At 41.9% G+C, this 907956-nt stretch overlaps 10 protein-coding genes, 6 long non-coding RNA genes and 6 pseudogenes across 29 annotated transcripts in view; 14 read left to right on the top strand and 8 right to left on the bottom strand.

The window, feature by feature from the left end:
- Nucleotides 1–23190, bottom strand: part of LOC140658521 (uncharacterized) — a 36074-nt gene extending 12884 nt beyond the window's left edge. Inside the window, exons 1-2 of one of the 2 annotated variants that reach the window (XR_012044752.1) lie at nt 22338–23190; nt 21918–22012 (exon numbers count right to left, since the gene is read on the bottom strand). This is a non-coding gene — a long non-coding RNA (uncharacterized lncRNA). Of the gene's footprint in view, nt 1–2290; nt 2444–21917; nt 22013–22337 lie in introns of those variants that run through there. The other variant, XR_012044754.1, reaches the window with a different exon arrangement.
- Nucleotides 23191–26145: 2955 nt separating this feature from the next.
- Nucleotides 26146–39347, bottom strand: KLHL42 (kelch like family member 42). The gene is made up of 3 exons (XM_072876944.1): nt 38455–39347; nt 30847–31040; nt 26146–26915 (listed from the first exon to the last, which is right to left on the bottom strand). Exons 1-3 carry the CDS (start codon nt 39345–39347, stop codon nt 26464–26466), a joined length of 1539 nt encoding a protein of 512 aa, XP_072733045.1. The 3' UTR covers nt 26146–26463.
- A 228-nt stretch (nt 39348–39575) lies between these two features.
- On the top strand, nt 39576–58141 carry MANSC4 (MANSC domain containing 4). Of its 11 annotated transcripts, none has more exons than XM_072877049.1 (7): nt 39576–40166; nt 41478–41621; nt 43955–44122; nt 46919–47148; nt 50271–50361; nt 55330–55464; nt 56131–58141. In XM_072877049.1, the coding sequence occupies exons 4-7, from the start codon at nt 47122–47124 to the stop codon at nt 56820–56822; spliced, it is 945 nt and encodes a 314-aa protein (XP_072733150.1). In that variant the 5' UTR covers nt 39576–40166; nt 41478–41621; nt 43955–44122; nt 46919–47121; the 3' UTR covers nt 56823–58141. The 11 variants fall into 11 exon arrangements, with proteins under 11 accessions (XP_072733150.1, XP_072733096.1, XP_072733069.1 ...); XM_072876995.1 differs by having other exon boundaries at nt 39576–40009; nt 41474–41621; nt 49960–50361; nt 56131–58138; XM_072876968.1 differs by having other exon boundaries at nt 44031–44122; nt 49960–50361; nt 56131–58138.
- A 7578-nt stretch (nt 58142–65719) lies between these two features.
- MRPS35 (mitochondrial ribosomal protein S35) lies at nt 65720–91220 on the bottom strand. Its single transcript, XM_072877061.1, has 8 exons — nt 91022–91220; nt 88961–88998; nt 87560–87727; nt 87105–87165; nt 83726–83865; nt 78946–79055; nt 77112–77181; nt 65720–66229 (listed from the first exon to the last, which is right to left on the bottom strand). The coding sequence occupies exons 1-8, from the start codon at nt 91173–91175 to the stop codon at nt 65951–65953; spliced, it is 1020 nt and encodes a 339-aa protein (XP_072733162.1). The 5' UTR covers nt 91176–91220; the 3' UTR covers nt 65720–65950.
- Nucleotides 91195–91933, top strand: LOC140658526 (uncharacterized). Its single transcript, XR_012044757.1, has 2 exons — nt 91195–91304; nt 91751–91933. It is a non-coding gene; the product is annotated as an uncharacterized lncRNA (long non-coding RNA).
- A 12711-nt stretch (nt 91934–104644) lies between these two features.
- Nucleotides 104645–627705, top strand: LOC140658458 (potassium voltage-gated channel subfamily KQT member 1-like). The gene is made up of 16 exons (XM_072876915.1): nt 104645–105027; nt 134490–134580; nt 155565–155691; nt 161645–161723; nt 164653–164749; nt 169645–169785; nt 176805–176915; nt 177943–178038; nt 178986–179114; nt 181592–181754; nt 211089–211203; nt 401273–401348; nt 404946–405040; nt 406040–406080; nt 415277–415338; nt 626389–627705. The coding sequence occupies exons 1-16, from the start codon at nt 104645–104647 to the stop codon at nt 626542–626544; spliced, it is 1962 nt and encodes a 653-aa protein (XP_072733016.1). The 3' UTR covers nt 626545–627705.
- Nucleotides 170211–186560, bottom strand: LOC140658468 (uncharacterized). Its single transcript, XR_012044744.1, has 4 exons — nt 186513–186560; nt 185248–185345; nt 172397–172644; nt 170211–170382 (listed from the first exon to the last, which is right to left on the bottom strand). It is a non-coding gene; the product is annotated as an uncharacterized lncRNA (long non-coding RNA).
- LOC140646447 (uncharacterized) lies at nt 555851–559187 on the bottom strand. Its single transcript, XR_012040433.1, has 3 exons — nt 559048–559187; nt 557191–557311; nt 555851–556397 (listed from the first exon to the last, which is right to left on the bottom strand). It is a non-coding gene; the product is annotated as an uncharacterized lncRNA (long non-coding RNA).
- Nucleotides 627706–682600: 54895 nt separating the features above from the next.
- Nucleotides 682601–684853, bottom strand: LOC140658463 (uncharacterized). The gene is made up of 3 exons (XR_012044742.1): nt 684687–684853; nt 683813–684006; nt 682601–682726 (listed from the first exon to the last, which is right to left on the bottom strand). It is a non-coding gene; the product is annotated as an uncharacterized lncRNA (long non-coding RNA).
- A 3015-nt stretch (nt 684854–687868) lies between these two features.
- On the bottom strand, nt 687869–691830 carry CDKN1B (cyclin dependent kinase inhibitor 1B). Its single transcript, XM_072876892.1, has 3 exons — nt 690861–691830; nt 690134–690264; nt 687869–688775 (listed from the first exon to the last, which is right to left on the bottom strand). The coding sequence occupies exons 1-2, from the start codon at nt 691333–691335 to the stop codon at nt 690143–690145; spliced, it is 597 nt and encodes a 198-aa protein (XP_072732993.1). The 5' UTR covers nt 691336–691830; the 3' UTR covers nt 687869–688775; nt 690134–690142.
- LOC140658453 (uncharacterized) lies at nt 688836–704882 on the top strand. Its single transcript, XR_012044741.1, has 3 exons — nt 688836–689572; nt 701323–701384; nt 704308–704882. It is a non-coding gene; the product is annotated as an uncharacterized lncRNA (long non-coding RNA).
- A 48866-nt stretch (nt 704883–753748) lies between these two features.
- LOC140658441 (cyclin-dependent kinase inhibitor 1-like) lies at nt 753749–767131 on the top strand. The gene is given in 4 exon segments (XM_072876880.1): nt 753749–755114; nt 757725–758119; nt 758122–758166; nt 762262–767131. Coding segments are annotated over 4 exon segments (513 nt in total). The 5' UTR covers nt 753749–755109; the 3' UTR covers nt 762330–767131.
- A 45699-nt stretch (nt 767132–812830) lies between these two features.
- LOC140646441 (probable G-protein coupled receptor 19) lies at nt 812831–814075 on the top strand. Its single transcript, XM_072850391.1, has one exon. The coding sequence runs from the start codon at nt 812831–812833 to the stop codon at nt 814073–814075; it is 1245 nt and encodes a 414-aa protein (XP_072706492.1).
- Nucleotides 814076–827916: 13841 nt separating this feature from the next.
- Nucleotides 827917–829161, top strand: LOC140646438 (probable G-protein coupled receptor 19). Its single transcript, XM_072850378.1, has one exon. The coding sequence runs from the start codon at nt 827917–827919 to the stop codon at nt 829159–829161; it is 1245 nt and encodes a 414-aa protein (XP_072706479.1).
- Nucleotides 829162–832576: 3415 nt separating this feature from the next.
- On the top strand, nt 832577–833813 carry LOC140646433 (probable G-protein coupled receptor 19; annotated as a pseudogene).
- A 3417-nt stretch (nt 833814–837230) lies between these two features.
- On the top strand, nt 837231–838472 carry LOC140646427 (probable G-protein coupled receptor 19; annotated as a pseudogene).
- Nucleotides 838473–841886: 3414 nt separating this feature from the next.
- Nucleotides 841887–843130, top strand: LOC140646425 (probable G-protein coupled receptor 19; annotated as a pseudogene).
- A 3416-nt stretch (nt 843131–846546) lies between these two features.
- On the top strand, nt 846547–847784 carry LOC140646423 (probable G-protein coupled receptor 19; annotated as a pseudogene).
- A 3414-nt stretch (nt 847785–851198) lies between these two features.
- On the top strand, nt 851199–852442 carry LOC140646414 (probable G-protein coupled receptor 19; annotated as a pseudogene).
- Nucleotides 852443–855859: 3417 nt separating this feature from the next.
- On the top strand, nt 855860–857104 carry LOC140646411 (probable G-protein coupled receptor 19). The gene has a single exon (XM_072850297.1). The coding sequence runs from the start codon at nt 855860–855862 to the stop codon at nt 857102–857104; it is 1245 nt and encodes a 414-aa protein (XP_072706398.1).
- Nucleotides 857105–860521: 3417 nt separating this feature from the next.
- Nucleotides 860522–861766, top strand: LOC140646406 (probable G-protein coupled receptor 19; annotated as a pseudogene).
- A 10864-nt stretch (nt 861767–872630) lies between these two features.
- Nucleotides 872631–889672, bottom strand: CREBL2 (cAMP responsive element binding protein like 2). Of its 3 annotated transcripts, XR_012044734.1 has the most exons (5): nt 889506–889672; nt 878768–878965; nt 877472–877619; nt 873946–874068; nt 872631–873360 (listed from the first exon to the last, which is right to left on the bottom strand). XR_012044734.1 is itself a non-coding variant. In XM_072876859.1 (4 exons), exons 1-4 carry the CDS (start codon nt 889518–889520, stop codon nt 873356–873358), a joined length of 366 nt encoding a protein of 121 aa, XP_072732960.1. In that variant the 5' UTR covers nt 889521–889670; the 3' UTR covers nt 872631–873355. The 3 variants fall into 3 exon arrangements, 2 of the variants coding, with proteins under 2 accessions (XP_072732960.1, XP_072732970.1); XM_072876859.1 differs by lacking the exon at nt 873946–874068 and having other exon boundaries at nt 889506–889670; XM_072876869.1 differs by lacking the exons at nt 872631–873360; nt 873946–874068 and adding an exon at nt 874075–876740 and having other exon boundaries at nt 889506–889670.
- Between the last annotated feature and the right edge of the window lie 18284 nt (nt 889673–907956).

The following is a 907956-nucleotide window of genomic DNA, read 5'->3' as shown; positions in this document are numbered from 1 at the left end:
AAATTTAGTGTTATAAGTCTTTTAAATTTCATTTTCAGGATGCAACTTAAGTATTTCCTGTCTTTCAAGATGTAGTTTGAAAATTTATAAATACTTAGAATGGAATCATCACCATTAGCGTAACAATGCTCATTGGCTATGTTCATAAAGCTCTGAAATGCAGTTTTAAAAGTGTCTATAGCATAACATGCCTTATATACTGCCTCTATGGCTATATCATGGACTGCATATTTTTTTTAACCAATTGAGTTAAACTTATCTGAGACTGTGCCAACCAGCCTTGTGGACCTAGACAAACTGAATTCCACTTGTAGGGGCTGTGCTTTGGCTCTACGAGTCTGCGAGCTGTCTTGTAAGTCCATAAATATAGTTTTAATTATCTTAAAGCCACTGATTTCAAAAGGAAAAGATAAAGTCCAGTAGTGCAAGTTCTCTGAAGTCCTACTCTCAGAAGCAGCAAGTCTTCCCATGTGTCAATAATTCATCCTTGAAGATTGTATACAAAGTCAGTGTATAAACACCTCAGTGTGGTCATTTTCGGAGAAGCAAATAAGTTTTTCAGTCTAATTCATCAACATATCTAAACACATGCATAGCTATATATAAATTTATATGTATGTGTATATAAAGTATATACATTAATTGGCTAAACACACTTCACTGAAAGTAGTTGTTTCCTTGCTGACATAAGGTCAAGAAAAAGATGCCAAAATACAGTCTAGCAGAGATTTTGGTATGGCAAAACACAAGACACTAGCTATGCAAAACACTTCGAATATGTGTGACATTTCTTAATGCAAACAACCAACCAAAGCAAGATAAATCAATTTCCCTACTGGCAATGTGTAATACCCTTTGTTTTATTCACCACTAAAAATTTTGTTATTAATGGCTGGGTATGTTCAGCATGCTTGTGAAGAATGTATTTCAATCCCTCTGATGAACGATCTATACATAGACTAAATAGCTTATTTCCACTGAGAAATCTTGCTAGTTGGTAACAACAAAAAAAGAAAAAAAGAGGGGGGGGGGAGGGGGAGAAGAGGTCATTACTTGCAACCTCCAGCAGTCAGGAAGCGTTCACTTCCTTTGTATTGTACTTTCTTACTGCAGGCATTTCATTTCTGGGAGAAAAAAATCACAGACATTATTCTGATGAATGAAAATTCTGTAATTCATTGTAGACTAGTCTGTATGAAGCTTTTCTCTTTCTTTCATATGCAGCATGATTAAAGCCTCATTTTACCAGTGGGAATATTGAACAGAAATATCACACTGGACACAATTCACAGATGAAGGTACTGGGTCACAGTTACACAGAGCACATCAGTGGCAGTATTTCTGCTGTATAAACTCACAACATTGGCACTAGTTCAGCTAAATACTTAAGCACACATGCAGCATAAGCACAGGCTCAACTTTTCTACTCATGCTGATATTCTGTTGTTTTTAACTAGGAGTCTTATTACAGCATGTCTCTGAGCAGTTTGGAAGAAGAGAAAACAACGGGGAATGGTGCTGCCTTTGGGTAACCTGCTTTCACAGTACTGGTAAGTAAATGATGTTTGGCAAGATCTGATGTGAGGGAAATGTATTAACTCAAAACACAAAAAGCTCCTGTAAAAAAATCCATATCAACATATTTTGCTGCCTTCAGAGAAAAAAAGAAAAAAACAGGCAGACTGTCTGAACCACAGACTCCCCTCAGTCTCTGAAGCCCACAGACACACACTTTGTACAAATATATGATCTTATATACAGACACACAGCTACTCCCCCCCTTCCCCTACTACATTGCTGCCATACTTACTCACAAAGGCAGTATGTAGGCTGTACATAGTAACTACAGACACTATAACGTATCTTGGCACACACAATATTGAGCGTTGGCACAGACACACATGAGGATGTGCACATTATTCCTGAAGCCAAGAAGTGAATAACACATTAACAGGAAGCAAAAAACCACCATATTCTCTTTACATTAATACTACTTGACACTTCCAATGGGACCTCGAATCCAAGAAACCAAAGCTTTCTCCAAACACAACGAAGGCTACAAGTCACTCATGTTTTCTTGATAAGCAATACTAGCTCCATTGTACAGACAGGAAAGCTGAGGAGCATGGAAGTCAGAGTAACTCGTTTCCTTCTCAGTCCAGGCAAGTCAACGGCAGGGCTGGAAACAGAAGATTAGACTCCTACTTCTTCATTGAATCTCATCCCTGCAAGACAGTCTCACATCACTAGCTGAATGCAGATCTGAAGCAGTGTAATGCACAATGGTTACCTTCTTGCAGTCACAGGGCATGCCCAAACAGGTGGTAAACACACTACGGGCAGCAGCAGGAGTAGTGAGTAGGAGGGCATAGGAATTTTGCCAATGAATTGGCCAGTCCCGGATCCACAAAGCTTCCTTTATTCTGCAGTTCCTCCCACTCTGTATCAGCCTCTACTGTGGTCTGAATTAGAAGAAGAAACACCTCTTAAAGGGTTGGGAGAAGCTCAAAGGATCAGGGAGGGGGATGGAGAAGGAATGCACTGTACATGCAGGGACCACTTTGCTCAACTCTGCCCATGTAAACTGCACAGCTGGGGACCCTCCTGACAGTTCACAGTCAAGTGTACTCTGCTCTCTCCCCTCACACTGCACTGGAAGCACCAGCTTCTATTCATCCACTTTTCTTCTCACATGTCCCTATGTAAGCCTTACATGGTAGAAGATCTGGCATTTTTGGTACATAGGAGAAATACATGTGACTATGAAAAAATCAGGTATTAGCAACAGCACCATGACTTCTAATAAAAAGCATTTTCCAGCAACAAAATAGGAACAATTTTATTTCTCTCTTGATCAGTTTTATTCTGTATCATAATTTATGGGTTGTAAAATACAGTAATATATCTAAACAGGTGTTTAAATTTCTTTATTGACCCACTCCAGTTGATATCAGCAACTTCCTTCTTTACTTCACCTCCTTTCCTGCCAAAGATCCTCCGCATTGCAGCCTGAATCTGGGGCAGGAGAGGTAAAACTGCCAGCTCAGCATTTACTGCAATGGCAGAAACAGTGTGCTGGTAACAAAGGTGATACTAGAAGATCAGGAGTTCAGGTGGAAGAGGGTTAGTATTCTTCATGGTGGACAATTGCCTTGCATTTCTCTGCACAATATTGAAAAATATTGCCATATTAAAATGTAATAAATTTCAGTAGATGGTACTTACTTACAACAAGTCATTCTGCTTTCGGAAGAGGAAAATTTTTTTCCCCTCCCATCCCTTTTAGGGATATATTTCTATGCACGTACCAGCAAGATGGCTGTACATCTAGTGGTGGCGGTGGTGGGGTGTTATCAAAATGTGGTGCCTGTGCTCCTAGTGATATGTAAATTACTTCATTCTGGAAATGAGGAATGGCTGCCTAACTCTGAGCATGTGAATGGTCTAGCATGGAGCAGGTGCTACTGGTGGGCCACCACACTACAACACAATTCCCTTTGTACTGTTGTGGTTCAACAGAGATTAAGATTGCTCCCCACCTCTGGTATAATATCTAGTCTTCTTGAAAGGATTACATGTCTGCCTGGCTGTGAGACAAACCATAAACTGGGTACTGAGGCACCAGTTCTCTTAAGCAAAAAGAAATTTGCTGCTGAAGTCACTTTATATTGGTGGGTTTCTACAGTACTTAGAAACTAGAACTGAGTAAGCTAGATATCATCTAAAGCTCCAAACATGATAAACAAACAGTATATGGATACCAGACTTTATGAGTGGTTAGTTTATTAAAGTTAACATGCTTGTTCACAAGATTTAAAGTTAAGCACATGGCTAGGTCTCTGCAGGACCAGGACTAAGCTGCTGCATTTCAGTCAAAGCTGAGGGGTTAGCATGGGCCCCAGTAGAGTTACTGAGATCCAAGAACAATAAAGAGATCTCCTGCTACTTGGGGATCCTCGCTGAGGTCAGTGCTCCAATGCCATCAGATGCAGATTTAGCCCAGAAGAACCCTGCCACTGGGATGCAACTATGACTACTCAGACCCACGCAGAAGAATGTCTATTGAGTTGATGTTGTTTTTAATTTGTTCAGGGATGGAAATCTATAGTGTCACAGAGAGCCCTGATGTCCCTTGGTGGAACAGGCAGTTAATTCCACATTACAAGAGGTCTGCTTGGAGACTTGAGGTCAAAAGGGCTCCTAAAAGGATTTTGAAATTTTCTCATAAATGCTGAATGTTTAAGTTATGATTAAGTCATGTTTACCCGTTAATTGTGCAGTAAATAAAGCTGTGGCTTTAACCTTCCAGTCATAGCATGGCAGCGTGTTAATTAGGACTGAGAGACTGGCGGCCTGCCAAAGTTATGCTGTATGGGAGGTTGAGAGGTACAATTTGGTTATCAGTTATGTTGACATGTGCTGAGCGTTATGTGGTCACACTGCATACCCAACAGATCTAGTGCTAGCTCTCCCAGTTATGAAAGGGCTGCTGTTTAAAATATTTGGCTCTCAGTCAAAGTCTCTGAGTCTGAAGATCAAGAGTTGGTTGGGGTTTTTTTTTTCCTCTCATTTCTATTAGTTTTTATAGATCCACTTTCCCACTTAGAGGGGGGTTGCAGAGGGAGAAACAGACTGACTCATATAACAACAGTGCATGAGGCAAGGTTGTGGGGAGAGGGAAAAGAAAGGGTGTAAAGATTTGACTTGCAGCTCTGCATCTATTTACTCTTTTCCCACTATTTCTAACCTCAGCCATTTAACAATACTTGGAGCTTAGTCCTAAGATGGGACTTGAAACTTTCCCACGGGTTGAATCTCCCTGGATTCAGAAATCTGCACATGAGCCATTGCTAAACCAAAGCTGTCTACTTTCAAGCTCCCAAGATGTTTCTAGGGCATTATACGGAGATACAGGATAAAGAGATGGAAGGGAGAGATAATCAGGAAGTGTGCGGAGGAGAAAGGTGACAAAAATAAAGTTCGTTGTTCATAGAAACACTCTTGCAAAAATGATTCCTAGATAGAAAACAGAAATCTAAAGATTCTCATGTGAACTCTGTCATTTGCATCTGCATCTCAAATTTCTACCACTCATGCAAGTATCTTTTCTTTGCACTTCTATTCCTTCTCCACAGCACATTTCTTACAAACTTGTCAGGATACTAACACATAAAAAACCTATGATCTGTTACAGTAGTAAGTCAGTTCTTCAGTCCCGATTCACCATCCCAACTCACAAACAAACTGCACAACCAAAATCCAAGGAAATTCTGAAAGAAAAAGGAAGAGATGTTAGTGTCTGAGAAATTACTATCTAGGGGGAGAAGTGGCTGGATCCTGGAACAATTCAATACATGGGTTTTGATTTTTTTTTCTGGTACTGTAGAAATTTTTTAAAAGAAAAAATAGTACCTGTGACATTAGAGTCCTGCAAACACAGCTCTAGACTAGGCCCCAGGAAATACAGATTTTGTTGTCTCCTCTGATCCATTATGTCACTTTCTGCCTGTTGTCCCTCATTTTTTGCCTGTCAGCAATATTTGTTACAATAACAATCAATATTTTATTATAAGCTCGTTCAAGAACAGATTCTCTCTTGCTATTTTATTTGCAGAATAAGCATAATGAAAACATTAAATCCTAGTATAGAAGAGAGTGATTTTTCCGCAACCACATGGTCTCTGTCAGAAAACACAGCTCCTCTAATGTTTATTCTCTACTTACATAAAAATAATAGATTTGCTTTCTCATCTCTCCAACAACAAATTATCATTATATGCCCCCTGTTCGCAGAGTAATGAATGGGATTCTATCCAGATGATCCTCAATCAATAAAAAATGTGGATGTAACTTGTTCCAGTATGAAAGCCATCACGTTACTTACAAGGTGTTTCTACGCATGCTGATTCTCTAAAAAAAATGCTCACTATGCCATTCAGATGAGAACATCCACATTAGGTATGTGGTAATATCAGCAATCCCAGAACACAACAGACATATTTCCAATTCATTCCAAGTGGAAATCAACCAAAGGGATGATAAACATCTTGCCTGGTCAAACAGCAGGTTATTGGCATAGATTAAGTTAGAATACAAAATTCTCCAATCCTCATATTTGTCCTTAATCCCTTCAGTTCTGTTGGCCCAGAAATTGCAAACTGGATGCAAAGCAACCACTTTTATGTTTCTCACTTTTTAATCAGCCATAATAGGGGCATTTTGGTCTCTTTCAAGATAAAGCTTGAAATCAAGGACAATCTCTCTTGCTATTGTTTGTCTGTCAAGGATATAATTTTTGAAAGACAAATTCCACGGACCATTTTGACAGTGCAAATTACTGTAGGATCTATGCAAAGAATGAAAATCAATTTCTCGTTCCCCAAGGGTGTCTCCACACATGGGCATATTAAATTAAAAGGCTTGAAGCAAAAGGTCCCTTTTACTTCATCTTGGTACAACTCTTATTACTTGAAAGAGATATTTTGAAATACCTCACGCTTACATGCAGTTATGCATGAGGGTTGCAGACACAACTTTAATTGGTCCCCAGGACCTTGCTTTGAAGTGATGACTCACAAAGAGTATTTTGTCAAGCCAACTGTGCCGTAAAAATATTAAGTGTGGCTTAAAACAGTAAAGGTTTTATTATCCTGTTCACTTCCTGTCATGAAGCATTGCATTAAATTGTACTTTTAAGGGATTAATGACCTATTTGCTTCATTCAATGCTGCATTTGTGGTTATAAAAGCTATTAAAAGCCATGTTATCAACACCAGTGTTAATGAAGATATTGGAAAATCAGTCAAGCACAAATATATTCTAATCCATAGCATTAATCCAATTGCCTTTCCCTAGGAGATTTTTTAGTGTTCCCTGGTGACCTTGCAGCATTGTCGCCATTTTGTGGGCACAGTCAGGAAAGTTAAATGCTTGAGAAAAAGAAAACAGGGAAGCAAAACCTGAACCTATGTTATATAAGTCTAAAGCCCTCTCACTTATGAAGGACTGTACAGAAGCGTTGAAAATGTCCATATCAACACAGAAAACAAATAGCATGACATGTCATTACCACAGCTGAAAACAAATTCAAAACTATGAGAAACATTCAGTGTTTTTGTTTTCGTTATTTTGAACAGACACACTACAAGACTGAAAATTAATCCAATTTATTCAGTAAGAGTCAGGTTTGCAAAATAAGCTTTGTAAAACAATGATGAATTCTTAAAGTTTTTGTTTATAAATACAACCGAATAGATTGATTTATTTGCTTTTTGGCAAATAGCTTATTCACAGAACTATGCAGTTCTGGGAAGGCTGAAACCATTCATGAAGTTGTGCTGAATTTCACAAATACTTTTGACTAAAAAAGATTAAAATGTAGGAAAGCTGAAATGTTTTGCACTGACACTAACTGAAACATTTCAAAGTTTTATTTCAAAACAATGTTTTTCACTTTTAAAAAAGGCAGAATTTGATAAAAAGAAGTTAAAAGTAAAACATTTCAGGCAGTCCAAAAACTGGATCACATTTTCAGTATCACAGCAAACCAAAAAAACCCATTATCTGTATACCTTAACACACACATACCTTGGTTTTTTTAGCTATCAAAATGTCAGCCATAACAAAACAGCAACAGGCTGCTTCACGCTGGTATACTGATTGTCATCTCAGTGGATCTCACACCAAATAACCACCACCCACAGTAACAAGGATACTAGGAAATTAGTACAGTACACTCATAAACGAATACACTGATGAGACACCATTGAAAACCACTCTGCGTTCAACGTCAGCAGAAAGTGCACAGCAGAGGAAAGGAGAGTCAGGGAACAAAAGAAACAAAAAACAAGAAAAGTGGAAACAAAAAAACCCCCAAATTTTCTTGTACAGTGATATAGGACAATAGGTCACTCAGTCATTGCCACCCTCCGTACGTGGTGACTTTTACCTCTACACCCTCAAGTGCTTTACTGGGAGAGGGGCTGTCACAAATGGGGGTTCCAAGGCTCAACAACTTTCTTAACCCCATACAGCCACTCAGAGAGAGAACCTACAAGAGAACCCAGCTCAGCCAATTCCAAGTCTGGTCCCTCATCAATGGACCTATTATCTACACAATGCAGTTTTTAACATCTTATATGAAAGACCCATACATATTAAGACGCATGGCACTCAATTTATTTACCTCAGAAAGGTGAAGAGATTCAAAAATTCTGACTAGTGAGTAATTTGTGCCAAAGTAAGGAAATAAATGTGAGCTTTTCTTCCTTCTAGGTTATCTTGTTATTTTTACTGACAGCATGCACAGCTACTGATGGAAGAAAATTTCAATGTGACTCTGCAAAATATTCAAAAACATTTGAAGACACTGCTCTCACAAGCTGAACTGTAGAAGAGGCCATCTCTAACATGAAGTGTATATTTAGTAGATCATTGCTTATGCATTGTAAATTAAGTGAGTTCTTTCTTTACTTCACTGTTTCATTGTAAAAGCACTGGAGTTGCAGAGAAACTCATGACAAGCTTTCCTTTGCGTCTGTGGTGAGAAAGCAAGGGAGGGCTATGCTCACTGCACTCTCTTGTGAATGAGCAGGGCAGGAGTGCATGAGCACCCATGGGGGGAACCCTCTCCCCTTTGGGACACCAAAAGCTCAGAGAAACAGGGACTTCTCTGTCTCCACATTGGCTGTTATCATCCTCACACACAACCCAGCTACCCCAACATGGGTAAAAGCTGACCCAGAAGACACAGTGGGCAATGAAAGCCTCTGCTCCTCTGCTGTGATTTCTTCTAGGCTTCACTCTTTCCTTTTGGGAGGTTTCCATAATATCTATTATCTTTCAGCTTAAGTGACACTCCTCTCTCGCAAGAGAAGAACATGTAAACGTAGGTACGCCCCCAGCAATCCTGTTATTTTATCAGAGTGGCTCCATCAGACATAAGATCTAGTAGCCAAATTCATTGCAGTGAACCAGGAAAGGCTTGCGAACTCTTGGCTTTATGTAAGTGTTTGACTGATTTCACTCTAAAAGTAAAGGGCATAGGCTACTTAAGAATGCCTGCACAGGCTCAAAACATTGTTTAAGATTCCATTAGCACCAAAAAAAAGAGTGAGAAGCATTTTCAAAACTATTTCCAAGGTTAACATTTCCAAGGTGGTGCAATTTACTATCAGCTGTGTGTGGCTTAAGAATGGGTTGATACTTGAGTGGTATTAGAAGCATAGGTACATCAACTGAACTGGTTACTTACTTTTTGTACTTCCCTTTTATTTCTCTTATTCTTCCTCTCTTTTTTCCTTCTTTTTTATTCCTATCTCTTTTTCTTTTTCTCTTTCTTTTTTCCCTCTGATTACCTTGGTAATCAAAGACCATTGCTCATCTGTTTCTCCCTCCTTTCTGGACGGTTGTTGTGCCCTCTTACTGCACAATTCAGAACACAGCAGAAATCTATAGTTTATTTGGACCAAGACGTTTGGGACATGCAGGTTGTCGATCATGCAATCGTATCCTTAGGAAGCACTGACTGCCAAAGAGGAGCAGCCTTCGGTAGACAGCACAGTTAACAGCACACTGAACACAGAGACGCCATACCCATTTCCAAAGCTTGGATGTAGACCATCCATCAAGCGATACCAAATATTATTGATGCAAATGTTGATACAGGTTGACAGTAATTTGCCAAAAGTTTTGCCTCTGTATAATTTGAGTTGACTGTACACAGCTCTGAAAACTATTGGAAACAGAAATCTATATATACATTACAGGTTTAAAACAAAGCCAACAGTTTATGAGGGAATGCTCTGCATTAAGGAGCTTTCAGAGACGTTAAAGAAAGGCTTTTGTCTCAAATTTCTAGGAAGAAGCTAGGAATTATTTTTTTTATAAGTTGTTTTCTATAAATTTTGTATGCTATATCCCTAAAAATCCCAAATGACCATGAACTTCTAAAGCTTTCAATCAAGACAGAGGTGGGGAGAAAGAGAAAAAATACATGCCCACAGCCACACACACATTTTGGGAAATGCATATAGAGCATAAGCCATAGCACTAAAAAATCCATACCAGATCAGCTCATCTAGTGGCAATGAAACTAAAGCACATCAAGATTTATTATTTGATTAAAAGCACTCAGGGAGCAAATGCTTATATCTAATATTACATTTCTCAGTTACTCTGATATATTTGATATTTATAAAAATGAAATAATTCCACATACAGGGAGAATAGGGGTAAATATAGGCTAATATAATACTGGCTGTTGATTCTGATTGACAGCTGTGAAGTAAGGCCACATATGGTGGTTGAAGTTTAAAAGGATTTTAAAATTAGAAGTAGCGTTTCTGAGCCTAGCGCTGAAAAACCCTGACATTTGCAGTGCTGGGAGCAGGCTGTGAGAGGGATTTCTATCCTGGTTTCCCACCCAGAATAATATATTTACTGTTCAAACATTTTGAGGCAGGCACCCATGGAAATCAATGGGAACTCTGCCATTGGTTTTAATGGGAGCAGAATCTGTCCCTATGTGTAAATATGCAGCAATATTTTTTTTCCTCTGACTGTTAAAAACCACCATCACAACTGGATGGAACCTGGTTTTAAACACTCAGACATGGGGCCTCTTTACCGCAGGAGTCTCCAACCATGTCCATCCTTAACACCACAACAGCTGCCAGCTGAAGGCTCTGAAATGCTGATTTTAATCAAAATCTTTCCTTTCAAATCTAGCTTACAGTTTACTCATAGCGCAAAAGTGCTTCTCAGCACTGGAATTTTCAGGATGCGATGCTGAGCCAAATACTGCAGGCACAGCTTGCTCATAAGACAGCAATCTTGTGGCCCACCTTGGAGGCTGTAATAGGGCTACTGTACTCAGCCTCCCACCCTTGGTGAAGCCCACTAATAACATCTGTTTTATAGCATTCACTCCTGCAACCTGCTAGTTCCTTGGCTCTACTGCTGTCATAGAGAGGATGTGCTTTACTATGCTGCAGGTCTGGTGGAAAGTTGTCAGACTTCAAGCCAAATGTAAAAGCAGCCAGTGCTGAATAAATGACTTGAAGTGCTTTCTCCAGGGACCCCTTCCAGGTCCCAGATAGGCAGATTTGGCCAGTGTTTGTAGACAGTCTTGCTCAGAGGCAAATTAAAAATCAAAATACAGACACCGTTTGAAAAACATCGAAAGCTAGACTCAAACATCCACCATGTATTAAGACATTCTTATATAAAAATAACCACAAGGTTGCAAATTCATACTTTCCTACTTGGTGAGACCAACTGCAACCAGGAATAAACCTGGAAATGTGTGGGGCAGACTGCGGCACTGCCTTCAGAGAAAGCATAAAACGGGAGGCGGAAAGCTGGAGCGAGAAAAACAAGACACTGTGAACCGGGCAATTGAATCAAGCAGTGGGTGGCACAAGGGGTAGGACCCTCACCTGTACCAGCGCTGCCCGTGGGAGCTGCCCCACTCAAGTCAATGGAAGCAAAGCAGGAGACTTGCCAGCTAAACACCCAAGCTGTAACTGGGTAAGTCCATGGTACACTCAATGCCTGACTCACAAACACTAACGAAGCACACTCCCCACCTATTGCACTGGCTCTGCTGTGACTGAAGCCCCAGCTGCAGTGTAGGAATCTGGATACCGGCCCTCGGTACCATGACACCAGCAAAAGCCACCCCGCTTCTGCTGTGCAGGGGTGAGAAACGGGATCGGCAGGTTTGCCAGCAGACTTGCAGGATCCCGAGACTCAAGTCAAGAGCAGATGCAAGGTGGGGCTTCTCCGCACAGTCCGAACCGATAGAACAAACATCTCAAATTGCTGTGTGGTTTGACAGGAGAGGTCAACGTCTTTTGTTCCAATGGGGAGCCATTAACAAATGCCAACTCTTTCATGTCATTATCGGTTTTTTGTACATACAGAGCATTAAGAAAGCCCACACTCCAGCTGGCAGGCTTGACTGCATAAACAGCTCTGCTGACACAACTGAGGGGACATGGTGCCACAGAACGAGTACAGAAAAGTTGTAAGGTGGGAAAAGTGGACAGGTGTAAAACTTCAAACTAGTTTTGCTGCCAGACTTTATCTCAGAGAGTTACAACCTCAGACAAAACTAGTTAGCCACCTTTAAAATCATGAACCCCTTCACATGCCCTTTTTTCTTTGCAGTTTCTTTTTAAGATTCTCTGACCAGGTTTATAGCAGGGCAATGCAAGTGATTTATTGGCACAACCAAGTGGGTAGTGTGCTGTGGCACAGAGGCAGGAGCGTGCGGTGAGGGCTGTAAGCCAGGACTGCCACCGAAATCTTGATACTGTCAGACCACAGACTGTGGTTGCACACACACAATTTTGGCAGCAACCCTGACTTCTGCAGACCACACTCTCGAGCACCCAGTCATGCCCCAGCATCACACCCTTTCTTGTGCTGGCAGCCTGGCACTTTCCAAATCTGAACTGACTCATGACAACGTGAGAATGGTGGCAGTCAGGGATTACTTCGAAGCAACCATGCAACTCTCACTGCAGAAGCATGTTTATAGCTATCACTTTCCACAACACAGAAAGAGTAAGCTCAGCATGTATCTCCATGAACCTCCTTTTACATCCTTCTGTCCTCCTTCACCGGTCATCCTGCCCTATAGCAGGATCATATATCACAAGTCACCTCTCTTCTCACAAACCCTGTTATCATTGCAAATCTTTAGAGATCCAGGAATTGATAATTCTGCCTCTTCATGTTACTCCTCTTGCTATATGTGACTCCTCTTGCTCTACAGGACAGCTAGAATCATTCTGAAATCTTACAGGGCTCCCAAAAGTGCCACTTATGACAGTACCACTGTCTTGATGCTGACTCTGGTTTGGGCATAACTTGGTCATCAGCTTATCATTGCGAATCCATGCCACAATCGAAACAGAACATCCTGCCAGTCAGCGCTCTATCAGCAACACCATCCGATTCTTCTTACTCAGCTTATTCTCTGTTTGATCCCAGTCATTGTGATTACTTTCACCTGCATCTGAATAGTTCTTTCCCTGCAAAAAAGTCCTGAGATGTCCTTGCTGAGTTACAGAAACACCCAAAGAGCCTCTCTAACAAAGCTGCTGCTGCTACCTTCTCAGGGTGCTGGCTTCCACTTTATATCCTAGAGCTATGTATCTACTTGAGAATCTAACGTAATGATGACACTTAGGACACCTTTCATTTTGTCTGCACTGTTCTTCAATATTTTCATCCGTTCATCAATCTTTTTTTGTGTTACTGTCCCAAGGATACAGAAGGAGCATAACAAAGAGAAGCCTATGCTTCCATTAAAATAAAGTCCATCCTTGCATCCATATCTTAACAGAATGTCTCTAAAACACTTTATACCTCAAGGTTAAAATCTTAAATAGGTTATTGCAGGATGTACTTTTTGTACAGTTATCATAACTGCTCTTGTATTATCTGGATTTGGGAATAATTTGAAATGTGTTAAAAATGCCAGTGATAATAAAAAATCTCCTAAGCAGTAAGGAGATCAGAATTTGGGGCATGTTTCCAAATTGATATTTAACATAATCTTCAGCCAACCCACATCCCCCTGTGAGACAATATTTGCCTGCTTTAAAATGTTTACTCATGCACCGAAAGTTAAATTCTGCCAAACAACATCACAGCTTCACTACAATGCAGTGGTGCCAGGAGACGTTGTTCGTAGCAACTTATTTTAATTATCGTCTTCATAAGAAAATTTTGAAAATGTGAGTTAGGAGACAAAAGGAAGAAATAACCTGGAATTAACAACATTCTCCAGCTGTTTAAGCACCACAGAGTTTTCCAGGGTAGGCAAGCCCTTTGAGTTGTTTAAGAGCCCAAATTTCTACTTTAAAAAATAACATTAATCTTGTTTCGTTTATATTCATTAGGCATTGATACTGCTCTTCATACTGTATCTGAGTTTTTGTCAGTGGGTAAGTTAACAGCAAATTTCTGTAACCATCGGGGAAAGAGATGGAAAGAAATAATCTCTTTCAAAATTGAAGCAAGTAAGTGAAGATACTTTCCCTGTGCTGCCCCAGTTAACCACACACTGTTACTAGACATCAAATAATTAGTTGAAGTGGTGGTATTTTTATCTTTCTTGAAAGTTTTTCTAAATTTGAAAAAAATAAAGCAAAGCTTCTCAAGCTCTGTAAGGTATAAAAGAGCCTGAAAGCCCTGGAAGATGCAAGGAGAATTTCTTAACATGCTCACTCAAGGACAAATTGCTTTAAATGGTTAAACACAAAAGTCCTTTCTTCAAGAAATTGATAGGACCTCGTGTCAGTTCTGAGATACCTTTATTATTGAAAAGAGCTGCCAATGTTTATTATTTCACATCCAATTTGTGGTCATAAACAGCTCAAAAGAACGTGATTAACTTCACGTTAAAGGGACTCCACCAGCGAGCCAGTAAGGGAACACAGCGCCAGGGATGCCAGAGCCCAGGGCTTTGCTCTTGGCCCATTGGGAATGCTTTCAAATCATATAGGATCAGACAGAAGAAGTACTGGAGGCAAAAGCAGAATAACTTAAAAGTTAAACAGAGTGTGACCACGCGTATGTGTGTTATTATTGTGTCTTACTGGAGTGCTGTTATCGCAAGCCTATAATGACATCATGATAAAGCCGCAGGCAAACGCATCATATTTTTGTAAGTGATCTCTAGTCTCTGGAATATTTTGACTAGAGGGGAAAGCAAAGTCGATCTCCCATCTTCCACAGCTAACAAGAACTGACCTTCTCTCAATTTCCTTTGAAGACTGTACAGTCCAGCAATAAACATGTTTCATGCAATATGTGTATCTTTAGTTGAGGAAAATCAGAGTCCTACCTTTAAATATAAGAGGTGAAATGGAAGCGTAGGACAGGGAGAATAGACATGCAGTTAAACCCAGGATACATTACTAACACAGGTGCCAAAAGTGCTATTAACGTATTTCCCTGGGAACATGGGATTTAAGAGGCCAGGTCATACTCTGTTCAGCAAATCTGCACCTTCCAACCCCAATGGTGTCTTTTAGTGCAGTTTGGCTCTCTCCTTAAACAGGGAATTATTACTGTTACTGAAAAGCCTAAGAAAAGAGATTGCCATCGTGATCAAGAGCTGCATAAACATACAATTAAAATAAGCTTCCACTCACTGAAGCTTTTTATTTCATACAAATAATCTTTTCACAGAGTTAAAACCACATATTTATTCTAGATAACAGATGCACTGCTATTGCAAAAGCAGGTTGTGCACTTCGTATAGCACTTAGTATAGCAACACCTAGCAACATCTTCTTCTTCCCCCAACCATGGGGAAGTCTACATCTGTGTTCGAATAGGTTACATAGCTGCTTAAATATTTACTAAAGGAAATGTATTATATGATAAATGTTTATAGAATGCATGGTATGCTTCTCAAAAGCAGCACACTAAAACTGTGGAATAAATGCGTCGAGTTTATCCTAGGTGTGTAAGTTTTACTTTTTGAAATGCTCTCAAACAATGCAAAGTATGACTTTTTATAACATTTGAAAATGGGAGTTTGTGTCAAAACCACATTTGGAATTGTAAGTTTGTGTGGGGCAGAGTACATGCATCATTAAGAAGTCATTAAATCCATCTTACCTGGGGTGTAGATCCATATAAAATTTGAGAATTTATAAGTTTTTATATTTCAAATGTTAAGATTATTTTAGCTTCTCTGTATTTTTATGCGCTGGAAGTCTTAAGTTTGTAATTAGGCATTCAAATTCAGCTTGAGTGAGAGCAACTATGTGGAAGTGGATCTCTTCTAGATTAAACTTCGTATAAAGTTGAAGGAAAAGCTTTGGCGAGATAACAGTGGCTAATAATTTTTGGAGCAAGGGCGTGGATGAATGTGTACACAGATTCATTTATACACATACACAGAGACCAAATGCAATGAAACCACAGCCTTCCTAGAGACTCTCACCAGCTGGACAGCTGAAGATATCACAGACTCTGACACAAAAGGTGCCATGGTCAAGCAGAGCTGGTTGAAACACATGCAGAAAAGGGACCTTTCACTTCTACCTTCACTGGGCTACTTCCACCGAGGCAGATTAATTCCTATCTGAGCCTGCTGAATAACATTTCTTCATACCAAAAAACTCTGAACGCTATGCAATCCATTTGACCCAGCACAGATTAAACTGTCAACTACCTGGAACAAGTCCACTGTGAAATACTCTCAGGGTTATAGGAAAGGAAATACATCTTTGCCTCCCCCATTTAGCCACCTCTTACTGCTTTAAAAAACACGCTGTGGTGCAAATCAATATGGTTCAGCCTGAGACTTCTGCTGGGGGTACTCTGTACTGGCTCCTTATTCATATAGCTCGTCTGTAAACCACAGAGACCTGTGATGGCAAAGCCTGGGAAATGGCTTTTCTGAGGTCACCAAAAAAGGTCATTTTTCGATATTCTACAAGCCTGCCAGGTCTTGGTAGCAAAGTATCAGCTAAATAATTTTCACAGCTGTTGGCAAGTCTGGGATTCCACCAGCATCCTAACACATGACATCAAAACTGATATTTGTTCTGCAGATTTGAGTCCCAAATTAATAGATTATTCCTTCCAACAGAATGGCAGTTTTAAGTGAATAACGCTAAAAAGTGCAGTAAAGAACTCTGGGTCCTAAGTATTCCCTAATGGCTACTGCTGTCAGAAAATAATGTAGAGAGAGAAGTGCAAGGCTGCCCCCTCTTCCCAAAATCATCTATAACATGCAAGGAATTTCCCTGCCACAGAAAACACAGGAGATGGGAGAGGAAAATGAATGGTGAAAAAAGAACAGACATCTCTCAGAATTTGATAAAACAAACTCTGGCTTAAAGGAAGTTAAAAAATGGGTGGATGGGTAGACAAACACCTGCACAAAAGCAGTGTGCATCCAAAACCAAAAGTCTGTTTATCATTTTGTTGTACAGATATAGACCCTTTATTTCCAGGTACTTCTGTTTCTCTGTCTGTTCCTTTGAGTATGCACTCCCTCTCTGTTGCTTAGCTTAATGCTTAACTAAATCTTTCCTGCGTCATGCTATTCTTGTTTACTGATCGCTGTTCAACAGCATTAATGGACAGTACAAATACAATATATTTTGCAATCTCTTATCTAAAATACATGGTACAAAAGCTGTGGAGATGTGAACTAGACGAACTGCACTTCCACACTGGAAGTGAGGCACGTACCTCACTATTTCTGTCCAGATAACACAGCTTGAGGGAAGCCTACCCAATTTAATTTGTTCCATTGAGCAAACAGTGCTTTCAAAGTTGCAAAGTGTTCAGAAGAGGAAGATACAGAGAGCTACTTAGTAAAATTCACAGAAAGAGCTCAGAGTGATTGACTAGATCTTCTAGATGCCTACTTAGAAACACTTTCAGAAAGCACTTAAGCGCTGAACTTACGGAAACATCAGAGTCCATTCTGAAATGCTTGAAATTTAATGCCCCAATGCTTAAGGCATTGTAGAGCATGCTGAAAAACCTTTGCCCCTTTTTTCTAAGTCTCTGTCTGTGTCTACTGAGTTGCCATTGCTGTACATACCTGTGAACACTGCAATTACCAGTGTACTCTGTACCCCAATTCACATTTTCATTGCAGCAGAACATTTTCTTGGCCTTTGCCTTCATTTACTTTTAAAGCACAAACGCATTTTAATTCTGATAAAAAGACAGGTAGATTCCAGTATTACTATGCATGGTCCATGCTTGCTACAGAGGGTGGAACTCAAATCACAAACTTTCTGTCTCTGAAGAAAATCTTGAACTTCTGGTAAGACCTCCCACAGAAATCAGGAAAGAATTAATGGGCTGCTGAGTTCCTAATATGTCCCACCCTACGGCACCTGAAGGAAGTAGGTGTTAGACTGGCAGGGAAGAGCTTGACAGGGAGAGTATCCAGCTATTAATGGTGACTAACTGAGAGGCCTGAAGCCAAGGGAGACTGTTCCCAATTAAAGCCTCCCTTTGGTGAAGAAGGCCTGGCAGAAAATTAGTGATTTTTCTGGCTGCCAGTGACTTAGAGGTCCCTGATCCCAAGTGGGATGGAAGTATTTGCCTTTTTTTTTTTTTACTTCTATTGACCGTTGGAGGGGTGAGGAGCCTGCTGAGTGCTGGGCCCAGAAAGGGTGAAAAAGTTTATGTTCCTGTATGTTTATTTTGGACTTCAGGGACCATAGAGAGAGTGGAACTTTTTATGCAGTGCAGCTGGCAGAAGAAGATCACTCTAGTTTGAAGGTGTTGGAGGGTAGATGGATCAACCAAAAATCCAGAAGGAAACAACATCAGAGTTACTATTACACTATGCTACTTGGAAAGGGGATTTTCTAGGGGCATTATGGCCACACTGGTCAACAACAGTCAGTCCTCAAAATCGCAGACAGTCTTTACAACTAATCTGGAACAGCAGGTTCAAGACACTCTGACCAACTGCCCTGATGAAACCAGAGTGCCAGTAAAACCCATGCCCAGTTCCCCATAGATAGGTACAATTATACCAGGCTGATGGACAGAGGGACACTCTTGTTTCATGAGCTGCTTTGCAAACACTCAGAGGACACAGCATTAACAAGATTCATTTGAATACTCTAGTAGCAGAAACAGATTTAGAAAAAATACAAAGGGAATTAATACATAGGAAATGCAAGCTTGAACATCCTAATCTGGGGGTGTTATACGTAGATAGCTTTGGGTAAATATTTTATTTTCTGAAAAAACACAGTTTGATTATCCCAAATAAAGCCCGCAAAAATTTTTGGCTTAGGCAAATTATGAAAACCAGTTACACATACAAACTGAAGAGAGAAGGGACTATGTTTACCTGGAAATTTGCCAAGAAATAAGAGATTTGGATTCAAGTCTATCCCCTTCTTCAAGGATTTCCACTCACTACTTGGGACACACCCTTATCTTTCCTATAAAGGTATAGCCTTGAGGTGGTTTGCTCTCAAACAGTTCCTGGAGCTGTTTCACCTTGCATGGAATATCAGCCAAAGTTCCAATCCTTGTGCAAATAAATATTTTGTATTTGTATATATTGACAATGTAAAACAGGAATGATGCATGTCTGTTCCACATGACCATACTCTGAATTTTTCTGGGTATGGCATTATTATAGCATGTGAGAGAAAGATCCAAATGACTACATACTTTTTTTTTTTGAGGGGACACTGTAGAAAGAAACAAAACAAACAAACAAAATCTCATAGCACCATGATATAAAATAAAACATTTCAATCCCCCATACCACATTTCTTGGTACAAGAAAACTTAGACCAGGACACACAACAGTGCTTTACTGTTCAGAGTCATGAAGTATGAGCAATGTTTTCTCAGTGACTTCCCAACAGCATAATTGCAGAGATGTTCACCTTTCCCCAGATATTCTTAGGAAAACATCATTCTTCTGACTACTTTAGAGCCACTACATTTGAAAGACTTGTGTTAACAGAGATGGACAACTTCAACACAAAAAACACAGGTGGGGCATATCAGAGATCACACTCTAATAAGATTCTCCAGGTCTTCTGTCTATGCCTCTTCTTTCATCAGCCAATTGTACAGCTAATATCTCTTCAGATTCTTTCAGAATTAACTAATTCACTGAAATATGTGCCTAATTCAAAGCTAGTTCTTTTTATTAACATCAAAAGGCTTTGGATCAGGCCCTATTAAAAAAAGTCTCTCTGCAAGCCTATTGTGCATCTGCTATTAGGTACACAATAGGGCTTCTGTGAGTCCTCTCCCTGCCTCACCTATCATTATACATACGTTAGCAGATAACATGTCATTAAAGAGTCATAAATGTCAGTCAGAGACTCATCCAGAAAAGCTGAAGGAAGGTTTCTTGGTCTGCCAAGTAGCAGTTCTGATAAGGGATCACCTGCCCAAGCAGTGCATTCCTACCTCACCACTAACATTTTCTTCCAAATGCACAGATGCCTTGCCACAAATTATTGTGGTTGAAAGGGTTTGAGTTGCAGGGGGACAGATGGGAAGAGGGAAAAAGGAGTTGTTATTTGAAAACCATTTAAAACTTCTGCCTGCTTCTGCATTTAAAAATTGCTTATGCCTGGAGGTTAGAGAATGGCTGTTCCTAAGCATCTGTTTTCTGACTTTATCTCCACCTCTACCACCCAAAATCATGTTTTTATGGGCTTCAGAGCAGTTATCATCAATTGATAATTTACAACTGCAAAATACACATTCTTAAATGACACAGCTCTGGTCTTCACAGTAAATCTAGGCCCTACCTGTAAAAAGGCAAAATTTCCCTTACAACCAACTAAAAAGGCAAAACAATGTAATACCAGACATATGTAATATCCCTAGTAGAAAAAGAAAATTGTAATAGCAATATCCAAAGATGAAAACAGAGCCCTTCTAACATCACCTTCCAAAACACTGTTCAGTTACAAGTTTTTTAACCTCAGTGAATAGTGTAAATCTTGAAAATAGTCTAAGTTCCAAAGGAGACTAAGCTTCTTACATTTCAAACCTTGCATAGCTGAAGTAGCATCCTTGAAGAGCTAGACATAAGGTTTCCCTACCCTTAGACTGCGTAAATCCCTTATATTGTGAATACTCACTAAATAGAAGGAAGTACTCAAAATTCTACAGAACAATTTTTCAAAGCATGACCAGAAAGTTTATAGGCTAAGTCATTTTGAAGACACAAGAACTTAATATTAGGAAGATTCTTGGAAAGAGGATTTTAGGTTTTCTAATTATAGAAGGTGAATGGAGAAAAAAAGATCTCTTTCCTTGGAAAACATCTGAGGAAAAAACAGCACACGGAAGACATGGATGGACCTATGTATCCTTGGAGAAGTTGATGGGGTATCACAAAGGGGAGGAATGGGAAGATCAAAACCTACACAACAGTTAATTTTCATTTTGAAGTGTAATATTGCCAGGAATTCCCTACAGTAGAGCTCTTTATCACTCGACTTGCACTTGTTTACAGGAATCTTGAACAAGAAGGGTTGGGTATAACTCCAAAAGAGACAGGCAGCTTCCAGCATAGAGGAGGTTGACAGTTGTGTCAGAAATCTGATTTCTGCAGTGATTTTTGGACTGACTGTGTCTCATAAGTCAAAGTTGAGTTACTGTACAGTAGCAGCAGTGCATTAAAAGTTTGTTCTGGGAATGAAATTTGGGACTTGCAGTACAACATAAGCTATTATACGATCAGCTTAGCCTCATCCAAGAGTGCTACCAGTTTGGGGTGCTCACAGAGGATGATATGGTGATCAAGGCAAATGTGGGGCAGCATTAGAGCAGCATGCTAGCAGAAAAATGATAGAGCTGCGGCTGGGTAAAATCTTCATAGGCAAAAGACAGTGACTCAAAGTAAACTACTTTAATTTCTGAAAATTATTTATAAAGGGTGTCTTATCACCAGGCACACCCTTAAAAACATCTGGAGAATATCAGAGAGTGGAAAATCAACAACAGATCAAATAATCATAAATTTCAACTGAAAAATGGAGTGAAGGAAGGAGGATTCAGAGAGTTTGCATTCACTGCTGAATCTTAAATAATGGTACAAGTACCAACAAACAGGAAATATCTTTGCTCAGGTGCTGAACATCTTTCTCTCATACTGAAGCATATATGAGTTGAATATGTGCAGCACATCATGTAACTGGATACTCTAAAACTGGACACTGTCTAATCTGCCTTCCACTAGAAAAATACAGTAATTGCAGTGATTCCTTTTCTTTTGTAAGAGACAGTTTGTATTTCAGAAAACATGTTTCACTCTTCTAATCACAATAAAGAAACTGAAACTTACTTTAGAAAATACTGATATTCATAGGACATAACATCTGTTTACTGGTAATGTCAATGCTTTTAGAAAAAAATCCACATACCATATATAATTGGGATAGCAATTTTAAAGCTGTGAATGCATGATCCCTATCAGTTCACAAAATCCAGACTCCTTTTCCAAACATCACTCTCCTTTCTAGGAAAAAAAGACAGAGATTACACTGAAATAGGCTCTAAGTTGATTAGATAGAAAACAGACTCCAAGAATGGCAGTGTTAATATTGTAAAGACAGTTAAACTCTCTGTATCTTACAACATTTGTTCTGGTTCCTAAGACTTACTGTGGGGATGGGGAGCCACCCTTTGGTCATTATTGTAAATGCAAAATCAATATAACGTACCATGGATGCTGATGGTTTCTGCCCTCTGAGGAGGACTCTAGGTAGTCAATTCATTGGTAATACTGACAGATACTCCAAGGATCGTCTCTGCTTTAACACCATTTACAGTATATATCTTACCTTTCAGGGACAATAGGGATGAGTAATCTCTGCTTGTGTAGGGCTTTGAGCATGTTACATGCTAAATGTTGTCATTACACTCTGTGCCTTCCGTTCTCTATCACATTACTGACGCAGATCAATCTCCACAAACTGAATGTCTGTAGCATCATTTCTCACTAAAATGAGGATTAAAGGAAACAAAGCATTTGTAGCTTCATAGACTTCTCTTCCAAGAGCCCAAAACTGAATAAATGAAAAGGTTCAACCTGAATTACAAATTACTTTGCTTCTTCATCATGGTGATTGACAGACACAGATCAGTGTGAAAAGCAGACTAACAAACAGAAAAGACCAACAGGCTGCTACTATGTAATTTCAGCAAAACAGGCTGGACACTGATGTAAAAAGGCAAAATCCTCAAAGAATGGAAAACACAGATATTAAGCCCAAGATAGGTCAGCCGACAGGGCAGAAAGGGAAACCTATGGAAACCGGCCAAGGAGATTAAACTTAAGCCCCACACAACTCTTATTTCACATTGAAAACCACAAAGCATTCCCGGAAAGGAAGAAACTATTATGCTCTCTCTTAACCTTGATGTGAGCAACCTCCTTAAACGCTTCTCTATTTCATGAGAAGAGACTAAAGTTCCCAGAGTTTTCCATTTACTCCTCCCTCAGGACTTTGGAGGCTGTTGCGCTCTCTATTGTTCTTTCTTTCAACATGGGATCATCCTCTACCATGGCCAGCTTTTGCTGGTCAGTATCAAGTGAAATTGATCCACGAGACAGAGAAGATGAATAGTGGATATGTAAGCACCGGATAACCCAGACACAGCAGGAAAGCAGCAGTTTTGAATTTGGATACAGACTTGAGAACACCAAGACTAAGAAACTCAGGTGAACTACAGGCTATTAGGTACTGAAAAAAAAGAAAGAAACAAACAGACTGGAAATAGCCATCACTTCAAAAGAAAGGTAATTAGCAGAGACCAAAATGAGATTACTGGCTGCCTTCTATCCTGCCACTTGCCATGAAGCAGTTTTAATAACCAAGTAAACAGTTGCAACAATGAGAACATACATACTTTTTCACATGTTCAAGATGTCTTACAAACACTACACTACTACACCAGACAAACCATTTGTGTTCCCACACGATGAACATTCCTACTTACGTGTTACATTTGGGGATGAAGATGCAAAAAGGTGGAGTGATCTCTCCAAGCCTACACAGTAAGTTAGAAGCAATATCAGGATAACACAGGAATTTCCATTTGATCAGACTGCAAGGCCCCTTGGTCTACGCTTGTATTGTTGTCATTCAAAAGGAGCTTATTTGTCCTTAAGTTAAGGACCTTTTTCCTCCCACCACCAAAGAAAAGAGAGCACACTAAATCACTGAATAACATTTCCATTGGCTAAAAAGCAGCTTTTAAATTATTCTCTGTTAGTGTCTCTCAACCAGTTTTCTTTGCCCCAAAGGGTAGAAGCTGCCCAAGAGTGCCTTATGTGAAATATTAAAGTGATAGAAAGAAAATGAAAAGGGCATGGGACAGTCATTACAGTGTTTGAGTTTTTTCCTGAGGTATGGGGGCCACCCACATTGCATACTTTTCTGTAATTAATTTTGTCTAAGAAAATCGTATTTACTTTAGCCTGTAGTAATACAGTCCATTTAGATTATTACAGTCTGGTGCTCCCACTAAATCCAACACCAGTTTTGATTTGTGATTGTAGTACTGTTCGATGTCAGTATATGAGGAATTCGCACTATGGATTGACAAAAGGGTCTGATTATTTACAGTCTGAGCTGGCTTTCTCTTCTGCATTTGAGCAGGTTCTCCAGATTTTCCACTTGATCACTGGAAGCTGAAACCAACACATATAAACCCAGTGTGGAAAGGCCTCGTGAAAAAGAGTGATCACACCTAAAAGACGATGTCATAGCTTTTGGAATGACGACTGCACTGAGAAATGAATGGGCTTGAAAGGACTTGATTAGATATACCACACTTGCAAATCTGGGAGTGATGCGTTTTCACAGTTGATTTGCTAGGCAAGAGAATGCCACAACTCAGATGTGACTCCCTCCACCAGTATCGATCTGAGTTGACTTACGGATGACTGTAGGATACTGAATCTGGAACTGAAAAGAAATGAAGGAAAGCACGTAAAATAATGTGACTGAGATAATTTATCACCAGACTCTGACACACTGCTTATATTTATTCTAAAACACTTCTGAAAGAAGAATCTTGACGACAATCACCTTATTTCTTCATTGCAGAAGAGCCATTGTTTGGTCTGATACTGTTGTCAGAAGAGAACAGCTGCTCAGCGCATTGTGTTTTCAAAGGAATAATCACAGGCTTAACTCATTAAATTAATGCATACAGCTGAATGGTAGGCACTAGTTTGGGCCTAAGTGTAACATACACTGCCAGGCTGCAAAAATTCTACCCAAAAGGTAAACCCTGGCTCTCCAAAATATCTGTATCCTAAAAGTGTTCAAACCCAAATGCCCTCATTCTGGACCAGTTTCCTGGGATTTTCTGTTTGGGTTGCTATGCATGATCAGAAGCACAAAAATTATGCACTAAATGTGTGAGAGGTAATTGGCAAGGCACTTCAAGTCTGACAGCTCTTTTAGTCAGTACTGATTGCATGCAAATCCATGAAGAAGTAGGGAGTTAAAACAACCTTGAGGGAAACATTGCTGCTTCCTCCTCCTCTGTACAACAGGCACCTATCTTCAAAAGAAGATTCAGATTCCTGAATTCTAAGTTAAAAAAAAAGAAGACAACTCCACATACTAGGAACCTGTTCAGGTGAATTAAATCTCTTGTCTTCTCATGTGGAGAAACAGCTGGTGCAGAACCAGCATCCCTGCAATGTGTTCAGCACATATCTAATCTGGTTATCTCTTCCCTAAAGGCAGCCACAGTGAAAGCTTCCCATGGTGACCAAGAGCTTCTCCTTTTCCTGTCACAAGGACACACATTCCACACCTGGGCAGGTGCCTTCAGAAGATGCTTATGAACTTGTCAGTTACAAAAAGAAAACGGGCCAATCATGATTATAATTCTCTCAGGCGATAGGCAGGAACTCGGAGAAGCTCCCAGAGTATCTATTCCTGAATCCCCACAAAGGAGTATTCATGGTGACCATCTTAACGTGCTCTTTGTAGAAACAACTTTGGGTGGCAAACGTGAGGTAATCTCTATCAAGCTCCTGGTAACACAAGAAAGAGACAACATTCATGTGCACCTGCTTTGGGTTGCAACCTGCTTGTTGGCAGAAAGTCATTTACACAAATCAACCCTTCCATGCCAAATGATGGATGTCCTGGATGACGGTTATCAAGCAGGACGTGCCTGGTGCAGAATCAAAATCACATGTGCTCACGCACATTTTCCTAACATGCAGCTTGTCAGCAACTATAATTTCATCTTTAACACTCAGTAGTACAGAATAAAACAAGGTCATTAAAACTTAAAACCTTTCTGAAGATGAGCAAACTTCCCCATTTGAATTTAGTCTTTTTATCTCTACCTTAATAGTAGCAATAAATGTTGCCAACTTCCATTAAAGGAGCATCTAGTATCCAACCAGCAACCATAAGCCTCTAGGCAATTCTTCCCAGTCCCTGGCAAAGCATTTCATTACAAATAATTCAGGGGAAGTTCTTATTTCTTGATGGTACCCCAATTGCTTTGAGAATCTCACTTGTTACCATAAAAGAGATAAAAATGTGATAGTATAAACAATTTTAAACATTGTGCATTTGACAGGACACAGTTTGAGTAAAAACTGCATTTTAAAATAAATCATTCTCTTTATGATTTTCCTTAGACTTATTATTTACTTTATTGAATTATTTCCTCTTTTACCACGTATACTCCTGGTATACAATACCTGGTGGAATTTAAATCCAAAACAATAAAATTCTTAAACTGAAATCCTAAAACTGTTTCTGGAAGCATTTCTCTTAATATTGGATTTTGCAACTTTTTTAAAGAACAGAATCAGTATTTTATGCCTACGTTATGCAACCACGTTACATTCTGAAACTGGAATTATTTAGAGGAAGCAATATTTCTTCCAAGAATGATTAATGAGCTGAAAAGAAAAACCTGATGCTGTTACACTTCTCGCACATCAGGCAAATACATAGAACAGATCAGCATGTTTTGTCCAAAGGCTGGAAAGCGTCTCAGTGACTCCCAACTGTCCGTAAAGATATTATACTTAAGAAAAACACGGTGCTCCAAGCTTGTAGATAAAGTAATATCCCTACTCAATATATAGACTCCATCATTGTGGAGAGTGCAAGTCAAGTTAAGACCCGATTTTGATGTGTTCTCTTTGAGGTAGAGCCATTCTTTGGTAGCAGTGTTGTAAGACTGCACAGTTAACACGTCCTCACTTTGGCTGGATTTTTGGTTTGGTCCAAGTTCATGAATACAACCCCCTACCAGATATATAGTTTCTTCAACAGAGAGCATCTGTTGTTTGCGAACATGGACATCACAAAGTTCAAAGTTGGTCCAGGAATCAGAAGTGGGACAGTACTGCAAAATGTTCATATTCCTATCTGAAACAGAGGAGAGATATTTACAAATAAATAAATATATTAGAAGGTACTCATGGAGGAGGATTCTTCCTCCCTACAAACTGTATCAGCCATTATTGCAGATTGCTAATGTATTACAGTGCAAAAGCATAGCAGACCAGAGAAGAAATATTGATTATTGAGAACTGCAAGTCTTTGCCCTTGACAATAAAGTTTGAACATTCTGTTCCTTTGCAGAAGGAAAAATTAAGCTGCTCTGGCACATTACATGATGCAAATGGTCTGGGGATGCAGATTTTAGCAGAACAATCCCTACCTTTTAACTTATGCTTTTAATTTTGTCTCTGATTGATGTGTAAGAATTTTTTTATGAAAAGGGAAATGGAGCAATGTTCTGCTCTCCAACAGTGATCACAGATGAATCAAATTATCATGAACACAGTATGCTTCATTAATGGCTGTCAAGTGATGATTTATCATCCAAGCTTAACTTTGATACTTTGCATTTCATTCCATAAATCAAAGTTTTATGGAATAAAATTCATAAAGCTAGTTACGTTTCAACAAGTGGCATGGATGACCTAAGGGCACATGTTCAGTACCTCATGAAGAGAGAAATACACATTGTCAAAATCATTTAAGAACAGGATGCTCCAGCATCAGACAGAGGCACAGAAAAAAGCTGAAGCTGTATCTATACTTCAGTTACAGTTCAGTGGATGCACGTGTTTGCAATACTGTTGTTCTACAAAATTGTTACAATACCACCCTGATTTATAGTGCAGTGAAGAGTCTGGCTGTGTCCAAAGCTTCACTAAATTAACACAGAACGCACAGGACTCGTTAGCTAGTAAATTCAGTTTCAATCTCTGGAGACCTGAGCTTAAATCCAAACTCAAGTGACAAGCGACAACAGGTTTGCAGACTCCACCCTGGTCTTTTAATAAAATCTGCTCCATATTACAAGTCTATCCTGCATGACAATCTCCAGATGAGCTCCCAAGTGGAACAGCAGACGATGACATACTGAAAAGTTACGTAAGGGTACAGGTATAAATAGCCATAAATATAACTGGATTGTCATGAAAGAAGTGCATTAGCAGCACGATTAGGGGGGTGATGCTATAGCATTTGATTGCACTCTGATTACTTTCAGTCATTGTTTATTACTGTACATTGCCTTCCTGAACACCTAATCCACATGAAATAAAGGAAAAATAGAGGAAAAATATCATGGCAATGCTTTATGAAATTGCTGATCAAAGCTCTACATATGGATGATCTTTGTCTACAAACAACGAACCTTCTTCTGACTCATTAGGGGGGGAAAAAATCCCAACATTTCTAGTAATTAAGTTTCTACGTCTGTCTACAGCAGTAATCTTCCCAGGTAAGAAGTGCTATGGTTTGAGAGGGGGCATATGAAATGCAAGTCTATTGCGATATGGCCTTCGTTTGCTCAGTCCAGAACCTGGGTCTTTTATATCCACTGAAACAAAAAAACCCCAATACAAAACATGAACATTACAGTTCCTAACAGGGAGTTTCTATTAGGATCTAGGTTCACAAGTGAGAGCTGAGAACCGCAAGGAGGGCCTTTATTGAAGAAGTGTCACTATAATTTACAGTGGGAAATTCCAGATCCTACTGTCTTTTGGAAAGTGTAGTCTCAGGAGAAGGCTCTACACAGATCAAAAAAATAATCCACAAAACCTACCAAAACTACACCAAAATTACAGTCTTACTGAGGTATATGCAGAAATACTAAAAAAAATTACACATTAATTGCTGCATGTGTTTTATTTAGTGAATGTAGTGAAACAGCAAATGAACCTTGGCAACTCTCACATAGTTATGTCTTAACATCCTCCAACATCTGCATAACTTGGAAGGTAAATCACCAGTGTAATTGCAGCAATTCTGGTTTCTAAGTCCGATAGCTGTCCTAAGCCAAGGTGCCACAGAAAAACTAATTCTAGACCCTCATTGAGGAAAGGAACTGTATTTATAACAAGCACAGCCATTTGTTGTCCTGAACGGTCTTGGATTTAAACATAAGCCTAAATGTGCTACTTATCCACTGCTCACAACTTCATACTGTTTTATTATCCCATTTCCACTAAAAACGGCCTTTAGGAAAAGACCTAAGAAAAGATCTAGGAAAAGACAGAGGCCTGAAGGTCAGTGGCAATCCCCTGAGGTGTGGAAGAAGCAAGAGGTAACTCACTGACTATCCTTCTTCAATTGAAACCACAGGTAATACGTACCAAATAAGGAGCTCGACACAGGGCAGCAAGCCTGACTACATACGCTTTGTTAATGAATTTTAAGGGAATAGGATCTGCATCAGCAAGATGCTGATCTTCCTATCCATGACAGCAGGAATAGGCAGCCTGAAGAAAGAACAGCACAAGCACCAGAGAAGGAACTTGCAAACTACAGGGGATGCAGAAGAAAAGCTGGCACTCCTGTAATCTAGTTGCACTATAAACCAAATCAGAGCTTTTTCTTCTTACCACTTCTTTCTCTAGATAAAAATTACAAAAACCCTAACTCCGGTCTCTAGCGACAAGTCTTCCCATTACTGTCTGTTTCAGTCCCTTCTCCTTGTTCTCTGCTCTCTTGTCTCAAAGGATGTTTCCCCTTGGGTCTGACTTTTCAGCACAGCAAGTACTGTGTGCCAGACATCCTTCAGTCCTAGCGCCGGACATCAGGGAGCAATATGCATCCCAACAGATCCTTTAGTGGGGATGATCAGAGGACTGGGACTGCAGAGCACACCACAGCATCACTCTCCATATGGACACAAGCATGCCGATATCTTTTGCTTTCCTCAGTAAAGCCACCAGGTTCTGGGGCAGAATGGATCAGACAAAATGCTTTTGAAGGTTATCATTACCACAAGGACCATGAGGGGTGGAAGTGTGTCTTTTATAAACCTTATAATGGTTCAGAGCTAAAATCTGCTCAGACAGTAAAATCCACTCAGACACTAAAAGGAACGGCTTGTTCTAATGTCAGTTTAGCTTTGATTGCAGTACTCTCTGTAAAAGCTGATCCCTCTTCTAATTTTATTCTCCATTTGGAAAAAGGTTTAAAAGTACTGTGGTCAAATGAAGTGGGCAAAGGCCTAGAGACAGGAATTTAAATTTAGGAAATCCTGGTAAATACTATACATTTGACATGAAAAAAAATTGACTTCTAGAACTGAGAAAATGGTATTCTGCGCAAAGAATGGCAATATGTGCTTAAGGAATGAACTGAAGGGAGTTCTTTCTAAGTGGCTTACTTTTGGATAAAGAAAAAGAAATTGTCAGGAGAGAACACAACTTCAAATCCTTCCCTCTCTACATCCTCAGAAAACAGGGTATAGAAAGGAAGTAAGTAAAAAATGTTGGTTCTTACTTAAGCTTTTAATTAATTATTCAATTAAGTTATTTCAGCACTGAAAATCTTACCTATAGCTTGAATTTGCCTGTGAAACACTGAAATGCTATACTGCAGGGATCATGACATCTATTAATACATGAGAAGTACTAATGCAGGCAGATATTTTCTTCCTATTTTTCCTTCTGACAGTCTAAAACAGGTATTTAAAAATTGAACAAAGTGTGTCTGTTGAGACTTCTCTTTCTACTGTATGATCAAAATCTAAAAAAGGAGGGCTAAGCTGCATGCTGAAGTACCCATCAGCCTGTTCCCTCAGAATAACAGAGCCCCAGGTCCATGTAGGCCCTGAAAAAAAAATAAATACCTGATTCGTGTATGACAGAGCTATTTTTTTTTTTCCATTTGTCAATTATTTTCTACCAGTGATTTATTTCTACATGTTTTAATGAGTATTATGCAGCTTTCTACATCAGTTCAAAAGACTTCCTGGAAAAGAGAAGAAAATTAACTAGGCCTTAGAAGCAATCAGGTTAAAAAAAAAAAGTAAAAGCAAGCTTTCTACCTCGTGTAGTGTACCCTCCGATAACGTAGATCTTGCCCTTGCATTCGCAAGCCGAGAATTCTGCAAGAGGGTTTGGCATGGATGCTACAAAATTCCACCAGTCATTTTCTGGGTTATAGCACTCCACATTGGAAAGGGATTGACCACCGATGGCATAGAGCTTTCCGTTTACAGCCAAAAGCTTAAAATTGGACCTGAAAGAAAAGATTGCAGCGTTGAAATAGGTTAAAAAGATGTACAGAAAAATACAGGAGAGAAAGTTCTTCCTATACAGGCTCCAACATACTCATCATCACTTACAACTTGTACCCTCGCTTCATATATTACAGCATCTAAACCCTTCTGTGCAAGGCCAAAATTCTGTAATTACAGTGTAATTACGTAGGACAGTAACCAGTGACATTCTGGATGTTAATGATGTTGATTGCTGAGACTGATTAATATTTTATTTTGGATTTCAATCTGTCACAGTTTGAGCTCTAAATGTTTAGTTAACTAATGTGTTCAGTAGATGCCTCATTTTTACTAGGCTTTTAGTAACGTATCTTTAGTATAGAAAAACGTATTATATATACACACAGTCAAGGATATTATTTCAGTTAAAACTGCAGAATTTTCAAACAAGACTTGACGAATGCCTAAGAATGTGTACTCATCTTAGTCTGTAATATAGACTCTCTTTAATAACACTAATAAACAGAAATTTAAAGCGGTACACATTGAATCATGTTCTGCAAAGAAGGAAGAGAGAATCTCCTGTACCTTATTCAGCATTAAACTACTAAATACATCCTCCATCCCACTGAAGCAATATAGGCCTGTAAATTAATGTTCCACCCATAGCTGAACAAAATAAATTGCACTCCGCGGGCAACGCCCTGTTCTTTTCTTTCTTATTCTCTTCCATTGTGCTGTTATATGTCACGCATAGCAAAGGGCAACTTTCTAATTATTCAAGCGCAAGAAGCCTTACAGCTTACACTTTTAAGATAACATACGCAGAAACAAATGGTCTATGGATGTTAAAGGTGCAAGTCTGTAGGAAGAAATTGGAGGGCTCGAAGTTAAAGGGCTTGCGTGCTCAGCTATGCCTTCCAGCTATGGAAGCTGGTCTGATAAAAGATGAGCTCTTCCCCTCTTCAGAAACAGTCTCATTGCCTAGAAAGATTGTTCCTTCTCTACTGCTGAGCCAAATCGAAATTTTACCATGCAGGATCCCAATTAACTAAATGTGTGAAAGTCACTGGAGTCCACCAGCTCAGCATAAAGCCAAATGGGGAACTGCGCTATGTCTGTAAAACTGAAGTAGTGCTTTAGACTTGCATTGGCCTGCTGAGCAGTAAAGTGAGTTTCACTCTGCATGAATCCAAGATTCAAAACTTACCGCTAAGTAGTTTTGCAGGATTTTGTCTGGACAAAATGAACCCTGCCTAGCAGCAGACTGCCCTGCAATTTCTTTTTATTAAATATACTTGGAAAAAGAATTTGTTTCCAGATGGAATCATTTTGTTCTTGTCATCCTGATATAGCTTTGGAAATGAAAATGCTCCTTTGAAGGAATTAATTGCTTTTTATTCTTTTTTTTTTTTTTTCTGACATTTACGATTAGGTCACTCTGTTCATCTCCTCTCTACAGCAATTATGTTTTCCATCTTAGAGAATCCAGAATAACATGGCAATCAATAGCGGGTATGAAATGGGGATAATTACTTGCAAAACATTGTGATTTTCAAAGCAATGTACCTGTTCTAAAAGTTATGGTGGAAAAAAAAAATCCACAAATTAACAGAGGGACAAAACCACAAAATGTAAATGCATTTTCCAAGCAATTCTTTAAAATCTAAAGTATGTTAGCAAGTCTGTAACTCTGTGCCTATGGTGGAGATGGCGCAGGAGTTTTTGCTTATAAAATGAGTTCACACACACACAGATAGCGTTTCCCTATTCTAAGATCTTCTAGCCACTTTATAAACATGCTAAAAGTTCTGCCACAGAGGACATGAATTAACTAAACAAGTGTGTAGTGTCAGAACATTAAAGAATTCAGGTTTCCTAATTCACATGTGCTTCTCTAGTTACACTCTAATTATAGCCTCTTACTATTTTATCTGCATGAAGGTAATTTATATGGTTTTTGCTTTATGGCCTCGTATCGCTGAATTGCTTCTTGCAGCACAGGGAAAACTGTCTGGTGAAAGATGTAAAGCACAACTCTCAACTTCAATTATTCTAGAAGGAGGACACGTACATTTGTGTCAGTCATTTAACCACTTCCAACACTTGTTAAAATGGATGACATGCAGTGGAAGTATCTCAGATTTATGGAACATGTTAACTATAAGGTTCATTTTACTCAAAAGTAGCCATAAGTATCCATCAGCACACTTTATATGAAAGTTTGGACAATGGCTCAATATGTTATGAAAAACTTCTGCCATTCACCTTCCCATGCCAGTAACAGCAGGTGTTTTTATGGAGAGTGAACACTAGGAAATATTTAGTGTATTTTTATACTCTTTTAATGTGTTGGAGCAGCTGGAAACAAGGAAAGCAAACCTTGAGCAACCAGCCAGCTCTCCACAACTAACAACTATTCCATGGACTACAGCTTGGAAACCACGGAGCTGAACAGTCCGTCAGATTCAACTGCGACATAACTCCACTCATATCAGTGAGTTATCTAAACTTGGGGGATCAGAAGTACTTTCCAAATGCCAGGCCTAGTGCATATCATTCTTGTTGGGACAAGACCGGGTTTGAGCTGTCTTCTGATGTCCCTTGTTTCCCCTGAAAGGAAGCCCAGGAACACAAGCAAGAGTGAGATGTGGGCTTTTACCATAGTTTAAAATACAACATTTTTCATTCTATAAAGAAAAGTGCAAAGCATTATATGCAGGAAGGAAGAAAAATTAATGCACAGACGCATACCATCTGGGGGACAGAGTGCATAGCTTTCTCAATACAAGACAACATTCAACAACTTGCAAAAAAACCTACATTGTCCTGGATTGCATTAACAGCCATAAATGTATCTGTAGGAGACCACTATGAAAGTGGCTATAAAGAGGACGACAAGCATTCTTCTTGTTCACTGACAGATATCCTTCATTCAGTATACGACAAGAAAAAGTTAGCATAGATATAGAGAGGACTTCCTGATCAGAGGGGTAGCTAAACATGCGAACAAGTTACCTGGGAGGGAGGAGGTTGGAATCTACGTTGCTGGAGGGTTTCAAGAACAAGTTAGACACCTATTTGCAAGGTAAGCTTGGTCCTGCTGTAGAGCAGGAAGGTTGGACTGACTAACCTGTGGTTCCCTCCTGCCGAATGATCAACTTTAACCTTTAAATTTCTCACAAATCAGATGACTTCTTCATTCTAGAGTTAAAGCACTTACAACAGAGATGAAGAATCATGAAAGCACAGTAACGAAGGCAATTCCAAAGCTTTTTACACTTTTTGCATGAACCACTTCTGTTTTTACATTGCTTATATGAGTCTGCAGAGCATACTGCATCCAACCTTGAACTCTGGAAGCATGTGATACATTTATGATAAATGTGACATGAATATTTCTAACTTAAAAATTTTTGAAAAGTCTGTTTTCCCCCAACACAGAGGAATTTTGAGTGAAAAAAAATATTAAAAAATGTGGAAACAGAAGGTCTCATAAACCACTACCATTCCCCAGGAGCATCCTCTCCTATATTCCTGTAAGAGTCCTCAGAGTGGCAGCAGTTCAGGCACAGATTGCTCACAAAACCCATGTTCCACGTGCATGTGTATAATCCCAGCCAGGGGCTTACAAGGGTCTTCCAAGCCTGGAAGATTTACCTACCATGAGTGTTCTGAAGGAAAATGAAAGTGGAAATACAGCTGTAACTGGCACATGCAGCAGAAATCCTGTGAGTATATTATTTTTAAACAGCAAATTTCAACTGACAGCATCAATTTAAAGAAAAGTATGGAAAGGTATTGAAGGGCATTACTTGAACAGTCCCCAAAGTGCCTTGTTACCTTCCCGTTCCCAAAGACCACAAGTGGTCTTGGGTAACATTTACACGAAGTTTCTTCCACAAAAAAGCCCAGGTAGTTTTCTGAAGACACTATTACAAGTACAGAATTAAAAGATCTAAAAACTGTGATCTGTTTTAGTCCCTTAGTTTCTCTAAGACCGTAGGGTATGTACGGTCTTAAATACATACCTAATGCAATATAGTATTGTCCTAAATACAATATAGTATTGTCTCTAAGACCCTAGGGTATGTATTGTCTGAGACAACAGGGACTATTTATGACCGGCACCAGATTTAGCCCTCAGATGATGAGAAATTCCAGGCTCAGTCACAGGCTTCCTACATGAGCCTGAGCAAACTATTTTATCTCCTTCGTGTATGCATAAATAGGGGATAATACATTCTCAAGCTTATGTGGACATCACAAGAATAATATACAGAAGTTACCTATTGTGAACAAATTTGAAACTACCATAATAAGACCTCTACATCTAGAAAGCAAGCTGACAGCTATAACCTAAACCAGAATGACTGCTAAGTATTCAGTATACATCTGATGGCTTTTGTCTTCTACTTAGAAGTAAGTTGGGACTATTTCATCTATGCCTGTGTAGAGAATCCCAGCATCCTGGGATTCTATAGTATAATAATAGAAATAATTAAAGATAAAAATATCATAGAATTTACAAGGTTTTTTGAGGGCAGAGAACTTCTTATATTAACAGCAAATCAGCACAATTATTTCCATAACTCCTCAGCCTTCTCTTGAGGCCAATATATGCATCCATTCATATAGGAGGCCAGATCCAGATACTCTTAAAATGTTGGCTGAAGTCAAACCAATTTCAATGGGTACTAGAACCCTCCCTCAAGGTATGTAAAAAATTCATCCATGGGATGTAATTATTTCAGCTGACATAAATTCATTTGGCAGACAGTCATATGACTGTAATTCCTAAGCAGCACGCTGGGCAACTGCCCTGCTTATTTTACTACAGCATAACAAACTAAAAATACAATGCCGAGCAAACTACAGATCTAATTGCAGCACATCTGTGCGGCAGACAGGCATCAGTGCTGTTCCTGTTGAATGCAAACTAACTGATCCTAAAAATCTCCCTGCTCTTGGCTCCTATGGCACAGGCCATCCCTTCCCGTGTTCTGGCCACTAAATGTCAAGCGGGTCATCAAAGAGCTGAAATGTTATGTCAGATAGAAAAAATAATAATTAATAACTTCAGAGTTGAGACTCCATGAAGATGTTAAAGTCAAAAGCACGTTTTATGAAGGGGTCAGAAGAGTTTCCATGAAAAAAACTTCCTCTGCTTATCATTCAGAAAGCAACATACGCACTTGCAACCTTGCAATCTAGAGGCAGACATAATTCTGGGTTCTTTTTGACCTGAAATAACTACCATGAAATGTAAGAATAGAGACTATTCCAAAAATATCCATTCACATACTGCTTTTCTGCCATAAATAGCCAATGTGAAATTCTATGCTAAGGAATACCTTGCTGTCACCTGCGATGGGCTTCAAGATTAAGTTCGTATGGCAGTGCAGTTGAAAATAGTAATATAAGGAGAAAATATCCATGTGTTTATTTCAGATATAATGATTATACATCCTAGAAAAAAGAGAAAGTGTGGACGGAAAAAGGCTGATCTAGAGTTTGAACAGTCAGGTCATAAGGTGAAAAAAGGGCCTCTAAAAAGCATTTTTTAGAAAGCCCTCATTCGCCATGCTGCAGAATCATCATACATAACAACATCTCTCTTGCTATACACATCACACGAACCAATGCCAAAACCTCATAACTTGATCAATGTGGGACTTCTGTGTTTAAGTTAATTTCCATAGGGGACGCTGTGTGGGCTGACCCCATCACCCTTTCCTACTGAGGCCAAGGTGCTCTCAGTCATGCTCATGTAGGCAAGACCACCGAAGCAAGGCCGGCTAAAACACCTCAGTTCCCACAGGCGCCTTGGTGAAGACTGCTTATAGGCTCAGGCTCTAAGAAATGTGCCTGCAAGAAAAGGTGTTTGCAGTGTTTAAAAGCTAAACACTCATTTTACAGATGAAATTTTTCACAACACTATTTCAAGAAGTCAGAAATACTGAAAAAAATTGTTTCCAGTCAATTCCGATGACTGATTATGGAGGCAATCATTTTAGTGAAATTCTCGCAACAACACAGGAAGTGAAAAAAAAAAGTGAAATTGGAAAGAACTAATTTTAGGTCAAACCCCTGTTTTGGGGGGTTTAGCTGGCAAGAGCTAAATAGAGACTGGAATACAGACTGCAGTTTTACTACCCAAATACAAAGCATTTATGCCAATGGTTGGGGTCTCTGGGTGCTCCTTGAACTTACTGGATGGAGAAGAGAATTTCCATTCTACAGTGAATTTTGGCCTCCTTACTTGTTACAGAGAAGATAAAAATTTAAACACATTTTCTAAAACGGAAACAGTGAGGAAGTTCACTTTGGATAACAGAAACATTTTGTTTCAATGAAGTAAAAGGCTTTGTTGTGATAACTCTGCAGCGTGATTAAGGTAGAGCAGCCACAACCCTGGCCAGGGAGATGGCCTCTCTTCTTGGGTCTCCCTCAAGGCTAGCTCCCTGTTATTCTCGCAAATGCAAATTATAAAAGTGTTTCTAAACACTAACTTAAACATAAATGTCAAACAAACAATTCAAAAGGATACTGGGGAAAAGTGAAATTGTCAAAATGATGAATGTTTCCCATATCAGAATATTCTCATAAAGTGAGAAATTTCTCACAATCTTCCTGACACTTTTCTGGTGAATATTTCACTGAATGAAATGCAGGCCTACAAAACACACAGATTTTTATGAAAGTAGAAACCAATGAAAAACTGCTCCAACTAAAACTTTTCAGCCACTTCTAGCTCTGATAGACTGTACATCCCCACTAAGAGCAGTAAAACTTCTTGTCACGTACAGTACTGGAGTTAAAATATACCACAAAGAAAGTAAGAGAAGAATTTTATCCTTTTTTTTTTAAGCTTTGTTATTTTAGGGAGAATTTCTACTACCAGCAAGACAGCTGTTCGGAGAGACTGGCTCCTTGTATACTGCCATTTAAATGAAAAGTGGGAGCCCACCACCATTTCACACCGAGGTGCATGGTCACACATGGTGGTGAGCTGTAGCACAGTCCTCCTCTGCTGATGCCTAGCTTACGTTCTCCCACAGCTGAGACCTTAACCACCAGCATTTACGCAACAAAGTCCGGTCCTCCTCACCCTTCCCTTGCCACAGCAGCTCCCCGCGCCATGCAGAGGGGGCCCCTAAGCAGGCGACAGGCAGCAGCGCTGTGCTGCAGTGGGACGACTGCTGCCGGTAAAGACAAGGTTTGCCAGGCCTATCCGGTGGCACGCTGCCAAGCCGTGGCCAAGCACTGCGGTCCTTCCCACCACATGATGCAAGAGACATGGGTGATTCACGGCACAGAGACAGGTCTGAATCCCTTCTCGTATCGTTGAGTCCAGTCAACACCACGTGACTCAACAGGGTCTGTTTTGACAATATACATGGACACACGTGTATTTCAGGGAGCAGGAGTTACCTCTTCTGGTTCATTGAAGCCAGCTGACTCCATTCGTTTAGGCAAGGGTTGTAACAATGGGCAGCCGAAATCTCCTGGCTGGTGATCCTGTAGCCCCCGACGATGAAGAGGTAGTTGTCCAGCATCGCCAACCCGTAGCCTCGGACGTTCACCAGATCAGGGGGCAGGTTGTTGGCCAGGGGCAGCCACCTCTGCGCTTCCTCATCATACCTCAGCATAGACCAGGGGGCTTCCACCTGAGGGTGACAGCCCGGAGGCAGGCCCAGGGAGGAGGCACCCATGAAGTCCCCGATGGCCACGAGGGTGGCGGTGCCCCTCATCCGCCTCTCCTTCAAGTGCTGCTGGAGAGCGTGGGGCAGGAGGAGGTGTGGCCGGGCATCGGGCCGCCGCAGCACCTGATGGTAATGGGTGGCCATGAAGTCTAGACAGGCATCGTGCAAGTCCTGGAGACCGTAGACCTGAGCCAGGCGGTGCAGCTCGAAGCAGTTGCCCAGCCTCACCTGGGAGAGGAGCAGGCGGAGCAAGGGGGTGACCTGCAGGTAGGAAGCGGCCTCCACCAGCTCCTCCAGCAACGGGGGCTCCTCATCGCCCCCCTCCTCCTGCTCCAGCCGGGCCAGGCAGGAGGTGTTGATGAAGTCCAGCACCAGCTCCAGCCCCAGAGCGCTCAGCCCCCCGCGCAGCAGCTGCTCCTCCTGGCCCTGCCCTGCCTCCCGCATGCCCGAGCGGTAGAGGGCTCGGAAATAGTCACTCTGCTCGATCAGCTTCCTCTTGCACACCGGGTAGCACTTGTCCCCCAGCCGGATCTGCACCACCTCCTCCCCCGCACCGGCCCCATCCCCTTCTCCCCCTTCCCCCTCCTCTTCCTCCTGCCGCCGCCGCCCCGCCAGGGACATCGCTCACCCCCTCCCCTGGCCGCACTTCAGCCCGGCCGCTGCCGGCTGCGGGCAGGCTCCTCCTCCGCCCCGGCGGCCGCTGCCGGGGTGGGAGGAGCGGAGCGGAGCGGCGCCGGGCCACGCCGGGCCGGGCCGCGCCGCGCCGCGCCGGGCCCCGCCGGGGGAGGCGGGCTGGGAGGGAGGGAAGGAGGGAGGGAGGGATGGGGGAGGCGTTGCCGCAGCCCCGCCGGCCCCCGCCGCCGCTCCGTCCCTGCAAGGAGAGAAGACGGGGAAGGGGAAAAAAAAACACAGGGAGGAAAGAAAAAAAACCCCTAAAAAGGCAATGTTGAGCGCTCAGGCGCGGGCCGGGCCTCTCCGCGCTGCCCGGCTGCCGAACGGCGCTGCAGGGCGCCCACCCACCCCGCCCGGGCCCTGTGCTGGGGAGGGGGGGATTTTCAAGCTCTCGTGGGTGTCGGGGACACGATCAGAGAGGCCAAGCCCTCGGCTCCGGGGTGCAGGGACCGGCAAAACGTGCAGCGATTCCCCCGCGTCCCCCCTGGCGCTGCCAGAACTGGGCCGGGGTGGCGGCCCCGGCCGGCAGCTCTGACCTCTTGCCGTAAACGTACTCCTGCATCCCTGGAGAGGGGGAATGTTCTCGAACCACACACGCCGGGAAATACACGGTATGTGGACGTGTGTTCGTGCGCAGGCAGAGAGGATGCGGGAGCGCCGCAGTCGGCGTCATTGCCACGGCATCTTGACGCTGTGGCGTCCACTAACAAAGACCACAAAAGGACCATCCTGCACGCCTAGTGCAGCGGTAGGATTTAGGAACGGCAAGTACGATACGTCATTCTGCTGTGACCTTCCCGATTCCTCCTGCACAAGTCCCTCAGTGTCTCAGCTCCTGGTTTGGCCTATAACTCTATAACGTGTCCTGCTACCCTATCTTTTCTGTTTAAACTACGTTCCTGGAATAGGACATCTATGTTATTCATAAACTACGTTCCTGGAATAGGACATCTATGTTATTCATGAGAGTGATCTACATACCAGGGCCCTGAGTTTGTCTGACATGAACAAGGAAAGAGCAAATTAATAACTGAGCATCGTGGACATGGATAAAGTGACTGGTTTGCTGTTTGCCTTCTTAAACTCCTGAAACATGACAGTTTTTGGTTTTTTTTTTAAACTGCTGAAACAGATGAGGAAGTCTGCCATCCTGTGTATTCTTATATGATGATGCTCAATATAAAGACTAAAAATATATTTCATAGTTTTTTTCTTTATAAACATATTCACCCATGTATTGCAGACCATAGAAAATCTTTCTCTTTAGCAGTAATGAGACTCATCTCCAGTTATTGCAGATTGCTTAGTTTTCAGACAACTCTATTTCCATTACTCAGAAGAGATCATTTACCCTAACTATTAGAACTCTTCAGAGTGTCATTAGGCTATTGCTTTTATTTCTTTTTTTTCTTTCCTTTTGTGTTTTTTTTTTTAAGGAAGACAGGGTTGTTTGCTTTTTAGCCTTTTTTAGCCTCTGTTGTGAGATGATCCTCTCTCACTGCTTTGTTGATCTTTGGTTTCTTAACTCCAGCCCATACAGATGACATGAAAGTCAATCTCAGAGTTACAGGTGTTCTTTTCTGCGGATTTTTATAAAAGCATTTGTTGAGGTGGAGTAAATTTCTGTGCATTTTATTTTTCCACCTCGCTTCAAAACATGTTCATCATCTTGTTTTTGAAGGGCCCATTCCATGTTCTGAAATCGTTTTACATAGGATTCCAACCAGTTCCAAAGAGCTCCTCAGCAGCCTCAGTCCCTAGCTAGGTCAATATCACCTCTTGTTTTCTCTTTCCTACTAATGAGTTTCACTGTTTGCTTGTTTTGCATTCCTTTTTCATTCTCCCTCAATATTTAATCAATTTTCAAATTCCACTCTCCTGTCTTCTGTTCTTGATGGAGCACTGCATCATTTGGCTTTTCAACTTTCTTACACTTAGCTGAAGCCTGAGTCTGAGCACTGACTGTTTTTTTCTCTGCCTCAGGTTCAGCCTTGAAAAGATTATCACACACAAGTGCCTTACCACTTCAGCAGGAGTCCAACCCATATTTCCTTCTTGTACTTTAATTCCCATAGGCAGACATTTCAAGCAATTGTAATCATTCATACTTCAGAGGTAAACAGAGAGCTCGTGTTTGTCGTGGCCATTAAGCTCCCCTGTTGGAATACAGTATGATTGCCATCTTTAGACATCTGTTTTGGAGTCTCATATTTTGATGTATTGGTAAGTTAGCTCCTAACTGGTGAGTGATTTTTTCCATGTAGTCAGTTATGATAAGTTCTGTTCCCTCAAAGTGTTGACACCGCAGCCTGGATAGATGGAATATTTCTTCTGTTGCCTATGTGCCTGCACCTGCCGCTCTGCCAAGGATTTCAAGTCCATCTTCCCCACAGTCCATGAGGTTTTTAATAAACTGGATCAGTTCTGTCATGTACTAATAACTGTTTTCTTCCTGCCAGCAAACTTTCGAGAGCACTGACTTCTATAGCTTTCATCAGGAGCTGTCATATGCACAAGGGGTCAGCAGTACTCTTTGTTGAATGGCCACTTTTGTAAAAAGCCTAAATCTGTTTCCTTAACGAATTATTTTTACTAGGCTGATTGTCAGCTATCTGTGCGTTATCCAGGCTTAGGACTGAGCAATTGTGTTAAGTCAGAGCATGCTGACAGGGCAGTTCCCTTGTTTTTTTACTACACTAGTCAGTCAGTCTCCATGGTGTGCTTAGGTAGTACTTACACTGCAAATGCACCAAGGCAAGCACTACCTTTTTGTTCCATATTTGTACAGATAATTTCATCTGTCTCCTGGTCTACAGCTATACTGTTTTATGGTAAGATCAATAATACATATTATTATACTGGAATCAAAGAAAAGGTCTTGCTGTTTCACCAGCAATCATCTTGGTTGATCTTAAGAGAGTAAGAAGTGTATTTTCCAGAGTTAAAAATGGAACTCTAGTGCTAGAGCTACAAAGTCTGTAGTTAAGAGCCATAAAAGACTTGCATGATCTTTGAAACAAAGATGAAAGACCATCTATCACTCTTTAAGAACATGCTGAAGCATGAAACAACATGAAAACAAGTTTGCATCGTGGTAGATGTTAAATGAGTGTGTGATAAAAGAACATACTCTGAAGAACAAGACATTTACGCAGAGAGGAAGACAAGGGTAACTATGCTCAGGTTTTCAATACCTAGCTTTTAGACTTTGGCTTCTGGAGCAAAATCGTCAAGCCTGTTTCAGGTACTTCAGGTCTCTCTCTACAGTGTCTGAGAGACAAATTTATCTCAAGGAAAAGGATTCTTAAGTGCCAACAAATGGAGCAGGAAGGCACCAGAGAGTGTCAATAAGGGCTCTCTAGAGTCGAGATGGCCATTTCTGCTTGGGATTCACAGTCTAGACACTTTTTCCTGTGCTTGGTGCCTGAACTATTTTTTTGTAGTTAATGCCTGAATTATTTCCAAGGCTGAAGAGAGATCACTCTTTTCTTTTAGAAAGACTTGGAAATGGAAGAAGCTCTTTTATACAGCAGCTACATTGTAATAGACCATTGAACCATGATACGGAAAACCTAAGCTTCTGACCCTTTCTCTGCCTGGGCATACCTTTCTATAGCCCTCTGACTACTCTAGCTTAGCAAAAGCAAGGAAACAGAGAGAGTCAGGAGGAGCTACTGCTACAAAGATAGGAGAAGCAAAGCCAGAGATAACTAGACAGAAGTAGCACTCTTGCTGTTTTGCATGGAGCTCAGCTCATGCTTCATGACTGGCAAGGCATGTGTATGGGGCTGGTGCAAGCCTGCTCTGTGCGCTACGACTGAAGCCTGCTTACACTTTAGATTCACTTCAAGTATTTAACACTGCTTATATTTACTTAGAAAACCGTGGCCACTTGTTTTTCCTCCGTGAACCACTCAATGGCTTTGTGTGGTAAGCTGGATGGGTCTCCAGTCTGGTAAGGTCACAAGACACAGCAAAGGGGGGTAACAGAAGTACCAGTGACTGGGAATCAGAATGACAAATGCTTTTCTTGGCAGGAAACCTGGTTTACATATACATGAAATATAGCCTGAATTTCTTTGTGGGTCTAACCCAAAATCACTCAAAAAATCTGCAGCAGAAGAGAACCAAACCCTTAAGCACCAGTACAGTGCCTAAAGGAAGACTGCAGTGGTTTTGTGTTTGTTTTAGGCAAACCTTCTCTTGATTCAACACAGAGACACTGGATAATACATGAGAACCAGAAAGTAACACCAACCTGATTGCTCTAAGGAAAGGACCACATAGAGGGCAAAAAACAAAGGAAAAATTGAGTTCCTTTCAGCCTTATTAGTCTAAAATGTGAACTGGAACCGATTCAGGGGATATTTAAAATATACATGCTATCTAAGATAAAATATAAAGTGCCACATTCTTCCCTCTGAGACGCCAGGGAATTGTACTGTACTGCCAGGGAACTGTATATTGAGTAATAGTGGAATTACTCAAGAGAGGAATTAGTCTTTTGGAAATGATTCACCAACTGCTGCCATTGTTTAGTATTTTCCTTGTCACAGGATACAAAGTAAGCATCTGTGGAACATAGGAAATATCCTGCAGTATTTCAGCATTAAAAATATCAGTGTTCTAAAGGATCTTGGCATTTCTGAGAGGAACTGACTGGAGCATAATTTTATTTCAACTGAAATCCCTATCGTTTGTGAAGGATGAGCTGCTAAATAAAGGTAATTTCTTTTTTCAGATTAGCGGCCAAACAAAGCACTTCTTACCCAATGCCATTAGCGATGCTATTCCAAAAAAAAGCACTCCTATTTCTAATAGCACTTGTTTAGACTTTATTCCCTATTATTTTCTGTTTAATTTTTCTGCTTTTGACATACTATTTAATATTTATTCCTTGCAACACATGTATGTTGTAACACTACTGAAAAAATACTTGGAGTGGTATTTTTTTGAATGCTGATTATTTATTATCAAGTACTTAACTTACCCCTGCTTTAGTCAAATTTAATGAGTGATTAATACTGAAGTGTGTGCTACTGAGCTCTCTCTGGGCAGCAAAAAAGCTGTTCCAATAGTCTGTATGCTAGTGGGCATTCTCCGTGGATCATGAGGAAGTTCAGTCACCAGACAGCAGAACGGAGGCATAAGCGTGTAAATCGTTACAGTGGCGTTCAATCTGTTCCGGTTTTTATGCCAAAGACCCAGTAAGGAATTTCCTTGAAACTCTCTCAGGTGAAATAAGTGTTCCTTGAAAAAACCTGAACAGGGGGCAGGCTGCTGGAGTGCTCTGCCTGCTGCTGAATCTCCTGTGAGGGGTGTTTGTTCTGCAGAAATGCATCGTGCATCCCCAGCCAGAATTTTCTTGTGTAGCTCTGTCTAGATGAGAGTAAACTGGGTGCTTTTAAAACAGCATATATTTTTAAATCCTGGTGCAGACAGGCAGAGCTGAATTTTAGTACATAATAACTAGGTAAGATGAATGGTAATCCACATGAAAGACTTTAACTAAGTATCCAGCTGTATAAAATTCATCACAATATTGAAACTCCATCCCCTTTGCCTAGTTTCAAGTTCTGTCATAAATCAGCATTCATTCATTAGAGTGTTTGCTAAACATTGTGCCTTTTGTCATAAACCTTGGCTCAAGTTTATATGTATGCCAGTAGATTTATATTTGTATAAATCTAATCTGGCTAAGACTTCTGTTGCTCTTTGTTTGAACACACAGATTCCAGCCTTCGTGCAGAGGTTTTACCAGAATTAGTTTGAAGCCAAGCTCCGAGAGAATCTCAGGGCCTGGCAGCCCCTGTGAAACAAGGGTTTAAAAAATGGTTTGCACAAAGTCCCAGGAACAGAAACTGTAATATTTCACCTCTTTTTACCATATTGCTGGGATGGGCCTGAAACCAGAATCTTGGACCCAACTGTCCCAAACCTTGGAGAAGGTCAGATTCATTAAAAACTTGATATATTGCTCCAAACCAAAATCTGACCACTAATAGTTGTTTTTGACAAAACAGTTCTCTCAAAAAATGCTGTTTTGTTGGACTTAAGACATTTTGCAAGAATGTTTTGATTTCAAGGAAATTTTAAAGGAGAAAGTGAGCACAGTATTTCAGTAATGTCAAAAAGATTTGCTTTGATATTTTTTTCAAAGTACTTACATTTCATTATTTCATGATTCATTACATTAGTATTTTATAACTTTTATACTATAATAGAGTTACAGTGACATATTCTGGCATTATCAAAATACTTAGCTTAGGTAAAATTTTGACCTTAACACTGCCGTAATAAAGGGAAAACACATGTACGTATCTAAGAAAAACGAGATAAAGACGATTTCAACACAGGCCTGCAATTCAATTTATTCACATGGAGCGCAACACAGGCACAGAGCTCCACTGACTTCAGCAGAGATTATTAGGGCTGACATTGCATGGGATTATGCTGCACATTTGATTAAATAAGCTTACTGGTGTTCGAATGAGTACATAGGCAGGCTCATAACTCACATGGGAAACTGCAGGCTTCTTCTCAGCTGGCAATTGTCATCTTTCAACTGCTCTGTCAGAGGCAATCTAAAACACAGATGATTTAAGCTAACGTGTTTGACTTTAAGTGTAGCAGAGAAGTGATTTACACAGTTAGCACTGGTCTCTTCCCACGCCTGAGACAGGCTGGGTCTGTGCTAGCAGCAATAATTTGCTGCGTACTTCTGCATCATCATGGCAGCACCGAGGAACATTGCTTTGCCACATCTGGGCCTCAGGGAGTATCTCTCCCTTCTCTCCTGTAATCTACTTGGGAAAGGGAAGATGCAGACAGGAGGCCCAACTGTCCCCTCTTGTCTAGTCTGCATTTACATGAGGGATGTGTCCCTCTCTGATCATTCTGGCTTAACCACCACTGACAGAGCAGAAGAAAGGAGAAACTATCAAAAGACAGGCACTAGCCTTGGCTGGGACGTAGCAACTAACACCACGGTCTCCCGTAGCTGTTCAAACAGCATAAATGCCTAAACTTCAGCTTGGCCCAGGACATTGACTGTCCTCCCCTCCCAGGGCTGACAGGGGACTTCAGGATACTCAGCAGAGAAGCACGAGACAATAAAGTGTGGGCAACAGATGACCCATGAACAAAGCCAATGTGCAGTGTAGTTTTAGACAGGCTGATCTGACTACAGAATCAAAGCCTTGGCATTTTTAGTCCTTTTCAGGAATGCTTTCCTGTACTATATAGATCTTTCTGGTCTTCACATATTCTGAGTACTAGAACCATATGTTCCATATAAGCTAAATATAGTTCCAAATATCAACATATATCTGTTACTTTATATGGAAAAGGTGTCTGCTTTTGTTTGTATTTGGCAAAAAAAGAGTTAATGCCTGATGATGAATCCTTTGTGCTAGGAAGCTCTTGGATTGTGCCATTATCACTGCCAGCCCAGGTAGAAAACTTCAGGTACTGTTTATAACAAGAATCATTAAAAAGATCATTCTCTTCCTTTGTGTCAGGTACATTTATATCTCTTTTACTGAAAGGTCTGCAAAGACATCCACGTTCTCACAGAAAACAGGCACCTGCCTTTTTGTTCTCAGGAAGAAATTTGAGAAGACCGATGAAAAGAATTACTGAGTAACATGGAAGTGCTGGTCTGATACTGGCCAGAGACTCCTTACTAACAGTAAAAGGCTCTTGATCCCTCCTTGCAGAGCACATGGAACAGTCAGCCACTGGTTTGCAGGTAAGACTCGGGTATTTCCTTCTTGCAAAATGTTTGTGATTTAAAACTTCAGCATTAAATTATATATATGCATTTCCCTTAGAAAAGTCAAAGTGAAATTATGGGGAAGCTGGCAGAAGAGACTGAAATTTAAGAGAGAGAACTTTTCAGTTTTTAAAGGAAATTGCCTAAAGCAGCCATTTATTTATTTATTTCAATCTCTTTATATTTAATTAAATAAAAAGTTTCCCTGCAGCTATTCCTGCTCTTATAATTTATTCAGAAACAGAGAAGGGAGAAAGAATGACAAGTAATGAAAAGGGGAAAAGGCTGCTTGGTTGAAGCACACAGCAGAATAACAGAATAAAAACATGAAGGTGCTGAGAAAAACTAGCAACGTGTCTATTGACAAACAGTGGCAAACAAAAAAGAGATTTAAAATATACATTGAAAACATACAGATCTGTACAAAACGTGACTGGCTACCCAAGCCCAATTTTGCAAATACATAATTAAACATTATGCACAGTGAGTACTCACACTTACACTGTGTTTGGTGACTGCCTCAATGGAACAGGTACTTAAGAATTTGTTACTTTATTCAAAACAGAGGAAGACTTATTGAATGGTCTGAAAGATGCATAGATGATCAGGTGTGTTCACATCCAGTCTCGCACTTTACCTTAATGTCTGGACAGAGCCCCACTGAAATTGAAAAAATCGTACGGTATTTCAGGTCCATCTAACTGAAGTAGGTCACAGGGCTAGTCCTTTGTTTATTTTTATTTTCCTGGCAAGGGAGAAGTAAACATATTTTTTATTTACACATACACTTTGCAAGGCATCAAACGTATAAAAACAGAGGAGCCGAGACAGTGTAATCTTTATGTAACTACAAATACATATACCATTAAAGCTACCTATTATATCTAATTTTTTGTTCATGCAAATAATCCTATTTACTTCAATGGACTAAAGACATATTCAGCTTTATCTAATATAAATCCTTGGTTTGTATTAGTTTAATGTTCCATGCTTCCCCAAGTTATTCAGAATCCTCTAGATTTCTCTTCTTTGGGATATAGGAAGAGTAGGAGTGAGGAATGCAATCAGGAATCAACATTTTTGTATGAAGTCTTACAGAACAAAATAGATGCAAAATTCATACTAAATACTGGAGATAATGCCAAAATACAGGCATATCTTTCAAAATTCTGAGTGTGTCCCATATCAAGTGATGCCTTGGAATATTTGCAAGGCTGAAACAAAAACTGTAGAAAAATACGCTGTCAATAGTGCTTGTGGCAATGGTAGATAAATGCCTAAAAACATCCCTGGGCCGTCCACTAAATGCAAACTAACAGGTCTATTGAAACATATTTAAGGTTTTAAGTAGTGATTTTCCACAGAGATGAAAATGAAAATAAAGCACATCAAACTACCAAAACTAAATAAAATGACACAAGTACCAAGAGCTGGTTTTCAGGACAGAGGCTTAAAGAATTACCCATTTAGGCTCTTTCTTACAATTTAATTCACGTATTCCCCACAACAGACAAGCAGTCTGCATAAAAACAGACATTTATTTGGAATCCTCCTAATTATAGCCAGTAGTTCCACTGAATAAATAAATACCTTGGTCTTGCTATTGGATCAACAGGAGTTAACCTGCTCTGAGCTCTATTAACTTCTAAGGACCTCTGTAAGGAACAAAATTGTATACATGTCGGCTCATTTCCAAACTGGGGGCCTTGTCTTGCGAAACAAACACCAGCTATAATGACTAAAGAATTAAAATGAGTTTGAGGCTTCCCCCCCGCACCATGTCACTGCTCTATACTTCATGTAGGACTGGGGAAATTCCTTGATTCTAATCTTGAGGGGAAAAAATGCCATCTAAAATATTTTTATATATTCAACACACAATTTTTACTGCAGACAACTGTATTTCTACCTAATTCTCTCCACCTCACTGTATAGTCCATTGAGTTTAAATGAACTCATGTATTGTAATATTTTAAAGCCTTTCTGTATGAAAGGCATACAGAAGCGGGAATCAGGGATCAGACTGGGTCCTTTTAAGGAACAAAACACTTGGGAGTTTCAGGTTTCAGAGCAGGTGCTTGAAAAATTGCCTCCCTATATGCCAACTATATTTTTTTCCTTGCATTCTCACACGCCTTTTCCAAGCTTAAACATAAGCAGAAGAACCCATACAGACTGTTCAATATTCTTAAACTCATGGAAGATTAGGAGCAGGACTTTGATTACCTGCCTACTCCGGAGATGAATGTAGGTCACAGCCTTGTCCAGTCATATTCATCTATTCCTAGATCATTGCAAATAAAATCATATTATTCTTGCAACCAAAACAGAGTAGGGAAGAGGAACAAATTTCCACCTCTGGCTGGCAGACAGAATTAGATAGTTCAGTTTGTTAGTAAAGAAGGAAACTATATTTGCAGCCACCAGATAATTCAAAAAGTGTTACGAAACTAAACTGTTTCTTCTGTGTTTAGTGTAATAGTGTGCCTGAATGAAGTGGCAGACCTACCTCCTCTCAAGTGACTGTACCACATACTTTCAGAGCTGAGGTGAAACAACATGCTGAGCTTACCATTATTCATCACACATTAAGGCTGTCTGCCTAGTTTGATCTTAGAAGGACAAGAAACATAAACTTGGGACCACAGAAACAAATTCTCTGAATGACTAAAAGCAACCTGTGCCTGTTGTCTCTCAAACACTGTCTCAAATAATTAAGTTAGAGAACAACAATAATAACTATTATAATTGTATGTAGCTCATAAAATGGCTGCTTCCTTCCAGCAGCTGCCCAAACAGCATCATGGGAATTGTCGGGAAAAAGCATCCCCTGGCTCACGTCCCTGGCTGAATTGGCAGTATCCTCACCACCCAAGAGGTTGTCTCTTAAAATGCTGGTCCAAACTCTAGTGCGTCCGTGGAGGAGAAAGTGCGCTGACTAAGCCCATTACATTGAAGAGATGGTTCTGCTGGTGACAATAGCAGAAGTGTTGTTGGTCTTGGGTTTGGCCGTGGAGTCAGACTCTCTCTGCTCACCCACGACGTTTTACAAAAACTGCTGGATCCGACGCTTCCCAGGTCTTCTGATTGACCTGCAGGAATCGCAGAAGAGGGGAGCCCAGGTGCTGAAGATTTATGCAGAAGTCTCAGCCCAACAGTGCAGCAGAACCTGCTGCCTTCTGAGGAACGGTGAGTGTTTATTATCAAGATTGTGGCATACATTAAAATTTGCATCATGATGTATGAGGAAAAACATTTTGGATAATTTTTATATAAACATTCCTTTATTTAAAGAAGAAATAATGCTAACAATTGGGATATATGCATTCTTCGAGGCAGGAAAGCAGAGGCACATTGTAACTGTTCCCCCCTCTTCAGTCCTATAGAAAGGAACTTGATAATATGAATTTTTTAGAAGACCACACTAGAAACACATGAAAATCTTAGGGTCTGCTTTGAAATTTTAGATCTCTGTTACAAAGCTTGTGGGCAATGCTAACATTGAAACAATAACTCTTCAGTATCCATCACCATCTCCTCCTGCACAGAAAAATTAGTGACACTGATTCCAACAGGACTCTTCATAGAGTACGGTACTAGACTAGGACATGGTGAAGGGGAAATGGGAGTGAACACACAATTTGTCCTTCTCTGAAATACAAGAATATTTGTTTTCTTGGAGAGAGCACTCTCTTGTTCTGTGTTTACACCATGTTTCTGGTGCAACCCAGGTATAATGTTAATAGGAACAATAAAGTTATAGCAATAAATAATAGCAGTTATTCAGCTGGCAACCCCTTTTCCCTAGCCTTGTAAACTCAGACTCAGAATAAAAATAAGAAAAGCCATTGCTTGTCTTAAGCCCAAGACTATACTTTCTCTGTATCACACTGCATTGGTACACTACAGGAGTATATTTTAGGAGTGTACGTGAAGTGCGTGTCTGTGGTACCTAAATTTGACTGCAAAACTCACAAGACTTGAAAGGTTTTTGGATATGGAGGATGAAAGTGAGGTACCAGTTACTAAAACCAGTCAATATAAATTTTGATCAAATTTTGAATTATGAGCAAAAACATGACCTTGACAACCTGACACTGACGTAACTAATATAACTGCCAGCAGCATTCCTGGGAAGAGTATCTTAAATATTTTGAGGAAAGAACAATTATCTACATTTCAGCAATGTTTTTCCTATTTGGACAACAAACTTTTTCTCATAGAACATGGGATTGGATACCTTACAGAGATAAGTAATGCTAACTTGGAATCTCATTTTTATAATGTTACATAGTCAAGCACAAATTTGTTCCAATCCTAACTAAAATAGAGACATTAGATGGCATTTCAAAGATAGGCTTTAAATCAGCTTGTGATTTCCTTACAATCCCGAAGAGACAGATGTAGTCACTACCACAAATACTACTGCCAATAAATGTCCTAATTAAGATTTCAAGAAATGTTGGTAAGAAGTTTGGTAAGTTAAATTTCTTTGCTGGATTCTCAGTAATAGCACAATTACTGAAAGCTATTCTTACAAGATAAAAAGAAATTTTGAAATAATTTAAAAACAAGCAATTAAATATGTTGTTTATATCTCCTCAAAGCAAAATCTCAAAGCAAAATCTCAAAGCAAAATCAAAGCAAAATCTCTTATAGCATGCTTTTAAAGTATTTTTCCTGACCAAAGAACTATCCTTCTTTAAAAAAAAATAGGTTTGTGACTTACTTTTCTTACCTGATTTTATGCAATAAAATCCATCACAGATCCCAGAGAATATATCCACAGAAGCCAAGTTTATCAGATGAGATACTTTTTTCTACTATTTAATGATATTTTCATAAAGCTTGCAAAGTAATCATTACAATGAAAAACACTTATAATTATGTTGTGCTAAAACCCGGAGTTTCTCATGACAACAGAACTCTGCACAAACTTGGAAGATTGGAAAGGTTTCGAAGATTTCACTCCTCCCTTCAAACAAATACATGTATTTTCAGGTGTCTTATATATTCTTAAATAAGATCTGTATCAGAATAATGTATTCTTAAATAAGATTCTGTATCAGAAACTTGCATAGTATTCATGTATCACACTGAAAAAAACCCATAAAGTATACTATTAGCACAAAACATCCATTCTTTGACAAAATCCAGAACATTGTCTGAGTCTGAAGGCAACAGTACATACTGCTACATATGATGCAAGTGAAGAACAGTTTTCTGTTGGAAGAAAAATCATTAATGTGAACAAACAGCGGAAAAATGTGATTTTTCAAACAATGACTTCAATAATACCACATTGTTAGTGTTTGCAGAGTGTTTAAGAATCTTTGAACAAAAGCTATCACAGAAAAGCAAGTACTACATAGATATTTCACAGAAATATTTAAAGGGCTTTGACTTTTAAACTGTTAACTTATGGTAAAAATGATGCAAAATGTTTACTGATGCCTAGAACTATTTCTATATTCAGAATTACTTTCTTAAAAAGTAACTCGATTTTAAATTCCTTTATTCGTAGAAGCCAGTTTTTTTTATATATCACCTGTAGAAATGCCTGTATTCGTCAGGAAATATATCAAAATAGTTCTGTACTGGCTAAATGTAGTGATAGGACAAGGAGTAATGGCTTTAAACTGAACAGAGGGTAGATTTAGATTAGATACAAGGAAGAAATTCTTCATTATGAGGGTGGTGAGGCACTGGAACAGGTTGCCCAGAGAAGTTGTGGATGCTCCATCCCTGGAAGTGATCAAGGCCAGGTTGGGTGGGGCTTTGAGCAACCTGGTCTAGTGGAAGGTGTCCCTGCCCATGGCAGGGGGGTTGGAACTAGATGTTCTTTAAAGGTCCCTTCCAACCCAAACCATGCTATGATTCTATGATTCTATGAAATATGCTTCTCTAACACTACAAAATGTTTCTAATCTTTTAAAGAAAAATGTAAACCAATTGTTATATAATAAAGCCAAAGCTTTGTATAATCCCTGTAAGATTATAATTCTGTCTCCCACAAGTTATGTTCTTCTATTGTTTTGATAATTGTGTCTTTGTACCAGTCTTACTTTCCTAAATATCTACTCTAAGCTCAAGTTCCTATGACAAATAACTGGAAACTGATAAAGCCTAACTAGAGGTAGATATAGGACATGAAAATTATATCAGTGAAAGACAATTTGGTGATTATCATCTTTGATTTAGCTTTACATTGCAATCATTACAGTTTAGGATCTCAGTTTTACTTCTAAATATTAGGTTTTGTTTCAGCTAGGCAGACAACCTTGATCTTTATATGTAAGTAGCTAAAAGACACAAGAGAATTCTGTAACAGCACTTCTGCCATGATTTTTTCTTCCACAGAGTTGCTGAATTTGTGTTGTTCAGACAGAGTGCAATAGCATTGCAAATTTTTATTTAATAATTTATTATTTTTATTTAATTAATTATTTAGTATTTAATTGCAAATTATTATTACTTAATTGTACACATTTTTTGAAAATAATGTTTCTCTCTTAGGGCAGATAAGTTAATTATGACGGAAAAAACTATTTTCAAGGTTTATGCTTACTGTGTTAATCTATGATGCAGTACTGAGGCTACTGACTGAAAAAATACAAGTAATGCAGAAAAGACAGTAAGCATGGGTTTAGTGTATTTTCTTCCTTTTCTCATTTGTAGATAGGCTAGGGATTTTCTGGTTTTTTAACTACACATAAAATAGGAAGAGTTGAATGATTTTTTTCTGTTGTTCATTGCAGAAGTATTACAAATTATTTTCATTACTTGCAAATATGAGGAAAATGTTTGGAACAAATACCTAAGTAAATAGAATACATTTATAAAGCTAGGTAGTTTCCTAACAATTTATGTAAAATAAAGCTTTTTCGTAAGAGTGTTACATGAATATACTGTAACTAAAATGCTTTTCCTATATTAAAAAAAAAATCACAGAATTATTTTAGAATTGTTTGCCTGAAGCTACTCTTCAGCCCTATTAATTCACATGTTCTAGACAGTTACATTAACAAATACAGATCTTATCTTAAAAGTTCATATCATACACAAATTGTCAAATTTAGAGTCAGAAGGTATGCTACAATTTTCTGAAGTGCAAAGCTTGAGAGTCAGAATCAGTATCAGAAGTTCTCCTTAGCTGTTTTAATAATTTACACTATTTTCTGCTGTTGAATATGTTCCCTGCCCTGCCAATACTTTTTTTAATTGCAGGTAGCTGTATTAGCTTAGGTATGGAGGTTACATTCAAGGCAGGTAAAATAAAATAAATAAAACCTCCAAAACTTCGTACAACTAAAAACCTGACATTGATCCTGCTCCAAGCACATTGATATACATTAAAATTAACTTTTGACTTGAGATTTTGACTTGAGATTTTGATGTTCTGTAAGACTCTGAAAGAAGAATCTTTCCTGCTTTTTATATAGTGTGACTCTAACCATAAGTCATGCAGCATATATTTTCAATCTAAATCTTAAACCACTAGGATTCAGGCATCTATATACTTTTGAAAATTGGATTTCAGTGACAAGTTCTTCAGGCATTTTTTCATTATTACTTTTGCCCGGATTTCTGATGTGAGAAGATAGAACTGAACCTCCAAACATAAATAAAGAATTGTCTAAACTACTCTATTCACAGAAATACAATAGCCCAAAGGCAAACAAGGAAAACGATTGGGAACTGGCAGCGGGACAGGATGTCACTTACTTATTGTAGTTTAGGATGTTTTTTAATAGTCTGTGTGAAATGAATGGTTGCAGTCCAGTTTCAAGTAGACAGTTATATTACACAATAGCAAACATCTCAAAGTTGTCTTCCTCAATAACTTTCCTTTTAGAAATGGTCCACTCACTGCAGCTGAGACATGAAGGCAGGCAACTGGTAGGCGGACTACAAGCTAAAGCATATGATTTTATTTTATCAGAGGCACATTTAGAATTCAGATCGCTATTCTATTCCTTCTTCTTAAAATAAGAATATAGTTATAAGTAGTTCTACTTTACTGACTAGGTGCTTTAGTTGGCACAACGAGAGAACTGCCCAGTAATAATGACCTTCTGATGTTAAATAATATAATAACATGCAAAATGTAATGTTCATTATGCCGATAAGCTCAACTTCATTCTTTTTGTATTACAGTTTCCTGCAATCTGGCAGTGTTTTACCATGGAGCTATTCATGAGAATATGAATTGCCTGCACATGTCTTGCCCAGCATTGGAAAGCTGCATACTAAAGGCTAGAATCAATGTCATTTTGTACAACATCACAACAGGTAACTAAGCATTTCATTTATAAAGGCTGAAAACATAGCAACTGTAGGAAATGTAAAAATTATACTAGGTCAGTTGCTGTGCTAAAAGATCTTCTGAAGTAAAATACAATGCTACAAGAGTGTAAGACTTTTTTTCCTTTTTCATTAATGTAGCTACTTCCCCCCTTTCTTCCATTCAGTATTTGAGAAATGACCTTGAAGATACACCCTGCTTTCAAGATTCATGCTCTGAGCACCTAATCAATACTATGCTTGGGGAAAATACCATACCAGATCTGAGAGACTGAGAGGCGAGGCTGCCCGCTGCTCCTTGTCTCCAGATCCAACCTTAGTCTTGAGCCCCCCTCCAGTTGCTGGTGCAGACTGTCACACACACACTCAGAGCTGGCTGGGACCCCCCTACTCCCCAGTAGCCTACATCCCTCCCTTTCCTCACCTTTGGTTCCTTCACTAAGCATCCCATAGTAAGTCCTGTGCAATCCCAAAATCCACTTCCCTTCCATCCCATAACTTGTCCCATAACCCTAGGCAGTGACACGCCCAGTCCAGAAGGTGTTGGTGGGTATTATTTGGGCTCCCTGACATGCCATTGTCTCCATGTACTCCTTTTGTGGGTGTGCAGATGAGCTTTTATCATGTAAACTAACCTGGTTTATGATTTAATAGGGATTGATCCAGATCTTCTTATTTTTGAAAAACTGACATCCAAAGAGCCAAATAGTCACTCCTCACTGAGTAGATACGAAAGGCAAAACAGCACAAAGGCCACTGAGTGGGAAAGATGCCAGCATCATAATGCCACATCGACTTCTCTTCTGCTCCAAGCTCCATCTTCTACCACCAGCCATGGCTTAACAGCAAACACTTACACCTCCAGTACAAGCCTGATGGTCCAAAAACCTGAAATTACCACTTATTCCAGGGCAGAAACTTTTCCACTGGATGATCATTTTGCTAAGAGGACAAGCATAACTTCAGTAAGCACTAGGTCAATCACCAGCTCGGACAAAAAGACTGTACCCTCAACTTTGATATCCAAGTCTGCCGAGGTATTATCTCATATGCCCACTCCTCCTCGTCTGAACAGCAGTAAACAACACTTAAATGAAACCAAAGGCTACAGTGGTAGGAATTATACTTCGGATAATGAGGCACCTGCTTGGGAAGCTGCAGCTTTGGGTGTCTGGTTGATTCCTGTTGTTCTTTGCTCTTCTCTCATCTTCCTTTGCTGTTGTACTGTTGTTGCTTTCACAACAGGGCGTTGCAGAAATAGGAGAGGTCAGTATAAGCCCATAAGGAGAAGAACAACAATGTCAAGACAATTCATAAAATATGCTACTGTCAAAGGTAATTTGTAAAATACTGTCACCATCCTTGTTTTGGAACAAACAGCTTTTTAAAAATGAATCGTACATACCAGCTGATTTCTTTTACAGAATCAAAGATAATTTTTTCATTGATGGTTTCAGAATCTTTTGATTGTAATTTAATTCTCGACAGATGAAACACAATTCCCCTGTCCCTTTGGGTAAGAAGTACCACTTATAGCTCCCACTGCATGCTTAGAGGTGGTTAGAGCACATTTTGGTTCATAATCTGACCCAGACTAATGCCTAACAAACAGTAAACACTTTCCCTAACTTAAAGGGAGCAGATTCACTGGTGCTGTACATATTCTTTCCCCTGACTTTGAACTAACCTGAGAAAATTAAGTGTAAGTGCAATCAGTAAAACTGACTGAAGCTTTACAGTATCATAAAATCATTTAACTCTAATCATCCTTTAATTGCCTCAGACCTAGTTGTTTCTATAAAAACTGTCCATTTTTCTCCAACTAAGTTCTAGATTGACCTTTTCCCCCCATTTATCCCTAATATTGAGACAAAACAATTTAGCCAGCACTTTACTTCTTCAAAGAAAAACACCAAAAACAACCCAAGTCCCCAAAACTACTGAATTCCATTAACTCATACCCAAACATCTGATCATTCAATCTTTATGCTTTACTTTCCCCCCACTTCTCGCTTCACTCTTCTGATAACAATCACTTCAAATGTTTTTCAAGCCCCTCCAGAAGCACCTTCAGACTTCAGCTGCTTTTGTAAACTTACTTGCTCTGCAATGTGTTGACAAATCCATTGTGTTACTGGCTAAGGAAAACAAGAACATGGCTAACATTTGTTCATGCCTTGCAATTAGCATAAATCTGTGTTGTCCACCTTGACTTGCTTTTTCTTGCCTACTCATATTTATCCTTTACATCATTAACTTTTTAAAATAGGAATAGTCATTTAATGTATGTTGCACAGGAATAGACAAAATGTTTTGAAAGCTCTGGAAGTTAGCTTTATAATAAAAAATCCTTTTTTTGTTTCCTCATCATGTATACCCTATTCATAAAAGTGCTCCTCCTGAACATAAATCAAGTGACTAGATCAACAAGGTAGCAAGGTATTTCCTTGCCGTACCTTACTCAGGAAGTTTGCTTAGCAAAGCAAACATTTTCAACAGTAACCAGGATTGTTCTTCTTCTTTTAAACTTGTTGACGTCCCAGAGTTTCTCACTTTCTTCACTTGCTGTAAGAAGTTTCTATTTCCCAGACAAGTGTAAATGTTATAAAAGGAAACAATAAAAAATAAAACTGATTGTCACATGTCTACGTGGCAGAAAATTATTTTAAAGCTGGTAAGATTCATGCAATGTTCAAAGACTACAGTGATGAGGTTCTAAGGCCATATGATACCGAATTACAGTTGAGCAGGTTGGTTTCAGAGGAAAAGACCTCTCTAAAATTATATTTTAACCCACATTGACCAGCACTGTAGCTTAGAAAACTGAAATTTAAAAAACCCCTCGTTTATAGTATTTGATTGACCTTGTATGCTAATTTATATGTAATAGAAGAGAGACTGACACAGGATAAGAACATTTAAAAGGAGTGGGGTTATTTAATCAGTTGAAATAACACAAAAGAAATTCCCTGTATTTTAGCTAGAAAAATTAGAATTAGGTATGATTTGTTTTTAAGGGCAGTTCTATGCTTATATGTAAAGTGATACAAACGCTAGAGATGTACACACTGCATGATGTACTTTAAATTTCAACAAGCTGACATTTATCATCAAATTGCACTTTTCTAATTCATCATGTGGCCGAATCTAGCACACAGTTTAACTATCACTAAAAATTGCAGCTGAGAATGATGAGACCCCAAGGGCTCTTCTAAGTTAGAGGAAGTTGACATGCATTCTTTTCCAGGTTTTTAACACCAAAAAGAAAGGAGCTAGGGGAAAGGAACCAAGATACTCTGTATAGTATCAAAGGATGAATGTGGTCATATTGTAAATAAAGAACGTATTTCTCATGTGCTAATCATCTTAGGGTAACCTTCACGGATCTGACCCCGAAATGGGAAAGTCTCAGGTCTGATTCATTTCATTAGGAAACAAAGGCACATGTATGTCAGAGGAGGAACTCTGTTTCTCAGCCTGTAGATTACTGCGATGTGCTTTATATCCTTTCGTCACAACTTGCACTGGAAATGGTGACGTGCACTGAGACCGTCAGTACAATATTTTTTAGACTAGGAGCTGCAGACCAAGTGCTTCAGGATTCTCTTTGTACAGTGCTCTACCAACCAAATTCTGAAGGAAATGGCTCAGTGAAGCACCTTTCTCTTAAAGACACAAGCAGGCATAACTGATTTCCATCTACAAAGTCTTAATCAGAAAATGAAAAGTTAGCAAATTTCATGTTTTGATCTCTACCACAGATAACATTCAGATGCTTCACACATCATGGCAATCTGATCAAATATATTAAATAAACAAACTGATTAACCACATGCTCCAAGTCAAGTTGTGGTACTTTTCATCTCACTCAGTACTGATGACAAGCACATTTTGTCATAGGATTCTCCCACAAAACACTTCAGCCAGCACTGTCACACCAATTTGCAATGAAAGTGCTTTTTAAATTATTTTTTCTCCCATAATTTTTAAAATCATGTAACCAAGGAAAACACATTTTAAAACCAACTTACATCTGAAATGTAAAGATACATCAAAAGCAGATCTAAAATCCAGCTAGTTACCTTTCTGCTTGCCTATTCACTACCACATGAATAAACATCCAATGTAATGCAGTAATACATACATGTCTTATGAAATTCTCTGTTTGAAACGGTCAAAACAATCAAAATGGTGAAGCGTATGTTCGCTGCCAAAGAAGGGCTCAGCAAAAACTGCACTTTGAAGAACTTTGCATTTCTATATGAATGAGTAAAAAGCCTAAACCTAGACTCAGAAAAACAGTTTGTAAGAGAACTAGATCTGCACTCTGTGATGCCTTTCTTCAGGCTGAATGGAGCCATTAAAATTCTGCTTGTGTTTACATTATAGTCTCAATAGCTCCCAGACAAAGAGAAGATATTACTTGAGAAATTAGGGCATTTCAAACTGCACAAACTTTATTTTCAAGACCTCGCAGCACTGAATCCCAAGTATAATTTGTGCTGAAAATCAGGGAACATACTAAAATTATTATTGCTACATAATTGCATGTAATTTTTAGGATACAGAATTCACATGCAGGCAGCTTAGTCCAATTCAGGTAGGAAAATTACATTCTGTTTACCTAAAAATTCCTCCATAGTTTCAGCTGGATAACATGTTTCATTTTTCTTAGCCTAGAGTTTTGCCAAGCATTGCTGAATATTAATTCTCTTCAGTTACAGAGGCATATGCAGTTTGTGTTATATTTAGTTATTTCATACTTTGAGTTTTTTTTAATTTTAATATAAATATTTTATTTTTTCCATTTTCCAGGTTTTAAAGAAAAGAGAGTGCACAACACCTCTTTCTCCCTGCTTCACGTAATAAGATTTGCAGAATTGTTTAACAGTTTGAGGTGGTAGTATTGTAACACAGTGCTCCTTACCCATTAATTTATCATACTGAGAAGAATGCATTTCTGATGCAACTCATTATTTAATCATGCATATAAAATAGGGGATGATGCTTAAATCCATAATACATATTTATAATATATTGCTGAACTTGAAGCCATATAAGCAAGACCATTGCACGTCTAAGGCAACATAGTTCTTGCAGTATTGGTATCTTGCAGTACCCATATGATAATAGGTAACATTCAAGACAGGAAACATCAGAAGCAAAAGTGAACATGGGACATCCCCTCTCCCCATACAATTAAGATATTGCTGTTTTCAGAGAAATATTATGCAATTTAATTGAAAACTGAGACAGGTTCTAACATCTTGCAATACCTTTATTATACAAGACTTGCACTATTTTAATTTCCCAAATCCTTAATATCTATTCTATTCTATTCTTTTCTAATATCTATTCTTATCCTGACTCTTCCTATACAGGCTGGGCTGCTACCTAAACATCCCATGAAACATCTGCTAACAGTCTGGAGTGCTGCAAAGTCAATAGTGCTAGGCTTCTTCCAGCCTGTTTAACTCTTCCTTTGCTGTAAATGATCCTGCATAGCAGCTTGAATCAAGAAAAAAGGAGAAAAGCTAGTCGTAAGGGATGCATACTACTAGCGGAATAGATTTTTTTAAAAAGGAAATAAACTACTGAAAAAGTGAGAAGTTGCTATTCTTACATCAGGGATGTTGTATACCTACAAATTAAAAGACTAGCAAAGAAATCCTTTCACTGGACATGATACACTCCAACATGCCAGAAACACAAATCTCTGCAAGAAGGCATTAGCTTTAATAGAAGTAAGTCATAAGTAATATACTATTTATTTTAAAACAGGTGTTTTTTTCACCTCCTTTTCCTCTCAGAAAAGTAGCTTCTATCTGATCTATCAGTTGTGTGATCTGCAGCAAGTCACAGTCATCCTTGGTGTCCGTGGTTTCCTCATCTTCAGATCAGTGACTGTACAGTACACTTAATAGCACCTTGATGCTCCTTTGATACTCACCCTTAACATTATGTTGTGTAGAATCATATAATGGTCCCATACAGAAACACTTCTGGGGCAGGATGGAATGACTAGAATATATAAGATCATGTTCTGCAGAATTTTCTTGATTTGTTGGCATATAGAGAAAAAAATAGGGAAGAAAAGGGTTATATAAAGCACAGTAGCAGAACTATTTTATTACAGACTAGGAGAGTCACAAGAAAATAAATACATACATTCTAAGTATGAGGGAAAATAAGAAATGGGTAGAAAGACGGTTTGTCCAGACAGCACATCCCTTTTTAGGCAACTGTCCCTTTATCCATTACTTGTGCCTGTAGCAATGCTATGGATGAAAACCAGGCAAAAAGTGTCATCTCCAGTCAGGAGTATAAATTAGTTCCCTGAAGACCATAAGATTATCTGTAGGGGTTTACCAAGTCTTCACACACAGCCAGTCACATTCACGTCTCATGGCTTGGTGAAGTTTCAAGTAGTTGTAACATCTACTTCCCTTGCCAAAGACTGAATTATGTCTCTGTACAGGCCTTCTTGTCTAATCTGAGCAAGAGATTATGCTTAGTGTCCGATAGCCCTTCTTTGAAGGGCAAAAGTGCGATAGAACATAGACAAACAACCTCAAGAAACTATTTAGCGACACTTTGAACATTTCACTTAACTGTTGGCACAGTGTTTACTAAAGACATCTTATGCCAGTGATTACAGTAGTTTCTAGATGCAAAAAATTAGCCAGAATACTGACAAAGCAAGTTCTTTTCCAGTTTGACCAAGCGCTAGATCTCAACCTTTCTTTGGAATGTTTATATGGGAGATAAAAGAAAGGTTAGTTTCCTCAACAGCACCAGCGAAACTATGCATCACAACTATTCCAGATGGCCAAGAACTTAATTTGTGTGAGTTTTTTTCCATTGGAGACAGCTTATTTTTCCTTGCTGTAAGGAACTTACTTTTCCAGTTTGCGGGGGCAAGTGTTTGGATTTGAAATGAGACATCTGCTACTTGGAGGTTAGAACAATGACCGCAAAGAAGCACATATAGTAGCCTTCCTGCTCAAGTTTCAATCTATGATGGACAGGGTTGTCTGAGGTCAGAGCTGTCATGAACTAGCTCCATGTTCCTCTTGGCCAGTAAATACCAGTAAACAAATTACCTATGGAGACAGCCAATGCCTCTAGATATTATGTGTGGGTTTTTGTTCCTCCTTCCTTACGAATTTATGCACTGGGGGACCTAGCCTGCTTCTTGCTTTAAGTGTTATTTATCTACATTTCTATTTAAAAGTAATACGAGCACTTCCATGTAACAGAATAATGTACATACACACAGGTATGTTAGAGGGATACACACCTTAGAGTCATGCATTTACATTATAATGTACATGATACATTAATAAGTGACCATTGCTAAGGATGTACTTATTATTGTGCTGTAGAGTTGCATAACCTGTAAGTCTATTACTCTTTAACTCTTCACAGTTTTTAAACTTCAGTGCAAGTTTCCAATAAGATGGCCTGCAAGAGTATTATATAGGAAAATAAAGATGTGTAGTTCAGTTCATGAAAACATGTGCTACACTATACATCATCAAGGTTGGAAAGACTCCTACTGAAGTTAAGATTCCAGTGTTCTAGGTATTCTACATAATCACAGAGAAATACTGCCACCCTCAAACACAAACAGTTCGGAGGGAGAAGCAGAAAAATAGAGAGAAACATCCAAGACGACAAAGAGCTCAAAATGTAATCCAGGCTACCTTTGACCCCAGTCCACTGCATTACACAAGTTCTGTACTGTAACATATAAACCATTAGTAAAAATCACAAGTGTAACTCTGAATTTTATATTGCCTTTGATTCTAGCAGCTTGATTGGGCACTTACAGGATTATAAAGATTTTTAATTTTGCTCCTATGTTTCTTAGCAAGGAGAGGAAGTGAAGATGACATTGAAAACCAAGGTTGGGGGTCAATCTTGCAGATTTCTAAGGCCAGCTTGCCAAATGTTGTATAGCCATAAGGTCATTAAGCCAGATACTACTGGAAAAACTAGTATCTTTGACAATTAATTTCTGATGGTAAGTGTTGGATGTGGTTAGGGACCAAAGTGAATTAGTCCCAACATTATTCTTGGCCAGTAGGTATAATCTATTGTTGGTAGAGACATTTGAGTGTCCTGGTACTGAGGAGGCAACCACCTTTTATCCTGCCTGTATTTCTTGAAACATTTATAGAATGTATATAAGCTAGGCTTGAACACTTCAGAGGGCACTCTAGAAGCCTGTGCATTTTAGGTTTTCCATGAGTTAGCTATGAAGATAATGAAATGTTAAAGTAGTAAAATGAAAAAATAATCTTCCCTTGCTGTGCTGTTCTTTTAGCCAGCCGCTATTATTAGTAAAGTCAAACTGTTATTTTAACTACAACTTCCATACAGAGTTCTCCTTAGGCCCATTTAAAGTCTATGAAGAGCAAAGGAAAACTGAATTGTCCTCTGTTGCAGACAGGATTTTATCAGGTGCTCCTATGTCCTGAGTACATAAGGACAACTTTATGGAGAAAAGCAAGCTTATGGGGCTTTAGGTTTCTTAAAACACTTAAGGGCATTACTCGTGACAGTCTGGTACAAGACATACCACTGCAAACCAGAAGTTAGTTACATATGCTTGCTAGTAAGCCAGTCCTTATGCAAGCACTGACAAAGCTAATTAAGGAAACAAATTTCTCTTGTGTACATACTAGAACCAAACCACCTTTGGAATAAAGCCAGGCACAATTCCACCATCCATACCATTCTCTGAGTCAAACTGTAGTTACTTCCTCAGTAATTTTGGTTTCATAGCTGTTTAAAAACATTAGGAATTACACAGATATACAATTTCAAATGAGAACTTTCAACGTTACCCCCATTTTCCCTGAATAAAGGAACAACTTGATTAACAGCCAAAACTTTCCCCATATTAAGCTTCTGCTAAAACTTCACATTAATACAAATCTAAGAGGAAGGACCACTAAATAACCAAGTTGGTAAGTGCAAAATTGGGATTACAGGACAAGCATTTTCAGTCTTAGCTGCAGCTCTGGCAAATTCTCATGGAGAGTAAAAAGCTGCATTGAACTCAGTCTCCTGCCATATGAAAACAATCTCTACTTAAGAAGAATCCTTCCAAAACTGACAATGTTTTGGAAATGGGAATACATACACTCTTTGGCTGTATGTAAACACAAAACAAACAATGAGAAATCCTAGCAGTGAGTGAGTTGAGCCACACAGAACACTGCAGAAATCAATTCCTCTTCAGTTTTCAATGTCCTTATTATGCTGTTTCTTCTCAGCAAGTTGCTGGCAGGTCCACATGCTAGGTTCTTTTATAGGTATGCAGAATCCTTAAGTGTGATGAATAAAAACTCCCTCTGCCCCTTCCAGAAAATGAAGACTTTCTCTCCAAGCTGAAATCTTAGTAAGCCAGGAAGGTACAATAAAAGCAAGAACAGAGTTATTTATGTCCTTTCCAGCTGATATTAAGGTTTTTTTTTTTGTTAACCATGAGAAGGCAATAAAAGTTGCTTGTGATTCCAGTGTTTCAAATCAATTCCTTTCAAATACAAATTACCAAATAAGATAAACATCCGTATAATTTCCTTCTCTGTGCTTCACAGCAGTAAGCTGGATGCTACAAATGTTTTTTTCCTTGAAGAGCCTGGGTACATTCAAGAGACAACTCCACAGGCCTCAGGGTACCAAGACTCAGCCCATTCCTATTTAAGCTATATACTCGCCTCACTGCTCACCAGCTCTCACTTTCAACAACTCTCATCATTCTTCCTTTCCCATGTACTTTGGTATCCTGTAAATAACTGCTAGTTCACCTTCCCACTACCATCCCATTTTCTACCTTATTTTATTCCATCATTTTAGAGACAGGTATTTTTACTTAGGGTATTTGTTAGCCCTCATGATGACAGCTGAGAACCCCACACTGCTCAGTGTGCTTCAACACCTCTCCAAACGTTAAACTACTTAGGCAACTTTATCTTTATTTTACAGATAGGGTGTACAGATAGAGAAAAATCTGAGCGATATTTGAAAAGCATTTAGAAAGTTTAGAGCGCTCAACTTTCAGACTCTTAATTAATAGAGCTTGGAGCCTAAGTAATTTCATTGTTTTTGGCATTGTTGCTCTAAGTTATATGCCAAAAGAAGTTGTGTGAGAAGTCAGAATGTGATTAAGTAGAGAACTGAACCAGGATCTCCCAAGCTAAGAAAGCACAGAATAGAATGTTCAAGTCACCAATATGACTCAAAACATACTTTATTCAAAGAACAAGATTCATGGACAGGAGAATTATGTTTTCAAGAAAATCCATCAGTTAAGAAAAACCTGATTACTATTGAAATTAACTCATCATCAAGTTTCATATTTTTGGTTAAGGTTCTGAATAATTACATATCCACATCATATAGAAATATTAACACAGTTGTTTAATATTTCTGTAATAATCAGATGTACCTGCAGAGTCTGCACTCACGGTAATGCTTGTATATTCAATAGTTTCTTCACGGATTCCTTATACTGAGACATGTTATTTTCTGTTTCACCTTCATTTTTAAGAGCAATTACAGAGTTTCTGTAACTCTTAACCACTTCAGATGCAAGAAGCTCTTCCTTAGTTACATTACTGACATTCTCTGAGGCTTTTATTCGAAGTAGTGTATCCAAGGCATTTTTCTGAGAGCAGCTATTTTCCCAGATATACTCTTCCATGTCTTCCTCAGTCTTCTCGCTCTCCCACATCTCAGTTTTCTGAAAAAAAACCAACCCAAAACATTGTCTTAAAAACTACTCAAGACTGAAACAAAGCTACAATAATTTGAAGAAACCTATCTCTCATACCAATTTGCTTTAAAAATCATTTTTGTTGTGGAAGATATTTCCCCTCCTCTAAAGTCCAAGGCTTGTAACTCAGGCCTCAAACAGAGTTCAAAAGGTGCCTGTATGCCATACATTTTCTGTGCAGAATGAGTTTCTTTCCTCCCACTTACCAAGTTCTTTACTTATCTGGCAGATATAACTAGACAAGTCAGAATGGGAAGAAAAGCTTATGGACTATACATAATGAATAACAAAAAACCTTGTAAAAGTAATAATTTTAAAAAACCCTAAATGCTCAAACTTTGGAAGTAGTCACCTAGCTATTATGTTCCTAGCATATGATTTTGGTATGTTTACATTGGCTATAAGATGCGAAGTGAGACAGCTTATACCAAGGACCTTATGATGAGAGACAGCAATCCTTCACCATTGGGAAATGTTTTAATTGTGACTCATAAGGAAAAGCACCACCAATTAATCCATTTCCTCTTCCTGCAAAACAAATTGCTCCTCAAAAGAATCTCTGTCCACAAGGTGCTAATTTTTACCTAACGGGTGTTGCAAGATTAGACAAGATCACAAGTTAAACACAGACAGAAGACATCATCCCAGTGCCTGTAAATACTTGGCTTCTTTATAAATTTTGTATTTGAGTATTTTGCCAATGCAGCAGGCCTTCCTCTAGCTTCACAGACTGTTTAAGGGATATTTCAAATGTTATAAACTGCTATTTTTGTATATTTAATTTTTATTGTACTTTTGTAAATATATATGCTTCATAGATATATTTGTATTTTTATATATTGTAGATTGTATATTCATATGTATATTTATAATTATTTAGTACTTCACTGATGTAAACAATACATGGCATACTTATATTATTTCAACTATATAAAAATCACAATTTGAAGTAATTTTGGTGGTCATGTTTTTCTTACAATTGTTGTAGAAATAATGTCTAAATAAAACATATTTCTCTGGGAGTAAGTTCAAAGAAACATTACAGTAAAGCATTTACATCATATGGATTTTTTTTTTTTTTAATCCCTTGCCAGAAAGGGCTCTTCAGTAAACTTCTACCTATGCTGTGCAGAATCCAAATAAACCTGGCAATCATGGGAGGGCTGTTTTTTTGGTTTTGTTTTTTTGTTGGTTTTTTTTTGGGGGGTGGGCGTTGCTGGTTTTTCATTTGTTTATTTTACAGTATTCTGTCCACTAGTCAACAAGGTTGCTGCAGTCAAACCATAATATTTAATAACCTTTAATTAAGACCCAAGACTATTTTTTTTTCCCCTACAACCCTGTGTGCTTGGGTCTGTCTATCTGAATTTAAAAATACTTTAACAAATGCTGCATCCTGCACCTGGTGAATGGAATCTCTTGTCTTTTAAATCTCTTGAGTCCAAATGTTTAGTCAGAAACAGTGATTAACACTGCTAAAAGGCTCATATGACTGACATTAAAACCTGGACACAATACAACACAGAAGTAAAAGAACTTCATTCAATTTCTAGAGGAGGGGAAAAAAAAAAAAAAAAGACATACTGTAGCCAGTATTGCTAAAACAGGAGCAGAACAAGTGGGTATAGTAAAGTATTCCTTGTATGTTTGAAAAATACTACAATTCAATGTGGAGATTTACATAGTTTTAAATTAACGACATCATCCTGTTTTAAATATCCCTTGTTTATCTGCATAATGGCCATCCAAGACATTTTTTAACTAAACTCCAAAAGAATTTTAAAGCAAAAGGTTCTCTCACAGGGATAGGGTTTCTCAAGAGTAAGGGAATATGGGTATCTCCCCTGGTCACTCCCTGGACCAAACTCATGTCTGAAGTTCAAACAAAAGATCACTGTGAGGCTTTTAAACACCTTTAAGTTATAGCTGAGACAACAAGAACAAATTACAGTTATTACATTTACCTCTTCAGGAAAATCCTTTTCTGCACACATTAACTTACAGGATTTTAGAGATGCATGCTGATAAACAGATTAAGATTTCCCTATCTCTTTTGAGCTATACAGAGCAAGAAGATTTTAAAGGAGGCCAAGGAAGCTTAAGTATTTCTTTCTTGGAATCTTTCCCAGCAGAATGGTGTGTCAAAATGGATTTTAAAATAAAATCTGACTTCTGGTGGGGAGGAAGGCAGGAAGGGATTTGACAGTAGGGGGAGATTTCAAAATACATTCCTCAGCCCTGCTACAAGAAGCCAGTATCCATTGCTGCAATGTTGGTGGCCATGCCTCAAAATGAAAAGTTATCCTGCTGTACACAGGTCCAGACATACATCACAAACAGGAAACTGAACAGAAACCAGATTTTTGCAAACTGACTCTATTGAGTGAAACTTAAATACTTTTCCAACCAGATTTATTGCAAGAGAAAAAGTGAATCTGGAATTATATTTTCATTTTAAAAAGCATCCTAGGTAGACAAGCATCCATGAATTCTGAATAGTGCAAATGTTACAAGTATTGTAGTGTCAGTTTAAAGTGTTATGAAGAAAACTAATGAGACAATGAAAGAAACTTCAGAAATGAGGTCTTATCACTCAGAGTTTTGTTAGTTGACTATTTTTGTCCCCTGCAAATTTAAAATTTTAGTAAACACTGCAGTAAGAGTCTTACAAATGAGAATAAAACCATGAAAATTGGAATACAAGTGTGGCATTGCCTAACACTTTTCTAGAATTCCCACTTAGTGAATGAGGTTAGAAATCAAGAATGTATGTTTCTTCAGTGACTTCACTAAAAATGACTGCTTCATTCTATCACAAATAAGACACAATCTCAGTAAGTATTAACCAGCCTGGCTGAGGGGTAGGGGGGGGGGCAGAAATCACCAGAAAACATATAAAGTCAAAGGACATAAACCTATTACTAAAGAGGCACAAAAGAGTGATTTTTTTTTTTTACACCTCCTCCTGCAAATATATAGAATTATTTTTTTAATGCTATGAACAGAATAAGGACTTGTTTCTAAGCAAATCTTTTATGCGACAGTTTAAGCCAGTACTTTGGGAGGTTTACAAGCCTTTACAGTGCTTAATCTGAAGTGCTGACACAGTATAAATACTAAAATAGTACACTGGCCCAGTGAAATAGCTTTTTACGTAAAAGTCATTAACAAAAAGCTTCAATATATATTGTACCCTTAAGCACAGAAAAAAAGGAAAACATTTAATCATAATTATTTTTCTTGGGTTTTTTTGCCAGTTTAACTTTCATAATTTTGCTGTCACACCCAGGATTAGAATTGTCAGTTCTCTGGTGGGTTTTTTGGGGCAGACATTTTAACTAAAATTTGTAAGTGGCACACAGAAATCTTCAAGGCAATTAAAAACATGACTCATGTTAGTCAATTTTCTCGTCAATGGTTTGAACAGTTAAAAATTTAATGTTGTTTAGCAAAGACCAAGTATTTTAGTGGGATTTTTTTTTGAGGGGAAGGAAAGTTCTTTAAGTTGCAAGTCAAATTTCAATCTCTCTATAGCCTGGAATAAATAGACCTATTTCTTAGTACTGCACTGAAATAAAAGATACTCTGAGTGGTACAATAATCACAGATTTTCAGGTAATAAAGGACAGCTATGCTACCATTTTCCAAATTATTTGGTACCTTCAAGCCAAAGAGAAGTTGCCAAAACAATTACGTACTTATCTCTTTGGATATATTACACCTTTGAACTGTACTATTTAGTTAGCAACTTAAAAAGAAATATCAACATAAATTCATAAATAGGCAAAACATATTTGTATCTGATGAGATTGGATACAAAAAATTTTAATTCCTTGGTGATGCAGAATAGGTTAAAATAGTCTTCTGAATGAACAGAACATTATTTTCTAGGACACGGCAATGGCACAGGGCAGATAAGAGCTCTAGAGCATCAAGGAAAATCAGGAGAAAGATTGTGAGGACTAAACATTCCAGTAAGGTACAAACGTAAAACAGAAAAGAAGAACAAGCAGAGAAGAAAGAACAGAACTTTGCCTCAAAAAATATTGGATGTAAGAGATGCTCTCATACTTAATGATACTCTCAGGCTTAATCTCTGGTTCTGTCACTAACTTAAGAGTTCTCAGCAGTCACCATCGTCTAGATCATCTCTTTCAAAAATGAGGACAACACCTAATTTCTCTGGGCTGAAGTGGCTGCATGTATTTTCTGGAAAATCCAGGCTTCTGAAAGGGTCATTTGAGAGGTATTTACCTAACTCAGTTTGTTTTCTGAATGCCAATCAGATAAGATTCTGACATCATCAAGAAAGATCAGTGATATTAAGGATCCAAATCTTTGATGATTTTCTGTTCATTGTGTTAGTATCTATGCCCCATAAGACTTCATTTCACTCCAACATTTAGACTGAAAATTAAACAGCTGTAAAAATTATATTTATGCATTAAAAAGGAGCCGTGTTTCTCCAGCAACTAGAAACATAGGGCTTAAACACAAGGCAAAAAGCTTACTACGGTCTGAAATAGTACAAAGACAATTTTTAATTCAACCTTTTGCCTGAATGCTCATCCTTTGTGGTTCCAAGCAAGAGGTGCAAAAAAGGTTTAACCTTCTTTCACTGCAATACACGTTTCCTGCCAGCAAATCTCTTTCCTTTGATTTTAAATGTTTTAATTTAGATCTTCAGAGAAAGTTTATTAAATTTAACATCTACCATGCCACTTAGTTTTATGTTTTCTGACTCACATTAATGATGAAGACTGGTGAGTATGCAATGAAATGTAATACATACTTCAAAACAAAGTATACATTACAACATTTAGAGATCACCCTTACTTCAGCCCCAGTTTGCGTTACTTAAACCATATATAATGACATACTGAGAAAGAACACTATTGTAGGAAGGGCACAATTATATCACACTTTCTTATTCTAAGATCTCAAAGTCAGGAGATTTACACTAAGCCGTCTTCAGTCATACTAAATGGTGCCCAGAGCTCTAAATCTGTCTCTCCCAGGTACATGCTCTAATCACTAGGTATGGTCCTCCTTTTCATTTCATTGAATCTTGAATTTTCTTCTGCCCAGGGAGAGCGTTTCAGCAAGACTTAAGAGTGTCTCCCTCTATGTCCCATTTTAATCCTACAACCCATGCGTCTTAACATCCTTAGTGTTCAGAACATGAAGTTAAAGTATACTTTTGAAACCTAAGTAGCCAGAGACCTGCCTAAGTTTCCAAAGTTGTCTCATATGCTTTCACATATTTTAGGCAGAATTACAAGGTAAACTCCTACTATAAAAACTGCAAAATTCTACTGTTACTAAGTTCTACTGGCACAACCTGAAGTGATAAAAATTATGCTTACTTGTAATGGCTTAAAATGACTGTCGATGGAAAAAGAGACAATACAATTTAAGTGCTAACTGAAGTGTAGAGAAAAGCTATACAAATACAAAAATAGAAAATGCAAGGACAACTTTTCACTAATCTTTCAAGATCTCAGCTGTGTAATGCAGAATGATATCCTCCACTCTCCATCATCTTGCATTTGTTTATGTTGAAAATCATGTGGAATTGGAGCAAGGAAGATTGCTGCACCTTTTTGTAGTCTTGCCTGGTTTAAAACAACTGTAAGTTATTTCCTCCTCACCCTAGCTTTTTCAGATTCCTCCCCTTTATGATGACTATGAATGTTTTTCCTTACTGGAAAATTAACTTCCTGCTCCACTTGCTTTTCCTTCCTGCTTTCAACTCATAAAAGAACTTTACTTTTTAGTGATAAACTATTAAGCCAAGCTGAGTGTGAAGAAATCAGTTAATGATCTTTTTAACCACTTGAGGGCAGCAAACTCTTACTCTTTAAAACCCACTTACTACCATAAAAATACATTCAGGTTTAATGAGATATTACAGCATTCAAGAAGTACCATCATTTAAAGGTAGGAGAAATACAACTGATTGAGCTGGGTTTACCAATCTACCTAATATATCTCACCCCTTTGATTAATTCAATCCAGGCACAATCCTGGAGGATAATTTGAAAGGAATCACTGAAGTCCAAAGAAGGTTAAGTTCAACTCTTACCAGATGGTGCTAGTCAGATATCTACTGAATACATTCTAAAAGCTAATAAAACATAAATATTTGATTAATAACCCCAAAACTATTAAACAGGAGGCAAAAGATCTCCAAGTATTTTAAAATAAGAAAATAAATAAACATTCTTAAGTTTTAAAATCTGAATGTTTTAAAGATAATTGAACTCATGGGCCTGATATGTATCTGCATTTATCAAAACTAAGGTGCCAAATGCATCAGTCTGGGACCTTAAGGTACACTTCTTGCTTCTTATACATCTCTGTAAGTAACAAAGACTACAACTAAATTGAGCTCTCCATTAGGTTTAGGCAGCCTCATTAGCCAATGTGTAATTCAAATAGGCTGAACCAGGAACACAATATGTAGACCGCTAATTAATACTGCTCCCACTGTTCAGACCCATCTTAAGAAACAGCATGATGTCTTACCAAGCAACTACTATCAATCCACCAATACGCTGCAAATATTCTGAACAGCTTCCCATAGCTGTCCTGCTTTACAGTGTGTCTCATTTGAACCTGTGATAACAGAGGATGAATTCATGTTTTCTCCTCTCTTCCTTCACTTCTGCTATTAAAACAAGCAATTTTTTTTTTTTCTGCCAGAAAATAACAAGCACTAGAGACTCCCCTTGCCAAAAGTAAGGGTAGCATTATCTGCTATGGGAATGCATTCTAGAGGACAAAAGAAAATCATCACATTTCTTTCTTCAAAATAAAGGGGTTTATTTGTTTAAATACAGATCAAATACCAACTGGTAACACTGGACTGTGTTTTGGTAAATTCTAACACAATCCTGAAAGGTCCTGAGCACCCTCAGCTTTTGCAGGATTTTGCATGGTCAACTCCATTAATGGCATTTCTGTGTGAACACCAGAAGACAGGAAAGACCATACAGTTTCAAATGCAGTACTACTTTTAACTACCAATTCATAGCAGTTATGTAGCCCAAAAGGCTACCCAGTAGTATCCCACTTCTACAAGTAATCAAATAGCTTCAGCTACTCTTCCCATTCCCAAGTCATAAATGTACCTTTTTGCACTCCTGCCACCTTTGTCAGCTTCTCCATCTTAACTCTTTATTCTGACCATCTATCAACAGTCTGACAATTCTTTTCCCCTGTCCCTCCCTCCCACAGTGTGTAAACTCTGCTTCTTCCTCTAACACTCACAAAACCAAAACAGGACATTCATTTACTCCCTCCACAAAAAAAAACCCAAATTAAAAAAAAAAAAATCAAGTAAAGTTATTCCTTCAATTCCTTCCCTTTTTCTTATTTCCCCATGCATTCAAAAAAGGGAGCACACACATGATTATAAAAAACACCTGAACTTCTCTGAAAGCTTCTCTACACCAGGTTCAATCCTCCATCATATCTTCAAAGCCTTTCACAATTTGGCTAGTCTGTCTTCTTGTATCATCCATTGATTGCTAGCAGGTTAGAGGAGACAAAAATGCTAGTCAGTGCATTAACTTATCAACATGCTTCCTTTGCTTTGGCTATGGTACCTCTCAGAAACCAGTTTGCCAAATTTGATTTGGATAACCTTTTATTAATTTATTTAAATGGAAACAAACTCTCTTCCCCACGTTGCAGTCCAAGAAAGAAATCCATTCTTAACAATATATTCAGAGCCTTAAGGCAGAGGAATACCTGTACCAATTGTTGGTAATCCCCCCCCCTTTTCCTTTCATATTTTGTCTGCACACACTTGTTGCAAATTTCAACTCTAACTCCATTACAACAAGGATTCTTGCAAACTAATTCCACCTGAGCCCTCTAATAGCAATAGCAATGGAATCAGTGAGCTGTGGATGCCCTAGGTTTTTACTGAAGCCAAGACTGGAAAAGCATACAAGAAAATTTGTAATACAGAGACTACTGTTGACACAGTGATAAATTTTGTCTTCTAAGCATGCATACAAAGAGACAGACGAGCCAGAATTAAACTCTTCATACTCATTACTCTTAAACTCTTCATACTCATTACTCTAAGAATAACTTCCTGCTGGAAATGCATCTCTACACAATGGAGCTTCATAGCACATAGTTCACTACATACCCAACAAAAGTACAAAGAACAGTCATTCTTTTAAAAAGGTTTCAGATTCCTAAACTACTTGGATGCTATAGTTCATAATTGTAATAAAAGAATTATGCGATCACTGGCAATTAAAATATAATTGCACTTGAAATTACATTTCCTGATGCATATCTGCATACAATTTTTCCTTTTATATATTCATAAGCTTGCTGGTTCACAAAATTCAGTAATTCAGTTATTAACATAAATTATAGTTTATAATTTATTAACATAAATTATAGAGATATTAGGCAAAGTATTCAGGATTGAGGGCAAAATTTGCTTGCAGCCAGCTCTCCCTTCACTTAGCAAGAATGGAACACTGCCCTCATCTTTTTATTGAATTCCATCACGCACATGCATGAAAACACAGCGTGGCACTACACTGCTGGGAAAGTCATCAAATCTTGCAATTAGTTCTGTAAACAAGATTGATGTTACTGTCTACATGGAAGGCCAGTCCCTGTCCATCCCCCTTCAATATTAAAGTTTGTACAAATTAAAATAAACCACACGTTGTTTGCTTATGGTTTACAAAACGTATCCAAACTATCTTTCAGCAAGTTATTAAAAGACATTACCATTGATCATGGGGGGATGACGACGACAACAACAACCACCACCAAAAACACCCCCACACAAAACAAAACACGTCACAAAAATAAAAAACATGTCTCAGGAGACCATTAATTTTTCATGGAAATCAAAGACAATTACAACTGATTGATGAACTCATCAATTATTAACATGGAAGTTGAAAGGTAATAAAAGGGCAAGAGACTTCTGCATATTCAGTACACACTGAACACTCACGTAGCAGTATTGTATAGCCCCGTCTTCCATCACTAAGTAATGCTAGAGCAAAGGACAGATGTGGTGTTCATCTGGAATTAATAAAGTGAGCAGTGTCTAGCTCTCTTGGCATTGCTTAATACCAGAAACTAATCTGTCATTAATTTAAGATTTGTAATGCACTGTTATGCTGTTGGGGAGAAAAATATCCATGTGTACAAAGCACTTTAAATCTAAAGTAAATGTATCTTTTAAGATGTTAATATAAGCTGAATTCGATTTGATGCACTCTACAGTTACAAAACATATCCTTCAAGGCAACTTCCAGTGAAAGGAAAATATAGCTCATCCTCTCTATTATGTTTTTTATGTCATCACTGCAGTGATCAAAATCAAGAACACTGAAATTCATAAAAATGCTAAATATGGAGATTTAATTTAAATACTATAGAACAATTGAAAACAGTAAGTGTGAATTTTGGTAGCTAATCAGCTACAGCTTATTTAAAAGAATACATCTATGAAAATATACTGATGATGAAGGCTTTCACTGTCTGTCTCAAACAATGTGACTAATAACATATTACATTTAAACAAAGTTAAGTTATCCAAAGTATAACTATGGGTTTTCAACAATAATTTCATTTCAGACTGCTAACTTGTTTTCTGTAAAAAATGGCTGTAAAATTGTTGAAGGCAATACTTATAACCAACACAATTAACCACAAAAATACAGGAGACAAGTCTGAAGAATTTACTGTAAAAGAAAGATCTGTGGTCTAAAGATATCTTATTATATTTAGAGGACTACTTAAGAATTGTAGTAAATTATCAATAAATTGGAAAAGTATCTTCAATACATTTACATTGGTTATTTCACATATATAACCATTTAACAAAACTAACTACTGGGAAAAATTCCAAATACACCATATCCCGAATGATTATAGAAAAGTTCACATTACACTTGCTTTGGTAGAATTATTTATCTAAAGTTACAATAATTTTATATATTTTTCAGGACACTAACTCTGATGCAATGAAATCCTAAAACTAACAGAAGGTGGGGAGGATGTCCCTTTTCTGAGCAAAAGGGAGCTCAGAAAAGCAGCCTAAGTCCTCACTCCTTCCAGCTTGAGGCAGGATTTGAGACAGCGCATTTAAGAAGCAGAATACTTCCAAATTACAGCCATGGTTTACCGCAGCCAACGAACAGCCAAGAGAAGACAATTTCTAAGTAATAGATAAGAGTTTGCAATCAGGCAAAATGTAGATACTGTGCTGTACATTAGTTTTCATAGCTTTAAAGCCAGTAACACGCCCCTCTACTTTTTTGGAATAGATTTGTTTTCATCTTTAAACATAGTCACTGTTAAAAACACATAGATAACAGGTGATAATCACAGAGTACACCATTTCTCTGGGTGCGCTCAATTCATATTTGAATACTGTGCGTAGGCAGCCCAGCATGCTATCAAACTAAAGGTACATTTAGGAATCCTGAGAATTAAGGTGTTTTCTGCTAGGCTCAGGGTCAGTTTTAGGCTCATTGTTGTGAGAAACAAAGTATTGGGGAAGAATTTCTTATTAAGGTAAAACACTAGAGAACTTCTGAAAAGAGGCAAACTATGTATACAAACAACAGATTATCACTTGTGAAGTTAAAGAAATGCACTCTAAGTTGACTGGTGAATCGGATTCAAGCATAAGCAACTTATCTTGGTTGAATTTGGAAAAGAGTGAGGTAGAAGAGGAAAAGAATTTAAGATAATTCACTTTAAGCTGTGCAGAGTAATGGAATTTTTTATAAGTTATGAGAGAGCGCGTTAGCACACGTGCGTTAGAGAGCACGAGTTATTCACAGTTGCTTACCCAAGATTCATGGTACAAAACCGTGAGGAGGTGTATGCCATAATCATAGTTCTGTCTTCTTAGCGGACACCTGAAAATTCATAAACAAAGATAGTCTTTTTGAAATCAAGCCACTGTAATATCCTTTTGAATAAAATGTTAAACTTAGCATCAAAATTTCTAATTTGTAATGTAGAGAATCTTAGGGAAATGTGTGTTTCATTCACATGCATTTCTGAATTACACACAATCAAGAATAACATCATGAAAGCATGAGTATTAAGAACATGGAAGAATGGGCATCTGCAAGTTAGTAGGAAAATGTACATAATGCAAGAATTTACAGATCTTCAGAAAACATTAAAAACTTCTTTGCCCTCCGTGCCAAAGTGGAATCCAACATACTTTAGTCTGAACTCCCTTAAAACCTTATTTATTTTTTTTTCCCTCCAGACCTGAAGGGACGAGGATAACTGGTGAAAACAGCCATGAAACACAGTTCAGAACAGAACATCTAGCCAACAATTTAACAAGAAAAGTTTAAGTCAATGTCGCTGTAAGTCAAAACAGGATCACCAGTAAAATTTGTTGCGATAAGACACAGTCCTGCAAAATCAGTGTATTTCTTAAAACTAGTCATCAAAACCTTCTGCTGAGAATTTAATGACAGAATCTCTTCCTCATGCTGATGGCCCACAACCTCCCATCTCTTTCTCACACTCACCTCTTCCTGCAGGCTCCTTCACCCCCCCTTTCTGATACAGAACAAATTGAATCATGCGAGACTACATCCGAGACACTCTACTCATCTGAATGACTATGGACTATGACTATTCTAGCAAATAAACTTTAAAAAGGACTCAAGCTTTTGACTCGTATTTCTCTCACAGTGAAAGAACCTCAGTTTAAAAGTAATCTAAATACCAGTCTGGAAAATCCTGTATTAAAGAAATGGATACTGCTCAGAGCTTAGGCCTTAGAATTTACTAAAAATAAAGTGAAATATCAACAGGCACAGTAAGAGTTTCTTCTGGAACAGAGCATGAGACCATTCACAGATGCTCCTTTCAGCCATCCTAATGTTTTAGCCACAAAATAAGTCTTGCTAGGGAAATGAAAACTGTTGGTAGCACAAGTGGTCCCAGTAAACTACCCAGATTTCCAAGTCTAGGTGAAAAAGATATGCACAATTTTATCTTTTTTTTAATTTATTTTATGTAGAAATAAAACAGTATTTCCTACCAAAGGACAGGAAATTCAAGAGGAGAAAATTAATTCTAATAAAAACATGCAAACAGAAAAGACTACCAGTAATGTTTTTCCTATCACTGAAAGCAGCTGTGAATTAAAGTGTATTGTTAATTCAGGAATACATATGTATTCTCTTAAGCTCTTCAGAATTCAACACAGAAAACACATTTCTCCCATGCAGCCTTCTGAATATAACTGTAAATAACTACGGTGATTCATTTATATCTAGAACATCAAAACACTGAGAAATGTCTGGTCACCAATGTCCCCATTTTCCTTGCCTGAAACTCTTCAGATCATTGTTAAAACTAACAGAACCCATTCAGGAAACATTATAACTACTTTAAAATAAATGAGACTTCTAAATACAGAGCTTCATTAACTAGCAATATTTAACAAATATTAGGTTTAACCTTATGTGATTTGTCCATTACAATTTTAACAGTTAATAACAGGTGTACTAGTACGTTTATCTTAAGTATATTTTAGCCTTAAAAATGTAATAATTTATTAAGACAATAATTGATATTACTGGAAGACACCCAGCCCTTTCTATACTGTGTCCATTGCTACAGGCATTTTTTTTTCTTTCTTGTAACTGTACCTGTCTGTTGTAATTGTGAGCACATCTGTATCCTTACAGTACCGTTCTCCTACAAGTTTAATGAGCTTCTTCTTTGCATGGTCATCCAAATTCAGGTTAGAAAGTTTAACCTTCAAGTACAAGAGAAAACACCTTTAATTACTTGGATAAATCCAATCTCTGCACCCTGAAAATATTTTGAGATAGTTAAGCACATCTTTTATCAAGAATTAAAAGGATATTAAGTATGTGTTTGCAGAATTTCTTCTGATTGTATCACATGTCAAAAGTCTTAACACAAGGCAAGTATAATCTGAATATTCGAACAATAAATTTATTTTCATCCAAATACCAGAGGGGTTGGGGGAGAATATTTCTACTCAAACTTTTTTTCAGAGGAAAAAACAGCTGTCAGTTTAGTTTGTAGCTGTATTTCATATTCACATGTACTTCATATAGAAAAATAAATCTTTTTTTAGATTCTTTTTTTCAAATACAGATCAGTAAGGTTCATACTAAGATATATCAAAGACATTTACGAAAAGCATCCAAAAGAGGAGGAAAGACATCAATTCAAGCGACATCAAATCAGAATTCTCCAAGTAATTACTGGGAGATTAACAGAAATATGCAAAGATGCACACAGATAACAATATAATGGACCAGAACTGCCCAATCTCACATAATTGATCAAACAATAGTGTGAATGGCTTGTCTTCTGTTTCAATACCAGAAAACCCATAAACATAAGATATACAACAAAAAAATAGTATTTATTTTAAAAAAAAACACAACAAGTTAGTCTGAAGCTAGTTTCTATATGCAATAACAAGTATGAAAAGTAAAGCAAGCTGGTTTTAGCCATCTGTTTACACAATAGCAAATAAGATGGCTGTGAACCTTAACAGTCTAGAGATATAGGGTGTTGGAAACATAAATTTCTATTAAGTGAGAGTTGCTGAGGAATATTAAAAACATGAAGACATAATAGTAGTCTCTTACTAATTTGTCCACTGTTTGTTTTTCCTCTATATTTTTTCTACTGTGTCATTGCTGTACTAAAGAACTGTTCAAAAATCAAGAAATCTGCATCAGAAAAACTAACAAAAGTTGAAGGACTAAAAGAAATTAGAAGCTCCAATATATATCAGGAAAAAAAGTACTACGTGAAAAGAAAAAACCCTACTACTAAAAATAGAAAACTGAAGTACTAAACCTAAATATGACAAGGGAGGAGACAACAGGGTTTCAATACTGAAACTTCTAATCTTGAAAAATAACCCTAACATTTACTGCTCCATAGATTATATGAAAAATACCTCCTGTTAAGGAACTACATGCTCATTTACTATGCATGGCTGTAATACCAGTGAGCAGGAGCTCACCTAACTTTGTCCCTAGCTCACATTTTGTCAAGTCTAATTCTAACAGACTTATTAGGTGCATCCAGTCTTTAAGGCTGCAAAAAAAAGCTCTATTCTTAGTGCGGCCTAAAATGACCATGAACAATCACTTTTGAAGTCACAACACTTCCGAGGTCCCCACACACAAAGCAACCCCTTCTAAGGGTCAAGGCTACCTTAGCATACAGTGCCCTTCCATATAGTGCAGCCACATAGCCTTCAATCATTGGTGACAAAAAAAAAAACCCAGAAGCTATGAGAAGGTGGGCCTGCCCCAGCTTTACTGAGAAGTTGCATCTAAGCCGAGGCACTCAGCCTTGGCCTCTGCCTGAGCCACAACGCAGCTATGTCTGTGCCTAGCCATGGCCCACACTGACCCAACCCTGATGCACATCCTTGACTTCCTGGCTTGACCTCACCTACTGCATCACTATGGATTGGCTTGACAATCATCAGACTGTTGACTGATCCTAGTTACTGTCACCAGACCTAATCCTGATCCACTTGTCTTCCCCCTTTGGCCTCCAACTTGCCTTCTCGTTATGAAGTTGTCAGGTGATTACTGGGCTGTTGGATGGACAAGGTTATTATTACCAGACCTGTCCTGCTCACCTTGCTCAGACAATAGCTGCACCCTTTTTGGGGAGGTCACTGCCCCTGGCTCCCTTACTGCCCCTGGCTCACCTTCCCTTATAGAACAGCCTACCCTCACTGCTGCCTGGCAATACTCACCCAAATTCATGAGAAATGCCTTTGTGTAAAACACATTTGCTTAACACTGTGTTTCTCTAACACTCACAGAAAGAAAGAATGCCCCAAACTCTAAAGGGTTTCAGACACAACTCTCTGGCAAGCATACAACTGCTAGTGCATGTAGCACTTTATGACCGTGACTATCTAAACTTAATGGGATACTCCAGCCCAGATGTCCAGCATTAGCTTGCTTTAACCAACAATGTAAAACAATTTCATTGAGTAGTACTTTTTGCGGTGTCTTAAATGGATGGCATTATCGTAATTATATCATGCTGCCTTCATACAGTGTGATCATCTGAAATTTACTGTTAGAGAGCTATGATTTTATTCCACGTGACTTGCTTTTCCTGTAAACACTGAAAAGCTATCTGGTCTGTTTCCTGTATTACAGGATCGCAAAAAATATGTTGCTCTTACTAATCCAAAGTCACTTTAAAATGACAAATATTTATATGGCTATGTGCTTCAAAATGGGATAGCAATTGGACAGCTTATAGTTGTTAGCTGGAATGCTGCAGACTATTTTATGTTGAATTTTAGAAAAGTTAAAGCTCCACAAAGAACAGCAGTTGATTTAAAAAAAAAAGTCTAATTTTACATCCTGTAGTACTATGTTGTCTGGTACAATGTGGACAATTCCACTTGGGAATAGACTAGGATAAATGTAATGACAAGAAATACTGGCATTAGGCTACAAGAGATGAAAAATTAGCATCTCCATTGTGATACCGGTAGAAAAAAAGCCTAATTTTTTAATTAATATTAAAAAGGTTTAACTTTTAAACAATATTTAAAAAAGGAAATCTTATCATGAAGATCCACCAGAGAGTTTAGCATAGTCTGTAACACAGCACGCAGTAAATGCTCTCTCATTGATACGAACTCAACCACCATCAACCCAGTGCCATCTGCTTTCACCTTTAAATCTTCTCTTCCTCCTCCCTAGGCAGATTTTGTTGTCAGAGGATTAATCAGAGAAAGAATTTAGCAATGAAGTCTGGGATCAGAACACCAGTAACTGAAAAAGCATATGGATAAGTGTTCCGTTTTTGCCTCCCCCTCCAACTCCTCCTTTTTTTAATATACATGCATAATACACATCCACATAATGCCTTGCAAGTACCAAGGCCAGTTAACATTAATGGACAGATTTAGATAGGATAATACAGACATGCTTATTTGTGTATCATTTTGAATTATCCTCTCCACTGCAGCATAGCTGACCCCTAGTCTAACAGCTTGTGTCTCAACAGACACATCTAACAGAAGACATTTATATCTCATAAGGTTTTACATGATTTAGAAAGCAAGAAATTTACATACGCTCACCACCTGCTGTTTTTACTGGGAGGAGATTCAAGGCTGTTTGAGCAGCTGAGCTCTTCCCTCTACCTGTCATACCATGCTCAGCACTGATCTGCAAATGTCAGTATTACTCCATCCAAGACAACTGAATACAGGAGCAAGGGGGTTCCAATGAGTGCCTCCTCCTGCACACATTCACAACCCAGCATGAAGTCAGGGGCTTCTATTCTCACAGATACACCCCATTTCCTTTTATTTCTAATGCATACACATTTGTGAAAGCTTGCTCTTAACCAGGGATCTGAATTAGGAGACAAAAGGCTAATCTCTAGTATGCAATGACTACAAGGGGATAGTGAAGTTACTGCTAACAGTGGTGCGAAATGCATATTTAAGTCAATGACAGACCAAATTAAATTTCAGCCCTAAAGGTTTTACAACATAAAGGGAAAGTGGAGACTCCTACAGACAAAATGAACTACTACCATTCAAAGTTGCCGTGATTAGATGTTTATAGGTGTTACGAGCATGTGGTATCATGCAGTATTTTAACTTCTATACTGACAGAGTAAGAACACAACTATCAGTGATGCCACTGCTGCTGCTGCTGCTGTTAAGATAGGTTCAAATCTCATCTCAAAAGCCATGTTCAAAAGCCACAGCACAATCCTAACTTTACTACTATGAGGACAGGCAAGCACTGGAATAGGTTGTCCAGAGAGGCTGTGCAATCTCCAACCCTGAAAGTTTTCAAGGCCCAACTGGATAAAGTCCGAAGTAACCTGGTCTGATCTCATACCTACCTTACTTTGAGCAGAAGGTCAGACTGGAAAACTCCTGAGTTCCCTACCAACCTCAAGTATCCCATGGCCCTATGATCAGAAGGCTACTGCGTACATACCCTATTGCATACACACTGATGCCTGGAGGCCTGCCAACTCAATACTTTATTAATAGTGCTGCATTCATATGACCTTGTGCACTTCTTTCAATACTTGTGCCCTTCTAGGGTCTATAAATTAGCAATGAGAGAGTCTAAGCAAGACACGGAGTACAAAGGCACTTACAGCCTTTTCTAGAAGTAGATTCTTCAGAAGGTACACTATTTTGTTTATATCAGAGCTTAGTCTTCATTTATAACTACATATCCATAACCTCACAACCTCAGTTCTAACATGGTGCAATATACTTAAGGAAATCCACTGCTTTTTATTCAGACATTCAGTAAATGATTTCCCTCATTTCCTTACAACATATCATACTTGCACATGTTTTTAGAAGAAAGCCAAGCATTTGGGTTTTTGGAACAAAGGCTGTTTACCAAAATTACTACTTACTCTTAAAGTCACCACTCTTGCTTTGGGATTACGAACAGATGTCCCTGCAGAAACATAATCTACTGTTTCAATTTCAATAGGAAAATGCTGTTCACATTTCTCATCACTGTCCAAAGCACTTGGCCATTCAGTGCAGAAATCTGTATGATAAAGAGAAAACAATCCAAGTAATATCTTTTTTTTTTTAAACTTATCGCTATATATCTTTTTAAAAGTACTATTTACAGAAACCATACTAATTTAAATAATGGCAGGGTGTCTGCTAGACTTGCTCCAGTATGTCAATGTCTTTCTTTGTACTGGGTTCCCCAAAACAGGATACAGTACTCCAGATGCAGTCTCACAATTGCCAAACAGAATCATAGAATGGGTTGGGTTGGAAGGCACCTTCAAAGATCACCTAGTGCAACCACCCTGCCATGGGCAGGGACAGCTTTCACTAGATCAGGCTGCTCAAAGCCCTGTCCAACCTGACCTTGAATACTTCCAATGATGGGGCATCCACAGCTGCTCTGGGTAAGCTCGTCCAGTGTCTCACCACCCTCGTCATAAAAAATGTCTTCCTTATGTCCAATCTAAGTATCTGCTCTCTTCCAGTTTAAAACTATTGCCCCTTGTCCTGTCACTACAGGCCCAGATGCTCCCCATCTGTCTTATAAGCCCCCTTTATATATCAAAAGGTGACAATAAGGTCGCCTAAGAGCCTTCTCTCTCCAGGCTGAACAACCCCAACTTTCTCAGCCTTTCTTCACACGAGAGGTGTTCCAGCCCTCTGGTCATGTGCGCGGCCCTCCTCTAACAGGTCCATGTCTTTCTTGTACTGGGGACCCCAGAACTGGATGTGGTACTCAATAGAGGGGAAAGAACTAATTTCCTGAATGTGGTGGCTACACTCTTGTTAATACAACCCAGTATGCAGTTAGCCTTCCTTGCCACAAGGGCACACTGCTGACTCATGTTCAACTTTCAAATACCCACCAGGCTCCACATGGCCTTTTCTGCAAAGCTTCTTTCTAGCTGTTTGCCCCCCACCCCATCCCCCTGGCCTGTACTGCTGCACGGGTTATTCCATCCCAGATGCAGGACTTTGCAGTTGCCTTTGTTTAATTTCATGAGGGTCCTTGCAGCGGGTTTTTTCCTGCCTGTTGACATCCCTCTGAATGGCAGCTCTGCTCTCCAGTGTATCACTTGTTCCCCCCCCAATTCATTATTATCTGAAGACCTGCTGAGGTTGTACCCTCTACCATTACCCAGGCTGTTACAAAGCATGTTTTTGCATGCTTGGAAATGGCTTCCAGGAAGGTTTGCTTCATAATCTTCCAGGGAATGTAGTGAAGCTGACCGACCTGCAGTTCCCTGCATCTTCTTTCTTGCCCTTCTTGAAGATGGTCTGGCAAAAATCTCCTGTTCCTCCTGGGTAGTCTTTACCTGCTTCCACTTTCTGTGTACTTCCTTTTTGCATCTCAGGTCACTCAGGAGTTCCCTGCACACCCATGCTGCCCTTCTGCCATACTTGCTCAACTTTCTGCACGCTGGAATGGACCATTCTTGCTCTTATAAGGAGGCTGAACTTAAACATCCACCAGCTCTCGTGGGCCACTTTGCTACCCAGGAGAGTACCCCGTGAGATCTGCCAAGCAGATTCCTGAATAAACCAAAAGCACTCTCCTGAAGTCCAGGCTGTAGTTCCACTGTCTGTCTTGCTCACTTCTCTTGGGATTTTAAACACCACAGTTTTATGACCACTGTTATCAAGGATGCCCCTAACCTTCACATACTTGACCAGTTCTTCCTTATTTCTGAACAACAAATCCAACACAGCATGCCTCCTGGTCAACTCATTGATCATCTGCATCGAGAAATTGCCTTCAATACACTACTTGCATTCCTCACTTCTCTCAAGATCTTAAACTCCACAATCTTCTTTTCACAACCAAGGCTGCCAGCAACCTTGACATGTCCAACCAGTTCTTCCATACTTGCAAGTAGCACATGCAACACAGCACCTTCCCATAGACAGTTTGTCCAGCATCTGCATCAATATATTATCTGCAAGACACTCCAGAAATGTCCTAGATTGCTTCCATCCCATCCTGTCACCCTTCCAGCAGATGTTGAGATGGCTGCAGTTCTCCATGAATACCAAAGCTTGCAGCTGTAAGGCTTTTTTCAGCTGTTCATCTGCTTCCTCTTCTTAACCAGGCAGTCTGTGGCAGATGTTCACCAACACAACCTTTTCAGCTTCTCCTCTGATCCCTACTCTTAAACTCTCAACCAGCTTGCTACACATCTCAGCAAAGCTCTGCATCTGAGCTGTTCTTTTGGGTACAGGTCAGCTCCTCCTCTGCATCATCCATGCCTGCACCTCAGTCATGTAAGCTTTCTCTCTGCGTTTCTGTGACTCCTCAGACGTCTAATTCCACCCGTTTCCTACGCTGCATGCATTCATATACAGGCAACTCAAGACAGGCCTCTTACCTCTTACCATACAGGCTGAGGGGAGACCTTGTCACTTTCTACAATTTCCTGAAAGGAGGTTGTAGTGAGGTGGGTGTCAGTCTCTTCTCCTAAGTAATAAGTGATAGGACAAGAGGAAATGGCCTCAAGTTGTGCCGGGGAGGTTTAGACTGGATATTAGGAAAAATTTCTTCACTGAAAGGGTTGTCAAGCATTGGAACAGGCTGCCCAGGGAAGTGGTTGAGTCGCCATCCCTGGAGGTATTTAAAAGATGTTTTGATGTGGTGCTTAGGGACATGGTTTAGTGGTGGACTTGTGTTAGGTTAACAGTTGGACTCGATGATCTTAAGGGTCTTTTCCAACCTAAACGATTCTATGATTCTACCTCCTCCCTGTCCCCTCGTGCCTCTACTTCTCTTTGGGCTAAACGCCTCATTAGGTTCTCCTATTGGATTGGTGGCTGGCAGAGATGCTCTTGGTCTTCATTAGATCCTGTATCTCCGCAGCAGACTTCGCTCTCACAGAGGTTTTCATTTCTTACTAGCATTTATTTTTAAATGCGTGCCAGAATGGCTACTGATTAAACCCTGGTTTAATCATAGATAATCTTCTGAGAACTGAGTCACACTCATCACTCATCTTCCTTAAGACACTAACCTATAAATTCTCCAGTACAAGTAGGGCCTAACGGAAAGGTAAAACTAAAGTCTTACTGGTGTGCTGAAAACCTCCCAAGACATATCTCCCTACCACCTGTATGACTCAATGCAGCAACAAGAAAGCATACAATCCTAACCAAAGCCTGACAAATAACCACCTTCATGTCTCACCTTCTACTTCATCACACACAGTTACATTTTGCATTGTCTTAAAACTCCAAGAGATGGTTTTTAATAACAGAAAAAAGAAAAAAAACCCTCACCTTTAAGAGCTGCACAGTGTTTCTTAATTGCAGGAGGAGTAAGATGCAAAAAATTGGGAATCTGAAACAGACATACTGAGTTACCAAAATAATAGCTTTTTGTCTGTTCATAAATAAAGGGGCATTACTGAAATCTGATTACACTTTTAACATTTGTTAAGGTAGTACAATACGCTTAATAAAATATTTAGATAAGACGACTCTTCTCAAGTCTGATTTAGCAAAAGACTTAAGTTAAGCCCCATTACAAAAGTCACAGGCATGATAATCCTAAAAAAGTCTCCCGATTTGGTTCGTTACTTACATTTGTATTTGTTACCATTTAATTTAGAAATTAAGTAGAATATTATCCTATTTAATAATAGAAAACAGTATCCAATATAAATATTCCAATCAAAGCAGCAGTCGTAGTGAATAATAATTTTAAAAGTTACCACACACTGATGGTGTCTTACCTTTATAAGTTCTAAGTTGCCTTCTTTTGGTGGGGGTACTCCTCTCTTCACTGGGTAACCCATTCGAATTGGGAGAGGCACAGAAGCAGGTTTAAATGCAGCTGCTGTTGGATAAACACTGCTCCAGTCCTGATCAACAGTCATCCTCTCAGTTCTGGGAGGTGCATGCTAAGAAATTGAAAATTATAGAAGTTTGATGGGAGATATGCTGTTTTGTAAGACAAAGCAAGAGCAACACACACAACAAGTTATTTCAGGAATAAATTCCCACAGCCAGAAATTTAAAGACACCTTTACATCAGAAGTTAGTGCTCATTTTTAAAAGACAGCCTCTCAAAGCTTGGCCTTTCCCCATCTTCAACTGCATTTTATTTCAGAGATGTTAGAAAGAAGAACTTACCATCTTCTTGCATTGTGATAAATCAGCAGGGGGAGGAAGGGGAATCAAACCAGTATTTAACTGCAAACTCTATTTCCTAAAGTGCCTAAGCATTTGGTGGGGGGCAAGAAAATGAGTTTTAAAGTTCTGGAATTCTGAAAGTCCGAACAAGTTCATATTAAAAGAAATAGATATTAGTAACTCTGAAATTACTTGCTATAGAAATTCCAGTATAGGAATGAGGTATTACTATATTGCAGAAATAGCTTATATCCTCCAATAACTGACCAAGGTTTCAGTCAAATGCTCTTAAAAAATAAAATAAAATAAAATTTAAAAAAATCAAGTCACACTTTCTTTTCCCAAAACCTTAATTTTTCATTTATAAAGGTAAAAGACAAATGAATATATGCAGTCAGCCGATCTGACTGCTTTGGTGTATCATTTGGTGTATCATTAAATCTGCTCTTGGAAGTTAAACAAAAATTTAATACATGCCAGGTCCACTTTTACTATTTGCCTTTAAAAATCATAACACATAACATACTACTTTTGAAATTTATGTGTGGAATAAATAAGAAAATTCTCAGTGATTAAATGTTCAGATATCAGTTTTAATTCTCCTGTGCAAGAACAGCTTCACTTATGCACAGTATCAGATTTTTTTAATTACACCAGAAAGCAACCACTACAAATCCTGTAAACTCATACTGACAACAACATTAAAATGTCTGTTTTAATTTTAAATGCAATTTTAAGTTACTTTTAAGACCTGCAGTATATGATGTCAACAGAAGCTAACTGTTAGCTTGTTATTGTTAATGTTTTTGCCTTTATGAGAACACAGACTGAAAACAGCTGGGAGATTAAAGAAGCTAGGTGCTGGTTCTGGAATAGTCACAGTGTATTGTTTCACCAGGTTTTGACTGCAGAAGGGGTTCCTGTACAAACTGTTAAGACATATAGCTTAGAAAACTTTTTCAAACACCTCTGAGTTAACTGCAAAGAATTTCAGTACTTACTGATCTTATGAACTGTGGTGAACTTCTCCTTATTGAAGCTGAAAGAAAAATAAACATTTTTCAATACAAACTGTTACATAGTTTTGTGGGAAAAAAACCACAGCATAATCCTGTATGCTTTCTTTTCTTTTACAAAGGCAATATACACTAATAATTCCCAGGCTTTACATGGAAGAAGGGGAAGATCAGATACTCATACTGCAGATTACTTATTTATTTTTTGAAACTTAAGATAAAAAAGCTTGGAAGCCCTTTTGTCTGGGTCTATCTTAGAAACACGTTAACAATAATGTGTGGTTACATGCCTAAATGCATTTTGCTAGCATCATTTATTCCAGCTTGATGCAGGAGGAAAGAAAAATGAAATGAGTTAAAGTACACTTTTGCCTTCATAACGGTGCTTCCTTTTCTCTTTCCCACACAGCTGTTAAGTCACAAATCACTCTCCACCAGCAGTACAAGACAGCTAAACCTAACAGTTCACTATTACCAAAAGGAGAATCCCATGGCTCCATCCCTTCCTTCTGACAGCACATCTTCACACCCTGTTCTGTGCCACTCTCAAGCTCATCTAACCTCTGTATAAACAGTTAGCACATCGAAGTGTTTTTCTTCTTGAGCTAGGGATGAGGAACAAACCGATGCATTTGTTTTCTGCCATTTTACCATGTTGATCTGGCTTACTGAGCAGTCCCAGAGAAGATGCAAAAGAAAGTGAAAGAGTTACTCCCTTTTAGCAGGCCTGAGCCATCATTTGGTTCAACTTTTTAGCCAGCTGACTTCAGTCAGAGCTGTGGTAAGGGACTCATAGGTATGCATGAAGATACCAAATACCACTAGATTTTCAATCTAAACAGAGATCTTCACTTTCTTGTCTTCATTTCCTCCCCCTCCTCAAACTCTAATCTAATCACTTTCAACCATGGCTCCACCCCCCAAAAAAACCAACACCAAAACAATGCAGTCTTTATAATAGTCAGACAAATGAAGGTGAATCTGATGACATTTATTTTCAAGTATCCTGTTTGAGCTTGGGGTTTTTTTGGTTTGTTTTTTAATTGTTGCCACATTATGATACAGTATATATTTAGCAAAAAACATTGAACAGTATTTAGGAGTGGATGTTTGGGTTCTGTTTGACTCATTCATTTGTTTCACAACTGTACCCCACATAAACCTTGGAAGAACTTGTGAATTTCACAGTTCTTTTGTTTTCCTTAGATAAGTATATTATGGATCCAATTCTGTTCTTCCTCTTCTTGCTATACAAAAATTTAAACTCAAGAACACATAGAAGGCTCTGCAACAGCTAATACACAGCATTCTTTTATCCTTTGATCTGCCATTTTTGTGGTGCTTTCACAAGCAGACACACTTCATTCATACCAGTTTTATTATTTCTGTTACAAACAGCTACAATTTCAGGTCAGGACACCTTTTATTCCTGCCATGGGCTGCAATATCAGACATCATTTAAAGGCCCTTTCAGCAACCTAGCCTGCTCCTGAATCTGTAGATGACAAATGCCCACCTAGCTTTCAGAAAAATGTTGGTACAACCCTGACCAAGTTTCCATTTGCACTCGGAACAGCCCGAACAGCTCAGCCTGAGGCCAGGCACGACATCAAATGTTTAACATGAGTACACATCCCTTAGGAAAGGTCGAAATTCTCATTACCTAAAACCAGTCAATGCACAGTAAGTCCACTGTACCACTGTAATCCTGAGCTGAAAATCTGCCTAGCAAACACCAATTTGCTCACTTCTTTCTTCATACTATTCACAGTATTTACGCTGCTAAAATCTGTGTTCCTACACCACAAAGATTTTTTTTTCATTATTGTTGGAGAGCTTTTGGCTCTCCAACTAACAGTTGCAAAACATCTTTTTCAGAGCCGCCTGAAGCCGGGAAGGGAGGAGGGACACGGGCCTGAGCTCCCCGCCCGCCCCCAGGCCACCCCAGCCCGGAGCCAGGCGCAGCCCGAGCCCCGAGCCCCGAGCCCCCACACGGCTGCACGCCTGCCCCCGCCACCACCGCAGAGCGCGCCGGGCCGCCCTCACCTTCCCTCTGCTGGCTTTCCCTGCTGTTCACCGCAGGCACGGAGGAGGAAGCCGCGCCCCCGAAGAGACGCGCCACCACGACCCTCCCGCAGCAGCGGGAGAGCACGGCCCAGCAACCCGCACCGGCCAGCACCGCCCCACTGACGGGCGCCATCTTCGAGACCTGCCTCAACCAACCTCCCGGCAGGACGGAAGCCGGCTGGGGCCAAGCCAGTGGGAAAGGCGAAGAGTCGCGGTTCCCCGCCCACAAGCGGGAGGGGAGTGCCGCAGCCGACGAGGGGAGGTGCGGAGCCGACTGAGGCGGCCCGGGCGGGACAAAACCCTGGCAGTGTTCTTACTGTCCCTGGGAGGGGGCTGGAGGGCGAGGGCGAGGGCGAGGGCGAGGGCGAGGGCGAGGGCGAGGGCGAGGGCAGGAGAGGAGAGGAGAGGAGAGGAGAGGAGAGGAGAGGAGAGGAGAGGAGAGGAGAGGAGAGGAGAGGAGAGTGGTGTAGGATCGTGCTCAGAAAGTGCCCTGCTCCTGCGTCGTGCTTCCGCCATCTTAAGCGTCTGTAACTCTTACGCGGGCCCTGGGAGCGCAGCCGGCCTCCGGGTCTGGCCGGGGTCGGGGCTGTGGCCGGCGGGGTGGGACGGGGATTTCTGCGGTGGCTTTTTCCCGAAGTCGGTTTCTTCTTCTCACAAGTAAAAATACAATTTCTCAGTGCCCGCGTGCTCTTTGTATCTCCAAAACAGGAACAGGCTCTTTCAGCGGCTCATGTAAGCGAAGCTCCGTGGATTTCATCAGCAAAATACAAATGGGTTCCTGTCATATGGAAAAAAAATGGTCATGCTGTCGTGTGTAAATCTGGACTAGATAGAGCTGCTACTAGATAGAGCTGCTTTTCTTAAATTCCAGCTTTTTACTGCTGCTCAGAACCTATTAGGTGCAGATCTGCTAGGTTTTTTTGTAGCATGATAACTTGTATTGCAGGCTGTAGTCACAGTTCCTGGCTTTAACCTATTTGTCTCAAATTACAACATACTCATAATGTAGTTTACCTTTTCATTATTAATGTAGCATCTCACAATGACTTAATCCACTTTAACACAATTGTTGGTCAGAATGCACTCCTACGAATGATCGAGAGTGCTTAATTGTTAATGCTAATTACAATATATACTTTTCAGTGATAGACTTTCTGTAAGATTTTTGTTACTTTTTACAAATTTTGAATTATGAAATATCCATCCCATTGTTAACAGCGGGTGGAAAAAAGGACCAAACAAGATTTGCTGAAATTCTTCATAGCAGTGTCTGATAATTGCTCCAAACTAAGATTAATTAACTGAATTCTATAAATCTTTAAATTCTCAAGAAGTTAATTCTGAAGCTAAAATATCTAGAAATCAAAGAGAGCTAAGCATCCAAGTGAGGATTTGGGCTTGAGTGCCTAAAGAGGTTGACTCCATCCTGAAATAAAAATTGAATATTACTAGTAGTAAGATGCCCAGACATACCTCTGGAGACAGAGAGTATATATTCTTCATGCTCTTTACGTGGGATATATAAAATTGCACGGAGTATCATGTTCAGAAATATCCCTTATAAATAATAACTGCTTTTCCTAAATAATAACTAATTTAAAAAATGTTATTGCGTCTTTATTTTCAGAATATTTGTCAGGTGCACCCTATTGCCTTCACCGTGATGTGTCATTGTCAAGGTTGAGAGAAACACTATGTTTACACACACCTACGCTCCTATCTATACCCTCATGACAGAAACATTGCAAGTCAGTTTAGGCACATGAACACAAAATGGAGAATGGTGTTAATATGTAAAGTTTGGTAAATCTTAATGCTTAATATATTTATTGAATTTTACAAATACTAAGTGATGACTTAGGCAGCCTTACTGACTTTTTGAAGTCCTGATGTATATTCTCACTAGAATGTTCTTATTTAGAAGACACTGTGAATTTTATCTTATTTTCTACATTAGGGTAACATAAGAAGAGACCTTTTGTTTTTGAAAGCATGTAGTGCTAGTAGCAGAACAAGATCCAGCTGCAGGTGTTATGTTTTAGCTAGGAGTTCCTGTTTCATGACTTCAGCATGGGTCACTTGCATGTGTTGGGTTGCAGTATCAAAAGTTACTAATTTATTTTAAAATCCTCTTCAAATTTTTCATACTTTTCATAAAAAGAATCCGGTTAGTCATAATTATTGTTTAAATGTCAGCTTTCAGTAGAAGTCCATGTTCAACATTGCTGCTTGTGTTAGATTTTACCCAAGAAAGTGAACATCTAGTTGTCTACTTCAGAAGGATGTTTTTTTAAGAAACATTTATGGGATGTTCTAGTTGCTAGAATAAACAGCTCTTGAGAATCCCAGCCTCCTTCAGAATACTTACTGTCAAGGCAGCCTCTTTTCTACAGCTACTTTTAAACAGATCAAATTGTGTCTTATCACAGTTCCTTTGTTTAGATTTCTTTGACTCAGTCCCGGATTTCCAAAAGGTGGACAAAACTGGACTGAAGTGCCTCAGACCCAGAGCATCTTTGCTGAACTCATCATATTCAGCTGATTCATCACTATATTTTATCACTTGTTTGTAAACTGCTGATGCTACAGTGACAGAGAATTATATGAATAGGCTAGGAAATCCACTAGAGTAAGAAGGATCTCTGCAGCCACCGAGGTTTGCTCAAAATCTTCCATCAGGACTCTTTCTCCATTCCATCTTGTCTGGCTTCTCCAACAGATGTATACCTAAAAAAAATCCAGTCCACACAGTCAGAGCTGATTTCTTAGAAAAGAAAAGCAGAGAAAAACCTGCCAGCACTATTATGAGTAGGTGCAAAGGAAACTGTTTAACATATTATTTCCTGGATTTGAATTATATGGTGTTTGCATGACAAGTATTTTAGTTCTTCAGTATTTCCTCTATTATTTCTCTGTGAGGACATAAGTCCATTTTTCTCATCATTATTAGCCCCATAATACTTGAGAAAATAATGTTATTTTTAAAATTGAAAAGTGAAAGAAAAAAAGGAGAAATAGATGCAGATAATAAAGATCCAGTTTTCCTACAAGTGATCATGAGACAAAACCAAGTGTGCAATACAAATACAGTATTTTTCAGTTCTTTATGCAACATCACTAGTTATTAAAAATTGCTGCACAGATAAAATATCTTGTTTCTATCTATTATAGATGTTACTTACAACTGTATTTTTGGCAGATATTACTGTTCAATTAATACATGTCTGCGGTCATTTTTTTATTTAATCATTTTTCATCCTAGCAAGCCTTTCCAGAGATCTAAAAAAATAGTGTAATCTGTATTTTTATAATTAAACACTTCATCTGCATGGCTTTTTCATGAGCAATAGCTTAATTCTATCACAGAGAAACTAGTTAAGATTAAACAGATATTTGTAACACTACTGCTATAGCGATCCACTTACAAGTATATTAACTTTAAATCAACAGACCTTACAGACTGGCCTTACAAATTTACCTCAGGATACACTTTTTTTATACTTCTTCAACATACAAGTGTTCTTCCTTTATTTTGATATGCACACACGTTTTGAAAAGCATTTCCAGTTACAGTACAACTGAAGCCACTTCATTTTTATTCAAAACTACGATTTTGCATAAAAATGGTGTATGGGGAAGAAGAACAGGCATGTTATTCAGAAACTCAGGTAAGCAGAAAGGTATCAGAGATGTTAGATAAATGCGTGTTTACTGTATATAGTTAAATCATAGATTATGTTACTACTATTTTCCTTCCTCTTTCCATTTTTGTGATTTCTTTTCCCATCTTTTTAGTGAAAAATCCAGCATTTACAAGGGCTCTGTCATCTTTGTCAATTGTAGCTAAAAGATTATGGTTCCTCTTTAATTTTCCCAGCCAGATTCAATTTCACATTGATCTTTCAGTACGCAAAAAATTCATTGGTGAAAGAGGGAATTTGCTTCTATGATCGAATCCGACCCCTGGTTAACACTGAGTGGACAGAGCAGCGGCATGGTAGTTACCACGTAGCTATATAGCTTTCTGCCTGCACTAAAGCTAAGTCGACCTGGGTGAATTTGATTGCTTGGAACACAGTGGGAAGGCACTTGGCCAGTCTCTCGGTGATTGTGCTCTTTATATCTATGCAGAATAGGTTATGAATACTGAAGCCTGACTTTCTGGTCATGTTGCACATGTGCACTGCATGTTACATACTCTAGAAGCAGTAAAGGTTTTAGAACTGCCAGAGAGAGTAATAGAAAGTTGTCTTAAAAAATTACAGGAGATGGAAGTAAGAAATAGGAGATTTCTCACTGAGGGTATTCTCCGTTTTGGGAATGAGGTGTATCGTTTCAGAAGAATTACTGCCTCAGACTCCAGATTAGGCCAGAAAGGGAAGGTAACATGGACCTGTTACATTAAGAATTTCAAGTTTTGTTTACTTCTCTTTAATATGAGTTTGATAATCAGTTAAAGGTTGTATAAAAAAGCCTACAGCCTAAGCTTTATGGTGATCTTTAACTAAAATTAGCAGAATGTCTTAATTGACTTCTTAAACTCATACACATAAATGTAAAAATGCACAATTGCACTTATCCTTAAAGGATCATTGTCATCTTTCCAAACTCTTTCTTCTGTTATAACACACAGCTCCTATGTAAAAAGTCTCTCCTGAAGCAGTAGTTATATTTTGATCAATCTTTCCAAATATCCTTGTAATAAGCATCCACTTTTAAATGGTGTTCTGTTACAACCTCAGTACCAATGACAGTATCCTTCTCCTCCAATGCATCACTAATGATTTAAACAAACCCAATAAAACAATGCTAGGACATTTAATATAATTGAAGATAGGAATCAAGTAACAGTTGAGGTTCACTGTACAAGAATTTATATTGTCTCTTATTATTTGAAGGCTCTCCATGACTGCTATCTGATACCTCTTCATCAATTAGAATAGGTACGATATTTCAAGCAGTAATTTTGCCTTCTTTTTATGCAACATAAGCATATCAACAGATACTTTGCCCTATGTGGTAGCAGTTTATTTTAGTTCATACAATTTATTTAGTGTTTTTATTCTTATTTATCCAGGTGTTAAAAATACTATGGGTTTCTATGAAGGTATACTATGATTATAATTAGTTTAAGAATTCTGCTGACCTAGTAAAGAGCACTAAACTTAAAGACCAAGCACACCTTAAACTGCACGCCAAGCTGTTCTCTATTGTTATCCCAGGTAGAATAACATGAGATCAGCAGAATTTGGCTTCAGCATTGTAAAAAATAACTCTCATGGAATGCATTATAATTATTGCTTGACTTACAATAGTCTAAAATGGCAAACAGGATCAGGACCCTATGATGCTGGCTTTCAATAAACAAAATTTTCTTAATCAGGATATAATGCCAAGTTAGAAAATGCACTTTCATGATATAAACTTCTCCTTATTCTCAATATTTCAATTTAACAATTCCCTTCTTTCCAAAAGCCTACTGAAATGGCATTATAACTAGCAAGGTTGCATACTTTTTCACATTTGTTTCATCACAGTGCATGATTATTGCTGTGCCCAATGAGGTCAAGAACAACGATGCCTGAAGCCATGACATCCCAGAGTTATTTCCTTTCTGCTGTGGATCTCTCAAGCTCATGAATATCAGATCTCATTTTGCTGGGCCCAACGTTGTCTTTACCGTACAACTATTAACCAAACAGATCACCGCTCTGTGCAAATGAGAGTGAAGTACGCCTCCATAGCACAAACAGCCCATAATGGCATTGACACAGCATCTGTCTAATAGAAATTAGTGCACTTGAAACTTGGCTGAACTACGGTGCAGAAGTTATGGAATTGAATACTTTTCACAGTTCTTTCCTACAGAGGAAAACATACTCCTTTGTCAGCTCTTTCCCCTGATTCTCCAGCTTTTATCTCCCCCCACCTTGTAGTGGGAGACAACATAAAGTAGCAACAGGATACCAAGCTAAGAGACTGAGGCACAGAATATATATTCTTCATTGAAAAGTGAAATTTATCCTGAAAGCTTGTGGAACGATAGTTAAGCCACACAAATAATTTGCTTATCTGAGATTTTTCACACAAAAAATAAAAAGAGATAAGCTGAACACATGACATCCTTGCTGAAAGTGAAGTGGAAAAAATTGAAAATGTGTGCATTTATTAAGAGGTGACCATTGGTCTGCTGTTGACCCACCAGAACTCATAAAAATGAGAACAAAACTCAGAAATAAAGATTCTGAACATTCTGGTGGTTTGTGTGAGGACAAATGGATGGATAGATTCATTCCTACCACCACGTTTCTTCTTTCAAGTATAAGGAATATCAAATCTAGCCTAGAAATAATACGCTGGTCTAAGGGTAATTAATATCTAAGGTCTTTAAGGTAATTAATAACTAAGGTCTTTTGTGAAATAAGGAGGACAGTGTTGACTTAGAAATAGATGTTTTACTTAACTTGGTGACATCCAAGAGAAATTGCACAAATGCAAAGGGTTAACAATGATTAAAAATCATTCTTTCTGTTGCCCGTCTCTCCTCATCCTGAACCATATAGCAATTATAAATTTGGCAAGATAAAGAGGTAAAAGATATAATCTTAGGAGGCATTTGCTCTTCTCATATCTTCATAATGTAAGGATTTATCTGCTCTTTGTAACCAGTGACCTCTAAAGTTTTTAAGTCTGCTTTGGAAATGTTCCCTTAAAAGACAAGTTGTTCGTACTGCTAGTCCAAGGGGAGACACGTGACATTTTGTTCCTGGGTTTCATCTTGGTGGGTGAAAAGCTTAACAGTTTGTATCTGCTCTTCCTGGACAGAGACCTTGTAAGGCATTGTGCACCGCTACCATAGGTGCCCCAGCTGGCCTTTGAATGGATTTATTGTTACTAAATTTGATTGAAAGCTAAGTGGAACAGGCAGTTGCCTGTTGTGGCTGATTGTGGGGGGCAGGGAGCAGGCTGTCTGATACTGCCTGAAGAGATGGGGGGGTCTCCCCTGATCGGAATGGCTCATGTCCATCTTCTGCCTGACCTCTCTGACAAAGTGATGATTTCACACATAGCCCTGACTGACCACCAGATAGCACCAATTCAAAGAACAAGTCTTCAGAATTTCCATTTCAGTTTTTAGTATTCATAAATGGTGCTATGTTTAGAAATAACGAGTCACACAAAACATTTAAGCATTTTACAGGGTCAACATTTGGGAGCACTGTTCTCCTTTACGCACAGTGCTGCTACCTGTGCTGTCCCATGCTGTCTTTATACCCCGTTCACACACACATTTCTTTGCATCAGAGATGCTTCCCATAGTGACATTCAGCATCCCACAAAGGCACCCACCTTGTCTAAGGACACACTAGCCCATAGCTCTTTAATGATGTAAATCACTGATTTGAGAGTAAATAGAAATAAGGAGGGAGCTTGCAAGTGTTAGTCCAGATGCTGGCCCACTTTCCCAAGCAACCTAACCTGAAGAACCATTTTGGAAACAGGAATTCCCTTCTTTTACCAGGACTAACCGAAGAAAACCTTATACATGCACCTTGCTCGCTTGCGGGGGGCGTGATCTGGGAGCTCCTATGCACATCAAACGCTTTGTACATTTCTGTGGGAGTTTAACACGATTAAGGTTCCCTCTTAGTTAACCGCTGGTGGCTATATGTAATTTTCAGAGCGTGAGGGGCTGGGGAGGGGAGGTGGGGGCTCGCTGGGCGGGATCTCTTTGCACTCTCCAGGGTGCTGAATCCAGTGCACGCCGTTGAGCGTGCTCTGGAAGGGAATAAATCAAAGTGTGCTTTCAAGCACAAGCCGTTACGCTTTCCCCCTCTTGTCATTCCTACAGGCCAAGGACAGCCACAGGAACCGTGCCTGTGGGCAATACCATTGGGGCTAAACAGTGCTCTTATTATTTCCAGACCGAAAACTGCATCCTTCAAATTAAGGCACTCTTTTTGTCAATGGATACTTTACATGGATATCCTTCTCACCCTTTCCTTTGGGTTGCATCTTCGCCACGTTGTCCAGTGCTTTAGCGTGGGACATTTAATAGCATTATTGTACCTGCCACTGCAGCCAGCACTTCTTCCCTTTTCATTGCACAAAACAGCAGAGTTTGCCTGGATATGGTGATTGGTTGGGGTAACAGAAAAGATGAATGCAACAGAATAAGCAAAAGATGAAATATCGTATCATTGGTTTCAGTTTGGGATTGCTATATGTCTGTTGCCAGTGTTTTTTATTTTAAAAGAGCTAGCTATTTTTCCCTGTCTTTATGGTCAAAGGTTGCTGGACAGCTTTTTAACCAAACAGTCAAAACCAGAATTAGACAGAGACTTCCAAAAAAAAAAAATTCAGTCCATATGCTTGCAATTTTGATGAAATTTCAAAAAATGAAAAGAATGGGTTTGGTGGGGGCACACAAACTGATCTGGAAGTTGCAACTAGTTCTGCCTATAATGATCACGTGAATTAATTAATATTTCCACCAGGTGGATAGAATTTATTTAATTAGAGTCAGCGTAACAACCATGTTTTAAAGTATAAGATCTAGCTTAGTTTATAGGAGACTGACATTTTCTTCACATCACAGCTGTTACTAATTTCAGGCATTTCTTGAGGAAATTGTATTTTCTGTCCAGTAACACATTTTCTTTTCAGTTTGAACAGAGAGAAAAAATCTGCATGACTGAAGGAGTCAATCTGAATTTCCTACAGCAGTTCCTTCATGGAATTGAGAGATTTACAGAATTGTTAGATGCTACTCTGGGTCAAGCAGTCAACCTTGTAGACTATCTATATTAATACTAAAATAATGGATCAGTGCCTACAAGCATAAAAGGCAATTAGCACTTCAGCTCATTCCCCATGTAATAAAATGCTACAATATATTTTACATGTCAAGCTTTTGGGAGTGAGTGGAAGCCCAGTGTCATAATCTGCTATCCAATATCAGAGTACACAAGTCCTGATAATCTTAATTTATCTTCAGCATGTCCTTGCAAAGAAGAATAATGATATTCACAGTGTACGTTACATGGATTGCAAAATGCTCTACAGGCAACTGAACTATAACATGTTTGCAAGAAAGGTATTACCACATCTTCAGCCTGCAGCTCAAAAAAAAAGTGCAGAGAGTACTGTTAGTGTGAACTTGGGGCTCAAGCCTATACCCTCTTCCAAGATCCCTAATTACCCACAGTAAGCTTTGGTTTACAGTCCCTTGTAAGACCGTTGGGTCACCAGGCTGGGAAGCTCAAGCAGGAAGCAGGGATTGGCATTTTGCCCCTTACAGGCAGCCTGGACACAACCAGTTCAAGCCACATAGCATGGTGAATTTGTTCCCCAGCATGATTATTACTAAAAAAAGATTCTGTAGCTAAGCCAGAACGGTACATGGCACTCAGCAGGGTCTAACCTTTAGGCACCCGGTTTTGGAAGTGGAATTCACAAACCCAAAGTGATGTTAGAGCGCTCTTAGAGCACTGTATGCAGAAAGCTTATGTCCTAAGAATGGAATTTGAAATGAACAGAGGAGCACGGGAATGTTTCTCAAGTCTCATCCGTTATTTACCATCCAAAATCTTTTTAGCATGTGGGTTCCATATTATTCCTTTATGTTTCTTGCAGGACTGATTAACGCTTTTTGTCTAAAATACAACCCCTGGAGGAGACAGTGATGGTGCTATCAATGGAAAATGGGTTTGGTCCTGTTTTTAGGGTAGTCTCCTGAGAAGTGTCTCTGTCAAAAAGGGTTCAAATCTGCATCTGAAAACCAGACATTTCCCTGTGCCTCCCTATTCTGATCTTTTGGTTATAAATTATCATGCTTGCTGTGCCTAGTGCTAAATACAGTGCTGTCACTGTGGGGTAGATATGCTCTGAGCATGTGGGCTGCATCAGGCACATCAAGATTAAACATGAGATGAGGAGTGAGCCCAGTCATAAAAGCCACACTTCTGTATATATACAGTTGCAGGGCGTTATATACATATATGATTTTACCAGTGACATTAGACATTCCTGAAATCATGCATTTCCTTTTCACGTAAGTCATAAATTAGTTAGGTGACTAATTGCCTTTTGAGGGTTAGACCCAATGATGTGATATACTACACTGGGGGGTGTGTGTGTGAAGGAATGAGCTCATGACTTCCACAGTTCAGTCTAATAAAATCTTAACAATAAATCATTATCTTTTCCTTGATGAAGAAATAGGAGTCAAGATGCTATGGGTTCTGTTTCTGCAGTGGTTTCAGACCTGCTGCTATTATGTTGCATTTCTATGTTGCAATAAAGCTGGGTATACTTTTTCCTCAAAGTAAACTGATTTTAAACCTTAGAATATCGAAGATAATTATTGCTAAATTTTTTCAGAAATGCTTTTTTCCTACATACTTCAGCTAGTTATTTAGAGCTTGAACAATTTTATATTGAGGAGAGGTCAGAGGTGAGAACAGACAACAATTTTTGCATTTAGGAAAATACTGTCTGGAAAAGCTAATACAGCAGAGAAGGTATTAATTGATGCAGAAGGCATTTCAAGGAAGAAGCATGAGCAAAATCCTGGAGAAGGAGTTCTATGGCCCCAGCCAGGTATTATTCCTTCTCAATGGTTCACCTACAGCACTATCTGGAATACTGTATTCAATTCTGTGTACAGTGTAAACAGAGGGTCACACAGCATCCAAGGACAATGTTCTGGAGGGGCTGATTTTTAGAGAATTAAAAATGTAGGGCTGATCAGACTATATTTATCAGAGAAATAAAGGAACTAAGAGCAATTTTTTTCAATGGTGTGGAAATGTAACTGGGAAAATACAAAAGTAACTTTCTGGGATAATCTTTCCAAGGAATGAGAGGTCTCAGCCCCATGAACAACTATGATAAAAGTTGAAGACCATATAAAATGGCAACATTCCCCCACTGCCAGAACAAAAGATGAAATGGTTACCTCTGTTTCCTTCTCGGCCACATGACTGTGGAAAAGTGGGAAACAACTCATGTTCAGAATGCTGGCATTTCAGACAATAGTCTATTTTCTGTTACAAAAAGGAGAAAAAGAGAGAAATAGTAGTATTGACTTTCTCCTGCCTGATTAGAAAGTTCAACAATAAAATTATTAATTTGATGCTGGAATGGTTATGTTTGGGATTCTCTTCGTCCCCAAATTAGTAAAAAAAAAAAAAAGAGCAGTAGTTCAGAAAGGCAAGAACAATAGAGAACTCTGATTTTCCATTGCTTAGTGTAACATAATGAAGTGCTGCTTTTGGTTTTGCCAAAACTTTGATGGAAAAAACCAAACAACTGAAGCTGCCTGTTTAGACTTATTCAATATGAAAGCCTGCTGCAGACCCTCCAGCTAGCTACAAGCAACACCTAATTCAAATTTTTAAAAGATGTGAAGTAAGGAAATGCCACTCTTAACCCATTGCAATTAAGTGTATGCAGATAGGAAAAGGACTGTGAGAGAAAGGGGGACGATCCTCAGCAAAATGAAGCTGTTGCTTGTGATTGCTGGTTTTGACAACAGGAAGAAGCACAAGTAACTCCTCTCTGAAATCGTCAAAACTGTTCCCCAGTTCTTTTTCTGCCTTTTGCAAGGGCAGCCATATAAGGCAGATAAAAGGGAGGGACCCTGCCTTACTCAGGGTGGGACTTGATAATCTGGGGGCAGAGTCAGGCAGCAGCTCCTTTCCCTGCACCTATCCAGGGAGTCTGCTGTATGGAGCTGAGGGAGCAGCAAAGAGAAGGAGAAGGACATGCCACAAGAGAAAGTAGGTACTGTTTGCCAGCTGGTTTCAGGTTTTTCTGTGCTTTATGTCTGACTGTGTAGGACCCCCTGTTTTGATTAAGCAGGCTAGCAAATGTGTTTCAGGTGGCTTTGTTTGCAGCTGCTGTGTAGCCAACTTTGGCTGCAAGCACTTGTTTAGGTAGCCTCAGCACCCTAAAAAGAATGATATGGAGGGAGTGTACTTCTGGCAGGTGTTTCTTATGTTCTTTTTGTAGATTGGCTTGGATGAAGGGCTTTGTGTTTTAACTTTATTGTTTGGTCCCTGTAGCTTTTCAGTCTTAAGAGAACTGATGAGGAAAAGGAAGTATTTCTCTATCTGCTATAGGACTAATGTAGAAATCCATCAGTCCACCCTACCATGACCGGTGGTAAGAAATGAGCGCATTGTAACAAGTCCACTACTCCATGTAAATATGTTGTGGAATAACTTCGAGGGCTCTGTTCAGATGTACTACAATGGTAGTTCATCTGCTGCACATGAGGATCTTTAAGCAACACCAAAAAATAAGCTTTATTTAGAAAGAGGGGGTAAAGGCTGAAATTCTCTCTCTCTAAATTACTCTATTCTGCTGAGGCTAAAATAACTCAAAATGTGGGTGTGAGTCTCTTCTGACAGAGGAGCAGTCAGCTGCAACTCCTAGGCATGTGGGATTTATATTGCGGACAAGACAGTACATTACAATATGACATTACAGAGATAATTTAGACAATTAAAATCAGCAGTGCTTTGAAGTTAAAGTCACCTCTCATGATACTTTTAATATTCTCATATTTTCATAATGTTTTCATATTTTCATTTTAGCTAAGCATTTTAAATAAGGAAGCTTTTCATGGTAGTGTGTAAGAAATGAGGCAGTACAAAAAATGCACTTCAGAAAGACAGCTGCTCTCAGTCTCACAGAATAATTAATATTGCTGCCAAGTACCTGTGTATTAGCAGCAATTTAAGTCTGCCCCATTAAATATATATTTCATGGCAGAAATATAAGAGCCTTATTTTCTATTCTATTTTCTCTAGGTCCTTGCTTGAGAGCAGCAAAAATTAAATGGCTTGAAGAAAATCAAGAATGAGGCCAGGGGTCTTTGATCTTCTCCCTTGTAACAATATTAACCTCCCAGTAACAGTTATCATTAATGGCATCCTCCTTTTTACCCTTGAGAAAAATTGTTCCTGAGTACCGTGGACTGCAAGATCAGATCCCATGAGGTGACTGAAATAATTTATTCAAGTCTTAAAATCTTTCTGTAATATTGACACTCTAGATAAGATGTCTTGAGGTGTAGATGTTGAAGTTCAAAACCTCAGTCTAGTGTGTTTCAGGCAACAGCAAGCTTATAAATTCCAGGAAACTTTCACAGTTCCACCTCTAATCAGGACACTTCAAGAACTGCTCAGCTTAAAATAATATAATAGGATCAGCTCTCAAGACAACTATGCTGCTGTACTAGTGTTGTACTATTTAAATAGTTTTAGGCTTCCTTCTTAACAAATATAACTTTGAATCATAATTTTCTTCCTTCCTCCAGAAGTCTTAACCTCTTTCCTTTCCCAGCCTCCTGTTACTTCTGGTGTCTAGCATGTGTCATTGTCTAATACATTTTTCTGATTTCATTTCAGAGCCTGTGAGTGACAGCAGGTGACAGGCTGACAGCTCACACTTGTCACAGAGAAGCTCTGTGATAACAGCAGAAAGTCATCCTCTCAGCTGCTGGAGAACACCCTGGGCAGGAAGGACATACAACACCTTCTTCATAATTTTAAATATTGATCAGGGTTAGTAATACCTGTGCGTTTTTACAGAATGTCTTCTGACAGTGGAGAAACTGTTGGACACCCGATGTATAACCGCTGTGGCCAAGTTCAAGGCTCTGCTTCCCAGCTTAGCAGTCTGAATGGAAATAGGAAATCTGCAGCATTGCTGGAAGTCAGGGGGAACCTAAGCAATATGCGGTATTCTTCAGTGGCGCTGGATCCAGAAACCCTGGTGAATAATGGATCCGGGATTCCCCGTAACCCTGAGGAAGGCACAAAGGCTGCAGCCTTGACAGAAAGTGAAGTCCGCAGGGCCTGTACAACCGAGTGTTTCCATAGCCATTATTTAACTAAAACTAGTACACAGGGAGACGTCTACAACTTCCTGGAGAGGCCCAGTGGATGGAAGTGTTTTATCTATCATTTTACTGTGTAAGTACCTACATTTTCACATAATCTTTGGTGTAAGAAAAATCTGAAACTGTCCACTTAATCAGCCAGAAATCATAGTACTTGAGCTCCTGGGCTGAAAACCTGTTGCATGAGTAATCCCATTGAAAGCAATGGAGAAGCCAGTTTCTCAAAAGATCAGCCACTATATCCATTAACATTTCCAGAGGAGGGCTTTTTATTCTTCACTTGATATTTGTCTTCAAAGATAGACACTATATATTTGATATTTCTGAGGGGAAGTCCTATATGCTCATGGCAGTTTTTATTGCTGCCTTAGCTGCTTTACATTGTTCCAGCTTCAGACACTGCAGTTTTTAACATGAGACGTGGAAGGTTCAGCTGTGATCAGATACGTCACATTTTTATAAGTCCGTTTTGCTCATGCCGAAGTGCCAAAACAAGTAATTTGTTGGACAAACATATCATAACATCATTAATTTGAATTAATTTACAGTTGTGAACACATGAGTACAAATTTAGCAAAAAGTTTTTCATTATGCCATGTATGTAGTACATGCAAGGAGGAAATTAAGGCTTCCATTTAGCCTTGTAAAACAGTGGTTAATATATTAATACAGCTGCTACTATTTTCTTTGAGATGCTTATGTTATCCGTCAAGTTTAGCAGGACCTCAATTACTATTTTGAATGCTGCTTAAAAGAATCATAATTTGTCATCTTAGCTGTAGAAGGGGTCCAATTGTGCTCTCACTGAGGTAAGAGGAAGTTTTACTGGATATAATGAATGCAAACTGAGCCAAAAGTCCTTGCTTTTATTATAAAATTAGCATATGTCCTGAAGAAATGCAGAGTTTTGAAATTATTCTGTTTGTCTCAGATGAACTTTTCTATGGCCTGACTGCATTTTGGAAAAACTATTATCAGTTACTGCAGTCAGGAACTGCCCAGAGAAAGATACGGTAATTATAAGAATGAATCATAGTGCTTCTATCTGGCATAAAATAGATGGTCTTATTACTATTTGCGTCCTTTCACCCCTCAAAATCATATATGGATTTTTTGATTAATGAAATTTTGCCAAGTAAAAGGATAGGGCCTCTTTCAAGGACTATGCTTATAGTATATAATAATTCCTAAGGCTTAAACAGATGTAATTTGTGTAGATTTAAATATGTGAATAGTCATGATTTAAGCCTATTTGAGGTTAGGATTTATTAATCTTGCTAAAATGCATTTGTTTCATCATCTGTGTTGCTTTTATCTCAGACTAAGGTTGACCTTTAATATGTACTTATATTCTGCAATGGGCATTGAAATAAAAAAACCCACCACACACATGTACCTGCCATACTAGAAAATTGGAGAAAAGATTGGTATTACTAACAAAAAACTCTTCTTTTTTTTAACAGTACAAGGGTTCCTAACTTAAATGAAAGAATATGTAAATTGACCTCTTTTTAAAAGCTTTTTCTTTGAGATTGCTTGAAAGCAAAAATTTTAAACATAGTTTTTGGCCAGGATTTTGTCCTAAGTATATTTGTCCTAATAATTATCCCAATAACTACATGGTGTGTTCACTTATATAACAAGTTGCTGTTTTGGAAAGAACTTACTATATAACATTAAGTATCATCGAAGTTAAACATTGGTAAAGCAATAAAGTGCTAATCTAAAATATAATTAATTTTATAATGAGAACAAGCTGTAATTTAAAAAAAGTTTCCCATGTTATATCTGTGGTTTTGGGGTAAGTTATGTAGAGTTGATCTGATGATGACTATTTTCATAACAAATCCAGTCTTCCAAGTATGTAGCTGATATTTGTGTAGCCTGGGGAGCTGGATGTGCAGCGTCCCTTCATTGTCCTTTAGTCCCTCATATGCCACAAAGACCACATAACTCATGTACCAACTGTGCGAAGTTTCTATCCAAGAGGGACTGGAGTCTGTTCTGATCTGGAGCCAGTTCTGCTAGAAAGAACCTAACTTTCCAGAAAACAGGCAAGGTGAGGGAACAGCAAGTGCTCCAGGAGGTAACCTTCCTCTTGCATTCTGAAATTACCAGGATAGTCTCGTCTCATGTAACATCTGTAGTGTGCCTGATACTTCAAGTTTCTTTTAAGGAAGAAAACTTAAGGAGCTTTATAATGTGTGTTAGAAAAGGGAGTTATTTTTGCCTAATTAAATCTGGAATAACTGTTATTTTAGTGGAGTTATTCCAGGCTAAAATTGTGGTTTCAGAGCAAAATGTTTGAAGGGGTGAGGGGGTTTGCTTGAGAATCCCCCCTCCCAATCCTGAAAACCTTCTCACTTAGGTAATTTTCAGCTTCACTGGAAGTACTGTGAAATACTTAACTCCTGAAATCCCCAAGAACAGCATAGAGGACAAGTTAGAAAGAGGTGAGGGCTTCAGAAACAGCTGTGACATGCAATAGCAATACATTGATCCTAATCAACCAGTTCTTGCAGCTATGTAAGAGCTTCAAGGTATTGAATATCAATATATGTTAGAGTCCAGCTGTTTACCATATGGTCTTCAGCCCAGAAAAAGAAGTGTTCCTGGCTTGAATTTGATTTCTAAACTCAACTATGCACTTGTTTAAATCACACCCACATATGAAGATATTAGCGTACAATCCTCGTATTTTATCTTTTGAATGAGTAGTACAATATATATTGGTGATGAGTTATGTATGGTAATGAAGTTACTTGGCAAATCTACCCATTTAAATCATTTAGTTGTAAGTGGAGCCTTATTCATGTGATGAGTTTACACTTCTGAAACATATATATATGTAATTACAACCAGAATGGCTCAATTATAGTCTAGAGTTCACTTGGCTAAAATATTCTGTTCACGTACATGTGAACTGAGGGGGGGGCGTGTCTGAACTGAACTGAAGCCAGACAGTTTTCCTGATAAGATTATTGACCCCAGTTTAGACACTAGGTAGCAATGATCATAAACCAAAACCAGAATCCAATATCTGTGCTCAAAGTGCTAGAATGTAATTTTGGTGAGGAATGTTACACTGCCAAGTCTTTGCAGGCTACCTTTGCTGTAGGCAAAGGATGGAGATGGTCTGGCTTTTCTGCAGCCTTTGTAGAGGCACAGAACCAGAAGTAAGAAGGTGCAACTCAAGCCTATTGAAAGAGAAGGATCACTGTATGTGCACCCATGTGCGCTCACACATAAAAGGGGCGACTGATAATGGGAGAGCAGTATGGTTTCACTTCTCTTCAGGGAGAAGAGGTAACTGCTTGCTGTCATATGTTAATTCGTTGAGTGTGAGTGATAGAGGCCATCTTGTGTCAGCCTAAGGCTGTGTTTACATCACAGTGGAGCCCTGTGCTGCACAGCTGCACCGGCTCAGATCCCAGCAAAAAACCAACTGAGTTTGCACAGGTTTGCACTGAGGCTAACTGGCCATATATCTCAGCAAGCAAGGTGCATCCATAGTACCTTTCCCCCTCAGATACTTCCTCTTGTTTTTACTCACTGCAGTCCAACCTCCTTGTCCTATCTTTTCTATTTCTCTGGAACATCCAGCAACTTCTAATTTTGGTCTTTTCAGCTGCTGTTGGCTGGGTAGCTGAATTTTTTAGTTAAAAGCCAGAAGCTTAGAGGGAACCTGGGTGGGTAGCACTTGAACTAAGAAGTGAGGAAGCAGAACAAATGGCTACACTGAGTCTGGTGAAACAGGAACAGAGGGAGAACCTGGGACCAAGAGACAGAAGGCTAGATTGGATTGTCATAGAAACTGAGACTGGTGCCAGTGATGCTGAAACTGGAGGGAAAGCAATGCAAGAGCAGGCTAGCTCGAGAACAAAGAGAAACAGACTTAAGCAGGAAGGACAAAGAAACAAGGACTAGCAGCTTTTGGAGATCAGAAGACTGGATAGGCATGAGGAGCTGGAACTGCAGGACAGCTGAAAACGGTCAAGAAACTCAGAGCCACTGGGAGGAAGAAGGGGTAGGAGATGACAGCTGGAAGCTAGGGGAAAGAGGGAGCGTGGAATTCATGACGGGAGAAGGAACCTTTCACCCATAGGCAACTGATTTGAATCTCATCCAAGTCAATAGTGAAGAAGAAGTAATGACTGTGGGGAGATACTAAAGGAGCTGTTGGTCTCAGTCCAGTTCTTAGCAAACGGATGTCAGCATCACCGCTGGAGTTAGCACAGCTGGAAGGCTTGCTGGCAGTCAGTAAAGAAACCACAGGCTGGTTGAAAAGGGAGGCAAGTCTAAGGCAAGAGGGAGGCCCATGAGAGGGACTCTTAGATTGTGTTCTCAGGCCTGCCACTTTCTTGTCGTGTAACACTGCAAAACTTTAAGTGAGAACTTGCAGCTGTTCCAGGTTACTTTGTGCTGGTTTGGCCACTTGTTAAATGAGTGTTAGACCGATCTTTATATCCCATAACTTCCCATGGGATGCGGTGAGCTGATCTAACAGCACATTTTTAACAGATCACCTCCAGTTCTGCTCCCCTTATCTGCCTTATCCATTCAGCTTGCTTGTGCCAGCTCTAGTTGTCCTTGGATATCCTTGGATCACTGAGCCAGTTCAGCTTATTAAGCCAGCAGGAAAAAGTGGATGGTCTTCTGTCAGGTTAGTAATACACATTCAGCATCTTGAAGTACTGTCCACTATTGTTCTCTTAGTGCTCCTAGTGGATCATAATCACCTGTTAAATTTCATATAAAATTGTATGGAATAATTGCAAAGTAACACTGCAAATCATCTGGCAAGTACTGCAGACCACCTGGTTTGACTGCAAAACATTTCACAAATGCAGAGTTTGCCTAGCAACAAAGTCTGCTCTCCAGGCTCCCTTATGATTTATGGGGAAACAACTCCTCCAAACGGTGATTCAGAGAGAATAATGGCTATTGCTCTGAATCATTCCTAGGGGATGCTGTCAGTCTCTCTGACTGCATGGGAAAGACAAGGAGAATGTCATCCCTACAGTAGGGTTTCACAAGAGCTGACATAATAGTTTATCAATACCAAAAGGGTAAGGTTCCCTCTCCCACCTTCCCTTCTTCTTTCCTGGCCACACATTTCTCCTGCATAATGCGTGCTGCTTCTGGCACTCACTGTAGCCCTCCTAAGCGAAGTCAACTCACTATAATGGCAGAAATCTAGCCCAGCAAGAAAGTGAGTAGCTTTTGATACCTTAAGGAGTTACAGCATGTCAGTAAATGGTCTGATGGTGCTGGAACCAGTAATAACCAGTTGGCCAAGACTGGAATGGGATGAGGGAGAGTGCTTCTTTTTGCCATCAGAAAACTGTGGTGTTGGCTCAGTTGCATAGGAAAACATGCCCTAAGTTTGCTTTGTTACACCTCTTCTCCTTCATACTGACTCCCACAGCTTCTTCTCAGAGGCACACATGTATAAGCACATACTTGTTCCTGGCAGCTTGTTGAAAAAAAAACTCATTCAAGGAATTCCTGTTGAGTAATTTAAAAGTGCATGCTCCTTTAAAAGTATGAGCAATATCAATAATGTTGCTAACTTATAACTTTGGGAAGAAAGTACAGAAGATCAAGAACATGTTTGTAAAATGGTGGCTGGCCAGCTAAGAGTTTTTTCCTTTAGAAAAGATTCTATGTACCGAAGGCTGTGTCACCATGAGTAATACAAAAAGAAGAGAGTTCAGATTATTGGGACAAATTTAAAGTTGCAATTTTCTCTTATTGTTGTTTCTCTTTGAACTTTGCTGTCTCAATTTTTTTTTTACTTCCCTCAGCTTCATGTAAGAAATGCTGTAGTTGTGTTCTGTTAATGCAATTGAAGAAGTTAAGAGCCACCATTCTGGCTGATATTCCATTTTTGTTTGGCATACAACTCCTGCTGATGTAAAGAACATTAAAAGGCAAAAATATAAGGGTCTAGTGGTTCCTTTTAATGACTGTGGGGCACTTGCCTGCATATCTTTTGGTTCTTTGACTGTAGCAGCTCTCAGTTAGTGAAACTAAATATATATAGCAAGTAAGTTAGTATAGTGTTCTCCTGCTTCTGTATTTATCTGTAAATGGAGTCTATAGCCCATTATTTATAACTGTTTATCTCAAAGGAACCATCAAATTCCCATTTCTGTCCTTCCCACAATTATCTCTAGAATGCAAGCAGATATTTTGCTTTTTCCAATGATGTGATTGTAATATGACCAACATGAGCAACAAGTAAAGTTCAGAGTAATTATAAGCATATGACTGCTTTCAAGATTCTGGTTTTGACGTTGATGTCAAAGCTTAGGTCTGGACACGATGTGCTTTCATAAGGGTAAGTTAGAGCTTATTATTATTGGGTTATTATTATTATTGGTGTTTCTTGCCAGCATAACAGTTACTTATTTGGACATTTTATACAGAAATTGAACGGACAAGTTTTTCAATTTAGAACTACATTAGCTAATTTTTGTCTATATACTAGCTACAGAGAGGTACTAAGCTGACGTCTTGTCTATGATGATAAACTTCAGGTACCAAAAGATGAGCAGTATTAAAGGGAAGAAACTCAAGAACTATTAATTTTATTAAAGTAGAATGTTCTTCTTAGGGTTGCATGTTCAACTGGATGATATGGTGGAACAGCTTAAGTTGCTAATGGAGGTGCACTAATATTAACAGAATTATCTTTAGAATTTGGTAAAGTCCCAAGTTTGGGCTGTTCTAAAAATACATGGGGACAGTTATAATTTTTTAGCCTCTTTTCCTAAGGAAATGAGATTTATGCAACCACACTGTCTGAGTGTGTCTGTCTGAAAGTGCCTTACCAAAAACTTTTGAGCCAGTTGGCACGTTTCAACTAATATTGACAGAGGATGAGACATGTCAGAGATATTAAGTTTCTTCATGTTTTGTTAAAATAAGCATTTGGCTAGAGGAGAGATAAATGAATAACCCCAAAGATGAAAACACTTCACTTTGAGCTCAATTAGATTGTTTGGCACCAAAGAGTCTTTTCAGGAGAGAGATGTTATGAAACTTCTTAAGGAAGAACTTTGATCTGAGCATACTTCGCTTTAGGCACAGAATAACCTAACCACAGGGCACAAAGCCACAGGCTACGTAAGTTTTATTTTCATTTTTTGAAATTATTGATGACTTTTTCCATCATTTATGTAAGAAATTCAATCCACCTTATTCTAGAAGCTCAATTTTGTAATAGACTGTGCAATGAATATGCATTAATGTCCCCACAGGCTAATGTTGTTTCTATAGTGAAACCATTTGTTTCTATAGTGAAAACAAATACTGTAGTGTGGTGTTGATATGGTGCTATTGCTGGAATTTGGTTACGCTTTTGTGGAAAAACGCTCTGTTCTTACAGAAACCAGCAAAATAAAAAGATATTCCTTGATGTTAACATTACAATTGCTCATTAACTTATGGACTCCACATGGTATCAAATTCAAGAAGAAAAGTGTTTCTGATGTCTTCATGACAATCAAGCTTGCATTAACTTATTACTGGATGTATTTGCACAGCATCATTATATGCATTTATTCTTTCATTTTTTGATACTGAACCTAAGAAACATGAATTAATGTGAGTACTACAAAGAGGTTGGTGTTACTTTGTAAATGGTGGTAGTAATTTCCTGTCCCCGTGGAGATGAGTCACATGCTGAAACCTGCTGATTTTTTTTGTTTCACAGTCAAGGTCGGTGATAAATGTATCAGAATCATGAACACTGATCATGAAGTCAGGATGATGAACTGTTTCTGTCAATGTTTAAAGAACTGATTAGGTCTCTTCTAGAAAGTCTTAGTGATACAGAATCAAAATGGAAGCTTGATTCCTGTGCCCAGGGAAGGAGAGGACATCCAGACATTCTGGTAACAAGACATATGGAGATAAGAGCAAAAAAGACAAACATAGCAGCACAGACGTTAGTGGAAGATACAGGCACTCAATTGAATTGGGGAGCTTAAATCCTAGGAATGGCAGGGCACTGAAAAAAGGTTTCTGTAAGATCAGTGCTTCTGGCGATTGTAATGGATGCACGAATGTAATCTGTCAGTTCTGGACTAGTGCCAGCTCAGCTTAGCTGAGAAAAGGCAAAGTCCAAATCTTAGTGCTCTTTAAAGAGCACCAAATATGTTAGGCTATTAAATGCTTTGAAAATGTGAAGTGCTCATTACTAATAGGACCTGTAGATGTTTTAAAAGTAACATATCTTTGGGCAGTTGATTCAGAAAGCTGGTTTGAAGTGGGAGATCTTTTTGTATGATGTGTGGCTCATACTGTGATTTGAATAGCATTGGTATGGGCTATTGATTCAAACTGGTTTGTGATAATTTGTACATAAGCAGGTGAAAGTTCTCAAGAAAAATACAGAATAGTAGTGTGTATTTGTAAAATACTTTTTAAATTTTCTAGGCGTTGTAGAAATATTAGCTAGTTACTTCTGATTGGAGCCAGCTGGACAACTTCATGTTACATACAATAGGGCTATCAGGCATTTCTGGATGCAACCTAGAATGAGCTGAAGAAAAAAATGAAAACAGATATCCTCAGTATACCCATGTTATAGTTGGAATTTTCCTTTGGTTGACGGCTTCAAATCCCTGAAAATATTTTATTCTGAGGCAAAACAGAAAGTCAGATATGCCCAAACTCCCTGCCAGGCAGGCTGCCTGTTAGTAGAGTCCAAAGCTAGACAAGCTTCCATTAAAACTGGTCTGGTCTCCTTCTCCAGTTCTGCTGAAACCAACACATTCCCAGACTACTTTCTAATTTTAACATATTGGTATTTTCAGCAGAAAAATTGTTCCTTTACCAAAATTTCCAACCAACTCTAATTTGTGTATGATCACATATGTATTAAGTGCAAGACCTTTCAACAAAACGTCAAGCCTCAGAAGCCTGGAAATAGATCTATGAGAGAACTGAGGGACATCAAAACTTGCCTACAAAGGCACATGGACAACCTTCTCTTTACGACTTAGTCAGAAACTCATTTGGATAACGAAAATATGTAAGCACTAGGAATGAGGTTTTATTCAGACTAGCAGGAATGTTTTCTAGAAGCACATGGCTATTCAACATAAGACAGTATAGTCCCATTTACAAGAAAGTGAAGTGTTTCATGCACTCAGGCATGAGAATATCTTGCACTTTTATAGCATGAAAAAATGGAAATGCTCTCCTTAATTTTCCTGCCACAAAATAACCACTTAAAATAAAAAGCAGCCCATGCCTCTGGAACCCCTCAAATAACTTTCTGTTGGCTAAACTAATTTGTTCTCCTTAACAACGGGCTGTCTTAAAGCTATCTGTCTCCGCTGGACAACTCTATAGTCTATCATCAAGAAAAAAGCTGAAGCTCCAATGGGTGTAGTTGCACATAAATTTACTTGGACATATTAGCCTCGACCCAATCTCTTTTTTTCTTGTAATTTAACTCCAGATGAAGCAACTGGATTTCTTCTGTCCTAGTGTGTTAGGAGAACAGAACATTTTGGCTTCACATTTTGCTGGAGCAAACAGTAGATAGGATAAAAAAATTATATAAGAAATTAAAAAAATACGTTTTGGATATAATTTAAACTGGAGACATATATAAGCCATTTGCAATTATCTAGCGGAAGGGCTTTCATATAGTGAAGTAAGTCACAGCAGCTCAGTTTTGAGGAAGGAGGACAGCAGGGGAAGGACATGTCTGGTTGTGTTAGGAACATCAGTGACCCATGATCAAGGCATCTAAATACTACAGAGCATAGGTTTCAATAGCTTTTCTATAATAGTTTTTGTTGATTTTTCTTTCACTATAGACCTCACATTTTTCTAAAAATATTTTCTTCTCTAAATACAACTTTGCAAAGTGAATTAAGTTTAGGAAGCCCCAAAGGGCACAAAGCTACTATTTTGTATTTGGTTGCCAAGGAGTGTATCTCTGTCTACCAGTTTATAAGTTTGTCTCCTCCTCACCCATCCCTTTTTTGTTGTTCAAGAGATAACACTCCCACAAGTATCTCATATATCAACACTTCAAGTACACTTATCTGTAGATAAACATAAAAACCCACATGCACAGATAGTCTTTGCTAGAAATGGCATTATTTGATGCAAAACTTAAAAGGAGGAATGATTAATACTTCTCCTTTAAGAGCTTTCATTAGGTTTGTCTTCCATGGAAAATGAGCTTGTTATAGCACGACCTTGAAAGAGTTCACCCTTGATAAAGTACTTGGCATAATTTTGCTGTCAGTGTTGTAGTTAACCTACTAGTTCCAAGAGTGTGTAGGCTTCAGTAGAGCATGCTCGTGGCCAATTAATCTATTAAACGGAATTTGTCCCTGGCTACAATAACAACAGAAACATGTTTACAGTTGCACTAGCTACTCTCCAAAATGAAGCAAAGTTTAGGAAGATCAGGACACAGAGGAGCACTCATTTGTGATCTTTAACCCCAGTTGATCAACTGTCCAACGCACCAGTACTGTCTAGTTAAATTTGTTAACGCACGAAACAGATTTAAGGATGATGGTTTAAAACTGATGAAAAACCAGTTGTATTTTTTTGTATGCATGAGGGTTAAGGAATTTAGGAGAAGTCAAGAAATACTAAAATTTAGTGTACATTAGCGAGACCTCTCTTGAGAAAGCATGGTACCTCCATTTTCTGTTGGTGTGAAGTGCGTTGAGAATCCAAAACCAAGTAAGAAATTCTCAGATAATCCTCTTTCCTCTGATAAATAAAACCTTTTTTTTCTTTTTAAAGAAAGAGCAAGGAAAAGTCTGAAAATAGGTGATTGGGGGTAAGTTTCTGTCTTCAGAAAAGTAAAAAATTGAAGGAAAAGAAAGCCAGGTGTTTTGAGAGGAAATACTTCTCTATTTTTAGCAGCTATATGGTAGAAAAGGAAAACAGTATTTGCTGAAGTAATAGCTCAAACTATGGCTTGACATCCTCAGGAATCACAGAAAGACTCAAAGAGGACTACAAAATACCAGCAAGCAGCACCTCAGTTCTTTTAGGATAGGAAAGAGTAGACCAGCTCTACTAGTTGGTAATTATTTATGCCTCCTCCTTATCAGCTCCTTCCCTTTAGGAACTGAACAGCTGCCAACAAGTGAGACTGTTCTCTGTTGATGTAAATAACTACTTGCAAGCAAGTAAACAGTCACATCTTGTTTTCAACCCCTTGCAGCACAGAGAACTGCCCTTTGTAGGAGAGAGTATGGATAACAGGGAAGACGAGAAAGCCAAACTGGCAGCTGGTGGGGAAAGGGAAATTGCCACATGACAAGCTTTAAATACTTTCATCCCAAGCCAACAATGTTAAACTCACACCCATCCACTTACCCTACCTATAAGTATCCCAGAAATCTAATCAGAAATATTTAGGGAGACCCAGGATCTGGTTGTCACTTGTTGACAAGTTAACACTGGTAGACTTTGCCATTGCATTTTGAGGAACAGCTTGTTTCTCAAACCAAAATGTGAAGTGACACCTAAAGACAAACCAGTGGTATTTAGTGGTGAGTCTTGCTAAAGGTTTGTATGTGCTACCACGTATTCAACTATTGTTCTGCTCTTTATAGGGAATTCAGCGCTTACCCAAGGTTTTTTTCTCCAGTATGTTTAAAAAGGTCATTGGTTAGAGCTCTATTTAGCATCCCAGAGGCTGTTAGGAGCAATCCACAAGGAGGTTTCCTGATTGCCTAAGGGGCAACAGGGCTGTAGCTTGTTGGATTATGCAGATCAGTTGGCAATTAATTAAGCCATTTATCTTTCAGGTTAGACTTGTCAAAACTAACCTGCATTCTGGTGCATGGCTCAATGATAGAGACAGTAACCTTAACAAAATATGAAGGCAGTATGCACTGGCTGCTCGTTTAAAGATATCAGAGGGAGAAGGAAATGCTGTTCCACTGTATGAGAGAAAAAGGTGCAAAAGGATTGTTTGTTTCTAGGGGAGTGGATTTACTTGGGTTGCAGGGAGTACTTGACCTTTGTTTCCACTACTTGTCTCCAGGACTTTTGTCATAACACAGATACCACTTACTCGCCCAGCTCAACCCCATGGCTTCTTTCCAACAGCCTGTGGTGTGCACTGAGAGTATAAACAGCTCCACTTCTATGGCAGGGGCATCGCCAGCAATGGCTAAAACCTCTCTCTGGGGCGGCTATGTAAATCATGGGTCCTGAATGGCACCTCAAGGGTCTCAGCTCCAGCCCTTTCCTGCTTCCCCCTCCAGGACACACATATACAGTGAGAGGGGAGAGCAGTCCCAGCTTCTTCACACTGAGGTTGTGTCCACCCATGAACTGCTACCTGTGTTAAGTGAAAGGGAAATTTTATACTCTAAGATCACTGCCGGGAACAGTACCATTTTGGTTTCTGTATCTGTTTTTATATCTACCTTAAAATGCTCCTGTTACTTTTGCCATCTTCAGTCTATCTGGACTGAATAATAATTATCTGGCTGATAATACCAGAAACTATCCCTTAGCTGTTTAAAGTTCAATTTCTAAACACTTCAAGTAAAGAATGGGAAGTTCTACTTTCATGTCAGTTGTGAGGAGTAGTAATTAGGTACTTGCCATTCGCACTCAATTCAGCAGGCTTTTCTGTCCTCATGGAGATGACAGACTGCAGCAGCCCACAGACTGTAGAGCAAGATTCTTAGAGTGTCGCAGGTCTAGGTCCTCTGTTTGGGATTACTTGGAAAAAGGAAGAACAGATGTGTTTGAAATGTAAAGCATTGCTAGTGGGGGAGGTTTCCAGCATTTTGGGGAGTTGTGATTAAAAAGGAGCTCTTGGTATTGGGAAGGCCTTGGTTAGAGGCACCTCTTGCACTCAGAGGAACCTGTCTTCTGGGACTCAAAACTCGATGGTATAAGACTGTCACAGAGCCTGGAGGAAGCCAACACAAAATTATCATGTTAAGTGCATGCCTGAGCAGTAGAACTGAGAGTCTTGGTTTCTTCACTACTTCCTCTTGATAGATAGTACTGGAAAGACAGAGCTTTTTACTGAGATTATACACACTAGAAAAAATATTTGTTTCTGTATTCTGGATCTTTTGTGTAATAACTAATGCTGTATATGCCTGCTGAACAATTTTTTTTCTTCATGTTATTCGTGGAAAGAATGAAATGTAGATAATCTTGTACAGTATTTCCCAGTGATACCTGAAATGTAATGGACATTACAAATGGAGTTTTTGTCAATGAAGAGTGGTTTTTTCCACATACAAAGAACTGTGGAACACAGCTGCAAAAATGGCACTGTTGCTGAAGCTATTAATTTCCATAGAGTTAGGGATTATTTTTCAGGCTTGCATCCTGCTTTTCTCCTTTTCTCAGGCTAGTACCACTGAGCTCATGTAAGTCATCCTGCTGTTGTCTGAGTGCTGGCTCAGAATTTTACTTTGCTCTGCACAGAGCAAGGGGGAAGCTTGTACTCCGCTTCAATACATGGTCTTGTGGGCTCCCTTAGTCTTCACTGTTGCTCTGTTCTGCCAGCTTTCCCTGCAACCTGGCATGTAGCTCTGGCTCCTCTGTATGGTTCTGTGGGACAGCACAGGGAATATAGAGTGCAAGAAACGTGCTGGTCAGGTGGTAGAAGGTACAGAAGGAGGAATGGGAAGGTACAGAACAGGATGCAGGCAGGTAGCAGCAGGAGATGTGGAGGGAGATGCTAGGTGTAAAGAGAAACTTGAGAGCAGAAATGATGCTTTGTTTAACATCTGACAAGATTGCACAGCTATTAGACTGCAGGTTTCCTGAGCTGCTCCCTGAGGACGTGTTGCCCCAGGACATGGCAGCACACATGCACTCACTTTAAACTAGCTAGTTCAGATACTGCTACCACAGCAGACCAGAAAGCACACCTAGCATTTTAGGTAGCTCACCTATGCTGAGATACTCTGCCATCAGCAGTTGCAGGCTAGCCAGTTCAAAGCTTAGCTGTACCTGTTTCAGCTCCAATAACATTTGTGTAGACATGCCCTGAGGTGAATTTGGGAAGTAATCACACATGTTGCCAGGGCACTGAGTGTACCAGAAGGCTGACCAGAGAAAATACAGCCTGTTGATGCACTGAGAGCCCTAAGAGAAACCCTTTTCTTGTCAAGGTGTGTCCCTGCACTTTGCAAAGGTCTGGTTTTAGAGGGGGACTTGTGAAAAGCTCTTGTTGTAGCTTCATGCATGTTGTCCACCGGTTCCCAGGAATGTTAATCTGGTCCATAGCCCTGCCAGTTGATGAGGTACTGAAGCTTCCCACAAAATAATCTGGTAATCAAAATCTGCTTCCCATGATATTCTGGCTGCCTTTGTACCATGACTGCAGGCCAGGAGTGGATTGCTGGTGGAAAGACAGCGATGAGGCATTAGCAGGAAGACCTAATGTATTCGGTTGATCTTCATGGATCATGGATCTCAGGGCAATTAGAGCCTGTTGGTGCCCTCAGGGCCCTGACACATCCTTTCCATTGTTTCAAGTTCTCCGTAGACTCAGATGGACAATGGCAACATGTAGTGTATTATTTTTAAGGTTATGTTTTCAAGCAGGAGGTTATGGAGCAGAGCTGAAGTCAGGAGCAAATTCTGCTGTCATGGAATCAGCATGTTTTACAGCTTCTGAAATAGTGATTGCAACATACAGGCAAAAGACATTTTAATTTTTAATTTTTTTAACACATCAGGAAGTCAACAGGTAATTCTCACTGTTCTCTTTTATGGTATGTAAAAACACACAGCATTTAACTTGAGTATGAGCTCTCATGAGCATGAAAATTCACCTTTGGGTACAGAAAGCAATAAACACCATCTGCTTCTCAAGATGCCTTTGCCTTTGCTAGTAAGAAGCTTAACTTTATTTTGATGTATTTGAGCGTGTTTGTGTCCATCATCCAAATTATTTACAACTAATAACACTTTCAATGGTTCTATTTTGGGATTCTTGCCTTTATTTTACCTTGATATTCAAGGTAAAAATCTGAATCTGTTTTATGTCTTTCTTAGTGTACTGATTCCTAGAATCAATATTATATTAACAGTACAGCTATTTAAATTTAATTATATATGTTTTTAACTTTCACTGTTTTAACTCCAAAAAACTCACGAAGAAGATAGATAAAGAACCCTCTAAGTGTTGTTAAATATTTATGATTTTTTAGTCTCAATACAAAATTCAAGATACCAAAATATGTTAGTATTGGCAATATTAAATTTAATAATTTCTCCAATAATCTTAATTTTTAGGAGTGATGACCATTTATGGTTATAACAGAAATTAAAGTGAGCTGCAGGCATTACCCGAAAAACAGGTTCCTATTGTCTCCTGTTTGGCATCTAAAATGGTGTCCAGAATTCTCTGTCTCTGTAGGGAATAGTCATTTTAGCTGCAAAAACTGTGGAAGGAAATGAGATGAGAAAACACACCATGAACAGAGAAGAATCTTTATCATCAAAACAAGACAACAGAAGCACAAGAAATTACCAAGTGAACAAAACCCCAATCGACAGCTTGAGGCACTTCAGTTGGAGATTTTATTTTGCCATGGCCATTTTACACATTAGCTTCCCCCTGAAATCCTCTGTTGTGGTTTAACCCCAGCCAGCAACTAAGCACCACACAGCCGTTCGCTCACTCCCCCACACACAGTGGGATGGGGAAGAGAATCAGAAGAATAAAAGTGAGAACACTTCTGGGTTGAGATAAGAACAGTTTAATATTTGAAATATAATAATAATAGTAGTAATGAAAAGGAAAATAACAAAAAGAGAGAGAAATAAAACCCAAGAAAGACAAGTGATGCAAATGAAGAACAATTGCTCACCACCTGCCGACCGATGCCCAGCCAGTCCCCAAGCAGCAGCCTCCCCAGCCAGCTTTCCCCTAGTTTATATACTGAGCATGACGTCATATGGTATGGAATAGCCCTTTGGCAAGTTTGGGTCAGCTGTCCTGGCCGTGCCCCCTCGCAGCTTCTTGTGCATCTCCAGCCTTCTCAGTTGCTAGGGCATGAGAAGCTGAAAAGTCCTTGACTAGTGTAAGCACTACTTAGCAACAATTAAAGCATCAGTGTGTTATCAACTTTATTCTCATACTAAATCCAAAACATAGCACTATACCAGCTACTAGGAAGGAAATTAACTCTATCGCAGCCAAAACAAGGACATCCTCCATCATAGCCCTTTGCCAGGAGTTACTCTCCCTTCATACAGAGGAAAATATAGTGCTCCAGTCCTTTGATCAAGTGTATATTACATGCTTAGAAAACTGTAAAAAGCATCAAATAATAGTTCTGAATGGAAATTCATCACGGTGGGAACCCTTTTCTTGTATATAAGCAGACCATCTTAAACAGGTTACAAAAACTAAAACTGGCATAACTCTTCTTTTCCTTTTTGCCTTTTTTCCCATCATAATGAACTAATTGAGATCTGAACAGTCCCCAGCTGGTCTCTTCAATCTGAGCCCCGCTCTTAATTTCTTAAGAATCTTAAGTCAGACTTGATTTATAACATATTTGTCTGTCTCACACTCCCCAAAATATTCTAATTTTGAATGAATAATCACGTTAGCAGTCATGTAGCATTGGCAAAACTGGGTCAGATCATGGGATTTGTGCTTTCTCTCACTAATACATCAGAAAGCAAAATGATCTTTAGCAGTCTGGGTGATCTGCTGGTAATATGTTCCCTAATTCAGCTCAAGAGGTAGATGTGCTGCAGTCACTCAGTTAGGTTTTGTGTGTGAAGGAAAACACATTCCTGCTGTGGGCTACAACCTATTTTAGAAATGCCTTAATCCAGTGGTAGCTAAAGAAGCAGTATTTTTATAAAGGCTTCCCTAAGATTGCTATGTAAGGCTTTTCTCTCCTGTGTGTGCATGGTGGTTTCTATTTTTTTATTAGAAAGGGTTGCATATACTCTTCAGATTTTTTTTTTAAATACTAAATCCTTAGGTACCAGTACAGTTGGTATAGTCAACAATTAAAACATCTGTTCAGCTAGAAAAACCTTAGACTAACCTACATTATGGTAAAATCACAGCTATGAAAAGTGATTTCTAGGTTCTGATATCTAATAGTACAGATTCTACCAGGCAACCTAGGAAGAGGTTCCTCATTAATCCATGAGATATTTTGGAACTAGGAGGACACAATCAACCCCAGATCATGCCTTCACTTTTGTAGCATTTCGTTGTTACTCACGTAGGAAAACTCAGTTCAACTTTGGTGTAATAAATTGCAGCTGCAGCCTAAAACAGCAGGTGAGCATTCAGTAAGCACAGTTTCATATCTCATGGAAAGGCTTCCGTATAGTACAGTGGATTTAAAAACAATTCTTCAAAAGTACCTGTTTCAGTGCAGTTTGAAAGCTTCACATGGAAGCAGTAACACAATGTTACAGTGCAGAAAGGGGATCAGTAGGAGCAGTTAGTCCTCCCCTGCCTGGCCAGGAATGCTTGGATGCTGTCAGGGCTCTGTGGGGGCCGGTTGCTCCCCAGGGCCTGGGAAGCATTGCGGGATGCCCAGGGCCAAGGGCAGGACCTTGCAGCCAGAAGCCATCACACAACACCAGCCAGGGAGCAGGGCAGGACAGGGGCAGTCCCAGCCCCAGGCATTGGGGCCCTCCCTGGGGACTGGGACAGGCTGAGATCAGTGCCCACAGGGCCTTGACAGTTGTTTGGGTAATAATTAGCAGTTTTAATGTCTATTAACACTTTTTTTCTCCCCATATAAATTGCCTAGCTGGAAAATAAACACGGTCTTCTCATCACATAAAAGGGAAAAATCACGGAGATTGGTTTAGGATTTACAACTGAGGACACTTGATGGCTGTATATTTCAGCCAGGGTGGGCTCAGTAAGAAGAAAAATTTTTTTTTAATAAAACACAGCTTTCTCCGGTGACGAACTACTTGCAAGAATGCTGCCACTGCAGTTTGCTGCTGAGCTGTGCAACAGACCAATACCTGGAGCACGTGTCTCTCATTCCATACAAATTATTGTACAGTCTTCTTTGCTAAACCTATTGTTTCTGTGCCAGAGCTTTGCTGTGATTAGAGATTACTGGAACAACAGGTTTACTGTCAGTTCATGGCTTACTGGTTGACTAGGTGGACTGCCTTTGAACTGAGCTTGCTTTCTTTTTGTTTTTTTTTTTTTGTTGCTGTTCTTGCTATTGGTAATTGTGAGGAACTTGATGCCCTTACTCACTCATTAGTCTGCAGTTATCTTTGACTTTGTCCTCACTGCAACTTAATCTGTACTCACCTCATGTGAGCTGCCCTCATGCTTATGGTGTGATTGCTTTTGCCACTGCTTAGCATGGCTTCTTATCACTTGGACAAAGAAACCACTCATTTCCCCATCATTATGTTTGTTGCTAAAATCTCCTTGTGCTTTCTGGCATTCAGACTGAATATCAGGCTTTCTGACATTACCTAATGTTTCTATGCCAGGCTTGTTATTCTTCCAGGTTCCAATAAACAGGCTGTAATAATTTATCATTTTTTGGAATCAAGGTCAAGAGTCTCAAGCCTATCCCTCCCTACTTTGAGCTGTCTTGGAATAACACAGGATGGTAGTCTGGTACTGCTTCGAGCCGATACCATCCTTGCCTGCCTTGCTCTGAATGCCAGTCTCAAGTGTGTCTTCACCGGTAGCTTTAACTTTCATATGCTTTGTAGGTATCGTTCTGTTGTGTCATGCAGTTGACAGAAGTGACAAACATAGTCACTAGATGTGGGCACTTCAGTGCTTGGAGTTGTTAATAGTGTAGTGTACAGAGAGAAAAACTTTCTGCTTAACATTACCAGGAGGGTTTTACATTACGATTTGGACTTGGGAAAGGAGATTATTGAAACTGGAATATATCCAGGTGCTCTGAAGCTAACCCTTCCCCTCTTACAAAAAGCAAGTCTTGATCTTTTATGACCAAAAGTGAGCAGCAGTGATTCTGCATTTCAAATAAATGCATTTTATATGAGGACATGATACTTTATCCATAGAATGTCCAGCCTATCCTGTGCTAGCAAAAATGATATCTTTGCTATTCACTGGGAAGGAGTGACACTCACTGGCCAGAAAATATAGTGCCATAAATTAAGGGAATGTAAAGGGTCCTTTGAATGGTTTTAATGTGTGTTTTGGAAATGGAAAAAGAGAGAGAGAGAGAGTCTGAACACATAAATAAGGAAGCAGGGGGGAAGCAACAATTAGCTGGAAGTTACAAAACTTGCAGGCTGTATTAGCAGCCTTTGGACAGTTCTGGGTCCCTTAGTAAATAAATGGCACCAATTGTCCTCCCTTACACATCCTTATGCACATACATCTTGGCACTTTGCATCATCTTTTTCTCAATTTTTTTGTAAACCTCTTTTTGTAAACCTCTTTTTTTGAGGTTTACAAATTTGGTTACTTTTCCTGAGGCCTAATAGGAGATGTGGTTGAAGATGTAATGATAATATCTGCAGGGTATGTAAGATTATCCAGTTCTTCTCTTTGCTTAACTTAGAGTGGAAAAGGAGAAAAGGTGTAAAGTGCACTGTCATCCTCAGTATCTTGATAGACAATACTTAGAATGTGAATTACCCCTGGCTTTTTATTTATTACTACTGAGGGCAGTAAAAGAAGACAAAGGGATTTTGAAAGGAGGTAACTGAAATGGCAGGGATCTGGAAGAAATTAAGGGGCTGTAAGCAGAGGAAGCTTTCCATGCCTTTATACATGCATTTTGCCTACAAATAAGATCTGTAACAGTGGTAGGAGTGGAACATCAGTCTCATAAAAAATATGAGAACCAACAGACTGACTAGTTTCAAGAAGTGCTTGGTAAATTTGAGTTGTTTGATGTGGTTATTTCAGGGACCAGCAAAGTTCCTGTGTTCCTGTGACTATTGACTGGAGGACGGTCTGAGCTTCAAGAGATCCAAGTTCTGTATGCTTTTGACGCTGTCCTGATGTATGGACAAGTCTGCTCACCTCTTTGTGTCTTTCTCCATTTACCCATCACTGAGATTGCTAATTGGAATTAAAAGCTGTCTGGATAAAGAAACTGCCTGATGGAGCATAGCATCCAACCGAGTAGGGTATTCAGTGCCTGTGAGGGCTTCTGTGTACTAATGCACTCCTCTCATATTAAATGTAAGAAGAAAAGGAGAATCTTGTAACCCTGGTTACCTTACTTTTATACCTGCGTTTTCTTTATATGGAAAGCAGTGCTACCGTGTTAAGGAAAGGCTAAAGATTTGCATATTCCCATGCCTAGACTCTTCTAGTGTTGGACGCTGGCAATACACTTATGCTGTAAACTCCTTACCAACTTGTTCTTTTCCATTTGACAAAGGCTGGCTTGTGTTTCAGTGTCTCTTCTCAACGCTTTGCTGTGGTTTTCTTTTTTTGGAATATCACTCTCCGGTAGTACTGCCTACGGGAAGAAAGTGGGACTTTTGCCCCCTCTGGTGGCTGGCTTATCTTTGGTCAGGTAGCAGCTCATTGAAGCAGTATATCAGTTTTATTGTGACTATTATGACAGATCTCTGTACCCCCTTTAACATACCACCATTTTCAAGGAGATAAACATTTGGGGCTGGAAGTCAAACTGCTGAATAATATGCTTGGCAACTTGTGTATGTTGAAGTGAAAGAAGTAGCAGGGTTGGGCAACGGGCTGTGTAACTAGTAAATTATGAGAACATGGCTAAGAACTGTCCCGTGCTAAAAGCTCTGCTAGCCTTGACTAAGATGTGTTATCTGGATTCCTTTTCCCTTCAGCCTTATTTTTTCTAAAGACATTTCAGCCCCGGGTATTTGCCATTAATGAAGAACTAGAAATCATTAAGATGCCCACCACAAACACATTTTTCTTTAACACCATCAAAAGTGGTGAAACAGCTTCCTGAATATGAGAGACTCAGAGAAATCAGATTTTAATTTTCAGTAAGCATGATAAACGTCTCCCCATTGTCTCCTTCTCTCCTTTACTCCTGGCAGCCCAGGTTTGACTTGTTCTTTTACACAGTGCTGCTGAATCTTAGGCCTTTACCAGCTGGCTCTCAGCTAAGAGAAGGCCAATACAGGGCATACTCAGGAACAGAGTTCAAAAGAACCAGATAGCAGCTAGGCATCAGGAGAGGTTTACTGAAGGCTTACTGAAGTCATCCTTCACATGGACTTTACTCAATTTATACAGTTCCTTTTCTATTATATTCCCATTATATTTTTTAAAAGAAAAAAAAGAAGCCTTTCTGTTAGACAGGAGTGATGTTTTAAATCCTAAATTTTTATTTGTACTGAAGTAAATCAGCTAGAAAAAGATATGAAAACAATTTAAAATGTTTATTAAGGTGATGAAAACAAAAAAGTACCATAGAGAATTACCTTTAAGCATTATAATAAACATCAGCATTCTGTCCAATTCCTTGTGAGTTATGATTCAGAAAGCTGGAAAGTATGGCATTTATTATTGCTTCCTGTTTTCTGTAGCATGCATAGTGGAATTGCATGACTGATTTTCAAGGGTTCGGTTTCTGTATCCCTAAGTTTTGCCAATCAAATAATTTAGACTGGTTAGTCCTTTACTTCTGTAGAAACCCCAAACTTATATGATAAGCATTAGTGCTATTTTCTTTTTAGTTATCATCTTACAATATTATGGTACCACACTTACCTGAAAGCATCTGAAAATCTACTTTACAGTAATACCTGAAACAAAATACATAGTAGTGGATAGCCATTCTTACCCCAGCAGAGCTCACAGTTCAGAGTAAACAGAGGAGCCGTTATCTTTGCAAACTTATCACCAAAAGAATTTGAAAAATAGATCCATCTACATGATCTTTTTCCCTTCCGTTTCACAGTACTGATTTACAAAAAGCCCACAGCCTTAGTTGTTTCTGTAGTAACTAAACTTACACATTAAGTGCCTGGGCTGCCAGTGTAAACTCTCTCACCAAAGCAGCTACTGTTTTAGCATATTAGAGAAATACCATTTGTTACCCATCACTTAAACAAGGTCTGAAGGGAAGCTAAGAGTTCAAATAAATAATTTTCAAACCTGTAGCTGACAGAAATAGTTAAAAATAACCTAAAACCAGAATCTAATCACACAGATTCCTGAGATGAGCATCACATACAATTGTCCTGCGCAGATTTGGTTTTCTGCTTTATAGAAAATAGTCACTATAAAGTGTGTGCACTTTGACTAACTCTTCAGTAACTACTCAGTAATTATACTGTAACAGTAAATAATTGGTAGAGAACTTTTAAAAGTGCAAATAGGTGTCAGAAACCCATGCAGGGGGAGGACGCTAAAGAAATGGAGTTGTCATTAAGTGATGGAGAGAAATGGAGAAATTAGCTAGAGGTGGATGGGGAAGGAAAGTCAGGTGAGATGATCGTGGTTTCCATTGAATGTCCAAGGCCTGTGCTAGGTGCATTGTCCTTCCTGAATGACCCCTAAAGGGATGCAAGAGGAGTAGGAGCAATAGCTGGCATCCAGGTGACATCCCTGTCCCAGTTCTGGCAGCGGACAAGAGCCATCGGAGGGCCTTTGCCACTGCTGCACAGTATGCTCAGCCTTGCAAGTAGATATTGACTGAGCCATGGTGGCTTCCTGAGGGAGCTGGGCCCAGGCTGGTGGGGAGGAAAGGTGATGGCTATCTTGCAGGGTCATCCCTTGCTTCCTCTTCTTGGGGGGACCTCAGCTATGGTGACATGTTGTGGCAGTGGCTACCCCTCCAGCTCATCCAAAACCATCAGCTTCTTGGGGTAAGTTGCCTTAGATGGGCTGCAGGGCTGCTGATGCTTGGAAGAGGGAAGCGCATTTGTCCCTTGTGGTTTTCCCCACCTTGCTCCTTCTCCTCTCTGTGTCCTTTCTCCTCTCCCACAGTCGCCCCATCTGACTCATAGCTGCCAGAAACCCTTGCTGAGCAGGAAGGGACACCAGAGCCCTGTGGCAGTCTCCCACCACTGCTGAAGGCCCTTCTTGCAACAGTCTGGAAATGGCTTCAGTGAGGTCACCGGTGACATCAGGAGGCCATTAGGATTTCGTGCATGGCTTCGTCCCCAACCTGAGGGAAGGGACATACCTGGTTCTACCCCAAGTGAGGCTGTGGAGTGGAGGTTGCCCCACTATGGCAGGGGGCTGATGGGCTGAGGGCTGCGTTTCTTGGGACTGTTCCTGTGGGCCATATTCCTTGCCAGAGAGAAAGGTTGCTCCTGCGTCATGGGAAGTGCTGTTGGCCTTCCCATGCAGGTCATGTGCCCCAGGCTGGCCCCATCCTGGGGACCCTCTAACAGAGTCAGTCCCTGCTGTTGCTGCCTCTAGGCACTGGGGAGCCCAAACTGGAGCCCAGCCCTCCTGGCACAGTCTCACTAGTGCTGAGCAGAGGAGAGGGCTTACTTCCCTCAACCGGTTGGCCATGCTCGAATGCCTTGGGAAACGCTGAAGTATTAACTATAAATGCGCCAACTTAGCTGCTTGATATTGCTGAACTAAAGACTCATTCGTATTCTTTTGTCTGAAAAAGTGTATAGATTTGCTTCATGTAATGTTTGATTATGTAGTTTTATTAAAAAGGGACATATGCTGAATTTGAACCCTATGTTTGTTTCAAGAAACAACCACATAAAAAAGATGGGGATTTTATCCTTCTTTTTTCCTAAACCTAACCTTTCTGGTAAGGATTTTGTTTGCTTCAGTTTCTCTTGCATCATGCTTTCCCTTTGACTTCAGATATTAAGCAGGATTTTTTAATATCTTCAAATCCAATTTTAGGCTTGAACAAAGTCAGCTGTTGTCTGTGTGGCAGCTGAGAAACAACTGTCTCTCTTTGCCTGTGTTAGCACTTACATGCAGTTGACTTGCAATGTGTGAATGACTGGACCAAGCATACCAGTTATGTGAATGAGAATTGTTTTCAGTGTTCATTATCCTCTGTTCAGTGTTCCTGGGGATCCTGGGGCAGTCTAAAAATCTGAAGTGTTCCTACAAGAGGAAAAGGAAAGCTGAAGGACCCTTGTGTGCCCATTGATATTAGCATTCTCCAGTTTTCCCTGGTTCTAGTCGTGGTTTGAATGTGCTGCATAAAGAATATTGGCTCAGTCTACCCTCCGTCTGAGACAAACATGTATTCTGGGTGCCTACCTCCCTACCTCAGCTTGTGTGACAAATCACTGAAGGGCTAATGGAGCTGGTTGCTCGCCCCACCTCAGCCCTCCTTAGGTATTGCAAATCTGCATCCTGGTGAGTTAGGGGATGGCCTTTCCTGCGCTGTTGTCACCCTTGGTACCTGACTTCAATGGAGCAGCCTCACTGTCACTGCTCCCTGACAGCCAATTACTTTGTTAGGAAGCATAAAATATTGGTTACCTTAATGACTCTGGTAACTTTAGCTTTTTATTAGTAAAAGGTGAATCCCATTCGGAACTCAAAACTGGCACTATTTTATTTAGGCTACTAAAAAATTAGTGTTAATGGATATTTTATGTAAATAATCAATATGATTATACTGACTTCTAAGTAGTGGCCCTAAGAGCATGCTTTGGCCCTAAGAGCATGCTTCGTGTCTTATATCTGCTGTACCTGTTCTAGACTTATTGTTCTTGTCTTTGGGGCTTGGATGTGAAGAACTAATTAATCTCTTATTTCTATTCACAGGAGTTTTAGTCACTAGTTTTTATTGTTGTGATGGTTTGTAGAATGAATGCAGCAAAGCTCTTCAACAAGAGTCACTATGTTATCAGGAACTTTGGGGATAAATTTGTCTTTCTCTCTCTTTCTACTTATTGGAGCAAAAAATGTTCACAGAGGAGTTGATCCAGTGGTAATTAAACTGAATCCCATAATCAAGAGAATTGGATATACTGGAGCATTGTTCAGCTTTGCTGGAGGAGAAAAACATACTTTCTCGCCTTTTGGAAAACCCAAAGTAATATTCTAGGATGGGCAAAATCAAAGTTCATCCTTCCAATACCATCAACACTGCAAGTTCTTTGCAAGATTTGCATTGCGTCACTGTGATTGGGTTTCATTTGTAACAGATTTTGAAGGACATTGTGGTATACAGTCATGAAGTACTATGATTAATTATACTAGTAATTACGAAGACCATATGGGGTGCTGGGATTTGGGGCTGTTGCATGGAGTTTAGAACTGGTAGGCTCTTGCCTTTCTCTTACATGGCAGTTCTTACTGTACGGATACTGGCTGATGCCATGCTCTAACTCTCTTCCTGAAGAGATGATGTCTGCATTGCCTTTCAGGCTGCGCGGTAGCCTGGCCCACAGAACAGGAGAAGAACTAAGTCCTCTCTTCTCCAGGCTGGCTAAGTCCAGTTCCTGCGGCCTCTCCTCATAGCTCTTGTGCTTCTTGCCCTCAGGGCAGGACAGGGGCATGGCTGGGCCCCGGTGGCCAGTGGCACGTGCCACACCCCCACCTGCCCGGGAAGCCCCGCCCCGGCCACTGCCCCGCCCACTGGCCATGGAAAGCCCCGCCCTTCTGGTCATGTGGTTAGTTTGCCCCACCGCCGTCTGCCCCTTGCAGGATGGCTGTCTGCTATATGTACCTGTGTTTGTGTGCGTGCCTGCGTATGCAAACATATATTTCCCTCTCTATATATATGTACATAAAGGTGAGTACCAATATGCATAAATATGTTTCATTTATACGTAGATGTACTGTTTATATGTGTATATAGAGCATATATAGAAAATGTAAAGGTAAGTAAAATAAATGTACCCATAAAAACGGTACACGTATCACATATTGTATAACACATACTTTAATAAGAGCTAACAAAATGAATAATTAATGTTTAAATGTGTATAGAAAGTTAATTAACACAAGTAAATGGCAGGTTCGTGGAAAGCAGAGGCCCAGCCCCAGGCAGTTGAGGGTTCCTGTTTTCACAGCCAGCGTTGCCCAAGCCATGCCGCACCGTGCCGAGCCCAGCAACAGCCCCAATTACATGGGATGGCCATGGACATCCTGGCTGTCTGGGGCTGGACATGGGGTCTCTTGGTGCAGCTCAGACGACGGGTCTCTGCTTTCCGCGCAGAAGGGGCTGCGCAAGAGGCAGTTCTCAGGCATGTTCCAACTTGTTCCTGTCCCGCCAGCGTGCTGGTGCCCACCACCTTTGCGGACTTCCCCCAGCCCATGCATGTTAGTGCTTCTTCAGCTGCCTTGTATAGTGGGGGGCCCTGCACCTGCCTTTTACTCGTGTTAATGAACTTTCTATTCACATTTCAATATTAATTATTCATTTCATTAGCTCTTATTAAAGCATGTTTTATATATTATATACCTGTGCTTTTTCTGATATATATGTTATATATAATTCATTTATCTACATATGTGTATATATCCTATATATACACACATGTATACTCTATAGTGTGTATAGATATATGAAGTGCATCTATGAGTAAATAAGTAACATATTATGCCTATTTGTATACTCCTTTATATTTATATGTATACTTATATTTATTTTCTATATTTTATATTCTTGTATTGGGTTTTGGTGCCCAGGCGCGGGCAGGGGTGGCTGCAGAGGCAGCCTCTGTGAGGAAAGGTCGGGGCTGCCCCATGCTGGACACAGCCGGTTCCAGCTGCCTTTCACAGGCCCACCGCAGGGCACGGCTGAGCCCCTCAGCCACAGGTGGGGTGCCTCTGGGAAAACACATTTAGGAAAGGCCAAAAATACAGCACAGGCTGTGAGGCAAGAGGGAAAAAAAAAAGCGGGAGGAAACAGCCCTGGAAGCACCGAGGTGAGAGGAGCAGGAGGTGCTCCAGGTTCCAGAGCAGAAATTTCCCTGCAGCCCCTGGAGAGACCACACTGGAGCAGGTTTATCCTGAAGGACTGCAGCCCATGGAAGGACCCACACTGGAGCAGGGGAACAGTGTGAGGAGGAGGAAGGAGGGGCAGAGACAAAGTGTTATGGACTGACCACAATCCCCCCATTCCCCATCCCCCTGCCCCACTCGGGGCATGTGTGACGGAGGAAGGTAGAGGAGCTGGGAACGAAGGAGGGGAGATGAGCCTGGGAAAGGAAGGCAGGGGAGATGTTTTAGTTTTCTTTGTTTCTCACTATCCAAATCTATTTTAACTGCCAATAAATTTAAGTTAATTTTCCCCAAGTTGCATCTATTTTGCCCATGATGGTAATTGGTAAGTGATCTCTCTGTCTTTATCTTGACCCACAAGCCTTTCCATCTTATTTTCTCCCCTTGTCCTGTCAAGGAGGCAGAGTGAGAGAGCAGCTGGGTGGGTGTCTGGCAGCCCGCCAAGGTCAACCCACCACAATTCTATAGTCTATATATTATTTATATGTATTTCTATATATAGAAACCTATGTATTTACAAAAATTATACATATTTTTTTATATGAGCACTTCCAGGTCCAAAGGAAATGAGCAGCCAGTCAGAGGGTGGTCTGAGATCATATAGGTATGATGGTTTCAAAAAAATGGCAACCATCCAGTCACGGAGAAGAATGAAAACGTGGGGTATGACATAAAAAACGTGGGTCTAAGGTATATCATCAGCAGGAGCATCCTGCTCTGATGCCTTTCTGACGTAAACAGGAAGGGGCAAGTGGTCCTATGAGCCAGTCATGGGGCAGTCTGTGAAAAAGTGGTGTATGGTGTTTTACAAAATGGCAACCTGTGGGGGCAGAAATAGGTGAAGGGAACAGATGAGGTGACTGGAGGAAGATGTACAGGACTTTGGGGCACGTGGGACACGTGGTGGGCAGTGGGGGCAGGGCTTCCCCCGCCATTAGGGTGGTGGGCACCTGTCCCTGCTAATGCTGGATCAGGGTTGTCCTCGTGCTGCCTTTGCCCTTCGCCAAGCTCCCTCCAGTCTGTCACCACTGTGCTGTACCCTGTGGCCCCATCTGTGTGCACCACCCCAGGTGTAGTCTGGCAAAAGGGAACCATCACTGCTCTTCACATGCTGGCAGGGCTACAGGGGATGCAGCCCAAGATAGGGGCAGTCTTCATCTGATGTGGGTTTGGGCCTGCCCCATACTATGTGCAGGACATGACATTTGTTCATGTTGAGTTTTATGAGACTCCTGTAGATTTGTTCCTTAGCCTGCCCAGGCACCTCTAACCGGTGGCTCTGCCCTCAGGTTTATTGATTGAACCCTTTGTTTGGTGTCATGTGTGGACTCGATGAGGTGCATTTAATCTCCTCTTCTGGAACACTGATAAAAATGTTGACCAGGGTAAGTCCCTGGATAGACTCCTAAGGAATTCGTTTTGTCACTGGTCTCTAGGTTGAGCATGAATTTTTCCCCTTCCTGATACGCTCTTCCTCCTAAATTTTTCACGTAAAAGCTACCAAAAGCGCACTAAGTGTAGTTAGTGTGTTTATTTCTGTTTGCTGAAATGTCACAATTTTAATAGTACAGCCAACAGGGCTGTTTGTTAGACTGTCATTTGCTTTGAAGTTCTTGAACTAGCCTTGTCGGTAGTGTTTATCTTCTTCAGAAGGGTTTCTCATTGGAAAAACGTCTCATCACATGCAGGACTGTTAAGGTCTTAATTGCTGGTTTGAGGGTTTAGGAGTTTAGATACAGCGTCTTGACATGGAATCAGAGGAAATGACAGCTGGAAGAGCTGGTACACAAGAGGGAACATTTCTGGCTGTTAGTGGAAGATATTTCAGTTTTCTTACTTTTCTCTTGTTTTCTGCATGACCTTAAGAGATGGTGAAAACTGTAGTGCAAACATATCAGAAGTCTGTCCTTCTGGTCTGTCTGTCTGAGTTCTTCATGCATCATTTATTTCCACCAGTTGTTTAAATGTTTAACATGTTACCAATGGTGGAAAGATGGCTGAGACACTATGCATCAAAAGTAATGGGTATTCTGCCAGCATTTAAGCATTTAATAAACTAGGATTTAATTGCACATTTTGTTTTCCAATTCTCATGACTTTTCAGTTTTGCTTTTTTAAACTATTTTTTGGGGCAGGAGTATATGTTTTGAGACTTCTGAATTTTTTTCTTGATCTGAATGGTGATACTAGAAATACTGTGGTAGTAGCTGTTTCTTCTGTATTTATGTATGTTTTGAATTTATGGAATGCATTTAATGAAACATTTTTCATTGAGGTTACTGTTCCTCACTCCAGTCATATGTCTAATTCTACTTTAATTAATGCATTATCAATTATGATACCTTTCTACTGCAGCACATAAGTTATATAGCAATCAGTGAAACATGAAACATTCACTGTGACAAGCTTCTATGGGAAATTATACTTGATAATGTGAGTTTTACATATTGATTTAACTGTGTTCAGCCTTCCTGTCATTTTTATTCCATGTTTCTTAAAAGTTATGGAAGGCAAAATGATGATACTCACTTGACTCGGAAGAATTAACTGATTAAACACAAAGTACTTGCGATGAAAAAAGTTATGTGAATGAGAGAGCTAAAACTAGATCTAGATTTCAAGTTCAACTTGACGAGTCACTAAACACTGTTTTCTTTTAACAGATTTCTCTTGGTGCTGATTTGTTTAATATTCAGTGTACTATCTACTATAGAGCATTATTCTGAATTTGCCACTGGAAGCCTTTTCTGGATGGTAAGTGAACTTTTTTGGGAAAGACTCTAATCAGTTTGACTAAATGTAAATTGCTTTACGTGAACAAGGGAGATAACTGTTAAAAATCCTCATGCAAAGCATGCTACCAGGACATTTAAAATAGTACCTGCTTTCATTAAAGGAAGGTCATAGTTTAATGGTGATTATTATTTTCTAGATCTGTAAACTACGAGGGTACTTGATAGATTAACAGTTTTTATGTACTTGCTTTTCATAAGGTATGAAACTGTACCCTGTAGCTCTTATAGTAGACAACTGGTGTTCATCAGTCTTATGCAGCGTGGAACAGGATATTCTATAGGCAGGAATGTATCTTTAAACATATGTCTTCTAAGTCTTATGGTAAAAAATTGGCCAAGAACCATGCTCTTCAGAAGTATCTGAATCTGGGGGGTAAGTGATTTCTGTCACTCTAGTTTGCCAGTATATAGAACAGGAAGGAAGAGCTTTTATGCCACTTCTATGCACCAGTGATTTGACTCTGAAGTTGGTGCTTGTTAACTCTTGTGGCTGTTAGCCATCCACTAGGGTGTCAGGCTCTTGAGCGTACATTAAGTTTTGTACTTGGTATTTTGCAGAAGCATGAAGACATCGCGTTGCTAATCCAATATCCTTTTCTTTCTATTAGGATCTTAAGTAGTAATTTAAGCAATAGGTGTTATGATAGAAAAATCTGCTCACTTGGAGGTCATACAGAGGTTGCTTATTGTTTTCACAGTAGCCAGGGAACAATTTTTTTATCACTGGGCTGAGTGGCTAATTTACAGATGAAATGTACCTGAACTGTGTTACCAGTCCTGAGCTATTAAGTCTCTTAAAAATGTGAAATCACATCCAGCAAGCATCTATAAACTGTTGCAACATACATACAATATTTTTAAGTGTTAATTTGAAGTAGGTGGGAAATAAAAGTACAAATAATTTGCATGAGGACTCTAGACAATGTTCCTCCTCTGTTCCCCCCTGCCCCTCTTTACCTGTAGAAAGTTAAGAATAGAGATGAAAAAATCCTTGATAAAAATAGAGTATATCACTTTTAAACAGTTGCTCACAGTATCTGTATTTTAGCCACTCAAATCCTCTGATCTCAATGTGTGATAATCTCAGTATTCTTATTGTAATTTCTTTTTGCTAAGTGGTGACTTCTCATGTGATGGATTTTGGTTTTCTGTCTGGTTTGAAAATAAAAATCAGTTACTTATTTGTTTTCCTATGGCTTACACTACATTAGTACATGCGGCTTTTGCGTGCAATTGACTAAGCCATCATTAGGATCCCTGAGTTATTTTGGAATTTTGATTAATGTTAAAGCTGTAACAAATGTTGCTTGGCCTTTAAGCCATATTCAGTGTCAAAGAAAGTGCAGTATTCTGCCAATCATATGTAGTCTTCTCATACTCACTGAAAGATGTAGAGTGATTGTAGGTCAGTAGAACCACTACCCGAAACAGTAATACTGGCAAGGATTCAATGCTTAGCGGATTGTTTTTGTGTAGATGGTGTGTGCATGTGCAGACACATATTGTTGGACAAAAAATAACTAGATGAAGACAGATGTGTGGTCCACAGAGTACCCACATAGCATTGCTAGCTATTTTTAAGTGATGTTATCATCTAACAAATGAATCATGCATAGTCAGTGGCAGAGCTGGAACAATTTCTTGGCCACCTTGTGTTGCAACCTTACCCTGGAGGATACCTCTCTTGAGTTTATTTTCCTCTCTACTGTTTCCTTAGCTTCCTTCCTAGAAACGGCCAGCAGAGAGGTTAGCTGTTCTGCTGGCTACTGTAGACTCACTTGCCTAGAAAGCATTTGTCTTAAAACTGTGAGTCTTAGAGTTTTCTCTGAAACAAATTAACTTCAATTAAAACACTTGAAAGATTGCTTTTAGAGCTAATTAAATTAGTTCTTTTTCGTAGAGTTGTGAGGTTTCTTGTCTCTGGTAGCTAAATAGTTAGACTTCTGCTTGGAGCACTTCTCCCCACCTTTACCTGAAGGAATTTCGAACTGCATCTCCCATTTATCCAGGAGAGTGCTAACCCCACAGAAGCCTGGAGGTCATTGCTCTCTTTACTCTGTGGTAGGTCATTACTCTGATCTACTTCTTACCATAGTTGACTGTTCATGTAACCAGAGAGAGTTTCTCTCACCAAAATATGGAAACACATGCCTATGTATTCTGCCTTCCATGTCACTCTGCTCTCTTGAAAGTGTCTGAGAACAGTGGAGACTGCCAGTATGGTGAGAAACAAAATTGGACCGAAGCATCTATTGGATCAAGTTCAAAATGAAATTGGTTTGTTTCTCTCTGATTGAAGGAACCTGTAATTCTTTGTATAGCACTGTTAGTGTGTCAGCAGCAAATATATACTAGTATGTGATGCTTGTGGTATTTTCCCACTTGTGGAAAAACTTCTTTTCATTATATTGAGGTAGATTAACAGTTAGGAAGGATCAACTTCAAAATTGTAATGTTGAAAGTTGGTAAGGCCTGACAAGAAGGATAGCATTTGATACTTGTAGACACTTAAATGTTTTTGTATTTTCTTAGAGAGGGTGAGATAATGTGCCAAATACAATTTTGGATAATATTTGTCACTGGGGTAGATATGGCACATTAGTCACAGATGTAACTGCAGATGTGTCCTAAGCCACTGAAGTCTTGTGTTTTAAAGACTTAATTTTTTAATATTCTTAATACATCTGGGTGGTGTAAGATAATTTTTTGTCAAGTGTGAAAACTCATCATTCAGACAAGCTATGTGAATATACCAAGGAGAGAATATATCAAGAAGGCCCTCCAAAGCAGTGATTGTAGTTTGAATGGAAAAAGGGGGCTGAAGAAGCAGTTGCTGGAACTTAAAGTAAAAAAAGGCCCAAACCCTTAATCTCCTTCCCCCACCCCCCCAAGCATATGTTTTCAGTTCTCTGAAAATTCAAGTAAATTCTGGAGGAAAAAAATATGACTCTTTGGCCCTCTGTTTGAATGTTAAGGCCAATCTGTCATCTTTGAGACTATTGAAGATGTTGCATAGCCACAGCGTCTGGTACAGGCTGATGCTATGCCTCCCCAAATGCTGTAAATTGCTTTATTTGATGCCCTTGCTTGGGCTTAAAGGAAACTTCTGTTCTTTGCATTTATGAAGAAAAGACAACATGTAAATCTCCGTCTGATCATCACTGTGGTAAAATCAGTTTACTTCCATGGTAGTAGGACTGGTGAAATTGCTTGTCTTGAACTTGCAAATGCTGTCATTTGAAGGAGGTTTTTGTTCTCATACTACCAAGTATTTTGTGTATTCACTGCCACTCTTGGGAGGGTTTTTGCCAGCTCTGTGTGAGATAGTCTAATTTAATTTTTCCATATACATACATTGTATGATCTTTGTTAATTCCTGGTTGGTTTTTTCTCTCCTCTGACTATTTAGCAAGCCAGCAAATGAGGGAAGTGACAGTGGCATTGGCACAATGAATCATGCTGATAAACACCAACAGACTAGATAGTGAAGAACATAATTCCTCCTGAATTTTTTATACTTGCGAAGACAAGCTTAGAGTTTCAAATAGTGTTTAAAATGGATCACAAGACTTCTAGGTAGAACAACAATGTACATGTTATTTCACAATCCACAAACCTTAAATGCACTTGCAGGGTTTTTTTTAAATTCGGATTACTACCTGTAGTGTGGTATGAAAAGGAATCTCTGGTTTCCCCTGCTTTCCTTGGTCCTGGAAGTGTACTGTTGGGAGGTTTTTCACTTGTCTATCCATCAGTATTTAGGATCTGCTGCATGAGAAAGTTCTTGTACAATATCTGGGGAAACAAGCACAATGGAACTGGCCACAGTTGTGAATAAAGTGTTTGCAACACTTAAGGCAATACTACATTACCATCTGAATTCTAGATTTGCACTGCCTGCCCCTCTCTTCAGCTCCTGCAGACATTGGAATTTTCCAAGCAGGAAGGGCAAATAGGGTTTTCCAAAATAATTATGGCCACTCTAGTTACAGATTGCGTAATGGGAGGGAATAGCGTCTCCACTTGTCATAGTATGCAAATGCTGGATCTCACAGAACTCTGAAACCATGTGCCTTGGTGATTTCTTCTTTTCATACAGTCATAGAATAATTTGGGCTGGAAGGGACCTCAGGAGGTCTCTAGTCCAACCTCCTGCTCAAAACAGGGTCAGTGAGGAGATCAGACCAGGTTGCTCAGGGCACTATCCCATCAGGTCTTGCAAATCTCCCAGGATGGAAACTACATAGCCTTTCAGCGCAGCCTGTTCCAATGCCTGACGATCCGTCATGGTGAAGACAGTTTTCCTTATATCCACTATGAACCTCCCTTGTTTCAATTTTGGTTTGTTGTCTTTCAGCCTTCTGCTATGGTCTGTTTTCGTTCATCTTCCTGCCATGCACTACTGTTAAGAACCTGGCTCCATCTTCTCAATAACCTCCTTGTATATATTGAGAGGCAGCTCAGAGGTCCCCCATGCATTCATTTCTCTAGGCTGAACAAGTCCAGTTCCCTCAGCCTCTCCTCACAGGGCATGTGGTCCAACACCCTGACCACCTTGATGGCCCTATGCGGAACTTGCTCCAGTTTATCAAAGTCTTTCTTGTAGTGGTGGAAAAAAACAGATACGGTATTCTAGGTGCAATTTAATGAGTGCTAAGTAAAGGGGGATAATCACTTCCCTTGTTCTCCTGTTGTTAGCTTTCATCACTTCCTTGCATTTGGAGGAGGTTGTCTTCAAAGACCTGCTAGCTATCCTGAGCTTGTTGACCCTTCAGAGCTGTCTCCCATGGGATCCCACCTATCAGTTCCCTGAATAATTGGAAGTTTGCTCTCCTGAAGTGTAGGGTCTGTTATCCCTTCAGGATCTTGAATTACATTATTTCTTGGATGCTACATCCAAGGCATTGTCATTGATTATTATATCCGCAGCTAATTTTCCCTTGTGTATCTGAACAGCAGACCCAGCTGTGTTTCATTCCCAGTTGCCCACTCAATACCTGTATCTAAAAGTTACTCCTGAAACACTCTAGAAATCTCTCAGATTGCTTGCATCTCACTGTGTTGCTCTTTGAATAGGTGCTAGCTGAATTAAAGTCCTCTATAAAAACCAGGGCATGATCTAGAAACTTTCTTGAGTTGTTTAAAGAAGACTTTGTCTGCCTTCTTATCCTGATCATGTGGTCTCTGACAAACTTCCACCATGATGTCACCTTTAGTGGCCTGTTGTCAGATCATGATTTGCTGCACTAAGTGCTTAATACCTGACTTCTGGAAGAAGTCTGTCATGCCTCTTTTAAGTCCCCTGTCTGATGTCCCTGTGCATTTCTTCCAGTATCTCATGCCCTAAATATTGGAGCAGGTACTCGCTTAAGAAATCCTCCATTTTGATCACCAGAACAAATTGGCAAAACTGAGCAGCATACTGAGCCAAAAGAGCAGTGTGAGGGATGACTATGGGCAGTTCTGCAACTGGGACTGCTGAAAAGAGAGAACTTACTGTATTGTATAGTAAAAACAAGTTTTTGAAATAATCCTGCCCAGGATGGTGTTTATGAACTTGAGATATAGCCTCACAAAATTATCATGCCACACCTGAGTACGAGAAGGTGGATAACCAGGGTGTATGGTATCTTCTAAGAGTAACAATTTGAGTGTAGGGGAGGGAATGTAGCTTTCTTGCCTTTTTGTGGACCACATTGTAAAGTCTGTTCCCAACAGGCATATGAACAGCAGAATTTTGGAACTGGTTTAAAATTCCTTTAAAAAATGGATTAATACTTTTGGTAAAAACAGGGAAGAAAAAACTTTTAAATAGCTGTCTTTTTTTTTTCCTACTTAATTACTCTCTAGACACTTTTGGTACTCATGGAGATATTTGTCAGGGTTCACTTGCCTTTTTAATAGCTTCTTCCAAATACAGGCCAGAACAGTTATTATGGGATTTCCTACAGTCAATATTTAATCTTGAGTCAACACTGTTCACTTTCCGTCTTTGATAGAATCGACTCCTAATTATTACTTGTGTTTATCTGCTACCTTCCCAATGCTTTTCGTAAGTGCTCCTTAAATACCGTGTGACTGAGTGCAGAATGAATTTGTGATTCCTGCCTGATCTGCAGAGCTGCATCCGCATGCACTGTTCTGACAGAAACCTGGCTCTTGAAGAGTGTTCATCTTGAAGAAGGCAAAACCTGACAGCTGTCTTTTTGTTCTATCATCCTTACCTGTTGTTTGTTATTCTTTTTTTGATGTAAAATTCTTTCAAAATGCATCTTCTGAGAAATTAAGAGAACAGGCATAATATTATTGCTTTTTAATTTGAAACCCTACCTGCTTGAAGTAATTTCACACTTCAGTTCTTCACTGATATATTTACAGATGGTTTGGTAATAAATAATTAAAAGAAGAAAAAGTTAGTGTTTTTAAATACTACAGTTGGTTTTAATCTACTTGTTCTTAAAATAAATATATGCACTTTTATCATTACCTTGGATTCCTGTCATGGGTCAATGCCATTTCCATTGACCATGTTTCCCAGAGTTCTAACCATTTTACTTCTTTTTGCTTTCACTTGTTGAAATTTTCCCTGTGAGTTCAACAGATCAATCAAATCAGTGCTGATTGCTTATGATGTCTTTCATTACAAAAATTCTGCTTGCTTAACTGTTCTTTTTGACTTTTAATATTTGTAACTTGTGTGTAAGTCTTCCTTTTATACTCCTTGTTCTAAGAATGATCCTCTAAAATCTTATTTACTGTAGTGTTTAAAGTTGTGCTGCTTCTTCTGTCACTTTCCTCTCTGGGAGGTCATCAAACTTACATGGACATATCTGCTTCGTGATGTATAAAGCTTTCTTTCAGGTGTGTGTGCATATTATACAACAAATTTATATATTTTCACTAGTTAGTTATTGTTGGTTGGTTGTTCAAAGCAAAGAATGTCTTGAGCTATTCTCAAAGAGTTGCTGATGTATTAGCACAGACTTTTTGCATGACCATAGGCAAACTTTGAAGTTGTCTGAGTCCAAAGTCACAGTAGCTAAGTGACTGAGATTAAAAATAAAAAAAGTGTTTAGGAGTATTTTTACTTAAAGTTCCCATGGAAAGTATTGTTTTTATTTAAAAGATTTATGTCAGAAAAGGAAAAGATACTATATTTTCAGCAAACATTGTCCATTTTTTCAGGCTTGCTTCATTGTGTCACTTTTAGCTAACATTTTATCCTTCCACTCTGTCCCAAATTTTTATTCCCTAATTTATGCAGTTATAATTTTATCTTACTCTAAGATGATTCTATTGAAAAATTATTTTTAGAAAGTTGCCAAAGCCTCTTGTATAGGCTTTTGCCCCTACAGCAGGAGGCTGTAATGTTTTCTTAATGATCTAGTAGTTTGTGTGTCAGTTTTGATTTGTAAATGGCATCTCGATCTTTAAGGATATGGCATTAAAAAATAAACTCTACAATGGGCCAGGTGTAATTCCTCCTTTGAGGATTAATCTGATTAAATGTTTTCATGCTTAGAGGTCATATGTTTTTCTACCAGGAGAGGTCACCATAGTAGTTTACAAAAGACAGATTTTTATTTTTATTGTAAAAGACCTTGCAAAAAGAGAGTTTCTTAGCTCATGGGAGTAATTTCACTAATTGTCCTGTTCTAAAAACAAGAACAAAATACTATTTTTATCATAGACATGATGTTTTTACACACTATGAGTAACAGAACACAATAAATAATAAATTTGTATAATGACAGTGTTGTAGGTGAAGGGGAAATTTTTCACTGTTTTAATATCTTAATGTTAATTACTTTTTTACTTTAAGAATACCAAGAGTGTTCTTGACTTTGAGAAACTAGCATGTTTTTGCTATAAAGCATATTGATGCAACTTTGTTAATTTAATTTCTACTTGTATGCCATGATGTATTTAATGTTGTGGTTATTGCAATTGGAATGAAGGAGGGATAGGAAATATTGTTTATCTTAATGCGCTTTCCAATTCAGAGCACATAGTCCAAATGTGAAATCACTGCAATATTTTCAGGCTAAGTGGTAATGGCAAAACTGTGTAGGATTTGATATACTGTAGTGGACCAAAAGCTTAGTTATTTCAGCGTTGTATCTCTGATAGCGGTCTGTTTTCAATGCAAAGAAGGAAGACTTTCTTACAAAACTATTATATATAAAAATAGGTAAAGCACTTCTAAGTCTTTTCTTTTGCTTTCACCAGGGGTCACTAGATTCTAGTCATATTCTCCTGATGGGTGGTTTCCTACCTTAGTTTTCTCAGGCTTATGGGATAAGACTTTGAAGGGCATGTGCTGTCCTAGAAGCTTTCTGCAGCAGAGCCACAAACAAGGTGGGTAGTCTTAGTGTTTCAGCTGGGATCACCTTCCCTGTTTCAGCAGGGCTGGATCCTGGATTCCAGTGTTTTTTCTAGATGAGCTCAGCTCCTGTGGTACCTCTTCCTTTGGGAGACAGTCTTTACGCATCTGCTTTCCTCTGACGTGTTTCTTTGCTGGAAAAAGCAACAGCATATCTTCCAAACACATTAATGCCTGTAGTTCATAGCAGTACAGTACTAGAGGATACACAATACTCTTAAAGACTGTTTTCAGGGTCCTCAATTGTTGTCTATTGTAGGCCCTCACTGCCCTCTCACATTTCTTGGTGGCTAGCAATCCTCATATAGTGACTACATTTAGCATGTAGCTTTTATTAACATTCCTCTGTTTGCAAATCCTGTTGGAGAAAAGGCTGAGATGTAAGATTAGGAGCTCCCGTATCAGCTGCTGCTTAAGCTTTTCAGGAGAGAGGCTCATGCTCTGCCTGTATTTAGGAGTCAGGGCTTAAGGGGAGGATCTCATGAAAGAGTTCTAGGCTGCAGATGGGTCACATTGCTCTGTGTCTTTCCTGAAATCACTGCGTGGTTTTGGCTTTATATAATGATTTTTTTTGGTATCATATGCCATGAACACATCCTCCTGCTGTACATATAAGCTAGGCTTCTCAGAGTACCCAGACTTCAGAGTACCAAGTGATAGTTGGCTTACTTAAGCCGGCTAAGGCATGTGCATATTTAACTGCTCTGTTTCTGAACTGGACCTCAGGATGGCTTTTCTTTTTTGAAAGTAGTGAGTTGATGACACCATTTTCAAAGTGTGTGTTTTTAAAAGAGGATGCACACTTCCTGTCTACAGTGGAGGAGCTCTCCCATTCCTTTATTTTTGTCTCTGCTTTTGTCCCTTCTCCCATTTAAGCTATGTAGTCATGTCACAAAATGCTGTGTCATCTTTAATCTGTTAGCGGAGTAGAAACAAGGCTGCATGGTATATAAGCTTAATTTAGCCTTCTGTATGATTTATGGTGAAGTGTATGTATTCTAATAGGTTTGAGGGCATTTTCTCCATCCCATCAAAGCAATCAGTATTACTTCTTTTATACTATGGAAGAGTCAGTCTATGTTAGTGTAGAATACATCTGAATAAAAATAACCACATGACTCAAAAGCTTTTGCTCTATTCTTTTATTCCTTGTAAACCTGTGAGAGAGAAAACAAGAGGGAGAATCCCTGTTTCTTTCTGAGCTTCTTGTTGGTCTGTGGGAAGATGAAAAAATAGATCAGGAATATTATATTATTACAATATAAATAATTATTAAAATAGATATGGAATATTGTTTCATACAGTAAGCGTATTAGGAAAAAAATTGAGTCCACGAGTCTTTCAACATATTCCATAAGCTTAAGTTGTCTGCTAAGTGATCTTGCTGAGTTGCCATAGTCTTTCTGGAATCGAATGTAACTATCAAGCTTCTCAATGTGAATTATAATACAATTATTGTTGTGGGTTATATTACCTTGTGGGTTGACCTAATGCAGCACAGAACATGTTGTATTGGATGATTACTGTGTGCTTTTCAACTATCTAAAATAGAAATCATTGTGCAGTAAGTATGGCTGACATGAATTAACAAAGGGCCAACTCATAATGCCCTTGGTCAAATTTTACTCACTTCTTACTCTAGCTCTATAGAGTTTTCTGTGCAAAGTGGTTTCAAAATGTGTCCCAAGAGACTAGAGAAACATTTCTTACTTGGGAGTGAGAGGAAGGTGGAGAGGTACATGCAGGAGTTTTCCAATTCCTCTCCTTGAAATTTTGAGACCCTCCCAAATCAAAAGGTTAAGAAACATGGATATGATTATTTACAATTCTGAAATGGATATTCACATTGGATAGATTCCACTCCAGGAGCAAAGCTAAACCCTTCCCCTCCTACTAGAGGTGGTCCCCTCAGGTCAGGCTTCAAGACATGGTGTTGGGGAACTGGAAGGCTCCTGTGGGATACTGGTGGATCTACAGAGAAATTAAGACCTTCAGGCACTAACTTATTGAATCTTACTTGATCTACTATTTGATTGTGTTTGCCTTAGCGGTATCTTTCTGAATTAAGCAATTCTAGAGAAAAGTCCTGCTCAAAAATAATTGAGACTGTAGTTAATTTTCTTTGTAGAAAAATTGTTGCCTGCCTAAATAGAATTAAGAAGTAAATCTTCCTCTCTGACTCACCCAACTCACTTGAATGGTAGTTGTCACAGGTAATGAGTAGAGCACCATGTGCTTCCCTCATTAGCGTACAACTTCATTCTGTACAGGAAATAGGACATGTCGATAAACTGAAAGATAAAGATACTCCTGGTATGAAGTCAGCAAATTCAGCATATTTATCAGGTGTGCATGGAAACATTTTTTTAAGAAATGTTAAACAAATCCATTTGTATCCAAACAACAGACTTTTAAATATTAAGTGCATTGGTTTTATCTAAGAGATGTAAGTCTGAATAAGCTAATGATACTGTAGGACACTTAGCAGCGTTTGGCATCTTTTCTTCCATATATTGGATATTATATTTTGACACATGATGTCCGTCATCTTTTATAAGAGCAAGCATGATGGTAGGAAATAAGTATTTTCAGTATCAGTAGGTTTTCATAGCATTTGAGTAACTATTAAGCTAAATAGGTCACTAAATTGACATTTTCAACTCTAAGGACTGGAAAACCTTGAAGACAGGTTATCAGATTAAATTTTAGACATAAGTACACGTGTGCAAACATTTGGACTATTAGACCTTTATGCCTGTTTCTGAGGCTTCATTGTTTTGAGCTGCCATTCCTTGATTGAATCTTCGTGAGCACACACTATTCATTTAGCCATCCCACTTCCTCCTTTTACCCGAGCACCTAAATATTCCAATAAAAAAGTGAAGAGAGCCTTGTGTGTGCTCTCCACCTAAAACACAGCTGCAGCTGAGAAAATACTTGTCTTTTTCATGTGTGCGCTTTAATCACTCCAGCCGAACTCCTTCCCTTCTCCTGCTTCCCCCGTGCAGTTATCCATAACCGTACTGGAACATATTGTAAATTCCAGGCTATATATTTCATTTACACATGCTCCTGTATAAAATGTTGATTTTCTGTGTTAATGTGAGCATTTTTTTATTTGGTCATCAGTGACATTCTTGGGTAAAAGTTGATGGCTTTTCCACAAGAGTTTCTTATTTGACTGACTGAATTAGATACGGATGAAAGTTATTTACACATATTTCCCTTTAAGCTTGTTTTTTTCATAGTTTTAATAAAACTAGTAAAATGGAATTATACTAAGAATAGCATAAACATGATTATGTATTATTTTATGATTTAATTCATGGGGGAAAAAGAAAGACTTATGCAGTGGCTAGACTTAAGAAAAAGAAAAAAATACAAAGATTAAATGAGTTTAGGGGCTTCCACCTGACTGGGCAAAGAATATTATAGGTGTGTGTTTCGGGGTTTTTTTCCCAGACAACAGGGACAAGCACAGGAACACTGCTACTGACTTTAGCAGAGATATTAGATAGTACAAGCCCAGTTTAAAATCTGTAATTATATTGTATGTCAGTTCTTTACAGTGGATTGGCAGCTACTGCATGTTAAATGCTTTCCCTAGTATTGCTGTGGCAATTTGAATTGCCAAGAGTATCCTTTACCACTAACAAAACAGGAAGAGACTAACGTGAGTGTGAAGAATCTGGTCCATAGTGTTGTTTCCTTACTCTGTGCTCTGCTTCCTGGAAGATAATTCGCGTTGCAGTGCTACCTAAAGACCCTCTCCACTGGTACATTTGTCAATACAGTGTGCCCCTGGCTGTGCCTCTGGAGCAGGTTCAGTGCCTCAGACAAAGGATGATGCTCTGTGTTTTTCCACACCTGTCTCGTGATCCTTCAATGGGTCATGGCAAATGTCCTGACAGTTTATGGCAGCTGTTCTATTCAAAGGATATGCAGCTTTTCTTTCCCTTTCTTTCATCATAGCAGTTCAGAGAAGGGTTGCTGAGAAAAATGGAAGGCTGACACTCAAAGCTGATTGCTAGATGGAGTAGCCAAGGGTATTTATTAGCTCTGTTTTGATCAAGCCTGATTTGGCTCTTATTTTTTTGAGGTAATGGTTTGTTCCTACTTGTTATTTTTGCTTTCGATTTCATTAGAGGAGTTCATCCCTGGCTTTCTGTTGATGCCTGTTGTGGTTTAGCCTCAGTTGACAACCAAGCATCACACAGCTGCTCACTCACCCTCCCTTCCCTGGTGGGATGGGGAGAGAATCTGAAGAGCAAAAGTAAGAAGACTGGTGGGTTGAGATAAGAACAGTTTAATAATTGAAATAAAATAAAATAATAATAATAATAATAATAAAAATAAAATTTTAATGAAAAGGAAAACAATGAGAGAGAGAGAGAGAGAGGAACAAAACCCAAGAAAAACAAGTGATGCAACAACTCACCACCTGCCAACCAACACCCAGCCAGTCTCCAAGCACCAGTCACCACCCCCTGGCCAACGCCCCCCAGTTTCTATACTGAGCATGACGCCATATGGTATGGAATAGCCCTTTGGCCAGTTTGGGTCAGCTGTCCTGGCTGTGCCCCCTCCCAGCCTCTTGTGCACCTGGCAGAGCATGGGAAGCTGAAAAGTCCTTGACTAGTGTAAGCACTGCTTAGCAACAACTAAAACATCAGTGTGTTATCAACATTATTCTCATACTAAATCCAAAACACAGCACTATACCAGCTACTAGGAAGAAAATTAACTCTATCCCAGCTGAAACCGGGCAATGCCAAATAGCTTTCCAGGTTTATGAAATCTGCTGAGAATTCTCCATCATGTGTTTCTTCCTTCACCACTTGCAGGAGAAGGGAGAAAATACTGCTGGGAGCCTAAATAAAAAAGTTTTGGGGGATCCATGTGAGTATAATCTTATTTTGCAAGCAAGGGTTATGGAAAATTTCAGAAAGCTGGAGAAAGATCTCAAATGGACATACAGCTGGATGTCAATCATCAGGAGCATATTTGGCATACTATTTAATTTGCAGATTTTTTTTGCAGATTTTTTCTGGTTCATGTTTTGTCCCCAACAACTCCTTACCATCTTTTGTTGCCATTTCGGTGAGAAAAAGTATTTTTTCTGACTTCCCAGAAAATTGCTGGGTGTTTTTTTTTTCTTTACCGGAAGGTAAATGTCAGGCAATAAATTTAAGGTTCTGAAAAGGGTTTATGTGTATAGGAGGAAAAGGAGGCAGGTTGGGGCTTTTTTACAGGTGAATTTAGCGAGGTGAAGCTTGATCAGCCTTGACAGCCCTGGAAATGGATGTCTTCTATCTTTCATTAGAAGTATACACAACAACAGTATCAGTTTCATAATCTTCCTTTTTTTTTTTTTTTGGAGGGACCACCTATAGAGCTGTGATGTTTGTCCAGTTTCCATGCTCTTTTGGCCTTTGGCCTGTCTGAGGCTGCCAACAAATGTGTTAATTGCTGTGGTTTTGGTAATGTGGACATCTGTCCAGGACAAAACGAACTGAGACCACTAATTAATTTCAAATTTATTGAAGATACAGGTTCCTTCTTCTTCCTCCTTCCTGTCAACAATTTATTTTTCCTTTCCATAGACTGTGCAACCTTATTGACTTCAGCAGGATTTCGTGGACGTAAGCAAGATGGGTTCTTGTTGGTAGCTGAAATAAAATCATAGGTTCTGGAATTTGCCTTGAGAATAAAATACCCTCAGGCCAGCTATAGTTTTAATTTCAGCTTTTAGAAGTACCCTCAGGGGATCATCAAGGAATAACCTAAGTCTACGAAGTTTTTGCTTCCTCAGCACTTACCTGCTTGTCTGCTTTCTACACAATTTTTTACCTGACCCAGTGATTCTAATATGCAGTTTCTATAGAAATGATTCTTCCACTGCCATCAGTGTTGTCTGTTAGGACCGCCATTGAATAAACTGCCACTGAGTGGCAGAAGCATGCTTTTGATGCGGTTGGATGGCATGTTTGCTTTCATTTGAATTGCTATGGATATCTTCCCTTGTCAAAGGGTAAGTTACTAACATTGTCAACAAAATCGCATAAGCTATGCTTTCTAATTGTGTTTCTTCCTCTAAGACTGTGAACACATGTATTTCTGAGGTAGAGCTCAGCCATTTTAGTCTGCATATAAGGACGTGGAACTGTTTGCTTCAGAAATGCTCTTTCAGCTTTGATACTAGCTTTCTGCCTAATTACAGAAAGAAGTGCTCATGACTTCACAGTCTACTGCAAAGCTTCATTGCCATTCCTCCAGCAGGTCTGTTAGGTACACATAGACAGTGTTCTGCTTCCTTTGGTGGAAGTAAGAAATCCTTAATAAGAGACTTCAAAACAAATGCTACTGAGTGATGATACCAGGAACTTGCTAAAAATGTAGACAATTTAGTAAGTGAGAGAGCATTTTGCAAGATTCCTGTAATGCAACAATTGTTTTCCTTTGAAGATTGTTCTTGAATTGTGCTTTAACTATTATGCTCGAATAAATGTTTGCATTTAGATTTCAGTCAGAGCACAAACTTAGAAGTATTACTTGTAGAAGCTCTAGATAATACATTAATTAAAAAAAATAAACTTGTGGAGCTAATTTGCTGTGTATTTTCTTGTGCTTCTGCCTTGAAACTATGCTGTAGACTTTCTTAGCTTTGTACTAATCCTTGGTTTTAGTCAGGCTGAAAGTGCCATAAAAACAGAGGAAGACTGTGCATATTTTCTTGGTTCTTATTCCAGGCAAAACAAGGAGGTAGAAGTGAATACAGAAATGTTATCCTAACTTTGTTAAAAATCAAAATTGACGTGAAGTTTTGCATATTAGTGTAGAGTTTTTCTTACCTGTTTTTCAGCTTTGAAATATTTTGGTCTCTTTTCAACCATTCAGAGTGTCAGTTTTAAAGACATGTTGGTATTGTTATTCAATGAAAATTGTGATTTAAGTTTGTTCACTCTTTGGGTGCTTTAGAATTCCCCAGGTGAAGATTACAAGCATGTTTAAGTTAAAATCCAAATATTTTCCAAAGCTGTAATTTATGTAGTAGGTGTTTGGTGACTCTGAGTTACTGGATACAGTTTGGGTTGGAACAAAGCCTAGAAGCTGTATTTTGGTTGTGCTAGCGTATTGCAATGGCAGAGGAAAACAAGGAAGGAAGGAACAAAGATCTCAACAAATCTGTCCGTGTTGTGATCTTTACTAATCTGCTTTCTTTAGAATTGTCTCAAAGTATACTGATCCTTGGTTATGCATGAGTGCTTTACAATATAGTGCTATAGAGGGAAGCAATATTAAAATATGGATCATTCATTTATTTTATATGCTGTATATATACTGCTCGCCTCAGTCACCGAGGTGAGCAGCTCCGGTACCGGCATGATCTGCAGCAGAGTGCTCTAGTGCGGTGCACAGGGGGAGTCCTGAACTGGGGGAACCTCAGAGGGAGCCGAGAGACCCTCCAGGAGCCCGCAGCTCGTGCGACAGCAGCTGACGGGACCTGGGCAGGGTTGAGCCCCCCACACCTATAAAAGAAGCCCCTGGGGAGCGTTAGCGACCAGGGCGGGCAAACAGGGCGTGGCATGGCAGTTTGCACGCAGCAAGGGTAGCTCTGCTGGCTCAACCACGGAGCAATGGTATCCACCTGGCAGAAGGCCGTGTCCTCTCTAAACTCTGCACCCACCACGACTGACGCAGCTTCCCAGACGGGGCTCCGATGGGAACGTGCTACCACCCAAGTGTCAGGCTGCAGGGTGTGCCCAATATGCAGACCAGACCCACTTCTTAGGGAAGTTTGCTGCCTCCCTGGTACCTGGCTTAAAGATGTGAAGAGAAAACTTCCTACCCTGGTACAGCCCTCAGATTATTATCCGTTATTGACTTTTCATGTAAGCAGTGATGAAGTTGCAATAAGAAGTCCAAGGGCAATCAAGAGAGACTTCAGGGCCTTGGGGCAACCGGTTAAGAGATCAGGAGCGCAAGTAGTGTTCTCCTCTATCCTTCCAGTTGCAGGGAATGATGAGGGAAGAAACAGGAAGACCCAGCAGATCAATACTTGGCTTCGAGCCTGGTGTCATGGCAGAATTCTGGGGTTTTGATCATGGGTCTGTCTACATGACACCAGGCCTGCTGACGACAGACAGAGTACACTTGTCTCAAGTGGGGAGGAAGATCTTTGTGCAGGAGTTAGCAGGGTTTAATATCTTTATCAATGATCTGGACACAGGGATCGAGTGCACCCTCAGTAAGTTTGCAGATGACACCAAGCTGGGCAGGAGTGTTGATCTGCTTGAGGGTAGGAAGGCTCTGCAGAGGGAGCCAGACAGGCTGGATCGATGGGCCAAGGCCAACTGTATGAGGTTCAAGAAGGCTAAGTGCCAGGTCCTGTGCTTGGGTCACAACAACCCCATGCAACGCTACAGGCTTGGGGAAGAGTGGCTGGAAAGCTGCCCAGCAGAAAAGGACCTGGGGGTGTTGGTCAACAGCCAGCTGAATATGAGCCAGCAGTGTGTCCAGGTGGCCAAGAAAGCCAATAGCATCCTGGCTTGTATCAGAAATAGTGTGGCCAGCAGGACTAGGGAAGTGATTGTCCCCCTGTACTTGGCACTGGTGAGGCCGCACTGTGAATACTGTGTTCAGTTTTGGGCCCCCCACTACAAGAAAGACATTGAGGTGCTGGAGCGTGTCCAGAGAAGGGCAACGAAGTTGGTGAAGGGTCTAGAGCAGAAGTCTGATGAGGAGCGGCTGAGGGAACTGGGTTTGTTTAGCCTGGAGAAAAGGAGGCTGAGGGGAGACCTTATCGCTCTCTACAACTACCTGAAAGGAGGTTGTAGGGAGGTGGGTGTTGGTCTCTTCTCCCAAGTAACACGCCATAGAACAAGAGGAAATGGCCTCAAGTTGTGCGAGGGGAGGTTTAGATTGGTTATTAGGAAAAATTTCTTCACTGAAAGGGTTGTCAAGCATTGGAACAGGCTGCCTAGGGAAGTGGTTGAGTCGCCATCCCTGGAGGTATTTAAAAGATGTTTTGATGTGGTGCTTAGGGACATGGTTTAGTGGTGGACTTGGCAGTGCTAGGTGAATGGTTGGACTTGATGATCTTAAAAGTCTTTTCTAACCTAAACAATTCTATGATTCTATGATTCTGTGAAAGAGCTTTAAACTAGATTTGAAGGGGGAAAGGGATAAAACCAGACTTGCTAGAGATAAGCCTGGGGGTGGCATGCCAATGTTTGAGGGATGGTGTGCTAGTGAGGTCCTTCAGTCTGCTCCACGATGTGCTGACTACACTGGAGCACTTTTGAAATGTCTCTATACTAATGCGCACAGCATGAGAAATAAACAAGAGGAGCTAGAAGCTTTGGACTGGTCCCGGAACTACGACATCATTGGCATAAGCAAAACCTGGTGGGATGAGTCCTGTGACTGGGGTGCCATGATGAACAGTTATAGGGTATTCAGGAGGGATAGGCAGGGCAGGCAAGGTAGGGGGCTGGCGCCGTATGTAAGGGAGGGGTTAGATTGTATGGCACTTATAGTTGGCGATGACACAGTTGAGAGCCTCTGGGTAAGGATGAAGGAGAAAGCCAATAAAGTGGATGTTATTGTGGGAGTCTACTATCAACCACCCAGCCAGGACGACGGCACTGATGAATAATTCTACAAAGAATTAAGGGATATCTCTAGGTCAGCTGCCCTTGTACTTATGGGTGATTTTAACTTCCCAGACATCAACTGGGAATATCATACAGCAGACACAAACAGGTCCAGGAAATTTCTGAAGCATGTTGAAGATAACTTCTTGGTGCAGGTAGCCGACTAGGAAAGGTGCCCTCCTAGATTTGTTATTGTAAACAGAGAGGGACTTGTGGGCGAAGTGGTGATTGGTGGCTGTCTTGGTAACAGTGACCATGAAGTAGTTGAGTTTCAAAAGTTGGTGATAGGAGAAAAACTGCCAGCAAAACTTCAATCCTGGTTATGGGGAGAGCAGACTTCAGGCTGCTGAAGGAGTAAGGTCCCCTGGGAATTTGCTTTTGAAGGTACTGGGGTGCATGAACACTGGTCACTTTTTAAGAGCCATCTCTTAAGAGCACAGGAGTGGCAATTCCAAAGTGTCGGCAGTCAAGCAAGCGGGGCAGAAGGCTGGCTTGGCTGATCAGGGATCTTATTCTAGAACTTAGGAGGAAAAGGAAAGTGTACAGACATTGGAAGCAAGAACAGGCGACACGGGAGGACTACAGAGATGCTGTTTGCCACAGTAGGGAGAAAATCTGTGCGACCAAAGCTCGACTAGATTTCAAGCTGGCCAGCACTGTGAAGGACAACAAAAAAGGCTTTTTAAAATATCTTAATAGCAAAAGGAGAATCAAGAGATCGCATTGGGCCATTGCTTGACAAGGTTGGTCACCTTACAAATAGGGATGTAGACAAAGTGGAGATATTTAATGCCTTCTTCCCCTCTGTCTTCAACACCGATGGTGGGCCCTGGGAATCCCGGAGCCCTGTGTTGTAAGATTGTGACTGGTGGGGTGATAAACTAGCCGACCCTGAACTTGTTTGAGACTTGCTTGCTCCAGCTGGATGTGCATAAATCTATGAGGCCCAGTGGGATTTGTCCCAGGGTACTGAAAGAGCTGGCCGATCTCATCGTGGGACCTCTCTCCATTATTTTTCAATGGTCTTGGGAGTCTGGAGAGGTCCCAGTCAACTGGAAGCTGGCAAATGTTGTCCAGATTTTCAAGAAGGGTAAGAAGGAAGACCCTGGTAATTACAGGCCTGTCAGTCTCACTTCAGTGCCTGGTGAAATTATGGAAAAGGTTATTCTGGGAGTTACCAAAAAACACTTGAGAGACAGCGCAGTCAATGGTCATAGCTGGCAAGGGTTCATGAGGGGAAAGTCCTGCTTAACCAACTTAATTTCATTTTATGACAAGGTCACCCATAGTTGACCAAGGGAAGTCAGTAGATGTGGTGGTTTTGTTTTTTAGAAAAGCTTCTGATACTGTCTCTCACAGTAGCCTTCTGGATAAACTGTCCAGCACACAGCTAGAGAAGTCCGTAATACACTGGCTGAGCAATTAGCTGATGGGTCAGGCTCAAAGGGTTATAGTAAATGGGGTTACATCAGGCTGGCGGCCAGTCACCAGTGGGGTTCCCCTGGGCTCAATTTTAGGGCCAGTGCTCCTTAATGTTTTTATAAATGATCGGGATGCAGGAATCGAATGTATATAAGTAAGTTTGCCAATGATACTAAACTAGGAGGAGCTGTGAACTCCCTCAAGGGTAGAGAGGCCTTACAGAGAGATCTGGGTAGACTAGAGAGCGGGGCAACCAAATGAAATTTAACAAGAGCAAGTGCTGGATTCTCCACCCGGGATGGGGCAATCCTGGTTATATGTACAAACTGGGGGATGAGAGGCTGGAGAGCAGCCCCGCAGAAAGAGATGTGGGGGTTTGGGCTGATGGCAAGTTGAATATGAGTCAACAGCGTGCCCTGGCAGCCAAAAGGGCCAACTGTCTCCTGGGGTGCATCAAGCACAGCATAGCTAGCTGGTCAAGGGAGATGATTGTCCCACTCTACACTGCATTGGTACAGCCCCAGCTCAAGCAGTTTAGGACGCCTCAATATAAGAAAGACGTCATACTATTAGAGTGTGTCCAGAGGAGGGCAACCAAGGTGGTGAAAGGCCTGGAGGGCAAGACTTATGAGGAGTGGCTGAGGTCATTTGGTTTCTTCAGCTTGGAGAAGAGAAGGCTGAGGGGTGACCTCATTGCAGTCTACAACTTCTTCAAGAGGGGCAGCGGAGGGGGAGATGCTGAGCTCCTCACTCCAGTGAGCAGCGATAGGACATGAGGAAATGGAATGAAGCTGCATCAGGGGAAGTTCAGATTGGACATTAGGAAAAGGTTCTTCACAGAGAGGGTGGTCGGTCACTGGAATGGGCTCCCCAGGGAACACTAAGCCTGACAGAGTTCAAGGAGCGTCTGGATGATGCTCTTAGTCATATGGTTTAGTTTTAGGTAGTCCTGTGAGGAGCACAGAGTTGGACATAATGATCCTTTTGGGTCCCCTCCAACTTGAGATATTCTATGATTCTATTTTGAATATACAAAAGTTGACATTACACTTTCTGGTTTTATGTTTATAAATTCTGTTTCATATACTTGTTAGTTTGATCTACAAATGTTTCATATACTTGTTAGTTTTAGGAATGATATGGTAGTAGCCTCCCTCCATTCCTTATTTTTAAAAATTTTAAGTTTTGGAAAGAAACAAAAGAAGAAGAATATTGTATTCTTCCCTATGATATACTGATGGAATGGAGCTTAAACCATCCTTTTATTAATGCAAATCACATTCAGGAGCAGATCATATCTCCCTTTTACGTACTGGCTGGCATACGCATATAAAAAGTGAACAGATTAGGCACAATCCTTTTTATTGCATCTTTCATCTCAACAAGCTTATTTGTATTAGTCACAGGAGTAAATTAGATGTGCAAACTGTAGTCTGTCTTTTAATGAAAAAACCTGATATTATGTCCTTTTAATTCTGATAGGAAATAGTTCTGGTTGTGTTTTTTGGTGCTGAATATGTGGTCCGATTGTGGTCTGCAGGCTGCAGGAGTAAGTATGTTGGCTTCCAAGGAAGAATACGGTTTGCCAGAAAGCCAATATCAATTATCGGTAAGATTTAAACTCTTTTTTTTTTTTTCTTAACTTTGCTATTATTTTCCATTTTAAAGTAAAGTTGTCAACTACTGCAGAGACCATATTGCAATTCTGAGCTATGTCTATCACTCAAGCATTTATCTGATTTGTGAACCCATGCAATTATTTCTTCTTTTGGATTGCTAGAACTGAACATTTAAAATATGGCTGTGAGACACAGGCAGGCATCAGCTTAAGAAAGGCAAAATTGTAAAGTGAAGAAATCTTTACTACATCTACTTGTGTAATTGGAGAAAATTAACAAGATTTTGAACACAAAATCCTTCTTTAGGTCTGCTGTAGAAAGCAAACACAAAGGTGAGTATAAATTTGGAAAAACATGGAAATGTGCAAAGTATAACCCAGGAAAAATTCCCCTGGGTAGTACTAAAGTTAAGCAGTTTTAGATGGTTTGAGGGACTATTGTGGGTAGCATGTCTAGAGTAGGAGAGAGTTTAGGGGGAGAGGTGACTAATAGAACCTGTGGAACAGTGAGTGATTAATAAAAGGTGATGTTCGGACAAAATTGCAGTAGACCATAAAATCAGTGTTTCTGTTTTAAGCCTGTGATTCTATATAGACTCCAGTAGAGCTGTGAATTTTACGTTACTCAAACATCAACTCATTGAGTTTTAAACAGAGCAAAGGGGGAGAGGTGAAAAGGGGAGAGAATGAGCTGATGTTTCCTTAACCATCTCTGACTTTATGAAACTTGGTGCAAAAGCTCAGGAAACAACGTATTCCATTATACATCTCGATATGGGTAGTAAATAATGGGATGAGATACTGTACTCAGTTTTGGGTTATTGAGAAAGTGTTTCATTACATACAAACAAATTCTTCAGCTGCTTCTAGAGCTGATCTAGTTTAATGATCTAACCATGAAGCCTATAGGTAACTTTTTTCCTCCTAATCATGTTCTTGTCTTCTCTTTCAATTCAGAAATGCTTCTTAGGTAGTTATATTAGAGCATACAGGTGCAGGAGAAAATGTGGCAGTCCCATTAAACTGTGATTTCAACTTGATAGTGGTTCTCTATAGTGATACTGTGTATCTACCACAGTAAGCATTAATGTTTGTATAGCCCTGGGAGAAGATACAGTGTTTTTTGTTAAGGAAAGCTAAGGATGACTACAGCTGGTTGTGCATTCAAAGGTATCAGTACTGTTTTTACATTTAAAATTCCCCTAAGAATATAATACATTTAAAGTCAAGATTTGTTTTTACATATCAAATGCAGATGGAACTGTGTCTACACTAATCCAAATAGCTAAACTTGGGAAATACATTTGCTGCGAAGGATAAAATCATACTGACTCATCCTATGATTTTCAAATCAACAAGAATAAAATACAAACACTAGAAAAAGAAATTAAAGGATTAGAACAGAATGTAAAAAATAAGGTATTTGTTTTACTTTTGCATTAATACAAAAGTCTTTATTTTAAAATCAGAAAATATCATTGAAATGTCTTTGATATCAGAGAGATTTCTTTTATGGGATTTTGTCACACTAAAATTTGGATTAATTCTTAGAAAGTTCAACTTGGGTAGCAATTTTGAACTTCTTTAATTTCTCCCATTCTCCTCCATTTTCTCCCCTCTCTAATTGTAAATAAAAATTGTTTTTGTCCTTATTACCAGAACGAGATTTACTAGTCAAGCCTAGTTATTACTTTCTTTTATAAACTTGTTTAATATTATTGCATTCCATGCTGCATAAAATAGTATGTTAACATGCAACTTCTATAACTGGGGAAGGAAAATGTTAAGAAAGGACACACTATTTCTTGGATGGTCTTCTAAAATTTTATCTCAAATGGAAAATGATGCAACTTCTCTACCTTGTAAATCAAAATTCTTTATTTCTTAGGTAGATTTTCTAAAGTTAGCCTAATTTTTCTCCTCTTTGCAGACAGATTATAGGTGATTACATGTAAGTGAGAAAAGACAATTCTATAATTAAAGAACCTGTCAGGAGACATAGATTGAATTCATTTGCAGCATACCAAGAATCCCTAGAAAAATCACTTTATCTCTCCATGCTTCTTCATTCCCTAGTTCAGCTAGGGGATGAGCATGTTTAAAGAGTGTGCAGTGCTCGTGTACTATGGCAGCAGCACTAATAGTGATACCTTTCCTAAATATTGATTTAACACTTCCATTAATCACTATTTCAGTAGGGTTAGGTTAGGAGCGAAATGCTTCTGAAAATCCCAGCCTAATTAGGGTTTCATGAAAGGCAGGTACCAAGCACAGGCAGAATCAAGAGAATGTCCTTTCACAACCTCTTTTATCCTTTTGTTGTTGTTGCAGAAAATGTCACAAAGAACCAATTATGAATTAACTTTTGTTTCTCCTGGTTTTGACAGCATGCAATTTGAAAGACATAAGGGGGACATAAGTTACTGGTGTAAAGACCTGAGTCCACATATGTGTGTCCATCTCATATTGTCCTTAAGTAAAGGGCAATAGAACTTTATTTATGAGCACCTTTAATTGGTTATGTATACAGCTCTGAAAAAGCATCAGCACCTGGTATGTAAAGCTCCAGTTACCTTGTATAAACCTAATTTATGAAGTGCTGATATAACACGAAAGTTCAGCAAAAAAAGAATGTGATGTAAATCAAATTCAAATATGTGCATATAATCTATTTAAGTCCTCATGGACGTCATATTATCTCCAGACAACTAAGAACACACCTGCAAGCTGAGGGCTATTTACATTCTGTAAAATACTATGGCAACTAAAAATTAAAATACAAATGCAACTATTGTTACTGTTTTAAATTTAAAAAGGATTAATTGCTTTTAATCAAAAAGCTGAGGATTGCATACTAGAAAGTAAACTTGTGAGAATATTAGAAACAAGTCAGCAATTTGCTCAAAAAAAGCAGTACTCAGGTAAGCTGTATTATAGGTGTTACTATGTGCTGTGCTGAAGTTTATGCATAACTAAGTAATATTTCACTGGTAAGCTGATTTTTTAGATAAAAATGGCAGCTGTTTGGAATTTCTCAAGGATTCAGAACATAAGAGTAAGCCACAGGGACAGTGGACTAGCAGTGGATGAGGTTTTCAAAGCTGTGTACTACATATGCTAAATTGTAGGGAATGTGATTTATGTAGGTCTGTCATCTACATATGTAGTGCACATATTATATAGAAGACACTATGCCATTTTTGTCTCTCTACACTTCATGTGTATGTACAGACATGTTTGCAAACATGTAAGTAGGTAGAATGTTTGAGAAGGATATCCACATATCGCTGTTTATAAATTACTGGAATTCAATTTTTAAAATTACCAAGGCTTCCTGACACTTTCTTTTTTAAAAACTAACACAAATAGTAATGTCATGCTAATCTAAATACTAATGCTTGTTAGAGTTAAAAAGTTATTTAAACAAATGTTGGCTCTTTATCCTGATATTTTCCATGCCAAGTGTCTGCCTCAGTTCCACAGTCTTGTGGAGGCATTTCATGGAAAATGTTTGAGCTGTTCCTGAAAAAGGCAATTCCGCTGATTTCTTATGGAGAAGCACTAGCACTTCACACTTTGAAGCAGATACTTGAAACTTAATGAGAAAATAGTTTTTTGATTGTCACTGAAAATCAACTCCTAGCTGACTGACAAGCCTCTGAAAAATTGGTAGCTTGTTTATGCTTAAAATGCCCTGCTAGAGAATGCTCTTATATTCTTCAAAGATTCAATCTGCAGTGAGCCTGCACAATTAAAAATTCATGTTTCTCTGAGCAGTGCTGGGGCTGGAAGTGGAAAATCTGTTGATTTTGTCTTTACAGTGCTCTTCCTGAAACTGCTCAGGGCACGTGGAAAGGGAAAATACCAGGCTTGAATGCTGAGATGAAGTGGCAGGGTAGGAGGAATGGACTGGGATATACAGGCTCAGTGAAATGACAGGATGATGGATGTTGATGTAAGGGTCTGGGAGAAGGACATATAAAGAGACTGATGAGCAAGCAGGACGTTGAAGGAAAAAAAGTAGGGGCTTAAAATACGTGGGATTGAAAGGTGGCAGTGTAGGGGCAGAAGGATATGCTTACACCTAGAGTGTAAAGTAGGACTGTTTGAACCAGTAAACTGGGGTTAGTATGAGAAGCCTAAAGACTGGAAACTGGCATGAAAACTAGGAACAGAGAAGAACCAGAGATAGAAGAACAGGTTTTGGGGGAAAAAAATGAAATATCTCTACCATGTAGAACACACTTTCAGAAAAGTGGAAAGTACAAATGAAAAATCTGTGTTACCATCACTACCTGATTGAAACTCATTTCCTAAGTGTCAGTATTTTTCTCCTTCAGTGCTGGTCATCAGATGGATATGTATATGTCTGATAATTTAGTAAGGACATCGGGTGCATCATTTGCTTAAGGGCAAAGATCTGTATTATGATGTGATGGGAAGAAAACTCTCAATGTATGTTCACACACATATATGATAAAGGAAAAGCATAAAAAATTTGGAAGTCAGGTACTCAAAAGTTAAGATTATCCCAAAATGGATGCTCTTTCTGTAGCCTTAACTTATCCCTCCCTATATTTATTTTCATTTTCATAAATGTACAATTATTGTAGTACAATCTTTAAACTGATTGAGTGCTATCCCTTGGGGAGGAATCCTGCTTTTACAGCAAAAATCAGACTGATACTGGCAATTAATCCAAGTCAGAGAGTGAAGGATACTGTTGGTTGTAGAACTGCTGCAATATTTGTTGGAGCAACTACATGGTTGTTAATCAGTCAGGAGAATATTTAAAGAAGAGGAGAAAAAGCTACCCTTGTTGAAGGCAACTGTTGTTACCGCTGAAGTTGGATTCTATCTTGCATCTTGCCTAGGCATCACACGGAAACTCTGTGGCAGTCATTTAAATCAGTTTTCACAAGTGTGCCTCATTTTCTGGATGTCCAAATGAAGACTTTGAAGTCAGGTTACAGAGGTTCTGAGCTCTCACAGCTGCAAGTGAAGTCAGCAGGCACTGTTTTTTCTGAAGTGCTATATAATGTTAAGTGCTCTGAAGAATAAAGTACTGCCTGTTTAAAACTGGCAAGGAGAAGTTACCAAAACTTTTCCTCATTCTGTCTACATTTGCTACCCATTTATAATACTATCCTTTATTTTCTGATTAGAATTTGAAAGTGAAGCATTTAGATGCTCTAAAGAGGATTACCACAGAAATTCCCAGGAGGAAATTAGAAAAATGTCTTCGCAGAATAATATTAGAGTAGGGTTCAGTAATTAAAAGCAATAGACCTGTTCACTGAACTAAGATAAGAGAAAATAAGGGATGCTGGCACCGTGAACACAATCCATCATTTGCATTGTATAATGCTGGAACTGTGTAAACTGTGGAGCTGTGGAAAAAAAAATGGAACTCTGGAAACAATTATTTTTTCATACAATTAAAGACTGTATCACAAAGTAAACCAACAGCTCTGATTCTTTTTAGGCAACCTTTGTTCTGACAGTTCCCTAAACTTTGAAAACTTGGCTTTACAGCTTTGATACAATTTTTAAACTAAGTGTATGTGTGTGTATATGCGTATGATACTTGACTTCATGCATTTCATTATTGATTGAAGCAAACCCTTACTTTCCCTCTTAAATCAAGAGCCTTGAGCCAAAATGTGGATTCATTTCTAGGGTGTACATATGCCTTTGCCTTTGTTTGCCTTGCAAGCTGCCTGATCTGTCAGGATCTTTAAAATTTACATTATTAAATTCATCATGGAAGAAACTGTAGTTGTTTTTTTGATGTGAAACTATTACATTAACTTACTGCCCACCAAATTTTAGCTAACTTAATTTATTTTTTTAAAGTGCTTTCCTCACTCTGTATTGTTGTGTGTTTCAGTGCTGAGAGCTAACATTTAAGACATTCTTTCTTTTTTTTTTTTTTTTTTAACAGATCTAATTGTGGTAGTAGCCTCAATTATTGTTCTGAGCATAGGATCTAATGGACAGGTGTTTGCCACCTCTGCAATAAGGTATGTTCTTCTAGTGACTGTAGCTCTTCACAACTGCAGAGCTATATTAGATGTATATCTAATTTCCCAATTTCCAAATTAGATGTATATGTGATTTTCCTAATATAGGAAAAGTTACTACATTGAAACACTGGACAGTGGAAGTCTGTGTGTTATTGTGCTTGGTCACTGGCTGGGAAACAAGAGTGCAGAAACAAGGCATATGAAGAATGGTGGGAATGCTGAAGCCAAGAGGAAAAAACTAAAGAAACATTATGTCCTATATAAAACATCAAACAGCTCTCTTTCTGAGACAAAAGGGTATTACAGAACATCAGTTTATTTAAGAAGTAATCCAGACAGCACTTAACTCGGTACTTTCTGAGTACGAGTAATTACTTTGTTTGAAGAGTAATTATGCTTTGGTGGATTTGTTTGGCACAAGTAACTCATACCATACACGAACCAGAAACATTTGACGTCTACAGTGTTTGTTCAGCTTGCATCAAGTACTGCAAGCTTGTTTTGGGAAGTAAAGTGGGTAAATAGAAGAAAGGAATGATGAGCAGAGTAGGTGTACTTCCCACTCCTTCTAACTTGCAAGATGTGCTGCATGTTCTGTTACACGCCTCTGATTTCCAATGCAGTCTAATCACTGGGAAGTGAGAATGTACAGTACTGTCTAAACTGTCTAGCTGTGTAGACAAACACTGGAAGGAACTACATGTATAAAGTATTTTTAAGGTAACTATTACCATAGAACATTAATCCTTACATGATGATAAACTCATACAGGCAGCATGAATGTGATTTATCAGCTCATATAGGAGAAGAGGAGGATGAATGTGAAAGTTCCAAAGATTTTGTTTAATTTAACTAGAAGTGTAGGAAGGACTTTAATGAAAAGGCCCACTGTGTGTTTACATGTGAATCCAGGTGGCTTTGGGCTCAGTGCAGCCTTTCCCGGTGTTAAATTATACAGTCACTGTCCTACAACTCAGAACCCTTTCTGCCAGAGAAACTTAACCCATTTCTCTTCAGTGTTGTTATTGCCCCATTGAAAAACCATCTGGGTCAGGCAAGTCTTAGTCCCATCAGGTTTCCTTGGAACTGTGATGTGAGTGGCTGTTTTTGAATTAAGAAGGAATGAATCTCATATCCTTGCCTTTGCTTTTGTTGCTTTCAAGGTATACTGTTATGGTCCTCTTTGGACCTCCCTTAAATCCCAGCAATCCCAGAAAGCATGGGTGCACGCATGTTAGGTTGTTTTCTTGTAGAATGAAGTTGCAAGCTCCAGACCCACCAGATATGACAGGTTGACATTTTGATCCCTGCAGCAACCAGTGAGACTGAAACCTAGTAGCACTGCAGAGTTCACAGCAGAGTCCTATAGCCTTCTGTCCTTACTGTTTTAAGTTCACCAAATTGATAAAAATGGTCTTCTTTCCAACCAATTTCTTTTCTGTTTTCAGAGGAAATGGGTTGTGCATGTTCAGAGGCTGTGTATCTGGAGTTTCTTGTTCACTATCTTGTTTTTTAAATCTTTATCTGTAAAACTGCCAGCCTATAACATGCATGTCAGCACTTGGCAGTAACATAGCCGTAACCATCTCAGATACAACAGAGACAGGAAAATCAAGAACTGCCATTAGGTCAAGGCATCAAGAGGTGTGTCTGATAGTTGTACAGGGGAGCTACATGTAGATTTCTCCCCTCTTCACATAAGCAACCAATGAGCTATTACATTACGTAAGGCTGTTGGTGCTCACATGTTTGGTAGTTTTGTAATTCTTCTTGCACTTACGTTTTAATTAACAGGTTTTAAGTGGATATGTTAAAGTTTCCAGCTAATCAAAATTATTATTCCAATGGCATACCAAAGAAATAACAAAACATGGTGTTCATATACCCAGTCACTGATATGTGATTTGATAGTCAGGATTATTGTGTGCTTTCCAAAAATATGACAAGCGTTTGATCGTTTGACTGTCAGCTGTGAAAGCTCAGAAAACCTGCTTTCTGAATAAAGGAAAAGTTGGGTCTTTCAGAAGACATTATGCCTTCCCAGTCTCAGTAACACCAATGACTGAAGGATGGCACCATGCTGAGCTTCCTGCCTGTTGGTGTAATCCAGAAAAATGCAGCCACAGTGGAACTGAAATAAGAAGACTGAATTAAACAACAACAACAACAACATTTTAAGGGTAGCTAAAAAGAGCTAAAAATACTTTTAGTGAAAAATTTTCAGATAGATGAATTCAACATACGTCCTTTCCTGCTCTTCACTGTTTTGTTTCAGTGATAAGATAGTAAGGTGTAGGCAAACAAAGTTCATTGTCAAAAGGGTGACCAGAATGAAATATTTCCATTGAATAAAATTCTGCTGAAGAACCATATGGATAATTATTTTTCTTTATTTGAAAATATTTGGAGTTTATGATTCAGTTATTGTCCTAAAATCACATAGGACTGTATCTATTTCCTATTAGATGATTTCTATAACTTACACAAAAAAGAATTCAGTAATACCATGTTTGATTCACATTCTGCTTTTGGCAAATAGAGAAAAAAGTTTGCTCATATTTATGTTAGCAAAGCTTGAAGCACTGGTTTTGCTTGGAAAGGAAACATTTGAGAATCATAATCAGGTAAAATCTGCAAGTTTCCCCTGAGTTTGAAAGCATATATTTTAGACTTTTTTTTTTTGTTTTTCTTTTAACTAATTGTTGTCCTAGTCAATATTTCTGGATATATTTGAATATAATGAAATGTGATCTAAACATACTGTCTACTGAGATGTCTCAAGTCTTAAGATGCAACCCTAGCCAGGGGCAATGCTATCACAGTTCTCTAATATGGCAGTATGTTAGTGAACGTAGTCAACTAGGTATAGATAAAGCAATATTGTTCTCAATCACTAGTTTTAGTTAATGTCCTATTTTTCTTACAGGGGGATCCGGTTTCTCCAGATACTTCGCATGCTTCATGTAGATCGACAGGGTGGCACTTGGCGACTGTTAGGATCAGTTGTTTTCATACATCGTCAGGTACTAGATCTTTAAAGATCCCCAGCATTTCATTTACTTTAGAATATTCTTTTAATCGACTTCAAATCGTAGTCTGGTTTAAAAGAACAGTTACTGTTGCAAGAGAAAAAAATACTTTAAAAGTCCATCATGTATTTCTTTCTACTTTTAAAATGGGAACACTATTCTTTACTTCAGGTCAGTGGCTAACAGGGTACCAGCGTCAGTATTTTTTTGGAAATTAACTGTTGTACTCTTTGATATTATCCTTCAATATAATTTATTAAATGCAGTTATGTGGGCTGCCTTTTGTATTGCAAATACAGTCCGCTGGCTTCACAGAAGATGTGTTCCTAGCTTGGTTGTTCTGTGGAAAAACAAATACTAGTGGAAAAGCCTTGACAGAACAAGTCAATTATTTAAATCGTTCTATTTTCTCTGCCTGAATAAGGACTTGTCTAATCCATTCTATAAATAAAAATACTAACTATGTTATGATAATATGCAAGAAAAGTTACTTTTTCAAGGGTATAGTCACAGAGGTAAACTTGGCTGTAAATAGTTATATGTCCGTTAAAGCTTTGAAACAGTTATTCTGTACAAAAGTTCATTAAGCAGGAAAAGCTTAAATGTTTTAGTGCAGGCTTTCAAAAATTTCTAGCTGAAGGCTTCTTTTTGGGGCTTCATGGAATCTCTTGATGAAAAGCCGACTTAGCTTTCTGAACATAATAATAAGCTTTTATCATTAGCCTTTAAATCTTGTGTATCATACCATACTGTGGAGGGCTAATACTGTGCTATGAATCTTTACATCAGACTTGTAAGGGTGGTTCTTTAACTTAGTCTTTATGAGTGTAGATTTGTTCTCCAGATATTGACAAATAGTTATAGATTTCCACACAGACATTGTTTCATTTGCTATTTAGAAAACTGTTGTTCTGGGGCAGAGAATGGGAGGTACTTAATCCAAAAGATTAATTTAATATTAAAAGTTACTTTTCTTCCCTTTTTTTTTCCCCCCAGTAGTGTAGGAAATTTTATGTCACGATGGCTGTGCAGCATTGATGCACACCAAAGTGCTCTAGCATAAAGCCTACTTTCATCCTGTACAACAGGATGACTTTTAATGCACACCAAGTCTGTGTGGTCTTCATTTGTTATGGTCACATTGCCTGGATATCTAGCTAGGGCAGAGCTCATATCCAAATACGCTTTGTCAGCATTTGCTAACCTTACTGACAGAGGTGTTTGAGAGAATTTTTTCCTGTGGCTGTTCAGAGTTTTAGTCAAGAATATGGAGATACTATCTCCAAAATATAACACTTGAGTCTTAAATGCCACAAACATAAATAAGTTCAATGATTTAAAAGGAAAAAAAATACCCTTGGAGAAGTGAATTTATGAATAAATGCACCTGAAGTTCTGCTAATCCAAAGAAGTGATTATGACGATATATAAAACTACAGATCTGTAGTACTTGTCAAAGCAGATCACCCACTAACACCTTAATTAAAAAAAAAATCAAACACACAGTTCTGTATTGACATTGGACAAGTGTAGCTGAAACCCTAGCATGGTACCAAATGGAAGGGAAAATGGAACCTTTATTCCTGTCCAGTCTCTTAAATAAATTTTTGTTTTTAAAAAAAAAAAAAAAGAACAAAAACACTTCAGCTGCTTTTTCTTTACAGGCAGAGTACAAGGTCCTCATTTATTTGTTGAGTTTGGTACTCTTTCAGAAAATATGGGGCCCTAAACCCTTAAACAATGTGAGAAAATAAATTCACGTCTTTGTGACCTGTGAAAATAACAAGTACTTGGACCTCTGTGGGCCCAGAAGAGCTTACTAAAGTTGTCACCAATGATTTCCATGTGTTTTGGAATTTTACATATAGCTGTATTAGCTCACTCAGGCCCGATTTGGCTAGGATGCTCTTCTATTTTCAGCAGGTTGAGCTTATATATTTCTCGCCAAAAGCAACAAAACATGAGTCAATATCACATGTGGTGATGGAAAGACATGGAAAAATCGTGCAACTTACTGAAAAACCGAGTTAGCCAATCCAGCTCCAGCTTGTAAGCCTCTCAATTAGTTTTACTTATTCCTCACCTTGCTTTGTGAGGTCTTCCACTGCTTTGAGGAGGGAGTTACAGATGAGTTGTGGATTTGGGGTTTTCTTGTATTTTTCCTAAGTGTTGAATTTTATATTGTGTGGTCCTTATTGTAATTGAAAATATAAATCTGTCAAAGTTAAAAAAATGTGTTGACTCAAGTCTCTCAATATTCAGATTTACCTTTGTGCATATTTGGTTTTTGTTCTTGCTGTTTCCTTTGCATATATGTATCTGAAGGTCCTCACTGAAAACAGTCATCTGTATTAGGCAGCACTCTTTATTCTTAACCTCTTATCTATTTAAAAAATCATATAAATGTGAAGTTTTAAGGCCTGATTTCTGCAAAATGCTCTTTGCTTTGAGATCATTTACTAATTCATACTATTTGACATTGGTAGACACCAATCTATCTATATTTCTTGAAGCATGTATTATTTTAATATCTTCTGTGCTCTCTCTTAAATGCAGTATGTATTAGATTGCTGCCTTTGTTCTTGATAATTAAATATAGCCATGTAGTATTTTGTGTCTCTATACATATGTAACATGGAGTGACACTTAGCATAAGTCTAAGGCAATTACATATTCATCTGGGCTTTACTTAAAAAGAGTTCAGTCTTTAGATGACTAGGACTGGAGCTGAGAGGTGCCAATGGTGAAATAAGCCGAGTATTTCTGTTGATATATCAACCACTTTGAAAGGATCTCATAAGATTATGCATAGCACTTCTGAAAAGCATATTTTTCTGCCCACTTCTCAAAAAGCCAGCACTTAACACCGAAGTATTCCAATTATCCTCCACTCTCTAATTCTCTCCTCTCAGACAAAATTAAGAGAAAGTGGGGATGGCCATTCCTCAGTAACATCTAAAATCTGTTAATATCTGAGATGTAACCAACATGCCAAGTGTAACTAAAAGATTTCTGTTGATGGGGAAGGAAGTCACAAATCTACTAGAGATGAAAGCAGAGTGTTTTCTTTGTAAGCAGGCAACAAGAATTAGTCTCCATTTCTGTTGTAGTTTAGTATGGATCACTGAACTTACAGTCTCAGGTGTTAAAACAGTTTCATCTTGCATTGAAAAAATATTGTGTAGGCAAACCAAAAAGTTGTGAAAAATCAGAGAAATGCAAATAGTCAACTATAAATATAAACACAAGGAACTTATCAGAGCAATTAAGTCATATCTAAAAGTACACAGTGTACCATTATCATTAGAGAAAAAGACAAGAAAAGAATGGTGGCCAGCATAGAAGTCTGAACTACTAAAAACCCAAGTTTTATTTCCTCTTTCAGCTGCCTTGTTTAGCAAACAGGCCTGCAAAAAGTTAAGGCTTAGATTAAAAGACTTGCCCACGGGCAAAACTGAATACTATCAAAATTTATTATTTAGGTCATTATTAAATTATTAGAGAAAAAACACCTACTTTGCTTTGTGCCAGGATTGCTTAAAAACTTGCTGAACCTAGATTTTAATTAGTGCTATACCAGAAGGAAGAGTATATATAGTTCCTGCTGCTTTACTAGCTACCAGGGCTACATTTTCCTGGAAAGCTCTTATAAGGAAATGAAAAGACAAAAATAAAAAAATCTGAAGGAAGTTTGATGATAAAACCTGAACCTTCCCTCAGAAACGGTTTAAGAAACATGGGTAGAGTGTTACAGAAAATCTGTGAAAACCTGACATACTTTATAAGTAGAGGCAATCCTTCTTAGACAGGTTTTAATTTTAAATTTATCTTATGGGAATATTTTAATTCCCATATTGGTTTAGATCCAAGGAAAGAAAAATAACTCTGTCAAGAATTTAAGGAAGATGCCAATGAAGATGTAGTACTACAATGTTTCATAATAAAGATGGCTAAATATGTGCAAACTAAATAGAGGAATGTGTTAACTATTGAAGCATTGTAAACTTTAAGTAATTAAAATAAGCTGTTTTCCCTCATAACTAGGTATTGGGTTTTCCTGAAAGTAGGTGAATATCTCATTTGATTATGATGTAGTGCTGCTTTTATAAGCTTTACACATTTTTGCATCTGTGACACCACATATTTTGGCTTGTTTAAATGTGCAAGCACATTTTCCCTGAAGACTGTGTCTAAGTCGCATCACTTCTTGATACAACTTGCCTATGCAAAAATCTATAGAGAAACTGGTACATTCAGAAGCACTGTATCATGCCCTAACAAAAGTCGCTTCTAATAAACTGGCCTAGCCTCAAACAGTCTTTGTTTTTTAGGACTGAAGTAGAGGTTACACCTACCTAACATATTTTATCTTAAGATATTATTTTATCTTAACATGAAACCGTTCAGGCATCAATATTCAGTCTTAAACAATCTAAATATCAGATACACAAGTTCATTGCTTAGATATGGTCACAATCACAAGACATGGTTGTTATTTCTTAACTGTTATTTTAGCGTACTGTTCATAAAGTGCATTTCTAAAGCTGTTTTACTATTTTTAAAATGTATTAACATTTGGTATTTTGAGTGGACAGTTAAATGGAATGATTCCCATTCACAAGATATAAAACAGGAGAGATGTCCCACTCTACATTTAGCTGTCCAAATGATCTTGTATAAATGATGGCTTCTTGAATTCTTTACTCTGCTATGAATAGAAAACAAGTCACTGAACTACCTGTTTTATCGGAAGCCAAATTCATACCTGAAATATAACTTATTAATTTTCTACTGTGATGCAAAAAGACACCAGATATTTACAAGGTTTTACAATGATAGAATATATGTGATGTAAACCTTAGGCACTTGTTTGCTTTCTCTTTTAATAGGAACTCATAACCACATTGTACATTGGATTCTTGGGATTAATTTTTTCATCCTATTTTGTTTATCTTGCTGAGAAGGATGCAGTTGATGAGGATGGAAAGACAGGTTTCTCCAGCTATGCTGATGCTCTTTGGTGGGGTGTGGTAAGTCTTTACCAACAAAATGCATGCGCAAGCTTAGTGCACAAGATTTTCTGTTGAAGTTGTGATCTTTTTAAAAAATCTGACATTTCTTTCATTGCAGAACATATTTCTGTAGGGAAGCTTGACAACCTTTTAAAAAGGATACAAGAAAAAATATAATAAATACAATTAAATTATTTTGGTATTAAACTTTATTGTGAAAGCTTGATAGCAAGTCCTTAGCAAAGGACATTGAATGTTTACAGATACAAAAGTCCACATTGAAATACACATTTCAAAAAGAATGTAAATACCCTCCAAAACCTATACAACTTCTTTTAAACTCTACTCAGTTCTCTGCAAAAGGTGTGTAACTTTAAAAGTATATTCTATTTGTGGAAGTTAGGTTAATGACTCTATTTTTTTTTAAATCTTTTTGTGTAAAGCTCACTCTCAGTAAAAATGCAGACCTTGATGCAGGTTACAGGTTCCTCGTTCTTTTTTAATAATTCCATGAGTCACTGTAAAGATAAATAGCTCCATCAAAAGCAGCTGGCAAAGCTTCACAGATTCATCAACTACTTTGGATACCAATCATCAGTCAGGATCAGTGCAAATCTTTGGTGAAATAAAGAAAAAAAAATTATTAAGAGGGAACTGGGATTTTGAGAGCATTGTGGTAATTATTGTGTGCATGCCCAGAATCAGTTTAAAAAGGAATCGATAGCTATGAACAGAATAAGAGACCAGATTGTTTCTACACTCCCCTCATATGGCTCTTCTCATCATGTTTCTCACTGTGACTCATGCTTTCCTTCCTTATTAGCTGTTGCACAAAACATCTCTTCTCTTGTGGTCCCTTTTCCCTACTAGAGAACCATGTGTTTTATGAGTTAGCTGTCTCGTTATAACAAACCCAAAGAGATCCATGCCATCAGTGTTAGTGACAGAGAAAAATGAGAGGACTAGAACAGATGCAGAGCCACCAACTTCCAGAGGGAGAAGGATAGATTTTAAGAGTGATTTGAAACACAATAAACTGGATTTGTTCTTAGATGATAGACTTGAAAAATGCAAATATAGTTATTCGGCCATAAACCAATTGTTTATCTGCATCCAAATAAACTGGTGAGTAAGTCTGGGACGGCAGACAAAAAGTTCCTAATAGATATATGTTTCTAATCCTTAACTTAGATGCTGCATAAGCCTCTACTTCAATGAAGTATACAGAAATATAGATTATATTACATGTAGCCTGAGTTACGACTTTTAAAGTGGTTCAGTATAAAAATCTTTTAAACATTGAATTCCTGTCATTAGGATGTCAGGTATTCATTTTGTTTTGCAGAGTATCACCTATGGCTGTGCAAAACAGTACAAACCAAGAAGAATCTGGTAAAAAAGGAAAATGCACTAAATGGCCAGATGGACCTGGTTATCTAATGTGCTGGGAAGAAATTAAACCATGAACTAGCCCATACAACAATCACTTGTTAAAGTCCTCAATAGACATATAAAATTTTCAGAACATGAAACCTCATGGTTATAGACACAAGATGACCTCTAGCTAGTGGAGGAAAAGAATAAATGTCCCAGAAACACAGATTGTGCTATATTTCAAAAGCAAAAGTAAAACAATTAGCATGTCATTGACATTATGAAAGATACCCCATGTCTACTTTAAGAAAACAAATCAGTATGCAGGCTCACTTATTCTGCTATTATTTGAGCAGTTCAGCTCAAATACCAGTGTTCAAATGACTGAACGCAGTGGAACGCAGCTACTGTTTCTGTTTTTACTAATGGTCTACATTAGTACAATACGTACTACACAAGATGTCTGTGAAGTACATCTAATTAAAAGTGGGGCTGCTTGTGGGAAGTTCAGCAGCATTAGGGACTCCCGTAAAAGTTTGCGCTAGTTCAGCTCAATCTATGAGAAGTATCTCATAAATTTTTCTAGCATAGTGAAGTTCCAAAGAGGTTTGCAGCATCATGTGAATCAGAATGACACCAGTGAAAGGCATGAAAACCATATAGTTTATTAATAAGGAGGTCTTAATTTAATATGTAATCATTAAAGGATGGTGTTTGCTCTGCATAATGCCTTTGGTGTTTCATAAAGTAATTCCTAGGTCTGTAACTGCAAAAGGCCAGAAGTACCCAAATTCAGACCTGAATGGGAGGGAAGAAGAACCCCTTATCAAACTGAGGGGAGCAAGGTACAGTGGAAAACAAAAAAGGATTTTCAGCAATCAGTTTGGGAACTAGCTATGGTTTTTAGCATCCAGTTCTGCCCATGTATTTTCATGCATGGGTTATTCCTGCATGTAATAAAACTTCCATGAGAAGCCAGTGTACTTTTTCTACCTTTCCTTCTTTTTAATTTTTTTAGCTCTAGTTATCCAGAGCTTGCTTGATGAGTTGCATTGAATGTTTAGATATGGATTACAAAACATTTTTAAATGCTAGAAGTTACAGCCTTGATTTGAGTGAAGGGTAAAAAATTAAGGTCAAAAAAGTCGGGATGTGTTTCTACAAGCATATTTTGTTAATATTTTGGACTTAAGGAATTTAAAAGGAGTTCAGTTATGAAGACCAACAGATAAGTTTAAAATGTGCATTACTTTACCTTGTTGAGATAGATGACTTGGAATCTGTATTTGCAAGTGTATGTATATGCCTTGCAAAGTGTTCAATGGGTTTTGTTGTTGTTTTCCAAAACTTGACTTGTTTTGTGTAATAGCAAGATAAAATCAGCTTTGTCTTTCTCTAGCTGTGTGAGGCACATGAAGAACACTGTTTAAATTGTTGTTTAAGCTTTTCAGACGTCTAGGCCTCCTCAGCATTAGTGAGTCACGGTGCAGGTGCAGTTCACAGCTGGGAACAGTGACAAAGGACAAAGTGAATCAGTTTCTTTTTCTTTTCAAATCTTCTGTAACATAGAAACACAGATGTGGAGTTACTAGGGAGTGAAATTTGATTTCACTTTTGCCTTTCAAAACTGAACCATAGGAAAAAAATCTTGGTAGCAAGTATTTGAAAGTCTTATGTGTCTGACAAAAACCACAGAGTGTATTATGGGTAACATTTTGCTTTGAGTAGAAAGTGCAAGCTTGCTGAACTTGATACAAATGACCTGAAAGGTTTAAATATGAAGAAAAGGGAAAATAAAGAATGAATGAGAGTTGGAATTAAATGCTAACTACATTCACCCACTCTGGTTAAATGCAAGGTTGTTTCACCTAGATTTGGCAGGCACACAGATTAAACTCCAAAGACATATCAAAGGCTTGTGGTATTTTATATGAAGCCACTTTCAGAAGTTATAGCATGTTAGAACACATGCAAAAGCATTTCCAACAGCACTGTCAGTCTGTCAGAATTGCAACCCATGTCACAGCAGTTTTTCTGTCCTTTCTAGGTATTTTTTCTTGAGGAAAGAAGGGCATGTAGGAGGCTTCTCTTCTGTTGGCCCTTCCATGCTCATCTCTTGCTGTTGGTAATGCTTATTGTTTTTGCTGAAACTGGACTATTCTGTACCATTGAGCTTGAGTGAAATAGTTGCTCCAGTAAATTGGTGTTAATTGGCAGAGGTACTTGGGATCAATTGCTCAGAATTTCCAGTAGTAAATTTCCATGCCAGAGGTAGCAGTTTGAACCCATTTATATTTAATATGTTTTCTGAGGTGTGCAGTTCTGACTCTTCAAACTTCAGGACACCTGCCTATCTTAAAGCATGTAAGAAGCTCTATTGACTTCTACTAAATTAGAGTTCTTCCTTTTTTGAAGTGTACATCTATGTTTTCAGAGCCTGTGTTAGAGCACGTGCATACCAGCTGGAATGTGCCATAGTAAATCTGTGTTACAAAGAAGGTGTCATTTTCCAAAGTCTAGTTATTAAACATTCTCTGAGCAGATAACTAATAACTTTTGGATATACAAATAGAAAAAGATTCTGATTGTGATTAAGAAAGCCAGAGTATGACATTATAATCCTTTCCACATAGTTCAATGCACTAATTAGATTACCAAGAAGGAACCCTTCTAAGGTAGCCAGGGAGAAACTTTCTGAGACATGTTCAGGCACCTGCAGGAATCTGCCAGCCAAATGCCTGCTGTAGAGATGGAAAATCATCTTTTCTGTGGTTACAGCTTTCATGCTGTCTTCCATAGTAACGCTAAGGCAGCTCAACATTACTGCAGTTTGTTTTTAAGTCCTGAGTGCTGGAGAACTAAAAAAAAAAACCAAAAACAAAACAAAAAAACAACCCACAAAAAAACAAGAAGCCTTTCATAAGAAAAAAGAAAGGAAAAGGAAGGAAAAATCCAGACTTTAAGGGGTCATCTGGGTGCACTGAGGAGCTGAAGTGCCGTTAAAGAAACACTGCTTTAACTTCCTCCACTCCCCACTAACACATACTGCATTTCAAGGTTGAATTTTGGGGGGTCTGGTTTAATTTTGGGGGCTGGCAAACTCATCTGTTTGTACTGCTGGTAGTACACAGTACATGAGTCACTTCATGGGCAAGCCACATTAAATCTGGACAAACACCTGGCAAGACAGAGCTCCTGCTGAGAGCAGTTTGCAGTTCAAAATAACAATATGCATTAGAGGATACAGATACTACAAAGTTGACTTAATCAAGTGAGAAATTAATGATGAATAAACACAAGCCTAATTTTTTTTGAACTTGGAAAACTTGATAGTAGTTGGTCATTTTTTCCTGCAAAATCTTCCTTCCAGCTCTCTGTAGAACTGCTCTGAGAGAAGGAAATATATTCTTCCTATGCCTTTATTGCTGATAGTTTCTTCCGAGAAGCCTATTTTTGCATAATATCTAAGTATTTGTCAGCAACTTTTCCCATAAAAGGCTGTATTTCCACGTCCTCTTTTGTAGTCAGTGTAAATTTACATATTCTTTTAAGTCTGTTTTGGCTCTATTTCTGCTACCATTCAAGGCAAAGTGAAGGGAGTGGGACTGGGTTTAGGGCTGGTGCTCCCAAATAGAAGTACATTTTTGCTATTTAAGGTTCTCCCCAGTGGCTGGTATTGGACAGAATTCTTCATTTCCTCACCAGAAGCTTTCCACTTCTCAGGGGTGCAAGTCATCTTTGTCATACCATTCTATGGCAGTGTCAGGGCTCTACGTATGCTAAAAAGCCTGAAAGGCTCTGACCAGCCACACCTGGGGCCACCCCAACATCCATGGCCCACAGCCTCTATTTAGGCTCAGCCCTGGGTATTTATTTCCTGCCTGAGCTGTGCTGGAGGAGAGCTGGTCTTGAGCTCAGCCATGGTCTGGTGATCTGGAGCTCAGCCTATGGACTGACTTCCATACCTGACCTCGTACTTACCTCATCACCTTGATATTGCCGTATGATTTAGACTCTTTGTTGGACACAGCCACTGTCTGTGACTCTGGCCCGCTGTGGGGCTGGGCCCACGGTGGTGAGGCCCCTGTCTGGCCAGCTGTGGGATTCCCTTGGCTTGCCTTGGGAGCCCTCCTTGGGATCACCTTCTGTTGGGGAGCAGCTGGCCCTTGTTACACTACAAATCCTTCTGATGGACCAGCCTTCACTTGGACTCTGATCCCCTCACAGCACCAACCCTTGACTGACCAGTGGGATCCTGATGAATTTTCTTCCAGCCTGCTGGGGCTTATCAGGAACAGCCCAAAACCTCTGTCCCACTCAGGCCCTCCGTGCCTCTGTGGCTTTTCAGGGGTGGCCTGACACCCCCACAGGGATTTAGTTGTCCTACAGCAAGTCCCTGCTGATCCCAGACCTGCGTGAGGACATGCCTTGCTGAGAGGGGAGGCTGTTGTCACGGCCCTGAGGGCACTAATTGGCCTATGACCCTGACCAGCGTCACCTATGGCCTCTACCCACACCCGGAGGCTCTATTTAAGCTCAACACTCTCCTAAAGGAGATGTGGTCTCTCGCAGAACTGCAGCTGTGCCTGGCTGTGGAGTCCCCTGATCCTGACTTCAACACATAGGCTGATATCTTGGCTTTGCCTCATCCCTGTAGACCCACATGCTGACCTCTGGACCTGATCCTAACCCTGACCTGTAGGTGGACTTCCTAGCTTGATGTCGGACCTGCTTTGTTGCTGTGATGTTGCCTTATAACTTGGACTCTTGATTAGACCTGGCTGCTCTTTCTGCATCTGTTTTGCTTGGGTGCTGTGGGACTGGGTCCTGGCTGGGGAGGCACTGCCCTGCTGGCTATGTTATTTCCCTTGACTCTGAGCTCCCTGTCCCTTAGGAGTACCTGGCCCTTGCTGCACCCTGATAAGCAATGAGCAGATTCAGGTATGGTAATATGATGCATCCTGTGACTTAAACACAATTTTGAGTAGCAAAGAACTGTATTTGTGGGGGGAGGAAAAAAAAGCTGAGCATGGGGCTCGGCTGTATTTAGTTCTTGGTCTACTGGCTTATTTACTTTGGGAAATAACGTGTCCTGGAATGGTTGTGTGTTCCTTCTCTTGCTATGAAGATTCAGCTGGGATAGTGTTAGTGCTGTCCCTTTTCCTTCCTGCCAGCACAGGGCATAGCTTACCGTGCCGCAGTTAGTGTCTCTGCCTGACTGCAGAGTTTGGCAGATGTGCATTGGTTGTGTGCAAGTCAGCGCTTTCAGGGCTTTGTTCTCGACCCTGTAGAACTACATTTTAAAAGCAAAAGCAGAAAAACTGCAAGCCTATGGTTTCAAGCCCACAGGGCCAATCCCTGCAGTTTTGGGAGGGTGGAAGCAGCCAGCTACAAACTCTGAGAACAGTCATCCTGGGTCCACACTACTGTTGCATCCAAAACAGTGGCCAGTTGTGAATGCCTGCTGAAGAATGTAAAAACAGGATAAATCTGCACTGATGTTTAACGCACTCCTGTGGTTTCCTTATGCACAAATCCAAATGCTGTTGATCCATATGTATCTCCTGATACTTCTCTACTTTTTAAATTTCTTTATTTTTTCCTGCTTTTGGGGGAAAAAAGGTACTGTATTGTGGTGAACCAGATGTTTGTTTCTGGCCTAGGTAACGGTCACAACAATTGGTTATGGAGACAAAGTTCCCCAGACATGGATTGGGAAGACAATAGCTTCCTGTTTTTCAGTATTTGCTGTATCTTTCTTTGCTCTGCCAGCAGTAAGTAGAACTTGTATCACTTTATTAAAGTGTCTGTCCGACTTGGGCTCACAATTAGGTAGTTTTAAATTAGTGCCTTGATAGGAAATAATAGGATTGGGTGTTGCTTCAAACATACATCCTCAAGTGTATGTTTGTGTGTCTATGCACACACACACAAATGAATGAAACTGCTGTATTTTTACTGCAGTCATTTTAGAGAGATGTGGCCTAGAAAGGAGGTAAGAATAATTTTCACTGCTCAGAGAACTGAAGCTATTCTGTGATGTAAAGAGAGGGGTTTTTTTATCAGCATGTTGGTGCCAGAGGTGAAACTTCCTTAATTTCTGCTATTTTGTGATTATATAAGAACAATTTGGGATCCTGCGAGGAAAGGAACACTGCCAAGAAGCAGAGGTCTAGGAAACTGTATCTGCTTTCCTACATGGTACTACAAAGCATCTTTGGGCTTTTTGGATCTTCAAATAAATGAATGGGGGGAAAATAAAGACAGCAACATCAAAACAATTAGAAAAGACAAAGTATTTCTTCAGTAACTATCAGTTTTAAAAGAAATGCTGAAATTATAAAGCATATCTTTGGCTTCCTTGCTCAATTTGCCTGGAAAATCAAACTGGGTTCTGGCTTTAGTTGTGGGGTTTTTTTGTGGCAAGGAATTAAAAACAAGTGCAAAGAATAGCTATAGATCAGTCATGTGACATTGGCATTTGCTTCTCCCACCATTGTGTAGGATTGCCTTTGGAGCATGACTGCCTCTGTGAATGCCTCTGACTAATGTTACCTGTAGATCACAGCAATAAATACATGCTGTTTATTGAAGTTGCATGATGCCAATATCAACATGCTCAATTTCAGATTTATTTGTTGGAATAAATAGAATTCTGTCACTGTGGACGTTTGAAAATTCAGAACTTTTCTTTTTCTAGGACAGTCTTTTATTTAGTCTGTTTATTTCATCTGCTAAGTGTTTGGTTTAGGCGTGTGAAGCCATATTGGAGTCTTGACTAGTAATTTTGGTTATATTTAGGGTATTCTGGGGTCTGGTTTTGCCCTGAAAGTACAGCAGAAGCAACGTCAGAAGCATTTCAACAGACAAATCCCAGCTGCAGCTTCTCTAATTCAGGTAAGGCCCCTAACAGTAAATGCTTAGGAGAGCATTGGAGAGGGACTGTGGCCTAGCAGTTACTGAGAATCACAGTTACTAGACTTTATTATAAATCTATAACTTGTGTTTAACCACTTTGGTTTTTTGATTCACTTCAGTTACTAGAGATAATTAGATAATTGCCTGTCCCCCCTCTTATGAGTGAACATAGGAGGCTTTACTAACCTGATATCCACAGGCATAATGACACTAACTGGATGCAACGAGTCTATTGGTGAAATAGTAAAAAAAAAAAAAAAAAAATTTGTTATAATCTTTAATCCCTAACTTCCTTTTTATATTCCCTTAGGTCCTGTACGTCTGCCAAATCTTGATGTGACGAATGTGTATACATATACGTGTATACACACACCTCAGTTTAGAAAAATGTCCCAGCATAACATTCTATATAGTAATATAAAGAATGCAATAGCATGGTGCACAAATACTAAAATGTGGCATGCTGCAGAAAAAGGGAAACAGCAGTATTCTATGATGCTTGTGGGGATTCACTTGTATGCGAGTTGTTTGGTTTTGTGTGGTGGTTGTGGGGGTTTTTTTGGGTGGTGTGTGTTTTTGTGTGGTTTGGGTTTTTTTTTTTGTTTTTTTTTACTGTGGGCAGGGTTAGACCCCATCTCCTAGGGAGAATGCTACAAAGAGTGTACTTAAGATCACTGTGTCCTGAGGATATGTTTCCCGGTGCAAATTACACTCACCACAGTTATATACAGGGAAGAGTGTATTTTATTAGGCATCATGTTGTGTGGTATAGCACAGTCATTGCAGTCAGAACCCTTTGCAGCATGTTTACATTGATTGAAGATTTTGCTGTCAGTTTGATTTGCAGCAAAATCTGACTTACCTGTCCTGCAGGACAACAGTGACTGCTTATTCACTGAGATTATTGGTTTTGGGTTTTATTATAGACTCTGTGGCGGTGCTATGCAGCAGAGAAATCCTGCAGTTCTACAGCAACATGGAAGATTTATGTTACATCACCAGTGCAAAATCCCAAAAAACCACCAGCGCCATCTAGCCCTAGTCTGAGAAAACAGGTAACGGAGAGTTGGCAGAGCTCTATTCTGTTCTTGCTTTTAATTTGATTGGGATAACTTGCCAAAATCCTTCTGAAGTGTCCAAAGAATTTGGAGAGCTGAAAGGCATTTGCAATGGGACATTTGATTGTTTTCCTCATGCCACAGCATGATTAGTTTAGTTTTCCTTAAAATATTTCTGAGGGACAAATGTCTTCTAATTTTAAATTTGCCCTGGTGGTCAGACAGGTGCCAATTCTCCATTGTTTTATCCCCTTTGAAGTCTCCTCTACCTCCTCAAAGGGTAGTTTAAGTCAATGATGACACTTTCCCATTTTGCATTAATTTTGCATAGTTCATACAGGAAGAAAGGAGAAAACTAGTTTAAAATTTTCTGTTCACATTCAACATGTGGCCGACAGTATCTATGCTTTTCTTGCTCAAGTACTTCTCTCCATGGTACTTTTATTTGGGGCTGTGTGTAGAAGTCTGGGCAAATTCCTAAGCTGTGTCTGCAGTGAAGTGGAATAGTGTTTGTGTACACAGGTGGGATTGCCTAAACATAGTTATGTAGTTTCATTGGCAAGCTTGCCTAGCCTTCAGCACCCCTTCTGGAAAGGCCCAGATCTGCAGGTCTAGCTCAGATATCCAGGGTTTCTGAAGTGATGTTAGAGGCCTGGTTTTGAACAGTGAAATCCCACTGATGCCTGTTGCCCAACAGAGAATTACAGTACGATTTCCCCACAGCACGTGTAGAAAGCTCTATCAGCATGATCTGTGTGCATGTATATGTTCTGGTGTTACAGCAGTGCGATCTACTCAGCGTTCAGCAGAGTGTAACTTTGCCATGAGACTAGCTTCTTCATAACTAGAGGCAGAAAAAACAGGAGGAAAGGGGTAAAGCTGAAGTAAGGCTGGGTAGTATGTGTTGCTGAACAGCAAGCATCCATGGTGGGAGAGCTGGAAAAAATAGACAGTGTTTAATGCCCTTAGTATTTTCCCTCTGTCTTCTCTAGTGAGAGGGATTTCCCTAATATATTATTAAACCTGAACTTCCCTGTGAACTGCTAAACCTAATTCAGGAACATAGTAATAGTTCTTTCATCTCTTACCAATGGATCATCTTTTGTCAAAGGAGACTAGTTCTTTCTTCCTCTACTTAGCCTCTTATTTTAAAGACTTAAATGTACATTGATTATCTTGTGCATGTTGTAGCATTTCGTTCTCCAGAGAATTCCTAGTTTCTTTTCCTGCTATGAGAGCCCATAATCTTTGCCTTTAGAAGCATTTTGATGCATGGTAGTGCATCCACTGTCTACAATAAATGCCCATTTCTACCATTTTCATGCCCCATTTGATTAATTTTAAGCATGCTTTTGTTTAATTGCTGCAGAGCTGAACAGAAGAACGAATTCCAAAAGACTGAATGCAGACTGTAATAAAATAAGAATTGGTTTACTTAGACCAAGTAGCATCGTTCCATTTGTGAATATATTGAGCCTGCAGCTGTTTGTGTTGATATGTGCAAATACTTATTCTCTCTGATTATGTTTATCTCTGCTAACTGCTTAAAGGTCACATGAGAGGCCAGAGTATTTTGCAGAATTGAGTGCAGTAGCCCTACATCTCAGCTCCTTGTCAGAAGGTTACTGGAGCATCAAACAAATTAAAGTATGCCTCTTACCTCTGTTTTGAGGTGTGTGAGTAGTAGAACCAGGTGGGACTAGAGCCAAAGGGTAGGTAGTCATGAAGACTGGTAATAAATGCTATGTTGTGAGAAGTAGTATATAGCTAGGTGGTGGCAGCATCCAGGAGGCAGACAGAACAGGCCATATAGTCCATATATGAGTGGCTGTTACATTGGTCACTTCTAGTCACAAAGGCAGATGGAGACCAGCCTTGCTTGGAACCAGTTGAATCCAAACCTTCATTTTTTATTCTTATGTACCAATTGTAGGCTGTTTATTAGGTTGCCTCTTAGGCTTCTAAACTCAGGAGAACTTCAACTTCGGAAGCAAGAGGAAGGATTTATTCTTCTCCTGATGTGCCTAATTCAGCCTTTTTAGTAAAAGGTGAAATTTTCTTTAGTTGAAAAGGCTGCACACTGCCTGGATCATAATTCAAAGTCTATGGTTATGTTTAATTAGAGCCTTAGAAAGATGTTACAGCCAAGCTGTTGTATACTCAAGTTATTAGTATTTTGGGTGCCTTGAGTTTTGGACCCAGTTTGAGAAATTTTACTTGAGACCTCATTTTCAGAATGTGCTAGGCATCTTCTCCTGAGAATCAAATTATTACCAGATTTTAAGTTGATAATTCAGAATCAGCCACTTTGAAAACATTAACCAAGGTTGTAACACTTTCACTGAATTTCAGTTGCACTGTTTGGAAAAAAAAAAATACAACCTCAAATGAATTTACTGTATAGTGAAGTTCATATGTGTACTTTTCTGGTTTTGGTAGTATTTTCTGATATAATCTGATTTCTACTACCACAGGCTAGAAGATACAAAAGAAAAGGGAAACTAGGCTGTGGTAACGGTTCTGCACCTATAATAAACCCAGGAGAGAATGCCTTGACTATTCCACAGATTACTTATGATCACATTGATGAACAAGAAGACAAAAAAGATGTGTCTTTCTACATTGATGAACCAGGAGGTAATTTACTTTCACTTATGTTCAGGTTAGCATTTTTTCAGAGACAATGTTAAAATGAATTGAACTGATGAAGGGAAAATTTACGTGAAAAAAAAAAATTTAAACGAATCAGTAAAACAAGATGCCTCAAACCAAGGACAATTACATAACAAAAACCAAGGGGACACAAATTAAAGGAAATCTTTAGATTCATGTGGTGTGAACATCAAAAGAGCTTTCTTTGTTTACCAAAGTTAATTAAGAAGTTGGATATATTGTTAAATTCAAACAAAGTAGAATATCTCACAGGTGGATGGAAAGCTTCCTCAGATCTACTCCACCTTTAAACTTTACCTCACATAGAGCATGAAGGAAGGAAAATAAAACAGGAAAAAATCTTGACTTTTTTACTGCACCCTCTTAAACATTGTGCAAATAAGTTGTGATAGGAACAGATAAATATTTTTATGCCTACGTCAACCAAGAGGTTTTGATAAGTGGGGTTTTTTCCTGCTTTATTTAAAATACTGTGTGTTGCTATAAGTGGCTGTTGAATTTCAACCTGGAAACTGGCTGAACTTTACTGCTGAGCTAAGATACTGCTTTGTTTGTAAAATTCTTTTTTTAATTAAGTTTGTTGAGGAAACGTGGGTATGAAATAGTATTGTTTACTATAAAGTGAGGTTTTTTTGAAACCTAATTTTTCCACCTTCTTGTTGATTTCCTTTGTCTGATGGGGTTGGGGGAACTTGTGCTAGTTCCGGATCTGCTAAATCTTTAGCTCAAGGGGAGATTGTTTCCTCACAGTCTGAGGAGTTATGTTCCATACCTAGAGGCATGCAAAGCCTTGCCAAGTTAATTGAGGTATCCAAAGATGCTGGCCCTAGTCAAAGGTATGTTATCATGTGGTGCTTTGACTTAGGTTTTCATCTGTCTTTGATAAACCTGAACATCAGTTCTGTATAAAATTGCTACTCTTATGTGACATTGAAGCTGACACACAATTTCAGCATGGAGAGAGTATGGCTGTAGTCTTGACATGATGGTTTCTTTAATAAAAAGTACTGTAAATATTTTTGCCCCCAGAGGGAATATGTAGTGTCTTTCTGTATTGAACACAATCAAAGGTAAGAGTTTCACTGGGTTGCTCTGACTTTACAGAGTTGATAGATTGTGTTGTCAGTGCCACCCATGTCATCTATGCTAGAGCAGTCAGTCAGATGTGGAATAGCAGGGACCTTGGAGCTGTGGCATATTGAGGCACATCTGTAAGGGGTAGGAGCATCTGGCTCCCACAAGGATTTAGAAAGACCTTCAAGCCTCTACTTCATCTAACTGATAGCCACGAACTGCCACTGTGGGAGGAAAAGTTTATTTCTTCCACTGATGGAAGTTTTCATTACCCCTCATGTTCTTCCTTACGTTTTATAATCTTATATAAATCTTGTATCTGTCACTTTGAGGTCAGAATGCTTTTCAGCAATGGTGGTATTTTAATTGTTGTTTGGCATTTCCAGTGCTTTTATAGGGTTCTGGGAAAGGGGATGAAGGGTGTGATTTATAAATAAAGTTGCTGCTTTAACTACATGTCTCTTAACAGAATACTATGTTAATTCTCAACATGTTTATTAGAGCTGTGCAGTTTCCCTTGCTGACCGTGTTATAGCAGATTTTGCTGAGTGTATTTCAATATTGTGGTATCAGTCGGTGATGGACAAAAGCAGCAAAGTGGTGTGTAACTTGTAACAGTACTGAAGACAGTTAAGATGTTGAGGACTGTGTTGTCTGTATTCATGACTCTGCCAGTGCACATTTATTCACTTAAGCTATGTTCCTTAAATGTTCATGGTTAGTCTGAGCAAAGCTCTGTGCATCAGAGGAAAGAGATTGAAAAGACAAGCCTGTCTCTTTCTGCCTGACAACTTGGTAATGGAGGAAAATGAAAGAATTTTTTCCACTTTTTCTGAAAATGTTTTCTTGTTGTACTTCTTTATAGCTAGTCTAATTTATTCTTGTTCTGAGAGACAGCCATGCATATTATTCCCTTACCAATTAAGTTTTATCTATTTTTCATTTTCTTTCACGTTTTGCCTTAGCCAGTTAAGGGGTAAGTCACACTTCATTTGATTTTCTGATTCATTCTTTCTGTTGCAAAGCTTCCAGGAATGTATTTGGCTAACTCGATTGCTCAATTGACTGAACATTCTTGACACCTCTCAAAAGTTTAAACCTGATTTCTCTCAGTGAAGTTCTCACTGCCAGAATTAATAGGCTTCTATTCTTGGGAAGTGGAAGTACTAGGCTTCAAGCCTGTAAATGGGGGTATTTTTTTCCTCTCTTAAAAAGCTGAAAGTAGAAAAGGCAGAGAAAATAATAATAAAAAAAGGCAATTGAAAAGGGCCATGCCAGCTTCTATTTCAGTGTTGCTATAGTGGAATATTTTATTCATTGGTTGTGGGGGCTGGATGTTTTACAGATGATGGCAAACTTCAAGGTTGAATTAGATCACTTGTGTAGGCCTGACCTAGGAGGAGCAGAGCTGTCACTTTAAAATGGTTCTCCTAGTCTGCTGCTCTGGTCAGATGTGAGAGAGACTGTAGGGAGACCTGAAACAAATTCCTGGCAAGGGCAGGCAACAGAATAACAGTCCCACTAAGAAAATTCCTTGTTCTGGGCAGAAATAGACTGAAATTAAGTTAAAATTTCTTTGATAAAGGAGAGATTTACCTTAATTCAGGAACTGCATTGTGTGAGCAAACCTTTTTTTCATGAAAATAAGGTTTTTCTTGGGGTATCCTGCTCATGTATCCATGTCCACTCAGCATCCTCTTGGCTTGCTCAAAACTTGCCTAGGAGGCCTATCTTCCAAAGCTAGGCAAAAATGCTTTCCTCTTCTACTTGAAGAAGGTTTGAGAAAAGGGAAGCCTTATAAAGCCTATAGATATGATCAACATTAAGGTTTCCGAGATACTTGTGTATGTGTAATAAAAAACATGTATTGGATAGTGCATAATGTAGAAACTAAATCTTTACATACCATAAATGATGGAATCTTGAAACAAACACTTGATAACCTAAAAGGAAAACAGTTCCTGACTTAGTTCTGCCCCATCCATGATGTTTCAGGTGTAACTAATGTAGAGTGCTCTGTAACCCTAAGAACTTGACCATCCTTGCAGGAACAGAAAGGCCAGAAGTCTTCCACAATAATAGTCTCCTTGTTTGAAGTCAAACCTCTCAAAATAAGGAAGCTATTTAGAAAGAAATTTAAAAGGAACAGCTAAAGCAAACATAGATTTAAGACAAACAATTCTGGAAAATAACTGTGATGCTGAAGATACTCTAGTGCAGTATATTCTTCTTATGGGTATCTATTGCTTCTACCGAGGAACTCTTTCATACTGGGGTGTATGGTTTAATTTTTTTCATGTAGTGATTTAAAACCCTCAGTGATTTCATCCTCACCTGAGATTATAGATAGAATTGTCTCTATAGTCTTGAAATTGATCTTTACCTGTATTTCTGTCAGCCATTGTGTACATACTTCCCTGCAGCAGGGTCTGTTATCAGGATGACAAGATATGTATGAACTCTCCGGCATCTTTAATGTTCCTGTAAGATTTAAAGAAGGCACTTAAGTATCAAGATGGTAGTTACTTATGATAGCAAGAGTGAGTGGCAGGTCATAAAGACTGATCCAAATAGAAGATCCAAATAGAAGAAAAATAACACTTGAGTGTAACTGAAATCTTTTCCATACACTTGAGTTTTATCTTCAAATAACAGCTATTCACTGCAATGTATGCTTCTCAAAATGAATTGAATAGCTGTTTCATAATGCTTTTTATTAGGGAGGAAAAAAATTACAAAAAATGTGAAAGTTTTTGGACCTTGAAGGCCAGCCTCCTGGGACATCTCCAGCAGATGGAATTTATTATTCTCTGTCAGTTATTGTAGGTTGTATACACAACTCATTATTGTAAAATTTGTCAAAGTCACAAGATTCTCACAGTGATAAATCTCTGCTGGGGTAAAACCAAAATTCCCTATTTATCACTGTACTTTTCTTTTTGCGTTTTGGAGTTTCTTGCATGCTGACATATTCCGCCCCACCTCCCCCCCATATTTAAAGCAAAACTGCACAAGAGTAGCTTTTCACCAGGAAGAGAACTGTAATTTTCGATGACCCCCAGAATACCTTTGTAAGCCCTCTTTTATGAAGTGTGTAATAGTGTTAATGTTGACTTATTCTGTCTGTAATGCTATTTTGGATGCTGACATTCCAGAATTCACCTATCTAGTAATGGGTTGGTTGTTCCTGGAAACTGGTTGCATTTCCATTGGGGAAAAAGGGCTGATTTCCCTCAGTGGTGTAGATGGATTACAATCTGCAGTACATATAAAGAAGCAAACATTTTAAATGAAGTGGATTCATAGATTCCAATGCTGACAAGCTCAGTGAAAGGTGAGAAAAAACATGTGGCTAAAATTAACAGAATAAAGCACACACCAAAGCTTTTGAGGGTCTGCATAACTGTCAGTAAGTCAGAAAAGCACAAAGATAAAGATATGCTCCAAATTAGCAAGAGAAAGTATCCATATACCATGCTTCTGAAACATATCGTGCTCTTAAGAAGGTGAGTTTAGCAGATGCTGGTAGTTTTGCAGTGAGAAATCTATATTCAGCATAGGGCTGTCTAACTTCTAAATTTGTCAGTCAGTTCAGGGCTTGTAGGTACTAATGGTACTTACCTGTGAGTAAGAATTGTGGAAACATACCTGTATGCTGCTACCAGAAAGTTTTCAGTCTGCTGTTTCAGCCCTGCCTGTCCTTAGTGAGAACTTTCAGTGAATTCTGTGGTTTATCTTGCACGACCAAAGCGGATGGTAGAGATGGGGGTGGGGCGTGGTGTAAGGGGAGATGGAGACTGAGAGGAAGAGAACAGCTGCCTCTGCCAAACTCACTCTTACTTCTGATTAAATCTGGCAGCTTTTGAGGTTTAAAAATTTATTTTTGTTCTGCATTTATTCATCTCCCTGTTCTGCCTGATTTAGGACCAGAGTTTAGATCACCGGTCACACCAGACTTGAGCAGGGACTTTGTACCAGATGGTCCCAGAGACCATGGGAGTGCATAGTGAGAGAAGGTATTTGCAGCTCCCTTAAACTTTTTTGGATTAGTAATATCAGTAAAACTGAGTTCAGACTTTATTTTTATCCAGAAAACATTTTTGCTTCATCAAAGACAGTACATTTAGATGAAACCTCATTTAGTTGAAAATGTTCCAACTAACTTCAGTTGTGATGTAAGACTAAATTTAGCTGTGCAGTAGCAAAAGAAAATTTCTCTGCATGGTAGGGAGACTTTATGATGACGTTGGTTTAGGATGAGCACGTTCTGAATGACAAGTTTGTGCTACAGAGTTAAAAAAAACAAAGGAACAACAGAAGTCCTGTCCACTGTGGACTAATGGCAGTGGTGTTTCTGGTAAAGTTGACTATTAGAACTGGAAAAAAAAGGCACTATCAACACAGCAGTGGGGAAAAAACCAATAATTATGAGTTGCAAAGGAGGGCATACCCCAGAATAAGATGTTTTGTTGCCAAAAATTAGTATTTCAGATAACTGTTAAAACCTTAAAAATGTAGAAAATTAAAGAAGCAAATAAATTCTATTTGAGTCAACATGTTGCCTAATAATAAAACAAAGGCAGCTTTTAAAAGTGAGATTAAATTGACCTAATAAATTGTGTAGGTTTTGGTAAGCTATTTCATGGTACTGATGTGGCCCTGATAATTTTTGCTCTTGGATCCAGAATATACATCGTGATAGTCTTGCTGTGTAAGTCAAGTCTCTGGGCAAGAGAAGGAAGGAAAAAAATCCAAGACCCTGTCATAGGGGTGTCAAGGGAGAATTCAACTGTTGACCATAAAGACAGGAAATTGGTTTTTCTTTTGTTGCGTTTGAGCAACCAGCAGAATCTTCTCACAATACAGGACCTTGTGGGGTTTTCCCTGACATCTGTGTCTGAGGGAATGCATTGGAAAAACCTATATTCAGCTACATCTTCAGTAGCCTTGGTACAGAAGGTGGAGAGTGGAAGTAGAGGAGAAACTGTTCTACCTTTTGAGTTGCACTGCTACAGATTTGATTAAAAATATGAAAGGTGTGTTGGAGAGTAACCATAAAATGCTACTTAGCCAGCCTTGGGAAGAAAAGAGAAGTGAAATAGTAATTAGACTTCAAGAATGGAAACTCAGAGTTAATAGATAAGGTATGGTAGGAGGCAAGACTAAGAAGTGTTATGCTCAAAGTTTTGTTTATAAGCAAGAGGAAGCACACATTATAAAAGTAAAACTAGAATTTAGTGCTAGTATAACTGAAATCTTGAGATCTAATCACTATTAGTCCAGATCTAATTGTTACAAAAAGGAATCAAATGCAGTATGTTTTTTGCATATTTAAAAAGTTGCAATAATAGTAAAAATACAATTAAAACTGTAACACATACTTCTTAATTTTTATCCATTTTCCTGGCATTTATGCTCCTCTGGGTCCTAAGGTTTCATTTGCTGCAGGGAGAGAAGGGGAAGTGGTACAATGAGTTGTTGAAATCTGGTGTCCTTCACAGGGAGGAATATGATGTTTGTGATAGTTTCTTCTTCCTCTCCCAGGATCCACTTGGGGTCACTTATAAATGTTTCCTAACACACTTTTACATATTTCTTCTTTGATGTGCAGCTCCAAGTTTCATCTGAATTTACCGTATATGTTCCCCTTTATGTATGTGAGATAGTATTTCTTTGTTCTCTGTTAACCTTAAAACCAGTTTTGTCCTGCTCCAGGACTGCATTTTTCTTTAACTGACCATTAGTGAATTGTTTATAGCTGTGGGATCTCCACTGCCAAGCCTGTGCGCCATCTCTTATCTCATGCAGTGTATAGGAGTACAGGCATCCTGTGTTTCCACTTCTCAAGGCCTCTGATATTCTACCAGCCTGTATTTCTATAAACTGTGTCATTATTTAGTTGTAAATATCTCATTCTACTAAAATAACTGCTGTTACTACTCTAGATATGAAACTACAGTTGTACAACACAAAGATAAACAAGAGTGAAACAAGTTAGATATAGGCACCTGGTCAATTAGAGAAATTGCTGTCACAGCTAAATCACTTAAAGTCAGGCCAGGAAGAGTTTGGACAGAGCAGGCTTGAGAAGCTTCATTCCTTAGGTCTTGCAAACTCAGTACAAACTTAGGCCCTGTTACTAGCAGTGCTAATACAGGACAACACAGAAGAATTCAGGAGACGTAGGAGCTTCTTAGTGAATTCACATGAATATCCCAAGCTGTCACTTTTCCAAAACGTAGGAAAGATAGGAACAATCTGGGTAAATTGTGAGCTTTTTTTAATGCTCTAAACTTGAGATAAAAAAATCTATGCAGAATGGAAGTTTGGCCCAATTATTAAACATAAAGTGTAAAGACAGTAATGATGCCACGAAATAGTTAATGCTCTTTTTTCTTTTCACTGAAAATTAACACTGCATTTCCTAAGATTGACACTGCAGATTGTGTCACTTGCTATTATTTGGCTAATGATTCAGTGAGGAGCAAATCAAGTCGGAACAGAAGAGAAAGCACTGGGAAAGATACACTGAAGTCAGGTTGCTTTTACTTATCTGGGCTTGTGGAGTGAATAGCTGAGGAGTAAGGGAGTGATCAAAAACAGCCTGAGAGCCAATAATGGGATTGATAGGAGGCTGGTGAGATGCATAGGTCTATAAAAGGGCACACAATGCATGCTTTGAAAAGGAGGGAAGGAGGAATTTCCATTTCTAGGAAAGTCCATTTCCTAGAAGAATGCTGGAGTGGTCTAACTATTTGTTTAAAAAAAAAAAAAAACCACAAACAAAAACAGTAGGAAGGAAATAAGTAACAGTGAACATGAATTGGCCCACACGATCATGTGGGCTATTTTTCTGTGATGTGGCAATATGCGTTGTAGATAGAGAGGCAGAAGACAGTTTACATACTGATTAATTTAGTCACTCTTTCCTGTCTCATCCTTATATGTGCGTAAACACAGGATCTGGATTATGGCCTAGAAAATTAGCTTAGGCTACTGTAAGAGGGATGAAATCTTGTTGGAATGTGATACTTAACAAAATGTTTACCAGTAGTTCACTGTTTAGCTGAGAAATGTGTTTAGAGAGGTTTCTGAGCCTGGTGCTATCAAATAAGCCCATCAGAGGGTCAGATCATGGACTAAAGTGGAATTTTTATGCAATATGCAGTTGGTATCAACTCAGAAGTGGCTGAGAGCACTTTGGAAGACAGCCTGTGGGCCTGCGAGCCTCCCACAGAGGCAGCAATACTCATGCAATTGGCTCCTGTCTCATGTTCCCCCGCTAATCCTGTGCCTCACTAATTCACTGCAGTGATCTGTCTCTGCACTTTTGATATCAAGTACAAAGGCAGCTGCTTGATCTGATCTCTGGTCTATTAACCAGCTGTTTATGGTACATGATACCACATTGTGGAAAAGATAACCCCCTCGCTGCATAGCATTGGGGGATGCGTTGCGCTCAAATGAGCCCTTGTAGGCAGAGCCTTTTCCGGTACAGTGCTGCAGCACCTGCCCTTCTCGAGGTCATATGATCCAAATTATTTTGGGGAAGTGAGGGCAACCTTTGGGGGGAGGGGGCAATCTGGGATTTAAGCTTTCCTTTTTTATGGAGGGCTTTAACTCTGATTAAGACCATTCTTTACTAATTCCATTCTAATTACTGAAGTAACTTAATACTAAAAATTGGAATGCAGATTGTGCATCAGGGAATGGGAAACTAATATATAAATGGAGGTTGCCTAGGGAAATAGTCTATGAAACTTACCTTTAAAAGCACAGATAAGTATATGCTACACAATTCGGATTTTTCTCACCACTGCTACTTTAGAATCTCATCTTTTTGTTAAATGTTTCAGTGAGGTAGCCACAGTCTCACTCCAGTGCAGCCCAGAATACAGAATATGTGGTCTAACATGCCAAACACCAAACTTAAAACAACAGTAATTTAATTTCAAAATGCAAGGTATATCTCCATGCAATCCAGTGGATGAGGAAAGGCAGGGGGGAACCCAACCAGCACTTAGGCCAGTGGTGACATACAGAACAATTGTAGTTCTGTAGACTGTGAGGTTTTCCGTTGCAGTTCAGTAGTGACTGTATGGAAGTGAAGGCCTTTTTAAGCCTCCTCAGAGCCTTCTCACCTTCAGTGAGAAGCATATACTTCATCTTATAAATGGGCATAAGGGCAACTTTTTGCATTTCCTCCCTTTTTGTGTGTGTGTGTGTACTGGTTTTGTAAAAAGCCAAGGATTGTCAGCTTTTGCCTCAAACTCTTTTCCACAAAAGAAGCAGAGGCAGCTAGAGACCATTAAAATGAGAATGGAAGACAATGACAAAGCTCCAGCACGTAGTAGTGGGCTGTTAGACTGCAATGGAAACCCTGTTTTGGTGTTGAGGCTGTATGTAAAAAGCTTGTCTCCCGTTGAGGAGAGAGCACTGCATGAGTCAGTGTTCCTGGATTCTGTTCCTAGCTCTGTTACTGATTTGCTGTGTGACCTTGGGCAGACAATTAACTCACTGTGCTTCAGTTGCATCATCTGTTAAGTGAATATGTCTTGTCTCTGTCACAGAGATATTGTGAGTCTTAATTGTTTATGAAGTGTTTTTAGACTGACACAGCATTATAGAGTGAAGAATGCTATTAGTCAATGCAGGATTAAACATAGGCCTACGCGTTTCTTTATTGTTAGCATAAACAAGGAGGAGTGGTAATCAGGAATGTCAGCTTTTGCAAGAAGAGAAGCTGATTTTTGCAGAAAATGTAGTGAATGCTCTGCAGGGAAAATAAGATGTGATTTAATCCAGAATGTAAAGCTACTTTTTAGCCACAAAAATTTGTTCTTTCTGATGGGAATGACAAAACATTATTGTGGGAGATCAGGGCATCATGTTAAAAAAAATTATGGCTTTTTTAACTGGTTCTACTGTAATGGCGGAGTAGTAAATATACTTTTACTACTCCTTTAAATATACTTTTTGTCTTGAATATGTGAGCAAATGTGGCTTGAAAAGCATGTATTTTACATATTTTTACCTTGTATGTCAGCTGGGAAAGCTGAAAAGATTCCTGAATTAGAAGTAAAAGAAACTCTGGTTCTGTGGGGGTGGTGGGGTGGTGGTGGTGTGTGTTTGCATGTAGCTATATATGCAACACTGACCATTACTTAAAAAATGGAGAAGAAAAGATTTTAAGTGTCCTTTTTTTGTTTGTTTGTTTTGCTCCCTGTTTAGATACCCAGATGTTAGCCATTTTCTAAACAATTTTAGTTTGCTTGATATGTCTCTTTACAGAGCATGCTGTTTGCAGTCTCATAGACCATACTTGGAAAATAATTTTGATACACAGGGATGCGTGGTGTTCTTTCCAGATTTTTCCCAACCACAAATCCATGGTAATCTTTACTTTTACTTCTGTACTTTGGAAGTGCTTCCATGCACCACCCAGAATAAGTGCTGTGATGGAAAATCTGGCCTGTCAACTGGCTAAAGATACATGCACAAGGGACTCTTACACCTTTATGTCAGTTTAATCCTATCAGATGTTAAAAAACCTCTGTATGTCTAAGCATAAATAGGAGAGAAGTCTAAGAAATAAAGATTTGTTTCAACCTCTGTACATGGTAAAAACTGACACATTCCAGTCAATGATCTTTGGTGTTTTGCAAGTAAAGGTTCAAGAACTCTTCAGAGGGCTAGCTAGGCATAGCTAGGCAATCCCCACATTTAAAGTGATCTTGTTTGCTATTATGTTGTGAATCGTCACACTTGAATAATTTTGAATTTATACCTGCTGGATCTATTGCTGGCTGAGACTTTTTTTCTTTCTGCTCTTCTCATGAGTGTTATGTCCGAGAACCTGAAACCAATGCAATTTGCTGTCCTGTTTGAAATGGAGTGATGGGTCATTAGGGTGATGCCAGTATTGCACTGAGCCATGATCTGGTCTAGTGACTCTTTAACATTTTCCTGTTTTATTTCTACTTACTCCAGCAGAAAATAGTATATGCCATGAGAGTGGCTGTGTCTTAGGGATGTATGTAATTGAGGCATTCCAAAAAGAGATTACTTTTTTTAATTGTTGAGCTGTGAATTCTGATTTGCATAAGATCTGACAGATTGGAGGTGAAAAGAATTAGTTGCTCTGAAGACTGTCCACAGTCTGTTAATCATGAAAACCTAGGAAAATAGGTGCCGCACCATGTGTCTACCAGTTAGAGGTAGTCAGAACTCTAAGAGTATTTTTCATTACTATAGCAAAAAAGAAAAGCAGCTGCTTGTCATTTACTTAACCTTGCTTGGGCTGAATTTAATCAGTGGAAAACATCTGGAACTGATTCCCCTTCAATTTGGAGTGTCCATTAATCTGCTGTGTACATACAACTGGTGCACCTTTAGCATTAGAATACTTGGCTAAACAATCTTTTGCAATATTGTTATCTTTTGGAAAGAAAAGAGGAAGCAACAGTAATTTCCTAATGAGCAAACATTTGCAATGTTCTGTATAGGTTGCGTTGTTCATTGATTTTTGTGCAGCTGTTGTATGAAATCTATTGATCAGAGTTAATAAATTCCTAAGTGAGTAAGACCGCTTATTTGTATTGATTAAAAGTGGGCCAAATTCTGAAATCTTTAGCATTGCTTGACTACAACTGATGAAACAATTTGACCTTGTTACTTTTTTTTGATAGAATGCGTTGTTGAATTATGAGCAAACTTTGAGGATGTAAAAAGCTTCTGCCTATAATCTGTGAGTGGTTTTGCTTAAAATTCTTAGTCTTCCTTGCAGAACTAGGGCGTTGTAATTCTATAGTGAGCTATTGATAACTGCTTTTCAGCTGACTTTTCTGTTAAATAAGACTAAAGGAATCACTGAATTGGATACTAATATTGAATAAAATGCTAACCATTGTTAAAAAGCCACTCAATGGGAGATATATGGAAAAATAACTGATGCATTTAAGCAATGTTTTGTGTGGACAATACATTCCTCCTTTACAAGGGAAGTTGGCAAAACTGGAATATATACTCTTTTTCAACATAAATCCTGTTCACTTGCAGGAGAACACTTATATTTAAATGAACCTCTTTGGAAACCATAAGTGAGTAAATGTATCTCTAGGAAAAGCTCTTCCTTCTTAGTGTTCTCCTGCAGAGAAATTTGCAGTGAATATCCCAGCTGACTTGGCAATAATTTCTCTGGGAATTCCTCTGCGGTAAGGCCCACAGAGGTGGGGGGATGGGTGATGAATTACTTTGGACATCCCTTCCTCTCTGCTTTGTGCCTTCTATTAGGGATTTCTCTTGCTTTTCCTTCCATGCTAATGTGGGTAAGACTCCTATATGGCACCCTCCCGTGTTGTATTATGAAAAAATACAGATGTGGTTGGTCTTACCCCATGCAGCAGAAAAATACCCAGCTTGGCAATATAAAGCAACACTGATGGCCTTTTAAATTATTTATTATTTTAATAACGTATTATTTCTGTATTAAGCATCTTCCAGCAGTGGCAATCCACCATCAAGGAAAAAACCTCCTGGGTTTCTTCTCTTTCATTCTTGCTATGGTCTGTAGCATGTGGTCTCACCAACAAGAGAATTGTGTGTAGTTGGCATGGACTTAGAAACTCCTCTGTAAAAGGAGAAGAATATTTTTTTTCATCTTTGAATAAGGTGAATGATGGGGAGAGCATCTGTAATACAATTCTGATAACTAATTCCAGGAATTCTGGCTTGCATACAACCTGGTTGTGAATCTGCCTCATGGGTACATAAACTGTGACTGTGTTCTGACCCTTTGGATCCATTTGTGTTCCTTTAAGTATTATATTATGCTGAGTTCTCAGAACTTGATTCCAGTTTTCAAAAAAATCTTAAGCAGTATAATGCCAGTATTTGTTGCTAGTGGCTTTTTCATATTGTTTTTAATGGGGTGAATCGGACCATGGCAATGGAATACTCTAGACCTGGTTGTACTAACTCAATTAAGATCCATTTCAGGTCAAGTTGACCTGAATCTATCCTAGATTAGTTTGTGCTGAGTGAGCCATCATGAAGCAAATGTGTGCCAGCAGCCCTAGATAGAAGTCTACAAGTTTCTCTTGCTGTTTATTTGAAGGGCTCATATTGGCTGCTCTTTCTGTAACCTTGTAAAAGAGAGAGAGAGGGTGCACTAAATGTTGGTGTACACAGGGGCCCAGCAGCTTAAGGTTTACAGGGGTGAACTTAGCCTGATGAGCAGAAAGTATGTGCAAAACTACACACAAACTTGCCTTAGCATAATAAAATATCAGTGTTAAATAGGATTTTTCCTTTTCTTGCTGGAGAAACGATATCTCTGAAAGTTCTGCGGTTGCACTGTTTCTAATAAGGTAAAATCACATTCATAAAACAGTAGACCTATTTATATGTCATATGAATGACATCAATTTTAGCTGATAGAGATCTACTTGGGTAAGATAGTGATGGTTTTTATGGGGAATTACTTTGCCTGGTAAAGATCCTCAATTTACATTTACAGACTGCTTAAGTCTCCTTAAAGGGGTAAAGATGTTCTTTGCTGGATAAATAAATGCATTAGTATATGCCAAACTCAGACATGGACTGGCTGGAGTGGAAACAGTCTGAGGGGAAACTACTTCTTGAACCTCTCTTACAAATGGAGTGCAAAGCAGTTTAGGTTGGGGTCCATAAAGTCTGCATCAGTAGCAATTTCTAAAAACAGGTTAACTAGAACAAGTTTGCTGTTTACTATTTTAAGGCATTTAATTCAGAATAAGGCTTATTAAGGAGACTTCTGATGCTCTCCTCTTCTACCTCCTTCATCTCTGTATCTCCCCTCCCCAGTATTGAATGGACCTGAGTGTGTTCCAACTTCATAGGATGCAATCACACATTGACAGTGTTCTATCTCCCTCCCTTTGTTTAGATGCTGCTGCAACTGGGTCATGCAATTCTTCTCTACATGAGATAGAATTGTCCGAGAGATTTTTTTCCAATGTTTATCTTGCTAGCTTCTCTGCCAACCATCTGAAGAAACTATGCTGCAAGGAGATAAGACTTCTTAGCTTTACACATCCTCCCTTGTGTAGTGCAGATGTGTCCCATCTCAAATGCTGAAATGTGACTTTTTTCCATGAGACTATCTCCAAAGGAATCAAGGTCTTAGTCATGAAAAAAATGAAGGAATTGTTGTAGAAAGGCTCTCTTCAATTTCAGTGATCTCATCTAAGCAGCTGCTTTTGCAACCAAACAACTACTTCAGGGTAAATAATGCTGCTGAATTGTCTCCATGCTGCCAGCTTTCATTTAACCAGTTGAACTGCAAGTAACTGAGTATGTTGTGCTGGCTGCCAATCTATAAGGACCTTGGAGTGGAACAGGAGAGCGCTAAGGTTTCAGTTGTGAATCTCTTATAATATCATATGAGTGATGGTTAGATCTGGGCATAAGAGAAGCAGGTTCTTGTCAAGGAGGTGCTTCTGTGCCATGCTAGCAAACATCATCATTATAATAACCTTTGCAAAGCCAGAAATGGTCAGTACTTTGAACCAAGCAGCAAGGTCTTCCCTTCACTTGTGACTTCAACCTAATTTAAATCTGTTCCCAGATGGAAAAAGGACCATATCCAGATTTGGATAAGACAACACTAAAGCATTTATAGCTTGAAAGCCAATTCATAAGGCATGGGTTTGGGGGGTGTTCCCCAATAGAAAAACATAGACAATGCTCAGAATGAGGAAGTAACTGCACAAGAGCATCAATGAAAAGGAAGGGGAGGGGTGGGGAGGGAGATGAGGAACAAGTGTTAATTTCTCCTTAGTGGTCTGAAAGCAAATCTCAAAAAGCCTTGTGTACAACAGTCAGTAGCCTTTATGATGCCAAGAGTCCAAATGGCAGTGAGAATCTTGGGTCTTAATGCTTTAGAATTGTAATAAAAGTCTTCACGTTATCCTCTTAAAAGAAGTAATGTGCCTCTTGGGCTATGCCTTTGTTATTTCCAGAGTCTGTAATACCTTCCTCTAAAGATTTATTGAAATAAAATTCATTTTACTTATATCCTGCCTTTCTAGGATTTTGACATGGTGCTTCACTAGTGTTGCATTTTTCCCCTATAGCAATATTAACAGTATTTGAGGCCACTGCATTAATTTTTCCATTCACTGGGCAAGTACACATTCAGATCTGTACTAAAATCAGTGTAAACAAATATTGATGTATTCTCAACTCCACATGAATGAATTTACTGAACAAGAAAACCCATCAAGAATTCTCGGATACCAACTCAGACTTGGGAAGTCCCACAGCTGAAGACCACAGGAAGTTCTCTGTGAAGCTAGCACTGTATTTGTCCTGTCCTTCTGCATCTGCTCTTCACCTCTCTTGGAGACAAGGCAGTGCATAATACAGTTCTTTGTCCTGATCTATTGTTATCTGATATTAGGAGAATCCAGCTGTTTTGTCTGCTTCAGCAGTTACTCAAAAGTGCAAACCATTCCAGGATGGTATGTGTATGTTTGCATTTGAATGACCATGGAATCCTGCTACCCCTCTGTCTCGTCCCACTTCGTAGGTTGCGAGATGGGTGAATCTTTTCGATTCCCTGACGGTTTGTGTACCGACAAAAGCCGATCTCTGCTCAACAGAGCCGCGTGGTTGGTAGAGTCACGACAATGACTCAGAGGAACAGTCTATCCCACTTCTGACACCAAATGAATGTCTCGTCCCACTCTGTGGGTTGCAAGATGGGTGAATCTTTTCGATTCCCCGACGGTTTGTGTACCGACAAAAGCTGATCTCTGCTCGGCAGAGCTGCGTGGTCGGTAGAGTCACGACAATGACTCAGGGGAACAGTCTGGCCAGCAACTTTATTAACTAGCGAATTTGACAAACGGACAAACTTAACGAACTGGCGAGCCCAATGAACGAACAGAGGCGATTTGGCAATGGAGCTATTTTCCGGGCAACCTGTCACAATTTGGCATATATTGGAAGAGTGGAGGAAGAGAGAAGCGAGAAAAGGAAAGGAGAAGAGAGGAGGAAAGAGAAAGAAAAAGTATCACCACCCTTGGACCCCACGATGATGATGACAGACAAGGCAATCATCCAGTGGTGGGCGCGCGCGCGGTTCCCTGGAGGGCGTGTCTTTTATAGGCTAATCCCCGCCTCCAGGTACGCCCCTTCAGGACTTAGATGGTTCTTGTTCTGGAAAGTTCTCAATCTTCTGCGCAGGAGCTGGGGGAGGGGGGTGGTCGTGAGGGGTCTTTCGGGCAGTTGCAAGCCCCTTCCTCAGATCAACCCTGTGTGACCTCTGGCCATACATGGTAAGGTCCAGCGGAACCCGGAACCGCGTGGCCTCCGACGCACTCTCCACGTCCCGCTCCCGCTCTCCCTCACCCCGTGCTCGCTGACCTGCCATCGCCATGCAAATAGCGCCTCAAGTCGCCACAATGTTTGAGACATTAACTCTTTCAGTCTCTCACACCCTCCACTTAAACTTACCAAAAATATATATAGTGAATGATCCATTTTGTCCACATTAATGGATGAAGCAAAATGTTTATCATTTCAAACTGTTGCTGAATGAACACTTGAGAATTCTTAAATATTCTTAATGTAGCCTGTATATCTGGTGTTTGCCCAAGGCAAAGGTAGAGGCAGGATTATCTGTTCTGTTCTAACCTAGTCTTTGAATGCAATTAGAAATGGTTTTGGAGCAAAGTGCCTTTACTTGTCTTCAAAACCTAGCCTCCCTATGGCAAAGAGCTAGTAGCCATGTTCAGAAAACAGACTCAAGTCAGGTGTGCTCTGGGATCTATCTACTGGACACAGGCATAGTAATACAGTGCTTTCCTCAAAGGTCCTTCTTAGCACTTAGGCAACAGCAAAGGCTTGTGAAATCTACTGTGAGGAAAATCAAGCTGGATTTTCCTCACAGGGAAATTCAGGGAGAACTCTTTGAGGTAGTGATGAAACTGTCAAGTATTTGACATTCTTTCAAAAGGAAACGGTATTCCTTAGCTGTCTAAAATGTCTTATGAAACAGTGTTTCTGATGAAAATGTTTGCAAGGGCTGATTTTTTTTTTTTTTCACAAGAGAAGTTCAGTCTTGAGCAATCTTTCTTATTTCAGCTAAAAATGTATTTGCCAATTTACTTAAAAAAAACAAATTAACAATTTTCTGTGAGTTTTTAGTAGTTGAAAAAATTTACCCAAGGGCTTTAAAAGTTATGCTACAGACACTTTTATTCCAGTTATCATATGATCCTAGCATGTATTATAAGACAGAGGATGGAAGTTGGGAATCGCTGTTTGGATTATTCACCTGAGTTAAGACACTGAGTAGTATCTAAGTCTTTCATGCCACAGAAAACTGAAGGGAGCCTGCAAGGGTAGCCTGTGGTTTGCCGATCAACAAATAGCAGAACTTCTTTAGTTGGTCAGTGGCAGAAAGAAGATTGTCTTCATCACATTTGCAGTTTCTGTCCTCTTGACAAAGTTTCTGAAACCATTAGTGATGTTTAGAAAATAAATTGCACTTGCTTTTTTTTTTTTGTTAAAAGAAAAATATTCGGTTGGAAAGACAGTAGCATGGAAGTTGGTTTTTTTGTTTTTGTTTTTTTTTGTTTGTTTTTTTTTTCCCCTGCTGCCTCTCTTGGGGTTCAACATCTGTAGCTGAGTATATATATAAAAATAAAAATGTTGACACTGATAAATCATGAGATTAATGGCAGTAAGACTGATAATTGAGCCATGTCACTTTCACACATGGCAAAGATGAATTTGTGTCTCAGTCCTCAGTAATGTCGTGAAGATCAGTAGCTTAAAGAAGCACAGATGGAACCAAAGCCTTGTGATGGGACTGATAGGGTAAGAAAAAACATATCTGTTGTGATTTGTATATCTACTTTCTCTGAAGATGCTGATCCCGGTCAAGTCACTCCTCAAATTCAGCATTCATCCAGATTTCTCTTTGGGATTGGCAGAATCTACAGCCAGTTCATAATGTACTGACCATTGTATTCAGCAATCTCAGCACTAGCAGCAATCTCGCAGTTCTCTGCTTTTCAGGGCCTTGTTGCACATCTCTCAAAGAGGAACACTCTTTGCTCCGTGGAGATACGTTTTATGGGTAGAGCGGGTCAGTCAAACTGAGAAGCAGAAGGTGTGCTGAAGAGTGAGCTTTTTCACCCTCTTACATGCAGGTCCTTTGGTGGAGGGAAGGGAAAGACATATGGTAGACCTGTATGTCTCATTACATCTGTCAGTGGTTTTTCACTGTCACCGTGATTTTTCAAGCAAAATCATGGCCTGCTTCCAGAGGAGAATCAAGGTCACCCTAAGCCTCAACAGCTACAGGACACATTCAAATGTGTTTTGACAATGTCATCAGTAAAGAAAGACTTTGGCCTCTGACTGAGGGCGTGTGCCAACTTAGAGTTGTATCTCAGTTATAAACGTCATTGTTCCCTTGTCATGTACAATTTTTGGTTGCTATTGGGAGTGTAGAATACTAACTATGCTGGATCTTCTAAAGCTAATAATTTGAGTCTCAAAAATTGGATTAAAGTCATGTTTTAGTTGTAGCAGCAAAAGCTCAGCAGCTTCTTTGTAATTAAAATAAATTTAAGAGGAACTTAAAAAATATTCTAAATATTTCCTGATGGAAATTCTGAATAAGCAATATGAGAAAGTGGGAATGTAGCATTAATAGTGAATGCACATACTGATTGAGCTCTGAAGTACGTGGTTGAAGACCCCATGAATTAAATTTTAAATAAAATGCGATCAAATTTGATCAAATACAGATCAAATTCTATAATCTGAAGATCTGTCATTGCAAATTTATGTAGTATTGAGTACACATAACAATGGCTATTTTGAATTCCTTTTTTAATAGTTTTAATTTAGACTTTTACTCAAATTACTGCCCTACCTAAAAATCTTCACATTCATTATTTAGCAAATAAGTATTCAGAACGAATATATTTGAAATAGGAAGGGAACACTCCCATAAAATGTTGTTTCTTTTCACCTGGAATGTACAAGATAACAGCTGGAACTTTTGGTAGGAATAGTTTTGGTTTAGTGCAGTCAACAGCTAAAGATTATTTTGCTGAACTTGCTTTGAGTTTTAGGATGAATATGGCAATTATTTTCTCTAGTATTAAGATTTACTTTAATTTACAGCATTTTTCCAGTCAGAACAGAATAAGTGCATTGGTAACAATGTTGTATGTCTTGAATTCACAATTAACTGCTAGTCAATGGGAAATTGTTCTACAGGGATTCAATTGTGTGATGCAAAGAACTGCATTAGACCAGCAAATAATTGTGGCATATTTCACTGTAATTACAATAACTGGGTTTTGTGTCCTTGTGAGTCAAAACATTGACAACAATTTGGAAAATGTTTCTAATTTTACTGTCATTGCAATTTGTATGCTTTGACCATTAACAAGTCATGAAAAATAAAAACATTTTCAGACTGGTTTATTTTCTTTAATAGCCACACTAAAACTGTACTTCCTTTTTAAAATAAACATTTTTACTATAATGACAGTTCTGAATCCCATAATGGAAAGTAATTCTATATATTTATATTACATGATACATTCCCTATGTGTAATTCTAAGAGTTTGTATGTGTTAAGAGCTCTCCCTGCAGAGATAACAGGCTGCCAAATTACGTTTCACTGACTATTAATTGTTTCATTTTAAGGTCAAGTTCTTCTTGTCCTTTAACAAAAAAAAACAAGCAGTGGAGAAGGATCACTTTTGCAGCTATTTTTGTCTTATTTTTCTTGACTGTTCTTACTGTATGTTTTGTTCTTCAGAATAACTGAACTAACAGTCAAGTATTGCTAGCCTTGAAAAGTCAAATGCATTAGTATTGGTGACTTGAATTTAATGATGGAGAGCTGATCTCTGAATATATTCACAAGCTGTAGGTGGTATCTCCAACTCTTGAAAACATGTTCAAAATATCTGTGGACACATGGATTGTTGCAGATAAGCAAAAGAAATAGAATGAGGCTTCAGTTAAGAGAAAAAGAGATACTTTTCAAAGTTGAAATGAGTAAAAATACTTCGCTGTAGAGTATTGAGAAACACTGTTTTCTTGATATCATTTGACTACAACTTGTCTTGTTAGATGCTTTCCCAAAGGTGTCCAGTTCACATTCCTCCTGGACTAGTGGCAGCATTTGGGCCTAACGTATGCAGGAAAAGTAGCTCACTGCTGACAATATATGTCAGCAACTTATTCTGTGCTATTTCAGCCACCAAATGTTAATGGCGAACGTAAACTACTGTGGCAGAATTGGACCTACTCTGCAGAAAGCTATGACTGCAGATTTGCCCACTTATTGAAATGTCTAATGTAAGGCTATATAGTATTAAGCTAGTAAACCTGCAAAGAAAGAGAAACAGGAGAGGAAGGATATATAGGGATTTCTTGTTGATCACGAAGCTGCGTTGGCAACATAAACATGTTAAAATACATCCCAAGACAGATTTTTGCTAGGAGAAGTTTGAGGAGATGAGGTACCTGCTGTCCTCACTTGAAGGATAACCTCAAGGGCTGGGAAGTGTGTAGGTAAGATAGGTAGGTAGGTGCTTTGCTTTGGACAAGTGCTCTTTCTCCTGTTGATTTCACTTACTGTATTTTTTCTGCTGTCACAATCCTCCTGCTACTGCCATGTGGCACAACTTAATAGCTGAACTGTATCTTCTGTGCAGTTCACTCTGTGGGTTTCTCTGAATGCTCCTCTTCCCCAACCAACCACGAAAATATGTTTTCCAACCTCTTAGCCAGACCTTACCCCTTATTACCATCCATGTCAGCCACATACATTTGACTAAGTTTGGAAGCCTGCTTTTTTTGTGTGTTTAGGAGAAATAGCTTTCATAAGAAAAAAGGCATTACTTTTTTCTGGAACAGAGCCCAAGAGAGAAGAAATGTTAAAACAAAGATGTCAATGTTCACTTCTGTATCCACATAGAAACCTGGGAAGGGCTACCTACCTGAGATACACACGTGTAGACCCTGTATCTTAAGAGATGGGAGATTTCTATGGATGATTCAGGTTGAGAATTAGACACCCCTCTAGGGTTCAGTTACAGGCTTCTGTTTCTCTGGCTTCCTTGTCTTTGGGGTCGTCTAGTCTGTTTGGCTCAGTAAGATGGAGAACAAAAGTCCATAGAGGTAAATTTTGTTGTAACAAGTAGAGGCTCTAAGGGCATGTTATGTGTATGCATGGAAAAAGTTGTCTGGCTGACAGAGTTGTATGTACTCCTGAAATGCTGTTTCTTTTCTCCTGTGAAAGGCAGGAGGCCAGAGTGAAGCATCCAGGCAGTTGGACCACATACCTAGACACGTGGTAAATATTCATATTATTGTCCAACATGCAGTATGACTACAGCTCACTCAAAGCTAGCTGCATTTAGCACTGTTTAAAAAAAACACAATTGCATCTGTCATTTTTTTGGAACAAATTTTAGCTTGCTATCCTGACAGGGAACTGAAAACAGTTTTCTATTGTGGGTCATTCCCATGAAGAAAACTGAAAAACAATCTGGAGCATAATACAACCAGAAATGTAAAAGTTAAAATAGCTAGATTAGTAGCTCTTCTTTGTCACTTAGCTCTATGTTTTCATGTTTTCAGTTGATCATTAGTGCTTTTATCACAGCACAATCAATAGACATTTAAAAAATAATTAATTTGCTCAGATTAAATTGGCCAAGGAAAATCCTGTCTTAAATTAATGCTTTTGAAAGGGACTGAACTGAGTGCAATGAAAATCGTAGCTTGCTATCTGAGCAGATAGTGAGTGGCACCAACACTGCATGCTTCTCTACTATGCACCATTAATCTCCAATTGTCTTCTGACAGGTCATATCTGTGTATGAGAAGGTACTTACAACTCTTTGTGCAGTTGGTCCCTGACCACTTTTCTGAAGCTATCAACAAACCTGCTTGTCAGTTAACGCCAAACATTACACAGGTTCAGTGGTATGCACATTTGCTCACTTTGCAAGTTATTTCACACAAAATATTCAGCTAAATATTCAAAGCCAATATGTTTCATTTAAAGAAAATAAGCTGATTTTCTGCTGAATGTAATTTTCTTTAGTAGACCTATATTTATGATGCTGTAGAATTTTTTTGGTGGGGTTTTTTTGTGAGCATGCTTCATCCTTCTTGTTTGCTAGGTCTTACAAGGATGTTCAGGCAGTCGCGTAGGTAACAGCATCTTCATATGCATTCAAAAGTATGTTTCATTGTGTTTTCTCTGCATGTTTTCCAGTACTACATGCCTTTGTGATTTTGGATTATTTATTGGTACTCATTTACTCATCTCCATGCTGTCCCATTAGACATGTAATGAGTGATTATGGTTTCATGGGGTGTAAGTCAGTATGTAATTTGGCCTGCAGGCTTATCTAAACAAAAGAATGTACAACAAAAAAAGTCAACATTAGTGCATTTTGAGTGCTGATTGTTTCAAATCAGATACACAGGAAACCAGATGTTGAAGTTTATCTAAAACACTTGCAGCCAAACATGTAACTAGGTACAGCAGCAACAGTGCATGGCACTTTTTGCATATACTTAGCAATATGTTTGCAGCAAATACCAATTTATTCTTATTCCTCAATTCACTTTTTCAGATGCTCTTTTATTTCTGTTCTGCTAGCAAACTACTGTTTAATTCATTGTGCTCTGATTCTGCAGGTCTTCTGGGAGCAAAATCAAATATGGGGAGAACGTACAAGAATTGCAGTATCAGCCGTGTCTCTAATGACAATAAATTTAGATGCCTAAAATTAGGTACAAAAAGTGGCTTGGCTTTTTTAACTGTACTGGGCACTTGTAGCTCTTAGAGTTGTGTATGGGACAATCTGAGTATTTGGCATTTGCAGATGGCTTATATTTGAGTACCTAGTAACGATTTAAAATTCCAGCTTCAGATGCTCAGATTTTTAACATCTTACAGAAAACTAAGATAAAAATAGCTCTTTCTTATTTAGACTAGTACTGAGTACACTCCTGACGCTTTAGGTCCACAATAGTAATGAAGAAAAGCTCTCATAATACAATGTTAATAAAGAGGTTATTCAGTTTATGCTAGTGATATGTTTTGACATATTCTTCCAACATGACTGCTCAGATGAGCTTGAATACCATTTGGCTGCTGAAATGAATAATAATAGCAAAGTTAAAGAGGTTTTTAAAGGCAGGCTGGTGGTCAGGTGTCAGACACTTATAGGTGCCTTGGCTTTCATAAGCCATTAAGTTTCCTTTTTTTCTGAGGAAAGTAGGGATTTGAAAATGTCTCAGTCTAGGCCCCAAACCAGTTTGCATCTCAATACAGCTTTAAAAATACTGTGTTTTAGGCAGTGAGGTGATATGAGTTCCTGCCACAAGAAAGAAGATAAGAAGTAATGCTGTGATCTCACAGGTACTTCTTTCCTGTGGATAAAGGAAGCATAGTCATCCCCTGGATTTTTCTGTCAAGGTACAGCCTTACATATGAAGTTAAACAAATCATATGTTTACTTCATAGACATTTGTTACATTGAGTATTGGAGCCTGATGTTATGAGAGAGTGCGTTTTAACAACTTCTGATCTGAAAGTCGGTAAGCAGTCAACTGATAGTGTCAACTTTTAGGCTGGATTGTTCCCACCTAACTTGCACATGGAATCAAGATGTGTGCATTGTAAGTATAATGCGGTTGTCTGAGGTTGGACTGACAGTCATTCTTCAGAGATGCTTCCTTTTCCTTTTCTCCATTGACTGTAAAGAAAGCAAAGGTTTTTAGCTTAGATGTGTCACAGAGTGGGAATGAACAAAAATTAAGAGGTTTTCCTTTTTTCCTAGTGCTATGTCACCCATAGTGCATATTGTGCACATACAGTCTTTTAAAGTGATAATTGCTATGGAAATAGTTAAACCAAACAATGAAATTTTCTGTCAATGCAGTGTGCAGAGCAGATTGGTTTTTTTCAAGTGCATATGGAATTTAGGAAATTTTACTGAATGTCTCTCATACTGGAAAATTGGGTTTAGGCACCTTTAAAAAAATCTAGTCAATTGGTCTCACTGTAAATAAGCTGATAAACTTGCTTTGTTTCCAATTGTTAAACATGAAGTTAAATTTACAGATGAAATTGGTTCTTTATTTTCATATTTTGTTAATAAAGAAAAGTTTTACTGTAACTTAAAGTGGGTTAGGTGTCATAATAATTTTGATTATGTGCCCATTCCAAATGAATTCAGTAAAAAAATAAAACTTGGGAGTATATTTCCATTTTAACTGTATATTATCAAGAAGCCAGTCATGGATTTACTGTTTCTGTTGTCAGCTCATATTAAGTACATATACAGTTCATATTAAGTTCTTGCTAAGCATATAATAGTGATAAAAACGCATCTCACAAAATGCTGTCTTGTTACTTTTCTCTCACAGATTATGTCATTTAAGAGTTATTCTATATAGGATAACTTTTCTAGCACTAATAACTCCTTGTCCTAAGAAACAGAATAATCGAAATGGGTGAAAGTGACTAAAAGACAGTGGCACTGAAGGAACAGATTGGAATTTACTTTTGGTCTCTTAAGCCTGTTTTTTTTATAATATTCTGTTTTAAAAACAACCAATCAAACAAGCAAAACCCCCAGACAAACAGAAAATCCCTCACCCTTACTTTCATCGGGTAGAGGAGACCTTATCCTCATCACTGTTCTTTACATGTTAATCTTTTTACTGCTTTGGTTGAAGACTGGTTTAGCTTACCCTTTATTTCCCATCTGGCCCTTCTCCAGCCTGCATTTTTACATGCAACTCTACAGCTTTCCTGGTCATCTTTATCCATCTGGTCTGTGAGCTCTCCCCTGTCACCAGGTACTTGGCATTGTCTTCACACAATCTATTACTTAACAATTTGAGGAATAAATATTCATGTGACAGGAACTGTTTTATGTTAAACTGTCTCAAATTTGCCATCTGTTTCTATCCCCGTGTCTGAGTTTTCCCAGTTTAATTTGCCAAATATCTCCCTTCATTCAAGTTCTTTGGTGTTTGTATTCCTAGGAGTAGCTACTGCAGGTACCCTTCTATGTAACGTAAGCAGCCACTGCAGTTGTCTGCAGACTTTTGTAAAGTAGACTGTGTGGAAGTGGTATGAATTATCTTTAAGTTTGTGTTTGAGTTTTTTTGGTGAATATGAAAACTCCTAATAAAAACAGTAAGTTGGAATTATTTGCAATAGAAGAGACCTGCTTTTTCTTTTTTTTCCACCTTCTTTATCTCAGAAGAGAACAGGGCAAAATCTTCCTGGTTATTTTGTCCTGGTATTGGTAGGCATTACCTATTTGAGGTGACCATGGTAATGGGAACCATGTGCAATCATATTTTCTACTGCAGTTGTAAATTGGGAGTTCACTTTTTCCCCATACTACAAAGACAGCAGTTAGTATAATACAGATAAGGAATCTAAGGTTAGATAAAGCTAAGCAGTATTACAAAAATATCTCTGGGTTACCTTTGGATGTGTTTATTATATGTTCTTGCCATTTTAGAAACTGACACTGAAGGAGAAAACAGAGGTATGTGAAACTTAGCTTTCCTTTTGCTGTTTCATTTAAGGAGTTGATCTGTTTCATGGATTGCTAGGTCTATGGCATTCACTGGTATTTGTTGTACTTTGTATTTTCAACTTGTTGTACTCTGTATTATTTTCAATTTGCTGCCTCCAACTGTTCATGCTCAGAAAATATTATATATTTTATAACCGAATAGGTACAGCTTCTTCATATTGTGAGTAGTACCATGTGGAAAGGAAGGATGGCTTCTCTTCTCTTTACCCTTCATATTTCTTTGCCTCCCCTTTTTGCTACTCTGCAACAACAAAAATTAGGCATTCATTCCCATAAAGTCAGTTTGTAAAAGGAAAGCTTTTTAAAATAAATATAGAGAGGGAAGATATAGTTGTTCTGGCTTGAGCTGCAGCTGTTACAAACTTACCATATGTAGTAGCTGGACCTCACAACTTTGAGTTTTATTTTTGGAAAGCATCACTGCCATGTGTTAAATGTATTTTAATGCTCCACATTTCCTCAAAATGAAAGCATTATCATGAATGATTATTATGAATTACTTCATTGTGCAGAAGCTTATGGCTTCTTGACATTCAAAAAATATTGTTGTTCCTTTTTGTGTGATTTTTGGGAATTTTGATTTATGACTGAACATTGCTGTCTAAATGAGTTCTGGAAGTTCACTCAGGTAAAGTGACAGTTAACTTCAGAAACTGAGTTGGTTCCAGAAAGAGTGTTTCAAATAAGAAGATAACTGGTCACGACTCTGACAGTCACCTTAAGGACAGAAAATATTTAGAACAGAGGACATATTCCTTGCATTTACCATTAACAGTAATGTTTGGGTGTGTGGCCCAGAAAACATTATTAACGGGTTAATATTTTAAAGTAGGAACACACAGAATTAATAGGTGATAAAAGCATAAAGGGATTTAGTATTAAATAGCTTTTATTGTTAGGGTTACAAGGACAAAACAGGTATTCTCTTGTGGTGGCTTAATACTTCACAAAACACGAACCTGAACTGACTCTAAATTGAGTCAAGTGGCTTTGAGAGTAGTAGGGAATCTTATAATATCACCACCCAAATATTATGAGCCTCAGAGCTGTGATTTCTGCTTTACATGGATGCTTAAGAGCAGTGGTACTAGGAGAAACTCTTCCTTCTCTTAATACTCCTGTACACTAGAGGCAGGTTTTTGAGATAAATGTAGCCTGTAACCAAACTGGCAAAAATTGTTCTGTCACAGATCTGACCATGTGGGAAGCGTGGGAGGGGAGAGGGGGAAGCAGGGAGGCAATCTTGGACACCACACCCAAATACTTAGTTTTATGGGACAAAGTGCACATCTTCACTTCAACTAATAAAATGAACTATGGAGAATATGTTACAGAACTCCTGTTTGTATAAAGTACATAACACATCATTGTCTTTTTCAAAATGCTTGTAGGAATTAAATGTATGTGTACTACTTGTGGGATGAGACTGTCACAGATAATCATAGCAAAGTCTTCACCAAAAAGAAAACTCGCATGCTTTTACACTACATAAAGAGGGAACAGAAGCTTGCCATGGTTATGTAGGTAACCAAGCACCAGCTGAGGCCATTAAGCCCAGGCCTATATTCTACATGTCTCTGCAGAAGGTCCATGGTCAGAGAAGCAGGGGTTCTAGGTGCACCCTGGAGTAAAAGCAGAGTGGTTCTGCAGCTCTCAGCACAGCACCCACAAATGGGAATAATGAGAATGTGAGGGTTTCACAACTGGCATGCTACTGTTGTCTCTCTTCTCATAACTAGCATGTACAATGGAGCAAAGAGCCATTGTAGTAGTGAACACGTCTCAGAAAAGGAATTAGCAAGCAAATGTAAACAATTAGGGTTTTTTTTTTTAAGAACCCATGGATGCAGATTGCAAACAGCAGTGTGATGAGACAGAAAGAAGTTTGATAAGGCAATATGGACCAAACCTTTAAAATGACAGAAATAAGATATAATCCTACTTCTTATAATGACAAATGCATTGCAGTAATTTTAATATCTGTCTTGTGCTATAAAGGAAGCAAACCCCCATGAATTAACTAGGTCCTTCCCTTACCATTTCAGCAGTCTATTGGGTAGTAGGAATTGCTAGCAATACAATGTTTTCCTTTTAATTTGATTACGCCTTACATGGGCACAGTGACTTAACTCTGCCTTTGGCTGACTATATGTTCAGTTATGCCATTTTATAATTATATTCCATAGAATTCATTTTCAGTCCTTGCCATTTATGCTATGGCTTTTCTGATAGTAAGCTCTGATGTTGTATGCTTTTTAGTATTTAGCTTGAATGTAGTCCAGCCAAAGTGGTGCTGTAGAATTAGCTTGAGACTTCAACAATTTAGTTTTCTAGGAGGCAAGCTTTCTGTTTGTCATGTGGGTTGTTTTTTTTCTTCTTACCCATCACAGTATATGCAAGTGACACCACTTAGTCTTTTACTTCTTTGGTTTGACACTTAATTTTAGAGATTCCTTCCACCCCCCACAAACATTTATCTTTTTTTCTCCCTTGAATTTATATGCGTCATCCTATCCTCTTTCCAAGTTAGACTCTGCCAGCTCATAACTGTATGTGCCAAGCTTTCAAGAATGATCAAAACTAAAATAGATAGAGAGCTTCCTTAGAAACTGTTAGGATCACTAGTAGTCATGAAAAAAATTGCTATTTCAGATCACAGCAATTTAAGCTAGATGTACTTCATAGCTTTTGAACAAAACAAATACAGAAAAAGATACTGAAAAGACCTTAAAGCAGAAATTGCTTGTGAATATTGATGCAACTGAACTCAGAAAGGCAGGTAAATGTATACTTCACATTTATAGTGGAAGAAGTCAGCCCTATGCTTGATGGAAATGAGTATTGGGGCTAGAGCTTTTTAAAGCATAATCAAGCTGTTTTCATCAGTTACAGGGATAGCCGCACTTCCCTGTTTTTTGCAGTCTGTGAGTGAACTCCTTCATTCATTGGCCATCATATGTCTTCCCAATCTGTAATGAAATTTGTAGCTTACTTATGCTTGGAACATAAGCTGAGCTACAGTACAGCTTTGTATCTGTCATGGTTACCCTGCTGAGCTGTCTGCATTCAAACACCTGAGGCTCTTCCCTGGTCCGTGGGAGAATTTTTGAACACTGGTGAATATAGTGACCAAATAGAATACTTGAGAAAAAAGTGCTGTTTATATGATAATAGCAATACAATTTTAAAGAAGGGTTTTAGAGAAATTAAAGTATATGTATCGAATAGTATTAACTGAGGAAATGAAAGTCAGGTTGTTTCCATCTATTGTCATGCCCACATTGAAATTGTAGATATGGTGAATTTCTGCTTACGGGGAGACAGTCCTCAAGAAGACAACCCTTTCTTCTAAGAGGTTCCTGTGTATTTGAGCTATGTATATGCACATATATATTTTTGTTTGGCATATAAGCATCAGCTTCACTGATTCTGACAAAAAAGAAAGCCATGTCTCATATTAGAACCATTTCTTGAATCTACTCCACGATATCTTAAGCAAGGGAAAGAGCTTGTATATGTTGTCTCCCTAATGTGTTATGATTTCTTTGAATTATTTGTGCAGTGAAAAGATGTTCAGAAGGGAATACCCAAGAAATGTCACGGGCCAACAGCTTCACTGATGACATTGACCTCATATCAGAAGAGTTGCCACTGCCAGCTGTATCCGATGTGGCACAGTAAGTGAAACAACAGCTTTTTAATTGATAATATAAATGCTCATTGATCGTGAGGGAGACTTGTCACAGAATAAAAGTATTATTCTTTGGCTGGCTGCACTCGAAGTGATTATGAGTTTGATCTTATTGAACATTTCTACAAAATGCAAGTTGAGCTTTAAGTTTAATGGAAGTAGTCAGACACCTGGAAAGAGAAGCATTGCTCTGCGATGGGTGGCTTTGCAGTCTCAGTGTCTTTGTTGTTTTACTTTTTAAAGTAAATTAAAGGAAAAATTAAATTAAAGGAAATTAAAGGAAAAATACAGACAATGGTGTTCAGGATGAATTTGAAAGCAATGTAATTCCAATCTATAGTGAGTGTGATTGCTTTCTAGATGTTTTATTTCACATCATACGGTTACTTTCTGTCCAGGTAACTCATATAGATGATATGATACTACTAAACCTATAGTAACTATACTATGCTTTTATACACAATATCCTGGTGCTTGTATTTTCCAAAAATGCTGTATTTTTTACCTTCTTTCAAATTAGAGAATTACAAATTGTTCCATTAAAATTGGTTGTTTTGTTTTTTTTATTTAATCAGCACAGTGCAAACGCAGGATTTTGTGTTTGGAAAGAAACAGTTGCAATCTGATTTGTACTATTTAGTGCCTGAAAAATGGTGGTATTGTATGTTATTCTGTGTAGTGCACCTTGCAAACTGTACGTGAGTTTCTAGCTCATCTTAGAGTTTAAATGCATTCCTCTCTTGTGTGGAAAGTAAGAAAAGGAATAGTAGAAAGCTAACCAAATATACAAATGAAAAAAAATTTAAAATATGGAGCGTATTTGAAGTAATATGCTACAGAGTTTAAAGTAATATACTATCCATTCATTAAGTCCTCTCGAAGTGGATGTCAGGAACATATAAATAGAATGATCTTGCAACTAAATACTGCTAAATTAATGATTACTAAATTCTAAGACCTGATATATATGTATATATATGTGTAAAAATTTTAGCTTCTGAATATTTGTAATGAACTTCAAATGTGCAGAAAACAAGGTCAAAAGTTATAGATGTAATATAAAGTTATAAAGGGACTATGTAAAAGCAAAGCCGAAAAACCATTTCGTATAGTTTTATGCTTCTGAAGTCAAGCATGCCAGTTTTCACCTTTATCACTGATAATCTCATTTTATATGTGTGTAATTCTACATAGTAGGATGCATTCATTTAAGAGTTGTCCTGATTCTTGAGTAGGAATGTAGTATCTCATTATTCAAATTGTTAACTTTGTTGGACAAGCACAGAACATGATGTATTTTTGTATCTGGGTTTTAAACTGCCATTTCTAATGCAAACAATAAGATAGTAACACTGTATTTGCCTGATATTCATGTGTCTTCTGCATGAATATTAGATATACTTGGTGTGACTATTTGTCTTGTCTTTTAGCAGAAGTATAAGCAGGTAAGTCTTCATGTGTGCTATACTTGCTTTGGTGTGTGAGCTTTCCAAAACAGCATGGCTTTTGCTTTGCACTTAGTAATGTATCCCCTACACTAGTGTGCCTTGGAATTTGTGATGAGGATTTTTTTTTTTTCTGTTAAAAGTGCCGCTTTTATTCTGCTTGTTTACCTGGTTAGAATAAAGAGTTATTCTATTTGTTCACATAGATGTTGTTTCATGCTGTGGAGTTATGTGCTAGTTAGATTCTGTCGTGTGTCCCCCCCTCCTTGGAGTGAACTACAGAATGGAAAGTGGGTTTGTCTTATTTGGGAATAACATGCATTTGATAAACAGAGCAACAAATGTTCATTCTAGAGTCACAGTGCAGTCAATGAATTAGACAAAAATTCTTCCAAGAGTAGAATTCAGCCAAAGGTGTATATATATATGCAATGAACCTTCTCAGTTTGCAAACTAAGTGAAAACATGGCTTTCACATAACAGTTAATGATAGTATGCTACGATGATGACAGTTTCACATGGAGCACTTTTTTGTGAAGTCAAGCTTGACTTTGTCAAGCTGCCAAAAGGCAAAGTTTTCCTTGCCTTCAGCAAACGTTATGAGTTACAAAATCAATCTCCTTTATACCTTTATTTCAAAGCCAGTAACTGGTAATTTTTTTAACTTTTTAAGGTGCTATGTTGATTATTAAACGTGAAATGTCAGGTCTACAACTGTAATGTTTTGAGGTTTTTTTTTCTGTAATGTGAACAGTAGATTCTTCTGAAATCCTCTCTGCTAGACAGATGATAGGAGGGATGTTCTCTGATGACAGTAACCTTTACTTTTGGCCATACTATCTTCAAGACTCCCTTCATTGTGTGGGAAGGCAGATACTGTCCCAGGAGAATAGAGTTCCTACCCCGAGCCATGCTGCCTTGGACAAGCACCTGTTGCACAATCTACACATGTGCAATAGTCTCACAATGACTAAAGTGGTTGCTTGGCAAAACCTATCAGGCTGGTTGGAAACTGATGATACTACTATTTAAGAATGTGTCTTGAGTGAAAGCAAACCAGTTCAGTGGGTTGCAGCACTGCCCAGGTTTCAGTGGTTAATACATCCAGTATTGGATTTCTGATGTTAGTGATCCATGCAAACTTAGAGAAGGTATGCTGTCCAGGTGGAAGGTGTCAATAAAAACAAAACAAAATAGCAAGCTTGGAAATTGAGCTTAAGATACCTTTCTGTAGAAATATAGCTTCTTTGGATCCTTTAGATAGTTGGGATGATGTTTGTTTCCAGTGATCTGGGCAAAAATGTGGAAGAATGCAACCTCCTGAGCTAGGGAACAAAAGCATCATATTCAAGATATAATTCTGTGAAGTTCTTGCTGAATATCTCTGGCCCAGGCTGTCGGGGGTAAAAGTCTCATGTGGTTGCTGACCTGAGTGGAGTTATGTTGTTTTATACTGGCTGCTTCTGAGGTGTCCAAAGTTGAATAAGAATGAGGTTGTTAAAGAATAATCAAATCTGACAGGTGAAATAAATATGTAAATTTCAAAGAGTTGATGAGTAATTCTGTTTTTAACAATAAATGCTTAGACTACCTTATTGCCTGATGTACTTACCCACCCAATTTTTCAGATTCTCTCCATCAGTGCATACAGAGACTGCAAAATTATGTTTTGTCTGTGCTTTGAAACCTAGAAAAAAACAGCGATTATATTTGACTCATTACAGCATGTTTGCATGGTCCTTAGGGTTAGTTTTCTACATATATTGGTAACAGTGTCTAAATTAAGTTATACATTAGGGAAAGTCTAAACCTCGAGAATGTTACTTCTAGAGCCGGAAAGTTCATTTTTATCACTTTGCTCTTTCTTGCTAACCACTCAGCACTTTCTTTATATCACCTGATTGTTTAGTGGAAGATGTAAAATGGAACAATTTGAAGATGGATCCTTCATCCAACTCGATTCAACATAGTGCACACACAACATAATGCATCTTTCTACGTGATGTTATGTCTTGAAGCCCTCTTTCTTCCTAATTTCCTACTGTATGCACAGAGATGGTGTGACAGAAGGACAGAGGACCTGGTATAGAAATAGGCCTGCTTGTAAAAATAATACGTGGCAAATTCCTGTGTCTCTGTAACAGATTGTTTACTAGTGAAAGAGGCAAGAGATTACTCCAAATGGCACTGATTAAGCAAGTGGCAGGCTGTGATTTCTGCTTTTTTTCCTTAAGTCTTGTCCCCTGTCCATTGCTGGCAGGACTGTTTTATCTGTCTGGTGCCGCCTATCATGTATATCACAAGGTCTTTGAGGAAAGAGCTGATGCTACTGAGGTCTGTAAAATGAGTAAGCTGTAAGATCAATTCTTGATCTGTGTCCATAAGCAACAAAAATGCAAATAAAACCTCTCAAAGTGTGTAAGAATTTGGTAAGTGACAAAAGGAAGAAAGGAGGAGAAATACACATCAGAATGAGAGCAGGGACAAACCTTAGCAGATTTTTGATCCTTCTTCCTAGTCCGACCATTTAAGGCCAGCCACTCCCAACAGCTGGTTCAAACCAGAAATTATAGTTGAGCTGTGCTTTACCTGTGTTAAGTGACACAGCCTTCGGGGATGGGTATGTGGCTTGACTGACAAGCAAGATAGTCAGCTACAAGTCCTGTAGACCTCCACTAACATACCCTTGCAGTATCAAAACCGACTTTTGTGGAAGAAGAAGAAACAATAGCAGTTAAAATGATGGGCACAAGTGAGAAGCTTGCTGTGGTCCTGTGTAAATTGAAACAAACATTTGTATGAACTGAACACAGTGTACAATGGAGGATCTTGGAAGGGAGGGAGCTGCCTACAGGGCATGGTTACAGGACTAGGCAAAGCCTGTAAATGACCTCTGATTAAGGGACATGCATCTGTAAGGCTGCAGCCTGGGACAACTGAGAGTTCATTTGGGAAGGAACCCTCCCCAGCATGTAGGGAGACTTGTGACATGAGGTTTTGGCATTGGTGTGGAAGTTGCTGAGGCATCCTATTTCAGATGGCCTTGAGTCCTCTACCTGTTCCTTTGCTTGCTCCTTTTCATTTTTTTGGGTATGCTCCTGTCTTTACAGAGGATTCATATCTGTTGGCCCTTGATTTCATGTTTTGAACCACAATAACATGGAGGAGGCAGGGGGTATTAACTTGTATATGTGGAGTTGTCACATGCAATAAATCCAGTGCCTGTTGATCATCCAAGGGGGAAAAGAGATTCTGGAAAGTAAGCAAAGGTTCTGCCACCTTCAGAGACTTAGGAGAAGTGAGCATCTTCTGTGAGGGGGGAGAGTATCTACTATATGTGATTTGGTTTTCTGCTATCGTTGTTCCCATGTTGAATTGTCCAAATTGTGTTTGTCTCTTTCTGGATTCTTCCTGGCTGCAGTGGAGCTTTGCAAGAGTAAAGGAGACCACTGAACATAACTTTAAGCCTTAATTTTTTTTATCTCCAGCTGGTCCTGTTGTTACGCAAATTGTGATGACAACAGTCCTTGGCCATGAAAATATTTTCTGTCATACACACCAGAGTTAACCTTCCAGCAGGAAAGAGAGAATTTGGCCAATAGACTGTATTGAAAGATTACACCAACTTGGTCCCAGATAGCACGGTCTCAGGAAAAATACACACAGCACCAGCTTTAGAAGCAGACATCCTGTTTTTGTTTTTCAGAGTTCTGTGGTTTAAAGCTGTGGTGTTTAAAGCTCTTTACACTATAAGGAAAAGCAAAAGTTAGAAATTCTATATGTCAGCATGGTTAAGCAACTGTGGTTGAGAATGCATTTTGTAGCTCACTAAGGTCACATAAAGGTAAATGTCAGTTGGTCTCTTAGCAGAAAGCAGTGTAATGCTGCAGTTCAGCAGTCATCACGTCAGCTCTCTTGGGAGGAAACCTTTAGAAGGTGAGATCCACATACAATGACCATCGTCAGTGGTAATTGCTGTCAGCTGAACAGCTGTAGTAATAACTCTTCAGCTGGAACAGGCTGCCAGGGAAGTGATAGCTACACCTGTTCCCCACAGGAAAGTGGGGTCTTAATTACTTTTCATGGGTTGAGAGTGAGACCAACAGTTGCTCTTCTTTCTGAGGCCCTGTCCACAACAGAGTCAAATCATGTTAGGGAACTGTGGATTTAATACAATTCTGGCTAAAACAATTCTGTGCAAAAGTTTAGAAAGCATTTATGTACTTCTGCTACATTCCTATGTATTAACCTATGTGTAACGTGGCTGTGAAAATGGCTGACTATTTCAGTTTGAGGTCTTAAAATGATGTAATAGAAGCATAGAGATCTGAATGTGGAAGCAACCAGATACCCACCGTTCCCACCTCCAGTTCTTTTCTTTCAAGCTCATAGTATGAAAAACAGCTCTTAGATTGTGCAAAGGAAGATCTTATCTGCAAAATCAACCCAGCATTAGTACGTGGTTATTGCATAATGAAAGGAAGTGGGAATATCTGCTTTAAAAAAAAAAAAAGAAGACTGATTGCCATAAGCTATATAAGAACCCTGAGGAGGGGTGAAAAGATAGATCTGAGGTAAGGCAATGGCTGCAAAACTTCAGGGCCTACAATGTAGCACTTCCTTCTAACAGGAGAAACTGAGACTCCAAGGGTGAGAATGACTGAATGCCTTGCTCTGTGTCATCATTGGAGAATCCTGATACAAAAGGAGTATCACAAATTAATCTTCAATGAGGAACAGAATCTTCTGTGAGGATTGAGGCTTAAAGAGTCAAAGAAGTTATTCTTGTTTGTTGGTGTTTGTGCTCGCTCCAGGCTGCCTGGAAGAACAGAGCACCAAAGCTGCTCCCCACTGCACCAGAACTGGGATCTACAGAGATTGGGGGAGGATGGACACTTAGCACTGCTGCTTACTGGAGTGGAAAATCCCACCATTGTTAGTAATCCATGCAACTATAGTCAAAGGAAGATGCTTCATGGTTAGTCTTGGCATCTAGCTTTTCTCCTTAAAAACAAGTTTAGGAACAGTGTTGGGTTTTCTTCTTTTCTAATGGAAGTAGTTTATCATAGGATTGGCAGATAAGAAATATGACTAGTTTCCTCCATTGCCCACTAACACAGAAATTTTATACCAAGTGAATGGAACAAACTGTAAAACTTATGCTACGTCTTAAAGCTTACATTAGATGTACTCAATTAAATGGTGCTGTATGTCCCTTTTAAAGTTATTGGTCAGCACTTGAAAAAAGGGTTGTTAAATCCATCTTTCAGCTTTATTTCAGACTTCCAGTTGTTCCCTCCATCTGTAGATGGCAGTGAAGGTTTTATCAGGGACTTAAGAATATTTTTGTGTCCTTCTTTGGCTCTGCTTGAAAATCCAACAGCGTGCAGCTCTTGACACTAAGCATATATTCAACCTTTCTGTGGTTTTGGTCTATCTGTGCAAACAGCAGTTGTCTTTGTATTTTTATCATAACTTCCTCCTATAGCTTATTGCTTTTAGTCTTGTTAAAGAAACAGTTCACTTTATCACCAGCAAATCTATCACATTGAATATCATTAGATCCAGTAATTAGATAGTAATCTTGTGTAGGATAATTGAATCTACTGAAAGCTCATTAATAATGCTTTTATTACTAAGATAGGGACAGCTAAGGTCCTTAACCATCAGCTAGATCTATTGTACCACCTGTTGTCCTTTTGCACATGTTCATGGATTATTTTAAAATACTGTTGTTCTTATTTTTTGAAAGCATAATCAGGCACTTGATGGATCATGTAAATATTGCCCATATTGTCACTGAGCTAATGGAGGTAGGTCAGCTATTGGAGAAAGTTGTGAAGTATATCAGGTAACGTAGGTGTTGGAGAAAGTTGTGAAGCAATACTGGCTGTCAACCAGCTGCTGAAGGAAATGGTATTATAAGAGGTATTATAACATCACCCAAGAGGAGTGGGTTGGCCAAATAACAGCAGCAAGGCTGGTCGGAGTACAGAATATTCCTGAAGATGTTATGGTTTGCCTACCATCACCGCATTTACATTTCATCCATATTTTTGAAACAAACATAAAATGAAGTGAGAGGGAGAGATGAAAAACTAATAAATGGGCAATCCACAGTAACGTGAAGGGAGGGCATTTATATATGTCTTGTTTCCAGCTTTCTCGTTGTGCTGTTGGCTCTTGACACTTATTAATCCTCACTCTCGGGTACATCTAATATAGGTAGTACTGACGCGACTAGTTCTGTCCACTGCACTCAAAAGCATTATTAAGTGCTTCAAAGAGAAATTTAGATGCAGGTCTGTAATTTCTGAACTGAAAAAGGTAAAATAGTGAAAATTCAACAGACAGTAGTAATTGCTGATCTGGTTGTATGCTTTTTACCATTATAAGGCCTCATGTTAAGTTACACTTTTTAGTACTATCTATTTTTGTATTGTCACCTCTAATTTTGAACTCTTTAAAAAGGCTGCTTCAGGATTTATTTCAACACCCGAAGTGTTTTTATTACCATGTAATATGAAAGCAAGGCTGGCATTAGTATAAATTGGTGCCATTATGTAGTAACCTTTTCTAAGAATTTGACACTGCTTCTGAGGTTTTTTGGAGGCTTTTTTAGTTTTTAGTCTGAAAAATAATTTTTCAGAGAATTTTTGCTCTTTTATTTTTAAGTGAGGACATTTGGCCAGTGGAGGGCACTGCACTATAACGCAATGAGAGACGGAAACTCCCATGTCAGTTTTCGAAATCTGATTTGTCATTTCAACAAACTTACTTATAAACTTAATTTATAAGCATCTGAATTTCCCCAATGTTAAACTGGCAAGTTGCCACACTAAGAAAAAATGCTACATGTACTTGAACATCAGTTTAATGAGAAACTTAAGCAACCCCCAAAGGCTCAACTTGGTATTGTGGTTATACTTTCTTTTCTGGAAAACAGACTATTGTAACAGCCCACTGAAGGTTTCAAAATGTAACTAAGTGCATATATCATGTAAGTCTCTATGCAACAAGTGGTTCAGATCTGATGGAAAAGTCTGAAATAAAAGGTTGTTTTGGAAACAGAAGCTTCTACAAAAACATAACTTTTCTTATAAGTAAATTTTTCTTAATGAGTTTTCTAATAATTTCACAGAATTTTAGGGTAGGGATAGAATTTTTCATGAAGGGGGTGAGATGATTCTGGGATGTATGGCTGCAAATATCTGTCTTGTGTAAGAAATAGTTTACAAAGAATGTCTCTGTTTTAAGATCAAAGTAAGAGACTCGCATTTGTGGCTTTGTTTTCCTCAGAAATTATTATCTCAGTAGCAAGTTAGAGAATGGAAATAAGGCAACTCTTTCATTTGTTATTGAAAAGGGTGCAAAGAGGTAGGCTGGATTCATAGTCTTCAATATTGGCATGTTTTGTCTGTATGTGTGGGAATGAAACTAGTAAAGGGAGGAATCGTTTTATAAATGCTTTGTTGGGGCTTCCTAATTTGTTGAGGTTTTCAGTTAAAGATTCATATTACACCTCACATAATTGTGCCCATCGAGCTCCATGACACTTGACAATATTGGTAACTGCATTTGTATCCATCTGTGATGAAAGTTTGAAAGATGTAACATTAAAGTATGTTCCTTGCTGCAGATCACAGTACAACTCTTCTTATCAGATTACTTCAGTCTCTCGTTGTTACGCAAAATAAAATAAAGTGCCAAGCATGGTACTCGTTTCTCTGAAAAAAAAAAACCCCACCTTGGTGGAAAAACATGATCATTGCAATTCACAGAGAAGTGTGAGTTTGTCCTTTACCATGGCATAGGTAGAAATAAATGAGCGTACATTTTCTTTTGACCTTGATCTTGTGGTTTTGCAGTAGTTTCAACTTCAATATTTTTTATGTGAGACTAAATTTGGTGTATATGAATCATATGCATATACCTGTTCCTGTAACAGGAATGCATTGTGTTCATTGTGTCGATTTGTGTAAAGTGTATTGAGGGAAAGGAAAAGCACAGTGATAGGACTTCATGGTGTCTGCAACTAAAATACATAGGTCATTCCTGATTTGGTCTAGCTCCATCCACGAGCCAAGTTTGTATTGGCAGCATACAACAGAAAAAATACTTTAGAAATTGCATATACCAGTTGTCCTTCCTTTTTCCTTCTGCAGTTGCTTCCCTGGGCTGCTCCTGTGACAGAAAGTAAGGCAGCCGACCTCTCAAATCAAATCAAAAGTCCACCCCTGCTGGTGGGGAGCGTATAAGCAGTTAGTGGGGAAAAAGAGTGAAGGAAAGCTTGAAGGCTTGAAGACACCATTTGTTTTCCTAGGAGTTCAAGTTGTGGCAGTGGAGGGGAGGGCTGGGATAAAAAACCCTAACATTTTCTCTAAGGCAGGAGGTATAAATTTTACCTTACTAATATCTGAGCATTATACTGATATACTTCTGAGCATTGTGTTGACAGCATATTGTTGCAAGCCAGAATCCTGCCTTCTAGTCGAAGAGTGACTTTTAATCTCCATAGCCTACTTTCTTAAGAAGTGATGTTGGCTGTCTAACGTGTTCCTCCTACAGACATTATTTCTGGGGCAATATCAGGCAGAGAAAAATGCAGAAACTGGAAGTGAAAGTTAAGGGAGCTCAGTGTTGTTAATTGATAGGTTGTGATGAATGGGTTAGAGGAAGAAAAGAGATAGGAAAGAAAATTTTATTACAGATGTGGAGAACAGTTGTGTAGTTAGGAAATGCTATTTATGAGTGATTTCTTTGGTATTTCATAATTAACAATATTATGAAAATATATTTAAAAACTTTAAAAATAACCTGTAAAATAATATATCAATCATAAATTAAAATGGCATAATTTGGTTATGATGTTTCATAGTGGAGTTTGGGAAAAAAAAAATAAAAAAGGAATTTCTAATTTATTTCTACCCAGAAAGCAGGTAGACTGTCCGCTTACCCGAAGATAAAAGAATGAAGACTTTTTTCTGTGTTTTTAAGTATTAATTTGATATTTACCAAGGGATGTTGCAGTCTTACCTTACTTGCTAATCTCCATACAATCTTATTCTGGAATTACTAGTAAAGTGCTTTTCCTTATCAAAATATAAATAATTGTTCATTTCATTCAGGTGGCTTTTATAGACTTTTGTATACTACAACGCAGTACACAATGGAGCAAGACATATGCTTATTTTCAATGCATTAAATTACATTGGAGTTCAGATGATGTGTCTGAGTTATTGAAGTTACACGGAATGGAGTTAAGACTATGGATAATTTATGACAGCTCCAAAAACACCTCTCATAAATGTTGAATTATGTATCTTTAAAAATGTCCTATTGATTTTTTAAAATGTATTTCAAAGAAAAATCTTACAAGGAAAAATAAGTTATTTAATAAAAAAAATTGCTGTATGCATCTTCATTTCAGTATGCATTTAGAAACGTTACCAATTGCATTCCTTAGGTGAACACTATGAGACCGCTGGTCATTCAGCTGCAGTAAAAGACAATGCATATTTATCTCCTCCATATTGCAAATTTTTCACTAATATCGAATTTAGATATTTTGCAATGAGCAGGCATTTCCATTTAATAAAACTATGTTATTGTGTATGAGAAGAGTGTTCACAACAACAAAAATTAGTGTTAATTTGAGAGATTATCTTATATCTGCTATGGCTATTTTCTTGGGTAACTGCGAAAGTTGAAGGAATGTATTCTAGGCCTGATGTTTCACTTATTTCTAAATGTATATAGTACTTTGGTTTTATGTAGATAACATTTTGTGCAAAGTTTTAAAGCAATAACCAAATGCTCGTTGCTAAATCAACACACAATTTAGGTTACACACTAGTTACCTCTATTTCTGTGCCTGGGGGGTAATAGACATTGTTGCAGCCAATGTACATCTAGTTGCATTGCAACTAATGTACATCTATGTTTAGGGCTGACACATAAAAGCTGATAGATAAATTGTTGCTTTTGTCATTTGGCTACTGTGTTAACCTCAGTGCCTCAACCTTCAGTGCTTGGAAACTTTATTTTAATAAGTTACTTTAAGAAAATTTAATTCATAGAAATTCTTTAGAACCTGGTGGTTCCTCATGGATTTCTCAGCTCTGACACTTTAACAGCTGCACATGTAAAATATTTCTTTTTATAGGCAAAACGTGATTAACTCCTAATGGGACAATGGAAGTTACTTTTCAGGTTGGATACACTGAAATAGATGCCAGACAAATACCAGTGCCAGTTGCTTGTCTACTTTTTTTTTAGTGCATTGTAATTTGGAGAAGCAATTATACTCTCTCTTTTACTTCAGATTAAACTCCCTATCTCCAGGGCTGTTTTTCCCCATCACCCAACAATGCTTTTAGATGTTATCACTATGTTCTCCAAAAACTTTGCCCTAATTGCTTAGCTGTTTGTTTGTATTGCTAAGACAATTTATCTCTGGTCCCTGGGTCAAAATGAATGTATCAGACCATTACAGTACAGAAAGCTTAGTATGTGGGCACTGAAGCTTACAGTCGTTGCACGCTATATTGAGTTCTGTTCCTCTCATTTCACATGGCTGTTTTGCTTCTAGCATGCTGTAATGGCATTTTTCATAAGGTACTGATACTTATCTCCTCTGGTTTGCGTTAGTTAGACTGCCTACACCCAACGACTAGCAAGAATAGATAATCTTGATGGCCTTTTTTATTTAGTCAGCTGTCTACAATATATGTGGTGCTCATTAGTATTAAAATATGTTTGAAAACAAAGCTCAAAGAGCTAATAAAGCTGTTCTTATGCTGATTTCTCTTACTTCAGCAGTTGCTACTGAAGGATCCCCTCCAAAGGGTTTTATGACTTGTCCCTGTAGTAACGTAAATCCAATAATACAATGTAATTGGTTTTTGTTTTCTTGGACACCACTTTGCTAGAAGTTTCCACATGTTCCTGTGCTTACTTAGCTATTTTGTTATTTTAAAAAAATTACTTCTAAACTGAAATGTGTGGAACTTGCAGCATTCACCAGGCATTTCAGATAAACAAAACATGTACTCTTCCTGTATTTAGTTTTCTTACTCTTTCTAGGCTGTGGCTGCAGTAAATTTTAGATGTCTTCATCTCAGAATTTCATTATTTGTGGAAGTTCACATGCTTTCTCATCTTGACAAAGAATTAAGATTTTTTTGTTGGTGTTTTTTTTTTAATGTAGGAACAGTTTCAATTTGATTTGTGTGCATAATCTTTTATGTCTGACTTTGAGTGAAAGGCTTCTATTAATCTCATGTTATCCACCTGCCAAGCTCTGCTTAAATTTTAATTTAGAAAATGAGCCTGTTAGTGTTAAGTTTAAACAAGCACTGGGCAAGGAGAACTTGTGAGCCAAGGAACTGCTATGGTACCTTGAGGGTTTTGACTGCAAGCCCTTTGTTTGGCCCCTCTTGCAGGGAAACTGAAGGTCAGCTCTAAATAAAATAAGGTACAATTTATTAAGCTAGTTATCCTTGCTGCTTCTATACAGCACTGCTGCTGTCACCATGGGAGAATTGCTTTGTGACATGAACTTTGATGCCTCAGCAGCAGGAATGGGCTAAGCTTGGTCCCTCTTCTCCTGTTTCCCCCTTTTCCCCTGGCGACACAGGAATAATGGCTGTTCCTGAGGATGGAGGATCGGTTAGGTGCAGTTTTAGGTGGTGAGTGCAGGTTCTGTTGATTGTGGTAGAGAGGTGAACAGGAGATGGGGAGCTCATGCCTGAAAAGAGAGGAGAATAGATGCAGGGAAAACAGCAACAGTTTGAAGATTAAAGGGTCCCTCACTCTTACCCAGAGCTCCCTTGCACATCTTGCTGACCACTTCAGAACTTGCTCTGGCTTGTCTCAGCTCCCTTTGTCATCCATAACCACCTCAACACCTCATTAATCCCTACAGCTTCTCCTCTTCTTCTTTGTGGGGTGGGAGTCATGTGTGTGCGTATGTCTGGGGAAAGCCCTGGACAACAAAATTTGATTTTGCTCACCCTGCTGAGGAGAAGTCTTGATTGAGCTCTGACTTCTATTTAAATGATCAAGCATCCGGGTTTGGTCTCTCTAGCTGGTCAAGAATCTGAGTTTATGCATCCTCCAGGGCCTTAAACTTTTCCCAGGAAGAATGTCTTGCATCTGGAAAACTGGGAGAAAAGTCTTTATCTTTCATTATCAACACATCTCTTCAGCAACATTGCAGCAGGTCCCTGCTGTGCAGATGTAATTAATAAGCCAGGATGCAGGGGGTATCCCCATTTCCTTCAAATTTACTTATTTGCTACAATGAGCAGTCAGCCCTGTATGCAGTTGATTAAACATAGGTTTAGAGGCATAATCATGTAGGTAGCTATTGGATGTCTGTGAAACAGAGTCCATGACTGTCTTACAAAGGTATCTCTTTTCTGTGATATTATGTTACACCTTTTTAGATTTCTTTTGTTGATTGTTTGCCTAGTTGTGAAAGCTCTTAACCAACCTGTGTGCTTGAACCCCTGCATATTTACTTGGGGTCTAAATTTAATTTTATTACTCATGTATAGTATTAAAACTTGAAAATTAAGTCAGAATTATCCTCCTGCTTACTTTACAGCAAGTCCATGTGTGTGATGAGTAAACACACTGTGGGTGGCCTAGGGTAAAATAAAATTTAAGTGCTTGTTTGCAAGGGCAGCTTTCTTCACCTTCAATAGATAAACACCTAGCCATGGTTTAGCAGATTTTACTAGTTGGTTTATTTGACGTGAGAAACAAAGATCCCAACAGATGAATGTAAAACTTTTAAAAATTATTTTGTTATTTTCATAGGCATATTGTAAAGTTTTCTGAGTCCTCTGGTGCTCAAAATGTGAGTCTTATTTTTGATGTTTGGATTAAAGATTTTGCCACAGCCTATATCTCAGACCTCTGTAAATAAATTGGAAATAACAAAGTCAAAATATATGCCCTTACCTTATCCATTCAGTCTTTATCTCAGATAAGTATTACACAATAAAAGGATAGCAATTGAGAAAAAAAAAATCCTCATAGTATCACAAAGTTGTCCTCTTTTTGAATTGTATCATTTGAACATCAGTGATGAACATTTCTAAAATCTCTGATTTCAGTAGAGGAATTGTGATGCTTTAATGCATGAGCTAATGAAGAACTGGAGCTGTGACCAAGGTTATTTAATCTTATCTTTGCCTGTTCCTTGTTCAGTAAGTGCTTATCTCTCTCACAAACAGAAGAGGCATGAGCTCATTATAGAAGTTGCTATTCAAGACATCACCATTCCCCTCACTGCTTCTTGTCTGACGTGGCTTTTCTTCTTCTAGCACTGTCTGAGCAAGGTTAATATAAGTATCAAAGTTTGACAACAGTTATACTTCTCCCTGGGTAAGGGGTTTCTGCTTGTTCATTGATTTCAGTATCCTTATTTGGTAACAAAGAGCATACAGTTGTCTGACAATTCAGGTGGATGACTTCATCTTTATTTCAGAAATATCCTTCACAGTAGTACCCACAGCCTCCTTATCTACCTGTTTTAAAATGCCTCAGTTTATCGGAGGGTAGGAAAGTGAAGGAAGCAATTTAAGTTCAAGGTCTTTTGGTTTACACTATTAGTTCTCATTTGAGTTCTTTTATTTAAACACAGCTGGCCTGTCTTGGACTAGCAACCAGCTGTGCTCTGGCAGGTGAAATCTGTAGTCACACTGCCAAAGCCAGCAATGAAAGTCTATGGAGTCAGGGAGAAATCTGAGGAACTCCTTGACACAGGATATTAGATTGACTCATTCTCAGAGTGCAATGGAGAGACTTCTCCATGCAGGCTCTGGATCCAAATTATTAAATGCATTGTAAACCATGGTGTTTACACATGAGCTTGTACTGAGTGACTGTGAACTGCAGTCCATTAGCTATCTGGTTGCAGTTCCTATGTAGGCAGGTTCTGAGGGTCATGTGTTAGCCTGTATCTGCTACAAAAGTATGACTTCAAAGAGGACTCGCTGTGCAAAGGGACTGGGACTACTGCCCAGCAACCTGTGGAAAGACACCTTTTGTACAAATGCAATCCACAAAGTCCAAATCACAAATGGGAAACAGGGTTTGGGTTGTGTAGTTTCCCTGATATTACTGGAGTATATAAATTTTGTAATCCTCAGTGATACTGAGTATAAGCCCTGTCAACATATTTTTCCATCAAGGAGATGATATTCTGATAGTCAACTTCAATCTTCCCTGTCTTAAAATCCATCTGTTAGTTTTGAGTAGCAAACTAACAGACCTTATCTTCATTTCCTTCAAATGATTATGGACATATAAACACAGCGCTTGATCACTACTTGGCCAAGGAATACTTATCATGTTTGTTGTTATGTTTTGTCAACTTGCATTTTCTGCAGATCCCATGTTTTTTCCTCTTTTGTACATGCTATTTTGCATAGTATCTATGGAGCAAAGTGAAAGAGAATTTCTGTCTTTAACAGCAAAGGACGGTAAAAATTGTTCTGGTATTAATCATAGCTATAGGACCCTTAGCATTTTATTTTTTAACTCTAATCACCTGATTTTTCTTATCTTCCTTGATGACTCTTATGTTCCTCCATCTACAAAAATGTTTGACATATAAAGCAATATTACGTTTTGGCTAAAGGAATTATTAGTTTGAGACAACAAGGAAAGAAGAAAACTCTGGTGTAAGAAAGTGTTATAAAAATAGATTTTCTACTTTTCTGTTTGTAGGTCAAAGTCAAGAGAACTTTCAAACATGGATGTATTAAGAAGTTTTTGGAGGCTGAGAGTTACAAGTCTATATGACTGTGGGTTTACCCAGACTTGTACCTATATACAGTAAAATGTTTTATGATTATAAAGACAAGAAATGAACATTATCTTAAGGAAGGGTCTTGTTTATGTCTGTCTGTTCCTAGTCAGTAGCACATATTTAAAACAGTATCTCTCTGGCATGGAAAAGCTTTTATTGTCTAACTGCTACAGAGAATGATGTTTTTCAAAAGCACAATTGTCAAAAGTATGCATGTAATGTTATGCTGTAAAGTATTTTCTGGGGGAGTAGTAAATGATGCTGGTGATGTGTTTTCTTTTGGGGAAAATTGCTTTAATGCATTGGCAAAAATTCAAGTGAATGATGGTAGAAGGGTAGAAGTTTGTTGTTGATTTGCCAACAAAAATGAGATCTGAACTTTGTGAACTAAAGGAATATATGGCCACCTGACTGAAAATTTGAGTCTGGTTTTGTTTGTGCTTTTCTCCTTTTCCTATACCAAGAAGTGCCCTGTAGGCATTCCATATCTTTGCTGAGTTCTGTAAGTCCTTAAAGAAAAAAATTAAGCTAATTAAGCTAATCATCTCAGCTATACTACGTAGTTACCCTAGCCATGCTAAAGGAAGAATGTAAATTCTTACAATCTGTCACAGTGGTTAATGTTTCTTCTCTACTTATGTCCAACCTTACTATGCTCATTTAGACAAGCCCTATCATATCATCATGTCAAATACTTTCAGAAGTGCAACAATTGCTGTAGCACTTGTAAAAGAGTAGCATACTTTCTGATCTTCATTTAATATACTACTGAGCTGGATTATTCCGTGGTTGGGAAGTTCAGTCTCTGCTTCATTTTACCCATTCATAAAAGTACAGAGTATGTACCTCAGAATTACAGTGAGGTTGCTGCAAACTCCCAGAGTCCTGCAACATACTCTGAGGTTTTCAGATGAAAAATTGCACTTTAAAAAAATTACTAGGTAATACTCCTGAGAAAATGCAAACAAGCACTTTTTTACTAATCATCTACAAATGGCTGTTTATCTGTGTGAAGATTAATTCTTTCCATTGCAAAGGAAGATTTATAACGCAAACTGCTCTATCCTTTGGAGCAGAAGCTTACTCTTCCTCTGGAATTTTTTAATTAACAATGATAACTGTTGAAATAAAACACAGGCCAGTGTAGCTTCCGAATACTTTTTAATATTGCTACTTTCTTTTTAGAACTGAATTAAGAAACATGATGCAAGAGGACTAAAATGGGAATAGAGAAGGGAAGTAAAATGACCTGTTAAAAATCAGCTGTTTAGTAACTGGTAACAAAACAGCTTTTTAAGAAAATTCTATTGAGTCTCTATAAACAAAAGGAGTAGGGAGTGCAATTACAGGTGAATTATAGTAGAGATAAATGAAAGGTAGGACACATTGTACACAGAATAATAAAAAGCCACAGGTGTGCTTATATTTGTTGGGTTTGGGGTTTTTTTTTGGAGCTCACACAGGTTTCTTACAGAACTCCCATGAGAAAGATTAATCAGAAGCAGTTTTTCTCTTTCCTTTTTATCCTTCAGAAGAAAAAATGATATGTGAAGCTTTCTCTAGCTCTAGTTTTGTGGAAGGTGTGGCTCAAGAAAACTTGTTTCTCCGGGTAAAAGAGCTGTCTTGTTGGGGAGTCTCCAAAAGCACTTGAATAACTTAGGGCAGCAAATTGCTGGGAACTTTGATGTAGTTATTAAAAAAAAAAATTCACATCAAAAAGTAGAAGCAATATTGAAACCAAGAACCTACAATCAAGACTCTTTCTCAAAGTTGTGAGTAGATCCCTCCGTTTCTCACCAAGTAGGCCATCTTTTCTTTCACTAGGTCCTTTCCAGGTCTTCTTCCTGATACATTACAGAAATCCTGACTGTTTCTCACTTTCATGGCTGTGGTTTCACGAACAGTTTGAAGTGATCTAAGACTGTGCTGCCTCCAGAAAGGTTTGTCTGGCTCTTCCCTCTGTGCTCCTGCCTCTCTGCTTCCACTTTTCCCCTTTTCTCAGCACTAGATATTATACAGGTCGCTTATCTGGTTAAATATATCCAAAAGACCCCATAGAAGAGGCTGAGAATATAAAAGGAGGAAAGAAATCCTTCATTAGCTTGGGACAATTCCTTACTTTGAGAATATAATGAAGACAGATTTTTTCCATGTGGGCTTGCAAGGTTTATTGAGCTATTTTTCTTAACTTCAACTTCTAAAACTCTTGGCCCTCTTCTTTCACTTTACATGTGGGCACATTAATGGTATGGTCAGCCTTTTATTTGCCTGTGTCTGCAGCTGAACCAGGTCAGAATACACTGATTAATGGATGTTACTGAGATGACCTCCAAAAGTATGTGAAATTCAGGCTGATATGTTTTCCTATTCCTTATTTACAAAGTTCTGTTTAAGGATAGTAACGTGAAAATAAGCAGTTATATTTGAAGCATGTACCCCAAAGCATCTTGTTGTATTTTTACTTAAACATCAGTAGATGTTTAAGTACAGTGCATGCTTTAAGAGAAATAACTTTATATCTACTGAGGGAACGAGAGACAAAGAAGCAACAAAATAATACATTCAGCCAGCCAATCCTGGATCAGATTTATCTGCATTCAAGAACAATAAGACCATGTTATAAATTCACCAACTAGGGTATTTTAAAGAGAAAAATCCAGAATAAAAAAGTTCAATTTCAGAGAGTTAAAGCAGACATTTGGCCAAAATGGAAACACTGTTCAAAAGAGAGTGAACAAATAGGGATGTACTGGGATTGACTGGACAAGGAGCAGAGGCTAAGGAACAGTATGTGTGCAGGAGAAGGGCCAGGGGTTAGGAAGAAGACCGATTCAACAGTGCACTGAGTGACAAGGAGTAATCTGCATATTGATTAGACTTAAAATACCCCTCTTTCCCCACATCCCTTCTTTTTAAGCAGCAGTGGGAGAGAAGCTGTTTTCCAAGGCAATCTAAAGGTACTTCAGTCCTGCCTCAGAAAGTATTAACCTTCTTCTTGAATTCCTGTTTATTTTCTACACAGATTTAAGATGGAGTTTTGCTCTGCCACAGTTTTTTTGGATCTTAAAAGGCCTGGGCAGTTCCACACTTCTTCACAGCCCATTTGGACTTGCCACCTGGCCCTATTAGTACTTTCTTTGTGCCAGCTGCTTCCCACTATGATAGAGGCTGCAGTATAACAAGCATTCATTTTTAGGATGCTGGTGATTTCAGGACTGGGAGAAGGACATGTTACTCTTGCAGTAAACAGGTATTTTTAAAGGTCAGGTTGAATTAAAAACTCTTATTTTCCTCCCATACCTCCCTGCTATACCTCGGCAACAGTAAATTCTCCAGGCCCACCTATGGCTCCCTCCAGGGATGAAAAACAACATTTGGATTTTTTAATGACATCATGTTGTATTGGCAATGACCAATGCAACAGAGGAAAATCCTTGGTTTCCTCTGGCAACAGAGGAAAATCATGCATGTTTACTGATTATATCATGCACTTCCCATATCTGCAGATAGTTGTTGGCGTGGAGGCGTGTCACTGAGTAGTGTCAGTTATTGTGTCAGCTTTGTCAGTCAGTAGTGTCAGCTTTGTTATTTCTACTTCTAATTATAATCTGCTTGCACGTATGTGAATAGACACATTTTTAATTTTGAAAGCTGAATACAATGCTAGTATTGGAGAGTTGTGTTTCCTATGTTATGACTGTGGTAGAACTTGCTGTATTTGTTCCAAATCCTACACTGTGGGTGGGTATCTATGCCTCCTCCACAGAGCTTCTGTAAGAGTTCTGCAGCTAAAATATGGGTGCATGCTGAAAACTGACAGGAAAATAGTGTCACATTAAGTTTAAAGAGCTTGCAGATCAGGTAGGCGTGTTTTGAAAGAAAAGTTTGAGTATCAGCCTTTCTAAATTAACTAGGCTTTTGGAAGTAAAAATGAGTGATTCCTGCTTTCAGTAGCTGTATACGAATTTTGCAGAGTAAGTTTGTAGATCATTCTTGTAAATTATTCATAAGGGAAAAATCAGTAAGATCATATTTTGCCTAGTTATATTCAGTGATGCAGCAGCAAATCCTTTCTGAACTCAAAGTAAGTATGTCTGAACAAATGGAATGGGAAATTGCATATATTTTTTTTGTGTTGTTAAACAAGTACACTTTAAATGTACTTGCCTTGCAAATGCAATTGACTTGGATATGGTGATAAAATTATATATTTCATCAATATTTTGCTACTGCTGTCTCTACAAGGTAACACTTTGTTCTTCCTTTTCCTCTGCTGTTCATTTTGATCTTGAAATAAAGATGGCTTGCAGCTGAACAACCACAGCAACCACAACTCAGTGAAGCGGTAGTCACTGCACCCCTACTATATTCATATTCAATGAAACATCTGAAAAAGCTGCTGCTTCATATATTGTAATGTGTAATACGGAATAGAACAATCGTGTTACTGGGAGATGGCAGGAAGAACAAGCTATTCCTTCTCAAGGAGAAGCACACATTCACTTCAAGGTTAGGTGTGGAACATTCTGAAAAGCACATTGTGGCCCCAGTTAGAATAGCTGTACTAGGAGTGGCTATGAGAGGCTGGAGTTCATGAACTTAAATGCTTCCAGCTCAGTCAGTGTAAGAAGCCTGGAATGTGGTGATATCATGGGCAGTTTTGCCAAGTGACTTACAGAAGTAACTTTTTGTTGTTTGATGAATATTGTTTTCAGAAATCCTTTCATACTTTGTGACATCGCCTTTAGATGTGTTCAGCACAGAGAGCTCTCAAGATTTCATTTGCAGAATGTGCAAATGCTGCCACCCCAGTACTCTTTCCTAAGGTCTAAGCTGGTACAGCTTGATTTGCTGGGGTCCATTGCCTATGACTTTCAGTCTGAATTTTTTGAAAGATCTGGAAACAGAGGAAAAACAAATAAATCTGACAACTGCCAGTAGTATCATAATTAAAGTAATAATCTTCAAAACCACCTTCTTTTTTAAAATACCACCTTTTAATGATTCCTAAAGACATACCTCTTACCTATGGACCGTTTTGGTGCTAGGCAATCTGTGTTTCTTGCTGGATTCCTTAGAGCTTATCTGCTTTCTTTTGGCAAGTGACTGTGTATGTCACAGCGACTAATCTTGTTAAGCTTTGAAAAAGAAAATTAGACTCTCATTTTAAATGTAGCACCATTTTTTTCCTGGTACATCTTTCTACTGCATTCCCCAAATATGTTTAAAAATCTACAGATTTTTTTTTTTATATATCTTCAGTCACACTGATGCTTCATTTCTCTTTTACAGCAAGCTATCCAACAACTGTGATTTGGATCACATTGTGAGGTAACTTGAAGCCAGAAGTCTGTACTGCCAGCAGTGCATCAGTAGTACCATAAAGGTCAGTGTAGCTACCTGCCCAAGTGTCCTCATCTTCCTGAGCTGAGTTTGCAGGCCCTAAAGAGGTTTATTCTGCCTGTACCACTGCCTCCACCCTAAGCAAAGGCAAAGGGTGCTTGGGATGAGCAGTTAGCATGGAACAGACAAAACTAGGATAAAAGGTCAGTCGCCTGATACACTGGGGATAAACTCCTGGTACCATTACTCATCTTGTCTCTCTGTATATCTTAATCACGCTCCAGTGACTCATACCAGCATACAGAAACCATCTGAAGATATTGTTAATAGTTCTTCGTTCTTTTTACTTTAACCACCACATTTTCTTTAAGATGTGGTAGAAGAATACAACCTTTCCTGGTGCATGCAGTGTGTATTTCATTTTGAATGTGTATTTTTCAGGCTAAAGACTGAGCTTGGTTTTCAAGAACCTGACTTTTCAGGGCACTTGCATGTAGAGAAAACAGCCTGAAATGCTTGTCCCTAATCATGCCAGGTGCTGTGAGATTTCTGAAAATCTGAGTTTTGGTTATAGCTAGTGTGAGTTTTTCTGAAAATCTGTCTTGGACCCGGTTGCTGCATAAGCAGGTAACCCAACAATTAACATCTTATTTTTATGGTTAGAATTACATGGATGAAATTAATGAAATGCAATACTGACCTGAACTTTCCCTTTGCACACATACTAGACTTAGCCCCAAAACTTCCCAGTGCCCAGAAATAGATACACCCACTGTGCATTTCAAAGAATAAGCCACAGGCATCAAAATGCTTCTCCTGTGGCTGTGTTCATAGTGAGCTAGTCAGGTATGTCTAACACAAATGGGAGAAAGAAGCACTGGAGGTCACAGAAATAAATGTTTCTGCAAGATTTCCAGCCTAGCCCAGACAAAGTCTTTCACTATATGAGACTGATTATTGGTTGCAATGATATTTTAAATGTAAGGACTATTTTTACATGGTTAGAATCTTTCAAAGTAGAAGAAAACCCCTTCTAAGCACAAATACTGCAGCCTGATGGAACCTGTGTATTTCATTGTGGTTCATTACAAGAAATGGCAAAGCGCTTTTGGGAAAAAAGCTCCCACTTGCAAATAAAATACTCCAGTATTAACTTGTACATTAAGAAAGTTTTCTTTTTCATTTGCCACAGATGTTGTTAAATTTTAGCCAACTTGGAATTTTATGGACAGCAAAAAGCTTTCTTTTTTTTCTTTTTCTAACATGGTACTAGTTAAATCAACCCTGGCAAAGATAAAGCAAAACATTGACACACAAGCTTGGAATGAACATATTCAGTCCCTTCTCGTGCAAAACCCAGCAGAAACCCCAAAAGAGTTATTTTTAGCTTTTGTTTTCTCCCAGGATAGATAAATGGAATCAGCTGTGACAGAGGCATGATTCACCAGCATGAAAAAGAGACTGATAAAATCCAGAACAAACAAACAAAAGCAGAAAAGGGTTTCAGGGAAAAGGGAGAAATGGGTTTATTTTTAGTTTGAGTCCATAGGTTTTGCAGAGGTAGGATTCTTCTTTCTCCCACCTCTGCCCTGAAAGTTGAACTAATAAGCAATAGGCAGGAGCAAGCTCTGTTTATGCTAGTAGAAGTCTGAAATGTACCAGAACCCTTATTATTTCTTTCTCTTAGCCCTTGCAAATATAAATTAAGGCACAGCAGGTTTTCAAAGGTATCTGTCAATGATTTAATATTTTCTAATGTGACTGCAGAAAATTGTTTCCTTCTTTGCATCAGCAATCAAAATGTTACAGTTTGGGTATCTTTCCAGTAACAGAAACTTGTGTTTCATGTAAAGCAGAAAGGACATTGGGCTGGTGACCAGTAGTTACATAATTCACTTTTTTTCTGTATCTTAAAGATATGCAGCTCTGATACATTTTGAGTTTAGTACAGATGGTTGGTATTAAAACCAGAGATATTGCATGAGTCTTGAACCAGAAGCTATTAGAAAACAATGTGCAGTGTTAACTTCTCTTTAAAGTACAAATCCCTCCAGCTCCCATATTTCACCAGACGTTCAACCATCACTACTGGTTTCTGTTTACTGTAATTCAGTGTGTCTGTATGTAAGCTCAAATTGTTGCTTTGTTTTGAAGTTCAAATGTGTACGTATTTCTTGTTTATTAATTTTTTTTTCTGTGGATAGGATTTTTCTTGTGTTAGGGTATGATGAATTTCAAGTAAACTCAAGCACATTAAGGTGTTTGCATGCCACTTTGCAGAATATATTGGTGTCTGAAGATTTGTAAAGCTTTGATGGCAAAATTGTGTCTAAGTTAATTCTGAACCTGCTGCCTTTGTGTGAAAGCATAGTGTTCCCAGACAAGTTTCCCATGTCAGGTTTTGCAGAAGTTGTCCGTTTTGCAGTTTTGTGTGGCTGTGAGACAAATGCCTTTTCCTTTTCCCTCACTATTCCCCCCCCCCCTTTCCCCCGTTTTCCTCTCTTTTTCTTACTTGAAAGTAGCAATATGGAATTGGTGCTGGTGAGTGGTTTGATAAAGCGTAGCCCTTTGTGGGCAGGAGTCTCACAGGAAAGCCATTTTGAGTACTTCTCTGAGGGAGAGGCTACAATGCTTTATGAGCTGGGGGAACAGGAGAGATTTCTGCAGACAATGCAAAGAGGTGCTGAGCTTGTGTGCGGAGAAGGCAATTTGACTCTGTAGACCCACAGTGGTAACAAATAATTCTAGGCATGACTTCCTTGCATTTTCTCCAGAAAGAGTAGAGTGAACTTTCCAGCAAAAATAGTCAGTAACTGGCTACCGGTCTATTCAAAAAGCAGGGAGCCAAACAATAAGTCAAGTAAATTATGCTCTGTATTTAGCGATCATAGAAACTATAGGCATTTGAAGGCTTTAGAATAAGGAGTGTTCATATCAAAGGAGAATCTTCCTCCCTAAAGACTATATTGTTAGAATTTGAACACATTTTCCTGACAGACTTTATGTAGTGATTGTGGGCCTTGTTATGTACTGTAAAACTGTCAGTGCTGTTGTACTTCCTAAACATTAGGCACTGGTTTAATGACAGCTTACCTGTATGCATGTTTCAGGAGTCTGTGGGTGGTAAGTGTAGCATCTGCAGATTTATGTTGCTTGATCCTTGTAATAAATGAACAGCTTGTTTTCTCTCAAGTAGGTGACACTCAAGTTAACTGTAACTTTATGAACAGAAAAGGGAACAAAATGTGGAGTTTCTTGTGGGAATCAGGATACTACAGGAGTGTCGCGTGTAGAATCTCTATTTCTGGTTTCTTGCTAGTGGAAAATAAGCATAGGGAAGTTTCTTGTATGCATTCATTTAACCTCTTCAAATTATCTGGTTATGAGGGTTTACTTTTTCAAGCTCATGTGAATTTTGGAAAAAAAATATACTAGTTCAGAGACTTGAGAATTTTCACAGTGAAGCTCTGTGTTCAGTGAGTGTGTAGGTAGGGAAAGGAGACGTAACCAGGATAGTGTGTCTGTCTTAGCCAGGGTGCAAGCATATTCTTCCTTATGTCATAAAACTGGGTGTACTAAATATGAGTAATCTACTGATCTTTTATCCTCTCTCAGTATTGGTAGGGTTTATATACCATAGAGTAGGAAAAATGGAATAAATCTTTTTTAGAGACGGATTGATGAAAGAAAGTTCAGAGATCAGTTAATGCAGTAAATTGACGGTCATTATGATTTAAAATGTATTAGTTATTCTTATATGTGAGTCTTGATTTCTTATAAATAGTTTTGTTTTTTCCTTATTCGTGGCTTCATGTCTTAAATGTGATTTGATGGGTCTTTCTTCAGCTAGTTGGAGCTGTAAAGTGTTAACAACTGATACTTGACAGAGACCTGAGTTCATGCTTACTGCTGTGGCTGGAGGATATTGTGTTCTTGGGAGCATTCCTATGGGAGGACAGTTTTATACTGAGGCCATTTCTTCCTCTCTCCCTCCGTGCAAGTATCTGTTAAAGATCCCTTGGAAGTTTTTTGCTTTCTTGAGGATGAACTTGGTAGTCTGGTCTATAAAGGCTTTAAAAAATGGGTCCTGTGTATCACCAATGGGATCATATGAATAGATTATTTAGAGCATTTATTTTTATTTACGTAGAATTTTTAGTAAGCACGTAGTAGCATATTTAAGAACTCTAGCAAAAATAGACTGTGAAAGGTGTTCTGTGATACTCAGATGCCATTCTGTGTACAGTCAGCTTATGTAATAATCTTCATATCAACTTTGTTAGGTAAAGAAAATTTCTGTTGAAGACTTGTAACAAATCCTATTCTAGACATTGCTGAGGATCGAGAAGAGTATAGTACAGTACAATGTGTACTCTGCAAGAAGGCTATGTCAGAAGATTTTGAGATTTTTTTGTGATCCACTTGTGACTAAATCTTTGGTCTGTATCAGCTATCTTTTCCTCTTACATTGATACTTAACTCGTTTCGGACATAGTGTGACAGTGTCTTTCCTTACATGAAATTCTGACACTTTCAGTTTTGCTTTGTGAGTTGAATTCTGGCAAGTTCTCCTCCTCCCTCCTATTGTTCTCCCTCTGGAAATAAAATTGTTTTTCAGAATTTAATGCTTTTAGGGCAAGTCTTTATATTGCATCACAAAATTGTGCTTTTATCAAACTCATGCAACTTGACAGGCTCTTTTATATCTACATTCCCCTGCTTTTTCTCCCCATTGCTTGTAACTTGATTGTTGCAGTTTGTTTGAAATTTGTCCCTAAATGTCTTTTTACCAGTAGATGGCTGTACGCCCTGGCTAAGGGCCTGTTTTAAAAAAAATAGCTGTTTCATTTATAAATATGCATATTCTGACTTAAAGTCAAAGCAGTAAAAAAGCACACTGAAATCTATCTTACAGTCTAGTCCACTTGGCTTCCATGCTGGCCATGAAATTCTTTTTCAATAAGATGAGCACGTAAAAGTTCTACTCTCACAGCTATTGTAATTTAAAAACATAAAAAAGTCCTACTACAGATTGTCACAGTTCTTGCAAGATAACAAATACCATATGAGTTTCCATTCTGCTCAGCTGAATAAAATGGATTGAGTTTAAGGCAGAAGTGTAAGACATAAAGTAGACCACGAGTTGTTATATAATGGTCCTAGTAATTAAAGATTGAGATTATTCTTTTTTAAAACCATAAATGACAATCATTTGCAACACCCATGATAATATTTGTTTAAAAATCTATGAAGGCAGTAAACTCAAAGGGTTTTGTTTCTCCAGTGATCATACCAACTAAAACCCCTTGTTGGTAAAAATCTTTCTATCGTGTAGATCACAACATCTGCTGCCACAAATCGGAGAGACTTTTCTGAAATACGAAGAGAAGACAAAATAAACACAGGAAATTGCTGTTTTTTCAAGAAAGCTTTAAAAAGAAGCTGCATTATGTCACTTCAGAAACTGCGAGTAAAATTAGCAGACTGAATATGTTTGTTTTGGTGACTTTTCACTTCCTTCAGTAATTAGAACAGTTATAATATTACTCAGTAAACCAACTTATTTTGTGCGATACGATTCTGTACAAACTGATAAAGAGCCTCTAGCAGAAAAAAGAATCGGTATAGGAAGGGAAGACTTTTATCCTAGAGTTTACATTTTCTGTATTTTTCTTGATAATTTTTCTTGTCACGTGAAGTAACAGTGGCAGAGAGTATGCAAGAAAAACAAGACCCCAGTTTTTCTTTCTTGTTTCTAAAGGCTGTATAGATCAGAATATATGCCTTTGGAGTGAATGATATAGTAAGCCTTCTGTACCTGATAGGTTCATCTGCACACACTTATAAAATCTGTATACTGATTCATGCAGTAGATCACTCAAATGCTCTCTACAGACCATTGCATTTCATCTTTAGGAAATGTCTTCACTGGAAAATTAACTTGTGTTTTCACCTTGGGTTTATTCTTAATGCGCCCTACTCTATATAGGTAATAACTCTCTTCACCCATCTAAATTTCAATTTGTTTTTCTACTTTCTTCTCTATTATGCTATTGTGGATACAGATATTGCATTTAAAATTCAACAAACAATAAAAGCAATATAGGACGTGGTGTTGAGTATTATCTTTTTATAGGCATGTTGCAGCTAGAAAATACTGCCGTAGAACTGACTTCGAGCAGTAAAAAGTTCCCATGGCCAAACACAAGCCTGTTTTAATGCCTTGATTCCTAAATGAGAGTAGGGGAAAAATCATGCTACTTCTCAATTTGAGAAATACTTCCTCTTCTGGTTAGAGCACAAAAAAGGCCACTCAGTTCCTGAGTTCTGATCCTGACTTTGACACTGATTTGTTGCTTAGCCTGAGCTTTCTGTTTACTGAAAGGTGAGGGCAGCATGAAAAGAGTCTGCAATGGAAATAACATCAACTGTCTCTTCTGTAAAGTGTTTTGAGATCTATTGGTGAAAAAAACAGAAAAGTTGTGCAAAAACTTAGTTGTTATTTTAGTTCACCTTGCCCAGGTAGAATAATAATATTGTAACCAACTACAAAGAGTGTTCAGGATGACACTGACACAAAGTTTGCAAGCACTGTTCTCATGAAACTCAACTGAAGAAACTAATTTTTTATGGTTTTTTGTTTTGGTTTGGGTTTTTTGTTTGTTTTGTTTTTGTTTTTTTTCTACCACTAGGTCTCAAAACACTTTACAGAAGAGACTGCTAATCTTATTTCCATTTTGCGAGTGGAATCTGGTGCATAAAGAGAGGATGTGTCCTGTATAATTCACACAGTGGAAGGACTGGAAAGGGAATGCCATCCTTCTGGCCTTCCCAGCTCACAGAGGCTGTGATACAGGGCCATATTCACTCACCATGCACAGCTTCCCTTGTGTTCATTCCTTCTATTTTTTCTCCCCCCTTTTCTCCCCGCTCCAAGGAGACAGCCATTCAGCAGTGGAAAAAAATTGTAAGGGAGTTTCCTTCCTTTCTAATTTTCAAAAGTAGACCTGTATCTGTTGCTTTTACTTGTAAATCAATCTAAAACTGCTGGCAATAAAACTAACTAGACTCATACAATGTCATAGAATCTCAGAATGGTTTGGGTCAGAAGGGACCTTTAAAGGTCATCTAGTCCAGCCCCCCCCTCCCCCCCCCCTAGTGAGCAGGGACATCTTCAACTGGATCAGGTTGCTCAGAGCCTCATCCAACCTGACCTTGAATGTTTCCAGAGATGGGTCATCTCTGGGCATCTATGGGGCTTACCTCTCTGGGCAACCTGTTCCAGTGTTTCACCACCCTCATGGTAAAAATTTCTTCCTTATATCTAGTCTGAATCTACCCTTGTTTAGTTTAAAACCATTACCCCTTGTCCTATCGCAACAGGCCCTACTAAAAAGTCTGTCCCCAGTCATCTACATATTATCTTGGTCCCCATTTGCCTTACGTCATCCAAGTTACATTCTTACAAGATAGGGTCATACCATCTCATGAAGAGCAATTATTTTCTTTTCACACAGCCCTTCAGACTCCTTAAGTAGTCCTGTGGGAAATTAAAAATTCATTTATAAAAACAATGGACCAGATTCCCTGAAGAGCCTGCAATGAAGTAGAATGCTTGCCTTCACTGTCCCCATAGCATTTACTTTTTTTCCGTTTTGTTTTCTTTGATGAAATCTGCCAATACTCCTATGAATGTAAGCAGCACCAGACAGTACTTCCAAATTCTTCACAGAGAATACTGCTGTGGTGTCATGGTACTGGCCCTCTGCCAAAAATCTGGCCCTGTTGACCACAGTTTAGCTGCACTGTGGCCCTACCTGTTTTTCCTGTTGCTTACCTAGCCTCTCCATGTCAGCAGCAGGGAGGAGGACTGCAGCTGCAGATGCAAGCCCAGCAACAATCTGTCACATCTGGGAAGGGGCTGTACTGGGTTCCAGGGTAGGACAGGAAAGAGAAAGTGGTACCAAACCAATTTCTGGTGGTACCAATTGGTGGTACTAATTTCTGCACTACAGCAATTTCCAAACAGTACAGCATTCTGGGACCTGTTCTGGTTCCTTAGCAATAGAAAGTGTGCTGACAACTGAGTAATTGGAACAAGGTTTGCCCCATCTTCAACTTTTTGAAAGTCCTATGTGCTCCTTTTCCAAAAGTGCAAGAAGGTCTATGGTAGTTGGTGATATTGTAGTGCTTTTTTTAGTTGGAACTGTGAAAAATTTCATATCCCTCAGCGTAAGCTTCTCCAGAAGTTTACAATCAGAATTCAGGATAAGTAGCATTATCCGATCAAACCATCAGTGTCGATGGTGGGAGTACATATGGTGGAAGAACAGACACCGATAGCATCAGTAATATGCCCTGGATCTACAGTCAGGCAACAGGTGAGAAGTCTTTGTACAGTCTGTAGATTGTCTCTTAAGAAGTGATCTTTGAGACGGAACTCTGATAAATATGCACCCTGGTTGCAGTGCAACACCACAATGTCACGTTTAAACTGTGACCCAGGTAGCTTGATGCAGGTGGTTGTGCTATGGATGTGCATTATACTGATTTTGTGGAAGGGAACCATGAGGAATCTTATTTATAATACATGAGATGCACTCAGCCTGAACACCAGCCAGAGTGTTTAATCCATAATTATTGCAGAGGAGTTGCTTGCTGTTGTGTATTCAGTGGTCCAAAAATCTGTCCTAGATTCTCAACTGGTGTAAATTAATACATCTCTATTAAGTTTGGGAGTGCTGCATTAATTTACACCAGCTGGTACAGCGTGTGAATGAGTGACAGCTTACATCCATAGCACTCTGTTAGCAGTAGCAGTGGTTGCTGCTGCTTTGTACCTCACCCTTTGCGATGAAGTTGCTTCTGCTTTGTTTCTTCTTGCTTTGCTCAAGGGAGCAATATTTTAGACATGTATGTCCTAAATGCAATTAATATGAGGATGATAAATATAGAAGAAAATCACTATGGTAAAAAAAAACTAATTGAATTTGATCAGAGAATAGCTGAGTTTCTTTTCATTTCTAGAGATAGTCTCTGGTGTAAAATTTGGAAAGGTAATTAACCTTTTTATATGTTTTCCATTTCCTTCTAAGTTTGAGAGTATAATTGCTAGTACAATTATAATGTCTTAATTATTTGTAAGTTTTCAGAATAATGTTTGACATGAGTACAAATAATTTTGGAAACTTTGTGTTTTTACATTTTTACAGAAATGGAAAATATTCTGGGAATATATTACATTTGGCTGCCAGAATAATTTATACAAGGTTGTATAATTTTTTGTAAGGGTGAATAGTGAGACAGGGAGGCTCAGATCATAATGTTTGTATAGTAAGTCAACTAAAGAAAAAAAGAAACACAAAAGAAGCAGCCATTTGAGCAAAGACCACCATGCTGAACAACGAATATCCACACTGGCTGTTCTTTGAAGTCAGACACTTAATGCCTTTTATGTCAACAGAAATCAAAGGGAAAACTGAAGAACTGAAGTAGAAAGGTTAAGTTACACATTGGTCATGGCATAGTCCAGTATACATTGCAAATGTACAAAAAATGCAGAAAAGTTTTCAAGCTTTTTTTCTTAATGAAACACTTTTGCTGAGTGGCTGCATGAGCAGAGATTCTTAACAAGAGCAGGCTACAACTTAATGCTTCCTTTTTCATTTCCGATTTAATGTCAGAGAAACTGATCCCCAGTGCTAAAGGGTCAGGAACTATTCACAGGCTAATGTATGACTCTGCGTGAGTAAGGGAGGCACAGATTTTCTTAAATCTATTAAGTGAAAAGCAGTGGAAGACCCGGAGGTAGAGATGTGCTCTCCTGAAATGAAGCTATTGTCATTCTCCTACACTTTAGAGTCATCAGTACTGTTTGCATTCAAAATACATGCTGATGCAGCCATTATTCACCCATATTCTTTGCTTAAAATGCAAGCTTTGTTTTCTTGACAAGAGTAACACAGGATGTTAGTGATGCTACCAGATGCCATATAACAAATGTCAGAACTCTAAATAGGAAAAGAAAACCAGAAAATTGGATAGTTGAGACTTTAAATTTGCTATCTTGCAGCCTATCTACATGTCTTCTAGATAGAATTTTGAAAGCATATATATTTCAGAGAGGGAGGGGGCAAGTACCGTAGTTAGTTTTGCCTGTAAATTAAACCAAGTTGATAAAATTATGAAACAAGTTAAAAATGCAGAATTTTTATGATTTACAATGGATATAAAAAGACATAGCATTTCACATTCTTAATGATTTTTTTAAACAATTATTGTCTATCCACTCAGAGAAATTATGTTTTCATATGCTTCATTCCTGCATGAAACAGAGCTGGAAATAAAAATTGGTTTCTTTCAGAAATGTATTTATATGGTTAATTTGACTGCTTATTTTGTTGGCAGTGAAATTTTGTGCTTTAAGTATTCAGCATTCAGAAACATAGCATGCAGCCAGTATAAGGTGGGTAGTTAAAGCTCGCTTTAGTTTTTCTGAAGCTATCATAAACAATCATTAATGAAGATAAATAGAGTATATTTGATAACTGAATAAGGTTTTGTAAATGCACATACTTACTGACACACACATGCGTGAGTGCAAGCATTTAGAATTTGATAGTGTTTAAAAACTTAACCAAGCTGTCTCTTGCTTTTGAAAAGAACCTAAACAATACATTTGTGCCAGAATTAAGGTATCAGTTTCAATATTTGTGTTGAATCAGATCCATTTGTTAAATGTCAGCTCAGCAGTTATTGACAAGAGAATCATCACAGGACGCACTTCCCTGGACACAAAGCGTCAGCCTGAAAGTATTAAATAACATCTGGTAGTGACCTGCACTTTGTAAACCATATTTTTGAAATCAGCTTAACATATTTTGTCTAAACAAACCAAGAAATTAACATGCAGAGGAAAGAAAAACATTCCAGCTGCAGATAAAAATAATTGCTGAAGTACTATCAGGAGACACCGAGTAATTGCAGAAGTGTGATTGAGTGGAGGCAGCAAGTATTTTGTATTTTAACTGTAAAACAGGACATCAGAAAAGAAAACAGAAGGTCTTTAATATGGTACTATCATTAAAAAAAGGTTCAGTTAAGCAAGTATATTGTACACAGAGAAGTGCTATGTTTGTTAGAATGTGTATGGAAGGAACTGAGTATAATTAGACTTATAATAGGAGTTTTTGGCTCTGGTTCCGCTCTGTTTCAAAGCCTCAACTGTTCTTGAATCCTTAATAAGTTAAGGAATGAGTACAGCAGAGGAGAGAGCAGGCAGAATCTGTTGTAGCAGCTTGCCCACACCAGTTTGCCAAAATCTAAATAGCTGTTTAAAAAAGGCTTATTTTTTGCTGATGACATCATTCCTGCCACTGTCAACGTGTGACAAGTCTTGGCTTGCCTAAAGAAGAAGAAAAAACCTTTCTAGAATTGACACTGCACAGATTTAAAACACATACAAGGACTACTATAAATGTAAGATATTTATATCCTCTTTCTGTGCTATGAGTTTTCATTCAAGGATAGTTTTTTCTCAAGCATTTTGACTTTGTAAGTCTTTGAACAATGCATTTTAAACATCCAGTTTGTTCTTTGTGATTTTGTTATGGCTGCCTTAGCTTAGACATTGGACTGTTTTGATACCAGTGGCCACAACCTGCTTTTTTTCCATTGTAGTTAATTTTGAGATAACTGAAAATGTCTGTATAAAGACAGGAGAGCCACAGGTGTTTCTGGAGGTGATCTTAATGCATGCTTTCCATAGTACCATACTAATCTTACCTCTTTTTTCCTTCTGATTTCTTATTTTTTCTGATATGAAGCTTTATGGAGAAGATGCTTTATGAGTGTATTTTTGAGCATGCATATTATTTGCCATTTTAAGCATCATCACCAGCTGTGAATTGTACAATGAATAATTAATGTTGAATGGCGACCTTGAACCTCATAAAGCTGATTAGTAAGACAATGCATCTGGGAGAACAACTTTAAGACTGTGCTTGTAAAAGAATATCAAAACAGCTTAACACAGTAGGGAAAAGCCCCCTGGAGCCCTTTTAAAACCAATTGCCTACAAACACTTCTAAAAAGAACAACTCCACAGTGGGAAAAAAAGCATGTATAAAAATCCTATGAAGTTCGGAAAATAAAACAGCCTTTATACTTAATTGTAACAGAGATATTTGCAGTTAGACACTGCATAACATATAGAGGGTATGGTCACCCAGAATAGAGCGTATTTGTCTTCTTTCTAGTTCAGATTGTTACGGCACAGTTGTTTTCTAGTTCACTGGATTCTAAACTCATTCATAAACAGGGACAGTGCACAGCTTCACTGATACTTCAAAGCAGAAGATATTTGCCCTTGTTCCCTGTTGCAGAGGCTGTTGACAAACTGCTTATAAAACCTGGCAAAACTCTGTGTTAGTATTGCACACTAGCAAAGCTAAATATGATGGAAATTTCCGAAGTAACTAATCATTATTTTCTGAAAAAAAAAAAAGCGCAATTTTGAGAAATAGATTTTTTTTAAATTTATTTTTGCACATTCACTAAATGGCATTCGTTGCTGTTAGTTCTAGTGCTGTGGCTGGGAGAGAGGAGTGAGTCCTTTCTTCAAAGTCTGAAAGGACTAGGTAGTTATAAAAGATTGGAGAAAGGAAGCACTATCTCTTTGAAAAGCAAGAGAGATGTAGTTCAGACTCTGAGAGGCAAAGATATTAAGGAGCTTGCCTGAGATTACGAAGGAGCTGGCTGCCAACAGGTCTGAATTTACCCAGAATTGAAGGATTTAAGCTTCTGAATTAGACCAGCTGGCATGGAATGGGCCCCTGTGTTACATGACAGAGGAGCGGGTATGTGCAACTCTTTTAGTTGACCAGGAGTACATCTGTCCGTGTGTGACAAAGCTGGACCAGTCTCAGGCAAAACGGTTTTAATCACACTATCAGTCCTTCATCTGAGTATCTGTACTGAGTGAATGGAGGGAGAATATTGGTTTTATGGTTGAATTTAATCTGTAATGGTATTTATGAAAACATGGCATGGTTCAGTTGTGACTTACAGCAGCTTTAAATCAAGCAAATCTACTCTTCCGTTTGCTTTTCTAAACCATGTTATAAGCCCTAAAATATAGACTACATAATTCATACATTAACTTTGTTTTTCTTTGCAGATTGTTAAATCTGTTAATATTTAAAAGAATTAAGGAGCATCTTTGTCTTAAATGGTTTGATTTAGTTCAAGAACAAAATTCCAGTTTTTATTTGATGATTTTTGATTTAAACAGTATAAAGGATTGTAAACAAATTTAAATGAAGAAAAAAGTCAACATATAAACAAAATATTCTGATTTTTTTCCAGTTATGGTTCACAACACTTTTGGACATTTTATTCCAATTTTGGATAATTTCAAAATAAAAATCTTGAAAAATTTCACAGTTTGGAAAAACATCTGCTGCTCAACCTTAGCCTCTAAGTAATCTGGACTGCTTTCTTAGAAAACTGAAAAAAAACGCCTTACACCTTCAGTGCAACCAAAAGTATGCCCAAATTTGGCAAGTAGTTTATCAGTGATGAGGATTCATTCCATGGCATCATTTAAAATTTGTAATATTAGTTTCTTCTTTTTAAAAATCACTACAAAAATAGTTATTCTGAAAATGATGTAAAATTAGATTTGGATCAATCTAATTAAAATTATTTTTATGCTATAGTGTATAACACAATATAGTGTTGAATCGCTTTCAGGTAGACTTCCTGATTTTTACTGAATTGGTCTCATGATGGAGGTAAAAGCAGATCATGTTCACTAAAACCATATGTGTTCTGCACTGCAGATCTAACAAGTTCTAAAAATCTTTGCACAATTTTAAAACATGCTGGGTAATTTTGCCAGTATAGAGAAACTTTCAGTGGTTCAATTTAATATACTCACTAATTGTATACAGCCATACTTTATAAAGTAACGATTTGCTGAAGTTACTATGGTTTATCCACAAATGGATTGAATGTTTTTCGTGTGAGCTTATTTTCTATAAATAGATTAAGATAAAATACTTTTAATCCTAATTTAAATACAAAGCACAAATAATTATGAATCTGTCATCAAATCTAAACTGAATTTTTGAAGGTATTTAACTTTTGGACTGGTTTAGCTTTATACTTCCAAGGCAAAGCCACTGAAAATTTTTTTAACCAGTCTCTGAAACGTGTGAAGATTCAGCTTACCATATATTTTAATGTAAAGTAAATTAAATTACATTAAAGCTATTTATTTTAATTATGAATAGAAGAATCTATAGAAGGATTTACAAGGAATTGTGTCCTCTTAAATAAATGACTCCTCTATCTTTGTAGTGTGGAACTAGAAATGACCCTCAGATTTGTGCAAGTTGTGCTGGTACTTTTGTGCCTCACATCTCTGGACAAAATCTGAGCAGTTTGCTAGGACTTAATCCTGTTGGCTTTCTGTGACACAAGACAGGGAGTACAGCATGTTGAAGACTTGCACCTGTATGTTTGGCACATGCCAAACTCCCAAAATCTTAATATACTGTATTCTGAATAGAGGAGAAATAAATTGGTAATAGATAGGATGAAATCCCTATGTGCTGCTCCAATTTTTTGAAGGCTTGAGTGAGGCGTAGAGGAGACTGGTGGCCCTCTTACCCCACATGGGTAAGTTTCATTCTGCTTGAACATTAGCTAGCTTAACTGCACACCTCTTTTTATTGTGTTGTTTTTTGGTTTGTTTTTTTTTCCCCCCTCAAATACTGTACTATCAGCCAAGAATAACTTGAGACTGAATTCAGGACTGCTTTTTAATGCTTTCAAAACATTACAGGAATGTATCTGATCCTTTTTCATACTAGATTCAATTAATTTTTTTAAGGCACTTAGTAAAACCAACAACTCCCTGAAAGCAGCAGCGTGCTTGTGCTGGAGCTGCACAGAACAAAGGTTCTGAACCCAAAAACGAAATGCTGGGCTACAGGAGAGTCTGCCTGGCAACACTCCGGCCTCAGGCCTGTCACCATCCAGAGAGTTCATTGTGTCAATGTAGGCAAGTTTTGTTCCACTCGTATTGCCAAAAATCTTCTAAATATTAGAGCACTTTGGCTTTCCTGCCCTGAGCTTTCTATGTATTTATCAGAGCTCTTCATCTCCATTGTCTTATTATTTGACTCCTTTTCTGACACAAGGAGTTTTTATGAATGACTGCATCTTCTTTGCATGTGTGAGAATGGGTAACAGTTTTCTCTTGTAATTTAATGGGTGAAAATGTACGTTTTTTACGTACATTTTTACCATTGCTTTTTTTAATGCATTAAGCAATATTTTATGAGCAGGTTTCAGATGGAGTGAGAGAGAAAAGGGATAGCTACTAGGTTAATATCTCAGTTCCATCCTGGCTCTTAGGCTTACGCTGTTCCCACAGAAGGCCATAGCATTGGCTGAGAGAGGAGTCCTGTTTGGGCACTCATTGGGTTACAGTGACATTAAAGGATATTAATGGCCTCACAGATATCATGACTAATATCTTTTATCATGAAACAGCAGGCACAGAAGATTCCCCACATGAACTTCATGAAACTCAGTACCTCTCCTTGGTAAGCTTATTAGGGGTGAATACGGGGAAACTTTTACATTCAGTCTATGGCCCAGATAGGTCTGTGCATGATTTCAAATTCTCCCTTGTGTGGTGCAATTTGAACATTGTGCTGTGCCACCAACTGTTTGTCCAGCTGGTGAAAGACATTGTCCTGAAGGCTTTCAGCATCTCGAGCATCTACTGGTTGAAGTGTAGGAGAAATGTGTTACACTTTACAGACTATTCTGTGCCCTCTGCATTGCCTCATCTCATACCAGATCCTCTTCCTTGTGGGGCCAAGCCCTTTGTGAAGAGCTTTATCTGAGACTATGAGTAGCCACACTCCAAAACGACAAAAAACATTTTGAAATCCGATTGTGTATTTGCCGAGGGATGTCTGTGCACATTCTTTGCCACGTACCTTAGTGCAGCCAAACACCAAAATGTACTTGGAAAGTGGGAAGGCAAGCTTGCCTCCTCTCATCCAGCCTGGCAAGGTACTGCTCAAAACTTCATCAGTTCTCTTATTTTTCAGTCCCTCAGCTTGAACCAGAAGTCATTCTAGTTATGTATGGCTAGTGTAAACAGGTAGCTGTGCTTCTGGGGAAAAGTTGCAGGAAATCTGACGTAAAATTATTGAGCAAGAGACTAACCTAGGTATGTCAGACTTCATGAAATTTTAGAACCTGTGTTGTTTGACAGCATGATACAAGCATGGCCCCTTATAATGGTGTTTTATTGTGAATTACCTATTGAGAGCTCATATATGATCATGCTGCTTGTTTTACACAGATCATTAAGCAACTATGAGATCACCAGTAGCCTTGCACTGGGATAGTTTCCTACTTCAGTTATCACAGCTGCAAGTTTATTCTGAAATATTCAGATTCTGAAAATTAAGCTTAGGTCTACCACTCGCCACCTTAGTGAAGTAGGAAATTCTGTGCTTTTGGACTCTGCGTTGTGATTTGTGTTTTATTTTTATACATTAACTGATTGCCATCACAACTCATACAGGTCATTTATGGTAGCTGGTTTTGTGATGTTACTGGCAGTTTTTCTTTGCTGTCTTGGAAAAGTCATCAGAGTTTGGTTTGGGATGAGTCACTTGTCTGTCAACAATATCTATTTATATTCTTGCATTATTTCCAAAGAGAAAGAAACGCAATCAATATCTGAAAGTTATTAGATAATAGCTATACTATTTAATGTTAGAATGAATGCAATCTTTCATACCAGATTGTTTGATTTACTAAGATATAAGATAAAAATAACTTCAATTTCATAGAAAGAGAAATTTCTTAAAAAGAGTATGTATCATACACTTCAGTAGTTAAATCACAAAATTTATATAACTCTCATAGATGAAAGATTATAAATTAGCTTTGTACAGTGCTGTTCTACAAAACTGGGAAGAACTGTGGAGTATAAAACAAGAGTAGAAAAAATTGTTGAAATTTAATGTGAACTCATTACAAGACTTGTGCAACTTAAAAACTGAAATAAAAGATTTTTTTTTCTGTCCCCAGAATATAATTTTCCTTATAAATTATATTACGAGTTTAACAATATTTAAAAAACCCACATTTATATTCATTCTGTCTGCATGAAGATTTCTTGCCTTTTTTATTCTCTTACCTTTTATGTATTCAGCTTTCATCTCCAGTTAACTGTACTATCCTTTTAAATATAATGGAATTAATTATATAATTTACATTTTTTTTAATGGACAAGTGTTTACTTGTTTATAGTTTTACAGAGTAATTGCAAAGCAGTTTCTCAGAAGCCTTTATCATGGAGTTACAAGGAGGAGCTAGGATACAGTGGTGATGATTTGCCAAGTAGATCTATCATATACTGTTGAACGCAGAGCTAAAAACGCTCATCTTTGCTGAGAGGTAATGAAATGGACTTTCAGAAGAATATTGTTCCGACAAGGAAAATATTCAATGTATTTCTCTGCTGAAAGTCCCAATCTTTCCCCTCAGCAATGCAAAGTGCAGAGGTGACAGAGAAGTATCCAGGCAATGGGAGGTACTGAAAGTACAGAACAGCTTTTGTACTCCAAATAAAAATAAAAGTGGGTTCTTTTCACAGTCCAGCCTGATGCATATGCTGGCAAAATAAATCAAGTGCTGGCCAGCTACAGATAGCTGGAATACTTTCCAGAGAAATCCATTTACCAGGAGTTCTGTAACTATCCAGACTATCAAAAGAGGGGTTTCCTATGAAACTGCATGTGACATGGGAAGCAAATTAACGTGTGGTTTTATTAACAAAGATTATCTGATACCATATATTATCATGTTATTGTTATTCTAAAAATTACTACCCACTAAGTGAAAAATGTCAGAACAGATTGGCAAGGAATGTCTTGCAAGTATGAATGAACTTAGCATGTGCCAACCACGGGTAGGTGGAATGTGCCACTTAACAAATTATTCTATTTTTAGCACCCTAACCTTCTTCATATGCTTTCAATCGGGAGACGAGCCTTGTGTATGTGAGGCGGCCAAAACAAGCTGCCAGTTGTGGCCTTTCCATTAGCTTTCCATGGTTTTAGTTTGCAGACCAAACGCTGAAAAATCCTGCAGCAGCTGGCTGCAGAGTGCTGGCCCGTTTGCTGTAGCCATGGTGTGGAATTTCTCTGTGTTGAGTATATTTAGACAGCAGCACACTTACAAATGTGTTGTAAAATTGGACGCCTGCCGGGGGAGGCTTGGGCCTCCTTGGTTTACTTACTAAGCCTATGTTTCAATGGAGAAGCAAATTTGATTTTTCTCCCCCCTCCCTCTCTTTTTCTTTCTCTTTTCCCCCTCCCCCACCCCTCCTTTGCTAAAGAGGCATCAGTGACTGGTGAGAAGAACTGACCAACTTGACCTCCTCTCCCACTGGTGGTCATGAGAATAATACGGGAGGAGGTCAAAGGTTAGCTTTTGAATACTCTTAGGAGCTAATTTATTACAAGGAGGGAGTTTCACATTGGCTGAATTACTTTCTTGAAGAGAAGACCACACTTGAGTTTGTTTATGCCTTGTGTTCATTGGGAGCTCTCTTTAGGAGCCTTTCTATGCACCTGTGCGGAGCACAATAACAGCTCTTTTCTGCAGGGCGGAATAGCCGACAGCCGGAGAAAAAAATGGGCTAGCCTGGAGCAGAACCTGGAGGCTATTTGATTACAGAATGTAGTCCGGAGGGTTTTTTTTCATTGTAACTCCTTTTTTTTCACCCGTCTTTTGCCCTTATCCTGTTGCTGCATATTTTTTGGCTGGTGCAACATGGGGAAGCTGGGATGGGGGAGAAGGGAAGGAAAGAGAGCACATTTGCACAAGCATCTTGCTGAGAAGTAAAGGCATGGATCCTTCAGGAAATAAGGATCTGGCTTACTTGGAAGTCAGCAATAGTAAAAGTTGCTGTTGTCTCAGTAACCACTTCCATTCGCTGTTGGGATGCAAGAAAATGATATATTCTGCTTGCATTTCTAGTTGCCTTAGCTGCCTAGAACAGTGATACCTTATGACTTATGAGTTTGGAAATTATTTGCCTAGATTTATGTGTCCTGGCTACACTTAGTCTCTCTGCTGCTCAGCTACAGCCCAGCAACCTACTCTCTCAGTCATTCCTCCTGGTTTTGTACAGTGTCTAGTGATATCTCAAACATCACTTACAGGCAGACGAGGCAGCTGTGGCTGCATATTCTATTGAGACTCCCATTATCCAGAAAATCTTGACCTACTGCAGTGATTTTTCTTTTTACAAAACAACCCCTAGCCTTTGTTTGCAGTTTAAAGAACCTCTGTTGTGTGTTAGGAGATGCTGTACATTAGGCTTTCTGTGCACTGAAATCTGTAACTTTGCCTGAATGTTCTACTGATTTAAATTTGTCCCAGTTGTTGGTGAAAAACTCTGAAAGCCAAATTTATGTAAACAAAGCAACTTTCTTTTGAATGCAGTGGGATTAGGAGGCTGAGCCTGCTCAGCACTGGAACCTGGGTTTGTTGGGGGAATTTTACGTATTCCACATTTCCAAGCACCAGGACTAGGTAAGGCTCAAGCTTTAAGCGTGCTCATTAGCTTTGTCTGTGCAGGCAAGCAGGCTGAAGCCACTTTGAGGGGCTTGAGAAGGGATTATGTAGTTCCTGGAGCTGTAGTCAAATTTAAGGAAAGCAGACTTTCTGCCCACAACATTTCTCCCTCCCTCTGCAGTTTACATTTTTTCTTAAATAGAGACATTTGCTTGTTACAATTTTGGAGGGACATTTACAGCCATTTAGCAGATATTGCTGGTAAAGATTTATACCTGTTAGGTTATGTGATAAAAGGCTCATATCCACACAAACAGACACAATGGCAGGCAGGGGCACCCCATAACACAGACAGAGGAAGGAGCCCCCACCCTGGGCCCTCCTAGGACTGTCACAGGGGAGTGTCAGCCCCATGGTCCAACATCAAGGTGAGTCAATGGCAACATCTCTCCAGGTAACCTCACAGACTGAGGGGATCACTGCCTGGGGGTATGGAACTCATTATGGGGTGCAGGGGAAGAGCATCATGGGATTGTACAAAATTTACTATGGGATATTTAGTGGAGGAAATTAAGGTGGAGAAAGGGAGAGCTCAAGGTGGTTTGGGGAGGAAGAAGTGTGGAAAATAGAGGGAAAAAGAGAGAAAAGGGGCTGGTCACATGTAAACAGTTGATTGTCAGTACTTGTCTAGCCATGCCCTCTGCCTGATCAGCACAGTCTGTCCTGTCTTCTTACTAAACTCCACTATTTTTGAGGGACTCTTTATTCTGTGTGCAAGTCTGCGTATAGAGGTCAGCAACTGGAGTCAGACCATGAATCGCAGGGGCTGTACATTTGTGGAGCCTGCGACTGGTGTGAATGAGGGTTTGCAGGTCAGTGTGTGATCGCTAGCCAATATGAAGCCAGACTAGCTGGGAAGCCATGTAGAGGCCAGAGGGTCTGTGAGTTGGCAACTGTAGGGATCAAGCCATTTATGAGGGAGACCGCAGGGCTTGAGGGTCAAGTGAGTGTATACATATGTACCTCTGTGAGTGAGACAACTGGAGACAAGAGGGTCCAAGAACCGATTACTGAGTAGGCTGAGTGTCTAACACCAGTTACTGGAGGAATCTAGTGTGCTTGTCTGTGCATCTGCTGGTGTGTGCAAGGGTGACCTCTACCAGCAGCTGGAGTGGGCTGTGGGCCTCAAGGGCTTGTATGTCCAGGCCAGCTACTGGAGGGATCCATGTTGTATACATACATATATGTTTTCCTGTAATGGACCTTCATCCCGATCAGCTAGCGAGAGGAACAAGATAAGGCTATTGGCGCTGTTTGCATGAATGCTGAGTGTTTCTGTCTGTGTTGATCTGTGTGGCTGGCCGTAAGTATATGTATATATTTGTTGTGTATATGTGTGCGCCTGCCTACTGGGAATACATCCCTACCGGTTGAACCTGCTGGCATGGAGCTGCAGCAGCCTTGCCTGTCTCAAGGTCTCAGGCTTCTGGATTCAGCAACTGAGGAGTTTGTTTAATATCACCTGAAGGGGGAGTGAATTGCACTGCTAGATGCCTGGCACTGACAATAGTAAATAGTCTTATTTTATGCAGAACATTATCACAGTCTGAGCTGTGATCATATATCCACAGACCATAGCGATGAAACTGAAAGGAAATATGTACATTTTTCTGTAAATCTGGAGGGAAGAAAAAAAAAGACATTTTTCCATGTTCTTTGAACATGTGGAGTCAGTGATGAGTCCTGCAGACTTCACAAGACAAACATCATCCTGGCAAAGGGGTGGACCCAGTGGTGGTGTAGTAACAGGAGAAGTTAGATTTTCTAATTTCTGCCAGTGCCTCTGACCATAATCCTGAGCCAACTGCTTTTCATTCTAGATAGATTACCTTGTGAAATAGGAAGACATCTGAGAAACGATGTTGTCTGTGCTTAATGACAGGTTGTAACTGAGCATGTGCTAACCATTGCCCTGGCGGTGCTCATTCCACATTGTAACACTTAGGCCTGCCCTTTGTTCTCCCTCTTTTGTCCTTCAAGCTGCAAGATCTGCAGGCCAGAAACTGTCATCTCTTCCACTTGGACTATGTCCACAGCTCTTACAGCAGTATAAATGATAGTATCTATCTGCCAGCTGAGGTTACCGTTCTGTGAGACCAGTTAAGACTTTGTAGGGCACTACTGGAGTGTAAAAGGGAGAACTGGAACTGCATCATTGTTGTGGGCAGCAGCCTATTACCGACACCCAAGCCTGTATTAAAAGTGTGGCTCTGCTTTATGATATATTTTCTCTGCTGTTTCACATGTGGTTGGTTTCGCTCTGCGAAGTGCTGTCTTCTGTGTGATTACAAAACAATCACGACTGGTTCGCTGGGGTTCAGGAACACGTTGATAAACATAGTCAATGTAAGCAAAGCTGAGCAAACCTGCTCTAAGTGCGAACTGGCATTAAGCAAACAGGTTTGATGTAGGGCCCCCATCACTGCTGTTGGGAAGCTAGGGCTTGGCATAGTTTAAGGTTTTGACTTGAGGATAACTTCTCTCTGTTGGACTGGATGAAGTTTACTACATGCAAATTTGCTTCCGTTTTCTTCACAGAGGAAGGAATTTTTACGCCAATCTAATTCAACAGCCAAAATAATGCCATGTTAATAGATTATGTTGATACATAAATTTTGCAGAGTGAAGCAGCACTTTCATTACTGCTTACACTAAGTGGAGCCTGGCCTGTTTCAAAGTGTTCATGTGTAGAAGGTAAAATGATATCTAAAGTTTCAGCTGCTTCCTCAGAGAGTTGTCAAACAAGGATCCTACAGTGTTCTCCAATATTTCCTTTCTGATCAGCAAGGACATATGTACAAATGTACTCCCTGCATTTGATTTCCTTAGAGATACAAAGCGCAGGCTCAGTAAAACCAAAAGTTTGACATTAAATTGATGCAATTTATGTGTTTAATATATAAAAGCTCTAGTTCTATAAGAATTAAATCTGGTTTCTAATTTAATTAACTAACCAGCAAATAATTACATACTTCATCTCATGAGCATACTTAACATTTTTCTTGTTCATGTGTAACTGCAGTCTGCTTTATTCCCTCTTGGGAAGATTTTCTTTCTTTTTCTTCCCTTTCAAAATACAGACACTTCAAAAATGTAGCTGAATTAAGTGAATGAATGAATGAATATCAAGTAAAGATATCTGTGGTTTTTTTCTCTTATGTGTTAGTGACATTGAGAGTCTGTAGGGACTGCTCATCACTTTTCTCTTATCTTTCTATTTCCTTTGTATTCCACTCGAGCAAATCTTGATTTCTAGGAATGAACTTACAGCTTATGATTTTTAGTGCTTCAGTGGTACGGTGTTTTGCTGAAACACTGTGAAGTCTGGTAGACAGTAAGATTCTTCATGTTTATTCTACTTTGGAAAGTCACATTCTTCATTTTGATTTATAATATCTTACCTATTTTTAGAATAAGCAATCTGCCAGACTGAAAATTGTGAGCAATGAAGGTCAAGATAGATTTTATGATGGCTAAAAGCTGTGTAAAAAGAGATAACAGGGTCATTTTATAGTGGGTCATCTACCCTATATAACCAAAAAGCTTTAACTTGTGTAGTTATATCTGTAATCCAGAAGCTGATAATTAAATTATTCTTCCTGGAATTTTGTTCCTTCACAAATAAGCGATGTCACACCACCTTATTCTCAAACTAAGCATTCATAATATTTGCCAACCTAGGGAAAAGTAACTATTGCTACATATATTTATGTTTGGTTTTTTTCTTAATTCTTGTAAAGACTGCTTTTTGTAAATTTATAAAGAAAAAGAAGCAGCTTATTGAGCAGGTTTTTAGTTATTTATTTACTCCATCTGAACCTTTTAGAAGAGAGGGCTCTACATCAGTAAACACTGTGTATAAATGCACACAATCACCAACTCTGTAAAAAAAAATATTTTTTTTTACAGAAAAAGATGCATTTCTGCAATAAAGAGTCAGTAAAGTGGAAGAGATTCAAAATTGTACCTTCTCTACAGAGCTACTAGTTGCTTAGCTGATGTGTCCCTAGATCATATGCTGAAAGTATCATAGTTCTAGCAGCCTGCTTTGGTCTGGCAGGACTAGCTGAAATTAAGGCTTTGAGTGGGTGAAGGCTATTTGCAAGATCTCCTGCTGAGCCTGCTAAGACATATATTGTGGGGTAATTTCTGGAGTTTTGCCAGCTGCAAACAGGGGGCCCCCAACAAGCCTATTAAGGTAGGAATGAGGTTGGAATGCCACACTTTGCTGCGCTCTGTTTTCCACTGTCCCTGCTCTGCTGACCACCAGAGTAAAACTAAATTAGGAGAATTTTTTTTCACTGTAATGTCTGCCATCCCTTATTACATGTTGTAATTTATAAATAGTTCATCTGATTAACTGTGATTTTTTTTTGTTTTTAATACTTTTGTATAAGAAATATTTTCCCATTGACCTCCCTCCTTGTCTCTGCAAGTAGCACAAGAAGATGACATACATCTACTTTATTTTGTTATGAAGCTGTAAATCTTTATTAGCCTTTTGTTGATGTAGTTTAGGAGGATCAGAATTAAAATGCAGTTTTTACATACCATTTTAATGTTTCTAAGAATGCTGTCATTGGAAAGTCCTGTCAGTCTAACTCATTTATGGTTCAGTAAAGTGTTGTATCTTGGTTCCCAGGCCTCAGCTACCCATTGTGAGACTGATTTTCATGTGTTACTGTATGATGGAAAGTGTGGCTTATGACAGAAACAGAGTTGTTGCCTTAAAATTGGGAAAGGCTACTGACTTGCCATAATTCTTACTGACAGTAAGGGATTTTGGAGGTTGGATGTGGGTGTCCAATAAGGAGGTTTTCTAAAGAGAAATGTTCTTGGATTTATTAAAACAATCACTTTATAGGTCTGGACCAGGCTCCTTGCAATGTGATATAAAGCATGAGATGCAGAAGTTTGGAAAGGGATATTTCTTTTTTTTTTTTTTTTCTGCACAGGTTGTTCATCTTGGAATCATTTAGCATTAAAGTACTCTACTGTATGTTGCACACAGATGTGGTTAAATGCACAAACTGCATAGCCTCTTGCTCTTTTCTTCAAGGTTTCAGAACTAGATTTTATAGGTTTTGGCAGTCTGTACCTAAAAGTTTCAAAATTGTTCTATAAGCAATATCTTGTGGTCATAAATTATCACAACCGTTTTAGGTTTGTAAAAACCCTACATAAATCTCCATGTAAGCACAACAATAAAAAGTGCAAATGTGTTTAGTAATGTTTCTTGGGTCACCATTGCTCTGAGTTGTGTGTAACAGTACCCTAAAAACTACAACTGGAAACCTATCTTATTACCTATTTGTTAACTCCCACCATAACGTACTGCAGTAGTAAAATCACTAAGCTTTGCTGTTTATTGCCCTTTTGATATGTGGCAACATAAGTGGACCACAGGCACTCCAAGATAAAACAGGAGGAGGCTTTTTTCAATATTAATAGTGCAGATGTCAGATCTTTGCCTCCTTGGAGCCAACAAACCAAATTTGATTGTTGTGGGCTTTCTGGGAAGTTGACTTCATGCAGCCTCTGGGTTCCTTATTTACTGGTAGAGAGACCATTGCTCAACACATGGCTGGCATCACTCTCAGTCATTTTGGAAGAATATTATCTAAATGACGGAACTATTATTGGAAACATCCCTGCAAATTCAGCTGTACTATATGCTTTATGAACTTTATAGGAAAACATGGTTCTTGCTTCAAAGAGTTTATAATGAGGTTCAAAATGAGGCCCACCACATCAAAAGAGAGATATAGTACAGGAGGGAAGGAAGACAGAAGGAACCGAGGTGCTTTTGTCCAGTGGGACATAGCAGAGTCATGCCTTTAGTTCCTAATGGGTTTAAGTAGCTCAGTTTAAGAGTTTTAATTGTGGTTGCTCCAGCCAGTCCCCCTTTCCATGTGTGTGCCCCAGTTTGCAACAGAACTTGATCTGAATCCAAAACCTGCTCTGCTTTCCTTAGCAGAACCGTGACCCAGATACATTAGCAGCTGAACAGCTGCAGAGCACCAGACTCTGCTTGTGAAGGAAGGCTCTAAAGGAACCAGTCTGGAAGTGCAAGCAGCTGGCTAGGATTTCTGTTGTGCACCTGATCTACTGCTGCAATTACATTTCACACTGTAGCTGCAAATAAGTTAATAATAATAACAAATCTCTCCTCACGTGCATTTTTTCACACAGTTCTCTAGTCACCTTTTAACTTTACATAAATGATATCTTGTAAGGAATATGGCAAGGTTTACCAAAAGGATTCTCATTTTCCAAGTAGTTAGTGAAACAAAATGTAACAGTGTATTCTCCAGTTGATTATGGTGCCAAGGTCTCCTTGCAATAAATGGACTATGGCCTGCGGAGTAGGTAGGCCAGATGATTGACAGGCTATGCTGTAGGAAAGAGTGAATCTTTAATGTATCTTAGCTTTTAAGATTGATAAGAAATACAGAAAGCAGATTGACTCAAAGGGAAAGAGAATTGGATGACTGAAAAAGGTGCAGTAGGACTGTTGGTTAGAAAAATGTCTATGTGTGATTTTTCTTCTGAACAAGGAATATTATTCTATACGACACTGGGAAACTGAGTTCCAAGTTCCTACACCATTGTCAGTAGGGCATGCAGCTGAACCTGGGTCTCCCGTTACATACTCAGTAAATGACATAGCAGGTAAGGTATTAGAGTGGACACATTCTTGTTTTTATCAGAGATTTCTTCCTGAGGCTGAAAAACTTCCCGTATCGCAACTGCTGTGAACATACCCTTTGGAGATTTTTGGTTTCAGCTCATGATGGTTTCTCGCAAAACCACCGCAAAACATATTTTTTGAAGCTCTATTCCAGAGGTGGTGGTTGTGGAGGATAGGTCAGTATATATATACTATGAAAGCATGTCAGAATATAAAGAATTGGTGTATCATGCCAAGCAGCTCAGAGTAACTATTTCTTTTCCTCAATCTCAAGAATTGGAGGCTGCACATCCTAGGATAAATGATGTAGTTAGAGATTGGTGTAAAGTAAAATTCAGTGAGACATAGATCAAAATCATCCCAACTGTCCATATTGTTCTACTGTTGATAGTAGACAACCCTGTTGCTCTATGATCCTAACACCCTTATATTTCTTATTCCTTGAACTTTGGTGAAACCCTGCATGCTCAAAGCCTTACACTATCAGTGGCCCTTTAAGGCTAGCTAAAACCCATTTAAGAACAACTGAGCCTGTCCCTATTGGATTTACTGTGTCCTCACTGGCAGATGATCTTTCATCCTTGTCTGTGTGTCAGTGCTTCTGAAACTGCAGTTGCTGCAATACTGCTTAGTAAAAGCAAGCCTGGTGTACAGCTATTCAGATAGCACAAAAAAAAAAAAACCAAACCCAACCCTCTTGTATAAACAGTTCACTGACTGCTGAAATATTTTGCAAGCAGTGTATATTGCGGGTACTTTTCTGCTCTTCTAACTATTTCTAATGTAGAGAATTACTCAATGTAGATAATGGTTTTGCAAAAAATAAAATAAAATTGCCAAACCTTCCAGCTAATACTAGCTAGTAGTTGTTCTCTCGCACAATTTGGTTTGAAACAGGACCCAAGAGATAAAAACAGACAGCAACTTGACTGCATGGACAGCTTCTGTTCGTATGTTGAGGTGAAAGCTCTGGCTGTCCTGTACCTCTGTCCTGCCCAGCTCTAGGCTTGGCTGTTCAGTGTGAGAGTTTGTGGGTTAAGTTCAGCCATTGCCATATAATAGTGTCATAAACCCCCACCAGGTCACTTTACAGATGTCACTCTGTATGGAAGGGCTAAGGAGAGAAGAAAAACTCACCCTTCCATTTTCTTGCCCTGTGCACCAACTGACCTCTTTCATTCCTAGGTAAAGCAAGCAGATGCATTCCCTGCTTTCCACTACTCCTCAAAAGAGAGAAAGAAAAATTATGTCTGGGAGTGGCTGGCAAGAAGAAAAAAAAGGAGTTTGGAGTATGTTTAAAGCAGAAATTTAAACCAATATGCACCTCAAAAGATGCAGAGGGCGCTCAGACACCAAAAGAATATGTGCTGCATTGAACTTCTTTTTTTTAATTTGTGTCTGTGGCATTCTGTAAACTGTCTTGCATTTAATAGTTAAAATTACTAAACAAGTGATTATACCTTCAAGTGAAGGTGTATATCAAATCAAGTGAAAATCCTTTTTTCTTATCTTGCATAAACTCCAGGCAGGATGCAAACAGTGTTTCTAGGGTTTGTTTGCATTTGGGGAGGGGGGAGGGTGTTTTTTGTTGTTTTTACGAGAATGAAAGCTACTCAAAGGAATATGTAACAGAATGTGCTTTCTTGAACTCTAGAAATGGCAATAATAGTTGAATGGTATTTTAAGGATGAAAGCCAACACACACTGTATACAAAATATTCCATTCTTTCTTGGGTATACCATATCTAAAATAATGACAGTGTTATGCTTGGAAATGTGAATTGTTCCTTTGATAAAATGTTTACAAGTAGATAAGTTTGTGCATTTGGATACATAAAGCCAAAACTCAGGTCTAGTAATAATACTTGGCCTAAGATTTCCTGACAACTGTCTGCAGTACCTCAACATCCCCATGTAATAATCAAAACTGTCTTTTTCCTTTCTTCTCTTAAATTTAGGCTTCAAAACCTGGCTTGATCAAAATAGAGGTATCTTGGCTTTTTTACTTCTTTCTCTCATATATTTATTTAAGCCAGATTTTCAGATGTGATCAGCATCCAGCACTAAGAAATCTGTTGTTTTCTGTTCACTAGGCGTTGAAGTGTAAGATTTGACTTGTTCCAACTCCAGTTACCTGTGCTGAGTTTCTTGTTGTGTCAGCTTTTTTGAAACTCTGTCTTTGAATATGCCTGCATAATTAGTGATGGTATATGGAGCAACACCTAGAGTGAAGAGGGATTCAATTCTCACTCTCATTTTCATTTTTTAAAATGTTTATAGCTTGCAAAATGTTTTCATTTAGGCTGAAACTACCCACTTCTATTGCTATGTGGAAGAAGCATTTTCCCAAAACTTGAGCCTATTTAAATTTGTTTTTCTGGCTGCGAAAAGTACTTTGCCATATTATGTATGCATAGAAATACACATACATAGTATATTTTAAGTTGCTAGCTTTTTTTTTTTTTTTTTTTAGTTTATTTTAAATCTTTTTCACCCCACAGGATTTTGGTGCTTTGGAAGGGTCATAATCCCAGGTCATACATCTTAAGAAAATCTGTTTTGATATGACTACATTTATAGGGGTTTGATGAAAACAGTTTGTGCGTGCACACCGGCCTTTCTTATACTTTTTCCCTCTTTGATCTTTGTCTTTGCAAAGATCACTCACCATTCCATTGATCCTGTGCATATAAGTATAACTAAGCTGAGTTGATTTTCATTTGTGTTTGTTGAGCTGACAGATATGGTCAGCAAGGTGAGAGTGGATTGCTTTTGTGCTCTGCAGCCCAAATGTATATATTCTAGTTACTAACGTTCATTGCATAGTTTTTCCAGAAGCTATAATAAGGATTTTGTTTAAATGAATATTCCATATCTGTGGCATGTGAAAGAATGAGAAAAAGGCATTACTCTAATCCAGCTCTTATGTATCACCGTTGAACTGTACCAATCATACTTTCATGGTTTCCCAAGGAGACGAGGTTTATGAGCTCATCCTCTCTGTGTCTCTGTTTTTGCCAGTCTTCTCTTCCCTCCCTCTCCCTCTTTCTCCCTCAGTCCTCACCAATAACTTTTGAACCTACTGGCCAAGTTCAGTCACATTTGCTAGAGGAGGAGAAGTCTGAAATAAATTAAATTCCTAGAGGTATCGTGAGTACTGGCACTCAGGTAGTGGAGACAAACTCAAAGGAGTTGCCTTCCAGGGAGGAAAAGGCTTACAGTGTAAATGTAATACTTGTTAGAGTGTAGATAATTCACACAGGGGCAGCTCTAAACAAAGACACTGTTTCATGAGTTCTACTGTTTGCAGATATGTTTGGTTTTAGAGTACTAAATGTTGTACTTAGCATCAGGATTAATCACAGAAGTGCTATTGTATGGGAAATTTATGGGAACATTTTGCAGTCAGTCATTAATTTATTTTCTTTACTTATTTGCACACTTCCTGTGTATGTGACACCCAGCCAACTGGTGGATGCATACACACACTCGCTTCATCAGCCATTCAGGCTGAGCTATGAGAGGTCAGCTCTCGACTAGATTTCTTCCTTCTGTTTCTACTTATAAACAAACAGTAAAGGTGTGTTTACATGAAGAGTAGATAATTTTTACAAAGCTGTATAGTAGGATGTGTTGAACAGGTGAAACAGTTTCACTATGAATGCCTCTTACTCCTTGGAATATAGCTATGGTACAGAATGCTCCTGCAACCCAAACACATCTTCTGCGGATATAGTAGGTTACTAGTACACTGCATTTTCCTCTTTTCTCTCACATAGGAGGAAAACTTGCCTCTTCTCCTATGTAAGTCATTGATAGTACTCCAGATGATTCTGTGATGACAAGCACAGGCCCTAGCTGAGGGTGAACTGTTCTCCTGCTTGCCAGTGTCAGCTCCGGGAATCAGTGGATGCAGCCAGGGTGGCTCTGCAGACGCCACTGCAGAGTGGAGTCACTTGGGCTGTATGCAGTAGCCATTTGCCCAGAGTTTTTGAATATCCTGCAACATGGGCTGCTAGACACCCAGAACTAGTAAGGATGGTGATAGTGTGTAAAGCAATGCAGGAGAAATTATAGACTTGAAACAGGAAAAAATTGAACACATTTACATGGTTTTCAAAGGCCCATATTTAGGGTTATCTTACCAGGTAGGATTAAACAATAACAACAACTGTATGTATGTATACACACACAGAGGTATGTATGCATATATATTTTTTATTTTAATGAACAAGCTACATAGAATACTCTAAGCGTCACTATCCAGTGTTAAAGTTTTCTCTTTTCTCATGTTGTCTGTACATCACCAAACTGTAATAAAAAGGCTTGGCTATGTGGTCATGACTCACTAGCAGCTGATCTCAGCAACTATGCAGTCTGGTTTTTATCTCAGAGTTAAAGGAGGATTTTTATGCACAGAGCTGTACTTTTTGATATTTAATATTTCAGGTCTCATTCCCACTGACAGTCTGGAGCAGACAGGGGTCATGACTTAACTTGTCCATGAAGTAAACAGAACACTACTGATGCTATAAAGATAAGTAATATTCATTACAAAGACCACATTAAAGTCACGTACTTGAAGAGGCAAGTGTTTGCAAACCAGGGCATGCCAGATTTATAATTGTCTTTGTGATATTAATTCAGTCACTATACACATAAGCATAATGACCAGAGCTGGTTGATAATTCAGTAAAAGATGTTTTGTTTATGCTTCAGAATACATTAAGTATTTTAGTATTCTGTAATGACATATTTAAGGAAATATAAAATATCTTCACAAAAATAAAAGACATCCATTTTCCTGTCAAAGTGATACCTTGGCAAGACTGAAACAACACTATTTCTTTCAATAAGCTGCTTATTTCAAATTGGTAGCAATTAGGAGTGCATTCTTTAATTATCTGGCTACAGTTTCATTAATATGTATGGAGTAGATGCACAAGAAAGCTGTTTGCATGTTGAACTTCTGTAGTTCTCATTCAGGGTGGCATTTGGTTACCTAAATGTAAGTATCTGTTGTCATTTGAGACACTAAGGTATCCCACCTGGCTCCCAGCTGCTATTTCTGAAGGGTGCAAGTGTCTAATCGATCTTTTCTCCTGTCTGTAAGCTCTGTGCAAACATTTCAGATGCCTTATAGTGTCTCAAATGGCACTAGCGCTTTCACATAAACATTTAACACCACACTTAACTGACTTGGCAAGCTGGAAAATATTTTTAGAATAGAGTTGTATGTATAATAATGCTAATATGCAGATTTTCTCACATTAATGTAAATCCAAATAAGAACAGATCATTTGTATATCAGATGTCAACATCTTTAAGTAGTCTAACACTGCAAAATTTTGTTAAATGGAACAAGACATGTGCAGCAGGAAGGGGAGAATACAGTACATAAATGTATGTAACTAGACTGTGCTCCCAGGGAGGTGTGTGGGCTCATACATAGCGAAATAATGTAGGGCAACATCCTTGTGAACAGAACAGTGGCAATACTGATATAAACCAAAGGCCTATCCAGCTTCTGTCTCCATCTGTGGTCAGCAGCAGATGCTTAGAGAAGATCTGAATCAAAACAGGATAAGTGTACAGTGCTCTATACTTAAAAGCCCTCACTAGGATTCTGAATCCTTCAGGAATATGTCCAGTTACTTTGAATTCATGCAGTCACTTTTTAAATCACTATCCCGTTTACTCACCCAAGACCATGATCTACTTTGCAATCAAATATATAGGCATCCCTGATTTACTAATGAACTTCTCAGGAGGATAATGGAATATTATTCAAATTTCTGGTTTCAGCTTTTGGTTTTGGACCTACAAAGAATTCATAATAATTTGTCCAAAAACTTTTGGTACAGTATTTCTCATTTCACCATCAGACATGGAGCTAGTCTAATTTTTCAACACTAAAAAAAAAAAAACCACAATACTTTTTTCGGTGAAAGGAGAAGTCTCTTTAAAAAGCTGTGAAAAAATGTCAAAGCTTTCTTTTCGGTCTTTTTTTTTTTTTTTACTGTATCTATTCACAGTTTTATGCCCAAGCGATGGCACAAAATGCTACCTCAAGATCTCTAGGTCTTGGATATGTCAAAATACATTCCTTGGAGTGTTACTACATGAGATGTATTTATTGCAGAGTGATATCCAAACACAGATTTTCTTGAAATATGTGAATCATAATTATTAACCTGTTGGATAAAGGATGAGTTGAGTTTGCATGTTTGTATTCTTCTCAGAACTGCTCTTCTAATTTGAAGGCAAGGATTTATAGCATCTCTAACTTATCTGGTATTTGGGAGATGAGAGCTTTACACCAGTTCATCACCTTCATCCTTCTGGGCAAGGTTTCTGTGAGGTCTGTTGTTCCTTGATCTCTAAACTTTTTATTTTTGAAACCACTGGGCTTTCGGAATTGACTAATCAGCAGATTGCAGAAGGCAAGTATAGCAGGCCACAGACCTTTGGGAGGTCTTCAGCTCATGAGCATTATGTTGGATTTTATTTCAAATCTCAAGGCCTCTTTGAAGTCATTAATGCAGCAGCACTAGCATGCAGCACTGAGGTCAAGGCATGGAAAACTCTTCATTACTGGCTACAGACTTTTGTCTTCCCTGCAGGGACAAGTTGCTTGGACCTGGCTAGTTACGCGACCTTATCCCTTTGGCCTTCTGGTACAGATGTCTGTGTGTGCTGGTCTGAAGCTGAGCTGCTAAACTGGTTAGTTCAGCTAATTAGTTACCAATACTTGAAATAGGTTCAGTAGCAGAGAGAATACACAGGAGGGGTGAGAGCACATCTTCTTATTAGGTATGAGATCATGTTGTTATCCAATAAAATTGTTATTTTGCAACCATGCCTGCCTCAGGTCACTGAGAGAAAAAATTTATTTGCAAAAGTCAATGCCTCTAAAGAGGAACACAGATAATCCATGAAGTTCTTAAATGAGTTTTTACATGTACCCAGAGAGAGAAAAAAAAACCAACACAAAACCAGGGAACATGAACCATGTACAAGTTTCTACAAAAGAAGGTATATAGGATGGGGATTCTGTGCTTGGTAACTCAGCTGCTGTTGTTATGTTTCCTCTCAGCAGATGGAGTTTTGCCTACTTCAGATGTTTTCACTTTAAAACCTTCCACCTAATGTGTCTCTTTTTCCCCATCCTTGTTGACATAAGAGAAGGGAAAGGATAGGGGAGCTCTCCATCTATTTTGAACTACTTTACCCTTCACCATTTCTAGTCGATAAACTATTAACAAATGCAGCTCTGTTTTAGCACTTGATTAAACCCCCTGATTTTACACAGCAAAACATACTGAGGTTTCTGGTAATCTTTTCAGTAATTGCTTATCATTATCAAAGTTAAAAATTACTCTTGGACTATAGTTTGTAGTGAAGTTTTAGCCTTATTTTGCACTTCTTGACATTCTGAGCAGTAAAGGCCTCTGCACAGGTACAATTGCACTGTACCTTCTTTCCCACTTATTCTGAATGAACTACAGCTTAATGTAAATGCCATTATTTCATAGTCAGGTAGTAGCTCTTTTGCCCTCAAACCAGATTCCATAGAAGGGGTTTTGGGTTGTTTTTTGTTTTGTTTTGTTTTTCTTCAGAGATCCTGGCATTGAATTGTTTATGTTTTCCATTCCTTTCTGAAATAAGATACTGTATGAGTTAAATGACAGAATAAAAAATATGATGCTTTGAAACTTTGATCTTTTCTAATCCAGCATATCAGTGTTTGTTTCTATGTGTTCAGGATTTACATTGAGATTTTCCATCATCTAAATGAAGTTCCAATGTTTTCCTTAATTCTTGCAATAAAATGCAAAGCCTTTGATAGAGGCTTTCTGCATGCTTCTCAGAGGATTGGCATACATTTTCCTGTAAACAGTATTATATTATTTTAAATATTAGTGTTAATCTCAAAGGATTTCTAACTCTCAGACCAATCCTCGGGGTGGGTGAGGGCAACAGAAAGTATAGATATGCACAAAACTTCACAACTGAGAAGAGGAAAGGTTTTTGGCGGCAAGTATACAATAAAAAGAGTGCTCCTTTTATGATTTGTTGCCAAGACTGACATACAGTTTATTTGGTTAGTTTAGATTTCCCTGTTAAAAAATTATTGACAAAGAGTCATTGTGTATCTTTTCCCATTAAATTTTAGGAAGAGTTTGCCTGAGCATGCCACAGTATTTAGTAATCAAATAGTCATTAATAATTCTTTTTTGGAATTCAGGGAATTCTGACCCAATAGATTTTATGCAGATTTTGTTATCCATGTTTAGATGACTTCAAAATAAAATATTTAAAAAATAAAACACAATTTAAATTGAAAGCAATTGGTCAAGATCTAAAGATTTGGTAGGAAAATATTTTAACTAACGTTAATCGTTGTCCACAGGCATGAATGTGTGGTTTCTCTGCAAGGAACTCCAAGTAGGCAACTGTAGAGGTGGCTCTTCCTCTTGCCCTTTCCTCTCTGTTCTTTCTCCTCATTCCAGATTGGTGATGAGCAGGATTCTTCAAGGCTGTTTTAAATTCCAGAGTGTGTCATTATGGAAGTTTGAACAAATTCAGGGTTGTGGCTAGATGATTCAGCGTTTGCTTCTGTGCTATCCAGCAGAGCTTGTTGCTCTGCACAGGAATGATAGGGATGGAAGTAGAAGACATTAGGGAAGTTGAGTTTTTTGTCTGCTTTGTTAGGAAAGTGTTTGATTTTTAGATGTTCCTGGGTCTGTGCTACTTCTTGGACTCCTCATATCTCCATTACTGACTCCCAGTCTTCATTTAGTTAAGCAGCAAATCTTAATGACTAACTAAAACTTAAAATGTTTTGTCACAACCAGAGCTTGTCAGCTGTGTGCCTGTAATCTCCTGGCTAGATGACTACAGTGTGTTCCACAAATGGAAGACTTTGGAGAGTGCAGCAGGAATACGTAAAAGCCATTTTCCAGTGTCTAGCCAAGGTATCCACTGCTTGTGAGTACCTTGTTTTCTGTACTGCTTTTATTTTATAAATCTGAAATCTTGCAGAATTCCTGCATCTGAAAGGGCAACCTCAAAAAGCAACAACAACAACAACAGCAAACCCAGATAAAGTCAGAGCAGCTGAGTTATACAAAGGTTGATAAGCCAAGTGGACTCTGTTCACAGTGTTTAGGCTTATTTAGAGAGTAGGTAGTTCAAGTGACCAGTGACCATAGATTGACATATTGTTTGCTTTCCTCCAGAAGGCAAGATCTTGTCCTAGTTTTTAACATCAGCTGTTAGCAGAACTTGGAATCAGACATGCGAGTTTAGGATTGGCCTACCTCTGCTTCCATTTATGTATATTCAGTCAGTATTTCTAAAATCCCTCCCTAATGCAGCATACTTATTTCTACAGCCTTAATTGAGGGCAGGGAAAGAATTCATTTATATGGAGTACACACACGATTGTAGTGACTAAGAGACTACCCAAGGCGAGCTTTGTAAGGGCAGGGTATTTTCTTTGCTTAGCCTAACTCATACAATTAAAACATAGGGCAAAAAGTCCCCAAAACTTTCCAGTACAGCAGCATCATCTGTTTCCAGTATTTCTGTTGGTCAAATCAAAAGGTGAAATCTCTGTAAATCCTTGTCTTGTTATATGAAAGCAAATTGTGCATACTATTTTCATCCAACAGCTTGCAATAGTTAATAGGTATTGCAGTAAGGAAAATAAAATTTTTCCATTCAGCTGTCCCTTGGCTTCTTTCAAGTTTTGTTTTTATTCAACAGGAAGCAAATCAGAAACACGTAAGTTTTTGTGAGTACAGCAGTGTTTCTCTGTATTGAGAAGTTAATCAAAACTTGTGTGAACACACTGACTTTTTTGAGGCACACACAGAGCATTTTACTCTTATTACTGGGAGGTGCATATCAGTTGGTTGTATTTGATCTCCTTGACAGTAAGAAGAAAAAAAAAGTCTTAATTGAATATAATGCTTGGACATTATTAAATAATTTTTTAGTCTAGAAGTTTAATTAGTTAAACCACTATATAAAATGTTGGTTTATTAATCTTATTTGTAGATTAATCTCTTTAGAGCTCCCTCCAGACTCTCCCCCAAACTCTCAGACAGTCTTTGCCCAACTCCACCCTGACCAATTTTTGGCAAATGACTCAAACCCAAACTCTTATCCAAACTCAGGAAACCCTGTCAATGTTGGTTGTTTAGATCTTAAAAGTTTCCATTTGAAAATTTTCAGCTATGTGCAGAGGGTTCACAAAATGTCCAGAGGAGACTCTAGAAAAATAAAATTCTTTTCCACTGATTTTGTAAATGTGTATACAGTTAGAAAAACAGAGTTTTGATTTAGTAGGCCTTTAAAATTACAATAACATGCCTTCTACAAAATTAAGTCCCAGTACAGTATTCATACTGGGCATTTGCTGTTCCCTACAAATCAGTGCCCACTAGGATACACTGTTCAGTGTGATTAAAAAAGGAAAAATATTGCTAGTTGTGAAAGAGAAATGATGTCTCGGGAATTAGACAAATCACTGCATAATTTGCCTTATGAAGGTACAAAGGTAACTTATATATTGCAAGAACAGAGAAGCAGCAGTGGTCTGTTTTTGCACAAGCTCTGTAGATGGCCACAGCATATGTATTAGAGAAGAGGAAAGGATGGGGTTGTGATTGGAGCTGTGGCTGCACTTCTCAGCTCTGCTACAGACGTCCTAATATCAAGTCACTTAGAACTGTGCTGAGATTACAGGGTTTCTTACATCAAGACCGTGGCCCACAGCTGCCGTGGCCTTGAATCTTTTATATAGTCAATCAAGAGAAGTAATCAAGGTCTTAGACCACTCCTTTTTATCAGCCATGTAAGTGCTTTTGAATGTGGATAGCATGCTGGGTTGATTATTGCTTTTCTATGTTTAAGCACACTGGAAGAGTCTATAAATATTGGAATTAATATGTATAATATATTAGAACTCATGTCATAATTTTGTTGTTCAGTGTGAACAACGTTGCTGTAGGGCTTATTTTTGTCCTTTTCAACCACGCATATATAGCAGGATTGGACAAGGCATACTTTGATCTAGCTTGCATGCACATCAAACCACAGGCTTGGTCCAGAGGGCTTTTGTTTGTTTGTTTGATGAGGGGAGGCTTATTCTTTTAGATTTCTGTGTACATTTTTTCAAAACACTGGGATCTTTATTTTTCTCTAATGCAACAGAGATACATTCAATCCCAACCTATGTATAAATTGGCATGGGTGTGAACCATCAAGACATTGGGCTTAGACTTATGTGGGGAATTATTTTGTAAACAAACTTGCAAAATAGAAAGGTAAATTCCACTGGGACGGTTAAAAATAAAATCAAATAATGTTATTTTGCCTCAGTTTTCCTGAAAAAGAATATGTGCCTGTGTGGTATTACTTTCTCAACCTAGTTTCAAGTGTAATGCCATAGAGAATGTTCGTAGACATTGTTCTGAAGTGATTTATCCTTTAAATCACGGCTGTCTTACTGCCTGCCTTCATCTGATCCTAAAAGTATAAATGAACTCCAAGGCTTTGATCTGGAAGGTTCAAAACTCAAAGGAGATTTTCAAGGGCTTTGAAGTTGAGCTCTAGAAGGGACAATGCACTGTGCACTTATTCACTGGGGGAGTGCTGTCATCATACAACCAAGCCTTTGCCAGTGTAAATTCATCACAGTGTTTGATGTAGCATTATTACATTAGTATTCATTTTGCTTTAGAGTAAGAGTACAGAAAAAAAGGAGCTTCTTTTGCTGTTTGACTCCATTTGTTAATTGAGATAAATACACATTAATTTTCTTTTGACAAAATTTTTCAGAATTAAAAAGTGTCTCCTAGTATCACCCTTTCCACTAAAGTTCTGAGAAACTGTTCAGAGAGATTCTTACTTCTGTCAGCAGTTTTCACTAAATGACAGCAGGCAAGAAAAATTGATATAAACTTTAAAAAAATGCCTTGTGAAGGCCTCTTTGAAATTTAGAAAATGTGCTGTGCCCTTCACTTGTGATCACATAGGCAAAATCCTGTGTCTGCAAAAGTTGCGGGGTGGCATTTGTAGAGTCCAATGAGCAATCGATGCCTAAAGTGATAATCAGAATTCTATTACTTTCTTCTGACATAAACTTCTGAATTAGATATATGGATTACAGTCCATGGAGGTACTAAGTGACTCCTGGCTGAGTACACCTTCACCATGAAATCAGCAGGCACTGAAGCTATCTCTGGATCTGAAACTACTATCAGAAGCACGGAGTAGGATACAAAAACACGATGTGAGTTTCCCCAGATAACTTGATAGACACATTTTGGTTATTCTGTCAAAAACTTCGGTGTTTTAGTTTTTCGTCTGTGCCTTTTAGGTTGAGCTGTATGGTACCTCATTGATAAGAACATTTGATTGAAACCACTAAGCTCCTATCTTTCGTGACCTAAACCAGATTAAAAGAGAAGCTTTTACAGATAAAAGGCTTGTAGGTTTATCTTTTCCACTACCTACCCCAAAAGAGCCGCAAACTTCTTTCTGTAATTTCATGGTCCTTTTGTTGGAAATCAGTATCATGAGACTGGGGATAATGGCATGCTGTGACTGGCTGTTTCAATAAAGACGGGATTATGATGATGAGGCTTTTTTCCCCCTCTCTCTCTCTGTCCTTGTCAATTGGTATGATAAATAAACAAAAGTCAGCTGTCATGTTCATCTTGATATTTCAAGTTGATACTGCCTTTTTCTGAATCTGTTCATAAGTTAGCTATTCTCCAGCATTTGTAGCTGGGAAATACTCATTTTATGAAAATCATAGAGTTTTGTTCTGAGTTCATCAAACAATTGAAAAATTTGCCTAGACTAACTGAATGATCACTATTCCTTATTATGGAACAATTTCCTGGTCTTTGCATGCAATTGTTTCCTAGGCTTTTATATTCTTCCTTTCAGAATATCTGCTTGTTCACTGGTACATTATAGCCCAACGGGTTAAATTTAATCATTTAGTTCCCATTGCATAAAAACTTCTATCGTAGCCACCATCTTCCTACCTGGTAAGTGGACTGGATCCTTGGCTTGCTCCTCTGTTACTGCACTTTCTTGGAGCAATGGGTTGTCAGCCCTCATCAGAAAATATAAGTGCTTTTGGGAGTGTCTGTGGTGCATTACTCTGTCATTTCAGGGAGACATGAAAGTCTAGGAGGAAAAAGAATATTTCACATCTGGTATTTAATTCCCCTTTTGCAGCTTTGCTTACCTGTCACACAGAGTAAGTGAATTTAAAGCTTATTGGCAACTGCCTTAGCTGCAATTCCCTATACATCTTATGACAATAACCCAATTAGTGTACATGGATGTGATCTGTGTAACCAGATTAATGAATTAGCTACTAGTCAACAGGTGCTTAAGAATGATAATTCTTAAAAAATATGACATCACTGTTTGAAGGCCTAAGCAACATGCTGACCCAGAGAGAGTGCAATCAATAATATTGCAGATTTAACCAGTACCCTGCCTCCTAGGTCTGTGGGATCCTCTGCCTGTAAGAAAAGGTGTTTCTGCATTAGCATTTCAATTCAGTTTAGGAGTGCAATTTGAACATTTACTGCACTTTAGTAGGTATTCTACAGCACTGTCCGAGCATGCAAATAGATTTATTTTGATTAAGTTAAACAAGAAGATGCATCGTAGCTGTGAACAGACCATTAGTCCACAAATCTAGACTAGATCTAGCCAGAGGTAAAAACCCAACATGCATATAGTACACATGTCAGTTCCCTAGCAGAAAATCTCTTCACAGATCTAATCCTTTTTTGCTGCCCTACTTGCTAATGTAAATATAGCCAAAATGTAGCAGGTTAGAATACTTTTCCTAATGTATTCATCACTGGAAGTGATTGAATTTTCAATTTAAACCATTTGTGGCCAGAAGTTTAGCTGAATGTTTGTAATGCTGAAGGAGAGCATACAGAAATGTTTACCTCAGCATTTCTCAGGACATTAATGCTGCTTGAAACACAAAACAGGACATTGTGCCAGATGCAGAACATTGGTGTAAAAGTTTATATTCCTTCAAAAATGTTACTTGAGTCATACTATATTATTTTAACAGTGGTTAATTAAGCCTGGGAAAGGCCTTTCTATGCTCATGCACACACTTTGGGTCCTGAATGGTGTTGGTCACTCTATTTTTACATGGTTGATGACAGTCTAAAGATCAGTGGTGTCTCATGGATGGAAATTCTGTTTTGCTTCAGTCTGTGTGATTTTCTCCAAGTTTAACGATGTCTCAGGGTTTATACTACATTCCATCACCACTATAACTAGTCCTTTTAGTCTAATACTAGTTTTGATAAGTAGCAAAAATTAGCTGTCTGAAAGTCCTGCCTCCTTGTGCTAGTTTGGTAACTAAGAAAAATGTAACTGCGTGAATAAAGATACAGAATGTTATTATCACATGTGATTGCTATGTGGTATTTAATATATGATGCTTACACATATAAGTTCGTGTGTGTATTTCAAAATGAATCTTACATGTCCTCCTACATCACATTACAAGCCCTTTTTTTTCTTTCTAAGGCAGATTTTGAGTTTCTAAACTTGATAACTTTGCTATCAATAACAGAGTTTACCAATAGGAAAATTATTTCCTGTTGGTCTGGAATGATGGAAATACATCAAAGCAGATGTCCCTCATTTGTCATTGTGTCTAAGTGCAGATTATCCTAATGCAGCACGGATGAAAAGAGGGCTTAGGCTTCATTTTCTGGGGCACTGGCAGAACTTAGCCTTCCAGCTGCTATGCAGCTCTAGAATTTCTCTCTGGCTCTTCCCAAACCAAGGAAGGGCTGCAGAGAGGAGATGTAATCAGGCTGCATGTGGATGATGCTATGCTGTCTCTTCCCCATCCAGGCAGCCCTACAATGTGGGAACAGTCCCACATCATGAGATCTGACATAGGAATGCTTAAACCAGAGTGGACAGGAGAGGGCTCATCCCTCCCCGTGCTGCCCCTCCGATCAATGCTATACCCAATGCTATATCTTAGCTGCATTACGAACCTGCAGGGGTGCTGTCGCCACAAAAAGCTTTTATTCTGCATGATCCTAGGACCCACAGACTGGATGCGTATGCTGGCTGCAGACACTTCCATGTTGGAAAGAAAGACATGGAGGAAGAAAAGCCATAACTTTACTGAAGATTTTTTCCCCCAAAATTTTTTTTGTCACCTCTGTTATGCTCCTACATTTTCTCTTTACCTATGTTTTTTTTTTGCATTATAAATTTTCCTATGTAATTTTATCTTTTAATTAATATTAGTATTTTTGTTACTCTGATCTGAATACATTCTTTATAAAGATTTTGTCTGTCTTCTATATGCGTACTGGCCAAGAAGTAGGGATGCTTATAATGTTAGATTTTATTCTCCCCAGGGTGTAGTAGTCATGAGTAAAAGAAGTTAGAACTGTCGTCAGACCATAAATAGATCACTACAGGTCGTCACTATGGTTTAACGTAGATATACTGTAATCCTCTGCCAGATTATTAATTTGTCCTTCATGAGGAAAAGAAAGACAATTTGAGAAAAAAAGTTTTACATTGTATGCAAGGAAGCTGACTGATGATTTGGGAATGAATATAGTGAATTGGAAGGAAATTAGATAAAGGGTTAACCGTGCAGTTGTCTAATCCATATGAAAATAGATAGAAAGTGGTGTGTTGGCAGGGGTGGATTGGTGTGCAGTGTTTGCCTAAAGTGTGCATCTCTGGTGTACTATCAGTGTGTATTGGTAATAAGACTATCATATTTGTGATTATGAAAGCCTAAAAAGTGTATTAGAACATACAATGAAACCTTTGAGTGTATTTCCTAAAGTTATTTGAAGTCTGTGTGGTTGTTCTGTTCAGAGGCTGGTGCGTGTGTAAACTGTATAGAAAAAGAAGGTAAGGGTTTGTAGAAATCAGTATTCATGTTAAAGTGGGATTTTTCTTTTTGATTGCAAACGTTCTGTGCTTGCATATTAGCTTGCCAAAGGTTGAGTCCTAAAGGCTGGAAAGACTATTATATCATTTAGTTTACTGTAAAATATAACCTTTAAAGCCACTGCTTATATTTTCTGAAGTAAATTGCACAGGATTTTCTGCATAGTAGTGATTAATGTGGTTTATTTTGCAATAATGCTCAGCTATCTCAACCAAAGATTGGGTGCAATTGCATTGGAACATTTCTTCGCCCCGAACTCCACAAGGACCTTTCCTGGATAGTGCCTGCATGTGGAGTTAATTATACTGATGTTAAGTAGTAATAGTATTGACATTCTCCTTGAAACACAGAGAATTATTTCCGAACTTTCCCATTTTTTCATACTTGGAGGCACAAATCACGTCTACAGAGTTGTACTCGTGTTTTCCACCAGATTTCAATGTCTCCTAATTACCACCTCAGGATAGAGTTTAATTCTCAGTATCTTCCAAAAGAAATTTCAGTCAGCTTCCATAACTCCTTAGGTTCCATATAACAGCAGGACAATCTGTGTGAGTAAACAGACGCCTTGGAGATTCCTATCTGTGCATGGAATTATTCTCAATAAACTGCTCCTGAATAAGCTCCCTTTGCAGGCCCTCTTATTTTCAGCTTACTACTACTTTTCTTCTGTGAGTGAATCCAGGAAAGCTTGACCATTTTACTGTAAAATTAAAAATAAATTGAAGTGCAAAACAGATTTCTCTATGCTGAACTTAGCATTCCTTAATAAGTGTATGTAACGATTTGATGTTTCACTCCTCACTCAGGCAGTACGCTACAGTTCCTGAATGTGAAAGGCTGAGCTAGATTTTTAATTTACTAGTTTACCTTGGAAGTCACTTTCCAACATGAAGTGTGGAAGTGTTTCCATATGTAAGTCACCAGCTTTTAGATATCAATGGAACATTTTTCACTAACTAACTTACATGAAAAAATCCAGAAAGAAGCAAATAAAATATTAGCATTATAATAAAGGATTTATTTTTCTAATCCATTTCAATAGTAGTTGTACAACAATGTGTCATATAAGATTGTTGAAGTTAATTCCTGAAGCAAAAGTAAATAAACTAAAGCCAACGCAAACAAATAACTTTAGTGTATTTTACCAAAGAAGTGGTTATGGAGAACCTCTTCTTTCTTTTTTTTTTTTAACAGAATCTGCTCTCCATTAAACCAGAAACTCATTTTTGCTTGAGTTTTAAAATGAGTGTTATTAAAAACTTGTTTTGAGAATATGAATTAGGTCTCTATCCTGATTAGGTCCCAATTGAGAAATGGGATTTATGCATTTAAATGTTAGCCTTTGTTTGAGTTATGGCAAGAAAAGATGTTTTCCTGAGTTGAGCTTTCTCATATGGTAAAATTATTTTCACAAATGGCCTGCTAACGTACATGCGATTTAACATGTTCTTCTGACTAAAGGTTGCACACTTATGCTCTTACATAGCAAAAACCTTTTCCAATTTTTGAATCAGCTACTTGAGAAGGAAGTTGGGAAACACCAGGAAACTCTGGAAGTTTTCCTTCTGAGATGATCTGTTTCTTCCCTCTAGTCCCCGTCTACTTCAGAGTAATAGATTTTCTGAAGTAACAACAGATGGGTTGTTACAGAAAATATTTCAGAAACTGAGTCAAGCTTGAAATAGCTTATGAGAGTTTACAATGTGAGCAAGTTACTTATAAGTGGCTAAATAGAAATGTCCTGTAATAACTAATTCTCTTACATTGTTTTTGATGCACTGTGTATGGTTGAAGGGTTGAACTTACACTATTTTATGATAAGCAAATAAACTGACTAAAATTTAGAGTAAGTAAAAATTGTTGTCTGTTTAAGCCAACAATGCAAACATTTAAATATTTTTGTTGCTTTAATTATAGGATTTTTAACTTGAGGTGCGTATTAAGAGTCTTTCTAAGAGTTTTCAGAAAGTTGTGGGTGTACATGCTTTGAAAATTATAAGCTTCAAAATTAGTTTGCCAAAAATTGCATACAAGTCCAGAATGGCCATGCGATTGTGAATGTTGTCATTAGTACACTGAAGTGTATGAAGTTTTGACAAAGAATGTGTTTCAAACCATTCAACGCATCACCTGTGCTTACAAGGCATGTCATGCTTTGTATTGCCGAGCTTAAAGTAGGCTCTATTTTAGGTTGAGATTGCTGGTGGCTGGCAGGGAGCTAGAGACTGGCTCATTTTTTCTGTGCCAAACTAAGTCTGCTTTAGAATTTTTGAGTTTTCTTGGAAATATTCAGATTTCCACTTAAGCATGTCATCAAAATTTGCCTGCTCGTCTGCTAGATTAGTTGAGTTTACTCTTTTTCAGTTCTACTTGGCTAAAGTGAAATCAATTGCCACAGCTAGTTTTGTTTTTACACAAGTTGTAATTTTCAAGTACACGAGTATGTATGAACACACACACGTGCAAAAGGCGTGAGTTGTAAAACACTGTTAGAGACTGTTCAAGCTTTCCTATACTGCTGTGTCAGATCACAGCTCCGATGCCTGTGTGTGCTAAGATTTCCTAGTCGTGATAGGTTATGTTAGTGATTATGCCCACAGCCCTTTGAGCAAGTTTCCTAGAGTTAGGCACTCCATGTCTTACACCTTTCAAAAGGCAGCCCTACACCCTAAAGTTTCTTTGGTTCTTCAGGATCAATGTAGAATCTCAAGATAATGCACAACTTTTCTGAGAAGTTTCTGCATGGGATATTAGCCTTCTGAATTGCAATTTGCTAGTTCAGAAAATAGGTGATGGAAAGCAGCATATTGCATACTTTCTCCCACAAATATGTGTACCTTCTATAGATTCAAAACCAACCTTATTCTTGATGCAATGGAAATGTCTAAATCTAGACAAAAAATAACGAATATTATGTGTTCTTCCCTTTAGTGGTTTTGTCACCCATCTAGAGCCTTTTTTAGTTGGATTCAGATTTTTGAGGTTTTCCAGCATTGTTGTCCTGAAGGCTATAGCTTGTCTTCTGCATTGTTGAATATTCCCAGCTTACCTTGTATTCTCACGGTTGGAGTGGTTCCGCAGTCACACCAGTAACTGATACACCAAAACCTGGTTGTTTCTTCCCCTTTCCTCTCCTGAGGTTCTTATGTGACCCAAGGAATTTATTTCTGAATTCATTCTCTGCCCCCCGCCCCCCACTTTGAAAAAGTTTTGTCTCCTATTGACAACTATCATTGATATCTAATTTAGGCTCCCTGTTGCTACAGGCCAAAATGTGCTATGCTGCTACTGAAAGAAGTGATCTTGTCCTGGCCCTATCTGTTAGTTCCTATTCTTTTCCTTAAGTTGCCTGTAATACTCATGCAGCCATCTGGTGAACCCAGACCACAGAACTGATACAACTGAAAACTCACTCAACAAAAAAATGAGCTGATCAGTTTTCTGTTTTACTGAAATAATAACTTTGTAATATTAACCAATATGTATAAATGGTAGAGAGGCAGATTCCATAGCTCATCAGAAATGGGCACAAAATGGACATTTTTATAGTAAAAATAGGATTTATTTTTCTCCCATTACAACAGGAATTAAAGGTACTAAGGGAATCCAAACACTAATTTCCTTTCTAGTTTGCAGTGAGCTAATGCTTTGATGTTACAGTTATTTGGATTAGCCATTTGGCTGTTAGGGCCAATAAGAATAAGTAAGAAACTTAAAATTTATCTTGTTTTTATGTTATTTTACTCTCACATGAATGATACATGCATGGATCTTTTCATTGTTTGTATTATAGCTAACAGAGCTATTGCTGTATACACTACTGAAGAGACGTGGAAAATAACATTATTTCAGTGACAGTCGAAAAGTGCATAGATTTTTTTTTAATGACTGATTTATGCTAGTAAAATAGAGATGAAAAAAAATGTATATGCAACTTCTCTTTTGATGTGCAACTTTTCCTTAATTTCTTCTAGTTGTTTTTCTGTTCACTATTTGTGTAACCTACACTTCTTAACTTCACAAGGGATTTGTACTTTTACCTTTTCATATAAGTAGTCATTTAAATAAAATTAAAAACATTCAAAGCATAAACTTGTAAACAAAACAATATCATCATTTTCAACCAATTCTGTGAAAGTCAAGTACTTCCTTGAACTTTTATATTATATATGTGGTATCTTGAAACACTAAATATTTCACTATGATAATAGATATGTCTTTTAAATAGAAATGTTAGGGTCCTGAACTTTCATGTGTAATAGAGCAACAAATTCTCTATTCCCTTCACTACCAAATTTGCCAAACGCAGGTTCATCTAACAATCTGCAAAAAAGTGAAAGTGTGTTAACATCAACTTGAAATGAAATGTCTTGGTTTAGTATTACTATCACTTTTATTTTTATGATAGTATTTAAAAAACTCGATTTCAGGTTTCAGTTTCTCTCAGTAAAGTAGTTCATTACCTCTTTTATCTAATCTAAGTTTAGCATCTATAAAATAGTTTCCAAATAAGTATTGTTGTAATATTTTTTTTAGAGAAAGTAATAGGAAAATGCTGTCTGCTACAAAGATATAGTATTAGTTGATAAGGCATTTTCTACAGTAGCCTTAATATAAAAGGTTAAAACATTAACTGATAAGTTGTTAAACAATTCAAGCATTGTCCTCTTTGGGGTACTTTTAGTCCATTACATTTCATGTGTAGTTAATTTATCTCATTCAGCCTATATTAAAATGTCAGTTTTACACTGAATTCTGAGGTCATGGTTATGTGTGACCTTCTCAGAAAACAACAATGGAAGTGATTCAGGATAAACAAGTGTGGAAAATGCTGTTCAGTGGATTTTCAGTACTCTGTATTTTCAGTAGATTTTATGACTTTATGAATGTATAGTGCTGTCCGTTTAAAAGAACTTTTATTAAGTCTGCGAGACCACAAATTTGATATGGTATTCCTGGCATTACATTGTTTGGCGATTCCTTGACATTTCTGATGAGTTTTTCAAAGGATTGAGTTGTAAAGTGTTTTTGGAAAGTATGAAAAGTTCCTCGCACATTGTCATTCTGTTTGGATGTGAATCACTAGCCATGCCAAGCTATTCTTCTCCCACTTGGAAGCTGAATACAGAATGTGTAAGACATAAAAATGATACTTGTGTTTTGGAGAGTGCCTTCTCCTCTAATGTAAAAAGAGCGCATTAAAGTTTGCTAGCAAATGTGTTGTGTTGTAGAGGAAAAACGAATCTCCTAGAATATTTTAAAACTGGGCTTCAGCAAGTGATGTGGTGTGCAGGGGAGGGGAGGCGATCATGGGGCAAGAAGCTAAAACCAAGAGCCATTAATCATGCACTGGACTTCAGAGAAATTTTTTTGCAAGTAAAGCTAGCTCTACAGTAAACCAGCTGTAGAAACGAGTTTAAAGTCTGTGAAGACCGAGATCTACAAATCTGCCTCTGTCCCATGGGGTCAAAGGGCACTTCTCCTGCAGGCAGAGCTGCAGACAGTCCCATAAATGCAGGACTGTTGCCATGACACAGAAAGATTGTCATACAGAGCAGGACAGCAAATGAGTGAAACTTTCTTCAAGCATACACAAGGGAGCAGGGAAGAAAAGCTTGAAGTGGATAAGTGTTCTCTCTGAAAGCATATGTGTCTAAGACACTTGTTCACGGTAATTTTTCAAAGCAGTATCTCAGATGGTTTTATCTGGCCTGCTAAATGATGTGACTTGAAGAATTTAACAAATTGGACTGGAATTCTGCTATTGGCCTGTGGAGACAGGCACAGAAGTTTGGTTACATGAATCCAATTTTATTTTCAAGAACAGAGAACAAATTAGTTGCCAATAGGACTAGCAGATAGATATTTGATAATATTTAGATTTATGATTTTTTTGCATTGAATTTTCATTAATAATTGTACTAAGCCACATTCTGGTGGTCCTGTCTAAATGAGTAGTGATAGTCCCTGTAGGCAACGATTGAAATGTACCTGATTTTCTTTATATTTTAAGCAGAATGTAACACTTGTTTTTTCATCATCTTTTTTTCATCTTTTTTTTTTTTTCATCATTTTCATTTTTTCAATTTTTTTTCATCTTTAAGCAGAATGTAACACTTGTTTCATATTGTCATTTTTGGTGGTCATAATAGATCGTAGAGTTGATTCTCAAATTTTTTGAGTGATCACTTAGGAACTCATAAATTAAATGTTATAACAAATGTAGATATATAGACTCTCTTCCCCCTACTCAGTACCAGGCATATTTTAGATTAGATTGAGGAAAAACTAAAAATAGTTAAGCAACAGATAAACTAGCTATGCTCACAACGGGAACCATCAACAGTGATGGTGTGTGTGTGAACCAGCACAGGAAACATACTAGGGAAGAACAGTTTATGGACACTCGTATCAGTCTTGCCTAAACGTGTTCTATAGAGATAGATTAAATAACTTATTAGAGGGCCAAGCCTTCCAAATTTGTCTAATGAAATATGAACATGTTTTAGCAGGTTGTCAGTTGATGGAGATTTCATTCCAATGAAACAGTTGCATTGGAGCAAAGATCAGCCAATGTTTGAGCTAAAATGCTTTTTCTGCTACTGGCACATCTGAATGAGTCCATCCTTCAGGAAAACCACACAGTGAAGGCTCAGCTGTCTACCATGCTGCACCATTGCATTCCTGTGTCACCCATAGCTTGGTGTTCTCCCTGTCAAGAGTACGCACTTGATTTGCCTACGGATGATAGGGGAAGTGGAAAGGATATTCCTCTTCTTTGAGTTTCAAAATAGCCTTTTGTTGTGGGCTCAAACTTATTAAGAACCTTGTTATTTAAGAACCTAGGTATGATCCTAATGTATCAGACCAAAGGCCCCACTAGCCCGGTATGCTGTGTCCAGGAACTGGTCCCTAGGAAAACAAAGAAGCAGCAGGGAGAGTAAAAAGTTGTCCTTCCCCTCGTGCTGCTTCTGGCACCAGCAATTTATGGCTCGCTTCCTGAGCCAGAGTTTGTATCTGGGTAATAATGTTTGATGTTACTAATGGAGCTATTTTCTGAAATTTGCCCTTTTTGTTCCATTTCTGTTTGGGCCTCCCCCAAAGCATTCATGGCAATGACCTCCACAATCCTGTTGAACCATTGCTTGACAATTTCACTGACTGCTCCTTGATCCTGTCGTGTATGGAACACTGAATAATTGTTGCTGCTCTGCTTTCTCAAGACTGTCTATGATTTTATTTGCACCTATCATATCCCCCTCATAATCTTTCTTTCCAGGTAAGGAAGTGCATGGTTTTCTAGTCTCTGTTTTTACTTTTTATACACAGACAATTTCCATTACCCTTTATAATCCTTATCTTGCCACTCAATTCCTTTTCTAGTTCTCCTACATTCTTTAGACATTATTTAGAATTACATATCAGTTTATTAAAGATCTTGTGACAGGATCACAAGATCTCCTGCTTAAATACTGTCTCAAAATATTCAGAGTCTATTTCCTTTAGCACCTTTATTTCCTGTATTTTTATTTAAGAAATAAAAAGCCAGGTATATTATTACGTTCCGTTCCTTGTATGTTGAAAGTGTAGCTTTCTGTGTGATCCACAGTCAGGGTAGGAAGGAAAGCTTTAGTTGCAAGTGAGTGTACAACCCTGTGTCATGTTCCCATAAATTCAAAAATTCTCTCATGAAAAAAGTATAGTGCCTGTTGCCATCATTATTTATGCTTTGTAGCAGATGTAATTCAAATTAGATTTCTGTGAATGAAGTGGAGAGGTGTCAGGTGGATTCAGCGAGAGGGGGATATGCTGCTTTGTTTTGTAGAATGTATGATGCACCCCCCCCCAAAAAAAAAAAAAAAAAAGATGTGAGAAGATTTAAAGAGTAATACATGATCTTGGAGTGAACAGGGTTTTAAGGTTAGCATAAGAATAGTATATTTTTCTGGAAACTGAGTGGAAGACTGCTTTATATTTGAATTTTATTTTGTAAATGTTTCTTTTAACTTGAAACAAAAGATCTGAGAAGATGAGAGCCCTTCTAAACTCTGTGACTTTCAAAGGGTAGCTGGATAACAAGGATGTATATTCTCAGTATTAGGCAGTACTTCATTTGCAGTGTTGTGGCCTAAATTTCACAGTAGCGCTTTTTGATTTCTAACGTCTGTGGTTTTCTGATATAGAGGTTCTGTCTGATTTCTGCTAGGTCACCTGAAGCAAGTAGTGAAATACTAGTTTCTCACATCACAGTAGAGAGAAAATAATCCTAACAATCCCACTTTGGGAAGACAGAATGTACCAGATCAAAAATCTTTAAAATTGCCATCTGCTAAATTCTTTGAATCTAAAGGAATAAAATGTACACAGCTTTGTTTCTTAGCTTACTGTAAACAGTGTTTAGAACTAAAAGGCCAGTATAAACATGATAAATGTATTAGATGAAAAAGGAGTATTGTAAAATAAATAAACTTCAGGAATTACCAACCAGTAATTCCTTCTGTGTTTTAAGAGGTTTTACTTGTGCTGCAACAGTTCTCTAGTACCAAATCTATTTTAAACTGCTATCTCTGAATGCAAGCAAATGGGAAAACCTGAGTCAAGAAGAAAACTCAACAAAAAGAGGAAATGGCTTTTGATGCATTTACTGGCAGTTCAGTGTATGTCCTAGTGGGAAAGCAGAGAACATAAACAAATCTTCTGCTCATTCTGAGCAGGTTTGGGAATACAATGTAGGCATTTATTGGAAACAAAACCACAATATAATGGAATGTAATGTTTTAGTTGTGTTTTTGAGAGTCTAATTTCTCTTAACCACCTGGTTGTCAAGTATATGTTTCTAAAATAGTAATAACCAGGAATAAGACGTAACTGCAGTTTTGCAAGTGCTTAAGTGTTAAGATTTAATTCCCACGTCACCTGATGATCTCAATTGAAAGTGTTACTGCATCAGAGTTATACCACCTGTTGAGATTAGTTAAAGCTGAAGCCTGTGGCCTCTGTCATTGTAGCAGGGCTTATGATGCTGGACTTCTTTGTGGGGGGTGGGGTGGGTGGTGTTCTGTTTTTGGTGGAAATTCTCATCTTTCTTACCAATCTTTTTGAATAAATGCACCTTGAGATTATAGGGGCTTTTTCCCCTTTCCTTTGTGTTTTTAAAGAAGCTGGGGCATGTGGCTCTTTGTCCTGCTTAACACTTGTGTTTGAGAGCCAAATAGACTAGGTCAGGAGGGGCTGAGTCCAGGGGACTACTGAAGGTTTGAAGAACTGAAAGTTTGCTCAAAATGTAATAACTTTGGGTGGTCTTCTCTGGATGACACATGGGAAAAAGCATTTGAAATGTGACTCATTTTCAAATCAATAAAAGGGAAAAGAAGGTGGCTCCACTTTATAAGTATTCTCAAGTTTTTCATTTTCAAAAGCAGCAGACGAGATTTTAATTTGCAGCAGATTCTTCTTCATAAGAGCACCAGTCCAACACAGTGTGTTCTGAGCTAAGGTTAAGCAGCTTGAAATAGTTAATTTTATAAAACAGTGCAGTAATAATACTTTTCCCTATCCATTTCCAGGTTCTTCGTTATTCTCTTTCATCTATTTAATGAGGGCTCTCAGAGATTTCCACGTATATGGAATAGAATATTTTCTATATCAGTTTATATACATTCTGTTTTGTATTGTGAGAGATGAGTCTTTACTTTTTTTAACTGCATTTAGATGTGAGAAAATCAAATGTAAAATTTATCTAAGCAATTTTATTTTATTGTTAGTTTTACTTGGAATATGAAAAATATATTGGTAATGAGATTATATAATGCAGAAAGTCAGTTTCCAGTGAACTAAGTAGATGTTGTATACGTAACACTGGAGAACAGAATATATTGCGAATAGAGTATCTCCCCTGGAGGACAGTGTCATTACATTGTTGGTGAAAAAAATGCTGTTTTTCCTTGTGGAGAAAACTAGAGCTTTGAAAAATAGTGCCTGGTTTCAAAAAATGCAAACGAGGAATTTCATGCTGTGGATAAATGAGTTTTGACTGAATTCCCCTTTGAAATGGTTGAGGAGGAAACCAGTGGCAGTATTGAGGGCAGTAACTTCTGCCACAGGAGTCCCTTCTGGCAAATTGTCCAAGCTTTGGTCTCTAGAGGAAATAGCTGGTGCTCTAGGGCTGATGGCCAGCTCAACCACCATTGGAGAACAGGAGAAGTTTAGTGGCTCAGAATAAGATTCATAACATCCAGCCACTTTGAATGAAGATATGACTGAGCAAGGCAAGGCATAAACTTGTATCCCAAGGCCCTGTTTGGCCTAACTCTGATGTACAAGAATACATTTCTTTTCAGCCAGACACAGTCTGGAATCATCTTTTACAATCAAATGCTAAAAGATAAGTTTTCAGAAGGATAGACAGCCTACTCATTTCTCTATTGAAAGAGAAAAAAATGGTACCCACTTTTTATATGATAGATTATTGATTAAAACATTCATTAAGTAGGAGGCCTGGTTTCAGTTCCTTTATCAGACAGAAGCGATGGAAAGCCAGAACTTCCATGTACTGGGAGAGCAGACTAAAAAAAAAAAAAAAAATAAATACTTAAAATCAATCATGAGAAAACAGAATAGTGAGGAGTTGGGAGGGGAGTGTTTTTTCTTTTTGAAAATGTTCAAAATCTGTTTATGGGGAGGGTGAACTATTTAAAGGCTTTGCACACAAGTGATACATGTATTTTTTAGTCAAATGGGCAGTAAAGCTCACTCAAACATTCAGAAGTGAATCATTATACTAGAAATTTCATGAATGCTGAAGCATAACAGCTCACTCAGAGAGCACTAATCAGGGCTGTGAGCATATTACAAAACAGGAGGAGTAAAATTAGATTACATTCAGTTCATAGTGGTCATACCAAAAGCAACACTTGACACTTTCTGCAATTACTCATTTGTGTCACTTCTTACAAATGTTTGTGATATAATATAATATACTATAATATAGTATAATATAATATAATAGATATTTGTGGGTACAGTAAGGATTTTCCCAAAGGAGACCTTTCTTGATGTTATTGCAATAATTTCCTAGGGTAAGTGTGCCTTGAATATATAACTTTAAATTTGATGCAACAGTGTTGTTGGAAGCTGTTTTCCAACAGACCGTTCTGGATTGACTCTCTCTTCCAGCTGGTAATCATATGGTACAGGTCGTGTCCCGCCCCCATCCTTTCTTCATTTTATTGCAAATAAGATCGCACATTCTTACAATAGTTATAGAGTTGCTATTTTCTTGGCTTCCTCTGCAAGCATTTTTTATTGTTTAGCCTTACCCTATCCCCATATCCAGCTCAAATAAAGAAGAAGAAACATTTGCCTGAACTGCAGGAGTAAATGATGACCTGCTGGAGAAAGAAAAAAGTGAGTGAATGTGTGCATGACAGATCAGAGATCATCTGTGCACAAATATGTCCTCTTGAATTGTTGATTGGGACATTTACTGTGCTTAAACCTTAACAATGATTTTGCTTTGCTCATCATTAGGTGTAGAAAGTCATGGTGGGGAGCAGTAGCTAGGAGTCAGTGAACAAAGCAAATTCAGGAGTTAAAATTCAGAACATCAAGAAAAGACTCAAAGGACAAGAGTTTTCCAGAACTGTCTTTTCCAGATGTATGTGCGATGGTATCTCTTGAGGCTTTATCTTCCAAAAGAACAGGGCAAGGTCCAGGTACATGCAATTGGCTGAAGTCAGAAATTTCACGGATTTGTCAGATGTGATCTCCCACTCAGGAGCTTCTACAGTAGGAAAAACCACCTCCTGATACTAAGTCCTTCACCTTCTCCACCTCAGCCTTACTACATCCTGTTGAGGGGGAAGGAGAGGTGAATGGAGTTAAGAATGCTCTTTAGATGCTTTTTCCAAATCCCTAATAAAACTTTTGCCTCTTCTGCTGTAACCTCTTCCATCATCTACTACCCCAGTAGATCACTAAAAATTTTCACCCTTTAGTGAGGGTATGGACCCATCCTTCCAACATTAGGATCTGCAGCTGCCCAGCTTTTCTTCCATCTAGCTAAACTGGATGACTTGCTAGTGGGGCCACTAGGGTTGCTCAACTTCATTTACCCCATTGTTGATTCACAGCTGGAGTAAAGACACCAATGTCTCTGAAGGCTGGTATCATGAGACAATGGAAGAACGGATAATTTTGTAACAATTCATGTTCGGTGCAGATAAAAGGTAAAGGCCATGTTGTCATTGGCAATTCAGCCTTGGTCCTCTAAGGACAAAGGGAAACCTCAAGTCTCCAAGGTGCTGTTCAGCATTCTCCTCCTCTCCCACGAAGGGTGCCAGTAGTAAGTACATAACATTAGAAGTTCCCTAGTAGGTCAGACCCTCCAGCCTAGCATTGCATCTCCTGAGAAATGCAAGAGCAACAGCAAGAGATGCTGTTTAGACAGTACACAAGTATCTTGGCCACTTTCTGTTGTCCTTTGTGATGCCCCACTATTCAGAACTGCTGAATTAATAATGTTAGAAAAGTACATCCTGCCTTTTTAGTTTGGTTTTTTTTTTTTTTTTTTTTTTAGCATATTTTATATCTGTTTATGAACCAGTTCTTTATTTTATGTAATCTATTTTTGAACCTGCTGATACTTTGGACCTCCACAGCCTCATGTGGCAGCAAGTTTCAGGAGTTCACCTTCCTCTTGTAATAAAGATTTAAAAAATTTCTTTTAAACTGATCTTCTACTTATTTCTATGGTTGTCCCCCAGTTTTAGCATTGCAGGAATTCAGACAGTTGAACTCTGTATTCTTTGTTATGAGTTGGAAGTTCTGTAAGCTTTCTTTGGTGCTAAATCAAATACATGGCTTTTAAGACAGGACACATATATATCCTGCTGCAGCCAAATATTAACAAATTGAAGCCTGTCTGTTACAGGCCCTTCCATGTAAGTCCTGACTAACTTATTATGGAACTATATGCCTGGGTCTGAAAAGCCTGATAGGTAAAATGGGACAGAATCTCAAAATTCATGGAAAAATAGGCTTTACCACTGCATGTTTGTAGTGCATTGTACAGTTCATAAAGTGAATATGCTCCAAGTTGATATATTTATTTTTAGCATTAAACTCCCTTTGGATATTTGCATCTCTGAGAATTAGTTCTTATAACTTGTGCTGTTGATTACAGAAAATTTCCTTGTTATTAGAATTTGGATATAAGATGTTCTTAAAGCTGCTGTACATGCATGCAGCAATTTATACATTCACAATAACATACCAGCAGATTGCTTCTTCTCATCACCGTCCTGTATTAATATAACACCGTCAGTCATGTAACACTTTTTTGGGGTCTTTATTTCATGACACATCAATTTTCTGCTTGGCATAAGTTTCTAATTTAGCATCTGTCATAATTAGCAGTCCTAAATCCTTTAGGGAAACAAAAAAGGCAAAAGTCAATCTGTATATCCATGCAACTAGGTCAAGAAAGGAAAAGCATTCCTTTTTGTTTTTCTGAAAAAAAAAGATTCCAACATACTGTACTTGAGATACATGACTGTGAAATTAAGACTGCCTCATACTCCATATGCGCAAAAAGAGAGAGTTAGGATGGTGTGATGAACTTAACTGTGATGTTTCCTGAGTTTTTTGTGTTAAATTCTCTAGTAGAATTATATGTTTGCAAAAGGGGGAATGGAGTAAGAGTCTGAACAAAGAGACTGAACTCCACCTTCAAAGTTCTGCTGCAATTTGGAAATTTGAAAATTGAGTATGCAAATCAAAATTAATTCCCAAAGGTCAAGGCCATGGACTGCTCCTTCAGTTAAGGCTATTTTCATACTAGATTATTAATTTCAAACATCTGCTGTTTAAGTCAAAATAGGCCAGACATTTAAGTTCATTGGTAGTGCAGAAAATGTTTAATTGAGTTTTTTTGAACTGGATCTGTCTGAAATCTAATTGTGATTTCAGCCAGCTCTCAACTGTAGCAGTTTGATGTTAAATTAATATGTGGTACAGTTAAGTCAGATATCAATATATGAATGTAGTCAGCATGCCAGCTGGATGAAAGAGGAACCTAGTTTTAGAGAGAAAAGTGATTGTTTATTTTCTTTTTCCTGCTATATCTGTTTAAATTTTAAGGATTTTTTTTTTCTGAAAAGGACAAATTGAATTTTCCTTTTCGTTTTAAGGTGATTCAAATAGGCATCTAAGCTTTTACCAACTTGCACACTAAGTTGATGCCCTTGAAAAATAGGTAACTGGATTTCAGCTTGCAAATAACAACTTAAGTGGTTTTATTTTTACTTTTGCATTTTAAATGTGTGTTCAAGTTTTTTTAATTTAATTTAATTCACTATTCTTAAAGCAATGCACTATGCAATGCAAAGTTTCCTAATTGTGATCATGATTTGAAGTTTAAACTAATTTTTAATACCAATGCCTTCAATTTTGAACTCTTATTTTTTCCTTGCATATAAGACACACAAAATGCTGATTAATACACCTGATTTTAGGGGGAGATGTTGGGAATAATTAAGCCCTCTTTTTCTTCAGCTTGCTTAGATTTTTTACTTTACTTGTATCTTTTGTCTAGCTTCTGGACAAGCATTAGCAATGCGTCATCTTCAGTTTGGCTGTGGTACGCTATGGTTTTCTGCCTTGCAAAAATATCAGGTCTCAAAAAACAATTGGTTTTTTACATATTGGTTAAAAAATATGCTATGATTTCATTTTTACTTTCACCAAAATGAAAGGTCTTTGTGACCAGTTGTATGCAAGTGACAGCTCTGTCATTAAAATGGAATAACCCTGGAGAGGTAGCAAAGGGGAAGATGTTTGAAAACTGAAACTTTATGGTCAAATACTAGTTAGGAACACTCTGTCTAGGGATTCTTCATGCTACATATGGAGATACAGATTTCTATCTTTAGAAATGAAGCTGTGTCCTAGAATTCAGGTTTTGTCATCAAAGGTGACTATTTTTATTACAGCTTTCATGCTACAGTATAGTTTTTATTCCAAGCACAATTACCTGGCAGTAGTGAATGGTGGGTTTACCTTTCATACCCATACTTCTTTATTTAATTAGAAAAATGGTAATATTTCCTGGGTGGTGAATGTTTTATTTAAGTATGGAATGTAGAAATATATCCCCACAGTTGCAGTTACTTTACAATAGCACCTTTGGCTTCTTTTAAAAAACTGACTTTTACTTTCATAAATTTTTAATTCTAAAAAGTTTTGACTGCTGAAAATGGGCAAAGGAATGCAGAGCACTTATGATATGTCAGTGTGTGACTACTCAAAAATTTGTCATTCTTAAAAGTTCTTGTTTTTATTGAGAATACTTTAGAAAAGGCTTCCAGCAGATATGTATATATTAATTTGTGTGACCATATATATGAAGAGAGAGTGACCTCTTTAAAATCCTAGTGTTAGCAGTGGAATAATAAATTACCTATTTATTTTACCTCCTGAAAAATAAATACATCATTTTCTTATGTATGCTCTAGGCATACGTATTCTGCTGAGTAAAAGCAGTGTGATGTGAATCCCATCCAATTTTCTACCAACAATTATGTACTCTTTTGTTACGTTTCCATCTGGTCTGAAATAAGCCTCCCAGGTCTTTACATCGGTTCTTTGAAATTCAGGCCACTTTCATTTACTGTTGTGTAAATGAGTTTACAACATCAGGAGTTTAATTGAGGCAATGCAGTTAGAAATATGTGTCAGTTATAACAAAACCATTGTTCATCACTGTCAGTGCTAATTAGTTTTAATGGTGGAAAAAACTTTCATTCAAAGCTGAATTGCAATTTTTCAAAAGCAACAGTGGACAAATAGCAATAAGCATCCAGCAAAGTGAGTTAGGACTTTGTCAAAATAGCACTTCTCCTGGTGGCCAGTGCAAATGTGCAAAGAAGAGCAATGGTGCGTGGCTTTTACATCAGTGAGGGCAAATAGCTGTCTGAGATTCAAACTATTTCAGTGTCATCAAGGGAAGAGCACACCTATTCAGCAAAAGACCCAGTGGTTTGCTTTTGACAGAAGGAAAAATGCAGCCTTCTCCTGATCTTAGCCACACTTTCACATGACATCGTCTCTTGTGACATAGATAAGCTCAGGAAATGTGATCCACAGGAGGGTACTGTTGTGTAGATCTGCAAAACTGCTTGGGAAACCATACTCTGAGAGTAGGTTGCCGTGGGTAGAGCAGACTATGAGTTAAGATGAAATTGTCTTGTAAAATGGGGAAAATTATTGAGAAAAAAATGAAGATTAAAATTATTAGGGAAAAGTTCACAGCAGTACACTTAGTCTCAAATGCAAGAATGATAAAGTGCACAAGTAAAGGATGGGGAACAGGAGCAGCTTTATAGAAAAGGGTACAGATGTTATTTCAGCACACAAGCAGAGCGTTAGTCAGCAATGTCACGCTATTGCAAGAAAGCAAATACCATCTTGGGATGTATAAACAGGAATGTAACTTTCAAGACTCATAAAGTAATCCCGTAAAGCCTCAGTGCGAGTACTGTGTCCAGTTTTGGGCAACATGTTTCAAGAGAAAAATGAACAGACTAAGAAAGACTCTAATGGAGAGCGATGAAAATGATCAGCACGCTAGACAGTATGACCTGTGAGAAACCTATTCTTCTCCCTAGAGAAGAGAAGCTTGACAATGACTATGAGGTTTTTAGAATATACACAAAACTTGTATAAGGAGAAAGGAACTGATATACGCTCAATTTCCTTGACAGACAGGATTTAAAATATGGCATATACTATAGAAAGATGGATTTAGTAGAAATCTCATGAGAAACTTTCTGATCATAGGAGATGTTCTAAAACAGACTGTATTGAAGGTCTTTGAAAGGAGGCTGAGAGAGGCTATATATCAGAAATGCTATTTGTATAAAGCCTTCTGCCTTAGGAAAAGGGATTGATTAGATATGTTTCTGAAGCCCTAACCAGATCCAGGATGGGATGACACTAGTGCAAAAAATATTGTTAATTGGGATTGTGGCTGACTTTTTCACAGATTTTTGAAATTTAAAGGTTTTTTTTTTCTCTGCTCTTTCTCAGATACCTTATATTCTGTTTAGTAATTATCAGTCATCTAATCATGAATGTTTTGAAATGTAATTCTATGCATTTATGCATATTATGCAGTTTTATAAAAAAATGAAGTCTGTTAAACATGGCATTTGAACTGCCCTTGCTAGTTGTGTTTCAGACCTTCCTATTTTTACTGTTCTGAGTACAAAAAGAGTAAAGGGGAACTTCAGGATTTGAGAGAGTTCATTTTCCTTGTATGATTCCTAAATCTCATTCTTTCCTGGGGGAACAGAGCCAAAAGTAGCTGTAGATGCTCACGGCTTTATTGAAGACATAGTTGTTACATTTAGTGAGGAAGTAGTTCACGAATGCTTTATTTCCAGTGCTAGACTAGATTGTGTTTTATTCCAGCAACTGGGAGCCCTGTGGTGAGACACCCACCCACCCACAGGAGCACATCAGTGTTACCCTAACACAACAGAGGCAGACACAGAGCACACAGCAGTATCTGGGTTTCAGGGTGGATACACTCTTAGGCTGATTCTTTCCCTTTCGTGCTCATTTTTAAAATGCTACCAAATAACGTGTTGGAGGAATCTCATCATGATGACCCAGAAGAAGGTAAATGATCCAGTTCTGAAGCCACATGGGAGTTTGTCTAGTAGAAATGGTTGAGATAAATCAGTCTGAACTGGGGGGTTTTGCCTGTTTTAAAGGAAAAAAATTAGCCGTGTGTTTTCTCCGCTCTCCCATTCTGGACTCTAATTCATTCCTGAACAGCTCCTCCTTTTTATGTTTAGCTGTCACCTAACTTTTACTCCTTAGTGGTTTGATTACATTTTGGTACTTTTTCATTGCATCCTAGGACACCTGGTAAATTGACTGCTGCTTTCTGTCAAAGACTTACTTAGCAAGTGCTGGTATCAGCTTCCCAGAAACCTGTAGCATTACATTCCAGGGAGCTGGTCCAAAACGGAAAAAAGGTATCTAATGGAGGAATATAAATAGAATACCTATAGTAGATGGTATATTTTCAGGACTGCTTTTTATTCTCTTTCATTGTGTGTGCCGCATTCTCTGCAATGGCAGTGATGGCTATATTGGTTTCAGACCATTGTAATGGAAACACCTGAATATTTGCCACTTGCTATTTTTCTACCACATTCTTTCTTCTGTTGTGAAGTGCTTCTTTATTAGAAGCAATCCCGTTGCTACCTGTTGACTCCTGTGTGACATATTACTTTATCCCAATAGTAGCCAATCTTCATGGGACTACAAGCGCATATTCTTTGTGTAGCTGAGAACAGTCCATGTACCTTGGCAGTGTTGAAGAGCATTTCATGGATGAGAAATGACATTTGCCACCCCAGGATTTCACTGCTCCATTGTAGGCCTAGGCTGGCTGGGTGTGTACTCAGGAGGTCAGTCTTAGCTTACAGTGTTGGCTCACCTCTGAACACACAAGGGTTGTGGGTTACCCAGGAGCCAGCACAGCTCCAATACAGGAGGGATGGTTCAACTGCTCAACACCCTATGTGGCTCAAGGGTCGGAGGCTGGCTGCCACTGCAGTGCACCAAGTCACTGTGCTGTGGGTTTAGACAAGGACTTAACAGGCTAAATCAAAGGAAAACATAGCCATTCTGTCCTGAGAAGGTATCTACTGTCTGTTTGGACAACAGGTAATTAGGGAGAGATATCTGGTGTATTTGATATTTGTATAGATGCGGTAGTTGAGATTTTGGAGTTTTCTTAGCAATTAAAACCACACAAAAGGAAAACCTTTTTAAGTAACACTGAAGCAAGCTCACACTGCAGCTGAAAAAACTTTGGTAGAAGCCAACAGCAGCTCGTTTTTTCACCAATAGGTGTGTACTGAATTAAATCTCTAGCTAACTACTAGTCTTTTAGGTTTGTTGTGTCATCAGGCTTCATTACATCACTCGATGTAATACATAGTGCATGCCAAATTGTTGGCTATCTGCAGAATAGCTGAAAAACTTTCAACGAGTTTTCTACCATGATGAATCTATTTGTACAGTATTGTTTATTCCTGAAACGTGCACAAAAATATCCACAAAGAAAATATTAATGCCAGAAGACTTCCTGCCTCTTGTGGCTAAGCAGGGGCAAACTAGGACAGTTCAAGGTCAGACAAATAAGTATCTTGAAGTACATGGGAATACACATTTTGTTACCTACACAGTTTCCATACCTCTCTCTCTCTCTCTCTCTCTCTGTATTATTTTCCCTTTGTTTTAGGAAGTCTTTTCTTCCTCTCTTGGAGGCCAAAACATGTAGTCTATCCAGTCTCATTTTCTTGTGGGTGAGAATGTTGTTGTTAGCTCTTTTAACCTTCCTTTTCCCCACTTGCTTCAGTAGATATGTATCAGATGTTTTTTCACTGGTGCCCACACTCCTGACTGTGCTGTAAGTTAAGAACATGTGTCCTGGTAGAGAAATCATTAGATTCACTAGTTTTTAATGTAGAAGTCTGTTTATATAGTAAGATGATTTCCATGCCATATGTTAATAATAAGTTTTGTTGTTGTGTTGTTTTTTTTTTTTTTAAAAAAAAAGGGGAACAGGATTAAAAGAAAAGCTAAGACTTTTTAAAAAGAAACTGATGGTTTTAGTTGACCAATATTCTTTATGTTATTGATGCTCTGTGGGTCATTTTTGGTTCATTTCAGCTTAGAAGATGGAATTAGCCTAGTCAGCTTCATATCTCTTCGTTGTCTTTTGCTTGCTGAAAATCATGACTTAGCAAGGAAGTATTGTTTCAGCTGCCGGGACATGAAGTAGACTTTAGAAATAAAATCTCTCAATCTAGAATTTTGGGAGCTTTTTTGGATTTGCCATTTCTGTCTGTATTTCAGCTTATGATCCTTTTCTGTTTTACAGAAGTAGATATAGTTTCTTTTGACTGTTTTATATGTAATAGCTTACTTCACTTAATTGGTAACCAGCATAGTCCTCTGTGTCTTTCGTAACAATTAAGTCAGGTTTTATGTCACTGTGATTATTTGACTTTCTGTGCAGACTCAGTAACCTTAGTTTGGCCTCCTTTGGGGAGACAGATGATAAATCTCTCTTGTCTTCTGAACATATGGTTAACTTGCTTCAAATCTCCCTTTCTGACAATCAGTCAATCATTCTCCAGAGCTCCAGATAATTAGTTACTCCAAATAATAGTATCCAATCAGTTGTCTAGGATGAAAGGCAAACTATTTTTTCCTCACATAAGAAAAAACAGAGTAAGCAGTCATGTCATCCCTTTACAGAAAAGGACCACATCCTCTCCCCTGCTTTGTGTCGCTGCATACCTATATGTAGGTGACTGGTGAATCCTTTCATCAGCCGTCAACTCTGATGCCACATGTAGTCGTGGAGCAGAGGAGACATGACGAGCTGGGACTGCAGTGGCGGTGGGTGCTGTTATTGAGTCCTCAGCTCAAAGAAGTTGCAGCTTTCTGCAGCCCAGTGCCATGCACTGGGTTAAAAGCTGAAACAAGCTGATTTGCATGTAGCTTGCAATATGAAAAAGATGTTGTTGACACCTTGGAATCTGTCCTCTAATTCTTAGGGTTGCCAGCACAGAGTATGACCACATGGCTGGCCAGGTCTGCATATTTGTGTATAATGTGTTATGACATGTCTGTTGTGCTCCTCATTTTCTGCTTGCTTCAGTTCATCTCTGGCATTACCTCAAGCTTGCTTGTTTGGAAAAAAAAATTAACTTCTAGCAATCTGCTTATTGAGTTCTAAGATGAAAGATTTGGGTGGTGTATTTAAACTTATGTTACTCCTCTTATGGCTATTTGTAAGTCATATACTATTCTGGGCAAGCTGTTCAGTATATTACTATTTGTTTCCTGTCTAGTTTCGTAACTTCTAATAAATAGGGGAAAGATATATTTTGCACAGTCTGAATTATATTCTGAATCTCAATATGAGATAGCAATCACAAATGAACTACATTTTATTTTAAACTGTACTTAAAGATATGGTAGATTGTTAGGAGTGTCTGTGGCCATTGTGAAGCATCATCATCTGTTGTGGACAGTGGTGTTACAAAACCTCCACTAAGATTTCAATGTGTGAAAAGATTATTGTTATGTATTGTTGGTTTATAAAAGGGAAGCTTGGTTCCTAAAGGAAAGCCTTATTCTTTTTAATCGAATTAAATCATATTCCACAACAAAAAGGTGTTGAACTCGTATGTTAGCAAGCAAAGGACTTAGCTGTTTATAAAATTCTGGCCCCAAACCCAACATTAATAAGTAAGCCAACCTCTAGTCAAACTGTTAACATTAATAATTTGCAAAAGTAAAGAATAGGTGTTTAAACCTCCAAAAGCAAGGGAATAGAAAGTTAAGTTTGAAACCTTAGCTTCAGTCCATTGCAAAGTGTTCAAGACTCTTAACACACACATATGTTGTACTGGGAGAGATATTCTTCTCTTTATACATATATACATAACTGTACTATTGTACATTCCCTTACTGACAGAAAAAAATGTTTAAAAATATTACTTTTTTGCAATCAGAATGTGAACCCAAATTCATAAGATTGAAAAAAAGAACAATGACCCTCCATGAAACTCACCTTCCTTTCATTTATTAGCACTTTTTACCATCTCCCATCTCATCTCTCCCCAAGCTATTTCTTCTCTGCCATTTAGCAAGCGTAGTCCAGCATTTCATAAGAGAATCTCTTATTGAGACATCTTTAAACTCTGAAAGTATGGACAGATCAAGAAAGCTCATAGCTTAATAAGTTTTTTTTGAACCAGCCTCCAGAGTTTCTACTGCCACAGAGTCTATGGGTTGATACCTTGTCTTTGGAAGTAAAGTTCCAAGGTAGATCCATACAGGGCTGCAAATGTGTGTGACACGTAGTTACTGAATCAAACTAAATCCATTTTTATTCAGTGTAATGAAAGCTTACTCAAGCTTAGTTAATACATCTTTTATTACTGCTACATTAATTTCCTAGCATTGATATGAAATGAAGGCTTCAGTTACTTACACCAAATACTAACTACGAACCTTGTAGCAAATGATCTTATCATCTAGCCATGGGTAATTTTTCACTTGCTACTTTCTGATTTACATTCCCGTGTGGTGATCTTTCTCTCTAAAGCATTTTATTGAGGTTGTTCCTTAAGCCTTGTCTCTCATTCTAGACATTTTTATGTTGGGATTAGTTCTCTCTTAATCCTGAGTTGCTTCCAGCACACTGGCCTGACATCCTGGAAGACTTTAAAGTTATCACTGAAGCCAAGTTTGTCTTAGCATGACTAGGTCTCTCTCTGCTTTCTAGGCAACATCCTTCCACTCCAAACAGCAATGCCCTAGATTTATCTATGCATTTTAGGTATTTTCTTCATTTTCTTCAATACCTCCACATCTCAGCTGATACCTCTAGTGATATCTAACTGGGTATTAATTTCTTGCTTCTTCCACCTCCTAAGGCCACCAAATGCCATACTAAGATGTTCTGGGAAAAGCAGGATACTATTTTTCTTTTTCAGCTGCAGATTTTTTTCCCCATACACTTGATTGAAGAGTGGTTGTTTTTAAGCATCAATTTAATGGTGAACAATGTGCAATATAATCCTAAACTACAACTCACTGTGAAATGACCTGAATTCTGTTTGCTAGTCAAAAAGGCCTCACCTTCACTGTAAATGCTAGATGCAGATATATTGTGAAGATCTACCTCTGATCTCGACCTTCAGAAGTATAGATACCTTATTTAATGATCTAGTTTTGGCTTCTTGCTAGAGAACAGCAAGGCATAGTTGGCATATTGAATCTGGATGTCTCATTCACACAGAGCAGCAGAAACTTTAGTTTTGTTTTAAAGTCCATTAAGATAATACCATAGAGGGGTGTCAAGCTGACAAAATTGAGCTGCTTAGTAGAAGGTAGCTGGAAGTCTTGGACCTCTTGGGATAAAAGTATATTGTTTGGAACATAATCAGCAATTTGTATTTTTTCCCATATCTCAGCTCTCAGGGTGGAATGTCAATCTTGATGACAATGTGTCGAATCTGATGGCCCTGGTATATCAACTTGTGCAGACTTATGAACATCTCGGTTTAGACTTTCATATAACCAACTGATGCCTTTGGTCAAGGTTATCTTTGACTTGAAACTTTTGCTGTATCTGCTAGAGAGATGAATAAACAGCAAGGAAGGGAAGAAGGAAAACATTTTCAGTCTCTGCTTTAACTGTTTAAAAAAAAAAAAGCTTCCCACTCTTCAGTTTTTAGAGATTTTTCAGACTGCACTGGCCAAATTGGTCTGTTGGCAGAAAAAAGCAGGAAAAATAATCATCTGCCACTTTTGATTTTGGAATAAATCCTACATATCAGAGGTTTGGGAAATAGCTGTCCCTGAGGTCACTTTTACTTTAAAAAATAGTCTCATCAAACTTCAGAAATCTTCATAGTTAGAAATAATGGAGCAAAGATCACTTTCAGAAAAATCATACTTGTAAAAATGAGGCAGGTTATGTATTTTGTGATGAGTCTGCAATGTCAAGCAGTCTGTATTCCTGTGCCTTCAAAGTACACTGAATGATTGTAGTAGAAACAGGGTCCTGCCAGGCATCTTGTAAAGAAATCCCTGCTTAGCTTTCCAAAAAGTGTAATGTAGATCTCTTAATTTGCATGTGCTGCACTAAACATTAGAGAGGCACCTGTGTCTTCAAATTCAGTACCACCCTCATGGAGTAGCTTCGAGCTAATCAGAGGGTGGTAAAAACAGCACTTTGTAAAACTTAACTGGACATGCCCAGAAGTTGATTTAGTGCACACTGTTACATGTGAGTCCATCTAGAGGGAAGAGGAGTTGCGTAGGAGTTGTTTGGTTTGGGGTTGTTTTTTCTGTAAAGAAGAAAAAGAGGATGGCAAAGCCTGCAGCAAATCACAGTAATTTTCCTTACATGAGTGCAACAACTCCTTTCCCCAGAGCTCTGCTTTTAACTAGCCACTAGAGTTTGCTGTAGCAGTGGCACAAACCTCACAAATCTGTTATGAATAGAGAGTGCTGTGTACCATCACTGCCTTTGAATGAGAAACAGAGTTTAGGGTAAAATGTGGATCAGTCAAATGGATCACTTCATGCCAAGTTTCAGTCCGGTGTGAATGTTTATGGCCTCTGAATATTCTGTTGTAACATAAAGGCTGCCAGATTCTTAAGTTCAGCAGTGGTATTGGGCTCCTAGTATAATACAAATGTTTTCTTTCTTCATATGATTTATGGGCCTGTCTCTGTATCTTTTATTTTTCTGGGATTTTGGGTAGTGAAGCAGAGTCTTAGGCATGCCAAACCTCTAACTGACAGCTATCTCACTGGTACTAGAAGAAGGGAGATTTGTTGGTTGGAGTACCCAGCTGACCAAAGAAAATAGCTTACAGTTGGCATTGACAAAGAAAAGTGCAGTAAAAATATCACGAGTCCAAATATGCAAACCACAGACAGTTGAAGCCAAACCTGGGACACGTAAATGGTGCAACAGTTTGGACCAGCACTTTTTCCAAACAGATAAAAGAATTTATATAAAGTAGAGTTGTTAATTTAATTTTCATGCTCTGTAAAAATAAGCAGATCTTGGAAAGCTAAGTTTGTTTTTTTTTTTTTAAGTGAAGCCATTGACAAAATGAAGTGCTTATTACTAAAGAAATGTATGCCAGTATTCCTTAAACAGTGCCATTAGTAAGGCAGGGATGATTACCCTGCTGATACAACCAAGACATAAATATATTGAAGACATTAGGTAAGTTAGGAATTTGTAATACTATAACTTAATGTGTGTGCCAGGATACTGGAAGCAGTCTGCTGTTCGTGTTCTTAACTTATAAACTGTGAAATGCAATTTTGCTTTAACACTTGCAGTCCTGAGGAAGAACTATTTTTTTTAAACATGTGCTATGTATCCAAGATACTTTTCATTGCTTGTTCATATAGAGTAATTTCACACTGTGTCAATGGCTATATTAGTTTTTTGTCCAACTGGTCATTTTCAGATTTTATTCTTGAAAAAAGCACTTTTAGACGTTGTACAACTTCTCTCTCATATTTTCATGCCAGCTTAAACCTAGCTTGACCTGGCACCATTTCAGGACACACATTTTTATTCTCTGAGTTCTCACTGCTGGAGCTGTTCAAGACTGAGATTGCCAATTGAGTGTCTGTTCACTAATCACTTTAAGCCAAGTCTGACCCAGATGGTAGTTTTCTTTCCCCTCAGAAATAAAACTAAATTTGTTGAGGAATAAGAGCTGTGTCAGGTTTATAATGATGTATGATGGTGTCATCAGGGTCTTTGGAAGCTTGTAAAAAGGTATCCACCATCCATAGATCTTCTGAACACAGAGTAATTTGCAAAACCATGTGTCATGCTTTAACATGTCACAATACAAAAAGTACGAAACCACTGTGCTTTGAGTATCAGGTGTAAGCAGAGTGGGATATAGTTGGCACTTCAAAAAAAACAAGGCAGAAATGCAGCTTCCGTTCTTCACAAGGTATGTAACAGAACCGAAAGTATCCATTTTCATGCCAAATACTGTAATATTTGGATAGAAGGAATCATTTTGGAAATTTATTTTACATGTAAAACTTTAATTTAAGGGAGATGCAATGTTACCCATCAAACATTATGGGTTTGCTCTGAATCTAATTATATGCCTCTTAGCTTATGGTATATTTCACTGACATCATAAAAGCATCTTTGAATATTATTTAGAAAGAAGTTGATTGTAGCATGCTACTGACAAAAAAGCTTAGTTTCAAGCTTTTAGTTGTGAATTTTTCACAGATGTTCTTGGTTACCTACTTAGGTGAGTGGAAGGCAGCAATTTGTAGCACGCCTGAGTGGAATGGAGACGTATGACTGTGTAACATGATCCACTGTCACTGACCAGCTTGACAGTCCCTTTCTGTTCTGTGAAGACTCATTCTTCTCCAGTGAATGAATGAGTGCTTTCTGGTGTTTTTCAAGCTTCTGCTTCCTCTGCATCTTGTCCATGTTTCCACTGTTTGTGCAGAGGTTGCTGTGGGAAAGCACAGAGCAATTTCAAGTCTAAAATTTTGGGAGAGAATAAGCAGTGCAAGCCAAACTGACTGCAGGTGCGTGGGTCTAGTCTTCAAAAGATCAACCCTGAGATCAATAAGCAAAAGTCTCGTCCCTCTAAACCATTGATTCCCGAATCAAGCTCTTAGAGCTTCCTCTTAGTGATGGACTTCTATAACCTAAGTCAATCACTGGTGGTGGACTTTTCTGATGCCTTCTGAGAAATTTATTTTCAAAGTGTTGTTGCCATGGCCATTGAGAAAACTCCAGTCCCCTGTCAGTGCTGAACCTGACACCAGTGCCAGTAGCTTTCTCAACTTTCTAGGTCCTGACTACTACTAAGACTTCAGATTGATCTTGTGGCTGGTTTAGTATACTTCAGTGGCTTTAAATGTTTCTCTGAGGTCTGTTTACTAATCATTACCTGTGGTTTTGCCCAATATGCTGGTATGGCATTAAGAGGTATTTCCTTTATATGGACACATAAATAGGGAATGCTGCTTTTTTTCCTTGGCTCAACTCCTTCCCCTGACTGAAAAGAGCAGTCAACAAATCAGAATGCTAATACTTCTCTACAGAGAAAAATATTCATTAAACAACAGATTGTTTTAAATAAACCTAATATAAAACATAAGGAAATAATACAGCATCCTGCATACCACTAGAAATTATTGTACATCTTAAATCACTCCTGCTTATTTACATCATATCTGTGCTTTCTGTTGAATATTTTACTTATATAAAGTAAATAAAGTTTAAATATATGTTTAAATGTGTGTGTATTTTTAATTTAAATATGTATTTTTATGTAAAGACTTCATTTACATTATGGGATAAATCTCCATTTTTTTTGAAACTTTATACTGTGGTTTGCTATCATGCTGACCAGGCTGTTTTGCTTTTAAAGTAGAATAGACCTATGCCACTACAACATTAATGTGCATTTTAAATATTGTACTTCTATGAAATTCTGTAGCTAAGGAGTAGCATAAACAGATAATTGGAATTTAGTAAAGGTAAACTGAACAGTAAACAGTAAAACTGTACTCTACTCATTCCCATCCCTCTATCTTTAACCATGAAATCCATACTCTCCCCGAAATGGAAGAATAGTGAGAGAAGCTGAAAACTAGGATGTGCTGATGGATTTCCTGTGACTTTGGTTGGAAGTTGGGTGTTTATTTTTGTAAATTCCATTTAAGCAATAATTACAAAGATAAAATAATTTAGTAGATCTAATTTATAGAACTTTCGAAAGAGCCTGTGAATTGCAAATGCTGCTTCCTACTTCTTCTTTCATGAAATGGAATTGCTACTTTTGAGCCTGGAAACTTTTGCTGTGTTTTATTTGTATTGCCAGCAGGTTTTGCAAAAATTGGTTTGCATTCCTTTTTGTTCAGTATTTCCTAGGCATGTGGAGGAGTAGGCCTGCAACAGAAGTACTCTGGAAGAAAACTAGTTGTTGGAAGTTTTGAATATTTGGGAGAAGGACACGGGGCTGGGAAGGTGTGGGAGATCCCAGCCTGGGTAGCATTCATTTTATTCAGTGTGGTGTGGGAAAGTGTGAAAAGGAAGAAGAGAAAAACCAAAAATACATGTTCTGCAATGCACTTAGTGGAAATTTTCAAAATAAAGCCAAGCTTTTCCACTCTGAGCCTCGTAAGAGGGATATGGACAACTACTAGACTAGAATTCACTTATCAATGATTGCTGGAAATAATCCATTTATCCCTACAATAGCTGCTGTGTTTTGATACTGAGTAGCTCTTCTGGGGTTCTTCAATCTATTTCAAAACAATTTACCATCACTTTTTTAGGGTTTAATATTTACTTTTTTATTGTTATATTTTATTTATACTAAATTTACTCAGAGTTTCATTTCAGTTTTTGAATTTGGTTAGTTTTAAAAAAATAATTTTGAAAAACACTTTTGAGGTTTCTGTATAATGAGAACATGATTCATATGTTATAGTCCCATCAGAGTCAGAAATTATTGAAACACACAGTAAAAGAAAAATCTACCCCAAATGGCTTACAGTTGCAGAAGAAAAGGAAAGCACATAAAAATGTGATCAGAGGAAGAATTGGCAAAATTCTTTTATAGCAGGTGTTTCTTTCCTGTTCGATTTCTTCTTTTGTAGTGGGGTCTGCTGTGCAAACTACATCACAGATTTTTTATTTATTTATTTCTCTCTTAAATCCATGCTTTAAATAATTCTTTTCTCACCAAGCCTTCTCCTCTCTGTTTAAAACAATTGATGGTTGTTTTTAATCATGTCTAGCTGTACTATTGTATCTATGTCAATGGAAAGGCTTTAGAAAACATACTGATAGTGCAGATCCAAAGTGACTGACGTGAAACGAAGAGCATGTGGTTTCTCTAAGGAGCAGGCTCATCTTATCCTCTTTTGACTCTGCATCCTTCCTCTTCCCTCAGTCTTATACTAAGACTGATGTGGTGAGTTGAATCTGTGCTGTGATCCAGTTGAAAACTACTTGTGGTCTTTTTTTCCCTTTTCTTTTGTACAGCTAGTTTTCTTACTGAGCCAAAAATGCTCTCATGCATGCTCTTTAGCTGACTTCATGTCATCAAGCTCCATTGTAAAAACAGCAGGTAGGAATCAGCTACAGGCATCAAGCTGAGGGTGATATTACCTAAATCCAGTCCAAATTAGTCTTTTTCACTCCTTCTAGTTTATAGCCATCTAAGAGGAAGGGAATATTGGGCAGGACATAGAAGTAGGAGACATATGCTAAAGTTATTTTTCTTTCAGGTGTTTCAAAATGCTGAAAGGCTTGTGCTGGACATCTTCATGTACCTTTGGATTCTCACAGTCCAGTTTAGGCCTTGATTGGCTTTGGGTGGTTCTTTCATTAGCTTTAGTTAGGTACTGGTTTGGTTGCCTAAAATCCTTGGATACTCTACTCTTTCCAAACCATTACCTTTCTGTGAAGTACACAAATGAGAAAGATGCAAGTCAATTCATCTCAGGCAGCAACAAATTGTTATCGTGTGGAGCAAGCACAATGGGCTGCAATAAAACAGTGTACTGAATGGGAGAGACAAAAGTGTAACACTTCTTTCCAGGGGAGACAGAAGTCCACAGACTGATGGATTTTATGGATTTATTGAGCTTAAATAAATGTTCTTGATTGCTGCCTCCAGGAATTATGGTGAATATGCTTTTGATATCAGGCATTCTGCCGTGTTAGATCTGAATAACACTACAATCAGTTTGGTATTCAACTCATGGCTTATTCAAATTCCCCTGTCCTATGCTAGGATTCTGGTACAGAGTTGCACAGGCCAGTTTCTCTTTGAGCATGGCCAATTTCACCCCTCACAAAATCAAAGGAAGATCTCGCTTAGAGCTTGAACTCTCAGACCTCTGTAACCTAGCGTGCAAGTCTCAAAGGCCAAGTGCAGCAAACAACACATGGCAGGCGATTGACAGGACTTTCCTTGCTAGGCCCTAGTACCTATTTGAGTATCTCAGGATCATATTTCTATCTACCTACAGTGCAGTAGCACAGCTCCTCTCCCTTTTTATAATACCCTGGGGCAGAGTCATCTGGTTGGTAGATCACAGCAAAGTTTGCAACATGATTTCACAGAAAAGACCAGTGGAAAGTAACTGGGGGACTGAGTAAGTCTCACAGCCAGGGCTCAAGACTTTGCAGACCTGGAGTCTTGGCTAGTGAAAAATAGTTATGCCTTCTTGTCCATTCTAACTTACCTTCTTTGGGGAGAGCAGAAGTCTAGGACCAAATAGTAGTGCAGCTGCTACTCCCACTAGAGTGAGAAATGTCTGAGTCTTTGTCACTGTATTGCAACTTTGGTTAAGCTTCCTAAGTCTGGCAGAGAGGACACTAGGGATGTCCTCAAAGTCTGGCTGAGAGAATCTGTCATTCCATTTTAATTTTAATGACGAGTTTCTAAGGTGCATTGTGCCAGGGAGTAATCTTTTTGTTTCATCTGCATGACTCAATTTTGCCACATTTCTAGAAGTGGAAAAAAAGAGACTGGAAAGAAGATTGTTCATTTTCAGATTAGGCAGGATAGAGGAGAACAAAGGAGGTGCTAAACTATGTGGAGTTACCCTTTTGCTAAGAAATGCCTAGAGAATGGGAAAACTAGCTCATGCTGTGCACTACATCAAACCAGTATCGAGTGATTTTGATGCATTCCTGGCTTTCCTCTCCGATATGATACATCAGCAACATGCACATGAATGCTGCAAACAGCTATACTATTATTGTGTGTGTGTATTAATCCATACTTGTGCTTTCTAGTGAATTCTCTAAGGCCGTGGCCATTTTCTCTTGTGTTTTCTTTTATCCATAACATATACATTAAAGCTGGACAAAATGAAAACTGTAATTCTTGGTCAAAGCAAGATAGAAAGTCCCTTTTGAGTTTAGTCATGCAACAAGCCTGCTGCATTAAGGAATGTGGAGGAAATTCTCTGAACATACCACTGTAGCATGGAAAATGTAGTCCACAATAAATGCAATAACCTGTTCATTATTTTCCACTGTGAATGAAACTCTCTTTCTTGCCAATTCTTTTTCCACTGTCTCATGGTATTAACAAAGCACAGAATGTTGAAGGGACCAGAGTACATGTCCTGGATGCAATCTGCAGCATCCCTAACAGTTTTCATCATCATTTTATTCTGTGTATGAGCCCTGCCATAAAGTGCAGCACCACTGGCATAAATTGAGTAGTCACGTTGTGTGCTGCCAGCAGAGGATGGGGCGGGCAATTAATACCTGTGAACACTCATATAGCACTTCTCTCATTGCCCCTTATACTCATGTGAAAAGAGGAATCAGTGCAGTGTCTATGGTGCATCATTCATCCTACATGGATCATGTAGCTATTACCGTGAATAGACAATATACTCAGTTCCTGTTTGCTCAGAATAAAGATAGCAAAAACAGCAGCCAAACTTCCCAGGGACAATTCTGCTGTCAGTGCTCTGGCTAAAACAGCAGTGGCTCAGCACTTTTTTCCCCTCATCAGCGGCCTCTCTGTTTCCCATGCATGCCCTGTCTTTATTTCTAGTCTGAGACTTCATCTGCATCCACATGGTGGAATTTAAGTCGCAAAAATTCCCACTGTTGCTTCTGCTGGTTCAGCAAAAGGGATCCTTTGTCAGGTAGTTTCCAGCATTTCTGCTGCTTTTTGTTGTATCACTTTGCCCACCACGAATGTAAACACTTCAAAGTCCTTTTATACTGGGACAGACACTTAGAGACCACAGCTTCAAGTCAGCTTCACTGTCTTCTTTTGTATGCTATGTATTTCGTTCTTTCATCTGTGTACCTGCATGGATATGTTGCACAGACAGTAGGAATCATTTCATGTTTTTTGCCTCCTGATTGTGTTTCTTATTATTATTTTCCTTTTTAGGATACAAGGCAATAGTCAAACATGCTGCATTACTTCTGCTAAATTCTTTATGTGATATCTTGTCCCATGGGATTCAGTGGCAATCAAGTCATTGGATTCAGCAGGCAGCCGTTCTATGGGATCTGATAACTCCTTGTAACTTTTATATATTCCAGCAAGAAGTTTTCCTCTAAAAATATTACATCTGTAAGAAAAAAAGGTCTTATTACTATTCTTTGTTTTTAATGCACTATAAAAATATGGAAGTTTGCATTCTAGGCAAGAGCTCATTGTATTAAACCTGCACAGATATGAAGAATTATCTTTTGCTCTGAACCTAAAACCCAAAAGAATGATGATATATCAGTGACACATATATCAAATACTCATTGAATTGTTCACAAGAAGGTTGTATATACAGAATAACCTTCCACTAATACATGCTAATTGTTTTTACTAATGTTATGTTTAGTGACTGATACTGCATATTGCACAAAGAAGTTAGGCCATCTCAGCCCAGAAATGATTAGCCATGCAAACAAGGCAGAGACCAAAGAAAGGGTTCTGACATATAAGCAATGTGACTGGTGTGACAGTTCTAAAAGTCTTATATTTATACTCTGGTTAACTAAAATTTCCTGGTGGTCCAGACACTGGTTCTCAGTACCTTTTAATATATATATTCAGATTAACATCTTGGAGTTCCCAAAAGTATGCTAGTGGCTGAACACTCCAAATAAATAGCACAAAGTTGCTGCCATAAAATGCTCATTATCTAAGCCCCTGATCTTGCAGGCACCCAACCACATACACAGATTTGCTCCTGTGAATGGCTTCACTGATTTCATTGGAACCTCTCAGCTAGATAAAATTATACAGTACTTAAGTGTTTAAAAGTTCAGGACCTAAGACTGAACATGGCATGACTTAGTGGGTAGAGGGAAAAAAATACTGGGAACAGCAATGATATGGCTGTTATATAGCACCTTGTTAATTTTATTCTTAATAATATATGGAATTGAGATACCTAGATACCTGAACATTTTTATCACTTTATGGTTTAAGCTTTTTCTCATAGTTTAGGATAGGCTTTAGTCTGATAGATTTTCTTTTGTCTTCTAAAAGTTTTTTGATAAAACTATTAATAAATCTACTATCAAGGGATTTATTTTATTTGTGTATATATTAAAATTAAACATTTTCTGTAACTTTATTTATGAAAGCTAGTGGAAAAAATTAGGGAGGAAAGAATACACACACCTGGGTAATATATCCTGGGCTACTGTTAATATAATTATCTTTTAGCCTGCCTTCCTAGGGCAATAAGTCTTAGGTGAGATTACTGTCTTTTGTCTGTTAGTATTTTCTCCTCAAAACTTTGAACCCATGGTAAATTTTAACCAAAACTGACAGACATACAACTATGGTCTTGCATGTTTTGTGCAGATCTGCCATTGGTGGAAAAGGGACCTTGAAGTTAAAGCCTCTACTGAACAAAAAGCAAAATGTCGCTATTAAACAGTCTGTTTGATAGGAGCCAGCCAGTCAAGTCAATACAGGTATACGGTCCCCAAGAAACATATGTAGATCCAGACCAGCCACATTGGTAGTGTCTCTTGGCTGACAGAAAGCCCCTAAATGTAAGAAATTTTTACAATGGAAAGAAGAACGTCAGGGATAGAAGACAGGAATTGAGCCTTTATTAGAGACACTGTCCATGAAACAGGTGGTTTTCATGTAGTTGTATGTAAACTCCAATTTAAGGAGAGTAGGTTACCTGCTTTACAAATAGATAATATATGGAGAGGTCATTTGTTTGTTCCTCTGTTCACTTTCAATGATCTCAGGCCAGATGCAGCACCTTATTGTGCCTCTTCATTGAAATCAGATGCTCTACACACACAAAAGGAAATGGAGAAATGCAGTGGTGATTGAATTCTAATCATTCACTCCGACCCAGCGATCTTTAGTCAGGTAAAAATTTTGTAGCCTCCTTATAGTAGTGGCAGCTGAGAGAAGGGCATAGGATTCGGTCCTTTAGTTTGATCCTTTAAACACTAACCCACATATTTTGTTCCTTTCTCTGCTCACACTCTGCAAACCACATGCAAGTAGAATAATGTAACAGTCTATTAAATCCTGGTGGTACAAGCAGCTGGAGAACATGGTAGCTGCAGCGTGAGATAGACAGGCGAATCAACTTCACTCCTAGTGCAAGTGAATGGGGGAAGAGGAAGGAAAGTAATTTAATACGACAGCAGCAGAGCAAGTCATTCAGGTTCAATAGATTACTCTTATCAGGACCACATTCATAGGGATACCATATGGTGAGTTGCTGTAAAGAATGACCCCACCCAGCTCTGCATATGGTACCCACCATTTATAATAGATGTTGCTAAATGTTTATTAAGCATTATTAAAAAGCTAACATTACAGCATACTTTCAGAGACACCAAAAGCCAGGGTAAGATTACAGAGATGGCAATATCCAGCTTTCAGCTGCTTTTTTTGTAAGCATTTATATAGTGTTATTTCTATAATAACATAAAAAGATTGAACTTGTGTCAGTATACATAAACGAAGATTTTTGTACCAGCTTAGGAGTTCTGGCAGCAGTACAGACATTAAAAGGTGACATTTGTCATTTTGAATGCCTTTATCAGAAAAATACTTTTCTTTCTTTGTTCTTCCCTTTGTGAATGAAGATTGTTTGATTTCAGCACATGCTGGCTGAGATAATAACTAGCTTACAGTGATAAGGGGAGATGTGAATGATAATCTTTGTTACTTTAAAAAACCAGCATAGCTCACTGAAACTTTTGGGCCTTTTTTTTGTTTGTTTGTTTTGTTTTTGTGTTTGGGTTTTTTTCTTTTTTTTTTAATGTTGAAATGTGCAATAGTACTCAGCCTTGAAAAAATTGAGACCTGGCTGTGTTGATAAAAAATGCTGAGTGCCACAAAGTGGTCATGGTCAGTCTGGCATCCTGGTATCAGGTTGCAGTGTTTGCATTGTGGTGTTGTCTTGACTAGATACAATGTGCTGACATTGCCATTTAAAACACGTCATGATGAGTCCAAAGGACTGGCTCTCCAAGAGAAGGAGAATCAGCTTGAGCTCTGAGCTACGTATGAATTTTGGTCTCTGGACTTTGACTCAGCTTCATCCTGCTTTCTCATTTTCTCTCCCTTTCTTCATTTCTGACTCCTAAGAACAAGAGGAGGAACTCTGTGCGTGCAAGGAGGAAGCAAGTTTTTTTATCTCTTCTCCTGCCTTGTTCCTTATGCTCCTCCCATGCCTTTCCAGGAAAACAAATGCCCTTCTGAAACAGTGTTCTCACTTTCCAAGAGCTGGTTACCACCAGATTTCCAGAAAATGATGACATGAGTAGTGGTTTTTCAACATCTTTTAGTTTACAGATCCTAAACATTTTCCAGTGGGTATGCAAACCTCTTCAGAAATTTCACAAATACGCACAGCATAGATGAATTTGCTTTCCTTTATGACATTTCCTAGCCTCTTATAAATAGTCTACAGACTCCAGGTTTCTGCAGGCAACAGCTGGAAAACCAAGGAGCCATTATAATACCTCCGTGTTTTATCTTGGACAAGAACAGCTATGGATTTGGTTGAACTAAATCACCTTTCTCTTAAAACAGCAGCTTCTTAGAAATGGTTGTTCAAATCATACAACAACTGGTAATCATGAGTTAAATTCTGGCTATATTTAAGTAATTTTAGGTTTTCCTTGAAAGCACATTTTTATCATTGTGTTGAGGATAGAGACTGAAACCAGATGGTGTCAGGGCAGAACAGTGGAAATAATGGTCTAGCAAGGGGGGCATCTTAAGAAAATCAAGATACTGCTTAATGACTCCACCATTTGTGCATCTTGAAATGTGAAAAAAGACCAGTTTTATAACTTGGTAGGGAAGAGCACCTGTGTTCTCGAAGGATACAGCTGATGCTGGGATGAACATTTTTGAATGAGATACAGTTTTGAAAGGTAAGGTATAAGCTAATATAAGTAATCTCTTAGACTTTTAATTAAGATAAAAATCCAAATAGCTCACTCATTGCCTACCCTTTGAAGTGCTTTTTAACGTTAACTGTATTTTTATGATCTTTTTGAACACATGAAATAGTGTTTATATAAATATTTAAACAAATGATCTTTTGTTATTTTTTACTAATTAATGCAGATGGTTTGCTTTATTTAGATGAGCATGGTTTGTTATTTTAGGGAGAATACCATATTTCTTGTGTATGGGAAAGGCTGGCTTTTCTCATTTGATGAGCAAGCCCAGGTCCATGCATTTTGAACAGCAGAAAAGAGGAAAAAATGAGTACCCAGAATTCTTCTCTGTTATGTGTTCCTACAGGGTATATGTGCCTATACCCAGCTGTGACTCAAGGTCCTAGTTAAAAATGTCAGTTTGAAGAGATGGCCCTTAGTAGTCCCAGTTCATTCTCACCTTGAGCCTTATACATCATACATCTGCTGCCCCTTTTCTTCTAGTTACTTGTCCCACAGCTTGCCAGAAGTCTGCTCCCACTGAAGTTTTCCAGTCTCCCACATCAACTGCAACTGCTAAGTACTTCTGCATCTTCCTGGTCAGCACCTGCTCCTGACTTTTCCCCAGCACCACGCATCTGCCAGCTACAGATACTCACACCTTCCCTTTGGTCACTACAGAGCCTCCCATACACCTATTGGCCAGCTTTTTCTTGAAGAAACTAGATTCTAGGCATCCACTTCTGGTAATGACTTAAAGACTTTGGGCAGGAGGCGTATTCCCTTGGAGTCTTCTCAAATGATACCTTCTCTGCACTGCCCCCCCCCCCCCCCCCCCCCCCATCTAAGTGACCCTCTGCTGAACTCACTCAAGTTTATCAAAGTTTTCCTCTGCGGGGCCCAAAAAACGGATGCAGTACACATTCATACCTTTGGCTTCAAATCCTATCTAGTATCACCCCCTTCCATGAGTCTCCTGATGCAGTTTCCCGTCACATCTTCACAGGTCACTTTCAGAGGGATTCAAAGTCAATTGAAGCCCAAGCTGTTCTTGCCATTAAGTTTAGCAGACTTTGTTTCTTGCTTTCAGTGAAGACTGTTCAGCTGGGGAACACTGGTGATGCATCATGCCAGCTGTCTTCACAGTATTACTTCATTTAGCATGTGGCTTAACAAAGATTCTTGATTCTTGCAAGACTTGAGGAAACCCTGAAATGCCCTCTGAAAAAGATTCATCAGTGCTCTTGAAAACTGTTAGCAATTTTGACTTAGCCCTGTGTGAAACCTGTTTGAGACTTAGTAAATCTTCAAGGCTCTGAAATAATCCAACAAATATTAGACCCCACTTCAAGTCTCATCTGCCTAGTGGGAGTGTTGTTGTTACATGAAGATTTCCTTCAAATCTGTGAAAGTTCTGACTACAATACATCTACTGACATAGGTCTTCTTGACATGGTCTTACCTTACTCTTTTATTAAATGTTCTCCTGTTTTTCTTTGGTGTGGGACTTGGAAGGACTAGAGATGAGAGAGATTTCTGGGATTTTTTTTTTTTTTATATTATCAACAGAAGTAAAAGTCAATAGCAGCTTTCAAATTTTGCTTCCCAAAAGTATGTTTGGAAACCAAGCTTTAAAACTACCAATTTTCCATGGCTACAGCTAAAAAATGCCTTATCAGTTGTACTTCAGGGCTGTCATTTTGTAGCAGCAATCTAGGAAGTAGGTTTTGACACTTCTTACATTTTAACCAGTGTTTTCACTTGCTCAGTTTACAGAACAAATGCTTCTTGTAATACATACAGAAATAAAAATGCACGCTATCATTATTCACTTTACTCATGACATCCTGAGATAGATAAGTTCTAAACTGTTCTAAAGGAGTTGTGCTGTATTTAAGTAGGAGATAACTGTTAAAGACTTGCTCTGCTGTATTTTTCCAGAGTTTCTGTTTTGAAAGAGACAGAAATACTTGATGGTCTGACTTGGGATTTGAATATTTTAGTCCATGACATAAGAAGCAAAGGTGAAGGTATTAGTGAACAGAGCTAGTGTTTTAGGGCAAAGGGCAACATATCAAGACATTACCTAACAAATAAAAATGGAATCCTTCACCTTATTTGTAAAAGAAAATGGTGAAGATTTGCTTTTTAGAATGATTGTAACACACATGTAGTGCTGTTTTATGTCTCCAGCAAAGTATAACAGATGGACTGTGGGTTTATTGGGAAAAAAAATGTGCTGAAAGATTTTTATTATGTGAGAAAGAGAGAACAAAACCCAAGGAAACATCTGGACAATTAATCTCTCAAATCTTTGTATATAACATGAAGAAAATTACTCAAATATTTCAGGAGTCTTGCTCAGAAACAAATCAACTATTGTTAGCAAAGCACAATAGTTTACCATCCTACATGTAAAAAGATCTTTGTAATTAATAATTAATTGATGCCACTTTGTTATTCACCCATGGCAAAATAAAGAACAGGGAGAGTAGCGTGTTCCTCATGAGGTTTCTACTTTGTCATTATAAAGTGATGAATCACTTTCACCAAAGCTGGACTGATCTGTCATCTTTCAAGGAAGCATATGTCATTATCGGGAAAACAGTTCTTTACCTATTATTCAAGTCTGCATGGTGTCTGATTACTAAGATGGACCTAAACATCTGGTAATCATGCCACCTCTTCCTGACATGTGTACGCAATATGCAATTCTGCTTTGTGGGTTTTTGTGTGTGGAGGGTTTTGTTTTTATTTTAAAGCTACACAATGACAGGTGAGCAAGGAAAGAGGTACTTTTTGTCTGGGCTGGTGAAACATTATCTTTTCTGAGAGAGTAGATTACTGTTTAAACTAGTGTTTCTCAAAGTTGTTGTGCCATTAAGCTGTTCTAAATGGAAAAGTTGAGGCCTACCATCAACGCCTACTCACTGTTTCTCCACGTGTTCTTCTCATGCGGTGCCTTTCCTGTGACACTGCAGAGAAAAGTCATGGATTAAACAATTCATATGCTCACTTTTGTGCTCTTAGTTGTGCTCTTAGTATGTTGATTTCCTCTCCCTCAGCTTTACATATTTTAGGAAATGGGAAAGAGTTCCTTTCATTTGTTTACCCCCTATACCCTTTGAATTCTGGTTTTGGCTTCCCCTCCTAGCAACCCCACTGTGGGTTTTCTAGTAGATATTCATTCAAACACTATTAAAAATGTATACTTTGGCCTTTCTGCTCTTCTCCCAGCCAAATAAGAATACAGATATTTTGCCACACAAGTTCAAAACAGCGGTCTCTCTGGCCTAGTGTCCCATTTCTGTCAGTAACCGTGTGACTTCCAAAACAGAAACACTAAGGAAGGCAGTCTGAGCACTAATCAAACCCCAAGAACAAGTCATTCTCAGTGTGCAGTCTGACTCATGACTGAAGCTGGAAAATCAATATCCTTTCTGAAAGTCAGGCTCATTGTTTGTGTCTAACCCGTTCTACTGTATGTCTGGATGTTTACTTGCATATATTATTTAAGTCTCCTTTGAAACTCATTAAACTCCTGAATTTGCTTTTATCTTTTTTTAAGTGACAAATTAAGAAAACTGTCTACTTACGGATTGAAGGAGGAATGTAGGATTTATTTTATTTTTTTTTCTCTTTTTAGACAATCTAACAGATAGTAAAACCTCTAAATACACAGGCTTTTAAAATAGTATGGTTCAATCCAGGCTCTTAAAAAATGTTAGTATTTCTGATATCCAGAGTTTAAGTGCTCAGTATTTGTATGGATCTTCCCCATCCAGTATCTCTGTTGCCAAATACTGTCAAAAGATATTGAAAACTGAGTGCCTTGGTGGCAAAGTATTTTTAATCAGACAATTTAAAATCTAGTTTTGGTATAACATCTATTTCATGTCAACTCCAATACTACTAGACATGGCATTGCTCATTGGGGCTTCTTGAAATAAAATGATGACAGTTATATGTTAGCATAACATCCAGAGTCTGGTGCCAGCAAAAACCTTGAAACTTAATTAAAGGGTAACAGTTTTCAAAACGGCTTGGAAAAAGTTCCGTCATCATATTTGGCAATATATTTTACTTTGGTTTTGTCTTAGATGAAGACACAAAACAAAATGCAAAATTCTTGTAGAAAGATGAGCAGGGGAGCTTCCCTCTGGGAATTGTTACTTTTCGAGTACTGCTGTGAATGATGGCCTCAAAAGAATCAAAGAGGGTTTCTGATGTTCTCACCAGTGATTTAGAAAAAAACACAAAAACGCCTTAACTACTTTTATTGATTCAACGTGTGTGTTTGTTTATTTGTTTTTCTTTCATGACTCATATTTGAAATGGCATTAGTAAATATATTTAAACAGACAGTGTCTTTAGACTATTTTCTGTATTGTGGTATTGAATTTTTCAGTGTGTACTTACCAAATATATCTGACAAATTAATTAATATCAGCCACCGAAAAATAAAGATTTCAGGCTCTAGATATTTGTACTGACATCGCCTTCTGTGCCTAACATCTGCAAATTAACTGAGATTAGCATCAGAGTTTTCATTTGAGATAAATTTGTTCAATAGCATTCTACCATACTGGATGTTATCCTCTGCAATGAACTATTTAATATTTACTTCAGTCACTGTTCACTGAAATATTCTGAACTTCACGAAGAGTGTATCTATCATCAGTGTTTCACCAATTCATGCCTCCCCAGGAATAATACTATAAATTAATTTTTAATATCAATATTATAAATTAATGACATAGCATGAAGATAACTACTTTCCCTTACAGATCTTGATCTAAGGAGTGTCATACCTGAGAGGCAGAAGATTTTTTTTTTTCCCTTGCATGATACTTGAGTTGCTAGCTGAATCATGGTGGCGCTTGTGGTATTTTACCAAGGAACTGTGGCAAAAATAATTTTGATGGCCTGGAAGCACCAAAACAAAAGAGCTTGTTTTGGAAGAAGGAAAGTGATTATGTTCTTCTGGGGTTTGGGTGTTTGTTTGTTTTTTATTTGGGGAGTGGTAATGATGTCATTAATTAAAAGAAGCAACAGGAAAATTGTGGATAGCTTTTTTAAAAAATAACTCGGAGAACAACCAGCCTGCTCTCAAAACGTAATAGGAAATGTAATAGGACTTAAAAGTCCAACCTTCCTGTTTTCTAAAGGATCAGTTCAATCCAATTATTATATGTGAACCTAGTATGTTTGCATGCCATAGCCATGGCCAACCATAATCAGCTTGGATAACTATAGCACCAAATCGCTTTACTTAGATCATTCTTAATCAAAATAAAACTACATGTATTTGAATGCAAAATAGATTCCACAAATTAAGAGGTAAACTTTTTCTGCTTATATTTGCCTAATCCACATATGCTTTCATTGATGGTCAATTCACTGAAAACCAAAAAGGGAAGGAATACAAGCAAACCCAAAATGACATGGCAAGTTGAGAGTCTCCAGGAATTCACCATGGCAATTGCTTTCATCAGTACTGTCTCAAACCCCTTTTCTTCTTTAAAGTGTAAGGATGTTGGAGTCTCATTTGCGGCACCAGTATTACACTTTGAAAACAGATGTTTCTCCTCCCCACCTAAGTTATTTAGTCTGTTGCAATAAAAAGCAAATGTCATCATTTATACTGTACACAAATTCTAACTGGCAGCTTCCAGCCTGCAGGTTCATTGCATTTGACCTAACAGTAAGGAGACGAATACTTTCTACTTACCTCAGTCAAGAGAACATAGCTCAGCAGGAGGTGCTACTATCTCAGAAGGAATGGATGGTCATGGTAGCTCAACAGTGTAGTTACTGCAAAGTGATGTTCATGGCAGCTCCAGCAGCTAAAGCCCCTTCCAGCCAGAGCCTTTCAAACAATGTTTCTTGGGCAGCTCCTGTTCACAGTGCTGGGACACTTGAGGGTGGTCAGATGCCAAAAAGCTATCATTGCCTCCAGTTTGTCCTGCTGCAGTCCCTTTAGTCACTCTCCCAAGCAAGTCCAGCAGTGAAGACTTGCAGAACCTCACACACCTCCCCATGTCAGTCAGTCATATTGCAAAGGAGTTTGGACAACTCACCCTCCTGCCCACAATGTGCATCACCCTGGCCCAAGTAGGTGCCCTCAAACATGATCTTTCCAAAGGCATTGAAAAGGTTGAATTGTCATGAGAGAGTTCTTCTTTCACTTGAATGTTGTTTGGCTTTGCCTAAATATGAGAATAAAAGAAAATGGTGGGTCCTTTTCAAAGCTTCATGTTTGTATATTTTTAATAACTTGGGCTTTTACCTTTGAATGCATGGTAAATGATGTACATGTCCCTCTTGTACAACTCTCTGTTCCTTTTCAAGGTCAAGCTGATAAAGAGACGCAAAGGCCTTGGAAAGGTCACATGTGACCTAAAGTCACTAATAGAGTCTATTGTCACTGAGGAACAGTGGCTTCCCCCCCCCCCCCCCCCCCCCCAGCAATTTAGATGATGTCTTCCTTCTGAATTGAATTCCCCTTTATGTAATGTATTGTTTTCTTGACTTGTTAGGGACATACATGAAACCTGGTGATACATTTTCATGAGTGCTGAATCAGGCACCTTATTATTCACTGGTAGTAAACTCAGTCTCTTAGCCTGACAGTACTTCTAAGTCAAAACTGCGTATTTCACTGCCACATGCTTTAGTCTTCCAATCCATGTTGTATATTCTAGGTTACAGGCATCTAGATGTAACATTATCTAACATGTCAGTATAGTTCTTTTGAAAACACGATAGACCCTTTGTTGTTACACACTTTTTGTATAATAAGGAGAGGGTGTCCAGTTCCCTGTATTAAGTAATGGCAGGGCTAAAGCTACTATCACTGAACAGAAGTTTCTTTTGATACTCAGTGAAACAATACAGTCCTGTCACAAGGACCAGACATCTGCAGCCTGTGTCACGCCTTTTGTCCAAGTCCCTGAGAATTGCATTTGGAGACTGGGAGCAAAAACAAATAAAGAATTCTGAAGGAATTTCTATATATTCCACTTTAGTACTTCTAAGTAATTCTTCCAGTATGCCACCTACTAATTTCTCAGTTTCATTAAATATTTTTGATGTTGTCCTTATTATGATTTCTTTTTCATACAAGTTACTTGTATGAGAAGTATTTCCTGAACCCATTTTTGGTTCTGTTTTCAGATAAGCTTTTGCATTGTAGAAAATCTGCAGAGACTCAAATGAGAGAAATCAATTGTCTGTACTTGATTCTTTTTTGTAGTGGCAGAGTGTGTCCTCCCAGGATTCTCAGCTTGTTCTCACAATTGCCATGGGATCTGATACCAATTTTTTTTCATGTATTTATGTGCTTATAAATGCTGTGCGTTTCTTTTCAGCATATTGCCCAGAAATGCTATATTTGAAGTGAAAACATTATATCTCTTGAGTACATTGTGTAATACAAAACATATTCAAGTCAGATATGATTTATTGTTTGTGTTATGTTCTATTGTTTCTGTAATTCCTATTTGCTCTCACATTGGTGCACTGTACTCCAGTATCCATTGTAGTCAGAACTGTACAAATATATAAAAATGCTACCTTTCTTAAAGAGCCTTTTCCCATAGACCTCATTTTGCGGAAACCCATTCTCTCGCATGAAGTGAATAAATTCTTTTAGTTTGAAACTCTTCCAGATATCTCTTTAGTGCATGGACTTTAACTTTTTATTGGTGCTGTAAATCTAGGCAGCTGCATCAAACTAATGTTATTTGTGTGTGTTTTACAAATGTTTTCATACACATGTAGATGGAAAATGCATAATTATTACATATCAAAACTGGTATTAAAGGGACATCAGTAGTTCAAGTATAATAATTCAGAAGTTGGAGTTTCACAGTATGTCCAACCTCATGTGTGTAACCCAGTCTTTAATTACAGAATCACTTAATATTTTTCAATAGGATATTTGCCTCAGGTTGTATTACAATGCATATTCTTAAAGGGTGTTTACTCATTTCTGAAAGGCTTGGCTTTGACACCATGGTATTCACTTGACAGAGGTGCTTTTATATACGAGTGTGTTTTAAAATGTTATTCCCAGTAACTGCCATGTCCCAATCAATATTCTTTAAAGCCCATGATCAGATTCCCATTTATTTCAATGCTGCAGTTTCAGGTTCCTAACAAGTGTTGGTAACTGGACAGTTTAAAAAAAAAACAACAAAAACCAAACAACACCCCCCCTCAAAAAAAAACCCCAACAGAGAAGTTGTCTACTCATAACACATTCAACCTGAACACCTTGGGGTACTGAGTATAACCTGACTACCTGTCTGGTGGTGTTGCCCAGGTGGCACAGAGGGAGGTCCTCAATCTCACAAAGCATGTGCATGTGTGGAAGCACACTTGAAGGAGGGATATATTAATTTCAGTCAATGCAGTCCTGGCACCTTTGCATTCAACTTGGCCTCAAAAATGATTTATTTGCATGATGCAAAAATATAATGTTTCAACTCTTGTTGAAGCCCTTCCATTATGTGAAAAGAAGGATAAGAGAAAGAGAATCAAATGGTAAAGAGCTTTCCTCCCTATTGTAAGGCACTCCAGCTGAATATGAACATGTGGTTTGAATTGCCAGAGGGAAGGTTTCTTCCTGTTTCACACAGTTGAAGTAATTTGAATCCACTCTTGTGTTCCAGAAAGATAAAGACTGACTGGTAGGTGCACACTGTAGTTTACTTCTTTAGTGGCAAACAGGAACTGTTTGATTTGTGTTTCTTCAAGCCAATGAGTATGTCGAAGTCTGAGAGTTCATGGGAGGGAGTTGTGGCAAGAGCGACAGGTCTCTGCTTGGAGATAGATCATGATGAGGACCAAGGAGCAGACACTCACTGTAGTGACCAATATCCCTAGTAATCAGAGGGGACAGGGTAGAGTTTGATGCCACTCAAAAGTCACCCAGGAATGGAGCAAGAATACAGTAGATGGGGGAGAATCTTTTTTGCTTCTTTCTCTGGCTTAGCTATTTTGTGTTTCTATTTCACAAGTATCCAGTTTTTGTTCCAATGGATGTTAGTCTTTTTTCTTTTTTTTAATTTTTTTTATTTTAAAGCCTGTCAGACATTTGGTGGGGAAGTCACTATGAGGGGAAAGTGTTGGCAGAACCATCTCAACACTCTGCTGTCTATCCTTTGTGTGTGGTTTTTTTTAGCATAGCCACCCTGTACCCAAAAAAGATAGAAACTACAAAGAACTTTTTCTTTCTGCTGCATTACAGGGTATTAATTGCTACGCAGGGCTTTGCTTTAAGGCAAGTTGCTTTAGAAGCATACATCTGTGTCATACCGTGCCCTTGCTGTGAAGCTTCACAGCCTTTAGGAATATGCAGATTTCAGATGCCATGCCATGTTTTGGGAGTATCCAGATGGGCACTCAGTAACCAAAATACCTCAGATCAGTGACATTTTTAGAACCCTTGGGTATCATTTTCTCCTGTTCTCTGCCCATGGGCACTAACATGCAGTAACTTCTTGTTTCTATGTGTACTGGCATCAGTGGGACAATGCGAGGTGTACTCCACTCAAAGGAGTATCTGAAAGCCTTTGAAATAACCTATGCTGTTCACTTTGTGCTGTAGTGTCTTAAGATAGAACATAATCTTCCATTCTCCCTTTTTAATGTGAAACATCTCACTCATACAGAAATTATCCTGTAAATGGCTTATTTGCAAGCTCTACTAGTATAATGTGCTGTTTCCACTTATATGACTAGCGCTTCCTCAGACAACTAAATCTTTTATAATTCCAGGCATAAGGGTTGTTTGGCACAATAAAACTTAATTTTTTATTAAAATTTCCAAAAATCACAACTGCTACTGCCAATTTATATCACTGGGAAACTGGGCTATTCAACCATAATATTTTCATATAAATGCATTGGCTTAGGTCATTTCTCCCTTGGGTTAGGCAAGCTGGATATAAAGTCTAGTAAAGGTATTGAAGAAAAAGAAGTTTAAAAGGATGTTTAAAGTTAATTTGAGATGAAGCCTGAACCTCACTTTAGAGGAGGTAAAAAATTACTTGAAGGATTTTATGTTTCACTTCTGCCTGGAAGACTGGCATAATAACTAAATCTTAGGTATTTGTTGTTATGCTCTATCTGCCATCAAGCTGAAACTTTGGCTTCCAGACTCTTCTGAGTTATTGTGTTGGAAAGAGTCAGCTGCCATGTAATGGACATCTGGGTAAAGCTCGAGGATTTTACTGGTAAAGAGATGCTAGCTGGTGCTTTGAACAGCCTACATGATAGGTGAGGCTGTTTTGATTTTATTATTTTTTAATTTTTAATATTGATAGATTTTTGGTAATGTGAATGAGGCGAACCTCCTTTTTCTCTGCTGTTTTTGGGCAAAAGTTACTGTAAACCTCTGTGTGGAAGTGGAGAAAGTGGAGGCACAGGAAAGAGAAGTATAATATCTTTTTTTTATTTACCTTAGCCTCTGTGTGCCAGATTGCTCCCATCCTTCCACCTGCAACCAGAGTTATCTGTGAGCAGTGAAACAGTTAATTCCACTGCTACAAATTGTCACCAGGATTTAGAGCCAGTGCTCTAGAAGTTGGATATTTACTTACACATATTTCATGTAATCAATGGATGCAAGAACTAAACCTTGCAGTGACATTTGCATTTGCTTCATATTTTGAAGGCTGGCTTACTGATTGGGAAGCTGAGCTTCCGATGCCCCATTATGCTGCAAATCAAAAGAATTAGTAGTCTAGAGGTATGTAACCATGTGTGTACTGTCGTATTCATGTTTTCTGTGGGGTATTACATATATTAATGAGCTGGACTCAGTTTATTTATCACTTTATGAGCTGGTCAAGGCCAGATCCTCTCAACTCCCATCAAGCACAGGTTAATAGTAAACTGACACTGATTAGCCCATTGGTCATGTTTCTTCATGGCCAACAGTATTTCCAGTTTTCAGGCTAACCTGTGATATAGAGCTGTCCTTTGTGAGATGTCCAGAAAAAGGACAATATTTCCAGAAGAAGAATAGATTCTGCATGGGTGTCTGGTGAATTTCCATGGAGCCAGAGCTTGATGTGATGAATGATTGTTCAGGACCAGTCATTGTCTGCATCTGCTAGGTAACTGAAGGAAGAAATTATGGGGGACCTTGAAAATAGAACTGAGAAATCCAAGGGAGCCATGTGATACGTGGTGTAATTAACTGACCCTTACCATTTGTCAGTACTGCTTTTTTTGCCTTTGGGGGGGGGGGGGGGAGGTGGGCAGGGGTGGGGAGTGAGGGAGGGGGAAGCGTATTGTATGCACTGAAATACTGAATACATTTCAGTTACTGACAGGACCTGTTGGAGAATTGTTGTCTGGTGGAAAATCCAATGTCTACGAAGTCTACTTTTTCCATGTGAAAGTCTGAAATATTGCCAAAACACAGCAGGAAACCCAAACAGCAGTATATTGTTTCAGGTCAGTTTGGTGCACATCAGAATTTAGTTGAATGGATTGCAAACATTTAATTTTAAAACAGCTTACTATACCTGCATTTTCTAACCAGCACATTTCCCTCTGAGGCCTGAAATTCAAGCTCCCTATGTCTCCTGAAGTCTGAGCTGACCAGAGGACTATTTCTGCCATAAAATAACAGTTTCCCCTTTAACCAGTCTTCTTTGTAGTGCATCATGGGGTTACACAACTGGAATTTATTATGAGAGATGTAGAAAGCCTAACATAAATAGGATCTGAACTGGATCTCTATGGCAATGGGAAATGCATTTTTAATGTTGAGATTAATTCATCTGAAGTGTTTATTGTCAGCTCAATAAACTGAAATTAGATGCTTTTGTTTAAAAATTATTGAAATACATGAATATTGATAGTGATAGAAATGCAAGTAAAACTGCCTTTGGCCTCCAGAAACTCTCTGTGCAAAATTTTAATTCTTTCCAGTTTTCTTGGTATCCAAGATCACCTTAGAAGGCTGAGATAAAAGAAATAGGTAAGGTTTACCTGACATAAGCAGCAGTTTCCTTAAAGTATATTGACGTAGGTTTGAAATATCAAAACTTCTCAATGCAGAAAGGAAGTCTGAATAATGACAATGGATGTTAAAATTTTGATACAACATGGTTAGCATAGCCATGATGTAGGGAGTCAGCTGAGGTTTTTCCTTCAGCCAATGATCCACCTTATAGCTTACTATTGCACTCTTCCAATGCAATTCCTATTCCTGCATTGTACACGTGCTTAGTAGTTATGGTACTGCCACAAATACTGCAGTGTTTAGATGACGGCACCTGGGAGAACACATGTAGTGAATCCAGATGAGGAATTAACCTGAATTAGCTCATTAAGTCATATCAGATAAAAATTAATTACATGTGGTCAAGTCAAAGTAGCAACTTTTGTGAAGAAAAACATAGCTGGATAAGATAGAGATGAAATGTTAGTTTGTAAGCACTTCTGCACTATGTTTATTTCCACACAGATGGTCCCATATTGCTACAGAAATCTGCAGAACTTCCTGAAAAGAAGGGCAAAACAGTATATCTCCCTAATCATGTTATGGAAATTTAACACCCTCTTGTTCCTCTCATCTTTCATCTTTTAGCATGATTCTCTAATTTTGTATTAAAGTTCAATTGCTTCAGTAACATAATATTGGTGTCTGACTGCCAAAGCAAATGTAGGGTACAGATTTTCATTAGCTAGAGCTCTGGAACCTTTTATTTTATTAATTATTCTAAGGCAACAGAAGAGTTGTGTGAGAAAAACTTTGCATGCTCCTTTTACTGTATATGCTTACCAGAGGAACTTGGGGGGGTTATTTATATATTGTGGTAAAAAATTACATTAGCACTTGCTGCCCCAGCAGACTTCTTGGGTTTTGCTAAAATTTTCCTCTGATTATCTGTTGGCCTTGTGCAGTAAAATATAATGAAGGGCTTTGGAAACATTTCATCACATCAATTATCAGTTTTATACAAAGAGCTATCAGTGGGCAGAGTGCTCACCCATTACATTGGAAAGACTGTGGCTTTTGTTCACACGGTAATGATAGGCAATTCACGAATAGCCAACAATACAAAATAATAACATTAGCTTGGAGTTGGGCAGATATATTACCACTGCCAGAAAGAATAATTTTGATGAACTGTTAAAGTCATTATTCAGTTCCATTACTCTGTCATAACATCCATTCAGCCTGTGTCTAGGTTATGTTTGGTTTGTTGTTATAACTTCTCTAGTGGAAGTCAGCTGCAGTGTAACCTTTGTCAATAAAAGACCAACACAAACAGTTGGGTTTTGTATGTTTTTAGCCATGTTGTCATGGACTTTTTGTTTTCCTCTCTGGTGGCTGCTGAGGTCAGACGTCAGTCTCAGGGCAAACAGAAAAGCGCTATGATGGTGTAGAGATTACCTCATTAAATGACTATGCGCTATATTAATAGCGGCTTTGCCAGTGTTACTTTAGGTAAACCCTTGCTTTTTCTGTCACAGTCATAACACTGAAACACTTCCTGTTAATTATGAGCTTCCATTGATGGTGCCTGAAGAACAGGCAGACAAAGTGGATGTGCCACTAAGCCTATTTCTTGGCTTCTTGTTTGGTGTAGGTTATAAATTGGTGTAATGATGATAGTGGAATGGTACAGAACTGTGGAAAAGAGAGATGGGGTTTGAAAGGACAGTGAAAGGGAAATAGGTGCGAGTCGGTGTTTTTCTCTTCCTGCCTCTTCCCACTTTTTGAAAGGGTTATGCTGAGAAGCAGTGAGCTAACTTAAGAAACATGGTGTTATCCATGACCACACCCTTCCCATGGAAAACCGTCTGTAGTGCTGCAGAAATCCCTCTTTCAGCCGTGTAGTTTGCACAGACTTCACCCATGTGTATCCTGGGATGACCTCTCAAAGGCAGTACATATGTCCTGGTGACCACAAGACTCCCTTATTGTAATTCTTCCTTAGTTGGGCTTGCAGCTCGGCTCCACCACTGCGCTGGAGAGAGCTGAGAATGCACGCCGACCTCACTGGGTTGAATAGCTGTGATCAAATTACCCCTCTGCCTTCTTTATGTTGGCTCCCTGAAAAAAAGCTAGCGGTTTGATTTTAAAATTGGCCTTTAAGAAAAGAGTCTTTAGCACAAAGAGATGTTTTAAGATATCCAAGACCTGCTTTTTTAGAGTTTTGAGATGGCATTCATTTTAAAAGGGTTTGAGTCTCATAGCTTTGATTGGCAGGGTAAAAACCTTTGCTTTAGTGATTCTTGAGATGTAGAATTTATTCCTCTTGGACAGCTGCCTCGGCAGATCCTTTAAGAAAACAATCTGAAAAGACTTTTTTTTTTCTTTAACAGTTATTTTCATCTGGCTCTTGTATAATTTTCTGCCCTTATAGTAAAAGTTGTCTATGTGGCTTTTAATATGTTGTTACACTTTTATAAGCTGTTAAACTGCATTGCATTTTAATTGGGTAGGTCTCCTCACTGGGGTTGGAAAGATTGGTAGAGAAAGGCATTCCAGCCATAAAATTATTTAGCTTTGCAAAACTCCTGTTGTCAAATTATGACTTTTGAAAGGATCACTTACCAAAAACTTAAATATACCCCCTGCTGTAATTCCCTTGCCTTACCTGGAGATACTCCAGAGAAGAATTTTGACTACAGCTTTAACAAAAGAACAAGAAAAAAATGAAGTTGCAAAAACAAAGGTTTTTCTTGTAACTTATCCTTTTGCCAGTCTGTTTAAAAATGATACTGTCATAATATTGCTAGTTTAATGGTTCTTTATAATTATCCTTTGGTAGTTTGAGAACAATATTTATTGAACTCTGTTTTCCTTCTATTCTTTGACTTGGATTATTTGTTCTTGTGTTGGCCATACAAGTTGCAAGATGGAGGCATTTTAAAATAATTTTCTTCTTTAATAATAAGATTCTTCATTACGTAAAAATTGTGAAGCATTACATTTATTAAGAAGTGCAACAAAAGAGACAATTTAAAATGTTCATCTTGCAAATACCTCACAGAAGAAAAAAAAATTGCATATTTCTACTATCAAGTCTTATCTAAACATTAAAATTCAGTATGTTCTCAGAGTGAACACAGAATCATTCCTTTCACTCCAAAGTCCATCGTTATTTGATTTGTATGATGAACTATTCTTGTCATTTGAAGCAACATGAGGCATGCTGTCTTAAGGCATGAGCCAGTGAAGTGCAGTCCCTCGTTTGAAACAGGGCTATTGTTAACAGCCTTACAATACAGTGGGCAGACATTGGATGGGATAGATCTACTGCGTTGTGTATTGCACAGCTAAGTCTCGCGTGGAGCGAGTCCACATTCACAGCACATGAATGTCTCCGTGTTTGTGCACATACTCTCATTGTGCCTGCATTCTCCCCAGGTTTTTCAGGATAGTGTTTTGTGAGAAGAGGAAAAGGAAAATTAATTTTATCACTAATTAAAAAATGAACATCACCCCCTTATTCTGTTTTTACCCATCTGTATAGTGGTGCCAAGGCCCAATAACTGAAATCAAGTCCATATGGCACTTCAAACTCTAAAGACTTTCTTCCTCACAGTGAGCTCTTCCCAATAATTGACTGTGATGAAAGAAGGATGAAAAAAGGACATTTTGATAAATTGCCCTTACCAAGGAGAGTCTGAAAGCTCTTTTTGCCAGTTGCATTGACTTTAATTTTTGAACGAAACTTTGCTTGCATTTCCGTTACTTGTTTGATCATTAAACTCCCAACTAAGATAGGCCTTGGAAGACTTGAATTGTAGAAATACTGCTAAAAATCTAGAGATAATATCTTTTTAAAAAAATCTGTAAACCTTTGGCAAAGGAGTTAAGCTTTTGGTTTAGATCCAGGACACATTTTGTAAGGAAGTTATGAACTCCACATAGCAGATTCAATTTGAAAATAAAATTATCTATTTGTCTTTCCAACTTTATTATTTTCCTTTAATCTTCTGTTCACTGCACCAACACTTGCATCCTTTCTTTTGTTTGTAAGGATTTTTTGTAAGGTATCTGTGACTCAGATGGAACTAAGGAGAGGCTTGAAACGTCATTCCATCCCATAATATTCTCCGTTTCCAAGTTAAACTCCACTATTTTGTTATAAATATACAGTGGCACCAAGCATGAATCAGTTTAGCTGCTGTAGTTTAGAGGGCATTGTTGAAGAGCAATTGATGGTTTAAGTCAAAACACTGAAAACACTATTTGCTTTCTTTTGCAACCTGACTCCTGTGTCATTTAAAACATGACTTGACTGACTAGGTAATGTAGGGGTCACATGATGTATCCTTCAAATAATAATACTCTTCTGGTGCATTCACCGTGACCTTTGCCTTTTAGCATAGACAATAAATTTGCTTCTGATAACCTTTCTAGCTGGGCATAGCATGGTCTACTGAAAGTATGTCAAATAAAATGAGTCCTTTCTAGGTCTGGAAGCCAAAATGGTAAGCCCCATAGTTTGATAAATCAATTCTTTCATATTCCTAGAGGGGGAAAAAAAGGACCAGGAGCTTCTGACACATGCATCTGAAGCCTATAGTTTTTTCTGCATTCTGAGGATGTGTAAGAAGTAATTTAATGTGCATCCTTCTTTACTTTCATATAGGAGAGAGTTACAGGATGGGGAGAGTTGGCACCTTGCATTTATTTCAGCTATTGCTGTAAAGAAGTGTGCCAGAAGTACAAGTTTTAGGTTTAGCATGGCTTTGGGTCCACTAGACATCTCTTAAAATTTCTAATCAGCGCTTTTGGCCATGGCAGCAAAGGCAGCAGTCCTAGTTAAACAAGATGCTGTTATCTAAACTCATTTCAACTGCTGTTTTGTCAGAATATGCCAGTTCAACAGCTGCCGTTTCATCTAGGAGGAGGGCCTCTGGCTGCCCACCAATCCATATGTACAAATCCTCAGCTTCCGTTATCTGGCTGTGTACAAGGCAGGACCAACTGCCCTGGTGACTGTCAGAAACTAAATGCCTCCCCAGATGCAGAAAGGATGCCAGTGGCCACTGTGAGGCTGCTGCACACCCCCATAGAGATGTTGTGGCTGTTGAGGATGGAAATGGTGCCCAGAAAAAGCTGCATCCTATCCCTATCTAGTAATGGTGGCTCTTTTGGTGTGATGGACTGGCTTCTCAAATAGCAGGGACAGCTGAGATAGGAGGAGGAGGAAGAAGGGGGAGGAAAGGAACTGGGTGGTAATGAGGAAAATACAAGGGACTCCCAGGCTGGGAGAGGTCAAACAGGGAGTCAAGAAGTGCATGGCTTGGGGAGACCGGGGCCTTGAGGCACAGAGAAGGGCTGTGGGATAGAGGGAATCTGGGCTTGGAGGATGTGAACTAGTGGAGGTTAGTGCACCTGCAGTTGGTGGACATAAAGCAGTGGTGGACAAAGCTGGCTAGGAAGTATCTTGGGATTCAAATATTGTGGCATAGAGGTCAACCAAGGGGGAAAACTGAGAGGAGGAGACTTGAGTGGGAAAAAGGTTTTTGTTGTTGTTGTTGTTTTGGGGTTTGTTTGTTTGTTTTTGTTATTGTTTTGGTTTGTATTTGAGAGGGGCCTTCTATAGCTGAAGAAGTTAAGTTACTGTAGAAATAACAATGAATGTTGTCGTACAGACATCTGAGAGTCAGGTGTGTTTGCTAGGAAAATGAGGAACGTTGTATTAGCAGCAATCCCAAACTTCCTCTCTTTCATAGAGCACCTTTTAGCTGGGAATCAGAAAGTACTGTATAAATATAAACATATATGGATAAAGGAAGCCTGACCCATGGGAATGTTTGATTTTTTCCTGAGATCACACATTGAAGCCTGGTGAAAGAATCAGGAAGAGTGCCAAAGTTTCCTAATTTGTAGTGCTTTGTTCTTGCAAACAGACAGTCTCTCCTGCAGGCTGTGTGCGTGCTGATTGTATTTATTGACATTTGCATGTATACATGAATGGGAATAAAATAGAATTAAAACTCTGATAAATCTCTGTTTATTAACATATTATCTGTGAGTAGTGAAACTAATGAAGCCTTGTTTCCTATGGATTTGAGTTTCATGGTTGGACTCTCTGATGTCCAGTAAAATCTAAGTTCCAATTGAAGCTTTTCCCACAGCTGGGATATTTACAGAGACTCTTGTGTGCCTGGATTCTCTAGTGTCTAATTAAAAGGGAGCTTATATCGCTGTCTTTCCTGTTCATGGGGCACCACTAATGGGGGCTCTTTTTTTTATCTTCTTTGCCTCTTACTTTCATTAAGTTTATTAGAACAAAACATAATTGTGATCATTACTCGTCTGTCAAATTGGTTTTAAAAGTCCGTCTCAGACATACTAAGATGGAAAGCCAACAAAGATGTGAAATTATGCAGAGTGTATGATAACTTTAATTTCCTTAGGACACAGGGCTAAAACTTGGGTTAGCCTTTCAAGCATCATATTGTTTTGTTTCTAAGTAAAACATGAATAAGCACTGGTATTTGCATGATGGTGTACAAAATGGAGATAATACTCTAATGTGATAATATAGGTTGCCATCAAAGCCATAAAAAATTATTAGGCTGGCTGATGATAATGGATACAAGTGCCTCAGGACTTCTAAGGAGAAGAACAAAGCCAGTACCAGCAGGGTCTGCGAAGACAGACAGAAATACTGGAAATGAGAGAGCTGATATTATCCAGAAGTAAAAGCAATTGAACAGTCAATTACTTCTAGAAGTTGTTTGTTTAAACATTTAACCACTGCTAGCATTTAGAGTAAGTGCTCTAGCTATCCATCTGTGAACAAATAACAATGCTGCTGTATGTCCCTCAGCCATTAACTACAAACCCTTAGGACCAATTCCATTTTTACTTTCTTGAATCCACATATTTTTGACAAAATAGCAGTAATAATGTGGGTTGTAAATTGCACTTGGTTTGAAAAAAAATTAAACTGCAATTTAGCACAGCCAATGAAAACATTTGTTTCACAAGTTTTAACTTTCCCATGGGAATGGTGGAGCAGCCCTTCTGATCTCTCTGTGTGTGTATTCAAAGGAAACATCTTTACAATACAGATGCTTGGGAAAACATACTGGAACATAGATGTTGCTTCTCAGGATAATCACAGAAACACAACGAACTTGCTGGTGTTTGTTTGTAGTTAAAGGTTTAAAAAAATAGAACAGCAGATTTTTTTTTTTTTTTTTTTTGTCTGTGGTTTTCATGCTAAGGGTCTCTTTTTTCTAAACATGAGTAGGCATAAGCAAATCTTTGTATACCACAAGTAAAATAAAGAGGTGAGCTTGATGTCTGCAATGGCAGTGGATGTGGCTGCTGCTAAGTCACTGCTTGATCTGGGCCAGTTAGGTCGATGTCACCTCCCACAGGTCTCATATGAGTAGCTCCAAAGAGACAATGGAGGAAACTTCTATCCACTTTGTGCTTAGGTAATATGTCAGTACTTAAGACATGATAAATCCATAAGAATTCTACATCTGTGCTGGACATGATTTTGTGTCTTGCCATTGTAAAATCTTCCCTTCTAAGATGGATGGATAATACTTGACTAAAAACAGGTGTCTTTCCCTTCAGGGCTTGGTCACTGCTGGATTGTATCTCTGCAATGAATGAACTACAGTGGCTCTGTTGAGTAGATTGTGATCCACTTCACATACATTTAAGCACCAATGTGTCCTGCATATTCGGGGAACTGGCAGGGGGACAAAGCTTTCATGTGGTATTCCTAGCCAGACTGGTAGAACTAGCTGGTGGAAGTACCAATAATGATCATCTTCAGAACATGCTGAAACTCTGGCATTGGCTCTCCTACCAGAATCAAATGGCTTTATGTAATTTTAAGAACTCATGAGAATCAGCAGGTGTTTGAAGTAGGTGTTTCTCATACAGAAAAGCATAGTAATCAGTTCAAAAATATCCCATTCAGTATCGAGTGGGCTGCTAGACTCAGCCCCTGTGGCAAATGACTGGATACTATCTGTCAAAGGTGATGAAATGTCTCCAGACTGTTTTGAGCGTTTCTTTGAAATATCCTGCTGGGGCTGAGTGCCTAAATCTTGATTGTCATGGTACCTAAATTAATCACCTACACAAGGTGATATGAATGTAGTCTAAAGTTCGTGATTTTTTGTGATTCAGTCTTGAATTGTGATTTCCATATCATGGTATTTTGGCTGGTCTTCTAACTTGTTATGGTGCTGAGATTGCTCAAGGGCCAATAGTTCAGACCTGTCTTTTACAAGGGCTCTCAGTATTGTGCTCAGTATTCCTTACACTTCCAGTAAACTACATTTTGCATTGCTGAATAAAGCAAGTGGACTTTGATACTGTTTTCCTTCTGCTCTGACCTCACTGTGGATTCTCGGTGAGTTCAGTGTCATGACTTCCTTCGGAAAAGGTCATGTTGAAATCACATTGCACATGCATCCTAATGGCAATCTCAGAACATAACCTAATTAAGCTGCTAGCCTTCTTCCTACATATTGTGTATGTGGTTTTGATATTGACTATGATAGGACAAAAATTTTAGACCATCTTAAGTCCTTAAGTGGATCATAAAGTTGTTTTCTACATAAGACTGTGATCTTTCTCTCTCAAAATGTCAAAGCAAATTTCAGCTATGGCACAAAGCAGTAATTTAGTATAGTACCTTAACCACAGTTAAATACTGTGGTCTTGACATATGAGTAGACCTTGATGCTGACTTTAGAAAGATGTTCAGTCATGACTAGAGTAATGAAGTTGAACACACTGATTTCCACTGCCAAGTTCATCCCAGAGAGAGTCACATAATCGCGTATTTGAAGAAGAATACACTTGCAGTAATGGATTGTTCTTTGAGATGATGTAATCAAAATGAATCTTCAGCACGGCTTTTGGTAGGCTTTGGGAATAGAGACTTAGATTTATAACTCTGTGAGTTATGATGGAAATGTGCAAAACAGCTTTTGGACCTTTATACAGGAACAAGAAGGTATATGCATGATCCCTGTTAGCACTGCAGATCAGGAGACTACAATCTTGCCTGCTCTGTGTGCTCTTAGGGTAAGATATGCTTTGGCTACAGTGTTTCAAATAAGTCAATTACTATATATAAATGGTGTCTTTATTTTTGTTACTGCTGGTTCAGTGCCTGATTTATAATTCTCTGGAAAATATCTGGTGTTCAAAACTAAATATAAATCTAAATTCCTAAGAAAATTACATCTGCTGTAGGAGACGGCAAGATAGCTTGATTCCCCAGAAAACTTACTTGGATAGAATCAGAAAGAATACAATGTTCTTTCCTTCTTTGCTTCCAGGGTAGCTAAGCATTCCTGAAGATAAACTGTGCTTTAACCATTCATTGTAGCCAGTTCTTGCTTAATCAAATTAACTATCACAGTTTATTATAATTTTGATCTTTTTAACATTCACAGAAACCATTGTTTATTTGAAAAAAAAATGAAGCAAATCTGGCAGAGACTAGCTAAAGAGACTGACATGTCTGACTCAAACAGCTGTCCACAGGCATGTGTCTTTTCCAAATACCAGCTGCTTCCACTAATCCTCTTGCCAGCACACCTACACTGCAACAGCCTAATCACGGCTTGTAAGAGTAGCTATCCATGTAAATTGATAAAAACATTACTATACCACTCTCTTCCAGTAATAGTTCAGTTGAAAAGTTCCAGCTGTTGGAGGCAAAAATTCTCTGATTAGGACAATGTGGTGTTTTTCTAGTTCCCCTCACTTAGCAGCTAAGGGTATGTTGCCTTTAGCAATATTTGCCTTTGTTCAAGGCCTCCTGACCTGATGGTTCTGTTTTACAGTGCACTCACGACCTCTTATTACTACGTATACAAAACAAGACACGGATGGAATGATAGAAATACATCTGTTAAGTGAAAAAGCTAAAGGACATCTTACTGAAGACGTATATATCCTAAAAATAAGCAAACAGTAATGAAAGGGACTGAACATCAGCTAAAATGAAATTGACAGGGCATCTGAATGAAGTTTTAGTTTTATATTCAGACTGGTACACTGGCAGTTCCTTTTCTGAGGCATGCAAAAGCCACATTGCTGTATATGTCTACACAGTTGATGTTCATAATAAATAGTTATGTCAGTCTTCAATTACTATGGAAACTCCTATATCTTACTGTTCACACCCCTTGAGTACACATATGTTTAGAAAGAGAGATCTATATATGACCTCCACATACTCCTGTGTCAAAGGAAGTTATATTTAAGCAGAGTTACTTTTTTACTGAGCTAATTTCACAGAATTGTTTTATTAAAAAATAGCCTTTTGAGAAACTTGATTTAAAGGGAATGAGCTTTCAGTCCGAGTAGTGTCTGTATCCAGTGATATCATCAGAGTAACCTCAAGGGTTGCAGCATATACGTTTCCTGACTATAGTGCAAATATCACTGAATATCACATTTTATAGCATACATGTGCGTTCACTGTCTTGGTAGTAAATAAAACAGCATTAGATATGAAATGGCCATTTTTACTGCTGGCCAGCAGTTGTTCAGGACACTAAGAGAAATCACTGTGTGTGTAGAGCAAAACATTTCTTAGAGACACACAACAAAAAAACCAAGACGCAGCAGACACAACTTGCAACCAAGGTAATTTCCAAATATGCGGAAGGAAAAAGCTCTTTGCATTGAGGGTAATTCAGCACTGGGACAGGCATCCAAAGAAGATGTGTAATCTCCATCCCTAGAGATATTCCTATTCCAAGTGAGCAAGGCCCCAAGCAACTTGATGTAATTTGAATGAGAGGTTGGACTGGAAACCTCCAGAGGTCTTCTCTCTTCCAGCCTTTGGGGTGATTCTGCATATTGCGGCTCAGCGTAGCTGTGTGCCCACCATTTTGGCTGCGTGGCAGGTATAAGTTGCCTAATCTAGAGGACTTGCTCTATTGCAATGCTGAAACCACACTTTTAACACACTATTAACAGAAGGTGCATCCATGTATATAACAGTGGAACAGGCCCCTGGGAGTAACACATTGTTTACATCATACTTTCTTTTTGAAAGCCCACTGCTTTCCAGCAGGGAAAATGGGAGATTCTTACCATACTTCTAGGGGCAAGAAACCCCAAATACTTCACATTCCATTCCCTAGGAAATCTGCAGTCTATGAAAACTAGATGCATTAGGAATTTTATGGCTGGACTATCTTTGATAAAGAGAAAAAAATACAAGAAGGGTACTGAATTGTGACCCCCATCAGGAAAAACTGAATTTGCAGTTCAACAGGCTTAAATGATTTTTCATTAAGAGCATGGTATCACTAAATGCATTAAAACTGCATGCAATAATTGACAAAATACTGAATTGTGAAAGACTGAGCTATTAAGCATTTAAGCTTCTTAAATGCATAACATTTCTCTACTCTATAGCTCGGAAACTAACAAACAGTAATATGAGCTAGCTCCTAATGGCCTAGATAAAGTCCTTGAAATGTACGGCCAAAACTATTTGTATAAAGATAGCTGTTGGAAGTATTGTGTGTCCATGTTGTGTAGCTAGAGAAAAAACCATCTGTTTGAATTTCTGTAGGAAGCAATACACAGTCTTTTGACCCCAACGTTTTAAAGCTGTAATTCTGAATCATTGGTAATGAATAAATAAATGGCTTTGTCATTTTCATAAAAATTTGTATTTAGAGGAGAATTTTAAAATCAAATATTAATATCATTGAGTCTGTCTTATAATGCTGACCTGATCGTGACATTTGTCATGCTGCAGTTGACAAATTACACCAGATTGGAGGTGATCTTAAAAGGTTCAGCATAGTATTAAAGTGCATAAATACTGATCAATCTCTTTTTCTAAAATCTGAGACTAATTAAGCAACTGCGATCATTTTGTTAGAATCTTAAGACCTAGGAGGAAGAGAGGAATACGATAATGATGATTTTAGATATCTAAAAGGCTCCAGGTTTTATTGAAGTACAGAAACAATTGGAAATGACCCAAGTCTCTCTGAGTGTCCCGCTGTTAATTATTCATTTCCTGGGGAGATGCTGGTAACATCAAAACAAGTGACCAAACTGCTAATAAGCACCATTTTGTCTCCATTCCACATAAACCAAAATCTGGTTTAAATTTCAGAAATGCATTCATATTTTAGAAAAAAACAGTTATTCTGTTGGTTTCTCCAGTGGTTTGGTTTTTTTGTTTGTTTGTTTTTCTTTTTTTTTTACATGGAGAGCTCAATGTGTGGAACTCCTAAAATCTTCATCAACACAGCTGCTAAATATGAATAATTTAAGGAAAGTTTGCTTGTTTATGAGATTTTATAGGAAGGTTAAAATATTAATTTCTATCTACAAAACAAATTAGATAATTATTAATGGTAACGTAATTGATATGTTGTATTGTTGTGACTGAGTGCACTACCTGGGCCATTAGCAGGTAGCTCATATTACTGTTAATTTCTGAGGTATGGTGCAGGGAATGGTTACATATTTAGGAAGCTTTGATGTGATTGAGCTGTGTGATTGTGTGTGGTTAAGCTGCATTAGTGAAGGTTAGGTTTGTGCGAGAAAGGGTACAAGCAATAGCAAATAATTGGGTTTTTATAGACTCTCTGCATGTTTCTAAAATGATTCTTGTATATCTGTATATCAATTGCTGTATCTATATACATCCCTATTCTGTATCTGATAAATCCAAAACAGCGTAGTGTACCATAAAAGTTTCTGCTGGGTTAGGACGTTCCCCTTAAGTTAGTTATGGATTCTCCATTTGCAGCTAATGCTGTTTTTCTGATCTCATGCTGGATGAAGATTCGCCTGCATGATCTGTGTGCCTCAGCTGCCTGCTCAAATGTAGGAAGTGTATGTTGTTTGTGAGTTCATTGTTCTAAGTATTACAGCTTGTAATTTCTACTGTGTAACGCTGAATAATGATGCCTTTTGAAAGGTGTTTCTAAGATCCAGATATGCCACTAAGACATGCCACAGAAACACTTGTGATACACAACTCATTTTGTAAGATATGAGAGCATTGAGAGCATATGATGGGCCCTTTTCCTCTGTGAAATAACTTCTCTGTTCTTAGTACTTTGAAACTTTTACTTATTTTCTACTTAATCAGATTCTAATACATTTTTTCACTTGGCATTTTAATCTGCAACTGTTCCCTCTGACTTCAGTTGTTGAACTGGCAGAGTACCACCAAGATGTTCAGGGGACTGGAGTACCTGACATATAAGAAGACACTGGGAGAACTGGGTTTGTTCAGCCTTAAGAAGAGAAGGCTCAGGGGAAACTTTATTGCTGTCTGCAACCACCTGATGGGAGGGTGTAGAGAAGACTTCATCTCAGAGGCATAGAGTGACAGAACAGGAAGCAACTGATCCAAGATGGACAATGGGAAATGCTGGATAGATACAGAGAAGTATATTTTCATCATGAGGGTGATGAGACACCAGGACAGCTGATCACAGAGAGTGTGGAATCTCCATCCTCAGAGATATGCAAAATTTGATCGGACAAAGCCCTGAGCTGTCTGGTCTAAGGGGGCCCTGCTTTGAACAGGAGGCTGGATTAGATGACCTCTGTGCATCCCTTCCAAATATTAATTATTCTGTGATTCACTGGAGGATTTCTGAAGCAGTGATCTTTTGTGAAACAAAGACCAGCAGTTAGCTTAATATGAGCCATTCAAACTTACTGAGGTGCTGTGGAGTAGGTTGTGCATATTTTGGAAAGTGGTTGTGTAGCCACTGTGAACTGGTCCCATGTTTGACCAGGAGAAGTTCTTGCAACAAAAGTCATGGATGGCTCTCCTGTAACCATCGTAAGAGCCCTATAGATTCCTGTCCTGGTTTCGGCTGGGATAGAGTTGATTTCCTTCCTAGTGGCTGGTGTAGTGCTGTGTTTTGGGTTTTAGTATGAGAATAATATTGATAACACACTGATGTTTTGGCTGTTGCTAAGCGGTATTTACACTGGTCAAGGACTTTTTTCAGCTCCCCATGCTCTGCCAGGTGCCCAAGAAGCTGGGAGGGGGCACAGCCAGGATTGTTGATCCAAACTGACCAAAGGGCTATTCCATACCATATGATGTCATGCCCAGTATATAAAGCTGGGGAAGCAGAAGGAAGGGGGGGACATTTGGAGTGATGGTGTTTGTCTTCCCAAGTAACCGTTATGCATGAGGGAGCCCAGCTTTCCTGGAGATGGCTGAACACCTGCCTGCCCATGGGAAGTAGTGAATTAATTCCTTGCTTCTCTTTGCTTGCGCGCGCGGCTTTTGCTTTCCCTATTAAACTGTCCTTATCTCAACCCACGAGTGTTCTCACTTTTACTCTTCTGATTGTCTTCCCCATCCCACCTCGGGGGAGGGGGGGGGAGTGAGCGAGCAGCTGTGTGGTGCTTAGTTGCCGTCTGGGGCTAAACCACAACATTTCCTTAGTGTTCCAGTGCCTAGAACATTATCTAGAAGACAATTAATGTATTTTTAATCATAAAAAATATCCAGTAGAATATTTTACTGAGTTATCTTTATTTTGAGGGCAACATGGAGATATTTAGCATATAAAATTGCCACGTTAATGTAAAAGCATTTGGCTATGGAATATCAGTTAACTCATATTTCTGTCTCATGCTGCAACGTGTCCATGTAATTATAACAGTGTTACTGTATCCATGTTCCTCCGTGTTATTTATTGTATGATTAACCATCAGTAAAGGCTGAATCTTCTAACAGCACCTGCAGATCATTCTGTGCTCTTATTGCTGATTCCCAATATGGCAGCCCTTGCAATTAACTGTAAGGAGCAGTTGCAAAGAAACCCCCATTTCCACTTGCAGTCCTCAGCCTGAGTGTGTCCTGTGTCTGTATAGATGTCACATAAAGGCTCTGTGGAAATACTGTCTGCTTAGTAAAAATGAAATCATTAGATCATTGAGCTGTCGAGCTGTAAGAAATCCCTACTGAGCAACTGTAAACTCAGGTCTTTCAGAGACTTATAGTTGGGTCAAATTTGAGTGATTTCTTGGGAACAGCAAAAAGCACATTGCTGACAGAAGTGTGAAGCTTCTGTCAAGCATTAGCTTTTTGCTTTAAAGCAGAGCACTATTAGATCTTTTGACTGACACTGTTACTGACTGGACAGGGGGATCTTTTTTAAAGTACTTTTGTTTGTTACATGGACATAAATGCTTGTTTTATCCTGAAATTCTTAGAAACTATTGTATAATTTTTGCAAAGTTGGCAAAGTTGCAAGGAAATAAAATTAGGCTATTGTAATGGTAAATACCAGGCAATCTTAATTGTAAATTTTTAATCTATATGCCAATTTTTATGCCAGTCATTTTGTGTTCTTTCTCATGATGAGCTGGATTATAGATAATTTTCTTTTTAATTAAAATGTATTTCTGCAAGAAATAATCTGCTTGGTTATAATTGCAAAGACATTTCCTAAATTCAAACAAGTGTTTATATATTATAGTTAATCCAAGTGTATGTTTTGAAAGGACAGCTTAAAATAGCAAAATCATAATATCATAACTCACAAATTAGAACAGTCATAAGGAAATACCATAGTCACAAGATTAGCTTGAAGATTTAAGTGAGGTCAGAGACTTGACTCACCAGCTGTACTCTGACTTTTCTCTGAATTAAATGAGATCTGTGTCTGGTAGCACAGAGGAAAATAAGCTCTGTAAATTCATGTGTAATTTTTATTCCATTCTCATTTTTTGTGCATGCTACTTTTTAGCATTTCTGGTTTATGGTAACAGTAGTCACTATCTCTTACTATTAATGCTATTGTGCATTTATTGCAAACCTGGTTCTTGTTCGTATATCACTTTTCCAAAACAGTATGCTAGAGGTTAAGAGTTTCCATCCTCACTCAGCTGTAACACTTTTTGTTGCTTTTCTTTGTTCTTTTCTTATGTAGCCATTGATAAATTAAAGGAAAGGAAATCATTGCACCAAAAAACATATGAAGAGAGGAAGAGAGTTTCCTTATCTAACATTACTACTGTGCCATTTGCTGTGGCTTATCAGGTATCATAAGCTAAGTAAAGCTAAGCCTGATCATTACTTGACTGAGAAATCATGAGGGAAATACTAATTGCTTCAGGAAGTAGCACAAATTTTTTGGTTGAAGCATCCTTCTTTTGAGTTGCGCTTGTTCCATTACTGTGGTTGAGTGTTGTAAGTGCATACTGGCACTGGAATTATTCAGACAAGTTTTGAAATACAGATCCAGTAAAAGGATCAGAAGCAATATTTTATATACTTGTGTTAAGCATGGTAAAAATCTGGTGTTGGTTCCTGGCACTAAAAAATCCAGACATCTTTGCAAATGTGTTAAGTGTCTTTGTAGTCCAGCTGGCATCTCTTTCACCCAAAAAAGAAGTGTCACAGTCCAAAATGCAACAGAACACACCTACAGTTTGGCATTGATTTTTCTAAATCAAAGGTTGAAGTAGATATTTGATTTCCGTTATTCATTCTTACCATTTCTTTCACAACAAATGTGAAAGGTCTTAAATCGACTGTGTTTTAAATGCTATAAATCATGAGAATTACAAGGTTTATAAATAGATTTGTACAAACCTTGGTATAACTTCTTAGTGACAGATGAAATCAACATTTAATATGAGTCTCAGATGAAGACTTTATATAGGCCTAGATATTTCCTGAAATGAAAAGAAGTTCTCCCTCATTATATAAACAGCTAGCCACAGGAAAATGAAAACTTAGACTTACAGGTTACAAAAAATACTCTTTTGTGTTAGGAATGGTGTCTTTAGTAAGCATCCTCATTTAGCTTAATGACCTGAATATGAATGGTTGATTTCAAGTATCTGGTGGTATTGGAAACAAAAGTATTTTGCCTAATATTCAGCACACATGTTTCTAATGGAGGCACATATTCTTGCAGTCTCACCTTTCTGAAACTTTTGATCCATGAAACCAGGTTCTTCAGTTATTTCTACTCACCTGCTTCTTTAAAGATATGTTTTATCCCACTCATAACTCAAATTGAAATCGTGGCCTTCACTAAAAGGGAAAGAGAGGAGCACCACTTTTCCCTTTGGAAAGGAAAACTGAAGAGCAATTAGTAGGGATCTGCAAAGGAAAACTTTATACTCTGCTACCCTGTGCTTTCTAACCAAACCAGTCCTTCCAGCAGGCAGTAATTAAGGTCCTTGTGGACAGATGCAGGACAGACAAAAAGGACTGAATGAGTCGCAGTGATCACACTTCTGTCTTCTGTGTAGTGGTGGACGTGCAGGCAGAGTCCAGTTCCCGTGGCGAGGCAGTACTTATCCTCAACATAAACAGCCCTAAGCTCAGCATGGCACAGAGGTCTGCCTCCTCGAGTTTATTTAAGCAAGAGTAAGAATTTGATCCTAGTATTGCTTGAGTGTTCAGAGGTCGCCTAAGCCTTGGCACTTCAGAATTTTGCGTGATGATTACTCTACCAAAACCACAATGGGATCTGAGCACTCATCACTGTAAATAGTGGTAGAAATTAGGACAGTTTCTACATGCAATACGCTGGATTGCAAGAACAATGTTGAGCCCAGCCTGGGAGCCCTGCCACGTTGCCAGGATTGTGCAGTCTTGTTCAGCATTACATTGGTCAATGAGCTTTTGGATCAGAGCTGACTTGCACCCTAACAGCTGAGAGGCTGGGCAGAATTAACTAGTATCCATGGGCATCCCCTCTGCGTGGCATGCACTTCTCTGGCACATATATTATTTGATCTTCAGCCTTTTTTAGTATCTCATGAAGGCAATTATATGGTCTCAAGAACTGGAGTTTCAAGAAGAAACCAGACATGCAATAAAGTAGTGAGATCTGGAAACAGAAATAATACTGTACATCAAAAAATAATTTAATATCATTTATTTTGTTATCTCTGTACCATTGAAGGTATTCTCTGCTCTGTGCTGGGCAACCTTTTAAAAACAGTTGTCCAAACCCACAAATAAGATATCGGGTCAAATAACCAGAAGTTTTGTTACTACTTTTGTTTAACTTCCTCCTTTGGTAACTACCCATCACTTCTCTGTTCGAAGTTCATGGGCAAAAATTTTCATCCATGCACTGGCTCCATCAAATGCAGCTCCTACAATAAGAAGCAACCATGCAGTCGCATGTGACTCGCACATCAGCATGTCTCAGAACACCTCTTGGTGCTCTCAGGCAAGCCTGAGGCCCACGCTTCAGTTCCTTTGGTGCGATGGGTTGGGGTTTGTATGCAACAAAGGCTGTGTAGTTCCAGGTCGGGATCTGTGTATTCTCAGCCCTTTGTGTGAAATCTGTGAGTGCTGCTTGGATTTAAAAACTCTCAGTGTGCAAGTGAATTATTCTTCAGAATGTGCAGAGTATCAAACATTTGAAGCCAGGAAGATTGAACTTTTTTTTCCCTTTTAGAACAGGCACTTAAATACATTTCTTTTCATGAAGGTTTGGCAGGCACAATGTGTATAATGGAGGCCTCTGGTGAAATCAAAGTCATCTGATCAAACTGAATCTTTGAAAATGCAGTAAAGTGACTTTTTAGAAAGGCAAGATTTTTAATTCGATTTAACATGCGTATAGCAAATTAAGTTAGAGCCCCAGGGCAAAACATTTCTTCATTCGTAGGTACCTCATGTTTATGGCAACATAGAAAATTGGCATTCAATCCTCTACCTAGAGAGCTTTTCTAGCACTTTTCTGTCACAGCTGGAATTCTTTGAAACGGTAACTTCCAACCTCTGGCAGAGCAGCAGAAGCTCAGCCAGGTAGCGTACTGGCTGCTTGCATGAGTGAGAAGAGTTGCTTTTGGCCTCCAAGCACCCTTTTTTTCTGTATATGAGGAAGACCATCTCCATCTTCAGAACAAAGTAATTTCCTCAAAAATTCCTATGTTCCAGAAACCAGCTACATTTTCACCTGACTACTTTATTTGTGACTTTGTGACAGCATGGTAACAGAGTGATTGTTAAAGTATTTTGCATGGAAAAGGTAAAGTAAATTTAACAGATACTATGAAAAGGGAAAGCCTTGATTTTTGCATGTCAGCTAGGAAGTGAGGATGATGAAGGCAGTGCTACTTCAATTTAGGAAGGAGGGGGGAGTGGATTTGGGGTTTCTCCCCCCCTCCATTGTCCTGGAATTACTACTAGTTCTCTGTGGCAGACTAATAACTTCTCTGACCTCAGGTTGTCTCTCTCCAATTTAGGCTTATTACAGATAACTATCAAGCTTTTTCTCCACATATATAAATCCATAATTAACTCTGTTTGCAGCACAGACTGTTAGAGGACTTCTGCCTTACAGGCCCATCAAAGAATTTGAAATCCTTTAGAAGACATTGTCCATTTACTCCTTAACTTCTTATCAGTGGTATTTCCTGTTACCCTAAATACATCCCCAATTAAATCACATGCCTCAGCCTTGAGCCTGTTCTACTTAGGTAGTTTGTTTCTACTATTCAGTGAGCTTGCTTTCTCCCTCCTTTTTGTTCATTCTTTTTAAAGAAGGATTTTCATACCCGAGAAAGCTTTCAGACATGCCAGACGTAAATCCTGCCTGCCGTGGGGCAATGCAGGTCTGAGTGAAACTGCCTTGATTCCACAGAGAAGGGGTTGGAGGGATCCAGAGAAGGGATTCTGCCTTTTCCGTCCTGTCTTTTGAGCCTGTTGTTACAAAAAGACTTGACCACCAGAAAGAATAGTGGGTAAAAGGGTGTCTCAGGTGCAAAGGGCAGTAGGTCTGTGAAGTGCATGTTCCTGTGGAAGTAAACTTTAAAGAAAGCAGAAGGACAAGTGTAGTGATTACTTCTAGGCAGCCCCAGCAATGGTGACTCCCCAGTTCTTGACTAGAAAGAAAATAATCTCTCCTCGCTCTTAAACACGGTTAGTTTATTGAGGGTCTGTTAACAAGGTGACAGCATTATTTTTTAAACATAAATGATTTTGTTTGTTTTTCAAGATTTATCTTTCTGTTCATCTAATTATTGAAAACATCAGTGGAAACTTGGAGCTCTCTTGTTTTTTGTGCTTGTGGTTTCCCACTTGATCCAGTTGTGGCAATTCCGAATTGGATCAATATCATCAGTACAGTTATTTTACGGGTAACAGATTCCAGCGTCTCAAATCCAGGACAGTTACTCAATGGCAGGATCAGGCAGAAATAGGAGTTTGTAAATTGTAGGACTCAACTGTCAACCGAGACTTAAGAAAAGAAGTAGGGGAAAGCACCATTTCCCTATTTTTATGCGGGTTTTTTTCTTTTTTTTTTTTTTTAAATTTGCTCAGTGTCCAAAAGATTCAAAGGAGACCTGGGAAATGTCCTGGCAGACCATGTGCTATGCATATATCTAGCTATATTTCCTATTTACATATAACATCACTTGGCATTCAAAATATTTTAGGTGAAATGTTATGCCTTCTTGCTTTCTTTAGACTGCTGGAATATACATCACTCAACTCTAATGGGTGTTCATAATATTTTATAAAAAATGGCATAGTTTTGAAAGTATATTTCTCTTAGTATGAGAAAAAACACCAGCACTCCAAAAAGGTACATTTAAAAAGACACTGATAATTTTGTCTCAGAGGATGCTTGAGTTGTCTCTGGCAGTGGATAGACGTCCCAACCATAGACCTCTACGTGTAGTATTCTTTCTGGGATGTCTGTCCTCTCTCTGCTATGAGTATAGGAAGAATACTTGTATTTACAAGAATCCTCTTGACTGCCTGCTCATGAGCGCAGAACACGGGTATGGATGACATGATGTCTGTTTTTCAGGTCTACAGTACCCGCTTTGATGTTGTCCTTTTACATTTTTTTTAAATCTTAACAGACAGAATTCAAATGAACCTTTTGTTAGGTTTTGTTAGGACAGGATTGTCCATCTGGCTCTTTCCATTTGACCACTATTAAAATGCTGGGGTCAAGACACCCTGTTGTTCTTATCTTTCTTCTCCTGCGTTTGAGTGAATGATCTCTTTTATACCAGGATTGTTTGTGAAGGTTTATAATTCTCAGGAGCCTTTTTCTTTATCCTGCTTTTCCTGAACTAAGGACACTCCATATGTTTTATTGTCAAGAATAGATGCCATTCCCATAACCATATCCTCCCATGAAACGAAAAAGAAATTTCCAGCCATACAGAAGTTATTTACAACTTATTATATGTCTATTTGAAAAGAACTTTTCTCATTCAGTATTTTATTACAATTTTTTTCATGAAACTGTAGCAAATTAGAATTCCCCAATGCTGGCCTACGCCGTTGGGAGTGTGGCTGACCTATGATAGCTTGCTCTGTGATTTGTTGTTGTCTATAAGTTTTTTCCCAATAGACTTGTAATACAGTGATAATAATGAGATTTATTGCGATTAATGAAACATACCTCTTTGATTTATATCATTATAAAGGAATTATTTTTAATTTCAAATACACAATTGGAATTTCTCTTACTGTTGTAATTTTCTTACTCATCTCTTATTCTTACTCTTGGAATTTTCTTATTATTGTAAACTTAGGTTATAAATCTGAAACTAGAAGCTCTTTGCTTTTTTGATCCTAGAATATATTATCTGAGCTATTTAAAGTTTCCCGCAGTCATTAATTTTCTTCAGTGCCTTTCTTTGCGTCTTGTGCACAAATATAGCCCCTCATTTGGGCCTTGAAATATTAAATTATACATGGATAGGAGGAAGAAGTGGGACTTTTTCCTGGATTTCAGTTTAAGACATCTGGCAGGTCTGCCTCTTCTCCTCTTAAAACATAATATTTACTGTCCAAGCATTTTGTCCTCAAGGGATGTTTTTATTTAGGGGAGAACCCAATATTACCCTCAGCGAGGACACATAAAGCCCAGAGCAATTTATTATGTTAACTGTTTTTCTTACTGAATTTCAAATTACAAAATTGTTGGCGTTTTTCATTGGGGAGAGGGAATGCTAGAGATTTAGTTACAGGTTTTTGTTTGTTTTTTGCCCCTTAGGAAAATTCTGGGCTGAAACAGTCATTGCTTTCATATAGTAAGCCTAATAGGTGTTGCTTAAAAAAGTCCTTTTATGTCAGTGTGCCTAAGATGAATTGGTAAATTTTCATAAGAACCTCCATTACCGCAATATGTTTCCTATTTGACTAGTGTAGTATGTGTAGATGGACAACTCAACACTTAAAGGAGGCAGACTCTTTAATGTTGAAAGCATTACCATTCACAGTTTGGAAAAAAACAGAGTAAGCCTGATTTTTTGCAAGCTTTGGCTTTCAAGAGCAAACGTATACTCTTCATAAACACTCTATTTGCACTGCAGGGTGGCTGAGACAGCAATAGTCGCAGGGATCAGAGCCTCACACAGCTTAGACTAGTGGCATGCAATTTATGCAGTCTGCTCTGCTGGCTCACTTTGCTTTCTTTATCTCACATCTTTATTCTGCCTACAAAGATGTACAGTAGGTGGAATCTGTCAGGCATGAAGCCAGCAGGCAATGTGAAAGTGGAGACTGCTGGCGTCAGATTGATTAAGCCTGTGCACGTGTCTGTAGAAAGGAGACATCAGGTTTAATCGCTCTGCCTGAATTTCTTTCTGTTCCTTTCTCTTGTAGATAAATGTCTTGTGAAATGTCTTGTGCAGATCACAGTGGGAGCACTCCACTAAAGCAGAAAAGTAATCAAGGATAAAAACTTATTATCTTACCCCTATTGTTTTGTTATCAACAGAGGTGTATGAAAAGTATATGTCTTAAAATAAGAATTTCTAACACATTTACTGAACTTTTACTTATACAGCATTCATAGGGAATAATAAATGTTACATATGTACTTAAGAACCATTCAATAGCAAATTTTTGGAAACACCAGTCTCAGCATTTCTCAGTTTATAACTTTGATCTTTGTTTTGTTTACCAGAGAGTAGAAAATCGGAAAGTATTTTGTTTATAAGCTCTTCTGAGAGAAATTGGATCCTTTTTTAAATACACACGTATTTATTTTTATTGGTTTACAAATGCAGATTGATTCCCAAGTCTGCAAAGCCTTGAGGTTGCAGTAGAAAACACAGTGTATATTCATTGTGCAAACTGACAAGGAACTGCCAGATACTGAATTTGCTACACATTTTATTGTTTAAAACATTTGGCTGACTTGTTTGAATAGAAATGTGAGGGGGAAACAAGATGAAGGAAAGAAAAAGCCTGAAAGAACAAAAGGAATGTAAATAAAAAAGTGAAGGAAAAATTCACAGTTGATCTGTGATTGAAATTATTACCTCTAATGTTTTTCAGAGTTGTCCTCAGTAGTTAGAGTACATATAAGTATTTTTTTTGTAAGTGCTGGCCTATGCTACATAACATAAATTGTTTCCTTTCCATGTAGTAAAAATAATGTACAAACACAGCAGTTATTATTTCTAATATAATAGAACAGGTATCAGAATCTCCTACATTTGTTTTTTGAAGTAAGGGAATGAAATATCTTAAACAAAAAAAAAAAATTAAATTGGACCTTTCAGCCCTATGCTTTCTCTAAGGTGCTTTTTACTGTATTAAGGCATACAGTATATAATGTCTTCCATGTATCTCCAAGGCTCTGTCTCTATGTCTGCTGAGCTTGTGCATTGTCTCTTTTTTGCCAAAGTTCTTCGGAGACTTAAAAGAATATATAACTATTCCCAAATAGTTATACTATGGTATGTTTTGGTCTTTGTTAAGTAGGGGTTGCCACAAGTTAAAGGAGACCGGAGACAAAATACAGGCTCTGGGTACAGCAGTAATAATGGAGTGTTTTACCCAAAGAGGAAGTGTGGGATAAGAACTGAAACAGACAGGCATGCAGGATTTTAATTTTAACTTGCAGATCCTATTAAGTCACAACTATTTGGCTAAATGCCAAAGGTTGCAAATTAAAAGGATTGAACTGAACTGAAACTCCTTTGATAACATCTAGGATTAACTATTGCAACTCTTGTTTATTGGTCTTCTAGAAGACAGTATGGGTAAACTTGATTTATTCAAAACTCTGCTGTTGTCTCACAAAGTAGGATGTTTGCCCAAGAGATGAAAACAAAGCTGAGCACTTGTGGTTCTTAAAGTTCCCATGGTGTATTTGCAGAAGCTGAAGGTGTTAATCCTGGTGGCCTGGCCAAACTGCTGCTTGAATGATTGCATTGTAGAGTTTCCTTCACCTCTGGTGCAATTGCATTTGGCTCTGAAATTCATTCCTAGCCTTAATAATTGTGTAATGTTGCTGAGTTTTGTAAAATACTGTATTGCTTTGCTCATTGTTCTCCATGTATTTAAGGCTTAGATACTCCAGCTTGGATGTGTAGCTGTGGCGTAGTAACCGTTCTTCCATACTTTCCTATACCAGTGGAGCTAAAGCAGGACTCTTTCACTGGGCTTGCCTTCCGTTCTTTGAGCTGATCTTCACATGCAAATTCTAAATCACTTATATATCCTAGCACTGCAAATATCAGAAACTGTATTTCAGTTATGTGTAGATACACCCTCCAGTCACAGAGAATCTCTCCTGTGCCCAGATAGTTCCTCGCTGTGTGGGACTTGCTGCTGAAGAAGTATTTTCCTCTCTCGTAGGCTGGGAATTCACAGTCCCACTTAGCTAGACAAATCAGTGTCCTTTGCTTAAAATGCAGTCATTGAGCATGATTACATTTTTTCAACTCTGTGTCCAAGAATCTGTTGTAGCAGTGAGTTACATCAGTACATAACTGGAATAACAGAGAACAAATAGTTTTGCTCATATGAAAGGAGCGGTTGTATTGTATTTTATTCATCAGAAGGAACATCTTCGACAATGATGTAGTTCCTTGTTACTACAGGTACAAGGCCAGATACTTTTATGAAATTATTTGTGAAAGTAACTTTCTTCCTCCTCTGCCTATCTCTATGCCTAAAAAATGTACTTGCTTTGTGAAATGTGTTTCCATACATCAGCAAATACAATATTTTGGACAAACATAAAACTATTTAATGCTGCAATGATTGCTGCTTGCGGTAAAACTCTTCCTCTCCCTTTTTTTGAAAGTGCCCAATTCCACTTACATTTTATTTGATTGACTTCTTTGACCTGCACTGTCTACATCTGACATCTTACTGTGCCGGAATTTAAATAACCTGTGCTGTCCTATGAAATTAAATCAAGACTTGCATTGGCAGGTACTCTCACTGAAGTAAACCTTTTCCTTGATTGTCTTCCATTGCTCTGCTACATGGCCTAGAAGACAGCCTGAAATAATGAGTGCTAATCATCAGTTGCAGGAGGAATCTGCCCAAATGTTTGTTCTCCCTTGGGCTAATTAAACTCTGATTTTAAGACAAGACATTATTCCGTTTCAGCTTGGCATTTATAAGCCTCCATTTATCTTGAGGTATTATGCAATATAAGATCCTATAGGTTAAGCATGACTCTTTTCATAAGGTAAAACAATCTTTTTTTTCCTTCTTTTTTTTAGTGCTGACCTAGTGGAATGCATTTTTTGCATTTTTCTTTTATGTTTTTTTTGCACTTTAATGTCTTAACTACAAAGTGTAAGACTTGATTAACCAAGACACCACACCGTTTTTATTAGGGAGTTGGGCTACTTTAGTTAATGAAGGTAATTTACAGATATAACTGAAGGTTTTAGTAGCAGCAGCCAAATGACCATCCACCACAGTAATAATTTCAGGTCAGAATGATTAGTAAGAGGACTATATCATTGAAAGCAACTGGAAAGCGTTTACATTGCAATGTTAAACACTTTGGGAATTATACACGTGTGCACCGTTACTCAGGGATGTGGAGAGAGTATTTTTTTCTCTGTCATTGTTAGAACCATTTGCACTCCGTGCCAGCTATTTGTAGTTTGTCTGTTAGGCACAGTCCAAGGAGAGGAGGTTTTAATATGTCACCACTGCCTTCTTGCGGGTAGGTTTTTGGGAAGCAAGGTTACTATTGATTACAAGTGCATAATCAAAAATGAAATAAAGCATCATAATTCTGGTAAAGAAGCTTTTTGACAGCAATGTATTCTAGTCATTTCTGCTATTGTCTTTTTTCCTTCAGAGAGTATGAATTAGGATTCAAGGCAAAGATTTGTTCAATGTAATAACTGTGCTTTCATAAAAATCAAGTGGAATCTTCATTTCAAAGTTCATGACAAAGATGGTCCCGGTTCAGCTGGATTCAGGGAAATGGTTAGAAGAGGGTGGGTGAATGGCAACTCAGAAAGTCAGCACCAACTCAGTGGCCTCAAAAGTAAGTTTAAATTAGAAATGTGAATATATTAGAAAATAATGCCTTTTATAAAGAAACTTAGTGAGATTTTTTATGGCAATGTTCAGTTTTTAGAGAGGCAGGAAGACTTAATTATTTACTTTATTATCGTGTCATTGTTTTCTACATTTATGCATGCTCCTTTATTGAAAAGTTATTCCTTCTTTGCTTTGATTTGAATGGTTGGTAAATGTCAAGTGGCAATGGACTCCACAGAGGCCATAGAATAGAATCATAGAATCACAGAATGGTTTGGGTTGGAAGGGACCTTTAAAGAGCATCTAGTTCCAACCCCCCTGCCATGGGCAGGGACACCTTCCACTAGACCAGGTTGCTCAAAGCCCCACCCAACCTGGCCTTGAACACTTCCAGGGATGGGGCATCCACAACTTCTCTGGGCAACCTCTTCCGGTGTCTCACCACCCTCACAGTAAAGAATTTCTTCCTACTATCTAATCTAAATCTACCTGCTTTCAGTTTAAAACCATTACTGCTCGTCCTATCACTACACTCCTTGATAAAGAGTCCCTCCCCATCTTTCCTGTAGGCCCCCTTTAAGTACTGGAAGGCCACTATAAGGTCTCCCCAGAGACTTCTCTTCTCTAGGCTAAACAACCCCAACTCTCTCAGCCTGTCCTCACAGGGGAGATGCTCCAGCTCTCTGATCATCTTTGTGGCTCTCCTCTGGACCTGCTCAATCAGGTCCATGTCTTTCTTATGTTGGGGGCCCCAGAGGAGCTATGCATTACTTACGAGCTAACTATCTCGTAATGTTAACAAGGCTAGGTTCTGGATACACAGGCTTTGGAGAGAAGAGCAGTGCTGTGGAAACTGGGGGTTGAATGAGGTGGAATACTTTCTTTTGGTCAGGCCGCCCCCATTCAGTAGGATACTGGATGAAACAACCTGCTTTACATGCTCCTGTTGGACAGCTTCTGAATGGAGTCCTTGACTTTGTAAGGTACCTAAAAATTCTATGATGCTCCTGATGGAAGCATCAAATTCAGCTGTCTTATCAGACTCCTATTTAAATAGTTACCTCAGACCCGCACTTCACTCAGATATTACAAAATCATTATGGCTGGAAGAAACCTCAGAAGATAATCTAGTCCAACCCCCATTCAAAGCAGAATCAGCTAGGGAGGCTGGTTAGGGCCTTCTCCAGTTGGGTTGTGAATATGACCAAGAATGGAGGCTCCACAACCTCTCGAGATGACCTGCACCAGTGTCCAACCAGCCTCACAGTAAAAAAACTTTTCCTTGTGTTGAAATGGACTATCCTGTATTTCAGTTTGTGCCCATTGCTGCTCATCCCTTCACCAGCAACCACTGAGAGGGGTATTGCTCAATTTTCTTTATACCCTTCCATCAGGTATGTATACACATTGATAAGATCCCCCAAGCCTTTCCTTCTCAAGGCAAATTCCTCTTCAAATTTTCCCATGCTCTTCTACTAGTGTTGCAATGCAGTTACAGCGTGGGCATTTTAGTACAAAACTAAAAGTATGTTCTGTACCTGGTTTTCACTGCCCATGGGGTTCTAAAACCATCCCAAATTAAAATGTAGAGTACAGTTACCCTCTAGATACTGCTGGATTAACTTCACCAATACTTCCAAATGTCTGTTAGATGTGCATCTACCAGATACTCTACTGAAACTTGTCTGTTCTTGCTGGTCTTTAATAAATTATTTCTGGCCATCTGCCTCCCTTCCCCGAAACACACATTACCATGTGCTCTATGTGCTTTGTCCTTTGGTTTATCTGGTCCTGCAGTGAGTCTGCATAGACCTCTACACTGAAGGATAATCTCTCTTTCCGTCTCACATTTGTAGCAGTATTTCTTCCAGCACAAATTACTTCAAGTGTTCATCAGAGTCTTATGAAACTGCATTTTTTAATAATTCTTCTAGCTTTTTGCGCGTGCTTTATATGCAAGAGCTTATGTGTGGCATATGTCCTTCTAATCATATGTGTTCCTTGGGCCTGGGAAGTATAACATATTTAGTCCTTCTGCCTGCTTGCTAGTTTTGGCTTTTACAATTAGCTCCATCACTTTATTAAAAAAAAAAATCAAATATTTAAAATGTATTCACTGTTTTCAGCAGTTTGTTTAACATGTGTTATTTGAGGAAAATTAAAATATTTCTCATTTGGATAAGTTCTCAGAAAATAGTTCCTGTAAAATATAATTGGTTTTCAGTCTTATAACCACTTCGTAATCTGACTTGTCACAGGGCAGATCTATAAGTAGAGGTACTAATGGCATCATCAGTCATCTTTGCCTGCATAGGCATTCCTTGGTGGGAAAGTTTAAAAAGAAAATACATCTCATAGATCAGGGAGTCATGGCTCCTCCTGTGATGAGTTTTTTTAGAGACATGTGAATTTGTTGTTATACTTAATACTGTTCTGAGTTTTATACATTCTTGACAGTATACATACTGCTGTATCTTTAGAAAATAGCATAGTCAAGAGGTTGTATCACATGTAGACAGCTTACTTCTACATTTGACCTTGTTCTATCCCTGTTCTGGGAAAAGTTTTGTAACCTCTTTTTTCATCTACAAAATTGAGATAATAACACTTACCAATTTTGTAAAGTTCCTTAATGTCTGCAGATAAATATGATTATTGTTAGCTAGAACTAGAACTGAAAGCTGTGTACTTTTAAAAGGAAGCTGAATGATAGTGGGTTTATTTTGGCACATTAGAATAGAACTGTAACTGAAAGGATAAATAAGAAGAAAATTACCTTGAAAGATGTTGGCCACAATGTAGAGTCAAGAATCAGTATATTGAACCCCATAGGAAGTGCAGTAACTTTGTTTGCAATTTTTACGTATTCATGAACAGTGCTATATGTTAATCACTGTGAGTTGTGTAACACCTTACAGTTAATGGGACTGATAGCACCCAGGCCAGACCGGGTTATGCTGATGGAGATGCTCTCTGCTCACCCCGGTCCACCCTGCAGTAACCCCAAACTTGTGTTCAGCCATACAAGCTCACCTTCTGCTCTCTGTCACTGAACTTTAACGAAGTTCTCACTGCAGTTAATACACACACATACACACTCCCCTTGGCAATAGCCAGACCACAGGTAAGATAAATCACTGAGAACACAAGTACTGACTGAAATTCCACAGCTAAAGGGATGATGTGGGAAGCTGAAATGCAAATTACTTGTTCGTTTTACTGTTTGTATTGCTGTAACACTCCAGCCTTTTTCTCGCAATTCCTCTGTGATGGCTGTCACTTAGGGTAGCCAAGCTCCAGGTGTCACAGTTGGATGGCCCAATCTGCCATCTTTGCAGGGGGAGTGCCTGTCACATGGAGTATCTCCAAAAGTAAACACAAGTTCTATGGAATGTAAATAATCTGATCTTTCTGAAGGAGGATAGTAGATATATTTGCATTACCATATTCCTTTATGTTTTTAACTTGCCCTTGGGTTGTTCTCCCACACAGAAGCATCTAAGAGAAAGAGAGAGAAACTCATCACTTTAAAATGGAGCTATTGATACTGGAGTGGTTCGTTAGATGGCCTGCTAGAAATTCAAATATGAAGAAACACAAACGATGCAAAATAAGATCATAAAATCATGAGCAACATTGAATGAGCCAGTATTTCTAGAAACATTGTATTACAGGCAAGTGAACTACACTTAATCACTGTATCACAAACTGGAACTGAGGAATGATATTCTGACATTATAGTCTGGTAAGAGAGCATGCACTGGCTAACAGGAACTCTGACTCAGAAATATATAGGATTCTTAGGCCAGCCAAGCGCTCATTTTCTAGGAGAAGAGGAATTTTCATTTAGGGACTTGTATTGTTTCAGCTCCCAGCATGAGTAAGATGTGCTTTTTATTTGTCTCTTCTGAAAATGTTCCTTCCTCTGTCCAGATTCAAAGCTAAAAGACTGCCACTGAAGGTATAATTCAGAGAGGCACAATTAGGATATAGCAGTGGCATTTCTGAGATTAAAATGAGAGAATCGGATTGTCTGGCCAGTGGTAGTGGGTTATTATATTTTCATTGATAGCATCCTGGTTTAAGTCTATCTCATGTTACCAATTTACAACACACCTCCAGTTTACTTGAACAGATTATTATGATTCCAGTCTCAGTCTTCATTTTTGGATCTTATTCTCAGGGCCAGGCTACTATGACACTCAGTGTTGGGTGCACTCTCAAGGGGAGATAAAGGACCTAAGTCAACCATATGGAGACAAAGTTATCCTGTCACCACCTGCCTTAGGTGTAGTTCCTTCCAGTCTGAGCAGAGATTTTATGGGGAGAACTCCAATCTCCAAAGTTATCAACACAGCACATTTTAGCAACAGGAAATCCCAGCTCTTGCTGACACACTCAGTTTTATCCATGTCTGTGTCACCATACGTTCCTGAATCTTCTGTATGCCTTCCCTTAGGATCGTGCAGAGTGGGTAGTGATGGCATTTTCTAAGGCTTGTTTGAAGCCTGTGAAATCCATGCCCTTTAGTCAGGGATTTAGTTAGCTCAGAGGTGGGGTTTTGTTTTTTGTAATTATGCCACATGCAAGACTTGAAACAATTGCTTTAAGTTTTATCATGCTCATTAGGAGGCCCCGTGTTTCAAAGATGTTATCAGGTTGTACGACATCTGTAATTACTCCGTAATATCAGCCTCTGCAGCCCTGCTGAAGTATTTTGATTTTTTTTTCCCCTCCCTCACTCAGTCAGCTTTCTGGCTGTGCCACATTGTGCCACAAACAGCCTGTTGTTATAAACACTGCAGAAACAGCGCTGCATACAGACAGCCTATTGACAACTGAGAGGCGACCCAGAAGATAATTACTAACATTGCTTGGACAAAAAAAAAAGCATAGCCAGACAAGGACGGATATGTTTTTATGAAAGCAGACAGTCTTAATTCCAAAATTAATTGTGTCTCCAGCCACTAATAATTAAAGGGGGGAGGGAGGGCTGAAGCAGTGCTTTTCCCTTTGTTCTGTAATTTACCTTATCAGAAAAATGTGCTCACGTGTAACAAGACAGGTTTGGAGGATGGATCATCTGGCTTTGTTTTGGAGATGTAAGCAACAGTGAAGGAATGGTTTAGAACCAAGTGACTGCAAGGAGATTTGTATCCGCCAAGTTTTAAATGGCTTTAGGTGACAGAGAAGTATCTTCCTGCATTCATTCCGAGTAACATTAAATGTGGTCATATCTCCAGAATAGCACAGCTAAGTGCACGAAACCAGCTCCCTGCTGCATCAGCAGACAGGGCAAACTGTAACTTGTTAAGTCTGTCAGCACCTAACCTCCAGACTGTGAAACAGATTACGGAGACAAAGAGACAGTTCTATTTAAAGTGCAAAGCAGACTGCCAAAAGGTTTCTAGTTTTGCTGAACCAAGTCAAAAGAAGGTAGTACTCAGGTGTAGAGCTGATAGCCTGAGGGTACATGGTTTTGAGTTTGCTCTTTGGCACGTTGGGAAAATACACCCTTTAGGTTAAGGAACAAAGCCGGAAAGATTCTGTAGTCAGTTTTGGAGAGCAGAATTACACACCCGCTGTATCCCTTCCTTCACTGTTGCATCCATCCTGGTCTTCACACCAAAAGGGGACTGGTAGATGCTGCTGTGGAACAACACTTAGTGCTACATGGGGAGTTTATGTGACTCCTGCAAGTTTCTAAAGTAATACCCCCAAAGAGCTCTTGCTGTTCCTCAGTTCAGAGACACAGCATGAGTTCCTGCTGCATTTTGAACCATGCACACACATAAAATAGAGCTGGCAAAAGATTCAATCCACACATATATGATTGCTTTCTTCAAAAACAGAAAATCATTACCAAAAAAAACCTCAAACTTTTTGCTACATTTAAAATAATAGTTCACTACTACTGTGTGTGGACAGCATTAAAAGAATGCAACATGCTAATTTTAATTTCTGATAAATAGAGCTCTAAAAATTATTATTGGACAGTTAGCTGAGAAAAAAGGTCTAGAAGTGTTGGGAAAAAAAGAAGAAAGAAAAAGAGCCTATCATTCCACATCTTTCCATTCCTGATAGCTGTTTCCTCAGATGGACTTTCCTGTAGTTGCAAAGTAGAAAATTCAGTTTTCCATTCTGTACAGGTTCTCATATCACATTCACTGCCAGATCTGCACTATGCAATGTGACTAACTTTTGTCACATGTTGTTTGTTAGCTTGGCACATTAGCCCTGGCAATATTCATGTCCATAGCTCTATAAATTGAATTTAGTACAATAACAGTAGCACTTAAAGTCTGAAATGAAAAGCAGCGCAGTATCAGGAAGGTGTATTCAGTGCAGTACCACACATGTAAAAATAATCTGGAGGGGTGGAGGGGTAGCGCTCAGAACAGTCACTGAGAAGTTACATATGAATTCATTCTCTCACTCTTGTGACTATTTAGATTGATACCGTGAAATTGGAGGAAACAATGGTCCTGATTCATACGGTCAAGTAGTTTAACTTGTCTGATATAGTAATTTAGTATAAACAATCCTCATGTAGATTTAGAGAGATGTGCACGTTCATAGATGTGTAAGGGAACTACCCCTTTAACAGTACAAGGAACCTTTACAGTGGTACAATTATGCTTGTGTGAAGGCTTATGTGCATATAAGTATTTCAGTAAAAATATCAGATCCTTATCCAGATTAGCTACATTGTGAAAAGTAGTAAGAATGAATCTCTCTTGATATTCATCCCCAACAGAAATAAAGGCCAGAGTTACACAAGTGTTTTTTGCATCTTGGAAAAAAAGAATACAATCAGAGTTAGGAATAAATCAGAAGCAATAAAAGGAAAATGATATTTTAAAACCATGCTCTTTCTATTTCCTGTTTTTAAATGGCTTTATTTTGGTATAAATTTCTGTATTGAATTGTTTTAAACGGTAGCTTACTTCTACCATAATGCAATAGTACAGTATTTTTCCTCAAAGTACGTGAAATTGAACTGCCTCCTTTCCACAGAAAAACCCACCATAAAGTTTCAATTATTTTAAACATGAAAAAGAGAAAGCAGTAACAGTGATTACAGCATTTGAATCAGGTATGTTGATTATTTCATTGGAAGGAGTGCAATCCTTACAATGCATGAATGCTATCCTTGGCAAAGCCAAAAAACTTATCTCAGGTCACGAAATCTGCTTTTCTGTTGCAAGTAACATTGTCATGCAATCCAGTTCATCGTGTTACCTCTATAAACTCTGTGAAGGAGGAACTGTGTGTTTTTCAGCATGCATGGCATTCTCTCTTTTCTAGAGGCTGTAATATACAACCATATTAAAACTGCAACAGTTTTCTTCAAATCTTTTTCTTTAAATGCTAGATGACAGAAATGTCTCTTGGTTGGCTAATAAGAAATTATGATTCCTGAAGGGAAAGAAGGTCAAAGCATTACATTTTGCTAAATGGATAAGCATTTGTTACATTTAGGAAGGTCAGTCCAGTATTCAATGTCATTACTGCAGAAACACAGTGTATTTAATTTAAACAGGGAATCAGATTTCTTCCTGGGTGGACTAATCTACATCCAGTGCCACAGAGAAAAGGACTAACTTTTTAAAAATGACTAATGACGTTGGGTACCTAAGCTGACATCTTGAAGAAACTTGCTGTCTGGAAGCTGTGGGGTCATCCGTCATTAGAAAAAATATCCTACTTCAGGTTTCCAAGGGATGGAAAGAACAAGCATGTGTCACTGGGTTTTGGGAGAAGTGCTGTTTCAGCTGTGCATAGGTACTCACATGTTCACTTCTAAACAAACTCTACTGTGTAACCAGTGAAAAAATTAATATAAAAAATACATGCCCTTCAATAGGGATCATATTAGATTGTTTATCATTTGGGTTACTGGTCACCAAGGTGTCATTGTGCTAGGCATAATGGAAAACCAAAGAGTGTAAGTCTGATAGATGACACAAGAAAGTAAATATTAACTCTGTTTCACAGCAAAGGACTGGACTCATGAGTATATTATTGCAATCCCAGAGCTGCCCACTCTTATGACGTTAATTGCCTATCAAACTTATGCCGACCCAGACCAGACTGATAGAATCAAAGAGTTTGAGCCATCACAGAACTGAGCCTTTTCCTACTGAAATTTTGTTGAAATTGCAGTATTTGAACAAGATAAAAGAATGCCGCCTCTGTTGCAGAACTCTCAGCTCTGCTGTAGGGCGTGCAGGACACACGTTACCATGTTGTCATGGCAAATTGCACACGTGTGATTATGCTCTTTTACCATGGCTGTGTCATTATTTTCATTCCTTTTCCTCAGTAGTGGGATAGAGAATTTACACATCCTTTGGATCATTCTCAGGCTTTAAATTACTTGTAACAGCAGTGGAAAATTAATATTTTACATCTTTTGAAAGAAGATAGGTATTTAGTAACAAATATCTTCCTAATATCCACATTTAAAGTATACTCTGTTTTTGTTCTAAGCTGTGTTCAGTGTTCTTTTCAAAAGCCTGTCCTGGTTTACTTCCTAAAACTAAAGACACTTTTCTGAATCAGCATTTCAATCTCATGTTGCCTTGCAGTAGATTTTAGTTTGTAATGAATTTGCTTTTGACTGTATAGACAGGTGTTTTGAGTTTGCAGAACTGAAACACTAGGTTTTTTTAGCAAATATTTTGAACAAGTACTGCAACTTGTATCTATCAGAACTCATCCTTGGGGACTGGTGGCTCAGAGGAGTATGAATGTTACTTTATCTAAGCAGAACTAATTGAAGCATTTGCAGTCATTCTTCAGTTGTTTGCACCCTATTTCATTGTTGTTTTATCATTAAAAATGAAGTATTTGATACTGAGCATCACTGAGCTCAACAACAGTTTATGGATTACTTAATCCAAAATATACTGAAAAATCTTACCACGCACTCCGTAAGAATAGCGGAATCTTTTCTTATGGAGGACTGGCCAAATCCTGCAGACATTACATGCTGTGTGCTAGTAAAATAATGTAATCTGCTTCTGTGACTGAGGTTTGACTTAGGGCAGCTGAAGATACTACTCTTCTAAAATAGGAAATCTACTTATAAGACCTCCAAATAATTGTTTTAAAGATATTTGTCTTAATGGATTAGATTTACAGTCTCCAGAGGAAGGTGAAGAGTGCAAAGCCATGCATTATTTTTCATTTCAGATTCAAATCTAATCTGGCACAGTAGTTTTCATTCCCAATGGTTTTGCAGACACTAGAGAGTATGGGCTTTTGTTTGCTTGGTAGTTTGTTTTAGTGGAGAGGCAGAGCTCTGCATAGTGAATTCAAATTTACTGATAATAGGCTTTCTTTCCTTTACAGATTCTTTAGAAGTAGTTCAGGGACAGTGAAGTATTTGCGTATCACAGGCTGAAAATTACTGATTTAAAAGGATCCCAGAGGTTAGGCTGTGTTGCACAGTTGTGCATGATTGTTTTGTAATTTTATTATGACCTGGGCAATATTTGATATTCTACCAAGGGAATACATGGGTAGACATTAGGAATACTGGGGATAAATAGGTTAGATTGTAGCTTCAGCTTTTGTTGTCTTTTCAAATATATTTCAGGTAAAATGACTGTAGGGGAAAAAATCGTGAAAAATGTGACATCAACTCAACAAGCCTAAAAGTAGAAGGCACAAAAGTGAGTTCTAAGCTAGTTAATTTAAAAGCCGCTAACAGTCTTTGTCTTTTGATCCTAGGAAGGTTGGTTTGTAATGCTTTGAATTGCTGATGATGTATGTATCAGTAGGAGGAATAAAGTTTCATGGGCCAGTATCCCAAACTATCTTTTAAATAAAATCGCTATCCAAAGTATCATAATATAATGCAAGTTAAAGAATCAGTGCATTAAAACATAGTTCCAGGTATAAGAATATAAAAGACAATGAATGGAAAGACCGTGACTGAACAGATTTCCAGTGCAGTTGCCTAGCATACATACATCAGCTCATTTCTGATGGAGTCCTGTATGTAAAATCACCTTAGTCCTCCTCAAAGCACATTTTACAGCATTCTTACATTATTTTGTAGGTGACGGAACATGTCTGTGTCATTGATAATTGCTATTCCTAACAACTGGATTGAAATACATTTCAGATGTGACCTCTCAGTCTGCTTTTGAGCACAAACCACTGACAGCACAAATGGGGCTAAAGTGAATGATTGTTTAGGGTTATTTTTAAACATAATTTTGATGGATTTGGTTGTCTGCTCATTAACCGTTTTTACTCACTGATCAAAATGGGTCAATATAAAACATTATGACATGCGGACATTTCTCAGAACATCAAGCGTAGAGTAATAATAGTTTTCTACATGATGAAATAGATTAAAAATCTCAAGTCTAAAAATATAATCTCATAGTACGACTTCTAAATTGACATTTTAACTATACCCTTTAATGAAATATGACATGGTGGGGCTGTTTTTCAGTTTGGATTCTAAATATAATTTGAAGTAGATGCACAGAAATAGTAGATAAGTAAACAATTGCAGCTCTTCTGCCTCTCATAATTTACTTATAGACCTCTTACTGTATTTAATGAGCAGCACAGCCAAAAGTTCAGCCAATATTGCCATTCCAAGACATTCCAAAACTGCAAGCCAGAAACCTCAAAAATCACAAAATGTTACATTATTATGATTAATTTAAAATTCTTCCACATTTCATTCCAAGTTTTGAATCTCAGACATTGTGCCCACAAGTTTTTCTAGAGACCTGGGAACTGGACTTTCATTTCCCCTAATGAAAGCATTAATTCTTACATAATCCCTTGCTGCCAGTGACATGGAATTCTGAGAAGAAAGTAATGAAGTACCATGAGACTCTCCATGAAGTCACAAGAGTAAATGTTCATTAGTCACTTCAGAGGTCTAATCTCACACCTGTAAGTAAGCATGTTCAGAATGAGTGCCTGAATTTGCTTTTTATCTGCAATATTTTATATACTTCTCTATGTCAGGGGTAGCATACAGACTGCTTTTAAAATCTGGCGCATTCACCTCCCAGGAATTCTCTGAGGCATAATTTCTGTTTGAAAAAGGGTTTCACATCTCAGTAAAACATTTTCTGAGCAGAAAATATGATTCTGACCATCGATGCTGTGGTCCAAAATAATTTGTCCCGTCTTTTGAATTAGTGTTTGTTGCCAGATAGCATGAATATATATTTTATGACCTTATTTTTATTATTCGTTGCTGGGTAACCTATTGTTTTGGAGCCTAGAAAGAATTCCGTCAAATCCAAGTATTAAACTGCTGCTAATGACCTTTTTGTTAGGTTATTGACCCCCCTCTGTTTCGTCTCTGCCTGTACTAATGACCAATTTTCAAGAGATTGTTTTTTGTTAATTCTGCCACATAACGATTAGCATTGTCAAATATTGAATATCTGCTTCCAAATTGTGAGAAGAACTAAACTTGCAGATTTTTGTTATTGCTGCCATAAGTCCAGTGAGTTCCTGACTTGACGGTAATTCCTTTCTTTCTGTGGAGACCGTGAGAATGTAATCACTTTCTGCAGGTGCCGCTTAAAATAGGTACATGCATAAAATTTACTCTGGAGGATTTTTTAATATGTTTTCACGTTCCTTTAGGTAGAAAGGGAAATTAGGTAGATATCCACTGCAGTTGGCACTCTGTTCTGCAAGCAGAATATGTATCAATAGTTAAATGTTGAGAACACCTCAGTCCACTAAATGAGCTTGTAACAAAGATTTTAAAGATTGTTATTTTCCATTAGCCATTTTTTCCTGCTGTAAATAGACTCATGTTTCATCTACTAGGAAGAATAAAAAGCAGATTTTCATTTTCTGCATATTATATTTATAATTCACTGTTCAACAGAAAGTCATCCCAATTTAGGCACCTAGTTTTCCAGTTTTTTCAGTAATAATGGGGTTGCCAGAAGGAAAATGGTCATTTTGTTGCTCACAGCAGAGCTCTAGGGTTTTGAGAGCAAAGTGATCATGCCACTGGGGCTTATTTTCTGGGTTAAAATTACCTGTGCATTATGCAACCTCTGCAAATTTCCAGAGGAATTCTTTAAATTGATTGGCGGTATAGTTTGGCCATTGGAGTTTCTGGAGGGAAAGGATTTCATTTTTTAAACTGCCTTAGATTTTTTCAATTCAGAAAGAAAATGGCCATGATTAACAACTTTGTTGTGAAAAAGACTGTAATACTGGTTTAATTAAGCTGCGTTTTAGATTCCCAAGGAATAATCTGGCTTTCAGCTTCTCTTCCCTGACCTGAGCACTTTCCTGAAACAAGCTGCTGTTTCATGCATGCGCTTTAGAATGAACATTGCTGGGAAGAGTCCCACTTTCTCTGCAGATGCCTTTTGCTCTGAAACCTTAACTTGGATGCGCTGATAGTTTTGTTTCCACATTTGCCAACAGAAGTAAACAACTGCATGAAAACTATAGAATATTAAGAAAGTAAAAAGTAAGAAAGCTGTACAGCTTTTTTGTTTTGCCTTTTTTTTTTTTTAAAGAGAGGAGCAGGAAGGAACAAAATAATAATGTCTGTAACAGGAAAACCCATCCTAAGTGTTAGTGAAAAACAACTTCTTCCTTCCCCCAACCACTTTGCAAGAGAGGTTTCAGTCCCTTGCCATGTCAATGGCAGACATCGCTGGAGGAAGCACAGTCAGCACTTTAGCATAAAACCCCTGAAACAAACCATTAAGTCACAGAGCATGCTGTCCTAAAGACTTAGAAGGCTGAGGTCACGGAGGTCATGGTCCTAATAAGGGAGTGTTTTAATTGGTTTCTACTTTTTCTCCCCTGACATCCCTCCTTTCCCTCCCTCCTCCCCTCCACCAACCTTCACACCTTTGATCCCTCAACTGCTGTGAGTCTGAAACTGTATGGAGAAAACTGCACTTACACAAATACCACTGTTACTGTGACACATTACAGATAGGGGGAGCACAGGGCCTCCACTACTAAGTAATCCTGTAAATTGCTTAAAATAACAACGAAGAGCACTATACACTTTTCTCATCCATTGTCAGACTGAAATAAATAGGTCTTTCTTTAACATGCCTAATCCTGCTAAACAGTACAAAATCCTATTACTCAATGAATTATAAATCCTGCTTCAGCACCTCATTTGTCCTGGAGTGTTTCATTGTGAAAACCAGAAATTCAATACCTTATTTTGGTCACACAATCCCTAGCACGACTGATTTCCCCCTCCCTTCCCCCATCCTCTCCTCCCATGTTGATTAGGCTCAATAAGGTTTATGTTACGGCCACTACAAACCCTGGTGAGGAAAGTAAAGACAGCATTAGCCTGTTTAAGAACCAGACTGCACGTTTCTGTACCTACATTCTCACAGTGCACTTTTGGAAGGTAATGCAAGACAGATTTAAAACCTTGTTAAGTTAATGTTGTGATGAACATTTGTCAAGTCACATTTCTTCTTCAGGTGCACCTATAATAGTAGCATCTCTTTATTGTTTTCCCCTTATTTGTGTTGTGAAACATAAGTCTCAAGAGATGTTCGCATTTTTCACCATTGAAGCCCTACCTTCACCAAATTTCACCAAAATGGGACCTTTGAAATGCATCAAACCTGTATAAAGCAGATTAAGTTACTTAGGGTCTTGGTTTTGATAATGTGGTAGTGCAGTCTGCAGAAACTGCAGCTCCCAGTGGGCAATGCCTCTCTCCAGTCCCTGCTGTGATCTGTGGATTTGTTACTATTCCTGCAGCAGAAACGAGGTAGAGCCATTTCAGATGGTGTTGTGCAAATCAGCAGTCAGTGTCGAGCTCGTGAGACCACCATGAGAAGATCGCTATAGTGCTGAAGGAGAATTGAGGCGCAGAGGAAGAGTTTTCTAGCAAATAAAACCCTCATGAAAACCAGCTGAGTAAGAGCAGGGTTAAGTTTTACTTGTTTTCTTTGGTTTGCAAACTGTGGGTCAGGCAGTACCTGACAATACAAGAGGAAGGGAGGACGGAATGTGAGAAACCATACTTCTTTGCCTCACACTGCAAGGATTTGATACAACCCAAGGTCCAGCTCCCTGAAAGTGTCTCATAAAGTTGATTAAATGTGCCCGGAGTTGCTGGGTGTGTTGCAGTGAGGAACAGCATACAAGATGTCAGGCAGCCAGGTCATTGGGGCTAGAAATCATCCATTCCTCCTGGAGGTATGTTAGCTGGCTTTGCTAGAGTTCCTTCTGGGCTCTCCTACTGTAGCTTAGATCCTTGTTACCCTGTCCTGGTTGGGCCTCTGGTTGTAAAATGAAAATCTAAACCCGGGAATTTGAAGGATTGTGTTTCAGAATATATGCCATAAATTTCTCCTATCTAGTCTGAGATCTGTTTTGTTTTCTTGCCATCTCTCTTGTCATCTTCCCATCTCTAAATACTGTTTAAGATGTGGTAAGTATATTTAATTTAAATAGGCCTTTTTAATGGAATTCATTTGTAATGCGTGACCACATTTGTGTCATGCCTGTCTCTGCATTTAATTTTTTTAGGGCTTTATGCAATAAAGAATTCCATTTCTTTTAATGAGTGTATTTTCCCCTACCTACAATACATTTAAAAAATAATCTTTCTGTGTCAGTTCTGTTTTCCTTATAAAACCCAATACAAGCTGCTCAGGGACATAATTTTGCTCAAAAGAAAAAAAACCTCTTTGTCATATATGGTAGTCGACAATGAAACAAGGAGGTTAGAATTGATCAAGCTACAGTCAGAAAGTCTCACGAATTTTGCATCTAGGAAATAGTCTTTTCCTATCATGTTTTATTTTTATGGTGTTGCCCTTCCCCACTAATGGCTAGGGTTCAAAACAGCTGCAGCACTACAAAGTTATTAGTTCCGTCTTCTGAATATGTCTGAGCATACATCTTTATATAGCTGCTTGTCGAGACTGGCTGTCCTATGAACATGTCTCTTCTGATTCTTCCTTGGGACAGACTGGAGGCTTCTCAGGTGCCACTGGATCATCATGGGTCTGATCACAGTAGGAAAGACAATCTGAGGTGTGGAGCAGATGGGGAAAATGAATTCCTGCTTTCCCCAAGCAACCACTGCAGAGCAGGATTTGAGCGTGGAACAAATTAGTGTTCAGTAATGACTGGCAGAGGCCATTTTTTTCAGTGATGATTTATGTGGGACCCTGAGGTTTCAATGCAGATGACCTGTGAACTCAAAGTGAACCTAAGCCAAAGCTAGAATTACGGTCTAAGTACTGGGAAGATCACCTGTAGCTATGTCTGATTAAATATTTCAGATGACATGTCTTTTTGGTTGGACTTAAATTGTTCCTGAAATCAGGTTGAATTTATTTCTTTTGGCCAAACTAAAACCAAATAAGAATATTTCTTTAAGGTTTTTATTAGTTAATTTTATAAGTACTAACATGAACATTTTGACTTGAATTTTGAACAGGTTCCTCTTTAGAAATATATGTAAGTTTTATTTTTAAAAGTAATTTCACAGAGACATGAAACATTTTTCTTTTTTTGCTCAGCCCAGCAATATTCATACATGTCTAAAATGACTTTCCACCCAATGCATCATGTTGTAGACTCTAGAGTTATCCTAAAAATCCTTGAAATTTCTGAATAAACATTTTTGTGTCTAATGATTTGTAGCTGTTATCTAAACTATGAGATGATGCTTCCAGCAAGTCATCAAATAGACCAGTCAGCAAATGTATCATAGTAATCTCAACCTACAGTCTTAACACAAATCTGGGAAGTACAAACATTAATGAATTCTGAAATAACTCAAAACAAGGTACAACTTTCATCTCTCTTCCTAAATGTACACAGTTAAAGATTTAAAAAAAAAACAACAAGCAACTATCAGCAAACAAATTTTCCTGGTGATGGGAAGAAACAAAAAGCATTGAGCATGTTGGAGGGGAGGGGGGGAAGAGTGAGGGTGTGCAAAAACTGCATTGTTTCAGAAGCAAGAAAAGAGGATGCTACAACTGTAAGAAATGAACACAAAATAAGTATTCTACATGCTGATACTGATCAGAGGGGGAAAAAATCCAGATTGAGAGCTAAGATTTTAAGATTGTACAGGAAGTATCCACAAAAGACTTAGGAAAAAATAAAGCCACGTCTGCATCCTAAACTATGAAGTAACGAGTTATCTCATTACTAAAAATAGATTTATACATTTAAAGTTTGACATCTTGTACATTAATATGATTCAAGACAGTATTACTGTTGATGCATCATTTTATATAAAGTTCTACGGGCAAAATTTATGAATCTCTATCTCAAACACTTCATGGTTTGAGTCCTCAAAATTTGCCGGTCCTTTCATGCATGAGTAATGTTAGATATGTGAACCAATCCCCTTGAACTCAGTGAGACTCGGCATACATCAGCTTTTGCTGGGTTACGGCCCACGCGAGCAAGGATACAAAAAGATAGGGGAGAGCAAAAATGCTGAATACGGGAAATCAGTAGCGAATGCTACAAGGAAGCAGAGCTGAGCTGTGCAGGGCTTCACCTCCAATTACACACAAAGAAATTTACATTTTTCTTTTGTCTATCAGGATCTTTGATTGCTTCTGACTAATCCTTTCCTATGTGCTCTTTCCTTCTATTTCAGTCCACGTTGTGTTCCCACAAGTAGAAAAGTCTCATTTCATGTGCTTTTGCTGCAGTGAACCAGAGCAAAGCCTTTGTTTTCATAACATGTTAAACTGTATTCTTTAAATTCTTCATTGATTCTATTAAGCTTTAAAAACAGCCCTTTCCCTCTCCCTCCCTCTCTCCTCCCTACCCCACCACCAAAAAAAAAGGAAGAAAAAAATCCCCCCAGTCCCCCTAGGCAGTGGTCTGGAATGATTGGCAGGCTCTGCTCAGAAGAGACCCCTGGATCCTAATAGCAGGGGTTGCTGCAGGTCAGGATGGAGGCTTATTTACAGAGCTACAGAGGGGCCCAGGACTGCAAAGATAGCAGGAGGTACTGCAGGGCACTGGAGCGGCCTTCGCACGAAGCTGCGCGGCAGCTCGGGGGGAGAAATTTCAGGGAGCAGGGTGCAGATCAGAAAGGAGACGTTGGCAGAAACTTTTGGGAGCCCCAGGACTGGAATAGCAAAGGGCGTCACAGGTCAGGACTGAGGTGTTTTGGCAGAGTTACGCAGAGGCCCAGGACTGCAATAACAGGAGGTGAAACAGGTCATTGGCATTGGCAGGGATGCGTGGGAGAAAGTTGTGCAGAAGAGCCTGACTTGCTTTAGCTGAAATGCTGTTACTCCTACTCTTTAACGAGTGCTCTATTTACCCCTGAATACAAGAAATAATTATTTCTAAAGCCTGCTCCTCTGCAGTCTTAAAATGACATTTTACGTATGGGAGAGAGGTGATATCACAAACTACAAGAGCGATCAGATTTTGTGTTGTTACGTAATTGCTGATTTAAAAACAAAGCAAAACTGAGTTTTCAAAAGATCTTGGGAGGTTTGGGTTTACCAAACTCCCAGGCTAATAAGACTCCACAAAGTCTGCAGACGACAGAAGAAGAAGTCGCTGTGTAGGTTCCCTCGGGGCTCAGAGCAATAGCTAATAAACAGACTGAGGTCTTGGGTATCAGGCTGTAATCTGCTAACTCTTACAATAATGCGTTTGCACTATTTATGAGGTTACCCACGTGTACTTAAATGAGGTCATTGTAATTTCCAGTAACATAAGTTAAACAGAGCATAAGGTTTACCTCTTCTTGTAGGAAGATTTTCTTCCAGCAATACCAGGAGTTTGTGAATATTTGTCTGAGCTGCTTATCAAAATAAAATGAGAAGTTTGCTTCTGGGGAGAACATAATTAAAAAGAAATAAAGTTAAGAATTGTATGGCTAGGTCTAAAGCTGGTTAAATCGTTTCCCCCCTCTTCTCTTTCCTCCTTTTCCCCCCTTTCCCTGAGAAAAACAGTTTGGGAAATATTCAAGTTTTATAGTAAACTCTCCTAGATTGTGTTTGATTCTCTCTTTGTTCAGTAGCAAATATTTACCTCCACGAATATTTAATTTCATATATTGATATTGATAAGGAATTATCAATTGATAATTGATAAGGAATAAAAAGGAAAAAGAACTACAACTTCACGGTTGTTATATAAGTCTACTGAAAACTACCTATTTTACTACGTATTAGGTATTTACTTCTCCATTAAGGGGTTAAAAGCATGCTGTCATATCCTGTCATACTTAAAATACTGAAAGCCAAGTTTCATGAGCAATAGGCACATTAAATATTTTGTGAACAATCTGCTATAAGAATAATGGCATAAATACAAAATAGTAATGGCATCATTACAGCAATGAGAGGATACATTTGAGATTACTACTTTGTTGGAATAGGTTATGTAAAATATTCTCTGCCTATCTGTGCGCAAATCTAAATGCAGTATTTTATCTCAGGTTACTAAGTTGGTGTCCTTAGCACAAGGAATAAATTATTTCCCCAAATTTAGATTTTAAAAAAAAATACAGAGAAAAGACTAGATTAATCTGATCTTCTGTCCTGTTTCAGGGATGTATCTGAGTTTTCATTCCATAAATTAGGTTTGCATCATGCACATGGTGGAATTGTTTCCCTCCCTTCCTCTCTTACTCACTGCCATCAACAATAAACCCTTGCACTGCAAATGTCAGTGTGCGCATGTAAATGCATTGCTAGAGACCACAAATTCCTCCAGTCCACTGGCTGAAATGTATTGCTGGACCCAAGCACTGGGGCCCCGTTTTGTGACTGAGGGCTCCAGGTCCTGTAGCAATGTTCAATATAACAATATACAGGGTCCCACCGAAATATTTCATTGAAGTGGCAACTGAAGAAATGTGGTAGTCTGGTAGATATTCCTTGACTCACTCCAAACGATCCTTTCCATCTGGAAATGTCAGGGGCACTAGGAGTAGGCTCTTCTTTTAGGCATAGCCATATGTCAGAAGTAGACCACTTGTTTTAGAAGTGCTCCCATTGCAGTTGTCTAATATGGTGACATATTCTTTGTAATTCACTTTGCTCCTTGCTCATCAAAATGCGTACAGTCCCCTTGTCTTTCATGGCTTGAACCATGTGATAAATGCTTGAAGTTCATGCTTCTGCTTTCCTGCACACTTCCATGCAAATTCCTTCACTTTCAAGAGAAAAACACCTAAATAACATCTCTTCTGGCTTTTTTTGCCTTTCATATCCTTGCTTATTTCTCTTTACAAAAACAACTCTTTTTTGCATGATCTGCTTCTTTCCAGGCTGGGTACCTCCTCTCTGTTCCATCATGCTCCCATCCTCCTCTCTTCACTTACATCCATCCAGATCCCTTTGCTTCTCAGAATCCCTCTGGTGATAACTCATAGCAATAAAAATGTCATATTCCTTTTGCTCATTACTGGATCTATTCTGAAGAGGCATGAGCCATACAGATTTATCCTGGAGGGTATTTGGTATTTGAGCCCTGTCTTTACGTGGGGCTCTTTCTCTTTTGCCCATGCATAATCCTGTGCTAATCCTGTACTCACAATAGGAATGCTTAGGCACAGCTTGACTGATCTCTCTTAAACAAGCATGGCTTAAGACTGTATACAGCAGGTGAGATTGGATCCCAATAACCAGTACAGAATCTCTCATGTTGGTGAACTGTGGTATTGGAAAATTCTCCCACACCCAGAAGCCTAAGTGCCTGGGTTTACACGTAGGATGGCAAAACCGACCATGTGACAGAAGTGACAGTGAAAATGGAAAGTCACTTGACTGCTCACCTTTCTTTCAAAGGCAGACCTGTGTTCAGAAAACTGTAAGAGCAAAAAGAGGGGCAATCTGTGATGGAAATAAATTTTAACAATACTGAAAGAGGAACGTTGGCATAGTTCTAATGCATTCACATTTCCACTAGGATGTACAATTAAATACAAGGATTCTAGTTTTGAGTACATGTTGTTAATGAGGGACTGGTTTAAATAAGCTAAATATGCATTTATAATCACCAGGTTCACTACAAGTGCTGCAAAATGCCAGTTTATAGACAAAGCTAAAACATTAAGTGTGTCTCTGCATTTGAACACACAAAATGGTGTACTGGGTTACAAACACGTTTTCCTTCAATTGTTTGTGTCTGCCATCATAGCACAGTTTATTGTGCTCACCATTCAGAAGAAAACAGGGCTGAGAAAACTACTCTGTTTTCTTTGTAATTTTTCACCAACAGTTTTAACTATACCTAAAGCTACAGGGTCATCCTTTAATTCCCTGATTGCCTAGGCAAGAAATACAATTAAACACAGTTTCAGCAGCAAGTAATAATCATTCCATCCGTTTTCAGCATAATGCTCAACTGCATACTTAAATAAATTGCTTTGCTGAGTAACAAAGAGGTTATTCTTGTCCTTAAGTGCTTTGCTGAACTACAGACTATATCCCTGGGCTATAGGTAGTCCCTGCAGCACAGATATCAACAGACTCTGCACTTTTTTAGCAGATCTGAGATAAAAACAGTAGAATGCAAACATACATATAACAGGAAATAGTATAAAGTGTAGATAACTCATGCGAAATAAAACAAAGACATGGCAACTGTGTGTCACTGCACGGCCAATTATAAACATTTTTTCTGTGGTTCCACTGTAAAGAAAAAACATACAGACACTGTTATTGCACAGTTGTCAGATTGGTATAGAACCACAACTCTGACAGATTGAGATTTTAAATAAGTAATAATAAAAAAAGTGTAGATATGGAGTAAAATAAAGCAACATATTGTACATGGCTTTTGTAAAAAAATTATAAAATATTTTGTAAATATTTTATATCCTTTTCAATATTTAGTAAGCATGGTTTGTAACAGAACTAGTTATACCCATTGGAATGATGCTTCTCAGTACAGTATTAATCATCAGAGCTATTCCACAGTTAAGACATTCATATCAAAAAAAGTATGTCTTAAAAAAGAGGAAAATATTTATGAATATACAGGTTCCTTTTAATTTTATTTATTTATTTATTTATTTTAGCTCAGAAAGCTTTTATTCATATGAGTAGGGAATTTATAGTTACAAGGCTTAGGCCTGTTTGCAAGAAGTGCCATTGAAGGCAATAATGTTATTCATGTGCATGAAACTGGGAGTGAGCAGGTCTGGGCCTGAGTAAGTGACTCCACATGGTATATTTGTCTCTAGGAGCCGTCTCTTTCCCTTTTTCCTTTGTAGGTACATTTTTACACTATGTAAAAGTTCAGTGAAGTAGTTCAAACATGGGATGGGAAAGAAAAATCTCTGCAAACATGAATCAAAATTTAATTGCTACTAAGAGGTATGCAAGTGATTAATATTGGCAAAATATTAAGCCTCAGCGCTGTATTTCAGTAGCCAGAGCTTGTCATGACTTGCATGTCATGACTTGCATGAACTAGTTGTGCAGAGCATAAACCTAGGGCCAGTTTCACAGTGGGTTAAATGTCTCTTCTTTCTTTTGTTCAACAATAGTGTATCGGTCATGTACTGTGGAAGATACCACATGTGCAGGCTGCACCAATATCGTGCTTAATTTCAACACTGACATGTACATTCATGGCAAGTTCTGGCAGAAAGGGACTCCTGGGCAACCTGAATTAGTAAACATTACTACCTTGAGCTTTAAGATTTCTTAATAATAAAGTCCTAAGCAGGTGCTTAAATTTGACTGTTAAAAGTTTGATATATTTAAAAAATCTCAAGTCTCAGTTTTCCCCTTTGTTGGCATTCAAGAACTGACAACCCAGATTAGCCAGTTCTCCTTTTCTTTATTCTCACTGAATTTCCATTTCTATTCTCAAGTATAATGTAGCACAGCCAGCTGCTTATTTCCACTCCTTTGCAGAGGAATGTTTATTTACATCTGTTCACTGAATTTAAAAATTGCAAACTAAATTTCATGGTATAGATGATGACATCCTTCCAACTGATACCATTTCTTACAGCTCACATGTTTGGCCCCAGTTCAGTAAAACATGATAATAAGGACTGACTATCACTAGGAACAAAAAAGTCATCATTTCTACCTGGAAGAAAACTCTTCTCTCCCTTCATTAATGGCAGTGGAAACTACCCAACCATTACAACATACCACTCATTGCCTCTCTGATATGATATAAACCCTCAGAAAGACAATGTCTGTTTCTTTTTCATCCCAAAGGTCAGAAATCTGGTGTGTTAATATTAACAAAAAGGTAGTTAATATTGATCAATATACTTGTGAGAGCAGGTGGGCCTACTCAGAATACTTGCAGTCTTTAACATCTGATCTAACAATGCAAAAATATTGTCCTAAATATCCCATTAATACTAAGATTCCATATAGGGTATTTGACAGTTGTTACTTGAGGAGAAAATTTCAGCCATCTATAAGTTGTGCTTTATTCTTTCCCCTTTTTCTTCCCCTTCCCACACCAGCCCAAGTATATTGGCTCAAGAGGTCCTTCAGCATCCGCTCCTTTTCCTGGATCTTCTCCAATGCTACAGAGATCCTGATTATCATTATGCTTCCAAGTGTATTATTTCTTTTTCTTCCACACCCTGCACAAATGGTGTATGACTGTCCTTTGTAGAATACTTCATTCTATATCAAACGGAAGTGAGTTTCGGCATCTCCCTTGGTTAGGAGCATCTTAAAATCTCATTTATGCCTTTTGAATTTTTGGTATTGGGCTTAGGTCTGGGAAGAACAACATGTGGGCAGTCTATTCTTGTAATTAATTGTTTGCTTTCTCTGGCTGCTCTGAGAATCTGTTCTTTGTCCTGCCTATCTGATAATGTCATGACTCTAAGGTTTTTTATAGCCATAGTGGCTAATGTACCTTAATGCATTTATATTTCAGTCTTCAGATGGGTTCGAAGCTGTGGTCTTATTAACAGAAACCAGAGGAGGGTGGAAGCAGCCTTCCTGATAACCACACATTCGAGGCCTCTCATTCTGACTCTTCTCTCTTGCTTTTTCCATGACCTCTCCCATTCCACTCACAACCCAGCCACAGTCTAATCATCCTTATTACAGTAAAAAACATCTTGCATTCTCTAATCTATTGTTTCTAATCTTACAATTTGCGCTTGTCCAGAATGTCACATTTATAAACACAGAGTCCAGCACCTTCTGTTCCTGAAGCACAGGCATCCATTATGTGAGTGAATGAGGAATCCTTTTACGCTCTAGGAGATTTAGGGTTCGTGATTAAGATAACGGTAACTTCCAGGTGTGAGGTGCTGGCTTTATATGTGGAGCAAGGGAGTGTTAAACTTAAAATGTAGTACACAAACAGCAACATTAGATGAAGCCACTATTATTTTTGTCCTTTAAAAAGCTTGGTTTAAAATCAAACAGCAATAGGCTCATTGTAGTAGAATCACAGTTAACAAAAAGTACCACACAGACTGGCTGAAATGCTAGACATCAGAGGGACCTAAGAGGATTTAGACCTTCTATCACCATCTCTCACCAGCATGATTCACACCAACAGGACTGCTAAAGCCTTGAGAACATACTGGATCAGAAGTCCATCCAGCCTAGTCACCTGTCAGTGATGTGGATATTTTGAGAAAAATAAGAGAAGAGGCACCCAGTGATACTTGCTCAGCTTCCCAGCACCTGTGGCTTAGAAGTTCCTCAGATCCCAAGCAAATATTCATTCTATAGGTGCAGTGAGTCAGATGCATCCAAATACCCATGTTGTGTAGTTAGTCTAGGCATATTCAATTAAGTCTTTTGAGACCTGGAGGTATCAGGTTTCCTGTATGTGCGCTGGTGTTCCTTGTAATGCTTACAAGTTAATACTGCAGGTCTGCTGCATATGAAGATCAGTGTGCCTGGCACATGCACCAATATTTCTTTCTATGAGTCTGGTACAGATAACAAACAAGAGAAACAGAAAAAGAGAACAGAAGATATCTGTGCTTGAGAAAAGAACAAAGGTACTAAGGAACAGCCATGTTCACTCCTGTCAAAGAAGGACTGTCAAAAGTTCACTCCTGTCAAAATTACTCTTGGCACTGTAGGCAGCTGTTCAGTCTACAGATGTCACTTTAGACACCTGGTCATCAACCATTACCAGAGGCGTACCATAAACTGGGGCTGTCTTGAGCCATGGTGATGTGTGCATCTGAGGTCAAAGAGATCAAACGACCACAATCATCTTACTGCCTTCTGCACAATCTAACCCCAAGTGGGAAGATCTAATAGTAACCAATAATTTGCAGAGTCATCCATGCTCACTGGAAAGTCCTTGTTGTTGGCTTCTTCCAGTTTAAGCAGATGAGAAGGACAGCAAGAAAGGGAAAGATACATTGCAAACATGCCAAATGGACAAGGTGAGGGTGTAGGAACAGTGATTTTCATTGAAGATTTACAGTGCAATTTCACAGAACTAATTAATGAGAAACGTCAAAATCAAACTAATGGGCTATAAAAGGTAGTCAGGGGAAAAAGTAAGACAATAAAGAAGAGAATCATGCAGGGCACGTGAAAGTGAACAGATGATGGAAGAGGAGAGAGTTTTAAGCAAGTAATCTTTGTCAGCAAAAGCAAAGAACATAAAACTAGAGAATGTCATGGGATCATCAGAATGGCAGCTGGATGTCCTTATCACTCATAACTATAACAGCTTTTAAAATAGTGGAAAAATCCTAACTGAATAACCATTCCTCTTTTTTAATAAAGCATCTGACTTTCACATTCAGAGGTTTCATAATAACCTCTGGCAAATAAGTGCTAATGGGTTCGGTTTTCATGTCTGCACTTCAGAGTGAAAAAAGGGTAAGAAATGAGTTGAATTTTTCCTCTTCTCATTTAAAAGAAGTGATATTTTGACTTGTAAGGAGCCAAGCGCAGTTCATGTGCTTAGTTTCCTCTGTGCTGCACATAAAAACAGGAAAAGCCAGTCTTTTGGCTGTGCTTCTTTTTATTGTTGGTTGTTTGACATGTTTTTCTATTACAATTCACAGCAGGGAGCGTTTATCTCCGTTATGAAAACCAGTTGGCCCATTGTTAGGAAAGCAAGCTGCACTTCCCCAATAGGAAGTCAAGTGTCTCTACAGTGTCGTAGAAAGGCATTCTGCAGTGAAGTCAACATATGTCGGTGCTAGGAGACTATGCGCACGCAGCACTAGTGCTCCTGTCTTTGATTAGAACAAGCAAGTTTCCCCCACGTCAGGAAACAGTGGCGTGCACAGCAGGCAACAGCAAATCCAGTAGTAGTCCCACTTCCCACCCATTAGAGGTGGGGGGAGGTTTTGGTAACAGTTGCTTTTGTGCAACATTAGCTAGCAGAAGCTGTGAGGTTTCTTTCTTTCTTTTCCTATGTCGGTTATTTTGAGGGAGGTGCTCAGCCACTCTCTGAGAAATGTTGGCTCTATTCACTTAAAAAATGCAAATATTGCACCTTAAGTTTTCTCTACTTCCTCTTTTCTTCCAAAACAGTAAGAAATATAATATCGCCTTCTGTTTTATTCATATTCTTTCTTTTTTACAGTCCTAACATTGAGAGCACACTTTGCCATTTGTTTTTTCCCAAACGCATATTCATGTCTGATAGTGCCCAATTATTTGTGTGGGCATTTCTTAGAATTTACCTTCCTGTTCAGCAAACATGGTAAATATGGTGTTTAGCTCAAAGGTGTAAGTGTGACAATTCAAAATTAAGCCATAGGCTGGTTTGCTTCTACCAGTCAGTCTTCTGGCCCGTGCTTGGGTGACATGACATCTTTGAGAAGACCTATTAGTTAACATTCAGTCCAGGTTGAATAAATCTAACTTCATCTGTCTAGATCAAATAATAAAATGTGTTTTAAATATAATCCAACTCATTCATCAAGGACAGAAAGCTCAGTCTGTGTGATATTTCAAAATGGGCTTCAGTCAGAACTCAGTATCTACACTTTTCAGCAAAATTCAGATCTGAAGTCAAACTTTGTGTTTGCATAATGCTATTGTCAAAATCTGAATCAAGAACAGGGAAAGTCAGATCTTCATCTTGATGTATATTGTATGGCTTGATCATATATCTGGTAATGTTTAAAATACATAATTTAATTACTCTACTTTCTTTTTAAGTCATTATACACAGTGTATTGGATAGTTATAGTTTGTTTATTTATTGGATTAATCAAATTATTGTGTAATCCTGTATTTATTATTATTATTTCTCTTGGATGAGTATTTGTTATTATACATGGGTTACAAGCTAATAACAATAGCTTTAAGACTAGAAAGCAAAACAAAGATAAAACATTAACTGAATTCTCACCTTTTAAACTGCTAGTACAATGCTTCATTTTGTGCACTTGCCTTTTGGGTTCAGTTTGACCTTTGTAAACTATATAAAAGTAGGAGACCAGACTCAAGAGTTCATATTCTAGCATCTGCCTTGTGGGCTGTAATTTTTTTAATACAGTCTGATTTTCACTGGCTCTTCAGTGGATACAAAGCAATTGTTTTAGTGCAAGGTATTTAATGTGCTGTCAGTTGCCTTTGAAATTTGCATTGTTCCTTATTGCTTTTGTTCTTTTATTAAGTCCTTAAAAATTCAGCGTATGAGATTAAATCTGTGGGAAAAATATTTATACCAAGAGATCTTACAAAGATAAAAAACTCAATGAATATAGCTCTTCAGTTCTGGCTTGTGTAAATACAAGCAAAACAGCAGTACAAGAAAAATAATTGGTTGTAATGAAAAAATACAAAGCAAACAAATTCCAAATAGTGGGGTATTTTTCAGTTTGTTTCCCTAAGATTTTAGAATTCCATATAGCAAGGAATATAAACTTCCTCATCAAACTGTATTAAAAGTCCAAAGTATTTCAGACTTGAATTCCTGTGTGTTCTAGTTATTTTTATCTGAAATTAGGCAGAACTTTGTCTATGGGTAAATCATCTAATAGTATTAAAAGCTACAGATATCCGGCATTTCAAATATCCACTCACATACACTCCATTGTACAAAAATAATAATAAAAAAATTTGGTAACTTTTGACATGATGTACAGTATTTTTTAAAATTTTATGCCCTGTTAATTGTGCAGTTTCTGCACAGTTTCTTGTTTATAAAACTTACATTGAGATAGAAGTGAATAATGTTAGGGACTGAGGTACTCCTGTTGATAACTCTCTGAATTAAAATAGAATAGAAAAGGACCTAGAAATCTTTGGAATATTTAGATGGTGAAGGCATATTTGGGGACTGTATCAATACAAATCACATTGCAAGTCTAAAAAGTTAAGATTTAGCTTTGTTGATCAAGGGGTAAAATCAATACAAGGGTTCTGAACGCTTTCCAGGAGAAGAAACTAATTCCCTGGCAATGGATAAATTCCAAAAACATTTTGAAAGGGAGATCAAAGGGATTTTGCTGCCTTGCTAGGTTTGCATCCATTAGCAGAGGTTACTTCTAAAGAGCAAATACTTGCCTTTGAAATGGAGTAGACTGTCCCAGGTATAAGATGTCTCCAAAAATGTTCCCCATAGAGAAATACCAAAGTTATCATTCTTTACCTCTCATTTCAAGTGATATTAGTTTGTATACTCAATCATATCATCCTAAAATGTATTTTAGGAAGAAAGTATAAATATTTCCAGCAAGGTCACTTAATCTGCTTGCTTAGTATCTGCTACCTCCTTCTGAGACTGCTTTTTTCCTTGACATGAAAAAATAAATGAATGGTTCTCCAGGCATCAGTAGATTCTTCCTTCTTCCTAGAAGCATCCCTGGGAAGGAGCTAAAAATTCTGCTGGAGTCAACGATAAAATTCTCATGGACTTCAGCAGATGAGTAGTTCATACAGGATTGAAATGGGAAACCCTTTTGAAAAGAAATCCAGGATAATGGTGAAAAGTCATTAAACGTATTTCACTAGAGCTTGAAAAATAGAGAGGACCCTCTTGAAGATAAGCGTTAATAAAAAACAAGTTATTGGTGTCATTATGAGGGACAACTAGGTGGAATGTCACGGACAGACACAATCACAGATAACTGTTTTCTGCCTCTCAAATCTGTTAAACATCTTCCCATTTTGAAAATAATAATAATAAATACTATATCACATATAACAAAAATCAGCTATAACAGGCTAACTATAGGTCCCTTTAACAGATGCAGAATTGATCATCAGCCTTCAGTTTGTATAATTGTTCACCTACATACAATGTTTAACTTTGCATTAAAATTGACTGTCATAATAGACTCTTTAATAAAAAATCCAGTGAAGCTTCTCAGGAATAAATCTAATCCCTCTCATATTTGTCTAATTTGGTTACATCTTCATTGTTACTACTGTTATTCTTTGTAATGCAATAGCATCTATAGATCTCATGCAAGATCAGGGGCTCGCTGTGCTAGACACTGTATAAATAGAAAGTGAGAGACAGTCCCTATCCCTAAACCACTCCTAGTCTAAATAGACCCAGTAGGAAAGGAAGCAGAAGCATAGAGCACTGAAGTGATTTTGCCTGAGGTCACACAACAGTTCATTAGTAGTTTTTGGGAAACAAGCTGGTCTTTCTGCTGCCCTTCCAAAATCTCTTACATACACCTCTCATATGGTGATTGAAATGTTCTTAAACATTTACAGTTGTAATGTTGCCCTTACTTGAATTTGTGTGTAGTGTGCTGGTGATTTGCTTACCACAAAGCTGCTCCCTGCTCTTGTATATTAATGTTAACAAACTGTGAAAGTGACATTAATTTTGTCATAAAAATCCAGCTTCATCAAAAGGGAAGCCTTTCTTTTGTAAATTACTGATTCTTATAGATAATATTTTGCCACTGCTGGTGACGGTTGCACAATTTCCAGATATTGCTGCTGCCTGAGCCCTTCCTCCTTTTGTCCCTGCTCTAAACTCACTGCATAGAGATGTGGCCAGTGGTACTGTTTTGGTCAGGTAGAAGAGCTGATTGTTTTAGGATGTCCTGAACTGCAATAGACCTGAATGTCTCTAACTTGCAGTGCTAATTGAAGTCAGTTATATTATCTGATTTTGAACCATCTTCCATATCACTTAGCATCTCCAGTAAGATTATGTTGTTCACCTGTACAATTTCATTCCCTATTTTGTTTGTTCTCTAAAAGAATTCTAGTCAGGAATTAAGGAGAGTATTTTTTTACTGGGATCATGTAGTTGCTATAATATTGCACAGACTGTAGATAATTTTGTATGTGTCTAATGATGATTTTCAGCTCGTTTATGTGATATTGGAATACAGCTTGCCAGCCTGCTGGGCCTCTGGTATTATTATTACGTGATTACTGGAGATTCTGTACCAAAGATTTTCAAAACTTGAGCAACCTGACCTAACTTTGACATTAGCCCTGTACTAACAAGGGATTGAACTGTACTTCAACCTGGATGAGTGTACGATTCTGGTTTTAGTGGTGACTAAGCCACTTCATTCTCACACTTTTTTTATAGCTTTGGCAGAACATTGTCTAGTTCTGAGGGAGTTTAATGTTACCCATTCTTTCAACACAGCATCTACAAGCAGCTTAACCCATGTTTTTGCTTTGCCCTTTTTGTCTATAGAGAATGCCTGAGAGAGCTGCAAACTCAAGACAAGTCCTTCAGCTTCACTTGCTGAGTAGACCCACAACTTTTTTTCTTTAGCAATTTAGAGAAAGCACTGACACTGCTCACATTCGTGAGCTCTGGTAAGCTTAGCAGTGGTCCTCACCTTATCTTTAGGGACTTGAAAACATGTTGCATAAGAGGTGCCGTACCTATGCAGCAGATTTATAAGCCTGACGTAGAGGGAGAAGGGCATGCTGTCTACCAATTGCAGTCTTCCCATTCGCTCGCTCACGAGATGCTGCTGGCATGGCAGCTTTCCATATAAGCAGGAAGTTTTCTGATGAAAAACTTCAGAAGAACATTTTCTTTAGAAACACTTCTGTCACTGCTGTGTACGTGTTGGCTTTTTTCCCCTCTCTCATTCTTTATTATCAAGAAAGTTTGCATGAAAAGGAGACTTTTTTTATCTGAAGGGTACATCTTACTCTCATAACTGTTGCCCACCTGAAGCCCTTAATTGTGTCCACAATAGCCATTTGTGAAGTCTCACACAGAGGATTGTGGCTTCAGGTGAGCAACAAGCAGTGGGAGCAGATGGAATCCCAGGAAACAAAGATACCATTCTCATGCAAATCCATCTCCAAAAAGAAGGAAAAGAAAATATATTGAATGCAAACACTCCTTTAGTAAAACCCTATGATCCAGAAGTCAAAGGCAGTAGGGTTTCCACAGCAACTCTAAACTTGGCTGTCTTGTTGCATTTTTCATGACACTTTTAGCTTTTGTGTCTAACTCCTATCCTGATTGTCTAGTGTGGATCTGACCCTTAACGTCTGAGAAAGTTAAAAGTTTATATTCTAAATTTCTGACACAAATCCATCTCCATTTAGCACCATGGCTTAACTTTGCAAACTATGAGCATGTGTATGTAAAAAAACCCACTGAAGTTAAGTTTGTCTGGGAACTCTGAGTTGAGCTGTCTGACTTCTGCAGGTCTAAAAAACACCTACAGTTATGTTGCATGAATAGAAAGCTTTTGTACTAAGTTTCTTCTTCAATGCTTTTTGCTTTTTATATAGTGGGAAAGTATATAATCTGTATATCATTGCAACTTCTTTTCTTGTTCATTTCATTTGCATTCAGCTTATGGGACAAAAGTAAGGCCTTTGAGGGCAGAGGAAACCTAAAGTAGCCAAGATCACTGGGAAAATTGCAGACACTTATCTAAATTGCTAGCCTAACTGTCAATTTGGTGCAAAGTTTACTCTTACATTGAAATCCCCATGTGCACATTAGTTCAGACTTTTAAAAAACAAAAGTTTTCCGTTTTCTTGAAGCTGACTCTGCAGTGAACCACCATGTGCGAAGAAAGGCACACCCTTGGTTGCTTCAGGTTTTCCTTCAGAGTTGAAGCTGGTTAGTAGTTGAACTATGTGGCTAGTCCGTCTTTAAGAGTTTCAGTCTCTCACCTTTGTTAGTTCAACCCAGGCAGTTAATTTTCCTACCACCTTTCTTCACCTGTAAGAATGGGCAGTCTATTTGGTTTAGGATTATTTTAATGGCTGTGCAGTGACCCAGATTTTAAATGAGTAAAATAACTGAACCTTCCCTACTGTGATGCTGTTTTACTGCACTGTATTTTCTTTACATTAAAAAACATAAAAATTGCAGACACATGAAATTTATTGCAAAAGGCACGCTAAATCAGGTAAAGGAGACTGTATTAATGAATACATTGTAATGTGTGAACTTTCTCCATTCTCTGCTGACTATAGTGCAGTAGGTAATATCTGAATATATTTTCACTCATTCTGAAAACTCAAGCAATCCTATTATAATGCCTATGCATAGAGGCTTAAATTGAGTTTGTGAAGGTACCTAACATACGGCATTTCCTAATCTTTCTTGATTGATGCTACCACCCTAATATTCTTCAAAATTTTATCAATAATTTTTATTTCTGGAGTGTGTATGCTGTTGTTCAATAAACAAAAAAATGTGGCATCTTATCCTTGTTTTAAGACTTTCGTTGTAAAACTGTTACGTGGGCCAACACCAGAAGAGATGCAGACACATACTATATAACAAACTTTTCTACCAGCTGTTTTCACTCCACTTCCCCAGTTTGTGTCCCTGGATTTTCTCCAGATATTTTTTGTATCTTCCCCATTGCTGGTTCCTTATCCCAGTCTATTCTCTCTACCGCAGACTTGGTCTAGTTACTTTGTCAGATGGCTCTAGTCCCTCCTTCCTAGCCCTACATCTCGCTCTCTTTATGCCTCCACAGTGTCCTGACAGACGCGCGTCCCCACTCTGTATTTGCCAGGGGCATAAATATAACAAAACAAATGAACGAACAAATAAAATCCCCTAACATGTACTGGGGGTGCGTGTGCAGGAAATAGGTAGGTTTCATATAGCCTGAGGAAGAAAAACTATTTCCATCTGCTGGGCAACATGCTAACACTGTGAGGGGGAAAAGTATTTGGGCACATCTAAAAGATTCATGGGGATTAGTAAATTGCTGGTGTAAATTCCTAAACTTGAGTCTATGCCCACAGACCATTAATTTCTCTGTGCTGTTCCCCTGGCACCCATTATCTGAAACATCCACTCGCCGCTGGGCGGCTACTTAGTGTCTGCACCACTGACACCTTTGAAGGGAGATTAGCAACCAGATGTGAGGGATTTCTGCAGAGCAGACCTGCAGAGAAGACTGGGGAACAAGCTTTGGCAACTGGCACTTGGAGGTGGTCGAGGCCAGCCAAGGTGAATAGGGTAGGGAGCAGGAGCTGCAGATGTGCAGCGAGGAGTGTACTCTCCGGGGAGCTGGGATCCGGCCAAACAGAACAAAACGCTGCGAGTTAGGTGTGAGGTTTGCTGAAGAGGTGTCTGCAGGTATGCTGAGCATGTGGTAAAACTAAGTGTGAGCTGGTAGGGATTCAAGGTCACCTGACCATAGGTCTTTCGGTGGGGATTTAGAGAAGGAAGAGTGGGGGAAAAACAGCTTTTCATGAAGACACACAGGCTCTCCTCCTGTGCACCGCCTAGGAAAACTGTTGATATTGTGCATATGATTTGGGGGCTGTTTGGAACCTTCCTGAGACAAAATTACTGACATTAAAGGGACTTTTGTGTGAGCAGAAATGGTGGTGCAGAACAAGGCTCTTACTCAGCTGTCCAGGAGGCTTCCACGGTGGGTGGTAAGCCATTGGGAGTCGCCAGATGGCTGCCGAGCTTGTGATTAAGGTGTTGGGACACCCAAAGGAGTGTGTTCAAAAATATATCTCGGACCACACATCATTCTGAATACGGCATTAATTTTCTGTTTTGTGAGGAGTCAGATTTATTAACAATTTGTATACTTGAAGCCTTGTGTGCTGGGCAACACACCCTGCTCTCATTATTGTTAATGGCAATAGGAAATATGCACATAACCCCACCGTGTACTGCCTAGGCAATTTGCCTCTAACAGTATAAGTTTCTAGAAAACAAAATTAAATCATATATGTAAGAAAAGAAAATGCTTACATCTTGACTTTATTTCACCATAAACCTCAGTGTTTAAAAAAATGTTAAACTACTTGGTATTAATCAAATCAAGCTGGTTAAATTTGCCTTTTAGATATCTGAAATGGAACTCTGTTTTATAGCTTGAAATATTGTTTTTTAGGAAGATAAAGTTGTAAGAACCTTTGACTGATCTGTAGTAAAATATTTTACTGCAATTTCATTTGCCTGAACAAATATTTTTAGAACATTAACAGAAATGTATGGCATAAATTTCAAAGCCTATCGTATAATTTCATGTACAAATATTTATATACATGGTCCCAGGGAAGTTAAAAATGTAATGTTTTTATAGAAAATATACAATACAGCATATACTCTCCATACAGTATATAGTATCTAAAATGGGAGAAGAGAGAAGTTTCTTTCAGTATCTCCAAGAAAATAGCTTTAATTTAAAATGCAGCTGATAAATGTTAGCAAACAGGAATTTTATTTTGTAGTACTGAGAAACCAAGAAACCCAGATACAGGACTAAGGAGATGCTTTTGATGGAGATTAGATAATGTCACAGTGACTGCAGCTGTAGGAACTCTGTGTGTTACAGGGGATAACCTTTGTCTTTACTCACTAAATCTTCTGTCCCACACATAATCCATTCAAACCTATTGCTTTTCACAGTGAACAGTCATAGGCTGCTACTCACTGGGTATTTGAGGGGAGGTTTGTAATGCAATTTAAACCCTGCTCTAAGTCCTTGATTTAAGCCTTCACCTATCTCCTGCTGATGTTGTTAAAACCTAAACCTGACTTTAAGTCCCTCTGACCCTCAACTAGAGACTTGCCAGCAGCCCTGAGTTCAGCACAAGGAGATGAGTCCTACCTTACATTTATAGGTAATGTAGATAATACTTATCTAAGTGAGCTTACAGACAGCCAATTCAAGTACCCTCATTCTCAAATCAGTGCAGGCTGTTTTCACTACTAATTTGCCCTCCTTCCCTGCCAGATGCAGTTACAACTCTTGGTTCTCAAACCTGCCAAGCTACACCTGTTTTTTCACAAGCTGTCAAGTGCCTGTTGTAGCATGCAGAATCACCGAGTTGAAGTAATAAGTCAGTCTGAGGCTGAGCCAACGTAACAGCTCACCACTACTGACAGGGGCAGGTCCTGCTCCAGCTGCACACCCCTTTCCTCCCTCCTCTTCTGATCATCGTGTGATACTGTTCTGAGCCAATTCGGATAGCTGCATCAGCCCAAGAGCAGTCTGACAAAACCTATGAACTGTTTCTCCAGGTCAGTGCAGTGAATTGGCTTAATGAGCCTGCCGAGGGGAGAGGCACCTGGCTTTCTTAGGAAAGGAAAAAAAAGTTTTGGTAGAGTTTTAACATAACTCTAGTACGTAACTAGTAGATGACTGAGAATGACCAGGGCTATGGCTACACTCAAAAAGAGTAAGAACAATGCGTTACCAAAGCCAAGCATAAAAATTTGCTGTCCTTCCATCTTACAACCCAATTAGGTTGTACTAGTATAGCGTGTCACAGAGCAGCAAGGTCTGGCTGCTCCCTAAGGGAGGGCGAGCTGGGATCCACAGGTCACTCCAGCATGAGCAGTGCCCTCACTGACAGGGTGTAGACCCTCAGGGTCCAAACAGTGGGCAGATCTGGGGGATAATGATGGGTCCATTGACAGCCACAGGCAAGGAAGGAACCAGGTCCAGGACCCAAAGGAAACAGGGTCAGAGACAGGACTGGGGACAAGGCTACAGTGTGGGTCCGAGGTCCATCCAGGAGACAGGACCAGAGACAAAGCATAGCTCTGGCAGGGTCTGGGCTGAAATGGGGCTCCAGAGCCCATGGGCAGGGGTGAGGGGAGGCCCAGCTGAGGCTGGTCAGGGCAACTAAGGCCTCTTAGTGTCCTCAAGGCCCGGAAACAGTGATGGCCTTCATAAAGTGATGCTGAGTAGGGCTAGTCAGTCAGTTAGGTCAGAAGGTTTTGCTATGTGCTAGCATTCTTTTTATTTAATTACCCAGTCTGGAAGTGCACATTTGAACACAAAAAACCTTTGTCACCAAACTTGGCAGGTGGACCCTGAGCGCTAGGACAGTGGGTACCTGTCTTGGCAACTTGACCCAGTCTATATCTGAGCTACTGCAAACCACCTCTTCCTCCTTCCCCTCTCTGTCCCCCACCATCCACTGCTGTCACCTGCCCTGCAAAGGTGATTTTGTTCAGGGAACTTACCCAACTGAAAATGCTCTTTTTTCCTCCCCTTCAGGGTTAGTTTTTGACAAACCGATGGCCTAAGTCAGTGTGCAGCTGTGAGGTCCCAGGTGCAAGCAGGCAGTGAGAGCTGCTGACCACGCAGGGAGTAAGACTGCCTCCTCTCAGGAGGCATGGTCAAACCTTGACCTAAGCTGATCATGAAACACCCATATGAATTTTGGCTTGTATTTTTAATTTCCAATAAAAACCTGTTCAAAGGTCCCTTGAGGTTGCAAGAGAAAGGCTACTTTAAATTATTCTGTGGTATTCAATGGTCTTTGGGTATGCTCCTGTGTTGTGTTATTTACCAAGCAGCTATGATTCCTTTTTTGCAAATTGGTTCCTACTGTGTGACCAGGTCAAACACTGTCATCCATTGCAGTAAGAGCTGTTGCAGTTTTAATTCTGATGCTGCTATTTCTTTAACCTTGGTGTGTGTTTACTGATCATTAATCTAACCAACTGTTGGATTTTTATACAGGAGTTACTGTAAATGTAAAAGTATACAGCGAAGTTAGTGCTCTTGCTAGGAATTTGAAAGCAGTAGAAGGAGATAGCTGAGGACTGTCTAGGGCAAACATCTCCTGGTACTCCATAGATACCAGGAGATATTCATATTCACATGAAATCTACAGCCTTGGAGGTGGGGGGAACCTAATTCTAATTTTTCACAGGACTGCTCGAGGGTAACACTAGGTTATTCCTAATGATTTCAAGATTTCAGATTGTGACTACTGTTGAGTTTCTTTTAAATCAGAACTGAACAGTCTAATCTGAATATACCTCTTACTAATGAGTTCAGGACTGTGACGTTGGGCAAAAGAAATAACCCTAAACACTTTGAGGACCATTAACTTTAATGTTTGCCTGGTGACGAAAGAATAGTCCAGGCCATGTGTCTGCGCTTTACAGTGTATTTTTTTTAGTAGCACGATGACTTTCATTTGGAAACATTAAAAGGTTCAAAATTAGTAACTGCTGCTATAATGCACACTTAAATCTTGTATGGAAAATATCTCAGTTTACTTCCTATCTCAGTTTTTCAATGGCAAATGTTAGGGGGCAGAGCAAAGCCTGCATTAAAAGAGCAGTTGCTGATTTTTTTAAATGTATTTATGCTTCTTACATAGTCTGTCAGAGTAGTTGCTGGTTTGTTTATTTTCCCCCCATATAAGATATCAAGGTAATAGGCTTTGCTTCACAAACCCAGGATTATCCCAAATAATGTTCATGATGGAGTCTGATTTTGTTCCTGAAGTCAGATATCTACACCTTTTTACATTCATGTTATTTTTTCAGTACTCTGTAGGAACTTGGCTTCTCACAGATATATCTGATTTTTCTGTCCCTCATTTAAAAATCCTGCATTTGAGCATACTCTTCTTTGAAAGGGTTAATTTCACCTCTGCTAATATTATATTACTCTATTAGTTATTAATACAGTCAACTCATAAACACAGTTTAGGGGGTACTGGCCTTGGAAGAACTTTCCAGGAGACCAATATATCAAATCAATTCTGAAGTCCCTTGACCTCAGGATAGAATTACAGGTTTATCATTTACTCAACACTTACATGACCCAGAGAACAAAGGATTGCCAAGTCAGTCAAAACTAAATTACTCTTGACCTTAAATTAGTCATTTTCAAGCTATTAAAACTATAGCTAAATCACTGTTGAGATTATTTTGAGCTTATAAATCAGGTTTGTATTTTTCCATATTTATGCTTACAACCTGGAACTATACATATACTTTAATACATATTTAATTATTTTCTGAAAATTACCAAACAGTTCAGCTTAATTCATGGAAGTGTATTAAGTGTGTTTATTTATACACATATATGTGTGTCTCCAAAATGTCCAGTTTTCTTGTAAATAAAATGAATATATGTAATATAGATCAGCAAGTTATAGCTGATAAGGTGGAGCAGTAAGAATCCTGTAGGATGATGCCAGCTGCCTATTACTGCTTGAGAGACTCTGCAGTCCCTACTTGGGTACAGGATCAGCTCTATCTATGCTCAGCAGCTGAGGCATAACAGAGCAGGATGTGTTGCTGACAACATACATTGTTGACAATATTTGTCCCACTTTGCAGACATGCAAAAATAGTGAGGATAAATAATTGAAGAACATTCCCTCGACACCATTTTTAATTGCATAATTAGGGTACCATTTTGCAAACCTTAATTTTGAACATAGCTTGATGCCTGTCTGCAGCCCATGTAGTTCAGTGAAATAACTCATGTACAGAATTACTTAGATGTGGGTTTGCAGAATCAAACCCTTCATTCATTCTGATCACATCTTAGCCTATGCAGGTAATTCTCATCAGTCATTTGGAAAGTTAGCTAGTTCCTCTTCTCTAGGCACTTCCATTAAAAAGCTATTTTTGAAGATGTAGGAGAGGTGTGTAGGTGCGTAAACACTTTCAGGGTTTAATGCTATGGCTGCCAGGAATGGAAAACTGCAGTTCCACAATGTGATCTGAGATATTTGAAAAACAATATGCAGAGATACTATATATTTTAAAACTTCCTGGGCATTTTCAGTACCTTGGTAATGCAAAAAGAGTTTTCAAGTTTCCATAGTCAGTAATAGCTGTGTCCCCAGGATGCCTCATGTAGAAACACGAGGTGATGGGAGTTGCTTTGGACAGAAATAATGTCTTCACCGCAGCTTTCTGAAAACTTCAATTTCTGAAAACTTCTGTCATGTCAGGCAGACATGAATTCCTTCAGAGTCTCTAAGCCAGAAGGAAGCATCTCCACACTGTGTTGTTAAGCTCAATGTTTGAATGCATTTTAATTTTTTAGACCATATTAGGTCTTGACATAACATAGCCTGGAGTTGCACTCTGGTCAGCCAGGAATACAGTCTTCAACAGGATGCTGCAGTCTTGATTTAAAGACTGTCACAGACAATTTATCACATAATTTAGATTAATGGTTAATTTGCATTTGCTTAGTAGAAACTTGTTTTGATGAAACTCGTTGACTTTGTATGTCCACCAGAGCTCAGCTGAAAATTGATTTTTTTTTCCATTGCAGCTTCTAATCCAATATTTGAAATAAATAATTCTGTTAGGTTTGAATGAAAATTAACATTTTTTCAATTTTTCACAAAACTAAAAATGTGTTTCCTGTTGGATTAAATTCTTTATTTGACTCAAAAAGAAATCTTTTTCTACTGCAGACATGCAAAAATAGCAGAGGATTAGGATTATGAAGCTCCTAGAAAAGAAGGTGTCCTTCTGTCATTTAATATCATGATGGATCCGCATTGTGAGAGGCTTAGGTTCAATTCTTTCTTCAGTTTGAAGGGATCTGAGTGTGTTGTTCCACAGAAGCATGCCCCACCACCAGATCACAGAATATTCTGGGTTTGGAGGCCAAGACCCACCATCCCATTCATGCTCTTCCACTCCGAAAGGAAACACCACAGAGACAGGGACTTAAACAATCTTCTCCCATCAGCCAGTGAATGCCTTAACCACGAGGCTAGAGAGCTATTTGCTTACATTCTTTGGCTTGGTGAATATTTAGTTATTCCATGCAAAGTGGGGCAAGTCTAGCTGAGAGGAGAATGGCAGAGCCTCAGGTGCCAAGGCTGTCTTCTCCATAAGCGAGGAAGAAGTAGGAGAAAGAGGAAGGTGTTAGAAATAAGAGATCTAAAGAAAGACATTAAACACACCCTAGGTGGAGGGGTATTTTATGTGCTGGTTTGTTAGATAAAAATCATCTTTCACAGTTCTGTGAATATTTTCCCTGCTATATCCAAGTTCCTTACATTCTGAATTTGCAAATAATTGTGTGCTCACCCATGTTATTTTATAAAATTCACGATGCATTGAAAATATGTAATTCAATTCTAATAAATGTCCTGAGCAGTTTATCACTCATTCTGTCATGAATGGTTTTTAAAGTAAGAATGCATAGGAGCTAATAACAGATATAGCACAGACATACCGTAACGTACAAATATGCATGGATACCGGTTTTGAAGAGCTATTTTCTTATTTTCCATTAATCTTTGAGAATACTAAAAATTAGTTTTTTATTCTGTCCTTAGTTCTCTGCATAGTCTGTACAAGTTAAGAGGCCTGAGGAGTGTATGGTATTGAGGTGTACATGGCCAGTTTTGGTAGCCAGGAATGGAGTGGACTGTACTGTGCTGTGGATCAAACTGAGTGTTTCCCCTGATGTGCTGTAACAGAGAAAGAGCTGCTTTAAAGACTCTGTGCTTGAAACTGTTCATTCTTTGACCAAAAATTGCCACATAAAAAAAGAAGAAAAAATCCCACCTTGGTATTTACGAACTCTTTGCCTGGATCTGTTCCCTTGAAGAAAGGTATTTTGCTTCAGATAAGTGATAGTATCAGGTTAAATTGATTATCACTTGTGACACTATATAATTCAGGGAAGTTATCAGCTATCACTCAGACTCAACTGGTTCACCAGGTTGTTAGACGCATGTGATTATTCTACTGAGAACAAATTTAAAGATGTTTTTGGGTAGTATAAAATGGATTTATTTCCCCTATAGTTCTCACAGCATGAGGCTTGAAAATTTGAGAAAGAGAAAGATTGAAGTGATGATAATATGAATTTTAAGATGGCGAGAGGAGCTTAAAACTTGTGATTAATGGGGCTTCATGGTTGAGAAGGCTGGTAATAAGAGAGATGAACTGTTGTTTTGTTAAATGCAAACGAAGTAGATTGTGTTCAATAAATGTTCCTGTCTGATTCCTGGTTTGTCAGCCTCTGCTTCATATCATGTGAAGTTAAGTACCTTTGATTCATGGAGTGTTGTGTAAATGTTTGTTGATGTCTATCTGTTCTGGTTTACACTTCTGCCCTGAGGTTTGCTTTGAGTTTCAGGTTTGGGCAAACTGAAACTGTCAAAGTAAATTCACTTTAAATTGCAGTGTTTCAAGTGGTTTTGCTTCAAATCCATGCCAAACCTCAGATTTTGCATAATTTCTTTTTGCATAATTTCCAAGCAAAAAGACAAATTGTGTCAGGCTCCTTTGGAAGGGGGTTGAAGTTCATAGGTTTATGAACTTTTAGAAAACTAAGCCTGTAATTCATTATCAAACCAGTTCGCTATTGGGAGGACTTGTTGGAGGATGAGAGGATACTGGGAAACTTCTGTATAACAGAAGGATATTGGAAGAGAAGAAACATGTCCTTATTTCAGCTTCAAATGGACAGATGATCATGACCTATTGCACATTTTTGAGCACTGAAATTTTGGGCTTGAGTACGTGAATACTTGAGCTGCTGCCTCATCTCTGCAGTAGGTTTCTTCAGATCCAGAATAAAACAAATTGCTCAAGGACAAGATAAAGCTAATTTGAGGCAACATCTATATGTCTGTTTCTTGGATAAAAAAATACTTCAGTGGGAGTCTTGATAGTATCGTTCCCAGTTTTCATTTCATTCTTACACAGAACTTCCAAGAGGAGTTCTCAGATTGTTGTCAGAGAACAATCCGTGGAAATGTGTCAAATGAAATAAAGATCCCTTTGTTTTTTGGGTTTTGGGGTTTTTTTGTTTGAACATATTTCTGTATCTAGATCTTAAAAAAAGCCTTCAGCATTGTTGACATAATTAATTGCTTGTATTAAATGTTCTAATTACAGCAATTCAGGTGGTTAGCCACCTAAATGAGTGCATAATTTAGAAACACTTTTGATTGCAGTACTGGCATCCTCAAGGCCCAATTAAAAAAAATCAAACAAAACACACAAAAAAATCAAAACACAGAAGGCTGAGACTTTGAAGCACTAATACTAATAGCTATTATGCTGTTAATTAGATCACCTCATATGTACTCAATACTATATGGATATCTTTTGCTTCTATCAGATCTTCATTTGCTAATAATTTTCAGTAAATACAGAGCTCATGATCTTTCAAGCGGAAAAATATTCTTTAAAATGGAGTTTTTCCATGAGAAAACTTTGAGGGGGAGAAGTAGTTTTATTAATTTGATTTTATAACAGAAGGAGTTAAAACAAAATTCATTTGATGCAGGTACAGTTCAGAACACTGTGATTAGTGGAAAATTGTCAAGGTTAAGTCCATACCAATATTTGAACTGGATCTGCCCAGCATGGTCTGCTGTTTCATAGGATTCATAGCATGGATGTTCCATTCTTTAACAGTATCCTGTAAACCAGTTTTACAGCTTCTCTAAGGCATGTAGTCTTCATTCTGCACCAGATGATGCAATGTAGAGTATATGTCTTCAGGGTAGAGTCCCAGTTACTGGGAGGAGAAAGGGCATAAACCAGATAAAATGCGTTAATTTTATAAGAGGATAAAATATTTCCTTTTTGGAAGCAAATGTATATGAAAATGGGACAAAATGAAACATATTATCATTTCAGGCTCAAACACTTTCAGAATCTTTTGTTTCATAATGACTTTTAAAATATTTTTCCTGTGAGTTAGGATGGAAACAAAGACAGGAAAATCAGAATTCCCCAGAGCATGAAGACACAGATTTCCTCACTTACTTACTTTGAAAAAACAATTTTTCCTGTTCTTTAATAGTAAGTCACGAGCAATTGGTGTATGAACACTTTCCTTCTGTTCATCCACTGGCTGAGCTAAAGGTCAGCCAGAAAAAAAAATGCCAAGAGATAGCATTTGTCCTGAAGGTAAAGAAAAAATGCAGTATCTTTGAACAGAAAGTAGTTTCTCAATGAGCAAGTGAAATCTCTTGAAATAAGTAGCTCAGCAAAACTTCCGGTTTCAGTGATAATTTTGCACAAGTGATGCTTGCAACTTTTAGCAAAATATTTATTTCTGTAGTAAACTATTGATAAGCACTGCATATTTTCAGTATTAGGCAAGTGAGGCCTGTAAGATATTTATGCATGTTCTTAAATGAAATACAGGGTGGAAAAATAATAAGTGTCTGTGGCCACACAAAATTCCTTGTGAGGTTCTGTGAGTACAATCACTTTTGTCTGCAAAACAGTTTATGGACACTAACATTTTAAAAAAAGGAAGGTCATGATTTTTTTTTTGTTTTGAAATGCCAGTTCCTCTAATGGCAAAGTGATATTCTTTCTTGGCAAATGGGCTTTGTAGAAACTGGTGTCGAAGCTCAAAAGTGGGCTGTGACTTGGTGATAGGAGTTCACAAGGCTGTTGTGAGAATATATGTGTTTTTGACAAGACCTTTGAAAGGCAATCAGATAGTAAGTCAATTTTAGAGCTAGCTTTCTAGAATCTTTTCTGCTGGTATAAACTGGTTGTTGTGTACCAAAACTCAATGCAAGACATTAGGGGAGGACAAGGTGATTTTATTTTAAAATGCCTAGTTTCAGTGATTCGCAGTGTCATAATCACATACTTACAAAGACATGTGTACCCAACCAGTCTGTCCACCATGCCTGTATCCCAGCTGCACGTATCCAGGTGGGCTGCTCAGGATTTCTTGCAGTTGCACAGAGGGCTAAGTAGTGCTCTATTGAGTCTTCATTGTGTCTGCTGGGATCTCCTCAGGATGGCAACCAGGTGCTTCTGAGCCTTTTTTGCCTTTGGGAGCCGACAGTGACCAGGATCTTTTACCTCTCCTTGCTCTCCCACCTCTGGGAATCATTAGGATTTATTCTCTGTACTCTGTCTCCTTACTAGGGTGTCTTAAGACTCCAGCCCTGTTCTGTATTTTCCCACCATCACCTCACAGGGGCTGGAGTCCTTTTTCAGTCTAGGCAGAGGCAGTTCCTGACTGTACCTGTTCCTTTGTGTTCCTGAATTGGGTATCTTCAAAAGCTGCTCATAAATGTGATGTGATGTTGGTGGTCTAGGTCCCACAAGCACCTGCCATCCTCACAGGGCTTTTTGTGCTGTTTTTCTCTTTCTGATGCTTCCACACACAGACCTTCCCATTAATTTTCCATTCCTGCCAGTCTAAGCATTTCCATTATGAATCTCTCTAATTATTGATAGCATGACTTAAACCACAGCAGAAAAATAATTATAAAAATGTTTTAGGATTTCAGTCTTTCCTTGCAATTCCCTAGAGACCAGTACTCTCTCTTCCCTACACCAGAGCCTGGTCTCCCTGCCAGGCCAGAGGCAGTGCGTCTGGCATCGCTGAAGGTCTCTGGGAGAAAGACAGGGCTGGAAAAGGCTAAAATTGCTGCTACTCCAGTTGGAGAGAGGAGCCTAGAAGCTGAATACTGGCAAATTTAAATAAAAAATAAGGCACTTTTTAACAGTATATAAAGGTCTTTATATCAAGGCCAGATGCCTTTCTGGAAAGTTACTTTAGTCCTGCACAAGGTTTTTGGCTCAGGGCAAGGGCAGCTGTGTGAAATGCAATCCCCTGGACTGTTGAGCAGGTCACGTTCATGATCTAATGGTCCTGTTTGGCTTTAGATGCCGTGGTTGTCTTGCAATGCAGAGTATCTAGTGAACAGGGAACTAATTCCCAAACAGATTGCTCAGGTGCTCAGGAGAGGAGGAGCAGAGCTTGTGAAAGTGGAGGGGGGAGAATGCTTTGGAAAATAGCCTCTGCTTAGGGGGCAGTGACATGGCAGTTTACCCCAAGCCTGCAGATCAGTCTCCCTTGTTCCTTATCATCATTAAGGAAAAAACATATTGTCACTACTCTTTTTTCTGGTGAGTCATTCTATAAATAAAATACGTCTTCAACTGGGACCGCTAATTGCCTTAAAATCCTCAGTGAAGTAAGCCTCATGACACCTCCACAACTTAGACAAGTTTTACGCTTGCTTTATAAACATATAAACTAGAGCATAGCCAGGTAAAAGGACTTGCACAAGATCACCCAGAGAGATAGAGGCCAGTTAAACCAATCAATTCAGGAACCCAGGAGTTGTGTTTCCATAGCCCCTGCTGTAACTAGTAAATCACAAGAGCTACTAAGGAAAGATCCTGCCAAAAGCCACTGTTTTTTGTTTTTTAAAACCACAAAAAGCATTTTGCTCAATTCCACAGGGTCTCTCCCTAGTACTTGGTGCAGATTAATTAATTACTTATTTTTTAACAGAAATGTAAAGCCTTGGGCAGCCCAAAAGCCATTGAAGTTTTAATTCTCAGAACTATTCCCTGACTTGACTGTTATCCAGTTCCTATTCAGGCAAGATAGGAATTAAGATTAATGACCCCAAACAAACTGGTATTTCAGAGAATCAGTCTTTGCCAGGCATTATATTCTCATGACAGAAAATCATTGAGGCATAAATACAGCGCTCAGTCATTGGTGTGTATTAACAACACCACGTTGTTCCCATAAATGCTGAATACAGTGAAGAGGAAAGTGAAGTCTTAAAGTTCATTAATTTGGGTTGTGGCATTTTTTAAAGTGAGCAAACCAGAGCCCATCAAATAAGGCTGTACCATTCTAGTTTCCCCCTGCACCGCTGTGAAGGCTATTCGGATTCCAGAAAGGCATCTCCTCTGCTGGGAGGTTGTTTGGGCTTGGTGACGGCTGTCTCTGCGGTGCCTTTTACTAGCTAAGCATTCAGTTCTGTAGGCATTTTTTAAAAGATGAATTGATGAAGACCAAGTCTTAAGGAGAGAGAAGTGAAAAAATACCTTTATCTGCTAGGATCAGTGACTGTTGTAATATGTGGGGTAAAAACGTGTCTGTCAGCGTTTGTCCACCTCCCAAGAAGGTGGTTGTGGCTAGACTCTCTTTTCTAAGCAAATGAGAACTGGCATGGAGACAAGAGCATTTCACCTATTCTGGGACCAGAAGTAGCCATGGTACAGTGCTAATACAGGAAGTTATTGTGGCAATTTCTAGAAGCTGTTTGCTCAGGAAAAAAAAAAAAAGAAAATCTTTCTGTGTTTGTGTGTCCACACTGAAAAGACATCCCTATGACATCATCTTGTTTGTTCTGACACTGCAGGAAGAATGGAAGAAATAAAATGGCAGAAAAGACACCAGGCACTTTTATTTTGCTGCCAACCAAACATAGAGGAAAGATGTAACCAAAATATCCAATGGTTACTTTAGTTCTCAGAGACAGTTCAGCAGATGAATTGTTGTTCAAGGGCAGTTGGGCTCCCAGACACAAGAGCATTCTGTAGTAAGCTTAATTACTCATTTTAATTATGCTTTTTAATTAGCAAAGGACTAACACAGAGCTTTTCTCTCACTTTCTCAATAAACCCGCTTTGTAATATTACAGAACAAACTTGTAACTGAAAACTCCAACTGTCTAGGGTTGAGAAAAACAACTCAAAGTTCAAGGGGTTTTCATCCTCATTAAATTACATTCAGTGAGCAGGTTACATCTACCTCTGATTATTTTCAGGAGCTTTCTACTTTTTTTATTCTGTTCATGGACACCATCAAGAAAACACCCTGCACTGCTTCTTCTCCCAGTGGTGTTTCCTCTGCCAATATATTGTCTTGCCAGTTGCTTCCTATAAATGATGTCCTAGTTCTTCCTCTTCTAACAGTTTCTCCTCAGAGCTGTTTTTCTGTCCTTGCACTCTCTGTCTTCCCTGCCCCAATCCCTAGGAGCACTGCTGTAGGAAATCTGCTTGCTTTCTTGTTCACTTCAGGGAGGGCCAGGTTAGAGAGGCAAGGAGCAGCAGAGGCAATTGCATTCTGGAATGAATTCAGAGAGGCAGCAGTGTATATGGTGATGGATGGATGGAGATAGCAAATGCCACAAAATCTTCAGCAAAATAACCAGATGCCAGAATGCAGCCCCCCACGAACATGTCACTTCTGTACTCTTTCCTGCTTTGCCTGGGACTGTACCTGCTGAGGAGGGATTTGCAGAATCTGCAGCATTCTTTCATAAATTGATGCTGTCAGCAGAGCTTGGTGAGGCCAAATAGGCCTCCAGGCTGCTCTGTTTTGAGAGAAGCCAATCCTAATTTATTTATAGTTTTGAGCCAAACATGGGCTTGAAAAGAAAAGGTTCAGATAAGGATATGGTTAGAATAGAGATGAGGTAGGTTTAAGGTGGGATTGTGATTAGGAATAAAGGGAAAAATAAAGTTGTGCCAACATTTTCTGAAATGTTCTCTCAGGTTTCAGTACAAATGGCATCTTATAAAATTTCCATCATGTCACTGGTGGAAATTCTCCAGAAGTATCTGTTCTTCACAAGGCTTTGATGAAATGTTACAAGACTGGAAACCTCTTCTGTTATATTTATGTTGTAATTCTCTGCTGCTCCTGGCTTGGGGTTAGCTCTGGAATCAGAATCATCGGCTGACATTTCCAGGTGTTTGCATGTCAGATTCAAGCTGCAACCTTCTCTTAATTCGAACGGTTTAAAAGGCTCGAGGCACGTTGTCTGGCTTTGCTTAGCTGAAGGCAATACTAATTTTATTTTCATTTATTGGTAGGAAGATTTTTTTTTTTCATTTGGACATTGGAACTTCCCTCAGTATTTAAAACACATTATATAAGCTTCTTTTGTTTATGGTTCTTGTGATGAGAACCATCTCTCTCCACCACTTATCTCCATCAATAGAAGGTCCATGTAGTGCATGTGACTGCATATGGACTAACTGCTGCGTCTGTCTGTAATAAACTCTCTAATTTTATGTCCTTCATGATTTCTGTTTTCCCACCCTTCTCTCCCAACAACTTATTGGTGCATGCTATCCATATGACGGGATAATTACACAGTTTAGCTACATTTGAATCCAGGTGACGTTCATCTCTGCTAAATATTGCCCTTCAGTAACAGTGGGAATCTGCAGTTTAATGAAAAATCTCACCTCTGAAAGTGAGTGGCCTGTGCTACGAGCATCTGGAGACAAAAAGTACCCTGTGATGCCAACATGTCATGTTTTGTATTGATTCTGGTAATGCTTTCAGTGCAAATAAGACTTGCTTTATATTTTACCTAATAAAATATCAGCCCATTTGAGATAATTGTACATGAGCAAAATTAAAGTTATGACTGAGAATCAAAGTTCTTTCCCAGAAACAGAGCCGGAAAGTGAACACTCTTAATTAAATGTGATGGGAAAACAAAAAGGCAGATGGAGGGCTGAGCTTCTCAAATAACTTCTTTACATTTCAGTTGCCATCACTGACCTAGTCACTGTTTGTGCTGGCTTAGAAACTAATGTCAAGGGAACAACTGCAGAATAGATGATGCTGTATGTTACTCTGGGCAGGAGTTACAACATTATCCAATGATCAGTATTAAAATAGAGTTAGTGTGACTTTATATGTGTTTTCCTGCTAAGCAATCAAAACGTAACAAATGAATGAAGCTCAGCAGTAATCCAAGTACTGTAAGCGTGTATCCTCAAACCAGTTTTGCAAATTGGGACAGAGAGCTATAATTGACCTTGCTGAAGTGGCCTTTATTTTCCACAGTTCATGATCAAAGTAGTTACGTTACACTGAATAACTCTTCTAATTCATGACACCTGAATAAACACCAGGAAAACCAGCCTGGAATGCACGTTCCACTATCTGCAGCCATCCTGCAGCACAGCCTGAATAAAGTCCTTCCCCTTGTCTCTACACTGAAGTGAACTCTAATGATTAAAAAATGCTTCTGGACTGAAAGGTGCATCACACTGATAACAGGCTTGTTTGGAGGCTTGAGCTGTGCCTCAGCGTAGCCTGGAATAGTTGTAACTTTGCCTGGGTTTAGGGTCTGTTTCCATATCTGTTTTTCACTTAAAATATTCCCTGGCTGTTCCAAAGCACATTAAGCTGAAAGTTATCAGACTCCATACAAAAGAAGAAAAAGAGTAGGTCTGAAGTGGCCAACACAAGCTTTTAACAAACAGAGTGGTGTATAGAAACAAAAGAAAAAAAATCCCTGTGGATAGTTTCCAGAGTTGCTTTGGATTTGATCATCTCTTTTTCCTCCTCTGCTTCAATTATTTTCAACTGAAAATGTTTGGCTTCTTTGGCTTAGGCTACCACCTTTCTGCAGTTAAAAAAAAAAGAAGTCTTAAATGCATCCAAGTGTTTTAAGCTAAAAGTAGTGACTTTTCACAGTGCTCTCTGAGCCATGAGCAGAGGACTAAACCTGGGGCTGCAGTGCCTCCTTGGCACACAGCCGTCCCACCAGGTTCTGCAGCCACATAGGCATACTCAAAACCTTCAGAGGGAAAGGTAGAATCAGCCAGCAAAGAGGGGCCCCTTTCCCCCTCACCCTCTAGAATAGTTGCTGGAGTTGCTCAACATCAGATCAGGGTGGGGACTGCTTGTTAACATATATGGTCCAGGCCCTTCGCCCGCTCCTCTTTTTCCCAGCCCTACCACAGTGATATGACAGCCCAGGAGTCCATAAGCCAAACTAGGAAAGGACTCATTGTAATTAAGGATAGGTTTGACTGCTTTTAAAATTGAGCATCCTGCTGAGCAATCGGTTAACAGAGAGGTAAGGAGCACATGCTGTTTTGCAAATGCGTCCAAGGCTTGGGTCCTACTTGAAGACATAGTTACAGATGATGTCAGTATCATTTATGGATCCAAGTATATGTTATTTCAGTAGACATTCTGTGGTATCCATTATAGTTACAGATGTTACAAGCTTTCATTATTAATTTTTTTATATGCTCATAACTTTCCAAAACCCTGATCATTTCTGTTCAAATGTCATTTTGTTCTCCTTTACAGTCTTTTGGATGCAGGTTTTAACAAAACCTTCTTACCTGTTGTTTAGGTTAAAAGTTGGGAAAGTATGCCGTTGTCTTCAATAAAACTCTAATCATATTCTGTTGAGCAAAACACACAGAAAACCCAACCCACTCAATAGTAACACCCCACCTCAGCATGGACCCCATCCTTACAAGGTCTAGCGTTTATGCTTGGTTTTATGGGTAAAGCTTTTAAACAATTTAAATAATTTTTTAATGTAGCAGAAAGCATCTCAAGTGTGTGCGTGTGCCACTGCCCTCTGCTGCACAGAGGCAGGGGAGCTGGGCTGCTTTCATAGGGGCGGAGGTGTGGTCACCCACCCACCCATATTCCTACATAGAGCAAGTGCTCATGTCCTACTGACTTCATTTGGGAGCTAGAACTATGAAAGTAGTTAAATCTTCACCTCCATGGGAGTTAGGCATCGTAATACCTGTGAAGATGTGTCCGTTTCTGTCTTCTGTCAGTAGAAAATGCCATGTGGAAAGAGTGTGCAAGTATGGTGTCCACTGCAACACCCTTGGGCTGTTGTTTCATGAGTTGCATGTCTCAAAATATCCAGGAGATTCACTGCAAGCAGTGTTGTGTTTCTATTGAGCATTACTCAAGCATGACCTAAAGCATCTCTGGCCTTTTGCGCTCTCCTTCTGTAGGCCTCTGGCATGTAACAGACTGACACCCTCAAGGCTGAAAGTGTTTTGCCTAATCCAAAGTTTTGGGCTGAAATACAAGGCTTAGCAGGACAAATGTATTGGGCTAAATACAGGGGTAAATGTAACCTGGCCAGTAATAGCTGTAATTATACATTCTGGACGTCAGTGCTAGGAAACCATGAAAATCAGCTAAAATCTCCAAAACTGTTTAGGATCAAAGTCAGCCACACTGCCACAGCCTCCGATCAGGAGGATACCTCTCCTTACTATACAGAGTAGGGAGTTTAACTCATCTAGAGCTGCTCTCTGTCACCTAGAGCTGCTATGCTCCTTATGGATTTATTCAGGCAATTAAGATAACACATCCACATATCTCAGGTCTTTGGATTTGCAGCTTTTCACGCTGTCTTTTTTCCATTAAAGCCAGGTTTTGTGTATTTCTGTCCCTCAGTTTAATACTAGTGACCATCAAATCTGAACAGTAACTTACTCCTTTTTCAAAATTGCCTCCCAATGAGACTGGTGTGAATTTTGTCAGTTGGAACAGGCCAATATCAAGTGCTTTTGAATTATAGTCAGGTGATTTCTGTTGCTGTATTTCACAAATAAATAACTTTTCTTTCTAAAAATGAGGCCTATTCAACTGTGCATCAGGTTCCAAGTGTCAGTCTCATGGTTTTGGAGACTTAAACTTGATAACACATTGGAAAAAGTCCTGTAGCCCTGATTTCTGCTGAAGGAGGGGAATTAGGAGGAAATTACTGCCTTGGTTTGTTTCCATCTCTGCCTTCTGTAAGCTTATCTATTTGAGGCTGTTTAAACAATGCATGAACCATCTCATATGGATTACCCTAAAAAAACCCCTCTTAAGTATATATATGAAGTCTCACATAATTTAGAGCTAGGGGATAATTTCAAGCTTTTATCTTAACTGGTACACAAAGGAGGTAGACTAAACTCTAAACCTTAAATTGTGATTCTTTTCTGCTTATAAAAATATATATATTACTTGTTCGGTCCAACAGACAAAGATTTCTCTATCAAGTATGTGCCATTTACAAGCAGAGTGTTGTCTCCATTCTAGTCACCAGCCACAGGAGCTCAGCTGGGTCCCTGAGTGTCAAGCTGTGAGCTTTTCTTTCACTATAATAAAGGTCCTATAGGCTAAACTACTGGTAGTCTGTCAGTGACACTTCTGAAATCCCTTTGATGGGCTTAGACAAATGCAAAGATTCGTACTTAGCAATGCTGTTGATAGTATACAACAATAATGGTTCTTGAATCGTGCTCACCCTGCATTGTCTTCTGTGTGTTTGCATGTGTGAGTGTATATATGTGGATATGTCCATGTATATACATAGATATATGAAGTGTGAGGTTATATGTAGTATAGACACCTGAGTTTCACACATATTTGTGCATGTATTTAATCTTAAACTGGGACTTGAAATAGAAAGAGCAAGAAAAAGCTACTAAAAGCTTATTTTAAAAACCCTGTTCCTGTGGCTGTGATATCTCACCCAATCAGAAGCACTAATTTTATCAAAGAGAAATTATAAAAATTAAAAAACAATGCTAGCTCTTAAATACAGTTGCTGTTTGTTTAGCTTCTATTTACTTCACTTTGAGATAATACACTGTAATCTTTCTGCTTTTTAAAGACTTTATCTCTAAACTGTGGCATCCAAGTAGGTGGCCTAGCCAATACTTCCTTTTCCCCAGTCAGATACACTGGGAAGAGGCAGCAGACTGTGTTTTCAGGAGACTTGAGAAACTTGCTGGCAAGCTTTCCTAGGGTTATCATCACATGTCAAAGATGATGTCTGTATAGAACATAGATTTCCTAACAATGCGGCTTCCTTGGAAGGAAAATTTTGTTTTCTTTAGTTCACTCATTTTGAATGAATGAAGAAGTCCATGGGGAAGGAGTCAGTCCTTAAATAAAATACTTGTTCTTATAATTACCATATTCCTGCTTCCTCTCTACCCCTCCAAAATTCACCATAAATAAGAGGGTGTGGTAATTAATTGCCATCCAAGTGGCACAATTAATGTTCTGCAAATAGAGTATCCTCTGGGTAAAGTGATATTGCTAAGTTATAATATGTCCAGTTCTGTGTTTGAATACCAATACAGACAGCCACATGCACACACACACATGTGTGCCGAGAGGGTGTCTTGTGTTAATTTTTTTTTTTTAGACGTGATACTTCAATTTTTCTTTCCTTCCTAGAGAATTCAAAGTACTTTTTACAGGACTTAATTTCTGTGCAATAGAGCTCATGGGCAAACACTCAATAAATGCAAAATAAGGAATTCAGTCATGGTTCTAAAAACATTTCACATTCTTCAAACTGATGCCAGTTGTATGCATTGACAGTAATCCTGTCTAATCCCCTCCACATGTATTATCTTTGTACACCTGCTTTCATTGTCTCACTTATCAGTTTTTTATACTTAGAACCACAATATACAAGAGGGTAAAGCAACAGAACAAAATCACATGCACACACAGTGTGTTATGCTACAATTTTGCATTGTAGACATAAAACATATTTGTAGATTTTGGTGCGTAGGGTCAACATGTTCCATTAAGATATTTTTCCTACTTCCCGGTCCCCGTCCCCCCCCCCACCGGTGTATATCTGTGTTTGTCTTTCTTGGCAGATTAACTGAAGCACATCGAACAGCTGTAAAAGTCATCAGGAGAATGCAGTATTTTGTAGCCAGAAGAAAATTTCAGGTAAACAGCACCATTAACCATAAGTACAATTTGTTAGCTTAAGTATATGACATTGAAAGTGCTCTGAGAGTGAACTTGTCTTTGTGCATGCATTTGTAATAAGTCAAAGGTATTGTTTAGGCTCTTGGCCTTATACTTACCCTATGTGGATTTTTTCATAGCGTGGGCAAAACTATCAACTATCCATGGGTATAGTACGATACAAAAACCTTCTGAATTTGTGGAGTCAGCATAGTTATTTTTTACTTCTCTTTTTTACTGCATTTGTTTTGTTGGCATTCTGTTTGTTTGTTTTACTATACCGACCAATATATAAACTACTTACCCATCTACTAGAAGTGGAGAAAAGACTCTGTTGGAGTGTCTGCTAAAATACTATTACTGTCTACTGATCATCTAATGACTGGTTAGAGAATGTTCAACTAATTGCGTGCTATGTATGGCTGACAGACCAGTAGACCTTACTGATGAGTACTATGCTGTGTAAAGCTGCTTTCGCATGTGGGCCACATTTCCAAATTTGTTTCCCAGAATGGGACATCATAGAGAGGCCATATTTTATGCAATTGTGGAGCATCTGCCCTCTGGAAATTTGCTGTCTTTATGAAGTCTTAAGTTAAATTTCTCAATCAGGTTACAAAGTGCTCAAACCAAATGTGCTGCATGGGAAAAACTGTCTTGTTTTGCCTGTTTACTAAGGCCCATTATGATAAAACTTGCTTGGAATGTGATTCTGGTATCATCATTCTCATCACCCATGTGCTGGTAATGCCATGGAAATGAATAATTAACTTCTGGCCTGATTTTCAAAGCCCCTGTTATTTCCGTCTGAAGGTTCATGCTTTTTTGTCCGAGAGGGTCCACTGCAAGTTAATCAACTTTCATAATCCTTTTGAAGAGGTATTAAAAAGGTAAAGCAAGAACCTAAATTTCAGGCAAGTTTGATTAGAGCTGAGTACTTAATTGCAAGGGATAGAAGTCTGAGATAAGCTCACAGCACTCAGAAGACTCTGAATTAGGGCAGACAGAATGCACATACATTTCCCAAGCTCATGCAGAAATGTATCTTCAGGTGACCTTACCTAATGAAAGAAGACTAGGAGAAGTCAGTTTGTTTAACTCAGCAAACAACAGGAGAGCAGGGTTATATTGTAAATACACCAGAGAGATAAACACTAGGGGAAATTTAAAAAAAAAAAAAAAAAGAAAGAAAATTAAAGACCCCATTCATGTAAAATAAAATCAGTATATAAGTGAGCTAGGATAAAAATTAGGATATTTCAAACCACCAGAGACCTAATGTTCTGGAGCTGTCAGCCAATAACAGTCAAGCCAAACCTTAAAAACAGAACTTGATCAGTCTATGGAGAGGATTCTGTGAGTTGGTATTGGTGATAGGGAAGAAGAAGAAGGAATTATCTTCTGTTTTTTTCTTTCTTGGGACTGTGAAATATAGCTTATAGGACTCCCCATGCTAATTAGATTTTGGAAGTTCAAAGCCAGGTAATATTATTTTGAGTTTTGCATTAGGAGCTCTAAGCACACTGGATGTAGAATGCTGAGCCCAAGTGGCCAGGATTTGGGATTATGGACCAAATGAAAGTTAAAGAATTTCTTCAAGTTCAGCATTTACCAAACCTCCCTGGAAGCCCATTACCTCCCACCTTAAGTTGTATTGTACTAGCGTTTCCTAATAAAAACATGATGAGAGATTGTGCCAAAGTTTGGCAGGACATAAGATGCTCAGATCTAAAGCTTTATGGGAAAAGGGGAGAGAAAAATGGTGAAAGTTGGAAGGATATTTTTACTGTGCTTTAGAGAGGACTCGGGCAGACTGCAGCGTACAGTGCTTTGCAACTATAGGATTCAGAGCTGATGATTTGGTAAAAGGGATAACAGATAGAGGACTTATTTTGAGGGAGAAAAGAAATTTCATTGGGAATGGGTAGAATTAGTTATGCACATAGTAGCCCGTGGGGGAGAGGGGAGGGAGGTGGGGAAAAATCCCGAGTACATCTAGGCTCTGCGCCATGCATCGTGTTTAAATAGAGAGTGTCCAAAGGAAAGGACAGAGGATTTAGCCAAAATGCTCTCAAAGCACCCCCACTAGTCAATCTAAAGAGTGATACTGGCACCGTTTCTCTGGGTGAAGACAATAGGCTGCTTTTCTGGCCAGAAATAGTGATGTGTCAGCGTCTGCAAAATGTGAAGCTGGGGAAGGCAAAAAAAAAAAAAAAAAAGGGCGATAAACTGAAAGCTGAAACCTCCCTCCCCCGCAAAGTATCTCTTCTCACAAATGCACACAAATGTACACGTACACTATCAAAGCCATGAACTCTTCTGAAAGTAATAATGCAAGGTAAGTGCTGACGGCTGAGCACAAGGAAGGCATTTTATCACGAAGAGCTTTTGCTTCTTCATTCATTTCACAGGATTTGTTTCCATTCCATTTCCATGCGTTCATTTGAAATTTCTAGGATCCTGTGGCTGCCTTCCAAGCATGACTCCAGCACATACTGTAGGTGTTCAATGCATGTGTGCAGTGGTGCATGCTAATGGCTCTGGCTGAAGCTGTGACAGAGTGGAAACAGACAACAAGATGACTAATGAGCTGTTTTCAGTAATTTCCAATTACTAGATTTGCAGTTTACCTTTCTTTTTTTTCTTCTTTTCTTGAGTCAGAGCCAAAAAGGAGACATCTTGCCCCACATTTCCCATAGGGGTTGGTATGGTTCTGAAAATGCTGGTATATTTTAAAGGACATCATTTGTGTTTATTCCAACACTCATACACACACACTAATTTTACTTTTTAAAATTTTACCATGCTGCACTTCTTATAATTACATCATTTCATACAAAGTCTCTAGACTTGTTTCAAAATTTTGCCCTAGTAGTTATAGCAGGAAACCAGAGCTTGGCAGAAGCATCTGGATTCTCATTAGAATGGGAATAAAGCTGGGCAGATGGCAGTTTTTTAGCTCTCTTGCATTTTTTATGTCCTTTTTTATTTATTTGGATTGCACCTTTTTTTCCTGACCTTGCAGGTATCATTAAAGACAAAGAAGCGCAAACAAAATCTACATGCAGCAGTCGTCAGACTTATGCAAAGCATCTGTCCTCCCTGTTACTTAAGCAATAATATTTCTGTCACCAGACATCTTTAGTCTTTAGAGGCATTTGATTCTGGGTCCAAGTGTTATGAATTGGGCCTATCTCTGTGGTTCCATCCTCTGACATTATGATTAACATGTGGTTTTGGAATGAGCCAAGAGATATCGCACATGATAGTCAGATAAATTATATATCTTGGTTTTGTGTCTTTTAAATACACTGTGAAGGTCTAATATTTCGCTCAGTATGAAGTAACATGAAGACATGAGTCTAACTGACAGTAATGGGAATCATTTGGCTCCATCTCCACAATAAATATGCACTCCTACAATGCCTACATATTTTTTATACATTGCAACAACTGTTGCAAAATGGCAAGCAAATAACCTCTGGAAGATAAAAAATAGAATGAAGGCCTGTCTGAAATAAAAATCAAGTTTAAACTATACTTACCTTTCAATCTCATGTATGACTTCTTTCACAGCAAGCTCGGAAACCGTATGACGTACGCGATGTGATTGAACAGTACTCACAAGGACACCTCAATATGATGGTTCGGATAAAAGAACTTCAAAGAAGGTAGGCCCTGTCTACCTCATGAAATATTTGATTTCTCTGGTGCCAGCTGGCTTTAGGAGAGATGTGTACTTAATGAACAGTAATTGTCCAAAATTGCAAGCACAACAGGGAGCACAATATCTAGAGGATTTAACCTGAAGTCATTTTTAACCCTTTTTATGACCAAGTTTACAATTATCCTTTATCTTTCTCTCCTCCTTCTCCAAGTGAAATTAAAAGAAATTACGGTGCATGCTGTGAAGTTTATAGTATGAAGTGAGCTTTTCTGCCCTCTTCTTAGAAAAGGAAAACTTTTCAAATAATGATTTACCTTTCTGTCCCCTCTCTGGTTCTCCACAATTGAAAGAAATCTAGTTTGCTTGTGGTCCCCTCTCTATCTGGAACTTTTCCTTTCCCACATTCCTCCATGCACATGCTTTCTCTGAGTTTGGGGATCGCAGCTGAAATATTTTGCCACAAAAACTATTCTCTTCTGTTTCAGCACAAAGTGCTTTTCTCTTTACAAATTAACACTGTGGACTGGGACACCAGACTGAACTCCTCTGGCCCTTAAATGAAATGAAAAAAAAAAAAAAATCCTATTGAATGGAATCTACTGTGTCAACATATATAGATATTAAATCCACCTGCATGAGATTCAAGGAATAGTTGCAAATGTTATTAAGAAGCCATTCTGTTAGTATAGTCTTTGTTATTAGATTACATATGACACAGGATAACTGTGTTTTAGTTACAACATGAAAGTCTAAGAAGTAAAATATTAGTACTAATGAAAATAACAATAATAACACGATTTGATTTTGGAAAAAAAACTCTCAAGAACTAAAATGCTGACTGTATGTGCAGAAAATCATGGTATTCTCATGTTTTTACTTGCTTTGTTTTAGGTTTAAAGCTACTGTAAATTCTCATGTAAATTATGCTCCTATGCTTTTCCTAGCAACAGAGTTTAAGTTGCTTGGTAATTGCACTGCTGGTAATTCTCTGTTTGCTTTTCAGATTGGACCATTCCTTGGGAAAGCCAGGCCTTTTCCTCCCAGGTATAGTGAGTGCATTTTATGAAAAATGATTAGCTTTGTAACTTTGTGAAAATACCCATGGCTACAGTAATATGGATTTGTAATCCAGCCAATTATGCATTAATATATAATTCTGTTAATAAGCCTTGGAATGACTGGGGAAAGATAAATACCTTACATTCAGGTGGTAGTGGAGTAAATGGAAATTAAGAATAAATGTTAAAAATGTGTATCAGTGCACGATGAGTTGGAAACATATTGCTGGACACATATTGCTGGGGTTAAAATATATGATGGTTCCACTTAAAAAGATTTCGTCCTTTCTGAACAACCTATGGATTTCAGTTTTGGAAAGCTCAAAGGAAGATCAAGGGTATCATTCAGGAAGAACTGGGGTAGCCTTGAAAGCTAGAGTGATAGAAGTGGTATGAAATTCAATAATAAAAAATGCAAGATCAGGTACAGGGAAACTAATTAAAAAAATCTACTTGCTAATAGTGGTGAACAGTCTGGCATGTCTGAGAAAAAGAAAGGCCTGGTCTGCTAATTAACTGTAAGCAAATGCCAACTGAATGTAAGAAAATGCTGTAATATATCCATGAAAAAAATTAGCCTGATCCTAGGATCAGGAGAGATATTTTCAAGACATACAGGGAAGTATACATGTCTTTGGACACGACTCAGGTAAGGCCTTATGTGGCATATTGTGCAAAAATCCGATTCCACATCTTTAGGAAAGACTAACTGCAACAAAAATAGGGAAGAAATACTAGGATGACTAGGGAAAAGGAAAACCTATTCTCTTAGAGGGAAACAGAAGTTTGCTCTTTTTAACCTAGCAAAACAAAGGGCTGGAAAGGGTTGTCTGTTAATTCTGCAAGGGGAGTAATTACCTGGGAGGCAAAAGAAATATGTAAGGGAAAGGACAGTGCAAGCAGAACAAATGTTTGTGAACTGGCCATAAATACATTTAAGCTGAAAATATATGGCCAGGAGGGAAGTCCCTGGCCAAGCACAGCGGTGCGATTCTGGGAAAACCTTGTGGTGGGAATCATGGAGATCAGAAACCTGAGTGCTTGTATGGGAAGGACTGAAAGAAGTGTTTATTTTTTATCACAAGACCTCAAATTTCCAGAGGCCCCGTCTCATTCTCTGTCCCTACAAGCTCAAAAATGACTTAGGAACTGAAGTCCCATATCCCCAAGTGACTTTGAGCACTCATGGGCATAAGTTTAACTGAGGGTGCCAAAGTTATTAGAGCCTTTAAAAATGCCATATTATCAGTGGTTAAAATGATTTATGCTATCAGAATGAGGAGCATGTCTCAAAACACATTTTAAACATCTGATTGCTGCAGAAGACTCAGTAGTACAATCCTCTTTCCCTGTAGCTGAGCTGGTTTTGGACCACAGGAAAATAATCCATCAGCATGAATACATTTATAAATATTTATGCCTGGGAATTCAGTCCATAATATGCAAGCTAAATTTATGGAAAGACTTTGCTTACCTCCAAGAATGTATTATTTTATTTCAAATGTAACATTACCAAATTAATGTAATTTGTGCTCAAAAAGACTAGTGTTAAAGGCACTTTTTATGAAACAGCTTCTTGTTTCAGAGGTGAGGAATAATTAGAAGTGTTGGCTGCGAAGAAGCTAATTGTGAAGTAATGTTCTGGGAAGCTTGGGAAGCTGAAGATGTTCAGGAAGTTTAGTCTCACCAAGTCTTGGGTCAAAAGGGTCATAGCAGCTGTTGGGAGGATCTTAGGTGCATTTGTGGATTTGAACAAGTGTTCAAAGTGTTCAAGTGTTGAAAAGAGTCTAAAGTACTGAGGAAGAGCCATGGGGTTGTGTCCATGATTGATTCAGTCCTGGGCAATTTATATGCAAAGCCTACACTAGAACATTGGACAACAGAAGCAATGTGAATGATCTACCTGTAGGCCTGAGGTTACACAGCAACTTGCTGTACCAACCACGTCCTGGAGAGACAGCCTGCAACTACAGCCCCAGATGATTAAGGGAAAAAAAAAAGTTCAAGTAAAACTCTGCCACACGTTTTTTATCATTCATTATAATTTTTTATCAAAAATTCTTGCTTTGACTTAATATGTGGAAAAATTCCACTGGTTTCCAGAGGTAAGATAAGTTGGGTTAGGCTCATCTTCAGAATTCATGATGGATAGTCTTAACTGTGGAGAGCATCACAGGACTTCAGATATTTGTGAAAACCATAATCTGTGCTCTGGAGAAGATTGTGGCATACATGTCCATGCAACCAGCTTCCCTTGTTAGTCTTTTCTTGCAACATTACTGCTGAATAGCTGCTTTGAGACAGCTCTCTTAGATGCAAAAGCATGGTGGCCCTGCTAAGAATGATGTCTGCCTCCACAGCATGCCAACTCTACAAAGTCATACCTCTTGCAGACATATGGCTCTGCCCTCAAATGGACTGAATAAATACTGACTGAGAAAGGTAAAATGGTTGCTAGGGATGCAAAACCTGGTAAGCTGTTATGGGTTTGCAAGACCAAAACCAAAAGTTATTTGATCTAGTAGTTATTTTATCTAAACCCTCCACAAATCCAAAAATAAGATAAGTGGTTCCAGATAAATGGTCTGCAGAACTAAAACTAGGGTTAGTTTATGATTAGTCCCAGTATTATCCAACCCACCAATAACCAAGTGATGAACAGTGATGAGTGGTTATAGTATTGGTCTGTTTTGGGTGGAAACTGCACTGTCCTTCTCCTCTGGAAAAAGAGTTCTTCCTGAGTTTTCCTCAGGATGGATGGCTTATGCTACATTGAAAAATGTATTTTCAATGTGATATGTTTCCAGTTCAAAGGCATTGCTAAAAACCTCATTTGTAAACAATATGGGTGTTTCCTCCAGACTGTGTTATTTTTGTATTGATGGCAAGCAAAAGAGAAATGACAATGCAAAGAAAATTAAACCGCCAAGGAGAAAAACATTAGAAGAATTTTCCTTTCCAGCTCCTTTTTTTCCCTGTTTTATTATACTCCCATTCAAAGAATCTTAAGTTCTGATTCCAAGCCTGTTGAAATGAATGGGAGTCTTTCCAGTGACCTCAGTGGGTTTTGGATTAGGCTGTTACTGAAACCCTGTTGTCAACTTCGATAATATTATATGAAGTAATTGCAGTGTGTCTGTAGTATTATTACCTTCCAAAAGTGAATGATGTCATAAAAGATCCAGAATCTGAATTCACTGGAAGCAATTATTGTTATTTTTCAAGTTAGTTTCTCAAAGATAAATAGCACTAAAAGCTGTGTTAAAACAAGATAAGGATACAAGAACAGAATAAAAGCCATGCTGGGTCAGACTAGTCCTGACTCTGACGGAGCCAAAAGCAAGGTGCTTTGGGAAATGTATAAAAAAAGGGCATGCATAAGCCGTTAACCTTCCTGTAAGCTTTCAGCCATTTGCAGATCAGAGACTTCCTGACGTGGTTTCTGTGTATTTAGTAGTCGTAACTGGTTTGTCCTCAACAAGCTTGGCTAGTTTCCCCTGTAAACTTTTAACATCTGCGATATTATGTGACAAGAAATTTCATGATTTGTTTTGCATACACATATTGTGAGGAATCCTCCCTTATTGCTTGTTTTGGTCTTGGCATCTACTAGCTTTTGTTGAAACTCCTAGTACTGGGAGTGGATTTAAAAACATTAAGATAATGAATAAATTTTCCAAAGACTTGAATCCCATTTTTATGAGTATACCCAGAAGACTGTCTTATTTTCATTGAAAGCCCGTCTCAGTGTTCCAGGTAATGCAATTTTGTAAGATGAAATAAAGATTCCTGTAATAGTAAACAAACCCCTTAATAATTGAAAGTGTTGATATAGAGGCAAAGCACATGTTAATAAAATTTCTTGAATTAACAAAGCAGACACTTATGTAATGATACAAATAAGAAGAGTGTAATACTTGACCTTCACTACACATGATGGAGTTAATTGCTTTTGAATGCAATTTTTTAGACTTACTATAGCTTTTCAGGGGCAAAGGTGAAGAATAATACCAAGGTAAAACAAAAGACCCAGTGTTTGGGTTCAGAGAAGTATGCAAAAGGCTGATGTTTATCTGCAGTTCATCTGAACCTCTTGGGTCTGCATAACACAGGGGGGAATCCCTGGAGAAAAAGGCTTTCTTGTAAAATTTTGACAGTTCCATTGTTTGATTTTTTTTTTCCCATTAAATGCCACCTAAGCTTTCTGATGCTCTTTCCTTCCCAGCTGTTAAGAAGAAATTGGGTCACAATATCTTTTAAAACATAATAAATACACTTAGTTTATTTTTTATCTTTTTAAGTCAATTAATATTTGAAATGAGAGATACCCATATTTCTGCAGGAACTGATTTATTCCACCCCTCCTGGAGACAAAATCCATGGGAACTTGGTCAAAAATAAAACCACTTAGGACATTTTCTGTAGGTGTCAGGTGTTCACAGTCTTGTCTCTGAAAGTTAATTACTGGGTTTGATCTACCTCAACGCAAAGAGCCAGCAGAAATATCACAGATATCCTACTTCAAGGGCTTGGAAACTGCGGCTAATTTACTGTTCATCCAGGTCCTCCAAACAGTGTTGAATTGCATTATTAATAAAAAGCTAATAAAGAAGCTTGCATTTAATTTTGAATTTGGTATATTAATTTGGTATATTATAAACATGGTATATAATAACTACGTTTTACACATAGTATAATGATAGATGCTGATGGCACTAAATCCTGCTGATGGCAGGATTTAGTGCCATCAGCACACTAAATCCTGCCATCAGCACCTTCTGGAGGAAGGGCAGAAGTGTGATGTGGTTCATACCAGATTCAGTGTATACGACTTCTCTCTAATAAATTGATTATATTGTTCCTCATGAGCCACTTGAGCAAATTGTGCCATCTCAGAGGCTGGATAAATGAAGCAGGTAGTCAGATGGACCTTTTGTTTAGGGCTATTTTATTTGTTGAAAAGTGATTGTGCATCTTTAACCTGGCAAGTTACTCACTGCAGCTAGATTTTTGCAACTTGAGAAAGCTAGGAATTTCTGCTTTCAGTGTATACTGTTGAACCTTCATCATGGAACAGTTACTTTTATCACAAAGTTTTCTGTGTTGCAGTACAGCCTTCTAAACGAAAATATTTTGGTAGTTTTTTAATTTTCTTTAGGTTGTCCAAGGAAATCATAAATGCCTGATGTAGGACTATGTCTTACCTCTTTTTAATTTCTTCTACCTATCAGTTGTAAAAGGCTCTGGCTGACAAGAAAAGAGACTCAAGTCAAAAGTCATGATGCCTAATGCAACTTTGTTATTTGCTATTTTATGCATCCAGGGTTTAAAAGGGCAATCCTGAGTTGCATTTTCAGAAGCACACCTGGTTTATAAACCTAAGAATCTAGATCTTACCATACGCTCATCACAGTTTTCCCTACATAGAGCTTTTACAGAACTGGAACAAATACAGATCCAGAAGGCTGTAGTTGCATTGAGTTAGACAAAAGAAGGTAGTGGTATCTCTTGCACTATCCTGCTTTCTGTAGTCCCAGTACTGAACTTGATATAATTTGCCAAGGTTTTGAGATATCTTTAGCAATCTGGAGTATTCTAGGTGTCACAATGCTCAAATTCCTAATTTCTTGCTTAAAATAATTAATGGCTTTCAGATAAATTTTAAAATTTTTGAGTTAGCTCCCTTCTACCTGTATACACCAGAAAAGTAAAAATCAAGGAAACACTCTTACTCTGTAAAAGGAGAGTAGATCATTTCCAGCTTTTATCATTTTCAGACCATCTGTCTGCAATTCATTCACTGTCCTAATGCTCCCCATAATTTTTTTCTAACAAAAGAAAAAAATCTGTTTTCTCAAAAGTTTGGTATATTCTGATGAGATCGAGCACACTAATTGAGTAAAAAATTAAGATCATGGCGCTGTCCCTTGTTTGATTTGCTCTTTTCCTCTTACTCATTTCAGATGGTAATTGCTGTCTTTTGTAAAAGAAAACAAACTTGAATAACTAGTAATATGTCATTTATATCATGTGCTTCCATTTGGGGAAAGAGTTGGGGATGACCTTTCTTGTTTTCTCAACTGGTGTGGGGAATACCTAAAAATTTTTAATTTTTTTTACAAGAGGCATGTCTTGTTGTTCACTAGAAAAAGAGATGGACCATCTTTGTGAAAATACTAGGAAATAAATACAGGATCATGTTGTTTTGAAAGTAGTATAGTATATATACTCAGGAAGGCAAAGCCTTTCAGGGAAGAGAGAGAGATATAGATAGATATATATTAATAAGGATGAGAAATGGACTAGATGACCCAAGAACTATTCAGTCTGAAGTATAATGCCTATTGCTTATATACTAGTGTTTTATCTGATTCAAGTCTAAGTGTATAAAATGATGGTTTTGTATCATACCAACCATGTGTTACAAGCTTGTTTCAAGATACATTTTTTTTCTTCTGAGCTAAAATTTGTCCATATATATTTTCATCCAGTTATAAATAATTGTTCCTCCTTTCATGATGATCATCCATGTTTCCTTTGTGTCCGTGCCTTTCACATATATGTACACAGTTACTGGATTGCTTAGCTGGTCTATGTGTTTTATTGCAGACCAACACAAAGAACAGACAAAACTCAATACTAAAAGAAAGTTATTTTGGATTACAAAGCGAAGAATGTAAAAATTAAGACATTTCAGATTTATGGTTAGCCATGCAATCTTTCCAACTATGTAAAAGCAAATAATCTAATGTAGGAAGTCTAAAATCATATATCTTGAAAAGACTCAAGAGAGAAAGCATAAACATGAGATAGAAATCAAATGTACTAGAGCAATGTTATCTGAACTTCTGCCCACCCGTCTTACCACAATGCTCTGCACATTGTATACACACCCCATTTACTTTCAAAGATGGTCTTTATTAGAGGAAAATGCTTGTAAATTAGAGATGAATGCTGATTTAAATGGCGGCTAATAAGAAATGGGAAAGACCGCAGCCTTTTGTGACTTATACAGCCTGCATGCCAATAAAGGGGTGGACATGACACAGCTATATGTATATCCTTCTTTTCACTTCATCTGACAGGAGTGCCACATGCCACAAAATAGCTTCTTACTGCTTATCTGTTTCCTATTTTCTTGTTTTCTGTTCCACACCACGTTTGAGAATAACTAAAATAGGAAACATTATTAACTTGGTTTGGTTGTTTTGGGATGTCTTGGTGATTATATGAAGGATGTAACTAGAGCTGGTGAGGAAATTATTCTTTTTTTTAAAAAAAAATAAGCTATTGGAATATTTCTTAAGGTTTGAGGGGCTTTTTGGTTTTAGACCTAAACAAAAACTGTACCTACCCACTGCTGTTCAAATCACATCCCAATTTAGAAATCTGTACAGGCATGTTTTTTCTGGTATATACTTTGAAAGATGATAAGTGTCTACAGATTTACTAACTAGAAAGTAGGCTGCAGAGTCAATTATTTCATTTTAGGCAGAGATGAATACATAGATAAACTTGAGCCTCAGCCACTTATATTTGAAGAGGTTTCTGTGGTTGTGAACTAATGAATGATGAACAGCACACATGTATGAGCCAAGCTGTGTCATTTATTTTCTGTCCCCACACAGTGTCCGTGAACAATCTTTGAATTTTCTCTCCTTATGGTATTTACTCCTGCAGGTTCTCTGATGAAACACTTCTCCTTTCTAGTGCCTGCGCAGAGCTGCCAAGAGTCTATGACCTTTTTAATATTTTAGGTGGTGTGTAGAGGAGAAGGAGAGCAGGAAGAGTACTCTTGCCAGCATTGCTTTTCACTAAAGTCTTCCTCTAAGGTTGTGGTGCATACAGTACAAGTTACCTTGAGATGAACTTTGGTGCAAATATATCACTAAACATATCATATTAGCAAACGTATACACTGCTGATGGTAATGGTAAAGCAAGTACCATTCACTGAGAAATGCAAGAATGTGAGTTCCCTGCAGAATGAGCACACATACAGGCAGTTATGGTGGATGCTGATGCACTGTAAATTCACATCTAAGCCTGCCTTCCAGTAAGCCCTTCACATTGTGCTCATGCCCTAAGCAAAATGGACTTACGTAGCTTTAAAAACTAAAGCTCAACCACTCAGAAAAGTGGAATAATTTATAGAATAAATAAGGAGTAATTACTCCAGCCTCATATTGGAAATATAGTTTAGTAGAGAAAAATGTGTCCCACTTCCATTGACATAGGTTTCTAAGTTACTTTAGTATTGGGGGTGGGTTTTTTTCTTGTGCATATTTTCTCCCAGCTCAGAATATGTGTGGTTTTATGCTTCATTCCCTGTGAAATAACACCTCCAAACTATGGCATTCCTTTGCAATTGGCCACGTAAACAGAAAGAATAGACCCCACTTCACACAGCGTTCAATCTTGGCTCCCAATCCCACCATTTGCAAGTGTGCGAGTGAAACAAATTGCATAACTGGGCTTTAATAACCGGGTCTTATGAAGTCTAGGAGGGAAAATGAGGATGGAGATGCAAGGGCTTTTCCCAGCGTCACTCATTTGCAGAGAGGAGATAGGTCTCTGCCACTCCAGCCCTTAAACCCCTGGATAGTGCTGCCTCCTACATCTACAACCTCAGTTGAAAATTATTCTGATTTCTTTATGTATAGAAAGTGTACATTGCTCATGTCAATGATATTCAAAATGGGTGGTATGCCTAGGGAGCATGCCTATTCCATCTAACTATATGCAGTTAATTGAGATAATTAAACAAGGTATCACATTACCATCTACTATGTAGAGTCTGAGGTAGCGGTACCTCAGACCTACCTCAGTGGTACCTCAGAGTCTGAGGTAGTGGTACCTTTACATCCACAGACTACCTCTACCAAGGTCCAGGTTGCCCTTTAGACTAACTTAATCGTCAGTTAGACAAACTAATTCCCTTCTGTCCAGGTTGCCCTTTAGACTAACTTAATCTTGTCAGTTAGACAAACTAATTCCCTTCCCTCCAACTACCCTCTTTCACTTCTGTACACCATGAAGAAATTCTTTCTTGTTATGTTCATGTTATTTATACTACCCTACTATTACCAGCTTCTTTTTTGCTTTAAATGCCATAGATATAATTCTTAGTTTGAGTTTATTCACTACGTAATGAATGTCCCATTTTTATTATTCTTTATTTAGAAAAAGGGGTAGACAAAGGATACTATACTGTAGGAGCCAGACTGATCCGGCTAGAGGACAAGGTAAGTGCATGAAAGCTTTTTTTTTTTTTTCTGAGTAATGATATCTGATCTACAGACGTGCAAGATAGTATCTTGGCATGATTTACTTTAGAATTACAGGGCACCATAATAAAGAATAATATCCTAATTTTTGTAAGGGAGTTGATGAAGTATCATGTGCATGTTGTTCAGCATTAACCATTTACCTGCCATACGGATTTGGTTCTTGATTTTAAAAGGGACTACTTTCATGTTGAAGCCAAATCACACATCTTTTAGGTAAGTACTGTGAACTGACAAGGTGTTTGTCATACAAGAATTAATGAGTTAAACAGAAAGGCTAGTATCAGGAGTCTTTATAAATAGCAACAGTTGATATCTCAGCTAATAATCTTGAGGTTCTTTAATGTTTACTGCATTTTTTCCCTGTGCAGTTATCTTTGCATCAGTTCTGCCCCTCCCCCACTGTCTTCTCTCCAAGAATATGTTCATCTTTGTTATTAATTAGAGTTACTTAGAAGTATGCCTAAAGGCCAAGGCTCAGTGAGGCTCTATTGTTTTAGACCTATTCCAAACATCCTCAAGAGCTTTTCCCACTCAAGTGATAACAAAAATACAAGTTTGCTTAAAACTAGGAATCTATTTCTCTAGTAGTTTTTTGGTCAGATCTCTTACCTACCCCTAAAAACTGGTGGCCCTAGAACAGTGTGCTTTCTGTGGACAGTAGCAGCGCGGTAGCTTTGGTATGTGGTATGATGCAACAGCTAAGACAAAAGTCCATTTGAATTTAACACATCCATTGCCTATTTGTATCCTTGTCTTACTCAAATTTGTCATGCAAATTTTCTTTTCACTTTTTTCTGGGGAAGTGAGGCAAGAAGGAAAGAGGAAGGAAACTTTTCATTATTCTTCAGAATAACTGTGCATCTTGCCAAAAAGCAGAAATTTAAATTAAACAAATACAATTCCTCCCTCTCTTGCCTAATATCTAATGATCATTGCTAGGACAACATTGGAAATATGTGACGCTGCGATGTCAAAGGACAGATTTTCTTTGACTTTTAGCTTTCTTGGACAGTGTCAGAGAATCAGCTTCACAGATAAAGGCAAATTATCTGAGTTGACTTTTACAGTGGATTGGTCCCTTGTGCGGACACACTCATTCAAAGTGAAAATGGCTTTCATTCAGATTATCTTAATTCACTTCAAAAGAGATATATTGCTCTCTAGCCTCTGTATATTCTGTAAATTCACACCACTAGTTCATTCAGATTTCTTGAATATGCATATATAGAGAAACCCACAATACAGATTTGAAAATTTAGCGATAAAAGTATCTGTGATAACAGTTAGATTACTTTGTGTGAGAAATATTGCTAGTATTGCAAATACTTCTGGAAGCAGTTGTTCATGGTCTCCTGACTGCTCCATATTTATGAAGAAGAGAGGTCAGAAAGTTATTAATGTGTCTGGCATTAGTCCAGCTTTAGCACAATATGCTGTGGATTTGATAACTTTTTATTTCAAAGCCTTAATTAGAGTAGTGCAGAGGTATTTTGGTGTAAGAATAGGAACGTTAAAGGAGATGCCAGTGTATGCAGTAAATGCTGCAGTGAATTATCTCTGTTGCAGATATCTGCTTATTCTCTGCCTTTACAGTTTTAAGCTGCTAAAAAACTGAACTCTAGCTGATTTGAAAAGTTTATCATTTTCGTCAATACTGCCTCGATGTAAATGCTTACATACACCTTAGAGATGATGAAGCCACATGGTTTCACCTTCTCATGTTAAACGTCTATTGTAAGCATGTGGTAAACAGTCTGTAGCAGGGATTCACAACAATGTTCTCGGAACAACAGTCATGCAAGTTAAAAAAAACCCCAATGGTATAGCCATCTTAACTTAATTTAAGCATGATCTAAATATAGTTGGCGCAAGCTCAAACCATTAGTGTGGGCAAGACCTAGCTGCTATTTTGTTTGAAGAATTAAACTGTAGTGCTTTAACTTACCGCATGTATGGCATTGTATGGGAACCTGTGATTTCTATCTCTCTGCTTATTGTTCTGGAGAAAACAAATAGAAGGGAATAAAAATATTTCAAGATATTTTCGTAAGATGATTCTATAAAAGACATTCAATTATTGCAGCTTCCTCTTTGTTCTCAGACCGAACTACAAATGTAAAATAAAATGCCAGAGTCTGACGGAACCCAGGGCATTTGTTCTTTCAGTACAAATTAACCTTCTTTTAGGTGTATGGGGCTTCATTCTCATATTCCTGATAAGAAAGTAGATACAATACACAAAAAGGGCAAACATTTCTTGTGTTGGTTTGTTCAGGGGTTTGGTGGTGTGGGTTTGGGGTTTTTTTGTATTTGCATATTTTTGGCATATTAGGCTAAAATACATATGTTTACATAGTGAAAACAAAGGTAGGCTTCCCAGATATCTCTATTTTAATGGGACAATAGAAACGACTGCATCCTGCTGTCAAACAGCTTCCCCTAAACTATTTTCCCATGTCTCATGGGCTCTCCTGCTTTAATAGTTCACTGTGTAGTAGCTGCTATGTGCCCAAATGTGAAACAATATTGGAATCAGGAAGGACAAGCTGGGTTTCAACCTCTGAGGAGAATAAATGAAGCAAGGGCATGTCTGACATCAGGCTCCAGCTGGTGGTGAAAAATGATCTCCCCCTTGGAACTAGAAAACCTTTGGGATCAGCCTCTTTCCCCCGGAGAAATTATTTTAACATTCAGTCACCCAGTATAGTCATGGCAGCCTCCCAACCAAGTGACACATCTGATAAAATGACACATTTTTGGACAAAGGCCAGTTGGTGTAGACTGATAAAAATGCAGTGAGGATTTGAACATTTTGTCTGCTTAAAAATCTGTATCAATAAGCTATTAGTACACCTCTAGCCCAGACTGATCTTTCCCACCAGCATTTTCCAGTTCATTTGTTTTAGTTGTTTCTCCAAAAGGGAATCAGAATGTAATTCACCCATTCAGAGCTGTGCATTGTTCTGCATAAAGCCATAATCACTCTTTTTATAAATTTTGAGAGAGTGAGAGAGAGAAGCGTACATTTCTGATGGTTAAGATGAACTTCATTCCCTTGAGAGGTTTGCTACTATTTGAGTTAAAATGTGGGGTTTGCTGTGTAGAAGGGCATAGGCACAGATCTCTGAAGTGGTTGCTTAGTGATAGATAAAGCTTTGAGGCAAAAATGTTTCAAAGATTCAAAGATAACAGCCTTCCATTCATGTGGCATGAGCAGCGTTGTCTGCAGCCTCTCTTTTGTGACCATACGGGCTCCGTATGCAAGTTTAAGGTAGCAGGGAAGAGGTGAGAACAATTTTGTGTAAGATGAAGCACCATACGAGTCCAGCATAAGGCAGAGTTGAAATACACTTGTATCACTTTGCTTTTAAGCATTGCAAAGATGACTAGAAAGGGATAAAATACATGGTGGCAGTTTCCAGACAATATGTAAAAGCCTTTTGGGCAACATCAGTGCTGTGTAAGGCTTTACTCCTTTCATTAACATGGCATGTTGCATAGTGTAAGTTTACCCATAACACTTTTCAACCTGCTTTTCCCCGAGTAGGGTATAAAAATCTTATTTTGTTGTGGTCAGCATAATAACCTAGTGTGGTTCTTTTCATAAAAACACTGAGATGTTTAGGGAAAGAATGGGGCTTCTTTCCCAATACATGATGTATGCCATTTGGCCGACCCTTTCTTTAGTTCTATGGCAGGGTTTAATTTTAAATTGTGGTATGTAGCCATTGACAGATTCTTTTGAAATGTATTAAGAGGGAGATTGGTTCCAAGATGATGTTCTAGAGCTGGCGTTAGTTTCTTTTCAAAATTGTAAACTAATGCTTCTTTATGATGAAATGTGTATTCTTTCTTTTTCTTTTCTTTTCAAAATTAGAAACAAAAATCGTGGTGTGCTATGTCAAACTGCACGGCAACCTATAAATAAAAACAGGAGAGAAAAGAATCTACAAATGAAAGGTTAGAAGGGACAGCTGTGTTGTCTTTGAAAAAGAAATCTATTAGGTATTTTTATAATTATATGGCAGTCTTCTTTATGTGGTATTTACAGTTATGATTTACGTCCATATTACCATAACTATTTCCATACTTATAGACAACATGTGATAATGCTGGGAGCCAAAAGCAACCATTTGGTAGCATTTAAAAAATGCAGAAACACTAAGAGAAAACAGGGCAGTAAAGCAGAACCTTTCTGAGCTTTATCCATCTGAGTAATGCGAGCCAGAACAAAAGTGTTGTCCAACATAAACAAATGTAGAGGTTGGATTGTGGTGGTAAACTCTCTCTTTACCAATTTAAACACTCGTTTTAAAGTTGGGAGCTAAAAAAGATGGGCTCAGAGAAGAGTGGTATTTCCCTATCATCTTATTCCTCCTGGCTAACAATGGAGAGATGAATGTTAGTGAATCTGACTCCTGCTGTGATTACATCAGGAGTCATTAAATAGTAAATTATTTATCATGACAGTGCCTGCAAGCACCACCATAGTGAAGGCCCTGTCAGAATTTCCATTATAAACCCCTAATTTGTGGGTGGGGTGATGGGCATAATTGAACTGCATTAAAAAAAAAAAAAAAAAACCAAGGGAAAAAGCTGAAAATTGGTGCACAATGAGTCAGTTGCAAAATGAGCGTGCTGCATATTTTTGAGGTTTCAAGAATATGTCTGAAATAAACCCAACAACTGCTTTTGTTAACAAAAACATATTTTGGCACTAAGGTGTTTGTGGGTTGTTTGCCCCCACTTTCTTAAAGTTTGAGTCATTCCATAATATAAAGCTTTTCAGAAGCCTTTTTGCAAAGGGGTGTTATGTGGATTTTCTTAGCTACTAAAACAGGCTGATCGTTCTTAAAAGTAGCTGTCCGAGTTGCACTGCCATTCCTTCTTGTAACTAGAAAATAGGTTTCATCCTGGCCCTCCATATTTTGCAAACATGCATGGGCACTGCTGATTTTTGGAGTATCTATTCTCAACACAAATGTGTGTGAGTCAATAATTAACGTAGCTAATGTGACTTGCAGTTATCAGTATATCTCTTGTGAAGAAGGTGTATTGCTTGTTGTATGTGTTCTTGGAGCATGCCATGTTCAGTTCAAGGAGATGGACAGGAGGTTCACAGGGAAAGATGCTATGAATGTGTATTTGGAATAGGATGCCAGTAAGCACAGTCAAAGCCTGATCTCATTTACTCCAGAGCAGTCCAGCACAAATCCATTGATTTTGCACCATATCCATGAAGTCATTATATTTTTATGTTTAAGCTGTTGCCTAATTAAAAAAAAAAAAGCCTGATGCTTCAAGCCAGATTGTGCTTCCATTTATGCCATTGGAGTTACTTGGGATTTACGCAGGTGTAAATTGCAGCAAATTTCTTACATGGCTTTAAACAAGATTCCAGCTCATGTCTTCACATCCTGCTCAACAGGAGCGAACTGACAGAGATGAGGTGAAAGCAGAAATGGGAACTCTAAAAGTTCAAAATTAATCTGAGTGAAATCACGTTTTTCATCTATTATGTCTAAGTGAGTCTTTGTGGTATGCTGGGGATTTAAGGTACCGTAGAACTGAAGTTGTGCGTGCGTTCTTGTACTGAAACATCAAGACGGGTTTTTAATCTGAAAACCAAGTAATGTTGATTTAACAGCTTAGATCTCAGCTGCACAGGTTTCCTACTTTGCTAGCTGACTTCTCAATGCACAGAGGAACTATTGCAGCCTGGACTTCGTTTGACTTATCTGGGATGGTTTTATGCTTCTCAGATAAACCTCGTTTAATAAGGTTGAGAGGGAAAGGCTGGTTTTGAGCTGCCTGGTTGTGATGGTAATGTCTGAAGGATCAGACAAAAATAAGAGTTAACTGTGTTACACCTTTCAAGCAAAAGGAAAGAAGAGATAGATCATATATTCTGAAGCATATCTGAAAGAATCCTGCCTGAATTCTTCCCTTATGGTTCTTGTTATGGAGCCTTATCATATGTGGTACTTGGTAGCGCCCTCCTATTATTAAGGTTGAATACCACTTTCCATTATAGAGCTCTATTTTCAGTTGCTTACATCTTTGCCAAACTTTAGCCATCTGGGCTGAAATTCTCCAAGGCAGATGTCTGCCTCAGGCTGAGATTTTTTGAAAAATTTATATGTCAGTGTGGGTCATCCTTTCTATATCACAGTAACCTGACCCACTGTGAAGATTCTCCCAAAAGTAAACATAAAAATGTTGATGGATAACACTTGAGCTTCTTCTAAATTTGAGCAAGAAAATTGGACAGAAATGGAATATTATCTGCAAGTCTTGAGACCCAGAGGCCTGATCCAAAACATAGTGAACTCAGCAGGAGGCTTTCACATGGATCAGACCCTGATTTTTAATGGGTGAGGGAGCAAAGAGTTTTGCATAGTGAACGTTTGCCAGGATGCAATTCACCACCATAAATCAAATGTTAAATAATTCCAAAGCCCAATAAATGAGCGTGCAGATGGCAGTGTCTGCTCCCCAGTGATTGCACTGACTGTTGATTAGGATCCAGCTTGAATAGTTTGATCTCATTTATAGCAGTCTCTAGGATTGCTGTGATTAGGCAATTGGTGCAATCTAGTTGCTTTTCTGCTCTCTTGGCTGAAACTGTTCTGGTGGAAGCAAAACCACCCAGGAAACACTGCCCGTGACACCTTGGAGCATGCTGGGGCAGGGGGAGGCAGGGGCTCACAGCCATATGCTTCATAGCAGCCTGAAATCAGTTTGCAGCTACCTTATGTTTAATGAGAAACAAGGAGGGTCGCTTGCAGAAGATGTACTACTCTACACTAAACGCTCCTTGAGGAGAGCACACAAATTAACTGTGAATACCAAGGAAGATAGAAACAGTAAAGTGATTTAGGGCTGCTGGTAAATAACGGAGCCTCTGGGAAAGGGAATCTTTCACAGGTTGTTACGATGTTGGAAATCTAATCCATATTGATGTGCCCGGGCTGTTTAACCTGCAGGGAAAAGGTCCTGGAAATAGCAGCGTTGACCACAAAGGCTGAGGTTGAGGGAGCCTGTCCGTCTCTTCCTGTTCTCCACCAAAACCTTCTAAGCATCGCAATTGGTTTTAACTGAAATTGAGAAAGGGGTCATGAGCTTAGAGATGTTGATTTCCTGTAAGTTTTAAAGAAAATAAGTGCCTTGGTAGCGGACAGACACTCTGTTAATCCCCCTGCTCCAAGAAGAAAAGACTGCAGTGTGAGCATGGCTCTTCTCAGGTGCCAGAGAGTCCGGCCACAAATGTATAGGAAACAAAGCTCTGTTAGTTCTGTCGCTTATGAAGCAATGAAGCAATTTATTTACTATTGCTGGGTGAAAAAATATATTTTTACCTTAAGAGTATTTTGGAGACCTTGACCATTTCTTTTTTGATAAAATGTCAAATCGTCCCACAAAGAGCTTTGACCCGAACTTCCAAAGGATAACAGAAATCAGATTGGCTATAAATATTTTGGTTCTGCCTTTTATAATTTTCAATAGATCATTCTAAATTAATTTAAGTTCTAAATGATTGGTCATCCTGGTCCTCAAAACACAATGGCTTCATTTAGGTATGTGAAAATGGAGTATTTCAACAATTATTCTATCCTGTTCAAATAAAATAAAAAAAAAATTATACATTCGTTAAACCTGTCTTTTCTTACAAACAGCTTTTTAAAAATTGTTATTTTCTGATGGAAATAAATTTCATTTGAACAGGTTTTATGACCTCCAATTGTTGCTGATGTTAATTTAATTTAGAAAGCTATTTCAAAAATAGATTTTATAGATTTTTTTAGTTGGTTATGGCTGTATGCTGCAAGTGCTGTCCTCCCTACAGACAGGTTGAGAATTTTCCTTTGGAATGTTTCTTCATCTGAAAATGAAAATTTGTTTCCAATAGAACATTTTTTGAAAAGGTCACATTCTATGGAATTGTATTTTAAATCATATATTGAAAGAAAGTATTTCCAATTATCCACTTCAGAGCGACTTTCTGAAAATCAGAATTGGGGTGAAATACTCGGATTTCTCTGAGCATTTTAGTTGAACCAATTTATTTCTAATTCATTTGTTTAAAATTTTTGTTATTTCATTCTGTTTCTGAATGAAAGACATTCCAACATCATGTAGAATTCACAGAGAACACAGAGAAATTCTCCTCTAGGAAAAAGAGTAATTTTCCTCTAGTACTCCTTACTTCAGAATTACTGTGGTTATTTCACCTACCACATTTTTCAGATCAGTAATTTAAAGGGCAGTTTTAATATTATTTGACCATGACCATATTGGCCATGTAATATTGACCTCTAATTCCTCTTGATCAGGGGAAGTACACTGGAAAAACCCAGATTTATATGATTCAAATGGTTACCAGACTAGCAATTGGATTTATGTTTCATGCAAGAACTGCAATGCTGAATCAGAGCAAACATCTATTTAGTCCTGGAGCTATTCTGTTGCTGCTGGTGGCCAGTATTGGATGCTAAGAGATAGACTAGAAGAATAGATTGAGTCTAAATTGCTATAACTAGTCTCTGGGTGTTTGCAATGGATTATGTATAATAAGCAGTATGAAGAATATTGCTGTACAAGGCAAGTAACTGGATTACACAGCTCTGTAAAAGAAAAAAAAAAAGAAAAAACCCACCAAGATACACTAGAGTACTGTGGCGACCTGCCCTGACTTGTTGGCTGTATCTAGGGAAGAAAATTTTCACTCAACAGTAAATTCATATAAAGGACTTCATATAAAGGCTTATGAGGTAAGGGAGAGAGACAGAAAATGTCAAGAAACTGAGAAACTCTTTTCTCCCTATATTTACCACCAGGTTGTTATTTGCCACACATAGCTTTACATTTTATGTAGCAGGAAAATAGTGAGCAGATCAGTAATACATACTCACTTCTACAATGTAATTACTTTTCCTACTAGTAATTAATGTTGATAAATTATATTCATATTTTTCTTGTTTAGAAGTTTGGTTGTGATTTCAGTGCTGTGTTCTGGGGTGTTTTAGTAAAATACATTAGTCAGTGTGTCTGTTACACACTGCAGTCCTTCAAGACCAGGAGAAGGGGGCTGGTTTCTGAGTCTGAGGAGGTGAGGAGCTATAGAGTACCTCAGATCTCTTCTGATTATGCAGGTATAGTGCTTAGTTTATTACAAGCTTGATCCTCGAGTGCATTTTTATGCAATATCAGAATACAATTAAATAATACTAAATCACTAAGCAGTTTATCCAGGGATTTATTCATAGTCTTGTATTTGAAGAACTGTGCTTTTTTCATTATCAGCAAGTGTTTTTCTGCAGGTTAAAATGGCTTTGTGTGGAACGGTTATGACTGTGAATAGACTGAAAGGAAGGAAGCATGGTCTGTTGGTTCATGCACTGAGATCTGGCTTCAGAAACCCAGGGTGTGCTGCCAGAGAACCTCAGCGCAAATGCAAAGGAGACATAGTCGCCCCCTTTATAAAACAATACTTTGCTACTTCAGTTACGATAAGGTAGATTCTATCTACAGAGAGACGTATAAATCCTTATCTAGAAGTATATCACTCAGCATCTAGAGGTATTCCTCACAGCCTCAAATAGTGCTTTCTTAAGAGTCCAATGCCCTTCTCTGGACTAAGCGATCCTAAACACCTCTCCTTTAACCTTTCTTTGAACTTAAAATGCCTGTCCCTGCCCATGAAGAAAACTCTCTGCTGTCGCATCAGGCCATCGCGAGTGTTCTCAATTCTATGGTTGTGGTGCCATAAAATATCTTGGGATCTTGGGATCAGGAGGTTGTTTAGTCACTGCAGCACCCCACCGTCTCTACTGTGGGTCTAGCACACTTCTCTAGTAGTATCGTGTAGCATGTAGATGAAGAAATAATCACTTAAAATGTGCTGGCAGGCTTTACTCATGTTTAAGGGGCATTATTAAGTACCGAATTGGCGGGTCTGTTTCTGAAACCTGCAGCCCACAGTTGAAGTGCACATATGGAACATGGTAGTGTCTTGGGCCTCAGTGTTTTCAAAATCTGACAACTAGAAGTACTGAAAATTATGTCATATTTTCTCTTCTGAAAAATGATAACAAAAATAGGAGGCTATAACTGACATAAAAAGGACTGTTTTTTTCAAGAGGTGAAGCATAGAGCAATGTCATGTAAAGCAAGTTTAACAGGTACGGAAAGTGGCCAAACCAGTGTCATTTAAAATGTGGGCTAGTACAGGACCATGCTGTCTGCTGCCAGCCAGATTGAATGTCTGATCAGATGTCCATCTGGATTCAGGATCTGGCTCATACAGTTTCCCTGCCTCTTCAGGAGTAGAAAGTGCAGGCCATCAACTCTGGATAATATCGCAAGTCTCCTACTACTCTGCGTGTTTCTTAAGGCTTCAGTATCTGGAGACATGCAATTATGTGAGAATTCTTAACATTGCTCGTTTCTAGCCCTTGCTGTGGAGATACATGTGAAAAGCAGGAATCCTGAAGCCTCAAAACTCAAAAGAGAAATAGGATGAACATAAAATATGTAGTGTGTATTTAAAATGTCAGGCTTTTCAAGACAGTCTGGTTATACTGATTGTAAATAGCTGTAGCAGACACTGATATGTATTGCTACACACTGTCCAGGGGAGGCAGAAAAGCCAGCTGAAAGGCCAAGTAGATGCTCAAAACTAGAGCACCCTGGCCTCTCTGCCACCATAAGTACATTGCCAGCTGCACTGCAGTTAGGAAGTATAACATGAGTTCAGGTATCTCCCAAGCAGCAGGCACTGCCTTGAGGACGTACCCTAGGAGGCAGCAGAAGCCCATGTTCTTTCGCAGCAGCTCAAAACACATCTACCGTCTTTAGATTTCCTACTCTGCCTTCCCAGGAGCTGCCTATTAATGTTAGTTTTGTTACCGACTTTCAAGGTGCTTAGCAGCTGCAGCCTTTACACGCTTTGCACAAGTTGTCGCTGTATGTATCTGGAGAGTTTTTAAAGCCACAAGCAGCAAGTCTTCTTGCCTGTGAAAGGCTAAACCTGTAACCTACAACAAGATTGAGTGGGTGCCATGCAAAGAGCATTAACATCTTTGTGCAGTGTTCAGTTTGCCTCAGTATTCTCGATCAAACAGAAGAAATAGCTGTTTTCTTTGCTCTTGTTTCAAAAATCTGTAGTACCATTGAAGGAGGATGGTCCTTGATGAGTACCCAGAACCTGAACCACGGCAGTCTTTTCCCAGCACCACCACACGTAGCTGAAATTAGTCTGGGCAAGCCACTTAGAAATCATTTTTTGAAGGGCAGAAGGACTATATCCAAAGAGTATGCTCACCATAAAGCCAAATTTATGATTACCATATAAATGTGATATCCATCTTCAGAAATGAATGGCTAGGTAGACAAGACCACACTAATGCCCTGAGGATATGCATTTCTGGGCCCCTCTTAGCTCTGACCTGTCCATTCACCCTCGTCATTAAATCAGTACAGTGGGCAACTGCCCCAGGGTAACAGTGTGTGTGCGGTGTGGGGGAAGGCAGCTGTGAGGCTGGGGAGATGGCTGGAAGATGAGGTCTGGGCAGGAACATGAAGTTGGAGAAATGGTAGCTTGACAGAGAAGGATGGAGGTGAAACATGGAGTCACTCTTGCTGGATTTAGAAACTGCAAACAAATTAGATTTTCTTAGAGAATTTTGGAGCCTGACCTCCAAATCATGCTTCAGGCCAAAATTCATTTGAGCCTTGTCCTGCAGCCTTGCATGACTCTACCTTAGTCAACATTTTTTTGGTGTAGTTATTGTGTATGTTAACTGGGTGTGCAGTTGTATGGATGTGTATACATCTATATAGCTCTGGTTTATATTTTGCATTTTTGCATCTACATCATCTTTTTTTCTGGCTATCTTTTACATTTTATGCAATTCAACCTCAATTTCTCAGAGTCTAAAAAGCACTTTCAGCACTCCATGAATACTGAATATTGTTATTATTTTTGACTGGAGCTTTTGCTAGGTACTCTCAGCTCTCCTTCTGTGGCACATTCTGAACTCACTATCCAGAGGAAAAAAACCCAAAACCAGTGTTTTTGATGTTGAGAGCAACATTTATTTCCAGCCCCAACTACAGGGTAACTGTCACTGTGGGGATCACTGCAAGTGGGTCAGATCAGACCCTAGAGTCCCAATGAAGTTTTACCCCGAGCTGGGATTGCAAAAATAGACTTCTGATCCTGTGGTAAAACATATCTGTTTGGGGGGTAAGATACTGAATGGTGACAGGAACTGCTATAAAGCTAACACAGCCTTAGTATGTAGGGAATAGAGTACGCCATATGCTGCTGTGTGATTTCCTTCTTTGACTTGGAAGGCAAAAATAAACTGCTTGTATTTGGAAGGTAATTTTCAATCCCCAAAATATCTTTTCTGCATTTACTTAATTTTGCTACATGGTTGGGCAGGCTGACCGTAGCTTGGGCTGACGGGAGTAATGGTTATGTCATTCAGCAGAAAACTCCCTTGTGTGAGCAGAATTTTGTTTCTTTTTTTTTTTTTTTTTCCCCCTCTCTCCTTCTCCTCCAAAGCTATACATACAGAGGGAGGTCACAAAACAGAAGTAAGCTGTAGCCAGCACAGTTCAGATTTTAAAATAAAAAAACCTATGAATACTTATTAGAATTTCTTGTTAATGAGGTCATTTATGTCAGGGCAGGAAATGTACAAAATAGCACAGGATAGAAAAATCTAGACACTGTAAAACACGCCAACAAATTTGGCGCACGCATTACTCCCTTAATATGCCCCTAATGTAAGCTATAGATCCCACAAGTGACCACATTCTGTTTATGTATGTAAAAACTCCTATATATGTAACACTCATAAGAGTAGCAATTTTACTAGTGGGAAAAGATTATTGTGGTCTTTTTATATAGCATATAGGTTTACTTAGAATGAGTTCTCGTAGAAGAATGCAGAACCATGAAAAACTGTTAAAATGTCATGATTATATTAATTTCGTATTTAAAGGAATACTTCACTTTAAGTTATGGCTCCAAAATTACACTGCTCATTCATGATTTTTTTAATGTATAATTGGCTGCCTCCAAAAATGTCACAGTAGGAGGAAAAAAAAGTTCATTTTCCTTGGCATGTGTACTGTTGCTATTCCTGTGTTCATTTGGCTTGGCTCGGGTAATGAAATGCTGCAGTCTGAAATAACTTTTTATATGTTGACATGTGCATTTAACTAGAATAAGCAGGCAGAGTGGACCAAGCTGGATTCAGCAATGAACAAAATATATCTTGTATTGCACCTTTTAATATATCAGCCTACATTTATGATTCTTTTTCATTTCTTCATTGTAACAGTGTACATGCACCTCCTAGCTGCACGCAGCCCCAGCACAAAGACGTGAAAGATGCTAGGCAGCAAGTTAAGATTAACTGGGGTAAGAGGGGAGGGTAAGAAGAAAGGAAGGAAACTGAGAGACACAATTTTATCTCTTTAAGATAAAGTTGAGAGGGGATTACTATTGATCTGTTGAAATTTATTTAGCCAAAAAAAGCCTGTTGTTTTCCAGAGCAAAGAGATCTTTGCCCTTTTGTTGACTGTCCCTTGGTCTGGGCTAGGGAGAGACCTCTCAAGTCTCACACATGTTAAGCTGGACTCTTGAAACCTCACCTCATGTTCCCCCCTAGCCTGGACTGAATCTTGTCCATTTATGGGACTGTGTTGAAGCTTCTGCTGAGCTCCAGGTACTGGATTTGACCTGCCAGTCTGATCTCTAAATCACGGACCACTGACATCTGTATTTGACATCAAGCAGCAGGAGAAAGGCCATAGTCCTGTACTGCAGGTGCGGGTATGCTGCTGCGTGGGGCCATACTGGGCAGCACTTTCCCCCTGCACGTCATATCTGCTCCCCATTTTGTCCCCAGCACATAGCTTGGCACACAGGTCTCACCTGCCAGGAGGCACCTGCAGGTAGCCAGAGCTCACCAGCGGCAGCTCTGAGATATGGATGATGCTGGTGTTCAAAAGCGCGGCTGGTGTCTTCCCACGGCCAGCGTCCATGAGTGCTGAGTGTGGGCAGACAACAGCTTTGCTGCAAAGCCTTCCACTCTGGGGCTGCAGGTACACGGCGCAGAGTAGTTTACTGGTTCATTGCACATCTTCTCCTCAGCTGGGGCTTTCCTCCAAGCCCAGCTCAGCGGGTTGTCCCATAGTCTGATTTGTGGTTACGTGACAGCGTCTAGACCTTACACAGAGAAAATCCTGAATGCTTACAGGGGTTTAGCAAAGTGCTTAAAGGCAAGGAATAAAATAAGAAGAACCCCAATGAAGTTTTGTAAGCAGTCCCATGATTCTGAAGGTCTGTTTTGCTGCCTTAGCCACTGTGATCTCATACTTTGCTTTGTTTTCTGCATTTTCACCAGTCATTATTTCTGGGGAGAAAAAAAATTATTCTATACCCACCCCCTTATACTCACATGGCACTGATAAATAACCACAGAAGAGCAGATAGCTGTGCAGTGTGAGAAGTGTGACTGGGAAATGCACGTTAAAGATCAGCAGTGGGTAGTTCTGTGCTTGTTTTGCAAACTAGGCAAAAGACACCTTATTCGGTTATAAACAGGAAACCTGGGCCAAGTTTGTAGAGGTTCATGCCCAGGGCCACTCCCTAGAGGAGCTAAGGCTTGATGTACTTGTCGAGATGAAAATCATGACACACCCCATGATCTGCACATTGTTGGGACCTGCTCCTAACCACATCTCAGCAAGGCTTTATAGTTTTTGTATGTTAAAATTTTGTGCACAAAGAACTAGGGGTCAGTTTTAAAAAAAAAAATCTGGGTCAAAAATGAAGCATAAAGGAAACTTAAGATTATGTTGTTTAAAGTCTACTGCACTGGTCTAACAGCCTACGATAGAAGTTCCAAAGGGGCTGGGGTCTGTGGGCTTTTTGTATCGTGTCAATCTTATGCCTCTGCAGCATTATCACAATGGAGTTGGAATAAAGCAAACATGATATAAAAGGGATAGAATAGAATTCAGCATCCACTTTACAGGTACTTTCTTTCTCATCCAGCTTTCTTTAGATCTCTTTTAGGACTATATTATTGAAGACTGTACACATACCAAATCTGGTATTTTAAAAATAAAGTTTTTACACATCATGCAAGTGCCATTCAAATTATTTTCTGTTGTTTCTTTTCTCCATATTCAACCATCTTGCTCTCCTAAAGAATTCTAAGTAGAATTTTACTGAATGTATCTTTGAAAGTTACTATTCATCTGAAAACAAAGAATCTCAACCTCCATGGCTTACGTGCATGAGATATACCTACAGTGAAAGCTTGGAATGAACACATAAGCATTCACAATAATTGCTAGGCTAGTACTGTGGAATACCATTTATACAAAGTAATGCAGATTTTATGGGGAGATACTGTAATGCAGAGCAGTGGAGTATAGTAAGTGAACTAATAAATTATATGTAAATCAAATGAAGCATAAACAGAGTGACTATATTTGTAGTTTCAGTGAGTTGATGTTTGGAAATATATGTTCTACATGACATCTGTTAATCTTACAAATGACAGTTTTGTGTTTAAATTCCAAGGATATATTTGTGTTGGTGCCACAGTTAGTACTTTTATCTTTTTCTTGAGTGGGAATAAAGATGAAGATATAAGCTATTTTCCAATATTTTTTGTTTCTCTTTTTTTTTCCCCCCCACTATGTTTTTATCTGTCCTGTGGTGGAGGACAGACGTCTCATTACCAACATGAACCATCTTTTAAAACAGCTTTACAGTTTACAGCAAAATAGATTTTGGCTTCTATGTCATTAGGGAGAAGTGTTCAAGTGTAGTATTTATTAGCATTTAAATAATCTGAATCTTACATGTTTATCTGCACACATGCGCTTTACTTCTAAACCCTCCCCACCCTCCACCCCCAAACCATTAATGAAGTTTGTTGTTCTTAAAATAGAAGTTCTGTTTGGAATACCTAATTGCTGGGTTTCTGTTGTCGTTCCTGCCTTGGTACATTGGTCAAAAAAAAGAAACGTAAAGAGCAGCCCATGCCTCCCTATGTTCAATAGGTACCTGTGTTCCCCTCTGGTAGTCTCACAGCCTTCACCGTCCTGTGGCTGAGGAACTCAGCTCCCTGTTTCAGCCACGCTGGGTTTAGACCTCTCCGTTACAAGCAGCAGAGACTCTGTTGATGGGGACTGTAAAATGACTGCATTTCTTTTTGAGCTGAATGATTTATTTATTTATTGCTTCTATATTTATTTATTTCCAGTGTTAAAGAAAAGACTGTACTTATGGCCTTTTCATCTTCTCCCAAGTGTTGCCTGCACACTTTGCTGGCCCTGCACAGAAATATTTCCCCCCTCTAAGTGCACTTGCTGATTGGAACTAAATCCTCACAGGAAAACTGTGAGGCTACTGGTACAATGTCATAATATTTCGTAGGTCATTTATAAATATTATTGCCAGGGCAAATAAATTTCTCCAGAGTACTTAGTCTACCTCTAATAAATAGTTTATTTAAGCTTGTAAGAATGGTGACATTTCATTTTGAATATCTTTGGCCTCTTAAAAACTGTTAGTGCAGAGAGGAAAAAAGGGAAGAATAAACTGGAAAAAATACGCAGCAGATCTTTTGATTGTTTTTTTCCCCCTACATTTTGGCTTGCTTAAATGGGCCCTCTTGTCAGACTACATGTCTCTGTATGAAGCTGGTTAGAGTGTTTGTTTAAGGTGTATTATTTAACATCTCATTTAGTATATAATTCCCTCTTTTTTTTCTCTTCCATAGGTGCATACAGCTGAAATAGTGTTTGAGCAGGTTGCCTCTAATATCAGTGATGGTAATTAAATCCCCTTTTGCCACTTTTCCCTTTTGGGATAAGAACTATGACATGGCAGTGGTGTTTTGGTTGTTCATTTTTTGATGTTTTGGGGTTGGTTTAGATTTATCATTATGCTTTGTCTTGCTTTTCAGTTAAAAAGGTTGGCGTTCAGCTGGATTTCTTTAATAGTGATATGGAGGCAGAGACCAGTAGGAGGAAAGGATTTTCTAGCATCCTTGTAACCACATTAAATTTTTGTGACAAATGCTAAAGAATAGAGGCACTGTACATATCTTTCGGAAAAAATGCAACCCACTAACAATGACTGGCGGGGGCACGTGGCTGCTAGCGCTGCATTTTGGACAATAGACAATGGTTTCTTGGTTGAGTTTTTGCAGTGGGGTTTGTTGGGATTTTTTTGACAGCTCAGCAAAGGTGTTAACTCTCAGCTCTTTTCGTACAACAACTGAATTCATGTCAAGAATAAATGCCAAAATATTCTTTCATGTGCTTCCCATAAGATGTGTCATTTCGTGAAGGCTCAGGAGGAGGTATAAGGCAGACGATTTTATTTGAGCATGTGTGGGAACATTATATTTCTATTGCAATCATCCACTGTGGAAAAAAAAACACTGTTCCAATGAAAATCTCCAGTGATTTTGGAAAAAAATCCCATTTAAAAATGAAAGTCTCTGCAACTCTAAAGATGGTTGATACCTCTTCTGGCACATGACTCCCTACCAGTCTCTGCCAGATGACAAGCCATGACCAGGCACTCTCTAGAAACTCTGGGAACAGGCAGGGAAAAACCTCAGCAAACTCCAAGCAGATACAGGAGGGGAAGAATTTTAAATGAAGGGAGTCAGCTGGAACTTGGTCAAAGACTTCTGGTGTAAGGAGCCTGGAAAATTTTGTACATACCTGAACCAAATCCCACATAAGACTAGAGGGAAGGGAAACAAGCCTCCCATGTGCTCTTTAGATGACAAATGATGGGGTTTCCAAGAGCAAAGCAGGAAATTCTCTGCACTTACTTACAGGTTTATGACAACACAGGTGTACTCTCCTGCAGAATTTGACTTGCACATGATTTTGTCATTTAAAGAGGTTGGGAGGACAGGATAGCTCTTCTGAGTTGGATTTCTTCGTTATGATGCTTGTGCTAAAAGATGGACTTTCCTTCCATTCATGGTTTTTACCTCAGAATACCATGAACTTGTCTTTTTAGTTTCCTGTGTATGACTTTTTTTTTTGGGGGGGGGGTCTCTTGGAAAATATAAATTGATTCTCTGAGTGGTGGTTTCATTCATTTCCTTCCCAGAGGCATTTGTTCTGAGGTTCCTGGTTCATTTAGGCTGTGGTGTCTGCCCATGGCCCCTCTAGCACACTAATCTTGATCCCCAGTGAGCAACGAAGATGACATCAAAAGGCAAAATAGGATGTTTCACTGGTCTGTCAGAATAAGTGTCTGAATTAAAAGACAATAAAAGAAGGGAACTAAATTAATTTTCAACCAGATTTATACAGATGAGTAAGAAAAATATGGTTTTCAGGTCCAATAGTCAGTAGGGTCTCTGGGATGGTGTACAGGAGAGGGGGAAATGCCTCCAAAGCATCAATATTAAAATAGCTTCAGTGGTAAAGCTTTAGGATGGTTTTGCTGTGCAAAGTCATGGCCTAGTCTGCATCCCTGGGCTTCAAGGACAGATCTCAGGGTAACTGAGTGTCCAACCTGAGAAGCCTCTGTGCTGATTCTTGGGTATCCCACTAACATTTTCCTCTGAAAACTTAAATCTTTGTTCCTCATTCTTAAATGACACCACAGATTCTCTGGAGGTGCCACAGTTCAGCCAGCACTTCTGCTACGACTGTATTCTTCATTCTCCAAGGAGGGGGGAGACAGGAAACATAAACTACTACTGCAAGCAGCACAATTACCTTCCAACAATATCTTCCATGTTTTCTAGGCGTATTATTGAAACGCCACCTCAGTCCCTTTCCTGACCATGCTTATGTAGGATGGAGAGCCTTGCAGGAAGGCAGGATGCTTTCCAGCTGTTGATTTTTATCTATCTTCTCTGTGGTCTTCAGGGCATGCAGCAAGCAGCATAAGGCTTTATGCGTGTTTAATATCAAAGGAGTATCTTAGTTTGGACTCCTTTCTTTATGGGCTGCATAAGGGCACATTTTGTGAGATTCTAATTTCACTCATAAACCCCTTTGCTAGTAGCAAGCTGCATTCTGCTCAGTAAAGCTGTCAAAATTGCCAGTTTCAGCTTTGATCATAGTAACAAATCTGTTTGATGCCAAATTTTCAGAAGTGTCCCTTATACACAGGGGAAAAATTGTTGCCCTTTCCAAAGGCAGGCTCCAAAGCTTGGGGAAAATTATGCTGTTGTGTGCGAACATTTTGACTACTACTGACCTTTGTCAAAAGAAGTAGCTTGAAATTTAACTGATTAGTGAATATGACAACCCCTGGAAAATAACTTTTGTGTTTGCAAAGGGTGTAGGGAGATCAGGTATATTTGCAAAATGGCTGTTTAGCCTTTGCAAAGGCTGCATAGAGCTAGCTCTTTAGATTTCAGTGGTGTAGCTGAAAAAAGTTAGATTTCAGGATAAGTAGGTGTTATATGTTGTGTGTATGATAGATGTTATCGGTCTGAAAAATTACAGATATTTAAAACTGCTGAATACCATTTCCAGATACTTAAATGTGCTTCAGGGAAATGACCAATATAGAGCAGTTTACATCTGTGTGAGCCCAAATGGGGGCTGAAACCTGTCTGTCACCTGGGTGAGGTCAGAGCCAAGAAGCCTGGCTGGTCTGTGGAGGCTCCTGTCCATGGCTGATGGAGCTGAGCTCCTGCGAGCGGCTGTTAAAGGTTTCACAGCAAACTGTCAGAAGTCTCAGTTAAACCGGTTGATTGAGCAGGAGAGTTTCCTTGGAAATGCTGTTCAGCCTACCCAGAAGCAGATAAGGTGGCTCTCCCTTTGAGGTACCTCTCTTTCTATTAACTGCAGAAAAAGCCCAGATGACTGGTTTAAATTAGACACCCAGCTTTCACATAGCTGACGTCAAATGGGATGCATCCTAGCCACCTTGTCTGTAACCAAGCTCCAAACAGTGTTTGATGCCTTATTTCTTCATGTATCCTAGCATGATGTCATTTTCTGGCAGAGACAAGCCCTGGGAAAAATATGGCTGCACGTTTCCCCCCCAGTGCAAGTCTGGTAGCACGCATGGTGTGCAGTGTTGTGTAACACAACTCTTCATCTCCTTGGGTTTCAGATTCCATTACTGCTGCAGCCAGTGGAGCTGTACCAGTGCTGAAAAGTATTAGGAGTTTTTCCTACTGAGGAAAAAAAATAGGACTGAGGCAGTACAGGGTCACGGGCAGGAACAGCAAAGAAAGTACACTCATCTCTCCTTAACAGTCTGCAGGAAAAAACAAAACCGATATGTTAAGATTTGATGAGAACTGGGTGGAGGTAAAGTTCCCAAACTCTTTTTTTTGTTGTTTTGCTGATTGTCTGTACATGTGGCTGGTGTAAGTGAAAAATACTCTGATTCATCCAGAGAAGAGTAACATTTTTCATTATAGTAAACGAACACTCTATAAATACCTATAATACCAGGATCTTAACCTCAGGGACAGCATGGCAAAAGCAGTTTAGAAATCTTATGCTCAGTACTTTGTCAGAACAGTGCTTTCTTTCTCTCTCTCTGAGTTTTTAATAGACATCTCAAGTTGAGATGACTGTCAGCACTTTCTTCTGGTAAGACACAATTTTGCTAAATATATATTGTATGTGTGTAGCTATAAATATATACAGACATAGAGTATATACGTTCTATAGTAAGTCAAGTTCCATTTCTAGTTCTTTTTCTGATTTATTTGGTGTGTATATTGCTGTAAATGTTGCTTTATTTTTATTTACATACGTCCAGTTGTGAGAAATTTTGTGACATGATTTTACGCGAGTACTTTTTCAGTTCCTATGCCTCTATAGCTGAAGAGTTTATTTCTGTAACTTGGATCTCTAGCTTGGTTAGGGCACAGCAGCAAGACTGAATTATGTGGTTTTGAGAAGCAGACCCTTGTGCCTGGAAGCATAATTAAATGATCTTAAAAAAAAATCAAACAAATAATACCCCATTTAGATAATTGATTCTATGCTTTTATAGATTGAAGGAGTTGCTCAATGAAATGAAATAAGAAATAAAGGCAGTTTAAGGATATTCTTTATTTCCCCAAATAAACATATGCACATCTGTGGAAGTCAGTGCCACATAGATTATCAAGGGGAAGAGTTTTGCAGGATTAGATACTTTATGGCTAGATAGAACACATTATTTAGTATTTTCTCAAAATCAGACATATGCCTCATGCCTCTCCATGCCTCAGAGCATCAGCCTAACCACTACATGATGGATTTAGAAAGAAATTTCTGCTATAGCCAGGTCATCCCTTATAACTGTCCAATGCCATCACCTCGCTGTGAGACATCTTTTTATCTGACCCAGATGCTAGACCCTGTTTTCCTTTGAAAAAAATGCCCCACAATACAAACAAGAACCCTTTAAATGCCATGAGACTAAAATTTCTCTTAAGTTTAGGATAAGCCTGTCAAAGACAAGGTACCCCAACTTTACACTCTGTAACTGAAAGCTGTCTCTGAACAACGGACAATGAATGTAAAAACGTGGCAAAGGGTGAAGGAGCTCCAGTCAAGTTAGTATGTCGCTCAGCAGCTAAAGGAACTCCCTAAAGTAGAACCAGACCAGCATAATCAAAACAGCTCTTTGTGTTTTTTGTAATCCAGAAGACTGTCTGAAACTAAAAAAAAAAAAAAAAGAAAAGATTCTGTTTAAAAAGATATTCTGGCTTGGACTTTTTGTATTAGAGGACAATGCCCTAATGGAAAAGACAACTGACTTTAAGCCATTTTAACAAAATCGTTAACCAGATTGCAGATATGCTTAGCCAATGATTCTTCATGCTTCTCTAAAGAATCAGATTACATACTCATGTGTGGCTTATGGGGATCTGGGGGATATAATATATGTAAATATCCTGTTCAGAAAATATGCAGCTATCCTGAGTTCACAGTGTATATCTAAAATTTCTATGTATAAAACTGCAGTCCGGAGAGTGCTGAGATCCTCTCTATCCCTGGTTTTCTTCTCCTTCAGAAAAAGGAAGGGAAGGATGGATGGACAGGTACAGAAACCTGCAGCTGCACTCACCCACCCTGAACTCTTCTGTATGTTATCTTTATCACACAGTTCAATCTCTAGTATTCTGCAGAGTGCTTCAGCCCGAGAGAGTTTCCCTCAGAAATGCATTTTCCCCTCTGCAACTCCTCTCCAACACACACTCTGACACAGTTAAAACAAATCCTCTATAAGCTAATTCAATGACCAAAAAAATCTTTGTTAACACGGGGTTAAAATTGCCCAGTGGTTTCTCATGCCTTTCCAAAATGCCTTGCTCAGCAAAACTCAAACCTCTGAAAAAACAGAAAATTAGGAGTCCTGGCATATACCAACAGAACCTTAACTGTGACCCCCTGGAAAGTCACAATCCCTGGGAATTATTTGCATGCTCACCAGGTGAGTTTGCTGCCATAGGTTTTACTGAGACTGACGGTCCAGAATTGCATGTGCTATCAGCAGGTGAGCTTGATCTGCATTTGTTTTTGTTTTGCTTTGGGTTTTTGACAGTAAATTTCCTGTATTTTAAACAAGGTCAGAAGAGTATTTTGGTACAATCTAGAAAAAGATGTTTTAGCCATCCCTTCCCTTTCATTGCCATCAGCTCTCTGCCTGATGCAAGTGCAGTGTATCTCGGCATTTCTGGGAGTTCAGACAGTTCCCCTTTTCTTTGTCATCTCTCTTAGATCTTAGCACACTTAAAAGGGAAGAATACACCACTGGCAGGCTTCTTGCGCTTGCTGACTTTGCCAGCCACTTCGTCTTCCTCCAGTTTCTCTCCCACCACCTCTTTTTGCACTCCTGCTTTCCAACCCCAACAATCCCTCCCTAGGGCTACTTTCCTCTGTATTTTTACACCACTCTGTACCCTGCCTCCTCCCAATTCCCCCACCCCAACAGTCTTCCAGTGAGCATTCACATATGTACTTTACTTTCCTCTTCCGAATGTATTACATCTCCCCAGCAAAACCCCAGCTTCCTGAGCAGGAGTTGGTTGTAGCTATCTGCCTGAGGTTCCTCACTTATGTCTTTTATTGAGCTTTCTGGGACTGGCTACAGCTCACCTTCCAAGGCCATGATATCTACACTTGAACCATGCAGGATCTGTCACAAAAGGCTGGCTGGAAATCTTACCCCAAAGTTGTGTTTATATACATTGCGATCTGATTTAGACTGAGAGTGTTCACGCACTAAGTGTCTCCCATAATAGCTTTATCATTACTTTTCCAACAGTTGGAATCAATGAGGTCAGGTAAGAAATAGTCGAGCCATGATTTGAACCCCAGGAACATTCAGAATAATCCCAACATAAATCAAATCTGCCCCTTTGAAGACAGGACAGGAGGGAAATTGATTTGGAGTGAAGACTGGATTTTGGGAGGACTCTGCTCAGATTATTTCGACCTTGTCCATGATGCCAGCAAATTGCAGTGTAAACTAAATAAGTCTCGAGGTTTTTTAGGCCCTTAAAAATGAGCCCAATTTCAGCCTAAATTTTAGTGCTTTCCCACTTTAATTATGGCAAAACCAGAGCTCTGCTACAATTGGCATTTCTCCTGCAGTCTGCCTGTGTTAAAACATGAAGCAAGAAAGCGATACTGTTATTGTTATATTTTCTTCAAAATATTCAATTGTTCATATACTATGGTGAAGGAGGACTTTAAAGTAACCTCAGTAGATACCTCAGTGGGAACAGAGGTGCGAAATGCTTTGCAAAATCAGGCCTTGTATTTGAGAATACTCAATTTCTCACAAGCCCAAAACGAAGAAAAAGTAAAAAGCTTTAAGAAATCTCTGTGTAATCTCAACTTCTTATATGTGGAGTTATACAAGGAGCAGTATTCTCAAGCACAGTTGTGATGTTTCTTAAAGTAAGCATACAGCATCAGCTCTTTAGTTCCAAGATGGAGCATTGCCAGATCCTTGAGTTTTAATGCTGATGTTGGTAAATAATGTACAGTTTTTGGCTAACCATACAGGTACAAATTTGTGGGTTAGACCAAAAAAGCAAGCACAGCACACTGACAGAAATTGATTCAAAGGTAGATTCTCTAATAGTTGTGCTCTTATTCCAGTCTCTCAGTCACACAGAAATGAAAGTTCTGTGCCCTTTTTGTTTGAAGCAGAGATTTATGGTTAATTATAGCATTTCCCATGATTACATGTTTGTGCTTCAGTAACTGCTAGATGAGGAGGAAAGTTGAAACAACTTCAGGGCTAGTATGTTGCTCTACCAGAAGATATACATTCAGATATCTCAGCATGGGCCCTTCCTTATTTCCTTATGAAGGAGAATACATGACAAAAGCTACACACCACTAGTCATTCAGAAAGCTGGCAGCAGGACACGATGATTTCCTCCACTGCTTCTGTCCCTCACCTTTCCTTCTACAGGCAAGTCATTCAACATTGCCATCCAAAAAATGACAACAATGATCTAGGGTTAACAGTGAGTTCCACTCATCCAGACCATGAGTTCTGCAGAGGTAAGTAGATAACCCAATAGGGCAGACAAAGTATTTTACCATCAAGAGCACCTAGATTTGATTACGAAAATGTACTCAGATGCCCAAAATTCTGCTACTGTATATGGCTGACAGCAGTGCTGCCTTGGCCAGGCTGAACATCTAGGTATCTCTCTAGTGCCTAAAATCATTTGGGATTTATGGAAGAAGAGGCTTCCCCATCCCTCAAGCCCCTGTGCTCTGTGCCAGCAGAGTCCTTGGAGAACAACTCCCACACAGCAACAACTCCGAGAACACAAAACAACAGCCAGAGCCATTTTCTTTCAAGGCATAACTGGGGGAGGCAACGGTCACATTTTGCAGATAACTTCAGGGTTTAGAGTACTCAGGGAGAAGGTGGGAGACCCCTGGACTCTGCTCTAGGGAGAGGAAAACTGAATCTGACTGATACTCTAATAAGTGAGCCAGTGTGGAGGATGCAGGACTTCAAAGAGAGGCAAGATGAGCAAACCTCTGACTCTCTGGGTCACTGGTTGTGACACCCAGACAGAAGGATGGGAGGTCTGAGCTGTAGGCCCAGGTCTCCGTGTCATTTCTTCTTTGTAAGCTAATGAAAGTGCATTAAAAAAGTATATTTCCAACACATATATTGTGACATTTTCTATCAATAAAGTGCTAATTAGTAAAACACTGGAGAGCCTCCAACAGAGCATATCTAGTATACATTCTAAGTTTTTCTTTCAGAAATCTAAAATCCATTGCAATTATTTTCATGTTTTATTCCCCTTCAGTTCTCATCTTTCCATGCTACATTGAGTATCTTGGATAACAAAAGTCTGTGTCTGTTCATACAAAATGTAAAGGAAATTTAAATGAAATTCAGGCAGGCAAACATGTCACATAGAACCAATCAGTCTTGGCTAAGACGGGTAATGGTTTGTTTCTAAACAGGTTTCTTCAGATTTTCTGTTTTGGCGTGAAAATTCATATAAAATGACTGCTTGAGGTTTTGTATTTTACAGCCACAGCATGCAGTAGTTGAAACCAGTGTTATTTCCAAAGTATTTTCAGCATTCAGGGAAAGTCTGAGTGACAGACCATGACACCAGGCAACCCATAAGGGCACTGATTTTGGCTTTTACGGTAATTCTGCTGTTTATTCAAAATATATGATTGCCCATTGCACAGTAAGTATAACGTTAGTATGTTCCCATCCTTGTTTCGTAATCTGCCTTATAGTTGCCTGAGGAGCTATATTTAAAAGAAGCTTTGTTTACTTTCTTAGCTGAAGGCTCCTATAAACAGTATATTTTTCTTTTACATTTACGCACAAGGAGAATATTAAAAAACAAACTACTGTGCCAAATGTTCAAAGGCTTTTTCTCCCCCCAGCTACTACTTTTATGACCGTGGAAACATTGCTTTTGTTTCAGTAGAAAAGCTAAAGTGAACCATAATGAACTGAAAACTAAAGAACACATCAGATTTTAGATACCGGGTAACTAAGTATGATTTTAGATACCGGGTAACTAAGTATAGCTATAGCTGTACTGGAGATACAGCAGTGAAATACAAGTATACTTTGGAGATACTCAGTAACTAAATTAGAAGATTAGGATCACAGAATCCCTTGTTGTGGTGGAATGCCTGCTAAGTCAGAATGAAAAGGAAACTCTTGTCAAAATTACAAAATTTATTAAAAAAAAAAAGCAACAACTTCAAAGTGAAAGGAAAATGAGAACAACTTATGCCAAACCTTTGAAACATATAGGATGTTTTATTAAATGTACTTACTAATATATGTTCCAAAGTAGCAAAATTTTTCAAAAGCATACATTAACCTGCACTTTATAGTAATTCTCCTAGTCTCTAAGATGACTGGAGATTGCCCAGCCTGGTGGAGAAAAAAGGCCATTTATTCTTCTGGGGATTGCCATCTGGGACTGAAAGCAGGGGGTAGCAGGATGCGAAGAAAGGATTACTTTACAGAGCGCATAAGTAATGTTCCTTGAAGCCACTGACTCCAGAAGGGAGGTGTAGAAACCGAGTTCTCTATTATAACTAAACAGAAGCTAGATTTCGGGGGCTGTTGCAAGCACGTGATCAGTTGCCTCAAGAGAAGAACAGTTTTTCCCTCACCGCCAAAACTGGAAGAGCAAGGTGAGGTGTGTTTCAGGTTCACACCCAGAAGAGCCAGTGCAGTGACTGGGCTAGGCTTCCACAGTTAATACAGGACTGTGGATGTTGATTTCATACATGCTCTGAGCACCTAATAAATCTGAATTATAGTGATTTTGCAGATGGCATCCTCTATTGGAGCAAGGCAGAGAATTAGCCAACCTAGGATGGAACTTATCAAATGTAAATTTAAGTCTGAGCTAGCTCCCTGTATTGTCAATGTAGAAAAAAAATCCATTTTTGAGGTATAATTCATCCTAAAGCACGTGTCTGACACAGGTCAGATGAGTCTTTCTCTGGAAGTACTTGTTTCTCTTCATTGACTGCTAAGGGAGTCTAGATGTCTAGCTCAGGTGTAAAGGAGATGAGATCAGTCCCATTCCTCATGCCTGGTGTAGAGAGATACACTTTCTCTCTCTTATTAGCAGAGGGTGATATCTTCCCAGTGACAGCTGAGACCTGGAGGGGAAGGGTGCCTGGGGGATGGCAGTCTTTAATGGAAATGATTCAGAATATGATCACAGCCTGTCCTGGACAAGTTATTGCTGAGATGAATTAAAGAACATTGCAGTCTAATTAATCCTTATCCCTTCTGTCTTTGTTGCTCAGGACATTAAAGTTAGTATTTTTCTGTTCCCAGATACATTTGGTGCATCAGAATCTCACTATGAGATGTAAGCATTCCTCACAGGCTGGAATTGTGCTCTTGAGATGTGGTCCTCACTTGTGGTCCTATGATCTTCTCTATTTGCATTAAGCTCCACACCAGGCTGCAGAATAAGTCCTTAGTCATTTTTATTGCTAGTAAAAGATTGCTGGGCACCTTCATATGAAACTGCAAAACAGGATACAAAAAGCAAAGAGAATTATTTTAAGCTGACTTTAAAAAGAACCAAGTACTATTTTTAGTGTGTTTACTACTTGTCAAAGGGATTTTCTGTTGTCTGAAACCCAGACCACTGAGGTTTACCACTGCTTGTATAACATTTTTTCAATAATGCTGTTCCTTTTTAAATAATTGGTATGGCTTCATATGGCTTTAGAAGCCCTCCTCTATCTGTGCAGCCTAGAAGGGAGGATTTACCCCGTGGTGGGGGTGAGAGAGGGTGCAGTTTCTGCATCTGGCTTTGAGCTCAGCGAGGCGGGTGGAGCTCCTATTGACTTCATCCGTCTCACTGGTGACAGAGTTAGGCCCAGGACTGTTTTGGTTTCACTGAAGCCTACTTAGTTTCCTGGTAAGGATACATTCCTAAATATAGCTCCTTACATTGGATGCAGGAATGTTTACCCATGCAAAGTCAGGCAAGGTAAACAGTTTGGGTTTTTTTGGTCAGTATCTTTTTAATGGAAATGAGTCTTGAAGTATATTTGGCATCATCTTGGCATGCTGGAGCTAAATACAGGGACTGTCTTCCTTTTTTGGTATCAGTTATTTCTGATTTTATTTTCACTTGGAAAGGGGTGATTTAGTGATCCTTCATTATAGATGTGTCAGTCAGAGTGGACGTTACAAGCTCTGTGAGTTTTGCATTCACCTTTTAAATAACACAGCCCTGAATGAATCTGTTGACAGAAGCTGAGCAATTTAAAAATACATTTGAAAGTATGCAATGGGATTATGACAGAGAGCTGTGCCAGAAAAAATACAAGCTCTTACCATGCTGTTACAGTTGCTTAAGCTCACATTAAATGCATAGTTTGCACTCTCTCTTGCTCTCTTTCACTCTCTTTCAAAGAAGCATGTATTGTGAAGTACACTTATTGAGGACTGTGCCATCATGTTGATTCAGCTTTGATTCTACTGATGGATTTTTTTTTAATTCCTCCTGTTTATTTGTGATGAGCTCTGACTTGAGTTTTGATGTAAACTTGTCACTTTGTTAACATAAATGTGATTTAAAAGCTATTTATGAGAGTGATTTACTTAAATTCTTTAAACAGGAGGATAAATTTCTGACCAGGCTATTATTTTCTTGTGGGTTACAATCATCTCATCAGTTGGTACTACTGTACCTTTGAAGAGCAGTAAAGACTACTCCTTGCCAGTCATACTGAAAAGGTTGTTGTGCCTTATCACTCTTTGTGGTATTTTCTACTTACTTTTGTGTAGGGAAACAATCTATTTTTGGTTCAAAGATGGAGGAAAAAAGAAAGCCTTTAAAATAAATTGCTGGCTTTTCAAAAATCAGTGTCCCTTCAGCAAGCTCTCTACACAGGACACGCTTGTGAAAAGAAAACATTTCAACATTATCCAAAGGAAGAATACAATCGTCTTGGGGACACTGTGCCTCACTTACATCTTTGCTCTGCACTGAGACATGGGTTTCAGCTGAGTCCCCAAGAAATGTGAATTGACAATACTGCTTTTTTGCTCATGACCATTTAGTGACTGGTTTTCTGCTGTAGAATCAGAGGGATTCAGTACATTTCAGCACAGAGGACTCCTGGCCCAATATTTAGTCTTTTTTTTCAGGGCTTGAGTTTCTCCACATTTACAGGTAGGCAGAGATTTTATTGAGTCTGGCCCTAAATTATGAGATTCAAGAAGAGCAATGCTGGTGAGAAAGGGAGGACCAAAGCACCACTCACCAAAGCAACAAGCTGCGCTTGGCAAAGAGCAAGGTAAAAATATTGCAAAGAAGATGGAGCTCTCCCTCCCTGGAGACCAGCAAGTGCCTCTCTGCCATGGTGGGCTGGAGCTGCTGGTAGGGTTTCCCCAGGAAGGCCATGAGCACTGTGAACAGCAGAGCAGCAACTACTGGTGCCGTGAACGAAGAAAGGCAACTCCCCGCCTGCAGCTGACTCAAAACAGTTTCGCTGTTCCTCCCCAGCAGGAAACACACAGCCTTGAGCTTCCTCTCAGAGTCCCACCTCGCAGGTGTCCTGCCCCACCACAAGGAGCCTCAGTCCCAGGGATGGGTGTGCCAGGAAACACCACCAGAGATAGCCAGGGCTGTGGTGTGAACACGTACCCGCACCCTTTATTTTACCTCTAAGCACCCTCACGAGAGATGGTGAGGTACAGGATTACTATGATCCCCGTTTTCTAGCAACCCCAAGTGACTGGCCCAGAGGCAAACCAGGGGTCAGCACTGGAGCAGTGATTTGGACCTGCATTCTCTTAGTCTTGACACCAGTGCCCTGATCCACAGCCCATCCTGTGGCCTTGCACTGGCTTATTTCTCTTCCTTTGAATGATGCATAATAATTCCTTTGAATTAGTATCGTAAGAGAAAATTAATGTCTTTTGGTGAAAGCAGGTGGATTATGACTAGAGAGAGATCTAGAAAGAGAGGATACCATGAGCAGGTCTGTTAATTTCTCCATACCCCAGTGCCATCTCTAGAAAGTGAGGGTCCCCTCCTTTAACTGCTGCAGGCATGGCACAGGTGAAATTCTCAGTGCTTGCGAAGCATGTGTGCTTTGCAGTGACGGTAACCCTATACTACAAACTCCATGTAGTTTGGTGTGACAGTTGCTTTTGCTCTTTTTGTTTTGTTTTGTTCTTTTCATAATAAATGTTTCCATTCATAACTGATTTCCAGTTGCTGAAGCACTGAACGTCACTGGTATTCAGCTCCTGGGAAAACAAATTGAAATGTAACGAGGAAGAAAAAAATCAGTTAAGGTACAATTTTGTAGTTCAAGCTTTCCAGATAGACTAAGAGATTAAAAATTCTTGTATGTACGATCAGTGTATATCCCTGGCTAATAACGTATATCTCCAGGTGAGTTAAATGGAAGCAGGATGCTCCTTCAGGAGCAGACTTCAGCCTTAAATAATACAGTAGTGTCTGTGGTCTGATACCATATATGAATGTTGACTGTTGCAGCAAGTTTTGATCTGCTTTTGTTGTCCGTAATGTCAATATCTCCCTTATACAGAGGTCAGAAGCAACTTAGTATTTACTCTAGTGTATTGCTTCATGGTACAGCAGTACTACGTCAGAGCCCCAGTTATGCAGCCAGGCACTCTACTAACACATGGCAAAATGCAAAAAGAAGTAGGGTCTTGTTGTGCCGTCCTCACTCATGCTGAAGGTCCCCATGCTCTCCGAGGCATCCCACAGAGGGACCCTCTGTTCCCATAAATTGCTGAGGAGCTGAGCTGCACCAGAAGCAGCCGGATGAGTGGGTGGGCACTGTGTATCTGAGGCTTTGGTGCTCTAGAAAGTCATGTTAATGACAGATCCTGGAAAGAAATTTGGCATTTGAGTCATGCTGCTCACATACGGTGAGTCATGGGGCTGGGAAGTCACAGACGGATGAACCTTGCCAAGTGTAGGCAGAATCAGGGGAGCTCTGGATGAACTGGACTCCCTGGGAAACACAGGCCAGCTCTAGTTTACGTGTGTGTTAGGCTCAGTGCTCCCTGCATCCGTAAGCCACAAATTCTCCTGTGCTCGTTTGTGTAACGTCCCAGATGGTCAGCTGCACAGACGTTACTCCAGGTTGGTGGATATCCAATCTCACAAATAAATGCTCTACACCAGCAGTCCTAATGGTGAGAGGGGAGAGGGCTAACTGCTTGAACTCCTGCTACTGTCTCCACTTTCCTGCTAATCCTGGGCCCAGTGAGGGAGTTCTTGGGGAACTCGGCAAGAGTTGGTGGCAAAATGCACGGCATCGTCTTACAAGCACTCTGGAAGGAAGTGTAATATTGGAAATAAAAATAGAACAATTGATTTGTGAGCTGAGCTCTACATTGACACAAAAAGGGTCATTGAAAGGGCTTTGCAAAAAGTAAAGGAGGATATTTGAGAAAGTGCCCAAGTTGCAGAAATCCTAAACAATGGGGTTTTTTACTGTAAAATACTTAAGCGAGCCTCTTGAATCATACATAGCGCCGTGACAATGCATGTCATCTGTTGACATACAGAGAAAAATTGAAACAGATTCAGACTGGAGCTATTTTAGGCTATTTGTTATAAGCCCTCTGCTTGGCTCAGGCTATGTGTTTGAATCACTGTAGACTGCCTTCTTCCCCAGTCAAGTAGCCGTGGGTTTGGCAATGACCTCCCTCCCACAGGGAGATAAGGCAGTTTGTACCATGTCAATGACCAGAGGCAGCCACAAAACATTAGGCAGGCTCCTGACTGTCGAGAAGTTGAAACTGCTTGAAAACAGCAGGGTCAGTCTGCTCTCAAACACACTGATATTATCTCATTAGTGGTGGCATTTACTGCACAGCACAAGGAGCAGAAAAGGGAGTTGTTAAAAAAAAAAAAGGCAAACAAATAGTTACAGTATATGGAATCCTTAGGCGGAGGGAATGTTACTCACATGTGGGGTTTTTCTTTGTTAAAGAAAGTAGTTGTTCGTGGATTGTATACAAGCAGCAGATTATCACTTATCTTACCTCTGAATAACATTCTCCTTCCAGCTGGCAGGAAGTGAAGGCATTTTACCTGAAGCCCAGTCCTGGTTTGCAAAACTTTTTTTTTTTTTTTTTTCTTTTGACAAGCCAAGAAATACTGTGTTGCTTATAAGGTTTGGCTTTGGGAATGGGAGGCAAGCCCTACTGTGGAGCTCTTCTCTCCTCTCTCCATATTCGCCTTCTCCTTACTCCCATCACACAGTTTTGCTGTCTGCTCCTCTACAGCCAATTGTAATGTCATAAATTTAGCATTGACTTTACTGTGGCATTACAGTATAAAGATTCAAGGACCAGCCAGGAGGATAAAAATACTAGACAATTAACTCTTGAGATTAAGAAGTAGCCTTTTTGTTCTTTATCTGTACAGCACCTATCCCGATGGGTGCAGGACCAGTGCCCCCCCAGCCACAACCATGCACATGAGTAATAACCAGGCAATCCTCAGGAGCCAGCAGGAGTGGCGAGAGACGTGAGAAGTGCACAGGAAGCTGTTTTCTTCAGCAGCACAGTGATATGTCCGGCAGATATATTTCCACCAGCCTGTAAACACGGTCACAAACATATGAATGTTTGAGATGTTTTCACGACAGGACCTCAAAATAGAGCTGCTTAACACCGTCCCTGCTAAGTACTTCAGGATGGACTTTGACTTGCAGCAACCCCAAGCTGGTAGCAGCCACGTGTGTGCCCGGCCCTGTGAGCTGTTTGCACACGCGGTTCTCACAGGCTTTGGGGGGCACTTGCCACATGAAGGCTTTGCAGGGTCAGAATTTTTCATTCCCACCAAAAGTATGTATTGAGATAACTTCCACAGAAATGAATCCTTCTTTTAGTTGTAAGATAAGTACTCTCTACTGTCATAGTACTCTCAGTTGTGACTGGCGAATCAGTAACTCACACAAATAATCTGCTAGGAAAGTCATCAAAGGTACCCTTCTGTAATAAATAAGTCCATGTGATATTAGAGAGAGAGACAAAGGAGCTTTCGAGAGAGAAGAGAGCAGCTTGTAGGAAATCAGAGACCAGGAGTGTATAGAGGAAGAGGAAGCTGGGGAAGGGGCACTAAACTTCACTTTGTAGACACGCCTTGCAGCCGTATCATGGGGGATTTTCTTTTAACAAATAAGTGATAGACATGAAGATATGGTTTTTAAAAAACAGAAGAAACTCCTTGGGTTTCCAGAACACAAAATAGTTCTTAACTGTAGTTTCCTAAGATGTGTGTGTTATTTGGCAGGTAACTTAAAATCTGTGCATTCACTGTGAAGGATTTTCTGTCTGAGCTGTGTTGGCGAATTGTACTTTCTTGGGCAGACTAAATTATATGATTTAGTTTCTTGCTTGTGTACAGGTGCAGTTCTGGCTCACCTAAGTTCATATATACAAGTGGTAAAATTACAGTTTCCAAAAAATGTAAGGGGAAAAAAAACCCTGGTCTTAAGTTCTTGACTGTTTTGCTGACGTAGTTTTCAGAAAACAAACCCAGAGAGGAATATGCAGAGAACTAAAAAGAATGTGTTGAAAGTGCAAATGCACACACATACAAAAATATTATGGGACTTGCTTACCTGTATGGGAATCTATAAAAAGATACTGAGTTAATGCTTTGCACCTGTTAGAGTGGGATTTGATGCAACTAAATTGTCCAGACAACTTTTTTTTTTTTTCCTGAATTGCCAATTTCATATGTTTTCTAGATAGACTTTTCATAAAATGCATTAACAGTGACTTTAGAGGTTGTTACATTAAAAAAACCTTTCAAATAGTAGGGCCCCTACTGTATTTGTTTTCATATATAGGCACACTGCTTTATAGCACTAGAGGATTTAGTTTCAGAGAAACCAAAAGCGCTTCTAATTTAATAGAAACAGTACAGACCAAGTTGTGAGCAAAGAAATGTATATTGAGAAAAGAACAGGACAGGAACTACACTAAATAACACAGTTGCAATTCAGTACCAACAGAAAAGGTTTTGCGGTATTTTTTAAGGAGTGCACTTGGTCATAACCTCGTAGGGCAGAAGTGATCTTTCAAATTTTTGTCCTGAAAACCAGGAGATAGATATATAGTGAGAAAAAATAATGCAAGTTACAGACTGTAAAGTATTTTAAAAAGTATTATCCACTTTGTCTCAGAGTTGCTATGGGTAAAATATAAATTGTTTATGTTTTGCTTCTTTTTCTTACAATGGACTATATATGAATAGATGTATATAGTATAGTTAAGGTCTTTTTCTTTTGCACAAGGTCACAAATGTAAGTGCACAGAAATTTGAGTATGAACTTTCTGGGAAAATAGCTTCTTAAATGCTTTCAGAATTGATAACCTTACAAAGCATATTGTTATTCTGGCCTCTGCACAAATTAATTTTTCTTTCCTTCTTTCTTTCTTTCTTTCTCTATTTATTTTCTGTGTCCGGGATATCTTTACACTAGGTAGCTATTCTTGGATCCGTAAATGAAGTGAATGCAAAGAGGCTTTTTTAAAAATCACTACTCGAGAAACACCCTGGAATATAATCAGCTGTATATCAGATCTTGATAATTAGAGACGTCTGCAGTTAGTTTGCAAGAAATCTGCGTGTTTGTTGTTCTCATGTATTCCTATGAATACCTGGTGGTATGCCACCTGTAAGAAACATTAAGACTTGCATGTGAAGGCATACAAAAGGGTATGAGGAATGGGTTTTTCTCCTATTCTTGAGTAGTCATTTCTTCTTTTTATAGGTTAGTTTTATTAGTTATCATATGCCATATTTAGCTCACTGATAAATTCATTCACTCTACCCCAGTTTTCCTTTATGATTTCCTTGTGAATGAAAGTGCGGTCTGACAGAGATATCAGTATAGCTCACTACATGTGTCTGTGTATTAAGCTGTCTCCAAATGAACCAGTAGACAGTTAAAGTAATACATGGTTTATAGGTGAAACTAAGAGTGAATATGATTGATCTTTCTTCACAATACTGCAAAGGGATGCTTAGAGTGGTGAAAGAGTCTCAGCCTGTCTGGCAAATATCCTGCAACTTTAATTGTACTCAGACAGGAAAAAATACAAGGCATTTGCTGGAGCTAAGTGAACAATCCAAAGTGGACAATGTATTTAACACATTAAGGTTAGGAGTCTGGGCTGCATCATGCCTTAAGAGCTCTACTCAGGACAGCTCCAAGAACAGAGACAAAAGTAGTATTAAGCAACCCTCACCAATCCTTCCCTCAGCACTTATGCAATCTTGGCATAGCCTTTTTTCACACTGAACATCAGTGTGGGTGTGCTTTTTGCACAAATAACATGATGGAGGTACAGAGAGAGGCATGGAGCATTCAGGCTACCTGGGAATTCTCCCCAAAGCCTCCAGAGGGTGAATCTTGCAGCCTGTAGCATTGCAATGAACTTCTCTGATCTTTTTTTACTTGTGTAGTTTATTCGAGTAAACAGTGATTTCTTTATATATATCTCCAGTCTTCTCATTTATCCTACAGTTAGCTTTTAGAACTGTTTACTGCATGGGTTGATCTCAAATAGCACTTTTTTAAATTGGCATTTATTAGCTGAATCATCTGGCACTGTTTCCATTTTTCACTTGGGTGAGAGTAGAAGCACTCACAGAACAGATTCCCAAATGCATTTCAGAGTTGTTTTTCTGCCATTCATGGTGCTAGCGCAACACTCCCTGGAAATGAAGGAAAAAGAAGCACAAGCATTTTTTGTACAAATGTTGTTCCATTTATGTTATTTTGTCTCGCTGACACAAATACAAGAGTTGAAGAGGTGCAAGGGAAAAGACAAGCCTGAAAGAGAGGCCGGAGTCAGTTGGTCCTTGGGAAGTGCAAGGTGTAGCTTCTTGTTATGCTATTGTTGTTTGACTTCCACTGTTACTAATCCACTCCAAGAGCAGAATTAAAACCAGAAAAAGGATATGTCAATGACCAAGATCATGTCCTGGAAAATACCATGTGCAGTATTGGTTTTCTTTCCCATTCACCCACACTTCAAGAAGACAGAGGAGCCATGAAGACTGAAATTATTCAAAAGCAGCTATTTGATTTTTGCTACTTTTTATTTTGACATTTCTATGTTGGAACTCCTTGACAGGAAAAAATGTGTTCTAAAAATCAGAAATCATACAGATATCTCAGAAAGGGAGGCATGAAAACTGCCACTGACTTTTAAAACTAAACGCTTGAGCATCTCTGAAAGAGCAGTTAGTTCAGAACCAGAGTTTAATGTGGTATTGGAAATCAGGCTGCTTTCTACTATGTCCTCTGACATGAAGATAGTTCTAGATACTCACTAGTGAAATACTGTTGATAAATAATAAAATGATACAGTTTGTCTAATCACATTTCCCGCTATATCCATAATACCCAGAGTACTTTTTTTTGCATTCAGAGAACAGATTTTTTGCTTGAAGCTTATTATTCTATTTTATTATAAATCACAAGGAATTAGGGAAGATTCTGGTTGTCTGAAATACATATGTATAAATAAGCAATGAAGGGCAAATTAGTTGCCATATATTACAGAGGAGGTGGGGAAGGTAATGCTCTTCTGCAACATATATCATTTAAATTTTGTTGCTAGGTGTATATACACAGAATATAAATAACAGAAAAATCTACCCTGACTTCAGGCATAAACTGGATATAATATACAGTGTTGTGTGCCATTAATAATACTAATGTTTCAGAGATAGAAAAGGTACGAAACAGAATGGCCAAAACAGCCTGTGATAGGGAGATGGGAAATGAATTATCAAGAAAGATTAGCCAGAATTAGGCAGCATTGATAATAGGAGACTCTCAAGAGATATGCTGAAGAGAATACTGAAATGAAAGAAACAAAGAGAATGAATCACATCCATCTTTTTAAGATAGTCACTAATTTGAAGAGCCTGGGACCTAGGAGAGCAAGGGGGTGACTCAGAAATGATAAGTATTTCCGGCACATTTATTTAGTGTTGTTGAAATATTGAACAAATAGCTGAAGTCAAGAGCAACAAGTCAGGGGTTTAAAAGGAGCTGGTTTGTTTTCTTTTTGTGAAGGATTTTTGAGATTACAACATTAGCTACATATTTGAAGTTACAATGATAAGTTCTAGGGTGATTTGTATTTATTGGGGTTATAAGGGCAGGCCTCAGTGGACCATATGGTATTTTTACAGGGCTGTTTCCATAACAAAAATGGCACAAAATTGTATTAACTTTTCACAGATTGATAGAGAAACAAACTGTCTAAATAGACGTGTTTGTTTACAGAAGGGTTTAAAAAGGACTTGGAGTGAGGGGAATCACTGCATGTTTTCTAATTGAATGTGTATCTATAGGTTTGAAGTTTTAATTTGGGTTTGTATTTCCATTCTCATAAGAAGTAGCTGAGAAAAGAGACTGTGGGAATAAAAAATACAATTAATAACAAGGAGCAAGAAGGAAGGAGAATAAGGAAAGAATGTGAAACAACCCAGAGACACCTTCAGGAGAAAAAAAGGAAAAAAAAAAAGGAAGATAAAAAATTCTAACGTCCAGATAGTTTCTACAGGCCAGGATGGGAGCAAATTCACAGCTCTCCCTGCCTTGACAGACTGGGTCATGTCTTTAGTTAAGGATTCTTTTCCAGCTGTAACCATCTTTCTTCTTCCTGGGTACTGTAATTTGAATGGAATGTTTCCAGCTTAATTCTCTGGAACTGGCATAAAGATATACATTTGCTTCTAAAAATTAAACAAAATTCTGAAAAGCAGATACCATTATAAAATCAGATTGAGTGACTTAATGTAAGCGAACAGCAATTTAGTTTTGATTTATTGGAAGCATTACATTTCTGTTATTACAACACAACATTTTGGGTCTGTAAACCACTGATTACTAGAAGGTGGGAGGGTACAGCAGGGGAGAAGATCATTTTTATCTTCTTCTACACTTTCCGCTATTAATCATGGTAACAGACAGGATACTGGGTTACATGGAGCATGTGTTTGGCCCAGAATGGCCAGTTTTATGATGTATGGTTTTACGAAGTGATGAATTCTAGAATGAAAGTTCCAGGGTGTATATTTGTAATAACTGGTTTTTTTAACATGCTTTTTCAGTTACAGTAATGATTCCAATTCAGAAAATTGAACAAATGAAAAAGAGAAATGCAGAAAGTTGGTTTTACATGAAAAAGAGCTAAGCTGAATTTCATATTGGGAGTTAACGTTAAGTCCTGTCTATATTACAGAAAAGACTTGCTTAATTTTCATGACCTGAGGTTTGTTAACTAATATGATCTAAATCCATAACTCAGACAAAGCAAACTGTGGTTTTTGGTTAGCTCATCAAAGTGAACACGAGGGGATGGAGGGGAACTCTTACAACTCGTATGTATTTTACTGGGTTTTAAACACATGTCTTAATATGTGAGTATGTCTGAGCCAGAGAAAGCATGAAGTAGTAATTGACACCACCTATGGCATATTGACATCATTAGTCTTAAAATGTTGGGACCTGTGTTCTAAGACATATGTCAGAAAAAGGAAACAAATGGAAATGAAAATATCTTGCAGGCATTTATCTGTGGCTGCACAGTGCCTTGGGAATAGATGCTCATGATGTGGTGGCAAGCATTTCCCACCAATTAAGGATAACCTAAATTCAAAATGCCCACAGACCTTATCCATCCTTGTGACGGGTCCTAGCAGGGCCTCTATGGTCACCCAGTGCTATGGCCCCTCGGTGGCCCCAGTAGCTCATTCCCTTTCTGTCTTCAGTACTCCATCAAGCTCACCCTATGGCTGTGCTTCACCAGCAGCTCGTGTCCTTAGGTGAAGTTGGACTCAAACACAGATGTGGGTCTGCCCTTGGTAAAGAACATGGACATCAGTCTCCATAGGCACTGTAATAGGAGACTCTGCACCTTGAATGGGAGTAGATTAGTTTTCTGGTCCATCCGTCATAAGTAGTATTACGACAAGTGCCTCTACATTACCCCAAGGGAGTTCAAACTGCTTGAAACCCATCCTCTGTGGTGCCAGCTGTCCTTGGTTGTGTTAACTGAGTTTGTTATCTAGAGGTTTTGGTCAGAGTTATTAAAGGCAAAGGCATAGGTAAGCGTTTCTGTGGAATGGCTGTACTGCAGGCTGTGGGCAGGATAGTAAAGCATCAGGCCAAAGGCCCTGTGACTAATCATGCCCCAGAAATACGGTGCTGAGAGAGGAAGTCACAAAAATGCAGGGCCATGCTCTGAGCCTTTCCCAATTATTACTGATAAAGTGTAATATCAAGTAGCAACCAATGAGAATGCTCTATTTGTGACTCAGGAGCTGAGATCATCATCGTCATGACATAGTCATCACTGCCCACCAAAGACCAACCTTACGCAAGGCTTACACAAGCTACTATCTGGACCCCTTTGGTCAGATTTTGCAATGTGCTTCAAAGTGCTTTGGATTAGGATCTGCAGTCCAGGTTTCTCAGAGGGGTTTTTTGGCACCAACTTTCCAACAAAATAAATGAGCCCTCATTGATATTCCTAAATAGGCACATAAAAAGTGTCCCCCTATTGTAAACCTTCATGTATGTTCTAAAGTGCCTATGAAAACAGGACGGATGAAATTCAGACCAGACTCTGGGGGAGTAGGTTACTTACTGCACGTCAGCTTTGTACCTTAGATGTACAGCAAAACTCAGAGTGCCTATCTTCACTAACCAAAGCAGTAGCCTTTACCTCCAGCTCGGTCTAACCAGATGCACTTTAGTTTCCAAAGGGCCTAAGCACCTAAACAGCCTTGACAATTTCAGTCTAAATCTGTGTGAGCCTGAGGAGAAGCACTTTGCTTTAAGGAAAAGCAGGCATCCGATTAAGGCACTGAACTGGTACCGAGTAGAAATGAGTTCAGTTTCCAGATGAGAAGGACTTTTGGTCCACCTCTAACAAGCTGTTTACTCTCTCTGCACATCGAATCCACACTATTAATTTTGGAAATAATACATCCTTTCTCCCATCCCTGGTCTCTGATTTTTAAATGAACCGTAAGCTCTTTGAGTCAGGGTCTCGGCCTTACTAGATGCATTCATGTAATCCACTGAGATCGAGCAGAATTTCTGGGCCATAGAAATTGTCCCAAAACACCTTCATAGACAGAGAAGGAAGCTGAACCCTTACACACACTCACACTCCAGCGCATCCCTCTCTTGCTGAGGCTTCTGTGTGCTGCTTTGCCTTAGCTTTCAGCAAAGTAAAGGGTGACCCCAGGTAAGTACTGGGTGGCATTAACCCACTCACCATCCCTATCCAGTCAACCAAGTGATTTTTAACATCTGACCTGCTTAGTAGTTGTTCCAGTTTACATCAGGAAAGGTTTTAACTCTTCCTGTGGGCAGAGCCCACTTCATCTGGGGATCTTTGCTCTGCTCCTGGAGGGGAACCAGGGCTGCCCTCAGGCAACGCAGTCACTAGCGTGGGGTGGTCAGGTTTTGGATCAGGGCCATGTGTTTTTGAGAGGAGACTTCTCCAGGCTTGCCTTTTCAGCACAAGGCACCTCGCTGATGTGGCAAGCAGGTGGCTGTTTCTTCCTGTGCTTGTGTGACTGAAACCAGGCAGCAGCCGGGGTGCCCACAGGGCAGAGCAAATTCTTGTGCCCGAGAATAACCAGACGGCAAACTGCGGAGAGGGAGGGGGGCTGAGGGAAGAGCAGGCTTTCTGGCAGCAGCACTTCATCAAAAATCCCTTCATAGATGCGAAAGAAACAGCCCTGCCCCCACTCCACCTCCTAATAATTCGATGTCTGTGTTTGTTGGCAGCTAGGAGGCTTTTTTTTTAACTTCGCAAGAAAAGGAAGGTAGGATTTTAGCAGAATCCTATTGCAAAGTGTGTATTTCTTCTTTTTCTTTCCTTCTCCCCACCGCCCCCTCAACAAATCCCTGAGGTCAACATTGTAATAAACAGCAGGAAAGGACCAATTTTCTGCACCTGTGGCCTTGTTTGTCTATATATTTCTATAGGTGAATGGGCACAGGGGACACAGAAAGGAAGTGAATTCAATGGATTGGTTTAAAAAACTCAGCATGCTAATCAGCAGGCACTCAGGTGAAATAGCTTTAAAACCCTGTTAAAATAGATCCAGAGTGAAACAGGGTGTGTAGCTACAGTGCATGCAGCTTGGGGTTTTTTTGAATATAAGAACGTGGCATTGTTAAAAATCAGCCTCTAGTCAAGTAGCTTGTTATTCGGGACACAAACCCCTGCACCTGAAATCTCTTACACAGAGCAGAAGAATGATTTTGGTTTTAATCTCTTTTTTCATCCCATGAAAGTTCAGTGCTGACAAAAGGTACTAGAGTAGCAGGCGCAGAAAATGAGGTGCCTTTCTTTTTTTGGAAATAGGACTGGCTCGGGCACTGTGAGCTTCCCCACCTGCTCTGCTCCCTGGAAGGCTGAATGGGAAGTGTCCAGTGCCTGGCCTCGGTGGTGAGACAGTCAGCAAGGGTGCCGTGTTAGTACCAGCGGTACTAACGGTGTCAGTGACACCCACAGGGTAGGAAATGTCAATAGGACTGACCTCCTGCCCTCTACGCAGGCTGCTGCCTTGCAGCACAGGAAGCCCACCCTCAGCCCCTGACCGGCTCCTGCTGTAGTCCAAAGCCATAATAAGCAGTAGGAGGTACGTTTTGGTGCTAACTCCAGAGTGATGCTAGTCAAACCAGGAGAGCAAAAGCTTTCCAAGTAGACTATGTAAAAATCTACCAGAAGGAAGTAAATATTGGTTGCTAACAACTTAGACTGGACCCCAAGTGATGTCGGGAGACTGCAAAGGAGGTGCAGGCACAGAAGTCTGCAAGGGCTGTTTGCTCACCGCCTGGCAAATGTAGGCAGAAGGCAGGTGAGCATTTCCTCTTCACACTACATCTGCCTTTACCACAAAGTCTTTGGAGTTTGGGAATCTGGATGAGCCTTGTGGAGCATCTGCCCTTCTAACCCCCACTTGACCTGAGTCATATATCTCTCTGAGGGCAGATGGAAAGGAATAAAAACATTTTCTAGTGCAATGTTGCTCCAAGTATAATACACTTCTTTTTTCCAAACAAGATACTGCTTTATGTGTAAAATGTTCATATGCCAAGAGGTGCACAAATTCTCTCACATTTGGACTGATTTATTTTCAGAGTATTTTTTAAATGTCTAAGGGGAGTGATTGGTAAAGCCCGAATACTGCAAGAATTGATCTTCTCCTGGTATTTCAGTTCCTGGATGGTGGATGTACTGTGAAAAGATGAGATCTCAGGTTGTTAGGGCTCCCTGAAGGTTTTGAAAAAGCCAGTTAAAAAAGGTAAACACAAATGCAAAAGCCAAACTGTTTGCCTTTATTTGGGTTTACCACTGGGTTATTTCTGGCTCTGTTGTTTATTCAAGTCCCTACTGAAAAGTTGTGGTATCCACCCATCTGAATACATGCTCCCTTGCACTCTGCCCTGCTGCAGAGGAGCAAATTCAGCCCCTGAAGCACTTCTGGTGTTAAATTTATTTGCAGTGTGAAAAATTAAGCCTGAAATAGAAGCAGGCCTCATTGAATTTTTTCCTGATGTGACTCTTCTGAGGTCAAGTGGAGCTCCAGCAAGGATGTATACTGTTTATTTCCTTGTTTTCCCAGGGGTGTGAGGAGGGAACCTTTGCTATTGAACTAGTCCTTTCAAAGGATACTAAGGCTTTAGACAAGATACCATTGGTAGAGGGGAAATAATTTAAACGGAGAAACCAAAAGCAACTCATTAAAAAATGATCAGGTCAAAGCTCAATATGAAGTATTGACAAGAGTCCCAAATAAGTGTTTAGATTAGATTCAAGGAGATGAGGACAAGTATGAGACAGTTGCATGAATAGTTTGTTTGCTTTTTGACCAAAAAGCCATTTAATGCACAGTCTGATGTCTCTTCATAATTAGCCTCCATAGTTTGGCTGAACACATGCATTCACAGTCGTATATGTGTACTTAATCTCAAATACAAATACTCAACCACGGATATGTTTGTTCAACCCTTTGTTGACTCTGGTGATCAATTTTGAAGCCTAAATACCGGTTAACAGCACTGTAAATAACTCAAGAGGCAGCTGTTTATTTACTCATGATATTTGTCAAGTATTTTTATAAAACCAGAGGCATAGGATTAACTTTGCGTTGCTTCCTTGATACCGGAAAGAGATACCACTCACCTGAGTTTGTGTTTAGCAGGAACTATCCCATCTGCTCTAACTGGTTATTCAAACATTCTTCTCAGATTGAGAAGCACCTGTGTCCTGACTAAGGCTCTTTCCCAGACTTAACATGTAGCCTTGGACAAATTGCTTCATCTAAAGATGAAGCAATGGTCAGTTGGTCAACACCTCAGTTTGCCCATCTGTAGATCAAAGATGACTCTTAGTTAGGAGCTAGACATGGGTACTAGCTTTAAACTTGCGAAACACATGACTACAGACAAACTAATAGTTTTGGCATGTGTGATCAGACTGAGTAGGTTGGAATCGTTCAACTGATCAGCAAAAATAAGATAAAAAGCAACAAACCAGCTAACAGAGATCTCTATTTATAGATCATCCTCTTGTTTAACTAGGAGGAGCCTGATAAAATAGTCTTCCATTAATTTTGAAGTGGACCAAAAAGAAGCCTATTTGACATTTTTCTCTGTACCATCTGACTGCTTGCTCTCACTCACCAAAGCAGGCATATTCTCACCCTGTGCTGATCCCAGATTTGTCTCTGGCACAGTCAGCTCTAACAGCACAGAACACCTGTATTATCTCCAGTACTTCAGCAACAGCCAACAATAACAGTAAGCAGCTGGATGTCAGAAAAGCCCAAATCTATCATGGTATGACACACTGCATTGCCTTTGCAGCAATAAAATTACTGGTGGCTCAGCAGAAAGAGCATCCAGAGTTGGTTAGATCTTCTGTGGAAGACACTTGAGATGACTTTTAAATTGCAACATTTTATTGTTGTTATTTATGACGTTGGTTGTTTATTAATAATTCTACTGGCAAATTCAGTTTACAACACATGGCATGACTGTTATGTCACTGTGTTCCTAGAGCATTCTTAACAAGCCTCTCACCAAGCTTTGCAGGCATTAACTATTTAAGTCTATGCAGTAGTTAAAGGAAACTGTAGGGACCACTTCACTCATTGCAGATAAGCAGCTGCCAGTGAAGTGACTATACATAGCTGTTTGGCAGTGCATAGCAACACTAATCAATATCTGAAGACAGGACATTGGTGTATTTCTTCCACCTGCTGAAAAGAGAAAGTGCTGTTCTTTAGCCTGGCGTTATTATACACATTCATTGATATGGGGGAAGGGGAATTTTTTTTTATCACCATGCTTTAGAAAGAGTTGTGTTTATCCTACCAAAAAAAAAAAAAGAGAGAGAGATTAAAAGGTAACCTCAGCTTTTTAAGTCAGGATTTTTAAAGCCATCCCCAGTCCCTATAGCAACTAATTTCAAATCTGTAGTTTAAGGCTATTGGTCCAACACTAAATAAGTTAGTCTGGAAGAAAATCACAGAGTGAACTTGCTCCCACTAAAATCATTTTGCATTTCTTGATTCATGTAAATAGAATCAGAGCAGATCTAAAATTCTTATCTAGCTTCAAAGTCTCCCTAGGCTTAAGGACACCCTCATGCCAAGGTTTCATTTCTGAAATTAATAGCTTTATAATAATATAGTTTGATGGTAGTCTGTTCCTTGTTTTGGGGGGTTCTGGGGGTTGGGTTTGTGGATTTTTTGCAAGGCTATTTTTGGTTCCTGAAAAAATTAGGGAGGAAGAGCAGCTATTTAATATGATGAATACCATATTGATGCTGCCGTATCTTTAGACCTTAGCTGAAAAGAGCCTAGGTCAAGAAATTAGAGTGCTAAAAATAATTGCTTCAGTAGGTGGCACTATTCCCTCTGTGTCACTCCTAAATCAATACCCTTACATGGTGCGCTGGGGCTAAAGGGATGTAAAGCGAAGAACCCTGTCGGTTGTGATTATTGAAGACCATTCGTTACCCCTCCCAGCAATGGTAGTTGCTGGTTCTTATACTCAGATCACAAGACAAAAATGCAGCCTACCTTCCCTCTCTCTTTAAATGGATTAGGTGTTTTTGCTTGGTAGGTTGGGTTTTGTTTGGCGGGGGGGGTTGGGGGGGGGAGTCCTGAGATTCTGCCCTCAAAATATCATGTATTTATGTCGTGCTATTTTAATAGCTGCTCTGTTCCAGCGCAGAAGGCTACAAAATGATAGGTCAAGTATCTCCCTAATACAAAGACCAAGTAATTTTTCATCTCTAGCTTGCAAAAGGCATTGTTTAATTTAGTGCAGAGGTAATTACAATGATTTAAAAGCAAGTTCAGGAAAGGCTCATCCTTACTGTGAAACAAATAATATTCTGGTAGAAATATACAGTCTGCTAGTCACAAAGGTCTACAACAGTGCATAAATACCTGCCATCCGTTCCCAAAAATACATTCATATGCAATTGCAGTTTAGTCACTTCTCAGAGCTGTTAAGCAATATAAATTAAAATATGGTTGTAGTAATTATTTACATGTGGCTTCACTTTACACTGTAACATAACATTGGATTAGTTTTTTAGGATAGCTGTAGGAGTCTTTTTTTTGTCTTTTTTTTTTCCCCCCTTAACTAGTGTATTTATCTCGCTTGGCTAAGCTTCTCTCTTGCTTTGGTGATAACAAGCAAGCACAACTGTAGGGCGAGATTTGTAGAGCATTCCTGTGTTCACTGAGCATATGAGCATATTTAAAAGGAGAATCCTCAAAGTCAGATGTCTATATAATAAGGCTGCAGTCTAAAGCATCTTTGTGGCATCCAGTGGTAATTGTGCCAGCCACAAATAGCACTTGGACCAGGTATGTTGTGTTTCCTATAAAGCAATTAAAGAGGAAGGATACTGTTTAGGAAGTGGCTAGAGAGTTTCTCAGAGCCAGGGAATTCCCAGCTAAAGAGATCCAGCCTGGTTTTAAACCTGGCCAGATCCTGGGCTTGAATCTAGTTCCATAGGCTTTAACTCAAATCCGTTTTGCTTTTCATTCCCTGTCATTCATCTGGAATGCAAGTTTAATGCTAATTTTGTATGATGGGGCAGCATCAGAAGGCAGTAGTTAGGAGTCAACAGCATCAAAGCAAATTTTCCGTAAATCCCATCTCCCTTTGCCAAGCACTGTTAGGGCCATCTTCTGTCCTTAATATTCTGCCCATGAACATTCCTGGGTATTCACCACATTAGTCTAAGAATAGTTCAACCATTTAAGGGCCTAAGCTTACACACAGAGCCTGTATGAGTAAAGGATTGCTGGGCTGGATCACTGTTAAAATGTTCTAGCAGTCCATGTTTATCAATAATAAGGTAAATAAAACACTATCTGATTTCGGCTTTCTTACCTTAGCAAAATATTACTTCTTTGTCAAACTGAGGCTCTGTTCCTATGCACAGGGAAACACAGGTCTGTGTAATTACCTGCTTTCTGTTAGGCTTGGTGATGATACTTAACCATAAGTCAAATATTTCTGTATTTTCCTAATCTAGTTTATCCATGTTCAGATGATGCATGAGCTTACAGTACAATATGGTATAACCAAAAAATTCAATAAAACGAGAAATGGATTCAGCAAAAAACCCCGAATCTCTAAAGGGAATTTAAAATCCATTTGTAAATCCAAGCTCCTAGTAACATACTCATGTATCCTTTAAGATACTAAATCAATCTTCAGTATTTTTCTGCCAGGTGTCTGGATTCATGACAAGAAGCACTTGAAGAATTGATGTCTGCCTGCACTGTCACCAGGGCTGTGTCTTTTCATTGCCACCATGTAGCTTCAGTCTCATTTTCCAGTAGACGACAGACCATTTGCAATATCCTGATGGTGATGGTGACACTGAAACTTTTTTCTCCTTTCTCCTTTGCTACTCCAGCATTGTGAATCCTAACCCACTCCAAAAGCATGAGATTTAAAAATGAACACACTTAGAGGAGGCTGGATGAGGGGAAAGGGGAAAGGAATTACTCTGCTTTCTATGAAGTCTTCTGTTGTGGAAGTGTGCAGAGTTCATGTTGGAAACGTTCCGCAGCACTCATAAGAGCTTTCTCGTATGTTTATTTTGAGGAAAACAGATTCTTGTACTGACACCATGGTTCAGGAGCAGAGATGTTGAAAATCGTGAATATTTGTAACATTGCAGCCAGATTATCTATGTTTTCCTAGTTAAGTACCATTTTCATAACTAAGTATTGACATGAGTATCTAAGTACCACAGAACAGTGGTTTTCAGCTTGTGATCTGTGGCTCCATAGATGACTTGTAAGGTGGCCACAGCAACTAGTGGTGAATACTAAGTACATAGTCAGGAGGCTTAAATTCTTTACACAGAAGTCCACACCCATACCAAAAAAAAAAAAAATAGCAGTCCACATATTGGCAAAGTTTGAAAAACTTTGTCCAAAGAAAGACATGGAAATAGAAGAGAAGGGAGGTACATTCAAGCAGATTGCAAGAGACTGAGTGGTGAAGAGACCGTGAGTATGTCTCTTGGCAGACTGACATACAATGAAAGTGGCTTTAAACGGGCAAGCCCAAATACTGGATGCTTTCTAAGGAACAGCCACATGGAGATTTGCGTGGGCTCACTGGTGCTGCTAAAAAAGACGGCGCCTTGGACAGGGCTTTGCCATGGCTGAACTGCTTCTGGTACGAATGGAAATTAACTTCAGGCTTGCCATGTCAAGTTCCCTGCAAAGGGAAGCTGGAAAAAAATGCTAATCTGTACAGAGTCCAGATGAGGCAAATGTAAGGAAAGGAAGGGCACACCAGGGTGAAAGGACTTTTCAAGACTTCCAGCACAGGTAAGAAGCAGAAAGGGAAGCAGGGAGTGAAGCAAAATAAAATTATGCATTAAAATGTATCAGTGGACATCATCTGACTGGTTCCCCCTGCCCCAAAGCTGTACTTTGATTGATGTCTCAAGCCTATTTGTTACATCAAGTGGGTGAAGAAAAGGAGACGAGACGTTTTCCTCAGCATTACATACTAAAGCTTACTTCAGAAAAAAAACCTTAAAATAAACTTGTTGAACTATTTTTATGACATGTTATTAGTACATTATTCCTACTATGTCATGAAAGAATAAAAAATACGGAAAATCAAAACCCAGCTGGTAAAAAATTACTTCCTGAAATGAAAAAAAAGTGATTTAAAAAATGTAATATCTTACTATTTCTTTTGAAGTCAGCACATTTTTAAGTTTTTATTTGGGTGAGAACAGAGCTTTTCATATGACAAGTGGTCCAGCTAAATTTTTCCAGCAGACTGTGCTGCTCGTTGTACAGTATTTCCACAGCGAAGAAGCTCCCGGTTCCTTTCCCAGTGCATAGAGGAAAGCAGGCACTCTCTATGTATCTGTCTTCAACGGAGCTCAAGCTGGGTTAGCAAGGGGCACCTGCTGCAGGCAGTTCAGGCTGTATATGACAGGAGTGACTCTCCTGCCTTCTCTCCTCACTGAAAACAAAGCAAATTAGGCACCTAAGTTCTTCAAGTTATGCAGGATTAATTAGGGTTGGATGCTCCCATAGTCCTTAAACTAACACCCCCAACACACGTACATGTGGGAGGCTCACAGTGTTATGAAATAGTCCTACAATACTCCCATGGATCTACATCTGGTCCAGCAAGCAGCGCTACGGTAGCTGACTACCTCATTTCTTCACAGCAGCATTCCTAGGTAGATCCCATAGAGCAGGGTTTAGCCTAGGAGGAGCACAGCAAGGCTGCTGGGGTCCATACATCAGGGAAGAGGGCAGGTTTCCCAGGCTGGCAGCCCCAGCCAACTGTCTTGCGTTGAGCGTGTAGATACTGTGATGAGTTAAGTGAAACCCCGCGGCTGTGCGTTGCTCTAGTGTTAAGCAATCAGATAATGCCAGAAAAAAAAGCCAATATAGACACCCCGGATCCTCTGAATGCTTCCCTTTCTCTACCGGAAGCTGGGGATCCCAGCGATTATGTTTAGTCTAACAAAACCAGGCACAGGTCAGTCTGATACCCACTTAAAGCTGGTGGGACAGTGTCCTCACATGGACTGCAGTCCACAGAGATGTCCCTCGACAGGAGTCCCAGCAAGATGGGACTGTGCCACGGGGCTCTGTCAGGAGCGGGAGGAGTCACCTCATGCTGGACAGTCTCCAAGGTTGCTCTGAAAGGAGTGACCCAAAACGCTCCTAGAGGACTCTGCTGGCTCCCTACTCCAATGGCAGCCGTACCAACAGTATCGAAAGATCAAACACGAGGAGTAACTGTTCTGCCCCCTTCCTATGTCCCTCTGTGCATCAAAGCTCACCATTTCTGCCGAAGCTAAGTAGGTGAGTGCAGTGGGACTCAGGAATTTCAGCAGAAATTATGTGCTGTCACAGCCGCCCTGCCCGAGCCTGTGTATGTATATTTAAAAAAAAAAAAAGAAGGAAAAAAAAGTCTGAGATGAGCTCACAGGAGCATTGGTCTCCAATACTGTTTTTCCTGAGAAGGGGCTGTAGTATCTCAGCTTCCTCATGGGTTAAAGGAAGAGCTTCCAAAGAGCAGAGAGCTTGTTTCCAAGTTTCTGGCCATCCAGAGTTGCAATAAAGAGGAAACACTGTAATGTTTCCCTCTTTAGCGTGATGGGAATGAAATGTAAAGAGAGGTCCACGAGGTCTGATGGAAGTCTCTAAAGGAGGCTGGGAGCTCACTGTAGCTGCACAGCAGACCCGAAGGCCGAGGGCTTATGCTGCTCAGCTGGTCCATCACTAGGGAGGAGCTGGCCATGCTCTTGCACATGAGACCTTCCCACGCGTGGAGTCAGGCTGCGCAGCTGGGAGACAAGGCTGGGGAGAAGTACCAAGAAATGTGTAGTGACTGCTTGGTGGCACCAGCGTCCTGCCCATGCCCTGGCATGGGGGACTTTGTGGCTGTCTCCCCATTTTCGTCCTCATCTCAGATTGCCTGGTGTGCAAAAGTCTGTCTTCCAGTCCCACCGTAAGCCTCTCGCAGTCCCTCTCCTTCACCCGCCTTTCACCCTGTGGCATCCCCTGCCAGAGGGAGATGCGGGTGAGGTGGGTTTGTGGCAGGACAGGGCAGCGTTTGCGAGAGATGACAGTTTCTGTGATAGGCGCTGCAAGGGGGGTGCCCCAACGGGGGGCTGTTTACAATGTGATACCTCAGCAGCTGCTTCAGTCGCGGCCGTGAGCTGTCAGTGCCTACGGTTTTATGGCACTTTCATCACCATCTGTCACTCCTTTAATGGCATGGTGTGCGCGCCTTGCCACCTTCCCCCTGCCACCCCCATGTCCCCCTGCCGCATGCACACACACGCACGTTGAGGAGCTCAGCCATATGGTGCTGAGTAAGCTGTGCTGCATGTCCTCATCTTCTGGGTCCATCTCGAAGGACTACAGGGGACAGTAGCTGGATAGCATGGCCCAGGTAGCCCAGAGTTACGGCGTAAGAGCAGAAAACATAATATTATTGTACTAACATAGGAACTGCGGTCTGTCCCCAGTTCCATCTTTATGGATGTGTCTGCCATCTTAATGTGGGCTGTTGGGCAGTGGTGGATGTTTGGGCTAGTCTTCTGCAAGGACAAGTAGCCTAAAGGTTACTCTTTGTTTATGCTAAACTGAAAAATAATAAAACAGACACATACACATTTTTAAATAAAAGTATTTGTTTATGTATACATAGACACACCCCAAGGCTTAATATCATGCCCTTGCCAAGGAACATATGTTACTTCAGCTTGACACATTTTAATTGCAAAATCCAGGATGTTCTTTTCGTTTGTTCAAAACAAGAGAAAACTCAAAGTGAGCTGTAGCAATCGCAATCCCTGTGGCTGTCTTCCATCACTAATCTGTGTCTGTGCCGCAAGCACACGTGGTTTGAAATCAAAGCCTTCTCGAGCATTGGAGAAGCACCCCCAGAAAGTAACAAGATCTGGTTTGCCATGCCTTGACTTTCAACTCGTGGACTTTTTAATGCCTGTACGCTTAATGCTGTGCATTATACTGTTATCTGCGTTACCTGGAGGGTTTTGAGGGAAAGTTTGTGGCTGAGAGTAAACTTCACTGTAGCAATTTTTTTTTTTTCTCTTATGTGTTCCTCTGATTGGTCATTTGATTATAGTGAATCCCAAAAGGCTCATGGATTAAAAACAAAGGCTGGTTTGTAAGTGAACTTGCTGTTGATGGATTAGGGCAGTGTGCCGGCTGTAACCAGATCCACAATACAAGTTCATTCATTTGGAGTGCAGCTCTCGACTCGCATTACACTCTCTCTGACTCGGCTCTTTACCATCCAGCCAGTGAAACTTTACGCCTCTACGATTTTATCACAGCCTCAGTTCACCAACAATGTGTGTCATGCTGTGAAAAATATAACTATAAATCAAAGTCCTACATATGGTGGAGTGGTAACCTTTCCAAAGACCTTGTTTTGGAGGCTGTCGCTAAACAGATTTGTTTGTGTGTGAGAGTGTGTGTGTGTGTGTGTGTGATGCATATACACATATGACAATCAAAGGCTACCACAACAGAGAGCTCTTATTTTCTAAGCTGACATTTCACAGTATGAGCCAAAAAAGTTCATTGTGGAGCACAGTGCAATGTTTGTGATATTTATATCAATAGATGCCTTTTAGATTTTCACTCTAAAGCCAAATACGTTCAGGGATGATACATTTTTATATCGTTAGTTGGGAGGCAAAGCAAAGCATGCCCACATTTCTGTGATATGTAGAAGGGAACTTTCACCCCTGATTTTTTTTATTTCCCTCACTCTCTTTGGCTCACGTGCCACTCTGAGCATTCCCAATCCTTGGAGAGTGCGATCTTTAAGAGCTGTCATTACACTTCTCAAGTTTGACAGAAGATAAGAAAGAGAACAACTGGTTTTAATCATGACAGATTCCAAGTCCTGGAAATCCTTCCAGAAGTTACTCCCAAGTGCTGACGTTTTCTGAAGCCCCTTCTCCTTTCGGCGCATGTGTGCATATTTGCACAATCCAGAGATCCTCACCTCCAGATCTTTTTGCTTGCCAAATACTGTTCCTAGTAGACAGGAAGACTAAACCACGATGTACTCTTGCAAATTATGCATGATCAACTATTTCTATTATGGAAGAGAGCCAGGACTAGGAATGCAATAGCCCAGCAATGTGAAGCCCCAAAGAAAAACAGTCAAGCCAAGACTGTGCTGTGGAAATGGCAGGTTTGCCTGAGGAAGAAAGCCCCCTCCAAGGCCCATTTCTAGTCAGTGTTCCACCGATGATTTATGCAAGTATCATCTGCTTCTCTTGCCTAGAATTAGGTAGCGTCAGAAATCTTACAGATAGCTTTTCCTAGTTTTACTTCTAGGAGCTAAAGCTATCCTTTGCATATTTCAAACAGAAAACCAAGGTACAGAAGATTATCTGACTTAGCAAACCAGAAATCCACTGTGGCAGAATGAGTTGTGAAACCAGCTTTATACAAATTTCACTTTGCTCTGCTGCAAGAACTTGACTCTGCCATGAGGCTAAAGTACACTGTGATACTTGCTCTTCCCCTGAGGAGGTGATTTACACCAGCTGTGGGTTTAGCCATGCAAGAAAAAATAGCGAAATTCGGGGAAGCTCTTAAGTTCTGTATAACTGCTGCTTCTAGGCTTTCCCCAGTGCTGCCCCAGTTTCCTCTTCTGTTAGGTGTCGGTTCTGTCTTGGACAAAACATGACAGACGATGCACTACCTGCACAGTTATCACATGGCCTTAGCTGTCATTAGGGCTTTTTTGATTTAATTCTCTGAAACTTTACAGCACTTTCTTCCTCATTCCTTTTTAAGTTTCTAACAGACATGGAAATGAGACACAAACAAGGTCAGAAAAACAGCTTATGAAATATTTTTAGTCAACAACCAGTTCCTCTGTGTTTTACTGCCTTTTCTTTACAAGAATAGATATTTTTGTATTAACTGTTGTTGACGTTTGTCAAAATTCTGTGGAAAAGCCTTTTTCTGGTTTTGTCATCCACAAATTTGACAGTTGGGAGGTTGGCTGTTGGAAAATGTATTTGATTTTTTAATTTAAAAAAATGGGATTTTTTTAAAATTTGATCATTAGTTTTTCACTGAAAAAAAATTTCTTGCCCTGCTGCAAGCTCCACTGAAAAAATTTTACACAGATAAAGTTATGCCAAGACAGCAGTATGAAACAGTATGACCATTTCTTGTGCTGCCTCATGGCTGGATTTGGCTGGTATTAAAGGTTCACTTGTGTTTTCTCCATAAGAAAAAAAAAGACCTACTGGACTAAAGACATAGGGAGTGAAATATGTTCCCTTTATCTGCCTTGATAGTACAACTGTGGAACAGTTTTATGGAGGAGAGAGAGGAATCTCCCTTCTCTGTGTTTTGAGCTTAGTTTTAGGTTACTCAAATTAAACACCATTTTATTACTTGGCTTAGAATTTTTTATTAGTAACTTCAAGTATTCACAATGGAGCCAGTCTTAACATTACAGCAATCTGCAATATTTGGGCTTGTCCCTGCTAAGAAATTAACTGTAACCATGGGTCATATAGTAAGTAGAAAAACAAGGGGGAGAGAGAAAGCATAGTGCATGTTTGGAGTATTTGAAAATGAATGGACAGACCTTCAAGCATCAATGCCTTTTAGTTGTCTAATTAAGCCTGTGGAAATGCAGTGGGCTAGAGAAGCAAATCTGAAATGAATTATTAAGCAGTCACAGCTTCGCTTGAGTTCCTGTTGGACCCACGTCTGCAGGACAGCGTGAAAACCACCTTCACATCTGGTACCCTTGTTGCCATTTCCAGCAGCAGGGTTCAACAACTGAGTGGCTGCAGACCAAACCAAGAATCACTGAAATCAGGGACAGACTTTCCTGAGACTTTGGTGAGCGCTGGACATTATCATTTCCAGAGATGGTGTGGATTAGACTGTGGACGAATGCTGCCTATATCTCTTCACTCCCTGTTCTGTGGATGAATAGAGGTGAGGTATCAATCGAATGTCTCTCACCAGAGCCGCATGCATTGCTGAGAGAGAGAGACACATACTGTTGACAAGTAGGACCTGACTTGTTCAATGCCTTTTGATAGTTGTGCTATCACGATGATGCCTACTAGTATGCTTTACAGTACAAGACATAAGACCAGCGCTTGCTCAGACCAATCCAAGGACAGAGCTGAGAAGACAGAGATAAATTTAGGTTTAAAATAGTTTTACTTTCTGTAATGCAAGTCCTGTATTTGAAAAGGCTTAGAGTTGTTGATAGATGTGCTGGGGTGGGTAAGTGCACAGCTGCCAGCTGCTTCAGATAAAACATTGCATGAAATTGTGCCATTTATGTAACTCTTGTTTACAGACTTGGAGCACAAGGATAATAATGGTTTTATATAAAATCACACAATCAACATATTGAGCATGCCTATATTTATGAGAATTCTGCTGACGCAAGGAAACTGAGTGATGTTAAATCACCATACCTGGCACTAAGCTCTTTGGAATTAGGTATCAGGAATGTTTATGCAATATGCATTTCACATGCCCTTCAAAAAACATGTGATTCCCAGGAAAACTGATTTTTCAACCCTGTTTTCAGGGTTGTCACTCTTTTCAACCCTGCCTAGGGAATACACCACAGTTTAGCTCCTCATAGTACTTGAAGTTGATCTCATTCTGTTTATCTTTCTCTTGTTTGTTAATTTTTGAGCATTAATTAGCTCCAGACATCAGTTTTCTGTTCCTTCCATGAATTCTATCACAGATTTGTAATTAAAGTTATTGTTATTTATTTATTGCCTAGATCCAGATAATTACTGGTTGAGTCTAACACCCATTGTAATGCATTTTAAACATGTGGCTTTGGCTAGAGCAGTTTGAGAGGCCTTTTTTTCTGTGTTTATAATTGTATTAACTCTGCTCTTTGCAGAAGTGAGGCTGTCAGACCTTTCAAAAAAACCCCCATCTTCTGTCAAGTGGGTACATCTACTCTTTATTTCTTCCATTTACAGCTGCATGAAGTCAGACTTCACAACATACTTGAGTTTGGAGATCCTTTCATTGTTCAGACAATTTGAGATTACCTTTGATACCTCCACCATATAAAACTTTTGCCTAGATTTCACTGGGGCCAGGATTTCATCAGGATCCTGCTTGTTGGTGCAGTTCCTGTGAGTGTATCAGGTAGGTAGGGAACATAGAAAACCACTAGCCCATGTGGAAAATTGATCATTCATCTTTTTAGATCTTGTTTAGACTCCAGCAAAGACAGTTGAGCTGCCCTTTCCCTCCAGATGAAGGAAAATAAAGAAGTGCTGAGCCAAGATCTCTCTCCAAATATGATTTTGCTTAGAAACCTAAAGAAAACCTGAAGTAATTCCACTCACTACTCCATGTAGAAATCCTGAAGTCTTATGTATTTTACCCAGTTCATGGCTCTCTACAACCACATGGTTGTCATCATGTTGTATATCATGCAGCATTAGGAGTGGTCTTCAAGTTGCTTCTGTATCTCAGAATGTAATGATCTGTACTTCTGGAGTTGCCTTTTGCTCTGGCTGCAAATTTCTGAAGTCCAGTGGTGTGCAGCAGAGTAACAACTGAGATTTCATACATGGCCACAGAGGAGAGAGTGGTGTGAGCCGGAAGAGTTACTTCTTTTAGTCCCTGCTGTCTCTATGTTTCTGTACTATGCTTTTCCCTGTCTTGACTATGTAGGTATGATATTTAACAGAAACTTTGAGCTTGTGCTTACCCATACTCCCCCTTCTAGAAGAGGAGTGCAACTCAGCTGATTCTGCTGATGAGCTGCCACATTTAAATATATGTAATGTATATATATAAATACATCAAATTATATAGTTATATACCTATATATATGTTACTAGTACCTTCCAGAACAAACAATTAGCTACAACTCAACACTAAGTCCTTTTCAAACACCTAGCTCTTGATATTACACACTCTAAACAAACTTTCACATTTAAAAAAATCCAGATCTTGGAAAATGAACACTTAAGAGGTCCAGTGAGTCTATTGCCAGGCGAGCCTGTGTTACTTGCCATCATTTTTCTTCAAGCTGCTGCTGCCGTACAGTGCCCTAATGTTGTTTATAAATGTACACACACACAAGTACCTACAATGATGAAATGAAGAGCCATAATATTTTTCATTCTGTTATTAAAAAAGGAAAAAAAAAAACAACCCCAAGAAAAATATATGTGGGATTTGGTTACCACAGAAACAATTGTTTGTAGCACCATTTAAGATGCCCTAGGACACCTCAGCTGGCCTCTAGCCTCTTTTCCAGAAGAACGCAGGTCTTCGATGCAACCTGTGTTATGTCTACCACAGTAGGAGATCTTAGATACCAAGGGAGTCTAGAGTGTCTCTAGGCAGGTATTTTTAACCACCTTTATCACTGTATTTGTCTAGGCAAAGAAAAGTGATTTACTTCTAGCAGGTGAAAATTTTACAGGTATTTTGATGGGACTTAATAATTGCCATACACAAAGAAACTTTGCAAAATAGCCCAGTAGAGTGTAACAGATCTATGAGATCAAGCTTTCATCATCCTATTAACAGTTTTCTAAGAGCTCTAGAATCAAAATGTTCCCAGTCTGTATCCATTCCTACTCCACCCCGCTCAGCACATGCATAAATATTTTTTTGAAGATCCTAGGCTTCCCAGCCTTCCCCTGCAGAAACAGAGGTGATGATTGTAAACAGATAAGCTTCCCAAACTCAAGGGGGAAAACAGTGTGAGAATCTGTTAGTTTGTAAAAGGCTTATTCTTACATACAAAGATACTTGCAAGTTTAATTTCATCACTAGGAAATGGCACAAAGGAAATTACTACAAGTTTTCACTTTTTAAAATATTTTAAAGTAAATAAGGAAATATTTAAAGTAAGTAGGATAGTATATAGCATGCAGATATCAAGAAACTACTGAAAGCAGAAAACTATCAACTATTAAATTGCGTAGCCGGTTTATCCAAGGATAGCTAAAGCAATGATGTGAAAGCAATAAATTATGTTTTCCCAGCTAACAAATCAGCCTGTAATGGGTGAGGCCAAGTTCTTATCTACACAAGAAAACAGAATTGTGCCAGCAGCTGGGTTGATGGACCAGTGCCAAATATCAGCTAACTGAAAGTATCTTGACTTGTAAAACATAATCAATGCAGGCTCATTCTGGTGCTGGTTAGTCCCTGCTCCAAGGAGTTGTGGTCATGGTGAGCTGATCCTGTACGGATAAGCTGTCCTGATACTTGCTGCCTGATACTTGCTGCCATTGCAGTTTGCTCAAGTTCAGAAATGCTGTTGAGGAGGTCTTGTCTTCTCGTCGACAAGGTCCGTGCTACACATCTTGCTCTGGGTTCCTTGTGTGTTCTGGGTTGCCCCGCACACAAGGAGGGCTGTGCTGGAGCTGCTCACAAACCCCACTTGGCTTCGCTGCTGCAAGACAGCTCCCCAACATGGCCTGTTGTCCCACACCATGTCAGTTCCCGCATTTCAATCTATCTCAGGTTAGCAAAGGCTATAATAATGAGCTAAGGAGCTGCAGGGTGGCCCATGTGAGGAAGACCTTTGGCAATTTCACTACCACTGCTATTAGTAGGAACCATAATGTCTATAATGACATTGCTTGTTTGACTGCCATCCTACTCCTGAAGGACAAAAAGCAGCCACCAAATTTGATCTTTATAATCAAGTGTGGGCAAGATTTTACAGGTATTCTCTTTAGGGATGAAATCATATTGGCAAATCACTATCTATGGCTGTATCTGTATTATTTGTGTAAGATCAAAAAAATTCAGTCATTGGATTAAACCCTCTCACAACTTCCATGACCCTGAGTTCTGTTGCAATGCTCCTGTAATTGCACAATTCTAATTACATACGTGCTGCTGATATCCATATGATTGAAAATGTGTTTTTTCAGGACTCTGAGCACAGAATAGTACTGCGGCGAGGGCATTAACTTAATTGAGGATTCAGGTTTGGAATCAGCTTTCAACTCTGCTACAGAACTTTAGCATGACATAGAGCAAGTCACCTGGCCAGGTTCTCCTCTGTAAAATGTGGATAATGAAAACCTCCTTTTACTCTACTGGAAGTATAAATGCTTCCACTGTTGAGAACCCTTTCAAAATCTTCTGATGAAAGCCAGGTACTATTACTAGGATGCTCATGCTGATGTCCCTTGTATTTATTTGCTAGTTTGTCTTGTAAGGTTACTGAAACCTTTCCAGATTTCTGGCTAGTTTCAAACTAATACGTTAAAAAAAGAAAATGGAAAAAAAAAATTGTGCACAGACAAAGCATTCCCCCTGCACACAAGCCACAGAACCATTTTATTTCTCTCAAGTATGGAATTCCCAATATTTTAAGTCAGAATTTCTGAAACAATCGGCCTCCTTGGATCATCTGTTTGTGTGCAGCTCCACTCCTTCTCTTCCCCCCACCAACTGGGAGAAAACTGAACAGAAATCCTTAAGCTTAAATATTTCTTTAGCTTTTTCTAACACTTTGTGACCCCATGTGAACCCTGTCTTGACCCCAAGCCCATGTGGGGTCATGACCTGCAGTTGGAAAACACTGGCCTAAATCTAAGATGTTAGTTGGGCTGCTTCTCAGAGGTGACTTGACAGCTGTCCACGTCTGTGGGTGTGGAGCACTCTTGGAGAGGATGCTCTGACCTGCCAGTCATGAGAGGCTGTGTTTCGTCCACATCAGGGAGTCTGCCCCATGGAGTTTAAGGAAGAAGAAAGAGCACACAGCGCAAAATGAGGCTTCTGTTTAAGCTCTTGGCCTGCTATGACTCCTGGGACCTCAAGCTGTTTTCTTCCTTATTTAATTTTTATTCCAAAATGGCTCAGATTCTAAGATGAGATAATTTTTTAACATGACAGTCGTTTTGCATTGATTAGACATAACACCCCAGAAAAAAGAGAACTAGATGTCAGAAAAAGACCCAAATGAAAAGAGATCATAACATTTAAAAGAGGGCTGTGTGTATTTTGGATGTTCTCTGAGAAAAAGATCTGCAGAGCTGGCAGTAGCAGTGACAGGTTGAGTCAGGAAGAGCAGAATGCAACAAAGGCAATCGGCAACTGGGAAAATGAGGAGTGGATGGTGGTAGGAAAGGAAAGCACTGGAGAGTATATAAAAGAAGCACCAAATGGAGCAGAAGTGTTGAAAAACATATTAACATTGCCATCGAAAGGGAGAAGAGACATAGGAAGGAAATCATTTGGAACATGTGACTCGAGAGAGGGAGGCAGTGGCAGTTGATTTATTTTTGCTGAAGAGCAAGCAAGACAATGTTGATGCAGAGCTGACATAGCTTCCTTTCTTGGCCACTCTCTACGCTGTTGAGTCTCAAGCCTCCATACTCTAAGCTGGGAGTGACTAACCTGTCAAGGATGGGTATGCTAGGTTATATTTTTCATTCTCAGACTGGAGATTATTGGTGCAGGTAGGAACTCAGCTAAAACCTGGCAGTGGTTAGTGTCTCCCAAATAGACAACGTATTGTCTGGCACCTATGAAGCCATTTCTTGCCACTGGGATAGGCAAGAAATCCTCAGGTCTACTGGCATCAAAATCAAAGAAATGAGAACTTCTGCTTCTCCCAAATACATCTCTTGAGGTATCACTGCTCGTAGCTCCTCAACTGCCTTGGCCTCACTGCTTGCAATTCAAAATCCTTGCTTGTTGGTCCCAGTCCTACCAAGGACAGACCTGTGCCATCAGTTCCCCTGAAGCACATTAGGTTGTTAGCACTGGTTCTTTACTTGGCTTTTCAGGCACATTTCCTTGGCAGAGTGTCCTCTGTGTTACTGCTTCCTGGAAATGGGCACTTGCAGCCAAGGAGAGCTTGTCTTAGATCCCCAGACTGATTTGGACTCCAAGTGTCCCCAGAAGCTTAAACACATCCTGTTCCAGAAGTGCAGGTGTATGGCTGCTCTGGATAATATCCCTCTTCAGGGACACCTGACTGGCCATAGCTGACAATGAGCAGACAGGCTGTGCCCAGGGCTCTGAAATATTATTGTTCTCTCTGTGGCATAGAAATAACAAACTATAAAGGATGCTTACTTCATTTTTCTCACTGCTCAACAGCATTATTTGGATAAAGATTGCCCTCGATCTTTACTGTGCAGTGCCCTCTTGACTTGTGAACTACGGATATGTTCTGGCTAAGCTTAACTTTGGCAGGTACCTCACGTAATCCAAGCCTCTCTGCCCTCCTCACAGAAAACCCCTGTGCTTCTCGCCCCCTTTCTTCCCTCACCCATAGCTTCCTGTCTGGTTATTTTGTGTCTAGGAATTTTCCATTCGCTAAACATCTGCCTGCTGAAGAGACATTTGGAGAAGGAGTTATCTTAAACTTTAGTCAACTTCCTCAGCAAACCTATTGTTTAGTCACAGTTCAATTGTTAACTCTTAATACCTTCCATTGTCTTTGGTGTGTACATACTAGGGGTGCTGTCAGCAGAAATGGCTACAGCAAGACGCGTTCTCTGCTACACCCATTTTCATAGCTTGCTTTCTTACATTAGTCCAAGTGTATTAGTGCCATAAACAGGTTTCTCCAAATAACCACTTAAATTACTGTGTCTTTTTTCATTTTGTACAAAAGAACATGTTTTCTGGGATATACTTGGTTCCAGCATCAGGCACAGGGACATCAGTCTGTTCTGAGAGAAAAACACTGTTTTCAGGCATGGTTTCTCTTGAAAAATAGAGTGATGTGTGATTGTTATTTTTTCTTTTGAAAATTAGTAGCACTAAAAAGACCAGAATTTCTGGAAAAAGGAGGTACTTTTTGCTTGTCACACATTCTTGGTTCTGATATCACCTGACAGGGAAACTAATATATATCTAGTTTAATATAATATGTAGAGAGAGAAACAAGATGCCTTTGGTTAGCAAACTTTATTGTAACAAGATAAAGGTCAAGACCTTAGCAAGAGCCATGAAGGTTCAAGGGAGTGTTCAATCGGTCTCTGCCCGTTCGGTAGGATTAAGCATCACCATTTGATGCCATTAATGTCACAGATTGAGTGTCATATCTCCATTGTACATAGGACACAAATCCAAAAGTGGCCCTAACAGATGCATTCTAGCTTTAGTTTTGCCTGCAAAGGCACTTGTTTTTCTAGGAAGTTACAATTCCAGGATTCATACAGTCTTCACCTGGTAGAAGCACTAAAAAAAAAAAAGAAGTCTCTGAAATACCCCTCTGTAAGTGTCCCTAGCCATTTCCAACTTCATCTTTATTGGCATGATGGGGAGTCAATTTTAACTATTTCTCCAGGGAACTTTAAGAACCACTAGAATGTTAATAATTTTGATTTTAAAAATATCTTTTTACAATCTTGGTCTTCTGCCTATTCCCACTATTTTCTTTGAGACAATGTGCCATTTTCATTATTTGCCTGCTCTTGTAAATCCATGCACAAAGATGTGTGTAACATAAAACTGGAAAAAATTAGAGAGAATATAATTTGAAAGAAAAATAAAGCCCAAACAGCTTTCAGGATTACCAGGATTTGTGTATCCATTAACAGGTTGAAATATTCTATCAGGAAGGAAATGAAAAAATGAAATCCATATATGTTTGCATATTATGAGAGTGTCAAATAGAGGGAATTCAGTGAGAAACCCAATACCCTTTGTTAGGTAAGGGTATTTGGTAAATCATGTTTTATAGTTGAATGTGGATTAGACAAGCCATAACTAATTTGTCAGATTTTGACTGAAAGCCAATATTTTTGTTATATATATGACATTTTAATCAACTTCATCTTTGAGCTGAAGGCCTATTGGAGAAGGAATTTCCATCTGACCTGTCACTGGTTTTTAATGGTGAGCAAAAAAGGAAGAATGAAATGGTCTAGAAGCAAATTGCTAAGTTAGACAAAGTGTGGTGAAACATAATGAGATAATCAAATTGGATGTTGAGAAGGAAATAAAAACATTTCTCATGTAACTGATTGGGTTCCCTCTGATATACTGTGACTTTCATACACTGTGGGGTAAGTAAACTGCTTAATCAACTTCCCCTTATTGCTGCAAAACACATGATATGAATGGTCTGCTCATGATTCATTAAGTCCTCTGAAAAAGTAAGGGTTGATTCAAATGCTTCAGCTCTGCCTTGTTAACCTCGTTAGTACTCAGCGAATGGCAATGAGCTGAGAAAAAGCAGGGCTCATTTTGCAAGCACCCTGATTTACAGATCCCCCATGCAAGGACACTATCTTTGGAACATTTATTACAGATGTCAGAATCCTAAGTCTTTAATCACTGTGTTGTTAATTAATACCCTATTTGTTACTGTCACTGGTAGAATACTGGATGTGCACAATTCCACATGTGAAAGTACTTAATGTAATCAGGTAATACATTAGTGAGGTGCTGCTCAGCTGTCAGTCTGGTGGAATGTCAGGGGGTGCCAAGAAAAGCATTGCAAGTACAAAAAAAAAAAGGGAAAAGGAAGGTAGGAGGGAGAAGGGAGAGATTGTGGGTAAGATTTTCTGTAGGCCTGGGCAATAAGGGACTACCTCTCCAGCTAGAAATGCTCAGTTTCAACTCCTTTAAATTTCACTGCGCTGCCTTCTGTCACTGGTGGGGTGTGATTTCTTTCTGAAACAACCAACTGCATGTGTACTATGTGATGCTGACTGCACAAAGAGCTTCTATGGAATAAATAAGAAACAACACAAAAGCGTGCATGAAGGAGAAATGTCTTCCAAACAGATGACAGACTGTTTCTGGCTTGAGGAACAGTTGCCAGTTTCTACTGTTGTTATTATAAAGAGAAGGGAAAAGCTGAAATGTTAAATGTTGGTGTGCAATATTAAGGAAAGGATTCTGAATAATTCAGGGGTAGGTAGGTTTCCTCTCAAAGAAACAATTTCATACTTGAGTTAAGAGGGGGTGGGTTTGCCTGTAAGCATCCCCTCTCTTTCAAAATGATGGAAGATGACCGTGTTCTCCATGTTCTTTACAGTGTGGCCCCACGCATCCCACTCGTGAAAAAGGTGTGCTGTCCCAACAGAGAGTGTGTATGAGTTCGGAACCAAGACTCCTGCCAGAGACCAAGGAGGGGAGGGATGCCCCTTCTCATTTTGAGCAAGAACCCAAGCTGAGTGCTCTAAATCATTCCCTGAAGAAAGCCATTTCTTTCCCTTGAGAGTACCTAGGGAGAAGTCGAACAGTTAGGGTGAGTGCATGAATTGGTGCAGAGGAGAGGAAGGGTGAATGCTGTTTCATCCCAGCAATAGTCTTCAGTTTTGGTGATTCTGATTTCTGGATGTATTATTCCAAAAAGTAAATAAAGGTAAAATAAGATTATTTGTAATGAAAAGCTAAAGTTGTACTGCAATATTCTTAACAGGACTATGGCTTCAGGTCTCTGGTAACACAATGATGGCCCCAGTTCACTACATTACTTATCCTCGAAAGGGATGCAGTTTTTGTATTACTTCTGTCATATACTAATGGTAAGCCAGTGAATCTTTTAAAGGCATCCAAGAGGGAGCTGGTCTGTGCAATGGCAAGTCCTTTGCCTCAGTTGTAGAATCAAGCAATCATATAATCTGAGTAACATATTTAACCAAAGCCTGAAAAGCTTATTTCTACTGACAGGTTCTTACTACAAAAAGGTAGGTGAAAAGGAAATTTTCCTCTGTGTATGTGTTAGAATCTATGTGTGCTTGTGCACACGTGTCCACATGTAATTCCATTGTATCAAGGCAGATAACTATCTCTTCTATATTTCATTGTTAATGACTGATTGAGAAAAGGAACAAGACAATCTAAACTGGCTCGATAGAGGAATTAAATATTGTTGAAAATATTTAGCTGAATTTTCCAAACTCTTAACTGTGATCTTCAGATGGACCGTAAAAACTGTATAAGATAAATTCATATGGGATGTAAACAAGTGGTGTGGTGGTCCATTTAGTAATACCAAAGCTGATTTTTGCACTCTGGTTTTGCGGGACTTGGGGGCTTAAATTTTATTGGTTTTCAAAGCTGTAAAGTGGTCAAAAAATTAAACTTGCTAGCTGTCATGATATGGTCAGTAACTTTCAGGCAGTAAGAATGGCTGTATGCAAAATATACCTGAATAATATAACAGTTGCTTTGCATTATACTGATTAGACATAGTTAAACTGCATCTAAAACCTTACATTGCTTATGACTGCTTTAGCCTCACCTTATGTTTCATCCACGCAGCTCAATGGCATTTATTTCTTCCATTTCATTGCCTTTTCATTTTTTAAAATCTGATCAACAAAAAAACAAGTGACAAGGTGTGGTCTAGACATTGACGGGCACAATGCTATGCATCTTAATTAAAAGAAGTTAAAAAAAGATGATAAAGAAAGTGAGAATGGGGTCATGTGAAGAGCCCCTGGCAAAAAATCAGAATGGGAACTCTGTTATGAAGGAAAAGAGGAAAGAATGGGCAGAGGTCTGGGAACGAGAGGAGCAAGGAATAAACCAGCTTCCTGACAGGGGGAGAAGATGGAAGCTTCTGGTAAAGGCAGATGGGAGAAATAATGACTGGTGTCTTTCCTTTTCTTTTCAGTTACCATCACCATCTGTTACTGATAATTTCTCTGTTTTTGAAGGAGAGCTGGTACAGTAAGTGAGCCAGCCCACCAACATAGCCAGCAAAGGAAAAAGAAGAGAACAGGTTAGAAGAAAGGGAAATGCAGGGTTTTTTATATCTGATGGTAAACACTTTCATCCTTCCCTGCTGCTTGAATAATGTATCCTAATTTGACATGACTATAGTGGTCACCAAGTTCATGCTAGGGTTATATAATCACAATCTGATCATTTTTCTTAAGTGCTGCTCAGCACAGAATCCTTTTATGTGGATAAAGGAAAGCAGCTATTCTTTTTCTTGTGATTTTTGGCTTGGGTTGATAGAAGTGTCAGCCAAGAATAAAAATACCTTTATAATCTTTAGCCTTTTTCCCTACAACACTGGTGAGTTGTACTATTATTTCTTCATTGTCCTTCTATCAGCTGAAACAGAACTTGGTTTTTATGCCTCTATTGGTTTAATAGTATATGGCTTTCGTTCAAGTTCATTGAAGCATTTTCCAGAAAATGAGTGTGGTCTTCAGATTGTGCCTGGCCATACATGAATGACTTTGGGTTTTTTATTTGACCCCTCTCTGCTTGGAGGCACTAAGCTGGAACGCAGCCCCATCTCATTGCTCCACCTCTGTGTCATGTGTCTTCTATGACTGACAAGGTCTAGATTTTCTGGGAAGACTGAAAATGTCTGCAGACTGTGGGCAAAATGCCTGAACTTCAGTGACAGCTTTTCTGACAAAATTAGGAGTACTGCCTGCCAGTTACCAACCTAATCCTCCTTTTCCAACTCCCAAGTTGTCCCTGTGGAAGAGGCTGTAGGAATCCTTAGAGATGTGTGGGTTGAGGGAAGGGGTTATGGCATTGAGGGATTTTATTCCTGTGTAGAGTAATCCTTTCTCAATATTGTATTAGATTTTTTTACATAATGTGGCCACCCCTGTGGCAAGGAAAGAGTCAGTTACTCAGAAAATCCTTGCCAGTCCTTTTTTTGCTGTAAATGAAATAAGGTAGTAGTTCAGCCACCATGCTTCAAATTGCACTTGCAGCCTCATCTCAGGATTTAAGTGTGCCTGGCTCTGCATTTGATGGGAGACTTTAAAGGTAAATGATGCTGCAGCAAATAGCCTTGGTGGTGTCACCGTCGTCTTCATGAATGGAATTGCATTGGTGGGAGAGTTGAGCTCTTCTGGATTATACGCAATTTAGGCACTCACTGTTCTGTAGTTTTAAAAAAGCCAACAAACACTTTTCAGATCCTAATTTAATTGACTGTAGTCAACTTGTACAGACTGTGTTTCATACAGTAGTATGAAGTATTCATACAGTAGTATGAAGTAGTATGTAGATTAGCCTGCATTTAAGCTAGAACAGGTGGGATGAAGCATTTCTGAGAAGCTGCCATGCCCACTGATGATGGAGGGAGTCTAGAAGGATAACTTCAGCTAGACACCTATCTTCCAGATGACTGAGGTTACATGAGACGGTCTCGTGTACTGTTTTCAACTGTGGTGAAATATTGGTTGTGCTTTGGGTGCTACTCATATGAGTGACTGGCCACAAAAATCTTGCCTGTCTCTCTTCCTTGAAAGTGTACTACCTGTCTGTACATGTCTGTCCAAAGAACAGAACCAGGTTTATGTGAATTTTACACACAGGATTAGTAGTTTTCATAAGGATTGCTGTTACTTGACTCTTGCTTTAGCAAAAGAAAGAGGTGTATAATAAGTACTCATAGAGCTGTAGAGCCGTTGATATAAAAATACAGAATCAGCTTTATTTTGCTTGGGTTTTACATATATGTTGTATTTAAATACTTGCTGCAGAGACTGCTGTTGATTTTCATTGTGTGCTTGTTTGGTGGGGATTTTTTTGGATTTTAAATTTTGTAACCAGTAGCAATGCACTGAATAGACTCTCCTTTTCTGACAACAGTGTAACTATCTGTACATCATTTCCTTTCCTATAAAGCAGAGAAAATGTGTGCACTGCAGGGAGGGCCTCTGTGCTTCTGCCTAGGGTTAGATATGTCTGGAGAGGGCTGGTTTGTATCTGTGTGCTAGGCAGGTGGTTTGCTCACACACTGCAAACCCAACACAGGGTGCAGGTTATACTGGACTTTGTGCAATGTGCAATTTTGTACAATTCAGCTGTACAAGTGCATGCACAATGAATCCATCACTTCCAGAAGATATTGGCTTTACTTCATGGATGGAGGGTAAAAAGGGTAAATCCTGGAAAACTGGGACCTGTAATAATACTAGTTTCATCTTTCAAGGGCGTCTTGCAGATAAATTCAAGAATGTTTGTGGAGCAGTCCAACGCTAGGTCAATGCATTATTTGAGGAAAAAAAAAGCACTCATGAGGAAATGAATAATTTTCTATTTAGTGCTGGCTTTGGATGATATGCAGTAAATAAAGGCACTGAGTAATTTGTATAATAGGAATTGTAAATAGATTTCCCTGTGCTGAGCCCCATTGAACTTTTGCATTAAATGAGGCAGGGTTCCTGTGGAAAAAAAGAGTGTATGATCATGTAATTAAAGACTCCCTCATAATTAATACCCACAAGGAAGCAGAATTAAGGCTGTGGTCAACATTAACTCTGGCACTTCTGAACTTTTGAATCTCTGACTTTGTGTCCTTAAGCTTTTCAGGATTTGTTTGAGTTTTTCAGTGTAATAGATGTTTAAAACTAATGATCCAGTGATCTTAGCCTGGTAGGATAGAAAAGGTGGCTGGGATTAATGTACTGTGTTGCTTTTGAAGGATTTAGGATATATGGTCATTTCAGGGAGATTTACTACATATTTATAAATGGATACACTGTAAGATGACCAAAATTTTTTAGCCTTCAATAGGAGTTAAACCAGAGAGTAGCCTAAAGCCTCAAGTAAGAGTTTGGTTAACTCTTTTACAATATTTGAGTTCCTAGCATCTAAAGCGCGTGACCCTTTATGATGCCTGTTTTCTTTAATGTGTGGTCTGGGACAAGACTGGAAGTGAAAGTCACGCTGTCTCTGAAGCTGAGAATGGCTACTTAGCATCCAAATATGTAATTAGGGAGCTTTTCATGCCTTTTTAATAAGTTGTAGTCATTAGTAAATTGCCAGTCTCATACCCCTCAAATGATTCAGAGTCTTTAAACTTGACTGGACTGGCCCAATTCCATGCAGAGCAGATGCTTTTTTGTCTCATTTCATTCTTTCCCTTTTGTTAGGGGCTTCAGCTGCAAGGAGAAAAAAAATGCCAGTTGCAAATAAAAGGCAGGACAGTGAAAACATAGCTCCTCTTCTATGCCAAAACCAGACTCAGAGATCTCCCTCCTCTGCCTTTCTCTGACTTGAGAGTAAGTGCTCTGATACTGCATCACCCCCCCAACTTCTCTAGGGAAAACTGAGATAAATCATAGATCATGCATAAATACCTGTAGAATTGTATTTAGGGTTTCCCTACATGGACCCTGAGGAAAAATAATGCAAATTAACAATAACTATGAAAGTGGATTAAAATGCATTCAAGCTAAACTGCATGATCCTATATAGATGCTGTCACTCAAAATTACAATTACTTTAATTTCAACAGAATTAATTGACCTCTAACGTAAATTCAGGCAAACAAAATAAAAACATGTTGGCTCTGAGTTAGAATGCTTATAAATCAGTAATCACATTTAAATCAATTTCTTAATTACAAAAAATACTTGATTAATTTTGAAGTTATTACAAATGGACTTTTAAATTAGGTTGGTTATATGGCATTAGGCTAGTATTTTAAGTTTTAAACTGGATTATTTATAGGGCATAATTTATTGAACCAGAAAGTCACCAGGTAGGTGCCCACAAACCTCTACAATTCTGAAATTGTCCCCAGTGTTTTAAAATTCTCTGGGTAGAACCTTTTGAGTCCATAGAGTTAATTTTGTTTTTACTTTGGCTTATGGTCTACAGTAAGGATGAGGAGTCATAGAGTTTATCCCTTATTGATTTCTGAACCATATATGCTCAAAATACAGCAAGCTATGCAGCTGTGTCTAAGCTTACCATCTCCCTTCGGGTACATTTTTTGTTTCTCATGGGATTCTCACAAGCAGATGAAATGTTGCACCGGCACAAAATCTTGTCAAGTCTTAAGGTAGTTACAAGAAGTGATTCACTCACCATTCTATCTTCTGTTTTTCTGTATTCATATATACGTTTGCACTGAGAAAGTACTGCTGACTTTAAATTAATGGACTTTCAAGACCTTTTGTCATCCTCTCAGGATGTTCTAGATGGATAAACGGAAGTAATAATCTTGCTGTATCATTTTTTAATTTACTTCTGCAGATTTTTTCCCTGTCTCGTCCTGAAAGTATAGCTAAATCAGGGACTATTGTACTTGTGAGATGAGGGAAAATAATTAGCTGTCATTCTGAAGACAAATGTAAGAACCGTCTTCAGAAAACTATAATCTGAAACCACAGAAGTCTATGGGTTTACATAGGCACAATGGAAGGGAAACTTTGTATTTTCACTTCTGATATTTTCCAGGTTTTGACACAACCATTTTGAGATGTATATGAAAAAAAGAAAGATATTCTTGAGATAATGCAGAAACCAGCAAACACTGTTAGTGCAGCATCATGTGACATTGCGCTGGGGACCTAATGTGTGCATACCTTAAAACAGATGCTTTAACAACAACCAGCCTGTGGAAAGTAGATGTTGTCTTTTAGTGATGCTTTCACTGTGTCTGACAGATCCTATAGAGTTCATTCAATTTTTTTCAGACATACATCAAATTCACATTCTGTTCAGCAGACCACAGGATGCATTTCAAGATCTAAGCTGGGCTGTGTTGCCAGTGTTATGTGCCATACCTCATCAGCTGCAGTGCATTTCCAGGGACTGTTACTTCTACACTAGAAGAGGGTTTGCCCTCAGTATTTGCAGCATGAAAGGAGTCTACATAGAGGCATGAGAGAATGCAGAATAGTTAGTAGACTCCCTGGGTTTTGGATGCACAGGTACTAAAGGAAAAGCAAAGTAATTTCCAACCCACTGAAAACTAGTCAGATATAATATACATAGGCCAAAGAAATATGCACAAAATGCCAAAACCATGAATAAACAGTTAAATGGGACAATAATTTGGCTAATAGTGCATATAGGCATTTTTTAGTGTCAAACAGATGAATTATCACTATATCCTTGTCCAGCAAGCGCAGCTATCACATCCACGGGATGAGTATACTCTCATAGGTTGGCTAAGGCTGCCAAAGATGTGGTTAAACTGGAGGCTGCCACACATGCATAATTGAGAAAACATACTTTTCTGATACTTGGAACTTCTGGCCAAAGCATAGCTTTCCTTTTAGATCCTACAGGATCTTCTCCTTTGTCTTTAACAAAAGCTTTTTTAAGGGAATTAACCTTGTAACCCTGGGTTTATTCACAGAAGCTCTAGAGAGTCTGCCCCTTAGAGGGGGATGTGCATGTTCGAGTGAATATGTATTATGATGGCTCCTTATTCTGGGGAGAATTTTACCCAAAATCTGAGATGGGTATCCCAGCACTGGATGTTACTTGGTTGTCTTTCCTGGCCTTTCTTGAGTCACAGAATACTTGTTCAGCCATTGCAATAATCTAGAAATCATTGAAACCCTTAAGATTCTTCCAGCTATGTTGTTTTCTGTGATAACACACATAGTTTTTCATGTGCTGTCTCTGTTTTGGGTCTGCCTGGGACCACTCTCCACAACCCCTGCAGCCCCATCTGTGTTGCTGTGGGGAGCCTTTGTCCACACACTTCAAATCAGGCAACCTTTTGTGGTCCTGATGCAACTCTAGACCAGACAGCTGACATAAATCCCAACTGTCTAGCACAGACCCAGATGCCTGGCTTCAGCCACAGGCTCTCCCAGTCGGGCAGATTAACTGGTATGGATTACTCATGTTTTTTTATGTTCATCCCTATCTAAAGCATTCAGGCATGCTGCTTTCCAGAAGGGAAAAGAAAAACAGAAGAATTAAAAATTTTCTTTCACATTACTGGAGTCTAAACATTGTACAGTACCACTATTTCTACCTGTCCCACTTATCAACGGTCATTTTTTCATCTTGCTATGTTCAAGGTGTATGGCACATCATAAATTCAGAAATGACCTACAGTAAGGCCCAAGCATTTTTCCTTGTTCTGCATCCAGTCCAATCTCTGTCATGTTAAATAAGGGGATGAATTCAGGTGGGTCTATGGTGGCTTGACCCCCACCACATGGTTGACCCCTACTGAGTACATCAGAGAAGTTTTCCAAAGGTACTGTCCCTGGTGTGCTGGCACAGTTGCCACTTGGGTAGCTGGGTCATGCTTTTTTCCTTTTTTTTCTTTTTAACTGTCAAAGTGTGAACATTAATTTTTCATTTAAGTCACCTTAGAAAACAATATTGTGGTCACTCTCACTGATTTCTAGGTGCTAAGGTAGGCCTCATTAGAGAGATGCACAGGCTTCTCCAATGGATGTGAGGCTTCCATGGAAGGAAATAGTTACGAAGCTGTGATGATTTTCTTGGCTTATTAGTTGTGCACAGTGGGTAAGGGGGCAAGGAGAAGGAGCAATCCAGGGAACAATAAGGAGGTTGAAACTAATGTCTCAGGGTGGCAGGTGAGGAGACAGTTGCTTAAGTATGTAAGTCAAACAGGAGGAAAAAGTTGTGACAGCAAAGGTTTGGAACCAGTGGTCCACAACGAGAGACCAGGAGATGTGGATAAAGTCACTGAATGAACATGGCAGTGCAGATAGAAATGTCAGCTCATGGAGTATGAGATTCAATTGCTCTGCAAAGTAGCTGAAGCCCGATTCTAGCACAACCATAGTTTAATTAGCTGCACTCTTGAAACTAGAAAGGGGAAGTAGGAGAAGTGATCTGGTGTCAGGAAGCATCAGGAGTGGAGATAGCTGCAGCACTGCGGGAAAGCCACAGCACAGCTCAGGCAAAGACCCTGGGCAAGGGCCTGAGGGTAAGTGCAGCTCGTGGGCGAAGGGGGCCACCACTTTCTCCTGACAGGCTGACCCAAGGCTGCACGGCCGTACCATACCATGCCCGCCTTGTGCCCAGGTGGCCAGGCGCCTTGGTGGGGGTTGCATTCAGGGCCCCCACTCTTGAAAGCAAGGAAGCTCAATGAAATGTCTGCATCCTAAAATCAGTATAATGAGAAGATACAAAATTTTGCTGTCTATTTCAAAAGCTGATAAGGGGCAGCTCAGAAGGCCTCATATTTAGAAATAAACCAGTCTACACAGATTATATTAAACCTTTCCTACTTGAACCAGAGCAGGTAAATTGAGTGCTTATACATAGGTTCCTTGACTCATTTTTAAGCACAGTTTCAACTCTTACTGGTATAAAGAGACACACCTGGAAATTTACTAAGAATGTATATTAATGTCTACTGAGGTCACAGCTTTACTAACACTCTATTGATCCATACCAGCTGGATTTTAGTTTCAGTTGCTCGAAAACAAGTACTGCTAGAAAACACACAGGAAGAATCATTGTGAAGTGTTACAAAGAAGGTGCTCTGTGTAGGATCCGCAGTCCCACTCCCTGCTATCTCTGGGGACAAGCCCCTCAGAAAAACAAGATCTCTTTCTAATTCTTTTGTTTGCTGATGACTCACAAACCTGTTGAAAAAGACTTTGCCTGTCACCAGTGCTGTAATCCAAGCGGAGATCAGCAGCCTAGGCAGCCCTATTTCTCAATAACCACTTCCTCTCTGGTCCCAGTGATCACTGATAAATATCAAATGGTGAGTGTAGAACATCCTGTCCCATTCGCTACTGGAGCTTTTATGGTGACTTTGTATTTTCAGATCCCAGGAAAATGTGGGCACCATATGACAGAACTGCCAGTACAAACATGAGATTGTTGGAGAGCCAACCTAGAAAGCATAGTTCAAGGATGTTATGTAAAGCACTAGTCTATAAATCCTGTATCCTTGACTGATCTAGTTGTCTCATTTTGCTAGCACTGTGCTGCTATTACACATTTAATGATAGCTTCTTGTGAGCTGCTTATGAATCATATCCACACACACCTACTTAGTTATTCCAGCCAGGTCCCAATACATTATTGACTGAAGCAAAATTGATCTTCTCCTGTGGACAAATGTTTTTCTCTTAGCCCTGAGCTTCTGCAACAAGGGAAAAAGGTCCAGAAACAGTGTTCCAGCTAAAGCCAAGTGAAATTAATTGAAGCTGGGGACACAAACTGCTATTTCCTACAATCTAGCAGCTTCCAATTGACACAAAGAGTTTTGTCTTCTAGTTACTTCTAGTTACTAGTTGCTGTTTTGCCTTTGAAAGGGACAATTTGGGAAAATCTGGAGTTTTTCAGGAGAAAGGTTTTGATGGGCTCAGGAGCATGCAGTGGAATCAGATCACAGCATACTTTTCAGGCTGTCTTGACTCATTCCAGTAACAGCAGTGGCAAATGGGTTTAGTTCTTACAGGTCTGTGATTATCAGAAAATCAATGCATGTGTACTGGTCACAAAGTTAGTGCAATGGTGACTCTTAGTTACTGAAAAAGCAAGATAAATTTCAGACACCGATTTTCTGACCTGAGCAGAAGGACCCTGCTTTCTCCTGCAAAGAAGTTAAGGATGAAAGGCTAGCAATTTCAGGCCTTCCAAAAATCAGACTTTTTGTTGCGTTTCTTAGAAGCAATGGGGCTGGCTTTGGGCTCCTCATTCTGTTTTTTAGGGTTTTTTTCCCTCACATGTTACTGACCAATGAAACCTTTTGATGGACCTGGCCTTGTACTTCCTTTGAAATACGAAATTATTAATACATACAGTTCATCCCTAACTTGCAGAATCTTATATCCTGCCCTCTCACACCTCTCATTAGTGAGACTTCTTACCCTCAGAAGAGAGCAATTGCAAGACCCTCCAACCTATCCCTGTCAAAGTCTCAATGCCTTTCCTTCAGTCTCCTCTGGATGTCATCTTGGCAACTTTAAAATGAATGGAGAGGCCTGCATGGAAATGTGTTTGTTTTTATAACCCACCTAAACCTGCCAAAAGATTGAGAAAGCTATTTTTCTGTCATGTATTTGTCTGACATATATTTGTCTGTAAAATTCATATCCAGGCATATGAAAATAGACTTGTTACTATATGTAACCGTTTGTGCAATTCAAGATAAAATATGGTTTTGTTGGCTTGTTTCTCTTGAGATGATTTCAAATACAATGGACAACTGAGAGAGGAAAATCCAGTGATTGCACCCATGGGCTGGATAGCAGAGTTCTGCCACTTTGGCAGTTTACAGTAATTCAGTAGTGTTTATGACGATAAGAAAGCAATTTGGTGAAAGTGAGGTAAAACAGCTAATACAGAGCAAGATAAAACTGCAGTTAATTCAGCCATCAGGAAACTGACCACTGAAAAATGGTCCTGATATGTCATTTTGAGTCAGTCCAGGTTGTGATTTTACTCAATCCACTCCTTGTTTAAGTTTCAGTGCTAAAAAGACCATTTGTCAGACTGTCACTCAAACAAACTTTATGCAACAGATACAAAGCAACCATAGTATGTTACTGTGGTGTAGCAAGACACAGAGGCCCTTGCCAGTAAAGTTTTTCTTATACTGTTTGTATTTCATCAACCTTTCCAAAAGATAAAGATGTGATGTTGGTGGGAATCAAAATCCAGTAGTCCAGTGTTTATCGACTGCTTAGAGCCAGAATTGTATGAGAAGTCAAACTGAAAGTGAGTAAAGACAATAAACAGAATGATAGATGTACTGGCACCTATTTGCATGTTATTTCAAGTCGTTGACAGGCTGGGATATAGCCTGTGCATACGCAAATGTGCTTTTGCCCTCATGTTTTTGCCAGGCATTTTCTCTGCAAGAAGCAGTGTAACTCTGACACCTACATTCAACAAAAAAAGCAGCTCACAAGAATACTGTGTACTAGAATACTGCTTACAAGCCTTATTATTTTTCATAATACATTGTCAGCAAATAGAGAATATTAATCTAAAAATTTCTAGTAGATTCAGTCATCAAGCAAATGCTTCCATTTTAGATGACAAATTGAATAGGAGACCTACAACAAACAGCCCTTTAAAAACAACACGTCTTCAAGGCTAAATTGTGGGGTTTTTTCCACTTTACAAGTACCCACACTACTACCAGTAAAACTATTACATAAACATTCACCGCTGTGAATAAGTGTTTCAAAACATGATTCCTAACTGGCATTAAAAAAAGTGATCATTTTGGAAAGCAAGGCACTATATGCAAAAGTCCACTGGTAACAAAGCATCACCTCATCTCCTTTTCCACCAGCCAAAGACTGGAGCTGACAGAGAAATAACTCTCTGTTAACGGAACTGGAGGTCTGATGTTCTGAGAAGGGAGAAAAAAATGTGTTACAATGTCAAGTAATTTCTCAGTAGAGAGGAGGAGGACAGCTAAAACCTGGGCTGTAAGCCTGTCAAGTTTTTGGAATTTAAGTCAAGTAACTATGGGGCTAATCCAGGTAATATTGATATTAGTACAAAGGCTCCCTTAAGCAGTCTATAGATTAAGAGTGGAATTTTTCCATTACTTCATAAGCACACTCAGATCATGAGGTTTCTTCTGCTTGGTATCCCCAATGTCCAGGAGGAGAAGCTGGCTCTGGTGATAGATGGGGAAGGTTGCTTTTTCACATTTTTAAGAACATATGCCTTCTTATACATACTCCTACAAAGCTACTCAGCAACGGGCTTTCTATTTAAACTTCCTCTTTGATTTTCAGATTCTTCTGGTTTTGCATCTGCTGACTACATCAAGGGTTGGGGAGGGGTTATTGTAGTTTTTTTGAAGGCACAGAATGTAATGCAAAAAAGAACAAGCCATCTCAAAGATACTGTCAGATGCATACTACTTGAAACGTGAAAACAGCCCAGTGGATTTCTAATAAGGAGACCAATTTAGGATGATCTGAGTGAGAACTGTTGAAGGAATACAAAACCACAAGCCAAGATTCTTTCTAAAATCCCAGCTCTGGTATCAGCTGTGCAGTGGAAAGCCATCGTGCATTATGGTAGGATTCATTTTGCTTAACTTTTGAAATCTAAATATCCAAGCGAAATTTGTCAACAGGGCTTCCTCTGTAGCATCATAACACAGGTGGTAGGCTAGGCAAAATGAACTGCTCTTTGGAAGTGCTATGAGAGCTATGGAAGTGCCATGAGCTCACTGCTATGAGAGAGGAGCCTTACTAACATGAGGCAGGTGGCTTCGACACTTACTTCAGGTTAGAACCCTCTCTTCACATGATGTTTTCAGAGCTGAATCCTACCCCCTGAGGCATAGCCGTGCTGCTGTTGCAAGTAATGGCAGCTGGAGATGGTCTGTAAAATTTAGGGCAAGTCCACACTTAAAGCTTTTAATGATAGATTAATATTCTTAAGAGGCATGAGGTTATTTTTGACAGCACTCACCCTGGCAAAAGTCCTAATGTAAACAAAAATTGCCTGGCATAAAAAGTGGGGCTTTTTTGTTGCTTTTTTCTGTTTTACTAAGGAAATGGGTGTAGGTTGTTTGGGCACCCCTTCCAAGTAAATGTCTCTTCAGTACAGGAGAAAGTGGCACCTTCGTTGATCTGATGGGAAACCCAGCAGAACGCGAATCATGTCTTGGAGGAAATGTTGCTCTGGGCTGCGGGGTAGGGAAATGACCATACCTAGCACTGGGGTAGGCTCTCTTTTGCACAGGATTTCCTTGGCCTCATACCCTCTTGGCACCATTCAGGCCACAGTCTCTTCCCTGCTCCATGAAATTGCAACCAAGATGCATCTGGGCAGTGGTTTCTAAATCAGGGCAGGCTGCTATATCTGGTGTATCGGTCACGGAGGAGAGCAGCGGTCACTCTGTTCTGCACACTGGTGAGACACCTATCAAGGGAGGAGTGCCAACACTCATTAAACAAGTGTCATGCTTACTCCAGGGGTTTTGACAGGCCTGCTGCAAAAGCAATGTTCGCCTGATATATCCTAAATGGTATAAAAATGTCATCACCCTCTCTCACAAACACAAAGAAACACACAAAATCATTGTAGCCTACAGGCAGGAGTTTTAAATATGGAAGTGGACAAGCTGCACCAGCCTACCTTTTGTAGACTAGGCCTTCCTTTTAGTCTCAATACCTCCATCTCCCTTCCGAGCATGGTAGTACTTCACTTCACAGAGGCACTGCGATGACTAGTTTGTTATCGTTTACTAAATGTTTGCAAGATTAAATGCAATGTGTAAGAGATACATATTGTGACCTGACACACGTGTGGCTTGGTTATGCAAGATGGGCCTATCTGTGTTCTTCTGTAAAGAACAAAACGCCTTTGATATTAGAAATTGCTCATTATAAATTATGATTTTTTTTTTTCCTAAAACAGTTCTAGAGTAATGTGGAAAGTGTAACCTCTCCGTGTTCTCTGGTTCTCCTTAGTCCTGACACATCAAAGCAGCAGCCACAGGGGGACATCTGTCACTAGTTAATGTCATGGTTATGGAGGTAGAACCTCCTCTTCTGTTTGGGCCAATGTGGTCAGCCCTTTGATGGATGTGTTCAGCCTTCATCCAGTTTGATCACCCCGTGCAGCCCCTTGTTCAGATCTGCGTGTGAACAAGAATGTCCTGACCTGAGATCCTTTTTAATACAGCAGGGATCCATGATATAAACCATCAAAGGAAACCTTTGATCTTTTGACTATCTCTTAGTCATCTGCTGCACAATGCAAATAATAATGAAAACAAAGCTAAGGAGCAGAGCAGCTACATTAAAGAATCAGGGTTGTTGCCGGCAATGAAGCTAATCACTGAGGTTTTATCCTATCGTCAGACTCAAAAAGAAAGAGGGGGGAGGGAAGAGAAAAAAGAGGAGGAAAAAAAGCTGTGCTCAGCAGTGAAACCGCTTTACTAAACTGAAATATTCCAGGAACACTAGTTATTTTATGTCAGAGGAGTTTATGAGAGACACAAAAGTGCAGCCATTCTTTACAGTAGAATTTAGCAAATAATCCTTATACCAGTGTATTTACTGTTTCTTTTTTGGTCTGATTTGCACAGAAATATGTATGAACATCACAATTTGAGTATCCCTCAGTTGCAAGTTAAGTTGGTAGTACTGCAGTCCTCACTGCCTTTTCTCTACTTCTTTTTTTTCCTCCCCTTCCTTCCCCCCCTCATAACAGACCCTTGGGATGGGAAGCATGTTGATTCAGAAAGTGAATATATCACTTTACGAAAATAGTGTCTGAAAAATGTGGATCTCTTTGCTGTATTCTCATTTGATTTTGTAGCACTTTCTGAGACCCATAAAACCTCAAACAAATGTGCGTGACAGTTGGAGCCTGAAGAAGTGTGTGCGTGCATATGCACATTTGTCTGCACGCGCGCATGTTTTTCTGTCTGCATGTGCTTTTGTGAACATACTGAAGGATTCTTTCAAGCTCCAATGCCAAGCACGTCTGTTTATATACATTCTTTCTCTTATGTTCCTCTTGCACGTAATTATATCGCTTAGGTGAAATTTTGATCTGACAAAAAGCCTTGAAGTTTTAAATAATGTATTTAGTAAGTGAACAGAAACATCCTAGAAACACCAGTAATTTTCCCCTTCTGTGTGTGCTATCAGTATGTCTGAGCTCTGCTCAAACTGTCTTGGAGGTTGAAAATGTTATACAACTTCTACAGCCCATTTGCAGTGCCAAAATGGGTCTCTCTTCTGCCAAGGTAACCAAGCGGGCACAGTGGGCCAAATAAATAACTTGTAGCTGTTGGGCCAAACAATCCCCATCCCCTTTGTGTTGGTCTAATGAAACCTTAACTCAAATACTTGAACCTGTGTAAGAAGAAAAATTTCATGGGTAAAGAGGCCAAATTAATTCAGAATATTGACTTCAGTGGACAGATATTATGACAGTATTGTTAAGTTCACAATCTTAATTTCAGTTATTCTGATCCCTAAAGGTTCAGGAAGAATCTACACCTTTGCTAAATACTGAAGTTAAGTGAAGTATGAGGTATTCTGGGGACAGAGAACTTTGAAATAAAATTGAAGCTGGAAAGCTCCAAGGATAAACTGTGATATGGGACCACAAGCACGTTAAGGCTGATGCAAAGAAACTTTCAAACAAGGTCAAAAGTAGAGTGGTGCAGACAGGTTCATGTCAGGGGAAAGGAAATAACTTTTTGGGGAGGAAAAATTGCTGCAGGTCATAACAAAAAGTAAAAAATGCTAACTTTTCTTGAATGGAAATTTAAGAACAAACTCCAGGAAGAGAGGTAGCAAATGATGCAACAGATTTGGCCAGGAGGAGAGCAATAGTAGACAGGCACCCTTGACAGGGTGTCAAGCCAACGGGTAAACAAATTGGTCAGAAAGTCTGCCTGGACTTTTCAAAAGTTTGTCTGGAGCCAGCATACCCCCACAAATTGTCTCCATCTTAACAAACCAAACTTCTTCCATAAAAAAACCTAATCCATAGGAAAATGTGTTATCAGCACTGATCTAAACTGATGAATGTTGCCTAGTTTCTTTAGAGAAACTGTTACGCCTAGATGTGTGAGGCCAGTGAGCTTAGTTTGCTCAGCCCACGTAGCTGGAGTTTCGCATCAGGCAGCAGCGCTCCCTCAAACTGACCTCCAAAAAGGACTGCTAGGCTCTGAGCAAATTTGAGCATCCTTCAGCCAGAAGGATGGAGGATCCCTGGAGAATGGGAGCTATGGAGAAGAAGGAAGATGTAGGAGAAATAAGTTGTTAAAAATATCCAGGGCTCTATCACGCTCAGGAAGTAGTGCATCACAGAGGAAGGCAAACAGAGTTGTTACAAAAAGCAGCTCTAAACCTTTGATTTATAAGACCTTTCCTGACACTCTAAAGAAGACAACAAGTGAGGGACACTACCTACTATTTTCTGCTCTGTTTTACACAGGACATACAGCATAGCAAAAATAACAGGCACTGCGGACACTAAGAACTGGTATTTGCTGTAATGTAACTCACTGTTGCTGTACATTAGCATCGGAACAAACCAGCCCTTTTACCTGCTCATTATTCACAGACAAGCCCAGACTAGCCCTGTGTAAGGGTTAGCAACTACTATGAAAAAAAGAGCCTGCTAGATGCCATTTCTAAAAGGTGTCTCCTTTAAAGTACTGTTTTCCTTTCTTAGATGATACAAGGGAGACTGTTTAGTGCACAGAGAATAGCTCTTGGATCTGCTAGATTTGTCAGCGCAATCATGTTAGAAGGGACACAAGCAAGTCTACTTTTACAGCTGGATGAACCTGAGCAGACACTGAAAGTGTAGGTACTTTGAATTTTTATGGTGGCTCATCTCACAAAAGCCAGAGCAGTACAGAGGGGTTGACAACACCATCATTTTTCGTAACTGTAGCTGAATTGGGAGACTGTCAAAAGACTTACTGTTGTACCAGTGTTGAACCCTCGACTATATCCAGAGGACTTTGTTTTATTTTCATATACGCTTGCCTTCCTGATTTTGTTCTCCTGGGTTTTTTTAGCACTGTATTTTTTAGGTAGTTATTGGCAAGGGAGTGGAAATTTTACTTAAATATGTCATTGGTGGTATTTGAAAGGAAAAAATAAAGATATTTCAAAAGACCTGCTTGAATAACAAAAGGATTTTCCTTTTTTTTTTTTTTTTGTTGTTAACATCCATGAGCTTTTTGTTGTTTCTTGTTCCTTTCTTTTTGGACTTCAACTAAGAGATTTTTTGTTGTGTTTACTCTTAGTAGCTTTAGAGCCACTTTGCTTTAATTTCTCAGTGTATTTTTAGCAAATCACCATCTGTACAATTAATGGAAAATCCCATTTTTACAGAGTTTTTTAAAGTTATTGTTTCAATTGTGTTACAACACAAAGATACCCCCTATCCCAGGGAGCTTCCAGTGTAAGCCTTGAACAAAATACAGCCACTAACTAAACAGACTCTGAATCTTTCACAAAAATAAAACATTGGTTGTCAGAAATAATATATAGAACTCTTTAATATGAAAAATTGCAAATCTTCAACTGACCACATATCCTGCAGGAGTAATTATGTCATTTCAGAAGAAAATAAAGCAGCCATGTTTTGTCAAATATAAGACATTTCACACACTATCAATTTTACAGATATAAATACCTAGGGGCATGCACAAACTCTGTGATCACCAATGGCAAATTGCCAAGTGAGGACAGATTCATTAAACATTAGAAGTATCAGGCACCCACCCAAACCCATAAATTAAAATTTTAAGCCTTGAACATTATGCCACTGCATACAAGTTAAATATGTTTGGAGACATTTTTATGCAGCCTAATTAGAACTGAATGGAAGTCCCAGTTAACGTATGATGTAGCTCTTCCTTAGCGTGGTTTTCTTGGCTAAAATCAGTCTTAAAAGACTCATATTCCTTTCTGTAACTTGTTGCAGCTAAAAGAAGCTGGTGGTAAATTGGGTCCAGAAGATGTTAGGAAACGGCTGCAACTGGATGGTTAAAACAACCCCAGTCTGTTTAGGTTAGCAGGACTGCTGGTAAACCTTTGTAATCTGCAGGCAGAAGGAGTGAGTTCTCAATGAATATTCTCAATAGCAGTGACTAATCTTCTTTGAAACTAGCTCCTGTCACCAGATGAAATTGTCAGCAGGCTTCTGCAGCTACTGTTTGAGCAGCCAGTCTCTATTTACAGTTTTAAAAAGCTACGTGCATCTCGGCAACAAGATACAATTAAACTTGGAGTTTAAACAGCATGGCAAGCCCGAGCCTCTTTTTCTCGTCTTGCTTATAAGGTTACACCCACCCACAGCAGCTACCAGGAAAGACCTTTACGCACTGGACATGGCGAAGAGAATAGCTTGAAACACGAGCTGCTTAATTTGCCATCTAAGGAAAGATTGTGCAGTTTGGTCTATAATCTTAGTTACGTTAGGGAGTTAGAGATGAAAAGCAATAACGGACTGTTGCACTCTTGTAGTGGGAGAGGTGTTCATTCCCTTCAACTGAGCTCAGGTGTTATCCATGAGGTACTTAGTATTTCATCCAGCTCCAGATTTCTTACTCATCCTCAGTTACCAGTTTGCTGGGTGCCATTTCATAAGGAGCTTGCAAAAGGTTGCTGTCAGATGGGGTCTTTTGCTCCTTTTAATTGGGGAATTGGTGTAACTGACAAAGATTCCGTAGTGTCAAATTGCTTCTTAGATTTAAAACTACAGAAATATACACATTTTTCTTTCTTTTTTTTAATAAAATTCAATCCAAATGTTAGGTTCTGGCCAAAACATCTCAGCACCCTAAACTTTAAGGCATAAAAAACCCCCTCTGGTCTCCATAGTTGTGAAATATTATGGAAGATATTCTCCCTAATATTCCTTTCTGTACCACTGTGTTTCTTCACATGCAAACAATGAGTTTCACAACAAGGCTTCCTCTTGTTTGTAGCTAGCCGGTAACTATGCAGTTGTGCAAACCGAAGCACAGGCAGTGATAAGAATAAAGTTAGACCAAGCAGATCTGTCACGATTGTTATGGATAGCAGCTTCTATGTGATGGAGAGCCGATTCCCTGCTCCCCTAAATCACAGCTGTCCCCAGAGGAAGGTCCCTAGTCAAACAGGAGATGGTGGAGGAGCTAGATGCGGTGCCAGTATAAGTGTGATGCTGGACAAGAGCATGACCACATTCACGATCTTGGAGCTTTTTTTCCAGCACTGGTGCTCATGCTGGTGTTAAACCCAGGTGCCCCCCGGTTATTTTCCATTGTCTTCTGATAAGCCTGAACTTTAACTGAGCAAGTTCTAAGTAGTAATAATATTTTAGTAGTTACGAATGGTCTGAGCAATCCAGTGATGAGTGAAGTGCTCTTTCAGTCAAGGGAGTCACAGAAGAGAATGACAGTTATAAAGTAATGAATTTGCAGCAATTATGTTTCTCATCTTGATTCCCTCTTCAGAGATAATGATGAAAGGGGGTGGAGGTAGAGGACACAGGATGAGTAATTGGTTGTAAAGCATATTCACAAGTAAGAAACAGCAACGAAAAATGTCCACTGGCTGTTGCAAAGATCCTGCAGGGAATGCTGATAGTGGATCGTTTCTGTGAAGGACTGGATATTAGTGCCTTTCATGGTAAATTAAGGTTGGGTTACTTGGCATTAGCTCTGTTTGAAGTTCAAACAAAAGATAAAGGTCCCTTTAAAAATAACACAAGGAATTATTTTTCTTTTCATGTTTTGTTTTGTTTTATCAAATTAATAATGCTCATGTACTCCCCATTTGCCCTGCGGCTATGATTCATATGTGTGTATATGCATAAATGAGAGATACAGGCTCTCAGAATTTACCACAAAAATTAAAACAGGAAGGCAGATGGCAGTCTTTTATTCCATCTGTATTTCACTTAATCAGCTACTCTTATCAGAACTGCTGCTTTGGAAATCAGTGGTTCTTATTTGTTCTTTGCAAACTAGAGACACACAAGCTGCTCTTTTGTGAATGTTCTGCTGGCTGACACATATGCAATACCTATCTATATGTAAGAAAAGTGAAAGAAAGTGAAATTACCTAAAAACATTTAGCATATATTAGCCAGGTTTAACAGAAATACTTTGCCTAAAGATAGACAAGTCTGGGGCCTTAATTTTCCTCTATTTGAGCTATTGTAAAGGGAAATGTCAGTGGAGTCACCCTGATGTAGGGAGTGAAGAACCAAATCTCTTTTGCATGAATTAGTAAAGTCTCAAATTAAATGAAGCTGGGGGGGGAGAGGGAGAGAGAGAGAGAGCGGCACTTATGTATCCATTCTTACCAGTCTGGTAGCTCGCTACTAAAAGAAAAGCAAAGAAAGAAAGAAAAGAGAGAAAAAAAAACAACAAAAAAAGAATGGCTGGCAGGCTGGACACTGTCACAGCGGATTTGTGGAGTTAATTTACCTATTTTGCAGGCATGTATTTTAATAAGATTTAATGAGCTGCTGAAAAGAGGAGTGCTGCTTTTTTTCGACTGATGGCAGTAAGATGAAAACAAGCGGCTTTTTAGAATGACGTTAACTGGCACTTTAAAAGTTAATAGAGCTCCTATGAATCTGTGTTGGCAGCACCTGGAAGAAGCAGGTGGGAATTCCACTGAGATAAATGGCAAGCCAGGGGCAGAACAAAATACTAGTCTTATTTGCAAGATCTGGATACAGCATCAGTCCTTCTGGCAAAATCTTTTTCAAAATCAGTAGAAGTCTTGTCTGCAGTGAAAGGTAAAAAAAATATTTTTAAGAAAATCTGGGACTAGTAAAATGTTTATAGTATTTCAAACGCAGACAGTTATTTTAGAATAGTATTTTTTAATTTTTGTAACAAAAATTCAGATCACAAGTGTGATAGGCGAAGGAACATGTAAGCCACAAAAAACATCCTTGTTCCACAACAGTTGGAGCTCAGTGGCCCCGAGTGTTGGATAATGAGTTTTTCAGGATCATATCAGTTCTCTGCATCGTAGAGATCAAGAGAAAGCACATGCATAAGCAACATGTCCAAATTCAGCCCTGAAATACCTGCACACTTCCCCCCCTCAATGACAGTGGGAAATGCACACCACTGTCCGCTGAGGGCCGAATTTTGGCCTCTTGCTTGCAATCCAAAACCAGCCTAAAGCTAGAAACTGCTTTGATTTCATACGTTCCTTCTGAGACTTGTTTTGCAGTGTGCTGAAACACAAAGGCTCTGCTTTTCTGGTTTGGCTGAGCTCCTTAAAGGGCAGGATCCAAAGGGAGTGATAGCAGCAGTGGTGGTTCAGTCCTTGTGTGTTAACTCATGGGGCCTGATGCCACCTTGGACACTGTACTCCCAGAGGACAAGTAGCCAATAAGCAAGTCTTTTGACTCTCTCCCACAGGTTGTTCTCATCAACATGGCAAAGGAAATGTGGCTTGGAGATGTCTTCGAAGTGGCTGGGTGGAAGTGGCTGGAAATCTAGGTGAAAAACTGTATTCAGTGGAAAATTATTTGAGGAGTTCCAAAGAGGTCCTATATCATGCAATGTTTACGTTAATGATCTTGGTGACAGAGGAGGAGAACACACTTCTCGAATTTGCAAATGACAATTTGGGAGGGACTGCAAGTGTGCTGAAGGACAGGATTAGAATTCAAATTGATCATGACAAAACATAGAAATGAGCTGAAAAAATAGGATGCATTTCAACAACAAGTGCCAGAAACTACACTTAGCAGTAATCAACTGCAGGCATGAGGAATGGGAATGAATTAGCAAGACAGCAATTCTGCAGAGAAAAGCTTGCAAGTGGTATACTGGATCCAGGCTGAACACAATGCCAGCAATATCATGATTTTCAACACAGGCAAATGCCAGCCTGGGATGTGTAACTAGGAGTAGAGATTGATTGACATGTGAAATAATTCTTCCACTCTAGTTCTTCTAGCACTTGTAAATCCTTAGATCAGGGTTTGAGTGTTGTCCTGGGTACCGTAGTTTGGGTTATTGGAGAAAGCAGAGGATAGCAGAGGGTATGATGAAAGGTTTTAGAGAAATAGCCTACAAAAACGTGACTCATCTCTGGTAATTTAGTCTGAAAAGGGGAAGAGTGAAGAAGGAGCCTGATGCCATAAGTACATAAAAGACAGCTAAAAGGAGGAAAAGGGTGCTTTGTTCTCCACTTGCATGCTCAATAAGATAAACTGGGGCAAGTAATACGCAGCTAAAATACTCTTCACTTTCTAATGACAGAGAAAATGAAGAACTAGACTAGATTACCTGAAGGGCTGTAGACAACTTTAAGAATAGGCTTGATAAACATGTACCAGGAAGAACAGGGATGCAGCCAACCTGCCTTTGGCAAGGGATGAGCTGGGTGACCTTCCAGCTCGCCTGTCCTGCTGTGGAGTTACGCTCTGTGATTCACAGCCCACTGCCAACAGCCTGGAGGGGCTATTACAGAGCACAGCCCCGCACCAGCACTTGCCCAGCCCTACAAGGGCTGATAGAGATTTACTTGGCAGGCGAACGTGTGTCATCAGGCAGGTTGTGGCTTCTCGGAGCTGCCAGGAAATGGACGGGAGTCAGCCTAAAATGCCAGTAACAAAGAGGTTGAAAGTAGAATTCAGATGACTGTCTGTAGGGTGAGGTGCCAGATCCAGATGTTGGGCAAAGCTTTGCTCTGCCTCTTTCAGTCTGCCTTATCTTCATCTTCTTTCAGTTTGCTCTCTGCCTCTTTTATCCCTTAGGAGAAATTAATTTTGAATGTTTTTGTGAACAAATAAAGATCAGTGGCTTGTGGTTTTCATAACGCATCACTTTGTGGTATGTCTTTGTCTGCACATCACAAATTCCAGTAGATAAGAAAACTGAATAAATATTTCATGTAAAAAAAAATACCACAGAAAAGAGCTAATTAGCTGGATTGATACAAGTTGTTCTGTGACCCATGAAAATATGTTAGTCATAATGCTGTTGATAAACTCCATGCAAACTCATTCAGACATGCTGTCAAGCTAGGAAAGGGAAACATGAAAAGCAAGGAGATGCACTCAAGGTAGTACTAAAAGAGAAATCAGAAGAAAGATTTTTGTCTTAAAGCTATCCCACGATGTCTAACTTGGTTCTCCCAAAAGCTGCTGGTGGCACCATAGCCAAAGTGGGTAAATAGCCTCCCAGAGTTATGAAACTGGAGTGGTGTGATTTGCTCTGCAGAGGGTGGAGTAAGAATGAGGGCAACGCTTGAGGTGTGGTTTTAAATGGTGCACTTGAGGTCACGGACCGACTGGCTCCAGTCAGATTATTGCCCTTATGTCTGCAGACAAGCCTCTTAATAGTATACCCCGCCTTTAGAAACGGCACAGAAGAAAAATAGTCCATCTCCAGGATGGTGTATAAGATTCAGCTACCCACCCCTCATCAGAGAGGACTCAGCATTTTGGTCTCAGAATATAATTCTTTACTGAGGTCACAGAAATGAGAACTTTTCCATAATTGAAAGGTGAAGAGTGGAAATGTGTTTTTAGAACGAAAAGGGGTGTGTAAGGTTCCCTTAAGAACATCTGTGTGAGTGTGCCTGCCTATTTGTATATTCCCATTCATTTAGCAACCAGCAAACTCAGGCTATGCACAACATTTCCATACTGGAAATCTCCTTTTAAGGCCAGGCAGTCTGCCCTCCTGTAGCTCCTTCTTTCCTCCTCCTGTGAAGTCAGGCTTCAAGGCAGAGCAGGGAGCAGTGACAAACTACACTCCCTTGGAAGGCTTCTGATGGGTTGCCTCTCTGTGGCATCCCCTGCGGAGAACAAACCTGCTCCTGTCATGAGCCTCTCCGGGGGGAACTGAAATGCCTTAAAGAAGCAACACTGTCCCAAATTTGAAAGTAAGCAAAATAAGCCACCATCTTCCCCCTTCATTATCTGAAGCAGAGACTGTCTCTTGGCAATGAGATCCCTGTAATGGGAGCCCTGTCCATGCTCCTGTCCATCTTTTCAAAAGCATATCTCTGGCTCCAGCAGAGTTGGGCTAGGTTTCTCCTCTACAGTTTGACAGATTCCATAAGTGTAGTGGGCTGATTGCAACCACAAGACTCCTTCAGCCTTCTTGACTACTGAATTATATCCCCCACATCTCATGTCTATGAAAAAGTGGTATTTTACTGTGCATTTTAAAGTGATTTGAGTAAGTTGGTGATGTCTTGAGACTGTAATGGATTGGAGGTCCTGCTTCTGTTGTCAGAGTGACAGATGGAGTAACATCACGTGCCAATAATAAATGTAGTTTCTGAATGTCATTTGCTTTAAAACATTTGTTTGAACAGGCATATACACAAGTACACATGCAAAAATCTTTTTTAAACTTTTGGACTAGAGCTTCCCCTGTAAAAAGATGACAACTGTTGAGGAAAAGGTTTTGAGCAGATAGAGCTGGAATGAAATCCTCAAATTTTTTCTGTGATATCTACCAGAGTTTTGTCTTCCATACAGTTAGATTTTTCAGTCCGTGTTAGATCCAGTGTCTCTATAAAGCATATAGTGTTAAAAACAAAGTCGGTCTTATCAGGAGGAATAAAACTGGCTGCTTCTAATGGAAAGAAAAAGCCCTTTCAAAATATTAGAATCCAGTTTTAAGGTGCTTTTCAGTATGTAGAGGAGTTTCTCTCCTGCCTAGGCAGTCAAGTTCAACAGCAAGCCAGGCCAGATTCACACATCTGGCTCCTGCTTCACGCACGTTGATGCACAAAGCCATGCCTTGCACCTGCACCGCAGCATCTTCCCCTCCCCATAGCCTGACGCAGCGGGTGTAGCCACTTTGCTTTGCTGGCCGGCTTTGCCTGCCTCCCTGGTGGATGCTGTCATCCCCAGGCACACCCGGTGCTGTAGTCATCCTCGCCGTCTGGCTCACCCAGAAGTGCCTCGCTCACTCAGTGGGTTGGGGTCCTGCCTTGCAGGGACCTAGAAACCTGCTGGGGCCTGCCTGAGCAGCAGAGGACTGGGAAAGAAAGGCTCTCCCACCACAGCTGAGCTACACCGAACGGGAGGTAAAGCGTGACAGAGGGAGAGGGTGCAGCAGGTGGGAAGATGAGACCAGTGCTGTGGCTCCCAGTTAGACCACAGCACACCTCCCTGGGAGAGCCTGCTCCCCACCGGTGGGGCTTAGGGCGCCTCTGGGTTCTAGCCTGAAAATGCTCCTCTCAGATGCTACCGAAATCACCTCAAATTTGGGATTCAGAGTTGCTAGGGACACAGAGCTGATGTTTGTAACAAATTTTGGAATGATTCCAGGCTGAGATTTTTAAATACTTCGTACAGCTCCGAGCAGTGGACTCATTTTTTTCAGCAAAGACACGCCTCAGGCTCCTTTGCAAATCCTGGCTGTAAGAGCAAGTGCAGTAACCTGCAGATGGCTGTAAACTGTGTCTTGGCCATACCACATGTTTTATTTCTATTTGAATTTCCTCTGTCCCAGTATTCCTATAATTTCACCCCGTCTTTTGAGCACATGGAAAACCCAAAACAAACCCAAAACTAAAATACAGTGTTGCTCCAAGGAAAGCAGTGATTAGACTGTGACTGATTTGAGTGGAAGTAGATTCCAGAGAGTAGGGGTTTATTTTGAATTTAATTTGATATTCACATTCACCAGCACACAAAGTTTCCCCAAAAACATACCTTCAGAGGAAACACTAGTCAGCTTTTCCCTAATTCAGGGAAGAGCTTAGCTTAATGTACGTAACAGTTTTCCACTCACCGCTGGTTCTGGATAGCATCAAGTTGGAGAAGGCACCTCATACCATTTGCTTGTCCTTTAAAGAGTGTTATTCAAATGAAAGTGAAGTCCAAAGAACACTTAATTAATAACAATAATTGACTAATGAATACAAATGAATAACGTATGATGCAATAAATGGATTTAATTACAGTCACAGTTAAATACAATGTCAGCACCTTTCTGTGGAACATGACCAACCCACAAGAGTTTTGAAATCACAAACTCTAGGCCAAGATTTTCACACTGCTTATTTCAGATGTGTTTTTTGGGGGGACCCAAACTCAAGATGAAGTAGTGCAGAACACTTTTTTTCAGAACAAGGGTGCTCTGGGCTTTCTAAGTCAGGTACCAGTATGGTATCCTGAATTTTGCATTCCAGAATGAAGGGTCACCAGTTCACCTTTGGGAATCCCAGGCATATGTTGAAGCAGGTGCCCAGCCTACTGCACTGTGAGTGTGGTTGGTTTTTTTTAAACAGACCTAGACATGTTGAGAGTCCGCTTTATGTTTGTAAGACACATCCATGCCATTTTAAGCAGCTGCGAAGTTACAAAGAATGAGTGCCTGTGTTTGGTAGGTTAAAAACTCTGTGGTTAATTCATGCCTCAGAGCTCAAAGCTCTAAAAGTGCTGGGTGGATCATTGTGGTTTTTCAAAATTAAGGTGTTTCATTCCCCATAGTTTCTCCTTCTTTGTGTGTCATCATTTTCAAAGCTTTTATGGCAGGCTTAAATTTAGAGTCTTTGTGGCTTTGTTGGGGCACCACCTTTACCCTATGTGGTCACAATTTTGTGCTTCCTGTCTTGAAAAGATGGTGCCAAGATGGGTGGGGAGCTTCTCAGTGAGGTAACCAAGGATGGGCAAAATAGCATCACATATCATTTCTTTTCCAGTTTCAAGGCAAGTAGATAGGCAAGAAGTATGCTTAGGTAGCTAACTTCATTCAGAAAGAATGGGCCAGAGTTAAGTGAAGGCAGATGTATTTCATGGTCAAGTGCTAATTTCATGTGTTGGGGGGAGTAGTCAGGGATGTATGGGTGTGTAAGTATAGCAAGATACATAGATAGATGTATGTATAACATACCAATTATTTCCTTGGAACTTTAATTGCACTGTCTGACATGTAATCATATTTACAGGCCACCAACATTTTCCAACCCGGGTATCTAAAGTTAGCTTTCTAATTTTATATCAAGGTTGCTAAATGAAGGAGGCCTGAGCTTTTAAAAAATCAGTAGGAGCTACTGCCTGGTCAGCCTGTCAGGAAAGCAAACCGTTTCAACAAGCAAAAAACTATCAGTATTTAATTTAGGAATCTGGATTTTAAATTCTGTGCTTTTTCTGCTGTGAAGAATAATATCTGGCTTGCATGTAGACAGACAATCTGTTGGTGCACATAATACATTTCTATGTAGTTCTAGCCCTGAAAACGTTTCCTAGTAAAGGATTAGGGAGAGAACTGTTCTGTGAAGCAGCAAATCACTTTTCGAGCATATGATCACACAGTTTTTTTGGTATGGTATGGAACAGTTTCTGCTTAAACTGCAAAATACCCTTTTTTCAATGGTTGTGTGCTTCCTTAAATGTTGTATTGCTCAGAGTGAAGGTCTGAAAGGCATCTGTAAGAAGATTTGTTTCTTTGCTTTTCTTCGGGGTGTCATCTCTTCCTGTATTTCCAACATTAGAAATGCCAGGGATCTCCATAGCACAGCATGATCAGCATGTCTTTACTCTGGAAGCCTGTCATGGCCTCTGGAAGACCTGGATGGGCACTGCGAAGCCCTTTTACAGATAAGAAGGAATGTAGAGTTCTTCTCTAAATAGATCTCTCCTTAAATATCCATTTGGTTGTGGAGTTTACAAGATTTTTAAAACAAGTAAAGAAAAAATGTGATTAAAAATGGTCTGTGTTGTAAAATGGTTCCTTATGTTACGTCCAGTGGTTTTTCAGTTGTCATGCAGGACAGGAGAGTCACATCTCCTTTGTAAAGGAATAGATATGACATGTTTGTACAGTGCTCTGAGGGTTGAAAGCATGAAAAGTGATTTGTATGATTGCTGCTTTTGTAGGGCAAAGCTCTGCCTGCATTAGCCATGCAAAACTATGGAAGGAAGGGGTTTTTTACACATAAGATTTTGTCCACAGTACAAATTAAAAAATGAAAAACAGAAGAAAGATATGCCGTATTGTCTTTCCAGATAAAATTACTTGAATTCAATTCAGGAAAGTGCATTATTAATAAAAACCTACCATGAATATGAAGCAGATGTCCTAATCTGATACAACTGTAACCTGGAAAGAGAGATTGCACTGAAGTGATTCAGTATGAGGTAAGAGGTGGAATAAAATATATAGCAGATAAGAGGCAAGCCCAGTGGCTCAAGCTTTAAGATTTGTACTGTTACCCAAATATAAAATCCTGGTCTCATGATTGATAAGATCATATTATTCTCCTCTCTGGAGCTCTCTATTGTCTCTTGTGTTCTGTAGCAAGTCCCTTTTTATTGGACTCTTTGGCCATTGTCAAAGTCATCTTCAAACTCAGAGGTGAAAAAAAAACCCTGTACACCTTTTTAGCATTGACTTTTGGGTGGAGAGGAAGCTAATTTGTAATAAAAACTGCTTCTGGATAAAGCTTATTTCTTTTGAGAGCTCCACAGATATCAGCCCATATAATAAAAGTACCACGAACACCTATTATCAAAATGGCAAATGAAGCTCAAAATATGTACAAAGAAATAAAAAATGCCAGTATCAAGCTTTTAAAAGTGATCAATTATTTGTGGCACATTTGTTTTTAGTGGTTGTGCTCAAGACTTCCTATATTCACCTAATTTTCAGCACCTGCCGGTCATCCCATCCCCACCCCCTGAGAATGACCAAACACAATACAGACCTTTTTTAAAATCAAATACATAGGAGTCTAAGTTACTTTGGAAGCTGTGGCCATAATTTCCAGCCTTTTATGGGCTGCAGTAGTTGTTTCTGCTCTTTGCCTATCTGCTTAGACTGCAAGACCTTTGAAGAAAATAGCATGTTCTCCTTTGTGCTTTATACAATACCTTGCACAATGTTAGTTAATAAACAAGCATGCAAACAAAAGAATAAATTCCATTTAAAACATGCAGAATATTTGAGGCTTTAAATATCTTTTTAATGGGGTAGTGGTTATGGAAGAGTCTGTTTTACAATGCGCGTGGGTCAGCTGCAAAATAAGAAAACAAAGGCCATATTTGGAATCATTTTGTGGCTCTGATCCATGCTCCTTTCATTAAAGCTCCTTCCCTCCCCAGCCATCTCTTGCACGAGAAAGAGACAGGGCAACCTGGGGGATTACAGAATAACAAAATCTGAAAGGGGTTTGGGAGACAGTGGAAAGAATAAACAGGCTCGAATGTCAGGTTCTGCCAAGAAAGCACCTGGAACAAATGTATTTTTCTATTATTGTATGCTAAGTGCGTTCGCCCGAAGAATTGCTTGGAATTTAATAGTGGCATTTCCTGAGGAACAGGTTTGAAATGAGCTTAATCACAACCAAGTGATACTTTGCTAATTTGGAAAAGGCAGATAATTATTGGACATTTCCGTGGGCATTTCAAGGGGTGGGGCTTTGGAGGGACTCGGGGTTGGGGTTTTTTCAGTTTAGAAAAGAGCGAGAGAAAGCTTGTGAACCAGATGTTTCTTCTCAGATTACAGCAGCCTGCTTGGTCTGCATGTACAAAATGGGAACAGGCCTGTTGCAGTACCAGGTGTTATATCTAACATATAGCATTACTGTTACCATTGTTTATACAGTAGTCCTCTAGCTGAGTCTCAGGCATGCCGTAGGCTTACACTACCATGCTTAATATCTACAGGAGTGACTATGAGAGGGCTCTGAAACAAAGTTCTCTCTGTGTTAGAGAAAACCTTGCTTTAAGCTACATCAGCAGGGAGGCACTTGGGCTATGGTATCACGATGTAGTCCAGCACCTGAAACTTTTGCCAGCTTGGATCACAGCTGCTATGTAGAAGTCTCCGTTAAGTACTACAATAAATGGCTTAAGGTAAAGAAATTGCATGGGTCAGTGAATGTAGGGTAACTTTATTGTGACTCAACATACATATTTCAGAGCTGTCTAATGTTTAAAGGTTACAGTCTGAAAGTAGGCAAAAACACAAACAAGGGAGTAAAAAATCCAACAGAGGATCTACAAGCAAGCCAGACTGGTTTTCTTTATTCTTTACACCCCCATCATTGCACCTACAAAATGTCTCTGAAGAGAAAGACATTCTGGATGCTCACATACTAATGTTCATATACAGAACTACCATTCCAAGTATTTAAAACCTATAAATTTGACTGCATTGGTATATGATCTCTGCTTATCTTTTAAGCCGTGGCCAGACTTTCAAGTTACCCAACAGCTAGCATCACCTGCTTGTTGTCAGCATTTGCAAAGAGCTCAGCATTTGCTCAGGTGCTTACTCTGGAGTTGCAGTGTCTTGAAAAATTCAGTCATTAACATGGGTGCTTAATGGTGGTCTTGAAAGCGCGGCTGGCGCTGCTTCAGAAAGTCTGTGTCCAGTGCCGTGAAAATGGGTAGCTTTTAAATTCAGAAGCAGAGTTTTCCGAGGCCAAACATTTTTATGGACACTTGTTTTATCTTGTCAGTGCTTGTTCGCATGGTACGCTATTTATGAAGCATAAGATAACATCAACCCTATAAACATATATTTTATTTGTAGGAGTGGTTTATTTTCCATGAATACATTCACATATGCAATCCGGCTGAAGAAAGCAAGTTGTACACAACTAATCAGTGTTAAAGCAACAGCTTTATTCCGTAACTTGAGAAGAAAACAGCTGAGTCATTATCAGCTTTGAGGGGTAAAAAGACATCTAACTTTTTCTGCAATATAATATCCATCTTTTTTTTTTTCTCCTTGCTCATCCTCCATCTCCAGGTTAGAAGGTATTGTCCAGACTTTTAAATCTCTATGTTTTCCAATTTTGAGGAATATAAGCCATTCTTTTAACTATGGGTTATCCTTAAGGGGGCAAGAATCATCCAGACTTTACTAATACAGACCAGACTTTATTAATACTGGTTAGTTACTGCCCAGTAACTGGGCAGAAGAAATGGAGAAAATAGAAATAGTTGGGTTCTTGGTGCCTCTGAATAAAAGACAGATGCTTAAATATGGAGTTAGGAGCCTACATGTAGGAACCTACATGTTACAGGGGAAAACTCTGTCTAAATTTTTGCAGATGTTTATCTTCTTGAAGAAGTTAAAAGTCATTATAAATTACTGTTTTACTCATATGAATTGTTATTAAAAATCTCCCATTAATGTGTTGATGTTATTGGTTGTCTGAAGCTCATATTCATCCATATAGCCTAATTTTTTTTCTAGGAAGGCAAAGGAGTTTATCTGTGAATAGCTAGGAGAGACAGTTTTTACTGTTTTCTTTGTGATAAGTTAGCTTAGTTATGCTCCAAAGGAACATGAGAACAGCAGTTCTAGATCAGACCAAAGGTCCAACGAGGCCACTACCCTGTCTCCAACAGGGCCCAGTAGCAGATACCTGGAGAAGAGTGTCAGTGCATGGCAAACATGTAGTGCTATTCACAGTATTTTTCCAGCCTCCAGCAATCTGTCCCAGGGAACTTCCCAAGAAAGACATGCTATCTTTGTATTAAATGCAAAGCTCTTGCTGGACCTCTCTTCCATGTATTTGTCCAATTACCTTTTGAACCTCTGCTAACTTTTGGCATCAAGAGTGACTTGTGGCAATGAGTCCCACAGTCTAACTGCGTGCCACCTGGAGTGCTCTTTCTGTGCCGCAAACCGATTATTTAATTTCGTGACACCTTGCTCTTGCATGGCGTGAGGCAGTGGACAGTCCTTCTCAAAGGCAACAGATTGAAGGGGTACCGATCACAGACCTGCCAATTCTTGCCCAGCTCTTCAACCGCTATCACATCTCATAAAAGGAGGAGTCTCCCAAACCTGATTTGCGTTCGCAAAGATAGCAATGACTCGTGCTCAGTTTTTGAGGTGCTCTTCATAAGGAGGCAGATCTGGACTATGAATTCTGCCAGAATTGTCCCTGACTTGACAATTTGGGCAATTTTGAATGGCACCCTAGCACCACGGCCCTCGTGGTCTCCATTCAAGGCAAGGAGTGCCTGGGGGATAGGGACCATGCTCAGAGAAGTAGGATTGGTATTCTTCATCAATACACTGAGCTGTAACCCAATATGCTCTGCATATGCTGTAGGGAGGATGAGCACTCAGTTCCCACCCATACTGCCAATCAAAGGACTTGTAATGCTTAAGTTCCTACATGGATCTGGTCATTAATCTTTTTACACTTTTTCTTAATGCAGGTGTAAATATCCTGGGCAGAAATCCTTGCCATTCTTCTGTGTGGACAGGATTTTACTGAGCGGTTCTCTTCTGTAGTGCTACAATATTCAGCCTCACTGATGCATATGATTTATTTGTGCACGTTACTGTATGTCATAGGAAGACAGACACCGTATGAGCCCTGCTCAAGGACTACTGACGCTTTTATTAACCCAGGCAATCCATTAAAGCACCAAATTTTCATAAGAAATCAGCATCCAGGAGTTCCCATGCAGGCTGTTGTAGTAATGAAGGGCCAGATTTTCATAAAGGCACACTTGTCTAAAGTGGCCAGTGTCAGAGGTTGTCTGTAGTCAGCTCATCCCAGTGCTCCATCTCCATCTGAAGAGAAAACCTGGGAGGTACAGGGCACTTCTGGAAACCCAAATGTTTTTCATTTCCTTGGTGGAAGTTCAGCTCTTTTGACAGTTTGCCCATGATTTTAACTGCTGAGCAGGTTTGGAAAAATGGCAGTTAAGGTGCTTTTTTAGTATTTTGAACATTTGCAAGTTCTTACTAAAATAATGGGAGCTAAATATCCCTAAAAATCCATTTATATATTTACATTCTTAAAAAGGAAATTAAATAAAATGACTTTAAGTATTACATGTTCTACAAGAACTACATCCTCAAATCTTATAAGGGTAATCTCTGCCTCAAAAGTTTTTTCCTCTCTTGTTGTGGTTCACCACACAGTTGCGTGAACACAAGAAAGGGTATGAGACCAAGTGGGACTCAGTGCAGCTCACCATGACGTGGAAACTGGATCGTTAATGAGTCTGCGTGTTTGTCCCACTTTGAATTCCTCCCTTTTAAGCATGGGTGAATAAAACAGTACAAGGTTTTCCGGAAAAAGTTGCCCCTGCCCTCTACAGCAATACTAACGCTTTCCTGTTTTGAGTGGAAATAGTTATCGTGGGATTACAGCAATCTTTTTCATAGCTGCCTCACACCATGACTCCCCGTCACGCTGTACTGACCAGTATTTTCAAGCTTTCCTGAGCTATTTCCAACTGGAGAGTTCCCAGCTTTTTTCCAGAAACTGTTATCATTAGTTCATAAGTGCATGACCTACTACACTTCTTTTATTCTAATAGTTAGTTTCAGTTCTTCATGTATGACAGTTTGATCCTCTGCTGTACTGGCAATATCCCAAATTCTCATCAAAAAGTTTGATGAATATGTTCCTGTGCATTCCTATCATTGTGCCAAGACCATTCATGAAAATAGTCGAGGAGATCAGTCCAAAAGCTAATCCTTTCACTAGAGCACAGGAATGTTTCTGCTTCCACCTCCGATGTGGTAATCCCTATTGTGCATTTGTGACAAAGACGCATCTTTCTCTTGACCCCAGCCCTGAAGCAACCACCTCGCATAACTCTTGAAGTTGGCTGCAGCTTTCAGTACTTATGAGCCTGGCTGACAACTTCTGCTGTGATTGTCTCAGCCCGCTATTTCCATGGCCCCACCAGAGAGAAACACAAATTGACACAGGCCCCTCAAGACAGATCAGCAGTCAGAATTACATTGCAGCTAGGCCAAGTAACTTTTCTGCCATAGATTTACATTCATTGGTCATCTGGTAAAGATGCAGTGTTCTCGAGTGAGAAACCATCTTAGCAAGGTCTTTGTCCATCAGAGAACAACTGTTCATGGTGTCCTGGTTTCGGCTGGGATAGAGTCAGTTTTCTTCCTAGTAGCTGGTATAGTGCTGTGTTTTGGATTTAGCATGAGAATAATGTGGTAACACATTGATGTTTTAGTTGTTGCTAAACAGTGCTTATACTAAATCAAGGACTTTTCAGCTTCCCATGCTCTGCCAGGTGCACAAGAGGCTGGGAGGGGGCACAGCCAGGACAGCTGACCCCAACTGGCCAAAGGGCTATTCCATACCATATGGCGTCATGCTCAGCATATAGACTGGGGGGAGTTGGCCGGGGCGGCAGAGATCGGTGCTTGGAGACAGGCTGGGCATCGATCAGCGAGTGGTGAGCAATTGCATTGTGCATCACTTGTTTTGTACATTCTTTTATCATTATTACTATTATTATTATATCTTCCTCTGCTGTCCTATTAAACTGCCTTTATCTCAACCCATGAGATTTACTTTTTTTTTCCCGATTCTCTCCCCCATCCCACTGTGGGGGGGAGGATGAGTGAGCGGCTGCATGGTGCTTAGTTCCTGAGGGGGTTAAACCACAACAGTCCTTTTTGGCACCCAACATGGGGCTCAAAGGGTTGAGATAACAACAGATCTGACCAAAGCGTGTTAAAACAAATTTGTTATAAGCATTCATTATACTAGTTTAGTAGTCACTGGTCACAATGTTGATTTACTTGCTCTCAGAGTTGTTGTATTTGTTCTCAGAGTTGTGTTATGTAACACCTTACTTGCCATATATACTGTTTATCAGTATTTATGTGCTGTTTGTCACCTCTGGGAGGTGGATTGAGGTTATAGCTTTGCTGTACTGTGTAACACTGGCTTATAGTATAAAATTATTGGTCGTGAGATCAATCTCGTATTTGTACTCAGCATTGCCGTCACCTCTGTACTTCAGGAGCCATCTATTGGAAATTATTAATAATTACACTTCTTACTTTTTCTCCTTGGAGAGCCAGCCTATGGGGAAGACACCTTCCTCCATCTTGCCCTTCTTATCCAGGCTAATTACAATCGCTCTTGAGAATTTTGAATATCCTTGGGATGTTCAAACCAGCATCGTCCTATTGCTACGTCTCCTGAATGTGTGTGATGTCTTGCTTAGGGTTAAACAACTATTTAAGAATACTGCGGTTACTCCAGCCCCTGCAACAAGTACTGCGGCTACTCCAACCCCAGTAACAGGCATTGCAGTTACTCCAACCCCTGTGACAGGCACTGTGGCTACTCAAACCTTGATGACAGGCACTGCAGCTGAACCAGAGAACCAACCCATGCCGGTATCAGTCGCCCCCATACACAAGAATAAATCTTGGAAGCGGAAGTCAGCTCATTTAGTAAGGGATGAAGAAGCTTCTCCTAAGAGGGAGCAGGAGGAAGAAGCATACCACCCTGACAGTGAGGAGGCAGACTACTCTAAAGCAGGGTCATCATGAGCACAGGAGGAGGAAGAGGAAGGATTCCCCGCTTCCCCCCAAGGAAGAACTGGGCGGGAAGGTTTCTCTTCTTCCTCGGAGTGAGAGGAAGAACTCACAAACAAGACAGTAACTGCCCGATCTCTATCCCTGAGTGAGCTACGAGATATGCAAAAGGATTTCAGCTGTCGTCCAGGCGAGCACATTGTCACCTGGCTGCTCCGATGCTGGGATAACGGGGCCAGTAGCCTGGAATTAGAGGGTAAGGAAGCCAAGCAGCTGGGATCCCTTTCTAGGGAAGGGGCATTGACAAAGTGTTTGGAAAAGGGGCACAAGTCCTCAGCCTCTGGAGGCGACTCCTGTCAGGCGTGAAGGAAAGGTGTCCCTTCAAGGAAGATGTTATATGTCATCCAGGCAAGTGGACCACCATGGAGAGAGATATCTAGTACCTGAGGGAATTAGCCATGCTGGAGATGATTTATGATGACCTGGACAACAAGCAGTTATCCAAAGGTCCAGATGAAGTCAAGTGCATGTGACCCATGTGGCAGAAGTTTGTACAGAGTGCACCATTGTCGTATGCCAACTCATTGGCAGTAATGACCTGGAAAGACGGAGAGGGACAAACAGTGGATGAATTGGCTGGCCAACTCCAGCAATACGAAGAAAGTCTCTCTTCCTCCCTGGTCTCGGCTGTGGAGAAACTGGTCCAGCAACTCAACGAGGATAGATCCTGCTCCCGACCTGTACAAACCAGTATCTCAGCCATTAGGAGTAAGCATCCCTCTGCTCAAGAGATTGGATACAGTGGGTATACACCACAGGCCACCCTGTGGTTCTACCTATGTGACCACATAGAGGACACAAGGATGCGGGATGGAAAATCTACCTCGACCCTAGAGGCACAGGTACATGAGTTGCAAGGAAAAACAATCACAAAAGGGGTTCTTCCAGGAAAATTGTTGCTCGAGTTTCCAGTGGGCAGTTCTCCTGACAGAGTAGAGGGGCTGATCTTACTTCTGATCTTAATGAAGGGACTCCTGACATATCTACAAGAAGTGAGTAATGAATACTAGAGGGGCCCTGCCTCCAGCCAGGTGGAGGAAAGGGACAACCGGGTTTACTGGACTGTGTCGATTCAATGGCCTGGCACATCAGACCCACAGGAGTATAAGGCTCTAGTGGACACCAGTGCACAGTGTACCCTAGCTATAAAGGGGCAGAACCCATCTGTATTTCTGGAGTGACAGGAGGTTCCCAACAGCTAACTGTATTGGAGGCTAAAGTGAGCTTAACTGGGAATGAGTGTCAAAAGCGCCCCATTGTGACTTGCCCAGAGGCTCTGTGCATCCTTGGCATAGACTGCCTCAGGAGAGGGTATTTCAAGGACCCAAAAGGGTACCGGTGGGCTTTTGGTATAGCTACCTTGGAGACAGAGGGAATTAAACAGCTGTCTACCTTGCTCAGTCTCTTGGAGGACCCTTCTGTTGTGGGGTTGCTGAGGGTCGAAGAACAACAAGTGCCGATTGCCACCACAATGGTGCACCAGCGGCAATATCTCACCAGCCGAGACTCCCTGATTCCCATCCATGAGCTGATTCGTCACCTGGAGAGCCAGGGAGTGATCAGCAAGACTCACTCACCCTTTAACAGTCCCATATGGCCAATGCGAAAATCTAATGGAGAGTGGAGACTAACAGTAGACTATCGTGGCCTGAATGAAGTCACACCACCACTGAGTGCTGCCGTGCTGGACATGCTAGAGCTGCAATACGAACTGGAGTCAAAGGCAGCCAAGTGGTATGCCACAAATGGTATCGCAAATGCGTTTTTCTCAATCCCTTTGGCAGCGGAGGGCAGGCCACAGTTTGCTTTCACTTGGAGGGGTGTCCAGTACACCTGGAACCGACTGCCCCAGGGGTGGAAACACAGCCCCACCATTTGCCATGGACCGATCCAGACTGCACTGGAACAGGGTGAGCCTCTGGAACACCTGCAATACATTGATGTCATCATTGTGTGGGGCAACACAGCAGAAGAGGTTTCTGAGAAAGAGAAGAAAATACTCCAAATCCTCCTGAAAGCCGGTTTTGCCTTAAACCAAAGTAAGGTCAAGGGACCTGCACAGGAGATCCAGTTTTTAGGAATAAAATGGCAAGATGGACGTCATCAGATCCCAATGGATGTGATCAACAAAGTAACAGCCATGTCTCCACCAACTAGCAAAAAAGAAACAGAGGCTTTTGAAGGCTTTGTGGGGTTTTGGAGAATGCATATTCCAAATTACAGTCTGATCGTAAGCCCTCTCTATCAAGTGACCTGGAAGAAGAACGATTTCAAGTGGGGCCCTGAGCAATGACAAGTCTTTGAACAAATTAAACAAGAGATAGTTCATGCAGTAGCCCTTGGGCCAGTCTGGGCAGGGCAAGATGTAAAAAATGTCCTCTACACCGCAGCCAGGGAGAATGGCCCTACCTGGAGCCTCTAGCAGAAAGCACCAGGGGAGACTCGAGGTCGACCCTTAGGGGTTTGGAGTCGGGGTACAGAGGATCCAAGGCCCACTATACTCCAACTGAAAAAGAGATATTGGCAGCCTACAAAGGGGTTTGAGCTGCTTCAGAAGTGGTTGGTACTGAAGCACAGCTCCTCCTGGCACCCCGACTGCCGGTGCTGGGCTGGATGTTCAAAGGGAGGGTCCCCTCTACACACCATGCAACTGATGCTACGTGGAGTAAGTGGGTTGCAGTGATCACACAACGGGCTCGAATAGGAAACCCCAGTTGCCCAGGAATCTGGGAAGTGGTCATGGACTGGCCAGAAGGCAAAGATTTTGGAATATCACCAGAGGAGGAGGTGACGCCTGCTGAGGAGGCCCCACTGTATAATAAACTGCCAGAAAATGAGAAGCAACATGCCCTGTTCACTGATGGGTCCTGTCCTCTTGTGGGAAAGCATTGGGGGTGGAAGGCTGCTGTACGGAGTCCTATACAACAAGTCGCAGAAACTGCTGCAGGAGAAGGTGAATCAAGTCAGTTTGCAGAGGTGAAAGCCATCCAGCTGTCTTTGGATACTGCTGAACAAGAAAAGTGGACAGTGCTCTGTCTCTGTATTGACTCATGAACAGTGGCAAATGCCTTGTGGGAGTGGTTGCAGCAATGGAAGCAGAGCAACTGGCAGCGCAGAGGTAAACCCATCTGGGCTGCCACATTGTGGCAAGATATTGCTGCCCGGGTGGAGAACCTGGTTGTAAAAGTACATCATGTAGATGCTCACGTACCCAAGAGTTGGGCCATCTGAAGAACATCAAAACAACCAGCAGGTGGATCAGGCTGCTAAGACTGAAGTGGCTCAGGTGGATCTGGACTGGCAACATAAGGGTGAATTATTTATAATGGACCCATGACACCTCAGGCCGTCAAGGAAGAGATGCAACATATAGATGAACTCGTGACTGAGGGGTGGACTTGACCATGGACACTATTGCATAGGTTATCCATGAATTTGAAACATGTGCTGCAATCAAACAGGCCAAGCGGTTAAAGCCTCTGTGGTATGGAGGATGATGGCTGTATATAAATATGGGGAGGCCTGGCAGATCGATTATATTGCACTCCCACAAACCTGCCAAGGCAAGTGCCATGTGCTTACAATGGTGGAAGCAACCACCAGATGGCTGGAAACATATCCCATGCCCCATGCCACTGCCCAGAACACTGTCCTGGGCCTTGAAAAGCTCCACGGCACCCGAGAGAGAATTGAGTCAGACAACGGGACTCATTTCCAAAACAACCTTATAGACACCTAGGCCAAAGAGCATGGCATGGAGTGGGTATATCACATCCCCTATCATGCACCAGCTTCTGGGAAAATCGAATGATACAATGGACTGTTAAATACTACACTGAGAGCAATGGGTGCTGGGACATTCAAACATTGGGATACACATTTAGCAAAAACCACCTTGTTAGTCCATACTGGAGGATCTGCCAATTGAGCTGGTTCTGCCCAGTCAAAACTTTTATGTACTGTAGAAGGGGATAAAGTCCCTGTAGGGCACATAAAAAATATGCTAGGGAAGACAGTCTGGGTTATTCCTGCCTCGAGCAAAGGCAAAGCCATTCATGGGATTGCTTCTGCTCAAGGACCTGGGTGCACTTGATGGGTGATGTGGAAGGATGGGAAAGTCCAATGTGTACCTCAAAGGGATTTGATTTGGGGTGGAAATAGCCAATGAACTGAATTGTATGATGTTAATTGTTATATAAATACTGTATGTCATCACTTCTATGGTTGCTATATGCCATGTCAATGGTATTACAGTGAGAATCACACAGATTAATGAAGAATGAACTTTGATGAAACTGAGCAAAGTGCAGCAATGATGGAACCAGAACTGGCTTCAGCATGCAACAATCCAACACCACACACCATCTCTCCTGCCCTGAAGGACTGTTATGACAGATGCAGCCCAAAGTCATGGACTAAATGAACACAACGGACATTTTAGAGGGATCACCCATAGACTAAAGGAATTATATCTGTGTGTATATAGATACTTTTCGACAGGAAAAGTAGTGGTGATTAATTGGAATGTATTAGAAAGTGTAGGACCTGGGCATGACGTAGATGGTATAGAATAAGGGGTGGATACTGTCCTGGTTTCAGCTGGGATAGAGTCAGTTTTCTTCCTAGTAGCTGGTATAGTGCTGTGTTTTGGATTTAGTATGAAAATAATGTGATAAGACACTGATGTTTTAGTTGTTGCTAAGCAGTGCTTACACTAAATCAAGGACTTTTCAGCTTCCCATGCTCTGCCAGGTGCACAAGAGGCTGGGAGGGGGCACAGCCAGGACAGCTGACCCCAACTGGCCAAAGGGCTATTCCATACCATATGGCGTCATGCTCAGTATATAGACTGGGGGGAGTTGGCCGGGGCGGCAGAGATCGGTGCTTGGGGGACAAGCTGGGCATCGATCAGCGAGTGGTGAGCAATTGCATTGTGCATCACTTGTTTTGTACATTCTTTTATCATTATTATTATTATTATTATTATTATTATTATTATTATATCTTCCTCTGCTGTCCTATTAAACTGCCTTTATCTCAACCCATGGGATTTACTTTTTTTTTCCTGATTCTCTCCCCCATCCCACTGGGGGGGGGGCAGGGGCACGGGGAGGGTGAGCAAATGGCTGTGTGGTGCTTAGTTGCCAACTGGGGTTAAACCACAACACATGGACCTTGAAAACCCCCACAAAACAAATGTCAGGATCTGTCTCCAGCAGACTCCAGCCTAGCCAGCATCCTCTGCATGCGTGCCTCTCTGTGTGTGCTTGTCTAGCTCCTCTCACTCTCTCCTTAAGTAACTTGTCTTTCAGGTGACTCCTTTTATCCATACTCTAGGAATATACTGTTGAAAGTTAATGTCAAATGGATGGTGCTGCCATTGTCTCTGAAGAAAAGTGTTTTCTATTGGGTAATGTGCTATTCAGTCCTGAAGGTCTGTCCCACTCCAAGTAAAACAAGGAGATTCAAATATCTCCAGACTTCTTGTCTCTCAGCCCAAGACAAGACTTTAACCCATTCCTGTATCCAATACAACACAATGAAAGGCAGAAACACAGCAAGCATGCCAATTTAGAAAATACTTCCATGTTTTTTACGCTGTCCAAATCTGTGCTCCATTTCCCCTCCTGCCTTTGGCACTGCAGCCAATGCCGTCGTACTTACAGAATAATCTGGCAAAGTTTTTGTTCTATTTTATCACATACCTACTTTATTTTTAAGCACAGAAGTTTTATACTTATTTTCCCTTTTCTCTTTTCTGTTTACATTGGTGAGGAGCCCTTTGCTATTTGTTTTAAGGCAGTTGAATTTTCTGAAAGAAGTGAGCTGGGAAGTTTTCACAATAGCCCTACAATTCTCCAGTTGTAAGACGCAGTTTTGCTTTAACAAATCTTTTCTGAAGATGGATCCTTTTCTCCATATTAGGAGGCTCTCTTATTATTTCTGCTGTCCTGTTTTCGGATGGGGTTAGCTGTGAAATCCTTCTCCAAACACCAGTTTGACACAAGTTCCAGATAACTTTGTGTACTTTAATTCAAAGGTAGTCTAGGTTTCCTCCACGTTCAAATCGTAGAAATAATCAGACCAGTCTGTGTCACTAACTGTTTCCCTAAGCTCACTGAAGTTTTTCCTTCATTATTTTTAGTTTTATTTTGGTTTTTCTTCTCCTAAGTTTAAGGTGGATTGAATCATGAGCAAACTAAGGTTACTTCTCTGAATAGTTTGGCTTGCATTTCCTCAAGTACTCACCAAAACTGAATCTAAGATAACATCTCCTTGTATTGGTTCCACAAGAGTAGCAGTGAAAAAATACCTGTCATGTACCCCTGCCAGGACCCTCTGATCTCTGACATTATTGGTAGAATTTGTTCTACAACATATTTCTGGAAAATTACAGTATCTCAACATAGTACAATGCTCAGAAATGTTTCGGTCTCTGCTAGCATTATATAGATCTTTATTCATACCAAAATGTGACTCCAGCCTGTAGCCCAATTTTTTTACCATTTGAAATGACGGTGTCCAGATAGTCACAGTTTTGTTTCTGTTTATCCATGTTATCTCTCTGTTATTGTACAGCGTTACCCATGGCTTTTGTTGTTACATGTGTTTTTGTGGAACAGCAAGTACTTTCAGCAACTGTGTTTTGATCATAGCCCCTATTCCAACTATAGTTAGACCAGGTTTGGGTTATTCCTGCAATGATATGTTTGATGCCCTGCACCAGATGTTCTGGTTTCTTCATTTCAAGATAAGTCCTGTCCTTCTTTTCTGTACAAAATTTCATTTCTACTTCTCATTGACTGTACCTATCACTAACTATCATCTGCCTGACTGCTGTTCTCATCCTTATGCTCTGTCCATCTGTTCTCCCTTGTTCTTTCAGCTGCTGTAATACCCTTTATCATGTGTGCTCTGTGGACTAGGACCAGGCATGGAGATCACATATATCTCCTCCAGCCCTTGCTCCTTGATTTATGGTATAAAGCTTTTCTTTTCCATTGTCACAGGTGGTCAATTCCTCTTTCCTGTCCCCCTTTTCTGTACAGTGTCTCAAGAAACCCATCTTGAAAAAAAGGGATTTTTTTGTCTCTCATTTTTTTCTCTCTTTTTGTCCATCCAGATCTGAGCCTGTCTTTGCTGGGGTCAAAAAGGGAAGTAGGTAGCAGTGTACTTAAACGAGCATAACTTGTTATTTAAAACAAACTTCTTTGAAAGGAGTTATATTGAATTAAGATATGATCTTTTTGTTTGTTTGTAAATGAGCTTTTTAGTTCATTTTACAAATCCATTGTGGCTGCTGAATCTGTATAAAGGATTATGCAGTTTATCTTTGTTTTTTTGAAAAGTCCTTCACTTAATTAGACTGATCTTCAGTAATTTGAGGTATGGACAGTTAAACAAGCTGCCACATGTGCACAACAGTTACTGTACTGCTGCAAGTTCACATCTGAATTTACCTTACAGTAACAAGCTTACCCATCTTAACTCTTAGTGTAATATTAGCCGTATCTCAATGCACATCCCAGAAGTATATCAAATAGTCTTGGACTCTTGGGAGCTATAGGAATACAGCTAGATAAATATTCATGATAATTTTTAAATAGAATTATGTAGTAAGTTGGCTAACTTCCATTGTGTCTCATTGAGATGTGCCCTTAATACTTTAATATAGGGTTTTAACAGATTATGTCATGGCTAAAATGGTAACAAGCTCATTTGGAGACCTGAGAAAGTTTTAGTGTCAAATCTCTTTGCCCTGTCCTTCCTTGGAGACATAAGATCTATGATTCTTACTTAAAATTGCAGGTCTTCTGGCAATTATTGTTGATGAAACCTATTACATTTTAACAAAAACCTTGTATTACACATAGGAATTACAGTGGCCTTTGGGAGATTTTGGAGATCACATTGCCCAGAATTCAGAACTAGCTTTGCCTAATAATTTGTAGTGATACCAGGAAGTAAATTTTCCAGGCTTTAATTTTTCCTTAAAAACAAACCAAAAAAACCCAACAACTGCTTAGCAGCAGCCCAGTCCGAAGAAAGTTTGAACTACCAGACTGAATACTTGTCAAACAGAAATCAGTATTTCTACAATGGCCAGATTATAAAGTCCTTCAGCAGCAAGCCTCGGTTCTGGCGACAGAGATGTCTTGGATTATAATAGCAAAGTACATAACAGTAGCACAACTGGCTCGACTAGTCACTATGTTTATTTTTATGACAGTGAATGCAGAGTATTCATAATATTTTTCATGAGTAACGCTACATGTCATTCACAAGGAACTTAATTATGCTGTGTGGCCGTTGCACAAGCTCCATAAATTTTGAGTTATGGGCCTGTCACGATGTTTACTAGCCTCTGGTTTGACTTTATCAGTTCTACATAGGAAGGGAGAAGTGAGAAGGAAGGTGACATTTCTGAAACCAGGCATCTGTTTGGTGGGTAGTTTTTATTGCCGCTTTACCTAGCCCAGAGAGCTCAACGCAGCCAGGAAGACAGTGCAACTGTCCCACTCAGGGTGGCCCAGAGCCAGCAGAGAGGTCCTTTTTCATCCCCATCCGCCCACAATTTTCTAACCTAGCAAAAGGTGGGATGGACAGGAGGGATAAGTGACCAGGGGCTGCTGCTTTTCAGCTCCAGAGACAACCAGCTGGAGCCAAATGGGTCCATGCAAGGCCCAAAGTAGGGCTAAAGCTGTGCGGCAAGGCTGCCCAGCATCAGGAAGAGCCATCAGTAAGAAATAAACCAGCTGGGCAGCCACTTGGCTGTGCGAAGCAGGGCTGGTACATGTGCTGGAGCTGCATATGCTGAGAGGCTTGATGGCATCAAAGATTTCAGTATGTGAAAAGCTTATTTCTCAGTCTGTTTCTGATCCAAAACTTGCAAATTCATGTCTTTTTTTCACCACCAATCTAGCTAGGAGTTTTCACTGTATGGAGGCCAAAGAGACTCTCAAGTATTTGCAGTATTTATATAAACCAGAATATCACAGATACGTGGCTAGAAGTGAGATCAGTCCATCCCACGTCAGGTACTTGTTTCTACTCTGTTCAGTTAGCCAAGTACTGAATTAAAAAAAAAAAAAAATCCAAACCAAAACCAAACCCTCTTACATAGTCCAGATTGTATGAGCACAAGTCGCCCAGCAGACACTGCCAGAATGACCCAAAATTCAATTTTGAACTTATTGCTTAAAATGCCAAGAAAGCCCCAGAAGAGAAAGAGGGAAATCTTTCTTTGGTCTGTGTATATACTGTAAGTGAAGAGCTGATTTGGGGCTTTTAAGTTATTTCCTCAGAATGGGATTCCGTCTAAAAATATTAGAAAAAGGAGACAATGAAGCCGAAAAGCAGCATATTCAAAACTGATAAAAGGAAATGCTTTCTCACAGGGTGTGTAATTACACTATGGGATTCATGGCTCCAGGAAGCTGTTGAGGTGAGAATTTAGCACTATTCAAAGAAGGGATTAGTGTATGTATGTGGCTAATCATAATTTCTGTAGACAGAACTAAGTGAAAGAAACAGAAAACCCAGAGCACGGCTGCTTTCTGCAGCATTTCTGGAGCCTTCCTCGGAAAACTTTGATGCTAACTAACGTCAAAGACAAACTAGGAGTAGCGGGACCTGTATGGACCAGTCTGGCTCTGCAACCTGGACCTTACGGGGAAAACCCAAATGCACAGTCTTGTACATGTGGAGAAGAAGGAGGGGTCAAGTCCAGCTGAATTTGTGATCAGTGAAGTACAACAAAGAAAGAAAGAAATAGTATCCATACTATATTGTAAGTTTGATTTAGAAATTGTTTTTGTTTCAATACCCTGTAGTGACAAAGAGGTTGTATTTAGAGGCAAAAGCACACAGCAGAGACAAGAGGTGGCTCAATCAGCGTCAGTGTTCTCCTTAGCCATGGGGCACACCAGCAGCGAGCACACACGCAAACGTAGTGAGAGGCCTGGAAGCAGTCACCTGCTGCTCGACCGCTAGGTACTGCAGAACTTCATAGGTTTGGACACAGATTTAGGTCCCATCTGCTTTTTCTTCCCATTCCTCCTCAGTCTTCCCTGCTCCCGTTCCTCACACGTAGTTTAAAAGTCTTTCTGGTAAAATTGCTTTCTTTGGACCTGCTCTTGCAAACTTTTGCTGGTGGACATAGTCCTTTCCTGAGTTAAACATTTAGTCTAGTGGGCTGCAGAGTTGGGGGATGGATCCTGGACTTGACTGTGCACAATCAGCTTCAGAGGTGCTCCACAAGGGTGCAGCAGCCCACTTACACGCTGCTAATTATAGGACCTTAAAGGCCTGACAGCTCCCAGTTTACTGGGAGGGGGCTAGAGGGGCTTTGTTCTTCCTTCTCCCCATTTAGTTTCTCCCTCCTGCTTTCCATGTGCTTCACATTTTTCCCCCACAGCACTATGGCTTTTCTCCAGCACCTCCATCCTACATGCCAGATGCAACGAGCCAGAACGAAGCAACAGTGCTGGTGGGAGCCACGTGTACCTCTCCCCAGCTGCAGCCCCCACCCCAGGCTTCCCCATATCTACCTCCTCATCTGCTTGCTGCTTAGACAGAGATTGTGCACAGCTCTGGGCCTGGCCCTGTGTCCTTTTCTCCTAAAGGGATCCATCAGCTGTTCTACAAATAGGAATACTTGGGAGGGAAGAGCTTTCTCGCTGTGGGTAAGGGTGAACAACACCTGGCCCTGCACTACTTCATGTGAGAGAGAAAAGTAGGAACAGTGAGCTGTACAGTATCGGGAGCCACCTGACATAAACTGTGATTTAGACAGACTGCTGTAAAGTCAAAAGAGTAGTTTAAGTGGAAAAAAGAGTCAATGCAACGGAACATCCCAAGAATAGAACATGAGGGTTTTTATTTTATAGTCCTAAGTAACTCCGTGTCACAGCTACAGGACTTTTAGGAAACCATTACTTTTTCTTTCTTTTCTTTTCTTTTTGTTTTTTTTTAATCTTGCTTGAGTATTGCAGCCAATAGCTTTCAATTAACTTCTTTTACTGCTCCCATCAGTTGTTGGCACCTAAACAGAAGGATATTTAATTTTGCTGAAATGTGAATGGCAATTTGGTAGGAATAAAAAGTCAAAGTGAAGCAAAGGCTTTTCAGCCTCTGGCACATCAGCAATACTTTATTGACTCAAGGGGTCTCTGCATTCAGCTGTCAAAATGGTACAATGACTATTATGATATTTCTTAGACAAACAAACACTGAGGGCAATTTGCAGGGCTTTGGAACATGCAGTGAGCAGGTAGGCTGGCATGCCCACTGGATATATGCAGGCTTCTTAAAAGCCTTTCTGTGCACCAGAGGGTTTGTGAGTTTTTTAAATGAAAGCAATGCCTTGAAATTGTCTTCTTCAGATGGTATTAAAGGACTTGAACCTAAGTTCACTGCAGTCAGTAGAGAGACTCCTACTGATTTCAGCATGCTCTGAATCAGCCCTGCTCCCAGTATCAAAAGCCCGTTTTAAATGATGTCACCCCTTACAACGAAAATGTTAGTGGATTATATGGGGTGATCTCAATTCAGCCTATGACTACCTTCAAATATACGGCATCTCTCATACTATGTCTTGAAACAAAAATCTCCACATGTACAGGCATGCTTCCTGGACCTGATCTATCCCTATGAAAATAATAGTTTGAAAAATCTTCATGAGCTTTCATTAAGAGAGATTCTCATGTTAAGGGAATGTACACTTGCAACAGCCAAGAAAAGGCAGAGTGTGGGGGGAAGACAGAGAACAGAGCAGAAGAGAGAGAAATAAAAGGATGCTTATGAAAATTGGACAGAAAAGAAGCATTACTGAGTTTCAAATATCTCCCTTTTTTATTCTATAGTAAAGTTTTAAAATAAAATACTAGTGCAGTGTTCAAGTAGCACAATACCTTACATGGCATGAAATTATTTTATTTACAAGAATCTATATATATCATTACATTAAACATTATTTTCCTGTATTTTTCCCAATTGTTAGGAAAGGAAAGAGAGCAACTGATACTCTGGTCAACTGAAACCAGGTGTGGGAGTGTTATGGGTAATGAGAAGGTGTTTGGATTAACTTTGCAACTACACTACTAACTAAAAGACTGCCCTTAAAAAAACTACAGTTTCTGAAGGAGAAATATCTTGCCTTTATGCTGAAAAATCTTTTAATAATCTTATCTTTACCTGAGAGAAATATGATTAAATAGTGAATTATAAAGTGAATCACTATCATTGAGAACTCTTTTTTTTGCAAGGCTGCAAAAGTCAATAGCATTCCTGAATATACACTCCAGAAAGAACCCATTTTAAGTAACCTAATTTGCACTATATCACTCCTCAGGTTTTCTTTCATGTAGTAGAAAAATTATTAAAAATAATAGCAGTGGCCAAAATAATTCTTTTTATTATTCCCTTGGTTTCCATGGAATTTTACCAAGAATTGAGTTCTTCTCGGAAAACCCCAAAATTTGATTAGGAAAGATTATAATTAAATGAATAATAATAATAGCATAATGATACATATAGAAAACCTCTGATACTGTTACAAAAAAGCCCCTTCATACCTCTTTGAATGTAAAGAGACTTTAAAATTGGGTGCAAATGAAGCTGTAGTGTAAATGAGAATCAACGTAACAGTTTATAATACCTCATGTCCCACTTGAGCTTTCTGAGTAACTTTGTGAATTGCCTGGAAACGTTGGCTCAGCTGTACAAATAACAGGAAGAATCATCAGAATAAGAAGAATAACAGAGAGAATATTAAGACAGACACTTGAGAAGAACTGAAGTTTTATTTTTAGCTTTTTAGCTGTAAAGTTTTATTTCATGAGCCACTTCCTTTGAATGGGCTTGGCACACCTTTTGCAAGTGATGGCTGCGTGCACAGCCCCCCACCTTTTGAGAGCAATGAATGAGGTAGGTAGTCAGGATCTATTTTTAGTATCCATGCACTCAGAGACAAGAATGTGTGGGGTTTTTTTACTTTTGGCAGATTCAAAACCTCTTCTTTTATCCTAAAACATAGGAAGTCAGATTAAATTTGCAACATTTATTGTGCTGTATTTTATTGCCAAAAGGTGCATCTTCTCTAAGGTAATAGAAAATCTAGGTAAAAATGTGAAATAAAGCTTTTGAAAGTTCCTCAGAAATATTAACTGGACACAGTATAAATAGGCCTGTGATCTGTGTTGCGCCTTTCTAAAATCCCAAGGGTTTCTTTTGTTGTTGAAACAGCTCTTGTTTTCCCCAAGGAAACCATTAACATCTCCCCTTGCTTTAGGGAAGTGTCTTCAACCTCTTCCCCTTCCATTGCTCCCAGTGCTTCATGTCACAGTGGCCACAGTCTCAGTGTGGAGGGCTGGGTGTCACAGTCTACTTCAGAAGTACTAAAACCAGTGCTGGATGGTTCCCCTCACTCCAGACTGGTGCAGACTTTTTCCTGAGCGTAGCAATTCAGCAGTCCTTCTACTGTCTGAACGTACTGACATGGAGGAGTCAGCGAGACACTGAAATGTAGACAGGGAACATGGTAGTACCAGGCACTCCTGCTTGCCTGGGAGAAATACTGGCTCTTCTCCAGGAGCTGGAGAATTTGCACTTAGCCTCCAGGAAAAGACCTGCTTGCAACCATTCTCATGTTTAATACGAAGAAGCATTTCCATGTGTCACAGTCAGACGTAATGCACTACAGCTCCTAGCATCTCAGTGTTTTCTTCATTTTAAACACCCACCACTTTAGATTGGCAAGGAGACGTAATCTAAACTGTAGTCATGGTGAAAAGCTGCACCGCACACTCCATTCCCAGTTGGTGCCCGCAGTGGCAGCTTACAGTGTGATGTGCAGATCGGTTTGGGCTACCTGTGTACGTGGCCATCAAGTTTTGCCGCTGTTTGAGTGGAAATCTCAGCTGCTGCGGCAGCACTACTAATTTTTCAGCCAAGCTTCCAGAGACTTCAGTGCTCTTTGGAACTTGGCCCCTCCTCCGCAACTCGGCTGTAAATTAATTTTTCTATCCAAATGACTAGCCAAGCAGGGCATTGTTCAGGTCTTGAACTTGGTCCCTGGCACAGCTCCCTAGGCTGTGAGAAGGAGCGCTGCACACTGCTCCTCTCAAGCTTCCTCTGAACTTCAGAGCATTTCCAGATGGATGGAGGGCTGCCACAGTGCAGCAAGGAGAGATCGTGTGTGGGAGGGGGACTCAGGAGTCCTCCCCGCCACCCCAAAAGACACGGCTGGCTTTAGCCTTGACTACTCCAGCTTTTCAAGAAGGGCAGCCTTACATGAGGCTTCATTATGGGGGTTTGTTTTGTTTGATTTATGATTTGTTCTGTGTCAATTCGAATAGACCTGTCCTCCAAAGCTGGGCTAGCAGCTCTCTAAAACTTTCTAATGGTCTGGCATGGCAATTTTTAACAAGAGGCTGTGATTTACTGCATGTGTTGCTGTCTTCTCTGCCTGCTGTGATAAACTCGTGGACTGTGCAATTCAAAGATGAAGGCTTAGGAAAAGTTGGGTGACCTGTATGGAATGTGTAGATGCAGTGGGCAAATCCCAGTCTGCCTTCAGATATTCCCTGTTGTACTTGGACTCATCCAGAACCCCAGGCTTCACATTTGGATCTTCTTGGGCATCCTCAGGATCCACTCTAAGTGTATGAACACCAAGCTTTCTAAAATATAACGAGTCTAATTGGATAGCATTTATAGAACAGTGGGCCTTAGCAGGGTTCTTGCTGAATTTTTCTGGGAGCCAGCTAAATCACATTTAGTTCATGAGTTCTAGCCTCTCTGTAAAGTAAATTTCCTGTTCTTTATTCCTTTAATGTAACAAAATGGGATAGATCCTTAATTGCTAGAAATCATTTCAGCTCCACTCACTTTAGTGGAGCTTGACTGGCTTACCCCAGCTGAAAACCTGGCTTGCTGGTCTCTGACTTGTACATATTTTGCTGAATTTCCTCTTTCCTTTCCACTTCTACACTTTTTCCTTCTAGACACTTTTTCCAGCACTTTGCGTCCTTCTCTCTTTTAGTTTTTTAAAATAACCTTCAGCATTTTCTTGTTTTCCCTTACAGTCTCTCCCCACAGCTCACTTAAATTTTTCCCTCCCTCCCAGTGCTTGTGAATGGAGCCCAAAGTCTCTGTGGTGGATAGAAAAATATCAAGAGAGAGTTTGGTGCAAAAGGGGCTGTATGAATCACATTGTATGTACAGGTGACATCATTACACAAGAAAATTTGGTTTTATACTTATATCCAGAATCTTGTAAAATCTTCAGTTTATGCCAGCATTTTCTGATGTTCTTGTTTCTTTTGGGTTTTTTTCTCTTTTTTTTTTTAATAATAAGGGCTTTTTTCCCTTGTAGTTATTCAGTATACAAGAGCTAGTTGGTGATGTTGTCCACAAGAGTATATTTTCCCTGAAGTTAATGCAGCCAGAGAGAAATATGTTAGATAGACAATGACAGGAGATATTTCTGTTCCTTATATCCATGATCCTCAGAAAATGGCCAAAAGGGGAAACTTGGAAATATCAGATGAAAAAAATCATTCAGGGCTAGTAGACATACTGATCAGTGGGACTTGCCTCCCTAGCACGTAACTGTTCAGACACCTATGTGAACCAGCCACCCAGCATTATACTCTTCACTCATTTGAATATACTTACCCAATACACTCCATATACTGTGGTTTTTACTTCCAGAAGTCCCCCTTAATTCAAATTCAATAGTATGATGTGGATAAACCAAAGGAAGCACAAGGCAAATGCAAAGGTAAGACAGACAGACAGAGCCCCTCTTGCTCTCTGCAAAGGCAAAGCCTCAATCTGAATAAATACCTGAGCAGGCATGCAATTTTACTTGCTTGCGAAATCCCATTAAAATCAGTAAAATTAGTTGCACATGTGAAGTCACACCATGCTGTTTGGCAGCAACAGACAGTGCTGCTGGGGCACCTGGCCTTTTAATATGAAAATGGAAGAATAAAATTGGCAGGAAGGTGATTGCTGAGAATTTTGGTCCCTTAAAAAACCCTGGTATTTCACCTAATAATTCCAGGGAAGACACTGTTTGTATGTTTTCTCCCTAAAACTTTTATACAGCTGAAACAAACAAGATGCTAAAGTCCACCAAATATTGCCTTAACCTTTGTATTTGCTTGCAATGCTTGTGTCTTGTCTCATTCTTAGTTTGTTAAAAACTATGGAGCTTGGACTGCTTTTCTGCAGTGATGCTTTTGCCTTGATGGCATAAAACCAACAACACAAAACTATTATTCCCCCCTCCACCCCGACAGTAAGTTAATTCCATGCGTGATCCTTGTTAGTCAGTTGTTTCCTAGTCAGGAAAGTCAGGGCTCAAGAGAGCTGCCTTAGTGTCATGGCTTGTTCCAAGGATTGGTTTTCCCCATGCTTTAGCTTCTCATCTTGAAAAGATATTACACTCATCACTTCTCAGCGTCACATGCCCGATGTCTCTGGGTGCCCTTCTAAACCTTTATAAAAAGCAATTCTAACATTAGCCATGCAAGGCAGCCTTTTTCCTTTTTTTTTTCCTTTGGCGTTCCTCAGAAGCTTGAAGGGAGAAGGAAAGAGAAGAGCAATCTTGTGATGGCATAGAGTTTTATTCCATATATTCCTGCTGCTGTTCCTTCTTGTCATATCCAGGGCGCTATTTATCACCATATCTGGACTTAAGATATGATTTTCCTCCAGATCAGTTTGGCAGAAGTTTCTGGCTGCTGTTTTGCTCTCGCTCTTTATTTTCTTGCTCCGTTGTTTTTGATTTGGGGACTTTCCACTCTTTCTACATGACAGGCTTGGGTTTGTCTGCTGGTATCAGTTGAACTTCTCTCAACTCTCTTCTTCTTTGAGACTGCGGAGGTCTTGAGCAGCGGTGACTTTTCATCTCTCCTGTTTTCCATCTGTGGCACATAGTTTAATCCGCTGTGTACTTAAAGTGCTGTAGTCTCACTTTCGTCTTTGAGCTTAATATACTGGTGTCCGGGTGAAACTTAATGGGCTGTGCTACACAGGAGGTCAGAGTAGATGATCTAGTTGTCCCTCCTGGCCTCCAACTTTATGAAGCCTGCCTAACTGATATTATATAATAAATCAGGAGAAACAAATGAAATGAGAGACCACAGTCTCTCCTACACACACACCTGCTGACCGTAAAAACTGAGGAGGGACGGGTTGAGTGATGAAGGGATACAGCAGCTTTTACATATGGGTTGCCAGTTCAAATCCAGCCGTGGATGACTGAAAGTTTTTACTGACTGGAGGATTTGTAGCAGCCTTTGTGAAATGAGTTTGGTGGCCTCCATCCATTTCCCAGTAAGCGTAAAAAACTCAACACCCTTTTAATAGCTCCCATAAACTGGCGTAGGATCTCCATTTTAGAGGTTTTATTCATATCAGTGTAGGGGTACATTGGCTGAATAGTGATTTTGCTCTTGCTGTTGACTGGTTTGTGAGAAAACCAAGGGCGTCTGGTTTTCAGAAGTGCCAGCTTCCCAGAAGCCAGAAATGCCACACTACCATGAGGGGAACATAATAAACACAGACACTCCAAAGCACCTTGTCATGGTAAGTTCAAGTTCTAAATTTCTTTTTTTTTTAATATATAAAACTTTCACCATGAAAAACAGCTTTACAGACATTTTATCCTGAAAAAAATAAATAAAAAAAAAGAAACAAACCCACAAAAATTATTGTCATTTTCATATTAACTTAAAAATTTAGAAGTCCTACTGTCAATTTCCCACCAGGAAAAAAGTATAGCTGTGCTTATGCTTCTGCCCTGGGCAGTCAGCTAGCCTATGCAACTTATTTAAGAGTCTGAAGTTCCAGTATAAAAACAGACAGTCCCACACTGTCCAGTTGACATTCATGGGACATATGTAGTCACCAAGACAACTCATCCATCCCATACCTTGTCTCTGGCATTTTCCTGGGGCCTAAGAGCCCCTGACTTTTCACATACCCAGCAAGACATCACAGGGTCCATGGGAATGCTGGCAGGCCTCCAGCCTATTCCCTGGATATTTCCAAACATCCCTAAGAATTCAAAGGCTGACAGAATAAACTGTTCTTGAGGTGATGGCCTGTTTTGACTGTCCTCTTTCCTAAGGACTCTTCAGAAGAACTGGGAACACCGAGCACGTCTCTAGAAGCAATCAGACGTATGTGCAAATATCTTGGTATACCTGGTAACATGTGTGAAGGAGCTTCTGAAGGGGCCTTCGCCTGCAGTTAAAACAAGCTCTGAGGCCAAAGTGCTTAGCCAGTCAGGTTGGACCACACATCTAGTGAACAGGTCATTTTTAGGGACACAAATATACTGGAATTACATTTTCAGCATGCAGCCGCTGCTATCCTCATTTCTTTATTCAAGAGCTCATCCTCCAACATTCTGCCTGAGCTGAAATCTCCAAGGGGGATTTCTGGATGGTGGTGTTTTCTGAGAGCAGCTTCAGACAAATTTCAGTAAAGTAGTCATCCCCTATCCATGATAACAAATTACAACAATTTAGTATTTCAAATTTGGAAAAGGCCACTTCTTAATTTGCTAAAGTTTGTGTAACCTTGGGTAGGAAGAATGGTCTAAATAGATCTATATGGTTCATGAACAAAAGCAGCTCCATGAAACATCTGCCCATAAGATTCTGCATTACACTCACTTGCTGTGGCTAATAATAGGTATATGCTGTTTTACATATTCAGAGTACAGTACAGAAATTAATTCACAAAGAAGCAACTCAGTGATCCCCTAGGTATTTTCTGTATCTATTCAGTAATAGAATAGGACATTACATGAATTAATTGTTCTTGTGAATCACTCTCTGTGAATCACAGAGATAACACAAAACCTGAATGCAGCAACACTGCAAACTATGGCCAAGTGCGTCCTCAGCAGACATTTAATTCTTCAGGCGTATAGTCTGATTAGTGCTCTAAGTGGTTTCATCCATACATTACGCAGCTCTAAAAACCACCCTCCGCCGCAGAGAGACTTGTGGGGGCACTTGAGTAAAAGCAGATAACTGGGTTCTGGTGGACCCTCTCTTTCTCCCACCCCCAATGGCTCCGTCTTTGAACTTGCGTCATTTTACAGGCGCTCACAGGCAGCACGTGTGTAGCTTGCACAATAGATAGTTCAGCCCTGGCACGCTGCAGCTGTGCATATTTAGTCCACAGGTGTTCAGTTTTATGTCGGCTCGCCAGCCAGCTGCAGCCAAATCTGTCTATTGTCTCCGAACGGGGCTGGCAGGGGTGAGGAGAGAAGCATATCGCTGGCAGTTGTTGCCCTGAGAAGGGGAGAGAGTAATTCTGCCATCAATCCTTCCCAACCAGCTCGCCCCTCGGAGGAGCCCAACCCCTGACCGTGCAGCGGTGCCTGAACAAGAGAGGCTCTGCAACCCGCAGCGCTTCTGCGCCCGTCTCGGGTGGTAGGTGATGACTTTATGGGCACAGGTGCCATTGTGGTGCCGAGCATTTCCCCACAGAACACCTGCTGCAGGACCCCCATGGCTCGGTGATATATATGCAAACATGAATCTCATTGACCAAGAGTTGAACTCTAGTAAAAATCACTTTATGGCCTTCTTTGTGACCATTGCAATGAATCCAAATTTCTTCTGGCTTTTTTTTGCTCAGGCGAATGGGTCCCAAACAGCAAAACAAACACTTTTCTCTCTTCCTGAAATCCAGCTCTCAGCTCACGCAGTGTGAAAAACCGCACTAAGGAAAATCATTAAGTGGGTGACCGTCTGTCTTCTCTGTCAGTTTAACAGGCCTGTATTTGAGAAGAGCATATTGTGGTAATAGGCACTGAAGACATTAATTGGAAAGAGCTCATAAAGTCTGAACATAAACTTGAGACAGGGAAAAAAAGTTTAAAAATTATTATTTCTAGTACACCTGAATTTCCACTTTCATCCCTAATACTTACCACAAGCCTCATTTAAGCTAGGGAACATATCTTAAATAGATTTTTTTTTTTCCTTTTTTTTCTAAGAGAACAAATCATACGAAAAAAAATTTTGTAAACTAGTTTCTCGGAACAACTTGACTGATTTGCAAACCCTAGTCACATATTACTTCACCCCTCTAATTAAAACCAAATGAACTTTACCAGTCTTTCTTCCTGGAAGAATTAAAGTGTTAATGGAATTAGGAGAAATGTTAAATACTGTTACCAGTAAGATGGCTTTGTTGTTATACATGTCTTTCCCCATCAAAACATGTTTTATAAAGACACCAAAGTTCCCACATTTTTTTGATGGGTGTTTTGTCTCCACGCAATACTACTTATCTGTGAGTTATATTTCTTTCTTGCAGTACAGAGTATGCTGTGGAAAGCACACGGTTCTTGCTGCATCCATGAATAAACAGGCAGGCACACACTTGTAAAGCCACTATGACAAGTTAATGCACAAACAACCCTCAGGCTTGCACCTCCCATTTCCAAAATGCGCAGTACTTGCTTATTTTTATTGTTCACGTGCAGATGATTCCTTAGCATTCAGAGTCCTTTATTTCTTCTTACCCTTTTCTTTCAATTCTTTTTGGACTTAAAAACTTATACTTTGTAAGACAGTGTGGTCCACTCCTCTGTCCGAGTAGAGATGCTTCATTTGTTATGTTCATTTTATCAGAGGAGGGTTTGTGAGCATTTTCAGTGAGAACTGGCTGCTTGTGGAAAGTTAACAGCCTGAAAACTTAATTCATCTCCTTATTTACAGAACTGGTCAAACAGATGCAGTGTCAGCAAAGATAACAAGTGTCTGTACGAGTGTCTGACCCAGGAGGTTTCTTATGGATGACAGTTTTGCAGGGACTGTTCACAAAGGCATTTATTTTATGAACTCACTTCCTTCTCAAGCACCCTAGCAGTCCTGTTTATACATGGGATACATCCTCCAAGGATCCTTTCTTAAATGCTTTATAGGAAAGTCCACTTAAAAATTCATATCTTAAGGTTTTTTATGGCAGCATGGGAGCTTAGTGTTTTATATGGGCAGTGCCATTACCTTGCCGCTTGTAAAGCACGGTGAAGAGAAAAAAAGTCGGTGAAGGCACAGGTACTGTGGAGGGCATTGCACCTCTATAAGCCTCTGCTGAAATATCCCCTTGTTCTGTGCTGGGGAAGGATGTGGCTATGTGCGCCTGTACAGTAACCTTCAGGCTGGGGTTGCAGCCGGAGCAGAGGCGTGAATTCGTTGCATACCCGTTCCTGCCTCCACAGAGCCAGAGGACTGCAGGGCTGGGCAGTGACGAGGTGGGAGCCGGTAAAGAATTTTTCAGCAAAAGGTGCTTTGCTCGACAAAACACTGACTTACCACAAACATGATCTTTTGTGGGGATTTATCACTAGCAGCAACTTTAATGGGGAAGATTTCTCCAAGTCCAAGGAAAGATTTCTGATCAAGAGAGCAAAATCTGCCTGGCAGAGATGGCACAGGCATCTCCGGGTTACTGCCTGCCCCAGCATGAGCCTTGTGCCAGGGGAGGGAGAAACTGGTGCAGCATCTCCCCGAGGTGTTGCTCACATTCAAGTTCTTGCTTTAAGAAAGATGTGATTTCCTTTACAAAGATGAGAACTTTTAGCATCTTGGTTACTACCATTGAGCAAAAAAATTATTAAGAGGTCTTAACAATGAAGATAATTTATGAGTGAGTGTAACTGATTCAACAAGGGAGTTTTGCATGAAGAGAGTATGCATTTTGTCAGCTCTGAAAAGTCCAGCTGTTCACAGCTCAGCCATATTAATCATCTCTTCATATCCTTTAATTTGTAATTCCCAGGAACTGCAAAGGAGGCTCAATACCAATGCGAAAGTCAGGCTATCACTTTGGACAATGAATTCATGTAACATGTATATAAGGTAGTGTATGTGTATAGTAATATGTCTGTATAATGCTTTAAACAACACAGGGAGTCAGTAAAGAGCATGCAGTTATGTCTAAGGTGTAATCTAGAGATGTGACTGCAGCATCTGAGCTAACTTTAAGCTAAATTTGTGACCTTGTCCAAGACCCAGTGCCTCTTCATCCAGCTCACCTTTGCAGTTAGTGCTCCCTGAACTTCGTGCCGCTGCCACTTCATTTGCAGTGGTGAGTGGGGCCGCTTTAGGATAGCTTGGATGTGTCTGTACCTGTGGTCATATCTTTGATTGCAATGGGAGCATACCAACAGGGCAGTGCCTGCTCTGAGGAGCTCACAGCCTGTTGCAAAGGTGTGGAATACCACCAAGACCCAAAATGCAAGGTCAAAAAAGAGAAAAAATTAATTTTGATATCCTGTGACGGTCTCTTCCCTGTACTGCTGCTGAGTGTGACCCTGGACAAATGTCTCTTCTGACACTTTCCTCACCTTCCCCCTCTGTACAGTGACAGTGAAAGTGCCTTCTCTCAGAGCAACCGCGATCTTTAATTTTTAGGGTATAAAAAGACCATCCCAGAACTATCTGAATATAAGTAATTGTTCCGATGGGTTAATTATTTGTGCCACAGGGTGACCCAGGAGTACAGTATCTCAGGGAGAATGAGGAGAATTTGGCTGGAATTAAGATTGCCAGTGCTCTCCCAAGCAGATCCCAACCCAGGGAGGCTTACAGAAACCTCGTTCTGGTGTTTTGGCCTTTCCTTAGCTCTGGTTTGGATTCATTTCCCCAAAACATTTCTGAATTATGTAATACCTTCTGCAGCTCAATGTTTTTTCTGTGCTATCATCTTAATTAGTGCGCTGGGTTGCCAGTTTGCTGTGTAGCAACTAATTCTAATGAGCTAATCAGGGACCGGTTAGAACTGCCTCTTATTGATCTGCGTGCCAGATCTGGAGTCCAGCAGCTCCCTTGGGTGACCTGTTTGCATGGTTTTGCACTCTGAATATAGCATAACACAACACAGTGAAGAAGTGCAAGGGAAGCTATATCATCCTACATCATCCCAGGGTTTTCACTAGCTGTAGTTATCAGGAAATTATGTCAGTGTGTGTATTAGATGCCTGGCCTATTTTGGCACCTTTTAAAAAAAAAAAAAAACACCTGCCAAAATACCTTTAAGAATTTGGCCTTGGGTAAAGGCCAACATGAAGTCAGTTGGCAGAATCAGAAGCTGTACCCAGGCCTCCTGAGTCCCAGGGTGATGGCTTAGCCATGAGACCACTCTTCTGCACAAGGTCTGTTGGCAGCATGTAGCTCCTGTGTTTGACAGGTAGTAAATCCAGCCACAAACAGAGTTTTGGAAAAATTAAAACTGTTCATGAATCCACTTAAATTTAGGAAGCTGTCCCAGCAAAAGTAATGAGGGAAGGGTTTTGAAAATATCAAGAAAAAGGAAGTCAACATTTTTAAAAATGGAAATGTGTTGCTTATGGAAAGCTGAAATGTTGTGTTTCATCAATCCTGAAATGAAACTTTGTTTTACTCCAGGATGACCTTTAAAAAAAATCAAGCCATATTTTGGTAAAAACAAGGGAAGGAGGGCTTTAAAGGGATAAACATCCCAAAGCAAAATGACACATTTCAAGTAAACCCAAATGAAAATGTTAAAGTTCCTCTATTTCGTTATAAAATTCATAAAATCTCAATATCTTGCAGATTGCACTCCCCACCTCGGGTCGCTCCCTGTGATATATCTACGGATTTTGCCAGGATATTTTTCAAGACCCTTTTCTTCTCTCTTGCACCACTTCCCTCACGAATCCAGTCCTTCACTCACCACCCTACCAGCTCTCCTGTGCTGACATTCAATTTGTTTGGTTATGTATTTAAAAGCAAAGCAAGCTGCCAGTTTGCTGCAGCTCTGAGCTGGAGCTCTTTGAAGAGACCCACAGACAGAGGCTGACTGAATCAGCTCCCTGGGGATGCTGCAAGTCAGCAGACTTAGCCGTTAAGCTGCCGGGAGGTTCAAGTGAGGCTGCCCATAGAAAAAAAACTTAAAAAAAAGAAAGAAAGAAAGAAAGTCAGATCAGAACTGAAGCTGGGTAAAGTCAGACTGGAAACACTTCAGACAATTCCTGGAAAGTAAACAAAGAAAAAAGAAGGAAAGAGAAAAAAGATATAGGGAGAGTCTCACTGTTGGAAGCTACACACAGGGCACTCAGCCACGGTCCTGATGGATGTGTGCAAATCATACTGTAGGCTGATTACCTGGCATAGAAGATACTGAACTTTTCAGGTGTTTCCCACTGAGAGACAGACACTGGGGGCCAGCAATGCTCAACTGTTGGTTAAAGTACATTTTTCTGAGGGCAGGGGAGTTTCGGGGTTCAAAGCTGCTGCAAAGTTTCAGCTGTACAAGGGAGGCCTGTGATCTTTGAGAGGACCTCTCTCCACAGGCATGGAAAATGGCTGCTGTCTGCTCAGTGAGGACATGAAACAGCGGAGGAACAGCCCAAGCAGCCCAACTGATGTGGTTATGCACCCGTGCAGCTTTGTCCATGAGATTTTGCACAGAGCCTGCACACCCTGGTGAATGGAAGAGCTATCGCTACATGCCGATGCTACACATCTGCTACGTGTGCTCATGGCTCTAAAGGGTTCTTGGGCCAGGTTATTCCTCATAAAGCTGCTATTATAATTTTAAATGTCACCAAACACTGGCTTGGAAGCAAAAAGTATCCCTTAAGAACCATTCATAAAAATCCATGTGTATGGCTCATGAAAGTAATATTTCAGCTGCAAGCTGAAATTTCCCAGATAAACTAGGTCTCTAAAAATAACACTTCTTTCCACAGTATCCTATTATAAAAATTAAGACTGCAGTTCCACAGGAACTGCTCTTTAGCCTTATCTCTGCCTAGCTGCCTTCATCAGGATGGGAGCTTAGTGTTTAAAAACAGCAATATGCAGTAGAAACCATTATATTCTTTCTGGGTCATTGCTTGTCTGTGCAAATGTGGCCTATTCAGAGAGAGAAATTTAAAAAAAAAACCCACACATATTTTTTGCTTTTGATTCAGGAGCTTCTCTGTGGCAGGAGCGAGTCCAGCCTTAGCTCCTGTGAAACCTTCATATCTAGCCCTTACAGATCTGCCATCATTGGTGGGCAGTCTGCAAAAAGAGAGGAAGATAGCCTGCATGTAGGAAAGTTGGTCCCCCATGGCTGTGGCAGGGAAGGTGCTCCAGAAGTCCCAGGGAGGGCTGTCAGTGGCAGGATGGAGGCTCAGAGGGGAGATGGTGCAGGGAATGAAATGTCAGGATGGTGTGTATCCTGGTGCCCTGTGTTACAAAGCTGATAAATAGCTCTGTCTTGTCATAAACAGATCTTTCAACACTGTTTAGCTTCCTTCCCAGATAACGTGAGTTTCAGGAAAAAGCAGAGCCAACACTGAAACCAAGAGCAAGGTGCTTAGTTAATAGTGAAACTGGTTGAGTTATCGTTGTTACAGAGATTTGGTCATGAAGTAAAACTTTTGATATCATGGAGATAGAATCATAGAATCACAGAATGGTTTGGGTCAGAAAGGGCCTTTAAAGATCATCTAGTCCAACCTCCCTGCCATGGGCAGGGACATCTTTCACTAGATCAGGTTGCTCAGAGCCCCATCCAACCTGACCTTGAACACTTCCAAGGATAGGTCATCCACAGCTTCTCTGGGCAACCTGCTCCAGTGTCTCACCACCCTCATCGTAAAAAACATTCTTCCTTATGTCCAATCTAAACCTTCCCTCTTTCAGTTTAAAACCATTGCCCCTTGTCCTGTCACTAGAGGCCCTGGTAAAAAGTCTTCCTCTGTCTTTCTTATAAGCCCCCTTTATATACTGAAAGGCCACAATAAGGTCTTCCTGGAGCCTTCTCTTCTCCAGGCTGAACAACCCCAATTCTCTCAGCCTGTCCTCATAGGAGAGGTGTTGCAGCCCTCCAATCGTTTTCGTGGCCCTCCTCTGGAACTGCTCTAACAGGTCTATGTCTGTCTTGTGCTGAGGGCCCCAGGGCTGGATGCAGTACTCCAGGTCGGGTCTCACAAGAGTGGAGTGGAGGGGGAGAATCACCTCCCTCAACCTGCTGGCCATGCTTCTTGTTATGCAGCCCAGGATTTCTGGTCTGCAAGCATACATTGCTGGCTCATATCCAATTTTACATACACCAATATTCTCAAGTCCTCTGCAGGGCTGCTCTCAATCAATTTATCACTCAGTCTGTACTGATATTTGGGATTGCCCCAACCCAGGTGCAGGACCTTGCACTTGGCCTTCATATTTTGTCATCAGCAGCTGGCCTTTATACGTGGCCTGATATCTGGTCATCAGCAGTGGAGAAGGTAGGATGTCCATCATGGGTCTGTTTCCCTTGTTTATGGAGACAGACAGAGGTCCTCCTCTGGAGCAGCAACTGCCACCTGTCATTCAACACCAGCCTAAAATGTTCCTACGTGTTGTCAGCTTGTGAATGGCACTGGAGAGCATTTTTCATGACATTTCATTCGGCTGTGGTATATTTGGAGCATACTGAGTTGTAAGGGTCAATGCTTCAGTACCAGAATACCCAGAATGCAGTTTGCAAAATATGTGGTGCAGCACTATAATACAGGATCCCAGAATCACAGAATGGCTGAGGTTGGCAGGGGCCTGTGGAGGTCATGTGGTCCATCTCCCTGCTCAAGCAGGGCCATCTTGAGATGGTTGCCCAGGATCATGCCCAGATGGCTTTTGAATATTTCCAGGAAAGGAGACTCCAAGAAAGGGCCCCTCTCTGGGCCAGGGCTTGGTCACCCTCACAGCAAAAAAGTGTTTCCTGATGTTCAAATGGACTGTCCTGTGTTTCAGGCTGTGTCCATTGCCTCTGGTCCTGTCACTGGGCACCTCTGAAAAGAGCCTGGCTCCTTCCTCTTTACACCCTTCCTTCAGGTATTCATATATATTGATAAGATTCCCCTTGAGCCTTCCCTTCTCTAGGCTAAACAGTCCCAGCTCTGTCAGCTTTTCCCCATAGGGGAGGTCCCCCAGTCCCTTAATTATTTTAGTGGCCCTTTGCTGGACTGTTTCTAGCATGTTCATGTCTTTCTTGTACTGGGGAGCCCAGAGCTGGACACAGTACTCCTCATGTGGCTTCACCAGGGCTGAATAAAGGCAAAGGATCACCTCCTTCAACCTGCTGGCAACACTCCTCCTAATGCAGCCCAGGATACCATTGGCCGCCTTAGCTGCTAAAGGCACCCTGTTAGCTCACCTTCATCTTGTTGCCCACCAGGACCCCCAGTTTCTTTTCTGCAAAGCTGCTTTCCAGCTGTGCAGCCCCCCGTATCTACAGGTGCATGGAGTTGTTCCTCCCTAGGTAAAGGACTTCGCACTTCCCCTTGCTGAACTTCACGAGGTTCCTGCCAGCCCATTTCTCCAGCCTGTCCAGGTCCCTCTGGATGGCAGCACAACCCTCTGGTGTATCAGCCATTCCTCCCAGTTTGGTGTCATCTGCAAACTCGCTGAGCGTCAGCTGAAATGTCTCCCATAAAGCAACTATTTTCCCACCCAGCAATGTAAGGGTCAGGGCACAGCACCAGATGCTCAGACCTGGGAAGGTCATGCATAGCTTGTTGATTCACAAATGCAGGTGAGTTAAACTCAGAGGGTCTTCAGCTGCTTAAACCACAGCAGTTGATGTGTGGATCAGACACTTCTACCACTGTAGTGACAGACTCAAAGAAAAGAGCAAAAGCTCATCTATCTATCTAAGCTTAGCCTGTTAGATAGAAACTCTCCACAATTGACATTTTTCTTATGTCCCCCCATGGATAGGTGTAATTCTATCCATGTGCAGCTCTGTACAATAGCTTGCCATCCCAATCAGTGTCTTCTGTACCAGACTGATGGTTGGCCTTCACAACAATACAGTCACTGGCTGGATACAGTATATGGTTTGTATAGGTGTGTATACATATGTATGTATTGGATAGGGACAGTGGCCCTGCGGCATTACAGCTGGAGTGCCTGACACCTGGTGGGACCCCAGACTCAGGAGTCCTAGGAGACAATGTGCTCTCTCCTTCCAGCTACAGCACCTCCTCCCTGATGGCACACAACCTGCCACCTTCCCTGTTACACAGCCCTGTGTAGCACCCACATCACCTGTCTCATGATATTGCATCTCGCACAAGATTCGAGCGTCTGACCACTCATTTGGTTCACTTCTCCTTGGGCATTTGGAGTACCCATAGCTGAGGCAGAGGCACAAAACCCCAGGGTGGCAGAAGCTCTGCCATGCTGCACTACTTGCCAAGCTGTCAAACTACAGCCCTTACTGTTGTAGATATTGGCAGCGATCCCTATACTAGTGCTTGCCAGAGGCTTGTGAATGGTTGTCAAAGAATGAGGATGCCCCTCAAGATCAGCAGATTTATGATCTGGGAAGTCAAGTAAGATAAAACTTGTGCATTTCTCTGCCACAGCTGCACTGCCTCCTTTCCCTCCCAGCAGGTTTGCAACTGCAGCCCAAACACAGTATCATCCTTCTTTCCTCTCTCCTTTGGCAGGCATTTCCATTTGGTACTCTTGAGGGGCGCAGTAAGCGTGGAGCAACTTTTTTCTTGGGGATTGCGGTTTTTGAATGCAAAGTGGAGAATATCCCCATGGAAATTTGTCTTGGAGCTCAGTTACTTTGGAGAATCTGCTCCCAAATATCCTTGGATTCAAAAGTATAAAGAATGTGTACAGGTTTTGGAAACAAGGCTTTAGGGGTTTTTTTTAATAGTACTACTAACTTCCAGCTTTCAGTGTCATCAGCTACAGAATGGAAAAGATACTAACTTTCAATGCTATAAATTAAAACCTAGGAAAACCTTATGTTTATTGAAAAAGTAAGGATGCCTGCCAAAAGGGCTTTCTCTCTTGAGAATACTGAAGGTCTTAAAGTACATCTGTATGTTATCCTTACTGGGTCTGACAAGGGAAAATAATCATGGAACATAAATACCTTTGCTTTGTCATATCATGTCAAGCTCTGAGAGATCTTTGGACAAGTTACATGCTTAAGAATAGAGGCTGGCAACTTAAAGACCAGTATGTCTTCCAGCCTGGAGACAAGCTAGGTTTTCTACAACTGCAGTGTGAAGATCCTTCTTGGCTGAAGCACTAATAGCAAATGCTGTAAAATGGGACATCCTACTTTAAGACTGCTAGAAACCCTAGCAAAGCAGGGTAGACTAAGGTAAGAGAGTACTCTGCACTTGAAAATCAGTTTGGCATTTTGTCTGAACACTGCTGTTCCAGAAACAAATAAATTCCAGATTGTGCAGGGAATGTTTTCTATGCTTTCCTGACTAAGGAAGAGGCATTTCTGCATCTGATAGGGAGAGGGAGAGTTACTTCCATACACCAGCATTCCCTGCTGGCTAGAAAGAAAACAGCAAGTGCAATGGCCAGCCAAAGGAGTTTCCAAGAAACAGACAGCTGTAAATCCTGTCTGCAAGGCAGGTATCAAGAATGACTGTATATAAAAACAATCTCACTGCATATAAGGGAAGTTAAAAAATTATTCTCTTGCTGTCGTGATTTATTTACCCACCTCAGATTCAAGATGTGCTCAAGGCCCAGCAGCAGATTTGGAAGCAGAACTTGAGTCTCCAAAGCTCCCAAGTAGTTTGAGCTGGGATTTGTACCACTTGCCAAACTCACATCTAGATTTTGGCTTTGCTCCTTCCTCACCAGTCTTCCAAATTTTCAAATGCAGAATATGGATTTGAGCACATTCCTTTCTAGAGTTTCTGATTTCCCTCCTGTATCAGGGTTAAAATGGGTGTAGCTCCATCAACTTTTAGCTAATATTGTCGGCATCAGAGCATGGACTCCTGGTTTTGGACTCGTGTCCTTGCTTTTAAGCAAGATGCATAAGAACTCTGAAATGTGTACAAGTCAGAATATATACTCATTTACTGTGGTAGACATAGGCTAGTATTTAGCATTTAAAGAAAAGAACCATGTGTGCTAAACAGAAACTTTCAGGTTTAATATATGACCTCAAGGAGCCCAATCTGAGTGTCTGCCCTTTCCCATTCATTTCACCCCTTGAACATCTTACCTGAATAAGACTTTAAGGATGCAGTCTGTCCAGCACAGTGTGCTTTAACACTTGGCCCTCAGATTGAAAAGTGGGGAGTGTCCTGTCCTAATTTTGAAATTATACTGTCTAATGTCTTCTGAAAACACACATCACCTCTAACACTTTATCCATTCACTGAGCCCTTGGCAGGATTTTTGCACCTTCATTCCACTCTGACTGGGTGTTCTGTGAAACACATTAAAGCTCAAAGCCTTCTGAAGAGTCTTTCTTCCATTTAATAATATTTTTTAATAGCCAAGTGAAGGAGCATTTACACATTTTGATAAATTATGAAATAACAGGCTAGAAAAAGGATTCGGGGTATTGTATTTGGGTTACTGTAGCAGCTGTTCAGTATTACTGAATTTTTACATCCCCAAAGAAGTCTTGTTAGGATTGGAGGCAAATAAGTATTTGAGTAGTTTCCTTTTTTTCTTTTACTGCATATGGTGTCCTCCAGGTGCACAGGTCTGAAGGTCCCTTTTTTGGAAAAAGTAAGCAGCAAAACCAAGAAATGATGCTAGTCCTTGTGTATGTTTCACAGGTGGTTTCCAAATATTGTCATGGCGGTTGGGAAGCAACAAAGGTTGAGACTGTTTTCAGTTTGTTCAATGTTGTATATTCATTTTTCTAGCTGTTGAGTAAATTTGCTCTGAAGAAATTGCTCCTTTACTGCTTTAGCTGTATCATCATTATTTCATATCCAGGTCAATGTGCTAACATCAGCAGACAAAAGTTCTCTTTATTTGGCAGCTATTACACACGCACACAGAAGTTCAGGTATATTATGTATGTGCTATCTACTGTTATGCTCAAATCTATGTTATGCTCAAATATCTGTTATGCTCAAAACGTGTGTTTGTGTGTGTACATTATATAGGTATAGATGTGGATATATAGGATATATAAAACATATATAGGATATATAGGATATATTTATATATAGGATATATAGGATATATTTTATATATAGGATATATACAATTTTAAAATATGATTCAGACTGAAAAGAATAGAAGTGGATTTCATAGTTGATCAAGTTTGGTTTAACTCATGCTTGACGTGTGTTATCCACTGCATTTTCATGAAGGCAATCTCCTCTAACCCTGGATTGTCCTCTCCCTAAAAATAAATATTTAGAAGGCACTTTATACCACTAATGTTCTAGTTCAGAGTGTCTCACACAATTTAAGTATAGGTTTGCTTCAGAAAACTCACCAAGTCATACCTGTGTTTGGATAACATAAGTTTCACCAGATCTCTTAAGGATTTGGTCTAATAATTTTACTTTCTGTAAAGGATATTGATTGTAGGCAGTCTCCAGAATTTTTTTTTACTCAGTACAGTGCTGGTAGGATCTGAGGACCTGGTAGCTTGGCCTTGCAAAAAAAAGGACTTTTTTTTCAGTGCAACATAAGTGCAGACTAAGGAGAAAAGGACTAAACAAGAGGAGGGGGATGATATTTTGGGAGTCAAGGATATCCTTTGTTGAAAGAAAATTTCTATTAGTTCATACCTGAAGCCTGATTCTTTTCTCTTTGATGGTGCAGTCAGATGAGGAACTCCACAATATGAAGATGTTGTCAGTCAGAGGAGATTCAGGGTCACTCTTTCAGTTGGTCCCTTGAGCATTTTTCACATGAAACTGGGAGGTGAGACTATCTGACAGTAGTAAAATAAGAAGAGTCCTCCTTCTTCTGGGTAGCTGGACCATCATGTGAAGAGACAATCACCAGTCATTTCATCTGAGAAATGTAGCCATAACATCATGGACCACACGTTACACAAGGTTCAGAAATCTGAAAGCATCTTCTCTTCCAGCATTGCTTAAACAACTCCCTTCAATTATTCTTTCTTCCTATAGAGGTAATAGTTGAATTTTCCTGGTGTTTGGGCTTATGTAATAACAAACCAAAAAGCAAGTAAGATGGCAGGCAAACATCTTCTTCCAGCTACAACTGTTCCAAGCCAAAGAGATTACTGCCTCTGGCTACTTTTCATTGCTCCCGTTACCAGAAATCTTGGCCCATTCCCATATGCAGCTATGCTGCTCTGATGAGCACTTTCCAGCTAGCTGCAGTTAAGAAAGAGATATGCTGCGGTGGGGCAGCGATGAGGAGTTAGGGGAATGCAGAATTTAATACCCTGCATCCAAAGGAAGATGCAGGGTATCTCTGAGCATAGCTGAGCCTTTTGCTTTTTTCCTCCACTAAGCAGCTTCTAGCTTCTTTGGGCTGCTACAGAAGAATTGCGCAGTGGATGCCAATGTGTATGTTCATTTTCACATATGTATATTCATTTTCACTAGCCTGCTAGCAAGAATCAAAACGTCTAGTATAAATGCATTCAAGTGATCACCACATTTGGTATTTTTTTCATAATGTCATCAATTGATGAACTAAGCAAGCTGGCATAAGAGGTCTAAACTAGTGTCATGACTGAGGACAGGGCAAGCGGAAAGGCCTGGAGACTAAAGACCCCTGCTCCTGGAAAAGGCCTTAACCAAGGCTGTGCCATTGGTCATAAACTGGATTCTGCATGTTGTGTGCATGTGTAAGAAGAGATGGTCTCTGTCCCACACAGTTTACAGCTTGGCAGTTATCTTCAGTAGTTTCTACCAATCAGCCTGTTTAACACCATAGAAGAGAAAACCCATTGTGTGGTTGTCAGGGGTCTCCTCCCTCAAGAAACACTATTATTATTTTTTTTAAATGTCATTTAATGCACTCCAAAACCAAATGTTTGTGCTTTGGGTGCATCCTCATGAGCCAGGAATAAACATCCCAGCATGATTAATGGCAGTCCATGTGGGTGTGGATTTGCTGTGGGCATGCACATGCACACCCACAGGCTCGCACACCCACATATTCGCACAAGCCTGGTAATTGTTTGCATATTTAGTTGTAGAATTTTTGGCATTTGGACATTCTGCTAATTTTTTAAACTGCAGATACATTTGGGTCAGATTAGCAGAAGCAGCCAAGGAGCCATATCACTCTCTCAGCCTTGAGACATCTGTTCTTACATTTACTTGGAGCAGAAGTGAAACAGAGTTAGACTTCTGTTTAGTGAACATCCAACATAAAATCATCTTACCAGCAAGCCTACAGTTAACCTAGCAGGGACAGCTGAAGTCAAAAGACAGATGGATTACTAGAGCTGGCTCTGAGAAGTTCAGAGTGCTGGGGAGTGAATCCAGGGAGTAGCGATTGCTTGTTAGTCCCTCATTTTCTTGGGCATTAAATTCCCAAGCAAATTAAATTGCAAACACATAAGTATGCTCTATTCACATTGTAAAATGAGTCATTTGCAAAATGACTAAAATTTCCAGTCATTTTGCAAAATGATTGTTTCAGCCAGTCATTTAGTAAAATTACCGTTTCTTTCATTAATTTCTCAAAATTTGGCATTATTTTTCTACACATGTATTTCTACAGAAGCATACAGCCACTTACTTCCACACTTGAGACTGCTTTGTAAAATTATTTAAATTGTCAGTCATTTTACAAAATAGACACATATCTCACATTATAACTGTAAAAGATATTATGGGACCTTTAAGGCTATTAGGAGGATTATTACATAGTTATTATGGACAAATCAACAGCATATTTCAGAGTATTCTAGCTATTGGAAAATAAACCTTTTCCCTGAATTCTTGTCCATAAGCATAAGCAATACTTCCTTTTTAGTTTTAGGTGCACAGCAGCTTCCTGAACCGGTCTGCCACATATGGCGTCCCATCAAAATGCTTTGCAATGCCGTAGTAAGCTTGGATCCCTGGGGACACTGGAAAGGGAAGTTCAGACTTGCATGAATGGGTCAGATGATCCCCGTGCCCCCCTACTTGTTGTCATAGACCCAAACATGTTCTCCAGTGAAGAGAAGACTGTTACCCTACTCAGGAGCTCCTTGACATGGTCTCTCACAGATGATTTTACAGCTCCTAGCAGTACTGCGCTGTCATGCCAACCATCACAAGAAGACTCCAGCAGTAATACTAGCCTTTTCATAAATGTTCTAAATCTTGTAGACATAATGTGGTTGTGGCTCGGATAACTTCAGCTTTGTAGCATTTCAGGTAATACTGGGGACACTTCTGGTGCCTCTGATTGCCCATGATGCTAGTCAGTCACAAAGGCCTGAAACTTTTAGTCACTGTTTTCATAATATGATTATACCTTTATTTATGTGTATATACGTATAAGTATACACAGGGTTTTCACAGCCAGCCAGATTACAAGTCTGAGCAGAAATCTGCCCTGGCCAAGTACTGAGCAAGTCTCCTTTACAGTCAATTAACAAAATGGGAAAGTTAAGTAATTTAATATCCGAGATATTTAATTCAACTAGTAATATTTTCATCTAAACTACACTGCGGTGTTTGTGCTTCTTTTTAATTCTTCAGGGTGTTGGAGGGAAGGGGAGGAGGAGGAATTATTTTATACCTACTGAGCAACCATAATTATTAGCAGTTTTGCTTCTTCTGTTCAGCATAAGTTTTCAGCATGATGTTGTGAGTTGCAGTGGTTTGTCCTTATGTGGGTTTTGTCTGTTAGAAAGGAAGGTTGTGTAGAGCTGTACATATGCGTCAGTCTGAAAAAGGGATAATCCTGATCTTTAAAGAGCAATGTAAAGGCAAAAGTGTATTGCGGATTGCTTTGTCATGGGAGAGATATCCAAGTTACCTTTGCAAATGCAAATCTGGTTCGAAGTTGGATGCAGCCACGATGGGCAGCCTCTTCCCTTTCACCTCTTAAAGTAAAGGCCCCACAGCGACTCAGTAGTGATGAGTGGTTTGGTCTCCCCTTCTTTCTCCCCACACCACAACCCCCCCCCAACCAGCCTATTTGTAGGCAGATGACCTCTCTACATTGGTTCATGCACCCAGCATTAGTTATTTAGACCCAGTGTGGAAATATTTATACTGGATTACAGGCTCTAGAAAGCCCTACCTGAGCACCATCAGACACACATTTGTCCAAACAGGACAACCCAAAGAATGGATACTTGGTGCTGCACTGAACACCTGAGGGTGGTGAGTTTTTCTTATGGATTTGATTTGACTTTTACAGGCACATGGACCCTTTCCATCAACTTCAGTGGGATTTTAATCAAGCCTTAGATAGGTGAAAAAATGTAATCTTCTTTGAAAACATATGCATTAACACCCAGGTCGTGCAAATATTTCCATATAAAGATGTGCTTCAGGCATGTAACCTCTGTCAGTTGCAGTTATTTCAGTAGGCAGTCCCAGAACTTGCCACATAAATGCGTGCAGGACTGGGGCTCTTGTGATGCTCAACAGGAATTGCTTGCTTGTATTTGTGCTTTTAATTGCTATTTTTCACAGTATTTAATGATCTGCTTTCAAAAATTAAAAAGATAAATAAATTGTGCACTGAATTTTCATTCAGTTTGGAATTAAGTTGCCCTTCCTTTCTTTTTTCAACATTAAGTAGGCATTAAAACAGAACTGTCCCTAAACATACAAGTATTCAAAAACAGCAAAAACAAAAACCCTGAAGGAAATGCATCTTTCTGCAGTTGTCAGCAGATACATTAGGCTTTCTGTGGCAGCAGAAGGACTATCTATCCCCATCAGCTGAAATTCCATTGTCTTATCCTTCTCCTTCTTTTGACAGGATCTGTTCTTATTGAAACAACTGGAAAATTTTCATTTTACTTTCCTGAGCTCTGTATCTGTCAGTGTTGTCCCCCTGTGACTATGAGGACTTTTTGAAGTCTATCAAAGAGATATACTGCAGGTCGAAATGAGAAAGATGCCATATGTTATTTGGGTAGAGCAGCTTATTGTCTTACAATAGTTAAAAAGAGTTATGATAGGGTTTTCCCCTGATGTTATTTAAAGAAGAAACAACGTTTGTTAGAGACAAGCCTTTGCCAACATATACTTTCTAAACCATAAAAAAGTCACATGGTTTTATCTTATTCCCATTGAACATATTTTTTCAAAGCTAAGACAAGAGCATCCTGACAATGGAGTACATAGCTCAGAGTAATTGTCCTAGTGCTCTTTGTGTCTTGGTGCACTCCTGAATAAGCATTGGCAGATGTTGCAAGTAGTTGTCAGCAAGATAAGAAAGGGGGGCTGGTTCAACAACTGAGAATAAATCTCGTGTATTTTAACTACATAAAAGAATCAGAGGCAAACACCATACACAGCTTCTCTTACATATTTTCTGAGTGGAATCACTGAAGGATTGCCACAGTTACATAGTTAAAGGTTTCTCTTCTGATGCAATGGATAATACCCATGAAGAGTCCAGCAACTAGGCTTACAAATTAAAGAGGATTATTATATTGCTGGTGATAAATCCTCAGTAACTTCAGTTTGGGACAGCAGTTCTGTATGCGTGGACCAAAGCAATGCCCTGGGGGCTGTAGAGACATCAGGCTCCTCTGAACATCCATGGCAGGCAGAGAAAGAGATCCCTGGAGTTCACTAATACTTGCTGATATAATTGACTTGTACCATAGGCTCTTTTACGTTTTTTATTTCATTTCACACAAACTTGAGCTGCAATAGCCAAATCCCTTCTGTAGTACAGACATGTTCTTCTGTCAGTATGTCTGTTTTTCTGTTTATCTGTTTCTTCTCTGAATTATAAAAAGGATAGATTGATTAGTATATAACCTTAATATGATAGACATGTAAGATCAAAGTGTTAATGAGACTTGTTCTCTCTTGTGAGCAGTGGCAACAAAAGCCAGTAATTTAGGATTATTTAGCATTTTGTGGGTGGCAGTCTTCTGTTGCTACAAAATTATTCAAGGTACCCAGAACTATAATGACTGTGAAGAGCTTCAGCTGACAGGGTAATAAAATAGTAGACTGAGTTCAAAGTCAGTAAATGCAAAATAACACATAATAAGAGGAGAAAGAACTCTAAGAATTTCTGTACTGGGAAGTCCCTGCATGAGCAGCTAGCACTCACAAAGGAGACCTTGGAGTCCTTTTCTGCATTTCTCTTAAAAAGCCATCTGAGGACAGCAGTGAAAAAGGCATTTGGGAATTACTGGGAGAGAAATGAAAAGCGAAGAGAAGATACATTGCATTATACTGCAACAGAAATCCCTGGTGACCCCATACTGTGGATCTTGCATGCAGTTCTAGAAAGACTATGATAGAACTAGAAAGAAAGTACACCTGGGGAGCAGGAATGGTCAAAAGCATGGGAGGTTTCTGTACAACTTTAGATTGCGTAGACTAGGACTCTTCAACTTGGAAAAGAGACATTAGAGAGGGTACATCAGATCAAACATAATATACGGAAGAAGAAAGAGCAATGGCCATTCCCTTCTTCCAATTGTACATGAAATAAAGCACAGTAAATGAAAACAGCAGTTATCAACTTAATCAAAGGAAATACCGTGTTTGTGACTAACGTGTTGAACTCACCATTGCAAGATGGTTCAGATATGCATAAACAGGTTCAAAATGGTAACGTAGACAAATTGACAAAAGCAAGGTGTATCAAGTGCTCTGACAACATGGTTACAACCTTTGGCCACAGTTTGCTGGGAAAATAAAATCGGGAAAGGAAACTCTTTCATTGTCTCTTCTTGGATGCTGTCAGATACAGACACATAGATGAACCTGGGATATTCTTATACGTGACAGACAATGTGCTGTTGTATTTTCTTTCTCAGATTTATCTCCTGCACTAAGATCCCTGGCAACTCTCCTGGGCTTTTTTATCAGCAATTCTAGGATTTGCTTCAGGCTTGCAATGTGAATGCTTGTGAGTGGGCTGTGTTAGTTTCTATACCAGACTTACACTCTTCTTTCTTCCTCCTTAAGCATATCTTGACCCTCATTAGTTAACAATATTTTACTCACATGCACTATATGACTGATAAAGTACCTCTAGGCTACTCTAGACTTAGCATTTTCTTATCTTTCTTTTTGTTTTAAATTTTTTATATTGTATATCCTACACAAGATGTCAGCTCTCCTAACTTCAAATATATTCTGCAGTCTGTTCTATCCATCTGGCATCCTCTTCTCCAAATTAGCATGGTAATAGTACATTTTCCCCTGGGATCATAAGTAAAACATGGGCCTTCATAGATGTTTTGTTGCATGGAAATATTCACAGCTCAAGTCAAGATAAAGCCCAACAAAACATGGGGAGCGGGGTGGGGGGGATTCAGCCTGTATGTTTCATTAAATGTGACTCATTTTCAAGATGCATATTCACTTATCTTTTGTGGGTATAGTGTTGGTCAGGACATATAACACAGATATTAAATGAAATTTCGTATCATTTCCTTTCTGCATCAGAGGTTTCAGAGTAGAGAGTGTTCAGCAGCACCATGGCTTCAGGTTTTCCAGTATAACAGCTCTCATTCCTATCTCTAGGAGAATAAATTGCCTTATTTTAAAATAAAATTTTTAAAAAAATTGGTTTTGGGAGGATCTACCCAATTCCCTGACCTCCTTTACAGCCGGGTCTCAGTAAGAGTTTTGCTGGCACGGTTCAGGTGGTAGGAGCAAGCAGGGTACAGGCTTGAAATATCTTTCATTACTGCTGACACCAAATCGTGTCTCCTGAGATTACCACTTCACAATATGCTTCTAAAAGGGTTATCAAATCAAAGTTACCAAAGTATACTTATAAAATTATAAGATGTCAGACATAATCTGCATCCTTTTCTAGCACATCTGACAAGAAAATTGATTTAGTTATATCATTCAGACTGGAAGCATCTGGTAGTGGCCTGTGCTGGAGAAGAAGACGCCACATTTAAAGATTTACTAAGAGAAGGATAGTTTTGGTGACTAGAGCGTGGGTCTGGCGTTAAGGGAGCTGGAGCTGTGACACGGGCCTTCCGTCTGAACTTGGGAAAAGCTCTAAATAAGTCTTCATTTTTTATTTCCTACCAATAATAAGGGTGTTCGTGTTTCCTTTTACACTTCACTAATCTTGGGTCTGTAAAATGTTTAGGACAAGTGAGTGTTTCCACAGCACCCAGCACAGTGTTTATGGATCACTGGTTGCTACCATAAGGAAAACAGTAATACCGTGACTTGCTATGCCACTTGTTATAAGACAGCATTACACATACTGACTAGAAACTAATAGGATGTGGCTGAAAACTTAGAAAAAAATAATTTCTTCTCTACTCCAAAAACTCCAATATGAAGCCTGATATTCAGATAGAAATTTAAATACCTTGTTAGTGCAAAGTGAGGTGTCTGGGGGAAACAGGAATAGATTAACCCTCCAGGTAAGGCACCTCATGAGGAAAATGGGCTGAACCCAGCTAAGGCCAAAAGGCGAGAAAGCGTAGCAGGCACAGAGTGGCAAACAAACCAGTTCAGAAAAATATTGACTGACCAGATGAAACAGTGTCCGGGGATCCAGTTGCAATACCTGGAGGTATTTCTTTCACTCCAGGTCCCGCAGTAAGAAAGCACGTGGCCTATTTCTAGGCAGGCCCCCAACCAGTCCTAGCGCCAGGCAAGAACATCAACAAACAGCTGCTTCCACTGCTTGCTTTTTTTCACTTCTTCTAACTCTTCTGTAACTAGTTGCGGATACACAGGCAGCATGCCTATTCAGGTCTTCACAGAGGCAAATTGGCCTATGAAAATGATCCTGTTCGTTCAAGCTGGGCTCTGCTTTATGCATCATTGAGTGGCTTTATTGCTTTCCCTTAAGCTAGCCAAAATAGGAAAAGAGACTTAACTGTATAGCTCTAACCTGTCCTGTAGCTACTCCATATTGTACTGGTACCACATCTTTCTGGAGCAGAGGTGGCAACTGGTACCTATGTGAGGTTAAAAAAAGCAACCAAGTGGAACTAAGTGGAATTTGAGGAATTTGAGTACAGTACAGTATTTGGCCCTACAATAATTCATGTTTCACCAATGCAAGCTTCCCCTTCTATATCTCAACCTTGAGTTGAAACGTAGTGTAATTTTCATTCAGTCTGGTAATCTGCACTGGTATATGACTTAAACCATCCCAATATTAAGGCCATATTAATATATCTTGTTACAAATACATAGTGAATTGAAGACATTGAGGCAATTTTTAATTGAAGGGGTTGAGGCAATATGACAGTTGCCCTAAAATGTCAGCATAAAAACTTTAATCATTTTGTAGGGACAAAAGAAACTCACGGAAAAAATATTTTCAACTTCTGTATTGTTTTAATTTTTGTCTTCTGTGAGCCACCTTGTAAATTGGCCCATTATGTGAATCACCTGCCTTTAGTGACACCTGAAGCAGGCATATCTACTTGTAACAAATGCAGCTGGTAAGGTACACAGTAAGCAACCATGTCCTTGAGGAGGAGATTGATTAAGAATTTTTCAGCACAAATAAATGTTATTCTACCTCCTGCAGGAAGTTTGTTTACTTAGAGTAATGCACACAAATGCATTTGCAGTTTGGGATACCTGGTGGCAAGAGCAACTTTGCCCTGAACAAAAGCAGAGAAATACTTGATTTTCTTTTTCTCTGCCAAAACTGATTTACCAAAAATGGTGGCTTTGTCCCAGAACTATTGCCAACTTTGACCCAAATCTGTGGAGATAAATGCTGTTGGAAAGAAGTACAAAGATAGAACATGGATATAGATTTACAAAGCTGGAAAAAGAAAATGTGCAGCTTATCAAATAGCTTAGCAGTTAGAGCATTCCTTTGCTGTAGGCAAGACACGTTGATGGTCCTTGTGTGGTAAGGCTCATAGGCAGCACCTCCCTCCATAGACTGCAGCTGGCAAAGAGAAGGGAGAGTTTGTGACAGTGGTGACGATGACAATGATACACAAATAGAGGTGGTTTAAGACAGCTGCATCGATCTCTCAGCTCTAGACCCTTCATTTTTTTGTTGTTTTCCCAAGTGTAGGGAAAGATGGAAGCCCTCCTCCTCCTGTTTTGCAAGATCAACTGCAGAAGAACTATGTTATTTTTTTACATACGTATCCTTTTAGACTTAAAATGGTAAATGCACCTATACGAAGGCCAAACTATCTACTTTTATTTCTCAAGGACCTTCAGACAGTAGCAAAGCCTTCTGCCTTCCTTGTGTCTGCCAGCAGGCAAGTGTCTGTGAGCCCATCTGTGGGAAACCCATGAGCCAAACCAGCTGCAAACAGTGGCCTCACGAACATTTGTTTGGGAGCCCTTCTCTGGGTGCTCAAGTTAGCCTTGCAGTCTCAAGCATCAAGGATAAGTATTTGTGGCAGTGAACTAGCTACTGAAATACCAAAACCAGTTCCTGGGTGCTGAGAGCACGGCCTTTTCATTCCGCAGGGGACATGTCAAACAGCAAAATACGTAGGTACTGAGTTCAGGAGGTCCTCAAGTTTGGATCACAAAAAACTTCATGACCTCCTTATTAAATTTAGTAAAAATAGTACTCAAGTTCCTGGTTTTATGATTACACTGAATTTTAGAAAGAAACCTCTAGAGAAGCATCACAAAAGGAGGGTCTCGGCACCAGAGGAGGGTGTGCCTTGAGTTTCATTATCTTCATTTAACATTGCGAAGAGTTGCAGGCAGAATGAGAATATGTGGGAACACAATCCCTGCAAATTTGTGCATTAATTAAACCTGTCTCTAGAGCTACCTAGGTCTTTCTATAACTAAAGGTTTTTTAATCATTTAACTGCTGTGGAGCTTCAAGGTGTCCCTAAAACCCTTATACAATAAAGTCAAAACTAGCAGAAGGAAAATTATTTTATTCTTCCAGTAACGGAGCTAGAGGGTTACTTGAATTCAGAAAAAAATACATTGTAATTCTGAATATAAATTACATATTTTGAGAACACTTCCTACATTAGATTAGTCCTTTCTTAAGACAGAAGGGAGAGTTTGGTTTCCTTGGGTTCCTTCTTTGGAAAGGGTTTCTGCCAAGTCAGATTTGCAAAGGCACACAACAGGGCTATTGGATCTTTTTTAATAAATCATGCTAAGTTCATATCAGGCAAATACGAATCTACTGCTTGGCATTGTACCCTGTACTTTGAGTGAGCCACGTGCCATGGGTGTGTTCATGAAAAATACTGTGTTGATTTTGGACACTTTATGCTTATATAGATGCATTTTGGCCTGTGTGGGCCGGAAGAGAAAGCAATGACCTGAATAGCCAAGCATGAATCTCAGTTAAAACATTTACACAGCTGAGACCAGGAATCTCTCCTGTGCATAGAAAAACCAGTTGAAGCTGTGAAATGCTTTCCAACGTATCGCTGCCTGAAAGAGCAGCGTGAGGGAAGGCTGGTCTGGAGATTACATTTGGAAGGAACAGAGAGGTGTTTCCATTCCCATCACTGGCTGGTGCACAGATCCGGTTTTTCGTCCTCCCTTTCGGTGAAGTTGCCATCTATCAAAGCAGAGCAAAAATAATAATAAAACATTCTGAATAAGCCACTAAGTGGCTATGTTTAAAATTTCATATAGTGATAGAATTGCTTCTGTAATTAACAACTTGTCCCTCCTTTTTTGCCAGAAGAGTTTGTGTGTGTACATGTTTATGTTTATGTATACATGTATGTACATACATGTATGCACAGATACACACATACTGTGATAACAAGTATTAGGTTAGGGCACTTCTGACTTTCCCCTAGAAATTAACCCAAAGGAGCAAGAAGCCTCTTGGCAGACAGTTCCTGTGCATCACGCAGCATTTGAGGAGCCCGATACGTTTTGAAAAAATGAGGTGGCAACCTAAATACTCACATTGTGACCAGGGCCTCACATACTCTCTGCAGTGCTCTTAGAGAGGCTGCAGGAGGTTTTAAGAGAGCTCTTTACTCTCAGTGGATTTGGATTCTGTGGAAACAAAGGCAGTTGAAAACCTTAGGTCTTTTATTTGGTGGAAGGCCAGCACCCTTTGCATGGAAGATAAACGAAGCCCTGTCACTCCTTCTCTCAGCAGCCATCCTTTGAGGGGATGTGACAGTTCATGGAAATAACCCTGCACAGAAAGGCCTGGGACAGGACGAGCAGAATGTCTTCTCAAAACTAAACCACTGAGCGATTGCAGGGTATTGCCTTAGCAGTCACCTGAGACTGTTTGAGGGGGGCCAGTAGAACAGCCCTGCCTTGCTCCCAGCCATGGGCTCCCACCACATCCCTTGTGCTGGCATCATGAAATCACGCAGCTGCATTACCTCATTGATCTGTCTGGTTGTTTCTGCATTATCTCTGTGTTTTGTAGAGTTGTCTTTCAGCCAGAGCGGGCCAGAGTAAGGAGTACGTGCCTGGAAGTGGTAGAGGAGAGCGGGTCCACTCCTGTCACAGTAGCAACATGGTTTTAGATTGACTCAAGCCCCGTGTGAAACCACACTCATGGGCAGAAAGAACCCAAGCAGAGGCTTGGCCAAGAACACTACAGCTAAACCTCCTCTACACTTATGACTAGCAACAGTGCATTTTTAGTGCTAAAACACTCACTCTTATCTCCTGGATCTGACTTTTCTCTTTTATACTGAAGTAAAGACTGTGCAAAGTAGTTGAAAGTACAGACGTTTCTCTCTCGCAATATTCTATTCCTATGAACATGCTAAACACTGAGACAGCACCAATTCAACGTGCCAGCTTTGCAACTAATGCAACTTTCTGAAATAAATCTTAATGCTGTCTGGAGATCTCCCATCCAAGTATTAATGAGGCCCAGCCTTTCTTAGCTTGTGAGCTTCCACAGCGTGGCTGTTGCAAGCCAACCAAAATGTTATCTTAAACATACTTTGAACCAGCGTAACTTACTGCCCTCCTGTCTGTGCACTGAAGTTCAGTGTGTCGCATTACTTCAGATGTCACCAGTTTATGCTCCAAGTATAAAGAGGTGCTCTTCTTCAGCTCTTTTTTCACTAATAGAAATTTGCAGTGCAATATACACACACCAAAAAAAAAAAAAAAAAAAAGAAAAAAACGATTGCTGCACAGGCTTCTACCTGTGAGAGATGGAGAGACAAGAAAAAAAGAAAAAGGAGACACAAGGAAAAAAAGAAAATTGAGAGAGACAAGGAAAAAAAGAAAATACCTCTCAGACAATAGCCATGTTGCTTCATAAACTTATGAAAGTCTTTGAGATACACTATGTTGAGGGGATTGGTCTGAAGAGCCAGTACAGAAAATTGTGACAAAAATATGTTAAAATACATCGTGTGATTCTCTAACTCAAATATAAGTATTTCGCAAATTCTGTTGAAATGTGTAAAATTAAACTTATATAACTGTTCTCAAAATATTGTACATAAGAATTTATTTACTCCCATGTTTTCAAAATTAAAAGTAATACTGTGTTATTTTTCTAGAAAATTCACATAAGATACTGGCATTATGGAGAAAGTCAGTACCATGTATGTCAAACAGCTGTCATGAAGGATTGTGTGTATAGCAGTGAGGAGTGGGGAAGCAGTATGTCTGTCATGAGGCATTGTATAATTTTATTTGGGTTTTCTAACAGCTAGCATGTGTTACTGACCACACAAATTAAGTGTTCACTGATGAAAAGGAAGGCAATAAGAAAAATAGAGATTTAGTAGAACATCATATTTTTGTTATTTTGAATAACAATCATAACAGGAAAGTCAAAGAATCTTTACAAAGAAAAACTGACCTTCAGTCTTTTCTAGAAACATACACCAGAAAAAAACACCTAGAAATGACCTCTCTGTATCAACTTACTAGTCGAGATACATTCAATTATGTGCTCTAAATGTACATTGGACCTTGTAGTCTATCTAATAAACCCTGTCATCTACACAATAAGCACAGATAGCTGTACCCGGCAAGAAATTTATCATTACTATAGTGTGACATTATTATAGTTGCAAAGTATGCAAAATATGCTTAAGATACGGTGACCTAGTATTACTACAGAATATTGGAAAGCAAACACATTCAATATCTGCAATATCTCTGATATTGCTCAGATGCTTCCCATCTGCAGTGGACGTCATGTCAGTGCCGGACTAGAGTCGATACGGCCGTTACTGTCCCCTGTTTAGCACGCTTCCGCCTACCTGGGGAGCTCCTATTAAGGAAGAAATAGTCGTGGGCGATGAGTCAGCTCTGCTGCTATTGTGGCTGATAGCATCAAAGGAACAGATGAGCTCCAGGAAGTTCGCACGCTGCGTATGACACAACACAACGCAAAGGCTCTTCGACTTAATATAATGAACCACTAAAAATATACTAGTGTTGTAACAACTCCAGAAAATAGCTAGCGTACACAAATCTAAAAATATTGGTCCTATTCTCTTACTACAGGATACCAATAACGTCAGTGGGAGCCCACTTAAAGATAGTGGGAAGTCTATGGGAGTTACTCACATCCTGCATGAGTCCATGTCTCCTTGAAATCCGCAGCCATTCCTTTAGGACCACTATTTGTTGTTATTTACCAAGCTGTGACATTCAACTTGTTTATGCTTTTCCATTCTCTTTTAACTCATGCTTTTCCTTAAGAGAATTCATCTGAGAGTAATTTAAGCTTTAGTTAAAGTAAACTTAAAAGTTCGGGACCCCATGGATATAAAAACCTAGGAGTGATGACCTTTCTAATTTCTCCCCAATACCCTTTTATCTCAAGGCAGTGCTGTTACTTAACATGTGTCCAAGACTGGTTTTCACTGCATTTTCTTTCTTTGGGGATGTTTTCTTTTTTTTCTTGAGAGGTCTCAAGAGCTTGATCCTGAAACAGCTGACCTCTAAAGGAGTTTGGGTTTAAGTAAGTTGGCATCTTTTGTCTTCTCTCTATTAACAAATCCTCAGTGTTAAATACAGCTGTATATAGAATATTGCCCTACTTGCTTCTGTGTGTATGTATTGCCTCTTATGTTTCCCATGTTCAGACACACAATATCTTTTTTCCTCTACTTTGCTTTCTGCAATCCCAGATGGCAAAACTAGCCTCTGTTCTCAATCCTGAAAACATGCTAGTTTGCTTTCTGGGTAAGAAGCAGTACACCAGAAGCTGGAAAATTAAATCACAAAACATATATCCACCATTTGGCATGACAAAAAATTATAGCAACTGTAGAAGAACCATTATAGCAATATGTAAAAGGTACCATGTCATAGTACCATTGCCCCTGTTCAGAAATGAACACACTGTCTTTGCTTCACTCTAAGGGAGCACTTACATACAGAGGTTATTCTGTTGACTTCAGCAGAGTCACTTCTGGCTACCACCAAGACACAACAGGCCACAGTTAGGACTTAACGGAACAGCAAGAAGCCATTCAGTTAATGGTACATCATTTCATTAAGGAAAAAAGTCCCCTTATAAATCATCTGCATGGACTTAGTGTCCCACTGTTTTATGTTTCTTTGGCGCTCTCCATTTCTAGGCGATCTGCACTGCCACACATTGGAGATATTATTTGGGGAATATTATTCTTTTCCATTAACATTGGCTCAGTTTCTGCCCTGCAATATTTTTCATGCAACTGTTGCTGAAGTCAATAAGGTTACATTGCTGCATGAAATGAGACGGGACCTCATTTATCACATTGTCAAGATACCAGCAATAACCTTAAAATTATAGTGCTTTTATTATACCTCATCAGTATGTCTACTGACTTAATCTGGATATTAGAAACATCGTGCCAGTAGAATTTGCCTTGGATGATTTGCATATTGCCAGGACTTTCTGTTTCAGTTTAGTAGGTAACAAGCCTTCTGCTCAGTGTTTTCTATTGGTCTGAAATGATAAACAGTAAGTAAAAAATTGTATAATGCTGACAAAATTCTGGGTAACAATGAACAAAGCTTTGTTTCCAGTGCTCTTCTTTCTTTGTCCTTATGGAAAACTAAAACAAACGGTTGCAAAAAAGCACCTGAGAACTAGTCTCCCCATGTGGATGTGACTCAGGTAGCTGACTTATATTGAAATAAATGCCACAAATACCAGGTCTGCTACTCACCAACTCACAATATGGTTGTGTCCTTCATCAGAGCAGCCATATGCTCAGTTAAAACATGTAATTAAAACTGGTCACAACAGAGAAAGTATTATATGCCATCATAGTCCCTGAGGACAGGTAAACTCATTGAGACGTGGATAGCATTAGGAGGTAGGAGGGAAAGGACGGTGGGACAGATTAATATGTCAGTGTGGCAAGAAAAGGATACCAGCCTCAGTAGACTATGTCAGCTTTTGCTTATTTGCTGTGTATCCTGTGTTCTTCTGCCACTCTCGGATGGATAGTGCCAGGTTTCTGTGCTTTACCCCTGCAGAGCTCTTCCACAGCTTATCAAACCTTTCAGCAAAATTCAGATTTCATCCTTCCTCTGTCCTTCAACCACTGATGTAACACTGGATTGCCTTTTTCTTTTGTTTTAATCTTTATTTCTGTGAAGAATGATTTGATTTCCAGAAACATGCATCTTCTTGATCAGTTTTTTCATAAGCACAGCAGAATGTGTATAAATACAGAAGCCTGTTTATTTCAAGATATTTTTTCCACACTACATCCGGTCAATGGTTTAGATTAGAATTTAGAGAGTTGAATGAAAGCAAGGCTGGGGCGCTGGATCAGCTGTAAAGGGTGGGGAAAGAGCAGTCTTCCCGTTATTTGAATTGTCTGCCTTCTTTATGTAAATTAATAGCTATGCTCCAAACAGTAAAAAAGTCGTGTTTAGCAGCCAGTGGATTATTTTTACATACCTAATTTGAAAATGATTACCTCCTTATTTTTTTAAGAATGTATGTCTTATAGGTCTTTCCACAATCACTCAAAGATTGAATTTGAGACTTTCAAATATATGTGCTATGATTTTCCTTAGGTGATTTTTATCTCCAGCTTACATGGACACTTACTTTCTTAAAGAAACCAGGAATACCTTTGGGCTCAAAGGGCCTTAATTGTACCTGTTCATCCTTGGGACCATAATTTGGGTTTACAGAGAAAGGAAAGAATTTACCATAAATAAGGTATATCAAGATGATCTATTTCTTTTTGTACTGGTGTTTTGAGCAAAATTACATAGCCTTCACAACTCCAGATGAAATGAAAAAGTCAGTAAAAAGAAAGGAAAAGTCACAAGAGATATAGAATATGCCTTAATTCTTTCTTTAGGAGCTACACATAGGCACAGAATCAGAGGAATGAAGAACAGGAGTGGAGGCTTCTAATGCCACCTGAAACATTGTGTGTATTCCAGGATCACACATACGGATTTGAGAATGACACAGCTTTCATCCTTACTCTGCTCTACATGGGATCTCCAGGGAGACAAATCCTTGCGTTTTAGGCTTGTTTGGACAGGGCTTCCTTTTCTATTATTTTGGGCCTTGATCAAGGAGGTCTAGGGTCTCCATGCAAATTTTTTCCCCAAAAAAAACCTTGGAGAAACTGCCAAGTGCTTCCTCCGAATTTCTAGATGTACTAGTCAGGCAACTGTAAACTAAGCCACCAGGTTCTGCCATCTTAGCCATCAGATCGCTGCCAGCATCCCCAGATTCATCAATACCTAAAAAACCCTTTCCAAAAGCATGACTACAATACACACGTCTGATCCCCACCCATTTCAGGAGACTGGAGAACTAGAGAAGGCCCAGCAAAGGACACCAAGGATGAGCAAAGGTGTGTGTGGTTCCAATACACAAGCAGCATAGACTAGAAGCCCTCCATCTGGAAAAGACATGATTGAGGGGAGATGTGGGAGAAGTCTCTAAATTCATAAATGGGGAGAGAGAGACAGTAGTTAACCATTAGTCACTGAGTTTTACAACACAAGCCACAGGGCACAAAAAAATGACATTAGCAGGTTGGGGGGAAAAAAAGCTCTATGCTTTACTGGGCATCACATAGTAACTTTGCAGAGCTTATTGCCATGGGACAGTGAGGACAGTGATATTCGAACAGGTTCAAAGAGACACTGGACAAATTCACGCCGGAAAGCTGTATCAGTAGGACATGACTGTCCATATTGAACATCCAGCTCAGGAAGTCCCTGAAGAGCTGATTACCCAAAATGGGAGGCCAAACAAGGAAATGAATAATGTTGCACATCCTCAGTTTTATACTCTCCCATAAACATCTGCTGCTGGCTGCTGCTAGAAACAGAAGATGTGCTAGGTGGCCATTTGATCTTCTGTACTGCATTACACCTCCTCCTCCTTTTCTTGCGGCATATTCTCCATCTTTAAAAGGATCATCTTTAAAACTTGTAAAAGGCCTGTGATGCATTATTCTTTTCTTAAAAGCAACATAAAGGCTGTACAGATCTGGGTAAATTAAGACACACTTCTTAGTCACACTCTGCTGCTCTTTCCTCAGTGTTGGCTAGCGTTCCTTGTGTATTACACCAGTGGCTTCTCAAGATTTCAAGTCACCTCAGATTTACATGGCTTACGTTGTCTACCTTTGAGTCTTGCAACGAGATTCTTGCAGCTTTAGCATGATCGTCCCCTAAAGGCATATGCCCCTTTCCCCTTCCATCTTCCCTAAGACTTCTGTCTCTGCAGGTCCTTCTGAGGTTTACATGCTGACTCAAACACCTGGCTCTTTCTCCACCCTCCTGGGAGGCATTTGCTTCCTCAAGCCCTTGTTCTCCATAGCGAATTTTCAGAGAAATGGCTCTAACCAGGGAGCAATTGCTCCTTCGTTCTTCCTGAGGCTGGTACAACCCAAACACCGGCACCCATTAATGCCGAGTCTATTCCTAGGCAGAGGCACTAGTGGCATTCACTCCTCCCTTAACCTAGAGAGTGTCAGCTTAGAACCTAGTAAAAGGTTATCGTAACACAAAGATAAAAGCAGTTCTGAAAAACAAACAAGAATATATATCTGTTCCCCATACAAAATATAAAATATAATCATCATCATACAAACCTAAAGCTTGCCCCTACTTGCAGCAATATGTTGTATTTGGGCATAAGCAGTTGCTATGGGGCCTGATCCAACTCCCACATAAGTCAGTGGGAGCCTTTAAATTCACTTCAGTGGGAGTAAACCTTCAGCACCTGGTTATTTTGTGAACATTGACATTATATGCTATAAAAATTATGTTTTAGTTTTCGATATAAAACCAAGCAATGTCAGTGACAGACTGATTCTTGAACAGGGGCCCTCAGTGCTACCGTATGGAAAATAATAAGTGCAATTCATTGCAAATGTGTTTGTTATTCCTAGTGTAAAAATAGATCAGTCCAGCCAATGGGATTAACCACTCCATTATTTCTTGGCTGGTTTCTTTATTGTTGTTGTTGTTTTTAAATAGTTTTCCTGTTCTGTTGTTACAGATGAATTCTGGCAAATATTTATTCTTACACTTGCCGTAAACGTATTCCTTTCCTGGTGGGGCACCACACAGCTCCAGATGTGCAGAACTGAACCTTTTCAAAAACAAAGGGGGCCCCAAGTGTAGCCACACAACAGAGAGGGGGCAAAAGGTTTGTTGCATCTTTAAGAAGTTGCTGCGTGTGGCTTTGCTGAATGCAGCCGTCGTGGATCTTAGGGATGTTTGACTTGGCCGCAGCTGAAAAGAGTCAGGATGAAGAATTACAGACAGGAAAAGGGTAAAATCTTGCCTCTCAAAAAGTCTTGATTAAGTTTGAGTGTGTTTCTCCTTACACCTACTAAGATCTGACTCTCTGAGCTGAAACTGCCACAGTTCATACCCAAGCCTGTCACTGTCCTTTGGAGGGGTGATGGGAGCGTGCCGTGAGCGTCATCTGCGCAGGGAGCTTTCCCAGCCCCTGGTACCTGACATCAGGACAACCCGCTGAGTTGAGCAGGAGGGACCCAGGGCACAGGGCAGGAGCTGTGGGCATCGTGGGGCACGCAGGGCAGGAGCTGTGGGCATCGTGGGGCCCACAGGGCAGGAGCCGTGAGCTTCCTGGGACATGCAGAGAAGGAGCTGTAAGCATCCTGGGTCCCGCAGAGAAGGAGCTGTGAGCATCCTGGGGCACGCAGGGCAGGAGCTATGGACATCCTGGGGCACACGGGGCAGGGAACCGGCATCACCCCTGGGGTGCTGCTGCCAGCCTTTCCCACAGCAGCCCTGGGCAGGTGCAGCCAGTGTGCACACACCAAGTCCCTTCATGAAGTGACTTGTGTCATTAGCCTTGCCATCAGATCTGATGCCCCGAACTGCTTCACCCCCCCTCCTCTCCCGATCTACTGCTGTTCATCTGAGGGCCTGCCTTCTTTCCTGGCTAGGGCCATTCCTGCTTATGACAGCTCTGCTCCCTTCAGCAGTCCCAATTCTGGCACTGGGGGGGGATCACTTGTCCTGCAGAGCTTGCTGCCTGTAAGAACGGCAACCGAAGGAGCAAGAGCTATGTTACCCAAGCTAGTCATCCTGCACAGTATCCAGCCACGTGCTGGTGACACAGCATGTGAACAAGTGCAGTATCGCTGGGGTACCCACAACTTCATTTTCATCAGCTCACCTGGCTTCTCCTATCTTGACAATGTGCCTGGTCTTCTTGAAGGGAAAGGGACCAGCATCCCACTGGAGAAATGTGTGCTGAGTTACATGCACCCAACTGTGAGAGGATTTGGGCTGAAATTGCATTTAACTCACTGAAAAAGATAAATTTTTCCTTTTGCCTTTTTGTGACAAGTGAGTGGCACATTGACCATTTGTGGCCAGAACAGACTTCCAGGACCTTTTGGGTGCCTTGAACATAACTAACAGTAGAATTTGAGTAGCAGCAGATCAGAGCTAGCATCAGCTTATGGAAGTCAGGCCCGAGATGTGGCCACCTGCCCCCTCCAGACCTGGCTGAACAGGACTGGTCTCACTCCACTGGCCTGAACATAAAGGTCTTAACCCTTCATGAGTGTCCTCTGCAAAACACAGGCACCTAAGGAGGCAACCCACAGAGATATGTAAAGAAGCGTTTGTTCTTGACACGACTGAGCACATTAATGAGAAGGAAAAAAAAATTTCCCTGCCTTCATTATTAATAAGCATGACTTGGCTGCAGAAACCTGATTTTTTGCCTAAAAAGGGGAGCAAGGTCTGTGCCTTCACTCAGTGGTATTTCTCCATGTTTTCTGGTGCCTTGAAAAACAGCAAAAGCCAGGTGGAGTCCCCCCCCGGCTCTAGGCAAATATTATACAACTGTTTGGTATATGAGCAAATTAGCGGAAGGATGACCTTCCAGACGTACCTAAGTTACTGTTTCCTAGTGCACATACACATTGAAGCAGGAAACAGATTTCCAGAACATGAAAGCAAGATTTGCTTGCTTACCTCATTGTATTCTAATGTGATTTGAGGTAAGACAACTATGGGCTTTGTCATCTTAATTATTCTGTACAGCCAATATAGAGTAGGATCGCACTGCATGATTAAACATAACTCTTATTGGCTTGCAAATTATTAACATAATTCCAGAAATTGCACATAATTCAGGAAATAGTTTTCCTAATGGCCTGTCCTGACTAAGGACAGCTTTATTCAGACCTATGTCGCATAATGGGATAAGAAGAGATCCACAGATAATATTCACCTGGTGCTGCCTGTCAGTTCTGCACATATTTTCTGCATATCTCTTAGCTGGGTGTTTTGGAACTGATCTGACTATATAAATAGTTGTATTTTATGATATGCAGTGAAATTAGGGTTCAGTGCAAAGCATGTGGGAGTCCTTGTACAAGTCTGGATTTGTCCTATGTACTTACTCTCTCTAACACTTTTTAGAGAAGCTAGCAATGAAGTACTGTGATACTCACTGAATAACTGTGACGTTTAGGAGAACAGTTTGTGCCTTGTCAGGCTGGACTGTTTTAAGATATTTTGTTTGCAGGTATTGAGAGTTACAGTCTTTCAAGTATTAGTTATGGATCAACTTGAGCTTAGTTTCAGCTAAGATGGAGGAAGATGGGTGGTAAGTGGAGAAAAACTTTAAAAAGCTGGATGAATATTTGATTTTTTAAAATGTGAGAAAATTCAAATTAATCTGAGATCTGCAAAGGAAAGATTAAATTCTGCCAGCACCAGTCCTAGAAATAACCCCCTGTAAATGTACCAAACTAGTCACATGAGCCAAATTTTACTTGCAGAGTCTTTCCTCAGATGTGTTCCCACCCTTCCGGTATTTTTCTTTTTAAATATTATTTCCACTAAAAAGGCTAAAACACATTTGGCTTTTCTGATTACACATACGTGATGGTGTGATGCATTTTGATGATGTTTTTTCAATATTCATGACAGACAGTCCCACCCTGTAGGCTGTAACTCCCTTTGATTTCAGGTGAGATTTTTGCCTAATGATCAGGCCCTGGGGTGTTTGGCTCATCAGTTGCAATGTAATCAGCTAAGAAAAATTTGAATTGATAAAAAGCAGGAATAATGGCACAGACTGCTGGCATAGCAAATACATTTCAGGGTGTATGTGTAAGAAAAATCGCTCCCTCAAAAAAAACAAATAGAAAGGCAATTAATGTTGTGTGTGCTCCTGTGTCATCCAGTCACAATAAAAGACTCAAGGAGGGATTCAGACAAAGTTGTCAAATGTCAAACCAGTCCAGCAACTGTTTCAAGTTGCTGAGAGAAAGTTGATGAGAGAAAGTAAATTCCCAACGTTCTATGGGACTGAATCCTCAAAGAGTTTGTGTCCACGCAGGAAGTCCTACAGATCTAGCATAGAGCTTTGAAATCAGCTCCCTGTGCGTGGACATCTGCATCCCAACATCTGCAGCCACCTGAAGGCACCCCAGTGATGTCAGGTAGATGCCACATGGTCTTAAGGATAGGCCAGTAGGGAGACCACTGTAGCGGTGGTTCACAGATAATGGACCACTTATGATACTCAAAGTTGTAGACCAGATGATCCAAAACTGGCCCACGGAACTACATGAAACAACTATGTAGTATTTCCAAGGTTTGATGAAAAAGGAGCACCATGGTATGAAAGAATTTTGTAAGATGCCATTAACTCATCCAAGTAGCTGAAGTCCCCTGTTTTGGGCAAAGCATCCCCTGACTGAATGTCTAGACTTAACTAGTGTGAACCAGCGAACCTCATCCCAGTACATACACTGCATCTCTTAAGTTTGAGCAAGGTTTCTCAGCAAAGTCATTTTGGATGGCTTTTAAGTTCAAGTCAAAGACATAGAGGAGAAGTCTTCCCAGGGAATAGCAACAAGTTATCTTAATGAAGCCAGATGGCATAACATATAGCTTCCCTTCTGTTATAGAAATCTTACACAGCATCAGAGACTGGTTCTCACTTTTGTAATGAAATGTTTTCTGTCCAAATGCTGGACAAAAAGCATCCAGTCTCTGAGGCTGTTTTAAGGTGGCTTTTAGCCATGAAAGCTCCTGGTGTTTCTTTAGAGCATTTTCATTTTCTGAACAGCATAAATGATGTCACTTATCGATTGCCAAACCTATTTCATAATTTCAATAACCTCCAGGGGACTGATTAAATCTGAAATACTTTCGCCTATTTTAAAGGAAGTCTAATCGTGTTTTTAAGTCAGCCTTGGAACACATGATTCTTTATTAACCTAATAAGCCTCCATTATCCCATTCCCAAAGTTCTATTCAAGCCCTGTATTTAGTGTAAAGTACCGTGCACTGGTTAATTAGAGCATATTATCTTGGATGAAAATGCTGAATCTTATTCTGCAGAGTCAGTGCTTGGAGAATTTGTTAATACGCTGCGTGTACCCAGATTGGTTCTTATCTGAGCCTTGGCATGTGTTAGCAGTGCAATTACCTACTTGCAATTGCTGCCTGCTACTTGGCAAAGGGGAATGCTGAACAGAGGGTTATTTCACTAAAGATAGAAAGTGACTCATTTTGATTACTCAGTCATGTCCTCTCCTACTTATGCATGCACAATGGGAAAGTCTGATGGTACCAGAGAAAAGAGAAGCAGCATGTGTTCGAGTCACTTCTCTTATTCACCATTTAGTTGTAGCAAAACTGAAAAGCCAATAATTATAATATAACAAGAGCGAGTAATAAGACATTTCACCTTTGCACATTTAGAAGGCGAATCTGAATTTAAAGGGAAATGACAAGTTAAATATGGCAAGAAGTAAAGGATGTAGATAACTCAATTTCATTTTTGTTTATCACGGTTTCCAGCCAGCTTGGCTTTCTGGTCTTTGTCTTTCTGTTAGTGTCGCAAAAAGGAGAAGTGCTTTTGCCCAAACAGCATCTTGCTTTAAATTTGTGTAATACATTTTTCATTAAAAGCGCATCTATAAAATACACTCTTCCTAATCTAGTCTAGGAAGATTAAATAGACAGTGCGTGTCAGTTAACATTTGTAAAGCCTTCTAGTGACTTGGTAGCCTCAATCCCATATTTAAGTGACCCAGGCCTATGGAAGTCTACTGAGACTCACAGACTTTCAAAACTATCCCTGACAGACATATTCCACCATTTTAAAAGATCTTTTGTGAAACTGCTCACCAACTATGTCCCATTTTCCTACTGAAAAAAGTATTCTTAAATTCAAAATTTTGCAGCACTAAAAACTGTATTGCTAAAAAGTCAGAAGTAAACTGTTTACCTCTACAATAATCTATTCTAAATGATGGTCCGTTCACTAAAACATTGCTATGCATTTTCAATGTTAACTAATTTAGTTATGCTCCCTTATTCTAATGCAACCTTATTTCAAAAATTGGGAAACTATTTCCATTAAATGGCTCATTTCATCCCCGTAAGGTTTAGACTAATGGTGTCATTTGAAATGCATGCGTATTTGTGGTTACACATCTGACAAACTTCTGACAATGGCACATTAACTTAGCAGCAACATTAAAACAAACATTGAGGCAACACATATCATGCCCTCCTATCACACAGCATACACAGTAGGCACTTCAATCTGGAAAAGAGAATAATAAATCTCTATGCCCTTCATGACTTTAAAATAAAATAGTCTATTTCAGCTCTTGTGACACCCATAGTAGTACATCAAGTAAAAAAATAACAGTTTCCAAACCATAAAGTAAAAACCTTCAAATGATTTTCTAGAACTTTCTGAAATGAAACACTTTCTTCAAAAAAACACGTCAACCCTGAGTTACCAGGAGAGCCCCCTCAGACAGTGACTACACTAATGATACACGCTTCTTGACCTTTCACCAATGCGCTGTGGCTATCCCAAAACCTTCTACAGTAAAGTTCACGCCTCCCACTGCTGAGGCCGCTTTCCTCGCTGTCTGAGTCCCGACTCCCAAGTCGTTTCATGGGTCTTTTGTCCCTGCCCCTTGCACAAAACATATGATCTCTCTCTTCACCCTTGCCTCCCATAGGACTTCCCGCTCCGAGCAGTGTTTGAGATGAGGGATGAGACGGACTGACGGGGCACGGAGCAGCTTCCAAACCAGGGAGCGTGAATGAAGCTTGGAGCGAGGACCACGGGTTGCAGCCCACCCCACTAGAGTACTTAGGGTGACAGTCAGGATGCGGCGAGGAAGGCTGAGGACCCATGCCTATAACATTTAAGCAGTAGACCTTTCCTAACAGTTTACTTTGGCCACGGTGCATCAGAGGACGCTCACAAAAGCGGCGCAGCCCGTGTAGCGAAGGGGACCATGACTCCCAAGCGGAGAGGCAGTGCTGAGGGGCAGCAGGCAGTAATCCTCCTGGCAGCTTAGCTGCCACCACCAGAGCACATGGGCTGGAAAGCTTTGGGCAGAAAGAAGAACTTAAGACACTTTCCAGTAAAATAATAATCAGATAAGCTTGACATTTTCTTATTTCAATTAAAAATAGTCTTCTGTTAGGGAACAAAAATTGTCAACCAACTAATTGCCCGTATTGTTACATTTTCCATTAAACAAAACCTCTGATCACTGTTTCAGTGAGACTTGAAGTTTACATGGCTTTAAATTTCCTTTTAGTACTCTTTCTTTATCTAAAAGCTAGTTCTCAGTGGAAAAGTGTAACGATTCTCTGCAAATGAGAACATTAAAACATTACTTCAATAAAAAGGATGCATAAAATTCTGCCCAAATGTATACATTTGAACCTTTCAGAATGAAAATAACTTCAATAATTCTATTTTTTTTCCACAAAATGATTTCCCCATTTTTCAGCCATCTCTAATTATAACAATAACTTGCAGGTGTTTCCTGTTAACTTGGTAATAACAGTGTCCTGGGATAATAAAACTCTTGGGTTTGGCCCATTTATCATATTTAAATTATAACTTAAATGTGCATCCTGTTTACAAGGTAATAATTATATATGGGACTAAACAAACTCCTCTGGAGCCAGTCCAGTCTATTGTATTATGTCAGACCGGAGCATGGGCTTGAAGAAACCTTAGATGGATAATGCTATAGGTAGTAAAAGTTGACTCTCCCCTCTTCATAAAAAAAGGCAAAAAAAAAAAAAAAGGTTAGCGTTTTGCCTATATTAGGAAATGAACTTTGAAAAACTAAACAGCCTCCAAAATGAGTGATCAAATGATCTTAAAACTTTAGCTGATGGCCAGGCAACTCAGTCAAAACACACCCATCCGAGTTCTTTAGGGTGGACGTCAGCACGAGATGTAAATATGCAGGCACGCACCCCCCATTTTGTCTTCCATGTCCTTCCAGCGGGTCTCGTACCCCTCTTTGAACATGGTGCCCTGGCTGTGAGGTGGCAATGCGACAGCCCCGTTTGAAGGCCACTGAACTCAGCCTCCCATATTCCTCCTTGCTCTGCGTGGCAGCTGGGATTTTAAAATATGCCCTTTTTTCTCGGGAGCAAAAACCTAGAGGGTTTTAAAAAACAAAACAAAACAAAACCAAACCCTGCGGAAGGAGGTCAGCTATTGAACTTGCAAGTCCTCTGCTAGACAATTGCATTACAATGAGATTTGTTTTTTCATGCAAAGCTCTCCACCTTGCCCCAGTCCCTTACACTGATGCGGGCCCAAATTTCCAGCTCCGTCCCCAGTGCCAGCTCCCTTCGGCCGGCCGATGCTTTCCACCTCAGTTGCTTAACAGCCTGCAGAACCTTGTGCAGTGGGACAACAGTCATTCCTTTGTCGAGGTCAGCACTTAGGGGGCTGGGGAAGGAATTTGGCTTCTCCTGTGTACATAGGAAAGTAACAACTTCAGCGTGAAGCACAGAAAGAGATACTAGCGTTCAAAAAAAAACCACTAGAAAAATAAACTCCAGAAGCGACCAGCGCATTCGCTTGCATTGTAGCTTTGCTTCAGTGTTTCACTGTTATTTCTTAAGAGCAAAATAAGCCCCAAACATTTTTTTTTTTTTTTTTGCTACATACTGCACAGTATGAGTAATTCAAGAAGAGAATAAAGGCTGGCATTGTGTAGCACACTTTCTCATGCGCACACAAACCTCCTTCCAGCTTACTGAAGGAATCAAAGGGTGGAGGGAGTGTCTCCAGCGTTTCATGTAAATGACGTCTTTTTTTCTCCAGTTTTAATGCCACCATAAACTCAGTGTGATGAAGCATTGATGAATAATGAGCCCATGACACATCGTACTTTTAGAACAGCTCATATATTTGGCATACACCAGGCCCCATTTGTGTCAGTTTCTCCCCCCCCACACTCGGGCACGGATTTGTAAACACTTTTACCATAACTAAGAAACGCAGTTTTATTTTCACGCCTCGGGGAAGCCACAGCGAGCATCCGTGCAGCTCGCACCCATTTCCCTCTCTCTTTAGGATGCTGTGAGGCAGTGAGGTTAGCTCTCGCCATCCGAGCAGGCGTCATGCGCTTGCAGAAGTCACTGCCCGGGCAGGGCAGCGGCCACCCTCCGTTGGGAACCACTGGTGGGGCTGATGCATTGCTCTTACCTCACCTCACCAAGCGTGTGACTGTCATCTTGCCTGAAGTAGCGTCATGATGGCACTGAGTAGAGAAATCAAGACACCCTTGTGAAAAAAATGCAGCTTCTTATTTATCAAATGATTTGGAGAAAGTTGGGGTTTTAACTTGCATTTTGTCAAGAATGCCCTTTTTTGATGTAGTGTTGTCCTGGATTTCTTGGTAACAACTGAACCTGTAACTTCTGGATTTAAAACCGCCTAGGAAAGAAGCAGTAGATAAGTCATAAGTCACCAAGTGCAACCCGGCTGCCAGAGAGGGACAGGGAGCTACACTGTTATATGGGCAATTAAAAGCCCTGGTTGTGGATCTCCTGCGGCAGAGATGTTTCCATCCACATCTGCCAGTCCTACCCCTGCAGCAAGGTCTGTCATTTAAGGTGATTTCAGCTCTTTCTGACAAAAGGGAAGATCAGAGATGATCTCCTGGCACAGACATACTGGAGACCTTGGTCTTAACTGCTGGTCTGGCCTCCCAAGGATTTGTGTTCAGCTGGCAATGTAGATTTCACCAGGTGAGGTCACCCCGAATGAGGAGGCAGAAGAAAATTTAACAGTGCTAGAGGCATAGTATGGGCAAGATGTTTTCCTAGGAAAGGAAGAGGCTGGACATAGTCAGCAGTTTTCAAGTTTGGCAAAAAAAGCCCATTATGTAGATGAAAAGGCCTGCTTTCTTACTCTTCGGTGTAAGAGTACCAGCAGCATAAAGTTTTGTCTCATAAAACTCAACTGTAGTGTCTAGCCCAGTGTACAAAGTTTTCTTTCATTTCTCATTTGCCTTTATCGCTTTGCCTATGTTGAGATATGGGACAATATTTTTTTAAAACCTATTTTTTTCCAATAAATGCTTATAAGTTTTCAAATATGAAAAAGGACTTCTGCCTACTCTCCAGAAAGGTCCTTAATTTCTATAATTGAGGCTTTCAAAGCAACATAGGGGAACAGGGCACAAGGAAACTACTTGAATCTTCATTGCTTCGAAAAAACATGTAAACATACCAGTTCATAATCAGACCACTTTTCCCCCACGGTTGCGAAGAATCCTATAATGCTTTCCACAAGGCTGTTTAAGCTGAAAGACGTGATGTCAGATATCCAGGCTGTCGAGACGATCATAAGAAAACCTGGATGTTGCTGACAAACCATGGGCGATCCCTTCATTTCCAAAGTTATCAGCAAACCACATTTAGGACCCCACATGACACTGGCACAAACGAATGCCATTTCTGAATTACATTACGCTTATTTCCCTGGGTGACGATCTCTCCGTGGGCAAGATAAGCCCCGGCTGCGCAGTGCACGTTTCAGAGCACTCGTGCTGGGAGCCAGTTGGCTGTGCTCTGGTCGGGGTTTTTGGGTCACGTGCAATTCAGAAACCAGGATGGATCAACCCACTTCATCTCCTAAAAAAAATCATTACCAGCAATTTTCTCAGCTTCATAACAAAGCTCCAGAAAGTAAATGAGACAGTTTCTGATGTCAGAACTGTCTCTTTTTTCCCCTTTTTCTTCAGGTAAGTTACACCAAGGATTTGAAATAAGGAACTAAATTAGTTTCTTGAAATTGGCTTTTCCTGGAAAAAAGTAGCAGTGCTATGGAAACCATGTTGATTGAAATTAATTCCCAGAGGAATTAATTTCTCCTGGCAGAAATAACAGTTTCTATAACTTTTATCAGTCTTTTCACACCAATAATTTATATTTAAAAACTTATTTAAAGCTGAGGTTGTGTCTGAGGCTAATTATTTGCTTCTAGAAACAGATAAAGCTAGAAGTATGCCGATAATCTGCTTCTAATCTCTCTGTACCAACCTCCTTTGGCCCCATACAAATCTTCTGGTCAATGATAAATTTGGCAGCTCTGTTTTCAGTATTGGCTCAAACTCAGCTGATCTGAATGCTCTTTTTAAAACAAAAACAAAAACAACTCCTCCTTTACAAAATACACGGTCACTATTCACTCCAGGCTGCAACTGGTTAGGCTGAAAAAGGGTTAAATCCCAGTTTTGCACGATCGCATTGAGTGCTCCCGTTTTATCTGCCTCCTTGATTTTATGTCAGACACATGCCCGTGCTGAAACTACAATACAGTCAGTGTCTGGATCTCTGACAAAGATTAGGCTTTCATCCCTGTTATTTGTGTTCCTCCTCAGAGTTTTTTAATGATTTTTAGCAGAGAAAAATAACAGTCATGGCTTGGGAGTGCTTCAGAATGACCCAGCACTTACCATCATGCAGCCTTTTGAGGGATATTTCGGGATCCAGGTTCTCGCTGATCTCCACGGGGATCTGTGTCTTTTCAGGCAGGTTTCCAGTGACTAGCACGGGACATATAATGATCTGTAATAATAATGAGCAAAATTCTACATTCACCCCAGAGACTGTGGCTCAATACTTTCAGAGAAGCAGCAATCGAGTGGAAGAAACATTCGTTTGATCACATCAGCCAGAGCATGTAAGATTTCAGCTCAGCATGGTGACAGGATGGTGACACAATTCCATGTCACCTGCAAAGCTCTTCCAGAGGAGTTGTCCTTATTCACCATGGACCTCAAGCTTTGCCTGGATCTGAATCCAGACTAGAGCAGTTACTTCTCCGCCTTTTTTCTTAAAACCTTTTTTGCAAGGATCTCCTTCCAGAGCTCCCTTCAAGTCTTAGAGAGCATGCAGAGAGATTTGTATCTATCTCCTCCTGCGCTCCACCCCTGCAGCACTACTTGTCCTAAACAGCTTAAATAAGGGGAACCTTGAACTTCTTTTTCACATGTGATATGTTAGCACTAGACATTGAAGTAAAAGTTTTGCCATCTCTGAGTATGCTTTTCTTTAGTCTTTAGCCATCATCCTCTGCTAGACAACATTTTACATGTTGTTTTCATATAAAAGTGTCTATTAAAAGTCACTGTTTGCCAATGGCTACCTAACATTACACAGAGCATCACACACAACCTACTTTTCCTCGTATTAGCAGTTTGGCAAGGAAACATATCAGATGGTTGATAAACGATCATTTTATAGGGGTGACAGAAGTAGCCTCAGAACTTACCATTAGGTCTTTCATTTACAATGTAAACTTAAAATTTTCCCAGAAGATTAAGGAATTCAGACACATAATGAACTTGCTGTTGTCATTTGCATAAAGATTTGAAGATGAATTAGTAACTGTCTGATCCAAAGTCCACTGAAGCCAGTAAAGGCCGTAAAGAATCAAAGATAATAAAGATACAAAAGAGTACTGACAGCCAAGATATTATTATCCTTTTTTTTTTCATAAAACAGTTCAATCAACTCTTTCATTTATGCTGCACAGCATACAAATAAACATACCATGACACATTTTTCTGTCTTTACAAAAACAGTTTAACAGAATAACGTCAAATCATCAGTATCAATCAATCCATTAATTTCAACTGAGTTACGTAAGGAATTAATTTTGTACTCAAAGACTTAGTAATCTGAGACTGCAAAACAGTACCCTGTTACTAAATCACAGCTGCAGAGGGAGAGACTGGGCTTATGATGGGCAAAGTAAGATTTAGCAACTTTCAACTGTCCAATGTATTATGAACTTACTTGGATTTAATGTACTTACACTGCCTCTACACAAGCTGTAAAGTACTCTGACAGCAATTATATACGCAACTCAGACATGATTATCAGACAGCCAGCAGCACACGAGAGCAAGCAGTATTTAAGCAACAGGAGGTACAGTAGCCCCCCCTCCTGCTTCCCCCATGTCTGATTCCAGTTTTTCTGTCCAGAAATCTTGCTCAGCTGAAAAAAACAATTTTGGCCATTTGTCTAGGATAAGATTGTAAGTCTTATAGCCAAGTCACAGCTACTGCTCTAGCCCTTACAGGGACATCTACAAACCCAAGAGAAGTCTAGCCATGCATTTGCAAATCACTGGTGCAGTACATGCATGGGGTAAAGTCACTGCATAAGTCACGCATGCTTACGTCTCTCTAGGAAATCCCAGAGAGAGATTTCGGAGTCCTGCCCTCAACCCTGTCCAAAACGGCTTGATTTTAGCTGTCCTCCAAAGCCTAACAAATAGATGGCCTTTGTCTGATGCCCTGGAGGGCAAACGCAAGCTAATAAAAACTTGAGTCCACATAGTTAACATATAATTGTAACTGTTTTTTAGGTAATGGTCTTCCAGGCTATCTCATTATTCTCTTTGAACAGGCTTTGAATTACGCTTTTTCAATTTTAGATAAAAGTGAACCAGTGGTTTTGCAGCATTAGCAAACTAAGTTAGATTGAATAGTTAGAATTAATGGGCACTTTGATTTCATCATTTCTCTTTAACCTTGAAACCAGCAGTCAGGCAGCAAAATCATTTTTCCCTCCTCATGTTTTCTTTCTCCAGTCGTCTTTCTCCATTCTGCTCCCTCAGCCACTTGCTTCTGGTTTGTCCCTGAATGACTAGTTATACCAGGCTTTGACCATACTCTTGAATTCTAATTCACGAGCGCTCTCTAGAACATCAGCCCCAGCATCACAGTATTTTCAGTTTTTAACTGTGAGTATTTGTCATCAGGATGAAGTAAAAAATATTTCTGTTGGTGGTGACACAACCAAGCAGTTGTTCTGCCTGTACTTTTTTTGATCTTATTCTGAATGCATTTTAATGGCCGTTAGTGAAACTGCTCTGTTGTGGAGTCTGAACGAATCATAACAATCTCCATTTACCTGCTGAAGGCAGGAACACTCACTTGCCAATTTGCTTTTGCTCCAGTGGCTTATATGAAGCAGAAGCAATCTCTGAGGCATTTTAACACATGTTCTGCCTTACCCTCAAGCAGATATGGCACCCCAGGCAAGCCTAAATCAGCCATTCCCAACCATGATGGACCAACGGGCCTTCAGCAGTCCTGAAATGAACTTAGCCTCACATAAAACTAATGAGTCTGCAAGTCCTTGGTTAATACAGCTATCCAAGACAGCTGCAGATCATGCACCCAGCCTGACCAAGCAGTCTGAAAACCACTGACCTACAACAGCAGGATACCTAAGTTTCCACTGTAGAGGCCACAGATCTTCTTCTGGTGGAGCAGGAGGACCATACATCACAGCTCCACAAGACCTACTGTGCAGGCATAATACAGACAACTTAAATGAGCACGCAGTCTGATGCCAACATTACTGCAAATAAAATACGTGCAATAAATGCATAGGTGATATGTGCAACAGTCTGGGTTATATGAGTATAGTATATTAGACTAGATGTGTCTTTTCATTCATTTATCGCATAGTTCACACATGCACCACCTCTCAGTCCTCTCCCTGATTTCGACCAAAGAGGGCACACAAATGATAACAGTGGTAGAAGTTGCCACTAGAGCATGGTATGGTCCCAATGCTACCTGTTGAAAGAGCCCAACAATCCCTCTGCTTCTTTGCGAACCTCACGCATTCTTCAGAAGTTGTGGGAGGAATCACAGTTCACCAGGACAACTCCTATCTGGTGTCAGGTGAATTGTCACAGAGGAAAGCCCTTCCTGTGGCCAAACTCCTTGGCCAAGAGCATTCTGTCAGACAGCTGCGCACCAGTGACAGACATTGAACTACCTCAGCCTGGTACCCACCTCTAGGATGCTCTTCCAGGCCATCCTCGTGCCAAGTGCTGGAAAGCAGCTGCAGGGACTTGTGGGGCTCATGCCTAACCTGTGGCTATGTCTTCAGGGCTGTGCAGGCACAGTCTTGAGGCTGGTCTGGTGGACCAACACATCACTCATCTGTGTTACTAATCTGACAGCAGACCCACAGGGCTGCCCCCGGTGCACTCCAACCGATGGTCTTGCAGAGAAAGACTCAGCACCCATAAGAGCACGCTCCAAGCTGCGCTTGCCAGCCAGAGGAAGAGTGCCTGTCCTTTTGTGCCTGACCCGTTGGCCTTCCTCTAGCCTAGCTGCCTTTGCTGAAAGATAGAAAACTGCTGTTGGACAGGCAAGTCAAATCCAGGGCTCACACAGCCCCAACCTGTTGCTCAGTAAGTGCGGGTGGGATGTATAGCCAGCCCTTGTTTAGATGAAAAGCGGAAGTACAGATGGTAAGAGGCATGTCTAAGGGAATTCAGAGCCTGCCCAAAGGCTCAGGTGTAGGAAAGGTGAAACCAGCATGGCTTTGTTGTTCTCACCAGCACCATTTTTCCTCCCCATTGTTTATGATTACTTACTAACTTCCATCACCTAGGGAAGAATTTGGGGCAACAGTCAGTGACCCCTGAAAGGGCTGAAATCTTGGGGCTGTTTACCAGATTTCAGCTTGCCTTCCCTTTACTCCTCTTTTTATTTTTCCTCCCCAATATTTATTTGAAAAAGTGTTTTGGCAGGATTTACAATCCACAAAGCCCTACAGACTTGGAGAGAAAAAAAAAAATCTCAGGTGCTACTTAAGAAATTCCTCATTTCTAAACCTCAGTGGATTAAAGTTTCCACCCTAATGATCTGTGTAAGTGCTTTTGTGTAAAACTTTGAATAACTTTATTGATTAGATTCTGTATAGTACAAGTCTCTGGACCCTTATTCTTACTTTTCTTTTCTAAAAAAGCTTCTATAAAGACATACAGTACCAGAATGGATTAGTGCATTAGCCCTTGCCTTTGCAGACTTACTTGCAATCCAGACAGGATTTGGATGAAGAGAGTCTTACCAGGCAGGATCATGCTTCTCAATGGAAAATATTTCCATACTGAAAAATGGAAAACATAACATTTAGCACAATTCAGCCTATTTGATAGTCTTTTCTGTGCTGAGGCACAGGGATGGCTACACAAACAGCACCACCAGTCAGCACTGAGATACTTAGACAGACCTGTCTCAGAACTAGGATAGTTTTCATAAAGAGCCTTCTCAGAAGAAGAGAAAAGAAAGCACTTTGGTAGAACTGAATGGGAGACTCCAGCTGGCATAACAGAAGTTACAGGTGAAAGATGAAGTTTATTGGCAGAATGCTTGGGTCTGACTGAAACAGCAGCAGAGTGCCCACAATTTTCTCTTTCCTCTGACAATGCCTCCATAACCATTTTCTTCCTGATGTCTCCCAACACAAGGCTCTTTCACATAAGCATACAGATGACAATGGAAATACAAGTTTTAGTTATAAAATAACCTACAGGACCTTCACTCTGTTTTTAGAAAGGAAACAGGATTTCTGTCTAAAACCAGACTCTCCACCCTCCCTTTCTACCCTCCCTTGTCCTTTCCACCTGTTTAGATGTTTTCACAGTGGGATAACACATTCATTCCCTCCAGACCAGGGCTCAGCTGTTAGGAATGGAAAATAAAACCAAAGTTTGCAGAGTATTTTTAGCCCAGAGAAAATAAAGCGGTTGCAAATACCGTACACCCACCAGCTCCTCTGGCTTGTGGAGATCTGTGCCCAGAAAGAAAGGAAACCGCAAGACCAGGCTGAACCCATTGATTTGATATCGATGCCAAGTATTCTGGAGTGACTCACCCAACAATCCCACCCTTCTTTTTCTGTCTGTTTAAAGGTGCCCTCCCCAGAAGTCACATCATCAGGTCTTTTCCATCTTTGTGGCACTGGTGCTTTCACTACCATATATGCACTTAGCTGGCCTCAGCCCATTACCCTCATCCCTTTGTACAAGATAATCTGTTGATGACTGGCTAATCAGCAGGTTGCAGATGGGTCTCCTGTTTCCCTCTGATCTCACAAATCTCGAGGGACTGGCCTTCTGAGAAGAGACAGTGCGTAAGGGGATACAACACTAAACAGATGACACATATTTTAGATCCACCTAATGGCTGCTCCTGGTTTCCAGACTCCCCAAATGCCATTTGTTTTTAACAAATGGCCACACAAGCTGTGGAGATGATATTTTAAAAATGTCTTTGAAAGGGCTGACTTGCCTCCAATGGCATTTGCAGCATGTGTGCCCCTGACAGTAGTCCTCTGTGCTGTCAAGCTGCTCCCACTGCAGGTAAAAATTAAGTATTCTGAAAAAGAAATTCTAAACTGACAAAAAAATGGGCTTAGAGAAAGCCCATCCTGAATGGGAGAGGTGGTTTAAGAGCCAAAAAGAGGAGGATCTAGATCTCACTAGCATCTATGGTTAGGTCTGAGCATCCTTGGAATGTGAGCTGTAAGTAGAGTTTATGCTTCAGTTGTAGCAAAGCAGTGATTTCTTCATTGCTACATTGATTGTGCAGCATCTTGTATGCAAGAGCAACACAGGATGCTGGCAAAACTGTCATAAAAAACTGCTGAAAGTTATAAATCCTGAAATGTCCTTTATGAAAATTCTTCTAATTTTCTGTTTCTGTCCCAGGAAAATCTGAAGATTTTTTACAACTGTCTAGGACATCCCTCACCACACATCTCAGACAGGCCCCCTGTAGAGCAGCAAAAGGCATCCTAGCTCAGCTTTGCAGCCTGTACACAGTGGTCACATTTTTAATATGAAACAAAACAGCACAGGGCCCATTCTCTTGCACTTATGCCAATGGGCTCAGCACAGTTCCCACCCATCCTATTTTACCTTTCAACACAGAGAAGTGTTTCCATGCCCACGTATTGTCTGGGAGGGCAACAGTTGGCCCAAACAGAACCAGCACCATGGTAGCAATTTAACAGTATGGATGATGATGAGGTGCCAGGGCTTAGTCCTGTGTTATGAGTACAGGTGCCTCCACTGTGCCTGAGGCGTGCCAAGTGTGTTGGACCCATTGCACATACCAAAACATTGGATCAGTCCATGCGTACTAGGTCTCACAAGGACCATACTCATTATGAAGGCATCACAAACAGCTCAGACATATACTTCTGTCCAAGAAATCCTGGAAAGAACTATGGCAACTCCTTTGGGAGCCATTGAACTCTCCTCCTCCATCTCCATTTACTTAGTCATCATCAGCACGCTGTTATGGGTTCGCTTAGTTGTAGGAGTATTCCCAACAGACCTCCTTAAAAAGCACTTTCTATTTAAGACTGAAAAGCAGCTGCTGATAATGCTGCCTTAAGCTGGCCATTTTGCTTCTGGCTTCTATAGGTTCCACATTTTTCCTATCCAGCCAGCACAATAAGCACTTTAGCTTCCATTGTCTGGGATTTCCAAAAATGCTCAGCACTGACCTAACTGATCTCACTGTAACCAACACGAAGCGTGTTTTGTTTTCCTCTTCTTTTTATTCTTGAAAAGATGGAGCATCCACAAATAAAAGATCATCTGCAAAGTTAAGGCCAGCACGCAGTTTTTCCAGTAGCTGACACACTGCTACACGAACGCTGTTTACAGCAAATGTAATCCGAGTTTATCTTCTACAAAATCTTTAGCACGTTATTTCCGGAAGTTCAAGTTATAACTGCTGTGATTCGCAAGTAAGTAATTCAAGGAAACAGTTCTATTAATCCATCCAGTTTGAGGGGGTGGGGGACAGAGAAAATATATTCCTCAAGCTTTCAGTCCTTCTGCAGGGAAGTGAGTAACATATGCCTGGAATTATCTATTAGCAAGTCTTTTAACCCTCCTCACGTCTGGCAATATTGATGCTAATATAGAGCATAAATTCCTTGGGAATTAGGCTTTTTTTCTTTTAGTAAGTCTCAGATGAGGCACCCCCACCAAACTGACCAGATCTACCCGGCCTGGATCCAGGGTCTCAGTAAAGAGCCATCTAGACAACTCTGTTTCAGGACTGCTAGCCTCTCCTTAGAAATTACCAGAGGAAAAAAGAAATGACAACAAAAATGAAAATGTTAACAACATGAGCCAGCTTTTTAAATGGCAAAATCTCTGTTTATCAAAAGGTATCTTTTAATTTTAAGCAAGGGCAGTGTAAAACACTGGCTTTCAGTCCTTTTCCAATTCTGTGAACTGGGGGGGCAGTATCCACTGAAGACTATGCTAGATGAAATTCGAGCACACAAGCCTAAAACAAGAAGTCCTGGTTTTATCTTTTTAAGCTCCAGGGAGCCCAATAAGAAGTCCACAGACCTCAAGTGAGTCTACCAACCATAGCAGAAAATAAATAGTGTGAAGTAACATTAGCAAAAATCTGCCTACAGGTCATGAGAGAGGACAGCACAACTTTTTTCAAGAGTGACTTTTTTCCCAGATAGTCTTTCTGAGCAGTCTCACAAAACCTTTGGTACAGTTTCCTGTTATTTGCAGGATGGAAGGGGAAAAAATGGGCATTTTAGTCAAGGCACACATAGCCAAAGCCCTCTATTCAGAGTCTACTTCCACTGAAATTATTGTTAAACTCATCGTGACTCCGACAGGACTAGACTTCAGCAGACACCAAGTGCTTCTGAAGAGTCCAGTCTTCATGCCAGGAAAACTGAAGACACAGTAAATTTTGTAACTTATGACAACAGCACTCTGGATGCTGACTGGAGCTCAGATGTTAGCATTTTTGTTACACAACACAAGGAGGATACACTTCATAGATGAGCATGAACAATCTCCATACATCTATTCAGCAAGATGTGCACTTAAATACTTACTTACAGCTGCTAAAAATCTCATTTTCCAAGAGCTCTCAAAAGAAGTTTAAGGGCTACTCAGCTGTGACTTCGATGTCAAAAATGATATTTGGAGGAATCCCGGTTGTTGTCTGACAGAGAACAGATTTTTATTGACTTACCCTAGATAGACAGTTGAATCAGGCAACTGCAATTGGATTTCTGCTCTCTTGGAAGCTGGGCATTTGCCTTGGCTTGCAGTAACAGCTTCTGGGTACCTGGTCCCACATGTAAGCAGGTAAATAATTGACAGATGGTTTTCTTTATGCAGCTAAGTAATAACTTTCAACATTATGTCAGGAGAGATTAGGAAGCAGGGGAAAAATGCATTGAAGAAAGTTTGGGCTTAAGCTGCCACGCCATTGTTAGCCAGCATCCCCACCACGCTAGCTGCAGCAGGCGGATTCCACTGGTGCCTAAAGGTGCTCGTTATAGAGGGTGTTTACAGGTGTGCCATTATCAAGTACTGATATAAAATACTACCGCAGAAAATCATGTTTAATAAGCTCCAGCTGCCTGCTAAATTAAAACAAAATTCCTGCAGCAAATAGTCAATTTGAAAAACAAGCAGTAGTAGGACTGAAACAAAGGAGCTGAGCATGAAAAGAACCTTGACTGAATCAAGCTGCAGTTTGGAAAGTATATCAAATGGATGTTTTCCTAGTTTTGCTTTTATGCAGATACTTGCTCCTGCCAGCACAAGTAGCTGCTGAGACCACAGCCTATCTTCTTTTGCCTTTGTATTCCTACATGTGCCCGTAGACTTTGTTTCTGCAAGATTGTAGGCTGCATCGCGGGGCTGGCTTATAAAACTCAGTAGTTTGCAGAGGTGTAATAATGTGTTTTATTTCAAAACAGAACTTAAAACAGAAATACAAACACAAACAGCAAGGCCTGGCAGCCTCTTTCCCCTCCCACTCCAAAGAGCTGGTTGTCCTGCTTCCCCTCTCAATTTTCTGTTGGCTCAGTGCCTCCCCAGCTGGCAAAAACTGGGGCAATTAACCCTTTCTTCCTAAGGCCGAACGCTAACAAGACCTAGCTGGCTTTCCGCAAAGGAACAAAAGAGCGTCGATTACCAGAGCTGCAGAGCTGTGCACTGCCCCGTCACCCGGCGGTAGGCACCGGTGCCTTTCTCCTCTGCTTGCACAACACCTACCCCAACAGCCCACTCCATGCTACCACTCCTTCTCGCTACGGCTACAGCAATGCAAAATAAATACAGCCTACGTGACCTGAACGGCTCTTAACTTTCTCCTTGTGGAAGGGAAATCTGGATTGAGAACGTACAGGCTCATTTTCTCGTTCATTTAAGGAAGACCCAAAGGGACTATCAGTTGCAGAAGAGGGCAGAGAGACCCATGCTGGCTTTAAGTGAATTGGTTTGGGTACCAGAAGCAGCACAGCTCTGTACTGGATAATTCACTGTTGTTGTTTCTTGCCTAAAGGAAACAGAACCTGCTTTCTCTCTCATTTTCTTTTCAGGAGGTCTGGCACATCTGGGGCTACCATAAGCCCAGATTTCATTTATTTTATGACAGGACTCCTGTAACTGCTACCCATAGATACTGAGCTTTCTCAAAATGCTTTCCCAGGGCAGAACAGGATTTTTGGCCATGCACCTTCATTTCCATTATTTTCCATGGTTTGCATAAAAGATTTTAGACTAGAGGTGTGTTTAGTTTAGAGAGGCAGTGCTGTTCAGAAAGGATGCTGGAGACGCTTCCACATCTGAGACAAAGGCTTTTTGTTATTCCCACAGACCTCATCGGAGTAACAGACTTGCATCTTCCATCAAAGCTGACTAAAGATGTTTTATTATGGCTGTGCACAAGCAAATCACAGCAATGAAGACTGAATGCAAATTCCATTCTATCATCTATGAACACAGCTTTTTAGTTGCTCATAACTTTCTCTATCAAATTTTATGGGATCAAAAGTGTCCATTCTGTTCATTTTTCAGTATCAGGAAAACTGGTGTAGCTTACTTGTGCTTCAAAACGCAAACAAGCAAATGCATAATTGTGCCTTAGATGCCAACACAAACACTGCATGTTTATTGTAATAGTTGGACATACTGGCAATATATTTTGAGTATACTAGTGAAATGTAAAAAGCAGATTAAGTATGCAGAAAACTGGTTAAGTAGCTTTGAAGTTGTGACAATAACCTTTTTCATACACAGTAAAAATTTCCATTACGTTTCTTGGCTTGGTCCAAATTCAGGAGGCTAGATGTTGCACACTTGGTAAAACTTGCTAATTAGTTTTTCTGTTTCATCTGAAGTACTTTTCACTTTGGGGGCAATTGGGAAGCAAAATAGAAACAAAGAACAGCACACTCTAAAGACATTTAAGGTAGTCGGGAACAGCGTACTCTTGGAGGCAAGACTGTCCTGAGACATGAGCAGAGCTACCTTTTTTGTTTCCATGTTTGTCTGCACTGAGGCTTAATAATACTTTCTAAAAATCTCTTAGGACTTCATAAACTTGTTAAGTCTCAAGGTGACCCTCTCAACATCAAATCCAACCTGATGGGAATTTTAGGTATTTGCTTAGTCTGTGTAATGTGTTCCAGCTAATCATCTTTCAGAAGACTGCACTAAAATTTCCTTATGCCATTCAGTAGCTTTACAGCTTCTTCCTCTTTTCCCCTGGCAGCAGGAACGCAGCTGGGACTGCCAGCAGTGGTGAGGCTCTGCTGTCAGGGTTAAAAGGACCCTTTACAGAATGCATAGAGTGAAGGGGGCCACTGACTACATTTGTCCACATATTTTTTTTGCTGTTTGCTTTCACAGTTTGCAAATTGATAGAGCTGAGGGCTTCCAGAAACTTGTCCTGAAGTGAGTCTCTCCAAGTTATGTCTTAGTCCTGAGTCCTGCCCTATATTTTCTTTTAGTAGCTGAGCATTCCCTTCCAGCCATGATGGTAAAAAAAGAGGTAAACCTTCAAGCACCTTTCCCTTTTTAGTGGGTAGGAGAGAAAGAGTGCAACTCCCCAGCGGAAGCAAAGCCTCCGGTCCCCGTGATGGTGCAGCTGATGAGGTTGACAGAGGCAGAAGCAACACCACCTGAACTCGTGGGTCCATGGACCTCATGTCCCTTGCTGGGTTTGATAGCAGAATGGCTTAAAAGTCCCCGCCATGCCACCTCCCCAGACAGCTTGGCCAAAGGGCAGGTCAGACTGAGATAGTTCATTCCCTTCTCCTTGATCTTTCCCTTTTCCTTGATCTTCAAGGCTTCACAGGAAGCCTTTGAAGCAGTGCATATAAGGGCAAGAGCTGCTGCCTTAGGTTTAGATCCTCACAAATTACATCCATCTTTTACCCAGCTCAAGATGTTCTGTTGAACAATAGACGCAGATACCAAAGACTCATTAAGGCCCTTTTCTCCAAACACCAAGTTGGAGTATATCCAGGTTTTCAAAGGCTGGACATCATTTAGCCAATCTGCATCCTCTAGAGCATCACAGAGGCAGACATTTAGCCTGTTAGCCTTAATGTTCCTTGAAGATTTCAGACATATGGCTCTCGACCATTTTTCAAATGTGCTTCAGATTCAATCTGCAGAAAAAAAAAATCCAAATTATTCCTTTCTCCAGGAAAATATGTTACAAAACTGGTTGCCCTCCCAGAGCCATTCCTTATTTCTTTGAACTTTTTTGTTAAAAGTAGGAGAAATAGACTGTAAAGGAACAGGGCTACATTTTATTTCCATTGATGTGAACGGGTATATTTCAAATGCTGCATAGCATTTTCTAACACAATTAATAGAACAAACTAATATTTCTTTTTGCATTCATCTTAAGAATTTATTACAAGTGCCAAGTGATAATTTGAACACAGATTAGGCCATCAGCATCAGAAAAGAAATTCAAAACTCTGGGTGGGAGATTTTTAAGGATTTATAATCTGTGATTTATAAATTGTGATTTATAACCTGCGATTTATAAACTGTGATTTATAATCTGCGACTATTCTTTTATTGTGTACTTTGTTTTGCTCTGGTATCTTCATCTTGCTCAGTTTGAATTTAATACATGTCATGAAGCCATTTGTTTATTTGCAAAATTTGCTGAAAATCTCTAAGTTAAGTAGAAACAGCATTATGGTACTTTTGGAGAATTATGACATTAGATCTTCAGAGCTCATGTAATAGATGTACTAAATGAACTTAGAAGAGAACTTGCAAAGATATTTCCCGATTGCTCATTTTTTATGAGAGCTGCTCATATTAGGGGTCTTACAATATTCGTTTTATTATCTCCAGTTTCTTGTAACCACTTTCAGCTGGGATTCCATTTGAGACTTTGATCATTCTTGGAGCTTGTGTGGCAGAACGAAAAGGAAATATGGCCCCTAAGAAAGAAAATGCTTCAATAAAAAAAAATTCATTCTATAGTTGGAGGTGTTTGGAGGGATCATAGAAAGTCAGATCTTTCAATTAAGTTTGGATTTGGACAAAATGTTATTGCCTGAAAATCATTCCCACTTGATGAGAGACCTGTGAGCAATAGGTTAATGCATCAAGTCCAGCTACTAAACGACAAACAGCTTCAACACTTCAAAGTATTTCCACTGTTAATGCCTGCGTTGGTTTCAGCAGACAGGAGGTGACTCTCCCGGGTATGCAATAGTGGCTTTCAATAATTTTGAACACTGTCAGTGTAGTCTAAGAGAGTGACGGCCATCTTCTGTTTTGCAATGGGGACTGGAGGCGATAGAACAGTCAACACCAGTCTGCACAAAAATAAGACAGTCAGTAAATATTGGGGGGAACATTACTCAAGGAGCAGCTCCTCAGGTTCAACTGGGCTAGACACGGGGACGTTTACTGTGTTACTGGATCTGCTGTCCTGTTCACCAAGGCTCCCATCCTGCAAGCACACTGACCGCAGAGGACATTACATTATTTAGGGTGCTGTGTCATGGTCTAAGGCAGGACAGCCTCTTCTGTTTTGTCACAGTTTTAGATCAGCATAAGCTCACTATGAATCCCCACGTTCAGGTGCAGGGGGGTTGCTGAGTCTTTACAAGATGCTTCAGATCCCAGTGCTAGCAATCTGGCAGCTCTTACCAGCCCAAAGTCACTTCCAAATCATATGTTTGGGCACTGCCTTAAATATTTGGCTTTCAGTTAGCAATAGCATGAGCAGAGTGCTCTCTGTGCTGAGTTTCAGTTTCGCGCTGTTTCCCTGTAGCCCTTGAAACTTACCTTGCACCAGCCCACCAGCTGAGTAGTGAGACTGAATTTTATCCTGTGCCTGAGCTCCCAGCTGCCCACTCATTTTTTGATCAACCAAAAGACATTGTGGGGGATAGAAGAGACTCCTTAAAAGATTTGATGGCGTAGAGAGAGGATCACTGCAGCAGAGCTCACCTATCCCTTCATCTGACCTGCACTAACTGGGGCAAGGTGGGAAGGGGGAGGCAGATGCTGAGAGACCACAGTGTGTCCCTGTGCTTGCTCACAGGAGAAGCATCTCCTCGCAGGCCAGCCCCAGCCTCGTCCACCACCTGAGGAACTCAGGAGGGAATCCAGCCCCTTCATAGCCATTACGCACATGCTATATAAAACAGCAACTTGTGACATGAAACTTGTCTCCCTAAATGATTTTGTTTGGACATATTAACACAGCGCTGGCCAGAGTGCAACCACTGCCAAGCCCTCGCCCTCCCCTTCACCACTCAGCCTCCGACAAAACTAATGTTAGTGCTGTTGTAAGTAGGATATCTTAATGCAACACACACATATACAGGATCCCTTTAGATTCTGGTTTATATCTTAAATGAGAACCTTGGCAGCTGTAAAAATATGTTTTGGTCTGGTCACTAAGCTAAAGATTTTTTTTCCTCTAATTTCATACACAGTTATTAAAAGAGCTGGGACTTTTGGCAGTGACATTGCACAGTTCTGTCAGCTAATCCCTCCCCCCATACACAAGTTAAAAAATGATTAATTAAAATCCATCCCAGCTTGTATGATTAATATATTTAAACAATTTGAAAATGGACATGCTTTTCATTGTTGTCTGCTTTACAATGTGATGCTTCATCAGAATGAAAGAAAGTGGAATGTTAACAGGGCTAGGATGTTAATTACTTACATCTGAGCCTCCCAAGCTCAGTAACTAGCTACAAGCACAAGCATCTGGAAGTGACAAAGAGATTTTTACAAGGCATTACACCGAATTTATCGAGTATTAGTGGCTGGATATATCAACATGTCTACATCAGCTCTTTAATTTTGGTTGAACACAGTGCTCTTCATTTGCTGCTTTGCACTTCTGGGTGAGTGTTGCAGGGCACTGTTGGACAGCGGGTCCTGGGGACGATTTCATCTTTAGTACTAGGGCTCTCATCCCGTGATTGCCATCTCACTAATGACTACGTAAACCACTTCTTAGGGCTGGGTTAGGGAAGGGTAGCAAATGCTTCCAGCTCTGCTGGTTTGCAAGTTTTAAGGGAACGCACAAATACAAAATGTTTTCTGGCATCTCAGCACCTATCTAGTTTGCTGCTGCCAATGCTAGTGCTGTTCTTTCCAAGAGCGATAGTATGAACCCTTGTCCAAGAGGCAGGACCGGAGCAGAGGTCTGTAAGATGCTGTGTGCTTTAGGTGTGTGAGAACATGGTTGGAGTGGGCAATGAGATGCTTGTGGTTGGGGAGATAAGGGTGTGCATTTAGAGCTCTAGTTTGCAGGGGGTTGTGCAGAAGGAAGGTTACATGGGGTAACTGGAAATGGGGGTATGGAAAGTAGGAAGGTGAATGGACATCCTAGAAATCAAAGGGGGCTGCTGCTGCCATCGCCAGTGGTGGTGTAGACACTGTGTTTGAACTCCTGCATTTGTCTAAGTACTCCTTCCTTGCTATAGAGCACCCTGGCCATACTAGCCCTGGTCAGTGTAGCACTAGCAGACTGACCTTATCATTAACAAAGGTATTTCTGTGGATTTAAACAGGCTTTTTGTAGGCATATCTAGAGCTATAAAAGGCTTTAGGCATCCAAAATAGGACTTTAGCACGTCCCACTCAAAACTTAGACCCAGCACCCGCAGCTTTGTACACAGAAGTGTACAAATGTACTTACATCTGTGCTTTGGGCTGTGCCCAGCAGTGTCTGCATCTTGACACGACTGTGCTGCTCAGTGCCTGCCTCGTAGTTAAGCCCTATCATGACCACAGATGTGGCATTTTTCTATGTATTTCACACAAACGACTCGATTCATTCAGCAATCTCAGAGCAAGCCCATTGAATGATGCTCTGTATGACATGCTGTGGTCAGTGTGGCTTTCCTTCGGAGCCCAGAGGGTGACAGCAGTGGCATGACTCCTGCTTTAACAATGACTATATTCCTCTGGGTACAGGGGATCTGACTTCAGCTCCTCGGGCGGGGGGGGTCAGGCATATATTTCTCCCCTCCAAGTGTCAGTCGCTGGGCTGTCCTGAGAGGGTAAGGTCATTCCCAGCCTTTCTGCTCAGCCTGCTCCACATGACTACCAGCAATGAAAGATGCATTTAGCTGGAGTCAGTGAGGGCACAATTTCTTTCCCAGCTGTGAGTGCAGTTGCCAGTAGAAATGTGAGTTTCCATTCCTCAGGCAAAGGAGAAAACTCACCCCTTCTCAGTGGATGTCTTAACCACTGGGTGCTTGCACAATCAGAAGCTCCTGTGCAGCCATTTCAGATTAAAGAGGTGGCCCTAGTGAGGTCCTTCAGAAGAAAAGGGATTGCCACCTGATTTCAGGAGAGTTCCAGGTTGTTAAATAAATACAGAACAGAAAAGAAAAAAAAAAGAGTAGTGCTTAACTTTTATAATCTTCTGTAAACTTTTATAATGAGGTTTTTTTTATCAGAGGTGTGCAACATAGCCATATTAAGCTGCATAACTCAAAGTTTTCCTTTCCTGACTTCTTGTGTTTTGAACTACAAGATAGCAGAGGGATGGCAGGGGTTTTAAGGAAGTTTTTGTTTTTAACTCTGTTTATTAAAGAAAGAACACTAATATGTTAATGTACCATTAAGGATATGAGCACTCAAAAGTCATGCACTGTTTCTGTGCAATTAAATCTGCTATGTCATAGCAGAAACCTTTCTTCCTCCTCTTGCCTCCCTGATTGACATTAGTTGTCAACTTTAATTTAGTCGCACTCTTAAAAAACCTACAGTACAGGCAAGTACAATAACTTGTACGTACCAGCAGAAGAAACTGAATAGCTGAATCAACGGTGACAAATATTGCCACTATTTTCATTAACTTGTGTTAGGTACTTTTGAGTAATCTGAAGAATCAGCATTGAAGTGAACAAGGTTGCTTGATATGTGAGTGTCTGAATGCATGGGAATGTTGGGACTTTGACTCCAGAAAGGATGGCTGTTCTGCAGCTTGGGACAGCTAGTCTACTAGACAGCTGGAGGCTGTAGGTCAACATTTAGTTCTGTTTGTTGTTCTTTAGAAAAGACAAATGTCTCTTCCATTAGTATTTTTCCCTTTTAATATCCAGCCACTTGGTACCACAAAAAAGAAAGTACTATTCAGAACAGTATCTTTGCAAACGAGATAAAACAAATGCCAAGCCAAGATGCCTTAGCAATGCCGACATCTACAGATCAGAAAGAGAGGACTAGGCCAGAGGCAAGAAAATCTGTCTCGTCTTTCCACCACGTGACGTTCAGAGAAGTAAATGAATCTGGGCATTTTAATGTCATCGGCTTTTTAGGTTTTGAGCATTTGCTGCAGGATGTGCTCTCAGGGAATGAAGAAAACTGAAAAATAGCCCCACAAGATGAAGCTATCTCTAAACTCACACAAATAAGTGTGCTAGTAATCAAAATGTCCTTGCGTTTAGAAGCAGACTTGTAGGGAACACAGCAGTTTCAGTCATTATTGCAAACAACATGTAATAATTTAAAAGCAAGAGGTAGGTTTTTGATTAAAATTCATTTGTTCTCAGTTGCCTTACCTGAAATCAAATTGATCCCAAGTAAACTGTCTAAAGTACGGACTCTGAAGAATGGTGCCGGATTGCTCATTCTGACAAGGACTTTGACATTACAATCAGTTCTTAATATTGAGCATTTAAGGACCCTCTGGAATTTGTAAATGAACATAAATTGCCCTCCAAAAATTTCAAACCCTTGCTTACCTTGGACTAGATACAGAAGTCATGTCTAGTGTGTTTCCCACTAGTGTGTTTCCCACACATGTGCACTAGAAAAGTCTTCTCATTTTGTGGCTGTAGGGTGAAAGTAGCGTGGACTTTCTTTTAATTGAAGATTAAGTTTGAAGTTATGAATATGGATAAATTTATCAGTCAGTCCTGTTCCAAGTGAAGTCTGAGGGACACCTGCTTCTCAGTTCCCTGGAGCCGGAAGGTACTCCATACCTTGCCTATGGACCTCCTCATGTGGGTACTGAAGGGCCCTTGCCACCAGCAGCAGTGAGTTTAATCTTGGGTTACCAGGTTTAATCTTGGCACTGTGGAATGGCACAGTACGAGAAATGAGATCAGTCATATACTAGAACAGATTTTGTGCTTTGCTTTGTGGTCTGGCTACAGATACCTGGCTTTCTGACATTGCTTATAGTTTGGCCTGACCTGAGAAGACAGGTAGCTGTGGTAGTGACCTCTTTTGCATGGGCTAGAGGATGGCACATCCACTTTGATTTTTGTCATTATTTACTTTATTTGGTATTAAATCCAAACCATACAGCACATGCCTATGGAGCATACCAGGAAGCAAGCATACAGCATTCATTTGCATGAGACAGTGGGGCCCCTGTTAAAAATACAAAGAAGCTGCATCAGAATAAAAATGAAAAGTTCACCTAGCAGTCCTCTGAACACCAAGATTCTGCTGGAGAGCAGCCAGGCAGGTAAATTGTAGGTTTCAGGGGATCTGGTCAGGGGGCTCCCATCTCTTGTATGCTTTGACGGATTGCAGGGGAGAGGGTGCAGAGGGTAGACTATATAGGTGAGTTTTGTAATGAAACTCTAAGACTTTAGATTAGCCTCCACATGGGATTTATTTTTTATAAATGCTGTAAGCAATTCCCATCTATCATCACAGAAGATGCTAATGACATCAGAGCTCCAGGTTCTGGAGATGTAACCTGAGAGCGCTGGACTCCACAGCCAGTTCCCTTGCTCAAAATGGGCCTGGGATTTGTGGGAAGCAATGACAGTGACAGTGGCACTTGTTGGTGGCTTTATCAATAGATGGCTCCACTGGCTTAAATCCTTAGGCTGCAGGCAAAGGTAGCAAGGCAGCACTTTTAGCGTGTAACAACTTTGCTCTAGCGAGGTTCTAGGCTACAGGAAACATGCTTAATTAGGTACTTCATCCAAATGAGCAGAAAGCACAATAAGGAAAGCACAGGAATAAAGAAAAGCAGCAGCCATACCCCATTGACCTGTAGTGGCTGTGACAGAACCTGCAGAAGTTCACACCACCGTCTGAAGGGTGGATTTCGTGGCAAAGAGAAAGCTACACTCTGTGTTATAGATCAACGTAAACCTGTAACTCTTCCTGCCACCTTTCTGGAGAGGCACAGCCAACTGCTCTGCTCACACCATTTGCATCCAGCCCAACATGCTATGCCAAATGCCAGTCAATGGTAAAGTCAAGTGATACTGTTGAACAACTACAAGGAGCCCATTGTCCCTTTGGCCACTTCCCCTTCAGCAACGGAGCAGGCTCTTAAATGTCTAGGAGTCATTAGCGAAGAAAACCCAGGCGGGAGAGCTTTGCAGCAGGTGGTACCACCTGTGGTTGCCTAATCCTATCCCAAGCAGACAGCCATCACCCAGTTGTAGAGGCGGTCAGGCACTGCGTGATGGTGAGTCAGAGCCACAAATGAAGCAAGTTGGAGCCCTGACTCAAAGCAGAGAGTTTACACACTGGAGTGTGCCTCTCTCACAGTTGTATTAATGTTAGGGTAAAACAGATGCAAAGATCCCATCCTGTTAGTTCTTCTCTTTTTGGGAAATACAGTTGAGATGTTTGCTGGTGGGCAGGTTAGCTAGCAAGTAGCTGAGGTTTGTTTGTATGGATGTGATATACACAGTTGTGTGCACTCCCCGCTGAGTCATCTGCAGCGAGGACTCCATGCCAGTTTCCATACATAGACTGGGCTTGGAAGGAAGCTTCCTTCAAGAAAGTTCACACTGCAAACTATCTAGCAAACAGTGGCACCAGACACAAGTACTTTCAAGAGGAAGCACTTTTTAGCAGCGTTATCTGTGTGAGTATCCAGTTCAAACTAACTCTCTAATAGCTTCCTGCATTGTGACCTGACCACTGAAAAATATGTAGTAGGGCCCAGTTGCCAAATAGCTTGGGCAGCACTACACTCTTTCAGTGAATCATATGATTAGGAATCGATGGAAAAGGTGTTCTTATTTAGCAGCTGGTAAGAACTGGTAGGAGTCTGGACATCAGCATCTCAAATAATGAGGCTCTAATACGGTGCTACAGATTCTCATGGTAGTGGTAGGTGCATTTATTCATTAAGGCCAAAATAAGAAAAGGTGTAGTTTTAAATATCTGGCAATAATTTTATCTAGACATTTGAAGAGCACAGTAAAAGAGTCCCTCTAGGAGGAATTGAACATAGGAGTCCCCATACTGGATATTAGCATTTGTCCCTCTTGTCAACAGTATCCAGCGCAGGGAGGTCTGTGTACAACTTCTGAAGGCTCAACAAAAGATAACTGAGAAAAGCAAGCTATTCTCATGACTTCACTGTGCAGGAGTCTCCACTTCCACTGGGAAAAATTTAGATAAGCTTGAAAACCACTACTCTCATCCAGGAGAAAACAGAAGACTTTAGATGGGTGAGAAAGAGCTTTTCCATCCTGCCAAGTTTTTTCAAGCTTCCACAAATTTCCCTCATTCATGTTGAGTTGAAACTGAGACCTTTTGAAATGTTGCATGTCAAAAAAGAAAGCCAGACCCCAGAATAATCAACAGGTCTGAAATTAAGGCTGTCAGCTGGGACGTGGGAGGCCCAATTCAGCTCCCCATGTTCCCACCCCACTTGGGAGTCAAGGTTCCCCAGTAGTTCTTGGCTGGCAACCTAGGGGGGGAGCTTGGTTTTTCAAAGCAATGAATGCTCCCTCAGAGCTGGCCTCTAGGTTCCCAGCTCCCCTGCAAACTGCCAAAAAGCTTGGGATTTCAAGGCATCTGGCTCTGCCAATGGAGCTGCAAGGAGATGGTAGCCTTTGCACCCAATTGTCTTTAAGAAATGTGGTTATAAATTAAGTCAGCTCTTAGACCTGAATCCATCTCTGATTCCTGGAGTAGAAAAGGGCATGCTGTATCAAAAAGAAAAGTCAGCAAAACATTCTGATCATTTGGAAACAATTTCTGTCTTTAAGACATAGCAGGTTTGAAAGGATTGGTTATTCAGTGGCTTTATTGCTTGACTTTCACTTCATGGTAGAAAGTATTGATGGGGTCCAAGTGAGTACACCGGAATTAGTAGAGCCTAAATTTATATGACAGTGAGAAAAGAAAAAAAGCATGCGGCTCATTTGTTTAATGGGATTTCAGCAAGCAAAGTGAACATCTAAATCAGATGTGTGCATTTTACTTTGTACTAGGACATGCACCTGCAAGAAGCGTTCTCAGGGATGCAGATGTCACAGATGGCGTTATGGTATATTGTTTCCCAATGGTTTGGCACATCTTCACATTCAAGGCCACCGCCTATGCCTTTTAATTTCATTGCACATGAAAGCGCAGGCATTCACCAGGGCCACGTAGGCTCAGAAGGAGGATAGAGGAAATCCTTTGATATTAAAAGTATTCAAGAATAAATAAAATGGATTTTGCTAAATTAACGATGACTTATGAATAGAAATTATAAGGGTTAGCTTCTCTGGAGGCCTGTGGTAGTAGTAAAACCGGTATCACAAAAGAATAAAAATTAAAAAGGGCCAACTTGCTCCTCCAAGACATTACAAGGTTGAAAGGGGCCATTAACATGGACTGCAAGCACAGACCATGCTGACAAGCGTCATAATGAAACCAGCAAATACACTAATCAAGGCAAGTATTTGCTTAACAAATGATCATACAAAGTGGGTTGCTTTATTTGGGATTTTGTTCCTTGTTAATTCTTCCCCCACTGCCCTGCCTGCCCTCTGAGCACTGCAAGACAATTCAAGCTAAGTGCTAGCAGAGGTGACTCTGTTGGCTTAGGTAGGTTGTCCTGCCATTAGCCCTCGCTTGAGTTTGGGAGGCTGGGCCAGGTCATCCATCGGTGTGAGCCATGGTGGTGCCACAGGATAGGAAACGTCCGGACAGCTCTGACATTGCTGCTTTCCATTTTCCCCCCTCTGACTTGACGAGGCATTGAAGCTGAAGCCTTGGCTACTCCAGAGCCTCTCAATTTTAGACATAGGCTTTTAGACATGCAGTCCGCCTTTCCCAGACTGTGACCAGCATCCCCTGGTGTAGGTTGGCTAGTCACTGCTCCTACTCTTCAGCCGGACAGAAGTCCTGGGGAGCTGGGCACCCATCATAGAGTTCAAGGAAAGTGCATCCCGTTTCATTCTTCCCCTATTCCACGTGCTGTCAGCGAGTCCGGGCTTCATTTAGTCCTAATCCATCCCAGCCGCACACATGGCTAGGAGGGCTTTTAGATTTCAATGTCTGGGTTTCAACGTTGCCGCATGACTTTCCCATTAAGGAGTCAGGGAGAAAGTCCAGCTCATCTGCTGGGAGGGCTCGGCTCTTTGCTGGCCGCTCCCCGGCAGAGTGGGGCATGCCATGGCTTGCCTTCTTTGGAAACCCCAGCCATCCTCAGGCGCAACAGGGTGAAATAAGGACAGTTTGCTTTATCTTTAAATTTCCTTGTTTTCTTGGGCACCAGCCAGACCCTTTGTTTTTTGGATATAGTTGTTTGTGGTTTAATTTCCTTTGGGTTTATTTTTTTTTAGTATTATTATACCAGCAAAAACTCAGCTTCTCACTGGAATTGTATAAGAAGAGGGACAAGACAGAGTGCAAAAGCTCAATGAAACTAAATGGTTTTCCCATGAGATTTTTGCAAGATTGTAAAGTGAATCTCACACAGCAACTTGGAAATTACTGTGTGCCACCACTACAGGACAACTTGTCCTTAATGGCATTGGCGGTCTAACTTGTACAAGCAAGAGTTAGAGGAAACGGGCTGCCACGGGGTCTTCATCTCCCTTGTTCTGCCAGACTCTGTTGGGGGCCCAGAACAGGGCATCATCCTGAGGACTGCCTGAGCTGCAGCCCTCGGACATGTCTAGGTGTGTTAATGCTTCCTTCTGCTATCCTGTTAAGTCATTGATGGTGAGATCTTTCCTTGGAAAAGACCTTGCAAACAGACCATCAGAAATAAATCATAGGAACATCTGAGAAGCAACTTAGGCTGTGTTTTCCTAGGCAGTAGCGGAGGAAGCCTTGGCCACCTTGTCCCACCCTTGCACCATTTTCTTGCACTGTGCCAACCCAGCTGTTCATGGAACTGTGCAATGAACCAGGTCAGGGAACTGATCCTGCTGAAAAATAACCATTTTTGTTTTCTGAATTATCTTTCACTTGCATCAGTTTCCTCTACTGGTTTCCTGTATGTGGGCCCACAGTGTGGCAAGCAGAAATAAGGGTCCACAGGTGCAGGAGTCGGGGCAAAGAGCTGCTGAAGTTGGTTTATCAAGTTTGCGTACTGAATGTTAGCTTCAGCCTTGGAAAGGACCTGATTTTAAATTGCACCCAGTGGCACACCTAATTAGCAAAGTCATTATCAATTACACAAGAAAACCATCACAAAATAATCATTTGCACATGCAAATGTATCAAAAATGCACATCAGTGGCACAACTGTACAAGTGAGCTGTGTCCCATTGAGCACAGCTCGTTTTGAAAAAGATTTGAGTGTGAAATGCAAAAGTCAACTCTGATTATCTCAAGGGACACCAAACATAAGGACAAAAAAAATTCTCTGACAAACAAACCTCATTATAGCATTCCTTTCAGTCATTCTTTTAGTGTTTTACAAACTGATGGCCCTGCACTGCAGGCCTAGAGAAGGCAAAACTCCCATGGATCTCAAAGAGAAGTGTTATAGAAGTTCAGTTTACAAGAACCGTGCCAGAACAATATGAAAATCACTTTTCCCACCACTGAAATGCAGCCACCTCTAGCATGGGATCTGCCAGATTTTTAACAGCTCACAACTTGGGCCAGAGAAGACATTTCCATTCCACAGCTGAGATTACTGTGCAAATAAGACATTATTATACAAAGAAGGAACACTATGCCCTCTGCATCAGTGCAGATGTGAAATAGAGAGGGAGCCCAAATCCTTCAGCTACGGGAGTGGAAGCTCCTCCAGTGACACTGGGTTGCCAACCATCACAATTTTATTGCCAACAGACTTAATTGCAAGTCTCAAGGTACTTGGTGGACTGGGGTTGGGATTGGGGGTGGGGGCTAGGGCACAAGCTCCTGGGGGGAAGCAGTTGTGCAAGAATCTCAGCTTTCTTTTGAAATAAGAAGGACCTTCCTTGTCCATATGATTGCAGAGAAAAGTCTAAAAGATCTACATCTTGAGTGCTCCAAAACCAGGAGGGGCTTTTTTGTTATGCTCCTGAAAAGCAAGCAAAAAAATAAAACTAAAACCCCTCTAGGTTTCAGAGACCTTAATGAAAATCTGTCAACCTTTGGGTTGCAAGCTGACTAGTGCGGTTTCAGTGACAGTAAACTGTTTATTCAGTCCCAATACAGAGTTTTCATTGTCTGCCCTGCAATGGGTGATGGCTGAGCTTGCCCACCATCTTCATACAATCCCCCTCCTGTATAATGGCAAATGCCCGTCACCCTGGCATTTGGGCTTGAAAAGGTTTGCAGGTTTGTTCTCCATGCCGAACCAAGGCATTGCCACTGTGCAACCCCTTTCCCATAGCCCCACTCCTTCTAGGAAGAAAGCCAAGTTACATTTAGAGGTGTTAAGATTTGAATCCTAGGGGGAAACTTGAGAGCAGAGAAGGGGGCCAGCCTTTGTGGATGGACAGCATCCGGACAAAAAAAATTGCCAGGTATTGCTGAGAAAGAAAAAGCCTCAGTTTGGCAAGCCTCTCTGTCCTCTGGATGTCTGTGCCTCTTGTTAAATAAAGCTGTATTTCTGCATGCAGGGCAGCAAGTTACCTTTGCCTTTGTTTCCGATTAGTATCAAACGGTTCCTGTGTCGGAGATGGGTCCATATCTCTGAGCTCTGAGGGTCCCACGGTTCTCCAGGAGACATGTTCCCATTGCCACCCTCCTGCTGACAAGGACTGACCCTCCAAGCCCCGGCTGCCTACACCTTACGGGGCCAGCGGAGCTGCCAGGCAGTGACACAACACCCGCCCGGCTCACCCGGGGCTGATCTCTGCTCGCTCTGTCTTTGCCATCCCCTCCCTGAAGGTGGGAGCAGAGAATTTCCAGTTTCAGGGAAATAACACCAAGTCCCCCTGCTAAGATTTCGCCAGCAAATAACGCCCATCCTCCTTTTCTCCTTTCTTTGCTCTTCTGCTTCTCCTCTCCTTCCTCCTCTTTCCTCCTCAACTATCAGATGCTGCTGCTCTTTTTACTGGAAAGCAGCGAAGGAATGAAACGCCTGTGAGTTTCAGCAGGTAGCGTATCAGGAATCATCTGTCCCAAGAGATAAAAGCTCCACTGGACTCATCCAGCAACCAGGCATTTTCTCAATCCAGCCATGTGTATATATGTGGTGATGTGCATTTCCTGATAACTGCCTGCAAATAGGCAGATGCCTTTTAGGACCCTAACCCTCAGTGGCGTTATTCTAATCGGATAGTACAGGAGCCTGATGAACCTGCATGTTCCTCACTGGAGCAACTTAAACTGCCTGCAAACCCACGAGATGCTGAGAGTGCTTTTTGGTGGAAAAACACATGCTTTCGAAGTCTCCCAGCCCAGATACCTAGAAAATCCCCTGGCCACTGGGAGGGTTGCTCAGAGCACTGCAAAGTCATCCCCTTGCAGGAAATACGCTTTTTTCTTGCTGGAGGAGGGGAAAGGGGAAGTGTGTGCTGTGGTCAGGATTAACCCTGCCTGCTCTGCCCGGGCTCTGCTGGCTGGCGGGGTTGGCAGGTCCCCTGGGCTGTGCATGCACGATGCCTCCCAGAGCTGCCCGGGCTGCCCTCCGCTCCTGCTCCTCACAACCCTCTTCCCCTGCTGCGGGGCAGCAGCAGGATGGATTATCCGAGTCTCAGAAACGCTCCATTTTCAGGGAATGGGACGGCGTTTTCCCAAGAAATGCTGCGTCCGCGCCTCTCCATCCCAACCAGCGCACGCAGGCATGGTGGGGCACGGCTGCTCGCTGGTTGCTAGCGATTCGCTTTTAACCGAACCTGCCGAGTTTAACAGAGACGCTGCCCTGAGGTAGATGCAATACCCACACCTTTTCCCTGCCTTGCAGTTTGGAGAAGGAAAGGCGTGTTCAGAAAAGCCCAGATACTGCAGACCAAGATGGACAGAGGCTGCTTGCAGTAATTCGGTTTCTCTTCTTATGGTCTCTAAGTGGAAATATAAAGCAGGGGATTGCTCTGGGGCAAAAAGCACACAGCAGTACAGCACATGTGACTTTGCAGTGTCGTTAGCACAGGCGAATTCGCCTCCACAGTCGACGGTATCTTTTTCTGCAGTCAGGCTCACTGATGGGGTAAATAGCAGGAGCTGAGCCTCTTCTCCCAGTGTTTGCTTCCCCACACCTCCCAGGTTTCTTTGTTTTAAACCAAAGGTTCAGATGAGTCAAAGTTAATATTTGCCCAGCACTTCCACTATGTGAAGTGCCCATATAAAGCACATAAGTATGACAATTGAAAGGCATCATGCTCTTGCCTTGTTTGAACACCATATAACTTCTCACTAGGAAGGTGGCAGAAGAAAGGTGACAGCTGGGGATACTTCTTGATTTCCTAGGGATTTCTCCGGACTCCCTGACATTTTTAGCCTCTTTTTCACAAGCTATGTAGTTATTTCATCCCTTCACATTCTATCTACCTGTTTTTCTTCTCCACTGTCCCTTAAATACACCAGTAAACACTGGCTCAATTGCAAAGCTATCAGGAAAGGTGGAAACCAGATGACTGACTTGTTAATTGTCTCCATGAGGTTTAGCTGTACCCTGTGGAAAGCTGTTGCTTCTGCTTAGAAAGCTGGCGAGTGGGGACCCGATTTCAGGTTTTCAGAGATGTTCAATTTCCTTCGGGAGGAAATAGCCAGTAGGAAACCAGGAGAGATGAGTCCTTGCTTGAAATTAATTATCAAGGAAACCATATTCCATCACTGGCATTCGGGAGGCTGTTTGTTTTTTTCTCATCTCCGCAATACTGACTAAGCCGTGCTTTGTGGGCAGCCTCCCCGCATTGGATTTGTTTTCTTTTGGCAGTCCCGATCCTGCTGGCTGACTAGGGAGCCTGGGCCCCTTTATTTGTACTAAAATGGCAGAGGGGGGAAAGGGAGGGGAGGGAATTTGCATCAATGGTAAATCACTATAAACCCTTCCTGATACTGCTTGCTATTCTTGCCTTACGCACATTGTCCTGCAAAACCTTATAAGAGGAGGGGGGGAACCGAACCCCAAGAAGCCGCCGGGCTCTAGAAAACCCTGAGCAGACCGGGCTTTGTAAAGTTGCCATCCCTGAGCCCCGCCTGCTCCTGCAGGTAGCTGCTAGCGATTTTAGCTGAATCTGGGAGATGGCCGGGCAGCTCAGAGGAGCTGGCAGAGCTGCAAGCGCTAAACAGCCCCCAACATTTTTGTTACAGGACTCAGTCTTTCAGTCTTAACTCCGAACCCATTCACTGGAGCTCAGTGCCCCACAGAATCAGGCCTATCTTTTAAAAAGCAATGTGTTTTGCCAGAGTTTCATGGTCAGCGTACACAGAGAAAAAAAGGGAAATCCTGCAGTAGGGTAAAATGCAAAGAGAAGCTATTACCATAACGTGTAGTAACGAGTTTTTTGGGGGTTTTGATTTTTGTTTTGAACGTTGAAGAAATAGACTGAGCAAGCTGTTTACCACATGAAACAAAGCCGGACCAGGATATTTTCAGGCCACTAAACTTGGATTTCAGACAGCCAACTTGGATTGACATACTGGATGAGCTACAGCCGATTGGCATGGAGAAGTGAGCAAAATATGCATCTGTCCTGGTGCCAACTTAGGCTAGGCTGCCGTTTTGTTTGGTGTCTAGAGAGCTGGTTTTCGTAATTAAACCAGCCTTCAAACCCTTTTTAAATAAAGCTGAAGAAAAGAGGAACTGAAAGGGATTCCTCTCGAGCGTATGCACACTGCTCTAGCAACTCTTGCGCCGTTTTCTGTGCAGTCCCTGAAAATGTTTCCTTTTTTCTTTTCTTTTTTTAATACTTCCCTAGTAATACACACACACACACACACACACACACACACACACCCCGGCATGCACTGACGTGCAACACCACCGCCGGTCAGGGGCAGAGAGGAGCCGTCCCGCTGGGCTGAGCCGGGTAGAGGCATCCATCCGCTCTTCCCAGGGGAGCGTCATCCCCAAAATCCCTGGGGCTCCCCCGAATTGTGTAGCAGCAGCAGCAGCAGCTGGTCGCTGTACCTGCGCACAAAACCACCGCCAGCACTGCAGCCAAACCGGCTGAATGGAGTACGAAACACTCTGTTCTGTCCCAGGAAAGGGGTTTTTTCCCTTTGTTTTGCGTTTCCCCCCCCCCGGCATCAGATCCTGAGAGTGACTTTGATTATATTTGCCTGATGAACTATGAATTGAATCTTAAACATTATTCGTGTTATGGAGAACGCAGGTCAGGGGTGGGGAGGATTAAACCGCATTCAAAATTTTGTTGGGGAAATAAAAATGTCATTTTAAATCGTGAAGAAAAGTGTGAAACCTGTAGCCAGTTGCATTGTTAAACCAGGCAAATGAGAAAACGATATCTATCGGTGCCATAAGTGTTAAAAGCACGAGCGGAAAGGCAGGGTGAGTAACTTGAGCCTGCACCCATCGAGGTGGGTGGGAGGTTGGGCAGACCCCCAGCAGTCACCCCAAGGTGTCCGTGGTCCCCTCTCCTACCTTGCAAGACATGGCAAACGGCCAAGAGTTTTTGCCTGTTTGAAAAGTGCGCAAATCTAGTGTAACTGCACACTTTGTCGTGCCATGTTGTTGGTTTAAGTCACAGATGCTTGGGATTCAGGCTTTTATTTGCCGTTGTTGCTGAGCTAATTTAAAAAAATGGCAGTTATGAATGGGACAGCAGAGTGGGGAGGGATCCCCTATTTTTATCGATTTTCTCTTAATTTTCTTCCTTTTTAATAAAAACTTGAAACTAACATTGTAATTCCTTAGAAAAGTCTTTGGTTAAAATAAACACACTTTCAGTGAAAGCCTTTAAAAAAATCGAAGGCTGGAAATTTAGGGTGTTAACTGCACTTTGTTTTTAAAAGGAAAGTAGAAAATTCTGAATACGTTTTACATCACTAAAAACAAATCAGTAAGCAGTATAATTCAGTCAAAACCATTTACAGAAAAATTTTTCAACCCTTCTATTACTTTAGTATTGCATATCCAGAGCTGGGTAATTTACCCTTTCAAATGACTAGCACACATGAAAAAAATTGTGCAGCAAAATAAAATCTCATAAAGTCCCTTGCAAAGACATTGTTTGCATAGGAAACCGTTTTGTGAAAATCACTGGCTGAATTTCTCCATGGTGTTGATTTCCCAGGAATTCAGTCACGAGGAATGCAGGTTGACTCACTGAGGATGAAATACAGTTAAAATCAGTTTTGAGGGTCAGCATGCACAGCAATCTGCAAAACTACATGCTCTGCTCTGGAAGCTGGGATTTGCTTCATGCCATTTACAAAACTCTCTGCCGTGCCTAACAGCAGTGACCACCGTGAACTGGCTTTCACACCAAGCAGTCTAACTTCCCAGCAAATCATCTGCCTTTACCTTACTTTTGTAAGGGCGGACATTTGAAAAGGGCTTGCCCCCTTGCTTTCATAAATTTTGCACCGCCGCTTTCTCAGTACACTGTAATTTTCCTGCTGGCGTGTTTCCACCTTGGGATTTTTTTTCACTCCCTGCTCACACAGATCTCCTGCCAAACTCCGGCTCCTATCTCAACAGCCTGAGCTTCCTACCACTGCAGCAAAATGGCAGCACTCTTTGTGACAAATGACAGACGATTTGCATTTAAGAGGATGACGGGGCAGCTATGGCAGAGGAGCTTTGCAAAAATAATAACTTGTCAAATTTTTGGCAACGCTTCAAGTAAGCGTTGCCCTTTGTCAGAGCTGAGTTTTTCTGATATCTCCTCTCTTCTGAAGTGAGATGGGCTGCAGCCTCACTAAGGACATCATTTCTATAGGAGCACGACCTTTAAGTGACAGGTTTTGAATGTTGGGACCACCAGTATTTTTTCTGGGACATATTTAGGGTGGGTTGTGCTGGGTGGTGGCTCAGAAGCTCAGCATGCACAAAGCAGTCATGGGGATGGATTCTTCTCAGTGGCCAGGCCAGCTGCGCTGGGAGCAGCCTTCCTGTGGGCTTGCCCCATGCAGCTGCGCTGGGGCTTGCTCATGCCTAGCCACAACAGTGCAGAAGTCCAAACAGCCGTCTAGCATCAGCACTTCCAGCTCAGGAGGGACAAGGACCAGGACTAAGGTCTGTGGGGAACAGACAGGAGGGCAACAGGCACCCTGCAGCAGCAATGACTTTGCTGCAGAATTAGCCCAGGTGTTATGGTTACTTCAGCAGCTCTGCAAAGTCACATGCAAGCATCAGCCTCCGTATGGTGTTTCATTGACATCTGTGTATTGCCAAGACAGCATTTGTTTTGCGCTTCTGGGAACGGAGGTGCTCCCCGATGACTTGTGGGAGGGTCGGAAGGAAGTGGGGGGAGTGCGAGAGGTAGTGGGAAGGACCTGCAGCCTTTCTGGCTGGGGGATTATCAGCATTCAAGTGACCGCTTCAGTCATCTCAGAGAAGTAGACACACTGCTAGCCTGTGTGAAGGGCAAATATGGACCATAAATTGTCTCAGCTTGGTTGGCAAGGCTGTGCGTGAAGAAGGAAGTGGCCTTAGAGCATCATCTGAGTTAAATCCTAAACTGACATCAAGGAAGATTTGACAAATACCTGCGCTTGTCCTCCCAGAGACACTGTGTTTCTCACAGGCAGGAGCACTCTTCAGCAGAGAGCCCTCTTGAGCCCTCCTGCACAGCCCTGGCTGCAGCTGATGGTTTCCCAGCCACAGCTTGACCTCATGACTGTCTAGGAGATCTGAAGCATTTGCAGCTGACCTTCCAAATGAAGGTTTAATTTAGAGCCAGAAGACTCCTTCCTGCTTTTGGCTTCTTTTCTTTGAATCCCCACTCAGTTTGAAACCCCAGCTCCCAGCCCAGCATGCACGATGGCTACAAGCGAGCCCGCGGGGCATTTGCATTTGTCCCTCGCTGCTGGTGACTCAGCACTGGGAGCAGAGCAGAGCTGCTCTCCTGCAGCTGTCCCTTGGCCACTGCCGCTCAATCAACCCTTTGTCGTTGGCCTGGGGACAGCAGAGCGAGCAGGGCAGGAGATGGGAACAGAGAGAAGAAGAGAGAGAGAGAGAAGCCACGTATCCAGCCATCGGTGCCACAGGAAAGCTGGCTTGCTTAGGTCCGCACTTCCCAGAACCACTGCTGCCGTAAGCTCTGGTTAGCTCCGTTGATACGGGCATAAACATGGTTTCGCCACTACTTTCCTCATCAACTTGGCAGAAGCTAAACCAGCGAAAGCAGTGCATTTTTAGTAAATCATGCATTTCTACTCAGAGTGTTAACTAGGATAGCTAGAACTTTAGATTCATCCACTGGCACAGTTAATGTAGAAGCTTCAGTCATACAGATATATAGAGTAGGGCTTTTTTTTCTGCATTTGTATATGGCACAAGAAGCCCATGTCCTGTGACCTCAGCTCCTCTGCTTTACGGTATTACAAATGGGAGATTATAAAACTGGCTCCTGGATCCCTTCACAGCTAAGCCACAAATTATCTCTGCCACTGAATCTCTCATTGCTTTAGAGGAAGATATTTCCCTACCTAAAAAAGTGTGAAAATAAACCATTGTGATGTGTTCATGGTGAGCGCAGTAGAAATTAATGGACTCATGTACTTTTAAGAATTAGACATTAGTTTTTTTCACAGGAGATACATGTATGCTCACTTTTTGTGAGCATGGTGGGATGTGCAAATAGAAGCTTCTGTGTGCACAACAGCTGCCTGCATTGGGCACGCCTCTAAACATTTTGCTCACAGAAAGACCAGTTTATGTATAAATTAGCCCAGAGATAACACATTTCACATAGTAAGGACCATTTAAGTTCCCTCAGCAGTCCTTTGGCTGGCATACTTGAAAAGACCAGGCATCTCAGAATCAATAACACCTCTTGGCACTAAAAAGTCCCCAACCCAACGAAAACTCTTTTCTTTGATGATCAGTTGGACAACTATAAACTTGTGGGAAATGTTTTGATGTCTTGCCAGGAACAGATAGTTTTTCTTTACTGGCTGATCTCTTTGATATTGTATTGGGATCTCAAGAACTTTTTTCTCTGGAAGGCTTTGAGAAAAATAGGTCTTGTTCTTGGACTCTCACAATATGTCCTGCAGGGATTAAAATAAAACTTGTTTATAATCTATTGCTTCCTGCATTGAAGGGGCTTGCAGAGCCTGCCAGAAAACACTGTACTTTGTTGCTATTGCCACTGTGGTTTTTTTACATAGCAATTTCACCTAAGGCCAGGCAGCAGAATCAATAGCCATGGTTAATGGCAAATTATTAAGAGTTATCTCAGGATTAACTCGTTCCTGTATACAGGACTGGTTCTCATTAGCAACATTTAAGACATGCTGGTTGTTGACCAAAAGAGTATTTTGTTGCTCTGATTTTCATGAAGTTCTCACTTTTCCTATATGCACAAACCCCAAAAACCAGAACTATTCAGTTTTAGAAATCTGAAGTAAATCAGCTGATGGTAGCAGACAGCAAACTTGTTTGCAGGCTCAATGGTCCGTTATCTGAAAGGATAACAAGAGTACTCCAAACCCATTAGATGAATCAGCAATATGAAATCAACTTTGCTAGAACCAGCAACAAAGAAGCAATTCACAACAGATCAGTGTGGACTGTGGATGTGCCCAGAGGCTTTGAACTTAAATAAATAACAGCAGCTGTAAAATAATTTTTTTAATTAAAAATCCCCTATTTTTTCCCAACACACCAGCATGTCCACCTTCATTTTTCCCTTTTCTGTGAATGAGTAGTCCTGGAATCAATTTTGGATTATGTGAACCATAACCCTTAAAATCCTTAAATGACTGCTCACATCTGTATGACTTTGCTTCACTTGAAAGGGCTAGAAATGCAAATGAATTAATTTGCAGGATGAGCTTGATGCAGAAAAATGTTGTTTACTTCATTATGTTTTGAACGGTCCATGGTTACCCCCTGCTTTGAAAAAAAGGCAAAAGCCATATGACACCAGAAAAAAATTCAAGACTTTTTAGCAACTACTGAAATTAACCTGATGAACCCAACTCTTGCCACAGGCAAGGTAAACAAATTGACCCTATGACTTACACATAGCTTTGCTTTGCATGTAAGTGGAGGATCATTGGCGTCAGGAGTTTCGACAAGAAAACTGAAGCTCTGTTTGCTCGCACAACAGTTCTCTTCAAAAGTGAAGGACAAAATAAAATGGCATAAGTAATCAGTACAGTGAGGGCATTTCCATTTTAACCTACAAATCTGCCTAAGTCACTTTGACTTTGTCTTTACAGCAGAATTTGTCTGGGCATGGCATTCTTGAGCTTAAGCCTCCAAAGTCTTAAGTGGTGCTTAAGTTTAATTGCACAGTTGTGCCAACAACAGGGCTGCATTAGGTGATGGGCTTTTCTGTGAGGGCACATCCCACATATGTGAGCCTTGTACTGAGGTATTTTCCAAGTTATTGTGGGATACTTGTCTTTTTCCCTTGATCTGTCTGCAGAATAGCAATGAAACAGGAAGCTCTGGTTTGACATGTCCTTCCTTCCAGCAGGTACCCAGTTGTTCAAGCTGTTTACCTTCATACATCTCTCTAGACATGAGCACTGGGTTTGTGATGATTTGGCTGGAGGCCACTGCAGCCCTACCTTGTCACCTTAAGAAGACAATGGTGGGCCTTGCCTAGCAGCTCATGCAGGCTGAGACATGGCAGAGCAAAGACACTTGACATCATAGGTTTTACCAGCTGTGGACACCCTAGTGCTGACTCGTTCTGGCCCAGAACAGCAAGCACAAAACAGTAGGATTGTATCAGCCTGAACCCTTGGGTTGATCAACTGTGGCTCCAGAAGTATGGGAAGCATGCCTTAACCCTTCAGCCCCAGGACACCCCCGTGGGAGAAGACATCAGTTCAGGAGGGGCTGCCATTGCTCATGAGAATTTGGCTATCCCAGAGTGTCTGTGGTTGGTGGCTAAGTTGTCTGGTGTTGGCAAGCAGCCTGCTCTTCTGTAGTCATGATGACCTGTGAGGCAGCTATTGCTATGGTTTATTGGCAGGGTGTGTTGCTGAATTAACAGCAGAAATAGAAAGAATTACTTTCCTAAAGTGTACTGGGGCAGCTGATGGCACTAGTGTGTCCAACATTTGTCTTCCACCAGCTCACAAAGTATGTGTGAAACAGAAAGGACAATACCAGTTCATTATTGCATGCCTAACCCACAGAGATCCACAAACATTCATAATGCAAGGTTCTCTGGTAAATAGCGGTATTTCAGGGTATTCCGGCATTTATTCACTCACGCAAGAGGAGATTTATCTCACCTCTAAGCTGTAACTGTCTGCATCTGTTCTTCATCTATAACTGTCCTGATTCCTGAAGCCACACCTTGAACTAGAAGTAAGGTTTAACTGCACCCTAAAGAGAGGTGTGAATTGTACCCATGTAAATGAATGAATGTAGACCACATGAATTGCACATGGCTATAGATCGTACATTCAGCCAGCTGAAAAGACCATGTTTCTTCCTACTGCCTCTTCTGGGATCCACCCTGCCTTTGGTGTATGGAGGTTATTGCCATGTGCTACAGATAGCATCTGCGATGGCAAGGGAGGGAGAACTTCCAGCAGCAATGAGCTGAATATTATGCTGGTTTGCAGGCCTATTGTAGGCATCTGGCAAGTGCACTGTCTGCAGCAGGGACCCATTCAAGGGGACAGGGGAAGTCAAGGCTGATTTGTTCTTTCCTCTGCTTTCTTTGAGCAGCACAATTCACCTGTGACTAAGTAAAGCTTTGGTATCAATTCCCATCCTTTCCTTTGTCCCAAGCACCCAACCCCCAGTAGGCAGGTGCTTCATTCAGAACCAATACCAGTATGTCCAGCCCAGATCCCACTATGTGGAGAAGAAACTGGGTAGAAGACACCCATGGCAGAAGACACCCTGGGTAGAAGATACCCCGGGTGTCAACAGGACATTTCCTCAGGGCTGTAATGGTGAGAAAGGAGAGGGGGGGTTGCTCTCCGTGCTCACTCCCTTGCCTGTGGGCGTGGGTGAGCGCGTGGTCTGGCCAGAGCTGGCTACAGACCCTCGCTTGCATCCCCGGCTCCTATCCATATCTTGGTGAACAATGCACGCCAGACCTTCGCATGTCTTAAACCGCAACCTTGTATAGCTATTTTTCCACACACAAACATTCTCATTTTTCTCCTCCTTGTGTTTTTGTTGTGCTCTTCGCATTGGTTTTCCGTTATTAATGTCCTTTAGTTACACTGGTAATAGCTAGGTTCCTTCACTGCAGTCATATTTTTCTCCTCTCCCCAGAGGGTTTGTGGGCACGGCGAGGCGGGGAGCAGAACAGTGAGAAGTACAGCCTTCATAAATCAGGAGGCTGCATGAGCTTTTCCCAAGGTAAAGGCGATGCCTCAGTTGCTGTTTCATATAAAATAGATATTTTAGACTGTGATATGTAGGGGTTTGTTTCATATGCTGGAGCTACCTTCAAGAATGAATCTTCCCATTGTATATAGAGTCCATCTAACTGCTGAGAAAAGAGGGCTTTTTAAAAAAATGCATTTCATCATATAATGTTTACATTTGCTTTACATTGTTATAGACTTACTGACTATTTGGCAGCTGAAACTTTTTAATAGTTCTGTTTTTCTTCTGTTTTTGAAAGCTAAAGGGATCCTGTCAGATTTGGGAGGGCCAGAAATTGACCTATTGTCTCTATTTGCCAAGTCCGTGTAATTCCTTGCACAGGATATTTTCATAAACGAATGCCTCAGTAAGGTTGTTTTAAAAGGAAAAAAGTGGCAGGAGCCCAACACCTGGTGATAACAAACACGTGCAGCTCAGCAGAGGGGTGAGCAGCCCCTCGGTGAGAAACCTCGAGGCAGCTATAAGGCGATGAGTAACCCCCACCATGGCCATGCTTTGGCAGTCAGAAGCCATGAGTCAGGCCCCCCCCGCCTTCCAAATTATAAGGGGGAGGTTGGCTTAAGAGTCCTTAGGCTTTAAAAATAATAATACATGTGGGGTTTTCTTTTTTGCCCGTCTTTCTGACATTTGGACCCTTGACTATACATTCTGCTCATGTTTTCCCATTTCTCTCACCAGCCCTGTGGTCCAGCGCAAAGTTACATCATTTTTTAACTGCAAGACAAGGTTCTCATCTAATCACTTTACTCCAGGAGCTGGGGCTTAACAAACAATAAATATCACAAGCCTGGCAAGGAGCTCTGAGAGCTCGCGCCGGTGATTGCTGCAATAGCAAACTTGGATGTTTACACAGTGTAGAAAATAGACGCAGTGAGAAAACGGGCTTCAGTTTCAATATATAAATCTTCCCCGTTGTGAGAAGTAGCTTCAGAGAGCTGTTTGTTTTAATTAATAGTTGCAGAATGGTGAATAACTGGGATAAAATAATTGGCCCAAACCTTCACCTAAATCCTAGAACAAAAAAAACCCCCGACATTACAAACTTCTTCTAAGATATGAAATTTCCAGCTAGCTTGTGGCTAAACATTTTCACATAAGAACTAATAGCTAGACTCCTGAACCCAGTTTTAAAGAAGTAACTGTCCTGATTTTAAATCTGGCCGTTCATTTAAGTTCCTATATATAGATTTAGGAAATCTAACTTAAGGCTTCATTTCTAAAAAATATACCTTGGCCTCTTTCATAAATGTATTTTTATAATCATATATATATATATATATATATATAGTGAGAGAGATATATGCATCTCTAAAATTCCTGGCTTCAGGCCTTGACTTGGCAGTGAAAAGAATATGTGAGAAGGTTTATGAAAAATAAATCTTTGCATTCCTCTAGCACCTTTCACCTGAGTATCTCAAAGCAGTTTACATCAAGGAAGAATTACACCATATAGGGAAATATTTTTAGCCCTGCTCAACCCTAGAGGAAACTGCAGCACGGAGCGGTCCAGTGACTTGTCCCAGGTCGTCGTGATGCACGCGATGGGTTTTCTGACCTGTCCCATGCTAGGGAGTGCCGTCTGTCTCCTCCGTCCCCCCCCCGCCAGTCTCCCCATCACCTGCCTCCCACTGCCACCCTCACTGCTGAAATCCGGCAGTGCCACCCTGGGGGCTGCCGCTCCTGCTGCCGCCCCCCAGCACCTCTGTTTCTCCACTCATTTCTCGCATCCCGTCTCCCTCCACGCTTTGGAAAACGTGGCCCTGACCTGCAAGAGTTTATGGGGTAAATAGACACGATTTTATGTGTGGGTGAGAGAGACACTAAGAAAAAGCGGTTGTCTTGCCAACACCCCCTAATCACTTTGCTTACGTGTTTTATGTCTTTCTCTCATTCTTTATCTATTTCGTTTATTTAGATTATAAACTCTTCAGGCTGGGGATCCCGCCTCCTTCTTCTGCCTTTACAACACCTACCACAGCGCGGCCCCGAAGCTGGTTGGAGCCCTGCGCTGCTACCACAGTACAAACAATAATAAATAAAACCAGGACTGTGAAGAGATTATAATTAGAGCTGTGCAAAACTCAGCAGTTTTGGTTTGCATCGGTTCCTCCCTGCTGAGTCTACATTGTGTTTTGGATTTGTATGCAAAAAACCCAAAGCAAAACTCCCAAAGTGCCAAGTGTGGCCGGGTCTGGGCTCAAAATCGTGCACAAACCAGGGTGTTTTTAACGGTTCCTCCTTGAAATTATAAATCTGCCAAGGCTCAACCCAGGTTTACTGAAAGGTTCTTGAACCTTTGCAGATTTTGGGGGCCAGCCAAGTTTTCGGTTTCATTACAAAAGTCTCTCTCAGCTCTGCTTAACATACTAATTGCCACACCACGCTGCCCTGTGGCTAACAAGAGGATTTAATCTTCCCTGGCTGCCCGAGCAGATCCACTTATGAGTGCCACGGCTGGCTTTAAAATCATATTTCACATTGCCACATTTGCCGGTGGTGCCCAACTGCTGCGGGTAAACAGAACCATGTCCGAAATCCCGTATCGAGGCATTTGCTCTGCCCCAGGGTATAGCACCACAACCGCCTTCAGCTGAGTAATCCCTCGCCTTGCTTGCCCGAGTCCCCAGGGGAGGCTGTGGGGAGGGAAACGATGAGGAGGAGGCTGGGGGGAGGCACAGTGTTTTGGCTGGCACGGATGTGTAAGCCTTCACTGGTACCCCCTTGCAGGCATGGCTCCTGCTCCCCTCTGCCTCTCTTCTAAGGGCTGGGGATAGAGGTGAAGGGCACCAGCCCCAGAATAGTGTTGATGCTTATGCGGCCGAACGGCCCAAGGGAGGTAAGTGGGGCGACACCATGCACCAGGGCTGAAATCAGAGAGGCATGGAGAGTAACAGCCTCCCCAGACTGGGGGAAGCCCTGCACCCAGGGGATGTACATGGGGCTCCACCTGGGGCTAGCAGGGTGTAGCAGAGCTTTTTAAATAGCTGGCTGCCCATAAATGCATCATACAAAATTATTTTGAATCAAGCCACTTCCACTCCCTGCCTGTGATAAAGAGCCGCAGGCAGGTAGGGCAACGCACGTCAGCTGCTTTGGCCAGGAGAGAGGAGGTGCAGACCTCTCCCCCCATGACCAGGAGAGGAGGGGAGTACCAAAATGAACCTGCCCGTTATAGGGCTCGGCACAGTGCCAGCTATGGCACTGTTGGCAGAGCATCCAACATCTCAGGGGAGTAGAGACCTCCTGGCTCCAGGCTTGCAGGTCTACCAGACTTCTCCCTAGGCTGTGCAAGCAAGGCTGGCTCCTGGGGTTCCCGTGCTGTGTCCGTCTGTGCAAGACCATGTGCGCTTTTGGCGTACGCTAAGTCACAAATGTTTAAACTAGAGCTGGCAGGAGATTTTACATCTTCTTGCGTGACAAAATTTGCAGGATCTGCTGTACTACAGAAAATCAAACTTATTTTGATGAACTTTTTAGGAACGATAAGGAGAAACAAGTGAAGATTTGAATGCAGGTATTTCAGTGTTTTTAAAAATGAAAAGTTGTGGGGGCATGTATTTCACAGTGATTTTGTCTTCTGCAAATTATTAGCAAATAATAAAGGGAAAAATTTAGATTTCATGGCAAAGAAATTATTTGCTTTTACCCAGGTTTGGCATGGTCTGGGGGTCTGGAGGATTTTTTTTTATTTTGCATCTTTTTGCAGGATAGAAAATCCACTTCCTTATTAACAGTAATTAAAACCTTAGCTCGCATTCCTAGAAAAAAGCAGTTGTGTGCCTTACCATGGACATTTCAGCTGACTACACCAGAGGCAAGGGAAAGCAGGGTGAAGAACCCCAGCTTTTTTGATGGGGTGCCTCAGCTGGAGCACAGCATATGACCACAGTTCACTTAGGGTTTTTGCTTTTCCCTCTGTTCCTGTGTAACCTGCAAGCAGTAAAAGAGTCATTTAAGCACAGAGGAGGAGGCATCCATGGCCCTGGGATGTAGGCAGCTCTCCTACATGGGTAGTGTTTGCTGTGCTGCACAGCTCTCCTGGGCTTGCTCCCGAGTCCAGCCAAGGCTGGACCGTGGGCCTGTATAGCACAGGGAGGGCAGGAGGGAGCAGCTGGGGAGGGCAGGGCCATGCCTTTCAGCAGCAGCAGGGCTTAAGCACGCTCTTTCATCCTGGTTTCAGGGCTGGGCATGCAGTGAAGGAAGCCAAGCACAGTGGTCAGGCAGCCAAAACCAGAGCCTCAATGTCATGGATTCATGGTGATGGTCATTTTTGGTTTACACTATACTGATGCAGAAAGACAAGCACCCAGTCACAGCTGGGATTTTTAATATTCATTAAAACATGAAAGTGAAAGCTTTCTAAAGTATTAATTAGCAAAAAGATAGATATCTTATTTTCCTTCTCATTGATAACTAGTTCCATATGGAGTTAAACAAGCTTGCTCTGAAGGGATGAGAAACACTGCAGAACAACAAATAACCCAGGCATTTTTAAATACGGCTTAGACTTATTATAGATTATATTGAGTTAGCAGATCAAAGTCATAGTTCATGGTGAGTAAAGGTAATATAAGAGCAAATAGATGTGAAGCTAAGCGATTAAATCTGTGGGGTTCTCGGTAGTCCCAACAGGTACCAATTTTATTAACGAATTTTAGCTTATTGACCTGAAAAAGATCTGTTTTCCCCCACAGCAGAAAGTTGCGTAAAGACCTCCACGGCTTCCTAGTTCTACCTCTAGAACCTCCAGAAAGCCAGTAACCCAGAATCTTAATTAAACTGCAGCACCAGGTTCAATTATTTTACTAAATGCTGGGACAGTGAAATCTCACCAGGCCATTCTCATATTCCTACACCTCAATGTTCATGTTAATACATGTCCCTTTTATTGCTGTGCTTTTTTTCTGCAATGATATATGAAAAAGAAGAGACATGCAGGAGAAAAATGATTGTTTCTCCGAGCAAGATCTATGATACTCTTCTCCCCAGCAGTATTCCCTGCAGTCTAAGGCTAAAGAGCTGTAAGAGTGATAGTACGTATAACCGACTTCTTTTTCCTTAATTAACAGTGCAGTGCCTTGCAACAGAAAACTGAAGCAGGTTTCTGCTGACTTAGCATATGCCTCATGAGGAAGAAATCTATCTGGCAATTATGGCTTTGCGTCTCTTGCCCTGTCTCCTGTTGTTTGTATAAGACACCGGTACTTCTGCCACAGGCTTCTTCATACAGCTGTCCTGTCAATGCCAGCTTTCATAGGTAATCCATCTAGCTCAGCAGAGTTCAAATAAGACACCTCCCTTTCTTTACTTTAATTAATGCTTTATTTGAGTCTCCCCTGGGGATGTAGTCATGCTGATTTTTCAAATGGCTCTGTTATTTTTCAAGCACAAAAGAAATGGAAAATGTCCACCATTGGGATTCTGGACTTGGAAAATCTGCTTTACTCAGTCTCCTATTCTCGGTCAGTGTTTTAAATGCCCATGGACATCTCTTTAGCTACAGACCGTATTATACAATTAATTCTCTAGCTTGGGAAGGAGAAAAAAGACAAATCCAGTCAAATTCATTCTCCCTGCAATCTCTTCTGATGTTCTGCATCCACAGTTACTGCAGCTATAGCCAGTTTATGCACTGATTTATGCTATCACAGCCCACGTATTGCTCAGACCCTTCCAGGTGCTGAGCAATCTCAGCTCAAGTCACGAACTGTTTCTTGCTGTGTAGTTGCTTTTCCTGCACAGTTTATGCCTGTGGCTTTTGCTGATCTGGGACTGAATGCTGTGGCTTGGTATGACTGAACAGACAGACAGACACCCTCAACGTCAGGTCACTGCGGCTGCAAAACTGGACCAGACAGTCCTGAGTCCACCCACTCGCAGTGACTTTTTCAAGAATTCATTAAAAATATGTGTGTGGCAGTGCTGTTAATCAGGCCTGGTATACACAAGCAAGCTAGTAAAATACATCAAATGACAGATAAGCCAGACAGGCTAAAACCAAAGGGTTCAGCAAAGCATGTTTGAATCAGTAAGAATCAAGAACTGCTACACCCTCAATCAGCACTGTCTGATAATATTTTACTTGCTTTGGGTTTCTGTGTTTTAATGAGTGAACAATGGTGTTTTGTAATCCTCATGATTTAAATACATAACACCACGTTGTGCTTCTGTAGCTTCTTCCTCAAATTGCGTTGCACGCATTAAGCAAGGCTTGCGGCATACTTCAAAGGGTGCGCGAGTTTCAGTGAACTTGTTACATAAAGGTGACCCTAGAGACTTGCCCCATGCAGCGCAGAGAAGAAATAAGGGCAGAAGTTTTCATTCACCTTTTTCAACAGTGTGTAGTACAAAGGTAGAGTTTTCACTTTCCAAGAGCCTTATGAGTTAGCTCCTATCAAGCTTACTTCATCACTTTCACTGAAATAGGGCACATCAAAATGAGTGTTCAGGCACAGGTTCCCCTGGAACAACGAAAGGCATGGTACACCATGTCAGGCTTGATTTCCTGACATCAGCACAAATCTGCGCAAAGACCAGCTCTTAGTTTTGCTACAGGGTTGGGCTAAAATGGTATGACGATTCTTTCGCAGAGCTGAAAATAGAAGCCCAGACGGTGGCCTCCCAGTGACACCCTCTGATCCCTAGACAATCATCCTTTTGCTTCCCGATTATTTTTTTTTTTCCTGGCATGACCACCGTGCCACACTTCCAGCCTTGCTCTGCTGTGTCCATTTCAATCCTCACAGAGCCAACAGTAGGAACGACAAAGGAGCACCACCATCTTCTCTCCTCCTGTCCTCTCCCAACAGGGACTCATCTTCTTTTTTCCATTACAACTTATTTCCTTCCTACAGCCAACATTTCGGTCAACATTTTAGATTACTCTTATCTTTTGTAGGTCTGTGTCTTCTGTTTTGTACCAAGACTCAAACCTACCCAATTTTATGCAATTTCATGTCAGAAAGATAAGAAATGGCAGATTGTTTGATTCATGTGGTTAACAAATATTGATGAGGCTCATCCAGAAAGTGACTTGTCCTCAAGGCAAGAAGGCTGTGCTGGGGAGTAGACTGGAGCTTGGGTTTATGAAGTCCTGGTCTAGCCCTACAAGAACTGCCTGGAACTTTTCTAGTACCTACATGTCTTACTATCTAGATCACCATCACCATAATGCCTGTACTCCTCCCAATAAAAACACTCCCTCTCTCCCTCTCTCTTTGCCTTTCTTGCCAACCTATAAGAAAAGATGGACTGATAATGTGAAAAAAGCTTTTTGTGGGTGTTAGTGTCAATGGAGGGCAGTTGTGTATCAATACTTGTGATAAGGCATATAAATGTTACCTTGTCATACGCAGTCCATCAGCTGTGTTAACTAGATGCTAGCTTAGCTAGATGTCAGGTCAGTACACCTGAATTAAGTGAATGTTCCCGCTGATTTCAGTATCAGTAAGTAATCCTTGCAACTAAGCTGAAAGAAACAAACCAGCTGCAGCACAGCCCAAAGTGTCTTCCCCATTACAGGAACTGGTCAAGCCTATCTAGCCATGAGGCTGGTGGGGTTAGATTTTGTTCTCATGGAGAAGATTTAATAGAGAACAAAAAAGGAAAAGGCAAAACAATCAGAGCGCAGAAGACTTGATACCATCTCTTCAAAAGTTTAGGTGAGGCGCAAATACCGAGTTCATCACACCCATCTAAAATGCTGAGCTTATCACATCCGTCTAGTGAAAGGTTAAGGTCACTTATTTCTCAGTGCTCCTTTGGCACCATTTAAATACTCAGTGCTGCATTTTCTTTTTCTTGTTTCTCTCTGTCCAGTATTGTTTAGAGATTTGAAAATTAAATTAATCAGCATCTTGGAGCATAAGTTCCAAGGCTGCTTTATTGTGAAATTAAGGTGTGACTCACAGTAGCTGCCTATCCACCTTTGAGGCTGGACTAGCTTTGTTATTTTTCTGTGTTGTTTCTTTCCACGCTGGTTTTGCAGCAGGACTTGTAGCCACACAATATAATGAGCTGAGAAATGGCAGTGCGTCATCCAGGGTGTGGCTGAAGAGTGATGTCGCAAGGAGAGATGGCAAGATTACAGGGAGGATCTGAGCAGGATCTGGAGGAGGGTGAAGAATGAAATGTCCTACAACAACAATAACCATTTATGTATGTAAATCAAGAGAAAGAGAGTCCTGCAAAGTCTGATTTACCTTCCGGGGGAAAATCAGGGGAAAAAACCAAACATTTCAAAGCACTGGCTGCAAACAGACACACAGGTGCATGTGCATATAGCTAAAATGAGACAAACTCCCTCAGTAGTTACAGCACACCCAGCAGCCAAGTGCTGCTGCATAATGGTGCCTGTGGAAAGTCATGGTTGTGTCCACTCAAAGAGTGGCACCATTTGAATTTCTTCAGCTAGAAACAAGCACTTCTGGGAGCAGTAGAAATTATGCTGCCTGGTTTCCTGTGGCTCTGTATTTTGTGGTTGATTATCCGAGGCTAATAAGGGGCAAGAGCTGAATAAAGCTTTTCCTGTGGTCAGGGCATCCTGTGTGGATTCTCCGGGGTCTAATAATATAGTTCACCTTCCTCTTCTGCCCTTCCTTCAATGAGGCACTAATTTGGATGTCTGTCTTCTGCACAAGTGCCAGACTTTCAGAAATCTGTCCAAACTTTTTATCTGTAAGGACTCTGTCTCTCTGGCAAATGAGTCTGAAGCTGGCCAGCTTACTCCAAAGCTGCTGTGGCAACATATACACAGATACATCATCAGCTAAACCTCATTTCCTTAGGAAGCCAGGATTCATTTAAAAAAAAAAATCACACCTTCCGTGAAGCAGTAACACTGCTAACATAATCTGCGTGCTGACCAGGCCTGCTTTAGAAACCCAGGGCTGAACTCTTGAGAGTTGCTTAGCGATTAAGCAAATGGCATCTTACACCAGAAGCAGCAACCACAAACACAGGTCTTACTGCAGAGGTTCATCAGTGCAACTGTGGCATAGGAAATATAAAAATATAATGCTCACCAAAAGGGTACTGACAGGAAATACCCAGGAACAAAGTGCAGAGCGATAGACCTTTGTGTTTTCCTTTAAACAGGAAAGATAGATGGAAACCAAAACAAATGAAGCTATACTTAAAATAAAGATTACTATATTCTAGGCCACTAAAGGTTATAACACCTGACCTAAGAATGGGTGGAGATGTTTGGGATAAAGGAAGGGAGGCCTGGAAAATTGTGGACTTATCTAGATAAGTTTCATGGAATGAAAATAAACAATTGCTATCTGCTAAGGAGTACACGGAATAAGTCAAACAAGACAGTCTGGTGGTTTATATATTTTTTGGTGTTCATGGAGAATTGGGCCTGCCAGAACAACAGGCTGCCATGGAAGTGTGCTTTGTGTAGCTTCTACTCATGTAGCTGTTTACCTGACCTCTGAGGTTAGTGGCAAAAGCTCCCATTGACTGAAGCTGGTCTTTCTGCACTATTTGCACCCTCAGCAGAACGAAGCGAGGAGGAGCTGTGCAGTTCAGTGTGGTGGCAGGGAGCGCTGGCAGTTGGCTACGAGACACTGACATACCACAGTGAGATGTTTCCCTGTGTACGTGCCACCTGGCAACCTTGCTTTGGGATACAGCATCGTTTTGGGAATCAGGCCAATTCCAAATCTGTTACAACTCATCCCAAAAACAGTCAGTTAATGGGAGCCTGTTCATCAAAGCCCTCTTGTTGTTGTTGTTGTTGTTTTAAGAGGAAAGCCAAGCTGCCAGTTCTCTGCTAATGTTAATGCCAAAGTCATTTCATGAAGGATGCCACGGTTGATGCCAATTATCATTCCTCAGAGACTTAAAAAATGGTGGTGTAGATATATTTCTGTGCATCTGTGTGTATGAGTACTTTAGGAGACTCCAAAAGCTTATCCTAAAGGTATAGCCTTGCAAACTGTTGACCATTCTGGCTCCAGTCCAGCAAAGCACTTAAATATTTGGTGAACTCAGCAAGACTCCTCACATGCTTCAAGCTAACACATCCATAAGCACTTTGTTGGACCAGGCTCACAGAGGCTGCGCTACAGCCGCACCTTGCACAAGAGAAATCTCCCCAAGCTAGTTGTGGCCTCGATGGCTGGCGTGTCCATTTGCTTCCTCACAGACAGCTACCAACAGGCTACATGAACATTCACATTGCCTGGCCATGCTAAAAAAAAGAAAAAAATGCTTCAGTGGCTTCAGCATTTCACCTCAGTGAAATTTCTCTAACAGGGGACGTGCAAGGTGAGGAGGAGGCAGTTTTGCTTGCAGTGCTGTAGAGAAAAGATTTTCCTTCCCAGAATCAGCAGTCTCTGGACAGCGATAAATCCACTCAGGGACACTCTAAAAAATAAAGTGATTCCTAAAATAAACAATTCAGACTTCGAACCGTATGATAGGCAATTAGTATGTTTGAATAATTGGGTGTAACTGTAGGCAGAGAGAAGCTACAAGACCAGATGTGCATATAAAGCTAAACATAGGCTTTACAGGATCTAATCAAATCAGTCCTCCATCTGGTATGAGAAGAAAAATCGTGTGACAGACCTGGTCAACATGAGAAAATGCCACGAATTTCTGGATAATGGGCTTAAGCTAAATCAATACGTTACATGAGGCAGAAATGGAAGCATCCATAAAATGGATAGCACTAGTTCAACTAAATCACATCTGATTTTACTAAATTAATACCATTTTCTCCTATGAACTAGACCTTAGGTGACCTATCACAGATAACAAGCTGGGAATATTCAGAAATAAGTACATGCAGGTAGAGTAGCTCATGGCAGACAAAGGTTCACATGCACTCTTCTCTCCATACAAAATAAATCCTACCCATCGGACAAGTCTTTTCCAAGCAGTTGGTGTTAGAGCCCTCCAATCAAGTGTTTGTAAATCAGAGCTGCAGTGAGTGGATCCAGCTTCATTTTAGCTACCTTGGGAGCCAGGAGCTGCAGCAAAGGCTGGAAACAGAGGAAATGGTAGGGTCTTCTGGGGGCATGTCTCGGTGGTGGTAAGCCTGTGAGCCCAGAGGTGGGCCACTGCTAGAGAAGGGGTGTTCAGTGGGCTGAGCTGAGGACTCTGGTGGTTTGGAAACCCTAGGCTGGGATGTTGTGTTTGCATGCACTGACTGGGGCAGCTGGCCATGGCAGCTCTGGCCCCAGATGTGGTTGACTTTGCAGTGGCAGCTGGAAAATATCACATAGCACCTCGCAGACACTCTGGGAATGCCCTTGCTCACCTCCTGTGGCCCACTGTGCTTTGGTGGCTCTTGGTCGTCTGTGCTTAGGTTTGCAGTTTGTTGTGGGATGAGGGCTCCATGTTGGGGAGAGGAATGGATGTCTTGTGGGGCTTCCAGAACCAAAGCATCCATCGTAGAGCAGCTCCGATAGCAGAGGATGGGGCTCAACAATGCAGTGTCTCTTATAGTCCTCCACCGCTGCCACGACACCTTGGGCTGTCCTGTGGGCACAGCTTCATAGTTTTCCCCACTTGAGTGAGGCAAACAGGAAGCCCAAGTCAATCCAGCTTAACCAAAAGCAGAACTTATTGTTGCTCTATGACATTTTGATTGGTAACACAAATTTGGGCGGCCTTCTCTCCCTCCTCCATTTCGTGCTGCATGCCCAGTACCAGCAGCCCAGACATGTTGCAGAGAACTGCACAAAAGCTGTACAGCTCAGCCATTTTGATCAGTTTGTGTAGGACTGCTACAGGCAGGGAGAGAGCAGAGCCTTAAGGAGGTGACAGCAACTTTATTTGATTTATGGGGTTTAGCTTTTGATACAAAGCTCCACCTACTTAGCAACATATGAGCGTGTTTGTGGGTTTACAGATTTACTTCAGTGCTCCAGAAGACCATCTTCCCCTTCTGCTACTCCTCTGGAAACAGTTCAAGTCAGTGTGTTGTGCACATAATTGATACCGGCTTTTCCAGCCTCCAGAAATCATATTAAAAAGATAGGCACAACCTGGGGAGAGGGATTTTTCTGGCTTAAAGTGAGAGGATTTGGGGGAGACCATGTGGCTACTCCAACTGAGTTTTCCGCACATGCATTTTGTTTATGGTATGCGTGTGCAAAACATGTCAGAAAAAAGCTCTCAGGGGAGTTAGGAATCTGTCCAGGATGTGGCAAATCCCCAGCACAATCCAGCCCTCCTTCTCCATGCTGCTGCCATTCCTAGGGTCCCCTTCTCCACAAGGCATTTCTGCAGCAGGATCCCAACGAGGTAAAATGGGGTCTTTAGATAAAGGGTCAAGACACCAGCTTTCACAAACAGAGGCTCAAAAGCAACCTCAGGTAGCACATAGGTATTGAAAGCCAACCTGGTGCTCAAGGTGAAGGGCAGGGACACCCTGCATCCCACATGCTGACTGACCCCGTTCCCGTTCAGGGCTCGCTGTGACTCACTGGAGCTGGTTGGAAGATATTTTCTTTGTCTACCAGTCCTGCATGTCACCATGGAGTCCAGCCCCTTTTCACGGGGGGATGTTAAAATGAATATACATTTCAACACTCCTTCAGCTCACCTCGTAGCCCCAATAACAACAGCGTAATATTTTAAACTGCTTTTGCAAGTCTCCTTTCTACAGGGCAGTTGAAAGGATATAAAAGCATTTTAACAATTTTATAGATTTGTCTCCGGAGCGCTTTTGTGATGTGGGAGAACAGAAGTTTTGTTGCCATTTGCCCGTGGACAGCTGCCAAACTCACCTGTCTCCACTGAGCCTGTGTGGGGCATATCACATCTCTCTGGAAACTCTGCGGCCAGCCCTGGATGGCTTCTCACTTTACTCAGCCGAAAAACATGTTGCACAATTTAACCCTTTGCCCACGTGCTTGCCTGGGTGTGTTACTCAAAACCGGCAACTCATTCCGTTTAGGCTTAAGGAAAGTAATAGCTGCTAGGTGGTTTTGGAGAAACCTAAAACCAGGACTTTCTTGTGAAAAACCTTCACCCGTGTGAAAAGTCTTCTAACCCTGCAAGTCATCCTACTGACTTCAGTCAAGCCTTGAAGTGTCCACAGCTCTCCTTTTGTCACTCCTTAACCACAGTTAACCAGCCTCCAAATCTGACCCCTTTTTAACAGGCTCTGATTTGACAGGGTACTTAAGAATTTGTCTTTCTGGCTAAAGTGTTACCAGCCTAGTTGCATGTTCAAAGTAAGGCATATTTTAGAGCATCTGAAGCCAGAAAGCGGTGGTTTGATCCTGTGTATAAAATACAAAGCTAAGGATTAGTAGAGATCTGCCACTGACCACATCTTCTTGTGGGTCACTTAATTTTGCAGAGTCCTGCTTCTGATCTCAAAAATGACCATTAAAACCCTCCCATGTATATGGTTGACACAGGAGAACTGAGCAGCTTCATTTTTTAATGTTCAGGAAATATTTGCAGATCCTTTTGTGGAAGGTGTGACAGAAGTGTAGTGTAATCTACTCCCTTATGTATGAATTTCTCTTTTTCCCTCCCTATAAATGAATATTTACATTCTCCACCCTCCTCCTCTCCTGGAAAGAAAAGTGCATAAAATTATTCCCCATCACATTCTTTCACTGAGTTGGCAAAATACAGAGAAATACAGCAAGTTTAAATGATATGGAATATGCAGGCATAGCTTATCTAAGATCAAGTGTGCAGATCAAAATCAACAAAGCCTTACAAAAGAAAGCCCCAAAAGATCTTTCATCTGCCTGATCCCATTTCCCTGCCTACACCTCTTTTTACCCTACTCTAATGTATTAGTTCTGCTTTAGTTTCTGCTCTGCACAACATTTCTGCTTAAGAAAGATTCTGTTGAGTCATTACCAGCATCAGCCAAACAGGCTTTTCAAGAATGGAGGAGAAAATAAAGGCTGTGGTTTCTAAATTAATTCCATGCTGCTTAACCCTTAAACCACTAGTGACTTTCAGACTTCCAACCAATTCAATGCTGAGCAGAATATGTAGCTGTCATGCCCAAGATGAGAGCACTGTCAGTGCTTCTCTTGGTGACCATGCCAGAGAGAGAGAGACCGGCCGCAGCAGCATCGACCACTCTCTCCTAGCAGCTCATTAGATACGGGCAAAGGCAGAGATGCTACGCGGGGGCCTGGGGTCAGGCTGGCCAGGTAGTAGCTGCACCTCTGCCAGACACAGCCTCTGCCAGGGTCCCTTCCCCTCAACCAAATACAGTCAGTATCTACTCGAGTTGCTGTTCGACAGTGACGCATCCCAAGCCAGGCTTGGCACCAACGGCCCCGCACCCCGGCGGGGGCTGCAGTGAGCAGCCCCCATCCTCCCGTGCCCACACACCTTGCCCTGCCCACCCTGGTCACTGCCCAGGCACTGCCAGCCATGCACCTGAAAGCACTCAGGCTGAAATCGTAATGAAGGGCCATACTGTCTAACCCATACCCTAAATACTCCCTCCTTGCTGCTTCAAAGTGCTGCCTCAGATGACCTGCACCCACACCAACAAAGAGACAGGGAGGGCCACTTTTCTACTAGAAGACAGTAGTCATGAAAGTAGAAATGGAAGAGAGATGAGCACATCTCTCCCTTCATGAGGTAGGAGAGATACTACTCTCCTCCTTCCCCCAGCAGGTTGTATATAGGGGAGAACAGTGGTTGCCAAAATAATATAACTTGAATAAGCTCCTGGTACCTTGAGGTCTGAGGGGCCCCCAGGGGAGCAGACACTTGGAGTGAGAAAAGGCAGAGGAGGGGAAAGCAGATAAGGTGATTTTCTTTGCCTTGGTTTTTAAAGCAATCTCAGCCTGCTAAACTTTCAGTCCATGCTGCCAATGGCTATTTCCAAAGTTATCTTTGCACAGAAAAAGGCTGGAATCCTTTTTTCTCTCTCTCTTATTCTGTCTCCCTTTTTAATGAAAGCTCAGTTTAGATCTGATATCACTTTAAAAGGTTTGCTATCAAAGTTTATTAGACCCACTGGGACAGATCACAGTTTTCAGAGGCTCAGAGTTTCACAGCAGATAACTGTAAAGTGAACCATCCAATGTTCTTCAAAATGCTCATTTTTTTCTTGGGCTCATCTATTACACAAAGCTGCACTGTATTCAAGCATCCTTAGAAGCAATCCCAGTTGCTTACAGGATGCTGGCCACAGTTGTGCCTTTAGAGCAAACTAGAGCAGCCAGCAGTCCCCAGCCTGTCATGCTGGCTGATGCTAAGGTGAGCGGGATGCCGTCTGCAGCGAAGGCAAGCCCTACCAGCACAACGGGATAATGTCTGCTTGGGGCTCCTAGATAAAGGCCAGGATTTCAAAAAGCGGTAGAAAGTATGAGAGCAGCGTCTCTTTAAAAATGCAGATTTGCCTTTCCCTGCTCAAAAATAATAATAACTGGAAAAGACTCCTCTGCCTAGGGACTATGCCTGAGAAATTTCAGCTGGAAAGCAAAGAAATGAGAGGAGGGATTAGCATGTCAAACTTCCTATAGAACGGTTGTTCTTTTTTTTAATGAAGTCATTGGTATTATTATGTGGTTTTTAGTAGGCTATCCTCCTAACAATGCATGGGAATAAACACCGTATCTGGTAGGATCTCTGACTGTAACATGTATCACAGAGGCATCTATTTACAGTGTGAAGGGAGGGGAGCTGTTTCATTTCCCAAGACAGTAATGGAAAGCATGATGTCCTATAACTAATGGTGGTGAAGCACTGGGAGAGGTAGTGGGAAAAAATACTCACGATAAACTGAAGAGCGAAAGAGAGTTTCAGGGCAGATATTTGCAGGATGCATCATCACCAAGAGAAGCTGGCAACCCTAGGAAAAGGCTGGGAGACAAAATGGCTGACTCAAGCGGTCAAGTGCTCAGGCCACCAATGTCCTGTCCTTCTGCTGCTGCTTCATGTGGCTTTACACCCTTCCCTGTGACTTCGTAGCATCATTCAACCTTCCTAGAGCAACAGGCTAGACAAAACTCAGAGGAACTGGTGGTTCTCAGATGCCAACGCTTCCTGCCAGGCTTTATCCTCCCAGAGCTTTTGGCCAGTGAGTGCCTCTCACCAGAATCATGTGCAACCATTTGACAGCTCGTCTGCTTTCTGATTCCTTAACAGGTCATGCAGATGGACCAGAAGCTAGATGACATCCTGAACACGCTCCAGGCTCAGTTGTGGGATCAGCCACAGGCACAGATGTCAGGGCCAGCCACCCCACCTGTCAGACAGCTACAGACAACCTCGGATTCCCCCCCAGTGAACTGGAAAATTTGAAAGCCAGAGGACAGCCACATGCCACCCACTCATTCTTTTACGTCCGGTTATTTTTAAGTCTTGGTGTCTCAGGATTCGGCTGTGTCGTGGGTGAAATGAAATATTCTGCTGTAGTAGATTAAATAAAAAAATGGGAAGAAGCAGCAAGAAGCCAGTCATGACCCTAAGAGAGCACATGAGTTTTGCACCTGTTTTATTAGCCATCATTAGCTAGCCTCTCTCAGCCTATGGCGGTCCTATTCAGCTAGCCCCATTTAGGGTCACTGCACATGCACAGGGCGTGCTGTCGAGGTAAGCATCTGAGCGAGGGTAAGGATGACCCATTCATGGGCGCAAAAGGGGAAAAGGACTGTTTTTTTGGCATTTAATCACTAAGTTTAACGCTCACAGCATGCCCCAAAGGGGGAAAAGAGCCAGCATTTGAACATGAAACAAATGGAAATCAGTGAACAGGAAAATTAAACAGCATGTTTTGACTTCTACCAAGCAGTGAGGATCATAAGAAGGGCAGATTTATATGCTAGTGCGAATGACAAAGTAAAGACAACAGGCTACTGATTAAAAATATGGATGTGTACACAGGCTGGTTGACATATGAAAGACTGAAGCAAAGACTTCAGCTAATTAAAGCAAAGGGTTGCAAATGAGATGAGATGCATGTTGGAACAGACAGGCAAGAGAGATAGTATCTGTGTAGGCTTACTGCACAAGAACACTGTAATAGCTATCAGCTACGCTGATGACTGTTATGCAAAATGTTCTCAAGCTTTTACCTTCATTCAGCAGTGGTTGTTGACTGCAGTCGCCTCAGTTTTAACTTAAGAAACCTGTATGGTAATTGGCTGTGAAATATCTGTAAAGCTTGGTTCAAGTCACTGAGTAACAGGGTACTGCAGGAGGGCTGCAGCTGTGATTGAGAATGGCAGGGTTTCTTAAAGAAAACAAAAATGCACATACTGTTGATGAAAGTTAATTGCTGTTTAAATAAACTGCTGTATGTAATTTTAAATGCTAGATTTTTATTTTTTTTCCTTGTAATCTGATTGTAAATTGAGTGCATATCTGGCTGATATACTGTCACTGTGAAATGGATCTTACCTGGCACTCCAGAAAAGGGACGATACAACACTGTTGCTAAACATATAAATAATAAACCAAGCTAAAAAGGGTGCAGCATTATTTACTCAAGTCTTTTTAATATATTTGCATAACCAACCATTTGAATGAGCATAAGTCTGCAGAGCAAAGACCTGATTCCTGGGAAATACTAAATATATTCTATTCCCACTCATATCCATGGAAGCAAAGCCTGCACTGCATTTAAAAGCAACCTGAAAGACTAGTCCCTTAATAAGCATTTATTTGGACCAATGACTGGTCCATTTCAATGTAATCAAATTAGCTTCTAACTATTACCTGTCCCTTTAAAACTCTTTCCCAGGTTTGTGTGTCTGGGAATTCAAGCTTGGAAAGAGCACAATGAGACTGATTCCAATCTTTAGATTGCAGGCGCGTCTTAGACAGAATATTAATGATGTGTGAGAGGCAATAAAAAAAAAGCAATGTGGTTTTAATTAAATCAGCTGACAAGCCTCCATTCCATCTTGTCTGATTACTACAGAGTTACTGAATATGACCAAATACAGCGTGTAACATGGGAAAATGGTAAATAATCATTGTCAGAGCATTGAGTTGCTCCTGGCTTTCAGTCAGGGTCATGAGCTTCTGCAATGGTCCTTCACATAACCTCATTGACTCCGGCCACTCAGAGCTAAATGGGCAACTGGACACCAAAGGTAGGTACCGTTTCATCAGCCACAGGTAAAAAAAATCTCCCTGGAGATCCCTTTGCCACAGAGGTTCAGGAGATGAGCAGTGCAGCTTTCAGCTGAAGGGCTCAGGGACTTCTATGGCCAACAGAAGGTGAAACTTCCTTCTGGTACACTGCAGATATTTGTGTGAGGGGTATGTGTGGTCACTGTTTTGTGGACCAAGGAATGCAACAGTATTTTACTTAATAATTAGTCTCAATAGAAGTGTTCAGGCACAATACATACAGTAACACCTACTACTCTGAAGTGCCTGGAAAACACACTAAACGTCCTTCCCTGGAAAATTCAGTTAAACAAAATAAAAGTGGTCTCAGCCACAGAGTGTCAGAAGGGATGAGTGGGTGGGAGGAAAGGATAAAGAGGCCCACAGGCATCCCTTCAGAAAAAAAGAACGTGTGCAAGTGTGTGTGCATGTATGGGTGCACGTGTCTCTTTTTTTTAACCACAAGCCAAAGTTACCCCAGAGCCTGAGCCTTTAAGGGTTTGAAAATCCAGCAGTGCAGGCCAGCCATCTGCTTTATGGCTGGCCACTGCAAACACTGCAGGGTGGCATAATATGTTCAGACAGCACCATCAATATGTGACCATGACCACCACTATTGCCACGATGGAGAGATAAGGGTGTGGCCTGAACAAATTGCACTGAGGAAGGAAGAAGGCTGGTGGGAGACACCCATTTTCACACCATATGATGAGATTAAGGGTAAAAAAATAAAAGCAACATAGCTTAGCCTTATTTAAGCAAATGTCCACACCCACAATTAAGACAATAGTTGCCATCTAGCAAAATCTTTCTGATTACCCAGGGGTAAAAATATCCAGGAGTAGCACTGATGTGACCATCTGGTAATACTACCTGACCTTTCTTCTGAGCAGAGGTGGTTTTGCACAGTGAACAGACTGCATATTAATACATTTGCATATTAATACATTATGAGTGCCCCATAACAAGATGTGCTATCAGCAAACATTCAGCAGCAAGCTATGATTTCCCAAGGCAAGAACTGACTTCTACTCCGTGTCTTTTTGTCAGGCCTCACCATCCAGTAAGCAGGTAGTAACAGCATCAGATCTAGGTCATGGTGAAATGGAAAGAGCAGGGAAGAAGCATAGGGATGAGCTTCAGGAAATTCCAAAACCTTGAGGAGTCCTCTTGCAATCACAAATCCTATGAAGTCATAAGATGATCTAGTCCATCAAGGAACAGTATCAGAAGGCCATCAGGTAGAGCATGGCAGGATTTGCTAGCTGGCTAACTGCTAACTTTGCTAACTGCAGCATGGATTTCTTGGAGAAACACCACCAAAAGTGTCTTCTAGAAGAGTTCCCTCTAAGGGAAACTTGTCATAATTTGTCTTGCCTGTGAATGGAAAGAAATTAAATTCTTCATGAAGATTATATGCTCCCACAGTTGACTGCCTTGATCCAGCTGCCTGACTTGCCTGAGATTACTGTTACATGCTGCAGTCCTCCAGGGAATAAATATGCAGCATAGCTGCAGAGGAAAGTTTGACTGCTACGTATGCCATTATTTAAGTAGTTATGTGAAATCCTGAAAGACTATCAGTAGAGGTCTTGTCCAAAACTCTGACTTCTCTACAGGTTCATTAAAAGGAAGAGAGCAAAGGTGGAATTACAAGAAGAATTCTGCCCATGCATTATCTTTTTGAAAATCATGAGTATCACAGAATCACAGAATGGTTTGGGTTGGAAGGGATCTTTGAAGATCATATAATTCCAACCTCCCTGTCATGGGCAGGGACATGTTTCACTAGATCAGGTTGCTCAAAACCCTGCCCAACCTGACTTTGAACACTTCCAAGGATGGGCCATCCACAGCTTCTCCGGACAACCTCTTCAGTGTCTCACCACCCTCATCATAAAAAAAATCTTCCTTCTACCCAATCTAAATCTACCATCTTTCAGTTTAAAACCATTGCCCCTTGTCCTGTCACTAGAGGCCCTGGTAAAAAGTCTTCCTCTTTTAAAAAGTCTTTCTTATAAGTCCCCTTGATATACTGAAAGACCACAATAAGGTCTTCCTGGACCCTTCTCTTCCCCAGGCTGAACAACCCTAACTCTCTCAGCCTTTCTTCACAGGAGATGTGTTCCAGCCCTCTGATAATTTTCGCAGCCCTCCTCTGGAACCACTCTAACAGGTCCATGTCTTTCTTGTGCTGGGGGCCCCAGAACTGGACGCAGTACTCCAAGTGGGGTCTCATGAGAGCAGAGTAGAGGGGCAGAATCACCTCCCTTGACCTGCTGGCCACGCTTCTTTTTATGTAGCCCAGGATATGGTTGGCTTTCTAGGCTGCGAGCACACATTGCCAGCTCATGTCCAATTTTACATGACCAGTACACCCAAGTCCTTCTCTCCAGGGCTGCTCTCAATCAATTCATCCTTCAGTCTGTACTGATACTGGGGATTACCCTGACCCAGGTGCAGGACCTTGCACTTGGCCGTGTTGAACTTCATGAGGTTCACATGGGCCCACTCCTCAAGGCTGTCAAGGTGCCTCTGGATGGCATCCCTTCCCTTCAGTGTATCACCTGCACCACTCACCTTGTTGTCATCCACAAACTTGCTGAGGGCGCACTCGATCCTACTGGCTATGTCATTAATGAAGATGTTAAATAGTATTGGTCCCAGTACAGACCCCTGAGGGACACCACTTGTCACTAGTTTCCATTTCGACATTGAGCTGTTAACTGAAATTCTTTGGATGCAACCATCCAGCAGATTCCTTATCCATCTAACAGTCCATCCATCAAACCCATATCTCTCCAATTTAGAGGTAAGAATGTTGTGGGGGACTGTATCAAAGGCCTTATAGAAGTCCGGGTAGATGACATCAGTTGCTCTCCCCTTGTCAACTGATGCAGTCATTCCAACGTAGAAGGCCACTGGATTTAGTCAGGCACAATTTTCCCTTGCTGAAGCCATGTTGGTTGTCTCTAATCACCTCTTTGTCTTCCACATGTTTCAACATAACTTCCAGGAGTATTGTTCCATGATCTTACTGGGCACTGAGGTAAGGCTGACTGGTCAGTAGTTCCCAGGGTCCTCCTTATTACCCTTTTTAAAAATGGGTGTGATATCGAGTGTTCCCTCTCAGCTGTGGTTCTAACACAAGGCAAAATTACAGAAAGTATTCCTAAGGAGGTCCATTTGTGTGTCTTCATCTCCATTTCTACTAACATTAGTGCACTGAGTAGGCTTCCTGAACAACAGCAGTGATCTGATGTTCATCTTATTCATTTCTCCATGATGGGAGTCCAGCACACACACCACACACCCAGCTGCAGACTAAAGAGTACATTCAGCAAGCTCATTCCTACAGCAACTCTTCTCACATCAGTAAAATAGTAATAATACCATGAATTAACATGGTCCTATGAAGCTATCTGCACCGTGCAGCCACATCTGCAATGGTCCCACATTGTCTTGATTCAGAATAGAGGCATAGACCAGGCGGCCAAGGTCTCTCAAGGCCACAGTATCAGCAGGGGTGGCTGTCAGGAATGCACTTTACCAATGCATCAAAAGACAAGAGTACAGGAGATCAAGTAAAGATTAGCTATTTATTTTCAAAAAGATCACATGTTTTTCTACCTGATCCAATTTCACTGTGAAGATACATGGTGTCCTCCCTTACTAGAGAAATTGACACCAACCAAAACAAGATTTTCCACATTCCTTTTAATAATGTATGGCATCCTGAAGCCTGCTGTCTGCCTATGATGATGCAAGATGCTCAGAAGTCATTACAACAAAGCCTGAGGGGATTATTTTCTCATTTCCATAATTACACAGTCAGTAATATTATCATGAGCCAATCTTATCTCAAAATGTATACCCAGATCTTTAATGACAATATTTCTTGAAGTGATGTGTGGGATTAAAGTCCTGTGTATGATAAATCTGCAGCAGTGAGGGAGACGAAAAGTTCAGCTTTCATCAACTGGGGGCTTTCATTCCTGAGAAAAGGTAACTGTGCCCCCAAAACAGCCGATATGGGTCACAGATCAGAAGTCTGCTGCCACATCTGGAACACTCCCTCCATCTCTGGAGAGTAAAAAGTGAGAAAAGACTCTCCAGCCACAGCTGTCCATTTCAGAAGGGGGCCCATTTAGTGGCCCTGGAGGTTTTCCATCCACCTGCCTTGCCCTGGCATCACCAGAGGAGCCTGTGCTGGAAGTCCCTTTCACCTCTGTAGGGCCATGACTTAGCTCCCAGCTCAGTAGCTATGGAGAGTGAGCAGGATTATTTTGGTGCCTCTTTTCAGTACCTCACGTGGTTTTCTCTTCTTGCTGATGTTTCAAACCTAAGCCCTGAAGGGTCTGCACTCATAAATACATTTAGGATGTGTATTAGGATGTGCCCTAAATGGCAGGGTTTGTTCAACACTCTTCCAAACAGTCTGAAAAACTGTGTCTAAAAACAAAAGCACGTTTTAGGGAATAAAATGCCATAGGGTGAAAATCTCAACTAGCAAAATTGCATTATTTAGTACTGTGAAGAAGTACATGCTAAAATCATCATAATGGCCTAGGAAAAGCATGGTGAAGGGCCAGGGTGCAGACCTCTCTCAGGCATGATTTCTAGCTCAAGCAGAGCCCAGCCAGCAAAACTAAACAAGATGGTACCGTTCTGCCTCGGTGGTAGGAAAAGGTTTGAGTTCCTCTCAGCCTGCCTGACGAGCAACCTCTGTTCTCAGTTAAAGCAACCTCTTTTCTTAGTCAAGGGACTGTCAAAGGTAGCTGGAAATATTAAACACTGAAAGAGAGAAAAAAGTCTAACTAACTTTTTGAATCTCCTGTTAATGGATATTATCCTGTTTCCCACTGCACACCACATGCTTTCCTATCCTCCAGAGAACCCTGAGCTCTGGATTATATTCATGTTATTGGTGCTGGGGATGTGCCTGTGCTCTCTCCTGCGTTCTCCCCGTCAAACAGTAAACAGTGTCTGTCAGACACGAAAGAGTAAAACAGCAAAGAGCATCTTCCCTACAATGAGCTGTTTTGCCAAAATACTTATTATGTTGTGTTTAGCCCTTATTATGGTTTACAGTGGCTCCCGAATGACTCCGTAAAAGTACAATGTCTCTGCTTAGATTCCTGGCTGAGCACCCGTTTGTCTCGGGGTTTGGATTTGGTACATGTGGGTTTGTGAACAGAATTTTAACTCATCTTCATGATGTTATTTGATCTCCCCCTGGGGTGGATGGAGCTGCGTGGAAGGGGCAGACTTGACGCGAGTGCTAAAGGGAAGGGGATTTTTGAACTCTGTGATTAATATAACTGCTGTAGCTCATCTGTCCAAACAGACTGGCAAAGCTTGTTCCTTGTTTAACCAAAGAATCATAATTTTCAAGAACAATGCCTGCTAAGCATTTGTCTGAGACTTACCTCAGCCATAAAGGGGAAAGAAAATTCACATTTCAAAAATACCTGTCAAGCATTTCTTATGCATAGCTAAAATGCAGCTTTTCTTCTTTATTGCTATGTACCTCTGGTTGTCACATCTATTGTTATGAGAGCCTAAACATAGTCAAATAGCCTAGTAGCATTTTACACCTACTTTACCTAAGGACGAAGCTACAGAGAAGCAAAGTCCCTGGTGTTTCAAATGAAGCAGCCTCTGGCTGATTCACAGGTTATAGACAACCCTGACCAAAAAGGTCTAAGAGGCCATTTTCTTCGCCAAAAGAAATGCTCGATAAAGCATGCCTTGAGAGATGGAAATGCTTACATCAGGATAAGCACAGCACTGGATGTCCATGAGTACCACCTGCTGCCAAGACGCTCAGAATTGCTGAGCAGCAGAAGGGACAGGAGTGGGTTCTTGCCACATCTCCTGACCTCTGCTTTGCCAAGTGAACAATGATTTGCTTAAGTCTAGCCCAACTTGTAGTTCACTCAATTCTGACACCACGGGTGACGTGACAGCAGGCAAAGGCAGTGTGTTGGTTCCTCTCTGCTTACAGCTTGCCTTTTGTTTGTAACATGAAGGTACTCCGCTCCTGAAGTTTGATGACTTGGGAGACTTTGCAAGTAGCTTCTGAGTTTTGATCCAAATGACCCCCGTCCTCCTTATGGAGAGAAACTCTTACCATTTCTGATGCAGAGATAGATCCATCCCGTGCCTAGTCAGTAGGCCCCTTCAAGTAGCTTAGTATTTGTGGTGGAGGGGCTGTGTTTTGTATCATCAAGGTGTGGGGGAAGGGGAAGCACCCGTGCACTATTCCTGCAGCAGAAGAGCAATTGCCTGATGCAGTGTCCTGATTCTTTTTGTTTTCTTTGCTGAGAATTTTCGCCTTTCTGAAACACTAAACAGCTCCTTTCTTCCAAGCTAAACAAATGATTCTGCCAACTACTGATTTTTTTTCTCCTTTCTACTTCTAATGGTTGGTACTGTAAGTACAAGTTTCCCTTTGTTTGATAGCAGGTCAGGAGGCCAAGAAGGTCTAGGGACAGATCCTGTGACACATCAATACTGCACCAAATTCTTCAGTTTGGCTACACCATGAGTGTCATCACTCTCGGATTCCACCAAACCCGTTGGCCAAGTCCCAGGAGGCTACTGCTTTGGTCAGAGACTAGCAGAGTGCAGTAAGAGACCAACAAAGTCTCCATCCTCAGAGGCATGTATGTCCCTTTTACTGCCTTGATGCTTCCTCTCCTCTTTGTTATCATGTTATTCCCCACACAACAGTCCAGTTAAGCCAGTCTTCCAGATTAGGCAGGCTATTGCATTAGGCAATAATAGACTATTGCATAATAGCAATAAACTTCAGCATCAACCAAGATCCAGTGCAAAGGGCTGTAGCTGACAGCCTACAATCATTCCTCTTGTGCTGGTTTTGGCTGGGATAGAGTTAATTTTCTTTATAGTAGCTAGTATGGGGCTATGTTTTGTATTTGTGCTGAAAACAGTGTTGATAACACACTGATGTTTTAGTTGTTGCTAAGTAATGTTTACACTAGCCAAGGACTTTTCAGCTTCCCATGCTCTGCCAGGCGCACAAGAAGTTGGGAGGGCGCACAGCCAAGATAGTTGATCCAAACTGGCCAAAGGGCTATTCCATACCATATGACGTCATGCTCAGTATATAAAGCCAGGAGAAGAAGGAGGGGGGGGACACACATTTGGAGTGATGGCATTTGTCTTCCCAAGTAACCGTTATGCGTGATGGAGCCCTGCTTTCCTGGAGATGGCTGAACACCTGCCTGCCCATGGGAAGTAGTGAACTAATTCCTTGTTTTGCTTTGCTTGTGTGCGCAGCTTTTGCTTTACTTATTAAATTGTCTTTATCTCAACCCATGAGTTTTCTCACTTTTACTCTTCCGATTCTCTCCCCCATCCCACCGAGGAGGAGTGAGCGAGCGGCTGGGTGGTGCTTAGTTGCCAGCTGGGGTTAAACCACGACACTCTCCACAGGGTTTACAAGGACATTAGGGACAAGAATGAACATTGCTGCAGAGACACGGACCACTGAGAGGTTATGTACTTGATGGGTCTGTGGTCAAAGCAAGCTAAATTCAGTGCAGGTATGAATCTAGTGGAGTCAATGGACTTACTTACACCACAGATGAATTTGGCTTGATCTCTCTTACCATGCGTCTGACAGTTGGCAGGTTAAAAGAAGACCTAGTTTCACTAACCTTACTGGAGCTCTGAATTAGAGTCAAAATTTTCCAGTGGCCTGCAAAACCCATATATTACAATGGCGGATAGTAGTTTTTATTCCACAGAAAATGGATGTGTTTGCAAACAGAGACAGACATGATGGAGGTGGCCAATGACTGTGATCAATTTTGCGAATGGCATTGCTTTGAGTGGGTTCTCAGATCCCTAAGTTTCCCTTTGAGTTTAATACATGAATGAACCCAAAGCAAAAAAAATGAAATTGCACCAGAACCTGCACATTCTGCCTGACTTGGGATCAAAGTCTGAGAAGGTTGCTGTGTCTCCATTGCTGAATTAAAATAGCAAATTACTGAAAATATGTCAGTAATTATCAGGTGAAGGAAAAGCTGCCAAATTATCTGGGTCTTGCCCGTGTACCCATTTCATAAAAATAACATCATTTTCACTGACGTTTTGCATGAAACAGAAAATTAAGGTGACAGTGGAACTGTTGAATAAGCTAAGACCAGCTTATCCCTTCAAGCATAAATAGCTGAAGGAGTGGTTTGTGGCAAAGGATCACCTATGACAATCATGCTCTTTCATATCCTGGGACAAAGCTGCTCCGTGTACTCCCCCCTCCACCCAACCCACTCTCCAATTTGGGTGAAGTAATGTGTTTGGCCTTCAGTAGGCAGTCCTTATCTACATGACTGGTTTGGAGAAGCACTGCGGCACTGGAGCCACAGATCACTGGAAATTAAACAGCAGGCTGAGGTTGCATAGCCTCTTCTGGCTTCTCCTAAAGTAACCTGGAGCAGGGAGTGAGGGGGTATGAGGGCTGGCTGCTCTGTGGACGGAGGGGAGATGCCCAGGGTGATAACAAGGCCAGCAGAGGCCATGGTCTCACCAGCGAGGACCGGGTCCCACAGGACTCAAGCAAGACCAGCAGAGCAGGTTCAACCAAGAGTCCCAATCACCTGCCAAGTCCATGGTAGTGAAGAAGGAGGGAGGTCAAGGTGGGAAGTCAAAGCATGGGGTCAGGCTCCATGTCAATGGGGTACATGGCACGGGCACGGCTTCAATGCAGCTGCAGAGTAGCTCAGGTGGGCACCAACGGGGAGAGCCCCTCAGCTTAAAAGCAGCTCCCAAGCAAAAGGGGGGACACTGGGGCATCCTCCAGGCAGTGAGACGGCCTTGAATGCAGCTGGCCAAACCCTGGGAAGAGGGGAAATGTGCTCTGCGTCCTTCCCACCACCGCCATCCTGCACACCCAGCCACGTTGTGGCACGACGCCGGGTGCTGGGGGGAAGGGGAGCGTGGACGGGGGCACCGGGGCAGAGGATCCACTGCTCCCCCCCACCCAAGCAGCATCGTCCCCTCCCGCAGGGGGTTGTGCACAGCTCTCAGGGACTCAGCAGTGCTGCTGAAGCAGGGTTATGCATTCCCCTGCAGGAAAGAAAAGCTTAAAACAAAGGGATTATAAAAGTAGCTGGAAACTTGGAAAAATGCATACAAAAGAGTAGGGGGAATTGGATGAATAAAGAGCCCTCCCCACCCCCAGGTGTCAGCAAGGTAAACAGTGGAAAGGTTGGACCCAGGGACCCAGAGCACTCAAACGGCTTTGCTTTCATAAAGTGCTTTTTTTTTTTTTTAGACTTTTGGTTCTGTTTTTCTTCTTTATCTCTCCCCAGCAGCCGCTGACAGATGACCTTTAAAGCCCCGGAGAGCCGCACCAGCAGGTGATTTACTAACAGCTGTGCCAGTCAACAAAATGGAGGGGGGCAGAGGTCGCCGCCGGACGGGGCTGCCCAGCGAATTCAAGGGTGGGATTTAATTAAAGAAAGATGCATTACACTTTTTATTGATTTGTGTGCGTGCGCGCAAGAGCCTTTTCTGTTTGTTTTTTTTTTTTCTTATTTTTTTGTTCCCCGCTCCCTGCACCTGGACATTTCATCCTGGACATGTCAGCCTGGCCGGCCGCACTCTGCCTCCTGCCCCCCCAGGCTCGCCCCCCCAGGACGCCGCTCGCTGAAATCCCATCTCACACTTGCAGAGGGGCCTGGGAACAGGTGGGGAGGAGGCAAGCAGAGGGCAACCCAGCAGCTGACAGTGCACAGCGTCCCTGCTTGTCCCTCGATATTCATGGGGTGCTGGATAGGTATTTCGGGGGATGCTGGGTTTTTCCCCCCCCTCTCGCCCTGCAGTAAACCTTTGCCCTTCTTCTATCTTCCAGATGATCCATTAGGAGAGGGGGAAAAAAGGCATTAAAAGGACAAGTTACAGTCTTTTCATTTTGTATAGATGGAGGGCTCCTCCACTAAAGACAGTTGGCATTTTTGGAGCAGTGAAATGCACAGTAAAATGGAAATTCAGTGGCTCTGTGTTCACAAGCCAGTACAATTCATTAGTTTCACTCATATGCATCTGATCCCCTTTTTGGCTAACTCAGACTTTTATTATTACTATTATTCTGCTGTTATTTTTATCTGATTTTTTAAAATATAATATGCATATATAAACAAACTTCCATTCAAGCTAGAACTAGAAATGAGTGAGTCTTGAAAGACCTAGATCTTCAAATGTGGAAATTCAAGTAAGAGCAAGCTCAGTACTGTCTGACTTCAGCCACAACACTTTTGCTAAGAGCTCAATCCTGTTGGGAAAGAGCACCTACATATCATGGGGCTGGTTTTTTAAGGGCTCAGGACCAGGAATGAGACCACCTTTCCCAAAGAGCACAGCGCAGGGGATGCTGACCTGTGCTGGGACACAAATAGCACAAGAGGGATGGCCACACACTAAGTGCTTTTGAAAATCGGGCCCCGCAGTGACCTCGAATACATTAGACAATCCTGTTTGGGGCCCCTCCAGATCTCATCCAAAGTTAGAAGAGAGCCTGCATTCTTAATTTGATTATATTTAAGTATGCGTTGTATCCATTACGTTGACTGATTTCATTAGCCTGAAATGGCTGGCTAATAAATTTGCAGGACACTGCAAGAGCTCCAATCCAAGAAGTCTTTTGTATGAGGACGAGAAATAGGCAACCTTAAAAGAAATACTACAGGAATTTTTTAGGCAGTATCAATAAAATTCCTTTTGTATTTGACTTTCCCAGCTTGTAAGTTTAAAAAGTGCAATGACCATCTTGCCTCACTCTTACACAGCATTGTCCTTTGCTCTGCACAAAGTAACTCCTGGATCAAACTGAACACTCTGCCTGGCTAAGGTCACGGCTTTGAGAAAAGTTTCAAGTTTGCTGTCAAATCTTTCAGTAATGGAGAATTCACTGCAGATCCCTTCATTGTTCTAGCGGCAAAATTAAGCTTTCTCAAAATAAATAGATTTTGTGTCCCCAAATTTGTCCAGGGGCACTTTTCAGTCACAGACTCTTACAGTGAGGGGTCAGATAAATTAAGAAAAAATCACCTTGCTTCTTTTCAAAAGTCACTGCCCATACAGATGTTTCTACTAAATCACTTTGCAGTATTCCCTCGAGTAAAAAACATGGAGCTTCTGACGATTCTCAACATAAGGCAGATTTCCTAGGCTTCAGATCACTTGGTGAGCTTTTTTCTGAACCCTTTCCAATTTTCCAAAACCTTTTCTCTGCCTTGTTGGTCCCTTTCCAAAACATGGTGGTTGTCATTGGCCTGGAAATTCCTGTGATAGGTTAAGTTTCTATGGACCTAGATGCTCCAGGCACAGCTGCCAAATTTCACTTAAAAGCGTTCTCTGCAGCTAACCAGCCTGGGCTTAGGTATCCAGTTGCGATGCAGTCAGGTCTTGGTGGGTTTCAGGTGGCTTTCACAAAAGGCAAGAAGAGGCAGCCACATGCACCAAAGACAAAGGAGGTTTCAGAGTAATCAAGGTTCTGTGGGTTTCCATTTCCCTCTCACTCTGTTTTCTACCTATTTGTTTTTATATCCATACATTAACGGCAGCCATTGTCCATAGGTCGGAATTCTGCAGCCCTAACTTGTGGCGAACTCTCTCCAAAAATGGATGTTCTTGGCATAGCAGACTGGCCTGGAATGTCTAGATCTAAACTAATTACACATCCGTCACAGACTTCCCGTCACCCCGCCAAAACTGGGATGCCTGTGTTTGGCTGAGCCTTTCAACACAACCAAGGCATCTGTACATCCAGTTTCCGTTAAAATGCATGGGAAATAAATATCCAACATCACTATGTGGCTTTGAAAATCCCTCTGCAGTCTCTAACCCTCACTCCCCATCTGTAAAACAGGAATAACAGCAATTCCTACCCCATATCTGCTTTATCAGTCTTGTCTATGCAGACCACAAGTTCTATGAGACATGAACTGGCTGCTACTAAATATAGGTACAATGTCTAGCACAGTTTTTATTAGAGCCCCTAGGCACTACAGCTCCATAAATAACCATGTTGACTTTTTCCAGATTAAGAACACATCAATGGGAGCTTTGCTTGAGCAAGAACTGCAGGATCTGGCACTAGTGCTTTTAAACCCTAATAGGAATGAGAGAGTCTGAAGCCTCTTCCAGCCTCATTCACTGGTATCAATGCTTTTAATACCAAGTCAGCTGTTGTGACACAAAGGGTATGTTTCTCTTGGTGCTGTTTCTTGGAACTGAAGAGCCCTCCTGAAGTTTTCATTTTCTTTACTGAAAAGCCCTGCTATGGTAAATCATCAACTCACCAAATTTATAGGAGGCACAGCACTTGGTATGTCACGTCTCTGAGCCCAGCCTAATGATTCACTTACTTATGCTTTTGTTCCTTTGCTTTGTAGTTCTCTTGATTTCAGCAACTGTCTATCATTTTCATGTGGCTTGCTGGCTAGAATGCCCCCTACTATTCCAATAATCATTGCCCCGCTAGAGTGTTTATTACTGACTGAACGGCTGCACAGACTAGTAAAATGACCTGAGCTGTATGAATTTTCCTTCAAGTCTCTGGGGCCTCACAATTCTTGAAAGAATGTAAAGGAACAAAAAAAAAAAAAGAAGCTTAGTTATGGGGAAAGGTCAAAGTCAAGTTTTTTGCAACAGCAGATTTCTTCGCTAGCTTCGGTGTCTCTGTTACTGAGCACTCACCACACCACCTTCAATATTCAAAGAGCAGCTGTGAACTTGCTATGCAATGAGAACTGAGCCAGGTAACGTTTGACAGCCTGTTGTGCATCTGTGCATCAAGAGACTGTTGCTTAAATTGTATGTGCTCATCCTCTACAAAACGTGCACCCTGGATAGGGTCCCAACATGCTAGTGACTGCCTGGTTGTTTGGGTTGTATTTGAATTGAGGTTTGTGGTAGGTGCACTGTAAAAAAAAAAACCCAACAAACCACACATACACATACAAAAACCAGTGACCAATACAAGATAATAGACAGATGTGTAAATAACTGTGGGAAGATTTCCAAAACACAGACTCCATCTAACTTTTATCAGTGGTTTGTTTTCCCTCTGGCTAAGATTCTCAAAAGTGGGTGCCTAAAGTTAGTCTCTCCTGGGTAAAAGCTTCAAAAGCATCTTAATAACACAGGAATCTAAGTGCCTAGTAGAACACTTCTTAAAGGCTCTGGAAAATCTCAGCCCTCCATCCACATCTTTAGTGATATGATTTTTAAATGCTCAGAGCTCACAGTAGCTGCTATTGCAGCCGAGGGCGAGGATTCTTCCAAGGAGCCCGAGGAAGTGGGGCATTCATCACACTTTGTCTCCTGGCCTGACACTTTCAAAAAAAATCACACCTAATATGGATTTCCATGTTCAACACAAGTCTAACCTTAAGCCTCCATTTTTGAAAATCCCGGAGTCAGTTTCTATGCCATGGATGCCACACCGTGGCATTAGTATTTACAAATCAGACAACAAGCACTGTCGTTTTGGGTAAGATTTCACAGCACCGTTGTTCCCATACCCACAGCCCGTCATTGCTGTCAGATGTGCTAGCTCTAGGCAATAGGGGGTATAAAGGGCACCAAATAAACAAGCACAAATTCTTCTCTCATGCAAATTTTATTACAGCTTTATGCGGGGACTGTAAAAGATTTCTGTGTTTAGCTGCTTCTTATGGAAAGAGGATTTTTTCCATAGTACTAAAACAAAAACAAAAACAAATTTCACCCTGGGAAGAAGGGCAGAAGGACTCCTGGCACAGCTATTTTGGAGTAAGCTGTTCCACACTCCTTATTCTACAAGACCTCCCCATGGAAAACATAGAGCAAAAGGCATTTTTTCCTTCTAGGAGAATTTCGCTTACTGAACAGGCTAGCCCCTGGAGCAGAAATCAATTAGCAAAGGAACATCAAGGCCTGGATATATTACATGTAACTCTAGGTATGTGGTGTGTCTAGCACAGGAGGCTGGATGTCTAGGTTCTGATTGCACTTAGGGGAGAAGATCGGCTCCCAGAGGCAATGCTTCCCTTCGTGGAATAGGTACTTCCGAAACAGAGGCTGAAGCAACCTTTGCCATGAGGACAGAGGGAGGCAGCTACTAGGTACTAGAGACAGCTGAAATAAACCCAGGCCAAGGACTGGAAGGGACCAACACAGCTACAGAAACCCTGGCAGATGCCAAGGGAGAAGTGTCTTCGGAAGCACTCTCCAAGCACTCTCCCAGACCACTGCTGGTGACGGGAATGGAAGCTTCGCTGCTGACAAGGAAACCAAAGAGAAGCAGAAAAAAAAATCGAAGGCAAAAATTAAATCAATGCAAAACCTCTTCATTGCCACTAGACCTAAGCAAGCATTTTACTCATTGAATTTAGCCTTGCTCTCATTTCCATGTGGGTCACCTGGAGGTTATGGCTTCCTAATCTTATGTATCGATCTCATGTCTGAGCCATTTTCAGGACAGATCATATGTCTCTGCACTGCTTGTCAGCCATTTGTTATTATATCAAAATCCATGCAATACCAGTCAGCTTCACTATATACAAGGTCACACAGTATATCATTTTTGGTCCCCAAATGAGGTTTTCTGATGAAAAAAAAAAAAAATTATTCACAAGGTGACATTTCTCCATGCAAGTAGTCTCTATTGTTAAATTAACATTTTCTGTTGCTATTAATATTATTGCCAGTAAGCTATTCACTGTGGAGCACGTACAATGAAGAAGAGGCACTTGAAGGTCAGAAGGAATCAATATTAATGAAAAGTAAACATACAAGTCAGGGAGGAATCACAAACCCAGCTTGAAGCTAATTTGGTTTTTTATTCCAGTAAATATGCATGGCTGCTTTTGCATTGTATTCACAAAGTTCTTGTTTGGAAGTGTTGTTAGGAACTTTTGAACTCGCCTTCAGTTTCTAAGCCACTGTATCGTCAGCCAAACATCTCTTGTTCACCAGGGCTCCAATGCAGTCCTAATTCAAGAAAGTGGCAAATTTTCTTGTGCTGTCAGTAGGGGAGCTCCTAACGTCCAGTTTCCTAAGGACCCTAGAAAAGACACCAGCCGTGTTACCTGCAGCCTCCACAGAGGCATAAGCCCTTTTCTGAGCTATCGTTCTGCTTAGATGTAGAGCATATCTTCCACGTACTGATGTGCTTCATGCTAAATATGGAACAGCAATCAACATCTGTGGAGAGTTCGTATTTGGCATGTTTACACGAGTATTTATTCCTCCTTTGTCTTCAAGCAACAACTACTACATAATATATTTGGTATGATTAATTGTGGGAATGTTGCTCATCCCAGCATAGCATGACATCTCCAATTACATGACATCTTTCTCTCATTTGTAAGGGAAGAACTGATTTTTGTATCTTGACATGTTTATCATTGTGAGGTTGAGCTAGCTATCTTATATGGGCCTGCTCCCTAGTTCTCAGGGTTGACAGATTATGGTGTCACATTAAAATCACATATGCCTTGTTATTGCAGCTGCATCTTGAAAGGAAAGCAAATAGAGGAATCTCCACCACACAAGAGCTGTAAGATGTTTTGTTCAATGAGCTAGTGGTTTGCAAGGTTGTTTTAGGCTATTATAATTTATACAGTTATTTGGTATTTGATTTTCCCAACATTTTTTTAAATCTCAATAATGGAAAATTTAACACAAATTTCCATAGTCCTGCAGGAGCTTCAACTGATCGGAAACTTTCCTTCTGGGTGGGATTTGCCTCACCTAATTTGAGCCATCTATTTAAAAACTGGGCATCTGCTCTAAATTAGGCACTCAGTCTTAGTCACCAGTGACAGACAGATGCTTCTTGAGAGATGACTTATCCCACCTGGTTTTGACTGGAAGTTTAGAACAAGGGGTCTAGCACCCTTGCACATGGATGCAGAGCAAAGCAGGAAGAGGAGCTGTTGCTCCCCGGCAAGGCCCTCAGGACTGCTCTACTCAGTAATGGTCATTCCAGGTGAGGGGTACATTACAGAGGAGACACCAAGGAGCAGGTAAAAAATCAGATATGAGGAAAGGCTAAGGATTCAATATTTTTGCCCAATTTGTAGTGAAGAATGCATCTGTGTAGCTCTGCTTCAAAACTTGCAACATTTTTGCCTTTAGGATTTTTCAAATGCATTAATGCAAAGATGTATTCAAAAAAGCTCTCAAAAGAGCTGTGAGATCCAGGCTAAAATTCTCATCCTGGTGGACTCCACAGAACTTTATACAAAGTTCAAGACACCATGCAGCATGAGAAAACTATTTTGAAGCACATCTCTAGACCTCATGGTTTCAGGTGGCCAACTTAGCTACTGAAGCACATGCAGTGCAGTTTAGCTGGGGCTCACATGTCAGAAGGACCTAGAAGCCCATCTGTACAGTCATGAAAAGAGGGAAATAAGCTTCGATCATTGGATGAACGAAGAGTCCCTTTCACTTCCTCACAGTAGGACTCCAGACAGCACAGCTATTTAAAGCAAGGATTTGCTTGCCTGCCCTGGAGTTTGCAAACTAACTGGGAGTATGCAAAGGTCCACATGCAGTTTAGTTCATGCACTAATTAAAATCTGCCCAGCAGCTTTGATGGGAACCTAAAACTGTATTTGTTTCTGGAGTGTAAAACTTATTGTTTCAGAGAAAACTTAGGAATCTGAGATTTGGGAAAACACAGAAGGCCAAAATGATGGTCTGGGATAATTTTCACCAACATACAAGAGGGCTTCCAGTGTCCTGATAATGTTTCTGTTTGTTGTAGATGTTTTATTGTCTCTGAGCAGAAGGAGAGGTGACCCTTTGCACATACTCATTCAGATTTACCATACTTTGAAAAACTATTTTCAGGAGGTGCTTACAGTCCAAGACACAAACATGTGAAAGTTTCTTCTAGATGCACTTGAACAGAAAAACAGCTCCACATAAAAATCGAGGAGGCCAGCGTTCTTATTTGCAAGCGCATAGGTGTTTTCCCTCACCCTACTCATTTCACAGTTGCTTTTATTGGTGAAGGCAGAGCTGCAGAGGCCAAGACCAAGTGAACACTCAGTTCAGTAACTGCTGAATTCCTCAGCCTAGAAACTATATTCTTACAGGCAGGGCAATGGGCTGAATGAAACCTCTTTCCATCTCTGCAAAGCATAATCTTCTGGAAACACCACTTTGTGTTTTTCATTATAGTTACTGGCATGATCATTATTTGGTTATTAATACTTAATGCTTAGCTCTTGCAAACAGTTTCCGCTCCAGCACTGCTGCTTTATTTCTGATGCTGTGGGAATGAGAGGAAAGAATTGGTAGTCCTTCCTTTCAGAAAATGGACCTGCATAAATTCTATCCCAGTACATCATTCTTTGGTGAACTACCCATGGGGTAGTTGGAAGACCAAGTCTGTAATTTTTCATTAACCTGCACTTGCCACTGATAAGTGTGCAGTTTCTTAAGTTGATGATTTGTGTATAGACACAAAAATGCAAGACACACACATGCACAGGACTAATACTTAAGGCAGCAGCAGCAATACAGATAAGTTGTCTCTTCCATAACTTACAATTAAGGGTTATCATTAATGGACCTGGACAACTTCCTAAAAGGACTAATTAGTGCTTTAATTGGTTCTCTCCTCATCATATTTTTGTTTACCCATGCCCATAGGATCTCCAGCTGTGTTAAGCAGTTTTCCAATTAATAATGCATTTGAACTTAATACTCCACTTTTTCTGACTCAGCCATTTTTCCTCCTTGTTTATTTAGCTGACTTACAGCATGTAATTTCCACATATTTCTCAGCAGCTGGAACCTGCTGAATGCTGCCACTGTCCCTGGGCAAGAGCTGCCTGGTACCCACCGTGTTCTCTGTGGGAGCCATTGTAGCCCTCTCTCCACAGATGGAGAGGGACTGCCTTTGTACATGTCCACCACCACATTTGTGGTTTCTCTTGAAGTTTGATGGCCAGCCCCTTCCAGTCTTCCCCTTTCCTGAAGGTTGGGGTTTTTTTGCAGTAATGACTCAGCTGTTTATTTTCCTCTTCCTGCTTCTTCTTTCAGTCTGTGAGCAAGTCTCTTCCACCCGCTGTGCAGTAAGAGGAAGGTGAGGGACTCTTCGTTTTCTCTCATGCAAGCAGGAGGGGGCAGGGAATGACCGAGAGCATTAGAAAAAGAAAGGAGAGCAAATAGCCTGTACCCCCAGGCTTCTTCCTTCTAGCCCTCAGAAGAGTCCCTTAGGAGAGTTCATCTCACAGCCTTGCTGGATTGCCTTCTCGTTCAGTGTGCCCTGTGCATCTCCTGTTCTCAGCTGGTGGTGGAAGAAGAAAACAAAAATACCATGAGAGAGGCTAGTCTCATGGCCGAAACCAGAAAGTATGCATCCCAAATTAGAGGCTCAAACTGCTCAGATAGATACACTCCTGAACCAACTACCAACCCTGCTGTCAAACCAGTCCTTCCCCAGTTATTTGGAAGAAGCCACTGGGGATCTTTCACCAACCTGAAATAAGGAGTGTCATAAAATAAAATAATGCATGGAAACATGAACCACAAAAAAGACAAAAATGCAATGAGTACAGTGGCTCCAGCACACCTGTTTCAACTTCCACTGGAGTAGAACAGCAAAGAGACGAGTTTTGCAAATCCCTGCACAAAAGCTGCTCTGTCCAGTTCCATCACCTGGATCAAAATAACATGTGAGGGAGCCTTGCTAGCAAGCACCAGGCGAATGGGCAGGTCTCAGCTTAGAGCCCACTGCCAGCCCCAGGAAAGCACAGTTAAGAGACACCCTGTTTTCTTCTCTCTGCAGTAGCTCTTGGCGTGCCTAAGAAAAGATGCTTTAACACAGCAGCAACAGTAGCACTAAAAAGAACACTTGTGTGTTAAATCATCAGGGAAAAAACAATGATTATCCTTTTCTTCTTTGTGCTCTTTTTGTTTTCCTGCCAAATACCAGAGAGAACAAAATAGCGGGTTTTTTTGCTGTGCAAGGCAAACTTGTAAAGTCAGAGGGAAAACAAATCCTGAGCAAATAACTCAAAGCAAATAGCTGGAGGAAGTGAGGGTGGGGAGGTAGGCAGTGGGAAGACCAACTGATACTTTTTCAGCGTTTGCTGTATTAAGCCTTGAAGTAAGAAGATAAATGAAGAAAGGACATCTCCATAATCAAGAAATGCCCTGCTTTCTCTGGTGAAAAACAAAATGCTTAAAGTTAGATCCCAAGCCTAAAACTGCCACTAACAATTCACAGTGCAGCTCCAGACACTTGGGGGGCTCTCACAAAAACATCCACAGGACTGATCTGACTGGGGAGGAAAGCTTGTGCTTAGAGCTAGCTCTAGCTAACCTAAAACAGAGTGACGGATCAACTCAAAATACTGGCTTTACACAAAGGTCTACAATTCAAGATTTTATGTTATAAACTTTCAACAGAGAGAAGCATGTGCATCCTCATAGCCAGAAGAGTCTACAGGTTTTGGTGGGACTACAGGTCTGCCTAAAGCTACCTCCAGAGCCTGGGGATGCTCCTGAAGACCTGTCTCCAGTGGGTGGTCAAAATAATGTGAAGGGACCTTACTAGACCACTCTGGACTGGCAGGAAGGTCTCAGCCTGGCACCCTAGACAGGACCCGATCTGATACAGTGTGACCATGGACACCTCAATGGTCCTACAGTCTGGTGGCTAAGCTCAGCAGTGTGCTGGGACTATGGTAAGAAAAATACCATCTTACAATATTCACCAAGGACCCAACTAGGACACACATGTCTGTTTTGGGTAAAAAGCTCCCCCCCTGGGCTGACATCGCCAGGATTATCTAATGGCACTGATTCTGAACAGTAAAGCTGAGGGCTTCTCGCAGGACTGGGGCCACACTAAAAATGATGGAGGGTACGTGTGGGCAGCCGGCCCTTTGGGTATCAGTGCTTCATTGTCGGGGCCAGGACACTGACTGCTCCGGACCTCGGAGCCACGCTGGGAGCAGAGGCGTGCTTTGTTTTCCATCCCTGCACACATTCCTCTGCAAGAACAACTCCTTGAGGCCAAGCCAAGCCAGCATCTCTTGTTCTTGGACTGTCCCACCATATTGGACTCTTTATCAGGGTATTGCTTTCTCTCCTTAGTTACTCTTAATATGAAAAATGAGCTCCAATCCCCACCTATTGGCACACAAAGGAACCTTCCTCTTTCTCCTTAACCCTGCTGTGACCACAACAGCTGCTACAATGCAAAAGTACCAATGCACACGTACCACATAAGTCAGTCTTCCCCTCCTTCCTTAAAAAAGAAAGGTGTCTTCCCATGCAGCAAGCTGAAAATCCCGCCCGTTTAAAATACAAAACAGCAGCAAACCGAAAGAGACCTGGAGAGGCCACTGCCTGCTGTAATAAGGATTAAGGGCTATATCTCAGGCAATGCTTCTGGAATCAGCTGTTTCTTATCTGGGCTTCTTTGTAGAAGCTACGATCTCTTTGTACCAGACTCTGTTACTGGGCTACCTAAAAAATGCTATTTTTGGCTGACTGTACGAATGCCATATATAAAACCTGAGTTTCTAGGAGGGAAGCTACTTTGTGACTGAATAACCAAAATGCAGGTGCTTTAACTGGTGAAATAAATGCAACTCTCCTTCCCTAGCCTTTGCTAAGAAGGCTATCTCAAAGAGCAGATCGTACTTTCTCCCAGCTCCTCCATACCATGCACCGAAGATTACTTTTTTTTACCACAATTAAGTCTCTGAACTATTTTGAAATCCCACACAAAGACAGTCCAGTACAACAGGCATTATGCACACATGCTTCCACATGCCTCCTGTTTACTACCAGGCACACCAGTATAACCCATGCTATGTAAACTTGTTCCCTGATGGTCTCCCAGACACATCTCCTGTTTCCCATCATCAGAATATGACAGGTCTCATGGAAAATAAGCAAGTGGGCTCAAAAAAGTGGCATAAAAATGACTTCTTGGTGCCCTCCTCTCTTGTTCTCCCAGCAGAGCCATTTCTCCTCCACCTAATAAAACACACAGACAGCTAATTAACTCCGTCTCATCCCTGCAGTCAACACATTTTGCCCTACTGAGAGGCTGCTGGTTTCCAGGAGGAGCAGTGGAGAGGAGGACCACAGGAGACATCCCTGCCTCTCCCACTCCCCAGAGCTGAGCGTGCTCCCGTTTTACACAGCCATCAGTCCCTGGCGCCCAGGCCCAGTGCAGAGCAGGAGAAGAGATAAGGATAAGAAAGTGCCAAGATTTTCAGTCCCCCTTTTCTCTTCCTGCGCTCCATGCTTAACCTCATCTTATGAAATGAGCTGGATGACTTTCATAGGGAAAAGCTGCTTGCATAATGATTTCTATTCCACTCACTCCCAGCCCTTTTCCTCCACAAGTAAGAGCCGATAACCATCTCTTGCAATTCAATAGGCTTCATATCGTCTCCAGGAAATAATTGAACCCTTTGTGGCTTTCAGAGCAACATTTTGGTATTTTCCCTGGCATCAAAATACTGCTGGATTCTGTTTAAATGCAAGAGATGGCCAGTCTGCATTAGCTGGGGGAAGAGAGAAAGCCAAGAAGACAAGTCAGCTGCCTGCAAATAAACTGGGTGAGCAGGGCAAAACCAAGGGCTCCCAATGGGAAGAACCAGTTCTTTCACCATGTGTTAACTGGCCTCCCTCCTTGCCTAACCCTAAAATACAGAAGAACTGGGAACCTGAGCCAAAATCCATTATTTCAATGGGACCAACCCCCCACTTCACCCCATACCAAAATAACCTGACATGTTTCTGTTCTGGCACGGGTTTCGCCCTCCCCTATCCACTACAGAGCATCATTGCCATCACACTCCTGCAAAATAAGTCATTCCAGCTGATACAGAAATCCCAGATGACATGCACTTTGTAAGAAAAAGCTAGAGGAAGGCACTGGCCAGGCTTACCAAAGCCCATGCCCAAGGTAAAATTAGCTATTTATATATCATTGTGAACTTGTCTGGTGCTCCCCAGTGACAGTTTGTTGGGTACAGGAGATCCCTGGATACTGTCAGCCTGGAGTTGGAGTCCCACCCTGTAAAAGTTCTCAAGCAGACACAGCCTCCTCACTTTAGGTGAAATACCTTCGCCTGAACAGTCAACCCACAGTAGCTAATGGGATAGCCCCTGCAATGGCTGTGTACCACTATAACCTTTGCAAAACCTCCAAAACCTTTCCTACGGTGATATTCAAACACATTCCTGCAGGGCTTTCACATGCCACATCCTTCTGCCTGCCCACCGTTGATTTCGTGCCCTGTCTCCTCACTTTAGTGCCCACAGACTTCTGCTGGAAGCATTAATGAGAGCAATGTGCAAACAAATGTGGAAAATAATCTCTAATGCTGCAGGCTCAGAGGCCAGCGGAAACCAGAGGATGTTTTCTGGCAAAACAGCAGCAATAAGAGCTGCTCTCTAAATAAATAATGTCTCCGTGCATACAAGCTTAGCACTAGCAAAGAGACCTTGGGCTGAAGGCTCTAACTCGTGTTTCTTACCCCCCTCCGGTGAAGCACTGACATAAGCCCCTACCATTAAGCCATACACCCAGGTGGGCATGGTGGCCAAAGTTCACTCAACAGGCAAAATCTCAGGAGTCCTCACCTTTCCTGTTGCCTTTATAAAGATGCATCACCTGGCTGTAAAGTACTTCAATACTATCATCCTAATTTTACACAGGAGGAAACAGCACCTCAGGAAGGTTACAGCTAAGAGACTCCTCACTGGGCACTCAGGAAAACAGAAGTATAACAAAGCTAAGAGCTTGACACAACTCTCAACATGAGCAGAACCACATAAGCACCTGACTCCCAGACTCTCTCCCTGGATTACAGCTCCCGGGGGGCAGACCATAGGAATGCCCTCCCGCTACCAACCCCTCACACACCAGCTGGCTCTGCCCTACCAGGAAGGACCAACAGTGGCCACCAGTGTCCTGCCCCATGGGGCCAGCTCCTGCCCGCTCCCTGTGCACGCTGTGCCCCGTGGGCAGCCCGAAGCCTGCCTGCACAGGGACATCTCACCCCGTAGGCTTCTCCCTTTGCTCCAGCCACTCAGCTCTGTGCAGCAGACGATCAAGAGCTCATTATGAAGCACAGGGGCCGCTCAGTGGCTACCACACCTTGCGCAGAAATGTTGTGACAGTTGTCTAGGGGGTTGTTACCACTGTGTATCACATGCACTGGGGCTGGGGAGGTGGAGGAAGCCAAGACTGGTGGCCCATTTGTTGCCTGCCCTGATAGACATCCTATTGATAGCTCCATCTCACACTGGCAAAGCCCTTTGTACCACTCTGGGACAGCTGCTCCGATGCCAAGAATTCCTCGCAGGCCGGCCAGCCCTCGTGGTGCTACCAGAGGAGCTCCAGTTTCAGCAAAGAATTTGATGGTTGTCTGGCAAGTGTATAAATCATAAAAGTAGCTTTGTTCTGCAACACTTCAAACTTTTCGGGCTTTCTCGTATGGCTGCAGTTTGCTGGCACTTGCTGTTCAATTTATATAAGCTAAGCTGTGCAAACTCATACCTTTCCAGCAGTCTGTTATACCACACAGAGATGCTGCCCCGCTACTCCGAGCTGCATTTTGCTGACAGCAGGGCCTTTTTGGAAAAGGTGCAGCCACTTTTTTTTTTTGAGATTTCGTTTCATAGGAAACCAGTCCAGGCTTTTAAAACCAAATCACTTAAATAAAATTAGAAGGCTGCATCCAGCCAAGCCCTGTGCCCAGGAAAGGAGACCCAGAGAGCAAAGCTCTCGGTTTTCCCCGAAACAACTGGCCCAGCCAGCAGCAGAGCGAGTCACCTTACTCTGGGAAATGGGGAGGATGCAAGGCAGCCAGGGACTGGGGCTGCGGGAATTTTCCCACCCGGAGGTCAAAAAATGGGCCTGAACAAAGAGGAGTTCAGACACTTCATGCTGGATTCCCACAAATCTGTAGGCAGTGCTACTGTCCAAAAAGTCCCCGCAAAAGTGCACTGTATGGGTGCAGAAAAAGACCCTGCTATGCCTGTCCGCAGTATGTGGCATTTATTACCCTGACAGCCCCCCCCCAGAGAGGGCATCGGCAGCGACCGCAGCCAAGCGTGCCTGTGCCTCTGCACCCACGGCAGCATCGGCAGCTGCTGCCTGCAAGGGAGAAGGCGGCAAGTGAAATTCCCTTTGTAGACACGGCCTGGGGCGTGAGTTTGCATCTCTGGGTGCCTCCAGCAGAGAGGGAACAGGGGCAGAGGGGGCAGAGGCTGCCATGCTGAGCAATGGTCCCACCCTACCCCCTACCCCACAGCCAGACAGGTGGGAAAGCAGTATTACGTGGGCAGGGAATGGGTGTATCCCAAGAGAGGTGGGCCAGGCTTTTATCTGGTGTGAATCTACGCAGTGCCTTTGATGTTGGTGGGTCTGACTGGTAGGTTGGAGCAGGAGCCCTGTGATAATAAGGTGAAGCCAGTGGAACCTGCTCAGACACTCGGCTCATTTGAAAATCAGGTTTTTTATGGGGCTGCTGAGCATGGAGAGCATCTGCGCAACGCAATGTGGGGCTGTGCAGGTACCCAAGCCAGAGGCAGCTAATAAATAAGCAAGGAAGAACTGGAAAGAAAAAGAAAAGCTTCGGTTTTTCAGCAAAACCTCCAATATTTTTCCCAATGCAAAGCACTGAGTTCTGTGAATGGTTAGAAATGTCAGCCATTTAAGCCTTTTACTCAACATAGGCCAGGTGTTTCCAAACTCTTCTTAAAAAAAACCAGCTAAACACATGGGAAGTCAGGGTGAGGAGTGCATAAAAAAGAACAGAATTAACATCAGCGCAGGCTTAACACATTGCCCTTCTCACCTCCTTGGTAGCTGCCCCGCTGGACTCTCCCATCCCTGCAGGTTGCCAGAGCTGCTTGCTGGGCTGCATTTTCCTTTTCTGCCACTCCCCAGCGGTGCAGGCTGTGGCACAGACCTGCCATAGTTTCTCACCACTATGCCAAGTGATACGGTGAGCCAGGGAAATCAATCAGTATAACCAGTGGGTCAGTGTCAGGGCTCTGATGGACACATCAAGACCGCTGAGCACCCACATGCTCAACTCTCTGACAGCTGGAAAGGTTGTCAGAGACAACACGTTGAAGATGTTACTTCAACACAAGCTGAAGATAGCCATGGTTACAAATTCTCTTTACAAATTATGTTTAAAGGCCCTGTGGACCACAAGAGTCCTGGGGAAGGATGATTTTATGAAGTCCTACCCTACATCCTAAGGGCCAAGGGAATCTGCGGGTTGGAGTGAAATGAAAAAGGAGTATCATTTGGGATCCCAGATGGAAAAATTAGGGTGGGGAAGAGACGTATTTCAAAGCTCAAGCTATGTATATATATTTATAGATGTGTCTCTATGTATGTATGTATATACATATGCCTCTCTTTTAATCACTGAGATATACAAACATGCAGTGCACACACATACACGCACATGCCCGTGTGTCCGTCCATTGCCCCTTTGGTGAGTGCAGCCCAGTGACACGTTACAGCTTGCTGCCCCTGACCCCCCTGGAAGGTCAAGACTCAGCCTGTTGGGGAAATTGACTGTCCAAACCAGTTAAAAGACTGCGAGCACGAGGATGAAATGAAAGCAGAGACTGCAAAATGCCAAAGAGTTATTTTCACAGCTAGCTTCCATTCCTGTTGATCCTTGAGCCTCCAGGCTTGGTGCAAAGCTGGGAGACCACAGTCCCAGAATGCTGTCACCCCTCTTGTGTTCATCGTGTCCATCCTGCCCTGCTGACGGCTGGCAGCGGCACCACTGCCGTGTGTGCATCCCTGCCTGTGTCATCTGTGACATGGGTGGCACGACCCATAGCCGATTTTTTTCTTCAGCAGGAGATAAAAATTTAGAACTTTTCACTGGTCAGACCATGTCATCTCCCTCCCTCCATCCAGAGTCTCCCATACCAGACAGGCGATTAAATGCATTACTGTATGTAAGGATGCGCTGGTACTGAACGTTTCCCAGTTGCAAATATCAACATGGACAGTCTGTTTTACACTTACCAAGGAAAACACAGCCAATGGACTCTTGATTTTCCTCTTACTTATCCAAAATGTGAATGAGCACTAACACCACTGAAACCAGTCAAGTTATATCCCGGAGTAAATGAGATCCAAAGGGGCTCAGGATCTCAAAAGGGGCAGTTAGGGGCACAGAAAGGCTCTAAAGCTAAGGAAAGACATAATGGGGGAGGCAGGGGAGGGGAGGAAAAATAACAAAGCACACCTACCTGCAGGCCATAAGAAATGTTTCCCACAGGAAATTAAAACTCGTAAGTCATGCATGCCCACCTAAGCCCATGCCAGGAAGAAGAAATAAAAGACTGGGGAAGGGGAGGGAGTAGCAGCTGTAGCAGGAACAGTACTCAATAACCAATGGTTTGGACTCAGATTTCAAAGCCTCAGGACATTAGCTGATGTGGAAGGGTGGGAAGACAGCACTGTGGCAAGGCTTTGGCAGCTGCAGCTCGTGCCAGCACCATGGACCTGTGCAAATCCTCTGGATGGGTGATATCCTGGCTCAGTGTCCCCTCATTTGCTTGGGCACCCTGGGCCACATCTTGCACACAGAGCGATGGGGAACGCTACCACCCCACAAATCCCAGGGCAGAGGAGGGGAAGAAAGGGCCATTGGTTTGCAGATGCTCCTGGCTGTGGCTACAGGCCCTCCTGCAAAGAGAGAGGGGAGGCGGTGGCAGCAGCAATCAGCAGAAGAGTTCACCGGTAAACAGCAGAAAGGAGAGCAGCCAAAACCATGCAGAAGCCTCACTGTGCATGAGCGGGGGGCCTGCAGGAGGGCAGGGAAGGTTCAGGGAGGGCTGCAAGGAGGACGGACACATTGCGCTGCAGGAGAGGGCAATTTCTGCAGTCAGTGGGCTACGGCCGAGGAAACATGCTCACATGCCTTATAAACTATAAAGGCCAAAGCAAGTTTCCCCAGGGGAAGCCCCTACTTCTTCCTGCAACCTTTCCCACTAGGGTTTTTAGTTGTTTTTTCCATTTTTTTTATTTTTTTTTTTTTTACATCTCCCTCCTGAAAGCCTCCCGTTTCCAACCAACACCGCATTACCACCAGCTCACAGGACAAGGCCGTCAGTGCCGACCTCTGCCTGAGGCTAACAAAAGGCTGAAATGCCTTTGCCCAGCTGCTGCTGCTTCTCTGCGCCAGTGGGGAAAAACCAAGCCTTGCAAGGAGCAGCCCTGTTAGGACGAGCAGTCACTCTGTGGGACGGGTACAGCAGGTCTGCCCCTCTTTCATCCATCTTTTTGGAGGCAGCCCTGGACCTGCTGCAGGGGGGATGGATGTCCTCCCTGAGTGGCCCAGCCCAGCCATGCCTGATTGTCCTGTCTGGGGACCATCTTTTCTATGTTCCCTTTGAAACCTTACAGTCTGCAGAGGATATTTCTAGGCTTTCTTGTTGATGGCTGTCTTTTCGTTTCAAATGCAACGCCTGCTGCTGAAGCTCTCATGGAGGAGACCACACAGCTGTGGAGAAGGAAAGGAGAGATACTCACACAGCTGTTGTAAAGAAGGAGGAAAAATACTCCAATTGCTTTTGGTTTTTCTATTTTTCTAACCTTCTGGTCATTTAATTAATCTCCTGTTCACTTTCTAATTTCTCCGTGTATTTTTCCTCTGTTATTGTTTGGGGGTTTTTCCCCTCACAGACCTCCTCATCCCCACAGCACACCTGCTCCCTTGGGCCTCAGCCAGAGGAAAGCAAATTACATGCAAATTTGCTTTGTTTCTGGCAGTGTTCATACCTACACAGCACCTCTCCAGATTAGGGGTGAAATCTCTGCCTTAATCACAGCAACTGCTAAAGCTCAAAAGGGGACAGGGGGAGCAGCATTTCTGCTGCTCCTGAAACAGCCAACTTCATCAGACTTCTCACAGACAGTCCTTTTTCTTTTTTTCCTCTAAACTTAAAACAGGGAAGTTGGTGCACTGGAGTCCCTCAAGTCTGACGTTTGCTCCTCTGCCAGAGCAGGCTGGAGTCAAATGGTGGCAGACACACGTGCGTGGTCTGATTCTGGTCTGACACCACTGCTGTTTTCTGCACCAGAAAGGACATCCCTGAAGACGCTCTGCCTCCACGTGTCAGCCCAACTCTGGTTTAGGGAGGACAGCAAAGCTTGGTTCTCAGGCCCAGCCAGAACCCAAACTGTGCTACACACTGCTATTCCTGACTGTAGCCTTCACAGTGTGGAAACCTGAATCTATGGAAAACAACCTGTGGAAGAACCAAGCTATTTCACACAGGTTTGCAAAGCTTGCCATCAGGTGGAAATGAGCTCTGATTGCTGTCCAGCTGGACTGCCCTGGCCCCAGCACCTTCCAAGAAAAAGACTCTCCCATCTGGAGACCTCATACCATCCCAGTTCTCTGCATGATTATCTGTATGGGTGGGTGCCTGGAGGCACTGCTCCGGAAATATGGTCACTTTTAATGAAAAGGGAGTCCTTGCATTTAACAGCTAAAGGAAAAATCTAGCCAGCAGAAGATTTTTAAATATTTTTTTCTAAATATTCATGATCAATTTTTTCTGGATCGCCTGCAAGGGGGGATATGTCTCATTCACAGAGACAAGGAGCACCTACATGCAGCACTCACGTTGACTGCAAGTATCTGACATGGCACTGGCCTTGAGCTCCTCTATCAGCATGACTCACTCATGCACACCAGAGAACTCAGAAAAAAATAAAAAAGGTTGTTTTGCTTGTGCTTTGGAAAACGCTTGAATAAAAAAGATTTTTATTTTTTTTTAATTAAGAAAAAAAGAGACCACAACACGTCACCACATCCCACAGACTCCTAGACAACATTCTGCAGGGCCTCAAGAAGAAATAAGGTCTTTGTTCTTAAGCTGGTGAGCTGGACTCAGCGAGGTGGGCCAGATTCACGAGGCAGGCCAGCACACTCCAGCAAACTGCAAAACTTAGCAGCAAGTTTGCAGACTGATGGGATTCACAGCACTGAGTTATGGACTTCACTGCATCCATGCTGCTCACAGGGATGGAGAAAGAGAGGAAAAAGTGAGAGGAGAAGAAAGCCAGTGCCAACAGCAATCTAGTACGTCGAGCACTCATCTAGGAGTGAGACAACCGGCATCCAGTTCCCCGTCTGAAGACTAGCTAAGGCTGATACACAAGTGCTTCAATTTCTGGGGCTGAGAATACCCAGGCTTGAGCGCCCAAAAGCCCAGGTGTCACCACATTCACCTGGCAGAGACGGGCCAAAGTCCCCTAAGGCAGAAGTAGGACTCGACACTGGATTTCTGACAGCCTCCATGAACACCCTCCCAGCGAGGCTATGGGATAAAACTCAAGGGGCACTTCATGTTGGCAAAAAACAAGGTCTGAGATGTCCTGAAAGCCAAGTCACAGCAAGCAAGACCAGAGAAAGCTGATTTAGTAGAAATGGGTAGGAATGCTCACAGCGCTGTGCTGTGAGTATTGCACATATCTAACCGTAGGACATGTGTCTGGGATGTTACCAGCACAAACCTACTGTGGGTCTCCAAGCAAAACAGAAGTGTGAGGTTAACGTGCACGAGCGTTTAGGTTCTTCTGCATTCACTACGTTCTCCTAGAAAACACCCAGCAAAACAGATAGAAGAACAGTAAAACCAAGGGTGGTATATCACATGCATTTATTTTTAAACATGAGAAAAGATGTATGTCTCCTCTTAAAGTAATATTTTAAAAATAAAGCATCCTCTGACTTTGTCATCACAACTATACATTTTAGGCAGGAGTTGCCACAGTGGGAAAGATTCAAGCTCCAGCCTGTTCAATATCCAGAGGCTTCATTATATGCACATTATGAGTATCTGTCTAGTCTTGGTTCTGATGTGTTACCTTCACAGCTTTCTGCATGGAGAACACCTTAAAATTTCTGATTTTCCCGGGGTGGAGGTAATTTTCTGTATTCTGTGGGATTTACCTTCAGCATGGCTCAGAGTCTTGAGGTTTGTTACCTTACTATATCTCAGCTTAGCTTTAGCCAGAACCCCATCTGACTGCAAGCTGTATTTTATCATGTATTTTTGTTGCTAACTAATTAGGAGTGCAGCTGTAAATAAGAGATACAGGGCTCGCTCTCTGCTAGATTAGCAGTAAGCCAAATAGCACTTTGTCAGCAGCCTGAAGCTTGCGTCTAAAAGGCTGAAAAGAAGACGCAATAAACCTCTGCCCTCTTCTTCAATAGGAGAGCGAGGCCTAAAGAGGTGGCAGATCTCTCCATTCAGCTCAGATGTTTTGAGCTGAGCAGCCCTCTGTTCTCAGGAAAACAGAAACTGGCCCCTGGGAATCAAAATGTCCAGGGCTGTCAGGGGCTTGGGCATGAGCAGGCTGGGCTAGTAACCTGTGATGAGCCCAGAAAGCTGGAGCTGGGGCTGGAGGAGAGACTTCTGCATCCAAGCTGGAGCAGACTGGGGGAGCAGAGGGACCATTTGCCAAGAGAAGAAAACGTGGTCCATCTCTCTAGTGAAAAAGCAGCGGTGGCAGGGAGCAGAGCTTGCAGGCATCAACTTTGAACAGGCAACCTTGGAGCCAGCTATAATTTTTAATAACCAGTTTTATTGAACCAGGCCAACGCACTCATAAATAAATAAGTAAATAACTAACAGCTGCTCTGAAGTTGTACGTGAGGTTTTTGTGCTAAGGATGGAAGATGGCGACAGGATCTGTCAGGACCAGCTCGAACTCATGCAATGAACTTCACGAGTGGGGAGGCGATCATTAGGGGAACAAGTAGTCTTTGGCAAAGCAAGAAAGCCTACTCCCACTGAAGTCAAAGAATACTTCTTTTCACTTAGTCCTCTTTTCCCTTTACCCCTTCGTCCATAAACCCAGTGAAAGGCCAAGCATTGAATAAGGCCCTGTTCAAATCATGCTTGAATGGGATGGGAGTTTGCACTGCACGCCGTACAGGTGCAAGACTAAAATCTTTGTGTGAACACAAGCTGCAGGATCATGTTCTCAGACCCCAGCTGGCACACCCCATTTCTGGGTTTCAGGAGCAGAAGCCTTAAGCCTTGCAGGAGTATCTTGCTGAACATGTGGTTTCTAACAACCAGAGCAAAATGCTCAGCGACCAGATTTTGAAATAATTAGGAAACACTACTGAGGAGAAGGAGGGGATGTTTACTTTTTTTCCTGGAGTTATTTATTTTTTAACAACAGAAATAATCAGGACTAGGGACTTGTTTCAAAGACTATTCCTTCCCCCAAGTGATGCCACGACACGCTCCACCGGCTGCATCAGAGTGCTGCACTCTTCTGAAAAGGGGCACTATGTCAGAAAATTACAAATACACTCCAAATGAATAATTATTCTTGCAAATAGGCACCTGTGGCAAAATGAGATGTGTAAACCACCTGCATTAAACTAGAGGGGAATAAACCAGGAGACAACTCTGAAGGTCTTTGAATGGCTCAGCAGGGAGTGCTTACAGCCTCTTCGGCAGGTGCTGTCTCTGGAGGGTGAGTGGGAGGGCTCTTAGTCCCAAAACACTAAAAGCAGGCAAAATATCAGGAAAGACAACACCGCCTTGCACTTTCACACCTCTTACCAGGCCCAGGTAAATGCTAGACCAAAGCAGCACATTTACCTTGATTTGCCAAAATCAGGTTGTTACTACAAACAGCGTTTGCTCATTCTTGCTCCATCACTGGCAGGTGAAATAAGGCTTTGGGCACGAGGATAAAGTAAGTGGCAAGCCACAAGAAGCAGAGGACACCTAGCATAAATCCAGACCTGCCTCGTGGCTCAGCCAGACCACATCTCACACCTGGGGCAACAAGGAGGCCACCAGCCATGGTGAAGTTCAGGAAGGCTCTGCAAAAGCTCTGGCGGCCCTGAAATAGGACAACAGCTTCTCTCATTCCCACAGAGACCTTCTTGCCCCAACTCTTCTAGTACAAGCAGCCACCTAAAACAACTCCTACTGCAATTGGCACAAATTATCACACACAAGAACTGGAAGTCCTGTGGCTTGGAAATCTTACACGTATGTCTGCGTGTTGATGGCTTGAGTATCCTGACAGAATAACATGAAGTTTCTACTGCTGCTGCTCAGGCTATATTGCACCAAAAGGTACTAGTTCAGAAGTTACTTGTCCTCTGGAAACCTACAGATAAATGCTGGCTTGTACTGAAAAGGAGAAGGAAATCCAGAAATGGAGACGTCCATGGAAATCAACCTTTGCTCTGCCCTTTAAACACTCCTGCCCAAGATGAGGTGTCTGCCACCCTTCAAAGACTATCCAGGCTGGCATGGCTGGATCCAACAGAAAATGTTATTTCTGTACCATGGCCAGCCACTCCTCCCAAACACTCATTCTGGATGGATCCACTCTCGAACCTGCAAACTACTTTTTATGTATATGTGGGTTTTTAAACAGCATTTTCAACTCTGTTTAGAAGGGGGAAAGCAAGTATGGAGGTCTTCTTCCCCCTTGCCTTTGCCCTGTAGCAGAACCACACTGTAGTGTCACTCTCATTACAATATCTCATTATCAGGCAACTGGAAGCTTAGAAGACAAATGGCCAGCTGTTGACAGGCCAAATGTGAGCCTCCGGTGAACTCTATTATCCCCACCTTCAGGACAGAATTGGCATCTGAACCTGACTTCTCCAAACTATAGCTGTGCTTGGGGGAAGGGCAGCTTCAGTGGCGGCACAGGGGTGAGGGAGGAAATTGTAAGCCTGCACTGATTGCAGAGAACAGCCTTACAGGCTAGTTCATTTACAGGTTTGGTGGCTAAACACACAGTGACATGTCTTTGCGATGGCTTTCCATACTCTGGAAATGCATTGCCCTCTTCAGTGCACTTTGCAAGGAGGCATCCATGCCTGGAAATCCCTATTGTGGTGTTAGGATTTCATCTGCAGCAACAGCAGCTGTGTGAATTTTATTAGCAAAGGCTTTCGGTCTTTAATAGTTTCCACTGAGAGAAGAAAAAAAAGAGGCAAAAGAAAACAACAATGCTGTGAAGTGGTTTGCTGCATTCATGTTCTGCAGACCATATGCACACACACTGGCAGGCAGCATGGCAGGCGGGACTTTACTCATGACGTGAGTTGTGGTCAGCAGAGGAAGCTAAAAAGGGAACTCGGGGTTTCTATTAATCGAATGGGGGGGGTATGAGCTTACAGGAATCTAGGATGTATTGCTGCAGATTTACATACAGCACAGGAGATGTGTGCCTCAGAGATATGTAGCAGATCACCAAGAAAAAGCAGTCCTGGAAACTGAAAGCAGCTTCCAAGAAATGTCAAAGGTCCGAGCTGCTATTGTTCAGCGTTTTCTAGGCAAGCATGGAAAAACTGCACTTGCTTTCTTGCCCCTCTGGGGTGTTTCAGGCATCAGACATGGTTCCCCCAAGACGGAACAAAGATAAAATCACCCATTTGTGCACTGACAGCACAGAGCAATGGGGCCATGTCTCCACACATGGCAGGGATCCTGCACCCCAACTCCCTGGCTGAGGGGTTTCCTGATGGAAACCCCTACTCACCTGACCCTTGAAGGTCTCAAGAGCTGAAAGAAAGAAAATGGGCCAAACCTGGAGGCTCATCCCCTGGTTTAAGGAATGCCTTTGACCTCTCCCAGCAGAATTAGACTTTTCTTTAGGTACTAAGAAGACAGTCTATGGGGTTTTCCTGTTTGTAAACATTTCATCATAAGAACTTCCTCTTATCCTTCTTGTTGGGCTTAATAGTTATCTCACTACTCGCTGGGAGAAAATAGCATGATTTCTTTAGAGGATCACTGTGTTTGGAGATTGATTTATCTGTTTGGAACAGCCACCATTCTTTACAGCCACAGTTCTCCTCTTTGGAAATCCCCCTGAATTTTCCTGAATTTGTTGGGGAAAAAAAACAGTAGTACTGTTTCCAAGAACTAGTGCCACTTTCTGTAGCATCTTCATGCCCTCTGAGTAACACAGCACTTCCTCCTGCATAAGAAAAAGTCAGTCGCTCATTCTCACAGCAATTCTGTGGTCCAGTCCAAAAGCTAATTGCTTTCTTAGTGATGGCAGTGAGCCTGGAGGAGTTTTCCTTTCTTTTGTTTTACTTATTAAGAGATCATTTAATGCTACTGTTCACCTTGAGAAGGAGTCCAGCTCCAAGAATGAATGCTGTCAGGCAAAGCTAATCCTGAAGCCGATCAAAATGATGTCAAATTTGGGATCAACATCAGCTACACTCATTTATCATTTGTACTGTGATATGAGTCACATCCATATGAGTTAGGTTACAGATCTCACCACCTCTCAGGCTGCCCACTGCGAAAACACAACATGAAAGTGACTTTTTTTTCCTCTCTGAAGATCTTATAATCTTAATCTCTAAGGGACCTTAAAATAACTGTGAAGGGCCAAAGATGGTAAACAAGGCAAAATTCTCACATAAGTTGGGTTTGGGACTGCTTAAGGGCTAGGGATGGTACAGAACAACAGAGAAGCCAAAGAAGCTGTTGTCATGACTTCAGCCTCAGCTTGGCCAGGGGACCAGCTCGTCTCGTACCACATCCACTAGAACCTCAAGATCTTGAGCACTGCCACCTCAAAACCCAAACTCACCCCCTTACCTCCTAAGGTCTCAGCTGGGGCAGGGTGGAAGAGAACCTGTCCTAATGAAGAAAACCTTATTCCTCCTTCCCTACTGTTTCAGGCTGTACAGATCCAAGATTCCAGTTTTGCTTTTTTCTCTAATGACATGTGAAACCAAAGCCCGGGAAACCAGAGTTATTTCAGGAGAACTTACCAACAGCTTCCCCATGGACCCTACAAAATTAGAGTAGACCACTACCTCTTTCTATGAGTGCCTGTTAAGGGAAATGGTTGGCCCATGCAATCGTCATGTACGAAGAATTAAAACCCCACTCCCTACGGACAGAGAGGGCAGAACATTACTCATGACGCTGCACATCCAGAATAGTCACCTACCTAACGCTGACTGCTTTACTGTTTACACTTTCCTTTGCTGCAAATGATTATCTCATGGCACATGTCACAAGAGTACAGGTGTTTTCTCCCAGTGTCCTGGCAAAACTCCAATAATTACATTCCCTCTACCTAAATGCCCTCTGCAGATTCAGCCAAGCACAATCATTAGGTCTCCTTTGCCAAAGTGTTCTCCTGTGCAGTGTAAAGCAGCTGCCATACTTTGCACCAGAAGCAGCTGCATTTAAGTGCAAAGAAACTGAATTGCCTTACAGGAGTGTGAGAGTCCATAAAGGGGGATCAGATCCTTCAAAGCAAGAGGTGATTTTGAAATGCAAGACTTAGAGATTTGCGCCCCTTCCACTGTGCTCCATCCCCGCTCAATGTACCAAAATGGCTCAATGAGCGTTGAACCCAGGCAGGCTGAGCTGCCAGCTGGGTGAGGGCCAGGGCCAGGAAGCATGAGGGACAGGGCCAGGATGAAGAACTAGCAAGGGCTGGGCCCTCCACTGATGGGGACGGACATTTTTAGGTCGGAGCCACATGGGTGGGAGGAGGAGTCATGTGCAGAGCCCAGCCTGGGAGCCTGGGTACCAGGAGAGACGGCAGCAGCTGCAGGGAGCCGAGCTTGCTGAAGGTGATTTTTTAACAGCCAGCTCAGGAAACCGCTATGATTTTAACAGCCAATTCTACAAAACAGGCCTGAAGTGCCTTTAGCACAGCCCTAGCCCTAATAGCATCCGAGCTGTCCCTGAAGCCTCCCCTGACCCTGCTCTGCATTTAAAATGAATTCCAGAGAGCATTATAATCTGGACAAAGCGGAACAGAATTAGATTTAGGAGAGAGCAACTAAGGTGACTGCCCAGGGCCCGAAACTGGAGGGGAGCCCCACTAATCCACATTAGACAGCAGCAAAAGTCAGCCCCTCCAAGGGGGGCAGGCGAGAAGTGACCAAGCCCTGCCTTTGCCCTGTGCCCCCAGAGTTTAATGCCGGCTGTGCGGTGAGAGAAGCGGGGCTAGGTCAACATAAGTGGGAGAGGCGAGGAACAAAGACCCCACACAGGATAACAGTGAGGTGACTTAAACATTTACAGACTCACTGCAAGCAGGGGGTGAGGAGAAGTCAAGTTTTGTGCAAGAAGGCAGTAAATTTCCTGTTCAAATCTGTACATCGTGTTTCCCAGAAGTAAAGCCACTATTTTCAAAGCTGTCCAGACTCATGTACAGGGCAGTGTCTCGATGATCGCAATCTGGTGCTGTGGGGCTGGTTTCTACGTTTGCAGGCGCCGCAGATAGTGTCAGCCTAACTTTAGTGTGAGCGACTCTGATTGATTGAACGAAACCAGTTTTCAAAACCTCACAGCATCATAGCACATCCATGTGCTCCTGGGCACATCCCACCAGCCCTTTCTGAAGAAAAAAAAGCCACTCGGAGCAAAAAAAGCCACCAGAGAGGGGGAGAGGAGCAGGGTGACCACCTAGCTGACTAAGGTCAGTGATGTGCTCCACCAAATGGCACCTCTCTAGATACAGGGAACAAGCCCCATCACAAAACAAGCTCTGGGATCGCAGCGAGACAGGAGAGCATTGAGAGCTGCGAGCAAAAGTGAAGACATCCTGGTTTCAGTTCTAGCCACAAGAACTGGGTGAACCTGAACCTGACCCAAATTACATGAAGATATTTGCATCACAATGAAAACATGTTGCTGCTGCAATGGTGCAGCTGGTGTCCTGCCTCCCCCACCCCACCCCCTTCCCTGGTTTTCTGGAAAAAAGATTTCTATAGTGCAAGGTTTTTTGCTCAACCCCCCACTTCCTCATTTGTCCCCGGCTACTTCTCCATCCAGGGCCACAGGGGCTCAGTCTGAGCCCACAGGTCCAGGATCCCAGCCCCGAGAAGAAAGGAAGGACTCCAGCGCCCTATTTCCACCCTCATGCTCCAGCCAGAGAGAACGTGAACTGCCCACAGGGAAAGGGCATCATCCCTTGTGCACCCAGGATGCCTCCGAGCCAGAGGCACGGCTGCAATGGGATCACTGGCTAATCCCAAACGGCTTCCCAGGAAGTTCGGCACCTTGTTCAGAACAGCTTGTAAATGCACCAGCCACCCCCTGGCTTCCTCCCCTCCTCCAGACAATCTTCTGGTCCTGCTAATTTGTTACTTCCTATGTAAAAGCCTTTTCTTCCTGTATTATCCCCTTTCTCCAGAAAAGGCTTCTGGGTTAGGTTTCCCAAACCTGGTCTCCTGGGTTCCCTTGGCATGCAGTTAGTTCTGCGTCCTTCAAGGACTTGTAACAAGGACCTTCTGGGGGAAAAAAAGTAACTACATTATGTTTCTTTTCCACATATAACACTTCACCCCCTTGCCCCCACCGAAGAGAGAAAGGAAATACTCAGAAATGTCCTCAGCTAGCAGTGTTTTCAGCAGTATATGAAACAAAATTCTCCCGCAAACTTTATCTCAGCAAATATACATTCATTGTGAAACTTCAGTTTCAAGAGAAAGATTTCCTTGCTAAGAGGGAAATGAAGTGGAAGCTGAAACGAAGTGTCGTGCCGGCCGTGCTGCTTGCAGGTGGCTATGGTCCTCACATGGCACGTCACCTTGTGCAAGCAGTGGCTGGAAGGATGTTAAAAGTGTGTGCTACAGGGTGGTTGCTTCCACGGGTGGACTTTCAGCTGGTGCAAGCCAGCGCAGCTCATGTCGGTTACATGGGCCTGGCTGATTCACACCACTGCACAGGCGGTCTTCACTGCTGCGTGCTACCTTAGTGAGGCAGGGACAGCGATCCCAAGCCCCTCAATGATACTTTCGTGGCAGTCACTGTCTAGCACTGCTACCTCATTTTCCATGGAAAATGGCAGGTGTTTTTCCCACCAGGTGGGTCACTGGACCTCAAGGTGAAATTTGCCTGTTGCCCCTGCTGAGCCTGCTGTGCAGGGAGCATCTTCTGAGGAAAGCCAGGTCCCAAGGGCAGAGCAGAGGAAAAGTGAGATAAAACAACAGCTGGTTCTCTTTGCTTTCCTGCTTCCAGGTGTGGCAGTGCTGGAGTTACTAAATCAGACTACAACATATCATGTCTCTGAGACATGTGCTTATATCCCCCTTTCTGTTATACCCTACTGCATGCAGAGCCTTCTTGCTTGTAGGAAAGAAGGAAGAATAGGCTATAGGTAAAACACCAGCCTAGGGCAGGTGAGACTGGCCCTCAAATCCTTGTCCAGCAACACACTTCTTCCACAGCCTTGAAAATAACCTACAGGCAACAGGTCTTTGGCCCTCAGAGCAGGTCCCACACTGCTGTGGTAGGTGCCTGCCTTCCCCATCGCCATACAGGGCCACAGAACATCACTGAATGGAGGTCACACACAGAACATGATATATGGAGACACCTTAAGTGCCTACGCAGCTCTTGGCGTGGGTTTCACAGCCCCACGCACACTTGGAGACCCACGACATTAGGCCATACATGCCAAGTGCAGGTATGTACCTCCCGCCCCAGCCTCCCTGTCCAGTTTTCTTCTACAGTCACACTTCAGCAGTGGCACTGGACCAGGACAAGGAAAGAGGCCATGTCGTCCTAGGCAGGGCTGATGGGAGCAAACTGGGCAGCTGTGGGGAGCCCATGCTGCAGACCATGCTCTGACCATGGTGAGGGACAGGGACGATCCTCCTCTCCGGACCACTGCAGGCACCTGGCTTCCAGCTGCCTGGTGGTACTCCTGCACTATAAATAAAGACCTCAAAGGACTATCATGAGGATGAGCCCATGAGGCGAAGCGATGCCTGTTGCAAAATCATAGCAAGTGAATGCCCCAGGCACCAAAAAGGTCTGACCTGCCTGTCACTACTGATGTGCCTGTCTCTCACTATCACGGGCTAGCACCAAGAGATGCAGTTACTGCTACAATCAACCTTCTTACATAGTCTCTGTGTCAGCACTTGCTCAACACCGCCCCATGTAATGCTGCCACAGCCCGCTGAGCGCTGGCAGAGAGGCGTGGGAGCCCATCAGTGCTGATGCCCAGATGGGGAAGCAAGCGGGCATAAATTGGGAAATGAGAGCAACCCTTCCTGTGTTGTTGTGTTTCTGCTTGTGCAAAGAGGAGGAAATGTTTGTAAAGCCCATTTCCCAGAATGACTTGCCCCTGACTGCAGGAGGTCCTGCCAAACCTCCCGCGGGGACCATCTGCCTGTACACACGCAGTGCAAGGGTCACCTGTGGCACCTTTGCTGAGTACCATTTATCTAGAAAAAGGACACAGACAGTTTTTAACTGTGTGCCAACACTGATAGTGGATGGCAGTGGTTTTGCTCTCTTGACTTCTGCACAAACAGCAAAACGTTCCATCCTTGTGGCACAGCCACCAGTTTCACAGGCTTTGCTGACTGACATTCCCACAGCATTTGCTCCTTCCGCTCTTCTTTCAAGGAAACTATAACACAGGGTAGATTTCTTACAGGGCTTGGCATGGACTGTTGGACATACAGTCTCAGTGAAGGTTTTGAAAAATAACTTCCAGTGAGTCACTGCCACATGACTTTGCCTAGTCTCCCATCCCCACCCCAGTGTCGTCCTCCAGCCTTGTGTGCCACAGTGTCAGATCAAGCCATCTCCCAGGCCACAAGAAATGTCTAAAGAAACCATAGTGGTGGCAATGGCAGCTATTTCCTAGCTCAGGAAGCACAAACTTATGGGCTTTTTTCATGGTAAACAGCTGCTTCCTCACTTGTGCTGAAGAAAGTCCTTCCAAAGCTTTTCTTTTTAACTTCTGTAGCAAAATGAAATGAAAAACAGAGACAAATGTGTGAGGCTGCCTTTGATTTTCTCCAGTGGCAACAACCAACCAGGGGAAAAAAAAAGGGAAAAAAAAAAAAAAAAGAAAAAAAAAGAAAAAAAACAGTGTTGGACTATACCGTTTGCCCGGGCAGAGAAGAATGCTGGAGGTGGTATATGCCAGGATGACATCAGGGGAGTGATGCAACTGATCTGCGGCCAGGAATCCTGTGTAGCGGGGAGCTATGCAGCATGTATATAGAGAAGGGTGTATATTTTTATACATCAAATTTGCTGTTCGGAGTACATACACCCAAGCTGATGAGCGCAGATGGTAAGCTGCATACTTTGCCTGTGTGTCTCAGCTAGGTGGAGTGGGGAACTCTGCCTATCAGAGGTCACCCAATGCTTTTCCATGAGAAGAATGTGTTTCAGTTTGCGTTCAACTTTGCCAAATTTCAGCTGTTTGGGCTGGATTTTTTCCATGCATGCTGTCTGCCCCAGGCTAAGTGGTTTTTGGGAAAGCTTCAGTAAAATGGTTCAGTCGCTTCTCAGCACAAGGCTAGGGGAAAATCACATTTTGCCCCTGTTACAGACTCTACATATGAAAAGAGCTGTTTGGGGGATGCTGTAATGGCTCCGCACGCTGGCAAAGGAATATGGCATTTGTGCAGTCAAAACTGGGCCTCCTGCTGCCCTTGTGTGATTTTTGTCCAAATCAGCCACGTTATAAGCTTCCCAGAAACCTCAGTCTGTGCAGGCTCAGGGGAGACTTTTTAGGGTTTGAAAACTCCACCTGTGTGGTTCATCCATGAGCTTGGACCATGACAGAAAGAAGGGAGAAGTCTCATTTGAATCAGGGGATGAGGGGAAACGATGGACAAACTATGAGGGGACTGTTTTCCCAAGCTCTGGGCTCTCCAAAAGCTTCTAGCTCACAAAAGGTCCGTTGCTGCCAACCAGCCATTGCTAGAGAAGCAATGCCTCCAAGCCCACTAACCTCCTTCCTACTCACATGCTTAGCCTCTGCTTTTGTCAAGCACTGTACAGCACATCTTCCATTAATGGTGGTCAACCATTGCTACAAGAACACAAAAGGAATGGGACTATTTCTTATGAGTACGTGTCCCTCTGGAACAAGAACTGGTTCCTTGAGTCTCACCTCTGCTGAGAGCAAAACCTACCAGGGCGTAGGTTTCCTTCAAGGGATTGCTCCAGAGAGAGGATGGCCCAAAGACATCTGCCCCTGATGCTTCTCTGGCTGCCTTAGGAAATATGTTCTGGCAAACTTGCTGACAAACCAGCCTGAGAATTGGGAAGGCCCTTCACATAACACAAACCCAGAAATGGTTCACTTTGGGGAGTTTGGTTTCTCTTTTGCTTTTTCTAATTTAAGAACATTAACTGTATATCCAAGAAATCCTAAGCAGAAAGTGAAGGTGACAAAGCCAAGCCTGCAACAGTTAAGAAATCCAGAATGAAAACGAGGTTCTGCTTGACTCTCTTTCCTATGCACTTTTAAAAATATGTTTTCATGTGATGTGATCAGGTGTCAACATCATGAAATATTGTTTACGCTGCTCTGAATATTTATTCAGCAAACAGAAATTAAGCCAAGCTGCACTGATAAGCCCCTATTCAAGTAAGTAAGCCTACTAATTCAATGGGACTATCCTTACAAGTGACCACTGAGTTTCACAATTCATCCCAAAATACCTATACTTTAGTAAGTAAATAGATAGGAAGAATAATTAGTGTAAAGAGCTGAGCCAGGCGCAAACTCCCATTACCTTGACAAAGAAATACCTTATTTATACAAAAACATCGTGGTAAGAGCAGGAAATATCCCATCAACTGATATAAATCACTCAGTATCTCATCCTCTGGCCCTAATCCCATTCAAAATTAGAAGAATGCTCTAATCAGAATCTGCAAGAAGAACAGAGGAGGTAAACAATAATGAGATGGTTTTATGAGGACAAGTACGTTGGCACGGAAACATGTTACAAACCTGAGATGAAGTTAAAAAAAAAGAAGCTGGAATATCTTCTGGTAGTACATACATTCATTTTTCTAAAGAATTAATAAAACTGTCAGAAGGAATGAAGCAGAACTGGCAGTACAGCTGATGCTCCTGTGCACTTGCTGAACGCTGCGCAAGAAAGAATTGATGTGTCTTAAACACCAGCTTTCTATTGCTTATTTGAAAACTGTTTTTTTGCTTAATCCACCTTCTGACGGGTTTCCCCGTCCAACATGATTGGAACAATATAAGTCAAGCTCTCTACTTTAAAAATCCATTAATTGGTAGAGAAAAGAGGAAAACATATGCTATTGATTATGTAATTTATGTGTTATGATATCCCGGTGGGCTGACATGTTTGGTGCTGACCTTAGCCTTTGAAATGGTGGATTATATAGTATAAATCTGCCTCTAGGAGTAGTGGACATTTTATAGAGAAAATCTTTCTATTAATATGCCACAGCTTATGACTGCTGAACGTATTTTTGGTCCAACCTTAAAAGAGGAAAAAATGGGAGGACTTCTGCAATTTTGTATCTAAAACAGCAAGCCAGAATCCCTCAGTGGCATTTCTGCAGATGTTCCAGGCAGAGAAAATTTGGCTTTTTTATCTTCACTTGAATTAAATTAAGTGAGCATCTGGATTCCTTTCTGGAAGAAAAGATTTACACATTTGCCGCTATGAAAGGCGTGTAAGGTGGAGAAGGCTGTGTGTTTTATATATCCAAGCGAGACGCTGTTTTTCTCTGACAGAAAAATACCTCAGTTTTTCCTTTCCAGTTAACCGTTTCTCTGGCCATGGCACTGCTGTTATCTACTCTTCCCTGCCTTTTGGGAACATCTGGGTAACCGTTGCCAGCGTGCTGCATCAGAATAACAAATCTCCTACAAACGGGTCCAATCCTCTGCAAAATTTCAGGCTAGTTTCCTGCAAAAATGAGCCTTATGCAACCATACAGCATGTGGGTGGGTCCGTATGACTCTGGTTATCTGCCCTTCCCCTTTGCCCTCCCAGGAGCTTTTCAACTGCTTAGGAAATTTCCATCAAATGTGACAGAGGGGCAGTTGTGTCCAAGTTAGTGTGAACCCTCGCACTTTCTGCAAGTGGGTGGCAAAGGAGAGAAAAGAAACTTTAATGATGCCCCCAGTGATGGACTTGCTAACATAGCAAAAAACCACCTCGCCCCTAATTAGACATCAGAGACTCTACACAACAGAGGGCAAGAGGGCTTATTTCCACCTATGGCAGAACAACTTGCTCAGTGGGAAATTTCTATTTTTATTTTTAATGTAAGGGAACCTGCAGTGAATGTTCTGATGGACATAGGGACAGATCAAGGGAAAAAAAAAGCATCGAAACTGCGTGTGCTCCTTCTGCAATGCCTGCACAGTTATCTAAGAAGCAACAATCTTTTTACTCTTCATTCCATCCTCGCCTCGACTAATTTTGTTCTTTAATTATGACTCCTGGCAACCTTCAGTACAAACGAGGATTTTCCTCCTTTAGGTAATGCATGTTCTTGGCTCTGAGGGGGAGTCTTGTCTGTCAAAACATTAGCTGCCTCTTTTATATGTTAAGTATTAATTCTATTTATCTTCGAATTATTTTCAAATACTGGAGGCATTCTTCCCTGTATTGGAATGCAACAAGTGCTTAATTTCAGGTTTTCATGTTATTCTTGCTCAGATATGACGCCAAAAATGAGTAATTAAATTCTCATTTAAACCCCATTTCCTTAAATACACCTATTCTCTTACCACACACAGCCTCATTACTAGCCCCATGCTCTTTCACAGGAGGCAGGAGCTCGCAGCCCATGGGGACAGGTACAGCCCACAACTTCACTTCAGATGGCCTGTAACCACATTATTATTCCACCATTTACTGGGTAACACTAAGGCATGTGTTAATGTGCGGCAGACCAAAGGTGCTCAAAAGACTTATTTGTCCCTCAGCAAGGAAATAATTTCTTGTCCCTGATGTAAAGGAAGGAGTTAATGGCTTACCACCATGTAACGCAGAGGTCCTTCTCCCCTGCTAGGCACGCCCAGTGACAGTCTTTACCCACGCTCATGTCTGGAGCCATTGCAGGTCTATGCTTCCAGCAGAAAGAAAATGAAGGGTTAAATCTGGACTGGTCTGAGGAAAACCGAGAGACAAAGGTGGTTTGTGTGCTCTGTGCATTCAGGGCCAAAATCAGTACTAGTATCCTGGCAGCGTAGGTCCATGCTGACCTGCGTGCTAGCCCTCCAGTGCCTCGGACGGCTATTGGCATTATTCTTCTCTTCTACTGAGGGATTCTCCATGTGAGCCAAAGAAAGGGAGCTGCAACACCTCGTGCTGACAAAGGCATCAATCCTCTACAAACTGAACAAAACCACCGCCTGGTTTCATTCTGCCAAAGGAAGAGGCAGCGGAGGGAACGTTGTCATGACCAGCCTGCTCTACTCCTGCTGAGACCACAAAGATGCAACTTTAATGCTTTGAGCTACCCAGGACACCAAATCCTAAAAATGCATTTAAGGCACTGCAAGATGCAGGCAAAACTTAGGCAAGAGGCACAAAAATAGAGCCCTGTATCCACAGCAACACAAGCACACGAGAAGTCGAGAACTCCAGCGCACCACTTTTTCGAGGCTCCAGCAAAGCTCTCCCCAGAACCAAGGATGGATGCCTGAAGAGCAAAATGCACTTCCGAAACACTTTCCTACACTCTTTGGAGGGGAAGGCGTCCATGCTTCCTGCCTTGTGCCACCTTCCCATTTTCCCAAGGGGCAGCCCGCCCTGCCGTGTGCCTGAGCGAGGAGCGCAGCACCACGGTGATGAATCCATGTTTTCCATTGCAAGGAGGAGCATGACTCACAGTCCCCGTCATGACCCAGTGACTTGTGGTATCCAAAGCAAACACAGCTAGTGAGGCTTTTCAACAAACAATCAACAATCTCCTACTAGCTGCAACAGTCCACCCCATGAAACGCAGCAGTTTAAGGTTTTTTTCTCACTTTGTCCCTTGCCTCTGCCTTCCCCCCTTCATTCTCAAAAAGGACAGTCATGAGCAAAGCCTGCCATGCATAACCTCACCTTCCCACCCAAGCTAAGCCTGGAAGCGTCTGTGGAGGCCTGAACAACATCCTTCTTGGTTCTAATCACATGTCCCAACGCCTGTTGGATAATGCTGCCAGGAATATTCAGAAGGAAACTAAATCCTCACCTCCTTCGGGAAACTGCTTTGATTTTAGTAACCCCATCTCCCCTTTAGAGGTGGGGAGGGAAACAGCTTTGCACAGGGACCATGGTGAGCAACACAGGAGCTCCCTGCTGTGCCAAAGAGGAGACTTAAGAGCCTGAGGTCCAGCATCTGGGCCATGTTCACAGCCGCCAGTTTCATCCTGTAGCCTGACGGGCTCCCTTGCCACTTGTCCTGAGTGGCTCAGGAGGCTGGGAGGAGGAGGAGGAGGAGGAGGAGAGCAGGAGAGCAGGCAGTGACAGTCCTCTGGGCTACACCACCAGGGATGGGAGCCAGCCGAGTTCAGCATCCTCAGGCATCATCGGGGAGGGCACTCACATACCACCTTCGTCATCGCTGTGAGAGGACTTCAGGCCCTTCCCTCATCCCCACCAGCTCACCCACATGCCCAGCAGTCCACTGCACATACAGATTGCAGGCAGCTGGTATCAGCAAAGAGTCTGGGTCTGATTTTGCAGAATTTGCAATGAGTTTTTAATCTTTGCTGATACAATCTTCAAGAGTAGCAACTGGTTTTGCAGTATCTGCTGGTAAGGAGCGGGTATGAAACTACTTCATTCTGGCCATCAAATAGCAATTATATGTTAACGACTTTCAGTTTAATCCCTGCGGTACCTGGTTCAGATTTGTGAAAGCAGGAAAACTTGCTAATATGTTTTCAGATTAAATGGACCTTTTCTTCTCTTAATGAATGTGCCTAAAAATAACAGGAATTGCACAGTCGTGTCAAGAGATTAAATTACCCTAAAGTCTGCAGAGGGATTACAGCTGTCTGAAAACAATACTTATATACTTTATTCAGCAATGGTGTGCTTAGTCAAGACAAATTTGAGTGGTCATGAAGACTGCTTTGTTTCTCTATTAGTCCAGTGCTTGTGAAACGCTGCATAAAAACACAGTAGCGTGAACTGCCTGACATCCACGAACAAGTCTGTTTTAGCAATCGCCCTGTACAAAGCAAACCCAAAAATCAGTAAAGCCACCCAGCAGGTTCCAGGTTTCACTTTCCAAAGGGCTGTCGTACACAGCAAAGTGTACGATATACAGCCATATACCTCCCAACCTGCCTGAAAGTTTGTATTATAGAGCCATGTTTTCAGTAATTTATGATCCTACCAAACTAAATAATAGAGTGACACTTTCCCTGCCCGAGTGTCTGAATTCTCATTCTTTGCCCCCCTAGTAGTATTTGCAATGTCTGAGTCCAGTACCTAGACTCTCACGTTAATTCGTAAGGGGAATTACATGCCTGCAGTGGCAGCTGCAAAGCCCAAATACAGGGAGGATGAAGCTGCCTGACCCGGCCAAAAGAGAAATCCTCATGAGAAAGGTATGCCTGTCACCCTGCCTGCTTCAGCATTTAGGCCTATAGAAAGACATCTCCTTGCAGGCAGCCAGCCAGCCCTGCGTGCTGTCTTTGAGGAGGAGGCCAGCAGTGGCAGCACCCTGCGAGTCTCCAATAGCTCGGTGCAGATAGCGTGCCTACCTGGTCTAGCATCTCCCAGGAGTGACAGAGAGGCATACCTACAGGAGGATCTCATGGGAGCGAGTCAGCCACGCTCAGTACTTCTGGACAGACCTTGACACCTCAGCACCATCACACATAAAGTAGGTACTGATGAACTTGAGGCACCTTCAGATATGGGTGACAGATGGCCCAGAGTTTTAAGGACAGACATTTGGGATTTAGGCACCTAACATGACAAGGCAGGCTCTGGCTCCCAGTCTCTAGTAGATTTACCCACAGTGATGGTGCCACCTCCCTCCCAGCCAGAGGCAGCCACTCAGGTGCAGGAGGGACACATGCTAGATCCTCAGGAGTGACAGGGAATAGCCCTGAATATTAGCACAAACCACCAGCAAGAGTGGTTTTGGATTCAGAGGTCACTTGCAGGTTGGATGAAAAGTGTAGAGAAAATAAGGACATATTGCAGAGAACAAAAAGACTTACTGGATAAGGAAAAAAAGACTAGGAACAAAAGGTGGCAGAAAGGTAATACAAAGACATCTGAGCATTGTCAGGACTCGGTGCTTCTCTGGAATGACTCAGCCTTGCCTAATAAGCTTGCTCTAACGCAGACAAAACCTACACAACACACCACCCATCCTATGATGGAGGCAGATTAGCCTGGACTTGAAAGTCTGCCTTTACCTGAGCTCCAGATCAGCTCAGAGAGGTAGCAAAAAGATTGAGGGGTTGGTACCAGGCAGGGCAGCAAGGTCGACCCTTCCCACGGACTTCAGGCCAGGAGCAGGTTAACACAGAGCAGCTCTGTTATGTCTCTGCTTCATTCCCACTTGTTGCGTATTTTCAGTGAGAAGTGGCTGGTGGAGCAGCTGAACCTCCGTCTTGCAAGCCTTCTGCCAGCAGAGTCCCCTCTGTGAAGGGAATTTTGCTGCTGGCCGTCTGCAGCCAAAATCTCACCCTATCCGTTGATACTCATTTGCCCAGAAAAGTTCACTTCAAAGGCAACAGCTGCTCTTCAAAGAGGCAACAAATTGCAGTGAAGTGGAGAATCAGTGGCCTCCCCAGCCTTGGCCAGAGCTCCTGGAAGTCTTTGGAGGGCCCCTGGCCCAGACTGCAGAGATAAGCAACCCAAATTTGAGGAAGGGGGGTGGTGGTGGTGGTGCAGGTTGTTTGTAAATTTTCTTAAAGAAGGAAAACCTTCACACTTTCTTTGGAAAAGCCCATTTGTCATTTCTAATCCATTTCAGTGTAGATTTAAAATGGAGTGTTATCTACCTCCACTGAGATCCCACAGAAAATATGAATGGCCATCTGTCAATTCTGAGCATCCCTGTAAAATTACAGGCATCCAGCCTCTGGTAGGGTACTAATGAAAAAGTGAAACCTGCTTTTTTGCCCATCATCTTACCCAAGAAATGCTGTAATTCTTTGTGGCTGGTGTAAAAAAGCAGAAAATGATGTTCAGACTCTTCAGCATAATTCAGGTGCCCTCAGTCTTTTGAGATTGCCACCCTGGGTTACCATCATGTATTACTGAAAGGTCATAGGCGACAATAAAGTATCTATCTCCAGACAGAGAGACACTCTGGCAGCCTGGAAAAACTCCACCATCCCATGTGCTGCCTTATATGACTGAAAAAGGGTTTGTCATATATGAGAAAAATTTACATTTATCAGGCTTCAAAAACAATGCAAAACAAAAGAAAAATTATATTTACCTTTCATATGTTTTTTGTAACTTTCCTGCCCTGGTTTTGTTCACTGTACCCCCCAAAAAAAAACTGCATTTAATCAAAGACTTCAAATTCATACAGTCCCACCATCTCTCTCCCTGGACTCTCCTACCCTTTCTTACAGTGCACCTAAACCAGTGACTGCATTGCTGTATGGTTACTTAGGACCTGTGTTCTGCAAATAAATGCCCTAATGAAGAGCCTTATCGCCACAAAGGTTCACAGACTCGGTTCGAGGTACTCTGATCAGGCTCTCAATGGGCCAAGGGGAACAGAGACCATTTTTGGTTTACAGAGCTTTCCCAGAGAGCATCTCAGCACTGAGACTGTACCAGGGAAGGCCTAACAGCCAAGGGATTTCCAGAACATTACAGTTTTTCATCTCATCAGATGAAATACCAATTTGTGTACCAGTTTTATCCTCCATAATTTCTCCACAGTTACAAAATGTTGGTTCACCTTTTTTTTTTTCTTTTAAAAAAGGCAGAGAGTCTACAGGAACAGGGATTCGGTGCACTGAACTGTTTAGCAGACAAAGAGACAAACTGAAAGGCAAGCACAAAGCACTCTTACTCAAAGTGACAACATGCATTCAGGGCTTCATGCGAAGCCCATGCAGGACATCCAGGGACTGGGAAAAAAACCCACTCAGAAGTATCTGGCTGTTCAGTTAAAAGCAGGTGGTTGTGGCAGTAGTACCCAGTTTGTACTCTGAAGTAGAGCAGTTCTGTCTTTCACGTGTCTGTTTCCTGACTCAGTAGAGCTGCCACGAGCACATCTTGTCCTTCCTAACTCTGAAGTGATGGGGCACTTACTTATAAAGCACCACGCCGCCGCAGCTTCACCTCGAAAAGCATTTCCCCAAATGGCAGTTCTCTGATGAACGTTTATTACCCCTCAGTGCTTTCTCTACCAGATATGATTCATTTACTAGAAAAATGTTTCTCTTTTCTAGCCCAGATAGGTTTGTAATACCACTCACCTGACCACAGCATCTGAGCAGCTTCCAGAATTGCATTCAGCAACATGCCTAACATCTGTCACATGTGGTTTGCTCACTCGCTCTCATCCTCTTGCCCAGGGAAGGTCTGTGTGTTCAGTGGCTTTTTTCACTTTGGCGTTTTATTTTTAAGGTGCTTCTGGATGTTTGCTAGAGAAATCAGCACCAGGAAGCATATCTTAAATGGAGAGCAGAAGGAAGTAAGTGTGTGATTCTCCTTCGACGAATTTCTGCCATTTGGTCTAGTACCAGCCTTTGAGAAACCCTCTGTCTCCTGGACAGACAAGCTTACAAGTTCCCCTGGATCTGAAAATGTTTACAATGGAGGTGGTGAAACACTGGAACAGGTTGCTTGGAGAGGCTGTAGATGCCCCATCCCTGAAAATATTCAAGGTCAGGTTGGACGGGACTCTGAGCAACCTGATCTAGTGAAAGATGTCCCTGCTCACGGCAGGGGGGTTGAACTAGGTGATCTTTAAAGATCCCTTCCGACCCAAACCGTTCTGTGATTCTATGATTTTATCTGGAAAGCAGGGGGGTTGAATACGATCCTCAGACTGCAATTCAGATTTTTTAGGAGATGTTCAAGCCACCGAGCACCTGGAACACAAAGACAAAAGCTCGATGCAACTCTCCTATTCCAAGCCATTCAGATCAGAAACACGGGGCAGGTTTCTGGCACAAGTAGCAGTGATTCCACAAATACCATTAAACCACCCATACAACCTGGTCAGCCAGCAAAGCCCTCTGCGACACCCTCGCTAACCACTGGGTATGAATGAGGGACATGCAAACTGTTCCACTGCTGCCCAAGAAAAGAACCCAGACACTCTCTTTCTTATTTCTTCTGAACAGATTACCCAAGTAAAATACCATCAGTATCGTCGTTTTCTGACCAGAGCCACACTTTAAGGTGAGAGTGACAAGTAGGACATGATGTGGTGGCACTGAGAGCTATTTCAAATAAATGAGGCAGTACAAATGCAGATTAGAGAGGGCAGTAAATGGCATCAAGAGGGAGTGATGTGCAGCAAGTTCTAGAAAGCAGGGGCATGCTTTTAGGTTAGATTTTTAAATGAGCATAGCAGAGGGCTTAACTTGCTACTGTGAGGTTAGCTGGGCTTGGAGCCTTCCACCTCCTAGGACCTGAACTGATCAGGGCTGTCAAGCTTTTCTTTCCACTGGGACCTCAAAGATCTGGAAAGAGAGAGGAAGGATGAAAGGAAAGAAAGAAAGAAAAAAAAAACAAACAGGCTTCTGTACTTAGCATCTGGGACACTCATCTCAGAACAAGGAGCCCCATGTTGCAGCTCCTGCCCAAAAGACTTCTGAACACAGTGAATCACACAGTGAAGATTCACACAGTGAATCTTTCACTCTTTTTTGGAGGATGGAGCTGCTCACAAGGACAGCAGGACCCAGGCAAGCCAAGAACCCAGTACCCAGAACACTCTCCAGAGAGAAAATAAACTTTGCCCCCCCCAGGCAGAAGAGGTAATTGATGTCTGCAAAATAGTGGGTGCTCTCACCACTCAGTGACTGCTAAAAGGGGAACAGACAGGGAGGGTGGAAGGAAAGGGCATAAAAGGTGGCCGCGGAGCAACTTCTTCTTCCAGCGTCTTCTGAAAGAAAGCAAGTGCTTTTGCTACAGAGATCTGTTGGAAAAGGTACAGTGAGAGCACCTACCACACCGAGCCGTCCAAGACATGCAGGGGGAAGGGCTGTCCACCAGGTGACAGCTAGAGCCTGTACCTTCTCACAGGGCCATCAGCTCGGGGGCCTCTAAAAGGCTGCCTGGCTGCAGTGCCCTCTCCCCTTTACCATGATCCTACACCATGCACAGACCACAGACCAGGGCAACAGCTGGAGACAGACTGACAGCAATCCGTGGGGTACACAAGCAAGGCATGGACCTGGCCATGGGACAAGAGCAATCATAGGAGCTTCTCACTGCAGGTTAGGATTTCAGAGGGATGGCAATGAAGAACGCAGGGCCTGCCGCTCCACAAGCCACTGTAGCGCTTTTCTCTGTCTTTGTATCCAGTGCACCAGGTTACTTTCTTACAAAAAATGAAGAAATGTGGCTCAGCAGATCTCTCTACAATAACTCTGTGATGGAGATCCCCTGGCAGACAATCCGGAAACTTCAGGCCATCGGCACTAACCTCTATTTCCCTAGCTAAGCAGCTCTTGGATCATTTGCGGAGCAGATTTTGATGGCCAGAGATGTGAGATGAAAGCTGGAAGCAAGAGCCCTGAGCTGCAGTATCAGAGATTGCCCAGCACCTTCTAGCAAGCCTCATCACTGTAGGACGATGGCAGTTGTCCCACACAAGGCTTTAGTTTTTGCTTTACTGCAAAGCACAAGGAAGACACTACCAGCTCGCAGGCTGCGATTTCATGGTAGCGCTGCCAGCTTGCTCATTCCCACCCACTGTGCTGGTCGGGTTGTTAGTGCAGCCGCATGATGAACTAGACCAGAAATGGATCCAGCTGGAAAAAAACCCAACAACAACAAAGAAGGGAAGGTGGGAAATCTCTGCCAGATCCATTCCCTGATGCAGTTCCTCATGTAACTTCACCAGCAATGCCAGGGGCAGGAATGAGTGGGCTGGATGAGGAAGGAAGGGGATGCCCAAGCCAGCGTTTGAGCAGTACCGACTCAGCTGTGAAACTACTGCCTCCATTGCTTTCAGCCAGACTGGCAGCTCAGGACTTAAAGACCTTGCACTCCACGAACAACCATGGCTCACCCAGCTCCACCTGTTTGCAAACACCAAGCCCTCTTTTGCATTACTTGCGCTCAGATAAAGACAGCTTTGCTAGAAAAAAAATCTATATATTAACTTTTCCCCAACCCAGGAAGATAAGCATCCACTGATTATTGACCCCAGGTATGGCCCAGGTAGGAGTCAACATCTATCCAACTGCCTGACAGCAGAAGCAAGATGCTAAACAGCACAGACCCAAGAGAGACGGTTTCTGAAGCCATCTTCATTGCAGTACTACACAATCAGCTGGAAGGAAGAACAGAAAGAGGAAAAAAGGCAATTGAAATCAATGGAGTGGATGAAAACACCCTGTTGCCTTGTCCTCCAGTACCGATAAGTCTCTAATTCTCTTCCATGCTTCAGTGCCCAAGGTTCATCCCCTCCTAAAGAAAATAAGCTACTTTACTTACTACATTGAGCACTGTCACAATTCATTTGCTAGCAGTTGCAACTGCGTGACTCCCTACATGCTGGATTTTTTAAAAAGAAGGGAAAACGTGAAAGGTTGCTTCTTAGCTTTCCTTGGCAAATGCCTGTGACCCAGGAGGAAACTTCCAAAGTAGGTGAAGTGAAGTCAAGCGAGAAATCCCACCAGCAGCAGACCTTGGCTGCGGCCGGCCGCGCAGCCGATGTATGTCAGTGGCTCTTCGAGCTGAGCCAGTAGAGGTCTCTCTTCCACTAATCCACTAATAAAAATAAATAAATATCTATCTATATTTGTCTGTGTGCGCATGTGCCTTCCCTTCTGATCCCCGGTCCCCAACCAGAATGAAATAAATACAGCAGGAAGTCGGCAGCTCGGATGGGAACAATTTATCACTTCACTCCAGGAAAAAAAAGTTTGTGGTCTACCAGGTTACCAAGCTTACAGCGTCAACTTCAGGCTTTGCATCAGGCAGGAAAAATTTATGGTATGGTCAGTCCCAGACCTCCAGCTTCTCTCCCCAAGGAAAGCCAGGACCACAGCTGCAACTGTGCTTACCAGGGCACAGCCGTCTCCTTGCAGAGCTCTTCCCGCCTGCCCAGGTAGTAGGATGGTAGGGATCCCTTTCTGCACTTGTAGGTCCCTGGTTTCAATCTGGATAGAGCCAGTCATGACAGAAAGGCTTTATCAGGCAACAGTTGTTTTTTTGGCCTCCATGTAAAAGACTGCTTGGTCTTTGTGGGAGTAACGTCTGGAGCACACAAAATGGGGCGTCTGCCCACGACTGGAATCCTTGCTTGAAGTCTCAGATGTGAGGCCAAGGATAAAATTGGAATGAAACTAATGTTCCTGCCTGCTGGCTCCTCCAAACAGCTGCAGGCGCAGTAGGATGGCCAGGTATAAAAGCCTGAACTGGCACAGCCAGTCTTGTGGATAGGGAATGCTAAACCACAAGGTGTGTTGCTCCGCGCTTCCACCCAGAGCCGGCTGGCAGGTGCTAAGCTGCCGAAAGGCAGTGGGGCACCCCTCTGCCAGCACAGCCTGCTACGAGCACCCGCTCAGGTCAGCTTGCTTAGTTGGGCCATGAACTGGCGTCTTCTGCTGCAGTGGCACCAGTACCGGTGTCACCAGCAGCGGCAGCCCACCACATAACGTGTTAGCTGCAGCTGCAACACGCCCTTCTCCAAAACCCAGAGCCAGAGAACGCACCCCAGAGCCCTTGGAGGTGACCTCCATGGGATCCTCTAGCACCTCAACAGCAAACAAACTGCTTGTGCCCTTTGCTTGTGGAGAACCAGCAGATTAGCAAGGTTTATTAAGACAGGGAGGGTGCACACAGCCAGGCCCAGTTGGGGAACAGGGGGGAGTCCAGAGGGGTTACCCCAAACCCTGCTCCCCAGTGATGGCAGAGTGTGGCAGCAGTGGGGAACGGGCAGGAGGCAGAGCTGTCCCCTCTCCAGTGACAACGCACAGGGCAACCGCACTCCACTGATGCACAGCTGCAGCCCTGGTTTGGGGGGGTGGGGGGGGAGGCAAAAAGAAAAGCAAACCAGCTGTATCTGTTTAACTCGAGTACATCTCAATTGGAGACAGACATACGTGAACATGTGTCTGCTCCCTGAGAAAGAAGGCGAGTTCAGTTAGATCACATCTTGACTGCGGATTAGGCCTAGACAAGCTGAAGGTGCCCTGCAAAAGGAAAGCCACTTTGGGAAGCATGCTGGCTGCAGGACAACAGCTCTCTATTTCACCCTGGTCCTCTCCACTCATCCATTCCTTTGAAGCTATCATGCTTCCATGCTGCTTCTCCTGTGCAGGGAGCTGCAGGCCATAAACCCTCTGAGGCCGGGATGCTGTTCACGTGCTGCAGCGGCAGCTCGGGGCTGGAAGCTGACCCTGTAACAAGTGACAAAGGTCCCTGTCTATCACAGAGCACCGGGCAATGGGAGACCTGCGAGCAGGTCAGCTCCCAACTTTGTTTTCACCTCAGCAATATTTTCTGTCCACGTTGCTAGACTCAGACTTTTTCCTTTTGCTTTCGTCTCCCCAGGAGACGCCCAGGCACCTCGCCACATCTGGGCTGCTGCCCCTCTGCCACCACGCCCAAGGACCAGGGGGAAGATGCCGAGAGAGGAGCGGGGGCAGAGCTCTGCAGCAAGCAGAGCCCCTTCACCTGTCATTTATTAGTGCTTGTTTTGCATGGCTGGTAACCTTCTTTAGGGGGATTTTTGTAGCTGCTGTCAGTTTTGGTTTGTTTTCTTCAGGCAGAAGCAGGTGAAGAGTGGATAGTCGGATGCTGGTTTATTTTCAGGCGGCTGCACGTTTTATATTATGATATATTATTATACTACTTTTATATTTATTATTATTAATTTTCTATTATAGGAAAAGACACATTTGCTTGCCTTTTAAGTAAAGTGAATTAAGAACTTTTTTCTTTTAGGAAAAAGAAAAAAAGAAAAGAAGAAAAACAGAGAAGAAAACCACTTTTCCCTCTACTTTTTGCCTAATTTTGAGTCTTGCGATGACTGATGTGGGCAAGGCAGAAAGCAGGCAGGGAGAGGAAAGGCACACGAGCTCCCTGGACGGAGGAGATGGCCGAGCCGGGGTGAAACACGGCAAACCGCAAGTGCAGATACTACCCGCCCAGTGTGAAAAATGCCTTTTTTCAGCTCAGTAAGTAAATGAAACATCAGAGGTGGGGGGGGGGGGGGGAATCTATATTAAAAACAAACAGAAAGTCTTCAAAGTTTTTCCAGTAAAATCAAGGCAGAAAAGATCTCATTTGGGGACAGAGCAAAACAATTCATACAGTATAATCTAATGATTTTACTGCAGATCAGACATTTTGTTAAAGCCATTATACTGTGAACATTTTCTTTTGGTGAGGATTTTAAAAAAAGAAGTAACAAGAAAAAAATATTAGATTACTTTTTAAAAGAAAAGTAATTTTAAAATAAAAAGTTGAAAATAACAAAATACCATAAGCAGATGTTGAAACAAAACACATTGAACTTTTCTGAAGTGGAACGTTTTCTTTTGCAAACGATGAAATTCAGCATTTCTTCAGGTTTTTTCAGCTGAAGGTACTCAGACGGACAGATGGGTACGGATGCTGGGAAACTTCATTTTCCAGTTAATTTCCGCTTTTGGGGAAGAGTAGCCCGGTCCCGCATCTGAAAAGCGGTGGGTGTTAATACCGACTTTAAGGACACATCGTCAGTACTTTCTCTTCCAGCCAAACGTCTCGGGTGAAAAATGGTCAGACCCACACCCAAAACATTCCCACTAAGGACCGGGTCGTACCCCTCTCCCCTGGCACGGGAATACACAGCCTTAGGTAAGGGAAGGCAAACCCTTTTCTGCAGCAGGCCCTGTGCGCAGCCCAGCCTGCGCCCCGCGTGTCCCGCATCCCCAGGGGGCTGTCCCCTTTCCCCGCGGGAAGCCGAGCTGCCGACGTGAATGAAGGACGAGCGGGAGGAAATCAATCTGGAACTTTAAAACTCGCGAAGCAGCAAAGCGGGGGCTGCCCCGGGAGCACCTGCGGGTTTGCCCGGCTGCCCCCACCCCTGGCACCCACAGCCGGTGGGGCCCTGCAGCCGCCCCCGTGCCTGGATTGACACCAGCGCGCCAGGCCCACGCAGCCCCAGGACGTGTCCCGGGCCGCCGCCCCCGCCCCCCAGGGACGGGCCACGACCTCTCCCCCATCCCGCTCCCCGCGTGGCACAGGGGGACACGGGGGCCAAAGGGCGCGGTCCCCGCGTCGCTGCGCTGGACGCCCCCTGGGGCCGTGCCCCAGCCCAGCCCCACAGCCCCCCGCGAGTGGGAGGGACCCGCTCCCCTGCCTGCTCCTCACCGCGGCACCGCGCCGCCGCGCACGCGGGTGTGGACGGGGTGCGCGCGTGTGTGCGTGCAGGTATGTGTGCGCGCGGGGCGGTGCGCGCCTGCCTGCGCACGTCCGCGCGGCGGGAGAGCGCCTCCGCCCCTGCGCGTGAGGGCGGAGTCCTCGCGCCAGCGGGCCGGGGGTGGGGGTGGGGTGGGTGCGCGCGTGCAAGCGTGCGCACATCGGCGTGGACGTGTGACCGGGGGCGGGAGGGATGGGGAGAGAGAGGGAGGGAGGGAGGGAGGCTCCGCGCGCGCTCCCGCCGCTGCCCGCGCGCGCCCGCGGGGCGGCCGCGCCTATTGCATCAGTCGGGGCGGGCCCCGCCGTGCAGCGCCGGGGCGGGGCGCGGCCCAACCCACGCGAGCCGTTCGCCGCGCACAAAGTGCGGCCGCCCCCCCCGGCCCCCCCTTTCTTCCCGTCCCCGCCGGGCCCGGGGAGCGGCGCCAGGCAGGGGGAAGCAGCGAGGCAAGGTTGCCTCCAGCCGCCCGAGGAGGAAACGCTGCGACGAGGAGGAGGAGGAGGAGGAAGAGGGGGGGGAATAAAATTTAAAAAATTCATCCCGCCGCGCAGGCCGGAGGCCCGGCCCGGCCCAGCCCCGCGCCCAGCGCCACCTTAAATCTCCCCCACGGCCGCGGCGCTGCGGGCCGCTTCACCCCGCGGCGGCTCGCCGGGCTGCGCCGACGCCAGGCCCCGCCGTAACAACGAGCCCCGAGCCCGGGGGGGTGGGTAACCCGCCCCCCTACCGCCCCGGGGAAGGGGGCGCGGGGCGGGTTTGAGCGTGCCCCCCCTTTCGTTCTCTCTCTGCTGCCGGCTCCGCGCATCCCCCCGGGGATCACCCGGGGGAGGAGGCGGGGAGCTGCGGGGGGGGCGGCCGGCGCCGCTCCCCGGGGGGGGCGCGATCGCGGCGGGTGCGGCCCCAGGTGAAAGCGGCCGGCGGCTGGGGCGGCCCTCGCCGGCAGAGCGAGGTGAAAAGCCCCATCGGCCGCGAAATAAATAAAAATAAATAAATAATAACGTGGTTGATTTTGCAGCCGCTCTCGCGGGGCGGGGGGGTGAGAGGGCAAATCCAAACCCTACACGGCAGAGCGGCAGGCTGGACCCCGGCCGCCGCCCTCGCTCCCCCCTGCCCCGGCCCGGGAGCTCCAGCGCCGGCACTGACCTTGCCCCGGCCGCCCCCCTCTCCCCGGACGGCTTCCCCCGCTCCCTTCCCACGTCCCCCCGCCCGGCGGCGGCTGCACAAGGGGAGGTTTCGCCTGCGCCGGCGGCGGGGATAGGCCGGCTCGGGGAGGCGCCGCTGTTTATTTTCCATCATGATCACTTTGTTCGTGCTGGAAAAAGAACTATTTTTTTTTTCTTTTTTTTAATTTTCGCGAGGGTTTTCCACGTTTACCGGCCTCAATTGCGCACACCTCCCGCACCCCCCACACCCCCCATGGGGCGGCCTGGAGTCAAACTGGGGGAGGGGGGGCTGGATACCGGAGCGCACTGGGGGAGGGCGGAGGGCAGGGTGTTCAGCGATCCTTTGCAGCCGGAGGAGGAAAAGTCCATTGCAAACAGTGGCCGTGCCCGTTCACTCTCCTCGGCCCCGGGACAAGCCCGGGGTGCCATCTGCCCGAGTCGGGGGGGCCGAGATTGAGGCGGGGGGGGTGGGGGTCGCTCCCCTTTCCCCGTCTCTCCCCAGCGCAAGGCCAGCACAACCCCGTGTTTTCGGGGAGGTTTCAGAGGGAGGGCGAACCCAGGCGCGGCCGGGATAAACAACAGGATCGCGTTGCACCGGGGAAGGGGGGCAGCACCCGGGGAGCGCTGGGTGAGACTCGGACAGGGTTGTGTGTGTCCCCCCCTCCGCCCCCGTTTTATGCATTTACGTGTTTATTTATTTCTCGTAAGCCCCAGGGATGAAAACCCTTCTCCTCCGCATCGCCCCGGGTAGGGGGGGTGCCGGAGGGCAGCGGGGAGCGGCTCGGGGGGGACGCCCGCACCTTGCCGGCCGAGGGCGGCGGCAGCGGCCCCAGGGCGCGGCGATGGGGAGGCTGCGGGGCCGGGCAGCCCCCCCCGGCTCTCCGCAGCACGGGGACCCGCGCCTCCCCCGAGGCCATCCCCTCTCTCCGCCGCGACCGACCCCCGCGCATCCCCGCCCGGCTGCTGCCCCGCGGGGCGGGGGGATAGGGCGGCGGCGGTGCGGTCCCTCCCGGGACCCCGGTGGCGGGGCGGGCGGGGCGGGGGGAGGCCGCTGCCGCGCCGGTGCCTGCACCAGCATCTGCTGGGACAGGGGTGTGCGAGGCGCCATCTTTGTTAGCAATAAACGCTGTCGTGGGAGAAGATACGCCGGGTTTCCATGCAAAGCCGTCGGGTGGGGGGAAAGTTACCGCCACCTTCCCCGAGCAGCCCCCGGGAGGGGGGAACCCGGAGATTTGGTTGCTCTCTGGTCCAGAACTGGCAGCGGTCCGGCCCGGGAAGCTGCTAATTTGGTCTCGGGTTTCAAGCCTTACGAATCAAACGACCAAGTGCGAGAAATACCTCGAGCTACGTGTTTTTCTCCAAAAAAAAAAAAAAAAAAAAAAAAAAAGTTGTGACAGAGGAAATTCCACTCTTTTGCATTAAGAGGGCACGTTATTCCCAATTATCACAGAGGAGAAATGATAGCGTGGCACTAAGGGTGAAGAGCGCGAGCAGCATTCCTTACTTTCACCTGCACGAGACAGGAAGAGATACCCGAAGGAAACTTGCTGTTATTTCTTGAAGGAGCCTTATTTCCTCCTGTGCCAGGCTGAGGGAGGTTGAAACACACACTAATGAAGAACATATTTCTTATATATGGCAGTTTTCTTTATTGATTGCTTGATGTGAAACAATATCAATCTGGATTTTTTTTTTCCCACACATTACAAAAAAAAAAATATTAAATTGGCTCAGTCTGCAATCCTTTAAGCACAGACATATTAATTATCAGAAAAAGGAAAAAAAAAAACCAACAAAAAAAACCAAACAAAAAAACCACCTAAAAAGTCTACCAAATAGAGCATTTACAAATGCACAAAAACATGCCACTTTGGCTTTATGGGGAAAAATATTGTCTTCTAGATTAAAAAAAAAATCTTTTAACATAAATAAGTTAGTATAATTTCTCAGTGTCTTTACAGAGTTATGTACACAGGTACACTTCAAACTTTTTTTTTTATTTTTACATACAGGTACACAGGCAATGTAGAAATACTGTTTAAAGATGTAGTATCCCTTTTTCCTCACGCACAAACACTTCGGGAAGTGGGTCAGATCAGAAAACAACAATATTCAAGATTCAGAGCAAAAGCCCTCCAGATTAAAAAAAAACAACCCCAAACCCAGGAAATCAGGCAATGTAACAACAGGATGATTTTACACGACTTTTACAGGCATTCAAATCTGCTCTATGAGTTTGAGGTCGGGGGGGGGGGGGGGGAACTTTTGCTACTAAATAACGGAATCATCATAGCTCCCACCTCTTCAGCTTAATGCAGTAGGAAGAAATTTCACAAGCGGCCTGTAATAATCTGCTCTGAGCAGGGTTACCACGATGGTACATTAAAAAAAAAGAAAAAAAAAAAGGAGAAAACCACGGCAGACCCACTTAAAGGGACAATACATCTTTAAGTAATGAAAAACCTACACTGCTTCTCTTCATACATTTCTTTGCTTGCTAGATTGTGAAAGCAAGTTCCAAGCAGTCACCCTCTTCCACTCCCTCCCCCCTCCCAAACAAGGTTTATGTGCTACATAAGGTAAAAACTATATACACAGGTAGTACAATGAAGCAAATAAGGAGACACCTAATTGCACAATGCTACATCCGATGCTTTTAGAGGCAGGTCTTTTAAGAGTGCCTAAAATTTTAGTGTTATTGTTTGCCTTTTTTGTTGCTGTTGTTTTTGTGTTTTTTTGCTGTTGTTTTTTCAGTGCTTGTACAGGACCTCCATCCCACGGAGATCGGCGATATGTATTTTCGTTTCCACTACAACTTTACATCTTCCTCGCTTCATCGTCCCCCGCCGCGCCCGATGAACGAGGACACGCACATCCTCCGCTCTGCAACGGGGAGGGCAAGACGGGGCGGGAGGGAGGGAGGGAGAAAGCCATCAGAAAACGTCCAAAAGAAACGCGATCCCCGGCGCAACCGGCTCCAACCCACACCGCATCCCCGGGGCGGGCAGGCCCTTGCCCGGGCGGGGCCCCGCCGCCGCCCGCGCCCCGCCGGGGCCGCCCCGCACGCCCGGGGCCGCGCTGCCGGCACCCCTGCCAGCCAGCCCTAGGCCCGTTGTACCCCTCGGCGGGGAAAAGGGGGGAGGCGGGACCCCTCCTCTCCCGCCCGCGGCTCGGCCCGCTCCCGCCCTCCGGCCGGCGGCCCCCCCAGCCGGAGAAGCGGGCGGCAGCACCGGCATTTGCATGGCCAGGCGGGCCAATGTGCTCCTCCACGGCTCACCCCTGCGGGACTAATTTGTTGCAACTTCTGCTTTACAGCTTAATCTCTCTCTGCACAATCGCAAATCGTGTTTGTAAACCTCGCTCCTAACCTCGGCTCCGAAACCGCCGGCGCAATTTACCAGCTCCCTCCGCCCCAGCCCTCGTCTTGAAACAAAACAACAACAAGAAGGAGGGGGGGGGAAGCACAACCCAGCTTCTATTAACCCGCTCTCTTCCCTTTGCCAGCGTCTAAAGCCAAACCAAAACAACCAGGAGGGAAAAAAAAAAAAAAAAAAAAGAAGAAAAAACCAACCCTGCCTAGCTCGGTTTTTAAAGAAAGCGCCCGGATTCCCCTTAGACCCAACCAGTTATTTCTCCCGGGATGGGAGGTCGCCGCGACGTGCGACGGCAGCGCTGACATTGTAAGTGAAAAAGCATCGGGGAGGGGGGAACGACGACACGGGAAGCCCCCCGAAATCCCTCGTCATCTGACATCACGCGCCAGCCGCGTTTGAAACTCCGTTCCTCCACCCGCGCGGTCCTTGGGAAAGGGCCCTCCCTGCCGCCGGTACCGGTACCGGAGGGAGAGAGGGAGGGAGGGAGGGAAGGCAGGGTCGGTGCCACCGCGGCCGGGGCTCCCGCCGCCGCCGCCCCAGCCCCTGCCCCGGCCCCGGCCCCGGCCCCGGCCCCAGCCCCAGCCCCTGCCCCGGCCCCGGCCCCAGGCCGGGGGACGCGGCGGAGCCGGCGCTGCGCTTCGCCCTTGTTTTGTTCTTTTCCAGCCCTGCGCGTCCCACCCCCACCCTGCACCACACACCCACCCCCGGCGCTCGGGGAAAGCCACCCTCCCTCGGAGAAAAGACCCCGCAGCGAGCCCTGAGGGGCCCGAAGCCCCCGTCCGCCCCTCTTACAGAAGCAGGATACACCTCGGCCACCCTTTCTTTCCCTTATTTGCATCCTAATGCCAGACCCTACAGGGAACCTACCTAAACGGTTTACGTTTGACGTCTTCTTGGGCTTGATTTCTTGGGTGTTTGCTCCACTGAACTGGCACTGGGGGAGTCTTCTGAAACCTCTTCTTCTGTTGTGTTGGCTCTTTTATTTTGAGGAGAGGAATCTAGGAGGGGAAAATTAAAAACAAGGGGGGGAGGGAGAGTGATATTAAAATATTTTCCTTCCAGATGTCTGCTCGGCATCCATGGGGGGTAGATGGGGCCGGGGGGGGGAGGGGGGGGGAGAGTATTCCCGGATCCCCATGTCAGCTATCGGCTACGTGAAAGCGAGCAGGGGGAGGGGAGATGGGCTTCTCGCTAGGCAAGAGATCCAAGTTTCCTGTTTTCGGCTAAAATCCCTCTCCGTCCTTTGCTTCTCGTAAGCGTTATGAACCTCCTCCCACCTGGGCAGGAGGCCGGGTCCCCGCAGCGGGGCGGCGAAGGGACGGGGGACACGATCCGCGTCTAAGGGCTTTTCCTTGCACATCATCTACCGGCTCCCATTTAACGCGGGACCCCCCGGGACTGCGAACAGCACCTGGGCTTTTTTAGGCGAAAGGAGGCGGGGGGAGGGGGGGGGTACACCGAGCCGGTGCCCAGCGGGGAACAGCCCACCGCGGTCAGGCCACGCGTGTCCCGGGCGAAGGGGCCGAGAGCCCCGGCGCTGAGAGCAGCAGGGCAGGCGGAGAAAAGCGCTGCCGCTTTCCCCAGGGTACGTTACCATCGGTGGCAGGTCTTTTCCTCTGCCCAGTGCACTGCTCTGCAAAGTCCGTCTGATTTTCAGAAACATCAGTCTTTTGATCTACACAGTGAGTGTCCTCTGAGATTCCCTGAGAGCCGACAAAAACCACGGTTTGGCAATTCCCGTTTACATCCAAGCTCTGGCGGCCGGCGGACTTGCAGACGGCTTTCAGTAGCCGGGGGGGTCTGAAGTAGAAGTCGGGCGAGCTCCCCTTCTCCACGGCTTGCCACTCGTACCTGCCTTCCAGCGGCTTGTGATTCTGGAAATCGAAATTCCACTTCCTCTGGCATGCCTCCTCCATCTCCTGGCGGTGCTTCTTCAAGTCCCTGTTTAACTCTTCGTGATTCACCGGCCCGAAGAGGTTCCTGCAAGCTGACGGCTTCGGGTACTCCGACTGCCTGGCTTCCATGCGCTCCAGGGTAGGGCTCCCATTAGAAATACGGACGTTTGACATCTCCCCCCACCCCCTTTCTTCTGGCGGCGCTTGTTTTGCTGGCTGCTTTCCCCCCCCAGCCGCCGCCGCCGCCGCCTCCTCTCCGCCTTTTATTTCTCGGCGCTCGGCGGCTTTGCTCCGCGCCTCCTCTCCGCGCTGCCCCGCTCTCCGGCCCCGCCTCGGCCCCGCTCGCCCTCGGCCCGCGGAGAAGGGGCGAGGAGGCGCCCTCGCATAAGCGCCGGCCCGGGGGTGAGCCCCGAGAGCCGCCGCCGCCGCCGCCGGGGAGCCGCGGGCGGGTGGAGGAGCGCTGCGCGGGGGGAGCGCGCAGGCGGCGAGCGGCGCTGCCCTCCGCGGCCCCGGCTCCGCGCTGCCCCGCCGCTGGCGGTGATGCCCCCGCCGCTCGCACCGCCGCCGCTGCGTAGTAAAAGCGAGACGGAAAAAAAACAAGGGGAGACGAGCCCTTTTCTCGGTTGCCCAATATGGCGATTGAAGGGAGGCTGACGAAGAAGAAAATGATTGACAGGACGAGTCTATTTAAACAGCCCGGCCGAGCCATTGGTTACGGCGGCGGGCGCCGCCCCGTCGGCCCGGCCCTACCTCGCCGCCGCCGGCGGCTCTAAAGGTGGCACCGGCCGGGCCGGGCCGGGCTGGGCCGGGCTGCCGCCCCTCCGAGCCGAGCCGAGCCGAGCCGAGCCGAGCCGAGCCGAGCCGAGCCGAGCCCCGCCGCGGGGGACGGGGAGCGGGAGCGATGGAGGCGAGAGGAGCGGGAAGGCACCGCGCCCCCCGCTCGCCGCCTCCCGCCGCAAAGCCCGGGCCCCGCGGGATTTGTGCCCACCACCCCCCCAAAAAACCCACCCCAGCCTGTTGCTTGCCCGAGAGGCCTGAGTAATGGTGGCGGCTGGTTACATTCTTGGCTCATTCCTGTGACAGGAGTCTCCCACCGCTCTGATTTTCCCGGGTTGGGCTCTGGCGATGCAGCCCCCCGAGGTCCGGGGCAAGCTCGGGGCTAGCGGGGGGGCTGTCCCCCCAGGACATGCAGGGGAGACCGGCACCCTGGCCCCATGGCACCTCGGCCCCACTGGCTGCAGAGCCAGGCTGGTGGCTCCCAGAGGAGGGGAGGGTCACCTCTTGCTGCCTTCTCAGCAGAGAAAGGACTAGATGAAGAAATGGCTCTAAAAAAACCTCTGCAGGGATTCCACATCTCAGTAAGCAGGGGAAAGAAAACAAAAGCATTCAGTTTTGTCCTGTTTGTGTGCTCAGAAGATTAGATGAGCCAAGAGTCACAGCCAGGGATTTTCTAAGCAACTTCCTCGGATAGCCACAGCAGGTACGGTGGAGATAACAGCCAACACCGTGTCCTCCTCTCTACCCTCCTTGTCTCCAGCCCCTTCCACAGCCATCTTCCCTCACTAGGCAGGGCAGCCCCCTCAATGTGTTGCAGGACACTGCGGGTGCTCTCAGGTGCTGAAGGTTTTGACTTTTCCAGGGGCCTAGATCCAGGGCCTAAATCTTTGGAGGGCTCAAGGCTCTTCACACCAATCCAACTGCCCAGGTCTCCTCTGCAGGGAGAACAATCCTCTCCAAATTTTGCGCCTGGGGGGGCGCACCAGTGACAAGCTATCTCAACGAGGCAGGGGTCAACACAACTGGGTTTAACTGGCTGAGAGAAGAGTCAACCGATTTGGCTTTGAAGACATGAGCTTTTACCCTGTGCCATACTTGTACACGCAGACTCACTCTGGTTTGGGGTATACAGTTTTGATGGGCCACCGAAACCGTCACTGCAGTTGCTCTTGTGAACTGATACGTGGAACTCTGCACATACTGGAGAGGGGACAAAACCATTACACAGCGCTCAAGCCCAGGCCACAGCAGTCTGCTTGCCTTCATCAGCCCTGAGGTAGTAGCCCCCAGCCTCTGCTCACACAACTTACACCACTCACACTGCTCACACCACCCCAGTAATCTCAGTTATCGCCAGACCCAAGTTCAAAAAAATGATGTGCGCAGGCGAAAAAAAGAAAAATACAAATCACACCACCCCAGTAATCTCAGTTATCACCAGACCCAAGTTCAAAAAAATGATGTGCGCAGGCAAAAAAAAGAAAAATACAAATGAGATTGGTTTAGAAACCACAAGGTTGAAATAAAATATTAGCCATGTTATTTTTATTTGTTTGCCGGGTTTTTCAGCACTCAGAAGTTGTTTTCCAGCTCCTCTCAGCAACCACAAGTTCTAGCAATTCACTTACAGAAAATTAAAGCTGACATTCTTATGTCTGCAGGAGCTGAGACTTTTTTTAAAGTTGCAAGTCCATGATAAAACTGCGTCAGCTGGCAAAGCGGGGCCTATTCATCTGCTTTATTTGCAGGATTTCATCTTCGTTTCTCCAGGCTTTCCTGTGTTTGAGTTCCATAGCCACCAGCAAGGAAGTGCCATTTCAAACTTCTCTTCACTTTCTCTGTCAGGTGTGGGACACTTGGCTTGTTTTGTTGCTCTGCACAAGAGAGTCGTTGTAGGCTAAGAAAGTGATTTGCAAAATAGGTCCTGAAGATGCCCAGAGCTCACCCTGCCTCCTGGTAACCTGCTGAATGTCCCACCGGTGACTGCTTAGATGAGGAGTTCCCAGTCTCTGCTCCCTGGGAGTCACTGCTTATCTCCCGAGCCCACAAAAGAAAGGCAAACCCCTTGTCAGTAGGATTATGACGTTCTACCAGAGTAGAAACACATACCAGGGGGGAAAAAAAGGAGGGGGGGTGTCCAAATATTGGAAAAGACCATGTGCCCCACAGCTAAACAACCAGGAACATGACTGCAGCAGAAAAGAGCACTGATTTCTCTACAGCCTTTGGAAAAGAAGCAACAAGTTACTGTAGGACAAGAACCTTCCCTTTTTTTGGTTGTTGTTCTTTATACCTGCCCTAGCACAAGGGCCTGGGACTAACCCCCTGGATGCTGTAGAAGTATATTGAGAAGGAATAATTAAAGCTGGGGGGGGTGGGAGCATCCGCATCCCTGGAGCATCCGCAGCATCCACAGCCGCGGGGACCGAGCGAGACCCCCGAGCGCGGGGGTCTCGCTCGGTCCCCGCGGCCTTTTCGGCTCCCCCCCCCACCCCCCCATCCCTGCGGTGAGGTCTCGGCAATCCACCTTAAATGGCTGCGGCTGCAAAGGAGAAAAAAACTGTGTCTGCAGCGACCTTGCCATGATCTAAAGTGTTTTGTTTACAGTCAGGCACCCCCGATGGCTGCAGCAAATCGTGAGAGAGGCAGGCGCCCGCCCGTAGTAGCAGCGAAGCGTGAAAAAAAAAAAAAAATTAAAAAAAATACAAAAAAAAAAAAAGAGAGCTCTGGAGTAAGGGATCTGGAAAGATCAGAGCGCCATCGTCTTGCAAAAGAAAGGCACAGCAGCCGCGCTGCGGAGGGAAGGCGGTGCGCGGGTTTGCGCGGCCGCGCAGCGGGGGTGGGGATGGGGGTTGGAGCTCTGAGATTCACCACCACCACCCCCCAAAGCCCTTGCTTGCAACTAGCCAGTTTTTCCTCTCTCTGTTGCCGCTGCAGACGCAGCCAGTCGAAGATCGGAAGAGAGGATTAGAGAGAGAAAGGAAAACAAACAGCACGAAAAACCCCCAGACCCCCAACCAAAACTTGGAGGAGTGAACCAGGAAGGAGGGAGGAGTGTGGATAGGGAGGTCTGTGCGAGGAATGTCCTGGCTCCTCTAACAGCCTCTGAACACGCTGTCCCCTCTCTTTCCCAGTACCCTGCTCCTCTCTCTTGTTTGGGCTTTTCCACTGGCAGAGCTGCTCGCTGTTTTTCTTTCCTCCAGAACCGCTTAGGCAAGCTTCCTGTCCTCATTTTGGCCACCCTCCTTCCCCAGCACTTTATAAGGTTGTCAAGTGAACCAGCAAAGCACATCTGAACCGTACACATAAAGGGGCTGGGTCGTTCGGGTTTTTCAATATTCCCTTGCAAATAGCGGGGAAATTGGGAATAATACCTGAGCTGCCCCACAGGATGCATCTTCCAGAGTTGAGGATGAAGGAGGCAGGGACACGGCGTGACCCATTTGGGAGTCGGAGGCCTGAGAAGTTTGCTTCTCGCACACCTCGGCTGTTAGTGAGCTGGTGCTGTTTCCCCCCACCTCCAGTTTTTCAGGTAAAACGCTAATTTTCTCAAGAGGTGTGGGGGGAGGCCGCCATGAGATTTGAGGCGCAGGCCCTGAGAATTCACCTGAGTGCACTGGGGTATTCATAACGTGTTTAACAGGAGCCCTTCCCTTCTGGGCAGGATTAGGGCCCAGGGAGGTTCAGCAAGCAGAGGCCACCAGGGAGGAGAGAGGCCTGTGCCATTTTAGCTCAGAAAGGCCCTGGGACCTGATCCAGCAGTGCCCAGCGCCGAGGAGATGCCAGCCCCCCTCTGCCTGGTCGCTGCAGGGCAGGGTGCAGCAGCCCAGCAGGCAGCAAGCCCCTCGCTGCAGGCAGGAGGGCCCGGCGCAGGCAGGAGGCAGGTGGCTGCCCACGCCGCGGGGAGAGGGTACAGCCAAGCGGAGTTTAAGACCTTTTGCTCGTTTGATGTAAACTCTAGAGGGAGCCTAAGGACAGAGAGCAGGCCAGCGCCAGGACCCGGCCGCCCTCCTGACAGCATCCCCCCCGCCCCGGGCTGCCCCCCCAGGCAGGGTCCCTGCTCTCAGCCCTGCTGCCCTGCACTTTCGGGGGGCTCTGCTCTCTGTTTCTCTTGCTGCAGGTGGAGAGCAGTTGTGCCTGGGGATGTGGGCCCCGTCACACACCTGCAGAAGCCTTGGATGGGAGCAGGGTGCGAGGACCGCTTTCAGGGGATTTTGAGCCCTTGAGAGGGTGCTGGCTGGGGGTACAGCTTAGGGGTGTCCTTAATGGGATTTGCTTCAAAAAGCAGGTAATCTGTCAGAACTGACTTCTCTTCACTAGTGCAAGGGGTTGGACCATCTCACCGTGCCATAGGGCAGGTTATGAAATCAGTTATGTCTGTGGAAGATGCAGGTGAAATTATTAGCACTCAGAGTTACTCATTCTTCTCTCTCTGGAGCTCTCTGCTTGTCACCACCCTTCCCTTGACTTGCTAAAGGAGCAGTCCTTCTAAACGACCCTGACTATCTCAGGGAAGAATCTCCTGGTATAGTTCAGACCACTTTTTTTTCATTTTGTCTGAAGTGCAAAATGAGAGAGAGCTTAAACTGCTCTTGAAGCAGGTGAGGCTCGGAGTGTCCTACAGCCAGCAGCGATCCACCCTTCTGGGTAATCAACTCTTCCATTTTCCCGCTGGGGAAAAGGAAGAGGATGTTCATATGCAGTCCCAAAAAATAAACACACATGCATACACACATACTTGTGTTGAGCTATCCCAGCAAACAACACTATTGTGGAGATGGGGCTTAAACCAGTAAAACGATTACTTGCTGTAAACTGGCCTAGTTTCCCCAAACAAAACACACCATATGACCAAGAGCATTTTCAGGCCAGTATCACTCCATCTGTGTAAGACTTCCCATTTAATACATCACATATCCCTTTCCACTTCGTTAGAATAGCACATTTTTGACATGAGGGTCTTAACTAGAGGCTTCTCGTGGCAGCTAAACAGTCTTCCTTTCCTTTCCTTTCCTTTCCTTTCCTTTCCTTTCCTTTCCTTTCCTTTCCTTTCCTTTCCTTTCCTTTCCTTTCCTTTCCTTTCCTTTCCTTTCCTTTCCTTTCCTTTCCTTTCCTTTCCTTTCCTTTCCTTTCCTTTCCTTTCCTTCCCTTCCCTTCCCTTCCCTTCCCTTCCCTTCCCTTCCCTTCCCTTCCCTTCCCTTCCCTTCCCCCTTCCCTTCCCCCTTCCCTTCCCCCTTCCCTTCCCTTCCCCTCTCCCTCTCCCTCTCCCTCTCCCTCTCCCTCTCCCTCTCCCTCTCCCTCTCCCTCCCTCTCTCCCTCTCCCTCTCCCTCCCTCTCCCTCTCCCTCTCCCTCTCCCTCTCCCTCTCCCTTTCCCTTTCCCTTTCCCTTTCCCTTTCCCTTTCCCTTTCCCTTTCCCTTTCCCTTTCCCTTTCCCTTTCCTTCCCCAGTCACAATGCAAACCATATAAAATATTTTCAGGTACAAATAAATTGGACAAAACCCTCTAGTTCACTGTTCGGTTGACCTTCACGGTAAAAGGAAAGGTCCTTGCCTTGGTGGCAGCGGTACCTCAGGCTGAAGACAAGCCCCGCTCAGGCGAAATACTCCAGGGAGCTCCAGCTCCAGGAGTGCACCTCTGCACAGACCCCGTAAAGCATCCAACAACACTTTACCCCCTCCCCAGGGTACGGTGAGGATTAACTGCTTCGTGTTTGTAAAGTCTACTGAGTATAGAAAGTGCGATGCAAGGGCTAAGTAGTAATAATAATGATGAGCTATTATTGTTACTATGAGATTAAACAGTTCTCCAGCCACTTGCGCCACAACCTATGCCTTTAAGAAAGTTTCTCAACAGATTAATTATATTCAGTGGAAATTAGTTCTTCTGTTTTTCTACAAAGCCTAAAGTGAACCTTTCTGGGAAGGGGATGATTTTTTTGTAGCAATGTTTTCTCAAGTACAATTCTTTAGGTTCCCAAGTGATGACACATTGTACAGCAACGCTCTTGGCACAAGATGTTCATCTGTGAGAAGGGACACTGGCCCCATTTCTTAAAGCCATTCATTAAATAAAAACACCCTATGTCATATGTTATGTTCTTCTGAAATGTTTAAAGTTTTTAGTGCATGAAATCATATGGTGCCTGGATTTTTTTTTTTCCAGAATGCAGCACTAACCTCTAACTCAGTTACTGAACATTGTTGGAAGAGCTTGTTATTTTTCGTTAGTGTTGTGTTTTGTTTTCATTTGGTAGGATCCCAACTTTATGCAATAGGCTTTTTCAGAAATACAGAACTATGTAAATGTGATGCTTACAACTGACCACAAAGAGGCCGCTCACCAAAAAAATAACCCAACACAAAAACATCTGCATCTGTAACAATTTTAGGCATTCTGGGTGCCATTTACATGAGAATCTAGCCCAGCCTTTTTTTTTTTACCTTTTTCTTTTTCTTTTTTTTCCCCCCAATGGTCTATATTAATTGCCTTAGGATCAAGAGGTCTACAAACATCTTCCTTATATAAACAGAGGAACTGGTCTGGCTACTTTCTAAACCCTTTAAGGGAGATGACCCATCTCACATAGCAAAATGATGGCATTAAGTAACTGATCACTATCGGGGCTTGAGATCTGAGTTCTGGTTCTGGCTTCCCTGGGTCATGTTATGCACACTGCTGCAACTCTTGGCACCTACATTTCTCCCCTCATGCTTTTCCTATCTGTTTAGACTTTAAGCTGTTGGAAACACTCTGTTTGTACAGTACCGGGTACAGTGGGACTTCAATCTCAGTCAAGGTCTCTAGGTGTCAGGGTAATTACAAATATAACAGTACCCATTACATTTCAAGCTTACCGCATCTTGTTCGTGTTAATCAAGCCAGCAAGGGAATTGTACAGCTCCAGGATGCAAAAGCCAGGGCATTAACCTACAGTAACGTGATGTTATTACAGAGAAAAATTGAAAGTGGATTCTGCAAGCATCTGGCAACAAGAAAATCGTTATGAGGTAGGTGACAGACATTTCAAGACAAAAGAAACCCTGTCATCCCAGTGACCCCACACTGGAACCAAACACAGTCTTTTGGGGGATACCACTTAGGAAAAAAAAAAACAACCCAAGAACTGTCTCTAAGTTGATCTTCTCATAAGCAACCTGCGTATCAGGTTCAAAAGGATACACCCCTTTCCTCAGCCCTTAAGAATTTGCAGGCCAGTTGCCAGTAGCCAAACTTACAACTCCTTGCTCCTCCCCAGAAGTGCTCTACCACCGTCCATCCCCACCAGTGGTGGTCCTGCCAGGGCAAGAGCCTGCTGAGCCTAATTACCAACGGGCTGCCATCAGTGCTCCTAACCCCATTCATGGCCCATCTAAATCAGCCATGCCTAAAATAGTAGAGTAAGCTGGCAAGCCAAAAGGTAAAAATTATTTCACTGAAGCCAGTCTATTGCAAAATGCACTGAGGCCATTATTTCAGTTGCTTATGAGAAAGATGGAAAAAGAGAGCCCTTGTATTTACCAGCATGTGTTCTGGGTTTCCCTTAGAAGGAGTTAAACATTTCTCGGAGCAGAGGCCTAATCTGCCGTGTTTTTTGACTCTAACAAGCTGCCTGGTTACTCCCTTCATTCTGGCTGCCAGCAGCTAAACTGGGACATCTATGAAAAGACAAATACCTGAAAGCATCACTTCAAAGGATTTCTCACCTTGTTATCTGTAGTTTGAAAGGCTTTTTGAGAACAACTTCCACTCAAAATGTTAGCAAAGGACAAAGTTAGCATTGCAAATATTGTAGTTTATATTTAATAGCTTACTTGAATGACAACGACAAAACATAGCTGATACTATGAGAGGCCCAGGCAATTCTTTTCTGCTGTTGCCCCCCACCTCAAGTCTGCAACAGGCAGGTGGGAAATCACAGAAGCAACAAAAGCTATGGTCTGACTCAATAACTGCTCTTCGGATCTTTATAACGAAGTCCTAAAATAAGTTCTTCTGTTCCTGGTGGTCTCCAGTACTTGCAAGCCATGTGCAACTTCTCAGAACTCCTTTGCCCTTCCAAAACAACCCAAACTACTAAAAACTAATCCAAGCCCTCATACGGCCTTGTGGGTGCCTGAACACTTTTTGAGCCTACAGCACCCCACCATTTCAAGAGAGCCTTAAGAACCTGAGAGCAGGCAAAGCTTCTCAGGCCAGTGGGGAGCCCTTTCTAACTTGCTCCTTGCAAGTCTTCAGAGCAAACTATTAGACCTTGTTAGACCCTTCCTTCGGGTTGCCTCACTTTGCTGTGGTTGGTTTGCTCAGCCTCAGAGTTAGAAACAAAAACCCCAACTCTCAGCACTCAGCAATCAAAAGAGGCTAGTCAGCCACCCACCAGGCCAAATTAAGCCTGCTGAGAACTCAGGGCCAACTCCTCAAAGGCATTCAGGTGTCTAAATACCTTTGAAAACCTGACTCTAATGCTCTAGAAGATGGCTGGCAATAAGCTTTCTCAGGGTGCCTGGTGGGAAGGTGGAGGTTGGGCTCTAATGAGTACATGGCTCTGAGGGTGCGAGGTCGCTTCAGGGTTTTAATAATGCTGAGGTTTCCAAAAGAATAAGTGTTGGGGTTCTTTTTAATGTCTTCTGCTTTTTGAGACTTCCTCCTTATCCACAGGTACCAGGAACTCCTTCTACTGCAAAGGAAAGATTCAAAACTCCCTAGCAGTAGCATGGATTCAGGACCACAAGCTTTAAGACAAAAAACTAATCGTCACAGCAAAATAGTAAGAAGTGCTCACACTGGGAACCAAGGTCCACTTTGGCTACACAAGTGAAGGGCTGACTTCAGCCCTGAACATATAAACTGGAGAAGCATTTGGGAAGATTTTACAAAGCCAAACTAGCTTTGGTTCAAAGCTGCCAGAGTCCTATTTTCGAGAGTGACTTTAGCACTAGGGCACCTCAACTTCATTACAATTGTGTAGACTTCCAAGGCCACGTTCTCAATAACAATTACAGCAAGATCATGTAGCTACATCATTTTTCTGCCTGTGAAAATTGTTTTGATTTAATTGAATTGATTTTAGGTTGGTACTACCCCTTCTGTGGATGCTCCTAACAACATTTTACAATAGCCATTTATTTCTTCTTTCAAATTGTTTATTTTTGCAAGGGTGATTTAGTGGAATCTTTCAGTGAGAACAGCAGTATCTACTACGGCTTTCTGGTCTCCCTGCAAATTATTGGTAGAAAAAGCTGATGATAATGCTAATAAACTGTTTTTCTTTTGTACATTCAAATATCGGGCATCTGTAGCTTGGACCCCAGGGGCTGGTTATTTCTGAACAATTTTACAGAGTTTGTATTTAATTAATAAGTAATTTGATTCTTTTCCTTTTCAGCTTCTAACAAGCGATAACAGCCTATACTTCAGAAAGTCAAGTACGATGCTTTCTTTTCCCCAGTAAGTACTTAGCTCTAGGCTTGGAAAAGGGCCAGAGCACACAGGGACACTGTTCCACAGTAACATTTTGTACCTTATTAGAAAAAATACCAACAACAACAGCCGACTCTCACATGAAATAAAATGTCTTTCTTTTCCTCCTCCCCTTAACACACAAATATTTGTTTATTCATTATACTTTCAGTATAAATGCCTGCACACATACACATTCACACTGGATTTTTCTGCTGAACAAATGATGTGTTAAGATGTCTTGTATTATTTTTATGAATTTAGTTTGGCTTACATCAAGCTACTATGAGAGATCCCCCATCTCAAGGTCTCTGGGGCAAGGGGTTTCTGGGTGGTTGATGGTTGGGATTACTTCAGTTTGGGGGTGCTTCTCTTCAAAAAATCTGTGGAAACCCATCGCTTTTAAGGTGTCTCATATTGGGCACCTTAAAGCTGAGAGACTGCTAAGTCACTCTGGAAAATATTGGCCTGGAAGACTTCACCCATCTGTGCAAATACACCACAATCCAATTAAATGGGCAGACTTCGCAATTATTTGCAGATTTCCACAACCTGGCAGCAGCAAGCAGATACAGCCTATATTGCATAAGCGAGTTCTCGCAAGCCAGCATGCCCCACAGCCTGACAGAGCTCCCCAAAAACCTGGAGGAGAAGGGGATGGCAAGGTGTGGTCTGAAGATGGGCAAGCACTGCTCCTCAGTTTCAGGGGGGCTGCAAAGGGATGGTCTCCAGCCCCAAAAGCCTGGCAGCCCACAGCTGAGCTCCTGGCCCTGGCCCTGGCAGGGCATGGTTAAACATTACAATTTGCTGCACGATCCCCTTCACAACTTCACTACAATGTCACAAAGCTGATTTAAGAGGTTTCCGCCCTTTGCCACCCTTGACCACTCATTCCCACCTCAACTTTAAGCCAGGGCTTTAAAATGAAACTGGAAAGTAAGACAAGAAAAAAAAAAAGATTGTGGGGGAGGAATAATACAGATGATTTTGCAGCTCTGCTGTAAACAGTTGCACTTTCACAACCGAGGAAGAGGGAAACGGAGGCCAAAAACTGGTCTTTCCTAAGGAAGGAAATAAGATACTGAACTCAGGAGCAGCCCCAGGACTATTTCCCCAACTTGTCCCAGTGTACAGCCGTGCTAATGCTTGCGATAGCAAAGGGGAAAGAGGGTTTGGAGAAGAGGGAAGGCAAGCGGGATGATTTCCATGGCAGTGCCCCATCAGAGTGTTTGTAGGGTCCCAGTTCCCGCTGTTGGACAGACCGAGGTACTCAAAGGCTCACAAGTACTTACAGTACTTAGAGTACTCAAAGATACTTTAAATTCAAAGAAGCAGGATGTTTGCCCCTAACAGCTGATTTGAAACAAATCACATTAGTTCAAGCTTCAGGCTAACTTCTTAAGAGCTAGGCCTAACTTCAGGCTAACTTCTTAAAAGCTAGGCCTAAGCTATTAAAAAAAACAAAGCCAAAACTCTTAGGATCTGCTTCAGTGTTATATTTTCTCCACCATCTCCATTTCCAGCTGTGCATTTTCACCCTGATTTCACCTTCCCCCTCAATGGAGCGGATGCTGCTGTTCGGCAAGCTGCGGTTTGAGCTAGGTCACTGAAGTGCCCCAGCTTAAATTAGCAATAAAGGAGGGATAGAGAGGGGGTTTTTAATACCCAGTGTAGCTCCCAGGTCTGGTGCACAGCACAACCCCACCAACAACTGTGTTGGCAGGACCCATAGATGGTAGAGCAGGGGAAGGCACCGACTCTTTTGGCCACTGTAGCATCCACGCGTGGCCCTAGGTGCCCAGCTCCAGAGGGGATTCTCAGTCCCCGACTGGCCTCGATGGCTCCCTGCCCCACAGACTGCGTTGCAGACAGCGGTCAAGCTGGTATTTCCATGCAACACGAGAGGGAGATACCCCAAAGCAGATGAGATGTTTTCACTAGCTGCGAGGCTGCTGGATCCACGATGTGGGTGGACGTGTAAGGAGGAGGTCTGCTGAAGCCAGCACTCTGAGCAAGGATCCAGCTAGGTAATTAGTAGGAAAGGTTGCGATGAAAAGCTCCGCCGCTCTCAAGGCCTGCGATAGCCACCACCCTTGGCTGCTTCAGGCTCTCCTGGAAAGCATGAAACTGCAACAAACACCAAGCTCTGCGCAAGCCTCAAAACCCACTGGAGGAGGAGATGAGGGAGGTGAAACCTCTCTACACTGCGGTAGCCAACCTGTTCGGGGTACCCAGCTCGGTCAGGTGAGCCTGTGCCATTTCGGCAGCCGGCTCTGGGCTGCAGGGGAGATAGATGCTTATTTCCCCTCAAGACCCATAGCCATGAAGGTGCCCAAACTCTTCCTTTCCAGAAATAAGGAGGAATTAATCCTTTCAAATCACAGCTGTATCCTCTCCCACAGCACAGAGCTCATACAGCACCCCCATTTCAGCTCCCACCCGCACCTCACCCAACAAGCTCTCCTGGGTCACCCAGCCTGGGCCTTCCTCATAGTCTTTTGGGGTTGTTTCATGTTCAGGGCCTGAAATTTAGGTACTTTTAAAACGGATATAAATGTTATTAATTCTCTCTATTTCTTTGTTTCCATATTTAATTATGTCACACAAAATGAAAACATTTCACCAGAGGAGAACTAACAGACTCTAAGATAAGCAGTTCAGTAGTCTTGTCTGAACCTCCATTTAAAAATGGATTCAAGGAGGATGATGTTCTACCCATGTGGTGTAGGCATCTCCATAGAAACAAGAGAGAAAATGGTCAAGAAACGGAATGAAAAAGCAGAAAAGTTAAAACAAATAGCTCCTAGAGCATCCTTCTCTACTTGGTTTACACAGCTAAGGCTTTTAATCTGAAGGCTGGAGTTTGTCTCGATTACTGCTGATACACCTCCTTTTCTTCTTATTCCTGTAGAGTATCTTCTTGCCAGCTCCTGCATCACTTTCTGGGAATAAGCTGAACTCTTCTGGCAAGCAAAATATCTCATAGTTTGTCAGCTAACAGCCCATGGAGGTGCAATTAGCGTTGGCTCATCATTTCTGGGGCACTTTCCAGGATTTTCCATTGTGACAATCACAATGGCCACAGAGGACAGGATTCAAGTCACCTAATTTTAGCTGCCTAATAATGGATTGCGAGTCTAAACTACTCACTTCCCCAGAAAATGGAGCACCATCGGAGGACAAGTCATCCCTCTTCCCTTGGACATCAACTCAGGATAGCTGAATCACCCTCTGGATATGCCTGTGTCTGTTCACTGCCTACAGAGAGTACCTATATGTCTCGTTCAGACGGGATGCGAACTTCTAGTCAGTCAAAGTTAAGCAAGTTGAGTCCTACCCATAGTGCTGGCATCTCCCCATGGTTTCCATTTGCAACAGTGCTGTAACAGATGCTGAGAATACATTAAATGCTTTCCTAATGTCACATTCCCATGTCTGCAATCATGGTAATTGCCTTAGTGAAGTTTTGCAATTGCAAACGAGCAGGAAGCCATCTGCAAAGGAATCTGTCTATTAAGATGTGGCCCCTACACTGAAAGTGCTTGAAAAGCCCCAGCACATTTCTTGGGCTGAAGATAAAAAAAATAAAGGTCAGACTCCTGCAGCAATATGGAAAGTATCCAGAATGCACTCCAGTGATCCAAGGAATAGACTGACTTTTGCTTCAGGACTGTGCTAATTAAATACTGCTAACTACATCTGAATAGAATTAAATCTAATTTAAGGCCCTTTCTGAGCTCCAGGGCAATGTAGGATTGTCCTAAAAAAAGAAATTACCGACTGCTGACAACAGGTGTCAGCAACAGAAGCGGCTGAACCAGCACTGAATGTGAATTAGCTGCAAGTGTAGACAAGGACAAACTAAGTTCAGCACTGTTTCTGCAGCCACGATGAAGACCTCACTGGAAGCATGGAGGAACATGGGGAGCAGAACAGATATGAACCAGAACAGTCCCGAGTACAGCTACCCTTGTCAATGCGTGCAGATAACCAGTGCAGCTCTAATTTTTGTGGTGTAGATAACGTTTGTTTTAGCACCACACATGCCAAAAGTACCTTAGGTTCCTAGAGGAGTTCTTGGGTGGCAGCCAAGGGGAATATTTTGCAGAGAGTACTCGCTCCATTCCTCTTACTTCTTCCTCCTGCCCTGCAGTCCACAGGGATTCCTTGAACAAGGGACCGGGTGTTTTGCTTCTCTTTTCCATTTTCCCAACCTCATTTTCCCCACATTTCTCCTTTTCTGTGTCCTCAGGTGCGTGCGCCCTGCACACCGCACTGTGCATCCATGTTAAATCCAGCAGGAAAGGTACTACAAAGGTCTTCGACAAACAAGAGGAGCAGAACGCCGTCGGCCCCCACCGGCCCTTTTGCTGGCAGCTATTTCGCTACCATTTCCTGCTGGCTCCTACGCCGTCTCTCTCATCATGTTTCTTTAGCAACATCCCATGTCTCTTCTTCTTCCCGTTGCTCTTTTGCTTTTAAATATACATTTAAGATGTTTTGTTTCCATGCCCTTTCTTGGTAATTTATCCCATATGTGTGCATGACTCTTCACATGAAATGCTTTTGCCCAAGTCCGTCTTTGCAGCCAGTTTTTTATGTTTTGGTTTTATTTTTAATATATTTTTGCCGTCATGGTCCTTTTCTCCACTGCTTTCAAAAACACCCCTGTTTAACCCTTCCATCCGCCCTTCCGCACCTCCTCACAAGCGCAAACGTCAATTTGATGCAGCCCCTCATCTTTGCTTCCCTGTCCATATACTGTCTTACCGTCTCCATCAAGAGAGCAAGAAAAACGGGTTTGCAGTCAGTATTTGTTAACAGAACAAAAACAGCAGGTTTAAATTCCTCTGGGCTTGTTTTTGTTTTGGTAAAAAGAAAGGGTAAGGGCAGGACTGACAGCTGAGGACACACACCCAGGCTCCCAGCCTGAGCTGAGTGGGGCACCTGCTCTTCCACAGGCGCGGGGAGGGAGAAGGGAGCAAATCCAGACTTGGTGAAAGGGAGGGCAGTTTCACCCATTTCAAAAGAGTCACACCCATTTACACCCACTCCAAATTAGCATCCCTATTTTAATTTACCTTCGTACCACCTATTAGAGTAATTTCTCCTCCGAGTCCCATTACAAAATAAAAGTTTTGCCAGGGGTTAAGGGTTTTGGACCAAGCTCACAGGCTTTCTCCATTTATAAGTGTTCAGCACTTTCACATAGGTTAGATTTCCTGTAAAGGAAGGAAAGTAAATTTCTGCTCCTGATTTGTGACAAGGCTGTATAATGGGCTATGATCCATACATGCATATGCTCAACTTTCCACTGACAGCAAGTAGACTTATAATATTATGTTTGAAGGATGCATGTGCTTTAACACTGCCTTCGGAAAGCTTAAAAGAGTAAAAGAGAAATGGTGGCAATGGGCAGAAATTGGGACCATCGTTGGTGTCAGTGTGGAACTGATGCAGCCATCTTCTTGGACATCCCACATCAGGAAGACTTAACTTGCCTATTAGATCTTTTCCATCTCCACTTTTAGGAGCTAGGGGTATCTAGCTAAGGAGTGGTCAGAAAGATTCACTGAGGGAACAAGGCTGTTGCTACAAGGCCACTAGATTCCCCTGCTTTCCAATAGGTTTGCCAGGACAGATGAAAAGCCCTCACTTGGAAAGGATGAGTCTGAATTCATTTGGGTCTGAACTAATTCGAATTGACCAAATGTGTTGACTATAAGTCTAATAGCAGAAAACTTTTCTAAGGGAAGATGATTCACTTGGACCTGACAGATCACCTTCCATGCCACATTTTACGCTCTTTATTTTTTTTTTTTTTAATACAGTACCTCAGATAGATCAGGGTGTTTATCAGAGGGAATTCCACTGTGAACATGTAAGTTTGAGTACTGAGATCATACCACCAACCCCCGTTGTATGCTAAAAGGAACGAGTTAAACAAACACCTAAATGTCCAAAATAATAATTGTCCATTTGTTTCAATACCCAACTGCCAACTCTGCTGTTCACCTTCTGCTGTAATTCCACTTAGGTTAACCACCTGCATGCACTCGATCCTCCTGACGCGGGGTGGTGAAGACTGCAAAGACCTTCTACACCAATTTCACAGGGCACTATGGTTTTAAAAGGCTGGTGGAGTTTTCTATGATGAATGTTTCTATTCCTAGCAAATGTTTATACACTGGCATGCTGATGATGCCTGTAGGGAGGCTAAGAGTGTACCAGTCAGTGGAAAGGTCCATATAGCCCAATTTCTGTCTCTGACACTGGCTAAAAGCAAATGCCTAGCGAAGAATGTATGGACAGAGCAAGCGTATAACGGTATTTCCCAAGAGTATTCTCCCAAACTAATGGTTTGAGACTCATGAATTTCCTGGTGGTTTTGTGTTTAATAACCCAGGATGGATTTCCCTTCTGCAAACTTGTTCAATCACCACTTGAGCCTATGTAAACTCTTAACACCCACATCTGCTGGCAAGGAGTCCCAGGGCTTCGCTACGCCTGATGGGAAGAACTGCTGACCCTTGGTTATTCTGAACCTTCCCCTTGACAACTTCTTTGCTTTGTACTGGAAGAGACAGTGAACAATCATCCCCTCCAAGACATACTTGAGTTTCTAGGCTTCTGTCATAGATGTCCTCAATCAATCATCTCCCAGGCTGAAGAATTAGGGAAGCTTAAAAGAGCTGGCTTAATTAACTGTTGCTTATAAGTAAGCTGTCCCATGTCTTGGATCACCTTTGTTATCCTTTTCTGAACATCTTCCAGCTCTGCACGTCTTTTCCAAGGTGGGAAGAGCAGAACGGCTCATGGACATGGGCACACCACAGATTTGTACAGGGGCAGAGTGAAGATTTCTGACTTGCTCCCTAAAACGAGATGAGGTCTTTTACCTCTGCTGATCCCCGAGGTGGTTTCCTGTATTGCAGCCCATGACTGTGCTCCTCCGTGATAGCGGTGAGCGCTTAGCCCGTTGTTTTCTGTGTGAGGCAAGACCGCTTTTTCCCATATGTATCACTCTGTTTATCCACAGTGACACTAATAACGTATCCACGCTGCATGTTCATCCTAAGCTGCTGCTTGCCACTATTCAGCTTTCCCATATCCTCTTCTCAGCCCGGTGCTCCTGTGCAACTCGCCCTTACTTTGGCCACAGAGCATGCGATAGAGTTGCAACTTGAAGGGCTGGATTTCATCTAGGTATCGAGCCAGAGGCAAGAAGGCAATATGCCCAGTCCTGGGAGGGTAACAGCAGCGACAACCGGCAAGTACAGACAGACACCTGCTTACCTGACTCTTTACACGTACCCCTGCTCCCCACAGCCAAGCCAAAATGAACCACTTCGGACCACAGCCTGTACTCTTAATTGTAAAAGCAACTGATAGCTCATGGACTCTTCCCTCCTCTCTGACACATGCTGTAAGAAACAAACGGCGGTGGTTAGAAACCTAACATTTCAACCTTTGTCCCACTACTCTGCCCATTTGGGTCACCAATTTACTTAAATTACTCTTATTACACACTAATAATTTTTCTTGCCATTTGCATTCCTTCTTGTGTCCTTTGGTCAAATGGCAAATCCATCAAAATCAGACTGACCGCACAAGAGACCACCCAGCTCCCGGCTGGGCTCCTATAACCCCGGCTCAGCACCGCTCAGCTACTGTTATACTTTTTAAGCGCACATACAGCCCCAGCGCCAGTAACTCCAGTTGAAAGATGGAACCATTTTTCCATTCCCTGCTCCTGAGCGTTAGGGCTGGGGGATACCTCTGGTCACCTGTGAAGAGGGCAGGTGCACAGGGCAGCTCCGAGGATGGAGGGCAGGACCCAGGAAGGGCACGGCACAGCACGGCACGGCACGGCACTGTCTAGCCTTTGCCTCTCCAAATCTGGCCCAGAGGGGCTGAGGAGCCAAAGAGACCTTGCAGTGCCTTGCTGGGAGCACGTGAATTCCTCCTGTCACGGGGACGGACAGGTGAGGAAGGAGATCGTGAACCCCCTGTGGCTGTGCCTCTTGCCCTTCCTCTTGAATCTGCACCTGCCTCCCTTCACAACAGAGCAAGGCAAGATACAGCCACCTGGAATATCTTTCCTGACTGCTTTGTACTCAGACTGCAGTATACCTTACGTTCATTTTAATATTTTGCATTTACAGGTCTTGTGCTAATTCTGAAGCATAATCTCCCCTCCGCCAACCCATTTAGATAGCAAGGCTGCTATAGAGAAACCAGAACTATAACCAGACATATGGCAAATCTAACATGTTTAAAAAGACTTGCATGTTTAGGCACGCCAAAAGAAGATACTAAGACAGGACCTGAAGTATTTGGGATTTGTTTTTAATTTGTGTCATAGGCACACGCTTTATTTATGTGTAGAGTGACTACTCAGTTAATTTTACAGTGCACATGAACATGAACTACTTGGTACAAGATCCATTTTTATGTGAATGTAAAACATGATTAATGAAAGAAAACCCAGATATTGTAAGATATTTCATCTGTACCATTTCAAAGTGAATCTGATAAAAGCCAAACAGAATACAAATCTGTATTCAATTAAAGCACCCCCACCACTCCCTCCACCGCTACTCATGAAGTCGTTAAAGTGATTTTGGGGAAAAAATGTAAGCTTGGAAAATCAGTTTATTGCTAAACTGCAGGATTAAAACAATGCAGTTGCAAAGAGCAAACTCTCATTGACTTCATTGGGACCAAGTATCACTCTTGTTTCTTAAAGGTTAATGTTTCTCATAGGTTAATGCCAAGGAATTTAGGACAGGAATATAAATCACTTTATGCCTGCATGTCATAGGCTGTGTCATCTAAAGCCCTCTCTCTACCAATCTATAATACATACAAAAAAATTAGGAGCAAAATAAGCTAACCTAACTTTTGTCTATTTGTATTACTAGAATCTATACTTCACCATGCATTTATTTTCAGTCTGAAGGAGGGGGATTAACAGTAAGATGATAAAATCTGGTTGTTCATAAAGATTCTTAGATTGCCTTCCTTATACAAGTTCAGATGTGCTTTACAATGAGAAATTTCATATGGGATGAGAAATCAGTAAGAAAATAGGTAGCAGAATGTGACTTGCAATAATTTAGGCTCGTCAAGTTTTGTGAAGAGCCAGAAGTCATGAGCAGAGGTCTTGTGGTTGATTGCTAGCCCGATGCTGACAGTGTCCCTTGAAGGCACTCATGTAACAGAGTGCTAAATGTGTTTGAATGACAGAAAACTAATCTAAGAAACCAAGAAACACTCCATGGCCCAGAAATGTAACCACACACATCAGTAAATGACTGTGAACTGTTGGGTCAGAAGCCCTTAGGAAGAGGTGAAGCCCTCCAGAGGCTCACTGGTGCTCAGGGTGACCACTGAAGACCCTGCCCAGAAGACAGCATGAAGCAGAGCGGTGTCCAACATATGGGACATACTGCAAGCGAGGAAAACATGGAAGATAATTGCTGCTGCAATGATAGAAACATACCCAGGAAAGAAACAGAAAGAAATGAGGCACTGAGAGGAGTGTGCAGTGAGGAGAACAAATGGTCCGACCCTGTCAGAAAAAAAGATGCCTCTGGTATATCTGTCCTCCCACAGCACTGTGCCAGCGGGGCTGATCAGGTCATGGGATCCATTGCACACAGGAACTGGTGGTTGCTGTCCTTACCAGCTTTCCACAGGGACATCAGGACATCATTCCGAAGGGATACCTCCTGCCTTCCAACTGTGGAAGACAGTTGCATCTTCCCATCACCTTCCCAGCATTGCATCTATCTCATTCAGCAAGGTTTGATCAATAATTTTCAAGTATACCTGTGTTTATTACTAGTCACCCTGCTCACAAGAAACCTGTAGAGCCCCTGAATGGGAAGGACGACTGAGATCTTTGCACTGTCTTTAATTCTTTCTTGGGCAAAGGGGGAGTATTTGTGGCATGAAAAGAGACAGCCTCATAACATGAACAAGTCCTGTGAGGAGCAGCTGAGGGAACTGGGGTTGTTTAGCCTGGAGAAAAGGAGGCTGAGGGGAGACCTTATCGCTCTCTACAACTACCCAAAAGGAGGTTGTAGCGAGGTGGGTTTCAGTCTCCTCTCCCAAGTAACAAGCAATACGACAAGACGAAATGGCCTCAAGTTGCGCCAGGGGAGCTTTATATTGGATATAAGGAAAAATTTCTTCACTGAAAGGGTTGTCAAGCACTGGAACAGGCTGCCCAGGGAAGTGGTTGAGTCACCATCCCTGGAGGTATTTAAAAGATGTGTAAATGTGGTGCTTAGGGACATGGTTTAGTAGAGGACTTGGCAGTGTTAGGTTTACGGTTGAACTCAGTGATCTTAAGGGTCTTTTCCAACCTAAATGATTCTATGATTCTATAAACTCATAACTGTTCTTTGAAGACCCCTTTGCAAGACCCCTTGATATGAGGATGGCCATTAGAAGAACAAATGAGGCATAGGGCCATAGCGCACAGCACTTTCAAGAATTTTGGAGATTAAAGTCATAAAGAACAGCAGTCTCTCAACAACTCTCCCTGTCCCCTCTGCCCATACGAAAAGGGCCTTTTTCTTTATTTCTTTTTAAATTAATTAGCATACATGAAGAATATCTCAAAAGAATGCAAAATAGTCCCTTTGTGAAAAATCCATGCTAATTTCTGGAATCCACAGATAAAGGTAACTGAACATTAATTTCAGAATTCACCCAAGAGATTCAGCGATAGCATGTTTTAAAAGTTATTATGATACCAAATGCAAGGGTAGAAACATACCTCAGTTAAATTATCCTGCAGATTTCAAAATATTTCAGACCATGTCAGCAAGAAAGCAGAAGAGATCAGAACCAAGTTCTCAGGGAGGGCACACAAACAATGACTCAAAAAGGAAGTTTGTGAAATGTGGGGAAATACTCAGTAATTACGTTTTGTTTTGTTTTGCTTTATTCAAAACAATTAAACATGGGAACATGAAAAATACAGCAAACAGCAATAATGAACTTAGCCCGGACTAAGTTCATTATTTATGAACACCTACCACCTCCGCAAAATAAAACAGACAGATTTCACTCCAGAAAACCTCTCTGGTGAAATGCAGCAAGATGTACCTTGAAAACTATGACCAAAAGGGAGAGGAAATCATATTTTATTTAAGCATTAGCCTGACTCACATTAAAATCAGGGAAGGCTCTCCATCAACTTCAAAGGCAGCTGGATGTAGGACAGTAGATGAGAATGAGCTGCAAGCTAAGGTCCTCCTTCAGCCTCTCTTGATAAATTCCTCCAGCCCAAGGCTGTGCCCTGTACCACCCTGTACCACAGGGCACAGGTACCACATTTCTGGGTGAAAACATGGCACTTCTTTATATAAAGCATGTGCCTGTGGCATAAGAGAGGAGAAAAAGAGCAAAGCCCTGCAGGAGTTGTCCCAGGCACTAGGTGTCACTCTGAACTGTGGGGGAACGGGAAGGAAAAGCTGAGGAGGAAAATGAAGACCACGAAGATGACATTTCCCATCGTAAAGGTGGAGAGAGGCGAGCAGCGACCCTCTGCACCAGGAACCTTATGTCTGGGTGTGCAGATGTGATTATAAAACCAGAGATGCTGTTTAAGTGGCAACTCAAACCAGAAAAAAAAAGTTATTTTAGGAAACAGAGAAGAAGAGAGAGGTTACGGGGACCGACGCAGCCTGTATTTCTGAAGCACCAGGCAGGAACCGGCCTGGCCAGCTTCTCCCTTCAGTGGGGCTGAGGGGAAGACCTCAGCTGATGGCAAAGTGCAAGCCAGTCTTTGAACACAGATGTCAGCAGCAATGCTCTTGAGATGGTGTGGGATAAAAGTCGATGTTTCCTTGCTTAAGCCAAGCCAGAGGACTGAATGAAAATACATTTTCCAATGTATTTTCCACCTCCCTCACCATTTCTCCCCAGACAGCAGCAGGAGGATCTTGCCACCCACATTTGCACTGTCCTTAGGAATGCGTGCACCTATTTTTGCATAATTTGGAAACCTTTGAGAACATTCCTTATTAATAAACACACTTTCTATTTTTTTCCTATATTCCCCTGTGAACTTCCTCATCTTCCTTTGCCAGCTATTGTGTATTGAGGCATTCATGACCCAACAGCAAGGCAATCCCTGGAACTCCAGGAATCCTAACCTGGCGAAGCACTTAGCACACAAGGGGGAAATTATTCCCTCGACCTAAAGAGCAGTTGTCTCTTCAGTCAGCTCTAGGCTTGCAGTGTTATAGTCAAGCTGTTTTGTCTGGAAGGCAGAAATAGGGGAACCTCAAAAGGTTCTGCTCAGAAAACTCTCCAATCTGTTTTATGTATAGGGGGCAAGGACAAGGAGAAGGAGGAACAAGTTCACATGAGTCTCTTGCTGTTTACTAAAAATACTGCCAACATGATGCTTCTGATAATTTTGTTTGCAGCACTGGTCCAGAAGGAGGAAGTGCAGATGGGTGAGGAGATATAAAAAGCATTTGTTTTTCTTCTCCCTGTGACATGTTGTGTAACTGCAACCCTGGAGAGAGCTGCCAGTGAGGAGCATCAGTAGGGTCTGCTCTGCCTTTCCCAGGTGGGTACCCAGGGAGAATGCAATGCGGCTCACCTTGCCATCCCACTGCCATCCTCTCTGAGCGGCTTGAGCCTAGGAGGAAGTTATAATTTATTTTCCCTGCCCATCCAGTCCATGGATTGTCAACCTACCTAGTCAGTTATCCACTGGAGACCAGGTTAAGCCAAACAACATTCACTTGGTAGTCTCCTAACAGCTGTCAGATATCAAAACTATTTTGCCCACTATCATCCTGTGCTGAATTTAAATTAAGATAGGAATTCGCTGCAAAAGTAGCTCAAGTAATCTGATTTCATTTTGCTCAAGCATGAAAGTTTAAACTTTAAAAAGTCAAAAGTCTTTATCCTTTTAAGATATTCAAAACCTGACTGGACATGGCCCTAAACAACCTGCTCTAGCTGACCCTGCTCTGAGCAGGACAGCTGGACCAAATGATCTCCAGAGGTGTCTTCCATCCTCATCAGTCCTCAGATTCTGTATTTCTGTGGCAGTGCATGGACTCTCCCAGGACCATGTTCCCTCTAACAGCCTTTCAAGACTTGTAGGTCCCAAAATTTTCTTTCTCCTGTACGGGTCAATAGAATTCTATGGGTTTGGCCCATGGTTCTTCATGCTACAATACACTAAGCCGTTCTGTTATTTTTTACAAGGCATTTGGGAGGGGAATACGTCTGCTTTTCTGCACATGCAGCAAAAAACTGAAGGAAGACAGTGCGGGACTGTAAGGATTTTAGTAATTAAGCCTTCATCTTCCATATACGTAGGATACATGCAAATGAGAGTAACAACTCAGCCTCTCTGAACCTGCCAGCCAGAGCTGAAGGTACTGCCACACTTGGTGTGGAAACCTTGGGGTTAGGGACAACATCTAGATGTGAGCCTGAGATAGCTCTGCAGTAAAGTCCTAAAGGTGAAAAGCTGTACTATTCTTTACAAAACCTTTGAGCCTAACCCTTCTGCTCAGGCTGTTTCCCCTTTCCTCAGAAGGTATAAGCAAAAAACCCCCAATCAACCAAAAAGAAACAAAACACCAAAGAGTTTGAAGCTTAAGAAAGGCAATTCCTGTGTTTAAGGGACAGCACCGAGAGTCAGGAAAACTGAATCCATTCCTGCTTTCTTTGGGAAGTCACTGCCCCGCTATTACCTTCACTACACAAGGGGCCTAATAACTAACAGGAATATTTTGAAGGTTAAAGTAAGTGATGTCTAGTAGGTCATTTGGAATTCACACAAGAAAGATGCTGTAGGAGAGCTAAGCACTGTGATGCACTCCGGGGTTGTGTGGTGACTGGATTTTAGGCCTTTCTACGGCATGCTGTGCCACCCACACATCTCTGCCATATTTATCCTGACAACACTCCTGTGAGCCAGGGCAGTCCTGTTTACCCATTAACTCGTGGGGAACAGAAACTCAGATGTCTAAGTGACTTGTCCAAGGTCACTCAGTGACTCTCCAGATCTAATGCTCTTGCAACTAAGCCTTCCTTCCTCTTGCCCGCACAAGAGATTTGTCTCCCCCCTGTCCACTGCAGCCGCGTTAGGGCAAGTTTCAAATGCAGACAAGCAGAGAGGCTTCTCTCGTATAACTATACAAGCAATAGGACCTCAGTGACTCTACCAGTGGAAATTCCCATTATAGATACTGACTCTTTATATCAACCAGTTCGTGCAGGACTGTATGCTGGCTCTGTTATCTCCCTGCATCTCATTCAGGTTTTAGGTTTCTGTTCTACACCAAGTAGGTGGTAACAGGGGCAAAGTACAGTGCTGTCTGCAGGCTGAGGCACTCACCAGTGTAAAGCCAATCTTCCTGAACAGAGACAACTTGTCTGAGAACTTGTGCCTTGCCGAAACGTTCTTCTGGATTTGCATTTATTATTTGCTACTCCTAAAGTATCCCCAGTGGACTGACAGGATCACAAAATAGGAGGTATAAGGCAAGTGACACAGCAAAGGTCTTTGGCAACAGGAGAGATCTTGTTTCTGCCACAGGCAGCCCCGGGGGAAGACGTTTTGCTAGAGCTGTGATGTCACGCCAGAAAATCAACCATTATTTCCTAATCCAACAGTGCTAAGCAGGTCCAACACGCTGGCTGCCTTAAGACCCTTTGCTCGTGATCCCCTAAGCCATACTGCTGCACGTTGGCAGCACAGCTGTGCACAGCTCCGTGCTGGCCATCCAAGAGCAGCTCATTGCAGGCACGTCGCAGGGGCTGCAGGTGCTGGGGTGACCTGCAAACAGCTCAGAGGTTGGGCCGCACCTTCCTCTTGTGTTCCTAAAACATCCCATAACAAGCATGTAAAAAGGTCGGCTGTAATCTGTCAGCTGAAAATGAGATATAGTTAAGCAATCCTGAGTATATTATCAGCTACCACAGAGGCATTCTGCTCAATCCTGAATTATTTAACCAGTGAAATTCGTAACGCAGCTTTCAACATGGAATTAATATCGCATTACCTGGTAAAGCTGAGCAGTGGAAAGTGGTCCGTAGCGTTTAACTTCTTCAGGACAGGAAGACTTGGAAAGCACTGTGACCCCCAAGGACAGGAACACTGTTAGCATTTCTGGAGAAAACGTCAATGGGATCTGGGGGGGCTCCAAAAGGGGTGGTCAGTCTTTCCCCCTCCCGCAGTTAAGCCTCTGCTCCCCACTTAGTCTGCTCTCCGTGAGGCCAGGATCTGTCCCTGGGAGACTTCATTTTACGGTGGAAGCTGCACCTTGATGCATAAGTGGGACTCTTAAATCATCTCTTGGACAAGCTGGTACTTTGCCAGCCCCACAACATCCCCTACCGCAGCCCCCAGCCCCCAGCACTTTGGCCCCACAGCTCTGCCCCGCTTTGGTACCTCGTTAGGGGGAGAGAGGGAGAGAAGAATACTGCCAGGCAGGGGGATAGCAAGGGGAGCGTGGCCTGCCTCCAGGATTAGCCCCCCAGCACTGACACAGAGAAGACCTGTAGAGAGCTGGGACCTGCAGAGAAGGGGCAGGGCTGGAGGAAAAGGCACGGAAGAGCTGGGCAGCACACTGCCCCGACGTGTGCCTTGCAGAGCACAGCCCTGTTCCTTATCAGGGATACTGCAGCCCTATCAGCAGATATTGCTATCACTTTCGCTTCAAGTCAAGGTACTCCCACACGCACTGCTACCTCTAGCTAAAGGTCCTCCACCACTGTGCCCGGCGTGGTTGGCACGGCTCAGCAGCAGCACAGCAGCGCAGACTTGGTTGAAGCTCCTGAGCCATCGTGCCCGTGTGATGTCGCAACAGCGCGTCATGACCAGGTCATGGTTTGAAGAGGGAGCTCTGGTTCTGATACTTAGGTCTATTGTATATATGCCTGATAAACCACACTTTGCTCTTGCTGTGCAGGAGTGTGTGTACTCATATACCAATGAAACAAGGGCAGGGAGTCCTGCATGAACCAAGTCAAATAATTTCTTTTCCACTACCAATGCAACTCAGTCAGGGAGTCCCCATCCTGACTCCTCACACAGCACGTGTCGTGGGGTCTTCTCTGGGAAGCCGGAAAGCAGGGGCAAGGCTGCAGCCTACTTACCAGCCATACCTCAAGAGAAGAGCAGAGCAGATATCCAGGGAGAATCCCAAGGCACATGGGCTGCCCGCAGAGGACTCTTATTTACTGAAAGCACATGGTGGGTGACAGATGGCTGCTTATCTAAAAGAACTGATCATCAGCTGATACTGAATTGCAACCATGTTTTAGTAAGCTCACTGCGTAAACGGACTTTTCTTTGTTTGATTTCAAACCACCTGTAGCTGCTCTGAATTTCCATTGTAAACTCTGCCTGACAGTAATGCCATTATTCACACAGACATTGAATATTGAATCTGGCCAGGTGGGGCTTATACCATTAGCTTTTGTGTTTGCTTGGATATTACACATGGTCATGCAAACTTTAAATCCAATGGAGATACAAATGCAACTGAAGTACAAAACCCTAATATGGTTACGTGCTCCATGGGAGCAGGCTACAGGTTATTGATTGCTGGGGTAAAAAATGCAGGACACTTTCCAGGGAAATTGTGTTTGGCAGCGTGCAGGGAATTTCTGTTGTCAGTAAGCTGTGTCTCCAGCTGAGGAGATCCCCAGCATTCAGTCTGTGCTGATCAGCCACTGATGAGTAGTAAAAGATTCAACCTAAATCGGTAACTCCCAGTTATTCCTGTATATGTATACATGCACGTGTATGTATACATGTGTGTTTGCACTAATGTACATGCAGAGATACATATATGCATAGGTATAGTGCATCCTTGTACATGCATATGTATATATATGCTTAGACAACGCATTTGATAAATATAAATAGCATGATCACCTAGAACCAATAATTAGAAGGACAAGTACTTTGAAAAGACATACAATAATTCGTCCAGGAAATATTCTGTATAGCCTATGCTATAGATGAAAGCTATGGTATAATCTTTATACCAGAAAAGACAGGGTAGGCCAAAATGCTTACAGAATTTAGGCACTGGGATCTTAAATCACTGAATCCCCCCTTTCCCCTACCCCGCGATCTACCAGCCGAGCTCCCCAGTGATCTACATTTCTGGCTCTGGCCAGGATGCAGAGATCCCAGGTCCTGACAGGTGGCTGAGCAACCCCAGGCGCCTGCCTGAAGTCCAGCCAAGCTCCAGAGCCTGGTCTGGGAGGCTGATCTGTTGCATCTGCTCAGCGGGGACGTGACGCCTGCACACCAGCTCAGGATCTCCACTCAGTGCGGCATCTGCCACCACTGCCTTTTCTAACGAGGAGGACAGTAGTGTAGGGGCACCTCCCGGATAAGATGCCTAGGTTGTCTTCACGGCAGGGTTAAAACTATCGCACCTTCCGAAATGCTCTAATCACCAGCCTCCGTAGGCTTTTCTGGACATGCAACTTCTCTCTGAAACACCTGTGTCAACACAAAACATTCATTTAACCATCAAAGAGCTGAGAACTGAAATAGTGCTCTGGGGTAGTGACTGGTGAATCCTATGCTCTTTGTCCCAGCCCCAAGATTATCGCTGACTTTTATCCACCGAAAATGCATTGGAAAGTACATAAGGGGTAGAGTAGAAGTAATACACAGCAGCAGAGACCAGATCAAGCGCTTTCCCTCCCCAGCAACTACCCTAAGGATTAGGCTACAGAAACAAGCTTTACCTGCTCTTTTTCTGTCTGCAGGAATCTGGCATACTCTGGTGCACAGTAGCATAGCTCTAACAAGAGATTTCCTCCTGAAACTTAATGTCTCTCCGGACTTAAGACAAATCTGAACCAGTTTGGTGTCCAGTGTGCTAATCAATGAACTATCAGAGGAGGCTCCCATTGGTGATGGGTTTGAAAACAAGATATACTGTATTTTGTGAGATATCCATGCCACTGCTTCATTTTTGGATCTGCTGGAGCTCAGGCAGGAGTTAGCCATTAAGCAGCTCAGATTAAGGCAAGTGCTTAGGGAGATTTTGGACATTTGTGCCGAGAGATATGTGTGCACGTACTGTGAGCAGCACACCCAGAAGATCTCTGACACACTGAACTTACTGAATATGCACCGTACAAATGACAAGCACATGTGCAGCAAACAACTGCTCCAGCCAAGCTCAGAGACATCTGGAGATCTTAGTCCAAAGTCCTTAGATTTCACCTGAGTAAGTGTTTCAGCTGGAAGAGAGAGCATTTCTGGGGAAAACTGGACAGGCAATAGTTGTATTTGCAGGGCAAATAAAGATTCTTGCATTCAGGACAAGATGGCTGCAGGCTGGAGGAGTTTAGATCAAAATCTAAGATTTAAGAAACTGAATTGTATTTATGAACAATCTCCTAAACCATTTGGGGCTCTGGCACATATTTACTTTCCCAGTTTTCTAATCCTCTACATGCAAACTTTTCATCTGAGGGGAGGAATCAATTCACTTCACTTAAAGCCCTCGGTAAGGGTTTATATGTGTGACAAAAAATTAAATTTGTTCTCTTAGCTAGACCAGCCAAATGGTTAATTCTTTTATAACAAGACTTTTTTACAAGATTAACATGGCTTTTTAAATGGATGTCCTAGGTTGCATCTGACTTATTGCTAAGGACCTGGTTAACTAGGAACCCATCCCATATGATTACAGGACAGCAACAGAATCGGTTTTGATTATTTGCCGTATGTACCATGCTCCATATACACATATTGCATGTGAAGGCCTCATCCTGGTCCTACGGTGCTCTAACTCCAGCATTGCAGTACGCACCAAACAGGAGCAGCAACAGAAAGAAGAGAACTAACCTTCCAGACATGAGCAGCACCTCACTGAAGTCAGCTGAAGAGGCTCTATTTGCAAACTATCTGAAACTAAGGCTCTTTTTTAACAGCGCGTCAGCCACCTCCAGCACAGGTGCCAAAGGCAGTATGTGGCAGATCCTGAAGAGCAGCAGAAAGACCCGGTGCAGGCCAGATGCGGGAGATGGGGAAGCCGTGCTGGGCTGCATCTCCTGGGTCACGGTTTCAGCAGAGTTATGAATCCAGCCGGAGCCACAGACTCTCCTGGGGTTAACACAGGCTGCCCTCATGCCCCACGTCCCAGCTTCTACTCGCTCTTTCGTATGAGAAGGAAAGATACAATTGGGCGTCTTTGTAAGGTGGCTCACCCCACTTTGGAAACTCTCAGGCATTACCACTAAAGTGACTCACCCATGGAAGAGGAGTTGAGGAAGGCAAGAAAACCTCAATGGAGGCATTGAACGGGTTGCCATACACATGGCCTAGAGGTCTGTGTGCCTCAGGAAGCTCTCAAGACTTTATGTCAAGTGGATGAACAAAATCATCAGTATTTCCTGTGATACTTCGCTTCCTGAGGCTACCGGTGTGCTCATGGAAATGGCTAGCTTCAGTCTGCTCCTAATGCAGGCTTCTCTCAATATGAGACAGAGAAGGGATGGGTCAGCAAGGGAGGATTTTTTTCACCAGCAGAAAAGTTTGTAGTTTGACAGGCGTGTAGTAAACATAAATTAACAAGCAGGTCATGGTTCAGACCTTGAAACTTTGCAGCAGCAGCTACTAAAGAGTAATGGTGGGGATTTCCCTCGTATGCTGAACTGTAGCTATAATTAGACCATTTAGATATTATCTTCCCAACAGAGAAAATTGCTCAGCTCCACAATGCCCGCTGCTGCTGATTCTGGAAGTTCCCCCACATATTTATTTACACAAAATCAAAGATCCGAACTCTGTTTTCTTTGTTGAAGCAAAACTCCCCCTCACTTCATGGGATCCCTACCCTAAGTAGTACAGGATTAGCCTTCTAGATACTGGGAATAAGAAGACACTTAGTTATTTACATTGTTCTCCTCTTTCCTTCCCCCTCTACTTCCATCCCTCAGGGATTTGCTCTCTTTTGAGGGACGAGCTGTAAACAATGCAATATAGATTACAAATTGTGAGTGCAAAGAGGATGGGTAATTGTTTTGAAAATATGAAATACCATGTAATCACTCCCTTCACCAATACCAAGAAATCCCTTAAACTCCCAAACAAGCTGCCAATTACTGAATTTATACATAACATGGAAGGGCCAGATCTTCCTCCAAGCTCCTTTAGGCAAACAGAGGAGGGCTGAGGTCTAGTCCAAAGCTGGGTTCCCCACCCCACTCCCAGCTTCCCTGGGCACTAGCATCTTTGCTGGGGACATCCTTTCATCACCTTACTGTCCCACTCCTCCTGAGATGACGTTAGCCTGTTTCCCATAGGACAGTACTGAAAACTCTCATGCATAACAGCCTGAACTCAATTCCAAGGAAAATTTGGTTTGCATGGCATTTAGGCATCATCCTGTCAGCTACACTCTCAACCCGTTACTCCACCTGCCAGTAGAGAAAAAATAGATGCTCATTTTTAGCTAATTTTCATAGTAATGAGAAATATTAGACCCAGGAGGTTTCAATATTGTTGCCTTATAAAGGAAAAATGTCCAAATTGTTTAAGGTGGCTGTTAATGAACACCTTGCATACCCGCTGATCTCATCGCAGTAACATGAAAGGAGACTTTACCCCACCTCGCTGGATAGAAATGCAAGCTGAAGTAATGCAGATCGCTTCAGGCCATTCTCACCTATGTTGCAGCCCTGTTCCACTGCAGGCAGCGGGGTCTGTATCTTCTCGGCAAGCTCACTCCTTTCAGAGTTGGGGAAATAGAAAGAAAGAAAGAAATACCTTGTCTGAGAGCTGACGACAAGTGAATTTGAGTTCTTGTGTCTTGCTGTTGTCAAAAGAAGGAGTGTTTGTAGAGACATTCTCTTTACAAGGTCAATCTTGAGCCCATTGCAGGATGAGAAGCCTAAAATAAGTATTTTTTCTTACTTCACTGTTACCACTGTTGAGGGTGTAATTCTTTGCTTTGCATCCTGTGCTAACAGACTCTCAATCTCTTTTCCAGCTGCTGGTTAGACCCTCAGGAGCTCCTGGTGGGGAAATACACAGCACTGACCAAAACAGAAGAATCCAGCTGAGGTCAATGCAGAGAAATGTAAAGAAGGATGGCACCACTGGACAGTGGCTGCTGGTTTCTAACATCCAAGCATTCACGGATGCCAGGAGGCAGCTGCTGTCACGCACCTCATGTTATCTGCTCGCTTTAGCTGTGCAACAAACTGCTGCACAGTCTGGCGGGGAGTGAAGACAGGAGAAGGAGGAGTGCAAGGTGTTGTAACAGGACACTTTTACATCTTTCCCATGGCATGGAATTGCTGATTCTGCAGAGCTGGGACTCACATTAGCCTAAGCAGCATGTGTGTGCCCCTCCAAGCTCTGCAAAGGTCTTCACACAGAGGCGTGAAGCCACATTCATTAACCTTTACCCCAAGGAGCGGGGAGCAGGACAGAGCCATCCCGTGGTGACAGGGCTCCTGGGGACGCCAGGAAGGGAAGGGCATGGGCAGCCCCAGGAAAGTGTAAAAAGGATCAGGATAGTCCTACTACGGAACAATTCATGCGTGAATCAGTTAGGAAAGAGTTGAGATTTAACGTCTGCCTAACAGACAGTTTCAGCAGAAGTTTAAGAGAAAGGGTATGCCGGCTGGGCAGAGAGGGAGGCTGTGGGCTGCTGCTTTGAGGAAGAAGTATTATTTTGAGATTTCCTCTGTACTAAGAGGCAAAAAACAGAGAGAAGTGGGCTCCCTCTTGACTCTCCCTCGGCCTGGTGAGAGCAGCTCATGGCTGTAGCATCACTCTCTGGCTGAGCTTTTGCTTCCCCATGACCTCTTGGTGAAGGCTACAAACTACCATGTTGCAAACCACAGGAGAAGTTTCTCCTCACTTGACATCTTCTGCCCTCTCACAAACACCTCCCGAGGAGTCTAACTGTGTGTCTGCAGAAATAAGCATGACTTGCACCTTACCTATGGATGTCAGGAGTAATTTCAGACCACTTTTCTGACATTATTTAGTCATCCAAAGAGGCCGACTAGATGTATATAGCAATGCTGCCATCTACATATTTGGATACTTAAGTAACTGCAGCCCTTGGGCTGCGTACACACATTCTCTTGTAGCTGCAGCCATGCTTGTTAAAGAGATTACGACAGCCTGTCCACAGCTGCTCTTCAGTCCCCTGCCAAAGCTGCCAGCCCCCCAGGTCTGCCTGATTATCTGTCGGCATGAGCAGTTCCAAACGCATTCCAGCCTAAAGGAGAGGGACCAGGAAAGACTCGCTGCTTAGACCATTTCAGTTAACCTGGTTTATGTCAAATCAACCCAAAGCTTTATTCAGGACTCCGACCAAACCTGAATTTATTTGGCGTTTGGAAAAAAGTTACCACTTTTACAGTTACCTCAGCACTTGGTGTAAAATAGCAGACCTCCGATCTAAACTCTGCTAAATGAAGCTGTTTTTAAACCCAGAGAGGTTAGACCACTTGCACTGATAAAGTGGAAACTTGCTTTATAAATGCTAGAATGCTATAGGAAAGTTTGTATCATGGTGTTTCCAGGCTGACTGCAATTACCATGTTTTCTTAAAATTTTCAGCCCTTAGATGAGCGAACCAATTCTTCACACTTTTACAGCAGTATAAATCAGTATTTACTACATTTGAAGGATATGAGGTTAGGTTCAGCGCACGGGACCCCAGACATGACATTCACCCATTGGCACACATTCCCCAACAGCCAGGAACATGGCTCGTGCATTTAGGCACGAGCCTAAATGCGCAACAGGGGCTTTCCATACCGTTATACTGTGTATGAACTGCAGATGACGATGGCACTACATATAGGTGGTACTGTAGATAATGCTGGAAAGAGCCATACCAGAAGGTCGGATTCCCAGCTACCGATGCATCACTGCTTGTATCACACAGCTGGAGGCACCAGACATTCCCTGACACATGATCTTACGGTATTTCCTCGCTGCTCTTGACGATACCCGAGAAGTCTGATTTAGTGAAACACAGGAAAATCAAGTCAACTTGATCCTCCACAGCTTTGCATTGCAGGACTCTTCTACTTTGTATGAACCAGATGTAAAATAGCTGTTCCTTGTTATTAATTCTGGTTTGAATGCGATTCCCCTGACCAATTTCATTCCTTATGGTAAATGACTAGGCTCCAAGCTTGCCAATACTTACATATATTTGTGGTTAATTTATAAGCACATGATTGGTTCCACTGAAATTCATAAGACACTGGGGTAAAATTAAGAGTTCAAAGTCAGGCCTTTCAGGATGGTCTGCCAATAAAGTGGTTGGAGTATCACGACAGTCCAGCCTTGATGCAGCACCATCATTCACACTCAGCGTTGGAAGATAGGGGTATTTGCAGATGACTATACAAATTCACATGCACACCACCAAACTACTTGGTGACCGTGGCTTCAATTTTAATATATTTTTAGGATATTTAGATAATACTGTTTGGGGTTTTTTCCCCCATATTGCCTTTAGCTTCTTCAGAGTTTAAGAATCTGCATTTCTTTTCTCCATTATATTTCTGCTTGTTATGCTTTTTAATGCAAAGCCAGGTGCTTAAAGCAAATTGATGCAGGCTTGGATATTCACTTTTTTACCTCAGCTTTACACCTACAGCTTTACTCAGTCCATCACCTTCAGGTCACTTTTCCCCCTGACTTGCAAAACAGACTTGAGAGGAGAATCAGGTCTGCATATCTTAGGACAGATTCATTTAGCCACAGACTCCTAACAAAGACCACAAGTAAACATTTCCAAATAATCTCTCAGTGATTTAGGTGCCTGTGTCCTACTTTCAAAAGTTATTTGGGTCCACATTTTAAAGGGATTTAGTTATGTAAGGATGCAACTAGGAGTAAAAGCTCTGCTTGAGCTCTTGAGACTTGATATTTGGGACAGTTAGTCCAAAACATCCGTCAATAAGCTCCACAGCCACAGCTGCCTTTGCTCCTGGTTCAGGAGGAACCAGGAGCAAAGGAACCAGGCTGCTGGTTCAAGATTGTGAATGGGATACAACTGAATCTTTTAAAAGCTCCAAGACTGGCAAAAATACTACTTTATCCTTCCTAGCGCTGGGAACTACAGGTCAAGCAAAGAGTGGGAAAGCCCAAGTAACAGCTCCAGCAGCTCTAGCTGGAGCACATCGGCTATTCCGCTCCCGGGAAAACACTCTTCATCTGAACACTACCTGGTTCCTTACCCCACAAAACTCTGCCAGGGAGGCAAACTATAGTGTCCCTGTGTCAACCTAACCAAGAGGCAGGAACAGCAGACAGGACATGAATTGTACTGAACAAGTCATGGGGGCAGCCCCGATGGGAACAGCAAGGGAGATGTCATGCAGGTGAGGGCTGAGGGGGGCTGGCAGAGGCGTGGGGGGGCTCAAAACGGGGAGTGCAAGAGGGCTGCAGGGTCACGTGGAGCCCTGTGGGGGTTCGGGAACGGGAGAGTGCGGGAAGGAGAGCAGCACAGGTCTCAGCCTGGGGATATGGACCAACCTGTGTGAAGTGCCCAGGACTGGGATGGCTGGGAAAAACAGTAGGAAGGAGAGAGGAGAGCATGCAAAGCCCAGGAAAGGGGGGACAGGTAGGCTACAGGGCAGAGCTGGGAGTGCTACAGGGGAAGCTCAGAGGTGATACAGTGAGGTATGGACGGGGAGGAAGATCTAGGATTAAGAACAGCACCACAGTTGAATTGCAGGACTGAGGGTACTTCAGGGAGGTCAGCTCTGCTGGCGTGGGATGGCAAGGAGCTGAGGGGCAGGAGCTAGGCCCATAGGAAGAGCCAAGAGACTGTCCTGCATAGTCCAGCCATTATGACTGTGTCTACACTGCAGCTCAGATGCTTGCCGTTTTGCAGTCCTGGTCCTTCAGGTGTCCAGATAGCCTGGACCTGCCAGAGGAGGTGTCAGCACCCTCCCAGCCCAGGCATCCTTTGCCTGGATAGCAGGGTGCAAGAAGCACTGACAGGTGTTCCCAGGTCCTGCCCTGAAACGAAGGCAGGCTGCAGCCTGGGGTTTACCTTGTTTAACCAGCTACAATGGCATAGACAATTAAAATCCTTCCACCATATGAATTCAAATTCCTTCAAGTAGCAGAAAAGAATGAAGCAACCAGAAAACGTCCAAACAGAGCTGCAGCCAGTGCGTTCCTGTTTCTGTCTAAACTGGGTGTATTCCTCTGCTCTGGTGACAGTAGTGCAACCATGACCCGGGAAGCCAAGTGCTGTACCTGTCAGGGACTCATTTACTGTAAGCAATGCTCACTAGAGAGAGGGCTCTAGAAAGGTCTGTGCCGGTGTGTAACTGCCCTTTCCCAGCACAGCATGAGATAACCCTAATCAGATCCCTTAATTAAAAATTGATTAGAAAGGAACCAGTTGTACACATCAGTCTGCAGTGAGGACTGAGGAGAGACATGTTCTGATTAACACCCGAGGAGATGTTCTTCCCATTCACATAGTGAAGACATGCAGGCTACTGCTGTTAGAGTTAACAAGATTAAAATATGCCAATAGCCTTTGCTTGCCACCTATCCTGGGAAAAGGATAACAGAAAATAAGGCTCTGGACTGTCGGACAGAAAGAGCAGGCAGAGGGATGTAACAGGACATAGGCACCTCTCATCCCTCATCAGCATCTGCTACAAAACATGCTAATGAAGTACTGACTGACAGACACGAAAACCCAACTGGAATTGGGAAAGAGCCTTGTGTTTTATACCGAACAGCTTTAATGCTCTCCTGCCTAAAGGAAGCCCAGCCCATACCGTGAGGGAATGCACTGAGGCTGAGCCAGAGCAAAAGCATCCCTCCTGCTCCTCCCTTCTCCTGCTCAGATATCAGACTTGGCAGCACAAGGGACAGGATTCCAGTCAAGCTCCAGCAAAAAACCCTCTCTCTATAAAATGGTCTGGAGCGGTGGCGAGAAGCTCGTCTGCCTCAGTGGTTGGCAAGTCCTCTTCTCCCCCAAATCTCTTTCTTTACTCCACGCTCGATAAATACTTTTTTTTTTTAAGTGAATGAGGGGGAAAACACATGGCTTTTTTTTAAAAAAGGCCTCTTATTTCCCTCAGTTTCCAAATAAAACCAAAGACAGGCAAACACGAGCTGGGACACCAAACTTCATGAGATCTCCTTGCTCCCAGACATGCCTCCCGCTAAGCCTACCATGATATCACAAAGCGGACTTCCCCTACATGCACGCATACATGCACAACCCTCTTTACAAAAATCCTCTACTCCAGGAGCTCCTGAAAGCAGCAGCAGAAACAGTGACATAAGGACAACCACCGCCTTCCCCTTTCTAATATTTTTGGTGTGTTCCTCCCACTCTTCTCCCATTCCTTCAAAGACAACAGTGTTGTTGCTGAAAACCGGTGGCTTTGCTGCTCCCCTCCCAGCTCTTCAGACGCGGTTGTGCCTGCTGAGCCGCTGCTATCAATCCTCTCTTTCCAGCTACAAGCCTTGTGACTCAGATTCTCCAGAAAAACCCTTGGCTCAGCATCATAAGCAGGAGGGATTAAAACTCATGAAAAATGAGCTCGTACCAGCCCTTTTTATAAGTCTCTAACGGAGGGTCATATGAGCTGGTCAGACCCCCTGCCCTCCCCTTCTCCCCCCTTCCCCTTCTCTGATCCTCCTGTTATTCTTGGCTGCAAACTGCTGGGCGTCCCAGCCAGGGCACTTGGATTGGGAGAGGATATCCCATTCAAAAGCCCAATTCCCAGCGTGGCCTTTTCCTGCTGGAAGCAGTTGTAAAATTTCTTTTTTTTTTTCTTTTCTTGGTGCATTTTGCATGACCTACATATTCCAGCGTGCTGTGACTTACGCTCTATCGCTGACCTACATTTTCAAACTGAAGAATAAAAACTCTGGGAAGACATGCTAGTAGATGTGTATGGGAAGCAGGAACCCAGCCCTGTGGGGAGATCTCAAGCAGTTGCCTAGAAGTAAGGCTGATTAGGCAGCTTCTTTTTATTCCCCCCATCCCTTCACCCCAGCTGTTTCTACTTAAGAACCAAAACAAAACGCAGATCTCCTGCTAATTCAATTTCAGATTGGGAGAGATTTTGAACAAATCGCTCGGGCTGCTCCAGACTGTTCCCCTTTGCCCATAGTCCATCCAAAAGGGGAGGCCCACCACCCCCAAAGGGATTTGAGCTCCTGCCACTCCCTGGGAATTAGACACCTGCCCACTTTCAGGATCTGAACCCTCATGCGGCAGCAGAGCCCCCTGAAAAGCATCACTGCCTGCCAGGCAAACGCCTCCAGCCCCATCGGTGGTGGGGACGGCAGCAGGCGGAGGTGGTGGAGACCCAGCCGAATGCTGCGGAGGGGGCACCAGGAGTGATCCCCCTGGGCTGGAGGGGACGGACACAGGGGTAGAAAGAGGGGGACTGGAGGACAACTGGAGGAGCACAGCCCTGCCCTCGGCCCCACACCGTCCCTCGGGGTCACCCCCCTTGCTCCCCCAGATTTAACTTCCCTCCTGGTGCTGACGGGCCATGGACGCACGGGTCTCCCCATCCCATCTCCATCTCTCACTCCCAGCCCCATGCCTCCGCCTGCCCTTCGTACACTTCTTGACAAATCATGTTTAATATAGCTAAGACCAAACATGTTTTCCTTCCTCCAAAACACTCCTGTCTTTACTTGCCTCTTTCTCTCCTCTCTCCATCGCAGCTGGCTACCCCAACCCCTTCTCTGTCATGCAAACTCATCATCCAGGAGCTAACGGTTTCCTCCTCCCTGCTTTTCCTCCATTTATCAAATGTTTTTTCCATAGCATATACAAAATTCAGCCTTGTCCCTGTTGTTGCAACAGCAGAAGAGCTATGCCCAAACCATCATCTTCTGTGCCAGTATGGGGAGCATGTTGATCCGGCACCTACATATCGCTCCCTCCAGCATCACTAACACAGCTGCCAAATTTGGTCCCTTTTCTTTAGATCTCAGAGGATATAACCCACAGTGGCTTCCTCCACAGGCTCCCCACCGACCACTGCAGCAACTTTAGACCTTCCGTCCCTCCCTGCAAAGCTCGCTGTTTATGCAGCAGAGCTTAAAAGACAAACTCAGACTACTAAAGAATAGGGCTCAGATAGATAGAACTAAATCATTAAACGATAAGCGTAGGTCAGCCCTTAGCACAGAAAAGTTACCAGGCACTATGAAACAATCTGATATACCAAATGAGACAGTCTAATTTCCAGAAGAAATTAGATTTTCTCACAATCAGGAATGAGAGGAAAGCAGCCCGCGCATCTGTCCACTGCACTCTCCTCTCTTTTTCCACTGAGCGTGAGGAAATCCTGCCATGTCACATAAAAAGTCAATTCCTGCAACTTCAAAGCTCCTCAATGCATTTTAAAGTCATGACACAATCGCAGCCACGCAGATCATAGAATCATAGAATCGTTTAGGTTGGAAGAGACCCTTAAGATCATCAAGTCCAACCGTTAACCTAGTACTGCCAAGTCCACCACTAAACCATGTCCCTAAGCACCACATTTACACATCTTTTAAATACCTCCAGGGATGCTGACTCAACCACTTCCCTGGGCAGCCTGTTCCAATGCTTGATAACCCTTTCAGTAAAGAAATTTTTCCTAATATCCAATCTAAACCTCCCCTCACACAACTTGAGGTCATTTCCTCTTGTCCTATCGCTTGTTACTTGGAAGAAGAGACTGACATCCACATCACTACAACCTCCTTTGAGGTAGTTGTAGAGAGTGATAAGGTCTCCCCTCAGCCTCCTTTTCTCCAGGCTAAACAACCCCAGTTCCCTCAGCCACTCCTCATCAGACTTCTGCTCTAGACCTTTCACCAGCTTCGTTGCCCTTCTCTGGACACGCTCCAGCACCTCAATGTCTTCCTTGTAGTGAGGGGCCCAAAACTGAACACAGCATTTGAGGTGCGGCCTCACCAGTGCTGAGTACAGGGGCACGATCACTTCCCTACTCCTGCTGGCCCCACTATTTTTGATACAAGCCAGGATGCCATTGGCTTTCTTGGCCACCTGGGCACACTGCTGGCTCATATTCAGGTGGCTGTCAACCAACACCCCCAGGTCCTTTTCTGCCAGGCAGCTTTCCACCCACTCTTCCCCAAGCCTGTAGCATTGCATGGGGTTGCTGTGACCCAAGTGCAGGACCCAGCACTTATCCTTGTTGAACCCCACACAACTGGCCTCAGCCCATTGATCCAGCCTGTCCAGCTCCCTCTGCAGAGTCTTCCTACCCTCAAGCAGATCAACACTCCCGCCCAGCTTGGTGTCATCTGCAAACTTACTGAGGGTGCACTCAATCCCCTCATCCAGATCATTGATAAAGACATTAAACAGAACTGGCCCCAACACTGAGCCCTGGGGAACACCACTTGTGACTGGCCACCAACTGGATTTAACTCCATTCACCACAACTCTTTGGTCCCAGCCATCCAGCCAGCTATCTACCCAGCAAAGCGTATGCCTGTCCAAGCCACGAGCAGCCAGTTTCTCCAGGAGAATGCTGTGGGAAACAGTGTCAAAGGCTTTCCTAAAGTCCAGGTAGACACCATCCACAGCCTTTCCCTCATCCACTAAGCGGGTCACCTTGTCATAGAAGGAGATCAGGTTAGCCAAGCAGGACCCGCCTTTCATAAACCCATGCTGACTGGGCCTGATCACCTGGTTGTCCTGTACGTGCCGCGTGATGGCACTCAAGGTGATCTGCTCCATAACCTTCCCCGGCACCGAGGTCGGACCGACAGGCGTGTAGTTCCCCGGATCCTCCTTCTGGCCCTTCTTGTACATGGGCATCACATTTGCTAACCTCTGGTCGACTGGGACCTCCCCGGTTAGCCAGGACTGCTGGTAAATGATTGAAAGTGGCTTGGTGAGCACTTCTGCCAGCTCCCTCAGTACCCTCAGGTGGATCCCATCCAGCCCCATAGACTTGTGTGTGTCTAAGTGGTGTAGCAGGTTGCTAACCATTTCCCCTTGGATTACAGGGGCTTCATTCTGCTCCCCATCCCTGTCTTCCAGCTCAGGGGGCTGGGTACCCAGAGAACAACTGGTCTGACTATTAAAGACTGAAGCAAAGAAGTGATTAAGTACCTCAGCCTTTTCCTCATCCTTTGTCACTATGTTTCCCCCCACATCCATAAAGGATGGAGATTCCCCTTAGCCCTCCTTGTGTTGCTAATGTAGTTATAGAAACATTTTCTCTTGTCTTTTACAGCAGTAGCCATATTAAGTTCTAGTTGGGCTTTGGCTCTGCTAATTTTCTCCCTGAATAAACTCACAACATCTTTGTAGTCCTCCTGAGTTGCCTGCCCCTTCTTCCAAAGGTCACAAACTCTCCTTTTTTTCCTGAATTCCAGCCAAAGCTCTCTATTCAGCCAGGCCGGTCTTCTTCCCTGACAGCTCGTCTTTCGGCACATGGGGAGGGCCTGCTCCTGCAACTTTAAGATTTCCTTCTTGAAGAATGTCCAGCCTTCCTGGACTCCTCTGCCCTTCAGGACTGCCTCCCAAGGGACTCTGTCAAAGAGTCTCCTAAACAGGCCAATGTCTGCCCTCCAGAAGTCTAAGGCAGCAGTTCTGCTGACCCCCCTCCTTACTTCTCCAAGAATCAAAAACTCTACCATTTTGTGATTGCCATGCCCAAGACAGCTTCCAACCATCACATCACTCACAAATCCTTCTCTGTTCGCAAACAGCTCCAGCGGGGCACCTTCCCTAGTTGGCTTATTCACCAGCTGTGTCAGAAGTTATCATCTTCCACACACTCCAGGAACCTCCTAGACTGTTTCCTCTCTGCTGTATTTTATTTCCAGCAGACATCTGTTAAGTTGAAGTCCCCCACAAGAACAAGGGCTAGCGATTGTGAGACTTCTCCCAGCTGCTTATAGAATATTTTGTCTGCCTCTTCATCCTGGTTGGGTGGTCTACAACAGACTCCACCACAATATCTGCCTTGTTGGCCTTCCCCCTGATTCGTACCCATAAACACTCAACCCTATCATCACCATCATTAAGTTCTAGACAATCAAAACACTCCCTAACATACAGGGCTACCCCACCGCCTGTCCTTCCTTGCCTATCCCTTCTGAAGAGTTTATAGCCATCCATTGCAGCACTCCAGTTGTGCGAGTCATCTCACCATGCAATGCCAAAACCCCCATTAACTTCTGTCATCCATCGGTAACTCCAGAGTGACATGTGGTACGCTCTTGCTTCAGCTGCGATGGCCTCGTGTGGAGCGAAGCCTTCGGTATGATGATGGGTGGCTGGACGTGAGTGCACACAAGTGGTTTTTTCCCTTTCGTGGGATTTTCAGCAGCAATCGGCACTGGCCGAAAGCTGCTCTCTTCCATGTCCAGGAAAACAGTCTCTGGATTTCAGTGGAAAAGAGTTATGCCAATATACCTTTCTTTTTTAAAAATCCCCATAGCAATAAAATATTACATCCGTGTATAATGTGTCTCTAGTGAACAATATGCACTTATCTTTGCAGATCTATTAAATTACTCACCATTACTATTATTGTTCTTGCTGCTGGCCATTGAAGTGTAGTCCCTAGAATTCAAACACTTTTACAGCTTCACTGCATAACACATGAAATATTTAAAGCCTATAAAGCCAAGGAGTTGGGGGTACAGACCCCAGTGAATTACAGCTGAATGCCTAACTCTCAAAAACCTCGTTGGCAACCACAGCTGCCATACCAATTTCAAGCAATGGGGTCTGGTTCTAGGCCACTTTCCACCACAGATTTCTAACAATAATTGAAGTATAGTTGAATATCCGCTGAAGTATTCTAATGTATTGTTATTGTTTAATTCTGTGCTAGTGAATTTAGATGGTCAGAAGGTCAGCAGATGTAAAAGTGTTCAACTCAATGGAATTCCACGTAGGAAAGATGATTTCTGCTGGCTGAACATCTGTACCTTGGGCTCTGTAACTCACTCTCCTTTTTTCTTTAAAGCTATTTCTAAGCAGCTATGTGCTACAGTATTAAACAGTAGTATCATTTAATATGATAATAAATACAATTCTAGCCTGAAGATGGCTGTTAATAAAAAGTTAGCTTTCTTTTCTGACTTTGAAATTGTCTTCCTTCTTTTCCCAAGGCATCAGATCATAAATGTTTTACCACTGAGTCACATAAAGGCTTTAGCTTATCATAATGTATCCCTAATGGACGGCATAGTAATTCGTGCTTAGAGCCAGAATACGTAGGGGCTCCCCATTGCTTCGTAGACCCTGGCCATGAGTCCCCATTGCGTTGCTCCAGCTAGGCTGGATGGTCACTGCGGTGTGAGCCTATGGGCTTCAGGGAAGTGGAAGTGGGACTGAACAGGGTCTCTCGAGTGAACCCAGTAGTGGGGAAGCAATGTCTAGCCTTTCCAGAGGAAAAGAGACCTCGTCCTCCAGAGCACTAAGCTCCCTCAAATGCCCCGGCTCCAGTGGGAGTCACCACCGCATAGCATCCTGCAGGACACAGCTTACTGTTCGGGCCCCAAAGCCGTCCAGCACGTTAGCAGCTTGCCTGCGTTTAAACACGCAACAGTCTTCTCAAAGTCAGGGGGACTACTCACATACTCCAATCGACATATTTGTAGGAATGCTTTGCAAGGTTGGGGCTTTGCTAGATGTTACGAGGTAGTCGGGGGACCAGACCTCTCGGAGCTGAACGCCACGGGGTGCATGGCAGGCGCCCGTCCTCAGGGACCCATCTCAGCAAAACCAGCAGAGTCTCCCTCCTCCTTCCCATTCCCCCAAAACCTAAAGGGGCAGAGGGAAGGCCTTGCCAAAGAACAAGCCCAGAGGCTTTTGTACCAATTCCTCTAGTGCTCACCCGTTGGGAGCTGAGGGAGGAAGAGGGCTGCTTTATTGCTTTTTGCTGCACAGAAGGGAAAGAAAAGCCAGCTGCAGTTGCATTGCTGGTATGCTGTAGAAGTCGGTTGTCTTTCTAGGGAAGCCACATGGGCTACAGAGAAATCACATATTGCTTCAGGAACAAGTCCTAAACTAGCAGCAAATTTATTGCAGGCTTACAGCCAAAGCAATGTGATGTCTGGAAGCCCACATTCATTTCTCAGAGGTTAATTGCTTTTTATCTTGACTAATTTTGTGTTTACAATGAGGGTTCATTCGGGCCTCTGGAGATGCAGGTAATTTCTGTTCACATGCATATTCGTATCCCAGTTTCTCATGCACACACAGAGTAACCTGACACCAAGTCTTGTCCTGGGTAGGAGGATGAGGGGATCCAGCACTGGTTCAGCGTTGCTGGTGAGGAATCGGTTAACTGCAGGAAGGATCCGGAGCTGGCACATGGCAGCAGGCATGCAGGCTGGCACACCAGCTAGCTGTGTGCAGCCACACACTTGCTTGCTCTGCTCGGCGTAACGTGGACAGGGTCCAGGCACAGCTCCCTATCTGCCTGGGCAATGGCCATGCCTCCAAAGCACTCCAGCACCTGCAGCAGCCTGAAACAACCTCTCCTGGGCCAGAAAACAGGGAGGTTTAGCATGGCCAAGCAGATGAGCCTGTCCTTGGGCAGTTACCACAAGTGGAAAGGGCTCTACCCCAGGACACGTGGAGATACCCTCAGTGCATGCAGGGCACAGGGAGGGACTCCAGGCACCCCAGGCACAGCCAACCAGCAGATCACAGGGGAGCCAGGACTGGGCAAAGCCATACGTGCAGAGATGTAGAAATCTGAATTTCTAAAAAGAGCTTTAAAATGCCTTAAAATTTAAAAAAAAAAAAAAAAAAAAAAAGAACCTTATTGAATTGCGGTATTGAATTACCTCTCCTTCCACCCCTGCTCTATCTGGTCTCAGACTGTAGGCAGAAAGGAGATAATTTTTTGCATGAGTGTTCAGGGATGGATTTCAGAGCCTAGCACAAGAGACTTGGTTTGGAGATACTGACTGAGTGTGCTCAAACATACTGTGATTGCTAAGCAGTCACCTCAAAGGAGGAGAAAGGAATTCTCCTACAGCAAAAAAGCTGTGCCATGGGGATGACTGGTTTTCCCTGCGGGACATATTTCTAAGCAGAAATCGGTGAGGGCCGAGACTCCTCTTTGCGTTCTGTCCTTACATTACAGCAACCGGGCAGGTCTCCTGCTGAGACACGCTCACCTGCCATTCATTTCCTGCACCAACTACATAAATCCCTGCATGATCGCAAGTGTTTAATGGGGAATTTCCTGCTAAGTATTTTGTGGTGCCATGGCTTAGCAGGGTGAGGAGGTAAGTACTGCTGGCTTTCTTTCCCTTCCCCCCTACAATATGCCCCATTTTAAGAGACAAGGAGCACTCTCATCCCTGAGACACTGTCCCCACTCAATCATACAGGCAATGAGAGGGCACGGTGGGACTAATGTGGTGCCGTGGTAAGACTGAAGGGAAACACTTTCACAGTGGGGTCACCACCCTCCTATCACAAAAAGTGTGTGTCACCCAAAGAAGGACAAAGGTTGAGCCACTTTACAAAATCTTTCCCTAAACAAAAACCTGAAACAAGGAAAGCCATGGTTATACGAAGCCTACATGAGCTGCAAACATCCAGGGAGGGGGCAATGAAAAAACAAAAGGACACAGACACTCCAGCAGTGGTCTGCAGGGACTTCATGAGCTAATACCAGGGCAAGCAAGCCATCCCAGGGGCACAGTGCAGCATGAACACAGCTATATGGCATCCGTACCCCAAATACAGCCAGGTTAGTGCAAGAGGAGCACAGGCATGAAGACAGATGCCACAGACAGGTCTTGGCTCCCCTAATCTACTGCTACCCCTTGGACTGGCTGAGCAAGCAGCACCAGGTCTCCGCTGACCCACCCCTGCCCAGCCTCCATCCTGCTGCCACAATGGGGTGGCACCACCTGGTCAGACTTTGGAGACTGAAGAGGGGCTGGGGAGGGCATAAAGGAGGAGAAAATGAGGGAGGACACAGAGAGGGGAGAAAAGCACTGGCCGTGTGTGGTGGGAAACCTGGAAATTTGTGATGGTGCTAACCAGCAGTGAGGATGACCTGTTCCAAGATAATCAAAACCCAATGGCAAATTTTGCCACTCAGAGATTAATTCCCTCCTTTTGCTGTTAATTTTGAAACCTCAGCAGCTTTGAGTATGGTGTTTGTGAAGCCAAGACCAAGTCAGGGGAGATCCCAACCAGACAGGAGGGTTGTAAGAGGGGTTGAAGAGTAACACGTAAGGAATGACAGGGACACAGAGACACAGAGTACCTTTGGTCAAAAAGTAGGATCACAACAGCAACAAGAAGAACAAAACCCCCTTTAGTTCTGGCTACAGAGTTGAACCTCTGTGTTGTGACACCCAAGTGAGAGTCAACTAAGGAAGGAAGGATGCTGTGAATCTGCTTTCTTTGCTTGATCCCAGACCTGTGCCCCCACAAACTGTGGTGTCAGGTCCCCAGCACCTCTCTGGAAGTCCCTGTGGGAAACCAAGCCACCTCCGAAGGCCATGCCAGCCAACTGCTAGGACTCAGATGTGTGCTGATCACCTTGTGGGATGGCCACAGCACTAATAATAGCAAAAAACAGAATAGCTTAATATCACAGCAAGGACCTTATATGATTAAGGATCTCCAGCTGCTTCGAGCTCCACGGCTGGGACTACCAAAAGGAGCCTAAGTGGGTTGGACACCCATACTCTACTGAGACAGGGACTACCAAGGCCCTGATTTGCCCAGCCCAACCTCCCCTTATGCACTACACTTAATATTTCTAATTATTTTTAGAAATAGACCAGCCATCTGTAAAGGTCTGGAATCAGCCCACCAGAGAGACAAACAAGGATCTGGGCAGAGTTTAGGACCTACCCCAGGGCTGGGTGTCTGTATCCTTGCACATCTGCTTGTCCAGCAAAATGGCCACTGATGGCATGGGAGGAAAACTGGAAAGAGCGAAAGAAGAGCAAAGTCTTTGGCTAACAATACTTTGTCAAGCCCCAACTCTTAAGATAGTGTTAGGGGATCATAAGAATAAATGCAGAATAGCATGGAGATTAATATTCCACAGTTTCATGCAGAAGACCAGCTGAGGATCCCTTTGAGAGACATAAGAAGAATTCAGTTTAGATACACTGGATTTTCCAAAGAGCCTTAAGGGGACCTTCAGGTTTTTCCCTATTCTTATGACTTTGCTACAAATAGCAGGGACTATTTGGTGTCAGGTGCCCCACACAAGAAACAAAGAGAGCTTCTTTAAAGTTAGAGGGTTAGAAATCAGGAATCTAAATCTGTTTCTTGATCCCCTGACAGTAAGTGACCCAAATTTCCAGAAGTGCTGAGCAGCCGTGGCTCACACTGTGGAGCCGAGACAGAGTGCTACGCAGTCTGCCAGGAAATGAAGTGAGCCACAAACCTGGAAGCCCAAATGACCCGTTTTTTACAAATCATGGTTTCCTGACCTCGTTGTTCATGCCTGCAAAAAATTCAAGTGTGGATCCAGAGCCTGTGTCTTAAAAAAATCCAGGCTGGAAAATTCACCATGAGAATGTGAATAAAGAGGGTTGAGGGTTCCCCCCCCAGATGACTAATGAAAAGCTTTCAGGACACCGAAGGAAAGAACTAGGAAAACAACTATGGCATGTGACGCAGCAGTCACATTGCACAAAACTGATGCTTAGCAGTAACCCACAATCCTCCTTTATAGGTTGGGAGGGAGCAGGTGGCAAATGAGCCAATGTTTTGATGCTGTAAAGGCTCTCTAGTGGAGCAACAGTCATCAGGCTCCAAGAATGTCAGCAGGCTCAAGCCTCTGTTCAGCACAGCACCAAGAGGGTGAGGTCTCTTGCCTGCAGGCTACTGAAGCACAACATATTTAAGATCCCCAAGATAAGTAAACCTGACATTGCCTTGTTTTGACTGGAAAGAAGCCTCCAGCATTAGAAGCAGACGTGGTGAAAAAATGTATTTTCTTCTTCCACCTCCTTCCCCACCCTGTAACCTGTACAAATTTTGGGAGCCACATATAAATTTTCAGTACTTTGGTACACTGTAAAATAACACATCACGACTAGCAAAAATCTGAATTAATGGGAAATGAGAGAAAGGCTCGTTTCAAATCAAATAAGGGAGAAATCACAATACAGTTTCTGGGAGGATCAAAGGAATATTTATGTCACACTTATGATAATAAAAAATGTGCACTTAGAAGCCTTTTGGGAAGCCCTTGTTAGTCAACCCTGGCTGGTCTGATTAATGTTTTTCCAGATATGCCCCTTAACAGGATTGGATGCTGTTTTATCAGCCAACACAGAAGTAAAACGTGCCTTTCCAGAAACACTGCTGACCACAGAAAGAAACAACTGGAAACATGCACTTGCACTTGCTGGTGCTCGACTATCTGCACTACAGACCTCTCAAGAGTCTTCCTCAATACTCAGGGCCTCTCAAGTACTTCAGTCTGCCATGTCCAGCTATGGGAAAGGAGGGAGGAGAGGACCAGCTGGTATAACAGGTCATGCTACAGAGAGAGGCCACAAAAATAAAGTGCAGGAGGGAAGCATGCAAAGAAGAGGGAGCCCCAGGAACCACAGAATCACAGACTGGTTGAGGTTGGAAGGGACCTCTGGAAGTCATCTGGTTCAACCCCCCTGCTCAAGCAGGCCCACCTAGGGCCAGTTACCCAGGACCATGTCCAGATGGCTTCTGAATATTTCCGAGCAGGGAGACTCCACAACCCCTTTGGGCCACCTGTGCCAATGCTCAGTCACCCTCACAGTAAAACAGTGTTTCCTTATGTTCAGCCGGCCCTCCTGCGTTGCAGGTTGTGCCCATTGCCTCTGGTCCTGGATGGAGCCAGGCTCCTCTTTGCACCCTCCCTTCAGATGTTTATATACATTGATAAGATCCCCTCTGAGCCTTCTTTTCTCCAGGCTAAACAGTCCCAGCTCTCTCAGCTTTTCTTCATTGGATAGATGTTCCAATCCCTTAATCATTTTAGTGGTCCTTAGCTGGACTCTCTCCAGCATGTTCATGTCTTGTACTGGGGAGCCCAGAACTAGACACAGCACTCCAGGTGTGACCTCAACAAGGCTGAATAAAGGGAAAGGATCACCTCCCTCAACCTGCTGCAACACTCCTCCTCATGCAGCCCAGCATACCATTGGCCTTCTTAGCTGCCAAGGCACGTTGTTGGATCATGTTCAACTTGTTGTCCACCAGGACCCCCAGTTTCTTTTCTGCAAAGCTGCTTTCCAGCTGTGCAGCCCCTAGCATCTACGGGTGCATGGAGTTGTTCCTCCCCAGGTGCAGGACTTTGCACTTCCCCTTGTTGAACTTCACAAGGTTCCTGCCAGCCCATTTCTTCAGCCTGTCCAGGTCCCTCTGGATGGCAGCACAACCCTCTGGTGTATCAGCCATTCCTCCCAGTTTGGTGGCATCTGCAAACTCGCTGAGGGCACACTGTGCCCCATCATCCTGATCATTATGTTGAACAGTATTGGGCCCATTACTGAACCCTGAGGTGCTCCACTAGTTACTGGCCTCCAACTAGACTTCTTGTGACTGATCACCACCCTGTGGGCCTGGCCAATCAGCCAGTTTTCAATCCACCTCACTGTCTGCTCATCCAGCCCACGCTTCAACAGCTTCTCTGTGAGGATCTTATGGAAGGCAGTGTCAAAAGCCTTCCTGAAGTCAAGGTAGGCAATATCCAGCGCAGAGACAGGAACACACCTGCAGGTAGCAACAAGCACCTCAGTTGAGGTGCAGTGCTGCAGCCACTGTCCGGCACATCCCTTCACAGGACGCATTGCTGACCAGTGGTCCCAGCAATCCATGTTTATGTGTTCACATATGCATGCTACATGAATGGGGTCACAGCAGATGCTATATGGGGTTGTGCAACAGGAGAGAACCTGCAGTGCTGAACTATCTGAGATGCACTCCGAGCTGTGGAGAAGTGTGAGATGAGAACCAGCTACATAAGCCAATGCACAGTGTCATTGCACAAGGACAATGCACATTGTTAAAAGCAACAATAAGCACTAGATATGTAAACACCTTGGCTGACAAAGTTAAGAAGTGAGTGACAGTCTAAAGTGGCAAGTAGGGTAGGGTTGGGCAAAATCATACTGGCTCATCAGCAAGACTGATGCTCAGGACACTTCTGTCACCTGAGCTATGCATCAGGTACTTGAAAAGATGTCCCTGTGCAGCCAGATGGGACATGCTGCCCTTGGGTTTCACAGAGACTTGTCAGCAGGGGAGAACTGGAAACTCTGGTTTGAGGAGGCTGTGCTCCTTGGACAGATATTTCTTGCAAACCATTACAGATGAGTCCCTTCCTGCGCTGTCCCATTTTCTCTCTTCCGTATTTTTGGTTCCCTGTTCCAGGCGTTTTTTTCTCAGTTAGCTAAGGCACACCTCTCCTCTCTCTGTTTCCCAGCAAGACAACCAGATGTCCTATCTCTACTCCCACTCTCCCTCTGTGCTCCTGCTTTCACTGGTCCTCCTCCAGTCTGCCTTCTTCCCCAGCCTGGCCACCAGTCAGCCTTCCACTGACTCAGCTTCATTTTTAACAACCTGCTCATATTCACCATCATGGCCCCTTCATGGTGCTTGATCCGTGCTCTGACAGCGCAGCACTGATGTGCAGAAGCTGGATCCCACAGGAGAAGCTGTGGGTGTCCCCTCGCTTGTCCCTCAGCATCCAGAATCCCTTTGTTTCTTGGTAGGGATTCGCACCACGTGCCGAGGAAGAAACCCCAGAGTGCGCTCTGTACGGTGGTCGAGCAGCAGCCATGGGATGAATATGGAGAGCTCTAAGCCCACGATGAAATGCTATGGCATGTGAGGCCATCCTGACCCAAATTATCAGTACCGGAGCAGCTTCACTGCGAGGTATGGTGGCAGAGATGCAGTGCTCACACAGCAGAGGCAGCGTATCATGCAACACTAAAAATACCAAACCCACAATAATTTTGCGCTCAGACATTCCCCTCCTCTCCCCACAAATCAGTCAAGTGCATCAGGACAATAGCTGTCAAAAAGCCTGCTCCCTTCTCTGGTCTTTTTTCTGCATCCCCTACCTCTGTAACAACAACAGCCTGACTTCCCTTACCCTGCATGAGAAACAGTGCATTATTCATCCAGCAAAGGACAAATTAACACCATCACCGAAATACTCTGCCTGCCCGTAGGGCTAAGCTGTCTGCCAGACCTCAGTGCCACTGGCAAAGCATGACAACATCCCAGTAAAGATAATAATTAATTAACAATCTTTCACACTCTGAACCTTTGAATCTGTATAGCTTTCTGACTCCGGGAAGCCGGGATTTTAGCAATGCCCACACCATCTGTCTTTTGTCTGCGGAGGAATTTATCCCTGTTTTCAGACGCCAGCAGGGAAACTGGGTCTGTTTAGCATTCTCACCTAGTTACAGCCAGTACGCTGTGTGCTGCTACTGGAAATAAATGTGTGCCTCTTGCCTAGACTTAAGAGAAGATGCTGCGTGCCAATTTTTTTTTTTAATATTCTGTTGAAAAACATGATTACTTCGAATCTGGGGAATGTTTTATGGAGACTTCCTTACTTGGTAAATAATGCTACATCTGCCTTGTTTATCTGTTGAAAGAAATAGCAACAATGGTTTAAATGCTTAATCCAGAGGGAAGTGGGAAGTTTCCAGCATCACACCTAAGTCTAATCTCCCTCTGTATCATGTTTTTTCCTCTGTACTGCCTAACATGCTGGGAGTGCTCTCGCATTACAGACTTTCCTGACAGATAGGTCAGACAGGAGTGCAGGAACCGCGGGCCAGTGGAAAGGATTTGGGATGGGATACCAGAGAACTGAGTCAGCCCATTCCTGGCCTGAGCGTGCCACTTCAAGTAAACCTCTTCTCTTGGCTGCCTCTCAGCTTCCTCATATAAGCAAAATGTGGGTAACAGTCTTCCCCGCTCTTAGCCAGGTGCATGGAGCTCTAGGGATGAAAAACCACATCTCCTGGATAGTGACCCACTACTGTGGGAACACAGCACACTGCAGTCCTCCGCAGTAAGAAACTCACAAAAATTTAGGGGAAAGATGGAACCAGAAGCAGGAGGAGACCCAGCTCGGTCCCTGGGGGCAGGTAACGGGCTGGGAGAGGACAGGAGAGCAAGCGTCGGAAGGAGAATGGAGAGTACAGAGCAGGAGGAAAGCAGGACAAGTGGGAGAGGACATGCCATGTTAACAGGCATCTGAGACACTGTGGCTGTTCTGAGACACATAGGCTGTTCACGGGTTAACGGGGAGGAATTAGCTGGGGAGCAAGAACCACAGAGGGCAGAAAAGAAGGGAAGGGACCTTGGTTGTTCATGCAGGGGCCAGTTTGGCACTGCTTTTGTTTGTGAATTTTCATTGCCCTGTTTGGTTTTAAAAAATTCTGTCCTTGTGATTTCCCCTGGGAAACTAGTCAACAGTATAACAGCTGACAGAACATCTTTCCTGAAACTGAGACTAAACTTTCCTTTTGTATATCCTATATCCCAGTGTTTGGCTCCTTGTTACTCATGATGTGCCATGTGAAACACTCCCCCCTTTGCCTCTGCCTTAATACGTTTGAAATGCTAGCAGGCTAGTCTACCCTCCCCTTACTCCCTTCTCCCACCCATCATCCTTTAACCAAACGATGCTGATGTCATTTTCCACCCATCTCTTCTGCTCAGTCAGACAGGGAGCTCAGGGACAACACTGAAAGGAGCATCGGTATGGTATTTCCATCGCATACCTGTGCTGTTAAGCTGATGCCACCACTGCTGCCATCACCTTTTCTAGTTCAACAGTTAGCTGAACGTTGTGCCTTTTTTTTCTGTTACAGGGAAAAATTGGCTTATGCTCCTCTCTTTTACTACGGAGCATGTATACCCAGCCTGTAACCTCCAGACACACTGTAGGAATGAAAAGGCAGCAGACAGTGTCTTCACTCAGTTTCTAACCTCCTTCTACCTAGCACTGAGGCAAAAAGCTTCCCTCCTAGCATTTTCTGGGGGTTAGTCTAAGAGTCGAACTTCTGTGCCTGTTTTTAATCCTCCTTGACACTTCTGCAGCAATGCACATGCCCCCAAGACTTAACTTGTCCCAGCTGAGCTGTTTCAGAGCACATAATGTGGAAACAGAATAAAAAAAATCTGCTGTCTCCCTTGATGGTATGGGCTCACTTCAGCCCCTGATGAAAGCATAAGCTGTATGAAGAGATGTCCAGCCAACTGGCTAACCACTTCGGCTGGGGACTAACCAGAACTAGGAGTGAACATTTGGGCTGGAGACTAGAAAATCTACCCTGTGAAGGATGTTACAGGCCATTGTCTGGGCTATTGCCCCTGGTGTTCAGGAGAAATGAGGTAAGTAACTGAAACGGGGAAACTGAAGTAAAAATAAAGAAGTCCCAAGAAAGGTCCTAATCTGATTCATGTTGTGTTTGGCTCCTGACTCTCTTCTCTTTCGACATGTCAGGCAATGGGTTAAGAGATGGGAAATTGATCCCGAGAGCTCTTTTTGCAGATGAAGCCATTAGGGTGTTTTTTTGGTGAGCATGTTCTCTGCGGTGTAAGCGTTCGTTTGTGCTTCCCTGAGGAGGAGAAGGAGGGAAAAGAGGGAGGGCTCGTGCCCTGGTCAGCCTTTGCCAAGCTCCTCTCCTCCCTCCGCTCTTGCATGCCCTGCCACCCTCGGGGGGAGAGAGAAAGAGAGCGGGAGAGAGACCGTTCGTTTCCAAACACTTGTTTCATTCAAACAGCTTTATTTTTGGTAATGCTACACCGAGGCTGCAAGCAGCTCAAGTGGCGGATGGTGCTAAAACTCTGTCCTGGGCACGTTACCAGCTGGAAGGATATCACAGGACGCTAGCCCACCAGGGAGACAGCAATGTCAGCATTGCAACACTGGGGCAGACCGATCAGTGCTTCATCCAGCCCAGCGTCCTGTCTCAGACAGTGACCAGTGCCAGATGCTCCAGGAGGAGGCATAAAACACCCACCACGCACCTAATTGCGTAGCATTACGCAGGGAGGAAAGCTGCTCTCTTTCACCTGCTGGCCATCAAGCACTGCGTTGAGGCATGCAGACTTCAAGCCCTTGTGATCTCCCTCTAGCCAGTGCAGACGCAGACACAGAAGCAGCTTGGTGACCAAAAGCTGGTCCTGAGCGTGAGCAAAATTGCTGGAAAAAGGGTCAAAATTGAAGGTGGGATTTTTCAAAACGGAGCAGAGCTAGCCCAAAGCCTCTCCCAGTGACGACAGTACCAGCTCCAATGCAAGCCCCAGTGCATCTCTGAGTATCAGGTCTTTCTTCAAAGACTTGACAGACCTGGGGCAACTTTGAAGGCAGGGAGGTTACAGAAGCCTTTGCTCTTCTGACTGAGCAAAAACGAATGCCTTCACCAGGAAAAAAAAAAAAATCACAAAACAGAACAAAGCTCTGCACTGTGAGCTCCCCTCCTCACTATCAGGCCTCAGGTGATGGTAGGTGACCATCCGAGCTGGCCCCTGTGGTCCCCAACTGGAGGCACCAGGCAGACCACCACATTGGAAGGGTTGGTCTGTCGTGCTGGATCTCTTCTGTCTCTCACAGTCCCTAGCTTGTACGAAACAGAGGTCACCTCTGGATGTACTTCTCCTCCTCCAGTCCCTTTTATGCTGACCCATCCCATCCACATCGGCTTTGGGGAATTCAGTTTCATTCCCAAGTCACTCAAAGGCCTAATCCAAGTCATGGTGAACAACGGAGTGCAGCACAGTTTCTGAACCATGGCTTTTCTTGGTTTTAGGCTGTCTCCTACATTGATATGGCACATTTTGCTCCATCCCACATAGTAAACAGCCCTTTTAGCAGGAACTCAATACGTGAGAGATACCACGTCTACTCTGCTAAAATATGACCAGCTATTAACTTCAGACATAATGACAAACAGAGGTGTGAACAGAGCTACAAACACTGACCAAGAACTTTGAACCCAGATCCCATGCTGGGGAAGACATCATATTTTTAATGAATGTTTTCTACAGTGTAGCAAACACCACTACTTGCCTTTTTGGCGCTATGTGTAGTAAGTAGGAAAACACGTAATTACTGGATAATAACTAGAATGAGAAAATTTCCCAGAGGTTTAGGTCAGAGGAGAGGTTGCAGGAGGCTAGGTTCACCACTCCATGTCAAGCTAATTTCTTCCTCAGGAAGCTGCACCACACTTAAAAACTCAAGTTGTTCTCTGTAGTTTTCAGACAGCCATGAAAGACCTCCAGTTTCAGGCCACCTTGTACAAGCCCTGCTGCAAGACAGGGTCCACCACCTCTGGTTTGCACCACACCAGGCTAACATGGATGCACAGCTTATGTCTGACTTACAGCCCACGCAAGGGTCTCTCACGTAAGCCTACCATGGAGTCCTACCCAAGTAAACGCCTTTCCAGAGGCAACTTGCAGCCCAGCACACCTTCCTTATGATGAGTCAACTTCTCCCCAAAGGGCATTGGCAGCATGCACACCAACCACCCTTATCGCCAAGGGTTTAAAATCTCATTCAAAGAATTACTGCTGGCCTAAATTGCCCTATGCAGCATCTTAATTATTATTTAACTGAAAAATTATTTAGCTGTTGAGGTTGCCAAAAAAAATATTCTGATTAATGTTTAGATAGGCTTTTTTGTGCTATTACAGGTAACATTGCTGAAGCACGCTTTGGTCTTACAAATCCATGATCATAGTTGAACAGCCTCATTTTGCTTTGAATGAAGTTTGGCATATGTGCAGCCCACCTTTATTGCTAACAAAACAGAGGTGGGGAGACACAGGCAACATCTACAACGCTAAGTGAAACAGGGTCAGGGACCATTCCCTGATTGCGAAGCTAAGCAGCACATGCTGCTTACATCCCCGCAGTGTAGCGTTTGGCCCCAGGTACCCATTGAGCCCTGTATGGTACTCTTAAGATCTGATTTTTTTATTTTTCAGTTCAAAGTGGCAACTGCTGCACATCTTGGAGCATAGCATGAGAGCATGTACAGGTGTTTGAGGGTGCAAAGTCTGTTGAGGTAGGGCTGAAGAACTGTGCATGGAGGGCACCAAACTTCAAGCACTCCTATCCACAGTGCCGATCGGAAATGGCCCTTGGCACATGGTCCCCCAAACCACGGCAGGCCACCACCTCAGAGCATGCAATCTGGCCCACGCTAAAGCCAAGGCAGGGAGCAAGCTAACACTTATGGACTAGAGGTGACCAGGAACAAGTGATACGCTAGAAGTTCATACCCCAGTTTATGAGCACAAGCAGTAGAAGATCTAGGATAGCCATGACCACTTGTGTCCCCAGTAGGGAGACCTCGGCCACCTTGTGCTCCTCAGATCTCACAGGCCTCTCAGATAAACACTAGAGACACTGAGATGCTCTGACTTACATCCTGTTTTTCATGGCTTCATGCCCATATATACATATATACAGGATGAATCAGAAAAAGGAGGCATGGGGAGCAGATAACAGCCATAACATGCTGCATTTGTCACGTTCTTAATCAGCTGCCATTTTTGCCTGCTCTCCAAAGTGAATGAGATTTATCCTCATCCACCCTGCTGCCAAACCTCTCCTCGCAGCTTTGGAATCTGTTGGCGCATTAGGTAGAAGGGAAGAAATATCAAAGAAAACGATGTTTTCTCAAGTTTTGTGAAAACTGGCAGCTGAATAAAGGAAATGCAGCCAAATTAAAGTGGCAGTGCTGAAAGCAAACAGAGCTCAGTCATGTACTCTAATCTGGTGGCATCCAGCTGGTCAGGCAAGGCATGCATAGTTTTAGCCTCGCCACAGAGCACGTGTGTCTCGGCTCGCTGGGCAAGAGAGTGGGCAAAGGACTCAAATCCTTAGGATGCAGGTTCATCGCTTCTGACACTTACAGAGCATTGGTTGCACTGGTGTCCATCTGAGAGAAAACGACTGAAACCCTTTGGTCTTCCCACATCCTTAAGGCTCCTACCAGCTTTGGGAGAGTGGAAAAAAGGGCAAAAAAATACCATCAAATTTAGAATCACAGAAGAGTTTGGGTTGGAAGGGACCTCTGAAGATCATCTAGTCCAACTGCCCTGCCATGGGCAGGGATATCTTTCACTACATCAGGTTGCTGAAAGCCCCGGCCAACCTGACCTTGAACAGTTCCAGGGATGGGGCATTCCCAACTTCTCTGGGCAAATTTGGCTGTTGGATTGGAAACAGAAGCTGTGGACTGCCTCTCACTGCAGGACAAGCATGGAACAAAGCCTGCCTGGCAAAATTTCCCTCCTTCTACCACATGATGCTATTGGTCCCAAAGTGACCTTTGCAGCTTAGTGAGAAACACGCTGACTCTTTGGATCTCCATAATGATTAGACTTGCAGACACCCCAAAAGCTTTCTTTACAAAACCAATTTATATAAATCCATTTTCTCTATACCTGCTGGGTCTGTGAAACTCTCCAGAACTCACTGGGAACATCATACAGTAGCTTCCACCCTAAATAAGGGGTTAAATTCTGGATTACAACATTGAAAATACAGGTAAAAATAAGAGCATTTTTTAAGAAAGGAACAAAAAATGCAAACTACAGCTGACATCATTCCCCTGTTCCCATTTTATCCTGGTGTCCTGAGGAAACAAGGCCTAAGCGATCAGGCTGTTTGTCTGGCAGTTCACCCCTAACCACTTTTAAGCACGCGGCTCAGTATCCACCAGCTTTGGGGAGCAAGGGGTCATATCGGCACCCATGCCTCCTTGGGTACCATATATATTCCTGATGCACGTGCTCTTTGTTCTGACAACGGCTAAAACATTGCATACTCCTTTACACGGTATACCTAACAGGTAATGCCTAGATTTAGATCACCTATAGCACCTGCTGCCCAAAAAGGGAAAGAGAAGAAAAGCAAAGACTCAGGAGCGCTGTGTTTCCATCTCCTACTTACACCTTTGACAGCTCTGCATGGGAGTGAATGAAAGCAGATGACATTACAACATATAGCTCAAGAACTCCTCTCCAGAAGTACGCTACTAATTTACGGAGCTTTGTTTTGTAGTCTTGATGCTTGTCACTTGAGAAAAAACTGACTAAAAGGCAGGCATGACTGAATTTTGCTGCCCAAGGACTGAGTGCCAAAACTTGATTCAGGGGTGGCACAGGGCAGCTCCAAGCATCCGCTTCAAACTCCCACGGTCACAGGGAATTCCTGTGGCCATGGCCAGAAGCAAACAGCAAATTCTCCCACACCTTTGCCTTTGTTTGCCTGATTTTCAGCTGTCCTGCCAGCGCGCTGAGGAGAGCAGGGCAGGCTTGTGATGGGCAGCGCTCTCTGCCTGCCTTTCCCATTGGTGTATGAACTCTCCTCTCTGGCTCTCCCAGCCTGCAAGACCACATGGGAGTGCACCAGGGAGCACCAAGCACAGCACCAACAGAGAAACATAGGAGGGAAGGAGATGTCGATTTGGGTTGACATCTTTCACCGAGGTTCTGCTTCGCCACGTCCTGCCAGTGCCCAGCAAACCGGCCCCGGAGGGTCAGCAGCTCTGGCATGGTAGCACATTGTCCCTAACTTCTTGCAGACGAACCATTCCAGTCCTTCTCCAGCTCCTCTCCACCAACATGGCAGCATGGGCACGGACATCATCGCTCCCCTGAGCTGCCTGTGCTACGCTGGCAGGGTGGGGGTGCTGAGCTGACAGAGCAACCAGCCAGCTGATACCACACTTCTCTATAGGAAATGCATCCTTTCTCTGTTTCTCCTGCTCTCCCAGCCCTCCTCCACCACCATGCAATACTGAATCCAGCTAGAGCACAGGGTTGTCTCACCTATGCAGCTCTGGGCACCACGAACTGCAATTTGGGGGTCCTGACCATCTTATGAGCAGTCACTCCCTCCCAAGCTACACCACCACTTCTCTTCACAAAGAGCACCCACAATAACCATCCTCTTTTTCCTCCCTGCAGAGAGGGCTCTCCCCACCTCCCTCCCAAAACAGAGGCTCCTAGCTATGCTTTTGCATTTACCACCTTTTCATACAACCAAACATTTTTCCTTTCCTCCATACAGTATTGGATTTCCCTGCACTAGCATTGTGTTACATCTGCGTAAGTATTTTTGATATTTACAGCAGTAACCTTCCTCTTTGTTTTATACATATGCTTTCTTTTTCAATATTTGTTCTTGCTCTCCCTGCTCAGGGATATGTCAACAGGCAAAAGGCCATGTAACTGCTCCATCTCTAATACAGGGTATACTTGCTAAGAAATATACTTAGCTGTATTTTCTATATGCTAACTAAATTACACAGAATATCTTTCCCACTCTTCAGAAAGTAAAAGTAGCTTTGTTTCAGTGGGTGAGGAACATTGCAGATATGAACACTAATGGAAAACCTGTTTTGCAGCGTGGAGGGGGAGGAAAAAGGTTGGAGTTTTCCTATGCCCTCAGAATCTTACAGGGTCTAGTTTCTGTGACTGAATTTTAAATGCAGTGTAAGAGGATAAATGGAGTGCGAAAGATTGTCTAGCCCTTAATTTCTCCTGTGTTTATGTCTGGGGTTTATGTTATAGTCAATACTCCTAAGCCTATTTGAAAATTAATCTCCAGTGAACAGGTGAATAGATAATGGAGCAGTGATTCTTCTGCCTCCATTTATCTTTTCACTTATAGAGTTAATTGACAATAGCAAGTTACTCAGTTACATTTTGCAAGGCCCACACTATTAGAGAGCACTGGCGTCGTGCAGCAATTTGTCTTTTGCTTCACTGGCACTTCATAAAGGCTGCAAGTTACAGAAAATACAAGCCCTTAGCTGTGCACAGAGACCAGAACTGATACAATAATAACGTAGCTGTCACCCTTCACATTTATCACACTTGCCTTAAGTTAACAATCCTCTCCCACCAAACCCACCATCATCCTTCATTTTAATTCAGTTTTTGGTTTGAGCTGTCATGCAATGTCCAGGAATACAAACACTGTATTTTATTATTATTATTTAATTCTTACTGCCATGCACCAAAATAGGAAATTGCAAAACTCTACACAACCACAACTGAGAAAAAAATACCTTTGTAAAGATCTACTGTGTCATTCTTAACCCGCTTTTCCCATCTAGAACTATAAAGGCAGCATCGCATCTCAAAGTGCCAATCCCAATGGATCAAAGGATATGGAGGATGCAACCAGTACATGACTGGAAGCGAGACACATACATATGGCCTTCTTTTGGCTGCAAGCCCTTGCGTCATCCCGTTGTCTTCTCCTGCTATCAATGAATTGTGTGTATCAAGTTGAGAGCAAGAGACATCAAAGCATGAGTGATCTCTGAAATTCAGAACGGATGGCAAACCTAACTCGGAGAATAATCCTTTGGGGAGTAATCCACTGTAAAAAGCACGTTGCAAACCAAAAGCAGAACCTTGAGGATGAGGTGATGCTTAAACATGAATTGCCTTTATAATCTTATGAAACCTCAGATCGTGATTGGAAACGGCTAAAAAGATGATTCACAGCATTTGGCACAAATATATACACGTGCCTAAGATAAGGCACATGATTACACACAGCTATGCCAGAAACCGTATTATTAATTTGACCTTCCCCCAAAAAAAATCCAGTAAGAAAAGATGGAATTCTGTTTCCAAAGAGTTCAATTTTCTGTGAAACAAACTGAGCCCTAACATAAATGGCATTGCTACTTCCGTAGGAAATTACTTTACCTAGACTACAATAAAAACAAATGTTGCCAGCAAAACACACAGTTTCATAGTTTGTGATTTGACAAAGGAAGGATCTCAAGAAAAAATTGCCTAAAACACGAGGCTTTCTTAAAAGATGAAGGACAACCAAAAAGCACTTCGCAAGATGTAACAACATAGATAGAGGCAGGCTTTCTTAACATCTGAAATTGCCATTAAACCTTAAAAAAGAAAGCTCTCCTTTTGCAGCCTCAATACTGAAATGCTGGACTAGCACAGGAGCACCTGCAGTGAAAATGGAGCAAAAAGGGTCTCCCCGTTCCACAGGTGGGAGGGCTGAGGGGGAAATTTCAGCCCTCCACCAGCTACCAACGCCCAGTCTCCCACTGCACAGTCCCAGTGGAGTCATTCCCCGTCTTGGGGTACAATGGTTTGCCAACGGTGGGTTTGGGTGTGCGGCAAGGGCACGCGGGGCAGCGGGTGGGTGCGTGTAAGGATGCTATGAGGGGCTTGAGGGAGGGTTATATGGAGGCTGGAAAAAGCTGTGGGCTCCTCTGATGGGAAAGGCTCGACATTGTCCCCACACCGTGGTTAAGCACGCCAGCTTCTGCAGCCGAAGGCAGACAAGGTGATGGCGTGGCCAGTGCTACCAGCGGGCTGCATCCCACTGTTGGCGGGGAGATGTGAAGGAACACCACCAGGCTCTGCTCTGCCCCCTCCTCGCTGCCGGGTTTGGCTGCAAGAGCTCTCCCACCCTGGGGACGGTCACGATCCACACAGAGATGCAAAACGCCATGTCCAGTTTCCCCCACAGGAGTTTAAAGATGGTTTTGAAGGGGGAGATATAAAGCAAAGTTTTGGCATTGCCTTTGCAGGGGTAATGCTCAGGGGTGGAATATGAAAGTACAGTGGAAATCTTATACGTTGGGGTGGAGGAAGATGGGAAAAAGGGCCCTGCTGCCTGAATTTAACAGCAGTCATGTTCTCATAGAATTAATATTTTTATCCCTTTCTCAGCCCAAATCTTCACCTTTCTGATCGTTAATGATATTTTTCTGCCTGCTTTGTAAATAAACTAAAGAAAACCGCAGGCTTTCTCCAGTTCTTCCCTCTCTTCCTGCTCTTGAACATCACTACAGAAACCCAGAGGAATAAAAACAAGCAGGCCTTTCAAATTCAGAAATGGAAGCTCCAAAGATGGAGTTCCCCCAACGCTAACAAAACCCCTGCCTGCTTCTGCCTGTGTATCATAACCTGAAAAAGGGAGCAAATTATACAGACCTACCTTCCCACAAAGGGATTATTCAGCCTGCCTCACAAGTCTTCTGAGAGCAACTGGGAAATTAAAACATGAAAACAATTTACTTCCATAAAAATGTGTTCAGTTTTGGGCCCCTCACTACAAGGAAGACATTGAGGTGCTGGAGCGTGTCCAGAGAAGGGCAACGAAGCTGGTGAAGGGTCTGGAGCAGAAGTCTTGTGAGGAGCGGCTGAGGGAACTGGGGTTGTTTAGCCTGGAGAAAAGGAGGCTGAGGGGAGACCTTATCGCTCTCTACAACTACCTGAAAGGAGGATGTAGAGAGGTGGGGGTCGGTCTCTTCTCCCAGGTAAGAAGTGATAGGACAAGAGGAAATGGCCTCAAGTTGCGCCAGGGGAGGTTTAGATTGGATATTAGGAAAAATTTCTTCACTGAAAGGGTTATCAAGCATTGGAACAGGCTGCCTAGGGAAGTGGTGGAGTCACCATCCCTGGTGGAGTTCAAAAAACGTGTAGATGTGGCACTTTGGAACATGGTTTAGCAGGCATGGAGGTGTTGGGTTGACGGTTGGACTCGATGATCCTAGAGGTCTTTTCCAACCTTAATGATTCTATGATTCTATGAAATGCTAAAGATTACTAAAACTCAGGAAAATATAGTGTTGATTATGATGATAGACAAACGTATGTGACCAAGCCTGGCCACGGCTCTCAAGGCCGTGGACGATTCATCGCAGCAGTACCTTCTTCATACCTCCACTGGCGCAGAACACGAGCTCTCCCCGCCCACGCACCGCAACAGTCACCACCGACACCTGCGGGCGCCCACGCTTTGGCTTCGGCACCGGCACCCACACCGGGAGGGGCCGAGGTGCCCCTGCAGCGCCTCCCCCTGCCCCCGCCCCCAGCCGCCCCCGCAGCCGGGCCCCGCGCCCCGCCCCGCCCCGCCCCGCCCCGCCCCGCCCCGCCCCGCCCCGCCCCGCCCCGCCCCGCCCCGCCCCGCCCCGCGGGCAGAGCCGCACGCGCCGTCGGGGACCGCGAGGCGGCGGCGGCGGCGCACGTGGCGCTGCAACGTGACGCCGCGGCCTGGACGGGCGCCCGCCCGCCCGGCCCCGCCCCGCCCCGGCGGCACGTGAGGCGGGGGCGGGGCCGCGCCACGAGCCCGGCGGCGCCGCACGGCCCCGGCGCCGGTCCCGGTCCCGGTCCCGGTCCCGGCCGCCTCCCCTCGCTCCCCGCCGCTGGCAGGGAGGTGGCAGTCGTGACGCCCCGCATGTAAGTGAGCTCCGGCCGGGAGCCCCGGCGCCGCCAGCCCCCGGGGCCGGGAGGGAGCGGGAGGAGCGGGACGGCCCCGGGGGCGAGGTTGCCGGTCCCGCTCGGTGTTGGGTGTGCACCTCCCGTTGCACGCTCACGCCCGCCGTGGGTGTAAGCAAGAGGCGGCGCGCGGTGGCGCGGCGGCCGGAGGGCATCCTCGAGGGGCAGAGCACCGTCCCCGCCGCCGCCCGTCCCCGCAGCCTCCCGGCGGCGCGGGGGGCTCGCCCGGCAGTGCCAGCGCCGGCACGGCGGGGGCCTTGCCAGCCCCGCCCCCGGGGGGAACCCCGCTGCGGGGGACGACTCCTCCGTGTGTCCTCCCGGTCCCCCTCCGCCGTGCGCGGGGCGAGCTCCCCCGGGACCGATCCCCGCCGGGGGCAGCACCGCGGTGAACGGCGCCCGGGCACCCGATGTCTGTGGTTGAAGGTTGTGGGAGATAAATCCCGTTCGTGCACACGCACCCCAGCCCCGTCACCTCCGCGCAGGGGGGATGTGCGCTGGGACAGGGGGCGGCACTCGGCCGCGCTGCCGGGGCAGCGAGCACCAGGGGAGGCAGAGAAGAGGCGCAAGGACTTAAAGGCGGGACAAGGGCTGCGGCTCCCTCTGCACCCCGGAGGGACGGGGAGGCCTTCTTTCGGCCGTAGTTTTAGAAAAGAATGAGTTCGAGGTACTGCCAGCGGCAGGCGGTGTGTCTGAAAATAAGATTTATAGCTAGCAACTATAACAGCAAATTTATAGCTATCAACGTCATTTAGGAAACAGACCTTCACTGAAGGAATGAAAATGAAACATCCACAGCATTAATTCCCTTGCTTGTCGTCGTCTTTTTTTTTACTTTTTTATTTTTTTTTACTCACGCATACGTTGGCAGTTCAGAAATGTGAGATAACATTCCTCTGATAACTCTGGAGGTTTGATGCAAGGAGCAAGCACTGAACTGCCTAGGAAGCTTGTGTTTCTTTTCATCTCATTCAAGCTAGCACAGAACTGGAGAGAAAACAGAAGTGGCCACTGCTAGCGCAGAGCTCCACCCTTCAGCGTTGCTCCTGCATCTTGGCTCAGTACGGATGTGCGCATGGATAGGCATGAGCTTGACAGAACGCGGCTCGCAGCTCCTTCACAGGTGGCACAGAAACCATGGGTTAAGAAAGACGAGGACCCTACCAGTAATGTTTTTGCATTTCAGAAACATTCCGGTCTCGTTTTACGGGTGTTTTAATACACCCACGCAACTCAGGCTAAGCTGTGGGAATAGTGACGGTGCAGCTTTGGAGCCAAGACCTGGAAAGAATCCTGGAAAAAGCGAGGGGCCGCATCCTGGTTCTGCTGCGGTAAACTTGCACTGACTTCAGTAGGGCCAGGATTTCACCCTGGATGCGACCATAAATAATGGAAACGGCAACAGGCAGTATATACACATGATGTAAGTTTAGAAGAGTTAGAAGCATTTGTGATTCATGACATAATTAAGAGCATTAGGAGGAAACTTTCCATAGGGAAAGGTTATTCTATAATTATCCTCTCTGCTGGCTTTTTATCTTCCTTTGAAACACCTGGAATTAGACAGTCTTAAAGACAAGGCACTGGATGCGCAGGCTGCGCTGGAATAGCCATAATCATTAACAGAGCAAGGCAGAGTCTTTATTTTCTGGTTCATTCCTGTGTGATATTAAAATATGCTATTAGGAAAGGCCATAGTTGTTTGAGAAATACCTTCTTTCTTCCTAACCCTGGTTCACTGATATCAAACAGTTCCTAATACATATGAGGAAGCTTTCTAAGAAAGCGGAATATTCCTGCAAAGCACTGTGTGTCCTTTCCTAAGACCTTTTGCCTTTTCCCAAGACCCGATTGCCTTTTCAGTGAACTCAGGTTAAGCTGCCGAGGGCTTGGCAGCAGATGAAGAAGCAGCGGAGCTGTGATCATTATTAGCTATAGTGGCGGCCGGCACCGCCGAGTATCCCGGCGGCTAAGGGCGAGGCTGTGTGCAACCCCGGGAAAAGTTTTGTGTGAAGTTTGGGGATTCTGGATGCCACCTAGAGGATTATCCTTGTCGTTGTGCTCTCGGCTGCTTTTCCTCAGGAAAAGTGCTTTCCTACCTTTCCTAGGCCCTGCAGGGAGCATCTGGTGGGCAACTGCCAGCTTTGCTCCCGGTGGCAGCTGAGTGCTGAAGGCTCACGCCAAACGAGCTGGTGTAACCACACGGCACGGTGTGGTACTGCCAGAGGGACCTGGCTGGGGCCCAGGGGGCACTGTGGTCCTATCAGACCTAATGATCAGCCCCAGATGGTGTCCCAGACCGAACAGGGCTACTCTGTTTCCCATCCTGGAGCTCCATGGGAGACATCAGCCTCCAGAGAACCACACCCAACATTCGGAAGTCAATCCATGCACCAGAAGGGCAACCCAGACCTGGCACTCTGTGGGTTAATTAACTGTGGTTGTGGGCCATGCATTTGAAGGACGCTGGTTCAGAGCTGCTGAGGGCAAGGAATAAGATTTACGAACGGATGCAGAAGCCAGTCTGCCTCTTTGGACCTGCACTGCTCAGGTGTGTTATCAGCTGCAGAACTGACACTCAGCTTCCACCTAGGAGGAGGTAGCCACATCCCTCAGTATCTGAGTTTTCTGTGGCAGGCTATGTGCAGAACCATCTAAGAGCCAACACCGCCCTGTTGCCGACAATGTCTTGATACCGGAGCCGTCAAGTGACATTTTCAGAGTAGGCACTTGGGGTGTGATTGCGAGGGGATGCTCAGAGTTCACGTGGATTAGATACAATGCTGCAAAGATAATACGGGGGGGTGATTATACCAGTCACATCTGGGTTTGTGTCTGCTGTGGCTGAAGCACCCTTCGGGATGTTGGAGACCAAGCCTGAAGCTTGAGGTTCTGCAGGCACTCTGCCGCTCTGACTATCTACATGGTCTGTAGGCAAATCACCGGTTGACCTCTTAGCTCTGTCCCCAAACTCTTTATGCCCTTCAGAATTCAGTAGCGCAACAAATCCAAAATTTGGCTGTTTACTAATTTTTCTGAGAGGTTTCTTTTTAGCGTGTCTGCTGCTACGCATCACAGCTTGTAAGAGGGGCTGAGTTTTGTGGATCCAGAGAGAGAAAGAATTGAATGACCTTTAAGATCTATTTTCAAGCTCTTCCAGAAATTAAAGACCTGGTGCAGGAATTAGTGGGTGAATGTATTTGGTATATTTGTGCCCTTCTGGCCTATGAAATCTGCAAAATGCCTGATTTCTCTTCTCCGTCTTGCCGTGTCCCCACCTTACCGGCCAGAGGAGGGTGCAAACCCCATCTTTTCTGTCCCCATGCCAGCCTACCAAATGGGAAGTCCACCTACTGATGCTTGATTGGGATTTGCTATTGTAGGAAATACAGTGTTTTTGTCTGTGACTGGGACCATTTCTCAGGCAATTGCTTCAAGAAAAGGGAATGAAAATGTCAGGCAAGAAACAGGTGATTGCTCTGATCATCTTTAGCTTCCAACTTGGCTGACACTGCAAAACAAATGGTAAGAGTAGTCAGGAAAGAGATACCACCTTCACTGTAAAATTAAACGTGTCTTCTGTACTTTACTGATTGCCATCACCCTTTGTTGTCTTGGAAATTCTCCTTCTCAGGCCCTTTCCCTTGTTTAAGGTGATACACACGGCCGTTTTCCCCAAGTACTACTTCTGTGCTTTCTGTCTTTTGCTGCACTACCTCAAGGGATGTTGTCCACTTCCTCGTGCGTCTCTGTCCCCTTAGGGCAAGCCCTCACTCAGTGTACACTGAAATGAGGGTGCACAAAAGAGGCAAGGGCTTTTCACCCTTCCCCATCCTTCTATAGACACATCCTATAGATGGGAATTCTCACTCTGGGCTGGAGATTGGGATAAATTTCTTTCAAAATAAGCCAAGATTTCCTGTAGCGGGATCAAAAGTATCTAGGTTTACTGCCCCACTCCCCTTAAAGAGTATGCAGTGCCCACTAAACTGAGCATGCAAAGGGTGGCTAATGGTCTTTCTCTCCTTGGCAGGGAGTCAGTGCTATATACACTCGCTGGAGAGCAGCACTGGGCAGAAAAGATGGAGCGGAGGCCAGGGAAGACAACCCACGCCCAGAGGAACCTTTTTGGCCCTGTAGACCATGAGCAGCTGCGGCAGGACTTCCAGCATATGCTGCGCAACAGCATCGAGGGGGCCCGGCAGAAGTGGAACTTCGATTTCCTCCGGGACACGCCGGTGGAGGGGCTCCTGCAGTGGGAAGAGCTTGAGAGCCACGAGGTGCCCGCCTTCTACCACAGCTGTGTGGGGGGAGATGCTCGGAGACCACTGCAGCACTTGAACTGGCCCCTGGGCAGGGAGGACAAGAGTCACCACTTTGCCCAGGTGGCACTGACTGAGAAACCCAAAACTTCCAAGAAAACAGGGGCAAGAGGATCTTGGAAGGGAAGAAGAGAAGAGAGACATCTTTGACAGGTGTGTGAGACCCTGGTGTGGCTCAGATGATCAAACCTGGTCCCAGCAGCTGCTTAGAATTTCTGTGGTGGGCCCGTAAACCAGTCTTGCTTTAAGAAAGTGCAAACCTTCAAAGAAGCATCTGCAAGAGAAGGAAGACACACTCTAAATCGATGGGCATGGGGCTTGTGTTTTTCAAAGGTGCTATGCCACAACTGCCCTCCTGGCCCTGGGGGTCTGTTTAGGACTTGTCACAGAGCAATAAGATAATGACCGCTTCTTGCAGGAGGATAGTTGGCATGGTTAGGAGGGTTAGATGTTTAAAAAGGCAGTCTAAGAAAAGTAGTGAGGTGATTTCTCAAACAGGAACCCAACAGGAAAACAGAGTTGCCCATCGGATGGGGGGTTTTGGTTTTTTGCTTGCTTACTGGTTTGGCTGTGTGCACCCTTTCCTGAGTGCAATAAGGAACACCATTCAGCCAGCTAAGCCCTAGGAGGAAGACCAGAAACCAGAGAAAGCAGCCAGGTCTCCTGCTAACTTCAGCTTGGATATTATACTTGGTGAAGGCATCCAGGAATTTTAAGGGCAAATCAATCTTAAACTTGGCCAGGCGGCAGAAAGGGCTAGGTTTTCAAATGCCTCTCACCAGAACTTGCTGCCAGATGTACAAAGGGAGTGGGTTTCAGCACCCGTAAAAGAGCTTTAGGTTTTTGAAAGTCCTCAGCATCCTGCATGCTAAGCTCTTCTGAACATCTGGCCCCTCATTTTCTCTTCTCAACGGGATTTGAGTTTGTTTGAAAAATCTAATCCCATATATTAGATTTCCCTTGTATGTATTGGGGTTTTGGTTTATCCTGACTGAGATTTTCAGGACGTAGACCAAGGATTTTCTTTTGGGAATTTGATGTGAGACACTAGCTTGAAATTGCCTAGAAGATAATTGAAGCTAAGGTTTCAGGAAACACTTTCTGAGCAGTGATGTTGATCTCGGTTAAGTCAGACAATAGACTAATTTGCTATTTGAGGGTATGAAACTTAATTGCTAGCGAGAAGTTCAGGAAGAGGTTGGAGATTAATGAACAGTGGAACATTGCACACTGGAGTACAGAGCAATGATATTTAATGAGTGCTCTTTTCTTCTCCAAAGCACTTTACAGCCATTAACTAATTAACAGTATAATTTACAGGTAGGAGTACAGAAGTGTAATTCAGAGCACAATGTTGTGATGGTTTGAGGGAACTGCTGTTCAATTGTAAATCTCTCACTAGGTGTGTGGGAGTAAATTATGCAGATATTTCCAGGGGATATTTTTCTTCTGTTTTGTTTTCCCCAGGCAAGAAACATTTCATCAGGGGATGTGGAAACCAAAATACCACACTGCACAGTTTTAACACTTTCCCATATGTGTTTTCATAAGAGAAAACCCTTTAGTCTAACAACAGTACCCTTCTCCCCAAGGAATCTGGGTGTGCGAGATGGGCCAGGAAGATCATTTGCAGTCTTCTCTTTTGGTGGGGCGTGGAGATCAGTCCCTCTCTCAGTCCTTCTCTCACAGGCACACACACACACATCTGCTAGCTGAAGGATGCATTAGAAGTTTCCCTCTAGCTGCAGGAACCTTGTCCCTCTGGGCACAACTGAAGGAATTCAGGCAGAACTGAGCCAGGGAAAGTGATACCTACTGATACAGTCTTACCCCATGCTTCCACCCCTTCGCTCATCTTCTGCCATCCTGTAATGAAAGGTTAGTTTAGGATTAGGATCTGAGGTTGGATTTGAACCCAGTTATCTGCGTTCTGCTTTGGTCAACAAGAACACTGTAATGCTTTACGTTAAGATCCAACAATGTGCGTTTAATTTAGACTTTCAAAGACAGCTGTGGCCCATTAAATAAGTATCGATGTATTAAAAACCAACCATGGGGTTTTGTGGGCAGTGGCGCCTCTAGAGTGGAAGGAGCAGAGGTTTTCCTGCTGCATTTGACTCCTCAGACATGCAGAGAGCTAACCAGTACAAAAGTAGATTTTCCCTTCTATCTCCCAGCCCTTTTATGTAGACTGACTCCATCTCCATTCTCTTTTTCGTTGTGGACCCAGTGTGGTTCTGCTCTGTTTTCTGGGAGAGCCTCAAATTCAAAAGAAGCTCAGATACAGGCTATAATCCTTTTCCACTTTTTCCTCCCCCCCCCCCCCCCCAGTCAAGGTTGGCAAACCATGCCAGCTCTTCACTCTTTTTCTTCTCTTCCAAACTTTTTGGCTTGCCTCAGTCAGATACACCTAGACTTTGGCTCTTTGGGAGACATTCATACATCCTTGCCTCCTTTGCAAAAGGTCAAAGAGAGAAAATTGGTAACAGCCCTATGTTTTCACTAGCTGGTCTTACTTCTGAAGCAGGTAGTTCATGCAAGATGGCTGGGGAGACAATGGGGAGGAAAGGAAAGCAGGTATTTAGGTAGGTATATTTAAACAACAGAAATCTTTCCCTCCTAGGTCCCTGTGGCCAGGCTTTCCTACGGACAGGCTGCAGGCAGCGTCCTCCTCAGTACCTTCCTTATGCCAGTGCAAGTGCACAGGGTCCCTTAGGCAAACCAGCCAATTTCCATGGACTCTGTTTAGCATCTTAGATGGAGGCTAGATCATCTGAATATGGCTCTGGGGAATCTGCATCTCCCTGGCTTTTAAGAGCCTCTATCAGTTTTGAAACTAGGCTCCATTATGTGGGCATCTGAGCAGTTGGGCTCTTGCTAAAATTATTCATAGGCAGAAATGGGAATACCAACTATTGAAGTCTTTTCTGAATTTCATCTACTAAGCATAATTCCTAATGCATTTCTTTTCCCAAAATAAAATGAAGGATAGCTATATAGAAGTCTTTTAAATGGAAGAAATAAGTAGTAAGGATTACATTTGGTAATGTAAGCTTGTTTTTCTTACTGCTATTCCTTTCCTCTGCTGCTCCACTGAGACGCTACAGCAGGTTATAGTAATAGTGGGATTTGCTTTTCTACTGAGTTAGCAGTGCGTGCTGCTGCCCGGGAGAATATACTCTCCTTGGGATCACGTCCTGCTCCAGAAGTTTAACTTAGGGCTAGCTCAGGTACCGCTGCACTCCATTGCACTCTGCCATGCAGACATATCCTTAAGGAAGTTGGCTGCAGGAATCTCCTTGCACAAACTTGGCTGTGAAAGCCTACAGAATTCCAGTCATCCCGCCAATAACGTTCTGCATTGAAATCAGTGCAAGACTTTATGCTGCTAGGACTCAATAGGTGTTGCCAATTTGACTGTATAGAAAGCTCAGGTTTAAATATCATGGAGCCCACATCCTCAACTGAAATTGGAGCAAATTCAGTACTATGAATACAGACAATTTACACCAGGTAAATCCCATGAACTCTAAATATAAACAAGCATATAGCTTCCATTTCAGCTAATGCTGCTTTATTTACCTGAAAAAAGTGTGTATTTTTTGTGCAAGTCTGGGAGGCAGAGAAGGAACTCATAGGGGAACTCCTGTGTTGTAATCATGGTTCTGTAATTAAGGTTGATTTGCATTTGCACCTGAAACAAAGATTCAGCCACATGTACATATGAAAATGTAATGGGTGTTCTCCCCATGAGCCACAGTGCTTACTCTCTGAGCAAAGAATTGGTTATAATTCAGTGATGGTGCAAGGTTTTATGCAGTCCTCCTTGAATCTGCAGTTTGATCTAATAAGCAGAAATAAAGTGCCCCATATATATAGTTCTTCTGACATTATTTTGCAGAGTATTTTTTGTTATTTTTAAGGAGGGGGAAAAAAACCTATTTCTGTCTGGAAAGCACTGCAGCCATGGATCTAAAAGTTGGATTGAAACGTCACATTGCTCAGCTTGCATAAGAGGGTCCAAAGTCTTTTGATCTCAACTGGATAAAAGCCAGCACATTTCCTTTGTTTCACTTGGTATTACATAGCTTTGTGTGGAACATGCTAAAAGTATTAGTTTTGTTCATTCACAAGCCATGGAGAAGTCTCAATGACTTCTTCAACACAAAAATGAGATTTGAGAGATTTATTGAAAAGCAGCCATTATCAGTGTCGTAGCACTAATTCTGTTTATGTGTTGTTCTCCAGATTACTACTCGGCAAAGAAGCAAGTCAAAACGAATATGCAAGCTGCTGCAAAGAAGTCAACTTCTTGAAGGCAAGGAGAGGTTTGCTCTGCACTGGAGAGGTTGGAAACATCTGCCAAGCTTCCTCAACCTTCAAAAACTGGGTGTGCAGGCTGCGGACACTTAGGGGCATCCCACAGAGATGTATTCCTGACAGCAGCAGTGAAAACAGAAAATACTTTCATTGGGATGGGGTCAGGCCAAATCAACTGGAGTCACTTTGATGAGAAATTACTGGCCTTAAAAACCACTGGTAAGCAAGTTTGGACACTACAGAAATTGGCTAAGGCTAGCAGTTTAACGTGCATTAAAAATCACTGTACATGAGAAAGTGGTAAACAGTTAAAACAACTGTATATGTGTAATAATGCACTTGGACAAGTCAATGTACAGTTGGAGTCTTTGATATTGTCACATCTTTATATACCCTCTTTTTTGGTTTTAGCAGGGCCGGCTTACTAAGTTTTACCGTTTGAGCTTTACAGGTCTGACACTAAAAAGAATTCCCAGACCTTTCTGTGATTTTTTTTTTCAGGTACAGAATTTTGTGCTTGCAACTATTCAGGGCATAAGTAACAGCGCTTGGGTGCCAAACATATATATTGCTGGGATGTAAATGGAGAAAGCTGAAATTATTTGGGAAAGTTTCCATTTATATCAGCAGCCATTTTAGCCCTGTATGTCTGCTCCCCCCCCCCGCATGAATTAGGTAGTTAAACTTACATAGTACAGGGAGAAATTTTCAGATATATTCTTGTATGTTTCAAGTCATTCCTGTTACCAGCTGGGCCAAATCCGGCCTTTATTTTGGGTTGTGCTGTTCTGTCTAGGTCTATGAGTTTGCAGTGAAAAGGAAGCTAAAATTTGCTCTGCTTTTGTCCACGGTGTTGTAAAATGCCTGCTGCTTGTAAGAACATAGTAAGAATGAGGGAGATGGTTTAGTTGCCATTTTGTGCTTTTTATTCATACTACTAATCTTTCTATAAGAAAAGAAAGGGCATTAATAACACGGAAATGTTACCCATGCAACAATCTTGGTGTTGCATGGACTGCTTTTCTATGGCATTTGTTAAACATATACTTTTCCATCACCTACATTTTATTTCCCTTTCTTATTCCCCTGACTAGGTGGGATAATTGAGGTTTTACAGCACATAATAATCAGCAGGTAAACCAGAAAAAGAAACCTATAAAATATACGCCCTAAATTATACTGCTGCATATGGCCTTAAGACGCATGCAGTGTTTATTGAACTTATTTGGAAAGAGGTCTGTAAATGTCAGGTTTTTAGAATGACATGAGATGATGGACTGCTGCTTTTTGTCTCAAATCTAAACAAACTAAGGTTTCTCTTGGGTAGTAAAAATCAGTGTGCTCGTGTGTGTGTGTCAGGTGTGCTCACGAGAAGTGGTGTAAGCAAGTCATGTACCTTGCATTACATGCAACATCAGGAGGGTTTAGTGCGTTTCTTTTTTTCCCATTAAGAGCTACAAGTGTTTAGATGTAAATAATAGTTGATTTTCCCCCAAATGGCACAAGGCAGTGATTTTACTCTGTTTCTTTATGCTGAGGTAAAGATGCTCAGCAAATTGCAGGGTCAGAGCCTGTTTCCAGCTACATAGAAGAGTCGCAAGATGCGATTTTCCCTCCTGAATTTTTTATTTAGTTAGGAACAAACCTTGCTCCAGCTGATGTCAAAGGGAGTTTTACCCAAATGAAGCAGGGTGAGGGCCAGCCTGGCAACTGCTGCTCGCAGAGCCTTCAGTGTGTGGGCCAGGCCAGTCTGTTACACGCTTTTCAGCCTGCCGAGATGTAGCATAAAGGTGTGGGTCTGGGCTTTTTGTATGTTTGCTTTTGTTTTTAATCTTTGCTTGTGATTAGAACAGTCTAATCTATTTTTATTTTTTAAAGTGTGGTGATTTTCTCTAATTAAGAAAAATTGCACAACTGTCTGTCCATCTGTTTGTGATTTTAAAGCAGACCAATGACATTGTGCACCTTTTTGGTTTGTAGCAAGGTTACTTAAAGAATTACTTTCTGACCAGGGTGGCACAAGCTGTGCATAAAAGCCCTAAAGTCTGCCATGCACGAGATTATCGTGAAGTAGCTGAGTCTTTTTCTTTCAAGGGGAAAAGGGATGCTTCTCTTTATTAGGAGAAATAATGACTGTCATTGTACTGCTGTCCCAAAGAAACAAGAAAGACCTTTTTTTGTTTTCATATTAATTCCAAAACAGCTCAGTGCTTAAGCGTATATTTAAAAGGAAGTATCTGCCTTAGATGCTTTGTAATCAGGACACTATAATGTCATTGGAATTCGTAAAATAATTGTTTAAATTATCAATAACAGGTTTTGGATACCAATGCAGATATTGGCCTTAGAGTGGAATTTCAGTATATTCAGACTGAAAGGTAGAGACCGTGATTGAACATTCGGCCCGTCCATGTTTATAGCATCTTAATTAGCTGTGACTGTGACGGGGAGCTCAATGCTAGGGTAGAAAAGAGTTTTCTGCTGATTAGACAAAATGATTTCTTTCTGCTTGCTGATTATACATTTGTTAATGTTTTTTTTTTTAAATGACAGAATATTGGAGATGAAGATAACACAGTAACACAGAAGAAGGTGGAGGAGAGGGAAATACTGTTTTCATACCAGTGTTTGAAATGGGAAATTCATATACTTGTACCAGAGGGCCTAATCCTCCCCTGGTGTACTCTGTATTACAGCTCCACTGATCTGTGGTGGAACCACCTTCATTTACACCAGAGGAGAAGTGAGGCTGAGATGTTTTGCACTAGTCCTTTTACTCTACAGAATAAATGGACAAGCAGCTAACTGTGTAAAGCCATTGCCTCTTTTCTACGTACACGGGTTTTAAAAGATAAAGAAAAATGGTTTCTGCTATATTTTTTGTGTGACGGCCAAAAATAACAACAAACCTCTGATTAGTGTCTGAGCTTCATCATCACCAGGGTGGATAAAATATATCTGTGTTCCATTACCATGCTGATGAGGAAACAGTGAAACATGGAATATTTCATTATTTTGTTCAACTTGCGAATTGCACTTTCTTGTTAAACACACTATGCACAAGGGGATATGTCAGTATGTAGCAAAGCTGTAATAATAATATTTTTTTAATAGTAGGTGGGTCTAAAATATTCCCGTTCTTTAAATGAGGCAGCAGACCTGATTGAAAAAGCAATACACTGAAGCTTTGGTCTGCTTCATTCCCTGGGCATAAACAGTGTGTTGAACGTACCAAATTTAATCCTGTAACAAAGCTGTTTGGGGCTTATTTGCTGACCTGTGAGTTTGATGGGCTGCAGGGGTCTATGGCCACCCATCAACCCCCAAAGCGGCACTTTCTCATAATGAGAAGCAAGTGCATGTGTTCAGACTTTGGGCATTAAAGACTGGGTAGCAGCACTGGTTTAAGGTCTTGTGCGGCTGTGTAAGGAGTACACAGCATAAGGGAGACTGCGTCAGGAACCCACAGCATATTGTAACCTCGATATGCTGGTAAGTAGGTACAATTACGCCTACCTGAGCCCTCCTCTTTCCCCTTTTTTGAATATAAGCTGCATGTGTGACTCAGGGCCGTATATTACTCAACAGCCACAACCTAGCTTCCACTGATACCATGGTGTGACCAGCATATACGCTAGGGAAATCAGTAGTTGAGATTTTTTCCATCCGAGATAAATGTGTCCCATATGCAACACAACCTGAGCTGAAAATGGGACAGAGCAAGTCCCAGAACACTTGTTTTAAGTTTTGTACAAACATGGAAATAGTCTCTCAGGTGTGGATTATGTTATTAAATTCCTTTCAGCAGCAACTGGAGAAGGTTGTTTCACTTGGGCAAAAAAGCCAGGAAAAGAGATTCTCCACGTGCTTCCAGTTATTTTCAGGGTGATGCAAATACAGCTTTCTTCTACTAAAAGCAACTCCTCTGCAAACTATTCTGAAGTACCCTTCTGTAGGGTAGTATTGGTTTCCTGGAGAAGCTATCAACTTGCTACAGTAGATGCTTTATTATTTTACCATTATCTTTTGGATCCTTATTAATAGGCTTTGGGGGTGGGCCTTAATATCACAGAAGTATTTGGCTGGAAGGGAACCTGGGAAGTCACCTACTTCATCCCCTTGCACTAAAGCAGGATCGGGACTTGCTTATTCCAAAGCTTGCAAACTGCTGTGAGAAATTAATTGCTCTGTTCACATGGCAAATCTTAGGGGTGGCCAAGGTCAACAGCGTTCCTCCTGAGATTCAGAGGGTCTATGTTATACAGGGTGCTTTCTTTCAGGTATTCATTTTGCTTTGCTTGTTTTGCTGCAATGCTGTAGACACAGTTGAATTCCACACAGGCAAGCTGGTGTGTTGAACCATTTGGTCGTTGGATGTGGATATTTGCAATGTCATCAATAAATGCTGGTGTTTAAATATGTTTTAATAGCAAAAGAAGTTGAATTTTCTTCTTTTTAGGCAGGTTCTTCTTGTTTTGTTTCTGCACTGCTCTGACCTGGCCTCCCTACACTGATCCCTGTTCCACTTTCTACAATTCATCACTTCCACGCACAAAATATTGGCTCGGGCTGTGGGGCAGTATAAGCTGAACTGACCTACAGCCCAGAAAATGTGTTTCTTCAGTGGGTATTTCATGGTTTCCCACTGAGGTGTCACAAACCATATAGGAGGAAACCTTTTTTTTTTTTTCCTTTCTTCATTTTCTGGTATTTTTTTTTGCTTAGGAAATGCTGCCTCTCTTACTTTCAGCAATCTGTTCCCTTGGCAAGAAATACGACTATCAGGTGTTTAAAATTAAAGTTGTTAAAATCAAATTTGCAAAGGCAGGAGGGTTTGCCCCAGTGTCCTGGACATAGTCCAACTTTGGTAATTACGTCTCGCCTAACTAAATCCTTCTTGCAGTTTCATGGCATTCTTCCTGTCCCGCTGAAATCTGCTATGGAGAGCTGCTGTGACATGACATGTTAAACATCTGCCGTGTTTTTACCCAGAAGTGGCTGTGCTTCAATAGGAGATGAAGTGATTTATAATATATGGCATGCATACACGCAGATTTTTTTATTACAATGACTTCTACTGAACTGGAGGAGTTACTTCGGAGCAGCACTTCTGAAAAAAAGTCAGTTCAGGAACTAAATATGGATTTAAAGGTCTGATTCTCTAGTCCCTCTTTCAGATGATCTTTTCCAAACCCATCCCTTTCTCTTATAAGGAGGTGCTGAGAAGTGGCAGGTTCATGTGATCAGCTGTATTTATAGGATAATAACCTTCACTCTGCCCATTAATCCCCTTCATAAAGGCAAGGAGCATTCCAAAGCGCTGAGCAGCTTCAGTGGTCGGGGGGTAAAACCACGTATGCACCTGCTAAATAAATATTTTCCCCGGCTTGGTAGGAACGTGACATTTCATCCTGTGCAATTACGTTGGCGAGAGGCCAAAGATGGGTAGTTCATCCTACTGCAACGCGGATGGGCCAAGGTAAACTGGTGTTTGGAAAGGAGGGCCCTGGGCAAGTGTTTTGCAGCACTGGCTGGGGATGTCTCGTGGTCCCTGAAACTTCAGGAGAGGATCCATGTACCAATGAAAACTATTTTCAAAAATAAAAACCATGCATACTTCCACAGCATAGCAGCAAGGAGGCAAAATGGAGAAAATACACAGATGTGCAAAGGTCAGCCTGGTGTTTTTGCTGCTGTAAATGAAACCGTTGTGGCAGCGGTAATATAATTGGTCTGCTGACTCATTTTCCTAAAAATTTAGGTGGTCCTTGGCATGAAGAAAGTGGAGAAGCACTTTCATGATCCCATTGGAAAAGGGAAACTCGCAGGATCAGGGTGCTGCATAGCACTTGCTTCTGGTTTTAAAGAGTCAAACCATTTTACACTTTAAAATCATAATATTATACTGAGCAGAAAAACTTTATTAAGAATATTTTAAAATCCCTGTCTCAGATATATCCTTGGAGCTGGAGCCATGCCACTAAGTATGTGATGAATGAAATCTCTTTAAAACTCTGTGATAGGAAAACTCCCATTCTAATTGTTTCAGATCATCTGCATCCTGTGCTTGGTTACATGGGGTAATAGAGACCATCTGTCTCCTTTCTTTCCAGTATGTGGATGTGTATCTGTGTGCGGAGCTGTTTTCGCTGATGCAGTACATAGACCCTCCCAAACGTGTGTTAAGAAAATGTGTGTACCCAGGAACAGCCAACCTTTCTGACCTTACAAGCCACGTATCAAATTCTTCATACAGCCAAGAACCACAAGATGCATGTTTTGGCGTGTCGAGGAAAGCGGGGAACTCCAGGAATTAATGGGAAATGCTGGCGACTCCCCTTTGCTCGCACCAGTCTGTTGAGGCACTGGGCTGGGTCCCGGAGCAGCACGGGGATGCTGTTGTCGGCAGCAGCATCTGGAGCTGTCTCCCCTAAAGGGAAACGAGGGACGCTATCTGAACCTCTGTCCTTTATGAGTTTTATACAGCCCACTCATATGCGGCTGTTGAGGCCATATAGATGCATGCGCACAAAATCTCACTAGCAATATTGGGACCCTGTGAAACAGAGTATTTGGGGCTAAGAGAGGAAGGATAGAGCTGGAGACGAAGGGTGGAGAGGCCCATGTCAGGCACTTGAGCCATTTAAAAAGAGCACCAAGATGTCACCAGCCCTTGGGGAGTAAAAGTTTATTTCTGTTCAAGAAAAATTTGTGCGGTTCAGTGCATTTCCCTGTGGTTTCAGAGTGAAAAGCTGCAGTGAAATTTCCCTTTTCTTACAACACAGGTTACTTAAAAACCTACATCAATGATAAACTGGCTTGTCTGGTTGCGGGATGGTGGGGACAGTGCTGCCTGGACCAGGGCAGTGCCCAGGGGAGCAGTGTACCTCCCCCGCCTCCATGGCAGGCACCACGTCTGAAGGTTTCTCAGCCAAAAAAATGTCAAGGGGGTTATTGAGAACTGTAAATCAAGCGCGGTGGAGATAAATAAGCTTTACAGGGCAGCTACATTAAGCTACAGCTCCCCCTTCTACAAATGCACCTTTTGCTGAGATACTGCAATAGCAGACTTTAAAGGCAGCCAAGCTGTACAAGCACATTTCTTTACTCAGATTAAAAGCATTGTTTAAATTCTTGTGGCTAGACAATTTGTCTTGTCCTTTAAAAAAAAAGGAAGCCCTACTAAACAGCAGAGCAGCATAAAGAGGCTGGGACGTAGGATTGAGACTGCAGGGAATTTTTAGCTTGCCTGCTGCAAATCAAGATCAGCCTTGTTACCTTTCCACAATCTCTCTGCCTTTGTTATTTGTGGTTACCATGAAATCTTATTCTAAGAGTCTCTCAGATGTTAGAATTAGATAACGTCTCTGCAAAATGGTGCCACAGTCTGGATAAACATAGCCATGAATAAAATATTTTATGTTACGACACCTTTCATCCAGCAAGAGTCCAGGGAAAAAATATATAAAACCACATATATGTTACTTAATAATTAATAAAATATTTATACATGTTATGATTTATTATGTATAAGTATCCATATAGCTATATATAAATATATAGGGATACATATGTATTTGCATCTTACACACAAGGACATTTTTGCCTGATACAAAGCAATCCTGTTCCAGGAATGAAGGGGAGCAGCAGATGGGTAACACATAACACTCGCGTTGCCTTTCATATACCAAGGAAGCCACTCAAAGCTCTTCCTGAGAGAGGGGCCTTGCAAAGGATGCATCACAAGCTCGCCCAAGACTGCCAAGGACCAGGAGGGCGTCCATCACAGAACGCTATTTGGAAAACACCTGAGGTAACGTGGGATTTTCTGGTGGCCAATGGCATTTGTTTGCATCCCGTCCCAAACACATCAGGCCATGCTCAGCAGAGGTGACCGCGGAGAATACCTGTGATGTTTTAGGGCCATGCTGTGATTTCCCTATCTTACTGCACACTATCTGTCAGGGAAAGGACTGGCTAAAAAACATGGGCTGAAGGAAAAACAGAATGAGGATGTTCACATGTAAATTGCCCTACCCAGAGCAGAATAGGGTTGTCCCCCAGCACCAAAAAGCCTAGTGATGTCAACCTCAACAACACATCTCCCATGGCTGTTGTACCCTAGCCAGTGGAGCAGGGGATGGGTAGATTTCAGTAGACAGTACGTGTTCATGGGCAAAAGAACACCTGAATAAAAAAAAGGAAGAAGCCACTTGTCTACAGCCACAGGAACATGAGTCTTACCAGTGAAGAGAACCACCTGCCATGAATCCCTGAACTCCACATGTTCACCGAGCCATGCACTTCCCATGGTGTCAAAAAGAAGAATATAACATGATTTTCCTGATAACAAATTGTTTACCATCTCCATGTCAGTCTGTAACTATTCCACTGTAATTTGACATGGGAAGAAACCATAATTTGCATTGCTGAGGTATTAACCTCCTTTCATCTGCAGCCTGTTTTATGAAGGAGATCCACACTAACAACTCAATAATACATACGTAAACTTTGGCATCTTACAGGTCAGAATAAGCAGATACATCCATGCAGCCACAGAACTCATTTAATAACATCAGTTGTATAAAATGCAAATCTTACTCGTGTCATTTTTCAGTCCCCACCGAGGTGTTCCAGCAGCGTGACCAGGGCTCAGCAGGGCTGTAGGATCCAGCAGCAACGTCGCAATTCCAGATGCCACAATTTGCTGCAGCCCACTTCCAGCTTTTTTTTTTTTAAACTTCTCCTCTTAGGGAACAATAATGAGATTGTCTGATAGTTTCGTGAAGGTGAGTGTCTGACCAGTGTCTGAAAGAGAAGAAATGACAAAGCACACACGTTCTTGTTCTCACAGAGCAAACCTTTGCAGTGAGTATGTTGGTGTGTTTTTCTCTAAAAAAAACCTCAAAACTCAGAGTTTCATGCTAAGTGCAAATGAGCAGACTGCTCTGCCTTGCATATTTGTACATGAATCCAGCCCAGTGAAAAAAAAAAAAAAGGCTATTGAAGGCATTGAAAAAAAATAAAATCCGTGCGTGGAAAGGGGCTTAATACATTCACAACGTTATTTAGCTCTAACAAAGAGCAGCAACCCCAGATGACCTTCTGGCTCCTGTCTCCACCCAAGTTCCTGGCCTCTGTTCAACGTCCTGGCAAAAGTTGCAGACATCCGCAACACAATGCCAAGTAGCTGTTTTGTCTGTAGATATGTAATAGAGATTAGCCGAGTGGTGGTGGGGAGCTGCTACACATAAACCAGCACCTCCAAACAGGGAGCTGGCATCCAATTCCCATCAAAGAGCCTTTTTCCTGGTGGTGCCAAGCACCTCCTCAAGACTTCGGTGGCTGGGTAAGAGAGAAAAATTTCCACCGCTTCAGCTCAGGGGGGGTTACACGCTCCCCTCCCGAGCCCTCTCCTGTGTCAGTGCCCGGGCGATTCTTTCATGTCAATGATTAACTCGATGGGACGGGCTCCGCTGCCCGCGTGAAGGATGGATTGAGCGCAGGGCCCATTACATCATACCTTTCTGATGTGCTCAGCCATGGATCACTGATTTGCCTCCAATTGCAAGCTAGCAAAGCTGACACTTGAATGGAAAAGAGAATGTAACCCCATGCACATGGCTTGTTAACACCTCCGGTGTGTGATCGCTTTTAGAGAGACGCCTGAACTGTGCCCGTAATGGAAACGGCTTTTGTTTTCCCGTAGTAGGCTTTAAAAGAAAAATTTCGGTTTTACTTTAAATACTTTTTTTTCCTCCTTTTTCCACCGGAGACAGGAAACAGTTCTTTCATGTGTTCAGAAATACAAATTATGATTGGCAGAACATTAGAGTGCAGAAAAAGAGCTTTTGAAAGAGATCCTGGAGGAGCGATCAAGGCAGATTAAAGGTTAGGCCCTGCACCTAGCCAGCCAAACTCCTTGAGTCACACACCCCCAGCTCTCGGGGTTTTGTTTATATTTTTATCACAGAACTGGCTAGACCTGCAATTTCAGTAAAATGCAAAGTGGGAAGGGAAAAATGCTGGGCTTTCCTTCTCTGCCTTCGCCTTCTCCTTCCCCTCTTCCTTCTCCTTGTCCTTCTCCTCCTTCTCTTCTCCTCCTCCTCCTCCTTCCCCTTCTCCTCCTTCCCCTCCTTCTCATTCTCCTTCTCCTTCTCCTTCCCCTTCCCCTTCTCCTTCTCCTTCCCCTTCTACCTCTCCTTCTCCCTCTCCTCCTTCTCCTTCTCCTTCTCCTTCTCCTTCTCCTTCTCCTTCTCCTTCTCCTTCTCCTTCTCCTTCTCCCTCTCCTTCTCCTTCTCCTCCTCCTCCTCCTCCTTCTCCTTACTTATGTATGAGGTATAAAGAAAACATCAACTATTAAATGTTTTGCTTCAGCATGTGTTCGTTATTACCATTTTATCCTTTTACCAAGACCACTGTGACTGGGGAATGACTGCAAAGGAAGCTGCTCTAAAACAACATGTTAATTCTGTATAAGGTAATATATCAATTTATATTGTATTTTTTAGAATATGTAAAATTATGTAATATGTTATTAAATTCTCATTGTGCTAATATGTCGGGTGAATTTAATAGTGGGCTGTCATGAGAAATCAAGCAAGAGAGCATGAGGTCTCAGTTAAGCACACAGATTCAGTAAACACTTTGGGTTTGTTAGGAGAGGCGGCCCAGGCTGCCTGCCATGAGGCTTTGCTTCCTGGCCTAGCCAAGTTACAAAACTTGTCAGTCAGGACCATTGCTGAGGAGCAGAAGAGCCAGAAGACAGTAGCACTTTGAAGAACTTTTTTTTCCCCCCACTCAAAAAGGGGCTCCACTACTGATGACTGGATCCGTTCATGGCATGAGAAGGGGCACTCTCTGCAGTGCATCAAAAATGCTTGGCAGAAACCTTGCTGTAATCATTTATGCTTCGTTCCTATGACTAAATAAACAATACCTTGTAAGAAGAGGATAAAAAATGAGTAAAATACATACAGCATTGGCCACTGATTTGTAAATGGAAGAGTGACAGATACCAAACTCACTTGGCTTTTCAGCCTAAAAGTGTAAGTAAACAGAGTGTCATAGTTCGAGGTCTGATCTAAGAAGGGGGAAACCCAGGTGACAGATGAGGGGGTCGTTCAGAGAGAGCAGCAAGTGGGCAGAGCTGCTCTCCCTGCTCCCAGGCTCCTTCTCCTCCACCTCTGAAACAGGTTGGGATTCATCTGGCAGTGCGGCTTCGTGTGGGAGGATGCTGTGCGTGTACGTTCCCTCTGGGAATAATTAACCAAGGTCAACATTGCTGGATCCTTGGATGGGAAACTGTCAAGGAAAACACAAGCGCTACAGAAAGTGATGCTGGTAACTCAGTATGTGGGCAACCATCCCTAAGTCAGAGATGAACCGAGCCCTTTACACAGCACTAAGGACCTTCGTGGTGGTATTGTTCCTGGACATTAGCTTTAACCTCACACTGCACAACATCTACACTGCAAGCCCCAGATGGCAGCTCCAGACCCTGGAAACTCTGCTGAGGTTTTGTGTCTGAAGCCAGCCACCTCGCCTGCCCTCTTCCCTGTCTTCCTCATCTGCGTATTTGGTGTTTATTCAAGCAGGGGAGGTCCAGCACCGCCACCCTCAAACGCTCTGTTTCTGACCTCCAGGCACTCCAGCATCTCCCTGTCTGCTTGCACTGCCCCTAGATAGGAACATGGCAGGCAGGTTAAGCAGACCGACCCACAGCACGGGCAGCTTTAGTGCAAGTTACCGGGTATTATCCAAGGTGGACACAGCAGCTGTGATGTGAGGGGAGGTGAGGGGAGGTGAAAGCACGTGCAATTCCAGGTTTTTTCCACAGCAAATCAGCATGTGATACTACATATGGGGAAAAGCTGCTCACTTCACTTTGGCTGCTTGAGAGCAACTTCCAGCCTATCCCAAATAGCGCAGCAAGGACAGAAAATGGAGATCCTAACAAGTACGCGCTGTTGCACTTTTCACAGAAACAGGCTTTTGAGACCCTGAACCATCGGTGGACTGTAATCCTGCCTGCTCAGCCCTCCGCTGCTGAAATGCGGTTTGGGGTAGTATCCACCACACACATTGCGTTGTACACCAGGAGAGCAAGCACAGCCACTGTACTTTTTCCCAAGAGACAGCAGCATTTTGGTGTTTGGAGAAGTGATCTGTATCCAGTTTGTAAAATGCTTCTGAATCCTTTGAGAAGGAGGATGTTGATAAATGATTTCTGTCCCACCGTTGTAATTCCTCTCCTCCTCATTTTTTCTCCAGTTCCCTGTACAATTGAAAACCCCTCTTCCTTTCCTCTTCTGAACAGGGATTGCCTGATTTTTTTCAGCTAATAATGAAAATAACAAATGCATACTGGAGACTTGAAGAGAGCTGTGCTTGAGAGCACTGATATGTTGTGAAGATGAGAGGGTGAGAGAAGAGACCTTTGGCTGTGATGAGACCCAGATGTCCCATTCTGGAAGTGTCCAGCAAAGTTATTATGTCAAGTCTTTGTTTAAATTGGGTCCCACTACATAAGCGTATTTATTAGCATAACAAAGTTGCAATGGCCAAGGAAAGGAAAAAATGACTTGCCTAATGGAAATGAATTGCGCAGCATAACCTGGTGGTACATAGGACTCTATCATGGTATTTAATGTGTCTCCCCACACTGAAAGAAAGAGTCTTGACACAGGCGCCAGTGGGTCTGTCGAGCCATTGGTAGACAGCCAGGGCATACCATTTAATGGAAGGACATCATTAAATATGCCTTTATTTTTATTACTTTGTAATATTATTATGCAGCTGAAATAAATCACAAGTTGTTTTTAGTGGGACTCAGTCACAAGCCACAAAAGCAGTGAGCTGGGGGGCTTGCTTCTCGATCTCACTGTAAGCAACCTTCTGTACTCTCTGCAAAAGAGCAAAACTTTCGCATGAGGGTCAGCCCATGACCTTTTGCTCTTTCAATATTTATTAAATGCATTAATAAATAAGTACAACTTCTTGAACTCCCAGGACCAAGTTCTAGGCTCTGGCAGCCCAAGTCTGCAGGCAAACATGGGCTGCAGTGCCCCCACACCAAACTGGATGGCTCACTACTGATTCTACATCACCACCTCACTGGCTCAGGGCTAACATATGCCAAAGGAGGAATGAGAGAGGTTTGGTGGAGGCCAAAGGTGTTTCAGCTATCTTGCATGGTTCCTGCATGGCTCCCAAGTCCCCTCCAAAATCAGGAAGGTGCAAAGGTGCTGCATGCTCACCTACCTAGTTAGCTGCAGTGCAGCATCAGTGACCTGGAGAGGGAATTTGGCTCAGCCTCCCGCAACCAGATGGGCAAAACATGAAGTCTTCAGGCATGCAGTAGAGAAGTTAAAAATGAGACATAAAAATCTTCACCAAACTGACTGTGAAAAAATATTTCAGAGGACTGATTGTCCCAAGAACCCCCTCCTCACTTCCGTACATCAGTGAGGATGCAGCACATCATTTGGTTTTAAATAGGATGGACACCCAAAACTTTTCTACACAGTCACATATTTTATCTCTCACGGAAGTAAGAACTTTGTGGTGCAAAACATGCTTTTAGTAGAAAAACTAAATATGCCAGCAGGATGTTATTACCCAGCATGTGATAATTTTAGCTTAACATATTTTGTGTTTACTCAGCTCCCAGTCCTCTCTGAAAGGGCTGCTAGGTGTGCAAGCTCTCCCTTGAACACTTCTTTTCTTTTATGTAGTTTATACATGATCATTTCAGAGGGAGGAAGAACAGCAGACTGTGATTTAGAGAGTACTGCTGATATACTGGCATTATTTGTATAAAACACCCATTAGTTCCTTCTTGTCACCTTTAAGATGCCTTTTTATTTCTTTTTGTCAGGTAAATGTTAACAAGAGGTTTATCATTAATCACCTTTGTGTTTTTATAAGTCTATATTATTCACATGAACAGTGTGTGTTGCAAGACTCCTTTTTTCACTATTTCGATACAAATTATTCAGAGCTTGAGTTTGGCTAAGCTGAAGCCAAACTGAAACAGATAAGCTCTGCCTCAAAAGGGACCCTCAAAAGGCTTCAGTTTAAGTCCAGTTAAGATACAACTATCACCTACTTGGATAATGAAAAGTGTGCAAATGAGAGAGATGAGTTATTGTGCCTCAGGGTCAAGAAGAAACATTAACAGTATGATGTTGAATTTGAGGAGATCATTCAATTCATCCATTGCATAAGTTCAAAAAAATCCTTATGGCCTGATCTTTTCTGCAGTAAATTTGTATCGCGGTCAAGCATATTCTTACTGTGGCAAGGAGAAAAAGGTGGGCTCAAAAGTAGGTCTTATCATCTGATGCACAAATGTCAGAAAGGAGACAAATGACTGCTCTTCCAAAGTTTCAGCCAATACTTTGACACTCCTATGAAAAGCACTTCTGTTGTTGACCAGAAACAAACTGGAAGAAGAGCTCTGCTATTTTGTAATCAAAGACTGGTTAATATCTTGGTTTCTACAGAAGTGACATCCCCAATTACTTCCATGTATTTTTCTGTCAGCAGCATATAGCTCATGTTCACTGTGTAGGTATGAGCAGCAGCAACAGACACAGAACAGACAGGATCTGCTCAGGATATTTTCTTTCTAAACAAAAAGGGGTTGTGGAAGAGACAACTCCGAGTAACATGTGAAAGAGAAACAGTAAATCCAGGCCCAGCTGCTGACTGGTTCTGCTACAGATCTCCCAGATCATCTTATCTCAGTGTGCTTCAGAGAACATGTCTGAGATGACAACTCCTTCGTACAGTCACAGCAGAAGGAAGCCACGAAGGGGAGGGAGGAGAGCTGAGGTACAGATGCAACCCCTCTAACAGCTCCCAAACATCACCACCATGAGAGAGCCTCCAAGAGGACAGGTCCATAGACAGAAATATTCAGCATTGCCTGCCAGCACTCATTTCATAATTAGGCCTTGGCATCCTTCTGGGGAGGAGGAAGGTTCCTTCTATATTTCTGATTATCCTTCAGCTCCTGTTCCTGAACTGGAGGAATGCCTCCTTACCACGTCTTCTTTATATCCCTCTGCTATGCACGCACAGAGACGCACACACACGCACACACACACACAAACTTATTTGCATTTGGGATGTGGATTACAGAGGGATTCTGTTCATAAACCTAGAGGGACCTGTGCTCCCAGGCCTGTCTCTTCAGAGCACTAATTCCCCCCTCCCTCTTTTGCTATGTTTGCCAGTGGAAAAAATTAGCAAACCCTATTTACAAATATTTTTGCCTCTTGGCTCTCTGCCTAATGCTGTGCTATTAAGGCTGTCGTTGTTTCACTAAACAATTGCCAAATGTTTTTGCATGCATGCATTGGCTTGCTTTTGAGCTCAGATACTCTTATCCTACCAACTGCCACCCTTTGCTTAATTCAAGGTGAATGCTCTAGACTTCGAGCTTGTCAGAAAATTTCCCCTTTATTACACCACTAAAACATACTGTCCCAGCAACAACGGTAAAATCCTCTACTAAGACGTTTTCCTGCAAACAGTTTTTCTGTACCAGCCTCTCCTTTCATGATAGAAAATGCTCTGCTCACATTGAGCAGCATGCCCCAAAGCCTTACACTTAACATCAGACGAGGTCAAAGAGGCTGTAGCCAGTGAGACCTCAGTGGAATTCGGGTACCCAATTCCAAAAACTGTGTCCTGGAGAAACGTTTTCTCAGCTGGAGCCTGATCCCAGAGACAAGTAATCTCCATTTCTGCATGCCCAAAAACATCTGAGCAGCTTAGTGTCTAAGCCGAGTTACGATCAAGGAACAAAATATTTCCCCTCCTCGTTTCCCTGAGGCTCTTGACCTAGTAACCATTCTCAGAGCATATTTTCAGGATTCTCCTCCCTCCAAAAGGCCGTGGTGGCCAATACTTTCTTTTAAAGTACAGAATGAAGTAGTGGTCCACATTCACCTTCCTGCCTTCTTCCTTTTTCTTTACACCCCTGTTGGTTAGAGCACTGGACTAGAAAGGTGGGTACCTGCTTTCCCTTCTGTCCATCTGCACGGACTCAGTCTCCTGGGATGCCCTTAAGGAGCATCTGCCATCCAGCTGGGGACCAGATGTCCAGCTAGCCTCATTCCTCACCACTCTTGCTGAACCTGGGCCAGTATAGCTCAAATTACTATATTACACATGCCCTGTTCGAAGGATCACTGCCATAATGAATTCTTTCGTTCTGCCTTTTCTAGTCAGTGGAGAAGTCTCTCAGGTGTACTCGGTGCCTCTACAGGCCATTTTGATTAGGGATTGACGCATTAGTGTCTGGTGAGCAAATAGCAAGGGTGATGGTAATGCTACATGCTTCAACACATGCCATCAATATACACGGCCCATGGATGGCCTCACCTTTCTGTTGTACATCAGTTTGGTACTCGGACAAAACATAGATTATATGCACAAATTATAGCAACTCTATCAATACAAGGAAACTTCACAGATGCTTATTCACTCTCTGAATTTCTGTACAAGTACATTCATGCTTCTGTGTATGGTGTTTAGTCCCAAATGTAAGGATGATAACAGTTTACTAGCGTTTCAACAGCAGCTGAAACAGCCAGTGATAAATGGATGTTGAAGAGCAGTCAAAGAAAGCAAGTTTCATATCTGTAATTGCAAATGGTAGCATGGGAAATGTGATTCTGAAACAACAAAAGAAAGATTTATGTCTCTAATGAAAACAGCTCCAATGTCAGATACAGCATAACTTCCCAGACAAGATAAAAACACAAGAATTATCTCCAGAAATTACTCAGTGAAAAATTCTGAATAACAAATGCAGTTGAGAAAATTGCTCAGACAGTTTGCAAATAGGAAAAAAGGAGGACATAACAGATTTATTAATCATTATGATTTATGCATCTAGCTTTACTAGCAATGCAAGACAATAAATTAAAGCACAGCCAAGATTTCTTCCACTCTATTTGGTCAGTGAACCTTCATCCTGGCCTGAGGCACTGCTGGTTTTAGGCCAGTCCTGCCAAGCTCAACGGTGTTTCTAGGATCATGAAGTGCCAACATACAAGACCCAGATGGTCTTCAGGAAGAGCATTCCAGCACTTGATTTCTTGTCTCTGCAGTTGAAAACTGATAGTATAGGAGATATGACTGCAGACACATAAAACCCTGTCTGTATAGCCTAACCTAGCTATTTTATAGTTAGCCCTAAGAGTGAAGGTGAGCCTTGAAGCCTTTAGTTCAGACAACCGCACAGAGCACAATACTTTGAAGGACTGCTGCCTCCCATCCCAACCACATACCAAACCCCAATGCCCGTCCCTTCCCTGCTCTTCTTGCTCAGGCTGGCACATGTGGAAATTGCACCTCTTCCTTTGCTGTGTAAACATGTCTTATATCACCGACGCCTTCTTGGCCCTCCGGTTTGTCATCACATCCAGCTGTACTGATTTAACCCTACATCTGCCCTCAGGAAGCAGGGGACAAGTTAAAACATACTCCTCCTTTTATTTGGCTGTTCAGTGATAACAAACACTGAGCAACCGATCACACTTATCTAGACAAAGCCTTTCCTTTTGGGGTTGGACGAAGATGTTTTTTCTCCTGAATTCCCTCACTCTTGCTTGTCAGACACTAATGTGAATGCTCATCTTGACCAGAAGGATAACAAAGCTTGTTGTCCAGGTGTAAATACATCTGGTAGGAAAATTGCAACATGAGCAATTAAGCCAGGTTCTTCCCATGCTGGGCACTAGTGTCCAGGGTCCCCCACTAGGGTCCTAAGTGCCCACTTGATGAACAACTGTGCTGGAACAGGCTGTGAAGAGAAAGTCTGGAGACAGAGCCATGAGGACTATTGAGCATCTTGGTCTTGACCATCCTGTCCATCTGTTCAAACTCTGCTCCAGGACTGTGTCTCTAACTAAGCAGTGACAACTTGAGACACAAGTTTGTGATCCTTAGATTTATATTAAGAAAGTATATGCTGTTGCAAGAGTCAGTAACAGTACACTGGAATCGGGTAGGGTTTGAATGCTGCTTCAGAGTCACAGGAGCGCAAAGCCACCCAGAGCCTCTTTTTATTATATTCCCAGATCACGCCACAAAACCCTAAGCTTACAAGGATGTAGAACATTTTCAGAATACATGCAAAACCTCCTTGGGTCTTGTATACCCACTGTGAAAGAAACACAGTCAGTCTTAGCAGGGATTAGAGTCAAACCTTATTCTGTAGCTAACTCTCCTAGCCTGGCCTGAGTTGCCCCACTGTGACCAACTGCCCTTAGTGAATGAAAAGGAAGCAGGCAGATACCCACTTTGCCAGCTCCATCATTAACTTCTTTTTATGGGTGCTGCCAGACCCTGCACACATCTCGGGCCAAGTCTCCGTCATGCCCAAGAAGTGGAATTTAAGCTTCCTGGTGACCTAATCGTGGCATCATCACAAACGAGGTCTTATAACTTAGTGCTGTAGGGCACTAAAGCCAACCAGACAGCTCAGCCTTTGCATTTCATTTCTTAATAAAAATGACACTGGCATAATTGTCCTCTCTGGAAATGGAGGTGACTTAATGCCTTAAGAACTGGGTAAAGCTCTGTAACCTCTCTCCAGCTCCATTCAAGCACTCTTCCTAACCCACTGGGGTAAAGAGGGCTGTGCTGGAGGCGATTCAGTCCAGTTTGACAAAACAACTGTTAAATATCACTGGCTGTTAAAAAAGTGCCACTAATGAGACCCTGCTCTGTCCTCGCTGCATCCTTGTGCTTCCCAGACTCGGGCTGTGCAGCACTTCAGGTCTCCCTTCCCAAATCCCTTAGGGTTACAACCAAGCAAGCTGCATCCCACCTTCCCTAGAACCAACGTCCTTTATCTTCTTGCAGAACGTGCATCACCTCTGTATTTTAAGGCTGAGGTAGAGCCCAGAGACTCAAATCAGGCTAGGTGTGAGCACATGGCCTAAGGGAGCCTGCCCAGCACAGCCTGCAATGTGATGAAGCAAGGCAAACAGAGACAGATGGGCTGTACACTGGCAGCAGGTCTAAGGTGCAAGTCAATGCTGCTATTAAATAAATCTTGCCCCCCCCCCCAAACGCTGTGTCCAAGGGTCCTCTGCAGCCCTTTTCAACAGCTTCATGACTTCATGAGAGACATCCCACCACCACGTCCCTTTACTGCGTTCGCTTTTAAACATGGCCCCAAGCCCTTTTATAACTTCAAAAACAGAACGTGAAGTTTGTAAGTAAATGACATTCATTAATTTCCTTTGCAGGAGGGGAAGGGGTGAAGTCCGGGGAACCTGCCCACAGCTCAAGCACTGGTTTTGTTGTCCAGGATGTCGCTACCACCCTTTCGCGGTATTTTTTTTCAGGCCTAAATAAATCCCAACCCTCCGTTACCCTCCACACACAGATCATGTAGAGCCCAAAATGACAGACGGTCATTCAGACTAACTGGCTGGGAACAATTTTAAAAGATTTTTTCCTCCGCCAGCCCAGATCACACGGTAGCTGTATACATGAACCTCCACCCTCAGCTATTAGCTGGCTTGTGAAACGGGGTGACCACACGATGTATCCCTGCTAGCCACAGCTCAGTGATAGAGCAGAGCATTAAAGGAGAATTGTGGAGTGCCTGGGATAGTTTAGCATATAAAACACTTCCCACCAAATGCAGCTCAAAAAAGGTAAAGTGAAATGAAAAGGGTACAAATGACCACGAGTGAAGCATTAAAGCAGCCGGTTCTGGACTCCTTTTTCAACATTACTGCAACACGGCTTCTGAAACAAAAAAGACTGTATTGAGTTAGTGCAAGTGGAAAATTTGTTCTTTGACCAAAAAAAAAGCAGGGGGAGGGGGGAGCTGTGTAGGAAAGATTCTTTTAAATAATTTTTTTTTTCCCCTTAATTGGAGTATTGAAAAAATAAACTAGAGGTTGGCAAATTTTCGTCAAAACATTTCAATAGCCAAAGCCTAAATTCTGGCTTTAGTTCACTCTACCAATGACAATAACCTCTGAAAAATGTCAATATAATATGAGAAAAAGTTATTTTTGTTTTCATTTTCCACAAAAAAGCCTCATCTTCAGTGCAACTCTTATTTCAGCCTGTACCATTCACAAGATCCATGGGCAGATACTCTCTTCCTCAAATGACTCCCCTTCACTAAAACCTTCCCGGGGAAGGGAAAACAAGACAAAGGAATGGGAGGTAGACAGAAGCAGTAAAGGAGTCCCAATGAGGGACAGGACAGAAGGGGATGATGGACAAAGAAAGAGGAGGAAAGGGCCCGACAAAATACTGGGGAGAGAGCAGGAAGGGTGAAAGAAAGAACAGGGTTATTTTTTCCTCTCCCCTCCCATTACAATAAGCTTAATTTTCTTTTCTTCATTTGTTGTAGGAAACCCAACAGGTTTATGCTTCAGGTGGTAAAGACAAAGGCTGGGAAAAGAAACAAAGTGAGTTGTACAAGGTCACAGCCTGTTTCACCTCCTGAATCCAAGTCCACACCTTTGTCCACACTACTTTAGATGTAACTGTCATTTACTGATCTCCTGCTGTCCATCAGCTTTCTAAGCAGCCCGTAGATAACGAGATGGCAATGAAAATTTTAAGTGAAACTGATTTAACATTGCAGCGTTTGAGAAAGTTATAAGATATCAGAAAGTATCGCTTTAAAATGCTACAAAATCCATTGCTCTGAGGATGTCTGGCATGCAAGACAGAGGACAGCCACGGTTCTGAGAACTGATCTGCCTAGCATTTTCATGACACAGATACAGAAAGCTGGCAGTCCACACCGCTCTTTGATGTGCCAAGAGAGATCTAGATATTGCACATGAACATACATTTCCCAAAAAGATTTCAGTAGGTTTTTACAAAAAGTGAATTTACCACTGCTGACTGTGGGTACTTTTGGTGGAAATCTCAGGGTTGCACTCATGTAACCATGGAACAGAAATGACATTTTGACTATCTAAATGCTTGTAGGCAAGCTACAAATAAACGATTATTCACAGAAATTATGGGCAGTATTATTTCAAACAACAAACACATTCAAGAACATCCAGGCAGGCTCACAGATAGTTTGCAAACAGAAAAAAGGCCAAACACTTCCATTCAGTTACTTGCTGTAGATTATTCACGCAGCTCTAATAACAGTCCCCTGTCTCCATGAGCCTGCATCAGATGCGGTCCAAGACTGGGATGGTGGTGAAAGCTCCCGCTCTATCATTATGAAAACCCATAGTTGAAGCTTTTTTTACCCATTCATTTCTACAAAACAAAAGCAAAGGATGGGATTTTCTTCACAGGGGTTGGTTTGGAGTTGCTTCCTTTCGGTGGTATGCAGATATTTTCACTGTGGTTTTACAGGGTGACCAGGAACACCTGTTAACTTTAAAAGAAAAGCACAAAATCCCTGAAAAGCCTTTTTTTTTTCATCCTATAACTATCTGGTTTTTACGTTACGACAGCAAACACAGCTTGCAACTAACATTGTTTGGAAGCTGTAAAAAATAGTAATTGCTGTGGATCGGTGGCTGTTTGCACAGTGTATGATAAATGGCCTACCAACAGCTACACTTAACGCAGCCACCAAGCTCTTGCCCAAACACCCTCAACTGCTCACAGCTTCCCACCACCACTCCTCAGAGGTGGCATCCACCTCCCAGCTGTTCCCCCTTCCCTCGCCGATGCCATGAAATACTCCCACACCATACTCGGGCCTCAGCCAGCTGGGATGCACACCACGAACATCCTTCAAGCAAAAGCATTAGGCCCTCTCTCCCGAGGTAGGGAGCTGAAAAAGAGCCCTGCCAGCCCTCAGGGGTGCCCAGTGGGGCTGCTCCCACTGCAGGCAGCTGAGGATATTGATTTCCCTGCTTCAAGCCCATCCTCTTCAGTCTTGGTAGTCAGCATGGCTAAAGAAACTAATTTGGGCTGGTGGTATGCACTGCTATTCACCCTAAAATGCTCCTGTCTTTCTCCTAGAAATGTTGGTCACATCTTCACACTTTCTGTGAACCAGAGAGTGGTTTGATCTCCTTCAGCTCAGGGGTTTTCAACAGCAACTCATCTATATGACTGTCATTTATGGGTCAGTTTGGGAGCCATACTTCTCAGTTTGGGAGCTGGATGACCATACTACCGTAGCCCTGGACCCAAACACACATCACTTGATGTGCTCTTCACACCAAAGCAGTAGGGCTATATGGCTTCTGCGCCAGCTCTGGTTAAAGCCTGGCCCACTCAGAGATGCTGAGCACTGTCTGTTGTAGGCATTGCCTGTAGAGGCCTTCTTTGCTTGAAGGATTTGCTAGTGTGCCTTAATTAAAAGCTACACAGGTCTGTGGTTGTTTCCTACAGGAAATAAACTATGATGCATCTGCACCGAGCTCTCAAACAGATGCCTCTGCGCTGCCAACCAGCACACCAACAGTGCCCTGGGCGTCTGCCCATCAGTGCAGGCATATGAGGTGATATGTAGGTCATCAGGGGTCAAGTCAAGGGTGCACATTTGTCCAGGTCAGTCATACAGAACTTTAATTTATTTTTTGGACTCGCATGGGTGAAACTCAAAGGTGTCCCTGGGCTGCACATCAGCTGGGTTGGTAGAAGAGCAGGAGAAGCGCAAGTGCGTGAAGGGCTGATGGAGATGTGCCCTGCCTCAGCCAGCTCCTCTGCTGAAGGAGCACGGCACCTGGGAAAAGTGCTGTTCACTCCTGTTTAAATAAACAACCCCTCTGTATTTCTTCTGTTTCTCATACAGCCCAACTCAGTGTGCTGACTTTACATGTTATATGGGAAAAATCCATGGTAGTTCTCCATATTCAGGAAAGAATACCATGAAGTTGTCTCTGTCTGGGGGATGAGCCGCCTGCCAGCCCAGGTAAGAGTGTCCATGCACATTTTAGCCCATAGGCTCAGCCAGTTCAAGTTCAGAGAGCTGCCATGGTCAGGTGAGGAGATCTGGTGTGCCTGCAGGGAAAATCAAATTGGATTACTCTAGAGGGAACCAGGCAGGGGCTTCAAGGTCCCTCTTTCCTCCCACCTGCATTTTGGAGTACTTACTGTACTCCCAGGACAGCAATTGCCTGAGATGGTCATGCCTGTAACTTGCTCTGATCAAGGGTGAAACCTCTGCAAGGAGATCTGTCCATCAAAGCAGCCACATTTGCATGGATGCTATTACTTGAGGGTGGAAACCCTGCCCTATTCAATTAGGTCATATCTGCACATGAGACAGAGGCTCACAAGCTATTCCTTGGGTTTATTACTCTGTGTTCTGCAAGAGGGGATGGTGACAGAGACTGGGAAGTATCCCATGTGCTCCAGCAGACAGGGCAGCACCATTAGAGAGCACAATTGCTTGTTCTCCAACAGGTCTTTAGAAACAATGGAGCAGGATGTGTTAAAAACATGCTAACTTGCTGAGATGCATCTCAAGTCCCTGTTAGAGCTAGTCTTTTACCAGCTGGCGTGTTTTAAAGAGAATCAAATTACATGCCAAATTGTGTTTAAAATCATAAGCAGGCCAATACATTTTCTAATAGGGCCTGTTTTCTTCGCTCTTACCTGCTGGAACAGGCAAACCAGTTTTTAGCTCAAGTTGCAAGGTTACTGCATTAAAACTCAATTTGGGACCCTGTAGGGAACAGGTTCCTCATTCACTGCAAACAGAAAAAGAGGCAAGAAGTGAGGAAAACAGAAAGGGAGCTCACAGGAACGTCCTGTCTGATGCCTTGGGCTGGGGCTTCACCTCCTGCCCACTACTGACACAGCTTTTTAATAACTGCCTCATCTCAGTTAAGTCATGGACACGTAAATAAAAAAAAAAAACAAACCTCAAACCCTACCTAAAAGTATTTCAGACCTTCAGGTTCTGGGATGAAAAAGCAGGAAAGGTTTTTCACAACGTACGTCTCCAAAAAAAAAAGGTTATTTGCTGGTTTTGTTTTAAAGCCATCTTTGCTTAACAGTTACTCCCCTGAACAATGAGCAGCCGCAAAGGCACCACTGCTATCCATCTTCTCCTCTGCCTCTTCGCCTGGCACATGAACAGCTTTTGTTGAACCAGGGCTGGATACATGGGCTGCTCAAACACAAAACTTGTTTGAAAACAGGAAGTTTCCAAAATAAAATCCTAATTGTTGAAAAAAAAAAAAAAAAGCTGTTAGCTTGAGGAGCAAATGTTTTCACACAATGACTGTCACAAAAAATGAAAGCCTTTCAGACAAAAGTTAAGAAATGTTACGATTTGACCAAAAATATTTTATGAGGAAAGCAGGCATTTTTCTAAAAATACTCATAAGCTTGAGTTTTCAATCAAAAAATTAACAGTGAAACAGCCAGGCATAGAAAATTCACATTACACTCCAAATATTCTCCTTGTGTGTCAAGAGAGCTGGAGATACAGTAAAATGACCTGTAAGGTCAGCAACAATAAGTTAATATTTAACACAGGGAGGCTGTTCGGGAGCTGCCATATAAGAGAAACACCTCCCTCCCCAGCCAGCACACACCAGCTCTTCGGTGGCGAAGCCAATGCCAGGGCAGCAGGATGTTTGGACAGTTTCAAAGTACTATAACTACACTGCATAGCAAACAAGTTTGGACAACACAGACCGAACCTATATGGAGCTCTCCTCCATCTCTTCCTTTTGCCAGAAGAACGACAGCTGCCCCAGGGATGTGGTGGGAGAGCTGAGTTTTGGAGCACAAAGTCACAGGGGCAGTCTCCAAGTGCTTCATAAGCTGCATGCATGACATGAAATATTGAGACATACACACACAGAGGGGAACCGTGTGTTGTTGCCTAGCCATTCCCAGGCTGAACAGCAAGCCCAGGGTCCTAGATGAGGGAGGAAAAGGAAAGCAACCTTTGCTTTCTGAACTGCATTAAGTCTGCTCCCTTCCTCAGCTCCAGGACTGAACCCAAGGCTCCCTCTGCTGCACCTGCCACACAACTGATGTCTGCTGGATCCAGTGTACAGAGGTGGTTTCCAAAATCTTCCCACCTTCTGCACCTTCATCTCACCCTCTAGGCAGATGGCAGACCATAGAGGAGCTAGAGGAGGACCTTTCGCCCTGCTCCACCATTGGGGAAGAAGGAGATGGAGGTGCAGAACAGGACAGCACAGACTCCAGGGGGAAATTTTCCTTCGATAAATGTGTATATGCCTATGTATATACTATACCATGAACACTTACACATCTCCAAACTCTTATTAAAGATCATTGGTGCAGTTTCACTGAAAGACGCTAGCTCAGTCAGCCTCAGTGCCTGGGCTGAGGAACTGCCAGCAACTGCTCAAACACTCCTCCGGTTAACAGCAGAGATGCTATTACCAAGACAGGGATAAAACGATCCCTCAGTTTCAAAGCAGATTTTGGAGGGTTCTGTATCAGATGCAGAACAAAACAAGTGTTGTCCCAGATGGAAGCTGAAACATGATATGAACTGGCAATTTTATTTTGGACCACCTTTGTGATTTTTCCATGTTATCCCAGGAAAATGTTAAATAAAAAGTAAGAATCACCTGTTGTACATGCAGAGATCTTTTTTCTCACCGCAACATTACTCCTCACTTGGCTACACATCTTCTTCATAACTGTACTACACATCTTCTTCATAACTGTACTCTCCTGGTCTCAGAGCCTTATATTTCTACATATCCTCCATTTCCACGCCTCTCATATCATGGCTTTTCAAAGCACAGTCCTTTTTCCTCACTAAAAAAAAAAAGTCTGCCTTCCACCTCCCAAAATACATTCTTATCTTCCCACACCCCATGAAAAAACTTGCAGTTACACCATCCCTTCCCTGTTTCCTCCTTTAACCATGCCCAGGTCTTCTGACTTCCATTTCTACCAAGTAATCTAATCTCTGTAAGAAAAATCTCATGCCTAGGGTTGCCAGGAAATCCACTTGGGCATTAAGACCCATATTAGATCCTTTCTCTCCTTAAGTCAAGCATTTGGTACCCACAAGTTAAGTGGATTAATCACATGCCTTCTATAGGGCACAGTACAGTAAAGCTCCGAAGTGCTGTTGCCTGTAAGAGCACTGCTGCAGGACCCCAAAGTTCCTGTGACCCGTACTCATCCGTCATGCTCAGAAATGCCAAGATACATCTCCAGAAGATGCTGCAATTTTTTATTATCTTATGAAAGCTGTTTGAGCAGATGACACATTCCTGGTATTTTTCAGCAAGCTTGTTGATACCTCTGTTCCTCAGCTCCAGACCTTCAGAGCTCAGTGCTGTAGCAGCAGCCCCTCTATAGCCAGACAGGCTTCCCCCCAAAATCCATCAACACGGCTCCATAACCAGAGAGGCAGATTGGGAGCAGCCTCTTTGCCCATTCCCTGCCCCACAGCCAGGCTGAGCGAGTCCCCTCTGTCTCTAGTCCTCTCTCACTCTGTTTCCAAAATGTACACTCTCTTGTTTAAAAAGACAGCTCTGGTAATTTAATAGTAAATAGTAATGTTCTGCCTATGTGCTTTGCCACCACAGTAACAAGATATCAGAAAATATCACAGTCCCTGAGATATTTATACTGCCCACATGGCTGCAAAGTATCCCTATCTGTATCTTAAAAAAGAGGGAGCTGAGGCACAGAAGGATTAAAGGCTATAGTTAGACCACCTACCGCGACATCTGTAAGAGACTTATATTTCTGTGATGCCTAATTCAAAAGACTGAAGGAGTGTTTAGACCTCCTGTTCCCAGGGCTGCCAGACCTTGGCTCCCTGCAAGTTATGAAAAAGAAGTAGAGTTGTATTCACATTCCCTTCTCTGGGTAACTATCTTGAATGTTGTGTCACAACACAACACCTCACTCACCATATTAAAAAGTTGTCTCCTGCCTGGAGAGCAGGAGCTGAGAACCTCTCATTGCTCCTTTTAGCCCAGACCCCAGACCCCAGACCCCATCTCCCAGCAGCCACAGCTGTGCATGATTCCCCACAGGTAACGTGGAGAGCACCAGCAGGGCCAGATACAGAATCCCATCTACCTCTAACTTAATCTGTCACTGCCACTGACGTTTCATTAACTCACCACCTCAGAAACTGGATTTTGCACAACCCAATCACGTCAATCACCCTGCTCCATGCAGCCACCTCCAGCGCAGAGCAGCTATGCAAGGCAATTTGATTACACCTGCACCCATTCAATTACTTAGTCTAGATCTCAAAAGATAGTCGCCATGGACTTCACAGCTCGTTTATAAAAAGCAGCATTGTTCCCTAACTATACTTATCAGCTTTCTTTACAAGCCAGCAAAGTTGTCATTTTTCACAAGTCAATCCAAAGAGGGTAAGAACACAGATGCTGGACAAACATCCCCATCCTGGGGCATAATATCTCTGTTCCTACTGCATTTTAATTGTTTGAGTCAGGTCTGAAACAAGAAACTTGTGCTGTAGCCCTGGGACACCAGTGCGTGATTATTATCAGCTTCATTTTACAGACAGGCAAACCAAGGCCTGTGAAATGAAGCCATCCGCCCAAGACATCACTGTATCAGCAAAGTCAGGATGGGGTGAATTTGTCTAAAACACCGGGGGGGGGGGGGGGGGGGGCTTGTCTATAGTCCTAAAAAAGTTAGGAGCTCAATATGTTTTAATCAGCCACAAAACTCCCTCCTGCAGCTTTCCATGGTGCACAGCCAATGTCGATGAGGTTACTCTGACTCAACGAGGAGAAATTCCCCAAACACTCCATCTCTCTGTCACATTACTGTCCTTGCACTCATCGTCCACTCATTTGTTTGCCACATATTTCCTCTGGATTTCACCAGGGTTTTCTCCGCGCAGGATGCCCGGGAGACAGGCTGCTGGCCCTGGGAGCATTGGCTGGAGCTCGCTGACACCTACTGACTGAAGCAAGGAGTGCACAGGGGCTGGGGAAGGCGGGGAGGAGGCAAGACCAGGCTGCCCGGGGAGGCTCTGGAGTCGCCATACTTGAAGATATGGAAAACCTGACTGGACATAGCTCTGGGCAGCCTGCTCGAGGTGGCCCTGCTTGAGCAGGGGGGTTGGACCAGATGATCTCCAGAGGTCCCTTCCAACCACAACCATTCTATGACTGTATGAAGAAAGGAGGGAGGGAAGACGGGAAGGAGAGAAAGGAAAGGAAGGACATGTCTTCTGGCTGCCAAGGGACCAAGCAGAGCCAAACACTGGCAATGAGGCACTTCCCACCTCTGAACTGATGAGCACCTCACATGTTCAGCCTCACAGGGTCCAAATTAAAACAGTCATGAAAGGCTGACATGCTGATGTACGCGTAGAGCCTTGCCCTTCTATAACCACAGGGCCTCCACGCCTGTCCTCCTCCTGAAGTGCCCCATAGGCACCTCTGTTACAGTCCCGTCCCCTACACACCACTGTCCCACCACTGGTTATTTACCCTGCAAGAGCCATGCCCTGCTCTCAGGCACTGCAGGCCAAAGACGTTGTTCAGAAGCCACTGGCAGTGGGTGCCTACGTGGGCCTGATTCAGCATCCCTGTAAGATAGGAAAAGTGCTGTTATACTTTATACATAATCCAGTGTAAGTGGAAAGGTAGGATTTAACCTTAAATGAGCAGAACTCTCACTCGGGTATAAGCACTACAGCCCAGAGGCAACTCTCACGAAAGGTAACCCCTTTCGTCCCAAGAGGCAGCTGTGCACCAATATGTGCCATAGCCAGGTGTGCTTTTGCTAGCAAGCCAGCGCCCCGCATGCGAGAGAACAGCTTTGCCAGCCCTTACTGCGTTAACTCGGGTCTCACAATACCTGGCGGTTTTCCTATCGCCCTGCTACTGATATCCTGTGGCTGCTTTCGTTTTAAAAGATACGAAGAGAGCTTTTAGCACTCTCAGGGTTACAGTAAAAGCCTGACCCAGGCATTTAGACTATGCTGGGGGAAAGGAAAAAAGGTATAAATTGATACCTACTTTTTAATCCTTTCTAAGCCAAATTCACAGTTTAAGAGAGGGCTAAACACTTTAAAAGAGTAAAGTCTGCAGTGTTAAATCTACAGTCTTCTACAGCAAAAAAACACTCACCTAATCTACCTCATTTCATGAAAGAGCCCATTAAGGATACTTCCTTCCTTTCCTCTTCCCTGAAGTGCTCACATGCGAAATCACACTCAGGAGAAAGTACAGGAAAAAAGGTCAGACAGTATTAACAACAGGGGAGACATCTGACTCAATTTTCCTTTCCTGAGAATTTTAAATTTCCCATAATTTCATTGCTACAGAGCACCAGCTAGCACAAACCAGCACACCACCATTGATTTCAACGAAACTTTGGTTCATTTGCAGATCAAGGCTGGGGATGCTGATATCAGCAGATGTTTTTCTGAATTATGCTAGTCTGGAAGAAGAGAAATAGCATCCTCATCATGAAACACATGCTGAATTTCACCAGAATATGTAGACCTTAGAGGAAGGGGTAGCGTGAGACCTGGCTTGCTGAGGTGAGGCAAGTAATTAATTTCATGGCCCCAGCACACAGTTGCCAGCAGCAAGCTGGGGCATTACAGCTTTGTCCACTGCTCTTAAAGCCAGTACACAGATACAGAGCATGCACAGTGGCCATGTGGCTAACATGCCATTTTTATTTCAAAGGTGGCAACCCTAAACCAGCCTTAACTATAATCCTAACTATATATAATACATTTTAATCTGCTACAAGTATGGTCCCTCAGCACCAACATACTTACATGCCCAGCCATTTCTCAGCATAAGTAATACCTCGCTTGGGCTTCATTATTCCTCCTATGAACTTCACATCTGATAAGCATTAAAATCCAGTCAAAAACTAGAAAACCTGCTCCTGCAAGAACAGTCTTGCCCTCTGTAGAGACTCCTCGTGACTCTTGGCTCCCCTTCCCAACTACAAAGCCAGGGGAGGGGAAGAGGCAAGACATGCCAAATTCTGCCCTCAGATGTGCATTCTCACGATCCATTGATGTTAGCAGGATCTGCTTATGAGGACAGAAGTCAGCCCAATGTCTTTCTGTTCACGGTGTTCAAGGTGTCTGTTGAAACAGGCATGTCTCTTGGTTCACCTGATGCTCAGCTACAATAAGCCGAGTTGTGATATTTTTGTCTTTCTTATGTAAGAACAAGTAGAGCTGAAGTACATTGAAACAGGCAGGCATATGATGGTGTAAATGAAAGCAGAGTCTGGGCATCTTTTATAAAAGCAAATCCATAAACTCCTATAAAAATAGAGAAATGTGGTGTAAGAAGCCAGCCCCAGAAATGCTACTAGAAAAGAGCAGAAAGGGTTGATTGGAGCTGTTGGATTTCACTCTGTCTTGACTGAACTTCTCCTGAAACTCTTCATCTGATGCACTTTTTCACGTACTCGCAAGGCCAACTTCTGCTCACCAGTACAACGGAGTCAGTCCAAAGTTACTTTACTTATTTCAGGGTGGTTACTCCAGACTTAAACTTCGTACAGAATTTAGCCCTGTTTAATGCATCCCCACCTCCCCAGCTTGCCAGCTGTCACCCAGCATAGCACATTTGTTTAATCTACAACTGCTGTTGTCTCAACATTCCTCCACTAAAAATCCTCCCTAACTGAGGTCTCGTTATAGCAGTGCAGGCATCTCTGGCCCTCAGTGCCCAGCAGACGCAGGTCATCAGCAGTGGCCTGGAGATTTTTAGTAAAGGAATGGGTGTATTTGTGTGAAGCAAGGAAGATAAATGAGACAGCAAGGCCTCTTGAAGAGCTACCACCTTCTACATCCAGTCACTGAGGAGTCCTAAATAGGCACTGCAGATAAAAAATGGGATTCAGAGAAGCCTGGCTGTGGTCGGCACTGTCATTGCCCAGAATATGTGCTGGCACCGATGGCTATTTAGGCTCCTGCCTCTGCATTGACAGTCTTGAGTTCACCACCTACTCAAGGGAAGAAGGTAAGTTCCTCCAAAGGACAATGATAAACAGCTCAGTTAACCTGTTATCATTCTTTGATTTACTAGGTGGGGTGTCAACAGTCACCTAATGTAGGTGTGAAAATGAGAGGAGGTGTGAATAACCCCAGTGTGGAAATCCCACTGCCTGGTGGCTCTCCTTTCTCCCTCCAGAGCAGAAAAACCAGCCGGGGAGGCTGATGGACATCTGCAGCTTCCTCCTGGCATGGAGAGCCCGAAGCCGCAGGAGGGCAGCATTGATTTTCTTTCCGAAGAGCAGCGTACGGGATCTCAGATAAGTTCATTCTTCAGGAAGGGAGCATTTTTAAAGAGTAATGATGCAAAACTGTTGTGGGTTTTTGTCTTGGTGAAAGCGTGAAAAGTTACAATGGAGTGTCACTAAGAAAGGGTAAGTGCAGCCTTGGCAGATTTCTGGTGCACAGAGGCAGCGTTTCTTTTCTGGTTTATAAACCACTCTAGTCAAATTCACCATGGTGCTGCCTTCTCAGCCAGAAGGCTGGGACAACAAACAGGTCCCTTTGAACATCACTGTCCCAAAAGCACGCCGACTACAGACAGTAAATAACAATAACCACCTATGGCCACTGTTTTCTGTGTCTCTTTGGAGTACATTTGTCTCTCATACAGTTTTATGCATATGAGAATTTTCTCTGCCATGACCGTGAAAATCTCTCAGGGAGATAGGGGAGAGGTGGAAGTCCCTGTAATGTGCATCCTTCTCTATCCTTCCCCAGGGCAAGCTAAGAGCTGCCAGGGCCCTGCTAGAGCCATTCCTAAGTGCCACACACTTCTGCGAGCTCTCCCAGCTCCTAGCAGCCTTCAGAAAGTGGCTCAAGGTGTAAAACCTGAACCTGTCCCAGGAAGAATTAATGAACTGGGCGCTGAGCTGATGCTCCAGAGAGGAATTTACAACCTGACACAAGCACCTCCCCACCAAATCCATCTCGTGCTCCGCCAGCAGAAGGGGTCATCCTGGTTATCACCACGTCCCAAAGCCTCGCTGCCCCCAAGCTTGGCACAGAGTCAGAGCTGGTGTCCTCACGGTCACCCCCAGCTTCCCGCATCAGCAGCATCCCCATTCTCCCTTTGACACTGGGATTTGGTATGCAGCCACTGCTTCACCCAGGGAAGACAAAGGGCCTGAGTCCAGCCCTGCCGCTGCCGACACTTCAAAGGGGTGACTCCATTTAGGTCTTCCCAGTGAGATAGGAGTCAAGCTAAGAGCTGGAGTGCTTCACAAATAACCTCAGAGTTTATTGCACAGTGGGGGGGTGGTGGGGGGGTGGTGGTGTAAGAAATTACCATATCTGTTCAAGTAAGAAAAATCCCTAGTGAGTGACAGATGATGGCTATTTTTATAATAGAAGTACATAATAACCTCGTGCTCATTTTTAAGAGCAAATTCAGAGGTGAGGGGAAACAACAGCCAAATGTGACAAAACCTGGTGTCCATTCTCAGGGCTTGTCCTTCATTTGTTATATTTTTGTTTGAAATCATTTCCCCGTTTCTTTTTTTACAATGGTAAAGCTAAGCCAGAAAAGAAGTTGGCTTTCTAACAACACATTATGTTCCAGCCACAAGGCTTCCTATCTCATATTGTCCCAGAAATATATTTCACAACTGAAGTAATATTCAATCCACTGAGTGTTCTGCAGACATCAAAAGTTACTTGAGTTTCCAAACTTTGAGCACAGCTTTCTGACGCAGAAGTTACTTGTTTTGCTAGTCGAGATTTATAACGATATGGTGTTTATAAGTAGTTCATAAAAGACTGATGGATAAGCATGATTTATCAGCAGCATTTATCATGGATACTGTGAGAACATCAGTCAAGGGTGTTTTATCACTTGTTGTAAGCAAACCTTTGACCTTTTGGGCTCTGTAAGAATTGAATCATCAGTTATTAACCCTGTAAGTTATTTATATAGGTAACTTTAAGATAAAGCCTGACCTTTCTTCCTTTGCCTAACTCAAGCAGACAATTCCAGAGTAGGATGATTTCCCTACTGAAGTCAGTAGGAGTCTTTTTATTGATTTTAATGAGACTGCCATCAGGCTGAAAGCAAGCATGCCTGTAGCACTGCTTGGGTGTATTTTCCTCACTAAAGCCATTTGATTGCATCTTTTGGAGGGAACAGATGGACCTGATTCTGCAGCCATCATCGCAGCCAGGCTTGACCAGAGGGTTGTGAGCAAGGATAATTAGAGCATACAGAACTCCTAAGCCATATGCCGGATTTGCTGAACAAACTCCATCATAGCACAGGCAAGTGTCTACATGTTTAAAAAGGAAGCATGAGAAAGAAGTATGTAAGATGAGAAGGTCATTGGGGCCTGTTGTGGTTTAACCTGGCAGGCAACTAAACACCACACAGCCGTTCACTCACTCCCCCGCAGTGGGATGGGGGAGAGAATCGGGAAAAAATAAAGTAAAATTTGTGGGTTGAGATAAAGACAGTTTAATAGGACAGAAAAGGAAGGGAAAATAACAATAATAATAATAATAATAGTGATAAAAGAATATACAAAACAAGTGATGCACAATGCAATTGCTCACCACCCACGGACTGATGCCCAGCCAGTTCCTGAGCAGCGGTCACTGCCCCCCGGCCAACTCCCCCCAGCTTTATATACTGAGCATGACGTCATATGGTATGGAATAGCCCTTTGGTCAGTTTGGGTCAGCTGTCCTGGCCGTGCCCCCTCCCAGCTTCTTGCTGGCAGGGCATGAGAAGCTGAAAAGTCCTTGATTAGTGTAAGCACTGCTTAGCAACAACTAAAACATCAGTGTGTTATCAACATTATTCTCATACTAAATCCAAAACACAGCACTATACCAGCTACTAGAAAGAAAATTCACTCTATCATCTCAGCCAAAACCAGGAGAGGGCCTCATGTGGGTTCAAGCTGTGTAGGGAACTCCCTGGCCCTCCTTCACTGAAGCAGAGACAAGCCACTAACTATAACAAGGCAAGGATTTTACAAAAAATATCTGAAAATTGCCAACGCATTAAATGCGAACATGTAAAAATGCTTGTGGAAGTGTTTTTATGAGGAATCTTTTCAGTTTAGATTTTCTTCCTGGGAAAACTCAAGAAGTCCATGTTAGTAATTATTCAAAAAAGTAAAATGTCCTATTTCTTTATTTGCCTAGGCCAAATGAGAAGCATGCTTTGTATGTTTACCAGGTTGATAAGGGCTCAATTCACAGCTCTAACAACACCTAGTATTTAACCTCCTTTTGCTTGTTTCCCCAAGCATATGATAGAGCTCATCAGAATTTGGCCCAGATTTTGGAAATACATTTAAGCATTGTTCCCTTCAACTTAGCAAACCCATGTTGGAAGCAAAGCTACCATCCCATTTTCAGGAGACACTTCAGCACCGAAGGGAGTAATTACCTTCATTGCCTGCCCATAAGGCTTGGTCTCCTGAATGCCTAGTTCATTTTTGTCTCACTGGGTAAAAGCTTATGCAAAAGTCTTCGCTAGGTGAAAGATGCTGAGGACTAAGGGCTACTGTTTAGCAGGATGTGGCAGGATACTTTTGCGGCTACAGTGGTTCTGTGCATTGTAAGAGACAGCTCTGTAGTAAGATTATTTGTTTAAATACCTGTCCTCCTGGGGCACCTGCCCACTGCACTGAACTGGGCAGACCCCTGTGCTGCTGTGCCAATCTGTAGCACACATTCAAGGTTGGATACTGATTTGACTAAGGGGACGAGCAGCCTGGGCATATACCACAGCAGCTAAAGACCACCTCCTCCTCACCCCCCCATATCCCTGTAAAATTAGGCTTGCTCTTACGAGGAGTATTACATTTTACAGCGTTGGTATATAGCCAGTTCAAAATGTGAGCAGAGTGATGCTGCTATAAAGCCGGGTTAAAACTGTGGGAAACCAGTCCTGCCTATTGATAAGCGTGTTAAACGTATGATGGGGACAGTTATTCTAAGAAGGTCCTTGGAAGTCTGCACTGGCCCACTCTTCTTACCTGAAGGTAGGCAGATCAAAGCAATTTGTAGATTTGGGGTTCGGTGGGGGTCGTTTTGTTTTGTTTGATTTTGTTTGGCTTAAGGCAAGCTCATATCACCAGCTCTGGTACACACAAGGCCCCCAAACTAAGCTCTGGTTCTTTGACTCACTGTATCTACAACAGATCTTTTCTGTCACCTCTTTTTCACTAATTCAAAGAAAAAAAAGACTGCTCTGCAGCAGGAAAGTAAAACCTCTTTTTTTGCTCTGCTAAGTAGAAGATAGGTACCCAAACAATCCAAAAAAGATCTCCCATTCAGTCTTGGGGGAAAAAAAAAACATGTTCAAATTCAGGAGTGTGTGTCAGATTAAAATAATAAATTGTGACTCCATTTTCCTTCGCACTGGATTATCCATGCTTCCTGTGCTTGCCATAGCATCCTTTACAGCGCTCCCCCTTGTTTAAGGATTCCCTGATGGGCACTGCCAGAAATCCTTTCTGTCTTGATCCTAATGAACTGACTTTGGCATCACCTCATGATTGGAAACTGTCGCTGAGTAAGAGGCACAGGATCAGTGTCTCCAGGGAAATTAGTTCCTCTTTAAAGCAGGTACAGATCTTACCGCTGCTTCTGAATTAATGCTTCAGCATCAGGCCTCCCCTCGTTTCAAATATATGCATTAATTTAAGAATGCAGGAGATGTGGTGGCCACAGACACAGAAATCTGACTCATCTCAGCTGCACTCTGTGCATGTAGGTCACATGAAATGTCAGCTATTAGAATGCATAATACAGTATATTAACTTCAAGGGCCAGTGAATGCTGCTTTGTGTGCAATGCTTGGGGAGCAGACGAAGAAAACTAGTTCATATTAAGCTTTGATTAAACAGAAACCTAAGCATTCCCCCACTTTTCTGAACACAAATAAGAGTGAGTCATATTTCCTCCAGGCAATTTACTATTTCCCACACCAAGCAGAGATAAGATGTCCCCAGAACTTGTTATCCCAGAATTTCACTTTCTCTTTGTGGGTCTGTGCTCAAGAGCCTTACAGAGGCCTGAGCACAGCTAAGCAAAGCTGTGGCTTTAGCTCAGCTGTGGGACATTTCTCACTACTCTCTGAACCACTGTTGGGATTTTAAAAGGTGAAAACAACAAACAAAACCAAAAAACCACAACCTTTGATGGGCTACCCTTTAGGGGCACAATTCACACCAGACCTAAAAGCCCTGAGGGATCCTGTCTGAGGTATACCAAGTCACCCGTTCATCCCTCAAACAAAACTAGGCTGAAATGCAGCGTTGTTAGAGAACATGGAGTCATTCATGCACGGGACCGAGTTCTCAAATCCCTGAGCCAAGTTCACCCCTAGGACAGGCATGGAGACATGTTTAACTGGTAACAGATTGGGCTTTGCCACGTGGCTTCAGTGGAGTCACCCTGAATTTACTGCAGTGCTCCTGAGCAGAATTTGTCCCAGAGAGGTTAAATGTTATATCACAAACTGCATGTCTGAGTCATCAGCCAAGGCAGGAATTTAAGACTGACTTTTTCTTGTGCAACCTCAGCTGCCTTCAGCCACCCAGGGCTAGTGACCCTTGTCTACTGAGCTCCAGAGCTTGGTCCCACTGAACAAAATGGAAAGGCTCAGGATGGATCAGAGTTTGGCCCCATGCATAAATCACAACTGCTTTCCCACTGCCTGACCCTACAAACACAGACTCTGTATGCACCACGTGGAGTACGTCAGGCATAATGGTCCCAATACACAGAAGGCACAACATGCCATATATTTTGATTTGCACTTATTACCTCATATCTCTTTGTATGGTTTATTTTCCTACCTCCCTGCACTCACTAAAGCAAACTTTCTAGCACTGAGTGCACAGAGTGCCTTTTTGTCCCCAGTCAGGTGTCAGCTGGGGGACCTGATGTCTCTGTCCGGGTTTGTCGCTGGATTCATTGACAGGAATAAAAGGTTCTTTAATAGCAGGAATGTGACAGGTGTCAAAAAATGAATCTGAGATTTACTTCCAGCTTTGATCAAACAAATTCACAATTCAAAACATATCGATGCTGAGCAAAAATTTCTTTGCCCTATGAAAGCAGTTCCAAAATAATCAACAGCAGCTGTGGCTCTGGCAACCATCGACATCAGATTTGGGATAGCCTGGGTCACTCAGGACAAACTTGAGAAAATACTTAGGTCTTCTCAGAGAAACAAGTCTCCAAATAATAAGAACAACTGATGTTTCAGGCTCTCTGGAAATGCTGAAGGAGGTGTACATCCTCACCTCTCTTCCAGTTTATCAATACTGAAATGATGTACCTGGATTTTTATAAAGGCTTGATTAATTCAGCAGCCACTAGAGTACCTAATGCGAGCTAAGCTCATGAGAAACTAATATCACTACATATTTCAAGCCTTGATCCTTTTGTCTTTGTGGCAAGAAAGAGAAAGTGAACTCCCAAAACAACTGTCCGATTTTCATGCCTTCTTCCAAAACACCGTGCATTTACCACTACCAAAGGCTGCACCCCTAAACCAGAGGAACAATTGTATGAGTCAGTCCAGCAGTTTCTGTGTCCCTGTGCTCCATAAAGACAGGTGTCAGGTAACCTTCCTTCACCTTCCTTCATTGTCAGTGAAACCAAGTTTGAAAGAAGGTGAAAATTAACATTATCTTTCTCTGACATGGATAATCACAGGGAGGAAAACAGGAAAAAAAGGAAACTTGCTGGGAAAAATCAGAAAAGTTTGAAATATGCAGTGTGAAATACCTGGAAATGAAGCTGGTGTATGGTCAAGCTGCCATTACCATTGCCATCCTCTACTTGGGCATGGATATATTGCAGATGTATTTAGAAAATCACACTCCCACCCCCAAACTTTATAAAGTTATTGTCTTGGTTATAAAGACACCCTTCACTGAACCCCAACACAATACTTTCTCCAAGAGTTCTCCCAGTCTCCAACTGCTCTGAGCTCAGATGACTGTCTGAAAGTGATATGGTTTATTGGCTTAGGACAATAAACCAATATCCAATAAACCAAACCAATAAACCAAAAGATCTATTTAGCACTTTTCCAAAAAGATTGAACTTTAGCACTGTTCAATCTCCCCTCGAATTCACATGAAATTCTGCACCCACAACATCCTTTGGCAAGGAGCCCCATAGAGCTACACTCACACTTCGAGGACCCCCTCCGCCCCCCTTCTGTGTGTTCTGAGCCAGGTTCCTTCATCTGATGCCTCCTTCCAAGTTCCTCTATTGGAAGATGAACAGACAGTCCCTGTTCACACTCTCCATGTCATTCACTCTATCAAATCTGTCCACACCTTACCCATTTCTAACCGGGCAAAACAGTCCTAGTCTATTCGAACCGTTCTTTGTATAGAACCTATTCTATATTTCTGACTTGATTCCCAGGATACCTGTTCCACTGCATGTAATGTAGCTTAAAAATATAAAATATAGGAAATGAAACTATACTGCAGTAATGACCCGGAAAAAACCACCATTTATTTCAATGTTGTTCCTTGAAAGTAGCTTTCAATAAGGAACTGTACTTTCCCTCCACTGCCCTAAAGACATCTAGTAAGAAATTAGAAAAATATACTTGGGGGTCTCCACTGAAAAATGAGGGAGAACAAAGGAAAATACCCAGCCTTTGAGTCAGCCTTTGATGGTTCAGCTTACCCATGTACCTAATGAGAAATCCCGAAATAGCAGAAATCCAGGCACCAAACAATTTTCTTGGTTAGTTCACAGGCAGAAAGTTTGTCAGGACTAAAAGGATACATTCCTTCATTAAACTTACAGTGTACTATAATTTATGGAGCCGTTGTACTTCTGTAGGACAAGCGTTTGTGAGAGACTGCTCACTGAGATTTGGGGAGGGTTGTTATTACTCTTCCTTGCTTAACAAAGAGTGTGTGGCAGAGAACATAAGGAAATGGTGTCAGTGCCATTCCCCACAACATAAAGAAAAGGTGCCCAATGCTAATGGGGGGACCAGCCAGTCTGCTTTCTCTTTTTTCCTCAAGGAGTTCCAGCATCTACGTGGGAATTAAAAAAAAAGAACACAAACTCCCAGAGGAAGCTAATTACATATTCTCCACCTCCTTCTCCTTATTCATGCGCTCCGTTTCTTTCAATCGGCAGGGTCCCATGGCGACCATGGTGGAAGAAAAGCATCCTCTGTCGCAGCCGCACCTCGCCATAGCAACCAGGACGTCAGCGCCGGCAGCCAAAGCCCGCAGCAGGCCGAGGGGCGGCACTGCCCCCGGGGCTGCCCTCCCTCCCCTGCCCCCGGGGCTGGCGGCGGGCCGGGGAGGGGAGGGGAGAGGAGGGGAGGGGAGGGGAGGGGAGGGGAGGGAGGGGAGGGGAGGGGAGGGGAGGGGAGGGGGAGCCCCGCCGCGGCGGGGGGCAGCCCGGTGCCCGCCCCGTCGGGGCTGCGGGGCGCGGGCGGGCGCCGCGCCGCTGTCCGTGGTGCTGAGGGCCCCGCGCAGCCGAGCCCCGACGGGGCGGTGGACGGGCACCCCGCAGGGCGCGGCCAGAGGGAGAGGCGGGAAAGGAGGGCCCGGGGCGGCTGGGTCCTGGGGAGGGACAGCCACATGATCCGCATCCCACATGACACAGAAAGAAACTGGTGGCACCAGCCAGCCCTGCGAAACGTCATTTTTTCCGCCGTCAAAGAAGAGGGGTAGAATACCCCCTCCCTCCCCCTCAGCCAGGTTTACAAATATCCGGGCAGAGGCAGCGACAGATGTGAATATACTCCGTGGTTCCAGCATGACTGGCACCTTCCCAGCGGTGCCTTCACTTGGGATTACAAACAGAGAAGGGACGAGACCGGCGCCTCTGGGATTATGCTTTGGAGCAGGTACGTGGATGGATAGGTGCTGTGGCTAAAGCAATGGTTCTCTTTGCAGAGACAAGCAACGTGATCTTTTCCAGTAAATTGTCTTCTGTGTATTACTTATGTGCATTTAAAATCCTTGGGTTTTAGCAAGGAGGACTCATTCCTCAGGAGCCAAAGCTCTGGAGGGCTTGAATTTTAAGCCGATTGTGCTGAAAGCAGAGAGGTGTGTAGAATTACTGCAGAATAACTATCTATATTTTCTGCACAAATCTACATTCTGTCTAGCTATATTCATTATTTTTAAATTATACCACTTATTTGTCTTAAAAGAATCCCCTGACATGATCAGTTCGATGAAAGCAGAAAATCACTTTTACTGAGATGGAGCAGACCAATCTGCCCATCTGGGTTTTCTTCTCTCTAGACACATTCAAACATCTCCTTCCTTCCTCGTGTTATTGCACTAAAACAGCTGCTTTTGTATTTTTCAGTCATTAATTTGAAATCATCCTTTCTGAAAGCCTTGTCTCCCTTTTTCTGTGTGGGTGCCTGGATGCATCTACTTACGGAAACACCACAGGCATAGTAATCTTTGCTTATCTGTAGTCAGCAGAGGCAAGAAGGCTATTCTGTTTTTGCTAATTCAGGCACATACTCTCTAAGAATGCATAGCAATATTTTTCATTTATCCAGCTGGCTTCCAGCATGTCAAACAGTATGTTGGCTCCACAGAGTAGTGGAGAAGTAAAACTGCCTTCTGTTTTCAAAAGGCCATTTCTGTGTATGAGGCAGGATTCATAGCCAATTCTTTCTGGCAAAGATTTTCAAATGTGGTTCTTGAAGATTTGTTGTTAAAGCCACTGTTAATCACTTAAACAAGTGGCTTGGTTTGCAGAAAAACTGGATGCCAACCCAGAGGCATCCTTAAAAGCTAGTCTTTATTTGGGTGTCTAAATACGGATTTTTGGAAACTTGATTTATGAGTTTATTTTAAACATCCTGGTCTCAGATGAGTCAGTAAGGGGAGGAATTTCTATACCTTAGACATGTTTGGGGAGCTCTGCTCCTTAGCTTAAAGTAAGAGCTTGCAGACTCTTACTCCCCCGCAGCTCTCCTGTGAAGCCTCTGTTTGCAAAACCACGCAGTGCAATTCCCTCATCTGGGTCACACCATATAATCTCCATCTGCATTTTCCTTTGCAGCCCCACCAGGCATCCTACCTCAAGTGTTTAATAATTTAGAGAGCAATTTCAATCAGACAATGCAGAATAACCCCCTAACATCCTCAAGTGGAGTCTGCTCCCCCTCCCCACCACAAACACAGTTCTCCCAGCACCCAAACATGATGCAGCGCTTGTGTGTTTGGGATTTCTCCATTCCAGCAGCTTCCATTATTCCCTAGACTTTCCCTCTGACAAGCAGCCAACACAGTTCTTGCAGCTGGCACCCTGCCCAAGAAGACATCTCCAGTTCAGGGGTTATCAGCAGGCCAGCATCTTGCCTCAGTGGCTTCCTCTAGCCTGCTTTTGTCCTCCCTGAGCCTAGCTCAGCTGAGACACCCTTCCAACAATCATCTCTGCATCAGGCATTTCCAGCCTAACTATGGGCTTTGCATTCCCTTCAGCCCTCCCAGCTTCTCCAGCAAAGTTAGTATAGGAAGACTATGAAATGCTCTCAGTAATGGCCATATCCTCTGACAGAGGCCCATAGGAACATTCTCCTACTGCTCATTCAGGTCTCCTCCTCTTATTCCTATCAGATAAGTCTTCCTGGAAGCATCTTCTGATCTCTGGCAAATCTATCCCTGTCATGATTATTAGCCACCAGTGCCACCCCACTCTCTGTCACTATGTCTGGCACAGGTGACCTGTGTCGTGTGAGCACTTTTCCACATTACTGAAAAGAGTCAAGAGTTGTACGACAGGCATTCTCACATGCCAGTGCAAAAATCCTGTTACCATATTAACTTCTTGTGTGCTGAGAAAGCAGCTTTTACAAGATTTAATATCAATAATTCACTTCTATATAGCCTTTTCATATAGAAGCAACAAAATAACCCCTAAGGTTCTCCTAGGAGGAGAACTTGTGCTCACTGCTAGTGAGAGGGTGAGCTAAGCTGCCGGAGTCCTCACTGAAGCTGCTGGCACATTTTCCCTGCGGGGAAAGGACACTCGGCAGGGAGAGGGTGAGAATTTCCAAGAGACGGGCAGAGAAATCAGCCAAGCGTGAGATTCACTACAGCTTATCTGTCAACACCCACCATGGCAAACCAGCTCTGGTAAGCACTGCGTTCCTCACATCAAGCAGAAGAGCGTGCTGTGTTGTGGGCAGGGCTCGGTGTTGCCAAAAAATAATATAAGTGTGTGGGAGAGAGCATCTATTTTTTTACCTCTGAATCAGAAAAGGGTCCAGCCTAGCCATGTCCAAGGACAGACTCAATCCCCATTAAGGAAGGCAAGCAGCCTGCAAAGGTATATTTCAAGCTTCTCCACACTCTTCTTGGACAACTCCAGTAGGTGGAACCTATTTTGACAGCAGAGTTGGAAATGAGGTTGGTCCCTCTTCTCCTTGCTCCCACTTTTTCATGCCCCCACAGTCACACTGGGCATAGATCCGGGTTCTGCCATCATTTTTAGATCAGTGCTAATCTAGAGTTTTGCCTACTAGTCACAGCAGTAGGAGGACAGAATAAAGCTCTGAGACACTTAAAACTCTGTGGGTCTTTCCTTTGGGGAAGAAGAGTTACATCTATAACAGGAGACTCATAACCACTGTGTACCTGTTTGTAAACAGTGTGTTGCACTCATTATGCTCATGAGGTAGTAGCCAGAGCACCGTGCTGTGTGTGTGTCTCCTGTGATTAGCCAGACCAGGCCATGGGCAAGAGCAGAGGAGACAGATGGAAGAATCAGGCTGTCAAAAGGTCATGGCAAACCCAACAATTCATTTGGCACAACCCAGGTCTGTGGAAGGAAGGCAGTGTCCTCCCTGGGCCTTATGGATGACCCTACCCCACAGCCACTGGACGATTAATTTCTCATTGTAGGTGACCCTGCCTGTCTCTTCAGAAAGCTCATCCTCTCTACAGATCTGAGGGTTGCAAACTCCATGTGTGCTTCAGCATAGCCCTGGTTGAAGACAGTTACACCTGTTCCCTCACTCTGCAGATGCTGATGAGGTGACAGTGTCTATCTGGGTAGTGGTGAGCACAAATCTGGCTCATATTTTACCGCTATCTGTCCCTGAACCAGAGCGTGATGTTGCGTATAAGTGGAATCCGCAGTTACTGTAAGGGCTCCTTCCCACCACCAACAGAGAATAAATGCATTCTTAGGGCTTAGATGCATGAATAAACTACTGGGTCTTAGCAACTCACCTCAGGTTAATAGACCTACAGTGACTGCCTACATGTCAGCCTTAACCCACGGTAAATACATGAGAAAAATTCATTGACTTCAGATGCAGGAAAAAGCCAATGCTCCCAGAACCTTTAACACCACAATGAGCTTCAAGAGATGGCACCGTCTCTTAAGGAGACTTGGCCAATATGTGACTTGTCACAAAACCTGTGACTTATATATAGTTTTGAACGCTGAATGTTCATCAAAATCATGCTCCATGGATTTGCCCTGGGCCAGGCCTCAGACCCAGTGCTACAGGTCTGCAGTCAGAGTAGTTACTCCAGATGTGAGCTGATAGACCCAGAAGCAACAGATGGACCCTGTTCTTGGTCTAGTTAGTTACTGCATGGCTCACCACTTACTAAGCTCAGTTTAAAAGGATAAAGCTGAAAAAGGATTCTTCCTCAGGCAACCAGTACAAGAAATACAAATTGGCCCCAATCCCAGCAGGTGTTGCAGTATTATATCCTTGTTCTCAGCTTGAATACCTTGTTAAAATAGTCAGGAAAGAACATGAAGAGTCATGAAGGTTGATGGCAAAGAGACTGTCTAGCTGCCCTTACTTTCCTCAAGCATACAGCAGAAAAATCTTGTTTAGATTCATGCTCATGCAGTAGCTGAATATAACATATATTCTTTAGATGTGCTGAAAATGAAGAACATTTCCTTCCTTTATTTGATTCCATCCATATTTCCTGCTCCCATGACCTCATCCTGCAATACAGGCGAGGCTCTCAGATGCTGATACAAGATGCAATAACGTATATCAATTTACATCATCAGTTCAGTTCAGAAGCTTTTACCATAGGTTGAGCAGAGACCACGCCAACACTGAAAGACTCATCCATGAAACAGCCTATCCATACTTCTAGTCATGTCATCTTTAGCAGCCCATGCTGCAGAACAGGAATCTCCACCAGCGGGGTAGAGCCAGGGAGCAGGCAGTAACGTGTGAAATAGGGGTATGGATCTCTAAAGTTTTATTGCATTCAAAACATTTTCTTCTCTTGATAAAAGAAGGGTAGATGTTTTCTGTCCCCATGCACTGGAATGCAGAGACTGAGGAAGAACACACTTCACCTCAAGAGATTTTCAGGCTTTGCTCAGAAGAGCCACCTGGGGAATAGAAAAGCCTTTGTAAGAGGAACAGGGAGAATAGCTGAGCATTTTTATGAGCACTAGACCAGAGAAAAGAACTGGCAGGGAATCTGTGTGCTTACAAAAGCATGTGTATCCGCATTCCTTGACTGGTAGCAGAAGTACTATATGGCCTCAATATGCACACAGACATCTCCGCATAGCAAAAAACAGAGAGACGTTAAAAGACTCTGTACTCTTCTATAAAAGGATTATTACATTGAGACAATGCACAAGGTAGTTAATTTGAATTTAGGCAGGGATGAATGTCACCTTCTAGCATCTTACACCCAGACAAAGCCCCCCCATTCTGATTCAATTTACTCCCACTTCTAATGTTGATTAAACTCAGTTAGATGAAGCATTCCTCTTCCAGTCTGGCAGCTATTCCAGAGATATTCTTCAGAGAGGGAAGTTTATGAAGTAAATGACCAGCTTAATGCTTTTGAAATAATTTGCTGGCCAAACCTTGCCTACTATTTTGCAGTTACAATGCAGAGAGGTGAAATATGTTGAATAAAAAAGACCCTCTGTTAGTGATAGGTTAAGCAATGTACAATGATCTGTTTCTTTAGCTACTTTTTTAATCCTGAAAAACAGTGGTTGGGAAAAAAAATTTTAATTCTTTTAATTAAACATTAAAAAAAAAATATTGCATTCCTTTGTGAATCTTATTAGGTTTTACTCTTCCAAATTGCAATGGACACTACATTTCTAGACAGGACAGTAAACAGGCAAACAGAGTAACTATGCCATATGGGCTTTATGCAACAGCAAAGTAGACGTGACAGCAATTTTATGAAGTTCTTGTGGCTCAAATACTTCTCTAAGTAATAGATCTGTTTTGGAGAGTTAGCAAGAACATGTTTCCTTTGTTATCAACCCAAAGGGATAACCCTGAAAATGGAGTGTTTGGTCCTTCAAACTGCAAATTAAGGTCCATAAAACAGGCACTGTGGCACCAGGAAATCCCTCTTTGATGATTATGAGTCATTTCACATGCTCTTTTTTTTCCCAAGCAAATGCACAAAATTTAGGGTTTTAAACAAAAATACAGGAAGTCCTTATACCAGTTTTAAAAGGATTCCCACTCTAAAATATTCAAAAGAAAAAGTGAGATTTTTGGCACTGCTGCATCCATGGAGACTCACAATTACTAGAAAGTATCCTTTCACTCAGCTCAGTGTTATATAGGTTTAAAGGGAAAATCAAACAAAAGCATTTCTGTTAAATAAAATTGTCATTAGGCCTCACATATTTGCTATATATAATTTTTGATTTTTGTGTTTCTAATACCTGCTTATTGACCTGCAACGCAGAGGGAAACTAGAGAGGTCATCACTATTTTCTTATGGATCTGATATTTGCAAGTTGAACAGTTCACTAATACTTAAATCATATTTCAGTAAACGATGCAGCAAATGGGGACAGGGGAATTGGAGATTCATAATGTATCAAGATACAGAATCTCTAGTTATTTGCATCCTAGACCAATACAGAGCAGTGCGTATGATGAACTTTTCACACTCATGTTGCCATTAGGAACATTACTCGTAATGCAGAAGTTTAAGTTTTTAGTTAAACTAAAAAACAGACTTGCCCACAGGAGAAAAAGATATGCTGGGCCATAGACATTAAGGTTCCTAGTGCTTAATCAAGGCACGATTCTGATCTCAGTGCCACCTAGGAAAAAAAGGGTTGAATAGAGATCCTTTAATATAAAAGGAGATCAGCTTCTGCTCCACTAAAATGAAAAATTATCTATGACTAGGAACACAGGAATCTCAGAGCACATTGGTTAATCAGATAGCATTTACTTTTTTAAAAAATAAAACAAGTAATTGCTGTTCAACCAGAGCAATCCTATGCTCAGCGTAGTTAAAGTCCCCATTATTGCACTTACATTTTCACCTGGATCTTATGGGTAGTGTGCTGAATTACTTTGGATTTTTCCAATGAAGAAAGAATCGCAAAATATAGTATTACTTGCACCTGTGTTTGGTGCCTCTTCTGTTTTACCATCCCTGGAGGTATTTAAAAGACATGTAGATGTGGCATTTAGGGTCATGGTTTAGTGGTGGACTTGGCAGTGTTAGGTTTACGGTTGGACTTGATGATCTTAAGGGTCTTTTGCAACCTAAATGATTCTATGATTCTATGTTTGCAGGTTACCTGTGTTCTCCAGTAGACAGTGGGTGGGCTGACTTCTAGGCAAAATGCAACAGAAAAAAGTACTATTTGAGTGCTACAACCCTGTAACTGTTTTTGGGTTTACTCACCTGCATAACTAAATGTCTCAGGTCTGAAAAGACATGGACAGCAGATTTGGCTCACCAGGATAAATATTGTGAGAACATTGTTAGCAAGTCTGGATATTTTAAAGGTCTTTTCATTCTTGTACCTGATTTCCACTACTCCTCACTATCAGTCAAGAAATTTCATCTGGTTATTCTTCTACTGAGCTTAATTTGTGCAGCTGATTATTTTTAAATGACACATACTTCTGCATGGCAAGAAGGGAAATTAAGGAAGAAAACTAGCCCATAATCTTCTTTTCTATCTGGTTAATAGGCTCCACATGTATTATTCTATTACAGATAATTCTAACATGTACTTTAGCGGGTGGTACTGCCAATACATCCTGCCACTCTGCCAGAGACAGCAATCCAAATAACCTGCAGACAGCTGATGACGGCAGGATATCTCCAGGGGAGCAGATCCACCCAATGGAGGGTGGGGAAAGGCAAACAGGAGTTGTTTGAGAAACCAGGAATCATCTGCCAGGAAAAGCTACTAAGAAAACAATGAGGGAAGGCAGCTAAGGATGCAGGGAATGCAAAGGCTAGGCTGGGCAGCACTGCACAGCCCTCCAGAAGAAAACGGGATGAGGGGGCAGGGTACCATCTGCGGATGGTGCCCCTTGCAGGCGGTTGGCAACTCAGCCACCACAACACCCACTTCTGGGTCTCACTACTGATGTCTCCAAGTGTTATTTTAACAGGACGGTACCATGCGAAATTCCTTGTTTAACACGCCTCACTGAAACAAACCCAGTTGTTACTAGGCTCAAACTGCTTCAGCTACAAGTCCAACTTAACCTGAGTCGTGTTTTCAGCTCCTAGACACTACCTGCATGTGAAAGCTGCTAAATAAGGCCAACTGCTCTGGGAGGAGCACTGGTGACTCACGCGTTGACCCACCTTCCAATGATGCAGAGTCAGCGCCCAGGCACAGTGAGAGGCGTGGAGGAGAAGCACAGTGGGGTCCTGCAGCAGCCCGGCTGCAACGACGCAGACTGTCTGTGTCCATGCAGCTGTGCTGTGCTGCTCTCAAACACACTCTGCATTTTCAAGCATGCTAAATTTATGCCTGTGCTGTGCAGCTGATTGTACATCAAGCCTGTTCAAGTGAAACATGCAATGTTATATTAAGCGCAGCTAATGAATACAGGGTCTAAAAAGCTAAAGGAAAAAAAATCTTCTCTAACCACATCAGGCAATTAATACATCTTTTCCTCTTACACATCTGACTATTTTTTTGCTTTGAGTGATTGAAGCTGACATGCAAAATAGTGGAAGGAACAAGATCCCAAATTCATCCAGTGGCTTTGCACTTTCAGGCTCTGCTCTGAGTAGGCAGACAAGGAGAAAGTAATTGGTGACAGATGCAGAGCTAGAGCAGGCAGAGCAAAAAGCATGAGGAAAACACTGAAAAAAACCCTCAGAAAGCAAAGCTGCAAATTTGGATCACTTAGAAAGCTGAGGAAGATGGTGGTGGCTTTTTCAACTTCTCTGCTTGGCTTCTGGGATGAACCTTTTGATCTTCTGGTCATTAATTGCATTGTGATGTATCTTGCACAGTATCAAGATTCTGGAGTTAAGCATTCACATAATATACCCACAGGAACACACCTTATATTTCTAATCAGTAAGAGGCTTTGCATATCAACACCATGACTGAAACAAGTCTTTTTGGAGCATCAGGCCCCAGCATGGTGTTTCTAAATGCATAGGCCCTAATATTAAGTATTTTTCCATTTTATCCCTGCGATAGGCTAAGACCAGACCAACCATGGGCTAAATCCAAGATTGGAAACTCCGTCTAGCAATATATCCATTCTTGTCTCACTCCTCCCTAAAACAGGAGGTCTTAGCTATCACATACCGTGGTGTGTACCATACCTACTACAAAGGACAAACTACAGTTGGATCCCAGAAGCTGTAGTTCAGTGCTTGCTCTGAAATACAGAGGTCATTCAAGCATCCAGGCAGGTGAAAAACACCGTCCAAAAAGCAGACGGATTATTGACTGTGTTAGCATTAGGGGTGGTTTTACAGTCAGCAAGGAGAGTCCACCTTGGATGCCTGCTCTGTGCTGCTTTAGAGAGGTAAACACTGAGGGCCCCCAACCTCAACTACTATCCACCTGTAATAGTGAGCTGTCTGGCAGCTAACAGAGCCATAGTGCCCTTTAAAGCCAGTTCTAACCTCTGTTTCTGCCTCGTGCTCACCAATTTGGTGATGGTCACTACCGGGCCTCAGAGCCGTGAAGGCTATGTTATCAGTGCCCAGGCAAGACAATGTCTGTACAGGGGATGGGAAGGAGGAGGAAGGACTGCAAGGGTCTGGCAAGCAAAGAAGGGGACCTCCTTGAATGGATAAAAGAGAAAGGGGGGGACTGGAAGCTGAGCCATTCACGTTTCAAAAGAACTCCTCTGGCAACCCCTGCAGCCCTGCAAACCCCCAGGTCATGTCAACAGAGGACTCCTGAGCATCAGAAATTTGGCATGTGCCAAGGCCAAGACAAGGCAACTGGGTCCCTTGCCAGAGCTGAGCAAGGGCCTCCCCGTGACACAGCTGTGGGCAGAGGTTCCGTGTTGAGTGTTGCTGTCAGTTGCTCATGGCAACCCTTCAGTTGGCCCGTGGGTCACCCACAGACCTGCACAACCTTCAGGTTGCTGGAGGACGGGCTCCGCTTGAGAGCTGGGCTCGACAGGGTGAGCACTGAAGCATCACACTTGCTGCCTGGGAGGTCCCTGACCAAGGTAAGGACATCGACCCTCTCCCAGGCTTTTCTCCAGAGCACAGAGACCCTCAACAGCTGACTGCAGTCATAGCTAGTGACGGTTCACCCAACACAGCCCGAGGCTCCGCTGCTGGAAAGCAACAGGCTCCCCCCACATCTCAGCTGCGTCAGGGCATTTACCTCCTCCCCCAGACTTCTCCTTCTACATCAAAACTCTGCCATTGATAAAAGTCTTGTGCAGGTTTTGGGGGGAGGTTGTCATGCCACCTTGTGCTCCCGCTGACAGAGGGAACTGCTGCCCTTCATGGGGCAGGTAACTAAGGAGGCAAGGGCGCGCGGGGACAGCGTTCATGTTCAGGATAGGCTCTCCAATGTATACAATGTCCAGCTCCTGATGAAAATGGCCTCACTGTGGAAGGGCTGAGGAGGAGTCACGCTGAGGAGCACCCACCCAGCTTGCTGCCATTCCTTCCATTGTGCTGGTCTTTCCTTTGCCTTCAAATCCAGACCTCGCTTACCTCCCAAAATTACATCTGGAAACAAAAAGATTCAGGGATATTAGGGATATTCACACCAATGTTACTAATGATTGGATGGGAGCAGGATTTGGCTGCTAGGCTCCTTATCAGTGAAGATGCTACTATTGTGGAAAATAGTACTCCCATTCTACCTCTCGCTATAAGAAACACCTCCTTTGTCTATCTACGTGATGGATCTGTGCCAAGTCAAGTGAGCAGGGACACTGTTGCTCTGCTTTTTTGCCACTTCCACAGGCACCAGGCAGTACAGCTCATTTCTGGGATCAGTGGGGCATAATCTGCTCACTCTGTTTGCAGGTCACCAGCCTTGGTGAACCTGCACCTCAGTCTCTCTCTGTGAAAGGAACCTTTACCTTTCAGAGGAGACAAATGCCTCTTCTAAAATAGTCGGGCCATGAATAAAAATCGCCATGAAAATTAATGGCCTCTGCTGGACTAGATAGTCTCACCGTATATTTCTGACCGTTTCTCTGCAATCTACTACTTTAAGCAGGATGTATACCACTTAAAATCATCTTTCATTGGTCACGGTAGGCTTTTCACACATACTTGTTCAAGATAAGCTTTTCTCTTCTCTCTTTATGCAGCCTGAGCCAAGGACGTGGCCATGTTTGCCCACAGCATGGAGAACAGCAGCGGTCCTTTTGTTCTCCCTGCCTTACTGCTCCTGCTGCAGAACAAGAGCTACCCCGAAGCCTCCATCCCTCCTGCTGGCTACGAGATGACGGAGTCACCCATAGCACCCAGCTCAAGCAGGAACCGCACTGTCTTGCACTATGAACTGAGGCCGGGGGAAATTGCAGCAGCTGGCATGGTTTTGGGAGCGCTGTGGCTGGTTTCCGTCTTTGGAAACTCCCTCGTTTGCTTAGTGATCCACAGGAGCCGGAGGACACAATCCACCACCAACTATTTTGTCGTCTCCATGGCTTGCGCAGACCTTCTCATCAGTGTCGCAAGCGCGCCCTTCGTGCTGCTGCAGTTTGCCTACGGCAGCTGGCCCCTGGGGAACGTGATGTGCAAGCTGGTAAGGTACATACAGTACCTCAGCCCTGGAGTCCAGACACACGTGCTCCTCTCTATATGCGTGGATCGATTCTACACTATCGTCTACCCCCTGAGCTTCAAAGTGTCCAGGGAGAAAGCCAAGAAAATGATTCTGGCCTCCTGGCTAGTTGACGCTGTATTTGCATCACCGGCTTTCTTGTTCTATGGCTCCAACAGCAACGACCACTGCAACTTTTTTCTCCCGGATTCTTGGGAAGGAGCCGTCTACAGTATCGTCCAGCTCTTGGTGGTGTTTTTGATCCCGTCCATCCTCATCATCCTCTTCTACCAGAAGGTCATCAAGTACATTTGGAGAATAGGCACCGATGGCATGACCGTCAGGAGGACAATGAATATTGTCCCAAGAACAAAAGTGAAAACCATCAAGATGTTCTTAATGTTAAACTCGGTGTTTCTCCTGTCCTGGCTCCCTTTTTACGTGGTACAGCTGTGGCACCCCCAGGAAGCAGACTACAGAAAGAGCTCCTTGGTTTTCCTGGCCATCACCTGCATCTCCTTCAGTTCTTCAGCCTCTAAGCCAACCCTCTACTCTGTGTATAATGCAAACTTCAGAAGAGGGATGAAAGAGACTTTTTGCATGTCCACCATGAAATGCTACAGAAGCAATGCATACACCATCACCACCAGTTCCAGGATAGCAAAAAAAAATCACGTTGGGATCGCAGAAATCCCAGCTCCGGCCAAAACTGTCACCAAAGACTCCATCTATGATGCTTTTAACAGAGAAGCAAAGGAAAAAAAGCTTGCCTGGCCTATTCAGTCCAATCCTCCAAATACGTTTGTCTAGTTGGCTTCACTGCATTGAAAAATTACAAGGTACCCCAGAACCAGGAGCTTTCTCTCCGCTTTGAACCAATGTGTATTTACATATTTTTAACACAACTTTTGGGAAAGAAAAACAGATGTTTTATTTTATTAAATGCCTTGATTTTGATGTGTCCCGTCTATTTCATTTCGGTTACCGTCTGCTTTTTGGAACTACTCTCCCTGAATCACAGGCATTACTTTGTTAACAAAACAGACAAGCTCTTACACTCTCTGTATGTAGGGAGAAAAGGGAAAGAAAAAACACGGCTTTTTGTAATCACTGTACATTAGTCACCATGTAGAAATGCATAAATCCACCCAAAGCCATCTAGACTTCCTTTCGTTATATCCTTGGGAGTACTTTTGCCCGGGGCTTTTCCTGCTTGTTCAGACCCCACAGGGAAGATGTCCAGGCATGGGCAATGCTGGCATCACTCTGAGCCCACTGACATGGCTGGTTACATTCCCACTGCCCCGCTAGGGTCAGCATCAGGCCAGCGCCGAATGCTTTGGCATCTTTGTTGTCGCGCCTCTCCAGAGGTCTGGTGGTCCAAACTGCCTGAGACAAGTCCTCCCCTTGGGCTTGCCCTGCTCGCCTCCTCTTCAGCTGCTTCTACAGCCAGCCTGCTGCACCCACCCAGAAGCCAGGGCTGGGCACCACCTGGGAGAAGACCTGCTGATCAAAAGGGGCCACGGCTGTACCAGGCACCCGGGGACTCCTCACGTCTTATAGTCAGTGTGTCTCCTGGCCTGAGTCCCTTCTTCTGACGTACACCTCTGGCACCTGCAGCAAATTGTGGGTTTTCCCAAACAGGAGGAGGAAAACCAGCTCTGCAGTCACACGCTCGCCTGACAGCATCCTCCACGCGTGCATGTTTCAATAGGTCCCTAAGAGGCATCCCAGAGGAGACAAACTGGCAGGGAGCTGTGGCTGCAGGTGGAGCTGGCTCCTGCTGCTATTTCTCTGCCAGCACAGTGAGAAAACAAGCCAACGGGACCGGCCGGGGCTTCGGTCCTGGTGGGAAGGGGAACAGCACCGCCTGTGCCGGCCAGGGAACAGCAGCAAGATGCAGGGGCTCCTCTGCACTCCGCTGTGCCCCATGATGGTGATGTGCTCGTGAGAAAAGGGCACTGGTGCGTGTGCATGGGGGACACGGGCACGCACATGCTGGCCCTGCAGAGGCTTACCTTCGGCTCCGCCGGCACAGGGCGCAAGGCTGCGGGGCAGGGAAGGGTGGTGGGAGGTGTTGGGCTGATAGGGCAGCTGGGCCAGCCTTACATCCCAACTGAACAAGGGGGTAGGTACCTCTACATGGCTTGTGGGCAGGTATACCTTGGGTCCACCAGCTTGAAGCATTTACTCTGGAGGCAAATTTGGCTTGCTTCATCAGGGATGATGCTCCTATCGTGAGGATGAGATAACACCACTGTTAGGTCCCAGAAGCTGTATTTCAGTGCTTGCTCTGAAATACAGAGGTCACTCAAGCATCCAGGCAGGTGAAAAACACCGTCCAAAAAGCAGACGGATTATTGACTGTGTTAGCATTAGGGGTGGTTTTACAGTCAGCAAGGAGAGTCCACCTTGGATGCCTGCTCTGTGCTGCTTTAGAGAGGTAAACACTGAGGGGCCCCAACTTCAACTACTATCCACCTGTAATAGTGAGCTGTCTGGCAGCTAACAGAGCCATAGTGCCCTTTAAAGCCAGTTCTAACCTCTGTTTCTGCCTCGTGCTCACCAATTTGGTGATGGTCACTACCTCAGAGCCGTGAAGGCTATGTTATCAGTGCCCAGGCAAGACAATGTCTGTACAGGGGATGGGAAGGAGGAGGAAGGACTGCAAGGGTCTGGCAAGCAAAGAAGGGGACCTCCTTGAATGGAAAAAGGAGAAAGGGGGGGACTGGAAGCTGAGCCATTCATGTTTCAAAAGAACAGGGCTTGGACTCCTCTGGCAACCCCTGCAGCCCTGCAAACCCCCAGGTCATGTCAACAGAGGACTCCTGAGCATCAGAAATTTGGCATGTGCCAAGGCCAAGACAAGGCAACTGGGTCCCTTGCCAGAGCTGAGCAAGGGCCTCCCCGTGACACAGCTGTGGGCAGAGGTTCCGTGTTGTGTGTTGCTGTCAGTTGCTCATGGCAACCCTTCAGTTGGCCCGTGGGTCACCCACAGACCTGCACAACCTTCAGGTTGCTGGAGGACGGGCTCCGCTCAACAGCCGGGCTCGACAGGGTGAGCGCTGAAGCATCACACTTGCTGCTTGGGAGGTTCCTGACCAAGGTAAGGACATCGACCCTCTCCCAGGCTTTTCTCCAGAGTGTCATGCAGGTAAACTAAAACTAACTCAACCGAGGGACAAAGCCAAGCAACTTCATTCCACAAAACAGCCAAAACCACACAGACAGAAACCAATGAGGAACAGGGCTAAACTGAAATTAATCAGCACTCCAGTAACATTTAGCACATAACAGGTTTGAGGTGTCAGTCGGGGTATTGTTACTACATGGCAATACACACAGCAATGATGATCCACAGTGGGCACACACACTCACTCACCAAGGGGGAATCTCTCTCTCTCTCTCGTGGGTACCCAGAAGATATAATCGCTCACCCCGGGGGGCGGGGTGAGGGCTCACTCAAGGATATATCCAGAAGAAACCACTCACCACAGGGGTGAGGGCACTCAGTCCCAGGAAGTTCCCTCAGGCGGTGTCCTAACCCGAGGGCAGAGCTCCCAAACACAGGCCTGCTGCTCCGAGAAGACCACACTCAAAGGGTCTCTGGCGGCGCCCCATTTATACCCTGTTGCCTCCAAAGTTAAAAGTGGGCACAGTGTCGGTGAGTTTAACACCCACTGTGGATCATCATTCTTTAAGCATCTTTCAGCTGTTGCCAGGCATCATTAGTGACCAACCAGGTAATCCCACAATAGACTATCAACCATGTATCAATATCCAACATTATAGCAACAATTAACGATAGCAACGGGCGAACACATGAGCACCATCCTGGGGTTGTGTTGGGACATCTAACACACGGACAGGGTTCAGTGGGGGGAATGTCTATTGCATGGATTGGTTTTAGGGGCATGTCAGTGTCATAAGTGGGATTCAGGGTAGCGTTAGTTTCAGGGGCGGGTTTTAAGGGAGTGTACTTCACGGTGGATACAGATTTCGTTATGGTGCTCTTAATGCAGCTTATAACAATACAAATTACAGCAATCACAATTATGATCATCATCAAAGATTGAAGGAGGCTAGTTAGCCACCCTGACAAGGAAAACCCAAATGCATTAAAAACTTTCCCCGACCAATTAGTCCCTAGTGCAGTAGCAATTTCTCTTGTGTCTTTAGCTATCTTCTTCATCTTATTCATCTATTCTTGTAGTGGCACTGAAACTTTTGGGATGCGGACACAACAGTCATCTAGCGATACATTCAGCCTCCTGCATACGCCTTTCTCCTTCTATAGGATTAAGTCTAACATGGCGTGGTTTTGAATGGTAATGTTGCCGTTTTCTTGTAATTGATGGTTTAAGAAGCCTATGCTGTCATGCGTAGAGTTTATTAGCACCTCTAGCTGTAGGCTCAGTCTCAGAATACAGTGTCTGTTTCACACTGGAGCAATCCCTATTCCAAAGATTGACTCTGACCACCACCCAGTCCTTGCTGGAGCATTTTTCCACCCCTTCTGTACATCCCTTGGCACACGATCCCACCATTGCTGTGGTATGGGCCCTTCCCAGTAGATAGGACACAGGGAAAGCACAGATAACATGCAGGCCAGTTTTGGGATAGTTGGGTATAGCTGGGAATACAGGTGGCCATCAGAGCATGCCCACACGAAATCAGCAGGTGCAGAGACGAAAGATGTTCGGCACGAACCTGGAGTGGTGGAGAGGGGGCGACAATAGTCTCTTTTATGGCAATTTAGGACAGAGGGATGTGAATAGCTGGTATTGCTGCATAAGCAGCCAAGGCTTCTTGGGCTGGTAGATATAGCCACAAGAGGGGCACCTTATCTATACCTTACAACCAATTTCCATTTGGCAGTCCCAGAGTGGAGATTCCCCTATCGGGTGTGCCTTATCTTTTCCCCCATACCAACTAGGTGCATAGCTGTACCTGGCCCATGTGCAATTGAGTAGGCAGTCGAATGAGTTGTTACTGCATGTGCTAGGGCATTCGTTACTGTCTGTCAGGATGTTTGATACACCAAGAAGCATTCAGTGGCTTGGTATACACTAGTGAGCAATTGTCAATGCCCCACAGAGAGCCATGATTAGTGGTTCCCCATGGAACTTCGGGACAGGGGGTAGTGCTGTTGACGCTCCACCCCGTGGCTTTATGGGTCAGTTAGAGACTGTAATTGCACTTGGCATCTCATACCAAACTAGCATTTACCGTGCACGGTGACTAGCTATAAATGATATGGGTATAGCCTACGTCCCCTATGCTTTCCCAGAACTTCCAGCTATAATTGTTCTATTGACCCCATGTTAATTCAAGGGCTAGTGATATGTTATGTCCTGTATGAAAATGGGTAAGGGGTCCTCCGCTGACCTGGGGGTGGGTAAACAGACTGTTACCGTTGTTAGGTTCATCATCTGCACAAATCCTACCATCATCTTTGCCACTACGTTGCCATCCACGTCCGAGTCATCTGCATTAGTTGCTGTTGCCACCAGCAGGAGCAACAGAATGATCCATCCCTCCATTGTCCTGTAAAAGACTACCAAAAAAATGGGCCTCGGTCCCCTGGGATTGGGCTTTCAGGGTTAGAAGTTAGGGATTATCCACCAAGCACTAATATAGTGGGTTTTTCCGCTCCCGTCCAGAGCTTCCCAGGCATGTAAGCCTCTGGGTTTTGCCAATGTCATGGGTACAGTACCAGTTTGAGGTAGTTTTACCATTACAGGTTGGCCCACGTACATCCATAGCGGGAACTGGTCCCTTTTATCATCCAGTATAGGGCTGTCGCCCGTTAATGGTCCCGTAGGACAAAACACTCAAATTTTGGGGTTTCCATAACTTCCCCAGCAGTTGTTAACAATAAAGACTGCCTGTGGTAATCGTATGTCCCAGCTGTGGCGTGAGACATCAGCCTGTCTTTTAATCAAACCATTGGTTCATTCAACTATACAGTTAGCCTGAGGATAGTATGGTGTATGGAACACCCATTTGATGCCTTCCCCTCGAGCTCAGTCTTGCACCACAGTGGCCGTAAAAATGCGACCCATTATCACTTTGAATGCACTCAGGGGTGGGTAAAACACTGAACCATTCACACACTCACACCATCTGGTCCCCGGTGCCAGTGCTGACAGCTGTAGCCACCGACAGCCCCAAAAACACTTCCACTCCTACCAGGATGAACTTCTTTCCACGGGATGGGTTTAATGGCCCGACATAGTCAACCTGCCAAGTGCTCCAAAGGGCTTTTCCCTGTCTGATGTGCTGGGCTGGGGCTTGGTTCGGGTGGTCAGCTTTAAGCCTTATTCGGCATTGTGTGCAGGCTGTGAGGACTGCTTCACATGTTGCCATAGACGCTGGCCACCCCCGAGACTGGCACTCATAATACAGATCTGCCTTCCCAGACTGGCCTCGTTTGATGTGTAGCCGCTCAGCTAGCCATTCCCACTCTTCCCATAAGTCATCAACCACCCTGATTTGAGGTAACTGGTCAGCCGGTTGGTTCCACTGAGCACCTGGAGTTCCACCCTTCTCATACCCTTTCACCCAACCCACTCTCAAGGGACGTGACCTGCCTGTTTCCAATAGCCTCTGACAGTCTTCAGCCCTTCAGACTCTAGAGCGACCCACTTCCCACTGGTTGGATTCCCATTGGCATATCCACTTGGTGGCACCTTTGTAAGTTGCAAAAAGCACGGATGGGCTGCTGCTTGTATTGCAGTCACCACCAAGGTTATGTTTGGGATGGCAGCCGTTAGTGGTGGGGTATTACTATACAATTTCCAATAATCAATAGTTAGTCGCCACCGCCCATCGGGCTTGCAAACCGGCCAGACTGGGAAGTTATAGGGAGAATGGGTGTGGCTGATTATTTGCATTTTTTCAAGATCATTGATGACTTCCGTGATGCCCTGTTTTGCTGCGCTTGGCAAGGGATACTGGGAAACACAGGTTACTTTGGATGGTGGCAGAGCAGGAGTGGACTGCAAGGTCCTAATGTGAGCAGCTCCTACCCCGCGGCTTACGAAACTCCACAGGCTGCCATTGGGCAGCCACCACCACTTACCCGCTAAAATATCAAACCCCAATATGTTTCCCTTATGAGGGCTCAGAGCAACCTCCACAGCTGTCATCCGCTTCTCCCCAGGCAGCCAAAACTGGGTTTGGGCTAAAGGACACCTCTCTGCTGCACCCGTTACCCCTAGTATATTGATGGCTTTTCTCGATGGTTTGATTCCGAGCTCGTCGGCTTGCTGCTTCTTTAGAACACTCATTTGGGCTCTTGTGTGGACCAAAAACTCTAAACTTACCGCTTTGGCCCAATGGGAATATGTATATAGGATTCCTTAGCAGCAGACCATTGACAGGAACTTCCCAAGCAGGTTGGGTGGCCTGAAGCCCAAACCGCGACTTTTAGTTTTTTAGTTCATTTAATTCCCCTCACAAAGATGCGAAAGGGTTAAGGTTCTGCCTCCCGCCTGGGGGGGCAGGGGCAGTCGCTGGCATCTCCTTTATGTTCCTGGTCTTTCCCTCCAGTAATTCCACTAGCTTCTGTATATGCTCAGTGGCCTGCCCATGTAACAGCGCTCAAAGTACCCCCAATGCTAACGCCTTCCACCACATGCCATTCCACTCTGGTCTGCCAGCTTGATCCAACTTGCTTCAGAAAGGTTCAGGCTCCCTTGGGGGGGGGTGCATCCAGGACTAGGCTCGCGGCTGGCTTGCTGGACCCTTCTGCTCCCATCTGCACCACCACCTAGATCCGTCCACCCCATTTCACGCCCGTGGGTGACTATACTATGCAGTGTTTCGGCCCACATCAGCACATGCGCAAGCGGATTGAGGGGGTTCTGTTGATTGCGTTCTATGGCCATCTGAATTCTCTCTCGAAGGGACTGGACATGTATTTATAAAGCATCTGGTAAACCCTTAATGAGGGGCCTGAGGTGGGCAGGATCTACCGGTGCAGCCATTGGTATGCCTTGCTGCCCCCTCTCATACATCGCCTGTATGCAAGCAGCCTTTTGTACTCCTGCTGCCAATTCCAACAATCCCCTTATCCGAATGGCAATAGGCTCCCCTCACTCTTTGGGGTCTATACTGCCAGCCCAGTAAGCCACCCGAGAAGTTATAGGCTGGTTGCCAGCTGGCCTGTCACTCAGAAACACACCGGGTGCCCAAAACCCTCGAGCCTCATCATCACTCAGTAATATCCAATCACCTCCAGTAAGCAAAACACGCCACAGATATTCTGTCTCCATCTCGCCCAGTTTGCGTGAAAATTTAACTTGCAAATCACTAAGCTCAGGTCCTGTCCCTGGGGTGGTATGGACAGTAGTTTGGGGATTCCCACCCCGTGAGTTCGTATGCCTCTCCGTTTTGATAAGAGGTCTTACATCCCTTTCCTCTACCTCCTCCATTTCATCAACACTAGCTTAATCAGAATCTCCCCAGATGTCCCCATCCCAATCCTCGGGATCTGTTCCCGCAATCAACTTCCAAATTTGGACAACACCGGGGGGCTTTTTCGCTTGGGTTAACATAATCTCGATCTTTCGTTCTAGTAAACGTGTTTGCTCTCTCTCTCATTGTAACTCCGCTTTTAAGCATTCGATCTCTAGTTGACTCTCAGAATTCTCCTTTTCCACCTAAAATACTTGTGCTGGTCCTGCACTTGCATCAAGCAGGCACCCAGTATGGCACGCAAGGTCCCTTTCCTCTGCCATCTCGCTTGCTTCCACGGCATTTGTCTATCCTTTCTACAACAGATTCAGGTTCACACCACTTCTCCTTCGCCCATTCCACTCCTAAGGGAGAAGGGTCACAACTGTGCCTCCGTAACAATCCCTCCGTCGATACCCTGCCCGCTGCGCCAATTATAAATGTCATGCAGGTACACTAAAACTAACTCAACCGAGGGACAAGCTCAAACAACTTCATTCTACAAAACAGCTAAAACACATGGACAGAAACCAATGAGGAACAGGGGTAAACTCAAATCAATCAGCACTCCGATAACATGTAGCACATAACAGGTTCGAGGTGTCAGTCGGGGTGTTGTTACTACACGGCAATACACACAGGAATGACGATCCACAGAGGGCACACACACTCACTCACCAAGGGGGAAACACTCGCGCTCTCTCTCTTGTGGGTACCCGGAAGATATAACCCCGCAGGGGGGGAGAGGGTGTGAGGGCTCACTCAGGGATATATCCAGAAGAAACCACTCACCACAGGAGGTGAGGGCACTCAATCCTGGGAAGTTTCCTCAGGCGGCGTCCCAACCCGAGGGCAGAGTTCCTGAACACAGGCCTGCTGCTCCGAGAAGACCGCACTCAAAGGAGGTCTCCGGCGACGCCCCATTTATACCCTGGGTCGGATCTGAGCTGTGGTCAGAATTGCTCATGATCTAGAAGCTTCTCCGATCCACGGCGCATGACTGGCTGTGGATCCTGTCTCGTGACCAAGGGCTCCCGCTTCTCCTGCTCCCCCTGCCGAGGTCTGTACATGCCTGGGGGCACGGCAGAGCACAAAAGGCGCGAAAATGAGGCGCGAAAAGCCGGTGATCGCCATGTTAAAAGCCCCGACGTTTATCGGAGAGCAGGGCGGGGGCGGGGCGAGCGCGCCTGTCACACAGAGCACAGAGACCCTCAACAGCTGACTGCAGTCATAGCTAGTGACGGTTCACCCAACACAGCCCGAGGCTCCGCTGCTGGAAAGCAACAGGCTCCCCCCACATCTCAGCTGCGTCAGGGCATTTACCTCCTCCCCCAGACTTCTCCTTCTACATCAAAACTCTGCCATTGATAAAAGTCTTGTGCAGGTTTTGGGGGGAGGTTGTCATGCCACCTTGTGCTCCCGCTGACAGAGGGAACTGCTGCCCTTCATGGGGCAGGTAACTAAGGAGGCAAGGGCGCGCGGGGACAGCGTTCATGTTCAGGATAGGCTCTCCAATGTATACAATGTCCAGCTCCTGATGAAAATGGCCTCACTGTGGAAGGGCTGAGGAGGAGTCACGCTGAGGAGCACCCACCCAGCTTGCTGCCATTCCTTCCATTGTGCTGGTCTTTCCTTTGCCTTCAAATCCAGACCTCGCTTACCTCCCAAAATTACATCTGGAAACAAAAAGATTCAGGGATATTAGGGATATTCACACCAATGTTACTAATGATTGGATGGGAGCAGGGTTTGGCTGCTAGGCTCCTTATCAGTGAAGATGCTACTATCGTGGAAAATAGTACTCCCCATTCCACCTCTCGCTATAAGAAACACCTCCTTTGTCTATCTACGTGATGGATTTGTGCCAAGTCAAGTGGGCAGGGACACTGTTGCTCTGCTTTTTTGCCACTTCCACAGGCACCAGGAAGTACAGCTCATTTCTGGGATCAGTCTTAGTCCAGGCTTGGTCAATGGTTTATTTTCTAAGGACTGTATATGTAGCCACCCATCAGAGTCAACGTTTGCCTGTCAGAGCCCTCTCCGGGCTTTCACTGAAACAGCTTCACAAAGTTGATTAAGGCGACAGCGTTAATTTGACAACGTTATAAGTCTGGTCGCGTTCAGTGTACTGAACTTTCACAATTACAGATTCACAAATAACGCGATGCACCCCCAGTCTAGTTGTGTTGCATGAACTACCATGGCCACACTTAAAGAGTCTGGTTGTGTTCAATGAGAACTACCATGGCTAGATTAATGAAGAGTGCAGTTTATTAGAGCAACAGACACACAGGTTCTTTTGGATTACCGGTGATAAATTCACTGTCTGTAAAGCACGTGCAAATACCAAGAGTATGAGTAACACCGCTGGCTACAAACTCGTTAAAAGATAATAAAGCGACTCTATAGAGATTTCTAAGTTTTCCAGGGAGGCACTTGGTATAACCAAGTGTTCGAATCTTACCCAAAGGCATCCCGATGGGGGGGAAGAGAGGCTCAGCCCATCGACTGATCCCAGAGGTCAGAGTGGTACGCAATTGTGTCTTCCCTAACATTCTCTCTCTTTCAAGCTATTTTATACTATTTTTCACCTTTCAGGTGGAGCTTGAGTGACTCTAGTCATACATACCTTTGTTAGGATTGGTGTAAAGTTTTTCTTGCTTCTCTTTTAAAGGTATAAACTAGGAAAATTCAAAGTGCAAGCTCAGTGAGGGGTGGTCACACCTTGGAGGTGGGTAGCTTTTGGGATGGAGGTGTGTTTTGGTATTATAACGATGTTATAATGAGCAAAGTTCACCAAAAGGACAGTATTTTGTCAAAAACATGACAGGCTGTTGGCCCAGAGTAGCAAATATGCAGTTTATCGGTTCCGTGGTACCTTCAAGTTCCCATATTATCAGAGAGCCTGGCTGTGGTATCTCCACACCGCTCCACCCTCCGAGCAGTTCCTCTTAGAGCCAGCACACCAAGTTCCCCTGGCGTTGCCAACATCTAAGGTTGCAGGCCTGGGCAACTTCCGTGGAATGGATTCCTTGCAGGTCAGCCACACGCCACCCAGGAAGCTTCTTAGGTAAAGCTCTGCCTTACCTAAAAGCGTGAATATAAGTATAATTTCTAAGTCACCTCCAGCAATTATTGCACAATGTCCTTATAAGTACTTTTGCCCGGGGCTTTTCCTGCTTGTTCAGACCCCACGGGGAAGATGTCCAGGCATGGGCAATGCTGGCATCACTCTGAGCCCACTGACATGGCTGGTTACATTCCCACTGCCCCGCTAGGGTCAGCATCAGGCCAGCGCCGAATGCTTTGGCATCTTTGTTGTCGCGCCTCTCCAGAGGTCTGGTGGTCCAAACTGCCTGAGACAAGTCCTCCCCTTGGGCTTGCCCTGCTCGCCTCCTCTTCAGCTGCTTCTACAGCCAGCCTGCTGCACCCACCCAGAAGCCAGGGCTGGGCACCACCTGGGAGAAGACCTGCTGATCAAAAGGGGCCACGGCTGTACCAGGCACCCGGGGACTCCTCACGTCTTATAGTCAGTGTGTCTCCTGGCCTGAGTCCCTTCTTCTGACGTACACCTCTGGCACCTGCAGCAAATTGTGGGTTTTCCCAAACAGGAGGAGGAAAACCAGCTCTGCAGTCACACGCTCGCCTGACAGCATCCTCCACGCGTGCATGTTTCAATAGGTCCCTAAGAGGCATCCCAGAGGAGACAAACTGGCAGGGAGCTGTGGCTGCAGGTGGAGCTGGCTCCTGCTGCTATTTCTCTGCCAGCACAGTGAGAAAACAGCCAACGGGGACCGGCCGGGGCTTCGGTCCTGGTGGGAAGGGGAACAGCACTGCCTGTGCCGGCCAGGGAACAGCAGCAAGATGCAGGGCTCCTCTGCACTCCCCCTGCGCCCCACGATGGTGATGTGCTCGTGAGAAAAGGGCACTGGGTGCGTGTGCATGGGGGACACGGGCACGCACATGCGGGCCCTGCAGAGGCTTACCTCCGGCCCCGCCGGCACAGGGCGCAAGGCTGCGGGGCAGGGAAGGGTGGTGGGAGGTGTTGGGCTGATAGGGCAGCTGGGCCAGCCTTACATCCCAACTGAACAAGGGGGTAGGTACCTCTACATGGCTTGTGGGCAGGTATACCTTGGGTCCACCAGCTTGAAGCATTTACTCTGGAGGCAAATTTGGCTTGCTTCATCAGGGATGATGCTCCTATCGTGAGGATGAGATAACACCACTGTTAGGTCCCAGAAGCTGTATTTCAGTGCTTGCTCTGAAATACAGAGGTCACTCAAGCATCCAGGCAGGTGAAAAACACCGTCCAAAAAGCAGACGGATCATTGACTGTGTTAGCATTAGGGGTGGTTTTACAGTCAGCAAGGAGAGTCCACCTTGGATGCCTGCTCTGTGCTGCTTTAGAGAGGTAAACACTGAGGGGCCCCAACTTCAACTACTATCCACCTGTAATAGTGAGCTGTCTGGCAGCTAACAGAGCCATAGTGCCCTTTAAAGCCAGTTCTAACCTCTGTTTCTGCCTCGTGCTCACCAATTTGGTGATGGTCACTACCGGGCCTCAGAGCCGTGAAGGCTATGTTATCAGTGCCCAGGCAAGACAATGTCTGTACAGGGGATGGGAAGGAGGAGGAAGGACTGCAAGGGTCTGGCAAGCAAAGAAGGGGACCTCCTTGAATGGATAAAAGAGAAAGGGGGGGACTGGAAGCTGAGCCATTCACGTTTCAAAAGAACTCCTCTGGCAACCCCTGCAGCCCTGCAAACCCCCAGGTCATGTCAACAGAGGACTCCTGAGCATCAGAAATTTGGCATGTGCCAAGGCCAAGACAAGGCAACTGGGTCCCTTGCCAGAGCTGAGCAAGGGCCTCCCCGTGACACAGCTGTGGGCAGAGGTTCCGTGTTGTGTGTTGCTGTCAGTTGCTCATGGCAACCCTTCAGTTGGCCCGTGGGTCACCCACAGACCTGCACAACCTTCAGGCTGCTGGAGGACGGGCTCCGCTCAACAGCCGGGCTCGACAGGGTGAGCGCTGAAGCATCACACTTGCTGCTTGGGAGGTCCCTGACCAAGGTAAGGACATCGACCCTCTCCCAGGCTTTTCTCCAGAGCACAGAGACCCTCAACAGCTGACTGCAGTCATAGCTAGTGACGGTTCACCCAACACAGCCCGAGGCTCCGCTGCTGGAAAGCAACAGGCTCCCCCCACATCTCAGCTGCGTCAGGGCATTTACCTCCTCCCCCAGACTTCTCCTTCTACATCAAAACTCTGCCATTGATAAAAGTCTTGTGCAGGTTTTGGGGGGAGGTTGTCATGCCACCTTGTGCTCCCGCTGACAGAGGGAACTGCTGCCCTTCATGGGGCAGGTAACTAAGGAGGCAAGGGCGCGGGGACAGCGTTCATGTTCAGGATAGGCTCTCCAATGTATACAATGTCCAGCTCCTGATGAAAATGGCCTCACTGTGGAAGGGCTGAGGAGGAGTCACGCTGAGGAGCACCCACCCAGCTTGCTGCCATTCCTTCCATTGTGCTGGTCTTTCCTTTGCCTTCAAATCCAGACCTCGCTTACCTCCCAAAATTACATCTGGAAACAAAAGATTCAGGGATATTAGGGATATTCACACCAATGTTACTAATGATTGGATGGGAGCAGGGTTTGGCTGCTAGGCTCCTTATCAGTGAAGATGCTACTATCGTGGAAAATAGTACTCCCATTCCACCTCTCGCTGTAAGAAACACCTCCTTTGTCTATCTACGTGATGGATCTGTGCCAAGTCAAGTGGGCAGGGACACTGTTGCTCTGCTTTTTGCCACTTCCACAGGCACCAGGCAGTACAGCTCATTTCTGGGATCAGTGGGGCATAATCTGCTCACTCTGTTTGCAGGTCACCAGCCTTGGTGAACCTGCACCTCAGTCTCTCTCTGTGAAAGGAACCTTTACCTTTCAGAGGAGACAAATGCCTCTTCTAAAATAGTCGGGCCATGAATAAAAATCGCCATGAAAATTAATGGCCTCTGCTGGACCAGATAGTCTCACCGTATATTTCTGACCGTTTCTCTGCAATCTACTACTTTAAGCAGGATGTATACCACTTAAAATCATCTTTCATTGGTCACGGTAGGCTTTTCACACATACTTGTTCAAGATAAGCTTTTCTCTTCTCTCTTTATGCAGCCTGAGCCAAGGACGTGGCCATGTTTGCCCACAGCATGGAGAACAGCAGCGGTCCTTTTGTTCTCCCTGCCTTACTGCTCCTGCTGCAGAACAAGAGCTACCCCGAAGCCTCCATCCCTCCTGCTGGCTACGAGATGACGGAGTCACCCATAGCACCCAGCTCAAGCAGGAACCGCACTGTCTTGCACTATGAACTGAGGCCGGGGGAAATTGCAGCAGCTGGCATGGTTTTGGGAGCGCTGTGGCTGGTTTCCGTCTTTGGAAACTCCCTCGTTTGCTTAGTGATCCACAGGAGCCGGAGGACACAATCCACCACCAACTATTTTGTCGTCTCCATGGCTTGCGCAGACCTTCTCATCAGTGTCGCAAGCGCGCCCTTCGTGCTGCTGCAGTTTGCCTACGGCAGCTGGCCCCTGGGGAACGTGATGTGCAAGCTGGTAAGGTACATACAGTACCTCAGCCCTGGAGTCCAGACACACGTGCTCCTCTCTATATGCGTGGATCGATTCTACACTATCGTCTACCCCCTGAGCTTCAAAGTGTCCAGGGAGAAAGCCAAGAAAATGATTCTGGCCTCCTGGCTAGTTGACGCTGTATTTGCATCACCGGCTTTCTTGTTCTGTGGCTCCAACAGCAACGACCACTGCAACTTTTTTCTCCCGGATTCTTGGGAAGGAGCCGTCTACAGTATCGTCCAGCTCTTGGTGGTGTTTTTGATCCCGTCCATCCTCATCATCCTCTTCTACCAGAAGGTCATCAAGTACATTTGGAGAATAGGCACCGATGGCATGACCGTCAGGAGGACAATGAATATTGTCCCAAGAACAAAAGTGAAAACCATCAAGATGTTCTTAATGTTAAACTCGGTGTTTCTCCTGTCCTGGCTCCCTTTTTACGTGGTACAGCTGTGGCACCCCCAGGAAGCAGACTACAGAAAGAGCTCCTTGGTTTTCCTGGCCATCACCTGCATCTCCTTCAGTTCTTCAGCCTCTAAGCCAACCCTCTACTCTGTGTATAATGCAAACTTCAGAAGAGGGGTGAAGGAAACTTGTTGCATGTCCGCCATGAAATGCTACAGAAGCAATGCATACACCATCACCACCAGTTCCAGGATAGCAAAAGAAAATCACGTTGGGATCGCAGAAATCCCAGCTCCGGCCAAAACTGTCACCAAAGACTCCATCTATGATGCTTTTAACAGAGAAGCAAAGGAAAAAAAGCTTGCCTGGCCTATTCAGTCCAATCCTCCAAATACGTTTGTCTAGTTGGCTTCACTGCATTGAAAAATTACAAGGTACCCCAGAACCAGGAGCTTTCTCTCCGCTTTGAACCAATGTGTATTTACATATTTTTAACACAACTTTTGGGAAAGAAAAACAGATGTTTTATTTTATTAAATGCCTTGATTTTGATGTGTCCCGTCTATTTCATTTCGGTTACCGTCTGCTTTTTGGAACTACTCTCCCTGAATCACAGGCATTACTTTGTTAACAAAACAGACAAGCTCTTACACTCTCTGTATGTAGGGAGAAAAGGGAAAGAAAAAACACGGCTTTTTGTAATCACTGTACATTAGTCACCATGTAGAAATGCATAAATCCACCCAAAGCCATCTAGACTTCCTTTCGTTATGTCCTTGGGAGTACTTTTGCCCGGGGCTTTTCCTGCTTGTTCAGACCCCACGGGGAAGATGTCCAGGCATGGGCAATGCTGGCATCACTCTGAGCCCACTGACATGGCTGGTTACATTCCCACTGCCCCGCTAGGGTCAGCATCAGGCCAGCGCCGAATGCTTTGGCATCTTTGTTGTCGCGCCTCTCCAGAGGTCTGGTGGTCCAAACTGCCTGAGACAAGTCCTCCCCTTGGGCTTGCCCTGCTCGCCTCCTCTTCAGCTGCTTCTACAGCCAGCCTGCTGCACCCACCCAGAAGCCAGGGCTGGGCACCACCTGGGAGAAGACCTGCTGATCAAAAGGGGCCACGGCTGTACCAGGCACCCGGGGACTCCTCACGTCTTATAGTCAGTGTGTCTCCTGGCCTGAGTCCCTTCTTCTGACGTACACCTCTGGCACCTGCAGCAAATTGTGGGTTTTCCCAAACAGGAGGAGGAAAACCAGCTCTGCAGTCACACGCTCGCCTGACAGCATCCTCCACGCGTGCATGTTTCAATAGGTCCCTAAGAGGCATCCCAGAGGAGACAAACTGGCAGGGAGCTGTGGCTGCAGGTGGAGCTGGCTCCTGCTGCTATTTCTCTGCCAGCACAGTGAGAAAACAAGCCAACGGGACCGGCCGGGGCTTCGGTCCTGGTGGGAAGGGGAACAGCACCGCCTGTGCCGGCCAGGGAACAGCAGCAAGATGCAGGGGCTCCTCTGCACTCCCCTGCGCCCCACGATGGTGATGTGCTCGTGAGAAAAGGGCACTGGTGCGTGTGCATGGGGGACACGGGCACGCACATGCTGGCCCTGCAGAGGCTTACCTTCGGCTCCGCCGGCACAGGGCGCAAGGCTGCGGGGCAGGGAAGGGTGGTGGGAGGTGTTGGGCTGATAGGGCAGCTGGGCCAGCCTTACATCCCAACTGAACAAGGGGGTAGGTACCTCTACATGGCTTGTGGGCAGGTATACCTTGGGTCCACCAGCTTGAAGCATTTACTCTGGAGGCAAATTTGGCTTGCTTCATCAGGGATGATGCTCCTATCGTGAGGATGAGATAACACCACTGTTAGGTCCCAGAAGCTGTATTTCAGTGCTTGCTCTGAAATACAGAGGTCACTCAAGCATCCAGGCAGGTGAAAAACACCGTCCAAAAAGCAGACGGATCATTGACTGTGTTAGCATTAGGGGTGGTTTTACAGTCAGCAAGGAGAGTCCACCTTGGATGCCTGCTCTGTGCTGCTTTAGAGAGGTAAACACTGAGGGCCCCCAACCTCAACTACTATCCACCTGTAATAGTGAGCTGTCTGGCAGCTAACAGAGCCATAGTGCCCTTTAAAGCCAGTTCTAACCTCTGTTTCTGCCTCGTGCTCACCAATTTGGTGATGGTCACTACCGGGCCTCAGAGCCGTGAAGGCTATGTTATCAGTGCCCAGGCAAGACAATGTCTGTACAGGGGATGGGAAGGAGGAGGAAGGACTGCAAGGGTCTGGCAAGCAAAGAAGGGGACCTCCTTGAATGGATAAAAGAGAAAGGGGGGGACTGGAAGCTGAGCCATTCACGTTTCAAAAGAACTCCTCTGGCAACCCCTGCAGCCCTGCAAACCCCCAGGTCATGTCAACAGAGGACTCCTGAGCATCAGAAATTTGGCATGTGCCAAGGCCAAGACAAGGCAACTGGGTCCCTTGCCAGAGCTGAGCAAGGGCCTCCCCGTGACACAGCTGTGGGCAGAGGTTCCGTGTCGTGTGTTGCTGTCAGTTGCTCATGGCAACCCTTCAGTTGGCCCGTGGGTCACCCACAGACCTGCACAACCTTCAGGCTGCTGGAGGACGGGCTCCGCTCAACAGCCGGGCTCGACAGGGTGAGCGCTGAAGCATCACACTTGCTGCTTGGGAGGTCCCTGACCAAGGTAAGGACATCGACCCTCTCCCAGGCTTTTCTCCAGAGCACAGAGACCCTCAACAGCTGACTGCAGTCATAGCTAGTGACGGTTCACCCAACACAGCCCGAGGCTCCGCTGCTGGAAAGCAACAGGCTCCCCCCACATCTCAGCTGCGTCAGGGCATTTACCTCCTCCCCAGACTTCTCCTTCTACATCAAAACTCTGCCATTGATAAAAGTCTTGTGCAGGTTTTGGGGGGAGGTTGTCATGCCACCTTGTGCTCCCGCTGACAGAGGGAACTGCTGCCCTTCATGGGGCAGGTAACTAAGGAGGCAAGGGCGCGCGGGGACAGCGTTCATGTTCAGGATAGGCTCTCCAATGTATACAATGTCCAGCTCCTGATGAAAATGGCCTCACTGTGGAAGGGCTGAGGAGGAGTCACGCTGAGGAGCACCCACCCAGCTTGCTGCCATTCCTTCCATTGTGCTGGTCTTTCCTTTGCCTTCAAATCCAGACCTCGCTTACCTCCCAAAATTACATCTGGAAACAAAAGATTCAGGGATATTAGGGATATTCACACCAATGTTACTAATGATTGGATGGGAGCAGGGTTTGGCTGCTAGGCTCCTTATCAGTGAAGATGCTACTATCGTGGAAAATAGTACTCCCATTCCACCTCTCGCTGTAAGAAACACCTCCTTTGTCTATCTACGTGATGGATCTGTGCCAAGTCAAGTGGGCAGGGACACTGTTGCTCTGCTTTTTTGCCACTTCCACAGGCACCAGGCAGTACAGCTCATTTCTGGGATCAGTGGGGCATAATCTGCTCACTCTGTTTGCAGGTCACCAGCCTTGGTGAACCTGCACCTCAGTCTCTCTCTGTGAAAGGAACCTTTACCTTTCAGAGGAGACAAATGCCTCTTCTAAAATAGTCGGGCCATGAATAAAAATCGCCATGAAAATTAATGGCCTCTGCTGGACCAGATAGTCTCACCGTATATTTCTGACCGTTTCTCTGCAATCTACTACTTTAAGCAGGATGTATACCACTTAAAATCATCTTTCATTGGTCACGGTAGGCTTTTCACACATACTTGTTCAAGATAAGCTTTTCTCTTCTCTCTTTATGCAGCCTGAGCCAAGGACGTGGCCATGTTTGCCCACAGCATGGAGAACAGCAGCGGTCCTTTTGTTCTCCCTGCCTTACTGCTCCTGCTGCAGAACAAGAGCTACCCCGAAGCCTCCATCCCTCCTGCTGGCTACGAGATGACGGAGTCACCCATAGCACCCAGCTCAAGCAGGAACCGCACTGTCTTGCACTATGAACTGAGGCCGGGGGAAATTGCAGCAGCTGGCATGGTTTTGGGAGCGCTGTGGCTGGTTTCCGTCTTTGGAAACTCCCTCGTTTGCTTAGTGATCCACAGGAGCCGGAGGACACAATCCACCACCAACTATTTTGTCGTCTCCATGGCTTGCGCAGACCTTCTCATCAGTGTCGCAAGCGCGCCCTTCGTGCTGCTGCAGTTTGCCTACGGCAGCTGGCCCCTGGGGAACGTGATGTGCAAGCTGGTAAGGTACATACAGTACCTCAGCCCTGGAGTCCAGACACACGTGCTCCTCTCTATATGCGTGGATCGATTCTACACTATCGTCTACCCCTGAGCTTCAAAGTGTCCAGGGAGAAAGCCAAGAAAATGATTCTGGCCTCCTGGCTAGTTGACGCTGTATTTGCATCACCGGCTTTCTTGTTCTGTGGCTCCAACAGCAACGACCACTGCAACTTTTTTCTCCCGGATTCTTGGGAAGGAGCCGTCTACAGTATCGTCCAGCTCTTGGTGGTGTTTTTGATCCCGTCCATCCTCATCATCCTCTTCTACCAGAAGGTCATCAAGTACATTTGGAGAATAGGCACCGATGGCATGACCGTCAGGAGGACAATGAATATTGTCCCAAGAACAAAAGTGAAAACCATCAAGATGTTCTTAATGTTAAACTCGGTGTTTCTCCTGTCCTGGCTCCCTTTACGTGGTACAGCTGTGGCACCCCAGGAAGCAGACTACAGAAAGAGCTCCTTGGTTTTCCTGGCCATCACCTGCATCTCCTTCAGTTCTTCAGCCTCTAAGCCAACCCTCTACTCTGTGTATAATGCAAACTTCAGAAGAGGGGTGAAGGAAACTTGTTGCATGTCCGCCATGAAATGCTACAGAAGCAATGCATACACCATCACCACCAGTTCCAGGATAGCAAAAAATCACGTTGGGATCGCAGAAATCCCAGCTCCGGCCAAAACTGTCACCAAAGACTCCATCTATGATGCTTTTAACAGAGAAGCAAAGGAAAAAAGCTTGCCTGGCCTATTCAGTCCAATCCTCCAAATACGTTTGTCTAGTTGGCTTCACTGCATTGAAAAATTACAAGGTACCCCCAGAACCAGGAGCTTTCTCTCCGCTTTGAACCAATGTGTATTTACATATTTTTAACACAACTTTTGGGAAAGAAAAACAGATGTTTTATTTTATTAAATGCCTTGATTTTGATGTGTCCCGTCTATTTCATTTCGGTTACCGTCTGCTTTTTGGAACTACTCTCCCTGAATCACAGGCATTACTTTGTTAACAAAACAGACAAGCTCTTACACTCTCTGTATGTAGGGAGAAAAGGGAAAGAAAAAACACGGCTTTTTGTAATCACTGTACATTAGTCACCATGTAGAAATGCATAAATCCACCCAAAGCCATCTAGACTTCCTTTCGTTATGTCCTTGGGAGTACTTTTGCCCGGGGCTTTTCCTGCTTGTTCAGACCCCACGGGGAAGATGTCCAGGCATGGGCAATGCTGGCATCACTCTGAGCCCACTGACATGGCTGGTTACATTCCCACTGCCCCGCTAGGGTCAGCATCAGGCCAGCGCCGAATGCTTTGGCATCTTTGTTGTCGCGCCTCTCCAGAGGTCTGGTGGTCCAAACTGCCTGAGACAAGTCCTCCCCTTGGGCTTGCCCTGCTCGCCTCCTCTTCAGCTGCTTCTACAGCCAGCCTGCTGCACCCACCCAGAAGCCAGGGCTGGGCACCACCTGGGAGAAGACCTGCTGATCAAAAGGGGCCACGGCTGTACCAGGCACCCGGGGACTCCTCACGTCTTATAGTCAGTGTGTCTCCTGGCCTGAGTCCCTTCTTCTGACGTACACCTCTGGCACCTGCAGCAAATTGTGGGTTTTCCCAAACAGGAGGAGGAAAACCAGCTCTGCAGTCACACGCTCGCCTGACAGCATCCTCCACGCGTGCATGTTTCAATAGGTCCCTAAGAGGCATCCCAGAGGAGACAAACTGGCAGGGAGCTGTGGCTGCAGGTGGAGCTGGCTCCTGCTGCTATTTCTCTGCCAGCACAGTGAGAAAACAAGCCAACGGGACCGGCCGGGGCTTCGGTCCTGGTGGGAAGGGGAACAGCACCGCCTGTGCCGGCCAGGGAACAGCAGCAAGATGCAGGGGCTCCTCTGCACTCCCCTGCGCCCCACGATGGTGATGTGCTCGTGAGAAAAGGGCACTGGTGCGTGTGCATGGGGGACACGGGCACGCACATGCTGGCCCTGCAGAGGCTTACCTTCGGCTCCGCCGGCACAGGGCGCAAGGCTGCGGGGCAGGGAAGGGTGGTGGGAGGTGTTGGGCTGATAGGGCAGCTGGGCCAGCCTTACATCCCAACTGAACAAGGGGGTAGGTACCTCTACATGGCTTGTGGGCAGGTATACCTTGGGTCCACCAGCTTGAAGCATTTACTCTGGAGGCAAATTTGGCTTGCTTCATCAGGGATGATGCTCCTATCGTGAGGATGAGATAACACCACTGTTAGGTCCCAGAAGCTGTATTTCAGTGCTTGCTCTGAAATACAGAGGTCACTCAAGCATCCAGGCAGGTGAAAAACACCGTCCAAAAAGCAGACGGATCATTGACTGTGTTAGCATTAGGGGTGGTTTTACAGTCAGCAAGGAGAGTCCACCTTGGATGCCTGCTCTGTGCTGCTTTAGAGAGGTAAACACTGAGGGCCCCCAACCTCAACTACTATCCACCTGTAATAGTGAGCTGTCTGGCAGCTAACAGAGCCATAGTGCCCTTTAAAGCCAGTTCTAACCTCTGTTTCTGCCTCGTGCTCACCAATTTGGTGATGGTCACTACCGGGCCTCAGAGCCGTGAAGGCTATGTTATCAGTGCCCAGGCAAGACAATGTCTGTACAGGGGATGGGAAGGAGGAGGAAGGACTGCAAGGGTCTGGCAAGCAAAGAAGGGGACCTCCTTGAATGGATAAAAGAGAAAGGGGGGGACTGGAAGCTGAGCCATTCACGTTTCAAAAGAACTCCTCTGGCAACCCCTGCAGCCCTGCAAACCCCCAGGTCATGTCAACAGAGGACTCCTGAGCATCAGAAATTTGGCATGTGCCAAGGCCAAGACAAGGCAACTGGGTCCCTTGCCAGAGCTGAGCAAGGGCCTCCCCGTGACACAGCTGTGGGCAGAGGTTCCGTGTCGTGTGTTGCTGTCAGTTGCTCATGGCAACCCTTCAGTTGGCCCGTGGGTCACCCACAGACCTGCACAACCTTCAGGCTGCTGGAGGACGGGCTCCGCTCAACAGCCGGGCTCGACAGGGTGAGCGCTGAAGCATCACACTTGCTGCTTGGGAGGTCCCTGACCAAGGTAAGGACATCGACCCTCTCCCAGGCTTTTCTCCAGAGCACAGAGACCCTCAACAGCTGACTGCAGTCATAGCTAGTGACGGTTCACCCAACACAGCCCGAGGCTCCGCTGCTGGAAAGCAACAGGCTCCCCCCACATCTCAGCTGCGTCAGGGCATTTACCTCCTCCCCCAGACTTCTCCTTCTACATCAAAACTCTGCCATTGATAAAAGTCTTGTGCAGGTTTTGGGGGGAGGTTGTCATGCCACCTTGTGCTCCCGCTGACAGAGGGAACTGCTGCCCTTCATGGGGCAGGTAACTAAGGAGGCAAGGGCGCGCGGGGACAGCGTTCATGTTCAGGATAGGCTCTCCAATGTATACAATGTCCAGCTCCTGATGAAAATGGCCTCACTGTGGAAGGGCTGAGGAGGAGTCACGCTGAGGAGCACCCACCCAGCTTGCTGCCATTCCTTCCATTGTGCTGGTCTTTCCTTTGCCTTCAAATCCAGACCTCGCTTACCTCCCAAAATTACATCTGGAAACAAAAGATTCAGGGATATTAGGGATATTCACACCAATGTTACTAATGATTGGATGGGAGCAGGGTTTGGCTGCTAGGCTCCTTATCAGTGAAGATGCTACTATCGTGGAAAATAGTACTCCCATTCCACCTCTCGCTGTAAGAAACACCTCCTTTGTCTATCTACGTGATGGATCTGTGCCAAGTCAAGTGGGCAGGGACACTGTTGCTCTGCTTTTTTGCCACTTCCACAGGCACCAGGCAGTACAGCTCATTTCTGGGATCAGTGGGGCATAATCTGCTCACTCTGTTTGCAGGTCACCAGCCTTGGTGAACCTGCACCTCAGTCTCTCTCTGTGAAAGGAACCTTTACCTTTCAGAGGAGACAAATGCCTCTTCTAAAATAGTCGGGCCATGAATAAAAATCGCCATGAAAATTAATGGCCTCTGCTGGACCAGATAGTCTCACCGTATATTTCTGACCGTTTCTCTGCAATCTACTACTTTAAGCAGGATGTATACCACTTAAAATCATCTTTCATTGGTCACGGTAGGCTTTTCACACATACTTGTTCAAGATAAGCTTTTCTCTTCTCTCTTTATGCAGCCTGAGCCAAGGACGTGGCCATGTTTGCCCACAGCATGGAGAACAGCAGCGGTCCTTTTGTTCTCCCTGCCTTACTGCTCCTGCTGCAGAACAAGAGCTACCCCGAAGCCTCCATCCCTCCTGCTGGCTACGAGATGACGGAGTCACCCATAGCACCCAGCTCAAGCAGGAACCGCACTGTCTTGCACTATGAACTGAGGCCGGGGGAAATTGCAGCAGCTGGCATGGTTTTGGGAGCGCTGTGGCTGGTTTCCGTCTTTGGAAACTCCCTCGTTTGCTTAGTGATCCACAGGAGCCGGAGGACACAATCCACCACCAACTATTTTGTCGTCTCCATGGCTTGCGCAGACCTTCTCATCAGTGTCGCAAGCGCGCCCTTCGTGCTGCTGCAGTTTGCCTACGGCAGCTGGCCCCTGGGGAACGTGATGTGCAAGCTGGTAAGGTACATACAGTACCTCAGCCCTGGAGTCCAGACACACGTGCTCCTCTCTATATGCGTGGATCGATTCTACACTATCGTCTACCCCTGAGCTTCAAAGTGTCCAGGGAGAAAGCCAAGAAAATGATTCTGGCCTCCTGGCTAGTTGACGCTGTATTTGCATCACCGGCTTTCTTGTTCTGTGGCTCCAACAGCAACGACCACTGCAACTTTTTTCTCCCGGATTCTTGGGAAGGAGCCGTCTACAGTATCGTCCAGCTCTTGGTGGTGTTTTTGATCCCGTCCATCCTCATCATCCTCTTCTACCAGAAGGTCATCAAGTACATTTGGAGAATAGGCACCGATGGCATGACCGTCAGGAGGACAATGAATATTGTCCCAAGAACAAAAGTGAAAACCATCAAGATGTTCTTAATGTTAAACTCGGTGTTTCTCCTGTCCTGGCTCCCTTTACGTGGTACAGCTGTGGCACCCCCAGGAAGCAGACTACAGAAAGAGCTCCTTGGTTTTCCTGGCCATCACCTGCATCTCCTTCAGTTCTTCAGCCTCTAAGCCAACCCTCTACTCTGTGTATAATGCAAACTTCAGAAGAGGGGTGAAGGAAACTTGTTGCATGTCCGCCATGAAATGCTACAGAAGCAATGCATACACCATCACCACCAGTTCCAGGATAGCAAAAAAAGATCAGGTTGGGATCGCAGAAATCCCAGCTCCGGCCAAAACTGTCACCAAAGACTCCATCTATGATGCTTTTAACAGAGAAGCAAAGGAAAACAAGCTTGCCTGGCCTATTCAGTCCAATCCTCCAAATACGTTTGTCTAGTTGGCTTCACTGCATTGAAAAATTACAAGGTACCCCAGAACCAGGAGCTTTCTCTCCGCTTTGAACCAATGTGTATTTACATATTTTTAACACAACTTTTGGGAAAGAAAAACAGATGTTTTATTTTATTAAATGCCTTGATTTTGATGTGTCCCGTCTATTTCATTTCGGTTACCGTCTGCTTTTGGAACTACTCTCCCTGAATCACAGGCATTACTTTGTTAACAAAACAGACAAGCTCTTACACTCTCTGTATGTAGGGAGAAAAGGGAAAGAAAAAACACGGCTTTTTGTAATCACTGTACATTAGTCACCATGTAGAAATGCATAAATCCACCCAAAGCCATCTAGACTTCCTTTCGTTATGTCCTTGGGAGTACTTTTGCCCGGGGCTTTTCCTGCTTGTTCAGACCCCACGGGGAAGATGTCCAGGCATGGGCAATGCTGGCATCACTCTGAGCCCACTGACATGGCTGGTTACATTCCCACTGCCCCGCTAGGGTCAGCATCAGGCCAGCGCCGAATGCTTTGGCATCTTTGTTGTCGCGCCTCTCCAGAGGTCTGGTGGTCCAAACTGCCTGAGACAAGTCCTCCCCTTGGGCTTGCCCTGCTCGCCTCCTCTTCAGCTGCTTCTACAGCCAGCCTGCTGCACCCACCCAGAAGCCAGGGCTGGGCACCACCTGGGAGAAGACCTGCTGATCAAAAGGGGCCACGGCTGTACCAGGCACCCGGGGACTCCTCACGTCTTATAGTCAGTGTGTCTCCTGGCCTGAGTCCCTTCTTCTGACGTACACCTCTGGCACCTGCAGCAAATTGTGGGTTTTCCCAAACAGGAGGAGGAAAACCAGCTCTGCAGTCACACGCTCGCCTGACAGCATCCTCCACGCGTGCATGTTTCAATAGGTCCCTAAGAGGCATCCCAGAGGAGACAAACTGGCAGGGAGCTGTGGCTGCAGGTGGAGCTGGCTCCTGCTGCTATTTCTCTGCCAGCACAGTGAGAAAACAAGCCAACGGGACCGGCCGGGGCTTCGGTCCTGGTGGGAAGGGGAACAGCACCGCCTGTGCCGGCCAGGGAACAGCAGCAAGATGCAGGGGCTCCTCTGCACTCCCCTGCGCCCCACGATGGTGATGTGCTCGTGAGAAAAGGGCACTGGTGCGTGTGCATGGGGGACACGGGCACGCACATGCTGGCCCTGCAGAGGCTTACCTTCGGCTCCGCCGGCACAGGGCGCAAGGCTGCGGGGCAGGGAAGGGTGGTGGGAGGTGTTGGGCTGATAGGGCAGCTGGGCCAGCCTTACATCCCAACTGAACAAGGGGGTAGGTACCTCTACATGGCTTGTGGGCAGGTATACCTTGGGTCCACCAGCTTGAAGCATTTACTCTGGAGGCAAATTTGGCTTGCTTCATCAGGGATGATGCTCCTATCGTGAGGATGAGATAACACCACTGTTAGGTCCCAGAAGCTGTATTTCAGTGCTTGCTCTGAAATACAGAGGTCACTCAAGCATCCAGGCAGGTGAAAAACACCGTCCAAAAAGCAGACGGATCATTGACTGTGTTAGCATTAGGGGTGGTTTTACAGTCAGCAAGGAGAGTCCACCTTGGATGCCTGCTCTGTGCTGCTTTAGAGAGGTAAACACTGAGGGCCCCCAACCTCAACTACTATCCACCTGTAATAGTGAGCTGTCTGGCAGCTAACAGAGCCATAGTGCCCTTTAAAGCCAGTTCTAACCTCTGTTTCTGCCTCGTGCTCACCAATTTGGTGATGGTCACTACCGGGCCTCAGAGCCGTGAAGGCTATGTTATCAGTGCCCAGGCAAGACAATGTCTGTACAGGGGATGGGAAGGAGGAGGAAGGACTGCAAGGGTCTGGCAAGCAAAGAAGGGGACCTCCTTGAATGGATAAAAGAGAAAGGGGGGGACTGGAAGCTGAGCCATTCACGTTTCAAAAGAACTCCTCTGGCAACCCCTGCAGCCCTGCAAACCCCCAGGTCATGTCAACAGAGGACTCCTGAGCATCAGAAATTTGGCATGTGCCAAGGCCAAGACAAGGCAACTGGGTCCCTTGCCAGAGCTGAGCAAGGGCCTCCCCGTGACACAGCTGTGGGCAGAGGTTCCGTGTCGTGTGTTGCTGTCAGTTGCTCATGGCAACCCTTCAGTTGGCCCGTGGGTCACCCACAGACCTGCACAACCTTCAGGCTGCTGGAGGACGGGCTCCGCTCAACAGCCGGGCTCGACAGGGTGAGCGCTGAAGCATCACACTTGCTGCTTGGGAGGTCCCTGACCAAGGTAAGGACATCGACCCTCTCCCAGGCTTTTCTCCAGAGCACAGAGACCCTCAACAGCTGACTGCAGTCATAGCTAGTGACGGTTCACCCAACACAGCCCGAGGCTCCGCTGCTGGAAAGCAACAGGCTCCCCCCACATCTCAGCTGCGTCAGGGCATTTACCTCCTCCCCCAGACTTCTCCTTCTACATCAAAACTCTGCCATTGATAAAAGTCTTGTGCAGGTTTTGGGGGGAGGTTGTCATGCCACCTTGTGCTCCCGCTGACAGAGGGAACTGCTGCCCTTCATGGGGCAGGTAACTAAGGAGGCAAGGGCGCGGGGACAGCGTTCATGTTCAGGATAGGCTCTCCAATGTATACAATGTCCAGCTCCTGATGAAAATGGCCTCACTGTGGAAGGGCTGAGGAGGAGTCACGCTGAGGAGCACCCACCCAGCTTGCTGCCATTCCTTCCATTGTGCTGGTCTTTCCTTTGCCTTCAAATCCAGACCTCGCTTACCTCCCAAAATTACATCTGGAAACAAAAAGATTCAGGGATATTAGGGATATTCACACCAATGTTACTAATGATTGGATGGGAGCAGGGTTTGGCTGCTAGGCTCCTTATCAGTGAAGATGCTACTATCGTGGAAAATAGTACTCCCATTCCACCTCTCGCTGTAAGAAACACCTCCTTTGTCTATCTACGTGATGGATCTGTGCCAAGTCAAGTGGGCAGGGACACTGTTGCTCTGCTTTTTTGCCACTTCCACAGGCACCAGGCAGTACAGCTCATTTCTGGGATCAGTGGGGCATAATCTGCTCACTCTGTTTGCAGGTCACCAGCCTTGGTGAACCTGCACCTCAGTCTCTCTCTGTGAAAGGAACCTTTACCTTTCAGAGGAGACAAATGCCTCTTCTAAAATAGTCGGGCCATGAATAAAAATCGCCATGAAAATTAATGGCCTCTGCTGGACCAGATAGTCTCACCGTATATTTCTGACCGTTTCTCTGCAATCTACTACTTTAAGCAGGATGTATACCACTTAAAATCATCTTTCATTGGTCACGGTAGGCTTTTCACACATACTTGTTCAAGATAAGCTTTTCTCTTCTCTCTTTATGCAGCCTGAGCCAAGGACGTGGCCATGTTTGCCCACAGCATGGAGAACAGCAGCGGTCCTTTTGTTCTCCCTGCCTTACTGCTCCTGCTGCAGAACAAGAGCTACCCCGAAGCCTCCATCCCTCCTGCTGGCTACGAGATGACGGAGTCACCCATAGCACCCAGCTCAAGCAGGAACCGCACTGTCTTGCACTATGAACTGAGGCCGGGGAAATTGCAGCAGCTGGCATGGTTTTGGGAGCGCTGTGGCTGGTTTCCGTCTTTGGAAACTCCCTCGTTTGCTTAGTGATCCACAGGAGCCGGAGGACACAATCCACCACCAACTATTTTGTCGTCTCCATGGCTTGCGCAGACCTTCTCATCAGTGTCGCAAGCGCGCCCTTCGTGCTGCTGCAGTTTGCCTACGGCAGCTGGCCCCTGGGGAACGTGATGTGCAAGCTGGTAAGGTACATACAGTACCTCAGCCCTGGAGTCCAGACACACGTGCTCCTCTCTATATGCGTGGATCGATTCTACACTATCGTCTACCCCGTGAGCTTCAAAGTGTCCAGGGAGAAAGCCAAGAAAATGATTCTGGCCTCCTGGCTAGTTGACGCTGTATTTGCATCACCGGCTTTCTTGTTCTGTGGCTCCAACAGCAACGACCACTGCAACTTTTTTCTCCCGGATTCTTGGGAAGGAGCCGTCTACAGTATCGTCCAGCTCTTGGTGGTGTTTTTGATCCCGTCCATCCTCATCATCCTCTTCTACCAGAAGGTCATCAAGTACATTTGGAGAATAGGCACCGATGGCATGACCGTCAGGAGGACAATGAATATTGTCCCAAGAACAAAAGTGAAAACCATCAAGATGTTCTTAATGTTAAACTCGGTGTTTCTCCTGTCCTGGCTCCCTTTTTACGTGGTACAGCTGTGGCACCCCCAGGAAGCAGACTACAGAAAGAGCTCCTTGGTTTTCCTGGCCATCACCTGCATCTCCTTCAGTTCTTCAGCCTCTAAGCCAACCCTCTACTCTGTGTATAATGCAAACTTCAGAAGAGGGGTGAAGGAAACTTGTTGCATGTCCGCCATGAAATGCTACAGAAGCAATGCATACACCATCACCACCAGTTCCAGGATAGCAAAAAAAAATCACGTTGGGATCGCAGAAATCCCAGCTCCGGCCAAAACTGTCACCAAAGACTCCATCTATGATGCTTTTAACAGAGAAGCAAAGGAAAAAAAGCTTGCCTGGCCTATTCAGTCCAATCCTCCAAATACGTTTGTCTAGTTGGCTTCACTGCATTGAAAAATTACAAGGTACCCCAGAACCAGGAGCTTTCTCTCCGCTTTGAACCAATGTGTATTTACATATTTTTAACACAACTTTTGGGAAAGAAAAACAGATGTTTTATTTTATTAAATGCCTTGATTTTGATGTGTCCCGTCTATTTCATTTCGGTTACCGTCTGCTTTTTGGAACTACTCTCCCTGAATCACAGGCATTACTTTGTTAACAAAACAGACAAGCTCTTACACTCTCTGTATGTAGGGAGAAAAGGGAAAGAAAAAACACGGCTTTTTGTAATCACTGTACATTAGTCACCATGTAGAAATGCATAAATCCACCCAAAGCCATCTAGACTTCCTTTCGTTATGTCCTTGGGAGTACTTTTGCCCGGGGCTTTTCCTGCTTGTTCAGACCCCACGGGGAAGATGTCCAGGCATGGGCAATGCTGGCATCACTCTGAGCCCACTGACATGGCTGGTTACATTCCCACTGCCCCGCTAGGGTCAGCATCAGGCCAGCGCCGAATGCTTTGGCATCTTTGTTGTCGCGCCTCTCCAGAGGTCTGGTGGTCCAAACTGCCTGAGACAAGTCCTCCCCTTGGGCTTGCCCTGCTCGCCTCCTCTTCAGCTGCTTCTACAGCCAGCCTGCTGCACCCACCCAGAAGCCAGGGCTGGGCACCACCTGGGAGAAGACCTGCTGATCAAAAGGGGCCACGGCTGTACCAGGCACCCGGGGACTCCTCACGTCTTATAGTCAGTGTGTCTCCTGGCCTGAGTCCCTTCTTCTGACGTACACCTCTGGCACCTGCAGCAAATTGTGGGTTTTCCCAAACAGGAGGAGGAAAACCAGCTCTGCAGTCACACGCTCGCCTGACAGCATCCTCCACGCGTGCATGTTTCAATAGGTCCCTAAGAGGCATCCCAGAGGAGACAAACTGGCAGGGAGCTGTGGCTGCAGGTGGAGCTGGCTCCTGCTGCTATTTCTCTGCCAGCACAGTGAGAAAACAAGCCAACGGGACCGGCCGGGGCTTCGGTCCTGGTGGGAAGGGGAACAGCACCGCCTGTGCCGGCCAGGGAACAGCAGCAAGATGCAGGGGCTCCTCTGCACTCCCCTGCGCCCCACGATGGTGATGTGCTCGTGAGAAAAGGGCACTGGTGCGTGTGCATGGGGGACACGGGCACGCACATGCTGGCCCTGCAGAGGCTTACCTTCGGCTCCGCCGGCACAGGGCGCAAGGCTGCGGGGCAGGGAAGGGTGGTGGGAGGTGTTGGGCTGATAGGGCAGCTGGGCCAGCCTTACATCCCAACTGAACAAGGGGGTAGGTACCTCTACATGGCTTGTGGGCAGGTATACCTTGGGTCCACCAGCTTGAAGCATTTACTCTGGAGGCAAATTTGGCTTGCTTCATCAGGGATGATGCTCCTATCGTGAGGATGAGATAACACCACTGTTAGGTCCCAGAAGCTGTATTTCAGTGCTTGCTCTGAAATACAGAGGTCACTCAAGCATCCAGGCAGGTGAAAAACACCGTCCAAAAAGCAGACGGATCATTGACTGTGTTAGCATTAGGGGTGGTTTTACAGTCAGCAAGGAGAGTCCACCTTGGATGCCTGCTCTGTGCTGCTTTAGAGAGGTAAACACTGAGGGCCCCCAACCTCAACTACTATCCACCTGTAATAGTGAGCTGTCTGGCAGCTAACAGAGCCATAGTGCCCTTTAAAGCCAGTTCTAACCTCTGTTTCTGCCTCGTGCTCACCAATTTGGTGATGGTCACTACCGGGCCTCAGAGCCGTGAAGGCTATGTTATCAGTGCCCAGGCAAGACAATGTCTGTACAGGGGATGGGAAGGAGGAGGAAGGACTGCAAGGGTCTGGCAAGCAAAGAAGGGGACCTCCTTGAATGGATAAAAGAGAAAGGGGGGGACTGGAAGCTGAGCCATTCACGTTTCAAAAGAACTCCTCTGGCAACCCCTGCAGCCCTGCAAACCCCCAGGTCATGTCAACAGAGGACTCCTGAGCATCAGAAATTTGGCATGTGCCAAGGCCAAGACAAGGCAACTGGGTCCCTTGCCAGAGCTGAGCAAGGGCCTCCCCGTGACACAGCTGTGGGCAGAGGTTCCGTGTCGTGTGTTGCTGTCAGTTGCTCATGGCAACCCTTCAGTTGGCCCGTGGGTCACCCACAGACCTGCACAACCTTCAGGCTGCTGGAGGACGGGCTCCGCTCAACAGCCGGGCTCGACAGGGTGAGCGCTGAAGCATCACACTTGCTGCTTGGGAGGTCCCTGACCAAGGTAAGGACATCGACCCTCTCCCAGGCTTTTCTCCAGAGCACAGAGACCCTCAACAGCTGACTGCAGTCATAGCTAGTGACGGTTCACCCAACACAGCCCGAGGCTCCGCTGCTGGAAAGCAACAGGCTCCCCCCACATCTCAGCTGCGTCAGGGCATTTACCTCCTCCCCCAGACTTCTCCTTCTACATCAAAACTCTGCCATTGATAAAAGTCTTGTGCAGGTTTTGGGGGGAGGTTGTCATGCCACCTTGTGCTCCCGCTGACAGAGGGAACTGCTGCCCTTCATGGGGCAGGTAACTAAGGAGGCAAGGGCGCGCGGGGACAGCGTTCATGTTCAGGATAGGCTCTCCAATGTATACAATGTCCAGCTCCTGATGAAAATGGCCTCACTGTGGAAGGGCTGAGGAGGAGTCACGCTGAGGAGCACCCACCCAGCTTGCTGCCATTCCTTCCATTGTGCTGGTCTTTCCTTTGCCTTCAAATCCAGACCTCGCTTACCTCCCAAAATTACATCTGGAAACAAAAGATTCAGGGATATTAGGGATATTCACACCAATGTTACTAATGATTGGATGGGAGCAGGGTTTGGCTGCTAGGCTCCTTATCAGTGAAGATGCTACTATCGTGGAAAATAGTACTCCCATTCCACCTCTCGCTGTAAGAAACACCTCCTTTGTCTATCTACGTGATGGATCTGTGCCAAGTCAAGTGGGCAGGGACACTGTTGCTCTGCTTTTTTGCCACTTCCACAGGCACCAGGCAGTACAGCTCATTTCTGGGATCAGTGGGGCATAATCTGCTCACTCTGTTTGCAGGTCACCAGCCTTGGTGAACCTGCACCTCAGTCTCTCTCTGTGAAAGGAACCTTTACCTTTCAGAGGAGACAAATGCCTCTTCTAAAATAGTCGGGCCATGAATAAAAATCGCCATGAAAATTAATGGCCTCTGCTGGACCAGATAGTCTCACCGTATATTTCTGACCGTTTCTCTGCAATCTACTACTTTAAGCAGGATGTATACCACTTAAAATCATCTTTCATTGGTCACGGTAGGCTTTTCACACATACTTGTTCAAGATAAGCTTTTCTCTTCTCTCTTTATGCAGCCTGAGCCAAGGACGTGGCCATGTTTGCCCACAGCATGGAGAACAGCAGCGGTCCTTTTGTTCTCCCTGCCTTACTGCTCCTGCTGCAGAACAAGAGCTACCCCGAAGCCTCCATCCCTCCTGCTGGCTACGAGATGACGGAGTCACCCATAGCACCCAGCTCAAGCAGGAACCGCACTGTCTTGCACTATGAACTGAGGCCGGGGGAAATTGCAGCAGCTGGCATGGTTTTGGGAGCGCTGTGGCTGGTTTCCGTCTTTGGAAACTCCCTCGTTTGCTTAGTGATCCACAGGAGCCGGAGGACACAATCCACCACCAACTATTTTGTCGTCTCCATGGCTTGCGCAGACCTTCTCATCAGTGTCGCAAGCGCGCCCTTCGTGCTGCTGCAGTTTGCCTACGGCAGCTGGCCCCTGGGGAACGTGATGTGCAAGCTGGTAAGGTACATACAGTACCTCAGCCCTGGAGTCCAGACACACGTGCTCCTCTCTATATGCGTGGATCGATTCTACACTATCGTCTACCCCTGAGCTTCAAAGTGTCCAGGGAGAAAGCCAAGAAAATGATTCTGGCCTCCTGGCTAGTTGACGCTGTATTTGCATCACCGGCTTTCTTGTTCTGTGGCTCCAACAGCAACGACCACTGCAACTTTTTTCTCCCGGATTCTTGGGAAGGAGCCGTCTACAGTATCGTCCAGCTCTTGGTGGTGTTTTTGATCCCGTCCATCCTCATCATCCTCTTCTACCAGAAGGTCATCAAGTACATTTGGAGAATAGGCACCGATGGCATGACCGTCAGGAGGACAATGAATATTGTCCCAAGAACAAAAGTGAAAACCATCAAGATGTTCTTAATGTTAAACTCGGTGTTTCTCCTGTCCTGGCTCCCTTTTACGTGGTACAGCTGTGGCACCCCAGGAAGCAGACTACAGAAAGAGCTCCTTGGTTTTCCTGGCCATCACCTGCATCTCCTTCAGTTCTTCAGCCTCTAAGCCAACCCTCTACTCTGTGTATAATGCAAACTTCAGAAGAGGGGTGAAGGAAACTTGTTGCATGTCCGCCATGAAATGCTACAGAAGCAATGCATACACCATCACCACCAGTTCCAGGATAGCAAAAAATCACGTTGGGATCGCAGAAATCCCAGCTCCGGCCAAAACTGTCACCAAAGACTCCATCTATGATGCTTTTAACAGAGAAGCAAAGGAAAAAAGCTTGCCTGGCCTATTCAGTCCAATCCTCCAAATACGTTTGTCTAGTTGGCTTCACTGCATTGAAAAATTACAAGGTACCCCAGAACCAGGAGCTTTCTCTCCGCTTTGAACCAATGTGTATTTACATATTTTTAACACAACTTTTGGGAAAGAAAAACAGATGTTTTATTTTATTAAATGCCTTGATTTTGATGTGTCCCGTCTATTTCATTTCGGTTACCGTCTGCTTTTTGGAACTACTCTCCCTGAATCACAGGCATTACTTTGTTAACAAAACAGACAAGCTCTTACACTCTCTGTATGTAGGGAGAAAAGGGAAAGAAAAAACACGGCTTTTTGTAATCACTGTACATTAGTCACCATGTAGAAATGCATAAATCCACCCAAAGCCATCTAGACTTCCTTTCGTTATGTCCTTGGGAGTACTTTTGCCCGGGGCTTTTCCTGCTTGTTCAGACCCCACGGGGAAGATGTCCAGGCATGGGCAATGCTGGCATCACTCTGAGCCCACTGACATGGCTGGTTACATTCCCACTGCCCCGCTAGGGTCAGCATCAGGCCAGCGCCGAATGCTTTGGCATCTTTGTTGTCGCGCCTCTCCAGAGGTCTGGTGGTCCAAACTGCCTGAGACAAGTCCTCCCCTTGGGCTTGCCCTGCTCGCCTCCTCTTCAGCTGCTTCTACAGCCAGCCTGCTGCACCCACCCAGAAGCCAGGGCTGGGCACCACCTGGGAGAAGACCTGCTGATCAAAAGGGGCCACGGCTGTACCAGGCACCCGGGGACTCCTCACGTCTTATAGTCAGTGTGTCTCCTGGCCTGAGTCCCTTCTTCTGACGTACACCTCTGGCACCTGCAGCAAATTGTGGGTTTTCCCAAACAGGAGGAGGAAAACCAGCTCTGCAGTCACACGCTCGCCTGACAGCATCCTCCACGCGTGCATGTTTCAATAGGTCCCTAAGAGGCATCCCAGAGGAGACAAACTGGCAGGGAGCTGTGGCTGCAGGTGGAGCTGGCTCCTGCTGCTATTTCTCTGCCAGCACAGTGAGAAAACAAGCCAACGGGACCGGCCGGGGCTTCGGTCCTGGTGGGAAGGGGAACAGCACCGCCTGTGCCGGCCAGGGAACAGCAGCAAGATGCAGGGGCTCCTCTGCACTCCCCTGCGCCCCACGATGGTGATGTGCTCGTGAGAAAAGGGCACTGGTGCGTGTGCATGGGGGACACGGGCACGCACATGCTGGCCCTGCAGAGGCTTACCTTCGGCTCCGCCGGCACAGGGCGCAAGGCTGCGGGGCAGGGAAGGGTGGTGGGAGGTGTTGGGCTGATAGGGCAGCTGGGCCAGCCTTACATCCCAACTGAACAAGGGGGTAGGTACCTCTACATGGCTTGTGGGCAGGTATACCTTGGGTCCACCAGCTTGAAGCATTTACTCTGGAGGCAAATTTGGCTTGCTTCATCAGGGATGATGCTCCTATCGTGAGGATGAGATAACACCACTGTTAGGTCCCAGAAGCTGTATTTCAGTGCTTGCTCTGAAATACAGAGGTCACTCAAGCATCCAGGCAGGTGAAAAACACCGTCCAAAAAGCAGACGGATCATTGACTGTGTTAGCATTAGGGGTGGTTTTACAGTCAGCAAGGAGAGTCCACCTTGGATGCCTGCTCTGTGCTGCTTTAGAGAGGTAAACACTGAGGGCCCCCAACCTCAACTACTATCCACCTGTAATAGTGAGCTGTCTGGCAGCTAACAGAGCCATAGTGCCCTTTAAAGCCAGTTCTAACCTCTGTTTCTGCCTCGTGCTCACCAATTTGGTGATGGTCACTACCGGGCCTCAGAGCCGTGAAGGCTATGTTATCAGTGCCCAGGCAAGACAATGTCTGTACAGGGGATGGGAAGGAGGAGGAAGGACTGCAAGGGTCTGGCAAGCAAAGAAGGGGACCTCCTTGAATGGATAAAAGAGAAAGGGGGACTGGAAGCTGAGCCATTCACGTTTCAAAAGAACTCCTCTGGCAACCCCTGCAGCCCTGCAAACCCCCAGGTCATGTCAACAGAGGACTCCTGAGCATCAGAAATTTGGCATGTGCCAAGGCCAAGACAAGGCAACTGGGTCCCTTGCCAGAGCTGAGCAAGGGCCTCCCCGTGACACAGCTGTGGGCAGAGGTTCCGTGTCGTGTGTTGCTGTCAGTTGCTCATGGCAACCCTTCAGTTGGCCCGTGGGTCACCCACAGACCTGCACAACCTTCAGGCTGCTGGAGGACGGGCTCCGCTCAACAGCCGGGCTCGACAGGGTGAGCGCTGAAGCATCACACTTGCTGCTTGGGAGGTCCCTGACCAAGGTAAGGACATCGACCCTCTCCCAGGCTTTTCTCCAGAGCACAGAGACCCTCAACAGCTGACTGCAGTCATAGCTAGTGACGGTTCACCCAACACAGCCCGAGGCTCCGCTGCTGGAAAGCAACAGGCTCCCCCCACATCTCAGCTGCGTCAGGGCATTTACCTCCTCCCCCAGACTTCTCCTTCTACATCAAAACTCTGCCATTGATAAAAGTCTTGTGCAGGTTTTGGGGGGAGGTTGTCATGCCACCTTGTGCTCCCGCTGACAGAGGGAACTGCTGCCCTTCATGGGGCAGGTAACTAAGGAGGCAAGGGCGCGCGGGGACAGCGTTCATGTTCAGGATAGGCTCTCCAATGTATACAATGTCCAGCTCCTGATGAAAATGGCCTCACTGTGGAAGGGCTGAGGAGGAGTCACGCTGAGGAGCACCCACCCAGCTTGCTGCCATTCCTTCCATTGTGCTGGTCTTTCCTTTGCCTTCAAATCCAGACCTCGCTTACCTCCCAAAATTACATCTGGAAACAAACAGATTCAGGGATATTAGGGATATTCACACCAATGTTACTAATGATTGGATGGGAGCAGGGTTTGGCTGCTAGGCTCCTTATCAGTGAAGATGCTACTATCGTGGAAAATAGTACTCCCATTCCACCTCTCGCTGTAAGAAACACCTCCTTTGTCTATCTACGTGATGGATCTGTGCCAAGTCAAGTGGGCAGGGACACTGTTGCTCTGCTTTTTGCCACTTCCACAGGCACCAGGCAGTACAGCTCATTTCTGGGATCAGTGGGGCATAATCTGCTCACTCTGTTTGCAGGTCACCAGCCTTGGTGAACCTGCACCTCAGTCTCTCTCTGTGAAAGGAACCTTTACCTTTCAGAGGAGACAAATGCCTCTTCTAAAATAGTCGGGCCATGAATAAAAATCGCCATGAAAATTAATGGCCTCTGCTGGACCAGATAGTCTCACCGTATATTTCTGACCGTTTCTCTGCAATCTACTACTTTAAGCAGGATGTATACCACTTAAAATCATCTTTCATTGGTCACGGTAGGCTTTTCACACATACTTGTTCAAGATAAGCTTTTCTCTTCTCTCTTTATGCAGCCTGAGCCAAGGACGTGGCCATGTTTGCCCACAGCATGGAGAACAGCAGCGGTCCTTTTGTTCTCCCTGCCTTACTGCTCCTGCTGCAGAACAAGAGCTACCCCGAAGCCTCCATCCCTCCTGCTGGCTACGAGATGACGGAGTCACCCATAGCACCCAGCTCAAGCAGGAACCGCACTGTCTTGCACTATGAACTGAGGCCGGGGGAAATTGCAGCAGCTGGCATGGTTTTGGGAGCGCTGTGGCTGGTTTCCGTCTTTGGAAACTCCCTCGTTTGCTTAGTGATCCACAGGAGCCGGAGGACACAATCCACCACCAACTATTTTGTCGTCTCCATGGCTTGCGCAGACCTTCTCATCAGTGTCGCAAGCGCGCCCTTCGTGCTGCTGCAGTTTGCCTACGGCAGCTGGCCCCTGGGGAACGTGATGTGCAAGCTGGTAAGGTACATACAGTACCTCAGCCCTGGAGTCCAGACACACGTGCTCCTCTCTATATGCGTGGATCGATTCTACACTATCGTCTACCCCTGAGCTTCAAAGTGTCCAGGGAGAAAGCCAAGAAAATGATTCTGGCCTCCTGGCTAGTTGACGCTGTATTTGCATCACCGGCTTTCTTGTTCTGTGGCTCCAACAGCAACGACCACTGCAACTTTTTTCTCCCGGATTCTTGGGAAGGAGCCGTCTACAGTATCGTCCAGCTCTTGGTGGTGTTTTTGATCCCGTCCATCCTCATCATCCTCTTCTACCAGAAGGTCATCAAGTACATTTGGAGAATAGGCACCGATGGCATGACCGTCAGGAGGACAATGAATATTGTCCCAAGAACAAAAGTGAAAACCATCAAGATGTTCTTAATGTTAAACTCGGTGTTTCTCCTGTCCTGGCTCCCTTTTTACGTGGTACAGCTGTGGCACCCCCAGGAAGCAGACTACAGAAAGAGCTCCTTGGTTTTCCTGGCCATCACCTGCATCTCCTTCAGTTCTTCAGCCTCTAAGCCAACCCTCTACTCTGTGTATAATGCAAACTTCAGAAGAGGGGTGAAGGAAACTTGTTGCATGTCCGCCATGAAATGCTACAGAAGCAATGCATACACCATCACCACCAGTTCCAGGATAGCAAAAAAAAATCACGTTGGGATCGCAGAAATCCCAGCTCCGGCCAAAACTGTCACCAAAGACTCCATCTATGATGCTTTTAACAGAGAAGCAAAGGAAAAAAAGCTTGCCTGGCCTATTCAGTCCAATCCTCCAAATACGTTTGTCTAGTTGGCTTCACTGCATTGAAAAATTACATGGTACCCCCAGAACCAGGAGCTTTCTCTCCGCTTTGAACCAATGTGTATTTACATATTTTTAACACAACTTTTGGGAAAGAAAAACAGATGTTTTATTTTATTAAATGCCTTGATTTTGATGTGTCCCGTCTATTTCATTTCGGTTACCGTCTGCTTTTTGGAACTACTCTCCCTGAATCACAGGCATTACTTTGTTAACAAAACAGACAAGCTCTTACACTCTCTGTATGTAGGGAGAAAAGGGAAAGAAAAAACACGGCTTTTTGTAATCACTGTACATTAGTCACCATGTAGAAATGCATAAATCCACCCAAAGCCATCTAGACTTCCTTTCGTTATGTCCTTGGGAGTACTTTTGCCCGGGGCTTTTCCTGCTTGTTCAGACCCCACGGGGAAGATGTCCAGGCATGGGCAATGCTGGCATCACTCTGAGCCCACTGACATGGCTGGTTACATTCCCACTGCCCCGCTAGGGTCAGCATCAGGCCAGCGCCGAATGCTTTGGCATCTTTGTTGTCGCGCCTCTCCAGAGGTCTGGTGGTCCAAACTGCCTGAGACAAGTCCTCCCCTTGGGCTTGCCCTGCTCGCCTCCTCTTCAGCTGCTTCTACAGCCAGCCTGCTGCACCCACCCAGAAGCCAGGGCTGGGCACCACCTGGGAGAAGACCTGCTGATCAAAAGGGGCCACGGCTGTACCAGGCACCCGGGGACTCCTCACGTCTTATAGTCAGTGTGTCTCCTGGCCTGAGTCCCTTCTTCTGACGTACACCTCTGGCACCTGCAGCAAATTGTGGGTTTTCCCAAACAGGAGGAGGAAAACCAGCTCTGCAGTCACACGCTCGCCTGACAGCATCCTCCACGCGTGCATGTTTCAATAGGTCCCTAAGAGGCATCCCAGAGGAGACAAACTGGCAGGGAGCTGTGGCTGCAGGTGGAGCTGGCTCCTGCTGCTATTTCTCTGCCAGCACAGTGAGAAAACAAGCCAACGGGACCGGCCGGGGCTTCGGTCCTGGTGGGAAGGGGAACAGCACCGCCTGTGCCGGCCAGGGAACAGCAGCAAGATGCAGGGGCTCCTCTGCACTCCCCTGCGCCCCACGATGGTGATGTGCTCGTGAGAAAAGGGCACTGGTGCGTGTGCATGGGGGACACGGGCACGCACATGCTGGCCCTGCAGAGGCTTACCTTCGGCTCCGCCGGCACAGGGCGCAAGGCTGCGGGGCAGGGAAGGGTGGTGGGAGGTGTTGGGCTGATAGGGCAGCTGGGCCAGCCTTACATCCCAACTGAACAAGGGGGTAGGTACCTCTACATGGCTTGTGGGCAGGTATACCTTGGGTCCACCAGCTTGAAGCATTTACTCTGGAGGCAAATTTGGCTTGCTTCATCAGGGATGATGCTCCTATCGTGAGGATGAGATAACACCACTGTTAGGTCCCAGAAGCTGTATTTCAGTGCTTGCTCTGAAATACAGAGGTCACTCAAGCATCCAGGCAGGTGAAAAACACCGTCCAAAAAGCAGACGGATCATTGACTGTGTTAGCATTAGGGGTGGTTTTACAGTCAGCAAGGAGAGTCCACCTTGGATGCCTGCTCTGTGCTGCTTTAGAGAGGTAAACACTGAGGGCCCCCAACCTCAACTACTATCCACCTGTAATAGTGAGCTGTCTGGCAGCTAACAGAGCCATAGTGCCCTTTAAAGCCAGTTCTAACCTCTGTTTCTGCCTCGTGCTCACCAATTTGGTGATGGTCACTACCGGGCCTCAGAGCCGTGAAGGCTATGTTATCAGTGCCCAGGCAAGACAATGTCTGTACAGGGGATGGGAAGGAGGAGGAAGGACTGCAAGGGTCTGGCAAGCAAAGAAGGGGACCTCCTTGAATGGATAAAAGAGAAAGGGGGGGACTGGAAGCTGAGCCATTCACGTTTCAAAAGAACTCCTCTGGCAACCCCTGCAGCCCTGCAAACCCCCAGGTCATGTCAACAGAGGACTCCTGAGCATCAGAAATTTGGCATGTGCCAAGGCCAAGACAAGGCAACTGGGTCCCTTGCCAGAGCTGAGCAAGGGCCTCCCCGTGACACAGCTGTGGGCAGAGGTTCCGTGTCGTGTGTTGCTGTCAGTTGCTCATGGCAACCCTTCAGTTGGCCCGTGGGTCACCCACAGACCTGCACAACCTTCAGGCTGCTGGAGGACGGGCTCCGCTCAACAGCCGGGCTCGACAGGGTGAGCGCTGAAGCATCACACTTGCTGCTTGGGAGGTCCCTGACCAAGGTAAGGACATCGACCCTCTCCCAGGCTTTTCTCCAGAGCACAGAGACCCTCAACAGCTGACTGCAGTCATAGCTAGTGACGGTTCACCCAACACAGCCCGAGGCTCCGCTGCTGGAAAGCAACAGGCTCCCCCCACATCTCAGCTGCGTCAGGGCATTTACCTCCTCCCCCAGACTTCTCCTTCTACATCAAAACTCTGCCATTGATAAAAGTCTTGTGCAGGTTTTGGGGGGAGGTTGTCATGCCACCTTGTGCTCCCGCTGACAGAGGGAACTGCTGCCCTTCATGGGGCAGGTAACTAAGGAGGCAAGGGCGCGCGGGGACAGCGTTCATGTTCAGGATAGGCTCTCCAATGTATACAATGTCCAGCTCCTGATGAAAATGGCCTCACTGTGGAAGGGCTGAGGAGGAGTCACGCTGAGGAGCACCCACCCAGCTTGCTGCCATTCCTTCCATTGTGCTGGTCTTTCCTTTGCCTTCAAATCCAGACCTCGCTTACCTCCCAAAATTACATCTGGAAACAAAAGATTCAGGGATATTAGGGATATTCACACCAATGTTACTAATGATTGGATGGGAGCAGGGTTTGGCTGCTAGGCTCCTTATCAGTGAAGATGCTACTATCGTGGAAAATAGTACTCCCATTCCACCTCTCGCTGTAAGAAACACCTCCTTTGTCTATCTACGTGATGGATCTGTGCCAAGTCAAGTGGGCAGGGACACTGTTGCTCTGCTTTTTTGCCACTTCCACAGGCACCAGGCAGTACAGCTCATTTCTGGGATCAGTGGGGCATAATCTGCTCACTCTGTTTGCAGGTCACCAGCCTTGGTGAACCTGCACCTCAGTCTCTCTCTGTGAAAGGAACCTTTACCTTTCAGAGGAGACAAATGCCTCTTCTAAAATAGTCGGGCCATGAATAAAAATCGCCATGAAAATTAATGGCCTCTGCTGGACCAGATAGTCTCACCGTATATTTCTGACCGTTTCTCTGCAATCTACTACTTTAAGCAGGATGTATACCACTTAAAATCATCTTTCATTGGTCACGGTAGGCTTTTCACACATACTTGTTCAAGATAAGCTTTTCTCTTCTCTCTTTATGCAGCCTGAGCCAAGGACGTGGCCATGTTTGCCCACAGCATGGAGAACAGCAGCGGTCCTTTTGTTCTCCCTGCCTTACTGCTCCTGCTGCAGAACAAGAGCTACCCCGAAGCCTCCATCCCTCCTGCTGGCTACGAGATGACGGAGTCACCCATAGCACCCAGCTCAAGCAGGAACCGCACTGTCTTGCACTATGAACTGAGGCCGGGGGAAATTGCAGCAGCTGGCATGGTTTTGGGAGCGCTGTGGCTGGTTTCCGTCTTTGGAAACTCCCTCGTTTGCTTAGTGATCCACAGGAGCCGGAGGACACAATCCACCACCAACTATTTTGTCGTCTCCATGGCTTGCGCAGACCTTCTCATCAGTGTCGCAAGCGCGCCCTTCGTGCTGCTGCAGTTTGCCTACGGCAGCTGGCCCCTGGGGAACGTGATGTGCAAGCTGGTAAGGTACATACAGTACCTCAGCCCTGGAGTCCAGACACACGTGCTCCTCTCTATATGCGTGGATCGATTCTACACTATCGTCTACCCGCTGAGCTTCAAAGTGTCCAGGGAGAAAGCCAAGAAAATGATTCTGGCCTCCTGGCTAGTTGACGCTGTATTTGCATCACCGGCTTTCTTGTTCTGTGGCTCCAACAGCAACGACCACTGCAACTTTTTTCTCCCGGATTCTTGGGAAGGAGCCGTCTACAGTATCGTCCAGCTCTTGGTGGTGTTTTTGATCCCGTCCATCCTCATCATCCTCTTCTACCAGAAGGTCATCAAGTACATTTGGAGAATAGGCACCGATGGCATGACCGTCAGGAGGACAATGAATATTGTCCCAAGAACAAAAGTGAAAACCATCAAGATGTTCTTAATGTTAAACTCGGTGTTTCTCCTGTCCTGGCTCCCTTTTTACGTGGTACAGCTGTGGCACCCCCAGGAAGCAGACTACAGAAAGAGCTCCTTGGTTTTCCTGGCCATCACCTGCATCTCCTTCAGTTCTTCAGCCTCTAAGCCAACCCTCTACTCTGTGTATAATGCAAACTTCAGAAGAGGGGTGAAGGAAACTTGTTGCATGTCCGCCATGAAATGCTACAGAAGCAATGCATACACCATCACCACCAGTTCCAGGATAGCAAAAAAAAATCACGTTGGGATCGCAGAAATCCCAGCTCCGGCCAAAACTGTCACCAAAGACTCCATCTATGATGCTTTTAACAGAGAAGCAAAGGAAAAAAAGCTTGCCTGGCCTATTCAGTCCAATCCTCCAAATACGTTTGTCTAGTTGGCTTCACTGCATTGAAAAATTACATGGTACCCCCAGAACCAGGAGCTTTCTCTCCGCTTTGAACCAATGTGTATTTACATATTTTTAACACAACTTTTGGGAAAGAAAAACAGATGTTTTATTTTATTAAATGCCTTGATTTTGATGTGTCCCGTCTATTTCATTTCGGTTACCGTCTGCTTTTTGGAACTACTCTCCCTGAATCACAGGCATTACTTTGTTAACAAAACAGACAAGCTCTTACACTCTCTGTATGTAGGGAGAAAAGGGAAAGAAAAACACGGCTTTTTGTAATCACTGTACATTAGTCACCATGTAGAAATGCATAAATCCACCCAAAGCCATCTAGACTTCCTTTCGTTATGTCCTTGGGAGTACTTTTGCCCGGGGCTTTTCCTGCTTGTTCAGACCCCACGGGGAAGATGTCCAGGCATGGGCAATGCTGGCATCACTCTGAGCCCACTGACATGGCTGGTTACATTCCCACTGCCCCGCTAGGGTCAGCATCAGGCCAGCGCCGAATGCTTTGGCATCTTTGTTGTCGCGCCTCTCCAGAGGTCTGGTGGTCCAAACTGCCTGAGACAAGTCCTCCCCTTGGGCTTGCCCTGCTCGCCTCCTCTTCAGCTGCTTCTACAGCCAGCCTGCTGCACCCACCCAGAAGCCAGGGCTGGGCACCACCTGGGAGAAGACCTGCTGATCAAAAGGGGCCACGGCTGTACCAGGCACCCGGGGACTCCTCACGTCTTATAGTCAGTGTGTCTCCTGGCCTGAGTCCCTTCTTCTGACGTACACCTCTGGCACCTGCAGCAAATTGTGGGTTTTCCCAAACAGGAGGAGGAAAACCAGCTCTGCAGTCACACGCTCGCCTGACAGCATCCTCCACGCGTGCATGTTTCAATAGGTCCCTAAGAGGCATCCCAGAGGAGACAAACTGGCAGGGAGCTGTGGCTGCAGGTGGAGCTGGCTCCTGCTGCTATTTCTCTGCCAGCACAGTGAGAAAACAAGCCAACGGGACCGGCCGGGGCTTCGGTCCTGGTGGGAAGGGGAACAGCACCGCCTGTGCCGGCCAGGGAACAGCAGCAAGATGCAGGGGCTCCTCTGCACTCCCCTGCGCCCCACGATGGTGATGTGCTCGTGAGAAAAGGGCACTGGTGCGTGTGCATGGGGGACACGGGCACGCACATGCTGGCCCTGCAGAGGCTTACCTTCGGCTCCGCCGGCACAGGGCGCAAGGCTGCGGGGCAGGGAAGGGTGGTGGGAGGTGTTGGGCTGATAGGGCAGCTGGGCCAGCCTTACATCCCAACTGAACAAGGGGGTAGGTACCTCTACATGGCTTGTGGGCAGGTATACCTTGGGTCCACCAGCTTGAAGCATTTACTCTGGAGGCAAATTTGGCTTGCTTCATCAGGGATGATGCTCCTATCGTGAGGATGAGATAACACCACTGTTAGGTCCCAGAAGCTGTATTTCAGTGCTTGCTCTGAAATACAGAGGTCACTCAAGCATCCAGGCAGGTGAAAAACACCGTCCAAAAAGCAGACGGATCATTGACTGTGTTAGCATTAGGGGTGGTTTTACAGTCAGCAAGGAGAGTCCACCTTGGATGCCTGCTCTGTGCTGCTTTAGAGAGGTAAACACTGAGGGCCCCCAACCTCAACTACTATCCACCTGTAATAGTGAGCTGTCTGGCAGCTAACAGAGCCATAGTGCCCTTTAAAGCCAGTTCTAACCTCTGTTTCTGCCTCGTGCTCACCAATTTGGTGATGGTCACTACCGGGCCTCAGAGCCGTGAAGGCTATGTTATCAGTGCCCAGGCAAGACAATGTCTGTACAGGGGATGGGAAGGAGGAGGAAGGACTGCAAGGGTCTGGCAAGCAAAGAAGGGGACCTCCTTGAATGGATAAAAGAGAAAGGGGGGGACTGGAAGCTGAGCCATTCACGTTTCAAAAGAACTCCTCTGGCAACCCCTGCAGCCCTGCAAACCCCCAGGTCATGTCAACAGAGGACTCCTGAGCATCAGAAATTTGGCATGTGCCAAGGCCAAGACAAGGCAACTGGGTCCCTTGCCAGAGCTGAGCAAGGGCCTCCCCGTGACACAGCTGTGGGCAGAGGTTCCGTGTCGTGTGTTGCTGTCAGTTGCTCATGGCAACCCTTCAGTTGGCCCGTGGGTCACCCACAGACCTGCACAACCTTCAGGCTGCTGGAGGACGGGCTCCGCTCAACAGCCGGGCTCGACAGGGTGAGCGCTGAAGCATCACACTTGCTGCTTGGGAGGTCCCTGACCAAGGTAAGGACATCGACCCTCTCCCAGGCTTTTCTCCAGAGCACAGAGACCCTCAACAGCTGACTGCAGTCATAGCTAGTGACGGTTCACCCAACACAGCCCGAGGCTCCGCTGCTGGAAAGCAACAGGCTCCCCCCACATCTCAGCTGCGTCAGGGCATTTACCTCCTCCCCCAGACTTCTCCTTCTACATCAAAACTCTGCCATTGATAAAAGTCTTGTGCAGGTTTTGGGGGGAGGTTGTCATGCCACCTTGTGCTCCCGCTGACAGAGGGAACTGCTGCCCTTCATGGGGCAGGTAACTAAGGAGGCAAGGGCGCGCGGGGACAGCGTTCATGTTCAGGATAGGCTCTCCAATGTATACAATGTCCAGCTCCTGATGAAAATGGCCTCACTGTGGAAGGGCTGAGGAGGAGTCACGCTGAGGAGCACCCACCCAGCTTGCTGCCATTCCTTCCATTGTGCTGGTCTTTCCTTTGCCTTCAAATCCAGACCTCGCTTACCTCCCAAAATTACATCTGGAAACAAAAAGATTCAGGGATATTAGGGATATTCACACCAATGTTACTAATGATTGGATGGGAGCAGGGTTTGGCTGCTAGGCTCCTTATCAGTGAAGATGCTACTATCGTGGAAAATAGTACTCCCATTCCACCTCTCGCTGTAAGAAACACCTCCTTTGTCTATCTACGTGATGGATCTGTGCCAAGTCAAGTGGGCAGGGACACTGTTGCTCTGCTTTTTTGCCACTTCCACAGGCACCAGGCAGTACAGCTCATTTCTGGGATCAGTGGGGCATAATCTGCTCACTCTGTTTGCAGGTCACCAGCCTTGGTGAACCTGCACCTCAGTCTCTCTCTGTGAAAGGAACCTTTACCTTTCAGAGGAGACAAATGCCTCTTCTAAAATAGTCGGGCCATGAATAAAAATCGCCATGAAAATTAATGGCCTCTGCTGGACCAGATAGTCTCACCGTATATTTCTGACCGTTTCTCTGCAATCTACTACTTTAAGCAGGATGTATACCACTTAAAATCATCTTTCATTGGTCACGGTAGGCTTTTCACACATACTTGTTCAAGATAAGCTTTTCTCTTCTCTCTTTATGCAGCCTGAGCCAAGGACGTGGCCATGTTTGCCCACAGCATGGAGAACAGCAGCGGTCCTTTTGTTCTCCCTGCCTTACTGCTCCTGCTGCAGAACAAGAGCTACCCCGAAGCCTCCATCCCTCCTGCTGGCTACGAGATGACGGAGTCACCCATAGCACCCAGCTCAAGCAGGAACCGCACTGTCTTGCACTATGAACTGAGGTCCGTGGAAATTGCAGCAGCTGGCATGGTTTTGGGAGCGCTGTGGCTGGTTTCCGTCTTTGGAAACTCCCTCGTTTGCTTAGTGATCCACAGGAGCCGGAGGACACAATCCACCACCAACTATTTTGTCGTCTCCATGGCTTGCGCAGACCTTCTCATCAGTGTCGCAAGCGCGCCCTTCGTGCTGCTGCAGTTTGCCTACGGCAGCTGGCCCCTGGGGAACGTGATGTGCAAGCTGGTAAGGTACATACAGTACCTCAGCCCTGGAGTCCAGACACACGTGCTCCTCTCTATATGCGTGGATCGATTCTACACTATCGTCTACCCCCTGAGCTTCAAAGTGTCCAGGGAGAAAGCCAAGAAAATGATTCTGGCCTCCTGGCTAGTTGACGCTGTATTTGCATCACCGGCTTTCTTGTTCTGTGGCTCCAACAGCAACGACCACTGCAACTTTTTCTCCCGGATTCTTGGGAAGGAGCCGTCTACAGTATCGTCCAGCTCTTGGTGGTGTTTTTGATCCCGTCCATCCTCATCATCCTCTTCTACCAGAAGGTCATCAAGTACATTTGGAGAATAGGCACCGATGGCATGACCGTCAGGAGGACAATGAATATTGTCCCAAGAACAAAAGTGAAAACCATCAAGATGTTCTTAATGTTAAACTCGGTGTTTCTCCTGTCCTGGCTCCCTTTTTACGTGGTACAGCTGTGGCACCCCCAGGAAGCAGACTACAGAAAGAGCTCCTTGGTTTTCCTGGCCATCACCTGCATCTCCTTCAGTTCTTCAGCCTCTAAGCCAACCCTCTACTCTGTGTATAATGCAAACTTCAGAAGAGGGGTGAAGGAAACTTGTTGCATGTCCGCCATGAAATGCTACAGAAGCAATGCATACACCATCACCACCAGTTCCAGGATAGCAAAAAAAAATCACGTTGGGATCGCAGAAATCCCAGCTCCGGCCAAAACTGTCACCAAAGACTCCATCTATGATGCTTTTAACAGAGAAGCAAAGGAAAAAAAGGCTTGCCTGGCCTATTCAGTCCAATCCCCCAAATATGTTTGTCTAGTTGGCTTCATTGCATTGAAAAATTACATGGTACCCCCAGAACCAGGAGCTTTCTCTCCGCTTTGAACCAATGTGTATTTACATATTTTTAACACATCTTTTAGGGAAGAAAAACAGATGTTTTATTTTATTAAATGCCTTGATTTTGATGTGTCCCGTCTATTTCATTTCGGTTACCGTCTGCTTTTTGGAACTACTCTCCCTGAATGACAGGCATTACTTTGTTACAAAACAGACAAGCTCTTACACTCTCTGTATGTAGGGAGAAAAGGGAAAGAAAAAACACGGCTTTTTGTAATCACTGTACATTACTCACCATGTAGAAATGCATAAATCCACCCCAAGCCATCTATACTTCCTGAAACAGACAGCCTTTTTTTTTTTTTTTTCCCTCTTATCACCCTCATTAATAAGAACTTTTTTTGCTGTTATCAACCTCATTAATAAGAACTGGACTGAGTCTGTGTGTGGAATATTGATTTATTTTTTTAATTCCCATAGTATTGCCCAGAACTACAGTAGCACACCTTCACAAAACACAGATAATTATTTATCCACAAAATGAGGTCAGCACTAGCATCCGGGTGGTGAATTCCCCTCACTCTGCTGGATCAAGGTGCTCCCGTGAACTGGAGCCGTGGAAGATCCAGCCTGAGTGCTGCAGCCCTTGCCCAGGATGGTTTCCATTTTGTCTTCTTACAACATCAACAGGAAAGTCACGCAGGGTTCACACCAGAGGTCCAACCATCCCAGTATCCTATCACTGATCATAGTCATCAGCGGGTGCTTGAGGACAGAGCGTAGGAAGCAAGGAAGCCGCAGAGATGTCTCCTGACACCTCCTTCCAGCCTCTGGCAGTCGCTGCTAAGAATCAACACCCTTCACAGGGTAGCTGCCAAAAAGTGGTGCCAGTCAGTATATCCGGAGCAGGTCCAGAATGGGCCTAGTCACAAAGTCCCAAAGACGGGACAAGCAGCCTCACCCTGCTTGCTCAGGCCCCATCTGAGCAGATTTCAGGGGAGTTTTGCCTGAGAATCAAGAATTGGTCCTCTTTACATTTAAGGATCTCAAGCACTTTCTTCCTGTTCTCTGAATATGAGCCAGCAGTGTGCCCAGGTGGCCAAGAAAGCCAACAGCATCCTGGCTTGTATCAGAAATAGTGTGGCCAGCAGGACTAGGGAAGTGATCGTGCCCCTGTACTCGGCACTGGTGAGGCCGCACCTCGAATACTGTGTTCAGTTTTGGGCCCCTCACTACAAGGAAGACATTGAGGTGCTGGAGCGTGTCCAGAGAAGGGCAACGAAGCTGGTGAAGGGTCTAGAGCAGAAGTCTTCTGAGGAGCGGCTGAGGGAACTGGGGTTGTTTAGCCTGGAGAAAAGGAGGCTGAGGGGAGACCTTATCGCTCTCTACAGCTACCTGAAAGGAGGTTGTAGAGAGGTGAGTGTTGGTCTCTTCTCCCAGGTAACAAGTGATAGGACGAGAGGAAATGGCCTCAAGTTGCACCAGGGGAGGTTTAGACTGGATATTAGGAAATTTTACTTCACTGAAAGGGTTGTCAAGCATTGGAACAGGCTGCCCAGGGAAGTGGTTGAGTCACCATCCCTGGAGGTACTTAAAAGATGTTTGGATGAGGTGCTTAGGGACATGGTATAGTGGTGGTCTTGGTAGTGTTAGGTTTACGGTTGGACTCGATGATCTTAAAGGTCTTTTCCAACCTATACGATTCTGTGATTCTGTGATTTTCTTCTCAACTACCTCTGACAAAATCAGTACATGGTGAATAGTTGATCCCCACCCACTGTCTCTGTGCCAGTCTCTCTGTGGCTCCCTACTGAAGAATCTCATCCTACTCAGTCATTTCTTGCACAGAACCGGCTCCAGACCAGGCTCTCCTTGGAGCATCCTAATGTAGTAGCCAGGGCATGGCCAAGCATCCTCAAGTCCAGACTACCAGCACACATTTCACATTCAAGTTATCCTAAAAGCGTCATGGACACTTTGATCCCAGGCATTAAACTAGGCAATAGAAGACAGTGTGCAGGTGTCAGCTATCCTTCCACATACTCCAATTTCAAAATCTCAAGCTCCCTGCCGTATGTTTGAAAGACATCCTCAGCCACAGCCTCCTCAGAGATGGATTATCTTTTTCTTCTGCTTTCAGAGTAAATGTGACACAGCTGGGTTCCTGTTCATGCCTGAGGCCTGAAAGTGCTGCAGTAATGAAAGTTGATAGAACAAGAGCAGCAAGTACTACAGGGTGTATTAGACACACTTGAGTATCTCCCTTTTCCATCAGCAGGGAGCAGAAGTACATGTGTGGTGGAGGCCCAAGCTGACATCCTCTGAAGAGACTCATGCTGGCAATGTGGGTGGGGAAACTCCTTTGTTGAGAAATACTCCTGCATGTATGGTAGAAAACTTCCTTCCTCCTCCTCTACCACACAAAGTATGGTTGTAAGAACCCTTACTGACTGCAGGAACACTTCCAGTATGTATTTCACAAATTCAGAAATCCCCATTAAATAAGGATCTGGTATTTCTCATTAAAGCCATTAGCAAAAATTCCCATGAATTGGGAGGAGAGAGGACCTTGAAAATGAGACAAGACTAGTATTTTCTGTGCAGTTCATGTTCCGAGCAGGTTGTTTCTCCCTGAAACATCACCATATGCTTAGTTTTTCTTTGCCACTTAATTACCTCAGACACAGTAAAATCAGACCTAGAGTAAACAGGCCAGGTCAACTTTGCAATGTTATTTTTAATGTTGGGTTGCAAGATTGAAACCCAACAGTTCTTTTGGTTAGTAGTTTTATTAAAGAAATGGGACTGGACAGAATGAGCAGTTGAGGACTGGACAGAATGACAGGTTGCAGAGGACCACAGGGTCATGGTTACCCACCTCCCGCTAGGTCTGAGTCCAGAGGGACCCAGGACACTTGTTCCTTCAAGTCTACATGAATGGGAGTGCATGAGGCAGCCTTGTTATCTGGGCATCAGGCCAGGCCATAAGTCACTGTCCTGCCGAGGTGTATCCAGAGAGGCCATAGGCAGTGAGTCCTTGCACAGTCTGACCCAAAGATATTCCAGTGGATGTTGCCTGTGCACAGCCAGCTTCCAGCCCTCAAGTGAGGAGCAGGTCTCAGACCATTACGGATCACGAAGGAAAATACTGCTGCAGCCACCACGTGCGGGGACTGCTGCCTTCAGGCTTGCTCCATTGCTGAAAAGGAAGGGAGGGAGAGAGGCAGTCCATCCCTAAGCCGCTAGGGCCACGTTGCAGGCCCACAGTCTGCCAGGCGTCATTTCACATACAAAACCCAAAGAACACACCAGCGGGTGTGCAACCACAGACTTCTGTGCAACTTTCCCTCTTGTGAACTCAACCACGTTTCCGCACCTTCCAGAAACCGTAAAACTACACAAGGTGGCCAGGAAATGTCCAGGACTTCCATGACACAACAGCTAGGGACACAATGTCCCCGGGTTGAAACAGTTGGCAATTCTGCCCTGAAATCATGGGCCTAACCGGCCCTGCAACCATGAGTGAAGTCTGGAGGTTGGCTTTCTTAAACCACCTTTCCGTATCAGTAAAAGCCCAGTCACAGTTGTATCAGAGTAAGCGTGACTCTGTCTGTACAGCTTCTTTTAGCCAAAACTATACTGGTAGAAACACATTCTCACTAACATAGCTGTGTTTGAACTTGGAGGAATTTGCCTGTGCAGCTGCCCATTTATGCACTTACACTGATAAACCTTCCTGATTTCTACTTCCATACGATGCGGCTTTCAGTATGGTTAAAAAAAATTTCCAGAACAACCAAACAAAACCCACTGCTTAAATTGCTAGCTAGCTGACAGATCCCTTGGTGTGAAAAGCCAGCCTTCACCATCTTGCACAAGCGAAAGTAGCAGTGATATGCCTGTACGTCGAGTGCCCGTGCTCACTCCTACCTCCTTCCTTTCCCTTCCCCCCCCTCCCCCCCCGAGTTCTGCAAATCCTCTCTAGCCCTTATCCCATCGGTTGTGACCAGGCTCATGTCTTGGTGAACACCGTCCTTCTGGGAGAGGTGCCTGAAGAAAGGCTGCCCCCATGCTCCCCCAGCCAACCTGGCAGCTCCAGCCCTTCAGATGACGCCCAGCCACTGGCAGTTTGGTGCTTCTGCTGTTAAAAACTGAAGAAGACACCATGGTACAACAGTGCTGAAGATGGAAAATATTTGGCAGCTTGACAGTTGAAATGGCAGCTACTCCATGCTTAGAGTTGACTTCAGAAACCTGTAATGAAATGGATGGAGACTGACAAGCGCTGACCTGGCTCCAGAGAAATCTTTTCCACTCCTTCCATCATTTTAGGAGAAGTGATGGATGGGTTTGATAGTACCAACCACCAGGTACCTCCTGGTCTGCCAAGGCCCCAGAGGTGCCAGAGACTCAGGAGGAAGATCATGCATTATCAAAGCAAGAAACAGAAAACACTGCAGAATTTGCCTATCAATATAAACAAATCCCTCCGCACTCCCTCACAACTCCTCATTGCCAACAGATCGTTTTAGTGATATACCTAACACAACAATAAAATGAATGAGGGGTGGGGGAATTTTAGGCCTAAACCAAGCAACGCTACTCAGACAAAGGCACCTTGAAGAAACACAATTTAACGTGGGAATAGCCAGCAACTGCCCCTGGAGTTTCATACAGCTCTCAAGGCAGACACCCCTGGACCCCAGAAAGGCTGGTTAGGTGCCCAGGATGCCGACCACTGTTCCTGCATGGGTACACGTGCGTGCCCGTGGGTGCATGTGTAGCGAGGAGGAAACCAGTGTGCAGACGTGGGCTGAAGCTGGCAGAAGTTATTAGGGCAGGTTTGGCACCGAGCAAACAAAAACTCCTCATTCACAAACATATCTCTACCCCATCTGCAAAGGAGCACTTCTGGGAGAGAGGACTCCTGGATCTCTAGCCTATCTGCCCCTTAGTCTCAAATGTTTTCTGTGTAAGAACATGACACAGCGCCAACCATTAAACATTTTTTTCCATTAAGCAGACACCCGTTAAGTGGAAATTCCATCACTGCTGTTTACTTTTGGTATTAAGTGGCTTGCACTTGGGAATTGCTATTACAAATTGTCAAATTATGTCCTCCCCTTTTTATTTCAGCAGAAAGTTGGATTTTTGGTTAAACATATTTTTTAAATTTCCAGTTGTGGGGTGGGGGATAGTGAGAAGCAGAGACACACACCGCTTGAATCTATTTTCCAGCCAACCTCCCAGGGGTGATAGCGAGGTGGCTATCACCCATAATTGGACTTAAGAGTTTCCATATGCCCAGTTAAGAATCCTCCAGAGTTTTTCCAGTCTCCTCAACTCAACCAGTTTGAATTCAGAATTAATTGACATTGATTTAGGAGTTGGTTTTCCAAGGTGTTGAATGCACGCCATCGATTTTAGCTGAAATTCTGAGTGCTCAGCCTTTCTTAATATCAGATCCTTCCTGTTTAAAAGAACAAAAAGCAGATTTAATGTTTATTAAAGCCAGCCCTATACGCTCAAAGGAAGGGTATTAGCCCCCTAAGTGATTCTGTAAGTTAATATGTCTTTATTAGTTGGCTCTTTTCAACCTAGCAAGTGTTGTGGAACAGGCCATTATAAATTACATAAGCTTTATTTGAACTGGCTTCTAGTAAAACATAACACACCTACTGGAAGATTGTTATATAAATGTCACCTTCTGGTGAGCAGTCTGAACTAAAACACAGATTTATTCTACACTGCTGTTAATACACACACAGTCTTCTTTCATGAAACCAGTCTCTGGATAAAATTCAGAAGTGGAGTAGACAGCAGTAATTCCTTTGTGTTCAGCATCTCAACCACTTTAGACCAGCTCTTGATTTGGTCCTACATTTGCAGGGGAATAGACAAAAAATAAAATATTACATCACCAAATAATTTAATTTGTCCTTGTCTCATGCCTGGCCAGACACTAGCTTTTTCACTGCATGTACAAGTAAGAGCAAGAGATGCTTTTGTTGCCATGGTTTGGGGAGGAGGGACAGATCAAGGACTTCCATTTTTTTGAGGCACCGTAGAATTAGACAGCAGAGGCCACATACAGATGGGTGTAATTCCAATCTTATTTCCAAAGGCACTACAGCACTTCTCTTCAGCCCTGGAGATTTACCGTCTCCACTGCAATATGTACTCTGCAGAGTCCCTCTCTGTATTGATCCAAATACAGGAAGGAAAATGATTAAGTGATATCCAGAGTTAGCAAGATTTCATATTGTTTACCTGTAAATGCAGCGGGAGTAGCCCTGAGTTTCTCATTAACTCACAGTACTGCCGGGAGCTGATCTGCTGTCAGGCTTTCTGCAGACTCTGAAACAGCTCTTGCCACGTTATTGAATTGGTCTTTCTTATTAATCCAGGGCATCTTTCTCAGAATGTAGGCTTGAGGTTGTAAATTTTTTTCCTTAAGAGGAGGGATGTTGGGGATGTGGCCCTTGGCTCTCACACCAGGAGTTGCGCTGCCAGCACCAGTCTATGGCAGAAAACACTGTTTTCAAGCTAAACCATGCATAATCTTAGGACACCAGCAGAAGGCAGCCACCACTTCAGTACAGTCAGATAGACATATAAAGAGCTATTGCAAAATACTTCAATGGAGGGTGATATGGCAAAGGGTGGCTCTCCACAAATTGCTCTTGAACATACAACAGCACTTCTGTAAGTGCCACCAGAGAGCTCCAGTCCTGGGTGCGGTGACAGACACGTTGCCTTTCCACCACCACTCCACACCACTGTTCATTGCCCCTGTGCAAGGGCTGCCACCCATAAATCCTAACACTATTACTAGCCAGCTTCTGACAGCCAAACATTGTTTTTGATGGCCAAGTTACCTAGTTGTGTCTTCAAAGACCATTTCCCACTTGTTGATCATGTCAACTGTCACGAGAAATTCCTAATAAGGTAACAAAGCATTTGGAATTTTGTTTTCAAGGGAAGTAATTACCTCTTTCCTCCATTAAAAAAATCTGTTCATACTAGTAAACACTTTTTAAATATATTTGAGTATTGTATTTCAGGTATTTGATGTCATAATGGAAGTTTGGCTTGTGAAAGGACATGAGGAATGTTTTTGATTAAAAATGACCCTTTCAGTGGTCTCCCAAAGCTTTCCACAGATTTAGCGCAGTTGCAAGAGTATAAGGGATGTACTTATTGCAGTGACTTCCGTAGTATGAGTAGAGCATGCATGGGATGTACGATACCACCAACCTTGCATGGTTCCAGCTTGCATCCAGCTCCATGCTGCATATATGCAGAAGGAAATCCAGTGCAACCTCATCATTAGCACACAGAAAGCTTCCTGGGAGGTGGTACCTCTCTTTAGTCTTCCCAGCTTAACCCCTGCTTGGTGAAGGGAGATACAATGATCTGTACAGAGAAAACCTCCCCACAGAGCCCAACTATCTGCCTGCCACACTGATCTAGAAATAAGAGCGTCCTTCATCCTTTACAGAGCACTCATTGTAACTCGGTCCTTACATCCAGTATTTTTCCCTGTGATCTCCTCATGATTGCAAGACCAGTAGCATTCTCACCTTAGTTCTCAGCATGACTTTCTTCTAAATTTCCCTAAAAACACACTTTATTTCTCTAAGGCTTTTAAACGTAACCAGGGGCAAGACAGCAGCACACTATATATGAAGATACAAACAAGGAAAACACACACACACACAAAATCATTTTAACACAAAAGCCCTTTGGCTTAAAAGAAACATAGAACATAACTTAGACTAGGACATTCTATTCACACATATCTCATAGGAGGCACCTGTAAAACACCTCCACACTGCCAAACCTTCTGCTGTACACTTGCAGCAGGGGAGCTTATGTCATCATTTAATTTATATACAATCTTCAGCTGGTAAAAAGCTGGCCTTTAAAACTGATAGCACATGAGAAAGTTTTCCCAACATTGTAGGGGCAGAGGCTGTGTAAGAAATTAGTGGCAATGCTCCTATTTCCAAGCCAAAGACTTCAAAATTGAGTATTAGGGTTTCAAGCTCACCTGGCTAGACTTTTACCATTCAAATATTCAGTTTTAATTAATACTACTTTCAGAAACCACCTTTTCAGTTTAGGTATTTTACAGAGTATCTCAGAAGTGCTAGTTGAGAAAATAATCTATTTTTCATTTGTTGAAAAATTTATCACATGCCATACATGTATAAAACTACTTGAAGGAAAAGGTTTTTCATCCACCAACATAATACAGCTGTAAATTTTGAAATCCCAGCATAAGTGAGCTGTTCATTTCAGCTTTACAGAGCAATCTCCAGACTCTTCAACCACTCTGGTTACACAGAAGTCTTCTCTCTTAAATGGACTGGTCAAAACAGATCCAAAATGTAGAACTGGAATGCTCCTTGGAAGGCTAGCGGTCAGCCCCCCACAAAAGAAAAGAAACTGCAGTGCATTAGTATTGATCCTCCATTCTACTCTTACCAACTCCATGTACAGCTTCAAATCAAGCACAATAGCAAAATGGCATAGATGGAAGAAATTCTGCCTAGAAGCATCCTTGACGATCCCTGCACTTCTCCCCATCCTATCTAATTAACTTGAAATTGCTACTTTATAAAATGCTTACTGATGTCTGAAAACAGTTATATACTAATGAAGACAGGGAAAACAAGGGTTTACAGTAACAAAGAAAATAATTTTAATCCATGTTAATGGGTAATATTTAAGGTTACAGCTGGTGATAGTATTTCTGACAGACGAAGGCAAAGCTGTGTTAGTAACAGGCACATTTGTTTTGTTTGTGAGACTTATTTCATGCAAAGAGCGTGATTCAGAAAAAAAATGCAGGGTGAATGCAAGCAATCACAAGAGGCCATTCATCATTCTGCCTACGTTTTTTTTGGTTAATGTATCCACAGAACTGCAACTGTGCTCATTCCACGAGAGAGAAGTTCACAGCAGAGGCATTAAAACAGACAAGCTTTACCATCGTTCTCCAGCTGCCAGTCAGCCTTATCTGCCAGCATGTATAGACAATATCAGCTCCATTAACCATGCCACTCCTGTAGTGGCATTGGATTGAAACGATGACAACATTAAGCAGCTACTGCAAAAAGACACAAGACTACGTAAATCCAGAAAGCTGAAGTAGCTAATTGGCTGTTTCTCAAACACTCGAGCAATCCATTTTGGTTCCATTGGTACACTAGTAATTAAAAAGCTAATTGCTATTTTATTTCAGAAGGCGAGAAACCCCAAGAATAAAGTCATGAGAAATGCAGCTTGAAGTGAGAATGGCAACACTCTCTGTTCTCATCAATAGGTCTCTGCAGTATAAGCGAGCTATCACCTTGTGAAAGTTTACACAAATACTTGTCACAAGAGTAATTAGCTGATCAGAAATCTAGGTGATACCTCCTTCTCCTTTCTCTATCTGAGATCCCAGACAGGATTTGAGGTTTAAAGGGAAAACTAATACTGTTATTCTGTTTGCTTTGATGAAACCTCTTCTGGTTGACGTTCATGAGATAAAGGCCCTTAGGCCAAAATTTTCTCTCACAAATTAATTCCCCCCTAGCTCCATACAGCTCGTCCCTAGCTGAACTTACTCTTTTGTTTGAAAACACTGTCACTGGTGAAAATGCTGGGCAACCTGAAATTTTAAAGAAATGCAAGGAACCGAATAATCTGAATCTCAATGTTTCAAGTGAAAGACGACTTACAACTTTGTAAGTAGCAGAACTGTTTCAATGCATGCCTAACATCTACAACTGAACAACATTGTCATTGCTGTCTGCTAACAGTGCTGCCTTCCTCCTGATCATACAGCTAAACAGAAGAATGTCTGAACAAGCGAAAAACCACTCTGGGGTGAGCTGATAACCGCACTGCTTCCGCTAGGCTATGTGGAGAAACAAGAAGTGGGTCCTGAGATACAAAAAGTGATTATATTATTAAGAGCTTGCAATGCAGAAGGAGTATACTCCGATGTTACCAAGAGCTTAAAACGCATAAGGGGTATTCAGTGTGAGCTGGTGGGTGCGGTACAGCGTGTGTGCAGAGGCAGAGAGAAACAGCAGAATAACTCATGTTTTTATGTAGTCCTCTGGAAAAGGAACCCTTGACAGCTTTTGAAAACAGCTGCCAGACCACTTAGGGAAGAAAGGAGACTCACAGAATACTTTCTGTAGGGGAAAAGGAATGCATACCAAAAAGTGGGAGATTTCAAAGTACTGCTTAGGGGAGAAGAAAGAAAAAGCCCAGACATGCAAAACAGAAAACACTGACCTAGCAACATGGCAGGATCTATGTTCGATAGAGTGTAGGAAGGAATTGCTCTTGCATCAGCAGGCATTCAGAGCATGCCACATAAGGAGACTGTGAAGTCGGAGGACACTGCTGGTATGCTCTACCACAGGAATATGCAGTATTGCTGTCGCCAGCACTGTATAACTTGATCAAAATGTATTTTGAAAGTTGCCATGAGAAAGAAGGTATGGAAAAAGTCATCTTTCATAGCACACTATTTCTATTCACATTGAACACCCTGTCTCATGAAAACAGAGAGTTTTATAATCCACTTTAGTCACAAATTTCTTTCATCAGAATACCTATCAGCTGCAACATAGTTAAGAATGTCACCATTACCCACCCTAATACATAGAGACCATACACAAGAATTCCTTGAAGCAGCAGTTAATGTTAGTATTGATTTAAGCCAGTTGAGAGTTCAGGCAGACACACAAAAAAAAGCAAGGCTAATCTTGCACTAGTTATGGAAGCAAAACTTCAACCTCCCACGTGCTTTTTCTGGAGGGGAAAAAAGAAACCAGAAGTCAGTTGTTTGGGGTTTTAATTTTTTTTTTTTAAATGAAGTGTTGCTGAAAATCATTAGCTGAACAATGACAGCATTTTCTAGTTACAATTTAAAGTGGGTAAGATAAAGAAAATACAAATAATAGTATAAATAATACCAAGCAACAGCCTTTGCAGAAATTGCTTAAGGCAATGGCTATAACAGACACTACAAATTCTACTTATATATCTACATACACAAATCTATACATTCCGCAAATACAGCATCAGTTGAATTTTAGTCCACTGCTTCGCTATTCAGTATGAGATACCTCAGATTTTACTGCGGATTAGAAGCTTCTGTTTTCTAATACAAATCCACAACAGTCATACAAGAAATTGTTACTGACATAACTTACAGATAAATTCATGCTCAGTGGCACTAACAGCAGGAAAGTTACAAGCTGGTGTTTTGCCTTCTTTACCTACAATGGGGATTTCTATATCAGCCGATCCTCTGTCACTCACGCTGTAACTCTTAAGTGTAAGGAGAAAGACTAGGATTCTTATTTCAGCTTTTCCTCTGATTTCTCTACATATTTAGACTAGTCTCAGACATTTGGTCCTTATATTGAATAATTTTATAGCTAATTATAGAGATTATAATTTCTTGGAACATAACAAATGGAACTATGATGCCAAATCTTCTCCATCTCTTCATGGGATACCAGGAAGAACTAGATTTATTATTGATGTAGATTAATCTTCACCCTAAAATGTAAAAGGGGGAAAAAAAGGAAAAACAAGTCAGTCACAGGCACTCTCCCAAAGTTAGTCATGGTTTCAGCTGTCAAGAAAGAAAAAAGCTTTTTTGAAATTTATCCAATACATTAAAAAAACACAACCAAACACCTCTCATATAAGTTATAATAGTGTTTTGAAAAGCACTTAATAGAATGCAGGTTCTTTGGCAAACACTTATTATTATCAGATTATGAAAGCAGACCATGATTTTTTAAAAATTTTTTTTAAACACACATAATTACAAAATGTTCTGTTAAGTGACAAGTCTATTAAATGTATCCGCTTCATTTTTCAGGATTCTATGCCCCAAGCATGTATTTTGGATTAAAAAGACAAGACTTATTACATCTTTTCTTATCAAGTTTTCACTATCTGGTAAATCCTTGGGTTAAATTCTCCAAAAAGATAGTGCAACTGTACAGTGCTTACTCTATCAGCATCAGTTGAGTTCCATCTCACACCTTACCGTAACAGTCCTAGCATTGTTATAAACACCAAATACTACAGACAGCATTTTTGGAAGACTGTGGATAGTTTCCAAGAGATACCCACCTTTAGCTGGGCAAATGGTTCTAGCTGACCATTAGATTTCCATGGCAAGTGGGAAAATGAAGCATTTCCAGGCTTATTTCCTTTCTTCAGTGTTTGTGAGAGAGAACCAGCTGCACACACTCACTGCAGGAGAAATGGTGGAAGGCTGTACCCATCTTACTCAAAGAGAGGATAAGACATCCTCCATTATTTAGGGTACCATATGAGACTCCTAGTCAAAGGACCTAGTACTATCACTTCCAGGAGCCACCTCAATGGGGACAAAGACTAAGCATTAGAGTACCAAATGAGCACAAACCATAAACATTTCTGTTAGTTTTCAAGGGGAAATGCTAAACTTCAAACTCCCAAATAAAGGGCCCCTGGAGATCCATCTAAAGCTAGAACATTTATACGATCTCCCACATGATGGAAGGCACAGAACTTTAATGATTGTTGCTGGGAATCCTACACTTCGTAATGAACTACAGCATCTAGAGGAGCTTGGAAGATTGCAGTTAGAGCCTCTAACTCTGTCTCACACATATTTTGGCTTGCAGGACAAACAAGGAAACAGTTTAAGATGATGTAGGCTGTAACATGCCTCCTGTCCCATCTGCATGAAGCACAAAAAACCTGTTAGAACATGGATACCACTATTTGTGCCACAGAGCTGGGCCCAGGCTTGCCAAACACAATCCTGTAATGCCAACTGCTGTCTAAGCCAGGAAGCAGGAGCCACTGTGATGAGGAAGAGATGAAAACTGTTGCTCATCACAATGAAAAATTCTGACTCCTCATTTCCTCCATAAAAGAAAACTTAACTCCTGAGAAGTTTCTTATTTGGTATCACAGAAATTGAAACAAAGAAGGAGTGGAGGGAAGAGAGCAAGTGGGGTACTTCTGGTGAAATCAGAGCTGCATTTGTCACATAACCTAGTGCAGAGTGGAGCTGTTCTGGTCACACATACATAAGTCCTCTGCATGTTTTCTACATCCCTGATTCAGAAAGACACTTAAGTATACACATAACCTTTGAAACATATGTTTAATTACAATACATAGTTTACATTTGAAACTAGACTGTGTAAGTCTAATTCTAACCAAAAATAATATATTACACTTCTGGCATGATCATATTACAAAATCCAACTGCAAGGTTCACGGACTGTAGTTCTGGATGTCTGGCCTAGGTTTTTTTCCTCCAGAGAACCCAGAAAAAGGACAGGCAAACATTCAACATAGACAAAAATCCCAAAACTTATGGGTTGGCTTTGTTGCCATCTTTCAGGACAAACTGCAGTTCAGAGCTTAAAATACAGGGTGGAGGGGAACCCTCATATCCTCCCCATCTCTGCTTCAGTGTTACTTAACCTTTCATAATAGCGTTCCATGTCTATGCAACATATCTAGCAATTGCTAACTAAATACATGTGTGGAGGGTCTAGAGAATAAATTTAAAACCATGCCTTAAGGATTAATACAAGTGCTCAGAATGGAATTCTGAAAACAACTGTACTGTACACTGAAATATGGCACTTCATTATTTTCAGTGCTTTTTACTAATCCTGAATTGAGATAATGCTAAACAGACCCAATTAGTTCAATAAAAAGGCAACGTTCAGTCTAGCAAAGTCATTCATTATAATATTTATTCTATGAAACAAAGAAGAAAACATAAGATTAAAAAACGTTCCATGCATTTCATAAAATACAGAGAAAGGCACTGTCACAAACAAAACAGAGAATAAGCAAGCAAAACCCCCACTAAAAGTTCTGAGAGCTCCACTCTCCACATTGCATCAGATACATGCAAAAAGCATATACAGGAGAAAGGGCAGTCTAAGGAAAGTGGCAGGTTATCTGTCAGTATCTTGGATGAGTAAATCAGCCCACAAGACTTTTGCCATCGCCTCTCTTACCATGAAACCAAACTGACGCAATTCGTTTTCCTTGCCACCAGTTCTCGGCATTGTCTTTGGCTGGGAAACCAGGATAGCACAGCAGAATGCATATTAAGTTGCAGGCTAGAAAGATACTAAGGCCCAGAGTGTAGGTAGATACAGAAAGATAGCAGGGCATGATGGGTGGGAGGAGATGGCAGTTTATCCACTGCTGGAAGCAAGGTGGAGGGACATACTTTGACTATCTTACCGGGAGCATGGAGGGTGGGAAATACATGCTGCAAAAGAAGTATGGGCAGAAGCAAGGAATGTATCTAGTACCTCTCTTTAAGAGTCCCAATAACATAAAAGACACGCTGCATTATAAAAGGATGCTGAAAGCAACACCTTTATTTAGGTTACAAATTACATTACTGTAAACCTTCTTACTGAAAGCTTTTGATCCAGTTCCTTCTCCTCGACCTACAGTACTCCATTCAGCTTTAGCAAAGTTGTTACCAGATCCTCCTCTTGCCTTTTTTTTTTTAATAGAACCTCTCAGACTCCCACAACAGTTACCAATCACATAACTACTGACCACAAAGCCAATTCTGGGCTCTGACACAAAAGCAGCTCCCATCTCTTATTGGGAATGCCCAAAAGCTGCCATAGCTGTATTTGGGGAAGGTGGTGTAGAGAAAGGAAGAACAAGGCTCCACTTACACAAACACCTATTACCCCCAAAACCCCACTCCATGCAGGCTTAGAAACACCACAATCAAATAATTTCATGTGGGGAGGAGCAAAGAGAAGACAGTGGACTGGGATCCTTCCCCCTGCACCTGGGGATGCATCCACTTCTCTGACAACAGCATTCTTCTGCTAGCTACCAAGCTATCTCTGCTGCAGTGCGGAAGGTTCTGCATTGGTCTCCTGTGAATGATGCACCATGGGGGAAGATTGTTACAGTTACAAATGTAGTTTTCACGTCGTTTCTTAAAAACAAAGCTAGGAATTCATATTTTTCAAAAATTTACAGTAAAGTGTAATTTAACCTGTAGCATTAAATATTTAAAAGTTAGAAGATGCAAGATACAGAATTGCCCATACTACCCCTTAATTATGTTCCTTTGCATGTAGGTATCAGGAATATTACTTTATATCACATGATCTTTTCACCTTTCAATCCCCAGAAGAACCTTATTTCATTCCCTGGATAAGCACAAATGAGGCAGAAAGAAGACTCCATAGGAAATCCCAAGTCCAGCATTTTTCACTTTTGAGTGCTTGCAGCTAGAATAATGTTTTCTTGATGGAGTTTTTAAAATTCAATTATGTTTTATGTGCTCCATTTACCTTGCATTAGGAAAACAGAAAATGCTGTAAAAGATTAAGGTCTCAGGTCTTCACAGGTCTCCACAGGCCTTGGTGAAACACAAAGATTGAGTCTTCTTTTAAAGTAACTGCCCAGCTTCCTAGCTAGTGTAATTTCTGTGTTGTCCGTGTAAACATTACACAAAGTCTTTGTACCACCCACTAAGTTCTTTGCTTCAATCAACTATTTGTGCCCAAAAGCACATCCTTATGTTTCTTCCTACACCACAGCCATCCTACGCCACAAAAGATGTAACAAAATAGGAATTAATCATAGGCTGGATACTCACAGGGATTGCTGCTGTTTGCTTCTGTCTTCCCAGCCTTGGCAAGTTTGATTGAGTTCTGCTGTGCTTTGCCCTGCTCCTCTCCAGTTAGCAGGGCTTTTATTTCAGAGGGGATTTTCCCTTGGTCCATCGCCATGCACCACTGCTTGTACTGAAATATGCAAACACATTAGGTATTAGCAAACTGCCAGGATCACATTAGCAGACAAAACAGAGCTGTAATCTTTCCCTTCCGGTATATTCATTTCAGGTTTGAATTTACTGGGCTGAAGCCTCTTGCAAAACTGCAGAGCACTAATGAGCTAAGCACGTGTCCATGGTTGCATACCTGGCCTCAGTAAATCCTGTTTCAGTCAATAAACTGCTACTCAGTGGCAGTACTAGACACAATACTGTAATTATTAAACAACATGGAACACTTTGTGCATTTTCTCGCTGCTGGCATGCCAGAATACTGTTCCAGTTCATGGCCTATTAAAAACAAATATTTCACATGACTCTGGGGCTGATTGACTATTAAGAGGTCCTTTCTGATTGTGCAAGGCACAATCAGTTACAGCACATGTGCCTTATTCCTAGTTCCCTCATCTTAAATTCTTCATTGGCAAACCCTGAAGCACACTGAAAAACCTGTGGTCAATTGGCTGACTTTCCACCCAATCCTAACCCTATTCACTTGTGGCGATTAGCCCTGCCTATTCAAACAAACCTAATGCAAGGTCAAGGCAATATCCTCAGCTCCAGTGAAATTTCAATAGCATCTCAATATCACTGAGGAGCAGAGTCTGTATTTCCAGATGAAACATTCTCTTTGGTTAATGCAGCTTATTTGGCCAAGACACCCATCTTATACATGCTGGAACACAGGACAGCTGTGCAACCACCTACACAGAGAGTATCCTGCAAGAATCAACTTTCCCAACAGAGACAAAGGTCTATGGGAAGCAATGACACACTGTGGATGTATGCCCCCCTTGATATTTTAACACATCTCTTTCCACCCTCTGCCTCTTTCTACCTCTGTCAGAGGTGTTCCAGAACAAACATTTCAAATACAGGCTCATAAGCAATGGCACTTTCTTTGCTTGCTTCCAGTTCAAAACCAGCAGATTAACTTGTTACATGGGGTTCATATTCAACACACAAAGTAGGCGAACAGCTGAGTGCATCTGTTACTGATGTTTTGATACCTTATGGCTAGCCAAATCCCACTCTCAGTTACAGTGATTTCAAGAACAAACGTCCATGAAGGCAGGTCCCGAATAATACTGAGGGTTAGGTTAAATGATAGTTTCTTACCATTTCAAGCTCTTCTCTAAGAGCGCAGATGGCTCGCTCTCTGCTTGAAACCAGCTCTTCCAGGTACTGGTACCTCAGCTTCTTCCTGGCTCTGCACTCTCTTGCACTCTGACGACTTCTTTCAAGCTTTGCCTTCAAGTCTATTTTGGCTGGTTTACGACCTCGCTTGCCTGGTTTCTTTACCTTGCCTCCAACCACCTGGAAAGGAAGGGTACATTAAAGATCCTGTTCTGCAGAGGGAATGCTGGAGCCATGTCATTGTGCCTACTAGGTGTCTCAAGTAGAAAATTTTGCATATACTTTCACTGATTCTGAGCAACAGAGGAAAGATGTAGCTTGTTTAGTGGGCTGATGTATGAAGTTTTCAGTGGCAGCATCAAAAAACAAAAGGGAGGGATATGACTTCATATTGAAGTCAGTGCTTAAGCAGTCCTGGTATAAATCCTACTAATCTGATTTGGAGGAACAGCATCACAGAACAGTTGAGGTTGGCAGGGACATCTGGAGGTCATCTGGTCCAATCCCCCCTGCTCAAGCGGGGCCACCTAGAGCTGGTTGCCCAGGACCATGTCCAGATGGCTTTTGAACATCTCCAAGGAGGGAGACTCCACCACCTCTCTGGGCAACCTGTGCCAGTGCTCAGTCACCCTCACAGTAAAAAAAGTGTTCCCTGATGTTCAGAGGGAACCTCCTGTGTTTCAGTTTGTGTCCATCGCCTCTGGTCCCGGCACTGGGTACCACTGAAGAGAGCCTGGCTCTGTCCTCTTTACACCCTCCCCTTCAGGTATTTGTATGCACTGATGAGTCCCCTGAGCCTTCTCTTCTCCAGGCTAGATGGTCCCAGCCCTCTCAGCCTTTCCTCACAGCAGAGGTGCTCCTTCATTGTCTTAGTGGCCCTTTGCTGGACTCTCTCCAGTAGCTCCATTTCCCTCTTGTACTGGGAGCCCAGAGCTGGACACACTACTCCAGATATCTAGGAGGATATCTAGGACACCTAGGAGACAGAGACGATCAGTCAAATTCGTAGCAAAACTCCTATTATTACTGACAACCCCTGCCCTAATATAGTGTTTCTAGAGTTGGCACGTATTATGGAGTTTAACACTTTAATTTGGAAGAAAAAATATTTATTTATATCAATATAATCCAAAACTTAGTTTTGCTGCAATAAAATGACCATAGTTTCAGCCTACTCAAAAGATTAAACTTGTCAGAATTACTCACTAGCCATCTCAGCTTCCTCAATCCTGATTTCTTTCAAAGAAATCTTCTGAGTATTTTTACTACACAGGGAACTCAGTTACACCAAGTCCTACCTCTGCTGCCTCTATTCCAGTTGTACCTAACCACTCTGGCCATGTTTACCTTTGAAACGATACTACACAGCTTGGAAGATTGTCTCCTCATGCCTCCTCATACAACCTATCCCAATGTTCAGCTCTCCCAGCACCTAACTTAGGTCTCCCTTGCAGAACTGTAACCCCCTAGTTTCTTGTCCTACGGACTGCAGGTTGTAGAATCATTTTCCCCTCTTCTTTGTGTCTCCTTTTTTTACAGGTCAGAAAGCTTCTCTTGCTACAAATAAAGAAGAAGGGAATAGTTTCCTCAATGTTTACTCTACACTTCCCCACCCAAATATTTCACTCTTAATATGAGAGCATGGCACATGAAAGTCTTAAATATGATCTGAAATTCAGTACACTGGCCATTGGGTAGTATCACCCTGTAAGCATTTCATCAGCCATATACCCCACCTCCCTTCTGAAGTGAGGATTTCTCTTTATTTGCATTCTGACCACTGTTTGAATGGAGGGGGTGCGGAGAAACAGACCTAACACGCACACCTACATACAAGAATTTCACTGCTGACTTAGTGTTTCACCATACTGTGTACAGACAGTACTTTTTCTAATAGGCAGTGTTCAAAATATCAGAGTTCATAATAAAAAAAGGGCACTTTTTACTGTGTGATGCTACAAAGTAAGTCAGCTTTGACATTCAAAGAAGTCACTTGTTCTATGAACTTAGCAGGCTGCAATAAAAACAATAACATAGTGAATTGATGTGCTAGAATGAAGAAAAAAAGGATTATACAATTGAGCCTATTCTTTCCTTGGAAAGTGAGTCAACAATCACATGCCAACATAATCCTACTCTCTCTATATTGCCTCTCCTAATTTATTCAGGTGTAGCTGCCTACCATAAGCAAATGGAGGAACAGAAAGTACTTAATGGGCATCTAGTGATAATGAAACAAACATAATACATTCAGAAAAGCAAAGGAAAAAAAATCAATCTCTTTTACATTTGAACTGCTGAATACAGTTTGAATAATTCATTCACTCCACCCAAGGTGCTCTCCTTAAGATCTTCTAGTTCAGATACTATATTCACCGAAACAGTATAAAACTAACCAGCCATGGCCAAGGGGGAAAGAAGCTCCAAAGAAAGGAAAGCAACTGTCGCCTTTCGGGCATGACAAGGACGGCTCTGTCCTCTCATAGAACCACACTCATATTTCTGCATGGTGTGATTTAGCTCAGTAGGAGCTCAGTAGGAGTTAGAAATACATGTAGTCTTCCCAGGAGGGGCTGCAGGCACTCATAATTTGCTATCTATTATTACTTGCACTTGAAAGATTTCTGGATATTACATTATACACTACAGCCAAGGTACTTCAGTTCTCAAAGACTTTTAGCACCTAAGGTTTATCTGTGCCAATGCAAGGTAGTTTAAAGTAAATCTTTGAATTCAAGAGCTAGATAAGGTCTTGTAGAGACATACACTCCAGCTCTCTTAAAAAAAACCTTTGCCACTCTTTGAGCTCTGACCCTCTAGAAGAGTGGGCTAGCACTCGAGGTTGGAGTCCCAGAACACCACATACTGCTGTATTAACAAAATAATAACTCAAGTCTTAGTCCTGTGCATGTCACAGCCATGCCCTTTCACCAGAACGTCAGGCAGGTGAATAGTTGCTACCACGCTGTTTCTTACAACCAGCAAGTTAAAACTACTTGGAAATAGCACCCAACCTTTCCACAGCCAGCGTCTTGGGTAGGCACCAGCATTGAAAAGCACTCGCAAGCAGCACAGCTTCACAGCAGTTAAATCCATCCAACACCACAATCTCATAAAATAATTTCTTTTTAAGGACCTGTTATTTCAAAGCATCTTGTGTATGCTTATATGTAGCCGATGCCTTTTTCAAGGGAGGGGTCACAAAAAACATAAAAAGGGCAAGGGAGAGTGAATTGTTACGCCAACAAGATATCAAGTGGGCTCATACAAACTCTGAGTTTAAAAGCATGTTTTTATGGACAGATCTAGATATGTGGACATAAAACAGTTAAAGGCACTTTGTAGTCACGGGTGTAGACTGCTTTGCACATTGCAACGGCATCCTGGATCCACCAATATCAATGAACTGCTTTCCCTTTAGTCACTCTAGACAGCTTTCCACAGATAGGTCTACTAATTGCTCTCTCCCCCAAGATCTTTTACCACTGCAGCAGCCCTGCACACAAGCTCTCTTATGGGAGGAAAAAGGCTTGTACCTCTTGGGTCATTGCTTGCCAATGCTCTAACCGCCAGGACTATGGAAATAATGAAAAGCTTCCTTCCCTTTTAACTCTGACTTTAAGCAGCAAGACCCTAATAATCTGCCTTCAGACTCATACTGTCTTCATAGATCCTGAACTGGAGTTCACCATAGAATTAGGCATCACCCTGCACAGCTACTTAGGTAAGCGATTTAATCAAATCCTGCATCCTTAACAGTTTTTCCTCACCAATATTTAGAAGCTCCTTCTGTAACCTTAAGCAACCCATCTGGGGAAAAAAAGGCAAAAGGCCTGATAAATCCTTTGCCACCATCCCACATTACCGTATCTCCCTGGCTTCTAGTCATGTTTGCCTACTCGGTTGCTATGCTGATGGGACAGAAAGAAGACAAAGCAGAAGTGCTAGCTGATGTTGAACATGGCAGCAGACCAAGAAAAAACAAGCAAGCAAACATTTCTTATTCCCTTTGTATTCCTCGGGAATTTATCACAGAGCAATGGTTTTAAACTAAGGGAGGGCAGATTTAGACTGGATTTAAGAAAGAAATTTTTTTACAACAAGGGTGGTGAGGCACTGGAACAGGTTGCCCAGAGAGGTAGTGGAGGCCCCATCCCTGGAAACATTCAAGCTCAGGTTGGATGGGGCTCTGAGCAACCTGGTCTAGTTAAAGATGTCCCTGCTCTTGCAGGGGCATTGGACTAGATGACCTGTAAAGGTCCCTTCCAATCCAAAGCATTCTATGATTCTATAAAGAGATGGGATCTATTAGCATTCAGCAGTTGGGATTTGTTTTTATTCAGGGAGTCATATGTAATCAAGACCCAGAACAATATTAATCATAAAATTTGTCATAGAAATATTAAGTGACATGCATTTGTCAAAAATCCGACCAAGCTCCTATTTCAGTTCACTCAGACTTCAGAAAATAGAAAACTTGCTCCCTTTTTAATACAGTACTTAGATCATAACATCATTCTTGCCTGGCATCAGTGTTCAGGTACAAAATTATTTGACCTGGAATTGAAAATAGCTGCAATTACTTGCCCTGATATAGAAAAAGCCCTCAGATTTCTGGATTTTTTTTTATTAGAGGGATTCAGCACACCTCTACAGAAGCACTGCCAGATTGTGTGATGGAGAGGTCCTCCTTTGGAAGGAGATACAAGCATAATATGGCCACTAGCATTCATACCCCGTGAGAAACTGAGCCACTCAGATAGAAGTTTGTGATAAAGCTGGCCTCACTGTGACATCTGCAGGTTCTGAACAATTTGGCAGATTAAAACAACACTATCTGAAGCACTGTTCAGCACTAATCAGCAATGCTGATCGCACTGGCCAGTTCAGCATCTTCCAGCAGCTCTCAGTTAATTCACAGCTAAACAAGTAGCTCTTAAGTGCTCCACCAACCAGTACTTGAGATCCAACTCAAGAAATCATCTTAAGCAGACTCTTGGTTGCATTAGTGGCTGAAGGTATAGGTCTGCAGAATTTAAGTTAGCATGGAGCTGATGATCATCTACAGGATTTATATAAAACTATAAAAATTATCAAGGAATAAAACCTAAGCACTGCATTCATTACAGTACAGGGGGGAGAAATCTATTCACGCTTACAAACATTTTCTCAAAAATCAGTAATCAAATTAGGTTAGTGACAAGTCTCCTAATAAAGATGAAGTTATCTGATCTGCTAAGTCACAGCATACCATTCACAGCAGCAGTATATGACTCAGCTAGAAAATATGCTGGTTATTCTTCCATTGCATGACATTTTATATGCTTTTACACAGATTATTTAGTTAACTTTCACTGGCAGGCAAAATGCATCTGATAATAATCCAAAAACATAAGATATTATTTGGTAAGCAAACACTTTAAGTCTTAAGCAGATATGTCAACAGAAATTAATCCTAAAAGCCTAATCATACAAAGTGATTAATGTACTAAGAGAGTAATCTTTAGCACAGAAGTGTAAAGACAACTATCATTGCTGAAATGTCTATTTGCTGAAAAGTGTAAGCTAGGAATAAATATCAAGTTTTCATAAAGTGTTATGCAGGTGTCCACAAGTCAAGATGGGTAATCATTAAGGGTGAGGGTAGGAATCGCTACTTAGACTCTGCAGCTGGATGCCACCTTACTGCTCAACAGGTGAGAGTCCTCCTCTTCCCCCCAGGAAGGACTTACAGCCTTACACGTGGAAGAACGTCCGCCAACGTGCCATACGCATTCTCCCAGTTTATACTAGCAGAACCCAGGCACTTCTTTAAAACCTCTCTCTATTGGAGCTTGAAACAGGCAACAAGGATGGTCAACTAATGCTATACTACATATATCCTCCTAGCCCACTGCAAACATGAAATAAAACTGTTCTATGGGGTTTAAGCTCATCCATTTTACTTACCCATTGCACATGTGAGAAAGTGGATGTGTCATCTGAGCAATGCCGAGCAGCGACTTGTTAAAACATTTGATAATTTGAAATTGCCCATCTCAAATTATAACCAAAGCTATTTAGGTTTTATATTTCCAAGCAAGCAGCAATGAGAACACTTTACGTTTGGACATGATCCTGGATGGAAGAAGTCTCCAGCACTTTGCAAGTCTGTGTACTCTGAAAAAGTCCTGAAGGATGAAAACATAGTAACCTACCTCCTTAACAACTGAGGTTATTATAAAAACAGATTCTGTGCTTCGCTCTCCCCACTAGCTCTCAGTCCCTGTTGCGGCGTTCAAAGCATTCCTCAGAGTTAATTCCAGGATCGCCTGGGAGATTGTCCCTCTCTTTGTGATCCCAGTCACCCACAACAGCGAGGGTCACAGGCAGAGACATGCTGGAGGACATCTCATGAATGAAGACCCATCAAGCCCTCTATTTTAAGCACAAGATTTCACATGTGACTTGCTCCCACACTCCCTCCAAGGGACACCTGCATCCCTGTAATTATGACTTACAGCAAAATTTCCCTCAGGATCACACATGACCAGGTATTTGAAGTTTCAAAGCTAGGCAGCGGGGAAAGCAGCACAAGTCCTCATGTGCAGCATTTTGCTGTGGCCGTCCCCTGCCTTACCACCAAGTTCTCCCCCAAAATGGAAAGGCTGTATGAACACCAGAGCAAGACATCAACAGATGCTCGATCCATAAATATAAATGCCCCATACAAACAGTTTATCTGAGGGCTTGCTTTCTCAAATTCAACACCTGAAAACACTTTGACCTTACCTATTTAAAAGCTTTTATTTCACTTCATACATTACAAGTTTGTGGAAGTTTAGAAATAGTCAGAACTCAAGACCAACATCCTTGCCCAAGGCCTTGGGACAAGCCTGATGGAAAGCAATCTGAGCTGGAGACCCGGCTTTCAACAGCCACAGCCTCTTTTACAGGTATAAAGGAATTTTCTGCTTCATTTTAGAGGATGCAGCAATTTATTTGCAAGCAAAAGCAAGCCAACAACCAAGAACCATTCTGTTCAAAGTTAAGAAACTAATCTGGAATTAAAACAAGTGCAACAGATTGAGATCTACTCTCAAAAATCTGAAGACTGGACTGTTTTATTGTCATCAGAATTAAATAACAAAAGGTTTTCCTAAGCCAGCTTTTTTACCTTCCTTTGTATACCCAACACATATAAGTAGCTGCCTTGAACTAGCAAGGCATTTTAAAAAGCTGTTGGGTACATTTCACTAAATTTTCATTCCCATTCAAAAAAGTAATCAATTACTACATTCCACTGCTAAGATTAAGAATGATGCACTATACATTTTTTCAAAAAAATCCCACTTCAAATTTAAAAATACCATTTAAAAATATAATATTTGTCTCCAAAATGCACTTTTTCTTAAAGCCCAATCTACTCATTCGTGTTTTGGCTCAGTTAAGTGTATTTTTGAAGAAAAATACATTTCATCTAAACTTTTTAAAAACTAAAGCTATCTTTTCCTCACAGGACAAGAATATTTGTAATAAAAGAGGGCAACCCCAAACTTTTGTTGCTGTTAGCTTGGGTTTTGTTTGCTTGTTTTTATTTGACTGGAATAACAAAAAAGTGATCTAATGTTAAGAATTTTTTTTAATTTCTCATTTCTACCCATAAACTGAGAAGTTAATTACCCACATAAGTATTGCCAGTGTACCCTATAAAAACTTATATTATTAATACAAAAGATTGCAGTTAGCTATGTAGAACTGTATTTTAATGGTTACCAACAAAAGTTATTTATCAACTAACACAAATGTGAAAAATACTTCTTAACCTAACACAAACCCCCTGCTTCCCAGTGTATATAATAAATATATACTAAGTTATATGTAGTATTGTAAACTAACCAAGTAATTTCACCTATAAAGGCTGAAATCACAGTGACAGAATTTCTCCTTTTTCCTGTGTCTAAATACTTCAGAGATACATAAGTGTTATTTTAACAGAGATTAATTGCCAAGGAGCAGCTGCATCACTAAACTCTTTCCCTTACACAACCGATAGCTCAAACCACAGCAAGAAGTGAGACCAGTATCTGAACAAGCCCTAGTTTCACAGCAGCTCTATAGGAAAAAGAAGAGAAGGTCATATTTTGGGCTTGGTTGCGGTTTTTTGTGTGTATAATTTAAGAACATCCTTTAAAACTAGAACATGAAAGTTTTCTAGATCTGATGTTCAGATATTCTACCTCTCCCTTTATTTCTTACTATTTCCATCACATTTTCAGGAATATGTTAAGATGAACCATTTTTCGATTGCTCTCTTAAACCGGGTACAGCTAAATTTTAGTGCGCAAAGAATTAGGGAAAACATTACAGCCTGCAAGCCCAATTCTAAATTCTTTATGTCATGCAGATGAAGGAAAACACTGAACTGGGGTGGATGCAGCTACAGAACCGTTACTTCACTACTAATGTAATTTAGTTATCTCAGTTCTTACAGGGAAATTCCTTTCACAGTCACACTCATTCAATTCACAGATAAGACTCTTGATCACACAGGCCAACCCTCTCAATAAGGAGGAAAGCATGACTCAGTGGAACTTTTAGAAGATTTCAAGGACACACTGGCTCAAGCTGTAAGACCACACTGACTATAAAATGAAGTATAAATAGTGCTTGCCTCATCCTGACACAGTAACATGCAACAGGAAGAGCCCTCACAAGAGACATGGGATCTCTTGAATGGAGCCACCAGACCCTTAGGGCAACCTGCAGCCTCATGAACTTGTTCTGAAAGGAACCGCAGCCCTTCAAAACAACTACAGTGAAGCCTTTCAGAGCAGCAGGCACTTAATGACAAGTATCAGCTATTTTCAGTAGAAGATACAAAGATCCGATATCATCCAAGGTTATTACCTAATGAAAAACCTGCTGAGGTAACAAAGATGTTCAAAGTTTTCTTTAGGTACAGCCACACCCAGTAGTTCTGGGCAGGACCCTTTTCAAGGCCACCATCCTCACAAGTATCTCAGTGGTAAGTATTAAATAAAAACATCATACTAGGAAACAGTACTTGAGACTGAATAGAGGGAGAGTAAATATTCCACTTTTTTTTTCCTCTTCGCTCAGCATCAATTTTTCTAAGGAAAAAAAGAGCAAAGACCTGTCTTACTGACTTGATGAAAAGATTTAGTTTATTTTGTAAATGTGTCCAAAAATGTTTCAGAAAAAAAGGAGATTATCAGGACCTCACAAAACACAACAATAGATCAAAATTATTTTTTAAATGAAAAATCTGGAAGTTATCTGTTACAAATAAGTTAACTCTGATACAGGAGAAATGAAGTGTTCTTAACACTAAAAGAAATAAAAATCAGCTAACAGTCATGAGGCATATATGCCTCCAGACTTAAATCTTCTGGATCTTCTAGACTACGACCCTGATTACATAAGTTTTCATGCAGTTCTCACAGTTGTGAGCATTTTGTTGACTTCAGTGATGCAGACACCCCCCACCCTCCTTTGCAGCTTTCAGACAAGGCCAAATAGTATATATGTTAATTTGGCAAATCATCATGAACCTTACATATACTTACGATCCATTCTGTGGATCCTTTGTACTGCGAAATTATTGATCACTTCTAAGTTTCTCAGATTTAATACCTAAGAAATTACATCAAGTATTTTTTTCCCCCTTCAAATTAAGGCAGATCAGCACAGGCAGTGCGATTTTGTTTTAGTAAAATTCAGCTGTCAAGAAAACCAGGTGGCTTGAGAACAGACAAGGTACCACAGGCCTGTGACTACCACATGACCAGTTTTAATACTCAAGCCAAGCTCAGAATTTATTATGAGTCAGAAGACGGCTGCCTCACAGCCTACCTCAAGTGTTGTTTCACCTGGGTCACTCCTGGAGACTTAAGCTATCTCCAGCACAAAACCCAGGATAATACCATACCCACCACTCTATTGAGTTGAAATACCCAAACTCAACCGGGAGTTTCAGTTGTGAAACGTTGCACTGAGTGGACACAGCAGTTATTTTTTCAGTCCTCACACAGGCCCTATAGGTCCTGCTTTAGGGGCACCTCGGTGCAAGCAGGTGGAGGAGGCGTTCCTTGTGCCTCTTCTGATGTTTCGCTCTGCTTAAATGGAAGACCTGTACCTTCAGGGATGCTACTGTCCTGTTCTCATAAAAAGACACAGGAGGAATTGAAGCACCAGTGCCCATTACAAGGCTGCAACCCAAGCTCCCACCCTAGTACCTTACCATTTGTCCACAGTTGCTATTTAACTAAGAAATTCAGGGTGCTATAGGAACATGACCCACTGCACCAAGTCAGACCACTGGTCCATATCCAGCCTTTGGCCCATGCCCAGAGCTTTAAGGAAAAGCCAGAAGCAGCATCCAAGCACTGTGCTCCACTGCATGCAGAAAGGGAGGAGAATGAAGGGAACAAACCCTCCTCCCTACCAGCAGCGACCAGAGGCCTTCAAGAGAAGATTTCAGAGTTTACTTCAAAAGCCTTTAGCAGGAGCACTCACCTCACTCGCAGTTCCCTGCAAATTAACTGTTACGAGGGTTTGTGGCTGTTTACATCGCACACTTGCACAACGCTCGGACCTGAACCCCTCGGGCTCAGGCGCAGGAGGCCTACCCGAGCTGCCTGCACCAACGCACCGCCTCAGCGGCTGCCCTCGGCTCCAAACTGGCCCCAGCCCCCGGGCAGGCCTCGCAGCCCCTTACCTTGCTGTCATCCATGTGTGCCGCCAGCCCCGGCCCCGCACCGCCGCAGCCCCTGCACGGGGAGCGCACCGGAGCCGCCCGCCCCCGCCCCGGCGGACACCGGCACTCAGAGCCCCCCAGTGCGGCCCACGTCTGCCGCCATCGCCCGCCGCCCTGTTTGTTTACAGCCTCCCGCCCCGCCCAGCGTTGGGTGGGCGGAGGCGCGGCGGGGGAGCGGTGCACGCTGGGAAAAGTAGTCTTGCTGGGCCCCGCCGCCATTGGCCGCTGCCGAGGTGGGGGCGGGAGAAACTACAACTCCCAGCAGGCCCCGCCGGGGTGAGGAGGGGAGGGGCGCGGCGCTTGCTCCCCGCCCCGCTGGGACGGAGAACTACATTTCCCAGAAGGCTCCCGGCGCCTGCCCGCCTCGCTGCGGGCGGGCTGTCTTCCGCCCCTCTCTCAGCAGAGGCGGGCGTCTTCGTCAGCCTCGGCCGTTCCGAGCTATCTGCTGTCGCTGCCCGTCGTCTCCTGTCCCCAGCCCTCCGTGGTTGTCGGTTCTGACCGTGCGCACAGGCTCTCTCGAGCTCTGGGCCGTAATTTTAACCCCAGTCTTTCGGGCTGCTGATGAGGCCACCACCAGTGCCTCCTTCGCCCCCATGTCCGAGCCAGCCGGCCGGCCTGACTGTAGCCCTTCCCCGCAGCAAGGCTCTGCTGATTGTTACAGAGCCATTAAGGTTCCGGCTGAGCAGCCGTGTAATGGCTTGAGCATTAAAAAAACGCAAAAAACCACAAGTTTTCTGCTATTGTTTGCCTTGCTTTGCTCTTCGAGTTCCTGAGGAGAGAGCGGAGCCTTCCTGCTCACTGGGACACTGCGTGGTGTACTGGGCTTGAGATCCCAGGCCTGAGATCCTGAGCCACCCCAAGTCTAAAGAAGCAGTCCCTGTAATCCTTTGAGTATACCAGGTTTCCTCTCCTTTTCATGTCGACACATACCAGAAAAGGTTAATGTTGAATGCTTTTGATGCAAAGCCAAGCTGTGCTCTCCCACTCCCACCAAGTCCCTTGCAATTAGGCCCCTGCTTGCTCAAAAGACGCATGTACCCCAGCGAACAACTCTGGTAAACATGGTCCGTGTTTCGAGTTCGCAGTGAAACTGAAGCTAGGCATGTTTCATGTTGCTGCATGTTTCTCTTTATTCATGCAACTCTATTCACAAGAGTTTCCCATGACTTAATCTCTTGTACATGCAATTGTTAGGGCTAAAGGCTTTGTCATGGGATTTTCCCCCTGAATCACAGACCTTCCTCTTGGAGGGATATGCTTTCTGGATGGCAGAGACAAAGCACTTTTGGAGGCTTTTTTTTCTATAAGCTTATATGCTTTTCAGTTGTCGAAGACAAGGCAGTTTGCACACTGCTTCCTCTTTGCCTGTCCAAAAACGATGAATCAGTTCTTGCAACTCATCCCCTGAAATAATAATAATAAAAAAGCAGGGATGATCAGTATGTTAAGCAAGAGGCATCAGCTAATAAAGTGGAAGGAACAGGTTGTCTCCCGTGATCCCCTCCCCCATCTTTGCCTTCAAATTCTTGAAGAAGGTGGTGAGGCGCCTCGTACCACCTTTGGCACTACCCTAGGGCCATAAAGCTGGCTTTAAAAGCCAGTTGGGGGTTTCCCTGGTGAAGGGAAATATTGAGTGGCAAAGAGCCAACATAGCTCACTTAGGCAACCCTCTGTTGCAACATGAGTGGAGGAAGGAGATTAGACAGAGCCCTGATGCTGCTTCAGAAAGGCCAGAATCCTTTTAACCAGCAAATTGAAGTTACAGCTGCATCTTTTCCTTCCACTAGATTATCCCACACTACCCATTCTGCTTTATATCACTTAAGAAGCAGAGCGCTCAGCTTCTGACCAGGCTTAGCACAAGTTCCCTGCCTAAACACTTAAGAGCTTCCATATTTCAGCACAGAACAACTCAAAATATGCATTTCAGTCTGCTGTCCTCCTGGATGAATAGTAACATGCAAATTGAATGGGAGTCTGTCAGAAAGAACAGTTGTGAATGGAATTGATTATGTATATGCATATATATAGAGCACAAGCTTATGATGTTTTAAACTGGTTTTAACAGCTAGAAGAAAGTATTTTACAGAGCAAATAGTGCACCCTTGGAGTTCACTGCCACAGGACACTGTAAGGCAGAGAGTTCAGCAGGTTCAAAAAAGGATTAGACAGATTCATGTTTCATAAAGAGGTACTAAAGGGATGTATTCTCCACTATCCCTAATCTAACAGTTTGGGATACTGGGGATGTATGAGAGGAGCAGAGCACAGTAAAAGGCCAAGTTCACATATTCTCCCTAAAAAGCGTCTCCTCCTGCCACTCCCAGAGATAGAATACTGTACTAAATGGACCCATGGTCTGACCTAGTGGGGCTTTTCTTTTTTTCATGTTGTCTAACAGGTCACCATTTTGACGCCCAAAGACTCACAAGTGAATTAAGATTTTTAAGAAAAACTTCCTTGGTTAAAGTAAAGGCAGATGATCTGTGTACTAGACCAACTCATCCTCACTAACTGCAGGTTACTGGTTTTCCTAGTAAGTGATAATTCCTAAGTGATTCTCTGAGACATCCTGATGGTTTTATTGCTATGATGATAGTGATGCACACCAAGGAAACAGTACCTTGTATTAAACCCAATGTCACAAATTGTCTTACACAATACCTATTGGCAGTCCCCCGCTCAAATGAATTATATTTATTAAAAGAAGGGTTGTTAAAAGAAGGATCCTCTGAGATCCAGAGAGACTTTGAGGTATATAGATAAACTGGGTTCGGTGATCAGGCAATAGTTTAAAAATAATTGCTTATGTCAGTGTTACTAAAAAAGAGATGTAACTCACAGGGTGATTTTGCACCATGTGCTCATATTTGCAGTGATGTCAACACATCCCAAAGAGGTGTTTATTCTCTCTTTCTAGAACTGTAAATGTTTTAATTTGGGCAAATGGAAATCTGTTCCTCTGAAAACCTGCCTGAAATAAGAATAAATCTTGCAACCTGTTGGTATCAAGACTCAGCATTTTGCTGAAATTTGTCCACTGTCCATTTGTGGAGCCTTTGCAGATTCAGAGCCTTTGACATCAGTTCATTCCTGGATGGGAAAACAAGGATGCAGCTAAGATATTTTCACGTTTGTTTTCCAAATGTACCAAGATGCCAATTGCTTTAATAGAGATGCTAACTCATTTGCCATGTGGGGAAGGACTGTGCAAGCACAGCCTGTCTTTCAATCCCTTGGGTTTTTTGTAGAACCAGTAAAGAAATTGCATTGTCTTATACCCTTTATTCTGATACCCAGGAAACATTTCTGGAAATGCAAGAAGAAACTCCTTGTCTTTCAGTTTTTAGGTTCTGTTGATACTGAGACAGAGGTCACCCTCAACTTGTCATTTATATCTATCAGTTAAATTATTTGTCACTGGAGAGTCACTAGAGAAATAAGCTATATATGCTAAAACTCCAAAAGACCTGGTAAACACATGAACAACACATGCTAACAAGAACAGTGATTGATCACCTCGTTGGTATGATTAAAAGAAAATTCTATTTGAAATACAAGCTCTTTGAAAACTGATTTTTAAAATCTAATCAGTGTTTGAACAAAGCACAGCACATTGGGAGCCTGATCTGTGACTACTTGCTATACACTGTATAATTAAATGTTGATAAGGGGGTTGCTCTCATATTTGCTAAATGTTCTACTTTGTGACAAGATGAGCACCTTCTGTAGTTACAAATGCTTGAAGTTACATCTACAAGGGGAGTTCTTCCTGTTTAGCTATTGCAAATTAAATTCTCAAGTAAAATGCGCTCAAAATAAGTCAGTTTGGAATAATCAGCTCTTGTCTTGTGGATACACACACATGGAAAAGTTACAGCTTTATCTAGCCAAACTAACTTTCCCATGTAAAAAAAATCTCGAAACAGTGCTCATGAGGCTTTTATATGGCTGAAAGGATAGGCTATTTGTAAATTTTATTGCATTAAAATGTTCATGCTGCCGCTCAAAATGAGCTACTTCTATTTTCTAACTAGCTAGTAGAAGGGAGAAAAAAACGTCAGATGCTCCTGTACTTCACCCATGTGATAGATAGTTCCAAGTAAGATAAAGTGGAAAACTAGGAATGGTTCAAAAAGGCATTTGAATAACATGGATTTCATGCAGAATATTAAAAAAATGGAGAACCAAAGAGCAAGACAAACAAATCACTGATTAAGAAGATGACGAAGAGTGGGTTAAAGTTCAATGCGGTGCGCAAGTGAATAAAATTTAATCTTGTTCTGAAACAACAAACAAACAGAGCAGCACAATATGCCACGTTCAGGAATGTGAGAGCCATGTTGTATCTGGCACTTGAACAACAGAGAATTATTGCTGCTGATATGGTAATTGCAGAGGTACAGAAAAAAGTGGGTGGATCATGTGAAATTCATGAAATACTTGAGGTGAACTCACAGCAGGATTAGTCTTTTTCTTTTAATTGTGTACATTGATCTCTATGCACAACTGCTTTAGTAAAAAAGCATATTGTTCATTCTCAAGAGGTTTAAAAGTCCACTTCAGCTCAGTGTCCTTTTTTGTTCTTAAGATACTTTGCAACGTGCTTCTCCCCTTTGGCCTGCGCAAACAAATATGCCTGCGTATGCATACCTATTAGAGCCAGCCAAAAACTGCTGCCTGTATCTGGCCATTCTGGCAAGAGTATTCCTGGTTGCTTTCCACAACACTTAAAATCATTTTAAACAGTTTTGTACAGACCCAGATTCTATGGCATGGGTTGTGCTCACACTCAAAACATTTACTAATCTAAGTCTGATACTGTTGTCTTGTTCAAGGGCACGAACAAGGTTTCTGCATAGCTTGAGCACAAAATGATGGACTCTCATCACAAGCTGGATCTGCATTGTAACTGGGTCAGAGGACTTCCATGATGACCTGGACTACTTTATGAAATGTCATTGTGTTTCATGTGAAGGGCCAGGTCATCAAATACAGTGCTTTGCCCTGGTCTGCACCGCTCACTCCATCTTAAGCCAGCATCATATCAGCTACCTTCTGTTTTGCAACTATGTTTAAGCATATTGGATTTCCTAGTATTGTTGTAACTGCTGATGAGACTTGTATTTGCGTTTAACAGGATTTGTGTTTAATGAGACTGCTCATGTGAACAAAAGTTACTTACAGGATCAAAGGCTGCACCATGAAAAGGGTTCTATTAACTGAATGTAAATCAAGGGCACGCTCCTGGATAACACAAACTCATTCGCAGGGCTATTTCAAGGCAACAGGCAAAATAAGCAGCAGGTTATTGGGAGCTGGCAGGCTGCCTGCCTTGCCCATCCATGCAGGGGAAATAAAAAATGTGCTGTTTCAGAAAGGTCTAGAACAAAGCACAGGGACCCTTAACCTGTCGTCGGCTCCCTTGTCCCCAGCTCTCAGAATCTTTCTGACATGTCCCAGAGCTCCCACTACACTGATATTTCCTGAAACCACCATCAAGTTTTCTCTTCCCTTGCCTACATTGCCTCTCCTGCCCTCCCCCTTGGCCAGCAATCTACTCCACTTCTCTGAATGAGCCTTTGCTTGAATCGGCTGAGCTGACTGACCTTTGCCGACAAACGTGTGCATCGTGGCACCTGGCAGTAGTTACGGATGGACACGATCATGCTCAGCAAGCATGGGTCAGGTGAAAGGGGCAGAACAATACCAGGTAACGCTTTTTTGACATGGCTGGAGCTACCATGGTTTGATTCACCTGAGTAGGTTAGCTTTATTTACAAAAACAGGCTGATCAAATTTTGCATTTCACTTTCAGTGCAAAATTTTGCCTATCGAGTGGACCAGGTGTGACCCAGTAAAAAAGTGCAGATACTCCTGAACTTCCCTTTCTAGTTTCACATGACCTGTTGCTCTGTCACCTTCGTTGGGAAGTACTATTGACACCTAAACAATGAATGTAAATCCTCCCATGCTTCTCTCTTGGTAACTCACAGCAAATTGGAATGGCTTCTCAGGCATTTGGGGTAATTTAGGTAACAACTAAAATGAGAGACCCAGCAGCTCTGTTAAGCTCCTCAGTCAGGCATATACCCTGACCACATCCAGTATTTAGGTGAGACCTAGGTAAAAGCCAGCTCCTTTCTCTCCTCTCCAGTTTCTGTGCAAAGGAACATGTTCCTTCATGCTCCTGAAGGAACCTGTGTCATATTCAGGTGCCCTGCTTTGTGATGGGGGACCAGGATTTGCCCAAGTCTGACACCAGCTTAGTGTAGACACGGGCATGCCCCCAGAGATACGGCACAATACAGCTATTTTTGAGGATCTAGTGCACTTTTAGCCTTTTGCTACTCTGACTCTGCTCACTAAAGTCTGGAGTTCACTGGAAGAAATGCCATTTAAATTCACAAGTCAGACTGATAGTTCTCAAACTACCATATGAAAAATGTAACAATCAAGAAAATTGACTACAAATGCACATAAATATCTACTAATTTTCTCCTTCTCACTCACATATAAATATATGTATAATAATTGTAAGCTCCAGACTATCTCTGACTTGAAAGCACTTGATTCGTGGCAGCTGAAGATTTGGAGGATTAACTGTAATTATAAGATCAAAATTAGAAAATATTGCCTAGTTTGCAAAAAGCATTAAAGTACAAGATCTGGGGGTTTTCCCGTGTGTTAAGAAGGACCGTATTTTAAACCAAAAAACACACTGTGGACTTTTTTTTTTTTTTTGATGTTACAATACTGTTAAACAAATTTCAGACAAGACTGATCGAAGGGAAGAAGGAAATGGGCTCTATGAAACACTAGTATATACTGAAATCAAGCTACCTGGTTTTTAAGCAGGTAGTCTTTTTTTAACTTCTACCTCAGGATTTCCCTTATGAATTTGGGACTGGGGACTATATTGTCCCCCCAGAATTGGGGACTGACACTAGAGATTCAGAAAACTATATAAAATAGCATACTCCACTTATGTCTCCGCTGTCTTGTGTTACAAACCATTCATGATCAGACTGTGCAGTGTGGTTCTGCATACAACAGAAGCTCTCTGTGGCACTGTGCCCCTTTCCGGCATGTTCTCCGACAGTTTTGCTGTCAGACCCAGGAGAAGCGTATGTTAAATCTTTATTAAGTCCTGAATGGCTCCCCCTCTATAGCACTCCACAAGGGACCATTAGTGGTTCCTGTCTAACAGGGCATATATCTAGAAAAGAGCTAAATGATGCTGTGAGGTAATTCAAGGGCAGTAAACCAATAGCAAGAAGAGCTTTCACCCTCCCCAGGATCCCTGGAGATCCACAGCTATCTGTTTCCAAATATGACATCGATGAGTTTTCTCCACGCATTTTTCCATGATTCTAAGGCAGGAGAAAGCCTGAAATAAGTATGTAGTGTTGATGCCCATGTTAGGCATTAGTCTGCTTGGTTTCAAAGGTGTCTCCAGAGGCTGATTTAAAGCATTTACATCAGTCTGCTGCTCGAAATCACTGATACTTGGAGGTAAGTAGCTAATTATAGATGCTGTGAATAGACCCATCAGTGGTCATTTCACAGGACCAAGTGATATCATGCTACAGAATAGCTTTGCCATCAGTTTGACCAGTATTTCATAAAAAGAAATGCAGGTGAGGGATTTGCGTGTGTGTTTGTTAAAGATTTGGTTTGTTTTTTACCATCTCCAGTTCTTCACGCAAATGAGCTATTTATTAACCAACTGTTACAATGTCAGGGATAAACATTAACCAAGGAAGCAATGAATCTATACACAGATCAACAGCTGTTTGCTAAATGTTCACTTTGATTGCATATATATAGTCTTTAGCTGTCTAGTGACTTGCCTAACTGAAAGAAGCGTCGGCCCCACAGCACTGTAAATTTGCTTCAGTGAAATAATTCCCTTCCCTCTACCTCCATCTTTCTTAATGTCCTTTAAATGTCTAGCTATGTCAGGGAGAAAAGGCCCTATTGCTGAATCTGTGTTGAGACTGCTATGGAAAATTTTCCCCTGCCAGTGTCAGAAATGTTATTCAGAGTCCCTCAGATAGCTACAGCATTCTTACATGGAATACAACTCACCCTTTTCCCCCTTTAATGTGTTCAGCAGACAGGTGGCAACCCAACTGGTGGCAAATTCCTAAGTATTTATATCCTTTAACTCTCAAATGATATGAACAAGTAATAGGAAATGTCATGCACTGAGTATATGAGTAATGTTCCCATTAATCAATTGTCCAAAATAAACTGGATTATTATGTCTGTTTGTACTATACTGTAGCTATTTGCAGATAGATGTGCTGAAAGAGCAAGCCTGATTCTTATCGTCTCTGCTCCATGTGGAGATTTAGGGGCAGAATCTCTTGCAAAGTTCACTCCTCTTCCACATGTGCTTTGGCCAGGCACAAGAGAGATTCACAAATGTAGAATACCACGAAGCTGCAATTGTCTGCTTTCTGCTGTCAGCATTTGACTCCCACTTGGACATAATTTTCAACTGCGTATAGAAGCTACGAGGCAGTACAGATACACTCCTGAAGAATGAGATCTTTAGCTGCTCTAAACTAGCAATCAGACCCAGCATGTTTTGGAGACAATCGGGATTTTGAAAATGAAGTCCAAACAAACCAAACAATTTTTGAATTCCTAGTTTCAAGAAAGAATGGTTGATTCACCACTTAACTTGGTGACTGGTGTCCTACACATCAATTCAAAGAACGAAACTGGAATTAGTGAGTTACACTGAAAGTCTCGTCTGTCTCAATTCCTGATTTTCTTGCATCAGTTTTGGCAGCAGACTACTACTTTTAAAGCATGTGTCACAGGGCATCCAGGAATCCTAGAAAAGTGCTGCTGTGTATGTACCTGGAGCAACTCACTCAGTGTCTGGTATAGAAAAAAATATCTGCAAAGAACATACAGTTCTGGACAGGTTGCAGTCGCTGCCAGTGTAGTACAGATTCTCACCATGTAGAAACTATCTGCACAGGCAAGCACCCTGAGGCAAATTTATCTGCAACACATTTATTTGGTGGGCACTCTAGGGCAACACATGCATGATCTGTTCAGCACATCTCAGGTCCAAATCCCCTAGTGCCAGAAAATTTGTGGTGTGGTTGCATTTGCGCTTGCACTCCTGTCTGAACACAATGTGGAGTCTATGGCCATGCTCCCACCAAAATACCAGTGTCATAGGAAGTGCCATAGGAAGCACATACCTATTTAAAAGCCTGTTTGAAAGACTAGAGTCTCAAACCACTTGAGCATACCTGTGTAAAACACTGAAAACAAGATAGCTGCCTTACTGATCAGGATAGGGTTGTACCGGTTTGTCCTCAAATGCAGAAAAGACAGATATCCCTGAACCTGTAGTGCTGATGGTCTGTACAAAATGGAGATAATTTCAAAAAATTATAAGGCTCCTTGGCATGATAATAATTCATAAAAGATTTAGATGGCTTTGTTGCTTTGTCTTTGTATGTTTTTGGCTTATAAAGTTCACCGTCTGGCTGCGCAACTGAGAAGAAACAGGAGAATGGTACAATACAGCCATTTTGCACCACTCTAGAAGTGTTGAGGAACATTTAACTGGAAGTAGATATACCCTATGCAGCTACACTATGATCCTATGGACAACTATGGAGAGGGAGGTGTGTGATTGAGAATAAAGCTCTGGGATTTTTTAAAGATATATTTGCATATGCATTTGTTACTTGGGATTTTGTTGTTGTTGTTGAAGGATTTCATACCTCCATTCCTTCAATTACATATATATACAGCCTTGACTCATTTTATTCCAGGGTCTTTTCTGACACCCCTACCAATGTGAAAGGGCCTCTAAATGGATATAAATGCAATTTGGAACCATAAAAAAGTCCAGTTGCTAAGCACAACAACAACTTTTATTGGTCCAATAAAATCCAGAAGCCATGCTGCATCACAGGCAAGCCACAGAGAGACAAAGTAGAGACAGAATCTGAGTATGTTTTTAACAACCACTGAGATTAATCTGGACCAGTTAAAATACATTATGTATTGTCATATGATTATTGTAGAGTCTCTCTTCAACAGAAATTTAAGCTTGTTTGTAAACTTTTACTGTGTACATGTTACTTTAGTAATCTTTACAGTATAAATTCATATTTAATAACCTGGCTTTATAATGTTTGGTTTAGCAATAATGAGATCAACCCTACAATATCTGTATTTTTAAAGTACTGACTTATACCATCCAAACAAACTTTCTCCTGAAATACCTTTGCTCGTAGAAATTTACACATAGAAATTTATACACTGAAATGTCATAATAATGACAGGACTACCTTAATGTTTGACAGATAAATTTTCAGCCAGGGATTCTGATGCACTGAGATTTCTCAGTGTAAAATAAGGATACAGGATACTGCCCCCTCTATACCATACAATAATTTAGGTTGGAAGGGACCTCTGGAGGCCAGCTGGTCTAACTCCTTGTACACGGCAGAGCCAACTTCAACATTAAATCCAGCTCCAAAGTTAGATCAGGTTGCTCGGGGCCTTGTCCATTCCAGCACCATCTCCAAGGATGGAGAAGCCACAGCCTCTCTAGGCACCTGTTCCGGTGTTTGACCACTCTCATTGTAAAGAGCTCTTTTCTAATATTGTCGGACAGCAAACATCAACCTAATGACTACCAAAAAGACTAACTCGCTCCACTTCTGCTGGATTAGCAAGCTGCATCGACTCATGTTGCATTATAACAATGCCAGATCCACAGCAAGGAAAGTGGCAGGAGCTCACAGTCAGAAGCAGAGGGTAGGAAACTGTGAGCTGCAGCATCTCCTTTTGGCATCGGCAACCTGTTAGATGGGCTCAACCAAGTCATCTGCCTGCATCTTCTCAAGCTCTGTACACTCCCTCTGTGAGTAGGGACTGCCACTGACACATGCTGGTTCACTCTTTCCCTGCCAATTGCTGTGCACCCTTGTTCCCATGTTGCCATCTCCTCTGCAGTGGTTCAAGCCTTTGTTCATTCACATGCTTGTAAACCAAATGGGGGACCAAGCTCTTCTTTCAGTGGTGTCCAGCTTACAGCATTTGTGCAACTGCACCCTTATCTCCTGCTGGCACTATACGGTAAGAAGGTATTTAAAATGAATCATCGGTTATAATAACCATTTTTCTTAAACTGTAGCTGACATCATTTAATTGTAAGTCCTCGTACAAAATAACAGATGAATAAACATACAATTTCTGCAACTTAGTAATTAGACAGGCCCGTCTAACAGAGACTTCTTTTTCCCTTTATATTCTGGAACTCAAATTGCATCTACCATTTTCCCATAAATGTCTCCACTGAGTGGCTCACAAAAGAATCTGTCCTCATATGTTCCTGTCTAGGAAGTTCTTCCGAGCTTACACAGTTGCCAAGAAATAATGTCTTGGGAAGTCATGTCCCCTACTTGAAATTCCCCCTCTTAAAAAACCTTCTGCCCCATCTGATTTCATAATATCCCATTTAGATTTTAAATGGTCATTAAGATGCACATTCTTCAGCATAAGTTTATATGGAACTCCTCATCATTTGATCAGTGGCTTGAAACAATTTTTTAATTACTGGAGAGTCAACAAGTCAAATTTATATCTGAGGTAAGTGGATGCAGCTTCAGATAAGTCATGAGAAGTCTGAGAAAGTCACATAGAAAATAAAACATTGGATTTGCAGCCCCATGCTTTACCCTCACTGATCTTCTCCCTTTCTTTTTGCAGGCTGAACATAAACCAAGGGTTTAAACATTTTTAATACATTAATGATTCTTCCCCGGCTACAAGGAGAACAAGTGGCAAACTGCTTTGAAGCAGAAATGGCAGTGTGAGATTTTCAGCCCTCCTGTAGAGCTAAAAGAGTTGTACCCATACCTAATACACAGAAAACAGCTTGTTCCTGAGCATCGGAAGAGTAGTCAAGAAGGCAATATAAGCAAGCAGTCCTTCACCTCACCTCCACCTTAGAGTTTTGAACTCAGATTGCTACTAAAATAGGCATATTCTAACCTTGCATCCTAAAAAAAAAAAAAAAATGACACGCTCTGAAATTTTCACATGCTTCTTTTCTGTGTAACCGGATATTTTCACCTGTCCTTCTCGACAAACTCTGCTGTCTGTTGTTGACAATTGGGCTACTACCAGACTGACTATTTGCTGACCACTGCATTCAACAAAACAAGACACTCTTCAGAGTTAACAGTCTTCTTTTTCTTATGAATGTTGTTACTGTGAGGCCAAAATATTTATGTTCTGTGTGTTACCCACTTAAAGGTTTATATGAATGAAAGCTTATACATGCAGGTCATTAGGGTGCTCATGACTTTCTTTTCCACAGCAAAAACAAATAGTAATTAACTTGGTTTTCTTTTCCCTTTTAGAACTCAAGTTTTTTTCATTTCTATTATGGGTTTATCTGTCTTTTCCTTTTTTGATATGAGGCTCTTTTTATCAGTTAAGTACATTTTAATGATTCCACAGAAGAGAAATCCATCTCTTTCACAATACATTTGAACAACAACATAGTTTCACTTGCATATTACTGCAACACCCAAATTGCACCTTAGAAATAGAAATAAAATAAACAGCAGCCTATCAAATCCATAAGGCTTTGGATATCCATAGGCGTCAGGAGCTGTTAAAGGTAGGCAGAATTAGGAGAAATGGTGAAGACTCTAAAACTGTCAGAAAATTTCCTCTCCTGTGTACATGTCCTGAAAATAAAAATATTTTAAAATAAATAAATATAAATAAAAATAAACTGGTCTTTAATACCACAGGTTATTCATTCACTTTCTACATTCAGACTTTTAAACGAGTTTCCTGATTGTGAGCTTACTTTAGCATGCTATCAAGACAGTAACTTTGTACTTAATGATTTATATTGACCCAGATTACATTTCACATATCACAACTTTAAAGCATTTTATGGATGCTGTCCTTTTTCATAGTATCCTTGGTACTCTTAAGAAAAGATTTCGTTATAAGAAAAGAAAGTCTAAAATGTATTTAAGGTTGGCAATTACTATACTCTCACATCATTTAAAGCATTCAAGTAGTTAAAAAGAAGGATATGAATAGTCAAAGACCTCATACATTTTATGTTGCCCTCATAATAAACACAAATACATTTTTGTTCTGATTCATCACCGGCCACAAAGAAAACATGAACATACAAAGCTACCCTCCAGATGATAGTATAAATTGGCATAGCAACTTAAATGTTAGTTGAGCAATGATGATTTACACCATCTGTGCTTACAGCCCATTACAAGTTGATTTCAATACAAGTACACCAGCCTACAGACAAGTGACTAGCAGTGAGTAAGAGCTAAAAGAAAGAAGGTGAGGGGGTGTTTCTTGTGACAATTATCTTAATTTCTGGAATGTGTTTGTGATTTTTTTTAAATGTATCACTTATTTTATTTTTTGTTGTTATTTAAATATTTTCTCTTTACATATATAGAAAAGTGAGAAATGTTACTAGTTTAGTTTCTCAGTTGCTGTAGATTTGTCTGAACTTGCTGTTTCTTGAGAACAGTATTTCATTATTCTGTTTCCTGATGACATGTTATTATGCTCTTTTTCTGTAAATAATATTTATTATGATCTCCAATTTCAAATTACTTCTCTAAACTTAATCTTGCTGTTTCACACAGAAGTGGGTTAACCATCAAAATAGCCACTTTTTTTTCTGTTTAAGATGATTAGGATTGATCAAAAGCCCCTAAGCTTTATAAAGCCCATCTATGGAATCAGAAATTTTTATTACTTCTTCCTTTGTCTTTTCTCATGGTCTTCTGTTGTCTATCTTACTTATAGCCTCTGTGGGTGTGTCTGTCTCTAATTGCAAACTAAGCCAACAAACTTTTGTGCAAGTGCTTAATTTTACTAAATGTGCCTGCTCAGGGAAGTAAAAAAAGTTACTATTTCTTTTGAGAGATGGAAGAGAGGAGAGGGAGAAGGATGAGTTAGTGGTTAGATTTGGAATTTAAGAGAACTTGGTTCAGTTCTCTGATCTGCAACCAGCTTGCTATATTACCTTGAATGAGTTACTTTATCTCAGTAACTCATTCTTATATCCATAAAACGTGGTATCATGATACTCCTCTGTCCCATAAAAGACTTACAAAAAAGAGTACTCAGAAACTTTAGAGATAGGGATCATATAAATTCCTGTTGAGTAATGGATATAGGATTTATGAAGTAAGGAGATACAGGGAAGCAGGCAGCCGATGCTCTCCTTCCTTCTTCTCTGTACTTTCTGCTGCTCCGGTTCCTGTAATTCTCCCTTTCTCTTCCACTGCTCTAAATTGTCCACTGTTGTCCTACAGAGATCAAGAATATTGCTCCATCTTGTCTTACATTCTTCCCAGCTCAAAAACACGTATCTGCATTGAACCTAGACCTCTCTACTTGCATACTAACCCCAGCTTGCTTGACATGTTTGACAGTCCTGGAGAAGCTACGGGGAAGTAGAGGTATGAAAACTACCTGCAGCAACAGAATAGTGAGGCTATTCTTATTTAAGCATTTTCCAGAGGGGTGGAGCTTCCCAAGGTCTGATGCACACGTGGAAGGGAAGAATGGGGAGATACTGGTTGTTCTCAACTCACTGTTTTCCCCTGAGCATTGCTACTCTGCACCCTACATCTCTGATGCCTGCATTTCTCTCACTACTCAAATTCCTCTTCTCTAGCCTGGGCTCTGTGATCTCCCACTGATCTCCATCTGCAAACTTTTCTCTCTCTTCTGCTCTTTCCCCACGCTCAGTACTACATCTTCTATTCCTACCAGTTTCCAAATCCTCATGTTCCCATTGCTGCTCTCTCACAATCCTGCGCTGCTCTGACTGCCGTACCCTGCTCTCTATGCCAGCAAAGCTAGTAGTATCTAAAAATGCTATGAATGTTCCAATGTGGGTATCTATCTCAGCAACCCTTCTATTTTTAAATACCCTGAAGAGCTGTGGGTAGCAGTTATGTCTGGTACAGCAGTCTGCTCTGAAAGCAGATTAGGCCAAACTACCCAGTGCCCCTGAAGCTGTCCATGAAAAGGTCATCACCTCACTTCCCATCTGCTGACTTGGGTTTCCGCTAATCCATTTCAGCCAAAACAAACCAGTTCAGCTGACATCTACTATTTAAACTGCTTAAGCTACTCAGGTTGACTTTGGCCAAAACAAGTTTGGGAGGGATTGCGTGAGCATCTTGCAGGTAGGTAGGAGAGGCGGTAACCTTTGGCAGAAGACCGCTGTGATGGCGACTGGGAGCTGTCTGGGAATGGTAACTTCTTCAGCAACCCCACTTCAGCCCGTGGAGGAAGTGAGCACCCACAAGGGGATTTTAAAGCATGGTAAATTCTGTGCTTTAAGTTAAATTCTCACTTTTTTCGCAAGAGGTTCCTCTGGCAAACCACTCCTTTCCACGGTGCAGAAAACATGATGACGTTACTCAGGCTGTCATTCATCTTTCCCCTGTTTAATCACTGCTAACTGATTAACCAAGTGAAGTGCCACAAAATCCCTTAGCTGGAAAAGGAACAAAAAGCTATGCTAGCTTTTATGGATAAAGAAAGATAAACCTTTGTAAACACGGTGCACAACCTCCAGCTCTTGAAAGTACCCACCTATTCCCCCACCCTGGCCCCCCAGCAATAGGGGCAGCGAGGGGTGACACACTTACAGCTGCTGCTGCCAGAAGCAGGACTTGAATGGGCAGGACATGGGGGAGTGTCAAAGTTCGAGTGCTGTTGCATAGCCTGCTAGATAGCCACCATAATGTCTTTTGCCCTTGTTTTACCCCATATAGACACTTCAGGTCATCTTATCTCAGGAGCTGGATAAGGAAGCACAAGAAAGGGACGCTAACATTAACTCTTTCCGTACTGCTTTGCCAAAAAGGGGCAGTGAGCACTGAGGCCAAAACAACCCATTGCCAGAAACGTAGCAAAATATGTTTCATAGAATTGACAGACCTCTGAAAACCTGGGGAGGGAAGGTCAGCAGCCAGGGACACCAGCAAAGTCAGGCAGTCCCTCTCCCAGATGGTTCAGGTGTTTACCAAGCTAAGGCCTGACTCTCTCCCTGCTTTGTGCCTGCAGTTCAGATCACTTCCAGGAGCCTGTTGTGCAGGTGGTAGGGAGGAACAAAAGGCTTTCAAGGCAAAAAAAAAGTTAAGCTGGAGTTTAGCCTCTGACATGCAAACGAATTACTGCTCCTTCATGAGTGACCACTGGCCAGCTGAGGCATGTCAGCTGCCAACACGTGCATGCTTTGCCCATTGCAAACAGGAGGTAAAGGACGCGGCTGCTGATCTCAGTGAAGCGAGGTTAGATGCTGCCGTGTTTAAGTCCTCCAGACTCCTTCCATTTGTGTCTTCAGGTTAGCAAGAGACTTGTACAGTTTCACCCTGCAATGCTCTCCCAGATCAGACTCTCAGTTCAAACTCAGTTGAAAAGAAAAAGTTATTCTTAGTAATAACTTCAACCTGCAGGAGTTAATTGTGATGTCATTGCGGTTTAGTCACACTTTTTATTACATTAGGAAAAAAAAATATCCTGACTCTATATTGAAAAAGCTTTAATTTGCTGTCTTAGACTTTTCTGTATATATCCTTTTTTTTCAGCTAAAAATAAAAATATTCCAAAAAGATCACAAGTATTTTTTATTCTTACAGTTTTACAGCGAGGAAACTTTTTCAGTCTCCCAATTAAAAAACCAAAAGAACAGTTACGTAAGGTGTTACCGAGTTGAGACAACAAAAGGGAAGAGAGAATTGAAATGTCTTTCCTCCTCACCACGTGCCCCTCTCCGCTGCTCCCCACTTCTCTTTGTGAGAATAACTGTGCTGGAACTATTTGTTCCTGCACTTCTCTGGTCTGAATAAGCTGGGGCACTGGCTGTCGCCTCGAGTTTCTCTGGCAGAGTCTCTGATCCCCTTGGTCAAAATGGGTCAGTTCTAGCTCTGTTAACCAGCAGTTAACTGTGCAGACTTTCAATACTGTGGGCACTTTGGGGGTTTGCATGAGGTATCTTCAGGGCCACTGGTTAATTGAGGCAGAAAGGCAAAACTGCTCTTCAGCTACTACAAGACAGACACGTGCAAAATAGTGAATGTACTGACATAAATTGCTTTACCACAATTTCTTCACTGCTTTTGATCTTTCTTTTGTCACTGTCTTATGGAGACTGGGTTTCTCTTAGGTCTTATCTCTCCTCCGCATGCTCTGCGCTCCCTTGCAGAGGACATGACTGTTCAGTATGAGTGCCAACAAGGCTTCCTCATGACAGACAGCTCGCAACTCCTTAACACCGGGCCCTTTGTCAAGGTGGTTCTCGGTCAATTTTGCAAGGACAGAGCCCACCACCGTATAATTTGTTCGGAGTTGCCTGCTTCCTGAAACACCAACCACACAAACCGTTTTACCGTGGCCGATAACCATGTGCCTTTCCCAAGGCACTTCTTTTGAAGAGACAGCCACCAAGAACGTAAGGACCCATGCGGTTAATCCTCTTTCTCACGCCGTCTTCCGAGGGTTTGTGGCACAGAGATTCGAAAGCCAGCAGAGGTGACTGACCAGAGTTTGAATTCTGCGTGTAAGATGTTGTGCATACCCAGCAGCGCTGGCAGGCTCTCCTTAGTGACGATGCCTCTGAGGGAGAAAGAGGGCTGCAGAACATTCTGGTGTACCTGGAAGAGAGATGCGAAAGACAGCAGGACCCATCAAACCCCTGAAGCATGTACCTCGCTACTTAACGTTGGTACTAGCCAGAACAGATACGTATTAGACAAAAATAATTGTATTTCTGTATATCTGTTTAGACTTGACTTCCACTTTCCTCAAGTTATTGGTTTAGGTTTTTTTTTTAATCTATTTAACAAGGTTATTTAAAGGGCGAAGGCCCTCAGTGTGCCATGTAGCCAACAGGGCGCTCTGCCCACATCAACGCTACCACAGGAGGACCTGACGCCTTAACACTTTGATGGTTCTGCACCATACCCCACAGCGTTACTTTTTAAAAGACAAGACCAGTATTTATGGAGCCACCTCGAGTGCTCGCTGTGGTACTGAAGGCCGTGTAGCTGGTGGCACGGAGCACAAAGGCCTCGACCGCGGGCTGCGGGAGCGGCGATGGGAGGCCGCTGAGGGACAGGGCTTGCCACGGCGTCGTGCTGCGCCACATGCCCGGAGAGGCCCACGGCGACGGGCCCGCCTCGGGCCTCGGTGTGGGGACCCGACACCGCGGACTGCGGGGGCCGCTGAGGCGGGACGGCCCCTGTGGAAAGGCGACGGGCGAGGCGAGGGCCGGGGCCGGGGCCGGGGCCGGGGAGCGAGGGCAGGGCGGGCGGAGCCTGCCTCCCCGGCCGGCGGAGGGCGG

The sequence above is a fragment of the Ciconia boyciana genome, chromosome 1 (genome assembly GCF_034638445.1).
Source record: "Ciconia boyciana chromosome 1, ASM3463844v1, whole genome shotgun sequence".
Classification (NCBI taxonomy): Eukaryota; Metazoa; Chordata; class Aves; order Ciconiiformes; family Ciconiidae; genus Ciconia; species Ciconia boyciana.
Note: the sequence above shows the minus strand (reverse complement) of the source record. Positions and strands in the feature narration are given on the sequence as shown.

Coding starts and splice junctions, on each gene's coding strand:
- KLHL42 (XM_072876944.1), bottom strand. CDS start 39,347: ATGTCCCTGGCGGGGCGGCGGCGGCAGGAGGAAGAGGAGGGGGAAGGG. Junction 31,041..38,454: donor GCTTCAATGAACCAGAAGAG/GTAACTCCTGCT, acceptor CTTTTCTTTCAG/GTCCAATTTTAAGCTTTTGG. Junction 26,916..30,846: donor CGGAGGGTACACTACACGAG/GTAGAAAGCTTG, acceptor CCTCTGTTTCAG/ATAGGAATATGAACATTTTG.
- MANSC4 (XM_072876995.1), top strand. CDS start 50,133: ATGGTTCTGCTGGTGACAATAGCAGAAGTGTTGTTGGTCTTGGGTTTG. Junction 50,362..55,329: donor CTGCTGCCTTCTGAGGAACG/GTGAGTGTTTAT, acceptor TTTGTATTACAG/TTTCCTGCAATCTGGCAGTG. Junction 55,465..56,130: donor TTTGTACAACATCACAACAG/GTAACTAAGCAT, acceptor ATGATTTAATAG/GGATTGATCCAGATCTTCTT.
- MRPS35 (XM_072877061.1), bottom strand. CDS start 91,175: ATGGCGCCCGTCAGTGGGGCGGTGCTGGCCGGTGCGGGTTGCTGGGCC. Junction 88,999..91,021: donor GGAAAGCCAGCAGAGGGAAG/GTGAGGGCGGCC, acceptor TTTTTCTTTCAG/CTTCAATAAGGAGAAGTTCA. Junction 87,166..87,559: donor GCAACTTAGAACTTATAAAG/GTAAGACACCAT, acceptor TGTCTGTTTCAG/ATTCCCAATTTTTTGCATCT.
- LOC140658458 (XM_072876915.1), top strand. CDS start 104,645: ATGTCTTCTGACAGTGGAGAAACTGTTGGACACCCGATGTATAACCGC. Junction 105,028..134,489: donor TTTATCTATCATTTTACTGT/GTAAGTACCTAC, acceptor TTCTTTTAACAG/ATTTCTCTTGGTGCTGATTT. Junction 161,724..164,652: donor TTTGCCACCTCTGCAATAAG/GTATGTTCTTCT, acceptor TTTTTCTTACAG/GGGGATCCGGTTTCTCCAGA.
- CDKN1B (XM_072876892.1), bottom strand. CDS start 691,335: ATGTCAAACGTCCGTATTTCTAATGGGAGCCCTACCCTGGAGCGCATG. Junction 690,265..690,860: donor GAAAAGACCTGCCACCGATG/GTAACGTACCCT, acceptor TTCCCCTCCTAG/ATTCCTCTCCTCAAAATAAA.
- LOC140646441 (XM_072850391.1), top strand. CDS start 812,831: ATGTTTGCCCACAGCATGGAGAACAGCAGCGGTCCTTTTGTTCTCCCT.
- LOC140646438 (XM_072850378.1), top strand. CDS start 827,917: ATGTTTGCCCACAGCATGGAGAACAGCAGCGGTCCTTTTGTTCTCCCT.
- LOC140646411 (XM_072850297.1), top strand. CDS start 855,860: ATGTTTGCCCACAGCATGGAGAACAGCAGCGGTCCTTTTGTTCTCCCT.
- CREBL2 (XM_072876859.1), bottom strand. Junction 877,620..878,767: donor TTAGAGAAGAGCTTGAAATG/GTAAGAAACTAT, acceptor TGCATATTTCAG/TACAAGCAGTGGTGCATGGC.